Source organism: Canis lupus, chromosome 34 (genome assembly GCF_048164855.1).
Source record: "Canis lupus baileyi chromosome 34, mCanLup2.hap1, whole genome shotgun sequence".
Taxonomy (NCBI): Eukaryota; Metazoa; Chordata; class Mammalia; order Carnivora; family Canidae; genus Canis; species Canis lupus.
In genome coordinates this window covers 22,559,065-23,712,497 of record NC_132871.1, presented here as the reverse complement: position 1 = coordinate 23,712,497, position 1,153,433 = coordinate 22,559,065, and the positions used below count along the sequence as shown (strand labels likewise).

The 1,153,433-nt window shown below is 36.4% G+C and overlaps 7 protein-coding genes, 5 long non-coding RNA genes and 2 pseudogenes across 31 annotated transcripts in view; 8 read left to right on the top strand and 6 right to left on the bottom strand.

The window, feature by feature from the left end:
* The window catches only part of SLC4A10 (solute carrier family 4 member 10), a 285,441-nt gene extending 38,344 nt beyond the window's left edge, over positions 1-247,097 (top strand). Inside the window, exons 1-27 of one of the 7 annotated variants that reach the window (XM_072811532.1) lie at positions 39,713-40,019; positions 66,064-66,145; positions 92,348-92,494; positions 101,946-102,084; positions 110,836-110,996; positions 127,514-127,702; positions 137,542-137,633; positions 138,605-138,694; positions 143,497-143,654; positions 146,986-147,073; positions 154,666-154,812; positions 164,187-164,287; positions 167,061-167,235; positions 167,816-167,949; positions 168,345-168,590; positions 204,036-204,141; positions 209,635-209,796; positions 211,573-211,686; positions 212,656-212,817; positions 220,928-221,179; positions 222,436-222,504; positions 227,690-227,863; positions 228,683-228,805; positions 236,693-236,760; positions 239,230-239,346; positions 240,184-240,200; positions 244,961-247,097. In XM_072811532.1, coding sequence (XP_072667633.1) covers positions 39,939-40,019; positions 66,064-66,145; positions 92,348-92,494; positions 101,946-102,084; positions 110,836-110,996; positions 127,514-127,702; positions 137,542-137,633; positions 138,605-138,694; positions 143,497-143,654; positions 146,986-147,073; positions 154,666-154,812; positions 164,187-164,287; positions 167,061-167,235; positions 167,816-167,949; positions 168,345-168,590; positions 204,036-204,141; positions 209,635-209,796; positions 211,573-211,686; positions 212,656-212,817; positions 220,928-221,179; positions 222,436-222,504; positions 227,690-227,863; positions 228,683-228,805; positions 236,693-236,760; positions 239,230-239,346; positions 240,184-240,190 — 3,384 coding nt within the window. In that variant the 5' untranslated portion in view covers positions 39,713-39,938 and the 3' untranslated portion in view covers positions 240,191-240,200; positions 244,961-247,097. Of the gene's footprint in view, positions 1-39,711; positions 40,020-66,063; positions 66,146-92,347; positions 92,495-101,945; positions 102,085-110,835; positions 110,997-127,513; positions 127,703-137,541; positions 137,634-138,604; positions 138,695-143,496; positions 143,655-146,985; positions 147,074-154,665; positions 154,813-164,186; positions 164,288-167,060; positions 167,236-167,815; positions 167,950-168,344; positions 168,591-204,035; positions 204,142-209,634; positions 209,797-211,572; positions 211,687-212,655; positions 212,818-220,927; positions 221,180-222,435; positions 222,505-227,689; positions 227,864-228,682; positions 228,806-236,692; positions 236,761-239,229; positions 239,347-240,161; positions 240,201-244,960 lie in introns of those variants that run through there. The other 6 variants (XM_072811531.1, XM_072811529.1, XM_072811528.1 and 3 more) reach the window with 6 other exon arrangements.
* On the top strand, positions 155,222-157,358 carry LOC140624447 (UBX domain-containing protein 8-like; annotated as a pseudogene).
* LOC140624445 (ribulose-phosphate 3-epimerase-like) lies at positions 189,836-190,320 on the bottom strand (annotated as a pseudogene).
* A 6,446-nt stretch (positions 247,098-253,543) lies between the features above and the next one.
* DPP4 (dipeptidyl peptidase 4) lies at positions 253,544-332,342 on the bottom strand. Of its 2 annotated transcripts, none has more exons than XM_072811473.1 (26): positions 331,928-332,342; positions 330,936-331,023; positions 308,874-308,969; positions 308,371-308,462; positions 306,937-307,017; positions 300,629-300,681; positions 300,444-300,516; positions 299,235-299,355; positions 295,091-295,251; positions 293,475-293,587; positions 285,492-285,624; positions 283,386-283,430; positions 281,001-281,108; positions 280,666-280,733; positions 279,671-279,724; positions 279,169-279,290; positions 277,299-277,346; positions 276,959-277,057; positions 274,499-274,568; positions 271,899-272,093; positions 269,279-269,333; positions 268,590-268,689; positions 265,425-265,489; positions 256,551-256,623; positions 256,215-256,288; positions 253,544-254,683 (listed from the first exon to the last, which is right to left on the bottom strand). In XM_072811473.1, exons 1-26 carry the CDS (start codon positions 331,991-331,993, stop codon positions 254,582-254,584), a joined length of 2,355 nt encoding a protein of 784 aa, XP_072667574.1. In that variant the 5' UTR covers positions 331,994-332,342; the 3' UTR covers positions 253,544-254,581. The 2 variants fall into 2 exon arrangements, with proteins under 2 accessions (XP_072667574.1, XP_072667575.1); XM_072811474.1 differs by lacking the exon at positions 331,928-332,342 and adding an exon at positions 331,388-331,542.
* On the top strand, positions 331,119-347,339 carry LOC140624559 (uncharacterized). 4 transcript variants are annotated; one of them, XR_012024023.1, is made up of 5 exons: positions 331,129-331,322; positions 338,518-338,645; positions 340,189-340,360; positions 341,104-343,984; positions 345,180-347,339. It is a non-coding gene; the product is annotated as an uncharacterized lncRNA (long non-coding RNA). The 4 variants fall into 4 exon arrangements; XR_012024022.1 differs by lacking the exon at positions 338,518-338,645 and having other exon boundaries at positions 331,130-331,322; XR_012024020.1 differs by lacking the exons at positions 338,518-338,645; positions 340,189-340,360 and having other exon boundaries at positions 331,133-331,322; positions 345,180-347,338.
* A 54,302-nt stretch (positions 347,340-401,641) lies between these two features.
* Positions 401,642-411,149, bottom strand: GCG (glucagon). 2 transcript variants are annotated; one of them, XM_072811540.1, is made up of 6 exons: positions 410,948-411,140; positions 407,782-407,882; positions 406,080-406,241; positions 404,269-404,406; positions 402,778-402,921; positions 401,642-402,126 (listed from the first exon to the last, which is right to left on the bottom strand). In XM_072811540.1, the coding sequence occupies exons 2-6, from the start codon at positions 407,871-407,873 to the stop codon at positions 402,120-402,122; spliced, it is 543 nt and encodes a 180-aa protein (XP_072667641.1). In that variant the 5' UTR covers positions 407,874-407,882; positions 410,948-411,140; the 3' UTR covers positions 401,642-402,119. The 2 variants fall into 2 exon arrangements, with proteins under 2 accessions (XP_072667641.1, XP_072667642.1); XM_072811541.1 differs by lacking the exon at positions 401,642-402,126 and having other exon boundaries at positions 402,774-402,921; positions 410,948-411,149.
* Positions 411,150-432,166: 21,017 nt separating this feature from the next.
* FAP (fibroblast activation protein alpha) lies at positions 432,167-505,903 on the bottom strand. The gene is made up of 27 exons (XM_072811475.1): positions 505,628-505,903; positions 504,160-504,338; positions 503,746-503,830; positions 486,570-486,668; positions 485,532-485,626; positions 484,519-484,593; positions 482,997-483,049; positions 479,567-479,639; positions 478,760-478,880; positions 477,711-477,865; positions 475,586-475,689; positions 473,288-473,423; positions 470,124-470,168; positions 463,917-464,021; positions 463,748-463,818; positions 461,943-461,996; positions 459,776-459,900; positions 455,632-455,679; positions 450,240-450,338; positions 449,698-449,767; positions 448,760-448,954; positions 443,914-443,968; positions 436,005-436,104; positions 434,871-434,935; positions 434,299-434,371; positions 433,963-434,036; positions 432,167-432,552 (listed from the first exon to the last, which is right to left on the bottom strand). Exons 2-27 carry the CDS (start codon positions 504,163-504,165, stop codon positions 432,451-432,453), a joined length of 2,283 nt encoding a protein of 760 aa, XP_072667576.1. The 5' UTR covers positions 504,166-504,338; positions 505,628-505,903; the 3' UTR covers positions 432,167-432,450.
* A 12,645-nt stretch (positions 505,904-518,548) lies between these two features.
* On the top strand, positions 518,549-525,849 carry LOC140624321 (uncharacterized). Its single transcript, XR_012023809.1, has 3 exons — positions 518,549-518,723; positions 520,158-520,213; positions 525,694-525,849. It is a non-coding gene; the product is annotated as an uncharacterized lncRNA (long non-coding RNA).
* A 958-nt stretch (positions 525,850-526,807) lies between these two features.
* Positions 526,808-584,131, bottom strand: IFIH1 (interferon induced with helicase C domain 1). Its single transcript, XM_072811057.1, has 16 exons — positions 583,603-584,131; positions 574,021-574,189; positions 569,500-569,646; positions 555,996-556,100; positions 550,206-550,426; positions 543,943-544,153; positions 542,306-542,523; positions 541,023-541,139; positions 538,874-538,997; positions 538,075-538,359; positions 537,438-537,697; positions 534,681-534,830; positions 532,861-533,022; positions 529,508-529,698; positions 528,898-528,991; positions 526,808-528,800 (listed from the first exon to the last, which is right to left on the bottom strand). The coding sequence occupies exons 1-16, from the start codon at positions 584,056-584,058 to the stop codon at positions 528,621-528,623; spliced, it is 3,090 nt and encodes a 1,029-aa protein (XP_072667158.1). The 5' UTR covers positions 584,059-584,131; the 3' UTR covers positions 526,808-528,620.
* Positions 584,132-584,494: 363 nt separating this feature from the next.
* GCA (grancalcin) lies at positions 584,495-637,181 on the top strand. Of its 7 annotated transcripts, none has more exons than XM_072811060.1 (11): positions 584,495-584,624; positions 584,835-584,953; positions 593,993-594,414; positions 608,030-608,194; positions 609,713-609,775; positions 616,754-616,823; positions 622,990-623,033; positions 623,324-623,471; positions 628,155-628,268; positions 634,761-634,819; positions 635,687-637,181. In XM_072811060.1, the coding sequence occupies exons 4-11, from the start codon at positions 608,051-608,053 to the stop codon at positions 635,711-635,713; spliced, it is 669 nt and encodes a 222-aa protein (XP_072667161.1). In that variant the 5' UTR covers positions 584,495-584,624; positions 584,835-584,953; positions 593,993-594,414; positions 608,030-608,050; the 3' UTR covers positions 635,714-637,181. The 7 variants fall into 7 exon arrangements, with proteins under 7 accessions (XP_072667161.1, XP_072667163.1, XP_072667162.1 ...); XM_072811061.1 differs by lacking the exon at positions 584,495-584,624 and adding an exon at positions 585,064-585,216 and having other exon boundaries at positions 584,671-584,953; XM_072811062.1 differs by lacking the exon at positions 593,993-594,414.
* Positions 637,182-638,019: 838 nt separating this feature from the next.
* On the bottom strand, positions 638,020-1,112,133 carry KCNH7 (potassium voltage-gated channel subfamily H member 7). 2 transcript variants are annotated; one of them, XM_072811055.1, is made up of 16 exons: positions 1,111,889-1,112,133; positions 1,109,940-1,110,170; positions 794,316-794,471; positions 776,602-777,030; positions 772,054-772,074; positions 763,788-764,002; positions 715,325-715,750; positions 700,445-700,844; positions 691,610-691,809; positions 673,233-673,485; positions 670,098-670,303; positions 668,310-668,409; positions 659,182-659,445; positions 653,410-653,578; positions 648,610-648,802; positions 638,020-647,276 (listed from the first exon to the last, which is right to left on the bottom strand). In XM_072811055.1, exons 1-16 carry the CDS (start codon positions 1,111,962-1,111,964, stop codon positions 647,010-647,012), a joined length of 3,606 nt encoding a protein of 1,201 aa, XP_072667156.1. In that variant the 5' UTR covers positions 1,111,965-1,112,133; the 3' UTR covers positions 638,020-647,009. The 2 variants fall into 2 exon arrangements, with proteins under 2 accessions (XP_072667156.1, XP_072667157.1); XM_072811056.1 differs by having other exon boundaries at positions 673,233-673,476.
* Positions 656,842-659,498, top strand: LOC140624320 (uncharacterized). Its single transcript, XR_012023808.1, has 3 exons — positions 656,842-656,873; positions 656,956-657,008; positions 659,226-659,498. It is a non-coding gene; the product is annotated as an uncharacterized lncRNA (long non-coding RNA).
* LOC140624467 (uncharacterized) lies at positions 828,083-902,700 on the top strand. Of its 2 annotated transcripts, none has more exons than XR_012023940.1 (4): positions 828,083-828,226; positions 892,471-892,562; positions 896,955-897,096; positions 902,519-902,700. It is a non-coding gene; the product is annotated as an uncharacterized lncRNA (long non-coding RNA). The 2 variants fall into 2 exon arrangements; XR_012023939.1 differs by lacking the exon at positions 902,519-902,700 and adding an exon at positions 898,165-898,661.
* Positions 931,327-942,167, top strand: LOC140624562 (uncharacterized). Its single transcript, XR_012024024.1, has 3 exons — positions 931,327-931,526; positions 941,143-941,206; positions 942,023-942,167. It is a non-coding gene; the product is annotated as an uncharacterized lncRNA (long non-coding RNA).
* Positions 1,112,134-1,153,433: the final 41,300 nt, after the last annotated feature.

The following is a 1,153,433-nucleotide window of genomic DNA, read 5'->3' as shown; positions in this document are numbered from 1 at the left end:
CTTGGACTTTAGCATTTAAGAGGAGGGCAGCTGGGGTTGAAAAGGAAGGTAAAAACTTGAATCTGCCACCAAAGAATGGGTGAAGAGATCAATAAAATTTAATCTTGAGAAGAGAGAATTTAGAAAGGATGGGATAGCTGTTTGAAATTATCTGAAGGGCTTTCACATAGAGAATTAGGTTTATTTTGTGTGTCACATGAGAACAATGCTACAGCTTTGAGTGGTGATACAGGAAGCAGCTTATTCCTAAGTGGAACAGGCAGCTTCAGAAACAGTCAGTTCCTCATATTGGAAGTGTTCAAGTAGAGAACATGGGATCACTTGATTATACTGAGAAGGGAATTGAAATATTAGATGATGCAGTTTTATCAACCCTGTGATTCTATCTTTGACAGCTGAAGATTTTCCTTTCCAAAATAGATTTTTACTGGTGTAAGGAATTCATGACCTTCTTTATATACATTTCAATTCTCATATCTTGTTATAATACAGTCTTTTGGAACACATTACTTGATTTGTTTTTATCCACAGTGAATATGGATATGTCTATTTTTTCCCTTTGTAGAGGAGTTTTTATGAAAGATTTCCAAATGGATTAATTTATCCTTATTCCTGGTTCTTTACATCTAGTTTGTGCACAGAGAGAGAGACTGCAGTTTCACCTTTCAATTTATTTCACTTCAAATGTTCTACAAGATGCCATCTTCCATTATTAAATGAAGGCATTGTGTTATGCTACTAAGTTCTAGCTTTTCATACTTTCTGCTAAGAATTTTGTGTAGAAGGGCTTTTCTCCCTTTTGCATGAATTAGTTTTTATCCGCTTCATGTTGAAGCTTGCCTTCTGTCAGTATTTGTGATAAATTAGCTTCTGAATATCACTGGAAATCCCTGATACAAGCTATATGACTATAAAACATTTTTCATTTTATCAGAGGCAGCAATTTGGTTTGAGCCCACTAGATTGACTGTCTTTTTTTTTTTTTTTTTGTAATACAGGTAAATTCAATGTCTTTACTACCAAGTTGCGATTATGGGACTGAGTAGGATTTTTGGCCTTTGTAGACAAACATTTCCTATTTAGGAATGCCAGAAGATGTATTCAAGTGAAAGGCATTTGGTCTCTTTCACTTATTTGAGGTTATATATATATCTAAAAAAAAAAATTCGTGTTTTTTTGGACTGCCCCATTTCAAGTCTAAGCAGATTAATTTGGTAATTAAATGCGCCATGGTTACTTATGGTGCAATTAATTTGATAGTACGTAGATACTATTACATACAATGCAAATGTGAGTAACACATTGAATTTAGAGATAATTTTATAATGATAGCTACCTTTTATAGTATTAAATTAGTAATAATATCAGAATATCATGTGATATGTAAATATAGGGTGCTGTTGATATTTTAAAATATGATTAACCCTCACTATTCATCTAAAGGAGGCAGAGGAAAGTATGTTACTCTTATTTTTATTTTAAAGATGAGGCAACAGATGCTCATTGTTGCTGTGACTGTAAAATCGTAGTGTGGTGAGTCATAATTTAGATTACCAATCTAAGCCTCCAACCAGGTGGGTGGCTCAGTAAAACTGACTGGACTCATTCTGAAGCCATGGTCTGATGTATTCTTCACAGACTGATGAAAACTGTGACCTCCTTTTTACCATTATAAGTGCAGGGTCTGGAGTCAGATGGTCTGAGTTAAAATCCTGGTTTTACTGCTTACTGGCTGTGCATGTTTTGCTGGCTCTCTGATCCTCATTTTTTAATGTATAAATTTGTTGTAATAATTCTTAGGTTGTGGTGAGGCTTAAATGAATTAATACATATAAAGTGTAACAGTACCTGGCACACAGTAATAGATAATATTATTTACTATTTCAGACTCTAGGGTCTTTCACAGTATTTAGTTGTCTGAAAAACAGCTTTCTAAATTGCTACTATTGAGACCTCCCTGCCAATTCCCTCCCTCTCTCCCTTCTTCCCTTCCTTCCATTCTTCCTTCCTTCCTTAGTTTTTCTCTGTTTTTCTTTTTTTTCTTCCTTCCACAAGAATTTATTGAGCATTTACTATGTATGCTGTAGTCATTAATACAAGGGGAAGAAATTTTTACTTACCCTGGTTGTTAGATTGAACAGTTTGCTGGTCTAGACAGTGACTTGTTTTAAGTTGTTCAGTATTTCCAAAATGAATGAGGCAAGGGTATTGGAATATTTGATCCCTCAACTCTCTTATCTTTCAAGTTTTGAGTCCTTTCTACTCTTGGCCAGATTTTGTCTTATATCCACATAATTTATGTTGGTCCAACTCAATTTCTCTTCGACTAGTTTTCTGAAAATTGTTTATTTCTCTTGAGTATGTTTGTCTCCATGCCTTTGTTCATGTAGTTCCTTCTACTTGAGTATAGCATTTCCTGTAGTCAGGAAATTAAATTCTCCAGAGTCCAGATTAAACCTCACTCTTCTGTAAAGCTTTTTCAGACCAGGCTAAGTGTAAGATATCTTTTCTTCCTCTGGGAGCTTGTTGTATTTGTTTGAATCTCCTTATGGTCCCTAAGTATCCTTCGAATGCAGGAACCATTTTAATAATTTTTTGTATCCTTCCTCCTAGCATTTGATACTGAACAGGTACAATGACAATAAATCTTCAGTAAATATCAGTTGATTGGATTTGTTGACACAAGGAGCAGTTTCTTTATATTACATATCTCAGCATAAAATATAATGTAAATTTAAAAATCATCGGACTATGAAAGTTTTTCATAGCATTTCAGAGATTAGGGCAATTTTAGCTTTTAAAATATAAAAATAATGCTAGGTACTGGGTGGCAGGACATGTAGATAGATAAAAATGGTCTCTGATCTCAAGGTACTTGAAATTCAGAAGGGGAAAAAAAGCATGAATCAAGGCAGAAGGTAATAGGTTCTTAAAAAGTGGTAATGTTTTGGGGTGCTTGGGTGCCTCAGTCAGTTAAGCATCTGCCTTCTGTTTGGTCCCTGATTCCAGAGTCCAGGGGTCCAGTTCTGTGTCAGACTCCCTGCTCCACCGGGAGCTCGCTTCTCCCTCCGTCCCCCTTGAATAAATAAATAAGATCTTAAAAAAAAAGAAGTGCTGATTTGTTTTGGTGGTGTTGGACTATTTAATTTTGGTTGTGTGAATTAGAGAATGGTTTTTCAGTTAAGTTGAACCAAGCTTTGACTCCAGAAATGAAGTTGTAGAAAGAGAATGGGAGTGTGGACAAACTGTCACAAGCAGAAGATAGAGTAGTTGGTGGGTTGTACCAAGAAGGGAGACAGCTGATGTTTAGAATCAGTTCATTAAAGACCTGATGGCTTTTGAGAAGTGAAAATAATATGGGCCAAACTGTTTAAGCAAGATAGCCCTGGTGGCTTCCTTAGAGATAAATGAGATTTGAATTATTTGAAAAGGAAACTGTTTTTGTAATGTTTTTCTGCTGTATGTGTTTTTAGAAACTTGAGAAAAATCTGAAGAGTACCTTTCAAAGTTCAATGTTTTTAAAAACCTGGAATTTCTAATATGAAGTAACAAATGTCCACTCCCCTCACTTGTTTTCAGATTAGAGACAGCAGTCTTTCTGATTCACTAAGTTCTTTTTTTTACCTTATTGATTTTCTGCATCATCTTTTACTTTGAAGTGTGTTAGAAATATGGAAACATTTTATGATCTCTTAGTTTTTGCATATAGATTTGTGTCATTTCAAGATTGTACATAAACAAGCAATTCACAATCCAACAAAATGAAATGTGGCACTAACAATTGAAGTTAATAGGCATTAACCTCATGATCCAAATTATTGATCTATTTTCAATCAGAATTAAATTCTAATGCTGAATTATACCATAGTGAAAATGTAATTTTATACTTCTTTAAATATAAAGATTGCTGTGAAGGGATTTTTCACTTAATTGTAGTTATTTTGGTTATTTTAAAAATATGTGCTCAGAGGTACAAGGTAAAAGGAAAAGAAAACACTTGGGATGGTGCAGTTCAGGAAATGAGGGCAGTTATTTTAGGTCATTAAAAAAAAAAGGCAAAATACTGTGGAGTTTTCTGTCTGAGGCCAATGCTTCTATCATCTGGGTGTGTTAGGGTAGTGTTATTGCACTGGGCAACTGAGTTGGGCAGGGAGCTGAAGAAAGAACTGTATACTAATTATACACTAAACTGCCCAGGTAACATGGAAGAAGCCATGGGATAACTAAGAATGGAATTAGCAACGTGGAATTAGTAGCTACAGCATTCTTGGATGGATGTTGAAAGAGTTTGAGGTTGTATCTGGACTTTCCTTAACTCACTCTATGACCCTGACATTTTAGTTTTTCTGTCTTTAAAGTAAAGCATACAATCCATTGCCTTCATTTCAGCTGGTAATGGATTTGTTGTGAGGGCCAGTTTCATCAGGTCAAGGTATACTTAGAATTATTGGATAGATATACTTTAGTGAAATTTTTTTTTAAACTTTTTAAAAAATTTTTTAAATTTATTTATGATAGTCACAGAGAGAGAGAGAGAGAGAGGCAGAGACACAGGCAGAGGGAGAAGCAGGCTCCATGCACCGGGAGCCTGACGTGGGATTTGATCCTGGGTATCCAGGATCGCGCTCTGGGCCAAAGGCAGGCGCCAAACCGCTGCACCACCCAGGGATCCCTACTTTAGTGAAATTACAGTCACTCTTGAATGCTGGTAGTAGTACTTTACAAAAAGAGAAAATAACATTAATTTTGAATAAATGGCTAGAGTTGGAGGACGGACAAGAAGAAGAAACATTTTTTCAAAATTATATAAAAAGTACAACTTGGTAAGATTTTCCTAGCAGCAATGAATACGATCTACTTTGACAAACATATTAAACAAATACAGCAACTTTGCTTCTATATTTTATTAAAATACCATGCAAAAAATTTTAAAAATTGCCTTGAAACATGAGAATCTTGGATATAAAGCATTTGGGTAGTGATGTATTTTTGAAAAAAAATATGAAGATTAGAAGTTCATTGTTTACCAAGTATATTTGGAAAAACAGAATCTATATTTTAAAATAGATAAATTTCAACAAAATGCTCAGGTATTATCAGCTGAAATGGTTAAAAAAACATTAACTGGATAAATATTTATTCAGTGTTTCCTAAGAAGGTAGTGTGGTGTACTGAATAAATATGGAATGTGGCAGGTCTGAATTAAGTGGGTATGAATTTGAAAACCAGATCTAATATTCCTTGATGTGAGACTTTAGGAAAATATCTTAACATCTCTGAACCGGGATCCCTGGGTGGCGCAGCGGTTTGGCGCCTGCCTTTGGCCCAGGGCGCGATCCTGGAGACCCGGGATCGAATCCCACGTCGGGCTCCCGGTGCATGGAGCTGCTTCTCCCTCTGCCTGTGTCTCTGCCTCTCTCTCTCTGATGTGACTATCATAAATAAATAAAAATTAAAAAAAAAATCTCTGAACCTTAGTGTCCTTATCTGTACAATGGGATAGAAATTCCTTCCTACTTCACAGAATTGTGGATTATGGATAGCTCATTTAAAGTGCCTGGTAAGTACTAAATTAGCAATGTATTATAGCAAATATTTGGTAGATGGTAACTATTATAAATATTTTTGCTGCTGCTGCTAAGCACTGTACTAGTAGTTGAAAATAAACTTCTTTATGTACCAAAGGGAAAGGATTTCCTTTCCTTTTTGAATGTACTGTTCTAATGAAAAGAGAGCTATCTGGTTGATTGACTAAAATTATATCACAAAATGTTTTAATTTTCGTAATATGATTGGACATAGCATGTGGTCAAGAGAAGAAATATACACATAGCCTATTGACATATACCTTATTTGGAAAGAAAATTGTCTTTCTCCCTCTTTCTGCCCTTGCTCTTTTCTACAAATATGTTAATAGTTTTGTTGAGCATCTGCTGGACACAAGCTGGACACAGGTGTTCTGTCCTGGGGGTATAGCAGTGGCCATGACAGAAATGACTCCTGCTGTTAAAAAGCCTATTCTAACGAGACAGACAGATGTAAAGAAATAGGGAATTAATTTTGTTAATTCAAACATTAAAAAAAGAAAAAGAAACCAAACACCTTTCAGCATGACATTTCTCAAAATGGGCAAACATCTAGTACTTGCTTCTCCTTCCAAGTTATAGCAGCTTAATGGGACTTTTAATAAAAAGTTCTTAACACAGCAGACCTATCCCATTTCAATGATCTTAAGAAAATAAAATCCATTTCAAGATTGGAATTGTGAAGTTGCAATCGGACCAGCTTACTGTAGCTGTAATTAACTTTGTGTGACAGTGGCCTGTAAGGCCAGAGCCTGTATTATTGTGATGAGGGAGTAACTCCCACTTGCCCACTCACTTAATTGTGCCTTTGAGCCCTTCATGAAACCTCATGAGTTTCCTCTCATTCTATTTTTAGATTTGATTTTCTTTACCATATGCCAAAGATGACCTTCATCACGGTGAATATCTTTCTGACAGAAGGAAGTACACATAAGGCCTGGCCACACAGTCTCTGCCCAGTTTAGAGGGTTCTTACTAGCAGGTAGCACAGATATGGCACCGTAAGGGTTCCCAAGACCCTCGTTTTGCTCTGGTAGCTTTTTTCAAATAATTTTTTCCAAAAATAAAAAAATCAGCTTCATTGCAGTTTGTTTTTATCTTTTATTTTGGAGGACAGTTATAGGATTTAAAAAACTAAGATATAGGGGGTTCCTGGCTGGCTCAGTTGGTAGAGCATACAGTTCTTAATCTCAGGGTCTTGAGGTCAAGCCTCACTTTGGGCGTAGAGCTTACTTAAACATCAACAACAGCAACAACCCCCCCCCCCAAAAAAAAAAACAAAAAACAAAAACTAAGATGTAAAAGTAAAGAAAACATAATATATGCTACACTGGTTAGCTATGTGACTTTAGGCAAGTCTCTTAACCTCTTAGGCTTTTCGTTTTCCTCATCTATAAATAAGGACTCACCTAGATATTTTCTAAGCACTTTCTTAATTTCCAAAGAATTTTATATTTCTATAATTCCATGAACTCTTTTTTCTTTTTTTATAAATTTATTTTTTATTAGTGTTCAAAACTCTTTTTTTCTTTACATTTTCTTTTATGTTTCTACATTTTATTTAAATATAAAATGATTATTTTTCTGCTCCAATTCACTTTTACCAAAAAAACCCATGAAAAATGTGTAAAGCATATGCTGTTTATTTAAAATATTTATTTTGAAATAAACACCATGTATCTTGGTTCTGCTCTTCTATACTCATTTTTTTATCCTCCTGTCACAAATATTTGAATCCCTCAATGAAATAATGTATTTTTAAAAATTTTTATCCAAAATTAGAATTCCATTTTTGAATTATACAGTCTGGGAAAATACCCTTTGTGTTAAACCTCAGACTAGAACCTGAGGGCCAGAGATCATGGATAGGTTTCAAAGGTTCCACGAATCACTTGAAATTGTAGGTATAACACTCAGTGGATGTGCCTTGTATACTTATATGGGCAGAGAGCTATCATCAGATTATCAAAAGAGCCTATAATCCCCCCAGATTTAAGAACTACTTACTGCTTCAGGTAGATCAGCCAACAGCGTTACTTTGAGAAATTCTTGGTAGCATTTATAACACAACCATGGGATCAGGGTGTATGAGAATGATCAGCATATGTCCCCTTTAGGAACAGAATATAGGTTCTGTCATGGACCACAAATGCACATGCTGAAGTGTCATTTAAAATAAAATAAAGGTAATTCATTGCCTTTTTTGTTGTTCTTTTGTTGGTGTTGGTTTGTCGAACTTCTCATTTTTTCCCTTACTTTCAACTTCTTGTATGTAGTAATGTTTGATTATCTTCGCTAACTAAGAAACTCACTTGGTAGCCAATTTTTTTTTAGAGGCAGGGGAGGGGTAGAGGGGTAGTGGGGGAGGAAAAGAGAATCCCAAGCAGGCTCCAAAGCCAGAGCGGAGCCTGATAATGGGGCTCGATTTCACAACACTGAGATCATGACCTGAGCCTAAACCAAGAGTTGAATGCTCAACTGAGTGAGCCAGCCAGGTGTTCTTTGTAGCCAGTTTTTAATTTTAGCCCTTTTACTACTCTTTTTTAAAAAAGATTATTTATTTGAGAAAGAGAGAGAGTTATTTGAGAAAGAGAGAGAGAGAGAGAGAGAGCGAGCATGGGAGGGGGGTGCAGAGAGAGAAGCAGTCTCCTCATAAGCAGGGAGCTGGATGTGGGCTCAATCTAAGGACCCTGGGATCATGACCTGAGCTGAAGGCAGATGCTTAACTGACTGAGCACCAGGTGTCCCTACTTTTAACATTGTTATAGAAATTGGATATTCTAGAAGCTAAGGCATTGAAGTTTTGAGAATCATACTGAAATAATTTGAGTGTGACTAAGTATTACAAAATGGAATGATCTGTCCCTGTACTTTGGAGAGTTTAATTATATATAAGTACTGGGCTAGGGCTGGACTTTGGGACCTAAAAAACCTCCAAAAAGCACATAAGCAAAAAAATGATCTTGAAATATATGTCAAATATGTTGAAAAATACTGATATCAGAAATTGACCTTAATTCAAAATTTCTGGGGGTTACTTTTACCTTGAGTTGCTGCAGAAAAATCCTCAGGCATGTTTGGAAAATGCTGGGCTGCTATGTTTTTGCACTGATGTTTGTAGTTCTATGTAAATGGGGCCTCTGCAGTTGTGCTGTGTGGTAACCATCGGTAAATGCTAGATACATCTCTTTTAGCCTATTAAAGGCCCTGAGAAACCGTGTAGTAACAGTTTTAATTTTGTTTATTGGATATTCAACTTAAAAAGTTTGTATTTGGTAAGATTGGTGTTCTGCAGAACACCAGACAATTATTACAAGTGGATTTAAACAGATAATTTACTTTTGAGGTATAGAAGGCTATATACCTTGAAGGGTTCAGTTCAGTTTAATGAATTGGGCAAATTTTCCCTAGATGATTTTTCCAGAACAGCTATAAATTTTTGGTCAAATAGTGGTGGATAACATTGATCAAACACTTATTATGTATAAGTCAAAAGCCTAGTTATGCAAAAGGCGCTTTTGCTATTTTTATCTTATGTAGAGAAACCTGATACATAGAGAAATCAGGTGACTTGATTTGGGACAGTTAACCGACTGTTATTACACATGAAACATAGTCCATTTGTTTCCCTCCCACCCCAAATCTCTAATTCTTACCGTGGCAATAGATTGCTACTTTTAGAAGAGGTCAGGGATGCAAGGTAGGCAAAGAATATATCCTGAAATAACAGAGTCTTCCCTTTGTCCATTTGCCTTACTCAGGGGGTCTCTCAATTTCCAAGGCTTAGATAGGGGGACCTTTTACTCATTATCTTCAGCCATCTCATTTTCTTGTTTTTCTCTTTTTTACTGTACACTTTAAAATGTTAACTTTGGACAGATTCTTCAGTCCTTATAACCTGACTTCGTTTAGGCTTAGCTGAATTCCTTTGAGGATCCAGTCAGTTGATTGGTTTAGATAATGAATGGGAGGTGCTGGGTTTGGAAGTGATTGTATACAAAATGGGAATGGAGCACTCCAGCTCTACATACCACCAAAGAGATGGAGAAAGTGCTTTACCTGCTTAAAATCTTGCTCATTTTTGCCATTTACAGAGAGGAATTACTGGAGTAATCTGATGCTCATCAGTTCCCCTCAGATGTTGACAAATTGTTTTTATTAATGCCAAAGTGAGGGATTACACAGATATTTCAAAAATTTTATTGAATTTCAATATACACACAATAAAGTACATGGATCTTAAGTGTGCAATAAATGAATGTTCACACATACACATACCTGTGTAACCACCTGTGTAGAATATCTACAACTTTTCCAACACCTCAGAAGGATTCTTTATGCCCCTTCCTGGTCAATGTCCTCCCTTACACTGAGGTAACCGTTATTTCTAATGTCCAACACCATGGATTAGTTATGTTCCTGAGCTTCAAATACATTGAAATTACTCAGTATGAACTTTTTAGTGTCTGACTCCTTTTGATTATATTTGTGAGATTCATACATGGTCTTGCATGTGGCAGTATTTCATTCTTTTTCTATGTAGTATTACATTATGTGAATATATACCACAATTTACTTATTTATCCATTTTACTATTGATGGTTTTGTATTATTTCAATTTTTGGCTATTATGAAAAAAATGATATGGACATTCTTGTATTTTTTATAGATATAAGAATTCCTCTTTTTGAGTTTATAACTAAGAGTGAAATTGTTGGGTTGTAAGATATGCATACATTTTGCTTTAGTGTCTTTTGGTCAAGAGTTTTCCAAAGTGATTTTTATTCCCACCAGTAATATCTGAGAGTTCTAATTGCTCCATATAATAACTCTTGGTATTGTCAGTCTTAAAGTTTAGTCATTCTAGTGATTGTTTAGTGATATAAATTCTTTATGCACAGTGAGGAATTCAAGACTTGTGTATCTTCAGTTTGTTTTTCAGTTCAACAAATATTTATTTTGTGCTTATGTTCAAGGTGTTCAAATGTACTCAGAACAAGCTTATAGTCTAAAGTAAGTCATGTTTTGCTTGATGGAGCATAAAATCACTTATTCTGTAAAGATTTATGGATACTTGCTAAGCACATAGTGTGCTTAGTGCTGGAAAGGATATAAAAAGTAAAAGTAGAGGCCCAGTCCTTGCCCTCAATGATTGTGTAGTTGTAGGGAAATAAAAACAATGCACCTAAAATGAAAGATCCAAAATGACATGATAGCATCTAAATGTTAAACTGTATGTGACAGGCTATAAATAGCATGGAAAGAAGGAATTGACATTGGTGTTCCTTAGGTTATCATTAGAATCTTTCTTCTTCAGCTTCACATGCTGAATTAGGCACTAAGTGCTATCAGTTTTACTTTTTAAATATCCGGAATCTCTTTGGTTCTTCTGCAACTGCAAGTCAACATTTTTTATTTGTTTATTTGTATGTAGTATATTAAAATTGCTACATAAGTGGTCTCTCTGCTTTCATTTTTAGTCCTCTTTTATCCATTCTCTTATCAGAATGTTCTTCCTAAAAGGTAGGTCTTATCACTTAAAGTTGGTTTCCTACTTAAAACTCTTTGTTTCCCATTGTTTTTGGGAAAAATCAAAATTCTATGGCATGTCACCTAACACTTTATCATCCTCTAGCCCTGGCCAATATTTCTAGCTTCACATTTTGCCACCTTTCATGGTATAAATACCATTTTCCATACACCCTGGACTACTTATATTTTTCTGAAACCACTGTGACATTTCATACTTTTGCATTTAGTATTGCCCTTTGTGTTTCTCTTCATTAAAGACTTGGATGAAGATTTACTTCTTTTATGAAGCCATTTCTGATCCACCATTATTCAGAGTTCCATGCATTCTACTCACAGAGTATTGCAATTGTTGGTTCATTTATTCATTTTCTCTGTTAGACTGTGACCTTCTTGAAGACAGAGCCCCTGTCATTCATAAATAGATGCTCAATAAAAGGACTTTTATAGATGAACAGGAAGGGATAATGTATTTCTAAAAGTGGAACATATAGCAAAAGCATGGAAGTGGGAATTAATTTGTGTTACAGGGAATAGGAGAAATTAGTGGAAGGGTGTTTAGATGGGTAACATCTAAGTCAACCAAGTGTTGCCAACACTTGATTAGAGTGGATAGTTTATGTTGAAGAATACAGGAATAGAGACTAACAAAATAGGATGAAGTCAGGATATGGAGGGACTTGAGAATCTGATAGAGATGGTTAGGCTTGATATGGATAGCAAAAGGTTGTCATTTTAGGTTTTCGAATAGGATAATAATGTGATGAAAGCAAGTTTAAAGGCATATTATTTAATAGCAATCTTCAGAGTGGATTTTACAGGAAGGATTAGAGTCAGTGAGATGAAATAGAAGACTTTCAAGATAGGATATGTGAGATGAGAATTTAGACAATGGTAACAGCTGCATAGATACAGATGAAGAGATAGATACACGTAATATTTTAAAGGATGCATTGATATGGCTTAGCAATAGGGTACGCAACTTTATTTTTTAAAAAACCCTCCTTGGTTCAGTAAGAAGTCAGGGGTATTGGCTTCCCCAGTTTTAATTAAAGAATATCAAATTGCAGCCTTTTCTCTCCTTGATCTTGTGTGAAGGTGATGGCACTTATTTCAAATCCTTATTATCATTTACTATCCACCCAAATCCATTTATAACTATCGTAGAGAACATAACAGACTCACAGTCTTCCTTTCCCTGCTGTTGGCTGCTAACATTTGTGCTCATGACTCATATAATTCCTCACTGTCAGCACTTCACATCAGCCATGCACTGTTAAAGACTTAATCATCGTGTGGCATAAATCCACCTAGAATTAGAGGCTCACAGAATTCTGAAACCAGAAAGGACTACATATATAGTTCATATTCATTTTGAGATGAAAGTCTGAAGCCAGAAATATTAAGTGACTTGTCTAGTATAACATAGCTAGTTAAAGTCTTCTGAATTTTAGTCCAGTATGCCTTCCACTAATTATATCATGATATATTTTGCAATCCCAAATTTTTATAAAATATAACTTTATCTTCGATCAAAAATCAAGCCACTGCTCTTTGTGGCTTCGTGTAGTCACTGAACAAGGTCCTTGTTTACCAGGATTCCTATCTTCAGGAGCTACTTTACTCCATTAAACACCTTCTTACTGCATATGGCCGCTTGTTTGGTCTGTAGGACATTTATAGCTATTTTAATGCTCTTCTTACTAATACTATAAGCTTTCTCATCTTTTTAATTTTTTGGTGTGATTACTGTGGCTCCTTTTTCCTCCTCTCAATTTCTATGCTTCTGTTCCTAGAATGCAGACCTAATGAGAAAAAACAATCATTCAGTTCTGGTGACGTAAACTACTACAATTTTATGCCCTTAGTTCTTAGTATTGTCATATTTTCTTATCTCTACATTAAGCTAATATTTCTGTTTTCGCTACTTTTTATTAAATAATGCTATACATATTGAAAAATGTACTTTTGTGTTCGACTTTTGAGAAAATGAAGACCTTCAAGAACAATTAGATGTATCTTCCTTTTTTTTTTAACTTTGTCCTTACTTTGTCCATTTTCCCAAAATGTATTTTGTAAAAAAAAAAATCGTCTCACTTTGTGGAAAACAGTATTCCTTGTTGAATATATTTTAGAAATATTCATTTTGTATTCCTTTCTTGAATTTAACAAGTTCAATTGGAAAGTCTCTAAGTAATTTTACACTTTTACTTAATCCAATGTTTTTCAAACTTCAATTTTTTATTCTAGCATTCATAGCATTCATTCAATTCACAACATAATTTATGCTATATTTCATTGCTTCAAAGCAAGTGACAGGCCTAGCTGAGATTCATGATGAGGTGACTACAGAAGGTTGTGAACACAGGATAGCATGGTTGATTTGGGGCCACCATGCAGCAGACTACCACAGATGCCATATAGCAAATGGGATAGAGAGTATATCAGCTTGAAAAAGAGGTTTTAAAATTTTCTATTTAGTTATCTGTTTCTCATACTAGAATATTGAGGCAAGGACTGTATTTGGTGCACTATTATATCCCCAATGCTTTGCACAGGGAGTGATAAACTCTTATTTAGTATATATATATATAATTATTTTGCCTTCCTTTGTTGGTTGGTTGAAATGTTTTTAGAGATCGAGTTTTTAAATCTCTAGTCAAATTTTATGCTTTTAGGCATTTTAAAGTGTAATGGCCCCACAAAATTGGTATTATGACAGTTAGACTGAAGGAAGAATAATGCTTGACAAGTAACAAACTTTTTTGTAAAATGTTATCATTTTGTAAGATCTTTAATATGTAAGGAAAATAAAAATAAGATTAGAAAAGACAATAGACTCAAGTTACTATCAGAAGTAGAAATTATTATTATTATTATTTAAAGATTTATTTCTTTATTCATGAGAGAGAGAGAGAGAGAGAGAGAGAGGGGCAGAGACACAGGCAGAGGGAGAAGCAGGCTCCCTGCAAGGAGCCCAATGTGGGACTCGATTCCCGATTCCACGATCGCGCTCTGAGCCGAAGGCAGATGCTCACCCGCTGAACCACCCAGGTGTCTCCAGAAGGAGAAATTATATCCATTTTAAAAAATTGAAGTATAATTGATATACAACATTATATTAGTTTTAGGTGTACAACATAATGATTTGACTTTCGTATACTTGCAAAATGATCACTACATTAAGTCTGTTTACTATCTGTCACCATACAAAGTTGCAACATTATTCTCTTGTGATAAGAACTTCTAAAATTTACTTGCTTGGCAACTTTTAAACTTGCCACACAGTATTATTAACTACATTCCTCATGCTGTACTTTACATTCCCATGACATTTATGTTACAGCTGGAAGTTTGTGCCTCTTGATCCCCTTCAACCATTTTGCTCAATTTCCCTCTACTCTGGCAACCAATCTGTTGTTCTCGGTCATTGGTCTGGGGTTTTTTTGTTTGTTTTATTTTTTAGATTTTGTGTACAGATGAAATCACATGGTATTTGTCTTTCTCTGTCTGACTTATTTCACTTAGCATTGATACCCTTTAGACCTCTCCATGTTATTGCAAATGGCAAGATTTATTCTGTTTTTATAGCTGAGTAGTATGTATTATATATTTATATATATATATAAGTAAATATATATAGTCACCATATCTTCTTTATCTATTTACCCATTGATGGATTTGCTAGCTTATTTCCATATCTTGACTTTTATAAATATGCTGCAGTGAATATAAAGGTGCATGTATTTTTTTGAATTAATGTTTTCATTTTTTTGGAATAAATACCCAGAAGTAGAATTGCTGGATCATATGATAATTCTATTTTTATTTTTTTTTGAGGGTTCTCTGTAGTTTTTTTATATTAGCCCCATCTATTTACTTTCCTACCAACATGCGTAAGGGCTCTCTTTTCTCTACTTCCTTACAACACCTGCTATTTTCTGTCTTTTTTGATCCTAGCTATTTTGACAGGTGTGAGGTGATATTCATTGTGGGTTTTGACTTGCATTTCCCTGATTAGTGATGTTAAACATGTTTTCATGTGCCTATTGGCTATCTGTATGTCTTCCTTGGGAAAATGTCTATTCAGATCATCTGCCCCCTTTTTAAATTGGATTGTTTTCCTTTTTGTTATTGAGCTATAGGAGTTCTTCATCTATTGGGATATTAACTCTTTATTGGATATATGATTTGCAAATATCTTCTTCCCCTCAGTAGATTGCCTTTTTATTTTGTTGATGGTTTCCTTTGCTGTACAGAAGCTTTTTTTTTAAATTTTTATTTATTTATGATAGTCACAGAGAGAGAAAGAGAGGCAGAGACACAGGCAGAGAGAGAAGCAGGCTCCATGCACCGGGAGCCCGACGTGGGAATCGATCCTGGGTCTCCAGGATCGTGCCCTGGGCCAAAGGCAGGCGCCAAACCGCTGCACCACCCAGGGATCCCTGTACAGAAGCTTTTTAGTTTGATGCAGTCTTATTTGTTTATTTTTGCTTTTGTTGCCATTGCTTCTAGAGTTAAATCCAAAAAATATCACTAAGACCAATATCAGGGAGCTTATTATCTATATTTTCTAAGTTTTTAATGGTCTTATATTATAGTCTTTAATTCATTTTGCATTAATTTTTGTGTATTGTGTAGGATAGTGGTCTAGTTTCATTCTTTTGCATATGGCTGTCCAGTTTTCCCATCGCTATATATTGAAGAAATGGTTCTTTCCTCATTTATATTCTAACCTCCTTTATTGCAAATTGCTTGACCATATATGTTATATGTGCCTCTCTATTCTGTTTCATTGGTCTTGTGTCTTTTTATGCTAGTATTATACTGTTTTGATTACTATAGCTTAGAACTGTAGTGTGAAATTAGGTAGTGTGATGCCTTCAGCTTGGTTCTTCTTTTTCGTGATTGCTTTGGCTAGTTAGGATTGTTTGTTTAGTTCTGTGAAAATGCTTTTGTAATTTTGATAAGGATTGTATTGAATCTGTAGATTGCTTTGGGTAAAATGACACTTTAGCAGTATTAATTCTTCCAATCCATGAATATGGAAAAATCTTTCTATTTATTTCTGTCTTCTTTAATTTCTTTCATTTATGTCTTATAGTTTTCAGTATACAAGTCTTTCACCTTCTTGGTTAAATTTATTCTCAGGTATTTTATTCTTTTTGATATAATTATAGAGGGGATTATTTTCTTATTTTCCCTTTCTGATAGCTTGTTGTTAATATTCAAAAACATGCCAAATTTCTTTATATTGGTTTTGTATCCTGCAACTCTATTGAATATATTTATTAATTCTAACAGTTTTTCAGTAGATCTATATCTAAAATCATGGCATCTGCAAATAGTGACAGTTTTACTTTTTTTTTTTTTCCAATTTGGATGCCTTTTAGTTTTTTTTTACCTGCTTAATTGCCCTGGCTAGGACTTCTAGTACTGTGTTGAATAAAAGTGGTGAGAGTGGGTATCCTTGTCTCATACCTGCTTTTAATGAGAAACTTTCAGCTTTTTGCCATTTAGTATAACATTAGCTGTGGGCCTGTCATACATGGCTTTTATTATGTTTAAGCATGTACCCTTTATGCCAAATTTTGTCAAATGTTCTTTCTGCATCCGTTGATATGATCATATGATTTTTTTCTTCATTTGTTAATGTGTATCACCCTGATTTGCAGTTGTTGGATCATCCTGGCATCCCCAATTGAATCCCACTCAATCATGCTGAATAATAATGTATTTTCTACTTTAGCTTGCTAATATTTTATTGAGGATTTTTGCATTTATGTTCATCAGGGATACTGGTCTATAATTTTTACATGTGGTATCCTTTTTTTGTTATTATGGTGATGTTGACCCCATTTGAGAAGAATTCCAAATTTTTGGAAGCATTCCCTCCTCTTCAATTTTTTTGGAAGAGTTCGAGGATAGGTCTTCTTTGAATGTTTGATAGAATTCACCAGTGAGGCCGCTCATCTCACACTTTTGTTTTTTGAGAGTTTTATGATTATCGATCAAATCTCTATACCAGTAATTGGTCTAATCATATTTTTAATTAATTCATTATAATTCTGAATGGTTATTTGAGAGAGAGAGAGAGAGAGAGCATGTGACTGGAGGGAGGGGCAGAGGGAAAGGAAGAGAAATCCTTGAGCAGACTCCCCACTGAGCATGAACACCCCCCCAGCCCCTTCCCCGTCCACCCCATTCCTCCCAAACCCCGCAGTGCAGGGCTCCATCCTAGGACCCTGAGATCATGACCTGAGCTGACATCAAAAGTCAGATGCTTAAATAACTGAGCCACCCAAATGCCCCCAGATTTTTTATTTATTTATGATTTGGTCTTGGAGTATTGAATGTTTCTAGGAATTTATCCATTTCTTCTAGATTTGAAATTGTTGGTGTATAATTATTTCTAGTAGTCTCTTATGATTCTTTGTATTTCCTTGATACCATTTGTAATTTCTCTTTTATTTCTGTTTTTGAGCCTTCTCTCTCTCTCTCTCTTTTTTTTTTTAAGATTTTATTTATTTATTCATGAGAGACACAGAGAGAGCAAGGCAGAGACACAGGCAGAGGGAGAAGCAGGTTCCTTTCAGGGAGCCAAAGGCAGACACTCAACTGCTGAGCCACCCAGGCATCCCTCTCTCTTTCTAAGTGAGTCTTGCTAAAGATTTGTTAATTTTTAAAAATTTTTCAAAGAACCGGCTCGCAGTTTCATTGAGGTTTTCTATCAGTATGTAGTGCATATCTTTGTCTTTTATTACAATCTTTGTATTAAAGTCTATTTTATCTGATATCAGTATAGGTACCCCCACTTTCTTTTGCTTTCCATATGCATGGAACAACATTTTCCATTCCTTCACTTTCAGTTGTGTAAGCAGAATGTAAGTGTGTCCTGTTTTTTAAATACATTAAGCCATTCTATGTCTTTTGATTAGAAAATTAGGTCCATTTACATTTGAAGTAATTATCGAAAGGTATATAGTTATTGCCATTTTCTGTTTTTTGTCCGTTTGGTAGTTCCTCTTGATTTCTTCATCGTGATTTAATGACTTTCTATAGTGTTGTGCTTAGATTTTTTTCTCATTATCTTTGGACATCTATTGTGGGTTTTTGTTTGTGGTTACCATGGGGCTCATATATAACAGCCTATATATATATAACAATTTAAAAAAATTTTTTTTAAATTTATTTATTTATGATAGAGAGAGAGAGAGAGAGGCAGAGACACAGGCAGAGGGAGAAGCAGGCTCCATGCAGGGAGCCCAATGCAGGACTTGATCCCGGGACCCCATGATCACTCCCTGGGCTGAAGGCAGGCGCCAAACCGCTGCGCCACCCAGGGATCCCCTACATATAACAATTTAAGTTGATAGCATGTTAAATTAGAACACATTGTAAACTACATTTTTATCCATAGTCTCTTGATGTTTTATGTGTTTGGTGTCACATTTTACATATTTTTATTTTGTGTATTCTTTGATCATTCTGCTAAACCTTCATTCTGATAGGGATGAAGTCTTTATTTTTATTGGTAAGATTTTTTACCTTTATCAGGAAGATCTTTAAAATATTTTTTCTTGTTATTAATTAGTGTCCTTTCTTTTCAGTTTAAAGAAGTTTCTTTAATATTTCTTAAAAGACTGTTGATGAACTATTTTAGCTTTGTTTTTGTTTTTTTAAAGATTTATTTATTTATGATAGACACAGATAAGAGAGAGAGAGGCAGAGACACAGGCAGAGGGAGAAGCAGGCTCCATGCCGGGAGCCTGATGCGGGACTCGATCCCGGGACTCCAGGATCGCATCCTGGGCCAAAGGCAGGCGCCGAACCGCTGAGCCACCCAGGGATCCCCTATTTTAGCTTTTGTCGTCTGGAAAGCTCTTTATTTCTCCTTCAATTCTTTTTTTTTAAATAAACTTTTATTTATTTATGATAGAGAGAGAGAGAGAGAGGGGCCGAGACACAGGCAGAGGGAGAAGCAGGCTCCATGCACCGGGAGCCCGATGAGGGACTCGATCCCGGGTCTCCAGGATCGCGCCCTGGGCCAAAGGCAGGCGCCAAACCGCTGCACCACCCAGGGATCCTTCTCCTTCAGTTCTGAATGATAACTCTGCCTGGTATTCTTAATTGGAAGTTTTTGCCATTCAACACTTTGAATATTTCAAGCCATTCCTTTCTGACCTGAAAAATATCTGCTGAGAAATCTGCTGAGAATCTTTTTTTAAAGATTTATTTATTTATTTATTTATTTATTTATTTATTTATTTATGATACAGAGAGAGGCAAATAAATTTATTTATTTATTTATTCAAGAGAGATACAGAGAGAGAGATGCCTCTCTCTCTCTCTCTCTGACTATCATAAATAAATACACAGGCAGAGGGAAAAGTAGGTTTCTTTCAGGGAGCCTGTTGTGGGACTCTATTCTGGATCCCAGGATCATATTCTGAGCCAAAGGCAGATACTCAACTGCTGAGCCTCCCAGGTGTCCCCTGTGGATAATCTTATACATAAAAATTTTTTCTGCTGTTTTTTTAAGATTCTCTTTTTATCCTTAAGTTTTGATATTTTACTTATAATGCATCTTGATGTAGGTCTCTTTGGGTTCATCTTATTTGTAACTCTCTGAGCTTCCTGGATCTGCGTGCCTGTTTTCTTAACCTGGTTAGGGAAGTTTTCAGCCATTTTTCTTCAAATAAGTTTTCTGTCCTATCCCCCTTTCTTCCTCTTTTTGGCATTCTTGTAATGCAACGGTTATTTGTTTGAAGTTGTCCAAAAGTGCCTGAAAAGCTGTGTTCATTTGCTGAAGAGTTCTTTTTACTTTTTGTAGTTCTGTTTGGGTGAGTTCCACTTTTCTGCCTTTCAGCTCATCAACTCTATCTTCTGCTTCATCTAGTTTGCTATTGAATCCCTCTAGTGTATTTTTAAGTTCAGTTATTTTATTTTCAGCTCTGGAGCTTCTCTTTGGTACTTTCTTATATTTTCTATTTTTGTTGAAGTCCTTGCTGTATTCATTCATTCTTCATCCAAGTTTAGTGACCATCTTTATGACTATGATGTTGAACTCTTTATTAGATGCATTATCTTTTTTTTTGTTTGTTTTTTTGTTTCAGAGGTTCTAATTTGTTCTTTCGTTTGCAATCTGTTCATCTGTCTCTTCATTTTGTCTAACTTTCTGTGTTCGATTCTGTGAATTAGGCAAAAAGACTGTTCTACATGTCTGGCAGCCGTGGCTTTGTGTAGGAGATGAACCTATCATTCAACCTTGTCTTAGTTCTTGGTCATCTCTCAAACCCTTGTGATTGTCTAAGCAGCCTGATTTTTTTCTTGGTACGTCCCAGGTGTTGAGGGTATGACAAGACCTGTGAATTTTCCAGAGTGTGGGATCTCAGTCAGCACCTCTCAGGCAGCAGCTTTTAAGGTATGCAAATATATATATAGTTCTATGAGATCTCAGTCATAGACCCTACTGGCCTCTAGACCAAGTAATCCGGAGGTATCCCCTTAGCAACAGTTAAAATCTGGGCTTTTGATGAATTTACGACTCCTTTCTAGGAAGTACCAGTGAACAATAGTGAGGCCATGTGAGAGCTCAAAGATAGTATCTCCTAGCCTATATTCCCTGTGAGCATCTTTGTAATCTCTTGACATGTGGTATACCTGAGGACTGCCTCTCGGGCTGAAGCTCCAAGTCAAGTAGATATGCTGTTTGCACAGGAAGACGGGGAGTGTGTTTTGATCTGCTTGCTATCTGTGCATTGCCCTGGGGATGGTAGCCTGCCAAGAACTGTTTCTGCAACTGTTTCAGGTATACAGGGCCCAGAAACACAATCCCCTTGGCTACCATAGCCGAGCACTCAAGGGACACACTCCCCTGTGTATGTTGCATACCTTGATGGGCAGGAGTGAGGTGCTCACCCAGGGGCTTATGCAGGACTGAAGGGAATGCTATGTGGGTGTGAGTTGTGAACACTAGCGTCAATAGGTCAGAAAGAGAGCAAAAATAGTCTCTGCTAGTGCCAGATAAAGGTAAAGAGAGAAAATAAAAAATGACACCCACCAGCCTCAGAACTCCCCTTTGTCCCCAGGGAGTTCCAACAGGCTCCAGATGCTTTAATATTAGCAAATGAATCTCTTTCGCTTATAATCTAGGCAGTATTCAAACTGATTCCTTTTCATGGGGTCTCAGGGTGAGTGAGTTTGCATGTTGAGCCCCCTAAGAGCAGTCTCCATTCCCTACAGCCCCAGTGGTTTTCAAAACCAGATATTTTGGAGGCTATCTTCTCAGCGTAGGTCTCAAAAGTTGGGGTGCCTGATATGGGGCACAAACTTATTCCTCCTTAGGGAGAAGTTCCATAGTTATAAGATCCCTCCCACTATCGGTTGCAGTGCTGTGGGTGGAGTTTTTGGTGAGACAATATGTCTGCCTCTCCTATCTGCTTCAATGTGGCCCTTTTAATCTTTGTTATGGAGGAGCTTGTTTAGGGAGTTTTCAGGTCTTTTTAGAGGGAATTTGCTAAATGTAGCTGCAGATTTTTTTGTGTCTGTGGGAGGAAGTAAGTTCAGGATCTTATTACATAGCCATCTTAGACTGCCAGACTTCCCTAATTTTTCTTTATTGTGGTAAAGTCTGCATAAGATAAGATTTATCTTATCTTTATCTTATCATTGGGATGGCTATTATCAAAAAGAGAAGAAATGTAACAAGTGTTAGTGAGTGTACGGAGAAAAGGAAACCCTTGTACACTTGTTGATAGGAATGTAAATGGTGCAGCCATTATGGAAAATAATATGGAGGTTCCTCAAAAAATTTAAAAATAGAACTACCATATAATCTAGCAATTCTGGGTATTTATCTGAGGAAAATGAAAACAAAAGTTTGGAAAGATAGTATGTACCCATATGTTCACTGCAGCATTCTTCAATAGGCAATAAATGGAAGCAACCTAATTGTCCATCAGTAGTTGAAAGGATAAAGAAAACATGATCTACCCCCACCCCCCGCCCCAGCAACACACAATACTCAACCATAAAGAAAGGTGAATTCTTGCCATTTGTGACAACATGGATAGACCTAGAAGGTGTTATGCTAAGTGAAATAAGTCAGACAGAGAAAGACAAAGATTGTATAATTTTACTTATATATGGAATTTAAAAACAAAACAGATGGACAAACAAAACAGAAGCAGACTCATAAATACAGAGAATAAACTGGTAGCTTCTATAAGGAAGGAGAGTTAGAAGATAAGTGACTAGGTGAAGGGGATTAATAGGTACAAAGTTCCAGGTATGAAACAAATAAGTCATGAGGTTGTAAAGTACAGCATGGGGAATAAGGTCAATAATATTGTAATAACTTTGTAAGGTGACAGATGGTCACTAGACATTGTGGTAATCATTTTGTAATATATATAAATGCCAAACCATTATGTTGTACACCTGAAACTAATATAATATTTTATGTCAACTATACTTCAAAAAAAGGGTAAACTTTACTGTTTTAACACTTCTGAATGTACAACTCAGTGGTGTTAAGTACATTCACATTGTTGTGTAACCATTGCCACTGTTCATCTTTAGAACTTTTGCATAATCTCATTCTGAAATTCTGTAGCCATTAAACATTGAGTAGCCATTTTTCTTTCCTCCACAATCTTTGGTAATCACTCTTCTACTTTCTCTATAAATTTTGCTCCCCTAGGTTCCTTATATGAGGGGAATCATCCTGTGTTTTTTCTTTTGTGTTTGGCTTATTTTACTTAGCATGTTTCCAAGGTTCACCCACATTAAAACATGCATCAGAATTTGATTCCTTTATGAGGTGGAATAATATTCTATTGTATGAATATATTGCAATTTGTTTATCCACTCAAGTATGGATAGGTTTGGTTTATTTCTACCTTTTGGCTATTGTGGCCATTTTTTTTTTCCTGTTTAGGAATAGTAATTTTTCAGTTTTTCCCCTCTTTGCAGTCTATTTGAGTTCTCCATATTCTTTTTTTAGTTCTGCTCGTTCAGAAAATTTTCTGGAAAAATGCCCTGGAAAGAATAATAAAAGATATATTCCCAGCTATAGCTAGAAAGTAGGGCCATGCTTGAAGGACTTGAACAAAGACTTGAGAGAAGATGATATTTGTCTGGAGATAGGGTTTAATAAAAGAAAAGAGAAAGAATTTTGCCACTTAGAAAGCTGTGTGATCTTGGATAATATACTTGATCTATCTGAGGCTTGATTTTTTTCCTCAACTGTAAAATATAGAAATAGCATCCATCTCATAGTTTATTGCAGGAATTAAATGCTCAGATAAATAAAATGAAATTTTTTCATGTGTGACTTTGTTCTTACATCGCATATGGTGGATTTTTACAAATACAGGTCAAAGGCTTGGGATGATATAACTTAAAATACAGGTTTGTTACATAATCATTAAGGGTGCTGGGAAGAAGATAGTGGAAATAGGTAGTCATCTTCCAGAATTGCTGATTATGAGTTCCAAAAGGGGGCCAGTGAAGGAGTCAAATGCTATGCCTGTTAAGATGCTATAGGGAGAGAGGATAAGCAACAGGTTCACACATGGATTTCATAGAGAAACAATTTCAGGCATTGACCTGCAATTGAGCTCCTTATCACCCAGGAAGCTCAATTTTTCTATATCCATGGTAATTACCAGTGGGATTTATTTATTCATTTATGGTTATTGATTATTTAAAGCAACACAGATCAGTTAAAAACTAATAATAACTATGATTTATTGAGAGTTTACCATGTTCTAGACCTTGTGTTAAGTGTATTACCTATGTCATCTCATGTAATCCTCTCAATCATTCTGTGAGGTATGTACCATTACCAATCCCATTGTATAGATGAAGAAATTTAAGTTTATTTTATTTATTTATTTATTTATTTTTTGAAATTTAAGTTTAGAGGGATTAAGTAATTTGTCCAATATTACACAGTAATAAGTAGTGAGGTGATATTTGAGCTTGAGCACTTTGACTTAACTGTGCCTTTTTTTTTTAAAGATTTTATTTATTTATTCATGAAAGATACACAGAGAGAGACAGAGACATAGGCAGAGGGAGAAGCAGGCTCTCTCTGGGGAGCCTGATGCAGAACTCAAAACCAGGTCCCCAGAATCATGACCTGAGCCAAAGACAGATGCTCAACCACTGAGCCACCCTGGTTAACTGTACTTTTAACTACTGTACAAAAATGAATTTTCTCCTTTCTTTTATATCCTGATAATTATGGTCCAAGATGTGCTATCAAGGGTTATTTTTAGTACATAAACCACTTTTACAAACAATCTTAAAATCAAATCCCTAAGATGAGACTCCAGAGAGGAAGTTTACAAAGTACATTGTCAATGTCCTTTTAGAAAAATAAAGAGAACAAATAATTCTCAAAAAAATTACAAATAGCTTCAATAGTCATAGAAATAGTAAATTATTGAGAAATTGAGATATACTTTTTCAAATATAAATTTATTAAAGATTAAAAGATTGATAATAACCGGTATTGAGGCAAGGATAAGGGAAAGGGACACAACTACTTATTTACTTAGGTACTAATTAAATAGTTTAATTCTTTTTAAAAGGTGCTTTGGCAACATGTACTGGAAGCATTAATTTCTTCTGTCTGAAAAATTTTACTTCTAGTAAAGGAAAAAAATAATCAGAAATCTGAGCAAAATTTCATAGTACTGTTTACACCAGGAAAATACGGGAAATCATGTTGGTTAATTAATTAGGGATGCCTTGCAATACATTGATGTCCTGCCATTAGTATTAAGTTGGAGAAGACTTTTAAAGAAAATATCGGAAAGCATGCATGATGAATTCTAACGTGAAAAAGAAGGTTACAGGGGCGCCTGGGTGGCTCAGTCTGTTAATTGTGTGCCTTCTGCTGAGGTCATGATCCCAGGGTCCTGGGATTGGGTCCTGTGTTGGGGGAAGAAGGGCGGGGGGGTGGGGGGGGGTGGGGGGTGGGGGTCCTTGCTCAGCAGGGAGTCAGCTTGTCTCTCCATCTGCCCTTCCCCTTGCTTGTGCTCTCTCTCTTAATGTGTTTCTCTCTCTCTCTTCAAGTAATAAATAAAATCTTAAAAAAGGTTATAAAGTTCATATATATTATGATTTTGTGTATTTAAACATGAAAATGTAGTGGCTCCCTGAATGTGTTAAAACTGCAGATAAGTTTTTATTCTTTGCGCTCTTCATTTTTGCATGTTTTCTGTAATAAACAAGTTTATTTTAGTAGTTAGGAAAAAAGAGATAGATATGATTTTAAAACAATACCTTGGATTTATAAATTGAAATGAACATATAAGCCAATTTAACAAGTGCCAGTTTATTTATGTAATTAAGTGAATTATAATAATTTAAAACTTTAATAAAGCCTTTCCTAACTTCACTGGTTTCTCTCTAATCTATACTTTTTCCAAAGAAAATGTCTTGTAGTTGTTTGTTAAGCAATGCTTTCATGTTAAGAAACATGGTAAGCAGTATTCATCTTTCTCCCAATGTAATTATTTTTTTATTGTTCATAAAAAACAGTATAATTATATTTTATTTAGTGATCAGAATAAAAGGAAATGTACTTAATTATAAAAAGGAAATTACTTACAAAGTTTAAAAACATTTTTGTTCTTGAAGTAAACATTAAACAGTACCAAGGAAAAACATTTTTGTTTTTCTATCCTGTCTAAAAATAGAATAGAAAAATTATCTGCTTTAGAAGGCTTAGGTGTTAATCCCCACTGAGGTAGAATCATTTGACTTAGTGACCTCTTGCTATTGCTTATAATTTGTCATTTTTAAAGCCTTGAATAAAGAATATTTTCTTCGTTTTTTGTATAGAATAATGAAAAGTATATCCTAGAATAAGGATTATAAAGTTATTGACCCAAATAGAGTCTCTAAATATATCTCTTCTGTGAAGTCTGAAATGCATTGATACTCACTGAGGTTTAATCGCTAAGATCATAACTGATATATTATTTCACTTATTTTCCTAAATTTATTAGGTAAACTGCTTTATAATCAAAACCACATTTCAAAAATTGTGTTTTGGAACTATTTCCTTAATGTTAAGGAAATCCTTTTTATTGAATAGAAAATGACTACATCCTTTCTTTAGTCTTTCACTCACAACTGAATAATTTACATTCACCATGTTGTGAGTAGAATTTAGTGGTTGGCTTTGTTAATTAGGGAAGATTACAAAAACAGGTAAAGTACTGCCCTACTGGAGATTATTGATTTTTTGGTAATTAAGATTTAGGTATCACGGACTTTTAAAAGCAAGATCTTTCCAGGTGTTACAACATATTTTTTTATTAATGTTTTGGGGTACCAAATTTTTCTGCTGCTAAATTAATGTTGTAGTGTGCATGTCAACTATGCAGTAAGTATGGTAGGCTCTTGACAAAATCGTGAAGTAAAACAAATACATTTTTGCACCTTTCTTTCACCTTTTTCTTTTCTTTTTTTTGGTGCATTCCCATTTGGATTTTTTTTAAAGATCTTATTTATTTACTCATGAGAGACACAAAGATAGAGACATAGGCAGAGGGAGAAGCAGGCTCCCTGTGGGAGTCTGATGCAGGACTCCATTCCAGGACCCAGGGATCACGCCCTGGGCAAAGGCAGGAGCTCAACCGCTGAGCCCCCCCACGCATCCCCACATTCAGATTCTTATCCAAGTTCTTTTTGGCATATTCGGCCTTGAGCACCCCAGGCTACTTAAAACTTTCTTGTTCTCCAAAGAAAGCAGTGGATTGATGGCGTAAACTGATTTTCAAAATAAATTTAAAAGTTCAATCTAAGCAACATCACTTCTTAATCCAGTAAAATATGGAAAGACAGCTGATACTGAGAATTTCAAGCAATTTGACATTTTTCCTGTGTCTTAAATCACAGTGTGTGAGCCTGCCTAATCCGTCTGCATTGCCCCCTCATGACTAATACAGAACCTTGCTTATTTGGTATTTTTAATACTTACGGCAGGTGCCATTTGTATCCAACAAGGTCTGGGGTCGGCATCATAGAATGAATTCTCTTACACTGGAATTTGAAAGAGGTAATAATCATATCAGTATACATATTTTTATATGAATATAGACCTATTATATATGTATGTATGTGTATATATAGACTACATGTATCTTAAATTGTGCTTCATTTTCTGCAATTAGATATGATGCAGTGAGATGTAAGTATAAACTGTCATTGTACATAGAGAAAATAAAAAGTACATTTATACAAATTTAGCCCAACAGTTTATTAAAATTAAACTGCGTTCCCGTGGATGTGTAATAATATTGTCCTCATTAAGAAAAAGCAAATATTATTGAAATTTTATGCACTCAAGTCTATGATTTTAAAGAATCCTAAAGTATATTTCCTGCTCTCAGGAGGTTTGTAATCTCATTGAAGAGATAGCTTTTCATTCTTTCTCAGGAAACATTAATTGAATGTTTGTATAAATTAAAAATTCTTTCTCTGGAGGAGTTTATAGGCTAAGAAATAACACATGTACATGAATGTTATGAAACAAGTTCATCAATGATAAACTGGCATAATAGAAATTCAAATAAAATGTTATGTGTTTGGAGGCCACATGCATAGGCTAAATGCCAAGTAAGTGAAGTTAATGACACAGAACTTCAGAGAGACTAGTAATGACCTAAGTACAGGGCCATTGAGGAAAACTTCACTTATAAGTTAAGACTTAAATTCTCCTTAAAAAGAAGAAAAAGCTTAGTGGAACCTACATTAACTCCAGAAGAAGGACTGTAAACATGTGGTTTCACACTTGGAATCAACCTTTTGCCTATTTAATAAATCAGCATTTTTCAGAGACTCTAACAAATTTTATGTAGGTATGGAAAAATATAAAATTACATAATTACTCAAAGAAAAATATGTACAAATAATTAAATATTGTGGTTCATTTTCCTATAGGCTGACATTTTGAATGTTGAACACATTTGACTCATTTCATTTTAAGAAAAATATTTCTTGTGTGCATTATCATAGAATTCTATTGCAGTGAGTTGCACCCCAAGTATTGAGTATAGCTGCCTTGTGAGAATTAAACCTTAAAGCCAACACTTAATACATAAAGATATGAAACATTGCTTCAAAGGAACCAAATGACTTCCACCTAAAATAGTTTATTAAAATGAATTTGAGTATTAACATTGCTAAAGAAGAGGGAATAGTCAGAAGCCAGGAGAGCATGGTCAAAGGAAGACCACTGAGGCAAATTGATAGTTTCCATCAAGTCCAGAATAGGCAGTTGAGTGCATCACCTATCCAACTCCTCTTAGGAGTGACCTTCCTAGATATATATGGGGTATCTTTACACAGTCAAGTGTTTGAGTCATAACTAACTCATCTAGGTTTCATGCCATATTGGTAAACAAACTTCTCATTACAATTTGGCTCTTCACGGTGATGTACTAGAGAGACAGTACCTCAGTAGTCATATATACTAATAGATCTTAGTAAGCAAACAAAACTATTTCTATGGGTACAAGTTTAAGAGAAATACTCAAAACTTGACACATTTACTAAGGTAATGCCAGTAATTGAGGACTTTCAAGAGGCAGCTGGCTTTTCCAAGTGACACCTGTTTCCTTTTATTACTCACTTTTCCTACTTCTCCAATAATCTTGTTTAGAACACATGTGACTTTGAGACATCACTTATTACATATGACCTGATATTGTAGCTGCTTAGGGTAAATAAACAAGTCAAATCTGTGCGGTCAAGGAAACCAATAATTTGATTTTAGAAATTAAGCATGAAAATCTTCACAAGAGTTCAGACCCCTCAACTCTCATTAAATTTGTATGTACAACTCATACATTTGCACTATTCTTATCTGTATGGTATTTTTCCTCGAGATATACTTCAAGATGCCTAAGGCCTGATCTATACTTTAGTTGTTGTTGTTCTTCTTCTTCTTCCCTTTTTTAAAGATCTTATTTATTTATTCATGAGGGACACAGAGAGAAAGAGGCAGAGACATAGGCAGAGAGAGAAGCAGGCTCCATGCAGGGAGCCTGATGTGGGACTCGATCCTGGGACTCCAGAATCATACCCTGGGGCTGAAGGTAGACGCTCAACCACTGAGCCATCAGGCGTCCCCATACTTTACTTCTTTTAGATCTCATGGTGTTAAAGCAGCCCATCATAAAATAAATGAATGAAATTCAGAAACTACAGCAGATTGTTAAAAAAAAAATTAAAAGGCTAGACAAAGTAGAGCCTTTCTGTTTCTGTGTATACTTTTTTATAGGAAGGAATTTATGTTAGAAGGGAAAGGAAACCCAAACATGGTAAGGACAAAGGCTTTAACAGAGAAACATGGAAATACAACTGTTTTGTTTGTGACTATGACCAGGATTATTTAGATTCTTGTTTGATTTGAGTTTGCTACTTCACTTAATTAATTTGAAACAGGATTTAAAACCTTCTTAACCCAATTTGAAACTTAAAAGTAACCATCAGTTAACAGGAAATAAATTTGCAGAATTTCTCTTTATACAGGTAATTGTCTCAGTTTAAAAGTATTGCTGAATGTAAATAAAATTGAGATAGTTTATTTCAAAAATCTTAGTATGTCAACACTAAATACTTTTTTGTATTTCTGTGCCTTGTTTTCAAAGTCATTATGGCTTTTATGCTAGATTCAATAACCTGTTTAAATCCATGTATCTATACACAAAAGGGATTGAATGTGAGATTGTAACTAAGCAAAATATTTGTGTATGTGAATATGATGCAGTGATTACTTTTTGTCCTCAAAGTGATAACAGTAAGATATCTGGAGTTCAATAAAATGGAGACTGAATAAATAATATAACTTTCAAATACAGAGAAATTAAGAATCCTAAGGTCAATTGAGTGGAAAAGAGATTGTTTTTCTTCCTCCCTTATTTCATGTTTCAGAAAACTTCTGTGCCACAAACTGAAATTGACTTTTAGCATGCCTATAATCAGCATTTATTTTGACTGCTATTTACAAAGTGACTCTTGTTGCTGATTTTTTTTTTATACTGCTTTATTTGCTCGTGTATACCCAATAGTGATTGCTTTTGGAGGAAAAGAGAGAAGAGAATATTGGTGATTTTTAAATTCATTTTCTTGATGTTTTGTATTTAGTTTCATCACTTAGGAGGTATAATGTTGGAGACAGTCCTCCTTGGCTATCCTCTCAATTTAAAATTCCAGTGATAATAACTTAACAATTTAATGTTGTTCCTTAAGGACTTTTAGGTATATATTTAAAATGATTTATGTCTAAATTTTATCTTTTTAAAGATAATTTATTTGAGAGAGAGAGAGAATGCAAGCAGAGGGAGGGGCAGAGGGAGAGGGAAAGAATCTCACGCAGTCTCCCCACAAAGCACGGAGCCCGATGTGGGGCTTGGTCTCATAACCTGAGCCAAAATCAAGAGTCGGACACCTAACTGACTGAACTACCCAGGTGCCCCTTAAACTGCATTTATTTAACAAACATTTATTAACATTTAGAGTTTTCCTAGTATTTTGCTATTATAAATACTGTTGCCATAAATGTCATTGCACTTCTATCTTTGTGTTCTCATTCATTAGAATATTTTTTAGTAATTAAAATTTAAAAAAATTATTATGGCTCTATTTATAGTCAGGCTTATGGAACACTCTGATTAAATTAAAAAAGAGCTTCTTAAAAGGCTAATTCTTGCCTTCCACAACCCATAAACAGAAGAGAACTAGAATTTAACAAAACATTATCCAGTGACAGCAAATATCATGGCTGACATTTATTGTACTTCCCTTGTTTGAGTCATCTTTGAAACTGCTCTTCTATTTGCCATTAAGAGTACCAGTTTTGCAACAACCATCCCCACACAGGTATATTTTAGTGTCTGAAAAATGACAATTAAACTTCATTCTTTCACTGATTCTATAAATATTTTACAGAGGACTATGTTAAGTGTGATATAAAAATGAATCATACACAAATTTTTGTATTAAGAAGCTTAATAATTGAGAATGAGGAATAAAATAAGGCCATGCATACTCTAATAGAGAAAGTGCTTCAGAAAAGTCAGGAAGGAAAGTTGGGAATTCAAGAGCTGAGACAGAGGGAAAATCAAAAACATCTGATTAGGGAAGGCTTCCCTCCTGGATGATGTGTTTTTTTTAAACTTTGGTTCATAGATAAGATCTAGATCTGTGGAATAAAGGAAAAAGCATTCATTCTGACAACAACAGTTTTTAAGGACTTACTATGTTGTAGGTGAGCACTGAGTGAATCAAGCACTATATATTTTTAATTCCTCTAATCTTCAAAGAACACTACATAGCTGGTACTCTTGTTATTTCCATGTTAAATATTATAACTTGTAAAATATGCTACAGTTAAAAAATGCAGTACCACGATCTGAACCAAGATCTGCACTTAGTAGCATGAGCAAAGCTAAATGCTTTCAAGCACAGAATGATTATTGGGAATGGTAAGCCCTTGGATGTAGGTGGAGTATCAGACAGCTAACAGAGAACACTGCTAAGATCGGAAAGTTCTGTCAGAGTGAGACTGTAGAGGTCATTAAATGATAGAGTAGGACATTTGTAAAAAGTTTTTGACTAGGCAGTAACAGTAGTTTTAGATAGGTTGAAAATAATAAAGACTAAAAAAAGTTGTTGGATTTGGTAACTAGCTGGTCATTAGCATATTAATTACATTTATTTAGTAATTATCCTGTGCCAGGATTGTGAGACAAATGCTGCCAAAATTGAGAATAATGAGGGTAGAGAAATGGCCGCTGGATAGAGTAGAGGGAAAGGAACTGGCCGTATTCTATTATGTACTTTCCTTCCTAACTTTAGCTTACCAACTTTTTCAGTGATTCACTGATTCTTCTTTCCCCTTTCTTGATCTTTTATGTTGGTACACAATGCTAATTGCCTTATATATATTTTCTTATTTAACCTTACAAAAAATTCTACGGGAGAGATAACATTATTAATTGTATTTTGCAGATGAGAAAACTGAGGCTAGGAGCTTAAGGAACTTGCTCATGGTCACTAATTGGTGAATTAATCAAAGTTTGTCTGACTTCCAAGCCACTATAGTGTAAAAGTTGTGTTATATCCTTGAATTAAAAAAACATACTTCTGTGTCTATATAGTTATCTGGAGTGTCTGTATTGGCATCTTCATGTCTTGAAAACTCTACTCAGTTATATTGAGTAGACAATACTTCTGATTGTTTCATAATCTTATACTATTTTTTTTTTACTTCCTTGTCTTTTTTTGGGGGGAGGAAGAGAATTTAAAGCCAGCTTTCTTAGAATAAGAGCAAAGATTTATTCAGCAATTACTTTATGCTAGGCACTGTTTTAACTGCCTCATATGTATTTATCACACTTAATTCTTGCAACAGCTCTAGTAGGATTATCATTATTTAACATTAAAAAAATGAGACAGAGAGTACACACAGAACCCAAAGTTATAGAACCAGGATTTGAACTTCACAGTCTGTCTCTATAGCCTGTGCTTTGAACCACAAACCTATGTGTGTCCTTTTGAAAAATAAAGGGTGGGCTATGAGGTGTTTTAATTTTTTTTCAGTGTTTTTTTTTTTTTTTTTTCTGTTAAAAATGATATGTAGGGGCACTGGGGTGGCTCAGTCAGTTAATCGTCCAACTCCTGGTCTCCACTCAGGTAATGATGTCAGGTGATGGGACAGAGTTCCCTACTGGGCTTTGAGCTCAGCTCAGCAGGAGTCTGTGTAAAGGTTCTCTCCCTCTGCCCCTCCCCCAGTCACACTTGCATGCGAGCACTCTCTCTCTCTCAAAACTAACCTAAATATATCTTTTAAAAAATCATATTTATTAATGGCCTGTGACCCAGTTTACATTGAGATGGAAACTGTCTTCAATTTCCATGTACTTTAAGTACATTTTTAGTATTACCAAAATTACACTTTAATAATGGGTCTCTCTTTTTTTGAAAAAGATTTTATTTATTTATTCTAGAGAGACACAGAGAGAGGCAAAGACATAGGCAGAGGGAGAAGCAGGCTCCATGCAGGGAGCCTGATGTGGGACTTGATCCCGGGATTCCAGGATCACGCCCTGAGCCAAAGGTAGACACTCAACTGCTGAGCCACCCAGGCATCCAATAATGGGTAAATCTATGAGAAAGCTTCACTCAAAAGATCGTTATTTTATTGATTTTTTAAAACAGTGATATCTTTTAAAGATCAAGTACATTGTGAATTTTTCTTTATGTTTCCCCTCATTCACTTAGCCCTGGCATAAGTGGTGCTTGGGGAAAATAAATTAACACACACACACAATTTGTCTTACACATGGTATTTTTGAGACTCAATGGTTCTCCTGAGTGGTTTCTTGGTTAAAGATAATATTTAATAACCATTTGAAAGATTTCAGGAGGCCACAAAATCCATCTTTCTGTTTGTATGTTTCATAGTTTGGAAGAGTGAATTAGCATTGTACTGGGTGAATTATTCTTCATCTTTAGATTCATTCATTCCATAGATGTCACAGAGAAAAAAATAAAGACTAATTTTGTATTTGTAATTGCATTTTTAAAATGAAGTATAGTCAATATACAATGTTATATTATTTTCAGGTGTATAACATAGTGATTTGACAATTCTGTGCATTACACAGTGCTCACCATCTGTCACCATACAAAGTTATTATGGTACTGCTGTCTATATTCCCTATGCTGCATTGATTTTTATATATTTTTTAATTTTTTCCTGTGCTGCACTTGGTTTTAATTCGTTAACTTTACTATTTTTAGTACCATTTATTCCAAGGTTGCTGTTTGCTTTATAATCTTAGGGTATATTCCTTAGAGACTAGTGTTATATCTTTGTGTATATGTATAGAAACAGAGAAGCTTATTTTTTCTAAGTTTTTGTTATTGTTGTTAGAAAATGTATAAACAAAACTGTATTTGGTTTAATTATCCTAATTTAAGTCTTTGTCTTAATGTATGCCCAGTTTTCCTTTATTTTGATATTAACATATTGAGACTGTTATTCTACATAAAGATTATGTGATAATACCCAGTTCTGGCAAGGCAATGAAGAAATAAGATGTTTTTGTTGGAGAATGTAAATGGACATAACCCTTCTGGAGGGTAATTTGGCAGTTTTTATCCAAAACTTCAAAAATATTTATGCTTGGTCCAGTAAGTTTACTTACTCCAATTTATTCTAAGGAAGTAGAAAATATATATAAGGCTGTTTCCAGAAAGTTGTTTATTGTGCTATTATTTATTATATTGAAAAATGGAAAAAAAAACCTAATATGTCTAAGAATAGGGATTTGGTTAAATGTAGTTTGGTACCTCTATTTGATAGAATTACATTTAGTCATTAAACATTGTTATAGAAAACTTCTTTCACATAACATCGAAGCTAGTGTGAGAACTGATTTGCCAGAAACAGTCTGTACCAGCATTAACTCAATAGAAATAGTGTGAAATTAAACAGTCACACACATGTATAATAATAAATGATATGCAAGGCACATCAGTAATTTTTTATTTTTTAGAGACAGGGAGGGTGAGCTAGCAGGGGAGGGGCAGAGGGAGAGGGAGAGAATCTTAAGCAGACTCCACACATAGGGCAGAGCCCACCGCCATGGGACTTGTTCTCACGACCTTGAGATCATGATCTGAGCCAAAATCAAGAGTTGGATGCTTAACTGACGGAGCCACCCAGGGGCCCTTAAGAATGATTTTTAAAGTATAGATAACCTGGGATCCCTGGGTGGCTCAGTGGTTTGGCACCTGCCTTTGGCCCAGGGCGCGATCCTGGAGACCCGAGATCGAGTCCCACGTCAGGCTCCCTGCATGGGGCCTGCTTCTCCCTCTGCCTGTGTCTCTGCCTCTCTCTCTCTCTGTGTGACTATCATGAATAAATAAATAAAATCTTAAAAAAAATAAAGTATAGATAATCTAATAGAAGTAGATTTGAATATTTTCATTAAATTAGAGTAGAAATATGAGTCAAACATTAGGGAGACTGAAATTTGAGGAATAATTTTTAGTGGAAAGAGAAAGCATATGAGAAGAGTAGTTCAACTTTAAAATACTTCTCAGAAACTTTTTTCTATTTTTATTAGAGAAATCATGAATTCTGGGATATATATTCATAAAATAAGTCATGTTGGGGGCTGTCTTTTAAAATTCACTATTTCATCTCTTTTTTTAGTGTATATTTTACATAGTCATGATTGTACCACATAAGTATATTTGGGATCTTGTTTTTCACTTATTCTATGATCCACATTTTCCTTTGTCATTAGCATCTTTCATTCATAATACTCAGTGGTTGCATGGCATTTCATTTTTGTTATAATTTAATTAAACTTTTTCTTATATTCCTGTTTTTTCTCTTATAGTGTGGCACTAAACATCTTTGTACATTAACCTTTATCTGCACTATTTATTTGGACAGATTCTTTAAACTGGATGTACTGGAAAGATTAAAATATTTTTAAGTAACTTTTCCAAATTACTTTGAAAAGTTGAACTATTTTATGATTTTTAAAGCAGTAATATATAAAACAAAGTTTTTCAGAGGTATTCTTTGAAATAAATTATCTTTAAATAAAAATAAAAATAGATGCTTTATGATAAAAATATACTTTAATAAAAACCTTTTGATTCTTATGGATATGTTTCTGAGGTATTTACTATGTTTCACAATCTACCAAAAATGTATGAAACTATTAAAATGGAAGTTACTTTAATTAATGAAGAGAAACTACATTATTACAAAGATATAATCAAAAGACTGTGATTTTATTGTTGAAAATGTGAAACTAGGAGACAGAAATTCTGAATTCTGCCATTGGTCCTGCTATTAGCTGACCTTGGACAGGTCACTTCTCTAAATTTCAGCTACCTTATCTGGAAAGACGGCTTTGGATCACATACTTCCTGAAAAGTGAAAAATAGAAGCTAAGTATGTATTGATTATTGTAAAGCTCTTGCTGTTTTTAAGATGCTGATCATTTATTATTTGGTATAGTCTGACAGTCAACAAATCATTAACTACATAAAGTTAGTTTTGATTTATGCTTTTTACTCTTTTGGTTCTTTCTTCATTCAGACTAAGGGGTTCCTTTGTTATGGCTTTGGCTTTGTTAGATTTGTTAGGGAAATTGTAGAAGCATTGTGCCTTACTATTACAAGAATACCTTAACACTGTATGAGTAGCGATTTGTATGAATAATTTTTTTTCACAGAGCAATGGTCATCTAAAAAAATGGATATCTATTTTTTTTTATTGGTTAGTCCATGCTAAATTATTATTAAGTGGGTCAAATAATGAAGTATAAATACATAACTTTTCCATTTAAATTATTTTGTCAACTAGATGGTAGAGAAATTAAAAGCTTTGTATTCCCAATTTCATATTTTTATTGCAGAGATTAAGTGTGTTGGCAAGAAAACTCTGAAGAAAATTAGATTATATATACTAATTAATAATGTCCATGAAAACAAAGTTTATATCCGTGTTATGACAAAGTATGTGAAAGAAAATCTCAATTTTTTGTTTATTTCTCGTTTATTTAGTTATTTATAGTAACTGTTATGCACAATATGAGAAGACAGAGATGAAAGATAAAATAAGACTTCTCACAATTTTCTGGCTATTTTATAAAAACTAGTTATATACACATGAAAAGGATAAATAACAATACAACAGAGCATGTGATGAAAGTATATTGATTGTCAAATTGAAATCTGTAATAAAGGAGAAGGTTAGGGAACCAATCTTACATTTCTCTCTCCCTCATTTTTCACAATCCCCATATCCTCTCTTTTAACTAAAAATTGGATAGATCACTAAAAAGTGATAGATCTAGAATCTATCAGTTTCTTTCCACTTCTATTGCTACCATTTTTGTTTAGACCATATATCCCCTGACCAAAATTACATACCTTGTCTCTCTTTCTTCAGTTTTGTTTTATATACCTGTTTCTATGCCATAGCCAGGGTAATTTAAAACTACAAAAGTGGTTATGTTTGATGGCTTCTCATTCCCCTAAGGATAAAGCTCAATGACTTCTAAGCTTTAAATGGTTTCTAAAGCTTCCTGTGCTTGGACTTTGGCTCATTCTTCTAGTCTTATCTCTCCCTTCTCTCCCACTTACCCTACATGGCCCAACCACCTGTATTTACCACTCTTGAATTGACCAGAATCTCACTTAAGGAGATACATTCTGATCCCTAGACTAAGGTCAGATGCCCTGTTACTGCTGTTATATTGCCTCCTAATTCTTCTATTAAAACAAATCGTGTTTAAAACTTAATTATCTGCTTTTGTGATGGCATATTTTGTGTTGTCAGGAAGTCTCTAGCACTTATATGGTGTCTGAACATAGAAGGTGTTTGATATTTTATACATTAAAGAATTAAAATAGAAAGGGAGATCATGTAGTTTAGGAGGATCTTATTGAGAAGGTAGGTCTTTGAGAACGAGTTCCTAGTTTGATTACAAGAGAGAAAATACTGCATAGATAAATGATGTTTCCCTACATCTAATTTTCATCCAGGTGTGTAATTGTATACATACAGCCAAAATACAAAATTCTTTGTCTGGACTTGTGCAATTAGAGTAGCAGCTTCTCTACAGAGATAGCGTGGCTCAGGCTATTAAATCAAATTTCTTAATTTTTTACAAAACAATTGTATAGATTTTATGTGTGATAACTGTTTTTTCCAGATATATTGAGATATAATTGACATAGAACATTGTGTAAGTTTGAGGTGTAAACATGTTGATTTGATACACTTATATATAGTAAAATAATTATCACCAGAGTGTAACTTTCAAGTACGTAATACTATATTATTAACAATAATGACTATGCTGTACATTAGCTCTCCAGAATTTATCTTCTAACTGGAATTTTGTACTCTTTTATCTCCCCTTTTGTCCCAATTCCTCCACCTTTTCCCCCACCGCCAGCTTCTTAAAGAAGCACAATCTTTTAAGATTCATTTTGACTAGTCTCCATGATGATGCATTTTATTATGCATCAAATGTCTTGAGTCGGAGAAGGGAGATTATACTGAGGTATTAGTCTACATTTATCGAAAACATTTTCTCTAAGCACTTTAGCTATCATTAAATTTTATTTAGTTTATTTCACAAGTTTATAAACAAAATTTTCATAGGTATATAAGTAAAGTCTTCATTAACTCAGGCTATGCATAATGTGAAGGCTGTTTTAGGATAATAATACATTGTGCTTGGTGTCCTGATTTTGAATTCAGTTAAATTGGTTATAATTTTAGTCTATTTTATATTTCTAAAATACAATCTTTCATCACATGGTAAAGAAAATATTTCCAATATTACACTGAATGTTAACTAACTGGAATTTAGTATTTAGAGTACCCCCCCCCAAGAGAAAATATTTCCATTTATAATTTTAGAGGATATTGTTTTTCTTTCTTTCCTGATTCTGCTATGTTGTGGTGAAAGAAAGCGTAAGACCCTTGCTGAACACAAATAAGATGTAGTGAAAAATCACAATAAAAATGCCTATAGGGGGAATCCCTGGGTGGCGCAGCCTTTGGCCCAGGCGCGATCCTGGAGACCCGGGATCGAATCCCACGTCGGGCTCCCGGTTCATGGAGCCTGCTTCTCTCTCTGCCTGTGTCTCTGCTTCTCTCTCTCTCTCTCTCTGATGACTATCATAAGTAAATAAAATTTAAAAAAAAATGCCTATAGGTTACATAGGTTTTGCTCCTAGGGTTAACCATGAGGTCTTGGAATTTGGCAATAGCACATTGTGTATATAAAACTCTTTGTGTATATAGAACTCTTTAGAAGAAGATGTTAAAATATAAAAGGTATTTTGATTTGAAGCATGTTGGTCTAAAGAATATGAAATAAAAATGAAGTTCTTGAGAGGCCCCTAGGTGGCCCAGTTAAGTGTCCAACTCTTAGTTTTGGCTCAGATCGTGATCTCAGGGCTGTGAGATGGACCCCTGCATTGGGCTTAAAAGACCCCTTCTTTTTCTCTCCTTCTGCCCCTTTCCCTTTCCTCCAAATAAATAAATAAATAAATAAATAAATAAATAAGTCTTTAAAAAATGAAGTTATAGAGAATTAAAGGTAAATATGCACTTATCTATTTATCAACTGTTAAACGCAGTTTTCAAGATGCTAGAATAAAAATTTTTCATATTTAGGACTTCTAATTTTGATGGGTTGGATGAATAATGATACATATGGTTTGGAGGAAAGATTCCTTTAAAAGAGAGTACAATTTGCTTATTAAATCATTATACTAAAGCTTAATCATGTAGAAAAATCCTGACTAATAATTAAGAATTGATATTTTAACATGGCATTTTCAGCAGACACATTGGATACTTAATTAAGCAGAACATTGCTTATTTTTTAAAGGATTGACAACATTAAACTCTTTTTGGCAAGTGACATTTTTATAGTAGCAGAAGTGGGAAACCTAAAGGATGTGGCTCATTCTCTGTTTGGATGATACAGAATTGCTCCAAGCAGTAAGCTTACTGTTTTCAGACAGCATTAGCAGCCTCAGCAAATACAACTGTGTCATCCTGCCTTAATACTGGGTGTTTGTAACTGCAGAGGAGACGATAAACAATATATGAGATTTTGTATCTTCTTGATGGCTTAAACAGATACTGATGGGACAGATCTGCTGTTTGATGTTTTCTTCACTAGCCCTGAAGATGCTGAGACATAGAGATGGCTGTGATTATCTTTTATAAGACAGGAAATGCAATCTTTAGGGGTTTCTGGAAATAGAAAGGTCATGCAGTCTGGAACCTGTGAGCCTTTTCAATCTCTAAGTCATCAGGTATGACCTCATGAATTATGATGATACTATTAGATTGTAGGGTTACTGCTTTTTCTAGCTCTTAGTCATGTAGAATATATTAATCAATGTAATTGTTTATTATTATCAGATTTTTCTTAGGATATTTGAATATCTGATATTTATAGAAATAGACAACAGCTGAACAATATGAATTTTAGAAATGTGTGTGTGTGAGTTCGTGTTTACTTTAGCTTTCTTTTTTGGGGATGTGGGGAGTAAGGAAAGAGATTCTTTTTTGTGATTAAAAGCAAGGTTTGGGGCTCTACAGATTTTTCCAGATTAAGCCTGATCCTGTACAAATTGCATTTCTTATTTCGAATGATAAAAATTGCATAATTCAAACTGAGAAAGATATAGCTAGCTAGCAGCTTATAGATAGTGACATAATAAAAAGATTTTTTGTCTGGAATTTCTTAAGAACAGAAATATTGCCACCATTGTAGTGTGTAACCACACAGTAATTCAAGTTTGATGAGTAGAATCATGTTTACCAGAATCTGAGCTATAAGCTGATTTCCTGAAATTTGTATTTCAGTATCTGAACTGTTTTAAAAGGCAAACATTTAAAGTATTTCTCAGATCTATTGAAATAATGATGCTCTTGGTCCTCTTAATGTAGATATCTGCTTAAGGCATTGTTTATAGCTGAAAGCAGATGATAAATCTGTTTTTTGTTTTTCCCTTTGTTTTTTTACAAAGAATGCTTGTGACATTTAAGCTTAAGATTTTTCTGATCCGGAGATACTCCGCATTAGCTTACTTTCATTTTCAAAATGAAAAGGCTTGACTACATTATGCATGTTAATTACAAAGAGTAGAGAATCGTCAGAGCAAAGAATTTGGATTTATATGTCCACTTTATCCTGAAGCTCTGGTATTTATTTTAAACTATTTTTATCGAGTTATAATGCATTTAACTTTGTTTTGTATAGCATTTCCTCAGAATTACATACTTGGGCAAGAAAACGTGCCTGTGTTCGACATTCCAGTTTTGAAAAGATATTTCATTTTTTAAGATTACGCATAATTAATTCTTCCTTAATTTTAGAGGATTTGTCAGATACTTGACTAGGTATTGCATATTCAATGAGTAAAAGAAGAATGTTGCAGCATTTCTCAACAGAAAGATAAGTTTTGTCTTCATGATTCTGTAGTATGGTTAGGACGTAATACCTCATCAGGGTGATGCTATAGTAATAAAAATGAATATGTTTATCAGAATACAGAATTGGGACTCTAAATCAGTGATTTAATTTGGTTAAGGGGTTAGTTTCTTCTTTTTAATTAAAAACACATTAAAAATTATACCTACTGATATTGGCTATAATTTATATGTTATTCAGGCTACTTAGCCAGCTTATATTCTTATTAGTAGGGAAGATTGCCATATTCTTAAGCTTGATTAGTTTTGGAATGATTTGAATATACCTTTTAGTTGCTACAAAACCTGTTTAATCTGTTAGAATTTATTTCCAGTATTTGCATGTATTAGTCGCTATGAGTACATTCTGTTTCTTGGCATTGTTTTGGGATTCCTCTAGGTATTGGTTTTACAGCATTCTGCTATTTTTCACCGTATTTATGACCTTTCAGAGGAACTAAACCGTAAAGATTTTTGGTTACTTTCCTTGAGTAGCACTTTACAGATTTCCAGTAATTTTGTAAGGTGAAAAAATTACTGCCTTAGAATTGTCATTTCTGTCACAAATCACAAACAAATTTCTCTCTGTTGCTATGTCAAAATGTATTACCTTAAAAAGTAAAGATTGGTTATAATGTCACAGACAGTTAAATTTAATGTCAACCTTTTTCCGCATGCAGCAAGATGATCTTGACCTTTTGGATGGAATTGATTGTAAATCTGTCCAGTAATGATTGGTCATCTGCTTTTTACAATAGCTGCCTCTGTCTTTACTATTTGTAAGCTGTCTATAAGTAACTATTTGAGTAATTGTTCAGTTTGGTCAGCATTATATAGAAGCTGATCATTTGCACAATGCTGTATTTGGTGTTGTGAGAAATACAGAGAAGAAAAAGTTGTTTTTTGCTTTCAAGGAGATTATAAGAAAATGTACACAATAAGCCATGCTTATGTTTTGAATTGGCTTTTCAAAGATGGTATGCTACAATCAGTTTTAACTTCATATAAACCGATGAATCCTTGGATAAGTTACATATAACACTTTTTCTTTTCATGTACATTTCTTGGTATTAGAGAAATAAAAGATTGGATCAAACTGTATAATTATTTCATAATTTTGATAACTGTATCAAATTATTTTATAATGCATATTTTGCTATAACAAGGCATTATAAACTGTGAATCAATAAAATAATTTTGTATGTTTTGTTAGCTGTAGTTGGCAATTGATGTTGAGAATAAGATGGATCTAGCTCATTGGCAGGAAACAGAAGCAAGGACCTCAAGAATCAGCTTAAAACAGCGATGAGACCAGGTCCAATCTAATTACGTATTATGGAAGGGAGCTTTGACTTCATAGGGATTAAACTTTGGAAATAAAGAGTAGAAAGTTTAGGAGTGTTTGAGCTAACTAGGTCACTAGAGAGTTTTTTTCAATAAAATGGGGGGATAGGATTCACTTCACGTTTTGAGAAAGGGACTTGTATGGATGTAGGTCTTAGCCAGCTAGCTATTGGACCTCCAGGCACCACTTCTTTTCTCCTTCATACCAGTATGCTGGCTGACAGTAGCAGGGAGGTGGGGGAGCAAATGGAAAAGCCTTGTTTCCCACAGAATCCTAAACTGGGGCATGTTGCCCAATAGTGTCTCAAAAATGCTTGTTTCCTTGTATTAGAGCAACAGAAAATTGATAATGCAAATTCTTCTGGTTTATAATAGCTAGCTGGCTGCAGTAAGAGGTGGTAAGTATGGTGGTTAAGAATCTGGGCTTCATGTTTACTGGGTTCAGATCTTAGCTATACTACCCTTACCAGCTATATGATCTTGGGCAAGTTACTTAACATTTCTGGGTATCAGTTTCCTTATTTGTAATATAGAGATAGTAATGGTACCTGCCTCAAAAAGTTATTGTTAAGACCAAGTGAGATAATGTATATAAATTATTTATAAGACTACCTGGTATATAACAAGAACATTATTACCAAAACTTTTTGTTGACAAAACATTAGTGTATACTCTATAAGCTAAGATGGGTTATTGGCACGTGCTGGTAATGGTAGTCATGCAGTTTAGTTTCATTACCTCTTCTTTATTCTCCTTATCAAATAAGGGATTCAGTAAAAAACATATGGTACACTGAAATGAAGTTGGCTATAAAAATGCAAACAAAGAAGGACATCCTATATCTGATTAAATTCTAATATTTACTGATTATAGGAATAATCAGTAAAAGCGTTATGTTTAAAGTTTTTTTTGCATCTAGTTATTAGGCTGACTTAAACTTTTATTAGTAGTCTGTGTATAGATTCTTTGCTTTCTTGTATTATACCAACCACTTCATTAATGGCAAAAAAGATTACTGGACATTGGCAGATCTTCATTAGTTGTAGTTGAAGATTAAAATTTAGGAGAAAAAAATCCAAGTTTAAAAAAATAATAGAGAAGTTATATAGCTTAGATGTAATGATCTGAGTTATTTTTTAATCATTAAAAATGTCCAGGACAAAAACCTTCACTGAAAGTTAAACACAACTTGTTTTATTTGTCTTAGTTTTATTTTAAATTTTATTTGTTAATAAATATTTTTATTCTAGATGAAAGACTAAAATGACATGTGCTATAAATACAATACTGTATATGAATAGAACAATTTATGTTCCTATTTGATAGAGTATGCTATTTTGAATTGCTAGTGTTTATTAATGTAAAAACATCTATAGTTGACCCCTGGGCAATGGGGTGGGGGGTATAGTTAGGGTTGCTGATACCTTGCACAGTTGAAAATCTGTACATAACTTTGACTTCCCTAAAACTTAACTACACAGAGCCTACTGTTGGCTGAAGTCTTACCGATAACATAAAGTCAATTTTATCTGTTAACGCCTATTTTATCTGTTATATATATTACATACTGTATTCTTACCACAAAGTAAGCTAGAGAAAAGAAAATGTTAAGAAAATCATGAAGAAGAGAAAATATATCTGTAGTACTGTACTGTATTTATTTCAAAAGTATCCACATATAAATGGACCCATCCCCTTCAAACCCATGTTGTTCTCTTAAGCTCCAGAGTCCAAGTGAGTAATTTGATATTTGGATGAAGTATAAATGCCTAAATGTTACATTTTATGATATCTTTGCATTTTAGTTCTAGTCTCTTGAGCAATTTCCTCAACATGCAACTATTTCCCCCACATTGGCACTGGGTCACTCGAATCTCAGTACAATGCCATTTCTTCAAACAAACAAAAAATCCCACAAAATCCTGTGATGTTCTAGTGAGCATAGTATTGGGCAAAGATATAAAGACTAATAGGTCTTTGCTTCAGGAAGTCACAAGTAGTGAGTCGTAAACACTAAATACAAGTAACTGCAACAGAATGTAAAAAGTAGTGAGATTCTTAACGATTCAAAAGAGAGAAGAAAGAGCTCAAATTGTTCTGCTGTGAATTCAGTAAGCAGAGTATTTCAACCTGGGTAGGTAGAAGAGAGGGGAGGCTACATGAGGAATTAGGGAAGTTTGGAAAAATTAGCATTTGAGATAGACCTTGAAGACTGGCCAAGAAGGGGAAAGGTCATTTTGGGCAGAAGAAACAACATTAACAGCAACGGGGGAACAGAAAGCAAATAATACGTTTGAAAAGTATGGAGTAGTTCATTTTGGCTGTAGTCTGGTGGGGGTAATTCAGGCTAACACAGGAAGGTTTGTTGGGACTAGATAGTACAGGGTCTTGAATGGTAGATTATGATTTATAAACTGAGAACATTTCTGTGCTGATCTACTTCTTCTTGGAAGAAAAAAAAAAAACCAAAAGAGCAGCACCTATATTTTGCAGTCATTCTTAGAGCTCTAACCCTCTTGAGACTTTGAAAATGAAAATTAAATTCCTGAGTAGATTTAGTAGTTAGTGGACAAGGTAGGGGGTAGAAGCAAAATGAAGGATTTTAATAAAATTCTCTATCAAAATTGCACGTGAGAGCATTTCTGTCTATCCACAACCACTCAAAAGTCCTAGATTTCAGATCCTAAGAGACCTCCTGCTTGTCCTTGATGTAAACTCTATTTTATTGGTAGGTAATCTGATTTAGCTTTGGCTTTATTTTTGACATTTCCTAGACCAAGGATAATCTAGAGGGATCATTTTAATGCAATGAATATACATGTCACTATGGTGAATATTTGGATAATAAGGACTTTGCTTTAGGGAAAATTGGAAATAGAAATGCTATTGATAATCATGGAAGTCATAGGGTTGTTTTAGCTTTACTCTTTGTTCATTTGGAAATGATACAGTAAACCATCATTGCTAAATACTTTTAATATTGCCTTTAAATCTCCTCCATGCACCAGAGCATTTCAATATTTCCTATGGTTAGTAAAAAATCTGGGTAACATCCAAGAGCAGATTTCCTTTAGATGTGACAGCTGGGGTGTGACTTTGTTATCAGACCCAGGAAGAGGATATTTGTGCATGGGAATTGTGAAAAAATTGTAATTGAATACTCTTACTTAGCACATTATCCATATAAAGTATGTCAGACGTGAAACCCATGGAATACCACAAGAGAGTAAAAATGAAATTGGGCACAATAACTCTTCTGGCTTTATTTTTAGCAGACCCATATAATTGACAATATTCCGTTTCTTTCTGTAGAAGTCTGAATTACTTGAAAACCCCATTTGCTAGTTCTTGTGAGGTTGTTCTTATTAACCTTTATGCTTCCCATTGCCTGGGAAAGAGTCATTTTGTAGTAGGGACCCAACAAAATTTTAGTTCTTGTTTTAGAATGAGATCCATTTCTGGGAAAAAACTTAGAGATCATTGGACTTTGCATTGCTTTAAAACATTTAAAACTTTAAACATTTTTTTATCAAGAAGAAAAGTAAGTAAAAGACATTTAGTGATGTCCTCACCCCCCTCTTTAAAAATGGTAATATTGAAAATATTTCTTTATTAAACCCTTGTTTCTAAAAGGCAAAAGAGCCTAGTTTCAATGAAGTACATTGCCAGATGTGCTGCATATAACTGTGTACATATACTTCTATCCATTTTTTAAAAATATTTATTTATTTATTTTAGAGAGAGAGAGAAAGAGTACAAGTGGGAGGGGCAGAGGCAGAGGGAGAGAGCGTGGAGCCCGACATGGGGCTCCATCTCACAAGGTTGAGATCATGACCAAGAGTTGGTTGCTCAACTCACTGTGCCACCCATTTCTTTTTTAAGAAGATTTTTCATTCAATCTCAAAAGAATTTGAGTCATTGCATAGTATAGAGGGAGGCAGCATAACATAGTAGTTAACAGCTAGAGTTTTTGTGCTGGATCCCTTGTTTGGATCCCTTATTTTACACTTCACGGGCAGTATTATTTCAGGAACATTACCTGATCTCCATTTTCCTCAGTATTGTCATCTGTAAAATGGTGATGCTAAATTATTAATCCCTAGAGTTCTAATGAGAATTGATTGAATTAATCAATACAAGTAAGGCACTGAAACAATGTATAGCTTAACAAATATTAATTATTACTTCCCACTTACATTAGGAACTTATGTATATACAAACACATGTTTAGCACACATATGCGTACATACACCTATATTTAGTGTATATGTGTGTGTATACACATATATATACTTTAATTGTATGTAGTATACTAAGACACTAAGTAGCTTGCCTAAGATTAAAATTGCTAGCAAATGATAGGATGATATGGGACTCAAGCCAGAAAATCTAGCTCTAAAGCTCTTGCTCTTAATCACTGTGTTATATTGCTTAGGGTCATGTACACTTGAATTAGATAGTCACGTGTAAGTTAGTATCTCCTAAATGCCAAATTGAGATAAGAGATGTCAAGGCAAACTGAAACTGCTGTGGAAGACTTCACAGAAGAGGTGTTAGCTTACTTTCATCATACACTTTTTTGATTTCTCTTCCACTACATAAAAAATACATGTAAAGTCATTAGCATAAATCCTGCCATAGTGCACAATAAATTCTAGTTTATTACCATCATAATATTTCTCATAATTTCGTCTCAATCTTCTCTAATTGGTGCAATGTACTATTTGAAAATCATGTACTAATTTATAATTTTTTTCAAGATAATGTTCAGAGTTCAGATAAATGAGAATATATAGTATTTGTCTTCCTCTGACTGCTTTATGTCACTTAGCGTAATGCCCTCAGTCCATCCATGTTGGCACAAATGGAAGATTTCTTTCTTTCTCATGGCTGAATAATATTCCATTATATTTATTTTATCCATTTATCTACCATTGGGCACTTAGGTTATTTCCCTATCTTGCATATTGTGAATAATTTGACAATGAACAGAGGAGTGCAGATAGTTCTTTGAGATAGTGATTTTATTTCTTTTGGATATATACTCAGAAGTGGAATTGTTGCATCATATGGTAGTTTTATTTGTAATTTTTTTGTGGAATGAGGAAGTGATTTTGAAACTTAGCCATCTTGAGTTAAACTTAGTCTAAATTCTATTAGATAGAGACAGACTCTCTCAAACCTTTTAAAATACTGTCCTTTTTGCATATAATGCCTTTGGCTCCTCATTTCTCTTTGTTTTTGTCTGACTCACTCTTTATTATGCCTCAAGATTATTTAGATTAAGCATTGCCTCCTATTGAAACATTCCCTTATTCCTTCAGAATGAATTAGGTGTTTTTCCCTAATGTTTCTCTTGATTCCAGTATTTACCTTAAGTGAAGCCCAATACATTCTGTATTATAGTCATTGATTTTTCCTGTCTTCACTATGAACTGCTTAAGGGCAAAAGCAGTGTCTTATTTCTTTAAAGCTAACACAAATAATTTTTAATACACAAATTAACAAAAATAAATTTTTGTTGAATAACAAAATGGGGAATTAATATGAAAAGTTCATGTAAAAATATAGCCTAGGTCACTTTGGACACCATTAGGAATTTACATCACCTGAGGTATATAAGTAGGGTGGAACCAGACTGAAGCATTCTAAAATTAAATTAAGGAATTATAGATTTATGGTTAACTACTATAATGTCTTTGCAGTGTCTCATACTGGTTAAGAGTACTGACCTGCTTTCAAACTATTCTCTACCCCTTAATAGCTGAGGGTTCTGGGAAGGTTTCTGAGCCTCTTTAAATCTCAGAATACTTAGCTGTTATTGAAGATTTCTATTGAGTTCTAGCACTATGCCTGGCACATTGCAAACCTTACAATGAGTGTTAGTTCTCTTTCTTCTTCTGTTTTTTTTTTTTTTTCTTTTTTTTTGGTTAGTTCTTATTATTATTGCAATTATATGCAAGGATGAGAAAAATCAGACAGTTAAGAGACTGTTTCAGAATGTAGAGTTAAAATTACCCAGTGATTGATCATTCAGATTGCCATCAGAAAACCAAAGTTTTTAGTTCTAGTTCTAGCTCTACTACTGCCTTACTGTAAAGCTTGGATGTATCTTATTTCCTCATACCAAATTACAATAAAAGTAATAGTATTAATGCCTTCTTCACCAGGATGTTATAATCATTTGGGATGTCTAAAGAAAAAAAAATACCTGTCACATTAAAAAAGAGTGGGGATTTATATCTTTTGAAATCATTGATATCACATGCTTTTGTACAAGTTGTGCCATTTGTCTGGAATACTCTTCTTTTTATTCACCTTGATAATCCTATTTGTCCTTTAGGATTCAGTTTAAGTATCAGTTAGTGGTATTGCATTCTTTCCAATAGGTATATAGATCCAGAATGGGAAAGAAATAAAACAAATGGAGTTGAAATCATAGGGAGGCAGATTTTGGTCTCATTCATTCACTCACTCACTAAATTATATATATATATATATATATATATATATATATATATAATGATATATTAATATAATATTAATTAACAATTATAAAAATTGAAATTGTTTGTAAAACACCTCTGTGACAAAGAGGAACCAAGCACAATAAAATTAAGCTGGGATAAACACTAATCACTAAATATGTGGCTAAAAGACATTGTTTCACATATAAATAATGGCCTTTTGCCTTAAAGATGTGTCTCCTTCAAAGAATAACGCCAATCAATACTTTTCAGTTACTTGATGTTAGCGTATTGATAGCTAACTATATCAGGCCCTTTGCCAATCATTTGATTGACTAAGTCACGAAGATGTAATGTTTCTATAGAATTTGAAGTCTTATGTCTTTCTTTTGTTCTTTCTATTTCTCTTCCCTCCTTGAAAATTCTCTAGAAACTTAGAAATAAATGAAGTATACATATACAATGCATTTTTAAGTATTCTTTTCCAAGTGACTATTATTTTTCCAAGTTACTATTATTTAAGAAAATAAATTTTTATATAAATTTTCATGTATATAAGTTCATATTTTATCTATTAAAAGTACTTTTATTCATCAGAGATGACCAGCTCATAATTAGCTGGATTTTCTTTTAAATGTTTTCACTTTTTAAAAATTATTTTTTAAAGATTATATTTATTTATTTGAGAGAGAGAGAGAGAGAGAGAGAAAACACAAGCTGGGGGAGGGGCAAAGGGAGAGGGAGAAGCAGACTCCCTGCCAATCCCAGGACCCTGAGATCATGACCTCAGCCTAAATCAGAGGCTTAACAGCCTGAGCCAGGTGCCCCTAAATGTTTTCACATTTTAAATGACAAATATAGCTACTACACAGTCAATGTTAATAGATTTTGCATCTCAAAAGCAGGCAATTTAGCAATTTGGCAATTGTGAATCCTTCTCTGATCCTTTTCATTGTCATCATGGACTTAGGAAAACTGATTATCTGCCTAAAATGAGAAAAGCTTATCTTCAATGTCATATTTATTCATTTCTTGGTTTGGTTTGTGTTCTCCAAGCTTGGACTGATTTCTGTCACAATCTCAAGAAGATGGGGGAATCTGAAGTAGAGAGGAAATGGATGCTGTGCTGTGTGAATACCTGAGATTTTTGTCTTGACTTTTTGGGGGACCTGAATTTTCTCATCTTTATTTATTTTTTAAGATTTTATTTATTTATTCATGAGAGACACAGAGAAAGAGAGAGAGGCAGAGACAGAGGCAGAGGGAGAAGCAGGCTCCATGCAGGAAGCCCGATGTGGGACTCGATCCTGGTACTCCAGGATCATGCCCTGGGCCGAAGACAGGAACTCAAGGCTGAGCCACCCAGCGTCGGTTCTCATCTTTAAAATAGGGATCCTGCTGGGTGGCGCAGCGGTTTAGCGCCTGCCTTTGGCCCAGGGCGCGATCCTGCAGACCCGGGATCGAATCCCACGTCGGGCTCCCGGTGCGTAGAGCCTGCTTCTCCCTCTGCCTATGTCTCTGCCCCCCCCACCCCTCTGTGTGTGACTATCATAAATAAATAAATAAATAAATAAATAAATAAATAAATTTAAAAAAAAGTAAAAAAATAAATAAATAAAATAAGGATCCTGTGTCTGTCTTCAGCTCAGGTCATGATCTCAGGGTCCTGGAATTGAGCCCCATATTGGATCCCCTGCTTAGCGGGGAGTCTGCTTCTCCTTCTCCCTCTGTGGCTTCTCCTTCTAGTGTTCTCTCTGTCAAGTAAATAAATAAAATCCTTTTTTTTTTTTTTAATTAAAGGATCATTGATTGGATGATTTTACAGTCCTCCCAGAAGCCATACTCCAGGTCTATTATTCTGATATTTCCAATTTTTAAATCTTAAACCAAAATTAACCTTTCTTTGTTCACATAGTTATAATTATGTGTTGGGGCATCTACATTTTTTTTTCATCCTTTCTTTTCCCATAACGTTGACCTCTTCTTTTAGGTATTTTTCATTGGTTTTTCTCACAATTCCATTATTTTCATCCCTTTTCCTTTTAAAATCTCTGCTCTTACTTAGCTATTTCTGCACCAAAGAGTCTATTCTTTACTCTCTATTTTCTTGAGTTCTTCTTTTAAGACCTATCTTCATTTCATTAAATAAAGTATGTTCTACCATTCTATTCCATTTTAAAGGAGTACTTTTAAACAACTACCCAATTGTGCTCATTGTTTTGATGCAAAGACAGTAATTTATTTACCTATATACTTCTGTTGAATTTTCCAACATTTAATCTCTACAAATATGAATATTAAGAAATTATCTATATTAGTGAGAAATTGAATAAAAATCTAAGTGGCTAATACCACAGGAAAGATTAATTAAACTACATAGCATCAACCTTTTAAAATATATAACCACTAGATAGTATAATTTGGAGAAGTATGAATATAAAAATGTTTGTTTTCTTGTTAGGATGGGCTAAAATATGCTACAATATCAACTCCAAAATCTCAGTGGCTTCATACAATAAATATAATAAAGTGGGTCAAGGCTGAGATTGGAAACTTCTCTTCCACACGGTCACTCAGGAATTTAGATTAACAAAAGCTTTTATAGCTGGACCACCTGATCTCCCTGGTCTCTGATAACTGGAGAAGAGGAGCATAAGGAAGTCACACTCATTTTCTGTACTTTCTCCCAGGCGTGACACACCAGCACTTTTGCTTATCACTAGTTACTACAAGGGCCTGAGAAATGTTAATATATTTCTTGTATCCAAGAGGTGAAAAAGGACAACATGCTATTATGAGTTCTCTTAATAACTACACTTTAATATTAAAAAATCAAAATACATAACTTTATGTGAATATATGTTCTTATATAGGTTTGAGGAAAAAATAGAAAATTGTAAGATTTGAAAAAGAGGGCTTGAATTCCATTTAATTTTTTCTATCTAAAATATCTGTTGTTACTATTAATGTTATATATGTGGTATGTTAAAATTGGGAGAAAAATGGTTAAGCTTTGAGAAAATGAAGCAATATGTCACAGAGAACATGAATTTTAAAGTCATATAAAATTTTATTCAGATCCTAATTCTGCCTCATATTAGTTGAGCAAGCTATACTCTTGGGCAAGTCATTGAACCTGTCTTTACTGAACTTCAGATTCCTTATCTTTGAATATTTATAGAAATATTTATAGCTATAATGCTAGCTATAAATAAGTTTTGGCCATTTCTCTTATCTAATAAATAGAGGAACAGATTATTCACATACATTTCTAATAATTGGAGTTTGATTCTTCTAAGTAGTAGAGGAAATTCTAACATCTCAATCGAACATCATTTGAGCAAATTGAACAAATAATAGTCTTTGGCCTTGTGAAGGGAATAGTTAGTTGAGGAAATTTAAGAAGTTATCCATCTTCTTAAGAGAGTTGAAAAAAAAAAAAAAAAAAGAGAGAGTTGAACAATGCATGGGTTGGGGTACTAACTCCCATGCATATTTGAAAATCCATGTATAACTTTTGACTTCCCCCAAATTTAGCTACTGATAGCTTACTGTTGACCAGCATCCTTACTGATAACATAATCAGTCAATTATCTTACAATAAAGTAAAGTAGAGAAAAGAAAATGTTATTAAGAAAATCATAGGGCAGAGAATATACATTTGCAGTATTTACTGAAAAAAAATTCTCATATAAGTAGACTCACACAGTTCAAACCTGTGTCATTAAAGGGTCAACTACACATTTTTACTCATCTTTTGGCATTTTTTCATTTCCTGTTTCTTTTTTTCCCCCCAATTTTCCCCATGTTTAGGGCATTGTAATTTCCTTTCTAAATATCCCTTGAATTTTGAGATAATTAGAAAATTTAAGAGCTCGAGTGTTTTTGGTTGGTTGTTTTTGTTCTTTTTTTAGATCTAAAGGGGAAAGTAAATAAAGTGGTCATCTCCAGTCCCTTTACCACATTTTTGGTATTTGTATAGGAAAATCACTTTGCTTAAAGTAATTAAATATAATAGATGTTAGCTTTTTAAAAAAATTGCATCACTAAGCATATTTCTACCATTTTATTAATGACATTATGAAGCTTATCACTAATAAACAATCTCTGAGGTTAAAGAAAAAAATCACAAAACCAGTTAGACTTGCTTACTTTGCTTTTTAAGTACTTAAACACTACACTTTTCATAACTCATGGGTATACTTGAAGTATTTCCTTTCACTGCTTATTTTCTTATCATCTTCTAATGTTTTATATTTCTTACTCCTCATTATCATTTTCGTTATCTAAAAATATCTTGAATTTTTTCTATTTATTTAATCCATCATGCCATATATATTATTTTATTATCCCCATCATCTGGCTCATTTTGGTTTTGTTTATATTAGGAAACTTCTTTCCATCTAATTATTGAATATCCAAGCCCACCTCCCCTATAAGTCATTAAAATACAGACACTATGAGCTTATTTCTGTTTAAATAATTAATATAATTGACTATTGTGTATGTAGGCCAACTCAGATCTGTCCTAATTTATGATGAGAAAGCCAAATAGTTATGTAGTGCTCTAATTTAGTAGATTCTCACAAATCTATAATGAACAAGTGCTTACTATAGAAAGGATAAAAATTACTAATTAGGGGCTCCTGGGTGGCTTAGTCAGTTGAACATCTGACTTCGGCTAGGGTCATGGGTTCAAGTCATGGTCTTGGGAGTCCTAGGATTGTCCCTGCATTGGGCTCTGCACTCAGCAGAGAGTCTGCTTGTCTCTCTCCCTATCGCAGTGCCCTTCCCCCTCCCGTGCTTGTGCTCTCTCTCTCTCAAATAAAGAAATACCATCTTAAAAAAAAATAAAAACCAAAATGAGATACCACCTCACACCAGTCAGAATGGCTAAAATTAACAACTCAAGAAACAACAGATATTGGTGAGGATGTGGAGAAAGGGGAACCCTCTTACTCTGTTGATGGGAATACAAATTGGTGCAGCAACTCTAGAAAACAGTATGGAAGTTCCTCAAAAAATTAAAAATAGAACTACCCTGTGATCCAGCAATTGCACTATTAGATATTTATTCAAAAGATACAAATGTAGTGATTCAAAGGGGCACATGCACCCCAATGTTTATAGCAGCAGTGTCCACAATAACCAAACTATAGAAAGAGTCTAGCTGTCCATCAACAGATGAAACAATAAAGATGTGGAATATTATTCAGCCATTAAAAAGAATGAACTCTTACCATTTGCAATGATGTGGATAGAACTAGAGAGTTTTATGCTAAGCGAAATAAGTCAGTCAGAGAAAAGCAAATATAACATGATTTCATTCTATGTGGAATTTAAGAAATGAAACGGATAAACATAGGGAAGGAAAAATAAAATAAAATGAAAACAGAGGGTTATACAAACCATAGAAGACTCTTAATTCTAGGAAACAAACTGAGTGTTGCTGGAGAGGAGGTGGGAGGATGCAGTAACTGGATGATGGGCATTAAGAAGGGCACTTGATGTAATGAGCACTGAGTGTTATATGCAACTAATGAATCACTAAATTCTACCCCTGAAACTAATAATACACTACATGTTAATTAAATCATATTTAAATAAAATTTTTTTAAAAAGGATAAAAGCGCTAATTATATTTTAAAATGTATACATATACCTTTATCTTCTTATAGTTGATACTAATTGATATTATAAGTCTAGAGTATGTCAGTAAAGCTATCAGGATTTGGGGTGACAGGAGTGGAGAAAGTATTGATATATGGAAGAGTTATGAATGTTATTATCTTAGGCTAATGCACAGAGAGCTACATGAATACAGATCAAAAATAACCCTTATTTACACTGAAGTAGAAAGCAATATAAAAAATCAACTACTGTACAACTAGAAGGGTTCTTAGAAATCATGAAGTTAATTTTTAAACACATTTTTATTTTCTTTATATTTGTTCATGTCCTTCAGTTTCTAGGCTTAGGATTCCTTTGTGCATCTCAGACATCTTTCTGGGATCATTTTTATTCTGAAGTATATACTTTGAAATCCTTTTACAAAGGATGCCTTGGGAATAAATTCTTTATTTCTATTTGTCTGAAGTGGGTTTCTTGAATGATAACTTTGCTGGGTATCCACTTCTGGATTTACAATAGTTTTGTTTTGTTTTTGTTTTTGTTTTTGTTTTTGTTTTTTTACAATACTCTTTCCTCAGCATTCTGAAGGTATTATGTTACTGTCTTCCGGCCTCTATCATTGTTTGTTTGACATTCCTTTGGAGGTAATCTTTTCTTTTTCCTTTGCTGCTTTAAAAATGTGTTGTTCTGTGACTCCACATGATATGTAGAGGTGTGAATTTTTCTTTAATTATCCTGTTTGTGATTCATTGTGATTCCTGAATCTGTGGATTCATGTGTTTTATCAATTCTGGAAATTTTTCACCTATTATTTTCACCTTCCTCGTTTTTTCTGTCCTATCCTCCAAAAATCCATTTTGGTATATGTTAGACTACATCATATTACCCTCATTTAAAAAAATTACCTATATCAGGGATACCTGGGCAGCTCAGTCAGTTAGTTGTGTTTGCCTTCAGCTCAGGTCATGATCCTGGGGTCCTGGAATGGAGCCCTGTTTTGGGCTCCCTGCTCAAGCAGAGAGTCTGCTTTTTCCTCTCCCTCTGCCTCTACCCCTTACTTGTGCCTTCTCTCTCTCCTTCTCTCCCTTCCTCTCAAAATAAATAAATAAATAAAATCTTTAAAAAAATCTATTTCTTATTTTTCACATCCTTGTCATTTAATGCTATGTTCTGTGTATTTTTTTCAGATCGTTTTGCCAGTCCCTAATTTGTCCAGTCTACTGGTTTACATATCTTCAATGTTAAGGATTATATATATATTTTTTTTTTTTTCTGTAATTTCTAGAAGTCCAACCTTTTCACATCAAGATTTTCAGTCCTGTCTCAGATATTAGAAGTTTTCTTTCCAAGCATTTGGATTGTTAGGAGAATAAAATCAGTAGCTTGGTAATTTAGTACTCAGTCTTGCTCTGGGTCCAGCTAATATCTTGCACCAAATAGGCTCCTGCCTTAATACTTGCAACTAAACTACTACTTTGCCCACTTATCTGCCTGACAAAAATGCCTTTATCTTTTAAAAATCAGCTAAAGTGTCTCTTTAGTAATAATAAACATTTACTAAGAACTTGATTAGCAAATTCAAGAACTTTACATGTATTAATAAGTCATTTGACAAAGAGATTACATAAGATGCCTAAAATCACACAAGTAGGAATTAACTGAAACAAGACTTAAATTCAGGGATAGCCTTGCATACAAATTCTCAGTGTTTATCCAACACTGCCTTTCTCTTGACCTGAATGGGAGCATCAGCAGCAGAGGGATGGCCATACCAGCAAGAACTTGGACCTGAGCACCGAACAAGCCCCTAGGGATGTGTCAGATGCTTAGAGAAAGACACAGCAGGACAAATGAAGGAAGGCCTACAAGACAGATGGAGCCTCATAGGGCATGAGCAAGCAACATGCAGAGAGAAAAGACAGCATGAGGCAACAATTAGGAAATCTAGCAGCCATTAATATCATTTTCTGGGTACCAATTGGGTTCCTATGCAGAAGTGAAGGTCTAGAAGGACTCTTAAGAATAAGACAGGAATCAAAAAATATAAAAAAAAGAATAAGACATGAATCAAGTCTATAATTCAAAACAAATTGAGGGCGATCAGGAGGGCAAACAAAGCAGGAACTCAATTACACAGGTATTGGTGCCTTTTAAAATACTATTGGCTAATTAAAACTGGTCTTAACTTCTCAAACACTTTTTATCCTTAAACAATCAGATGTTAGGACCATTAGGAGAGATAGTATTCTCTAGGTTACAGTGGCAGTAATAAGTACACTACTGTATGTGCTCATGAAATTAATCCCAAGCCAGAAATAGGTAGATTTTAATTTTAGTGACCTAACTGTGTAGTTCCCCAACTAGTCTTTAAGGTTTACATGGGTGGAGTGTTCCAAGTAAGTGAGATGAGAAAAATCTTGAAATTGTTACATGATAGTTTATTTCATGCCTTCTTAGCCCTATTCCTGTGATAGCGTTTTATTCTCCAATCCTTATCCTCAGTTCCATTTTTTCCCTATATGCTTGAAGATGAAATAACCCATTTACTCTATATAAGTGAATGAAACCTAACTACTACCTCCCCAACTCAGTATTTTGGAAAGGAACTCAAGTGACTCTGTTAAAAATATGTAGGGATGGAGAAAGAGTGAATTATTGGGCTACTTTATTCTTTAAGAAAAGATTTATTTATTTGAGAGAGAGAGAGAGAAAGAATGAACAGAAGGGGCAGAGGGAGAAGAAGAATCTCAAGCAGACTCTGTGTTGAGCATGGAGCCAGACATAGGGTTTGAAACCAGGATCCTGAGTCATAAGCTGAACTGAAACCAGGAGTCTAATTGATGCTCAGACTGAGAATCAACCGACTGAGCCACCCAGGCCCTCTAGGCTACTTTATAATAAACATTTCCTGTGACTTCATTAACACAATATATAAGATAGATTTAACTTGTATTACATGAGATGGTATAGTCTACAATTTAGAGTAGATACCAGATTCTAATACCTAGTTTCCAAGCAATATCCTGGTACAAATAGATGTGTTTATATGTTTTATGGAAATATAATATGCTAAATGAAATTCAAAGTTAGGGTTGGCTTATGCTTAGATTCCAGTTTGACTCGTATTTATTGAACTCTTATGATATGTTAATTTCTGACCTGATGCTTCACAGCTCTTGTCCTATTTAATATAGCATAGTGAAATTAGAGATTAAATTGTTGACTTCTTTATATGTATAATACTTTAACTTACATGGTTAATGCAAAAATAGCCTCTAGAGTAAATACAGATCATATGTTGAATATTAATATTGAATCCAAGTGTTAGTGTTTGGTTTTCTTAATTTCATAATTTAAAGTAAAAGGTAATAAAAATAATAAACACTTTAAAAACTAGCTCTCACATCATATTTATAAAATATGTGTCTATGTATCTATCCTCATTAAATTAGTAGTGGAAAATGTTTCATTTATATTAACCAGGATATTAATCTGTAAATTGAGAGAGACCCTATAGACTGAATTAAAAGTAATTTTTTCTCCATTATACTTAAATGGAAGAGAGGAAAAGTTATGTTTGCACTAAAATGTTTTGTTTTGTTCCAAATAGAAAAATAAACAAGCACAATATTCCATACTTGTAATCAATTTCTTCTTACTGTACCATCTGCTCTATTCATTTCTCCAATTTTATGCCTACCTTGATGTGTGAGTGGGGGGTGGAGTTAGAAGGATAATCTTATCAAAGGCACATTGGTGAATGTGTATTTGCTAGCTCACTTGTTCATGAAAATATTTTATAATATTAAAGAAAATATTTTGAAATGGCAAAAAAAAAGCACCTCATGGGTAGAAATGTGTACATACATTTCTTGAGTTTTGGGGAACATTCTTTGCAAGTGTAAAATGCTCATACTTGATTATTCTTTTTTCACTCCCTTTCACACATCTAGAATTTTATTCTATTTCCTCTTTTTCATTTCTTTCAGAAATTAAATATTCTTGAATTAATCATGCCTACTGAAAGATCTTTGATGACTCAGAGTCTGTTTCCAACCATTTTATCCTCTACACTTCATTCAACAGTATTTTTTGATAGATATTTCCTACTCAAAGTTTTATACATAGGTTGCCATTTTGCTTATATCTTCATCTTCACAAAATTTAATGTCTTGGATTTTAGTCATTAAACGTGACATATATGTATAGCTTAGGATCACAGCAGGAAAGAGACAGTCACTTGAAAAGCATGATAAAAGAGTTTAATGAAAGGACTGTTTTTTAAAGGCATAGACAGGATAAAGGGATATCAACAGGGTTGATGAAATCCTGGAACTTGGAGCAACAGAAAACTGTCACTATTTCTGGACTTGAAGGAGCAAGATGTGGGAGCAGTTAATGCAAACTGGCAATATCTAGAGCGGAAAGGGAGTCAGATGACAAGATTTTGTCTGTGATAGAGGAATGCAGCAATTGCCAAATTATGGCCCAACAGGGCCCATATCTCTCTGCTCCCACTATCCAGTCTTATCCTCTCTCATTGGCTAACCTCAATAAGAAGCTGGATTATAAGGGAATCTGATGATGCAGTCGATAAAGACATAGAGCATGGCGAAGAAGAGTGGAAAGGGGATTTGTAAGGGCTAATGGAGTGTACACAGCATACCATACTTTCCTAATACCTAATAAAAAGTCAGAAAATGTGGTTGTTTTAAAAAATATTTATTTATTTATTTTAGAGAGTGGGAGCATGGGGTGGGGAGAGGGAGAGAATCTTAAACAGACTCTGCACTGAATCTGACATGGGGCTCAATCTCATGACACTGAGATCATGACCTGAGCCGAAACCAAGAGTTGGATGTTCAACCAACTGCCACCCAGGCGCTCCTGTGGTTGCTTTTTTTTTTGTTGTTGGAGTGTAGTTGACACACAATATTACATTAGTTTCAGTGATTCGACAAGTTTATACATTATGCTATGTTTGCCACAAGTGTAGCTACCATCTGTCACCATAGGTCCCTATTACAATATCATTTACTATATTCCTTATGCTGTGCCTTTTATTTCTGTGATTTATTATTCCATAACTGGAAGTCTATATCTTCTACTCCCCTTCATCCATTTTTAAAAGATTTTATTTATTTATTCATGAGAGGCAGAGAGAGAGAGAGAGTGAGAGAGGCAGAGACACAGGCAGAAGGAGAAGCAGGCTTCATGCAGGGAACCTGATGTGGGACTTGATCCCGGGGCTCCAGGATCACGCCCTGGGCCAAAGGAAGGCACTAAACTGCTGAGCCACCCAAGGATCCCTTACCCTTCATCCATTTTGCTCAACTCCCACCCACCTCCCCTTTGGCAACCATCAGTTTGTTCTCTGTATTTATACGTCTGATCCTGCTTTTTGTTTATTCATTTTTTTAAAGATTCCACTACAAGTGAAATCATATGGTATTTATCTTTCTTAGTCTAACATTTCATTTAGCCCAAATACCCCCTGGGTTCATCTATATTGTCTCAAATAGCAAGATCTCATCTTTTTTTATGGCTGTGTAATATTCTAGAGTGTGTGTGTGTATATCATATCTTCCTTATTCATTTATCTATTGGTGGACACTTAGATTGCTTTTATATCTTGGCTATTATAAATAATGTTTCAGTAAACATAAGGGTGAATATATCTTTTCAAGTTAGTGTTTTTTTTCTTTGTGTAAATACCTAGTAGTGAAATTATTGGATCATATGGTAATTCTATTTTTAAATTTTGAGGAACCTCCATACTGTTTTCCACAATAGCTGTACGAATTTACATTCACATCAAAAGTATATGAGGCTTCTTTTTTCTCCACGTCCTCTTTAATACTTGTTATTTCTTGCCTTTTTGGTTTTACCCATTCTAACAGGGATACGATGATTTCTCATTGTGGTTTTGGTCTGCATTTCCCAAATAATTAGTGATATTGATCATCTTTTCATGTGTCTACAGGCAATCTGTATGTCTTCTTTGGAAAAAAATGTCTATTTAGGCCCTCTGCCCAATTTTTTTAAAGGATATTTACTTGAGAGAGAGAGATAAAGAGAGAGAGAGAGAGAGAGAGAGAGAATACATGCATGTAAGTGGGGTGGGGAGGGGCAGAGGGAGAGGGAGAGAATTTCAAGCAGATTCTCTGCTGAACATGGCCCAACAAAGGGCTCGATTTCATAACCCCGAATCATGAGCTGAGCCAAAATCAGGAGTTGGACATTCAACTGACTGAGCCATACAGGTGTCCCTTTCTGCCTTATTTAATCAGATTTTTTTTTTTTTTGGTGTTGCGTTGTATAAGTTCTTTATATAATTTGGACTTTAACCCCTTATTTGATACATTTTTTTGTAAATACCTTCTTCCATTCAGTAGATTGCCTTTATGTTTTGTTGATGGTTTCCTCTGATGTGCAAAAGCTTTTTATTTTGATTCAGTCCTAGTTTTTGCTTTTATTTACCTTGCCTTAGAAGGCATATCTAGAAAAATGTTGATATGGCTGATGTCAGAGAAATTACAATCTGCATTCTCTTCTAGGATTTTAATGGTTTCATGTATCACATTTAGGTCTTTAATCCATTTTGAGTTTATTTTTGTGTATGGTGTTAAAGGTGGTCCAGTTTTATTCTTTTGCATATAGCTCTCCAGTTTTCCCAGTATCATTTATTGAAGAAATGGTTGCTTTTTAGAAATTGAAATGATAAATGGTTCTAGGGAAGAAAGAATACTGAAATGAAAATGAACTGCTCTCTCTTCTCAATTTTCAATTCTCTTCCCACTCTCAAATGAGATGAGAATTATCAAGAGGACATGAAAATTTCAATTGTTTTGCATGGGATTACTGTTAGATTTTGTTTTACAAAGTTAGGAAAGTTTATTTCTGTCAAGACTGTGCTCAAGAGTTATGGTAAATCAGAAAAAATGTATTTTTTATACATTTGTAGATAGCTTAATGGTATTTTCAAACAATCCTAGAAGAAATTGTTGGTATCTTATTATGAATATTTTAACACTAAAATATGCTAGCTCATATTAGTCGGTCTACTATGAGAGAGTGTACTGGTTCAAGGTCACTTCAAATGTGAGAGTTGAGATAGAAAGCTCTTTTTTTCTGCTATTGCTTGCTCGTAATTGTTCTGGAAAAATAATGAAGTCTAAAGACTTTCTTGGAGGTTGAAATATTCACAATTTACATGTATATACATTTGTATTAAAAACACAAGTGTCTTAATGTTTAGAAGCAATCAAATTGTAGAAAATTATAAAATACATTTGGGTTATGACAATTATATGGCGTTTGCCTTTAAAATAGCTGAATAAAATTGGAGAAAGACAATTATCATATGGTTTCACTCATGTGGACCATAAGAAATATAGTGAAAGGGACCATAAAGGAAAGGAAGGAAACTGAGTGGGGAAAAATTAGTGAGGAAGATAACTCATGAGAGACTCGTAACTCTGGGAAACAAACAAAAGGTTGTAGAAGGGGTGGTGGGTGAGGGGATAGGGTAACTGGGTGATGGGCATTAAGGGAAGGGCACATGATAAGTGCTGGATATTATACTATATGTTGGCAGATTGAATTTAAATAAAATATAAAAAATAAAATAGCTGAGTACAAATTCAGTTTAGTCATAAGCAGGATTTAACTGGAGAGGATGATAGATAATACTATTTGTTCCTTCTTTCTTGGGAAGACATAGAGAAAAGTACTTAAATGGAACTAGGAAGAAAAAAACCATTACTTTCCTGGTGAACTTCAAAAATTGAAAAATATTGATTTGAAAGTTTAGTACTATTGTTTATTATTTGGGTAGAGGCCTATGTACGTGGATTTAAGATGTGATTTCTGTTCCTGTTCATAGTTCCTGTTACTCTGTTTCAGGGCCATAGTCTGTACCAATGTTTTTCAAATTGCAGGTCACAACCCATTTTGAAGTACCAAAATAAGTTTAAAGGATAGTGACTAGTATTTTTAAATGAAATAGAATATCCTGGGATAGAAAATATCATACTGTATTGTTTATAGTTATGGTAAATGATGGTTTGTGAAACTTTGTTTTGATTACATTTATATAAATATGTGACTGTGTTGAATATGTATTTCTTACTATGGGTTGTGCTCCCCCCAATTTTAGAACATTGTCTTATACTTATTTACTGGAATAAATCATCTTATAAATGTTTACCCAGTAGTGTAATAAAGGTAAATTGTAATGAGAGGTAATGTAAGAGATTTATGTGTTCTCTCTTTACACAGTGCTAAAATTTGTTCTGAGTAAGTAAATACATATGAAAATTAGGGTACATTAATGTATTTTATGATCAACTAATCTGAAAAGGGTAATAGTGCAAAATGAATAAAAAATATCTTACCGGTCTATTTGGGATTATTGCACAGACTGGCACCCACTGGCATTTGTCCCTGCATTCTCTTCATCACACCCACATTTACTTGCTCTTGGTAAAAAAGGAAGAAGGGAAGCACTCTATTAAAAAGTCTTCAATAATATTGAAATAATCTTTTGAACTATAACCAAAGTAGAGGAATTTCAGTATATGTATTATTAGTATTAAGTAGTATCTTGGGAATTTTCAGCCCAAAAGAATATACATTTAATATATCTATGGGCTATTTGGAGAGTATTTAAATTTATATGAAACTGCAAAATGAGTCACTTACATTGAGTTACATTCATATTCTAGCTTCAAGTTCTTTTTTTTTTTTTGCCAGTGAAACATTAAAATTAGGACACTTCTACTTGTAATTCATCTGGTAATTAAATAATCAACTATTTCCTATTTAGATTCTACTCCTACTTCTGCTGCAAAATTTCATTTTGTCTCAATATCCTAACATTAGCTATTCAGTATAATTATCTTTTGTGTGTGGGCAGTTTTTATGCTACATAAAAATAAGGAGAAAAGCCATTTTGTATAAGTTGAAAATTGATTCAGGCCCTTGAAGTAAGGATTAAGTATTTTATCATATAGATGGAAATATCTTCTTATATCCTATAAAAAACTTCTTATTTTGCAATTGTTTTAAGGGGATGCTATTGTGATTTAGTGGAATGATGCTTCTTCTGACCTCTGAACATGGATGCATGACTTTGCCTTTGGCAAGAGGGCAGAGATGCATTCCAATGTGCATATTTGATATGTCCTCCACAGAGGATAAATGTGATTTGTAAATGTATCAATAACAGTTTCTAAAGAGACTTAAACTTGCATTTGTCTGGTTCAGGAAATTATATAAATATATAACTCTTTAGTTTTTTCTATTGCTATTTTGCTCAGACCAACATATTTTTAAAACTTCGCCAAACACAAGAGCAGTAGACTCTTAATCATATATTAATTTTCATTTTTTCCTTCATTTGTAGTATAGATTTCTTTTGCTCTAATTTCAAACTCTTTGCCCTTACCTGTCTCAGCACATGTTGTCTGCAAGACACAGTACTACAGACTGTAAAACATGTTATTCTACTGTATATTTTGCTGCATATGAAGCACACAAGAGCTGATATTTCTAGATTGAAATATGTCTGTGGTCTATAATCCTTACAGTTGACAATACTTATTTGTAAAACATGGAAGCCAAATCTTTATCAAGATTATGTCTGGGAATATAAAGCTTTCAAAGAAAAAACAGAGATTTGGAATTTTTCTAATACAAATGCTAGAACAGGCTTAGAAATAGAAGTTGGAACTGGGGGGTATTATGCTGAGTGAAGTAAGTCAATCTGAGAAGGACAAACATTATATGGTCTCATTAATTTGGGGAATATAAAAAATAGTGAAAGGGAATAAAGGGGAAAAAGAGAAAATGAGCGGGAAATATCAGTGAGGGTGACAAAACATGAGAGACACCCAACTCTGGGAAATGAACAAGGGGTGGTGGAAAGGGAGGTGGCTAGGGAGTTGGGATTGACTGGGTGACGGACACTGACGGGGGCACTTGATGAACACTGGGTCTTATGCTATATGTTGGCAAATTGACTCCAATACAAAAAATTAAAAAAAAGAAGTTGGAAGATTCATTCATCTTTAGTCTACATTTTTATTTCTTTTTTGTTTTCAATAGTCCCTTTTACGACAATTTTTACATAGGTGCTCATAATCAAAAAAACTTGTAAATAATCTGTATTTCACTTCGTTCAGTATTTGGTATTTTGTTCATTTCTGCATGTTTACGTGGATTGTATTTCTCCCTCCCCTATTATGTTATTGAATACCAAATGAGTGAGTGTATTGTTTTGAGCATATGTACAATATTCAGAAGAGAGTCTCCACCATTCTAAATAAGTAAATATATATTTAATAAATATAATAAATATATATTTATATATACATATATATAAACTGGATGAAGGTTGAATGTATATGATTATAATTAAAAGTTTAGTTTGAATAAAATGCATTACACTGAAGCAAAGTAATTAGAGTTGTAGTTTACCTAATAATTGCTACTAATTGCTTTCAAGAGATTAGATGCCTCTCAACCCCATTTTAAATGGCAGTGGAATTATTTCACCTTGCCATAGCATTAGTGGTGTTAATACTAATGATTTCCATATTTTCCTTCTATAGTTCAAAATGTCATCTTGTTAACAAGAATTCTTTATCAGAGATAAAAATGCATGTTACTAAATTGTCAGGGTAACTGTTATTTGTTTTTCATCTCAGTAACCAATGATGGCAACTGGAATGTATGACTGCTTTTGATTTCATGGAAAATCAAATGACATTTCTTCTCTGAGTATGTGGTCAATTTAATTTTAATCTCCTTTTTAAATTAACACTTGATAATCAAATAGGATAGTTGTGTAGAAGTAGGTTTAAGTGGTTGAATTAAACCCCTAAAATATTAGATTATATTATAATTTATTCTCTGAAATTAAGAGAATATATGTATAGTAGTCCACTCTTATCTGTGCTTTTGCCTTCCATGGTTTCAGTGGCCTGAGGTCACCCATGGTCAGGAAGCAGATCATCTTCCTTCTGACATACCATCAGAAGGTCAATAGTAGCCTAATGCTATGTCATAGTGCCTACATTATTCACCTCACTTCATCTCATCACATAGGCATTTTATCATTTTATATCATCACAAAAAGGGTGAGTATAGTACAATAAGATATTTTGAGAGACCAAATTCATATACTTTTATTAGAGCATATGGTTATAATTTTTCTATTTCATTATTATTATTAAACTCTTCCTGTGCCTAATTTAAAGATTATATTTTATCGTAGGTGTGTATGTATAGCAAAAATAGTTTATATAGGGTTTGGTACTATTCAGGTACCAATTCAATTCAGGTGCAATTTCAGGTATCCACAGGAGGTCTTGGAAAGTATCCCTGTGGATAAAGAGGAACTACTGTAATATCATTTAATCTTTTTCTCATTCTACAGAGAAATGATGAAGAGGCAGTTGTGGATAGAGGTGGAACTCGTTCTATTCTCAAAACACACTTTGAGAAAGAAGATTTAGAAGGTAAGACCTTTCCCCCCCTTGGAATAGTTTTTGTTATGCATTCCTAAAGTACTTCAAAGAGAAATATGAAGTATGTCACAATCTGGAGAATTGCAAAATTTGGTATTAGAGTAATGGTGGTGGTGGTTATGGATATGATTGTTCAATGCAGCCTGAAATGCCAACGGGAAGACCTACAAGAGAAGTATCCATTCATCGAACAGATATTGAATCTCTACTATATTTAAGGCACAGTGTTGTGTGCCAGTCTTTCTGTAATTATTGCTTCAGGAATTACCATCATTTGAGGAATGAAGAGAAAAATAAGTTATGGCAGACCAGCATATTAGGTGCTACATGAGAGTGGACAATAGGACAGGAAGGGCATCCAACCCAGCCTATGTTGTCAGAGTAGGCTGACACTGGAAGAGAGTTAAGGACAGAGTAGGCTGACACTGGAAGAGAGTTAAGGAAGAGAGTTAAGGCATTTGAATATACTCAGATATATGAGATAGAGTTGGAGGCACCATTTGTGTGTATTCTTTTCAATAGGAGTAAGGTCGAATAAGTCAACAGAGAGGTAGTATGGTCTAGTATACGGGATCTGAAACCAAACTGCAAATACCGGTTCTGCCCCTTATGTGCTGTGGAAGCTTCAGCCAGTTAATTTTTCTGCACCGCAGTTTTCTCAATTGTTAAGTTAAGGATAGCAATGGTGAAGATATAGAACAACCTAACTGTCCATCGATACATGAATGGATAAGGAAGATATCATACAAACACACACACACACACACACACACACACACAGACACATGAATATCACACAGCCATAAAAAAGAATTGGATCATTCCATTTATGACCATATGGATGGATCTAGAGGGTATTATGCTAAGTGAAATAAGTCAGACTAAGAAAGATATGTTTTCACTCATACATGAAATCTAAAAAAAAAAACAAACGGATAAACAAGCAGACAAAAGGCAGAATCAGAACTGTAAGTACAGAGAACAAACTGTGGAGGGGGCAAAATGGGTGAAAGGGAGTGGGAGATACAGACTTCTAATTATGGAATGAGTAAGTCACAGGAATGAAAGGCATAGCATAGGGAATATACTCAATGATATCATAATAGCATTGTATGGTGACAGATGGTAGCTACACTTGAGAGCATAGCATAATGTATAAATTTGTCCAATCATTATGTTATAATTACTGAAACTAATGTAACAACTATACTCAAATAAAAATATTTTTTAAAGATTTTATTTATTTATTCATGAGAGACAAAGAGAGAGAGAGAGAGAGAGAGAGAGACAGGGAGGCAGAGAAACAGGCAGAGGGAGAAGCAGGTTCCACACAGGGAGCCCAATGTGGGACTAGATCCCAGGACTCCAGGATCACGCCCTGAACCAAAGGCAGATGCTTAACAACTGAGCCACCCAGGGGTCCCAAAAATTAACTTTAAAAAATAAAATAAAGGTAACAATGGAATATATTGCATAACGTTTTTATGAGAATTAAGGGGAAAATATTTAGAATAGTACCTGGCATAAGAATTACAGAAGTCTTGACAGTTATTACTGCACCACAATTTGATGTATATACATTATTACTTCATTTTAAGAAATTATTGTTAGTGAGATAACAAGGTATATAAATTTTCTAATCTTTTGGTTAGAAAGTGAAACCCAGGTAATCTCAAGTAAAAATAAGCAGAGATAGTTCTTAATAATCCACCATAGCTGAGAAGGGGTATTCCCCCTAAGAATTATTGGTAACTAATTAAAATACAGTGAAATTCATAGCCTTACACCTTTTCTTTCACCACAACAATTTAACAGGAGAATTGATATAAAATTTAGAGTAAACTTGCAACAACTATACCTGCTCAGTACCTGACGTTTTGCTTGGTGCACAGAAAATATGCAGGTCCAAGAAGGTTATACTTATTGGGTGGTGTAGTGATTTGCTATGCTATCCATATTCATTACTCAAATTGAAGGGAACAGAAACTTGCAAAATCTAAACTGATAATGGAGACTAACTAAAGATAATTTCTCCTTGGTTTTGAAATGCCATATTACATTTTTTCCCCAGCAGCATATTTACCTTCTTATGTCGTGACTTAAGCTATGCTTATATTCAGTAAGCATGTGTAAGAAAACCCAATAAAGCAAGAAGGTAGCCTAAAAAGCAGAATTGCAGGAAAAAGCCATCTTGGTTTTAAAGGTTGTGATGGATAATCTGCACAAAGATAATTGAAAGTTAACAGTTGATAATTTATAAATAATTGCAGTAAAATACTGAATGTTTCCTGTGGATGGTAAATACATAGTACAAAAATAGGATTTAATAAGTTTATTTTAATTATTATGTCAACATGTATTATGTACATTTTCTCTTACTGGGCATTCAGGTGAGGGTGTAGGAGATTAAAAGAGATTTCTGATTGGCAAACAAAGTGGATAAGTCAGATTTTGTTCTGTTTATTGATGTCTATAGTGGGCATTTTAATCCCAGAAGTGAATAATTGTGGCTAAGTCACAGGTGATTAAAATTAACATCATCAAATGCAAATGTAACATTACATTTTAGAATTTTGAACTAAAATAGGAAAACCTATTTATTTTGACTTTCTCAGTATTTATCCTGTTCCCAGACCATACTGAGCAAATAAGCATCCTAGCATCTGAGGATGCTAAACGGGATTCTGCTGTGATACACACAAAGAATTAATAGATTTCTTAGTGGTTCCTGGATTGATTACTCTGAATCAGAACAGAACTGCAGGGACAATGTGTTGGGTATCATGGTTCAGGAAAAATCAACTGGGAGCATAGTATAAAATGGGCAAAGGGGAGAGTGTCAGTTAGAAAGACAGCATTGCTGAGGGTAATGTGGGCAGTAGTTTCTCCTTTTGTGTAATTAAGGAAAAAGATCAGGCTTCCACATTTTAAGAACTCTTGAGTAATAGAGGTAAAACATACAAATAGATATTTAGAGCTGAGAATTGTTATTGAAGAAAAACATACATTTTAAAACTCTTCCTTCAATTAAGATTTTAAATTTGAAAATTAGTGTTTACAGGACTTAAGTCTATAGAAGAATTATTAATAGCTAATAGAATTACCAGTATAATTTAACATCCTGTGCACAGCTTGTAGAAATGCAAGGTGGTTAAAAATATCTATAAAGTCTCAGGTGAAATATGTTTAATGGAAAATGATCACTTGACCAATATTGACAGCTTGGTGTGGTATATTAGTTAACATATTCACGTATATTATACATTAGGATGAAGTATGTCAAATGTATAATTTCTCCCTTCAAATCTACTTATATTTCTGTTTTACATATATCTTGTACCATTTTCCTCTCTTTTTTTCTATTACCTCAAATCAAGAACCTACAATTTTGTTAAATTCTGTTCACCTCCTGTATTTCCGTATCATATAGTTAGTAAATTCTTTGAATCTATTTCAGGGGTGTCTCTTCTCATTTCTTCCTTTCATTCCCACTGCCACTGCTCTAGTTCTTTCCCTGTCTGTGTACTGTGTGCTCTCTTTCTCACAATCCACCCTCCTTAAAACTGCAAGTGTTCTTTCTAAGCCTATTTCTGCTTTCTATGGTAAAATGTAGCAAGCAGCATTGACTCCCTATAATTAGACCAAATCAGGATTGTGAGTGGAGCAAAAGTTGTTGAGGTTAACCAATTTTTATTTTTGGTCTCTCATGTCCATATGGGATTAGTACTATACAAAGTATAAGATTACAAAAGGAGAAATGCATTAATACGCTTGGAATTTTCTTTGTATTTTCCCTTTAATACATGTGTAGTGGACAGAGTGGCCAGGTAACACAGACAATGCTCAGTTGTATTTGAATTTTATGTAAATAATGAGTATTTTTTAAGTATAGGTATGCCATGTAATATTTTTATTTATTGCTTTTTACTTGCCAACTCTGGCCACCTTAGTAGTGGATGTTACCAAGAACCACCAAAATCCCCTTTTAAGGATTGCGGTCCTTATTTCCTTAGTTGCCATGGGTGTTGCCTGCTGTTGCCTCACAACTGAGCTTTTGCCCAGAAATTACCTTCGGCTTAAAGGAGCTGTCTCTTGTTACGGGAACTGCCTCCCTTGTGGCACGTTGAATTCAGTGAATGATCAGTGAAGGAGCATTAGGGCTTAGTCCCTTTGCTTCAATTTCATACAACTCTGAAGGGCGGTCACAGCTTCAAAGCCCCCTGTGGAATCAATGGATTCACATGTGGAATTATTGCAACTGTACCATAATTAAACTGCTTCCTCTACCGAATGCTACCACTCATATTCCTGCACAGGTGCTATTGCCGACAGCTCTCTTCAATAAACTCTCTGAACACAAATCTCTACTACAGAGTCTGTTTGCTGAAGAACTTGACTCACTCATTCATCACTTCCTGTTCCCTGAACCGTATGGATAGACATACATACTTGGTAATTGGCAGGACCTTCACGTTGGTGTCAGCCTGTGGGGCTAAGAACTATCGTAGTGGGTGAGAAGGCTCCCAAACTAGTTGGCTTGGCCATGACAATATATGAAAGTCAGTATTGCATGTGACAGGAAGTGGCAGAGATTAGTGCCATCTTTAAAGACCTAAAGTATATACCAGTCTGGCCATTGCAAAAATCTTCAAGGATGGTAGTGGATGACTGCAAACTCAGCCAAGTGGGAGCATCAGTTGCAACTGCTCTGTCAGGAACTGCTCTTCTCAGAGCAGGTTAACGTGGCCTCAGGTATGTGGTATGCAGCTCTTGATCTGACAAATGCATTTTTTTTTCTCTTACTATCAAGAAGGACTATCAGAAGTATAATGTATATATTTATGGCCTTGCTCCAGGGCTGTATTAAGTCTCCTACCCTTTTGTCATCATAGAGGTTAAAAAGACTTGAACTGAGTGGATATTCTGTAGAATGCTACATTGTTTCATTATATCTACCAAATCAACAAGAAGTGGCAAGTACATTGAAGGCCTTGATAAGACAGATGGGTTCCAGAGTCTTTTTCCCAGCCAATCTGTTGAAAGGACACAATGAGAGTGTCAACACTGTACTGAGTCTGAAATTCCACGATGAATGGATGGATAGGTGGGATCAGTTTCCACAGGCACAATAAAAACCAAGTGTCTCTTCAAGGTACTTTTACTCACTTTGAGTGTCTCTTCATGGTCCACCTTGGATCCACTTTTTTTCACAATTGATGCCTGCACTTTTTGAAGATTTAATAGTTTTTTTTCAGATAGGACCATTGTTGTATCTTCTGCAGGTGTAAGAATAAATTAAAGGCAAACCTCTAAAAGTACATGTCCTATTAATAACCAGATGATAATAAAGAGAAGAAAACTTAGTAGCTAAAGATGAATGCTATTAGTTTAGTAATTTTGACTGAACTGATCAATTTCCATTTGAGGCAATACTATCAAATGACTGGATTGGTTCTTTTGCTAAAATATTTTTAAATATTTTTTTTGGTGCTAAAAGAAAGCATAACATAGAATTTACCATTTAAACCATTTCTAAGTATACAGTTCAGTAGTGTTAAGTATATTCACATTGTTATGTAACCAATCTTCAGAACTTTTTCATCTTGGGAAACAAAACTTTATACACATTAAATAACTCTCTCATTTGCTCCCTACCCTATTCTGTAGCAAGCACCATTCTATCTTCTGTTTTTATCTAAATGACTACTCTAGATACCTCATGTAAGTGAAGTCATGCAGTATTTGTCTTTTTGTGACTGGTTTACTTCATAGTATAATGTCTTCAAGATTCATCCATGTTGTAGCATGTGTTAGTCTTTCCTTCCTTTTTAAGGTTAAATAATACTCCATTGTATATAGGTACTACATTTTGTTTGTCCATTCATCTGCTGATGGACATGGTTGCTTTCATCTCTTGATAGTGCTGTTATGAACATGGGTATCCAAATATTTCTTTGAAATCTTGCTTTCAATTCTTTTTGAACATAAAGTCATAAGTGGGATTGCTGGATATAAAGTCATTCCATTCTTAATTTTTAAAAGAACTACTATACTATTTTCCATAGCAGTTCACAATTTTACATTCCCATCAAGAGTGCACAAAGGTTCTAATTTCTCCACATTCTTGCTAACACTTGTAATTTTCTGTTTCCTTATTTGTTTTTGGTAGGAGTGATTCTAATGGGTATAAGGTGATATCTCATTGTGGTTTTGACTTGTATTTTCCTAATAATTAGTGATATTGAGCATTTTTTCATATGTTTATTGGCCATTTGTTCATTATTTTTTGGAGAAATGTCTGTTCAAGTCCTTTGCCCATTGCTTAATTGGGTGTTTTGTTGTTGTTGAGTTGTATGTCTGCTTTACATATTCTAGATATTAACCCATATAAGATATATTATTTGAAAATATTTTCTCCCATTACATTGATTGCCTTTTCATTATGCTGATTTTGTCCTTTGATACACAGAAAATTTTAATTTTTATGTAGTCCAGTTTGTCTAGTTTTACTTTTGTTGTCTGTGCTTTTGGTATCATATCCAAGAAATTCTCATCAGCTCCAATGTTATAAAGCATTTCTGTTTCCTTCTAATTTATAGTTTTGGGTCTTAGGTTTAGGTATCTGATCCACTTTGAGATAATTTTGTATATGGTATAGGATGCTTGCACTTTTACCTTTTATATTTCTTTGTTGCCTAACATTATACCTATTGTAGTTCACATCGCTCCTCATGGGTTAAATATTTCCCTAAATCACTGATACATAAAGAACCTATTTAGTGAGAGACTATTGTTTTCCATATATTTACCAAGTATTTCTATTTTTCTATAGTTTGAGAACATAGAAGACACAGTAAAATCTCAAGGATATTATTCTAGACTTCTGTTTAAGGCCTTTTAAATTACCCCAAATTGGAGCCTTCCCATCTCTACCATTTACTAGTGATTTCTCTCCATACAGAAATAGAATGCCCGCTCTTCCCATCCATTAGTGTCACATTATCCCTCCTAGCAGAATAATTATATTCTTCCCTCACATCTCTATTTCTGAGTTTACATCTTTTTTATATTATTATTATCTATATATTTCTTTTTTTTGAGAGAGAGAGAGCATGAGAGCAGTGGTGGGGAGGGGCAGAGGGGGACAGAGACAGAGACTCTCAAGCAGGCTCTATGCTCAATGCAAGCCCATGACCTGAGCCAAAATAAAGAGTCAGCTACTTAATGATATCATGACCTGAGCCAAAATCGAGTCAGCCGCTTAACCAAATGAGCCATTCAGGCGCCCCTATTTATATATATCTTATCCTTTTTTTTTAAATTATAAACTTGCTGAGGGACAAGGCATTATCTTACACATATTTGCATTCTCCCATGTTATCTAGCACTTTTTCTTGAATTAGGAACTAAAAATGTGTTGCACTGAATCTCATTTATATGTCATTCAATAATATATCACTAATCATGTAAGACGTTAAATTTATGTAATTAGATGTATAATTAATGCTCATCAAATATTCAATTACCTTTGAATTACATATAAATACAGAAGTTTCTAATTATGTTGCAATGCACCTAGATAATCAATCTAGTTTACTTCAGCGATTTTCAGGAATTCATAAATTTAAAATTTTAATGGAAAAGTTAAACTCATCTTTAAATCTCGGCCTACAAATTAAATCAAAGAGACATTTTCTTTATCCTGTACTGCTTTTAGCAGACAGTAAAATATTTTTAAGTCAAGGATTTAATAAAGAAAATTATGCCCCTATCTTGGTATTCTTTTGCTCATTCCATTTGAGGGAAAAAAATGTTTACTGGTTTATTTCCTTTGGAGACCACTTAATAGATAGTGGACTCAAAGTGCAAAGATAATATAAGTAAAGTACCTAGCACAAAGCGATCATACAAATAGTTCTATCAATGGTAGTGCCCTTCCACTTTCTTCCTTTCACCCCCTTCCTGAGCTCTTAGGATAACTGAAATGGTTTTCTGATTATAATCATAATGTCTAAAGTGGTTTCTACTAAAAAACTAAAGATAATGAGTACAGATCCTATATTTATGTCACAGTGTTTTGCAGCCAAAGTAAAATATAATTGAAAAAAAAATGAAGACAAGAAAAAGCCAAAAATTAGGCCTATACTTTTCTTTTTAAACTTTTACTTCCAAAAATTGACAAGAGAAGGAAAACATGGATTCTACTGAAAGAAACCAAAGTTAGCTTCACAGAGACAGAAGTGAGCTTTGAAGGAAGAATGGGGGTTTTGAAGGCAAGAAGGAAGGATCTGTTATATTCTGGAATAGTTAATATGATCTGGCTAGTATACTGGGATTATGTGCATAGGGACAAAGAGTGGTTACAGATGAAATTTAAATATTTGTATGAGGTAGTGTAGAATGAATTAATGCTTGATATTACCAAATGAGGTAAGTATTATTATAATCTCCATTTTACAGTTAAAGAAACTAAAGCACAGAAGACTAACCTGCCCAGGCCTAAGGACTAGCAAGTGGTAGAGCAGGGATTCAAAACCATGAAAGTCTGGGCTTTTAACAACTATATTGTAGAATTAAAGATGATGCTTAGTTTTATGTTTTAGGAGATGGAATGGGGCAAGGTGATTATTAATTGAAAGATTTGGGCATGTTTCCTCACTTGATCATGACTATATACAAAAAGTTCAGATTTTTATGTCCTATTATGCAACAATAAAGAATTTAATAATGAGAACCCATATCACAATGGTTTTCCAAATTATTTTGCAAAAATTTGAAAAGCTTTGTAGTTAGTAAATTCCCTTTAGAGAGATTCATATCCACAAATAGGAGAGCCTCTCTCCCACTGGAAACCTCTTTTGTTTTGTTTTGTTTTTAAGTTTTTATTTATTTACAAGAGACACACAGAGAGAGGCAGAGACACAGGCAGAGGGAGAAGCAGGCTCCATGCAGGGAGCCCGATGTGGGACTTGATCCAAGGACTGGGATCACATCCTGAGCCAAAGGCAAACACTCAACCACTGAGCCACTCAGGCTCCTTGGAAACCTGTTTTATTATAACCCCATGTTCTCCTATTTTAAATTCTCATCTCTCTGCTCCACAAAATGAATAATCTTATTGTTTGCTTATTCCAAATGTCTTTTCTTTGAAAAAAAAATTCATTTTTTCCTGCCATTACTGGTTGATTAGCTTTTATACAATTTAGTATTGTTGATATAGGCTCAATGTCAATTGATGGGGCAATTCTAGGTGTTATTTGATCCATTGGTAATGAGTAGTAAAATTAGTTAATTACACAGGATTAATATGAACTTATACATTTTGCCTGTCAAATACGTTGGATATTTGAGGATGAGATGTAGGCACATAGACTAATTCTGAAGATTTCAGAAAAACAATAGTGAGTATTACATTTCATTTTCTTATTGAGCAATCTTTGCCACCTGAGCACATTTCATAATGAACTGGTTCCCCTGGGTATCCCAAGAATAAGAAATAAATAAGAGAATATTGTTTTAAATACTGTTGTTTCTAAAATTAACTCTTAGGTAAGCTATACATCATGTTCCATATTTCTTCATTTTAGGCATTTCACATAACTTGTGTATTGTGACCCACATCAATATATTTTGGTATATAATTTATACATGATATTTTGTCTATTTGAAGTGAGTGGTAACTTGATAGTTCTTTATAATCTGTTTTTATAGTGTATTGTAATCCCAAGTAAATTTGAAAGATCTTAAAGTGTTTTTTAAAATCTGGTTGTGGTTTATTAGACCACTTGTAAGCAGTTATAGACATGTATTTGCATTAGGAGAGTAACATATACTCTAATGTGTATATGTGACTAAGAAATCCTGCAAATTTATGATTTCATAATTTAGGGGTCCTACTTATACATCTTGCATCCCTAGCTTAGGATGTCAATTTTTAGGTAGCCAGTTTTAGAATAAAAATCCCTAGATTAGGATGTCAATTTTTAGGTAGCCGATTTTAGAATAAAATCCCTTCATTATTCCTTGTAAGTCAAACTCTGTTTAACACAGTTTTCTACCTATCAAAGATATGGTACAGCATTTAGAATATTTGCTTTCTTGTTTGGGGGGAAGGGTATTTGCTTTCTAATGTGACTTAACTATATCATCTGTGAATGAGTAGAACTGTGTGTTTGTGTGTGTATGTAACATTTCAATCAATTACTATTTCAGAGATATAATAGATGAAAAGAAATTCCTTTTCATTACATTGAATATATAATCCTATAAATATTAAAAGAAGGAATTTTACAGCAAAGAAAGTATTTCCTTAATCCTTAAATATTTGAATCCTTAAATATTGAAAATTTGAAAACAGACCACAAATGACCAAAGCTTCTTAATATATACTACGTAGGTTTATATTAATATTATACTTTAGTTTTGCATTTTCCAGACATCTGAGACTTAAGGGTGTTCATTATTTAGTTATACAGTTTAATAGTGTGTGGGAGTAGTATTATGAAGGTGACATTGTGAAGTAGATCAACTTAGTCTACTTCTTGATTAAATTCTTAAATCTCTATTTCAGCTGTTACTCATTCCCTCTAGAAGGATCCAACTTTATTTTTTAAAGATTTATTTATTTATTTTAGAGAAAGAGAAAGAGCATGGGGGGTGCAGAGGGAGAGGGAGAGGAAGAGAAATCCTTAAGCAGATTCCCTGCTGAGTCCCACACCCGCCCAGCTCAATCCCAGGACACTGGGATCATGACCTGAACCAAAAATCAAGAGCTGGCTGCTTAACTGACTGAGCCACCCAGGTGCCCCCATCAAGTGATTTTACTTTAAAGCTCTTCAACTACATTTGATCGCAGCCTCCTTGGGTTGTTGCCTTTCTACAGAATTGGATCACAGTAGTACACACAGGGATAGGCTACCAGTCAGGCTCTTCTAGGGAAGTTGTCATCATTCACCAATATTTAAGTGTTGTTTATGGCATAAAAACACTGAGGCATTTTCTGTTTTATGCCCTTCATTCTCTAAGGAGTTTTAGATACTGGTGTAACCAATAGGACACTTCAGTCCTCCAACCCTTTGGAAAAAAATGTCAGTGGCCACTTTGCACATAAATGCTTACATTAAAATTGAAATTTATATACATAGGAATAATAATCAGTATCAAATAATAATTGAAAGAGGTGATGTTCTTAATTGTTTGGGTAATGCACACCTACACTTTAGAAGTACTGGTATCACTAGTACCTTAATAGAATTAATCCCATTTTAGGTACCAGTATTCTGGGTATTTTTCTGAGTGCTCTCTTATATTTTCTCCCAGTAACCTTGTTTGCTTCCCTATTCTATCTTCCCGCTTTGCTGGCTGCCTAGTTGTTCCTAACCGCCTTTAGTGTATCAGACTTGCTGAAAGCACAATGAAAAAAATGGAATTTTCTTTTCTTCCTTTTTCCATCATTTCTATTCTTTAATGAGCTACAGGTAGGACAGTGATAAAGGAAACAAAATAATACAAATTGTGATTAGAAGAAAGTAAAATTTTAATTTTCTGCTTGTAAATTAAGCTTTTGTGTCTGAGGCAGGAAGATTATGAATATTCCTGATTACTTTTCTAAACTGCTTCAAAATTGCCTTAGGAGCATTTGTAATAAAAAGTATTACAGTCTTATTAGCAAAAGGATTTCTAATTTCTAGAAATTTATTTAGAATTATGCCTATTTTTTCCTTTGCATAACTCAGTTTTTTTTTTCTTGTGAACACAGTTGCCATGATTTAATTAGATGACAATATAGCACGAAAGCATTTTATGACATCACAGTGATTAATACAAAATTATAGTGTCAGCAACACCAGAGCAGTTAATAATAACAGTGATCATGAAAACAGAAGTCTTGTTCGGTAAATTGAGATACCAATTGTTTATGTGAATGGCTTATTTCTCTCATGCTAAGATTTATTAATATATATCCTATGTAACTATTAAAAAGTACTCTTAATTGCCAACTACAGTGGCTCTCTGTCCTCATTCTTTTTGAATTCTCTTTGCTTTTAGAACTCTGACTATGCCTTAATTCTTAGATCTCTCTTCTCTCATCTCTCTTCCCTTGACTGATGATTTTCACAGAGCGTGTCTTCCTTGGTTTTTTTTTCTGTTTTACTCACTGGCCCCTCTTACTCTGCCTGACTTTACTATACTTTTTTTTTTTCAAAATTACATTAGTTTTATTGTTTTAAAAATTATGAAATAGGGGCACCACGGTGGTTCAATCAGTTAAGTGTCCAACTCTTGATTTTTGGGTCAGGTTATGATCTCAGGATCCTATGATCAAGTCCTGTGTCAGGCTCCATACTGGGCATGGAACCTGCTTAAGATTCTCTCTCTCCCTGCTCCTCTCCCCCAAAATAAATAAATTAAAAAATAAAATTATTTAAATAATATGTGTTCCATTAGAAAAATCCAAGAAATATAAACAGTATAAAGAAGACGAACAAAACAATAGCCCTGAAAACCCACCACCTAAAAGTAATACTATTAATATTCTAAGCAGAATAATGATGGAACTAATATTATGAACAGAATATTAATTAATTAATTAATTTAAAAGATATTTATTTATTTATTTATTTATTTATTTATTTATTTATGAGAGACAGCACGAGAGAGAGGCAGAGACATAGGCTACTACAAATATTAGTTGAAGAAAATGCTAAGGGATTACTTACAAGGAACAAGACTGCTAAATTAAAGTATTTGAAAGATTATTATAAAGAGGATGAAAGGGATCCCTGGGTGGTGCAGCAGTTTGGCGCCTGCCTTTGGCCCAGGGCGCTATCCTAGAGACCCGGGATCGAGTCCCACATCGGGCTCCCGGTGCATGGAGCCTGCTTCTCCCTCTGCCTGTGTCTCTGCCTCCCTCTCTCTCTCTCTCTCTGTGACTATCATAAATTAAAAAAAAAAAGAAGATGAAATATATTATCATTTTATTATACAGAAATAGCGGAGTTTAATATAAAGAAAAAAATGTATTAAGTTGTTAAAATTGCCCTATGGATATGCTTACTTAACAATACTTAGTTTTAGAAATATTGAGTTAACTTCTTCAACTCCTATTTATTTTAGATGTTAAAATGAGAAATTTTAATCAGATCTCTGAAAAATTTTTCAGCTCTAACTTCTGTGATCTTTAAAGTGAACATCTAGAATATGCTTTAAAATATAAATTCCTTCTTAACTTTGCTTAATATTTAAATACTTTGAAGTTTTTAAGTTTCCTGACTGACCAAAAAAGTTCATTAATTTTATTTATTTTTTTCAGTTCATTAATTTTAAATTTGAAAAGGAATCCTCATTCTGTATAAATAAAAGGGTTCAAAATGTCCTAAAAATTATTTAAGACCACAGAAACTTATTTTATACCTTTCTTGAGGAAGAAAGCAATTTGAAATAATGTGACATTATATACCTGATTATACAATTAGCTTAACTGAAATTTTGAAAAGTTTTATAATGAAGTATAAGGTGCTAAGAGAGTATACACTGGCAGTTATGTGTGATAAAATTAGACAGATTTGAAGATATGATTACATGGTAGCAAAGAGTTCTCGGAAGCAACAGCAGGAAAAACTGATGTACCACGACTCTCTAAGCCTTTGTGTCACATTTGCTGATGTCCCAGAGGTCTAAACAAGTCGCACAGCCAAGCCGAGATTCAAGGGTTGGAGGAATAGATTTCCTTTCAGATGAGAGAAACTGCTAAAATATTTCTAGCCATAAAAAACTACCATATTATCACATTTGTAAATATCTATTCAGAAATGCCAGATTTTTTCATCTTTGCTTTCAGATGTTTCTTTTTATCCCTTCAGTTCTACAGTTGAATCCCACCAACTTTCTTCATGGAAATCTCTTTTTCTTCTCAACAACTCTTTGTTTTCCCAAGCAAGCCTCTTTGTCCTTAATTATCATAATTCCCAGAATGAGCCACTTTCTACATGTGCACATGTCTTTTGGATTAACACAATACAAAACTAAATCTGGAATATTTTACAGTTTTAATTTTTGCTCATTTCCTAAGCTGTTTCCCTAAAGCAAAGTGGCAAGGCTGTTCAGAAATCATAAATTAATTAAAATGGGCTAGGGAGGTGGGGAGTTACCACCTTCTCTTTGCATTCATTTTTTAAAGAATCCCAGAACATATGTTGATCTATTTTCTCTCTCTTCCTTGCAAAATGAAACAACAAACATAAATATTTTAAAATAATCATGAAATTGATGGGGCACGTGGGTGGCTCAATCAGCTGCATGAACAATTCTTGATTTCAGCTCAAATCATAATCTCAGGTTATGAGATTGAGCCCCAAGTCAGGCTCTGTGCTGAGCACTGAGCCCTGAGCCCTGAGCATGGATGGAGCCTGCTTAAGATCCTCTCTTTCCCTCTCCCTTTGCTGCATTTCTCCCCCCTTAAGATCCTCTCTTTCCCTCTCCCTTTGCTGCATTTCTCCCCCCTTCCACGTGCTCTCTCCTGAAAAAAGAAAATAGTGAAATTGTAAGCTTTTGTGATTGCAAAAGTACATATTCTAAGATAGATAAGGTAAGATACCGTATTTCCCCCCCTACTCTAGCATGTACCTTACATTATCCTCCCAAATTGCTCCTCTGCTTTTGCATATATTATTCCACCCCTTTGCTAAGGTCAAACCTACTTATTGTTTTGAGACTCAAGTCAATTTCTACCTTCTCCATGAAACTTCCTGTTATGTTAACCTCAAGTTATACTTGATTTCACTCTAATATGAATTCCTACAGCATTTAATGGCTGGTACACATAAGAACATTAGCTTTAATGCAGATTGGTATTGTTCCTGCTTTGTATTTGTATTTTAATTTGTATATTTGCTGCTGTTTTCTTTGTTGGGCTTGAGTCCTCAATAATTGAATGGTTATCTTTTAAGTGCAGGGATCATGTCCTATAAGCATTCCTTATTATCCCATTGCTTGATTGATTTCAATTCTAACCAATCTTTGAGCCCTGTAAACATCCAACATCAAACTGTTTTTGCAACCTATCAGGAATGGGAATTCTCCTGTTTTTTTTTTTTTTTTTGTTTTGTTTTGTTTTTGTTTTTTTTTTTTTTGCTTAGAAAATACATATTATTAGGATTCATTCATTTATTCGACAAATCCTGAAGCTTACATGTTAAGGCTTTTCATGTTCCAAGAAGAAAAATAACACTGCTATCTCAAGATACAAAGTAACTTAGTGCTGTGTTCTGCTCAAGACAGTGTTATAACAAAAAAGTTTAAATAACTTATAAAAAGTTGTTTTTTTTTAAAAAAATATATTACAGTAGTAAACTAGTAAATCTCAGACTATGGCTTTTTTGAGGATAACATTAGCACTTAGAAGATTTCTATTTTTTTTTTTTTGATAAAATATTCATAGTCATGTGATCCTTTGTTTTGTAATGATTACAAATATAGCCCTGAGGTCCATGACTGTGACCAGCCCTGGTTTGACACTTTTTTTCTTTCAGTGAAGCAGTCCAAGAAACAGCAGTGCTATAGCCTATACACACACACTCACTCACACCCTCTTGGTCTCTTTCTTTCTGTTGCTTTCCCTCAGCAGAGAATTTCTGTTGGATTTAGAATTCTTTGATATATTATGATAAATGATGGCTTGTTGTGTTTTCTGACTCTGTTAGAGTCTCCATGGAATTAAAGATCACATGCTTATTCAGCTTAATGTACTTGACCTTTTCCCATGATTGACACATCTAAATGGCTGTAGCAACTCAGTAATTATGCACCAGCTGTGTTATATTCATTTCACGGAAAAAAAAACCCACAGAGTTTTCTTCAAGAGTAGGTAGCTTGGCCACTTTCCTCCTAGCTAAATAAAGGAAAATAGTTTATTAGTACTATTATTAATTATAGTAGGAGTCCTTTCTATTCCCAAATACACCTCTAATCTCACTGCATTTGGTAAACACTTGGAATGCTATGACCACAGCCACATTGAGTTGTTTCAGTACTGGGACTTCTAACATAACCAAAATATCTACAATAATTCTGTATCTGCTTAGCAAAATTGTATCTACACAATTTAAGTGTCAAAAATCCAAGATCTGTTAGCAAAATTTTACTCAGAAAACAATGTTATCTTTAATGGACCCTTGTTTTTCTAATGGGGAAACTATATTTTCTCTGAAGTGATGTATAGGTAAATTCTGAATAAATTCTAGTGTTCTGTGCTTATCTCAAAAAAATCTTATAATAGCACTATCCCATTATTACTAATATTTTAAAAATATATTTTTATCTAAATAATTCTGAATTTTTATTAATTTTTGGGTTTTGACATGATATGAAATCATTAATTGACTATTTTGATTAACTTAAGAACTGCTCAGGGGATCCCTGGGTGGCTCAGCGGTTTCGTGCCTGCCTTCGGCCCAGGGCGTGATCCTGGAGTCCCGGGATCAAGTTCTGTGTCCGGCTCCTTGCATGGAGCCTGCTTCTCCCTCTGCCTGTGTCTCTGCCTCTCTCTCTCTCTATCATAAATAAACAAAAATAAATCGTTAAAAAAAATTAACTTAAGAACTGTTCATTTGAGAAGATTCCCTCTTTTAAGACTAAAATTTTGGACTTTATATATCATAAAATGAAATTGTTCCCTATATAATCTTAAAAATAGTTTGGATTAGGATTAATATTATTCAAGTAACTTCTGCACAATAACATTTATCATTAAGTTACTCAAATTCTTTGTCTTCTTAAGTGATGTCTACCAGGATGGAAAATTCCATTTTGGATAAAATGTTTTTGGAAAAATTTGTGGAAATGTTAACCTGAAAATTTTATATTATACTGTTTTCCACAGGATCTAATGTGATTCTCTAGTTGCTTAAAACAGGGTTATTATAGTTGGGATTAGAAAAGTTGGCAGTATAGAGGAAACAGGAAGACAATGAGATAGGACAGGAAAATTTTATTTTGTCTTCTTATTCTTTTGAGCCACTGAGAGGTGAGTAGTATGAAGGACAAAGGAGACTAATAAGTATGAGTGGTCTGCTCTGTAATAGGCCTCATGTTTAATACTTTATATATATTATATTCTCATATAATCTTTTGTAGGAAGTATTTTAAATCCATTAACAGTTGTTAATTTTGTTCTAAAAGCAAACATGAGGTGGTTTCTGGATCAGAGACAGACTCTTACTACTTATAGCAATAACCACATTCATTCTCCATGTCTTCTTCCCCTTTAAGGTAATGTGATGAGAACCAGGTGGTTATATGCACAGGAGGGAGGCCCTAATATTATGAATCTGTGAGTTTATATAAGAATTTCTCAATAGCTGCCTTTTTCCCTCCTGAGAGAGAGAGAGAGAGAGAGGAGAGAAGGCTTATCTATTTATGTAATCAAATCTCAAGAAGAGGAAGACCCTTAGTTTAAACCCTTTGGACTATAAACCAGTAGCTATGGGGACTTATTATCTTTTGCAGTGTAAAGACATGAATCTGGAAGATAAATGTCTACATCTCTATGAAGGTCTCTATTTTTTAGTCAACGTTTAACCTCCAAAGCTTGTCCTTTAATCCAGATTCCATTTTTCTTTACTTTAGGTCTCTAATCATGTAGAAACAGGAAATATTTTCTCTATGGTTTCATAGCCATAAATTGTGGCTTTTTCATCACTGTTACTTTGAAATTTTTTCCATTCTTAAGTTTTGAAATGTGCTTAGTATCTAAAGCATTATTATGTCTGTTATCTATATATTTTACTTAAAAATCATTTCTATTTATACAAAAGATTTATGTACTCAATAAAAATTTATTGAGCATCCAGAACTATCAAGCACTGTTCTAAGTATTTTGGGGATATATCAGCAAACAAAAAATCCCTGCCCTTCTTATGTTAAAAGACTTTGGGGAGAAACTAGAAAGTAAACACTAAATATAACAAGTTAACTACATGGTTATGTAAGTGCTATAGAAAAAAATAAAAATAGAGGATTCTGAGAAGCATAAAGGGTCAGAAATGGTAGGGTATAATATTAAATAGGTGTTTAGTGTAGGCTTCACTTTGAGAAGGTGAAATATGAGCAAAGACTTGAAAGAAGGGAGGAATTATCCAAGTAGGAAGAATGTTCCAGGCAGTGAAATGAGACAGAGGCAAGTTCCCAGGGTGACACTCAGAACAGCAAGGAGGCTATTGTGGCTGAAGTGAAATTGGGTGAGGAAGAGATCAGTAGGGAAGAGATCAGAGACCTAATAAGAGTGGGGCATGCAGATCACAGAAATCTTTGGAGAGCCCTCAAGAAATCTTGACCTTTTCTCTGAGTAAAATAAGATAACAACATTAGAAGAAAGAATGAATGACATGATCTAACTTTCATTTTTAAGAAGACTACACTGGCTGTTGTGTTTGGTGCAGACCATAGGGATAATGTTAGACTCATGATAGAACAGTCAGGAGACTATTGAAGTCATACAGGTTGGGTATGTTGTACAAGGCTCTGACCAGAATGGTGAAGTAAAATAATTCAAATTCTGGATATATTTTGCAGGTTGCTCGAATAGGTTTCCCATTGGATTGGTTGTGGGCTTAAGAAAAAGAGAGGAGCCTACAATGACTCCAAGATATTTGTCCTGAGCAACTAGAAAATTGTTATGTCATCAAATGAGATGGACAAGATTGTGGAGGAGGATTTTATAGGAGGGGCTAGGGATGGAAAAGAGTAGGAGTTTAATCCTGTACATGGTGTTAAAAAAATCCTTTTTAAAAAAAGATTTTATTTATTTACTCATGGGAGACACAGAGAGAGAGAGAGAGAGTGAGGCAGAGACATAGGTAGAGGGAGAAGCAGGTTCCCTGCGAGGAGCCTGGTGCAGAACTCAATCCCAAGACCCTGGGATCATGACCGGAGCCAAAGGCAGATGCTCAACCACTGAGGCACCCAGGTGTCCCACATGTTGATTTTAAATTGTATTTTAGACATGCAGTAGAGGTGTCAGATGAGCACTTGGATATACCAGTTTGGAGTCTGGGAAAGGGGTTGGAGATGGAGACACAAAATTGGGGGCTACCCACATAGAGGTGGCTGTAGGGCAGATTTAAGTTTTGTGGGGCCTGAAGCTTATGCATTTTTGAGGGTTCTCTAAGGGAAAAAATTAACATTTGAATATAAATTAGGTCAGAGGTGGATATTTATTTAGAATGAGAAAAAAATCAACAAATGATTATTTGGAAAGTGATAAATGGCACAAAATCCTAACATTTGGAGAAATAGCATGCTTTTAAAAATGAACTGACATAACCCTGTCATACTTTTTCCCCCTAAATTTTTGACCTCTAATATCAAGGATTTTTAAACAGAATTTTCTATTAAGGGTATGGAAAATTAACTCTATTATTATTAATTAAAATTTATTTTTTTATTAATGTAGCCTACAAAGGGTTCTTTCATCTTTACAACTGAATTAGTAATTACACAAAAATGTTTGGGGTTGTCTTAAAATTTAAGAAAACTTCTATCAGGTTTCTTGTATATATAACCCATGATATATAGAGGAATTTTCTGGAGACTAACTCTGGCTCTATGCAATTGAAACTTTGCTTCTTCTCTACTACTCACATACATTTATTTATTTATTTATTTATTTATTTATTTATTTATTTATTTATTCATGAGAGACACACACACAGAGAGAGAGAGAGAGAGGGAGGCAGAGACACAGGCAGAGGGAGAAGCAGGCTCCATGCAGGGAGCCCGATGTGGAACTCGATCCCGGGTCTCCAGGATCACGCCCTGGGCCAAAGGCCCGCTGAGCCACCCAGGGATCCCCCCCACATACTTCTAATGTGGCAGATTGTGATGCTTTGCATGTTATGATAACACTTCAGCCCTGGACCTTGTTGTCACAGTGTCAGATGAGTTTGGTACAATGGGTACAAGGAGTATTCCTCAAAACGATTCTAATTCCAGGATAGCTAACAATAACCTACTCATATATGGAAGTGCCTGCAAATCACATAAATACATTCCATTAAATCCAACCTAAATGTATCTACACCTCTATTTTCTCTTAGTTTCTCACGATGTCCACAGACACTTAAGTGCCTCCCATCATGAAAGTATTTTACATTAATAAATTTTCATAAAATATATGACCATTAGAATACAGTGTTAGTCCTCTCCCTTCTTACGTCTAATCTACTATGAGCTATGAATCTTGACTTTCTTTTTTTTTAATTAAAAGACTTTATTTTATTGAACAGTTGTAGGTTTGGTGAGGTAGTGCAGAAAGTACAGAAAGTTCCCATATACTCCATCCCTGCACACAGTTTCCCCTATTACTAACATTTTTCATTAACATAATACATTTGCAACTGATGAACCAGTATTAGAAGATAATTTTTAACTACATTTCCTAGTTTACATGAGGGTTCACTCTTTCTTTTTGTATATTTCTATGGGTTTTGACAAATGTGTAATATTACATATCCACCATTACAGTATCATAGTGTCACTTCTCTAAAAATGCCCTGTGCTTTACTGAAACATCCCTACCACCTATCCCTGAACCTCTGGAAATGTTTGGTAGTTTTACTGTCTCTATAGTTTCACTCTTTCCAGAATTTCATATAGTTGGAATCCTACAGCACATAGCTTTTTCACGGACTTCTTCAATTAGCAATATGAATTTAAGGTTTCTCCATGTCTTTTCATGGTAGATGGTTTTCTTCTTATTGTTTAATAATACTCCATTGTATGGCCATACCACAATTTGTTTATTCATTTATTTTTTATTATTTTTTAATAATAAATTTATTTTTTATTGGTGTTCAATTTGCCATCATACAGAATAACACCCAGTGCTCATCCCATCAAGTGCCCCCCTCAGTGCCCGTCACCCATTCACCCCCACCCCCCACCCTCCTCCCCTTCCACACCCCTAGTTCGTTTCCCAGAGTGTTTATTCATTTAAAGGATATCTTAGTTGTTTCCCATTTTTTGACAATTATGATGAATAAAGCTGCTATAAACATTTGTGTGCAGGGTTTTTTTTTTTAAAAGAATTTTATTTATTTATTCATGAGAGACACAGAGAGAGAGAGAGAGGCAGAGACACAGACAGAAGGAGAAGCAGGCTCCATGCAGGGAGCCTGATATGGGACTCGATCCCGGGACTCCGGGATCACAGCAGCCAAAGGCAGATGCTCAACCGCTGAGCCACCCAGGCATCCCATGTGTGCAGGTTTTTATGTTGATGTTCGCTTTCAACTCATTGGATAAATACCTAATGGGTGAATTCAGTATTTAGATTAGAATCTAGACATAGATATTACATCTTTCACAAAAATTAACTCAAAATGGATGATAGGCTTAAATGTAAAACAGAAACTTGTGCAACTCACAGAAGGTAACATAGAAGAAAATCTAGGTGACTTTGAGTTTAATGATGACTTTTAGATATAACACCAAAAACATAATTCATGACAGAAAAGTTGATAAATTGAACATCTTTAAAATTAAAACATATGCTCTATGAAAGATACCATTACAAGTGAAAAGACAAGCTAAAGAGAAAATTCTTGAAAAGGCATTTCTAATAAAGGACTTATATCCAAAATATACAAAGAACTCTTAAATCTCAACAATAAGAAAACAAAAATCTAATTACAAAATAGGAAAAAATCTGAACGGACACCTCACCAAAGAAGAAATACAGATAGTAAATACGTGTGTGAAAAGATGCCCAATATTGTAGGTCATTAGGGAATTGCAAGTTAAAAGAATGAGGTATCACTACATACCCATTAGAACAGCTAAAATCCAAAATACTGACAACATCAAATGTTGGCAAGAATGTGGAGCTACAGGAACTTTTATTCACTGATGGTTGGAATGCAAATGGTACAGCCACTTTGGAAGACGGTCTGGCAGTTTCTCCTATAGGTAAACATAGGCTTACCATGTGATCCAGAATTCAGTCATAGTTATTTACCCCAGTGAGTTTTGATATTTTAACCAGCCTTGCAAGATTCTGCCTCAGGAAACTCCTTCAGCTTGGTCTTCTTTGCATTTAATGTCCTTAAGACATCAGTTCAGCTGTGTGTCTTGGCATCCTCTTATCTGATTATGCTTGGATGTGGTTTCAGATGGTTTATTTTAGCCTTGACTTGGCAACTTTTTAGGATGTTACTTTTGGCACATGCCCATCAAATCTGCATTTCACAAACAAAGAAAATATTCACTATACCCAGCCAGGCCCTCTGGACTTGCATCTTAAGTCCTGGTGCCCCGTCTCTTTGTCCATCTGGGGAATGGTTATCTTAATCAGTAATTATTAGAAACATTTTGCAATCTTAAGATTTTGTTTAAGTACCACCCTCTGTAAAGCCTTTATTTGCAAGTCTAGGAAATATTCATTGCCTAAACTTCCTCAATTTCAGTCATTTCTTCATTTACTGAAATTGCTCTTATGAAGATAACAGATAAACATTCATTTCCAACTGCAATGGCTGGTTTTGAGTCTTAATCTTGTTTTGGCTCCTTTATAGCATATAAACTAGTAAATGTCCCCTTCTTCAAACTCTCTCTGTTTTTTTTAATTTTTTAAATTTTGAAATGAAACAAAAAAGCTTAGGTACAGAAAAGAAAAGTATAGAAAGCTTATGTTTAAATTTTAGATATTATTGAAAGAAAAACTTTTATCAAGGACAGAACATTTCTGCTACCCCAGAAGCTCCTCATGTGCCTCATGTGCCTCTTCCCAATCACAGCTCTTATTAACTTTTGTGCCAGAGGTAATAAGTATTCTGACTTTTGGTTTGATCTTTTCCTATGTATGCATCTCTGAGCAATATATTTTAGTTTTTCTATTTTTAAAGTCTTAAAAATAAATTCTATTATATATATATTTTAATCAATAATATGTGAGATTTATCTATGTTGTTATGCATATTTCTGGTTTGTTCATTATTGTCATATATGTCCCATTATGTGAATACCCCCTACTTTATACATTGTTTTAATGGATTTTTGGGTTGTTTCCAGCACTTTTTTTTAAAAAAAGATTTTATTTATTTATTCATGAGAGACACACAGAGAGAGGCAGAGACACAGGCAGAGGGAGAAGTAGGCTCCATGCAGGGAGCCCGACCTGGGACTCACTCAATCCCGGGTCTCCAGGATCACACCCCAGGCTGAAGGCGGCGCTAAACCGCTGAGCCACCAGGGCTGCCCCAGCACTTTTTTTACAAGCAGTGCAGCTGTAGAGATTCTTATACATGTCTCTTATACTTCTATACATCTTCATGCAATTTTCTAAGATCCAGGGAAATTGCTGCATTATAAAGTATGTATATCTTCAATTTCAATAAAAAATGCTATACTGAAAAAAAAATGCTATATTGTTTCAAAGTAGTTTTGTAAAATACTACTGGTACTCTATGAGAAATTGGTCTGCACCACACCAAGACATAGAATTGTCAACCAATCAACTTTTGCCAAGATGGTGGGAGTATAGAGAGATCTCCTTATGGTTTGAATTTCTATTTCCCTGAGAACTAGTGCAGTTGAGGACCTTTTCTTACATTTAGTAGCAGTTTGTATTTTCTTTTTTATTAAGTGCCTGTTAAGTTTTTTGTCTATGTTCCCACTGGGTTTTCATTTTTTCTTAGGATTTATAGGATTTCTTTTTATATCTAGCTTATTAGTTCTTTATCAGTTATATGTGTTAGAAATGTATTTTTTAGAAATGTATTTTTATGCCTTGTAGCCCTCCCAGCTTATAATGAAGAGAAGTTCCTGACTTAAATATAATAAAACTTATTAATCATTTCTTTTATGAATACTACTCTTTAAGAATTGTTTCCCAACCTGGCATTAGGAAGACATTTTCCAGAGACAATAGAGATAAAAAGCAGGTGTCTAATCTCCCATATTTAATTGAAGCTCTGTGACTTAATTTTTTTAAGCACCTAATTTCTTTTTTCTGACTCTTAGATGCTAGTTTTATGCAAGGCTCCATCTGAATTCTCTTCATCGCTCTGCACATTCCCCCCAGTTAATAACCTTCAACATATTAGAGAATAATAATGTTGTGATGTTCCAAGTAATTTGCAATTACTAACATTTAAGATGCCAAATTTGTGAATTATTTTAAGTATACAACTTTGTGGTATATCTTGATATTTCATAAGGTAAATTCTCCCTCCTTGAGCTTCATCAAGATGTTAGTGTTTATTTTTCTTTTAAGTTTTCTTACTATATTTTAGATGATTTGTTCTAGTTACGTTGAAATAGTAACATCAGAAATTTGTGATTGTATTGAATTTATAGATTAATTAATGTATGTCTGTTTTGCGGTTCACATCTTCTCTTCACTTATTCTGATATGTTTGTTCAGGGAGAGGATACCCAGAGCAATACATTACACTTGTGAGCTCCCCTTTTTACATAAGTTGGGAGGGCCAAAACCTGCTGACTTATAAAAATAAAATAATGTATTGTTTATATTTGTATTATTGATATGTAGCACAATACTGCAGAATAAAATGTTTGTTATTTCAGTAAATGTTTGTTAGGCATCTGTTGTATGCCAAGCCTGTGTCAGGTGCCAGTGATACAAACTGACTAACATAATAGCCTTCTTAGTGAAGATTTATAAGAAGAAAACTTCTTATAGGTAAATAATTACAATCAAGAGTTATTAAGTATTAGAGAGCCCTTGAGGAAGAAACTGGTCAACTATATTTAGAATGAGAAGGCATGAAAAATTTTATACTTGGCCATAATCCTTGAACTGAGACTTCATGAGATAGTCAGGAGGGACAAAGACATTTCCTATAGTTAGGGAATAGGAACAGTGTTAAATAAAAACAGAGACTTGAGAACATCTGGCTAAAGGATTAAAGGGGCTCACGCTGGCTCATAGTGTGTGAGGCAGAGTGTATTTAGAAGCCTGGCCAGAGAAATAGGCAGAGGTCAGATATTATTTGACCTTAAAGAGTACTTAAAAGCTTTATCTTATAGGCAGCAGAGAACAACCAATGAGTTTAAAGCAGGGGAGTAATGTAGTCAGATTTGCATTTTTGGAAAAAAAAAAAGCCATCAGCACTCAGGATGGATAAAAGGTAATACAAGAGTGCAGCTAGGAAAGAAAAAAAAAAAAAAAAAGCAGGAAGGAGAATGTTCTAATAGTCCTGATGGGAAATGATCAGAGTCCAACTAAGACAGTAGCACTAGGGATACTGAAGAAAGAATGGATTTTAGAGATGTAAAGAAGGACCTGATCATAAATTAGATGGTCTTTGAGATGACTGGATAGATGGTGCATTTACTAAGATAGAGGATAGATGGTTAATACTTGGGAGACAGAAAAGAGTGAGTTCAAACATGGACATGTTGAGTTTGACATACCTGTGGGAAGGATATACAAATAATATGTGTAATAAGTGGTGGATACATAGGCTTGCAGTCCAAGAGAGCAATCTGGCATCAAATTTTAGGTCTCAGAGCCTATAATAAATATGTATCAGCTGAAATCATAAGGTCAAATATAGAGCCTGGGGATCTCCAACCTTGAATGGGTAAATAGAAGAACCACAAAGGAAACTGATATGAACAAAACAAAGGAGGAGGAGGAGTACCAGGAGAAAGTGGTCATAGAAAGGAGAGTGATCAATAGCATCAAGTGTCACAGATAGATATAATAGAACTGAAAAAATTCCATGGGAGTTTGGCATTACTGTGGACCTTGGTGAAATCTGTTTCATGAGATAGTGATTGTTTCACATACCGAACTGTGAAGGGCAGGGAACTGGTGAGATAACAGTTAGTTGAGTGTAGGGAGAAAATAAAATAAATTTTCTTTATGAGAAGAGTATAATTATAAACTATGAGGGATAGATATAAAGAGATTAATACAATTAATAAATTAATGGTGATTATAAGATATATAACCAAATAATTAGCATTATAAATGTTTGTGGTAGATCTGTGACATATTTAAATAGGTATAAGGGCCAAAATACCCTGCAAGTCACAAGCTTTTACATACTATACACACTCAAAAATGGTTTGCTGGATTGAACTGAATTGAGTTCTATTAATATGTAAATCATCATCTTCTGTGCTCTGGAATAATTCAGAGTTTAATTTGTGCATTTGCTTCTGATGAAGGTCATCGGACACTATTTATTGGAGTACATGTGCCCCTGGGAGGAAGGAAAAGTCATCGACGTCACAGGCATCGTGGTCATAAACACAGAAAGAGAGACAGAGAGAGAGATTCAGGATTAGAGGATGGAAGGGAGTCACCTTCCTTTGGTAAGAAACTTTCTTCTTGTTATGTTTTTATTAAATTACCATGGTAATAATATTATACTTGCTCAATCCATAATTAGAGGTTATACCTCATACTCATAAAATTGCTTATACTTTTACAAAAGATGTTGGCTGGTCAGATGGGGGAGAAGTGACAGGGAAAAGACTTGATCTTTATTTTTCTCGAATTGTGTTTTGTGAAATTGAGAATTGGCTTAGATTTGTGACTGAAGAAACACACAGAATTTGTCAACCTTAGTTGTATAAACCCTTGATAATGTGTACAAATAATAGTCATTGCTGTAAGCAGTTAAAAATCCCAGGGGGAAATGCCTTTATTAAGTCCTTACATACTTTTTTTTTTTTTTAAAGATTTTACTTATTTATTCATGAGAGAATATGGTAGTTGGTAACAATATCTGAGTGCTATGAAAGCCTGTGGACATAACATAACCAAGAGCCTGGCTTTCAGTTTCTTGACATTTCTGTCTCCTATGACCCTCTCCTCCACTGTACCTAGGTCACCTAACTCATCCATAGTCACTCTACCTCTGAGGTTATCAGTGCATTTGCTTTGGTTTCTGACCCTGCGTCTCTCCTGCTTGCCTGCCTATGCAAATGATTGACCTCTATTTTTTTTTTATCCATGCTATCATCTTTCTTTCATTATTTTCTTATCCTACTCTGATTTCATAGCCTATAATTTTAATAATACTTTTGTTAATCTTCTAAATATCATAGTTCCCTGTTTTAATTTTATTCATACTTTCACTCCCACTTACCCATACTTCTGTTGGGGTCACTCTGTGTTCCTGCTCTCTCTCTGCCACCCCGATGGGCACGCTGTGCTGGATGTACCCATTCGCCATGGCAGATTGTAACTATTTAAATTCATGATGCAATCAACCTTCACAGTGCCTTCCAGTTCTATTGTGTTTCTTTGATTCTTAAATTAACTGTTTTTCAAACTTTTTCATCACTCTCCACCATCCCTTTTTTCACTATGACTTAGCAGATACTTTCTACTTTGGAGGCAAATTATGTCATGAGAATAAACTCATTCACTTTCCTATTAGACATTAGATATTAAAATGATGATATATATCATTACACATTTGTCCAAACCCACAGAATTTGCAACACCAGGAGTGATCCCTAAAGTAAAATATTGGACTTTGGGTGATTATGATGTCTTTATGTAGGCCCATCCTTGGTAAAAAGAAATATACCATTCTGGTGGGCGATGCTGATTCTGGGGGAGGCCCTGCATATGTGGGGGAAAAGGGTATATGAGAAATCTCTATACCTTCCTCTCAATTGTGTTCTAAGCCTAAAACTGCTCTAAAAGATAAAGCCTTAAAAAATAGGGTGCCTCAGTTTTTAATGTTTTTAAATGTTATTGTTCACACTAATATGCAATGTACATCTTCTACATGATTATGTATATTCAAGAAGTAGAAAAAGAAATTACATTTATATAGCATATTTGCTTCAGGCATTGTTTCTTTTTTAGAATGTTAATAATATAAGGCTTGGTTTTATTACCAAATATTTTAGGAAGTTTGTCAAATGAGATTTTACAGCAAAATGAACAAGAATTGAGTCAATAGCCAAGTCTTGTGTTTCACTACCTCTTCAAAGGAAGATGCCAATTTCCTGAATGGAATATGAATATTTATTTGAAATGAGACTGATGAATTCCTATAAATATCAGATGTACTTAAGAAAATCAACAGTGCAACATATACATTTCCGATCCAGTATCTTAAATAAGAACCTGGTACTATCTTTTTCCTAAAAGTATACAATCCGGTGATAGTTATCTAATACCTATGAAACCAAATCTTATCAGAATCAAATTAAATACTTCTAATTAGCCTGTTATTTTTGTGGCCGGTTGTTTTGGACCAAAAAAAAAAAAAAAAAAAGAAAAAATCAGTACTTTATGTTTTTTTTTTTTTTTGAAGGGGGCGATGTTTTTAAAGATTTTATCTATTCTGTTTACTTGACAGAGAGAGAGAGAGCACAAGCAGGGGGAGCAGCAGGCAGAGGGAGAGGGAGAAGCAGATTCCCTGCTGAGCAGGGAGTTGGCTCAGGCTCAGGGCTGGATCCCAGGGTCATGACCTGAGTCGAGGAAGGCTGATGCTTAACCTACTGAGCCACCCAGGTGCCCCAAGATAAGGAAGAACTTTAAGAAAACTAAAAATGCAAAATCAAAACCAACAATAGAAATACTAAAATGCAGAACTGTTATTGTAGAGAATCAAGTGGATAATCTGAGAAACTAACTCAAACTACAAAGGAAAAAGACAAAGAACAGGTATTACTAATTTAACATGTAGATAATATTCACAAAGAAAATATCAAGGTAAGTGGAACAGAATCAAATAAAATAGGAATATGTGCTGTAAATGGAAAAATATCAGTGTATGCACATTGGAAAGACTTTCTAACACACCCACCAGTAGGCCTGTCTTAGGAATTTTCTTAATTAAAAGGACCTAGAAAAATGTACTGCTTTTTAGCCTCCTTCATTATTTGGACTGTCTTTTAAGATTAATACCAATGCCCTTTCAATTAAGTTATTGTAAGACAAAGCAGAGATAGACATAGAGATAGTATATGAAAATTACTGACTCATAGAAAATACTAACAAATTAAAACTCTGTTTTGTCTTTTTTCTCACTTTTCATAATCTCATCAAAGTCAACCACTATTTCAATAAAACAGTTTAAAGATTACTGACCCATTTATGAATATAAAAGAATTATGATCATTTGTAAGATTCTTGTAACTGCTACAATGAATACTCTTAGTGGGATTTAATCAAAAGTAACTATTTCTGTCTTACACCATCTCTTTGTATTTATTCAGTGGATCTAATTGTTAGTCTTCTCCCAAATGAAAACACTGGTGGGCTCCCCAACTTTTCTAGTCACTTTTAGGTAACTCAAAGTCCTCTATCAGTAATTAAAATAAATAGTCTCATGTAATAGTGAAAAATTGAACTTAGATTTAACCCTCAGGCTTTTCCCCTTCCCTGGCCCAGGCCTGCTGCAATTGAGGAAAGAGGATGTAGTTGCCTTTTTTTTCCCTCCTACCTTGACCTTCTCCTCCCAGATGCTCCATCATTGTCCTAACTGGTTTCTGATCCCTTCAGGTTTGGAGCATAGGAAATGAAAACCAACTAAAGGGGATGGAGCAAGAAAGTTCTTATTTAATTAGTACTATTGCAAGCTGATGTCACATTCTCTAGGGTTAACAAGAATTTGAATCTACTCATTCTCCCCTGCAGGATCTCTCACCTGCTTTATTGTTTATTCCTCCTCAACACCTAGGCATTCAGCTATAGTAATAGATTCTCTCTGGGGAGGTCTTGTCTCTGTTGCATAGCAGCCTCTTGGACAGAAGCCCATGTTCTACATTCTCTCTCTTCCTCTGTTTTTCTCTCTCTTGTGTGGCCCATATATGATTCACAGAAAATACACATACCCTTACTGCCTTGATAAATACTAGAAAGGTATGTTATCTACAGCAGCAGTCTCAGCCATCAGCAGCTAGGCAAACTTTGTGTTTTTCAGGCAGAAATCATACCCTAGTCCACTGCAGGAGGCATACCAAGCCCTTTTAATGCCCATGGAGCAATACTTGCTTGACCTGAGGGAGGGGCAGACATCCCTCTATCCTGCCTTTTAAGGGAACAAGGAGACTTGGGACTCACATTATAGTTTACTCTGAAAAAGTCCTCTCCAAAATGTGTCTACTGTTTTCAACTTATGACTCTTTATTAGCCCTAGTGTGGGTGAGGAGTTAGATGACTAGGTTTTCAGGAACACGGTTGGTGAATTCTGCAAGTAGTCTTACATCCTCTTTGGAGACAAATACACTTGTTCTTGATGCTTCAGCTGAAATATTTATTTTATTAATCTTTTACCTTATAACCAAATGAGCTAATTAGCATTAATAGCAATAAATATATTATTTCAATTACGTAAATGAATTAAATGTAAGACTCCAAATGAATAGACTGTATATAACATTAAAAATATGAGCAAAATCTTAAAGTTCAAAGGCAGATGGAGGATATTGATCTGTAGACACCAAAGACATGAACTTGAATAGAACCATCAAAATAATCATTTTTGAACAATTTCATAAGATAGATTATCTGAATATTGATTTACCTAAAGTACAACAAGGATAAAGAGGAAGAAACAAGGATGAGGTATTTCAGAAATGCATAATGTTAAACATTTCATATTGCAAATCTGCTCCCTTGAGCTAAATGTCATAGTGCAAGAGGCTTCCTATCTTCATGACCGTAAGATCACATTTGTGAAATGCAAATTTCCCAATTCACTTCTGTGATTATACTTGTTATGCTGCTATGGAAAATATATTTTTCAACATATTTGTTGACTATTCTCCAGAAAGTGCCTAAAAAATAAAGAACTTTGGAACTGGGCCAATAGAAAGGAGAATATTTTCTTTTCTTTTTTTTTTTTTTTTTAAGATTTATTTATTTATGATAGAGAGAGAGAGGCAGAGACACAGGAGGAGGGAGAAGCAGGCTCCACACTGGGAGCCTGATGCGGGACTCGATCCTGGGACTCCAGGATCGCGTCCTGGGCCAAAGGCAGGCGCTAAACTGCTGAGCCACCCAGGAATCCCCGAATATTTTCATTCATTATTAGGAAACATGTACTTAAGAGCATGGTATTAATATGTAAATAAAACAATATGAATAATATAGCTAATAATGAAAAGGTAAAAGTTTTCTAGGAAACTTGCTTAGTTACAATTCTATTAGGGATTTTTTTTTCAGTAGTGTAACTATGTAAGTTTGATTTTCTTAACTAACCACTTATTGAAAATGTAGTCTATATTCCAAGTGGAGACAGCATATTTATTAATTTCTGATTGTAAAATAATACATGGTCTCTGGAATTCCAGTGCTATTGAACATGACTAGCCAAATCCTGTAGCTCTTATTCAATTATCATCATCGGTTCTATAATATCTGACATTATTGACTCCCAGTTCTTTGAAACCCTATTCAAACATGTCTCCTGTTATATTACTCTCTCCATCAGCTCTATGGTCAATAAGGGCAGAGACTTTTTTGTTTATATCAATCTAATTCACTGCTTAGAATAGCACCTGACCTAGGGAAGGTACTCATTTAATGCAACAATCCTTTTACATACTTGTGTATTCCTTTTCTGATTCTTTTGTTAACTCCTCTTCTCCCAAATTTTGAAGTTGACTATTCTCCCTATGTTGAGTCTTTTTCTCTCCCTACTTTTTGAGTCCTTATTCATTATAATCATATGACTTCTCTAAATGCCACCCACATGTCTCTACCACTGACCCTGTTTTCTTTTTCCACAATCAAATATCCAGCCGCCCTATGACCATCTTTATATGCTTGTCCCGTAGTCACCTCAAATTCAGCATATCTAAAAATTGTTTTCTGAGCTCTCAGTCTGTAATAGTGGTTGTCAGGATGACAACCCCAGGTTTTTTTTTTTTTTTGAGAAATAATTGACATACATCACTGTGTAAGTTTAAGGTGTACAGCATGATGGCCTGATTTACATATATTGTGAAATGATTACCACAGTAGGTTAATCACCGTCCAATCTCCATTATCTCATATAGATACAATAAAAACAGAAAAAAATTATTTGGATAAGAACTTTTAGGATCTATTCTCTTAACAACTTTCCTAAATATCATACAACAATGTTAGCTATAGTCATCATGTTTACATTACATGCCTGGTACTTATTCATCTTGTAACTGGAAGTTTATATCTTTCAACCAACTTTTTCCAATTCTCCTAGCCCCACCCCCTGCCTCTGGTAACCACAAATCTCTTTTTCAATGAGTTCGGTGGGGACTTTTGTGTGTGTATGTATTTGTTTTTTTTTTTTATCTTTTTTTTTTTAATTTATTTTTTATTGGTGTTCAATTTACTAACATACAGAATAACCCCCAGTGCCCATCACCCATTCACTCCCACCCCCCGCCCTCCTCCCCTTCCACCACCCCTAGTTCGTTTCCCAGAGTTAGCAGTCTTTACGTTCTGTCTCCCTTTCTGATATTTCCCACACATTTCTTCCCCCTTCCCTTATATTCCCTTTCACTATTATTTATATTCCCCAAATGAATGAGAACATATAATGTTTGTCCTTCTCCGACTGGCTTACTTCACTCAGCATAATACCCTCCAGTTCCAGCCACGTTGAAGCAAATGGTGGGTATTTGTCATTTCTAATAGCTGAGTAATATTCCATTGTATACATAAACCACATCTTCTTTATCCATTCATCTTTCGATGGACACCGAGGCTCCTTCCACAGTTTGGCTATCGTGGCCATTGCTGCTATAAACATCGGGGTGCAGGTGTCCCGGCGTTTCATTGCATTTGTATCTTTGGGGTAAATCCCCAACAGTGCAATTGCTGGGTCGTAGTGCAGGTCTATTTTTAACTGTTTGAGGAACCTCCACACAGTTTTCCAGAGTGGCTGCACCAGTTCACATTCCCACCAACAGTGTATGAGGGTTCCCTTTTCTCCGCATCCTCTCCAACATTTGTTGTTTCCTGCCTTGTTAATTTTCCCCATTCTCACTGTTGTGAGGTGGTATCTCATTGTGGTTTTGATTTGTATTTCCCTGATGGCAAGGGATGCAGAGCATTGGTATTTGTTTCTTTGTTTTTTTGGTTTTGATTCCACAGATAAGTGAGATCATATAGTATTTATCTTTCTCTGTCTGACTTATTTCACTTAACATAAGGCTGTCAAGGTTGATCCATGTTACAACTGTCTTTTAATCAATGGCACTATTATTTTCTCACTCTCCCTACTTAAAATTCTAAATCTATATGATCATTATAACCATCACCACTACCACTAGCATTAGCATCAATCATCATAAGTAAAATTTATATAATGTTTTATAATCTGCAAGGTATTGTAATAATTTTCTCTCATAGCACTTGTTTCTACCTTTTGCCAAGAGACTGATTTTGACTATGTAAAATATGTAATATACTATTGTACAATAAATTTAAAGTTACAATCGAGATAAGTGTAACAAAGAGAATCAAAGTGCTATGAATTAGTATAACAGATGTCTAATTTAATTGTTTGCATAGGAATGTGCCTATATGTGTGTTTGTGTGTGTATTTTGCAAGCCTGATTGGGCACATTGAAGTAGATGCTGAAAGATATACAGGGGAGCTAGAGAAAACAGTGTGTGCAGTGACCCTGATATGAAAAGGAACATGGTATTTTTAAGAATCCAAAAGAAAGCTAATGTACCCAGAATGGAATAACAAGAGAAAGAGTGGCAAAAGACAAGGCAAGTGAGATGGGTAGGGTCTAGGGCCTCATTACAAACATTCATTTATACAGAAAGTAGGATGCTGTATTATATTTATATGATTTGTATGTTTTTCACATTCAACTTCTGAAGTCCTCTCAGTTGTGACTATGATAACCTAATATTATAAATAACTGATGAATTGATTTTCACAACAAATTAAAGTTATAGAATTCAGTAATCATTCGGTTTGTTACTGATTTACTTATTCTTTTAGGTTTTATTTATTTTTTTAAAAAGATTTTATTTATTTATTTATTTATTTATTTATTATTTATTTATTTATGAGGGAGAGTGAGAGATAAATAGCACATGAGCAGAGAGAGGGCAGGACAAGCAGACTCCCTGCTGAGCATGGGGTTTGGTCCCTGGGATCATGACCTGTGCTGAAGGCAGACCCTTAACCAACTGAGCTACCCAGGCAGACTTTTTTTGTGTTTAAAAAAAAATATTTGAGAATACCAAATGTTTTGCTGAAATAACATTGAATTTGTAAGATAGTTTTCCACTATTGAGCCTTTCCATTAGTGTATATTCATTCATTTACTTAGGCCTACTTTTATATCGTTTAATGAGGTTTTATCATTTTCATCACAAATGTATTACATAATTTAAAAAAATTCTTTTTTTTAAAGAATTTATTTTTTTTTTAATTTTTATTTATTTATTTATGATAGTCGCAGAGAGAGAGAGAGGCAGAGACATAGGCAGAGGGAGAAGCAGGCTCCATGCACCGGGAGCCCGACGTGGGACTCGATCCCGGGTCTCCAGCATCGCACCCTGGGCCAAAGGCAGGCGCTAAACCGCTGCGCCACCCAGGGATCCCCAATTTAAAAAATTTCTTAGATAACTTTATTTTTTCCTTCTAAAATTAATGGTTTTTTTTCCTAATAGATTTTTTAATTATTTTTACGACAGTATAGGAATAGAGTGGATTTTGTATTTTGTCCAGTGACCTAGTATTTGTATCACCAATGATTTTAACCTTAACAAGTCTATCAGAAATGCAGGCATGTCCTTAGTGCCTTCATCTCCCCCACAACAAAAACCTATTAACACCTTTGGATGTTTTCCCTACCCTCTTTTCTGTAGCCATCACACAGTGGAATGAGTGAATGCCACCTCATGGGTAGCATGGGCAAATAGGTCAGATTGGACTAACTGTCCTCAAGCAGTTACTCTAAAAACAGAGTCTAGACCTAGTTATCAACTGAACTGGAAACTCTAAGGCCAACTAGCTGGACAGGAAGCCTTGTAGGAAACACTGTCAATCTATGTCCCCAGATAATATAGGTCTCTGTTTCAGAGTCCCCCAAATTGTGAACAACATGTTCTTTTCAGGAACATCATGTGCACCTTTGAGATTGTGTGTCTTGTGTCCAAACCACACATTATTTTGCTCCTTTATCAAAAACATAGTGACTTGTGCCATCGTCATGGTCATAAGAGATCTTCTAATGTTTAAGCAAACACCACCAGTAGATGATGTAGCATGCAGATAATTTTGGATTTGGTTTCCATTTATATAACATTCTGAAAAGGCAAAACTATAGCAGTGGAGACCAGATTAGTGGTTGTCAGGGGTTGGGGAAAGGGCAAAGGTATGACTATAAAAAAACATCACAGGGAGTTTGTGGTGAATTACATTCAGTATGATTTTAGTATAAGTGAATTTTATCAGAGTCTGTTCTGAATATTACCATGAAGTATAGCATATATGGTGAGAGAAAATGTGCGTGCGTGAGGAAGATACAGAGTTTCTATGATGAGTGCTATAAATAATCCAAAAATAATCATAATATTAAATATTTTTGATAATGTATATATCCTATATTTACATTTTACATAATTATGCTCCCAAATTATACTAGACTTCATGTAATGCTAAATTTAGGTTCTTTTTTTCTTTCTAAATTTAGTTTTATTTCCCAAGTATATTCTGGATGAGGTGTTGCAATAAAGGGGCAGGGAGGTGTGAGTTTGGATTGGTGTTGAAGGTGATGACCAGGAAATTTTAAGCTTGAAGTCATGGTAATGCGTGTTCATGTCTCTCACTTTCTATAGACACCCCATCACAGCGAGTACAATTTATTCTTGGAACTGAGGATGATGATGAGGAACACATTCCTCATGACCTTTTCACAGAACTGGATGAGATTTGCTGGCGTGAAAGTGAGGATGCTGAATGGCGAGAAACAGCCAGGTGAGGATTTTTGTTGAAAGAAGAAAGTATATTAAAGGATGTTCATGCTATCTATTGGAAAAGAGATTTGTAAAGCCACGATTTTGCAAACATTCATGAGTGCTGTTGATTTCTGAAATTGCTCATCTGGCCTGGGCATATCCTGTAATGGGATATGGGTCAGAATGAAATCTGAAGGCAGCAATTATAGTAAACAGTGACGCAGAGCCAGCAACAGCTGCAGCCTGAAAGATCAACAGTGGCATAATTTGTGTGTCATCAGGAAAACAATAGGAATTTAAAAGTAATTTATTTCTATCTTTTCAACTGCTGGCCTGTGCCAAAACTAGTGATATTATATGATAATTTGAATGTGGGACTTTTTTAAAGAAAAGGAAAACATTTTAAGAGGCTTTAAGTAGAGTCCTGGATATATTTATGTACTATCTGGTGAGGATAAAAATATTTTGTAATGTTTCTAGGATATGCATACACTTAAACATAGTGTTTTTTCAAAATAACTTTTAAAAAACTACGTTTTAAAAAACTACTATAACTAATATTTCTATATTTCTATATTGCCATGCAATTGATGAATTGCTATAAATATATATTTTTAAGATGTTACTTATTTATTCATGAGAGACACAGAGAGAAAGAGAGGCAGAGACTCAGGCAGAGGGAGAAGCAGGCTCCTCCCAGGGAGCCTGACGTGGGACTCGATTCCGGGTCTCCAAGGTCACACCCTGGCTGAAGGTGGTGCTAAACTGCTGAGCCACCCAGGCTGCCCAATGAATTGCTATAAAAGAATAATAAGCTAAATTTTGCATTTACTTTTCATTTACTCATTTTTGCTTTTTTGCTCATTTATTTAACAGACATTTATGAAATATCTATTATGTGCCAGGTATAATGGCTAAAAAACAACAAGAATCTTAGATCTTGCCTTTAACAATCTCACAGTTTAATGAGGGATTTAGACAAGTAAACAAAGTTATAAATATTGTATAATGAATGCTTTGATACAGGTGTGCACAAAGAACTATGGGCACACCTCGGGTTTTCCATTAGCCACTGCCTCCCAAATTTTATTGTGAATACAAATCACCTTGGGTCTTGCTGTAATATAGATAGATTCAGTAGGCCTCAGGCATGGAGTCTCAGTTTCTGCATTTCTAGTAAGCTTCCAGCTGATGTCACACTAATGTTTTTGGTTTGAGGATCACATTTTGAGTAGCAAGGATCTAAACCACAAGGGTGGAGAAGGGATTAGGATAGCTTTCCTGGAGGAGATGATTCCTGAGATGACTCTTGAAGGGTGAATTGGACTTAGCTGGGAAGAAAAGCAGAAGGGATGGTATTCTAGGAAGAGGAGGCAGGGTATACTTGAACACGTCCATTGACACAGGTTTGATTATTTTATTAGGTTATCCCTTCCATGGTCACACAGCTTTCATTGTCAGAAATTCTTCTTGTTGGCCATATTTGTTAGTGGCCCAGGGATTGAACAGTCTTCTGAGAGCCACAGTACATCATTAGATCATATTAAACTTTTGATTGCATTTAATCATTGCCTTAACTCTACCCAGAGTTAGTGTGAAATTAAATGTTCAGTCATATTATAAATAATATTGGCTTAATTAATTCTTGTTTGATACATTTCAAATAGTCTTTACAGATCTCTTTTATTTAAAAAATACTAAAAGTAAATAGAAGAAAATTAAAATGGCTGTTACCTAGTTCCTCTCTGTTAACATTAAAAAATAAAATAAAATGAACTGCTAGTATTTATAATTCCAAAAGTATGGAAAGATAAAAAAGCAAAAGTATCCTCTAGTCTTGTTCACATTACCTGTCTTCAAAGGTAATCACTGTTCTTGTGTATCTTCTCATAAAAATTTTAATACGTAGATCTGCATGAATATATATGCTTTTAAAATTTATGCAATAGGAATGATATATAATGTTCATACCTCACTTTTTCATTTAATAATATATTTGGACCATTTTCCATATTTTCAGTACAGATTACTCAATCTTTTTAACGATCGCATTAAATTTAACAATATGGATAAACTTTATTTAGCTACTCTTGATAGGGATTTAGGTTATTTTATATTTTTGCTACAAACATTGCTGCAGTGATCTTTTACATATCTGTTTTGGTGTTATTTTGTACATAGTTAGGTAAGGTGAATTTCTAACAGTGGAACTTATGTACCAAGGAGAGCAGGCTTTTAAATTTTGATAGATACTGCGAAATCCCCTTTATAAAATGTTTTGGTAATTCATACATCTATAAACAGTGTACGAGAGTGCTTATTTTCCTCAAACCCTTGTGAGACTAAATCATCAAACTTACATTTCTTTGCTAATTTTATAGATGAAAAGTAAATCTTCTTGTTGTAATTTACATTCTTAAAAATATTAGTAAGATTGAACATCTTTTTATATGCTTTATTTTTTTTTCCTGTGAACTAACTGTTCATTCCCTTTACCTATTTTATGCCAAATCATTTTCTTTACGTTCCTTTTTTAATACTTTAAATTAGGGGTATGTTATTTTGTCTAAATTCCCCTTTTTAGTGAAAAAATCTTGTAGGTTAATCATTTTCTTTCTGAAGCTATTATAATATTTTGAATATAGAACCAAATTTGAAGTAGTTTTATATGACTTGGTAGATTTTAAGCTTAAGAACCATTTACCCTATTTTTTTCCAACTGCATCAAAGACTAAGTGCTTTGCACTTTTTCAAGTATGAATAGTCATCTTTTTTCTTTGATGGCAGAAAACCAATGTATGATAATTTTCTCCACCAATTAGCATTGTAACTTTGCTCTCTCATGATTAAAGAGTTGTCGACAAGGAATTTAAAGTGCATACCTACTTTTTTTTTATAAATTTATTTTTTATTGGTGTTCAATTTGCCAACATATAGAATAACACCCAGTGCTCATCCTATCAAGTGCCCCCCTCAGTGCCCGTCACCCAGTCACCCCCACCCCCCGTCCACCTCCCCTTCTACCACCCCTAGTTAGGAGTCTCTCATGTTCTGTCTCCCTTTCTGACATTTCCCACTCATTTTTCTCCTTTCCCCTTTATTCCCTTCCACTATTTTTTATATTCCCCAAATGAATGAGACCATATAATGTTTGCCCTTCTCCGATTGACTTATTTCACTCAGCATAATACCCTCCGGTTCCATCCACGTCAAAGCAAATGGTGGGTATTTGTCATTTCTAATGGCTGAGTAATATTCCATTGTATACATAGACCACAGCTTCTTTATCCATTCATCTTTTGATGGACACAGTTTGGCTATTGTGGACATTGCTGCTATAAACATCGGGGTGCAAGTGTCCTGGCGTTTCACTGCATCTGTATCTTTGGGGTAAATCCCAGCAGTAAAAGTGCATACCTCCTTGTTTAAGGCTGGAAGCATCTATCTTCAACTAGGTGGAAGAAATACTAGATATTCCTGGGTGGCAGGAAGAAGAGGGATCTTTGAGGTATGATGACTATGAAGGTCTGATTAGTTTGAGTCTCTTTATTGCTGCAAAGTACTTTTTTGTAAGCATTTCTTATGTATTCCTTTCTTTGCTGTCACCCTACATGATAGAGCTGAGAAGTAAGATTGGGATGTGTGTTCTGTCAGGAGTAATTCACCTATTCGTAAAATGGTTGGTGATCTGTTCCTTTTAAGCAGTAACTTTCTTGTGACTTGCTCACTCTCATGAAGCTCTATGATGGCAGGACAAGACTAGAATCTAGCCGCTTCACTTTATCATAGATGAGCAGGTAGAATTTTTCATGCTCTCCTGGATTAACCTAAACAACATGTTTATCTTAAACCATCAAAATGTATTGTTATTCATTTATAAAGAAGAGTTGATCCAGTTAATTATTAGTGTTCTCTGTTATTAAATAGGACCTGTGTTCTTAGCCATGCTTCTGGAACCTTATGCATGGTACAGCTATTTGAGGTTCAAGGAGACATCTGATGAGCAATCAAAATAGTAACAGACATTGAAGAGGAGGATAGATGAATTTTGGCTCAGACACAATACATCAGGGAAGAACAGAGTGTATTTATTGAGGATTTAGAAATGTAGTGAGTTTTAAAGTGGCAGAAGTAATTTTGTTCTGGTTGCCCTAGTTCATCTGAAAAGATTAATTTTAGTTAATTTAGGACTCCATCTGATTTTCCAAATGAAATTTAATTCTAATAAATCATTAGCATAGCTATTTGAAGCACTTATTTATTTTGATTAATATTCTAGGGGGATTAATAATTTTCTACCCTAATAGTAGCAATAAAAAGAATATTTTATCAGCACATTGCACCTGTCACATATCACATCTTGAATAATTCATGTCCACTGTTGTTGCCAAGTAAAACTTGAGCAAAGTTTTAGATTTTGAAGCTAAATTTTTGAATCATAATTATTTAATAAATGTTTGTGAAAACCAGCTGTTCACTTTTAAAAACCCCAAAAGAAGCCATATGACAAGGGCTAATGAAATCAACACAATTACAATGTCCTGCTTATAAATAACATATAATGTTATTAATAGAAAATCATGCAAAGATACCACAGCTGTGCAATTATGAAGACAACATGTTTGACTCACTGTAGTTGCCCTTTAAAAGTGCTTCCCACAAATGAGCTCAAAAGAGGCAAAACAGGGAGTAGCAGTTAGCCTCTAATACATACATGGTAGTATCAAAAAGGATTATTGCATCAAAACAGTTTTATTGATGCTGTGAAGGCATTTGATATTCAAAATTAGTAAAGGTTTAAGTCATCAAGATTTTTCCATGAGATGTGAGATGTGAAGATAATATGGATTAAGGACAGCTAGGGGCACCTGAGTGGCTCAGTGGGTTGAGCCTCTGACTTTGGCTCAGGTCATGATCTCAGGGATGGAGCCCCGAGTCAGGCTCCCCTCTCAGTGAGGAGTCTGCTTGTCCCTCTGCCTCTCCCACTGTTTGTGCTCTCTCTCTCTCTAATAAATAAATAAAATCTTTAAAAAATCTCTTTAAAAATAGTTAATAGTTTTAGGTTTGGATATATTTCACTTCCCCTTTCCCTTTAAAATAGGCACTTTATGATTTCATATGTTATTGTCTCCACCCTAATCATGTCCCTCCTCCACCATCTGTAGCCTCAACTCTACCCAAATGAGGATGTTTTCTCTTAAGAATCCATAACTTCTCCCAAGGGTATAATTTTGGATGGTATTTTACTTTCTATTTGGGTAGAATCAGAATAAAAATTCCTAGAAAAACTTAAAGGGATTGGTGGGAATCGAAAAAACAGGAGTTAATTTCTAAGGAGAACATCTATTTCTAATTTATAGAAGAATTTTATTTTGTAGATTTTTAATATGAGTAATGCAGAAGAGATTATCATCTCTTAATCCTCAAAGAATTCATGAAACACCTATTTTATGTTGTTGCTGTTCAGTAGAAGGAGATTCTAATGTGTTAATCATGGATGAAAACAGATCCAGATACACGTTAGCAAAATCAGACAATCTCAGAGTTTAACTCTGCTCCTCCCCCAGAGAAAAATGTCATACAATTGGCCTACAGTTTTGATTCTTCTCATTGGTCATTACTTCTCATTCATACCTGTGAGACTGTTGTTTGCTGTAGTTTGCCGTTCAAATAAATGTCAACTGAGTTTATTTGAAAGCTGGAATAAATTGCAGCAGTTTAGGTCATTAACCGCAACCAGGCATTTTGCAACTGTCTATCCAGTGACTACAAATCTTTTTTTTTTTTTTTTTTAATTTTTTTTTTTGACTACAAATCTTTAAACAGGATTTGGTGTGTTCCCAGACCTCTTAATTTCTATCTTTGAAATATGAAATGTAATAAAGAAGCAGAAAAGAGAGATACACTTTTGTATTTGTGTATGTGTGTAGAGAGAGAATACATGTATAGGATATATATGATTTTTTATATAGTCTTTTAAAAATAATTAAACAGCTCTTAAAGCTTTTGGCATCATTCTGAAGTTGGCCTGAAGCACCGAATCTTGAAATGTTTAGAAACTTGATATTTGTAACTTGTGAGTTTCTTTTTATGGAAAGTATCTTATGCTTTTTCCTATAATATTCATAAAATCTATGGCTAAATCAAACTAGCATCCATATATTTGATTATCTTAACTACCAAACTGGAATTCCCAGAGACTCCATTCTTCTTTTCTAAAGGACCAAGCCTCCAACATGGAGGAAATTATGCTAAAGGAAGGAAGATACCTTTTAGATTTGTCTTTAAAATTTCTTTTCAGAGAGACACATAGATCAATGGAGCAGAATAGAGAACTGAGAAAGACCAACCCATGTATGGCTACCTGATTTTTGACAAAGGGAAAGCTGTTTCATGAAAAAGAATTGTCTTTTCATCAGTAGTTCTGGAACAACTATAGATCTATAGGCAAAAAAAAATTCAATACCTCATAGTGTATATAAAATTAATTCAGAATAAATCATAAATCTAAATGTAAAACATAAAGCTATACAAATTTGAGAGAAAAATATAGGAGAAAGTCCTAGGACTTAGGACCTAGATGATGAATTTTTATTTTTTAAAAGACTTTATTTATTTATTCATGATAGACAGAGAGGGAGGGCAGAGATACAGGCAGAGAGAGAAGCAGGATCCATGTCAGGAGCCTGATGCAGGACTCGATCCCGGGACTCCAGGATCATGCCATGGGCCAAAGGCAGGTGCTAAACCACTGAGCCACCCAGGGATCCCCGATGATGAATTTTTAGATATGATATCAAAGCACAATCCATAAGAGAAAATATCCATAAATTGGACTTCACCAAAATTAAAACCTTTGTGCTGTGAAAGATCATGTTAGGAGGATAAGGACAAGCTATAGACAATGAGAAAATATTTGTAAACCATGTATTTGACAAAAATACTATATCTAAAATATGTAGTGAACTCCCAAATTTCAACAGTATGAAAACAAATCAAATAGGAAAAGGGGTAAAAACACAGTCTGGAAGTGACACTCATAATTTCTGCTCACAATTCATTGTCTAGAACTAGTCAATAGTCACATGGTCTCACTCAGTCAAAAAAAGGCAGGTAGTGATATCCTATTCTCTACCAGGTAGAAAGGGACAACTAGTTAATGAACAGTACTAATGATCACCACATGATTTATAAAGTATTATGGCCCTATCAAGGCCTGAAAATCATTAAGAAGCATTAATATAAAAAATTCCCAAATGTATTCACAAAAATATTCTATAAAATTGCCAGCATTGAAGAAATACGGTCAGTGATTTGGAGCTTAAATATAAATTTTTTCAGTCTTCAAGCATCTTATAAACTTATGATAGGTATAGGTATTCGCTGTCTGTCAACTCTTGGCAGGCACAGCTATTCTTCCCTATTGGTTTCCTTTTCATTTCCTGACAACTTCTGCTTACTTAACATGAGGATGTATACATAGCTTTCTTTATCTTTCTTGGAACTTTGTACATTAATCATTCTGACTAGCCCTTTTGGTTAGTTACTTTTGGCTGACCCACTGATTCCATAACAAGTTACTGTAACATATTTCTCCTTTGTTGGAGGTAGATCATTTGACTACATAAAACAATAATACAATATTTCATGGAGAATCTGAGTGATTTTGCATGAAGAGAGGAAGTTAGGGTAAAAATGACTAAGGAGAGAAGAAATGAGGAAAATGTTGGAGGGAAGAGGTGGAAAGGCAATTTAGGCTTTATATAGGGTACATTAAAAATGGTGGAATTAGGGGCTCCTGGGTGGCTCAGTCGGTTGGGTGTCCACCTTCAGCTCAGGTCATGATCTCAGAGTCTTGGGATTGTGCCCTGTGTCATCAGTCTCCCTTCTCAGCAGGAACCCTGCTTCTCCCTCTCCTCCCAGCTTGTGCTATCTCTGTCTCTATCTCTGTCTCTCTCTCAAATAAATAAATGAAATCTTTTTTAAAAATGGTAGAATTAAATTGGTCATCTATTAGATTAGATGCCTAAAAGAATAAGAGATTTAGTGCTTATGCCAGAGCAGTGGAATCATTGGTTTTTCTTTATTCCTTCCATTTATCTTACTTAAACAAATTCAGATATTATTACTCATTTCACTCCAAGAAGGCAGTCTTGACATCAAGCTTCTGTTCTCCATCTGGACAGGAAGGCTCCAGGATTGGAGGCTAGCCTCCTTCTCATAGGTTTCTGTAGTCCCTAGGAAATGACTGCAATAACTACATTTCATCCAAGTAGGCCTAATACATATTTTTCTACAGAATAGGCCCCAAAGTATCCTAGCTTTCCTAAAAATTGAATGGAAAAACTACCAAGAGACTCAAATATTCCATTTTAAGACTTCCCATTGAAGAAAAATGAGTATTCTTTCATTTTCTTTTGCATCTTTTTCCTTCTATGAAGTATAGTCTGTTAATTCTATAGCAAATTCATTGTGACCACTGAATAAACATTATATTAAAATTTTTTTCAGAGCTCAACAAACTAATAAAAATAACATTTGAGGATTTTTGTTTTGTTTTGTTTTCTATACAACCTTCCATGACAAAAAGAATGCTTGTTAAATGGAATTAAAATGAAATAAACCAAATGACTTCAACTAGTTTTTACTTCCAAACCCACAAAACCAAGAAGCATTGTGAATATCTTTGTTTCTACTTTTTATTTTTGGGACAAAGGATCTTTCATCTATAATATAATATTCAATGTGCTGATAATATTTATTTGTGTAGGTGGTTGAAGTTTGAAGAAGATGTGGAAGATGGAGGAGAAAGGTGGAGCAAGCCCTATGTGGCTACTCTTTCATTGCACAGCTTGTTTGAGCTGAGAAGTTGTATTCTGAATGGAACTGTGTTGCTGGACATGCATGCCAACACTTTAGAAGAAATTGCAGGTATATCTTTTTTTCCCTTAGTCTATTTCACTCTTATGGGTATAGCTGATTTTTGTTACTCCCCTTTCCTTATAATTCTATATTATGTGTACCTTTGGAAAGTTAATTCTTATGATCAGCATATAAGACCTTAAAAATAACTATTTTCTACCTACTTATTTAAGATAAAAGAAGTTGAATCTCAGAGAAATGTGGTCTAATTTGTCAGTGGCAGGTATAGAACAAGAACCTAGATAGCCTGATTCCCATTTAGGATATATTGTTTTTCACTATTGTGCGTAAGCTGTCACCATCAGAAAATAGAAGGAAAAAACCCATAAAGCTAGAAATGGATTTTTTCAATATTCAAATGATGAAATGATAAAAAAAAATCAGTAGATAGGGAAAATGTTAATTTAGAATAGAACAGAAAGGTATGGCCATTTATTTTAAACTGAACTAGAACTCATGAATTCCAGAGGATGCCAACTGATGCAGTTGGTATTACTTTATATTGAATATTATGACTAGGCCCTGGGATGAAAGATTTATATTAGAAGTCTATAATGTTTAAGTAACACAAGTAGTTATGTTTATGAAGTATCTCACTGTTACTCTAGAAACAGAGGAAAGAACTCCTGTATCTTTTTTTTTTTTTAAAGATTTTATTTATTTATTCATGAGAGATACAGAGAGAGGCAGAGACACAGGCAGAGGGAGAAGCAGGCTCCGTGCAGGGAGCCCGATGTGGGACTTGATCCTGGTTCCCCAGTCACGCCCTGAGCCGAAGGCAGATGCTTAACCGCTGAGCCACCCAGGCATCCCACTCCTGTATCTTTTGATCTGAAAGAAAAACATTTAGTATAAACAAAATAATACAAAAAGAGTTTTAAGAGAGTATAAATGAAATGGTTAATGGAGATTTTAAAAATAAAGCAGAGACTCAGGCAGTTTTAAAAAATTTCTAGTTTGGAAAAGATTAATGAAAGCAATTCCATGTAGAATTTATTTTTATTTATTTTATTTTATTTTTTTGAATTTATTTTTAAAGTACAAAAACTTAAGGGAGACTTTAATGTCTTTTTTTTAATGTCTAAATTATATTATAGAAATGGAAAAAACCCAAAGCTCTGTGAATGTTTTTCTATTCCATAAGTAAGATAATATTATATTTAAAATTGTTTGCATAATTTAATCTTCTGAATAGCCTCATAAAGTAAGTGTCATTCTCATTTTTTCAATAAAAATATAGAAATCCTGAGACTTTTAGGGCCCTTGTTCCGTCTAAGGTCTCTGACTATAAGCTGTGTGTTCCTTATGTTACATTACAACCACTGTCTGAAGAAAGAGAATGGCTTGAAGTGTATGTTGCCCAAATTTTAATGATAATTTATTTACTTAAAAATTATTTATTTCATCATTGGAGCTGATAGGCATGCATACATTGCAATATGTGTGAAAAGAGAAGTAAGTGTGCAAAGATATCTTGGCCTAAAATATTAAGTAAAAACAAAATCAAAACAAAAAATAGGTGAGATAGGCCTTCTTTCCCTGAGCTTCATACTACATCTGTAAAGAGCTTTCCTTTCAAAATACATTAACTAGAAAAAAATAAAATAGAATATATAACTAGAGCCAAAAAGACTATATGAAGTTAAATACATATACTTTTCAGAAAAACACAGGATACAGTAATGGATCGCATTAAATCAAGACTTAAAGAAAATGGTTAACATGAGTTAGCAAACTTTTTGTGAATGCCGGAATGGTAGTTCCCCAACCTAATTTATTAGCTTTACATTATAGGGTCTGGATGATAGCCCGTAAACATTTTTATGTTTTAATTACGTACCAAATGGCTGGGCTTTTCATGGTACTTTGCAGTTTGGGAAGTTCTTTTTTTTTAATTCTACGCTATCTTTTGGATACTCAAAACAAAATTGGGCTTAGTATTATGACCGTTTATCCTTACTTCATAAATGAAGAAAGTAAGATTCAGAAATTTTAAGGTCTTGCCCTCAATAGAGTTCATTTCTGCTGTTTATGTCAGTGAAGGCATTACCTTTAAAAATGGGTTAATCCAAATAACTTCTGGATTGGCTATATCTAATGAGACTGTCAAGTTCCTCCACCTGGCAAAATTAACCTCAGAAAGTACCCTTCATAGTTTTACCAGGTTTTAAATTTCTTAAAGCATGTAGTTTCTAATGCTTTCTTCAGAAATTTATTTCTACCAGGAAATCCCCCATGAATTTGACAGAAACTGTTCATCTCATCACTTTAGTTCGGTTTTATTGTCTAAGTTTATGTTTCCTTTCCCTCCTGCTGCCCCCTTTCCCGAGCTCTGTAGGATATGGGAGGGTTGTTAGTTGTGTTAATTCTTGCTCCTGAAGGCGAATTACATTTTCTGAGTATATCCTTACAAAGGAAAGTAGTTCAATGGAAGTCTTGATACCCCAAATAGCTTTTATTCTTTCTGCTCGTCTAATTAGTCTGTATCTTTATGTCTCCAAAGTAGCTCAACTTGACTGTCCCATTTTCAGTGTAGAGCAGTCTGTAAAATGCCATTCAGATGTCAGTAGTTTAGAGTTAATACCACATTAAAAATATGATTAAAATACTTGTTGATCCTTGTTACCTTAAATTTCTTTTCACTCATTAATGAGAAGAGAGTCTCTCTTTGAGTAATTGTAATTTGCCTTATGTAATTCATAGATATTTATTTCTGCCCTCAATAAAATCTTAAGATATTTTTCTTCCTATAGTTTATAATTATTTTCTTACTGTTTACTCATTGCTATCTTTACTTTGTGACAATTGAGCTGTATTATTAAGTGTGTAGTAAGTATACTTTACATTTTTAAGACTTCTAATTTTGTAAGGTATTTTCACATTCATTATATTTTATTATCACAGTAACCTTATGAGATAGGAGGATACACTCCACCTGTTTTATAAACAGATAAAAAGAAGTGATGTAGCATAGGTGATACAGCAATAGGAATAATTTCTCTTATTAACCTTTAATCATAAGTTTTGTTTTATTCTATTTCATGATAATTTGTGACAATAGTGATTAACAATAAGACCTGGAACTCTTTACCTCTTATTTATCATGTTTTTCTATATGTTAGGCAGTTACTAACATATTAGTCACTAGTTTCAATTTTCCAAAAGCTAGATATAATATCTATCTTTAAGGGCTCTAAACTCTTAAACTTTGTGAATGCACAGGCTCTGTAGCATTAATATTTTCTAGACATTTTCTAATAGAGAAATATGATCCAGATATTGTTTTAGAATAATCAAGGATTTTTATATCAATCTTCTGATATGTTTTTAATAGTCTTAGATAATTCTTTAAAGAGATTTTTGTAGACTTAGCAGGAGAAAATCCCATTTGTATCTGGCAGGTCTGTCAAGAATGTCTGGTATAATTAAAGTAGGATTTTCTTTTGACAAAGTTAATTTAAAACTGTCTATTTTCCAGTGTTTCAGGGAACTTAGAATAAATTTAAACTTCCTCCTTCAAAATATTATTTAACCTTTTCAAATCCGAAATTCTCCAGATATATTTTCTTACTGTGATTTATTCTGATGGAGATTAATTGCATTTAAAATGCTTCTTAATTATGTTTATATAAATTACAGGCAATTTTATGGTCTTTGTCAATGTCTTTGAAATTCAGCACTGTAAAGATTAGTAATGGAATATTCTCTCTGCGCTGGTATACTTTAACCTAATTCTGTCAATGGGAGTAAGAAATGAAAACCAAACCAAAGTTAGGACTGTGGACAGATTTTCAATCATAGCTCTCAACTCATTACAACAACTCTTGTTGTTTAAAATATTCTATTGAAGGAAAAAGTAGAAGTTTGCTCCACTGAATATAATCTGCAGATTTGGGAGTACGGGAATAGTCACATATTTGTTAACTTCTCCATACTATTACCATCCTTGTTCTGGAAAGTAAGTATTCTTAGGGTAGTTTACAATTTTAGTATATACACTCCTGTGAGTGCTGTCAACCAAACTGTTGAATTTAGACCCTTCCTATTTCTCACTCCTCTCCCAACATCTTGTAGAGTTAAGGAAATGGGTTTTTTAAGACAAAGAATTCATATAATTATCTTTTAAGATAAGGCAGATATTTACATAGAATCTGTAAAATCTCATGATCTCTAGAGGTTTTCATTCAGTGGCCAAGATGGATTCATCATAAAAAAATAACTGATTAGAATGAAAAATAATTTTTTTTTCATTTTCTGAGGACTTTTTACACAAATGCTACTAGTGTTCTTAGAGCCTGCTTAGTGCTAGAAGAGTGTGACCTATTTATCCTTTTCCTTCTTGCTTCTCCTGATATCACCCAGATCCTGGCATTGTGCTTTGGCAGCTAGACTGTATTATTTAGACATCATAGCCGTCTGAGATTGTAGGCCTTGATTTTGGGCCCAAAGCCATTATGGTTCATTATCCTTTCCTACTTTTCAAGGTTAATACTAATATATATTATAGTAGTGAAGAGAACAATGAAAGTGATTAGTGAATCAGACTCCCATTGGTACTTAAATCTCACCTCAGTTGATAAGTTACATTCTTAAGCAAGATGATTAATTTTTCTAGTTCATTAAGATATATTTGATGCAGTTATACCTCAGAGGAGTTTACTGTATATTTCTGTGTGGCTAACAAGCAGATGATCATTCTTTTTCTATTTACTTTCTCTTATGTAACTGTTTCAAATAAAGACCTTATTTCTGAATGACTGAAGCAGTGACTTATGGGTTTTTGTAGTGCGTAAGAAAGACTGTACTTTGGTAAGAACCAAAAATCATAACCATATACATGGGGTTTTATATGATTCATTTGATTTTGATTAAAATATTGAACTGTGGATACACATTATGGCTTACAGATGAAGCTGTGATCCCACTGTGCAGTGGCATCCTTCTGGTATTTAACTTTACAACTCCCATTATGAAGTATATGTGGCATATTTTATATACATTTTTCCCTCTTAATGTAAAGTCACATATGTTGGCAATTTATAATTTCATTTGTTTCAAATTAATTCAAAGATATTATAACTACTTATCTCCAAAGGAGTAAGATATAAATATTTTATACTATCAGCTATTTTCAGAGTTGAAAAGGACTTTAGAGATGATTATAATGAATAGTATGGCTGATTTCCAAAATTACATTCTACCTCTTTCCATTGTACACAGTAAAGTAATAGAGTAATAGGTCAGCAAATTATATCCCATATGCCAGTATGAACCACTGTCTGTTTTTGTCAGGCCTATGGGCTCAGAATGGTTATTACATTTTACAAAATTGAAAAATGATAAAAAGAATATTAATATTTTGCCACATGAAAATCATATGAAACTCAAACTTCAGAGTCTGTAAGAAAATTTTATTGAAACACAACCATACTCATTTATGCATATGTTCTTTATGTCTACTTTCGTGCTATAATGGCAGAGTTGAGTAGTGATTACAGAGACTGCATGGTTTACAAAGAAAAAGTTTGTCTACCTATGGCTTAGAGAACTGATTCCAGAGTGAAGGGCAGCTCTTGATCAGCCTAAGCCAGTCATGGGGTGTTATTTCCTTAACCAGGGATTGTCTCAGCATCAGAAGGGCTATGTCAGTTGGATTTAAAAGATTTTTTCCTGGGTAGAAGAAAAAGAACCTTCTTTTATGAGAAAGTCACAAAAAGTCAAAGAATATATGGATATCAACAAAAATATGTATTTCTTTGTTGCTATTGGCACTTGCCTTATGGCCATAAGGAAAATAAGCCTTAGGTTAAACTCACACTGAGAGGAGGGGGAGTCAGAGGAATAAAATTAAATCCAACCTAACTGGTTTTCTGTTATGTGAGCCAATGAAATTCATTGTTTTATAATTTGATTGGAGTTTCTGGTATTTTAAATTGAAGTATAATTGGAACACATATTAGTTTCAGGTGTACAACATAGTAATTTGACATTTAATACATTTTGATATCATCACCATATAAGTTTACTTGCCATCTGTCTCTATGTAAATGTAAAGTTATTACAATATTACCTATGTTCCTTGTGTTGTATATTACATTTCATGACTTACTTACTTTATAACTGGGGTTTTATATCTCTTGATGTCCTTCACCAATTCTGCCCTCCCCCAGTTTGCCTCTCTAGAAAACTGTCAGTCTGTTCTCTTTATCTGTGAACATAGATATAGAGTTTTGTCTTGTTTTTTTGTGTTTGTTTTGTTTTTTAGATTACACGTATAAATGAAATCTTATAGTATTTGTCTTTCACTATCTGATTTATTTTATCAACAAATATCCTCCAGATCCATCCATATTGTCACAAATAGCAAGACTTTACTCTTTTTTATAGCTGAACAATATTACATTATGATAAATAGATGGATAGATATATAACATTTCTTCTTTATCCATTCATCTGTCAATGGACACTTAGATTGCTTCTGTATTTTGGTTATTATAAATTATACTGCGATAAACATAAGACTGCATAAATCTTTCTGAGTTAGTGTTTTCATTTATTTATTTATTTTTAAAGATTTTATTTATTTATTCATGAGACACAGAGAGAGAGAGAGAGAAAGAGAGAGAGAGAGAGAGAGAGAGAGAGGCAAAGACACAGGCAGAGGGAGAAGCAGGCTCCATGCAGGGAGCCTGATGTGGGACTTGATCCTGGGTCTCCAGGATCATGGCCTCGGCCAAAGGCGGCGCTAAACTGCTCAGCCACCCTGGCTGCCCAGGGCCATTGTTTTTTTTTATAGGGATCACATGGAATCTGTATATTGCTTTGGGTAAAATGGAAATTTTAACAACATTAGTTCTTTCAATCCATGAGCATGGTATATATTCCCATTTATATGTGTCTTACATTTTTTTCATCAATGTTGTATTTGTCTTGTACCTTCTTGGTTAAATTTATTCCTAGGTATTATACTCTTTTGAATGCAATTGTGAATGGGATTTTTTTCTTAATTTCTTTTTCTGATAGTTCATTATATGTTTATAGAAATGCAATGGATTTCTGTGTATTAATTTTGTATCTGCAACTTCATTGAATTCATTTATTAGTTATAGTTTTTGTTGGCTTTATTTATTTATTTATTTATTTATTGAATGTTTTTGTTGGTTTCTTTAGGATTTTCTACATATAGTATCATGTCATTCACAAATAACGAGTTTTCCTTTTTACTTCTTTTTCTTGCTTAATTGCAAGAACTTTCAATAGTATGTTAACTAAGAGTGGTGAGAATGAACATCTTTTCCTGTTCCTGATCTTGGAGTATAATGTTAGCTGTGGGTCTGTCATATACAGTCTTTATTATGTTGAGGTACATTTTCCTGTACCTACTTTGTTGAGAGTTTTTATCATAAATGGGTGTTGTATTTTGTCAAATACTTTTTCTGCATCTATTGAGGTGATCAAATGATTTTTATCTTTCCTTTTGTTAGTGTATATCACATTGATTGATTTGCAAATGTTCAACCATTCTTACATTCCTGGAATAAATAGCACTTGATCTTGCTGTATGATTCTTTTAACATATTGTTGAAGTTTGCTAATATCTTGTTGAGGATTTTTGCATCTATGCTCATCATGGATATTGGCTTGTATTTTCTTTCTTTTTTTCTTGTATCTTGTCTGGCTTGATATCAGCTTAATGTCAGCCTTATAAAATTAGTTTGGAAGTATTCCCTTCTTTCAATTGTTTGAACAGTTTAGAAAGTATAGGTATCAAATCTTTGAATGTTTGGTAAAATTCATCAGTGAAGTCATTTGGTCCTGGACTTTTATTCATTGGAAGCTTTCTTTTTAATACTGATCCAATCTCCTTACTAGTAATCAATATATTCAGATTATCTATTTCTTCACAATTCAGTCTTGAAAGATTGTGGGTTTCTAATAATTTATCCAGTTGTTCTAGATTGTTCAATTTTTTGACATATATTCATAGTAGTATCTTATGATCTTTTGTATTTCTGTGGTATCAGTTATAATTTCTCTTTTACTTCTGATTTTATTTATTTGGGTCCTCTTTTTTTGGACATGTTTGGCTAAATGTTTGGTATTTTTGTTTATCTTTTTAAAGAATCAGTTTTTAGTTTCATTGATCTTCTTAATTGTTTTTTTTGTCTCTATTTCATTTATTTCTGCTCTGATTTTAATAATTTCCTTCCTCCTACTAACTTGAGCTTCATTTGTTCTTTTAAGGTGTAGAGTTAGATTGTTTATTTGATATTTTTCTTGTCTCTTGAGGTAGACCTGTATCACTATGAACCCCTCTCAGAAATGCCTTTGCTACATTCTATAGATTTTGAAATGTGTTTTCATTTTCATTTATCTCAAGGTATTTTTAATTTCCTCTTTGATTTCTTTGTGGTTATTTAGTAGCATGTTGTTTAGTCTCCATGTATTTGTATTTTTTCAAATATTCTACTTATAAATGATTTCTAATTTCATACTATTATGATCTGAAAAGATACTGGATAAAATTCAGTCTTCTTAAATTTATTGAGACTCGTTTGGTGGCCTAACACGATTTATCTTGGAGAATGTTTCATGTGTACTTGAAAAGAATGTGTATTATGTTGGTTTTGGATGGAATAATCTGTATTTATTAAATCCAGTTGGTCTAATATGTTGTTTAAGGCCAATGCTTCCTTACTTGGTTTTTTTTTTCTGAATGATCTATTCATTGATGCAAATGGGAAATTAAAGTCTCCTCCTATTATCTTGTTGCTATCAATTTCTTCCTTTATGTCTGTAAATATTTATTTTATATGTTTAAGTACTCCTATATCGGGTGCATAAATATTTATTAATGTTATATCCTCTTGTTGGATTCACCCTTTATCATTATATAATGCCTTTTGTCTTTTGTTATGGTCTTTGTCTTAAAGTCTATTTTGTCTGATTTAAGTGTTGCTAAATCATTAGCTATTTGATTTATGCTATTTTCATTAGCTATAGAATAAGTTTTTTCCATCTCTCCAGTTTTAGTCTGTGTGAGTCTCTAGATCTGAATTGAGCCTCCTCTTGGTAGCTTCTAGATGGATCTTGTTTTTTATCCATTCAGCCAACCTATGTTTTTTAATTGGGGAATTTAGTTCATTTACATTTATTTATTTTTAAGATTTTATTTATTCATTCATGAGACACACACACACACACACACACACAGAGAGAGAGAGAAAGAGAGAGGCAGAGACACAGGCAGAGGGAGAAGCAGGCTTCATTCAGGGAGCCTGACGAGGGACTTGATCCTGGGTTTCCAGGATCACACCCTGGGCTGAAGGCGGCGCTAAACCGCTGAGCCACCCGGGCTGCCCAGTTCATTTATATTTAAAGTAATTATTAATATATATGTACTTATTGCCATTACATTAATTGTTTTCTGTTTGTTTTTGTAATTATTCTGTTTCTTTTTTCTTCTCTTGCTCTTTTCCTTTGTGATTTGATAGCTTTCTTTAGTTTTATGTTTAGATTCCTTTCTCATTATTTTTTGTGTATCTAGTATAGGTTTTTGGTTTGTGGTCAGTGTGAGATTCATATATGATATCATATATTGTTATTATCAGATATCAGTCTATTTTAAGTTGATAGTCACTTGAGTTTGGCTGTACCCTATTTATGCTCCCCAACCTGTTTTATCTTTTTTGAGATCATATTTTGCATCTTTTTTTTGTGTATTCCTAATCTAACTATTGTAGATATAGTTGATTTTAACACTTTTGTTTTTTAACTTTCATACTAGCTTTATAAGTAGTTTTATATATTATTTTATTTTATATATTATTTCTGGTTATGGCCTTTACTCTTTAGCTTAAAGAAGTCCCTTTAACAGTGATTTTAATGTCAGTTTAGTGGTGATAAATTCCCTTAGCTTTTGCTTGTCTGAGAAACTTTGTTTTTTTCAATTCTGAATTATAGCCTTGACAGATAGAACATTCTTGGTTGGAAGTTTTCTTTTTGCATTTTGAATGTATCATGACACTATCTTCTGGCCTGTAAAGTTTCTGCTGAAAAATCAATAGATAGTCTTATGGAATTTCCCTTGAATATAACTTTTTCTCTTACTGTTTTAGGACTCTCTCTTTATTTTTAGCTTTTGACATTTTAATTATAATGCATCTTGGTGTGGATCATTTGAGGTTACTCTTATTTGGGACTCCTGAACTTAGGTGTTTATTACCTCTCCTAGGTTAGGGAAATTTTTAGTTATCGTCTGTTCAAATAAGTTTTTTGTCCCTTTTTTCTCTCTTCTCTCCTGGGATTCCTATAATTTGAATGTTAGTATGTTTGATGTCGTCTCACAGGTCCCTTAAGCTACAATCATCTTTTAAAATTTCCTTTTTTTTTTTTTTTTCTGTTTTGTTTCAGTGGTTTCCACTATCCTGTCTTCTAGGTCACGGATCTATTTTTTTTTTATTCTCTCTACTGTATTTTTTGGTTCATATATTATATTGTTTAGCTCTGTGAGCTCAATTTGGTACTTTCTTGTATTTTCTATCTCTTTGTTGAAGTTCCAGGTATGTTCACTTATTCTTCTTCTGATTTTGGTGACTATCTTTATGGCCATTAATTCAAACTCTTTATTCAGTAAATTACTTATCTCTGTTTCATTAAGATTTTTTTTCTGAGGTTTTATCTTGTTGCTTTATGGAACATGTTCCTCTGTTTCCTCATTTTGCTTGGTTTTCTGTGTTTGTTTCTGGTATTATGTGAAGCAGTTATCTCTAGTGGTCTTGAAGAAGTGGCTCTGTATAGGAGTTGAACCTTATCATTTAACCTTACCCTAGTTCTTGGTTGACTCTCGAGCTGTCCGTTGGATTGTTTTAGAACTTTGTGGTTCAGAAATTCAATCCCCCTGGCCACCTGAGCCTGCCACTCAAGGGATATCCCTCATGTAGGCTGGGTGTGCACCTTGGCTCTGGTGGTGCTTCATGAGCAGCTGGGGGAGATGGGGGAGGTAGAGCCATTTACCTCTGCTGTTAGGTGGTTAGAGTGAGGGTACAAAAAAGGCACCTACCAGTGTTGGCGCCAGGAATGTAGAGGGAGCCAATAACAGCAGCATCTGCCAGCATATCCCTGGAGAGAGTCCCAACAGACTTCTGCCTCTCTGGTAGCTTTAAGTTTAGCAAGTAAATCTCCTTCACCTGTAATTTAGGTTCTTTTCAAAGTGTTGTTTTTTGTGCTGTGTCCCAAGGAGTGTTGTTCTGCACGTAAGCCATTTAAGAACAGAATCTTCATTCTCTACCACCCTGTGTTTCCCCTGAACAAAATCTACCATTGGTTTTCAAAGCTGGACATTTTGGAGCTTGTGTCTCTCATGCAGGACCTGAAGGGTGGGGTATCTTGTATAGAGTACAAACTTCTTTCCCTTAGGGAGAAATGATCTATATATCTAATATTTAAATATCAATGATGTTTTATATACATACATATATATATATGTGTGTGTGTGTGTGTGTGTGTGTGTGTGTGTGTACTTTTTTTTGCGCTCCCTCCTGATTGTTGGTTGCCCCTCTGGGGGTGGAGTTTTTGGTGAGAACATGTCTCTGCCTCTTTTACCAGTTTTTTTTTTTTTACGTTAAAGATTATTTATTCATTTATTCATGAGAGACATGAGAGAGAGGCAAAGGCATAGGCAGAGGGAGAAGCAGGCTCCATGCAGGAAGCCAAATGTGGAACTTGATCCTGGGATTCCAGAATCATGCCCTGAGCCAAAGGCAGATGCTCAACCGCTGAGCCACCCAGGCATCCCTCCTACCAGTCTTGATGTGGTCTTTTTATCCTTTGTTGTGGAGCAGGTATTCAGCTACTACTCAGGTTCTTTTAGGGGCTATTTTTCCATATGTAGCTGTGTATTTGTTTTGTTCATGAGAGGAGATGAATTTGTGTCTTCCTATACTATCATCTTGAATCACCTCCTTTGAGTATTCTGCTATTGATAAATCCTACTTTGCCTCCACGTACAGTATTATAAAATAAATATTAATACACTAAAACCACCACAAAATCCAAACCAGGGACCCAAACCTACTTGATGGAAATTGCTATACTGTTATACTTGATGGGAATTGCTAAATTGCTATACTAAAGGAATTCCTATACTGGGAAATATTTACTGAGGATCTCAATATTCTAATCAGTCCATTAGGTGCTTTATATCATTAGACCTACAGCATAGGACATAGATATCATCTCTATTTTATAAATAAGAACTCTAAAGTTATCCAATTTTATAAGATCACACAGCTAGAATGTGATACAGTGACCCAAGTCTGTTTCCCTAGTCCTTCCCCTATACACTGAAGTAAACATTGTTTGTAAGGTACTCAATGTTTTTTTGTACTCAGTAGGACCGTGGAAGGTAATTCACTGTGATATGGTTGCTTTATATAAGGAGTTAATGCCTTAAAAAATTAAATAGAGTTAATATTTGATCATCTGAGAGCAGAATAATTATATTGAAGTTGTTTTTAAAATACGAATTTAGTTTTTAGAGCATCTTCAGGTTCACTGAACAATTGAGGGGAAGATACAGAGATTTCCTATAAACCTCTGACCCCACAAATGCATAGCTTCCCTCATTATCAACATCCCCCACCAGAATGTTATGTTTGTTACAACTGATGAACTTACCTTGACACAGTATTATCACATAAAGTCTGTGATTAACATTAGGATTCACTGTGAGTGTTATATATTCTATATGGGTTTGGACAAAAATATAATGACATGTATCCAATATTATGCTATCATGCAGAGTATTTTCACTGCCCTAAAAATCCTCTGTTTAATGTATTTCTCCCTTCCAAATCCCCTAGGTTTGTAAAAGGAGATACTTTTTTTAAAAAAGATTTTATTTATTTATTCATGAGAGACACAGATAGAGAGAGAGAGGCAGAGACACAGACAGAGGAGAAGCAGGCTCCATGCAGGGAGCCCGATGTGGGACTCGATCCTGGGACTCGATCCTGGGACTCCAGGATCACGCCCTGGATCGAAGACAGGCGCCAAACCGCTGAGCCACCCAGGGATCCCCAGGAGATACTTTTTTGATTTGTTAGTGTTCTTTAATGTTTTTTATTACATAAAACTCTTGCAAAAAATTAAAATGTATGAAATTACTGATACGTTTTTTACTTACAAAAATGGGAATTTTATATAGTTCAATCTAATGCTAAGGCAAAACTTTAAAGTTTCTCTTTACCCCTAATCCATTCTTACATAATTTCGTGTATATCATTACAGTGTCCTTTCTCTGTATGTGTGTATGTGCCATAAAAAGAATCATACAATATAAATTCTTTGGCAACTTTGAGTGTTTCTTTAAAAACAGAATTTACTATTTTTTAAAATAAAAAAGTCAAAAATTATTATTGAAGTATAAAAAGGTTGTCATTGAAGTATAATTGCCATACAGTGTTATGTTGCTTTCAGGTGTACAGTTTATTGATTCAGCAATTCTATACATTACTCATTGCCCACCTACTAAGTGTAGTCACCATCTGTTCCCATACAAAATTATTATAATATTACTGGCTATATTCCCTACATTGTGCTTTTTATCTCCATGACTTGTTTACTTTATAAGTAGAAGTTTGTACCTCTTAATTTCCTTTATCTGTTTCATTCATCCCTCTACCTACCTCCCCTCTGGCAACCACCAGTTTGTTGTTTATGTTTAAGAGTCCGTTTGTTCATTTCTTTTGTTCTTTAGATTTCACATGTAAGTAAAATCATATGGTATTTGTCTTCGTCAACTTATTTCACTTAGCATAATATCTTCTAGGTCCATCCATCTTATCACAAATGCCAAGGTCTCCTTCTTTTTTATTACTAATATTCCATTGTGTGTGTGTGTGTCTATGTGGGTGTGTATACACCACATCTTTATCCATTCATCTATCAACAGGGATTGGGTTGATTCCATATCTTGCCTATTGTAAATTATTCTGTAATAAGCATGAGGGAGCATTTACCTTTTTTTAAATCCATGTTTACATTCTGTTTGGGTAAATGCCCAGTAGTGGACTTCCTGGATCATATAATAATTCTATTTTTAATTTTTTGAGGAACCTCCAAACTGTTTTCCACAGTGGTTGCACCAACTGACATTCCTACCAAGAGTGCACAGGGCTTCTCTTTTCTTTACATTCTCTCCAACACTCGTTATTTCTTGTCTTTTTTTGTACTAACCATTCTGACAGGTGTAAGGTAATATCTCATTGTGGTTTTGATTTGCATCCCTTGATGATGAGCGGTGTTGAACATCTTTTCCTGTGTCTGTTGGCCACCTGTAGTCTTCTTTTAAAAATATATCTATTCAGGTCTTCTGCCCATTTTTTTAAAAGGTTTTATTTATTCATGAGAGACAGAGAGAGATAGAGAGAGAGAGAGGCAGAGAGAGAGAGAGAGAGAGAGAGGCAGAGACAGAAGCAGGCTCCATGCAGGGAGCCTGATGTGGGACTCCATCCCCGGTCTCCAGGATTAGGTCCTGAGCTGAATGCGGCGCTAAACCACTGAGCCACCCAGGCTGCCCCCATTTTTAAATCAGGTTGTTTGTTTTTTTTTGGTGTGGAGTTATATGAGTTCTTTATGTATTTTAGATATTGGCCCCTTATCAGATATATGATTTGCAAATACCTTCTACCATTTGGGAGGTTGTCTTTTTATTTTGTTGATGATCTCCTTTGCTGTGCAGAAGATTTTTAGGTTGACATAGTTCCATTTGTTTATTTTTGCTTTTGTTGTCATTGTTTCTGGAGTCAGATCCAGTGAGGTGGTGCTTTGGAGGGATATGTGCAGAACCAGAGGGGTTGGGTGGGGTGGACCCACATGAGAATGCTCAGGTGGGGCACACAGTGCTAGTAAGGTAGATGGAGAGTGTAGAGTTGGCTTCCACAAATGTTCTGCTGTCTAGGCTGCAAGAGGGGAAGAGAAATGGCACCTGCCAGCACTTCTGCTCCCAGAGAAATCTCCTATAGATCCCTGCCCCTCTGATAGGTTTTCTAGGATTAGTCAATAAATTTCCTTCACCTATACCCCAGGCACTTTTCAAACTGCTGTTTCTGTGCTGTGTCTTAAGCTGAATTATTTAGTATGCTGTCTCTTTAGGAGGGAGGACTCAAGTTTCCTATTGCCCTCATGTTCCCCAGAGTTAAGCCTGCTAATTTAAAAGCTCCTGGAGTTAAGCCCTGCTGGTTTTCAAAGTAAGATGTTAAGGGGATTTGTCTTCCCAGTGTGGGTCCTCAGTGCCAGGAGTGCCTGGTGTGGGGTCTGATCCTCTTGCCTTTCCATGTTTGTGATGTCCCTCCTGTTTGTGATTAATACTGCCAGGGGTTTGGTTCCCAACCACATCTCTGCCTTTTCTTACCCTTTTGTATGCAGCCTTCTCTCTATGACTAGCTGTGGAAGGTCTGTCCTGCCAGTCTTCAGGTCATTTTCAGAGTTAGGTACATAAAGGTAGCCATTGCCCCCATGTATCTGTGGAACGAGATAAGCTTGGGATCCTCCTACTTCACCATCTACCCTCCTTCCTACCATGATGTTTATTGAAGTGGTTTTTGCATTACCAAGAAACTTAAAATTCCTTTACTCATCTACTTATAAGCATTTCTGACACTACATATTGGTAAATATCAATCTGCTTAATCACAGCCATCTGAAATCTCACCTTTATTCTTTGTTTTATGGTTATAAGAGATCTTTTTAATATAAATATGTTTGCAAGGAAGTTTTGAGGGACTGACTTTATATCAATGTAAGACTTGTTTACTCTCCAAACGCAGCCAACTAGATAGCTGCCTAAGCCTCCCTGCATCAGATTTTTACAGATGGACTTTTGTTTACTTAAAGAGGAAACATGGAAATCATTTTCTGCTAGAAAAAGGGAGGGAAAACCATATTAAAATATAAGTATAAACCACTTTACAATTTTAAACATACTAATTATATTTATATTAGCCCTGCTACTGTTTCCTCCCATCAATGTGAATAAATAAGAATATAAAGCACTTGTTCTCAAGGCACCTATGTCCATTTAAAAAATAAGTCTTGGGATCCCTGGGTGGCGCAGCGGTTTAGCGCCTGCCTTTGGCCCAGGGCGCGATCCTGGAGACCCGGGATCGAATCCCACGTCGGGCTCCTGGTGCATGGAGCCTGCTTCTCCCTCTGCCTGTGTCTCTGCCTCTCTCTCTCTCTCTCTCTGACTATCATAAATAAATAAAAAATTAAAAAAAAATAAAAAATAAGTCTTCATGAAATTATTACACATTAAAAATTGAATAGTTTATAATAAAAATTTCCCAGGTTTTTTTGTGCAACATTTTAACAAAAAGTGACAACTTTTTGAGATTTTTAAAGGAATTCATCCTACTTTAAAATGACTCATATTATCTGGGGTATGCATATTTGGACTCAGTAGTTTGCTGCTTGCATACTATACTAATCTGCTGTGCTAATCTTTTCTTGGCTTCCCTCTTCAGATATGGTCCTTGACCAACAAGTGAGCTCAGGTCAACTCAATGAGGATGTACGCCACAGGGTCCATGAGGCACTGATGAAACAGCATCACCATCAGAATCAGAAAAAACTCACCAATAGAATTCCCATTGTTCGTTCCTTTGCTGATATTGGCAAGAAACAATCAGAACCAAATTCCATGGATAAAAATGGTAAATATTTCTTTATTGTACTTTCAATGTTAACATAGGTATCTGAAATTTCAAAGTGCTTCTTAATTCTTTAAAATATATTTTATTTAAAAATGATCTATTGAAATACAGATTGTTGTAGTAGAATTCTTTTTTATACATATGTAGTCTGATTATCAAGCATCAAATTGTAGAAATTTTAATAAAGAATTTGAATTTCCTGAAATACTCATGAAAGAATGCAAAGGAAACTTTTAACTAATAAGTTATATATTCAAATGCAGCAAATATCAACTGAGCATCAGTTGTATCCCAATCAAGGTCCTAGTCTTTGTCCCACAACCTGAGAATGTAATGTAATGCTTTGAGTTACAGTTTTTTTAAGTTAAAATTAATAATGATCACCAATCATTGTTTGCAGAAAAAAAAGATACTGATTTCATGTTGTTCATACTCAACAAATCCATGAGAGATTAACTAGTGTATTGCTTGTGGCTTTACATACAAGCCTGATTTCCAGTTCATAGGCTCATTGCTGTTTGCAGTGCTACATCTTCAATGTCCATGGAGCCACGGTATACTTACTATATTTGCACACCAACATAGATGACACCAATCACTGTTTTTTTTTTTTTTTTTTTTTTTTAGCAATTATGACTTCTTCTTAATGACTTGCGCTTCAGACTATTTTGTCCTTCTTTTGTATTTTGTCCTCTCCTTTCATGATTTTAACCTTCATCATTTACACTAAAGAAGCTGCTTAGGACTCTCTTGTTACATCCATCTTTTCCATTAGTCTTGTGAAGGAAAATAAAGTTATGATGAGGATAATATGAATTTGTTAAGCTTTTGTCAGCCATAAAAGTTCCCAGTTTTAAAAGATAAAAGTTAGTGAAAGTAATTTCAAATGCTGTTCTAGAAACACTCCAACTTGCACAAATGCACTAAAGCATATATTTTTCTGCATGGACTATTTTATGTCATCTTACTCCTACTTTCAAAAGCTTTAGTGATGCCTTAAATACAAATGCATGAAAATGATTTTTCTCCACATTTTGCTTTAAATGGGATTTTTAAACCAATTTTCCTACTGTTGAATCAAATATATACATATAGGAGAAATGCTTTAATTAAATCAATGAAGATGATTAGATGTACTATTGTTTCAGAGCACAGAACCAGTTCTTAATGGCAAAATGATTTTTGAAGTACTTATTTGAATCTTTAAGTCATTATAGTTATATGGCGTCTGTAGTTGTGCATACACACGTATCCCCTACTTTCTGAAACTTCGTGTTATGCCACTTTACTTTGTTTTTTTGTTCTTTTTTAAGGATTTTTTTTTTATTTGAGAGAGAGAGCACGTGATGCACATGCATGCATGCATGGGGGAGGGGCAGAGGTAGAGAGAGAGAATTTCTAGCAGACTGCTTTCTGAGCATGGAGCCCAATGCTGGGCTCGATTGCACGCCCTTGAGATCATGACCTGAACCAAAATCAAGTTGGTCACTTAACCTATTGAACCACCCAGGCACTCCATGCCACTTCACTTTTACAAAAGTCCTACATTAGTGCCTATTTTCATTAACCAAAAGAAATCTGAAGAGGATTTTGCTTTTATAAAAAAAAAAAAAAAAAAACCCTGTTATTGTACTAATGTAGGTCTTAAAAGTGAAGTGGCATTAAGACAAACTTTCAGAAAGTGGGGCACACTCTTCACTTCATGCCGTTTTGGCTTATGAAGGGTTTCGTAGAAACACTCTACTTTTGCATAGTACTTTATTGTAGTAAGTTCAATAAAGTACTTTATAACATGTACCAATTTGTATTTGTAGATTCCACTGAGGATTTTGAGAATTTGTAATTTGCTTTAAATCACATCATATATTAAAAATATATTCATATTCTAAATAACAATATACTTTAAAATATGTTATAAGTAAAAATGGCAAAATGAAGCTTTTATGTTCTGAGACTTAATCTAAATGTAGTACATTTATTAGGCTTGTAATACTAGAACTTATTTGGGTATTATGATATTAAGAAACAGATTCAGATATTTAGTAATTCTGACATTAGGCCTATGTCTACATGATTCTGAAGACCTTATTGAAATATCTTATGAACTAACTCTCTATGAATGAGGCACATTTAAAAAATTCTGCCTTGATTTGATTATTTTTAATAGAAATCATACAATAAAATCTATGTCTATATGTAGGATATGTGTTTATTTAAAAATGCAAGGATCTTGGATTGTGAACTAGCCATAATTTATATTTCAAATTTCCCTGGGAATAATGTTTACTATAAAATAATTTTATTGCATTTTGTTCTTGGAAGGAAGAAGGTAGTAAACCTACTGGATGACTAATTTATTGTAATACTATATAGACCTAAACATACTATTTGATATTGCTTTAAACTTCTGATAAACATAAGAAGCAATGATAGAATTATAGCCTTGAATCACAAGTCTACATATAGATACCTAGAGATATAGCTTTCTAAAAGCCTAATTTTGCCTTACTGAGGCAAATGCTCAGTTTTTCTGAAAACTAGAATGTGAGGAGTACTGAAGTGATTGTGTCACCATCTGTATAATCAGCCTTTATCTAAACACATAGAGATCTTTTTGAGGCACACATTAGGGTAATAAAAACTTGGAAACATTTCTAATAAGATTCATATACCCAATTAAGTATTGTTGTAGAGTATGCTGTCAGAAATGGCTTTCTAAGCCTAGGCTTATAACACCTCCTTGTGACTCTGTTTTGCTTCTTCATACACTGCATAATTACGTGTTGAGAATTCTGAAAATATGTATAGACTTCACCAATTTAGAAATAAATCTCCTATCCAGAAGTGAAAAAAAGTGTGAAAGACCTTTATTACTAAGGTTCTCAATCTACTTAGGAACTCTAAAAACTGACAAATTCTAGATAAACAAACAAATCGAAATTCATAGTCATAAATATAGATTTGACATTGTTTCAAAATATGCAATAGAGATGTATTTTTTTGTGTGCAGTAGTACAGAGAGATGCAAAAAGATTTTAAGAAATCCAAAAGGGTGAAAATAATATTATTATTTAAAAAAATCTCTTCAGCAGACTATTTATGCAAAAAAGACTGACTTTTTTCTTTTAAGATTATAGAATAGGAATTATATGGAATGAAGATTTTCTAGAAACCTGAAAACAGAAAATGTTTGCTTTCACCAGCAAAGGGGTAGAAATAAGCCCCCTCTTGTTTTTAATACACTTTCACTTTAGAGGCAAAACAATCGAAATTTCCTCAAGAGTGAACTGATATTTATATAAAGAAGTCTAAAAGAGTTGAATAGGATAAGATTTCTGATTCTTTAACTGACTTTTCCTTGAGCATATTATCTTGGTAGTAATCCCAAGGGCTAATTAAATTCAGATGTTTCAAACGGAGAGTCTCAAATGTGGATCTTCCCCATTTTATAGATTTGATTTGCAAGATAGTGATTTCCTTGTTCTTCCTCTCAAGTCTGCACTATTTTGTTCATAACTTTTTTAGTGATTTGTGATAATTTGTTAGTCTCACCTCTAAATATGTTAGCTTTACTTTTTTTGTACAATTTTTTTCTTGGTGTTTTGCACATTCTCTTAAGGGCTAAGTTGCAGGATGCTATATGGATTCACCGTGCATTTTAATGCCACCATGCTGTGTTTAACTTTCACTTTTCATTAAGCATCAAAACTGTGAGAATTAAATGTCTGATTCTGATGTTTCAATAAAAAGTGACAGTTACATTTGGCAAAACAACAGCAAAAAATAATAGAAAAATAATATCTCCTTTAACATTAAAACCCTGAAAATGATATGGGTAGAAAGTACTCAGAATAAATATATCAAGAATAATCAGTAATTCCTTGAAACTAGGACTTTCTAAACATAAAACTAAGACTTTTGAGTTAAATTATCTCAAAAGTAAATATATCAGTATTTGTATTTATCATTTTGGTCATGTATTTGATTATGTATTGAGACATTTGGATTACAAATCTATTAAGTATTCTCACCCTTCTGATAACATTTATATGTTTTAAAAATAATTTAAGACTTAGGTGTTTGATCAGGTGTAGTTTATTTTCATTCCACTGTGTTCCACTAATAATTCTAACTATTTCTTTTCCTTCACCAATCTTTTCTCCCTCCTATTATAAGTTGCATCTTTTATTTAGGATCGCAGAAGGAGTTACAGAGCAGAAGGTTTCTAACTTAGCTTCAAAATCGTAGGTTACTGGAGAACACTTAGTTTTGAAAGGATGAGGTATGAGTTAATTCCGTAGGCCTGTGTAGATTCCAGCCCTTAAAATAATGTACACATGTTTACTGTGAATAATTTTTATTTGTGGCTTTTGGAAATCAGTTTTATTGCTTTACAATCACTTCTTTTACAAACGCTGTACTTTTTATTTTCAGATGTATAATGTTTGCATATGTTGAGATATTTATATGCTTTCATGTTTTTCAAATACTGTGGTCTCATAAGTAAGATAACAAAGAGTTTAAAAATTATTCCTCATATTGTTCTGCCTTTGAAGAGAAAAAAAACCTAGACTTATAATTCTTAGAATTACTTGAGAGAAAACATGTTAAAAGATTCATGTAGATGACAGAAGTAAACATTGTTATTCAATAAAGGTATTTTTCCATTGTTCAAAAAAAAAATCAAGGTGGCTTGTTAACAAAACTGACAGTTCTATTCAGAGGCTGTATTGTGGCTACTGAGTTTTACAATATCAAGACGATATTAACAGCAAAAATAGACCTAATATGATGTGTTTAAATTTATTATTTCTTATATTACATTAATTATTTTCAGGCATACTAATTTTTCTCCAGGTTTAATTATGTGCATACTTTTTATGTTTTTGAAATATAGCTCACCTAATCAACATTTTCTAAATATTTAGCCTTTCTTTCTTCATGTTTTCTATTCCCATGAATAAATGTATTGTTACACATGTATGTAACTTTGTCATTCATCTTTATATTTCTTTATTTTGCTCTGTCTTGTGTCTGTCTCTAACAGGCTCATCTCATCTCTGTACCTCCCTCATCTCCTACCCTTTGGGTACTCTAAATGCGTTGAAGGTTTCTGAGGTAGTGTAAATCAGCTTGGTCTCAAGGTTAATAGTAATGTACCTTTATGTCTTCATCCCAGTTTCCTTCAATACACATGAGTTTCAGCGGATTAAGCAGTAGCAAATAATGCTATACTTACGTGATATATTATTCTCCTACTGATTTGAATTTGGCCAAATAGAAGTTAAAAAGCTGCTGTTTCACAATACTTATGTACATAATTTATTTAAAGAAGAAGAAAACTATAGGTAAGGGCTTAAATGAGTTAATCTGATACTTTACAGATACTTTGAGAACATATTTTACAGTTGTTTTTCCATAATTAGGTGTTTTAATAATACTGACATTACTTAAAATAAAAAAATAGTACTTTTGACATAATCTTACATTCCTTCCCCACATCTTTATGAAGAGGGAAATGACTATGCCAGTCTCACAATGGACTTAATGAAAAATTTATGAAGTAACAGGTAGAAAGGCAGAGCTTTCACTTTCTAATTAGCAGTTACTTAAATTATTCTTAATTTTCTCCTATGCTTGCCCCACATCTTTTATAATTTGCCTCAGAAAAATACATGGTCTATAATAACTTTTTATCTGATGGATACATGCTCCCTCATGGAGGTCCAGAGGAAAAATGAATTCATGACTCAAAGGAAAATGAATTCAAGCAGTTGCTAAATATGAATACTGCATAATATGCACTTTAATTAATAAGATGTATGACAAATATTAGAATTTTGGATTTAAGATGGTGAACTAGTTGAGTTTAAAAGCCTGGAAAAATAGGGGCACCTGGCTGGATCAGTTGGTAAAGCAAGTGACTTTTAGCCCTAATGATCCAGCTTGATAGAGAATTTATCAAAGCTCAGCTAATCTCCAGGTTATTTTAGCTATGTAAATATTTAAGCTTTAATATGTAGATTCCAAACCCCAGTAGAATTTTGAGATGTTAAAGGGAAAAAGAAAGTCTTGTCTTTGGAGTCATGAGCCCCAGGTTGGGTATAAAGCCCACTCTAAAAAAAAAAAAAATTATATAAGCCTGGAAACATAAACACATGTAGGATGATGTTAGATTTCTTAAGTGTTTAAATTTAAATAATCAGGACCATTTCCCAGTTAATATCAATAGTGTCCACTTTTCAATTGTTTTACTCTAAATAAAATTAGACTACAGAGTTAATAACTCTCTCTCTCTTTGGATAGTCATCTTCATCCCTTAAAATTACTTAGATATTGTAATAACAGATGTGACTAAACATTGCAATGACATTTATTTATAGGATATATTAATATGGATATTGATCAGTGGGTAGAATGAAGGTAATATAAAGAAATAGGCAAAAATATGCATGTTCAAAAGCATTGTGGCATCATGATTAGAAAGAGTATCATAAAAGTTAGCATTTATAAAACTTCCACACATATATGTGAGTGCCAAGTCTTAACCTTATACCATTTTGTCCTGGAGAGAAAAATATCCTAACAAATTCTTTGTTATTCTCTTAGAAAACATACTCTCACTTTTGTTTGAAGGTAAAATCCTGTACCTTAAAATTGTCAATCTGTGAATTACTTTTGTCTTAAACAGAGAGAAAATAAGGGATACCATTTCAAAATCTATATTTACTGCTTCTTTTTATGTAATAATATTTAAGTTAATAAAAGTCGCTTTGAAATCCAAGCCCATTCCCTTCTTCTGAAAGGCAGTAACTTTTGGAATAAAGTATGAAAAGATCAGTGTCTACAAAGACAAAGACTATAGTCATAAATTTTTTTGATTTATGGAACTTTTGGTCATCCAACAGACTATACTTTGTGATTTTAGTGTTTTAGATAGATAAATAGATGATAGATAGATAGATAGATAGATAGATAGATAGATATAGATCTAGGTGTATGACAAATACACTTTTAAGCCCGTTAAAGACTTCTGTTTTTTAAAAATAACCCAAACCAAAATTGTAGTTTAATTTTTAAATAATAATATCTATGTATTTTTCTCCATCCTGCCAAGTTTTCAGATACTGCCTAGAAGATAGTCACATTTAATGTCTATTGTTTCATTTTAACAAATTAATGTGCATACTAAGAAATAAAATTTGGAGTTCTCTAAACTTTGCAGGACAGTTAATGTGATTAAATATATTTATTACTAATATTTACTACTACTATTTAACCATTACCTCTGAAATGTAAAACATATCAAATTTGTGGTTTATATTTCTATAGCATAGGTTGGTAATTTATAGGCCTTTTTCCTGTATTAGCAGACATCCCATGCATATCTCTAGAATTTAGAACTTGCAAAAAATTTCCTTTCATATCCTATGTCTTCTGCTAGTTAAGTATTCTCTGCTAGATCCTTATTCATGTTGCTTAAAATATTCATAGAGATATATTTCAAGTCTTTTTCTGATTATCACCTCTATGAGGTAATATTTTGTAAAATTTTTATCGTCTTAGAACAAGAACAGAATAGAACAATACATCTCAACGTGCTAATATTTGTAAGAAGAAATACAAGTGCCATGTTTTAAAGATATCACATGAGTTGAAAGTAATTTATAAAATATTCTGCTTTTAAAGTATATATATGAAAACACAGGCTATCCAATTTTTTCAGATTTTAAGTTACGGCATATTTTCTATCCAATTTAATCTCTTCAAAGTGGGTAATTTTACATTGGTTGACTCTCTGTATGTATTTACTGATCGAATTAAATAATTGTCCCTTCATGTAGTTTTATCATATGAAATAAATTATTGTAAGAAAGCCAATATATATTTATTTAATTTTTCCATGCCTTGAATTTCACCATCCAGTTTTATGGAACATTCAGTAAATATATTTATTTAATTTTTCCATGCCTTGAATTTCACCATCCAATTTTATGGAACATTCAGTAAATTTAGGTTTAAATATATCTAATGTTCTAATTCATGAAAATATGGAGAAATGATGTGAAACTGGTGATTGAAGACATCTGTTAGTAGCACAAATGCATTATGTAAAAGGTTTTTTAAAATTACAGTTATTATTTTGAGAATGATAAATGAAATGGCTGCTAATGAACAGTTCACAGTCATAGCCGCACATGGCGGTTAGAAATGGGAGAATGAAAATAATTGATGCAGCTTACGTCTGTCATTTCTCTGAAGTTCGTGTATCTCTTGGAATATGATATAATCAGAATTTGTGCACATAGTTGGAAGTAAATTTGCTTTAAAAACTCATTTTAAAAATCTTCACCCAATGTATTATTTTACTTTGTGTAATGAAAACAGAGAAATATTTAAGTTTTGGAAGAATCTTTAGTCCATTACTCTCAATATAATAATTTTAAAACATAACAAAATTGTACTTATTAATAAATGACCCCTGCGTGAGAGCCTTAATCATTCCAAAAGCAAAGTTATAGTAATATTTGGAAGTAAATTATTAGTATTTTAAGTCATACTTGGTAATTTCTAGGTAACAAAGAATAAGTGTGACTTCAGGAGAAAATTTAAAGAAAAGGTTCTATTTGTATATTCATTAATAGTTTAGAGAAGTTTGAATAAGTACAGTAAGTGGAGAAAATAAGACTAACGGTGAACTTTGAATAAAATTGAGATTCAGATAGGTACAGAGAAAAGGGAGGCAGAGAGAGGAGAGAATGTTCCTGTCTAAGGCTGAGGAGAATAAGAGCAGTAATTTGGAGTCACTGAGTTATGGTCATAAATATGGCCAAGGGTTCAAAGCTAGGTTGTCATTACTCATTTTGCAGTAAAAGTAACAAGTGAGGATGGGGAGAGGTTAGAGAAGAGAGATGCAAGTGAAAGTAAGCAGAGCTTGTTAAATTTTTTTTCATTTAATTGCTGAATATGGACAGATTTCAGATAAGCTGTGATTGAAAAGATGTTTCATATTTTGTGAAGAATGGAATTTATTTACTCATTGTCACATCCCTACCTTTGCTGTCCATTTAACTAATATATTTTTCCCTGTAAGAGGAGAAAGACTACAAAGTAATTAACTTGCTGGTGAGTGTTAATGGAAAACAATACTATTCAAGTTTATTGGTCTTTTCTCATGCAGGGCAATATCAGTATTCTTACATAATGGAATAGTGACAAGGATAAAATTATATTCACAGGGTCTGTACTGTGTAAGGGAAGGTATTTCTAACTGCACCTCTCATAGTAACTCTCTTTAAAAGTTACTGTCAAAGCATTTTTTCTCATGGTCTGTTTCCTTCAGACACAATAGGAAGTTATAAGTATGCTGTGTATTCAGAATATATCTGAATAAATATTCATAAATATTTGCCTTTTAAAAAAATTTACATTTTAAATTCTTCTGGTTGAGCCTAAATCATAGATGTCTATCTTGTCATACACATGTATGTCATATATGTGTCAGTGGTTTTGGATGAAATTTAGAAATCAATGATGTTTCAAAACCATGATTAGATTCAAATATTTTGTAGATGATCTTCTTCATAGAGAATATCTAGTTAGCAGAGTTTTAATCTGAGAATTGGCTTCTTTTTCTTGACTGAATTCTCCCATTTCTACCTGTAACTGACAAATAAGAGAATTTGTATTGATATAGATCTATTTATATTGACCCTTCATGCTTACCTCATAAACTCATTAAGAAACCTATGTTAGCCTAGATTAATTCATTATTTCACTCAATCTGTCTAGAATTATATAAGTAATTGTTTGTATTCTGTAATAACAATTTCTTTTAGCAGGTCAGGTTGTTTCTCCTCAGTCTGCTCCAGCCTGTGTTGAAAATAAAAATGATGTGAGCAGAGAAAACAGCACTGTTGACTTTAGCAAGGTAAGCTTTTCTCTCTCTCATTTAAGTAAGCCGCTGAATTATTACTAGAAATTATTAGCCATTTTAAGAGGTGTTGACACAACTTTTTGCATGCACTTTTTTTTGTTGTTTCTTAGCCAAAGCTTGATACTGTTATAGATGACGTTAGCATTTAAGTTCACATGTAGCATTTGCTTATTCACAAAACCAAATGTGTAAGTTTTATGTATAGTCTTGAGGTTTCAGCCACTTGAGATAATGAATCTCTTAGAGAAAAAAAGAAAAATTCTCACAGAGAACTTAACAGAAGTTTATTGCTTAAAACTATTGCTGGTTATTTTTTTCAAAGTCATTTTTCTTCTATTTGTGGAAAAACAAACCATATAATAGAAAACTTCATTGTCATGATTGAGAAAGGCATTGTCGTATTAGTAGGGAAACACTGGAACATAAGACTGAACAGAGTTTTGAATAAAAACATAATAGCAACGGACTCTATTGAGGGATACATCTAAATAGAACAATTCAAATGGAATCCTTTACTTGAACTTATTCTAAGAAAATAGAATACATGTGATTTTGGTTAGCAAATTCCTTGTGTTGTATATGTGCTATCTATCGTAGGCTATGGCACTACTAACACAGGAAAGAGGAGGTTTCATGTTGACAAAAAATAAAGAGTGTCAACAATTCTCTTGAATCTGAGTGGCTGAAACAGTAGGAGCCCAGAGTGGTTTTTTTTCCCCCTTAAAGCACTTAGCACTGGTGATGACTGTAACAGTGGGAGGAGGTGGGATGGGAAGCAGAGTAGAGTTGCCTGCCTCGAGCTTCTGAAGGTTAATGGCCATCAGCAACCTGTCGCTGTTTCAGAATGCCCCTTCCAGTGCCTAAGTGGTCTAGGTCTAGTCATGTGCATGTTCTTCCTCTGGTGCCTGGTGGAGTCTCCGTGGGAGCACGGTGTACCAGCTTAAGTCTGTTAATTATGCGTGCAGGGACTGGGAGGCCAACAAAAGGGGCATACTAGTCCCTGTGGGATGAAACAAAGGCATGAAAAAGGACCTCCACACCAGCAAGACAGAGAGGTGAGGGCACACTTGGGCTATGTTTCTACAGTGGTTCAAAGCTCATTTCACCATATGGTGGCATGTGATTCAAATATTAAGCCAGTTCAAATGTATGATTCCATTTGCCGCTCCAAAAAACATATCCTTTTAAAGCATTACATTTTCATTCATCTGCAAGTTGGAATAAAATTGTCACAAACTACCATACATTTAATTTCTGAAATTCTTCATTTGAGATGATATCTTAAAAGCAATGACATAAAAAGTTGCTTACTTACTTATGCATACACCAACAGTATAACAAGGGCATATTTAATGTTCTCAAAAACAATGATAATAAATCACATTCTTTGAAATAAACTACCTTTTAATTTTTTAAAGGACATAACCCCTTGACACTGAATTTTATATCTCCATATGATTTTGCTTTTAGTTCTCTGACCTATCTTTGCAGCCTTCACAAACGCTTTATCGCATCTGAAAGAAGATGAATAGTGTCAATTGGAGAGAGTAGTCTTATCTTCAGGTCCCCCAAAACAATTAGAACGACAGAAGAGAGAAAAACATATATTCTTTCTTTTAATCTTTGTCTTCTCTGTTACATTTCCAATCACTGGTCCATTTCATCTTTTAACAGGCAAGTGAAATTTCTACAGCCCTCTACTCAGTGCCAACCATCTATATTTCCCCGTTTCTTGTCTATATCACAGCACATTGGAAAGAACATAGCTTTTGAGAAAGAACATTGGATCTTGAATCCTAACTCTAGCATTTCTAAGCTACTTGATCTTGGAAAAGTTCTCTAAACTTCAGCTTTCTCATTTATAAAATAAGAACAATAATACCTATTTATAATTTTGTTGTATGTAAAGATTACATGAGGTAATGGAGAGAGAGAGCCGGACAGAGTGCTGAGCAATATAGGAGACATTCGATAAAAGATGGCTGTTATTATTGTCATTGTTTTTAATATTAGTGGAAATAATAGTATCAAAAATAAATACTAGACCAGAATTTAATAGTTTTGTTCTCCTCTGGATGTCTAGTGCTTTGAATGGCACTTGGGATGTATTTGTTGAATGAACCCTATGAGATTTAATATAATTTAAGTCTTTAGTTCTGGAATTTTTTTTCCAAGTAATACTTATTACCTTATAACCTGGAAGGGCAGAGTAATAGGGTTTGGAAAGAACAAATGTGATCCATTATTACAGAAAAAAATTTTAGTGCCAGATTTGACAGGTACATAAGTTAAGGTTTTTTTAGCCCTAATGAATTCAGCTTGGTAGTGAATTTATCAAAGCTAAGCTAATCTCCAGGTTACTTTAGCTATGTAAATATTTAAGCTTTAATATGTAGATTCCAAACCCCAGTAGAATTTTGAAATGTTAAAGGGGAAAAGAAAGTCTATTCATTTCGTGTGACTTAATACTGTACCCTAGGTACATTCAGTCTATGTATTTTTAACCCTTCCAACGGATGTTTATCAAATGTATTAATTTTTAAAATACATGTTTTAAAATGTTTTAAAATATAATCTGAGTTGTCAGGTTTTTGCTTCCTACAATGCTTTTAAAAAGCAGATATGTCAAAAACACTCTATATCCTTTTGTTTTTTAAACTGACTGTAGAAGATGGCTATTTTAATATTTCCCAGATGTTAGTGGTATTTCTTTTATTTCAAATGACCCAAAGAACACTTCTCATTATTTTCTATGTAGAAGGAACTTTCTTCTGCATCTATCTTTAGTATGTGAAACATACTACAATGAGTGGATTTTTAAAACCTTGAACTATAGGAAACCTTAGCAATCTTCTCATTTGGGAAGTGAGAAAGCTGAATCCCAGAGAGAGTAAGAGAGCTGCTCAAGATCACTGGCTGGTTAGTGTCACAACCCATTTTTCCCCAGAGAATCCCTATTAATTTTCTTGTACTTTCTATAATGGGCTTAAGACTTAAACTTTCTCCTTGAAGTCCCATCACTGTTTCCTTCACATCCCAGCATGTGACTTGTGCAGACACTTCTTGTTCCACCATGATCTTCTATCTAACCTTGTTCCCTAGAGAAATATTTGTTTCTCATCGACAGCTTAAGTACCAAATGCCCAGAATAAAGCTTCTTTCCCTTCTTAGCATAAAGGTCTTAAAGAGCCCCGAAGCATGAGTGTGAATTCATATTCATAAGAATATACCTTGATTTCTTCAAGGTCCTATTGAAAGAATCAGAAAATCTGGTTTCTTTATGTTCACTCCAACTGTTTGAATCCATTTGAGGTTTGTCTTAGAGATATAATTCAGCCTAGTTTTTCAGAGCAGTTTTAGGTATTTGTAATTTTATAAAAGGTTAAATTGTGATTTTTAAATATGATCTTTTGTTATATTAAAAAGTAGTTAGATTGTCAAGGTTCTTTTGAATAATTTAATAGCACAAATACAAAAACAGGGCTAGTGCAAGAATAATATAGTATGTAATTGTATAATATAATAATATAATTAATGTATTATATAATCCATTACCCCCAAATAAATGACTACCCCAATAAAATAATGTAATGAGTATAATGGCTACTCCAGATATATATCGTTAACTATAAATTATTACATTTTAATCAAAAGACAAATTTGCTAGACCTGAAATTACAGTTTTTCTAAGTAACAATAATCAATGATATATTAGGTATTAGGTAATGCAAAAAATTCAAATGCTAGGATCATATATTTCCTTTTGTAAAATTAGGCTATTTCAGCACACTGTGTATTCCCTAATTTAATTAAATTGCATCCTAAGGCATTTATTTGTATGATTGCCATCAGCCTGAGGCACAGACTTCAATAGTTATGGCTGTGGCATTTGTCAAGCAATAAATTAGTTTATAGAAAGTTTTTGGGTGGAATTTAAATTTCTCAGTAAAGTTATGACAGGTATTGCCAATGTAATTCATATTTATCAATTAAAGATTTTCTTAAAAAGTGTTTTCTCATTTTAAAATTAGTTCCAGTTTATTAACATTGTATTATTGTCATTTCCATTGGGAGAAAAAACAGTTGTTTACTCTCTTAGGCTCTAAAAGACTTAAGAAGATATATTATACTTTTCTCACAGGTCTAGTAGTATATAGGTAATCTTTTATCCCCTTATTGAAAATTTATGCATTATTGTAAAATTTGTAAAGCATTACTAATTTAAAGCATTTTCAATGTGTGCATTTCTTCTAGCTACAAAAATAAAAATGAAAGTATGATAATAATTCCCATGAAATTTAACCTTCTATTATTAAGGTAAATAAATATTTTGTATCTATAAATTAAAAAGTTAGATTCCATAAAAGGAAAATAATTATCATGTAATATCCCAATGTATGTGTTTTATGAGTTTACAAATTTATATTTGGAAGAAAATTTGTGAATAAAAACTTCAGAATTTATATTTGTTGTAATTTCTTATAGGCAATTTTGCTTTGTTAAATCATTATTTTCCTTAAAACAGAACATTGGTTCTATTTCATGTTTTTAGTGGAGTACTGCAGTTTATTTTTATGTTTAATCCTTATGATAAAATGTGTACTTTCTATAATAGGATTTATGTTTTATGGCACCCTTATCTTACAGAAAAATTAAGTAGTTTTAAACCCTCTAAATAGCTATGGTGAGGTCTCGATTTCAGAAAGCAACATATTTAATGTAGTCACTATAGTATGACTATGTACTTCGTAAAGTACTCATCCTAAAAGTTTTAATTTTTTTCATTCTAAACTTCTTGGAAAAAACCTTTTCAAATCATTAAGTTTGCAAAAGAAAAAAACCTTAGCCTCACCTATGTTTACCAGCACTCTTTTCTCTCTCTTTGCCATTCCAACTTTGATCTCCAGCCCCTATTTCATTAACATGAGAGCATAAAACCAATTACTATAGCAGGTAAACTCTTATTCTCCCTACAAACAGATAACCATAAAAGCAACTCAGAGGAATTAGAAACAAGAAATAGGTCTTGAGAAATTGACTTTAAAATCACTGCTTGGTTTTCACTGAGGCCCTGTGCATAAAAATTGGTATTTACTCTTAAGAATGTTTTACAGTCACTTTCCAGAATTTGCCTTTTAAGCATTTCTTCTTGTTAATCATCGCTTTTGTTTTATGTGCATTCATTTCAGTCACAGACATCTCATATCAGAAATTCAACTATGGCTCTTCTGCAACTTCAAATGTTAAAGTTAATACCTTTATTGTTTTCTTTGCTATATCTAAATTCTAATTTCTGATGAGAAATTAAATTGAAGATTGATCAGGCCAAGTATAAAATCTGAAGGATATAGAAAAACTGGAAGAAAGATGGAGATTAAAGTCATAATTTATACTGTAAAGAGAAACATGGTTATATTTCTTTTGAAATAGGCATATTTTGAGTATTAATTAATTAAAATATATTGTGCACAAAATTAAGATAATGTAGTATAGAATATCTAAATCTATTGGCAAGTACTAATTAAATTTTGACTAAGGTATATTCTTTAACTTGAGCACATGTTTTTCTCCCTGAAAATTTCGATTGCTGACGCTGAAGAAGCTTCTTTTAAAAACATTAGCGAAACTAGAGTATTCAACTTATAACATAGAAAAATACACAAGTAAAGAAAAAAGTTATTATTTTTAAAGGGCAACTGAGATGTTTAACTATTTTAAAATATTATTTATATTATATTTACATAAGTTGTATATATTTGACCTATATTTATTGATGGATTACCATGTGTGAAGCATTGTGCTAGGATATGAGTTAGCAAATTTTGATTTATCTTATTTTACCTTGTGATACTCTCAGGTTGATCTGCATTTTATGAAAAAGATTCCTCCAGGTGCTGAGGCTTCAAATATCTTAGTTGGGGAGTTGGAGTTCTTGGATCGAACTGTAGTTGCGTTTGTCAGGTTGTCTCCAGCTGTCTTGCTTCAAGGACTGGCTGAAGTTCCGATTCCAACCAGGTAAAAAATATCAGTGCATCTTTTGAATTTTTTTTAAACCAAAACAAACAAACACAAAAACAAAAAACAAAACAAAAAACCCTAAGAGCTAAAACCAAAATGAACAAGAAATAAATATAATTTCCTCTGAAAGTTTTTTTCTAGAAACTAATGTGTAATACACAAAATTGTTTCTTCTTGTTTGTGGAAGAGGAGAAAAAGTACTTTAAAAATTATTCTGTCCAAAAAAAAAAAAAATTATTCTGTCCTTTCCTCCCTTCTCTCAAACTCCAGTGTTTTCTTTTAGGCATGCTCCTCATCTCTGAAAATCTTGTTCTATATCACCATGTACATCCTTTCTTATAATGTTGGCAAAAGGGATAAAGTGTTAGGCTTTCCTCAAAGACTACATTAGATGTGGGCTAAAGAGAGGATCATATGAGGGAGGTCAGACTCAAAAAGGCGAAAGCTTAGCTTATGCTTGAATGGGTAGGCCCTCCAGGTACATGTGAGTGCCATCATTAGGAGATGTCTATCTAATGTACTGTGTATTTCCATGTCAGGCATGGTACGCTTCCCATACAGAGTCTAAAAAATCATTGGTAGGAGCATCGGAGCATCATGGTACTGTGGTTGAATTCAAATCAAAAGTACAAATTTACTTTGATGACCTAAACTTATTTTTCATTTAACTATACATAAAAACTAACAACTTAGGGATAATACAAACTGAATTATATTATTTGTCATTTATTTCTATTTTATAGATAAAATATATGTCCATGAGCAAAATTGTGAAGAAAAAGAAGAATATCGACTTCAGCATATTAGGTTCCTAGCAATTCATCCAGAGGACCTTGCTTTCTTCCCTTTTCCCTCCATCAGATGGAATTTCTATATACAGACAGCCTTTACTCCGTGAATATTCCTGTAGCAAAAGATATTTAGGGAGGGCTCCATTTCCCCCATGATTGATGCTCTTTGAGACACTATAACTGTTTCAGATGCTATTGGTATCCCTCCTCTTCCAAACACTGAATACCTCAGGCAATTTAAAATGATGAAAAGTTCAGGTGCTATTGTACTGGGTTTGTAAAATATGTTCCCTCTGTGGGCCTTTGCCCTTAACTAAAAACACAGCAGCTTATATCATTCTATGCTTTGATTATGGATAAGATATTCCAAAAATATGGAACAGTTTAGCCAGGAGAGGCCTCATTTCTTAAGAGCTCAGCTGACTAAAATAAGATTTGGTGTGTTCAAGTACCTATCTCTGGGGGTGCATGGGTGGCTCATTCACTTAAGCGACCAACTTTTGATTTCTGCTCAGGTCATGATTTCAGGATTATGAGACTGAGCTCTGCATTGTCAGGTTGGGGGTGTGGAGACTGCTTAAGATTTTCTCCCTCCCTCTGCCAGCGTCCCCCTCTTCCCACCACCATCAAAAAAAGTTCCTATCACTGAATCTGTGACAGGAACAGATTTGAGGCAGGAACCTGGTTACCATTCAGATTATAAAAAGAAATGTCTGTTCTGTTCATCCTGTTGGAGGGTTACTGAGACTTCTGATACCTGCCAACTTTTATTAAAAAGAAGGATGATGACATAAGCACACTGAAGTGACATCTGAAAAAAAAGTGACATCTGACTGATTAGACTGCATTTTTCTGTGTACAACTTGTAACCCACTCGAGTTTTGGGGATTTTGGACTTTGGATTTAAGATGCCAAACTTACTAATTGTAGAGGTATTATTTTAGTAGCTTAAATTTCATTTTCAGTCTTCCAACCAGTGCATTCCCTTTCCACCATTTAGGAAGGTGTCTGATGAAATTGTGCGTCGATGATGGCTCTTTATGACAAAGATAGTTCCTGTATTTCAGAGAAAAGAAAAGAAAGATTCCCAGGAGTAGAGAAAAACCTTAATGGGGTTATATACCCTCACTTTGAAAACTGTCAAGGTTTAGGTGACCTCATTTCATACTGACATAGCAAAATATGTGTAGAGAACAATGGAGGAGAAATTAGGGGCACAGGAGAGCCGCTGTCTAAGGAGAGATTAAAAAGACTAGACTATTTAGTTTGGAAAGGTGAAAAATGGAAGAAGATTAGTTAGACAAATAGAATAAAGAAAGCTGTTTGAGGTTCCTAATTATTCTCTCTTAGAAGGACAAAGGGCACACCATGAATATAATAGCAACACATAGTAAAAATGTCAGAAAATAATTTTTAAGACTTTATAAATAGCCCATGGAGTAGAAACCTGAAAAATGGCAAGATGTACATAGGTTACAAAATTTCTTGAAAGTATTATAGTTGATAAAGCACCTGCCACCACATTAAGCTATTGCTGCCTTAAAATTATAGTGGACATTTCTGTATAGTAGAAACTGACTTGGATTCAGGGACAGCTGATGCAAAAAAATAATGTCAGACTCTCTAAAACTGTGTAATATATGCTTTATGTAAAAACATGCACAATCTCTAAAGTTTGTAACTAAATGAGGGGTAGGATTATAGTATCTGTTCCTTTACTTTTTATAAAGCTATTAGTCTTCACATTTAAGAGCATAAACCCATTTAACAAATTAATACCATGGAATTATATTGCAGAATATATGGCATTTTAGAATTTTCACAATTTCACCGAAGCATTGACCTTTTCAGAAACAGGAAAATTACTGGTCCTTCAAAGCTAGAGCATGTACTGATTTCTCAAAGTCTCCAGTTGTGATGATGACTTTGTTAGACTTTCAGTCTAATTTAGATGGAATACCACAATGCAGCCAGTATTTTTATTCCTCCATCATCAGTATTAAGAGATCATTAACTCCCTATTTTTTCTTCCTAAATGATCTTTGATTCCTGACAATAATTTTTTATTTAATATAAATTTTACATATACCTACTGGTCTTTGACCATATGTTCTTTCTTTGTTTATAGTATTATGTTACCTTTTTCCTCTTTACCTCATTTTATGATTCGCATATTAGTGAGTGCTCTTCTTTATAATTCAGAAAGACTTAATCATATTTTATTTGTCTCACTTTCCTCCTCTAAAGGTTATAGAATCCTTAAAAATTCTAAATTCCATGGAGTTTCTCCAGGTAATTAAATGGGAAAACATTGAGATCAAAATAACCATGGATTCCCATTGCTCAAGGATCTTAAGCATGAGTCAATCATTATAAAATGTTTCAAAATAATAACAAACTGTGAAAAAATATGTATTTTACATTTAAGTCCTTATCTTAAATAATTCCTTTGAGCTAAATGATTCTGTAACTACTGAAGTAATTTTTTTATATTTCTATCTTGAAACTTTTCGTTTTTTTTTTCTTTTTAATTACAGATTTTTGTTCATTCTTCTGGGACCCCTGGGAAAGGGTCAACAGTACCATGAGATTGGCAGATCAATTGCAACCCTAATGACAGATGAGGTATTTATTCAAGTTCATTGGGAACATTTTCCTCCACTAGGTACACTTAACTTTTGGAGTTCCTGTATTCATGACTATTTGTTGTGAATCAAATTTCTCTGTTTCAAATCCCCTTCTATGTTTCCACTATAAAATTTCCTTTGAAAAAATTTGTTTGAAAAGGGTAATATATTCACATACATGAATATAATGCTTTAAAATCTCATATTCTGATGAAAATGATTTAGTGACACTTAGAATATATTCATTAATATTCCCCTATAGTCTATGTGCTGCTAAAGTGAGCGCCATTGTTAATATCATTACAAATCTTGTTTGGGGCAAAGTAATTTTAGGATCTCAAGAAGAAACAGCGGCAGTTTATCTGAATAGTGTATATGACACCAAAAGCTATGCAACATCTATCAACTCTCTTTACAATTGCCTGAATGTTCTTAACCTGAGAGTCTTTGAACCATTAGAGGAGTTATAGATGAACTATAAGGGGTGTGTGATTTCTTTGATACAGCACACAAATTTTTCTATGTAAAAAGTTTGTGTGTTATCTTTTTGGATTGGAAAAAGCTTTTATCAGCTTCTTGAAAAGATGTGTGTCTCAAAAATTATGATCATAAAAATAAGAACATAAGTACTAATATATAACTGGTTTCTTGTATTCCCCAATACCTTATGGAAATCTATTGTGTATTGTTTTTATTGTTAAGGAAGAGCAAATACGAAAGGTCACAGAAGGGTCATACATTCAAAATTCAGTAGTAAATAACAAACAGGTTATGCATTTTTTAGAATCTTATCTAAATAATTTAATGTATTTATTGAATTACATGGCTTTGGATACTTGAAAATCTGTAAAAAGATCAAATTAGTATTGCCTATAACTTTTCCTAGATTTATGAAATCTGAAAATTTGAACTTGGTTTTCAGTTTGATATAAATTGTATTTTATCTGTCCAAATTATGTTTTATGGTTTTGTATGGATCTGTTATTGATATTTACACATAGGAAACCAAAAGCTAGAAGAAAAACACATTTTTCATCAATCTGAGAAAGAATCAACTTGATGAGTGTATTAGTTTCCTACGGCTACCACAAACACCACAAACTGGGGGATTAAAACAAAAATAAATTATTTTTTCACATTTTGGGGGGCCAGAGTGGGATATCAGTGTGTCAGCAAGGCCACATTCTCTCTGAAGGGTATAGGGGAGAATGTTTCCTTGTCTCCAGCTTCTGGTGGCTCCTGGTGTTTCTTAGTTTCGAGTGACAAAATTCTAATTTCTGCCTTCTTCCCCTGTGCCTCTGTCTTCTCCTTTTCTGTCTCTTAGAAGGATACTTGTGATTAGATTTAGGGCCCACCCTAATCTAGGATAATTTATCTTGAGATCTTTACCTTTATTACATCTGCAAAGACTCTTATTCCAAATAAGGTCACATTCTGAGGTTCAGGTGGACATGTTTTGAGAGGACACTACTCAGTTCATACAGTGAGTATCGCTTTATTGAAGAAATCTGGAAGAAGACAGGCGACTTGGAAAAGGGATTTATGAGAACCACAAACCTGAACTCTCTTGAGAAGACGTTCACAGTATCTTTGCTTTTAGTGTTTCTATATTGATGAATATATGACACTGTGATTTGTAGTCCACAATTTAAGTACTGTGACTTTTATGCACAGACATTTCATATTATGTTCCAAATATGCTACATTAGGACATAAGATATTTCTGGGGCATGGGCTGTATTATATGGTGAGAGGAGCATGTTATATCATGGGAGGGACGTATATATACTTAAGATTTCTCTTTTCCTGATTCTTCTTTTCCTCAATTAGGAGTCAAGATTTTCTCAAAAGAAAGATATCAATTCCACAGGTTTGGTTTTTTTTACTAATCGAGTGGCCATGGAACAACAGGGAAGCATCCATGTTTTTTAAATTATAGATTTAGAGTGAGAGCAAGAAAGGATTTCCATCTATTTCCCTGATTAATAAAAACTACCCAATTTGAGAGCAAGCATTAGTTATCTAAATGTGGGCTCAAACATAATTCCCTTTGACTTGAAAGTTTAGAGCGTAGTTTTAGGGCAATTTGTAACTCTCTGTGAGCAGTGGGGTAGAGAAGCAGAAACAGCCAGAAAGTTACTACAGAAAATGAGAGCAATTGATTATAATCTACTATTATATGTAGATTTTCAATACTTTTAAAAGAGAAAGAACTTTTTTATTGTTCAAAACCCAGGTAGAGAAATTGTTCTGCTTATCTCATTGCTTTGAAGCAATGAATACTTATACTTATTAAGAACAAAATTAAAAAAAAAAAAGAACAAAATTTAATATGTCGATTCATAGAATTGAGTTAAGAAAGAGTATCAGATTACAGTATCAAAATGTAAATTCCATGGCAGCAGTTACCATTTATTATTCAATTTTGTGCCCTGATTTTGTCAGTTGCTCAAATAAATATTCGTTGACTGAGCTCTGTGGTTTTTCTCCTCTCCATACTGGAAACTTCTTGTAGGTAGTCAGTCTGTCTTTTCTTTTATCTTTAGACTTAGCATACTGTTTGGTCTTCAGTCAAGGTTTGATCTTTTTATTTTAATGAGTTAATGACTGAAAGTGCTAGTCATTTTAGCAATACCTGACATTGAATCAATTCAGTAAACTATTTTCTTCCTTTCTGTTTAGCATTAGTAGAGATAAATCATGATTTTGCTTATTGGCACTATTACCCATGTATTAATCCCTTAACATGCTTAAATCTTATTAAGCACGCCAAAGGGCTATTGTTTATATAATAGTATGCTGATGTTTATCATAATAGAATTTAAAACTGAGAATTTCTTAAAAATCTGTATTTATGAAATTCATTTAAAAATAACAAAAACAGTATCTATTAACATAAATGACAGTTTTATGAAAACAAAAGGAAAAACAAAAACAAAAAAATTACTAGGAATGGCATTGTTTTCCTTTTTCTTGTTCTGGATTTTTGAGCTAAGAATTTTCTCTATTACCCAGATTTTAAGTCAACGCTGACTCTTTCTGTTAATCAGCAAACATGCCCGATTATAGCAGCCACTTAGGAAATACCATCAAATAAATGTTCAGGTTTTCTCCATCATTAAAATGAAATCCCTTTCTGTTTCACATGGCATCTACCATTGAAGAACTGTTGATTGACTCTAAATTTCAAAAGTGTCTTTATTATAATGAGTTTTGGTCTCTATTTAGACAAATTCCTCCTTCATTTTGTTCTTTTTAAATTCAGTGATGTCAAAGAGGCAATGGGCCAGTCTATATAAGGTATTTGTAGGTCATATAAGGGCTTTGAGTTGGGAAGCAAATGGAAAGTTTTGAGTAATGACATGATTTATCCCGCATCTTAAAAGCATCACTTGGCTTGTGGAGAAGCAAGGAACAAAGCAGAGAGACCACTTAAGAAGCATTGCAACAATTTAGGCAGGCAATGGTAATGAGAGAGAAATCAGGGCAATTCCACTTAAAATCCTGTTGGGATTTATCAAGGGGCTTGATAAGCTTATTCTAAGAAATATATAGAATAACAAAGATCCAAAAATAGTAAAAGTAGGCTTGAAGGAAACAACACATTTACTGAAGTTTCCTCCTAATTCACTGCTCTTTTTTTTTCAGCCTCCTCTTTTGGATCAGTCCTTCTTCCCACCCACTGCATTGATAGGAACTTTGCTTCTTCATTATCCACTCTGGTTCCTACATGATCAGTTTCTTCCTCCCTGCTGTATCATATCTATCACCTTACAAAGATGATCTAGAATCTCCTGTCTTTTAAAAAGAAGAGAAAGGAAGGGAGGAAGAGAGGGAGGGAGGCAAAGAAGGAAGGAAGGGAGGTAGGAGGGAAGGGAGGAAAAAAGGAAGGGAGGAAGGAAAGAAGGAAGCAAGGAAGGGAGGACACTTCCTAGTGGTGTGATAGATATTAAATCCATGTGGCCTGCCTAGGTGATTCAGTCAGTTAAGCGGCTGCCTTTAGCTCAGGTCATGATGCCAGGGTCCTGAGATCGAGCCCTGCATAGAGCCCCACATAGGGTTCCCTGCTCCCTGTTCAGCAGGGAGCTGCTTCTCCTGCTCCATCTCCTCCTCCCCCTGGCTTGTGCTCTCTCTCTTTCTCTTGCTCTCTCACTCTCTCTCTCAAATGAATAAATAAAATCTTAAAAAAAATTTTTTTTAAAGAAATTAATGTCATGGTCACTGGCCTTATGAAGTTATCCTTGAGTCCTCTGTATCTTTCACACTCAAGTCCATTCTATCAATAAATCTTGCTCAACTCTCACAATATATCTAGAATCCTACTACTTTTGACTTTCTGAACTGTTTTCACCTGATTCTTACCCTTATCACCTGCCTGTGCCAATGCCCTCTAATGGCCTCTTACCTCATTCAGAGTAAAAGTCAAAATTCTTGTGACCTATAAAATCCTGCAGGATGACATTCTGCCCCTCTGACCTTTCCTCTCAGACTTCATCTCCTTGCTCTCTCTCTAGCTCACTCCTTCCCAGGACATGGCCTCCTAGCTACTTCTCGAATATGAATTACATACATGCTGTCACCTGAGAGTCTTTGCACTGGCTCTACCCTCTGTCTGGAGAGCTCTTGCTTCCAATATCTTGTTTTTTGTTTTTTGTTTTTTTTCCTGAAGTGTCTCATTGAGGCCTTCCTTAATCACCCTATTTAAGATTAGGCACCCTCCAATCATACCCTTATTCCTCTTTCCTGCTTCATTTTTCTGCAAGGACCTTAACACCCTCCAACAAAATGTATACTCACAATATTGCTTATTTTCCATCTCTCCCCTCCCACTACAACATAAGCTCCATGAGGGGATGAATTTTTGTTGGTTTTATTCACTGCTGTATCCTTAGCATAGAAATAGTTTGATAAATGTTAAATGAATGTTCAGAGCTCATGTTTTAGCAGGAAAAATAAGCACTAAGCAACTAATTATTTAATTAACAATTAATTATAATTATAAATACAGTGAAAACTATCAAGAAAAAGAATGTACTAGGAGAGTATTAACAAGATGTGTAATCTTGTTTGAGAGGGGATCAGGGAAGGCTTCTCTTAAAAGTTAAATGTATGTTGAAGTCAGAATGTTAGGTTCACTACATAAGGAGAAGGGAGAGGAGCCATTTAAAGTAATTAAACTACTGGGAAAATTGGTGATAGGAAATCAATAGTAAAGAATGTTTTCAATTTAAAATCAAACAAATTATGATATCTGTATCTTTGAGGAGTTTGAAGATAATAGGAAATCAGCTGTCCTGGATGAATTTAATTTATTTATCTAAAGCAGGTATAGGAATAGGAGCATGTGATCACTTGAAGCAATTTTTAAAAAAGATTTTATTTATTTATTCATTCATGAGAGACACAGAAAGAGAGAGAGGCAGAGACACAGGCAGAGGGAGAAGCAGGCTCCATGGAGGGAGCCAGACGTGGGACTGGATCCCGGGTCTCCAGGATCACACCCTGGGCTGAAGGCAGCGCTAAACCACTGAGCCACCCAGGCTGCCGGAAGCAATTTTTTAAATTAAGAGATCAACTCAAAGATTTCCAAACAGTTGCTATTAGCAGGCAAGAGTAAAGTAGTTAAACTCTTGTTGGGATTAAAAACATTTGCAATTCTTAAATGTTCAGATTGGGTCTCATGGCCACATAAAACTCTTTAGAGGTAGATAGATAGCTGAGCTATAAACTCAGTGGCCTGTCAAAGGGAAATCAGTGTTGTCAATATTTTTAAAAAATTTATCTTTCCCAAGATACAACTAAACCATTAATATTTCTTTCGTGTTTTCACTTGATCCTGAACAAAGACTATATATTTATCACACCAATGATCTTTTGTGAAAAGTTCTTGCCTGGGAAGTAAAGAAAAAACCTTTGAAAATAATCGTTATCTCTTCTTCGGCAGTCTAGATTCAGTATCAAGCCAGAAACTAAAACAAATGGCCTAAAAGTAGAATAGAATATTTGAAAGCACAATTTCCCTGGGAATTCTGGAATATGTGGTCACTGTAATATGTAGCTCAGCATAAATAATAATTTAATAGCCCCAAGCATGATATATTTGTTCCATTTCATATTATATGGAATACAAAAAGCATCAGAAATATTTATAGTATAGATTTATTTTCCATTTATCTTTATTTTTACTTTCCTCATTTGCTGTGTTAAGTATATGGTTCTTCTGTGTGTTAGTCAGAAGAGATTAAGTTATGCTGTAGGAGTAACCACCTAAAATTTCAGTGGTTTAAAACAATAAGGATTTCTTTCTGTCATGAGTTGGCAGAGGGGTTCAGCTCATTATAGTCACTCAGGCACCCGAGCCCATAGCAACTCCATCTCAACTTGCATTTTCTCAGTTATTATAGCAGACAAAAGGCAATGTATTAACTTACACACAGATTATCATTAATTTCCATTTGACGGTGACATAGGTACACCTGAGTGGGACATACCTAACCCCAATATCAAGGAAGGCAAAGAAAGAAATCTTACCCTATGTCTAGAAGAGACAGAAGTTCTGTCAATAGCTTAAGTGACTACCACAGGGTGCTGTGTGTATGTGTGTAAATGTAACTCACCTTGAATGGAAATATGCTTGCTACACTGTATAGATATGACATATATCAAGAGAATACTAATTTATAACTTCATTATTATTTAAAAATTAAAAAAGTAAGCCTTTTTAATTGCTTTATATGTTCCAGGGTATAAATATTGCTAAAATTTTTAATATATTCTATAAATCTTATTTCTATTTTTAAGCAAGGACTTCTTGGAAAGTTTGACTTACCCACACATAATATATAACCTTTACCAAACCTGAATGCTTTTTTTTAAAAAAAAAAGATTTTATTTATTTATTCATGAGAGACACAGAATGAGAGAGAGAAAGAGAGGCAGAGACACAGGCAGAGGGAGAAGCAGGCTCCATGCAGGGAGCCTGACGTGGGACTTGATCCCGGGTCTCCAGGACCAGGCCCTGGGCTGAAGGCGGTGCTAAACCGCTGAGCCACCCGGGCTGCCCCAAACCTGAATGCTTTAAAAAAAAAATTTTTTTTTTAAAGATTTTATTTATTTATTCATAAGAGACAGAGAGAGAGAAAGGCAGAGACACAGGCAGAGGGAGAAGCAAGCTCCATGCAGGGAGCCTGATGCGGAACGGATTCTGGGACTCCAGGATCACACCCTGGGCCAAGGACAGGTACTAAACCAATGAGCCACCCAGGAATCCCCCAAACTTGAATGCTTAATTCTAGTTTAATGAGCTTCTCTTCTTATTCCTTTCCCTTTCTCTTACCCTTACCTCCAGAAATTTCAATATTCATTCTAGCATTCTAAGAAAAAAATATATCTGTATGTATTCATAGAATAAAGTAAATTATAATAGTTTTAAGTTAAAAACTTCTTCATTTAGAGCTACCTATTTCTTTAAATTGTTATAATCACATTTAAGATAACTGGGAAGTGAAAACACTGAACACATTAAAATTTTATAATTACTTTTTTATCTTTTATTTATTGTTTTTCTCTTTTTCTCTTGTCCTCCTATAGGTATTTCATGATGTTGCTTACAAAGCTAAAGATCGCAATGACTTGGTATCAGGAATTGATGAATTTTTGGATCAGGTTACTGTTCTCCCTCCTGGAGAATGGGATCCAAGCATTCGAATAGAGCCTCCTAAAAATGTTCCTTCCCAGGTATGTTTATTTGAAAATACTCTTAAAAATCCCACCTTTTGTTGTCTTTTACATACATGCACTGAAATAGTATAACTCATTCAAAAGGTTCAAAATGATTTAAATTATAACCTCTGTGATATTGTAATTTATAATTATAAATATATATTTGGTATTCATTCCCTTTTTGGCACGGAGCTCCTTTTTGTTGCTCCCCTTGAAATTTCCTACAAGAGGAGAGCAACAAAGATGTCTTTGTTATGTTAATTTGGCGACTTTTGGGACTCCCCACAGGATGGGGGCTGGTGGCCAGTGGAGGCAACTGTGTGATTAGAAGGTTGGAACTTTTAGGGAGTGAAAGGGCTGGAGATTGAGTTCAATCACCAGTGGCCAATGGTTTAATCAATCATGCCTATGTAATGAAGCCTCCATGGAATCCCAGAAGGACAGGGAAAAGAGAGCTTCCAGGTTGGTGAATATGTGGAGACTGGAGAGAGTAGCACATATGGAAAGGGTGTGGAGGCTCCTGCCCTTTCCCCATACCTTGCCCTGTGCATCTTTCTACTGGCTGTGTTTTTCTGAGTTACATGCTTTTATAATAAACCAAAACTCTGGAAGTAAAATGTTTCCCTGAGTTCTCTGAGCAGCTCTAGCAAATTAATCAAACCTGAGGAGGGGGTCATGGGAACCTCTGAACCACTCACTCAGAAGCTCACATAGCAACCTGGGGAGTGAGGTGGGAGCAGTCTTGAAGGAGTGAACCCTCAACCCTGGAATCTGATGCTGCCTCCCATCAAATAGTGTCAGAATTAAGCTGGATGGTAGCATTGCTTGTTGGTATGAGGAACCCCTTGTTCTCCCCACATTGGAATTTGTACCAGGACCTATATAACATCTCAGAAGCCAGGGGCATGAAGTTACAGTCTTTCTTGATGATATCCAACACACCTCACTGAGAAATTTGGTATATTGATGATATGCCACTAAATCAAATGGTTCCACATGCCTGGAAAAATTTTAAACCCACTTTAAAACATATTATACTGGAGGAAAATTAAAATCGTAATGAAAGTGTAAAATATGGCTTGAGAATTATCCCACTCCTATCCTTCCATATTTTGATATAGCTCTTTGAAATTGGCAATTATTAAGAAAATTCAACCTACTGCCCAGATATGGGGCTCCCTCCACCATGCTTCTTGTGGGGTTACGGGCACCTTCTTCCTCTCTGCTCCTCCTCTCTTGTCTCTGGAGCATGGAGTAGGATCCCTGATCTAGGAATTAAAGATCTAATTTTGCCGTGTGTCCAGATTTTCTTACTGCTTACTCTTCTTACTTTAATTATTTCTGTGAATACCTCATGGCTTAATTCATTTAAATCTTTCTGAGTGTATCTAAAAGAAAAAGAGAAGAATGAGAAAAAGAAAAACTTGTCACAAAAAAATAAATAAATAAAACAAGGAGCACAGGGTGAAAAGGCCAGTAGATACATAGTGTTCTAAAACCTCACCAGGAGATGAAATTGAGAAAACTGGAAAGAGTGCTTTTATCAGATGATGGGTGAAACCTGGAAGTTAAACAATGCTCATTAACTAGGGGGTGATGAAGATTTAGTCAGATATCTTTTGAAACATCAGAGAAGCTGCAGAGACTCAATGTGCCTAAGCCCTTTTTTTTTTTTCTTTTTTGAGAGTGAGAGAGCGCATATATGCCTGCATGTGAGTGGGGGGAGGGACTAAGGGGAGGGAGAGGCTCCCCACTCAGCCCAGAGCCACAGCGGAGCTGCATCTCAGAACCCTGAGATCATGATCTGAGCAGAAATCAAGAGTCAGTCGCTTAACCGAACTGAGCCACTCACATGCTCCAACCTGAGTTCTTAACCAGAGGTTCACCATCTGCTGAACAGTCCACACAGAAGGAGCTTCTTGATCTACCTGAAGAATCTTCCTGAAACAGCTGAAGAAGTAGTTATTACTTTCTAATGTCCAAGTGGGTCCTGAGAAGAAAGTTTGTTTAGTCTTGGAGTTCACAGGTCTTATTTGACTGGATGATGAAAATCAGGTACCACACATCTCTATACAGCCTTTCTACTTCCTTCGCAGAAGGTCCCCGGAAGTGGAAGAAGGCTGGTCCCTGAGAGATAATAGGAATAACTGCGGATACTATACTCAATGTGAAAGAGAATGAGCAGAGCAACTAATTAAGAAATGAGAACTACCTGTTCTACATAAAACCCTTTATGCCATGACCTTACAGAACACTAAAGAATTCACATTAAATCATGCAGTACTTTGATTGAGCTCAAGGCAATAAGCGGTCTAATGTTGATATCCATGGGAACATGTGGATATATAAAGGATTGGAAAAGGATTGTTCTCTCCATATAATAGTTGTTGGAATGTGCCATCTTATAATGTACCAAATGAAAACTAGTTAAAAATATATACAGTAAGGCACTCAATAATTTATATTTTTCCTAGCTGACATCATTTATCACTGTTGAAGGACAAAGTCATATGACCTTGTTTTCTGCCTCTTTAGTCCACCTTGCCACACTAAACATTTCACTATTCAGTCAAACTCTTTAATGTTTAGTAAGTAGAAATATTTGTTTTTATATAGAAATGTCTATATATGTGGAAATTAAACTTTTAAGACGTTTCAAACTTTTAAGATGTTTGTTTTTATATAGAAATGTCTATATATGTAGAAATTAAACTTTTAAGATGTTTCAAAGCTCTTTAATGCTTTAAAGTTCTTTTTGATATCCCATAAAGAGTTAGTATCCAAAATATATAAAGAACTTATAAAACTCAATACCCAAAAACCAAATAATCCAATTAAAAATGGACAGAGGACATGAACAGACATTTCGCCAAAGACATCCAGATGGCAAACAGACACATGAAAAGATGCTCACCATTACTCATCATCAGGGAAATGCAAATGAAAACCACAGTGAGGTTCACCTCATACCTGTCAGAATGGATAAAATAAAAAACAAGAAACAGCAGGTGTTGGCAAGGATGTGGAGAAAAATGATCCTCTTGCACTGTTGGTAGGGATGCAAACTGGTGCAGCCACTGGGGAAAACAGTATGGAAGTTTCTCAAAAAGTTAAACGTGGAACCATCCTTTGGTCCAGGAGTCACACTACTGTGTATTTATCCAAAGAATACAAGAACACTAATTCAAAGGGATACATGCACCACTATGTTTATAGCAGCATTATTTAAAATAGTCAAGATATGGAAGCAGCCTAAATGTCCATTGATTGATGAATGGATAAAGAAGAGGTGGTATACATACAATGGAATGTTAGCCATAAAAAGACTGGAATCTTGCCATTTGCCACATGGGTGGAGCTAGAGAGTAGAATGCTAAGCAAAATAAGTCAGCCAGAGAAAGACAAATACCATTCAATTTCACTCATATGTGGAATTTAAGAAACAAAACAAATGAGTAAAGGAAAAAAGAGAGAGACAAACAAACGGACTTTTAACTATTGAGAACAAACTGATGGTTACCTGAGGGGAGGTGGGTGGGGGGATGGTGAAATAGATGCTGAGGATTAAGGAATGTACTTGTCATGATAAGCACCAGTTGATTAAAATAAAAACTTTTTAAAAAATCTAAATAAATAAAGTTCTTTTTGATAAGTGTATGTTGTTTATGTAACTAATGTCAAAATTTATTTAATTCTGTCTTGCATTAAATTGGAATATTTACAGGTTCCAGGTGGATCAATATTTTTAAAGATAAAACAGTGAAAAAATTTAAAAAAGGAAAATTCAAAGACATGGCTTGATCATATTATATAGAAAATTCCCATTACTGCTAATCATATTTATGATTGAGAATAATTTTTTAATTATGATTCTTAAGTATTACCTTGGTGTAGACATATGGTATAAAACTTTTAACAATTTTGCCTATAATTTCAATCATTATATAATTGAGAAAGGTAAAAATAAAGATTGCCGCTATTTTGAGGGGTCATTTATTTTTTATTATTTTTTATTTTTTTGAGGGGTCATTCTTTAACTGTAGGCCTGACTGTGTTGAGATTGGTGGCCAAATGTTTGTTAAACCCACTCATTCATATTGCCACCTCTGTTCCTACTGAATATGCCTCCTGAAATCCTCCCAGTTGTCATCTACTCAGCCTTGTCTTGGGCTCTTGTCTCGGTGGAGCACAACCCGTCAGACTCTTCTGCTGTAGTTGACTCAGCCCTGGATGTAGTAGTTTTCCTGGTTAGCCAGAGGTGGGCAAATGAACATGTGTACCATTCAGTTGTGAGTATTTAAAAAGGCAGCTCAATCTCACTATCCATTTAAGAAATATGTACTGATGTTGTTTGTATTTCTGTATTTTCATTCTGAAGTCATTTCATAATTATTGGAGATAATATGATTTCCTTTTCTCGACAATTACAATTTTCTGATTCTATAGCTACAGCCACATAATTTCAGTTGATCTACTACCAAAATAAAAGAAGTTGCTTAAAGAGTAATTTTTAGGGTAACCGGTGGACTTATTCTTGTACTTGTAAACATCTTTGCACTTACAATATTAGAAAAGGCACTATAATGCCTTCTGAAGTAATAAGAAACTGATATTTGGGAAAATTCTATGAAAATATTAATAAATTGAGAGTGAGACTTTCAAAGTCACTTGTTAACACCATTTAGTTTTTTATTTTTTTTTATTTTTTTTTTTTTTCCATTTAGTTTTTTAAACACTAAAGCTTAAGTCAAACATTTTTTAAAACATCTTGCCTTTGAGGAATGATATTTTTGAAGCAAGTTGAGGCCTGGGAGCTCTCTATTTTTAAAATTATTTTTATGAGACTCTTTAAAATCAGGATTAATTATTGGATTCTGAGTATTAAGAGGCAGTAGTAGAAAGAACATTGAATTAGGAATCAAGGCACTTGGGTTCTGCTATGCTTCTTTACAACATTAGTATTTTTTAAATGTATGTTGTAATTGAATAACAGATACTATGAACTATGTTTTATTTCATTAAATGAAGCAAGATAAATTAAAAGATATTAATCACTCTGACTTCATACTCATTCAAATACTATTTTCCCCCATGGGATAATTTCTGTGGTTTTTATATTCTTTTGAAATCTTTTGAAACAGATTTTTTTTTTTTTTTTTTTGAGAGAGAGAGAACACATATGCGTGGAGGTGGGGGCAGAGGGAGAAGGAGATGCTAGGCTCCATCTCACAACCCTGAGATCATGACCTGAGCCAAAAATCAAGAGTCAGATTCTTAACTGACTGAGCCACCCAGGGACCCCATAAATCACAGATCTTTAAACACTTTTTCCTCTCAGTTAAGAGAGGAATAGCTAGTCCCCTCAAATGATAACCTTAAAAATATTCTTTGGAACTTTATACTCGTCATTATGATCACTCCCTTTTGTAGACCCTAAACTTCACTTTTGTCTCATGCCATTTACTCGCTTGTTGAAACCACAACCCTGTGTGAATCCAATTCTTGGTTCTGCATTGATGCAGCTCAGTATAGCTGAAGGAAAAGATAACTACACTGACTGATTTTATTAATTCATGGCCACATACCTCAAGTGGGCCCTTGATGTTGCAAGTTCATCATGCTGTACTCCCCTAGTCCATGAATTCTCTCTAGATGACTATTTCACACGTTTTCTCTCCTCAGATCTTTAGCACATCCTTCCTGACTCTCACGTTCTGATTTTAACTTGCTTCCCACTTTCCTGAGAAATTTGAAATGATCAAAAGAGAACTGCCATAGATTCCTACTACCACGCATATCTGCCTACCAGCATCTGCACCCACACAGTCTGCCTTCCCATGTATTACTGATGATGAATTAGCCAAAGTTAGCATCCTACCTTTGCACCAGATCCCATCTCTTCAAACCTACTCAAAGACATTATGCCACCAGTTTTCCTCTTTCTCTCCTATGTCATCATTTCTTCTGTTCTGAGTTTTTAAATTTTTATTAGCACGCAACATTTTTATTAGCATGCAAACTTCTTAATTTGGAAATCTTAAAAAAAAAAGAACTCTCAACACTACAACTACTATCAGCCACTCACCCATTCCTTTTTTGCCTTCTGCAACCAAATGGCACAGGAATGGCCCTCTGTACCACCTGCTTCCAATTCCTTTTCTCTAAATCTCTCTTAAACTTTTTCCAATAAGGCTTTTGCCCCCATCACTTTACTAATATTACTTACATTCAGGTCACCAAAGATCTCCACAATGCCCAAACCCAATCCAATAGTCAATTCCCAGTCTGCATTTTATTTAGCCAATCAGGGAACAGCCTTGGACAGAGTTATGACTCCTGTTTCCCTGATATATTTTTTGCTCTTTGCTTAGCTCTCAAAACACTACATTCTTTATTTTTCTCCTAGCTCACTTTTCACTCCTCAGTCCCCTATGCTGGTTTCATCTTTTTTTCTCTGATTTCTTTAATTTGAAATGATGCAGGCTCAATCTTCAGCCATCTTCTCTTTTCTACCCACACTCATTCTCTTGGTAATGTCATCCAATCTTAGAGCTTTAAATCCTCTCCCAAATTTATTGTTCACTTTGAACTTTGAGAAGTATTTTTCCAAATTCCTATCCCATGTCTTCACTTGGATGTCTTAAAGATATCTAAAATTTGACATGTCCAAAGTTTGAACTGAATTGCAGATTGTCTCATTTCTGTTCCTATATACATCTTTGCATTTATGTGGGGAAAGGCAATATAGTGCTTCCTGAAGAATACAAAGAAACTCCAATCTTTTTGCAAAGTCTGTTCCATCTGTACCTTCCTATATTGGTAGGTCCTTAATTCCAATCTTACAGGTGATCAGGCCAAAACCACTAATTTTTTATTTATTGTTGGATTTCCATTCTGCCAGGAAATACTCTTGGCGTTGCCTTCAGTATTTATCTAGAATTACACCATTTCTCATTGATGCCACTGCCACCATTCTAGTTCAAGCGACTATCATTTTCCTCCTGGATTATTTAAATAGTTTTTAAACTGATCTCCTTTCTTCTGTCCTTAGCCCCTGTGTTCTCAACATAGCAGCCCGAGTGACTCCAAGTGAGATAATGCTGCCCCTTTCCTCGAAACCCTTTAACACTTTCTCGTTTCACTGAGAATAAAAGCCAAATACTTACAGTGATTTACTAAGCCTATACATTCTGGCTGTTTTTTACCTCTTCAAATGAACTACCATTTTCTTTCTTGCTCACTCCTCTCCAACCATGTTGGCTTCTTTGCTTCCTATTCTTCAGACCCTACAGCCATACTCCTGCCTTGACACTGTCCTATTGACTTTTTCTGCCTGGATAGCCCTCAGTTATTTTTACGACTTATTCCCTCAACTCCCTCACATTTTTCTCAAATGATGCTTTCTCACTGATCCTACCTAACCATTCTGTTTATAATTGTCACTCCTTCCTGCCTCACTACTCAACCCACACCTCAGACCCTCTTTATTCTAAATTTTTTATTTTTACATAGTTTTAATCTTTCTAACACACGATAGAATTAATTTATGTGTTTAATTTGTTTATTTTTTGCATTCCCCATTAGAATGTGAGCTCCATAGTCCTGATTTTTCACTGGTATGTTAGTGGTGAGAACAAGAACCTGACACAAATTGGCTCTCAATAAGTATTTGTTTTTTTTTGTTTGTTTTATTTTAAAAGATTTTATTTATTTATTCATGAGAAACACAGAGAGGAGGGAGAGAGAGAGGCAGAGACACAGGTAGAGGGAGAAGCAGGCTCCATGCAGGGAGCCCGACCTAGGACTCGATCCTGGGTCTCCAGGATCATGCCCTGGGCTGAAGGTGGTGCTAAATCACTGAGCCACCCGGGCTGCCCAATAAGTATTTGTTGATTGAATAAATAGGTTGTATAATTTGAGTAGTCAAATATATACTCAGTCATTGATTTGTTTTAAAATACCAAAATACCTGTGTTTCTGAACAAAAGATATTTCCTGTATTTTCCTCAGAATATTCATCAGTACTGTTCATACATCTTTTTCACATACTTTCCCCCCTTACTATAAGATAACACACCTAGATGAAACAGGTACTTTAGAATGGCAAATATCTTTCATGATTTATTATTTGGCTGGTTGATATATAGCTTTTTCCATTGTAAGGCAATGAGTCAACATAGCCAATAAGGGATAATTACCCAGAAGACCAAATAATATCATTTGCTTTCTGAGATTTGTGGAAGCTAAGAAGTATTTCCTGGATGACTGTTGAGTATTAAAGGTACTAGGCCATTCTTAAAGCCCTTTATGGACATATGATAATTACTTATATGTAAAGGCAGTTCCTCTAGCAGTTGACAGACATCCTCTCTATTATCTTTGAACTTTAGTTTAATGTACCTATTGATGTACTTGGGAAATTGTAAAAAAATCAAGCAATGAACTTTTCTATATTTTGTGCATTTCAAAATCTATTTTTCTCATGTTTTAAACCTGTGCCATTTTACCTAAATGTCCCATTGTATATGAGATCATTTGATAATGATTACACTATTTTGGAATGGCAGTCAAGTGAAAATTTTAATTGCACCACTTTAAAATGTTTTATGATCTTTTTAAGCCCTTTTGAACACATTGGCATGCTCTAAGATAACTGATTTTTAAAAATCTCCATCACCGACAAAAGTGGGTGGGTAAGACAGCACTTACATAAGCCTCAGTTAATTTTTCAATGGTTCACGTAGAAGTTGCCTTTTGTAAAAATCTTTTGAATCTCTTTGTGTCAGAAAAAAACCTATTGTAAATTATTTCATGGGTAGGAAGATATCAGCCAGAATAAAAGAGGGAACACCCTTAAAAATAGCTAACAGTAATAGTTTAAGTTTATTGAAGAGTTGAACCATGCCAGGCATATGGCACCGCCATACCTAGTGCCTCCTCACTCCAACCTACTCAGCCTTCATCTCTCTCTGTCCCCTTCCTTTCCTTCATTTGTCTTCATACTTCTATCTCAATTTGACATTAGAGATTTGTTGTTTGGCTCCACTAAGAATGCTTTTTCTTGCTCACCTTTGCCTCTCTAGCATCCATAACAGTGTCTGGCACACAAGGCACTCAATGAAGATTAGTTGAACGAATGAGCACATGTTCATCACTTTATTTAATTTTCTCAATCACACTGGTGTAGATGTCGTTATTATAAATAGTAAATGGAGGAGGGAATTGAACCTTTAGGAGGCTAGATAACTTGCTAGAGGTCATGCAGCAAATGAGTAACAGAGCCTGGGTTCTTAGCCACTCTGCATTTTGCCTCAAGGGAAAAAAATTTGTTTTTGTTATTTACAACTAGCACCTGAAATTAAAAAACAAAAACAAAAAACTTCCTGCAGGAGAAGAGGAAGATTCCTGCTGTACCAAATGGAACAGCAGCTCATGGGGAAGCAGAACCCCACGGAGGACATAGTGGACCTGAACTCCAGCGAACTGGAAGGTTAGTGAAACGCACTTGTATGGGACTTAAAGGCCAAGTGAGAGACCATTCTTTGTGTCAAGAATTGCTGTTTTGAGATGTATTTTTTATACTTTGAATACCTGTTAATGAATACCTATTCATTTGAGTACCTATTTATTTGAATACCTAGTACTTGAACACCTATTTAATTCTAGTTAATTTGATTTCCTAGTATTTACTAATGATTTTTGTTACTATTAAACCAGAACAGTGGATACACCATTCCATTTTATCTTACCTAGTCTTTCATTTTGCTGTGCATAAAATGAATTCACAGATTCTTAGAATGAATAAGAAAACTGTCAGTTGCCCCTTCTAAAAGAGCCTGTTGAAAGCTTCAAGTTCAAGATGGAAATAAAAATAAATACCATGAACTCAGTCTTATAGACCCTATCTCATTACATGCAAGTAGGATGTATATAATAGTATTTTTTATTTTCATGGTTGTAATTTGAAAGAGCTATATGATTTATTTTTCTAATCACACATCTTTGAAGAGATGAAAGCTTCAATTTATTTCTTAAAATGGTTCTTTATCGTTTTTTGACAGCTTGTCTCTCTCCAAGCAATGTGTGAGCAGAAAATCAGAAAACCTTGGGAGGGTCTGTCTTCAGGGAATATGTGCACACAGCCTCCATTAAAATTGAAGGCAATGGCAAAGGCTTTGCAGGATTGGTACCCCTCCTCTCAAGGCCATTTCCTGGACTGCTTTCACTGTGTCCTCTAAACCGACTTTCTAGTTTCTGATAACTCTGTGCATTGTAATTCTCCTCTGTTCTTTCCCTTTATCTATGTTTTGTCTCTGAGGAAATGTCCTTGAATGTCTTCCTCGGGCTCCATACATAATTTGAGATGATTCAAATAGTTTTTTCCTTTTCCCTTTACTGGAAGCGTGGTTACTCCTTCTGTTTGCTTTCATATGCTGTCTTTTTATTTTTGGTGGCTCTTTTTTTTTTCTCTCTTTCTCTCCCTCTCAGGTGTAACATGCCACATAGCTTAGATTTTTTTCGAAGTTCACTTTTCCTTACTGCTTCCTAAATCCTCCCAGGTCACCAATATCCGGTATCTTCGCTTCTCCAGAGTTCTTCCACAGATTCTGTTGCTGACATGACTTGAAGTATCCATTACTCATCTGCTCTCCTGGAGTTGCTGGTGTACATCTGGGCTGCTCTTGCACTGTTCTCTGCAATGACCTCCCACTTCCGGATTTAGATTTTTGCTGCTAAAAGCACGTTTATTACACAGTAATATAATAGCTACTTAGACTAATGTATGCCCTAATAAGTAATTAATTAAAAAACAATGGTCTAATAGAAAGGACTATCAAACCTATAAATATTAACTACTATGTAATAGTTCATAACCACCTCAAAATATTTGGGGGATTAGATGGGATATAAATTACAAATGAATGAATAATTAGTAGATTACATTTATTTTGAATTGTGACTTTGATAAGTTAACAAATCATTCAGAAAAATGATCCTCCCCAAATAAAAACTATGTAAATATTTATCAGACACAAGTAGGGGAACCTAAGATGATCTTTGTTTGTGTGAGTTTCACAGGTTCACTATAAGCTCCTTTGAGTTTAAATGTCGTCTTTTCAATTGGAATTTCATCCTATTCAGTTTCTCCTACTCCATATCTTTCTGATGGAAGCAATCACTAGTAAAACATAGTGATTGTATCTCTTACATACTAGTTAAGATACTTACTAACATGTTACTATTGGGTCTATTTCAGATCAGGGGAATTAAAAATGATAGTCAAAATGAAGAGATACATTTTCAAGGCATACCAGAATGTTTCTCAATAGAACAATAATTTGCAAGACAATTCTTAGCTTGCCAGTGAATATTTCTATCTAGAAAATAAATAAAAGTTAATATTTTTGCATAATTCAAATATATTCAGCATACTGGCAGTGTATTGGAAATAATAGGATTTTTAAATTCCCTGCAGGAACTTAATCATAGTCTTAATTCATTTTAATATGACATCTTTATTCCATGGAGCACAAAGAGCTCTTAGTAGCCAAGTGTTAAATCCACATATTATTATCAAATGTTCAAAAACGAATACCTGTTCATTACTCTCCTTCCACTTATGGAGGCACTCTGTCTTTACTAGGTGTTACCGTCATCCTTAAGGCCATTTAGAAGCATGTTTGAAACAATACCTGGTGAGGAATATCTTGGCAGAGAAAGTAGGTAACTGGAGCCATGGTTAAACACTACTTCTTCTCTCCAGGGTAATATTCACTCACTATTGGAGAATACAAAAGCCAATTTACCCTCCCAACCTTCACTTTCTGCTACACTAAATGAAGTGTAAACAATTAGAAAATATTGCCAGTGATTGAGGGTAGCAGGCCTGAGTTTAGGAAGAATAGATGGGTATAGAAATGGCACAGAGATTAGAGTAATCCTTAAATCTCATTTTTTGAATTTTGATTGAGGAAGCACTCTGAACCTTGTTTGAGAGAATCTGGTTTTTGTTTTGTTTTGTTTTTGTTTTTGTTTTTGTTTTGGTTGCTGGCACAATATTTGGTTAGGGATTGAAGTAACATAGTGGTACAAAGCCATCTCTGTAGATCATGATAATAAAATGTAGCAGGTTAAAATGGGTCTCATCTCTGCTGATGGAAAACGTATACTGTGACCTGGCAACAAAGTAAATGAGGATTTTGATTTGTGTGGGTTTTTTTTATATTTGGATTTCACTTTTGTGTTTCTCCCCCCTGTCTTAGGATTTTTGGGGGACTTATTTTAGATATCAAAAGAAAAGCTCCATACTTCTGGAGTGACTTCAGAGATGCTTTCAGCCTGCAGTGCTTAGCATCTTTTCTGTTTCTCTACTGCGCGTGTATGTCTCCTGTCATCACATTTGGAGGACTGCTGGGAGAAGCAACTGAAGGTCGTATAGTATGTATTGTGTTTTTCTTAGAATTCTAAACCTCAATCAGTTTTTAATATTCATGGTTAGACAAGTATCCATTTACATATTTATTCTGTTATTAGGAGAGATTTGATGTGTGGTCTTACCGGTACACTTCATATGAGTTTCCTGGATGGCTAGTAGAACTAGTAGTCTGGGAGTGGAATATCTCAGAAGTTAATTCTTGGTCTTACACAAGGTTCTAGTCTCATCCCTGATCCTCAAGGCTTGGCTAGCTTTTTGCTCTGGTTCTCACCTCACAAGGAGTCCCTTTCCTATTTATACAGGCCATGCTTCTGTCTTGACACTTACCATAAATACATGTAAACTCTTAGTAGACAAGAGAAAAGCAAGATAAGGAATATGGAGAGGACATATCCGCACTGAGTATCAATCCTATCCTGCTGACTGCTTGTCCCCGCCTCTTACCCTACATCCTGCCCAAGGTCACTAGGCTTTTCATGGCAAAGGAGAAAGAATATACTCATGTATTTTAAACATTTTCTCCCTAGTTATAATGGTTGCCTGTGCAGCTTAGATAATGGACTTATTTATATCTCTACACAGAGTGCAATCGAATCCCTCTTTGGAGCATCTATGACTGGGATAGCCTATTCTCTCTTTGGTGGACAGCCTCTTACCATATTAGGCAGTACAGGACCAGTTTTGGTGTTTGAAAAGATTTTGTTTAAATTTTGCAAGTAAGTGTTAAATACTTTTGGCCCTTAGCCCCTTCCTATTTCTCCACTGTATTTATACTTCTCCCAACATCACATTTGGGGGTCTGCTGGGAGAGGTAGAAGTGGCTGATTCAATTCAGTTTGCCATTTTTGTCTCTCCATGGAAATAAAGAAAAAGTGAAAGATTTGTGTGATTTGTTATGTAAAATTTATAAAAAATGATATTCTGTTCTACACAGAGAAACTCCTTTTAGTTTTGTCCCCTTAGACGTTCCCTTTAGACAGTCTTGAATTTAGATACTCATGGAATGTGAAGCTTATTTACTTTCACTTCCTGAATTAGACTTCTTTCCATCTATTTGAAATGGTGGCAAGCTGCTAAATGACCTTATTTCTACTTCTTTTCCTCCTTCTAGAGAATATGGGCTATCATACCTCTCTCTAAGAGCTAGCATTGGACTTTGGACTGCTACTCTGTGTATCATACTAGTGGCCACTGATGCAAGCTCCCTTGTCTGCTACATCACCCGGTTTACTGAAGAAGCTTTTGCTTCTCTTATTTGCATCATTTTCATTTATGAGGCCCTGGAGAAGTTGTTTGAACTCAGTGAAGCATATCCAATCAACATGCATAATGATTTGGAACTGCTGACACAATACTCGTAAGTAACATTTTCCCTGTTGGCCATGAGGCTTTATCTCTTTACAAAATTACTATTGTTTTTAGAAATATGAGAAAGTTACCCTGCAGATAATGTGACTTAAACTGATTCATGATCCAAATCCTTGACCAGATTCTCAGAGTTGAACAGGATTTTAAAAGTCATCTCAGCAGCTACTCATCTGATACTCAGGTTCTCATTATAAAAACAAAAACAAAACTCACTGAAGTTAAATGTAATTTTGCTTTCAGATCTTACAGCATTTCTGATGGAGGTACTCAGGCTTTTCCTGTTGAAGGTGATATTACAGTTTAGGGTTAAAGATGGGACTGTACCTACTGCCCTTTCTAGTTTTAGTTTGGAATTTCTCTAAGGCTATGTTTGTGGAGTAGGTGTGGACAGTATATTGCTCCTTCCTTTGATTTGATTCTAGGATTTTTTGGTCGCATTTATATATACATTTTTGTGCAGCAAATATTTGAAGCAATATGTTCTTTACAAGGCAGTTAAGCCATCAACATTCTTATAAACTGCTTAGATATGGCCTACAATCCCTTGAAGATTTATTACCTTTATTTACTAGTAGAAGATAGAATTGTTGAAATTAGGCCAAAATAGTATAATGTTAGAATTTTGTTAAGAATGATGTAGTGATAGTGTTGAAAATAGCATGATATTTAGTACTTCTGCTTTTTTGTGGTCATCAGAGACATCAGTATACATCAGTATTCTTCCGTTTCAGGCAAGAAAAATTGGAATGAAAATATAAAATAACTTCCCCAAAAAGCAAATAGTGAGGGTGTTGTGAACAGGACTCAGAAGTGGATGAAGGCGCTGTCAGGGACGCTCAGGAAGCAGACAAATAAGAAAAGCAGTTTGATCAGTTTGAGGGATAACCCTTTCAATTCTCTTTAGAGAGCAGTGTCACCTAATTTGGATATCCTTGCTGGGATATATGTTTATCTGCTTGGATTTTTCAAACTTATTACATGCCGGATACTATACTAGAGGCACGAATAATACTTTGTCCTCAGTGAGCTTCCAGTTTAGTAGGAAATGTAGACAAATAGACAACACAATGAAGTAAGTGCTGTGTGAAGAGATTGGTACAGAATGCAATGGTACCACATCAGACAAACACCCAACCTGGATTTTGGGTTCATAGAGGCCTTCCTGGAGGAAGTGACATAGAAGACCAAACAAAATATTAGTAGGAGTTAGGAAGGTGCTGAGGAACGCGGTAGGTGAGGAGTCCAGATGGAAGGAATGGTCTGGATGCAAGAAATGCATGAATGCTTTGAAATATTTGTTGAAAGTCATATAGGTAGTGATAAAACAAGAAACTAGATTCAGGTTTTATGATTTTGATGCAATTGTTCAGTACACCGATGAATACAAACAAGCTCTCCAAAAGAAACAATATAGAACAGGTACAACAGGTAAAAGCAGAACTATTCCGTTTGAAGTGGTGGGGACACACCATCTGTCCACCCTTCCTATTGTTCTGAACCCTCAGTGGTCACTTCTAAGGTACTTCAGACTGAGGAAAACCATTTTAATATCTCCCAGTTTAAAAAGGGAAAAGATCAGAGAAGCAAAGACTCTGCCCTGGATAATGGTCATAACTTGAAGGTAGAAGAAAAAAATAAGACAGAAGAAGCAGAAAAAGAAAAAAACCTGGATAATGTCAGGTTGTAAAAGGCAAGGGACAAGGCTATGCCAAGAGACAGTTAGAAGACAGTGGTGCAGAGATCCAACAGACTGAGGGAGAGAGATAATCATTAGCTTAAGAAACAGTGTTGGGTAGGGAGGGGAGACAGAGCTAAAAGCTAGTTTGCAAAAGATGGAGAAGGGGGTAGGCAGGGGTCATGAAATGGAGAAAGTATGCATTGGCCATTTTGGTGTCAAAGAAACTGCCAAACAGGGCCTGCTGGAGAGGGCAGTGAGGTCCCGAGAATGGTCATTTGTGACGGAGCAGAGCTATGTGTGATCGGAAACGAGGACACCGAGGCAGATGAAAGAAAGAGATTAGAGATGATGGTGAGAGAGTAGATAAATGTGGGATTGCAACCTTCCCAAAAGTGATGAGATCAAGACAAATTGTGGGGTTCAGTAAGACAAATGCTCAGAGGATAATTGGTGAGCAAAAATAGCCTTGTTTGTCCATGATTCCTGCTTTTCAGAGCAATCAAGAGGAGGAGAGTTGCATGGGTCCTGACTTCCTCAGTGTTTCCATCTCTTTTTTTTCTCTAAAAACAGATTCCTTCAAGCTTAAGTTCAAGTTCTGCTTTATCACAGTGTAGGCATCCAAAACCTAATCATCTGAAGGCAGAGCGGGAATGTGTGCTGATCACTGTGTTCCATTGCCCAAGTGCTCTTCTCAGCCACAATTAGGAAAGATGGTTCATCCTGCTGAGTGCTCAGGTTTTAGTATCGTTTGGTGCTGAAATGGGTATAAGAGAAACAGGGAGGTTGACAGTCTCCCTGAGAAATGTGCTGACCAGGTATCTTTACTGTACCATCTTCACTTTGCTTTTCACACCGTGATTCCCTGGCCCTCAGTACCACTCACATTGTGTGCATGAATCTGATCAGTAGTGACATTTGCTGGTCTTTGGAGAAGCAAAACCAATATTTTGGTATGCACATAATGCATATATTTATCAATGTACTTTTAGTCACGTGAATTTAAAAAAGTAAGTAAAATTATTGCTAACAATAATGGCTAATGCATTGTATAATCTCATACTTGTGCCGAAAGCATTTTCTGTTTCATGGATTCCGTACAGCACGTTTGGTCATTTTCTTGTTCTTGCCACTGTGACCTTTTCACACTAATCAGTTTGTAGTGTCATACTCATGCTCACCTAAATTTTCTACTGATGTTGCTGGCCTCATGCTTTCACAGTTTTTAAGAGAAAAATTCTTAGAAAATGTCATAGCTAGGATGCAGTATATCTGAGATTGCAATCTTTGCAAAATTAATACACCCATGCTCTCACATAGTTTGTTTAGGTGTAAGATATTGAAGAAGGCATCACATTTAGGATCTGCATTTCAGATATTCTTTATGCTTGAGCGTCCTATATTCAAATTTTCTTAAATTCATAGTTTTATCAACCATTAACACAATGTCTTTGATTTTTTAAAAAACTTTCCTAGTTTTCCTGGCATCTTAACCTTGTAATGTGGTAATATGTAGACCTTATATTTGAAGCTATAAGCTTTCTTTTCATTGTGCCAAGAGCAAGTGTCAAGATAATCAATTTAGTTTCAAGAATATATACATTACACCAGATGATCAAGTGGAATATGTCAAGTTAGCAATAAGTAATGAGTTTGTGGAAATAACTGTTTCTAGGTTGCTTTGATTTTAAGAAATGGCAAAAATAGAATAAAACATTCAGCTTATGTAAGATGGATTGTTCCTTCAATATATAATAATAATCTAAGCTCTCAAAGATGGTTAGCAAAAGAAAGAGTGGGATGGTATTCTTTGTAGTTGGTTGGGTCAAAGCAAAGAGCAAGGTCTATTACTCTAATTTCTAATATACTAGCACACTAGGGTTAAATAATATCCAGCAATTACCAAGCCATTAGGATGAGTGATTTACTACTAGGGTATAGGAGGATTTTTGTTTGGTTGGTTTTGGTTTTTTCCCTATCTCTTTGTTGTTTTTTCCAACTCCCAGCTCTCCAGATAAACCAAGACTGTTCTGGATAAATGTTATTTATTGACTGACGTTATACTCATAGAAGAATATTATTTTTCTTATCTCTTCAACTAGATTTGAGTCTCCTTCAAAGTAGAAAACATGTAATAATTTTATCCCTCTAGTCCCAGCATAATACCATAACTGTAGTAAGTGATACATATTGATTAACTGAACATGCTGTAAAAGAATTGACATTACTTGGACAATCTTGTTTGACACGTAAAGACAACTGTGCTCTTTTACAGTGTCTATAACATGACTCTTAAAGGTTTCATCCAAAAATTTTTAATTGACTTGAGGTGTTATGAAAATCTTAATGTGGGACAAGATGTACAAATCTGGATCCATAAAATTAGTTTTGATGGAAGATTTAGATAGGGTGCCTAATATGGTGGATAAGTCATGTGGAAGAATGAGAAACAGGATTGCAACCTATAGCAGAGATTGAAAAGTTTCTCAGAGATGTAGAGAGAAAGAAGATGGAAGGGAAATTCTAACAGCTTATTAATTTAGTATTCACTAGTCAAAAAATAAAGATTAAAACTCAGATTTAGAGAAACCTCTGCACTACAACTTTTTTAAATCAGATTTTTACTACCTATACACTCAACGAACTTAATCAGATTTCTTGCAACATGAGTTTATAATTATATCTTTATGTATTTATTTGTGTAAGGTATGTGTAACCCCACTAGGTTAGTCTCTGTAATGCTAGGTCCATGACTACTAGGCACACTTTTGAACCCACTGTCCTAGCAGAGTGCTTGGCATGTGTCACAAAATAGGCATGTTCATATTTTTACATTTCTGGAAATAGCCCTTACGATTGATACACACATTTAATAGAGTTTTTTCTCCTTTAAAAAGCTGATAGGTTATCTGACATCTTAAAGTCAAATAAATATAATTGTAAGCACTCAATAAACAACTATTCAATACAGAAACTTTTGGCAATCCATCTCATTCTTGATTTTTAATCCAAACACTTGCTATCTTTGTTTTCCCTTCTTGCTTTGAACCAAATTCTTATTTTAATGATAAAGTCTTAACTTCACTAGCAATAGTATCCAATGTAAATTTATCATTTGCCTGTTTTATCCTGATTGTTTCTAATGGATTATGAGCCTTTTGTGTACAAGATTAATGTCTCTTCATCTTTCTGTCTCCAGAGGCCAAGGGGATTGGTAGATACCAGTAGGCCTTTCTTAACTGTCTTATAACAATGTTACTTCTCACATGTACCTTCAGCTACTATTTTCCTTCTCTATATCTATAGATTTGTAGACTTTAAATAGAATTATCTTTCATGCTTTCCTGTCAAATAGCTGTGAAAGGACGGAAACTTTTATGAGCATCCAACATTAAAGGGAGCGTGATAAGCAAAAAATGTTGGTTTCTTCTCTTAAGATGCATTGAATGGCCTCAAGTCAATGTGGCTGTGTATCAAATACACAAGTTCTTTGTTGAGATGTGATGAACAATCTGAGAGATTTTACAATCTTTGAAGTACTGACCTCATTTCACTTCCTGAATTGACCTAGATTTAAGGATACATTCTGAAATATTTTAAATGGAATATAATGATGTTTCAATTTATATTAAAACATCTCAGCACAGTTACTGCAGTTAAGATATGTATGTAGGTTAACTCACAGCCATAGGTAGCTGCTATTTTAAGCAGGAGTCTGAACTCCAGGAGTGCTCAGCTAACATTAAAGCAGAGAGCCTAAACTCCAGAAAAGACCACAAACCTATCTAGTAACCACATGTCAATCAGCACTAAGGCTTTGCTGAATCTCAGAAATGGATTTTCATTGGTGAAAGTACTGGCTTGTTAATCAGTGTAATGAACCACATTAGTATAATTAAAGGTAATCAATTTGAACTAAATGAAAATAAAAACATAGCTTATAAAAGCTTGTGAGATGCAATAAAGGCAGTGTTTAGATGGAGATTTATGGCACTGAATGCATGGATTAGAAAAGAAGAAATATCTAAAATCAGTTATCTAAGTTTCAACCTTAGGAAACTAGAAAAAGAAAAGCAAATTAATTTAAAAATTAGCAAAAGAAAAGAGATAATAAAGATTAAAGCAGAAATTCATGAAGTTAAAAATGGGAAATCAATAGAAAAAATTAAAGGACCAAAGTCTGGTTCTTTGAAAAGATAAAATTGATAATCCTCCAACCAGGCTAACAAAGACAAAAAGAGAGAGTACACAAATTGCTAATATTGGAAATTAGAGAGGGGACATCACTAAAGATCCCACGGGCACTAAAAAGAAAATAAAGTAATACTATGACGACACAAATTTGATGATCTAGATGAAATGGACTAATTCCTTGAAAGAGACAGTCTGCCGAAACTCATACAGGAAATAGATGATCTGAATAGGCCTATATCTATTAAAGAAGTTAAATCAATAATTAATAACCTTCCAAAAAGGAAAACGCCAAACCCAAATGAATTCACTGTTGAATTCTGCCAAACATTGAAGGAAAAAATTATACCAGTTCTCTACAATCTCTTTCAGAGGATGGAAACAGAGAGGCTACTCCCTAACTCATAAAGCTAGCATTAGCCTAATACCAAAACCAGACAAAGATGTAAGAAAAGGAAACTACAGGCCAATATCTGTCAAATATGCAAAAATCCTCAAAAAACATTGGCAACTCAATTTCAACAGTGTGTAAAAAAATTATATGCCACAATTAAATGGGATTTATTTCAAATATGCAAACCTGGTTCAACATTCAAAAATCAGTTAATACAAGACATTCCATCAACAGACTACAGTTGATAAATTCCATGGTCATATCAAAAGCAGTAAAAGCATTTGACAAAATCCAACACCCATTTATGATAAAACTTTGGGTAAACTAGGAATAGAGGGGAACTTCCTCATCATGATAAAGAATACAGAAAAACACAGCTAATACCATACTTCATGGTGAGAAACTAGAAATTTTCTCACTGAGATCAGGAACAAGTCAAGGATGTCTTCTCTCACCACTCCTTTTTAACATCAGAATGGAACTTCTAGCAAATATTGTAAGACAAAAGCAAATAAAAAATATACAGATTTGGCAGCCCGGGTGGCTCAGCGGTTTAGCACCACCTTCAGCCCAGGGTGTGAACCTGGAGACCCGGGATCGAGTCCCACGTCGGGCTCTCTGCATGGAGCTTGCTTCTCCCTCTGCCTGTGTCTCTGCCTCTCTCTCTCTCTCTCTCTCTCAATCTGTGTGTCTCTCATGAATAAATAAATAAAATCTTTAAAAAAAGTATACAGGGGATCCCTGGGTGGCGTAGCGGTTTAGTGCCTGCCTTTGGCCCAGGGCGGATCCTGGAGACCCGGGATCGAATCCCACGTCGGGCTTCCGGTGCATGGAGCCTGCTTCTCCCTCTGCCTGTGTCTCTGCCTCTCTCTCTCTCTCTCTCTCTCTCTGTGTGACTATCATAAATAAATTAAAAAAAAAAGTATACAGATTGAAAAGGAAAAATAAAACTGTCTTTGTTTATAAATGACATGATTGTTTCTGTAGGAAATCTGGAAGAATCAACAAAACATTCTTGGATAAATAAGTAAATATACCAAGGCTGTAGGATACAAGGTTGATATATAAAAGTCAATCACTTTCCTATATACCGGCAATGAACAAGTGGAATTTGAAATTAAAAACAAAATACCATTTACATTAGCACTCCAAAAAAATACTTAAGTATAAGTCTAACACAATATGTATAAAATCTATATGAGGAAAGTGAAAAAACTCAAATGAAACAAATTTTAAAAACCCCAAATAAATAGATAGTACATGATCATTGTTAGGAAGACTCAGTATCGCCAAGGTGTCAATCCTTCCTAATTTGATCTACAAATGCAACGCAATCCTAAGTAAAATCCTAGAAAGTTATTTTGTGGATATCAACTGATTCTAGAGTTTGCTTCTGGAGAGGCAGAGGTCCAGAATAGCCAACACAGTAATGGAGGAGAAAAAAGTTGGAGGACTGGAACTACCCGATTTCAACACTTACTATGAAGCAGTAGTAACCCAGACAGTGAGGTATTGGCAAAAGAATGGATAAATAGATCAATGGAACAGAATAGAGAGTCCAGAAATACACACCCATAGATATAGTAAACTAATCTTTGACAAAGAAGCAAAGACAATACAAGGGAGCAAAGACAGTCTTTTCAACAAGTGGTACTGGAACAACTGGATATCCACATGCCAAAAACTGAATCTAGACACAGACTTAAAGCCCTTCATAAAAATGGACTGAAAATGGATCATATTCCTAAATGTAAAATGCAAAACTATAAAAATCCTAGAAGATAACACAGGAGAAACTCTAGATGACCTTGGGTTTAGTTAGGACTTTTTAGATACAACATCAAAAGTATGATTCATGAAAGAAAGAATTAAAGCCGGACCTCATTACAATTAAAATATTCTGCTCTGTGAAAGATAATGTTAAGAGAAGGAAAAGACAAGCCACAGACTGGGGGAGTGCATTTACAAAAGACATATCTAATAAAGAACTGTTACCAAAGAACTACTAAAACTTGACATTAATAAAATAGGATTTTTAGGGCAGTAAAACTACTCTGTATGATACTATAATGGTGCATACATGTCATTATAAATGTGTCCAATCCCATAGAGTGTCCAACAGCCAGAGCGAATCCTAATGTGAACTATGGACTTTGAATGATAATAATGTGTTAAATGTGGTTAGTTGGTTACTGCAAATGTTCCACTCTGGTGGTGAATGTTGATAATGGGAGAAGTGATATATATGTCCAGGCAGGGGGGTATAAGGGAAATCTCTGTATCTTGTGCTCAGTATCCCTGTGAACCTGAAACTACTCCAAAAAATGAAGTCTATTTAAAAAATTAAAGGTAATTTATATATATGATATTGGAATCTAGCAAGTGAATCGTGAGCTTCAGCTCCTAGTGATGGCACTTGAGGCTTAATTTATAACTGATTCAATATCCAGCCATTTTTCGTACCTGATGAGAGGCTAAAACAGTACCAGAATTCTGCTTATGGAATGTTTTACCTGCGAGGCATGTTGCCATGAAGCCTTTATGAGCTGAGTGTAATGCCAGTGTTGGCACTTTGTATATGATTTGATAATGTTACTTGGGGCATCTGCCATTCCTATTGGGAAGTTTTGAACCAGTTATTCTTGTTCATGTAAAATGTTGCTACATTATTTATTCATTTATCTCCACTTTGCTGGATATTTTAAGTGTCACCGCTACATACTTAATAATATTAGTCATGCTGAGTAGAGGCTTAGAGACATTGCTAATAACTTGTTTTGGAGGAAGAAACACTTCCCTTTAACTATTGAATTAATATGTTAATTTCCCTGAACACTATTTCTGCTAGATATTTTACAAAACTAACCAAATTCAGTTAACTTAGCATATTTTTTATACAAAAAATTCTTTTTAAAAAAGATTTATTTATTTATTTGTAAGAGACACAGAGAGAGAGGCAGACACAGACAGGGGGAGAAGTAGGCTCCCTGGGGGGGGGGGGCGCCTGATGCGGGACTCCATCCCAGGGTCCCAGGATCACACCCTGAGTTGGAGGCAGACGCTCAATCACTGAGCCACACAGGTGTCCCTATACATGAAATTCTTGATAAAACAAGGTGTTCATTTATTTTTTTAACAAAGAGGAAAACATCAGATAAAGAAGGATTTATATACAACTCTGGAAAAGAAGATGCTTACTTTGTAGAAACATTCTGTGGTTATTGTTCTCAGTAGCAGGCAAAAGAGTTGTTATAAACCACCCCAAAAAATTATCTCTATAAACAATCTCTCCGCAAGACTGTACAAATATTATGTGAAGGGTAACAAAATATGCTGTATAGATGAACTCTTATTGCTAGCCTCTGTGAAGTTGTGTCCAAGCCAGTTATGCTACTTCCACTCACTCCACTGTGTTGCTCATCTCTTCATTACATACATACCTGGTGTCTTCTTGTCTTCCTGTTCTATTAGAACTTGCTCTAAAGATAATTAGTAGGAGTCTAATTTTCTTTCTTCCATTTAAAAAAATTTTTGATATCAAAAAGAATGAAGCACCCACAGTAAAAAAAAAATTAATTATAAAATCAAATTTTTAGAAGATAAGAGATGGTCCTACTCACTCTGAAATCATATCACTGAGTATTATGGGCTGAATTGTTGTTCCTCAAAATTTGTATGTGGAAGCCCTAAACCCCAGGAGCTCCAAACTGTGACTATATTTGAAGACGGTGCTTTTAAAGAGGTTATTTGGGTTAAGTGAGGTCATATGGGTGGATCCTAATGAAATCTCACTGGTGTGCTTATAAGAAGAGAAAATTTAGGCACACAGACATGCTAATTGCACACACGTGATGAAAACACCATGTGAAGACACAGCAAGAAGGCAGCCATCTGCAAGTCAAAGAGAGAGGCCTCAGAGGAAACCAACCCTGTTAGCACTTTGATTGGGGAGTTTCAGCCTCCAGAACTGGGAGAGAATAACTTTCTGATGTTTAAGCCAACCAGTCTGTGGTATTTTGGTATGGCAGCCCTAGTAAACTAATATACTGGGTAGATGCTTATAACTTCGTCCAATTTGTGTTTGGAGTTGTAGACCAGATTCTCTCAAGTCTCTCTTCCTATTAATGGAGGTTCCATCCTTTCAGCTGTTTAGAATAAATAAAACCATGAATTTATTCTTGACTTTCTCACACATCTAGATTTCTCAGCAAATCAAATGGCTTTATATAGAAGATGAACACTTTTTTTTTTAAACCACCCTCTCTACCTCCATACTCTCTTTTCTAAATTATTTCAGTTCGATTTCCAACTAGTGTTCCTGATTTTATACTTGTTCTTTCATAGACTCTTCTCTATGAAGCAGCTGGACTTGTTCTCTTAAAACTCAAGTCACATCATGTTACTCTGCTATTCAAAGCCTACTGATAGCATCCCATTCTTTTCAAAGTATTGTGTGATCTGTTCTCTCTTATCTCCTACTTCTTCACTCTTCTGCCCCAGGCACACTGACCTGCTTGCCCTTCTGTAAACATACTTGGCATGTTTCTGCCTCTCAATCTTCATGTTTGCAATTCTTTTTGCCTGAATGCCCTTCCCCAGATATCTATGTGGCTTATTCCTTTCAAAATTAGCTACTTGAGGACTTTCTATCTGAAATTTCAACTCTGTTCTCTCCTTCTCCTGTGTAAAATATTGTATAATTTACTTAGATATTTAAAAGTAAGATTTATTAAGGCATCATTTTTGCGCACAATAAAATATACTCTTTTAAGTATATACTTAAATGAGTCTTAACAAGTGAATAACAGCGTATTGAAATATAGAACATTTCCCAAAATGTTTCCTTATGCTCCTTTGCAATCAATATCTCACACGAATCCACAACCCCTGACAATTACTAATATGATTTCTGTCTGAAGTTTTGCCTTTTCTAGAATTTCACAGAAGTAGAATTATAGAGTATGGGAACTTTTGTGTCTGCTTTTTTTTTTCATTTATTATAATACTGTTAAGATATACTCATTTTGTTATATGCCTCAGTTTATTCCTTTTTATTAGTGGGCAGTATTCCACTGTATAAATGTACCACAAATTATCTATCCAATCATAAATTGATGGCCATTTGGGTTGTTTCTGCTTTGAGGCTATATTACTTTACCTGAAGGTCTTTATTTGGGCTATGTCTTCATGTTCTCTTGGGTAAATATGAGGAAATAGGATTGTTGGGTTGAAAAGAGTATATTTTAGCTTTTTTAAAATTTTTATTTATTTATGATAGTCACACAGAGAGAGAGAGAGAAAGGCGGAGACACAGGCAGAGGGAGAAGCAGGCTCCATGCACCGGGAGCCCAACGTGGGATTCGATCCCGGGTCTCCAGGATCCACCCTGGGCCAAAGGCAGGCACCAAACCGCTGCACCACCCAGGGATCCCATATTTTAGCTTTATAAGAAACTGCCAATGTGGTTGTACCATTTTCATACTTACCAGCAATGTATGAGAGTTCCCATTGATCTGCATCCCCACCAGCATATAGTTTTGTGCTTATGTATGGTGGGTCCTTTATTAATTAATCTAATTTATTTATTGTCTGTGCCCCTTCTAGAGTGAACAATTCATGAATGGAGGGAATTTAGTCAGTTTCGATCACTGCTTTTCCAGTGTCTGAATCAGTTCCTGGCACAAAATAGATATTCAATGAATTTTTGTTGCATAAATGAATATTACCTCTGTTTAGGGCTAAAAACTTAAGACAAACAAAACACAAAAAACCAGAGGGTCAGAGGGTTTATGACTTACCCAAGTGGAAGAACTGGGGCTAAAACTCAAGACATCTGGGGCACCTGGGTAGCCCAGTCAGTTAAGCATCTGCCTTTGACTCGGGTCATGATCCCAGGGTCCTGGGATGGAGCCTCATGTAGGGCTCCCTGCTCAGTGGGGAGTCTGTTTCTACCTCTCTTTCTGCCCCTTGGCTCCCCCCTCCCCACTGCCTGTGCTCTCTCTTGTACTCTCTCTCTCAATCAAATAAATAATAAATAAATAAATAAATAAATAAATAAATAAATAAATAAATAAATAAAATAGTTAAAAAATAAAAATAAAACCTGAGACATCCAACATCTATTGAATAATTTTGACATTCTACTACATTATAAACCAAAGTAATTTTTATGATAAATATTTAGGATATAGAAGAGTTTGGATAAATTTTTATCGTATTTAGGTCTTTTATTTTATCTTCAAGTAGTTTTTACTTTCTAATAGGAAATACAAAATATAAAAATAGAGATAAAAACATAAATATTTGAATAATAGTAAAAGTAAAATGAATTCTTATCTTAGGGCTTATTAGAACACAACAGTACTTATTTAGATTACCCATAAATAGGCATTTGACAAGGAGGGAGAAAAATCTTGGCTAGAGAAATGAATTGTGCTGCATCACATTGAAGCCCTACATCAACTTGTTATTTTTAAGAAGCCTGGTAATAGCTTGGCTTAAAGATTGGGGTAGGAATCTGCACCAACAACCTATTCTGTGGCCCCTGAGAGCAACCCTCTAGAGATGATGTCTTAACTCTCAAAAAGGCGTAGGAAGTATATTTGAAACACATAGGAAATAAAAGATCTGGAAGCATAACTACCAAACCTATGATATTTGAGGGGGAAGAAGATAGGATTGTGAGAAAAAAAGCTTGTTTTCTCTGTATATTTCAAAGCATCCAACTGACATTGTGTGCATGTATTATTTCATAATTTCTTTCTAAGAATAAGTCTTTTTAAAATTTTATTTATTTATTCATGAGAGACAGAGAGAGGCTGAGTCACAGACAGAGGGAGAAGCAGGCTCCATGCAGGGAGCCCTATGTGGGACTCGATCCTGGGTCTCCAGGGTCACACCCTGGGCTGAAGGTAGGTGCTAAACCGCTGAGCCACTGAGGCTGCCCATAGAATATGTCTTCAGATGGGAAATTCATCTTATGGCAGGTCATAAGATGAGCTAATTAGGGCCAGGTGGTGCTCATCAAATCAGTTCCCTATAACCAAATTTACTTCTCATCTTAGGAAAATAGCTACCTAAAAACTTCAAAGGTAGAGCAAAATGTTTAAGATATAATAAATAGATTTGCTATTTTATTCATGTATTTTCTTACTCACTCACTCACTGGCTCATTCCTTCAATATCCATTTGTCCTCTCTGTTTTGTGTTAGCATTGATAGTACAAAAATGAGTATGATATGGTCTCTACTCTAAAGGAGCTCAGTGATTATCAAGAGCCTACAGATGCACTTTATACATTGTGCTGCAAATTGAATATTTGTTGAGTCAATAAATGAAGAGGGAGCTAGAGACAATGTATACTCAAATAATTGCAGCATACTGTAGCAAGTATTTATACTAGATATATGCATAATGGCCTGAAGGAAGAAGTGAGAAACTACCCTGGGGAGTTGGGAAATATTCAGAGAAGAAATAAACTCTAAGTAATCATGCTATCTCTGTTGTACCTGTCACTTGAGTTTATTATATTTGGCATATTTATGTTCTTTTCTCTTAATTATATCTGTATGTTCTGCATGAGCAGGTCATAATAGAGCCAAGGGCACTGAGGTACATAGAATGGACTCCTGGGGCAAATGGGCAAGGATCCTTAAAAATTATAATATGTTTTATCTGGCAAAAAATTAGGGATAATTACAAAGCTCTGAGAAGAATTATGTGATAATAGACTAAAAGATGATCATAGGAAGTGGAACAAGGATCAATAGCCTAGTGTGAAATGTTTAAGTCCTTACTATTGACTCAGACAATGGTAATGAGTGGGGGTGGGGAGGGAGAAAACCCAAAATTGACAAGGCTTTATTCATTCATTCAATAAAAAATTATGGAAAACTTTCTAATTTATATGAACTATAACAACATTTTGCATACATGACTTTACGAATTATTTTAATTTCACAATAACCTGTGGAGCGAGTATTACCCTGCTTTACAGATGATCAGTATGAGGCTCCAACAAGCTAATTTGCCCAATATCATATAGCCAATGAATAATAAATGAGAGTCAAACTCAAATCCATCTGGTGTTAAAGCCCATGAACTTTCTCCTACAACGTATTAAAATAAAAATAATAATAAAGGATTATTATTATTATTATTAATTATTATTACAATTCCTTAAAAGCAAGAACTGTCATATATTTCTGTGTATTTCCCATAGCAGTTAGTAAAGTAATCTGCACAAAATAATTTAAAACCATTATATATCAATGAATGAATAAACAACATTGCCTGCTGTGTGCTAGACTTTTGGATATAAAAGTGACAAATAGATGGGGTTTCTGCTCTTATATAGCATATTATCTATTAAAAAGTTAGACATTAAACATTACACAAAGAAGTGCTTAATTATAGTTGACATAAGTGCTAACACATAAAGGTGCGGACCATCGGGATCCCTGGGTGGCGCAGCGGTTTAGCGCCTGCCTTTGGCTCAGGGCACGATCCTGGAGACTGGGGATCGAATCCCACATCGGGCTCCCGGTGCGTGGAGCCTGCTTCTCCCTCTGCCTGTGTCTCTGCCTCTCTCTCTCTCTCTGTGACTATCATAAATAAATAAAAAAAATAACTATATGTTTAAAAAAAAAAAAAGGTGCAGACCATCATGAGAGTGAGAAATACTTCCAAAGTTATATATTTAGAGGCCAAGGAGAGGATACAGCTGTTTGAATGGAAATGAAATTCAAATGAGAAAAAGTTTAAGAATTTAATGGAGAGAGTATTTATGTTTTTAGTATTAGCTAGCAGTCATGGTGTTTTACAGAGTTATTTTGCATATTTTTGAAAAGCTCTTTTCTTCATGATATAGCTATAAGTTTAGATAATTTCCTAGAGAGATAAATATAAGTATTTAGACAATCTCTTCTAAGAACAAATTCCAAAATATGGAAATAGATATATTCATCAAAGATTTATCACTGTGTTATTTAAATAATCCTCTAAATAGAAACAAATTAAATGTTTAGTAATAAAAAATAAGTAAACCGGGATCCCTGGGTGGCGCAGCGGTTTGGCGCCTGCCTTTGGCCCAGGGCGCGATCCTGGAGACCCGGGATCGAATCCCACATCAGGCTCCCGGTGCATGGAGCCTGCTTCTCCCTCTGCCTATGTCTCTGCCTCTCTCTCTGTGTGACTATCATAAATAAATAAAAAAAATTAAAAAAAATATATTTAAAAAATAAGTAAACCATGTCACATCTATTAATAATTATAGTTATGAAGAATAACGGAGCCACACGGAGAATGCTTTCATTACGGTGCTACATAGAAAAGATTAAAGGGGTACCTGTGTGGTTCAGCCAGTTAAGCATCCAACTCTTGATTTTGGCTCAAGTCATGATCTCTGGGCCATGAGATCCAGCTCCATATCGGGCTCTGTGCTGGGAATGGAATCTGCTTGGAATTCTCTCTCTCCTTCTCTCTCTTCCCCTCCCCACCCATCTTAAAAAAAAAAAAAAAAGAAAAGTAAAGATTAAAGACATTGTATGCTTATACACATGTTGAAAATATATATAAGAACTACTGTTAGAAATATGTCAAAAACATTATAGTAATAGATGGAAATACTATGAGAGATTTCTTGTTATTTTTTATTCTGTAAATATTCTGTAATGTGATTTTATTATTTTGTTAACTCAAAATACTGAAAAGGAGAAAAGACTAGGTATAAAATGTGTTTGGCTTCTACATAGAAATCATAGTTCTCTGATTTTATGCTTTATATCAATACCTAACTTGCTATACAGCACTCTGGGGGCTAATTTAGTCAATAAAGAGACTTCAAAAAGAGAAATAAATCACGAACCATTATTGTTCAGTACACACAGGAAGGTACTAATAATAACTACAAAGACAAAAAGGAGGGCATCTGCAACCCAGAAACTAAAATTAGTAATAATGTTGAAGGGAGTTCTACCAAATTATGTTTTCCAGAAGACAGCCACAGGCTCTTCTCATGTAAGGAAGACTGATCACCTCCATTAGCCTTGAAACAAAAGCAAAGACTTCTGGATGAGGGCATTTAATTATAATGTTTATCTAATCACTCTGTAGCCATTTATATAAATAAGATGGCATAGAGCACATGCTTTTCTTTGGGCAAAGTAAGTAGAGGATGTGTTTGGTGAAGTGTATTTTAAGCCAAACAATCCAACAACACAAGTCAAGATTATTGGCATTTTATACTGGTGTTTTAAAAACTGTAAAAAAGTGCAGATACTGCCCATTGTTTTGCCTTTGGATTGTTCAACTTCCCAGTCTATGAGCTGATTTTAGCGACAGTTGTATACCAATAACAACGGTGATGATACCTAATACCTAATTAGTATTTACTTATCTATATTGACTCATTTTATTCTCATAATACCCCCATGTGGTTGGTTGCTCTCATTAGCCCCACTTCAAGAAAACTGAAATATAGGGAGGTTAAGTAACTTGCCCAATGTTGTTCAATAAAGTGCTTGGATTTGAATGATATAGGAATTCTGGCTAGAGAGTCTGAAGCCCAGTGTCCTAGGCACCAGGCTATCTTATGCACCTAAAGGAATTTTTTGTCTGTTTGTTTTTGTTTTACAATTTTATTTATTTGACGGGGGGAGAGAGAGAGAGAGAGAGAGAGAGAGAGCACAAGCAGGTGGAGTAGCAGGCAGAGGAAGAGGGAGAAGCAGGCTCCCCGCTGAGCAGGAAGCCCAGTGTGGGGCTTGATCCCAAGACCCTGAGATGATGACCTGAGCCAAAGGCAGACACTTAACCAACTGAACCACCCAGGCATCTTAGACATTTTTTTCATTGATATTTCCATCTTATGGCCAGAGTCACTAAAAATTATTCTAGATGAAACTAACAACAGAGCTTATTCCAGACTCCGATTCCATCTCTTCACATTGCTGTCTCGTTTTCTTTTCTTTCTTCTTTTCCTTTGGTAGTTTTGTATTAGAGTTATTTGGACTAAGTTCATCGATATAGATGAAGAGCAGAAAAGTGAGTTTGTTTCCTCATTTTATCATGATTTATTTATTTAGAATATTTATATATTTAGAATATCTGCTTTTGACATTCAATAACCCTAAATATCCAGAGCCTTTTTTGAGCTACCAAGAGTTGGTACAGATACTTTTTTTTAAAGGTTTTATTTATTGATTCATGAGAGACACACAGAGAGAGGCAGAGACACAGGCAGAGGGAGAAGCAGGCTCCATGCAGGGAGTCCGGCGGGGGACTCGATCCCGGGACTCTGGGATCACTCCCTGAGCCCAAGGCAGACACCCAACTGCTGAGCCACCCGGGTGTCCCTAGGTACTTTTTTTTAAACTTCCTGTACAAGCATGCAGCCTCTAAGAACTAAGTGTTGAGATTTCAAACATCAGAGGGGCAGACTGAGGAAAGAACAATGATTTGATGGCTATACGTGATATCTGTGATGTAGGTTAATAAATGTATTTTTCCTTTTTGGAATTGATTTATGAATGAGCAATATTATTAACTAGAGATAGGCCTGACAAGGAGGCATAGGTGACTAACATCCACTTAGAGACCTGACTCTCCAAAAAATAAGTTTCTTATGAGCTATTTTTATACCAAATTGTACTTTCAGAACAAATTTAGTACTAAGTATGTAGTCATTTCATTGTTGAAATGTAACTATCCTCCCAGAAGTGGAGTAACACATTATGCCATTGTCCTCACTAACACAATACAATCATTTAGAAAACAGAGACCAGGGATCCCTGGGTGGCTCAGTGGTTTAGCACCTGCCTTTGGCCCAGGGCGCGATCCTGGAGTCCCGAGATCGAGTCCCGTGTTGGGCTCCCAGCATGGAGCCTGCTTCTCCCTCCTCCTGTGTCTCTGCCTCTCTCTCTCTCTCTCTCTCTCTCTCTCTCTCTATGTCTATCATAAATAAATAAATAAAATCTTAAAAAAAATAGAAAACAAAGACCATAACCCTGAGGGAATGATGCATACAGCAAGCATAGTGAGTGGAGACATGATACCAGCCCAGTGGCCAGGTTTAGATGATGCCAAGAGAAATAGGAATCTGGGTAGTTGGGCCAAAGGAGGTGGTGGTAGTATAGCTGTCAGGATATGAGGGCAGGGCTGCAGGGTGTTTTTTTGGGGAGGTCGGATTATCTCAAAGGAGAAGTATGTACAAGGGGGAAACTGAGACGATCATACAGTGTAATGTAGTTTATTTAATTCATTCTAGAGTCATCTCACTCTTCTGGCTGTGCTGATGAAGATTACAGGAAGTTACAGCCGGAGGAAGCATATTGTAGCTAAAAGAGCAGAGGTTTCAGGGTCAAGCAGACCTGGATTCAAATTTGATCAGTATGGCCTTGAATAGGTTACCACTCAGTTTCCTCCATCTATAAAATGTAGAAAAAAATCAAACGATTAAACTACGAAACAAAGTGCCTCCTGCCATGCACTGGTAGCCGTCTGCATGTCATATCTATATGCATAATACACAGTACTAGAGAAAGCACATTTATACATAGATATATACATTCATCTGTTTTAGTGCTACATTTCTCCTTTGTTACATATACTCTTTATTTTATATTTTAGTTTCCTTTCATCATATGCAAATTTACTTTCACCAAATTTTCGGAATATTCAGATCATTTCCTATTAAATAATTTTCTCTTGTTCTCCTGAGGTAACTTAGCAAAATGACCAAATTAGAGAATTCTAATTGTTAGCTACCTAAAAAGAATCTTTGCCACTTGATATAACAGATTCAGACAATATATTACTAATTTACTCTGACAATAAAAAGATTATTGCTTCTAATGAATATTAACTGTTTTCTTTTTGGCAACACTACTATGCAGTAATCATCTATGTTATTATTTGAATTTGTCACAAGGCTCAGGAATGATTTCTGGCAGTTCTGCATGTTTAGATGAAACTTGAATGATAGCATATACATTCCCTGGGCACATATAATTAATCTGTGTAGCAGTTTAAATACATGTTTTATGATTCTAAAAAGAAGACTTTAGGGAACATATGCGAGTCTAAAGCTAGGCACATGTTCCCATGACCCTAAGTTACGGATCCTTGAATGATCCCTATCATCTAATAGGACCTTGAAGTCTTACCTGGCAGGTCTCTGAGCAGCTCTCCAAGCCATTTGCTTCCTCACTCCCACCTGCTTAGTTAGCTGGGGATCCCATTGGGGTGAGGAGGGTGGGGGAAGGGCAGGTAGCATTTTTGTTCTTCCTCACACTGCCTTCAGTTTACTTTCTTCTCAGAACCATCCCTAGGGAGCTAAAAGATCTCAGAAATATGAAAAATGTTTCTGCCTTACAAGTTTGGAGGCCCTGGACCTGACCATTTAAAATATTTATTTTTACATTTTTTTCAAGTTCTAACCATTTATGCAGAGAAAAAAAACTACAGATACCTGTCCTTTTAACAAAATTTCTTACCATACTTACATAACAAGAGTTTTTAGAAGAATAAAGTCGTTGGTACATATTTGTTTTCTAAGTATAGCTTTGGGCATAGTTATAAATATTTTAGTTTGTGGGTTAATGCTGTACCTTGTCATATCCTAACCTACCTGGTCTTTCTTGGAGTAATAAAATAGATATCCTTGAGGCCAATATCCAAAGTTTCAGAATATGCTCAGTCATCTGACTCTTCTACAGAATAAAATTAGACTGGAAATAAGACAATGGTAAGCCAAAGAAGCCTCCTTTGCCCACCCCTCACCTCAAGGGCTCCATTTGTAAAAGAAATTTTGACCAGAAATTCTGTGCCCTAATAGATCCCTTTCTTGATACCAGCCTGCTGCTGAGCTTTAGCTTCTCATTTTTAAATGAGGACAAAGATACCTACCCTACTAGTCATAGGCATGATCTGTTGGTTTACTATTATCTCAAAGTACTTTGTAACCCACATAGCAAGCTTATGTAATGATAGCTACTTTATACTGAGTACTAAGTTCTAGGAATAGTACCGGAAGCTTTATATATATTATGATACCTCTTCTAAGCCTCAACACAACCCCGCACAATTGTTATAATTACATTTGATGTACAATGAGTTAACAGAAACTCATAGAGGTTGTGCAGTTTTCTGAAGTCAAATAGGTTGAAAGGGATGAGTCAAGATTCACGTCAGTATTTCCAAATGGAAGCTTTAATTTTCTTTCTACTCAGAACTAAGGCAGCAGTATTGTTTAATGTCCTTAAGAATGGTAGGTGGCATTAAGAAAAGGGGAAGAAAAAATACTGAATAATCTGTCCCTTCCAGGAAAGCTGACAAATAACCTTGATAAAATCAAGGTTGATAAAATCAAGACAAATCAAAATTTTAGAGAAGACCACCTGAAAACCCCTGGGCTTCATACATTTTTATGTAGTAAGTGTTGAGTAAAAAGGGAAAATAGACGTTTTAGATGCAAGAAGAGTTTGGTAGATCCAAGCTTAGATTTTTTTCATAAGTTCCACTCTAGTTATATTGTCAATCATATACACAAATCACAAGTGACATGAAATAAGAAAAATTTAAGGACTTCCTTTGCTTTTGGAAAACCGATGGTAAACAACAGAAAGTTCTTTTCAGAAATGCAGCAAATTATTTTTTTGTAATAGCTAATATAGCTTCTTTAGGCGTTAAGAGAGATTTATTGCATTTCTATTTATAATCTTAATACAGCTATATTTTCATTCTTTATAAAAATCAAGTCTCTCAGCAGAAAGTGTATTTTACCACAGTAATCTTTAAAGTCCATCACTAAAGATGTAAGTATACACACTAATTTCTAACCCCCTAGGGCATTTTGCACAATGGATTTTAGACATTGGAATAAATAGTTGCTCAGGAAAGCGGTACTGCCTCATGCAATATGATTTAGTGGTCAACATTCTTGTTTTCCAAAAAAAGGGAAATTTCATGAGCAGAAACATTAGGCTCCTTGAGATTTCACTGATGAAGAGAATGTTTCTGAACAAATATATCCTAACAGGTTGATCACAGATCTGGGGGATTCACTCCTCATAATAGCACTGCCGGACAGAGTCATGTTAGCACCTATATTTGCAGTTACGGATCGTGTCATACCTGCCCTAACATTGACCTCTGTGTCTAAAGATGGCACTGGATCCTACACTGTTGGACTTTTGACACTGTATCTTCCATATGTTGCTGCCCTCCAAATTCAGGTTCCACTGGCATAACAGAGCTTGTATCTATCTGATTAGCCCACGTTGCTGAATATTCCACTGTAGCTCCTAGTTTGATGGCAAGTCTAACCTTCATCTCATTTTCCCAAGTATCTTTAATCAAAGCCCCAGGGGTCTTAGTATCCTCAAGATGAAATGTATATTGATTGGCTACTACTGCAGCCACTGGCCTCACCCAGTGTTCCAGTCTGGACACCGTCCTCTGCATGCCAAAGAATCCTGGCCTCGCTGCTTTTAGAAACTCTCTATCACAGGGTGACCAAAGGTGATGTGAACAGAATGCCCATCTATCTGTTACATCTGGGTGTAGATAATTGGCCTGGAGGCCAATGTCTGGACGCACTCAGTACCCAAATTTGGCCAGGTTGCTGTTGAGGATGGATGGGCCAGTCTTACAGCCAGACATTATGGTACTGGTTCCCAAGAACCAAGTTATTCCATGAATCCCCTGGTGAGATGAAGGTGTCATCTCAATCAGTCCTGTTTTAAAATGTGTTGGTACTTTAATTGTTAAGCAGTGACTAATTTTTCTTTTGAAATGATGATCAATTTTCCCAGTGTAAATCAAAGTAAAGCCATGAGTTATAGCTTTGAAGAATTTATTTTAGAATCAGTTATGTCTGAAGTTTACTTGCCTATTATTCAAATGAGTCAGAACTAGCAATTTGCTTTGTTTTTGTTACTTAAGTGCAGTTAGATAACAGAAGAGCTGGCTTGTTTAGTGATTTCACTAAAATATGCAAATGAATAACCTCAAATCTCCACTGATGTGCCCTTTGTTAGTAATATAAATGGGATCAAAGGGCTAGTAAATGTTTTTGTTCCCAACTTCCTTTTAAATGAAATTCTTCCTTTCAAATAAAATTCTATGTGTGTATGTGCATGTATATAAATATACGTATATATACACACATATATATATTTTCCCATTTAATGTATACATCTCCTATAATGCTAATTCTTTCTTATTATGTTACTCCTACAAGAAATTTGGCATATTTTTCCTATTTTGCATTATAGTTTCCTTTTATCATCAATAAATTTACTTTTAACAAATGTTCAGAGTATGAAAATGTTTTCCCATCAAACTCCTATGGTGTTGAGCTTTTTTTTCTGATGCAGAGTAACAGAATGTTCAATTTGGGGGATTTCCCATCATGGGAACATGCTCTCCCTTACTACTGAACTGATTTACAGACAGAGTTTGGCAGGTTCATATATGTATAAGCAGAATAGTAGCAAGACATATGAAGACCTATAAGCCTTGCTTTTTCACTGTTGCTTTTTCATCTAATCCTGGCACAACTGTGAAAGAACCAGAGTTTCTAAACAAGACATTGTAGGCACAATTGGGTATATTGAAGGCTATCATAGGTGTAATCCTTAAACCTTCATTTGGAGGATCCAAGATCAATGTGAGTGCTTACGTTCTACTTTTTTTCACTCCAAGTTTTTATTTAAATTCCAGTTAGTTAACATACAGTGTCACATTAGTTTCAGGAGTAGAATCTACTGATATATCACTTACATGCAACACCCAGCATTCATCACAAGTGCCCTCCTTAATACCCAGCACCTATTTAATCCATCCTCTCACTCACCACCTCTTCAGTACTCTAGGTTCTACTTTTGAGAAATAAGTAATGATCTGATTTCAGACTATAGACATGCTGCTGGCAGCTCTACTGTTAATTTTTACTTCCTAGACCAGTGTCTAAGCATCTTCATTAACTATGGAAAGGTCATTCATGTTAAAATTTGTCCCTGGACATATTGGAATTTATTCCTGGGATTAAGAAAGGATGCCTTGTAGTAATAGGCAGCTCTTTTATGCATGATAACATTGATATCTGTGGTGGTCCAGAACTTCAGGAATTACTTGATCTGCCTCCCACACTTCCCTTTGGTGGGTGCCAAATGCAGTTGTCTACTGTGTCCACTGATTCTTCTTGCAAGACCTGTCAGTGACCTAAGCACTTTCCTTTAATGCCATTTTTTGAAAGCCTGAGCTGCAGTTGTTCTAGATAATGCCTAGATCTGATCTTTTCAATGAATGATGTGGGCTTTGTATGAGGACGGCAAAACCAACATTAATCACAAAAACCAAAGAGATAATGGAATAAGATTAAGAAATCTTTCCAAAAAAAAAATCCTTCAAAAGGTTCCTAGTGTTCTCATTTTAACACTCAAAATAATTTTGAGGGCCCTCCATGCTCAGTCTATGCAGTCTGGGCCTTGTCTATCTGCTTCTGCCACACTAAACTTTCTACGTATGTCTATCTGCTCCTTGACTCAGGCCTTCCCACCTGCTATTTGCTCTTTCTAGTCCACCCCCTCCACCACCCTGCCCATACCATTTCTTACTTAATTTTGTTCACTTTTTAGTAGATCTCAGCTCAAACACCACTTTCTTAAAGTTTTCCTTAAGCACCCAGATTCAAGGTGTGGCTCTCCTTTTATTTACCTTCTTAGCAGCCTAGAATTATTTATAGTGCATTTCACAAATGTATTTATATTTTAATTTTTAAAATTGATGTATAGTTGACACAATGTTGTATTGGATTCAGGTGTGCAACATAGCAATTCAACATCTGTATATGTTATGCTGTGCTCACCACAGGGTAGCTGCCATCTGTTTCCATACAAGGCTATTATAATACCATTGACTCTATTCCCTATACTGTGCCTTTTATTGCCAGGACGTACTCATTCCATAATTGGAAGCCTGTAAGTCCCACTCCTCTTCACCTATTTTGGTCATCCCCCAACCTGTTCTCCTTTGGCAGTCATCAGTTTGTCCTCTGTATTATGGATCTATTTCTGCTTTTTATTTGTTTTTGTTTTTGTTTTGTTTTGTTTTGCTTATTCATATGCTTGTTTTTTAGATTCCATATATAAGTGAAGTGAAATTACATAGTATTTGTTTTTCTCTGGCTTATTTCACCTAACCTACTACCCTCTATGTGCATCCATGTTGTCACAAATGGCAAGATCTCATTCTTTTTATGGCTGAGTAATATTCCATTGTGTGTGTTTCTTTATCCATTCATCTGTCGATGGACACTTGAGTTGCTTCCATGTCTTGGCTATTGTAAATAATCCTGCAACAGACACTGAGGTTCATGTATCTTTTCAATTTAGTATTTTCCTTTCTTTGGGTAAATACATGCTAGTGGAATTACTGGATTGAATGTATTTCTATTTTTATTTTTTTAATTGAAGTATGATTAACATACAGTATTATATTAGTTTCAGGTGTACAATATAATTATTCAACAATTCAATACATTTCTCAATGCTCATCATAAGTTTATTCTTAATCCTCATCACCTAGTTTACCCATCCGCTACACACCTCCCCTCTGGCAACCACCAGTTTGTTCTCTATTCGAGAGTCAGGTTTTGTTGTTGTTGTTGTTGTTGTTTAAGATTTTATTTATTTATTCATGAGAGACACAGAGAAAGAGAGAGAAAGGCAGAGACACAAGGCAGAGGGAGAAGCAAGCTCCGTGCAGGGAGCTTGACATGGGACTCTATCCCAGGTATCCAGGATCAGGCCCTGGGCTGAAGGTGGCGCTAAACTGCTGAGCCACCCAGGCTGCCCAAGAATCAGGTTTTTTGTTTGTCTCTGTTTTCTTTATTTGTTTTGTTTTTTAAATTCTAACATATGAGTGAAATGATGTGCTATTTGTGTCTATCTAACTTAGTATTTGTTATCAGCATGCTATGAAGGCACACACACGAGTTGTGTCTTTCTACAAGGTCAGCTTTATTGAATCATAAAAGCAAAGTTAAATCATAACTATAAAACAGGTTCAGGATACCAAACTCAATGACATTTCACCGTGTCATTAAACTTGGCTTCTTACATAGCATACAGAGCAGGACAGAAGACAAACCACACAACAAACAAGATAACAGAAAGGTGTTGGATGTTAATGAACCAAAGGACCAAACGTAAAGTTGGTCTGTGGGTCTGCATTTGACATAAGGCCTCAGTCTGGTCTGGGTCAGTTCTGGGCACTTAGACTGCTTCTTATGCTCAAGCAGTGAAAGATCTCGGTCCTATTCAGAAATTAATCAGGCAGGGGCTTTGGTGGCCGTTGCCTATTTTAAGTAGCCAAACATAGAAGGGTCAGGTCTGAAGAGTCTGACATTTTGCTGCCAAAATCCTTCCCTTTTTAAAGGGATTTAATTGGTTTCAAATTCCTGTGGACCTCCTCTGGTTCTGCTTGTTATCAGTTCTGGGGGGTCAGCTGATATTAGTTGCAGGATAGCTTCTCCCTGTAGCACTTTTCAGTGCTTGTGTCATTGCTTCACGCAGGCCCCTGCTTGACGCAGGCTTCTATTTGACGTGAGAGACTCCATTTTTCTCTCTACAGCATTATATCCTTTAGATCCATCTATGTTGTTGCAAATGGCAAGATTTCATTCTTTTTTACGACTAAATAATATTCCATTGTATGTATGTACTACAATTTATTTATCCATTCACCTATTGATGGAAATTTAGGTTGTTTCTCTACATTGTTCACTCTAGAGCTAAGTAGTGTGCAGTGATTACATATCCTTCTCTATGGCTCTAGTATCATGACTCCTATGCCATTACAAAATGTTCTGAATAGATAATTACAGAATGGTAACATAAGAAGCTCAAACAATTCCCTCTCTGCTATGAAATAACCACACTGGTAAAAACCATTTTAAAAAGCAATAATGAAGAGGCACCTGGGTGGCTCAGTGGTTGAGTATCTGCCTTTGGCTTATGTCATGATCTCAGGGTCCTGCGATCGAGTCCTGCATCGGGTTCCCTACAGGGAGCCTGCTTCTCCCTCTGCCTCTGCCTCTCTCTTTCTCTCTGTGTCTCATGAATAAATAAATAAAATCTTTAAAAAAAAAAGCAGTGGAGGGGCACCCAGCTCAGTATGATAGAAGCTTCATCCTAGGCAAGTATAGCTAAGAACACGGGCCCCTTCTCCTTCTAACTTCCAGGGGAGAACAGTGGTATCTTCTCAAGAAGAGTAGGTTGCAAGCATTTATCATTCCACTCCCATCCCCTGCATGAGTTATGAAAACTAAATGTTGAGTCAGTGCATCCAACAGTTTGGGGCTACCTTCATTCATCCAGACCCACCCAAAGTGTAGGCCTTGATTTCTACCCTTGCCCAGTTCCTTACTCCTAAAGCAAGGGAATCACTCAGAAAAAAACATACCATTGTCCAGGCTCCTAACTCCGGAGCCAAACCTCAGAGATTTTGCCCAGGGAGGGCCCCAAAATTCTCTACAAAAGTACTGGTTTTCTTTAAAGCACAGCCTAAAACAGACTCTCATAAATAATAGAAGCTTTGGTGGAAGGCAATTAAGAGGTGGTAGGTAGCTGTATGAGAGACACAGGCTAACAATAGGCCACCTAGTGTTCCAGAGAGAACCAGGGAAAGACAGCTAAGAGCCCTTCCAGGGTCAGAAAAACTTCAAACAATGACCTCTAGCAGAGAAGCTAGAATTTAATCAGATCAGATCACCAGAGCAGTTTATGCTTCTAGGTTATTGTAAAAAACAATAGAGCAATCAGCCAGCAATTAGTGTACTCCAATAGCTGGATGTATATGGTAAGCTCTAAGAAAACCACAAATAAAATAACTCAAATATAATATAATACTGAAGAATAAAAACCAGCAGTGTTCTTAACATTGTGGTCAAATGAATTCTCCTTTTTAACATTTCATGAGCTGCTCAAAATCATTTCATATTTTAGTTTCTTCCTCTTTGGAATATGCTTTTCTTGTAAAACCTTTTATCTTTCCTAGAATTGCTGACCGCTTTCTTTTTTTCTTGCCTTCTGTGCTTGAATATCTTCAAGCTTTTCTAAGAATTCAGTAAGTCTATCCTGTTGACTCCTTACTAAAATTTTAAGTATGTAGTACAGCAGATGTTGCACAGTAGATCTCTTGAAATTTTTCATACTGCATGACTAAAACTCTGTATCTGACGAACAACTCCCATTTCTCCTCCCCTGGCCCTAGAACCCACCATTCTACTTTCTGTTTCTGTAAGTCTCACTACTTTAGATATCTCATAAGTGGAATCCTGAGGTGTTTGTTCCACTCTGACCGGCTTATTTCACTTAGTATAATTTCCTCAATGTTTAATTATCCTTGTGGTAGCATATGACAGGATTTCCTTCTTTTATCAATGGATGAATAATATTTCATTGCATATATATATCATATTTTCTTAATCTATTCATCTGTAGATGGACGTTTAGATTATTTCCACCTCTTGGCTGTTGTGAACAATGTTGCAATGAACATGGGAATGCAAATATTTCTGCATGATCCTGGCTTCAATTCTTTTGGATAAATAGTCAGAAGTGGGGTTGCTGGGTTATATAGTAGTCGTATTTTTTTTTGTTTTTTGTTTTTTTAGTAGTTGTATTTTTAATCTTTTGAGGGACCTGCATAGTATTTTCTGTAGTGGCTGCACCATTTTATATCCTAACAGCAATATTGGCACAAGGGTACCAATTTCTCCACATCCTCACCAACACTTGTTCTTTTCTCATGTTTTGTTTGTTTTGTTTATTGCGGTCATCCTAACAGGTGTGAGGTGATACCTCCTTATAGTTTTGACTTGCATTTTCTTGATGATTAATGATGTTGAGTATTTTTTAAATATAGCTATTGATCATTTGTAGGTCTTTTTTTTTTTTTTTTTTTGGAGAAATCTCTATTTAAGTCCTTTTCCTTCCTCACCCCATTTTTTAAAGTAGGCTCCACATGGGGCTTGACCTCATGACACTGAGATCAAGAATCAGACATTTAGCCAACTGAGTCACCCAGGCACTCCTACCCATTTTTAATCAAGTTGTTTTATTGCTATTGAATTGTAGGAAATCCTTATATATTTTGGATATTAACACCTGTTCATTCTCTTGACTGTTTTCTTTGATATGTAGGAGTTTTATAATTTGATAAAGTCCCACTACCTATTTTTGATTTTGTTGCCTGTGATTTTGGTGTTATATTCAAGAAATCATTGCTAACACCAACGTCATAAAGCTGTTTCCCTGTTTTCTTGAAGGAATTTTATAGTTTCCGGTCTTATTTTTAAGTCTTTGTCCATTTAGAATTGGTTTTTATATATAGTGTAAGAAAAAATTTCATTCTTCTATATGTGGATATCCAATTTTCCCAGCAACATTTTTAAAAAGACTATCCTTTCCCCATTTGTGTCTTGCCGTTGTCCTGTTGAAGACCTTTTGACTGCATACATGAAGGTTTGTTTCTGGGCTCTCTATTTAGTTCTATCGATCTATATATCTGTCTTCATTTCAGTACCATACTCTGTGATTATTCTAGCTTCGTAATAAGTTTTAAAATCAGGTAGTGTAAGTCTTCCAACTTTATTCTATTTTTCTCAAGATTGTTCTGACTATTCAGAATCCTTTGTGGATTCATGTGAAAATTAGAATTATATTTTTCTATTTCTGTGAAAAATGCCACTGGGATTTTGTAGGGATTACAGGAAATATGTAGACCACTTTGGGTAATATGGGCATTTGAACAACATTAAATCTTCAATCCATGAACACATGTATAGCTTGTCATTCATGTCTTTACCTTCTTTCAGCAATGTTTTGTAATTTAAATGTTCATCTTTCATATCTTTAGTTACATTTATTCCTAAGTATTTTATTCTTTTTAATGCTATTATAAATACAGTTATTTTCTTAATTTTCTTTTTGGATTGCTTACTAGTTTATGGAAGTTCAACTGAGTTTTATATGTTGATTTTTTATCCTACAATATTAATTAATTTAGTACTTCTAACAGATTTTTATGTGTAGTATCTTTATAGTTTTCTACATATAAGATTATGTCATCTGCAAAAGATAATTTTACTTCTTTTCCAGTTTGTATGCCTTTTATTTCTTTTTCTTATCTAATTACTCTACCTAGGACTTCCAGTACTATGTTTAATTAAAATGGCAGGAGTGGTCATCCTTGTCTTGTTCTTGATCTTGGAGGAGAAGCTTTTGGTTTTTCCCTATTGATTAAGATGTTAGCTGTGGGCTTGCCATATATATTTTTATTATATTGAGATAATTTCCTTCTATTCCTTGTTTCATGAGTGTTTTTTTTTTAAATCATGAAAGGGTGTTGAGTTTGTCAAATGTGTTTTATGCATCTAATAAGACGATCCTGTGATTTTTATCTTTTATTAATGTGGTATTCTATTAATGTGGTTTATTACACTGCTTGATATTTTGTATGTTGTATCACCCTTGCATTTCAGGGATAAATTTCATGATGTGGGAGCCTTTTAATGTGCTGTTATATTTGATTTGCTATTATTTTAGTGGGGGTTTTTGAATAAATATACATCAGAGACTATGGGCTTGCAATTTTTCTTCTTTATAGTATATTTTTCTGGCATCAGTATCAGGGTAATGCTGTCCCCATAAAATGAATTTGGAAGTGCTTCTTCCTCATCAGCTTTGTGAAAGGGTTTGAAAAGGATTGACATCAATTCTTCTCTAAATGTTTGATAGAAATGACCAGTGAAGCCATATGATCATGGGCTTTTCTTTTCTGGGACTTTTAAAAATACTGATTCAATCTCCTTACTTGTTATAGGTCTATTCAGAATTTCTATTTCTTCATATTTCAATTTTGCTAAATTTCCTGTTTCTAGGAATTTGTCCATTTCTTCTAGGTTATCCAATTTGTTGGCATATAATTGCTCATAGTAATCTCTTAATAACTCTTTTAATTTTGGTAGCATCAGTTGTAATACCACCTCCTTCATTTTCAATTTTGAGTCTTCTCTATTTTTTTCTTAGTCTAGCTACAAGTTTGTCAATTTTATTGATCTTTTCAAAACACAAACTCCATTTCATTGATCTTTCCTATTGTTTTTCTAGTCTGTTTCATTTATTTTTGCTCTGATTTTAATTATTTCCTTTCTTCTGCTAATTTTGGGCTTAGTTTGCTCTTTTTCTAGTTCCTTGTGGTTTAACATTAGGTTGTTTATCCTAGATTTTTCCTCATTTTTGATGTAGGAATTGATTGCTATAAACTTCCCTCTTAATACTGCTTTTGCTGGATCCTAAGTCTTATTATGTTGTGTTTTCATTTTCATTTGTCTCAAGATATTTTCTAATTTTTTTTTTTTGATATCTTCTTTGACTCACTGGTTCTTCAAGAGTGTGTTGTTTCATTTCCATGTATTTGTGAACTTTCCAGTTTTCATTCTCTTACTGTTTTCTGGTTTCATTGCATTGTGGTTAGAAAATATATTTAGTATGATTTCAGTCTTTTTAAATTTGTTAGAACTAGTTTTGTGACCTGACATGCAATCTCTTCTGGAGAATGTCCTGTATGTGCTTGAGAAAACTATATTCTGTTGCTGTTGGCTGAAATGTTCTGTATATGCTGTTAGCTTCATTTGATCTATAGTGTTGCTCAAGTCTTCTGTTTCCTTATTTCTCTTCTGTCTGGATACTATCCATTATTTACAGTGAGGTATTGAGAATTTAAGAAATAAAACAAATGAGCAAATGGGAAAAAAGAGTGAGAGAGAGATAGAGAGGGAGAGAAATCAAGAAAGTCTTTTAACTATAGAGAATATACTGAGGGTTATCAGAGGGGAGGTGGGTTTAGGGGCTAGGTGAAATAAGTAATGAGGATTAAAGAGTATACGCCTCATGATGAGTACTAAGTAATGGATAGAATTGTTGAATCAGTACATTGTACACCCGAAACTAATATAACACCGTATGTTAATTACACTGAAATTAAAATAAAATGTTTAATTAAAAATTTTAAACATAATTATAAATTAATTAATTAAGGTACTGTAAATCTAATGTTGTTTGTTACTATTTGTCTTTTCCTTTCATTCTGTCTGTGTTTCTATGTTTCAGTGCTCTGCTGATAGGTGCATATTCATTTTTAATTGTTATATCTTTTCGGTGAATTGACCCTTTCATCATTATACAATGTCCCTCTTTGTCTCTTTATAATATTTGACTTGAAGTATATTTTATCAGGTGCCTGGGTGGCTCAGTTCTTAACATCTGCCTTTAGCTCACGTCGTGATCCCAGAGTTCTGGGATCAAGCCTCATGTCTGGCTCCTTGCTCTTAGCAGGAAGTCTGCTTATTTCTCTCCCTTTGCTCCCTCCACCCTCCATTCATGCTCTTTCTGTCTCTCTCTCAAATAAATAAATAAAATCTTTAAGAAAGTGCATTTTATAGTTTATAAATGCCCCTTTCCCTGCTCTTTGGGTTACTGTTTGCATTGAATATCTTTTTTCTATTGTTTAACTTTCAACCTATGTGTATCCTTAAACAAAAAATTTATTCTAGGCATATTAGTGGATTTTTTTCTAATCCATTCATCTATACCATGCCTTTTGACTGGGGAGTTGAATCCATTTGCATTTAAGCAGTTCTTGGTAGGGAAGGATTTACTATTCCATTTTGTTATTTGCTTTCTGTCCTATAGGTTTTTATCCCTCTTTTAATCTTTTTCTTTCTTTCTTTTCTGGGTGGGGGGTGGTTTGTAGTGACTTTGATTCCTTCGCAGTTTTGTGTTTGTTTTACAGCTATTTTCTTCGTGGTACCATGGAGACTTAAATAAAGCATCTTATATTTATAACAATCTATTAATAAACTGATAAATTTAATTGCACATAAATACTTTTCACTTTTACTTTCTCCCCTTTACACACTTTATATTACTGATGTCACAACTACATTTTTTCTATCATGTATCCATTAACATATTTTATAATGATAATAATTAAACATTTTTTTATTCCAGAATTTTATACCAGGATTAAAAGTGATTTTTTACACACCTTCATTACAGTATTATTTTTGTCTGTATATTTATCTTTACTAGCAAGCATATTTTCATATGCTTTTGTGTTGCTATTCAGGGTTTGTGTGTTACAGCTTGAAGAATTTCCTTTAGCATTTCTTGCAAAGCAGGTCTAGTGGTGATGAACTTTCTCAGCTTTTTTTTTCTTCCAGGTCTAGAAAGGTTTTATTTCTTCTTTATTTTTGAACAACAGTTTTTACAGACATAGCATTCTTTGTTAGTAGTTTTCCCCTTCAGCATTTTGAATGTGTCATCCTACTCCCTTTTGGCCTACAAAGTTCTTGCTGAAAAATCCACCGAAAGTATTATGGGGGTTCTCTTACACATGGTGAATTGCTTTTCTCTTCCTGCTTTCTGAATTCTCGTCTTTGACTTTTGACAGTTTACTTATAATGTGCTTAGTGTGTATTTCTTTGAATTCACTGTGGTTGGAGTTCTGTGGGCTTCTTAAATCTGGATGTCAGTTTCCTTCCTCTTTCATTAAGTGAGCTTTTCATTCCTTATTCTCTTTCTTTTTCTCCTGGGACTTCTGTAGTGTATATATTGGCCTATTTAATGGCATTTAATACATTTCTTAGGCTTTCTTCATTCCTTTTCATTTTTTTCTTTCTGTTTTTCTGACGGGAAAATTTCAAATGATTTGTCTTTGTATTCACAGATTCTTGTGTGAGCCTAATGTTGAACTGCTCTAGAGAATTTTTCAGTCTAGTTATTATATTTTTCAACACCAAAATTTCTGTTTGGTTCTTCTTAGTATTTTCTATCTCTTTGTTGATATTCCCATTTCATTTGTGCATTGTTTTCTTGAGCTCTTTAAGTATCTTTATGATGGTTATTTTAATTTTATGTCAAGTAATTCATATACCTCCATTTCTTTAAGAGAAGTTTCTGGAGATTGATTTTGCTCTTTTATTTAGGCCATGTTTCCCTGTTTCTTCGTGTGTCTTACTACTTTGTGGTGGAGTTGGCACATTTGAAATAACATCTACATCTTCTAGTCTTTATGGACTGACTTTGTATAGTAGCAGACCTTACTAATCAGCCTGACTAGAGATTCCAGGGGACTCCAACCTTTTTGATGGAGGGAATTTAACTTCACTGGAAAAGGGATGTATTAGTGTGCAGTAGTAGAGAGAAGATTTCTGAAATCAAGTGTGTGTGTGTGTGTGTGTATACATATATATATAATCAGACTCTCAATTAGTTTCCACATTTTCAGTGTTATCTCTTCTTATACTTCTTTGTTTAGTATGAGCCCTTGCCTTAGTTCAGACCCTCTTTGGGATTCTACTGAACAGTCCTTTACTGCAGTTGGAAATCAAGATTTAGAGTGCTTGAATGATCCTCCCATGACCATGCAGACAGTAAAAAATAGAGCTTTATGTACAGCCAATCTGAGACTTAGGAACCTATAGTTTTAAATAAATTGCATTAATGTATATCCATTACTGCATCTAAGGTTCCTTTGTTTCCCTTTTGCTGTAGCATTTCCTTTTGCTACCATGGAGGTCACTTCACTGTAGCTACCCATAGTAGCTAGCTAATGCTTCCATATCCCAATCTCTTAAAACCCTTGTCACCAGCTTTCTCACTGGAACCGTTTACCCTCTTAGAGGCTCAGCCCCAAATAAGCCCAGCTAAGGAATCTTCTGACCTTCCTTAGTGAGAGAAGGAAGCATGCTTATTTGTATTGCCCAAGTAGAGTTCTTGCAATAATAGACACACTTGAAGCATGAATGAATGGTGTAAAGAACAGCAGACCAAATTCCTGATGTAGAAGACACAAGAGAGACTGTTGCTTAGGCAGAGGGATTTGCCACGTAGAAACAGTATGATATGTTTTATAGAAAGGATGTTAGTAATGATAATTAGATTCTACAGTTTATTTTTTAAAAGATTTTATTTATTTATTCATGAGAGAAACAGAGAGAGAGAGAGAGAGAGAGAGGCAGAGACATAGGCAGAGAGAAAAGCAGGTTCCATGCAGGAAGCCTGATGTGGGACTCGATCTCCAGACCAGGGATCACGCCCTGAGCCAAAGGCAGACACTCACCACTGATCCTACCCAGGCATTCCAGATTCTACAGTTTAATGCCACTAAAACAGCAGTTCAAATAACTTTTAAGTTATACAGTATAATGGGTTAATCTGGGAGCCCAACCACCATTTTTATAAACTACTTCTATAAGAAAATACTTTCTGAAAGACAAATAGTCTGTGAATGAATTTTTGGAAACAAAGAATTTGTAAATTGAAGTTAACATCTAAGACCATTAATCTGTTGATAATCTCTTTGCTTGTGTATTCTTCTGATTTATTTTTAAAGTTAAAGAACCATGAACTCAACAACTGCTTTCTATTACATAATAATACCACTATGGCCAATGCTTGCATTTTCTTTTTGCTTTTATGCCCATCCAGCATTCATTATGTTACCTTCCATGTAGGAGGTACTCAAAAAGCTTTTGTTTATTTATTTATTTATTTATTTATTTATTTATTTATTTATTTATTTATTTTAATAACACTCTCACTCATCACAAAGAATAGTATATTCTAAGATACCAAGGGTTCTTTCTTCAACCTAATTAGCAATATAATAAATGACCTTCAGAGTATAAATGAACAACTTCTGTTGATATGGTTCTATAATATTAATAAAATAAGTAAATTATAATAATAGATTTGGATGTTTATAATATTTTCCATAACTAGGAGAAAATTGTCATGCTAAAGGATAGAAGCATCCTAATTTCAAAGGCCCCAGAAGCCTTGTGATCTAACCCACACTTTTAAGAATTTCCTCTCACTGGGAGACAGGTCTTATTAGAGAAAATACTATAAAGTAGTCTAATGTCTTGACAATATATCTATCCTGCTTTCTGGGAAAACTGTGTCTTGGAGTTTAGGATGATGTAACTACTTTTCTCTCAGACAATGGAAAGTTATAACTGGGGAAGAGAACTCATCACACATTTATTTTGAGTACAGTGACAAAAAGATACTTACTTAACAAAAGACACTATTTTGCCTTTTCAGGTGTAACTGTGTAGAACCACATAATCCTAGCAATGATACATTAAAGGAATGGAAGGAGTCCAATATTTCTGCCTCTGACATAATTTGGGAGAACCTAACTGTATCGGTAAGTGAAATATTAAAAAGTAAGTCCTATCTTGATCTTCCTACTGTAGGGGCTCTTGTTGACATTTTGAATGAATTATTGCCACTAAGGCAATAATATTTTGAATGGTTAATTATTATAAAAGTAATAGTTTTGTCCTAATTATACTTTCATTTTCAGGTTTTCATTAGCAAACTGGGGTTTTCTTTCATTATTAAGTTTTACTAATAGTTAGTAGACCTGAATTACTCTAACAGCAGTCATAATATGACTAAATTCACTGAAGGCACATTGAGTAAGAGTGGTGTTGACCTAAAAGAAACCATATGGCAGAACTAAGTGGGTCTTCTGTGTAAGGAACCCAGAATGTGGGACGCCTGGGTGACCCAGTGGTTGAGTGTCTGCCTTTGGGTCTAGGAGTGATCCTGGAGTCCAGGGATCGAGTCCCACATCAGGTTCCCTGCACGGAGCCTGCTTCTCCCTCTGCCTATGTCTCTGCCTCTCTCTCTCTCTCTCTCTCTCTCTCTCTCTCTCTGTGTCTCTCATGAATGAATAAATAAAATCTTAAAAAAAAAAAAAAAAGGAATCCAGAATGCTTTTACTTCACTCTGTAATACTGCTCCAGCTGTTTGGAATATGCTGAGGTGGAGATGTTTGTTAATATTTTAGTGTAAATCTTGAAGTCTTTAGGAAGAACAAAAGTCACTAAGCAAAATTGTGGCACCTTCCTCAGGAAGAGCTTTCTTACATTTTCTTCTTATCTCCCACTCCAGAAAAGGAATGGCAAAGATTTTTTCACCTATCAAGGTTAAATCCTATACCTTTTAAAAACTTTTGGCTTCCTCTGTTTTGTGATTTCTTTTTTCACCCTCTTCATAGCTGCATTTCTCCATTCTTCCTAGTCTCATAATGTTTGTGCACCTCTTTTTCCATCCATATTGTCATCCTTCCTGTCAATCTAATCTCATAATTGGAGCAATTGAATGTCTACTTTTAGTAAGTATTAGAATCTTAATTATTCTTATTACAAACATTACAATCCAATGCTCCTGCCACGTTACTTACCTGTATAAGCTCAAGTCCCATTATAACCATCAACATACCACTATATAAATTCTAGTTCAAGTTCATTTTATGAAACACATTTTTTTTTTAGCAAGTGAGCCAGTTAGTGGAACATACAGATCTTTTTCTACAAATATCACAAAGAGCATTTTATCTATTGCTTATTTTCTCATTTTTCCCCATTAACTGTTTTCTTTCAGAATCAAAATAAAATTATTTACCTTCAGTTTAAAATTCTATCTTGACCTATATTTTATGATCTTTTTCCTTATCCTCATCATTTTCTCTAGAATAGACTTTCACTTGTTCTTGTTTTCTTCTGTTATAATTTTTATTCTATTCTATTTGTTCCTAGAAAAATAACATTACCAGACTGTTTCCCTTCAGAGAGCCATTGAAATGGACCAATAAAAGAAATGTTGAGCAAGAAAGAATGCTACAGTTATTGAGAATTTAGGCATGGGATCATGGTTGATCTATTCTGTAGTGTATCTTCCATTTATATTTCCTTTGTGTAAACTATAAAGATAATGTGTCTAACGAGTCCCTTGCTTGTGTACCTCATCTTGGTGTCCCCTTCAATGCAGAAACCCAATAATCCCATCTTTAGATTATTTAATATGATAATTTAGTCTATGTGTCATGTACTGCCTTACTAATTTACTGTTAAATAATAATATTTATTTTATGTAATGGCAAATCCTGAATAATAAACTTCTAAGAGACTCATAGCACAATTGATCTAGCTAGTCATGAAGTAATTTTAGATGTTAAAAGTTTTAAGGTCAAGTAGAGTACAGTAAAAAATATATTTTGCAATCAAAGCAAATCTTGCACTGTGTTTTGTTGTTTTTTTCTTTACGTTCTGTAGTAGGTGTTAACATTCTGGCAGAAATTTTCATATTATTTTTCATTAGTTAAAAGCAGTTTTTGCAATGGATAATTGCTAGTCTTGACCAGAAATAGCCTTTATCACCAAAGGGAATGCTACATAATGAAAAGATCTTTTAATTTTTAAGTCAATGAAGACCATTACGTTTTTTTGTTTTAATAATTATGCTGAAGTTTCTTCAGCATAATCATCAGTATCACCAAAGGCATTTTATTAATAAAACATTGTGCTAATGGCTATTATAACTGGTTTTATAAAAATGGTGATATAACACTTATTTACATATTATTCATTTGAAAAGTTCTTTTGAATTGTTACATATTTCATGAATTGTAATTTACACCTTGCTAACTCAGCAAGGGTAAAGAAATTTAGCTTTCTTTGATTCTCCCACACTGCTATGTGCGTAGTAAGTATTCAATAAAAATTTAATGATTGTTTTGAAAAATAAATTCATGTCACAAATTTACTATTTAATGCAGGTGTTTTGTTTTTGTTCATTTTATTTTCCAGCTTTATTGAGGTATGTTTGACAAATAAAAATTGTATCTATTTGAGATTGAACAACATGATGTTGATTACCACAAGTAAGCTAGGTAACATACCCATCACCCTTTTCCTTTTTTTCCTTCTCCTTCTTCTTCTTCTTCTTCTTCTTCTTTCTTCTTTTCTTCTTCTTCTTCTTCCTTCTTCCTTTTTCCTTCTTCCTTCTTCTTCATGAGAACCATTAAGATCTATTGTCCTAGCAAACTTTCAACTATATAACACAATATTATTAATCATAGTCATCATGTTACATATTAGATCTTCAAAGGTTATTCATCTCACATAACTGAAGCTTTGGACCCTTTGACCAATATTTCCCCATTTTTCCTTCTTCATCCCCACCAACCCTCGGTAAAACTACTCTACTCTTTGCTTCTATGAGGTTGACTTCTTAGATTCCACATATAAGTAAAATCATGAAGTATTTGTCTTACCATGTCTTTCTCATTTCACTTAGCATAATGTCCTTCAAGTTCACTCATGTTTTTTTGCAAATGACAGGATTTCCTTCTTTTTTTAAGGGTAAATGATATTCCATTGTATATTTATACCACATTTTCTTAATCTTTTCATCCATCAACAGACATATAGGTTATTTTCACATTTTGGCTATTGTGAGTAATGCTCAACTCAGTTCTTTTATGGCAAGCTAGAATATATGTTTCTTTTATATAAGTATATATTTATATAAATAAATAAATATATTTATCAGTATCTCAAAATCAGTCATTACAAGGAATTCCTAGGCAAGGTTTAAAATATTCACATGCAATTTACTAGCAATTATCTCCGTGCTAGAATTACATATTTAGCTTGTACATATATGAGGGGGAAATACTAATGCCAACTTTAATTTCTTATTCTCATTAACAAGATAAATATATTTTCTTATCAAACTAAATTTGTACAAACTTATAAAATTGTTGAAACTTAGAATGTGTTTGAAGAATAATTGGTAGAAATGAGTTTGTCAACAATCATTAAATTTTTGTAAGTGAAACCATATGTTAGATTCAAAAAAGAGAACAGGATTTATATTTGGTTTTCACTCCTAAATCTCAGGACTGGCTCATGTGTATGTGTGTGTGTCTGTGTGTGTGTTAGGGGTATAAACCAGAAAATAAATGTAGAGTTTTGTAGGTCACAGTTTTTCTTTTTAAATAACATATTACCCACCCCTCCCCCCAGGAAGGAAAAAAAATCTTTTCAAAATTGCTTTGAATTAAAGTAACAAGGCAAGTTATTGGCAATTTATTATAGGTTATACAACTGTTCAATGATTCTTTAAGTGGCATCTATATTCTTAAGAATTGAGAACAAGGCCCAGCCAAGTCCATGGAATATTTAGAAGACTTTCATATCCGTACAAAAGACTGAAGATGGCTACAGATCTATGGATACTGTGTTTGCAATGGAGCTTCTGGTCCTCTTTGTGTTTAGCGTTTCTGCTTTTACCATTATTTTGCTTAATAATTGCTGTAGAAGCATGTCTGGACAGGGGCAAGAGAAAAGACTAAAAACATAGGGATTCACTTTTGATACTTTATGTTTTTAAGAGTTTTGTGATAAGGAAAATTAAAGCCATAATTATAGTTGGGAGACTGCAGTCTGTTTGGCCTTTTAATTAACCAAGCTACTGTATTCTGTGTTAGCTTAATATGGATAACTGGAATTCAACTTTAGCCAGCAAGGAAGATATTTGGGGCTAGATTAGAAAAGGGGACAATTCTTTTATATAATTTTAAGGTAAGCTAACAGCATTTTTCAATAATCCTAGCCTTAGGGGTAGCTGCCCCAAATAGATTTCACTAGTTGTTGGTTTGTTTTTGAATAAAAATATGGCTATGATCTATTCTAAAATCTTTCAAGGGTATTTACTTTCTGCTATACAAGGAGTCCAGGGTCTGAGGCTTTGTTCATCATGCTGATCAATCCATCAGTTCATATTTTCCTCTAAGATCTCTCTGTACCCATGGCACAATTCAATTTCTGGTTTGGTCCAGAATATGTCAAGTGCTACTCACTGGACCACTTAAATCATTATTTTCTCTGTTTTGAAAAAAAAGTAATACTTTGGTAATCTAATCTCTAGTATAAAATAAGAGAAACTAAAATGAGTTTAGAAGAATTTTTTATTTCATTTCAAAATATTTATATTTAAAGTGCTCAGTTTTTCTTGGAGAAAAGAAATTTTTTTGACTTTGCTGCCACCTCATGGCTAAGGTAGTAATTAGACTGATCCTTCAGGGGCTTATAAAAATATATACCAGGAAAAAACAAAAATGAGAAGTCCTAGTAAATATGAGCTTTGCCTTGCTCATGTAGTAACTTTCTCTTTTGTTTTGTAATATAAATTTGAGCTCCATCTTGGACTCCCAATTTTATTCTCGTGGGAATATACCATGGTTTCCTTGTTGCCTTTCTCATTCTCTTGGTAGCTTTTGGGTTAGATAATTCTACAAAATCACTGTTCTTTAATGCGCAATAATATTTCCACCATAATATTGCCTATGGTGAGGCTGCAGCAAATTACTTAACTTCCCTATGTTTCTGTTCCCTCAGACATGAAATAGAAATAACGACATCTCCCTATTTCATAGGGCTAATGTGGAAATTAGTTAAGATGGTATATTTAACTAGGGGTGTAGTGTTGACCCTAGTAACCATTCACTATCAAGTATGTCATATTTTTAATAAATCTAGTGGATATTAGGTTAGATATACATTGATTGGTAGATCAATTAGTTTTATAGATTTAGACTTAATTTGGAAAAAGCAAAGATTTTAAAAGTGGTTCATGTTCAATTTTATAGTAATATAAATCTCTGATATTGCTCACTACCAATCCAAATAGAACTCATAAAGCTCACTCTGATGTCTATTAAATCATTGAGAACCATAGATGAAGGACTTCAGCATCTCAACTATATTGTCCTTCAGATGTTAGTTTTCTGAAAGAAATGTGTCCTTTTCTTTCTTACTAGCTCCGTTTGTTTTACTTCCTCTGGCAGGAATGCAAATCACTGCATGGAGAATATGTTGGACGAGCTTGTGGCCACGATCACCCATATGTACCAGATGTTCTATTTTGGTCCGTGATCCTGTTCTTTTCCACAGTTACTCTGTCAGCTACCCTGAAGCAGTTCAAGACTAGCCGCTATTTTCCAACCAAGGTACTTAGACTAGAATTTTCCTGATCAAAACATAAACCAACATAAAATGTGTTATAGAGTCATATGTGTTTTAAGACCATTCAAAGGCTTTTTTGTGTGCGAAGGAGCTACCATATTAAGGGTGAGGGATGATGAGGGAGATGAAGAGAAAGCATTTTATGATTCAGGTGCTAGGACTGCACATGCTTTTATGCTAACTTCAGATCCCAAAGATAAACTCCCACTTCCCCACTTATGCTTTTGGAAATCAGAAGCACACACTGCATTCCTGATTGTCACTTTCTTGCCCAGTGAACGGTGGGAACGATTCCAGCCTGACAGATACCTCATAGGAGCTACTGTTACATCCTCTAATTGGGAAAGCCCCTGCAAGACTCATTGGAACACTGTTCTCTTTTTCGTTTTTAAAGTGTCAGTCCCTCCCCCTAGCCCACCACGTTTGCATCTGCATATTTGGAGAGGAAAGTAAACAGAGAAACAGCTTAGTTCAATATTTAACACTGCAAAGTAACACCTATAATGTCTGACTCAGCCAAAAAGAAAAAAAGAAAAAGAAAAAAAAAGAAAAGAAACAAGAAAACATGCTTTTTTAGGGATGAACTAAAGATTTTGATCAAAATTCTACTCTAAGACAATGTTTTAAGATCTGTTTCTTCCAGAGGAAACTTCTGATTTGTCACCTCTTCCTTCCGTAAGGTGGAAAATTAATTCCTTTCCCCTCAAAGCTCAATTTGATTAATAAAATCTTTTTTTTTGGTAAGTTGAAACACTAATCTCCCGCCTTTTGTGTGGGTGTATGTGTCATAAAGTTATCCTAATAGAAGCTATATCTTGTTGATGACTGTAATAAGGATTTTTTTTTCTTGAAGATGGCTTTATAAATGAAAAACGGCTTTAAAGGGACACCTGGGTGGCTCAGTTGGTTAAATGTCTGCCTTCAGTTCAGGTGCTGGGATCGAGCCCCACATTGGGCTCCCTGGTCTGATGGGAGCCTGCTTCTCCCTCTCCCTCTGCCTGCCACTCCCTCTGCTTGTGCTTTCTCTCTTTCTCTCTCTCTGTGTCAAATAAATAAATAAAATCTTAAAAAAAAAAAGAAAGAAAGAAGGCTTTAAAAACTGGCATACGCTTATCTTGATAAACACCAAAGAATATTGGGAATTGTTGAATGACTATATTGAACACCTAAAGCTAATATAACACTCTGTTTATTATGCTGGAATTAAAATTCTTTAAAAAGGAAAAATATCTGGCTTATACAGACTAACTTTTAAAATTCCCCACTCTGTTGTATACATTCCCTGCTGCCATACTTAACATCCCAGATAGACTAACCAAAATATTATACTTCTCCAATATAAATAGATTCTTTTATTGTGCTTTAGGTTTATCATATTAAAATGTTACCTGTGGGAGAAGGAATCCTAAAATTCAGCCAGATTCTGGCCATGTAACCTTATTCTGTGTTTTAAATATTCACACACTTGAGCTCATAATAAAGTCATGTTTTAAATACTTAAAAAGAGCACAATCATCATTGTAGTTCTTACATAATATCTCATTCTAAAAAGATAAGGTGCATATCCATCTTAACAGAATACATAAATATATACTCAGTTTCTGACAGAGATAATGGAAATATTATAGTATGTTTAAAATATATTATGATCATAAACTGATTATATCATAAAGTGATTATAAATTGTGATTCTGGATTGTTATTGAGTGTTCCTTACTATTTAAAGTTCTTTAAGTGACAAGCATTTTCATTATTTTTAGGTTCGATCCATAGTGAGTGACTTTGCTGTTTTTCTTACAATTCTGTGTATGGTTTTAATTGACTATGCCATTGGGATCCCATCTCCAAAACTACAAGTACCAAGTGTTTTCAAGGTGAAGTTATCATAGCATTTACAATCTATTTCTCTATAGGTCTAATCTTCATTTAGATGATGGCTATGATCCTAGTACTTGAGGTTTTCATGAAAATATAAGAAGATAGATTAATAGAGAAAAAAAACAGAAATGGAATCTAGAGGCCGCTTGAAAAAATTTCTGTCAATTCTTCCAGTAGGAATATCCATATACAACACTTCTGAAAGATAAGAAAGCATTTGGAAACTAAAGGAAAATGCATTATCTTGATGCAAAACTGGACCGTGAACTGGGCTTAGAAAACACAAAATTAGGTCTGGAATAGAATTCTGACCATGTTGCTAAGTCAGTATGTAACGTTGGGCTAGTTACTTAACCTCTTTGAGGTTCAGTTTTCTGACCCATCAAACATGGCTGGGAGATCCTCAAAGAAACAAAATTAATTTCTCTGGGCCTCATCTCAGGCACCAGCAATGTTTAGAACCATTTCCGGAGCTCCTGATACAACCGAGTGTCTTTTTGTCATTTTCACATAATGGCTTGTGCACACATCTAAAATAAAAGTTAATGTGCTATTTATAAATGTAAATAAATTTGCCAATTTTAAGTAGTTAATATTATTTATTTACTATAGGTACTGATTAAGAACATAGATTTTTGAGTCAGTCTGCCAGAGTTTAAATTCTGTCTCCACCACTACCTTTGAGGCCTTGGGCAATTTACTGGACCCCTCTATGCCTCAGTTTTATTATCTGTACTTTCTTTAGAGTGCTGTGAAGAAAAAAATGAGCTAAAACACTTAAAGTACTTAGACTGGTCCCTTACATCTTACAAATGCTTTGCAAATACGACTATTATTATTGGGTATATCTCACTTAGCATATCAACTTATAATTAGGGCTTTCCTGGCAACATCTGTAAGACTTAATTTGATTAGGTATTCATTAATCCAGTTACTAACTATATGCATCGTTTTATTTCTCACAGCCTACCAGAGATGATCGTGGCTGGTTTGTTACACCTTTAGGTCCAAATCCATGGTGGACAGTAATAGCTGCTATTATTCCAGCTCTGCTTTGTACTATTCTTATTTTTATGGACCAGCAGATTACAGCTGTCATCATCAACAGAAAAGAACATAAGCTAAAGGTATATTTTAACATCCATTTTAATGTAAATCATTGTGCCTTAATGACATCGATGGATGTTATTATTCTTTGCCTGTACTCTGTAGTCGTTTGTACAGTGAAATATTAAGAGCGTTTTTAAGGTTGCAATTTTTATTGTCTATATTCATGATGCCTTGTCTTACAATGAGTTTAAAATTAATTAATTTTTAATTTTTTGATTAATGTATTTAAAGCACTTGGCTGAGCCTAAACTCTAAAACCTTACTTCCAGGACTTAAAATAATACACTCTGCTGAGGTTGTTACTTTCTTTACCATGTTTAACATATTTTCATAAAATAATAGTCCATACTGGTGAAGGGCAGCCTTACCAAGTTGTCTTGTAAATGTGATTCCTCTGCTTCTCTCTTTTTTTTTTTTAATTTTTAAAATTTATTTTATTTTTTTTTTTACTTCTCTTTTTGATCCTAAGTATGCCTATTAGATTGCATTCATTATTGAAATAAATTACATCTTCAGGTATTTCTCATTTGGTTTAGTTATTCCTCTGTCCACAATGCCTATGACAACAAAACCCAGCCATAAATGTTATAGTTTGTAAGTGATATCCTTGTTGAGTTTTATTGCAGATTTCAGTGACTTTTTTATAAGCTAAGAGAATGAATATGGATATATCTTATTTATTATATTCTGACCCTGCCTTTTTGCAGCTGTGAATAATGAAAGTTGTTCATGGGTGTGCAATATTTCTGAGATATTCAATGTGGTCACTATCTCTTACAGGAATATGTTAAATGAAATCCACAATATCAATAAATGGTCAAAAATAATCCAAATCAATCCTTATAAAAGCAGAACATGCCCAAGTAATCAAATTGCTTTGTTCTGGTATCATGGGATAATGCCCAGCTATCTTCATATACTCTTTAAACTCTATGAAGAGGCTCGTGGTCAGAGCAACAGAAATCATGCTTTATAGGACTTATAAGTATGTTTGTTAGAAGGATTAAACAATCTCTGAAAAAAAATAAAAAAATAAAGAATCTCTGATTGAACCATTATTTGTAAGAAATCTTACACGATTGTTTGTAATAAATCTTACTAAAAAGGAATTTTGTGTATATATTGGAGAGAATGTGTATCTATTTGAAAACAAAGAGCATTCTCCATTTTCTTTGTAGAAAGTAACTCAAGTGCTCAAAACTTTTTCTTTTTTTTTTTTTTTTTTGAATTTTTTTTATTGGAGTTCAATTTGCCAACATATAGCATAACACCCAGTGCTTCATCCCGCTACATGCCCCCCTCATTGCCCATGACCCAGTCACCCCAACCCCCCGCCCACTTCCCCTTCCACTACCCCTTGTTCATTTCCCAGAGTTAGGTGTCTCTCATGTCAAAACTTTTTCTGAAAGGAGTTTGTTCAATTCACTTTTCGGTTTTGTCAAGTAAAATTCCCAATTATGTGGAATTTAAAAAACAAAGCAAATGAGCAAAGGGGAAGAGAGAAAGAGAGAGAAAGAGAGGAGAGAGAGAGAGAGAGAGAGAGAGAGAGAGAGAAATCAAGAAACATACTCTTAATTGTAGAGAACAATTGATGGTTACCAGAGGGGAGGTAGATGGGGGTGAGGGGATGGGGGAAATAGGTCATGAGCACTGAGTGTTGTGGAAGTGTGGAATTACTATATCATACACCTGAAAGTAATGTGACACTGTATGTTAACCAGAAATTTAAATAGAAATTTTTTAAAGTAGGTAATTTTACAAAAATATCTCAAAAAGTCTTAGGAACTAGACAAGTTGGTGTGCTAGTACATGGCCAACAACCAGTTCTCTGCATTTAAAAGAGAGAGACACTGATTTATAATGTTTGCAGATTTCTATGGTATGAATACTCCCACCATGGCCCATTTCAAGTTACCAATATGACATCAGTTGGCAGGAAAATTTTTTGAAAATTAAAATTGGTTCTCATAAGCCTCTATGAGCTGGATCCAAAATACTGCTGAACTACTCCATTTAATGTTGGAAACTTTGAGTGATACACAGCCCTTAAAACAACCAATTCAGATTTCCAAGCTTAATAGTCTACTTATTTAATAACAATTATTTAAAAATATTATTTGCTTGTAAGATATTAGTCATCTGTAAAAGCAAATACTACCACAACTTAATTATGAAAGTTCTATAGTTCATTAAATAGATCTGTAAAACATGTGTATGTATTTTAGGTTGAGTATTGTTAGTCTGCTCCTTCTCTAACAAGTAGGAAAATATTTTCCCAGACAGCAATTTATTTTTTAAAACTGAAAACACCTCTTTATTTCTCATAAAGCAATATATGATTTTGGTTTAAAAACTAGGCAATATAAAAAGTTAAAAGACAAAAGCAAAAAACACTATCATTCTATTTCCTAGAGATTACATTGTTAACATTTTGATATATAACCAAATATGTTTTCATACTATGTATGTTACTATATTATTTTTCAAGTAAGAGCATTATGATGGTAGTCATTCATTGCCAACCATATAAATCTGCATTATCATTTTTAATGGCATTATCATTTTTATTATATAATGATATGTAATATATCATTATATGACATGTTTCAGAATGAGCTAAAAGGCTCCTATTTTAGGAAGGAAGGAAGCCATATAATTATTGTTTACCTTTCAAAGGAAGTTAGATTTTTTTGTTTTTGTTTTTAGCCTTTATAATTAGGCAGAAACCCCATTGATTTCACTGAAAAATTATTCTTTGTAAAGACTATCAGCTAAACTGATACAGACATTATATTTTTTCCTACATATTAATGGAGTGAAACTGAAACAAAATGCAAAAGTCAGTGAAGATTTGCTGAGAGTGATATAACCTTGTTAGCCATTTTGTATCCTTGTTCTTTCCAGGTCTCTCAACCTTATAACTCACATAGCACCTGCTCCTTGGTCTTCATGAGCCTCTGGTAGGCCCTTGACATCCACAGCCTTTCCAAAGCTCTAAATCAACAAATAAACTATATTTCTTCCTTTACATACCATGCAGAATAGCTAAAAAACCATAAAACATTCTTTAAGAAGTCTTTTCAAGTACTTGCATTTGTAGAATTAAATGTAGCATTAAAGCCTTTTATATTTTTGTCACTGAAATAAACTTGAGGCTGTATTACTAAAATATATTACATGATTTGCAATTAATTTTTTATTGTACAAGTAAATGACTATGCAACCAAAAGATTTATATTTTATCCCTTAATGATTAGCTGGATCTAGTAAACAATAGAGCAAGCGATTTAATCATAAGTTCTGCTATATTGCCATGAGTAGAAATAAAATTTTTTAAAGATTTATTTATTTGAGAGAGTGAGCACATAGGGGAGGGCAGAGGGAGAGGAAGAGAGAGTCCTAAACAGAGTCCCCACTGAGCCCAACTAGGGCTTGCAAAGCAGGGCCTTGGCCCTGAGATCACGTCCTGAGCCAAAATCAAGAGTCAGACACTTAACCAATTGCACCACCCAGGCACCCCAAGAATTAATCTCTTCTTGGTCACTGTAAGTCTGAACGTGCCATCCTTCTCCTTAGATGTGGATGTTTGCAAAACAAAATTCTTCCAGTGAAGACATATTTTATCTATACTGAGCACTTTTTTTTTTTTTTTTTTTTTTTTTTGCCTATAACCATTGTCCTCTGTAAGCTTCAGTATAGTGTGGTCTGCTGCTGCTGGTTTTCCTGCTAACAACAACAAAAGCTCACCTTCTCAGAACATTCTTGACTCAGAGTTAACGGTTTGTTCCTTAGCCGCTCTCCCCACCTGTTGCCTCACAAATATCTGCACAGTCTCCTGGCTTTGACTTGAATCACATTGTCAGGAAAAGATAACACGTTTCTTGAGTATATCCCCAGATCACAAGTTAACCACATTTTCAGCTTTTACTTACTTTTCTTTATCACTTGAAAACCCATTTTGCCTTGGTTGGATCATGCCCTGAAATAGTGTAATGAATCATGTTTTCTAGTTTCTGTATCAAGCACCTGGTTGACCCCATCTATCTCATATATCTAAGTCAGCTTGGAATTCATCATTTTGATGTCTCCCAAACTTATATTTGCACCTTTTCTTCATTTCCATTACCAAAGCGGTAGTTGTTTCTTATAGAGCATTTTTTAATGCCATTAAAAATGTTTTTATCATTTTGAGAGTATTACTACATACACAGTAAAGCTGTGTTGAACTAAAGAAGTTGGCCCAACTCATTAAGTGACTTGCTCCTCCCTCAGAATGAAAAAGCCCAAATTAGCAAAATTCCAATTCACTGCACCTCATGATCTTTTGGGCCATTCAAGAGTGATAGAAGCTGCAAATGTAAACATTTGAGAAAGCAAATTATCAACTATATTATACATGGGTATAGATCCATACTCTCTCTAGCACTTTTTGTTTTATACCTAGAAAAGTGGGATAGGCATAGGTTAGCTGAGTCCCTTTGAAAAGCATTAGAAATAACTGCTTTTAAAAAAAAGCACATTCTATAAAAGTAGAAAGAGATACTATCTTACAGAAAAGAAAGTTTCTGTTAAGATACAACTGTGGGCTTTTCTACATGTTTCTGTAGACAGTTCAGGCTTCTTTTGACATCATTTTTAATAAACAGCAATACAATCTCAGATCACTTGAGTAAATGAATGCATTTGCAACATTCATTTGGCACCATATTCTCTTGATGATTATGGCATTTGATATGTTCTTTTTTGCCCTCTTTGTCAGCCTGGTTCTTCATGTCAATCTATAGTCTTTTATGTGGTTAACTTGACAGATGCAGGAAATTGCTGCCAAGCTTTGAAATGAATTTTTTCAGCAGTGGCATCTGGGTATCAGATGGTCCTCTTGGCTGGCCTCTTGTCTTGCTGCATGTTGGTTTTAGTGGGGTCTGGTGTAGCATCACCTGTTGCTATGCTCCCTTTTCCTCCCATATGTCCATTTCCTGTGATTCATGGATGAAAGTGAGAATAAAAGCTCTGATTCTGTCTTTATTTCAGAAAAAAATCTACAGAAATATGTTAGAAGGTACAGAGTTCTCTCTCTGACAAAGGGATACTTCCCTTTGGCTGTCATGCCTATCAGCTAATAATTTGGGTACAAAGACCAAGTTTTAAGATATTTAATGAAAGGCAAGAAGGATGATGATGATTAATTAGTGGAAGTGCCAGAACTGCTTTATTTCCTTTGATTCACATTAAATTAAGAAGCTCCCATTGCTGCATAACATAATCAGGGGGAAATTGTAATTTTGTTTTTATTAGATCCTTATATTTTACAAAGCTAGCTTTATAAATTTAAAAATGAAATTATTCACTTGGAAGCCATTATGTTGTCTGCTTCCTGCAATCCAGAATCCCACTGTTCGTATTTGTATTGTATTTTTAAAAGACTAGGTAAGAGCTATAGGAAATCACTACCATGAAGAAGGCCTTCCTTAAATTATTAAGCAAAGGTGAACATGGACACTGGGCAAGTCTGGAGTGTGCTAAAAGCACAAGCCAGACTCTCACAGCTCCTGTCCTCTGCCCTTCTCTGATGTTTATCTCATGGCTGCTAACACCTCTTCCATTCTTTCTTAGCATAATTTTGCAGAACAGGCCAGAGGGGCACCATTCACATCGTACTCCCTCAGAGGCAGAGGCTTGAGTAGTTAGGTCCCTTGCCATTCTCTACCTTTCTCACTCCAGGGTCCCTAAGACAAAACACTGCTCTAACTGGTTAAGACATGCTCCTTTAAAGGGACAAAATTTGAGTTCTTTTGGATGCAGCTTCATCTTCCAAACTGTTCATTCAAAAGGACTAGAAGACTATAGTGTGGCCCTGGTGAAGCTTCTTCCTATGCTGTTTTGGTTAAGTTGGCACCAGAGTGTTTCTCTTCTTGGTCTTTGTACCCAGATTATTAGCTGATAGGCATGACAGCCAAAGAGAAGTATCACTTTGTCAGCTCTCAGTAATAAAAATCTTTGCTGAGTTACTTGGAAAAAAATTTCTAGAGTCATATTCGTGAGGGAACTTGAATTTAGGTGTTCTGGTGAACTAGAACATTGCTCTGATGAAAGCCAACCCAAGGAAGGACACTACTGAATTGGTGACAACAGGAGTTAAATGTACTTTTGTGGATATCTGTCATGTTCTCCTCACTGTTGTCTTCTGGACTTTTATAATTTGGCAGGGGTAAGCAGAAATGAAAGGAAGTACAACTGACTTTAAGAGTATTTTTCTTTCTTTTTTTTTAAAGACTTTTTCTTAATAAAATAATTAACAACACAAAATAGCAGAAAAGAAACACTGTCAAATATGTTACAAACACTCAGTATGTTTCACACTCTAGGCTCTATGAGCTTTTATATTAACTGGAAACTGCTTGCAGTTGGGTAAAACTGCCTGTAAAAAAAAAAAAAATCAAAAGTAATCCTCTAGAAGAATTGGTAATTTCTGCTTATATTCATAATAACAAATTTAACGGCTAAATTTATTTTAAATTTTACTTTTTAAACCAGATTCTGAAAGATGTTTTAATGATGCATATTTACCTCTAAGAAAGCCAATCTGTACCTTATTGACTGCTTATTGTGTGCCAATGATTGTATTAAAAACTATAAAATACTGAGAAATTATATGACATGTGGACCTGTCCTTAAGAAACATAAGACTTTTATTGAAGAGCCTTGAAACAAATGAGTATCAATAAGGATTTACTGTTCAATTGCCAGAGTCTAATGGTCTGTAACATTTACTGAGTGCTTCATATATCAGACATTGTTCTGAATAATTTTCAAGATTAAATAATTTAATTCTCACAACAGCCCAATGAGGTTCCCCCTGTTATCACCGTCATCTTTTTTAGATGGGAAACAGAGGCACAAAAGGTTAAATGATTTGTCCAAGGTCATTGGTTGAGGCAGCATTTGATCCCAGGCCACCTATCTCCAGAACCTAAACCCTTAACCACTGTGTTACACTACCTTTCATAAAATTAGTCCTTAAGAGTTGGGACGTAAAATAGGCCAGGCCGATTGCTACCTCTGAGGCTTTACACTGCCGATCTCCTATGGGGGGGTAAAGGGAGAGGGAATCACTGGTGCCCCTCAGTGTCTTTCTTTGGCAGCCCTCAGCTACTCATCTGCTCGCAGAGAGCAATCTCACTTTCCTACATCTCCACCCCACACACACCCTCCCCACCCTGGTCTCCCCCGTGCTGCCCCCCCCACCCCCTGTTTTTTCTCAATTATGTTTCCTGCCTGGTCCTAGAAAGCACTGAAGTTTGCAATACCTGGAGGTCAGTGATAGAGGAGTAGGATCGCAGAGAGGGAGAAAACACAAATCTAATTTTAGGGAGAGGCCAAATTTTTCTAATGTTAAACTGAAACAAATGAGAACAAGATAGACAGCAAGAGCTGGATTAAGATAAAAATAGGTGTGTATAAAGAAGCTTAGATTCCATGATACTATTTTTCCCAGTAAGACATTGAAACACCCACCCATTGAGACAAAAGAGGACAATTGGAAATGCAGTGTTCAAGAAGACTTTCTCTTTAGGAGATCTGATATGAAAGGCTTCTTAAATATTGTCAGGAAGTGGTTTCTATTCACATTCAGGCCATCTGATGCTGTTGCGGAGACAGTCCTTACTCTGTTTTCTCTTTGTTTTCTACGTGATGCCTGGTATATGGTGTTGGGTGATTTTTTGTATGAATTAATAATGAATGAGTAGATATATGAATTGTGAGTTACCTTGCCTATTTAAGGAAACTAAGAGAAGTGACTGTATTTAATAATGACTTTAATTATCCAACAGAAATAGAATGGAAACTAATGTAATATTAGCCCAGACATACATTAAATCTATTAAAGTAGGTTGAAGTCACTGTAATCATAATTGTAATAGGAACATCTGCAACTTTTCTTTAAGTGGACTATATATTTTCAGACTGTTACTTTTTTATCTTTAATTTATTTTGCATTTTAGAATCAGTTGTCTAAGACTCAAGATAGTATCTCTTTTCTATTCTTACTGTTCCATGGTGGTGGTGTCATTTGTCTCTATACTAAATTCAGTTCCTATGAGAATCCTCTTTTCTTTCTTTTAACAGAAAGGTTGTGGGTACCATCTGGATCTATTGATGGTGGCTGTCATGCTTGGGGTGTGCTCCATCATGGGCCTGCCGTGGTTTGTGGCTGCTACTGTCCTGTCCATCACTCATGTCAACAGCTTAAAACTGGAATCAGAATGTTCAGCTCCAGGAGAACAGCCCAAGTTTCTTGGCATTCGGGAGCAAAGGGTTACTGGGCTTATGATTTTTATTCTTATGGGTTCGTCAGTCTTTATGACCAGTATTCTGAAGGTAATGAAAGCTGCCTTTATGAAGTTGAGAGAGGAAACAATATATTTATTATTGTTTAAGAAATTCCATTTGAATCTAAGCCATCAATTTGCAAATATTTTACGGCATGTGACAAAAGCGATGAATTTCTTTACCATGTTTATAAAACTTAACGGGGGAAGTTATGGGCTCTATTTTGGAATCCTTAAAGACAGAAAAAATTTAGCCAGGGAAAGTAAAATTTGATGTATTAATTATTACCATAATTTTGAAATAGTTACCAAGTTATAGGGAAAAGTGATTCATTACTTCTAACTGATTTGTGACCTGAATTCACTGCAGGCCTACGTGAAATAAAGTCTCTATTTTCTTGTCCGATGAATTTGCAGTTAACATTGCTCAGGATAAGATAGAGGTGCAGAGATGAGCCACATAATGGTCATGGGGCCACATATGCAGTTTTGTATAGTACATGTTCCATGAAATGTTCCATGTACTGCATGGACATCATCACCATTGTATATATTTATTTTCTTTGCATTTAAAATAATTGAATCCATGTTGAAGAGCATTAAAGAGTAATTATTTTGTCATAGAATTTTGGCATATGTTACCAAGGTATGTCATTTGTATTTTAAATTATAACTCATTTTAGTTGACTATAATTTGGAAGTTCTAATGGAATGATTTAATCATTTATACAAGTTTACTTATATTTAATCATTTATGCAAGGACATTTGCAATAATTAATTTCTATGTTATATAAGTAATTATAGAACTACAATTATGCTGAATTCTTCCAATAAAATGAGGAAAACTGAGCAGTCCACATGTTTGCAAATATCTGGAATACTGTCAGAACATCTAGCTGTTAGTTCCATTCTTCACCTTTAATCTAAATATCTTACCATTGTGAAACAAAATTCAAATTTCCTTAAAGTACATAATAATAGCTGATATTTATTGTTTATTATGTATTTTATATTTTATATGTACTTTATAGGTTTTGACTTATTAAATATTTGTAACAACCTTATTATTACCATCCCTTTTTAGGTACACATGGGGAAACTAAGACACAGAGAGCTTAAGTAACTAGCTTACGGTTATGCAGCTAAAAAGTGCTAGACCTGGGATTTGAACCCAGGACTTCTGGCTCTGCCCTATATTGCTTCTAAAATATTTATTTTTCTGGGTTTCTCTTTGGTAAGTGAAAAATCGCATGACGAGTTATTTAAAAATAACTTGTATCTTTTCTCCAATTGTCCTTTTACAGTTCATTCCCATGCCAGTGCTATATGGAGTGTTTCTTTATATGGGTGCTTCATCCCTAAAGGGAATTCAGGTAAATTGCTTACAGTAAACCACGCACATCTGTAATGACTTATCTTAAGTCTATTGGTGCTAAATCATGTGATAGCTAAGGAAAAGACATCATCTGAGGAGCAGCTTTCAGACCACAGTTAAATTTCTTCCAACTGGTTCATAATTTTAAGGTACTTTTGTTTACCATAAGTTATATTAAAACTGTATAAGGTTTAGACTTTAGAACCCTCTTAAAAAACAGTTAATAGCAGTATATTTCAAAATATATCCAAATGCTTTTAATCTTTGATACTGTAGTCATGTATACGGAGCAAAAAGAAGAACTGTACAAAGATGTTCATTGTAACACATACTATCAAAATATTGGAAATAACCCAATTATCCATCAGCAGTAAAATAATTAAGTGGTCCATGTTACAGTCACTTAAGATTGGTAATTATGACGGCCATAAAACATGGTAAAAATGCTTATGGCTTAATGCAGAGCAAAAAAGTCAGAACCTACCATAAAGGTTTTTAAAGCTGTGAATGTGAATGGACCAAGAAGGAAAGTAGAGAAATAAAAACAATGTATTAGGGTAGTGAGATCCTGGGTAATTTTTTTCCTTTTATGTTTGTTTTTCTATTATTATACAATTAACTTTATAGAAGTCTTTAAAAATTAAACTAAAAATAAGGTATAGGGTGAGGCAATTTCAAAATATAAAGGAAAACTTATTATCTGTTTAAGAAAGTATTGGTTAAATAAATATAGTTGTATTCATTTTCTATTAAGAAATTACATACCATTTCATAACAAATTACAATTAACTTAATGGCTTTAAACAACAAATGTTCATTATGTCACAGTCTGTGTGGACCATGAATTTGAGAGCAGATTAGCTAGATGATTCTGGCTCAAGATGGCTCATGTGGTTGCTGTCAGGATGTGGACAAGGGCTGAAGGCTTGAAGAGGACTGGAGGACCTTTGTCCAAAAAGACTTATCACACAGTTGTAGAAAAAAGCATCGGTTCCTCTGTGGCTATTGGAAGGATGCCTCAGTTTTTTGCCACACTTTAGTGCCCTCATGACCTGGAAGCTAACTTCCATCGGAGTGAGCAATGTGAGAGAGAGTAAGGGTGAAGTCACTGTGCCTTTTGACTTAGTCTCAAAAGTTACACATGATCACTTCCATTTATTTCTATTTGTTAGAGGTGAATCATTATGCCCAGCTTGCACATATGGAGGGAAATTAGACTTCATTTCTTGTAAAGAACAGTATTGAGGAATTTGTGGACATATTTTAAGATGACCACGATTGTATTCTAAATCTTTGCAGAGGCTGTTGGTGAATTGTTCATGCTCATGATACTATAGTGATTTGAATAGTATTTCCCCCAAACTCCTGTCCACCTGAAATCTCAGGATGTGACACTATTTGGAAATATAGACTCTTGAAGATGGACTAGTTATGGATCTCTCAAGATGAGCTCAGAGACATGGAGAAGAAAGCCACATAAAGACCAAGGCAGATTTCTACTTAAATTTGCCTTTGAAATATCTTGTCTTATAACTGAACATTATTGATCTACAATATTTACACTTTCTTGAAAGGAGACTAATTTTGAGGGTTATTTATTGTAAAGTAGAGTTTACTTTTTGTTGACCAAAAGGAAAACATAAATTACTGCTTTTTCTATGGCACAGCTAGTCTCATTGCCATTCAGAGACATGAAAGAAAAGTCACCTGGCTATTAGGAATTTGTCAAATTAATACACATTAAGTGGGGGCACAGGGTGCTGGATGGCAAGCTGTAGTTCAAGGATAGACGACAAGAGAAATTGAAATGGATAATTTTTTACTCACAAGTCCTGGAGGAAGTACCTGGCACACCTTAAGGAGCCGTATGCAGAAGTCAAGGCAGAGCACAGACAGAAAGAATCAAGACCTGGGCCATGTGCCTTTATTACGATCTGTGCGTGGAGTACTTTGGGGTTCCTGGTGTATGGCTGATTGATCAACTCAAATAAAAAGAGCAGGGATTTGGTAAGCCCCATGCGGGTCTTATCTAAGGAGCACAGAATGGGAAGGCCCTGGGAGTTAGGGGAGACTGTTGATCGCAAGGACATTTGGGGGAGTTGTCTTAGGGACTTGTATTTACTTGTGACCCTGCTGGCTATTATCTAGGACAAGTGCCTACATGAGGAGCTAGTGTTGATCCAGGTGACCACAGGCTGCTTAGCCAAACAAAATGAATGCCGAGGCAGCAAAATCATGGGGTAGTTTAGGTAAACTCTTGACACTAGAGGACATGCAGCACAGGAACTCTCTTCCGGAATGAACAAGCAAGCAGTTTCTCACTTTGGGAGAAGACAAAGCACCTCAGCTTTAGGAAAGTACTAGATGTCAGAACTGAAGCAAAATTTCAATATGAAGTCATTGAAAGCTCATTGGACACCCAAAATAGATACTATGACTGCTCTTCTGATGCAGAGTAAAATTTACTTGGGAGAGGGAAATGGTTGAGAAGTGTGTTATGCATTTAAATTTTACTCTAATTAGATGTAATTTGTTCATTTATAATTTCATGAAAAGTATGAAAATGTATGAAAACTGTATTTTGAAAGAATTGGTTTGGTAAGGCAGATAGAGAAGAGTACTGAAGAGGTTTTGTTTATTTGTTTTACTGTTTTTTTTGCCTTTGGCAAAAGTTCCACGAGTACTAATTTCATCTGTAAGTGAAAAGTATTTATTATCAGGCCCCAGGCTCACATAAATACAGCAGCAGAAGTTTAAGAAACAAAGTAAAATCATTTTGATAGGTTGCAACAGATTTTTCCCCCTAATTCCACTCACATGATTTTATACCCATGAGGTTTAGAACTAAACAAGAATGTCAAGTTTTGGAATTATTTGGGGTGTGAATCTCTCAAATGAAAATTGAGGAAAACATTATTAACGTCCCATGAGAAAAGTATAATGAGCATTAAATAGCACAAATGAAACGGTAAGCTGGGTCTCACACTGAGATACCAGGTTAGTGAAAATTGAAGTGAACCTCGAACTCGGGAAGTTGAAATTCCTATTTGGGATTTTGTGGCCAACTGGGTGGGGGAACGGAATATTGATATTAGGAAAAGGTGAAAGTTAAGTGTAAAACTCAGGATATATATATCCTGATTATCATTACTTGAGTAGTAATATGCATGTGCTGAGTGCCAACAATCGAAGGGGCATGTTAATTAGTTGCCCTATATGTTGAAGGAGCCTATATGCTACCTGACTGTTTGGCAATATTATGAAACATATTATCTAGGCTTCTCACTGTGCAACATGGCAGAAAAAACAGATCACAGTGTTCTTATGAATGCTGTTTCTGTACTCAGATATATAACCACATCTATATTCATTCCAACACTTCAGGAATCCAAAGTAAAGCAAATGTGCCATTTAGACAATAACAATTGAAGCACCCACACACTGAAGTACACTTATGCAATAACAGCTTCACAAATGGAGAAATGGTGGCTGGGAAAAACGAGTTCTATAGAAACTGAAACATTCAGTTATAAGCCAGAGGATTTTACTTTATTTCTCCCCTATTCCCACCTCCACCAATCACCAAATTTTGTTTGTTTAATGACATGTAATTTACAGAGATATTTAGGAGATAAGAATAAGAAGACCTAATGAAATATTTGGAGACAATATGGAGAAGGATGAACCAAGAAAAAGAAAGTCAGCACTTGGTACTTGCCTAGAAGGTTTTTGATAAATGATTTTGGAAGGCATTAATGAATATAAATAAATACATGAACAGTAGATGAACTAAGCTACGTATGATTCTGGTTTAGATGACTGAGGGAAGAAAGGAGGTCAGGCAGGCTGTGTCATAAGTCAAGGAACACAGAAGGAAAGATGGATATGCTGAGTTTGAGATTCCTATTACACACACATAACACACACACAGACAAGTTTTGGTTTAAAAAAAGGATGTTCAACTCTAACATTTAACACTATGGATATTTGCCCCTCAGCATATTAGAGTAATTTTGAAATATTTGATGAGAATTGCCTACAATTTTTTTCATAAGTTAGCCAAGAAATAAAATCAAATATCATTCTTTTGAAGATGCATAATAGATATAGGACTAGGTATGGAATAGAACTGACAGTGATTGAAACCATCATTTTCTAAATAATCACTTCTTATTGGAAGCATTGGAAACTATAAAAAAATCGGCCTGAGAAAAATTCAACAAAATGGTCTACATAAAAGTAACATACAGCCTAATTTGTTAGTGAGTGAAATGTGATCGAAACTTTAAGCTTCTTGTGAGAATTTAATCTATAAAATTTGAATTGAGAAAATCTGCTCTGGTAGATAAAAATCAAAATCAAAAGCGGAACATTATATAGTCCAAAAATAATTGTACTGTCTTCGTGGTAAAATTTAAACAGAAATAACTGTTCCAGATGAAAATAATTTTAATAAAACGCAATTTTATAAATTGTAACTAGTTCGACAGTGCACTAGAAGAAATTGAACAAGAAATCAAATTAACAAAATTAGCTCTGGAAAATACTGCCGATAAACAGTAATTCATCTAGGTTAAATCTTTGTGGCCAAGCTGTTTGTGTTTGTAAAGAGAGACTCAAAGCCTTGTTGGGGGTCACTGTGGCGAGGCCAAAACAGCAGAGTCAACACATCCCACTCAGCAGCAGGATGTGGGTGGAGAGCTCTGGAGAGAGAGAGAGGGGGGAAGTAGAGACCTAGGTCTGGGAGTCTCTAACAAGCATGTGAAAGCTGAAGCCATTGTAGGGATGAGGTCTTTCAGGAAAGAAGAGGACGGAGAATGGACCATGGTGCTCAGTGTGCAAATAAGAGGAAGAGCTTCATAAATGTGATAATAAGAAAGAGGATGAGGATTATGTTTTGTCCCTCAAAGGCTACATTCTCCCAGGTAGCAATGTTTAACATTGGCTTTAATATTTTTAAACTTTTCTAAGTTATAGCCTGTCTCCATATTTAATAAATGTGGGATATTATGACACTGAAACTGCTTTTGAGAGTGTACACAGAGCATAACAATCTCCTTGTCCTGATGGTCAACTGTCAACTTAAGTGTGATCCAGATGTATGATACTTTGGACCATATTAAACATCTACTTGTCCTACTTTTATTGTCTGTAAAAAGCAACTTAGTCTGTTTATCTTTTAGTTCTTTGATAGGATAAAGCTCTTCTGGATGCCTGCAAAACATCAGCCAGATTTTATATACCTAAGGCATGTACCACTTCGAAAAGTCCATCTCTTCACAGTTATTCAGATGAGTTGCCTTGGCCTTTTGTGGATAATAAAAGTTTCAAGAGCTGCTATTGTCTTTCCCATGATGGTATGAAACTTCTAAGTCAACTTTTTTTTCTCCTCCTCTGATTTTTCTGCTCTCTTTGGAAACACATAAACCTGAAATTGGAACAGTAGAGTCATTTTGAACGATTATGGAAAACCATGATGTAAACTTTAGCTACTAAAGCTAACATAGGATTTGAGATTGTATGTGAATTTCAGTGGTTCATATTAGTTTTGACTCTGTCATTCTGAAAATTCATAGTGGCTTGAACGAATTGAAGTTGGGTGGAAAAATGTAAACTTTCAAAATGTAAACTTTCAAAATGTAACATTAAAGATATACTAGCAAATCTGAAAAACTAGGGGATTTTTAAAAATTAAATTTCATTAAATATTTCAGATAAATTTCAAATACAAAAATATAACAAATTTGAATGACTATAAATAATTTAAAGTACTATCAGCACAGATACGAATGATTTAATGTTCATTTAAAATGATGCAAACTGTTAACTACATCTATTTGAGAAACAGTCAAATATATGTTGTAGGTTTTTCTTTTTCTTTCTTTTTTTTTTTTTTTTTTTTTTTTTTTTTTTTGAGATGGCTTCTTTAAGTGACTCCTTTACTGGGTAAAATCAAAGCTATTATTCTGGGGACGTGGTAAGAAAAGGAAATGAAGGATGCAAAATTACAAGATCTATTATACACACATGTCTTCAAATGTCACTTTAATCTCAGTCTTAACTGAAAATGACTAATTTCCACCAAACCAAAACCAAAACAAAACAAGCCACACAACAAAGCTACCTTTCCCATTTTTATTTTTCCCTGTTTTAAAATATTTTATTATTTGCTTCAGGTGTTAGCCTTGGTATTTGTAAGAAAATTGATGGACTTTTTGTTTACAAAACGGGAACTCAGCTGGTTGGATGATTTAATGCCTGAGAGTAAGAAAAAGAAACTAGAAGATGCTGAAAAAGAAGTAAGTCAGAGCGAAATCAATGTCTTACAAAGAGAGGCAAATGGAACACTTGCACAGTAACAGCTCTTTGCAAAACCAAATCATTGTGTTTATCTTTAGTTAGTGGCTACTAACAACCACAGGTGGCCTCTTAATGTTTGGAAGATAAATGCTTAAAATCAGAGTTGAAACATGAACACACAGAGAGTACAGATCTTGTATGAGAAAACCAAGCCCTTGTGAAATATGCAAACACTTTGTTCTTCATTATCCAAATCATGAGCTTTGCTTTTTTATTCTCTCCCTTGTCAATGGCAGAACCTTACTGGTGCTTAAGTATTTCCAAAGTATGTCCCCACCGTGGTTGCTTTTTGACTGAATATGTGAGAAGGAATGAGAGACAGTATTCCTGTTGGTATTTTCCTAGGGAAACAAAGTTTTGATGGCAAGATTCTAATTCTAATCAAAAGATAAAAGTAGTTATTTTTGAAATAGAAGAAATGCTTATGTTGACCTGATCTACTTTCAAAGTGATTTAAGATTGAGTAAATGGGGTTTGAGAAAATATGGGGATTTAATTACTTCCGTGAGCTACTGAATTATCCTATTCTGTTTCATGCATTAAAATGATTGAAGTTTTATGGAATATTTAAAACTCATGTTTAAGTCTGGGTCTCTTTTGAAGGCTAGTAACCATAATATTTTTAAAAAGTGCTTCCTATAAAACTACTCAGAGTATAAATGAAAAAAAAAAAAAAAAAGACCAACATACCCTTTACCAGAATGATTGAGTCCATTGATTGTAGAACAGAAGAACAATATTTCCATGTAAGTGAAGATGAAAGAAAATATTTAGTGAGAATTCTTCCTACTTTTCCTTCTGCTATACGGTGGTCTGTACATGTGCTCAGTTTCCCGTTTACAGCATAGTTTCTCAAACCATGCATATAGTCCTCTCTCCTCTGGGGAATTTGTTTACAAACATTTCATTGGTCCTAGGTTTTACTCAGTCATTAGGGGAAGCCAGATTAGGCCACAGAGTCTAATGAAATTTCTCCTCAGATGTTTTTACAAATATGGCTATCTAATATGTGACTGGCTGGCATTCCTTTACTTTTCCGTAGCATCCCATCACTGACAATGGATTCTCACCTTAGAGATTGAACATGATGACATGATGATATATCTTAATTTTGCGCAATCATTTCAATTTTCCCAAACAATGTAGAAGGATTGCTTAGAAACATAGTTCTAGTAATATCAATACAATGTTAAAAATACCATATTATAAAATTACCATTATTTCTTTGTTTTTCTATTTGACATATTCTTATTGAAGTATGAGAGATTTTTTAAAATAATGCCTTAACTAGGATATTTCTTTTTAGGGCTTTAGTCAAGGTTTGCTATCATCCTCAGATACTGTTCAAGAACAATATGATGGAATTTGGTATAAATTGAATGGAAATAAGATGGACACTGGAATATAAAAATTCTGCAGGCTTAAATTATCCATACCTGACGTAATTAAAATTATGCAGGTTGAAGACAATTCCCAAGAAAGTCTAAGTTCCAGAGAAGATTATCTTGAATATAAAACTCATTGACCATGAGCTTCCCTTCAGTCTTTCTGAGAATGAGAATACTATTAAGTATACTAAGGCAGTATCTTATAAATGTAATTTTGCTTTATTTTCCTGCTTTGATTTCCTGTCTGAGATAGATTTATGTGATGATCTGTTCATGAGAATCTCAGTGCATGGAAAGAAACAAGGGAATCAATAACACAGCAAAGACACAATTCGTTATTGAATATTTAAATATAGTCCTGACCAGTGTAAAGAGAGATAATTCTCCATCTGATAACTGGCGAAACAAAAGGAAGTGTAAAGATGTTCACTTTCTAACTTGGAATTAGTTACTAAAAGTGTATGATCAGTATAGTGAACAGGAAGATTTAAGAAGGATTGCACTAGAACTTAAATTCTGCTTAGTTTTCTATTTGGTCACTCAGATCTCAGTATTTTATTTTCTTGAGGCTATGGACTCCTGATGGATGTGATCTTCTTACTGTGGCATCTTATACCAAGGCTTAGTCTTCTGAGAAATTGTGCATTCAGGTGGTAAATGGATAAGTTCTCCAGAAATGCCGCATTTCTGCAATTGCTCAAATTAATTGAGTAACTTTGATTGTGATCTGGAAAGATGGTAAATAGCAGAAAATGTTCAGCTCCCTGAGACTCGAATTTAAAGTAGGCTCACCTCTTGTCCTTTTGATGATAGTTACAAGCTTGTACCTTTATCCTCCAGGGTTTTCTTATCAGTAGCCCATTTCTGGTCTTATGGCATTGAGAAAACATTAGTTTGACCTTAAAATTCAATAATGAGTTAAGCAGAATAAATAGCTACACAGGCCAGTCCAAGGTCGCAGAGCTTCTGTTCCAAATTTTCATGTACTTCATGCATATGCATATGCATATGCTTCAGTTTTTAGAAAGAAAGGATTATAATCAGGATAGAAATGAATATTGGAACCCTGACATTTTGCACATTGCTCTGTGTAAAGGGAAGACTGCAGAATCAAATTCTGGATGTCCAAATGTGCTCAGAGTACCAACATGCTTTCCTTCCTACTTAAATATTCTCCAGGACATTGTACACATTTGACAAAAGGGCTGCTGTTAAAAGCAGAAAGCCCCAGCAGAATGTTTGTTCCTGGGTGAGGGTAGAAGGCAGTTAATGTTAGATAAATCCTGGAAAATCAGCTCTGGGCAGTGATCATATTGACACTTCTTGGTTTACGGGAGGTTCACTCTAACATATATGCTATGGGAAAAAACAAAAAGAGGCAAGTAAGATTTGTGATCTGTAGGAAGAAGGATCATGAGCAAGGCCAAGAAGATGCAAAAGCAAACTAAGAACAAGTGCAATTAAACAAATTACAGAGTAGGCCTTACTGCTAAGAAAGATGAGAAATGACTGTGGGTTGGGGAAGCATGGCCTAATTATTACATGGGCAAATTTTATTTCTAATTGAATCTTAGAGTGAGGCAAGCATATTCTTCATCAAGCAGTGATTTTGAAAGTATAGTTCTAGGACTTCTGCTGTTTCAGCCAACACCTGGCAACTTGTTAGAAATGCAAATTCTTAGACTGCATTCCAGACCTATTGAATCAAAACTCTATGGATAGGCCCAGGAATCTGTGTTAACGAGGCCTCCAATCCCTTCTGATACATGCTAAAATTTGAAAGAAGGCCTTTTCTAAAACCACAGTATCTATGTCTCCAGGATATAATCTTCAAAATCCAAAGTTACTCTATCGAAAGTTCTGTATTTTATAATTTAGATAAGTCACTTAGAGATATTGAATCAAATATTCTGGAAAAAACATATGTCACATCCAATTATTTATATGAGTTCTATATAAACAACTCCTCCTTCCTATTTTCCCTTTTTCATTGTTAAAGTGAGTAGTTGTATGTACTGGTTCTTCTATCTATTGGAAATTTTAATACGTACCTCTTAGACACATAACATTTTATGGCTTTCAGAATATTGTGTGTGTGTTTGTATATTTAATGTTTGCAGCATTATCTATTCTATTAGTAATCAAAGAAGAAAGTGGTCTGATACTTCTTATGTTCCATAGACTTAGTTTTCCTCTTGGATAAAATCAAGGGGTCAGACTTGATTGCTAAAGTCCCTTCCATTTTTAAGATCTATGAATTCTAAAATTGCTGAATATTTTCTCTAATATTCTAACCATCTCTGTGAACATTGGCTGTCTGCTGTTTTTTGTACTAAGAGCTATTTGAGGGTTCCTACAATGATACAGATTTTACCTGAGAAATGGATATAGTAGCAAATGCTACCTGTTTCACTAAAGGTAGAGCATTTGTCATGATATATGAATAATTTTTTATGCTATTACAAAATATAATTCAGATCCGTACACCCTACTAATCAAAACACGCCGCAGGCCCAATCCCAGGATCCTGGGATCATGACCTGAGCAGAAAGGCAGACGCTTGACTGACTGAGCCACCCAGGCACCCCAAAACACACTACAATTTAACTTCAATTTTATTTTTCACTTTAGCACGAGCCTTTGGCTCTAGCCCGGCTAGGTGTTAATTATCTTATTTATTTCTTTTTATTCTTGGCCTACATTGTTTCTAGAGTTTTTTCCTTTCGTCTACTAAACTGATCAAATAAGACTGGCTCAGATACTGCTTCTTCTCTTCCTGTATTTTGTACAGTGATCCTTCTCCTCCTCTGAGAGTACAGTGTATGTCTTTTCATTGCTAAGTCACCAGGACCTAGCAGGCTACTGTCATGTATATTATGCTTAATACCTATTTGATAAATGGACTCATGAGTAGCTCCTGGGTTATTATTCACTGTGTGCCTAGCACATAATGCATGCTCAGTGAGTGTTTGTGTGCTATTGATTGGATACATTTTTTTAAGCCTCAATGTTCCTACCTTTCACTGGGTATAACATTAACCATCCTTCACTTATGTAGTATCTGAAAAATGCTTTCATTAAAAGATGGCATTCGAATCACAGCATGAATAGTTCTCTAGTCAAATTGGTGAAATCCTTCAAATGTTCTTGGGGAAACTTTGATCATCATCCTTTAACGTCTTCACCATGTTGTAGAACTCGGCATATTTTTGATGGACCCCTGTGTAAATGAAGTGCTAAATGGAACTCATTTTAAGGTACTTCTGACTTATAAACTGATGGCTACCCAGTTAGCTTTGTGCTCTCACTCTCTTTTCCTGTATGATTGAGATAAACTAGGTTGTCATTGTCGTGACGGCCAATGCCTGATTTGACTGTTCCTCCCCAGAAAGTCTCAGATTTTTGGCTTCCTCACAGTGCTGCCTGGGATGCAGCCGGCCCTCCATCCCTGAGCTCTGGGGCCCACCCAGCTTCCTTCTGGCACTGAAGGCAGCGGCTGCTATGCCACCCTTCTCTTCAGATAAGCATGGCTTGGAAATGCTATCTTTAGAGGTGATGAGTTTTTGTTTGGATAGAATTATGACTAGTATAAAGCCCACACATGCTAACAAGCCACAGAGTGCAAAATAATTATTGAAAGCAATTTGAGAGAAAAGTGGAAAATCATCTGAGGAAAAAACAAAATTGTTCCCAAAGCTTTGGTCCAATTTTTTGCTGTTACATAGAATCTTCAGCCTTAGGTTTCTGCAGCCAGGTAACCTAAGTACTCATGGCACTGTTGTCTCTCTCTCTCTCTCTGTCTCTCTGTCTCTCTCTCTTTTAACTTTACTCTTTATTAAACCTTTCTAATGCCTTCTTGACATCTTATTCCAAGTTGGTCAGAAAACATACTAGATACCAAGCTTACCTTCCAGTGGACAACCGAGAAAAGAATTGCATTTTGTATGTATATTGGTTTTACTTAAACAGCATTTGGGAATCACTAAATATTTTCTCCTTGTGTCCCTCCGTGTATTAAGGTAATGTTTTCTGTAGAAAAAGTAAACTTTTTACCTGAAAGAATACATATGCTCAATCCATGGCCTCAATGTTGTGCATATGAGTTAATATGACATATGTATTATGCTCCATATATAGTGACTAACCCATTTGCAAGGCATGCCTTATTTCCAGGCTGCACATTAGCTCTGCTCAAATGCTAACGTGTAATTTCAAACCAATGACACTGTCTACTCGTTTTGAATTAGTTTTAATAAATAGTACTGCCAATGACAAGAGAAATAGGAATCATACACAAACAATAAAGTATATCAGATGATATAAAAATATTCTTGAAGAACAATAGAAAAAGAGAATGGGATTTATTTCTGTAATGTAAAGCAGGAACAGACATGTGCCATTAGTACCACAGAGTATAAATGTAACAAAGGGTTTATGGTTGGGGAGGGCAGGAACTTAAAAGCAGAGAAGTAGTGGAATCATGTGGTTCCATTATTACACAGCAGAGACTGGCCTTTCCATTATTACACAGCAGAGACTGGGCATAGATATCTGGATGCAGCATGGTTAAGGTCCCAGCAGAGGGGATCCTGCCTTGGTCACTAGGTTGGATGAGCACAGAGAGCACTCCAAGAATGAAAATGAGACCTGCCCCCACATTACATTTTATATTCATAGGTTAGCTGAATAGGCTCAAGAAACCACTGTCTCTTTAACAAGAAATATGGCAAGGACTCTTCAGAGGCAGGATGCAATTTGAGGCAAAGGGCTGCATACTGAGGATGATAGTAGGAATGGCCTTGCCTGCCAGAAATGACATCACATCAGCCAAAGGTCATGTATTTCTAGAAGCTGATTCAGATCAGCCAAGCTACTGATAAGCTACTGAAGAGGGATGACCCCTCTAGGGTCATTCTTTTTTCTCTAACTCTTCATCTCTAACTTAAAATTCCATTTGTGCTGTCATGCAGCCATAAAAAAGGAATAAGATCTTGCCATTAGCGACAACATGGATGCGCCTAGAGGGTAGTATGCTAAGTGAAATGTTGGCCTAAGAAAGACAGATGCCATATAATTTCACTCATACATGGAATCTAAAAAAACCAAACAAATGAATAAACAAAGAAAAAGCAGAACCAGAGCAATAAATGTAGAGAACAAACATGGTTGCCAGAGGGAAGAGGTGTGGGGGGATGGGCAAAATCAGTGAAAGGAAGTGGGAGATACAGGCTCCTGGTTATGAAATGAGTAAGTCATGGAATAAAAGGCAGAGCATAGGGAATATAGTCAGTGGTAGTGTAACAGTGTCCTATGGTGACAGATGGTAGCTACACTTGTGGGCATAGCATAACATATAGAGATGTTGAATGTGTACACCTGAAACTACTGTAGCGTGGGGTGTCAACTGTACTCAAACAAAAAAAGTAAATAAAATTCCATTTCTGGAGTTAGAACTAATGATTCTAACATTCGTAAATGGTCTTAAATAGTTTCCTGAACTTGGGAATTGCTAATTGACCCATTTGAAAATAAATGCATTCCATAGGAGCTATATAACCTATAGATAACTAAAATTTTTTTGGTGCCTGGAAAAAGGTTGATAACATTACTGAAAATTAAACCAGGACATTTCAGTGTGGTAGGATAAGATTATCTTTCTCCTAAAGATACGAATTTAAAGTGTTACATATCAAGAAATGAATATATTAAGTATATCTACCCTTTAGGGAAGGGTAGGATATTGTTATTATAAGAAGAAATCTGAGGCATAAAACAAAAAGCCTAAAATGTGTCTAGTGGAAAGCACACCTGTGTTTTGATCCATATTGGAAGGTATCTTTTCCTGTCTCAGAAAAAGTCTCTAGAGTAGTTCTCCAAATGCAGTCCTTAGACCAGGATCACCTGGAAACTTACTAGAAATGTAAATTCCTGGACCCTATGCCAGACGTAGGAAACAGACTCTGGAAGTGGGGCCTAGCAATCTGTATTTTTTTAAAGCCCTCTAGGTGATTCTGATGTAAATTTTGAGAACCACTGCTCTAAATATATCCCTCAGTCCCTTCTAACAGAGCATTCTGGGATTGTAATTTAAACTTTATAGCAATGAAAACAATTACATTGCCCATACATTTTTCCTTTTAAAATTTAGATTTAAAAAAAAAAAATCTGCTTGGAAATTAACCATGTTTTACATTGAGTGACATGAAGGAGATTGTTGTTAGCATTTAAATTACTTTGTGGTATGAGACTCTCATTAATTACTTATGTTCTTAGTAGCTGGTGCTTTATTGAAAGGACCTGTGCTAGCATTAATAAATGCAAACAAAGTGGAAGGTCCTGAGGTTAATGAGATAGTGAAACATTAATCTGTGTTTCTTCTTTAATGTAAAATGGAGACTCATCAGGTTCACTTTATATATTTTACATTTGTCTTTCTAGGAAGAACAAAGTATGCTAGCTATGGAAGATGAGGGCACGGTACAGCTCCCATTGGAAGGGCACTATAGGTAAGATATACATGTCAAAGCACTCGCTTTGAGTCATGGAATGTGTTGTTATATACTTAAGAATTGCATACTATGTGGATTCCTACAAAGGTTCGTTGAAGCTGCATTAGAATAGAAAAAGTTGAAGTTGGGGAGTAGATTATCCTGTCCTAGTATGAAGTTTTGATGATAACTGTGTGAGTATGGCTAAATAGCTTACCATGAAGGCGGGGTCGGGGGCCAAAAACATGCTTGTAGTCTTTTCTTCTCATATTTTATAATGTTAGCTCTCTTTCATATCCTCTAAAAGTAGCAATTAAAAGACAGGTCAAGATTCAATACCAGGATAAATTAGCCAGGTAGTCACTAAATATTTGAATTCCGAGAGGTTACTCTTAAAATATGGCACTTCCAGAGAGATGATCTATTTCCTGAGTTGAAGGACTTAGTTGTACCAGTCATTTTAGGAAATATTTGTGTAACTCTCCAAAATATGCTAATCTTCTTTATGCACAAAGACATAGCAAAAGAATGCAAACTCTAGCATTATAATAAAGACTTTATTTGGCCTATTTGTCTTTATAATAAAGACAGTGTTTAGCCAAAAATTGTATGTATGCATATGAGACATATATATTATCTCAAAGTGCTTAATGGTAGTTTAAGGCCATGCCAGGAAAAAGGAGAGAATACTTTTATCATAGTGTTGACAAAAAAATTGAAATCTTCTAGATCTTCAGGGTCTGCTGTAAAATCACATTCCCTAGGGTTTAAAAATATAATTATCTACCATGTAAGCATGGGAAGTCATTTTATCTTTTTTTAAGCAATATTTGAAGTTTTAAAATCCTGTTGATTCTTTCGTTGAATCAGTCAGTATATTCCCAAGTGTATTTTGTAGCAGCTTAGTCTCATATGATACCAGTCTGGAAAAGATTTTTTGGTTCGGTGCATTTCCATACAGCATTCCAGTTTGGAGATTCAGAATGCACACTGGCATACTAAAGAACCTAAGTGGCACTGTATTTTTTTTTTTTTTTTACTTAATTTTATTTAATCCAGCATTTTCTACTCTTTTGCTCACAAGACTCTTTGTCATATAATATCATGAAAAACATGTATTCACATGACATTGTTTTGGAAGCTGGTTGGTCTCATGCTTTTAGTCAGTAAGAACTGCCGGATTTGAGGAACACATGTCTAGACTGGAAGGGAGGAAGCCTACGAGACCCAAGGTTTTGCTCCGGATCTTTGGTGTTCCTCTTAAAAGTCTAATTTGTTGCCCTCTCTGAACAAAACCACTCATGAGGGTCATGTGAGGTCGGCTTAGGATTTTGCTAGAACATGTTTTTTGTTTTTGTTTTTGTTTTTTTTTTTTGTTTTTTTGTTTTTTTACAGCAGGCTATCTTTTCCACGTGTAGTAAGAAGAGTGCTGTTTTCTCACTAGAAACTTTCTTTGACTTGGCCTATGATTTATCTCTGCTGCTATTTGGTTGTGTTTCTAGCCCTGGGAATATTTTAGAGAGTTCTGAATGTCACCTATAATTGGTGCCATTTTAAAATGCAAGAAAAGCACCCAGCATTGTACATATCCTGATATTGCAGACTCCCCTAGTCATTTGGAAAGACTTCTGCCAAACACAGACTGCCTTCATTTATCCAACAAATATTTGTCGAGTGGGTACCAAGCATCAGGCTCTGTTTGAGTCTTGGGGGAGCAGTCTCAAATGGTCAAGAATCCTCGTCCTCATAAAGCTTATATTCGAGTAGGCAGAAAATAAACAAATGAACAAGTAATATAGCACAGTACTTTAGATGGTGAAAAGTGCAATGAAAACAAAAAGCAAAAAAGGATAAGGGTGTTCTGAGGGGATGGAAATAGAAACTTTAAATAGAGTAGTCAGCAAAGGGCTCTCTGAGTAAGTGACATTTAAACAAAGGAGGGAAAGAGTGGTACCATGTAAAGGAGCATTCTGGGCAGAAGAAAGAGCAAGTAAAAGGCCCTGAGGCAGTAGCAAGCCTGGAGTGTTCCAGAACAGTCAGGCGCCCGTTGCATTGTGGCTGGAGAGGATGGAGCAGGGGTGTAATGGCAGGAGATATAGTTGGAGGGTGAGGGCGAGGACAGAGCCTGTGCTCCATCCACCAGGTTTTTTTCTGAGCTAGTGAGAGCCCTTGTAGAGTGTGAGCAGAAGCCTGAAGTTGATCTGCTGTGCTACGAATGTTAGGACAGGAGGCTAAGCAGTGAACACGCAGAACCTTATCTCTGTAATTTGAAATAAATTAGGAAACTGTAGCCAAAATCAGTTTCTATAGAACTAGAATCTTTGATTTTTTATAGATTTTTAAAAGTAACTGTGAGAATGCTCCTAATTTTTAAACTATCAAAAATACTATACAAAGGCACAAGACTGTCCTATATTTAGTATCTATCTCTAGACAACTGCAGTTACTTATTTAATCTTTTAATTTCATTTTGGGTAAACTATCTAGAGATGATCCATCTGTGATCAATATTTCTGATGAAATGTCAAAGACTGCCTTGTGGAGGAACCTTCTGATGACTGCCGATAACTCAAAAGATAAGGAGTCAAGCTTTCCTTCTAAAAGGTTTGAATTCCAAAATAATGTGAATTTGTACTGACCCCCGTCATTAGTGAGAGAATAGTATTGATAACCATTGAATTTAGGTCTATATAGCTCAGAAAGTTCTTTTTAAAAGTAGGTGGAAATTGTGATCAACACATTTGTTGGTTTTTCAACATCTCCCTTTCAAAATAAAAGCTCACTCCAGAACTCTGACAGTGGGGAGAAATAGTGCTATAAATGAGTCCCAATGCATGGCATTTTTGGATATTCATTTGGTCCACTCTTTTGCAGTAAGAGGTCATTATATTTCCTCATCGCCCACTTCCCAGGACCCTCTTAGGTGTCTGACCACATTTTGCACTCCCCCATTATCCTTTCTGAAACGTCATATGCACATGCAGTGGTGACTTTGTATTTAGTATATTTCCAGGCCCCTATTCCAACCCCCTGAAAATCTTCCCTAACTTCCTTATTCTGAAACTTTCAACTCCAGAAAGTTCTATGCATTCTTATTTCTCTGCATGCAAACATTACAAACAACTCCTACAGTTGTAGATGCTAAGTTTTAAATGCATGCTGGGGGAAGAGTGTGTCCTTAAATATAAAGTCATCACAGGATTTCCATTGAATTTTCCAGAATTTATAAATAAGAGTTCAAACTATCCAGTCTTCTTAGATGCTGACTTGAAGAAGAATCTCTATGTTATGCTTATAGCTCTTCTTATTAAAGAGTGATTGAGGGATTTGGGACAGTGTTTAATTATTAAGTTCCTTTATTTTCATGACTTTAAATTAACTTTTTCTACTTAATTTTTATATTACATTTTTGTCATAAGCTCCCCTTCCTAATCACTCTAGAAGCTGATTCCCCAAAGGTAAGACCCTCTCCCTCAAACCTATTCCTTGGTTGTATTCCCTTATGTTAAATGGTGTCTTCTAGAAACCTGGTCAGCTATGTTCTCTGTGTGAGTTTTGGGGAGGCAAAAGTCATGGAGAGTCTTGGGCTTAGATCCAGCATCAGACTGTTTATGGTGTTCCTATAACTACTCAGCTCTTTAAGAAGGTTGAAGCTTGAGTGAACGTTTTTTTCCCCCACATGACTTATATAAATACATCATATGTAAATCAACAAATCTCATAGAACTATGTTAGTAATGACATCAAATGTTTATATTGGGAAAAAGAAAATTTTTCCTTTCAATTAAGAAATTGCAAAGCTGGGAGCTTCCATTTATGCACTACATGCTTCCAAACCTGTAAGCTTTATCTGGCTTCATGAGAAATATTTGGAAACATGGGCTCAGAAAAGATGCTACATGAGGCTTACAGAATATCTCTTGTTGCTGGTTTTTGTCACCCCAAAATGGCATGCTGCTTCGGTGTCATCTCTAACCCCAAAAGACCAACAGTGATGTGCAGTCTTCATCCCAGAAAGCTGGAGATTAGTCATCTCTCTCTCTGTCTTTGTATCTCTCTCCCTCCCTCCCTCCCTCCCTCCCTCTCTCTCTTTCTCTCTCTCTGACAACTACCTCTCACATACTAGAGGTTAATATAAGTTACTCAGTAGGCTCCCTCAAAGACTTTTAATTGATGTTTTCTGTCTGTAACAGGGCTTTAAAATCCTCATGTATTTCTTTGCTTGGCTCAAGCAGAAGTAATATTTTATTCTGAAACATGCTTTATCTTCATTTCCCAAAGATCCCTGCTATAGTCTGATAGAGTCATCCTCACATTAATTCTGTTTGGGTAGGAGCCTTGGAAGAAAATAAGTTATGAGAAGGGTAATTTCTCAAACCCATTGAAGTATGTGCTTGTGGACTCACGTTAAAAATTTGGCATTTCTCTGATTTTTTAAATGGGAACTCCAAGTTTATGAGCTCACAATCAAATGCCAGCCATGGGAATATGTGGAAAATTTGAGACAACTGAACTTACAGATTACTTTTCTTCCTGCACTAAATGGATCCAGAGTATGAACACTTTCTCTCTTTTCCTTTGGTTCAAGCAAAAAATTTTATGTCATGGTATTTTAGGTACTCCTTAAAGTAAATAGTAAAGTCAAGTGATGCTTTTCATCAGGAAAACCTCACTGTTTTAAAACAATGTAAAATGCTTTAAGCAGGTCCAATTTTAATTAGGACCATCCTTTATATTTTGATATAACCGCTTGCTTCTTAACTCTTTGAACATGTTACCACTAACAAAAGATTCCAGCTATTGTGAATGGACGTTTACCCTTAGATGTGATAAAAATCAGTAGATTTCCATGTGAAAATATTTCTTGGTTCATGGTTAATGTCATCTCCATAACAGTGGAAAGTGGCAGAAACAGTGTGGCTTCCAGAAATCCCCAAACCCCCAACCCTAATGACAATGCCCTCCCAAAGCCATTGCCTTCTCACGATGTGTCTGTTGAAGGCATTGAATGGTGATGACCAGGAACTCTAAAAATGTTATGTCTGCTAGAGTATCAGTTGACAAACAAAACAAAAACCTAAAGACCAGGTTACCAGGGTCTGTTATCTCTTGAGACCTAAGCTGGCTTCCTTGCAGTTTGTGACACCACCCCCTACCCCCCCCCCTCCGCCAACTTGTTCTCCATCCTATCCCTTGCAGTTGGTCCTGCATGCCTATCAGAGTATCAGAGAAGCCCAGATATTTTTCCTTAGTGGAGTTTAGAATAGCAGTTGTATTTTCTCCATCATTTCTCTCACTTTTTCATTGTTAATAGTATTTTATCCAGGCTGACTGAAAGAAGGATCTAAGAACTAATTGCAAATTTGACCACATCTGTAAGATGTCTAATCTGATCCTTGTTCAACAGTGCAGTCATGTGACAGTCTCCTCTGTGGCTTATTGAATTGGCTTGGCAGAAATAGGTCTCATTAAAAACCATACTGCATCAGAATAGGTGAGCAACTGCTATGTCTTATATAAAACTGACACCCAAGATTGACATTTCTTGGGAAGGTAGCTGGCAACACTGGAAAAAACAAACAAACAAACAAACAAACAAACAAACCCCAAAAAACAGCACTTGGTTTTGCGCTGGTGGCAGAGGCAAGGCTCTGAGATCACCTTCTCTGCTCTCCTCTGGCCACCGACTCCCACCACCTTCTTATATCCTGGGTTCTCCTTTGCTCTGATTTCCTAGGCCTGTGCCCTCTCATGACCGCTTGGTAAATGTTGTTCATAACAACTATTTTGGTGTGATTGAAATATAACAGTTTTCATAGATCGCTTGGCAGCATGAAGGTAGGAAATCACATTCTGCTCTCTTCTGAAATACTATTTCCTTATATTTTATACTGTAACTCTTCAAAGGCAGGGCAATGTCTCATCTGTCTCGTGTCCCCTGGGCTTTGTAGAGGACCTGCTATATGATAGATGTGTAACGTATGCCTATTGCAATAGCATATCATAGATATGATACATATTTAATAAATGTAAGTAATATATTGATTACAATGCAAGTTTCGAATTGATTGGAGTCTTGAAAAATGACCGAAACACGGAATAAAGAGAGTAATAGTAAGAAGATAGGTTCAGTCGATAATATTTTTCATAGAAATCTTGAGCTGGTGATAAAATGCTTCATAGTGGGTTGAAATCTCATCTGATACCCCAACCACCGGTTTTTAAAGAAGGGGGAGACGCCTCCGGTCACTTGCTTGGTTATGGTTTTGTAACCAAACAATCAGTATGACCAAAGCAGGGCACCGGGAAGAACCAGTCCTGTGAATTGGGCCAACCTTCTGAATGTGGCTTTTCCACCGCCCGGTCGCTACCGGTGCCCTTGCCGCGTGCTGGTCGGTAACCAGGTTTCGGGGCGGAGCGCGGCGCCCCGGGAACTGCGCCTGTGCGCACAGGGGCCCGTGAGCCTCGCCCCTGCTGTCGGCGACCCGGCGGGGACCGGCCACTGCGTCTTGCTGGTGACGGAGATCAGCGGCCCCCGAATGCCGCGTTCGAGCCCCGAGAGAATGTAGGGACCCAAGAGTCCCAAAGTAACTGCCAGATGAGGACGCCGAGTCCCCGAGGGGTTCGGTAACTGGGCCCAGGTCCCGCGGGGCGCGGTGACCTCCGCACGGGGGAGGCCCGGGAAGCCCAGGAGCCGTCACCTGGGAAAGTAGGGCAGTGGGCACTTGTCACGTGAAAGGCACTTACAGTAGGAGACAGTGCGTCTTGCCGAGGGAGGGGTTAAGAGCAGAGTCCAGGCCCCGCACGGTCCTGGGCGCGCTGTCCCGGCGCTGGCGGGTGGGGGGGGGGGGGGCGCTGCTCACCTGCGGCCCCAGGGGGGGCTCCGGAGGGGGGGACAGCCCAGAAGGCCTGCTGCTCACCTGAAGGGGGCGGGGAGAGGGTAAGAGCCTGGAAGGCCTGTTGCTCACCTGAAGGGGGGCGTGGGTGCCCAGAAGGCCTGTTGCTCACCTGAAGGGGGGGGTAGCAGCCCAGAAGGCCTGTTGCTTGCCTGACGGGGGGGGGGGGGGGTAGCAGCCCAAGAAGGCCTGTTGCTCACCTGAAGGGGGGGGCGGGGGGGACCATTCCAAAAGCACACTCGGAGAATGTGGCACGTCGCTGACCACGAAGAAAAGGAGGCCGCAGGGGGAAGGAGGTGTGAACCGTCGCTCGACGCCTTTGGGCAGAGTCCCCGCACCACGGCTTCCCCGCAGCAAGGGTTTGGCGCGGTGGGGGGGGGGGGGCGGCACCCAGTCCCGGCGCCGGGGCGCAGCCTGCCCAGCTCGGGGCCCCGCGGGTGACAGGGAGGGACCGGGGGGGGGGGGGGGGCGGAGCTGCCCGCCCCCGAGCTCGGCACTGGAATGTTCCAGGAAACCTGGAGCAGAAAAGCAGGGAAGGTGCTCCCGGGAGAAGGAAGAGAGGTGTAGACCGGCGGCGTCTTGTCGCCTCTCGCCCAGGGCTCAAGCCAGCGGGGCGGGGCTCGGGGCACCGGGAGGACTGCCCGGGGGGGTGGGGGGAGCACCGTCCTGACGAACACCCCGCCGCGCCCCCCAAGACCAGACCCGGCCTCTGAAGGCGGCCCCCAAACACCTGCTGTGGCTCCGCCGGTGTAGACGCGGGGGCGGTGCCCGAGGGTGGGGCAGCCAGTGTAGACGCGGGGCTGTGCCCGAGGGTGGGGCAGCCAGTGTAGACGCAGGGCCGTGCCTGAGGGTGGGGCAGCCGGTGTAGACGCGGGGGCCGTGCCCGAGGGTAGGGCAGCCAGTGTAGACGCGGGGGCCGTGCCCGAGGGTGGGGCAGCCAGTGTAGACGCGGGGCCGTGCCTGAGGGTGGGGCAGCCGGTGTAGACGCGGGGCCGTGCCGGTCGCCCTGGGGTGGGGGGGACGCTGACCGCGCGAGCTTGCCTCCAGCCTGCATGCCTTGGAACGGTCTTACGATGTCTTGTCTGGGTTCGCGCTCCCACTTTTTGGCATCTCCCCCCTTCCTGCGGTTCCTGGCCTCTACCTCTCGGAAGAGGGCAGGGGGTCTGAATTGCCGCCTGTCTACGCTTCGCAGCGTGAAAGAGCAGCGATGCTAAGGGCCGGGGTGCGTCGGGTTGACGGGTTTTGAGTCAGGGCAAGCAGATCTCACAGGAGCCGTGCGGGATGGCAATAATCCATTTCTCCTTTTGTTTCCCCCCCTGTAGCATCGAAAGCCGAAAAGAGAAGAAAGCTGACTCAGGGAAAGGTGTTGACAGGGAGACTTGTCTATGACTTGATCTTCAATTTATTTTTTACATATATATGAGAAGAGTGCCACAATTATTAATAAAACTGCTTTGATCATGTATTGTAAATTCTGTCTCTCATCCCAAATCCACCTTCATACTGTAAGTAGTGCGATCCTTGTTTCATTTCTGTGTTTAAACTTCTGAACAGTGAGACGCCCTTGTGAGCATATACAGTAGCTGATGCAAAAATCTCTGTGCTCCTTGCTGTACGTTAGACATTTGTAAACACTGGATTCTCATCGTTAGTTCGATGAGAGCAATAGCTTTCTTAAAGAGATGTCCTATTTACCTAGTTTGTATTTTCCTACTTTAGTGACCTGAAGCTACCTGGTCATTTCATTCGGAAGAATTTTGAAAGGTAGTCTTAACTGCTTTTTATTTTTTATAGCTTAGCATTAGTGACTTATTTCAAAAAAAAAAAAAAAAAACCAACAAAAAACCCAAATCAAAAAGGTTAGTTTGGAAGCATTTTTTAATAATTGTATTTGTGCATTTCCTTGATTTATTATGATACATTTAATACTTAAGAGTTTATATGTGACTAAAACTTAAAGTCATTTGAAAACATATGTAGAAACCTTTTACATAAGGTTTAAACAATTTGTTTAAAAGAATCAGAAACTAACCAGAGTCAAGTAGTGTTTGCTTAACAATTCAAGTTGTGATTACACCACCAAATACTAGGCTTGTTATGAAATGCTTCAGGAAAACTTTGTAAGTTTTGTGAGATTTTGAATATAAACCTTTATCAGAAATATGCCGTTAAATTTCTCTCCCATTAAAAACAAATGTTTTCCAAATAAACCTATCATATACATATTCACGGAAGGCCACGTGGTGAGTCCTTGTACATGGAATTTCACTCCTGTATAGTTATTCTGCTGCTAAAGGTCACGTACTGCTTAATGCTGCTTCTGAATCATGTTCTAATGTTAGGCTGACAGGTCTCCAACTATATTTTTTTCTTCTGCAAAGCTCTTTTCCACTTTTTAATTGAATGCATGTTGCAGAAAAATAATCTTTTAAATGAATATTTCAGATTCTGTTTGAGAAGGTTCTGTAGATATTTCAGTCCATATGAAAGAATGCATTTTTACTAAGCTTTCACAAGAGGAAGGAAAGTTAAGAGTTTTTGAACATTACTAAAAATACGGTATTTCATTCCATTTTAGATAATGTGAAGTTAATAAAGATGAAATCTTGTAATACTCTTATTTCCTAAGAAGGACCAGTGATCATCAATCTTATAATCTGCAGTGTCCAATTTTACAATAATTCAGAGCTCTGCGGCTTTTCCAAGCTATTAATTACATATTCTGTACATAAGTGTACATGAAAAGTAAAAAAAAAAAAAAATCCTCTTGTGATCAAGCTTATGAGGGAAATAGAAAACCCCAACAAAGCCTCCATCAGATTAAACATTTTGATATTTCTGAAAATTCCCCTCAGTCTTTTAAGGAGCCACTTCTTTTATGGAATGTAAACCTAAAAAAATATAAGAATAATTCGCAGCTAATACAGCCTGTGTTTATAAATGCCAAGGAAAATTACAAAAACTTTCCATTCCAAGTGTGTTACCTTTGTGTGTTTTATAATACAGATACTACATTGTAAACATTCCCATTGTTTTATGATTTAGACTAGCTGTACATGCCAGTTAGTCCCCAAAGCAGCCTCCTAGTGTTTTAATATATTAAAAACTGTTCTGTTACAAATGATCATGGTGAATTAAAACCTTCACATGATCACTTATTTGAATAAGCAATCATACCCAATGAAATTCTGTATTTCTGAGTATTTTTATAGTCATTTTGTTCTTGTGTGAATTTTAATGCTATCTCTATGTTAATCCTAATATTTTGAAATCATATAAAATATAAGAAAAAAATGTAGTGTTATATATTTCCTCCTAATTTCAGATTCCTGGTCAAAATTACTGAATATCTTGAATGTAATTTATTGCAAAGTTCAAGTAATGTGTAAATGTGACTAGGATATTGTGTTTTTCACAACTAAGAAATGTTATGTGGAAATAAATATTTATCCTAATTAATTTCCTTGCACATTTTAAATTGTGATGCAAAGTGTCTTGTCTTTTTTCTCCTTAGTGTTGCTCAGTAGATCAATGTAGAACATTTTGACTGAACATAGTATTCAAATTTAACCCCCCCCCGCCGTTAAGAAAATTTGGTGACAGAAACACTTTAAGAGTATTCTGACAATTTGGACTTTATGAAAAGAATATTATGAGAGCTATCGTAGGATATGTCTCTTCATTTTTCCAAAAAGCAGTGACTTGAGTGCAAATGGCATTGCTCCCAAGACTAGTCAAATCTTCCAAGTTCGTTAGTAGGATTTCCCATAAGTAGAACCCTTTACCTTAGACTTCTGTTTCCAGCACCACCACCCCCACCACCACACACACACACACCATGGGAAAAGCATTTCCTAAAATCTCTCTCCTCCCTGCTCGTTACAGTGGGTCAGATGGGACCATCATTCTTGTGTAGCCATCTGGCAGTGTGTTTGGAGGTAATTACATTCAGAACTCTAATGTAAGGGTTAGTATTTTTCTTTTGACTTGTGAGTTTACTTTATAATTGCTACCATTTAACAGCCTTTGATATTGGGAAGTTTTTTCCTGAATATAACCTGAATATCTCCTTGGTGTAGTTTAAATCCATAGCTTAATAGAAACTCTTCACCAATAATTCACAAGCAACCCATATTTCAACACTCTACCTAAATCTTTTAGGATTTGTCTTGAATCTTAAAAGTATGCTCATTATTATGATTTTTTTTTTCTGTCTGCACTGATCCACTCTGTTCCTGTTTAACTGTTCACTCCTGGTCACTTGACTATTTTACCATGGTTTCAAAATTGCTACCCAAACGTTATAATAAGTATCTTGTATATTCATTCATTCAAATGAAATGAGATGGGATGCCTGGGTGGCTCAGCGGCTGAGCATCTGCCTTCACCTCAGGGTGTGATCCTGGGGTCCCGGGATTGAGTCCCACATCAGGCTCCCTCCCTCCCCCGCAGGGAGCCTGCTTCTCTCTCTACCTGTGCCTCTCATGCATAAATCAATTTAGAAAAAAAAATGAAATGAGAGTCATTTGGATATGGTGGTTCTCTAAATATATATTTGAAAAGGCTGTTCGCAATCAGTACCTTTGAAGAAGCCCAATATTAAAGGGTTACTAGTAACACTTTATTTTCCAGATCTCTTTGGGTTTTTCCTCAGAAACCTGCAGTTCACTGATAAAACTGTCACTCCGTGTCAGTTTCTTTCTTTCTTTTTTTTAAGATTTTTATTTATTCGTTCATGAGAGACACAGGCAGAGGGAGAAGCAGGCCCCATGCAGGGAGCCCTATGTGGGACTCGATCTCAGGACTCCAGGATCAGGCCCTGGGCTGAAGGTGACGCTAAACCGCTGAGCCACCCAGGGCTGCCCATCTGTGTCAGTTTCTATTGGTGTATTGGCCACCACTTTTCGAGCTGGAACTTTGAAAATAGAACTGTGGTCCTTGCTTTTAAGGGCTCAGTAGACACATAGCTATAAGACAATATGATATGTACTGAGTTGGCTGTATAAGGAAAGCAGTGAATAACTCAAAGATGGATCTTTGACTAGGATAGAGTTTGAGGAAAATGTTATATAAGAGGTAGCATATGAATTAGGATGGAAATGGGGAAGGAAACCTACTCCAAGAGCTGCAGAGATTCTCAAACACATGCCAGTATTGAAATAAAAATGAAATAAAAAAGTAAAGATGTATGGTGTAACTGAATCCTGACATATTTGATGTATGGCATATTTGGAACCAAGCAAACAGTCCAGGGTGGTGGAGTGTTAGGAGGGTAGTGAAGACCTGTAAGAAAAGGTAGAACTACAAGTAGACCACATTATAAATGATGTTAAATTCTATAGTAGGATATTCGAACTTTATCCATTAAAAGTTTTGAGCAATGGAAAGGCATGAATTTTTGGCAAGATTAGTCTAGCAGCACAGTGGAGAATATAGTGGGGAAAAAAACGTGGGATTATTTCCTTAGGGATCCTGCACCCAGGACGACTCTGAGGCTCAAACCAAACTCTCTGTGAGTGATCTATAAACTTTTATTATGATTGAAACCAAATAGGCTTAAACCTTAGGTACTTAAGTAACTCCAGACACAACAGCTTTATTATAAATTATTTCATATAGAATAAGATCTATATCTGGAGATAAATATCATATATATATAGGTATATACGTATATATATGATGTTTTGGGTTGTATTTGAAAAAAAAAAAGTTCCAAAAGCATGGTTATCAACAGTAATCTTGAGACTATTAAAGAAATCTAAGTGTAGTACAAAATTCAGCCAATGGCAGCTCATGGATCCAGAAACCACCTTCCTTCATCCACCTTTTCACTCCACTCGTCCTATCGTTCTTATCATAGACTTAGCTTTATGTCTAGGTACTCTCGCCTTTTGATGTGTGTAGTTAAAGATTTCTGCCATGTGACTTACTTCTTTCATTTGTTTATAAGCTTCTTAAAGCTAAGAATAGAGTTTTATCCCTTCTTTATAACTCTCTAGAGTCTAGGTCTGGGACTGGCTCTTTATCCAGCTGGGAAAGGCTGTGGACAGAACCCTAAGTAAAATATACAAGATGCTGCTTCTCAGGTTATTAAGAAGGATTAAAGATAAACGCAGTATGGAAACAAAAGCAAATGCTTATTGAGCACCTTCATGGGCTCAGCCCCTGTAGGTAGACACGGGCACCTAAGGTGGGGACCTGTGTAAGCTATAGAGTCATCAGTGGAGTCATCAAACCAGGATAAAAAGCTAAATAGCTGTGAATGGGGGAGGTGGAGGGAGGGAGGAAGGTGCAGGGCATGGATATAATGCCGGCAGACTAGATACACAAATCTTCATAGCGATGACACAATTCGGTGAAGTAGGTGTTTTTGTACTTTTTTCAAATTAAGAAACTGGGGCTCAAAGAGGCTCAGCAATGTTCTTTAAAATGTTTCTCACCATGAGTGGCGATGCTGAGTTTCTTTTTTATTTATTTATTTATTTATTTATTTATTTTTAATTTATTTTTTATTGGTGTTCAATTTACTAACATACAGAATAACACCCAGTGCCCGTCACCCATTCACTCCCACCCCCCGCCCTCCTCCCCTTCTACCACCCCTAGTTCGTTTCCCAGAGTTAGCAGTCTTTACGTTCTGTCTCCCTTTCGGATATTTCCCACACATTTCTTCTCCCTTCCCTTATATTCCCTTTCACTATTATTTATATTCCCCAAATGAATGAGAACATATAATGTTTGTCCTTCTCCGACTGACTTCTAACCCACGTGCACCTTATCTAGGCTGCAGCGCACTGAGTCTCCAACAGGAGGCGAGGTGTGACCTGCTTCCCCCCTGGCAGGGTACTCATTCTGGGTCACGCAACCAGAATCAGGTTAAGATGAGTAATATTTCTTCCGAGCATGTTACTTTGTGACTCATGTTTCTGTGATCAACATTGGACATCAGACATAGCCAGTGAAATATTTTGCTTACGAGTCACAAGTATCATGACCTTGGATGGAAGAAGCTTCATGAAATCATCAGGGTTTTGGTTATTTGGTGGGTCACTCTTCTCATCAAATATGTGTTGTAAATAATCTGACAAACTTGGGGCGAATTGTTCAGATGAAAGATTGTGAAGAATAAAAACATTAATTGAGTTGGTGGAAATTTAAAGTCTGTAACACCAGAAAAGATATCCCTCTCGCTTTAGCAGTAAGGAAATGACCTTTTTATTAATTCAAATTCTCAAGTTTGTTAATATTGTCACAGAGGGCAACATGCAGAAAGAGAAGTTTCTACTGAGCATGACATTGGTCTTATTAATAATACCATGCTCTGGGCTTTTCTGATGGGCAGTGATGTTATGCTTTGTTATTCACATTCATCTTTCATTCTCAATCACCTAGATCCCTTAGACATCCTGGAGACACACTCCAGATCATTCAGGATGTATGTAAAAAGGTTCTTGGACACTGCTGAAAGAACTGTCACAAAGTTGGCAGACCAAAATTCTCTTACATTATGAAAAAAGCCATCCTTGTGTTTTGGTATGTTTTTCAGTTAGAACTTACTGAATCTTAAATATTGTACAAATCTAGTAGTTTTATAAATTGGAATTCTCACGTCAGCTTAGAACAAAAGCAGCAAATGCTACAAATAGTACAACCGGTAGCTTCAGTGACCACCTGTGAATAAGAAAGAAAATACCCAGCACCTGGGTGGCTCAGTTGGTTAAGCCTCTGCCTTCAGCTCAGGTCATGATCTCAGGGTCCTAGGATCAAGTCCTACGTTTGCCTCCCTGCTCGGGGTGGGGTTGGGGGGGCTGCTTCTCCCTCTCCCTGCCATTCCCCTTGCTTGTGCTGTCAAACAGATGAATGTAATCTTAAAGGAAAAAAAAAAAAAGCAAAATACCCAGAATGACACATAGCCTAGTGTGATAATTAATCTTTATGTTGGTGGCTTTGAGTCATTAAGGATGCACTGAATTATGTTCTGTGCCTTCTAGTTAAGAAAACATGGAGGTATATAATCATTTTTAGCAAGACTCCCAATAAAAAAAGGTCTAAAAATAAATTTTCAAGTGATTTTCTAAAAATCTTGAGCAAAACTTCAACTTTGTATCCATAGAAGAAATGTGAACCCTGCTCCTTCCCTTGGTGTGTGTGCCCCCCGGGTGCTGGCGCGCTCCATCAGGTGGTGTCTGCTGAGAGTCCGTGTGCCTGCTGAGGCTGCAACTCTCAATGGCAGGCCAGTCTGCACCTCTTAGTGCTATGATTAGTTCCTGCGTGTTTCCAGCTTAGACTCAGATTAAGTTTATCTCTAAGTTGTCAACTTCTTTACCTTTTCCAATCAGCCAATTTAAAAACCTTACTGGAGAGAAAAACTTGTCCTGTGAGGGTTGAATGAAATCTAACTTCAATCACATTATTACCATTTGTAACCCTCATTATGTGAAAAATATGTGCTAGGACTTTTTTTCTACCTCTGGTTTCCAGAGAAAATAACATGTTCAGAAACTAAAGGAACAATGAATGGTATAGTTTTATCAAAACTATTGTACAATAGTTATACAATATCAGATATTATATACGATGGTCTTAATATCTGTGCAGTATCTGATATTGTACAATATCTCCTATCGTAGAGTGGGCTTATTGATATCTGTAAAATATCTGGTATTGTGTAGTATCTGATATTGCCAAATGGTCTTAATATCTGTATGGCATCTTATATTGTACAATGTCTAGTTTCTTTTTTTTTAGATTTTATTTATTCAAGACACAGAGAGAGAGAGACAGAGAGACAGAGAGAGAGGCAGAGACACAGGCAGAGGGAGAAGCAGGCTCCTTGCAGGGACCCTGACATGGGACTTGATCCCGGATCCCCAGGATCACACCCTGGGCTGAAGGTGGAGCCAAACCGCTGGGCCATCGGGGCTGCCTCAATGTCTGGTTTCAATTACAATAAAAGAAGAATTTCTATTAAATTTGCTCTTACGACTATTAATTCAGTCCAGAACGTGTCCACATGATCTATGACTACTGTTTCTGGATATAGAACTCTGCAAAGATTGGTCCAGTTACTCAAGATGATTGAACTCTATTAAGAAATAGAATTATGACAAGAGCCCTCCAGGTTTGAAGGTCGATGTATGGCTCTAATGGATGAGTCGGATTTGGGCCGTCGGGTGAAGCTACTCAATGGCACGTTCCCAAAGTACAACTGAAGCTGAATTTCACAACCCTCTGTCCATTCCCATGTGTGACTCACTAGTCTTATGTTGAATTGATAGATTTTTTTCCATTTCTTCTATTTTTAGATTTTTGTGCTGGAGCTTATCACTCTTAGATAACTTTTTCCAGCAAATGGTCTGAAGCTAAGTTTGAGTTCATAAAACCAATTAAAAAAAATGAGGCCATTTTGCAAACTGAACAAAAAAAAAATCATGTTTCCTCAGTTATCTGCTAGACTAAATTCAGCATCTGAAATCTATGCTTTCATTAATATAGATATGTCAGCCAAAAATAGTCAAACACTTAAGTAACTTTTTTTTTCTTAACTGAGATGATATTATTGATGTTATTTGTTCTTATAACATGAGCCCCATCATAGCTTCCTGGAATAAAATAATAAATTTTATATTACATAAAAAAATAAAAGTTACCTGGGTTTTTCAAAAGCTATATATGTGTGTGGTAGCAAATTGTATATGTATTACATAAAAGCCCTAGGAACTGCTTAATTTAACACATTTATATGTATCTTTTTTTTTTTTTTTTTTTTTTTACAAAAACTGAACTCTCTCCATGTTTACAAGGCAGACTGGGATAACAAGCAAAATAAACAAGAGCCTTTCTGGATAAGCGTGTCCATATGCCAATGTGGTTTAGGTCTCATTCAAGACAAAAAACGCATTACCTCTGAAAAAATGAAGGAACATTTATTAAATGACCAGGAGAAATTCCACAGTATGTAGTATGGGAATAATAATATGTAACTTTGTAGTTTATTTTCGATTTTTAAAAGCAAGCCCAAGGAAGTTAAAATATTCTTTTAATTAAGATGCTCAAAGAAATGAACTAAGAAAAATTGATGCAAGGACTCCTTCAAGTTAGAATTTGTGATACAAATATTTTCATCTCTTAACAGGGCAAGCTGATGTGTTCACATCTCAGTTCCAAGCTGCCTCTTTCACTAGGAAACATCAGTATTTTTTAAGGCACATTTACAATGCTTCCCCCTCCCCCTTGCTGTGTTTTTGTAGCACCTATAGCCATAACTGGCACCTGGGGGACTTGTATTGTTGGCAGATTCCCTCTCATTTCTTTGGAGTCTATTCAACTGCTGTGGTTTTACTCAGAAGTCAGTGCTTTGCATATATGATTTCCTGAGACTGTTTGAATAGTCTTTCTCAGAAAACCGTGCCAGTCTGGCTGTGAACAGCTCTTCTCCAAGAGTTGCTGACAGTAGCCTGGTCGGGTCATCGTGCTCGGACTTGGGTTCCCAGCCATGCCTACTACTTCTTTCCTCCACCTTTCTCTCCTTACCCCTGCCCCAGTGACCTCACTGCCCACACCTTGCCATCCCTTTAAAGAAGAGGATGAGATCTTGGACTAGTCCAGTTAGACAAAAATAAAATGCTTCTCAGGGAACCTATGCAAAGCTTCCATAAAGACAATTCATATTTGTTGTTTCAGCAACTGATGTGGAAATGATTTTAAATAATAAACAAACCCAGACGGAATAATTCAGACTTCAGGAAGGTAATAATCTGTTGCGAACACAGAAGTCCCTACTCAGGGTTACAGATGTAAATCCAGGAACAAACGTAACCTTGAATTTCTTGATTTGAGTGTACTTTTTTTTTTTTTTTAGATCATCATCTTAACAGTTCAGTTTTGAGATAGTGAGAACAAAAAATGGCTTTTAATAAGGTCTGACATGCTGTTTTGAGGTGCTAAGGTAAAGAGAAGCATTGTTTTATGAAGTGGCTCATGTGGGTATATATATGTTGGTGTGCTGTGCTGCTGGCAATCCCATGGTCTTCGTCTGTATACCACTGCAGAGAAAGAGAAAGGTCAGAATTAGGATGTCAGTTATCCTACTCTTTAAAAAAAAAAAAATCAAATAGGCTCTCACGAACCATACATAGAGTCAAAAAAATTGTTTTAAGGGTATGTATATTCTAATTAAACTATCCAAATCCATTTTCAGACTTGAATCAGAGGACACTTAGAACTACATTATGCACAGGAGAGAATGTTTATGCCATTAAAGCACGCTAGTTTTAATTAAGTGTTATCAAGTGCCAGATTTCTCCTACACTGCAATAAGAGAAACTACATTAAATGAGTTTTTTAAAAGCACTTTTTCCTAATATATGTTACCAAAGTACTAGAAAAATCTATTTCAACATTTCACATATATGTTTAACATGAGGTCAAAAGTCAAATGCGCTATTTTGCAAACACGTTGGTTTTTCACTAGAATTTTCTATCTGTACGTCTGACATTTATGAAAGTGTTGATGACCTGAGGCAAAAATGTGTCAACGCATCCCATATTAAACAAGTGAGAAGTCACTACTTGGCAAACATAAATTGCAGAGACTTAAATAAACTCTTAGAAATTGCCTAAAGTATCATGTCATTTCTTTGAGTGGTAGAAAAAGAAACCTCAACCTCTCATAAGGATCCGACCCCAAAAGGCATATGCCAGGTTTCTTTGGTATCAACTAACTGTCTCATTCTGATATAATGGGCACCATGTGAACTGATCACAGAGCAAGGTTGTGTGTGTGTGTGTGTGTGTGTGTGTGTGTGTATGGAGAGAATGAAGAAAAGTAGGTTTTCTAGCTAATACAGGCAAGAAAGTATTTTTGCACAAAAATATTTAGTGCAACGCACATGCATACACATGTAAGTATACAAACATACGCGTGTATATATGTCATACCTACACATAAAGCCTCTTATTTTCTTCTTGATCTGAAAAGGTCTTGTGTAGAAGATGAATTTGATTTAATGCCTACAAACAGCCCACTATACAGGCAATACCAGCTCTGAGCCATTTCCAACTCTCATATAAAACAAACCTAATTGTTCATTGCCTGTGGTCGTTCAACAAAAGATAATGTTGCACTTGCAAAAACCGAAGCAGGCCGCTTATTAACGTCCCACTGTTGTTAGACTGGCTAGTAATACATACTAGACAGAAACGGATTTATTTTCATATTGGAGCTGAGCTCCTATCATGCTGGTTTCACGTTAGAATTACTCTGCGGCACGTTTACTGAGTAAGTGATTACTTCCGAATCCAAACAGGGAGAGCCTGAGCAGCCACATGGATAGGAGAGCACTGTTTTGACACTCCCAGGATACGTTGTGCTTCTCAACCCCCGAGTCTCCAAGAGTTTTGAACATGACTCTGTCTGTGGCTTAAGGGTACCACTTCTGACTCCTCGTTGCAAAAACAAAACCCCTTGGAATCCTGTCCCTATCTCCTGGGCCTGCTGGAGGAGAAGGAGCCCCGCCAGGGGAAACCAAGGCCCCACCGGCAAGCTCCCTCCTTTTGCACCACGGTTTGCTGTACCATTGCTTGGAAATCCACTCCAGCATCCACCAGGGCTTTGGAGATCTGGGCCGACTGCTGAAAGTGAACGTTGTCTGCAAGGAGAGAAAGGAAACGTAAAGTAACTAATAGCCGCTCCTTTCCTGATAGGAAGGGTGGGAAAGGCACGGGAAGAAAGGGACTATTTGAAGTTCTAGGACTTAGCATCCCATTTAGCCCAAGACAAGTGAGTTGTGGAAAGCAACACTGTTTTATTGAAGTAAATGTAACAGTCTTGCCCCTCATGCTTTTGTTTTGTCAGTAGTGAAATTGCAAACCTGTCTGTGATACTAAAAAGTCTAATTAACTGAAACTCACCATCTGCTGTTCCATGAATAAGGAGGTACTCAACTTGTTTAAAATTTTCAGCTCTGCTCATGACTGTTGAATTCTGGAATTGGGAAAAAGAATGTCATTATTCAAAAAAAGATCTGCCATAAACTGATTTTTCACTTCAGTTTACAAAATAAAATGTTTTCAGCTGGGGCCCCCTTTGATACAAAATATAGCAAACCGATATTTAAGCAAATGCTGTCTCCATGCACAGCAGAATGCACAGCATGCCCCGAGCCTGGGAGACGGGACTGGAAAGGGGGGACGCCACATCTTCCTCGCACACGCAGGCAGGGGGCACCTGCCACCGGGGCTGCGCGCCGGCCCCGAGGCCCAGATCCCGGGCTGGCTGTGGCCTGTGCATTAGCGCGGGGCAGAGTCTCCTATTAGCAATGTATGTTCATGGGCTTGTGCTGTAGTTCAGCCAAAAAGTGTATTGCCATGGCAACCGTGTGTCACATGGTGCCATACATGCTACATTTCAAAGAGCCTGTACATAGCATTTGCAACTAAACACACTCTGCAATATGTCATATGAACTTTGGTCCACATTGCTAGGCAATGAGTGAGAAGGAAGTACTACCTCTTTGGGAACAGATGTTCCAAACCTAGGCAAATGTGACATATGGGAGGGGAAAGGGGTGAAAAAGATCAAGCGTGGCCTTAGGAAATCGGTGGGTTGTTGTCGTCTGCCTCCTTCTGTATTAGGGAAAATCCTGCCACTGGATCAAGCCATTGCCTAGTGGGCCAGAGAAATAGGGCCAGAAATGGGGAGGTAAGCTCTCTGAAGACCCGCCTCCTTGAGGCCGCACACCTGGCATGGGGAGGTGGGGGGGGGCTCAGGATGAGAAAGCCTTCGAGGGCACGGAGCTGGTCATCGGGTCTGGATTCGGGGATGTGTGCAAAGTTCGGAGGAGGCTCGGGGTGCCGGGGTCCACGTCTGTGGTCTCCCTGCGTGTTGGGCCGAGGAAGGGCCAGCGGTTCTCCGGTGCCTTTGCAAGTCCTCCAGCATCTTGGTGAATCAAAGTCAACTTTCTGAGAGCCACGGCTTGCATTTGCAGGCGCCCTTGTGGGGAACGCCGGCTCCCTGTGCCCCGACGGGGCCCCCCTGGCCGGCGGGGGTCACGGGGTCTGGGAGCCACCCCCCGGGGCAGGCTGCTCCCCAGGCTCGGCTTCTGCGCAGTGCGGGCGTCGGGAGGGGCGCTGCCCGGTGCGACCCTGCCCAGTCCTGCTCCCCCTGCTCCCCCGCGGGGCCCCCGCCACCAGGAGGAGGGGCTCGCGCGGGGCGGCATCCGCACGCGGGACGCCGTCTGCACCGAGGCCGCTGCAATTCCAAGCGGCGCGGGGGGCGGGCCTGGGGGCGGCCGAGGCGCCGGGGGGGCGGGGGGCGGGCAGCGGAGCCCCAGCGGCGGCGTCCGGGGCGGCCGTGCTCCCCGCGGAGGCGGCGGCGGGAGCCAACCCCGCCGGGGCCCGGGGCTGCAGAGCCGCTTCCCAGCCGCGCCGCCAGAGGCCGGGGCTCGCCGCCGCCCGCCCGCCCCCAGGCCCCAGTGCTCCCCGGCGCTCCCGGGCGCTCCCCCCGCCCCCCCCCCCCCCAGCCGTCGTGCAGGCCCGGCCGGCGCACACCTGCCCCGGTGCTTGCTAGGGCCGCGCCCAGCCTCGCGCTCTGCAAGCCCGCAGCTCCCCGCAGCTCCCCGCAGCCTGCCCGCGGGGACCCGGCCACACGGCGCGGGCCCTCGCCTCACCTCCGAGAGCCCCACCGGCCCTCCTGGCTTGGCAGCCTGCACCGCCAAAGCTGCTCCTACAACCTCCACGAGCCATAAAACTGAGAAATGTCATTGAAACATAGAGTAATAGTTAGGAGACATATAAATACGCAGGACAGTTAGCAAGGAATGTGATAACTACTGGAGTTTGGACCAAAACAGTTTCTGGCTGCCTTTTTTTTTTCTTAAATGGAGTGAATACAGGCTGAAAGAAGACAATTTTTATAAACAAGTAAAACCCTGAGCCTAAGATAAATGTTGTGATGTACACACTGTAGCTGTGATGAACTAGACATGGTGAGAAATGCAACATACTGAGAAAAAGACGAAAACTGTGATAAAAGTGTCATGATGCAAATTGTTTTACATTAACAATATTACACTACAAAGAAAGAAAGACAAATACTTTAATGCAGCAAGAGAAAAAATAAAACAAAAGCTTCCCCTGCGACGGTGAGCTAGGTGTGCCGGTTCCATGCACACATCGCCCTGCTCCCCGGAGAAGCATCCAGAGGGGCCTCCCCGCGAGGTGGGCAGGTGCACGGGCAGCCGGGAGCACCCAGCCCCTCTCAGGCTCTCTGGCAGCAGAGAGCAGGGCTCCCCGCCCGCCCCCCCCCAGACGCGGCGGTGGCACCTTGCCCCTGGCACCGCGATCGTGCCCTACCGGACCCCAGAATGCGGGCTTCTCAGGGAAGAGGGACCCTCCGCGGCCCACCGCGCGGCCCGCTCCACCCCGCGGACGGCCTCGGCCCACGCCGGAGCAACAGAGCCCGCCCTCACTGCAGGTGCGGTTAATAATCGGCAATAACGCCATCGTGCTATTTTAACCCACTAAAATAGGATAATCCCCATTTGCCTATCGATGGAAACAGAAATAGAAAAGGAAATGGATGACTAAGTTAGAAGCCGAATAGTCTATCACCAGCTACTAAAAAGGAAGCTCAGAGTGATAAATGGGCAAGGATGCAATGGTGGTGCAGTTGGCACTCTCCCGAGGCTAGAAACTTCCGGAGAGCCCCGCTGTCAGCAACAGTCTGGCAAAACGAAGTGGGAAGGATTGGTCCAGTGGCAGTGCCGATTCCACAGCATCTCTGTGAGGAGCTTTTCCCTCAAGCCCTGGAAGAACCATCTGTAGCTGCTTGTTGGATCACGCTGGTTCCTCAGTTACCTTCCAGCAAATAAATCTTTGTATTTTTGAAATAAAGAGAGAGCTGATGAGAGCGGTGGGGCACTGTGAGGAACAGAAGTTCTGACCGCTTTTAGGCCACCCTTGGGCCATCGAGGAACCCCAAGGACAAGTGGCGTCCTGAGGATGATCGGTTGCCGCGTTGCCGAGGCCTACCTCAAGGCAGGCGCAGGTGTCCCATTTAATCCCTTCACTAACCCTGTGGGGGGAGGCTTGATTCTTCCCATTATCCAGATGAGGAGACTGAGGTCCCGAGAGCTTACTTAACCTCTCCAAGCGCACACTGCTGGCACGTGGTGGAAGCCAAATTTGAGCCGAGGTCTAACTCCGAAGCCCGCGCCCCTTAACGTTACGGCCTAGTGTCCCTTCGCGTCCCAGCCAACAACCCATCACCATTTCCAGACTCTCGTAGGGAGAGCAAACGGCCCCTGGTCTGATGGACCACCCCGCACGTCAGTGCGATGGGACGGCCGCACCGGCTTCCTCTGTGCATCCTCCCGCTTGCAACCAAATCCTGCTAACTAGCTGGCATTAAGTAATGCTATTCTGGGAAGCACCGCTAATGCCACAGAAAACAGAGGCCACAGAAAATCTCTGAGAAAAAAATACTTTCCACCCACTATATCGGATGTTTTACTTGTTTACATTCTATCAAACAACTGTATCGGTGAGATGCCAAGGAAAGAGAACCCATCAACCCGACAGGGGGCTCTACCTCAGTCCTCACCAAGCAACACTGGCTTCTTTAAAGATCACACAGCAGTCAACATTTTATCAGCACTCAACAAACAAGTTAAGGTTTGGCTTAAATCTGAAGGTCTCTCTCCCTTTGGCATATTCTGGGATAATAGAACAAATGTCAAATCAGTACAAGATGGCATATTTACAAAATTGCACCCTGTTTTGCATAACCTAACGATGCAGCAGTTCTTAAGGATTGAACATTTCAAATCTGCTAGCAGAAGACTGCCAAATCTATGACTGTTTCGTACACTTGCCAAAAGCCTATCAAATTTTGAGCAAAATGCAAAATAAATCTCCTCTACAAGTTAAATCAGTCCCTTCTGTGTGTTCCAGGCTGCCCTCTTCTCTTGGCAACCAGGCTCAGGACTTGGGCCCCATCTCTCCTGCCCTTGATCTTCTGCTGCTCTGCGTATTCATGGATCCCTTCCCGCCCGCCGCAGGCTGTGGCCTGCCGTAGAGGCCACCATTTGGCCTGCTCTTCCCACGCCCTGCTTCCATGATATCCGTCGGTTCATCCAACCTGCTTCACAAATCCCCGGAAAACCAGCTGTACCTGCTACTCCGTGGGGCTGTGCTGCTGCCCCCTGTCCCTCCGCAACCCACAGAGAGCGTCTCCGCTCTCCCTCTTCGGCTCCTAAATCCCTCTTTGTTGGCCTGCAGAAGGGCCCTCCCTTCCCTACCCTCCGCATCTACATGTTATGTAACATGGTTGTGCCTCAGTTTCAGCGTCAATAAAATGAAGATAACTAGAGCACTCATCTCAGGGAACTGAGGGAGACAGGAACCCCAGAATAGTGTCTGCCCATAGAAGCAAGCGCTTCATGAATAAGTGAAGAAAAAAAAAATGAATGGAATAAAGAAAGCTGGATTCCCCCCCCCCCCCCCCCCCGCCCCCCTATCAGTTGAGAGGAGTTGAGGGGGAATGTGAAACCCTAACTTCCTGGCCACTTCCCTTCCCGGCCCCACATGCTCCGGAGGACAAACCTCTGGGGGCTTGTCACAGCTTGGGCACCACTGTCCTTTCTGCACTCGGGGGCACCTGTCATACCCGGGTTCACTCTTCCTACCTGCTCTCTTTCATTTCTCTTTGATCATTTTGTGGGTCTGCTTTTGCTCACCAACAAGGTAAGAAACTTCTGGGCAATTAGAACCCCAGGCACCGTTTCTGAGTGAGTGAAAGTTGGCCAGATGTTGAGTTTTTAAATAGGTTTGACTGCGAGGCCTCTGATGGAGCATGTGAAGGGCCACTTGTCATGCTGGTGAGCGACACGCTCCTCGGGCCCTGGCGGTGCTTGCTCTTTGCTCTTTGCCAGTGGGGGTGAGGGTTTTCTTACTGCCCAGCCGGTGCTTTTTGCTCAAATCTGTCACCATTGTGGTCTGCTGGGGACCAAGACTCACCGCAGAGATGTTTCCTCAGGGCTACAGGGCCTTGCCCCTTGGCACTAGGTGGGGGATTAGCTCCAGGGCTTGGGGGGGGGGGCACTGCTCATGCCACTGCAGTGGGTCTGAGCCTTAGTCCAGGGCCTGCTAATCTACACAGCAGCTCTGTACGAGTAGGAAAAGGCAGTCCTGGCTGGATGCAGCCCCAGAGGTTCGTGTCTCAGTGAATGAAGCAGAGACTGGCCCTCGGCACTGCGGGAGCTGAACAACTACACGTGGCATCCCTACCTGTTCCATTTGTGCATACGAACGGGTTCTCGGATTTCCTTTCCTAAATCGCAAGTAGGACCTTTATTTCACAAAATGTGCTTCTCTTGGTGATGTGGGTTTCTCCAAATTCTTCCAAATCTGGGTCATCGGTGACCTAATAATGAATCCTCTGTCTCTCTCTCTCTCTCTCTCTCTCTTTTTTTTTTTTAATTAAAAATTGTCTCTTCTCTTAGAAAGGCTACAATCCTGGCCACTCTATTGATGATATCTGCTGATATCTGCACTGCAAGTGTAAACAAAGATCAGGGCCTTCCTTCTGCGGAGCTTTGGGCTTTGGTCCTTCCCACCCTGGGTGCACTGCAGGGAGGCAGCGGCCCCGACGAAATGGGAATCATTTTCAAACTCTTCCCTTCTGACCCACAGACAGGCACAGGGTACTGAGAGCCTCTAAGGAATTGTCTTCTTTGTCTTTTCCAAAAGTGTGGGAGGAGGGAGGGAGGGAGGGAGGGAAAGAAAGAGAAGGAGAGAGAGAGAGAGAGAAATAAAAACAACCTGGGAAAGAAAAGTAAAAGATGGGGTCCAGAGGGGCAGCTGGGGCCTCGCAGGAAAAATAGAATCTTTGAATGTATTCTTGCCAGAGACAAAAGCACAGGCTTATTTAAAAAACAAAGGAGGGCAGCTTTATTCTAAAGCCTGCTGTGCACCAAATATAGGCACTTAGATTCAGCTCTCCACACTCTGAGGAAGCACTTACCAGGGTGGAAACAATTCAGCAGCGTTGCCTCCCCTTCCCCACACACCTTAACTCTCGCCCGCCCAAATCATTCCTCCGAGTAACACATTGGGAACCTTTAGCTCCCTGGTACTGGCAGTTTTAATGTGTCCATTGCCAGCACTGAATTTTGTGCCAAGAAAACTCGACTCCTGGCGTGGAAGGATTAAACAGTCCTCGGGTGCCATCTGTGCAGTGAAGTGAAAGAGTGACTTTATGCACCCAGTGTGCGTGTGTTGCCATTGGCAGTGGGAAGTGACTTCTATTTACATGACTACCTCATGCAGTGAACACCTAAGGGGAGAGAGGAACATGGCCACCTCAGGGCGAGTGGAGATGGGGAGGAGGGGATCCATGTGGGACCGAGGAGCCCATAGGGAAGTCTGGGAAAAGATGTGGGATGAAAGGGTAGGTTGAAACTAACCGTCCTAAAGGGGGAAGGCTGGTTGAAGAGGAAAGACCCTGTTGGCTGTTGGCTGATGTTCATGGAGGGGAGTAGGGTAGGTGCCATGGACTTCCCCAGGTGTCAGGGTTTGGGCTTGACCCTGTGCCTCTAGATTCAAAAAGACTTTTCAGAATGGGATTTTAAGAATGAACTTTTGACTTAACATCCACCAGGTTCTAGAGTCAGGGTGAGGGTTCTGGACAGTACATCTCGGTTTCGGGAGTTTTAGTACTTGGGATATTTGAAAAAGTGCCTTGGCAGCTCAGCATATATGGCATACTGCAGGAGGGATGGTTTTCAAGTGTGAGCATCCTGGTCAGGTTACAGACAAGAAAATTCCAGATGTAAAGAGGTGATGGAGATAAGCAATTTTTATAACAATGTTTGCCTTCAAAAAGTTCTTAAATCAGGAAAGGTCTTAAGGTTTACACTTCATATGGGGTCATCTGAAGAATACAGTATTGAGTAAATACTTCAACAGTTAATAATACTGCAGTATTAGGAAGTACAAAATAACCATGAGTCCAAGATAGGTAAACCGAAGATTAAGAGATCTACAAGACAATGTCATGAAAGTCAAATGGGGCAGCTAGTCCACTGGAAGAGCAGACTTCCTACTAAATGGAGATATAGGAGAAATGACATTCCAGGCAGAAGGAACAGAAGGGCATAAAAGGGAAAGGCCCAGAAATTTTCAGACAACAGTGACGTGTAATCAAGTGAACTGGACCATTGTAAGAAGGATGTTGAACACCTGATTAGAGTCAGGGTAGGACTCAGTTGAGTCACATGAAAGACCTGTGACAGTGTTGTATGTGGGGATGCGGGGACTAATCTCATGCCTCTTTGTGGTAAAGATGGGAGCATAGAAAGACAAGCTAAGGGGACACCAACTGGGTTATTGTTAGAAAAGTAGATAGTCATGTGACAGCGGCAATGTGGTGACAAAGAAAGGAAAGGATGTTTAAAGGAGTTTATTGGATGTGGAGAAGGAATGGGAAGAATTGAATCCAAAGTATTGTGGGGGACAACTGGCAGAAATGGGGACAACCGACAATGGGACTGCTGTGTAGTGGAAGATGATTGGTGCATCTCACTTTACAGGTTGTCACTTTTCTATCTTGACTGGAAAACACACACATAGGCACAGGCAGCCACATACTCCTCCCTGCACCCCCCTCCCCCAAACCTTCCTAAATGAAGCTGAAAGAGATAAAACTAAACTGTGTATACTTATGTTGCAAAACTGGAAATTTTATTTGGGTTTTATTGCGTTTTGGTCACGTGGCTTCAGAACCTATAGGAAGGGTAACATCTCATAAAAGTGTACAAACACTGCTCAGAGCAGCGCATTAATGTGAAGCCCAGGTATTGAGAGTTGCGGCCCAGATGAGAAATTGTATTAACTTACTCTCGTTTTTGTTTTCCTCTTTTTTTAATTCATTGTCATGAAAAGAATTTTGCATTTTCTTTGGAGAATGTAAACATGAGATGATTTACCTTGTCATCTGCAAGTTTTGGGCTTTTCAACGAACACGACACATAGACTCAGGAAAGTTTTGGAAGGGCCAAAGTGCAACGAAGGTCCCTAGCGGTTAGGCTAGCACTTCTGGTTACATCAGCAGCACCTCTGGTTACATCAGCGTAGCACCCGAGAGAGTGCCCTGGCTCGGCCATGCCATCCAGCCAGCACATGTGGCTGCCAATGATAGTGGCTTCCAGGCCAAATTTCAGATGCTATGGCCTGTCTGCAGAGCAACCTGCCACTTGTTTTCCCATCAGCCAACCACCTGAATGCTATTCAGTAAATGGAGGCTCAAGGGCTTTTTGGGGCCCCGTCCAATTGTACTCTTCACCCATATCTTGTTTGAACAAACTGCACATAGCTGGCTATGAATAAGAAAATTATAGGTCTGTACATACATCTTAATTTTAATACCACAGAAATTTTAATATATAGCTAAAGGTTTAGAGAGTCTTCTGGGCTTTAAAGGAATATGTCGAATATGACATGTTTTCTAAATGAAATTTTTATAATTAAAGTAATTATCTGGTGTTGCTTTGTATTTCCAAATGAATGCATATTGTGACCTATATAGCATACGATAAAGACTGTAATTAATGCAGAATATAGTAGGGGAAGCTAGTGGAGTATCTCTAAACCACCTGTGTTATTTCTTTTTAACAAGAATTTTGTTGGAAATAAAAAATATATATTTTTTAGAATAGATACACTTAAAGATGTTCTTAAACAACTTATAAATAGGTTATAAAATGGATCTGGTTTCTCATCTCTTACCCTGTAATAGTCAAGGTTGTCTTCTGGAGTTGGCAAACCCATGTAACGTTCTGTATACACGGAGTCTGTGATGAAAAAAATTGAAAAAAACACTTAATTCATACAATACAACTTCTCTTCCTTTTATTGGGTTAGTTTAAGTGCTTTCATATGTCGTAGCTTGTGCGTAGGTCTACAGAGTATCCCCCTCAGGAGTGTCTCCTCCAGATCATTTTTATTTGGCTTGTTAATGCAGCCAGACGCCTGCTCAGACTCATGCCTTTCCATACTCAGCTGGAACCAATGAGGATAGAGGGAGATGAGACTAGATGATCTAAACACAGTTAATACTCCATCTACAGAGGGCGCCTGGGTGGCTCAGTTGGTTTACCATCTGCCTTTGGCTCAGGTCATGATCCTGGGGTCCTGGGTTTGAGCCACACATCAGGCTCCCTGCTCAGCGAGGAGTTGGCTCCCCCTCAGCCCCTCCTCCTCTGCCCTTCCCCCTTACTCATACTCCCTATCTCTCTCTTTCTCTCAAATAAATAAATAAATCTTTAAAAAAAAAATAACCCATCTGCAGAAAAATCAAATGCAAAGTGCTGAAAGGTAAGGGCTCTTTACATTATCATCTGACCTTTTCAAAGAACCTTAATTTGGAAGTCACTGAAAGGGTCAATTATCTTAAATTTTTGGTCCTGACACAAGCATATGTCTTAATTTCCTGTTGGAAACCCCTTATAATGCTCAATTACTAGCTGCTCACTTAAATCATAGATTGTTTTGGCAGGTTAAAATTTGCTATAATGAAAACAAGGAAATCAGTTATCATTTATTTGCTGTATATCCCTGTACTAGCTCAGTTACTCCGTCACAGTGTACCATTTGTTTTTCCTCATTTTGTAGCGAGCCCTCACTTTTGGCATTCTAACAGTTGTGAATTGTGAAATAGATTACATTAATATCTGCTGAAATGATGCAAGCTCTTTTATCTACAGATATGGCTGAAAACAGGATGCATAATTGGTTTGGTTATTTTGGGTAATTAAACATATTTTTGCCCTATTTTTAAAAATTTTATAGATATATCCCAAAATATATGTGAGAAAATTTACAATTTACTGTGTGGCTAAGTTCCAAGGTAACTTTAAAAATCTGAAGTAATTGCTTTGAAAGATGCCCCCTCCAATGACCAGATTACAATAAATAGGTAAGGATAGAGTATAATATGCTGTCATTGTGCTGTTTAGATTAATGGCTCGAATTTCACTGTAATTTTACAGGTAGTTCAGTATTTTTTTTTTTTGGTAGTTCAGTATTGATCTTACTAATTGTTTAAATAAATAGATCACCTAAATAATAGCCTTAAGTAACATTTTAACCCTTTTCGAATGACTGGCATTTAAAGGCTACACTGATGATGAGTGTTAGCTATTCCACATGTATTCTTTATGCTTGCTCTATGGAAATCAAAATACTATCTTTCAAAATGAATAATGGCAATATTTTATTATTTTGATTAAAAGGAAGACAGACACAGATGATATGTAATTTTATATATCTAGAGGACACTAATATACAAAATATAATACCTTAAAGGACATTTTATAATATAAGATCTTCATAAAATGTTCATATCTTTTAACATTTAAACATAAATAATTTAAGTTGTACATGTGATAGGAGGGAAAATCGCCTTTAAGGGCAAAATAAATTTTTCCTGAAATAGTAGCAGACTTTTCTATTCTTCTTGTCCTAGAACCTAATACTCCTTTCTTATTATGTTAACCAGGTTTACATGTGTGAGAAGATCTGAATTTTGTTTTTCTCCTTTTTAAACACAGAGAGAGTGTGCCTATGTGCAGGAGCAGGGGGAGGGAAGGAAGGGCAGGAGAGAGGGAAAGAGAGAATCTCATGCCCAGCGCAGGGCACTAGCTCATGACCCTGAGCTGAAATCAAGAGTCAGACACTTAACTGGCTGAACCACCCAGGCACCCCTGAAGTTTTAATAACGGTATTTAATAAATGTATAATACAGGTGTTGTAAAATGTAAAAAATGCGCCTTTGAAATACCACTTGTGTACCTCTTCTATCTGATCTTTGAGTAAAATTGTTCAAATTAACACATATATAAGAACTCTGGAAAATACCTATGTCCAGAAAGTTGGGTTTGTCCAAATACATTTAATGAAGTCCTCTTATTATTCTAAACTCACAAAGATTGCTTCTATTATTTTATTGACCACCAGAGGTCTCCAAAAACAAGCTCTCCAATGGAACAATTAATATCAAGCAGGAAAGTATTATATGAAAACAAATCCATTGTGTGTGGACTAAGTCGGAAGTGTGATTTCCAATGTTTTTTTAACAGAAAGATCACAATATTTTATTTATTTGTTTATTTATTTATTTTACTTTTTTTTGTTGGCCTCTTCTAACTTAGCCTTTAAATAAGAGTTTCCTACAAGGTTGGTACTACCATGTATTAGGGCAAAAAATATGTAACAAGTGTATTTATTATCAATAAGTCTATCACATAAAGGACTTGAGATGGAGTCTGAAGAGGTGCAGGAAAGTAATTCATCTTTTCACCATCTCTGACTCTTTTCTCCTACCTAGCGTACTAATGTTCATTCTCTCCCTCTAGGGAATTATAGTCTTACATATATATGATGCCATATAGAATTATCTCTCAATGATGAAGAAGAGATTCTAGAGCGGCTTTCACTAATTTAGAGACAGTGTGTGTGTGTGGGTGACAGTGACAGTGTGTGACAATCATGAGTTCCCCTGTCCCTACCCTCCTCTTTCCACCCAAAGCCCTATTTGTCTTTGACCTTTACTGGAAGAAAAAGAAATACATGCTTCTATTCTGCTAATATGTGAAACCCAAAAACTCAAAATAAAATAAATTAAGGGAGGGTTTATCTGCAGAAATGTAGCGTTAGGGATGTTTTGAAATTTAGAAAACAGAATTTGTCGATAACTAAATGTATAGATGCCAATACCACCGAGCCTTTCTCAATAGCAGAGTAAGTGAGATCATTCGATTCTAGGTATCCATAAAGTGCATCTACAATGAATCAGCTTATTTCCTGTAGAAACACTGAAACTCAGACAGGAATGGTTTTGTCATTGAAATTTTAAGGTCAACACTCCGTATCTTTTTGATAGTAATTACATACCATAGTACTCCCACCGTGAGACAGGTGCCACGGCTATTCCACACTTGAACACGCCACTGCCTGCTCCCAGGACCATTGAGGTTACGTACCCTCCATATGACTAAGGAATGGAAATGGTTATTTTTATGGAGGTAAAGGAATTCAGGACATATGGTAAGCGAGTCGCAGTTTCCATATTTCTCACATCTTTATATACTGTGCCTCTTTAGAGATAGAAAGCATGGTAGAGAAGGGCTTAAATTGGCCTTAATTGGACAATATCTAAAGACTACACTTGCAGAGCCCTGGTGGCTTTGCTTGACAGGTCTAAGTCGGAAAATCATCAAAAATTTACTGGATAGTAATTAAAGGAAAAAAGAGCGATAGATACTAGATCTTTACTGACTTTGACTCATAAGAAAAATCACCCTACTTCCTTCTCTCCTGCTCTCCTTCCCCACCTCCCTCCCTCTCGCCCTTTCTCGCCTCCCTCCCTTCTCCCCCTTAATCATAATAAGCAAAGATGTATACCTTACTGGCAGGGACTGGCAGGGACTCACTGCCTAGAGGACATTTTATTGGGGTCTTCTTAGATTAAAAATACAGGATTTTCATCTCTAAATATTTACACGCCAAGGATAAATCATTGTGCTCCGAATTCTATTTACTAACTATATGCACATAGATTCATTAGCCAAACAACTACTCACCCAGCCCCAAATTGCAATCCGTTTGTCGTCCACAAATCCCATTTTTGAAAATTGTCTAAAACATATGGAAGAAGTCCGTGAATTAGTATTGCATTGTGTATAGAAAACTAGGATAAGTGCACAAATGTGAAACCCTGCCATTTGTTCTCTATTCCCTCCTGTTGGAATCTAAGATTAATTATGGCCAGCAATCAAATAAACACCTGAGACAGATGTCTATCGTTTTTTTTTTAACCTAAGAGCTGGACGAACAAGGTTTACTTTTGTTGGAGTCCCTAAAAATTTTGTCTGTGTGTTTGTGTGTGTGTGTGTGTGTGTGTGTGTGTGTATGATTCACAGAAAACAAATCCTGGCAGTTTTTTTCACAGCTTCATATAAAAATTTGCAGCCCAGATGCACTTTTCTTTACATAATTGAATTTAAATCTCTCCAGATGTTTTTCAGTTTAAGAGAGGCTGCCCTCGCAATGGAGAAATAGAGGGTCATGGAGAACATCTGGGTAGGGCTGAGAAAGGTCTCTAGGCCCCCTACCTGAGAACTTAAACACCATTCTCTAAATAAATCCCTTCTTCTGCTGGGTGTTGATTAGTTAGCTCAGCACCATTAAATAGGAAGCAATTTTTCCTTGACGGATTAAGAAGTCTTTTTGCCACTAAATTGTGTTCAGGATACCTATATCCAGTTAGAGAAATGAGAAAAGTGTTTCATGCAGTCACTTTTTAATCTTAGCCTTACATCAAAAGGTAATCTGTTTGCTTTAGGAAGAAATTTAGTAAATGGGGCTCTTTAACTTTGTAGTATGGGGGGTGGCAACCCTTACAGTGACCTATATGTGATTTTGAAAATTTTGTGTTTTTCAATAATAGATATATGCCTTAGGTGGCCCTGAGTTAAGCAATATTAGAAAAAATTAAAAGTAAGTAGTTTTCAACTCATTATCTCCTCCCCATAAACTTTTATTTTTTCCCCCGTAAACTTTTAAAACTTGGCATTCACATATGTATAGAAATGTGCACCAAACCATGAGTGTACAAGTTGATAAACTTTACAGAATGAGTATATCCTTGAACTAAGATACAGTGCATTGCTTCCCCCCCCCCCGCCGCCCCCAGAAGCCTCTGGGTCATTTCCCCTTTGCAAAAGGAAAAAAGATAAGATTCCAATTTGTGCCTGGTTTTGAACTTTCTATGAAGTGGGTCATGCAGGATACACACTTTTGTGCCTGCTTCTTTCATTCAACAGCCTGTGAGATTCATCTATGCTGCTGTATATAGTTCTTTTTAGTTGCTGAATCAGTATGCTGTTGTATAAATACACTACATCTCATTAACTTTTTAAACTGGAGATGTATATTGTGGATACCCAATTCTGTAGTTTTGGATTTGAGAAGCCCTGGACACTATGCCCTCTCACAGAGGACCAATCTGGAAAAATTAAAATTTAGTTTTAAAATATCACAGCCTTCCTCCTGAGCCAGTTTTTCCCCCTCTCTCTAGTCTAAACCTCTCCTTCTTTCTATTTTACTTTAAAGGAAAATAGCTAATCATTAACTCTGGTGTATGAGACTTAGAGATACTTAATAAATTGTCTCTCTTCTCGTTGGTTGTTCCTTGTTTTTAAAAGCATTTTCCTCCGCCCACTTAATCATTCACAATTTTTCTGCATTTCCTAGTTTATGACTTCATAACATTCTTTTAAATCAACCACTTGTTATGCTTCCTTAGACATCCAGGCAGTTGGTTACAGAAACTCAAAGACTACATTTCCCATTCACCAGTTGAATGCGGCTGGACTGGAGAGTGCAGTTGAGACTCTAATCGAGTTGCAGACCTGGATTCAAATTCTGACTTCCCCTGGCAAATTACCTAAGAGCCTGCATTTTTTTTTTCTAGCTGAAATATGGGGTACAGACACCCACCTCACAGAGATGCTGTGCAGTTCCTGTGACAATGCAGGTAAAGCATTGCCCATTTACACGTGTATTACGTGGTAACCACTATTCATCAATAAAATCTCTCGAGCCAGATCACATCGATCTGTGGGCCCATGATTGGAAAGCACAAGAATGAGATGTGATTCATACTTAATACAGCCCTTGTAACTGTGAGCAAAAAAGGCTCTGCTCCACAATTTTCCCCCAATGGCAGAGTAACCCTCATCCAGACTGTAGGAGCCACTCGTAGGATTTCGTAGCCATCACATGCAATGCAGCCTCCATACCCTATGAAGGAACACTGAGCTCCCTCACGTACCCTTGACCAAACGGATGATGGTTTCCTTGTTTAGTTAGATGTTTACTCAGGGGTGCATTTATCTCTCTCAGTTTGTCCATGTGTTTGATGAATTTCTAGTCTCTGTTCCCGAAAAGGGGGAGCACATATACCAACTCCCTTTCTCGAGTCACAGAGAAGAGTTTCAGAAATATGTCTTTTTTAACCTTTATATAAGTCTATAATGACATACATTTTTATCTAAGTGTGATATCGTCACTAAAAATGTACCCTGAGGATAAAGGATTCATCCCAGGACACTTTATATCCTTTACATTTTACAAATTAAAAATATAAAGCGGGGGGTGGGGGAGTCAGATGACCTTCGGATTCATCTCCTAGTCACTCACCTGGCTGCGTCAATTTGATCTTGAACTTCAAATGTTCCCAGTCTTCTGTTGACGGCGTGCATGATCTTATCTCCTTGGTAACCACTTCCTCTGCCATCAAAGCTAGCTACGATAATGTTTTCTGTGCTTGCAAGGTAAGTAGCCCAGTTGAGTCTGAAGACAGCGTCTGCTTTTTGACTACATGGGCCTGCATATCTGTGAAAAATCCCAAATTGTTAGCCTTTGTGGTTTTTCTGCATCAAATGAGGAGTGCTTGTATTTCTTCTACTCCCTGTGGACAAGAAGCATGCATCTTTCCCGACGATGAGCCTGAAATTGTGCCAGCCACCAGGGTGTCCACGATGGTTCCTCTAAAACTTGGCGGCGCGACTATAATGGCTGTGTGTTTCCTTCAAAGATACCCATCAGTTTTACCTTTGAAGATTGGTATCAAACACAGACTTCATAGGCTAACATTTTCTAAGCCGTATATTTCTTGGAAATCAAAGAAATAAATACTTAATAGTTGGGATGGAGAAGTTGTGTGATGAAAAATTAATGAGGATGCCAATAAATGCAGCTTTGAATATATCCTTCCAGCCTGGCTTACAAGCACTCCTACATTCCATGTGTATTTCCGAGGCTGGAACTTCTAGAAGGACTGCTTGACTGCTGTATGATATGCCCTGCATTCCCCCATCGAGTCCCAGCACAGAGCTGCACACGAAAGCTACCATGAGCCCCTGTGGAATGGGCCAAGGAATGAATGGACACTATTCCTTAAAACTTCAAAGGAGAAAGAGGTAGACTGTATTGAAAGACATATGTTGTTATTCTGCATTCTATTTATGAACGAGTTTAACTCCCTGCTCTCTGCAATCTTTGCAGGCTGGACCCCACTCCCACACAGCTGGATGTACAATCTCCATCAAGCCCCCTCATTTCCATTTGTTAATCAAGACCAGCTCCCTATAGCTCCTTGCATCTCACTTAAATATGTCATCTTTGCACGATCTGCAGGACTCCTGGACCCAGACTTGCCCACTATCTCTCCCTCCCAGACCATTTCTCCTACTGGTCTGCTTGCTGTACCCCTCTACCTGCAGGCCTTTGCTCCTCCTAGGGATGGAAGTCAAAAGAACTTCGGTTTAAAGCAAACACTGCATTCCTTTCATTTTAAACTAAATATTGTATCATTCTAACTTTAAAAAAGGAGAATGCATTCGTGCATTTCTTGGGTGAGTAAACATTTTTTAACAACACGTGAAATGCCTTGGTCATTTTAATGATTTTAGATTCGGTAGAGTAATAGCTTCTCTTAATATTAGTTATGTAACAAGTTACTCTACTCCCTAAGATTAAACAACATTATTTAAAAAAATAGAAAGCAAAGATTTGAACATCAAAGGATGGGAGGAGGAAAACAACTAAAAAGAAACAGGTAGTAAATTTACCATGTTTTTAAAAATGTTCCTAATGAAGGGGGTGTCTAACCATTCCTCGCTGGGGAGCTGAAGAGGACAAAAGTCTCACTCTTTTCAAAAATATCTGTTTCCAGTATTGGGGCTAAAGCCAAAAGCAAATTAACGTCACTGTAGTCAAAGTTAGGCTTACCGAAAATCAAACAGCACACATGGAAGTTTAAAATACCTTTTTCTCTTTCTTTGAGCTTTTATGTTTTGTTATATGGAACTATAAATACGGGGCAAAAGGCTGTGTTGGATGCTAACACCCCTCTTTTGTTGTGGGTGGTACTGGTGGTTACAACAGAAAAGTGATGTTCTCATGAGTCTCAGTTTCCTTTCCTATGTAATGGGCCCAACAGAACTCTTCACACCGGTTTACAAATTACTTGGCATGAAGCAGGCACCCAGCACGTTCGTTGGTTTGTTTTTGTCTTGTTTTTAATAGAGGAAATGAGACAAGCCAGGACAGGAAGAGTGGCGTTGTGGCATTAGGTGCGAGGTCGGGGCACTTTTAGAAGCATCAAAGTAAAATGTATTCCCAATCATTATCAAAAATATTTTACGAAGATGCCACATTTAGAATTTGCAGGAGTTCACATTTACTGTTCAAAGATTTGCGATGTCAGAACTTTCTCTGAGACTTAAAGAAGTCTAGAATAATAATGAATAATTTCCTTTATCACATCTTCTCTTCACCACAGAGAAGAATGAGAAATACCAGGTGGTGGGTGGTATTCCAGGAAGAGAAACCTGATGTCCTGATGTGCCCAAGTCACTAATGAAGGTAATGAAGGTAAAGAAATTGTGAAGACTACTGATGTCCATCTCCTGCATGTTAAAATATGCATGAGGTGAGGATAAAACTGGTGACCTGATAATTCTTTTGGAATTCCCTTGTATTCAGAGACACAAATCAAAACAAAATGACCATATACCATTATGACAGAGGGTGTCTACATTCTCCACTAGAAAGATGGTAGAAAACAAGGGTTTGGGTTTGTGATTACATCATGGAAGAAGCAAATGGTGAAACTGCTTCACAGTGATTCAGGAAGAGACAAAGCATACAGTCGGCTCTAATTTTCCATATGCTGCACTAGGTAACACGTGTATGATGGTTAACCTCTAATTTGTTCCCTCCTCTTGAATACTTACACATCTATTAGTAGAGGATATTTCTTGGATGAATCAAAATGAGGAGGCAAGATCATCTGATACCAAAATTCTAAACAAACAGAAAGATTAATTAGTAAATTAAGAATAATTATTAGTACACGATCTAGGTTTCTTTGTCCATAATAAATCATAGTTGGGATTCAACGATTTGTTAACTTACAATAGAAAAAGAAGATGAACTGCTGGATTCAGTATGTTTTTAAGATACAAAAACATTCTCTTTCAGGTTAGAATACTAGTAAAGATTAAACCAATAAAGTTGTTTCTAATACATCTATTAAATACATTGGTGCCTTGTAAAATAAAAGTGCATCTTAGAATTGCTAATGTTTTGTTTTTATGATTCTGTTCTTTGGCATCTGATCTACTTATCTAGTTTGTTTATGGCTTATGTTCTAAGTTTTCCTCCAAAATGTTTTCCCCTTCTTGAATTTCCTTGAAGATGTTTAGGATTTTTAGTTGGCCCTAACTCTATTTTAAAATTCTGATTTAATAACATTTTTGTAATTCTTATTGCCATCCCAGACCGCAAAGCTGAGTTCCCATTTTCAGCTCTGTGTTTCACAGAATGAAATCAGGTTTATATGGAGCAGACTGTTGTGTACGTTCTGTATGAACTGCAGATCTGTTTAATTCTCTGTGCTTGATTTAGCATCAGTTTAATAAAATTTGTCCCCAAATAATGAATCGGTTTCTTTTGCTCCCAAATTCAAGATCATGAGTTGGATTAATAAATCTTAAAAAGAGAGAGAGAGAGAAAGAGAGATATTTTATATTTTAATTAGATTACCTCCAGCTTCAGTAGATTTAATCTGTAAGGGAAAAAAAAATCCCTATCTCCAGGGCTGCTGCTTTTTTTTCTGTTTATCTCTCTTTTCTCTCTTTCTTTCTTTTTTTTGGTTGTTAAAATGATTTTAGTTGAGGAAAAAAAGAAAGATTTAGAAGTAAAGCCTTTATATAGATAGATTTCTCTTCAGTTCGTATCTTGCTGATTATTTTATGTCTTCTGCCTACATGTGATTATAAGGACAAAAATTTAAGTCTTCATTATTTTTCAATGAATGTCAAACTATGTGTTGATCATGATGTTTTAATAAATATGCCAAACCCACCATTTGATCTCTCCTTTGTTTGAATCTGTTCTAGTTGATTAGAAGTGTTCTGGTTACATCTTTCCAAAGACGCGGTTTTTTTTCTTTGGAGGGGGGAGGTTCATTGTAATCCCCAGTCCCCCCTCCTTCTGCCCCTCCTCCATGGTCTCCCCTATCCCCCACCCCTGGCCCTCCTTTTCTGGGGTTCGAATGTAGAACCACCTCCCAGATGGACTCTCCAGCTCCAGCAGATCCTGTCTCACTCCCCTCCCTACTAGGTTGTCCATCCGATCCCGTGGCTTCCCTGAGCCAAAAACATTCGGGGGTCCCCCACTGCTTGTCAAATCTCAGTATGCAATGCTTTCTGCCCCAGCAGCCCAGGTAGCTCTCCAGAACTCTAAATCCTTGCCCAGCACGCCTGATTCAAGGGCCAGCAGCACCCGGCATCACCTTGGAGCGAATATCAAAACCCTGGGGCTCACCCTGCCTTGCTGGGTCACAAAAGGATCATGAACTAGGTGCCAGGTGATTCATAGGCACATGCAGTTTGAACAGCCCTGCTCTGAGCTGTTCTTCAGAAGCACCCTCTACTTTCCAGCACTTTTCCTGCCATTTAAAATTGGATGGATCTTTTCCACTGAATCTTTTTAGATCTTTTCTATTATTATCTTATATTAAAAAAAAAAACTTAAATCAATCCTGATGATTCCACCATCCTCCATGAGTAACTAGCTCTTAATGGGGGGGGGGGGACCCAAAAGACAAATAAAAATTAACAAACTACAAAATTTCAATTTTGTTCCAAATAACCCTCCCTGTCCTCCATGGTTCCTACACGTCCTCCATGCTCAGGCTCCCAGCACAGGCATGAGCCTAACTGTGGCAAGATGATGATTAGGGAAAATTCAAGATTTCTCTCCTGAGATTGAAGTTTTAACATTTTGCAGCCAGATCTTATTTTTTATACAGTCATCTCAGATATTTTTTTGATCTCTTTGGGTTAAAGGTAAAAGATATTAAGATATCATTAAGTTAAACATGCAATTAATACTTTACAGTAGCACAGAGCTACTAACAGAAGGAAAAGGAAGTGGCAATAGTGTGCTTTTTCCAAATGCTTTCCTCTTAACAGAATAAATCTTACATAGAGTGGTACTGTATTTTAAAACAAAACAAAACAAAAAAGTAAAACCTGCAGTTCTCATGACACTATTTCATAGAAAAAATAACCTTAAATCAGATGTACATATAACATAGAATGTGTATTTTCAGATCAAGTTATCACATTTAGTTATATTTTTATTGGTGTTTCCAGGAGCAGTTCTGTACCTAAAGAAATTTAACTTACTTGTTTCATGCAAAATAATGGAGTCCAGTTTTTTTGAGGGCATCTGGACATCTTGCAGCATTTTATCCAAAGCTGAATTGTCTTCCAGGACTCTCAGTTCTAAATAAATATTCCAGACGGCAGTAATTCGTTACAATGTGAAGAATTCAGATTGTGCAAAGTGCTAAGGAACAAGTGGCAATTCACTGATGGGACTATACATTGGATTATACACCGGAGTTCCAGTCATTGTTTAAACACTCTAAAGGCAAAAAACCCCCCACTATGCTAAGAACACGTTGATCCTGTTCACTGACACTTTTCTAAAGAGCAAAGGGAAGGTGAAATGTTAAGGAAATACCTTTATCGTCGCTGCTCCTATGCAGGGTATAGAGGGGCAGACCAGGGCCTGTGAACACAAACAGGGAAAAATGTTTTAGGTGAGGCTTTGTAAGAAAAGAAGATAGCATATTTTTCAAAAATGGCTATTTGCTACCCTTTAACTTCGATAACCATTTCAAAACCAGTTAGCTCGGATAGAACAAATAGCACAGTAGATAAGGGGCTTACTAAGTGTTAGCTGGTTTTCCTTTTTCGTGAAATAAGTGCAATTGGAGATTCAGAAATATTACCGGGAAGGCACAGGGCTCGGTGGAATGAAGCAAGAATGAAGCTCTGGCCCTGCTGGGTGCTTGGGGCACATGTTGCCTCCAATTTCCTCGTCTGTGCAGTAAGCCAGGGCCCGTGACCCTGGGGTCTTTCCTCCCCTGCCCCAGATCCACACCCGGGCCATGGCCACGCCCCTCAGGCCCCGCCCCCCGGGGCGGAGCTCTGGGGCCAGCTCCAGCGGGGGAGGGGCGGGCTCCCCACTGCTGCCCCTACCCCACCGCGTCCCGAGCCAGGGGGCACATCTGCACAGTGCCTGACTTGGATAAGCCATTCCTTTCTGGCATGCAAAAGTGTTTTTCTCGCATGAACATATCTTCACTATTTAGCCCAACTGTGGTAGTTGCAGACTAGAAGGTAATGTACAGAAAAGCTACTTGGTGAGCTGTTTAATTCTGATGCATTTAGATAGTACGAACGTTTCATTCTTGGTCAGAGCCCCAGTGAAGGCGTTATAGAGACCTGGCTTTGAATTCTGGTTCACCTGCTGTGTAACTCAGGGCACCGTATGGACGCTTCGATCTCTTTACACATAAAAGGAGGATAATATCTACTTTATAGAGTTTTCTTAAGAATCAAACATGACTACAAATATAAACTTTTAGCACAGTTCTTAGTATGAAACGCTTGCCCAAGAAATGGGGACCAAAAACAGTCACAGAAAATAAAGGAAGGAAGGAAGGAAGGAAGGAAGGAAGGAAGGAAGGAAGGAAGGAAGGAAGGAAGGAAGGAAGGGAGATGTAATGATAAAGAAAATGTGCTAGTAAAGAAAGATTCCGATAGCTGGTTTGGAGATCTCTTCCCTGTGAAGGACAGTTTTTTCCTGAGTATCTAGGTTCTTGCATTTTGAGAAGTAATCTAGCCTAGTGCTTCCTGGAGGGCTCAGGAGGTGGAGACCTGTGCTTGGATCCCGTCGTGCCTCTTAGTAGCTGTGTGACCTGTGAAGTCACGTCGCCTGTCCTTGCCAAGTTTCATTTATAATAAAGAAAACAGTAATAAAATAGTAACAGAAGATGGAACAGTGAGCAGGTTGGGTGACAGGCACTATCCACAGACGCTTTCCCATTTAAAGGGGCAAGCACATAAAATACTAATCAATAAACCTACAATTAAAAAACCACAATCAAAACTCTACCCTGTGTATCTATATAAACGATGAAGTGCCTCGGTGATACGTAGCCTCCAGTGTGTGTGTGTGCGTCTGTGTGTGTTCAGTCATAAGCAAGCCATGCGAGTCTCTTAGAAGGGGAGGAAAGGTGGTTAACTCACCACTTAGATGTGTCTGGAGAGAAGGGGACTTGGGTGACTTCGAGAGGTCCTCAGAGTCAAGAGGAGAAAACTGAGCAGGGCACAAAGAGTATTTCCCGGACTGGACACAGAAAGGGACAGATGGGCAGAATGAGCCAGGAGGGTTGGTAAGAATGTTGTCTGAAGAGAGGAGGGAATGTCAGCTGGTGAGCGGAAGGCAGGGAAAGTGTGCAGGCTGAGGGAAAGGACAGGGCCACCCGGATAGACCTGGTCGCTGTGTCTGCACTGCTCCCCCTCCCCCGTCACTTCACACCTACCTGAACATCTCAGTTGATAGTACTTTGCGTCTTTACTGAACAAAACAGAATAGTACTGACACCTTTCTGGATTCAGCTCACAACTCAGGCATGTCACCTTTGTGTAGTCATTCAGCTGGATTCTGTAAACCAATGGTGGAGATTAAGTGCTTGATGAAAGACTACATGAAAAGATGGAATTGAATAATGCCATATTCTGGTTTCAAATGTATCAGAGTGCCAAAGCAGTGCTCAAGACTTTCTCTTAATGTGTGAGAAATACATGAATTAATTCATGATAACCTCAAACCTCCCATTGTTTGGAAATAACACAGAACGTCTAATAAAGTCATTCTGTGTTGCTGACACCTGGGGTTTGATTTGTAAAGGAATGAAAGCGCTCAATTACAATTCCAGTTAGTTAAGACACGGGGAAAAAAAAAGAAAAAAAAAAAAAAAAAGAACCCCAGAAGTTGTTCTTCAGCTACAAAGACTCAAGTCAACAATTTGATTTAGCTCTTACTTATAAAGATTTCTTCCTCCTGGCATTCCTTTATATTCATTACTAATGTAGTATCTGGGAAGAAAACAAATGAAATAGATATTAATTATGTTTTTAAAGAAAGTTGAGTACCCTCTAATTAACTCAACACCAAACATTAATGCTGGCCCTTCTTGGATCATTTTTCCCTGCTCCCTCACCCCCAGAAGCCATATTTCTTGTTATCTCTAAATAGGAGATTCTATTTTTTAAGACACACTAAAATATCTGAGTGCAGTCCCTGAAATCAGATATTTTAGACTGCTCCCTTCATTAAAGTGGCAAGCAAAAACTCAAAAAAAAAAAGGCTTTTGCAAGAAAAGTGTGACTGGACAACTAGCCTGACGTCGAGAGCCCATGTACGTATATTATTTTCCACATTTTCTTTTTTATAACACAAACTACTAGATGACAGGAGCCCCATCTTTCTGAGAGCAGCAGAATCACTTCTAAGGAGGACCTTCAAAAACTGCTTTGGGCAGCGGCAAACATCCTCCGCGGTGAGACCCAATAATGAATTATCCAAGTGCCTTAGGTTCCAATGAAAAACAAACACTCCCTTTCCACCAAGTAGTGCCTGGTAGTTGACAGCCTCTGTAAAGCTTTCCATATTCCAGAGTAAGGCCAAGATAAAATAGCCTCTCCAAGCCTTCCAAAAATTCGGTGCCAGTTCGAATTTAACACGATGCCCCTGATGCCGGTTCAGTGTTCCAAGATGTTTTAAGAAAAAGAGGCTACAGCTCTTCTAATGTAAAGCAGGTAAGAGCAAGAGGTAGAGCTGCTTGGTGGCATGGTATCAAATCTGCTAAGCATATGTGAAAATCATTAAGGCTTCCGTATGTTAAAAAGAAAAAAGTACTGAACACATTCCAAATAGACTATTCTTTATTTGTAGGAGATTTTCCCCTATTTCTGGGCAAAGAGGGTGTGATTACCACAAGCATGTTTTACATCCTATCAGTTATTAGAATACTCACAGGTAATCACTGGTAAGAGCTTCTATCCCGATGACTTCCCAAGCTCCTTTTGTAATAAATGTGCAATCCTAATGGGATTTTTTAAAAAGACATTTATTAAACTCTCTAATCAAAGTTAACTGAAGGATTGGCTCATTTATAGCAGCAATTTAGATAATCTTAGGCCTTCTTCTTGGGTTTCCTCTCTGTATCCCGTCATCTTCCAAATACCACTTTGGAATTTGAATTAGTCGGGTATCAGTGCACATTGATTGACTTTACCAAACGATTTCCACTTCAAGTTAGTTTCATTAAAAAAGAGATCAACCTGAAATAAATCATGTGGGAATATTTACTTGCTTATCTATTTGGAATTGGCAAATGTGTTTGTAGCCATCTCCATTGCTGATGATCTTGTAGAAGCTCTTCCCGTCGGAGGTGAAATGAGGTTCTGAGGGCCTAAACTACAAAATAATAGAAAACATAAAACAAGATTAGAGCACATTAGTCTCATCTCAGTACCACCTTTAATTTTTGAAAGTCCTCTCGACACCTCTGCCCAAAGCCCATGCTTCATTTACTAGTCAAGTGAAACCAGAGCACCTCAAGAGAAAATTCTCCTCCTCGGAGAGACAAACAAAGAGATCTCCCTTGGGGAATTGTTTTATCCGGAGCAAATGAGAGAGAGCATATAAAGAGGTTTACGCAGGACTCTTGACACATAGCCATGGTATTGTCATCTCTAGACGTCTCTCTATGGAGGTTAACTGTGTGACTTGTGGCTATCAATGTGCAAAAATTAGCATTAGCCTTTCAGTTTTAAGAAGTAAATTTCCTCAATGCCACAGATTTGCTTTCTCGAAACAGATTATTATTCTTATTACTATTACAACTGGGAGTTTGTACCTCGTAATCCCCGTCACCTGTTTTGCCCATCCCCCTTACCTCTGCCTTCTGGCATCCATGAGTGGTTGCTGTTTTGTTGGCTTGTTTGTTTGTTTGAAACAGACTATTATTTGTACGGTTTCAGATAAGAGGTGGTTTTTAATTTGAGGGATCCGTTCCCTCCTTTTTAAATCCATATTTCTTTTTGAGAGCCAGAAAGTCTTTAACCATTTCTGGACCGGATAGTATAAGGGATGTCTGTCGTGTATTTCACATGGAAACATTCTTAGAGTTACCATTTTTATTGTAAGTCGTTTCATTTTGCTAAATAGGATCAACAATTTACAAAAAAAGTAGTTGTATGGAAATATAGTATAAAATTTCCATTTTTCACAGTTCAATAAAAGAGAGTTCTCAGAACATAATGTAGTTTAAGCAGAAGAGTATCTATCCCAGCCCGAAAGGAATATGTTGCTTTACGACTTCGGTTTCCTTACTACATTTGAGAGCAGGTAGGAGATGGTCTTTTAAAATTGTTGGTTCACTTTACCCTCGATGTTTCCTCTCTCATCAGCTCCCATTTTGGGAAGGAAGAAAAATGCTTCCCTCTTCTATTTAGTGATTCAAAGTGGATTCATTTATGGAGCAAGCTGAGGCGTGCAGTACACTTGGTGTTCTCATTACAGAGCTCTGAAACACATTCCCCTCTCTAGACCTGTGTTCACAGCCTTATCTTTTTAATACATTTCCCTGTTTCCCCTGGATGGAGTTGTGCCTAGTAGAAATGTGTGAAAAGTGGCATCTGTCTGGTTAAATACAGAGAGGAAAAAACATATTTTTTTCAAAGAGTCGTGAGGAAGTGTAGCGTGTCTCTTGCCATGGAGGAAACCACTTTTCATGTTGGCAAACCTCTCCCCTCTGCCCAATCAATGCCTGAAGAAAAGGGACGTGTGAATGCTATCGGAGCTCTGAGCCCAGCTGGAAGGGGTCCCATTTCTGGACCAGGGGCCTTCCCTCTCTGCCCCAAGAGATGTGAAGGAAATCTTTATATATATATATATATATGTGTGTGTGTGTGTGTGTGTGTGTGTGTGTGTATTTTTTTTGTCCCTTTGTTTTTCTCTTAAAGGAGGCTTCGTAGAAGTGGTCACAAAAATTAGATGACATTTGTTCATCATCTTTCTAGAAGGCGTCACAGTGGCTGGAGATCCTTCATTAACTTGTTTCAGCCCAGGGTCTGGTAGTGACACGGTTGGTGATTCTGCCCAAGGCGTAGTGTGGCAGGATCGAGAAGCGTGACAAGTCTCTGCGGGTCACCATGCCTTCCCGGATAAAACTCTGCATCTGGGGCCTAGCAAAGCGTGAAGCCACACAAGCGTGATTTCCTCCACAGGGAGATGCGCAGCAAGTGTGGCGTGCTTGCGGCTGACTTGCTGCTGGATATGGTCGCATCTCCTCACACATTCGTGTGGGCGGTGGACGGAAGCCACGTCTTCTGCCTCCAAAGCCCAGGACTTCAAAGGTGAGGTCAACCAGCAGGTTCGGCATCTTAGCTGCTTTCCAGCAATCGTTGCTTTATTGACTTTTCAGGAACTACACTTTGCCTAGAGTATGTCTTTTGTTTTGTGTGCTCTCAAGTTTTCACTTGTCCTGTTACTTTTTCCAACTGAGCATGTTTTATATTCCCCATTGAAAGGTGGCTCTGCAGGGAGCATTTAAATATTTGGAAAAATAGGTCAAGTAATATCTCTGTTAATAGCAAATAACACGGGGCCCTCCCCTGGGAAAGGTACGTGTTCAATGGCTCTGAGTGTCTGACTCATACTACAAAGAACCCATAACTCTTAAGCACTTACACGTCCAACCCAGCCGGTGGTACTCATTTCAATGTGTTTTTGTGCCTAGGGAGGGAAAAACACAAGGGCAGTGTTTCAGAGAGAAGCAAGATCTCAATTCTGTGCTTTATCTACGATTCGTGGTACCACAAGCATCATCTTATTTAAAATAATTGAAAGTTATCTCCACTTACATAGTTGCAGTCATGCTACGATTGTTTATATAATTGCATTAGAACATTTACCTCTCTTGCCTAGAGCTCCATCTTCCATATGTGGCCCTGGAAGCTCCCCCCGCTTTTTCCAATTCAACACGTACGGAACAGAAGATGATGTCGCTTATCTGGCCTCCCTCCCCGCTGGCTTGTTCTGACGCCTTCATTCTTCTGTTTAGTGCTACCGCTCACCCAAGCCAGAGACTTGGGAGTCACTCTAGACGCCTCCCCCCTCACGGCCACCCCCGCAGCCCCTGCCCCCTGGTTCTCAGACTCCTCTCGTCCTTCTCCACCCTTACTGCCTTAGCTTCTGTTCTCACCAGGTTTCCCTTGGGCCTTTGCTGTGACCTCCTGGTTGGAGACCCTGCTGCTCTTTTCTTCTTCCAGCCTGCCCTCCACCCTGCCTAACCCCCACTGACCTCATCTGGCAACATGTAGTTCTGTCTCCTTGTGATCCTCTCCTCTTGACCACGAGAAACAGCTCCCCGTGGCTGACAAGTGGTCCAAGCTCCTCAGAACGGCACCCGAGTCTCAGCCCACCTCCACCCCCACTTCTCACCATGGTGCCTCTCCCCAGGCCCTCATCCTCTGGAGCCCCAGACCCCGGTGCTCCAAGCCAGACCCCGGTGCTCCAAGCCATTTGCTGGATGCCTAGCATAGCCTCTGCTCACAGCCTCCTTGTACCCTTATCTGCCCAGGGTGCTCTGGGCCTCCCTTGTCATCTCCCATCACCTGTCCCAGTTGAGTGGGTCATCTTCTTTGGTCCTACATTCCCTCCATACTTTGCTTCTACCCTTTTAGGGCACGATACCCTGATAGTAGGATGATATAATTTGCAGGAAGCAAAGAGCTTGCATTTTCTAGTTTGCATTTTGGCTGTCCTGTGATGTAAGCAAGCTCCTTCACCTCCAGAATCTCTGTCTCCACAGCGTTTGGCTACTGTGTGTGGTCAAGAAACGGCAACTGTTATCATTGATTATCCTAATGGCATGCCCTATTAAAACATACACCTTTTGGGGACCAGCATGTTGTCTAATTTGTTTGTTTGTTTTTAAATCCAAAGTTATGCACAGAACCTGGGACATAGTAGGTATGCAGTGTATAAATAAACAAATGGGCAAATCAAGATTCAGGGTGCCCAGGCTTTCTGAGGCAAGAATCTGCATTGTGCCCAACCAGCATGGAGAGTGTGTAGAGGGGAAGGTATGTTGGCACAGAGCGTTCTATTACCAGAAAAGGGCCTGGAGAAGAGCTCTTGACATATGCTGGAAAAACCTTCCCTGGACTTCACCTCTCGTGAGGCTGCTGGTTCCCAAAGGGGCTTTCATTATGATTTGCCAGCTTAGCTGAACCTTGTGGTTTCTTGTGGGGAATGCCCTGTCCCCAGCACCTCAAGACAGAATTAACACTTGCCTTTGTCTTCATGTTGCCACCCTCTCAGCCTACTAGTTATCTTTTTATGCTCTAAAACTGATACTGCTGAAAGATAGTCACAGGGTGGCAAGAGATCTGTGGCCTTTTGCTACTTGACTTGTTTCACGTATTCCCCGCTCCCCATATTTTCTCTATTGAAACAAACTTCATTGACTTTGCAGCCTTCTTGGGCCTTTTGAATTTTGACACCAAATTCTGTCTTCTGGGCTTCCAATCATCATCCCTGCCCCAAGTGATAATAACCATAGCTAACACTGTATGACTAGTGAGTATAGATGAAATGGAAGTACCACCAGATACCAGATTCTCTAAAAGTTAGTCAAGACTTACCCACTGCCACAGGATCTGACATGGAGTCAGAAAGAAAAGAAACTCAAACTTTATTTTCCTGATTCCCAATCATTCATTCTCCCTGTTTTCATACAGTCCTTGGGTCACATGTAGCTGTAGAAGCAGAACATCCCCCATTAAACCTTACCGATGAGGAAATCCATCCACTGGTGGAATTATAGTCATAAATATCCATGACTGAATAGTTCTGAATCCTTCGGAGCCACTGCATAGAAATCCTTTCTTCGTTTACCCATGTCACATCACACAAGTAGTAATCCCTGGAAGGAAGAAGGAAGGAAGGAAGGAATGAAGAAAGGAAAGAAGGAAGGAAGGAGAGAGCATAACTATTTTCAGACCTTGGTACAGATAGACATTCTACTCAAGGAAATCCATCTTAATAAGCATATGATTTTAAATGGTTGTCAAAACCATTTAATATCACAATTTTTTACCTTTTCTGAAAGCTTAAAGTGTAATTTAGTTTTGAATGGAAATTAAAATACATCTGACAGGAAAAACAACAGCTAACATCATACAGTGGCTTCACAAACGTGACTCACACTAGAGCTCAGGATTTTTCAAGTCCTCAACTTGGCCTTTGGTGGTGCTAGGAAGGCAAGGGTGACATTTCCCATCTCTTTTCTGCTGTCTTGAAAGAACGTTACAGTGAGGCCAGAGACACTGGCTGAGATTCAAATATTTTCTGGTAATTTGACGTGCTTCTTTAGAAAATTTTTGCTTTTGGGGTGAAATTATAACTGACCCTTTTCTCAACTTCGTTTTCAAAGGGGAAAAATTGATTCACATCTCTACAAACTTTGAAAATCAAATAATTATGCTGTAAAAGTCTTTTCTCAAGAGTCAAAACATGAACCATGTGAAAAAAATCAAGGAACCTTAATATAAGATTTATGCAAATGGAGCTATCTCTCTCTAGCAGGGCATCTTCCTCCAACGCACACCTTTAAACATTTTTGGGACTCTTTTTTTTTCAGTGAGATGCAGGGAATTCACAATTTACTTTTCAGCCGGCCTCCCTAAATATTTGCTCTGGATTGTTTATTTTATTTGTTCCTCGTAGCCCTCAGTGTGATTTTGAAGGACCATTCTTAAATCATGCGTTTCTACTGCATGATTTTGGTTGATTGAAGCCTTATTCCCTTTTGTCAGAGAAACTCCAAGGGAATCTTTTCTTCCCCTTTCTTCCTGACTGGCCCCATGGCCATATCTTCCTCATCACCCCGAATGCACTAAAAGATGCCCTAAAATGCTCCTTTGCTCTTCACGGGCTGTGGCCACCCCCACTCCTTGTGTCTCTTTGCTCTCCTTGCTCACAAGCTCTCGGAGGCAGGGCCACAGGCTTCTTGTTCACAGGGTGTCTCCAGGCCCTAACAGAATACCTGGCACAAAACAGGCGCTCAGCACAGAAGAAGGGGAAAATCCTATGGAGTTCTTTGTGGCTGAAATAACTGGCTGTCCTCAGAACTCGCAGATCATGTCCCCCCTGCACTCCCTTCACAGACGCGAAAGCAGACAACCAATATTTATGGAGCACTTAGGCTGGATCAGCACATCGTATCCCCCTCTTGTAGCTAGGGATACCTCTTGGGTTAGTGCCCCCAGGGGTGCCTCCTGGCTGTCCCCACTGCAGGTGGCAAGCCCTGAAGACAGATCAACCGCTTCACCCAGCAGCAAAACCCCTCTTCCCACAAATAGGGACTCCTCTCCATTTCAGCCCTTTCCCTTGCTCAGTAAGAACCTACCCACCATCCAGTCTGCATGGCTGGTATTCCATGAACACCCCCTGAGATTTCCCAGCTGCGTCCCCTCTTTGTTCAACCTGCCCTTCAGTCTGAAACCACTGCCATGCTCTGACTTCCACAGGTCTCCCTCAAATATCCCCTGAGCTCTCTGCAAATGCCCCTCCTTCCGGCCTGATGCCAGCAGTCATACCGGCTGCCAGGCTGCAGGGTATGAGAGTGTGAGCGCCTCTTTGCAGGAACAGGAGCAAGGGGCCCTCACTGAGTCCAAGTCTTCTGCCCTTTGCCCAATCCACAGGCATTAGATGAGAAAATGGAAAGGCAAATAAATCTTGCTGGGGCCAGGGAGTAAATGATTGCAAAGGGGATGGAATCATGAAATGCAAGGGAGAAAATCAAATTTTTTGAGATGAACTCTCTAGACGAGAGGTCTGAGGACTTTCTCAGCAAAAAGCCAGATAGTAAATATTTTAAGCTTTGTGGGCCACACGTGCTGTCACAACTACTTCTCTCTGCCTTTGCAGCACAAGAGCAGCCAGAGACGATACCTAAACAAACCAGTGTGGGCGCGTTCCAGTGAAACCCTGAGATTTGAGGTCCGTCTGATCTTCGCACGTCATGAAATATTACTCTTTTTGTGATTTGCCTTCCCAACGAATCAAAATTCTAAAAACCTTTCTTACTTGCAGATCAAACACGGATGGCATGGGGCTGGATTTGCCAGTGGGTCCTGGCGTGCTGATCCCTGCTCTATGCCAATGGTTCCTATTCACAGATCAAATCCCTTTGTAAATCGGATGAAAACCATGTCCCTCTCTCCAGGGAGGAAAAAAATGTCTCTTCACATACATGCACACATTGTTCCAGGGATCCCTGGGCATCGATTAGGATCATGGGCACCAGAACCAGGCTTCCCTTTTCTCAAGTGGCCTGGTCGGGAGAAAGGGCAGGCGGTGGCGGGTCAGGGAGGGAAGAAAACTCTTTAACAAGACAAGTGCTTTATCTGCTAAAAACCATAGATTATACTTCGGATTCAGAAATCAGCAGTAACTTTCCCCCACTTGAAAACACGGAGTACTGGAATTTGGGAGGCCTGCCAGGAAGCTCACATGCACCTGGCACCTTCCCTGCCCGTTTCTAGATCAAAAGTCCACGAACCTGTATCTTCCACTCTCTTTGTCACTCTCTGCAGCCCAAGGTGTACTCTGCACCCTCTGGCGCCTCCGTAAGGGCCCTTTGCCAGCAAGCGCAGCAAGCGGACGGGACGTTTTGAATTCTCATGTAAACATACTTCTGTTTAATCACAGCTTCTCTTTAGGATTTGGAATTAAGGGGAGACAGAACGACGCTGCATAACATAGTCCTGAGCCAAGATCATGCCAGTCTGAAATGTCAGTGAGCCATAAAAAATATATAAAGGAACCAATGGGCAGAGTGTACTTTTTATTGAAAGGTTTAAGTCCCACTTAAGACCAGAGAAATCCAACAAGCAGGATTATCAACTATATTTTGTTCTGCAGGTTGATTTTTTTTTTGAAAAAAATTATTTGAAGGGAGAGAGAGAGAGAGAGAGAAAGAGAGAGAGAGCCTGCTCGAGCAGTGGAAGGGGCAGAGGGAATGGGAATCTCAAGCAGACTCCCTGCTGGGCCTCGAGCTCCACTGGGGCTGGATCTCGTGACCTGAGATCAGGGCCTGAGCCGAAACCAAGAGTCAAGTGCTCAACCAACTGAGCCACCCAGGCGCCCCTGTGCGCTGATGTCAATCTGTAAAAACAGAGAGGCGTCTACTGAGTAGACTGGTTTGAATGGTGGGAAGGGGCAGAAAGGGGCCATCAGGCAGCCTGGCCTTCCCTTGAGCCGGAGACTGCCCATCCCAGGTTGGGCATAGTGATCCAATAAACTCTCTAACTTCTGGGACGGGTTACTGCAGGGAGAGTATGGTTAGACTTTAATACTAAAGCAATGGAGTGATTTCTGGACAGAATAACAGGAGTTCACACCCATGGGGAGTTTACTACGTGCCAGGAACCTTTCCAAGTGCTCAACATAAAGTTTGTAGCAGCCTATGGGGTAGGAAGGCTAGAATTCATGTTTTGCAGACAAAGAAAGACAAGTGTAGAGAAGCTAAGTAGCTTGTCTAAGGTCACACACTGGGAACTGTTGGAGCCACGATTCAGACCAAGCAGCTGGCGTCAGATTTTGCTGTTCCCAGTTGCTACCTCTATAGAACCTCCACCCATCTCTCTGGTAAATATTGTTGGCTAGCTTCACCCTCTTGCTTTTCTTCCGGATAAAATTCCTCACTCCATGAGGTCTATTTATTCGTACAGAGAGTGTGTAAACTAAATAGCTGAATTTTATAAAGCAGATTATATTCGAATGTACTGGGAGAGACCTGCTTTTGAAGGTCATATTCCAGAGGATCCCTTTGTAGGGCGATCGTTGCCTTGCAAATAGTGGGCACTTAATAAATGTCTGGTGGGTCGCACTAACTCCCCCAACTTGTGTCAGAGTTTCTTTTGGTGTATGAAGGATACTCAACATCAGGTAGGCATTACTAACTGGAAAAAACATTGGAGGGAAATTGCTCCTGAGAGCAAATGCAGACGGTGGAGTGATTAATTCGGTGAATCACCCAGGGAAGCAGGCGTTCTTCCAGCGTTGGCCCCGGGCTCCATGCCACTCTGCTCTGATGGGGATGCCAGCCCTCCCGGGGCTGCTGACAGATCGCTGAGGAGAAGGGTAGGTGGGGTGAGGCGGGGGGGGGGGAGCCCAATCACAGGGGGCCTGTGAGCACAGCATGTGAGCTCCTGTCTTGAAGTGTCACAAGCTTCCGGGCCATTTCAGTCCAGTACAGTATCTCCTGTGTGACAACCTCGGACCTGATATCTCTATAGATCAAGGATCATCAGCTATTCAGAGGACACATTTATCTATTGCATCATTCGGGAGCAGATAACACAGGGTGGGGCAGGTCATGAGCTGGGTGTGATGCCCCCCCCCCCCCCGGAACCATTCAGCAGCTCTGGGGGGGGGGGGTTTGGTGACCTGAGTAGAACACGCCCTTCCCAATCCTCTAGCTCAGGCCACAGAATTTGCAGACGGCTGGGAGGAAGCAGAAAAGAGGGATTGCTATGCAGGGTCACTTCGAGGGTCATCTTGGGTGCTGGCTGTCTACACGATTCCCCACACATAAACTCACATACATAACATACGTCACTTATCTACGCATGAGCTTATTCATTTATTCTACAAATATTCATTGGGCATTTGCTGTGTCCCAGGCCCCCTGAGAGGCACTGGAGATAACTCCTATAAGATGGGCTCCTACCTGTAGAACTTTCTTACTTTAATCCAGCAATGGGAAACTGAGCTCTAAATAAAGCAGTAGGAGGTATATGTTGTTTTCTCTCAAAGATTTTGAGCTTGCAAATTCCCATTAGGAGTCATGAATACCACCAAACAGCCTAAGGAATCTAATCCACTTAACCTCTAAATCAATGAACGCAGCAAGGAGGCTCCCTGTCTCTGGTAGGATTTCACCTGCTAGAAGTTCTGTGACGCAAGGATATGGCCTCAAGGGAAAATGAGTGATGAGAGCAGGGGCAGAGAAGAGAAGAGACATGCGCGCTCCCCTAGGGCTACACTCCAGGTGCTCCTACTCTCCAGGAACTAGCGGTTTGCTGGGAAACACGGCAGTGGGTGCTGGGCAGTTTGCTAAGAGGCGCAACTTGCTGGGATTAACCTGGTCCTGCTGGATGTTAGCATGAGGCCAGAAAATGGGGCATCACCGCTTGCTAGAACATTTTCCCCAGAAAGGACCTCGAGCCTGGTTTTAGATAAGCTGTGGCCTTGCTGGTGTTAATGGAGACCAGAACTGGATTTATGATTCCCTCTATAACACATTCCTGAGGCATTTCCAGAAATGATTCCTCAGTAAAATATGTCTCACACAAAATATCCCTAGTGAGTGAAGCCGTCCTCACCAGGAATGCAGCATAAAGAACTACAAACAATGACTTAATGATTCATTCCTAGGGGGCAACAACTAATTCCTTAGACTTGCACACATTTCCTGAGGTCAGCTCCTGGAATGAGGTTTCGAAGTTGGGGCGGGGGGGAAGACCCCACAGATGAAGCCTTGGGAAATGGCCATGACAATGACACGGTAGGCAGTGTGTCAAACGAGATGTGAGCGGAGCATCAAGCATGGTCCCTGCCCACAGGAAACACTCAACACATGAAACTCCATTTTTGAGGGAGTCTGGCCCGTCAGGGCCAGGCATCTGTCCCTGCTCCCAGCTTCCATGCTAACTTGCTGTGCGACCTTGAGCAAACGAGTCTCCCTCTCTGAGCCTCAGTTAGCTCTTCTGTGTCCCAGTGTGTTCTCAGCGTGTTCTGGAACCCCTGCAGGTTCTGTCTAATATCCTGACTCCTGGGGGAAGCAGGGGAGACAAGGCCTATGCCTGCCATCTGAGCAGTAATCTTTTGCTTGGCTTCTGGTACTGCACTCCTGTGCCATACCTAACTGGAAACCAAGGCTTCTGGGTCCTTGAAAAAGTTTGTAAACCACGAGTAATGTCTAAAGCCCCTTCCAGATCTAATGTTTTTCAGAGCAAGGGCTTATGGCTCATCCTCCCTGCGGACAGATGTCGGTTGTAGACTAAGAGGTCACACCAGGCCCTCCTGCTTTTTCCCTGGACAGCCTTGTACTTTCCCACCTGTGGGTGACCTTCCCCTTCACCCTCTGCCACTCCCCCACCCCAGTGGTGCCCTGTGGAATCCTTCCTGTTCAATCCACACATTCCCTAGGATGCTTTCTTTGATCCCTGGGGTCATGGGAAACCTATTTCCTCTCCTTGGAATATCTCTGGCCTTCTGTCTACCCCTCTGGAGTATTTGCTTTTGGAGTCATTTATTGGAATATGTTATATCCTCTGCTTGGTCATAAGTGCTAGAAAGACAGAAGCTCAGGGCATTTACATTTGTTATGTAAATAGTGGGTGCTCAATCAATGTTCATAGAAGAGATGACTGGACGGGGCCAAACAGCAGATTCTAGAATCTCCAGGTAAATTTTCATACCATTGGGCAAACTCAGGAAAAAAAAAAATCTAAATTTACTGATAATTGATTTTTTCCTCCAAATGAATGGGTGAATATAGTTATTTCTAATCAGATCAATGAATTAATAATGACAGAGCAGAGCCTACAGCCTGCCTGATGTGGTAAATCAATCCTGAGAAGGATGCTTCCATGTGGCTCTGATAATAACTTCAGGAACCTGAGGGCAGGGGCTGAATTCAGACAGAGGGAGACACCCAGCAGAGCATTTATAAGCTCTTTCTTCTAAGTCAGAAAGACAGGTTTGAATACAGACTCCGACTTGGTCATTTTTGTAACCTCCAGGCCTCATTTCCTGGTATGTAAAAGAGGCATATAATTATAGTTGTTGGAGTTACTTTAAAGATTAATACAATAAAGCTTGCGGGAATGCCCTGTGTCTGGCACATAGCGAGCGCTCAGTATATACTAGCCGTCATTTAAAAGCAACAAGAAAACCAACATAATTAGCAGAAATGAACAGAAAGCAACTAAAGGCCATAAATTGCATGCGGTACCATGGTTATCTTTACAGGAAAACACGGGGGGCTGAGGGTGCACGGCGGTTGAATTTCAAACCACCAGTGATTACTTAGGCAAGTGACATCCTGAGGCATGTCGGTGTCATGAGGATCCCTAAATGTAACAGTTTCCCTGAATTTCTCCCGTTCTCACGAGGACCTGCACAGCCCCCATGATCTGACCTCACTGCCATCACTCACCTCTCCACCTGCACCGCGCTGGTCACCTGGCCCCTCGCAGGTCCTCTCATGCACCAGGGCATTCTCTCTGCGGGGCCTTTGCACCTGCTCTTCTTCTGCCTGGACGCCGAACGTCCAGCTACTCAGGTGGCTAGCTGCCCCTCTGCCTCATGTCACTGCTCACAGGTCACCTCTTTAGAGAGAGCCTCCCTGACCTCCCCCCACCATCACCTTCACCTTGCCCTGTTTTGATTGTCTTCACAACTTTTGTCATCAGCTGATGCTCTGTCTACCTGGTTGTTGTCTCCCTCCTGCACCTCGAGTGTAGGTTTCATGATACCTGGGACTGTGGTGACTCTATTCACTGTGAGACCCCATCACTAGAACCCTGCCCAGCATGAGGACATCGAAGCTCAACAAAGAATGGCTGATGAAGGAAGGAATGGCTTTCGACCCTGGGGGACACCCTGGGATGCTACGCCTGATTCTTCCATTCATTTCTAAAATGTTCTCCATGAGATCCATGAAACTGTGTACAGCCCACACATTCTGATCAAGACTCTTACCCTGTTAAAATATCAGGAGGAGGGGAGATCTCTACTGAAGTTGCATTGGTGCCTGAGATGAGATTGTCGGTTTTTACAACGAAGAGCTTTACGGTTGGATTTATAGCTCCTGCCTAGGGAAACAAAACAAAACAAAACAAAACAAAACAAAACAAACAATTATATAATTGATATGGACAAAAAATAAAGATATCACATCACTGCACGGGTTTAAAACTGTACAAAAATGTCTCCATTACACCATACAATTATAATAATGAGACATGTTAAAAATTTAATATAGTTAAATTTGATGAAAGAATGAACATAAGAGAGAGTCAAGAGATGCAACTTTTCATGTTCAGGCAGACACATATGTATTGACAGCCCAAAGCACTCCTGTTTAAATCACTAATGGTCGTAACTTAATGTATTTTGTGCGAACAAGGATAAACTTTTTAAAAATCAATTTCATTATTTTGCAGATATGCTCTGACTCCAGAAGACAAGATGTGTAATGGCTGACAACTAGAAGAATGCCTCGGGTTCAGCCAAAGACACAATCCACCAGGAAGATGAGCTCACCTGAGCCAAGAGCCAAAAACGTTAATTAAGAAGCCGTCGTTTGCGCTCCAAGTTCACGTTTACCACGTTCGAGCTTTATAATCAATATATGATGACAGAAAGCTACAGAACTTTTTTATAATACCTATAGATCTTCAATTGACAAATTAGTTCGAAATAATATATTTTTAGTGAGAGCATTTTGTGGTTTTTTTTTTTTTTTTGCCAGTTTCACTCAAAAAATAACATTCCACTGAAAATACATCTCTATATTTAGTCCCTGATCTTTTTTTTTCTTTTAACTTCCTCTGTCTTCCTAAAATGGCAGCTCTTCGTGTAGCAAATTGAGTGAGTTGGTAAAAATAAAAATCCCTCTTCCCAAGTTACTTACAGCGAAAACATTTACTATTCGATTTTCCTATAGATGATACTGTGGCCATTAATATCATGATACTAGTGAAGAGTCCTGGTTGCCTTCTAAATCCCCCTCTTCCTCGGCTTACACTGCTTAACAAAGCTGTTCGATTTTCATAAATATGCCTCCCGGAGGGGGAGAGCAGCCTTGCAAACCAGGATGTGAGACCATTATTCCAAATGCAGGACGTGTGAAACTCAAACTCACATTAGTGCCAAATCTATACCAGAACCGCTGAAACCAGTCACGTATCGGTTAATTAGCAATCCAACCTGATACATAACTGAGCTTTTCAACTTCATCCAGGGCACACTCCAACTTCTACAAATAAGATGAGCTTGTGATTCAATGACAGTCTCTCCTTTCCTCCACTGAAACATTTTCATCCTCCCCTACCTCTTTCAAAAGCATTTTCTCCATCTTTTTCGGCTTGTCATTCCTCAAAGTTTTTGGAGAAATTACAAAACCTTAAATCACACTCTTTCCTGGGATAATAAAAATACTTTAAAATTGCCAGATGCTGTTGACTTCAGCAAGAGTAATCACAGCAAGCTGTTGAAGAGAGACTGACAATATTTTCATTAGCAGGAAAGGATTAAAATGAAACCATTCTCTTCCCATCAAATCGCGGAACCACTATGCGAATAGGAGCACAGACCTTTGGATATGGAATGCGCACAGTCTTTGGGTACTGCAGTGACTCGTCAGAGTAGAAGGAGTATTCAATAAGTGGGACTTCTGTGTCGTTAAATTGGGCATATGCTAAAAAAGTGCCTTTTGGAGACCACCACAGAGCAGAGTAGGCACTGAAGACTTCCTCTGAAAAAAAGACATAAATTGTTCTGTTACACGAAGTAGCTGATAAATTGGCTTTGGCATTCAAAATATTGTTCTCATTAGCTTTAGTAATTACAGTAGAGTTCAACTAATGAACCATTTTGCATTTGCTGGGCTTCCAAATTCAGAGTAATACAAATGAATAAAAATAAAATCTTCAAGGATAGATCTGGATTGTAAAAATAAGTAACCCGTTGGACCATTTTAGAATATTTTAGCACACAATATTTAATATAAGCTCTACATTTTTTTTCTTTATCTTATAATCCTCTAAATTTATGCCGCAAAACATACTAAAAGTAAATTTCACACAAGGGGCTGATTCTCCTTTCTAATTTTCAAACAGTCAACATGCCAGCATACTCTCCCCAACTGGGCTCAGTTTGTACTGTGCCCACAGGGTACTGGTGGGTGGTGTGTGGCTCCAGACTATCAAACTAATATGGTGCCCACAGTTTACTACGCTTGGCACAAACAGGGTGTGGGAAGGATGAATTTAGAATGACAAGGAGCTCCATGAGACCCCTATTGAGAAACGCCTCCTCGGCTTAGCCTAGAAACTAAGGACTCAGGCAGATTAACACGCTCCTCTGGTGCAGATGGTGATGGTAGGGGAAGAGGGTCAGAGAGTGACGCAAATGAAAGGAAAGGTCTTGCTCTCCAGAACGCTGTTGGACTCATTCTCATTCTCTGGCAAATGTAGTTCTTTCCTATGTTTATTATGGAGTCTATTCACGGGACTTCCAATCTCTGGCTCCTAAAATGCCAAAACCTCTTTCACGGAGAGTTCAGGTAGACTGGATGGAGACTCCTAGTCCTTTATGCGGATTTAATCCACAAATCTCATATTCTGTTGCGCGTGTAAAGGTAAAAGCAAAGCACAGAAATTTGAGTCTTAGAGTTAGGAAATCATCTGTCCCCATCGCTTTTCTGATTCCTGGGGCTTCTTCCAAGTGCCTGTTTTCAATAATAAAAATAATGGTAACAGTACTGGCAGTAATGGTAACAACAGTAACAATAATAACAAAATGTAATAATTATCATGACGAGCAACTATCATTTAATGAGTGTTAAACCATACACAACTGACATGTATTATCTCTGGTAATCCTCACAGTGGCTCACTGTGCAGGTGAGCAAGGAGGCAGGCAGGCGTAAAGAGAGTAAGTCATTGCCCAGGGTCACATGGCCAATAACCGATAGAATCAAGAATGAATCCAGACTTGTCTGGTTTGAATCCATGCTTCTCACCTCCATACTCTATGTCCTTCCATGCCTATTTCAGGTCTTCTAGTAACAGAAAACCTACTAGGTCAGGCAGGCTGGTCCAGCTTTATCTGTTTTCTGCCTGTGTCATTAGGTTACATTCATGTAGCAATTTAGAATTTATAAAACACCATCTAATTTAGTCCTCACAAAGATCCCTAGATGAGTCTATTCTATTCACATCCCATTTTACAGAGAAGGCAACTGAGGGGCTTAGGGAGAGTGAATGAATTGCCAAAGACAAGGCAAGGACACAGGCCTTGTGACTCGGCGTCAAGGGGTTTCTACTGGGAACTCCTTTAGATACTGAGTTGATGTCTCCTTCCTATGGCTCCTACTAATTGGTTCTGGTCTAAGATCAAGATGCAACTACATAAAATGAATACAATTACAGCAAGGTCATGGTTTTAAATATTGCTTTTAAGTGCAGGCAGTAGGTAGTATCTATGTTTTGAATTGGTAGGTATTTGCACTGAACACATTGTTCGACATCATGATGTATTAAAACCACTATCATAAAACTACTTCAGGTCAAACGCAAAAGTCCTGAGAACGAATAGTAGGGAGAAGGGAGCGTAACAAAGGAGGAGCAGGTTTCCTGTCCTTCCTGATACAAAGCTGGCTGTGAGCACAAGTGTCAATGGCACCCCCTCCCCCCACTCTCTGAACCTCCCTCTTCTCCTGATACCTCCCGTCCAACCACTCTGACCTTCCTTATGTACTCTCTGGTCTTAATGCCCTCCACTGAATAGATCTGGATTCACTCTATAACAATTATCCATTGGTACCTTTGTCTCTCTCTCTCTCCAGCCTGAGTTCCCTGAGGGCAGCGGCTGGATAGTATTTGTCTCTGTGTCTCTAAAACCTGACACGGCACCTCATAGGTAGTTGGCACTCAGTGTGAATTGTGCTGAATGACCCACACCCTCAGGGTCAGCAGTGCTCCATCTTTCAAACTTCTTTCTTTCTCTATCCCTCTTCATCCTCGCTCTCGAAATACTCATTCTCACCTCTGGGCTAGGTAAACTATACTCATACTTAAGAGTGAATGTCATGTGATTAACTTCATACTAGGAGATAAAATATTATTATTTTTACACGAGAAGACACTTACTAACTAAAGTAAAAATCAATTAGAAAATCATGAAATAAGACAAAGGGAAAACATAGAGACATTGAGAGAGAAAGTCATTTGCGACATGGAGTGAGGCAAGGGGCACAAGTTCCAGAGGGCAGGCTATTCTGGGAGTGTCCCTCCATGATACGACACATGGCCCCGTGTGGACCTTGCAGCTTTGTTTGTTCTTTTACTTATGAACCTACAGATTCTCAAAATGTACTCTTTTAGTCTTATCCTGAACAAGTCTTCATGGCTGCAGTGGAGACGCTCCAGTGGGAGGCTCGATCTCCAATACAGAGAAACAAGTGTGCCCTTTCCAAGTATGGATCATTCATAAATATATAAAACCAATTCTAGGAACTTCTCCATAGGAACCAAAGTCCTGTTTTTTAGAGACAGGCCCACATTGGAACTGGGAAGCCATTCTTCCTTTTGTCATCAACATGCAAACTGAGATCTTTCCAGCTATTATCTACCTTAGAAAGGGCTCATAGTATTAGGTGTGTCCTTATCTTAGAGACATTCAGATGTTTCAAGGAAGGAGGGATTTGCAGCTTTGGGAAGAGGCTTCAAATAAATCCAGTTCACTTTGGGGACCCTGCAGGTTGTGCTGTGCTGTCCAATAAATGTTAAAGAAGGCTTTCAATTGCTAAGTGACTAGTGCTAGTAAATTTCATTAGAAGTTATTTCTGGGCCCCGGGGATTTATCCTTCTTTTAAAGTGATTTTTGTTGTTGTTGTTGCTGCTGTTATAATGTTAGCCATTTAATTGAACTTGACTTGAATTGGGTAAGAACCAAAATTCAGTCATGAAGAAAAACTATTTTTTTTTCTTTTTTAACTACAAGGAAGAAATAAGAGGATGAAATAAGGATGAGTACTTAATAAGCTTTAGGCAACCTTGCAAACAGTCTGGAAAAGCCTCAAAAGGCCTTTTACCTTGGCAACGATAGGCATGAAAAATGTTTTTCTAATATTTTCTAAAACTCTATCCTAAAATAGAGACTAATCGTCTTTAATATTTTTAGTTCTTTTTTCTTTTTGACCAATTTTTCCCCTTATAGCCTTTCTAATTATTTATTCCTTCTTTAAAAACAGGAAATTATGATTTGTCCAAGTTAAAATGAACACAAATCCTCTGTAAAACAGATGCTTTCTTCCTCCTCTATTCCCCAACCTCCAGACAACATTTTGTCAGCTCTTAGAATGCTGTGGGAGTATTTAGCTTTCCTTAGTAACTCTGGGTTAGGTAGGCCCAGCTAAAGGAACATCTGATGTTAATCTCTAAGCTTTTATGCCCAGTAAAGCAGAAAAGCTACCTACACAGAAAGGCCCTTTGTAGGAGGAGCCGGAAGACAATAGGGGCATTGAGAGACAATGAGGACACAGGCGAAACAGGCTACTGCTGGCAAATCCTTGTTGGTGAGACACCTGGTATGATGAGTGCTAAAGAAATTTGATGATATTTTTAAAAATGCAACTTATTTTGAATGCCATTGAATTTCTCCATTTTAAAAGAAACGTTTTGTTTTGTTTTAACTTACAGATTTTCTAATTTGAAAAAGCTTTAAAGTCTCTACCTTCATAAACCCAGTCAGTAATTCCATTGTATATTACATTTTCCTTCCCGTTCCATGTGATTCTCTGACTTGATATATTTGGTTCATTTTTAACATAAACATCATTGTTCCAAACGTATGCCTAGAAATATTAAAAAACAGAGTGATAAGTAATAACCTGGTATAAAATATCTTATCCTGGAGTTAAAAAATATCTATCTGCAATAGATAGATATTTTTATCCTCAAATAATGCAATAAAGCAAATAATGCAAATAATACAAATACGCAAATGTAATGATTGCCATGAGTTACTCAATTTGTGCACAATAAAGAATCATTTACTACCCCCACATTTAATTAATTAATTAATTAATTAACTTAGTTATTTATCTTAAAGATTTTATTTATTTGAAAGAGAAAGAGAGCACAAGGATGGGGAGCAGTGGAGGGATGTGGGGGAAGCAGAGTCCCCAATGAGCAGGGAGTCTGATGCAGGAATCTGATGCAGGGCTTTATCCCAGGACCCTGAGATCATGACCTGAGCTGAAGGCAGACACTTAACAGACTGAACCAGGTGCCCCCACCTTCACATTTTTAAAATTATAAGTGTACATTCTATAACCCCCAAATAATTCCAAAGACACTCAATATATTAAAAAGAAGCAGCTCACAAACATCACTATTTGGATGCTAGAGTGTATAAGAAGACCCAAGAGCCTGACCACTTCTACAGGATAATGTGTGCTTCACATTGTGTTCTGGGGGTGGTGAGTTGAGGGAGTGCAGTTGATGTTGGAAGGGAGAATTGCTTCTGCAAATGGTCAGTCTATCTTCCTGTTTAGATTCTTTGGTACTTCTGACATTCTCCTAGCACTATAGGACATGAAGGTATACCTACAGTGACACAGAGAAGGTCACAGAACTAGCAGGACGCAGGTAAGCCTCAAAAACAAACAAGCAAGCAAACAACAACAACAAACTGAATACAACAGAAATTAGAATTTAGGAGTTGAATGGGCATTTTTTCCAGTAAGTAAACAATTCAGAAACTTTCAGGAATTGTATTTTACTGTGTTAGACCAGTAAAATGCTATTTTAGGCAATAATACTATCTTTGATAGTCAAGCATTTGCTTCCTAAGTGTCTGCTCTGTATCAGGTTATGTAGCTTCTGCATGTGAGAGCTTTGGGCCATTATTTTTTTCCAACAATGGAAGAGACTTACTAACCAATTTATGACCCTCTGGTGACCATGTGATCCACTGTGTGTTGTTTGGAATTTTTTCTGCTGTTATCAGCTGCCTGAAAAAAAGATAAAAAGAAACATTACCAAATGAATACATCACAGTGGGATTTTTAAAAAAATATCATTACACTAAAAAATCTTAATAGATTTTATAAGGAAGTTACTGACCTTTTCTTTAAGTCATAAATGTCGTATGAAGCTGTGTAAGAATGCCTCCATTGCTATAAAAGAAAACAGATATTTCAGGCTTCTGTGAGTGATAGTTCAGCCACTTGCTATAGGAGCACAAGATGAGATGTAAGAGAACACTGTATAATTTTCGAATTTTATCATATCTTGTAATTCCTATCTTAATCCTCAGAATTTTGGAATTAGGAAGAGAGTCTTAGAGACCATCTAGCATAAAATTCTCTGGACTTCATCTGTAACCTAGGTCTGACATTACTCCTGCCAAGGAAACTTCTCAGGATCACAGTGGGCTGATGTGCTGCTTCATGGCAGACATTACTCCTAGCACTTACCATAGTATGTTAAATCCACCTATCTACGAAAACACAAATTTTTACTTTTCAACCATCTCCCTGACAAAATATTTAAAAGGTAATGTGGAGAAATACTTACTTTCCTACTTTGATTATAAAAGTATAAAGTGTTACAGATTTTTTGAAAGCCACCTGGCAATATATATTAACATTAAAATATATATTATCTATATTTTAAACAGCCATCTCAAGAATCTAAAAAATGAAAAGCAAACCAAATCCAAATAAATGAGAAGAAAAGAAATAATAGAAGTAAAAGAGCAGTAATCAAACAGAAAATGCACAATAGAGAAAAATTAACAAAGCCCAAAATGGATCCCTTGAAAAGATGAATAAAATTGCTAATACATTAAGAGTGGGTGTGGGGGGGAAGTATGAATACCACTATCAGAAAAGAAAAATGAGATTAAAATAGGATTAAAAGGTTTTAAGACTCTATTATAAATGTTGTTTTGCCGATAAATTTGAAAGTTAAAAATTGGATAAATTTCTTGGAAAAGAAGTTATCAAAACTGAGACAAGAAAAAATGGAAAATCTGTATAGTTTTATATCTAAAAGCCACATTGAATCAATAAATAAAAACATTTGTACAAAGGAAGCTCCAAATCCAAATAACTTTACCAGCAAACTCCTTGTTATTTAACTAAATGAACTAGAAACTTACACATATACCAACACCCTCCACACAAATTTTTAGTTTTATTAATGATTGCCAAAACTTAGAAGAACCAAGATGTCCTTTCACAGGTGATAGGTACACAAACTGTGGTCCATTCAGACATTGGAATATTATTTAGCAATGAAAAGAAATGAGCTATTACATTACAAAAAGACATGGAGGCACCTCACATGCATATTGCTACGTGAGAGAAGCAGATCTGAAAAGGCTACATATTGTATAATTCCAACCATTCTGGAAAAGGCAAAATTACGGAGGTGGTCAAAAGATCTGTTGTTGCTAGAGGCTTGGAGGAAGGGAGGAGGATGAAGAGTGGGAGCACAGAGAATTCTTAGGACAGTGAAAATATTCTGTATGATACTGGAATGGTAGATACACATCATCACGGATTTGCCAAAACCCATAGAATGTACAACATAAAGCATGAACCCTAATGTAAACTATGGACTTAATTAGTATTAATGTATCAATAATGGCTCATCAGTTGTAACAAACATTCCATACTAATGCAAAATATTAATGATTGGGGAAACTGGGAGGTGGGGGGTGATGAAGGAGTGCATGGGAACTCTGAATTTTCTACTCATATTCCATAAATCTAAAGCTGTTCTAAAAAAATTTAGTGTATTAGTTCAGAAATAAATGAATTAGAGCTATGCCAGATAACTTGGAAAAAGTTCCACTTGGTATCATTGAGTGAGAAATGCAATTTGCAGAAAAGTATGGAAAACAGGATTTTATTTTTTATGGAATAAGCAATGACTAAAAGAATATCTATCATCATACAATTATTTGAATAAGGGCAAAAATATAAAATATGGAATATATATCCTAGGTTCTAAACATGTGATACCTGGGGAAAGGTTAAAAAAAAAAAGGAAAAAAGAAAGGACTTGAAGATTATATATAAGTATAATATATATAAATTCAATACATAAATACATAATATATACGTATATATACAGATTTTATTTATAAAAAAATATGTTTACATGTGGATGCATTCATACATTAAATATACTTTAAAAGAAATTATGTTTTTATGTCTGCATTCCCCACTATATTCCTAGATGTAAGAAATTGTTTCTTATTCATCTTTAAAACTCTGGGGACTTGTCTAGTGCAAGCCACATAGTCTATGTTCAAGAAATAAACCAAACTAACATAAAAATAAAATTTTACTTATGAAAGTGAAGCAGATGAAATGGGTAGCCCAAGGGTAACCAATTTGTGTAACGACAGAACTGAGACACAAGCCAGAGGTTCTAATCTTGAAGAGTATTTCTCATTTGTCATTTATCACCCTCCTATCCTCTCATGTCAACAATTATGTATTAAGCCTCTACTTTTTGCAAGTCATACATTTTTTTAAAAATCCTGGATTATTTTGATGCAATCCATTCTCGTTTCTGGGAAACCTCTGAATGCTCTACTTGTAAGAGCCAAAAGGTATGTTACAGGCTAAAAATATTAAGAGGTTTAAGAAGGTTTGAGATCACTTGGGATGACAGATCCATCATGATTTGAGAAAGGAAACCCAAAATGTTTGGTATGTTCACTTCATCTTTTGAAACAGACTCATCCATCTATTTAGGTTATAAACTTCGGGAACTATCCTCTGTCAGGCATTACTGGATGAGATAGGCTCACTCTCCTTGAGGAGTTCATAGTTGAATGGAGATTTGGACAAATAAATACAAGAAAAGAATCACAAGACATATATAACAGAGGTAAGTGGGGAGAGGTAGGGATCATAAGTTAGGCCTTAGGGAGGTTAGCAAGCTTGATGGAAAAGTTGATTGTTAGACTGAGTCTAAATAGCAAAGAACTGTCACCAGAGATGGAGTTAAAAAGGCATCACAGCAGAGAGATGTTGAAGCACAAAGTTAGGAAAGATTACGTTTAAGAGCACAAGCTTTGGAGTCTTCTAACCTGGATTCAAGACTGGCTATTCACTGAATGTTTGTTGCTGGCCCTCTACCATTCATATGTTGAAATCCTAATCCCCAATGTGATGATATTGGATGTGGGGTCTTTGGGAGGTAACTAGCTCATGAAGGTGGGGTCCTCATGAGTGAGATTAATTCCTTTATAAAAGAGACATCAAAAATATTCCATGTTCCTTCCTCCAGTTGAGGACATGAGGAAGATGTTTAACTATGTTCCATGAAGCGGGATGTCACCAGATTCTGACTTTGCTAGCACCTTGACCTTGGGCTTCTTTCTCAGCTTCCAGAACTATGAGAAATAAATTTGTTATTAACCCACCCAGTCTATGGTACTCTGTTGTAGCAGCTCAAATGGAGCAAGACAAGTCTCTACCATGTAATAGCAGGCAAGTTTCTTTCTAAGCTTCAATTTTTCTCTTTAGGAAAATGGGGCTAATATCAGCAATGATCTCATGAAAAGTTCATGAGGATGCAAGTGAAGTGCTGAGCAGAGCCCTAGAATACTGTGAACATGTCATAGTTGATGCAACTACTATCTCTGGGGCATTCAGCAGTGAATGGAGATGCTGGGGGAACATCCATACCAGGCTGCATAGTACTTATTTATTTATGTTTTCACTCACTTGCTCCCTTACTTGTTTGTAGCCACAATCTAGAAGTAATATTGTTCTTTCTGAAAGCAGTAACTCTGTCATGAAGAAGCCATAGAGTAGAATCTAAAGAATATTTCACAGTAGACTTCCAAAGAAATAGAATAGAACTAGACTTTTCTTTTGAAAAGATTTTGGATAGGTTTATTGAGACTTGATTAGTCAACTGGAATATTATCAGCATGTGATAAATGATGCAACTATGATTAATTCTGGAGCATTAAGCAACAAGTAGAAATTATGAGTTGCACATTTATGCTGTACAGAAAATTCTACTGGATAGTCTAAGAAGTAAAATAGAAGACAGAGTGTTCTACTTTCACTCATCTTATAATTTGGTGTTCTGAAATCAAAGGTACGAAGAGAAGAAAATAAGCTAATGTGATAGAGAGTGAATGGTGGACTATGGGAGAGCAGAGTGGCAGGCGGCAAAGTTAGGTAATGCGATCCAAGAAAGCCTGGACCTGAATTACTAAAAAGGGAACACTGTATGATAATCAAGAGAGGAAGGTTCCAGGAGGAAGTGATAGCAAGTACTTAGCCCTTAGATGGGAATGAATGAGGCTTGAGAAAACTGAAGAGAGGTGCCCTTAAAGCTTCTTTGGATCACTGAATCACCGGAAGCCCTTAAAACTACCCAGGCCTGGGCCCTGCCCGTCACGGTGCTAAAATAGTTGATGTGGGGTAGGCTGCAGACATCTCTATTTTTAAAAACCTCCATAGGTGATTGATTGCAGGGTTCAGGCAGGGCTGAGAAGCACAGGCCAAGCATGTTGAGTCCAGAGAGACTAAGAGATGATAGATTAGCAAGGGTGGAACTGAGGTCCAATCACACAGGCTTCTGAAGATGCTGCGGTTAGAGTTTGTGTTTTATTCTGAAAGTGACGGGAAACAACTGATCATGAGAGCTTAAGCATAGGCATGACATAATCTAACTTAGGTTTTAAAAGGAGCACTGTAGGTACTGCCTGAAAAGCATGATGGCCCTGGGATGAAGGGAATAGCAGGTAAACAGCAAAAGCAGCTAACTGCTCATGTAAACTCCGGTGACCCAACAAATACGAATTACCAGTGATGGTTGTCCAACTAAGGTCCGCAGTGAAATACAACCATTAGTATACACCACATGGCACTTATTGACCTTGGCCAAATAGTAAATTGAGCTTCTATGTCTACCTTAACCTCATAGTCTTTATATATTTGTTCTTAACATGGGCAATTGTTATTCAATGGTTCTCGACCCCGGTTGCTCATTCAAATAAACTGCCCATTTAAAAAAATGATGTCATAAAAAAAAAAAAAAATGATGTCAGCTTCACTCCAGAGGCTGTAACTTACTACTCTGGGGATTGGACCTGGCCACTGGGAATTTTTAAAGGCTACTCAAGTGATTTTTTAATCTATGGACAGCAATAAAAACCACTGAATTAAACAATCCATTAATTGGGAACAGATGTGTTAAAGTTGGCCTCAGATTCTGATTGGCTGCTAGCTGATAGGTTTAGTAGAACAGAGTCAGAGAATCTTCCATGTCCAGGAAATGGAGCTGGACACAGTGAGTCCAGGGTAAATATTATGATTGAAAATCACCATATCACAATGGGAAATGAAGTAGGAGATGGTTTTCTTGGCCTGAGTATAGAAGTGCTGGGGTGTGAGATAAGGCTCCTCAGTATTTATTATTTATTCTAGAATAAAAAGGCAGAGGTGGGGATCCCCAGCTTTATATTTTGTTTTCAATGCAGAATATCCCTACAGGTCTTTAATCTTTCCTACAAGTTTCAAAACTTCCTATACTTGACAACTGTTGTCAAATCCAGGAATAACTAAAAAGCTACAGTTAGCTCCCGGCAGTTTGCAGCCAGCCTAAACATGAAGAGGATATGTGGTTAAGCTTTCCTGAGGGGGGGGAATCTGATGTTGGGCTGAGGTTCCCCCTTTAGAATGGTTTGTATATGGTGGGACCCAAAGACGGCAAGGTGGTCTGAGTCCATTTGCAAAGTCTCTTCTGGAGGATAGGAAGGATAACTCTTTTTAAAGTAAATACTCATTGAGAGTTTTACTTTATGTAAAGCTGAGACAAAGGAAATCAGGTATTGTGTTGCTGGCTGTGCAAGTTGTACATGTAAGTTTGCTTTTGTTTTTTATTTTTTTGTAAGCTTGCCTTTAAATTATAAGTTCTCTTGTATTACCTTATGCTTTCAGTATCTATAGGGTATTACTCATACTTCTTAGTATTTGAAAACATTAAAAATGAACTTCAGGGGTTGGACTTATCTTTTATGAATGAGAATAAGCTATTTTTCCTTAAGGAGCTTTTAGTGCCTATGCTATTATTTAGGTGTCAATCTTTTTTTTTTAATTTACATTTTGTTAGTTAGCATAGAGTGTAATATTGGTTCCCAGAGTAGAAAACCGTGATTCATCACCTACATATAACACCCACTGCCCATCACAAGTGCCCTCCTCAATACCCATCAGCCACCTAGCCCATCCCCCACCCATGCCCCTCCTTCAACCCTCTGTTGTTCCCTGTTGTTAAGAGTCACTTGTACTTGAGTGTCAATCTTAGATATTTGTGGACTTGAAATCAGTTATAAAATAACCTACTCATAAGATTCCTTAAATGTCATAGTAAGATAGCATTTCTTTTACCTTCACATAGTTGTACTCTAAGAGAATAAACTGTCCATCGGGAGACACTGAATAATCATTTATAGAGTGTTCAAATTCCTCCTGTCAAGCAAGTGGAAAAAAAGAACAATTGAACAATTTCATTTAGCGATCATTATTGAGCACTTACTATGTACAGGGTAGGGTTCGACATGTGGCTTATGCCACGGGAGCTCCCAGAAATGGCACATTCCCCCACACAAATGACCACAAAGGAGGATATATGGTGATCAGAATTTGAGAACCAGGGAGGGAAGAATTCTTTCTAACCCAGGAAAGACCACTGTGAGGGTAGAGATCAGGAAGAGAGAGAGAAGTTTCCTGGTAGGGGGAAGAGCAACAAAGCAGGTGTCAGAAAGGGCATGCGTATTAAGATGATCCAGAGGTTAGGCGTAACCTGAGTACAGTATAGGGTATGCCAGGCAACGTATAAGGTGAGAGGGCATAAAATTAGAAAAACAGCTGGGACTTAAATATAAGAAGTGGAACCATAAACCACTTTTTGCACATGGATGTGATACAATCTTGTCTGTCTTTACAAAGATGCCCTGGTGACATGGTGGCTGACATGAGATGAGAGGGGTTGCATCAACCCTGGACTTGGGCAACGCAGCAGTCTCACCTCCAGAATGGAGATAGGGACACAAGTACTAGAGCGCTAACAGATTAAAAAGGCATTGAACCAGGACTCTACAGTGGAAACAGAAATCCGAGGGACACTTGACACTGCAGAGAGAGAAACGATAGGGTTTGTTGAGTATCTCTAAATACAGGGGATGGTAGAGACTCAAGGAAGATTCTGAGGATTTGAGGAGTAGAATTTCACTTTTTAGTCTAAGCGACTTGGAGGGGAGCATTGTTTACCCAGATCGGGAACTCAGGAAGAGAATAGGGTGCTTTCAGTTTTCAAGGAGAGTGAAGGGGAAATAACTAATTGAGCTTGGGATACTGAGTTGAAAATACCTGCAGGACATGGGTGGGCAGGAGCAAGGAAGCTATTATTAGAAATAGAGATTTCGATCTCAGCAAGAGGTTAGTGTTGAAAGTGTGCATCTGAGAATCAAGGCCCCCCACCCCCCCACCCCCCAAAAGGAGAGCCTTGATGCTGTGGAAGTGCATGAAATTTGCTGAAGGAGAGCGGGCAAACTGCGGAGAAGGGCCGGCAAGTGAAGACAGAGCCCTGACAAGGGCACTTACGCTTAGGAGTAGGGGCAGAGGAAGAGGAATCGTCAAGGGAGACTAGAAGGTAGCCAAGGCAGGGAGCATTCCAAGAAGGAGAGAAAGATCCACTGTGCCATATGCTGCAGAGAGAGTTCAACAGGATGAGAAATGATAGTACTCATGATTTGAAAGGTTATGAAAAAAAAATCCTCAGAATTTCCTTAAAGTATGAATGAATTATGCGATCAAACATACAAAGGTACTGTTCTCCAAGAAAATGGAGCTGTTTCCGTATTCAGCATTGAATAGCAAGATATTATTTTCTTGTTTGTAGAGGTATTCGTGATCTAAAAAAAGAAAATGGCCAGATCAGTATTTCAAGTTGTGATTCAAAATCCTCAGAAGCTAAAGATTATACAGAAAAAAACTTAAGGTTTAAGCTCACACCAGCACTAAATAAGCATTTCTAAGTTGGAAAAACATTACGTGATGAATATTACACTAGTGTGCATCCATTTTCCCATCATTATTGTCAACGTTTCAATTCACTTTTAACTTTTCATAGTCCATAACAAAGAAATACTGAGGTTTATTTTCCTTTGTACCTGTAAGTAGGAAAAAATACTCTCCCATATGGTTTAACAAAACAAGGATATCTTTCTTCTCAGGATATCTTTCTTCTTCACAAAAGCACCCCAGGACCTAACTAGAAGGAGCACAAGCATAAAAATCTGTCCCCTCCCCCAAAAAGTCCTTACCTGAAATCCAACGCAAAGAGTAGAATTTCACCCTAAAAGTATTTTTTAAATAATCAGTTAGAGTGTAAGTTCTGCGACTGTCAGCTGCAGCATCATCTGTTGATTAAAAAAAAGAGCCAAATGTTCAGTAAGATGGAATAACCTAAGTTTGGGATAAAACAAACAAATGGATCACTACAGTATACACTGGTCAAAAATGCAGGAATTACGCTCATAAAATGCAAAACACATTCTGAAAGATCTCAGGCTGGGTGGATGGGGTAGAAATGCACTGAAGTGTTAAAGCATATGTGAGTGCTGTGTCTCTCTGAGCTATATTCGTGCCTGGCTTAGTGAGCCTCCCTATGAAGGTCTAGATTCACAAGATCCAATGGAAATATAAGGGAGTACATTTTCTAGTAGCCATATTTAAAGATTTGTAAGGTGAAAATAATTTTAGTAGCATATTTTATTTAGCCCAACAGACTCAAAATATTATCATTTCAACATGTAATCAATATTTAAATTTTATTAATGAGCCTTTTCACATTCTTTGTTTTTATACTACTTCTTTGAAATCCAGTATGTCATCTATGATTACAGCATGTCCCAATCCGACTAGGCACATTCCCGGTCAGTAGCTATGGGTGGTCATGGAGTGGATGGCACAAGGCTAGACTGTCCTTTTAGGCCTGAAGGTTCACTTCCAAGTGCTCTTGCTTTGCCCGGACCTTTCAGACTGCTGATCACATAACTCACTGATCTTTGTTTCTATCATGACCTTTCCTTGAACTTGGAGGGTGGTGATTTATGAAACTCTCCTTTGGATTCTAGGGCACCTCACTTCTCCTGACCTCTGACCCTTAATTTTCCATCCTCCTTTGACTTTATTTTTCTCTATTAACCTCTAAGGTAGAAATGCCCAGAGCATCAGCTTCTTTGCCCTTCTCTGCCTCCATTTCTCCTTCTAGAGGACTCTAGAGAATATGACTTCCTGGGCTTCAGGCATATTTTCCATTTGAATACATGACAAAACCTATACTCATTACCTCAGCCTTCCACACCCCACACTCACATTTCTGGTGCTGTGTTGGGCCTTTTTAGTTGATTTGTCCCATGCTAACCCTAGGCTTACCTTGTCTAAAATAATTCCTTCCAAAATAATGTTCCCTATGGAATTTGTGTGGTTTTAGATTCTGTTACTGGAGATCCAAATTCAAAGTCTGAAAATCATTTTTGATGTCTCCCTCTCTTTTACTACCACCTGCATCCAATTTTGTCTTTTCTGTCTTTGCCTCTCTTCCTCAGCCTCTTCCCTGCAGCATCTCCAACTGCTTCCCGGGCTGTCACAGTCCTCCACCTGCCAATTCCCTCCTCTCTCATGGAGACTTCAATACTGCCTCCTTTGACTTCTGCCCTCACACTACTCATTTGGCTTTTGTAATTAATAACTTGTGTTAATGACTATCTTTCCATGCCTACCAGTGTGGTGTACTCAGCTAGGCCACGTATTCATTGAAGAAAGGGCCTTGGGTTGCTGTTTGTTTGTCTATTTGTTTTTCTTCAACTTAGTACCTAGCACGGTTCTATGCCATAGTAGGTACACACAGTTTTTGTTGATGACATAGGATATCATCCTACAAGCCTAACGAAGCCAATGTGATTCACCAATCACAGAGCCTCCACTGATGACAAACAGTCTAAGGAGGTTTTCCATATACTCTACTCTTTCCACATACTCACAAACATATGCTCACAAAATCAGCCACCATTATAACTTTTCTATAACTGTTCTTACTCTTTTGGGGATTGAAAAGCCAGTAGCAGCTTCTCTTGTTAATTTTTTACAGAGTGTGGAAAGGTAATTCTCTCACAGGAAATGCTCTTTCAAAAGATGTTCTTAAGATCTTATTTCTTTGGATCTTATCTGATAACGTAGCCTTGTTATCAAGGCTTGTACAAAACTATCGTAGCCTTGTACAAAACTTTCCTTTTCAAGGACAAAATTGTTACCCTTTATTACTTTGACTTTGTTTAAGCCTAGTTTGCTAAATAAGTAAAAGATTAAAAATAAAAAAAAAAACCTTTGTATTTTTTTCTTCCACTTCAAGCCTGCATTTCACCCTGGAAAATTAGCAAGATGTTTGTATTTGTTCACAGAGATACAGCAAATGGGTAGAACCAGCCCTTGGACTTGCCAACTTTAAACAAGAAGTAAAGCCCTGTGCTACAGAAAATATTTGAAACTCATATTGGACTACAAAACCACAGATCTGTAGGTTTATCCACAAAATACCCTCAATTGTTTGTATTCGTCCAAACATCTTTGATACTTCAAATGGCTATAAAGTGAGTACTGTTTGAAAAATACTATGGGGGACATATACCCTGCAATCAAGAGCTATTAGTCTAAAATTGACGCAAAAGACATTCTAAAATTAATACAACTCAAGATATAAATGGTTCACAGTCCTATATTACCTTCTGATATAGGTATCTAGATAGACCTATCTATATAGAACAAATTACACACACACACACACGTACGCACACACACACACACACTTATATTGCAATGAACTGAATATGTCCTCCAAAATGGCTATGTTGAAATCCTAACCCCCAATGTGATGGTATTGGGAGATGGGGCTTTTGGGGGTGATTAGGTCATGGGGGTAGAGCTCTCATGAATGAAATCAGTACCCTTAAAAAAAAAAAAAAAGAAACAAACCCAGAGCTCTCTTGTCCCTTCCATGTGAGGACACAGGAAACAGGCTCTCACCAGACACCAGACACTTAATCTGCCAGCACCTGAGACTTCCCAGCCTCCAAAACTGTGAGAAATAAACATCTATTGTTTAAGCCACCCAGCCTATGGTATTTTTGTTAATGCAGCCTGAACAACCTAAACCTTATATATAAAGTAAAACAGACATATCAACTTAGAACATCTTTCACTGACTCTTGATTGTGTAAGGAGAGAATTAACTGAGTACTTACAGCAGACTTTGTACAGTGTTATCTCAATTAAATGCTATCTCATGGAAGGGCAAATGCCTTGGTTTCTTAGGATAACACACCTAAACCTAGGATATTAAAATAATTGAGGCAAAATTCCCTGTGGCATCATCTGCTGCCCAGGGTGCTACCCCTCATGTTCATGATGCATGACTCACTGAGCACTTACCTCTCCCCTGTCCCAGACAACGCTGAGCTCATTCTCTCATCAGGCCACAGCTTTCCTAAGCCCATCATGTCTACCATGTTTGGGCTCCCTTCTGCTCATAATGGGCCCAGGATGATTTTAATCCATCTACTGATGTCCCAGATATCAACACTGATGCCACACTCTTGCTACGACCCAGGACATCTGTGAAGGCCCAGGCCGCCTTTGGTTTGTGTCAGGCTCACTCAGCCACTTTACGATGACCCTGCGAGCTGCTTTCCAGATCCTGGCTACCCGATCCCAGAACAGTGCTGTTGAATTGGAGCAAATCAAGCAACAAATGTTCCTTGTTTTTTTTTTTTTTTTTGCCTTGCCATTTGATAAGCAGTGCACATTGGAAGATACTCTTGAAACATCTAGATAAGCGAGTTCTGTGAAACGTGAGTGCCAAGTCCAGGTTTTGACCTTTAGCAAGTTCATAGTTTGTTGCCAAGTTACAACCTATTCTGTAAAACACTTACAGGACATACTCATGTGTCTTCTCCTTTGCCTACTAGCTCACTGACAGGGCACTGCTGTGGCAACAGATGAAAGTCTTTGGCTGCTTGTGTTTTCCTGGTGGGCCTGGGACATGTCGTTCACTTGACTTATCAGTTCAAAGCATTGTGCTAGCCAAGTAAAGCAGTTAATCATATGTTACCCATCAACTTACACAGAAACTCTTAGATCCGTGTCTTCTTTAATTTCAAAATCAAAAAAAGGTTAACAACTTTAGGTTTTACTTTTTTGGTGAGAACAGCTATTGGGTTGAACCACCTGAAAATGTCATTTCTATCAGACAAAAATGATAGAATAGCAGTATTTGTTTTTTTTTTTTTTTTTTTTTTTTTTTATTTATGATAGTCACAGAGAGAGAGAGAGGCAGAGACACAGGCAGAGGGAGAAGCAGGCTCCATGCACCGGGAGCCTGACGTGGGATTCGATCCCGGGTCTCCAGGATCGTGCCCTGGGCCAAAGGCAGGCGCCAAACCACTGCGCCACCCAGGGATCCCGAATAGCAGTATTTGAAATGATTTAACCTAATAACAAATTCTTATCAAAGTGTATGGTATCCTAACTCGTTCTTGTTGTAGGATCAAAATCACTTCTGAATAAAAGTATTTCCAAATGCTAAGATCCAAGTAAGGAAGTAATATAGTTTCATGGAATAGTCTTGCCTTGACCAGTTGTTACTTTATGACGACAGGATCTTTTGAGTATTTTATATTCATTAACAATAAACTTTTTTTGTCTGTATTTGACTATGATATGTAATATTTCTACTTCACAAAGATAAACTGTTTTGGTAAATAAGTGGCTAATGAAATGCAACTAAAAAAGAAATGTGCTCTTTACGGCTCGTAAACTCATTAAGTTGTTAAACACAGGAAAAAGATTTCTGGTTATAGAGTTCTTGTGTTCCACATGGTAATCAGTTAACATTTTGTATTGATGCTAAAGAAACGAAACGAGTGTTGTTTTAGAATTTGCCACAGCAAAATAGCAGCCTTGACATAGGGACAGAGGGAGCAAAATCAAGAAGGCAGATCATACCCTGGATTATCCAGGAGCATATGCAGGCTACCACCCATCTGAATTGATCCAACAAATACCAATAAAGTGTTGGGTCCCTGGTGGCTTTGAAATCACAGAGCCTGGATTTCAGCCTAGGTCTAATTCTTGTGCTGAGGCCTCAGGAAAATTACTGAATCTTTCAAAAACTCAACTTTTTAATCTATAAAACAAGAACATGGCATTACGTAGCCCATGGGGACTTGCCATGGTTAAGTGGGACAATGTATATAAAATGCTTAGCTTAGGACGTAGAATTTAGGAAGCTCTCTAGTTATGTTACACTATTTATTGTTTTGTTCCAAGCATGTACCAGGCAATCAGGATACAGACACGATAGAGTCTCTCCTCTCAAGTCCTGAGCAGTGGGACTGAGTTTAGGACCTTACCTGCAATAAAGTAATCGTTCAAATAATAAGTTTCATTATGTTCATATCCTAAATGATCCTAATAAGACAGCAGAAGAGCAACACACTGAGAAAACATCTAGGATAAGCACGATCTAATCATTTGCTAAGTGCTAATGAACAACACTTCCTGCCTTGGACGTGTTTCATGCCAATCCTGCTTCCATAGTGGGAGTCAGCGGTTTACAGCATGGAAGTAAAACACCGACCCGGGTGGACTGAGAGGATTTGTCAACAGTGATGTTTTTTGGATTACTAACACAGGACACATTAGACTATAATCACAATTGCCAGATTCATCTCGATGAAATAAGCACCCCAGGTACATCAAGTGACCGCTGATAAATGTGCGACCAAGGAGCTGGAGCCTCTAGAACCTGAGACTGTGTCCTCCAGGCATTTATTTGGAAGATCAGGGTGTCAGATGACCAAACTTTCATTAAAAATACGATCACTGTATTTTCCAAAGTCTACTCTGAAAGGCCAAACGAATGGTACAATGCATATCCCCCAGAATAGCAACAGTTTGGGATAAAGGGAACACCGCAGTAGGAGGCTGTCTGTCATGACTCCAGCCTCAGCTCCTCCTCCCCTCATATCGCTCCTCTCTATCCACAGTGGCCTCCTGGCTGTTCACTAGGCACACTCCGCCCACTGCCACCTTGGGGACTTTGAATTTGCTGTACTCTCCTCCTGGAATGTTCCTGACCTCAAATATGCCCAAACCTTGCTTCCTTACCTACTCCAGGTCTTTATTTAAGACCTGATCCCCCCATGGCATTCTCTATTGCCCTTTTTGCTTTACTTATTTTTTCCTTCACAGTGATACCATCTATCATACTTTACTTATTTATCATATCATATCGTATACTTTACTATTTATCTTGCTTACTGTTTGCCTCCCTTGATTGAATGCAAACTCCACAGGAGCGCTGATTTTGTTGTGTTTGGTTGTGTTTACTATCATATGACCACAGCCTAGAACAGTGCCTGGCAAACAAAGAGAGTCCCCAAGTATTTGCTGAATGAAAAACTAAAAGCCAGACAACACAAACACAAGAACACAAATAGGAACACGGTTCCAAATGCCAGCATTGTGAACTCCAAATGACAACGGAAGTAGGAAATGCAGTGCACTTGGCCAGATGGCTCTAGTCAGAGGACTGGCCAGTAGGAGAGGAAGAACTTTGTTTTTCTTGCAGATCCCGTCAGCATGTGCCCAGAAGTAGCACCTGGCCCAGCCTCTGCCTCCTTCCGAAAGCCCAACCCGCCCTCATCGTGGCTCCTGCTGGTGGCAGAGCATTTGGGTGCCTCACACCCTTTTTGAAGAGTTTTGAACCTGGATCTTCTATGTCCTTCTCCCTCCTTGATCTCAACCCCTGAAGGTAGCACATTCCTGCAGCTTCTGTCTCTGGGTTACCTCAGAATTTTTCTTTTACTCTTTAATTTGTGCAACCACTTTTTATATTAAATCCCTCTGCTGAAACACCGAGTGAGATTTCTATATTTGTCACGCACTATACTTTAACAATATAAGGATGTACACATTTTACCTATGATATAAGGTCCTTTTAGGCTCTAAGCATCCAATATCTAGACCTGGCATTGGCAGCCTCTTCTTAAGGGGACAGCCCGTAAATATTTCAGGTTTTGTGGGTCTTGCATCTGAGTTGCAACTATTCAAGTCTGCCTGTAGCTTGAAAGCAGCCACAGACATGTAAATGGATGGGTGTGGCTGTATTCCAATAAAACTTTATTTATAAAAACAAGTGGCCAGGGCAGCCGGGGTGGCTCAGCACTGCCTTCAGCCCAGGGCCTGATCCTGGGGACCCGGGATCGAGTCCCATGTTGGGCTCCCTGCATAGAGCCTGCTCCTCCCTCTGCCTGTGTCTTTGCCTCTCTCTCTCTCTCTTTCTCTCTCTGCATCTCTCATGAATAAATAAATAAAATCTTAAAAAAAAAAAAAAAAAAAAAACAGTGGCCAGACTTAGCTTTTCTTTGACGACCCTGGGCAGACATTCCTCAGAACTGTAAGCAACAAAACCCAAAAACATAACTGCTCCCAAGATTGGTTTTGAAAGATGGGTATCGGGGTTGAAATTCTAATTGCCTTAAAACAATAAGAATATTAGCATAAGACTCCAATATATATGCAGAAAAGTGAAAGTGGACGGAATACTCACATCTCAAAATTCAGGTCAAGTTGAAGATATCGATGGCCACTGCCAAAAAAAAAAAGGTGCAAGGCCAGAAGGACTTCCTGATCTAAACCCAGTTTACACTGCCCTATTCACTCTGCCTTGACCCCAGGAATGAGTCAGGAAGTGTAGCCCACCCAGGAAGCCTGCACTGAACAGGGTATCAGTGCTGCTCTATTCCTTTTTGAAATGGAAAGTGTTTGCTTACTTTTTTCTTCCTTCCTTCCTTCCTTCCTTCCTTCCTTCCTTCCTTCCTTCCTTCCTTCCTTCCTCTCTCCCTCTCTCCCTCTCCCTCTTTCTTTCTTCTCATTATAGTCACTTCCCCACCCCTTGATAGGACTGCTGGGAATAAGTCAGACCTGTACAATAATGGCCAATGTTCATATTTATAAGGCTTTTATGCCCCACAACACTGACTGACATTAAACAAATGTAATCCAAGGTGATGAGCAAAAGTTGAAAGAACTGTGTGGATGAATGACCCACATGCCCAGGAAACATTCAGCTATTTTAACAAAGGGCTGTTTTCCCTCGAAAAATACTCAAAAGTAGTTATAGTGAGGCATGAAGGGAAGGTGTTACCATGCAAGCTAAGAATGATTAGTTTGTGATAGAAAGAAAACTGATTAGAGGATGTCAGCATTTGGTGACGCTGAAAGCTCTAATACTGAATCACTGAAGAATTTTCCGGAAAGATTTATAGGCATAATCTACAAAGCTATTATGTGATAAGTGTGTTGTCCTCCAGGATACAAGGAAAGATAATCACTGGAAAACCCTGTCATGAAAATTGTCCTTCTCAGAATTCTCCAGGCAAAACTTTAAAGAGTGTGAGACAAGTGTTATTGTGGTACCTACCACAAAAAAAAAAAAAAACTTAAAAATACATAAAGAATTACAAATACAGAGTTATTCCAGTGTGCTGGGCCATGCTAGGCATTGTGGCCCTTAACGAGTTATTCTCACCTCAATTTTATAGGTAAGGAAACAAAGGTGCAGACAGAGAGAGTAAGTGGATCAAGTCCCATGACTACTCAGCTACAGCTGAACCAGACAGCTTGGCTCTGAAGCCTGTGGTTATAAACACTCTTCTAGACAATCTGAGTATTTGGGAGAGTGGTTGTACATGGTCGATGCTATGCTGGCAGTTTTTGTGAATTGCTATAGATGCATGAGACTTTATGGAACTGTCCAAATTCAATGTTTGCAATGAATCCAGACAGATAGGTTGGTAATATCATTTGGACTTGCAGAGTTGGTAGGTTGCATTAGAACATAATTTGTTCTAGTGCTGCAAAGTCAAAGGGATACCAATTTTTTTCAGAAAACCTCAGAATTTTCTTTTTGGCCTATTATAAAAATGGCAACTTTGTGGGGCACGTGGGTGGCTCAGTTGGATAAGCGTCTGATTCTTGATTTAGGCTCAGGTCATGACCTCAGGGTCCTGGGATCAAGCCCTGCATCAGGCTCCACGCTCAGTGGGGAGTCTGCTTGAGGATTCTCTGTCCCTCTCCCTCTATCTAAACCCACCTCTCTAAAATAAAAAAAGGATTCCAAAAAAAAAAAAAAAAAAAAAAAAAGGTGACTTCCTGGAAAGGAGGTTGTACCACCGTCATTCTTTCTTCCATGGTGCATCCAGAAACTCATCATCTTTTCCCTGAACTCATAAAAAGGAGTCATAAAAGTAGGAACTTGTAACAAGTTCCTTTTCTTCCTTTCTTTTCTTGCTTCCTGGATTTAAACATAACACAACCCTGAATAACTCATGCCCTGCAGGACTCATTGTCACAAGAGTCTGAAGTTATCCAACAAAAAGATAAAGTGATTCTTCCTTTATAGCTAAAGTCACATGAAGAGCCTTCTCCCCCCTATGCTTCCCACTTTTGCCTCCAATCCCTATCTTCTTTATCCTAAGGGATGCGTTTTCATCTCTTCTCCCTCAGCATGCAGTGTCTTCTCGCTCCTCACTCTGCCCTGCCCTTAAGCACGCACAGGGTGTAGCTATCAGAAGAAATATTTACCTGACCATGTTGCCATCTCATTTCTCTGCCTGTGTTTATCTGCCAACATCTCAAATCACCAGTCCACATGGGTGGTCTTCTTCTTTTCACTGCCCCTCCTCATGTCCCTGGGTCTATCCCTCACAACTTACACCACACCCGTTTCTCTCTCCTGGTCTTCAGTGCTTATTTTCTGTACCACATGTTTTGTTGATTAATCAAGCAATTTTATATAATTATTTGGATATTTAATCTAAACAGTCTTGTTCAGACTAGACAAGTTATAAGTAAGCTGGAAGGATGACTTCTTTCATCTTCATCAGACAGCTGCTAGCCCTGTACTCTACAAATAGGAGTTGCTCTACAAATGGATGTACTCTGCCAATGGATAACTTGACTCCATAGTTACACATATAAGTATTTTAGTCAGAATTAGAGCAACATTAAAATGTTAATCAAATTTTTTCACATCAGCTCCAAGATAATTCCTTTAATTCACCAAATATTCGTCAGGTGATACTGGGTCGAAAAGTATCCTTCCCCCTCTCTCCCCCACCCCAAATTATATCCACCTGGAACCTCAGAATGTGACTATTTGGAAACAGTCTTTACACATGTAGTTAGTTGAAATAAGGTCATACCAGAGTACGGTACGCCCTAAATCCAACCACTGGCATCCCTAGAGGAAGGCCATTGCAGACCTAGAATACAGAGAGGACCATGCGGAAATGGAGGGAAGAAGGCCATGTGGAAATGCAAGCAGAAAGAAGAGTAATTCAGCTACAAGCCAGGGAATACCAATGACTGCCAATAACCGTCAGAAGCCAGGAGAGAGGCAAGGAAGGATTCTTCCCATGAACCTTCAGAGGGAGCATGGCCCTGCTGACACCTTGCTTTCAGACTTCTAGCCTTCAAAATCATGAGACGATATTTCTGTTGTTGTAAGCCACCCATTAGTGGTTGTTATGGCAGCTCTAGGAAACCAACACAAGCACCCACCGTGTTCCTTGATTTTTATGGGCCCTAGAGATATAAAACATGAAAAACATGAACAAAACATGCAAAACTTTTACTCCCAGGAAGCTTACATTCAAATAGGGGAAAACATAGAAACAAAGAGTAAGTACATAATGCCATATGTCAGGTAGCAAAGGTGCCAGGGAGAAAATAAAGCCGGGAAGGGGAAAAGGAGTGTCAGGTTTGGGGAGAGTGCTGTGTTCAGTAATTTGGTGATGGGAGGCCCCAAGGATAAGGTGGTATTTTAGCAGAGACCTGAAGGAGGCAAAGGGATAAGCAACAGACAGTTCCAGGAAAGAGGAATCCTGGCAAAAAGATCTGCAAGTATAGGGTCTCTGAGACAGGATGGGTGAACGATGAGGAAGCAGCAGGGGAGGAAGGCAGAGAGGGGCAGTGAGGCTCAGGTCATATGGGCCTTGTGGGCCATTGTAAGGATTCTAGTCTTTACTCTGAAAGATGGAAAGTCATGGAATGGTTCTGAACATAGAAGAATGTGATCAGATCCATTTCAAAATGGTCACTGTATCTGTTGCTGCATAACAAATGACACAAACATAGTAGTTTAATACAACACCCACATATTAGCTCAGGGTTCTGTGGGTGGGAATTCCAGCCCAGGATGGCTGGATTCCCTGCCGAGGGTCTCACAAGGCAGAAACCCAGGCATCGGCCAGACTGAGCCCTCACCTTCATTTGGAAGCTCTGGGGGTGGGGGTGGGGGTGGGGATGGGAGGGCGGGGTGGGGAGGGCATGGCTGGGGGAGAGCTGCTTCCAAGCTCATGCAGGTTGTTGCCAGAATTTAGTTTGGTGCAGTTGTAGGAGTGATATCGGTGTTTCCTTGCTGCTACCAGCCAAGGACCGTTCTCACTTCCTAGCGGCCTCTCACACCCCTTATCACGTGGCCCCTCCAAATCAGCAATGGTGTGAAAAATCTTTTTTGTGCCTCAAATCTCTGACTACCCCTTCTATGAGCAGCCAGAGAAACTGTTTTTTGTTTTTTGTTGCTTTTAAAGGACTCATGTGATCAGCTCAGGCCCACCTAGGTAATCTCCCTTTCTCGAAGTGGACTGTGCCACAGAACACAACCTAATCACCAGAATTAAATCCATCATGTTCACGATCTCAGAGATTGTATTTGGAGGAGAGGAGGAAATTTGGGGAGTCATTTTATTTTATTTTAAAGATTGTTTATTTGATAGAGAGTGAGAGAGTGAGTGTGCAAGAGGGGGGAAGGGCAGAAGCAGAGGGAGAGGGACAAGCCAGTGGGGAGACCAATGTGGGGCTTGATTACAGGACCCTGAGATCATGACCTGAGCTGAAGTCAGATACTTAACTGACTGAACCAGGCAGTCCTGGGGAGTCATTTTAGAATTCCGCCTCCCATAGTCACCTTGCCTGTTGTGATGAGAGTGCACTCCGGAAAAGTTAAAAAAACTGGGAGATTTTTTGCAAGAATTCAGGTGAAAGGTGATGGCCTCTTGGACCGAGGATAGCAGTGGAGGTGATAAGATATGGTCAGATTTTGAAAGAACATGAAGGTAGAAGTGATAGGATTTGCCAACCAACTGGATATTGAGTATAAATGAGTCTGTGGAGTTGAGAAGAACTGCATAGATAGATCTTGGCCTCAGAAACTAGAGAAATGGTATTACTATGTGATGAGACAAGGTGCACTATGGGAGGAACAGGTTTGGCAGGACTTTGGGGGAGATGTTGCTTTGCAAGGCCAGTAACATCCAAATGGATGTGACTGTTGAATTATGCAGATAGAGTTTCAGAAAAAGGTCTGGTCTGGCCACTGGAGGTGTTGTCAAGTTATAGAGCATGTTTAAGGCCACGGGAGTGCATAAGATCACCCAGTGGAAGGAAGGAAGGAAGAAGTTCCAGGATGGAGCCCTGGTCCATTCAAGGTTAGAAGCCAGACATGAAGAGAAACTTCTAAGGAGAATGAAATGAAGCAGGTAGAAGGAACACCAGGAGAAGAGTGGAAACCCGGAGGAAGGGGAAAAGAAGAAAGATCAACTGACAGAACAGTGAGACACAGATGGAGAACTGGGCTTCGGATTTAGGAACACACAAGTTAGGGACCTTGAGGAGAACTGAGGTGTTTCAGTGGCAGGGTGGAGGTAGGCCTTGTTCTGGGGGAGTTAAGAGAGAATGGGGAGAAGAGCTGTAGAGAGATACTATATAGCTCTTTGAGGAGTTCTATGGTAAAGAAAGCAGGGAAAGGGACGGGGAGATTGGCAAGGATGTGGAAGCCAGAGAGGATTCTCCTCCCCTCAACTCCTCCTCTCTCCCCTCTCCTCTCCTTTCTGAGCACAATTAGATAGAGAGGAGAAAATGATGATGCAGAGGGCATGGAGTCCTATTTCTATGCAAAGCAGAAGGCGTGGAATCAGCTCCCAAGGGAGGATCTGGCCTCCAACAGGTGCCAGCAAAGTTCACCTAGTGCCCTGGGAGAGGCTTCTGGGAATAGAGGACAATCTCTTTTTTTTTTTTTTTTAATTTTTATTTATTTATGATAGTCACACAGAGAGAGAGAGAGAGGCAGAGACACAGGCAGAGGGAGAAGCAGGCTCCATGCACCGGCAGCCCGACATGGGATTCGATCCCGGGTCTCCAGGATCGCGCCCTGGGCCAAAGGCAGGCGCCAAACCGCTGCGCCACCCAGGGATCCCTAGAGGACAATCTCTTTTTTGAGGGCCTCTGTTTTCTCATTAAAATAGGAAGCCAGGGACACCTGGGTGGCTCAGTGGTTAAGCATCTGCCTTTGGCTCAGCTCGTGACCCTGGGGTCCTAGGATCAAGTCCCAACTCGGCTCCCCACAGGGTGCCTGCTTCTCCCTCTTCCTGTGTCTCTCATGCATGCATGCATGCATGCATAAATAAATAAATAAAGTCTTTTTAAAAAATAAAATAGAAATCCAGGTTGTCAGCTGAGAATGAGCCTGGAGAGGAGATGCTCGGGGTTTGGGGAAGGGAGAGACACAAGGTAGAGTCCACCAGGACCAGAGCAGGTGGGGAGCATCAGATTGCCAGGCCTTAAAAGAAGCCACTGATGTGGGACTCTAGATTTTCTTTTCAGTACAGTCAAACCACTTGCATCTCCATAAAATAATTACCATGTCGACTACTTTTTCCTCCTGGAGATTTAACAACAAAAGATTGGAGTCATCAAATCCAGACACTGTGAAGTTACTTTGTTTTTATTTACTGACTGTATTTTGTTTTTAGGGCCATTAATTATTTCAAATCCTACTTTTCCGGGTCAACTTTTGCAGGTCTAATGTTTACCATGTATCTTAAAATGCTGCTCTTTTTATTTTCTCTTGACTATTTCTGCTACGTTTGTGCATTATTCATTGGATAGAATATGATAATTTATATGGGCTTTCAATGAAAAAATTGAGAGTAATTTCCCTCAGATGTTTCTGACCTGCTCTACTGTCTCAGTTTTGTATCTGAAATATTTCAAATTCAACTCCTTCCCATTCTTAATCACGTTAGATGCCAAGCCAAAGCAGGTCCTAGGCTCAAAATGCCTTTAGGATTAAAAAACACAGCATTGAAACACTATGCGATAAACTCAGGTGGTTAGGAAAGCAAGTGAGAAGAGAGGAAAGGGAGCTATACGACCAGATTCTTTAGAGCTCAGAGCTGGCTTGACATCTATTTTCTTTTGTTAGCAAATTAAATCTTTCAATACAATGAAAAGAAAGCCATGATAAAATATATGATACGCAGACATAAACACCCCCCCCCCCCAATTTCTTTCTTTTGGAATTCCCAACTCAACTTAGGTAATTAATTACCCTCCCCTTAACCCTTCCATGTGTTAAGGAAAGAGTTTCCTCCTTATCCCAGAAAGATGAGTCTTGGTTAATCTAGTTCAAAAGAAAATCCAGAATCCAACATACCATTCCCCTTGTCGGTGATTAGACTAGAATGGGCGAGTGACACAAATCTGGCCATTGAGATGTGAGGGAGAGTCTGCCTTGGGCCGAGGGACTTCTGGAAAAGCTTTCCCTTCCTGATATGGATGAGGAATAGCACTGTCTTCTACTTTGCCAAGTAGCTGTGCGAGCAAATGATGTGCTTCGATGGCACCCATGCTCGACCCTGAGAGGACAAGCTTGAGAACAGGGGCCAACAGGAGGGGTGCACTGAAAAGAAGGAAAGGTGCCAGGCCCTTGAGGATGCTGTTGGACCACTGCATTAACACACTCTGCAACTGCCTTACTTCTACGCTTCCAGTTACGTAAGATGCTAATAATAGTACAATAGTAACACTCTCTAGTTTACATTTTTTTAAAAAAGATTTTATTTATTTGAGAAAGAGTCAGAACAAGTGTGGGGGGGGGAGGGAAAGGAAGGAGGGGGGCAGAGGGAGAGGAAGAAGCGACTTCTCACTGAGCAGGAAGCCAGCCAGAGATGCAGCTTGATTCCAGGAGCCTGAGATCATAACCTGAGCCAAAGGCAGAGGCTTAACTGACTGAGCCACCCAGGCGCCCTATAACACTTTATAGTTTAAACAACTTCTGGTCGGCTACTCTGTTACTTGCAGCCAGAAACATTCTGTTTGACACAGACCTCGTACAGAATCAGGCGCCGTAATTGTTGAGGACTAATCAATCATATAGGTGAACTGTATGCCTGGGAGGCTGTCTGGTGGCTCCAGTATTGGAAGGATTGTATTCAGACCCATTAATTATTAATCCTTTATGCCTGATTGGTTTCTGTACAAGGCTTCACTGGACAGTATTTATCATTGGCCTTTAGTGCTTTCATAGCACTTTGATCATTTACTATAAGGACACTTAACCCTTTTCACTCTAGTTAAGGTGCATGTTTCCTTTAATATTGGGAATTGCTTGAGGACAAGAGCCGTATCTATCACCTTTATATCTCTAGTGGATGATGAAGTGCCTGGCATGTAGAAAATGTTCCATAAATATTTGCTGAATTGGACAATTACCATCTGTTGACAAGCGTGGGCTAGGTGCACAGCGGAGAATGCCTCCCTGAGTCCTGTCTCCCGATCCCTGAAGCAGACACAGCAGGACAAAGGAAATAGTTCAGAGGAACCACTGTAGATTAGCTCTCATGGGAAAGACAGAGCCCCCGGAGAGCACGAGAAAGTTCTCCACTTGGACTATGCAGACAGCTGTTCAAGGAGTCATCCTTATCTCCACTCCTTTCCTCACCTTCACTTCTTTGCTCCTTACCACACAGTTTACCTCCAAATTACATCCTGTTTTCTCTCTCTCACTCTCTTTTTTTTTTTTTTTTTTACATCTCCAATACTACACCCTGTCCAATCTGCCATTCTCTCTCACCAATGCCCCCCACCTGCCTCTATTATGTACGAAGGAGTCAGAGACATATTTTAAAAGTGGAATTTAGATCATCCACATTCATGCTTGGGATAAAAAGAAACTCCTTTCTGTGTCCCTCTGTCTTCTCTAGCATACTTAATTTTTGTCCTATAACTATTACTGTCTGAACTTACTCATGTGCTTGCCTATTCCCTGCCTGCCCCATGGATGGTCAAGGTCCATGGGAGTAGGTGCCTCCCCTCCACTGTTTAGGGCCAGCTCCCCTAGCCCCACAATAACTCCTGACATGCAGTGGGTATTCGACACATGTTGGTGAGTTAACAAATCCTGAATCTGGTCACCATAGGACCTCAGCTCTGAAGAGGTTTTAAGTCTTACAGTACAAGTTTCCTGCCCAAAATAAAAGAAAAAAGGAAATTCACAGGGGGAATAGAGCCATCAATGAAACTCATGGACCTGAGCTCGTGCAGGTGAGGCTTAAAAAAAAAATACTGAGGAAAATAAGAAGAGGAGGTCTCAGCCCCACAGAGATGAAGTTAAGGCCGCAGAGGCAGCCCAGTTTTGGAAGAGTGAAGTCAGGGAAGTCCCCACTTGGAAGAGTGAAGCCAGGGAAGTCCCCACTTGATTCCCTTCCTGCTCCCTCCTCCTTCATTATGCATCCTGAACCACCTTTGTCCTCAGGGTGCCAGGAACAAAGTCCCTGCTGGCATTGGCTCTGCATGGAATTACCTGTGCTTCTTGGGCCTTCAATGCTAAAATATGTGGCCCAAGCTCGGAGTGTACTTGCTTCCTCAGTGAGCCAAATAATGAAGAAATGTGCACATTAATGTATACAGGTAACCAAAGCAAATGCTTTGTTATTAAGTTTAAAAAAACATCCTAGGAAGTTATAATTCTGAAGTAAAGTATAAAGCAGCAAATGCAGTACTTGGCAAAAATAAAACAGTCAACTCAGAAGTTCTGAGCTTGCAGTTTTAGTTCACTCTCAGATGGAGAGACACACCCTCTTTTGGAGGCCATAATGAAGTTGTGAAGACTAAAGGTAAAAATATTTACAAGATAATTGATTTACAGTGGAAGGGTCAGCATCAAACCATAAAGCCATTATTAATCATTCACTTACAAAAATTCCCACCTAAGCATTTCTTTAAAACAGCTATGGATGGAAATCAGCAGACTCAGGAAAGTCTAAAAGTCAAAAGACTTGGACTTCCAAGTTCTAGTGCTTACTCACAAAGCCCTAAATTTCTATTCCTCAGTTTCTTCAGTGTAACAAGTCAAGATATTAATAATACCTTAATGGATTTGTTCTGTGAAGATCAAATAAAATAATGTAACATGCATTAGAAACAAAGTAAGTGTAATTGAGCGTGAGGAGCAAACCTGGACCTACTATTAGCAAAAATACTGAATAAGACCAGTCCAAAGGGTAGGATGTCAACCCTGAGAAGTCACTGCCTGTCTACAGATTTACATAGGAATGGAGGCAAGAGCAGCACGTATGTTTCCCAAGAACACTTGGCATCCAGGGATTAGCAGCCATGAAATTATAATATAGGCAGACACATGGGAAATTGTAACTTTATGCTAATATGGCCACATGAATTTACACCTGATCAAAACCAGCAGAATGATTTGGAGTTTGAGAGCATCAGCTTTAGAGCCACCTTGCCTGAGTGTGTATCTCAACTCTGTGGAGCTTTGAACAAAGGTAGACAACTTCTACAGTGATGCACGATGATGTCTGCTGCTAGCATTTCTGTCCTTGTTTGTAATGCCCTCTCACGTTGTAGCAGGTCTGGTTCATTCTATACAGTAGAATATAGCAGAAGTGGTGGCACACCACTTCTGAGGCTGGGTCACAAGAGGCTCTGTGGCCTCCTATTTGGCTGCTCTCTGGGATCCTTCATTCTACCACGTGGAAAGGCCCACATGGTAGGGAACTGAGATGTCTAGCTAATGGTCACATGACGGAGCTTGAGAGTGGATCCACCAGCCACAGGCAAGCTTTCAGATGAGATCTTGATTAGAACCTCATGAGAGACCCTGAGCTAGAACCTCCCAGCTAAGCCACTGCCAAATTCTTGACTCTCAGAAATTGTGAGATAACAGATGTTGTTTTAAGTGTTGGGGTAATTCATTACGCATCACTGAATAACTAAAGCAGTATCTTAAAGTGAAATTTGCATTTCTGTAAAAATGAAGATGAAAACAGTACTTCTCTAAAGGGTTGTCCCTTATAAGGATCAACCGAGAAGGACACTGAAAGCCCTCAGCCCAATACCCGGCACAGAGTGAACACGTGTTAACTGTTATTACATGTTTTCACACCTTCTCTTCCTCGAGCGAGGGGGTCCTGCATGTATTCACATTCCCCATGGGCATCAGCACTTTGTTAAGTACACTGATCCAGCTCTATTCGGTCATCTTACGTTGTTGTCTCTCTCTACCCATCAACTGGGCACACAGTCCTCCCTTTTTCTGTCTGATCCCTTCTGGGATGAGAGGCAAGATGTCTAAGAGAGAAATTTAAGTCACATACTGTGGCCAGGGAACCACAATAGCTGGCCCGAAAAAGACCAACCCGCTGACCTCATGAGCACTTGACAAAGGTTGACAAGAGTCAACTGAGCTAGCTGGAGTCAACTGGAGCTTTTACAGAGCTCACTGTTTAGAAATTGTCCTCTGAAATATACAAAGCTTTCATTCAGGCACATTTATGGGCTTTTAAACCTGGAATAGATCCTGGACTTCCTCGGGCAAACTTCATAGATGTTATCTTTTCTTTCTCTGATTATTCCTGTCTCCTTCACATTTGGGTTTCCTTCTATGACTGATGATGGATGGCTGAGCAGTCAAATTTCCTATGCACTGAAAGAAGATATTGAGGAAATTTACTGCTCAAATAGTGGAAAGGACCAAAGAAGAACAGATACATTTCTATCCCATAATAAAACTCAAAAATAAAACTATCTGACAAATAACAACTCAATAATGAAACTATTTGACAAAGATTTCAAAAGCACAGCCTATGACATAAAGTGAGGGGGGAAATAAAGGAATTGCTAAGCCACGAGGATTTCTATGCTTTCATTAAGAGTAAAGTATATTTACCTAGTTTACTGCTGATTCTCTGGGAAATGGAATGCTTACATGTAATATCCTTCTATAATTGGATATCTGAAGGGTTTAAAATAAAAATACAATCCTTTATTATACATACATACATACATACAGGAAGAGGTGAACTTTTATTTTTGCTCGACAAAATGAATAATTCCTGACCTCAGGGAGTTTTTATTCTAAAAATCCTACAGGGCAGCCCCGGTGGTTTAGCTGTTTAGTGCCGCCTTTAGCCCAGGGCGTGATCCTGGAGTCCCTGGATCAAGTCTCGCATCGGGTTCCCTGCATGGAGCCTGCTTCTCCCTCCGCCTCTCTCTCTCTCTCTCTCTCTCTCTGTGTGTGTGTCTCTCATGAATAAATAAATAAAATATTAAAAAAAATCCTACAGTAGTATTAAGCTCATGCCTCTCTGTCTCTGTCTCTGTCTGTCTCTCTCTCTTCTGGGTGTGTTTAGTTCTGCTGAAGTCACTGTTTAATACGGAAATACTTAACCTTCTCTTAAACCAACTTTTCAGGGGATGAACTTCAGTTTGCTCATTCCTTCCTCCTTCTTTTTGGCTGTTTATGTCTTAGCTTTCCACATGATGTAGGGCTTTGTTTTTTCTAAATCTTCCTCCTTCCCCTTTCCTTCTTTTCTTTTCCTTCCTTTCCTGTCCATTTATTCTCTCCTACCTCCTATCCTCTTTACCTGCCCAGTACTTTTTTTTTTTTTTAATTTACTTTAAAACTAGATTGGCAATATGGCGAACAACTTCTGGGGTGGTAACTCTGGATTCTTTGTAAGAAAGCTGTCCTTCACGTGGCACAGCCTGGGAACGAGATTGTTGATTTAGTGAAAATGCCACATTCCTGAGCTTTCAACTCTGTCCCCTATGATAAAGCAGCAGTTGAAACCGGAGGATTTCTCCTTTCTCCTCAAATATATTTACATGCCAATTAAGAAATATGAGAAAAGAAATAACTTGGGTGTTATTTCTTAAGTGTAAATAAAGTCCACAATGAAACCATATATTCACCTAGTTGCCCAACAAGGCAGCCTTAGCCACCCTCTCCTTCCTTTTACATTGAATCAATTACCAAAGTCTAATTGTTCACATTTCTGAGTAGCTTGAGGGCCTGAGCCTCCAAATTCTGCTGTGCATCATCAGTCTTCTGGGACACTTCCCTGCTTCCCCGCCAGCCTTGCCCCACTCAACCCACATTCCCACTGTCATGCCCACCAGTCCAGGCATGTGCAAAGTTCTCCAGTGGTTCTCATCACCCACAGGTTAAAATCAACTCCTTTTGCTGCTGCTCACCTTCCTCTTTGCTAGGAGTCCTTTTCTGATCCAATTACAGGACGTGATCTTGTGTCTCTAAGACTCGCAAGGTGTTTACACTTTCTGTAAAACCTTATCTCCAGACACTGATATCAACTATTCAAGCATCCCCTTAGAAGAAACTTCTCGTGAAAAGACTTCCCTGACTTTCCCAGAAGTAATCTTTCTAATCTACTGGGATGTTTGATAAATCAAATCATAATGTTTAGATGAAGACATGTGAATCTCTGGAGAAATCCCCATTTAAAAAAAAAAATGTTCCTGAAATACTTGTACAAATTTCATTTGGGGAAGAGACTAAGGAAATGGCAAGACAGCCCCTTCCCAGTCTGCCTGCCTTACCCCACAAAGCAAATTACCTCTAGAAGGCTGTTGCATGACTCAGGCCCCCAGGCCATTGCACTGCCTATTTCAAGTGGTTTATCAAACTCAAGTATTCCTTCCAACTTGCCTTAAGGGATGCTCTGATAATTATAGTTTTATGCCCATCCTTCCAGTGATGCCCTGGTGCCTCAGCGACATTCTGGAGACAAATGGGCTATCCAGGTTACTTTGATTTTTTGTGTATTCGTTTCCCAGTAGTTATAAGCTTCTTGAGGTCAGAGACCTTTATAAATTAATTTATTAATTTTATTAATCTTTATATTTGCAGCAAGTAGCATGATATTTATTGATTGTATGGACGGCCCATTCTTTTCTTACAACAAGGCTTTGTGTGTGTGGTCGTTTAAATGTATAAAGTATGATTTTAGGAAAACAGTTCTATTTTAACACAACTAAGTCAAATGTAAGGGAACTGATGTCTGCCATTGAATTGTCTAAAATGGTGGCAACCATTTGCTTGCTTAACTAAAAATCATCAATAGGTCAACCCACTCAGGTATTTAACCTTTGGCACCTTTGCCCTGACCCTGAAATCCTCAGGCAAACATAGTTCTTGACAGCTTCGCAAACTAATTCCGAGCTGTCACCTTGAAATCTGGAGAAGACCCCTCAGTGTGCGAGCACTGTCTGCACATTTCCTGGTTGACTAGACCATCCAGAGAGAATGCTTCAGTTGGCCGACTAGAATGTGTAATACTGAAACGAAAGTAAATATTTACTTAAGAGGAAAGTAAGGCCAGAGGAAACCCAAACTAGATATTCTCAGTTGTTTGCATCCAATAATGTGTATCCCATTACAGGGACGTTTTATATTAAGAGCTAGAGCTGAACTGGGTCAGGAAACCTAAAAAAAACGAAGCTGGCTTTAAATCAAAGAATCCACCAAACATTACTGATTCTTTCCACCCCCACCCACCCCCCCAGAGTATTACCCTGTATATACACCAGCTTTATGATTTATTATGATATATTTCTACAAATGGTCAAGTAGTTATTTCTCTGCATCTTAACTCTCTGATTAATGCATTTTTCATCATCCCAGAAGGAAAAGAACCTGGGTTCCCCGTGTAGACTTTTCTCAAAACTGTATTCTGGGGCTTTTCCCTCCCTTACTTCTTCCCTCCTTTTCTGACATCTACTGTTGGAGACCTTTGGACACCACATCTGTTCCTTTGAACATCACAACTACAGAGGTTTGGGTTTTTGTTTTTGTTTTTTTTTTAATGTAAATCATATTAAAGTGAAACCTTTAAACTTAAGTTTCATAAGAAAAGAAATCCGAAGACTTGTCCCGATGTCAGGAAGTATGCATTTATGATAGGAGGCTCTGGCAGCCTGAGCGGGAGCCGGCCGGGCACGCAGCCGCGCTCTCCAGGAGCAGCAAGGGCGCGGGGAAGCCTCGGCGGCCGCCGGGCTCGCGGGTCCAAGCCCCCGGCGGGATCCCTGGTCGCCTCAGCGCGGTGACAGAGAACCTGACCCTGGTCTCCAACCGTCTAAATCTTTTGCAAATGTTTCAAACTTACTGCCTTTGCTGAGCAGAACCGCGGGCACGGTGATGACGGTGACGAGCGCAGCAAGCCCCAGCAGTCCCAGGAGCACCTTCCACTGCGTCTGCAAGGCGGGCAGAGGGCGTCGGGTCAGGGCGAGCCCCTGGCTCGGCCCGGCGGGGTCCCGGGGGGGGGGGGGTGCAGGGGGCCGAGGGGGCCGCAGCGCGGAGGCTGCCGAGCGGCCGCCCTTGACCTCGGGCACGCGCGCCCGTTGGCGCCCGCGGAGCCCGGGAGCGAGGAGCGAGGAGCCGGCGACCGCGCGGCCGTGCGCCTCCCGGGGCCCCGGGCCGGACGTCCCGCCACCTGCCGGAGGGCGGCCCCGCGCTTCCCCGGGAGCCCCCGGCCCCGCTGCCGGACTTCGGGGTGAGTGCGGGGGCGCGTGGCGGGAGGCACCTGGACGGCGCGGGGCGGGAGGCGCCCGCACTCACCTTCATCCTCGGCGCGGGCCCGGAACTGAGCGCGGGGCGCAGGCGGCGGCCTCAAGTCAGGCGGCCCCGGAGACGCGCGTCCGGCCCCGCCGCCCGGGCCGCCCAGTCCCGCCGCGCCCGCCGCTTGGGCCCGAGTTAAACATTAGTGAGCGCCCGGCCCGCTCCGTATAAAGGCCCGGGCCGGCGGCGGGCGAGGGCGCGAGGGCGCGAGGGCGAGGGCGCGGGGCGCTGGCATCCCGGCCGCGGGCGCCCCAGAGGCGCCTCCCCCGGTGCCCGGCGCGCGGGGCGGCCCCCGGGGCGCAGGTGCGGGGGCGCAGGTGCGGGCGGGGCGGCCCCCGGGGCGCAGGTGCGGGGGCGCAGGTGCGGGGCGCAGGTGCGGGCGGGGCGGCCCCGGGGCGCAGGTGCGGGGGCGCAGGTGCGGGGCGCAGGAGCGGGCGGAGCGGCCCCGGGGCGCAGGTGCGGGGCGCAGATGCGGGGCGCAGGTGCGGGGCGCAGGTGCGGAGCGCAGGTGCGGGCGGGGCGCGGGTGCGGGGCGCTCACCGTGGCTCGGGCTCTGTGGGGGGCCCCAGCTCCCGGAAGGCCAGGTGACACAAGGCGGTGGTTCATTCGCGAAGACTCCTGAAGGCCCCCTCCGCCAGCGGGGAATTCCCAGCCTGTCCCGCAGGTTTACCTCCTCATGAGATGCCAAAACTAACAGTCACACTTCCGTGGAGCTTACTCTTCCCAGCAGCTCTGCCCTAAGCATTTATCGCGTTTATCTTACAGGGAGACAAGCTGGGCACAGAAAGGTTAAGGCACTTGTCCAAGGGTCTCAGCTCGGACTCCTTGGGGCCTGCCCTCAGCCCCAGTTCTTGACCTTCACTTCACATGGTTGATTCACTCCCATCTTTCAGTCTTGCAAAGAGTTTAGGGAAGAGAAGAAGGTTCCATGAGTCTTCGCCCTTCCCCAGCTCCCCACTGGCCCTGTAGGTGCCTCCTCCCTCCCTCCCTCTCTCCCTCCCTCCCTTCCTTCCTTCCTCCTTCCCTCCTTCCCTCCCCTCCTTCCTTCCTCCCATCCTTCCTTCCTATCCTCCTCCCTTCCTTCCTCCCCTCTTTCCTTCTTTCCTTCCTCCCTTCCTTCCTTTCTCCCTCCCTCCCTTCCTTCCTTCATTCCTCCCTCCCTTCCTTCCTTCATTCCTCCCTCCCTTCATTCCTTCTTACCTTCCCTCCTTCCTTCCTTCCTCCCCTCTTTCCTTCCTTCCTTCCTTCTTCCTTCCCTCCTTCCTTCCTTCCTTCCTTCCTCCCTTCCTCCCTTCCTCCCTTCCTTCCCTGTCCTCTGTGGCATTTATTCCCATTTATTCCGTCCACTCCCCAAATATTTGAGTGGCTACAAGGTCCCCGACCCTCTTTCCTTCTTTCAGTCGCTGTAGAGAGAGAAATGGGACCAGACAGACGAGGTCCCTGCATTTGGCACTTTCAGTTTAAAATACCTGGTCAACATTTGCCTTTAGGGTCTCCCTTTCCTTCCTTCCTTCCTTCCTTCCTTCCTTCCTTCCTTCCTTCCTTCCTTTCCTGAGGATAAGTACTCCCACCCCTTATAGGCCTCTTCGGCTTGTTCACTGCAGCTGAAAAGCAAATGCTCTGTGTCCATAGTTAGAGGTAAAAGATTAAGCATGTGAAGTCCTGTGGGACAGTAGCGCAGGGTTAGGAAGAGATTCCAGTGTTCACCCTTCATCTCAAGTACTGACTTGGCTTCTAAACGCAGGGATTTTTTTCCCTCTTGCCCCCTGGTTGCTCATGATACCTACACGTGCTCCCCACACCCACCCCCAGAGGCTCACACTGCACTCTTCACCCCCTTCCTCCGTCTCTCCTTACTCTTCTCTGATCATCTCTGTTTTTTTTTCTGTTTTCATTAAAAGTGTTCCCATTCACCATTCACAAAACCTGAAAACTTCAGTCATCTCAGGTTTTCTTCTCCATTCTCCTATTATATTCACGTGGCCACCAATTCCTCTCCAGTCTGCTTTTCCAAGTATATCTCAGATCGCTCCTCCCCTTTCCACCTGTTCACAAGGTGAGTCGATAGTGCTACTGGAGCCTGGGAGCAGGAACTGTGAAAAGAGCCATCCAACAAGGACTACAGAGAATGGCACCATACTGGGGGCTCAGGGTTCACCTCCGTTCTACACAAAGCAATGGAAGTGGGAAGCCACAGTCACATCAGCCTTGGGGAGTGAAGGCAATACAGCTGAGCCCATGCTAGACTTTCATGCCTGTACATCCAGCAAGGGGATGCTGGGGGAAGTTTGGCTGACATCCGTGGGCCAGATAATCTTCTTCCCTGGAGGGACATTCCATGAGACACTCTTCCCACTCCCAGATAATCTTTCCCAAATCTCCCTTACTGCAACTGATTTATCACCAGTCTTTCAGTCTTGTTTTTTCCAAGTCCCTAAGGAACCAGCTGGCCAACACATTAGCTACCACCTTTGAGTCAGTGTTGATCTTGTATCAGGCCATCTCTCTTTCCATACAAAATGGAAAAACAGCTGTAATAAAAGTTCTGTCCTTTAGGAAGATTTCTCTTCCTATGGTGTTTCAGGGCAGCCCTGAGCGGGGCTGTGGCTTGGCAGCCATCCACTTAGGATTGGGGCCAGCTCACTATGCAGAAGGCTGGCACTTCCTCCGTCTGTGGCCTGGCTATCCAGACCTCCCCAGAAACGACAGGTGTGTGCTGAGGGAGAGACATGGAAGCAGTGGGAAAAGCCATCATGGAGGCCAAGTTCTCTGCTCTTGTGATTTTCTTGTGCCTGCCGGGCCATTTAGGCTCTCCTGGCATATCTTATAAATACTGTTTTCACTTAATAATGAGATGCTGCTCCCCCAGAAAAGACATACTGGAGTCCTAATCCCCAGTAGTTCAGAAAGTGACCTTATTTGGAAATAAGGTCTTTACAGAAGTAATCGGGTGAAAAAGAAATAATTAGGGTGGGCTCTAATCTAACATGACTGGTTATACAAAGGGGAAATTTGGACACAGATGACACGTATAGAAAGAAGATGATGTAACAAGATGCAAGGAGATGATTATCTATAAGCCAAGGAGAGAAATTAGGGACAGGTTCTTCTTTCACAAGCTCAGAGGGGGCCAACCCTGCTCTTCTCTTGATCCAGGCCTTCTAGCCTCCAGGACTGTGAGACAGACCATCCATTTCTGATTTGTAAGAAATCAGTTTGTGGTATTTTGGTAGCACGCTAATATGCTTGGTGTGTCATGATCATGCATTCTTTCTCTACCAGGGCCCTATAGGAAGAGAGGGGTCGATTTTCATATAGTGAATCATTGTTCACTGCTGTAACCAAAATCTAAGATGGGCCCCTAAGTTTTGTGGGTATTTTATTACACATGAATAGATAACTAATAAATCGACAAAGAGGGCATGACTTTTCTCTAAGAAGCCCAGGCATATATTCTGTGATTCTCATATTGGAGTTTTCCAGAAGCTCTGTACAGTATCTCTGTCTGCCACAGGTGTGTCTAATAGTTATTGTGTCTGCTAGGTCATTAAGATCCAAACATCAGGGCAGCCTTGACTTAGAAGCCCTCTCTTGTTCCAGGCTTCATTCAAAACAGACAATTCTAGAGGGTACTGAGCAAATGGGTTGGAGAAGCACATCCAATTGTGGTATATTGTTTCTCCAAAATCTGAAGAGTTCTGGCAAACATTGTTCCTTTCGTGGTGGGCATGCAAGGAATAGTGACTTACTATTGTTTCAAAGAAGATAGCCTGACATGCTCTGGACTACTGAATTCCTTGAAACTTTGAACAATTTTTATGGGATTTAATCTCAGTCTTACTACAGCACATAAAGAAATTGTTACTTACTGTACTTGAGATCCAGTTAGCATCATGTTACTCATGTGATGGACCAGTGTGAATGTTCTATGGGATATCAAGATGATCAAGGTCCCAGGAGACCATATTATTGACAGGGAGGAAGAGAGTTGATGTAGCTGTGAGGTAAGATGGTAAAACTACACTGCTGACCCTCCTAAGTTAAGGCAAACTCTTTTGGATGGTCTTATTAATTAGATCAAGAAAAAAGTATTCAGGTAAATAGCCCCCAGATACTGGGACTGTAATGTTTGACCCAGTAAGATCACCACCCTAGAAGTGGCAGCTTAGATTGACTTGTAATCATTTTCCAGAATTCATTTTACTTTTGCACTGGCTGAACAGGGAAATTAATTGAGTATAGGATAGAGAACCAGCATTCTTGCATTTTTTTGGTTTCTTAGGTAGTGACCCTAATCTCTGTTCTTGCGCAGGGATGTGGTATTACTTTTGATTTTACCATATAGATATGAAGGAGGGACAGTTCCAGAGGCTTCCTCTTGGTCTTTATTACTATAATGTCTCTCCACAAGCCAAGGAGTGAAGACTCTAGAAGCTGAAAAAAGCAAGGAAAAGATTTTTCCCCTTAGCCTCTAGAAGGAATGCACTCCTGATGACACCTCGACTTGAGCCCAGTAGGACCTCTTTCAGACTTCTCACCTCCAGAACCATAAGATGACACATTTGTGTTGCTTTAAGCCACCAGCTTTGTGGTAATTTGTTATAGCAGCAATAGGAAACGAATACACCACTGGGCCGTAGTGTGTTTTAACTCTGTAGAAATGAGTAGAAACCTAGGACCAGTGTTTAATAACCCCTCAGATGTCTGAGCGTGTCCCTTTTCATGGGTCATTTTCAAAGTCAACTGTACCATCCCAAGGAAGACTTGCAAGAAGACTTGAGGTATGCAGTGCAGCAGCACTGCAGGCTCCTTCCTCAAAAAGATCTGGCCTTCATTTTAAACATGGCATTCTGGCTTGAGAATGCATGATTTGAGTCTGAAAACTTGATGAGAGGCTGTGAATTTCTATGATGGCAACTTAAGGGAGATTTCTGTCCCAGTCCTAGAATTTTTCTGATCGCTTAAATCCAGCCCTGGTTAGAATACTGCCCATCTCCTTCGTTCTTGCTGATGAGTGAACCACATCACTGCAGGTGAAATGCTCTGGTTATCATGTTATCCCTGTAGCTATTTATGAGAATAACCCCTTTTAAGAACCTTGAATGTTGGGGGCAGGGTCACCTAGAGTCAGCTATTGCTCTGCAAAGATGCAGCCAGTGTCAGATTGCAGTGCAGAGTAGATAAAAAGCAAAAGGAATAAGTACGTTGGTCCCTTTCTTCTACTTCTCTTTAATATCTTGCTGGTACCTGCCATTGGCTGAACCCAACTAAGGGCAGAGGGCAAAGGAGCCTGGGTAATAGGACATGTTGCCTATAGGGGTCAGCCGCATTGGGTACTGGGCAGGGAAGGGAAGGTTGAGGAATGAATGGGAGAGTCCACATGAAAAATAACCAAATAAACCCCCAACACCATTATAGTATGTGTTATTTGATAAATCATCTCCTCATCAAGATTGGAAATGTTCCATTTATTCTTTTATCATTTCTTTCCATCCTTTATTCTCCAGGGCCGAGGGAAATGCTCAGAACACAACAGTAGTCAGTAAGTGTTGAAAAAACAACAACATGAAATGATAAGTGAAGAAAAAATATCCTAAATCTTTCTCTGTGCTCTTGGGGGTTGGAACCAGATGCATGGAAGAAATGGGATCTCACCTGTAGGAGGAAGGGAGAGAGGGAGGCTGGTGAGGGCAGAGGGGGTAGTGAGGGAACAGAACAGATTTTCCTCCTTGGCCTTGGCCCTGGAGGATAAGTAAAGTAAGTACAAAGGTTTTTATTTGCTCTTTTGCTCAGTGGACACCTAGTCTCCATGTAACCTGCCCCACTTATCTGGAATGAACTCCTGCTGCCCAAGCCAATCTCACATCTCGCTTTCTTTAAAATCCAGATTGAAACTCACTTTACAGGTTACCTTCAACATTGACTCCATCTGTTTCCGTTCAGTTTTCTGCTTTTCCTACCAACTATAGTTTGGAAGATTATTCTGCTTGTATTCTTAATGGAATCCATTTGCAACAAAATTCAGTTCTACCAAGAGATATATTTAAGACAGCTAGCTAGCTGGATACTCCTATGGATTTAAGTATATAGAAAGGAGAACTTTGGGGCCAAAGAAATAACTGCACTCAAAGGCTGAATGAAAAAGTTGGAAGAGCTTCAGGGAATACCTATTAGGCCTAGTTTCACCAGGATGCAGGGTATTTGAGAATGTTGGGAAATAATGGTCCATTGTGGAATATTCTTCAGACTTAAATTCAATATTTAGCAGGTGCTAGGGAGCCACTGAAGTTTTTGCCAGAGAAAGGTCATACTTGAACTTCAGCTGCGAGAATCAGATGGAAGTCTATGCTGGATGGGTAAGAGACAACTAGAGAGGGGTTGGAGGTCAACCTCCACGGGAAGTTGGATCTTCTTAATGATACCACATGGAAGTCTTTGCTACGGGTGTACGCAGAGACCTCTATTCTGGTAATATTCCCCATGCTTTGAGAGAAGAAATAGTTGTAGTGTTTCAAACAGAAACTAAACCAATTAGGAACAAGTTTGAAGAGCCAGAAACTGCACAGCAAATACAGTCTAAAAAGGGGTGGTCAGATGCTATTTAGTTCCGTGGCTGGAAAGAATAGTTATAGGTAGAAGTACTTAGGAAGGCTCTATAGTCTCTCTCTCTCTCTCTCTTTTTATTATATTCTCTACCCTTCCCCACTCCAGACCTGTTTTACTATTTTAGATATTTTTTTTCTAATCAACTCCCTATGAAACTTAAAGACCACAGATATACCGTATGTCTCTTTATGTACAATATATTCTCTATATATCTGTGCTTTAAATATAAGAAGAGTAACATTTTTTGCCGCCCCCCCTGCCCCCAAAGTCCCTTGGGGTTATATTGCCCTCATTGAGAATGCTTGCTATATAGTTAAGACACAGTTCCAACAAAAATGTGGCAATTACTCAGGATCAGCAGCCTATCATTACTCCTTTAGAGTGCTGGTTCCAGCATATGGTAGATATACTGAGTTCATTCTGGGAAAGCTAACCTCTGAAATCTTTTTTTTCTTTCTTTCTTTCTTTCTTTCTTTCTTTCTTTCTTTCTTTCTTTCTTTCTTTCCTTTTTTTTTTTTTTTAAGATTTTACTTATTCATGAGAGGCACAGAGAGTGAGGCAGAGGCATAGGCAGAGGGAGAAGCAGGCTCCCTGAAAGAAGCCTGATGTAGGACTCAATCCGAGGACCCCGGGATGATGATCTGAGCCAAAGGTAGACACACCCAGCCACTGAGCCACCCAAGTGCCTCACTAAGCTCTGACATTTTAATGCTCAGAAACTGCATATGCATGCAGATAATGGCCAGACCATATATGACAATTGGATTCTGTCTCACAACCTCTATAGCAACCTGCCCAGAGTGGTCAGGACCTGGTCAATGACTACCAACTTCCCTTGCCTCTACCTTGGAACTAATCAAAAAAAGATGGATATGCTCCCCAATCCAATCTTGCAAAATATTCCACTTCTAGTTAGCTTGCCTCCTGTTTTCCCATGCCAATAATGTCCCATCAGAGCATACTTGAAGTCCCCCTGTTTTGTTTTGTTTTTTTTTCCTATAAAGCACTCCCACTCCCCTCCCTGCCTTTGAGTCCAAATGCCAAGTGATGATGGCTGACTTCTTTACTATATTAAGTTCTGAAAAAAATAGCCTTTGATAGTTCTAATTTGGGTGGTCTTTGTTTATTTCCATAACATGGAATGAAAGTGTAACCATAGAAGACCTTACACATTTAAAAAGACGCCATAAATAATAATTCTCTCATTTCTATGTTCCAGTGTTTCAGTAGCAAGCATCCCTTATTCATGGGTCTTTGTTTTCTTTGAGCACCCCAAAAGCTGTTAAACCATCATTTGTCTAGTCCTTTATCAGCCACAGCATCTTAATAATTCAAATAATGTGTCCACATTTTGTGGCCATTTGACTATAGCAGTTGTAATATTCAAAGATGCTTGGAAATAGAGGCCGTTGCTAAAAAACTCTGGTCTGTCACTCAAGGGGAGTCTTACACAGAAAAATACACGACGACTGAGTTTGTTGAATACTTACATGTTGACTCTGACTTTGATGGTGCCCAGGAAAAGATTCAGTGCTCAAGTGACTACTTCTTGAGGATTTCATTACAAATGTTTATCTCTTAAAAACAAAAACAAAAGCAAAACAAATGTTTATCTTTTCTGGTTAAGACTTTCTGTCACATCCACTGGTGTGTTAGCATTAATATGTTGGCAGACAAACTATAAAATATTTCACAAGAAACAATGGATTATGAATTTGATTAGAAGCGTTAAAAAATAAAATTCAACTAAGTGGAAGATCTACTTGACTTTATTAAACAATTCATCAATCGGGCAGCATCCCATCTAGCAGGAAGAAGGAAGTTCTGAGGAGTTGTATATAACAGAAGGTATTTATAGGAAAGTAAGGTGGGAGAAGGAAATTATTAACAAAAGAAAAAGAGAGGATTATTCTAGGTAAGGTAACCTTCGTTTAGGGGGAAGGGCAGAGGATCTTTTAAAGTGGATCACCCCATTTTATTTTCAGGGATGGTGAGCCCATGTGACAAATGACCTGATTGGTGCTGATCAGAAAATTCCTGAGTGTCCCATGAAGGCTGCATTTATGGAGGAGGTTGGGACTGCAATTAGATTAGATATTAAGCCTTGGTTTGGTGACTTGGTTTATGTGGTTCCATTTTGGGTCTGTGGCATTCTTTTTTAACAGAAGATTGATTCCTTTTTTTTTTTCTTTCAGTCAGAAGATTGATTCTAAATCAGGTCATGTGGTTATGAGTAACATTGCAAAGACCATTCAACATCTTTCAGATAGAAACTAGATGATGGCCACAAATATGACCATCAGAGTTCCTCAATGGGCAACTCAGGGCTCTGGCTTCTTACTCAGAAGACCAAACAATATCAACATGGTAAATCTATTACGTAGCTGTACAATGTATTTTAGAAAAACTTTTTAATATTCTGAATATAACTAACTGTTTATTTACATTTAGCTTTAACTCCATCAAGGTTCGTACTTATTGAAATGCTACTTTGCCAGGCAGTGTCCTGGGAATGGCCCAGTGAACAAGTCAGGCCCATCAGGGAGATCACAGTGTTTACAAATGTGTTTACAATTGCTAATCCTCCAAACTTGCTAGCGAAATCCAAGACCAAATTCCAGAGATGACTGGGCTTTCCTGGCCCCCCAAAAGCTTTTTTTTTTTTTTTTTTTGCAAGGAGGCTGGGACCACATGAATGCACTGAGCTATGGATCTGATGTTTAGAGTGTGACAGTCCCCTAGGCACCCTTCCTTCTCTTTCCCTCCCAGGCCTTACTGTCTTCTCTGTTCATTGTCCCTTCTATGCCAAGTAGCCCTTTGTGTGATATCTCCTCCAAATGAATTCCCTCAGGCAAAGGCCCCACCTTTTCACCCCTTTCTCCGCTCTTAACCTCCATCTATTCTGATGAACAAACATGATTGGACATGCACTTTTATCAAGACTTTTGAGGCCAGAGCCCTTCCTGATTCTCAAAGGTGGTGGCAAATATACCCTGTGCATACCTCTGTCACTACCTTTACTATATTATATCAAATGACCTGTGTCTTTCTGTCTCTTTTACCCTGCTTTGACTGTGGCAGACATGTTTTATTAATATTTGTATTTCCAGAAACTACAGCAGGGTGGATCTGGAGTGAACTCAGCAATGTACCGAAACCAAGAACACAGAAACAACTGCTTCTTCCAGCCACTTGACGTACCACCCAGAAGGCAATGTGGAGAGGAGGAAAGAGTGAAGATTTTAAAGTCAGACAAGCCTGGGTCTGTCATCCAATTATTATATGCCCGTGGGTCTTTTTTTAAAACTTACTTCACAGAGTGGTGGAGATTTAATGACATAATAAATGAGTAATTTCAGCTACTCCCAGAAGCTTTCCATGTTGGACTTCTCCACATATATCTTTAGTTGGGATCTCTCTGCTGGATCCTGAGCTCCTTGTTGTCCCAGCCTGGATCACTCAAAAGCCTATTAGAGGGAATGTAGCTAGCTAACAGTAAGTTAATCATTCATTATTACTGGCACTGCCCATACTCACTCCCCAATGGCCCCCCATACACCAAGTTTGATCCTTCTCATTGAGCCTCTCACCTCAGGGAGAGGTATCACCCACCACATTGCCCAAGCCAGAAACCCAGGAGTCCTCCTTGATGTCTACTCATTCCTGACCCTACACATCAGCTTCTTTAGAATCTCTATTTGTCCACACTCCCCTAAGCTCAAGTCCTGCACATTAGTTTAGGCCTTCCTCTCCGCTCCCCGCCTCCCCCGCCCTCCCCAGGTCACTGCAGTAGCCTCCTCTGACTGGCTTCTCCTCTTTTACTTTCACTCCAGTGCAGCCTCTGTGACTTTCCTGTTTACAGTTAATGACTTCTGCTGAAGGAGAAAGCCGGAGTTCCTTTACATGATCTGATCTCTGCTTCCTTCTTACCCTTCTCCCAACCTCCCACACCTACACTAAGTTAAGCGCACTTCTAAGCATCACTGCTCTCTCCTTGGCTTCCAAATCTTCAAACACAATCCTTCCTCTACGTGGTACTCCAATCTCTGTTTTTCATGGGGCAAAATACTATTCAACCTTCTGGACTAGGGTGGCAAGTTCCTCTGAGAAACTTTGTCCAATCCCCAACCCCCTGAGTAAGGTGCTTTGCCTCTGTACTCCCAGAGAGCCTCATACCTCACTTCTTTTAACGAAATGCTCTTACTCTGTAATGTAATTGTTTTTAAGATTTTATTTAATTATTTGACAGAGAGAGGGAGCATAAGCAGAGCAGCAGGCAGAGGGAGAGGGAGAACAGGCTCCCCACTGAGCAAGGAGCCTGATGTAGGGCTCCATCCCAGGACCCCGGATTATGACCTGAGTTGAAGGCAGATGCTTAAATGACTGAGCCACTCAGGTGCCCCATAATTATTGTTAATCTTAAAGAAAATCCTGTCAGTAACTTTACCAGCAAAAATGGGTTTATTTAGGAATAGCAGAGAATTGTAATTGGAGCCATGCTGGCTATGGCAAAACCATAGGCAAGTCTTCAGAACCAAGGAAAAAACCTATTTTTTCTAGAGGAAAGGAGGGGAGGTGTCATGAGGCACTTTATAAACCAAAGTCTATTAGAGCAAACTGAGAGTTTGAAGTATAATGGCTCTTCACTGGCTGAGTTGTGACAATCCCTTGTTGGTTGGGGTGTTGGGGGTTGGAGAAGCCTTTTTCCTCCTGCTGGGTTAGTAAAGTAGTATCCAGGGAAGTGCAAGGTACAGCTCCTCCTCTTGGGTCTGCCATTGATGAGGGCATGAAAGCTCCCTCTGCCAGCCTTCTGACTCCATTCTAAACAAGACTTCCTTTTATTAATTTTCAGAGTATCTAATGTAATAATAGCTAAGAGTATAGACCTCATGTTATGTACCAGACATTCTTCTAAGTTCTTTTCTTGTATTAGCTTATATAATCTTCCTAACAACCCTATGCGATAGATACTGTTACCATCCTGATTTTACAGATGACACACAGAAAGGCAAACCTTCCTCCCAGGATTGCACAGCCGGAATTTGAACTCAAGAGGCCCCACTCCAATCCATATAATTATCCACTATGCATTTTTGTATTCAGTAATCTCCAAGGATTTTTGTCTATGTTGTTCACTGATGTACTCTCAGGGCCTAGAATAAATTCTGGCATGTAATAGCTGCTCATAATGTGTTTACAGACTCACTGAATGAATAAATGCTAATTCATTTGTGTCCTTCTCTTCTGAAGGGCCAAGGACTAGGTTTTATTCTGTTTATTTCCAGCAGCTGGCCAGGTACCTGGCACATAATAAAATTGCCAAGCTCGTCTTTCTGCATAGGTTCATTGCCACTCTGAGTTCTAAGATTCTATTTTGCTTCTGTGCTTTTTTGAGACTCTGCATCCACCCTTCCACTCCATAACACACTTTGCTGCATGTCAGTTTTCAGTGTGTATAAAAAAAAATCTGGTCAGCTGCTGCTTGACAGCTGGAAAAACAGAACTACACTGGAGCCAAACAATTTTATGCCTCAGATAAGCAGGGAGGAGAGCCTCCTGCCTCATGCGGGTATGTGGGCAGAGGGCTGAATCATCAAGTTCTTTGAGTTCCTTGGAAATGGATAACTTAAAGGAATATTACACAACATGGAGAAATGAGGAGAAAAAATAGAGACATGAAAATGACTAAAATGTTGAAAAAATACAATTTACGAGGCTAAAAATAGTTGTGAGAGGAAAAGGCTATGGATCAGTATTCCAGTGCCCCGAAGGTCTGTGCATGAACGGGTTCCAGTTTGAAGGATGTTGAACAGATGTTCACAGGAAGAAAGGAATGTACATGCAATAATCCTAAACTGCCTTTTGAGGAGCTGAGATGGAGGGGAAAGGACAACTTTTCTGGGGAAAAGACAGCCTGGGCTTCAGCTACCCGCTATAAAAGAACATCCTCATGTGGCACGTGACCCAGGAAGAGGGGATGTGGGTACACAGGTAATGATGGTGTTCTCTGGGTAGTGGGTATATTTGGCAATTTTCTTTTTTTGTAGATTTAAAGTCCCAATAGGTTTTTAAAATGCATTGCAGGATTTCTCTAGAAACTTTGAGCAGGGTGGGGCAGGCAGGTCAGAATTTTGTAGTCATGCAGACAAACATTCTTTGTTCCCATCTCTGGGTTATTTGGTGGCTAACACTGGACCGACACCCACGTTGGTACAGTAGAGAGAGCGTGGGCGGCCTGCCTACTCAGGCTCTGCCTCATTGTCTTTTTGGAGCAGCACTTTACGAGCAGTAGTTAAGGATTAAAGAGGTGTGGGAAATAGGTAAAACATTTTAAAAGAGCACATGGCAGTCTCCACAAATGGCAGTGGAGCTGTCATTAGAATTATTTTTTACTAGTATTATTTTAATTTTCCTGCCAGGATTTCTGAGATATTGCCCCACCATAACAAAAGTTAAGGTAGATCCCAAAGACAGAGGAGCTTGCTTCGACGTGGATGGACCTGGAGAGTATTATGCTGAGTGAAATAAGTCAATCGGAGAAGGACAAACATTATATGGTCTCATTCATTTGGGGAATATAAAAAATAGTGAAAGGGAATAAAGGGGAAAGGAGAAAAAATAAGTGGGAAATATCAGAAAGGGAGACAGAACATGAAAGACTGCTAATTCTGGGAAATGAACTAGGGGTGGTAGAAGGGGAGGTGGGCGGGGGGGGTGGGGGTGACTGGGTGACGGGCACTGAGGTGGGCACTTGACGGGATGAGCACTGGGTGTTATTCTATATGTTGACAAATTGGACACCAATAAAAAATAAATTTATTTAAAAAAAGAAAGAAAGAAAGAAAGAAAAAGAAAGAAAGAAAGAAAGAAAGAAAGAAAGAAAGAAAGAAAGAAAGAAAGGACTGAATTGGTTTCCCAGATGAAGTCCCTTGGCTAGGAGGGATTGTGAAGAGTATCCCATTCAGCAGTTTGTGTCAGAGGCAGTGCTTGGGCTCTGGGAAGGGAGGTGCTACACTAAGTGTGTAGTAGAGACTGATGCCCTGAGGCAGGAGGACGATTGTGTACAGAGATGTATTCTATAACTCTTTCTGATAGGTTCGTCTTTTCTACTGGAGAATGCACACACGTTGTGGGCGGGGACCAGATCTTCTCATTCCTGTTTATAACCTTTCTTTTTCTTTCTCAGGGTTTTCCGAAACTAAGAATGCATATACGGATAAAAGAAATGCAAAAATTCAAGATACTTAGACTGCTAAACAGGTGTAGAATTTCATATAAATCTAAATATTTTATTTTATATCAATACATAAATATAAATATAATTCAGAAAAAGGTATAAATGGCAAGAGCTTCTCTCTACCCAAAGATTTTGTGCAACTCCTGATATGCTACCTCTAGTGGCAAAATATGACAACCCTTGGCCCTACAGAGACCTTCACCTGACAGCTTTAAGCTTCTGGCTGGATCTCAGAGGCTCAAGAATGCACCATGCCTGCATCTCTCCCCCTAACATCCCTCTGTCCTTTCGAGGCCAGACAGCTGCTTTGAAAGAGGAGTGACCACGGCATTCTCACTTTTGAGGGGAGTAAACTAAAACCGCCCAGACAAACCAGGTTTTCCAATTAAAGTCCATGGATCTTCTTGTTTTTCCAAGAAAAACCACTGGTTTTTTTCTTTCTTTTTTTTCCCCCTAGACTCTATTGAAAGAATTGCTGGTAGATAATTTTCAGTAACTATCCTCCCTATTGTTTTGAAAGGCAATGCTTAGTAAGTAGGTCATTTATGTTTAGCAATTTCCCTTTGAAGTCTTATTCAAGCACAGAATTTACCAAAAAACAAACAACTCTTTTATTATCTTAGTGAAAATCATAAACTTAACTCAAATGTACATAGGATCAGTTTTCTGGACCTCTTTTGTATCCAGTCGTCCCCGTAGGAAGTTAATGCTTATTTATGGGTGAAGTACTTTTAACTAGTGGCTAATGGAATATATGCTGCACAGATGCATAGATGTTATTTTTCTTAGACATTCACTTAATGATTGGGTGACCATTGCTAATCCCTCCTGATAACGCAAAGGGATAAGAAAACAGGTATGTGAAGATTACATTTGAACCATGTGGTATTGCTGATCCTTGACTATTTGTGATTCACAGTATAACAGTTTAATACAGTACAACCTAATATGTCTAAAGTCTATTCATAAAACCATACATCCTATGCTGGGTTAAACATAAAATTGAAGTTAGAATAGTAGCATAATGCTATTAACTTAAGGAGGTAAGTTCAAATATTGTTTTAAATACAGCTGCAAAATAGAAACCGAATACCATGTTCCATGTTATAATAGACCAGTACTTGATGGGAGAAGACATAATTATTTTATTTTGTACCCTGTAATTAAATATCAGTCTTATAATTTATAGAAAAATATATTAATTTACTATCAACCCTACTGTCGGTAACATTTTGTGAAATGACACTTTGTTGTGTTCTTTGAGTCAGAGATGAGTTGTATTGAAGAGATGTGGGAAATCTTCCTTTATCTTGCTGAAGACTATGTATTTCACTAGAAGAGCTTTACATTTTTTAACTACTCTGTAGGAATAAATAGTGCTAACACAAACTAATAAAAAATGATCAGTAAAGATTTAAATTCACTGTTATAATGAGAATTCCAAGGAATATATGAAACATTTTGGGGTTGAAAAAGTTCTGATGTATGTCCATATGTAACCCTCTTCCTTTATAATTTTGTCCCAGTATACCGAGTTCAGAAATAAATCACAATTCTAAATTATGCAAAAGAGTTAATGCTCTTTTTAAGTTTGTATGCATCTAATAGTCTTAATAAAGAAGCTAATGAGTATCTGATAGCTTGGTGCAGCGGAAATGTGAGGAGGAAACTAACAGGCTTGCTAATCATGGAGCAAATCCTTTTCTGTGGAAAGCAAAATCCTAGAATGACTGCACTTGACTAGAGGTAAAGAATCCTTCTCTCCTATCAATTCCAGGAAGTTAGGTTAAGATCTCTAATCCCATTAGAGAGAAATACCTTTAAATACTTGAGTACTTTATTACCAGAGATTTTTTCCCTCTGGATGCTGCAGTTTAAGATTCTTAAAGGAATAGTTATACTGGAGAGCTCATGAGAGATCTCTACTTTTTAAATTTTTTTATTCAGGTATAATTAACATACAGTGTAATAGGGATGCCTGGATGGCTCAGCGGTTGAGCATCTGCCTTTGGCTCAGAGTGTGATCCTGGGATCCGGGATCGAGTCCCACATCGGGCTTCCTGCATGGAGTCTGCCTCTCTCTCTCTCTGTCTCTCATGAATAAATTTTTAAAAATCTTAAAAAAAAGCATACAGTGTAATATCGGTTTCGGGTATACAATATAATGATTCAACAATTCTGCACATTTCTCAGTGCTCATCAAGACAAGTGTACTCCTAATCCCCTTAATCTATTTTCCCCAACCCATCTCCCCTCTGGCGACCACCAGTTTGTTCTCTATATTTAAGAGTCTGGGTTTTTGTTTTTGTTTTTTTGTTTTTGTTTTTTTTTTTTGCCTCTTTTTCTCCCTTTGTTCATTTGTTTTGTTTCTTAGATTTCTTTATGGGTGAAATCACATGGTATTTGTTATTCTTTGACTGACTTATTTCACTGAGTGTTATATCCTCTAAGTCTATCCGTGTTGTTGCAAATGGCAAGATCTCATTATTTTGTATAACTACATAATATTTTGTAGAGGTCTCCATTTTCATTATTGGCGAGTATTCAATTTTAGTTGTTTCCCATGGAGTTCTGTGTGATGGGATTTGACCTGCATTCGTTGCTTTACCACTTTCTCTCAATATGCTTGAGGAACTTAACAAACCTTTGGGGACAGCCCACAGTGTGCTCTTCCTCCCTCACATCAGTCTCCAGACTGGGCCTTCCCACTTCCCAGGCCCCAAAACCGCTTCCAAGTGTAGGCCACTACCACTTCTAGCAGCCTTCTGACTCCCAGTGTCCTCTTTCCCCTTTGCCCTCCTCAGCTCTGTCCCTCGATTGCGTCTCTATACTTTGCTCAGAGAGATTGTCCTCAAAGTCGAGTGTGGTCCTATTGTTTCCAATCCTTTGAACTTTGTCTATAAATTCCTCTGTAACACCTCCTTTCCCCTGGCCATTCCTGCCCCTTTTCCCTGTTCTTTGTTCCAGGCCTTTAGCTCACTCAGTACCCTCTTCAGGACCTCTCTCTCTAGCAACAATGCTGGTTTCCTTTACCCAAACAAACTGCTTGCTTGTGATGTCTCTACTTGAAGGCTTCTTCCTCCAGGTCACCTTCCCAGATCCCAAAAATCTGAATTCATTGAGCACCTCCACCTTCCTCTCCCTGTAGGTCTGATCACACTATATTACCATAGTTTCTTTGCTTTTCCAAAACGCTCTATAGTTTGTAAGCCCCTTGAGGACAGGGTCTTTTGTTTGTCTCATTCACCACTGTATTCTCAGGGCCTAACACTGAGCCTGGCTCAGAGTAAACCTTTAAATATATGCTTGTTGAATGAATGGATACAGACAGACAAGCAGACAGACAGGAGTACACATATACGATGGTTCTTTGAGCAGAGCCCCCATCTTTGAAGGGCTTATAGTCTGCTTTACTTTCTGTACATTGGAAGATTATATGGGATAATAAAAAGAACACAGTTTTTAATTAGATCTGGATTTATATCCCAGCTTTCAATTTCTCAACCGTGTGAATTAGGGTGATTTATCCAAACCTCCTGAGATTTAACACATGAATCAGTATAGGGATAAAAGATGTCTACCTCATGGGGTTCTTGTAAGTTCTAAAATAAGACCCATTAAATGTGCTATACCAGGCATGTGGTAACATTGGCTTTCTTCCTCTATCGACACGCAACTCTGCTTCCATTTAACACAAATCTCTGCTCACCTTTCCAGTGGACTCGAGATGCTCTTCTCTCACATATGTGATCACAAGCTCACACAATTTTAAGAAATCATATTGGAAAGACATTAAGAGAGTTTATTCATTTGTTAAAAACAATATTCACAAATATAATACATTAAAAACAAATGCATTTATCAAGAATTCATAAATGTTTAAAGCATTGTATACCAAATATCCTGTATTGTACTATTGTATGGGATAAGCAAATTCAAAATTATATTTCAAAGGGCAGAGCTCAGTTTATGGTGCGAGGTTCAAATTTTAGGCCACTATGAAGTTTCATGGCACATTACTGTAAGTATTAATTATAACTGAGTAAACCTAAAATTTTAAATTTTGAATGTAAATTTTAAAACATTTGAATTACATGTTTATACCTAGTAATAATAATATAAATTTGAGATCAAAATTTTTCTCTAAATAATAATTATTCATTTTACTTGACTCTGTAATGAGTTAAAAGATACACAGAAAATCGATCCAAGGACTCCTTCATTACCATTATTTTTTCAGTGAAAGCATATATCCTAAAGTAGGACACAACAAAGTGAGCCAAGATAGCCCTATTTCCACAAAATTTGCAACCCAAGGGCTAGTGTTACATGTGTTCTTCACCGACTGGATTGAGGCTGATCATGGCCAAGTGTTTTGATGCTGTGGGTTTGGCTCTTAAATGAAACTGGATCCTGACAACAAAGTTCAAGAATTATTGTCGGCTTCTCTGCATAACTTAGAAGCATCTCCAAAGGCATATGTACTATTGCCCTGGCAGACATATATACACGACTACGGTGTAACACCTCCATCCTCCATGCTTGGCAAGTTTATGTGAATGTTCATTTTTATAGCCGCTAACTTATTAGCTGTGGATTACGTTGTCACTTTGTGTGTTACATTTCCAAGCATAAGAAGTGTGAGTGAGTTCTAAGACATGTGAAATGAAGGATCAGCTCGCAAAAGCTGGTCTTGAAGGCATCAGAGAGTAGGGATAAAGACTTCATCATGCGGTTCATAGAGCCTGCCAATTCTTTGATTGACAGCTCTCTGTATGGCAAGTCTTGAGGGATTGGGTATTTAAATCTTAATTACAAAAAAGTGTTACAGAATACTAAAATCATTCAAGGAAACTGGAAGGCTTATAATGTAGCATTCCTCTATTAATCTCTCATACGGAATAAAATTTGATTGACAAGATCCATACAAATAGTGTAAAGAAATTTAGGAAATCAGTACAAAACTGAAGGGAAAATTTTAAACCATGTGCCATAAATGTGTCCTATTTTATAAATTAAATTGCTCTACCATCGTATACACACAAATAAAACAGATTAAAATGAGCTTTATTATAAGATATAATCCTAACTGGCTTGAAGAGCTAAAATCTCAGTGACAAGATTCAAATAAACGAAAATACAATACAAATACTGCTTTGCTTAGGAAAAAAACAACAACAACACAGGAACTTATTACAGAAAAAAAGGGAGAGGGTGTATTCCAAAAGACAGAAATAAAACAACTGTGGAGATAAAATTTAAAAATAAAAATTGAAAAACTTTCAAGAGCACCAGTTATTCTCTTGCTGTTCTCATCTGTGCCATTCCCTTATTAATTCGTTAATTCAGTACACACTTTCTAAGAGACTACTCTGTCCATACCCTTTTCCAAGTGCAGAGAATATGGAGATAATGATGGCAGGGTCAGCATCCAGTGGGAAGGCACTCATGACAACAGGTTATTGCCATAGAATGTCTATCTTTCACATTTAAATAAAGAGCTTGGATATCTTTTGTTCCCTTCTCACCCCATAGCCGCTGTCCATCCTTTTCCACCTGGCTTTTCCCTGGGGAGGCTGCTCTGTACAGATGACTGTATCAGTGGGTTTCTTTGCCCTTTGGCTTCTGGTTGGGTTCAGCCAACAGGACCCTGGCAGCAGATCATAGGAAGGGGTAAACATGAGGTGAGGTATTAAATCTCCTGCTCCTTCCACAGTGGGCTGCCTGCATCTGTTGACCAAAAGTCATAGCCTCTTTCAGGTAATGTTTTCAAATTACCCATTTGAATGTGTCACCTGTTTTCTTTCAGGCCTGGACATAGTGGATGGAATCCTATGAATCCATGAAGGTTGCACAGAGGAAGTGACAGTTGACCTGAGTCTTTAAAGGAAGAGTAGAAGTTTCCAAGGAGATTGGGGAGAAGTACAGGGTGGCTGGAATGTAGGGCAAATGGATGAAGGGAGGGAAGATTTGAGGTGGATTGTGAAGGGCCTTGTGTGTTTTTTTTTTTTTTTTAAGATTTATTTATTTATTTCTGATAGATATAGTGAGAGAGAGAGAGAGAAGCAGAGACACAGGAGGAGGGAGAAGCAGGCTCCACACAGGGAGCCCGACTCGGGACTCGATCCCGGGACTCCAGGATCGTGCCCCGGGCCAAAGGCAGGCGCCAAACCGCTGAGCCACCCAGGGATCCCGGGCCTTGTGTTTTTTACAGAGAGATTTGGACCTAATCCAAGAGCAATAGACAATAGGGTATTTTGGTGAGTTTTGAAGTAGAAAGTGGTTGACAACACTATTAGGCAATGTTTCTCAATCTCTGATTATTACATGCATCCTTCTAATGGAAATTATTTTTGAGGACTTTTTCAGGGTTGACCTAAACTATTTATTTATTTATTTATTTATTTATTTATTTATTTATTTATTTTAGAGATTTTATTTTTTTATTTGAGAGAGAGAGAGAACACGAGCAGAGGCAGAGGCAGAGAGAGAAGCAGGCTCCGCACTGAGCAGGGAGCCCAGTGCAGGGCTCGATCCCAGAACACCAGAGATCACGACCTGAGCATAAGGCAGGCACTTAACCGGCTGAGCCACCCAGACGCCCCTAAATTACTCTTATTATAATATGTATTCTATATATAGCAGCTTTAACTAGTTACATATAAATTTCTTTTGCTTACAGTTTTTTAAACAAAAAAGAACCAAAGAACCAAAATTAATTTACATAATAAATAAAAACAAAACCATATGAATTCTAAAATTCAAATTAACATTAATTTAATGCGAAGGGTTATGTTTGGCTGAAAGAAATTCACAAAATGAATTTCATTAATCAATTCATTAAGCAAGGGCCTATGATACCTTGTGTTTTAAGATGATTCAATTCTTCTACTTCTCGCTGCTAAAACTGTTGTGCATCTTTCATCTATAAAACAGGCTGTAAAGTTATTTGACCTTCATTTAATATGTGAAGTCTCCCTCAAAATTTAGCTGCTCTAACAACCATTTTGTCATGCCTTCTGGATTTTGTGAGTCAGGAATTCAGACTGAGCACAGTGGGAATGGCTTGTCTCATCCGCATGATTTCTGGGGCTCTGCTGAGAAGACTCAGGGGCTGGAGGTAACTCAGCATCTTTACTCTGGTAGTCAATGCTGTGTGGTCAACTGGAGCTTCAACATATGCCTTTGCAGGCAGTGTCAGCTTTCTCACAGCTTGGGACCCTCAGGGTAGTCCAGCTTCTTACATGGCAGCCCAGGGCTCCTGGGTGTCCCAGCTCACAAAGTACAACTTGCTTCACATTTTCTGCCCTAGCTTCAGAAGTCACACAAGGTCATTTCCATCGTATTCTATCCATTACAGTGAGCCACAAGCCCACTCAGATCCAGAGGGAGGGGCATGGCCCCCATGTCTAGATGCCTTGATGAGAAGAGTGTCAGAATTTTTTTTTGGCTACTTTTTAAAACTGCCATAAGCTATGATAACTGATCTTATGAAACACAAATGCAGACAATGAACACTAAAAAAGTAGCACAAAAAAAGTGTCTTTTTTTTTGTTTATATGGTGGTCATCTGGATGATCTAGAATATGCTTGTAAAAAGAAAAATTGGGGCACCTGGGTGGCTCAGTGGTTGAGCATCTGTCTTTGGCTCAGGTCATGGTCCCGGGATCCCCACAGGGAGCCTGCTTCTCCCTATGCCTATGTCTCTGCCTCTCTCTGTGTGTCTCTCGTGAATAAATAAAATCTTAAAAAAGAAAGAATAATAATTGAAATTTTTTCCCCTTAGGCTCTAGAATTGGCAATTAGGTTCCAAATCTGAGAACAAATGGGATGGTAAGGATCCCCACTTTGGAGGGTTTCCTGTTAGGCATTAGGTATACGATTTGGGACTTAGGAAATGGCAAAAAGACTTTGTTTTCTCCTTTCCCATGGAAGACAGACTGCCATAAGGTCTCCAGGAAGAAACATATAATTTGTGTTACTCTGCCACCATACTGCATGTTAAGAATGGCTCCTTGCCATCTGGGCATGTACTTATCTATTTCCCCAGCTAGTTGCAGACCTTCTATCCTAGAAAAAGGTGAATATGGAACACTACTAGTGGAACACTCCAAATCCTCTCCATCTACTTCTACACTGTCTGTTGCGGTGACCAAATTCCTCACAGACTTACTACTTCCCATAGGTGTAACTGACAACACCTTCCTTGTGACTCTTCAGTGTGCCTGTGGCTTACTGTCCCAGGGCTTTTCAGCTGCTGTGGCTTTGGGTTCCTGTAAGAATAGGCTTGGCATCTCCATACTGACAACCTGGAAGTGTGGGAAATGAATGCCCGTGGAGAAGTTTTTGACCAAGGGAGTAGGAACTGATGGATCAATGCTTCCCATGTTCATCACCTGGCATAATTCTGAATGGATTTGATTAGGGTCCCAGAAGATCCTATGGGATTGAACTTCAGTCACTCATAATAGTAGCTAATTTGTAAGTATGTATTTTTATTGATTTTCGCTCATTTTTTTGCTCCACTCTTCGAGGTCTTAACATGAACTCATTCCCCAAATGAACTACCAGCATGCAATCTTTGTTTCAGGCTCTACTTTCAGAAACCCACACAATGACAAGGTCCATGGAGCTGCTGGATGAATTCATATTTCAGGTGGCCAAGGAACATTGCACCAACCCAAAGCCAAGTATTGAGGGGAAAGGGAGGAGTTAGAGATGCCAGGCTATGTCTCCTGTGAGCTAAAGGCCCCAATCTCTGTCTTTACCTATATAGGTCATCCTGCCATTGATGGCTGATACACGATTTAGTGGCATAGAAACCAAAGATGACTGCTCTTTTAATGCATATATGTATTCTCTAAATTAGAGTTTCATTACTATCTAAAATACTTATGTGTGCTAGCCAGCTTCCAAGGTGGACCCTAAGGACTCTTGCCTTTTCAGAGTCAGGCCCCAAATAGTCCCCTCTCATCTTGAATAGGGCCCACCAGTGTAATCAGTAGGATACTGTAGAAATGATGGAGTGTGATATTTGAGGCTAGATAGTGAAAGACACTATGGCTTCCACTTTGTTCATTCTTGGATCATTTGTTCTGGGGAAAATCAGTTACCACGTCATGAGGTCATTTAAGAAGTTCTACAGAAATGTCCCTGTGGCAAGAAAATGAGGCCTCCTGCCAATAGCCAGCACCAACTTTCCAACTGTGTTGGTTTCCTATTGCTACTATAACAAATTGCTACAAATGTAGCAGCTCGAAACAATACAGATTTATTATCTTAAGTTATAGAGGTTATAAATCCAAAACCAGTCTCTCTAGACTAAGTGTTGATAGGGATGACTCCTTCCAGAGGTTCAAAGGGGGAAAATCTGTTTCCTTTGGCTTCTCAAGACCACTCACATTCCTTGGCTCATGAGTCCTTTCTTGCATCACTCCGACATCTTGCTTCTGTCTTCACAACTACTATTTATTTATTTTTTTTAACATACTCTCTATGCTCAATGGGACACTCAAATTTGCAAATTTACAACCCTGAGATCAAGAGCTGCATGCTCTACTACTCATCCCAATATTTTTATCTCCACCTTATATGGACTCTGTGATTATATTGGAGCAATGTGGGTAATCCTGTGTAATCTCCCCATTTTAAGATTCTTAACTAAAGCACATTTGCAAGGTACTTTTTTGCCATGTAAGGTAATATATTCACAAATCCTGAGTATTAAGGATGAAAAAGTTTAATAGTACTTATAATCCATTCACATTTTCATAGGAAATATTAATACATTTGTTAAAGGAAAAAAAAATGCCCTTTAGATTTTTTATAGTTTCAGCTGTTGGAACTATTTTATTAGTTTCTAGTAAATGACTTCAAATTTCTTATCATCTCTTTAAGTGAGGAAAGTTTTTGTTGATATCAAATTCCAAAAATGTGAAGAGATAATCATTTTATTTTTATTTTTATTTATTTTTTTAATAATAAATTTATTGTTTATTGGTGTTCAATTTGCCAACATACAGAATAACACCCAGTGCTCATCCTGTCAAGTGCCCCCCTCAGCGCCCATCACCCATTCACCCCCACCCCCCGCCCTCCTCCCCTTCCACCACCCCTAGTCCGTTTCCCAGAGTTAGGAGTCTTCATGTTCTGTCTCCCTTTCTGATATTTCTTTTTAAAAATCTTATTTGGGGCTGAGGAGGAATGAGGACGAATAGAGGGTAATGCTAATTCTTCATGAGGTGATGAACATGTTCTAAAATTAGACTGTGGTTATGGTTGCACAATTCATAAATATAAAGTCTAGAGCAATATATAGTCTGGAAAGAGACATCATCCTTGTTATAATTGATTGTAACAAACCCACCCTTTTCTCTGAGCAAACACTGGGAGGGAGACAATGTCTTTAGTTTTTCCAAGGTTGTTCACAACACAAACATGTTTGAAAAGATAGTGATCAAATGTAGTTGGTGCCTATGCTAGCAAGGCATGCAGAACACAAGAGGCTCATGGAAAATAGTTGAAGGGCACCTCTAAATGTTCCTGAGATCTTTACATGGTCATGGGGGGCAGGTGGTCAATAAAGCCAACACATTTATAGTTATAGGAAGACATTATTTGCCTTTTCCATTCTTATTCTTTCATGAATAACAGTGGAGATTTCTAGAGGCTACATGAAATGAGATGATGTCATCACTCTAGTGGCTAATAGAATGTATGCTTCTGTATTTATGTGTTTAAAAAATTCCTCCACTTTAATTTCTAATACAGACATTTCAATAGACACAACCCGCAAAAAAGCTCTTTGGGGTCCTCAGTATTTTTAAAGAGGGTAATAGAGTCCTAATATAGAAAGTTTGAAGACTGTTGTCCTGGGAGAATCATCAGGAAGACAGGACCTTGGGAGTGCTCTTTATATGAGTGTTAGTCCTTCCTCTGTCCATTGGAAAGGAAACTCCAGGAAGCTTGACTTCCAGACATTGTGAATGGTTTAAGGAGGGAAGATCCGTATGTCTTTCCTGAGCTGTATGTCTGCTTAGGTAGTTGATTACTCAGACTGTTATTATCCTAGTTTGGGCAGAAAAAGCAGAGATTTGGAGAAATGATGGGGAAAAACGAATATCCAGCATTGCAAATGTTAGCATTCAAATCTTTTGGTGTGGCAAGGGTGCATGATTTTCCCCTGAGTCACTTGAACACTGTGCAAAATCAGGCTCCAACCATTTTGTCAGTCATCTGCCCGAAAGGACGGGGATAAAGAGATTCCAGCAGCAAGAGGCAGTGGAGTAGGTTACTAGGGAGAGAAGAAAGCTGCGGACATTCTAGCAAATACTAGTAAATGTTCAACAACTGGCTTTTCGTAAGAAAAAACTAGAACTGATTTGTAGTTTTTGCCAACTTGCGTAGAGTGAATTCTCCCACCAGGGCTAATTTCAAACTACCAATGGATGAAGAGGCAGCTCACAAAACTTCCGAAAATTTAACAATTGGCCAGTATGAGCTGGCTCGAGAGTATAACTGAATAAAGAGATTGGAATGCATTGAGCTGGATCAGATTTCCTATACCCAGAGCTAAATGGTGAGAAGAGCCCTCCCACAAGAACACAGTGTGCCCTGAAGTGAACATACACTCTGCCCCCAAAAGAGGCAGTGACTGGACTGCTGCCACGTTGAGGGAGTGGGTAATTAGTATAGCCAAGTAAAAACCATGAGAACACCATTTAAGTAGGGCCCATTCATTTCTTTTCATCACCCAATTCCCCTACCCACCCACTCTCTCTCAAGTAGTGGAGATACACAAAGAAAGGTGAGGACTCTACATCTGCTGTCCTATAGGTTCCAGGCCATGGGTCAAGTGGCATGAGCAAGGGGAGTGGGGAACTCTATGAGAATGAAATTTTAACTGGATAAAAATGGATTGGACTGAAAGTAATTTGAAAGTAACTGAAAAGGAGGGTTTATCTAGGCACAAATGTGGCAATCGGAGATCAAAATAAAAATGTCAAGTTTGAACTCCCATCAATTTCAGACTGTTTGATAAATCAGTTATGCTCATATTAAATTAAGTTGAAATTTATTGAAATAAAAATCCTCCAAAATTACTCTTCTGAACAATTCACAGAAAAACTATGAATAGACTGAAATGAGGAAGTGAGTTAGAAAACTGTAACGTATCTAGAATTTGAAGTTGAAGAGCTGATCTAAGGAGGTGGGAGATGAGAAACTGAGAGGGGATTGGGGCCAGATGTAAGAGGCCAAGTTACCTGACTGAGTGATCATTTTTCTATGGTGGGAAAGAAACAAAAGGTGTCGAGATTGACTCCTATTTTCCAACTTGGAAGGTTAAATATAATTTTGCGTTTGGGAAACTAAGTGTTTAAAACTCACATGAATTTAGAAGACTTTTTTTACATATATGTTGAAATTGGAAGAGTCTTATCTGAGGAATAAACTAAGATAAAGATGAGTATGTCTCAGAGTGGTAACATTTATTAAGATTCTTGCTAATAACATTATTTTGCTTGACATACATGTATATTTACACACAGATATATATATATAATGGTGTATATATAAATGGTATTATTCTATTTGGTCTTCTAGGACTTAATTATTCTACTCATTATATTTCTAAGATTGATCCATGCTCAGATATGTATAACTGTAGTTCATTCATTTCCACCGGTAAGTGTTCTATTGAGTGAATATATCAGAATTCATGTATTCATTCTTTGTTTGATGGGTATTTGTATTGTTTTCAGTTTTGTGTTAAAATTATGTGTACAGGGACGCCTGGATGGCTCAGTGGTTGAGCATGTGCCTTTGGCCCAGGGCGTGATCCCGGAGTCCCAGGATCCATTCCTGTGTCAGATTCCCCGCAGGGAGCCTGCTTCTTCCTCTGCCTGTGTCCCTGCCTCTCTGTATCTCTCATGCATAAATAAAATTTTTAAAAATAATAAAATAAAATGATGCGTACAACTCTGAACATTCTCCTAGTGCACATATCGGAAATATGACAAGGAAGACAACAGGGTATTTGAAATGTTTTAAAATCTTATGTTGTGATAAACTCCACAGGCATTTATTCATTAGTGTGATATATAATTTACAAATATATATATATATTATTTCGTGTTCATGATAAATTATACTTCAAAAGAATAAAGCAGTGCTGCCAAGAAAATAAGTGGAAAGGGAGAATAGGGAGTGTTGGCTTAGAGAGGAAACGTACTCTTAAATAGGGGGCAGAGAAGTCTCAACGAGAAGGTGACTTTTGGGCAAGGCCTGTGGGAGGATAGGGAGTGGCCTTGAGGAGGTCTGGGGAAGAGTATTAAAAATATAGATGTTGGGATCCCTGGGTGGCTCAGCGGGAGAGTGTCTGCCCTCGACCCAGAGCATGATCCTGGAGTCTCAGGATCGAGTCCCACGTTGGGCTCCCTGCATGGGGCCTGCTTCTCCCTCTGCCTGTGTCTCTGCCTCTCTCTCTCTGCGTCTCTCATTAATAAATAAATAAAATCTTAAAAAAAATATAGATGTCACAAAAACAAGTGAAAAAGAAGGCTTGAACAGCTAGTAAAAGGAATCTGCGTGGAGAGGTGAGGGGCATAGTTATAACAGCTGTTTCCATTCTTCCCTTCCAGCTCCCCACTCTGTCCGGTTGGAACAGCTGTTATCAGTGGGATTTATGGCCCCTAAAAACAGATCTCTTCTGCTAGCTTCACCAGAGTGAGGAAAACCCCCTTTCCTCTTAGCTTTTGAGGAACACACACAAACACATACATAGGACTTTACCAGAGTATTTAAACATAGAAAAGGATCCATTCATAAGACACATTTAATTTGTTCTAAGGACAGTAAAATACAGCCCTAATTGACCTTGGCATCACTTCTGCACTGCGAGTCAAACCTATCCTGCAAACTGTGTATGAAAGCTTCTCCTTTGAGTCTGTGGGTAATCCCCTGTTCTGATTTCTGTTCCTCTTCATTTTGGCTCAGGCTTCGCCCTCCTTCTGACCTAGAACCGGAGCAAAGAACATGATGGGCCTTCTGTCTCGGTTTACAGGTACTCAGTGAGTTTACAGGTACCCTTCTGGAGAAGGTATTCCTGTCCACCAAATACATCAGAAATATATCTCCACATTTTTCCACACTTCCTCTTATCATCTGCCCTGTGGTAAAGAGAGTTTTTTCCACTCAGTTCCTAATAAGCCCTAGAGGAAATGAGATTTTATTTTACTTTTTAAAAAAATTTTTTTATTGGAGTTCAATTTGCCAACATTTAGCATAACACCCAGTGCTCATCCCAAGTGCCCGCCTCAGTGCCCATCACCCAGTCACCCCAACCCTCGCCCACCTCCCTTTCCACCACCCCTGGTTCATTTCCAGGAGTTAGGTGTCTCTCTTGTGGAAATGAGATCTTAAATGAACTTTAAAGATGGTTACTAAAACTATAACGGAGCAAAAAAAAATCCAAAGGATAAGTAATTTTGCTTATAAAAGCCTATAACCGGTGATGCCTTTGGCTTAGGTGGTGATTCCGAGGTCCTGGGATCGAGTCCCACATGGGGCTCACCTGCAGGGAGCCTGCTTCTCCCTCTGCCTGTGTCTCTGCCTCTCCCTGTGTGTCTCTCATAAATAAATAAATAAATAAATAAATAAATAAATAAATAAATAAATAAAATCTTTTAAAAAAATGACTGTAACTGGTATAGTTTTGTTTCCTTGAAGATGTTTAAAATTCCCTATTATTCTCTCATAGCAACGAACAATGCTACTGTTGATCTGAAGATATGGGAAAACTCATACAACTTAAGACATTGCAAGACATTGTATCTGTGTATTTGCTGGTGGTGGAAAAATACTTTTGGCAAAAAAAGCACCTGCGATGACAAATACATTCAGAGTATTATGCAAATTTCTCAGGCCACCCCAGCCCTGGAGAGGCTGACCAAATTTCGTTCCACCCACTGGATTTCTGGGACACCCAAGGTCCTGTCATGTAGTTCCCGAGCTGACTCTTAACCTTGCGGTGAAATCTGGGAAACTTGGGGTTTCCTTGGCAGCCACTACTGCGTCCTGGTGCAGCTCTGGCCTACAAATTAGCTTTCTCTGTGATGGTTGCTGTCCTGCCTGGACTTTGACAAGATAACTGCGGGTCTCCTTTTTCTTTTTTTCTTTTTTCTTTTTTTTTTTTAAGATTTTATTTATTTATTCATGAGAGACACACAGAGAGAGAGGCAGAGACACAGGCAGAGGGAGAAGCAGGCTCCATGCAGGGAGCCCGACGTGGGACTCAATTCCGGGACTCAATTCCAGGTCCCCAGGATCACACCCTGGGGTGAAGGCGGCGCTAAACCGCTGAGCCACCTGGGCTGCCCCTCCTTTTTTAAGGAGACTACAAGTAGCCTGTTTCTGGTGGCTTGTCAAAAGCCTTTTGTCCTAGAACTACAGACACCCCTAATTTCAAAGCTTTTTTTTTCCCCTCTTACTGAGCTGAGGGGTTCCAACAGGGAAGTGGGGAAAGGGGGAAGTGTCCAGGGAAACTCTTGTAGCACATTAGGCTGTGTGTGGAGTCAGAGTGAGAGTCCGGCGGGGGAAGAAGCCACTGCCCAGCTGAGACCTGTAGCAGCGGGGTCCCCGGACGCTGGGTGCCTGTCATGAACAGTGCTGTGTGTTGAATTGCATTAGAATGGCCCTGACAGCAGGCCCTTTGGGCAACTATCCCAGTTCGGGTCTGGGATAATAGGTTGCTGGGGCCAAGGATATTGAAGAAATTCCCACCATGGGTGGAAGAGGGAGGATGCAGCTGGGAGTGGGGGTTGCCTGACACTCCAGTGCTGAAATGCCAGAGGGTACTAAGCACTCAGGCCCAGGCTTTCCATTCACCGGTTTGGAGCATCATCACCTCAGTCTAAATTAGATGATGGGAATAAATAAACACAGTCGTATTTCTTGGTCAGATGAAGTGTCCACCAGCAGTGGCTCAACTCTACACATTTTTTTTCAATGTTCGAGCTTCTACCCAAGTAGGCAGGTCTCCTGGGAAGGGGAAGAAGGTAGAAGAATTACTCTTTAAGCCTATGTTTGGAAGCGACATCGGACCTCTACTCTCATTTCCTTGGTCCAAGCAAGTCACATTGGGACTGGGATCCTGGAGACTGCAAGCAGGGAGCAGTTTTTCTATGGGGTTTTAGAAAATGAGACTTTACAGATGTGGAATCTAAGGGATTTGACTTTGAATCAGTTAAGATTACATTTAGCTGCAAGCAACAGAAAGTCCTCAGAAGAATAGCAGCTTACCTAGGACAGAAGATTGTTCCTCTTCCTCAATCATTTTAAAAAGTTCAAATGTAGGTAATTCATCACCATCATGGAAGTTCCATGAGCATCAAGGACTCAGGATCTTTTTCTCTTCTTATTCCATTGTCTTTAGCATGCTCTCCCCTGGTGCAAAATAGGAGTTTCAGTTCTAGTCAAATCATCTGTATGATTGCCAGCATAAAGGAGGAAGGAAGAGAGAAGGCCTGCTGACACCCTTTACGGAGATTTCTCAGGAGTTGCATTCAACGCTTGCACTTAAACTCACTGCCCAGAATGTAGTCACATGGTGGTACCTGGGAGATGTTTTTATTTTATTCTAGATGCCCAGCCAAATCACAGGTTCTACCTTTAAGGAAGAAAAGGAAAATGGATATTGGGGCAGGCGACTACCAGACAAACCACAGAGGGGAAAGAAAATTTTGGGGTGGCATTGGAAACATTGCCAATATTATTGGCAAAAAGTACATTGGAAAATGTACTTCAATATTTTTTAACAATCTTTGAAAAATGAAGAAGTTATTTTTTTTAAATAAAACCTTGGTTTCTTCCCTATATTTCATTGCCTGTGACATAAATTTGAGGCCGAGCCACATGAGCGATGGCTTAGTGTTCAACTAGCCACCAATGTCACCACTAAGTTCTCATTTCTGCTTATCACTCATGGAGTCCTGCCACTGAAATGTCTTCCTGTTCCCCTCCATATAACCATATAGCCTCCTTGGGAGATAGGAATGGACTTTCTTCCCACCATCATTCCGATTTATTGAATTCCCCAATGGATGGCCTTGATGGATGGCCTCATACACTGTGGAGACACACATATATATTTAATTATATTTACTCTTTTACCTTCTTTTAATTCTTATTCTCTGTTTTGGAAATGTGGAAACTAGGTCAAATGATATCACAAAGTATCATGATCAGAAGCACTTCTCTCTTAAGAGCCTCAGTGTTCGAGGACAGAACCCAGGATCTCAGACTCTTCCCTATGTCAAGAAGTGGTTTCTGCTCTCAGGAGATTTAGGAAATATGCTGTTGCCTGACTTCTCTTCTATAAAGTTGTTAATGTTGGAGTCCTGTGAACCTCACCCCAACCACCCTGAAGTCTTTGCTTCACTTTTACCAAGTATCATATTAAAATTCAGTGCTAATTTGCCATCTTCCTACGGTTATCTTAGGAAGCCCAAGTTCTAGAAATAAGCACAAAAACCAATTGTTCACTTTCCTTTCCCTTCAGGATGTTAGTTATAAATATGCTATATTATAATATGGTTTTTGCTTTAGAATGAATAGATGGTCATTGTAGAAATTTAGAAAAGTATAAAGAAAGAAAAAACAAACACATATCCTAGCCTTAAACATGTTCATGAGAGGGGCCTCTGGGTGGCTCAGTCAGTTAAAGCATCATGATCCTTTGGTCCTGAGATTGAGCCCCACCCAGAGAGGTTCCTTCCCCAGTGGGGAGTCTGCTTCTTCCTCTCCCTCCAACCCTCCCCTGGTGCTCTCTCTCTCTCTCTCTCTCTTTTTCAAATGAATAAATAAAAACATCTTAAAAAAAAAAAACATGTTCATGGGATTTTTTGTAGTCTTGTCTCTGAGAGTTTATATGTGTATGTGTATGTATATGTGTGTGTGTGTTTTAGGCAAAATTAGGAATAGTCTACAAATGTACACTGTTTACATGTTCTGCTTTCCATGTGAACAATATCCACAAATATTCTTTGAAAGCATGATTTATTAGTTGCTGCACAGTACTTAGTTGTATACACCATTAAAAATCCATTTCAGTAGGGATCATTTTTTGTTGTTTCATTTTTAAAGATTAAATGACTTTGACAACCACACTCCGGCCTTAAAACTCTCAGTTTTGTGTTTAGTTACTGTTAGCTCCTTGTTGTTAGGGATCTTGCTCATTTATCTTGTCTAGTTGTTAAAGACGGCCTCCCACCAAACCACACCTCCCTGCATTCATGCCTTGGGTAACCCCCCTCACCCCCATCCTCACAGTGAATCTAGGCTTGTCCTGTGTGGCCAATAGAACTCAGTGGAAGTGAAGCTGATGACTTCTGAAGCCTGGTCATAAGGAGCCTTGCAATGTCTGCCTTGGTCTCTTTGCACTCTGGAGGAATTCCTAAGTGTGACTGCTGTGGCCTGCCTGGCTCTAAGGAAGCATAATTTGGCTTTATGCATAGACTACATGGTGAGAAAGACAGAGGGAGAATGAGACTGAGAGAGAGAGAAGGCGGGAGGGCAGGAGGGCCAGCCCCAGTTGTTCCAGCCATCCCAGTTGTGAAACAAGCCAACTTGGATGTCCTGACCAGTCAAGCTTCAATTGACTCCAGCCCCAACACTCTTTCTGATTGCAACTGCATGAGCGACCCTGCATGAGAACAGCTCAGCTGAGCCCTGTCAACCCACTGAACTATGAGAGAACATGATGAATTATAGTGTTAAGGCATAAAACTTTGGGGATGTTTGTTATATAGTAATAGATAATTGAAGCACTGTTACATTAACTCCCATATCTTCAGCACCTAGCAAGAGCTGTCATACTTATTAGTATTGTAGATGATCAGAAAATCTTTGTTAAATGAGTATATAAACGTCTAAGATTACTCTCACATACACACGTTTGTGTGAAATTGTGAAATTTCCTTCTAATTAGAATGCTATAAAAAAGAGTCACTTCTAATTTTGTTATTTTTTGCTTTTTTCAGTCTCATTTCTCCATGGACTAGATCAGTGAAGACTGATTTGGTATTTGTAAAACAGAGTAAAGCCAAATATCATAAATGGCTAATTAGAAAATTTCCTTTCAGGATCATTTGTAATGTGGTTTGGGAACCCTGCCTTTTAATAAGCACAATTTGGTTTTGCTCTGGAAAAAAAAAAAAAAAACAGAAGAATTAAGCATGCACAAAGTCACAAAGTTGTGGAAGTGCATCTTTGCTCATGTTCCCATCACGATCCAGGTAGGACAGGTGAAAGGTGATGGTGGAGCCAGTGCCACTATGGCAGGTGCTTAGGTGGCTATGTTGCATATGGTTTCTGGGATTCAAAATAAGGATACAATTGTTTTGAAACTTTCTTTGCTTCACCCTATTCTTTGCTCTCTTATGGCAAAAAAATGGGTCTTAGAAAAGCCACGAAAATAAGGGTGGAGGGGGATAGAAGTAGAAAGAGGGGGAACAGGTCACTCTCATGCAGTTTGTACTTTCTCCCAGAAAGAGAGAATTACAGCTATAACATGAGGAGCAGAGCACTGTTTTCCCTGTTCCTCTTTTCTGCCACTCCCTCGCTCCTTGCCTCCCTCCCTCTGTAGCCAAAGTACAAAATATACTTCATGTGAAGTTTGGCACAATAAGAAAGGACATTAGCCTTCCCACGAGTTGTAGAAAGAACTGGCTGGGGGATAGACATGTGGTCCTGCTGCGTCATGAGCCAGGTGCTGTGGGGACAACTTTATAGGGGAGGCAATCAAGGTTTGGAGATTTCAGATTCGGAGAGTCCCAGTTCCCTTGCTAAGATAGGAAATAATTAATACAAAGAGTCCAGGACAGAGCAAATGCTCAACAAATTTCTATTACCCAGTTGCTGTGATTGCAGCACGCGGGGACCTTGATGCTAACGTCACCAAGCTGCACAACGTCCAAGGGGTTATTTGCAAGTGTGAGGTATCAGCTGCAGTAAGGAGCATTCTGTGCGGCTGAAAAGCAAAACCCCTTTAGATGCTAAAACAGAGATCCCTGAGATGGGCCCTGTCCTGTTCTAGGGGGCATCCCTCCCACCCTGTACTTGCGCTGTCTTGCTCCAAACATGTAAAATCGTGATGAGCATAAACAAATCTTAGATCTCCTGCAAAGTATTCCATGACTGCAAGTTTTATCCTGAGGGGAAATTTCAGTAGAAATTACCAGCACACGTTTGAAACTCCCATAAAAATGACATGAAACACATTTTTAAAAGGTGGGACTGCTTAGGTTGCTGCCAAGTTTCTAATTCACAAAGGGGGTGTGCTTTTCTCAAGGATGTTACTGAGGCCTGGCTACTTGCTGCGTACAACTGAAGAGACATGGAGAGGCTCCTTCCCACTTTGCATTTTTTTCTAGCTAGCCTAATTCTGATTTCGGCTTTCAACGTTGTGCTGCTCAGATTATCCACTTTAAACAGTCAACCTACTGGCTCTCTTCTCTGTTCTCCCGGGGAAATGTGGGTGCTGGGTGACTCTCCGTGGTACGCGCTACTTGGCCTCACCCTGGAGCAGAGATGTTTTGCCTCGTGCAACTTCAAAAAGCTCCTTTGATTACTTGATTTTGGTTTCTTGCTTAAATATTGAACAATCCAGCTTATTATCACTTCTCGTTTGTTTTTTAAATGAATTCGTGTGTGTATGTGTGTGTGTGTTTTAAATCACACCCACCAAATTCATCCAAAGAATGCCCAAATTCTTCTTAAGCGAGAAAGAAAAGAGCATGAGCTCCAGGAGGGCTGAGAAGTGTGGTATGTTGTAATGTTGGACAGTTGTCTTCTCTGTTCTGGGGTCTTGTGCCTTAACCCTATCAGGTCAGAAGAGTCAGCGGTGAGACCTGCTCCTGGGGTCTTACTGCATAAATGAGCCAGTTTATATGTCAGGCTAATTCTGAACATTCAAACTCAGCAGGCTCATTGGTGAAGCAGTGGGCCAACTGAAATGATTTACAGTGAATGAAATGCTAGGTCAAAGCCCAGAGCAGCTCCTGCCAATTGGGATATTTTGTTATCCACAGAATATCTTTTGATGTTACACCAAATACTAGGGTCCTTCAAGCACAGTGTTAGAAGTGCGGAGTTAGACGATGTACATTAAGATAGTTTCACTGGATTATCTCTATTTTAGTTCTCTACTGAGTAGTACCTCCCCTAAGGAGTCCTGCATGACCCCAAAACAGTTTACCTCTGTGGCCCCATTTACTCCATAAGGCAGTGTCTGAGTTAGGGGTCTCTGCTCCCCACTGGACTGGGTTCTCCTCAAAGGTATCAATCACAAGTTTGGTTTTGAACAGTAAATGCACCAACAAATGAGAAGATGAATGACTGAGAGCAGAGTCAGATGTGTAATACTGGAAGAACATTGCATCCAATGAGGAGCTGCATGATCAATCCCAAGATGTGCTCTGAGTAATGGTGATAGTACTACCCACCTTGCGTGGCTGTTGACGAGAGAAAAATGAGATAAATTGTATTGTCTTATTTAACAGACTTATAATTGAGTGTCTACTTGGAGTGAAATACTGTGAAAACATTCCAAAGTGCTTAAAGATGATATCGTTTCCATTTATTTCAGAATAGAATTCGATTGGCCAATTTCTCCAACTGTACATACACCACTAGGCAGGGCAGCTTTCCATTGTTCTCTACATCCTGTTTTTGGATTTTCAGCTAGGAATTCACATTTCCTCACAGTTTACTGCTATTACAACTTTGTAGTACTTATAATGATATGAATGGTCCCGTAGAGAAGCCGAACTGCATATTTTGATAACCTTGCTTTATGATCTGGCTTGGTTTAATTTGGATAGGGTTCAGGAAAAAGAAAAGAGAACAGAAAAAAAAAAAAACTTCGCAGATTTGCTTCTTAATAAGATTTGTTTCTTAATAATTAAATGTGATCCCTTAAGGATACAGTGCCATTTTATTTTACTTTTTTCTTTAATTTTTATTATGCTTGGTGAGTTCCAAGTAATCAGAATGCAGTTTGGGTATGGAAAAGAAGTTTGATGAGTATCTGAATTTAAGTTTGTTTGGCAACTGGTAATTTTATACCAAAAATAAATGTAAGAAGTATTTTCAATATTTGAGAATATTTCAATTTTTTAAAATAAAAAAAAATTCTTAGAGAGAGAGAACACATACATGAGTGCATGGGCAGGGGGAGAAGGAGAGGAAGAGGAGGGAGAATCTGAAGCAGACTCCATGCTGAGCGTGGAGCCTGATGTGGGGTCACAACTTCAAGATCATGACCTGAGCCGAAACCAAGAGTCAGATGCTCAACTGACGTAGCCACCCAGGCACCCCAAGAGAATATTTAGATTTTTAAAAAGTGTATATTATATAAGTTAATTGTTTACATGGTTTTGAAATGGCACATGCTTTCATATATGACTGAAAGGAAGAGTCAGGAAAAAAAAGCATCTTTGCTTAGGAACAGCTAAATTTGGGAACTAACAAGAGTAGAGCAGATAGATAATTTAGTAAGTTGTTGCATGGAATAAATTTACTATAGTAAAAACCCCATTTACTTTGAGAACATTCTTATATTTTTCAAAATAACTCGTAACATTATTTTGTATAATGGATGAGTTTCTTTCAGTGGTCATGGTTTCATAATTTGTAAAACCTAAAAAATGTCTAACCTTCTAGTTAGAGTTTTTGTTTTTGTATTTCTTTTCTAGAATGCTATGGCATATTAAATTGCTTTGGGTTGAGTGTTTTAAATTCCAAGAGATATGGCTCCCAAAGGCACTCAAATCAGCAGACGGGAAGACAGAGCCATCAGCCTCTAGCAGCTATTTCGGTCAAATGGATTGTACATGATTACAGACTCGATTGTGGTTTTTAACTGAAAAGGTTGGGTTTCAAAACTCTGAGGTTGGGTCTCAGACCCTCATTTTCATAGAAATCTTGATGTAGATGACGCGTAAGTTCTGAGGCCACTCCATCAGATAAATTTAACGTACAAAGTTGCTGGAAGAGTAATCCTAAATCTGAAGTTGGTTGGGGGAGGCAGGCAGGTGTCTGTCTCATTGCTGAGTGTACCTAGAGGGCTGCCTGTGGTATATCAGAGCTGTATGACCTCAAAGGTCTGAGGCTGAAGCCCGGGAGGGAGCTGCAGAGCCTTCTGTAGAGAGTGGCTAAGGTTTGATGCTGGTCAGGGTGCCAAAGGCAGGGGCTGCTTCAGGCAGCACCGGGGCACAGAGGGAGAGGTTTGGGCCTCTGTTACTACAGTGTTGCATAGGTTGCAACCCAGAACATTGGAACTTGTTCAGCAACACTGGGGAGGACTCTGGTGTCTGAGGGTACAGTGGTGGGCAGGTATGACTGGGCTGCATGCATGTCTTTCATAAGCTGTGTCTGCAACCCATACTGTTGTGGTTAAGATGGCTGTAACAAATAACTCCAAAACATAATGGCATAAAGGAACCTTTTATTATGTATGTGGCCTGTTTGAGTGGGGCACAATGATGGCACCTTATTTCTACAAGGTCAGGGCCTCCTCCAGAAGATTGTAAAGCTGAGTGCTAGAATGATCTGAAAGCTTGCTCACTCACATTGTGCTGTGATTGATTTGGCTGTTGGCTGGGGGTCTTCCTAGGGCTGTCTACTGGAGGAGCTACATGTGGCTTCTCCATGTAGCCTGGGATTACTTCAATATGGTGGCTGGCTTGCAAGGGTAAGCATCTTCTGCAGGGCTGGCTTCCTGGGTTTGTGGTCTCTGCTGTCACATACTCAAATGGACCCCAGGCTTGGTTTATTGCTGTCACCTTTGTCTTGAAATTTTTAATTTTGGGATAAGCGATTGCTCATTTTCATTTTGCACTGGGTCCCACAAATTATGGAGCTAGGCCTGCCTGAGAGAGAGAATGGAGTGGGGAAGGGAGGGGGAAAGAGAAAACTAGCTAGAAGCTATATTACCCTTTTGGATCTAATCTAGGAATTCAGACTTCCACTACATTGTATTTGTTAGAAGCAGGTCACTGGAATGTCCCATATTTGGACAGGAAAGAATAAGTTCCACTGCTTGATGGAAGGATGTCAAAGTTCTGGGAGAGTATGTGGGAACATAAACATCGCTATGGGAATTTTTGGAAAATACAATCTGCTACAAATGCTTTGCATATATTTCTGCAGGTGCCACCTACTGGGTAGAGGTAGTTGTGTGTGTGTGTGTGTGTGTGTGTTTATAGTCTTCTGTAATAGAGTGTTAAAATTAGAGACTGAGACACCAAGATAGACTTGATCTGATACTTTGTAGCTGGTTCACAATATGCAACATTTGCACCCCATGACTTGAATCCCCTCAACCATTTTCAAATTCCAGAGTTAATATGGAGAAAATTTTGTAGTGATATCTTTGAAAAAAGAAGTCGCTGTATCCTAAGGAATGGTGTGGGTACAATCTCCTTTGTTCCAACTTTAGTAAGAGGAGACCTCCATGGATTCACCTGAAGTGTTTTGAACTATGTTTCTTGCAGTTGGGATTCTCAGATTTTTAGAGCCCAACTGACACCTTAGAAAGCCAAATAGGGGAATAGATTTCTAGTTATGAGATGACTAAGTCTTAGGAAAAAAAGGCACAGCCTAGGGAATGTAGTCAATGGTATTGTATGGAAACAGATGGCAGCTATACTTGTGGTGAGCAGAGCATAGTGTATAGACTTGTTGAATCACTATGTCATCCACCTGAAACTAATGTAACATTGTGTGTCAACTACACTTCATTAAAAAAGAAAGAAAGCCAAACAGGCCAATGGCAACATAAGTGCTATCTTGACTTTTTTCATCTAATTTTTAAAAACATTATTATTTATTACTGTTATTTTATTTCAAGTAACAGTTTTATTTTACTTATTATTTTATTAAAATTATTCTTTTTTTAAAGGTGACTTAATTAATAATGTCTTTATTATCCCACCTCAGAGTAGACAAGGTAGGTGGCTCCAGGTTGGGGTTATTTATGGCCTCATCATGCATATCACAGGGGTTACAGGCAGACTTGACCACACCCATGAGGAACACATATCTTCCCAAGGAGAAGCCCAAACTGGACACCTCTTGAGACCTGTTGGGTGTCATCAAACCCACTCAGGTGATGGAAAGAAATATATCCTAATGGGACCAGGGTACACTTGACTTTCTTCAAGAAAGGGGAAGGGACATGCAGGGAGCTTCTTCCCTGTGCTTTGGAGATGCTTGCTGCAAATACTTGGATTCAGTCAGGATGAAAGGCTTATAGCTCCAGTTTCCAAGGGAGTAAAGGAATATTCTCTATGGACTAAGTATGAGGGTCGCTTGGGGGAGTCAATGTGAATTTATCATTGGCTTTGTCTAATAGGGCCCTAGAAGACCAGAAGCCGGAAATTGGAGTCGACAACAGATTAAATAAGGGCGCCAGAAGCATGACTAGTATGATCCAGTCCTCTGGTTTACCCAGGATGGAGGGGTTTCCCAGGACATGGGACTTTTCAATGCTAAAGCAGGGATACAGCCAGACAAACTGGGCTGTTTGGTCACCCTTGACAACCCATGATAGGATGCATCTGTCCAGGACTAGGGAACACCAGGGGAGGGGTCCAGGAGAGACCCTACAGGATACTTATGACAGTGTTCATAAAAGAAAGACTCATCTGTAAACATCTAAAACATTTAAACAGAGCCAGCTCAAGAAGGACATCACCTCTCCCTTACCATTTCTCTTTCTCATCCTGGCTCTAGCTCCAACCCAGAAACTGGCCAGTAAGCTGCAAGAAGAACATTGATAGGGAAGAGGAAAAGCGCAAGGTGAAGAAATCGTGAATAACCATCCACAGAGAAGCAGCCCAAGCAGGGGGGCAGGAGGCTTAGTGCTAAATCAGTTCCGGTCTCAGATTATGTAAGATATTCTAATTAGCAGATTTAACTCTCTTTGTTACTAAAGTGAGTATAGGATGCCCTTGTCCTGACACAGACATCGGACAATGTCTGTGAAAGTCGTAGGATATGCCTAAGTGTTCATCCAAGGGCAAGGGTTAACTCCACCCAGCCCTTGTGCAGGGGCAGTGGATCATAAAAACAGGTGCTGTGATTTCATCATGGTCATACTCGTTCAACATACTGTGACACTTGAAATTTCAAAACTCCTGCTCTAAGAAGAAGTAACAAATTACATGTTAGAAAAATAATCTGTCAATTGTTTTATTCTACTGTCTAAGGATTATGCATTTTCCATGAGCTGTTTAAAATCTTTTCGAATGATGATCTAGTTAAATATAGGGAAAAATTCCACCCTTCCCACGCAGTGATCAGCCCTCAGTAGCACCCAATGGCCATCCCACTAGATGTCAAATATTTGCTTCTTTTTAGGCCAGATGCCAAAGGATTCCAAGAAATAGACATCAGGCCTTCCACAGAGAACTGTGGGTTTATTTACTCTCTGGGATGACTGTCAGAAATGACTCAGCTTTGTACACCTCCACCCCACTCCCTCAGTCAGGTGAACACACCTGTCCCTCTTACCTGTGCTCAGCTCAGTTTGTCTGCTTGTACTTGAATACTGGTGTACAGGAAGTACTCTTACTGTTGGCTTGTCAGTATTGCTACTTATTCCCACCCCATCCCTACACCCACCCATATCTGGCACCAAGTCTTGAGATCTGATGTTGATTCCCTGGTCTTCCTGGACCACGTCATCTGATGCTTCTGACTCTCTTGCCCAGAATTTCCATGTTTAGGGCATTGGTTGCTGGTGCCTTGGCGCTATTTCTTGGTTTTCTTGGATTTGAGCTCTAGTCTCAACTCTGTTAATAACTCTCAGTGTATTTTTACACAATTGTTTTAACCTGGATGAAACCTCAATTTAAATTTGGTTTCTTCATTCATACAAATTAGGATAAAAATAGCTGTATTGTTCAGAGATAACAATAGCCATGAAAGAAACAACGTGCAGAAACAATAGCCATGAAAGCACTTTGTGTGTGTTAGGTAGTAAATGTATGAATGGTACTATTATCAGTACAGTCTGATTACGACGCTGGAGTTGGGGTTTGTAAATATTATTACCTTATGTTTACTCTTACCTCTCATTACTGCATTCCTTGGCCATTTGCTTGGGTCTCTGATCCTCAGGACCTGATGTTCTGAACGTCAATATCTACCTGCCCACCTGTACTGTCTTTCTAGGGTCAGTGTCCTCCTATTGCATCATGCAAGGGTCAGTTACTCTTCCTCCTTCAAGCCCAGGTGAGGATCCTAAGCTTTCTCTATTGGACTATTCTCTCTAACCCCATCTCCTAATGACTCAGAGGTTTGTGCAATTCAGTTCAAATGACACTCTTCTCCCTTCTGCCCTCATAGCAGTCCCACAGAGGAAAATCAGGAGAGCAAAGTGTTCTAGAAGCCAGGTGAAAAAGTGTGGTAAAAAGGAAAGACTGTTCAAGTCCATCAAATGCTAATAATCAAGGAAGATGAGGCCTGAGAATTGATCATTGAGTTTACCAATGTGTAAGTTACCGATGAGCTTGATAAGCCAATTTAGAGAAGTAATAGTAATAAAAGTTTGATCAGAGTAGGTTCAACAGAGAAGAGAAGCAGCACGTATAGGCAGCTCTTTCAAGGAGTTTGTTGTTATTAAGGGAAGAAGGGGTAATAGTTGAAGAGAGATCTAGGATGAAGAGGTTATATCAATGAGTAATACATAAAGGAGGGCATGTTGGTAGGCTGATAGGCTAGACCCACTGGTGAGGAATAAATTGGACAGGAGAGAGAAGGAACATTTCTGGAGCAATGGCTTGAGTAGGTTTGAGGCGATGAGATCTAGTGCACCATTGGAGGAGTTGGTCTTTAGGAATATGGATGACTCAACCTTAGTGCAAGAAGGGAAGCAGAGCATGAGCACACGTGCAGGTGGGTGGGTAGATGTGGAGGGGCTCTTCTGATTGAATTCATTTTCTTAGTTGCATAGGAGGCCAAGTTATCATCTGACAATGAGGATGGAGGAGGCGTTGGAGTTTGAAGAGAAGGAAAGTAAGACACAGTCACTTAGAAGAGTAAGTGATCTAGGGAAATACAATGTAACTGCTGGACAGGGTTAATCACCCACATAATGTTGGCGATCATGAATCTACATTGATGTCATCAGTGGATTTTTCTCTAGATATGTTCATCTGTGTGGGTGTAGGCACAGAGTAGGAAGAATGTTGAATTTAACCAGGATTGGGTTTTATCCAAGGGAGTTTGATGAAGCGAGAGCAAAGCAAAGAAGTTGGGGACAAATTTAAGGGAGTGATTATAATAAGTGACCATGAAATTTAAGCTGGATAATGGGGAAAGTGCGTGAGGATGTAAGGAGAATCTTTGAAAATGTAGTATCAATGGATTGGAGGTGTTTATGGGATTGGTGGAGGGTGGTTGGACTTGGGCTTTAGAAAGTGAGCTGGCAAGAAAGGTAGTTATCAGTCAGAAAGTAGACTATATATCGAGTAAACAAATGGCAGGACAGTGGTGAGGTGGAGGGGCTAGATGACTTCAACAAACCCAGTAACCTCCAGAATGGCATGCTGGTGTGGCTTAGAGTCTTCTTCCAGTTGTGTCATGGAAGCAAGTGGATAACAAGGGACCATCGTTTTATGCTAGCGTTCTTATTCTCTTTATCATTAATTTTCAGTTTCAGTTGAGTGCATGAGTATTAAAATGGAAAGAATGAAGAAAGAGTGTGGACTAATGATAATCAGTTAGTTTATGATAATTAGTTAATTATGATCATAGTTCAATCCAGCTATGCAATTAACCTCAAAGTGTGGTTTGGGGGCCCCTGGAGTTCCCCAAGACCTTTTTCAGGTCACAACTATTTGCATAATAAAAATAAGATGCCATTTTCCATTTTTGTTTTTTGTCCTGTGAATGTACAGTGGTTTTTTCCAGAGGCTACGAGATGTATGATAGCACAACAGATTGAGTGCAGAAGCAGACATGAAAATCCAGCTGTCTTCTATTAGGCTAGAAATTAAGGAGATTTCAAAAAAAAAATGTAAGACAACACCAAGTTTTTGCTGTTTCTTTTTTCTGTTTTGGAAATAGCGTTTTTTTCCGCATAAAGATTGTTATTTATGTTAACTTGTAATGGGTTTGTTTGTTTGTTTTAAAACCACCAAATTTAATAAATTTAAATTTACTGAGTGTCTACTATGTAATAGGTGTTGAAGATTCTAAGATAATTTATACAGCCCACTGGATGATGGTGAAAACAGACACACAAATAAATGAAACACAACTTTAAAATGGTGTGATAATACTTTCTGTCTGTGGGTAGAGCTACATTTCCCACTTTCTGTTCCTTTTCCCCAGAATGCTCCTCACCTCCATTCTCCATCATCTCACAGCTGATTCCTTCTCATTTGAGGTCTCAGCTAAGATATCTCCTCCTCAGGAAGGCTTTTCCTCACTGTATCAGACAAATTATCTGAAGTTTTCTATAGCACACCCTCCATATACACATCTGAGGTACGGACCAGTCGAATATGGCAAATGTGAGGGGATATATATGATTCGTAATTCTCTTGCAAAAGGATGATGTGCTCATTTTGCTGGAGTTGCTTGCTGTCTTTTCCTGGTTCCAAGGGGGTAAGCAGCCATGTTGGGGAAGCCTACCTGGCAAGGAGCTACAGGTGGCCTCAAGGAACTGAGGATGGCCTCCAACTCACAGCCAGCAAGAAACCAAATCCCTTAGTCCTACCTCTGCAAGGAACTGAGTTTTGCCAACAGCCTGAGTGAGATGAGAAGCATACCCTTCCCCAGTAGAACCTCAAATGAGGTTGAAGTCTTAGACAAAACCTTTCTTTCTCAGCTTTATTGAGGCATAATTGACAAAACTCTAAGTCTGCAACTTGATGACTTGATATCTGTGTATCAAGTTCATGCATCGTGAAAGGATTTCCCATGAATTAATTTACATACACACAACCGTACATATTATTTTTGCATGCGTGTGAGAATCTTTATCTTCCCCCAGCAAATTTCAATTATACAATCCAGTGTTACCAGCTATAGTCACCAAATTATATAAACATTTGATCCTCAGACTTTATTCATCTTATAGCTGAAACTGTAACTGTTTACCAATCTCTCCTTATTTTGCCCACTCCTCAGCTCCCGGCAACCACTTCTCTACTCTGTTTCTAAGAATTGACCTTTTTTTTTTTTTTTTTTTTAAATTCCACGTAAAAGTGATAATGTGCAGTATTTGTCTCTCTGTGTCTGGTTTATTTCACTTAGCATCATGTCCTCCAGGTTCAACATGTCGCAAATGACAGAAACTTTTTTTAAAGGCTGAATAATACTCCAGTGTGTGTGTGTGTGTGTGTGTGTGTGTGTGTGTGTGTGTGTGCATTTTCTTGATCCATTCATCCCTTGATGGACACTTAGGTTCTGCCCATAACTTGGCTATTGTGACCAAAGCTTGCATGAGCATGGGAATACAGATATCTCTTTGAAGTATGGTTTGGTTTACTTGGATATATAACCAGAAGTGGAGTTTGTGGATCACATGGAAATTCTACTTTTAATTTTTAGGGGAACCTCCATAGTGCTTTCCATGGCAGTTTATATTCCCACCAACAGTGTAAAGGGGGTTCCCCTTCCACCACATCTTTGCCAACATTTGTGATCTCTTGTCTAATAATAATAATGGCCATCCTAACAGGTGTGAGGTGATATCTCATGGTGATTTTAATTTGCATTTCCCTGATGATTAATGATATCGAGCATCTCTTCATGTACCGGTTGGCTATTTGTATGTCTTCTTTGGAAAAATGTCTATTCAGGTCCTTTGCCCAATTTTTAACTGGGTTATTTGTTTTTTGCTATTAAGTTGTATGAATTTCTAGTATATTTCAGATATTAACCCCTTATTGTATATGCAGCTTGCAAATGTTTTTTTTTCCCATTTCATAGACTGTGTTTTCATTTTGTTGTTGGTTTCTCCTACTGAGCATAAGCCTTTTAGTTTGATGTAGTCCGATTTTATTTTTGCTTAAATTGCCTTTGCTTGTGGTATCAAATCCAAAAAAAATCATTGCCAAGACCGATGTCAAGAAGCATTTTGAGTTTTCTTCTAGGATTTTTAGTGTTTCAGGTCTTACATTCAAGTTTTTAATTCATTTTGAGTTTATTTTGTGTATAGTCCAAGATAAAGGTCTAGTTTCGCTATTGGCATGTGACAATCCAGTTTTCCCAACACTGTTATTGAAGAGACTATTCTTTCTCCATTTTATATTCTTGACTCCTTTTTCAAAAGTTAATTGGCCTTATATGCATGGGTTTATTTCTGGGTTCTCTATTCTGTTCCATTGACCTATGTACTTGTTGTTATGTCAATATCGTACTGTTTTGATTACAATAGCTTTATAATACAGTTTGAGATCAGGAGGCGTGGTGCCTCCAGTTTTGTTCTTTCTCAAGATAACTTTAGCTATTCAAGGCCTTTTGTGGTTCTTTACGAATTGTAGGATTGGTTTTTAAAAATATCTGTGAAAAGTACCATTGCCATTTTTTAGCTATTGCATTAAATCTGTAGATTGCTTTGGATAGTATCAATATTTTAACAATAGCAATTCTTCCAATCTACAAACACAAAATATCTTTCCATTTGTCTGTGTTTTCTTCAGTTTTTTTTCATAAGTATCTTATAGCTTCAGTGTGTAGATTTTTTATTTCCTTGGTTAGATTTATTCCTAAGGATCCTATTCCCTTCGGTGCTATTATAATGGGATTGTTATCTTAATTTCTCTTTCTGATAGTTTGTTGTTAGTGCATAGAAATGTGACCAATTTTCATATATTGATTTCTGTATCTTGAAATTTTACTGAATTTCTTTACGAGTTCTAACAGGTTTTTTTTTTTTTTTGGTGGAGTCTTTAGGATTTTCTATATATAATATCATGTCATCTGCAAATAGAGACAATTTTACTTCTTCCTATCCAATTTGGATGACTTTTATTTCTTTTTCTTGCATAATTGCTCTGGCTAGGACTTCCAGTACTATGTTGAATAAAAGTGGGGAAAGTGGGCATCCTCTGGAGAAGAACACAGTCAGCCCTTAGATGTATGTTAAATTAGAAGACTGATCCACAACTTTCAAAGTTTACAGATGGACCCATTTAGGGAAAGACTGGGAGATGGGCAGTTTTCCTTGCTTCCTCTGTGCTGAGCCCTATGGAGATACCTGCAGTGAACGCTTATACTCCTCTTAAGAACTGTTACTTTGTTTGCTGTAGTCTTGAGAGTCTCATGGATGCAAACTACACTGGCTTTCAAAGCTGGGTGTTTAGAGGTCCATCTCTCAAGTGGGGGTCTTGAAAATTGGAGCACTCAATGTGTGTCAAACACTTCACTCCTCAGGGAGAAGCTGAGTTGGAAATACCCTCCTGATTCTATGCACTGTACGAAAGGGTGGGCTAAGAGCGAGGGTATATCTTAGACATTTCTATGTGTTTTAGTGTAGGAATTGTCTTGTTCACCTGATGTGTAAGATTGCTCAGCTAGTTTCTGGATTTCCTTCAGAGATAATTTCTCTGGAGGTAACTGTACATTCTCTGTGTCCATGGGAGGCAGGGAGTTCAGAAATCCATTTTGGTCAGCCCCTCCTTATTCTCTGATTTTAAATGAATTAAATAGAAATTTAGAAATTTCAGTTTTAATTTTGAATACCAATATCAATCTTTTAAATATTAATAAATATTAACTATTAATAATTATTAATGAGTAATATTAATTGGTATAACCTAAATAAACGATGGTCTTTGGGGTAGTCAATAATTTTTAAGAGGATGAAAGGCCTCTGAGACCAAAAAGTTTGAGACTCACCAATTTTTATTACTTACTAAAAGATGAAGACTTGGTCTCAGGAAAAATTTGAGAGGTTAGACATGTGTGAAAGAAGTCAAGATGGAGAGTCTTATAATAATAAGATTTCTGGCAACTGTGACTTACGACTTGGGGATAGGTCACAGTATCTTTTGGAGGGAATAGCAGGGTAATATGTAGAAAAATATCAGAAAGGTATTTTTTGAGCTATAGGAGACTTTGATTTTGAATATTTCAAAATTATTTATTTAGTAAGTACTTTTTATAAAAAGTTAAGCAATAACTATATGCATAGATATACCTGTATATAAGAAAATGGTTTATCTTTGTGATCTCCATGAAGTTCATTTGTTTTAAAGGTTTAGAAGTTTGTTGTGTTTTTCTGATTATGAAAGAAATGCATGTTCACTGTAGAAAATATAGAAAATTCTAAAAATTGTTAAGAAAATACGAATTAGTTGTAATGCTATTCCCAGTGAGAATGAGTTAGCATATTTCCTATTTCCTTCTGTCTCTTTTTTTTAAACAAAATTGTTATATTGTGTATATATATATATATTTACTTGGCCTTTTATTATGAGCATTTTCTCTTTGGCGATCATTTGAAATCATTATATGTCACAGAGCAGTATTCTGTTGAGATTATATGTTTTATTTAACTAATCAGCTACCATTGGATATGAGAAGTTCTCCCCTATTTTTCCTCTTTATGAGTAATATGTGACTTGTCCTTCTCTATGTACTTATTTATTCTGTACATGTACACACACACATACTTATGCACATGCCAAGAATCTGCATATGTTCTCATCCATATCATTGGTTCAAATGCATTCATTCTACTAAAGGAAACGAATATTGCAAAGATAAAACTTTCCCCTTAATTAACTGGTAAATTTAGTCTTAAATGTAATGACAATTTCAATAAAAGTGCCAGTGGATATTTTTAAGATGATAAAATGAACCTAAATTTCACGTGAATAAACTAAATGGCTAAGAAAGATTTTGAGATTGAAGACATGATTGAGGACAAAAGATGGTGATAGAAGGTATTAAAATGTATTGTAAAACTAAAATAGTTAAAACAGCATGGTTTTGTCATAAGGATTGACAGATAATTTGATAAAAATTGCCTGGAAACACAGTGTAGCATAGATAGAAATTTAGAATATGATTAAAGATAGTGCCACAAATAAGTAGTGACACTGATGACTATACAATAAGTGGAACAAAACTACCATTAATTCTTTGGAAAACAATAAAAACAAAAAAGCAAATCCCATTTCTGAAAAGTGTGAGATAAAATTAGAAGGAAAGATGCATGGTGCCATCTAGTGGTTAAATGAGTAACTGCACACATATTGTTAAATGTAGCATCTGCTGGCCAAAATTTAAAACGAATGAAGACTCGAGGGAGGTAAATTATTCATTAATATAAAGGCTTATATCTCACACTTCACAAATTTAAAGAGGGTTTTATTGATATTGATAAGATGATTTTATTTTTTCAGAGAATATTATAAATGGTAGCCTATATAATGATCCCAAATTAACATGTAAAGAACTAGGTTGCAGACACTCACATAAACAAGCATGCCAACCTGTCATACTTTTTTTAGTAACGCGATGAAACAAAAGAACAATTTGAGTAAAAGCATGCTGATTGGAAATTCATATATGAGAGTAGAACTTGCCAGTAGTTACAGTTTTAAATAACACATTCCCAGAAACCTGGTCTCTGGATTGTGGAGCCTAATGGAGGTCCAGGGTTTGCCCTGGGCTTGTGGCTAGCGTGGCTGCGTAAGTTTTGGGGCTCATTTGAGGTTTCAACTCTTCTCGTTGAGCCCAGGTATAAGCTCCACACATGGAACCACCTCCAGAGGCAGTGGCTCTGCCTCCAGGCTTTCCATTAATTCAAGTTGCAACCTGGACACACAGGCAAACCTGCAAAGCAGCCCCTCCATTTCTGGGAAGGGGCCCCCCTTCCCCCTCCGAGCTGCTCCCCAAGCTACCCTGTTACATACCTCTGCCCCCTGGCACAGCTCTTCAGTAAAGAAATGAACTCCTAGACTGAAGCAGGGCCGAGAAGTCCCTTCCCCTGGCATTTTGGATTTAGGAATGAGAGAACTGGACCAGTCTGTTTCTGAGTTGTCAAGACTGAGCCTAAAATTCAGAAACTTTTGGTGACCACTAATAGAACTGGAGAAACAGAAAGAGCCAGTGGAAGGGCTGAAGCACAAAGGAGAAGCAATGGAAGATGAATGAGGCTGCATGATGCTCCCATGCCAGGCTCTGTAGCCTCCAACAAATATCGCCCCCATTTGTTCAGTTTGTCCATTCAGGTCTTACTCCGATTCCTTATATTTTTAATAAACTTCTGATAAACTCTTCTTTTTGCTGAAGCAAACACAAATGTTTTTCTTTCCCTTGAATTCAGAGTTTTACTACTGTCTCTTTTTTAAAAAAAGATTTTATTTATTTATTCATGAGAGACAAAGAAAGAGAGTCAGAGACACAGGCAGAGGGAGAAGCAGGCTCCTCGAGGGGATGTGGGACTCGATCCTGCGACTCCGGGATCATGCCCTGAGCCGAAGGCAGGTGCTCAACTGCTGAGCCACCCAGGGATCCTCTACTATATCTTTTTTTTCAAAGGACAAACCTGATGTCTATCTCTCAATGGCTGCTCCTTGTGCCCAGACAAGTCCAAATCCTTTAGCAAGCCTATGAGGCCTCTGGTGATCTGTCCTCATTGCTAACTTTCCATTGGTCTCTTCCCTTTCCCACTCACCTTTCATCCTTCTCTGCCTGCCACGCACACTCCATCCATACTCCCAGGCTGTCACCTCCCATACCATACATTCCACCAGCCTCTACACCTGGCTGGTCCCTCTCCATGAAATACTCTTTCTACCACCCTCCCTCCCCCGCAGAGTCCATTCACCCTGGAGACCCCAGCTTAGGCATCACTTCCTCTGGAAATCCGCTTGGGTCCCCTACAACTGGGTTGGTTGCTCCCCGACATTAGCCCCATGTCCCTAACTCCACTGCAGCCTTCACCGGTCTGCATCAGAATGCCCTGTTTGTTTGTTTGTTTGTTTCTCCCAGTTGACTCTAAGCTCCATGAGAGAAGGGCAGAGTCTGACTCACTGTTGCGTCCCAATGCTTTGTACACAATCTAGAATGCAGTCAGCACTCAAATATTTGTTCAGCGAACAAATGAATGTACACGGAGAACTGTTTCTGTCGTCTAAGCGAGAAGCTCTAAGGCCCAAGTGAGCTGTGAATCTTCTCAAAGCAAAGTGCCCAATTGGCCTCATTTCTGCTTAGACTCGGGTCTGGAAATTTCTAATAACATTTTTGAGAGGTACTGCCTCAGATTTCAAAACCAGACAAATATTTCTAACGCATGCAACTTTCTCTTATGCTAAATCAAAGCTAAATGCACATGAATCAGTACAAGGATTATCTGTATTTTGTGGACATGGGTGGTCCAGACACCCACGAGGAGATAAATAAATGTTTGAGGTGGGTCCTTCAATGATTTTTACAACCGATGCCAATTTGGCAAGCTTGACCGGGCCCTACCAGTGTGAGGAACCATGATTTTGGTATGATGTTGGGGAATTTGTGGCTTCCATCTGCTGGTTATCTCACAAAATGTGGAGCTGAGAAAAATCACATACTGATTAAATCATAGAATCCCACACTTGGAAGGGACTTCATGAGATGATCTGGGCCCGCCTCCTGAAGGTCAATGCATAAATCATCTTGTGCAGATGGCTGTTTATACTATTTTTAAAGCTCTTTAAGGATGGAGATTACACAGCTTCCCTTGGTAGTCTGATCTTCATGGTCAAGAACTTCCTTTTTTAAAAACCCAGCTTCTCACTGCAGTTTGGCCCATTTCCTCTTTTTACAGCTCTCTGTGACTACGGAAAGGACAAGATCAACCTTTCCCGCTAATTATCTCTGGCCCACACTCCACACTCCTGCAATTATTTATTAAGACTTATGCTATTCCCCTCCCCCGCCCCAACTTACACAGTTGCAATTCCTTTATTTTTCGGAAGACTTCCCCCCCCCCCACTATAATTTTTGTAATTTAAAATGTTTCTCTTTGGAGTCTATTCCACAGCTCACTATACGACACCGGTGATGGCATTTCTGCTCAAGTCCTAATCAGCTATCAATAAACAGCAACATTTTCTCATCTTACCCCAGTAGCATATTTATTTCTTAAATTAAAACATTTCGTTTTTGTTACTGGCGGAGATGATGTCACACATATATCTCAAGCCTTTTGCTGTAAAACTCAGACTTTCTACCTGTCATATCTTTGTCATATGTTTTGGGTTTCATGGCAGACTAAGTAATGGCCCCTCAGAAATGTCCACATCTGCATCCCCAGAACGTGTGAAGATGTTACTTTACAAGGAAAAAGGGACTTTGTGGATTTTGTGGCTAAATTAAAGATTCTGAGATGGGGAGGTTCTCCTGGGCTAGCTAGGTGGGCCCAGAGTTATCGCCAGTGTCTTTGGAGGGATACGGGAGGATTAGGGTGAGAGAGCAAAAGGGTTTGAGGCTGGGAGCTGGGATTGGAGAGGCCCACTGGGAAGGCAGAGGAAGAGGCCACAAGCCGAGGAATGCAGGCAGCTGCTAAGCAGTTGGAAAACGCAAGAGGACAGATTCTTTCTTAGTGCCCTGGAGAGAGGGTGGCCCTGCCAGCACATTTCATTTCAGCCCGTTGAAACTTATTTTGGGTTTCTGACCTGCACAATGGCAAAGTCATAAATTTGTGATGTTTTAAGCAACTAAGTTTGTGGTGATTTGTCACAGCAGCAATAAGGAATCTAAGATAGCCTTATTTGTGAAAATATCTGTGCTCATCTTGAACTTCGTGGCTTTATTTAACAGACTGATTTTGGATTTATAACGATTATTGAGTATTATGTTCCCATCATCAAAGCCACAGTAAGGCTAGTGTGTATTCACTACACTAGTGATAACATCAAATCCTTATTCATTGTTTTAGAATAATTTATGTAATAGAGGATTCTTTTTTTTTTTAAGATTTATTTATTTATTTATTAGAGAGAGAGAGAGAGAGAGGCAGAGACACAGGCAGAGGGAGAAGCAGGCTCCATGCAGGGACCCTGACATGGGACTCCATCCTAGGTCGCCAGGATCACGCCCTGGGCTGAAGGTGGTGCTAAACCGCTGGGCCACCTGGGCTGCCCTGTAATAGAGGATTCTGTTCATTGAAAGGATTCTATGTGCCAGAGATTGGGCCATGAGCCTGGAAGGTGCTAGCTCACTTACATACCACGACAAAACGTGAGATAGGGATCATTATCCCTATTTTACTAGGGTTTGGAGAGGTAAAACAGTATGGCTAGTCACTGATAGAGCTGATGTGTAAGCCCCACTCTGCCTGATTTTAAAGCCCGTCTTCTTTCTCCTTCACCCTATTGACCTGCCACTGCTTATGCTCAATTTTTTTCTAGCTGGAGTATACAGTTGTTGAGAATCTGAAGCACCATGAATTTTCAAGGAAGATGTGTTACTATAAATGTGAATTTCTTGGGGAAAAAAGAAGCTAGTTTCCTAGAAATGCCGTGTATTTGTTCCAGATGTCAGATGGAAATTATTTTGAACATCAAAAATGAAATTATAATTGTTGGAGAAGTGAGAGGGATCACTCAAAAATGTTGTGGAAAAGAGTAAGAACTCTCTCTGTCTTGGCAGGAACCTGTAATTTCCCCGGGGGGAAATATCATTTCTACAGAACAAAACTTCAGAACACTTCCCAGCAAACTTATGGTTTAAACTCATAATCTGCCTTCTGAAGTTTCTGAAACCATGTTGTTCCTCAGCCGGTTTTTGTTACCTGTGTAATGTGACACACCAGGTAAGGACTCAGGCCACCCATCTCGTGGTCTCTTCCTCCTCTAGTTCCCTCCCATGGAAAGAGAAGAAAGTGCAAGTCATCTCGATGACAGCCTCTCCCAACTCTGCTTTCCAGGTGGTCTGTAGAAGGTGGGGGGAGATACCAATTTGTTCTTAAGTCATCTCAACCAAGAGACCAACAAATATCCAACTGACAACCACCCCTTGCTCCTACAAATCAGCTCTCTCTCTCCCCACTTTTTTCCCTCGCCTGAACAATTAGTAAATTTTCTCAATTTTATATAAAAGGTTAAGCAAATATGGCATCAATCCCACTCCTCTCCCAACCACACTGCTCCTATCTCCTTCTTAGACATAAACCTCACAGCTGCTTCTACTCCTTTTAATTTGGGCAGAACTTGAGAGATCACAGTGTCTACACTTGTTATCCGTATCCCTCATTTTCTTGTCTCTTCTTAATGCACTATAATTTGATCTGCTCCATTTTTCCTTTTTGGGACAAGTTTTAGTGGGTTCTTCCGGGGTAGGAATGGGTGTAGAAGCCAACTGGATAACTCTTTATGTCCTAAACTAAACCTACTCTTCTCCTTCTGGTCCTTAAAACCTGCTCCTCATCCAGTATTTACTTTTCAGTGAAAGATACCATCTAGATGCCAAACCAGAACTCTAGGATGCAAGCTCCATGCCACCTTCTAGCCATGCCACTTCCATCGTATCTGGCTTAACTCTTCCTTTATGTTCACTCTCAGTTTTTCAATTCAAATATTCAGCATTTTTCAACCCAAATGTTCTTCTGAACTGCAATTTCCCTCCAATCTTTAAAGTTGTTTTATGAGATTAGCAGTTCATCCCAGGTAAAAGGAGAAAAGAGAGGAGAATGCTCACAGGAAGGAGACATAGATATCCGTGTCCAACACAGAAGACATCTGGAGCCATAAGATGGCCAACAGGAGTGTTAAAGAGAATGATAAGAGAAACTGGCACTAAAAAGAAGACAGGGGCTAAAATGTGAGGGTCACAGTGACTGCTCTAAAAGATGTGTGGACCAGCGTCCTCCTAAACACTTTCCATCTGTCAGAACATTCTGGTATAATTGAGCAGGAGTAAATGAACACAATGAGAGCCGTGGAGGTGACAAGAGGAGATGAGTTGGTAGAAATGTAACCAGAATCACCAGCCATGGCTACGAAATAATGAATGATGATAAATATTATTCATTATTATCACCATTTTGTCTCCATAGATATTTTATTGGGAATTTGGAACACATCAGATTTTCCTTCTCATTCTCTCTTATCTTCATTTCATTTATAATTTATTATGAATAAATTCAAGACATTTAAGAAATTCAAAAAGATATGAAGAGCAATTAAGTGAACACCCATTAACTCACCATCAATCTCAAAACATAAAATTCCAAACATCATAGAAGTTGAAGCACTCATCCAGTCTGTCCTCCTCTTGACTCCCAGCCGGAGGTAACCCATTATTCTGAAGTCAGGGTTCTTTCATTCCCATGTGTATTTAATTTTAATGACCAAATTGCAATAGCTCTCACTCACCTAACATCGTGTCTCAGCTGCACTCCCCAGTTGCTGAAGACAAACTCAGCAGTAATGCTTGATTCATCACATTTCCTCATCTATAGAACACTGGTGTGCTGAGTGTTTGCATGCTGGGGAAAGGCTATCATGTACATTTCTTCCCAAATCCATGTTTAGTGTGAGCTAGGTCGTGGCGGGAGTGCTCACGCCATGAACATTGGCAATAACTACCCTTAATTTGTAGTTATTGCCACTCCCCCAAGCCAGTTCCCTAGAGAATGGGTCCTCAAACATTTACCAAGATGCTATTGCTCATCTCCCACATTCAATTACTTCTATTAGTTCTGCCTCCAGACTGCATTTCAGACCTGCCAGTGGGTCTCAGATCCAGGGCTACCTCCCTAACCAAATCTCTTTTGTATTTTTTTCTTCTTTTAATTATAGGACTTTCCAAACACAAGAAAAGTAGAACTAGCATACGAAACTCCTATACAACTGTCACACAACTTCAAGAATTATCAATATTTTTCCAGTGTTGTTGTATCTATACCTGTCCTTGTTTTTTGGTCATTTGTTTGTTTTCAGTACAGAAAAGCTAATTTGAGCAAATCCAAATCCATATCATTCACCCATAAATTCTCAATATGCATTTCTGAATTATATACATATCTTGCCATTATCACTTCCTCTTGTATTAACAACTATTCCTTAATGTTATTTAACACTCAAATTTTCCCAATTTTATCAAAATGTATGTCTGTTATTTGAATCAGGATCCAAATGAGGATCATCCAAATGACTGCTATGTCTTGGGGGACATATGTCTTTATTAGGTCTTTTTAAAATTCTCTAACAGATCTCTTCCCCCCTTTAAAAAAGCAGTGATCTGATAGAGATACCAAACAATTTGTCCTATAGAATGTTTCATATTTTTCATTTAATGCACAGCTTCCCCCATATTTCTTAGTGATTGGTATTTATATTCAGAGGTTTCATAGATTTAGGATCAGTTTTCAGTTAAGACGAATTCAGGATGATTCTTTCTACTACATCACATCATGATTAGTGGACTGAGATGTTGTCAGCCTGACCCATGCATTACACGGTTCCTCATCATATTATCAGTCAATGGTTTTGGTATCTTTTAATGATGATGGTTGTCTGCATCTGTTATTTTATTCAAGACTGTAAAATGGTGATTTTTCTAATTCTACAATTTCTTTTTAATTTTTTCACTAGAATTCTATAAAAAACATCTTTCACCAACTATTTAGTCTTTTCTGAAGAATGACCCGTGCAGAAAAAAGTATAACAAATGCCTGCTTCTCCTTATATTTATCATTTTTTTGAGTAATGGTTTTAGTAAGTCCCATGGGGGTCTTATTTTGGTGGTGCACGGAGGAAGGCCCTAGGCAGTGGGGAGAATGTTCATCAAGAGAACTTTTGGAGTACACATAGCAGGGATTTACATTTACTTGTAACACTGCAACTGCTATCTGGGCGCATGCCCCAGGGAGGACCTAGTGTATAATGTAGTTTAGCCAAACTCTCAACAAATATATACATACACGTACACTCGAATCTGATTCATGTATGTGTAAATGCACAAATACACATATACCCATGCACACATACACATACTAATATCTCCAAGTCCACCTAGTACTTCTTCCCCTTTCTCATTCCATATTTGTTTCTCCTTTCTCATGCATTGAGAACCTGATTCCTAACAGCTTCAGAATTATTACATTAATAATAACACTAAAAATAAGCTTCTCTTAATGAACTAAAATTCTTTCTCTTTTAAAATGGCTGTATAGTTAATTCCTTATTTCATGGCTGCTTCTTGATTCATTCACTCAATACCCTATGGATGGATATTTAGTTTCTTTTCTGATTTTTTTTTACAGTGAACAATCAATATCCACAAGGAATAACCTTATTCATATGTAGTTTTAAAATTTGTGATTGTGTATCTGTAGGGTAAATTTCTAGAACCTGGGCTGTTGAGCCAAAGGACAAATGAGTAAGTAGTTTTGGTATACTGTCAAATATTCCTTGATAAGCGATGATAACATTTTGAAATCTCATCTGCAGGGTTTTAAAGACTCTGTACCCTGATCCTTGTCAACAGAATGCATTGACAACCTTTTGCAAAAGCCAGGAGGCTAATTTTCATACATTTTCATACATTTATTATGGTAGTATAACATGGGACAGCCACTTAGGAAAACTAGTAATTTGTTATAAGTCAAACATGCACCTACTTTATATATATTAACTAAAAGGAACAGATTATTATAAACAACCCAAACATCCATATATCTATCTATAGGACACTGGTTCAGTGAATCAAATTACATTCATGAAATGGAGAATTACACAGCCATTTTAAGAAAAGTGTGTATATGAGCAAACATGATTTGAAAAAGGATGTTCTTAGTGACTTTTATAATTAAAAAATTAGAAAAAAAACAAATATTGATCAACAAAAGAATGGACAGAAAAACTGCTGTATTCATACAACGGTATATGATGTAGCACTAAAAAGGACAGGTTATTAATACATGCAGCCACACAGGTAAATCTCACAAATAACATGTTGCACAAAAGAAGTCAGATACAAAATAGAACGTACTACATGATTCTATTTATATGACCTTTAAGGACAATACAAACTGGGACGCCTGGGTGGCTCAGAGGTTGAGCTTCTGCCTTTGGCTCAGGACATGATCCCCATCCTGGGATTGAGTCCCACATCAGGCTCCCCGCAGGTAGCCCACTTCTCCCTCTGTCTATGTCTCTGCCTCTCTCTTTGTGCCTCTCATGAATAAATAAATAAAATCTTAAAAAAAAAAGAACAATACAAACTAAGCAATGGTGGTAGATTAGCTTAGCGGTTATCTCTGGAAAAGAAGGTTTGGAATTTGAATAGAAATGGGCACAAGACAGCTTTCTGGAATGATGGAAATGTCCTAATTCTTGAATGAGATGAACGTTACATGGGTATATACATTTATAGATCTGTGCATTTCACTGTATATGATTATGTCTTAATAAAGAAATTTAAGTATGCAAAATCCATATGAATAAGACAAAATCAAACTACACTGAGATATTATTTCTAATTCAAAAGGTTGGGACTCAATCCCAGGATTGACTTCTTTTGTGCAACATGTTATTTGTGAGATTTACCTGTGTGGCTGCATGTATTAATAACCTGTCCTTTTTAGTGCTACATAATATACCGTTGTATGAATACAGCAGTTTTTCTGTCCATTCTTTTGTTGATCAATATTTGTTTTTTTTCTAATTTTTTAATTATAAAAGTCACTAAGAACATCCTTTTTCAAATCATGTTTGCTCATATACACACTTTTCTTAAAATGGCTGTGTAATTCTCCATTTCATGAATGTAATTTGATTCACTGAACCAGTGTCCTATAGATAGATATATGGATGTTTGGGTTGTTTATAATAATCTGTTCCTTTTAGTTAATATATATAAAGTAGGTGCATGTTTGACTTATAACAAATTACTAGTTTTCCTAAGTGGTTGTCCCATGTTATACTACCATAATAAATGTATGAAAATGTATGAAAATTAGCCTCCTGGCTTTTGCAAATTTGATATAAACATATAATGAATTAATTCCACTTTATTGAATTTTTATATGAGGCATGAGTGTTGATTTTTGTCCAAAGCCTATGCAGGTTGTGTGGAAATATTTTTTTTCTTTTTAGATCTCTTAATATGCTGTATTATGTTAATCAATTTCCTAATATTGAACCATCCTTTGCAATTTTGGGATAAATTACTTTTGGTCACAGTGTATTAGTATTTTTAATATACTGTGGAATTCTATTTGCTGATATATTTTAGGATTTTAAAATCAATATTCATAAGTGAAATTAGTCCATAGCTTTTTTTAAAATCTTTATTAGCAAGTTTAGGTATCAATGTTATGCTCACTGTATAAATAAAATTAGGACATTCTTCTCCTTTTACCCCCGACATCATAATCCCCCATAATTTATGAAGCATCATGATTACCCACTCTTTGAAAGTTTAATATAACCTCCATATGAAACCAGCTTGACTTGATGCCTTTTTATGAGGTAGTTTTTAGATATTTCATTTATTTTATGGAAATTGATTTATTTCAGGTTTTTAAAAAAATCTCTACTAGTGTCAATTTTTAGAATTATATTTTCTTTAAAATTTTATTTATGTCTTCTAGATTTTCAAATATATTTGTTCAGCATTTTTTAAAAAAGATTTTATTTATTTATTCTTGAGAGACACAGAGAGAGAGAGGCAGAGACACAGGCAAAGGAAGAAGCAGGCTACATGCCGGGAGCCCGATGGGGGACTCCATCCCGGGTCTCCAGGATCACGCCCTGGGCCGAAGGCAGACGCCAAACAGCTGAGCCACCTGGGCTGCCCTTGTTCAGCATTTTTAATGGTCTCATATTTGTTTCAATTTTATCTGTCTCAATGGTTGTTTCCCAATTCATTTTATTCTACATACTGTTGTTTCCTTTTGTTTCTTGTTTAGGGTGGCTAGTAGTTTCCTATTTTGCTATTTCTTTTCATGAAATCATAATTTGATTTAATATTCCTACTGTTTTTTTATTTTGCTTTCTACATAATTTCTTACTGTTTTAAACTTTATTATTTCTTTCTGAGAGTTTAAAAAATTGTTAATGTGTTTTTAATTTCGTCAAATGTGTTTGCTACATTTACTGAGACCAATATGTAAATTTTTTCTATTTATTTCTGTTAATGTTGTGAATTACAATGATTTTATTTTTGTAAATAACAAACCGCATTGGAATTCCTAGAATACACCTTGTTTCTCTGTACTATAATATTCCTTTTATATATTGCTATAATTTTTTTAATACTGCTATATTTGACCATTGATGTTTTATACAATATATATATATATATTTTTTTACCTATCTTCATGAATTAAATTAGTCTGTTTTTTTCCTTTAATGCAAAATCTTTGTTAGATCTTTGTATCAAAGTTATCCTTGTTAAAACAAAACAAAACAAAACAAAACAAAAACCAAAACCAAAACAAACAAACAAACAAAAGACCAAAGTTATCCTTGTCTCATAAAATGATCCGGGAAATATTAATTACTTTTTCCTAATTTTAACAAGCTTATTTAATATTGATGTATTAAATATTAAATATTTAATATTGATTTAATATTTTTTTTCCTTAAATGTTTAGAAGAATTCACTTGTTAAGCCATTTAGGCCTGGGCTTCTTTTCTGGAAAAAATTTTAAATAATAGGCCCAATATCCAAAATAGAGAACTATTAAGATTTTCCAATTGTTTGTGTCTATTTTAGTTACATTTTTAGAAGAGATAGATGCATTTCATCTAATTGTCAGATATATCAGGCATTTAATATAACATAATATACTATTCCCCTTTTACTGTCCATAACATCTTTAGCTATGTTCCCTTTTTTATAAGTAATTTCTCCTCCTTTTTTTCCTGCTTAGTTGTGTTAGTGATGTGTTAATTTTAGTAATCTAGTCAAAGAACTGCTTTTTGGTTTTTGTTAATTTTTATTGCCAATTTTTGTTATATTTAATTATTTTCTCCTATCTTTTAAATTGTACTTTCTTTTATATTTTGAGATTTGATGTCCTTTTTGAGGTAAAAACTTAGACTACTGATTTTTAAATTTTGTTCTTTCCTAACAAATCCGTTTAAGGCTATATATTAACCATAAACACTGCTTTAGTTGTCTCTTCAAATTTATTTATTACATATCCATTATAATAGAGTTCAAAAGTCTTTTTAAATTTCCTTTATGATTTCTTCTTTGACCCATCCGATATTTAGAAGTGATTGCCTAGTTTAAAGCAAGTATGAATTTTTAAGGTATCTCTTGTTGTTGATTTCTATCTTAATTCTATTGTGGTTAGAATTTTTGAAATCTATTGAAGACTTTGGTCAGCATAAAGTTAATTTAGTAAATATTCTATGTGTACTTAGAATATTCATTCTATTGTTATGAGGTATGATGTTCTATAAATGTTAAAATTATTTTATTGATTGAGTTTATCAGATTTTATTGATTTTTCAACTATTGTTCTGTCAACTGTTGGCCAAGTTTATGTCTTTCATTATGATTGAAACAAGCTCTACTTTTAATTTTGTCATTTTAGACCTTATCTATTTTTGAATAGATGCTTTCTGTTGTATAAAAATTTAATACTGATATATAAATCCCCAATAGATTGATTACTTTATCATATTTAAATGCTCCTCTTTATCTCTAGTAATGCTGGTTTCTTTAGAGTCTACTTCCTGTTACTAATATATCCACGTAAGCTTTCTTGTGTAAGCATTAGCATGTTGTAAACTTTTATAGTCTTTTTATTTAACTTCTCATGTCTTTAAGTGTAGAATATGTCTCTTATAATAGTTGGCTGGGTTTTCTTTTTATCCAATTAAATAACACTAGTCTTCAATATGATTATTTAGTTCATTTACATTTAGTGTAAAACTGGTATAATTGGGGTTATATCTGCCATCTTATTGTGGCTCTTTTACAGTTGATCCTTATTATATTTTGATTCCATATTTGCAAATTCACTTACTGACTAAAATTTATTTGTTACTCCAAAATCAATACAGCAAATTCATGGACATACACAGAGTGGTGAAAAATTTGAGTAGCTCTATGCACACATTTCTGAGGTCAAAAAGAGTGATGTTTTGTCTCTTGTTTCAGCTCATACTGGAAATATATGTCTTTTTTGTGGTCTATTTAGTGTCATGTTTTTCTTTTTTTTGTTTTCTTTTTGGTATTTTTTTTGGTTATTTCTGTTTAAAATGGTCCCCAAGTGCAGTCCTAAAGTATGTCTAGTGTTCCTAAGTGCAAAAGGTAGCTAAGTTTCTGGATTCATGAGATAATGAGTAATTAAAAAAAAAAAAAGCATTGGGGATAGCATCGTTGTGAGACTGAAAGCTGATGAGCTGGATCATCAAGTTATTTAGGCCAAGAAGATGGCAAATCCTTCTCAGTTAGTGGCGGCTGCTCACATGTTTCAGAAGGTGATATGGTATGGAAATTAGGAAGCTTGCAAGTAAACAAGGCAGGTTGTATAGATCAGAAGACTGTAGAAGAATTTTTAAAATACCTGCTAAGTGTTATAAGGAAAAGAACTATATGGAAGAGGAGCTTTTTAATGCTTATGACAGTGATTTGTTTTACAAGAATATTGGCAAATAAGCCTATATAAGGCAAATGGTGTTTTGGTTGACAAAAGTGGAGGCTTGTGGAAACTTAACTCTGTATTTTCCCTAGAAGTTCAGTATTCATTAATTCAGTGTTCATGGTGATTTTATGTGACAACACTACTATGAATTAACAAAAATTGATGTATTTATCTTGTTTTCTTTCTGAAGGTTATTTTGTATGTTTATTTTATACCTTACAATATACTTAATTTTTTTATATACTTTATTTTTTATTTTATACTTTATATACTTTATTTTTTTGAGATTTTATTTATTTATTCATGAGAGACACAGAGAGAGAGAGAGAGAGAGGCAGAGACACAGGCAGAGGGTGAAGCAGACTCCATGCAGAGAGCCTGATGTGGGACTCAATCCCAGGACTCCAGGATCATGTCCTGGGCCGAAGGCAAGCGCTAAACTGCTGAGCCACCCAGGGATCCCCCCATTATTATATACTTTAATGTATACATTCTCTTATTCAATTACCTTAATTGTTTTTTAAAGATTTTACTTATTCATTCATGAGAGACACAGAGAGAGAGAGAGAGGCAGAGACACAGGCAGAGGGAGAAGCAGGCTCCATGCAGAGACCCTGACGTGGGACTTGATCCCAGGTCTTCAGGATCACGCCTTGGGCTGAAAGCGGCACTAAACCGCTCAGTCACCCGGGCTGCCTAATTACCTTAATTTTTAAAATTTCTTAGTGCCTCCAAGACAATGTTAAATAGTAACCAAAATAATTGGTATCTTTTCCTTGTTTCTGAATCTAATATTCAGCATTAAACAAACTGCAAACTTTTGGGCTAGTATATGTTTTATCTTATTTAGAAAATATCCATCAATTTGTATCTTATCATGGAAGAGGATTCAATATTGTCAGTGTGCATTTTTGGTATCTATAGAGATGATATGATGGTTTTCTCATGCTTATTAATATGATGAATTATGTTGAGGGGCTTTCTAATATTGAATTGCTTTACATTTAAAACATGATCTCCATTGATGATTACACACATACACACAAGCACACACACATTTATTGTGGTAAATACACATAACATTAAATTTACCATCTTAACCATTTCTAAGTGTACATACAACTCAATGGTAATAAATACATCATGTTGTTTCACAACTATCACAATCATTCATCCCCATAACTCTTTTGAAAAACTGAGATGCTATACTTATTAAACAATAACTTCCCATTCTCCCCTTTCCCCAGTTCTTGGCAACCACCATTACAATTTTTGTCTTTTTCATTTTTAACTACTAGTACATCGAGTAGAATCATATAGTATTTATCTTTTTGTGATCAACTTATTTCATTCAGCATAATGTCAAGTTTCATCCATGTTGTAGTAAATTGCAGAATTTCCTTCATTTTTAAAGCTGGATCATTTTCTTTCTTTCTTTTTTTTTTTTTTAAGGATTATTTATTTATTTATTTGAGAGAGAAAAGAGAGAGAGCACACCAGCAGGGGGGAGGATCAGATTTCACGCTGAGCAGGGAGCCTGACCCTGGCTCCATCCCAGGATTTGAGACTGTGAACTGAGCTGAAGGCGGACACTTAACTGATTGAGCTATCCAGGCACCCCAGGTCTGAATCACTTTGTATGTATATGATACATTTTGCTTATCCATTCATCAGTCAATAGCCCTTGTGTTGTTTCCATGTTGTAGCTATTGTGTATAATACTGCTATGAATATGGATGCACAAATATCTCTTTGAGACCATGCTTTCAATGATTTGGGGTATGTACCCAGAGGTGGAATTGTTGGGTTTTATGATAACTCTATTTTTAACTTTTTAAAGGAACTTTTTAAAGGAACTCTCATGCTATTTTCCACAGGAGCTATACCATTTTACATTCCTAATGATGGTGCACAAGTGCTCTGATTTCTCTGCATTATATTATTCTTAATGGACAGTTGGATTCTTTTTGTTAGATATTTGAATCTAGGTTTATAAGCGAAATTCATCTGTAGAATTTTGTGCAATTTGTTTTCATATTTGATTTTTTAAAATTAAACAAAATTGTTTTAGAAAGAGAGGAGGAGGGGCAAAGGAGAGAGTCTTAAGCAGACTCTATACTGAGTGCAGAGCCTACACTGTGCTTGATCTCATGACCCTAAGATCATGACCTGAGCAGAAATCAAGAGTCCTATGCTTTACCAACTGTGACACCCAGGCGCCCCTTGTTTTCATATTTTAGTATCATGTTATGCTCATTCATTTCGGAAAAAGAATTTACATGCCATTTGTGTTTTCAGTATTCTGGAATAGCTTAAATATTATTGATTTTCTGATGCTTTGAGGTTAAGTAGGAATCCATTGTGAAATCATCAGGTTTTTTGTAGAGACATCATGTTTTTTGTAGGGACATCTTTAAAAGTTTTATCTATTTCTTCAGTGGAAAGTGATCTCTCTTGAGTGTCCATCTATATTGGGGAACAATTTTGGTAAATTGTATTTTCCTATGAAGTTATTTTCTAAACCTATTGTTAAGTGTATTGACATAAAGTTGTTTAAATTAGTCTCAATTAAAAAACATTTTTACTTTGATAATTATTTACCTTTATCATTTCTTATTGTGGTATTTATATTTTATATAAATATATATATATACAGGGAGAGAGAGAGAGAGAGAGAGGAAGAGACACAGGCAGAGGGAGAAGCAGGCTCCATGCAGGGGCCTGAGGCGTGACTCGATCCTGGGTCTCCAGGATCACGCCCTGGGCCGAAGGCGGCACTAAACCGCTGAGCCACCTGGGCCGCTCTATTTTCTCTTTTTTAAAAAACAAGTTTTTTCAGTCGTTTGTCAATTTTCCTAATTTTTCCTTCAAAGAACCAGTATTTTTATTTTATCATTAGCTCTATTATTTGTTTTCTATCTCATTATTTTTGCTTTTTTCTTTATTAATTTCTTTCCTTTACCTTTTTTCCTCTCTGAGTCTTTTTCTAGCTTTTTAATGACATATTTAATCTATCTTCAATGCATTTTTTTTACAATTATAAATGCTTAATAGTAAGAATTTCCCTTGCAGCTGTGTTTAGCAATGTTCTTTTGATTCTGATGTGTAACATTATCGTTGTTCTTAGTTTCTATAAACTGACAGTTTTGTACTGCGATTTCCCTTTGACCTAAGAATTGCTTAACATTATGTATTTTAACATCCAGTCTTAAAAAAAGCTTTTAAAAACAATTTTAAAATTTGTTTCTAGTTTTGTTGCATTGTGGTCAGAGAACAATATTTGTACAAATACTGATGTACAGACCACTTGTACAAATTGCCTACTATGTGATCAATTTTTGTGAAATTTCTATCCCATTTTGGAAAACGTATCCTTTTTCATAGAATTCATAATTCAGTTTAGATATATAATATCTATCTTATTGATTATGTTGTTTAGGTCTTATGTAGCCTAAATTTTACCTCACTGGCTTTATCTTGGGTTAAGAGAGGTGGGTTAAGATTTCCCATTATTAGTGTATTTATGACTATTGCTTCTTTAATCTCATGTAGTTTCTGCTCTGTGGAAGTGGTTGATGTGCCATTGGGTGCATAAATATTAATAGCTGTTATGGATCTTCATTACAATTCATAACACTTAGAATTCTAAAGTGTCCTTCTTTTCTCTACTATTTTTATGCTTGAGTTTTATCTTCTGATCGTAAGAGCACAACTCTACTGTCTTTTATATCTGCTTGATTCATTCAACCTGAATGAATCACTCTTTGCTTCCCATTATTTATCTTAGTTTTATAATTAAAGATATAAAATGTTTATATGAATTTTATCTGAATATTCTCCAATAATTTCTTTGTTGGGTGTTTTCTTTTTATCACATTGAATTCAGTGGGAGTTTAGATTTCTGTAGACCTGCTTGGACTTAAATTAGGCCAACAAAACCCCAAACTACAAAGGTAACACTAAAATAAGGCGTGGACATCAAAACACCACTTTGGTAATGTATCTTTTGATTTTAATTCCTTGTATAACATTTACTTTTTTCCTTTTCCTAGTCAATTTAATTCTGATTTTGTATAATCCTGAAAGACAATGTTTCCCAGCCTCCCTTCTAGCCAGGATGTGGTCATGGGACACATATCTGGCTAGCAAGCCAAGATTGAAAAGCTGGGAATTTCTGAGGATGTTTTACTTTTTCAAAAGTAGTGCATTCTATTTCTGATTGTTAATTCTCATTTCCTATATGTCTTATTCTTGTTTTCTTCCTCCTCTTCCTCTTCTCCTCCTACCCATCCCTCTCTTTTTTTCTTCTTCATCTTCCCTGGAAAATGAACAGGAAACTGGAAGATGGACCAGTCATCTTTCAATCTTGTGACCAATCTTAAGGTGGCCAAAGCAGGAGGATAAAGATCATGTGCTGTTACTGACATGTTTACCTTTGGACTCCCTGCCTCTGGACTTCTTGTTTTGTACAAAATATAAACACCTATGTAGCTACCTCTCTGTGATTGAGTTTGGATTGCATACAGTTAAACATATACATAACTAATAAACATTTCTACACATACATGACTCTTTCCTTAGCTTTATTTTCCATTGGTATCCCTTAGTTTGCCTCTTGAACTTAAGGAAAGATTAATTTTCTCTGCTTTTGACTTTTGGCGTTCCTTTGAGCTTGACTTACATTCTCTGTCTTATCCTCCCCTTTTCCATTCATCTCAGCCTCAACCACATGCCAATTTTCTTGTGGTTTTTTTTTTGTATATTTTTTTATTGGAGTTCGATTTGCCAACATATAGTGTAACACCCAGTGCTCATCCTGTTGACTGCCCCCCTCAGTGCCCATCACCCAGTCACCCTGTCCCCCCGCCCACCTCCCCTTCCATTACCCCTTGTTCGTTTCCCAGAGTTAGGAGTCTCTCATGTCCTGTCATCCTCTCTGATATTTCCCACTCATTTTCTCTCCTTTCCCCTTTAATCCCTTTCACTATTTTTTATATTCCCCATGTGAGTGAAACCATATAATGATTGTCCTTCTCCGACCGATTTACTTTACTCAGCATAATACTCTCCACTTTGTGTCTGAAAGTTTGAAGAAATCACTTGAAAGCAAAATAAAGATTTTTTATATAAAAAATAGTTTTACATTATAAAAAAAACATATGGAAGCAAATGGTGGATATTTGTCGTTTCTGATGGCTGAGTAATATTCCATTGCATACATAGACCACATCTTCTTCATCCATTCATCTTTCGATGGACATCAAGGCTCCTTCCACAGTTTGGCCACCATGGACATTGCTGCTATAAACATTGGGGTGCAGGTGTCCCGGCGTTTCACTGCATCTGTATCTTTGGGGTAAATCCCCAGCAGTGCAATTGCTGGCTCGTAGGGTAGCTCTATTTTTAACTCTTTGAGGAACCTTCACACAGTTTTCCAGAGTGCATGCCAATTTTCTTAGCTATCTCTCCTGCTTTGTATGAGAACATCCCATGGCTCTGAAGGCTGCCACTTAACTGGAACATACAGAGATGTGCTCAAGCTTTTGACTGATATAATGAGAATACAGTTTCTAAGCCAAATTTCAGTTATAAATGGAGCCTTTTAAGTCATCCCTGGGTACATTGGTTCTGGAGTGGTAAAGGCAACAATTTGCAGACAAGAAAACATGGTACACATCCCATCAGGCCTGCAGGCACTCTCAGTGCCCCAAGTGCTAAGCCCACACCTCCTTCAACTCTATGCCTGGTCTCTGGTATGTGCACCCTAGTGCAGTGTGTCAGAGAGCCAGCTCTGGTAAGCTCTCTGTGTGTCAGAGAGCCAGCTCACAAACTTGAGCCGTAGCACTATGTTTGGAAAACAAAAACTAGGTTTCCAGTAGCCAGCCTGGTGAATCATAAGAATCAGAGAAGATACAAAAGCTTAAGAATTCTTCCACAAGAAGTGAGAGCTGTGGAGTGGGTGTACCCACAGAAGGTCAGAGAAGCCCCTCATATAATAGGACTAATATCCCACCTGAAGACAGCTAGTAAAAATTTGAGTGTGTCTACTACCTCGAATATGAAAGTAGTAATGCAAGACTCTAAATGCATGAAGAATCAAGTACACATATCATCACCAAAAGATAATAAACCTCAAATTGCTGACCTCAGAGACACTGAATTTTGCAATCTAGCTGACAAATAATTCTAAGCTGCCGTTTTGAGGTAACTCAATGAGTTACAAGAAAACATGAAAAGACAATTCAACAAAATCAGGAAAACAATATATGAACAAAATGAGTTTAACAAAGAGATAGTAATTATAAAAAGGACAAAACAGAAATTCTAGAGCTGAAGAATTCAGTGAATAAAATGAAAAGTGTAATAGAAAGCATCTACAGAAAAGTAGCTACTACAATTTGTTAACAAATACAAAACATAAAAAGAGGTAAAAGAGATATCTTTGTGATATCAAAGATACAAAAAAGGAGGAGTAAAAGGGTAGAGCTTTTGTATGCAATTGTAGTTAGATCACTATCAAGTTAAAATGGACTGTTTTTATCTATGAGATGTTTTTATGTAAGCCTTATGGCAACCATAAAGCAAAAACTTAAATTCACAAAAGATAAAGAAAGGGGAATCAGAGTAGAAAAAGAGACAGAACCTTACCTAATCCAGAATGGTGACTGATTTTTTTGTTGTTGTTGTTAAGGAAAATGGTGATCCAGGTCCCTTGCAGCTACCAAGAATGGGCTGGAGTCTGGGCTTCAGCCAAAGCTTTAGAGGGGAGATTCAGGTTTCAATGCCAAATGTTAGCAAAACGTTTGGTGCTCCACAAGTCTTATCTAAGCTGCCAGAAAGGCTTCAAGAACTATTAACATAACAGAAAAATCAGTAGAGATTAACGGACCTCTCCAACAGAAAAGACAGCCTTCTTGATGAAACAGATAACAAAGCAAAAAGCTCTGTTCTTGCCTTGGATGACACCAATCCAGAAATTGAAAATTTCATTCCCTCAAATACTCTAGATTTTTTGAGTCTTGACCTGCCTGAAGAACATGATATTGCACACTTCCCTGTGAATAGAGTGCTTCCCATGAGTTTTGATGAGAAGAAGAACTTGAAAAACTGTTATATCTGGCCCCTCTTCCCCTTCAAAATTGCTCTCTTCACTGTGGAAGTGCAATCTGTTGCAGCCTCCTTTAAGCCTTCGGTAGCCCCCAGATGTTGAATTGCCACCTCCTTGCTATGACTTAAATATTTAAGTTTCTTAGCACTTTATAGTTTGTGTATGTATGTTTTTATACTAAGAAAGCCATTCTTTGTTTAACAGAAAAAAAAAACATGGAAAATCACCAATTAACAAAGAGAAGCAGAAACAGAGGGAAAAAAATAATTGAACTACAAAATAGCCAGAAAACAATGAATACTATGGCATTAGTAATTTTCTACATATTGATAATTACTCTAAATGTAAGTGGATTGAATTCACCAATCAAAAGACATGGAGTAGTTAAATGGATAAAAACCTCCAAGACCTAACTACATACTGCCTATAAGAGACTCAGTTCAGCTTTAAGGACACACAGAGGCTCAAACTGAAAGGATGGAAAAAATTATTCCATGCAAGTGGCATCCAAAAGAAAGTAGGGTAGTTATATTTGCATCAGAAAAAAATAGACCTTAAGCCAAGGGGGTAACAAGAGAGAAAAAAGGTCATTATATAATGGGAAGGGGTCAATTCATTAAAAAGATATAGCAGTCATAAACCTACCCACACCATATTTAGCAGCACCTAAATATATTAAGCAAATACTAACATATCTAAAGGCAGAAATAGACAACAATATAATCATAGTAGAGGACATAATATTCAAGTTTCGTCAATGGAGAGATTATCCAAACAGATAATCAACTAGCAAATGTTGAACTTGAACCATACATCAGACTAAATTGACCTAAGACACTTCTAGATCATCCCATCCAACAGCAGCGGAATACACATTCTTCTCAAGTACATGTGGAACATTTTCCAGAATGGGTCACATGATAGGCCACAAAGCAAATCTTGATATGATTTCAAATCAACTATCACCTATCCTTTCTGGCATGAAACTAGAAATCGATAAAAAGAGGAGAGCTGAAAAAATTTACAAGCAGGTGGAAACTAAGCCACACATTCCTGAACAACAATATGTCAAAAAAAAAAAATCAAAAAGGAAATAAAAAAATCATGAAACAAATGAAAATGGAAACAGTACACCAAAATGCATGGGATGCTGCAAAAGCAGTGCTTAGAGGGAAGGATAAAGTGATAAATGTATATAATGAAAAAAATCAAAAGATCTCAAATAAATGACCTAACTTTATATCTCAAGATTTAAGAAAACAAGTACAAATTAAGCCCAAAGTTGGCAGAAGGACGGAAATAACAAAGATCAGAGTGGAAATAAATTAAATAGAGGCCAGAAAAACAACAGAAAAGATCAGCAAAACTAAGAGCTGTTTTTTTTTTTTTTTTAAATTAACTAAGAGCATGTGACTCTTCACAAGGAGGCAGCTGGTACTTAGCTCTAGAAGAGATTTGTCTTGTAGATCTAATATTGCCTGATACTATATTTTTAAGAAGATAAGCCATAAATCAATATGTTTATATAAAATACATTGATTTTTCAATGTTGGCTCAAAATGTTAAAGTGCTGCGCAGCCATTCAAATCATTGAAGCCATGTCTGGGCACCAGATTTGCCTCATGGGCTGAAGAAGGGGTATTTGGAAGGAGTGGGGTCGCGAAGAAGAGAAAAAACAGACAATGGTAGAGAAGCTTGAAAATTTTATTTAGCTACCTTTAATATATTGAAAGCGGAGCACTTTTACGACAAACGTTTCAAGAAGGAATGTCTCTTTCCAATTTTACCGCTGTGGCTACTTGTCCTCCCTTATCCTACCATTACAATGCAAATATGTTGTGATTGAAATAATTTCTATGTACAAATTATATCACAGAAAAATAATTTCATTGCTAAATGTAAGCAGGTTAGGGTACTTCATCCAAAATAAGAAAATGAGAGAATTCTGTAATTTCATGTTTTAAAGCTGGTATTTTAGCAATATTTTGACAGTAGTTTATTCCATTTACAATCTTTGGCTACACAACATCAAAAGAAAATTTATTTATTAGCATGCAAAGCAATACAGTTTCGGAATACACCTCTTAAATTTACAGAACTTAAAATTTCAAATATCCCCCATGGCTCGCAGTTGATGTGAAGGTGATCTTGAAGAGTGACATACTTACTTCCTAGAGATTAAAAAAAAAAGGACAGTGATTTAATATAGCTATAATACCGAGATGATGTAACTAATTTATCTGGGAAATATTTCAGGGATTTACTTTGAAAAAAGCTGTTCATCAATATTTTTATCTTATAAACCCCTTAGTCTTTTGAAGTCTTCAAACATTTGCATTCAGAGAGGACTTATCCTAAAGCTCCTCTATCAAGAAATATATTTATGGGTAATTATAAAAAGCAGTTATAACCTATCAAGATAAGTGGTTAGGTTTTGGTGTTTTTACTTTATGCTTATTACATTCAATATCTAATACCATGTATACTGGCATTTTACTTTGTGCTAAAATGTCAATATATCTTGCAATTTTTAACATGATATTAATATGCGGATGACTTAACATGTCCTTGTTTCATTTATATCTGTGTTCCTAATGCCCTATTCCTTGTTGACACTCAGGAAGTGTATTTGGAATAAGTGGGTGAATGGAGAAAACTCTAATGATCAAAAATGAATACAAGAATGTTTTCTTAAATGGTTCAATTAGGTACCAAGAGACTCAATAAAGACCCTCTCCCCCACAGAGGGAACAACTGGTAGCCTGTATGATTATATCTATGGAGGTTTTGCTGATTTTCAGAATGAACTAAAATACAGTCACCTGTCAGTAATTTTGGTCTGAAGCAGCCAGTTTATAAAGTCCCGGGTGGCAAGAGTATCAAGAACTGTGTTCATCTCATCAGAGAAAGAACCGTCGGCGTGTCTGCGACGCAATTCTTCAACAATGGCAACTTCTTCTGGGAAACTGATTAAAAAGGGTCAAATGAATACTTGGTTAAATGTTTTAAGTAAGTCCTTACTGATTGCCTATCCCTGTGTGAGGCTCACTGAGAGAAGAGTTGCTATGTCCTGAGGTCTAGTAGGAAAAGCCCAGAGAAACCTGCATGTGGGCCAAGGAATGAGGCAGGTAGGAAAGAGCAGAGCTGGGATCTGAAACCAAACCATTGTAGCTCTGTGCCCTTTTCAATATTCCAGGCTACTTCGAAGATTCTAGTGTATTGGCAGCACAGATGTTATTACTGAGACTTAATTTGTCTATAACTTAGAAAAGTGTATTATGTCTCGTAGAACTCGTGATCATTTAGAACAGCCTTGCAAAGTGCAACATGAAGGGATTAAAACTCGGTCTATGTAACATTTTCTTTTTGAATGGTTTAGCATAGCAGAATGTTTGGCATTACGTTAAAACACTATAAAATATCCTCAAGTGGAAGTGACTTTTTTTTTTTACCATTAGTTTCATCAGTTTGATCGTTCACGTTTTAAAAGTCAGCGACAACCCTCGTTTCCTTTTGTCTTAAGATCTCTTGAAGTTCTCAGTGAGCTTGTTTTACATCTCACTAAAAAAAGCCCCAGAGTTGAACATGAATTTCCTGCCTTTCATATTTCAAATGTCAATCAAAATGATCAGGAGAAAATGAGATGGTTCAGGAATCTGTTTGGTTGTGGTAAGTTCCAAGAAAGTCCCAAAAGGCTTTAGCTTCATTTTCAACTTTGGCAATTTAGTGGTTGTCTCTGTGACAGCCCTATTAAGAAATGGGCATATCGTTAAATCTCTGGGTGTTTCCACCTATCTCTACTTTGAGTGGCATTTCATTACACATATTGAGTTTTGTTCCTTTCTGTCTTCATCACTTTTTAACCTGAGGCCTGACACACACATGTATGTGATCCCACATGTAAATATTTATCATCCGTCTTTCCCTATGTCTTTTCTCCTTATCTCTATGTCTTCTTAATCCTTATCCCTAGTTTTCCAGAGACAGTTCTCACTTAAACTTGTTGTCCTGGTACAGTTATCGAAAGCATTCTTTTTGTTATTCAGAGTGTCCTGGATTGACAAATGAATACCCTAATTATAACACAACTATAATAGGGGATGATTATTAATGATAAATGTTATTAATACATTCTATCAGAAATAAAACAGACTAGACTTTTTGTAGACGGTCTCCCACCAACTCGAGTTATTTCCTCACTATGTGAGACTATACTAATTGCTTCTGTAATCCAGATCCATATATAGATAACTGTAGTCTAAGTTTTCAGCATCATGCAAAAAAAAATGTTAAATAAGAATGTACAGACTTACTCTCGCCTTCCCCGGCCTTTCACCAGCCAAGCAATGAATTCCTTGGCAGCTTGGCCTTCCAAATAAGAACTTACATCACTGGTAAAGGTCCCTTCAGCATGTCTCTCAAATTCATCATGACGTTTGGCAATGTTATTCCTGAAAGAAATGTGAAAGTTAAGTTGAAGATCTGTCTCTTTAGCAATATGGTTCTCACCTTTAAGCAGTGCAGCTTTGGGTTCGGGATCCTATGTAGAAGGGGCTTAGGGAGATTTGGGAGATGAGGGTGCTCAGGGGATCATTCTGACTCTACATTAATTACCTGGAGTGAAGGTTGATGGGCTCAGGCTAACAACAGGTGCAGCGGCCTACACCCCCCCTTGACCCAGCACATCCGTTTTCGCCTGCCCTGCTTGTCTGTGCCATCGATTATCAAAGCTGCATTTACTCCAGTCCCAGTATATGTGGGCTCTGCACTGTGCTCTGCTACTTGCAAACAAGGTAGCTGTGTGTGATTAGTCGGCACGGGGTCGGAGTCGATTAATGATCCCAGGGAAAGCCAAGGACCATCTCAAAATAGCTTCAGAAGGACCACGTGGTAATGGATCAAAGGGAATGTGCGATGGGAAGGCAAGGAGGAAAGCTAGGAAGAGCTCTTCATTTCACCCTCAAGTGTATGCAGAGTGCTCTGTGGAGGGGGGGTGACTAGCCGCCCTCAGTTTCCCCAGGAGGTTGATCACATATTACCCCACAAGGTTGATCTTAAACACACAACAGAAACCACCAGAGAAGAAAAATCGTTAGTTTATCACGTTGCGGCATCCCCTTTCTAGAAAGGAGGACAGTTGTTTTCCTTTTTTTTTTTTTTCCCAAATTTGTGATGGCCTCATCTGTAGTCCCTGGCAGGGACTTCTCCCACTGTCTTCTCTGGCCGTGCCCACTAGCTTTCCTGCAGCTCTAAACTTCCACTTTAGGAACTTCAGGTCAAGTGCTCTGGGGCTCCTGTTTCTCCTGCTGGCTCCTGTTCACTCTCTTGCTCTCCCTTCCTCTCTCCCTTCTCTCTTCTATCCAGACAAATCTATGCCCTTTTCCTGATTTTTAGATTCCTTCAGCTACTTTGTATGCATAACTCCCTTCCCCTTGTGGGCCACCCTCCAAAGAAATTGTGAAATTCCACCATCCCTGTGAAACCCTTGCGGATGATTTCCTCCAGTAGCCTAGATGTAGCAAAAAACCCAACACTGTCAAAGAAAATCCAACATTAAAATGTATGCCTTACGATAGGCTTGTGTTCTTATTTGCCTTCTTCTCTCTTTATGCTGTGCAGCTAGGCTGTAATTTTAAATGTGTATCTTGGATTGTATTCTACAAGAAAAAGACTGCATCTGTTTCCATTCCTTACCATGAGTAACTTGGCTAGAGGAGACTTTGAACGTGATCACAGTCATGACTTTGAACCCTACAAGGGAATGTTGAATTTGCTCTCTCTTTTGGTCAGAAATTCGATTCTTCACCTTGCAGGTTCACCAAAGTCAACTTCCGATTTTAAAGGGAAATGGGCCAAGGCAGTAAATATTGCTAAAACTGCAGTTGGGAATATAATTTAAAGTCCATGTCCCATTGGAGGATAGGTAAGGGGATTAGAGTGAGGGGGTGGGACATTCAGAGGAATAATACAAAGGATTGCATCACCAACCTTGAAAATCCTCAAAATTTGAAGAGTTTATGGGCACTATTTGATGAGCATGATAAAAACAAAAAGTCAGGAGGAATTTTAGACTTATTTAGGTAATACATCTGTGTGCAACTTTTGGACCAGGTCGGACCCTTACTTGTTCCTCTTGGTGTTCATCAACCACTGCACGAAATCCTGGGCACGCCTGGAGTCCAGATACTTGCTGTAGTCACTGGTGAATGTACCCTGAGAATGACGCTTGTCTTCATTCATCTGATCCAGATCATTGAGCGGCTCTGTCTGAGGAGCTGAGAATGATCTGTGAAGAGCGGTAATTGGTACAAGTAAATCTCTCCTCAAGAGCAGAACCACTTTGAACGACATCTTCTCTACAAAATACTGCTCTATATGAAGCTGGAAGGCAGGTGCTTGGTGTATTTCAGTGGGTGGTTCAGAGACACCTTAGCTGGCCACGGGACTTCCATAGTTCTACTGGAACAGAATACACTCTGATTCTGGATTCTAGTAGTAGATTTTTCAACTGACTTCTTTTTTGCGGAAATGAGATTAAATAAATCTTTTTTTTCATTTAACGCATCTACTCATGATTATGCTAATAGAGACAGAAGAGATCAATGACGTCAACATTTTAAAAGAGTACAAAATTCCATCTCATTTGTTAGGCAGCAGATTTATGTTCCTACTGTATTTTTGCATATATTAATGTAAAACAGCCTCTCAGTTACATGGTTAAATGGTAGCTAATGGTGGAAGAAAGACAATTAAACACTCAAAAAAAAAAGACAAGAAAAAGTGCACTTGGTAATTTGTAACTATAGTAGATGATGAGCATGCCAGGAATCAACAGTTGGTTGGCATGGCAAATATGGGGAAATAGTCCATGTAATTAATACTCAGAAATAGAAATGAGATACTATTTTTACCTGTCAAATTCACAAAGATTAAATACTGGGGAGGATAGTGTGGGAGAAGTATTTCTATACTGCTGATGGGACTGTGTATGTGTGTGACTTCTCTGGAAAGCAAGTTGGCAAGATAATATAAAAATTTAGACTCATTCAAACCCTTTGACATAGTTATTCTACTACTAGAAATCTATCCTCAGAAAATAATGAAGAAACATAGGGGAAAAAATGTTATCTGCAGCATTCTTTTGGGAAAATCTGAAGAATACCTAAGTGTTCAATAAAGGAAGAATAGCTAAAAAAATATTGTACATTTATGAGATGAAATAGTGTGTAGCTATTAAAGGTCAAAGACGTTTAATAGATATTTTTAACGATATAAGAAAAAAACCAAAAACATAATGAAAGAGATAAAACATAGTATCTGGGATATACTTATATCCCAGCGCATATTAAATACAGGAAGGTAATACACCAAATTTTAGAATTATGAATGGTTTTCTCTGAATAGGGAAGCTTAAGTACTTGAAAAAATTTTTGCATGTTTTAAAAATATTTTCTATCACGAACACATGACTTTCACAAAAAGCAACTAACCACTATTTTTTCAAAGGAGTAAAAGAGAGACAAAGTTGGTATGAATAATTAAAATAATCTACACTACAGTGTGTAATGAATGGATAGATAAGATCAGCTGAAGATATCAAAGAGCTATAATTTCCTGTGTAATGAATTTGCAACATTGCTCACCCCTTCACTTATGAAATAGCACATACTCTGATCTCGCCTGCAGAAATGTCTTTATCACAATAATACCTTGAACATTTGGAACACTCACAGAGTATTTTACCGAGACCTCTTCACCAGTCATAGTTTTTACAGGCTATATGCTAACCATAATGTTTTGTTAGTTCACGTCTAGGGATTTAATACCTGGATTTCTCCTCTGTGTCTTGAAGAGAACGTTGCCAGCTGCCTTGTACCAGCATTACAAACAATCCAGCCACAAAGTAAATGCTTTTCATTTTTGCTGCCTGTGGGAACACAGAGTCAGGGGCCAGCATTGCGGGGTGGGGGTGGGGGGAAGACCAGCAACCATATTTAAACCTGTCAGATTAAATTAGTTTGATTTTGACGAGGTAAATATATTACAAATAGAATAAGCTAGTTATCAATTTTACTCTGATAATATTTCCAGAGTAATTTCAAATAGTAAATTATATTTTTCCCCAGATTTTGCTTGGTGACAAAAAAGGATACAAAAGATATGTTCCACCCAATTAAAAAAAAACCACAAAACAGATATGTACCACCAACTAAGCTTTTTCATTAGTGTAGGGACACTTGGGTTAATGATGAGAAGGCTCATTTCCAGACTTGAAATTAAAAATGTCCATGATAAACATTTAAAATATCTCCTGTAGATGATATGCTACATATGGTTAGCCTGAATGGCACCTTATCCATAATGCCACCCCCTTCACTATGAGTCTGGCTTTCAATTAATAGTCCTCCACTTCCAAGCATTTACATTATACTGCATTTCAACCATCTTAAAGCAGCCTCAGGCTACAACTTGGCATACCAGCTGTCGGTTCAGATGTATTATTCATTTATATTTTAAATAGTGTAACTTGGTCTAGACTTTGTAATTATAAAGCGGCCAACAGATTTGAGGTATTTTAGGGTGCTTTGACCTGTTCTAAATTAAAGGGAAAAAATCATTTTAAAGACAAGCAATTTGCAACAAGAACTAATGCTTCTGGCAACTTGAACAATCACAACCAAGAAACTAAGAGATCACTGTCATAAAGAAAATTAATGCTTGCTTCTGAAGTCTTGGAAGTCCCCAGGTTGTTTTATAATTGGACTTAGTCCAGGACATGTCATTCATTGCTACTGACACCGTAGGCCTGGTTGTAGGATACACCTGGTTGCTTGTCTTCGTATCTCAAGCAGATGCCCTGGGAAGCCATTGGATGCCAAGGACATGATGATGCAGTGTGGATGGGGTGGGGATCGATATGAATGTGGGGCTGCATGTCCCCACAGGGCAAGCCCCACTATTCACTGAATGGAAGCTTCGAGTCCAGTATTTGTCATGGACTTCTCTCTGCTACTTTCAGGACTGACCATGTTCACTTTGAGAAGTGGGGATTTCAATCCAAGCTTGATTATGCTTATCCATAAATAATTGGAATGAGTATTTTTAGCAAATGGCATTTGGTTTGAAATAAGGATTTTATAAATATTATTTTAAACTATCAATCTTTTCTTTAATATCCTTGCCATATTTACTATCTGTCTTTGGCACTAAAACCTGGAGACCTTAGTACCTGCAGGGGTATTTTTCCTTTGAAATATTGTCTTTGTAGATTAAGTGGCCAGTTAGACAAAGCAACACAGTAGAAATTACATATTCACCCTGTTCGTTCATCAGTATTAAGTTACTAACTTGGCATTTTACTCTGCTTCAGCTTATCTCTCAGCAAACTTTGGAAACTTTGTTACGTACACAGGTAGGGTCTTCTGATCATAATTCTCAGTTGTAAATTCATGTTTTGCGGAATTTTAAAAAATAAAAGCAAGCATTTCTTTTTAGGGTTATCTTGCTGTTATCAAGTCACATGAGTCCTAAATAATTCATTCTATGCAAAGTTGCCAAAGATTTTACAATATTTTCTAGTGTTCTACAGGGGCAGATTTAGAACAGGTGGGATTCTGTGCTGTGGGGACTCACTGAAAGAGAAGCAACTATATAGAAGGGAACATTTGAAGTCCTTTACAGGCAATAAGATGACTTCTACTGAAAAAGGAACTAATATTTAAAATTTCATTTATTCACTGAGTGGAAGCCTACAGAATTGTGAACATTTTAAGAATAAGATTAATTGTTTGAATACTACTCCTGAGAAAGCAAATATTTATGTTATTTTAGATCAAGCTCCTACTTAATAAGAGAAGAATTTTAATCACAGCCTCCCCCCCCAACCCGACCCCCTCACCGCCCCCTTTGGGGAGTCTAGGGAGAGAATCAGAAGTTTTTAAAGAACCACACATCTCTACTCAAATTTAAAGGAAAGTGTGGTAACAATACTATTCTCTGTGTGGAAAGTCTTTTAGGAAGATAAACCTTAGACCTTGGCAAGGTGACATTATATTACATCCCCAAATATATTGGTGTTGTAGGCCAGATAAAGACTTTTCAAACCGGTTGGCTCATTTCCTCTTATGGGTCCCTCGTATGTGGGGCAAAAACACACCACTTAATCATTTTCTCCATTGTAGGTCTTTGTAAAATTGTTCTTTGCCCTTAAGAACTTAAACAGGTACTTTAGAACATCTGTTTTTTTTTCTAAAGAGATTTACTAAAATTTCATTCAGAATGTGGATGTTTTAGATATATTATTTATTATTATTGGTCTTTAATACATAGTAACGAATTATTAATCTGTTTTTACTCAGTTCCATCCAAAGGCTCCCCAATAAATGACCAGACTTTTTTTTCTGCACCGGATATGCTATGTCTCATTTACAGAGAGTTGATTTCATGGACTTTGATTTCTTTTTTTGATAGGCTCATACAAATTTGAATATTTGAAAGATGATGTTGATTCTGCTCTTTTAGAAAACCATAAGTTTTCATTGATGAGGAGCAATTGCTGTTATAGCTTCCCTAATGGACACATTTCTGCTGAATTTAAAAGGCGCCTTCTGTTCAACGTAGTATACACATTTATCAAACCCAAGGAAAATATTTATTTTTCAAAATGTTATCACTTATCTTAAAAATGCAGTTCTCCTAACAGTTAAATCTTATAACAAGGGCATTGATTTGAATCTTGGTTTTTCTTTCTATTTTGTATCTTTGCATTGAATTATTTATCCAATTCACTTTTCAGCTTCACTATGTTGAAGTAAATATAGTACATGCATTTTTATGTCACTTTTTTACCTCCATTCTGCCCCGTGTATTATTAGCAAAAAGGTATCAGATGATAGAACAACACCTAACTCATAATGCTCTGCCCCCTTAAGAGTAGTCAACTGTACCCCCAACAGGACTTACAGTCTTACAATCACTCATTATTCATCTTACCTTCTGACACCGCGATTGGAACAGAGCAGGTGGGGAGAGAGCGAGCCCTCTTTTCGGAACTTTGGCTGTGCTGTGTCCTGAGCTCTGTACTTCTGCAGCAGAGCCTACTGCATTTATATACTCTCAGCGTTGTTCAGACTCACAGATATTACGCTGACAATATAAATTTCTCATCTGTAAATAATGAGTTTTTGTTACAAACGATTTCACTCGCCCACTCACTTTGCTCATCTGCATTCTGTGCTTATATTGGGTGGGACCTCTGAGACCAGGAAACTTCTTATTTACTTTCCTGCTTTTTTTGTTGTTGTTGTTGGGAATGGAAAGGGCAGTTTGGCAATTCACCCTCCACTCTCAGTCAGGCATAAAAATCACTTAAGTCATCTAAAGTGGATTCTGATGCCGAAGATTAAAAAAAAAAAACAACCTTGAAATTACATAGTTTATGGCTAACCCCATGTTGAGCAGGGCTTCATTTGAGGGTCTTACAAGTCCTGCCTTTTGCTGTTTAGTTTTGATAAATTTATCTGAATGCAATAATCAGTTCATTCTATCACCTACCCAAATAATAAATCATTCACTCAACACATACTTAATAAGAATCTTCTCAACCCCACTCTACGGAATTAATTTGTATTATTTTGGAGGGGAATTTTTAAAAATATCAATTAAAACCTAATGTATCCTGTTGTAGTAAATTGGATTCAGGCACAAAGGATAAAGCAAAATGAGGATTAAACAACCAAGATAGGTAATGATAATAAGAAGCTAGTATTTCTTTTTTCTTCGAATGGATTTATAAAGACTGTTGATAAGAGACCTGAACACCAATTCACAAAAGAATGAATGTGAAGAGAACTCTTGACATGAGATGCATACTGTCACACTTCCTGAATTCTGTGATCCACCATTCAGGACTTAAATGACCTAGAGGACTTAGCATGTGTGAGATGGTTACTTTAGAGAAAGAGAAAAATGCGAAATGACCTGGACGGGCAGCATGAGAGTGTGTCCGTGTAATTAGATTTTAGTCTGGCTCCTATTAACAAACTGTATGACCATGATCAAGTCACACACTCTCCTTGTGCCTCAGCTTCACCATCTGTAAAATGAGAGTGTTGGTTAAATGATTCTTCTAAGATAAAACTGTGATTCCATATGACAAAATCATTGCAACATTTCCTAGCTAGATTCTAGTATTCAAAAACCATCAACTGCATGACAAAGCTAATGACTTGTTCAGAAGTAAATCATGGAAGCAACTGAAGAAACATTCCCAGGGAACAGTTTTTAAACTGTTCAATTGTGGATTAGACCCAGTGTTGGATGTAGAGCCAGTTAAAGGCCAAAGAGAAACTGGGGGACCTCAGGAAGACAGTTTGTGCTGCTGGTTACTGTTGGTGTAAAGCAATGCTCTTCAAAGTGTGGTTTAAAAAACCAGCATCATCTGGGAGCTTGCTAGAAAGGAAGACTCTCAGGCCCAAGCCCAGACTTATCCAATAGGAATCTGCATTTTACTAAGATTTCCAGGCAATTCACCTGCATATTAAAGTCTGAGAGGTCTGCATTTTCTTCACCTTCTCTCCCGTGTTTGCTGGTATTTCCACCTGAGGACCCCTTCTTAGCACTACCAGCAGAGGGGGCGAAAGAGCAGAGAAAGGTGGCGTTCCCCAGGACAGTATGGATTAACATTTATAAATACAGTAATGGCTTGAAAGTGTGGATTAGTTTACTATCAAATTGTTCTTTTCTCTTACCTCAATATTCACGAGTATACTGGCTATATCTGTATTAACTTTGACATTCAGTTCTGTTTTCCCTCTTGTATTTGAAGAGATGTCTTCACTCTTCTGTGCCTGTCTTCTTTTCAGATGTTATCTGTTTGTGGAGCAGTGCTAAGAAAGGGGCTCTGTGGCTGATGTAAATAAAGCCCTTAACATAGCGCCTGGCTTTGCTCTCCCCCAAAAATCCTATTACAAAACTTGTTTCCCTCCAGCGCACTGGCTTTCTATTATTTCAGAAGTGACTATCCCAAGTTCTTGCTGGAAATTTCCTCTAGCTTCATCTCCAGCCCACCAACACTGATTCTTGGCAGTCCCCAGCACCATAGCTATAAGCATTTGGAAAATGCAGAAGCATCATGAGCCTCGTTGTACAGAGCACCACGCTCCTGCTTAGCAGGGGCAGAGCAGGCTCCTTAAAAGACATTGTATTATCAGAAATTAAAGCAAACATCAGGGCAATGTGGACTTGTGGATCTTTTTTCAATGACTGTTCTAGCACTATTCTCTACTTGCCTTCAATTTCCATCATTGTAGTTATGTGGTTATTCAGTTGTGAGGCAGGGAAAGTGGTGTCCTTGTATTTATATGACTAATGTCAAATAGTTTCTCCGGAAGTAGGGAAATTCTGGGTTATCCCATCTAGAGTTCTCCCATAAGACTCTAGGGGTGGCTGCCAGGGGACTTTGGCACACAATAACTATGACATACCTTCCTGAAAAATCAGTCTGACTTTATATAAGTAATATAAAATATAATTATTATATGGAGTACAGTACAAAAATATGAATTAAGTTTTAAGGTAAAATAAGGTATTTATTCAAAGATTTCTTATTTTCTTTAGATGCTTAGGACCAGGGATAACTTTCAGGGGCTTGAGAACCTACACTGTTGCATGAGACCACGTGATTAGAAGGACCCTGTACTTGGCTTAATACTTTACTCTGATAATCTTGAAAGTCTTAATAACTTAATAACTTTTGTTTTGTACTTGGCCCCACACATTATTTTATGGGTTCTTCTTAGGACCTCACCTGACAAAATCTTGGTATATGGGACTTTTGCATGTTTATTTTCCTCATCTGTTCAGAATAGTTGGATTGAAATGTTTGAGAATGGCAAAGATATAGGTTCACAGTAAACTCTGGTAGCAAGACTATGGACAAGACGAAACCTCTTGCATTGCTGATGGGAGCACAACATGTTACATGACAATATTGTAAAATGACAATTAACCCTTGGCCTAGTAAAGCTAAAGCACCATTTGGAAAATTTGTCCCAATTTTATCCCTACATATTTATGTCATGATGTAGGTACAAGGCTCTCTTCATTGCAGCATTGTGTATAATAGTAACAAGTTGGAGCCAATCCAAGGAGCCGTCAGTAGAGCAGAGTTTAGAAAAAAGCAATGAGGAAGCTCTTTATTCATCAATAGAGAAAGACTCTAAGATATGTTGTTAGGTGAAAATAGAGAGGTGCATTATGGATGTGTGGCCTACTAAGGCCACCTTTGTGTTAGGAGAGGGCATGGGACAAATATATGTTTACTTACTCATCACTGTTTTTAAAATAATTGGAAGAACGCACAAGAAACTACTGGAAGCACCTATCTGCAGGAGGCAGTATGGAATAGTGAGGTAGACAGAAACAAGGTGCCCGGAATACTTCTCAATATATGTTTGTTTTTGCGGGGCTTTTTTTGTCCACTTGATTTAATTATCTAACCAAAATGACAATAAAATGTAATGGAAAAAAAAAGTGACAGCACAGCCACTTTGGGAAAAGGTTAAACTGTAAAGCTAAGTGAACAACTACCCTTTGACCTAGTAATTTCAGGTGACCAAGAGAAATGAAAACATTTATCTACAAAAAGACTCATTCAACAATATTCACAGAAGTTTTGTGGCTATAGCTAAAACTGGAAACAACTAAACTGTCAGAAAGTAAAATAATAGACACATTGTGATATGGAGTTTATATAATGAAATGCTACTAGACAACAATATCAAAAAAAGAATGAAAAACTGATATTGGCAGCAATATGGATGAAGTTCACAGATTTTATGCTGAGTGAAAGAAGCTGGACACACAAAAACACTGCATACTGTCTGAATCCATTTTTAGAAGTTTAAGAATGGCAAAACTAAGGTTAAAAATCAGACTTATATAAATTTTACCTAAAAGAAAAAATTGATGTAATTTAAAAAGAGGGCCTGCCTGTGTGGTGAAGTTGGCTCAGCATCCGACTGATTTCAGCTCAGGTCATGATCTCAGGGTCCTGGGATCAAGCCGTGCATCAGGCTCTGCACTCAGTGTGGAGTCTGTTTGACCTTCTCTTTCTCCCTCTGCCCTTCCTGTTTGTGCTGTCTCTCTAAAATAAATAAATAAAATCATTAAAAAAAATAAAAATAAAAAAGCTATTGATGGACATATAAATCATATAAGCATGGCTGAGTATTGGTTGATAATTTTTGGGTTGGCTGATGAGTAAACAGGGTTTATTATGTGATTCTGTCTATACTACATAAGTTTGAAATTTTCCAGAAAATAAGTTAAATGAAACTATAATAAAACAAGTGTAGAGTGTGGCATTAATGCCAATTAATCAGTTACTTTGAAAGCTAGAGTTTGACCCTTTACCTTGTTGTATATCACATAAAATAATACCCACATTATAGTGGTGCAAGAAGAAGAGAGAAAGGGATAGAAAACTTATTTGAAGAAACAATGTCTGGAAAGTTCCCTAAACTGGGGAAGGAAATAGACATCCAGCTCCAGAAAGCATCGAGAGTTCTAAACAAGATGAACCTGAAGAGTCCACACCAAGACACATTATAATCAAACTGTCAAAAGTTAAAGAGAAAAAGAGAATACTCAAAGCAGTAAGAAAGAAAAAACTTACTATATACAAGGGAATCTCCATAAGATGATGAGCTGATTTTTTTAGCAAAAACTTTATAGGCAAGAGGGAGTGGCATGATGTATTCAAAGTGCTCAAAAGCAATTGTTCCATGTGCACCAGAGAAGAATGTACATTCTGCTGCTTTTTTAAAAAGTCCATCTGGTCTAATAAGTCTTTTAAGGCCAATCTTTCCTTACTGCTTTTCTATCTGGATGATCTATCTGTTGATGTAAATGGGTATTAAAGTCCTCAACTATTATTGCATTGCTGTCCATTTCTCCTTTTAGGTCTGTTAATATTTGCTTTATAGGTTTAGGTGTTCCTATGCGAGGTACATACATATTTATAAATGTTGTATCCTCTTTGTTGGATTGACTCTTTTATCATTATGCAATGCTCTTGTCTTTTATTATAGTTGTTATTTTAAAATCTATTTTTTCAAATATAAATATAGCTACACCAGCTTTCATTTTGCTTCCTTTTTCATGGAACATCTTTTTTTTTTCATCCCTTCACTTTCAGTCTGCAAGTATTGTTAGCTATGAGGAGAGTCTTTTGTAGGTAACACATAGATGAATCTTATTTGTTTGTTGTCTACTCAGCCCCTCTATACCTTTTAATTGGAAAATTTAGTCCATTTACATTTAAAGTCTTTATTGACAAGAGTGTACTTATCATTTTGTTGATTGTTCTCTGGGTGTTTTTCTGTTCCTTTCTTCTTTTTTGTTTTCTTTCCTTGTGGTTTGGTAATTTTCTTTAGTGTTATACTTGGGTTCCTTTCTCCTTGTCATTTGTGTATCTGCTATAGATTTTTGCTTTGTATGTATGTATAGATTTTATTTTGTTTCTTAACTAATTATAATACTTATAATATTATTATTTTCTTCTTTTAATCTTCATATTAGCTTTATAATTAGTTAATCCACTAACTTTATTAGATATTTGCATTTGTCAGTGATCTTTACCTTTATATATCATTATTAGTTTTTACTTTTTCTTTTCAGCTTAAAGAAATCCCTTTGGCATTCCTTGTAAGGTCATGTTAGTGATGATAAACTTATTTTTTTTGCAGGATAGATGATATGTAAGGTCAGAAAACAAGTCTCAATAAACTCAATAATATTGAAATTATATTAAACATCTTTTCAGAGCACAATGGTAAAAAACTAAAAATCAATTACGGGAAGAAAACTGGAAAAATCACAAATACGTGCAGATAAAACAACATGGTGCTGAAAACCAAAGGTTCAACAAAGAAATCAAAGGAGAAATTTAAAAAATGCCTGGAGACAAATAAAAATGGAAATACAACACTCCAAAATGTGTGGAATACAGCAGAAACAGTTTTAAGAGGGAAGCTTAAATATAATTCTACTTCAACAAACAAGAAAAATATCAATCTAGCTCTACACCTCAAGGAACTAGAAAAAAAGAATAAACAAAACATAAAGTTAGTAGAAAGAAGGGAATAATAAAGATCAGAGAATAAATGAAATAGAGACTAAAAAGACAATAGAAAAGATCAATAAAACTAAGAGCTGGTCTTTGAAAAGATAAACAGAATTGACAAACCTTTAACTAGATTCACCAAAAAAAAAAAAAAAGAGGGCTCAAAAAATAAAATCTATCCAAAGCAACCTACAGATTCAATGAAATTCCTATCAAAATTCTAATGGCATTTTTTGCCAACCTAGAACAAATAATTTTAAAAGTTGTATGGAACCATAAATTATTCTGAATAGCCAAAAAAATCTTGAGAAAGAACAAAGCTGGTGATATCATGCTCCCTAATTTCATACTATATTATAAGATAATAGTAATCAAAGGATATGGTACTGGCATAAAAACAGGCACATAGATCAATAAAACAGAATAGAGTCCAGAAATAAAACCATGCATATATGGTCAATTAATCTATGAGAAAGGAGGTGAGAATATACAAGAATATACAAATAGTGTCTCTTTAAGAAATGGCGTTGGAAAGCTGAACAGCCATGTGCAAAGAATAAATCTGGATCACTATCTTACACCATACACAAAAATTAATTCAGAATGAATTAAAAACTTGAATGTAAGACCTGAAACCATGAAAATCCTAGAAGAAAATACAAGTCATATTGATCTTGGTGATGTGTTTTTGGATCTGACTCCAAAGTCAAGGGCAACAAAAGCAATAATAAATAGGACTGCAACAAACTAAAAAGCTTCTGCACGCTGAAGGAAACCAGCAACCAAACAAAAAGCCAACTACTAAATGAGAGAAGATTTTTGCAAATCATATATGTGATAGGGGGTTAATATTTAAAACATACAAACAACTCACACAACTTAACAACAAAAGATCAACTCGATTTAAAAAATAGGCAGATGATTTGAATAGACATTTTTCCAAAGAAGACATACTGATTGCCAATAGGTACATGAAAACATGTTCAACATCACTAATTATCAGGGAAATGCAAATCAAAAGTACAATGAGATATCACCTCTCACCTATCAGGCTGGCTATTATCAAAAAGTCAAGGAACAACAAGAGATGGAGAGGATGTGGAGAAAAGGAAACCCTTGCACACTATTGGTGGGAATGTAAATTAGTGCAACCACTATGGAAAAGAGTATGGGGATTCTTCAAGAAATTAAAAATAGAACCACCATATGATACAGCTATTCCACTTCTGAATATTTATCCAAAGAGTATGAAAACACTAATTGAAAACATGTATGTACCCCTATGCTGATTATTATTTACAATCGCCAAGATACGGAAACAACATAAGTGTCCATTGATAAATGAATAGATTCCACACATGCAGTGGAATACACACACACACACACACACACACACACACACACAATGGAATACTACTCAGCTATGAAAAAAGAAGAAAATCTTGCCATTTGTGACAACATGGATGAGCTTTCAGGGTATGCTAATGAAACAAGTCAAGTGGAGAAAGCAAATACCATATGATTTCATTTGTATGTGAAATCTGAAAAATAAAACAAATGAATAAAGAAAATAAACACAAACTCACAGATATCAAGACGATATTGGTGATTTTCAGAGAGAGAGGGGGTTAGGGGCAGGTGGGGAAGTGAAGGGGCTCAGTTGTATGGTAATGGATGGTAACTAGACCTGTGATCACTGTGTAGTGTACACAAATATTGAATTACACAGTTGCATGCTTGAAACTTATATAATGTTATATACCAATTTTACCCTAAGGAAAAAAAAGAGTTTGGCATTTTACTTCCTAAATATAAGCTAGGTAAAATAAATGTGGTTTGGAGACACATGGTAGCAACAAAACCTGGAGGCGATATGGTATCATAGGACAGGACCTGGATAATAGAGAAACATCAGGGAAGGCAGGGCAAGGGAGCCACCTTTCAGAGGTAAGGGAATGATGATTATACCCCCTTCTCTGTCTTCTCCTAGGCCTGTCCTGAGGATATGCCTCTGCTCTGTTATATGAGACCCAGGAGTGATGGGTAAAACTGCCTTGTGAGTTTGAGGTTCATTTTTGTTTCTCAGAGGTAATCCCCTCAATGCACCATGTTCTTTCTGGGTTAGAACACTCTTTTCCACAACAGTCTTTTGAAAAAAGGTGTGAGGCCTCAAAAATAACAAATAAGTAAATAAACAAATAAATAAATGTACATGAGTGAAAAGTTTACATTATTTGAGGTTTTCTTTCAGCTTTGAAAACAATAGTTATTTGACAATAGCCCTTGAAAATTTAAAAATGGAGTACATGGCATGTCATAGTCAGATGCCTTTACCTGTTTATGAGTGACTTGATGGGCTCAGGCATCCAGGGGCCAGAAAGGAAGACCTTCCAGGGGATATTCCGAGTTTGCCAGAGGATGTGAGAAGTATCCTCACTGAGGAACATTTAAGAAATAATTCGTGACCCACCATCTGGAATGATTTAGAGGAAGCCTGCTGGGTCAGGGAATATTCAGTAATAAGATCATCGGACAGTCTTCCTGCCCTGAGGCTCTGAGACCCTGTAGACAGCCCCACTCACAAGTCTGAGCAGGGGACTGTGTGGCATCATGGCTTTGCATACATTGATTTTATCTTTTGCTAGATCCCTGGTATAATGAGATGTTTAAAATTGTTCTAAGTTTCAGTTGTTATTTTTATTCATAAAGGGAACAAGAAAGAGAAAGAAAACAAAATCACATTTGTACAAAATAATCTTATCTCATAATTTATAAGCAGAATATATATTTATATGTATAAATACATATATATCATTGAATACATGTGTTATGCTTCTATTTTTCGCATATTGTAGCTATAAAAAACAAACCATATGTCATTACATTTATCCAACCTCTTGCTCATCTGGAAAGACTTTTTTCTTTAAGCTTCTAAGAGTCTTTAATGTGAACCAATTAAAACATTGCAATTTTTCAAAGGCTTCTGTAAAAGGAAGTAACTTCAGCCATTAGAAAATTAAAATTTGAAATCTGTATACTAAAAAAATGCAGAGAATGCAAAATGGAGTTATATGCACTTTTTTTCTATTCATTATGCCTTATAAGCAGACTTGCCCCCTGCCTGAAACTTGCTCAGTGCTGCCAATTCACATTTCATCTGATGTATTGTAAAGATATACCCTGTTTTTTGGCGATATTAAAATAATAAAAACACAGAGTGGAGGATAATTTATAAAGCCCTGGAGGCTACTATCCTATTTTAAAATGAAGTTTTTTATTTACTTTACTACAATTCATTGTTTAGCTATTTTGTTCTTCAAACACAGAGAATTAATATCTACAACTTGGTTTTGTGAGAAATTACCAAAAATAATTTGTTTCTGCACCCCGAAACAGTTCTCTGACCCAGAAGTTCTCAGTACTGTGTTCTAATCCTGACTCTTTTCTGCTGAAAAGTAAATCATTTCTTTGTTGGCACATTATCAGAGGAAATAAAGCCTGATTTTTTACTTTTGCCTTAATAAACATCTTTTTTTTCTTAATAGAGCCCACCAGAATATTCATAGCGGGCCCTTTCCATTGCTGCAGAAAGATGGTCCACGCTGCCTGACTACAGCAAGAGTGAAAAGAAGTGGGAGTCTGGGCAAAATCTTCTACCTAGAATTCTTCTACCACAGAATCTACCTTGCCTGCTGTCTGAAACCATCCATGGCTACCAGATGGCTAAGAGACCAAGACATCTAAAGATTAAATAATTGGCAATTCCAGGTATTTTATAGTTTAACTTTCAAAGTGTATGATTCAGTGGTTTGCAGTGAATTCACAGTGTTGCATAACTACCACAGTCTACTTTCAGAGCTTTTTCATCACTCCCAAAAGAGACCCTGTGCCCATTAGCAATTGCTCCCTATTATCCCTTTCCCAAATCTTACTGCTCACTAATCTATTTTCCATTTAGATATTTGCATATTCCATACATTTCCTATAAATGGAATCACTCACTATGTGGCCATTTGCTCCTGACTTCTTTCACTTAGAACAGTATTTTCAAGGTTCATCAATGTTGTAGCATGTGTCAGTATTTCACTCCTTTATATGACTGAATAATATTCCACTATATATCTATTCTACATTTTGTTTAACTATTTGTCAACTGATGGACAATTGTGTTGTTTCTGCTTTGGGCTATTATGAATAATGCTGCTATAAACATTCAAGTACACATTTTTGTCTGAGCTATGTTCTTACTTCTTACTTAGGTGAAGTAGAATTCTAGAAGAATGCTAAAGAAGAATTCTGGAAGTAAAATTCCTGGATTATATGATAACTCTAGGTCTCATATTTTGAGGGTCTACCAAACTTCTTTCCAAAAAAAGTATGGACATTCCATTTTTTAAAGAATCTGATTCATAGTGTAGGATATGTCACACAATAGAATTTCACCCTTTCAAAGTGCTATAGATTTCACTTTCTGATGTAGAAGCTGGGGGTGTGAAAAGAGCATAGGATTCAGAGCAGGGCATAGGAGTGGGGCAGGTCTTGGGAAGGAGAAGAGCTCATTCTTACTGTTTTCCTGAAAAATGATGAGGAGGCAGGAAGGGAGGGAGGGACCAAGAAGGTGGCAACCTGAGGTTAGGGACTTGAAGATGTTGCTTTGGAAGAGCTGCCTAGAGCAGTTGAGCAAGAAGTTGGAAGAACAGAATTTAAAAGTCAGAAGAGAGAATTTCTGGTATTTGAGAGGTTGAAATGTTTTGGTTGCTCATGAGGTGTAAGGTATGGATCTGTAATGACTGAGGGGAGTGATGAATCCTCTGGGTTTTCTCTTTTCTGCGTCCAGAGGTATGCTGGTGTGAATGGCAACTGGTTAAAATAGATTTAACAAATTTTAATTTTTCTTTAACTGAGAATGAGAATATTTCTTTCATTAGCAATGAGGATGAATCAAAGTGGATATTTATAAAATACCCTAGAGTCTAATTTCCTGGAATATACTCTTCTATTGAAAGCTTGAGTCTACTGACTCTAGAAATGATACCATAACTATTATAGACTACTTATAATGAAACTCATTACAAATGCAATTTTTCCAAACAGATTTTAAAAAATATTGGGAAGAAATTCACATAATAAAGTCAGATCTTTTATAGTGAATAATTTAGTGGCATTTAGTACATTCACAATGTTGTGCAACCAACCACCTCCATCGAGTACCAAAACTCCTCCATCACTCCAAAATAAAACTATTCTTAAACAGTTTGTCCTCATTTCCCCCTTCCTCCATCCTCTGGCAACCACCAATCTGCATTCTATCTCTGTGGAGTTACCTATTCTCAATATTTCAGATAAATAGAATCATACAATAGCCATGGTGTCTGGCTTCTGTCACTTAGCATGTTTTTTGGAGTCAATTCATATTGTAGCATGTATCAATACCCCACTTCTTTTGATACAATAGTATCCCATTGTATGTATCTACCACAGTTTGTTCATGGATTCACCCATTGATGGATATTTGAGCTGTTTCCCTCTTTGACTGTTGAGAATAGTGCTGCTGGGAATGTGCTTGTACATATATTTGTTTGAGAATTTGTTTTTAGTTCTTCTGGGTATATACCTAAGAGTGGAGTTGCTGAGCTGATTGGTAGTTCTTTGTTTAACACTTTGAAGACCTGCTAAGCTGTTTTCCATGGCAACTGAACCACCAACAAGATGCATCCTTGCTAATGCTTCTTTTCTTTTCTTAATACTCATCTTTGTTGGTGTGACATGGCACTTCATTGTGGTTTTGACTTGCACTTCTCTAATGACTAAGGATATTGAACATCTTTTCACATGCTTGTTGGCCATTTGGATGTATTTTTTGGAGAAATGTCTATTCACGTCCTTTGCCCATTTTTAAATTGTTATTGAATTTTAAGGGTTCTTTATATATTCTAGATACAGGAGCCTACAAATTGTTATATATGTATATATTACATTTATATATGTATATATAATATATGCATATATATGCATATGTACATATGTATAGTATACATATAAAACAAATAATATGTATATAATATATATAAAATTCTTTTTCAAAAAAGAATAACATTTTAATGAAAATATTAAACATTTTAATAAATTACACAGCTCAACAATTGTATCCATGGTTTCCATAACTTACTTTCTGAGAAATATAGCATGTGAATAATGTGAATATCGAGTAGCTATTTGTAAGTTTTTCCACAAATTTTTAACAGTTTGATAATGATGAATTCCTAATACTCATTAAGAAGAAATAGCATGCAAAAGAGTCTAAGCCTACATCAAAGAACTGATAGTAGGGTTTCCTGTAGCGGGTTTCACTGGGCATGGCTTTTTCTCCAAAGATTATGTAAACAATATTTTATGGCTCCCGATACTGTATCTTGAAAAAGTAAATAATAAAAGTACTCCAGATATGCTGACAGTGCGTTGGCAACCCGGAGGCACACATGATTTTTTTTAAAAGCATATATTGATAGCTATTAACTAAAAGCAGGGGAGAGATAGAAAATACTTATTTGACATGGACTCTTTTAAACTTTACTTTTTGCTTTTCTAAAAACCTAATCTGGAGGAATAAAGCCTTAGGTTTACACTTTCATTGTTCTTTATTTCTGGAGCCTCTGCTTTGGCAGCCTCAGTACTGTTGGCAAGACACGACTGATGCCAACTTGGAGACCATTCTTGTGTGATATTTTAGAAGCTTCCCCACCATCCTGCCCCCTTCTGTAGCTCCATGGCCATGGTGTGGGAGTTGGTAGGAGAACAGGTGTGGGAAGACACAGAGCAGGGGTAACATCAGAGAAAAGTCATCTAGAAGAAATACTGATGAGTGGAGACGAGGTGATGGGAAGATTGGAAAGCTAACATCATTCTGAGTCCAGACACGAATTAGATTTACATATTGGATGGCTTGCCGGTACATACACAAAATTTTACTAGGGCCAGAAACAAGATGCAAACCCTGTAGAAGTTACTCAGTTATAGAGGGAGGCACAAAGCTCCATTTTCAAAGCCACCCTGCAAATATTTACTTAAGCAGTCCCTTAATGACTTCTTCATTAACTGCACTTAAATTCTATTAATGACCGATAAAAGCCTGCCACCAGGGTTGTGTTTATTCATAGCCTGTATTGAACATTTGATTAATGATGGTAATATAACAAAAGAAAAGGCATTCCACACACTTCTTCTGGAATGGCACCGCCTATATTACAAGGAGGTGTGGTAGTGGTAGGAAGACTATGGTTGAAGCCACAGAACCTTAGGTAAGTTCCGTAATTTTACCTCATTTTTTGAACCAGAAATGCACATAATTTCTAATTTACACAGAGTTTGGAGATTTAAACGGAATAATGTGTATGGAGTACTTGGTATATAATTGAAATCCCAAAAAAAAGGCAATTAAATTATTACTTAAAATAGAAATTGATATCCATAGGCCAAATCTGGCACACAGATAAGTTTCCATACTCATAAATTAGTTGTTAAGGGTTCAAAATTGAGAGGGAGTTTCCATTTAAGTATCCTTTTTTTCTAGTTTCTCTGGACAAGAATCAAGCAGGGAAATAATAGGCCTCTATTTCCACATGGCAACAGTATGAGCCAGTGGTTGTTATGCCTTCAAATGTAGTCACCAGCCCCAGAGTCCCACCCTTACATTCCCGGAGACCTTGCTAACCACCTCCTTGGCTTGCTTCATTCATTCTGATGGCCTGGCTGGCCTCAGCAGTTGCTGGCGACTGGGGGCTCTACTGCAAGGCATCCATTATCTCTGTCAAGTACAAGATTCTCAACTATCAATTTAGTTCATGTAAAATCAATCTCATCAAAAAAGATGATGGATAGTGATGGTGATGACAATTCCTTTGAGAATGCTCTCATCCCAGCATCAAGCATGGTACCATGGTGGATCCCTGGCCTCACTTTTACCATCTGGGTCTGGGAGACTGCTTCAGCCACAGAGTTTCCAGAGGATCGAAGATCGTTATTCCACCCCAATCCCTTACCTAGTGCCCAAGAGACCCATGAAGGAGAGCTCTATATTAAGAGGAAACAAATCCTCAGTGTGACAACTATAATCCCTGAAGATGATAAGACCCAGAGGAGAAAAGAGAATTAAAACACGGGATTAACTCCTATTCTCTGACCTACAGATCTCAGTTTTTGGAAGATGATTTAGGGCTTTGGAATTACCTTGCTTTATCAGCTACCGGGACACAGAGGAATTCTTAGGGCTTGCAAAGCCGTGATTCTAGCCCAATAAGTGCAGCATATGGAAGGAGTGATGGCATCTCAGGAAGATAAAGAGCTTGCTAAAATCACAAGAATTAGAATTCGATTTTCTTGATTCTGTTTGGCAATCTTGCAGATACATTAGGCTACACTCAGCCATATCAGTGTGACCCTAAAAAGTTCAGTTCATCCATGTTGAGTGGTCAGCTAGAAAAATACGATCTAAAGTGTTCAGCTTTGGGAAGATGTATTTCACTGGATTATTTTTTGATGACTCCAAGTTTATATTCTGAATTTAAAAGAATCAATGAATCAAACTTTCAGGGTTTGAACTTATGACCTCTCTGATTAGGAGATAGAAATAGTATAAAGCATGTGTATCCTTGTTTTATGTCAAAGAAATTATTAGTACTTGAAACATATTGAAGGTAAGATATATTTTAAAAACTACTGCTTAAAGCAAACAAAGCAAAAAAAAAAAAAAAAAAAGTAAAGAAAGAAAAAAAAAAGGCAAAAAAAAAGCTGCTAGAGTAATCAATAGCAATCCAAGGAGTCCTTTGGGTTTCTTCAGTCTAATATTTTGTGTACTTTTTTTTTTTTTTTGGTCTGCAGTGTCGTGGTGATTGATCTCGAAGCAGTGATATCAGGGATAGGGCAGTGCAGTGGGCTGTGTTCCATTTCCTGATGCAAATTATTTTTGTTTCACAGACCAGCCTCTTTTAGGTCTCTGGCTAAGGCTCATGTCTTTCTTAAACCCATTCTCCTGACTTTGGGCCACTTGCTGCTCAGGGATTTTTCTTTCTCTTTACTTTGAGGGGGAAACAGCAGTTCCTATCACATGTTAAATCCCAGAAAGGACGTGATCTGTTTCCACTGTGAGATCACACTTAAGGATGCTAGTTTCATGGGCCCTTCTATCCAGAGAACATGGGAACATGTTCAGCAAATATTTACCACACTCCTAGCTTATTCCAGGGCTGTCTAGACCCTGGGTACAGAGAGGTAAAAAGACAGTCACTGCTCAAAGGGAAGTTATAGTTCAAATGAAAGAAGTACATACCAGATGAGCACATCTGTCGATGAAACAATTTGTAATGCTTATAAGTGCTATCAAGAAAGCGAATTTAGATATTGTAGTTGGAAGTCTCTGGTTATGGTAGAAGCAACATTAGATCCAGCGATGGGAAAAGTTGTCTCTAAGGTGGTGACACTTGAGCTGAGACCAGGATGACAAGGGCACAGTCAAGTGAAAATATGGGAAAACCACATTTTGGGCCCTAAAACCGAAATGAGATTGACCTTTACAACAAAAGAAAACAAAAGGGGACTCGTGGGGCTGGAGTTTGGAGGACAATGAGAACGTGGTGGAGAGAGGATCTGGGGGAAGGCGTCTGAGCTGCTTTGGAGGCAGTGCATGAGGCTGGGTGAGCAAATCGTTCATGTCCTTATTCATGGAAGCTGCACGCTTCTCAGGGGGTATGTCTTCTCCAACAGTGCTTCCATTGTTGGCAAATATTAGGCTCCTCGGGTATTGAGAGATGGGGTTGAATGACTCATTCACGAGAAAGTACCAGGGTCGATGAGCTTTCTTGGACGTTCAAGATTTCTACATTAGTTATTCCTAAGAGGCCACGTTGCTTCAGAAACTTAGGATTCCTTTATAAGTGACTAATGATTCTCACACTTATTCTTCACACTTATAAATTCACTGATATGGAAAAGAAACTATTGGTTGCTGATTTTCAAGATTATTAATTTCTTTTTTTAAAATTTTAGTTCCAGCATAGTTACCACACAGTGTCATATTAGTTTCAGGTGTACAAGATACTGATTTAACAATTCTGTACATTACTCATCAAGATAAGGGGACTCTTACCCCCCTTCACCTATTTCACCCATTTCTCTACCAACTCCCCTCTGGTAAACATCAGTTCGTTCTCTACAATTAAGAGTCAGGTTTTTGTTTGTTTGTTTGTTTGTCTCTTTTTTTTCTGTTCCTTTGTTTTGTTTCTTAAATTCCACATATGAGTAAAATCATTTGGTATTTGTCTTTCTCCTACTGACTTACTTCACTTAGGATTATACTCTCTAGATTCATCTATGTTGTTGCAAATGACCAGATTTCATTCTTTTTTATGGCTGAGTAATATTCTGTTACAAATACTACATCTTTATGCATTGATCTATCAATGAACACGTGGGCCAGTTCTATAATTTGGCTGCTGTAAACAATGCTGCAATGAACATCAGACTATTAATTCCTTGAAAATTAATTTATTGAAAATGCCAACTAAAAAGTGGTTTACCTTATGTATCTAGTAAACTCTTATGAAATGCTCACTCTATGGCAGACACTGTTAGGTCTACAAATAACAACTAATTTAAACCTCCAAAGAACTCTATGGGGTAGGTACTATTATTATCCTCAACTGCATATATAAGGAAACTGAAACAGGTTGAATTTACTACAATAACTGATCAATGTTACACAGCTAATATGTACTGAGTTGGGATCAAACCCGGTTAGTCTACTTTTGTATCTGTGCCCTTACTTATCAAAGCCCACTATCTCTAAAATGAATTATAATGAACACATTTTATTTAAAAGAATTGACATGCACTCTCTTCTATTTTATTTGACAGGAAGAAATTTGTAATATTGCAAAGTATTATTTTAACCTTCAGACAGTAGCATTATTTCTTTTGTTATATAAAGTGCTTGTATGTATTAAAGCATCATTATTTTTTTATCATTTCTCAAAGCTGGAAATTTAGCTTAGCGCTGGTGTGATGTAAACAAATTTTATGCCATGTTTAAAATTTCTATTATGTCCATGAATGTTGGAAAGGATGCCTCAATAACAAATTGAATATGTGTGAATGGATAGTGGTTTTTATCATACTAATTTTTCCATCATCCTAAATGTTACATTAAGACATGTATTTCAAAAATACAAAATTCTTGCCCCCAATAATTAATAGCTAGCAAAGATACTCCTGTCTTTGCTTGTCAATGGATAATACTTGTGAGAGAAGGAAGATGGGTTGTCAAACCATGGTGTTGTGCCCTTTGCTTCAGTTTTGCTCTTATTCACAGGATATAGATTCTATATAACCACAATGTGAGGGATGTGATGCTGTGCCAACTAATATTTGTCAAAATACATACTGTCAAAGCAATTTTTTTAAATAAGTAGAATAAGTAATAGAGTATTAATTAGAGACCAATAGAGTGAGATTGTATTGCTCTAGCCTGCCAAAGATACTACCTGTGTGTCAAAAAGAAGAGTTTTGTAACCGGCATGTTAGTATTACATGCCAATAATCTGAGCAGGTGGTCATTAGAGATTTTGCTAGGAGCCAGATCGTTTTCCCCATGAATAGCTTGGTAAGGTCCAAGCACTTATTTCTCCTTGAATTAGAAATCATTCCACTTCAAACTGCCAAGGTACCTGTCCATAATGCCAAGGGAGTGTTTTAGCAGTTCTTTCAGAAGCTGAGAATGATTCACCATGTTCAGAATTTTTAAATCTGTTTTATTGGATAAACTCAAAATATCTGCTTTATTGGATAAATTTAAAATATCTGTTAGGTGTCTTCTTTCTTCTTTACAAACAGCATAATTGAAAGCATTGTTTTGGTAAAATCTTCTCAGAAGACCACATAATCACTATTTAAATTAGTCGTAATTCATTTTACATTTGCTTATTTTACTGTTAACTTTCCCAGAACTGTAATTTTTTTTTTTTACAATTAGAACATCTGAATTTTAATTACATTACCATCAAGAAGCTCATTAAAGTCACTTAATTGGCAACATTTCCAAAAAAACCTTAGCTGGGTTTAATATATTTTAAAGAGTTACTGTCAAAGTATAATTTCACCATTACAAACAGCTTGGCAACAACATTTGCATAAAGATCTGTCAGTTTCTGAAAAGTGCTCAAATGTTGGGAAAATCAGATTCGTTAAGTCGCCTTTACTGAAACAGTCTAGAAATGGAGAAATTGTACATATATTCATCTCTGTAACCCCTGCAGTACCCAGAGTACTGCCATGCACAGCATAGGTATTCAAAATATATTTCTCGAAGGAAGTAACTCATATATTTTCTGCTTTGGGACAGACTCAATTTTTTTTTTAAACCTCAATACAAGTTCCTTCATTTATGTTAAATTTAACAAAATACCCATTTTCTTACCACTTCCTTCTCATTCACTCTAGGATATATGAGATTGTCATTTAGGATTTTGAAACCATTTGAAACAGCTCTATGGTTAGCACTGCAGGACTAACACTTGAGATTATTCTGAGATGATACAATTTTTTATGGTTTCCCTCTTACACGTATTAGAGTCCCACCCCTAGGGCTCTGGTGTCATTTGAACTTGCATTGTAGTTACATTCATTTTTCGCCTATACAAAACTCTAAGTTTTGTCTATAGACATGCATCTTGTTAAATATACATGCATTTTGGGGAGGTGGAGGTACCTAAAACAGTGGCTTGCAATTACATTTGTCAAATGGATGAATGAAAAATCCAAGTCTGTGATACATGAAGCACGATTATACTTTCAGCATTAATTTGGGTGTCAGGACACCCTCCTCCTCAAATCTCACATGCAAGAATAAAATGTAGTTAAGGGATAGTTATTATTGCAATTTGCTTCCTACAAATAGAAAAAGTCAGATGTTTTTAATCATCCCTTTTGGGCTGGTATTTTTCTATTAAGTCTTTGCCCTTTGTAATTTGTGTATCTTTTATCCTCCACGCCAAAAGAAGAATCTAGTAAAGCTGTACAAAATGCGAACATTAAAAAGAACCAAAAAAACAAAAAACCTGCCTCTCAAGTTGCTGCCTTGCTCTTCACTGGATCCTTAAAGTCTTGGACCGTGTCGGGTATACAGACAGACTCCATGAATTCTCGTTGAATGAATGAATCAATACATAAACACATGCTGAATGTCTGAGGAGCACCTGCATGACTCTACCTGAGGAGGTCAGGGAAGGCTCTAGCAAATGTAATGTAGAAAAAATGAATCTTCTACAAACACAGATGCATCCACTCATCTATCAATCGCTGAGTTTCTACCATATGCTACGTTCTAAGATATGGTCTGTGAAGATTCCTAGGATAGCACCATCCAATAGCACTGTCTGTGATGATGGCAATGTTCTCCATCTGATGTCCACAACAGTACGTGTAGACTGTGGAGAAGACTGGAGGCTTCCCCTTGGAATAATGGCACATTTCAATTCGTGTTTTAGAAGTTGCCCCTGCGGCCGTGGGAACGAAGGCGTGAGGCTGGAGACCCCTTATTGCATGTTGATAGGATACAACAGCTGGGCAGAAATCCGCAAAGGCAGAAGAAAAGACGTTGAAGGGACAAGATTTTCTTATTTTTTGCACTTGCCCTGTTGTCCCCCTTGGTAGAGTATTAGGAAAGAGCTGTTGCTGGAGAGAGTGGATGAGGAGAATATTAGGAGGACATCTTCTGGGCTTGCTTGGGAGGCTGCACCAGGCAGAACAAAACAGGAAGGTAAAAGCTTGTCTCTGTGTCCCTCAGGGCATCAGTAGTTGCAAAGCTATGGGGAGGAAGGACTATGGCCAGCCCTGAATCGGTGTGGGTGCTACCCAAGCTCCTGGACAGGGCACCCCTTCCTGATGGGTGAGGTGGGATTACGTGGCCTGAGTGGGAGGCCTGATTTCAGAAAGCAGGAGTAGAGACAGAGTTGGACAGAGAAATGTCTGACAATTCCAGAGGTGTGTGTGGTCTGTGACCTTCGAGGACCCTTCCTGCAGTAATGCTGCAAGCCAGGGTTGGTTCTTTGGCTAGAGAGCCTGAGAGAAGGCACGAGGGTCTTCTGCCTCCAGCTAGAATCAAGCTAGGGACGGGAGAAATCATCCAGAGCAATCTAGTGCCAGGAAACACATCAATGAAAAGTCCCCTCGGGAGTGGCTCCATTGACACTTCCAACATTCATTTAAGAAATCTCTTCTGGTGACCTGGATCTTTTAATTCTGTGGCCGTCACAGAGATGGAAGCTGCCTGTAAGTTTCTAATTGATGGGGACCCGTACTGGCAAAGCTTCACCTTCGGGATCGCAGGCATTATGGCTTTTTTTTTTTTTTTCTTTTTCAGAATGAGCTCGATAATGTCAAACTCAAACCCCTGAAGAATCTCATAGATACAACATTTTTTCTTCCTAGCTGCAGATGTCCTTTTTATTGAATTGTTTTGCTTGCTTGGTTTGGTGATGGGTTAGCAATCCGAAGGCAGTTACCAGTACTAATTCTTGAAAGAGATACAAAACAGGAATGCTTCCAAATTCGAAGCGTTAATGAAAAGGAGCCTGAATTAAAAAATTCTCACTTTGTCCTTATCAATTGCTTTTGGTTAGTTTGAAGAAACCTGGGAGAAATGTAATAAACATTTCTTGGAGGGACGGCATAGAGTGCAAACATCAGGATGCCTCTACAAAATGCATCTCAAACTTGATTTCTGAACAATGTTTTGCGTACTCTGAGTTATTCATTCCAGCCCTTGGAATTCTAATGATAAAAATCCAAACTCTTTTAGATTCTTCTCCAAAACCACCTAATATCACTCAGGTGCTTGCTTAGCACAAGCGTTTTCTTTCTTTCTTTCTTTCTTTCTTTCTTTCTTTCTTTCTTTCTTTCTTTTTTCTTTCTTTCTTTCTTTCATTCATTCTTTCATTCTTTCTTTCTTTTCTGTCTTTCTCTCTTTATTTCTTTTCTCTTTTTTCTTTCTTTCTGATAAAACCATAAGCTGAAATGAATGCACAGAGACAAAATAATAGCACTTTAATTTCTCACTTTATTATTTTCCTCAAACGAACAGGTGATACAACACTGTCTGTGTCCAAAGCAAAAGGCATGGTTCCCTTTTCTTTTAGAGAGTGCCAGAAAATGTAAACAATATTTGGGTTGAACTTCTGAGTCTTACTGCCAGCCTTTAGAACATCATTCATTTGTTTGTTTGTACCAAGATTGAACAGCATAAAGAGTAAAACAAGCAAATGGTCTGAGGCATTTATACGAAGTGTTCAGACTGTGATACAGGCTTGCATCTGCGTCATCTTCAGTCGGACAAAGAAAAACACTGCTTTAGGAAGTGGGTCATGCGGGTATATAAGTGCTTCGAGGACAGGCCGGGTATGCCATGGTTCTGGTCAGAGTACCACTGAAACACAAAGAGAGAAGCCTGTGTCACCCCTGAGGCCACGCGATGCATCCAGCTTTGACTTTTTAATGCTTGCAGGTCCTGATAATTTTTCTGATATTGTAATTGAAATGCTACTTAGGAACACTTAATAAGAGAGTTTACACATGACCATTTAGAACAGGAAGACAAGAGAGGCCTTTTATTAACCTTGGCTATTCTTTTGCAATCTTTAAGCTTCTATCTTAGATCTTGGTGGCTGGGCTCTTACAATGGCCAGCCTTCTGGGGGATCGGGACACAAGCAAGTGTTCCAGAGCTGGTGTGTTGGGTCTATTACTTTGCTTCTCTGGAGCTCGGTTTCCTCATTTGAAAAATGAGGAGGTTGGATTTGGTTTTCTCTGAGGCTTCCTCTAGCTCAAAAATTCTGCGAGGCTTTTAGCCTCTGAATCCAATTCCTCTCTGCTGCCGAAAATCCACAACACATAGAACGTAAACACCTTTCATAGGAGTTAAACATAGTATCATTAAAAACACCCAGGGAGATGACATTATAAATTTAAACTTCATTGTTGGAGAGATGCTGGTGAGATTATTGTTTTCACTGAATAAAGAGGGACAGTGGTCCTGATGGAATGCTCTATACTTACAAGGTGAATTTACACGGGTGGGGGGGGGGAGGATCACAATTAAAAAAATCAGAAGAATCTCACATCCCCTTTTGTAAATTGTTTTCAAATGCCCAATTTCTAAAAAAGAGGGTTTCCTTTCTGAGGTTCTTGTTCAGGAAAAGCAAGTGAGGGAGAACTCATGCTCCCGAGGAGGGGTTGTCTCTCCTGCCATGGTTCTCCCCTTACTGTCCTCTCTGGTGTCCCTTCCTAGTCCTTGTGCGGCCTGGGTCCTCCAGCTACCCCATTCATTCATTCGCTCGGGGACAAGTCGAGCCTCCGTGCGGGACCAGGCTCATGTCGGGCCCTGGGGACACACGGATGACAGGGTTCTCTAACTCTGAGCAGAGCCCCCCGACTTCAGGAGCCTCTGAGGCCGCTGACAACATCCCCCAACTGCTTCTTACTGAACAAACAGACCTTTTGGCTGCTTCGGGACTCCCAGCTTTTTTTGTGGGGACGCCGAGCATGCAGCCACACTTATGCAAGCAGGATCACAGAACTATTGGATGTTCGAGCTAGAAGATCAGCGAATCTCACAGATGTCTCCATTTCATATACGGCTTGCCTAGTGTCCTTCAGGGAGTTCGCGGAAGATCCAAGACCCACTCGCTAATCCTTCGCCTATGCTACCTCACAGCCCGTTTGCCAGGCTTCAGTAAAAATAACAATGATATTGATAATGATAATGAAAAAATCAGATTCTTCCTCCTTTGAGCTTACGGGTCTAAGGCCGTGAACAGGAGTAAAACGAAATTATGTACCATTGCCTGGAAATCCACTTGTGCATTAACCAGAGCTTTAGCAATCTGTGCTGAGTTTTGAAAGTGCACATTATCTGCAACAAAGAGAGAGAGTTAAAGTGCTGCTAAATACCAGAAAGCATCGAGTGACAATGTACTGCCTGCAAATGAACACCGACAATTATCTAGTCGTGCGGTTGACATTGTCAGCAGTGAGTAATCGCACTCATTTGTGGAAATGTCTCTGACTCTTAGGTACTGACCCCGAGCACAGGCATAGGAGGATGCTTAATGTTTCTTAAACAAAGTGATGTTGGCTCAGTATTTTTATGTGTAAGAGTCTTGCTTAAACCTCACCATCTGCTGTTCCGTGGATGAGAAGATAGTCTACATTTCTGAAATATTCTGCTCTTGCCATCACAGTTGAATTCTGGAAAAGAGGAAAAATTAACATTTTAGTTGCTGCAAGTTCTAATAGAAAACTAGCTAAATCATTGTGCGATGGACTTAGCACCAATACTGAAATTATGTATTGCTTTGGTTGATAAATATTTAAGAGTCAGAGCAACACATTTTCATCATCATTTGCATTACTTCCATCTGATTCTTAGTTTGAAAAACGGGAAGTTTATGTGTCATATGTTACATATGAGTGAGACCTTAGGCATAAATGATGCCCGCTCAAGCTGTGTAGGGGTTGGGGGTGGGCAGGAGGATGGGGAAAAGGAGGTGAGGGAAGGGAGGATGGGGAAAGAAAGAAGAGAATCCAAGGAGAGTAAATTCCTTCCGAGTGAGGTGTTTTGCAGCTAACAAAAGATCAGCGTATTTGCTTGGGGACCCGGCAAAAGTGTAAACTCTGAAGACTGCCTCAAAAGTATTTAGCACATTTGCAAGAACTCAATGACCTAGATTAAAGAGAAAGCGCTTACTTTGTAGTGCTCGAGATTATCGTTCTTTGTTGGGAGGCCCATGAATCGTTCTGTGTAGATAGATGCTATAAAATATATAAGAATATGTTGTTTACACGTGATACAGGTCATGTCACTAACCAATAAGACCTCAAGGTTAGAGAACTGCTCCTCACTTTCCCCCACGTTGCTGCTGAGGAAGGTTCTTGCTTTCCTTTACTGTAATGCTCCACCCACGTCATTTGCTCTGTGATTTGCCTCAACCGGGCTTGAGAAGCCAAGGAGGAAACAGGAGCAGCTGCCATTAGGAAGGACTGATCTGAAGCTTTTTCTCTTCCACCCTTCAGTGCAGGGAATGTTGAGCTAGAGAGGACCTAATGGAATGGCCTCCTTGGATTTTAAAAGAAATCACAAACGTAGCCACCTCTAGGACTTTTACTGGTGTCCTCATTAATCTAGGATGGGTCTAGGTGCCTCGAATCCTCCTCTCCCAACAAACACACACACACACACACACACACACACACACACACACACACACTTTCTTTTTCTGAATAAAGATTCCCTGCAAGTTATAGTTGTCTCATTTTTACTCCAACACAGGGACAAGGGTTTGATGAAAGCTAATTTTTGTCCCATTACTAGAGTCAATTCCAAATAATCATCCTGCATTGATGTTAATCATAAAAACAGGCACACATGGGGGTGGACTTCTTAACCAATTTTTTTTTTTTATCACTCTGATTTCTGGAGCAATGAAATGACAGGCTGTGGCATGGAGGTGAACAGCTTGGCTCCACCCAACTTCGCATAAGATGTCCTTAAGGACCAGTCATGCTGCACCCGTGTGCCGGCAAAAACACAGAGTTGGCTCTGGTTTTCAAGGTTTGGTTTAGCAGGAGACACAAGGTTTCGGGGAGAGGATAACATACACTGGGTTTTGGAAGAGTCCTTTCTTCCTCGTTCTTGAGATTTCCTTGATTGTTGCAACATGATCACAATGAATCATATAAACAACCTCATTTATAGATTATATTTTCCCCCAGTGAAGCTGGGGTGAATTTTACTGCATAATTTGTTTTCCTAGCAACCTCAAATATAGAGTAATTACGTGTTAAATGTTTTCACAGCAACATTTATGAAATGTTTCCATACCGTAATATTCCCAGCTGGAGACAGGAGCCACTGCTATCCCACATTTGAAAAGACCAGTTCCTGAAGCAAGGGCCAGTGATGAAACATAGCCTCCATAGGACTGTGGAGACATCATTACAAGTGAGTCCCAGATTTGCTTTCACAAACTCTCCAACATCGTTTTACAGCAACTCTGCTCACAATAAGTACTGATGGCAGCCGGGGATATGCATGGGGTAGATTAAATGTCTACCGTGCACCCGTGGCAGCAGCTCCATCTGACACAGCATAATTTCATCCCTAGTAAACTAAAAATACTTGGTGTGCTAATCAGAGCATGGTAGGGGCAGTTTAAGAGATATTTATCTTTGCAATTTTTCTGCCCCCAGTTTTTTTCCTCTATATTTTTCCAATGAGGACCTTGCCAGAGCAAAAATCAGGGTTTTAGTTGAAAGAAATGCACAGAGAAAGGAGATTATTCCCCAAATGTAAAAGCCAGATACTTCCCACAGCCTGCAGATGACCCGTGAGGCGATACTCACATCTGTGTATTTACTTATTTGTTTTCATAATAGAACAACAAGGGAAGGACATAAGAACCTTTTGGATAGTTGAAGACATGGCCAGAGTTTGTGTATAATGTAGTGTTGCCTATTCTGTTCTGAGGATTTCTGGCATAGCAGCTCAAAGGAGGAAAAGCCATTGGTGTCTTTAAAAGTCTTACATAGTCCTCGAGAAATTAAATGGAAAAACAAAGAAATGCAAAATGAGTCGGGAGTAGGGTCAGCTCTCATCAACTTTCTTCCCCAAGGAATGAGGTAGATGATTCAGAAATGTGACCCGGATAACAGGAGATGTCTGCCCATGTCACTTGGAAATTTGAACCTTTTCCTGAAAGTGAAGAAATGAGCACATAAGGTGGCATCTCCCCCTGGAAGTCTGATTTGGGCTGTAGAAACATGCTTGAGAGAGATGCTTCTTCTGGGGATGTGGATTAAACAGTGCTCTGGGTTCCGAACCCCAAAATGTGTGTGTTAGATCAGGAAGTGATTCTCAGTGCATATTCTTGCCCCGACACGGGAACATCCCCACAAGTCATAAGAGGACAGTGGGACTTTCCAACTAAGAATGTGCCTTATATTTAGGATCTTTTTACCACAAGCCTCTGGGAGCCATTTTCCCTTAGGTCAGCAGAGATCTCATCACCCTTTGCTGTGGGAAAGTCAGTCTTTAGAGAGAGTGAAAGGGTGAGAGGGAAAGTTTTACAGAGTGAGGGACAGACAGGCAGACAGACGGACAGACATGGTACTGAGGGCAGATCAGTGGCAGCAGTCATTCTTAACCCATGAAATACATGGAATGGGGCAATAAGCTAAACAGTCTTGCTGAATTTATGAGTTAAGGGAATAATTCTTTAGCTAGTTAACACTTGTATGTTTTCAGTTCTGGGGACTTTTATTGAGGACCCTTGGCTACAAAATGCAGCATAGAGGATAAATAAATGCTCCAATTATTTCATGGCCTCCTTTTATTACACTTAGAGGTGAACTAAAGCATGTTCTCATAGGGGGAAATAAATTTTAAAAACAGAAGGAACAGTGGGTTTAAAAATCATTTTGGTACGTGACAATTTTCGCTTATAAAAATGATTGATTTTGATTCGTAGGGTAGCAACGACTATGACTGAAATGGAAGTTCTCTCTTTCTTAATTTTAGGTTCAAATGCGAGTAAAATAAGCCTGAGTTAGAAATATTATTGTTTGTGGTTTTATTGGAAAAGTGTGTTCACTACAAGTAACAATGGTGGGTCCCGCTGAAATAGCATGAAGTGAGATTTGAAATAAAGATCATTTACATCTAATAAAAAGGGTTTTGAACATCCCTGCTTGAAATCTCACAGATTATTAGCCCATATCTGCTCAGTGATTAGATAGTAGTGCTGTATCTAAATAAAATCTCCATGTTTCCAGGATGAATACAAATTGTCTCTAGGAATTTGTAAGAGCAAAACTAGTGTAGCAGCAGCACAACAAAAGTAGGTGTTCTTTAAATTCTCAGGCAGCTTAGAAAAGCTATTCCTATTGTAGAAATGAAGAGGAAATAAAATAAACCCGAGTTGACTTTTTTCTGCTCTCCCATGGGTGGGGCTCCAAGGCAGAGTGGGTGGCTGTCGCAAGAAAGGAACCCACGGAGCAGATTGGCCATGAGAATTCTAGAATTTTGTCCTTTGCACTTAGATGCCTTGCCATTTTGTTTAAACGAAGGATATCTTTAAAAACATTCTTAGAAGGGCACAGAATTTTGAGGGGTTTATAGAACACTCTTATGTGAGCCGTAATGCGCATTGGAACATTTTACCTACAGGCAATAGTAATAAATAGCTAACGTTTGTGTGGCCAAGGCGCTTGCAGCCCTCTTTGAGAACCCACACACTCTGCTTCCCTTCTCCCACCTCAGATGTTCCCCTGCTTGTCGGCTCTCCCCGTGTTCTCTGGACTCTCCAGGCCTGATCCGGCCCCGGGAATTTCACAGATGCTGCTGTCCTCTGCCTAGAACACTCTTCCCCCGGATATGGGCATGGCTCACTTCCTCCCCATTTCAAGTCTTTTTTTTTTTTTTTTCCCATTTCAAGTCTTAACTCAAAAAGAGTCGAACTGCACCTGTCCTTCTCATCTTCAATATACCAACCCTGCATCATGCTCCTTTCCTGCTTTTGTTTTTCGCTAGAGAACTTGTCATCATTTAACGTCCTGTTCATTATCCTCATTTATCACACTTATTGTCTTTCTTCCCAACTGTTCCCGACTCCATAAAGGTAGACATTTTCATCTGTCTTGTTAATGAATGTATCCCCAGCACTGACAATATGGCCTGGAACACAGAGGGGGGAATAAAAGGGATGCTTGTCGGATATATAACTTCCCTAGGGACTTGGCTAAGCCTCACAAGTGACCTGGTGAGGAAATCACTGCTGCCTTTCCTGATGAGGAAGCCGTGGCTCGGAGGGAACGTAGAGGGCTCTGGGAGGCAGGGAGCAGCAGAGCTGAGACTCAAGGCCAGGACACCTGCCTCTACAACCCAGGACTTTCCTCTCTGTCCTTGCACTGGGGCAAACCTCGTCGGGGAACTTGAAGTTTTGGAGTCTAATGTAGTCTCATTAGAGGTGCATTTGTCCTACTTTTACATCGTTGATCACACATAGCAATTCAAATTGCTTATAATTAGTCACTGGAAGAGAAAGGAACTAAGATTAAATCATGAACTAATGCTTATTCAACACCACCTGGCTAGGCCTATATTAACAAAGCAAGGCCCATAAATGAGGTTGTTATTCTAATAATTTAGGCAAAACCCCTGCTGCTCTTCAATTGTCAGAATAATTACTACCATTTTTTCTTCACATCAACCAGGGTTTTGCAACCTCAGCACTGTTGACATCTTGGGCTGGATAATTCTTTCTTCTGGGGACCTGTCCTGTGCATTGTGGGGTATTTAACAGCATCTCTGGCCTCTACTCACTAGCTGCCACGTAGCACTCCCCCAGTTGTGACAACCAAAAAAATGACTCCAGACATGGCCAAATGTCCCCTGAGGGGCAAAACTGCCTGGTTATGAACCGGTTATGGCAGACACTTCCCTGGCATAGTGCTGGGTGCCTGGGGGATAGCTAATAAACAGCTAAAAACAGAGCTATTGGATTTTGGTTTGTATGAGCCAGAACAATAAAAAGGGTAAGATAAAAATGCCTCCTCTCCCCTTCTTAATTAGGATAATGGAGGGAAATGTAGGATTTGCAGCTTATTCACCAATTGACTACCAAAATTTTATGTGGTGAGCTACAGTATAGTTCTCAGACCGCTCAAGTGCCTAACACTTCATGGAGACAGATATGACATATCCTTCTTGACATGAAACACAATAATTGCTAACTAAGACTCATGGTCATTCTCAACATCTTCTTTCGCATCTCCAGTTTCCCACAGGTCCCTGTTTATTATACTAGGAAACAGTGCTTAGAGCTGTGACCTCTTTCCACCTCCTACTTCACTGTCTAAATTCAGGACCTTGGTATTTGTTGCCAATCTTACCTCTCACCCAGCTCCTTGGCCCACTCCCTCCCCTACCTCAGACCATCCTTCACTCTTCAGCCAAGGGTATCTTTCTAAGACACCAATTCTATTCTCTATTGATTTCAAGAAAACATTTCAAAGAAGTATCTAAGGAATCAAATACCTTTTAGTAATGCTATAGTAATCAAAATATAACAGGATTCTTTACTGTTCCTTCACAGAGTTGATACACACTATTATGTAGAGTTCACGATTTATCCAATAATTAGACCAGAGGATCTTTTCATGAGAAAGTCCTTGGTACTAATAAGATACATTTGGGAGAACATTGACTTACAGGATTAAATTCAGTTTAAATGACATCATTGGTATGTGGGATGGCCAAGTAGTATGCTAAACATTTGAGAAAACAACTTTTAAAAAAAGACAAGTCCATTCCCTCGATGAGCCTACATTCTCACGGGAGAAACCAATAGACCGACAAGATAAAACATCATAATTCCTAAAACAGCAGTATAAAGAACTGTTGGAGCACAAAGAAAGTCATATCTGAGTCAGGTTTTAAAGAATAAATAGAAGTTTTCCATTTTGGAGGAAGAGGAGCAGAATAGAAGAAGATGGGCGCATTGCAGGTGTAGGGAAGAGGATTCACAAAAGCATGGAAGTAAGGAAGTGCAGACATAGTCAAATTATTCATAAAGGCGTGAGGAAAAGTGGAAAGAGATGAACATGGAAGAGCAGGTTACAGCCAGATTGTCAAGAGATTTCCATGCATGGAAATAAGTTTGGGCACCAGGTCAAGGTCAGTGTGTGGCCTTAGAAAGTATAGAAGCATATAAGTTATGTTTTGGAAAAAGAACTTCAGTAGCAACATTGCAGTTTGTGAGATCAAAGCAGGAAGGCTAGTTAAGATGCAATTGGGATAGTTAAACTGGTACCGCACAATGGTCCATGGACCAAAAGAATCAGCATTACCTGGGATCTTATTAGAAATGCAAATCCTCAGGCCTCACCCTCAATACTGAATCAGAATCTCTGCTGGTAGGGCCCTGGGAACTGTTTCAAGGAGTTCTCCAGGTGATGCATATGAAAGCCACAGTATGAGAAGGTCTGATCTAAGTCACATATGAAGAGAACTGAACTAAAGTGCTGGCTCTGGGGACGAGGAGAACAGATTTAGATGTTTGAAGATAGCATTGACAGAACTTACTTACCAATGGGATGTGGGAGTTGGGGATCAAGAGAAATTGAAAGCGCTCTGAATTTACTAATTGGGGTGACTAGGTGTGTGATGAGGTCCTTAAATAAAGACAAGGACTTGTTTTAAGTAGACTATAGCAAGTTTAGCTTGTGTGGGTTAGGCTTGAGGCTCCAGTAAGACATTTGGGACAGATGGTCAGTGAGCATTTGAAACATGGAGCTCAGAAGAGAGGTGGGGCTAGCGGCAGTCATCGCCATCTTTGAAATGACATGGGTTTCCCCAGGGAAGTGAAAAACAATGAGGGCCATAGCCAGACCCCGGAAAACACGGGCATCTGAAGAATGAATGGAGTGTAATGATCATGGAGACGTAGGAAAATAAGAGGAGTGTGTCGCAGAGCCATAGATAGGGCCCATCCTCCTTTATGCAGTCTAAAAGGCTCCTGGTATTGGCTATCTACCTACCTATCCAAACTCATTTCCTTCACCTTCCTCACTACATGCTTTACACTTCTGAAGTTTCTGGCATCCAGACCAACCATGTCCTACTCATTTTTACCTCAAGACTGGGCAAGTTTGTCTTCATTTTCTGGAATGCACCGTTACTGACCTATCTTCTTCACTGCCTCATTTCTGAATCTTCCCTTTGCTCTCACAGCCAGAATGAACCACTCCTGTCCCTGGTGTTCTCGCCTCAAGTTGTATCTGTCTTAACACTTGGAACATTGCTGAGCAGTTCCTTTTTTGCTCTGTTTTATCTAATAGAGGGCCAGGGCTATAACTTACTCATCTTTTCATCTTCTAAAGAACCTAAAATAAGACCTAGTTGAGGGATGCCTGGGTGGCTCACGGTTGGGCACCTGTCTTCAGCCCAGGGTGTGATCCTGGAGTCCTGAGATCGAGTCCCACATCAGGCTCCCTGCATGGAGCCTGCTTCTCTCTCTGCCTGTGCCTTCTCTCTCTCTGTCTCTCATGAATAAATAAATAAAATCTTAAAAAAAAAAGATCCAGTTGAGATCCAATAAAAATTTACTACATCGAGGAAAAAATGCATTAGTTAGTGATCAGATGGGTGGATTATATAAATCGTAAAGATTTTATGGGAAAAAAACAGTGTAGTATTAAGGTCTTTTTCCTTCAGGATCTTCTGGGTCCTGCTGATTAAGGGGCTGCTCAAATGTTGTATCCACTGGCAGTTCACATTTTCCTTCTTTTGCACATGCTCTCGGGGTTTACCTCACAATTATTGCCATGTTGGAAAGTAAGCAATAAAGGGGCTTATTAGACCACCTCTTCTAGTAGCATTTGCACAGACCTCTTGACAATCTCTTATTGAAGAATCTCAGGCTGATATGCATGTATTTTGGGGGTGCGGAGTGGGTTCTTTAAATCATCCCACATAGGTGGTTCTCTACCAAACTAATACCAGGATGTTCTAGAAATGAAATCAAAAGTTCCACTTCCTGGTTATTTCAAAGGCTGCAGTAAAAGAAAATTAAAACTATAAGAGAAATGTTAACGATGATATGTAAGTGTTCGGCATGAAATTTGAATCTTTCAAAAATTTACTTTAGGAAATTTCATAAAAATGGATGGTGGGAGAGATCTTATCTGAAATATTTCACTACAAAAATATTTCATTGATTTCCACCCATTTGAATTCTGTTCTGTTTAGATATTTAACATTTGATAGTTTTAAGAAGGACCAAATGGCTTGAAGTAACAACTTTCCACAAATTCATAACAGCTCTTCATCTGGTCACTGAGCTGAGAGCTGAGCCGGAGCCTGCAGATTCCCTTCAATATTGGGTTTCATTCCCTCCATCTGAAAGCAGGCCGCTCTCAGAGAAAACAGCCAAGAAAAACAACCCAAGCCCAAACGGCTGCAAATTGACTTGCAAATGTACAAATTCAGACCAAAAAGTGAAACAGGAAATCTTCTTTGAAGGGTAATTATCATAATTTATAATGGGCAAATCTAAACTCTTTCCAATATTTCTCTAAACTTTCCAGTGACTTCATTGCCCAGGATTTGGGAAGTTTTGCCACTTCCTTTTCATGTGTACGTTGAGAACCTTCACAGCTCCTCAAACATGGGCAATTATCTTCATGACCTATGACTTGAAAACTAAATTATACTTCTCTCCCACTGACACAAATTAATATTAGATCTGGTAAGAGAACTTGATTATCTCCCCCCCCCAAAAAAAAGAATCAAAACAGCCAAGAGATGATTGGGATAGGCTAGGTACTAGGGAATTTATATATTAAAAGTTCCTGTGATTTCAAAGATTCGCTTAGCTTTTCATAAAAATGAAATGACGAAATATAAAAAGATATATATGAAATCTAAAATAACAAAGGAAATTGAACCTCTGAAATATAGTTCAGTTCAGTATTCTATAGTCTAATACAAAAAATTAAGTAAAAATATGTCAATTATGAGTTAATTTGCTATATGGAAGAAACTAAATGATTGAGAAAAAGGAACACTTAAAGCCACCACTTTGAAGCCTAGATCATCCAAATTGACTGTTTCCATTGACAGATTAAATGATGTTGCAACATTAACATTTCATGAGAAACCTTATAAGCGCACACTTTAGAAAATTATGATTGCTGAGCTGAATAACAGGCATAAAACATATAAAACAACTCACCCAGCCCCATATGGCTATTCTTTTTTCATCAATGAAACCCATTTCTATGAATTTTCTAAAGTAAAAGAAACAAATTTTTAGAATTTTAAGTGTGTACACATGACATTTACTTCATTACACAAGCATATTTAATCCAAAGATTTAATAGAAACGCTCCATTTTCTTTGTTTAAACACATGCATAATAACACTGCACTTACAAATAACTAAAAGAATATTATCATGCTTTCTGCAAAGGATAAAACGGATCCTTCAGACTCTACTGTACATCTATTGGGTAGTATTTGCAGGGCTACAGGTCTCGTATCCTAATTGTGTGAGTGAGTTACTTGAGACTCAGAGTTCAAGACCCAGGCTGACAGCAACACAAGAAGTAATAGCACCACGACTAGGACCAAATTCCTAAATCCCCAGATTTTGGAAAAAAGATTTTTGTTGCTGCTGCTTTAAATTGTATCTATCTTAAATGCTTAGATGTTAGTGATAATCACCATGTCACTTTTGGTCACTTTCATCCGTGGAAAAATAACCATCCCTCTCCCATTTCATACTCAGGTACCTTCAATTTATCACAATACAGATAATTATACGTATCTTTTAGGATATGGACATGATTCACTTGAGTTCCATCACAGAAGAGCCTTCATTTGAAAACTATATTGAAAATAAATATCCTTTTAGGAGCAAGTGACCATGCCAAAGGGCAACCTTCACAAAAGTCATGGGAAACCCCCAGAAATGTAACTTTGCAATGTGGGTACAAAATAGGAATGTTTTAGGCTAATTTATCCCAGGCCTCCTTGAGGTTTAGCGTTCTAACGGAGCAGTTGTGACTTATTTGGGGGATGGTTTGATAAAAACTCAGAAAACTCTTAGAAAAAGAGAAGCAGTGGAAGAAAAAAGCACACAGGGTGAGACATTGCAGAGACCTGGATGCAACAGTGACAGGAAGGAGGGGAGGAGAACAAAGTGACACACAGGGAGCCAGAAAAATACTATTTTTTTTGTTCCATTTGGTTATGTTAACACCCTTTCTCATTCTTCTCCAGAAGTAAGATGGAATGGTTTCATTAGTTGAATAATGGAGTTTCTTATAGGGATTTCACAGCAACCATTTTGCTCGTTGCATTGATTCAACATGCACGTTTCCAATGCACAGAGGAGTTGGGCAAATGCCCGGGACAAACAGATGGGAAGAAGCCCCGTCAGTCACAGCTTACCCCACACCAACTCTGAGGGACACTGAGGAGTCTACGGGGAAGAAATGCAGCAGCAGCAAACGGAAAGTTGCTACCTGTGTGCATGGTGTTCATGGTAAAACAGAGAAAATGTGCAGCAAACTGTGGAATTTCAGCAATTCTTCCATAAACTTCAAAAGCCAAATGAAAGAGGAGAAGGTTCACTTTCTTTGTTAAAAAAAATCTTTCCTCTAGTGCTCGAAGATAGTTCTGAGCCATAAAATCAATTTCGATTTTATGATCTCCCAGAAGCTAGCAATCATATTGCCTTGCATCTGGGGTAAAAGCAAATAGCAGGTGATACATTGGGAGCAGGAAATTCTTAACAGCTCCCTTCCTTGGTTTATTCTGAAAGGATGACATTTACAGGAAATGATAGTGCAATCGTTAACATGGAAATGAAACATTAACACTTAATGTGGAGGGACTAGGTTAAAGGTTAGCTAGATAATCTGAGCACTTCGAAGCCAACAAGGCTCTATAAAATTTATTTCCAAATTCTGAAGCGCTCGCAGAAGAGTTATCAGAAACACTGTTGATAATGTGGTGAAATAAAGAAAATGTTAGTAACAAATGAGAAAGCATTTTGGAGGCTGGACTGAACTTTACAACTTTTCTCGCACAAAAATGGCCCTAGGCCAAAGGTCAATTTGGAATCCTAGGGATCAGTTATTATTCTATTTTGGAATTGTTCTTATCGATACCATGTATAACAGCATGATATATTTTCTCACCACCAGCCTTCAAGCTGTATAAAAATTTCAAATTGTGGGAATATAAAAAATGTGAAATATACCCCAAATGAATAGAACTGACCCTCTAACTAACGACGTTTTATGGGTCCTACATATGTACCATTTGCAGAGAAGCCTGATGAAAGCACTTCCTGGTTTCACTTATGCTTTGACCTCACAAGCATTCTCTTTTGTGTAGTCAAAGTTGTGAGGTTGTATGGCTTCTTCTTCTTCATTTTTTAAAAATCCTGTTTTGCTTTGTTTAAATCTATTTATTAACCCTGACTAGTATTTACTGTCCCTTCCAAATATGTACACATGATTTTCTTTTGGTATCTGAAAAATTTAGCCAGATTGCCTTTTATATGAGACTGAAGGGGACAAATTTCATTCTTTTGTGGGAAGGTAACTTGAGGGCTACTGTAAAGGGATTGCAATCCCAATTCCCATGTCAAACATTCAGTGTCTGATTCCTAAAATGCTTCTTGGCAGACATGTGGTTGAATTATTCCCAGGATTATCATTATAAATCTATCCTTTTCAGCTTTTGTTTTCTCAAAGCATCGGGTTCCAAGGCTTCCCTTTCACTTTTGCAGAATGATGCCTTCAAGCAAAGCCAGGCCTGCTCCAAGTGCATCTCCACTGTTGTGTATATGCTTTGCCTGGGTCACAGAACCTCCTCTTGTTCCCTAGGCTGTTTACTAAACGTTCCGTCTAGCAGCAATGCTATCCCTTCAGAGTGCTGAGAGTTTATCCATTCTACAGATTATAAGAGCACTGAAAGTAGAGATCATAAATTGCAAAATTTTATACAGAGTGGATGGCAATGGCGTATATTAATATTTGATCTGTTGTTGAATGGCTGAGCAAATGAGGGAACATATGCCTGCTCCAAAGCAGGAAGACTTTCTTCAGATTCCATCCTAAAAATGGCTCAGAGAAGGTACAGGTAGCCAATTACTGCCTCTGGTCTATCTTCAATTCTAAATGCCAAAGACATTTATATTATTGTGAAAATTGGTACAATTTGTGGCTTCATGTCCCACATATTGAACATCAGAAATAACAATTTTCCTTAAGGCCTCTACAGGGGTTTCAGGTTTAAATTTTCATTCCATCCAAGAAACGCGATCAGGTCTATTTCTTGAGGTATTCTTGAATTCAAATGCTGCAATTTTGGTGGTAAATAAGTGATGATGTATTGTGTTGTTATCAGTAGATTGTGATGATGATGATGAAGATAAGTTTGTTTTTTAATCAGTGCCAAAACAAACCACTTTTTAGCTCTACCAATTTTGGAGAAGATCCAGTTGAATTACAAATGAGGTATAATCTACATCCGGCTTTTGATGTGGTCCTAGGGTCACATGCCCTTGGTGTTTATTACATGCTTTAAATACAAAGAGATGTGAATCACAGTGCCAAAAAAAAAAAAAAAAAATCTTAAAGAATTAGGTCTGTAACACTGACAATGGTGTTCATATTCCCATCAAGGCACACACAGTCTTTATGTGAGAAATTGGTAGATCTCTTGGTAGATCTTTCTTTGAGCTATCTCTTCTATGCCTCTCCATTAGGCAGAAGATTCTCCTAAACAGGTTAGTGGCAGACAGGCCGAAAATCTGGATTAGCGAGAAAGATGGAGCCTCCTAGAAATTAGCCGTGAATAATGCTTACAGATTGTATAGTGTTATTTAATAATCTACTTATTCATTTGTCAGATTTTACCCAAATAGACTGTTTTTAATTGAACATTGTATATAACTGTGTGTATATTACTGTTCACAGAATGGAAGGAAAATTTGAAAACATATGGGTTATGATTACTTTTCTATTTTTAAAAATAATTACTTGTGAGTCTAAACTCTTCTGCTGTGATTAGAGACAAAAATACAGAAAAGTATTGTCTGGGCCTGGCTCCTAGCTGTTAAATACAATCTTCATTGTGTATGCTATAATGAAATCAGTAACTATTAATGACATCGAGATGATAAAAGGAATTTACTAATGAATTTTCTAAATTGCTCTTTGCTGTGAAACAGTATTTGACCTTAGGCCATCACGCACACATATACATCCACGACTGAGAGTGCAAGTGGCCTGTGTTGGCTTTAACATTTATAAACTGTTGTTCTCTAACTTCACATAGCCACAACATAATAACAGAAACCCAACAACTATAGAGAAATATCCAGAAGAATCCTGCACAGGTTTTCCAAATAAACAATTTCAGTGACTCGATTCTTTCTGTTTCAGAAAACATGATGGAGATGGAGACATAAATTGTGGTTGAGAATGTAGTTGGGAAGAATTCAGATTATGAGTCTGTCTTCCCTATGAATGTTTTCATAATAAAATTTGTATTACATAAAATGAATTTCTTTTTGTCAAATGAAAACAGGGAAATATTCTCATCCTAGCACAGCTGAAATTCACAGCTAGCTTAATTACAAAAGAATGCCTAGTATCTATAAGGATACAGTGTTGATGAAATCTTGAGGCATTCCTAAATTCATGAGGTAGGATCCACAATGCTTGAGTAAATTCAGATGTTTTGTTTCCTATGGACCATCCCTAGAGTTATGCATATTTTTTTGTGAACCATGTGAATAAATGAAAGGATATCAGAATGATGAAACAACAAAAGAGAGTATTTGTCATTTATCACCATAAATCATGTTTTGTACATTTATTAGCTCTTTTCCATCAACAATTTTTTTCTCACATTGGGCAAAAATATCTCTTTAATGATAACTTTAGATGAAGTTAGGAAAATAGACAAAAAAGAATTAAATCATTAAAGATGGAGAAACTCAACAGTGATTGCATGACTTTTGTTGCACATCAATTTCTGTTTGAATGAGAAGGTGCTCACCTGACAGCTGTGATCTGGTCCTCAACTTCATAAACACCCAGCTTTCGATATACTGCATACAGGAGTTTGTCACCTTGGTAAGCTGTTCCTCGGCCATCCACCAAGGCAATGACTATCCCTTCCTTACTTGCAAGATAAGAAATCCAATTAATACTGAATACAGACTTTACGCTCTGACTGCAGGGACCACCATACCTAAAGGAAAAAAAAAAAAAAAAGAATCTTGGATTCCTTTGTAAAACTCAACTTGTCATGATGGCTAAGAATTGCCTTTAGTATTTCCCAGTACATTTGTATGATAAAATTTCAATAACAGTGGCATTAGAACTGGCTCAAAATCAAGAGAGGACCAGGCTTTTCCCAGAGGTTTGCTACAAGGAAGTTGTTTTGGGACACAGCCTCTCCTATTCCCCAAAACGGATACATCTAGGGTTGGCATTTCAAGGAATATGTGTGGGTTTTTCGTCATTTCTGCCACCTGCCACTTGCTAAAAGCAGGCATAAGATATACTAAAAAAAATGCATGGTGTTTTAAGCAAATTGTGTGTAGGTCAGCACTGATTTTGGGTGTGATTCCACTAAATGTATTCCATTCCCTTATTTCATTTCTAACTCACTTACATAAGACATTAAGATGATTTACAATATTTTTTGGCTGCAATTTCTCTATCTCAAAGGTATTCTGACACATTCGGCAATTTGCCATACAAAGGAAATTCAAGACAGCGAATGCAAGCCAGTCCATCTAAAATCCCCAAACTTCCTCAATCTATTTTAAATAGCCATATTTTATTTACTCTGATTAGTTGAGGAATATATAAAAACAGCATCAATAGGAACTGTTACCAAGGAGAATGGTTCATTCTATCTCATAAATGTGTATTTAATTCAACATATTTTCAGTAAATAGTTTTTACACCAAAGAAAATATTACATACACTTGAATTAGCAAGGGATACTTCTTTGATCTGTCAAACCGGGGAGGAAGCATCATCTTGTACCATAAAGCTTGGGGGGGAAAAAAAGAAAAATCTTCATTCCACCATGTTCATAACATTATTTATTTTCTTTAATAACAATATGACATAAAATCAATTAATAACTGGCAAACTGTAAAAAATCAAGAATGTAGTTTAAGTTGATTTTTATTAGATATTTTTTGTCAAATTTATAAATTACTAGAAATCTTGAGTTGTATTTTCCAGAAGCACACATTCTAAAATTAAAATTAAACTGTAAAACATATCAATGTTGAAATGGAACTATAGGAAAGTATAAGATCAACTCTATTTACAAACATGTTAAAGATCTTTCGTGAAGCTTTATTGTTACAGTAAGATTGGTTTACTTAAGACCTTTGATATTATAGGGTTTGGACTACAATATTTATCTTATATTTTGTTTAATATAAGTAAGATAAGATAAAGTAAGATAAGCGTTCAGCTTCATATTTGTAAATGAGAAGTTTTTAAAGTCTTACTAATATCATCCACTTCAAGTTTCTTAATTTCCTCTTTAGGCAGCTGGATATTTTTCAAAGCATTTTCCAATTCTTTGTTTTCTTCCAGGATTTTAATTTCTTAAAAAAAATAAAATGTTCATTTTTGATTAATAGTATTCCATAAAAAAGTCCTTTCTTAAAATTCTTTTGGTTTTAATATGGATGAAACTGAAACAATATAAGGAACTGTATAAAAAATTTATCTTGACAAGCACATTTTTAGCCCAGCCTTTAAAATAGGTATGAGTTTATGATGACATTAATCATTGCCTCCTGAAACTGATCTTTATGGCATCAAAACACATTTTGAGCAGAATCACAGAGGCAACAATGGTTAGTCACCATATTTTCCCATCTCCAACTTTTCTAACATGAAGCTATGATCTGAGTAGGTGACTTTTTTTTTATCATCTACTAAGAAAAAATAAAAGTAGTAGAAGTAAAATCTTTATTGCTGAAACTTCAAATTAAAAATAGAGGTGCCTGAGTGGCTCAGTCCGTTTAGCATCCAACTCTTGATTTTGGCTCAGGTCATGACCTCAGGCGTACTCAGCAGAGAGTCTGCTTATATACTCTCTCCCTCTGCCCCTCCCCCCATCACATACACACCCTCTCTCTCAAATAAGTAAATAAATCTTTCAATAATTAATTATGTAGTCACAAAGTTTGTTTTTAAGTTTCCAATGTGTAAAGTGAAATATTATTCCTGTGATTTATATATATATTTTTTTTTTTTTGAGAGAGAGAGAGAGAGAGAGAGAGAGAAATGGGGGAGGGGCAAAGGAAGAGGGAGAAAGAAAATCTTAAGCAGGCTCCATGGCCAGTGTGGAGCTGGGCACGGGGCTCCATCTCACAACCCTGAGATCATGGCCTGAGCCCTGAGCCGAAATCAAGTCAGACACTTTGCCAACTGAGCCACCAGGCACCCCAACATATACATTTCTTTTCCTGCTGTACTTAATTAATATAAGATATTCCTCCCTTTTTTTGTAATTGAATTATTGCACATCATATACCTTCATATCATTTCTCTCAAGGTGGTTATACATCTTAGTAAAATAACAATATACACACTATGATCTCTTTCTCTTTTTCACCTTAAAGGATCTTCTAAAAAACTGCTGCTTATATTTAAGCTTAATTATGATTCACACTTTAATCTTTGAAACTGAACAATCCATTGATCTCCTGATGCCATAGTTTAGTGGTATATGCAAATGGGTTTCTAGCAATAGAGGGCTTTTTGCAAGTTTTATTTTGAACTAGAATTGATACTGGTTATCTTCTAGAGAAAAGTTAGGCTTTCATATAGCACGCGGAGTTTGACGATTTATTTTTCTTAAAAGAAGGTCTGGATGACTTCTGAGATATGGCAGTTTTTACAAAAGACATCCTGTGAACTTCTTGTTTTTGTGCCTTTTTAAAAAGTGGTCCTTGAAGATGGGGAACTGGAGGAGTACTTGTAACTACAGTAAGTTTGCCAAACCACTTCCCTTGTAACTCTCAGTTTTCATATACTCATGGCATTTTGTTCCAACATGTTATATTTAATCTTAGAACAAGTATAGATGTTTTGGTATGAGTTGTATAAGATACATAATAAATTTCATTTTAACTTTGGATAATCCATCAGGAAAGAAATACTTGTGGCATCTTAAAAGTTAAAACCAAAAAAAAAAAAAAAAAAAGCCCTCAAAAAACAACAACAAAAAAAGCCCCACCAAATATACAGTTCTAAGTACAATGGAGCCAGCTCTTCATTCTCCTTGTGTGGGTTCTATGTGTGGAGCTATTATGAATAAAGGGAATCCTATAACGTAGTCACACAGAGTGACTACATTGTAATTGCTTCTTTATTTATTTTTATATTTTGCTTTTTATTCTATTTGTTATTTGCTTATTTATTTTTTATCTTTTTACCAAAATACCGGAAGTCAGAAACTGTATTACAAGGGTTGACAGATTGGCTAGACTGATTTCTCCATTTTCCTTCCAGCTATTGAACTTTCCTGATTCATGGCTTACTGAAATGTCAGATTTAATTCATAGGCTTTTTAATGCTTTATAGTCCAGAGAAGCATTTGTTCATACGGTAACTTGGCAATTTTCCCACCCCTTGGAGCAAAATGGGATCTCAAAGGACTGTTGATGGTGGGGGTGCTGATTGGGCTTCTCTGTGTGGCTTTGCATTAAAAGCCTATAACCTGGAAGTTGTGCTACAGTCCAGAGTACCTTTACCTTATTTCGCTCATCATTATACACTCAGTACCTACCATATTTAGTACCGAGTACAGCGATATATATGTGGTATATATGTGGTATGTGCTCTCCATTTATTTGTGGGTTCTTCATTATGATGAAATAAAAAGAATGATGGATCATGTAAGAATTTTTGTTTTAATTATATTAACTACTATATGTTGCTTATTAATTAATTTATGTGAAGAATCTGTGGAAAAGTTGATAAATGAGGTCATTAGATCAGTTGGGTAATTGTAATGAGCACCTGCTGTGCCTGAAGCAACTAAGCCTCTTTTGGGATGTCTATGTCATAAAGTGGCAACCCTTCTGGGTTTCTAAAGCACTTGGTTCAGGTCCTGTGTTATTTCCAAATGACCTTATCCCACTTTGCCGATAAAACGAGGCCATTACACTGTTTTCTACAATGTCTACAAACTTTCATACAATGACATTAGTAATTTCTTCATTTTCACTCAGCACAAGGCCAGAAATGAATCTCTACATGTTTCTGGAGTCCATTTTTTCCCAACTTCTCAGAGACCTCCCTCCTTTATGTCTTCCACCACTTCTGGTCTCCTAATTTCTTCTATCAGTGTTTAACCATGCTCAAATGTTCATTCTGTTTCAAAACCAAAATTAAACCGCTATCAACTGCTTCTAGCCATCATCTCACCTCTTTCCTCCTCTCCTCAGGCAGGCCTATTGAAAATATTGCTCTTTACTTACCTCCTGTGCAGGCCTAAACTTGCTGCAGTCTGGCTTCCACCTTCACTGTTCCTTTGAAACTGCTCTGACCAACCCAATGGTAATCTCTCTCTTGCTAAGTTCATTGATTTAGAGCAGGTCTCATTTCACTCTCTGTAGCACTTGACACAGATGAGCCCTCCTCTTTCCTGAGATCCACTCTTCTCTGGGTTCTATGATACCATACTCTCAAGGTTATCCTCCTTCTGTTCCCTTCTCTGTCTCCTTTATAGGTTCATTTTCCTCTTCTCATTTCTCGTGTTGGTGTTCTGCATGGTTTTATTCCTACTCTGTGGTCTTATCCTCTTCCATGGTCTCAGTTACCATGTAATTCACCAACAAATGACTTCTTGTTTCTCATCTTCAGTCGAATGTCCAGATCCAAAATTTAGTCACTCTGGGACAGCTCCACTTGGATATCCCATCGGCACCCCAAGCTCAGCATTAAAAACAAAATTCATCATCTCCCCAAAAACGTTCTCTCGGCTGCGAATTCCGCTTCTGGTAAAGAGCATCAATATCAATCCACTTGACCAAGCCAGATGTCCAAGCAGCATTAATCTCCTTTATATTTGTGAGTTTCCAGTTTGATGTATCTATCATTAGGAGACATTTCCTAACCACCAAGCCCCATATACAGTACCATGCTTGTGTGCAGTCCTGCTCTACTCCCCCCATCCTAATCCTTTATCCTGCTCTATTCTCCACTCACGTTTGCATTCCCAATTGATCTATAATCTCCTCATGGACCTGGACCATATCTAACCCAGTGTCTGTTCATTTTAAGGATCTAGTATCCAGCACAATGTCTGGTTTAATGTGATAGGTGCTTAACAAATATCTATTGGATAAAGATTTCTGGTACCAAATGCACTGGAAAACAGGTGAAAAAAAAAACTACAAATAAATAGAAGACCTAGCATCAGCTCTAAAACTCAGCTTATCTGGGTATTTATTAAATATTCAGATTCTCTAGCCCAATTTAAGATCCGCCTGAACTGGGGAGGGCCTGGGAATCTGTATTTACAATAAATACCTCTGGAGAATCTCATCACTAGGCGAATTTGCAGAACTGTGTTCTAGAAAAATCGCATTCTGTTTGAGAGTTAGAAAACATATAAATACATATGAGAAATGAGAGTGACATGAGCTCTGCACCTATTTTGTAAGTATTGGGTGAAATAATAACACTTTTGTATGTAGTACCGAAATTGGTATCTGGCAGGAATAGAAGGATAATTAAAAAGTGGAAATTCATGCTCTGAAAAAAGGGAAGCTGACCTTTAGCAGTCATGATAAAATGGGAATCATGCATTTATGGGAATTTCCATTAAAACAAAATCTTACAGATTTGAATGTAGTATTGCTTTAAAATCTCTCTTACTCAGGGTTGAGATGAGCCATACTGAGAAAGACAATGTTTTATTCTTACAAGTATTTCATTATTAGACACGAGGTCAAAAAATCCCACAACTCTAAAATGACACTGGGTTCACAGCCCCTGTTTTACAATACCTGTCCTGTCTAGAGCTTTGGCACTGACTCTGGTTTTCCTCATTATCTTATATTCACCTGTTTTACTTGAGCCATTGAGCTGGCAGCCAAACTAATCTCAAAGCAGTCTCCTGACTTGTCACCAAAGCTGTCCAGGGAGGATCATAGGCACAAGTCCTGAAGTCCCTCATTGTCCCTCATCTCCATCAACTTCAACCCTATAATGTTGTTTAATGGAAAATCAAAAGACAACGAGGAAACTGCAGGGAGAGCATCTGGGCAATCGCACACTTGGACCACTCTGCCCAGAGCAAAGACAGTCATCTTTGATCTGTGAGCTATTTTGAACAATATCATAAATACGGGATGGAGGAGGACTGTCTTGATAATAGTTGAAAATGGGAAAAGCCTCTAAAATTTCAGGGATTTCATTCGTAGCAACAGTGTGATGTAGCTGTTAAAACAAAAAAAGCCCGCGTGATAGTCATCCTCTGCTTTGAACTGGACTTAGATCTGGAATTTGTCTCTGGTTTGGGATGTTGCAAAAAAGCAGGAATTCTTATTTGGGAGGGAGGTTGTACTAAATATCCTGAGTTTCCTTCCAATGCTAAGCTTCTGTGTTTTTTATAAGGCTGACTGGGGAAGACAGCATGAATCCCTGTGATATAACTCATCTGTGTTATGCCAGGTTCTTACTGCAAGTAACTATTAAATTTCTTAGGATCAGGTTTGACTCCAACAATATCCAAGTCTATGTGAAAATAAGCTCTATGACCAAAAGATTCCATCACAGTTCTCCTTGCCCGTGTGGGGAGACTGTCTTGCTTCCTCTCGTGTAATGTCACCCAGAGTTCAAGATTTCTTTAGACAGCAGCATGCAAGAGAGCGGTACCTTGATCAGTGTGGCCGTCATGAAGGGTGGAAATGGGGAGGCCTGGGCCTGTGCACAGGATGCAAACAAAAACATAGTTTAATGTTAAACGAACACTGAGTTTCCAAGAAGAACCGCTGGTCATATTTGTGATTCGCGTCCAGCTCAAGTGTATCTTAATTCTACAGCTATTTTTTCCCCCATGGAGAAGTCAACAACACCTTCTAAGTTACATTGAAACAACACATGAGATCAGAGCCCAAAGAAGATATGTGAGAGAAGACTTGCCTAGGCACCTTTCAAGGAGGGATCCTGAATAGTCCAGATCTAATTACACAAGCGGCCCCCAGGATCTGCTATGATAGCCTTCTGAGAAGTCATGTCATAGGGCTAGGTTAGCTGTGTCTTTATTATCTGATAACCTTCACCAGCACCCAGATAATACTTTCAGTCTGGATTCTTGGTTCAATGTTCAGTTTATTTTGGTGGGTGGAACTCAGCATCTTCCCCCCCGCCCCCAAGTGAGTAATAAATGTAGAAATAAATTTATATAGAACCCATTACCTGTTCAGATATGCTGTGGTGGTCACATTCTCTGGAAACAGACCCAGAGGTTTTGTGGGCCAGAGGTTTTTCTGGGGGTGGTATTAGGATGTTGACTTCTGGGAGAGGAAGGATTGGCTGGTGAGGGAAGGTGGGCTTCAGTGCAGTAAAAATGCAAACCTCAGCTGACCCCGCAGGGAGCTCTAGAGCTGGATGGTCTGCAGAATGGCCTCCATGTCCCAACAGGGCTGGCTTTTGTACTCCAGAATGGAGCCGTCATGGGGTGGGCACGAGATGAGAGCAGGGAGGGGGCTCGGCTGTGAGCTCTCGGCCACCAGCACTCTCAGCAGATGGTGAAGTGAGGGATTCTGTTCTGAATGGGGGGTTCTGGGTGCAACTCCAGTGTCCACTACATATTGCAGCATGGAGCTCAGGTTCTCTGTGCAGAAACAGGCCATTTTTAACAAGATCTAAAAATAATTAAACACTAATTATCTCTAACTTACTGAAACTACAGCATAAAATAATACCTGGAAATATACCTTTTAAATATACAGCATAAAATAATGCCTGGAAATATACCTGGAAAAAATGTTTAACTTTTTTTGAAGTTGGCTCCACGCCCAGCAGGGAGCTCAGTGTGGGGCTTGAACTCATGACCTAAGCTGAGCATGATCAAGACCTGAACTGAGATCAAGAGTAGGATGCTTAATGGATGGAGTCACCCAGGTGCCCTTGGAAATATACTTTTAAAAGATAAATTTGCTCCACCAGTCAATGGGTTAAAAGATACACCATGGAAGTTGGGGGCAGGGGTTCATTTGCACTCTTGATGCTTCTTCCTTCTTTGTGGAACATTATCGGAGTAGCACCCTGGTCCCAAGCAAGCAGAAGAGGAGGTAGCCTTTTTGACGAGTTCTCAGAAGATCTGGATAGAAGTAACTCCTTCGGCTTTGTTCCTGGCATCTCCCTGCCTGCTCTTGAGTGGATCCTCAATGCCCTCAGTGGGACAGTACTGGGGTCTCTAGGAGCCCCAGTGGCTGTCTAGTCGTACCCACATTTGTGAAACTGTAATATAACTTTCACAGGTAATAAAGCTAATATTTTAACTTCCTTCCTGATCCCTGAGTCTAACTTGAGAGTCAGGAGGAGAGCTATTATTTATTAGGTTCTCTCAAAAAAATAGTTCTTTATTGTGTGGAGTTTCAAAATTTTATAGAATTTAATTTCAGAGATTTTCATTTTGACCAGCTTTTCTTTAAAGTTATTAGAAGGGATGAACACATATATTTTTGGGCAGAATGTAAAGAAATGGAACATGATTCTGAATTTCTTGACTTTAGTCAACCAGTATCCATCCTATGGAATTTTTATGGGTATGAAGTTCCAGTAGTGACAACTAGCATATCTTTTTTGGCCAAACTCTGAGACAGGCTAATGACTGACTGCCCTGGATACAAATGGCCTGTGCATGTGGTTGCAGTGGCACAAAAGGATCAATTGTCCGGAATCCATCCCTTGCATTACTTTTGTTCCATCAGCAGCATGAAGAGGATTTTTACCTATTTAATCCTATTATCTGGGATTTACTCACCATCTCTTGGAGAGTTTGAAGTTACATAATGAGGCTTTACTCTTAGTCCTAAAGGGAAAGATTTCAAGGTTTTTCTTATGATGGCTCAGTGACTCATTTTACTGGAGCTTCAAAAACACCAGACGATGTGATGCTTCCCACACAGTATATTTTTTGCTAAATGGGAAATTACCATACTGCCGAGCAAGAGTGAGTGTGGAAAAGTCAGGCGATTCAAGTTCTAGAAAGGACTCTTCCACCAACTTTTGAGGAGAGCTTAGTCTTCGCTTCCTTGTCTTTTCAGTGGGCACTCAGACTCAAGGAAATATTAGGAAGACAAAGTGATATAAAAGTGGTATAGTGCTTTCAAAAAGGGTTGAAGCATTGTACAAATGCAGAATGCGTATAAATAGAAATGAATGCATGCAAGTATAGTGTCACTGATGTCTCAGTATATCAGCACAAGAACAAGTATTCTGTCAGGCTCTGCAAAAGGCAATAGTGCTTTGATCTTTAGCACTGATGTTCATTCAACAATTATGCATGATGCATAATTATTGTGCATTACCCATTTTTCTTGGCCTTATGAATGTAAAGATGAAAAGAAAGCAGCCTCTGCCTTCAGGAGAGAAACACAGATGACTCAGTATAGTTAGTTCAATGATACTATATGCCTGGCATGTAAGCTTTCAATATATGTTGCATAAATACATAGCCTGGGTTGAAAAATGTTCATATAATCTGAGAAGGACATTTAATATATATCTTTTAAGTGCCATCACCACAACTAGCACATATAGTTATGAACAACAATCTCTTGGCTTTTTGAAGATGTCATTGACTCAACATTTTGTGAAAGTAATTGTACCAAACCGACATCTTGTGCCATCTTAAAGGGAGCATTTGGCTTAAAATGTGTATTCATTCCCTCAGTCAGTTGAGCTAGAGCTCCGGTTCTAGGGTCAGATTATTGGGATGAGGAAAGTGGCATGACAGGGCAGGCTTCCTTCTGGGAAGTAAAGACCCTGGGCTCTTCTGCAACTGGTCAGGGACCTCCATCAGTCAAAGGTTCCATTTGTTCTCTGAGCTGCCTTCCACTGGGAGTTGATACCAGAAACAGCAGAGTGGCATGTATTTTGTAATACCATTCTCTGTTTGCTGTTTGTCCACCAGGGAAAATCAGGGATTAATTATGGGAATGCGATAGAGAATGGAAAAGTAGATATTTCTCAAGTCCACTTTCCAAATCTCCATGATGATGACCACCAAGACCCCAACCTAACTTGTCTCATTGCTTATCATATGTTCAAGATACAGATGTTATTCATAAAATAAAATTATTTGGATAGAAACTATTAACTAAATGTGCACACAGCCTTAAAAACCAGGAAGTATTTAGAATATTTTATTCCCTATGACTTTTTGATATTTGAATGAATTACTTATTATGTTTCCCAAATTTAGAAAGGACATACTGGGTGGAAAAAAGTTTATTTTCCATCCTCACTGAAACTATACTGCAAAGAAATATTGGCCTCCAAGGGAAGGAGCTCAGGTATCTAGGACATTCTTTCTTCCCCTGGCTGTAAAGTTTAACATTTCTCCAGGCAAATGGGGCCAAAGTCCAGCAATCATTTTAACAGAGAATGCTTCATTCTATACTATTGCTGGGGTCTCGCTGTGATAGCTGGTAGATGGTGTTTGCATATAACGTTAACGTCATGGTGCCATGGCAGGTAGCTGGTAAGAGCTTGGAATTTACAGTCAACAGATCCTCGCTCCCATCCTGGCTCTGCTGCTTACCAGCAGTGTAGGTCTTCTGAAAGTTATCCTGTTTCCTCAACTGCAAAATATTGGTATAAAAATGCTCTCCTATCTTTCTTTCATTTTTTCCCTCCCGCAAACATTAGATAAGATAACATAGGTGAGATCCCCATATAAGACAAGTGCTCAATAACTTGTAGTTTGGGATTGATCCTAGGATGGTGGTGATGAGGCTGACAACATTGGCAGTGGGATGGTGGAGCTCATGTTAGGCCCATTACCTACCATAGCAGATAAGTGCATAGTACTTGGCGTAGTCACTGAAACTTGCTGTGTAATATTGGCACCTTTCTTTCCTTAGATGGCAAGTAATGCACTTTTTGCTTGGAGGAGAGCTTCCAATGCTAATTCTAGAGGAAAATGAAAATAAAACTAAGCTGAAATTTTGAGATTGTATTTATCAAAATGTACTACTCCATGTAAAATGACTAATTTACATATTGACATCAAACCCACTCTATTTTTCTCTTGCCAATATCATTTAAAGTGAAGGGGAATTACAGTATTTTGATGTAGCCTGATTTTCAATCGTCTTTGCCTGAATAGGCATAAGCCTGGAGAGAGGAGCCCTTTGGCTTCTCTGCGGTGGGAGAAATATCTAACACCTTGAATGGGAGTGAGGTAACCACTTCCCATAGCCATTCATCTCTTACATCTTACAGAGTGCTTGCCAATGCATAGTTCTTCATCTTCCCATCTCCCTTTTTGTACTCCCATGCAAACATGCAAGGAAAGTCTGGCAGTCTCACCAAGAAAGGGGTCGCTGTTCTAATCATATATCTGGAAGGGGAAATCAGTAATAAGCAAAGTGGAAATTGAAAAAACATAGTTTTTAAGTGCCTCCTGTGGCTTTCATTCTTTTCTGAAGGACATTTGGGATCAGACAAGCTCTTCCTGGGAATGCTTCCCTCCACCACATTCCTACACAAGCCAACGTTGGGCCCAGCAGAGCCTTCCGCATGGCTCCTGAGTAGGGTGATTGACTTTAATATACAGACTCCCAGACCTTACCCCAAACCCTCAGAATCAGATTCTCATTCAGAGCAGATTAGATGGTATGATGCCAGAATGGGGTCATGGTCAGAGTCTGTTGTTGCTGGTAAAATACTCTGGCTGCTGCAGTGTATTCCTTCTGCTGCTGCCCCTGACCTTGCCTGGGGCATGGTAGAGGGGAGCCGGAGACATTGCTAGGGCCATAGAGGGATTCTCCCCCAATAGGTAAGAAGTCATGATTTTGGAGGGAGTAAAGGAATGTAGAAGAGGGACAATTTATTATTTCCTTGGTTACAGTTCACATTCTCGTTCGCATTTTGGTGTTACCTCGGAAATGTTAGGCAGTTAGCAGTAAGGGAGCTAAGTCAGCATACCCAGGTACAAATTCTGGCTGTAACAGTGTCACCTGCCTCTGAAATTGTGGGATGAAATGAAATTACATATGTAAAGTAGATAAAAAGTTTCCTGGATATAGCAGACCACCAGCCCACGGTAACTATGACCTTTACTTCCATATCCAGAGAGGGCTGTAGAGGGCACCATTCCAATAACCAAGGGGACAACTGAACCAAATTAAACACGATTTAGGAACAGAGATGAATTCCCTCCAATTGTAACAGGTTTATGCCAAAGTAAACCATATTAAAAGAAATCACATAATATGGGACTAAACACAATGCCTGGTATAAGGATCTGCTAAGTGAATGGATGTCCTCAATTACCTCTGAATTTAGTTGAAATATTTAGTATCATGTTCATATCAGCATTAGAATTTCTTGATTTTTTTTTCTGAAGACATTTTGAGTTAGCTAATATTTATTTATTTTAGAGAGAGAGCATGCATGTAAGCATGCTTGAGTAGAGGGAGGGACAGAGAGAGAGAGCGAGAGAGAGAATCTCAAGCAATCTCCCTCCTGAGCTCTGAGCCTGACACAGTGCTTGATCTCACCACCCTGAGATCATGACCTGAGCTGAAACCAAGAGCCAGATGCTTAACCAACTGAGCCACCCAGGCACTCCAGGGGTGTGTGTGTGTGTGTGTGTGTGTGTGTGTGTTTATACTGATATAGTGTAAAATATTCTCTGAATGTTTTATCTTAATTCATGTTACTTTTATTATATTTCAGGCTTTAAAAAATATTCTAGGGCAGCCCAGGTGGCTCAGCGGTTTAGCGCCACCTTCGGCCCAGGGCGTGATCCTGGAGACCCAAGATCGAGTCCCACGTCAGGCTCTCTTCATGGAGCCTGCTTCTCCCTCTGCCTCTCTCTCTCTCTCTCTCTGTCTCTCATGAATAAGTAAATAAAATCTTTAAAAAGTATTCTATAGATCTAAAGGACTCTGACAGATATTCATTCAAATATTAATGTGTAAAAATTAGAATGAATTGACATAAATTACCTATAGATATTTCTTCTTCCTGGGTAGTCTTCAAATTCATTGCTAGAATAAAACCTGAAAATATATTCAGAAGTTATCAAATAAGTATTGATAACTAAATGGTGATAGAATTTTTAGTATTAACACTAATAAACAATATAGTCCAATGTTCATCTAATGAAACTATATTAATTGGCACTTATGTAGATAAATCATTGCTGTTTATAACAAAATTTAATGTACTTCCTCTGAATTTCAAATCATAGGAGAAAGATTAAATTATGCTGAATATTCTTTTTTTATAGGTATACTATATTCTGATTTATTCGTTATGAGTTACACAAAATAAGGTAGGATATTGATTGATATCACCCCCTTCCTTATCAATGACAAACAGTTTACTGGCTTCTCTATGCTATATTAATTTTTCTGAAGACATTTTGGATTTGTTTTGCAGAAGCTCTGACAAAGGATGAATTTGTTATAAATCCGGAAACTCATCTACGCTATGACACCGCACAAAGGGGCACGTTACTTCACCCAGATGCAAAAGAAGTCACAAGAGAATATACTTGTTACTTAAGTATCTGGGTCCCAGTTCTAACCTGTCTTAATATAGCCATGAAGTGGGAAATCCAATTTAGTGGCATGATTTTCACTCCTCTGTGAGTTCATCTGAATATCACGAAGTTAACTGTCTTTTTTTTTTTTTGGAAGAGCGTAATAGGATGTAAAAAGTCAGGTTCGGTTACTAATTTTTAATTCTTAGGACTATTCAGCGGCCTATAGGTACTTCTGTATCTTCACTGTCAAAAACACCTCATTATCCCCAAGTAGAAAAAAAAAAAAGGTCAGAGAATGCAAACAACTCCTAGGATTAAAAGTGTCTTCTTTACTCACTTCACGTGACTCCGATTGAGGGACAGTCACTTGCACTTGCCTTCCCCACAGCATCTCAGACTATCAGTGAGTACACTACTCACTATCTCTTCCAAACAGCCCCCTCCCCCCATAGCTTTCCTGTTCTGTCAGAGGCTTCGAGATTGCCTTCATCTCAGCCTTGCAATGAGTCCACTTTGCCTTTCTTTTCCCCTTTCCTTCACAACCATGAAGTCAGCAGTCTTGCTCGTCCTCCATCTGTCCTTGTGGTCATGTCCCCTTCCTCTCATTCATTTAGCAAATCTTTACTGAATTCCAGCTCTGTGTCAGGAACTGTGCCAAGTGCTAAGGCAAGAAAAAGGAGGCATAGCTTTTCCCTCCAGAGTCCGTATCTCATTGCCACTGTTCCAGTTCAGGCCTCCATCATCGCAGGCCTAGATTATGACCATAGCTGGGTCTTCCTGCCTTGGGTTTTCCCCTACCTCTGTTTCTACTTGACAGTATGTGGTAGGAAGTAATTGCTCAAAAAATGATGGCTGTTGCAGCTAATGATCTTAAATTTATATAACAGTGAATCACTACCAAAATATTTCTGTATCTATGGGCTGCCCTTCATGGACTTTTGAAGCTTGCTCATTTCTTCAAGTGCTGAAGAGTAAAATTTCCATTTAGAAGTAGTTATTTTTAAAAATTTATACTTTTAATTAATTATCTACCAAGTATCAGAAGAGAAATGTCCACTTACCAAATATTCTTTCCTGAAAGCTATAATGTTAACTGGCTATTAAAGAATGTGCAATCTTAATGAAACCACAGCTATCTGAGCTAACCTACAGAGTAAAGAAAAAAAAAATGCTCTTAACGAAGAAGTGGGTACAGTATCACTTGTGTGTCCATCAGTGCCAATTAAAACCTGAATGGTGCATCATGCTTCATGCAATACTTACAGTGAATCCTGTGTTACTCTGAATATATTTATGGCCTCCCACTTGCCACTTGTAATTTGAATAGCATTTTCCTATAAAAAGACAAACATTATGTTGTGTGAAGCTGAGCGTTATTTGAGCAACCTCAAGTGAATGATCTTTGAGGAGATAAATCTTGGAAGGAACATACCACAGTGTCTTTGATATAGTGAATATGTTTGTAGCCATCCTTGTCGCTAAATATTTTGTAGTATGAAATGGCATCATAGCTGAAAACTGGTGTTGAAACAAAGAACTGAAAGAAATGAACAGAGGTTATGTTCAAAAGACAAACCAAACTAAAACTATAGATTTTTTCAAAAGCAGTGGATAGTTCTGATTATAGGAACTAGAATGCCTTGCCTCCCCTGCCTTCCATCACTCACATCTGAAATTCCATTCTTACAGATAGACAGCTTTTTTAGTGATTCTAACAGGCATTTTCACATTCCAACTGCTGCTTAATTGCTACTACATACCCCTGTGTTTATAATGTTTAATTTGATTGAATGTCTACGCTTAGAGAGTATGTGGTTTGAAATACAGTTAAAAGGATCACAAGTAAGTGTTGATATTTAGCCAAGTCAAACTTCAAAATGTGCTATTTGACCAAAGTGTGACTCATGAGGGCTGATAATTCTTTTGATTTTTGGTTTGTCTGATGCCAAGCACCTAATGCCAATGATTCAATGAAGACATTTTAAAGATGAAAATATCATGGCTTGCTAGCCACAGTTTTTAATGGTGGTAGGAAGAAACTTCTAGACTTGAGAAATAAAATGTTACCAGGACAAGAAAGTAGGAGGTTTACTCCCTGAGCTCATGGAGGGAAGCAGGCCTTGTTGCCTGTCTCTGACCTCTCCTCAGGGCCCCACTGGCCACTTGCTGGGAACTGCTAAATGACCGAAGGAGTCCCCGATATTCAGCTTTCTTATGCCTGGAACAGAGGAAGCCATACCTCTATATCCTGAATGGCTTAGATAACTAAAACTAAAACCTACAAATGTCCTCACACAGAATTTTAGCTAGTAGCTTCTCACATTAAAAAAAAATATATATATATATATATGTATATATATATATATGATAAGGCTTATATATATATATATATATATATATATATAAGCCTTATCTTACATCTGTTGGGTTCTTTTTCTCCTGGTCATTGGGTTGTAAAAGAAAGGTCAGGTGGTAAAATGACAACATGAGGAAAGAGCTACTCTGCATTGTACCCAGTAGATATTCTCACAAATAATCCCGAACCAACTCTCTCTAGCCAGAAGTGCTTCCACATGACAGTGAAACAAGATGTTCGACTCCTTCAGAACTAAGTGACAACAACAAAACCACCAGTATCTTTTAGTTGTTATAGACCTTTTGAGTGATGGTTCCCTGTGTGACCTGATCATTGATGCTCTTTGATAAAACTGATGGTTATGATTGCATGATGCTAAAATGTAACTTATTTGATGTGGTGTCTATAGTGGTCTGAATAGTGTTGTCCAAAATTCATTTGAACCCAGAACCTCTGAAGATGACTACCATGGACTGAATGTTTGTGTCTCCCCAAAATTCATATTTTGAAACCCTAACCCCCATTAGGAATGGCATTAGGAGGTGGGACCTTTGACAGGTGATTAGGATTAGATGAGGTCACAGGGGTAGAGCCCCCATGAACGAGATTAATGCCCTTATAAGAATCACTAGTGAGCTTGCTTCCCTTGTTCTATTCTCTCCCATGTAAGGATACAAGATGTGCAACCTAGAAGAGAGCTCTCACCAGAACCCAATCATGCTGGCACCCTAATCTAAGACTTCCAGCCTCCAGAAGTGTGAGAAATCAACTTCCATTGTCTATAAACCACTCAGTCTATGGTGCTTTGTTTCAGCAGCCCAAATGGAGGAAGATAATGACCCTACCCTATTTGCAGATATAATCAAGCTAAGAATGGAGATGTGATCATATTGGATTAGGATGGGCCCTAAATCCAATCCAGCTGGTGTCCTCATAAGAAGAGATGATACCACTAGACACAGAGGGACACAATGAACAGCCAGCCAAGGAAGTTCAAGTACTGTCAAGAGTCACCAGTCGCTGGAACGAGAAAGAATTCTTCCCTAGAAGCTTCAGAGGGAGCAGCACCCTGCTGGCATCTTGACTTTGGACGTACAGCCTCCAGGCTGGTGACAGAGGAAATTTCTGTTGTTTTAAGCCATCAAGTTTGTGGTACTTTGTTGCAGTGGTCCCAGGAAACCTCATGTACTAAGTCTTATCACTTGGCATAGAATGGATGTCTTTCACAAATGAAAAATGGGTTTTGAGACTCATGCCTCTAAATGAAATCGAGGGTGAACTGAGTGAAAAAAAAGGCCCAGGAAAAAGAAACTCTGGCTCACAATTTTGTGGATGGAATTTCATTAGTATAGATCATCATGACAAGCTATTCTTCATTCTTCCATTTTAGAATGCAGCTTTGCCTTCTTAGGCAAATGATGATATACTTACTAGTAACCACTTCACAATGCCTCCCTCTCACTCCTCAGGGTGAAAGACAAAACCCAGCTCTACACTGTCTTTAACACTAAAATGGAACCAGGGTCACAAAATATTTTGAGATGCCAGAGTAAAAACATATTCTCCTCACACCTCTGGTTAGTAAGGAACTGTAAAGAAAAAGGTTTTGTTCTAGATTCAAACTTAAAATTTCATTTTCATTGAAAAAAAATAAGAGGGCAGAGGGTTATATTTTAAGATATTAGAATCAGGCAAACAGGAAGACTATCTCTGCTAAACAAAGACTGTTATCTTCTCCCTTTTTATTGCATTCATTGAAGAGACCTGCTTTAGATGGACGGGTAACTTGGGTGAGCTAAAGAGAGTGTGAAATATTTCCGCCTTCACTTTAGCAGAGCTAGAGCCATCATGCATCCTGAGTTAAGTGCTTCTCGCGGCCACTCACACCTGGACCCTAGATAAGCACTCATAACGAGGTGGTCCTCAGTTTTAACAAGGCTTTTTCACAGCCCCTTTATCATGCTTAGGTTTTCTGATAAATTACTCACCTCTATGTGCAAAGCCATTTCAAACATTTTACTTGGAAGGTAAGATTATTTACCACCAGATAATTTCTTCCCATGGCTGGTGAACAACCTGAGGTCCTACTTATCAAAGGCTGATGCCTAAACGGAGTTCACATTCGGTGAAAAGCCCAGACTCAGCATCGGGTAGAAAGCTCATTTTTCTGGCAACTGAATTGAGCCAGCTTTATTTAAGGTTTATTTCCTTGTTTCTTACTTAAAAGTAAAACACAAACAAAACCCCAAAACAACTCTCGTTTTTGTGAACAAAGGGATTTTGCCAACAGCTAAGGGAAGTGTATGGCTTAATGACTTTAAAGTAATTTAAGTGTGGTTTTGCACTCACTCTAAGCTTTATGCTTTTAGTGCTTGCTCTCCAAATTTTACCAATTCCATACTAGATTCTTTGATTAAAGGTTTCTTTTTGTCTGTTCTCTACAGGGCAAGGAATAGTTTGTTTAAAGTGAACTTGTGGTTGTTATTTTTCAGATCAAATACCAAAGGAGAATTTAGGCTCTTTCCCCCAAACTTAAGACACTGAACATCTGATGCTGGAGGACAGAAAGTGATAGGTAAAGCTCTATTCGCCAGGTCCATGCCTGCAGCTAACAGGTGCATTGCTTTTTGCAAGTCACTCACTCTCACGCCTCTGATTCACAGGTGTTTTCCAAAGGTGTTTTTCAGTTTAAATCCCCTTAATAAATTCTAAAGGAACAACTTCTCTAAAGTCACTCTTTGGTTTTAGACTAATATGATTAACCAGTACACTTTCTCTAAAAACTTCATAAATATTACTTGAACAAATGTCTGAAAGACATACGTATTTCTAGGTTATTTCTGGGTAGTTTTATTAAGCCATTGGTTTGATTATAGGTCAAAGGAAGCTATCCAGCATTTATGACATACGAGTTATGAGCATATGAAGTTATGCCCTGACTTTTAAAAGACATGTCAAAACTTGTAAAATCTAATGACTGACCTCTTCAAAGCAGCTGCCTTGGGAGAATGTGAACTTTCTCTTGAAAGCTATCACTGCAAAGGTTTTTCAACAATACCTCTTCTGGTATTTAGAAAATTTACTGACCATTGGGTAAATTTTAGGAATTTGAGATGAATACATGAAAAAAATAATTTTTTCCCAGTAGAATTCCAAAGCTACAGATATTAAAATGATCTAGCACAAAACATATATTGCAGATAAATAATGCATTATTCACTAGATTTATTTTGGCATGATTTTTTAAAACTGATTTTTTATTTAATGTAGGGATCTCATCTTCCCTCAAAAGATATGCATGTGCCTCCACTGAGGATATTTAAAACAATGTTCTTCAGCTTTAGAAGGCAATTAACTAATTAATTAATTGATCCATTCATCCAGCTCATATTTGCTGAGGTTGCAAGGCTGGTGCTATACAGATTGTAAAAGTTGATAAGATATAAATATTGATGATTCTAAGATGCTTCTAAATAAGAGATTTCAAAAGATGCATTCTAAAATACTTCAGAGTGTTTTGAATGCTGGTAGCATTTTCAGAATAAATGTGTATGAATTTCTAAAATCATGTCTTTAAGAAGACTATTGATATCATCTATTTGTAAAATATCTAGTATCTATTTGTAGATAAATACAAATAGATAATCTATTATCTATTTATCTATTTGTAAAATCGTATCATTCATGTTATTCTGTAATAACTTCAGCTACGTTATCATCAAGGAGAATACAACCAAAGGAAGTCTTCAGGTAATCTTCTTTGCCTCATTCTTTACTGGAAGTTAAAGGTTAACATTCCCTTTCCTCAAGTTTTCAAACAATGACCTAGGAATTACGTTTTTGGAGGAGCAGCTTTGAACTGACCAACGTTCCAAAAATTTAGAAAGTTCTGTCCTTTCACTAAATATTTCTGATTTTTCTTGTGTTGCTTAGTACAGTGGCAAAGGGTGAACTCAAATAGGACTTCCCCATTTTCTTTTCTGGATTACACATTTATCCTTGTTATCTCGCTATTTTAGAATATAACTTACATTTACTGTATATATTTAATAAAGTAATAACTATCCTCTAGTTAATGACTAAAACAGAACTGTCTTTAACTAAAGACAAAGCAAACATGTGTAAGCTAAAAATCGCTAAATCCAGAAAAGTGCAAAACAGTTTTTAATATCTGAAGATATTTTACTTTGCAATTTACCTTCTTTATACTCACCTTAACTTTGAATTTTTATGAGTTACCATCTTACAATTGACTCTGAATTTTTTATTGTTCTTGTACCATGGGTTAATGTATTAAACCAGGTCCTAAGAGTTTCCTTTTTCTTTACATGTGCTACTCAGAGAAACTTGTGTATGTGTTTTTTAATCCAAATGCTAGTTGAATTCAATCATATGTTTGTAATAAGTGGAAGCATCCACACACCATCCACTTATTCTCTGTCCAATTGTGTATTCTTCATATGGTATATTAGAGTATGTTAGACACAATTGAGAATTTTGTAAAACGTGATTTTTTTACACTAAAAATTTACGCAAATCACTGAATAAACCTATCTCCCCAAACCTAAATATAAGTGATCACAAACCATCACAAAGCACCCATTTTCCTATTTGATACCACTTAAAAACTGGAAAAAATATATAATTCATTTATTCATTTCAGCTTATATAAAATCTAATGAGGTAGATTGTCTTTAAATTCCTAAGAATACCAGTGTATTTGATTCCTCTGGTTAGTAATTATTATTTTAAGCTGATCAGGAATGTAATCTTTTGAAAAATAATCTTTATTTTATTCATTTAATAAAATATTAATTATGATACCGGAGATTCAACTGAAAAAGTCAAGTATGGGACATGAGGAATATGATTTGTTCTCAACAGAATTTTAAACATCTAGACATTAAATTTATCTGGCACACAATTGCTGAAAGGATCACTACCTTTGTTTTTTTTTTTACCTTGTTATTTTTTCTATGAAACAAGTAGTGTCAGTTTGAATACATTTAAAATAGTCCTTTGGGGATCCCTGGGTGGCTCAGCAGTTTGGTGCCTGCCTTTGGCCCAGGGCATGATCCTGGGATCGAGTCCCACATCGGGCTCCCTGCGTGGAGCCTGCTGCTCCCTCTGCCTGTGTCTCTGCCTCTCTCTCTGTGTCTCTCATGAATAAACAAATAAAATTTTTAAAAAATAAATAAAATAAAATAAAATGAAATAGTCCTTTGATAGCTGAGAATCTGGCAAGTGACAGTAAAATATAAGGAAAAGATAGCAAAATCATACTCCACCAGCCCATCCAGTTCTGCTTTCTTCTATATGTTCCTGGGCCTAAAAGAAAGATCACAACAAACATACTATTAGGAGAACAGTTTTTCCTAAATATAATCTGGGCATTTGAACCAGTTAAGCTGCCTACTCAGAGTGTACTATTGTTAATTGAGTAACTTCACACTTGAGTTTAAGATGGCCATATTAAAAATCTTATACATCAGTCCTATTGCATACACATGAGTGATCTAAGGGCTGTATCTTACTCCAAACCTTTTATAATTCTGGTTTAATTTTCCATGAGGCAGTGCCTGGAATTATTACATCTATGGAAACCTAGCACAACCCAAGCACTTGGTGTCATGCAGTTACAAAAGGCATTTCACAGTGGAGTTTAGATTGATTTTTCTTTTCTTAGTCTTATTAAATAGGTAGGAATCTTAAAATGTGTGCTGGATCTTATTTTGGTATATATTTTGGCATAATACAGTCAATCATTTATTGAACAGAATTTAGTAAGCTTAAAAGGATGAATAGGTTTTCCTAGTCAAGTAATTAGAAAGAACATTCTCGGTGAAATGAACAACACAGAGGCCAAGCCAGCTTAGTAGACCACAAGGGTGGTTCAGTATGGCTGAGTGGAGGGTGACTATCAAAAAGAGTTAAAGATGAGGGAAGATGAAGGGGTATCAAAACAATCTTGGAGAAATTTTTATGCCACCCTAGGAATTTTGGACTTTCACTCTGGGCACATCCTTGGAAGGATTTCAAAATCACAATTTGGAAAATATAATTGAGAAAGTGATACAGAGAATGGATTAGAAATGAGTAATTCTAGCTAGAAGGAGGCAGAGAGACCAATTGGAAGGCTATTTTAATGTTTGGAAAAAGGATGATAAAGGCCTAAAACCCTGGATCAATAGTGAGCATCCTCAGAGAAGATGTAGCCATTTGAGGGACAAATGGTAACAAAACCTCTGGTATGGATAAAAACCACCTGAATTGTAGGTTGAGAATTGTGGTAAAGGCTGTAAGATTATCAGCAATCATTTTCTCTTTTTTGCTAGGAATATAGGTGGGCTACATTTCGCAGGCCTCCTTCCTGTAGGACGTGGTCATTTGAGAAGCTCTAACCAATGGTGTGTGAGCCACTTCTAAGCCTAACCTATAGAAGCCTCTTGTACATGATCCTCCACTCCCTTTTCCATTCTCCAGCTGATCATTAGTGGTCATATTCAAATGAGGTTTGAATAACTTTGAACTAGCCCTGAAACTCACTAGATAAGGCAGCAGAATGCCATCAGCCTGAGCACCCCATCCCCCACCCCTCATCATCCCCCACTTACCTGGACTTACTAGTAGGTAGTAACGTGAATGTGCAAAATATTTCTATTGTATCAGCCCACTGAGTGACTGGAAGGGTTCTATGGCTGGTATAGCAGTTAGCCTACCTTGCAAATACATTAATTTGGAGAATAATACGATTTTTAGAGAATAGAAAAAGAAGAGCTGGAAACAAAAAGAACAGTCAGTGAAGAAGAAAGAGAATCGCGAGAGAGTACTGTTACAAGAAGCAAGGAAATAATAAATCTGAAGGCACAGCTTTGTTGTCTAACTCAACACTTGGTTGTTCTAAAATCTGAAAATGTGTTCCATGTATTTATCAAATTATTTTGAAGCAGAGGTTGTTTTGAAATCCTAAGGTTAATTAAACCTGGAATTCTAAATTTAATCACTGTTTTGGGCTATAAAGCTAAAGTTTATATTCCAAGGAATTCCACAGCTCCTTGAATAAGTATCCTATATATACTGTCAGTTTGGATTAAAGTTGTCCCTGATTTTGATAAATTAGAATTTCAGATTCCAAAGCAATTGCCGTTTTTAAATGCCTAGTTTTGAGAACTAAAAATTGTATCTAAATGACTGATCTTGTAGTTTTAAACTAATGAAAGTAAAGCAATCATTCCTCATACCTAGATTCAATGAAAACATTGAAGATATATTCCTCCAAACCTGATTTATCAGATAAATGGTTTCTAATTAACTACCACAATCAAGTTTATTCTTTCCCCCCCATGCTACTGCATTAAAGCCAACATCTTTCTGTTTTGTATTTCAAAATATAAATAAGATAAAAATAAGCTTCTAGCAGATTCCATCAAAATTAGTCAAGCTTCTTACAGAGTAGTGATTTAAAAAAATATTTTTAGCCCGAGTAATGTTGACTATTATAGTCCTGATATATTTCCAAATAGATTCATATGACTCTTTTCTTGCAAAACATAGTGTCCTAATTTTGAGATGGAATTTAGTGATTTACTTTGATTGCTCTGTGCTTTTTTCCTAACTTTATAAAATAGGTTTATTCCATATTCGGTTTAATGAAATGTCTCCATAATTAGAAGTCTTATGAAATGTATCCATCAAATTTCCTACTTGAAGATAACATTTTGTATTTCTTAGTCTCTAATATGAGTCCTTATGAGCAGGCTCATTTTAAAGCTTTTAGATAGCTGAAGTACTTGTCTAGCTCATTAATTTAACAGATTATGTTTGGATTTGAACAATAGAAACAATTAAAACTCAACAATAAATCTGTGCCTAATTTGCGAGTTTTTTCTTCCTAAAATTAGCATAGTAGAGTATTCTCAAGATAACAGAGAGCAGGATAATTTGATCTGCTATTTCATGTCATACTCTCAATTATCTACTGTTAATTTTAAAATGGGAATATTTGGCTTTTTTTTATAATATCCATTTCCTCTGAAATTTTTATTTTTCAATTTTGACACTGAATAGAACATAGCACCATTAGAATTTTTTTGTTTTTTTGTTTTTAATAGAACATATCTATTTTCCTAATAGAGCCATCTTATCTTTTCATCCTCATTATTTTGGGGGTTTTGACTGCCAGTGGTATCATCTCAAAAGGATGGATTTCCATCCTAACTCAGAACCAGACACCTTATTTCTCCAATTGTTTCATTTAGCCTTTTTCTCTATGCAGTATCAGTGCTAAAGTCATTTTTAATAAAAATAATGGGCTGAATAAGGAGGGATTTGTCTGCAAAGCAATCAAGAATTGAATGTGTTAATTCTGGCCTTATAATACAAAATATTAGCCCCCTCATGGGCTTTCATCTTCAGAAATATACCTCTGGGGTTCTAATATAACCTACCTTTGGACAATCCCATGTCTGCCAGCCTTCCCTGAAATCACATATGGACAGAACTGAAACGTTCTGGATTCTTTTTAGCCACTGCAAACATACTCGTTCATCAGTAACCCATGTGAGCCAACTGAAATAATAATCACTGCAAATAAAGCAAAACAGATAGTCACAGCCATAAAGTAGCATCACATCAAATAATTTCTTAAGGTTTGTTTTCTAAAGGATGTATTTTAGAATTATGAAATATTTATCCCATAGGTAAGGAAAGTAAAACATTCCCTTTTCCACAGAGGAAGCTTAAATATACTTGCTGATTTTTATTTTATTTATTTTATTAAAAAATTTTTTTTAAAGAGAGTGCACATGAGCCCAGGACCGGGGCAGGGCGGGGGGGGGGGGGGGTTGGCGCAGAGAGAGAGGGAGAGAGAATCTCAAGCAGGTTCCCTGCCCAGTGCAGAGCTCAATGTGGGGCTCCACGTCACAACCCTGAGATCATGACCTGAGCCAAAATCAGGAGTCGGATGTTTAACTGACTGAACCACCCAGGCTCCCCATACTTGCTGACTTTTAAGAATATCTCTAAGAGACCTCATTCACCTAGTGGACTTATTTTATGCTTGAATTTTCTCCTCACTTTGGATTTTTACATCTTAGGAAAAATCTTAAGACATGAGACAAAGTTATTGGTCCATCTACAGGGGAAAAAGCATGAAACTGGTGATTTTGCACAGGTAAACTCATTTTTTTCACTTTTTAACTAGCAGAGAGCCAAGCGTGATAAATGCCCGTCTTTCTCTCCAGGCATGTTTGTGTTGGAGCCGAGTTTTAACTGTGACCATGGTCAGGGGTTGAAATTCAGATTTACTGCAATAATCATGGATGATGTATATTAAGTAACTCAAATAATGCTTGGCACACAGTTGGTGTCAATGAATGGCAGCAATCATTACTCCACTCTGAGGACGAAGCTGTAGATAGAGAACATCAGTGTAAATAAACCACAGAATTTTGGACATTGATGTAAAAGAAATCACAGAACTGGAAGGGTCTCTGGCTCAGATTCTGGTTTTACCTCCTACTAGTTATACTATTTAAGGCTACTTACTTAACATGTCTGTGCCTCTGTTTCTATATAAAATGGGAATAATAATATTACCAAATTTAAAGCTTGCTACAAAATTTGTTGAGAGTGCTTGAAGTTCTTGAGATTTCTGCCTGCTTCATGGTGAGGGATACGAAAATGTTAACTATTACTGTTACATTGTCAGGATTTTATAGATGCTCCAACAAGCCTCTTGACTCCTTCTACAGCACCCTTCTATCATTTCATTTGGCTCCTAAGGAGAATGATACTTAAAAAGAAAAAAAAAAAAAGACGTATTTAGTCGAGCTTTTGTCAACTAGATTGGGGCTGAGGGAGTAATGGATCATCCAAAAAATAACAATAATAATAAAGCTATTTTAAATTACCCATGAGTGGATTCACCCTGGAAGGGCCCAGCAGAGGCCTCTGCTGAGGTTCTTTACCTTGTTAGTGATCAATCATTCGGCCTTGGCTGACTCTCCTGCATGGGCCAGCAGGAGGAAAAGCCAAGCCCTGGCCTGCAAGGGTTTGGGAAGTGGTAAAGAGGCCCACCAGGCAGGGCATAGGGCACCTCTTACCTTTATCAGCTTCACCCAGAATGACCACAGAGGACTGATGGAGATGCTGCAGGGTTGCTATAATCAGGGTTAATCAGACAATATCTACCTAGGGTGCCATGCTGGGGAAGTGAGACTGCTTCATGTCCCTGTCTAACTGTAGTTAACCCCAAACAGATAATTGTGCCAACAGATAATTGTGGATAGACTGCATTCTAGTAAAAAATAAAATGCTAATATTTGGAGAGGGTTGGCTTTTTTCCTCTTGTTTGTCATGCATATGTGAGCAAGCATGATCTCTAAATCCTGGGTTGGAAAGTAGACCAGAGTTGAGAGAAGCCATGCTGAGAACTTGTATGAATTATACTATCTGCCTACTGATCCCAAGTTTACATTCACACATCTGAGGGAAGTATCCCTTATATTATCATTAAGATCACCTTTATATGTATGAAAGAGGCTAGTATTTTAAAATCAATTTAAGAAACGTATTTGTGATTTTTAATTTGATTATGTATTCGGGTTTGCATGCCAACTTTATTTATTTATTTTTGCTTGGAATATAAACACCATAAACTCACTAGAAAAGAAGTGTAAATCCCGATAAAGAAATTTCAGTGTTAAAATTCAGTTTAAGGTGGGAAGCATCTGAGCTTACTATACCTTGATGCTATCATTGCTGGAACTGGCACTTCTCTGGGACCTGTCTGCTGAGGATAAGTGGTATCGATAATAAAGATCCGAACAACAGGGTTCTTAGCTCCAGCCTGCCAAAACATTGGAGATATATAAGCTCATAAAATTCTAATTATTGCCAACATATTAAAGACACTTTAGGAATTTAGGCATATTTTTATAAGCTAATAATATTAAGTATATTACTGTGAAAACATTCTAATTATAACATGACCAGGAATCTCATTTCAATTTTACTTGCAGGGCAACTACAAATATTGTGTCAACCAGAGTGAAAACACACATTTTAAGTGATTAATGAGGGGGCTTTGATTCATAGGGAAAAAATATTTTGGATATGAAAATGCAGTTCCATAATTGATATTCTCTTTTCTGACTTTCAAGACAGATATTTCCTATAATTATTATTATGATACGTATAACAATCATTTCTCCATGTGCTAAAGGGAGTGTGGGGTGGGGAGAGCGTAAAGAATGAATAATGAAAGATACCTTTTGCCTTGTACCCTATGGTTTGGTCTAGGACAGTCATCACTCACTCTCCTTGCTGGTTATATTACTACTTCTTTCATCCCCCCCAAATTAGGGAAATGTCACCTCCAAATAAAGTGCCCGTGGAATTTGCACTTTCCTTGTTTTGTACTTTCTGTGCTATTATACACCCTAAATTTACATGACAGTGTAGTTCACACCCAGACAGCTTCTTAGAGTTCCTGTTATTTTAACACAGAAAAAGAGAGTCTTATAATTGTTAAACAACTTAAGTCCAGGAAGTTTAGGTTCACAGCCTTAAATGACTCTGGGCTGTTTGGATTCATCTAAAGAACTGTCCAGGCTCTCCTCTGACCCGTTTCACTCTGAGGTTCAGCTGGGACTTCTGGTTTTTTGCAAGCTGTCTCACTTCTCAGTCTGATTTCAGATGTTTCAACAACTTCAGTCTTCAAGGAAGCATGAAAGTTTGGGTCTCAACTTCTCTGCCAGTGTCAGTCTTCAATTCTGGGTTCCTCCATCTCTTCCTGCTCCCTTCCACCCTCCTAAAGATCCAAGCTCTTTTACATCCCAGGCCCCAAGTACCATACCTCTTGCTTCCAAATATCTCCAGCTTTCAGACTTTGTACACAGCCATTGAGAGATCTCCTACCTAAACGTACACCTCCTGTCCACTGCCTTTTCTCAAATGACCTTTAACATAAATTTTAGACTATCTGCTATTTCTACTTCTCTGACCACAGCCACTTTGGCTCGCATCGAAAAGCACTTGTGTGTATGCACATCCGTCCCATCCGTGTCATGTATGGGGACCCACTGGGTCCATCCATAACAGTGCTCTCTTTGGCAAGTAAACACAATAGGAGCTAAAGAACAAAGAACTATTTTCTAAAATCACTTCCATGCCTTTTGAAAGAGGAGGATTTGATCCCCTTTCAGGTTTTTTGTCTATATCAAATTAGGATATGACGCTTCTCCACCATATGGCCTTCCAAGTGACCTTGCTGTTCTCCCACTACAGACACAGGACCCCTCTCTTCGGACAGGGGACTGAATGAAAAGTATGTACACTAAGAATTCTACAATGGTTATACAAGAAACTCTGGGCTCACTCCATGTCTAATTTCCTCAAGGAAGAAACTAGGCTTATAAACTTAACCTACCTTGTGTGTCCAGAAAAGATCACAACTCATACCTGCTTCTACCTGACAGGAACATCAAGTTCAACATTTGTATTTTCCATTCTAGTCGGCATTTACATGAGAATTCAAGAGGGAATTGCAAAACAGAACTTTACCCTGAATTTGGAGCATGAAATATGAAAAATTAAAATTAAGTTAAGCTTGTTTTTCCTCCATAATCTAGACCATATGTTTTTCAAAGATTCTGCGATGGATTTTGCAAAGACTACTTCATCCAGCACAACCAGATGTCCAAAGCAACAGATGTCCACATAAATAATAGAGCACAGTACAATGTTTGCCTTACAATGCACAAGGATAAGAAGCTCTCCAAACTTGTTGATCCCACCTCTATTCATGGTATTGGTTGCTCATTTTGACACCGGAGGAATAGAAGCATCTGCTAAAAGTACTCAACATACCTTTGGGTATGGAATATTTATTGTTCTAGGATATTGTTCATCACCATAATAGGAATAGGCAATAACTGGTATCTCTGTATCATTAAATTCTGCATATGCCAAAAATTTTCCATTAGGAGACCACCAGAGAGCATGTTTTGTAGCAAGCATTTCCTCTGAAAGATAAATACAAGCATATTAATTACAATTATAACTTACTCTTAAGATCAATGTAAATGCCTCAAAATACATTGTATTAGGCATTTATTGACTGAAATAATTTATTTAATGTGGATGTGACATGTGCCAAAATTTGGTTATGAAAAAGGATAATCTGAATTTAAAGAAATACTTTAACCTTATACCCCATATCAAACATCAACCAGTCTTCTTAAGAATTGATATGAATCAGAAGTGTAATTATTTGAGTAAATTAATTAAACATTTCAACAATAAACGATTTTTTCCTTTGGGGCAGCTTCTGGTTTCTATGGTCACCTAAAGTACCCAAACAAGAACTATAATTAAATACTACAGAGTGACATAAATGTTGGAAGTTAACTTTTTCTTCTGGGAATATTTTTAAAAACAACAATAACACTTCAGTTATTTATTTTTTAGTATTGGCAAAGACTATAAGACCTTTTAACGTCAAGTCCTGGACCCTACATGGCATAGAAAGAGGACACAAGTCACGAAAACATCAAAAACTAGGGATATTTCCCTGCAAAATTATGTAGACTGCTGTTTCGTTTTGGAAGAAAGACTTATTTCTCAAGAAAAGAGAAACCTGAGGTAATGTACTAACAGCATCTAAGGACCACATACTTCTCGAAATATAAATTATTATTACCACTTTATAATGCTTATGAAAATAAACTCTCTCAGGCCAATTATTAGATTTTGCTCTTTCAGAACAGGCACATTCTGTTCCGAACCTGATAAAAGCTTTCAGAAATGCCACCCTTCATCTCAGTAACGTACCACTCATCTCTATCTTACTAAATATATGCAATTATTTTCAATTAAAGCCCTAAAACAGTAACAGCAGAAAAACAGTACAGTTTTACCTTCATATACCCAGTCTGGGATTCCATTGAATATTTTATTTTCTCTTCCATTATATGTTATTTGAAAAGGTGGGTCTTCTGGTCTTTGTTTCAAATAGATATTGTTTTGATAGACATATGCCTAGAAGTAATGGTAAGTGAGTTAATAAGGAGAATTCCATAAGAAACACAATGAAGTCTGGACATTTGTATTAACTATTTATCTAACACTTGCAAAATGAGTGGTAATCCATTTTGAAATGTGAAAAAGATTCGCAACTGAAGTATCATTTTAATAGGTCAAAAAACCAACCAATTCACATTAATTAACATCAATTATGATTTTTAAAGTCTATACCAAATAAAGCATAAAGTCTACTATTGTATATGTTGTTTTATTACCCAAATAAATAATTGTGTATATTAACAGAAAGTCAAATAAATCTTTGAATATTAATAGCTAGCCAGATCTAATCTTTATTTAGAGTCCTTAAATAAGAGCTTGGACAAAATTTCATGTTGTCTGAAGCTAGTCTGGGAAACTTGTGAAAACCATATTTTTCCTCAGCTTTCTGGCACAACGCATTCTGGCTGAGTATGAGGATAAAGTTTTTGACTGCGATATTTAAAGAAGTCTATCCATGAGCTTGAGATTTTGCGGAATTCTCAGATGAGTTTCAATTTATCAAAACTCTTCCCGTTTTTAACCACTAAAATAGTCATGAATTTTTTTTTTTCCTTTCAGGCAGGGAAATTTAACAAAGGCCAAAATCAAATGGCTCCTCTTTTATTTAAATGATTAAACACTTCTATAATTTAAACACTTACTAATTTACTCCCAACAGGCGACCAGCATAAATACTGAATTGGACGAGGAAGCTCATTTCTTCTTATAAACTCTCTAGAAGGAAAAAAAGAAAGAAAAAAATAATAATAAACCTTGCTGTTCAATGGGAAAAACACGTCTTTATAAACAGAAAAAAGTAAACAAGAACAATGAAGGATCATCCTCTGCTTCTTTAAACCTAACAGAAAGAATGTGGCAGCAATGGCACTAGAGACACTGGGGCTCTTTACTAGTTACTTAAAAGTCATTGGACTTCTCTGGGTCTCAGTTTTCTGACCTCTCTAGTGAAGTGAATTAGAGATTTCAAAAAAGATTTATAGGCTGCAAAAGTGGGACTATCTCTAGAAATTATCTAAAAGAACCCCCTCCTTTTATAAAAAATAAACATGAGGTTCGAGGGATACGACTTTCTAAAATTACATAGCTGGTTCTTGGCAGACCCCGAAGTAAACTCAAGCCTCTTACCCCTCAGGACTGTAAAATTTGTACACATCAGGCTGAGATGGTCGATGAAGTGCCTTCCAGCTCTCCAATGCTATAATTGTGCTGAAGTTTAATATGTACTCTTCCACATTCTCATTTACAACCCCCATCTCTGTGAATGCATATGCATTTCAAATTTTTGAAAATAAGATGCCATTTGACAATCTCCCCAGGGATCTGACTTGAAATCAGAAAAGGAAAGGAACATCTGATCTCAAGCTAAACTGAAAAACAGATCATACACTGGGCAGTATGCCTTAAGCTTGCAAAGTTCTCCACCCATGGGGAAATTTCAAATATCTTATTGGCCAAAAATCTCACTTTGATGCCTAAAGTCGCCCTGCAAATACTCAATTGACTAACTTGCACTGTGGAGCTTTTGTCGTTCTTCAGCAAGAATGTGTTCAGATTTTTACAAGTGCTAAAGAGTCATAGGATGCTATGCCCAAGTTTTGACTATTATCTTCTTGAAGATCCTATTAATGGTTTTATTAGGAATGCTTTTGTGGAGACACAAAACAAGACTTGCCTCCAATGTATAAATTGAGGATCCTGAAGAAAGACTCTTTGGCCTCCTCTCCAAAAACTAACTTTAGCCTGGCTTGAACATCTGCCTGGCATTTCTACTTTTCTCATTCTTTTAAAGTAGAGACACCTGCAAAGGCTTGTAACCCACACTACTTTGATGTAACTTCTTAGGTCGTGCAGCCTGAGGCCCAGCATAGCAGGGGCAGGTCAGTTTTGCTTGGGAAAAGAGTGATGCCCCCGGAAAAGAGAGAAACCATTGGTGCTGCAGTGAGAATCCTGCCTGCCAGAGGACAGTTTATGAGCAGCAGGCACCAGGAAGGGCCAGAATATATTGAAAGACATGAGGAATGATCCGAAAAAGAAGACATTCTTCACCTGGCTACAGTTCTGTGTCAAGCCAGGGTTCATGCTACCTTTGACATTGTAACACTGTCTCAGGTTTCCATATGCCGTGGAATCATCTAGGCACGCATTCAGACAGCGCCAAGCTGAAAATCTCAGCACACAGGCTCTTCATGACTGGCAAGTCACCACAGCTGCCATTTTCTGTTTTCTAAATAACTAACACTATGAGAGAAAGTGGAGGAGGCTGCTTACAAAGGCTGTCATCTCCTCAGTACTCCTTCCCATGCTTGAAACCAGAAGTATCTTCATTTGCTCTGTAGTAGATTTTTATAGACTCTTCAGAGGCACATAGAAAACTTGGAATTAGTGATATTTGGTCTTGCCTTGAATCTCAACAAATTTGTCATCCCTCACTTCCTAAATTATGCTATATTTGCCTGACAAAAAAGAATCAGTCTGGCAAATTAGTTGTACAGGAAAGAAAGGAAGAAAGAAAGGAAGAAAGCAAGAAAGCAAGCAAGTTTGACTAAATTCACTGCACAAAAGCTAAATACTTAAAATGATTCTAGGCCATAAAGCTTATACAAGCCATAATTAAAATATTAGTATTGTCATCTTCTTTTGGAATGCTATTTAATTTGTTGAACCTCGACATGGGTAGGACATGGAGAATTGCAAAGTGATTATAAGAAAAATAAGAAAATGTTTAAAGCTTCAAGAAGTTGTGCTGAAAGAGTAAAGGTTTTTATTTCACTAGTTTCAAGTTTTCTTGAGAGCGGGGCTAGTGCCTCAAATTCATCTGTATCTTTCCCACACATGCTTTTCACATAGTAGGTGTTCAATAAATACTTTTTGAATTTGATGATGATGTGGATATAGAGAAGAGAAAGACCCAGAGTACATTATCTAATGTTCTACTTTATGTAGGTTCTACTTTATGTAGCTGTTCCTAGTTCTTAATTTGACAGTTTAAGATCAGAGTTATTCTTTCCTGAACTTTTAAAATAAGTAGATTTTTTTTGAATATTTGTGCTCTTGCTGGACAAAAGAGGAAATAGACCATAAAATTTTTCAATACCTCTTAAAGCCATATAATTATTTTTTCCCTTTTATATAACAGCAAATAGGATATCACATTAAGATGAGTAACTAAACCAATTCATTGTCCATACTTAGTCAGAGTGATTTTTCTAAAGTGCAAATCTGATCATGTCATTTCCCATTTAAAACTCTTCAGTGATTCCCTATTGTCATCACAACGACATCTAAAACTCTTCTTGTTTCCTCATTATTATTTGGCCCCTGCTTCCTGGCCCCAACTCCTTCCCAACCTTACATTACCTCTCACTAGTCGGCATGCCCTTCTCCAGTTTCAACTCAACTGACCTACTTTGAGTTTCTGGAACATTCCATGCTCTCCCTTCCCTTTGGGCCTTTACATGTTATTGCTTCTGCCAGGAATTCTTTCACTAGGTCTTTGCCTACCTACTCACTCCTTTTTTTCTTTTAAATTGTAAATATTTCAAGTAGTTAGGCATCACAAATAAAGAAAATGATATAATAGGTAACAATTTATCCACAACTTAAATTTAAGGGATATTTATATTTTGCAATGTTAAATAAAACTGATTTAAAAAACAATTAATGGAGTATGTGTTCAAGTACAACTAATATTGCATCTCCTTCCCCTTCTGCTTCCTTCCAATGAAGTAGCAATTCTCCTGAAAGTATTGTATCATTCCCATGCATGTGTTTGTACTTTCAGTACGTATGTTTACTTCCATAAATGGTTTATTTATACTGTGGTGTCCCGAAGTAGGGAAAATAAAACTGCATTATGTGTAAAAATGCAAGGTATTAGTCAAATAAAAAAGGTGAATATTCCATAAAAGTATTTCTTTAAATTTCTTAAGTGTAATGGGTACACATCCACTGTAAAGGAGTAAGAAACTAAAATCAGTAACAAGAGAATGTAGTCTTAACCTCAAAACAGAATTTGGAATGAAAAACTATAATAGATGTAAGTATTATGAATAAATAGACATGAAATTTTACCCATTATTGAGGTTATAGATGTGATATGTTGCTGTGTAAGAGTATCTCCAAAGCTGTCAGAAAGAGGAGAGACAAAGACACATTATGATTCTTAAAAAGCTTATATTAATAATGTATCATCACAAATCATTCAACTCAAAATCCAAAATTATAAAAGGATAATTTTCACAAGGCACTAGGAAAGATATGTTTCAATTCCAAAAGAGTCTTCATTTAAAGAGTTTTACTGTGGACTTTTGTGCTGTTTGTCTAAGTTCCAGAACTAATCTCAGCAGTGATTCAACCCTCACTCCATAAAAAGCATATCCGAAGACATTTCTTAATATAAAAAGCTTTCTTTGACACACTCTCTCCTAAGAATTTTCCCTTTATGCTTTACCTTGATTGAAGTGAAACCACTATGATCTCCATGGCCATAAGGATTACCCTACACCTGTGTTGATTTCAATGATACCCTCTAAAATTAGGTAAAGAATTTCATTCAACACAGGTTTTGTTACAAAATGTTTATCTTTCTTTAAATTTAACACTTTTAAAAATAATAGAAATTGAAAAATAAATAGAAGATATGTAGTTTATAATTCCTCTTTAAAAAACTGCTCTTTTTCTCATTAAGTATATTTGTTCTGTGGTTAGTGAATAATATAAGTATTACTTTGGATTTTGTTTCTTAAAAGAGCTTTCAAACTCTTGGCAAAGAAACTCTAACTGGTTGAAATGCGTCTTCCTAAAGATTGCCAGTGACCAGGACCTGGTCCACTGGAAAATAATCAGCAGACAAGAACAGCTGCGGAGAGGAAAGAGTAACTATTCATTCTGTGTATTAAGAGTTTTACGTCTCACATGGGATATGAGAAATGGCAATTAAAAGATTGTCTGTCTAAAAGTAATTACTAGAAGTTTAATTTGATAATAAATATTTGTGTCTTATTACAAAAAATAATTATCTTGGAGTTGTATAAGTAGATAAAACAAGATAATTAAATTCCCCCTGCAACTTCATTCGGGAAGGGGAAATTAAGTAAGGGTAAATGATTATGGTTTGGTAGGATTCTCCTTTTCCAGGCTTTTGAACACACAGATTTAAACCCTGGTCTACCACTGGCTATGTATTATTTTACCTGAGCAAGTGAATTAAATAGGTTACACGTTGATATTCCCATTTTCAATAATAATAAACTTTCAAGAGGTTAAAATATGTGCGAAATAATGATTTGTGAAGTCAAATAGCTTTAGAAATACAAGTATAACTCTCCCATTTCTGATAAACATCAGTGCCCCGAAATGTATCCCCCCCAGAGGAAAGTAGTTTCTACTACCTGGATGATAACCAGACAAGTACACCAAATTCTGAATTATTTGTGTATGTTTCAGTTATACTTTGGGGGCTCATTGAGAACCCACATTAACTTCTTGAATATTTAGATATAAAAATATACTCTTGCTTCCTCTTACTTTTACAAGTCAAACTGTGGATTAGTAAGAGATATAAACAGATATACCCAAATTAAATAGTCCATACCTTTGAATAATCACTTTCTAGATATGCAAATTGACGATCAGGTGATAAGCCATAATTTGAAGCATTCACACTTTTCTGAAATTATAAAGAAGTTGATTAGAATACAGAAAAAAAACCACCCAGAGCCATGTAAATGTGTAGTTCTAAAAGGATATCATATAACTGATATACTCCTACATACATATGCCTTCGATGCAATTTTTAAAAATGTTTACATAGCACTTACTGTATACAAAGAAATTTATTAAACATTATGGGAAGAAGATTTGATAAATAGGATATACCTTGTGATTTCTAGAAGCTTAAAATGTTAAGCTTGAAAATCAGTAATGCATTGCAAATTAGAAAGTTCTATTAAAGATATATAAATATAACATTGTCAAAGCATTAAAAAAAGAAGAGATCAAATCCAAATGAGAAGATCATTGATTGCGCAGAGGAGGAGAGTATCATCTGAGCTTGACTTTAAAATATTAGTAGGGTTTTGAGGGTGGAGAAAGCAAGGGGACTGAGAGCCTGGGAGTTAGAGCAGCACGCACCTACATCTCCTAGCTCTTGTTTATTGAGCGTGTATTCCGTGTTAGGCACCGTTCTACTACATTCCAATGTTACATCACTTACCTCTTGTAGTAACCCAGAGAGATATTATTCTTCCTACCCTTTAGAGAGAGAAAATGAGGTACATCGTGGCTAGTGTAGTGAAGAACCCTATATAACTTTCCGTAACTAGGGAATTGACAGACTTGTATTGGAGCCTCGGTTTCCCTGTGATAAAGACTGAGTTCTTGACTCTTGTTTCTTGCTACACTTTTTCCACAGAGAAAGAAAGATGCTAGGTGATTGAGAGAAGACCAGGGCAGTAGTCTAGTGTGACCAGAAGAGAGAATTTGACAATTTCGTGAGAGATGGAGCCAAGAAGGCATGTTGAGTCCAGATCAAGTGCTGAGAGTTTGGTCCTTGATTAGTGAAGAAATGGCAAAGTTTTGAGGAGGAAGATGATGCTGGATACATACCATGGTGGCATTACTCAAAATGGTATATGATTCTCCTGTTTCAATATTGTAATATACTATATCATTATCTGTAGACTGATGAAGATATTCTTGTCCTTTAAACAAGAAGGAAAATAAACTTGAAATGATCTCCCTTAATAGGAAATACATTTACAAGAAAGAGAAACCTCTCTTATTTCACAGATTTACTTTGTTTTTCTTCCCTGTCCAGGACATTGCTTTGTCAGATTTAAAATAATAAGTTGACAGTGGAAGTGATGAAAGGATGCTCTACTCTACTCTCCACAAAAAAATGCTATGTTTACTAGTAGCTGTCCTATAACGACCAGTTCAGGGTGCTTGGGAATAAATTTTTCTCTATGTTACAAGGATGATAAACTAGTTTAAAATGGTATGTTTGTTTTGCAATGAAAAAATACATTACTTTTGGGTTGTGTTTGATTTAATTTAAAACCCATTTGATGTGCATTTTATTTCCTAAAGAGAAGAATCAAAATATTCAAATTTGTTCAGTTGTACTTTAGATATAAACTATAATGTCATAAACAATGTAGTTGACCTTACTACTTGTTTGGTTAGACTTATCTGACAACATCCTATTTTGGAAACTTATATAAAAATATCAATTTTTTGGCCCATGAAAGACTTTTTGTCAGAGTAAGATTTGTCCATTTCTCAGGTTATCCAGGTTGACAATGGAATTTCTCTTTTGGTAAAATTCTTATGACATCTCCTAAATAGGTGCATATCTCCCATTCTGAAGAACCATACAATATGCTCAAATTATTCTAGCAATGCACTCTCAATTTTTACTTTCTTGCTGAAACTCTAAGTGACATCATTACTATTGGGTAAACGCAGACCAATGATTCTGCCAAAGGTGTTTTGGTGGCCACTTGACTTATCTAAATAATTGCTCTTTCTTTCCATTTCAGATGATATTGCTTTGGTTACCATAGAGATGCATTGGTACTAAAAATAAAAACAAAAAACACATATTTTTTAAGAACTCAAAAGATAAACAAATAATTCATTTACCTGAAATCCAGTTTGGAAAAAATGTTTTATAGGTAAATGTCCCATTTAAAATATCCTCCAGTGTGAGTGCTCTTGTTGTACCTCCTTCGGAGTCATGAACTTTGGGAGAAATGGAAACATTATTACTAAAAAGATGATTAAATTTAAATAAATCCTCTCATCTGTTCTATCTAATGTAATGAAAAGACCTGCTGGGCACCTGGGTGGTTCAGTGGGTTGAGCTACCGACTCTTGGTTTCTGCTCAGGTCATGATCTCAGATTGAACCCCAAGTGGGTTCCACGCTGAGTAAGCATGAAGCCTGCATAAGATTTTCTCTGTCCCTCTCTCTCTGCCCCTCCCCATCCCATTTGCATGCACACACATTTTCTCTCTTTCTCAAAAAAGAGAAGAGAAGAGAAGAGAAGAGAAGAGAAGAGAAGAGAAGAGAAGAGAAGAAGAGAAGAGAAGAGAAGATCTGCCATTGCTAAACATTTGTTTAACTCCTGTCTCAAGATCTGTGAGCATTGTTATCTCCCTGACGGACAGGCTAATGAAGGCCTAGAGGCCATTTGCTTGCCTAGAAGGACCAGAGGGTGTCCAGGAGGGCCATGCTGAGCAGCAGGGACGCTATTCAGGCTGTGCAGAGTTGTCAGAGTATTTTAAAAAAAGATGAGATGATGTTCCAACAACTCTAAACCGTGCAAAGCTGGGATTGCAGACTAGCCTAAAAACCTAGTCATTTAAGCTGTTCGTTGTATTTTGTCATAGATGCTTGGCTTGGATTACTACTGGTTTATCAACAACATAGTTTAGCATCCTCTTTGGTCAGAAGAGGTCAGCCCAAATCTTTACCTTCAGACACCTCAAGAGAGGAGGCATTAATGAACCTAGATAATTTCTCTTCCTGACTGGGATTTTTATAGAGAAAATGAGCCACAACAACCCACAAAAGCCACATCATCTTAACAATTCCAGAAGTAGGGTTTTGCCATGTAAAACCTCTCCGAAGGTAGCTCACAAACCACAAGCAAATTTCACCTATATTTGAATCTTCCAAAACAATTGTGTTTTTCAAACATGACTCTATTCTCAGAACACATTCATTATAGAGCTCCCAAACAGTCAGATACGCCAGATGGATAGTATGGCAACCAACTTCCAAACCTCCTTCATATCCATATTGCCATTCTCTATCCCTCCCACCCTACCCCTTCTCCAGGCCATCACTTACAGAACCAAAACTTAGAAAAATGTCCTATACCTTGAATAGCAGTTGTGAATCTGGTATTTGCCCATGTAAAAATAAAACTGTCGAAGATGAGAGCTATAACTTTATCCTCCTGCTAAACTCTCTCACAGCTTTCCATAACTCTTAGGATAAAGACCAAATGTTTGTCTGAACTATTGGCCCTAACTGGTCTGGGATGGCCTTCCTGTTCCTTCTTGCCTCTCTCTCATTACTTCTTAGACTCCAAACATGCTGGGCTTTCTGTTCTTCAGATACTCATTTCTTTCTCCAGGGCTTCTGTGCCTCTTTGCACCTTCTCCTCTCTTGTTGCTTCTATTCAGGCTATAAATGCTTAATGTAAAGGTCACTTCTCTGGGAAAGCCCTTCTGATTTAGATCTGGTCCCCTTGTTATATATTTCCATAGACCATGTTCATTTTCTAAAAAAGTATTTGTCTTGATTTGTAATCTTACATGTATTTGAGTGATTATTTTATTACTATTTCTCCACTTTCCACTGTATTCTCAAAATAGTCACCATAAGACCAGGGACCATATCTAGTTTTGCTCACCATCACATCCCTAGTATCTAGAACATAATAGGCATTTAACAAATGTCTGTTTAATGAATGAACACATGAAATGAAGAATGGCTGGATGGATGAATGGATGGATTGATGAGATTTATGCCCTCTTTTTTTAAAGAATCATTCTACTACTAATTTTCTATATGGCTTTGGTAAGTCAACCTCTGGCATCACAGCTTGCTCACCTGTAATATTATAAAAGATTGAACTAGAAAATGATGATAATACTTCCAGTCCTACCAGACTAGCTTTTGAAATTTGAGACTCAGGGGATCCCTGAGTGGCGCAGCGGTTTGGCGCCTGCCTTTGGCCCAGGGCGCGATCCTGGAGACCCGGGATCGAATCCCACGTCGGGCTCCCGGTGCATGGAGCCTGCTTCTCCCTCTGCCTGTGTCTCTGCCTCTCTCTCTCTCTCTGTGTGTGTGACTATCATAAATAAATAAAGAAAAAAATATTAAAAAAAAAAGAAATTTGACTCAGCATGCTCTATAACCTTGTAATTACATAAATGTATAGCCATGTGATAAGAGTTAGTTGACCAACTGGATAACAGCATCTTCTGCTATTTTAACTGATACACACTGATGTATGTATGCTCCATATGCTTAATTAGGACCCTGAATCATTTTCTTAATTTACTAAAAATTATTCTGATGGCTATAAGAACACAAGAGGCTGATGAACCCCTTTGCAATCAGACACTAATAACACTAAGTTATTCTGTTTTTGAGATATTTATCTTCTTACATTCTCTTTGAATTCTAAGTAAGGTTGTACATGCCATACAGCTATTCATAATAAAAATTCTTCTATTTACTTAAATGGTCTTGTATAATATTTATACCACTGATTTTAGAATTCCTATTCAATGAATTAAAGACCATTTAACTACAATAACATTAGAATACTTGTGAAGGATTTAATTAAATTTTACTTAACTCTCCTAAAAGGAAATTGCAATCTGTTTCTAATAGAGTTAAGGGGAAATTCTAACACTATTTGCAGTGGAAATTACTTTCCTTTTTGAGATACGTTTAATTTGTGTCTACACAATCCTGAACATATAGATGAAAAAAAATTCAATTCAGTGAATCCTTTATTGTGAATACTAAAAATAAACCCCTAGATAATTGGTTTTAAAAAGACTTTTTGTGATATTAATTCAATAAGTAAATATAACCTTGGTGGTTTATTTATTTACTGTTGTTTATTTACTTTTTCATCTAGCAGAAGTTATGCTTTGATTATGGCTAATGACTTACATAATAGATTTTCCTATTTAAATATCCTTGCATATAATTTTCCTTGCTTGCAATTATGCTTAATTGAGAAATTCACAGCAGTTAATCTTCATTTCTATAGAAGGCTAAATTAAGTGAAGTAATTGAAATGAAACATTTAGCTCTATGCTTGGCACATGGTAATCAGTGAATAAATGTTAGCTTTTGCTATTATTGTAACTTATCAGTATTCTTTCCATATTTTTTCCTTTTTTAAAATTTGAGTATAGTTGACATACAATGCTACACTAGTTTCAGGTGTACAACATAGTGATTCAACAAGTTTATACATTCATTATGTTATGTTCACCACAAGCGCAGCTACCATCTGTCCCCATACATCGCTATTACAATATCACTATGTTCCTTATGCTGTGCCTTTTATTCCTGTGACTTATTCATTCTATAACTGGAAGCCTGTATCTCCCACTCCCTTTCATCCATTTTGCCCAACCTCCTACCAAATAAATATTCTTTTTTTTTAAAAAAAAGATTGTATTTATTTATTCATGAGAGACACAGAGACAGGCAGAGACACAGGCAGAGAGAGAAGCAGGCTCCCTGCGGGGAGCCTGGTGTGGGACTCAATTCCAGACCCCGGATCACGACCTGAGGCAAAGGCAGACGCTCAACCAGTGAGCAACCCAGGCATCCCATCCCAAAATAAATATTCTTGAACAGTGTTTCCCAAACTAATTCGACCATGGGAACTGTTTCGTTTTTAAATATCTACTAAAATCACAGTAAAGGAAATGCAGTTTCAGATTAGACTATTAGTATATATAATTAATGTTCAGTTTCATTTTACTATGATGAAATTCATCAGTTGTGCTTGGAACATTTTGGTCATCTTATACCTCCATAACGGAAATATCACAATTCTGATCAAAATAGAGTTAGTACTATTATCGCATATATGGATAAATAAAATTAACAAAAAACAAGAGTTTCAAATTATTTTTAGAATACTTACTCTTTTTCCTTTTCATATCGTTAACAATCATTCTGATCCATGTCAGATTTCTCAGAAAGCTTTTAGGGATTTGTTATTTACTCTATTAGAATGTCTAATTCAGAGTATCCAAGAAAGTGTATTGCATATCATTTCCTAGTTAGTCATTTATTTTAAATGGGTGCATAGGAGCTATAAATGCCAATAACATATATATAGAACTTAGCATATGTCATATTATGACTCAAAATATCTGAAAAGCAATTTTAAACATGTATTAACTATACTACTAATTACTATAATGATAATAAGCCCCACCAACACCCAAGAAGTGATGAGTAGATGTACAAAACACATATCCAGAGGAGCCAGGCCATACTGATGTGGAAACGAGGAAGGTTCATGGCACAGATTTAGGGTAGGCAATTGCTCTTAACCTCACATATGGTGTAGCCAGGGCTCAGAAGTTGTGATTATGCCAGAGCCAGGATGGGATTAGAGTAATACCAAATCATGGGAATAAGTTAAATTAGGAATTCTTTCTCCTGAAAATGGCTACATGTTCATAAATGCAATGGAGTAATGTATCTGTTCTGAGAAGTTGCATTAGGTCACTTTTATGAGTTATGAGACATGAAGTTTACTCAGAATTTCCTAACCAAGCTTTGGTTCTTTGTACATCTAGAAAGACCATAAACATAATTATGTTTCACTATACCATCAGTGTTGACCTCTACGTCAGCTACCAGGAGAAATGAACTTCCATTGGGTTCTATGAAAATGTTATTGGCTTACTGCTATCTCAATGCTTACCTAAATTTATTGTACATGAACCATTTTCATCTCTGTATTTATGCGAGTTGTATAAGGTGTAGGTGCTTCCCCTTGACAGTAGTCTGTATTTGATTTTTTTTAACTATTATATGCCCAGTAGCCAGGACAGTACTTAGCATAGAGTGAGAACATGATAAATAGTTGTTGAATGAAGAAATAAATCAACTGAACAGATTTTATATTAACTTACTTTCATTAATTCTCCCACAAAGATATGCCTGCCCTTACTCTTTACCTTCCTGTGGATGTTGTGAATTTCACATGTACACTCTTCTACCTGGACATGTCTTCATTTGCAGACTGTGTCAAAATTTATTCTTGGAGTCACTGGGACTGTTTTTTGAAAAACAGATTCCTAGTCTTTATCTTAAACCTACTGATTCAGAATCTCTAGGCCCTGAGGCCCTGGTAGCTTTTATTTTTACCAAGCCCTTCAGTTGATGATTCTGCAATTTAGTAATTTCATTGAACCTGCTTGATTCATTGAAATCCTGTGGCTATCAGTGGACTTGCTCCTTGCCTATAAACTCCTGGTACATGGGTGGGGCTAGCCTGCATAGCAATCCATACCTCATAGACATAGACACCCTACAACTAAGTGTTGATCATGGCTTTTAAGGAATGTTAATGGTATCCTTTAACATTTATACTCCCATTCAGTCCTCTTGCTTATTGCTTTGAGGCTATGTCCAAATGGACTCTTCTTTGGGTATATTCCCTCTGCTGATCCTTGAAGAATGAAGTAAGTGGACTGATTCTGCCCCAGATTAGATTAAAGGGAGATTGCAGGGAAAGCATGGAGGTCATTGTTTTCTAGTGGTTTGAGTGCATGATAGTGTGTAAATCAGTATAAAGTGCCACTCCATGGCATCAATCACATTCAACAAGTTCCAATCACTTGGAAAAGATTCTACAAATAGTTACTGAATGAATAAGTAGATTTTCATTCCCTTTTCTAAATAATGTTTTAATTTGGAAATAGAATCTTCTGATTATTTTGGAAGTTCAGTTTTGACATCTATAATTTTTAAATTAAATAATTGAACAGAAGCACAGACCAATTCTGAAAGCATATTTCTCTTCTATATGTAGCTGACACTCACTTGGTTAACACTTAACTCCTGATAGTGCCCTTAAATTCAATTTGGTCCATTGTTAGCACAAGTTACTCATACACTGCTTAAATACCCTAATTAACTGTACTTTAGTTATTTGCATTTTCAACTTATTAAAGCCAAGCTGAAAATTGTTTCAATTACAAATCCAAGAAATTACAATTCACAGAAATGATTCACAGTAGTGATTCACTGTTTTCCTACTTCTCTCTTAAAGCTTTGTGTATCCATTATTAGGACTTTGTTTCTATTTCTGCCATTTAATTTTCCAGGCCTGAAAAATCGAGAGCGTCAGAGCAGAGATATCTGATGTTAGCTCTGATATTCATTGTCAACTAAATGAGAAAAAATGGTTCAAATGGGCACTCAAATTGCTGGAAGGTCATTTTGTTCTCACTTTTGACCTTGATTTGGAAGCGATGCTTATGAGCCACCTCAAGGAAAGTGACGGGAGCTCCCAGGCACACCACACCTGTGTGTCTGTGGGGTCTATAGAGATGCTCTCTGGGAAGAGGCCTCACCTCCAGCCATCATATCACATGGAAGGAGCGCCACAAGGACAAGTGTAGGAAATACTAGGATGTGAAATATACTACTTACAAACTCATCTGATATTTCGGCAAAGGCTGACAACCCTGAACAAAAGATAGATCTGAGGCAACTTTAGATCAGTAATAATTTACTAAGTTCTTATAAGTACCAAGCATACTACATGCATTGGTCCCATTAAATACTCACAGCAATTCTCAGACATAAGTACTATTATTAGCACCATTTTACAGATTAGGAAATGGATATTAGAGAAGTAAAGTAACTTGCCTAATACATAACAGAGATGGAGTTTAAATCTACTCCATCTGATCTTAGAGGCTGGCATTTTATTACTACGCTGTGATTAAAAGTGAAAGCACATGTCAAAACAACAACAGCAGAACAAAATAAACACAAAAATAAGGTCAAGAACCAAGCAACACACAAAAGGGTAGAATAATTACACCTCAAAATGTAGGTTAAGAGAAAATGAGGCAATTTGAGCTTTGTCAGAGAGAAGAGGTCACTGAAGAATCTAGTAGTTCCTAGTTTCTGAAAGCAATTTTCTGTGGTTCTTTCTATAAATAACACTGAACAACGTAAGTCAGAGGAATTGTCAGGTTTTTAAAAGTCCATTTGTGTATTGTGTGATTGTTGTGCTATGTTATTTTAATGAGGGAATTTTTTTCATGATCTCTAAAGCTTTGAAGATCAGAAGATATGGTCAACACAATGCATAAGAACAGGAACAATACCCTAAAGGAAAGGAGGGAAACTGAGTGGGGAACAATTAGAGAGGAAGACAAGCCATGAGAGACTCCTAACTCTTGGAACAAAGGGTTGCAGAAGAGGAGGTGGGTGGCGGGATGGGATAACTGGGTGACAGGAATTAAGGAGGGCACATGATGAGACGAACACTGAGTGTTCTATGTTGGCAAGTTGAATTAAAAAAAAGAAAAAGAACAGGAACAGTCAATGCCATTTGGGTGATCCTCAAAGTGAAAGCCAACCTTGTGTATTTTTTTTTAAGATTGTATTTATTTATTCACGAGAAACACACACAAACACACACACAGAGAGAGAGAGAGAGAGAGAGAGAGAGAGAGAGAGAGAGAGAGAGGCAGAGGGAGAAGCAGGCTCCATGCAGGGAGCCCAACGTGAGACTCAATCCAGGGTCTCCAGGATCAGGCCCCAGACTGAAGGCGGCACTAAACCGCTGAGCCACAGGGGCTGCCCCTCCTTTGTCTCTCTCTCTCTCTCTCTCTCTTTTTTTTTTTTTTACTTTTATTTATTTATGATAGTCACAGAGAGAGAGAGAGAGAGAGGCAGAGACACAGGCAGAGGGAGAAGCAGGCTCCATGCACCGGGAGCCCGACGTGGGATTCGATCCCGGGTCTCCAGGATCGCGCCCTGGGCCAAAGGCAGGCGCCAAACCGCTGCGCCACCCAGGGATCCTTTGTCTCTTTTTGAAGCTCACTCAGTCTCCTTTGTCAGCTCATCCTCTAACCTCTACTTTAGATTTTGGTGTGGCTCATATTGCTGTTCCTTGGGGTCTAAGGAAGAACGACTTTCCTCAGCCATTTCATTCTCTCCCACGGTATCTATTACATATCCGTGGGCCGACTCACCTCCACCATTGCTGTCACACCTGAAATCCCCAGTTGGATTTCTTCTCTGGATTGCAGACCTGTCTATTAAAACTTCCTCCTTAACATCTCTGCACATCTCTCAGGCATTTCAAACTCACTATGTTGAAAGCTAAAAATAAAAAAGAGTCCCATGCTGTCCCTCCAGACTTCTCTAAGTCTCTAAGTCAATGGCACTGTCACCCACGTAGTTCCTCGATTCAAATACCTGGAGTCATCCTTGACCTCCTCCTTCCTTACTGCCTTTGTCCAACATCCAAGCCTGACAACTCAGTCTCTAAGATCTCTCTATTGTCTGTTTTGTTTTTTTTTTCCATTTCTACTGCACCCCCAAGGCCAAGCCATTTCTCACTAGGTAGACTATCATAGATGCCTAATTGCTCCACCTGCAACTTCATGCCTGGTATTTCATTCAAGTTTTAATCTACATTTTCCTAATGACTAATGATGTTAAGCATCTTTTCATGTGCTTATTGGTCATTTGTATACCTTTTTTGGGGGAAGGGGGAGCTGTCTATCCTTTGTTTTTAAATTGGATTATTTGCCTTTTTATTATTGACTTTTAAGAGTTCTTTATATATTCTGAATGCAAGTCCGTTATCAGATATATGATTTGCAAACATTTTTTCCCATTTTGTGGGTAGTCTTTTCACTTCCTTGGTATCTTTTGTAATCCCAAAGCATTAAATTTCAGTGAAGTTCAATGTATGTACTTTTTATTTTGTTGCTTGTGCTTTTATCTGAGAAAGCATTGACTAATTCAAGAACATGAAGATTTATTTCTATGTTTTAAGACTTTTATAGACTTAACTCCTACATCTAAGTCTCAGATCTATTTAGACCTAATTCTTTTGTATTGTGTGAGGAAGGAAGTCCAGCATGCTTTTGTTGTTGTTGTTGCTATTGTTTTTGCATGTGGATATTCAGTTATCCCAATACCTTTTATTGAAAAAACTTTTCCCATTAAATTGTTATGGCACCCTTACAAAAAAAAAAAAACAATGAAATATATATATATATATATATATATATATATATATATATATATAGGCTTTAGTTTTAGACTCTAAATTGTATTCCATTGATCTATATGTATATCCTTATGCAAGCACCACACTGTTTTGATTATGTAAGTTTTGTAGTAAGTTTTGAAATAAGAAAGTGTGATTCCTCCAACTTTGTTCTTTTTCAAGATAGCTATTCTGGGCCCTTTTCATTTCCATATGAATTTTAGGTTCAGCTTGTCGATTTCTGTGAGTTATCTTGGATTTGGATAAGAATTATATTTAAGTTGTAGATAAATTTAGGGAGTATTGCCATCTTAAAAATATTTAGTTTTATGATCTATATAAATATTAAGTTTATGTAGGATGTCTTTCCATTTATTTAGATCATTTTGACTGTTAATTGTTAAGGTATAGAAATGCAATTGATTTTTATATATTGATTTTGTATCTTACAACTTACCTAAAGTTTTTATAGTTTGAATAGTTTTTTGGTGAATTCCTTGAGATTTTCTATAAACCAGATTATACCATCTGCAAATAGAGACAGTTTTACTTCTTCCTTTCCAGTCTGGATACTTTTTTTTTTAATTTTCTTAAAATTTTTATTTATTTATGATAGTCACACACAGAGAGAGAGAGAGGCAGAGACACAGGCAGAGGGTGAAGCAGGCTCCATGCACCGGGAGCCCGACGTGGGATTCGATCCCGAGTCTCCAGGATCGCGCCCTGGGCCAAAGGCAGGCGCCGAACCGCTGCGCCACCCAGGGATCCCACACTCTGGATACTTTTTATTTATTTCTTCTCCTTACCTAATTGCCCTTGTACAACCACCAAAAAATACTGAACAGAAGTGGTGTGTTCTCGATATTAGGGGGAAACGACTGAATCTTTTACCACTGTGATGTTAGCTGTGAATTTTTTGTAGATGTTCTTTATCAGATAGAGGGATTTTGGGCAGCCCGGATGGCTCAGTAGTTTAGGCCCCTTTAGCACATGGCCTGATCCTAGAGACCCGGGATTGAGTCCCACATCAGGCTCCCTGCAGGGAGCCTGCTTCTCCCTCTGCCTGTGTCTCTGCCTCTCTCTCTCTCATTAATAAATAAATAAATAAATAAATAAATAAATAAATAAATTCTTAAAAAAAAAAGATAGAGGAACTTCTTCCTAATTTTAGTCTGCTGGGTGTTTTTATAATGAAAGGGTGTTCAATCTTTTTACTGTGCCTATTGAGATAATCATATGATTTTTGCCCTTTCTTCTATTAATACAGTTTATTATAGTAATTGATTTTTGAATGTTAAACCAATCTTGTATTCTTAGGATAAATTCCACATTGGTAATGGCATATTATTCTTTGAAGATCGCTGAATTTGTTTTGCTTGAATTTAGTACTTTGTTGAGGATTTTTTCATCTGTATTCATAAGATATATTTCTCCGTCATTTTTTTTCTTGTCACATCTTTGTATGATTTTGGTTTCATGGTAACGCTGGCCTCAAGGAATGAGTTGGGAGGTGTTCTTTTATATTTTTGGAAGAGTTTGTGAAGGATTAGTAATAATTCTTTTTTAAATGTTTGATAGAGTTTACCAGTGAAGCCATCTGGGCCTGGGGTTTTCTTTGTGGGAAGTTTCTAAATCACTGAATCAATCTCTAGTTCTTACAGTTCTATTCTTATTTTCTATTTATTCTTGAATAAATTTGGTAGTTTGTATCTTTCTAGAAATGTTTCCATTTCACCTATGTTATCTGATTTTTTGACATAAAGTCTTTCTATCCTGTTTCTTTATTATTTTAAAAAAATTTATTTAAATTAAGTTTAGTTAACATGTAGATTATTATTAGTTTCAGGGGTAGAATTTAGTGATTTAGCACTTGCATATAACCCCAGTGCTCATTACTTCAAGTGCCCTCTTTAATGTTCATCACCCTGTTACCCCACCCTCCCACCCACCTCCCCTCCAGCAACCCTCAGTTTGTTTCCTAGAGTTAAGAATCTCTTGTGATTTGTCTCCTTCTTGTTTTTATCTTATTTTATTTTTCCTTTCCTTATGCTCATCTGTTTTGTTTGTTAAATTCCACACGAGTGAAATCATATGGTATTTGTTCTTGACTGAGGTATTTTGCTTAGCATAATACCCTCTAGTTCCATTCATGTTGTTACAAATGGAAAGATTTTGTTCTTTTTGATGGCTGGCTAATATTTCATTGTATACCTATCTGGTCCCTTTAAAGAGCTCCATCACCTCAGTTTTTTCACCAGGTATAAAATCATAATCTGTATAAAAAATTTAATTTAGATTAATATAAGTAAAGGTTAATAACAGCTATAAGTTATTCTGTTTTTACTATTTTTTTATTTCACAAAGATACTGAAATGAAAAATTCTTTACATATAAATACGGAATAAATTTTAAACAAAAGACTGATTAGTATTTGGTTATCTTACGGAAAGATCATTTCAATTTGTACCTACTGTATTAACTGTTATTACAATATATTTTAAAACTCAGTTTGACAGTCTCTGGTTTTTAAAAATGTTTATCCTGGATTACACATCCCCAATTGAACTTTAGAACTTTTTTTTTCAAGGTATGTCTATGACTACATGTTCTTGTGTAAGTTGTAACACAATTCTCTTGGAAATCAGAGACAGGTAAACCTCTTCTGCATTATGGGATTCATCCAAAGCCTGGCATTATTTTCTATATTATTTAGAATTTGGCAAAACTTGGAGAAAGTTTGGCAAGATTCATCTTCTGTGATTTTAAAATCCAAGTGCAAATTACGGAAATATAATCTGCAAAGTTGATTTATTTACACTTAACTCAAAAGCTCTTTTATGTTCATGAACTTTCTGAACCTTTTCTTCAGACTTCCTCAGACTTCCTCCAAAAGAACAGTGAAAATACAAGCTTAAAACTCTTAAGATGTTTTTGAGGGAGTCTGTTTCACAGTTCTGAATGTTGATACTGGGAAAATTTCAAGCCTTAAAAACATATTCACATCTCCTTTGAAGATGATTTTGTCTCACATGTATCTTATTTTACAAAAAGTGATGACTGAAGTTATAGTAGTAGTAATAATAATAACAGCAAGAACAACAGTGGGTTTCTTCCTAACATGCAAACATTGAAATTATATTTCTCCTTGCAAAATATTGATTTTTGTTCTATCTAAATTGTCCATGGATTCAGATATCTCCTGAAATGAATTATATAGGGCATTACTTAGCTAAGTAAGTAATCACTATGCATTTTTATATGTGTGTATATAATCATATATATATGTAGATACATATTTTACTGTGTTAACTTGTTTACATGATTTTATCTCACAGCTATCATTCTCTTTTTGGCTCCTTGAACTCACTTTCCTGTTGCATTTGGGACTTTGTGCCTGCATTTCCCTCTGCATTGAGGATGGCATCCTCCCTGTCCTTAAGATCTTAGCTCAAATATCATCTCAGAGAAGCTAACTTATGATCTTCATTACAGACTGAATTGTGTCTCCCAAATTCAGACTGAAGGTCTAAGTCGCAATGTGACTATATTTGGAGACAGTGCCCTGAAGGAGGCACATGATTAAGATTACATAAAATCATAATGGTGGAGCCCTAATCTAATAAAACTAGTGTCCGTATAAGAGGAAGAGGCACCAGAAGAATGTGTGCATAGAGAAAAGGCCATGTGAGGACACAGCAAGAAGGCGGCCATCTACAAGCAAAGGAGGGAAACCTCCAAAGAAACCAAACCTGCCTGCATCCTGATCCTGGACTTCCAGCCTCCAGAACTGTGAGAAAATAAATTTCAGCTGTTTAAGCCACGTCTGTGGCAGCCCTAGATGTCTAACACAACCCTCACTCTAGTTGTTCTTTGTATTCATTTACTGGCTTATTATCAGACTGCTTTTTCCCAAGGATGGAGAAGTTGGCTTTCATGCCCCAGACTGGTGGCAGTTATTTGGAAGGGTGCTTAACAAATCATTGTTGGTCAAATAATCGACACGTCTAGGACCCACAGTGGACTGGACAGTATGATACTGGAAAACTGTAGGCTGCTATTCTCAGGTTTTTCATATTCAGTAGATTGTTATTTTTAATCCCTGGAGGAATCATACACCTCTTCCAGTCCAAGGGTTAAAAAACCAACTGTTTCTAGAAATCTGGCAGATACTGTAAATGAATGTGGTGTCTTGTGCACCATAAAATAAGAAGTTGTAAGGTCTGTGGCAGACTGGAGAATGCATTGCCCGTCTAAAGATAGCACCTACTTCTCGACTATTACCATGGGCCCAATGTTGTGAGATCTAATACTTAAAGAGGAGTCAAAAATCTAAGATTCCTAGTTGAAACCTGATTTTTAAAAATTTGCAACTATACAAATTTGTATAAAACACAGCAGACCCAAAACAACAGCAAAGGACAAACTGTTTAAAGGTAGACAAAGGATTACAGGGAGATCAGAGGCTGGACTTAGAATGATTCTCCTTTCACCAGAGGACTTAGAGGCCCCGCTCAGAGGAACTGAGATTTTCTCCCCACTGCATTCCCCCTGTTCTTTCTTTCCTTCCACTTTATCCTCTATCCCCGCCTCCAACTTCCTTTACTTTCTCCCTTTTTCCTTTCTTGCTTTTGTGCCAGAGCTGCTATTGTCCTGTATGAGTGCCCTGCACACAAAAGTTTCTGAAAAAGATTTATTTTTGATCCAAAGAGGTGGGGGATAGGAATGGGGATGATACCCAGGGGTAAAGACTCCCTACTCTCAGCATTGAGAACATCTTTGAAATTGAAATACATCATGCAGTAGGGCCTACTTGCCATCCTTGTGTTATTTATCTATTAGAATGAAGGTAATGAAATTCTAGCTATCACTATTTCAGTAGCTACTCTATGTTAAAATAGAAAAATAAGAGCTAATATTTATGGAGCATTTGCTTGTCATCATGTGGGGAGCTCTATACTCAGTAGAAATCAAGAGGAGGGCAGGTCACACTAACCTTTCCCTTCACACATGAATTTCACAAATTCAGGTCTAGCAATTCAGAGACTGTAAATCATAAGGCAAAGCCATATAGACTTTACTTTTGAAATTCCAGAACCTCTATCACTGTCCAATTCCAGTTTTTTGTGTGTTTGTGTTTATCTCATGAAATCTCTTGAAATGAGATCTCTGCATTTGTCTTTGGGGTTGGCAAAAAGAGGGGGAAGGTGTGGAGGTGAGTTTCCATTCTTGGCCTGGTTGCATCTTCACAGGGGAAGTGGAGCAGTGCTTTGGAAGAAGAGACAAAGTGAACCTCTGTTCAGGCAGAATGCAGGAGACTAAGAAAGGGCTAGAAATGAATGGGGTTGGGGGTAGGCTGAGGCCAATGGGGGGTGGCCTGGGACTAAGGGATAGAAACTCATATGTGCTTCCCATTCGGTGAAAATTAAAATAAGAAATTTTGAAAGTTTTCCAAAAAAGTTATCCCTTATTTTTATTATTAGGTGGATGATCTAAATGGATCGTTTCCATTTCACCACTACATTTTCCTATTTGTTCCTAAAATCCTGCCTAATTCCTCCACAGCTCTCTTAGAACTGTGGCTGGTGTTCCCAAGACCTTCTCCCTGTGTGGAAAAGTCCATTTCTCTCCTTCTTCCACTGGGACCTGGCAGGGAATGGCGGAAATCCCATCCGGTAGTGATGACCATCCCTCCATAGTGGGTTTTTATACCTTGCCTTTCACAAGGAACTCTAGACCGCTTGCAGCACCTCTGTTTCCCAAGCAACTGGCACAATGTTGGGCAGATCATTGGTGGGATTTTCTTCAATAATAAATAAATAAGTGAACCAAGGTTTCTTAAGCAGCTCTTTAAGTTTCTCAAAGGAAGACTGTTCTTACACTGGAGCCAAAATCCTGAGCTAAGAATATGAGGCCACGTAAGGCCAATGTGAGGTAATGGGAATTCTGAGGAAGTGTGAGAAGGCTAACTGGAGACTCATTTGGCCTTGAATTCTCTGTTCCTCCTCCCCTTCTCCTCCCTTAGTACCTCAGATGCTATTCTCACATTGGGAAGAGGTGAGAGCAAAGCTCCTGACCTGGAAAGACTAAGGATTGGGGTGAGAAGACAGGAGGGAGATTAGAAGGATGCGTTTAGCATCTGGGCTGCCTGTACACTGGTTTGTGGGCTTCAACCTCCATAGTGCTCAGGAAAGGAAGGCAATGAATTGTCCCATGTGCAAGTGGCATTCTGAGAAGTTCTTCAACCAACTTAAAGAATGACATTATAGATAGAAAAGATACAGTTCTCAGCTTTTTTTTTTTTTTTTTTGGTGATTTTTCTGTTGCTGAATCAGTAATAAAGTTTCATCTAAAGTTTAATTTGATTACTCTTTGAGAAATTACTTTGCTCTGATAATAATCCTGCTGGTTGAAAAAGAAGACTATGCTATGAATGACAGGACTTTTATACTATACATAGTTTATAATATATATTGATGTGTATAATATATACAAGTCTAAAATTGGGAAGAAGGTAAGGATTGAGATTGTATATAATTATACAAATACCTATATATTATATACTTATATAGTTTTTATAAATGTATAACTATAGTATACCTATCATTCAAAATTATGGCTTAAATTCCCAAGTGCCCATGCAACCCAATCTTGCCTGTCAACATGGGGCAAGCTCACGATAATTTCCACACACTTTTGTTCTCAGAACATTAATTTTTGAGGGAGCAAAGTGTTAATTCCAAGTACTAGTGAGTCTTTCCAAACAAGGAGTTAATTTTGAATGGATTAGCATTCAGTAGGTCAATTGGACTTAATCCCTCATCTGACAGTTACTCCTCTGGGGGAAATATGGCCCAAACCCATGGAGTTAAGACACTGGTCTAAAAACAATTTTAACTTAAAAAAATATGAAAAATACGGATGCATACATACATCTCAGCAGCCTAAGAGTACTCGAGTGCCAGCAGATAGCAGAAATAAGGACTAAAGAACACTGCTTTCATCATATCGATTAACATCTCCATTTTGTAATCCTGTGAAAACCCCATTAGTATTTTGAATTTTTCAAAATATTTTTCTATATTTCATTTTTTTAAAGCAAAGAATCCTTTTTTAGCTAAAGGCTTACCATTGGTCTTACTTTACTGTCAGATAACCTGTAACTAAAAACATTTTCCCCCTCAGCTATCATAAAACTTTAACACTTATTAGTACAAACCTTTCCCCTTTTCCAAGACCCCAAGGCACAATATCTGTTATTGTTGTCATTTTTTTCCTGCTTTTGAATTTGAGCTTCTCTTCATCAATTGTTTCATAAAAACTTATTCCCCTAATATCACTGGGTTATTTGCAGACAGCCTTAATTGAAATTTCAACTAGCCCAAATATTAGTTCATAGTATCTTGCAACTTACAGCAAATTGAGATCAATGGTAATCTTTTAAAGGGATCGATATATCACCAAACATAATGCTTGCTTGATAATAGTCTTCTAATCTGATTTTTCATTGCTACTGTATCTAGAGTAACAATTTCACCTTTTCTGTACAGCTATTCCTGGAATCTCTATTTTCTACCGCCTCCCTAAATTTTTGGAAAGTCTCATAATACAAAACTCCATAGGTTCTGTTTGGGCTTTTCCATTCTTACTTATCTTTATTTTCCATAAGGCAATCCAATAATGAAAAGCAACGTTAGTTAAAAATATTTTCTCTAAAGGCCTGTCCAAACTTGTAATTTAGCAGATAATGTGGAGGGTGTGGGGGTGATACGGAATAGTGCTTAGGTTTTTCTATTGCTGAAGTAATACTGGGAATCTCTTCCTACTCGTGCCTTAAATTCCTCAGTATTTCTGGTTGCTCAACAACATATCTGTGAGCTTATATGTCTTCTTAGAAATAACAGACTTACTTTGGGAAATAAGCACTCAGGAAATGTTCAATCACTTGTGACCATGCATTAGTGCATTTTCTGAGCTATCCTAGGCAGATAAGAGCAAATTAGAGAAAATTCTTACCTCTTGAAGGACGTAAGACAATGCACATCACCAATAAAGCAAGCACAGCAGAGGTGGCAACTCCAAATACAATTTTTAACCACGTCTACATAAAATAAAGAAAATTGACATATACACAGTTTCTGCTAAGTAGTAGAAATGGCAAGACTTTGTTTACACCTAAATCCTATTTCTTCCTCCCCACAAAGTCTTTGATTGTTTTCCACTGATCTGGCTATAATTGCTGGAATCCTCCCAGCTCTGCAAGGACAAATGTTTCTACAGTATATTTAGAACAATCTCCCAATCCCAACCCACTCCAGGAAGTACATACTTAGGTACAAAACCTCACCTTCTAAACAATAGAAAACTCTGATCGAACTCAACTCAGCCAGTCCTCATTCTTTAGCAATACCTGAGGCTGCATATACTAACCTTCATTTTTCCAGATGTTTTTGAAAGTTAGCTAATTCTGACTTCAGAGCGTGGGTCACCGGATCTGTGAAAACCGTTGAAAAGAAGCAAGTCTGTCTTCAGAGTTGGAAGCTGAAGCTAGGACAAGGTTTTTTTCTTTCCACGGACTTTTGAATACCGTGCCAAATTTCAAAAGATTTCTGTAAAATTAGAAACAGATTTTGGGGGCGTTCTTGGCCTTGAAATGAACTGTGAGTGGCTCAAGGGAGGTTTTATAGCCTTCTCATCCTTGTAAATTCTACACCAACATCTGCTTACGTTGACATACAGAGGTTTCAGGATTTTTTTTTCTTTCTTTCTGTCTTTTTTTTTCTTTTTTCTTTTTTTTTAACAAGTTCTGGTTTGTGTTTCATTTTCTTCTAGAAATCACTCACAGATCACTTTGGCAAGCGATTGCATTTTGTTGTAACCTTTTTATTTGCAACCAAAAGAAGAATTTAAAATAGTATGACTTCAAGGTATGCACAACATACACATAGCTATTTTTTAGCAGAGAAGGAAAATTAAAGCTATAGAAGATTTCATGAGACATACACCACATAACTGCACATTTTTCTTCCTCTGGGAGATTATGAGGTACTTGCGGACAGAAATGTTTTTCTTTCAGCACAATTTCTTTGTCCATATAGCACCATATGCACTTTCAGTAAATACAGAAGTTTAAAAATTCAACTGTCTAAACCCACGACTGCTTTACTTTAAAGAAATAAAATGCCATCTGGTGAAATTTAGTATGGGTTAGGTGTGTATGCACAGGCCAGAAAGATGGAAAGATCAGTGAGAATAATTTACCAGCAGACCTTTGGAAGAATGGAAATGGCTTTGCAAAAGTGATATTTTTGCTTCCATCTCAGAATATATTCTGAGGGAGAAGACCTTTTAGTAATCATAAAGCCTCTAAAACAAATAAGAAAGATTTGAAAACAGAAGTGAGTCTTAAGAACAATTTAGTTTGGGCTAAATCCATATAATTTCAAAGCAATCGGTCAACTTGACAGATCAGGAAAATGGTTGACTGGATTTTTAAAAAATACATACAAGCAACAGTGTCTTGGAGTACTCTGGCTGGCTCAGTGCAAGTCACTCAGGTAGATTCTGTGGTTCCACATAAACACAGTTGTTAACCTCCTGTATCTTTAGTTTTTCCACTAATGATTTTTTTTCTGGAAGTTTATGATGCTCTCCACCTGACTAAAACAAACTTCATGATGACATTTCATGGGTTGTTCATGAAAGGTAATGAGGAAACAATACTGAAATCTGTTACTATTTGCTTTAATCAATTGGTTTGGCTTCCATGGGAGGCTTTCTCCAGCAAACAGCAGGACAGTGGCTTGCGAACTTCCTTTCAGACATTCTCCAGACATCCCTCCCTGAATTCCAGTCTTATGAAAATTCTGTTGAGGAAAATGAGTCATTAAGTACTTACTGGCAGAGAGATGTAGCCACCCGGATTCTGGATGAGCCTCCCTCTTTGGCAGCTGATGGGACCAGCTCTTTACAAACTGAAGCAATGATTAAGAGTAATATCCAGGTTATGCTCTATACTTGCAGGTGTGTCCACTGATTGTGAGATGCTCAAATCCAAGATAAAAGCCACCAGCCAGGTTCCAAATGAACAGCTCTCATGTGGGTCCTCTCAGATTGATTGCCTCCTTTGGAAAATTCACACAGCATGTTCTCAGAAGTTCTATCCCAGCCTGCCAAAGCCCCAGAGTCCACAAGTACTTTTTAGTGTGTTATTTCCAAGATTTAACTTTCTGAAGAGTGACTGTAATAAATGATTAGGGTGTAATTAAAATGGCTACTATTCGCTTTAGCAATTAAAAGTGTACTGACGTGGTCTGGTCTGAGTATCATTTAGGATTGCAGCCAAGTGTAGGCGTCTACAGGAGACTCATTTGACAGGTTCTATAGAGAAATTGGGGTGCTTTAAGTGGAACAAATTTAAGTTGAAACTGTTAGTGAGTGGGGGAAATTTTGAAGCTGAAATGTGTTTATTTAGTTTTGTTTATTTTTTCCTTGGAAGGTTGGTGATTCAAATTCAACTTCTGGAAAATTCTTACTGGTTTAAACTGTTTTTAGAAAAATGAGACCAACTACAGAAGTAAAGATGTCCAGAGTTTTTCCATGTGATTCCATGGGCTAGGGACATGTTGCTTTAATAGAGTGTCACATGTCTGGCCTTCTGAGATACTGTGGAAGTGTTCTAGCTTTCACCCAAACAGAAACTCCCACAAAAATTTGGATCCTTTTAATACTATAACATCTTTACTGACTTTTTCTTCTTTCAGAGTGAATATGAAAATGCTTATGCTAACATTTTTTTAAAACATTAAGGAAACTGACTATCATTCTTATTTTATATACTGAGTCAGCATCTAATCAGCATATTTCTCAGGAAAACAGTCTGTGTCCTCAAGGAGCTTACTTACTCTCTAGTATAAGCGGGGCAGGCAAGCTCTTACATACTGGTTTCTTTTCCCCTTCTGGAGCTCTGGTTGCGAAGGAGTCTAAGGCTGGTTCATGCTTAGAATGAAAGAGACCTCTGATTGTCTGTTGACTACAGCATAGACTCAGGAGGGGAGTCAGAAAGTCCACCTACCATGTTTAGAAGCCATAAAGTAGGTTGAGTGTCAGGACTGAAGCTTTTTTACAGAAAGTGACTCTGGATCTATTAAAATGCTACAGAAATGGAAACTATGACTTTGACCTGTAAAAAATGAAGAGCAAGAATTAGGATAATAGAAGTTCAACTGAGCTTTTCCCCAAGATGAGTCTTCTAAGGCTTAATTTGGAATAGGACTACATTCTAGTAAGTCCACTGGGAAAGTTAACTGTAACATAAGTCTTTAGCATACTAAGACAGATTTCTAGAACTATTTAGCAGTAGCCATTGTGTGTCGGCCAAAAGTGAGTTTGAGTTAGATGTTTTCCTGGAAAACACATCCAGCGATATACTCGTAGAGTGAATGGCGGTAAGACCATGCTGAAGGCAAAAATAGGAGTGCTGTCTTTTTATTTGAGGGTAGGGAGATAAAGAAAGAGACATACACTTATGAACCAAAATCTACGACTAAGATCATTTAAGGACAAATGATAAGTAAGGGGTAGGAGAACAGGAGTGGAGCCAACATAAGCCTTGATTTTAATAAAATAAGAATTTGCTCTTCAGAAGGCCATGCCTGCCCACCTGATTACTTACATTCAATAAATACTTGCAGTTCAGTAGTATATGCAAAGAGCTTTAATATATTATTTCATTTAACTCATAACCAAAACTCATTTTACTGATTAGGAAATGGAGCCCAGAAAAAGTAGATAACTCGCCCAAGATTCCAACAGTACCCAATGTTGGCATATTACATTGTTTCTTTATAATACCTCCTGAAGCTGATTCAATAGTAATAAATATTTTTTAATTTGACATCTCACAGAATTTTTATTCAGAGATATTTTAAGGGTATGATGGTAGAATCATTATCATTAAAATATGCACAATGTTCACATCTTCAGGGGATGCTGTTACACATGTCTTAAAAGAGCACAGTCTCACTCTACAGGGATAATGTCCAAAATCTTAATTTCGTTAAAGTTCTGTTACAATCGGGGTCTGGTAGTCAGAGCAATCATTATATATCGGCTGGGACGAAAAGGTCTTCCTCCAGGGACTTGTTTAAATTAAGGGATTCATCAGAATTCCATCATCAAAGAGATTTTGAGATCCAAGTTAGGAGACACCTGAGATCTTCAAAGTTCCTAGTAACTATCACATAACTATAGATCTGAAAGAAGCGGCATAAGAGCATCAATGAGAATTGACAGAATTTAAATCACTCTTTGAATCTGGTCTATTTTCTAATTTCTAATTGTTATGTAAGGGAGAAAATAAGGCAACATGCCTCTGAGTTTGTAATTGGTACCTACTACCTTAATAGATGTTATAATTAGATGTCGGTGATTCTAAATATAATAATTAGGGCATCCAAGTTCCCCTTGGATGCTCAGAGTTAACTATCAAAGTTGGATTAGAAAAAAAAACATTAGAGAAATAACCCATTTCTTTGGATGCCTTGGTGTAATTTAAAAATGCAAATATTACATCTTCTTAGAAGTGCTTAATCAACAAAGACTGATTAAATGATATAAACTGAATGTGTAAGAATTTTCTGTATGTTAATATAACTTATTAAAGCACACTGGTATTTCATTAACATTTTTAGATGAGAGAATATTATTACCACTGATGAATGTTTATTGAACACTGTTATTGAGCCTCTCTTCTAAGCACTTTATACATAATTGTCTCATCTCATCCTCAGAACAGTAATACTGTCATTATCCTCATTTTAAAGATGAAGACATGGATGCACAGAAAAATTTAAGTAACTTCTCCAAAGTCACACAGCTTATGACTGTGCTCCTAAGCTATGGGGATGGTACAGATGGGACATGAACCCCGACAATCTTATTCTATAACACAGCTTGATTGCTTCATGCTTCAGATTCTGAAAGAAAAGTGTATACAGCTACAGGGATGAGAGGTGTAACTGGATCCAGGAGGAGGTGAAAGAGAGGGAAGAAATGAAAGGGGCTAACAAGGTGCATATCTTGACAAGGCCAAAAGCTTGTTGTGGTAGTAACTGAGTGATGGAGCGGCAAGTGAAAAAAAAGTTACCAGAAAGCAGCACATTTCCGTTGAAGATTTCAGTTCAAGGAGCTGACAAGGCCCTGTATCCTTCCGCAGGTACGGTGGGAGAAGGCTGAAAGCAGTGAATAACTAGAGGTGCAGCTGGCAAAAGAGTGCGAGGTGCTTGCTGGTGTCACTTGGCAGGTCTACCTGGGCACGTAATTCACCTCAAATTATGGTAATCCTTGGCAAGTGGGGAGAAATACCCCGAGTCACATTCTAAACACTTTATGAGAGTTGAAGAGCTTCCTGTTCAAGACGGTAGACTAAACATACTATATCAATTTCTTTGCCTTCTGAGACTCCATTAGACTGATTATAAAGGCAGAAAAGGATAAGACAGGCCACGGAGGGAATGGAGAGTGCCATCTGCAGATGAAGCAGAAAAGAAATAGCAACTGCCAAGGACACACCTAGAAAGAACTTCCATAAAACAGTCCCAGAACTGAGAGCAGGAGAGAGAAATGGGGCTGCAATGAAAGTTACTAGTTGAACATCCAAATGTAGACTCTTCGCCTCTAGATGCAGAACATTTATTCCAGGCCAAAAAAAAAAAAAAAAGGCTATTTCATTTTGACATATTAAACTATTACTGGAGGGTACTAGAGGAGCTAGCTGGGAGTCCGTGCAACAGAGTAAATCCAGTCCTCCAGTTTACTGGCTTCCCAACCTCTTCCTTAAAACCCATCAGCTAACAAGCTGCACCACATAGTAGGGTCTCTCCGATCTTCCTCATTCTTACATTGGCATTCTTACAAAACCCAAGAAGCAGTAGACAAGAATAATATCTTCTTTTTTTAAAAGATTTTATTTATTTATTCAGGAGAGACACAGAGAGAGAGAGGCAGAGACACAGGCAGAGGAAGAAGCAGGTTCCATGCAGGGAGCCCGACGTGGGACTCGATCCCGGGTCTCCAGGATCAGGCCCTGGGATGAAGGAGGCGCTAAACCGCTGAGCCACCAGAGCTGCCCAGTATCTTCTTTTTTCAAAAGAAGAATCAAAACCCTAAAATGTGAAGAAAAAGAAAAGACACAGAGAAGAATAAATAGGGGGGGAAAAGTCAAGGGAAATAGAAAAAATGACCACGGAGATGATTCCGAGAACAGAAAACAACACTTTAAAATGTGTGAATTTGGGATGCCTGGGTGGCTCAGCAGTTTAGCTCCTGCCTTCAGCCCAAGGCGTGATCCTGGAGTCCCGAGATCCAGTCCCACATCGGGCTTTCTGCATGGAGCCTGCTTCTCCCTCTGCCTGTGTCTCTGCCTCTCTCTGTGTCTCTCATGAATAAGTTTTTAAAAAATCTTTTAAAAATATGAATTCTGCAATTGGACTTCTGGCTACATATCCAGAGGAAATGAACCCAGGGTCTCCTGGAGGTCTGTGCACCTGCATCTTTATTGAAGCACTATTCACAGTAGCCAAGGAATGGAAACAAGCTAAGTGTCCATCAGTGAACTAATGATTAAGGAATCATGGTATATACATACAACATACAGTGTGCAGTGGGATATTATTCAACAATAAGAAAGAAGGAATTCTTTCATTTGCAAAAACATGGGGGGATGTGGAGGGCATTATGCTAAGTGAGATAAGCTAGACAGAGGAAAACAAATACTGCATGGTACCACTTATATGTAGAAGCTAAAAGAAAAAAAAAGAGGATAAAAAAAGTCAAATGCCTAGAAACAGTAGAAAAGTGGTTGCTGGGGGAAATAGGAGAGGTTGGTAAAGAGTAGGAACTTTCAACTATAAGCTAAATAAAGTCTGAGGATCAATGTAAATCGCAGTGACTATAGGTGATCACACTGCGTTGTATAATTAAAGTCTGCTAAGAGTAGAACTTAAATGTTCTCACACACACACAAAGATAAATGTGTGAAGTGATGGATTTATTAACTGGATAGGAGGAATCCTTCTACAATGAATACGCATATCAAATTACCACGATCTACACTTGAAATATCTCACAATTTTACTTGGCAATTATACCTCAATAAAGCTGAAATGAAAACCAAAAAAATTTAAAAGCTTGAGTTAACATCCTCAGAAAGATTCAACTGGATATTTAGATACAATTTTATAAAAAAAGTACCGTTCAAACAAGCTCTTACATGATGGAAAATGCAATTGCCAAGTTAAAAAAAAATCATTATAGGTTTTGGGGAATAAAGTTGAGGAAATCTCCCAGAACAGAAATACAAGAATATACATATTCATCTTGGAGCCAATGAATGATGATGATGGAGCCGATAAGAGACATAGACTATGAACTCAGACAGTTCAATATCAAATTAGCAAGAGTTTGATGAAGAAAGCTTAAAGAGAGTTGAGGAATAGGGGTTACACAGAATGAAAACAAGAGAATTTCCCAATGCTGAAGAAGAAAACAGTCTTAAGTGCCCATAAAATATCCTGCACAGAACATGAGAAAAGGCTCACACCCAGACACATAATTGTGAAATTCCAGAATATTAATTTCAAAGAGAAAATTCTGAATTCTTCCAGAGAGAAAAGCAAGTCTTCTACAACGAAGCAAGAATTAGGCTGACAACAAACTTAACATCTGCCAAGTAGATGCTGCAAAACGACAGAGCATTGTTTTCAGAGTTCTGAGAGAAAATGTTTGTCAAGCGAGAATCTACTTCGGCAGGAAACCGTCAAACATGAGGATAAAATAAATATATTTTCAGACGAGTGGGAACTTAGGAAGTTTACATACCAAATATCTTTTTATTTATTTATTTTTATTTATTTATTTATTTATTTTTAATTTATTTTTTATTGGTGTTCAATTTACTAACATACAGAATAACCCCCAGTGCCCTCACCCATTCACTCCCACCCCCCGCCCTCCTCCCCTTCTACCACCCCTAGTTCGTTTCCCAGAGTTAGCTTTTTTTTTAAAGATTTTATTTATTTACTCATGAGAGACACATAGAGAGAGAGGCAGAGACATAGACAAAGGGAGAAGCAGGCTCCATGCAGGGGGCCCGACGTGGGACTCATCTCTGGACCTTAGGATCACACCCCGAGCAAAAGGCAGATGCTCAGCCGCTCAGCCACCCAGGTGTCTCCCAAGTGTCCTTTTTCAGGAAGAGATTTGAGGGTGTATTTCAGCAAAATGAAGGAGGGAGGTACTGCAGTCACCATTCGGAGAACAAAACTGAACCAAGAAATGGAGAATCTGGTCTTTGGAAAACAGACGCTAACAGTGTGTGAGCGCCTGTCTCTTGCCATTTCTTAAGTCAGATCTATTCTTTTGAGTAACTAGTTTTTTTCTAAGTTGGAGTTGTTTTTCATGCCACTTATAAACAAGAGTCCCAATAGTCACATAACAGATGGAGGTGGTTGATGGAATGTAAAAGTAGAATCTTAAGAACATTCTCTACCGATCGACATAAAAAGTACTATTGGGCCCACAGAGGATGAAATGTAATCCTACCAAACTATTTAGCTCAGAAGCAATGCCTACATATTCATAATTTGAGTGTTTACTGCTTTTAAATTTTTATACTTCACTATGGACAGATCACAGAAGCCTTTTTGTAGTCAGAAATTATCAATCAAAATTATTAATTATTTGCATATGAATAAAATTGAATTTAGATAGAAAGTGGAAAGTAGAGGGGGTGAGGAAACAGAGACAGAAGGGAAACTTCTGCCCTCATCTCACAAAGCAAGCAGGTGAGAGATCTCATCTGGGATGACCAGAGTAAGAATCAGAGTACACATAACAGGCTTTGCTATGTCACCTCCAAATAGTATTGAGGACATATTGTAGGAGAGGAATTTTACAATAGTAGAAAAATAGAGCCATGTGATTTTTCATCTAATTTCAGAAGTTTAAAAAACCTGTTTGCAAATTCATAGGATGGATATTAGCAGGTCTTCGCCACTAAGTAATTTGATATAATAGGTGACATCTGTGCTTAATATCTTTCCCCCTCTTTTAGGACATTTGTTCCATGGCACGATAGAAAAATTGAGTAGGTGCAAAAATAGAGTTTATCCAGGCATATCTACAAATTATAAAAATTAAAAATATATTATTAGAAATTAATAAAGTCAGGGCAGCTGAGTGGCTCAGTCAGTTAAGACTGACTCTTGATTTTGGTTCAGGTCATGATGTCGAAGTCCTGGGATCAAGCCCCCAACAGGCTCCATGCTCAGTGTGGAAGTCCTGCTCATCCCACTCCTTCTGCTCCTCCCTACTCTCTCTCTCTCTTTCTCAAATAAATTAATTAATTAAATATTTTTTTAAAAGAAATTTATGAAGTGATGTTAAATGTTGCTAGACATCAAAGAAATGCAAAATAAAATACAAAAATGGGATATTTTTCATTTATTGGATCAGCAGAGACTTAAAAAATGGCAGCAGGCCCTCTTCCTATCAGCTTATGGTAAGGAAGAGTATTATAAACTTTCTGGAATGCAGCTGAGGAGTAAATATCAAAAATATGCATCCCGTGGCGGATAGTGATTCTACCTCTGATAATATACTTTAAGGAGGACGTTAGATAAGTGTACAGAGTTGCAAATACAAGATTATTATTGAAACTCACTTTACAATGTCAAGGAACTGAAAACTATCTAAAAGCCTGTCCAGAGGAAATTAGACAAAGCCGTATGGAACATATCCAAATGAATGACGTAGATGTAAAAGCTACTAAAATCAGTCTGCTTTTTTATTACCACTGCGTCCAGTAATTCTAAACAATTTTAGTGATAAAATACTCCCTCCTCCTGAAGCGCACCACTGCACTCCCAGTATACCCTACCTTTCAAATACCATTCCATCAGAAGTCAAAAAATGTTATCCTAGTGAGAAAATAAAATTAGATCAAAGGACCAATAAAATTGTATGAGATTATATTTGTTTTGGGGAGTAAAAAATATTACTGTTTATTATGTGAAGTATAGGAGATCAAATGTAAGACCTGAACAATCCTTGTCTGGTCTCCATCTATACCCTCTCTACTCCTGTGTCCCCATTTCGGTGCCCGATCTACCAGTGTAATCCCGGGACTCTGTCTATAGCCTTGCCAGCCCACGCCACACATGCAGCTTTTCCCTTCGTGTATGTGCGTATGTCTTCTTGAGTCTTACTCTCATGGCACGTTTGAATTTTAAAAGAAAATCGCTAATAATGCTGTACTTTAAACAATGAATACCTTAATGGTGGTGAATTCAGGTAGCTTGGCTGACTGATGGGAAAGTTATGCAACTTCTTTAAGAAGCAGATTAGATTTTATTTTTTGAAGATTTATTTATTTATTTGAGGTGGGGAGGGGCACAGTGAGAAGGAGAGGATCTCAGGCAGACTCCCCATTGAGTGTGGAGCCTGACCTGGGGCTCAGTCTCACCATCCTGAGACCGTGATCTGAGCTGAGTTGAAGAGTCAGAGGCTTTACCCACTGAGCATCCAGGCCGCCCAAGAAACAGATCTTAAAACAGTAAAGGAACTGGGAGAGGAAAGACAGACTTTCGGTAGCACATCTCATGTCACATCATTTAGGAACTACCTACCGTTAACATGAGTAAGACCAGGTCTCTTAGGTCTACAAGAGAGAAATCCTAGGTCATCACACACACACACAAAAAAATCACTGGACTTGACCTGAGGTCTATATAGTCTTAAACTTACACATAAATTTTTTTATGTGTCTGGAAGATGGTATCATGATAGCAATGATTTATGGGTGAGAAAATAGAAGAGACATTATCAACATGGATTGAAATTCTCATTCAACTGTTATCTTCTTAAACAGGCTGATTCACTCATTTAAAATTGACCCCCTCCAATTTCCAGGGTTTTGTTTTTCTTTTTCAGTTTACCTGTCTTTTTTCCCCCATAGATTTTACTACTTTCCAACATCCTATAATCTGAATGTATGCATGTATTATTTCTACTGTTGATTCCTCTTTCGCTCACATATAAGCTCCATTTGGGTTTGTTTACTAATTTATCTCAAGGGTTATAGGAGCAATGCTTTGGATAAAGTAGGTACTTAATAAATATCGCTGTCTGAATGAGCGAATGAATGAATGATACAGATGATACGGAGCTCACGTGCTGCTCACAGTGGGTCCAAGCTAGATAATGCTCAAGGAGAACACCTCCAGGTGTGACCAGTAAAGGGTCAAGCTCATTATTGTTAAACAATCAGATATTAACCATTGTTATCTAACAATGGACATTTAATCCTGTGCTACTGCTTAAGTGTGCCTTTCAGTTTTGTTCATTATTACATGGAGGATTAGTAATAGGAGACTTTCCAGCAGCTATTCAGTCATTTTTTTCCTGAGAACTGAGGAAAGATTACTGGCTCTTTATGAGAAGTATCTGTTTTATGGATTAGTAAAGTGGAGATTAGTACAATTCCATGTCTACTTCTTTTTGACATTCTAATTAGTAAAATCCCAAAGAACTTGTAATCTAACCAATGTTCTGTTCAACTCTGATAATTTTTCCAGTAACTTGTAGTTTAAAACACACATACATGCCAGAATTGTGGACCTATTTTTTTGACAAGTGATTTGCCATGCTCACGGTGGCTGGCTTGGCATAGCAAAATTTGAATGGCAAAGCCAAGCTGATGTAGTCAAGGAGTTGCATGGGTGCCTGGGGGCTCTGAAAAGCCTGGACCATTAGATGTCGCCTCATCCACGTTCACACTGACGAACCATCGTGGAGGAGCGAGTTGTAAAGAAGGATGAAGCAAGCAGTTGGCAAGAGAAAGGAGCAGAAGAGGGTGATTCTGTGGAGCCACAGAAGCTCCTGAGGCATTAATTTATTGTCCTACAACATGATGCCACAAAAACTGGTCACAGTGAGACATGAGCACAAACCCACAATTTCTCTCTTGATGAATACTGAAGGCTGAACTTTTCCTGTGATACTGAGGTATGCTCTTTTATTCTTTAGTAGCCTCGTTCCTACTATCAAGGGAAAAAGGAACATTTCCTTCACCTATATAAACCTCCATCTTCTGATGGAAGGCAAGAGAAAAGCCCTTTAGTTGAATGCAAGAGGAGTCATGCTTGACTGAAACAGGGCTTGCTCTAGTTTTTGTTTTTGCTCAACTAATAGAAATAGCTGATGTGTATTATTACATATTCTCAAATATATTTTTAGGGCCTGAAATATACTTGTACCAGAATCTCCTTATCACTGTGATGCCCACAATTTGTCCTTCACTAAATGGGGGGTCCCTCCTTTGATAAGCACCTAGTCATTGTCCTCTCAGTGCTGTGTATTGAGTATCACCATGGTGTCAAAACTAATATTTCATAGACGCACAGAAACTTCCATGGCTTCAGTATTTCTAACACACTTACATCTTAGTTATAGGCATAATAAAAATACTCAGGAAAAAACATATTTTCTAGGATACTTTAGGAAAATACCCATCTGCTCTATAATTCTTTTGTACCACCCCTCTGAATTTCACCAAAACCAAAGAGGCAGCAAGCTTTTTGAAGAAAATAAACACTGCCTACCTTGTGTAAGATTTTGTCCAATCTTCTAACTTGAGTGTACAGGCTAGAAAAGTTATTCTGGAACACGAAGCATTTTTAATCACTATATTGCTACAGTCTATATCATAATTAAATAGGAGAATATTTCAGATATTAAACCAGTCACAAAAACTTCAGTAAGAGACCAAATTAGATGGAGAATCATTGCTTCCTAATCTGCAATTTTCATATAAGAACTGACTACCTCATCTTCATTATGGGACTTAAGATGTAGGGGAAATCATGGGAATGGTGGCTTCCTTCTTCCACTTTTCTGGGTTATAATGGTCTTACCTATAACAATAATTAATTCATTATGACTTTGTAAGGTCTGGAACAGAACCATCCGCCATGCTGTGTAGAACGAATTGTCATTAATCTGAATGAATTTGCGAGTGTGTGTGTGTGTGTGAAAGACAGGTATGAAGTCATCGAAGAAGGCTAAAGCAGAAATGGTAAAAGCCAACATCCCCCAGGAAAATAATCTTAGATATTTGAGAGTCAAAGACCTTAATATGGCAGACAAGCCTAAATTTTAAAATGAGGGGGAAGCTGGAGTTCTCTCTTCAACAGGATTGATTTTCCCCTCCTTATGCTTCAACCCAGTGAGGATTAATCCCATTTTTGACCATACCTTTTACTCAGTCGTCAATTTGGCCTCTGGATGATATGTGATATAGGAAAAGAAAGATAATGAGAGTGAACAGACATAAAAAAAGAGGGAGGGTCAGAGAGAGCTCTGGCCTTGTTCACTTGTAGGGAAGTAGACATATAATATACAGAAATGAACCAAAGACTGACTCTTACTTTTCCCCCTTATCATTTCAAACACTGTCTATAATTTTGCTTTTGTAGAAGAGAGGCTACTTTATATATTCTCTTAATGGAAACAGGTTTTGAGGCACAGTGGTGCAAGGAGGGTTTAGTTTTTAGATGGGGGTGGGATAGAGAGGGATTGCTCTCAGGAGAAAAACACCTGTAGGGAGGGGAAGAAGGCAGGTTGGGGCAGAAGGAGACACTGTCCTGTGGAACTATAGCAAAGGAAGCCCCAGCCTACCCTACAGGGACCTCAGGAACTGGGGTGGCCCTTCAGAGTTGTCCCAAATGGAGTAAAGGGGGATAGGCTTGTGTGTCCTTATCAGTCTGCGATTTGGCTTCAGGCCACTGCCAAGAGAATATAATCCTAGGGAAGGCAGTTCCTTATAGTTTAGGATAATACCCAGGGAGAGGAGGCAACTATACTCCCAGCAGCCATGTTCTTAGGCCCAGGGGGATGAATGCCCTGGCCCTAAAGAGGGGATCTAATCAGAAAACCATGGCGTTTATTATGTGTTTCATAATCAGATATAAAGATACACATGACTTCAGAGATAAGAAGAGGTCAGAGAATTTAGAGAAAATAAGAGAATTCAAAGTTAAGTAATAACTTGCAAGATAAAATTGAAATTTCATGTTTAAACTGCACTTTCACTCTGTCTTAAAAAATAATTTAGTCTAGAATTGTTCTCCTCACTACAGTGGCTACTCACCACATGTGTCTATTGAGCACTTGAAAATGTGACAAGTCCAAATTGAGTTGTACTTATAGTATAAAATATACACCAAATTTTGGAGGCTGGATAGAAAAAAAGATACGAATTATCTTATTAATAATTTTTATATTGGTAACATGTCAATGTAATATTTTAGCTATATTGAGTTAAGATGTTATTAAAATTAATCTGACCTATTTTTAAAATTTTTAAAATGTAACTATTAGCAAAGTTTAAATTAGTTATGCGTTTTGCCTATACTTTCATTGCACAGAACTGGTCTAGACTAATCTCAAAGTCTGAGAAAGGGGGTCATTGTCTCAGGCCACAGTCTAAGACAGAGCACTATTGGAAAGGGCCACAGAATGAGTGTAGAAACCTCCACATTCTCAGGAATTCACTTCCCTGGCCTTTCTAGAATGGCAACCCCAAAGCACATTATTCAGCTCTTGAGACGCCAAGATAGCATCTGGGTCATATAACCCCAGACAGAATGAGGATGGATATAGGAGCAACCATCCTTCTTGAGAACCAGAGCTTCTGGGAAATAGAAATACTTGCTTTATTCACAAATCAAGAGATTCTGACCTTTTCCTCAGGACAAGGGAATTGTATACACCACAGCTCAGTGATCAGTGTGGGTGGATTAGAAAACAGCTGGAGCCCCATGAGCAAGTTCTTGGGTGCATTAAAACAGTTCCTCTGTATGCCGGGAATATGATCCTCATGTAGCACTAGATGACAACCAAGCAGAAGCATGAGTCATAATGAGAGCAAAAAGAAGGTAAGGTAAAGAAATTACTTGTAACTTGTTTCTTTCACCAACTGTGCTGTACTTTTGTATTTATCATTTACTGCCATCAATTCCATACCAGCCATGATTTCCCCAGCTTGTGATTTTATTTCAACATCATCCAGAACCACTCATTGCTTCCATTCTTACTGCCAGTGACCAAGTCCAGATGTTCATCACCTTGGACTCAATGGCTCCAACTTCCTTGATCTTTTTTTCTCCCAGTTTTTCTCTCTTCAATATGGTTTAGCTTGCTAACCCTTTGTGGATTGTCTTTTCTATAACATGTCACTCTACTGCTCAAAAAGCTAGAATGACTTCATATTGGTTACCGAGTCAAGCCCAGATTCAGTTTGGTATTTAGTTTCTTCTTCCTTATTCCTTTTAACCCTCGCTTAAAACACACTTCCTACTCTTTTTCCCTTTGAAATTATTATGAAATATGAGCGTCTAACATACACAAAGCATTATGCCAATTCCTTGCTCACTGTGATTCAGAAGCTTTTCTCCGTTGAGCCCTGACTTTCCTGAATTCCGTAAAACCTATAATTTGTATACCCTATGATTATTGTATGCTCATATTTTTTGATTATTTTGTGGCAATAATTATTGAACTCTCAACCAATTGGTTGAGATTACATCTTACACTTCAAATCGGAAAAAGAAATTAATATTTATTGAATGATTTCTTTGTATCAGTCACTTTGTGTGTGTAGTTTCCCTTCATTGTTTCCATATTGTCCTGCCAGACTGCCTTGGTGCCAAAGATTCCAACTGAAGTATGGAAGTAGCAGATTTACTGGTGCTTTGGGACTATGATGGTGGAGTTTCCACTAGTAATTTCTGTTTGGACTGTAGCCTCCTGCCTTGTTCCTGGGATTCCCTATCTCTTTAACATTTTCTCTCTTCCTCTCTAGCTCCTTCTAGCTGATCCTGTTTTATGAAAAAAAACAAAAAACAAAACAAACAAGCAAACAAAAAAACCACACAAACCAAAGCAAAACAAAAACACCCTAGCTATTTCTTGGATTTATTTACCATTGGAGCTATAAGAAGGCCTCGTTTTCAAAAATAAGCACACACATTATGGGGCTTCTAAAACATAGATAGTTCTCTTTCTCTGAGATGTGTTCTGAGATTAAGTCATTTAAAAAATCTATTATACATATATTTTCTCATTAAATCCTCTCAGCAATCCATTACACGGTCTTTTATGTAGGATAGGAATCTTTGGTTCAGCTACTGGCATTATAAAGCTGACTGTATCTACTTGTAAAATATATTCTGTTTTGTTTCTAAGTTATTTGGTTAGAGAATCAGTCAGATGCATTTGAGTCATTTCCTGTGTGAAATACAGTGTTTATACATGCGAGTAGCTTGATATTTGAAAATTATAACTTCTTGCGAACTCTCATATTTCTTTAGATATAATTGTATGAGTGAGTCCAGTCTGGTGGGAGAAACCACAGTCATCTGAACAGGTAAAATTTAGTATAAATAATTATTAACTATAATGCGATTGGAGCAACAGAAGATTAACTAATAAGAAGAAAAAAGAACTCTAAAAAATACAGAAATAGCAGAGATATGAAGCAGCCACTACCACTGTGCCTGAGATAGGCAACCCAAAGCTGAGATTCAGACATTATTGGAGAGAGCGGCTATAGGTTATGGAAACCAAAAAATTTGTCAAGGAGCCACTGGAACTTGCTGGAAATCTGTCTTCTGCAGCTTGCTGGAAATGTGTCCTCTGGGTTTCAGGGAAAGCTGTTCATGGGGAGGGGTTCGTGGGGAGTGTCGTGGAGATACTGCACACATAATTGTCTGAGAAGATGCAGCTGCTGGCCACTGAGTACTGCTGGCTGCCATGCAAGACCCTGGTGCTAGAGAAAGCCATGTGTGCTACAGGAACTGGATGCCGGAGAAGCCATGCACACTTGCAGAAGCCTGCCAAGCAAGTGCACCAGAACCAGGGAGCAAAACCTTTTCTTTCTGCATTGTTTCTCCAGCACCCTCTATGGGCAAAGTTTAATGTCAAAGCCAGCTGGCAAAACAAAAATACCTGAAGGGCCCAGATGCATGTTTAGGGACCAGATGAAAAAAGCTGAATTTGGAGATGAGAGATAATAAATTGATAACTGGCACTGCTATTTTCTAATATTCCAGAGACTAAAAATGTGTTAATATGAATATTCCCAAAAAAATCCTCCCCACTTTCCAATGTATACATCTAAAGTGGAAAACACCATTTGTGGTTCAAGCATCCGTAGGATGAATGAACAGAAAGAGGAAAAGAAATGAACAAGTAAAATCATGTTGATTTGCATTATAAAAGAAAAAGTCTGAGGGGAAGAGTAGGGGAGATTAAAAAAAATGAATACAGCATGATTTTAGGAAGATAAGTTTGAGGAGTTTTGAAGAGATGTTGATATATTTGGTTTCTTATAAATACAACCCTGTGCCGAGAGAAGTCACAAACAGTACCAGCTTTATTTGGGTGACCATAACATTTTAAAGCTTTTTAAGTCCACCAAATTTTTAAACATTCTGATTTTTCTTTAAATATTGAAGAATAAATACAACAAAACTTACTCTAATACCCTGCATACAGCATTTAATGTTTCTAAATCAGCCAGTCCTGATATTACAGGATAGTCCTCTTGCTTAGTTTCTATTAGTCATTCTGCATTCATTAAAGCATGTTAAAAATCCTCACTGCTTTCCTTACGTCCTCATGTCCTCAAATCCAAACCCAACTCCGCAGGTAGTCTAGTGGTTGATGCCAATAGAAAAACCTCATCAGCCTCCTACAAAATATTGTGTGTTTCTACTAAACCATATCTTTTATTCATATTTACTTTTTTTCCTTGCTGCTTCAGCAGCAGCAGAAGCATCTATCCTTCTATTCAATCTTCACCTTTTCCTTTGCTCTTGATTTCATCCCCTTCTTTCTTCCTAAACATTTTGTGGCAACAGTTATGCCTTCCTCTCTCCCTTTGAGTCTTGAATCTCTCTCTGTTTCTTGGCTCTTGTTCCTCAGCCTGAAAACAGGCCTAAAACTTTGGACTCCCTTTCAAAATTTCCTCCTCGTCTTTTTTTCTTTTTCACAATATCCACATAAAGATCATCTATGCTTATTACATCACTTCCCCACACTCACTCTTTGTTGAAAACTATCTGCCAGACCTGCTTGGTAAATGCTTTCCTTAGCATAATAACACAGTACAGTCAAATTGAGCACTCATTTTAAAGCATATTTTAAAACTTCTTTTAAATTATCCTAATTATTGGATATTATGAACAAAATGGACATGGTACCAACTCCAAATTTACCTGTCCCAGACCAAACAATGATTGTCTGGGCATTCTTTTCCTCAGATGGTTAGGAGGTAGTGACCTTACTTGGGCCAAAGGATGATTGTTGAGCCAGTTACTGAGGCCTTTGTCTAGGAGAGTGTTGGAAAAATAAGATTGAGTCTTAAGGCACCTTTTGAATAGGATGGACGTGACCAGAGCACAGGTATCTCACATTCTTTCTTCCACCTCTGGCTCAATCTAGAAAAGTCTTGACCTCTCCTCATGACTGTTACATCCTTTTGCATTAGTTTATTTCCATCTCAAACCCCAGTGGAGCTGACCCTTATTACGACTAGTTGTAACTATTTTATAATTACTTGGGTAAGTAAAGTTTAGTAATATTTTAAATCAAGTGTCATGTTTATCTGCAAGGTATTTCAAAATTATTATAGATTTTAAATCTGAAGTATTTTATTCTGAGCATAGTTAAAATGACTATTCTAACCATATTTGAAAGTAAAATTTTCTTTTGTGGATTTTCAGGTGTTTCCCTTTTTCTTATCTCTATGTACTATCCATCCTCAACTTCCTCAACAGGGAAAGCTCTAAAAAAGACTTTGAAAAATCTCCTGGACACTCCACAATCCAATGCAATCTTTCATCCTCCATCCCTGTTGGAAGTAATCTCTCCTTCCCTTCTCTTATGACATTGGTCATTGTCTCCCATACTGATATTTATGAACTTGGCTAATCTCTGTGAGTGAATCCTAAAAGCAAGATCCTTATTTTGCTCATTATTGAGTAAAAGATCCTCACTATTGGGTAAAAAGTCTTGTGGGCAAGATCCTTTTTATTTATTAGTTCCTAAAATATAATACTTTATAAACAATAGGACTTTAAAATATCTATTTTTAATGTTTTAATATTTCTAAATATTTAGGAAAGAAAAGAAATAATTGGCCATTTATTAGATGTATGACTATCCCTTAGTTAAATTTATGTTTCCTTCTTCTGTTTTTGTCTATGTGTTATACTGTGGTTATCTTTTTAATCTCTTTGCTTCTATGTCATTTGGCTTCTATTTATTCTCTTTTTGCCTTCATTTTTTCTTCTTTTTCCTCTCCTGCATGGAACACATGGAATGACACATTTGATTTGTTTCTTGAGGTTATTTGAGTTTTGCATTTTATCCCCAAAGAAATGAATGATAAAAATAAAACACTGAACTTAATTGTTCATTAGAAAAATTAGGCCCTTACCTGATCTTTCTCCATAAGGTTAGTATATTTCAATAGAAAAAAATCATTTAACCTAATTAAACACAAGAAACATTGTTCTTAGAGAAAGGTTTGGGATCTGCTTGTCAAATGAGATAAATTCCTTGAAAGTTGCAATTTTGAATTCAACAGGTTATCACCATTATTAGCATAAATTGTACAAAGTATAGTCATGAAATTATAAACCTGGGTAAAATGGTAAGAAAAAAGTAGATTTAGCAATGAAGATATTGGTGTGGTACTGAATTGATATTAATCTCAGATGGGCAACCCCACCCAAGATAACAGAACACTAAATCAGTTGTTTTGGGCATTTTAGTAGTATACAAATCCTTACAGCTTGATAAACTATGATCATTTTTATGGCTTATTAAGGGATTCAAAATGAAAGAACTAACCATCCAACATTCCACCCATCCTATGTGTTTACAATAAAATACAAGCATAGTCATTAGAGACAGCAAAAGACAGAATTTGAAGGAAATATTTAAGTTGGAAGAAAAAGCTCATCTTTGGTTCAGTATTATTTTATATACACAACTGAATTAAACACTCTAATTTCTTTTATAAGTGTCAATATCATGTCCATTTATAAAATTATTATGTAAAAAATAATATACTTCATCAAATATATTCAACTTAAATAGTGGCCCAAACATATTCTAACAACTGCATGGTTAAATATTGCTTCCTATAAAGTCTGTTTCTCTTCCCATGGCCCCACCTAAGATCTCACCTTTAATTTGGATTTAAAAATTATGAACTAAGAAGGCTCACAACCAGTTTCATCCTCAAATGAGATGCTCATAGGATGATTAATTTCATGTAAAGAGGAACTTGGTAATACTCTGTGTGGAAAAAATCTAAAAATTACCCAAAAAAAAATCTGCTATGCTTTCCATCTGTATTTCCTATTTTATAATCTATGACCTGAGAAGCAAGTTTCAGGATTTAGAAAAAAATAAAAAAACATTATCATTTGTGTTGGACAAAAATTACTGTTGACATGCTACAACTCAACCTCTCTCTCTCTATCTCTCTCTCACTCATTTTCAAGCAATTGCTGATCAGGTCAGTACAACACCATTCCCCATTATTCTTGAAGGTAAAGACAAAATGTAATTAAAATTATATCTAAACAGCAGATCTAGTTAAGTCCTATAACACTTAACAAATAAGTGTTGATCTTTTTATTTACATTGATACCTATTTTTCTGCTGTGCTTATAGAGCTGGATATTAAATCTTCCTTCTAGTGACACCGAATAGCATACTCATAACAATCATGATCATTACAGCTACCACTTACTTCTTGGGATAAGCCCTCTAGGCTGTATGTTGGATGTGGGGATTACAATCCTGTATGTATCCTACTTATTATAAAGATAGGTCTAAAATTTACTATTTTTATACTATACTTAAACTGTTCTATTTCAACTGCTGCTGTTTTTCTGGCCACTCTCACTACTATGGTTTATATATTAATTCCTACTAAGTACCAAATACTAGATATGTTCCATGCAATATACAAATTCTCATGGCAGTCCCTCAAGGCTAGTATTAATTCCCCATGGTCTCAGAGGGATTAAGTGACTTGCCCAAGTCACAATGCTACTAAGGATACAAACCCAATTAATGGCTCAGTCCATGCTCCCCACCATAAAAACAAAGATGTGAAATTTTATATCTAGTATGACTAATGAAGGAGAAACTCACAAACTGAGGGTGACTGAAGGAGTTTATAGTTATTTTTTTTTAAGATTTTTTATTCATGAGAGACACAGAGAGAGGCAGAGACATAGGCAGAGGGAGAAGCAGGCTCCCTTGCAAGGAGCTCAATACAGGACTCGATCCCAGGACCCCAGGATCACACCCTGAGCCAAAGGCAGAAGCTCGCCCACTGAGACACCTAGGTGCCCCAGGTTATAGTTATTTCAAGTTAACTTTCTAACTCTTAGAAGGAAGTAAACTAATTTTCTTGCTTTTTTCTTTATTGCAATACCTAATGCAATTGTTATCAGGTTTTGGAAACAAGCACTTCATTATGCTCAGGGTGAGTGAATGTTACTTACCCTGCATGTGCTCTCTATTCTGGTTCTGAAAATGTGAACCGTGCTAGATGCTGGGAAATGCCACATGGGTTTCATCTTTGAGGACTATAATGGATGTCCGCTGGAGAGATCGCAAAGAAGGCTTCCAACCATGTGCAAAGACACACTGTTGAGAAAGGATCAGGGTCCCAGAAAAGACTGTGGCAACATTATTTGGCAGGAAATGTCAATAATATATAAATGCCATATAACATACAGAATAAATAACTACCAGCACTTTACTCTGGGGTTGAACATTGCTACTATTTTCTCACTCTTTGTTGTTCTTTCCCATCAGCACATAAGTATGTTTGAGTTTCTCACATCTGAAAAGCAACAGTGAGGGAGGCCTGCGTGGCTCAGCGGTTGAGTGTTTGCCTTCAGCTCACGATATGGTCCTGGAATCTCCTGATCGAGTCCCACATCGGGCTGCTTCAAGGAGCCTGCTTCCCCCTCTGCCTCTCTCTGTGTCTCTCATGAACAAATAAATAAAATATTTTAAAAAAAGAATGAATGAAAAGCAACAATGATGGGAAACGTCACATCCTCTTTGGCTTTATTGAATTGAAAACACCACCAGAGGCCTTTTTCCTAAGGCCTAACACTCTGATAGATTAAATTGCAGACAGAAAAATATTCATCTCTCTTACAGTATTTTATGCTTCCAATGACTGCTTGTGACATGCACTCATGGTCCTTTGGAAAATCATTTCTTACTCATTTATGTGCTGCCTCAATGCTTTACATACATAACTGTAAATTCTTGTATTTTAATTTCACGTGGCCTGAAAGGATCTCAAACTTTTGGTATAAAACTATCCACAAGGTTGGCCAATGATCTTGGAAATGCTTGCTGTGCTAAAATTTCCTGACACTTCCAGGCCTTTCAAAACCACCATGAGACACATGAGTCCAGCCGATGTACTTGTCCTGTGACACCCCTGCAGTGCCCCTTAGCAGATTGGAGCCACCTTCGAATATGTAATGTGCTCGCCAGGTATTTAGCCCACAGCTGATATTACCACAAGTCATTAGACAAGGTCTTCAAATGAAAGCAGCCATGGAGCCAGAAGCACAGACTAGGGCAATGCCGGAATCGTAAGGGACCTTTGACACCACTTAATTCAGTTGTTCATTTTCCAGGAGAGGAAACAGGACCTGCATGAGATGAGGTGGCCCAAAGTGGCCCAACCAACTGAAGGTTTTGTGGGGACTAAAATTGGACCTTCCAACTCCAGATTGATGCCTAGATGTCATGAGCATATTCTGTAAATCATCCCCAAATATTAGAAATATTAGACTGTTCAGTAACGATCAATCAAAATGCTGCAATTATTACATGCACCAAGTTTGAGTTTTCAGGTATGATAACAGAGTAAGTTTTATACAATTTGAAACATGTATTTGAAAACTTTGAGGTAGAAATAACACTTCTTTATTGAAAAAAATTCTGGAAAACACAGATGAAAAAACCTGATATTTGTTGACACCTCAAAAACAGTCTACATATGTTACAGTAGTACATTTAGCTATTTTATGCATTTGGTTTTCTGCATACTTTCCAAAGTGTTCTAGAAGACAGCAATACTTTAAATGGAATCAGCTGGAGTTTTTAAAAGTATTTTAAGAAAATCGCAGTCTTCTTTTGTCCTCTTGCATTCCAAGAGCTCTGATTGGTTAATATTCACCTTTGCTTGGTTCTTATCAACAAAAGCTAATGTTAGACTGAATTTAATGAACCCATCAAAACCACGAAAGAATTTTAACTCCCTCCAACATACTGTTTCTCCTTGTGTAAGAGGTAATACCTTCCGTGTAGCAGATCATCTGAATAAGTGTGGGTTAAAATGGTCAATTGTGGCTCTGTGTCAATCATGTGGCTCTTCAAGCTAAAAAGAGGCTACCTGTCTCCTAGGAGAATGTTCCCAGGTTGAGCCCTGTGTCCATCTCCAAATGGTCATACTGGGTTCAGAAACACTGAAAATGTCTTAGTCACAGAGAGGTTTCCCTTCTACCTGGGATTAGGGACAGGTGGAGATGGATATATTTTGTTGTTGTTGTTCTCTAATAACATCCAGCATGTGTTACCTGCTAAATCCTGTGTGAGCCCTAGACATCTCCATCGCCCCAGGTAATCTTCCTTGAGCATAGTGTTATGTTCATGGAGGGAAAGCTAAAAAATAAGCCTTAACCTACCTGTTGCTGCTTCTTCATAATACCTTCCCTTTTAGGGTGCTTCATATTTTTCAAAGAGCTTTTCTATGTATGTACACATATATCACTTACAAAAGCTGGAGAAGCGATGTGAGAAGTAGAATTCTAAGATGACCTCCACAATTTCTGCCTGCTGGTGTCTATGCCCTCAAAGTCCCCTCACTTTGACTGTGGGCAGGACCTATAAATATAATGAGATGATCACTCCTGTGGTTGCAGTTAAGATTTTATCTTAGCGCACAAGAGAGAGATCATCCTGCTGGCTTTGAAGAAGCAAATAGCTTTGCTATAAAAGGCCCTGTGAGCAGCCCGGGTGGCTCAGCAGTGTAGCACCGCCTTCAGCCCAGGGTGTGATCCTGGAGACCTGGGATCGAGTCCCTGCATGGAGCCTGCCTCTCCCTCTGTCTGCGCCTCGGCCTCTCTGTGTCTGTGTCTCTCATGAATAAATAAATAAAATCTTAAAAAAAAAAAAGCCCTGTGAGCAGGCCACGTGGTGAGCGCAGGCCTAGTGCTCAGAGTGATCCCCAGTGGACAACTAGTGGACCTCCAGAACATGTGCAATAATAAAGGGCTGTTGTTTTAAGCCACTAAGTTTGTGGTAATTTGTTACGTATCAATAGGAAACTAATAAAAGCAAGCAAAGGTAAATAACACCATAGCCATTTCACCAAGAAGGACACTGGTTCAGAAAGATGAACTGATTTGGTTAATTTTATTTTGCAGATTGGTGACAGGACTGATAGTGATACCCCTGGGTGCTCATTCACAGCCCAGCATTCCCTGTGCACCATAACGCTCCACACTAATGAGTATTACCAGTGGGTGTCCTTTACCCCTGTCCACCTACAAGATAGATACTTGAAAGCGTATTATATGATCTTCCTCTATGCTGCTCAACACAGAGTAAAGCAATGATTTTATTACATCAGTCCTGGAGTATAGTAAAAACATTAATCAGGATCATAGCAAATGTTAAGTTGATGATATCTTTAAAGGTTCTCAAATCAAATGTCAATCCTCATCACTAAACAAACAGTATTCTGAGTAGTCAAGATCGGGAAAAGCGATAGGTAATTCTACCCACTTTTTGTATTGTTTCTTTGATGTATTATTTTTGAAAATCACTACAAAATTCTTTATTTTGAGACAAGGCAAATCTAAGCCCTTGTGCACCATCATCGTTCCCCAGGCCTGTAAAACAAGAGAGTGAGAGGAAAAGTTAAATGCACATTCAATTAAGAATTCCTTTTGGCCAAAGTAAAAATAAAGCCCACAGCAATGTACTCACTTGGCCACACATTTTGCAGATGATCTCGCCATTTGTTTGATAGTCTATAAACTTCTTTCGTAGTGCTTTGTTTTCTCTCACAATGTAGAGTTCCCTAAAATTATCAAGAAATAACAAAATATCTCTGAGAATTTGCAGTGGACAAATATGCAGCCTGTGGGTACATGCTGTTGGACCTGAAGCTAATCCGCAGGCGTGCCTAGCCCACACCTTATTACTTCTCTCCTTTTCCTCCTGCAGATCATCAGAAGATACCCCCTTTCCACACATATATCTCAGGGGTCATGTTGCCTTTGGTGGTTTCTTCCAAGTCTATTGATTATTTTAACTAGACTTAAGTTGTCCAAAATTTTGAGAACAAGTATCAGCATACACCAAACTGATGTACCTTGGACAAAATGGCTTTGGGTCTTACACTTCTCCTCCCTGCCTCAGTGCAATATAGTTGAAAAAAAAATGATGTTTGAAATGGGGTTATAATCTGGGGGCTAAAGGAGGGGAAATTCCAAAAAATAATGAGTCTCATTTGTGTTATTTTGGAAGAACATTCACAATACAATCTGCCTCACCTCGTATAAGGGAACTTAAAATCGAGTTTTCCGGGACTTACTTGAATACCGGTGTCATGTTGACATGGTGCATCTTCTCAATAACGTGGATATCTTCCCCAGAGCAGGCTAGCACACTGCAGTTTTTGCAAAGGAAATTTATTAATGACGGGTTTTCCTTGTAACACTTTGCAGCACTTCTCTTGATTTTCATTTTCTTTTCCATGATACTTTGCATCTGTAGTTCCAAAATCTGCATTGAGAAAAAGAAAACGTTTATTATTTTTTTTCTTCACAGTTTGACTGAAGTAAGTCTCCTGGAATTCAGAGTTCTTAGATAGTTATGGAGATGTACACCTGGCCATAGCCTAGAAATGAAAATAATGAGGTGATTGGCCCCAAAGAATTTAGCATATAATGCCTCCCTCTGGGCATGGAAATGTAGAACCTTCAGATGTTCCGAAAATAACCCATTCCATTTTAGACAAGTTCTGTAGTGAGAAAGTCCTTGGCAATATCCCAGAGAAAAAACCTCACCCCCTAACCTCTCTCACCATTAGTTTTAATTCTGTCTCATAAAATATGTCTAAATCTGCTTTTACATGGAATCTCTTTGAAGAACAAACATTGTTATTATATTACCAATAATCTTCTCTTACCTGTGATAAGCCCCCCAGTTTCTTTAAGCTTTTCTCACACATTATAATTTCTAGACCCCCTTGCTATCTTAGTCAATCACCTTTTTACACATTTGTGGCAGAAACTACTGGTTTCCCACTCAGTGTCCATTCTTCCTGGAAACAGAACTATAATTTCAACTAAATGACTACATTTCCAAGCCAATGGCCAATAAGACATAAGATGTTACATAGAATTTCCAGAAAGTCTCCTTAAGTATCAGCTGCCATTTCCACTTTTTGCCTTTTCCATCTTCTTCCTTCTTCCTGCCTCAAATGAGCAAGTGCTAGTTTAAATTCAAAAAACTCTTTGACTTGGATAATGGAAACCTAATACTAAAAGGGCAAGAGAAGAGTCTTGGCTTCCTCACAACATCATGGAGCTATCATATGGGTCCAGATTGTCCACATTTTTTAAGTGAGAATAAGTCCTTAAGCCCCTGTATTGCAGGCTCTGCAGTTAGTGGCAAAATTTATTTAATAATAGAAACAATGGAAAGACACAAACCTTGAGGTAGGCACTGGCCAGTTCTCACACCTATACAACTTCATATTTACTTCCAAACTGAACCTCTCACAGATGGAAAATTTATACTAACTTGTGGAGGAAGCCATTGTTTTCCTGAAGACTGAGGGGAAGTTTTAGTAAATGTAAACTCTCAGTGCTGATGAACAAAGTTGAATGGCCCACCTTTCGCGCTCACCTCTGTTTTGGGCTTTGATTCAAGACAGCCATATTTAGTACAGAAAAGAAAACCAAACCTTGTGAGCAATCTATGGGCCATAGAATGCCTTAATCAGACAAGTACAAAAATCAATGTCCTCTGTAAATGGTAACAATATAAAAAATTGAAGTATTATGTTTCCTAAACTTTAATTAGGTTGCACTTGCAAGATATTTATAATTCAGTGAGCTGATAAAAGATGATTTGGCATAGGACCATATACATGGTGGGCAATCAAGAAACACCTATATGTGTGACAGAAAAGATAAAAATACATCTAAGGTTAGTGTACAGATATGTAAACAGGACACCAGGAACTAAAGGATTGGTTCTGGAATAATAAAGAATATGAATCAAAAAGAAAGGAAAAAAATAAAACAAAGCATAGTAAATATATAGGAGGCACAGTACAGGCAGTCAAAGTCTAAATAAAATGTAATGATGTGGCAAAAGTTGTTGAGTCATTGTTAGGGAAAATGTTTAAAATCTCCACATTGTTTCTAGAAGTTTGATTTAGAGGTTTTCAGTTAGGTACAAATTCTGTATATGACATGGAAAACACACTTCACCTTCTGCGTCAATGCTCACCATTTATTAGTGGCTGCCTGCAAACTGTGTTGAGAAGGATTCTTAACTCAGGAAAAGGGAGAGCTGGGACCTAGTAGCGATGTCTACTGTAGTGATGTCTCCTGAGGGAGCCGAACTGAATAGTAGTGGAATCTGCCCCCACATCATTGCCATCCCTGCTCTGAGTTTGTCAGCCTGGAGTTAGCTTTAGAAGGGCAGGTCTCTTAGCCAAAGGAAACCTAAAAAGATTGTCGATTCTGGGGCCCCAAAAGAGACTGTATCTTATTATAGATATAAGCTGGAAATTTTTGACTCATAAACTCCAGAGACGGCCTAGAGCTTACCCAAAACACTTGGTCTCGAAACATCGGTCTTTGAAAATATCCACTTGAATAACTTTCCAGTGACATTATTTGGCCACAGATGTTTGATTTGACATTACCAAATGTTTGGTTTGCCTTATATTTAACGGGGTTTTAAAATACAAGTTTGTGTAGAAACCTGGCCAGGAAACCTTGGAGTTGGTTATAGCAATGCACACCAATTTAAAAGCATCCCTTTCGTGAAACTCTATTTAGGGTAGAGCCAATTCCAATGTTAAGAAACTAACATTCACACCCATATGCAAGGGTGTGAATTTTCTTCTAAATGGATTGTTTGCTATTATAGTAGTTACAGTCTTTAATTCAGTGGTATGGGGGATTTCCTGAAATATTGTAGAAGTGCATTCTTCCCTCACTGCATTCCTCTTGCAGCTCAAATGAGCATTAGTAAATTGAGATGCAGCTAGATGACATATTATGTATTTTCTTATCATTCAGATCTAGCCTCAATGTTACTCCTCCTACAAGACTTTCCCCAAACACCCAATCTATAGAGTACTCATCTAATGACTTGTTTCATATTGTCTTATTCTAATTCTGTAGCATTTATCCTTATGTGATACATTTCTTGCTTCAGTTTTGCTTATTGTTTCTCCTCCTCAAATCTCATTATGTATACTCTAGAATATAAGCTTCATAGAGGAGGGTTCTATCTGTGTTATTTGCTGCCATGTTCTCTCTTTCTAGAATGTTACCTGGCACACAGTAGGCACTTCATAAATATTTCTGGAATGAAAAACTTGTGCCCATACAAACAGATTGCACCAAACCAAAATTACCAGGTTGGCTTGAATGGGTGAGCTATACTAGTCTTTCTGATCAAGGACAGACTAAATTTATATCTTCAAAGTTTATGGTTGGTTTCACCGGAACAGTGGCCTGACAATTTCTGCCCTCATCGGTCCTAATTCTTTGTATGTGAATCTGGATTAGGCATGGCTCATCCAACTGGAACTTAAAATTTAGCACAATTTCTGTCTTGAGACTTAGCCACAAAGCTATCAGCGGCAACCACATGCAGACTTTTTAAAGTGAAAAATTCAGAGAGGTCCAAAAACCATACCTTATGAGCATACTCCTCTGGATTCATATTTTGAACATGGTCTATAGCTTTATACATCATTTTCTCTCGGAAATCATTAACTATCTCACGTTCAATAACCCCTGAGTTACTGTGGGCAACCAGGACGTAGGTGCTCTCATCAGCTCTGGCTCGACCACGGGCCTGAGAAAAATAAAGAAATCAAGTTAATGAAGGGTCATGTCTTTCTGTGAATGCTCTCATTTTTGGCCTGGAATGGTATTCAATGCTCAGTGTCCCAGTCTTTAAGTAATTTCTCTATTGTCAGTAATGTTAGTTATTATCCATTTTTTATAAGTCAGTTATTTGAAATTCAAACTGCACTATAATGAACAATGAGCAATGACGGTTAGGTTACCACACCATCCTTCAAGACCCCCAGTTACACAAGACCATCCTGTCCCTGGAAACTTCTCTCAATCCTAAAAGCCAGCATCATCATTGATTTGGACTAGGGAGGCACTCCTCCAGCCTAGTAGGAGGGATGGATAGAAAGAAGGGGCATCTCTGACCTTGACACTAGAGTTGTTGAGAATGCAGGTCTGCTCCTGGTATCTATATTGGATTTTGAGCACATTTCCCATGAAAACATGCTTAACATGGTGATAAATTTCTATAGTCCCCTTTAAAAATTGATATTTAGGTACATTTTGAGTAACAGAAAATATGGTCTTAGCCAGGAACCTAACGACCAACTATAACACCATCTGTATAAAAATGTATTTGGTGTAATAAACTGCTAACAAAGTAACTCTTGAAATACAATTACTTCCTAATTTGGTGGCTATCTGGTTATCTTAATATTCCATGACTTGTTTTCCAGTCAAGAAAGCAATTTTATATATTTTATTTTATTTATTTATTTATTTTTAATTTTTTTTTATTTATTTATGATAGAGAGAGAAAGAGAGAGAGGCAGAGACATAGGCAGAGGAAGAAGCAGGCTCCATGCACCGGGAGCCCGATGTGGGATTCGATCCCGGGTCTCCAGGACCGCGCCCTGGGCCAAAGGCAGGCGCCAAACCGCTGCGCCACCCAGGGTTCCCCAATTTTATATATTTTAAAAAGAGATTTTAGTTAATGATATAGGAGGAATATTATTGGCATTAACCGGCACAACTCCCATACATGCTCAATGAAAGGTAACAATTATATTGTTAAGACAGTGTAGGTAAGAGGTAAAGCGAAATTAAATAGAAATTAGTATACTTCACTTTTGTTTTATATGTATAACTATGCCTCCCCCAACTTCTTTTGATGAAAATTTTCAAACACAGAGTAAAATTGCAAGAATAGGGAGGAAAATGCAGAAATAGCAGGGTTCCCAAACTTTTGAGCATATTACTTTGTCAGACATTTTAGGGACACTGCTCTTCAGATTTCTGGTCCAGCTGGGAGTTCATAGACATTCTAGGAATTAGGAGGCCTCTTCAACTCTTATAGATGGGCCAGTGTCATGTTTCTGAAGAGTCTTGGGATACAGAAATAACAATCCAAGAAGAGTTGTTTGGAAATACGACAGTTATCTGTCATCATCATCTGAATTAAACAACACCATAAAATGCAGTAGTGTGCAGCTCTTCAAGATTTCTTCTTCTTTTAATTGAAGTATAATTGACATGTAACACTCTTAGTTTCAGGTGTGCAATGTAATGATTTGATTTTTGTATACAGTGCAAAACGATTTCTCCTTTAGAAGGAGAATAGATACATTTTAAAAATGGTCTGTGCTGCTTTGCTAAAAGAGAACAAACTAATAACACAAAATCAAAAAATCAAGTTATTAGAGGTATTAAACATACCTGGACCATGGCTATTTCATTAGTGACGAGACCATAACGGATGACGATATTACATTCTTTAATATCCAGACCTTCTTCTGCCACTGTGGTAGCGATAAGCAGATTTATTTTTCCTGTGCGGAATTTACTAATGACTTCTTTTTGTTCATTCTGTAGAAACAGTTTAACAAATTAAATTTTGTGATGCTAAACACATTAAAATCTTCTAATTAGCAGAAGAAATAATAAATTGCAACTGGTCAGTGCAAATCAAAGGATTAGATCATACACGGATTCACTGCCATCTGTTTTTGGCATTGAACAAAGACATGATGGTGAGACAACATTTGATTTCCAATCTGGGATTACCACACAATAACAAAAATATTTCCATCATCCAGTCTGGAAGTGGGAAGACCATCATTTATGCCAAGGAAATAAACTGATGGATGACTTGGGAGGGAGGAAAAAGAGATGCTTTCAGTGGAGAAGAGGGTCAAGGCGATGAGAAACTAGAATGGGCTGTGATTTTCACTATGTTAACTTCAGAATTGTTAATCTCCAGAAAATGAGATTCGGGGACACTTTTTGAGATCATTGAATTTTGAGTCACAGAAAAAATAACACACTCTATGCCACATTTGGTCACTATAAGAGTCACTCAAGCGCGAAACCTATGGAATATGTCTGGAAGGACATGTGAGAAACCAAAAACATTGGCTTTCTCCCGGGAGGGAGCAAGAAGGCTGGAGAGCGCTGGTGTGTCCTAAAGCTCATTAATTCTGAAGGAGGTAAATATATTATGTGTTCAGAGAGAAGAGTAAATAAAAATGAAATAACAAGTTATTCAAAACAGACTTTTAAAAACTATAATTCAATAAAAAAACTCTGAATTTTCAAACTTAATATAAGTAAAGAAATAAAACAAGCACTCTGGTCCTTACATAGGATGAATGGGTGAGCATAAACCTAGCCTGATATGGCCAGTGTGGTTTTGTTCTTAGAACCACTCTCATCAAAACTGTTGTTCCAGTCGGCCTGTACAGATTTCTGTTATGTTTTATCCCCAAACATTAAACAAAAACATTAAACATTAGACAAAAATAAAAATAAACATGTCAGACCAACAGTGTGTCCTCCCACCCTCTTCCCTTTCTTCTTAGAGGTGGTGTGTCTTTTTTTTTTTTTTTTTTTTTTTTTGAGTCCTAAAGGCTGGAGAATTGTGCAGAAAAGCCTCTCTCCAGTCTTCTCTGATAATTTCTCCCTCTCCCACTCATGTCCACTGATAAAATCTTCCATGCCTTTGGATTTCAGCAGAAGTGTCTGCTATTCAAAAGTAACTTTAGGAATGCCTGGGTGGCTCGGTGGATTAAGCTGGGCCTGTGCTGGGCTTCCTGCTCAGCCAGGAGTCTGCTTCTTCCTCTCCCTCTGCTCCTCCCCCAGGTCATGCGCTCTCTCTCTCTCTCAAATAAATAAATAAAATCTTTAAAAAAGAGTAAATTTAAAAATGAGAATTTCAGACACAGAGTTAGACCCTCAAATCACATCAAGTAAATGCTGACTCCCTCTTCCAATGAGTAAGACCAACTGTGTTCACAAGAAGAGGATGTGGGGCATAAGAAAAAGGTGTGTTCTATATTTTGGCATGTAGCCCCCAAATCTGAAAGAGCTAAGGAGCAAAAAGTAGTTTGACAACATACTTTCCTTTTGTACCTCACCTCTTTTCAAAGCGGATCTGAGGCCACATATAACCAAAGTTATAACACTAAAGCTAATATAATAGAAACTCAAAAACCTGAGTAGAAGAATATAGATGTACTACTTGTAAGAATTAGCATAGAGGCAGAGAGACTGAACTTCAGTTTTGTCTGTGAGCTTCCTGAAAGGTATGGCAAAAAATTAAATAACTGATTAAATAGCCAGATTAAATAAACTGGCTCTCATCACAAAAGAGAAAGTAAGCTCCTTACCCAAGGAAAACAATGCTTTCTTTCTCTGGTATAAATTTTAGAGACTTTAACTGAGTATGTGCAGTAAGTATATTGCATAAAATTTCAAGAATGACTTTTTTCTTCAGTAAATCCTAAAACAGATTTAATTTCGTCCATTGGACTGAATTTTGATGAGTATGATAGAATTGGAGTGTCCTCTTGTCTAGCAAGACTCAAGGTCAATATGACTTCAGAAGAACATTTTATTCTAACAAGCCACGCTTATAATGTCTACAAGTGTCTTTTTTTCTCTCCCATGGGTTTTATTGTGCACATGATAAGTAGTATAATGAAACGAAAACAACACAAAACAAATCTTAAAAAGGGAAAGAAAATCGCGTATAGTCCCAAATCTCTAACACATGAAATGTCTTCATTTTTCCAAGTTGCCTTACAGATCTCATCCTATGCAAACATATTCTACATTTTTCTAATTATAATGCACATATTTTTGTTGGGATTTGATTTTTCCACTTGATATTATATCGTAACCATTTTTCCATTTTGTTACTAAGTTTAAATGTCAATCATTTTTGCAAAGGAAACTCAATTTTGAAGGTTCCTCCAAGTATATGAAAGAAGTGACTCCTAACACAATTCTTAGCTTATCAGACATCACAGATTAGATTGCTAATAAACTCATATTTTAAGAACAAGTGTTCCATTCCATAGAATTATTCGTGGATAAGAGAATTGCAGGGCAAGACAATTGATGGAAAAAAGACTACAGCTAAGTTGGGAAGAGTAATAACAGAATAAGGGAAGAAGTAAAGAAGGGTGTTTTCACCTGTGTCATGGGCTTGAACTCGCTGCTGTGTCCAGCTCCAATTAGATGATGGGCTTTGACTCCTACCTCTGCAAATTTTTTATTTTCAGTAATCCACTGGGAAAGGGCAAATGCACTCTGTCGTGTTTTTGTGAAAATTATTCCTCGGGCCGGTTCCTCAGTCCTTGTAAATTGTTCCATTATGGTGTTTCTTAATTTGATCAGCTTTTCATTTTCATGTTTTGGGTTTTGAGCCAGCTTTTTCAACATTCTCTTGTTTTCTTTAAAAAAGAATTAGTTTGAATTATAAAATATGTGAATAAATTACACTGGGAGACTTTATGTAATGAGATACGAATATGTAGTTGAACTATAGTTAATCTTATGCTGTATCTAATGATCAGGCTAGCTTAATAAATAAAGGTATTGCAGTCTTGTTGACAATAAAACCAGATGACCAACTGACTGATTCTGAGTATATAATTCATGGCTTATCTGAGCTCATCAATTAGAAAGAACCCCAAAATGATTGGGATTTCTTCTTTCAAAATAAAAGATGATTTTAAGAGGGCCTTTTGGAGAGCTCTTGAGAAGCAACAGGCTCACACCCTGAGGCAAATGCACGAGAGTATAAAATCAACATAACATTGATTCTTACCCCAAAATAACTCCATGAGAAATCTATCTGTCCTATCCAGTCTCAAAGGTCTCTTTTCATCATCCTCAGCTTCATCACCATCACCGTCACCGTCACCATCCTCACCACTCTCATCACTATCACCTTCTTGGACTGCAAGCTTCTTCTCTGTCTCATCATTATAGAAAGCTTCAAGGTGATTATATGCATCAATCGTTCGAATTGTATCATTAATTTGTAGGGCCTCATTGTACTTCCTCAAATGCTCTGCACAAACACGGTCTTTTCGATTTCCTTCTCGTGCAGCTATGAAAGAATACATTACATAGAGTGAAATAATGGTAGAACACATCCCTGAAAATTGTGCTGTGGACGTCTATGACGACTCTAAAAATAAGCTTCATGTTGTTTTTGAGATGGGCCTCCCAACGTGCCTCCAGCTCTAAAAGTTTTCCAACCCCTAAACTGGCGATCTGAGCTCTGTATCAGCGAGAATAGAGTCCTGATCCATACTGACTCAAAGAATGGCATGAAAAACATTGCGGTTGAGTTTGCATTTGGAGGCAGAGACTAATATCTATCTTAATATGTTAAACATACAATAAGTGAAAGACTCTGGAAATAAAGAGAAAATTAATGGATTGCTGCTTCTTTCCTTAGATAAGGGATTACAACATGTTCATCCTTGTACTACTTCGAACATAGAAATTCCATTTGATATTCCATTTGCTTTCAGTTTGGTTGAGAATATATGACACATCCATCTGAAATCTTGGCATGAACTTGGAATAAACAAGTGTTAGGTCAAAACCCAAATTACCTTTTTTTTCCATTTGAATGGTCCATTGTTCATAGGGTTGAGTTCCAAAATCTGACATTGGACTCATTTGGCAAAAACTTTGAATCTTGTTCATTATTTCTAAAAGTTTATCTTTAAATGGATCCTAAAAATAAATTATACACTTATTCTTACATGCTCATATTATTAAAGAAATAGCATTATCTTTGTTAAAATAACTCCCATGTTATAATAAATTTAATTCAGAATCTTTGGTCTAGACAAAGTAACAAGTTAATCCCTGACCATCTCTTTGTACATTTATTTTTCAGTAATCCATCCTTAAGCCATACATATACCAACATCATGTACTGCTGCTAGAATTTCCCTTTTAAAAGTTTTAAAAAAATAAAATTAAAGAATAATATGCACGTTGAGTGCTAACAATAATTTTAAATGTATTTATTTTATATATTAGTAAATATTAATTATTTAAATTATATTATTAATTATATAAGTATTAAATAAATAAATAAATATTTTTAAAGATTTTATTTATTTATTAATGAGAAACAGGGAGAGAGAGGCAGAGACACAGACAGAGGGAGAAACAGGCTCCATGCAGGGATCCCAAGGTGGGACTCGATCCCGGGTCTCAGGATCAGGCCCTGGGCTGATGGCGGCGTTAAACCGCTGAGCCACCCAGGCTGCCCCAATAAATATTTATATATTAAAGCAATGCCCTAGTTATTTTGAAAGCCTACAATGTAATTTCATAAAAATTACCTTTTGAAGAACTGGTTTCAGTATTATTTTTACTAAAGTAAAAAGTTAAAAGGTAGGCTTGTATTGAGCACCAGGTAATGTGTGTAAACGTTGAATCACTATATTGTACACCTGAAACTAATATAATGCTGTATGTTAACTGGAATTTTTTTTTTAAAGTTAAGAGATAGAGTTTTAAATGCACTCTTCTTTAGTGCATACTATATGATTTCACTTTTAAGTTCAAAATCAGTTAAAATCCATCTTTGGTGTTAGAAGACAAAATAGTAGTTATCTTTGGGGGCTAAGTGACTAGAAGGAGGAATGAGGGGTTTTGGGGTGCTGAAAATGTTTTATCTCTTGATTTGGATTTTTATTAAACAGGTGTATTCATTTTATAACAATTCAGCAATCTGTACATTTATGAAGTTGTACCTTTCTGTATGTCTATTATACTTCAATAAAAAGTATATCAAAATTAAGTTAAAAGGTAAGATGGCAACTTCTTTTAAAAATATATCCCGAGGATTCTGTGGAAGTTTTAAAAATGATTATGAGTAGAAACATACCTTTAAATTTATTAAGTAAAACTAAATAACAAAAAATGAAGGATAATAAAGTATATTCAAATGTTCTAGTTCAGCTGGAATAGATAGGAGTCATCTTCAGAACTTCAAAAAAATTAATCTATGGAGTTGGTCACTAACACTGGTTTAATGCCTACTACATTTCAAATACAATATTGTCTATTATACATATTTCATGTCACTTAATCCTAACATCCTTTGAGATAGATTTTTAATGATTACCTTTGTTATCAAGTACATAGAACTAAAATTTATCATGCTTTTTTATATTTTACAAAAGAAAGTACTGCCATAACACACTGGTCATAATGTCCAAACTAACTCAGTTGGTTTTTATAATCAGTGAAAATACTCCTTGCAAAAGCACCATTAAAGTAAATATTTTATTTCTTTACTGTGTCAGTGTTCTTTTAAGAAAGTAAATATGCAAATTATTAGGATTTCCATTATCATTACCAACTGTAATCTGGTAGCAACAAAATGGTTCTGTGAAATGTCAAAAAAAAAAAAAAATGCCTGAAATTCACCAAGAAAGTAAAAAGAATAAAATAAACTACAGTAATCCCTTTAGTTTAGCAATATAACTCTCTCCACCCTTACCCCCATGGCCCACATGTAGTCAAGCCACTTTTCATATAAACCGGAAAACTAAAAGAAGCTTGAAAGGGAGAATTCACAGCAGTGTTTTGTTGCTTAATAGTAATAATAAAGAATAAAACTGTAACTTATTTTGCTAAAAATTTAAGATAATATTCTTCAGATGGTATAAAGTAATCTTTGCATTTTTCAGTTGAGTATGGTATTCTCAATCTAATAAACATAAAATTTTAAGCACATACTTCTCTGGTGTCATCTGCGATTGCAAACTTTTTACATGGCTCTTTCATTTGGCCTTTGAGTTGATTGATATTTTCTTTCACAGTTATAATGGTACATGCATCGAGATTGGCACATATCTGAAAAAGAGATTTTTTTTAATATTCAAATATTTACTTTTCCTTTTCAATTGATTCAATGGAGAAACATTTTCATGTAATAAATAGGGACCTTGACTAACTAAATACAGCATTTTAATATCGCTTTACTGTGGATCTGCTAAACCAACACATCTATCTCGATGGACTCAAAAGAAGCTTCTAAGTTTTGTCGGTGTATAATTCCAGAAAAAGAAGTGTATTTATTTTCATTTCTTAAATTCCATTTGCCAGGTGGAAAAACTGACATGGAAACAGTGTAGCAAATTACAGAGACCAGTAGAGAATGGTTATGAGATAACCATATTACATAAGACATTTTAAAGGTCAGCTTGACATCCTTGGATCAGATTACCACCCTCTTCTACACATAACGAGGACAATGTAAAGCTAGGAGCAGCCAAAGCCAGGATGTGCCTGGATCTAAACTGATGTTAGTCCTTAATCCCATAATAAGTTCCCAAATATCTTGGAACAAATAATTGTGCCTATGTCTGTTCTACATGAATTTCACTGAATTCAACTTAAAGTAAGGGACTCATAATATAAACGCAATTGCCTTTGTGCTAACACACTTCTTGGGTTACTCTGAATTGACATAACACTCGAAATCAACAATAGTACTTCATGTGGTGTTATCATTTGGGGTCAGCTGACAACCTCGACTAAAGATTCTCATATCTCCGTTTTGTCATTTAATTTGAATTACCCAGAATCTGAGAATCACACAGAACAAAAAAGGCACAGAAGAAAATATGCAATTTTGAAACTAATGCAGTATTTTGAAAATTAGAAATTTTCATAGTTTGTGCACTTTTCTGTATCAGATGGATCATCAAGTTTAACAACATGAGTAGATATTTAAAATAAGGTATTTCATTTGTCCCAATTTTTCATTGATTATATCTATACTCCAATAATTTTTGTGATATTTTTCTGTGCCATATTACTGTTTTGTAGAAGATTGAATATATTTACTTTAACTAAAACATATTGATTTCCCCTAACTAATGATCACAGAATACCTTCTTTCTCAATGGCACTTGGACTTAATCCTACTCAAAAAGCCCAAAAAGCCGTGGTATTTGCTTTAGGGTTCGTTATTGTTGTTGTTGCTATCATCGCTACATATAAAGTCAATGGCTTACTTTTAAAATGTGTTGCTGGGCTTCAGCTTGCCTTTTGGCTCCTCGAACACCTGGTGAAGCTGTTAGTCCTAGTATCTGAGGTAGAGGAATCACTGGCTTGTATTCTTTCTTGAGTTTATTATTTTTCAACTTCTGTTTCAAGTAACGTCTCATGATGTTATTATAGACTGCTTCTTTGTTGGTGTGATGACATTCGTCAATGATGATGAGGGTAAAGTCTTAAAAGAAAATCCAAGTAGTTCATTTATCCATATCAGCAAGGTAGAGTGAAAAGAAGTACCTTAAAGCTAGTAAACTGGGCTGCTATGGGACATCCTTTAGTAGCTAGTAAACTGAGCTGCTCATCCTTTCTTGAGCAGAATATGGCACAGACCTCTTACTTCTTAAGTGGACAATGTCTATGCTAGTCATCTGTAAATCCAGAGGCCCATGCATATTAATTATGGAACTATTCTTGTTAGATATTATCACTCTTGAAGAGATTAGTTTTGGAAAATTTAAAAAGGTAATAAGTTTTATGAGATAGAATTCAATCCCTGCTTTGTTCCCCCCAAATTAATCAGGATTACACTTTTGTTCTTTAATAAAACATTCAATTTTAAGTTGATGAGGGTTTTTTTTTATGTCAGATAAAAACCATTCCATTTAAACAGAGATCACTTTGCTTTGTTTTAACATTGCATTTAATTATTAGAAGTATTATAATGACTATATTCCTTTCCCTTTCTCTCACTTTTTCTTCCCTCCCCCCACAAAATAGAAAAGATTATATTTCATTCTAAGGAAATGATGGCATATCTAACAGTATCCGTTAGCATATGAAAATAACTTGGGATCCCCGGGTGGCGCAGCGGTTTGGTGCCTGCCTTTGGCCCAGGGCGCGATCCTGGAGGCCCGGGATCGAATCCCACGTCAGGCTCCCGGTGCATGAAGCCTGCTTCTCCCTCTGCCTATGTCTCTGCCTCTCTCTCTCTCTCTGTATGACTATCATAAATAAATTAAAAAAAAATGTTTTAAAAAAAAGAAAATAACTTGTTGGTATCTAGAAATAAAGAGTAATAAAAAGTCCAGTGGGTGCTTGATTTAATAATGTATTCTTATGTAAATAAAGTGATCTAATTAAAAATGTATCTCATTTTTGTGTATCTCCAGGAAAGTAAACAGTTTTAAGGAAAACTTAAACAATGAAAGATGATCTATGGGTGGCTCAGCAGTTGGGCACCTGCTTTCGGCTCAGGGCATGATCCCGGCGTCCAGGATTGAGTCCCACATCAGGCTTCCTCCCGCATGGAGCCTGCTTCTCCCTCTGCCTGTGTCTCTGTCTCTCATGAATAAATAAATACAATCTTAAAAAAAAAAAAGATGATCCTATGAGAAATCATCTTTTTATTTTTGTTTATTTATTTTTTAAATTAGGCTCCACACTGCATAAAGCCCAACATGGGCTTGAACTCATGACCTTGAGACAAAGGGCTGAGCCTAGATCAAGAGTCGGACACTTAACCAACTAAACCACCCAGGCACCTGTAAATCAGAGATAATATTTTTAAATCAACATTTTGAAAATTATTTATCTACTACAGCCTCTGTTACTATCATCAATATTACTAATTCTTCTTTTTCCAACTTCAACCAACCTGAAAATTGGACACCATCATCTTCTCCTTTTTCTGAGTTTAAAAGGGAGTTTTCAAGGATTTGAGCTGTACTGATGATAACATCATAGGTTTTGACAATTTCTGGAAATGATATTTTCAATTGGGTATCACCACTTAATCCAATAGTATGATACCATTTCTTCAAAAATGGTTCAAACTCTTCACGGAAAAGCTGTTCAACTAGTGGTACCTTTAAAAATGCCAAAATTAAAGGGAGAGAGGGCATGGTCAGAGAAAAAAAGAGTACCAATTAAAGGCCTAGTATGTGCCAGGCATTATCAGAAGTGTTTACATTATCAGTTAACTAAGCATAACAAACTATCAATCATTACATTCATTAATTTATCAATAAGCATTTATTGAATGCCTGTTAGGTGTAAACATCATATCTGAAACATAAAGATGTTTTAAGACATAGCTGACAACTTTGAGGAACTAGGTCTAGGTGAGCACATAGGGTAAGAGTAACCAACAAAAACCCACAAATTATTAAAACGCATGTGATAATTCTCCCACAGAAATACAAAGTGACCGCAAGGAGGCAGAAGTAACTGAGTACTCCAAAGATGAGTTTAGATAGAATTTTAATCTAGTAAGCCATGGGTCAGTGACAAGATAAATTAAAACCAAACCTGGGTAAGAGATAAATTCTGAATTAATAGGTCAGGGCCAGGCTATAAAGGGCGGTGAATACCATGCAGAATATTTTAAATTTAGTATTATAGTTCATAGGACCCTTGTGAGTTGTGTTTAGTGTTGATTTTTTCCTGTAGTTTGTTTTGAAAAGGGGCCAGAGGCAACATGCCTAAAAAACTGAAGGTAACAGAGAACTAAAAGTGAGGAGGTAAGATACTGCTGAAGAGAGCAGATGTGAGATGAAGGGATAGACCATTAAAATAGCTTTGATAGCTAACAAAGAACAAAAGGGCAGGTTGGCAAAATAAGTGGAAATCTTTCAGGGATGACTGGCATTATGTTGTCGGAGTATGTTGGCATTGAAGTTACTCAACGTGACGGCGATTCACAATATCTTTGCATTCACTGGCCAGTCAAAATATAGGTCTTCATAAAGATCCTGACCTGCAAGACCATCACCCTGAAGATGGAACCCAGCGAGAATGTGAAGGCCAAGACCCAAGATAAAGAAGGCATGCCCCCTGGCCAGCAGAGGTGCATCTTTGCAGGCAAGCAGTTGGAAGATGGCCACATTCTTTCTGGTTACAACATCCAGAAAGTGCCAGCCCTGTACTTGGTCCTCTGTCTGAGGGATGGCTATTAATTCTTCAGTCTTGCATTCACACTCCCCAGTGATGGCATTACTCTGCATAATGGGCATTTACCCCAACTTAAGTTTAAAAATTACCAGTTTCAGTAAAAGCTCAACCTGTTGAAATTTTAACAAAGATCTTGTTGCATGGAAGTAAAATAAAATCCTTTTAGCTGGATCTCTGTATGTCATAGTATCTGCAGAAGGTGGTTGAGTTGACACCTCAATGCTACACATTACTAGTCATATAGAATACCACCCAGATCAGGGAAAGGAATAACCAGGATATCTTGAAGGTTATATCCTAGGAGAGTTTTTACCATGGAAGCCTAGGGATATACAGTGTGGCAAGAAGAGAGTTGGCAGAAAGAGTTTCAAGGAAAAAGCATCAAAGAGTAAGCATTATACTCATAATATAATTACCAGATAATATGATCAGTGGTTATCTTTCCACTGGTCTGCAGAACATGTCTTATTCGTCTTTTTCCTTGAGGCGAGCTCCATTATGTGTAAAATGAGGGCTGGCTGATACCTCTGGCTGAGAACAGTGTACAGTGAACTTTGTATCACTGTTTAATATAAATAATGAAGTTATCGAAGGGTGAGTGTGGAAAGAGAAGGAGTAAAATAGAATCTAGTCATTTCAAGAAAATAGTGAGGACCTAAAACTAATAACCAACTTTGGTAAGTGGGAGAAAATAACACAAGGTGAGAAAAATAAGAAGGGAGACTTTCTGTTAGTGTTTTGGGGTTTTTGTTTTTTGTTTTTGTTTGTTTTTTGTCAAAGTCAAGTCTTTGGTCCATCTGCACAAAATCATTTGAGATATTTGGAAAATACAAACTCCTGGGCCTCATCAAAAGGCCACTGAATCTAGTGATCATCTCTAGGGACACAACTTTGTAGTTGTGTAGGGACACAACTTGCACTTATATGAAAGCTCTCACGTGACAATAAATCTTTAAAATGTGAGAACCGCAGCTCTTCTTTCTCTTACACAAAGTCATTGCTGACACATCTTTCTAGAACTATTCTTTTTCTTCTACTTACATGAGACAGAGGAAAAAATCTGAGAAGGGAGTAAGAAAGACTCTGAAGAAGAGAATGAAAATTAAGCTTAGTGGAAAGAGCAAGATCCAGAGGAGAGAAAGTTAGCCCTAAAAACTACTCCAGCCACTTGGTTATTATGTGTCCTTGGACAAGTTACTGAATCATCTCAATCATTTCAATTTCCACATCAAAAAATGAGAATGTTAACAATCAATGTTAAACTACTGATAACACTGTTGTGAAAATTAAATAAATATAAGCTGTCATTTTTCTGGTCCTCAGAAACTTTCCTGATATTTTTCTGATTCTTTTATTCCAGTACAGGGGGGAAAAAAAGGCCAGTTGGCTTCAGAAGATAAGAGTTCAAGTTTCAGCTCAGCTGCTTATTGGAAGGATGAGCCCTGACAGATCAAATAAAGCCTCAGAGCCCCAATTTTCTGATGAGTAAAATGACAATAATTATGGTTACCTCATCGAGTAGCTGTGTAGATTTAGTGAGATACAATAAAAATAATTAATACTGTATCATGAACTATAATGCAATATTAATAATTATATGATTAATATACATCTCTCATTTCTTAGATTGTAGATTCCTGAGAATAGGATCTGTCTTTGATTTGTCTTTAAATACCCTCATGCTGTTGAATGATTTAAGAATCTCTATACCATGGGGTGACATAGCAACCTGGGGTTCAGCCCATAAAGGATAAGTCAAGACCTTCCAAAGAAGCAGCATCTTATGGCCTACAGAACAAAAATAAGTTTTCACAGGAGGTAGCAGGTGTTGGAAATCCTGATACTCACTCTGGGTGGCGTTGACTTCCTACTGAAGGACACAGAGAAAGCCAGATGCAAGTCTGACATGGCTAATTGGGAGGTGTGTGGTCCTCTTGGAGCCTTTTCCTGAGATGTGACAGAGTGCCTGCCAAGACTAATCAAACCCAACTGCTACCCACTTCTGCTGAATCATATGGGGCTGCATTATAGCATCTGAAGGAACCTGGGATTTATCTCTCGTGATGTTGAAGCCCTAGATAGGAAATAGAAAGTCTGGGAACACAGGTGGTGTTTTCATTTCTCCCTGCATTTGAAGGCGATAACTTTGGAAAGCATGGAGGCAGGGAGATGAAAGTAAATGATGTTAGAGGGGACAGGATTTCTCTTTTTGAGATCAAGGGTTACGATGCCATCTATTAGGCCAAATATAAACCTAAGGTTATGTGACATAGAGGACCAGAGATTTCCTGACTCAGTCGAAGAGAACTGAAGCTCAAGTTACTTTAAAATGGAAAGAAATGGGATGATAAAGTAAACAATTGTGACATATATGGAAGAACTAGTGGAGGGATTTCTAGTGATTCTTAGGGAAAAATACCAGAGAAGCAGATGATGAATTAGACTTACGTCTTTAACTGTCTCCATAACAGTGCAGTGAAAATGAATAATTAATGAGGATAATTTAACATTTAAACATGGCTGCAAATGTGGATTTGCAAGAATCACCTCAATCCAATGAGATGAAAAATTCATGATGAGCATACAACATCGAGAGGAGGAATCATTATAAGAACAAGGTGCGTTAGATGCATACAAAAACCTGAGGCCTGCGAGGATCAATCAACATGCATAAGATGAAGAAATGAATATAAGTATTCGCATTTAGGCTCAAAAATTAACTGCACAAAAATAAGTTAAAAGAATTCTAGTATAACAGATTTTCAGACAAAAAAGAAACTGAGGCTTTTAGTTTACAGCAAACTCCAGATGAATCTCTGGGTGCCAGCACCAGTGATAAATGCAAACCAGGTTGTGGGCTTAGAGTCACATCTCATCTCTCTTACAGTCTGCACTAATAACACCATATCTATAGTATTTTGCCCAACTCTGGACGCTGTACTTGAAGAAGGTCCTAAATAAATGAATCAAAAATTATGGGCACTCAGGATGATAAAAAATCTGGAAACCATGCTATATGAAAATTAGTTAAAGGAACTGGAATACTTATCCCAGGGAACAAAAGAGAAAAATGACTTAGTAGCCATATTGCTGTCTTCTCAATGTGAAGGGCAGTCACGAGGCAGGAGAATTCATACTTACTTTTTATAATCACACTGGAAAGAACTCTAACCAATGAGTGTGGATCCCAGAGAAACAGATTTTGTTAGGGCTTTTCCATCAGTGCCAGCTATTCAAAGAATGGATCAAGCTATCTTATTAAAAGCGGGACTTCCTGGGTATTCCAGCTTACTCAGCAGGGGTGAGAGAACCACACTGCGATGGATGAGAGCTGGATCCTGAAGTCCTCTTTCAGCTCTAAGAGTTTATGACCCTGGGGTCTGATAAGAGAAGGCAAGGAAGCAGATGAATCAAAAATATCTCCTAGGTGTTGAGGCTTCATGCTTTGGAGGAGGTGGTATAAGTAACAAAGAGATAGTTGAGGAGGGAAGGAGACCCTCAGGGAGGCAAATACAGTTTGAAGAAACTGCAGAATATTCAAATGGTTTCAGGAACTCCAGTTGAAGTACCTTCAAATCCAGTTAACTTTGTTCTTTTCTCTAAACCTGGCACTTAAGACCCTGTTTACTGGTTAAGGAGTTCCATTTAATCAGTCATGGAGGTGAGGAAGGAGGAGTGGGGGAAAGAACTAAAACTTACTGAGTCATTCGCAGGCTTAAGATAGACTAAATTTCAGAGCAACTATACTGGGTAGTATTATCTTGTTCATTTTACAGATGAGGAAACTAAAGTAAGGAGAAGTTAGGAATTTGTCCAAGGTCAAACTACTGGTGGGTAGAATTTGTATTCAGAGCTAGATTCCTTTTATTCCAAAAGATAATATCCTTAAGAAAGAGAATATGTGAAAGGATATTTCCAAATAAATTCTAATGTATCACTATTGTCACAAGAGAAATAAAACGGTTCTAATAGTAGGCATTCAAGTATAAAGAAGAGGTCTTTCGACTTAGCAGATACATTCAAAATGCATTTGGAACTACATGATAGAAATTATTCAGATCATATATTCTGAGCATGTTTCTTTGGTACTGAACGGCAGGTTGCAACTAAACCCTTTGGCATAATAGAAATCCAAGAATACAGAAAAGCTGTATAGCCCATTACTATATTTTTGGTAAAGGAAATGAGGAAAGTCTAGTTACTCTAAGTAATAGAAAAAAGACTATGTCTGACCATGCCAATGTATACTCAATTTTACTCCACAAAAGTAAAGATTAACCTGCCCAACATACAGATTTACAAGTTAATAAACTCATTTATCTGAATAAAGCTCAAATAACTAGATTTTATTTTACTGTGGAGATGACTTATACCTATTTATGAGGATCGGTCTTTAGATGTCCCAAAATATAAATTATTAGAGGAAAACTTCAGTTGCATTTCGGGTAACATCTATATAATAACTCTTAAAAGTTATCTATTTTCCTTTTTAACTTGATTTAGACCAGCCAAATATTCACTTAATTTTCTCTTTGTCTTCAAGCAAATGATATATATTCTGGTAAGAAGGACTTATGACCTTTGACTAAGGGTCAACAGCTAAAGAGATTCCAAAAGACAGTATCTGATCCTAGATTGCAGTACTATTTTGAAGTTATTCATGTCCATGTACATGATAATTTAAATTAGTGCCAGTTAACCTTAAAGAATATCTGGGTAAATGTATTTACACATAAATAACAGCTATTTGATTTATGCTCTGGTATTATGAAAAAATATTTTAAAAGCTAATAACTTAGATATTACATAAACCTGCAAAAACAGCAAAGATTTAAAATAAAATAAGTTACTTATTTTGATATTACTCTTAATTACATTAAATCTGTATTGTTATGTATGTAATTTTACAAATGCTTCAGAAAAATAAAGTAAAAATAAACACTGTTGTATTATGTGCTATTTGAATACCTTATTGACAAGGACTATGACTTTTCCAGGTTCAGATGCTTTTTTCTTCTTGTCCAAGTGATCCTTGGCAATGTAAACAGCCACTCTGGTTTTCCCACTCCCTGTAGGGAGGCATATAATGATATTTTTCCCCTCCAAGGCTGGTTGGGCGACTTCCATTTGGTAAGGCCTGAGATGCAGTTCTGGCTCAGGGGATGCTCTTTCTGCCACATTCTCTTCATCTGAAGGAAATTAAAAGGTAGAAAAATAAGGGAATGGGCAATAAAATAACTAAGGCTAGGAAATCCAAAACTGAATATAGGCTTCTCACAGTTTAAATTCCTTTTCATGTGTGGTTCAAACCAATCCATTTTTCTAGTTTCTGTACCAAATGGGCATCAGCTCTAGGCTGGCATTTGCAGGATACGACCCAGGCACTCCATCATGAAGGTGGCCTGGGGATGGAGGTGCAGAGGGAGTGAATTAACAGGATGGAGGACAGGAAGGGGAGGCAACATGGGAGAGTCCTTTCACAGTGTGGGCAAAGCCAGGGGAAATTGCAAAAAGGGCTGTGGTACAGAATTGACAGTAATGATTCTTAATGCATCAGACTTTCTAGTTCTTTGTTGAGCCCTTATGCCCTACTTGTGTCTTATCACCTACAATTCAAGGGGAACTGGGAAAGCAGGAGCCATAGTTCCGTACCACCTCCTCCCTTCTTTTTATTGCAGAGAAGATATTATAGCTGATGGAGCTTTCCCTTATTAGAAAAACTTTGACAATAAAGTATCCAAAAGCCAGCCTGTCTGTCTATCTATCTATCTATCTATCTATCTATCTATCTATCTATCTATCTATCATCTATCTATCTCAAATATCTAAAATGGCAAAAACAATCCTATTTTTGCCATGTGAGGTAGCTGCTTTAAACAGAAGCCATATTTAGGGAGAAGGAGAAAATCTCCCATGCAAACTTTTAACTGATAGGTTTTCATTAAAAGATGAAAAGCAATTTTGTTGGTTTAAATTGAATTGTGACTAATTCTGGCATTTAGTTTTGAATTGTGATCTTTATCACTTTCTTATATGTATTCTCCACGCATCCATATTTTCCTGAAACTCAAAATGTGATATATTAAAAATCTTTCCAATTAACATAGATTCTTAAAGTTAAAATTCTCATAAAGTACTAACATACCCTAATTTTTTAAACTATAGAATAAAATTGTTAAAACATATCTCGGTTTAAATGTATTTTGTTTAAAAGTGATCATATTTATGTATAGGGAAAGAGATCATATTTTCCAGGGGAAAAAAGGTCTAAAAATGTATACTCTATCATGTGGAATGCAGTAAAATAAATATTATATCAATTTAAAACCCATCTTTTGCTTTATGCAATCGTAAGAAAAAATGAAATGACAGCACTTAGTACTTCATTACACATGAAGTATTCCTTCTCTTATCAATGATTGCAATAAAACTAAACTAATATAATCCCATTAACTTCACAAAAGTTGCTGATGATTCCATTTCAGCAACTGGGTGATTCTATTTAAATGGGTTTTAGCTTATTGCGATAGTACTATCTGCACAGGTAGGAAAATTCACACCAAATATCACTTAGTAAGAGTCAGTCATCTACTAACCTGGCAGGAAATTTGCCTTCTGTATGGATGAGTAAACAAAGCAATACATTTAAGTTATCATTGGATCATCTGCTGATTCATTTAATATGATTTTCAGGAAAAACCCATTTAAGATCACCAACATTTAAAGATACACATTTATAAGTTTGCTTTCCATGCTTGCTTTGAACTCTACAGCAATTGTAATAATTCATCTTTTATTATATTTATGCAAGGTTCAAATTTATTTAAGAATATCTTTACTTCTCTGCTATGTGGCTCTTATAATTTAAAAAATCCTAATATTCTACCTATATTATGAGAATTGATTACCCAACTTTTCCAAAAGAGCAAGAATATTTGCAATAAAGATATACTTTAAGTTGTGTTTAGCATCAAGATTCAGAAATTTACTTTTGCTAAGTTGATATTTAATTTAGGAAAGTCCTTAAAAGAGATTAGCAAATTATTCCCTTTAATTTCACTCTAGGTATATTTTTGCACGGATTTTAAAAAATAACAAAATTTGGCTTCCCTTGAAATAGTTACAAGTACCCCTTTAAATAATCAGTTTCCCTTTTGTTTTTCATGTTTACTACTGTATCCTTGGGTAACACAAATTAAAAAGAGAAACTTAGAGCAATTTTCTGTCTCTTTCCCAAGTAATCTAAAACTAAGTCAAATGAGTAAAACACTCATGCATTCTACATATTGCACTAATAGATATGAGTTAAGATGTTAAAAGGGCTATCATGTTCAAAATTTGATTCTAGAACCAAACTTATTTGTTTCACTGCCACCTAACTCATCATGTACTTCTAGTTCATTCTGCCCCAAATATTTATGGGGTACTTCTTTTTTTGTGTGTGTATTTTTTTATTAGAGTTCAATTTGTCGGCATATAGTATAACACCCAATGCTCATCCCCTTAGTGCCCATCACCCAGACACCCTGTCCCCCCGCCCACCTTCCCTTCCACCACCCCTTTTTCGTTTCCCAGAGTTAGGAGTCTCTCATGGTTTGACTCCTCTCTGATATTTCCCACTCATTTTCTCTCCTTTCTACGGAGTACTTCTTATATGCCATGTAGTCCCAGGCATATAGCCCTTGTCTTCAGGGACTTCAGAGCCTAAAATACTATACTGCTGCCACTAAAAAATATCTGGCTATTAGACAGGTAGCTCAATTAGCATCCATACTTTTGAGTCAAGTCCGGGAAACTTGATAGGTAGCCCCAAGTTTGAAAGACAAGCACAGAGTGAAAATGGGAAAAAAAATTAGAGTTGGATTCATTGTGAGAACAGCATCCAAAGAAGAGCTGGGTGAGTGCTAAATATTCAGCCTGATTCTTGCCTTATCACATCCTCTGACACAGGGATGGAAGAATTTATCCACATAAGCAATGAAAAGAGAATTTTCTCTTCTCTGTCACCAGAAGGAGAGAACTGGGCTGGTGTCAATGAGCTAGGAGCCAATTTCCTTTATAAAAGAAATGTTTGGGTTTTTGTTTGTTTGTTTTTTGTTTCTCTTTGGCTTGCTTTGAAAAGCAAAATCAATTACATGCAATAATGAATGTGGTATTTAAAATATGCACAAGCTTCGAATAACGTTGTGCCCTTCCCCTATAACAAATATTGGTTGAAGACCTTGAAATTATACGATACCATATAAATGGTCAAAAAATAAAATCAAATAGGACTTAAATAATAACATTTTATTGGAACTACACCATGTGGCACATTTCATTCTCACATTGATTTTGACAGCTGAGTTATTCTTGGAGAGAAAAGGTCTGTCACTGCATGTGTTTGAAATCGACAAAGTATTCCTTTACCTATAGTATGTAACTACAGAAAAACACGCCATTCCAGCTGGACAAATATTAATAGGTATTACCTCAAAATAGTAAGGAAACACTTTCTACATATCAGGCCAATGTGTATTGCCAAAAATATTGCAACGTTGTGAGATGCGGTATATCTCTATAAAAATGAGAGACAGAAAAACAAAAAAGCCTTCCACAGCATAATTAGAATATTTAAACTTTAAAAGCATCATTAATCATGTTTTACTATGATGTAATACTTCCACGAAGGGACATAATGTTATAGTATTGGGTCACATTCATGATCTTTATGTCCCATTATATAATTGGTGAAGGTGGAAAGGACATATGGGATAGAATCCCTTTTTGTCAACCTCAAAGTTTAAGATATTATCCCAAACACTGTAATGTTTTTCAGAAATTCAATATATGTTCACCAATTTGCAATTTATCTAATCCTTTTTTTTTTGCATTGATTTCTACTTCGGTCTATATCATGTACCTGAGGGAAAGGAATTTCATAATTTTATAAATTCAGAATTTTACTACACACTGTGCAAAGTAATTCTCTGTTTCTAAGCACTGACCTCATCTAGACCATCAATGGGTGCCCTCTGAAAATGTGTTTGCCTTCAAATATATTTGCCTTTGAAAATGTATTTGCTTTTTAAAAGTAGGTTGCGTTCAGATTTATCACGTCTTTCATGCCACATTGAGGACTGAAAATCAGCAAATAGTTACATTTGCTAGCAGCTCTAAATAGACAAAATGCCCAGTACATAGAGCATGCCCATTAAATATTTATTGAAGGAATGAATATTGTTGAAAAGCCCTTACTAGACAAACAAAAATTAGGATGAGGTCCAGAAGCTTAAAACAACCATAAAGATGTTAAATATTAGCTAGAGCATAGTCTGAGTTCTAACATCAATAACATTTAATAGAAATGTTAATTATTAAATCTAACAACTGTATAACAAGTTTGGAAAAATCAAATATAAGCCACAGAAAAAAGCACAGGGCAATAAGTTAATAAACACTGAGTGCAGTGAACAGAAAATGAATTAACCTTTTAAAATCTTGGAAAGCTTTTAGGGCAGATGACCATTTTTATGTAAACGATGTTGTCCCTTTAGGATTCTCCTGACTAAATTTCTAGAAGTCTCCTGACAATGCGGGGGAATCTGAAGTTCACAATATTTTCCAAGTGTTTTCTACAACTCAATCACAGAACAAATGAGTAACAAGGTATTTTGTGTTTCCTAATTTGCCGGTTTCCTACTGATTCTTAGCTGGCCACGTTGCACAGCATTTTTTGTTCGTTTATAATCATTAATTTTAATCGTGAAATATTTCAAACACACAGAACAAATATAAGAAGGTGTATAACCGATATGCGAGGATCTATCAGCTCTTAGAAAATGTTAACATTCTAGTTCAGTAGCAATCACTGGAATTACACACTCAAACAACAGAAAGAGGCCATATGAAATCGACCATACTGACAGAATTTAGGCAATCCGGTAACAGGAAATATTGCTGAAGTGTGGGGTTGGGAGGAGGCCCTCTCATTTACTGCTGGTGTGCTATCCAACTAATAGAGCATTAGGGAAACACCTAATAAAGTTCTCATTTAGTGACAGAAATAATTTTGGAAGCTCTACTTTTATGCCAGAGATATTTAGACAATTGAATCTCTTTTAACTACATGTGTAATTTTTAGTTTTTCATTTTAAAAGGACTCTTGTTAACCGGGTGACGGGCAGTAAGGAGGGCATGTGATGGAATGAGCACCGGGTGTTATAGGCAACTCAATGAATCACTGAACTGTACCTATGCTATATGTCAATTAATTGAATTTAAATAAAAGGATATTTTAAAAAATAAATAAATAATAAAAGGACTCTTGTTACCTGCGGTTAATCTAGAGTCACAATTATCTTATTGATAGTATTAACTTTTTATTTAAAATGTATTTTAGTTTAAAAAAAATTAAAAAGTAGGGTTTGGGAACACATGTTCCAAACTGAATACATAATTTAAATGCAGTCAAATTAAGAAACAGATAGCATAAATAAAATAGATGACCTGATTCTATGGAATGTGGAATATGCATATTCTTATCTACACCAAAAAGATAAGTACTAGATCAAAAATTAGAGAGCTTGATTCTAAGACTTTTATAAGTTGTACTTTTAAAGAAAGTGAATGGCAAAGTTCCAAAACCACTTCAACTGTAGAAAAGAATTGCTTTAATTGCATAAATACATTAGGGAGGGTATGAACAGCCCCCATGCTTTCCACTATATGGCGTCTTATTTCACACTTTTTAAGGTTTACACAACAGTTAGGCAGTACCTGAATCACTTCCCATGGTGCCTGAATCACTGCCCATGTTGCTGTTATGTCCAAGACTTTCATCTAAGCAGCTGACACTTCCTTCTGCCAAACTTGTGTCTGATTCTGCAAAGGAAAACATTTTAAAATATTTTTAAAATATTTCTGAGAATAAACGTATTTTAACTGCACACCTCTACAGCACACAGTACATACAGTTCAATGCAAGTGGAAAAGGCACACCCAGACAATTGTGAATAAAAGGTAAGAGTTTCTGGCAAGCCACAATTAAAAACTCTACTATGGAAGAGCAGCTGGCGGGTAGTGAATCAAACATATACACCTACTTGAAGTATCGTACATCTGATATGAGAGCAAACACAAACTTGTAAACATTGATGACTTTGGTTGTCCCCCCATGTGGAGATTTTGTCCAAGAAAAGAAAATCTAGGCTTGATAATGGCACTGAAACAGAAAGTATTATATAGTAACCACTGAGTTATTTTAACACAATATGGTAGGGAATTAATAAGGTTTAAAAAATTATTAAAGTACACAGTTCTATTGATTGGTTATGAAAATAACAGTTCAGTGATAAACATAACTTTAAAATCTCAAAGAATGTGCTCAAAAAGAATCTCATTAAAGCCTGGCATTGCAGTTGTACTGGAAGCTTATATGAGGTTGGAAATAAACGTCTTCCTTTACTACAATTAAATTAAGCTTCCATCAAAAAGTTACGGTTAAGATGAATGGCAAGAGCGTTCCCTTAACTTGTGAATCCCGACGTTTGGTTTTCAGTACTCAGTATCAATGCCTTTTGAAAGTCTTTTTTTCCCTCTAGGGAAGACTTCCCTCTTTACAGTTTATTGCCAAGGACTTATGCAATCTTATCCACAAGGATCAGAACTATCGTGAAACTGGTAAACGTAAATGAAAGATGGCAACAAATGTCGGCTCTGGAATCAGGACTTGTGAAATTTGCTGTTGAGGTTGCTCTGAGCCTGGCTGGCCCTTATTTAAAATGGGGATAGTACAATTCACCTCCTAGAATTTGATAGCCATTAAATGATATTAGGTACAATAAGCTCTTAGCACTGTTGCTTAACTGCTGATGACTGGAAAATGAAATAAAAATTAGGTCGTTGGCATATTATGAGGGTAGGAGTTCCATTAAATAATGTTCTTCCTACAATTAATGACATTTCATAATATTTATACTTGTTTCAGAATTCTCATTTCATGCTCAAGCTCCCAAACTCACTGAATAAATTACATGAAGGTAGCCTTGAGCTACTTAAAACTAATCTGAGTGTCACACATTTAGGGCTAGAAATAGAAATGGTTGAAAAATGCACATAGTATATTATCAATAAAACTTCTCTGGAAAAAGACAGTGTACAGCTCCTCAAAACTACAAGTATCTTCTTTTTCCTTAACCACTTGTTTTTTTTAAGTGGGTTCCTTGAGGTGTAATTTACATACTGCAAAAATCACTCTTTTTAGGTTGTTCTCTTAGGTAGGTTTGGTTTGGTGAGTCTGACAAATATATGCAGTTTTGCAACCACCATCACAAACAAGATTTTCTTGTCACCTCGGAAGTCTGCTCAAGCTCCTTTGGTGTCATTTCTCTTCTGCTGTCCCCCAGGGGTCCCTGATTTGGTTTCTGTCCCTATGGTTTGGCCTTCTCCAGAATGTCTCATAAATGGATCCACACAGTTGTAGCCTCTGTTAGACTTCTTTAACATAGCATAAGATGTTCGAGATGCATCCACGTTGTTTATATCAGGAACATTCCTTTTTATTGCTGACTAGTACTCCGGGAGCATCTGCAACATCTGTGACATCTCCCTTCCAACTTGGATAAGCCTAGTCAGCGGGAAATATAACGTAATCATAGCCAATGCTGATCAAACATGTATGGATGGCATCTTTCTTAAAAGTTAAGAGAAAGCTGATAAGAAATTTGTAGAAAAATTCTCAATGGACATACATACTGTTTAAGTATATTAGCACAACATAAATATACTAATGTGAAAATACTGTGCCTACCAGTTGTCATAGATTAGCTTTCAAACTCAGATTTGAGGAATCCCTTATGATCACACGGGAAAACCTGTATATCTCACTGAGAGATTTTAAATATGGCACTTTGCAATTCCCAGAGGTATGCCTTGTTAGAAGCTTAGAGGCGAGTGTGGGATAGAACTGTCAAGTAGAAGAGCGTTTTGGGCAGATGTACTGATGAAAAGAGAATATGATTTATAAGGAAAAGGCAAGGTGTAAAATGAGATGGAGAAAATGTCATTGCAAGGATAATTCTAGATCTAGAAATATAGACTAAGACTCCTGAAGCAAAAAAAAAGTAAATTTTGACATGCGTTTCATTTGTTGTTTTACATATGGTATTAGAACTGAAGATAATACTAAAAATACTAAAAAATACTGATAAGTATTATCTAAAATCCAACCCTGTATCTTTAAGTTTCCTACTATCCATAACACAAGTGGAAATTATACTTGATTTTCGTTGCATTTTCTAACCACTAGCAGTTAACCAACAATCTTAAAACTACTTTGTATATATGTAAAATCGAGGTTTTCTCCATGCTTTGTTTTAACATAGATAAGTTTAGGGGAGCTAATTTAGTGCAATGTGCATGATTAATTTATAAATAATAAAGAAAGTTGCTACCAAAAATAGGGTATTATTAATTAAGTTTATTATATGGATTATTTTGATCTTACAAACAAATCTGCAATGTGTCAGGAAGACACTGGGCTCAGTGCCTTCACAGATGTATATTACACTTTAAACCTCAACATCCTATGTGGTAGATACTCATTATCACCTCAGTTTTACAGTTGAAAAAACAAGGCCCAGAGAAGTTAAATGATTTATCCTGATCACACAGCTAGAATGGGGCCCAGCTAGGAGTCCTCATCTTCTGAATCCAAGCCTGGTATTCTGGTGCTTTTTATTTGATACAAATCACGGCTGATGATTTGTGTGAAGCTTTATAAACAAGCAAACAATCCTATATCCAAGTGTTAAGTGAAATGAAAGTTGATTATTGTTGTCGTTGTTTAAAAGCATATAGTCATTTTCATGGTAATGTCAAATTCTCTATCAATCTTGAAACAGTTTATCTCCCAAGGGGGAAAAAAAAAAGTAGAGAGATTTTATTATTTTGCTAACATTTCTGATTTCGTCGATAGACTTTTGTTTACTTTACATTTAAACATCCACATTTATTTTGAAATTTACTTTTTTGCATGCAAATAAAAGAGGAGCTCTTCCATCCTTGTTAAACAAAATTAATTGGAATAATTCTGCTAGAGATAATTATGAAAATGAAAGTGAATATATAGAGGTCTATTTCTTTGTCATTTTGAGGATATATAAAATCTCCACTTTCTCAACACAAAAATAATTTTGTTTCCTAGGCAGCGAATTCTTATGCATTTCATATAATTTCTTTTATTTCATAGAAAGAGAAGTACTAAAGGAAATAACTTTAATAATAAAAGAAAATATATTGAATCTCCCATAACATTAAGAATGTCTTTCCCAGAGATTTTCTTCCTACATTCACTTAAAGAAACTATGTTTAAAAAAATCACACAAACACACATACACATGAAGTCAGATCAAGTGGTTCTATGATGCCAAAATTAATCCAAGCTATAAGTTTATAAGCCAAGAATTCCTGCAACTGATTTATATAGTATTATTTTGTTTCATTCCTTGTACTTTTTCACAGTATGTCAATCTGGACTTACATCCTGATGAACAAAGTCATGTCTATGATTTTAAAATAGATCAGATAAAATAGTCAATTGAAGGCAGCGTGTTGCCATGAAAAGAACATTGTGCCATGGAGTCAAACAGATCGGTCTCCAGACCTGAGCTCAGCCACTGCTAACAAATGACTTAGCCTTTGTTTTCCTAAAATTTTTAAAATATAGACAGTAGTTTCTACTTTCTCATTTATTTTGAGAATGATTCCGTTAGATAGAGGAAATGAATCTTGAAGAGAAACAAATCTTAAATTCTCATGAAGTTGCTACTTAAATGGGCTTTGAATATTGGAGTTATATTATATAATAAGTTTAGTTAACTTTTATATAGGTGTCATTTCCTCTTGGGAAAATACCAAAGCTGGCTACAAAATAGATTAGAAAATGCTGGTAATTTCTGTTTAAAAAAAAAAAAAAAAAAGCAGTTATTTATATCAAACTCTTTTGGAATGAAGGAAAACGATACTCATCCAATTAAAAGATAGGATTTTCTGTAATAATTTTGTAAACAGCACAAAAAAAGAACAGTTCTGCGTACAATGATAGTGTCTAAGACCAGTCCATTAGCCATGGGAAAAATGCCTCATTTTTCAATCACAACTTGAATCTTTCACTAATAAGACAGAAATATTAACAGAATCTGAGAAATTTCACATTTAACATCTTCTAGACTTTAAATACTTTAAAATATTTTTAAACCATTTAGAAACCAAAAATATTGAAGTTAAAAAAATTCAAATGAAAAAAAAAAAACCAACCTCTTGGTGGAAGGCCTTTTTAGATCTATTTCAATGTAAAGTATGCCCTCTGCTGGAAAATGCTATTATAACAATTAGTTGGTAAATACATTGTTTATTCAACCTAAGGGTTAAGTCTCATTAGGTCAGATTACAAATTGGTTCTTCCTTCTATTCCTGCCAGGTAATGTCCCTCCTATTTTCAGCCTAGATATATTTCTCACTCCACAGAATATTTCTTCTTTTTCACCCTTTGCCTCAGGCTGTCATACATTCTCTTTGCGGAAAAGTGGTTTTGCATTAGAGCAGGAAGCAGCGCAAGTGGCCAGGGCCCCTGAGGACGTTGAGAAAGAAGGACACCAGCAGATCCCATTCACCAGAGACGTAGTGCTTCCAAGGTCTGCCAATGGTCTAATTTCACTTGTCACGGTACTTGCATGTTTTTTTCTAGTTCTGACCTTGTAATGCATTTTAGCTTCGCATATTTAGCAATTCCCTTTGCCTGGTTTCATAATCCCCACAGTCTGGAATGTAGACAACTATCCCTGAAGAGTCAAACATGTGTGCACGTATGGGCACACCCACAAAGACTTCAGAGGCTTCCTAAGTGTGCTTACTTCCCTACTACTAATACTGTTTCTTCCTGTCTTTCTTTCTTTAGGTCCTATCTTTTTCAACAGCTCTTATTGATACTTGAAAATGAACAACACTTGAGTATTGTCCGTATGGAAAAAGCAGGCTTCTTGTGAGGAGTACATTTGGGACTAAGATGCATCTTGATCACCCTCTTTCTTTTCCCTTCCTCCTCTCCTGTCTCATTGAGATATACTAGCCAAGCTCTTCAAGACCACCAATAAAGTTATTCTGGAATCTTCTCCTACTGTGGGTTCCTTTGAATCTTTCTGTGCTTTTCTGTGGGCTCCTATAATTGGATCAGACACATTGCTAAGACCTCTTGTCTTTTTTTTTTTTCTGAAATGCAAAGTATCCTAACACTCAAACACTCCTTTTCTTTTGAAATAACTTATCCTTAATCTTTTTTGAGAGGAAATAGATGACTTTTATTTTCAGCTCTATGTATATGGATTTGTGCGTGTGCGCGCGCGCACACACACACACACGCTCACATTTTGGTCTGTCAGATTCTGCTCTCTGTGCCAGGGAACATGTGTTCCCGCAGAATGGAGAGAAGCCACCTCCACCCACCTTGCATATTCTCTCCTGGATCCAAGCTTCTAGGAAATGAGTTCCCCAAAGAGAAAAAACTCTCCTAGAGCCACAGGCCCACATGGCTATCCATGGAGCTCCTTGCTCCTGTTTATAGAATTTATACTGCTGAAATGTTTCAGTCAGAATTAAATTTGAATTGTGTGTAAGTAATAGTGTTGGCTTACATTGTATCATGTATACCCTTTAGCCTTTGGACTTGGGTCTCCATATTTAAAAATAGTTATTAAAATACAGGGTTGTGGGGATAACCATGCCTACTAGAGTGTCCCATTCATTCACTGCCAGTCAGTAACAGAGGCAAAAAAGGCCCAGAGTAAATCAGTTATGAGTGAAAAGCCAGATGACCACATGGGAAGTAAGTCTTGGCAGTAACAAGGGTTAGTGACGGCAAGATAGAAGATGAATTGGAAACTTCTTTGCCTGGTAAGCACCCCGCAGGAAGAGCTATTCAAGTTAAGCAGGCTTAAAGCAAATGTGAGAAAAGTATGGGGAGAGATGCATCTAAGAGTGTCCTGGTAAATGCTCAATGGTGGGCTCTTTGAGGAAAAAAAATAATAAAACAAGACATGATTTAAAAGTGTCTGCTAATTTCCATGGTGTAAATATTCCCGCCAGGGTGGATTTCAAGCTACCAGCGTGATGTCACAGAGTGGAGCTGAGAAGAGATGTGTGCATTTGGCTCTGGCAAGCCAGTGGAAGCCAGTTCCAGCTCCCCACAGTATGCATTCCTCCTATGAAGGACTCTCCTACAGTCATTATCTGACATGATCGGATACGCATTGTGCTCGTATTTCATAATTGTCCAAACAATGAATGATAAACTTGGAAGAGTATTTTTTCCATAGGGAAATCATTTATAAAAACCACAGAAAAACCAATTAACTCTCATCGATCTGAGAAGTCTTATCTCCTACCACCTCCCTCCCCCAAATCAAACTATTCATCTACACACATTTTTTTTTGTATCATTTTGCTGTGTTTGCTACAGCTGGATTTTGATGTATTTATTATAGTTGGATTCATTTTGTAGAGACTTTATTTTTCAGAGCAGTTTCAAGTTCATAGCAAAACTGAGTATAAGTACGGAGACTTTCCATAAAAGGCCTGCTCCCACATATGCAGAGCCCCCCCTCATTAACACTCCCGCCCTAAACATATTTTGAATTTTCCTACACCTACTCACTTGCCTATACTGCCCATGTGGTCGAAAATGCTGCCTTGACACCACCGTGCACAGATCCAACACAGAACCGGATGAACGGATGTCTCGGATTCCTCCTGAGGGGAGGCTGTCTCTATGTCTTCCTTCCTTACCAAGTCTTCCCTCCTTATCTGTTAACACTTTCTCTTTCATTCTGGGTAGATGATTGGGTTATAAACTCCTTGAGGGTAAGGGCAATACCCTGGTACTTGGTTCTCTCTATAATAAGACCTGCCCAACTCACTCTCTGGCTTCTAGTGCTCATTCACATGCCAAAATAGAGAAGGTAAGGCCTAGGCATCAAATCAAAATTAAAATTGTTGCCTTTGTTAAAAAAGGTGCTTAAAAAAAAAAAAAAAAAAGGCTTTAGGCTTGTAGCCATAAAAGGATGTCATGAAAATAAAGGCAGCATGTGTTAGCTGTATACCCAGGAGATTCTTTCTGTCAAAATACCTATGCCCTTAATCCTGAGAGATGAACAATAACCCTCACAGAACTATTAAGCAAGTGGAAGTCATATAACTAACCTAGATGGTAGGTTTCTTCGAATAAAATACAAACCTACATAAAACATCAGCCGACGCTGACTTCAGCATATCTTTCTTTCTCTTGTCATCTTTCTCTCTCTCTTTTTCTTTCTCAGATTAAATTAATATTTGCCTTTTGGATTGCCTCAGTAGCATTTCTAGTTCCCAATAATTAATGTAACTAAAATTAGCAAAATATAGAAGTAAAGGGAGTAAAGGACCTGAAAATCTAACTAATCCTGTAATAGTCTGGGTAATTCTGACATAACCTTATCGTATGCTGCTATATCAATTATCTTTCCCACGAAGGTCTCAAGTGCTATATGGTATTTTTTTTTCTAGAGATTCTAAAAATCTCTAAATTTCTAGAGGCTGGTGCCATAAAACATTATTCTGGTCCTCAAGTGCAAGGATAAATTTTGTGGCATTTTTACAGAAATTAGTATAGACCAAATCTAAGATTGGACTTTGGTCTATAAAAAGGCAAAACAAAACAACAACAAAAAAAGTGCTATAACAGATTGGGCCAGGGAGAAGGAGGCTGTTTTATAAAGGTCAATTTTTAAACCCCTCCTACAGAACATGATCTATGCAAAATATATCCACAATATATTCCAAAGCATAATGTCACCGGATAAACCTAAGGAGTGGAACATATGGGGGAATATGAAAAAGAAGGTATTAAAGTCTGAAAACAAGCAGGTTGGTAAGCTCATTAGCTGGGGTGGAATTTTAAAATCTTCACGTGAACGAATATATAAATCAAAATATACACATGCATTCACAGTCATGCGCACTGTATATTCACACATGGCACACTCTACAGTTACATTAGAACCTTCCACCCTGAACAGTGAATTCCATTCTCTTTATAATGTAAAAGCGCCCTCTGCTGGCCAACCTGAGGTACTTGCATTTTCTAGTTTCATAACAGGAAGATACAGCAGAGAACGATAAAAGAAGTCTGGGAGATTTTATGCGAAACTCTGCATAAAAGTAAGTTCATTATAAATACAAATTTTACTTTGTTTGGATCTCATCTGATTTACTTTTATTACAAGACATTAATTCCTAAAATAGCCTACTGTCAAAGAACTACTTGTTCTGAGAAAGCAGTAATAGCAGATTACTAAATTAAAAATGATTGTACAATCAATTTTACTGTAAGCCTATAGAATTAAAATAATCCAGATAACTTTGTGATTAAAAGGTTTTCAACATAAGAAAATGAATGTGTCCCCCTGATGTCTTCTGGGGTGGTGTGGTATGGAGAAACAGCACAGACCAATGTTTTCTTGTTAAAGAGATGGCCAGTGACTTTAGAAAGCAGAATTACAACATGTAGCATTAAAATTCTACTAATAGTCTGAGAATTATTCAAATAGCCTATAGAAATTATTGTGTTAATTTGGAACAAGGCAAATTTTAAAAACTGGTGAATCTTCATTATTAACCACCTTTTAATGGGAAGTAGTTGAAGGAGGAAGGAAGAAAAATGCCAGTCCCCAATGGGAGGCATGACAAAATGACTCTCCAGAGCCACCTACTAGGGAATCCTGATCTATCACCCCGAGGGGGAAGGAGAAATGTGATTAAAATTGGTTTCAGAGTGGGCTACTGTTATTGTGGCAGTGTATCTTGCCCATCAGGTGTGTTGAGGAGTAAAAAGGGCTAAAAAAACAACATATAAGGAATCTTTCCATTGAAACTATAAATAATTACCATTTGTATGCACCACGACTATTATGCACTGAAAAAAATATTTTAGAAACTGGTTCAGAAATAAAAATTAGAGGAGTCAATTTAAAATTAGAAATAATTCGAGTCACATTTTTTTCTTTCTGCATATGAAAATTCATATTTATAGAACGTGTGCAGCTTAAGCAAGAAGTTTCTTTCAATGCTACTTTGGTAGCATTGACTATATTTGAGCTGTATATGAAATCTTCACTCTATATATTAGAATTCAAAATAAAGATTATACATTGTCAATACTGGCAAGACACACAAAACAAAATTATGCAAATGCATATTGCAGACTATGGGATGTTTTCCTCTTTATTTTGATTGTTAATTCTATGAAAGGATGCCAGCAGAGGCAAAATCCTTCTACTGTAAATTTTTGCAACAAGAACTTCAATCAAAAGAACACCAGTAACTTTCTTGGGCTAATGGTACTTTACAAGTTATTTATATCCGTGATTCTTAGTTCTGGAGAACAATAAGAAAAGACAAACACTTGGAGTGAACCATAGGATATCTCGGCAGTGGTGTCTAAGACCTAAAGCAAAGGAACTACATTTTAATAAATAAGTTACCCTGTGTTACTGTTCTGAAAAAGAGCCAGAAGGGATTGGCTTCTGACTGGATCCCAAGTCTACAGGGAAGTCCAGACATGGAGAGGTCATTAAAGTCTGTGAATTGAGTGGGGTCCTCATATCACTGTACAGTGTACATACTTTCGCATGTTCTCAGACTAGTACGTATTTTAATAGGCTGTACTTGCATTTACTGTATGACGGTTACTAGCACTTACTGTGCAGCTATACACAGACTGCTGTTTGACTGACATACCCATCAGTTGAAAACTCCATCGGAGGGGCACTGGGTGGCTCAATGGTTGATCATCTGCCTTTGGCTCAGGTCATGATCCTGGGGTCCTGGGATCCTGGGATCCTGGGATCAAGTCCCACAGCAAGCTCCCTGCAAGGAGCCTGCTTCTCCCTCTGCCTGTGTCTCTGCCTCTCTCTGTGTGTCTCTCATGAATAAATAAAATAAAATCTTTTTAAAAAAAGAAGAAGAAAAAAAAACTCTGTGGGAGCAAGAAGCCATCTCTGTTACGTTTGTTCACTGTACCTGCGGTACTGAACAGTGCATGTCTGGCATGTAGTATTTAAAGAAATATTTGCTCAATGAAAGAATTGCAAGGGACAGAGGGCAAATGAGAGGGAGGAAGGGAGGGAACACAAGAGAAAAAAAGAAACTTTTCTACTCTTCAAGTTCATTATTAAGATCCAGATTTTTTTTTCACAACAGGAAACTTTGTTTTACACTAACCAGTAAGAAAATAGAAAATTTTAAAAGTTTTGCCTTTAATTTTGTTCACTTTGAGACTCAAAATCCTCCGGAGATACATAAACTACAGGCTGACAAGATGCGTTGCTGGCAACCCTTGATAAAAAAAACAAACAAACAAACAAACAAACAAACAAAAAAACTCTCATTTGAGATACAGGATCATCTGCCAATCTCAGTCCTGTTTTCGATTCTTTCTAGGGTGGATTTAGAAAATAGTCAGTATCCCACAGAGACGTCAGGTACCCTACTAAGGAAGTTTATTAAAATGTGAGATATCCACATTCAGAAAATAGATTTTGACATTCTTGTAAGATTATGGTTTCTGAAAGAAAGCACAGCTGCTCAAACGAAAAAAAAAAAAGAAAAAAGTCCTCTGGAATTCAGGTTTTTGCTATTCTATATATTAAACCTCATTAGTTAAAGTGTGGTCCAGGACCAGCAGTACAGCATCATCTGGGAGCATGTGAGAAAGGCATAGATTTCAGCCCCCACACAGGACCTACTGAATCAGAACGCATTTCAGTAAGACCCACTCCTCCCAATGATTCATAAACACAGCAAAGCAGCAGAAGCATTGCATTAAAAAAATAAATAAATGAAGCTCAAGCCTGAATAGCAGGCAAACTATAAACCATATTGGTGCTATTTATGACAAAGGATTGCTATCCTATATATTTAGATAGTTCACATAAAACAGCAAGAATAATATAAATACCCTAATAGAAAAACAGATAGACAATTAGAAACAACAAAAAGAATAAGCTTATTAAAAGGTTTTCCATTAGGAATAAAAAAACTCAAATTTAAGTAGCAAAATACCAAATTGGCAAAGTTTTGAAAAAAAAAAGATATTTTGTAGAAATACCTGTTCTCTCTTATACTGTTAATTCGACATTAAGTATGAAATGTCTTAAGATTGTAAACATCATTTGATCCAGAAGTTCCAATTATGTAATGTGTTTTTTTTTAAAGATTTTATTTATTTATTCATGAGAGACACAGAAAGAGAGTCAGAGACACAGGCAGAGGGAGAAGCCGGCTCCATGCAAGGAGCCCAATGTGGGACTCGATCCTGGGACTCTGGGATCACGCCCTGAGCCGAAGGCAGATGCTTCACTGCTGGGCCACCCAGGCATCCCATAATATGATTTTAAGAATTAAATTGAAACATAGATATGAAAGGAGTTATCATGATGTAGAAATTTTTAAACATCCTAAATATTTAACAACTGATTTATTAATTATAAAGCATCCACTGAATGGAACTATTATTAAGTCATTAAAACCGTACTATAGAGGCGCCTGGGTGGCTCTGTCAGTTGTGATCCTGAAGTCCTGGGATCAAGCCCCATGTCAGGATCCCTGCTCTGAGGGGAGTCTGCTTCTCCCTCTGTCTGTCACCCCACTCATATTCTCTCTCCCTCTCTCTTTCTCTCAAATAAATAAATAAATAATAAGATCTTAAGAAAAAATAAATAAAAACCATACTATAGAAGAATATCTAACTAACACAGGAGAAATGCCACTTTGTATAAACATCCACTTAGGCAAAAAGATCACAAGGACAGATACACAACTGCTAAGAGTAATATATATACATTGTGGGAGGATGGGTGACTTTTTCTTTATAGGTTTTCACATTTTCCAAATTTCCTGCAATGCAGCTACATTACTTTTCTGAGTAGAAAACAGTAGACTTTGGGAGTGCCTGACTGACTCAGTCAGTGGACCATGTGACTCTTGATCTTAGGGTTGTGAGTTCAAGCCCCACCTTGGAGGTAGAGATTACTTAAAAAAAGAAAAAAAGGAGAAAATAAAAGAATAAATTTTGCAGTGGTATGATAGAGTCAGCTTATCTAGGTTCCCAAAAGCCAACTGTTAAAATTTCAGGAATTTGTGAGCAGGTTGTTAAGCACAGACATTTAAAAAATAAAGTTATATAAATTTACAATTAAAGTATATGAAAGCAAAGGTAATGAATACTTAAACTCATCCCTTCCTAATCGTGTTTCTGGATTTCACTATTATCTATGACGTTGAGGCTATTTATGCCCATGTATCTGTATGGTGGAAATGCTAACACAATGGTGAGCTAGTGCCTGTCTCCTCCCACCCCAGGGACATTAGGTTGGAGGCTTGTCATTGGCTTTAGGGGGGATATTTGCATGGTGAAGGCCGGCAAATGCTACAAATCAGGACTTCCCTTCTTCTCCCCAGAGAGTTACTTCTTAAACATTTACTAGCACACCACACATGTTTAAAAATTATTTCTTTTAAATGACAATTTCTGGTGAAAATAGAATTTGGCCCTTTGGTGGGGAGAAGGGATGAGAGGAGTTCCCTATCAAGAGCAGATTAGGGAGGAGAATGTAATTAAATTAGCTTGATCCTTCCAGGAACATTTCGTATCAAAAAAGGTGGCCCTCGTGGTAAATAGTTCTCTCACCAATTAGTTACTGCAAATCAAGCCAACCCCAGTTTAACACTTGTCATCGTCCTTCCTACAGCTTTGCGTTTGGTCTCTACAACCCAGCTGAACCTCTCTGAGACATCCCAGTCTATAAAATAAAGGAAAAGATAATGAATGGCCTTTTTAATTCTCAGAGCTTTGGATGAATCAAACTCATAGATTTGAAAGTACCTTGAAAACTATGAAATATATATGCTATAATACTTACCACATCACAAAGACCATGAATATCTTATCAAGTAAAATTAGAACCAAAGGTGTTCATGCTCATATTCATAACATATTAATATTGCATTAGTTTTGAAAACATTTTAGCCACAAAGAATTATGGCTATATGATTTTAATAAAAAGCACACAAAACCCCAAGGCCCAAATTTCCTCCCCGTGTTTAACAGATCCTGATGTCATCAATGCACCAATTGATTTTCCTGGAAGTAGTAATTAGGAAAATATGTAAAATATGTGCAGGTTCCAAATACCTGAAACTACAGAAGAATCCAGCAAAGATGATTCCAGTGAATTATTTTCCATGTCCCAGCCCTCTTTCTCTGGACTTGGCTGACTCATAGCTAAAAGAGCTGCCGCTTTAACTTCAGGGCCATCTTCTTGTGATAAATTCTCAGTCTCTGTGAATAATGCATTAGAATGTAAATAACAGTGCAATATAAGTCTTATAGAGTCTGCATACCTGCAATTGCTATTTTGAAAATGAAACAGGGGGTCCTAATAGACATTTACTGAATATATTGAATATATTACAAATGCTTCAGAATCCTAAACAGAATGTAAATTGTATGGTTAATGCAAGTTTTTATACAATATAAATAGCTGTTGTTATTTTGAAAACCAAGTGGAGGTTCCTAGTAGAAATTTGCCTGAATAGGATTTATACTTTAACATTTTGAGATGCTAGGAACATATTTTTTGTTATGATATGGTACTTCTATTTTTAATATGGACACTGAGCAATTCTTTTGTAATGATTAAATTTAATCTAAAAAGACATTCTAAGAAGTATCATGGTAATCTCAAAAAATGTCTGATGATTTCCTATCTGACCATTACTGGTAGGAAGTAAGACACTTATTTAATGGCACAAAGTTCTATTTAAGGCTGAATTATGAAAATGCAAATTTGGTGTTGGTTTTTCTTTAGCTTGCGCTCTTGCCATTTTGTTCCCTCGCTGTGCGTTCTACATGAGATGTACATATGCTTTAATGTCAGCCTAAATTCATGTATTTTGAATATCTGGAGATTTTTTAGGAATTCAATAAAATATTCTGTATCCTTCCTACTCCTTCCCTCCATGTCTCCTATCAGCATTTCCTCCTTCAGCCAATATGTATCGACTGTTTTCTTAAGGGACTATGTAGGTTACAAAGAAAAACAAGAGTTCTGTCCTCCTGAAACTACAATCTATCAGAGAAGACTGAGTCTATAAAGAAAATTTCTGAAAGTATCATTTGAGATTGACCCATCTTAAAGAATAAAGGGCAAGTATGTCCTGTGTATGGAGAATGCCCCAAAGACAATTGTTGGGAGTTTAGACTCTGTTGTTGGTTAAGATGATTTGACCGTGTTTGCAGGTACACATTCAATGTGTTTGGGGTTTGTAATCATGATAATTCATTTATTTTGTAGCTTATCATATAAGGGCTATGCAAATGTTGAATTATATAATCCTCAAAAACAGCCTTAGGTAATAGGTGACAGTATTTTCCCTACTTCATGGAGGAGTAAACTGAGGCACAGAGAGTGCAAGTACCTGCTCAAAGTTATGCCTCTGGGGAAGTAAGAGAGCCAGCATTCAGTAAGTATCAGGATCCGGAGCCTTGGCTCCTGTATCAGCTAGTTCAGGCCGCAGTAGCAAAAGACTAAAGATGGAATGAGTTCACAAGAGAATTTTATTTTCTCCTGGTGCTGGAGATTGGAAGTCCAAGATCAGTGTGCCTGCAAGGCTGGTGTCTGGTAAGAGCTCTGTCCTAGGTGGCAGAAGGCCATCTTCTCACTGTGTCCTCACACAATGAAGAGAGAGACAGAGATCTCTTCCTCTTCTTCTAAAGCCATAGTCCTATCAGATTAGGCCTCACCCTTCCAACCTCATTTCTCCTAAATGACCTCCTTGGACCCCTATTCCCATAAGCAGTCACATTTGAGATTAGGGCTTCAACATATGAATTTTGGGGAAACACAAGTTAGTCCATACTATGTATGGACTTGTTCCGAACCACAAGAATAATCACAGCTAACTTTATTCTGGTCATTAAGACCTACCAGAAAAATGCTTCAATTCCCATGAAAAGATGTACAGTTCAGCAGACAAAATTTAAATCCTAACTCCTCTGATTGGGTTTCCCGAGGAAATGAAAAAGTAAGCCCTATTTTTTGGAATGAGTTGGTCAGGAGCAACCTGCCTGTTGCAGGTAGGGGTGATAGGAGAGTACACGGATGCTGCCCCAGCCAAGGATTGCAGTTTTCCCTCCAATCCTCAAAGGAAGCTCAGAGACGCCTTTCCACTCTGCTCCCTGCCCTCATAGAAGCCCTCATATCTGGGTCAACACCCATCATCACTCACTTTGGAAGAAGGAAGGAGAAGCCTCAACCATGAGAGGACCAGAGAGGAGGATGGATACTTGGTGCCACTTTTTTTCTTTTCACAAGGCCTTCTCCGCTTTTATAAAGTGTTTGGCCTTGGCAAGGCAGGATGTGTGCGTGGGGTGGGACAATATGGATAAACTAGTCCCTAGCCATTCGGAAACGGACACATGAAGACCTAATAATAACACATATTTATGGCATACAGTAAAGAAAGTGAAGAGGAAAGCATGAGAGTATCAGATGTACGTGATGAGGTGTGTTACAGTGTAGGTATTACCTGGGATTTACTATATTTACTTGACCTTCATTGCTCTTGTTCAAAGAATTATAATTTTTAAAATTACATTAAACTTCTAGGGATGCCTGGGTGGCTCAGTGGTTGAGAGTTTGCCTTCGGCTCAGGGCGTGATCCCAGAGTCCCAGGCTCGAGTCCCCCATCAGGCTCCCTGCATAGAGCCTGCTTCTCCCTCTCCCTGTGTCTCTGTCTCTGTCTCTCTCTCTCTCATGAATAAATAAATAAATAAAATCTTAAAAAAAAAAAAAACTTCTAGGGGTGCCTGCATGGCTCAGTTGGCTGAGGGTCAGACTATTGATCTTGGCTCAGGTCTTAATCTCACTGATGGTGAGCTGGAGCTCTGCATTGGGCATCATGCCCAGCATGGAGCCTACTAAAACAAATAAAACTTCTAACAAAGCACCTTGTGAAGAGGAACTTAAAAATATTTCAGAAAGAGGGGTGCCTGTGTGGCTCAGTGGGTTGAGTGACTCTTGGTTTTTGCTCAGGTCATGATCAGTCCTGGGATTCAGTTGTGAAGAGCTCTGTGCACAACATGGAGTTGGCTTGTCCCTCTACCTTCCTCAGGCCCCTGCCCTACACCCCCCACCCTCCCCCACTCACGCACACACACTGTCTCTCTCAAATAAATAAAAATCTTTTAAAAAGTATATGTTGTAGAAGAAAATATGACCAAACATGTTGTCTATATCAAGAGAATCTTGAACACACTTTGGAGCAGATCTTCTAGACTCCATCCTAAACAAGTAGTGCCACCATACACAACTGTAAAATGGGTAGGTACTCTTGAATTTGAGGGACAGAAATGACAAAGTCTTGTGACCTGAAAGACTACCTTTCTAATGTCCCTTGATACACTGAGGCCAAAATTTCCCAGGGAACAACAACAATAAAAAAATCTAGACTGCAGCCATTTTTCTCTCTGAAATTTAAGTCCTTGAATATTTGTCATGGATGGAAATGGTCTCATGAGGTCCTGAAAGGGAACTCACCATAGTTGGCTGTGTGTGTGTGTGTGTGTGTGTGTGTCTGTCTGTGTGTGTGTGTATATATATATATATATATATATATATATATATATATGCAGATATATGTGTGTGTGTATTTCTAACTACTGGGCAAAATTAAGCATTTCATAAATAATTTAGAATAAAAACATAATGTGCTATTTAATAATTTAGTAACTGTTTTTATTTTGCACAAGCATCTTAGAAAAGTGTTTACTGTGTATCTTATTCCATTAGAAAGTGGTATGTCACAATGTGGACTTTGTATGTCTCATTCAAGTCTGCAGCGCTTGCAACAATGTGTGTGGTACTCGATACATGTTCCTTGAACAAATGACTGGGTGAATAGAAAAAGTGGAGTAAATTTGAAGTGATTGTAATTTCTTTAAATTATTCATCACCAATTAACTTTTAATTTGTCTTACATATGATATTTTTGAAACCATAGATACAGACCCTGAAAAGAAAATTAGAGGGCAGTTTATATTAGATTTACAAGTAATATATGTACAAGGGCTCTAAAATTTTGCTTTTATTATTATAATTGAAGGATCAAAAAAAAAAACTTCACAGGAAGTAATATTGAGATATGTTGATAATTACAGATCCTCTTTCAAACATTTAAAAAATTCCTTAAAAATTGATATAGATGACTAGCAGCACAGCTGTAATAACCACTAAAATATTTTCTTCTAACTTATTGGCTATATAGCCAATGTATAAATTATTTTGATAAAAATTTTAGGTAATCATCTTGTTTTCAATATAAGATGGGCAGCGGAAAGAATGTTAAACTAAAGGGGTCAGCCGCCAATATTCTAGCCCAGTTTTCTGGGTTTTGTGATTTTTTGGTAAGTTCATCTTTTTTTTTTTTTTTTTTTTTTTTTTTTTTTTTTTTTTTTTTAAGTTCATCTTTTCCTAAGCGATAGTTTCCTCATTTGGGAAGGGGTAAAAAACACACATGATATCCCTAATCGCTTCCAATTTTGAAATTTTGGTTCTAAATATCTTAGTGTTTGGCATTGTGTCTACACACAATTCACTTCATTTCAATCACTAGGCAAAATGAACAAACTCTTTTTTAGTAGAATTAGATATACCTTCTTTGCTTTCAAAGCAAGTTGTGCCTGTTAGCTCTTGGACAAGGGCATAGTTCTCCGTTTGATTCAGAACAGTCAGAAATAAAGAAAACCAGTTTTCTTTCTGCACGATCCTTTTCAGAAGCTCTCTTACACCTGATTGATTTCCATTGTTTTCAGCAGCAGAGATCTGTTTTAAGAGAAAGGCAGAATTAAAAAAGATCACACATCTTCTGAACAGTTTTAAGCAGGAACTAGCCTTTAAAAAAAATCAGCAATCAAGGGTAAGATTAGTCAAGGCTTATATTCAACCACTAAAGAAAAGAACAATGTCACTTGTAGCAATTCTGGATTGTAGGGGAAAGCAACCCTGTGGGCCAAGCCCCCTTTTAAAAATGCACAGTTTTTTAAAGCCACCAAGATATTAAAAAGTGACACTTAGGAAATAAATGCTCTACTTTGGTCATTCTGAATAAGGGTGCAAGAGAAAGTGTCTTTAATTTCTAGTTCTGTTATGTCTATTTGCATCAATCTCTTTGTGTATCTAGCACTTGCTATTTCTTTTTAACCAATGGAATCTATAAATAGGAAGCCAAATATTTCTTACCTGACTTCTCTTTCTTGACTATCACTATGAAGTAATTACTATTATAAGATTTATAAGATTATATTCTTGCCCACCTCTCATATGTTGGCAAATCGAACTCCAATAAAAAAAATACAAAAAAAAAAAAAAAAAAAAGAAGGAAGATTTATATTCTTGCTTACTTGGTATTTGTAATAGGTATTAATGACTATAATATTTTCTTAAATTTCTGTTTATTTAATATTATAAGACAAATTTATTTCTACATATATTTCTTAAAGTATGGGGCAAAATTATTTCTATGTGCATTCATTACAACTTTTAGTCTTCCTTTTAGTTATCTTTTAGCTTAAACTAGCAAATCTTTTTAAGTGTGGATCATTTGTGTGATCATTATCACGGTGCACTGCCCAGTTCTTAATACAGCACCAAACAGTTGGAGAAAAGATTAATACAAGCCACATTTAGACCAGAAAGAAATTAGACAGGGCATCATCAGCCTGCTGTGCCTTTGGGAAAGCACTGTATCTCTCTGGGCCTCAGCTTCTGCATGTGCAAAATGAGGCAACTGAAAAGAAAAATTGGGGCTTTTCAATCTTACTTGCATATTAGACACATCAGGGAGCTTTATTTTTTTAAAGATTTTATTTATTTATTCATGAGAGACCCAGAGAGAGAGGCAGAGACATACACAGAGGGAGAAGCAGGCTCCTTGTAGGAGCCTGATATAGGACTCGATCCCAGGCCCCCGGGACCATGACCTGAGCCGAAGGCAGATGCTCAACCTCTGAGCCACCCAGGTGTCCCCCTACCCTTTTTTTTTTAAACCTGGGGAGCTTTAAAAACACTCATGTCTGGGATCTACTCCCAAAGATTCTGACTTATTTTGTCTGTGTTGGGAAGCCAGAATATTGTTTAAGGATTTCATGATTCTAATCAGCAGCTAAGATGAAAAATAATGACTTACCTACTCTCGAAGGTCCTTCTGAACATCTGTCCACCTTCTACATCTATAATCTGGGTTGACTAGCTAGATTAATTGTTTCTTATTAAATTTGTGTATTTTTTAGTCCTATAATATCCTATAACTTTTTAGTGTCAGGTACGTGTTTGCCTTTTTGGAACAGCGTCCAACACAAATTTAGTGTTAGTTATTATTATGGATAACCAAAGATAGGATCTACCTGTGTAAACACTTCACCAGTGAGCATCACTTAGTATAGAAGTACGCAGCATGATTTCTACCCAGTAGGTATGTTTGTCTTAGATAATACTTAATAATGTTATTAGAAAGGCTTTTCATATATTAACCCAGAAACCCTGAAGAAGGAACCAGTATCAACCCACTTTGCAGATCAGAAATCCAAGGCCCAGAGCATTCCAGTTACTTCCCTGATGCCACAAAGCTAGTAAATGGCAGACGCAAAATTTCATCCCAGTCAATTGACTTCAGAGGCCAAACACTGCCTTCTTGAGCTATAATTAGAACTACTAATTGTCTCCAATTTTAAGCACATTTTCTAGCAAGAAGTAGGTAGGATGACAATCAGACTTAATAAAATTTAGGTGACTTCAGTCCATCTCCCTGAAAGCATTTTCTAGCAGATTCTTGCTCATTCCTACCTTTTGTCCAACTTTACTAATCTCCTAATGGAAACTTTTTGTCCTCTCTGGTGTTTGTAACTTTATTATTATCTGCTAACTTAAATCATAGTTGCTACAGATGTTAAGTAAGACTGGTTTGAGTACCTTTTTCAAATTCAACCATTTCTAGTTTTAATCACCTCACTCTTTAATCACCTTTAAATCCACCTGACAGAAGTAATCAAAAAGCATTTCTCTGGGATCCCTGGGTGGCGCAGTGGTTTGGCGCCTGCCTTTGGCCCAGGGTGCGATCCTGGAGACCCAGGATCGAATCCCACATCAGGCTCCCGGTGCATGGAGCCTGCTTCTCCCTCTGCCTATGTCTCTGCCTCTCTCTCTCTCTGTGACTATCATAAATAAATAAAAATTAAAAAAAAAAAACAAAAAAAAACAAAAAGCATTTCTCTAAAAAGAGTAAGCACTGTAATGAATATTCTCACTAAAAACCTAATTATATTATGGGCACAACATTTTCTTCTACTATCAGTCAGTTAGGTTGATTTTCACTGCAGAATTACATTAGCCAAGTTTGCTATGTCCTTATTGAGTTCAGGCATTTGAGGATCATTGTATGATTATTTCCTATGAGTATTTTTATTATTTGAACAGTGGAACTATATATAACACTTGTGCAATTTTAGCAGCTTCATCAAGATTCTGACTTTTAAATAAGTCTTCTGAGCTTGTTTGTTTGTTTTTGTTTTTTACTTAATCTGTTGTCCTAAAACCTACTGAAGACATTAGATTCCAATGTCAAACTTGATTATGGAAATTCTTGAGACTATTCAGGCTTGAGACTTCCAACAGAACACCTAATGATATTCTCATTCATGTTCCTCTCCTACTGAACTATTTCTCTGAATGTGCAGTTTAAAGTATCTAAGATACACTGTTAATTTATGTAATACAAAATAAATATGAATTTGTGGGTAATATAATTAGATGCTTTCACATTCTAAATACTTTGATTTATAAGTTTTCTTTCCAATAGAAATCAGTACGGAAAACACTGAACTTTCCATTAAATTTTGGTTGCCACCAAAATTGTTTGATAAAAATGTTTTCTCTCCTTCATAAAAGCCTTATATAATTATTTAAATATAATGGTGATTTTTTTTTTAACACAGCAGAGCTCAGCTTTCATACCAGTAAACCAGGAAGCAAAACTCATGTTAAAAACAAAGAATTTCTAAAACCTAGTTCCCCATGAAAAGTTAATGTGTTTCTAAATGAATATGTATCATCTTTTGATGGACACCGAGGCCCCTTCCACAGTTTGGCTATTGTGGACATTGCTGCTAGAAACATCGGGATGCAGGTGTCCTGGCGTTTCACTGCATCTGTATCTTTGGGAAAAATCCCCAGCAGTGCAATTGCTGGGTCATAGGGCAGATCTATTTTTAACTCCACACAGTTTTCCAGAGTGGCTGCACCAGTTCACATTCCCACCAACAGTGCAGGAGGGTTCCCCTTTCTCCGCATCCTCTCCAACATTTGTGGTTTCCTGCCTTGTTAATTTTCCCCATTCTCACTGGTGTGAGGTGGTATCTCATTGTGGTTTTGATTTGTATTTCCCTGATGGCAAGTGATGCGGAGCATTTCTTCATGTGCTTGTTGGCCATGTCTATGTCTTCCTCTGTGAGATTTCTGTTCATGTCTTTTGCCCATTTCATGATTGGATTGTTTGTTTCTTTGGTGTTGAGTTTAATAAATTCTTTATACATCTTGGAAACTAGCCCTTTATCTGATACGTCACTTGCAAATATCTTCTCCCATTCTGTAGGTTGTCTTTGAGTTTTGTTGATGGTATCTTTTGCTGTACAAAAGCTTCTTATCTTGATGAAGTACCAATAGTTCATTTTTGCTTTTGTTTCTTTTGCCTTCATGGATGAATCTTGCAAGAAGCAACTGTGGCCAAGTTCAAAAAGGGTGTTGCCTGTGTTCTCCTCTAGGATTTTGATGGAATCTTGTCTCACATTAAGATCTTTCATCCATTTTGAGTTCATCTTTGTGTATGGTGAAAGAGAGTGGTCTAGTTTCATTCTTCTGCGGATGTCCAATTTTCCCAGCACCATTTATTGAAAAGACTGTCTTTTTTTCCAGTGGATAGTCTTTCCTCCTTTGTCGAATATTAGTTGACCATAAAGTTGAGGGTCCACTTCTGGGTTCTCTATTCTGTTCCCTTGATCTATGTGTCTGTTTTTGTGCCGGTACCACACGGTCTTGATGACCACAGCTTTGTAGTACAACCTGAAATCTGGCATTGTGATGTCCTCAGCTATGGTTTTCTTTTTTAAAATTCCCCTGGCTATTCGGGGTCTTTTCTGATTCCACACAAATCTTAAAATAATTTGTTCCAACTCTCTGAAGAAAGTCCATGGTATTTTGATAGGGACTGCATTAAACGTGTAAATTGTCCTGGGTAACACTGACATTTTCACAATATTAATTCTGCCAATCCATGAGCATGGAATATTTTTCCATCTCTTTGTGTCTTCCTCAATTTCTTTCAGAAGTGTTCTATAGTTTTTAGGGTATAGATCTTTTACCTCTTTGGTTAGGTTTATTCCTAGGTATCTTATGCTTTTGGGTGCAATTGTAAATGGGACTGACTCCTTAATTTCTCTTTCTTCAGTCTCCTTGTTAGTGTATAGAAATGCTACTGACCTCCGGGCTTTGATTGTGTATCCTGCCCCACTGCCAAATTGCTGTATGAGTTCTAGCAATCTTGGGGTGGAGTCTTTTGGGTTTTCTATGTAGAGTATCATGTCATTGGCGAAGAGGGAGAGTTTGACTTCTTCTTTGCCAATTTGAATGCCTTTTATTTCTTTTTGTTGTCTGATTGCTGAGGCTAGGACTTCTAGTACTATGATGAATGGATAAAGAAGATGTGGTCTATGTATACAATGGAATATTACTCAGCTATTAGAAACGACAAATACCCACCATTTGCTTCGGCATGGATGGAACTGGAGGGTACTATGCTGAGTGAAATAAGTCAATCAGAGAAGGACAAACATTATATGGTCTCATTCATTTGGGGAATATAAAAAATAGTGAAAGGGAATAAAGGGGAAAGGAGAAAAAATGAGTGGGAAATATCAGAAAGGGAGACAGAACATGAAAGACTCCTAATTCTGGGAAACGAACCAGGGGTGGTGGAAGCGGAGGTGGGCGGGAGGTAGGGGTGACTGGGTGACGGGCACTGAGGTGGGCACTTGATGGGATGAGCACTGGGTGTTATTCTATATGTTGGCAAATTGAACACCAATAAAAATAAATTTATAAAAAAAAAATAAATGAATATGTATCATCATTACATTGACATAGCTAATTTCTTGCTAGTATTTTTTCTTGCTAATAAAATTCTCACATATACCAATTTACCTGGCAATACAATGAGCTGGGGGAGACTGACTCAGGTTCTCAACTTCATGTAAGGACAAATGGACTTGGTTTCTAGCTGGACTGAGCATAGTACTTCTGGTTCTCCTACATAAATGAAAGGTATATGGAGTCTTCCTGGACTCTGCATGTTTAATGCTTTGAACTGGCCAGGACAGAAATACGCACCTTTCTTCAGCTGTTCACACTGATAATAAGACACTATGGAAATGTTTATATGGTCTCCTCTTTTCCAGAGTTCATGGCTATCTAAGTCAATGGAGGTGCCGAGAGGTCACTAAGCATCCTAAAATTAAAGCAGGTCAGTACAGGAGCAGCCCCTTTCTATTAGGGAACATTACATTATAGTGATCTATAAAGTGATTCTTTTTTTTTTTTAATTTTATTTACTTATTCATGAGACACACACACACACACAAAGAGAGAGAGAGAGAGAGAGAGAGAGAGGCAGAGACACAGGCAGAGGGAGAAACAGGCTCCATGCAGAAGCCCAACGTGGGACTCGATCCCGGGACTCCACAATCACACCCTGGGCCAAACGCAGACGCCAAACCACTGAGCCACCCAGGAATCCCCTATAAATCGATTCTTATATTTATTGTTGACTCTCCAGTATTTACAACAGTACCTTGCATACGCTAGACTTTATTTATTGGAATAAAGAATACTGATCAATGCTACAACTAAGCTCCATGAAACCACAGACAGTATTGGCATTTATTATCCAGTCTTTTCACCACTGGCATGGCGTCTGCCACAAGATGTCACTCCATAAATTTAAACCAAATGAATAAATAACCAATCCCTTAAATAAATTTTGGGTACTTACTGGACACAAAACTAAATCTAGGGTCATTTCTGGAGTCTCTGATGTATGAGGGTTCCAGAGATGGACATGAGACCCATAAACTAAAATGACAGAACAAGTAGAAAATGTCTACCAGAAAACAGGAAAATAATTAAAATATTTTTTAGAAGTCTTGACTTCTTAGTCAAATATTACTTTAGGCTGTCAGAAAAGCAAGTCTGAAGATCTTATGTCCATCATCCATTCATTTTCAAATGCCTGGGAAGGTAATTCATGACATGATTTGTTCTCATCCCTTATCCCAGACAACTTTTTGTAAATAAATTCAATCGATCAGTTATTACTCATTAATAACCAGTTCTATACCTAGTCCTGGCTGGGTTTCTAAAGATGGGAGACATAGTTTTTCCTTGAAATCACAGTTTAATCCAGGGGCATTAAGCATACTCAATGTGGTTGATTTACCTAAATCTCTGAAACTTTAAATTCACAAGAAAATGTAACCAAATGAATAATGATAAAATTCATCATCGTCATCACATCAAAACAACTATTATTATTATTTATTGTGAAGCTTTTTCATAGACATGATTTCTCATTTGTATTCATTAACGTACCATGAATGAGAGGAGACATTATGTCCATTTTCATGGGTAAATTTAGGATCAAGGAATTTACATAAATTGACCCAAAGTAACACATAGAGTAAGAAACATGGTTCTCAAACCCAGGTTTTCCCATTCCAAATTCTCATGTTTTTCCCCAGAGTACTCTTTGCTATTTTGAGATAAATATTTATCAATGACTCTTGTATCAATATAGATTCTTCTAAACCTAGTACTTCCTTCCCACTGTCTCCAATAGCTTATTTTGCCATTGTCTTTGAGAGCTTTGTTGACACATGCAAAACGATGTGTAGACAGGATTCTAGAGTCTCACGGAGACACTATTCCTCCTCAGAAAGCTTCAAATGCATAGCTCCTCCATCTTTCAGAGCCTCTTTTGAAATATAAATCTGAGGGAGAGTTTGGGTTGCTTTGGCTTTAACTGATACCCAGTACATAAATGTCCCTTTACTCTACATCTTCTTTGTGTCAAATCCCTTGCATTACTGCTAGCTGCCTCCAAGCTTGCCAGAATCAAGAACTTGGATAAAATCTAGCTGGCAGAGATTCAATCCAGGCAAGACAAAAGTGATGCTGATAGGCAGAAGTATTTAGAGTAAATAAGGAGAAGTGCTGTTTCGCTGGCAATCGGGACATCATACCCACCAAACATAAACAGCTTTGTGGTGTTACTGGACTCTGTTGCTTCTGGACTTCCTAACAGCTACTGTGGCTGGAAATGCCATCTTCCATCTCCAGCTGGCTTGAAGGCTGCATACTGTCTTCCAAATTAAGTTTCTGCCACAGTGATGTACACATTTGTCATATCCAGCTGGACTACTATAATGCGTTCTAGCTGGTTCTCAATACACAAAACTACATAAACGTTACAGACAACAGTGCAAAGTAATTTACTTGTTGGGAAAACCAGCCATCAAAATTAGATGCATGCTTGGGTCTTTGGACAGGCCCATGGCTGTCAAGTCTACAAAGGAGTATTAACTTTAGTCATTAAAGACCAAGTTACATCACAGGCTAATGTGAGGCCAACCAATGTCCAGAACTTTGTTATGAAGAAACAAACAACGGATGGAAAGAAAGAAAAAGAAAGAAAGAAAGAAAGAAAGAAAGAAAGAAAGAAAGAAAGAAAGAAGAAAGAAAATGTCAGAATCATAGCATGTTAGACAAAGCCTTTGACTTAGTCATGGGTTTATATGCCTACATGCCTTTCAAAATAAGATTTTTATTTACTTACAATTTGGAGCAAGTCATGTTCAAATAGGTCAGCATTTCTATACTTCATAGTACATCCTTGTTCATTAAGAAACAATGAACAATGAAACTTTACATTAGGGATGCCTGGGTGGCTCAGTGGTTGAGCGTCTGCCTTTGGCTCAGGTCATGATCCTGGGATCCAGGATCGAGTCTCACATCGGGCTCCCTGTGAGGAGCCTGCTTCTCCCTCTGCTTATGTCTCTGCCTCTCTCTCTCTCATCTATGTCTCTCATGAATAAATAAATAAATCTTTTTTTTAAAAAAAGAAACATTACATTAAGTGTAAAGTGCCCTGTAAAATCTACCCTGTCAAAATACCATCTAAAAAATCCACTACTCCTTTGCTAATATGGAAAACTGCAATTGGGAGCATGTTTTTTCAATGAATTATCTGCAAGTTTTAATTCTCAGAGAATCTTGTAAGTTTGGTTAAAGAAAAAGAAAGTGTGCGTGTGTGTGTGTGTGTGTGTGCATGTGTTATGTAATTTCTCCACTTGGACCAAGATCAAATGGCATAATGTATAATGTAGGCCAGAGATTGGCAGGTTGTTTTCTGTGAAGTCCAGATAATAAATACTGTAAGCTTTGTGGCTGTCTGGTGTCTCCTTAACTGCTCCGAAAGCGCTGAAGCAGTTAGAGTATGTAAATGAATGAGCGCGGCTCTGTTCCCATAAAACTTTCTTTATGAGCACTGACAATTGAAAAATCGAAACCCACTCTTAGCTTATGGGCCTGTAAAACCCAGTAACACTCTGGACCTACTCAGCCCGCGGGTCAGGGTTTGCGGACACCAGTTGTATGGAACTATACAAAGTAAGACGTCAAATGTCACCCCACCAGGATCCGAATCCCTAGGTCCGCCACTGCTTTCCTGGGACACCTGGGCAAGTTATGTGACCCACCTCAGTTTCCTCATCTGTAAAACAAAGTTAACGACCTTAAAAATCTTAATGGATCGTTGGGAGCATGAACCCCGGGAGCAGGTTTTGCCAACGATACGAAGCGTCTATAGTAGGTGCTCAACAAATGCTACCTGTCAGCAGGCCGCACTATGTCGCAGCGGACGCCTCTTCGGCTTATCTTAGTGGAAGGATCAGAGAAAGAGCTTTTCTTTCGTACTTGCACCCTCAAAAGTATATTTTTAAGTGCCTAACCGCTGTCCCCTCCAGAAGGGAGGGAACCTGACTCACCCAGGGATGTCAGGGGCCGCTCGGGGTGGGGCGAGCCAGGGAAGGGGCCCCCCAGGTGCAACCCCTGCCTCCGCCCGAACTGCCACCTACCCGGTCTCTGTCCTCATCGGTCAGCAGCTTCTTCTCCACGCACTTGTCCAAGACGTCTTTGACCAGAAGCCTGTCCACCAGCGTGGGCTGCAGGAGGTTCAGCAGCTGCAGGCACTGGTCGTGGGCGTTCTCGGCGGACGGCGAGGGCAGGTCGGCGAGCTCGGGGTTCAGGTAGCGCGAGGCCAGGACGCTGCCCGCGCTCTGAAGGGCCACCAGGACCTGGCGGGTCCAGCCGGGGGGCCAGGCTCCCTTCTCCAGGGTGCTCAGCAGCAGCTCGGCCGCCTGCAGGTTCCCGGCGTTGGCCGCCTTCCTCTGAATCTGCTCCTTCACCTCCTCGGGCAGGAAGTTCAGGTAGTCCAGGACCGGCTCCACCTGGATGTACGTTTTCACCCGCGCCCTGAAGCACGACAGGAGATGGCGGAAGCTCTGGTCCGCGGAGGGGCGGCCGCTCCACATCCTCGCTCGGCCCCGCGGGGACGGTTCTCGCGGGCTGCCCGACGGCGGGCTCCCGGCTGCTCCCCGGGGCCGGGGGCGGGGGGGGGGGAGGGGGGCCCGGCTGGGCCGCACCTGCGCGGGGTGGGGGGGGGGGGCGGGGGGCCCGGCTCGGCCGCACCTGCGCGGGGGGCGCTGCGGGGGGCGCTGCGGGCGGGGGGCTCCGTGCTCCGTGCTCCGTGCTCCGGGCTCGGGCTCCGGGCTCCGACTGCGCGGCTGCTGGCGGCGGCGGCGGGCGGCGGGGGGCGGGGAGGCCGCGCCCCGCAGGGCAGCCCCGGGACTTGGCGGACTCCGGTTTCTGTTTCGATTCTCCGCGGCGCCCTCGGCCTTCCCCAGACGGGCCCGCGGGCGGGAGCGTCCGCAGGTCTCGCGGCAGGGCAGTCCGGGGGGCGGGGACCTGGCCCTCCCCGCAGGCCCGCCCGAGCCCCAACCCCTGCCCCGCTGTCCCCGCGCCCCGCTGCCGGCTCCGGGGGGCTCGGGGCGGGCTTGACCGCGCGGGGTACGGGGCTTCCCTTAGCGGGGGCAGACAGGTGAGTCCCCCCTCCCCCCCCTTCCCCCCCCCCCCCCCCCGCCCAGGTAAGTCGGGTGCAGGGGGAGCGAATAAGGCTAAGGCGTCGGTCCAGACGTGCGTGAACCCAGAGCCCCTTTGCGCTACAAGGAACCTGCTCTTCCCCGTGGGAATCTGGGCCTGAGAACACGAGTGGAACAATGACCTGTCGCGGTTTGTTTGATTGCCTGAGGCCCAAAGCGCAGTGTTCGTGTGGCTTCGCCCAGGGCCTGGTGACAGACGCAGAGGGACTTGAACCACCGACTCAGCTTAACGGGAAGCCAAGAAGGAAGGTTTTCCATCTCCCAGCCTGTAAGTTCCCCATATTCTTTAATATGCAACTTTCCTTTAATAAAACAAAACAAAATCCCCAACGACTTATTTTTGATATAGCTGCCATTCTTTTCTTGGATTCAATACAGAAAGTTTTGGCTGAAGCAGTGAGGAACTTAATTAGCAACTAATGTACCAACTTGTAGTAAACATCAACATTTGTCTATGTCATGAGGGAAAAGAAAAAAAGACACCCACACTGAAAAATGGCAGTTTTGGTTCAGAACAGAAGCCACATAAAAGTGAGTTCTTCAGGTTGCTACTCATATTTTGCAGCCCTGGGGGACCGTGGGTGGTAGTGTGTATGCTTCACGATGGGAACCTCATGGTCTAGAACTCTGTGGAGGATGGAGGGGTCACTTAAGCCGTTAAAAAGACACGTAGGAAAAGTAATCTGTTGGCAAAGTACGTTCAATGAAGTTTAGATAGGACAGGGAAGCCTGGTGGTGCTTTGGATAAGAGAAATACAGCGCCCTTGTTTCTATCATACACAAGAAGTATTCAGCTGAGCTCTTGAGAGCATGTTGTCTTATTTTATGCTCTAATTACACTCCGTAGCTAAGCCTTTTAAACTTCCCTATAGGATGGTAAGCTCCTTGAAGAAAGGGCATATGTACACAGTGACCGGTACAATACAAACAGTAGGTCCTCCCAGTAGGTCCTTGTGGATCACCACCAATGGGAGTTTTGTATGCCTTGACCTTACCGGCTGATCTAATGCAAGCATATAATGAAAGTTACTCAAGTGAAATAAAACTTTGGCCTTGCAGATGGACATGCTTTAGGTCATTCTTTTCTGTTCCTTCATAAAACACTACTGTGTATTTACTTAATTTGGGGAGATAACCTTGTACCTAAAAAAAGAGATCAGGGGTCCCCGGGGTGCTCAGTCGGTTAAGTGTCTTCCTCTTGACTTCAGTTCGGGTCATGATCTCATGGGTTGTGAGATCCAGGGTCAAAAGTAGAAGCTCACATGTTTAGTGTTCAGATTTATTCATGCAATAATTTAAAACTATTTATTGAGTACCTGTAATATGATCAGTGCTACTCTTGTGTAGTTAATAAAACTGAACAAAGCTTTATGAGCTTACAGTCTAATGGGAGTGGGAAGACAGATACCAAATACTAGGCAATGTGCCAGTTGAGAACAAATGCTATGAGGACTATGATAAGATCCATTCCTAAGTATTTTGTTGCTTTTGGTGCTGTCGTAAATAGGATAGTTTTATTTCTTTTTCTGATAATTTGTTGTTAGTGTATACAAATGCTACTGATTTTTGCATATTCATTTCATATCCTACAACTTCACTGAATTAGTTGACTAGATCTGACAGGTTTTTGGTGGAGTCCTTAGGATTTTCTCTGTATAAAATCATGTCATCTGCAAATAGAGACAATTTTACCTCTTTTTGCCCAATTCTGATACCTTTTTTTTTTTCTTGCCTGATTGTTCTGGCCAGTACCTCCAGTATATGTTGAGTACGAGTGGTGAAAGTGGGCACCCTTCGCTTGTTCCTGATCTCTGTAAGATCTAGATAATAATACACATTATAGTTTCACCAGTTGATTTTCCATATAGAAACCCTCCTCTAATTCTCACCATTAACATTCCACAATATCTATCAATAACAGTTCATATTTACTCTCAAGGAAGAGTCACTTCACTAGATGAGGATTGAATGATGAAGACTGAAAATGAGTGAGAACACCAGAGGGAAAGTAGAAAGGAACCTCTTTTTTTAGGAATCTTCCATCATCTTGATAGGGCCCCTTCTGGAGAAAGGCATTTGAGGGGTGGAAATAGCCAAGCCACAGTCTCTCAAAATGTGTCTATTTTCTTTATCTATAATTATGACTTAGTTTATTTTCTGCTTTTTGTTTGAATAGATGTTTTCCTCTGTCAAGTTTCCTCTGATAACTTTCATTTTCATTCTCCTCTTGGTTTTCTAAATGTAAGTTTCTGTTTCCTTTCTCCTTTGGGATAGGAAACCTTGTCAATATGTCTTTTCCTTTTCTCTAGACCTGCCTTTTCTTTTTAAACCCAAAAGAAACATTTCAGTCCCTATCAATTTTAAAAGTTACCTGTGGCATTTTGTTCCCTAAACAGTAATTCAAGAAGATAGGACATAACAAATTCCTGCTGTTACCCAACTTTTCATCTGCATTTTCTGTAGTTGAGAAATAGTGAAAAATCATAGCTGCCACTTCTTTGACAAACTAGAACTACAGTGTAACAGCAGTATGCTTTTTTCTCAATTAAATTACAATAATTCTAGTTCAATGAGGAAATCCTTCTAAAATTATGTTTCTGTCCTTTCATTTATTACCAACTTGTATCAATAAAGACCCTACTCTATTTCATTGAAAGCTAGATGCCCTTAGCCTAGCAGTATAGTGCTCTGATTATGCATGGTGACTCTGAGCCAGGGTGTCAGACTCACATCTCAGCACTGCCTCTTTCTGTGTGGTCTTAGGAAAATCACCTAAAATTTCTCATTTGTGAAACGAGAATGATACCAGTTCCAGGCCATAAGTTTGTTCAAAGGATTGAATGTAGAGCATTTTGCACCAGCCCTGGCATTTTATGTGTCCAAGAAGTGACTGCCAGCATTCTTATACAAGCTATGAGTGTGAGATGGTGCTACCTCTCAAAGAATGCACAATTTATAGTGGAGATAAATTAGTTATGTATATAAACCTACATAAGAACTAGCCATGTAGCTGAGTTTTTAAACAGGTTCATTTTTTTCAGGAAACAGAAGGGGATAGACTGATTTAGAAGAAAAGTTTATTGAAAGGGTATTATCATAGCTCTATATTTCAAAACCCTAAGTCCAAAACAGAACAAGAAATTCTAGCTAAAAGTTTATTAGATCCTAATACTCATTTCTTAATTATTTCCACCAATTCAGTTATAAAATTCTGGTTTTAAGCATGCATGTGCAAAAGTGTTTCTACATAACAAACAATGTTGGGGGGAAAACGTCAGGAATAAGTGAAAAATTTCCAAAACATCTATTTTCCAAATGCTTCCTCTATAGCTTAAGTCCTTTCAAGAACAGTCACTAGGACTTTTTGTTGTTCGTTAAAACAACACCTATACTTCAAAGGCATAGATTAGCCATGCTTCTGTTACTTTATTTTAAAATTAATGTTTAAGGGCAGCCCGGGTGGAAAAAATATAAAATAAAATAAAATTAATGTTTAAGAGCAAACTACAGTCAAATGTATTAGAGTGCCATTGTTGTTTTTTTTTCCTTGAAATTATGGTTGATAGCTGGTGAACACTTGGGATTAGATATCTCAGCCTGTGTTCATTCTGATTGCGTGGTTGCTGTTCTTATTACTTAATACTCATCCTTTAACAATTAGTTAAATATTTTTATTTCACCTGCTCATATTATAACTGACAAAGTTTTGAAGTAGAATGAGTTACTGAAATCAAATATTAAGATGAATCAACCTTTTTGATTTGCTAAATCACATAGGGTTAAACTCAGATTTTAAAAAACAATAAAGCATTATCAATTACAAAATACCTTTTATTATCAATGCAATGGATTATGTCATTACATTGAACAATCTTATTTCATCTTTATCTGATGCCTTCCTATTTAATTTTTGTGTTTTATGATGTATTATTAGAGTTGTACATGTAAAGATTTTCTAAGTACATATACTTTCATTAGGGTCCATGTTCAAATATTTTTACTGATAAAAAATCAGGAACAAAGTACTTGGAGACCACAGCTCTAGAGAACCACCCAAGGGCTAGAGCTTGTGATGAATTTGAAGAGCAGGATTAATAAGAATAGAAGAGGAAGATGTATAAATGAAGAGAGAGTTAACTCTGGGGGAAAAAGGGCAATTAAGCATTTAGATCTTGGAAGCAGAATTTTTTTTTTTACTAGTATTGCTTTGTAACAAATGTCAGTATATTACGTTAACACATGGAAACTGAATATATTTCATATCTTATTGCCAGACATGTAATAAGATATAAAATAAATTATTGAATTGAATGTTTTACTAAAAGTAATGTTCTATTTAAGAAACAGTTTATGTTCATTATAGATATTGGGGGGAGGGAGGCAATCACACAACACCAAAGAAGATTATATAGAATTACTTGCAATCCTATCACCCAGAGATTGACATTTTTAATATTTTACATGTATTTCCTACCAGTATTTTATTGCACACATGCATATACACATTCCACATCCCTTCAACAGAGAGTGAACTGAGATGGTCTCAACCCCGAGGAAGAGATTTCCAAGGAAGAGATCTCCTCTGTAGGGAGAACATGTTGACATGCCAAGGGGACGAAGAGCCTATAGGGAGATTCCCTACAGCAGGGAAGGCTAGGATATTTGGGCAGCAATGCCTAATATTGAATAATCAGTTTGTTCCTGTGTTACACTTGCTTACTGACCCTTCTTGGTCCCACATCTTTCATAAAAGTCCACCACATGTAACAGCTTTGTGTTGTGGTGCTTTGGTTAATAAAGGAGAGCTGATGGCTCCATGTAGGGGAGCAGAGCTGCGTAGAAAGAAAGCTTATCTGTTGAAAGTGAGACAGGAAACATGGATTGAGAATTCTATCCAAGGGTGACAGTGAGAGCATGAACCCTCTAGGAATCCTTAGGAATAGTGCCGGACTTACAATGCTCTGCAGGATGGAAAGGCTATCAGTAGGCTTGCTTTCAGCTGCAAGATAAAGAATGCCTGAGTAAATGTGGCCCAGCCAGAGGGATTGATTTTTCCCACATAACAAGAACAGTTGGTGCATTCATTGATGTCAGAACTCTAGGATGTGTCCTGTAAGTTTCTTGGTCTTTCTCTCATGGTTGCAAAATAGCTACAATAGCTACAAACATTATTTTTTCCTATAACTTCAGTTAAAGAGCATAGCGTTTCTCCCATTTGCTTCCACCCAACAGTGAAGGAAGAAAAAATTCCCAGCAAACTTTCTCATATATCTCATTGTCTGGGACCGGGCTGTGCCCTCTTCTCCTAAAATAAAGTGATATCTGCTCAAAACTTAAACAATTGTGATATGTAATAGTAAGGCATTGTTTGTCATAGGAGCTTAAATCATTTTATTTGAATATGAACATACAAAGATGACCCAAGGAGGGCTAGAAAAGCCTCTCTTCAGGCTGCTTTCCCTAAGAGAACAGACATATTGCCCTTGGAGAGTGCCCCCAGTGGGAAGTTCCTGAGCTGCCATTCAGTTCTTGTGGCCACAGAGTGAGCCAGCAAAGTTGTTCTCAAGCCCAGCTAGCTGCCTATTAGACTCATGGAAAGATGAATACAGTTATCCATTGCAGCCAAATCTCCACAATTGGAACTTTAGTGTCAGTTATTTTCCCTTTCAATTCCACATGTGGTTCCAGTCTGGTCAAAGGTGAGAACTAGGGGTTAGGGCCTCTTCTTGCCTAGGGCCAGCTGAGAATACAGGCGAGTCTCATTATTCATGGTAGTTATGTACTATAAAGCTGTACTGAATTAGTGCATACTGACCTACTGCTCTTGGGGACATACAAAATAAGGTCACACTCTGGTCACAACATTTCTAAAACCAATCAATATATAACTTGTTTTGTGTTTCTGTTTAAAGACGCCTAAATTAATATGTATTGTTGAAGCATTAACAATGAACTCACAGCACTATAACTCATACCTGAGTGAAGCTTATCTAACCCATATTTTCTCTGTGAGACACATCACAGTTTTCCTGTGCTTAGAAATACAAGATAACACTTCAGGACTATTTTAAACGGTGAAATCACCGACAAAAAGCATAAAAATGCAAAAAAAAAAAAAAAATTGGCACTAAATATACCACAAAAAGGACACTTGTTTACAGTATGAGAGCTGAGACAAGAAGGCAGAGCTCTGTCTTGTTCAACCTCAGCAGGAAACATGCTCATTGGGCAACTCAAATTTTTCACTCCTCTGCACCGATCCACCAGTGACCATGAAAACATCAAAAGTAATTATTTGGGGGTTACAAATAAATTTTAGTGGTAGGTAGATTCCTGGTCTAACCAGGAAAATATGAAAAATTCAATTGTGTTTTGTATACATATTCCTAAATCATTCATAATCAATTTAGCTAAAGCCATGATATAAATGAACACATATTTTCAGTAATTTATTATGAGAGATATTGTTTTTTGTAACATTAATCTACCAAATCCATTAACCTGGACATTGTCAGGTATTTGCTTAGAACAAACGAAACCGATTATGCATCACAGAAAATACATACCTTCATGGCAGTAGCACTGTGAACACACCAGAATGTCAATCTCTGAGAGATATTTGGAAAAAAAATAGATCATATATATAAATTCAACCAAAAAGGTCATCTAATGTCTGTAAACTTGAAAGAAAGTAACAAGGGCAGAAAATCTGAGTCTGAGTGACCTTTGAAGAATTTTTGCTTATTTTATATTTGTCGCCAAGGCTTTTGGTAGTTTTCCAGCCTATCGGTTCAGCAAAGAGAGTGAGGGACAGAGGTAGGAACCCCTGTAGCATTCCAAAAAAATAACCTGTCTTCCTTATGTTAAGCAACTGGAATTTCTTATTCTTTTGTTGGGCAGTTAGTTAGACATGAGCAAGGAGGGATAAAGCAGGTGTTGGTCACCTCTGGCCTCCACCTCCAAGGCTTAGTGACACCTTCAGAGTCACCTGTAAGGATTAACAGAACAGAAAGGCCTAGCCACAGAGCTGGCTCAAAAGCCACATGGGGACGTCTAAGAGCTGAGCATGCACCCAAGGGGCGCAACTTGCCCTTACATACCTTCAAAGTCACAACAAAACTCATTACAAGTCATAAATATAGGGGCACCTGGGTGGCTCAGTTGTTGAGCATCTGCCTTCGGCTCAGGTTGTGATCCAGGGGTCCAGGGATCTAGTCATACATCAGGCTCCTGCAGGGAGCCTGCTTCTCCCTCTGCCTATGTCTCTGCTTCTCTCTCTGTGTGTTTCTCATGAACAAATAAATAAAATCTTATAAAAAAGTCCATAAATATGCAATACAAAAAATAAATACAATTATAACCAAATGCATCATGGGTAGGCACATGCACAGAGGCCAAAATGTTATATAACCACCAGCTGTCAATCGAAAATGTCAATCAAAGCCAAATTTACATGTAGGCAAAGCAGGCTTAAAAGGATGCAGCTAGAGCTTCTGGGGCCAGAGCTTCCACTCTACTCTGGCAGTGGCACACTTTCACTCTTGAAAGTGTACTATACTTATCTACTCAATAAACTCTATCTCCCCATTCTGGTCTTGGGTCTCCAAGTCTTTGGTGCATCTGCTATAAGAAGAGAGCAATCGGGTATCACTTTTCCAACCATCAAGAAAGAAATTAGGAAGATTATCAGGAGATCCAGGTTTCACACACAATGAAGTGAGTGAGGCTTTGGGCCCCGCCCTTACCTCAAAAAGAGCTGATCGACTTTTCTGAGTTTCATACCTTGGAACTGAAATGGGAGGTGTTTTGGAGGAGAAAAGCATACTGGTGGTGACAGAGAGTCTGGTGGTGATGCCTGGAAACAGTAAATGAAGCTTTACTTGTACCATCAGCTTTAGTAAGGACTTTCCTCTGGCCCAAGGAATTGAGTTTCAGTAAAAGTGTTTTCAGATTTTATTTTATTTTATTTTATTTTATTTATTTATTTATTTATTTATTTATTTATTTATTTATTTATTTATTTATGGAGGAAGGAGCAGAGGGAGAGGGACAAGCAGGCTCCATACTGAGCCCAGAGCCCCATGCACAGCTTGATCTCGAGACCCTGAGATTATGACCTGAGCCAAAAACCAAGAGTTGGATATTTAACTGACTAAGCCACCCAGGCTCCCTAGTAAAAGTATTTTAAATTGACATTACCTCAAATCTCTCTGGCATCCCTGAGGCAATTTCTTCTGAGGAAGACCAGGAAAATTAACTTTTACCCTGAATAAATGCATGATTTTGGATATGACAGTGGCTAATCCCTTAAGATCCCAGGGCCCTGACTGAATCAAGAGACTTACTTTTTAAAAAGTAAACGTGTCATGACAAAAAAAGTCCATATTTTTCCATATATTTGGAAAAGCATTTGAAAATCTCTGTTCTGAAATATCAGGACATGATATGTAAAGAATTCTTTAAACAGCAGAAATATTGTACCAGAGCTGTCTTAAACTGTTTCCCAACAAGTAAAAAATACAAGTAAAAAATTCCCAATTCAGGGTGGGCAGCTGCCTTTACTCCATCAGTTTTTCATAAAACCAAATATTAGAAAAGTCGGGCAGGTTCTGGAAACAATATACCTTTTTGTTGAGGGCAGGAAAGGGACTTCTGTGCTGGTTATAAATGAAAGAGTGCATGTGTAAAATCAGCAAATGAATGAAAGAATGACACACTGATTTACTCAGGCTGCAAATTAGACCACATTTTATAAAGTAAAATGATACTAAAACTTATATTTATATAATTTATAATTAAATTGATTTTTAAATATCATAAAAATATTTCTGTAAAATATTTCCTGATTACTGCTAAAATAATTTAATCTCTTCTCCTCTAAATTTCTAATTAGAATGTGCATTTTCCTATGACGCCTACTTGTGTTGAGGGTATATAGACAGGGGACCTTACATAGCCCTTCCCGACCATCAAAACTGGCACAAAATTTTAGAACTTATTTAGTGCAGATGCTTTCAATTCGTTGATTCTTTCTCCCTCAAATGCAGTAAAAGCTCAAAAGGGACATATTATACTATGTGAGTTTTTTTTTTCAAATATAGAGTGGTCTAAATTTTTACTACTAATGATCTACCTAATATAATAATATTAATAATATATTAATATAATATAATACCAATGATCTACTTAAAAATATTTCAAGATGAAATACTTATTATTTTAGTATATGGATAAAGGTAAATCCATGCAAGCATGGATTTTGAGTGATCTTTGATTTAATACTTTTTAGAAATGTTTTGTCTTTCAGGAATAGACTGGTAATTGCACATAAATGTGCTGTCTGTGGATCAGGAAGTAAGAATGATATTAAGATTTCATATCTGTGGAACACAGCAATGAATTGTAGAGAAAACCTGAGCTTCTTCACAAAATGAATTCCAAAAGCTGACCCAGGTTCTCAGGTGGAGCCAAGAACTGCCTGCGGGTCATTATGTTTCCTGGGACGTTGATGACAAGGTGGCAGCTCTGAGGAGCCAGCACACACGAAGCCGCCCAGGCTGAGCCCTGGACGTTCACCTGTATCTAGCCATCCTCAGGACCGGACCATCCCTCCCTTCCTCCTCAGGCTCTCGGTGCCACCTGCCTACAATTGTGTTGCCTCTGCCGCCCTCTTGTGGGGGTTTTACTATCAACTAGTAACTGTGTCAGATCTGATTTGGCCGATGTCAAGTAAGTAAAATCATAACTATGAAAAATACAGACTTCTTGACAGATAGCAGAAAAGGCAGGTAATCTGTATTTCCCAGTGGGAAGATAAAACCGTGGCTAGAATTCAGTAAAAACTGAAAGTATCTTTTTTTTTTTTTTTTTTTTAAGCAGAGAACAACCTAAAGAAGACTAACTGACCTTCTGGTAGGGAATATCCCCATTTAACAAAGGAGAAACCAAGATTCATTGTTATTACATTGCCCAATGTCACACAGCCAGCAGATGAACTTGGAGTCAGTTATCAATCTCTAAAATATTTATTGCACGGTTTCCCCAAGAGTTAGCATAGACAGTAATGACTAGAACCAACTGTTCTAACATGTACATTTTCTTATTTTTCCAACAAATGAGAAATGATTGCCATTGAAAAAATAGTTTGTTACAATTTCTAAGAGGAGGGGACACACTGTCCCAGGAGGGACCCCACAGGAAATGCCAGAAGGCAGCAGGAACAAGGGGATCAGATAGGTGAAATCTTTATTATGGTTTCCATGAGAAAGGCAAGGCAAGGTATAGTAAGCAGAGCTAGAAGTGACTAGTTTGAATAATTTTAGAGGGCTCAGGGGCATGGAGGTTATCCCTAACTGCCCAGTATCTGGGTCTGGGAGGCTAGTGGGAGGAATACTGTCTTCTGGGCTGGTCGCTCAGCCAAAGAGAGGAGGTGATTCAGGTAAGGCAGGGGCTGTGGATTGCCTGGTTTACACATGAAAGGTGAGTCATTTGTTATCTCTAAGAATTGGCAAGTCCTGGGAGGGCCAGTCTCTCCCCACTCAGAGAGGCCCCAGAGGCCAGAGCATCAAAAATAGAGTAGGGCAGCCCGGGTGGCCCAGCGGTTTAACGCCTCCTTCAGCCCAGGATGTGATCCTGGAGACCCAGGATGGAGTCACATGTTGGGATCCCCACATGGAGCCTGCTTCTCCCTCTGCCTGTGTCTCTGCCTCTCTCTCTCTCATGAATAAATAAATAAAATCTTTTAAAAAATTAGAGTAAATACACCAATTAACATATTCTCTTGAACTTAGAATGTGTGTGTGAATAAATGAAATCAGTAGTAATAAAGAGAAATCATCCTAACTCTGATATTGGTATTAGTTTATTATCTGTGTGATGTGATTAGCTGATAGTTTTATACATAAATGTTACCAAATATCAATCAGGAGGAAATATTAAAATTGATCTAAATATGAGTTGTTTTTTTTTCATTATTGAAAACTGTAACAGGATCAAAAGCTTGAAGATAAATGTTTTCCAGAAAGGTCGAGATCATAATTTTTAACTTTTTCAAATTTATACTGAAAAAGATCTATTTTAGGCACATGCTTTTCCAGCAGAAATTAGTTTTGTTTCCTTCTAAATAGTTTTTATTTTGTGTGCATATTTGTTTAATATAATGTGCAGAAAGATATTTTATAGCAGAATTTGAAGAACCATTTGATCTTATCTATATACCTAGGTATTTGCTCTCTGTGTCCCCCCCCCCCAAGTCATTCTGGTAACTTCTCCTTATTTAATTATGCTTTCTGATATCACTAACTACCATTTTCAACAATTTATGAGCAAACCATCATGTAAAGATTCTGTCGCTAGGTTACATTCTCCTTAACTGGACTCATGGTGTCTGAATAAAAACCTAAGTTTCTTTTCTCTCTCTGCTCCTCTCTCTCCCTCCCCCCGCCCCATTTCTATATAGCCTATTTGTTCATTCAACCCTTTGGATTTAATTCACCATTCAATATAATTATTCTATAAGTATTTACTGTATGCAATTTACCTGCATTTTTGCCTTACCTTACAGAAAAATTAAACAAGTTGAGGCTTTTCCTGAAAAGTTGTTAAATTTTGGCAGGACTGTTAAGTGTGAATTGTGGAATTTCTTTTTCTTCAATGTACATGTTATTTTCCACTTGCTCCTGAAGATCCATGCTCTACCCTCTACTTTGCACTGTGGCTGGGAAGCTGACCTTTATGGACTGCAATCCATGAACTTTCTGTCCCTATGGCTTCTGATAGAGATCAGCCAGTGGAAGCTCTGACAGGAGATCAGAGGTGGAGGAAAGAGGGAGGTTGTAGTATTTGTTCCCCTCACCTCTCTTCTGTGCAGTTCATCACGTATCTCTCTTCTAGAGGTTATGTGTCAGATGGCCTTCCCCATACAGTTACGCTCTTTGGCTTTCAACACTGCTTCTTTGCCTTGCCCTCTAATCCTAAGGGGAGTAATGGATCCTCGTTGCAGCTTGTACTGAGATGCTCTATCATCCTTTGTAGGTGACACCTTTGTAAACGGTGACTTTATTACAGCTCCTCAATTACTTTGTTTGAGTGTGCCATCTGCTGTTATCTGATGGATACGGCAGCAGTCAAGTTTTTTGGATAAAGGCTGGAGAGCAAAGCAAGTGTCCTAAGTAGGTTAAATAGAGCAGATCTTGCATGGGGCATTAACTGGGCTCCTTATGCCCACCCAGTTTGTGCCTGGCATCACCACGGATCATGGGTCCTCATTTATATTAGTATGTATTATGGTTCCAGTCCTCACGGACTGTACGGGGAGAGTACTGAACTTGTTTCTTTTAATTCAGTTCCATTTTTAATTTAGGATAGCTTAAGCCATAATGTTCTATACAGCTTAATTCTTGGTTTAAGCAACTTCAAAAGCGCTAAGCATGGAACTTCATTCATATATTCACTCACTCATCCAAACTACAGGAGCACTGTGGGCTGTCATTTTCCAAACGTGATGAATTAATCAGGTCATGTTTTGTTTTAAAAATATTTTGCAACTGTTTTGATGTGTGTCTACTTCCAAATTACAACCTATTACTATCTTAGTTTCCTCTTAAAATATAATTGGCGCTACTAATGTCACAAGATTTGGGGGAAACTCAAATATGATAATGTGCTAAATAGCTATGAAAAGTATCACATGCTATGCAAATAAATAGATTTTAATTTTTAAAATTTCTATTACTAGGTCTTATTCCTTCTAATAGTTTTACATTGATGAGGGATAAGAGCAATCTTATCTTCACACATAAGCAAAATACCTAAGGATTAGTGTAGAAATGGGATGATTTCTTCTTTTAGCCAGTCCATAATCTGTTTAAGTGCTGGGCTACTTTTATTTTTTATAAGGTAGGTTTTTAAGCACAGTCCATGTGTTATATTCTGCAATTTATTTATCTATTATGTTTTAGAGAGGGAGGTGGGGAGAGAGAGAGAGAGAGAGAGAGAGAGAGAATCTTAAACAGGCTGCATGCCCAGCGTGGAGCCCAACCCGGGGATCAATTTTACAACTCTGAAATCATGACCTAAGCTGAAATCAAGTTGGTGGCTTAACCGACTGAGCCACCCAGGCTCTTTTATTTTTTTGATTAATGTACTTTCGTTTGGACGCCTGGGTGGCTCAGTGATGGAGCATCTGCCTTTGGCTCAGGTCGTGATCCCAGGGTCCTGGGATCGAGTCCCCCATCAGGCTCCCACATCAGCCTGCTTCTCCCTCTGCCAATGTCTTTGCCTCTCTTTCTGTGTCTATTATGAGTAAATAAATAAAATCTTTCAGAAAAATAAGGTACTTTTGGTTATAACAGGACTACTCTAACTTAATTCACATTATATGTGAGCAAGTTACTAAGTAAAGGGATAAGCACCAGCTAAAATAAGTATTCAATCAACATTACTTCATTTTTATCTTTCTAGAAAGTCAGTTTTGTGAGTGTATGATTAAACATTGCCTAAGTAACAGATTATTTTATGGAGGATATTAATCAGTGTTGCAGCTTTTATTGATCATTTGTTGTGGACACATATTGTGGTCAAGATTTTATATATATTATATATTTTATATATATAAATATATTTACCATTATATATATATATTTTTTACGATTTCTGAAGAAGTTTGCATGGAATCCAAATTGCTTAATAGGGCAATGATCCAAGTGAGGAGCATATATTTAGAAATTACCATTCTTCACCTCTCTGAAGAGCCCTGTTGACACTTTTCACATATGCATTATTGTTTTTTAAATTGCTTTTGAATTTGTGTTTCTGCCAAAAGAGTACTTAATATTACCAGAATTAGAAACAAAAAACTGTGTTGTTGAAAGCTTAGCTGAATAAGGTCAGTTTGTCAAGTGGCTGGTCTCAGTAATAAATGGCAAATAATATTTACTTCTGTCTTATTTGTGAAGCTTATTATTTTACTCTGTCCTCAATAGTGGGCATTAACCCTTAGGCAGTTGGAACAGTTTTAGGCTTATAATAAAAGTGTTGGTGAATAGCTTCATTTTATACTGTCATGTTTTATGCCTTATACGAATAATACCTATAGAGCCTTCATTATTCCATAAAACACATTATAAAGACACAATAATTTCTGGAAAAAGTATGATAATTATTGCAAGTATATCAATTAAAACCGTGGCATGAAATCCGTATGAACACATTTTAGCATAAAATAGAATAAACAAATTCTAAAGCAGCTCCAAGGTGACAACACAACGGTGGATGTGATGACGATGTGTCTCTTCTTCCTCACCTTTCAGATTTTGTGTTCTATAGATTGAACTCTGTCCCCCTAAAATTTATTGGTAGAAACCCTAACACCCAGTGTGATGGTATTTGTAGATGGGAGTCATTGGATGGTAACTAGGTTTGGGTGAGGTTAGGAAGGTCTGACCTTCAAGATGGGATTAATGTCCTTATAAGAAGAGACAACAGAGAACTTGCTTCCCTGTCTCTCTGCATCCACATACTCAGAGGACACAGCAAGCATGAGGAGAACTCATGTGTGGACACAGCAAGAAGGCAGCCATCTGCAACCCAAGGAGAGAGTTCTCACCAGATACTGCCCCTGCTGCCACCTTGATTTGGACTGTCAGTCTCCAGAACTGTGAGAAATAAATTCCTATTGTTTAAGCCAGCCATTCTATGGTGCTTTGTTATGGCAGCATGAGCTAAGATGTTATACGTATGTAGTTTCTCAAGCCCCATGGATTTAATGTTTACCAGAATCATTTTGCATATATAATAAGCTATGCCTTTTATCTACTAGGTACAAAATTATTTCTATTATTAATTTTTATAGAAAATGATATGAGGCATTTCTTGGGCTGCTTTTATTTCATTACCAGCATTCAGCAATTAATTGCCACGTTAGGGCCTTTTTGGAGGAATACTTCCCACCTCCCAGTAAGTTTTTCCTACACTCCAAACAGTTGCAGCATATGTAACAAGTGGAAAATAGCAAGGTTCATTGAGATGAAGATGCTGGGTGGTTGGTAGGCACCATCACTGGCTAAGCTGTTCACTCCATCCCGCCTTTCAGATCAACAACCTACCTGACACTACCACTTAGTTTCATAGACATCTCAAGTCTAACACGTGCAATATATTTTTTTTTTATTTATGATAGTCACAGAGAGAGAGAGAGAGAGGCAGAGACACAGGCAGAGGGAGAAGCAGAGGGAGAAGCAGGCTCCATGCACCGGGAGCCCGACGTGGGACTCGATCCCGGGTCTCCAGGATCGCGCCCTGGGCCAAAGGCAGGCGCCAAACCGCTGCGCCACCCAGGGATCCCGCAATATTTATTTTTGATTTGGCCACCCCAAACAACTCTTCCTCCAGTCCCCACCACTGGCAAAGATAAACAAAGCAGGACTCTAGTTAAAGTGGTAAGGATGATTTCAAACCATAATATATTACTTATACTATTAATAATAGGGAAATAATAATAATAATAATAATAATAATAATAATAATAGGGAAAGGGTCCAGTGTGAAATGAATTCAACTTTGATTCAGACAGAAAGGACTGGGCATTTGAAAGGGAGAATCAGAGAATAGGGAAGGAGTTAGTGGGGAGGAGGGGAACTCTGTAGTGTCAGGGAAATGAAAAATTATAAAAAGCAGGAAGAAAGGTTTAGACTGTGAAATCCATCTGTGTTTGCTTCCTGGCACTTAATCCAAGTTAGGCTTCTACCCTCTCACAGAGACTAGGAGAATAGGCCCTATCTTCAGATATTGGTAGGAACAAACCCTACATTCTTTTGTCAGCCTTGAGTTCTCTCAGGTAAGTGCTTTAAAAGGGGCTAGAGTCATCATAGGGCTGCAGCCTTGAGCTGTCAAAATACATTGGTGTTTGTTCCATTCTTTATAGGACAGGATTAAGGCCTACTCAAGAAGAGAGCTCAGAAGAATGTGGCTAGAGTTTGGTCAAGGAGAGAATATTTGTTACCATGTCATTAAAGGGCAAATCTAAAACATCAGTAAATCCTGAGGCCTATCCCTTAAAAACAAAATAATTTCGCCACTTCTCACCATCTCAACTGTTAAATCCAGGTGAACACCACCATCTCTAAATTACCAGCAGATTTGCTTTCAGATCATCCTCCTTCTATGCTAACCCCCTTCAGTCTATAGTCAACACAGACAAAAGAGTGATCTTTTACAAATAAAGACCTATTTTGTACGACTAAAGCTCCAAACCATCAGTGGTTTCTTACCTCACTCAGAGTATAAAGTCTTAACAATGGCCAATAAAGGCCCATGGTGATCTGCCCCAATGCCCCTGCTCTGTAACCATTCTTAGACTTCCCTCTGGCTCAATGCACACCAGACTTCCTGGCATCCTTGCTGTTTTTTAAACAGGTCAGGAGGCTTCTGCCTTAGGTCTCTAGCTCTAGTTCCACCTGGAACATTATTTCTACAGGTAACTACATGTCTAACTTACTAATGTCCAGTCTTTGCTCAACCTCACCCTTTTTTCTTGAACAGCATAACCCTCACCTTCTTAATGAGGCTACCTGGAGTATCTCATTTAGTACCACAACTTGCTCTGTCACTGTTGCAGGGTTCTTAACAGAAAGAAAGCTTGTGAAAATTACACAACATCTTTTGTTCTGTCTACAAAATCCTCTTTTTTAAAAAAAAATATTTTATTTATTTATTCATGAGAGAGAAAGAGGGAGAGGCAGAGACACAGGCAGAGGGAGAAGCAGGTAGGAAGTAGATGCCAGAACAACTTTCTGGAGAGTGGAAACCCACATCCTCTGACTTCTGTGCAGCATCCTCCCTGGCACAGGGGGCCCAGTGTCACCTGGGGAGATGAGGGGAGACAGGAGCTGGGCTATGAAAGGAGCAGGAGTCCAAGTGATGCAGTTTTGGAATGTTGGTGAGGTCCAAAGCCGACGGCCAAGAAAGAATTCTAGAGATGTCTTTGGTGCAAAAAGGTGATTTTACTAAAGCATGGGGACAAGACCTGTGGGCAGAAAGAGCTGCACTGGGGTCATGAGGAGGCACCCATTATATACTTTCAAGTTGAGGTTGGGGGTATTGTAAGTCTCTAAGGAATTTTGGAAGCAAGATTTCCAGGACTTTGAGGGGGCTCACTATTGTTAGGAAAAGGTCATTCATTACTATCTAATAAAACCTGAGTCATGAGACCCTTCCAATGTATATAGGTAGGTCATATGCTTGGGGATGATTGCCAACATGTATCATGGGGGGTAGAGATACAGGAAATTTCCAAAAGAATTTTTTATATGTCAAAGTAGACTTATGTGATCCTGGGGTTGGGCTACAATTGCCTTTTGCCTTTAGCAAAGTGTCAACATCCAGGCAGTTGAGTCCTAGAGGAATGTCACTCCACCTGTTATAAGGAGTTATCAATGGGCTGTAAGTAGTAAGAAAACGTAATAATTTTTCTTCTGCCTCTGTTTCCCACATCATCACCTTACTCTCCCACCCCTGCTTTTGTTTTCCTTTGGTTCTGTAGCATTTTTCATCTCCTAACATACCATATGCTTTACTTATTGTCTTTACTTATTGTTGTTTGTTCTCCCTGTTAGAATGTGAGGTCCAGAAGAGCCAAGACATTCCCCCAAACTTGATGTATTTTTTTCCCCATCTAAACTAGCGCTACATTATAAATGTTCAATAAATTTGTTTAAATAAATGAATCAATCTAAGTGAGATTTCTTAATGATATAAAATAAGCTTCATTAATGTTGTTTTTCATTAACTGGTAGTCTCGTTACAGTATTTAGCATATAAATAATTTCTGTGAGAGTAGTACCCTCTGGCTCTGGAACTGAAGTTTGCTGAGGAGCAGTAAAATTTTACTGTCCTGTGTCTCCCACCTCCCTTCCCCCTCCCCCATTCTGTATAGAGGGAAAGCAAATGAGGTAGCAACAGATAGGGAAGGAAAACATAAATAAATCAGTGTTTATACTGTACTACAAAATGCACAGGTTAAATGAATATCTAAATTTACGGTAAGACCAAAGGTCACCAAGATTTGGAAGAAATATCATAAGTAGACATAATCATAAAAGCTTAACATGGAGAGAAAACATGCATCTTGTGTAAGAGAAGTGATGTGATTGGCTAGTCCTACTCAAAACAGTGCATTTTCTATTTGTCTAGTTCTTTTCTGCCCTTTAAGCCATTTCCTTCTATAGTGTAAATCATTTTTACTATGTTTTAAAATGCTATGGTTGGGAGTGGGCAGGGAAGGGGAAACACATTGTTAAAGAGACCACAGCCAAGCCTGGGTTCTAATCTCAGCTTTGCGACTAACTGGGCATCTGTGGGTATGTGATACACAATTCTCCACCTTACTTTTTACATGTGTGAAATGGTGATACTAAGAGTATATACCTGATGAAGTTGTTTTGAGGAAAGGCCCCTTGCAGCACACAGTGCCTGTGACACAGTGATCACTCCATAAGTAGCATGTTTTATATAATAATGGAGTGTTTTCTGAAAAGACAATGCATAAAGTACAAAGCAAATTCTACGTTTACCTTTCTAACTTCTTGGCTGAGACCCTTGTAATAAAAAGTAGATGAACAAAAGAATAAACCCAGACATTTATTTACATGTATCCCCATAAATACATGGGAGATACCCATGGAAAAATGAATAACTTTCGGAGGTGACTCAAGCTTAGATACCATCTTCGGCTAAAAAGAAGAGGAAGAAAGGTGAGGAGAGACTAGCTGTGGAGACATACTAGGAAAAGCAGTGTAAACAAGTGCAAGATTTCAAGGCACAGAGACGGGCTTCAGCAGTGCCAGGTGGGACGGGGTCTGCGCCTGTGGGGAGGGCAGGGCCAGGCCATGGGGTCCTGGGGGGTCTGCAGGATTATTTTGTGTTGAGTCCATTTTTAATGTTCTGATCATCTGACAGGGCACCCAAGACCCCAACTCCCAATAAAAGTTGTGTTATTCTTATAAAACAAAACAAAACAAACAAAAAATCAAGTGCAAGATTTGTTACGTGGTTTTAAATCTGCATCTTCTCCATTGATTAGGGGCCAACGTTGTCTCAGAGGAATAATCTTTGTTCTTCCTGGTATAGAAGGAGGAGAAGGACTTTTGTAAATTTATGCTGTGCTTTTAGGCAAATACAGGGAGAACAGAAAGCTTTTCTTTGATCTGCTTCTTCTCAATTGCCCTTAATTAAAAATAATCCTTATGTCAAAGTGGCATATTATGGAATGGCATCTTCTACTGCCCTTCAGTGGGAATTTCCCTAGGCAGCTCTTTCTCTAAGAAAGAGACACACTGCCAAGAAATGTGAAGGATTTGATATTTTATTCCACTTGTAGGCTAACAAGTAGCTTGCCACAGTCTCATAGAAGTTGACAGATGCATGAGATTCCTCTGTCAGAGACAAAGGACCTTATTACTCATCGCGCCACAGGCAGCATGAGCTTCCAGCTCTCAGATTTTTGCTCCCAAGTCCCCCAGTGTGACCTGGAGCTACACAAGCAGCCATGGTTTGTTCGTATCAGAATGGAGGAAGTCCAAGTTTAGGAATGTCATGCTAGCAAACCAACCCAAACTTTGCCCTGGAGGGACAGATTATGTTTCTTATCCTGCAACAACTTTCTCTGTCCTTGAGAAAAATACGATCCCTATCTTTGAAACTATATGTGTAGAAATGCAAGAGCCCCATGAAGACTTGACCCCCAACACACACAAATGCAATACAAGCATAAGTCTATTATGATGAAAAAAAATGTGCAAAAGTTCTGACCAGAGATTTAAACTCACATTGTAAATGTAAAACACTCAATCCTTTCTGAGCATTTCTCTGAATATGTAGTTAATCAATGAGAATAAAACCTTGGAACAATTTGTTTTGCTTTGTGGTGTGTTATCACTTGATGCTCTAACAGTCATGTTTTTCCTCTTATCAAGTAGGTTTTATCCTCTCCCTCTATTTATTCCAATAACCTAACCTCATTGCTTAAATTATTTCTTATCATGTTAGAGGAACTAACACAGACTTTCTCAAGAGTGGCTTGTGCATTAGCAATCTTCCTTTCTCTCTGCCTCTTCCTGATAAAATCAAGTTTCACAAGGTTCTTTCTCTGTAGTGTAACTGTGCCATTAGTACTCAGCTTTGCAGGGTTGAGTTTCTCTGCTGATAGACAGCTAATGCTTTTCTCCCCCACATCTTTATCCTTAAGAAACATTTTAGCAGTCGTCATACTCCTGGGAGATACCACCTGGCGTTGTTCCGAAGCTGATGCTGCAGCTGCCCTGTTGTTTCATGTGTCTGTGTGTGCGTTTCTCTCCTTTTAAGGCCAGAGCCACAAAATTCAGAGAACAGCGGAACTGTCAATTACTATTACTTAATAAATTAAAGTGACTGTTAAAACTTTCCACCAAGTGATAAAAACCGAGCTGTGCCCCCTCGGTGGATGGAATCAGGAGGTCCATCCAGAGGGTCATTGGTCCAGGTGTCAGAAAACATACAGGCCACCCTGTATTTTCACATATCAACAATGAGGTTTTTTTTTTTTCTATTAAGTGTATGTCTCGTGTGATATTCGGGACATTAAAAAAAAGTCATTGTTTATTTGAAAATGAAATTTAACTGGACATCCTGTACTTTTATTTGCTAAATCTGGCAACTCTCTTCGCCATTTATCTACCAAACAAACTACAAATAGCTTTTTGTATTTTGGTAAAATTCCGCCTCCGGTGGGGTTTAGGTCAGAAGGGCTCCCCTTGGGGCCGATAAAGGTCTCAAAGTTTTGATGATGTGACACCGACGCTACGCAAAAAAAATAATTGTGAGTAACGGAAAGTTTTGTAATTCACAGAGGCTGATTTGCAAGCCTAGCTCCAAAGAGCGCAGGAGGAGATGAAAAGACGTCCCGGCCTGGCGGGCCTCGGGTTTCGGGGACCCCCGGCGACCCCGGGCATCCGCGGAGAAAGGAGCAGCTCGGCCGGGGCGGCCTTCCCGGGGAGCGCCTGAGCTCCGGGAGCCCAGGCTTCGCCCCACCCACCGAGCCGGCCAATAGGAGCCGAGCAGAAGGGGGCTGGGCGCGCGCAGCCAATCAGAGATGAGATGGGTGGGACTAGACGGCGGGAAGGAGCGCGATTTGGCCGCTTGGGCTCCGAGGGGCGGGGCCCAGCCAATCGGGACCGAGCGGGGCGGGGCTGGAGTCCGGGAAGGGGCGGTCGCCGGGGGGTCCCGCGCGGGGCCGGCGCGTGTTGAGCCTCACCTGCGCCTGCACCTGCGCCTGCACCTGCGCCTGCACCTGCCCTGCACCTGCGCCTGCACCTGCCCTGCACCTGCAGCTCCGCCCTTCTCGCGAGAGGGCGGCGGGGGTCGCCGGCTCGGCTCGTCATGGCCTACCCGGGGTACGGAGGCGCGGTGAGTGCCGGCTGCCGGCTGCGCGGCCCGCCGTGTGCGCCGCCTCGCGGGGCGGGCGCGGGGCCTCCTCGGACGGCGCTCCGCGCGGGGTCGGGGCCCGGGGCCGCTGGGCCGCTGGGCGAGGCCTTGCGGAGCCCGCGGTGGCCGCGACTTCGGGAGTTTCCTTCCTGGACTGGAGGAACAAAGGTGCCCTCTGCTAGTTCCAGTGATACTTTGTGGTCGACCCTCACTTCCTCAGCTTCTCTGGACGTCCTCTTTCTGAATTTTTGGCCGCTTCTCGTTTTCTGTCCTCTAATTTGCTGCAGAATAAATTAGGATGCGCATGTAGACATTTAGTCTCCTAATTTTTGCTCTCGTGCGCACCAAGGGCAACCTGTCATAGACCTTATCGTAGGTCGGCGGGGTTAGGGCCACTCTTTCTTACAGAACTGTTGATCCTGAATCACCTTGGAGAGTTGGAACTTGTGTCGTTTTATGCTCTTTTTATTTTTATTTTTTTATTTTTTATTTATTTTTTATTTTTTTAATTTATTTATTTTTTTGGTTTTATGCTCTTTTTAAAAATTCCTGCAGTTGGCCTTTTCGGGTCCCTTGGGGTGGTCTTTTTTTCCTTCTTTTTAAAGAAGAAACTTTTAAGGAATCTCACCTATTTCTGTTTGCTTTTATAGTCCATTATATTGTTTTAACGTTTACTGTCTACTTTCCGGTACTTCGTTGCTTCATAATCTAGTTGTGCGTTTCCTGGAGTTTGAAGTCCATTTTCTGGAGCTGCAGCACCTCCTGCCTAACCTCGCCCTTGCACATCCAGCCACGCAGCTCTTCAAACTCCTGGTAGTATCCGACCTTTTGACTCTCTCTCCCCATCGACCCCCAGTTTAGAATTCTTTTTTTTTTCTTTTTGCCTTCTGGCAATCTCTGTTCATCCTTCAAGGATGCAGAGCAAGAATTTTGTTCAATACGGAATAACAAACACTCTTGATACTTTTTTCTCCTCCAGACTCATAAAAATGCTCAGTAAAATGCCTTTCTAAGGTATTAAAAACGTATACCCAGTCCCAAAGTGAAAAACGTAGAGAGAAGCATAAACCACAGCAGGAAACAAACATCAGACTATCTACAGTTGAACCGTGGTCTCCTTTTTAGTAGGTGTTTGACCTTAACCGATTTAGGAAACCTCTTGAAGTTTCAGGTCCTCAGTGACAAAAAGGACATAGTAGTTTCATACCTCATACAGTTTTGGGGAAATCTAAGCACATAATGGGAAGTACTTGTACCTGGGCCATAAAACGCGCGCAGTAAGTATTAGCTGTGTATTATTTTTGTTGGTATTCTTACTAATTTTGAAGACTGTTGTTAGAATTAATCACTTTATTGATCTGTTTATTGGTGTCTTGCTTTTTTAAAATTAATTTTTTTTTCTGGTGGAGAAGATGTTTGCACTCTCTGGGGTTTCCCATGACTAGTTCACAATTTCGTTGTGTTTACCATGTATTATTCTAAGTATGTGCCTGGAGTAGTATACTACTTCTTAGTTTGACTGCAGGTGAAATTTTTTTTTGCATTTTTTTGGTTTTTGTTTATTTCAGTGATGATGATGGTAAACAGTTAAAAAGCGTGCTTCGTGTTCCTCTGTTAGATTAAGTTGTTGGAGCCTAGAGAGTTCTTTTTTTCTGTTTTACTTCTTTTGATGTTGAATGACACATTAATGAACTGAATTATGTCCTAATGCAGGACATGTAGGATTTTGTAGCTAATAGCATTTGGGATAGTGAATTTGGTTTCTTTTAATAATTCTTTCTATTCTTGCTTTTCAGTAGACTCCTCCTAAATATTTTCTTTTAAACCAACTTTAGTAGTTAACAAGTAATATGTGTACTAATAACTTTATCCTTTTTCACTCTTATAGTTTGGAAATTTTAGTGGTCAGATGCCAGGAATGCAGATGCAAATGGGACAGCCGTTGCCAGGAACAGGGCCAAACCTTCTCCCTGGTGGATACCCAGTGTATTCTGACAGTTATTCCTCAGCAGGAGACCCCATGTGGACATACTTCACTGCTGTTGCTGGACAGGTGAGATATTAAATATATTGCACAAATATCAGTTTCTGAAAGTGACTGCTATTTTTTTTAAAGATTTTATTTATTTATTCATTAAAGACACAGAAAGGCAAGACACAGACAGAGGGAGAGGTCGGCTCCCCATGGGGAGCCTGATGTGGGGCTTGATCCCAGGACCTTGGAACCATGCCCTGAGCTAAAGGCAGACGCTCAATCGCTGAACTACCCAGGCGTCCCAGTGATTGCTATTTAAAAGAAATGTCAACTCTATTACTTAGTGTGTTATTTTATATGTATAAGAAATTTGTATTTTAAACTTATCTAGACTATTTTTTCAATTGAGATCAGAGACGAAGGTAGTCATAATTATTTCATTTTTAGAAGTCTGTTCCTATGATACCTGATGCATTGTTCATTTCACTTAGAGGGCAAACAGTGTAGTGCATGGCCACTGAGCCAAGAGGATTGAGGAAAAGAGATCTACATGTAACTCTCCTTGAGGAAGCTGAGACAGAGTAGCAAAAAGCAGACTTTTAAAATTGTGAATGGTTTTGGGAGAGACTTAAGTGGTAAAACCAATCAGGAAAAGGTAAAGAAAACAGAGCAGAATGGAGGTTCAAACATCAGATTAGTGAGAAGAGACAGATTCACATGTGAGCCTTAGTCACAGTCTGTATCTCTTTTTTTAGACTCACAAAGGAAAACCAATGGAGTGGTTAGAATTTCACAGAACTCTAATAACACTTGAGTGTTTACTAGGTCTCATATGCCTGGCTAGAAATTGAGAATATACACGGAATTATTGTATATGGTGGACACTGTGTTGAGGTGACCTCAATTCCATTCATAACCTCTTTTCCCCTTCTGTGGTGGAAGTTGGAAAGGCCCTAATGCCATCCTGGATGCCTCTGAATCTAGTAAAGGTAGCCATGTGCCATAGGACTATTTACTAATAGGCCATTGAGATGTAGGCACAATCTCTTTAGGATACTTTCCTTTTCTAAATGAGAAAAGCTTTCCTGGGAGCCAGTATTGGCCCTTTTTGCTCCTTAATTCTTCCTGCCTAGGAAGGGAACTTGAGGTAGGGAAGTGCAGCGGCAACAGGATATATGGAAAAATGTAAAGAGATTGATGGCATTATAAGGTTGCCATACAGTCCTGTTCTGTCTACCTTCAGACTTCTTGTACCCTACACCTTTATGGTTTAAACCTCTTTCATAATATTTTCTGTTGTTTGCAGCTAAATGCAATGCTGACTATTACATGATACCATTCTTATCGTCAAAGAACTCTTAAGTAGTGTAATGCTGGGAATAAGTCTGTTATCTATAAATGACTATATTATAAATCTATTTTATAAAATTACAACTTAAAATATAGAAACTGGGCATATATATTTAGGAACCTTTATTTGACTTCTGAACTCTTTCAGTGTTATAGTTATGAATAATTATTTGCTATGTTTGTACTGCTTGATACTTGTCTTAAATTTTTCATAGTTTTGTGCTTTTGAACATTTATTTATTTTAGGGGGAAGGGGCAGAGGGAGAGCGAGAATCTCAAGCAGAGTCCACACTAAACACAGAGCTCAAGGTAGGGCTTGATCTCATGACCCGGGGATCATGACCTGAGCAGAAACCAGGAGTGTTATGCTTAACTGACTGCCCCACCCAGGTGCCTCTAGTTTTGTGTTTTTTAATAGTAAAACTCCATGAGGATATGGCCCTTGTCGTTTTCTCCTATACCAAGTAAGCCCTAGGAATATATTAATCATTCAATAAATATATTGGATGGATGCATGAACTGTCTCATCTTCAATGTTTAGTCTAAATATTAAGCAGTTCTTTTATATGTTGAATTTTGCCTCAGTTTAAAGAATCAGATGAGTTTACTGAACTCACTTCTGGATCTGTATTTTTTTTGACAGGTCTCATAATTAATGATGTTCTATGAGAAATGTCCAATTAAAGGTTCTACATCCTTTTTATTGGATGACAGTTTTTGAACAGTAATGATTCGGTTATCAGTTGAGTAGGGGAAATTCTGGTTTGTCCCTTCACAAATACACATACACACACGCACACACACGTACACATGTCAATAACACCAACAGCTTTAACTTTGGTGTGCATGCTGCTTCTACTTTTTACATAGTAGCTCTGTGAGGTCGGCAGGATGCAGGTACCCTTTTATTATAAATGAATAAATGGAAATTAATATTTAGTAACTGAACAAATAGGACTTGAACTTGGGTATCATTTCAAAATCTTGCTATTAACCTGTCCAATGGCAACTAATTTTTTATTAATTATCTAACTAAAGCTCTTATTCAATTAGAAAATGCAGTTTTCACCACTAATGTGATTGTTAGGGTTTATAGAGTTGGTCATTATCATTAGCTTAAGTTGCAGTAAGATGATACAAAAAGATCCCTTGGATTTTCTCCATATAATTTAGGAAGACTTTACTTGTTAGTCAATTAAGGTAAGATGTTTTCATAAAATGTATGGAATATGAGTATGAAGTAGTATACTAGGTGAATGCTTTCTGATGGTAATAACTTGTAGAAAAGCTGTTCAAGTTGTTTATGGACGCCCAAAATTCTGGAAAAGCACATGTAATATAGAATTTCATTTATTAATTAGATTTTATACTTTTAAATTTAATTGACACTTGAATGGGAAGTTGTAATATTTTCAACCTTTTGAAATAATAAATGGACATGGCCACAACAGTAGTCAGAAATGACTATAGTTGAATCAAGAACCAATGGTAATTGTCTTCATTCCACCAGACAACCAGCCTGCTTTGTACTACATACTGTGCTGGACTTGGGGATGCAAAGATGAGTGATACTCAGATCCTGCCTCAGAAGCTCTCCACCTAGTCAGGGAGGTAGACATTCAGGGAATGATGATGGTACAGGGAAAGAAATGCTAAAGGTAAACAGGCAAAAATTATTGCACTCAACATTCTCTGATCCTTTTTTAAAAATTTACTTATTTATATGACAGAGAGAGAGAACGAGCATGCAAGAGCACACACACACAAACACAGCAGGGGGAGCAGCAAGCAGAGGGAAAGGAAAAAGGAGAAGCAGACTCACCTAGGAGCACAGAGCCCAACACAGGGCCTCTGATGGGCCCCCAGGCTCAACCCAGGACCCTGGGATCATGACCTAAGCCTAAGGCAGACACTTAATCTACTGAGCCACCCAGGTGCCCCAGCATTCTCTGATTTTTATGCTTGTTCGCTCTGTCTAGAACAGCACTGTCTAAAATGAACATCATAAGAATTACAAACATAAGCCACATATGAACATTTAAAAAAGTTAAAAAAAGGTGAAATTAATTTTCATAGTATATTTTTGACCTAGTGTATATCAGAAATACTAAAATACCAATATGTAATCAATATAAAAGTTATTAATAAGGTATTTCATTTTTTTGTTGTTACTGAGTCTTTGAAATCCAGCTTGTATTACACTTACAGAACATCTCAGATCAGACTAGCCATGTGAAAGTGTGCAGTGGAATATATGACTGATGTCCACTGTATTGGACAACCCAGGCCAAGAACACTCCTCCTCCCTCAGATATCTGCATAGCTTGCTCCTTTACTTTCTTTAGATCTTCCTTGAAACTCACTGTATTAATGAATAAGTCAATTCACCCTATAAGTAAATTCATTTCTCAGTGATTCAGTTATAGGAGAATTTACTTTTTCAGCCTCAGTGAGGCTTTCTCTAACTGTAAAGTAGCATTGGTCTACTCCATTGCTCCCGTGCACACACTCTGTATCACTTTCACTCTGTTATCTTTTTTCCCCTTAGTACTTATTACCGCCAAATGTAATTTTTGATTTATTGTCTCTCTTCCACCACTAAACGGTAAGCTCTGTGAAAGCAAGGAATTAGCAGTGCTTGAATATAGTGGGGTACTCAATAAATATTTGTTAAGTGAATGATTCTTTTTAAATGGAAGATATTTGTTCATTTATATCTCTGCATTTTCTTAACATACTTGTTTCTATGATTATTTTGTAAAATTAATTTCATCTTGTATGAATTTTTTCTGCAATTGTTGCTTTTTGTTGTCTTTCTGAATATTAGATTTGTTCAGATATTTTGGGATTTTGGTTTCTAAATCTATCTCACATGGAGTTTTTGTTTATTTCTTCCCTCCCTCTTTTTGTCCTTTTTTATGTGATCCCTCTATCCTCATGCCAGTCTTCATTATCTAGTGGTTTTGTGATTGTCTCCACCTAGATTGTATCCAGAATCAGATTTTATGACAGTTCAAGGCTCCTTCCTGGCAGTGGCATTGCGGATCTCATCAACAAACTGGGGATAGCTTAGCTGAGCATTTTAGTCCTACTTACCTAAGCCTTCAGCTTCTCAGAAGTGGTGTCAACAGGCAATAGTCTGTAGTATATTTTGATTTGTTTTGCCTCTTAACATGAGTAGAGCATCCTAGGATCCCATCTCACTCCTTGCATTCAAACAATGAGGCACTCACATTCCCCAGGCCTTGTGAAGTCCTCAGAAGCAAACCTCCTGCCCCTGCTGCATATCTGTTCTCTACTTCCTAGTTTTTGCTTCTGTGTGATGTACCCAAACCCAATTTAGGTTTGGAATTTCATATATATAAATTAGCTTCATACAGTTTTAAAAATAGAAACTATTCAAATAAAGCAATGAGCCTCACATTTAGAGAAATAAATCTTTTTTCCCCTCCCAGTTATTTTCTTTCTGAGTTTCCATAGAAGATCCCCTAACTTGCTGTCGTATTGCTAAGCAGATGAATGTCCAGCTAGGGTAAGGCAGGTGAGAGACTTACCTTTAAATTGAATGGGTTTTAAAAAATTTAGTAATCATGATATATAATGGTTTAATCCAATACTAAAAAAAACCCCAAAAACAAAATTAACACAAAAATCTATGATGAATAAATATCTAATTCTTTTTGAGATTTTATGTATTTATTCATGAGAGACACAGAGAGAGAGGCAGAGACATAGAGGGAGAAGCAGACTCCCGTGGGGAGCCCTATTTGTGACTTGATCCCAGGACCCTGGGATCATGTCCTGAGCTGAAGGCAGACACTCAACCACTGAGCCAATATCCAATTTTTTAAAAAAAAATATTTATTTTTGAGAGAGAGAGTTGGGGTCGGGAGGGGCAGAAGGAGAGAGAGAGACACACAAGTAGACTCTTTGCTGAGTGTGGACCCCCACTTAGGGCTCAATCCCTAGGATCATGACCAGAGCTGATATCAAGAGTCAGATGCTTAACCCACTGAGCCACCCAGGCACCCCAATAAACATCCAGTTTTTGAATCCAGGATCTGACCCTGTGGTTGCACCATTCACCCCATTTACTTCCTCTTGATATTGACCCTGTTTAAGTCTGTAAAGCCCGTTTGACTTAGGTGACAATTTTACATTTGTAAGATATTAAAGTGTGGGCAGCCCGGGTGGCTCAGCGGTTTAGCGCCGCCTTCGGCCCAGGGCGTGATCCTGGAGTCCCCGGATTGAGTCCCATGTCAGGCTCCCTGCATGGAGCCTGCTTCTCCCTTTGCCTGTGTCTCTGCCTCTCTCTCTCTCTCTCTCTCTCTCTCTCATGAATAAATAAATAAAATCTTAAAAAAAAAGATATTAAAGTGTATACCAGTTTACTAATCATGTTTTAGTCTCTTGTTTCTGGAAGGTTAACCCAAGTATTTAGTGGGACAACTAAAGTCAAATGATTTTATATTTTAGTGACTTTACTTACATCTGCCATAAAAGTTTTGTGATACCAAGAGTTTACAAAAGATCAGAACTTATATTACACTGGGACCTTTTTTTTTTTTTTTTTTTTGAGGATTTTATTCATTTATTTGAGAGAGAGAGTGAACACAGGCATGGGGAGAAGAGTAGGGGGGAGGGAAAGGAACAAGCAGATTCTGAGTTGAGTGCAGAGCCCTACATGAGGCTGGATTGCAGGATCCCAAGATCATGGGCTGGATGCTAGGATCCTGTGATCATGACCAGAGCTGAAAACAAGAGTCCTACGCTCAACTGACTGAGTCACACAGGTGCCCTTGCACTAGGACCTTTTGATGAATTTAATGCAAATTGTTTTGAATTTTACTGCATTTAATTCTGAACTCCGATAAAATAATAAACTTGGTTTTTCATAGGAAGATTACACATTCAGTCTGAAGTACAAGACATATGGACAGACTGCACTCCATCTTGTAGCAGTGCAAAACAGCGTGGGGAAGGAAGCATAGGCCTTGCAGATAAATAAGCATGTAGAAATTTGATGCATGGAATTTAAAGCTCTTTTTTTATTTTGTGGGAGAGAAAATAGATGTGTTTCTTAGTTTCACTCTATTCAAAAAAGTTTAATGAAGACTAAAATATTCTTTATATTCCTTAACTCAAATTTATAATGGCTTTTTGTGTGTGTCTTTTGAACCTGCTAGTTTTCAACTTTGCTTCCTCTATAATCTTTGTTCTTTCTGTACAAAAAAAATTTCCATACTCTTCAGGGTCTCTTTTGTGTCTTTGGATTTGCAGAATCCAGAGAAAGGTCCTCTGTACACCTAGTGGACTTCTGTGAAATCCTATAGAAGAAGCTCATATTTGAACAGAAATTATCATCAGACTACAAAGGATTGATTTCCTTACTTTTAATTGGATTGATCAAAGTTTTTGGTAAATTCCAATTGCCTTTTTCTAGAAAGTTTTAAGTTTGAGCCTGTTGTTTGCACAATGCATTATTTTTAAAAATGAAAAATTTGATGAAGCTTAGAATTCTCACTAATTTTATTTTCAGGTATAGTATCATTTTCCCACTTAAGAAAAGTTAAAGAAAGGAGTAATTTATAACCATGTTATCTTTAGTGTACTAGAAGATAGAAGACATTTTTAAATTAAAAATGAGGGCAGCCCCGGTGGTGCAGCAGTTTAGTGCCGCCTGCAGCCCAGGGCGTGATCCTGGAGACCCTGGATCGAGTCCCGCATCAGGCTCTCTCCGTGGAGCCTGCTTCTCCCTCTGCCTGTCTCTGCCTCTCTCTCTCTCGGTGTCTCTATGAATAAATAAATAAAATCTTTTTAAAAATTAATTAATTAAAAATGAGAGAAAAGTCATTTCCTTCTTTTGCTTCTGTTTTAATAATTTGTAAAAAAAATGTCTTTCAAAATTTACCCTTCAATAATTGACGATGACCTGGCATCTGTCAGGTCAAAATTTACCCTTCAATAATTGACGATGACCTGCCATCATTTCATTGAGATACTGTTGACAGTGGCAGCTGTAGACTTCATTGATTGTTTTGTTTTGTTTACTGATGATATCTTCTCAAATCATGTTAGAAGTGTGTGCATGGTTTTTCAAAGTCTTAAAATATAATAGTGATTTTATATAACAGAAAGGTAGGTAATTGTTGTTTAAGTAAAAATTCCTTTGAAAATCTTTATCATTGAAGGAAAAATTGCTAACCTAGTTTTGATTCTAAATATATGGCTAATTTTTTTTATAGAATAATTTTCTTAGTTTAGAATTGACTAAAGTTTTGTAAGCAAAATCCCAGAACTATGCAGGGCAGAGAAAGGGACACTTATTCTGTGTAGGCACATAGATGATCCATTGGAAAGAATGCTTATATTTTTAAATTCCTGTTAAAATCACTGGCATTGTTGTTATAAGGGATTCCTTGCTAAAGATCCATTAGAATGAGTGTTTTAACACTTCTTAGGAGTAGGTTGTAATTTTTTTTTTTATTTCTTGGGTCTCTTACAAAAATGAACTCTTAAGGAAGTTCATGTTTTAACTTTGCTTCCCTGATCCTTTCTCAGAGCTATTTGTTTTGCATTTGTGACAATGTTTATGAGGCTTCCAAGTAAATTACTTTGTATATTTCTGTAGAAAATAGGATGAGGTACTGAAACACAATGGGAGTACTCAGCCTATTTCACTTCCCTTGTGATTTCTTGTTTGTGTAAAAGAAATGTGTTATTTCCCATAGTAAGTTCAAACACAAATGTTTGGGAAATAATCAGAAGAATTGCAACAAGATGCAGGACGACTCTAAAATTTTGCTGAGGGTAGTGGTGGTGGGAGGAAGTTATTCTCTCTTTCCAGTTACAACTTAATGTCTCTTAGAAACAATACCCCCACGAGACGGGCATTAGGGGAACATTTTTGAGATTTTTCTGAACATATTTTGGTCATTTTTCCATTTTAAGTAGAGGTACAATGATTCTCACAAGATATTATTTTGACCTATGATAGGTCAAAATGTTTATTCTGTTTCTCAGAAGTAGAAAAAATAAATTCTATTTGAAGTGCTTAAATATTAATAGAATATAAGTTGGTTGTGAAAAAAATATATTTTGTATGCTGTTCTGTATTTACCTTTGCTATCAGTAATTACCTCTATAATTTTATGGTTGATAATAGAGTAAGTTTTAAAGAATGCATATTTATTGATTGGCCTAAAACAGCCAATTAACATATTAATATAATTTGATATAGTTTGATATAGCTGTGCACTAAATCAGATTGTAATTGTCTTTTCACAGGATGGTGAAGTGGATGCTGAGGAACTTCAGAGATGTTTGACACAGTCTGGAATTAATGGAATTTATTCTCGTGAGATCTTCTTCCCCCATATTTAAAATATTTAAAAAATATTTTATCACAGTTATACATGCACATAATTTAAAGAGTCAAATAGTTCTGCAAAGCTTATTGTGAAAATAGCTGTTCCTTGTGCATAATTATCTCCCAGATGTTGACCACTTAAAGAGGAAATCTCATTCATCTTTTACATCTGATGCCTTTGAAATTTGCCTCCAGATCTCAAAATAGCATGCTTTCATCATTATAGATTTTCAGTTTCAGTGATTAACAATTGATATCCTGCTATGGAAGATGAGAATTAACTCTCTTAGAACTTTAAACTCACTCTTGTCCCCGTATGCCACATGGGAATGCTCCCCAGTTCTCCTCCATCCAATATAGCTGTATAGTAATTTTCAGTAGGTCAGTAATCACTATTTGCCTTATTGTCATTATGTGAATGTTCTTCCTCTGTCTTGTGATAATGTATGATTAATTTTCCTTTTTATATACTGTTTTACTTTTTCTGAAATTAATCATCATTCTAGAGCTTTTTATTGTGGTCTACTTTCTGTGCATAGCTGCAAAGCTATCATTCCTTCACCATCATTCCAGAACTGACTTTCCATGCTCTTTTGAGTTGGATCTCCCTTTTATTTCATCTCTAGTCATTTAAAAAAATTCAATAAAATATAACATTAACCAGCTTCTCAGGAAGAGGGGATCCCTGGGTGGCTCAGCGGATTAGCGCCTGCCTTTGGCCTAGGGTGTAATTCTGGAGTCCTGGGATCGAGTCCCACATTGGACTCCCTGCATGGAGCCTGCTTCTCCATCTGCCTGTCTCTCTCTCTCTCTCTCTCTGTATCTCTCATGAATAAATAAATAAAATCTTTAAAACAAACAAACAAACAAACAAACAAACATTCTTAGAGAGTGCACAGGAGGAAAATCTTTTTAGACTTAATCTGAAAGTGCTTTCATTTTGTCCACAGAATTAAGTGACCAGATATGGAACTCTGCATTACAGATCATTTTCATCTAGAATTTTATCAATATTGCTCCATTGTTTCTAGAATCCACTGTTACTTTATCTTTCTGTCCTGCCAGTATGTCAATTTTTTCACTGTGGAGGCCTGTAAGATCTTCTTTTTGTCCCTGGTTTGGAATTTCACAATGATGTGCCTGGTCGTGTTGTGTGGGAACTCAGTGGGCCTTCTCAGACTGGGAATTCATTTGCTTTAGTTCTGAGACATTTTGTTTAATGATGTTTTCTCAATTTTCTCCTTTTGGAATGCTTGTCATTTAGATCAGGTCACTTTTCTTATTTTTTTTCCCTCCTATCTCTGGCTGTCCTCTCTGGGGAGATTTTCTCAATCTTATTTTCTAAACCTTCTATTGAGTTTTTTTTTTTTTTTTTTTTATCTGCTATGATGTTCTTAAAATACAGGAGCTTCTCTTCATGTATATAGTCTTCTCTTGTGTCTATGAAGCTGTGTTTTATATTTGTTGTTAATGTATTTTTGTTGCTATTAATATATTTTTCAAAGTTTTTTTTTTTCTTTTATCAACTATGTTTCCTTCAAAATTTCTTCCCCAGTTTATTTGTTTGGTTGTCTTTTGTGATTGATGCTTTTCTCAGGCATTTGAGATCCTTGGTTGCACGTGTTTAGCTAAAATGCAGGTGAGAAGCTTTGAGGTCATGGTTTAGTATTGATTGTAGACTTCCATGTCTGATGGCTTAGCAGGGCAGTTTGTTAGGAAACAACAGTATGTTTAGGGATTTCCTTTTGGGCTAGTTGGGCTAGTTGTCCAGTAGGAAGAGGGCAGACTCAGGGTTCTCAGTCGTTGATAACTGTCGATAAACTGTCCCTTATATGCCTTATTTTTACTATATAGGCTAGGGTTAGGGCTAGGTTATGTGCCTGATATCCTGCAGTTCAGAGACCTCTCCAGAGAATAAAACTCCAGACTTCTGCTGGGGTGAGACTAGACATGGCAGCCAAATACTGACTCAAGGCAAAGAGTGAATGTGAATCTCTAAATACTCTTTAAATAGATATTCCTTTGGTCCTTCTGTTTTTATCTTTACATTCACACCAATTTTCAGAAATACGACCAATTCTTAAATGTTTGGGGCCTTCTCTAGGATCGGTAAGCTGCTTCTTAGCTATTCTTATCCTGTGTTCAGCAAACCACAGATTTGTGCTGTGTTCAGCACTTTTACAGATCGAGGGTTAGGGTTAGACATTAGAGATTAGGAGTTAAGATATGTGCCTGGTATCCTGCAGTTCCCACACCTCTCCAGAGAATAAAGCCTCAGACTTCTGGTGTGGTGAGAATTGGCATAGCAACCATATACCAATCTGAAACACAGAGGATTTGGGGGCTCTAAATTCTCTTTAAATAGATATTCAATTGGTCTTTCTGTTTTTATCTCTATCTTCACACTCGTTTTCAGAAAATACTGCCAATTTTGAAATGCTTGGGGTCTTCTCTAGGATAAGTGGGCTGGTTCTCAGCTTTTCTTATCATGTATTTAGGAAGCCACTTTCTCAGATCTAGGGTTAAAATTAAGGTGAGGCCTAGAGTCACGGTTAGGGTTAGGGTATGTGCCTGGTATCCTACAGTTCAGAGACTTCTTCATCTGGTGAGGGTTAGGGTTCGAGGTTACATGTTAGGAGATTGGGTTTAGGGGTTTGGGTATGTACCTAATATCCTGCAGTTGAGACCTTCCCCACAGTATAAATCCCCAGTTTTGCTGAGGTTAGAATAGACATTGCAGATATCTATGGATCTGAGGCAAGGAGGGGATTTGCTACTCTAAATACTCTCTAAATAGATATTCAGTTGGTCTTTCTGTTTTTATCTCTACTTTCACACCCATTTTCAGAAATACTAGCAATTCTTAAATGTTTGGGGTCTTCTCAAGGATAAGTAGGCTCCTTCTTAGCTTTTCTTATTGTGTGTTCAGAAGCCACTTTTTCAGATCTAGGGTTAGGGGTAGTGTTAGGGTTAGGGTCAGGATCAGTGTTAGGGTACGTTCCAAATATTTTGCAGTTCAAAGACCTCTCCTGTAGGTTAGAGTTAGGTTAGGGTTAAGGTTAGTTAGGGTGAGTAGTAGAGTTACCATTTGAGGTTAGGTTAGTGGTTTGGAGCAAAAGGTTTGGGTATGTGCCTGGTAGCTTGTAGTTCAGAGACCTGTAGACAGTAAATCCTCAGACTTCTGCTGGGTTGTGAATTGACATGATAGCCATACTGCTGAGGCAGAGAGGGCATTTGGTGCTTTAAATACTCTTTAATTATACAGTCAGTTCCTTCTGTTTTTCTCTCTACCTTCACACCCACCGTCAGAAATACTACCAATTCTTAAATGTTTGGAGACTTCTCCAGGACAAATAGGCTGCTTCTCAGCTCTTCTTATAGAACGTGTTCAGAAGCCACTTTCTCTGATCTAAGGTTATTGGTCAGGTTAAGGTTAGGATCAGAGTCAGGGTCAGTGTTAAGGTATGTGTTTGGCATCCTTTAGTTGAGACCTCTCCAGAGGTTTGGTGTTTGGATTAGCAGTAGAGTGAGGGATAGCATTATGGTAGAGGTTAGAAGTTAGGGGTTAGAGCTGAAGGGTCTGGGCATGTGTCTGGTATCCCACCGTTCAGAGACATCTCCAGAAAATAAATCCCCAGACTTATCCTATTATGAGAATAGACAGGGAGAGCCATCTACCAAATTTAGGCAAGGAGGGGGTATCAGACTGTAAATGTTAACTCTTTAAATAGATATTCAATTGGTCCTTCTGTTTTTATCTCTACCTTCACACATTTTCAGAAATACTACCAACTCTTAAATGTTTGGGGTCTTCTCATGGATAAGTAGGCTGCTTCTGGGCTTTCTTACTGCATATTCAAAAGCCACTTTCTCAGATCTAGGGTTAGGGTTAGGGTAGGAGTAAGGACTGGTGTTAGTGTTAGTGTTAGGGGTTGTAGATTACTGGTTAGTAGTTAAGATTAAGGATAGGGTTAGTGTAGGTGTCTGGCGTCCTGCAGTTCAGAGACCTGTCCAGAGGGCTAGTGTTGGGATTAAGGTTAGGGTGAATGTTAATATCAGGGTTAGAGATTAGGGGTACTGGTTATTTTTAGTGGTGAGGGCTTTGGATATGTGTCTAGTATCCTGAAATTTAAGGAATTCTCCAGACAGTAAATCCCTAGATTTCTGTTAGAATAGACATGGCATCCATCTATGGAGCTGAGGCAAGGAGGGAATTTGAGGCTCTACATCCTCTTTAAATAGATGTTCAACTGGCCCTTCTGTTTTTATCTCTACCTTTACACCCATTTTCATATATAATACCAATTCTTAGATGTTTGGTGTCTTCTGGATAAGTAGGCTCCTTTTCAACTCTTCTTATTGGGTTTTCATCAAGCCACTTTCTCAGGTCTATGTTAGTTAACTTCCATCCATCCTACTACTTTTCCTTTACTTTTTATGTAATTCTTTTCCTTTATCTCTCATTCTCTTTTTTTCTAATGGTTTGACTTTAGAAGATTTAATTTTTTGTCCATTGTAATGGGGTATTGGGGGAAATGAAAATCTATTAACTTTCCTAAAAATTCTTCTCTATTCTTTGTCAAAAATATTTAATCTGATATACACATATATTCAATCCTATTTTGTGATGGAAGATGTGCTTATTTGAAGACTCAGCACTTGCCATTTGTTATCATATGTTCAGATTCTCCCATGTAATGGATGTGTGCCATGTTAACTTGAAAGCAAAACATATCATTTGCTTTACAAAATGATTGAATGTCAGCCAGAGATTTCTTATGGAAACTTTGCCACCCTCTTCCCACTTGAGTAGTATCCTTATGAAGGAGCTCTGGGCTCCAGTCCTGACTTTTCCACTTATTAGCTCTGGGAACTTGAAAACTTTATTCTGGGCCTCTGTTTCTTCATTTGTAAAACTGGGACTTATAATACTTGCAATTCTTGCAATAGCATGTGAATTCACAAAATCATACTACCTGGCTCTTAGTGAATGCTCATCGAATGTCTGTTGAATTGTCCATCTGAAAATACTGTAACCACCTATTCTAATATTGACGCTGTATTAATTTAAAGTTGGCTATTCTCACTTATAAAATGTTTTATGATTTTTTCTTAATAGCCCTAAAATTTAGCTGAAATGTTTTTCATTTATAAAAATTTCAAAATATTTTATCAAAAAATAAGATAACTTAATTTTAAGCATTTTTATTTATTTATGCATTCATTTTTAAGGAGCTACTAGTAAGAACTTTGTAAGCTTAACTAAACTGTACTGACATAATATCTCTTATCAGGACTGACCTATAATTGGTCTTGAGACAAATCAGCTTACCAGTTCAATGCAATTATGATAAGGGTTAGAAAAATTAAATTCTACTGAGTCTTCAGTTACAGTTCTTTAGATATGAGGTGTTAATGTTCCTAATAACCCATGATTTTAAGATGTTTATATTTACTTTTCTCTTCCTGCCTTTTCCCTCTCCTAAGGGAAAATAGCTGCTTCAGATCAGAAGCTCATATTTTTCTTATTTGATTGATTGCAGTAAACTAGCAAATGATTTACCTATATCTTACCTTACTCTGTAGTCTGGTCAATGTGAAAGGATGTTTCTGGAATGAAAATTTAAGAATTGCCCCACTGCTTTAAGTCTGTTCCTTAAATTCTTCAGTGACTTCCATTAGTCTAAATCTTTAGGGTGGCATTCAAGATTTTCATGATCTGGCCCTTATCTGCCTTTCAGATGTTATCATAAGCCAGTCCTTCACCTAAGCTTTAATTAAATCTCTAACTCCTTCAGTTCTTGTGATTTTTGTGTATAGGTTAGACTTCTACTTAAAACCTACTTACCATTTATGTTCGGAACACTGAAGCCCTCCTTTCACCTATAAAAGTAATTTTCAGTTATTTTATCATTGTATATCTAACTACCCAAATCCCCTGACTAGTGTTAGTAGTTTGAAGTAGTTGTGATCTTTATTTTCATCCTTTTCTCTTCCCCCTCAAGGATCCCTAACATTTAAAGTCTGTTGATAAAGGGTGATTGTGTATTTTTGGCAATTTTTAAACATTTTCTTGTATAAAATAGAAATTGTTATAATTTTACATAGATAAAATTGGGCAGACTCCAATTGAAATAATAAATATGTTTTATAGCCTTCAGTTTGGAAACCTGCAGAATTATGATCGCCATGTTGGATGTATCCTTGAATAAAAATAGAATATACTAGAATATGAAATAATTGCTTTCTGAATATAACCAAGCAATTGTTGGCTATAAATGACCATAGTAAATTGGAGATTTTAAAAATACTTTGTAAGATCCTGTTTGAATTCTGTACTTTTCCATTTTTACACAGAAGTCTATTCATATGCTAAACTTGGCTAACTTGCAGAAGCATACTAACAATTTTTTAGTCATGATTTACAGTTTTGGGTCAAGTAAATTCTCTTTGGTATCAAAACTTATTTTTATTAATAAAACTATCAGAGAGATTACACAGGAAAAATGGGATTTAATGAATTCAAAGAACTTTGGGCAGCTCTTAATGCTTGGAAGCAACACTTCATAGCTATTGATCAAGACCAAAGTGGCACAGTAGAACATCATGAATTGAATCAAGCCATTGCTGCAATGGGTAAGTATATTAAAATTCTTTAGAATCTATCCAGATCATCTTTGTTCTTTGATGAGATGAATCGTAATTATTAGAGTTTAAGGAATATATTATATCAATTGTTAGCCAATTTGATTTCAAGATTGTAGATATATTCTGACTGATGACATTTAACAAAACCATTTTATCTATGATTTTTCCAAAAGATGATATTTTATACATGTGGTTGATAAAATAATTTCTAAATTTCATCTGTTCACTTTATTAAAATGTAGTCCCCTAATCATTGGTACTCACCATTTATATTGTATTTTCTGTAACTTAGTAAGATCTCTAGTGTTTATTTATTTAGATATTTTTACCATTTTTTTGAAATATAATTAATATGCAGTATTATATTAGTTTTAGGTGTACAACACTTCTATACAAATCCATATCAGGTGTTCAACCATTCTAGACATTACTCGGTGCTCACCACAAGTATATATACCATCTGTCATACAGTGTATATTATGATCTTGTTGACTGTATTCCCTATGCTGTATTTTTCATCTCTGTGACTTTATTTATTTTTTTATTTTTTAAAAGATTTTATTTATTTATTCATGAGAGACAGAGAGAGAGAGAGAGAGAGAGAGAGAGAGGCAGAGACACAGGCAGAGAGAGAAGCAGGCTCCATGCAGGGAGCCCAATGTGGGACTCGATCCAGAGACTCCAGGATCATGGCCTGGGCCAAAGGCAGGCACTAAACCGCTGAGCCATCCAGGGATCCCTCGACTTCATTTTTTTAATTGGAAGTTTGTACCTCTTAATTTCTCCTCTGGCAACCATCAGTTTGCTCTGTGAATTTAAGAGTCCCTTTTTGTTTGTCCCTTTTTTCTTTGTTTTGTTTCTTAAATAGCATATTTAAGTGAAATCATGTCTTTCTCTGACTTATTTCACTTAGTATAATACTCTATATAGGTGCATCCATGTTGTTGTAAATAGCAAGATCTCATTCTTTTTTATGGCTGAGTGATATTTCATTGTGTATATACCACATCTTTTTTTTTATCCACTTATTTGTGGACGGACACTCTGGTTGCTTCCATAATTTGGTTATTGTAAATAGTGCCTCAATAAACATAGGACTGCATATATCTTTTTAAATTACTGTCTTGCTTTTCTTTGGGTAAGTATGCAGCAATGGAATTACTGGATCATAGGATAGTTCTGTTTTTAATTTTTTGAAGAATCTCCATACTGTTTCTACAGTGGTTGCACCAGTTTACATTCCTGCCAATACTGCAGGAAGGTTTCTTTTTCTCCACATCCTCACCAATACTTTTTAGTCCTTGTCTTTTTGATTTTAGCCATTATGACAGTTGCAAGTGGGGTTGTCTCTCATTGTGGATTTGAATTTCCCTGATGATGAGTGATGTTGAGTATCTTTTTGTGTGTCTGTTGGTCATCTGTCATCTTTTTTTTTTTTTTTTTTTTTAAGATTTTATTTATTGAGAGAGAAAGAGAAAGCATGAGCAGGGGCAGAGGGAGAAGTAGACTCCCCACTGAGCAGGAGGCCTGATGTGGGGCTCTATCCCAGGACCTTGGGATAATGACCTGAGCTGAAGGCAGACACTTAATCATCTGAGCCACCCAGGTGCCCCTATCTGTTTGTCTTCTTTGGAAATATGTCTCTTTGGGTCCTCTGCCCATATTTAATTGGATTATTTGGAGTTTTTGGTATTGAGTTGTATAAGCTCATTATATTTAGATATTAATCCCTTGTGGGATATGTGATTTGCAAATATCTTCTCCCATTCATTCAGTAGGTTGCCTTTTCATTTTGTTAATGGTTTTCTTCACTGTGTAAAAGCTTTTTATTTTGGTGTAGTCCCAGTGATTTGTTTTTGCTTTTGTTTCCCTTGCCTCAGGAGACCTATCTAGAAAAAGGTTGCTTCAGCTAATGTTAAATTACTGCCTGTTTTCTCCTAGGAGTTTTATGGTTTCAGGTCTCACTTTAGTTTTTTAATCTATTTTTTTTAAAGATTTTATTTATTTATTTTAGAGAGAGGGAGGGGCCTAAGGAGAGGAAGTGGTAGATAAGCCCTCTGAGGGCTTTCCTCCCTGAACTCAGAGCCTGATGGTGCTCGATGCCAAACCCTGAGATCATAACCTGAGCCAAAATCAAGAGTTGGACGCTCAATCGACTGAGCCACCCAGATGCCCCACTTCTTTAAATCCATTTTGAGTTCATTTCTGTGTATAGTATAAGAAACTAGTCGAATTTCATTCTTTTGCATGCAGCTGTTCAGTTTTCCCAACATCATTTGTTGAAGAGACTCTTCCCCATTATATATTCTTGCCTCCTTTGTCATAAATTAATTGACCACATAAGTCTCAGTTTATTTCTGGGCTCTCTGTTCTGTTCTATTGATATTTGTGTTTGTTTTTGTGCCAGTACCACATTGTTTTGATTACTGCAGCTCTAGTATGTCTTGAAATCTGAAATTGTGATACCTCCTGTTTTGTCCTTCTTTCTCAGAATTACTTTGGCAATTTGGGGTCTTCTGTAGTCCCATACAAATTTTAGTATCACTTGTCCTAGTTCTGTGATAAATGCCATTGATCTTTTACAGGGATTGTATTGAATGTCTAGATTGTTAAGGGTAATATGGACATTTTAACAATACTGGTTCTTCCAAGCCAGGAGCATGGAATATCTTTCATTTGTGATAAGAGCTCTAATTTGATAGCAAAGGCTTATTTCAGTATGTTATGCTCCATATTATAGTCTAGCTTTTCAACAGTAAAAAACATGTTTTCTAAATTTTCTTTCTTATGTAATTAGTATACACAGTATATAACAAATACCTCAAAATGGGAAGTCTGCATTTTAGAGTATTTTAAAAGAATGTAACTTTAATTTTATTCTACCTTTGGTAAACTAAGATTCACTGTCTATTTTCTTTCAAACATTTTAACATAAAATGATGTTTAACCTGCTTTTACAGTTCATGCAATTTTAAGTAGTTTTCTTAATTTTGTTTACCTCTATTATTTTACTTATACTCATTTCTAAACAAAATACATTTAAAGAAAATTAACCTTTTGAGAGTTAAAATCTGAACACAGTGTACATTATCTTCAATTCCAATTTAAAAAGTTAAAACTAGTGACTTGTTTTGTAAATAGACATTTTAATTTAATAGGTGGTAGTTTTGGGGACAATCCTAGCCACATCATATGTAGTTCAGTCAGAGTATTAATACCTAATGGATTAAACTTGACCCTTAACTCAACATAGTGTTGAAAATTAATATGACCTTTTACAAAAAAGAAAACCACTAGAGTTCACATAGAGAGTTGCGTGCCACAAGGAAGAATTGCAGATTATTCAAATTTAAGAGCTTCAGATATATTTTAAAATATTCAAATTATTTTGCTAAGGATGCTATAGGAAATCTTAAGATTTTTATTACCACATCAGGATCATAACTTCCTACGAGGAAGCTTAAAAAACATTTGCATATAATTACATTCATTTGCATATTTTACTTCTATTAAATTATACCTTTCCTTTTCTTTATTTTTAACAAGTTTCTGGGTTATATTTTATTGTAGCCACATAAGGAATTTCTCTACATTTATTATTGTTTTCCCCTTTGAATAGATTTTTGTCTTTTGGGGGCGCCTGAGTAGCTCAGTCAGTTAAGCATCCGACTTGACTTTGGCTTAGGTCATGATTTCAAGGTCATGAGATTGAGCCCCGTGTTGCATCAGGGCTCCAAGCTGGGTGTGGAGCCTGCTTAAGAATCTCTCTTTTCCTCTCTCTATGCCCCTCTCTCTCAGTTTATGTGCTATTGCTCTGTGTCTCTCCAAAAAAAAAAAAAAAAGATTAGTGTCTTCTGTCCAAATCTAATCCAGTAATATATAAAGATAATAATTCTAGGCCAGCACCCTTCACAGTAAACTATACATATATTTGAAAGCTGCTAAAAGTAGATCTTAAAAGTTTTCATAATAAGAGGAGAAAATTCTGTAACTATATAGGGTAAAGATGTAACTACACTTATTATAATAATCATTTTGCAATACATACAACTATGGAATCATTATGTTGTACATCTGAAACTAATATAATTTTATATGCCAATTATACCTCAATGAAAAATTAAAAAGAAAAAAGGAAATACAAAATTTAAATGATAGAAAAGATCTGTAATAATATTTTCTCTAATATTCTTTAAAGAAGTCTCAAATTACAGAATTGAAATATTGAAGCATTAAAGCCTATAAGATACTTGACATTATATAAAAATCAAAATATATTTTAAAAATGTAATTGCTTTCTTAGTTTTGACTTCATTACAAAGTTAGACTGGTGATACTAGCAAGACAAAGGAGGCAAGAATGTATAATGGGGAAGAGTCTCTTCAACAAATGATGTTGGGAAAACTGAACAGCTGCATGCAAAGGAATGAAATTCGACTAGTTTCTTATACTATACACAGAAATGAACTCAAAATGGATTTGCCCATTTTATTACTTTATTAGTAATAAGTCTTTGATAGATTTTAATGTGAATGTATTTGGTTTCTAGTATATATTTTTATGGAATGAATTTTGGAAATTTATTTTACAATTGTTTTTAAAGAAAATGCAATGTTGTGTTCTTATGGTGTTTGGTTTTAGAAATTTTAATGTATAAATTCCTTTTTCTAGGTTACAGATTGAGTCCTCAAACATTAACTGCTATTGTTAAACGGTACAGCAAAAATGGCCGAATCTTCTTTGATGATTATGTTGCTTGCTGTGTGAAGCTTCGAGCATTGACAGGTATTGACATTTTAAAAATAGATGCAGTGTTATATAGCTGTTTTTCTGAATATCTTTCATTTTATTCAACTTTTTTTATAATAATGTATTTTTTACTTTTATTCACTATTAAATCTAATCACTTTTAAGGCTTTAAAAATTAAGTAATATGAATAGTGAAAATTTGTTATAGCTCAATTTTGGAAAGTTTCTTCATGTGTCAGTCCCCAGGATATGAAATCACTTGGTTTAATTGAGAATGAAGAGAGAGAGGGAAGATGGCAGGGGAGTAGGAGAACCATAGGTTTGTCTCTTCCCACAAACACACCTAGATAACTAACAGATCATCCTATATAGTCCAGAAATTAGCAGAAGATTGATAAAGGAGGAGACACAACTAAAGGGGGAGAAGAGGCCCCATCAAAGAAGGTAGAAAGGGCAGAGATGTATTTTAGGGGAGAAACGGATCATGGGTGCTACAGAGAGGTGGAAGCTGTGCTCAGGGAAAAGGGTAAGAGAGGAACACCCAGGAATGCACAAGGATATTTCCCCAAAGCCATTGGCTTGGAAAATGAGAGGGGCTCAGTTTTGTGAGTTCTTGCAATCAGTGGGGCTTAAAGCTCAGACTTTAAAGGTCCTTGTGCTAGGTTAGAATAGAGCCCAGAGGGCAGACAGCTTGGAAACAATGATCTGAAGAATGCTTGTAGCACACAAGGGAGAGTATTCACTCTTCTAAGAGCGTGTCCCTGAGAGGCAGTTTCATGGAGATACCTCTCCTGAACAGAGGAACTGGCTGGTGTCATTTCCCTCTCCCACCCCCTTAGCATAAATACAGAGCCACCTGCAAGAAGCAGTTCAGCACTGATACTGGCTGCCTAACTTGTTTATAGCAAACCTCTGCACTCTGGCAGGACTGCTTTCTCAGTCAAACTTAACTCAGTCCCAGCATGGTGGGCTTTTCCCCCAGAAGACCAGCACAATCCCCTGCCCACACCATGTCTCAACAAGAGTTCTGTAGAGCCTCAGTTCTGGTGCAGCTGGTGTTAGGTCTTATTTAATAAGGAGACCAGTGGACACCTAGGTAAAACTTGCCACATTCTGGCCAAGGACGGAACACTGCCCACAGCAGATGAGTAGAGCCTCTGTGTGACTGGCCTAAAGGACATACCAGCCAAAACATAAGAGCAGAGCATACACTGCACATACCAGAGACATTCCCTAAAGTGCCAGGCTCTGGACACTACATGACCTATTCTTCATAAAGTTACTACTGCCAGGAGCAGGTGCCATAACTGTCTTTTCTAACACATAGAAAAAGGTAAGAGACTTAGACAAAATGCCAGGATGGAGGAATTTATCCTAAATGAAAGAACAAGATAAGGCTATGGCCAGAGATCCAAGCAAAACAGATGTAAATAATATTCCTAATGGTGAATTTAAAGAAACTTAAGGATACTCACTGGGCTTGAGAAAAGAATAGAAAAAAGAAAAAAAAATCAGTGAGACCTTTACCACGGAGATAAAAGAGTTAAAAAAGAATCAACTAGAGATAAAGAATGCAATAAATGAGATTGGAAACAGGCTTAATGTAATGAAAAGCAGGCTGGAAGAAGCAGAGGAATAAATTAGGGACCTAGAAGACAAAATAATGGAAAATAATGAAACTGAACAAGAGAGAGAAAAATCATGGAATATGAAAATAGACTTAGGGAATTCAGTGACTCCATCAAATATAATAACATTCATATTACTGGAGTTCCAGAAGAAGAAAGGAAAGAAAAGGGGGCAGAAAATTTATTTGAAAAAAAAAAAAAAGCAGAAAACTTCTTTAATCTGGGGAAGGAAACAAACATCCAGATGCAAGAGGCACAGAAGATGCCTTCAAAATCAAGAAAAGCAGACCACACCAAACCTATTGTAATTAAATTTGCAAAACATAAGTGATAAAGAAAAAATCTTAAAAGCAGCAAAACAAAAGAAGTCCTTAACTTGATAAGGGAAGACCCAAAGGTTAACTGGAGATTTCTCAGATGAACCTTGGCAGGCCAGAAGAGAATGGCATGATTTATTCAAGATGATGAATGGGAAAAATCCATAGCTAAGAATAGTGTATCCAGCAAGGCTATCATTCAGAATAGAAGGAGAGTTTCTCAAACAAAAACTAAAGGAGTTTGTGACCACTAAACCATCCCTACAATATTATTAAAGAGGACTCTGAGTGCAGCAGAGAGACCAAAAGTGACAAAGACAAGAAAGGATCAGAGAAAATCTGCAGAAACAATGACAAAGTAAGTAATAAAATGGCACTAACTACTATCTATCAATAAATATTTTGAATGTAAATGGACTAAGTACTCCTATCAAAAGACATAGGGATCAGAATGGTAAAAAAAATAATAACCATTTACATGCTGCCTATAGGAGACTCATTTTAGATCTAAAGACACTTGAAGATTGAAAGTGACGAGATGGAGAAATATTTATCACATAAATGGGTGTCAAAAGAAAGACAGAGTAGCAATACTTCTATCAGACAAACCAGACTTTAAAGAAAAGACTAACAAGAGATAGAGAGCACTATATCATAATTAAAGGGGACAATCCAGTAAGGAGATCTACCAACTGTAAATATTTATGCGCCCAACATGAGAGTACCCAAATATATCAAACAATAACAAACATAAAGGAACTAATTGATAATAATACAATAATAGCAGGGGACATCAACAGCCGACTTGATCAATGGACAGATTATCTAAACAGAAAGGAAACAATGTCTGAATGACACCTTGAACCAGATGAGTTAACAGATATATTCAGAACATTTCATCCTAAAACAGCATAATATACATTCTTTTCAAGTACATGTGGAACATTCTCTAGAATGGATCACCTGTTAGGTCACAAATCAGGCCTCAACAAATATAAAAAGATTGAAATCTTACCATGCATCTTTTCTGATCACAATACTAAGAAACTAGAAGTCAACCATAAGACAAAATTTGGAAAGACCATAAATACATGGAAGTTAACATGGTACTAAACAATGAATGCATCAGCCAGGATATCAAAGAAGAAATAAAATACAGGGACACAAATGAAAATGCAAATACAATGGCTCAAAACTTTTGGGATGCAGCAAAAGTGGTCCTAAAAGGGAAGTATATGGAATACAAGCCTACCTCAAGCAGCAAGAGAAATCTTAAACAACCTAATCTTAGACCTAAAGGAGCTAGAAAAAGAACAACAAAAGAAATCCAAAGCCAGCAGATGGAAGGAAATAATAAAGATTAGAGTGGAAATAAATGATATAGAATCTAAAAAATCAGTAGAACAGATCAATGAAATCAGGAACTCGTTCTTCAAAAAAATTAATAAAATTGATAAACCTCTAGCCAAATTTATCAAAAAGAAAAGAGAAAGGACCTAAATAAATAAAACTACAAAAAAGGAAAAATAACAACCAACAACACAAAAACACAAACTCATTATAAGGGAATATTATGAAAACCTATATGTCAACAAATTGGACAACCTGGAAGAAATGGACAAATTCCTAGACATATATAAACTACCAAAACTGAACCAGAAAGAAATAGAAAACTTGAATAGACTGATAACCAGCAAAGATATTGAATCTGTAATAAAAAACAAACAAAAGTCTAGGATCAGATGGCTTCTTCATAGGTAAATGCCACCAAACATTTAAAGAAGAGTTAATACCTATTTTACTCAAACTATTTCAAAAAATAGAAAAGGAAAGAAAACTTCCAGTACTTCAGCAGTACCCTACCACCAAAACAGATAAAGACTCGCCTAAAACCCTAAAAAAAAAAAAAAAAAGAGAGAACTGCAGGTTATGTCTCTGAAGAACATAGACAGAAGAATTCTCAATAAAATATTAGCAAACTAAATCTAATAGTACATTAAAAGAATAATTCACTATGATCAAGTGGGATTTATTCCTGGTTTGCAAGGGTGGTTCATTATTTACAAATCAATCATCATGATATACCATGATACACATTAATAAAAGAAAGGATAAGAACCATATGATCATTTCAGTAGATGCAGAAAAAGCATTTAACAAAGTACAACATCAATTAATGATAAAAAAAACTCTCAACAAAGTAGGCTTAGAGGAAACATACCTCAGTATAATAAAGGCCATATATGAAAACCCACAGCTAATACCATCCTCAACTGAGGAAGTTTTCAGTTCTCAGATCAGGAACAAGACAGGGATGTCCACCCTTACCATTGTTATTAAATATAGTACTGGAAGTTCTAGCAAGCAGTCAGACAACAAAAAGAAGTAAAAGGCAACCAGATCAGCAAGGAGGAAGGCACACTTTCACTATTTGCAGATGACATGGTACTCTATATGGAAAACCTATAAGATTCCACCAAAAAATTGCTAGAACTGATACACAAATTTGATGATACAAAATCAATGTACAGAAATCTGTTGCATTCCAATGTACCAATAATGAAGCAGCAGAAAGAGAAATAAGGAATCAGTTCCATTTACAGTTGCACCAAAAACAATAAGATACCTAGGAATAAACTATCCAAGGAGGTGAAACACCTGTACTCTGGAAACTATAAAACACTATGAAAGAAATTGGTAAGAAATGGAAGGACATTCCATGCTTATGTATTGGAAGAACAGATGTTGTTAAATTGTCTAGACTACCAAAGCAGTCTACACTTTTAATGCAATCAGTATCAAAATACCAACAGCATTTTTCACAGAGCTAGAACAAACAATCCTAAAAATTTTATGGAACACAAAAGACTCGAGTAGCCAAAGCAACCTTAAAAAAGAAAACAAAGCTGGAGGCATCACAGTTCTGGACTCATGTTATATTACAAAGCTGTAGTAATCAAAACAGTATGGTGCTGGGATGCCTGGGTGGCTTAGCAGTTGAGCATCTGCCTTTGGCTTGGCATGATCCCAGAGTTTCAGGATCGAGTCCCGCATCTGGCTCCTGCAGGGAGCCTTCTTCTCCCTCTGCCTATGTCTCTGCCTCTTTTTCTGTGTCTCTCATGAATAAACAAATAAATCTTTAAAACAAAAAAAACAGAATGGTGCTGGCACAAAAATAGACACCCCGATCAATGGAATAGAATAGAAAACCCAAAAATGAACCCACAACTTGTGGTAAGTTAATCTTTGACAAAGCAAGAAGGAATATCCAATGGGAAAAAGTCTCTTCAACAGATGTTGTTGGGAAAACTGGACAGCAACAAGCAAAATAAAGAAACTGGACCACTTTCTTACACCATACACAAAAATAAATTTAAGATGAATTAAAGACCTAAATGTGAGACTTGAAACTATAACAGTCCTAGAGGAGAACATAGGCAGTAACCTCTTTGACATCAGCTGTAGCAATTTCTTTCCAGATAGGTCTCCTGAGGCAAGGAAAACAAAAGCAAAAATAAACTATTGGGATTTCATCAAAATAGAATGCTTCTACACAGTGAAGTAAACAATCAACAAAACTAAAATGCAGTCTACAGGATGGGAGAAGATATTTGCAAATGACATATTTGATAAAGGGTTAGTATCCAAAATATATAAAGAACTTATAAAACTCAACACCCAAAAAAACAAATAAATAATCCAATTAAAAAGTGGGCAAGAGACATGAATAGAAATTTCTGCAGAGACATCCAGATGGCTAACAGACACATGAGAAAATGCTCAACATCACTGGGAAAGACAAATCAAAACTATAATGCATTAATCACCTCACACCTATCAGAATGGCTAAAATCAGCAACACAAGAAACAACAGATATTGGTGAAGATGTGGAGAAGAGGGAACCTTCTTGCCCTGTTGGTGGGAATGCAAACTGGTACAGCCAGTATGGAACACAGTATGAAGTTCCTCAAAAGGTTAAAAATAGAACTGCTGTGCCATCCAGCGATTGCACTACCAGGTAGTTAGCCACTGAATGCAAAAATACTAATTCGAAGGGATACATTCACCCTGATGTTTGTAAAAGCATTATCTACAATAGCCAAATCATGGAAACAGCCCAAGTATCCATCAATTGATGAATGGATAAAGAAGATGTGGTGTATATAAACAGTGGAATATTACTCAGCCATAAAAAGGAATGAACTCTTGCCATTTGCAATGACATGGATGGAGCTAGAATATTAAGCTAAGTGAAATAAGTCAAGAAAAGGATAAATGCCATATGATTTCATGCTTGGGAAATTTAAGAAACAGACTTTTAACTATAGAGAATAAACTGATAGTTACCAGAGGGGAGATGGGTGAGGGGGATGGGGATTAAGGAATGCACTTGTCGTGATGTGCGCACTTGGTGACGTATGGAATTGCTGACTCATGATATTGTATACCCAGAACTAATATTACGCTATGTGGAATTTAAATAACCTTTTGAGTATGATATTAGTCATTTTTTTAGTGCTTAGGGATACCAAGTATTTGAAACTATATACTTAAGATTTTAATATTTTTTGTTTGTTTGAAGATTTCTTTAGAAGAAGAGACCACTTGCAACAAGGTGTTGTGAATTTTGTATATGACGATGTAAGTATTCTGATATTTACACTGTGTCAAAAAATTTAAGTGATCCCTAGTATCAGTACTGGGAATAATATATTTTATAGACCATATTCTTTTTCTGTATTTTTCAGCTAACTGCATATATGATCCAGTATTTATACAAATACCAACTTGACAATTTTATTTATTTATTTGTTTGTTTGTTTGTTTGTTTATTTATTCATTCATTCATTTATTTTCCAACTTGACAATTTTAAATTTTATGATGTGGGATCCCTGGGTGGCGCAGCGGTTTGGCGCCTGCCTTTGGCCCAGGGCGCGATCCTGGAGACCCGGGATCGAATCCCACGTCGGGCTCCCGGTGCATGGAGCCTGCTTCTCCCTCTGCCTGTGTCTCTGCCTCTCTCTCTCTCTCTGAATAAATAAATAAATAATCTTAAAAAAATAAATAAATAAATTTTATGATGTGTTTTTGGCAGTTTATCTTTCAAATTATTTTTGAGGGCAAACCGACCATTATTTTTATAAAGCGTTGTTTACTTTTGGTGATCTTTAAGAGAGAGGAAATTTTCATCTATGGTTATGATGCTGTTCATTTCTCCCGTCATTTCTCATTTCATATGGTTGTAATTAGCCTGAGTTTAATTAAAACTATAGGAAAATTATATTTCACATGTACATCAATATTTCGGGGGTTTTGTTTTGTTTTTGTTATAGGGGAGTTAGAGGGTCAGCATTTCCCTCATTTCCCTGCTGGTATATCCTGGTTTAAACTGCAAGCCTTGGAAACACTTAAAACTTCCCCTCTTGTTAAAATGCTTTTATGGAATGTAATTAATCAAAAACAAAAACCATTTTATTGCCACCAGCTGATGATTTTTCCTATATTAGTTTTTGCAGGGTACTATGGCAATTTGAACGTCTAGAATTTGAAAGCTGAAGAAACACTGTGAACTTTTTTTACTTGGAAGAAACTAACTGGACTACTTTGAATTTGAAGCTCTTGGGGCTTTTCTGTGTTTCTCCCTTTTACATCTGTTCCCTTTCTACGTATTTATCCTTTGGTGCATAATTCAGAGCAATAAAAGAAGCATTTTTGTATTTGGAACAATAATTGCTTTTAGGAAATTTATCGCTTAACAGCTATCTGTATAGTATCATAAAATATTGGTATATGATGAATTGATGTAAATAACTTTTAACCTTAATTTTTAACATTGTTAGCCCAGAAGACTGTACTTACAAGATAGAGTACATAAGAAGTCAAATAACGAAAGCTGGATAAAGCTAGTGTATACTTACCTGAAGGTTACAAATTATACTTTTTTGTTTGTAGTCCTTGGTGTTCAAGGTGAACTAGAAGAAGACTAGATTTTGTGCCATATTTGTGGAAGAATTTATTCCTTGATCACATTTTCAAGAACAGAAACTCGCTAGTCTTTGTCTATGAAGAGAGAAAGTTGCTGAAATTTTATGCTATAGCACCTTAGGTGCACCATAAGGCTACAGGAGGCATTTTTTCCCCTTGGCTTTTGTCAGTGCATATTTTTCTTCAATATATTTTTTTTGTCTTCTGTGGAAAAGAAGTTCTTGATACACATACCTTTTATGGCTGCCCTTTTTCCATCAGTGACAACGTAGATGGCCTAAAATGGCATCTTCCTTTTAAAGCTAGACTTTCTGGAAGTGATACATATTTCTAATGAAGTGTCAACATTTCAATGTATTCTCTTAAGCTAAATTATTTTATACATAATGCCAACTGTTAACAAAGTTAAAAAAAAGTCAAGTAATCTACCACTTTGTTTAAATTTTCAGAAATTGGAAGTTTTACTTTTTCAACATTAGTTGCGAGCTCACCATTAGCGTTGGTAAACTGGTAAGTCGTTGAGTGCAGGTGTGTAATGTGGGGGTACTGACCACCGCAGCCGCAGCCTATTTCTGTGGCATTACTGTGGAAGTTGCAAAGTGGTCATCAGATCCATAGCATTTAAGATCCCCTTGTGAGCTGTTGTAATTAATGAGCTGCTTTCCTGGCAAACATTCTTAGTCTTAGTTAAGATTTAAGAAACCGTGTATTTTTCTTCCACTTTAACTGAATTTCTTCTGGCTTCAAACATGAGTACAAATTGACATGATTTTAGTATGACCGGTGACCAAAATAATTATGCTTTTTATAAAATTCTGTTTCTTAAAGGGTGGAGGATGAATGGCAGTATCTTAAAAGAAAACTTTATAAACTTACAGAATTTTACATCAACTTTTAACGGTCCTGGAAAGGAAGAATTGGATAGTCATTTTGACGTTATAATTTTAAATAATTAGCTGCTATATTCATTTGGTCAGCAGTATAAAAATGTGTGGCTAAATAAACCATCTACTTTTATCCCCTGGCTGTTAGTTTTTTTCCACGAACATATATTTGATAATTGGAGAGGATGTTAACTGAGCCATAAACAAAATAACAGGATTCGAATTAGAAGTCTTGTTGGAAAAAACTAATATAAATGTGCTCATATCATTCATGTTGAATAAGGGTGATAATATGACTCAACAGCCTGGGATCTTAACATCCAACTTATAGGTAATCTACTCACTGTACTGCTCTGAGGTCTGCTATACTTTCTCTTATTTGGAGGCTAACAGTTGAGACGAAACTTTAAAAATGACATATGGTATTATTCATATAAGTTTTTGCCAAACACTTTGTATTAGAACTTTCTATATGATTCTCTAACATCCTTTTCTAAAGGTGTTCCTACGAATTTTGGTCACAGGAAGTCTGTGAAGTAGTTTTGATCAGACATATTTGGGAAATTTTCATCCTTTTCAGGGAGCTTGATAAAGCCTGAGGTACATAAAATCCTGTCTACTTCTACTTGACCCAGTTTTTCCAAACTTTTTTTGACCACAGAACTCCTTTCTCTAGCAAAACTGATTCTCTATGCCAGTCCAACTTAATTGCCAGTTCTTTTGTGCTTTCCATTAAATAGATAATCTTACCAAACATTAGGCATTATTTTACTTGGATTTTTATACAAATGAAATGCAGTTCACTTTTTAATGCTCTAAATTGATGTAAACAGACATCCATCACTAAAGTAAAAATTACATAGTCTGATGATGAACAATGACTGGAATATGAATATAGTGTGGTGGTTTGTACTGTTTAACTCACACCCACTTTTCTTGTAATGATGTAAATTATTGAATAATGTCCACTCTTAACATCTAAGTGCTTTTATTTATACAGTAAACATGTTTCCATGTCATTTTGAGAATTTTTTAATAAACATTCAAATAGCTTGCTGTAAAGTTTTGTATCATACAAAATCTGTTACATATATGAGATGCTTCAGTTCAAATAACAGTGCAGTAATTCGCCTATGCCTAAAACACTGCCAAATGATTAAATGTCAGGTATTGCACTTCTATTTTGAGTGGCAGTTTACACATGTTAAATTACATCAAGGGGAAATCAATACTATTGGAATCTTAATTTGGTCCACTTTAAGTGTAATTTCAAGGACGGTGCTCATTTGATCTATTTAGGCATGCATTCAGAAACAAAAAGTAATTTAAAAATGTCAAACGATATGTTTATTTCCAGAAAAGGTATTCACCCTGGAAGAAAGTAGAATTTATTAATGTAGTTGAAAGTCTGTGCAATTTAAAAAGTGACAAAAAAATCAATTTAAGTAAAATATACAAATCAAGTTCACTGTACTCTTCTGGCATTACTAAACTGGACAAACTAAATACATACTGTTTGTCAGAAATGTGCTTTTCTTTTGTCGTTTTATGATCGACAGATTCATAGATGATATGTTTTCTCCTATTTGTAACACTTTTCTGGGAACTTAGTAGGAATACATTTGTGAAAGTCTGATAATTATATTTAGTGAGTAAAAATCCAAGACTGCTTTCAGGTTAGGATTTTTTTTCTCTTAAATTTTAAAATACAACCACAGGTATTTTAGTACTTTGAAACTTGTATTTAAAAATCACATTTTTTTTGGTCTTGTAAGTACTTTGAAATAAATGTACTATGCTAAGCTATCACCTAAGAATATGTCTAGACTTTATAATAAAATTAGATGATACAAAGAAAAAAACAAATATTTAGAGCTTCTGGTATAGTGATGAATGCAGAGAGGATTTTAAACGAATACTGTTTAGGCAATTTGTAGACTAGAATAAGGTTATAACATCACATATGTCCATATATTAAGTTAATTTTTTCCTGTAATTTAGAAAACTGAGCACAAAACTACTTTCCAGCAAAACACTAGGATACTTAATGAAAAATTTCTGACTCACTATCAACTCATTATTTGGATGCTGGGAAATCTGTGCTTTTAAGTGTTTCTTGCCATGTCTTTTTCTACTTGTTTTAAAAAACATATTTTACTGGCATATGAAGAAAAGAACCTTATATTACTTAATATTCCTTTTACCCAGGTAGCTTGGTAATTTGCAGCTTTGTGTATTATTTTGCGAGCATTCAAAACTCAAATGTGCTTTTGTGTATCTGAATATACAGCAAGTAGACATTGGCAGCACTCCTACATTACTATGATGTGCCATACAGTTAGGGGATGAAGAGGGTCATTGCCGATGTGCTACTTTTATTTCCAGGTGTGCCCCTTCCACAGTGTCAGAGATGCTGGCCATTTGGAAAGCTTACAGAAAATGAGAATTGGGCTATGTCATTTAATAGCTATATTCAGACACAAGTATGCCAGGAATTAGTATCTTCAGATACATTGTATGCATGTGTGTGTGTGGGGGGGTGTCCCAACCTTTTCCCTTAAGCATGAAAATATAAATATGTACTTTATAGATACATGCAGTCATTGGCATTTTAGCTGGCTGTATTTAATCACTTATCTTGCTGTGATCACTGGAATTTCAGAGGGTAACCTGAACAGGTATGAATGTTCCAGAAACATACTAAATAAAGATCCATATTCTTTTGAAAATGATAGGCCATTTAAAAAAAATTAGGATTAGCTGAACTTTTAGATGGATATTTAATTTCCCAAAGCTATCTAAATGCGTCACCCCCAAATTTATCTTACGGCAAGAGATTTTAAGTTGTTAAATTATTAGCTTATTCATACTTTGATCTTTGATTCTCATTTTCTAATCAACCTCACTTAAAGATACCAGTATATTGCTTTCTGCTAATCTATATTTGATTTGGTTTTTCATTTATTAAATAGGGAAATGTTCTCTTGGGTTTTTAAACCTGAAAAAAATGAATGGTGGGGAATCTTAGCCATTAAAAGGACCAAATAGCCTTTAGTTTAGAAAATGCCACATTATGACCAACACATTTTATTGAAAAGATTTCTCTGAAGATAGTTGGATTTTCAAAAAAAAATAAAATAACAGATAAACGATTCTGAGGGGGTTAGAAATTAAGTGTATATGAAACTTAGGCAAATGAAAATAATATTATCTGGATTTTCCATTCTCGGTGAAAAAAATGAATCATGTACACATTATACAAAATTTATGTCCCATGTAATTTGAAGCTTGCTTAGTTATCGGAAATCTTAAGTCGTGAAACATAAATGTTTCAGTAAATTACCATTATGTTCTTGATAGCCAATAAGAAGTGTTTTTATGTTTCTTTAATTTTAGATTTACTGCTTTTACCATTCAATCCAGTTTACTGATGCCCCAGTGGAACTCAGTAAAACTGTAGTAGCACTGTTACAATTATGAGATTTCATGAAATACATCAGCACCACCATGCCTATATCTAGCACTATGCCTAGTAAAATGTTGGAAATAGTTGGCTTCTCTAATAAAAGTATTCTAACTAGCTAATGAGATTTACTTTCTTTTCCCCAAAATAATTTCTTTTACAAATTCTTGAATTTTCATATAAATAGATCAGAAATTATATGCTTCATTCTTAAATTATGTATATATACTATATTTTCAATACAACTTGTACACTTTTAGCTACCAAAAATTTGCAACCATTTTTACATGAAATTTACATTTTTCTTATTTACAGTTACTTGTAGGTTATTGCAAAACTAGTTGTGCAAGTAGATTACACTGTCAATACCACATACCAATCTTTGAAGAAAATATTTGCTAAAAAATAAATATTTCTGCACAGATTATTTCAAAAGCATCATGATTTCATGCTACATTATGTGCATAAAGACAAGGAAAAAGGATGTTTTGGTAGAATGTTTCATTACGTTTAAAGCATTCCAAGGTACTTACTACTTAACCAATGTGAGTGAACTTCTTTGTATCAGATGACGGAAATTTTCATGTGATAACACACATTTTTTGAAATGTACTCAACTGGCAAACATTCTGATGTACATTTTCCTATCTAAAATCATAGAATGCAAATTTCAGCTAAAAGCAGGTAAATGTGTCTTTCATTAAAATCGGGTGCCTAGGAGATGAAAACTAGGGATTCCTCAGTATGTTTATTTTTTTAATATTTGGGGAAAAGGGTGTCATATAATTTCAGTGTTGTAATTGTAGAGGCATTTTGAAGAAACTACAGAGGAGGTAATTATAAGATAGTACTGATCCTTGAATTTTACTCCTAAATAAATAAGGATGATGAAATGGTGTGGAATTTTCTAACATGTAATCAAAATACTTAATATAACATGAGTACAAAAAAAAAGATATGGTTTAAATGCTAACAGGTATGATTATGTTCAATCTAAAAGCAGTATGCACAAGGGAAGTATAAAAAATACAGGTTAAACATACAGTGCTATAAAACCGTATGTGTACCAAATTATTTTGTATCTCTTAAATTAACTAATGGAAGTAACAAACGTCATGACTACAATTTAGGAATTCAGCTGTTTTGACATTAGCTCTTCAAGAATAACCATGCTAATTTTGCCACTTCTCATAATAAAAATATTTTATTGGGAGCATTTCTATAATACTTGCTACTCTCATTTAAAAGTTTGATTATGATTGCTAGAAGAATGAAATTGGTCAATTGACTGTATAGTTCTGTGTTCTTAACATTGCATTCCTATAAATATGTTATCTGTCTATTCATAGTAATAATGTATTAGTTTTAAATAACTTATTAGTCATCTTTCTCCACCTCTGCTTAATAGTTTATATAAATAAGCCTTGCAATGCTTTCTTTTCATGCCGTCAATCATTAATAATTCATGTCTTCCTGTGAATTTTCTCTTCTGTATTGCATATTCTTAGAGTAAGGTGTATTTGTACCACAACCTGTAATGAATCTAAGCTCAGGCACTGATCAGTCACAACAACTAATACTTTATAGAGCATTTTAAAACATCCTTTTAGTTTTTAAAATGTTAACATCACTTCATTGTAAGTTAAATGGAAGCCAGAGAAAGTAGCGTTGAATGAGAACCCTTAAGAAGTTAGGAGGGAGGGAGGGGGAAGCTATTGCATACCTAGAAGACAATTGCAACGCAAACATATAATGCTATCGGTATTGGACAAGGGCAAGATTTGACAAATCCTGGGATGCTGTGGTAGCATCCCTAGCACTGGTGTTCTCCTTCTCTGACTAACTGGGTCTTTGAGAGTGCTGTGAGAATCACTAGAGATTTTTGTCACAAATGCTGTCTGTTGGGTAGAGGAAAGCGCCATGGGAGGATTTCAGAAGACCTAGGTCATGCTATGGCATTTCCACCATAATAGCACCGTATTGTAATGATACACGTGTTACATAATGACCTTACCCTTACATGGTGCTTAATGGTGTACAGGGCACTTCCACATATATGCTTCAGAGGCTCCTCAACACCTCTCAAGATATTTAAGACTGTCCCTCTATAGTTTTGGCTCCTGGCTCACTGAGAGTTTGTCTTGAAAGTAAGTGGAGAAGGTAGGATTTTAATTCAGGTGTACCACATTGAGTCTTGCCATTTCTACCACTGCACACTGGACTTAGGCTGGCTGCCTGACGTATCTGTGCATGGCAGTGTGGGCCTAGATGCCTGCAAAGAACCACTACAACTATCAATTCTGTTTTTCTGAAGAAAAAAAAAGTGTACTTTCCTTTAAGAGTGTGTTTTGAAAATGCATTTTCCAATATCCATGTGGGAACTATATCGTGGATCTAAAGAGAGGCTTTCCCGGTGAGCTAGTCTTTACAGACCACATTCTACTAGTACTGAATTCACAGATCACCTTGCATACCTGGCATTTCACACTGATTCAGGGTAGATAGGTTTGTAACAATGACATTCATACTCTCGCTGTTATTATAAATAGTAAGTATTACTTTAAAGCTATAAACCTAATAGTGCAAAATACAATTGGAGAAAATAACTACACTTGTGTGTTCTGAATCAAAAACCTCAGTCTTGGTAATGGCTATTTAGCTGGAGACATATAGCACATTACATAAAAGCTAATTTGTTTTCCTGATTGTTTTTAATATCATGTTCCTAGATGAGAATCAAAGAGTCTAGAGTTTTGGGGGCACCTACTTTGTGCCAGGCACTTTACTACATGTTCTCTCATTTCTTCCTTAAGTTTCTTGAGACAGGTATCTCATTTTTACAAATTCAGGAAAAGGACTCAGGGACCTTATTAAATTGGTCAGGGTCACACAGCTATTAATGAAAGAACTCATCCTGAGACCCATGTTGGTCTGACTGCAGAGCCCATGCTCTACATTGATGATTCTCAAAGTTCTTATGTTTACTAGGATGATATAGGGGAGAACTTGTTAAAAGATTATTGCCAGGTCCCACCCCTGGAGTTTCTGACTCAGTAGGTCTGGGTAGGGCCCAACAATATCCATTTGTAGCGTGTTCCCCGAAGGTGTTAGTACTGTTATTCTAGGACTACATGTGAAGACCAGCTTGTCTTCCAAGTGCCTCTAACTCACATGACAGACACATTTGTTGTACTGCAAAAATATGATTAGAAATCAAATAACATTTGAAGTTTTTTGTAATTTATAAAAATTTTGATTTGCAATAAGAAATCTACTCAAATATATTGATCTACTTTTCGTTTTAACCACAAATAAGCAGTTTAAAGACTACTGTATTATAAATTAGTCGGTGCTGTGATTCATTTTTAATAACTAGATCTACTACATTTTCTCTCTTTTTTTAACCATGAAAAGCCTTCAAAGGAAAGATGCTGTAAGAATGATTATTTTAGATATGCTGATGAGGTGCTAAATTTTAACCTTTGATAATATATGATGGGAATTTTAAAACGTTTAGTTAAGGACATTGTTCTTTTAGGCATTTTGGAACCATTGCTAAAGATAAAACTTCAAAAAAGATCTGTAAGCAACTCTCATACATACGTACTCAACCTCACACCAAGTAGTTTCCATATCTTCTGACTGGGACAGTGGGAAGATTCATCTCTGATGACCAATCCGTTATCATGGACCTAAAAAACTAGGCTATCCCAAATTTGCCTCTGCCTTCTCATGTTGGTTGAATGAGTGATTATTAATTTAAAAATCCTGCAAGGACATTGCTTCAGCATTTTTCATCTGTAGTTTCCTTATCAACTAATTAGAACATGGGACTCCCCTATGGGGTTAAATGATACTTCCAGCTCTCTGCCCAGCAATTAATAACAGTGGGAAAATTTGTCACTCAGGTAACTTCAGATTTTAGATGGCATTTTATTTAGGCTTGGGAACCAGGTAAAGATTTTAGTTGGAGACAAAAGGAGTTTTGTTAGTGTTTCTAATTACCTAGAAGGAGAGCACTGCTATACTGCTATAATGGGCTGTAGCCTTAATCCTGCCTTTCGGGAGGATTCCCACATGAAGGGATCAGATTATTTGCTACAGCCCAAGGGAAAAGTGACAATGACTTTAGGCATTAGACCTCTGGCTTGGACAAGGAGATGGATTTTGTAACTACAGAGAATTGCTTTGGTCATCCATAAGTCATTTTAACCATTGAGCCTCTGACATTTCTGCCTCACTAACTACATCTTTAAATTGTTTAGGTTCTTTGTATGCTAGGATCCTATAAGAGGGGACCTTCTTAATCCTAATTCTCTGAGACTTAGAGTGTAATATCAAGCAATTCTTTTATGTCAAGGAATTTAGAGGAAAAAAGTTTGTGTTATGCTAGAATTTAAACAAGCTGAATACTTGTACACTATTCCTCATCTTCCCATGCCTTCATGCTCAGTTTTTATAGAGAAGTATGAAGGCTTTACATGGAATGCTGAATTTTACACATGTCATACTAATGTTGCCGCTGAAGCATTCACTAATCCAACAATCAGGATTAAATTCCTCAGCTCCAAATCCTCGCTCCCTACAGATGAACAGTCTCTGATAAATTCATTCTGAATTTCCCTGGAGCTTAGGCTGGCAATCCTTATGGAATTTGTTGCAGCTGCAAAAATGTGCCTAAAAATGGATATAAAATCCCTAAATAGTCCTCTGAATCCAAGTTAGCCATTTCTTTCCCCCTGCTAGGCACACACAAGTGTTTGTTGAATCAAAGAAGGAAAGCATCAGTTAGTCCCTACATGTGTAACTACATCAACACCACATGGTTTGGGAAGCTAGCTTAAGTTGTTCTGTTTTTTATCGAATGGACTGATCATTTTGCCATACATACTTGTTTTGCTTTTTCAAATGTTTAGCAGGGATACGAATTTGCTCATGCCTACAGACTGCCTCCCACACATGTGACCATTTAAAATTGTATAGGGAGCAACTTAAGGTCACTTTAATCATATTTTAAATAGTGCAACCGCTTTGTAAATGTAAATGAGTTGCTTATATTTGAAACTATTAGTGTCAGAGGTGAAAGTAAGTCAACAGATTAGATTTCTATCCCTTGGGATAGAAATTAATCCATTTAATAATGCGCACAGATATAATATCTTTAAAAATATATGCGAGTATAAGAATTATTAAAGAATGAAGAAACTTGCAAGAATTTCAAAATTTTGTTAGGGCAGGATATAATGAGCAAGCCCATAAGAAGTTTAAAATTGTACTCAGATGAATTGAGAAATAAAACTTGACTAAAAATTGACAAATCGGATTCTTGCAATTTTTTTCCATATCTCAATTTTCTGAGAGGCATATCCTCCCTCCAAAAAAATCGAACAGTTAAAGACACTGACATACATTCCATCATATGTTCTGATATTCTGGGGCTCAAATATATTGATCCCAATGATAAATAATACATTTTCATACGTGTTTGAATAACTGAACAAAACTGAAATTTTACTGCTGGTGTGTTTTTTTCTTTACCGGCAGGTAAAAGCACATGGGTTTTCCACAGCTGGGATAAGAAAACCATGGAACAACATGGAAGCTAGTTTTACCATGCACATCCACTAGGTTGCACATTTTTTAAAAAGATCTATGTGCGTCCACTCTTTTGATCCAGTTCAGGATTGCACTAAAATATGAATCAGAGCAAAGCTGTGTACGTCACTCATGCTTTAGCAGTTGTTGAGAAGACTCCCTCCCCACCTCACAAAAAAAAAAAAAAAGAAAAATGACGAAAAACTTGTTTCTAAATGTTCAAGGAAATGTGCCAGTGCGAAATATTTTAGGTAGTTTGTAAATTAAGTTAGAGACAGAATTTTAAATAGAAAGGCCTTTTTGTCCTCATTAAAGCTGGCCTATATTCGTGTATTAGGAGATGACTCCCTACGTGATCAGAGATTTAGAACTCTAAAACTTTTTTTTTTTTCAGTGTGGTGACATGAATGTAACTAGAAACATGTTGATACAGAAGGGTATCTATCTGTTCTCAAAGTGACTAAGCTCCTTTTCTCCCCCTGGAACTTCCATGAGTTGAGGATCATCTGATTTGCATCCATGAGCAATGTTATTCCTTGGTTTCTTACTTGCTTGGAAGGCATTTTCATAACAAAATACTGGGGTAGTAAAAGTAGTAAGTAGGAGTCTCCATGCAAGAGAAATTGGAGTTTCCTAACATGCACATGATTTAAAAAAAATAATAATAAGATGCCTTGAGATGCTGGCAGTTTTAACATTTGGAACAAAAGAGTTCATATGTATATTTACATCCTAATTGCTCAATTTTCCCTTACAAGCTTCAATTTAGGAAAATATACAGTACTTTTGCATATAATGGTAACTTGTGAGCCCCTGAGTCAAGTAGAGAGGATTTAAATACAAAAAAAGGAAAACAGCCATTAAAAGCACTTACATTGTATGTGAGTAAATAGTACAAAATGATTATTTCCCTGGAAGACCAGGATCAGAAACATGCCTATGAAGACCCAAGATTCCTACAGTGCTTAGGGATGAATCTGTCAAAGAAGGATGCCTAATTGGATGAAGGTAAGTTTTTCTTTGCCGAGGGTGAAGCTCTAAAGAGAGATCATTGTCTTGTTTTAAAAGTGAAGTCAAGTTGTCTTCTGAAGCTGTGTTCAGATGCACCCCACTTGAGAGGGATTCTTTGGATTTAAGTTTAGATTTTTCAAGGTCTAGAAATTCAGGACACTGAGAGAAAGATAAGAAAACACTTTTTTAAATAATTCATTTGGACAGACTCCTAAAATTTTACTCATGAAATCTAAATACATTTTATTTCCCCACAAATCTATATTTGATTAGTGGTATTAACTAAACTTTCCTTCCCAAAGATGAGTCTAGGCATTAGAGGTTGGGCATCAGTTTATCCTAAACAACGATTCCAAATACTTTAATTTTACTCTGCGGCCAGATCAAATTCTTAAAAAAAAATAATAAATTTAATATTGAATTTTCCAGATGAGTCTTAATTGAAAATTCAAGACAAAACTGGGATCAGAAACAGGAGTCATATGGTGAGTAGACAGTGTAAGGAGGAGAGAGAGAGAAAAAACAAAAACAAAAACAAAGAAATATCACTCATCCTTGGCCAGAAACAATTACCTAAATCCACTGAAAACAAAGAACGAAGTACATGGTTTTGCCATATCGGAGACATTCAGAACTAGTTAGGAATAAATACATTTCTACTATCATATATCAGAAAGATTTCAGTATTTTCCTTCTGTACATTTCCCCATTATTGATGTGGTCTCATTTCCTAGAACATTTTGCACTAAATTCCCAAACTCCTAAAAAAGTTTACAAGACTGTTCAGTAAGTCCTTGCCCTTGGGTCCACCTTTCTTAGGTCCAATTTGGCTATTGGGTTTGAGCAATTAAGAATAATTTCCTAACTGGAATTCCAAGGGAGTTAGACTTTTCATATTAACATAATTCAAAAGCACTTAGGGGTCTTCAGAGGCAAGATAAAGGACACTTTAATCATCCTCCTCTTACCATGATGGAGATGAGAAAAGTTTCCAGATCTCTGGTGAGGGGTGGGGCACAAATGAGATTACTAGTCTGCTGGCCCTGGAGCCTCAGATCTTTGAACAGCTGCTATTTCTCCTCCCCTTTCTTCCGGAGAGCCTGCCCATGAGTGCCCCTTGTCACCACAGCCAATTACAGACCTTTCTTTGAAGCACTTTTTGGATCCAGGGCTATCAGCTCTACCATACGTAAAATTAAGCAGATTGATTCTTGAAAAGAATTTTTTTTTTTTAGAAAAAAAAATCGCTAGTGTTTTAAAATCATTCTTCTAGATTTACTGTTCTCAAACTTGAAATGAGCATAAGAATTAGTGGGGAGCTGGTTTAAATGCAGATTATAGGGGGTTATTCCCAGAAATGTAAACCGAGCAGAAACAGATGGGGATGAGAAACTTCATTTCCTATAGCACCCCAGATGATTCTGATTCAGGTGGTCCCCAGAAACACATCTGGAGAGATATTTACTCTCGGCTCTACACTACGGACACTCACTTGTGAGGAAGGACTGAAACTTCGGTCCGTCTTGATGGATGCTGCGGGGGGGCTGGTTCTCATCAGGCGGATGACCGGTCTCTGATACTCGGCTCCAGCAGTTACCATGCTGTAGGCTGGGGGGACCACGGTGGTTTGTTTCTGTAGCAACTGTAAGATGGTCTGGATGTCAGCAGTCATTTGGGATTCAAGTCTGCAGGACAGACACAAATGGGGGAAGACAATCCTAAAACAGTCCAAGATTGCAAAGCATTTGAGAAAATTTCAAGCACCACTAACAGATGTATGGCCCTGCTTTAAACAAGAAGGACAGGAGAGGGAGCACGGAGATTCTCTCCCGGCTGCTGCTTAGTTCCTAAGTCCCACTAGTGGTTCTGATAAAGCTCATTGGTTTTGGGCTCCTTTAATAAGATCTTAACAGAAATGCAGCTGCATCAAAGGAGACTACATTTTTTTACTAATCTTTATTGATTTCAAATGTAAAACACGTCGAGACTCTATTTTTAATCAGTAATTTGCTTCTTAATCAGGCTTTGCTCACTTTCTTGTGAGCATTTTATTTATTCTTTAAAATGGATTCAGTGGCACATTTCTTTCAGGGCTGCAATAGTCCAGTCATTTCTTAAGTGTTTCAAATTTACATTACCTTTATTTTACCTGATTCTCTCCAAGTCACAGTATTGCATGTTATTCACTATTCTTTATCATGAGGTGCTGTTAGTTGCTAAATTCCTTTTCCATTTCTTTCATATGTGTAAGTCCAGGCCTTTGGTATTTAAGAAACAGATCAAATGTACAAGTTCACTTGCTTCTCTGACCCATCTGACTTGCAAAATGCGTCTGATGATTTTTTTCTCCCCCCTAAAGCTCACAAGGAGCCAACTGGTTTGTTAATTTCATTCTCGTTTTAAATTAAAATTCAAAGGAAAATAGCAAAATACAATAGGACTAATTCTCCTTTTTTGCATATGTTAACAGCATTTTTAAAAAGGGAATTTTGTGGGAATAAGAACAGAAAATTTGGGCCATTTGCTTCCTTAGAAAACTTTAGCTCTTCACTTATTTGTGTTATTTTGTTTCTGAATGAAAGATATAAAGAGAAGGGAAATCTTACCAAAAATGTTAAAATCATAGAACTTAGAATCTGAATTTTAACAAGATCCCTGGATGATTCCGATGCACAGTAAGGTTTGTGAAGCTCTGTTTTAGGATCAACTGTTAATGATGTCCCTAAATATGTTTATCTGTAGGCATAATATATAAATATATAAGAACCCTTCTTATGTAACGCTTTAGCCCTACATATAGTTTAATTGATCATGAAAGCAGAAAAGGAGCAGCAGTGAAACTGACTCAGGATAGATTATTTAATATCTGTTTTTATTGCACCGTGTACTTAATATGAATATTTGAATGAGACAAATGGGGCTGTGATTCACAGTTCTACATTTGAACAAAATGCTGAAACTAAATAGGGCAAGCCTGACTCTGGAAAATGTCCCGCGATTCTCATTCTGCAAAGTCCAAGTCCGAATTGAGTTGTTCTTTTCAAACCTGTTCTCTATACTTTTGCCGTTTAGAGTAAAGTGGAGGAAAGATGTTGTTGGAGATGTTAGTCCAGTAGACACATAATATTTTGGATTTTAAATCCAAAAGAGGCTAAGCTGAGTTAGGAAATATAATGTTAGTGATAACATTATAATGTTAGTGTAATTGGAGATTAACAGAAGTAAATCAAAGTGAGAAGTATGTCAAGGGACATACAGATCTGGGATTATGTCAAAAGAGATGTCAAGAAGAGATTTAATTGTACTTGAGATGTAAAGTTTCATATGATAATAACTAATCAAATAACAATAATAATTATTATTAGTGGGCAATTCCAAATCATCCAGTCCTACATGCGTGTCCCCTTAAGGGTTTACACTTATAATCCGAGGACATATTGAAAACATATGTTTTCAGTAATCTGACTTATTCTAGCAACAATGATTGGTATCCCTGACAAGGCAACAAAGGGATCCTAAAATTTTAATTTTAGTCCTAAGGAAAGGACTAAAGGTAGTGTACGTACAGTAGGGAGAACACCAATAATAGAAGTAAAGTTCATTGTTCATCAGATTTCACGTAGCTGCTAGTACAACACTTTCCATTTTGAGCATATATAGTTTCCATATATCATATCTTAGTCCTTAAACACCACTGCAGGTGTGTAAGCATCCAAGATAGAAACTGAGGCTAGAGAAGCTTGAGTGACTTGACCCAGTCATCCTGTACATAGTTAAGTAGCAGAGTTATGACTTTAGTCTAGGCTAACTGCAAGTTTTTGCTGAAGAAATCACTGCTGTCCCTGTCGTTCACCCATTCACTCACTCACGTTTTTATCTCCTCAACAAACTGAACACATATTCTATGTCCTAATAGTAAAGAAATGGGCAATTATTTTTTCTAAATGAGAGGAATCAAAGAATTCAAGTTCACTCAGCCATTAGAAACAACAAATACCCACCATTTGCTTCGACATGGATGGAACTGGAGGGTATTATGCTGAGTGAAATAAATCAATCGGAAAAGGACAAACATTATATGGTCTCATTCATTTGGGGAATATAAAAAATAGTGAAAGGGAATAAAGGGGAAAGGAGAAAAAATGAGTGGGAAATATCAGAAAGGGAAACAGAACATGAAAGACTCCTAACTCTGGGAAACGAACTAGGGGTGGTGGAAGGGGAGGTGGGCAGGGGGTAGGGGTGACTGGGTGATGGGCACTGAGGTGGGCACTTGACGGGATGAGCACTGGGTGTTATTCTATATGTTGGCAAATTGAACACCAATAAAAATAAATTTATAAAAAAAAAGAATTCAAGTTCAGAGATCATACATATCAATTCTTATGTGTGTACAGTATATAGTTTTATACATGTTGTGGCTAAAGGATCAATGCCACTTGGCAGAAATAGCAGGGAGAGTAAAAAAGCAAATGCATTAATTAAACAACTAAATAGGTTTCAGACCAATAATAAGTATTACAATGGCAAGTTCTTATACTTGAAGTTTTAATGTTCTCAGATATGTTTCAATTTGACAAGACTTGCATTGAGCACTTGGGAATGGAATATGGATCTTAGCACCAGAAGATTTTAAATTCTATTAAAATCCATGAAAAGATAAAATACAAAATAAATCTTTAGTTTGTGCGATATTTCCATGCTTTGAAATTAACAAATTGATTTTAGTTCACAAATTTGTAGATCTTCGAATTCCATTGATCTGTTTTAATCCCTCATTCTTTTTTCGTGGCAATATATATGTGTGTGCACACACACTCTGATGTGCTTACTATATCGTGTGACATTGTTCGTTTCTGGCAGAAATGTTTAAAAAAACACTAAAAACAATAAACAGCGTGGATGAAACACATAAGAAACAAGAAGCAAATGGTAAATCACTTATGTGGTATAGGCAAAACTCCTGGGATGTGTTACGTATAGATAATGAGCGAGCAAGTAACTTGCTAGACAAGGACAGAATTCATAAGATGTATTAAATACAGACAACATCCTAGTAACCTGTAAGACATGCCAAGGACAGAACAGAGATGTGACCTAACAAGCCACAGTGTGGCTTATACAGATAGAGATGGAAAAAACAAGTTATTCTTATGACAACTCTGGACAGAAAACTGTCACCCCCAAATGTGGCCATCCAGTGCTGACACACAGCAGAGGCTCATTCTGACCCCACATGTACTCTACCTACAAAAACCTACAAATAAAACATATTGCTGTTCAGCAGAGACAATGACAGCCACAACCGTGGCCAGGGGTACCCCACCTTATGTGTCTGTGAAAGAGCAAGTGTGTGCCACCGGGATAGACAGATTTTTTTTTTTTTCCTATGGACCTTCCGTGCAAACCTTAACTCTGGTCCTAGTAACCACACATCACGGCAGGATGATGCAGCATATGTGAACATTGTGTAAATCAGCATTCATGTTTTACATTGATTTAGCAAATTGTGTGATTTGAGCATTTTAGGTGAATCTGTGAAGTTTTCTGTCTGTGACCACTGCCTTGCCTGGTGGTGTACTCGGAGGCTTCCTTTGAATCAAGGTCAATTCCCATATGAAGCACAACTAACACAGCTGTGTCACACTCATTCGTGTATTTTTCCCCCTGAGTCTTATCGACCAGTTTAGGAAATTTTAAGAAATCTACACAGATTTGGGTTAAGGAATTCCATCCTTCCCAAAACAAAAATTTATTCCTCATCTCCAAAGGGTATAGATCAAACACAGAAGGAAAATGGAGAAGATCTGGGCTTCAACTCTGTGGTATTTTTAATGCAATCACATTTATGAGAAGTTGACCGAATAACTAAATGTTTAAATAATTTTGTCTATACTTAAAAAAAAAATGCCATGACACATAACTAAGTTACCAGAAACAACCAAAACGTGTAAAAGCAAGATTAAAAGAGAGTGTTAGTAAACAAGTTAAATATGAATTATTTTGAGGAAAAAGGAGTTTTCTTCAGCAGCTGCTGTGGGTGATATACTAATTTTATGACAAGTAAAGAAAAAAGAGGATTTATGTTGCCAGAAGCATGAAGTGTTCTAAATAGATGCTCCTTGCAACACAGATTAATAATTCTGTCAACTTCCAGTCTTATTTTAAATAAGTAAGCATATATGAAAAATATGAGATTATGGTAGTAGCAAGCTGCTAGTTGCAAGGAGAAACCCTAGACCCAACTACTGCCTTGGCTGACGCTCTCCCTTGGCCTTGCCATTGCTTATACCTGTTAAGTTGTTCTTGAAGCAAATCTAATCTTTGCTCCACTTCCCCATAAGTGAGGTCACTTTCGGTTTCAGAGATCCCCCAGGCAGCTCGCTGAAGTCCTGAGGGACTAGACTCCTCAGCCCCAGTCTGTGCATTTTCTCGTTCCCAGCTTCCTGTGTCAGCAATATCTGTGGGAAATAGCAAGATGGGCGTCAACTTCTTTGGGTGCCCCTTTGCATCAATAAACAGAGACATCTGCAAGATAAGCAGGGAAGGATCTCAGAGTAAAACCCCAGAGACAGAGAACCCGAGTGATTCAAGGACCTGTCCTGGGACCACACCTAATTGGTAGCTGACCCCTACTCTTCCTCACCCTGCCTGCCACCTCCTCGGTCCATTTCTGCATGAATAAAAACATAGAGATGGTCATAGTTTTTTTTTTAAATTTTTTAAAGATTTTATTTATTCATGGGAGACAGAGAGACACAGAGAGAGGCAGAGACACAGGCAGAGGGAGAAGCAGACTCCATGCAGGGGGCCCCATGTGGGACTTGATCCTGAGACTCCAGGATCACACCCTGGCTGAAGGCAGGCGCTCAACTGCTAGGATACCCAGGGATCATGAGTTTTGAATACGATTTTGTCTCTCATTAGAGAGCAATGGTTTTGTGTTTTTGTATTCGGGAAGAAACAGCATAGTTTGCTCCTATAGGCATACCTCCTTTTATTGCTCTTTGCTTTGTTGCACCCCAAGGATACCAGTTTTTACTCGACCAGTGCTCTACCCTCTGAGCTATGGAGGCTTTTCCTGATAACAGTTTTTACAAATCAAAGGTTTGTGGCAATCCTGTGATGAGCAAGGATCTATGGGGCATCATTTTTTTCCATCAGCATTTGCTCACTTCATGTCTCTGTGTTACATTTTGGTAATTCTTGCAATATTTCAAACTTCTTCATTATTATTATATTTGTTATGGTGATCTATCATTAGTGATTACAACTCCCTGAGAGCTCAGATAATGGTCAGTATTTTTTAGCAATACAGTACTTTTAAATTAAGGTATTGTACATTGTTTTGAAAGACATAATGCTATTGCACATTAAATAGACTACCTACCATAAGATGTGAACAAAGAAACAAAATATTTATATGACTCATTTTATTGTGATATTAACTTTTTTGCTGTTGTCTAGAACTGAACCTGCAATATCTCTGAGGCATGGCTGTACTGCTTTGCCTTGGATTTAAGATTTTTGGGCTATTCTCCCAGGATAATTAGCATACTTAGTGATTCAGAGTGGGCTGAAGGAGAGAGCCATGGAAAAGTTCTAATCTTCAAGAGATTCCCTTAGGCCAACCCAACCCAATTCAGAGCAGAGCCATCAAAGATGGCAAGGGTGTTAAAGGTCCTGAAGTCCCATGACATATTTTATGTTTTTATATTTCCTTGTAGTTCCTTCTGCAACGTCCTTTAATATATTCATATTAATTTCCAATATGTTTTCTTGTGGCTCTTTTATTTAGAATATTTTTATTTTTTTAAAGATTTTATTTATTTATTCGTGGGAGACACAGAGAGCGAGGCAGAGACACAGGCAGAGGGAGAAGCAGGCTCCATGCAGGGAGCCCAATGTGGGACTCGATCCCAGGTCTCCAGGATCACGCCCTGGGCTGAAGGCAGATGCTCAACCGCTGCGCCACCCAGGCATCTCCTGATCATTTTTCATACAGAGATTTACCTGCTGATGAATCTTCTTTTAATTTACGGCTTCTCTTACAATCTGTATTTGCAAGTTACAAATATTTGAGGGAAAATATAATATCTTACTTTTCCTCTCATTTTTTATCATGTACTTTGACGGCTTTTGCTCTTCTTTCTTAACCTCTATATTCTACATATCCACATAAGAGCTTACAATGATTAAAGGTTTGGAAAATAGAACCCTAGAAAAAATACTAGTAGAGTTGAGAGTTTATTTCAGAGATAAAGAAGTGACATCTTCTCACTGGGAGGGCTGGTAGGAGGAAAAGAGTATCTAAAACTGGTCTTCATTTTCACATGGAAGTAGATTTGAATTACAGAAAGTGATTTTGGTTTGATAGAAAACCTTTTTTTTCTTTTCTTTTTTTTTTTTTGTACACTAGCTATGATTAAACACTGACAAAAGTTATGTAAAGTTAAGGAATTTATATCCTCAGCTATTTAAAAAATTGGGTAGCAAGTAACTGATTTGGGAAGATTAGGTATGATTCTAGAAATAGGGAACAAGATTTGCAGGGCTTCTTGCAGTCCCTTCCTTTCCTGCAGCTTGTTCAAAAGTACAGTCAGCTCAAAAACATCCTCTTTCTTCAAGGAGCAGAGAAAGTCTCTGTATTTTTTCTTCTACCATTATCTCTTTATCATTGAATACACAGAAATTTCTCTAATGAGGTGCCTACAATTGCTGCGTCAATTTAGTGAAGCTGTACCAAAGGAATTAGCATCTCCAAAGAGCATTAGAAAAATAGGAGGTCGGGTCCTGGTTCTGTTGAAAGGGCTAACAGATCTCAGAGGACTTGTTATGAACTCCGGAATGGTTCTTTGTGATTAAGGCTTCCTTAGCCTACGAGATCCTGGTGTTTTGTTTGGTCTTTTAAGGAACCAAGTATAATTTCTTTTGATATCTTACCAAACCAAACAAAAATGAATAGAAAAGTACTATCGTTGAAGGTTTCACCAGATTTTCACTGAAACGTATGATTTACTATTCACAGACTTGTAACTCTATTTAAAACTGAAAAACATTAATATAATGTCTTGGTACTCTAGGTTTTCAATTTTGGAGCAGCAATGGCAAACATTTAGAACACACATATATCGGTTTGGTGATGCCCATGCTTGCCCCTGAATAGCCACCTATAGAGAAGATACCTAATTGTCTTCTCTAAAAATTCCTATAGCCGGTTACCGTAGGAATTTTTAGAGAAGACAATTCTTAAGAATTGGTAAGATAGAAGTTACATATTATGCTCAGAAGTTTTGTGCCAAGAAAGCTTACAGAATTTCTGCCCATGCTTAACAGCTCTCTCATTTGAAAATCATATATAAAAAATTGATTTTAAAATAACAATGCTGAACCACATGCAATAAATTATGTAGTATTATATCTTTTCTTCACTGCCTAAGAAAAAAAACTGATTATCTTCTCAACAGAAATGAATAAAATGTAAACTATTAGACAGAGGCTTCCTTGATTATAATTTACTTTTTTATTAAAATCTGGAGATGCATAACTGGCTTGCGTAAATAGCAATATAGAAAAAAAAAGTTCAAAGGGGAAATCCTGGTTAGTGGTCTTAATCAAAATGAACATCCTTGTAGATACTTTCTAAATATAGCTCAGAAAGAATCCGCACTTGGTTGCCTTGGAAAAGGTTGCTATAGTTGCAAGACACATTTCTAGAAATGGATGAACAGAAAGTAAACTTTCACTTTGCTCTGGGTACACAATTTTTCTAGAGTTAACTTTTGACCTCAATCTAAGTAGGCTCAGAATCCACTTAATTTGCTTTTTTTCTCTTTAGCTTTGACAAAAAAAGTGCTCTTCTGTTGGATTCAACATGACAAGTGCAGGAACGTGAGTAAATGAAATTTCTTACTGATAAAACTAAAATTTGTGGGGAATTAGTAGTTTACACTGTAGCATTTAGAGCTATACCCTTCACAGCATTCAAATTCTTGAACATTCCATAATACTTCACCTTAAAAAATCATTAAGGCATAAATTTTGCAGTGAAAAAAGTTTTAGAATTGTCCATTAGTTGGTCAGATTAATTAACCATGTATCATACTGGTCAATGCTCTATGACATCAATTATTTTATTCAATTGACATGAGTGTTCAGCTCTGTATTTTCATTTAAGGCGTAGATTTATTATTTGAATAGGGACCGAATTGCACTTTTTTGAAAATTAAAAACCTGTAGATATTAAAATTATTTGTTAGAATACTTTTTAAAATCATGTACATAGAATAGCTAATTAAATGTAATTGGAAGAAACGGCCAACAAAAATACAAGATGAAGGGCATGAGAACTCACTATCAGCAAGAGTCATTATAAAGTCAAATGAAGTCCCAAAAATATGTCTTTAATGACTTGTTACTTAAGACTCTAAAACTCAAGAAGACAACAAAAAGTACTTTTTAAAAAATCAGGTCTATGTTAGGCTGAATTTGGAGAAGTAGAGATGGTCCAGGGAGCTCTTCAGAACTTCTGACTTCCATGATACAACATTTTCCTATTTTTAGTACTTCCCAGAATCTGATTTCATAAATAACTAAAATGGGACATTTGGTAATCACATCTAATATTCCATTCTTCCATTGTGATAAATGAGGTACTATTTTCATTCACTTCATCAAGATTTTAAATTGTCCGGAGAACATTTGCATATATTCTTAGCTTACTTCAACATGGGGTCATAGCAAAAGCTGATTTGATATGATAGGAAAAGTAACTGGAAAAATGTAAAGGCTAACCATCCTAGAGTCAATAAAACTACTGTTGTCAGATACAGTCGCTTCTAATAATGGTGATGATGACAGGTAATATTTATTTACTCTGTGCCATAATTTTGCTATCTTGCCAGGCCAAGACCATTTTTCCTTTATTTCTGTTATATTCTTTTGATTTTTTTTTTTGGCTATGCACTCTTTATCTCTACATTTTTATATATCCATTTTATACATATAGTCAATGATTAAAAGTTTAGAAAATAAAATCCTAGAAAAATATGAAACAGAGTTAGGGATTTTATTTCAGAGAAAGTAATTTATGCATGTTATCTCGTTCAATAATTGCAATCAACTAGGTAGTTAGAAAATATTACTTTATTTGAAAGATGAGCAAACAGAATCTTAGTGGGGTCTGTCAAGTGTCTTATTCAAAGACATAAAGGGAATAAATGAGCAAAGCAAATAAATAAAGAGAGCTGAGTTTGGAACCCAAGCAGTCTGACCCACACCTGTTCTTACACCCCACTTACCAGGTAGATTCAGCTAGATCTGTAGCTCTAGTATTTGTGCTGCCAAAGTGAGCACTAGATCTAAAGCTCTAATTCCCATTATGCTAAGTTAATCGTTCTTCCATGTGATAGTTCTTAACTTTTCTTAAGTTTCCCATTCTTTAGCACCAAATTTGCATACATTAATCAAACATTATTATCCATCTCATGCCTCTTTTCTACAATAAAACCCATATGTTTGGGTATTCCTTCATAGAGATGTTAAACAACTGTGTTTAAATAAGTTGGATAAAGACCATAATTTATTTAGGGACCTTTCTCCCCATTTGTTCATATTTTTTAGTAAAGTGACATTCTCCTTGGTGTTTATTGTAGTGTTACCTCATTGGCTTTTCATGCTATAAAATGACTGGGTTGGGGGTTAGGAATGGGTACAGAGGGTACAAAGAAGAATCAACTGGTTAGTTCTTATAAAATACTCATTAATTCCTGCTCCCTGTTGGAATCACTACAAGAGATCTTCCCACAGTGTTCTATGTGGCATTATGTTAAATCTCACTGCCACAAAAACGTCTCATGCTATCAATGTTTAGGAATAATTAACACTGTTCCAGATTTGCACAAATGCTTTGTAGATGATTTGAGACGGGAGCTCTGCAAATATTTCATGAAGTTGTAAAAAGATTAAATTAACATGTGTCAGTACAGTTCTTCATTTGTGAAAAATCACCATTTTACAATTAGCACCAAAGGGAGACAATCTGATTCCTGAGAAACTTGATTACCTTTGCAAGACTGACTTCTTTTATCTATGTGAATTCTTCCTGAGGTGGGCCCTCCTTCCACAAAATTGAGTCCAGCTGCTTTCCCCATTCCTGGAGGAGAATCTACTATTCCTGAGAAGAGAGGCTTTTGTTCATCATCAATGGAGGAGATGAAAGATGAAGATCTGCTTTTTTTCTCTTCAAAGTGTTTCTTGGAACTCTGATAATGTCTTATGGTATCTATAGAGTCTTCAGGACCATTCGTACTGTTCCCTTTGCCAAAATCTGTCAAAAAATTATTTTATAGAAGATAAGAAAATGTGAGACTCTATGCATATTACACTACCTAACTATATATAAATTACATTTTTAATAGTTATGTTCTTTAAATAACTGTAACATAGAGTTTTCTTTAGCGGAACCTGGGTGGCTCAGCTGGTTGAGAGCCCAACTCTGTTTGGCTCAGGTCATGATCTCAGAGTCATGGAATCGAGCCTCATGTCAGGGTTTCTCCCCCTCTCTCTCTGGCCCTCTCCCGGCTCACTCACTCAGTCTCTCTCTCTCTGTCTCAAACAAATAAATAAAATCTTAAAAAAAAAATCTCTTTAAAACCACCAAGAAAGTTGTTCATTCTTTTTCCCATTGAGAATGTAGCTTCTTAATGAGAATTTTTTTTCTTAATTCAAAGGACATTAGATTGTCTTAATGAAATACATTATTTGTTTCAGAACTAAAAGACTATCTGCAATAGTAATAATGTTTACATCTCAGAAAAACCCCTGTAACTTATAACTGTATTTATACATGCTCAACAGTCATTTGTATTCTTAAAATCTGGTCCACTATCTCTTTAAGGAAATGAAAAAGAGAGGGAAAATGTGTCCCAATTCTAAAATATCACGACTATGCAGCTTGTTTGTTTTTAGCCTTCATGTTCTCTCGTGTGGCAGGCGTTCATGCATGGCGAAGGTCAAAACGAGAAACCTCCTTGTAGTAAAGGCTGACGGGATGAATTTCAACCTTAGTTCAATATATGTAATGGCCCTGACATTCCAGGCAGTTTGGTAGAGTAGCATATTGCAAAGAATATAAAGCTTAAATACAGTAATTAAGGTGGGTTTATCTAATTACATTAAAGCCAGTAGTGCATACTGGCTTTTTTATACTGAAATGTCAGGATAATTTTAGCCCTGAAGGTTGTGTTAGAACATATTTCAGCAGGAAGAACTCAAAAAGACAAATCCCAGAACTTATTTTCATTAGTATCCTGGGGAGACAGTATAATTCTCCATCTGGTTACTGCTAATAACTAACCAACACAACTCCAGAAGGTGTAGTAGTTTCTAGAGAAATGGTTAAGATTGTGTCCCCATCTACTCTATTCCCGGTTGTACCTAGTCTGTTATTTATAGAAGGCCAAATGAACTGATTTAAGTCCACTCTAGAGAAACTTCCAACTATTTCTCAAAATACTTATGTAAAAAATATATATATCAGAGTTTACGATATGAGAAGCCAGAAAGCAGCCCAAAGTAAAAATGAATAGACTTTAAAAATCATCTTTATGGGGGCACCTAGGGGGCTCAGTGAGTTAGATGTACGACTCTTGATTTGGGTTTAAGTCATGGTCCCAGGGCTGGGTTAAGCCTGCATGGGGCTCTGAGCTCAGTGAAGAGTCTGCTTCAGATTCTCTCCCTCTCCCTCTGCCCCTCCTCCTGCTTGTGCCTGTGTACCTCTGCATGCGCGCTACCCCAAATAAATCTTTTTTTAAAAAATCAAGTTTATGTGAAATTGTTATTAAGGAGTTAGCTTATGTCCTGTCAATTAAAATTAAATGTAGCAAAAACCCATTCTTTAATTTATTTTCTTTAGGATTTCACACTTACTCAGTGATAGTGGTTCTATCATTGCTGAGATTACAGACCTTTCCTGTTTCTTTTTTTCTTTTTTTCTTTTTCTTTCTTTCTTTCTTTCTTTCTTTCTTTCTTTCTTTCTTTCTTTCTTTCTTTCTTTCTTTCCTTCCTTCCTTCCTTCCTTCCTTCCTTCCTTCCTCCCTCCCTCCTCATCCTCTTTTCCTTTCCTTTCCTTTCCTTTCCTTTCCTTTCCTTTCCTTTCCTTTCCTTTCCTTTCCTTTCCTTTCTTTCCTTCCTTTCCCTCCTTTCCTTTCCTTTTTCCTTTCCTTTCCTTTCCTTTCCTTTCCTTTCCTTTCCTTTCCTTTCCTTTCCTTTCCTTTCCTTTCCTTTCCCTTTTTCCTTTCCTTTCCTTTCCTTTCCTTTCCTTTCCTTTCCTTTCCTTTCCTTTCCTTTCCTTTCCTTTCCTTTCCTTTCCTTAACAGAGAGAGTTCCTTTCAACAGAGAGAGTGTCTGATGTAGGGCTGGATCTCACAACCCTGTGGGATCATGACCTGAGCGGAAACCAAGAGTCAGCTGGATGCTTAACTGACTGAGCCACCCAGGCACCATTTCCAGTTTCAAGCACTGTGGACCCCATTGGTTGCTCAGCGTCACTTCCGTTTCCCCACTCAATCGCTAATCTAATTGGCTGTAAACAGATCAGCATTTCTTTTTCTCTCCTGTGTTCCTGACACAGCCCTCCTTAAACTTCTGGAGCTCTTTATTATCATCTCATGCTCTGTCTGTTTTCTTTGGTTTTAACTCCTCTCCAAATTTGATCCACATTCCCCATTTTATGATCACACTTCATTCCTCAAAAAATAATCGTTTCCAACTTTATGCTAGTAAATGTTAAAAAAAAAAAAAGCTTCCCTTTTCTAAATTATCCTCACACCTGCTAACTGAATTGCAGGTTTGCTGCTCCTGAGTACACCTGTGTGCAGTTTGGGCACCAGTGGGATTTGAGTCACCCCAGGCATCGACTTTTCCTGAGAATACCTTTCTTTTTAATCACTTGCATGGAGTCTTTTCCATAATTCAGTTTCAGATGTAAACTGAATTAACCGTTACTTCTTATGCCTCCAATCTAAGTATGAAGAATGCTAACATGGATCTTTGTAAGGAAAGGATCCATCACAAATTATGCAACCATTTTGTCTTTTTGGCTTGAAAGGTTTTAGGAGTTCTCTGTAGATTTTTCAATCCTCACATATAGTAAAATGTTCTGTCCTACGAACTACCTGGGCCTTGGTCTTTATTTACTAAACATGACTTGATTTTGGATGCAGAGGGACAAATTCATCAGTTAAGAGATATTTTTAGGTTGAATTATAACTTGCTGATTTCAACTCAGAACAAGTGTTCATGAAATGTGGTGAATGAGGGATTATTATTTTGTTCTATTGTAACAAATTACTTTATATACATGGTCTCTTAAATCCTATAATAAAAATTCCAGGTAAAAGCAGAATCACAAGAGAAAAAGAAAGAGTGTAACATCCTTGGACTTTCCTAGTATGTAAGGAGAATTACTCCACATTTATTTCTGTGTTCATTGCCACTGGATGATGAGCCAGCTGCTTCCTGGAACACAGGCCACATGGACAGTTTCTTTAATACAGCTTCACTGCAGCCACATTTTTCTATTCCTTATTAGATAAATCAAAAGTTCATATTCTATCACAGAAAATGAAAGTTGAAATGACAATCTCTTTGTGGATTAGAAATGGAAATGCTCAGGGTTAGGCTGGAAGGTGGCTGAGGGAATACACGAAATTAGGATAAAATGCATTATAATTAGCCTCCAGGTACCCCTAGATTTTGATGGCCTGTTTCATTTCTGCCTTCTTCTAATTAAACTGAATTATTTGATAGATATTAAATAGTATTAGGTACAGTTTTTTCTTGATACTATTTTTTTCTTAACACTAATCTTATTCCATGTAGAAATAGTGTTCTGAGGGCAGTAAGGCTAGGGAGTTTTACATTTTCCCCTTTGCTGGAAGTGAGATTGTATAATCACTCCTGCTGCCATCATTTCACACAGAAAAAATTTCACCTATTTAATTAAACCTCAAATTTTCTTTCTGATTTAGATGATTAAAAACCTTTTTTTTTAAATCCCTTATTTCTGGAGGCTGACAGTTCACCTCCTCCCCTTTTCTCACAAGACACAATACTAAAACATACCTTGTGGGTGCTTTTCTGGGTTCAGAATGAATTCAAGAGCACAGAGCAAGAGTATCCTGATGGAGTAGTTGACCCATCCACCTTAGGAGCCTTTATCTCATATTGATTACCATTTCTATTCAGCAGACCCAAGAGATAGACCCAACTTTTGGTCAAAGAGAGGCACTTAACATGCCCTGCCCTTTCAGCAGTTGGATTTTGGATTTTCCACTGGTAACAGTTTAAATAAGCTGAGCATTTTCTGGCCAGATGCATTTTTAAAAAGTTATTTCAGTAAAAATTGAGGTCTAAAATAAATTTCTTCAATTGATTTCAAATACCTTAGTCCCTTTCTGGCTTCAATGAATGTTAAAAGATGATTAGTGTCATTTTTCTACACAGATGCAAGATCAAAACATTTAAACTATCTTAAAAATTAAAATAAAGAAATAACATTTATATATCACTAAAGTGGATATCAACTGCTAAGTATCATCTGTTTCTGGAGAAGATATTCCTCGGAGATGCCAAAGTATAACACCAACACATTTAAGGCTTAATATAATAGAATTAAACCACCTTTACTCTATAAAAATAAGTTTCACAATGTGAATATTTACTCCTTACTTCAATGACTTCCATACTACTTACTACTTTGATATAGTATTTTCTGTCCATAGAAAGTGTTGTGCAGATCATTCCAAATATTTGGTCACAAAACCCCTATTGATTAAAAAATACATGTGTGTGCATGTGTGCATATCTCATGTGCTATTATATGTGCTATTATGCTGATATATTATGTATATTATAAATCAAACATAACATAAAATCTTAATTATTATTCCTATTACTCAATGATGGTATGATTACTGGCATACTTTGAAGTAAGCACAATCCAACTTTGAAGACTACTTAGAGACAATGTTTTTAGCATGTTCCAAATGAAAATACCTCATTTTCTTCTGTTCTGTCCAACCATTTTAACAAGTCCTTAACAAAGGCCACTAAATAGGTCACTGAGGCATCATTTTTGTTCTTCACTTTCTGTAACAATGACTTTACTTCCATCTCAGCAACTGTAGGTCCTCTTTCTACAATGACCTTAGTTAAGTCGGGGAGTTCTAGGGGCATCTCCAGTCCAAAATTTTAAGAAGGAAAGAGAACTATTTGAGGATTTAAAAAAAGGAAACAAACAACAAGATCTTCTCAAACTCAAACCTAAACTAACAATTTTCTCTTGTTGAGAAGTAGGTTTATTTCAGCAGAAGAAACAAGTTCATGAGGACAAGCCACATTCATCAACAAATTAATTTTAAGATAAGTGATCCAAAATGTTAAGCTTCTATTTTGTTCACATCAGCTTGTGAGAGAGTCCATATACATTTTCTTTTTAAATATATCTTTTTGAATTAAGCTCCTTAACAATGTGTAGCTCGCATGATTGGAAGGGGTGGAGGATGGTAAGGATCAAAGAGTTCTGATGCCTTGAGTAGATAGTGAGTGGCAGTGTAGGACTCAGCCTTTGTCTGTCTCCAATGCCCGGTCATGTGTTCTCTCTGGTTCTTAATGCTTCTGCTGAGTGATTCATAGTTATCAGCACTCCTAGATGTCTGCCTTCAAGGAAGTGTTTCACATGAGTCATTAACTAACTAAAATAATCAATGCATTGCATGGGCAGCTTTAAGGTCATGTACCCCCACAGCATTTAGCATCAATAGTTTTCTGAAGGTTCTCTGTTCTTTATACTTTTGTATGTGTTTTTCTCCTATACATTGATTCTACATCAAAATATGCATAGAATGAGTGGCCACCTTTGGAACATGAAACTGAGGGGATGGAAACTAGGTTACTTTCAGCAAATTTTATACTTGCTGTAGCACCATGGAGTCCTGAAGACTAGAATAGGTTCTCAAGCTCTGGATGACTGGAGTTAATTGTGTTTTCACATTGCCCAAATCATGCTTACTCACTGACACACCAGGAAACTTCAAAGAGCTGCAGGCAGGCAAATCCCCTATCTATACTTTATATAAAATAAGTCTCTTAGACTAAGTCTGTGATTAAAGGAGAAGTTTTCAGAATCAATAGAAATGTCTAGTTGCATGAGCACAATATGCATTGTGACATGCTCTTGGGGTCTTATCATGAGATAAAAACTTTAGATTATTTAGCTTGAGAATGAGAAAACTAAACAAGATTGAAAGATTTAATAAATCTTTAACTGTACGGGAAACATTATTGTATAGACAACACTTTCAAGTTGTTCTTCATATCCAGCAAGGTAAAACAAGAGATTAACTTCAGGATAAGGGATTTTGATTAAGCCTACAGAAGAACAGCTTGACATTAATGGTTCTGGTTTTAGAAAAAGTTACCAAGAGAATAATGAAAGACACTGCAGAAATAAATTATCACCTATTTGAGTGGTTTATTGTTCTGCAATCAGCCAGAGGACTCAACAATTAGCCCAATTCAACAAATATGTATCAACCATTCTTTGTTAAAGGAATCTGCAGTTTGATAGAGAAAAAGGACAATAAGCATTAACCACTGTGCAGGGCAGATTTTGACAATATCACCAAAGGAAAGTGACATGGGAATTCATAAAAGAAGGAGAATTTATATATTTGGGGAAATCAAGAAAAGAGTTCATATTGAGAACCATCTCTCTACTTGCTAGATAAGATGCTGTCCAATTCATGAATTGCTTATAAAGTCAATTATATCTCCCAGAAAAAAGTTTATACTGAATACATCATTGGAAATTAACCATAACAAGAAAAAGGTAATTTTAGTAGATGAAAAAGTGGTGTGGTATGATTGCATGTGCCTGTGTTAGAGAACAGGGAGGTAAATTCTGACTAAAGGAATGATATTAGCAAAAAGACAGAAATTATTTACATGGAAAAGAGGGCAGTTTAGTTTCCTTGAAGTATAAAGTAAGTTGAAGCTGGAAGATGAGCTGCCCCAGGGAGAAAATTCAGAGAGAAAGGGGCCAAGGAGAGAACTTGGATGAAGAAGGTAAAAAGAGGAAGAGAATCAAAAGGAAGATGTTCAAATTCTATTTCGTTAATTAATTCACCCTTTCAACAAATATTTGCTGAATACCTGCTATGAGACAAGCACTGAAGTTATAGGTGACTAAATAGCTCCCACCTCCATGGAGCTTAGGGTCTAGGAGGAAACAAGATTGATTAAATAGGGATGCCTGGGTGGTTCAGTTGGTTAAGCGTCTGCCTTTGGCTCAGGTCATGATTCCAGAACCCTGGCGTCAGGCTCCCTGCTCAGTGGGGAGCCTGCTTCTCCCTCTCCCTCTGCAGCTCCCCTTGCTTGTGCTTGCTCTCTCTTTCTCTCTCTGTCAAATAAATAAATAAATAAATAAATAAATAAATAAATAAATAAATATTTAAAAAAACATTGATTAAATAATGGTGCAAATAGACACAGAAGTACAACTGGAATTAATGCTGCAAAATAGAGGAGTTGCTGGGAGAAAGATAGCTTGGGGTTGTTGAGGGAAAGGAAAATCCTTAGAAGGGACGTTCTTTAAATATGTGCATGACATAAACATAATTGCATTTAGAAAAAAAAAAATCACCAGTGGCCCAGTGTAGGGAATAGATGAGAAAGGGCAATCTGGGTGTGGGGAGGTGAGTTGTGATGCTGTTTCAGTATTCTGGGTGACAGATTAGAGTAGCTTGGCCTAGAGTTGTAGCTAAGAAGGTATAGAAAAGTGAACCAAAAGGGACCCTGTGTGAAGACTAAATGAATGTACTGGAGCAGCAATAACAAGACTTGTTGCCAGAGTTGATGGAGAGGTTGAGAGAGGGTCACCTCCTGGATAGATACATGGTTTGTGCAATTGATTGGGTGGTGGTTCCATTTTTAGAGACATGGCAATTGATAGACAGGTTTTGGGAGGGACATCATGAGTTCAATTTAGGAAATGCTGGGTTTGAGCCACCCTTGAGATTTCAAGTTGATGGTTTAATAGGCAGTTGGATACATGAAGTTAAAGCTCACATGGTCTGGGATTAAGATATAAATATTCACATCTTTTATGTGAGAATATAATTAAACAATATAAATGAGATCACACAGGGAAAAGTTCTTATAGAATGAGAAGAAAAGAGGGCCTAGAGCCACACCTTGAGAAATTCTAGTAACTAATAACTGGTTTAGAAGATAACGATGCTGTAATTCTCTTCAGGGAATTACTGAGCGTTAGAAGGAAAATTGGAAGAAGGTATCATCACAGATGACCAGAGAACGCTGCTCAAGAAAAAGAGGGGGCTTGTTCTGCTGAGAACCAAATAAGGTTTAGACTAGAACGCTTGTCAGATCAGCATGGGGCAAGAGTGGAGACTTCTTCAGGAAAACCCTCTCTTACCAACCCAAGCACAATTAAATACACCTTCATCTGGGTTTCCACTGAGGTATGAGGTTCTTCCTTCACCTCTCTGCTATTTTTATTCAAAATTACAAAAGATGTGGCTTCTCCCTTCTTAGGGAAGGTAGGGGCTGTTTTACACAATTAGTTTCTCGGAAATTGAGTGGTTCTCTAGAAATGTGAAATGTGAAATATTGGTTGAATACATGAGTAAAACATAAAGAATAGTTAGAGGGGCAGAAAAAGTCAGAGAGGACAAGGAGTGGCAGGTCCCTCGGAGTGTAAGGATGACGAGGTCTAACCAATACCACCTTCAACCACGTCATACATGTAAGAGGATTGAGCACTCAGGCTGTAACAAGGGTCCTCCCTCCAGAACACTCTGGTCAGGTCTTTGAGTGCAGTTATTCAACTATTAATTGGCCTCCTTTTCTCTCTCTCTCTCTCTTTTTCTTTTTTTACCCAGCCTACTCTGTATCTCTTTCTGTGATGTCTCCATCAGATGGCTTTGCTGAATGACATCATTGAGAGCTAGCAATCAGTCACCCTACCATTAGCTACTGAAAAAAGCAAAGGATCTGCCTAAATCTGAATGAAACTCCCCCTGGAAAGCAGCAGTAACTGAGTATTTAGCTAGAAGAGCTAATAACCACATGCTGTACATTTATTTAAACTTTAGAAATAAAATGACTTACCTTTATCTCCTTCACTATCGAATGAGAATTTCCTTCTTCGTAGTTTACAGTTGTCTCCTTCAGAATCATTCACGGACTGTGATCGTAGTAAGAGATCAGCCTTTGTTAACGGACATGAAGATAAAATGGAAGATTACTCAATTTGAACATAATGTTATGTCAGTAAATTGCTTACTGTTTCATATCATTTCAAGCACTTTGAGGCTTATTTATTAGATCGCAGGCAAATGGCTACAATACTTTGCTTCCTGGTTGTCTCTAAATTATAAAATGGGCTGATAGACTAATTCTAGTAGTTTCACCATCTGATGAGGAAATCATAGTTACAGAAGCTATTTATCAGAAATGTTTGAGGATAATGTCAACATTTAGAGACAACATAATCTTTCATGTGGAATGTAACTTGGTAAGGTTAAAGTAAAAATAATAATTTAAAATATTGTTTTACTGTGGAGAAAAAAGTTAAAGTCAATTATAACTAGCTATGATGTTTAAATACATGGAAATGATTGCAAAGTTAAATTTTACAACAATAAATATAAGGTTAAATTCAATGAACACTGTGCTTTAAGCATTTTATTATTTTGAGCTATTATTATATTCCCAGTCCCTCCTTCCTCCTCCTCTGGATAATATTATCATTCTTGTAATAAAAATGGAAGCTCCCAAATAAATAAAACAAATGGAAGCTCCTATTTTTTGTATTTGGTTGCTGCCTAAACTTTTTCTGTAAAGTTCTTGTTTTTCAAGGCAAAATCAGAATGAGGTTGGTGACATTAAACTGAAATCTTAAGAAAGTACTGAATTCATAAAAAAAAATGCTCTTGATAACTTGACCCTCTTATCACCTAGATATTTCTCAACTTCTCAGTATTTTGAAAAGAAGCAATTATCTGAGCTGGTGCTTCGGGTATTAAACGGTACCCTGGTGATCTTACAAGTTTATCCTCTTTAAGTCTCTCATAGTAGCTGAGAATGATTGTAACTCTGGGAGAATTAAATCTACTACCTTTTACCTCACTATTGACTTGAGGATTTTTTTTCTAGAGAATATATTTGGACACTTGGAAGTGTCAAAAGCTCAACATTTGGTTTCTGACAAAAAGCTATTTAGAATCAGAGCTGGGGTAATGAGGTTTGGGGGGAAAGAAGGAGAAATAAACTAGTAATAAACAAATTGCAGGCTGCAATTCTATATTCTTAGAATAGTGACAAGCCATAAAAACACATTTTCATAGTAGAAGAGAGTGAGGGATACAAGGGCTACACTAATTTTGACTCAGGTTTAAGCCTGATTAATTTATATTCTGTGATTTGGAAATTGTGTGAAACATGGGCCTAAATTTGAATGAGTTTAATTTTTTCATTATTATTGAAAAGACCTTGCTAACAAGTGTGTGGTATAAATAATATCCGGGAAAATATTTTTAACCCTGGTGTAAGATAAGCTTTTCAAGTGGACTTTCAATAGCCTAGGATCACCCATTTCTTACAAAGAATTGATACACTCAGTATAAACCATGGCTATTTTAAATCCAGTGTGTCACCTAAGAGTTCCTGAAAGGTCAAATTTAGTTGACTTACTTAAAGTTATCCAGTTTATTTGAAAGTAATTAGACTGAATTCCTTCCATATAATTTAGAAATTCCAACATGAAGTTGGCTTTTCCTTCCAAGTGTTTAGAAATGGTAAAGTTTGGCTATATTTTGCTTGATCTTTCAGAAGTATTTTGGCAACCTAAGAATAAAGTGTCACAAGTACAAAAATAAGCAGACCATTAACATCTACCTTTGCACTCTCATGTCTTAGGTTAAAAGTCAACTCTAGATTTGTGAGAAAGTGATCGGAAAACTCAGGATACATATCCAGAACTTCTAGCAAGTCTTCTCTCTGGATCTTATGCAAGTCACAGTATGTAAGAGCTCTCACATCCGCATTAGACTTCCCCGGTTTAGCATAAAGATGAACCATTTCTCCAAAGATATCGTTTTTTCCTAAAAAAATAAAAAATTAAAAAATTAAAAAGGAGGTAAAAGGAAGTTCAGACTTCATGTTTTCTTCCTAAGAGTACAAGAAGACCACTGACCAAGCCCTGGACCAAAGACTTCAAATGGAAGATCCCATGGCCAACAGACACTCGGGCAGCAAAATGATACTACCTCCTCCTGACTGCCTCAGTCATGTTTGTTTGCTGAGTGGAGTTTTACCTCTTAACATACTGGTCCTAGTATAATTCCTATTCTTTCCTTGTTTTGATTCTTTGGTTAAATATCTAGGGATGCCGCAAATATGACTTTAGTCTGCTCAGCCCTATAAGGCTAGGAAAGGGTCTTGCCACATAGTCGGTGTGGTCTAATTTTGTCAATCCAGGAATATGAATCTGGCAGTGATCAGATTCACAAACTTTCTATCTCAGGATGGTCTTGTGGGGGGGGGGGGTGTGATGCCAAGCACTGGGGTCTAGTGGAACCCTTTCAATACTAAGAGGACTAGTGTTGTAATTTGAACACATCTTGTTTCCTTTGGTAACCACGTTTGGATTTGGCCTTGATGAATCTGTCCAATTGTTTAATAAGTCTAGTTTTATTTATAGTCTTGCCTTTTTACCAAATGGCCTTTATTCTAAAAGTGTGTCCTTCTTGCTTTCTTGCCAAACCTGGGATTATTTCAGTATCTGGCTTTCTGATGGGTCCTCCTCATCCCCTCTGCCTAGCCACATGCTGCCTGCTCTTTCAGGCTTTGTTCAATAATGAGGATGATGTCAGCAACAACAAATGCTTATTGAGAATTAAGTAGGTGCCAGGCACTGTGTCAAATGCTTAGGTGAATTATCTCATTTAATCCCCAAAATAATCTCATAAAGAAATTATGACTTATTACCTAAATATTATGACCAATGAAAGAAGATTAAAGAGGTAAACTGATTAGGTCAAGGTCACCTACTTTGTTGGGTGAAGGGTGGGAGAGAGTAGCCATGATTAAATCCCATGCATTCTGACTCCAGTCAAAATCATTTCACACTTGGTATGTTTGATCTTCTCCCAATATTTTACTAGAATGTCATGGCCACTTTGTTTTTTCTGTCTCTAAATGTTAAGACACTTAAAAATTATACCTGTGGAATACATGCTTAATAATTACTGCTAAGTTATTGATCATATAACTTTTAAAGGTTGTCAATGGCAGTGTAAAATGGTACTTTCTTACATGTATCATGAAGCTTCTTTTCAGATTTAGAAAAAAACTTTCTGGATCTGTTAAGTTAGTTTTTGATAGTTTATATATACTCGATTATGGAAATTATCAAAGACTTTTAAACTATAAAACTCTAATTGGTCAAAAATATCTTACTTTAAATGTGAATCAGAGAGAAATCAGAGAGCATATCTCCATGACAGAATTTGATATGGGCAAGACTATATTAACTTTGTTTTTAATAAATACTTTACTTCAAACCTGTAATGAACAATCATAATTTGTGAAGATTTTACATGGCAATGGGACAGAAAAAGAGAATCTCTTGAAATTATACTTTTAATACTTTGGTTATGGATGTTGTCAAAGAAAAGCTCTCAACTAAATTCAGCATGAGCTTTGCGTTTTAATTAGTTTACATGACTGTAAATGAGCAAAAACTATACCAGTCAGTGTGTACTGCTTAACTACTCTAAAATTACTGTTTTATAAAGCGAGAAGGCTTGTTACCTCCCTGTAGAAGCTGGGGCAGGCAGATTCTAAGATCAGGAATGCAATGAAGCATGCTTCTTTTCTGGCAGCCTACAGAGCAAACTGTCAAGGCCAAACAGGGTGAAAGTCCAACTTTATTATGTAGCTGCTACCTGATTTATGTTTTTATTCTTTGCCTGCTTATTGAATCGTAAACCAAATTGTGCATCTTGTCAATCTGGGATTTAAAGAAAACTGTCACTATAATAAAATTATCAAAAAATATAGGAATTACTCAAACTTCATCCTATGCTAGGCCATACTCTGGTTTTGCACAGCAGCAAAGAAAACAGACAACATCCTGGTCCTTTGGATGTTAAAATCAAGAATCTAGTGAAAGGAAATAATTGAATCACATGCTCATTATTTAAATGGACCTAGATTTAAGCCACGGGACAACAAGGGGGTGCATATGTTCACAAATACTGGGGGTAGGCGTTCCCATGGGGAACCTGGGGCTTAACCTTCCTGGCTAGGTGGTAGAGGAGGAAATCTGATATTCTTTCTCTCTGCTCCTTTCCTCTTTCTCACTGTTCTAATATTCAGAAGAAGTCCTATAAGTTCACACTGACTAAATTTGGTCTTGAAGAGACAGATTGGACAGATGGACTTTCTTTTGCACCCAAACCAGTTTAATTTACTAGTAATTTCAATCTCTTCACCACCTTTATCCCTGGGTGCTAAGTTCATAGCTCTCTATATTACTTAGGTAAGGTTTTATATAATTCCATCTGATGGGACATAGCAGGTAAAAGTGCACAGCAAATAGATGAAATTTATCAACACATAAATGCAGTTCATGACAGGGCATTCGTGCACGCTAGCGAGTATCTTACAATGTACACATTTTATTTAAGGTGTTAAGGGCGCTAGCATGAATCCAAGGTTCTCCAACATGAAAAGCAAAATGTTGACTATTTTCATATATTTGGCCTCAAATGCTTAAGTAGCTGCCAAGAATTAAAGAGAGTCATGGAAATGTTTACACATCAGAGAAAAAGTGAGACAGTCAAGAAAACATACTTTCTGCAAGGTCAATTTGATTTGGATTGAATTTTAAATAAAGCTTTAAGATTACCGATCAGTCTTAAATAGTACTCATAGATGAATAGATCAGTCCTGTTTTCTATCATTTTAAACTACACATCGCAGCAGCTACTAACTCAATTTGTCACCATCCAGTTCTGAAACACTCACCCAGAATAGCTACCACAATGTCATCTTTGAGGATTTCAATGGAGCCTCTGGATAGGAAATAAAGTGCAGTGAGGACATCCCCACAGTGAACCAGGGTGTCTCCTGGAGGTGCATGGGTTGTCTTGAACTTCATTGCCAAAGCTCTAAGGCAACCTTTACTCGCCCCCCGAAAGGCTTTGCAGTTTTGCAGCAAAGTCTGGTTGAGATGTAGACAAATGTCAGCTTGTAAACATTCTGGGAAGCCCTTTAGGACCTGAAGAAAAAAACATAAAGAGTTTCATACTACCAGTGCACAGGGTACATCCACCTGAGAAGTAAAGTCTATTTCTTGCTCACAGAGCTGCAGGTGTAGTCATTGTCACACGAGTTCTTACTACGCTTCTACCTCGCCTGCCTTACTGAATGCTTGGTGTGCTAAACATGTCAGAATTTTAACTCGAATACTTGTTCTCTGAATTAACTGCAGGCATTCAGACTCAACACAAGTGCCGTCTCATTAAAATGTAATGCCTATGTTTCACACTGCTTCTCATTCCCTGCATTATGTGAGGTAGTATCATACTGTGCACATAGATAATGTAATGTGACAATTAGTAAGACATAACTAATGAAAGGCGATGCAGCTCAAAAGACAACCTTTTAAAGGAATCTCAAGTCAGTTTGGATCGCTGTCTCTGGTACACTTCTTAATTGTAACTAGTAAAAATAGTGATCCTGAAAGAACTATGGTATTTTTAGTGTCATATACCAGAGAGTGCTCTTAGGTAGCAGTACGTGGAATATTTGTTTCATATGCCTACAATTAATACTAAATATTTTGGTAAGCACTGAAAATAGAGAAAGGGAAGGAGAATGGCAACCATACTTGAAGTATAGTTATGTTTTCAGAACAGGAAATTGTGCCAAAGTTTACAGTGCAGATGTAAAGCTTCTAACAACACTACTGTTTTGACAACCTATTCAGTGACTAAATTAAATCTTGTAGAAGAGATTAAATAATAGCTTGTGACAAGTGCCATTCAATTTAAACTGTATACAATTTTATACTATTTTATAAAATTCCCAGTATACAATGGACCAAAGACACTCAACTCTCGCTTCTCTGTGTCTTAGCTTATTTTGGGTGTCATAGATAGTTTTAATTCTCATGTTGACTTTCCTCTGTCAGTAAAAATAAATCCACTTAAATGTGCTTTGGAGTATGGGGGAGAGGCTTAATAATGTTATTTTAGGATTTCCTAACTTTGGGGTCAATCTTGCTATTGTTGTTCCATAGAGCTAAAAGTAATCAGGAATTATTCATACAGAAAATTGAAATGTATATGGTCCACAGAAGAACTACAAATTAGACCATATTTGAGTTAACTTAAATTTATTTTTACCTTAAATGTTAAAGCAGTCACAAGTGTACTGTTTCTGTAGGACCACTGTGTGATGTAGTTGGTCGGACTGGCCATGGTATCATACAAACAGATCAATGAGAGATCTAAAACATTACAGCCACTAACTCAAATCTTGTTTCCTTTGTATAGTCACTTACAGAAATGGGTCAAGGGTGTTTTAGAAGAAAACTCACAGAATATGAGTACTGGTCTTGAATTTGCCACAGGTTGACACTTGTGCAAGTCACTTCATCTATCTGTGTTTCTTTGCCAGAGAATAAGAGCTTTTTTGATTTTGAAATTTGTTATAAGTTACCAGTAAATAGTGGGCCAATTTCTAGACACTGCTTACCCAGCTCCACATGGCTGTAGGAACTCAGACATTTACCCTGAAGTTTCTATATTACCTGGCTCAGACCCCAAAGAAATGAGCCTTCCTCTTATCTGAATTCCTGGGCACTCTTCTGAAACCTCTGTCCTTAATTCCATCGTTCAGACGTTGTCTACATGACTGGACTCCTACCAGATTTCCTGCTTGGACTGAAACCCTCGCCAAATCGATAACTTGCCTAGTCTTTGCCCATTTCTGCTTTTTGGGGGCTAGAGGCTCTTTCTCCACTCTTTGTCATATCCTAACAACTCAGCTCCTCTCATAAAACCAGGCCTCTGGTAGATCACTGATTCCTTCTACTTGTCTAAATGATCACATGGAATTTTGGCAAGTGATGCTAGACTAGAGTTAAGCATAGTTTACACAGTGTTTTCTGAAATGGAGCTACTTTATTTAAGGATGCTATAGTAGGAAAATCCCAGTTCACTGTCTTCCTGCATATGATTTCCTTTTCCTCCTGAAGCCCACTGTTGTGGGCTTCTCAGATGTTCCCATACAGATAAAAACATAAAGAGTATCATGCCAAGTAACAAGGTAACATGTCTATTTTTCTCCTAAGATTTGGGTATAAAAATGTACAAAAAGACATTTATATTTCACATAAATGGGGAAGTAGCACTTTTCCTATAATAGTTTGGATGAGATTATTGAGCTTGTAACTGCTATTACTGGCATTTTCCTGTGTTATACTTCCTGAGTATAGCCTGCTTATAAAAGGAAAAATTGTGCATGTGTGTGCGTGTGCGTGCTTTGAATTAGAAGGTGCAGATGAGCTAGAGGTAGGGGTTACTCATTTCTCTGAGTATGTTAGATGAGCTATGGAATCAGGCATGAGTTGAAGTTCTAGTTCTGACACTAGTTGTGAATTGGTTAATTCAGTTAACTTTTCTTGAGATTCAGTTTTTTCAACTGTAAAAATAATTAATAATACCTACTTCATAGGATTGTGCCCACAATTAAATGTGATCATGTATGTAAATTATCCCATCCATTCTGCGGAACAGTTTACTCTTGACTCCTTTCTTTCTTTCTTTCTTTCTTTCTTTCTTTCTTTCTTTCTTTCTTTCCTTCTTTCTTTCTTTCTTTCTTTTTTTCTTCTTTCTTTTTTTTCTTTCTTGTCACACACATTGCTCCTAAAGAACTGGTAAATTCTCTTTAGCTAAAAATTGAGAAATATAACAACCAATGAATTCTTCCTGGTTTCTTTGGTGAATAAGAAATTCACCACTAAGTTTTGTGTTCCATTGCTTCAACAGTTTAAGGTTTTTTATTCTTCTCCTCTCTCTAACTTTTGTTTCCTGTTTCTGACTTGTGTTAAATGTTTTGGCTTCCTTGCACTTAGGTTTTCACTGTGACTTGTCTTAAATGCTTTTTGTAAGTAGGCAGTTACTAAATCAATACAAATGTGTTCTTGGAATGCCAATTTTCTTAGAATCACTCACGAAGTCATACAAAGTATTTGGGAAAGTTTTTCAACACTATTCTCAAATGTCCTTGTTGGTTTTTTGTTGTTGCTTTGTTTTGTTTTGTTTTAATAATAAATTTATTTTTTATTGGTGTTCAATTTGCCAACATACAGAATAACACCCTGTGCTCATCCCATCAAGTTCCCCCCTCAGTGCCCGTCCTTGTTAAGTGTCATTTCCTTGCATTTATACTGTCAGATGTGACTCCCATTGGAAAGAATGGCCTCAAGTTGGAGGTAGCACAGAGTTTCACAGAGAAGTTTTTGCTTGCTCAGGGAAAAGACATGCACATGTTGGCATGAAGGACTTATCTGGATTAAGGAATTCTCCGGTGGTGTTAGCGTTTCACTATCTTTCTTAATTTTCTTAAGTTAGTTACATAGATCACTTAAGTAAAAGTCAATAGAAGTTAACATTTAGTAATTGAATCTCTTACTAGCCCAGAGGTTTAAATGTCTCACATAAGTTAGCAGCTTTGGAATCTGGGGTATGCCTAAGAAATGGGACTTTAAAAGCAGAGTTAAAAGAGAGAGCTTATAGAGAAATAGAGTAGGAGAACATTGAAAAGACTGAGGATAATGGGGTAGATTTAAGTAGTATTCATCCTAAACTCCCATTACTATTGGTCTCAGCTGTGTTGCCTTCCTTACTTCCTATTCATTATACTTTTTTTTTTTATCAGGTTTGATTCCTCTGCTAAACCACTTAATATGAAACTTCCTCACTTAACACTCAAATATTAGCATTTTTATCAGGTCTAGCAGATCTGGTTGTACAGAGAAGGTATGCCAAGCACACAGGTATCACGATGCAAGCTGGTTTAGTGATTGTTATAATTACTTCCACTACACTATACATAACCTTCTTGTCTGTCAAGTTCTGAAGCTCTGAGGGTACACAGCACTTGACACTGTATCTCGAGTCATTATTTATTGAGTTGATTTGATTTCATAGACCAAGTAGCATGATCCAGAATCAGGCTCATGGTCTGCAGCTTGAAAAAATCGTTCTCTTCTTTTAGAAAATATGTAATAAGTATCTACTCTATACCGAGCACTTGACTAGGCATGGAAGCATTACGATGGGGAAAAAAACCAAAACATGTTCCGAACATATACCTGGCTCTTAAGCCTTTCTCTAAATGCCCAGATTTATATATGTAAATATATATATATATAGTCAGAATTTCCCACACTTCACTTTGCATGGACGTTTATAGTATACGTTTGGACATTTATAATACTAATGGTTGTTCAAACGAACCTTCAATATACAGTTAATTTAAGGTGAGTGAAAAGCTCCAATTTAACTTTTCTAATATTTGCAGTTATGGGGCATTTTAAAAACTTCCTGACGTTCCAGAAAATGTTTTCAAGGCTGATAAAAAATCCCATGTCTTTATTATGGTATAATGTTATTTGAATATTTTATAAATCTAAGGTTAACTTTCTTTCACTCAACTTTATGTGAATAAAACTCTCTGCAATCCTCAACTTACATAAGACAAATGAGACATTCATTATTGTAAGTGAGCTTGAAATGCCTTCTGTGACTACTAAAAGGAATCAACCCCATAGCATAGAACCAAAGGACATTGGCTTAAGGACATTCAAATAAGAATGGCCCAACAACTACACAAGAATATAGTATTATTAAATCAAACTAAAACTCTTTGAAGAAATCATAGAAAGAGAGAGAGAGAAAACTGAAATAATTATCCCATAGATAACACCTATCAGACATGATCAGATATTAATTCAGAAGTATTTAACTTTATACTAACCTTCCCTCAAATGTGTGTCTACTGGCTCACATGTAGTGGAATAAATACTACAATATTATTAATATTTGCAATTATGCATTGAGTGAATTCAAATTTTCTCCATACTGAGCAATGAATACAAAATTTAGAAAACAGTGGAGTTGAGGTTAATGTAGCCCTGCAATTTATGATTTGATATGAGTATGTTCATCAAAATGACATTAGTCTCATTTACTTTTTAATAAGTAGATCCTTAAATTAAACTTATATACTTATGCCAATAAAACAATTATGGTACCTATTTTATGTATTGAGGTTTCAATGAAAAATAATTTTGGTTCATGTCTATGACAGATTACAATTAGAGAAATGTGTCTTGAGATTCAGTCAGTGGAGTCTGAGAAGAAGAAAATTAATCAATATTAATTAAGATTATTATTATTTTTTAAGAAACCATTATATCACCCTTCATGGTGGGGCCTACTTTCTATTGGATTTTGCTCTGGAAATAGTTCTTTTATAATCAAATTTCAACACAATTTTGTCTTTTAACAGTAACTATGTGTCCTATGGGTCAGGCAGGTGATTTATGGTCTTAAAACCGTGATTCTCTTTCCCACTCAGTTTAAGGCTTCCTTTTATTCTAGGAGTCTTCATGCTCCTGGCCCCACCAGTTGCAGGAGAGAACTTTATTTCCTCATACCTGGATGCTGATAGATAAGGATTTTCAAATAAAGTTAAAAATTCATAATATATTGATAATAAACTCATTATTCCTTCCTCAAATTTAAGACACATGATTCAGTGCTTACTGTCTCTTACCTTGGATTGCAAAATGCTCTTGTATGGTGGGTACACTTTCTAGGTTCTGTTAGAAGAGTATCAACAATGGGATTTTTACCATGACTCTCTCCAGATACTATCTATAGTTTTGGAAACCCTCTATTTGCTTTAGAAAGGACCAAAATATATTTTCTTATAGATAACCTCCTATCCAGATAATATTGGAAAATTGATTTATGTTGTAATGGCTAGTTTCTGATTTGTTTCACCTAGTATAGCTGCAGAGGGGTACATTCCCAAAGGTAGGCTGAAAAGGACACCATGAGAAAGACAGTCTGAGTATGTTAAATGTTTACCCTAAACAGCAAATTAATCTTATAAACAAATTTGGTAACTATGATAACTGATATTAGGAAATTTTCTGAGGAAATTCTCTGGTTCATTAAATACACTTAGATCTTGACAAATTAGGATTATTCAAAACACAAATTAACACTCCCTATGAAACACTAAACCTCAAGTGTGATTATCAAATAGATGATGCAAATAATATGTTAAATCTTAAGTCTCTGCCCTAGAGTATAGCCTTAATATTTTATAGCATTTTCTGATTCTAATAGAATCATTGCCATGTAGGCATTCAGCATTTGGTAAATCTTTACCACTTATATTACCACTTATAAGATACCAAACCTCGATTTTTGTTGTTTCTGAAAGCTAATGTATTCCCTAATTTTGAGGTCATCCCAGGTCATATCATTGCTATGGTTATGATTTATCATTAAGAAATAGGAAGCACGCGTTTTTCATGTACCCTTGGTTTAATACTTCATGTTTAGCCACTGATCATGATAAGTAGGTTCTCTTAGCAGTTTTAAACATTTAAGTACACATTCCCTAGTCTGAAACTCAAACTGCTTTGCTATCTGCTTTCTCATTTTACCTTCATGTGGCTAATGGGAATAAGGGATTATTTCATTGTACAGGAAGGGCATCATACCTGGCCAGATCGTTGGCAAAGCAAAGTATTAAGTAATCCTTAGCATGGGCCATCATAACCCTTAAGAAAATTAATTTTCTACGTGTAACTTTTCAACATTTGTCACATGCAGATATAATTTAGAAGCAAAATAATGAACAGAACAAAAACTTGCCACACACAGACATGGGAAACAATGTCATAAATCCTGACCTGGTTTTGGTACAAGTAAAGGTTCCCTGAAAAATTAAAGTTTTCCCGCCTGCTTCTCCTTGCCTCTCTGGCAAATCTCACCACCAGTTAACAGCGTAATATGTGAGATGATTCTTTGCTTTCAGAAAGACACTCAAACTTTAAATTGACCCCAATTAAGTCAGGGCCAGGGATGAGTTGGAGTGTGGGTAATGATGAGTAAGGCGGGGAGGATTTATTGCTTTTACATACATGTCCTTGTTACCCAGACTCTGGAGTTCTGCTAATTCAGCAAGAGCCTGAGTTTAAAAAGTGCATTAGGATTTATGGTATGAGGTCCCAAAGATTAACCAACCGTAGAACCTACCAGGGTTTTTAAATGTAATAGGAGGAATCTGGATAAGGAGAAACAATTTTGGGACCTTCCCCTCAACCCAACTATTTGAGACAAAGAGTGAGAGAAAGTATTAACAAAATATAACTGTAGTGGGGTCTATTGGATGCTTTGCAAATACTTCTCAAATGGATTGATTGTAAATGACCTGAGCTTGCTTACAAAGAAAGAGAGAGGGGGTGCAATCTTCCAGGTAATGAAAAGAATGATTTAAGTACCACTTTGTACTTGATATGCCATCTTGAACTTAAATCTAGTTGTATGTTTCTGAAACATTTCTCATGTGATAATATTTTAGAACCATAATTTGATTGACTTATCAACTTTATATAAGGAATAGAGAGTGGTTAATTACCTATTTATTTATTTATTTATTTATTTATTACCCCATTTTTTAAATGTAAAGCTGATGCATAATTGCATTTGGGATTTTAATTGTGGAAGAACTAAGACTTCAAATTTTGTCTAGGATTCCATCACCTATTGTGACTTGCCACAGCTAGCTGTCCGTTAGATTGGATGTTTAAAGTTGTTCCCAATAGGTTCCCCATTCATTTAATTTATTGGTTTTATCAACAGCTAACACAGAATAGGAATGTAGCATAAATGTAATTTTCCAGTACCAGATAGGGTATTTGTACCAGTTAGGGTATTTGTACCAGTTAGGGTATTTGTACCAGTTAAGGTATTTGTTCCTCAGAAAGATTAGAGCCAGACAACAATTCCAATTGTTTTCTAGAGAAAGCAATGACTGTATCAGCAATTATATATTTTTTTCACAAAATAGGAGAAGCTCTCAAAATAGAATTTTTCTTCCTCCTATCAGATTCCTTTTCTGTAAAATGTATTGATTCTTGCTGCCCCAGCACTGTGAATGTTCCAGTATTGTCCCTGTACATTTTTATTTCCACTAACTGAATTCTAAACCCGCTGTGTTTGCTCTGAAACCTATTTATGCTGGCTGTAACTTGTCAGTGGAATTATATAATTTAATCATATTTTACATAAAAAAATAAAATATGTGTAAAAAAAAGGAAAGCAGGTTTCCCTCATCTCCATGACAATAAAGCTAAATGCTTTGGAAAATCTTTATAAAAGATGAGTTATTTTAAAAATTGCAACTACAGATTGCTTCTACTTTAAGTGTAGGTGCTTTAACACTTATAAAAGTAGAAATGTTACATAGTCCATTAACTCTGATTATAATCCAAAAAATTAAAAATATTTAAAAATGACCAGAAAATCAGAAATATATGGAAATTAAGAACCACACTCTATGATAACCTTTGAATCAAAGAAGAAATAATGTAAAAAAGCAATAAAAGGAGAACATGTCATATTAAAACCCATGAAACCACAGAAAAGATTGCATTGAGAGGAAAATTCTCAATGCCTTCATTATTATAGAAGAAAGATTCAAATAATAAATGACCTTAATACAATGTTAAAAATAATAGGACAATCCAAAGGAATAAAATAAAAGGGGGAATTAATGAAGGCAAACTCTGGAAATAAAAAAAGGGGGAATTAATGAAGGCAAACTCTGCTACTTCCTGGAACAGTAGCAAGTATAAATTCATGCAAAGGCTAGTTCCTTGAACAAAATCCAGTGGAATTTATAAATTTTTCAAAAGCCTGTTAAAGGGAAGGAGAACAAAAATATACAAGTTTAGGAATGAGAAAGCAGGTGTACCTTTTGATACAGAAAAGATTAAGTGAATTAGAAGAGAATTCTACATGCAATTTTACAACAACTTTGACAGCCTACATGAAATGGATGAATTCTTCACAAAACATACATTACCAAATTGACCAAGGAAGAAACAGAATAGATAATTACCATGGTAGAGTCGGAATGGTGACCTACTATGAAAACCTCCAGGACCACATGGTTTTACAGATGATTTCTTTAACAGTTAAAGAGCATATGAGTATGCACTGATATCATTATAAAATAGATGCAAAACTTGAAAAAATTTACTAATCAACAAAATCAACAAAGAACCAAAAACTGTATGACCAATTAGGATTGATTTCAGGAATGCAAAGATATTTTAAAAGTATGAGTCTTAATGGTGAAGTTATTTGTATTGAAATTAGCTGCTACTATTCAAAATTTTTTTGGAGGATCTAATGAACTAAAAATCATAATACACAGTATTTAAAAAGAGAATGAATCTATTTATTTTTGATGCTGATATGACTGTGTATCTAGAACATCCAAGAGGAAATCCTCAAGGAAATCCCTCCAATACCCCAAACTAAACAAAATTATATTAAACTAAGAAAAAGTCCTATCAAAACAAGGCATGGAATTTGTTAAGGTGGCTGTAACAAAGACAGTTTTACTCCCTATTACCTATAAGTAGGTAAAAATGGAAATATGCCATATATTTCATTTGTTTGACTATACTGTATAAAATTTAAAAGTAAATTTAACAACGAAGATAAGAATTTCTCAGAGGAAAATTATAACATTTCATCGAAGGAGATTTTATTTTTAAAGATCTAAACCAGAGTTCTCAATCCTGGCTACTTATTAGAACAAACATACAAAAATACTGATGCTTGGATTTCACTATAAGCAATTCTGATTTAATTGTTGTAAAGTGGATCTGAAAGCACTGAAGTTTGGTTAATGCATTTTTAGATGATTTTATTGTGCAGCAAGGATAAGAACTTAATATATGAATTCCAAAGTTATGCAAAAATTAACGTAAAATTCATAGGAAAGGGTTAGCAGCAGGCTTACAATCTATTCTCTATATTTCCTGAGGAACATCTGGAAAGAAAAGTGACCAGCTAATGACAAAACATTAGTGATTTGCTCCTGGCAAACACACTAAGAGATGGGGTACTTCCTATCTGTAGAGTATTTCTAGCAGGATGTATGTTATCTAAATTACTATGGTAAACAAATCTTTCATTAAAATATTTATAGGACATGGCTTCCTGGAAAATGTTATGTAGGCTCTGCAACTTTCAGACTATAAAATGTAGAAGTTTAGTGACCAAAAGAGTTTCATTGTGCTTAAGTGTTAAGCCATTACATACACTATTTAAGGACCCGCTATGTTACATCTGAGCCAGAACACATACTAATATGGCAAGGAAGAACCTCCACGTTTTGCTTATGCCTTATGATTACATACATTCTTGAAATTGTTGGTAAAGTTTGATATTGGTTATAATTTCTGACTCTTGTTAGCCAGAGTTGACAATCTGATCATCGGATTATCTCAAAAGCCAACATGGAGTTTGTTGTAATTGAATAAAAATAGTCATATATCTTATCTGGAAGAATAAGTACTCTCAAGTAGCTAGGGAAATCAGAAAAACAAGATTAGTTAGGGTTGACCTACTTTGTCAGATATTAAAGCATGATAGAAAGCCACTAAGTACAAATCATTATTATATTGTCGTAAGAATGAACTAATAGAGATACTTTGACAGCAAAGATAGGTACACCAACTGTATTTGACAATTTAATGTATAAACAAGGTGGTATTTTAAATCAATAGAAAAAGAATGACTTATTTATATTCTAGAAGTATTATTTTCTATTCACATAAAGAAAATAATTCACAAGACTACATTTCAAACAGAATACAGAATTTTCATTCTAATCATGTAACAGAATTTGTAAGAAAATCTGGGAAACTACTTGTATAATCCATAGGTTTAGTAGGACCTTTGAAAATCAGGACAAGACCTCTGAACTATATAAGAAAAGTTGACTAATTGGACTATATCTTAAAAAAAAAAAAAACACTTTTAAATCCAAAAGATTTTTTTTAAATCAAAACCAACACATTGAAAAGAGATTGGAAACAAACTGCAATATAGATGACGAAGCATTAGGATCTGTAATTCACAATTTTTTCTTATAAAATGATAAGAAAAAGATGAAAAACTATACAAAAATGCTATATAGAGATATATAGGTAATTCATAGGGGAAACAACCCGATTAACCATACCTGCTTTGTTATAATGCTCTGACCTCACTGCTTGGTGTCTGCTGTTCAACACTAAGCACCGATCATAGGTAAAGCAGAGAAAATTAGAGTTAGATTCTGGGCTAAAGCCCCTGTCTTAGAAAACACAACTAATGCTCCTCATATTTCCTCATATTCATACATAGTGATTCACAATTAGAACAGGTGAGGGATAGAAATGGAACAATATGATTCTGACAATAATTACACCTATGTGGAGTGAGTCTTTGATTTATCTTCCTACTCTGGTAGGTGTTTCTAGCTACTGATCTCTTTTAGTTAGCATTTTGATCTGAGAAGATTATCAGTGGAGTGGGAAAAGATGAATTAACATAGCTCCAGAGTATTAAAATGTACCATCTGAGGTGCCAGACTCCTGAATAAGAAAGATCCTTATCATTCCTAAGTTGAGTATAGAATTCTACTAGGGGGGTGACCCACTTGATTAATAGGAGCCCAAGACGCAAACAAAAAAGAGACTTCTTTTTTTTTTTTTTTTTTTTTTTTTAGGAATATCTGCTATGAAAGAGGCAATGATTATTTATTTTCCATTCATGCTCATCCTCATGGATAGCAATATGTCTAAACCAAGAAAAACAAAATATATGTAAATTCCCTGAATACTGTGGCCTTTAGGCTATTAAGAGCAATTGGACTAGATGAGCTTACTTTTGTTTATTTTCACCCTTAAAAAGTGATTTAAAAAACTCTGACATATTGGGTGGAATATTTACATATCCATTTCAATATGAATTCCCAGACCCCTGTAATGTCTCAAATAATTCTTCCACTAAGTAATACTGGATTTTTATTTTGAGAGAAATTGCAAATGGTTTGATTTCATTAAGTTTGATAATGCTGAGTTGCTCTAATAGTTGAATTAAAAGGACCTTAAAGTCATGTTTACAAAGAACAGTTTAAAACAGAATTTTGGTGTCTTGATGTTTTTCCATATTTTAATTATTGATTAAACCCGTGTTGAATATTAAGTGATCTTAAATTGAGTTTAAATTTCTCCTGTGTTTCTAAGACTCCAAAGAAAATATTTGAAAACATGTCACATTCTCCAGCATGAGAAATTGCCCTCTAGAGTCCTGTTTGAAAGTACCATTATTTTAAGGAGTTAAAAAAAATAATAATTTGAGGCATCATTTCTGCTATCCTCCTACTGGAAGAGGAACATTATTAATGAATGGAGAAACTGTAGTATGTTCATTGCTCAGTGTGGTGTTTCTGCAATGACTGTTTTTCATGTGTAAAGCCTGAGGCCATGCTGTCATTTCTCTCGGCTCAGAAACCACTAAAGACAAGATTTTACTGTTAAGAACTCCCTTTGCACAGAAGCGGCATGATGCCAGCTGTAAATAAGTCCTTCTTGATAATGGTTGGAGCCCAGGATGAAGTGACCATAATCATTTGTGAAACATGATTGAGCACATACCATTTGTGACCCGAAAATACCAGATGTCTGTCTTAAGCCTGATATTGTTCATGTCAGGGGGTTCCAGATGGTATTTATTGTTCTCTCTGGTATTTTTGAGACTTTAGAGTGGATAGCTTGGTGAAAATAGGAAGGACGTGGGCCTTGTTCTTTCGTAAGCACCTGTTGTTCAGGTACTGGCTATAGTAGGCAAGTATGTGTGCTAGTAGGAAATTTCTTGACAGTTCAAAATTTTACCACCTACATACATAATTTTTGTAGAGCCAGGCAGTTCCTGTTAACTAATCAGCATGCCTCTGAAAATATCTTTTAAAGTACATTGTAGACAAGTATTTTAATTCAACTCTTAAGATAACTAGGTATTTCTTTATAAAAAACTAAAAGATGTCACCAGTCCTAAGGATCACTATCATTTAAATTCAGGTTTTGCCCTATTTTTAAATGTGTGGTTTTATTTGCAAGGCTGTGTAGAGAAGCTGCATGTTTTTCAAAATTTGGCGATATTTTCAATGCTTTTTGCACACTGCTGATTTTAGACCTATGCTTTTTTGTTAAAATACTATTAGCCAAACAAAAAATATCTATGCAAATTACACAGGTTTGCCTATGTAAAAATTGTGTTGTGCTATTGATATCTTTCAATGTAAGTGATCTTATTTTCCGAAGAATTCTTAGAAATAGAATCCTTGCTTACTAGAGGAACAAATATGAGGGCACCATGTTTTTTAATCATTTTATTAAGCTTTATGACTAATGAATCAAAGGTTTTTCATTAACCATATTTATCAATTTGACTGTGTAAAGGATCATTAGGAACAGTTAAGGGGGAATAAAAACAATATGGTGAAGATAAGCTATACATTTTTAATGAAGTTTAATGTCACAAGGATTGTTTTTACATGAGTTGCTGACCGAAAGACCCATCGCTGCCTTTCACTATGGTGTATCAAAATGGTCCATGAGTGGAGGAGATTTGAATGTAAAGGTCTGGCATAGATGAAGTCATTTCAGTAAGTATACAGAACGGGTACAACAAAGTTTTTGTTGGCATAGAGTTAGACTGTGGATGCAGATACAATCAATGCTAGTTAAATAGATAGTAGTTAGTAGTAAGTAGTAGTAGGTGGGTAGTAGCTAGTAGCTAAGGTCAGTAGTTAGTTAGCAAAGGGTACTCTGATGGGTAGCAAAGGAGCTTTGGAAAAGAGCCTTGGAAGGAAAGGAAATCAGATTTTCACTAACATGGCTCTTAGACAACACATCAACTCCAGGGAGTAAGAATTTCTTTAGACAATATGCCATTATTTATTAGTTTTGTTTCCATTTTGATTGGCATTGTTTGTTGGGGCCATTATAAGTGAATTCTTTGTCAGAGAGTTCCACTGTGATTCTAAACATTTTTAGCCTATGATATTGACTCTTAATTGAAATCTTGAAAAATTCTCCCCCTCTTTAATCTTCTCCTATCTTATACCTCCTCCCTTCTGAGGACCTGATGTACTATCTGCTTAACCAAAGAGACTGGACCATATAGTGCTAGTGCCATTGAGTTTTCTTCTTTATTCCTCAAAGCCAGTGCCTCTACCCTTTCTTTTTGCATTCCTGCCTGTCTTTAGGGAAAATGTGTCTATCTACCCTGATGAAACATTATTCCTCTTCCTATGTTTTTAGTCCAACTCCTTTCTATGGCTGTTTCTCAAAATTTTCTCCATTAATACCCCTCTCCAAAAAGAGGTCAGTTGCTCCTTTCCTTCCTAAAATAAATTTTAAAAAGTTGTTTCTGCACCACTTGCCTAATTCTTCCTTGAGCTTCCCCCCCTCCATGAGTCTTTATTTCTGAACCAGTTTTTACCTGAAATGATCCCCTTCTGTTCTCTGCCATCAACAATTCATCATCAAAGAAAACTAGAAGCCCACTATAGAAAGCAAAAGAGTAGGCAGCAGATAGCTTAGAATCTCCATCCTTCAAGTGGAAAAACTTCCATAATTACTGTTCTATACATTTGGCATGTTTGAGTTCTGGTACTTTAAAACATTTGACAATGACAAGTGAATGACATTGCAGAGAGGTTAAGTGACTTGTCCAAGATTCGTGGCAAATTGTAGAGCTAATGTTTTGGTCTTCTGAATTCCTATTTCTGATTTGTTTTATATTATTAGGCATTACAAGGGGGGCATTTTTAGGCTAAGAAATAAAACTCTTCATTAAATGTTCATAAAGTTTTTTTCCCATGTCAATATGATTTTAGATTCTGAATCAGTTTTTGTATAAATGATTTATTTCTCTCAATCCAGAATGATGTATAGAGCATGGCTATTGGTGGTCTTCTTCATTCAAGCCAGGCTCTTATATGTAGTATGAAGAAACTCGCCTCTGCACTGACATGGAAGATGATTTTCAGTTCTTGCCAATGTTGTAGCTAAAATCAATGTTGAATAATGTCAGAGAGTTTCAGACTGGGTCAGAGGACAGCTTTGATTGGGGCAAATTTCTTGAGATACTTTCAGTCTTAATCTGAGAAAGTATCTTCTTTTCCTAACTAGTCAAATTTGGGGGAGAAGATGGGAACGGGTTTCCAGAATTTACCTGTAGATATTTTTGAGATAATTTTCACTATTCCTAAGCCTAACATCTGGTACAAAAGAACACTTTCTTTCCTCTAACTTAATTATCCTAACCCTTTTCCTTTTGTACTCTCTACCATTTTATTTGATTGAAAGGGAGCCCATAAATGTCTCCAAAATTCTTTTGGTTCTGGAACATTCTGGCAATAGCTATTTCACAGAAAGCAAAATATCCAGGAATAAGAAATATGGCTGTATATTTTAGGTCGATTATTTCCTATGTTTGGGGGATCTATCAAGCAATTAAAAGTTTTGGATTATGAAAAATAATTTTGAGTCAATTAATACAGTGTGATTGGAAAATCTGTACCCCATTTTGACATGGCTGAACAGTAAAAAAATTACCTGAAGTTTCATGAGAAATTATACTTAAGTTTATACTTAAATGAAATAATGTGAAATGCTGATGCAAAATACAACAGTTTAGTGTACTTTTATGTATCACAATACATAAATTTAAATTATTACTAATTACTATTTAGTTGATAATAAAGTAATAAGACACAGGGATCATAACAATGTGGTTTTGGAGGTAAAAAATCCACTTTGATTTCTTCTTTTTTAAAAAAAAATCTCTGAATAGTCTAAGAGTACAGTTGCTTTTCTCTAACTTTGTTTTGTACATCGTGCTTAATAAACAAGCATCTTCCATTTGCTGAGTTTTCAGTAATCTTGCACTTTGATTATTTACTCACTTTGTAGTCACAAGATGAGAAATGTAGACACTGTGTACAAACAAGAAGTTCGTGCAAAGTCAAGCTCTCAAAACCACATGCAAGACTCAGTGGCACATGGTTTAGAGCTCACACACTCCAGGATCATGTAATACAGGCATGCAGATGAGAGGAAAGAAAAGCACCTACATCATGAAAATAGAGGATGATGAAAGAGAATGACATTTTCTTTATGACAATTATCTAATGCAAACCGTATACCCATAACCTTTACCAGAGTGGAGGAAGGAGCAGATAAGTGCCTTTTTGTGGGGAGGGGGAAACTGTATATAAATATTACTAGAGGTCAAGTTGTTGTTAAAGTTAAGGACTTCTAATCTGAACTTGGCCTCTTCAGGTTATCTTCCCCAGTTCCTTGCTTTGTATTTCCTCTGCTATATCATGCAATAAAGATCAGAACTAACATTGGAAATCATTTAACAAGCTCTAAACCTGACAGATAACAAGGGTATTCTCCACAATTTACACGAGAATTAAATTGGATATAAATACCTCCTGTTCTTACCGGTGGGTGTTGTGATTCCATGTATTAAGGTGTGAAGCAGACAGGAAAGAGATAAATCTTTCATAAGTACATTGTAAATAGGCAAGTGGTATATAAACCATATTCATAGGTAATAGAGTCAAACAATGAAAGGTAAATAGTTGTCAAAAAATAGGCTTTATCACAAAAATGTCACAAAACTAGTTATATGGAGAGGGGATGTACAATAAATGTTTATTACTGTTATGGAAATAATCTGGCGGTATGGAACAACAAAATTGAGTGACACGTGTTTTGATTAAAAATTCTTGACACTGCTTCAGCCAACCCAGCATTAGAGAATCCCCGATAGTTTCTGAATGCTGATATCTTTGTTCAACAATAATACAGATGGAAATACATAAAGTGATCAATTTGTACGTGCTTTCTTATGAGATTAAGGTGTTGTCTTAGTGATATCAATTTATCAAATTAATTTTCTCAAGTAACTTTGGAATAATTAGAAATAACTCATGGAATTCAGTTAGGCTTTTATATAAAATGTGCTAATTGATTAGCTTTTCAAATTAAAATATTTATAATGGCATGTCCTTACTTCTCAGTCAATAGATCACATGCGGCTTTGATAAACTTATCCTATATGGCTTTCAAAGTGGCAATGTTTGTAATGTCTTCTGTCCTTTGACTTCTAATTTTGAACCTTTGCTTTTTTATTAGGATATTACTGTTCAAATAAAAAATGTCGATCTAAATTGGATAGGCTCACTTGTGCAAAAAGTATATTAGGCTGTTCCTGTCATTAAATGTGAGTAGTTTTATTTTCTGAAGAATAAACTTATAAACTGCGTCTTTGTCCAGTGGAGTAGTTGCTAGATGGGAAGTCATCATATTTTTAATCTTTCTTAATAGGTCTGTGATATGCCATAGAATTTGGATGTGTCACATAATTATCTTTAGGAATCAGTCTCTATAGCTAAACAGATCAAAATAATGTGTGTATTCACCTAACAATAAAAAGAGCTCTTTAGACCATGGGCATGTTATTAACTGTATTGATTTTTAAGCATTGATAGAGGTGGGAAGAATTATGAAAAGTTATCGTTGATGTTGAATTTGCTTAAAAGTTATGAAGAAATCCATATTTCCCCCTTGAAAGGAAAGATGCATTAAATCAGGTACAGTGAAAGGGGACATAGTTAATTATTGTAAATATAGAAAAATTTTTCCTTAGAAGACGCATGAAACTTCCTATCATTAAATGTTTATGGCATGCTTAAGTTCCCTAACCTCACCCACAAATCCTCAAAGTGTCCTGTTTTTGTTTTCTTGTTTTTAAAGGAATGTTAACTTTGGATTTCTGTTTGGGGGTATCATGGTTGTTGTTGCTGTTTACTTGTCAAATCTTAACACACATGGGTCCAACTGTCTTTTGGGGTGCTGGCAGCTAGGACATGTGGTGAAAGCCCAAATCCTATGTTAGCAATGTTCTCTCTAACTGGAAGTGGGAACTCTACCACACACAGTTATATCAGTTTGCATCATGTTATAATGCCTTTGCCACACAATATAACTAGATATAGCACCATGCAATGCCATGAATTGAGAATGAGAGACTATCTCCAGGGGAGAAAATAAACATCCGAGAGGAAAACAAAAGCAAGGGGTTCAAAGCTGGTGAGGCTAGCTTTCCCATTTGGACTGTAGCTATAATGCCTGAGGTACTTCCATTTTGGAAAACAGAAATACATACCATGTTCATGTCAATGCCATTGGTGTACGTCCATGCGTGCTGGAAATATTCTTCAAGCCGTTGCCTCAGGGGGTTGGGGATTTGGTGAAAGCGAATGAACTCTTTTACTCGAAGCATCTGCATGTGGTACCTGGCAGTTCCCGAGTATAGCCTTTGGATAATTGCAGATACATTCCCAAAAATGCTTGCATACATTAGTGCTGGATTGGATAAAAAACAAAGTTATGGGGGAAGACTGCACTTGGGCATTATTATATCTTGTCAGAATCTCAACTATGTAGACTTTTTATTATCTCAATCCAGTTGTAAGGCCCATGGAGAGAAAAATAAGTTAAGCCAATCCTGTTGTAAATTTTATAATTTTGATGACAAATCTGGAGGGGAAAAGTGTCCAAATTCACCATGGATTCTAAATTAAAATATAAACTCAGATTGTTTACAGTATCAGCCTATAATCTGGAGTATTGACCAGAGATAAAAATGCCTTTAGAATAAACCCTTTGCTTTGTAATGTAATAAGGATATATGTCACATGGTTATCACAGATATGTTTTCTGGAATGGGAGTTAAAAAGTTAATTTTTAAATTGGGACATCTATGCCTCTTGGTCTCAAACCTAACCTTTTAATATTAAAAATCTATTATAAATCTTAAGATTATTTTGAATACTTTGGTTTTGCTAAGGAATGATGAATTGTTTTAAGGAACTCATAATTTCCTTAGAGTATTTAGTTGTATACAATTTTTTTTAATCTATTAAAATTCATTTTTACAGTATTTCTACACAAGAAACAGATATCCCTGGCTTAGAATATAAAGATATAATTTTATTTTTGTAGAAAAAAACCAGAATACATCTTTTTCTTTCATCTGTGAGAAGAAAGAAACTGCCAAGACAATCCTAGCTATACATTTCAGTATTTAGGTTGAGTACCCTTGTAAGTGATTTCTGGGCTAAATCTGTATGATTTAACATAAGTTTTTTGAGTATCTTCTCTTTCCTTTTATGTTTGTATTTGGTTTCTAGTAATTCTAAAAAAAAGTGCTATATTCTGAACATAAAGTCAAATCATGATGCACGATCTGTATTTTGATCTTTGAGCGTGTGCCAGCATCTTAGAGAGAAGGTAGCGTATGTTTAAGACACTGGAACAGCACTATGCCACGCAGGTGGTAAAAAATGAACAGCTTACAGTGTTTGATTCAACTGTGTTCAACTAACACATTCCTCCCACCCCCACCCCAACACACTTTACAAACCATTACTTCTATAAACCACTTAATCATTTTTGAAGTAGATTTTAGCCAGATTCAGGCTAAGTATTTTAAAACAACTTATCTTCTTGGTCATTTGCTTTCTTTTCCACCTTATCTTTGTCTCTGGGCTAGCATGGTTCCTTGTTTACCATAGATATCCCAAGTAAGAGAATGTCACAAAGAAAGGAGTGGCCTTTTGTTTTTATGTATTTAAAGAGGTGGAAGTTGGAGAGATCTGTAGTGAGCCTGAATTGGGATGTGTGAAAGAAAAATTCTCAGTAAGGTAGACAAGCTATCTAGGTTGGTTCTTCCACAGGAAAAACACTTGAGCCTAATTTGAGTAAATGAGCAGATGATTAAGAAGACGGTTAGCAATAGTTGCCTAAAACCAATTCCTGTGACTCCAAGAGATTCATGTGAAAAATGTATTTTACTCTTCACTATTCTATAATGTTGGAAATATTTATACAGGTTGCTAGGTCTCCAAAGTATCTATCTTTTTTTTTTTTTCAGGAAATAGTTTAGTTAGTACAGAGTAAGTTCACTTGATTTAATCAGAGGGCATATAATCAATGCTAGTTATTTTACCTAAACCACATAATTACTTGGAGGAGAGTCAGGGAAAACCTTATTTTGTTTGTAATGAATACTATGGTTTCATTTTCATTTCATGGTGTGGTTTTATCTCCACACTGCCATAAAAATGAACCAAAACATTAGTTTGGGTCATAAAAATATATTTCCACTTGTTGAGAAGATGGCAAAATCTAGATTATAAGCATATTGTTGAAGACATGAATAATATGTATTTCTCTTAGTAAATTCTATGTGATGGTTTTATAAACTATAATGAAAGCATGAATTATTTTTTTTCTAATTTTTTAGGAGCAACAGGAGCTAAAGACTGTACGCAAGAGAGAAGCAGAACATAATCATATTCTTTATACATCATTTACCAAATGCCTATCAAATGGCATAAAATATGAGTCAAAAGCAAGATGGCAGACTGTACATAAGGACATTTCTCTCCTTAACTCAATATTTTACTTAGCTTTCCTCAAACAGGGAGTTCTAATTTCATCAATGGTTTGTTTTAGATTTAGATATTATAGAAATAAAGCAGGTATATCTTAAAACTTCCTTCAGCACACCCCACCCCAAATCTGATATGCTAACCAAACTAATGACTTTAGTTGGTCATTAGACATTAGCTGGAATGTGCTGATAGAACAAATACACTTGTTTTCTAGTTATTACACAGAGTTTTACAAAGTTTTAACTTAAGAAGTTAGATGTTATAAGGGTATAATTTACATATAATAAAATAAATCCATTTTAATTGTATGCATCAATTAATTCTGACAAATGTATATGCTTGCTATAAGCACAAAGTACAGAACATTTCCATCACCCTAAAAGATTCCCTTGTGTTCATTGGCTGCCTACACTTACTTCAGAACCTAGACAACAACCAAGCTCCAATGCATGTCATTACAGTAGTTTGCATTTCCTAGGTTTTCATATACATGGAATCATAATGTATACATTCATTTGCGTCTGATTTATTTTGTTGTACATGTCTTTGAAATTAATTCTGTTGTATGTATTAGTAATTTGTTCTTTTTTTATCACTCTACTTCGTATCACATGGCTCTACTAGTTTATCTCTTCTGTTGACAGAAATCTCACTGTTTCTAGTTTTTGGCTATTATGAATAAAACCGCCATGAGCATTTGTGACGAGTCTTCATGTGGGCACATATTTCCATTTCCCTTTAAACACTTAGGAGTGGAAGTGTGTGGTACATATAACTTTATAAGAAGCTGCTAGACTGTTCCTCAAACTTGTGTCAATTTATACTCCCTTCAGCAATAAATGACAATATCAATTGTTCCCAACTGCTATTGCCAGTCTTTAATTTTACATGCCACTTGTAGCGGGCATGTAATATCTCATTAGAGTTTTAACTTACATCTCCTGATGACTAATGACATCTTTTCCTGCACTTATTGGCCACTCATATAGCTCCTTTTTGAAATGTCTGTTTAAATCTTTTGGTCATTTTTAAATTGAGTTGTCTTTTATTGTAGAATTGCAAGAAATTCTTGATAAATTCTGGATACAATTTTTTTTAAGGTCTAAGTATTGAGAATATTTTCTTCTAGTCTATCATTTGCCTATTTCTTTTCTTAACAGTGTCTTTTGTAAAACTAAAGTTACTAATTTTGATGAAATCCAACTTATTAATTTTTATTTTATGGCTCCGGATTTTTTTGTTTCAGTTTTGGTAATTTATATCATTCAAAGAACTTTCATATCACATTTAAATTGCCATACTTATTATGATAAAGTAATTCATAATGTTATTTTATTATTAATATCTTTGTAACGGGTAGTAATAGCTCTCCTTTCAATCAGATATTGGTAACATGTCTTCTGTCTCATCAGTCTAATTGGAAGTTTATCAATTTTATTGGTCTTTTTTTTATTGGTCTTTTAAAAAGCCAGAATATACTCCCATTAATTTTCTCTAATGTTTTTTGATTTCTATTTTATTAACTTTTGCTCTTATCTCTGCTATTTCTTCTACTTATATGTTTAGCTTAGTTGTCTTAAAATAGAAATTTAAATCTTTGATTTTAGACTTTTCTTTTTTAAATAAAAATACTGGGCAGCCCTAGTGGCTCAGCGGTTTAGCGCCACCTTTGGCCCAGGGCGTGATCCTGGAGACCCCTGATCCAGTCCCACATCAGGCTCCCTGCATGGAGCCTGCTTCTCCCTCTGTCTGTGTCTCTGCCTCTCTCTCTCTCTCTGTCTCTGTCTCTGTCTCTGTCTTTCTCGTTCTCTGTCTCTCATTAATAAATAAATAAAATCTTTGAAAAAATGCTAAATAAAAATACTTATCCCTAAAATGGGACGCCTGGGTGGCTCATTGGTTGAGCATCTGCCTTCGGCTCAGGGCATGATCCCGGGGTCCTGGGATAGAGTCCCACATCGGGCTCCCTGCAGGGAGCCTGCTTCTGTCTCTGCCTCTCTCGTGTCTCTCATGAATAAATAAATAAAATCTTTAAAAAAAAATACTTAAAACTACATTTCTCTCTTTAGCTGTCTCTTGCACATTTTGGCACATTTTTCTTTCATTTTCGTTCAGTTAAACTATTTTCTAATTTTCCATGTGATTTTCTTCTTTGAACCATAGGTTATTTGGAAGTGTGCCACCTACTTTCGTTCCAAATACATATCACTCTTTTGTTTCATTTTCTCTTCTTCTCTTCTTTATTTTCTTTCCTTTCTTTTCCTTTTTTCCTTTCCTTTCCTTTTCTTTTTTTCTCTCTCTTTATCCTTTTCGCTCCCTCTCAGGATAATTTCCAGTTTCTCTTGTGGTTAGAGACATACTCTGTATGATTCAGTACTTTTAAATTTGCTAAAATTTCTTTTTGGTTCAGCATATGACCTGTCTTGAGGATTTGATTTGTAGTCCAGCAGATGGTCTATCGTGCTGAATGTCCCACATACACTAGAAAAGAATGTGTATTCTGCTGGTATTCTATAATTGCCAATGTCATGTTAATTGATAGTATTGTTCAAATCTTTTATATCTTTTCTGATTTTCTGTCTACTTATTCTACAAAACACAGAGGGAAGAGTGTTAATTGCTAATTGTAACTGTAGATTTGTCTTGTGAATTTTTCTATTTCTCCATTTGGTTCTATCAGTTTTTGTTTAATGTAATTGCTTTGTAATTGGGTATCTACACGCTTAGGACTGTGGTGTCTACTTTGTCTCTGGTAATAGTCTTTGTTTTTAAGTCTTCTTTGAAATCAATACTGCTCCTCACATTTTCTCATAATTAGTGATTGTATATACATCTTTTTCCATCTTTTTCTTTTACCTATGTCTTTATATTTTAAGTGTGTTTCTTTAGATAGCATATGATTGAGCCTTTTAAAAAAAATAGTCTGACAATTCTGGAAGTTTAATGAGAGTTTAGCTCACTTACATTTAATGGAATTGTTAATGTGGCTTGTGTTAAATCTACCATCTTGCTGTTTGTTTTCTATGTGTTCCATTTCTCTTATTTTCTATTTATTGGTTTTATCATTTTTATTATTCTATTTCATCTTCTCTATTGGCTTGTTAACTGTGCTGTAGTAGTTACAGTATGCATTTTTAATTTATCACTCTGTACCTTAAATAATATAATACCTCTTCATGTATAATGTAGGAATCTTATATAAGATTTTATAATTCTTACTTAAATATACTTTCATTCTCCCTTCCTGTTTTGTACTATTATTGTCACATTTTAAATTCTACATATGTTATAAAATTTAAGATATATTCTCCTAATTTTTGCTTTAAAAATTATTTTTGAAGACATTTAAAAATGAGAAAATATCTTTTAAATTTACCTACATATTAACATTTTCTAGTGTTCTTCATTTGTTTTTCTGGATCCAAATTTTCATCTTAATAATATTTTCTATTTACCTGGAGAGCTTTCTAATTTCTTGTACTTTGCTCATGATGAATTATGTCAGGTTTTGTTTGTCACTTTTGAAGGATAGATTAATTGAACCAATAATTCTGTGTTGGCAGATTTTGTTTTTTCTTTAGCACTTTAAAGATTTTATTACATTGTCTTCATGGTTTGCATTGATTCTAATAAGAAATATGTTCTCAATCTGATGCTTTCCCTCTGTACATGATGTATCCTATTTTTTTCCCTTCCAGTTACTTTTAAGACTTTTTCTCCTTATCACTAGTTTTCAGTAATTTAAGTATGGTGTGCTTGTGTGTGTGTGTGTTTGTGTGTGTGTTTTTAACATGTTTGGGATTCACTAAGCTTCTTGGATCTGTGGTTTACAGCTTTTTATCAATTTTGGATAGATTTCGGCCATTAAGATTTCTTTTTCTAGTTCCCTTCCCCATTTTCTGGGAGTCCATATACACATTTGTTAAAGTGCTAGATATTATCTGTCAGTTTCATCATTTCTGTCAATTCTGGTTCTGGGCTTTTATTTGTTTTATTAAGATATAATTGACATACAAAATTATATTAACTTTGGAAGTACAACATGGTGATTTGATATTTGTATACAGTCAGAAATGTAGTAATCATAAGTATAGTTAATTTCCATTACCACAGAGGCACAGGATATTTTTTTCTTGTGATGAGAACTTTTAAGATTTACTCTTTTAGCAACTTTCAAATATATAATACAGTATTATTAACTGTAGTTACCATACATTATATTACATCACTATTTATTAATTAAATAATAATTTATTTAAAAAAAATAAAACGCATCTACAGACATTTGAGTTGTTTCCATTTAGTTAGATGGTATCTTTTAATGTTTGATTTTTAGTTTTCTTGAGTTATATTGTAAGAGAGATGATAGATTGATCTTTTTTTCTATTTGGCTTCAAAGTTTTCTTTTAGAATGAAGATTGGTTTTAAAGAAGTTTAGGGATGATGAGAAAGTTCAACATGATAACTAGATGATATAAACTATACCTAGTATTAGTATATAGACACTATTTTACATTATATTTTTAGATATTGTATTTTATTTTTGGCTTAAAACAGATCACTGAGATCTAAGGAGTATGTACTTAGTGTAGAAATATAACTAAACAAAAATAACCAAATCATTTTCTAACACAGTTGGATCTCAATGGAAATACCACGTTAGATGCATCCATATACATCAAATGGCTTTGTGCATTTTGGGGCATTTTTATTATTAAGTTTTGAGTTGTAATTTGACTTTTCTTCTTAATTTTAGCATAATAGATCATGATAGAACTCTCTAGGAATACCTTTAATTTTTTTCTTATGTGACATGGAGCTCTACATAATTCCCTTTTGAAAGTTATAGAACCAAGTCTATTATTCAAATAAAGTATATTATGTGGGATGTGGTTGTATCTTACTCTACTCAATTAACTAGAGTGTCTTCTCTTTTTCTAAAAGATGAAAAATATCTGTAGAAAACAAGTATTTTCCTTAAAGAATCAAAAGAAATAGCCTAGTGCTATATTTAAGAAAGAAGGGAAGGAGGAGAAATGGAAGGAAGAAAGAAGGAAGGAGAAAACACTGCCAATTATCATGACTTAGGGATTAGAGACTGGATATAGACCAAATAAAGAACTGAGTTTTCTTTGATTTAAAATAATTCACATGATGAACAGTACTGTTTTTAAAGTAATCCTCACAAGTGATGAGGATTTCTAAGTGGTGAGCAGGTTAGAAAACTCTTGAAAATTCTGTTTCAATATGCAGGTTCTGTTTTATTCATTAATAGCATATATATATATTTTTTCTATACATATGTTTAAATAATTAGGAACAAACTTTTAAAAATTTATTTTTTTGTTACTTCACTAAAATTGATAATCACTGTAAGGTATTTACTAGCAGCTATAGTCATAGAGTGGTTGGCACTGTTTGAGATAGTCGGTCTTCCTAGAATGAGTTTTTCTGTTTCCCAGTAGGTCCCTCTTCCATTTCCTTCTGGGTGCAAGGCTACTTCTGTGTTTATAGCTCAGACTTAGCCTGAATCTGTAGAATATCTTAAGGGTTATTTGAATATAATGCTATTTACCTATATAAATCTTACCTAAATAAAAATACTAAGATATATATAAGAAAAGTAAATTTTAAATACAATGAACAATAAACAGGGTGATTTGATTTAAATTTCACAAATAAAACTTATCTAAGTACACTTCATTAATCAATATGTTAACATTTAAAATCAACTCTGGATCTATTTTCAGATTTGTACACCATCTAAGGATAATGCCCTTTTCTAAGCTTTAAAATTTCATTATGCTTTTGTCAATTGCTGCTCGGTATCACAGAAGTTATCTTTAGTGACTCTATAGTATGATTTTTAAAAACATTAAAACATCTTTAGGTTAATGCAGAATTTTTTGTTTCTTATTCCAAAAAATATACCTCTTAATGATGCTCATGTCATCACCACATTACAAGGTAAAGAGCAATCACTTAAGCTTTGGCATAATGTCATAGGGAAAGGAATTTTTAAGCAATAAGTAAGTGGTGAAAAATACATATATATATTTATCTGTGTATATATCTGTCTGTAAATACAGATATATATAAGAAATATATGTATTTATTACTTCTATATTTTTATATAGAAGTATATTTTTCTATTAAGAAATATATATATTTCTATTTATCTAGTAATGTAAACTAATCTTTCCCATTCTAATTCGGTCTCAACTTAAAACAGAAAATAACCATTGGTAACAAATTGCAGACACTTTTACAGCAGCAATAGTGAACTGCAAGTCTCAATTCTGGAATTCTAAAATCCATGTAACTCCAGTTTTATATTTGTAGTTTTTCTGAGGTGCTAAAAATCCTTTTGGTATCTCCCCTCACAGAGAGAATTAGGTTTGATAGAATATAATACCCATATATGTAATTCCATGATCTCTCCAGTTTTCTATATTTTTTTCTTTGTCTGATTCTGAATGTTCTACAGATACCAATTTTAAGATATTTTACCCTAATAGAAAACAAAAGAGAAATCTACTTACAGCCGATCAACATGACACAGATTGAAAAGATTTTCTCCGAATTGGTGTTAGGAGACACGTTCCCAAATCCTACACTGGTTAAACTGCTGAAGGTAAAGTAAAGTGCAGTGACGTATTTGTCTTTAATGGATGGTCCAGAACTTGAGTCACTGTCATTGTAACGTTTCCCAATTTGTTGTCCCAACGAATCCAACCATCCAATTTTGTCAGTCAGGTAGGGCCTTTCTACATTTCCAATTGCATACCAAATGCAAGCCAGCCAGTGAGCTATCAGGGCAAATATGCACATTAAGAGCATTAGAACAGCAGCTCCATATTCTGAATATCGATCAAGTTTCCGGGCCACTCGCACAAGACGAAGGAGTCGAGCTGTTTTCAGAAGACCGATTAATGTTGTTGTCTGTGGAAATAAATGTGTATGGTCAGAAACAGTTGGCAAACAATTCAGTGTGTGTTCCTCCTGCAAAGTAGGAGGAAACAGGTTAAAACAATATGGTAGCATTAAGGATAAATGCAGATTTGGATTAAGTATTAAGGTTAGTTTTTTTTTTTTTTTTTTTTTTTTTTTTTTTTTTTTTTTTTACATCTGCCTTGGAAAATACTTTGAAAGTGTGTGGTACATTAATTCACTATCTTGACATTGAAGACCCATGGGACAGACTCCATCTGTCTAGCTTTATGTTCTAACCAAGTGCCTTGAAGATAATGAATACTGAGTAAATCATTCATTCACCAATAAACATCCTTGTGTGTTACTGGTGTGCCTACCAAATGCCACCACTGGGATTATAGTGTTGAGCAAGCAGACATGATCACTTTTATAACAGAAAGAAACATTTTCTTACTAGACAAAATGCCTTCTTTAATGAAGAGAAACAAGATCCACTGTCTTTAAGGGATTGATAGATTTGGTTTTTTAAAGAAACAGACAATAAACTCATTTCAGAGATTGAAAAATGTGGTAATGATAATAAAACAGAGTGGTGTGATAGAGGATGTTTAGGGCATAGTCAGGATGGCAGTGACTCTAGATAAAAAGGCCAAAGATGATCTTGCTGAGGAGCTGACATTAGAGTTGAGACGTACCCACATAATGAGAAGAGCCGGGCAAGCAGATAATTGGGAGATGTACTGGATGATTGTATGCATGCTTTACACGCTATATTTAAATTCATTTTTCCTTTCTCAATGTGCTAAACTGATGAATTGTTTCTTGATGTCCCAATGATATTATGTACTTTTCATTGGGGTGTGATGTGTAACTAATTGTATGATTATTACTGACCAGGTATCTAATGATAGGACACTTCTATATAATAACAGGATATTTAACTGGTTGTTTGAATTTGAAATCTGGTAAGTACAAATTACAAGTTCATTTCTTAGGTTTCCTAAATAATGTCAGCTATAAGTACTATATAATTCACAGGGCATATAATTATTCCATAGTTACATGGTGTTTACCAATCAATTATTGAGTCATTTTATGTGTTCATTGTTGGTGTTTATTTTGCAGAGTATATCCAACTGTATTGAGAACACTTATATTTTAATTAAAGAAATAGCACATGTCAGAGCTATCTCCCTCTATCTGTTCATATTGATTTGGTGGTAAAAAAAAACACTAAATATTAAGAAATATAGTTTCATTAGTATTCTATAATAAGTCTTGCATTTCCTTTTTTGTGTGTGTGCTAGAGTGGTCACTAAGAGAAGGGGAGATCCTTCGGTCTCTGAATTCTTTTCAGTTTGTATTGGAATCTTCTAGAGGTTAGAGGAGATTATGTAGTTGGGATGTGCTTATCACATTTGAGATCTGGTCTTTACTCATTATAAAATGTGAGGAGGGGAGAGTCTTCCTTGTTTCCAATGTTGTTATTAATTTTGAAGGTGGAATAAGGAAAGCAGTATTTTTTTTCTTCACAAATATAAAGAGTGTATCTTTTCACAATGAATAAATGGAGAGTTTATGTTAGGTAGTTCTCTGGAAGAAGGTCAACCTTCCACTATTTGAATTATCAACATTTTAACTAATTAGCTTTTTTTTTCAAAGTTAGTTTTTTTTGTTTGTTTGTTTCAAAAGGTTTTATTTACATTTTAGTTAGTTAACATAGAGTGTAGGTTTCAGGAGCAGAATTTAGTGATTCATTACTTACATATAACACCCAGTGCTCATCACAAGTACCCTCCTTAATCCTCACAAACCATTTAGTGCATCCCCTCATCCACCACCCCTCCAGCACCCCTCAGTTTGTTTTTCATAGTTAATAGTCTCCTATGGTTTCCTCTCTATTTTTTTTTACTTCCTCTCTCTATGTTCACCTGTTTTGCTTCTTAAATTGCACATATGATTGAAATCATATGGTATTTATCTTTCTTTGACTGACTTCTTCTTAGCATAATACACTCTAGGCTCACCCACACTGTTGCAAAGGGCAAGATTTCACTCTTAATGATGGCTGAGTAATAGATATATTATACATATGTAACACTTCATCTTTATCCATTCATCAGTTGATAGGCATTTGGGCTCTTTCCATAAGTTGGCTATTGTTGATAATGTTATAGCCATCAGAGTGCATGTGCCCTTTCAAATCAATATTTTTGTATCCTTTGGGTTGGTACCTAGTAATGCAATTGTTGGGGTGTAGGGTAGCTCTATTTTTAACTTTTTGAAGAATCTCCATATTGTCTTCCAGAGTGGCTATACCAGTTTGCATTCCCACCAACCATGTAAGGGATTCCCCTTTCTGTGAATCCTTGACAACATCTGTTGTTTCCTGTGTTGTTAATTTTAGCCATTCTGACAGGTGTGAGATGGTATCTCATCGTAATTTTGATTTGTATTTCCCTGATGATGAGTGGTGATGCGGAGCATCTTTTCATACGTCTGTTTTAGCTAATCAGTCTATGTTAGGGCTTTGGACAAACAAATGAATGTATGGATTCTGTATCCATATTAGTCTGTCATCTTGGACAAATTGCTTATTTAATCTCTAAACTTCAAAAATTTCATCTGGAAATGGGCATAATAATGCCTCCTCACAGGGTTGTAGATAATGCCCCATAAATAGTAGCTTTTTGCATTAAATATCCCATATGCTTTAGTTTCCGTCAGTAAGCAGAAACATTATATGGTGAAATAGATCCATAGAACTTACACGTTTTCCAAATGCATTACTCTGATATCTAGAATTCTAATTGGAGGCATTCCAACACCGGCCTTTTGGCCTCCTCAGGGAATGGCAGGAATTTTAAAGACAAGAGCATCGTCTAGAGGCATTGACTGCTTGGAGTTCAGTACAGGAATCACCTGGGTTCAATGTGTCTCTACACTTCACAGCTTCAGTCTGTGTGTTTATTTCCCCCCCAGCTCTGTTACCTATTTACTTGTACTGAAAAATCAGAACTATTTGAAGAGTATTGCTCAAAACTTATCTTTGAAAGAAAATTTCTCTCTGAACCTCAAAATAAATGAAATATAATGAAAATTCCCTAGGATATCTGGTTAATGAAGTGAAGTGCTTCAAAACAAATGAGATGTTTTAATAACATATTGTGATAATAAGCACTAACGACTCTTCTGGCTGCCAAGACAGTAAAGCAAAAATGATGTTATAAAAAAAAAAGGAATCAATCTGCTGTGTAGGCCACCTCCCTTCTTCTTCCCTCCTTTCAAAAAAAACATCTGATGTTTCTTCTAGGATTATATCAAAATGAGGTAAAACCTAGGTGACAGTTCTCTAAGCAGATAAATGAATATAATTTATTTAGTGACACATAAATAACATCTTTCCTGGACAAAAAAAGCTTAAGAAATATGGCACATGATGAAGTCTCAACCCAATTGACATTACTCATATAAAATAATTTCAGATGTAGAGAGAGAGGGAGAGAGGAAGAGGAGAGGGAGAGAACGACAGAGGGAGGGAAGGAGAGAAAGAGAAAAGGGACAAGAATTATTAAACAGTTGTTTTACCTTTCAGTAGCTTCATAAGATGTGTGAAAATTGGCTTCAACAGTCAAAGCCATTCTCTTGTGATTCCTAAACATGTACCCAAGCATAATTACATATCTTGTTTGACAATGTAACAAATGACTGGATCTTATTTTTGTTGTTATCAAGATGCTGCGAACACACCTGGGCATTCTTCCTTAGCTACTGTTGCATACAGCATATCTTGTAGATGACACTTAAGATCGCAGTAACTCTTTTCTTCTTCCTTAAATATCTCTTTAAAGATTTAAAGTGTTTTGCCCATATTACACAAGGAAAAATACGATTGCACTAAAATCTCAGAGAGAGTAGCCTAAGGAATGATCAATCTCCTCTTGATTTGGTGGAGATGGTTAGTCCTCATTGTTTAGTTCAATGTACCCTTTTTGTATTGTGTGTGAATGAAAAATGGGACCAACAACTACCTTAGAGTTGTGTTAACATCAGAACTTGGCTAAGTAGAATATTTTCAGCATGTATGTTTCTCTCACCATTTATCTAATTTCATGTAGTACTCACATATAGTATGTAAATCTATTTTTGTGGGGGTTTTTCCCCCAATTTTTGAAAATAGAAATAAAACTATCTTTAAGCTTATTGCAACAATTTAAAAAATAGTAGAGGTATAAAACTTTCCCTTAGATGTTATTTAACTTTTTATTCGCATTAGAAAAATATTGTAATGTCTATTGTTACTTTTGGTAGACTGAGAAAACATAAGAGCTCACAAGAAATATGTGTGATTATGAACTACAAACACACCATGATAATAAATAAGATGGAGAAAGAGGTGAGCTACTTTACAGTAGATTGAAACAAGGTACTTTGTTTTTTGTTTTTGCTCATTAACTGTAGCAAAAAAGACAAAATGAATAAGCCATGGTTTCACCTCATCAGTACTTATGCCATTTCAGACCTGAGCTCCTTTACCTGTGATTGAATGATAGTGTAAACTCTTTTTGTCTGAATGCCACAGTAAAGAAAATATATTTATTTAGGACTTTTATTTTTAATGTATTTTGTCAGAACTTTTTAAGTGTAAAATGACTCTTCCCTGGCAATTCAAATTATTGAAATTTCTGGGGGGCTGAACCATATAATCCAATTTCAATTTTTTAAAAAATATACACATATCTATAGTTTGTTAAAGTCCTAGATACTTTTGGGATGCCTGGATGTCTCAGTTGGTTAGGTGTCTGCCTTCGGCTCAGGTAGTGATCTTGGAGTCCTAGGATTGAGCCCCATGTCAGGCTCCCTGTTCATCTGAGAGTCTGCTTCTCCCCCTCCCACCTCCTCTCCCCTGGCTTCTCACTCTCTCATAAATAAATAAATAAATAGATAAATAAATAAATAAATAAAATCTTAAAAAAAAATAAAGCCCTGGATAGTTTCTTATACTGAAGTAGAAGTTAGTTTCCTTTATTATGACTTTCTCAACTGAACTTTATTTTAAAAATATATACTCTAAACAACTGCAATTTTATAACATGTTAGAAACCAGACCTAAAAAAAAAAAAAAAAAAGAAACCAGACCTGGACTCAAGAAGACTATGTGATTTTTTTTTTTTTAGATATTTTACAATAGATGAGATAATATTCTCTCTCAGTGTAAGTGGATTTCTTTCAGAAGGCCTGAAATTAGAATAGGGGATTTCTTACTTGTATCAAACAATTCTCTTCTCAAGAGTAAATTTGGCTACAGTTAAACTGAGAAAGCTTCATCAATAAGAAAAATCTGGGGATCCCTGGGTGGCTCAGCGGTTCAGCACCTGCCTTTGGCCCAGGGTGTGATTCTGGAGTCCCGGGATCGAGTCCCGTGTTGGGCTCCCTGCATGGAGCCTGCTTCTCCCTCTGCCTGTGTCTCTGCCTCTCTCTCTCTCTGTCTATGTCTATGTCTATCATGAATGAGTAAACAAAATCTTAAAAAAAAATCTTGCTCTCAATAATTTTTCAAAATAATTTTTAAGTAAGCATTTTCAAGAATCATACATTTAAAATACTTGATTTCAGAGGTTTACTCTCCAACACTTTTGCCTATAGTAAGTGGGTAGAATTATTCTTTTATAAATGGGGAGATACAAGTATGTGATCTTCGGTTTTGTTTACAGGGTTGAAAGAATGAATCATTACTGGAAATTTCTGCCTAATCCATCATTCTGTTCTGTTTGTCAAGAAATATTTGGGTACAAGTGGAGAAATGGGAACACTTAGTGAGTAATACATTTCATAGTTCTACATCCATGGTTTGCTTTAGATTTTATTTCAATTCCCTCTAAGCTCTAGTGCTTGTATAACTTGTCCAGTACAACTTAATAATATTGAAACTAGTTTTGAGTTTTTTGTTCAGCTTGAGTCACACTTTTTTCAATATTTCTAAGGACACATTCACTGATACAATAAAAAAAATATGTTGAGTATGCAAGAAACTTTAAAGAAATCACATAACTTATCCTTTCTTTATTCAAACCAAACCTCACAAATTCCTCCACAAACTGAGGCTTTTAAACACAAGATTTTACAACCTCCTTGTGAAACTAAATCCAATATTTAACAACCTTTACTGTCAAGATGCTTCTATTTTTATTTTGTTTATAATTAACATTCTATTTTGGTGCAATTTCAACTCACTTCCCCTTTCTTTAGTTACAATAATATGGAAAACTGGTCATCAAATGATTTTACATAGTAGCAAGCAAATGTTACAATGAATAAAAAATTATGGATATTGTATTTTTAAAATAGGAATTTGACTTTTGAGAAATATTTAACAAAAAAAAATTGAACCTTATGTCATCTCCAGTGAATTGTAGACGATAGATCATATATACATGATGAATAAATGATTAACTTAATGCAAAACATATTCTTTTTTTAACATATTCTTTTGATGGAATGTTCTTATATTTTCTTGGTTCAAAAATGATTTCATCAGAGATCCTGTGTCTCTAACTTGTCATACCACAGATTTTTGGAGGCATGAACAACAGCCTCAAATACAAGCCAATAGAGACATCTGCCTTAACTCCCAAGAACTATCTAAAGAGAGACACAGTGACTTTATGGATAGAAATATATTATGCATGCAGTTCTTCAAAATGTATTTTGTTATTTAAATTTGAACATGACTATGTCTAATGTTTTAGCAATTCACTTCTAACAAACTAATAGCAACTGCTGTAGAGATCAGGTTCAGAAAGAATTCTGACAAGGTGATTGGAATTTCTATACAGATACTTGCTAAGTTTTCCCTTGTATCCATTCTCTGATGCATCTAACAGATAAATGAAACAAACAGATCAATGTGAACAGAAACTCTTCTATTAAAACTTTCCCTCAAAGAGACTTTATATACTTAGGTTTCAAAGACTTTGCCTGTATTCAGGATTCTTGGAAAATAACAGTAAAGTGGGAATGGAGAGAGGTTCATAAAGGAAGTAATGAATCCAAAAAACCCACTAATTTTCAGGAGAGGAAGAGGTTAATGAAGTGTATAGCTAAAAAGAATGCTCTAGATTCTAACAGTTGATATATTTAAAAGTAAGATTTTCCACAGATAAGCAAAATAGAGAAAAACTTGAGGCAGATAATGAAAAGTTGACTTTTTGGAGACTGGGTCAATAATGTTGTTCTCTTGCACCAATGATATTGAGATAATTCTCTATGGATGGCATGATATTTGAAGATGCACAAATTAATAAGTAAAGAATCTTTCCCTTCCTTGGTCTGTCTGGATGGCATTAATATCAGGAAGATACTAATGATACTAATAGACAAGCCCAATTATTATCAGTATTTCTTTATTTTTTTAAAAAATATTTTATTTATTTATTTGAGAGAGAGATTGAGAGTGAGAGGGCATGGGTGGGGGGGGTGGGGTGGGCAGGGGCAGAGGGAGAGGGAGAAGCAGACTTCCCACTGAGCTGAGAGCCCAATGTTGCAGGACTCCAATCACAGACTCCGGGATCATGACCTGAGCCAAAGACAGATGCTTAACTGACTGAGCCACCCAGGCACCCCTATCATTATTCCTTTCTTCAACATATTTTTTTTTAACATTTTTTAGAAGATCCTCTAGTTATTACTAGGAGATTTGTATTCATTAAGCTAAAAGTGTAAATGATTGTTTTGAAAAAAGTGAGCAATTCTGCTCATATATATACTTTAGTAAAAATGTATATGCCAAACTATTCTCAGCATTGCTAGGATATATGTTTTATAGCTAAAATAATATAGATCCAAAATTCGAATAGGTTTCCTTCCTTAGCTTTGAATGTAAATAAAACTGAAATATTACAGTAGCTTACCATTTAGAGAAATTGGCAAGAAAGTTAGTTAATTGACATTGACAAAATTGTTTTCTCTAAGGTCACCCAAGATGCTATGATGCATAGAAAATTTTTTTAATACTTTAGTTAGAATTAAGCAATGATGAAATCATGACTGTCCTTATATTTAGTAAAATCGCTGCTTCACTTGACTATTTATGTCTTTATTTTGTAGAAATGTTCATCTATGAACATATGAAAGCCCTCTCCTGGATATCCTCTTTGTCCCAGATAAGGCCACCGGTTCTTAAATGTCTAAACAGCAAAAATTCCTGCCACTTTTAAAAATGCAGTTTCGAAGGCTTTGCTTTAGACCTACCAAATATGAATCTCCAAATTCTTTCATAAGATCCACACTGAAATCGGTGCATGGTCCTCATGTAGAAGCACTGATCTAAACCAATCCTTGCCATGATTATAACAAATTTATAATTTAATGGATCTCATTTTTTAAAAAAGATTTTATTAATTTTTTTGACAGAAAGAGAGAGTGAGAGAGAGTGAGCACAAGCAGGGGAGGAGCAGAAGGAGAGGGAGAAGCAGGCTCTTTGCTGAGCAGAGAGCCCAATGTGGGGTTCTATCCCAGGACCCTGGGATCATGACCTGAGCCAAAGGCAGACACTTAACTGATTGAGCCACCAGGTGCCCTTCTCTTCTTCTTATCCTCACATATGTATCTTTCTAGCTGCTCACTTAGTCCCTGACTTGCCTACATGCCATTTGTACTAGGATGACAGGCATCTCAAACTTCATTTGACCCAAACAGGGAATTCTCCTTCCTAACGCACCTTCTTCTCCCCAGGAGAAGGATTTTCCTCTCTGGATAAGTGAGTGGCCACCTATAAAAGTCACTTCACTACCTCCATCCTCTAAAATACTTCAAACATGAAGAAAGAAACAACAAAATCTTTGAACCATCATTAATTCTGCTTTGTTTTTTACTCTTCCAACAATATTTAATCCATCAACAAGCCCTCTATTATATTTGAAATGTATCTTTCTCTCCTCACCTCTATTGCCACCATGTGGTCCAAGCCATTGCTGTTTTTCCCTGCTACATTACAGCCAAAGTTCTAAGTCTTTCCCCTGCTTCTACCCCCACTAAACCATCTGCAGACATCATCCATGAGGTGTTTTGTTTTGTTTTGTTTTATTTTGTTTTTTTCCATGAGGTCTTTAAAACCATCCATTAGCTCATGTTGTTCTCACTCCGAAGGCTCTGGTGCAGCCAGAATGAATCCCCAAATGTCACTGTTGCATGTGATTTGGTTCCTGTTTCTGAATCCTCATATCTTAGCACTCAACTCTCAACTCACTGTGGTTCAGCTTAGCTGCCACTGGCCTTTCTTTTGTTCTAACACACCAAGCTTCTTCCCCAGTTGGGCCATTTTCACTAGTGTTTTCTTTTGCTTGAAATGCTGTGCATGTGTTTTCATGGGGCTAGTTTCTTTGGGTCAAGTCTCAACTCAAATGGGACCTCCCCAAAGATCTTTCCTAATCTCCTCATCCAAATCAGCCAACCGAAGAAGTCATTCAGCACCACGCGCCTTTTTCTTGACAGCTCACAAGCTTCTTAAGGGAAAAATCGAAACCAAAAACAATAACCCTTTACTTCACCATGTGCAGCCTTCCAGTGCTGCTGTTACCCCCTCCTTTTATTACCAAGATTCTAGCAAGAAGGGGCTTTATTTGCTTCCTGTTAATTTCTGCAGCCACTTCAGTTTGGCTGTGGCCAATATCTGATCTAACTGACACCAACACATACTGAACTGACCCACCCAGTGACTTATTTCCAGTCTTCATGCTACTTTATGTCTTTACAGTATTTGACACCATTTTCTTGAATTTTCCCTTATTTCCCAGTGGAATGAGGTAAGTAGAAGTCCTATAATACCTAGCACAGTCTCCAATAACAAAAAAATTATTGGTGTCCTATATAATCTTTCAATGTTCCACAGTCATTTGTATAGGCAAAACCCAAATCTGTTTACTGAGCCTCAATGCTGGATTTTACATATAAACAGATGCTCACTTCTGTACATTTTAATATTCATTAAAATATGCAGAAATTTAGCTACCTTGTAAACTGAGAGATAATTAACTTGTTTAGTTTGGACCTTCACTAAGAATTGTTTACTGTTTAGGAAAATTATATCTTCAACGACATACTGTGTGTATATAGCATGGCTATGTCAGTCAACATTTGTTATATTATCACAATCATGAGATTTCTAGGTAATGAATGTTAATACATGTATATATATATACATATCTATCTGCATATATGTATGCATAAACATATATACCTATATAAGAACATATATAAAGTCAATGCTTGTATTAAAATGAAAATATAAAATAAACTAATATTCAGTTTAATATTGAATTTTTGTTCAAATATGGACTTCCTCATTGCAAGTAGTTACAATCATCTGATAATTTCATTATGTCATTTAAAATAAATAAATTAAAATAAAATAAAACATGCCTGAAGTATTTATATATTCAGCTGGGTATTTTGTTATGAACACATTTATTTCTTCTTTATATTAAGAGTGGGTATTATATATTGTATTTATTAAATTATGTGTATAAAATACTATACTATTTATGACTTGTATTTAACAATAATAAAAAGGGGCTTTATAAAATATTTGCTATATTGGGTCTGATAGGACTGGGACCCAACACTTTATAGCTCAGGAACCCTCCCATGCTCCATGTCCCCCTGTGAATGGCACTATGAAAGCATTTACTGGACAGTACTCTATCTGCTCATCTGATGCTGTTCATTGTAGACTGTAAGATCCAGACAGTGGGGTCCTTGTCCTACTCTTTTTTTGTAAGTGCAGGGTCTAGCATGTTGGCAATAGATGGTTCTCAATAAATGTTTATAGAATGAATGAACCTACTCAAGTAGAGGTTACCATAGCACTTTCTGAAAATGTAAAAATGAATTAAGTCAATTCTCATTAAAATTTGTAAAACAATTACATGAAACCCCAACTAGTAAGGTGATACAATTGAGCTAATGCTTCTTTATAGTAGAGTAGATGGATCTGAGTCCTATCAATCTGTCTTGATGCCCACTTTTGAGGGTCTCTGAACTTAGGCTAACTCTCCCAGTCACCTCTAGGGTACCCTAGTTTGAAAAGCATTGCACTGGATAATCTTTCATTAAAGTGACCTCTAGCTTAATGATTTTAGGATTTTGCCATTTAATTTTGGGTCAAAAATCCCAAAAAGTTTTCTCTTTTTCATATTCATGTGATGAAACTTCCAAAATTAGTTTCTTTGAATATAAGATCTCTTTTCTCTGGAAGCATTTTTCTTCTTTTTTTTGCCAGAAACAAAAATGGATGCTGAATATTTTTAATACTCATACTACATTACACAATACACTTTTGGAAAAGTATTCTGAAATACCACTAGGTATTGAAAAGCCTAATTAAAAGTCTCATTATAAGGGTGTCTGGATGGCTCAGTCAGTTAAGCATCTGGCTCTTGGTTTCAGCTCAAGTTGTGATCTCAGGGTTCTGGGATTGAGGCCCTGGTTGGGCTCTGTGTTCATCAGGGAGTCTGCTTGAGGGTTCTCTCCCTCTGCCTGACCCCCCGGCTCTCTTTCTTTCTCTTTCTCAAATAAATAAATCTTTTTATTTATTTAAATCTATTTATTTATTTAAAACCTGATTTTAGTTATTTAATATAGTTTGTAAATAAAAGAAGTGTCTTCATTATTACTCTTGAAAAATGTATAAAGTAGGCCAATTCATCATTAGTTTTGTTGTTACCTTTTATAGCCAACTCAGCCCAACAGCTGACACCCTTATCCCCTCTACTTGCTATCCATGATACATACTTCTCCCTACAGTATGCCCCATGCTCTTATCCTTTGTAATACAATAACTGGCCTCAAAATATTTCCTTTTTGTCTCCCATTTCTTCAAGATTCCTAGAAAAGTAGCTAATCTACTGTCATAGGATCATAGACATGCAATAAGTATTTGTTGAGCAGATGATTAAGTTATCTACGGATTACTGTGGTAACATGTAAGTTTAAGGGAAGACTTTATTAAGAAGCAGAGAGACTGGGCAGCCTGGCTGGCTCAACAGTTTAGTGCTGCCTTCAGCCCAGGGCATGATCCTGGAGACCTGGGATCGAGTCCCATGTCAGGCTCCTTGCATGGAGCCTGCTTCTCCCTCTGCCTGTGTCTCTGTCTCTCTCTCTGTGCCTCTCATGAATAAAGAAATTAAATCTTAAAAAAAAAAAAGAAAGAAAAAGAAACAGAGACTTTAATCCAAAGGAATGGGAAGAAGAAGAGTAACCTTTGACAAACACTTACTATGTACCTGGTACTGAGTTAGTCTCTTTACATATACTGCTTTATTTTTAAAAAATCACAAGAAGATACCTTTCACCATTTTACAGAAAAGCAAATGAAATCTTAATGAGTTAAGTATCTTGCCAAAATATAGCACATAAGTAGCAAAGGGGAGAGTCAGACCCAGGTCTGTCTAAGTCCAAAGCCAGAACTCTTCCCATTATCATGTCACATCCAAAAAGAATGAGGAGAAGTTTGGGAACGTGGGGGAGTCCATGAAAGCACATAGGACTGGAGAACTGGCATTGTTTTCTTTGAGGCAAACTTCATTTTTTCTTTGATGCTACATGGAAAAGATAGTCCAGACACCATTTTCCCCAGAGACTATTTCATCCTATACTAATGTGAATGAATCACAATTAACTTTTGTTTCAGCTCTCTTGAAGTCCTGCCTGAAACATTGATTATCTAAATTATATATTTTAATTTTATTATTTTCAAGTGATATCGTAACTGGAATTAAACTACTCAAATGTTGCATCCTAGAAACTCTACCCTAATGGTTTTAATCAGTATTTCCAAATACTGGTTTGATTGTTATTGATTAAATCTCAGCAGTAAATCAACATTCTCTAACAATATAATTTACCTATTTATTTGTCCACCCATTTTTTTTTATTTCACTAAGTTGAAATTTAATTTTCTATTGGTGTACATTTTTTAAATTTAAAAGAGTGAGATGGATCACCCATTGTCAGAAACTCATAAAGGTAAATATCAAGAAATATTCTGCTTTCCTGCCTCTTAAGTAACAACCAAGGTTATGAGCATTTAACATGAAACATTTAAGTAGTTTAACAGTAGCTAACTTTTTAAAAAATTATTTTTGCAAGAGCTTCACACATTTTATCTCATTAGAGCCTCAAATTAAAAATAAATAAAACAATGTAAGAGGGAGGTCATAGTATTATCCTTACAGATAAGGAGAGTTAGGTTTGAGGCTTTGTGTAAGGTTTGTAGAATCTAGGAAGAATATATTACTCAATTGCCTTGCTCTTTTTAAAAAATATTTTATTTGTTTATTTGAGAGATAGAGAAAGAAAAAGCATGAGCTGAGGGAGGAGCAGGGGGAGAAGGAGAGGGAGGGAATCTTTCAAGCAGACTCCTCAGAGCCTGATGCAGGATTCAATCCCAGGACCCTGAGATACAACCAAAGCTGAAACCAAGAATCTGATGCTTAACTGACTGAGCCACCTAGATGCCCCTCCATTGCCTTATTCCTAACTGCCCAGAGTTCAACAGACATTATCTATAGGAAAGAATTAATTCTAAACCAGTTGTTCTTCTTGGTAGAGGAGGATTCTCTTATCCTGAATCCTTAATTGGTCAGGGAGCAAACATCTGCAGGAGGCATTTGGATCTTTGATCTCCTCTTAAAAAAATGGGGTTCTCAGAAAAGTACCCTTAATTTTTAAAATTCAACACATTGAGGTTATCTTTCTCAAGCTATGCCCTTACAACTACTTTCACATCTTCTGTAAATCTTTCCATTATAGAATCCAGAAAGATTATTTACAATAAAAAATAGTGGTAATTAAATGGAGGGACTTTAGGAGAATTTAACTTCTTTTGGATCAAAGAACCCTTTAAGAATCTGATTAAAGTATGGATTCTATTCAGAAAATGCATTGTATGCGTACTTGTCAACTTCCTTGAAGTTTCCAACTTTATAAGAAAATGGGAACACAAGAAGTACTTTCCAAGCTGGATATTATTTAAGAGAAAGAGTTTTGAACAAGACATTTTAGAAGATGCATGTTCCACATAATTTGAACATAAAATAAGCTCCTGCTGTCTCAAACCACAATTATGAGTCAAGAAAGAAAGAGACATCTTCATCTTTGACAGCTTTATAACCATGAAATTAACATGTAGAGATTTTACAGCCTGAAAATGTTAGTTATGTGCTATGAAACACTTTCCCAAAAGTTTGCTTTCTTGGTTAAAAGATAATCTTTAGTGCTTCTTAACAAAAATAGAGAGAATTGTGAAGTATTTGCAGTGCCAAAATTGTCCCATTTCATTTTATAGCATTTCCAATGAAATGAATTTCATCTCTGAGATACGAGAAGTTTATAAAGCAACCACTTGTGGTTTTTTTTTTTTTTGCAGTTAAAATAGATTCACTTTTATAATCACAATCTTTCAGAAAATAAGAATTTTAAGCAGCTCTTACCTCATCAGAACCAGATCCAAAAATCAGCAAGTCAAAAGGAATTGCTGCAACCATATCGATCAGGAACCAGCCTTTGAAGTAGTGTATTGCTATTTTGGCTGGATCACTTACCACTTCTTCATTCTGATTTACATATGTTGTTCTGAAGTTTATTAGAATATCTATGATGAACATAATATCCACAATCAAGTCCACCACATTCAAAGGGCTACAAGAATAGCCACATTCTCGTCTTTTCTGTTCTTCTCTGTCATTGAGGAGAAAGGCTGCGGAGTAGGGCGTGAATATAGCAGTGTATATGACCAATAGCAGAATAAGCCAATCCCAGACAGCCTTGAAGGGGCTGTAGTGCAATATTGTAAACTTGTTGATGCGTGGGGTCTGCAGTTTATACTCTGGCAGGACATCTGCTCCTAAAGAGAGAACCTGAACAAAAAAAGAAAATAGGCACACTACGTAAAAATGTCATTATTTAATCTCCTAACCTATAAATATATTAAGGTAATTATACATCAAAATCTATTAGGCAAGATGCATGTAATTGTGAAGTATGTGTGAAAAACATACATTTAAGGCCCCAATATAAACCCCCACTTTGCAGTATATTTGACTCCAGAAAACTCCATTGGTATTTCTTTTTTTTTTCCCATTGGTATTTCTTGATAAATACGATTTTCAGTGAAAAGTAATGAATACTGTCACTGATATAGCAAGGAGTGGTTACTTATTTTTTTTGAACATACTACTACTCAGAAATAAAAATACATAGCTGTTTTTAGAAAATCATAAAATCAGTCTGATACACGAGTAATTCAGTTTTAAAACCTTAGAAAAGATTGTATGTAATGAATAGAAGCAGCCTACTTGGATCCATGTTCATATTTAATTTACATATATTTAATTCATAATTAAACCTTGATAACTTAAATCCAACTCATTCAAATCTTTAATTTGAATTTTCCCACCTGCAATCTGTTTTTAACGTAGAAAAAAAGGCACATGAGATTAAAATAAACACAAAGGACTCTTTTTGAGGTTGAGAGAATATTTTATATTCTGGGACAAATGTACTTTGTCCTCCATCACATTTACAGAATCATAAAGATAGAATGGTGCAAGGAGATGTTCAGAATATTGATCTGGAAATGTTGCAAGATTATTAGCACCAATGGGCACTTAAGCCCTGAGATTTATTCTACATGATGAGACATTGGGTAGACCAAGGTAGTTCATCTTTTGATAGATCATCAAAATAGTTTATCTGAAAAAATGAGAACTAAACTTGAATTATGAGGTGCCTGGATCCGGGAGTCCTGGGATCCAGTCCCACATTCGGCTCCCCATGGGGAGTGTGCTTCTTCCTCTACCTGTGTCTCTGCCTCTCTCTGTGTGTCTGTCATGAATAAATAAAATAAAAAAAAAATAAACTTGAATCACAATGCAGTAAAAAAGCTCATGAGTTGGTAACTCTAGACTAAGTTTCAAGAACAAAGGTCAAAGCAAAAAGGTTATCTTGCTACCCAAAAAATGTAATTAGTCTTAATATAGGGGTTTACAAAAACTGAAATTTTTAGATGGCTCCACAAATGGCACATAGAGACATGTTTTAAGGGAGCGGTGGGTTCTACTCTTGCATTATGAATATCCCACATATATGCAATGGCTCTATGTCAGAGTTAATTTCACTAAATAAATTTTCTTAGGCTAGATTCTCCTAAATACAGCTAATGTATTATCAGTTCTGCAGGAAGAACTTCAGACAATTCCCTACTGATTAGTCAAAGAGTGTTATTTCTGTGTTCTTGGTAATTCTATCCCTGTAGGTTTTAACTTGATTATAATGATATATAGGCAAATTTCAATTTTAGATCTTATTTTCATTGTCATATCTCATACTTTTTTTCGTATATAATGAGTTACCATTCTTATCTTAAAAAGAACTTGAGAAGTTTAATAACCACAAATGAGGTACATGATTTTTAAATGTAATAGAAGAGTTCAGTTAAAATAGACGAAAGTGTTTTAAAATAACAGCTAACCTGATTTAACTTGCTTTGAAAAAAAATAATAATATAGAAACTAACCTTTTTTTTTTTTTTTTCAGTCCAGAGCAAATTTCAACAGGTCTTTATTTTAAGCTATTATAAGCTATTATAAGAAAAGACTGAATTATCAGTAAAAAAGAAATCTGGAAAATAAAGTCGTTCATTGTTTCTGAAATACTGAATATATTCAGAATCTAAGATCTCAATCTCTAACTCTAAAGAGGAAGAATGTTTGGAAGGTCTGTAAGTTGATTAGTGCAGACTGTTAGAACTCCAATCATGTTATGCTCAGTACCGAAAATCAGCCCATAATATTTTGGTCTGGAAAGAATGGATCATCTCTTAAGGTGACATTATGTAGTATCCTTTCCTTAAAACAAACAAACAAACAAACAACAAACAAACAAGGATGATTCAGAGTATAGAAAGTAAAATCCAAATCCTCATTTTGCTTCTCAAAAATCATCTAAAATATTGGACCCATTCTACCTTTATAGTTCCTTCTCACAGTAGATTCTTTTATGCACTCTGACAAAACTTGGCTAAAATTTTTGAACTGTTGAGAAATTTCCAAACCCTAAATTCACAAATTTCTTTCATTAAAAAAAGAGTATGTAATTATTCAAAGAGAACCAAAAAAAAAGTTATTCTTAAAAAGAGGGATATTTGTCTGAGTTTGATTCCAGCTTAAGTGACAGTGACATGCCCCTAATAACAATCTCACACATAGGGCACTTTGAATACTTGTTTTAGCAGAAGTAGAAGTTAGAATGCATTCAGCCCCATGGAACATCCTCCGAGAAGTGAAAACTGGATGGAGCCCTTTCCACTCCACATATGCGAGCATTCCTTTAACAGGTGACCACTTTGCTTAGGGCTGGAGACTGAAAAATTAGGAAGATACTGTCATTGATATTGCAGTTTATGGTCTACTGGGAGAAAAAGACATGCAGGCCAAGGATTCGAAGCCCTGCTGGGTGAGGTCCATCCATTCCTGGGTTGGTGGTGGTGCTGATGAAGGGGGTGGTCTCCACAGAGGCTTTTCAGGGAAAGATGTCACTTGAATTGATATTTTGAGTAGGGGAAAGAAAAGAATGCAGTTGCTGGGATGAGGAAATTGGAAAGGGAAGAATATTATAGGCAGAGGGAACAGAATGAACAAAGGTAGGGAGGCATGAAATGATGTGTGTTGAGGAATTATAAGCTGCCTTATGCTGTAGATAGACAAAATGCAGGGGAAGTTGTGGTGGAGACGGCAGTGGAGAGAAACAGTGATAGGCTGTGGAAAATCGAATATGGTAGAAATCTCTGGCTTTCTCCTTTAGATCGGGGTTTCTCACACTTGAATAAAATACAGACTCCTTTTAAGGGACAGATACTTATTGCAGAATCACAATGATAACTGATATTAGTTTATTTATAATGTTAAGTAAATACATATGAAAATCACACTGTTAGAACTTCTTATGCTTTCAGCACTTAATATGACTATTGTGAGTTGAATTGTGGACCCCAGAGAGGTATGTTGAAGTCCTAATCTCCAGCACCTATGAATGTGACCTTAACTGAAAATAGGGTCTTCACTGATGTAATCAAGGGAAGATGAAGTCCTAGTGGATTGGAGTGGGCCTTGATGCAATAACTGCTGTCCTTAACATTATATGTTCTCATTCATTTGGGGCATATAAATAATAGTGAAAGGGATTAGAAGGGAAGGGAGAAGAAATGGGTAGGAAATATCAGAAAGGGAGACAGAACATAAAGACTCCTAACTCTGGGAAATGAACTAGGGGTGGTGGAAAGGGAAGAGGGTGGGGGGTGGGGGTGAATGGGTGACGGGCACTGAGGGGGGCACTTGACGGGATGAGCACTGGGTGTGATTCTGTATGTTGGCAAATTGAACACCAATAAAAATAAATTTATTATTAAAAAAATAACTGTTGTCCTTATAAAAAGAAGGAAATTTGAGTACAGAGACACAAAGACATAAAGGGAGAATGCCATTGGACAATGGGGGAAGACACAGCTGTGAGCCAAGGAACACCAAGGAATGGTGGCAGCCACAAGGACCTAGAAGAGAAGCATGGAACATACGCTCTCTCAGATCCTCCAGGAGGAACCAACCTTGTCAATATCTTGAACTCCCAACCCCCAGGATCATGAGAGAATAACTTCCATTGTTTTAAGATACCCATTTTATGTATTTTGTTATAACAAGCCTAGAATATTAATACAATGACAAAAATAAAAATAAATGAATCACAAAATATTTGCTAACCAGTGAATTCAAACTATCATCATTAGTTCAGTATTTGGCATATCTGTAAATCAAAAATTATTGACATTTGGCTAATGTGCATGGTCTAATCCAATAGGTAAAATATTTTTCTATCTTTAACTTCAATACCTTTATGTAAAAGAATGTTGTCAAAATAGTTTTAAAAATTGAAAGATTTTACTATTTTAGGGTAATCTGATCTAATTCTTTTTTTTTAAGATTTATTTATTCATGAGAGACAGAGAGAGCGAGAGAGACAGAAAGACAGAGAGAGAGAGAGAGAGAGAGAGAGAGAGAGGCAGAGACACAGGCAGAGGGAGAAGCAGGCTCCATGCACCGGGAGCCTGACGTGGGATTCGATCCCGGGTCTCCAGGATTGCTCCCTGGGCCAAAGGCAGGCGCTAAACCGCTGAGCCACCCAGGCATCCTCTGATCTAATTCTTAGTTTAAATTTTGCTCCTACTGGGCTTCAAAACACATTTAAATGGTGTTACTTGATACCATATAAAAGTTTTTGTTCACTTGAAGTTCAGTTTTGCTTTGGGGCATTACTGGATTTTAAATGAAGTGAGTATCTAATCAAATGATTTCTGGAACTGGGTTCAGAAAGTTAGTCCATTTGTTATATTTCAACATACCCGTTGATAGCAAATCACTGAAATTTATTATATAGCAATGGAGTATCCTTTGACAATGCATTTACAGTCATTGGTATAGTATCAAATTATATGGTCAAGTTCTTTTGACTTCTACATAGGTGTGCCTGTGTTATACCATTCAATTCTCTCATGAATTTTACCAGTCAATGATTTCAAAACTTGTATTCATACAGCATACTTAGCCCTGTGAGGTCTCATTATAAATCCAAATGAGGTCACAGGCACTGAAGTCAGTTAGCACTCTGTTATTAAGTGATAATCTTACAGAGTCAGAATATTATTTTGTTTTGAGTTTTCAGCATCATACACAAATTTTTAAGATTGTCCATGAGAACTTATGGCCCTTTGAGAATATTCTTTTCCGTGAATATTGGTTTAAGAATTGCTAAGTTTACCAGGCAGAGAAGGCAAGGTGACCAAGTTAGTTCTAGATAAATGCATCTGGTAATGGAAAGCAAGGATAAATGAGAGGGGGGCAGGATCAGAGGCTTAGAGATAAATTAGGACTTTGGTACTAAGAAAGATAGATACATGAAGAGAGATCAAGAAAGCCTATATGAAAGGAAGGTGGCAGAGACTGAAAAGAGAGACACATTTGGGAAATAAATTCATCTTAAAATGAGAATGAGGAATAAGGAAACATTTGTTTCTTTGTGGTTTCAGTAATGAGTTTTATTAGAGCCAAGCATGGTAATAGAAATCTATGAAAGCTCCCCCATTTATAGAATAAGGGAAAGTCTATTAAAATAGACTTTCCCTTATTAACTTTAAATCTGAAGACCTGGGTTTAAATTTCAGGTACTATTTTTCTGGTAACTAATTTAATCTCTCTGGATTGGTGTGTTGTTTTTCGTTTGTTTTGTTTCGTTTTTTCATCTGTGTGATGTACATAGAGTCTTTGCTCAAAGCACCTATCCATACAAAGCTACCAAATCACTTTAGGCAATTTCTATAATAGTATCTGATAAAACAGGAAATATTTAGATAAAGTAATTTCATTACTGTTTAGAATTCTAGGGTTACTTATTTAAATCCTGATTCAAATAAGTCAACTCTAACCAACACATTTGGAGAAAGTTGAACACTGACTGGACTTTGATAATATTAAGGAAATGTTCAGTTATCTATTTGCTGGAACAAACTAAACCAAAACATAGTGGTTTAAAATAGTAGTCATTTTATTATTCATGATTCTATGGATGAGAAATTTAGCCTGGGCTCAGTTAGGCCATTCCTCTACTCCACACAATGTCTACTGCAGTCAGTGAGTGATATTTGGTTGGTGGCTGAGCTTGAGTTGAGAATCCAGAAAGTCTTTACTGATATGTCTGGTATCTTGGTAGGGATAATTATAAGGCTGACCTCTTGCAATACAGTGAAATAGCTGGGTCTATCCCCTTCTCTGACTCTAGGTAAATATAGATAAATATAACCTAAAGACACATATATATCTATTTATCTATGTATAGAGAGACTATTTATATGTAGTTTTTATAGAAACTGTGTTTATATATATATAGACATATAAAGACTGTATAAATATGTGTATATATATGTATATACAGAGAGAGAAATGTTTGTATATGTAGAGACAGTTAAACAGTTTCTATAAAAACTATATATAGTTTCTCCATATAGTCCCTTTTCATGGCACTTTTCCATATGGTCTCTTCAGCAGGGAGTAAAATGTCCATGTGGAGGCTCAGTACTCCCAAGGGAGAAGTAGAAGTGTCCAGTCCTCTTAAAGTTAAGGCCTAGGAATAGTATGGGATCATTTTTTTCCATATGTTATTGGCCAAAGCAGTCACAAGCCAGCCTAGATTCAAGACAATGGAGGTGTAGTCTTTACTTTTTGATAGAAGACTAGCATATATAAATACCCACCATTTGCTTCAATGTGGATGGAACTGGAGGGTATTATGCTGAGTGAAATAAGTCAATCGGAGAAGGACAAACATTATATGGTCTCATTCATTTGGGGAATATAAATAATAGTGAAAGGGAATAGAAGAAAGGGAGAAGAAATGGGTAGGAAATATCAGAAAGGGAGACAGAACATAAAGACTCCTAACTCTGGGAAACGAACTAGGGGTGGTGGAAGGGGAGGAGGGCAGGGGGTGGAAGTGAATGGGTGACGGGCACTGAGGGGGGCACTTGATGGGATGAGCACTGGGTGTTATTCTGTATGTTGGCAAATTGAACACCAATAAAAAATAAATTTATTATTAAAAAAAAGAAGAAGAATAGCATATATGTGGAAGAACAAGAATAAATCATAGCCATCTTAGAAACAAGCTGTCACAGGAATTATTGACAATTGTTTTTAGGTGTAATGTTATAGTGTTTTTTTTTTTAAATAGTATTTACTTTTTAGGGATATATAGTGAAATATTTATATAAAATGCTATAGCTTTGGGGGGTTTGCTTAAATATATGGTATAACCATGGAGCATGCATTCCAAGGCCCCTAGTGGTTGCCTGAAACTATAGACAGCACTGAATCCAATATATATTACATTTTTTCCTATACATACACACCTATGATAAAATTTAAATTATAAATTAGGCACAGTAAGAGATTAACAACAGTAACAATAAAATAGAACCTTTATAACCATATGCTGTAATAAAAGTTATGTGAATGTGGTGTCTCTCTCTCTCTTTCTCTCAAAATATCTTATTATAAGGTACTGACCCTTCTTTTTATAATATATGAGATAATAGAATGTCTACATGTTGAGATGAAGCGAGGTGAATGACATAGGTATTGTGACATAACTTTAGGCTACCTTTAGGCTATCTTTTGATGACAGACAGATTATCCAGTTCCATGGTTGACCACGAGTAACTAAACCACAGAAATCAAAATTGCACCTAAGTGGGGAGAGGGGAGTTACTGTAATCCAGAGTGACAGAATGGAAGGCAGAGACACAGTCTGCTTATGTGTGCAACATCAGCTGCATGTTGACTTTTATTAAAACAGGGAGATGGGCATATAGTATTCTTTCTATTTTTATAACATGTTTACATTTTTTACAGTAAAAAAACAGTAATTTTAGAATTTCAGCCAGAAAGGACTAAGTAAGATCAATTGAGGGTGTAATTTCCTGATGGAAAAAAAGAACTAGGTCTACACACATCACAAGGGCTCACTCCTATCAGAGTTCCTGGCTGGATAAGCTTGGATTACTGTTTCTACAACAGACTGTTTGATTTGCTCTCTACACATCTCATTCATATTCTGTTGACCTTCATTCAGCCACACAGACTAAACACAATGCCAACTTTGCTGGCCTTGACGTGTTTGCCTTTAAAGTCCCATCATACTGGTGACTCAGACAAATCATGTTACAAGAAGCTCAGTCTGCAAATGCTCATTCCTCTGAGTATACTTGGCTGCATTACTCATTAAGTTGGATTAAAATACAGCCAACTTCTCCGAGCCTCATTAGGTTAGACCTCTTATTGAAATGCTTTTGCTTTATTAACATTTCACATTCAACTCCAAGTTTTCATTCTAGATTGACATTATGTATGTATTTTCATTTTTCCTCCATACAACTACCACTAAATGCAATGTTTATGTTGGTTAATGTCATTTTGGTAAATATTTGCATTATGTGCTCATTTTATAATCCATTTCTAGGAAATAATTGATCTCTCTTGAGGAATCAAAAGGTTTCATTTCTTTTTTAAAAAATGACAATAAGAATTATTTCATTAATTGTATTCTTCTTTTGCCTTCTTGCAGAAAACTGTGAGTTTAAAATTTCAATACAACTATTTCTACTTCCCTTCACATTGTTTTAATTGTTCTATTTCCATTTCAGTGGTCTAATAGCATGTATCTTTTACAATGTCACTATATACTTCTTTGGAAATAGGACAAATGTATAAATTAAAAGTCATAAGTAAGTTAATATTAATCATGAAAGTGCTTTAGAGCAATTATGTTGGAAATGAAATATTAGACAGGCAAATATTTGTTTTAAAAACATGAAGAGTATTCTAATGTGCCAATGATTAAAAAGAGAAAGGCTGCTATACAATCTATTACGTTTCCTTAGGAGAGCCAACTTCTCCCACACATTTGAGAAATAACATACTTTAGAAAGATAAAACATGATTAATTGAACGATTATAAGGATTTTCTTTTAAAAGTAAAAGAAAAAAGAAGGAAAAAAAACCCCTCTCTATATAAAAAAAAGGGAACTCCATAGTCTCTGGAAAGACACTTCTATTTTTCTTTTTCTTCAAACCACCAATTAAATATACAGTTTAGCACAGACTAAAATATGGTTTTCTTTACCAAATTCAGTTTTTCCTCTTGCTAGCACATTGCTATTTGTTTAATCTATAACAGCTAAGTGTTATATAAAACCAAAATCTTTATACGAAACAGCACTATTTATTCAATGAAGATCTACTGCGAAAATTTTGTGTGAACACCAGGATTAATAACTACTCTTCTCTTTTGAAAAGTGCAATAGGGAACGATTAAGCTTTCCAAAAGATTATACAGTACTTTTGGCAGCTGTTAAACGCCATGCTGAGGTGTTGGTAGAGACTGCTCATCTGTTATTTATTCTTTACTCGGGACTTGCAGTTAACTAATAGGCTAGCTGTATTTTTATCTATCAGGAAAAGGAGTCAGTAACAAAAGGAATCAGATAGATTGTAGAGCATCAGAAAAGATTTAAATTTCCCTGGCTTTTAAGCAGATGATTTAAGAAGTCCACCAAAATCTAAGTAATTTTCATGAAAACAGACAGCCTCACTGATAATTACCTGAATAGTCAAACTACAAGATGAAAAAGACCCGCACAATAAATAAAGTCTGTCACATAGGAAGTTTTTTTTAAATAAATAAAATATTTAAAATTAGGTAGGAGAATCATTGCAGCTACCCATATTAAAATACTTTTCTAAGGCTTAAGGTAAACATTGTATCATTTGTGCATGTGTGCACACGTCTGTTTGTGCATGTGTTGGACTGAGTCAGACTATATTAAAACTCAGAGTCGGGTAGGGTCAGCTAAATGTTAGGTTCAGTGTTTTGTTTTGTATGTCGTAAATATGATAATAATAATACAAAAAAGTCTGCTTCTCAAAATATGTGTGACTCAGAATGTGAGAGAAATAGGTTAGATAATATCTTAAACATTTATAATATTCATAAACTACTACAAACATATGTATATTAAAACTTACAGTTTCTTCCAAAGCCATAAACTTTGAACTTTCACACCAATGGCCAGCTGGGCATGGCCCTCAGTTTTGGCTCCTACCCCTGTGCCAGGCTGATCCAGGGAGCTTGTGATAGCACCTCCTTCCCAATACTAGCTGCCCTTCAGTCTAGGTTTACGTCCTTGCCTCCTCTTTCCTCTCTCCTTTTCTCATGAGACTGCGCACAGGCACTCTCCTATCATACTTATCTTTATTTTTAAATGGCTCTAATTTAAGGAGAAAGAGCATGTAGCACACTAGTTTGTAAGTAAGCCTTTCACAAGTGTTCTTCCAAAGTGCAGATAACTAAGAAACAGGCTTAGAGATGGGAGAGGGAAATAAAGGGTGTAGGCAGCATACTTGGAGGTAGACTTACCAGGCGCCATTAGGAGATGTCTGGCAGATAGGAAGTCTGGAACAGAGCTCCAGAAGGGTGTGGAGCTCAGAATTTCAACCTGTACAGGTAGTGGTTGAAATTCTGGAAAGTGGATTCATTTGCCAAGAGAGACACAAAGAAACCAAATATACTGGAAATAACTAAAGTGTGGGATAGACAAAAAAGGCATAGCCAGTATTCCTGGAGCTTAACATGGTACCTGGAATATATACATCGTAAGTAGTCCAAAGAGTAGTTGAGGGGTTGTGTCTGCAACTTAAAACAGAAGGAAAAAGAGACAATGGAGATGGCAATATTGAAAATGCATGAGAGAAAGAATTATCATAGAGACAGCTGCTGTGCACCACAATTTTTTTTCCTCCCTTCCATGGAGTAGAATTGTTGCTGCTAGAATGTGTCTGCTTAGCCCAAAACTACATTACCCAGGCCTATTTGAATCTAGGTATGGCCACATGCCTGATGAGTAGTACTTCTTGGCTGAAGCTTTCAAGAAGCAAGTGTGTCTTTTCCTGCTCTCTTTCTCCTTCTACTTGGTAAGCACAGATGTTTCCAAGCCTCCAGTCCTTAAATCCAGTGGGATGGTAGAGCCTTCAGATAAAGGAAACTTGGGATGCCTGGATGGCTCAGCGATTGAGCATCTGCCTTTGGCTCAGGGCGTGATCCTGGGATGCGAGATCAAGTCCCACATCGGGCTCTTTGCAGGAAGCCTGCTTCTCCCTCTGCCTGTGTCTCTGTGTCTCTCATGAATAAATAAATAAAATATTTTTTAAAAAAACAAATATAAGAAACTTTGTCACCAAATTACCAAGAGAAGGAACATCCCTCATTGCACAGGAATACCAGCTTTTGCTATTGCTTAAGCATGAAATAAAATATTGGATTAGCCACAGTAATATGGGGGTTTATTAGTTCCAGCAGTTAGCATTACCCTAATATATGAATCTTTTCCTTGGAATATGCTGCATAAGATAACCCTGACTCCTGAGAGAGAATATTCATTTTATCAATGCTTTGTCTTTGAGAAAGAGGACATTTAATACTGAATATCTGTTACGTTAGTTACCAGGCTCAGTACTGAATTACACCATTCAATTCTCTCAATAGCTCTTTTAGATAAGCATAATTATCTCCATTTTTGTAGGCTAGCCAACTGAAGTATTATCAACCATAATATTCCCTAACTTTACTGAATGCCTATTATTTACTGATAATTATATCGGCTTTTTCCCATTTAAATGTCACAATTACAAGTACTGATTATGGGCTGAATTGTACTCTCCCCCCAATACTCAAAAAAAAGACATGCTCAAGTCTTAACCCCTAGTATATGAATGTGACCATATTTGGAAATAGGATCTTCATAGATATAATCAAGTTAAGGTGAGGTTACACAGGACTAAGGCAGCCCTAATCCAATGTGACTTGTATCTTTATAAGTGGAGGGAATAGACACAGAAACAGATCTGCAGGAAGAACATCACGGGACGATGGAGGCAGAGATTAGAGTGATGGATCTATAAACCAAGGAACACCAAGACTGCCAACCACACAGAAGCTAAGAGAAAGGCATGGAACAGATTTTTCCCTAGAGTCTTCTCAAAGAGAGGACATTCCCCTGCTGACACTTTGATTTCACTTTGAGCCTTCATAACAGTAGGTGAATAAATATCTGTTGTTTTAAGCTCTCTAGTTAGTGGCAATTTGTATGACAGGCCAGAAAATGAAGATAGTGCTACTGTTTATTTCACTCTATAGATGTAAATTCTGAGGTTAGCTAACTTCCCAAGGCTTTCTGGTTGCATAGCACTTGTCTTCTTATCTAAGCAGCACACCAGTATTCAATTTATTTTTTCATGGGAATAAAGTCTGTGTTTTCTTGCTATTCATACTATTTCCAGAAGACATTATTTTATATGGGTCTGTGTGAATGTCTTCATTGTTTTCAAATGCTTTTAATACAATCCTAATCTCCTATGGCAAAATAGTAAATAAAGAGACTCATGTAGAACCACTTCCTGACAAGAGCCTAAATGCACTTGTTTGGATGGACACTCACGTGTAGAACACAGAAAAAACAAACAGAAATGAGAAATGGCTATGATGGGCACCAAAAATAAAAACAAAGACAATTCCCATTAATTAGAAGTCCATGATCTGTCAAATATTGCTGAACAGACCAGACTCCAGACTGAAATATCCCAGCTCTGCCATGGCCATTTAAAAAAATCTCCCTGAGTATCAGATTACTTAGCAGCAAAATAGGGCAGCAATACCTTCCTCAACTGTACAATAAGTAAGATCACAAATGTATAAAGCTCCACAAATAATCGCTGTCTCACCATAAACACTAAATAGGTATTTTCATTATAATTGTCAGCTTATTTATCTTTAATAACTCAAAATTTAATTATAGATAATATTCGATGCCTATTATAGTCATTGACTGAACCAGTTCTCTGATGTGACCCCCAGAGAAGTCAATTACCCAGAGGTAGAGACAGCAGAAGACAGATGGATGGGCTCTTGATTATGTGTGTTTGCCAGTAAGATAACAGTTTTTCTTTATTTATGAACATCTCGGTCAAGCTATATTGACCTGTGGGCCATGGTGATAAAGTGGTGATTTAAGGAGTCAACTATGTTTTAAAAGCCCTCAAACACTTTGAAAGGACCCAGTTAAGCAAATGATAAGATATTTTCTCAGAAAAGCACATGTCCTAGACATAGGGAACATTTAGTTGGTTTGGTTGGAATGCTTATCATAAAGAATTGAGCATCCAATAGGTGATTGGAAAAAATTACTTGGAGCATCTTTGAAGAATGCTTGGATTTCTCTATTTTACTGCAATTAATGGAGTGTTATTTCATCAATATGAATTCAGCAAGTATTTATGGAATCCCTGTCAGTTTTTAGATTTGAGTACACTTCCCAAGGATCCTGAAGAAATGATATACACAACAAATCAGTAAGATTACCTCTGAAATTCTGCAATTCTGTTATTTATTTTTACTGAACAGGTTGTTTAGCCCTTTACAGTAAATTAGCGTGATTTTACTCCATTACAGTAAATTAGTGTGATTTATCTGCAGGTCAATGATTAATGTATTTTAAGGAGGGAAACTGGAAACACTCTCCACAAAAAGTTCAGGATGATGGGGAAACATAAATGTGTGTGTATGTGTGTGAGTAAGCATATAAGTATCTAGCACTGTGTATTATCCTAAGATGTATGGGTGGGCTTTTGTGAACTTCTTGAAATGATTTAAGAAACAAAGATGTGTGGTGCTATTTATTTCTCATGAAATATGTGTTCATGTCTTTTGTCAGATTTTCAGGCACCTATGACCTGTAAGTAGTAAAAATCCTAATTTAAGGCATGAACTTATATGGGTGTCTGAGTCTCTTAGGACCACAAACCATATTTATAATCATCAAGTGAAAGAAGGAGACAGAGAGGCAAAAGAGTAAGAACAGGAAATGTTTAGAGAGAAAATGAAGCATAAAGTAATGGTGGTGGCACTAATAGGAAATGTGCTCAAAGTTACAGTGAAGACAAGGATGGCATCCTAACTGAAGCACGGGTGAGCTCTTTCTCCATGATTGATAGAGATTTTCTGAATGTTTACAGGGTGAATGGTCTGTTAAGTCTCAGGCCTGTGCTTTGCTTTTAAATAACTTGGCTTCAAGGACAGTTTCTCATTCCTGCTAAATTTTCAAATGAGTAATGTCTTCCTGTCGAGGACTGAGTACGTTCAGTTACTCAGCAGCCTTAGCAAGTGTGACATTCCTACCAAATCTGTAGTTGAGAGTCTTACTTTGATGGGCTATATCTGAAGATGAAGTGACAGGCAGGGGCCAGGGATGGAGCACTGTCCTGCTGCCTTGCTGAAGCCTAAAGTGAAGGCAGCCACAGTCCTTCCTTTCTCTCTGGCTGGAGCGTTCTCCCATTCGCAGCCTAAAGCTGGCAGGCACACTCAGACATAGCATTCACCTGCTGCCTTCCTGAAGCCTATGGGCCTATGTAGTCAGGTTCTCCACTGCCTTTCTGAAGCCTGTAAGCATGCCTTGCCCCTCCACTCTACAGCTGTTAAAGCCAGCAGGTTTGTGCAATTCACACAGGCGATGCATCTTGATCTCACCTGGCCTTGGTGGCCATAGGGGATAGTGTTCTTGAGCTCTGCAGGAATGTAACAATTGGAAAAATAGTTCTTAGCAGGACACCATCCCCAGGTCACTGCATAGACAGCAGACTGAAAAACAACCCCAGTCTTCCTATGAAAAAGGCCTATTTACTTAGCCTGGAGCTTCAGCCTATGGGACAGGCTTAAGGTTTCCTACACATCTAAAAGCTAAGGAGGTGCTCCTAAGGAACACAAACATGGAGACACTATTCTTATATATCCCTTGGCCTCACTACCACTTAACATGACCTCCCAGAAAGGAGTTAATATACTTGTCTGGAGCCCCACTTTTTGCAATTATCACTGAAGAGACACCTCCAGATGTCTTGGTCTGGAGACCAGCAGGGATTATACAGGGCTCCATGTATTCACATACTTCAAAAGCTGCTCTCTGAGGGTCAAGCTTCTAATCAGCCTGAAACTAGGTGCTAAATAAGATTCTTCCCCTTGCTGTTGGAATATCCTCAACAATGGGGACATATCAAGAAAAAATTGAGCCAGTTTAGGTGATCACAAAGGTTTGAGACACAAAGATAGGGAAATTTTGAATGAGAAGTTTCATTACCTATGCAAGGCCACTCCTTCAATACTGAGAGAGGTAGCTGTCTTGCTAAATACATAGAAACAAACACAGAGAGTGCAGCAAAATGAGGAAATGGATAAATAGGTTCCAAACAATAGAATCAGATGAAACCTCAGGAAGAGACCTTAATGATATGAAGATAAGTAATCTACCTGATAAAGAATTTAAAGCAGTGGTTATAAAGATGCTCAACAAACTCAGGAAAAGAATGGATGAAAACAGTGAGAACTTCAACAAAGAGGTAAAAGATATAAGAAAGTACCAAACAGAAGTCACTAGATAAAGAATGCAATTGAACTAAAAAATTGCAGTAAAGGTGGTACTGAACTAAAAAATACAGTAAAGGTGGTCAATAGTATAATAGATGAAACAGATACACAGGATAAGTGAGCTGGAAAAAGAAGAAATGAAACTTATCCAGACTAAGCAGGAAAAAGGAAAAATAAATTAAAAATGAAGATAATAAGGGACCCTTAGGACAACGTCAAGCAAAATAACGTTAATTATAAGTAGGAGAGAGAGATAAGACATAAAACTTATTTGAAGAAATAATGGCTGAGAAGTCCCCTGACCTATGGAAGGAAACAGACATCCAGGTCTAGGAAACACAGAGTTCTAAATAAGATTAATTCAAAGATACCCACACTGAGACACATTACAATTAAAATGTCACAAGTTATAGAATCTTAAAAGCAGCAAGAGAAAAAAATTATTACATACAAAGGAAACCCTATAAGGTTATCAGCAGATTTCTTAGAAGAAACTTTGTAGGCTAAAAGGGAATGAAATGACATATTCAAAATACTGAAAAGAAAAGGGGGAAAATAACCTTTAGGTCAAGAATACTCTTCTTGGCAACGTTATCATTCATAATTGAAGAAGAGATAGGTTTTCAGACCGATAAAAGCTAAGGAAGTTCATCACTACTAAAAAAAGCTGGAGGTTCCATGCTCCTTGATTTCAAGTCTACTACAAAATTATGTGATCAAAACCATGTGGTATTGGCATAAAAATAGGTGCATAAGCCAGTGGAACAGAATAGAAACAAACCCATAGGTATATGGTCAATTAATCTATGACAAAAGAGGCAAGAATATACAATGGAGGAAAAGACAGCCTCCTCAATAAATGGTGCTGGGAAAACTAGTTTGCTACACATAAAAGAATGAAACTGGACCACTATCTTACACCACATACAAAAATTAACTCAAAATGGATTAAGACATGAATGTAAGACCTGAAACTGTAGAACTCTTTGAAGAAAACATGGGTTGGGGGTGCCTGGGTGGTTGAACATCTGCCTTTGGCTTGGATCATGATCCCATGTCCTTGGATCAAGTCCTGCATCAGGATCCCTGAAGGGAGTCTGCTTCTACCTCTGTATATATCTCTGCCTCTTTGTGTGTGTCTCTCATGAATAAATGGATAAAATCTTAAAAAAAAAAAGATAACATAGGTGATAAGCTCCTTGATATTGGTATTTGTGATGGTTTTTTTGGATCTGATTCCAAAGATAGGAAAACAAAAGTAAAAATAAAAAAAATGGGATTATATCAAACTAAAAAGCTTTTGCACAGCAAAAGACCATAGATACAGAGAACAGATTGGTGGTTGCCTGAGGCAAAGGGGGTGAGGTGGCGAGATTGGGAAAGGTCAAGAAGTACGAACTTGTAGTTATAAAGTAAGTCATGGGGATGCTGTATACAACATGGAGAATATATTCAATAATATTGCATTAACTTTGTGAAGTGATTGAAGGTGACTAGACTTACTGTGGTGATCATTTCACAATGTATACAAATGTCCAATCACTATGTTGTACATCAAAAATTAATAGGGTTTATATATCAAGTATAATTCAATTGAAAAAAGAAAAACACCTTGTCCTCATGGAGCTTCCCTCCCAAGGAAGTTTCAAACATACTAAAATATTAGCCTGGAATATGGACATAGTAAAAATGGGTACTTGTAGTTTTCACAGAAACATTTTAGAAATAAGGCCCCCGTGGCTCAGTAGGTTAAGCATCCGACTCTTGGTTTTGGCTCAGGTTATGATCCCAGGGTCATGGATCCAGCCTCATGTGGAGCTCTGTGCTCAGCACAGAGTCTGCTTCAGATTCTCTCCTTCTCTGTCTTCCCTCCTTCCCCATGCCCCTTTCCCTGCCCATGCACTCTCTTTCTCAAATAAATAAACAAAATATTTAAAAAACAAGACCCCTAAGCAGGTCATGTAAGTCTCTGTGTACAGATATTAAATAATATTGAAGGAATATCTTTTATTGTTAAGAGTATTGCTTGGTATACTAACCAGGTATATTTCACAATAATTACAACTAGTAAATGCACAAATTTACTATGAGTTTACAAAGCTTTGGATCTAAAATTACAGAACAACACACTTTGTTTTAATATCTTCAAGAATAAAAAATTTTAGACAAATTGAACTTTACTTTTTATAACAAGAATAAAATCAATTTTTAGAAATATAACTGCTATTAATGTTAAGTTGTAAGGTTATAAACTGTTGTTTTAAAGGTATTTTTTCTGGTAAAGGTATGACAAAAAAGGACTCACATATGGTAGTCCATCTAAATTTAGAATGATTTGGTGTTAAAAGAGAAAATTTATCTAAGTTGGATTGTTGTTTAATAGAGCATTCTTAAATTCTGATTAATGTTTTAAAGATAGAAATAAGGCATTTTTGCATATTTAAAAGACAACATAGAAGTGTAATTTTGTATCAGGGATTCATTATCTTCCTATTTTTTGTGCATCTCTTGTAGAGATAACTTCTTAGGAAATAATTTATCTTGATTCTAAGTGGTCCTGAATTCCATTTTACCTGGTATTATACTTTATATCTCATTAGAAATTCTTTTACATTAAAAAAAAAGCTTCTAAGATTTTTGACTTCTGCTCATGTCCCCTGGGAGAGGCATAAATCTGATAATGCTTGTCTGAAACAAAAAGTATTATGCATGTGACACAGAACAAATGAAAATCAAGCCAGTTTATGCCTCCTGATGATAAGCATCGGTTTCTTTATCACCTCTATGCTAACAAATGTGTAATAATATGATTATGTCCATGCTTCAATCTCCTTGATTTCTTTATTCTTGCAGTTTTTACAAATCTCATTGATAGATAGAAATAAAAGCCATTTTTTTCCAAATACAGCTAAAAACCATCACATTCATTCTCTTGTCTGAGTCATGCATGAATAGCAAAAGATGCATATTACATCCTATGAGACATTTTGTCAAATTTTACATGATAAACAGAATCAATGTTCTTTATCATAACACATTTCATAAATAACCCTTCTTAGTAATTTTGCCTTATTGATAAATTTAAACCTCTACTATGTAGAATAAGCAATGGACTCCATTCTATACTATCTAAATCAGTGGCTTCCCAACTCTTGGATTTTATAATCTGATAAAATTAAAAGAATTGGAGCACATAACAAGGTTGCCAACTTTTTATTTAATCAATTACAAATGTTAGGAAAGTCAACTTTATCATCAACATTTCATAAAAGTAGGTTAATATAAGGGCAAACTCTTAAATAAAGGGTAATTATTTTAAGTGAGTGAATTTAGCTTCATGAAAACTTTGTAGTACTGTTTCATCTTTCTCATTTTGTTGTGGACAGTACCAACTTTGAATCAGCAAGCACTGCTCTGCAGACCAGAGTTTAGAAAAATTATGATGCAAATTATCTCAATTAGAAAATATGTTGGTTGAATTAAATGATTTCTAAAATCCTTTCCAGCCCTAACATATTCTAAGTTTCTGATTTTTTGTACTGTAAATTACTCTGCTAGTCAAGAGTGGTTACTGTGTTGGTGATGTTAAATTCAAATTCTATCATGAAAAGGAAGGTTTTCAATATATGGATGCAATTTTTAAGCATAAGACGTATCCTATACACTTATTAGTTAGGCAATTGCTATGTAGGGCAGGACTTCATAGAGACAGACTGCTGAGTGCTAAGATTTTTGTCCAAGTGTATTTTGTGTTAATTCAAATGTCCTAAAATGAAAGCTGCCTCAATTACTCATTTTGGTCACAAGCATATTATTCTATGCAGGGACAATTCAGTTAGTCCTGCTAAGGAATGGTGTACACTGTATTCTCAATGAATATATAGGCAGGAGCTGACTATCTATGTATATTAATATTATACATTGACCCCAAAACCGCTAAGTACCAGGCAAATGCGCATCCTGCTATTCAGTCGTGCATCTCTTTCTTTTACACCTTTTTTCCTATGCATTTTTAAGTAGCTATAGATCCAGAAGAGTCATCTATTTTCCTAGATGAAAGATTGGACACCATTCAATTATTTTTCAAATCTATCTTCAATATTTGTTTTTATAGAATGTTCCTTTGAACTAAAGTCAACCTCTAAAGGTAATCAGACTTTACCCAGCACTGCAAGAAATCAAACTTAACATCTCATTAGTGTGCTATCTTCTCTCTCTTTGTTTAATTGAATGCATCTATTTTCTTGGCACTGTAAGTTCAGTGGTTAGGGGTTAAGCTTATAACTGTGCTGCAAATGAGTATATAAATATAGCGTGTGTGTGTGTGCATGCGCGCATACGTGTGTGTTGGCACGTTGGCTAGAAAATAGCAAGAGAGGGACACCATAGGCAGGGACACCTGTGGCAGGAAGCTTTTGCCTGGCAATATTGCATCATGACAGAAAACTTAGAAGACATCAAAATCACATTTCTGTGATTTACTACACATGCTGTATACAGCCACTTGGAATAGTATTATTTCATGGTGTCTAGTTTGGGTTCTTCATTCAATTTGAGGACTGGTAATGGGCATTAAGTAATTGTTGCTCAGCTAAAATACTCAAAATTATCTAATTGTCAGAAAATTTGGGACAATTAAACTGGGCATTAACAATATAAAGAAGTTGTGGAATGAGGAGAGGTGATTCTAATATATTAAATATTTAATAGAGTAATAGCAAATGGTTTTAAAGGGAGAATCACTTATAAATGAAGAAATGTGTTCTATCGATTTTTGTTCATATCTGTTCTTGAGGAAAAGAAGTAGATTGCCATAACTAGTGTATCATTTCCAAATAATTCTGTATGATTCCAGGATGGATTTTAATTCCTTCTTATGACAATGGAGGCTTTGTTCTGGAAATTCACAAACTATTAAAAGAAAAACTATATAGACTAAAGGATTTTGTGCTGACTGAGGACTGGAAAGCTATATAAATTCCCTGTCTTTAGGGATGACTAGTCAGCAGAGGAAGTCATCATGTCACAGAAAAGCTGGAAGTGATTCTTTCACCAAATGTTGTGAAATCAATATGCCAATTGAACTCTAAATGTAATCTACCATGTTTGATCAACTGGTGAACTTGTACATTTGTGTGCCAGGAACCAACTCTGCCAGCTGCCCACGTATATTGATGTCCACACCTTTTGTTCCTCCCCATCTTGGAACAGCCACCCTGTTAGTGGTAGGCTCAGAAGTGGCTATATTTAAATGTGCTTGGTTATGAGTCTTGGCAATTGTTTATCTTAAGTTGGAGAAGTCTGTTTCCTGGCTACCTGATAGAGTCCAAGTTTCAATTAGAGAAGAAAAATTCAGCAGCAATCTCAAAGCATTAAAATAATTGGGACATCAAAATATAAGTAAAAATGCCAATATGATCTGACCTTATGCCTTTGTGCTAAGGAATACAAACCTATTATGGCAATACAACTAGAAGCTGTACATTATCTAGTCTGTAGTTAGCTATTCCAAATTATGCAAGATTATCAACAAAATGTCTTTGCAGATGAATTTAATGTCCTATTTATATATTTTGGGGAAGCTATATATTCTTTATTACAATGTCTTTTAAAAGTTAAGGTGACACGTTATGGCTAAATACTGCTTATGATATTTTATTTCATGTTAAAAAAGTAAACTCTTACAGATTCATACAAGAAAATGCAGTTGAGAGCAAAATAGTATTTTAATGTCATAGCTAAAATTTCAGGAAACATTGAGCAATGACTATTTTTGATCTTGTACTGAAAGTTCTGCCAGAGGTAATCCTTGCACTCAATTTCATGATCTGACCTGGAGAATGAACATGCAAATTAATAATATTCATAATATCTGCTAAGAGCCAGGTAAGCAGAATCCGTCAACTGGTGTGGAGACATCTAGGAAAGCTTGACAAGGGTGCAGTTTGAGTAAATCTTAAAGGGTAACAGGGATTTTTTTTTTTTTTCAGTCGGAAATGAGATGCTTTTCAGGAAGAGGCCATCACACTAGTAAACCTTGGAGACATGCTCATCAAGACCACTCAGCGGGGGAATCCCTGGGTGGCACAGCGGTTTGGCGCCTGCCTTTGGCCCAGGGCGCGATCCTGGAGACCCGGGATCGAATCCTACGTCGGGCTCCCGGTGCATGGAGCCTGCTTCTACCTCTGCCTGTGTCTCTGCCTCTCTCTCTCTCTGTGTGTGACTATCATAAATAAATAAAAATTTATTTAAAAAAAAAAAAAGACCACTCAGCGGGACAATGGGCTGTGGTCTTCAAGCCTTTCTGTGTATAAATACTACCTGTGAAGCTTGTCAAAAGGCTGATTTTCTCACCTTTGCTCTCTGAGTCTAGGTGAGACTCAGGAGTCCGAATTTTAACAATCTAGAGGGAATCCAAAGCAGTTCCTGTGTATATATTTCTATGTTTGCAGATTTGTGTATTTGTGTGTGGGTGTATGTTTGTGTGTATTTAGTATGTGTCAGCATGCTTGTGTGTACATATGTTTGAGAGTAGGCAAAGGAAGAAGGTGACATAGAAATGGCATGGTTGGAGAGGGCTATGGCAAGCAGTTTGTGTGGATCCTCAAATGCCTAGCTGAAGAGTTTGGCTTGTGAAGCAATGCAGTTATTACAAAGTAGTAGACTTCAAAATCTCAGATAACAGGAAGGCAATGAAAGAGATATTGGCTTTCATCCGATTGTGTGTTAAGAGCTGCAAGTGAAGAGAAATATGTTCTTTGATCTAAACAAAGAATAGTAGTTCATGCAGGAGTCTCTTCAAAGTCATAGTTGAAATATTCTTATGGAACCAAGACCTAGGGCAAAGGGATGAATAAGCGAGGGTGAGAAGTAGTATTAAGAAACAGAGAAGAAGGAGAGAAAGTGCATCAAAAATCTCTCAAATCACTTGTTTATTAAATCACTCCACCACAGGTATTGGGGACCTATTTTGTGCCAGTCACTGAGCAAGGCTCTGTGGATGTAGAAACATAAGAGTCATTCTTTCTCTTGAGGAGTTCGCATTTTCATAGGGCCATAGAGAAATACACAATGACAATACAGTGTGATAAGTACCACAATGAGTTAGGCATGTGACCTGGGGGAACAGAAGATGCCACCGAGTCCAGAAGGGGTGTGTGTGTGAGAGAGAGAGAGAGAGAGAGAGAGAGAGAGAGAGGGTGTTTCCTGGAGAAAAACAGAACTCCTAAATTGAGTATTTAAGCATAAATGATAGTTCCTCAAGTAAAGGAGAATAGGGAAAGGCCTTCTAAAGCAAAGACAAGAGGTCAAAGGGGTCAAAGGTCATAAGGGGTCAAAATGGCCTCCTCACTGTAGGTTGGCTTGGTTCCTTGTGTGATATGTTCTGAAATGGCCTCAGATAAAATGGGGAAGTTATAATAACAACTTATCTTTATTGAGGTCTTATTATGTGCTAGACACTGCCAACAGCTGCATAAGAATTTTCTTATTTAATCCTCACAATAATCCTATAAAGTAGGTATCATTATTGTCTCAGGTTTTTATGAGGAAATTGAAGCCCAATGAGGCCAATAAACTTGCCTAAAGGCATAAGGTTGATAAATTGTGGAGGCTGGATTTACAGCCCATGACCTTAGAGACTATCTGATATTGCCTTCATGCACCAAATATGAAGAATATTGCATGTCACATTAGAAGGTCTGATATTCTCCTGAGGACAATTAGGAGTTGTTAGGTGACATATTCAGATTTGTAGTTTTTAAAGACCACTCCCAAAACAAGGATAGTTTGATTGGAGGGGATCAAGATTAGGCTGTGAGTCTAATTAGAGGTGGTTGCTCTAATTCCAGAGAGAAATGCTGAGGTCTTGGAGTAAGACAGTCCGTAGTGTGGTAGATAGCCTCTCTGATGGTCCTTGATGATTTCTGCCTTCTGGTATTCAATGTCCGTGGGTAATCCTTTCATGGGGAATGTAGACCGGATTTACTGACTTGCTTGTAATGCAGAGAAAATGGTGGATGTTGTGGGATGTCACTCTCAATATTAGGTTGTAAAAAAACTGCTGCTCCAGTCCCACATGTGCTCTCTCAGTCTCTTGGACCACTGCTCTGGAAGACGCCTACAGCCATAGGTGTGAGGCCCACTGGGAGGCCCCCATGAGTTACTTCAGGAGAGGATCTTCTGAGGTCAGTCATTAACCTCAGTAGTGAGCTTGGAAGCAGAGCCCTCTTTCTAGCCTTGAGATGACGGCATGCGTGCTGTCACCTTCTTGCAGCCTTGTGAAGACCCTGAGCAAAATCACCTACCCAAGCCTCTCCTTGATGCGTGACCCACAGAACCTGAGACAATAAATGCTGCTTGTTTTCAGTCATGAAGATTTTGTAATTTGTTTCTCAGTAGCACAGAACTAAAACATCAGGAGTCATCATATAGACTGCAAGCCCCTGGAGACACTTGCTATAACTGTGGCAAGTTGACACTGTTTAATGATGCCATTTGTGTACAGCATACTAGGTAGGAGGGTTTTTCTGGGAGAATATTACTACCTCTAATTGACAGTAAAGCCCTGAGGAATTAAAGTTGCTTGTAATAATCCGTTTTTGTCTACTTTTCTAACAAAATATATTTTTGGTATTTCTAGCATAATTTTGGAAGATCTGAGAGTGAGCTCTCAAGCTAGTGAACATGGCATGAGGCCAAATAATGGGGTTCCAATTTCCAGCCTCCACCCAGATTGCCCCTCACTTAGATAGCCTCTCACTTAAGCCAGTTCTTTATTCTATATCTGGGTGTATGGAAGAAACCACAGTGTTACAATATGGTTGTTGTTGTAACACATAGACCACAGCCAAGTAAGTGACGGTTGAGATATACAGCAAATTCATTTTGATAAAGATGAGATTATTATGTGCTCTTATAGCTGAATTTCACGACTGTATAGGATATTTATAACCCTTAAATAACTGCCTTTCATTATGTATTCTCTCTCAAATAGTTGACAAAAAAGAGGGCAACTTTAAAATGGAGTCCTTAAAGGCCCCCCCCCACCCACCCATGATGTGTACTTTCTCAGCCTTCTGAGTCATGAGCTGTGTGCATACAGTTGGCTCAGATGAGCTGGCACCCTTGAAACTGCAGCAGCTGCACGAAACAATTACCAGACTCTGACTCAGAAAATTTCCCATGGGGGACAAAGAGCCAGCTGGGCATTGCTGGTGCTTGTCTGGTGGACGTTTGTTAGTTTGTATGAACACTGAAATTCCCAGGGCAGCAATCAATGGGTGAGATAATTCAGCTGAGAATACATTAACCTAGAAAAATGCAACTGGAGAGGACCCTTTTGAGGGGAACCTCTGTTCTTTCAGCAGAGCAAACTGGCAAGCCTTGTCCTGACCATTTAGAACCTGGATGAAGCCCCTGAAGCTTGGCATTTCATTAAAGGCGCCTGGTACCCATTAATGAAATTCAATCTATCAATCCTCAGTTTTCTCAGTGTAACTTGCTGAAATAATGTCCTTAAACTTTCTGATAAAAATTACAGTGGAATTTTATACACGGAGCAAACTTCTAATGCTAATCCTCTAAGACATATTCATTATACCAAAGGCTGTACCAAAATATTAATATTTGCCTGGGTTACTGTCAGATAAGAATACCTCAGAGCACCTTAATACATTCAGTGATTCAGAAAAACTCATTATCTTGAAACTATCATTTACCTTGTTATGAAGACAGAAGGTGAAATGAGGTGATTTTTATAGTAGAGTTTATATATTTAATGTAATATATATTTAAAATAAAGGTTGTAAATCTTAAACTAATGAAGGGTGTTCTTACCGGTTCATTTCAATTACTTCCATTTTGCTAGCTTATATATAATTTATATCTTTAAGATTATAGATTCATCAGTACATTTATTAATATATTTTAAAACATATTTAAATGCAACTAAATCTTGAGGTCATTGATCAAACAGAGGTTAACCCCTATACTATCTGTAGTGCATGATAATGGCAGAAAACAATTGTATGTCATTTAGAAGAAAGAATACCTTTCCAGAGTATTTGCAAATGTGAAGCTTCAAAAAATAAGATCCTATTGTTACCTCCAGCAGAAACATAAGAAGTTAGATGTTAAAGGTGGTTATGCATATAATTAAGTTCTGCATTTATAATACAAGTTTTGGTCAGGAACAGAAGATGCATCCCTCAACATCTTTCATGTTTCAATTACCTCAGGAGTTAGGAAATAGGACATCTAAGGCTTAGGCTGCCACAGAAACCTTGTTATTCACAAGCAACAACAAGAAGAAGAAAAAGAATGAAAGAGAAGCATGGAATTTTTGCCTGGGACATGGTAACAATTAAAGGCAGTACTTTGAAAGTTTTGGAGCTTATGATCAGTCGTGACATTCTATAGAATTCCCTGCCATGATATTTCTTCCTGGGTGGAAGCCCTCGCCTCCTAGCTTGGATTTACCCAGCTGGAGACTAAGGTCCTGCAGGTATCATGAGTGTTCAGAGTTTAACAAGCCCTTGGAGAGTAAAGGAGCAAGGCATGTACGAGGCAAAGCCAAGACTCAGGGTTTATGGAGTACAAAGGAGTCTGGCACAGTCCTACTCCTTTTGCTCTTTTTCCAACTTTGGTTCTATCTTCTCTGACAAGCAGACTTGAGAAAAAAATCAACAGTCTTCCCTGTAAGTTTCAGAGATAGGATAGAGAAAGGAAGATTTTAAATGAAGGAAGTTTTCCCTTGTTTTTTGTTGTTGTGGTGGTGGTGGTTGGTGCGTGTGCGTGCGTGTGTGTGTGTGTGTGTGTGTGCTGGACAGGCCCTAGAAAAAGCAGCTTGTCATTTCTGTCTTTGCAGAAAATAATACTGATGCACACTTGAGCAAAATACTATGAATTCTACAAGAAAATATTTTGCTCTAAAGCTTCCTTATTTTGTCTAAAGACTTTCAATATAAAGATATTACTGAATGAAATATTGTTCAGCTCTTAAAAACCAAATACTATTATAGATTTAGGAGGTAACTTGGTAGAAATATGGCTGCACTTTGCCTCTTAAATCATATGCCTATTCTTCATATATAGCTATCCATCCATCCATCCATCCATCCATCCATCCATTCCACCTGACATTTATTGAGCATCTACAATGTATGAAATATGGGGAAAATCATTAAAAAGAAAGAAGACATAACCCCCTGTCTTCATTGTGCTTATGTACTAGCGGGAGAAGGCAGGCATGACACAGAAAACTATACAAATAAAGATCTGGTTATAATTGTGATATGTGTCATAAATGATAAAAGGAAGGCTCTGTGAGAATATAAAACTGAGTGTCTTTAACTTAGTCTGATGAGGGTGGGGAAAGTGTTCTTGAGGAAATGGTATTTGAGCTGAAGTGGGCTTGGTATGGTGGTGGTACACAGAGGTGAGACTAGAGAGAGGTAGGTCTTACATGCCTGGAATAACAGCCTTGAGGCTTCCAGTCACTCCCTGGATCTAGAAATCTAGGCCTTTGCTCTAAGAAACATTCACCATCCAGCCATCCTCCATCTCTTTCCACATAGTAGTTCTTTACAGCTTTGGGAGCTTTGGTAGTCTTTCTGTGTGGACCACAGTTTTATAGACAATTAAAAATGGAAGTGAAAAAAATAAATAAATAAAAAATAAAAATAAAAATAAAAAAATGGAAGTGAGCCAACAGATTGTCCAGCAAGCAGCTGTGACCTGCTTAAGGTCACAGAGTATCATGTGTTACCTCAGTGGTGAACATCTTGTAGACTTAATCTACTTGTTTGCTGTAAAAATCTTAAGTTTAATAAGAATTATTTGTAATGAGCACATCCATTCTGTGACTCTTCTAAAGTTATCCTTGATCATTTTGTTGGTCTCTAGTCATACAGACTAAATATTTCCTTAATTCATTTCACAGATTCTCCCTTCCACCCTGCCTCAACTTCAGAGAATGTTTAAACTATTTTGAATCAGACCATCATCTGAATTAATTAAAATTCAAAATTGTATAAGTCTGAATGAATTAGGTTTTTAAGGCTTTATTACACATTGTAGCTCCCATCTTCCTCATCCGATGAGAAGCCATGGAATCATGAGTCATTGCAATTCTGGTGTTAATTTAATTTCAAACTTGCTTGCCTTTAGTCTAAGGTAGGCCCTTGGGCAGTTTAAGCTCCTGACCTACTTCAGAGTTTCTTTTATGCTCTGGAATGCAGCACATTTTATAGAGCAGGTTAGACTCTAGAACAGGTCATTAATCATTGTAGCTCCCTGGGCTTTCCTAGTGCTTTTGAGAAGGAAGCAGAACTGATACAAATAAAACATGTGGGAAATTTTTATTTTGAAAGCTTCAGATCTGTTCACAAAAACCACGAGGGAGGGGAGAGGTACTGCACTCTAAATTTAGGTAAGGGATGACTCAATTACTGGAAAATGTTAACTTCCTCTAACGGGAAAGGGGGATATGAGGATCTAAAAGTCTTCTTTTAAATTAGATAAAAGGCCATTCAATATCTTGAAGTTATATCTAATATTTATTGATAAATTGAATATAAATTATTTATCTTTTAAACTAATGGTAATTTTTTGAAAAGAATTATTTACATATTTGAGAGAGAGAGCTCACACACATGAGTGGGGGGAAGGACAGAGGGCTAGAATCTTCAAGCAGACTCCTTGCTGAGCACAGAGCCCAATGCGGGACTCAATCCCAGGACCCATGAGATCATGACCCATGCTGAAATCAAGTGCCCACTATTGCTGATTTTCTTATTAGCTAAAGGTACCTTTACACATTGATCAAAGGTTTTATTTTATGTTTAGGACGACCAGGGCTTGGATTTTTGGTGAAATAGAAGGCTCATGAACTTTATATATTCTTGTGGATTCTAAGCAAGCACACTTATTTATGAGAACAAATGACTGGTACCGAAAGCACAACTCCAAATTCAACTGAATGAGAAATTAGCTTTCACAATTTAAGCATAAATCCAGTAACAATACAGGTTTACTTTACTCCTGGTTTCAATTTTTATAAATTAGAATTTGATAAATAGACACTCAAGGAACATTCATCTAAGGAAACTTAAAAAGACCTAAAATAATTAGACACGGAGAATAAAAAGTGTGAGGCCACTATAACTCGAGACCAGGAGTGTGTTCTTGTGCACTTCTCATTTCATAATGGGTCTCGCCTCAGCTCATGCTCATGTCTATATTCCCTCTCCACTCTTCCAAATGCTGCTCATTGTTCAAGGCCCATTCCAGTTTTCCATAAAATTTCTTCTGACCATGCAGATATAATCTTCACCTGAATGCTAACAGCAAATATAGTCTGGCTGATACATGTTACCCTTGAATTATATACAGGTCTGTAGTATATTCTCCTATTATGTCACATATTATAAATAGACTTCCGACCCAGACTGATCAGAGGAAGTCTGCAGAGCAGGTAGTGTATGTCTTATATACCACAGGTACACAATAAATGATGCCTCCAAAGGATAGAGGTAGTGGAATTAAATCTAAGATACAACATTAAAGAATTGTGTATAGTGTGTGTGTGTGTGTGTGTGTGTGTGTGTAAGATTGTTCTTACTTGCATGATAACTGAAGTATATCTAGAATCAGATTTGAAGAGCTGAAGAAAAGTATTTTTACCTACCTGGGAATGTCTTTGGAGGGGCCTAAATAGGATTCCTACTAGTACCCCTTTTTAAGTTCTATCAATTTCTGACTTTTCATCTTTCTTAGAATGGAAATAAGTACAGGCTGATCCTCAAGATAGAGGGATAGAATTTATTTTAATTTCTACTTCATGACAATGTCATCTTAGATTTTATTTGAAGGTATTGCAAATGTAACCTGATATTTTGTGAAGAATGATTTTGCCAAGGAGACCATAATTTCTCAAGGGTTTAATGAAGCTATTTCAAGATCTTATGAAAGGCAAGAAAATCTCTAGTTGAAGGCAGGCATTAGATTAAGATATAAAAAATGGATTTCCGGTTAGTTCATATAAGAATTCTGTTTTTTTTTTCACCTAGATTTATTGAAATGTTACTGTTTTAAATAGACACCTGTGGTATAAGTAAACACTTTTTCTTAGTGTTCCTGACCAATTACTACATTGTAAATGGGTCAGTCTACACTAAACACAGGAAGCTCACCATATTCATAAATTTATTTTGAATAACAATTAATGCTCCTTGTTTAGGAGAACACTGTTTTACTGAGCCCCCAACTCCCTCTGATAGGGAAATGGCAATGAGGCCAGTGAGGTTGAGGGGTGCCTGATGAAAGTGGCTTGGCAGGGATTTGGGGAAGATACAGACAGAAACAGAGGATTGCTTCTTAAAAAATACCTTTTCTTTTGCCTGTCATCCCTTCATCTCCCTCCTTAACATTTCCATCAATAAAAGATTCATTTGAGTTAATGAGCTTTTCCTTCAAGATGCAAATACATCCCAGTGAGAACAAAACTCTGATATTTAAGTATGTTGCTTTTTATATGAAATACTCCAATTGAATTAGCAAAATTAGCAAAAATTCAGAAAACGTGGATTTTTATTACAAAGAGAAAAACTGGGGGAATTTACTTTTAAACAAACTCTATTTATAATTTTGTATATTACTGTAAACACTTGGATAGTCTATCGGATAGCCATTCCTGATACGCAGGGAGCATTTTGGAGTGGAATACAGACCAGGAAAAATGGTCTACCTTACAGAACAAGAAGTTACTAGGTGCAAGGGGGTCAAGGAAGAGGAAGCAGGAAATAAGGCAGTTAAGAAAGGGAAGCTGTCTCACCGTACCCTTCCTTCAGTGGCCTCTAGGACTTTGCTCCCTTATTCACTTGGCTTGGAAGCCTCTGTGTGAATGTTTGTGGGTACTGTGCATCCTTACTACTCATGTCTCTGGCTACCTCCCATCCTCCACGTTCCCCCTTCATATTTCAGTGCAGCACTGCCTCCTCTGCCTCCTCCAGATTGAGTTATATGCCCCTTCTCTGCTCACAGGGCTCTCCTTACTCCACAGTATAAGTTTTATGACATTTTTTAATGGGTTCTGTTAATCTATCTTTGTCCACATGACTAGATGGTGGAGCTGTGTTACCACTGTAACCCGATTGCAACACCGTGTCCTGTTCAGAGTAGGAACTCGGTACATATCTGAAGAACTAGAGAACCCTTTGCTCTTTTGCCGTGGACCTGATGTGTACCTACAACAAGGAAGAGATTATCCCTACTTAGTTAGATCCTAATTACAGATTCAAGACAGAAGAATCAAATAATGTCGCCAAGAACATTGGCAGTATTAAGTGATGAGGGCTGGAATTTCAATACAGGTGACATTTTTATCCTCTGTTTGGAAGCTGTGGTATCAGAGTCACCATCTCTTACAGATCAGCCCAAGCTAGTCCTTTCCAAATTGCTCTATTCAGCACAATGTTTCCTCATTATTTCCTGCCTCTTTTCTCATTTTTGAAAAGGATAGAATATATATATTTTTTCTCTCCTATATTATATATAAAATATTATGCTAATATATGTTAATTATATATGTTAAGATTATATATATATTATAGATTAAAAATGGAAAATTTTATCACATTAAAAATGTGATAAAAATTATACTGTGAGTAAGGAGTGATCTATGAGCAGAGAAGGGGCATCTAACCCAATGTGGAGGAGTCAGAGGGGGCAGACCTTAAAAAGGTTAAATGAATGGATACATGAGGTCCTCATTACTTACTGTCGAAGTACTATCAGAAGTTAGAATCATCTCTTGTATGTGCTAAGAATATTCTATATAAGACGGCATTTTATTGAGTCTATCAATTGGTGAGTGAGCCCTGTGGCTAGGTCTTTGGGGGCATATTTTAAAGATGTTATAATCTTTTTCCTTGAGGCATAGTTAGGAAGATGAAAAAAGTCATTATGAAGGCACATATACACACAAATAACTATCATCTATCTATCGATCTATTATCTATCATCTATCTACCAAGATATACAAAAGAGCATGAAAATAAATGGTTTAGTATCCTGAAAATAGACAAAGTACCTTAGAGTTTAAGGACAGGAGAGGTCAACACAAGCTGTGAAGGCTGATAAATTTATCTGGTGATGCTATGGATTTCAGAAATGGGTAGGACTTGACGCATAGAGAAGAGGATGACAATCGCAAGTCTAGGGATCACTGCCAGCAAACATCCAGGTCTTGTCATAAGTGGGAAAAGTGGAGACGTAAGAAGACCGTTTGCCCAGAACAGACAGTATGTGATGGTGAGGAATAAGAATACAAGCGGTAAGGAAGGAGGAAGCATGAACAGTGTGAGTGCTTTGGGGAGAAGAAATATTCAAACGTTTTCTGCAGTGTGTGTGTGTGTGTGTGTGTGTGCACGCATGCACTTTCCAGACAGATGAGAGGAGTCAATTTCAAAGAATATACTGAAGTGAGTTCATGTGGGTGATCGTGCAAAAAAGACATTAACTCATTAAAATTCCAAAGTTTTTGCTCTAAGACAGTGTTGGGAACAACTGTTTAAAGCAATGCCAGTACTTTTAAATAGCAACATTGAACTCATTGGTTGAACCAGAACCAAGGTGTGCGGTAGGTCACTCAGGTGAAGCATTAAGCCGAAGCAGGAGAAGAGAATGATGTTATTGATGTCTGCTGCTTTCTGCAGCTACAGAAGCTTAGGGAATTGAAAATGTTCCAGAAGCAAGTTCTCTTAACCTTTATAGATTAATCAGGAATATCTCCTTCCTTTACTGGATAACCACACCAAAATGAATGTTTCCCTGCAGCCTTCAAAATCTATTCTTAATGTTTTCTGGAACACGAAGTGAATGTCAAGTGCCAACTAAATATAATTATATCCCAACTATTAGCAGGTTAATTTTCAAATGTTGTAACTGAAAATTCTCGGAACTGTTACACATCAGTAGTTGTGTTCTGGGTTTCTCTTCCAGGATTGAGGATGGGGAAGTACTTCTATCCTATTAATAAGGAATTAACTCTTCATAAGCTATGGAAATGAAAATAGGATGCCAAACAAATAACATACAGTGAAAGAGGGGTTCTGCAATGTGGAATTACTGTTCTTGACCACATGTGGGAATCTTATTTTTCAATGCTAAAAATATTTTCTTAAGGAACAGAAGTTCACTGTTTTCTCTGTTGCTTTTTTTATGTTCTTGTATATTATCTATTCCTAACAGTATCAATTCTACATTTGAACCTGTTGGCACAAAAGTAGCATTAGATTTTTTTCAGAGAATATTCTCAGAACAAATGAGTAATAACAGTCTAAATTTTAGTGACTATGTTTTTTAAAAAAGTTGTTTGTTTTTCCACAAAGTTAATTTTTTGTCTTATTCTTGAGGCAGGTAGTAGAATATTCATCTCCAAAAAAGTAGCCTGTTTGCTTACTCAGTTTTAACCAGTTATGAAGACTCACATCTGGTAGTGACTATTTGTACTTCTTAAACCATTTATTTTGCAAAGAAGAGGATCTGAGTTAGAAGGAGTTGGACAGCTTAGAAGGAGTTGGATCAGTTGACGGGATTCTAGGACTCTACAAGGTTTAGACGGAAAGGAGAAAATACAGGGATTAAAATGGTCCTGCTCTCCATTAGGCATGCCAAGTGGAAAAATCCTGGACTCCCAAGTCCAGAAACAAAGCTACTAGTCTTGGGTATGCAGTTAACAATTTGTGGGACTCTGGATAATTCACTTAACCCAAAATTCTCTATAAAAATAGTCTTGACTCGAATCAATGAAAACATCGAAGTGATTTTGATAAAGGAAAGCACAAAATAAATAGTAGAACTAGAGCAAAGTTTAATGTCTGACCCTTTCAAGTTCCTCAAAACATACACACACATATGAAACCTTAAGAGAAAGTCAATATATAAAGCCGTTTAGATGAAGTTGATCTGACCAACCTGGCCATACTGTGGAGGTCCCGGACCTCTACCCCCTTGGGTCCATCCTGCTTATTGGCACCTAATGCTCTAAGGAGCACAAGCTTTGAAACTACTAGAACAATTGTTTTTTTTACAATTTTTGTAAAGGAGTTTTCCTCCAAAACAGCACTAGAGTATTTCTCTGTATTGCATTCTTTTTTTTCTTTATTGTTATAGCAACAACATGGTGAAGAAATCTGAAAAGACCACCACTGTCAGGATGTACCACAATCTAGCTATTCAAAATGTGATAATGCACTATTGGCAGTTTGATATGCCAGAGAAGATCACTGCACAGAAATAGGAACTAAAGCACCTATGTCTCTGATGTTTTCTCCAAACTTAAAAAAAAAGGGGGAGAACTGAAGATTCCAGATGGAACAAAACAGTCTTGTTGAAAGCAAGATTCCCCCAAGTTCCCTGTCCAACAGTTGTTTTCCCCTCTGATTCTAAAGGACTAATTTGGTTTCAAAATGCAGACAAATTTGAGAGAATCTGTGTAAGAAATATATTCAATATCTTAAAATGACTAAACAGAAGTCTAAGCCAATGGGTTATTTTATCATATGAATTATATAAAATAATTCTAAAATGTAAAAATATGGTAAATTATTTATCTTTTTAATATCTAGAAAGTTAGTGCCTTAGTTTTTACTTACTTTCAAGTAATAGGTTGTATAGACTCGACAGTAATACTTTTTCTGTGGAAAATACCTTTTTTTTTTTTTTTTTTTTTTTTTTTTAGTTAACTTTATACTGAAATCTCATGACTGCAGTTGTACATTTACTGGAATTAAAGTACTTTGTCCATCAGGATTTATGCCTTCAGGGGGTACCTGGGTGGCTTAGTGGTTGAGTGTCTGCCTTTGGCTCAGAGCATTATCCCGGGGTCCTGGGATGGAGTCCTTCATCAGGCTCTCCTCCGGGATCCTGATTCTCCCTCTGCCTATGTCTCTGCCTCTCTCTCTCTCTGTGTCTCTCATGAATAAATAAATAGAATCTTCTTAAAAAAGGATTTATGCATTCATTTCTATGGAAGGAAATATAGGAAAGGGAGGGAGGGAATCTTCACCTGAGACACAAAGTGGGCTGGTAGGATCTGATAATGGCAGAAAAAAGAGGTGAGGGCATGAGAGGTAATATAACAGTTGTTTTGGAAGTAATTCAGGTGCCTGCAGGTAGGAAAATTTAGGGGCCTGAAATCACTGTTTTCCAATACCAACCCATGAATAATGGATATAGCTATGGGCACAATTTACAAATGACAGCTTATCACCCGAAATAGGATTGTATAGCTCAACGGACAGCTGCCAGTCAACCAATAAATAGTATTTAATATTTTTCTCCATTACATTCTTTTTTTTTTTTTTTACTTCTTCACTCAATTTCACCTAGCACAGTTGCCATGACCTGAAAATGAAGACTGTGTTCCCAGGAATAGTATGGAGATTTGTCAACTTCATTCTTCAGTTCAAATGTAAGAAGGATCAATAGGCACCAGGAACTAGCTGCAGACCATTTTAAAATATTTTTTGTTACATCTGGAAAGGAGAACTGAGAGACCAAAATGACTTACAGGAGCCAAGGAAGTATGGAAAACAGCATGTGTATGTGATCTGGTTCACATCCTATCGGAGGCTGCCTCATCTCTGTCCTCACATTAAAGTGATATCCTTAGGACCACTAGCCTCTGGATACTGGGCTGACCCCTGGGACAATGGGCTGAAAAGGCAGGTTCTCCATTCTTAGCAATATGTTCACTAAAATACAGTAGGTCAGCCTTAACTATGGTAGTCTCAGAAGAAAAGCTGATACACTTTTTAAGTCTCTCCTTCATGATCTTGCATTTCACATTTTTCCATTTCTACCCAAGTGATTCTAAAGAAGTAGGCTTCAAAGTATAGGTGTATTTGCAACAGATGTATTTAAAATAGAAAAAAGAATATAGATGCTATTTCCACCAGCTCCCCCAAGCTAAGTTCTATATTTGGGACATGGTTAGAAAAGAAACCTAAATGGACTTCATTAAAACAAGGGAGAAAAATGTACTTACTATGTATCATCACCTTCCCACTACTATTGTCTCATGCCTCTCCCAACCTTGTTTCTTTTAAGATTTCTAACACATCCATGTTTGAGTTGAACTACAGTGCTCATAATTATCCACGAAAAAGCTTTCTGCCTAGGCTGGTATTTCCTACAGGATCTCCCCTCAAATATGAATTCCTCAGAATATCAATAGGTATTCTATATAAACAGATAATTAAAAATAGGTTCTGACAGGGTGCCTGGTATTTGAATAAGACAACTTTTCTTCTAGGAAATACTTGTGAGACCAGTGTTCTGAAGACACTTTGGGAGGACTCCAGCCTAGGCACACACATTTACATGGAGATTGTGTCTTAGAGGGTTTGTCCAGAAAGTGAAAATAGCAGTAGATTCTCCTGGAATCAGGATGTTCCCCTATGAAAGGATGCCTGTTTCTCCAACATGAACCAACATGTTTTTTTTTTTTTATCTCATTCAGAAATCTACAGAAAGAGATAGATGTACAATAGCAATGAAGAAATATAAAGCCTAACTCCGTACTTGGGTTCCTTTCTTAGTTTCTTTAGCAACATAATGAAAGGATCAGGCTACGTCCATATTTTCCAAATTTGCTTGATCTTAAAAATGTTAGAATCGAGGTTGCAAATCGAATGGAGATTGTTAAAAATTCAGAATCCTCAGATTTCACTGCAATTTACTAAATTTCCAGAGTGTGTGTGTGTTGGGGGATGGGAGACAGAGGGGGGAGGGTGTCTCAGATGACTCCATTGATCAGTAGGTTTTGAAAAAAAACCTAGGGAAGAAGTTCCTTTGAATATTAAAATTCTATGAAGATTAACTGCTTTTTAATGAACTCTTTTAAAGCAATCGAGTTTTAGAGGGTTTATTATCTATCTACATAGTTTTCATTATAAATGTGATTTCCACAATACAGAGAAATAGAGCTAGAGGGGAAAATATATTACCCACAATTTCACCACTCAGAAAACCAATGAGACGTTTTTATTTATTTTATTTTATTTTATTTTATTTTATTTTATTTTATTTTATTTTATTATTTTATTATTTTATTTATTTTATTTTATTTTATTATTTTATTTTATTTTATTACTATTTTATTTTATTTTATTTTATTTTATTTTTATTTTATTATTTATTTTATTGTCTTATTGTCTTACTTGGGATTTCTTTTTAAATAAAATTCCATGGTTTAATTCATTTCATGAATCTAGGAACAGCTCACAGCTACTTAACATTATAAGACCTTGGGTTGCCTGGGTATGTGAAAATGCCATGTCTGCTCTGGAATTTCCATAGCTGATAAAAATCCTTTGCCTGATTCTCATCCCGTGAAACATGAAAAATATACTCCTTCTGCCTACTGCCTCTAGGCAACGCAATTTGAACTGTGTTTGTCCCAACCTGTAAGCCATGAGGGCAAATGAGCAAAGAAACTCTCCCTCTAAAACTTCTTTTCTATCCCTGGGTCTGAGTTTAACCCAAGGCTCATACTAACTGGGGGGATAAAAAATGAAACATCCTGGCAACAGATATCCACAATCTTCCTGTGTCTCTGTTGCCATAGCAACCGGGCTATCACTATGTATGCTGAGCCAAATTATTTTAACCTGTCTCTTCTGACCACTGGTATTTTACTTCTTTTCTTCAAGCATCTATTTTCAACCTGGTTTCTTTGGATGACAAAACTTTTTAAGGAGGCAATATTTTCTCCTTCCTTCATTTAAAAATATGCAATGACTGTACAAAACCGAACAGGTTTTTTTTTTTTTTTTTTTAAGTGATTACACATAAATGCTTGCCCTACAAGGTATGGCTCTTAGTTGCTACTAGGGTTTCATAAGGATGCCATTCTTTCATCATCTACACTACAGAGAAGTATAACTTTTGAGCTAATTATGGTGTTTTAAACTGAAATAAAACTATTTTAATTTAGAATATATCAGCAAATATTGAGCAGTTTTAATATGCATATAGTATTTAGTGAAAATAGATAAAAATTAATTTGTTGCTTTAAAAATCACACATTTCCCTTTTCAAAATAATGAATATCTTTCTTTTAGACTTAATAGCCAACAACATGTTTATAGTAGTCAATTGCTACTTAAATGTATATGTTAATTTTTATCTTTTCCTCACCATAACTTACAATCTTAGATAGAATATATTCTTTTGCCCAGAGAAAACTAGATAACATAACCCAGGATCTCAAATATAGAAGCTTTTTCTTTTTAAAAAGATTTTATTTATTTATTCATGAGAGACACAGAGAGAGAGAGAGGCAGAGACATAGGCAGAGGGAGAGGCAGGCTCACCGCGGAGAGCCCGATGCAGGACTCAATCCTGGGACTCCAGGATCACGCCCTGAGCCAAAGGCAGAGGCTCAACTGCTGAGCCACCCAGGCATCTGGAGAAGCCTTGTATTTAGTAAAAGGCCCTTGAAGACAAGGACTTTGACTTACACATTTTTGCATCACTAGTATACATAAAGCTTTGGCTTACAGTTGGTAAGCACTCACAAATGTTGAATCCATAATTATCCCGATGAATGTGCTTTATTTCTACTTGTAGCATCCACATATATTTTTCATTTCGATTTGCATGTACAGACATAGATTAAATCCAGAATATGGGGAAAGCACTAGATGGGGATTTCTGTTTTGCTGTGCCAAGTTTGATAGTATTCTATAAAGAATAATAAGACAATGAATGCAAAACTAATGTCATATTAAATTGGAAGTGTTCAGAGGCAATTTCGGACTCCTGCATTACATTTCAAATTTAATTTGGAATTTGTGATTATTACTATTTCTGGCAGTTCAAGAGGATCTGTACAGTTTTATTGAGGTTTGCATGATTTAATAGTTTAAGCAAGAAATGAAGTTTAGGAAAACATTTAAAACATTCTGTAGAAGTATTGTGAATTTTGTTTTTTGTAATTTCATGAGCAAAGCGTCAATGAGGCTTTATAAAAATAACTGTTAAATATAGACTTTTAAATTAAATGTAATTTTTAATTCATGACTGTGATATTATGGTTTAAATAAGAAACATGTATTTGGTCTTTCTCCATGTTCCTGGGCTCTTAAGCCCTTTATTGTCCAGAGTGAATAGGGTGACAAACATCTTTGTTATGTTGATGAGATAACTTTGGAAAGCCCCTAAATCACTTCAAGTCACCTGTGGATGGGGGCTGGTCACTAGAGGAACCAACCTAGTAATTGTCAAAACCTTCATTCCCAGCCCTTATCTCTGGTGGGAAGAGTGGTTGGAGTTTGAATCTACAGCCAATAGCCAATGAGTTAATCAATAATACCTATGTAATGAAGCCTCCAAAAATACTCAAAAGGATGGGGTTTGGAGAGCTTCCAGGTTGATAAACACATGGAGGTGCAAGGAGAGTAGTGGACCAGGGGAAGGCCTGGAAGCTCTCCAACCCTATCTCCATACCTTGCCCTATACATCTTTTCCATCTGGCTGTTCCTGAGCTTTATCTTCCTAAAATAAACTGGTAAACATAAGTAAATATTTCTCTAAGTTCTATAACTGCTCTAACAAATTAGTCAAGTCAAGGAATGGATCATGGGAACCTCCAATCTGCAGCCAGCCAGTCAGTCAGAGGTACAGGTGGTAACCTAGACTTGTGGTTGGTGTCGGAAGTGAGGGGGGAGTTTTGTGGGACAGAACCCTTAACCTGTGGAATCTGGTGCTATCTCCCCAGGTGGATAGTGTCATAATTGAGTTGAGTTGTAGGATATCCTGCTAGTGTTTGAATCTGAGCTGGAGTTAGAATTACAACAGCATTATTAATGAAACCATTGCTATACATATAACCACTTTTAATTTGTAGTTGCATCAGAAAGATATTTTTAAATATTGGCATTGAAGAAAATTTAGGATTAAATTTATCCAATATGAGGGAAACCACAGAAAGTGTTAAGAAATTTTATATTATTAAGCCTGAGATGATAAATTATTTTTTGGCTTTATTGAGGCTAATTGATATACAAAAATTGTACACATTTATAATTTTAAACATTAGCTAATAAAATCAATACTATCTCTCCATTATAAGTTAATCTCCATTTCTAAACAAGTCCTGAATTATAAGTATTGCTTTGGGATTCTGTCAGAAGTAAATATAAGTTTAGAGCCATTGAAAAACATGAAGACCTAGGAATAAACCTCACCAAAGATGTAAAGGATCTATACCCTCAAAACTATAGAACACTTCTGAAAGAAATTGAGGAAGACACAAAGAGATGGAAAAATATTCCATGCTCATGGATTGGCAGAATTAATATTGTGAAAATGTCAATGTTACCCAGGGCAATATACACGTTTAATGCAATCCCTTTCAAAATACCATGGACTTTCTTCAGAGAGTTAGAACAAATTATTTTAAGATTTGTGTGGAATCAGAAAAGACCCCGAATAGCCAGGGGAATTTTAAAAAAGAAAACCATATCTGGGGGCATCACAATGCCAGATTTCAGGTTGTACTACAAAGCTGTGGTCATCAAGACAGTGTGGTACTGGCACAAAAACAGACACATAGATCAGTGGAACAGAATAGAGAATCCAGAAGTGGACCCTGAACTTTATGGGCAACTAATATTCGATAAAGGAGGAAAGACTATCCATTGGAAGAAAGACAGTCTCTTCAATAAATGGTGCTGGGAAAATTGGACATCCACATGCAGAAGAATGAAACTAGACCACTCTCTTTCACCATACACAAAGATAAACTCAAAATGGATGAAAGATCTAAATGTGAGACAAGATTCCATCAAAATCCTAGAGAAGAACACAGGCAACACCCTTTTTGAACTCGGCCATAGTAACTTCTTGCAAGATACATCCACGAAGGCAAAAGAAACAAAAGCAAAAATGAACTATTGGGACTTCATCAAGATAAGAAGCTTTTGCACAGCAAAGGATACAGTCAACAAAACTCAAAGACAACCTACAGAATGGGAGAATATATTTGCAAATGACATATCAGATAAAGGGCTAGTTTCCAAGATCTATAAAGAACTTCTTAAACTCAACACCAAAGAAACAAACAATCCAATCATGAAATGGGCAAAAGACATGAACAGAAATCTCACAGAGGAAGACATAGACATGGCCAACATGCATATGAGAAAATGCTCTGCATCACTTGCCATCAGGGAAATACAAATGAAAACTACAATGAGATACCACCTCACACCAGTGAGAATGGGGAAAATTAACAAGGCAGGAAACAACAAATGTTGGAGAGGATGCGGAGAAAAGGGAACCCTCTTACACTGTTGGTGGGAATGTGAACTGGTGCAGCCACTCTGGAAAACTGTGTGGAGGTTCCTCAAACAGTTAAAAATATACCTGCCTTACGACCCAGCAATTGCACTGTTGGGGATTTACCCCAAAGATACAAATGCAATGAAACGCCGGGACACCTGCACCCCGATGTTTCTAGCAGCAATGGCCACGATAGCCAAACTGTGGAAGGAGCCTCGGTGTCCAACGAAAGATGAATGGATAAAGATGTGGTTTATGTATACAATGGAATATTACTCAGCTATTAGAAATGACAAATACCCACCATTTGCTTCAACGTGGATGGAACTGGAGGGTATTATGCTGAGTGAAGTAAGTCAGTCAGAGAAGGACAAACATTATATGTTCTCATTCATTTGGGGAATATAAATAATAGTGAAAGGGAAAATAAGGGAAGGGAGAAGAAATGTGTGGGAAATATCAGAAAGGGAGACAGAACATAAAGACTGCTAACTCTGGGAAACGAACTAGGTGTGGTAGAAGGGGAGGAGGGCGGGGGGTGGGAGTGAATGGGTGACGGGCACTGGGTGTTATTCTGTATGTTAGTAAATTGAACACCAATAAAAAAATAAATTAAAAAAAATAAAATAAAATAAAGACAAAAAAAAAAAAGAAAAACATGAAGAGATAATGAGCATATTCACAATGGACAAAATTCAGTGGAAAATAAAAAGCCTTAGTCTTTGAGTTCTTCTATATGTCAATATTATCGTGTAATTTTGCTTTTCCTGCAACTGGGGTATGCCACTAACAAAATCCAAAATCCTTTATCTGAATCTAAAATTAGCAGAAGAAAAATAGCATATAAACCCACACAAAAGATAATGCTGAAATGAAGCTCCCCTGTTGAGGAATTTGAGGAATTCTGGAGAAAATCTACCATATTCTCTCCTATTTCTGTGGACTCACTTTTCTGGTAAATTGCTACTAAACTTTCATATTAAGATTTGACTAAACAGCCCAATGTTGCAGGTCTGTCCAAATGCCATCCTAACTGCTGAGTAGATCTAGTGGGCAAATAGGGAGCTAGTTCAGACTTACAGAGAGGGTGTACTTTAGAGATAAATAACTTAAGTTTGGGGTCATATGATCTCAGTTTGAAGGCTACTTCCACCATTTCCTTATGTGACCTGGGCCAGTTGTTTCCTCTCTCTAAGCATGATTCCACTTCTGAGATGGAGATGTTAATAATAGTACCAACTCAAAGGAAGGACTGTTATGTGGATTCAAATTGATAATGAATTAAACCACTTAGCATAGAGCCTGGCACATAGTGAATGCTCAATCAATGTCAGCTATTATTAAATCTATCAGAAGTCTATTTTCATGCCAATAATACACTTAAATGAATCCTAAATAATGGGAATCTATTCTGGCTCTAGAGTTCTATGTGGATTTCAGGATTATATGGCCTTTTAAACACTCAGAGTTTACTTTCTTGTGACCCAAGGCTCCAATTACTCCTAAAACTAATTTTCTTTAGTACTTTCCATAATGACACTATGGAAAAATTATACTCGTGGACTAGTAGTAATTATTTTCCCCAAATTAAGGTCTCCAGGTTCATTTAGGGCCTTTCATTTGTCTTATTTTCTGATGATCACAGTATAGATTTCTATTAAATTATTTCTATTAAACCTAGAATTATTTGGTCATAATTTGACCGGTAATGAGTCTAAAAGAAATGTAAGTTGCTTTTGGTTTCACAATATAATCTTGTAGCATTTACTATATTAGTACTTATAAGTGCTATTATTATTTATTGTTATATAGTGTTTCTCCAAGTAGTTTATAACCTCTTGAGTATTGGTACTGGTTTTTATACTTTGGCGTTTCCAGTGCCAATCTAGCACATAGCGCATAATGCGTATTTAGTAAGGATGTGTGTATGTGTGTGCATGTGAAAGAGAGAGAGAAAAAGAGGAAGAGAGAGAGAGAAAGAGAGAAAGAGAGAGAGAGAAACTGATGTTTAGCCTGAATTACTATCTTCATCTTTGCATTGGGCCACTTATTTGGTTTTCCTTCTTTAGAGTCTCCCCTCCCCCACCGCATTTTTCTGATGTGGTCATTGGTCAAGGGGCTATGCTTCTTAGTGCACAAGGATGAGCACAAAACCCAAGTTGGCCAACAGGATTCTACTTTCTCAGGAAGGTAATGGACACCAGAGGAGAGAAGGCCCTCCTCATCAGAGTATCAACTATGAGCATTATGTGAGTTGAGACAGTCTGAAGTCCTTGCATTTTTAAGATGTGGAATAAAGTTTTTTTTTCTTTTCTTTTTTTTTTTTTTTTTGACTAAAATTAATATGGAAGAAAGTGCTGCTGAGATGGCAAGAATGTCATCACCTGTTCGAACATGAATGCAGTAGCCATGGCCTAAAGCAGATCTGTCCTTGCAGTTTTTTGGTTAGGCAACCCAATAAGTTCCCCCTCCCCCTTTCATATTTGCTTAGGGTAGTTCCAATTGGGCTTCTGTGATATTCTGTTATGGCATTGATTGGCGGATACAGTATCATGTGACTGGCCAATAAAGATTTGGAACCCACAGTGCCTTCTTAAATCTTCCTGATACTCTTATGCATCTGCAGGGAGAGTGATCTAATACACAATTTGTAAAAGCTGAACATTGCAACAAATAATACATCTTACACTAAAGATTAAGGTAGTAGAATTAGCCTCAGGAAAAATGAAACCATAGAAGAGTACAAAAGTTCAGTTTACTATTACTATTATTTAAAAGAAGGCATAGATAGCCAAGAGTTTGGTCCTCAACTGAAAACCACAACTGCATGGCAAAAGCAGATCTTTATTCTCCACTCATCCAACTTTTCTTCCAATTCATTGTTCTTTCTTCACAAAATTCCTGGAATTTGGTAGGAATTAGGCAATTAAGGTCCTGTCTTCAAAGTAAGACATCAGCCTGTACCAGCTAGATTGTATTTTTAAAACATCCACACCTTGAGAGAGTTATTTTCTATTTTCTCTAATTAATAGAGAAGGACAGATGGAATATGACATAAAGAGCTGATGCCTTCTAGAAGCCTGGCCTATAAGACCAGCCAATGAAGAATCTCTGGACCTGAAACAATAGCCAGAATCAGAATCTTGCCTATGGAGAGAATTTGGAAGGCAAGCATTTGCTTTGGGTATTTTTGACCAACAGACTTACTCTTGCTTAATTCTCGTCAATGTCTTCATTGGTGCATTTCCAAACCTTTTAAGATTCTTCTTGTATGTTGCGTATTATGGCAGGCACTAGTGATACAAACATCTCATGTTTCATTCATTCTCTGGTACTCACAGTTCCTCTAAGTGTGTCCCATTCCAGATTCTAATACCTTTTTTTTTTTTTTTTTAAGATTTTACTTATTTATTTATGAGAGACACAGAGAGTGATAGGGGCAGAGACACAAGCAGAGGGAGAAGCAGGCTCCCTGCAGGGAGCCTGATGTAGGACTCGATCCCTGGTCTCCAGGATCACGCTCTGGGCTGAAGCCCATGCTAAACCGCTAAGCCACCCAGGCTGCCCTAGATTCTAATTCCTAACCTTGAAACTTCTCAAGCTTCAAAACTCTTCTTAGAGTTTGTATTCCCCAACCACTATACCAAACTCCCAATATAGGTAAGGTTTCCTCTTCCAGTACCCTCTGCATTCTGTTTACCTACAGTATAATCCTTCACACTGCATCCTAATTCCTATGTCCTGTACTTGTCTGTCTCTCTCACTGTCTCTCTCACTTCTTGAAGACACAGTATTTGCCTTTTCACATAAATTCCTAGAACTTACCACTGTATATTCTTGACTTAACAAATGCTTATTGAGTGAATAAACAAATACATGAATGCATGAAAGAGTGAATGAATAGCAATGTGGCCTCTACTCTGAAGAAACTCACTCTAGCTGGGGAAAAAATAACAATTTGGCTAATTGGCAATTAACCGATATATAATAGAGATGAGATCCAAATATTGATTGAGCATAACATGAACAGAAATTAATTGTTCCTTTCATTTTATGCCTTTTTTCTGGATGTCTGCTCTATTCTTTGTGCCTAGAGGAATGTTTAAAACTCACTATTGAATGATCTATGAACAAAACCCCGATTTCTTTTGAAGGAAGGGTTACATACAAATCTATTAAGGGAATAAAATAAGAACATTAAATAAAGAAAATACTGCTGGCTGCCTACAGAAATACAGTGAGAATATGCCAACAAGGAGAATTTCCATATAGGCCTGACAAAGGGAATAGTAAGATCTTTGGGTTATTACCAAGTTTTTTTAGTGATTAGAGGACAATTGATGTTATATACTGTGAATGAAAATTCCAGAGATAGCTATGAGGAAGAAATTTCACGAACATTAAGTGAGGCTAGTCCTGCTTTCAAGTGTTTAGACAAAATTTCCAGAGGCCATGTCGGTAGGAGGAATTTCTCAATATTCAATTTCTACCTTGTTTGGTTTTACATGTACACAGTTGGCAGGTTTGTTACTAATAACTATAGACGGCACTAAAAGCAGATGGAGCATTCCTACCACTTCTTCTTTCTAGTTTTTGGTCCCAGCCTTTTTTTCAGTCCCTCATCATTTTTGACCATAACCATAGCCACTTCTTAAGTGTTCTGTCTCCATAATCTCCTTCTTATCACTGTATTTTTCAAACTGTTAGAAAAGAAAAAAAGGAGTGATCTTTTATAAAACAGGATCCAATTGAAATATTCCAACATCTTTAAGATGCATTTTTTTCAGTTGAGGTTCTAGGGGGTCTCTGAGAGGGGCACTGTACTATTTGGGTGAAGTATGAAAAGCTGTAGGAAAGCAATGGGGTGGTTTTGAGGACTTAGGATTACCTTAGTGGTAAATAATTTAAAACAAACACTTTTTAAAAATGTTAAAACAAATACTGTCATATTATGAAGGTAAATATAGAAGAGGAATTTAAAAAGAAAGCATGAGAATTTAACAGAATGCCAAGTGTCTGAGGGCAGCTGTTGCATTTTACTTAGACTCCCAAGGCACTTTTGTGCAAAGATAATGAAGAACCACCTAGAAGGGAAAGTTGCACCTCTCATAAGCTTCTGTCCAGCTTAGTCTCTCCCTGAGCTAGGAAAATATCTGTTTTCAGAAGACATATGGACTTTTGGGCCTCCACAACTTTCTTCTCGCTGTTTTCTCTACCTGAGATTCTCACCCCTTCCCTTTCACCAACTTCCCCTTACTCCCTTCCACCCTCCCTTCTTTCTGTCCTTCCTCCCTTCTTTCAGTAAACATTTCATGAACTCCACTCTGCCAGGTGTTCTACTAGTTGGTCTGCAAATATGTAGGGATGTAGGCAAAGATGGTGAGGAGAGCAGAGAGAAGTCATACAAACACATTACTGAACAGAATAATGACTAACATTGCATGTTATATACCTACACTATGATGAACACTTTCCACACATCATTTTGCTTATTTTTTATAAACACTGAGAAATAAGTTTTGTCACTAAAGCTTGCCTTGATATCACACAATAAATGGCACCCATCTTCATGGTACACAATAAATGACTTAGCCAAATTTGAAATACAAGTGCATGCGACTCTAACTTATGCTCTTAAACATCACTTACTAGTCAATGTAACAAGTAACTGTCTAGATCCAGATGAAATGCCCCATCACATCTCTTTCTTCTCTGAAATTACTCTTTTTAAAGCATAATTAGTTTCCTCCTGTTCCTGTATTCATTATTAACATAATTTCTTTATGCTATTTGTAATGTTTCCTCTCTCACCAGGCTTAGAAAGTCACCAAGGCAGGTACCACCTCTGGTCCATATGTGTATCACCCTCTCCTGGCTCAGTAGACCTGCTAAACATAGCAGGATAGGGTGGACCCTGCAGTAAACCAAGTGCATGAAGCTTTGCAGAGATCACACTGGGCTGCCCATAGACTTTAAGGTGTATTTTGTTTGGCTTAAAAAAGCATTTTGAATTAGTTTACCAACTTTTGGAAAGTAAAAGCTTATCTTAAATCCTGGATTTCCAGCTTCTTTTTTAAATGGAAAGATTTGGAAACATCGTCAAAGATTCTTGTGACCACAATTGGCTAGAGCTGAATGGTAACCATCTGCTTTAGAGTAGCTCTGCACTCTACAATTCACTATATTCTCCATTACTGTTATGCTGTCCTGGCTACTGGCAAGGTCCTGACCTTAATATTTGCAATCAGCCTTCTGTGCAATTTCTGAAATCTCTTAATTTCTTTGTTATGGGACTATTATAAATAATCATTATAAATTATAATATTAATATAATGTAACTATTATAACTTATTCTTAATTTCCAGTTTACTATGCTAAAAAAAGTGAAATGTTAAGGGTAGAAAGCCTCATTACTACATAAATATTAAAATATGTACTAGAGATGTTCTCAGTATTGCATGGTAGGAAGCCTCATTACTACATATACATAAAAATATGTAGTAGAGTATGGCATGTATAATCTCTCATCTCAAACACAGACGGCTTGGGTTTATTTATAACCGACTCGCAGTCTTTACACAGTTATTTCAGTTCACACACACAATGGGTTATTTACAGACCAACTATAGTACTGCTGGTAGTGATTATAATTACAGAAAAAAAAAACTTTATCAATTCAAAATCTTCAAGGCTTGGGATAGAGATTGGGGCCAAGTTTACCTTTATATTGTGACAGTTTTTGAAAAGATTTGCTAAGCAAATATACCAAGTAAAGTGTTTGTAAAAGAACTGTTTACTTGACACAAATTTTAGAGTCATGAATTCCCAACAATGTAAGTGCATTGTAAGCAAAAGCTAGATATTGCTTAGGTTGGTATTTTGATATAATAGGTACAAATTATTTTTATCTATTCTTTAAAGTAGGGTTCCTGCTAGACAGTACATTTTTATCCTAGTTCAAAATGCAGTATTTATTCAAAAACAATATTGTTCCTGTGAAATGTATTATTTACTTTTAATCATTTCAGCTCTTTTCCTTAAGTCGACTGACTTATATCTGAGTCTACTTAGTAGAGTAAGTGCAAAAAAGGAGGCCACAGTTTAGAGTAAATCCCAATTAGTCACTTAAAGTTTCAATAGTCACATCCATTATATTAAGAAACCATGCTTTAATAATGCAGACGTTGGCAGCAAAACAATAAATGTCCAAACATGATGAATAGCAGGTTAACTACCTTTGCAACAAAGAACAACAATACCAAGTTAGCCCATTTCTGCTAAGTCTTGTTATAGATAAAATCATAGTCTATAGTTTTATTTATCTGTTGCATTAGAGAGTTACCCAACATCTCAAGATAAATTGGAGTACAAATAAATAGCTTACCTCTTTTGATAGTCATGTATAGGAAAAATGATATGGTGCAGAGAAGAACCTCAGAAATAGTCAAAATTGAGAGTAAAATCATATCTTACCTGGGTGACTTTCTCTGTCACATTGTGTGTTCGATCTTTAACCTTGGGTGCAATAATGGTTTTATCTGAAGAAGGAGGGGATGCATTCTTTTTTTCAGTTTTGACATCTGAGAAATTCAACGTAAGCTGTGGAATCTTGTTAATGGTGCTGTATTTGTTGAGATTTGAATCTGATGTGGATCCCAGGAGGCTTGACTTGATATGATTAAAAGGCCCTAAAAAGATTGGAAAGTATTTGTAAAAGCAGTATCAGGAGAAATAGCAGAAAGAGATGGTCCTGAATGACCAGCTAATGATCCACAGCCAGTGTGACCCTGCTTCGGGTTGGACTAAATGCAGCCAGCTGATACCTGAACACAAGGTTTAGGGTCACTGTCTGCCACGTGGAGCAACATGTGAGTATCCGAGGATAAGATGGGGTCCAAGGTGTGTACTCAGAGAGCAGATGGCATCTTTAGCTGTTACTTAACTTCTTTCATTAAAGGCTGGAATAAAAGAAAAAAAACTCTACTCCTTATTATTGGCCTATTATTGGCCAAATTGGTTTCTCAAGAATGTCTTTTTTTTTATAATCCAGGGATTATTTGGGGAAGGGTTAAAATCATGTTGGCCATGAAATTTCTGAACAGGCTGTCTACCTAGTTCCAATATGCATTACTGCCCTCTCTGGGCCATGACAACTGACAAGCAGCTGAGTTTTTTATCTGCTTCTATTACTAGTATGAGATGTTTTACAGAGCTTCTAGAAGAGGTAAGCCGGGATGGGGGAATTTCAGATAAGACTGAGAAAGGCCAATGTCTTTGTATGTATGTGTATTCTATCAAAAACTCTAGAGTCCTATGTGAAATTTTAAAAATCTTTCAATCTTTCCTTCGCCCCACTTTCATTTAAATTTAAGACTTTCTTTTGAAGGGGGTGGGGGAACCTCTATAAAAACCTACCAGAAGAATGCCTTGAGAAACATAACTTAAAATTGAAGTGACATAGCCAGGTAATGGGCTGGGGTTGGTAGTGCCTGGTTACTCTTTTTGTTTGTTTGTTTGTTTGTTTGTTTATTTTATTATCATGCTATACTTTGGATCCTCAGAACTTATTCATTTTATATCTGGAAGTTAGTAGTACTGTTTGTCCAAACTTAGTACTTCTCACATTTCATTTCCTTCCTATGAAGACAATTTATCAGGTTTCTAGGACTCCTGGCCCCCTTGTTGAGTATGAATACACCGACCAGCTACATCTTGAGTTGAACTTATTGTGTGTTGTTTATGGAAGTCAGGAAATGCTCCAAAGAGTTTCTTGTACAATGGGTATTGCAACTTTTATAGTTATATAGCTCTTAAAGCCTAGCATCAGGGATAATTTTATAGAAATCCTGGGTCCATGAGTGTTACCCAGCCATTATCTCGCTGCCTTGGAGAGTGCTTAAAACATACAAACTGTGTGACTAAACGTGCTAGTCAGCAAAGTTTGCCTTATGCTATTTTTTTTTTCTGTCCAGAATGAAAAGAATATATCTTAGGGATAAAAAACACTTTATGCACCAAACAGGGTCTAAACACCTGAAAATTAGATTTATAGGTTGTGTATTTTGAACCACAATAAAAAATCAACTTGGTTCAAATATAATGCTAACAAAAAATATCCATCACTTAGTCCATAGTTCATTTGGAAAAAATTCTCACTATATTCATTTATAAAAGTTTATGTTAGGTTATTATATAAGTTTCAGATGATTTTAAGAGAATTTTCACTTATGTGGTAGATATAGTGTTCCTTGAGGTGCATTTCTATTAATTCCCTGAGTTTTATCCATGATCATGATCAAGTCCATCTAAGTGACTAATGCCATTGAGCTCTTTGGGCATTTATTGTCCAGTATGCTCTCATTTGCATATAGATTCATACTCTCTTCTCTATTTATATGACAAGGAGAGAAATATGAGCCCAAAGTGGCACCATATTAATCTAGCGCCCAGACAAGTCTGACAGAAACCCCATTCTCTAGGTCTCTGTACAAGTCTCCACCACACACCATTGATTTATTATTCTAACATATCCTAGGTAGTGTTTCCTTTTTCGTATCATTCTATGGCTACATTCCAGGCCTATATCTCAAAATTTATAAAACATTCTAGGACTTTAGACTTCTTAGATAATGTCTTTTCTTTAATGTCATATTTTACTCATTAAGTGCTTTTACTGCACGCAGGGACACTGAGAGGAGATTAGAGAAAGTTGAGCTCAGATATGTAGTTGTGTTTAAAAGCCTTACACCTTTCCTTTAATTCTCTTTCTCTATCATCCTTCTATGTGGTGGATTTCTGTAGCTGATTGTCTACAGAGTTGTTTAAAAAAATCAAGCAAAAACATGGATGATCTATGATACTAAGGCAAACAGCGTTAAATACACTTTGCCCCTGTGGCCAGTTCTAATAAACTCCACTGAATTGTCCATACCAATAAGCAAGAGGTCTCAAGTATGACGGTACTTCATCTTATAGGCATTTGTGGGGACATTTTTATTTGTCATAATGATGGGAGGTGGCTATTCTTTCACCTTGAAAAACTGTCCCAGAAGTCCCAGTGGGCATTCCTGGAGGTGAAAGTCTGTTTATAATGATCTGAGTCTTGAACCCGTTTCACATATAAATAGCACAATCTACCTTTAACAGGATTTTAATATGCATTGAGCTTTCCAGAGTTACAACTACCATGTAGGGGAAAGAGCTTTAGATCGTTTTGTTCAGAACTTTACCATAGGTTGTTCACCATTTTGCAAAATTGTATCACTTGGAACTATGCTACTTGTGGCATTTGAATTATCAATATGAAATTTCAGACTTCAGGGATAAGGTTATAGTCTGTGTTTGCATGTTATGAGCAAATATGTAAGCAGAGAGATGTGTGTCCTTTTTTTTTTTTTGGTCAACTGCTGGAACCAAATATTAAATTTGCAGAGAATTATAAGAATCACAGTGAAAATCATTAATAACATATCTTTCAAAAAGATTTCATATTATTGTTCTCTATATATGTAAAATTATACATGATTCAATTAAAGGAAACTATGTAGTAAGAGCTAAACATTTGAAATTATTTTTCTTGCAATTGCTGGTTTCCAGTCTCACTTTGGTAACTCTCTAGAGATCTGCCACAACTTCACCTAAATGTCTCGATTGCCATTTCTTGTTCCAACCCGTTGTTTAGGAATGTGTATGGTCGGCAAGACCTTTCTTGAATATTGGAAGAAGACTATATGTTCTGACATTTGGTGGGATTTCTTTCTTCAGTGAGATTCATTAGTATCACATAGGGAATCATGTTAACATTGCACTGAGCTGGTAAGGGCCAGTTCATTTGTGAGAATATCATACTTCCTCATTTTCCCTCAGTTTATCTTGGTGTATTTTTCATAATTCAATTTGGTTATTTCCTGTTTTTAAAATTCATATATAAATAATTATGATCTGTTATTATTTATTCCAATAGTGGTTTTTATTTTGTTATCTACCAATACTCCTGCTCCATCATCTTATCCAGTACTTATCTGGACAACTTAATGCTCTTAAAAGCCATTTTTTAAATGTCTGATCATTGCATTATATCTTCTAGTGTACTTGTGTTTGAACATCAACACATTGAGAAAAATATCATTTTATTATCAACTGCTTTTCTTGTATTCCTCCTTTACATTATGGTTAAAGAACAGTGTTGATCTTTTAGGAATAGGTTAACTTATCTCTAAATATTGTTACAGGATAGTAAAATGAAAAAAATAAAATATTGTAGAAACAAAGGGACGTTGGATCTGATAGGGCTGAGAAACCACTGGTCAATACATGTCATACTCAGATTTGCCCTCAGAATATTATAACTTCATTGAGTCCATATTTTAGCTTCTCATATTTACTGGCAGATAACCTTTCTGAACTGTTACTTTATTCTGTTTCTCTTTTTTTAAGTTCTTAATGTTAAAGATTTAATCTAGGCTTTCTTTTAAATCTATCCATTTAAAGAATCCAGCAAAACCTAAAATGTTCCTTAAAATAATTCACACACGCTACTTAGATATTTACAATCTATTTCGTCCTGCATAACAAAGATCATTATGCTTTTTCCACTGATTTTAAAGCAAATGTTTATATGCAGAAGTCTGAGTCTGCAAGATGATCAGCATTAGCTTAGGTTCCTCTAAAACCTATCCAAATTCTAGTGAAATTTTTTCCAACACTTTAATTATTCACAATATTCTTATTTTAATAATTTTAAACCTAAGCAAACAGACTATGAGGCCAAAGGGGAATAAGCATCAAGGGCTAGAAATCAGAATACAGGGTTTCCTACCTCCTAGGTCTATATTCAGAGAGGCCTTGGTTGAGGATTTAAAGGTGAAAGGCAGCCTCCCTGAGAGTGATCATGAACAGATGGGATTTAGGATTCTAATGAAAGAAAGGAGAATAACCTGAAAAACAAAGTAAATGAATTTAAATAAAATAAATGGGCAGAAATAAAGGGAAATAATAGATTCAATAGAAAGGAAGGTAAAACTCAAAAGTGCAAAGGGGAACTTGATGTTCTTTAGAGAAACATTTGCGAAATGGATGACCAGGTTAAACGTTCCAGTATACTAGAAGGAGATGAAAAACAGGTGACCAAGTAGACTAAACCAACAGCTGGATAAAGCTCTAATATATTACAAATGTCCGATTAAATATTAAATAGGCCAGGTTCCAGCTCCAAAGAAATATCCTGAATTTAGGTATCAAGCCAGAGGCTAAAGCAACAACTGGGAAGAATTTTACATTAAAGATATTTAAAATTTTTATGATGAGGTTATTTGAATTTATCATAAGTTACAAGAAGCTGAAAGAGAATATATTTTCCTTTAGATGGTGCTGATATATAATTAAGGACATCTGATAATTAAAAAAATAATAATGCTATTTTCTTTTTTTAAGATTGTTGCTCTCGAGGATCAAATGGGACACAAAAGAAGGAAAGCAAAAAAAAATTAAGATTGTTATTAAATCATCAGGTCTGTATATAATATTTCTTAGGTTACTGAGTTTATTGGGCTAAAGTTTAATAAAACTTTATGTAAATAAAAATGTAAATTGCTGAAGTGACTTAACACTAAAAAATGCAAATGAAGTGTCCAGTAATTGGACTTTGCAAAAAAACACTGGCAACCAGTTTAACACTTAGAAAGATAGACAAGAAGTGATCATATTTTTGTGGTCAACATTCATATTGTCTCTTTCAGTGCATGACACACAATTTTCAGAAGATAACTATCACCATTGAAAATCAATTTGCAAATTCTTATAAGGTCACAAAAAGTTGGTAATGGCTAGTGTAGCTTAAGAGAAACAAGCTGTATCAGATGAGTTGATTTTCTTTGTTAAGTCTGATAGGTTTTGTGGCTTAAGGAGGTGAAAGTTGTAATAAATCTTCCAAATAGTTTTGTTTCTGATTCATATGTCAGATTCATAGACAAGATGGGAACTGAACATACCATTGTCAGTGGGATACGGAGTTACCTGAAATAATAAGGAAGTGGAAGCATAGAGGGGCAAACTTATATTAGTGACCTATTTACTAAGTAGGGTAAGTGGGGTTAATTTTTATGGATGATTTGAAAAGCAGAATAGCAGAGAAACCATTAAATTGGAGGTAAAAATCAGTTAATATGTGAGTGAGGCAGGATTAGGTTCACCTCTCATAATATCAAAGAAATTGTTTTAAAAAATTATGTACATACATATAAACAGCATACACAATATATTTGAATAACTTTTTCAATTCTTGATAATGGGTTACAGTTAGATCTCTGAAGTCTTATTTCAAAAAGTCAGAGTGCCAAGGAAATTTATTAAGTGGAAACAAAATTAATCCTAGGAAAGAAGGTTAAATGGAAATGATTCCATTTTAGAAGAAAAGACCGAGTACCAATTTGCAGTTTTTATACTGTGATATTCCATCAAGATTAAAAGTGACCAGCTGGTATCTCTGTCCACTCAGGATAGATAAAGGGGGAAGAAAATTGCATTTCAGCAAGAAGGATTTAGATTAGCTCTTCGTGTAACAGGCAGTAAAATAGATTTCCCAAGGAAGTAAGAGAATGGTATCTTCAGGAGGTAAAAATTTCTCTACCACTTGTGTCAGGGATTTAGCCAACACCCTCGTAAGCCTTGAAGTCCTGCTGGAATTATTTATTTTATTTTGGTAAAAAATTATTTGGGGTGATTTGGATATTGAAAACTATGATTTGTATACAATGAAGTATAGAAATTTGTCTTTTATTTTTTTAAAGTTTTTATTGAAATGTGATTTAGAAACAAAACAGGGAGCCTGGTGGGGGACTCGATTCCAGGACTCTGGGACCACGACGTGAGCCAAAGGCAGATGCTCAAATCCTGAGCCACCTAGGTGCCCCTGTTCTGCGAAAACCTTAAATAGCCAGACACTTAAGTATTTTTTGATAGTTTCAAAACCAGAGTCTGAACAAATAAGGGAAACTTTGGAGGATACATTTATGTTCATTTTAAAATTAAATTCGCACGTTTTAAAAAATCTAATTTGGGAATTTAACTTCATAAGTATTAACATGTGAAAACTTCTGACAATGGTTTAGAGTTTCCTAATCCCAAATTCTGATTTTGATAATTTATTTTTGTTCAAAGACTATAGCTGTTAAAAAATGGAAGGTTGAGGGAAAAGAGTTGGAGATTAAATGGATTCATTTATGAGGGAAAAATAAAATTAATGTAGTTTGAATGGCAATTGTGTGAACTACTAGCTTGGAAGATAAGCAAGCTCAGTTTTCTATATATTGAGAAAAATTAGATTCATTTCTCATTGCATTTAAACGATCACTGGAAAATCAATGTCTAATAATAATTAATTGCTAATTGTTAAATGCTAAAGCCAGTCATATTTCATACAGACGAGTTGGCAAGAGGTATCTGTATTCTGTTTCTTGACATTATATCCTGAATTATATCGATGCAAATCACCATCACAGCTGACGCTAATTTGCTCCCTTTTACAAATTACAGTAGACAGGCCAAGGATAGAATAATCATGTAGATGAAGTACCATCCTGCTATTGGAGGTCACCTGCACAGACCCTTTTTGAAGTGCTTGCAAAATAAAATTGGTATGGGGAGAAGCTGCCACAATTTCCTTTCTTTTCAAATCACCCTGGATGGCTGACCAGAAAACAGCTTTAGTGTCTACTGTTATTAATTCATAACTGTGAGCAGCTCTGACTTAATTAGGGAAGCAATTGAGAAATCAATATACAAAACTTCATAGTGATCAGAGTAGCAGTGACATACAGAAGAGGCCAAAACAGTGAATTTTAAGTAATGACGGTTACTGGTGGAGACGTGTCCATGCAACACACATGCACAAAATGAGTCATTGTCACTATATGCACACTCACGGCAGCATGCATGGCCTATGTTAAAAGACTAAGTCCAAAAGTTTTCAAGTAAATGAGAATAATATGATTACTATATTTTGTGAATTCCTGTATCTACTATGATATAGTAGAAAAAACAGAGGTGAATTTCAAATTTTAGTCAAATCCAGATTTATCCAGAGGTATTGCCCACTTAAACATTGCCCTACAGTAGCTATAGGTCATGCCAGTGATTTCAGACTAATATAGGACACAATTAAAAATGACTGAAATGTAATATAGAAAAATAGAAATGACTCTCATGCATGTACAGTTTACTACTACAGTAAGCTTAAAACCATACCCCCTGCCATCCAGGAACGTGAAACTAGTTTTAAGGAAACAAAAGAGGAACAAGTGAAGTGATACTGTCATGTAGCACTTTGATTACTTTATTTAATCTTGCACTCGATTTTTTTTTTTTTGTTTTGTTTTGTTTTTTGGGTTTTTTTTTTTTTTTTTTTTTTGGCTGAAATAGGCTTATGTGCCTCTTTCACAGTGGAATATATTTAGCTTGATATTTGTTTCTTTCCAAATGGTTTAAATATTCAGGAAGTGTTCATTGTCAACCTAGCTTTATACTTCTTGCAGGAAAAAAGGAGTTCATAAACTTTTTGGCGAACAGCTGAGAAAGTAACAATGTCTCCAACAAAATCAAGCCATGATGTCTCCACCAGGCACCTGGACTAGCTAAGGGCAGCATGATGTTGCATTGAACAGGGCATACAGCAGGCGAGTTAACATGCCAAGTAAAGGGGCACTTTGAGCATCAGATGATGAAATTTGAGTTCGTACATTACCTTTGACATTGCGACCATTGTCTGTTTTGAGCACATAAGGATAAAAAAAGAAAGAAATATAAAAAGAAGACTAAAATTATGTTATATACACTGAATTACTTCTGTAAAAACAATCAGGAGTAAACAGGATATAATGACTGAAAATGCATCTTTGAAATTAGCATTTTTCACTATTCAATCCAGTAAAATGCATAAACCAAAAATGATATCTGCCATCATAAGCATGCATGTTTAAATACGCGAAACATTTATCTCACTTAACTGGATTCCAAGATATAGATTTTAAAATTATGACGGTTTAGAGAAAGGCATTCCCAGCTGCCTACAGTTGTGATAAAAATTTTCAATCTTGTCAGAAGCCAATGTTAGTGTCACTTCAACCATCATTTACAAAGAAAGACTGTGCAACATTTGGTATTGTAAAGTAATTTTTTTCATATGATTTAACCTAGTAAAGTAATAAGGAAAAATATTTCTAAGACAACAGCTTACCTTAATAATCCAACTTGAGTTATTAATCAGAATTCTCTTAACTGCCCCTCCTACAAATGTTCTTCAATGTATATTTTGAAAATACCACATAGCACTCAAAGAGTCATTCGTAGGCAAAAATGATTGTAAGAAGTCACTGAAAGATTTGACTGTTAAAAGTAATGTGAGATTTTTAAGTTTATGTTATCACAAGGCACTCAGTACCTAAAATATTTAAGAAATTCATTTATATTAACATGAGCTGTTTTCAAGTCTCAAATTGGAGTGTTTTCAGATTATTTTGAGATTAGCAATCTGACTCTTTGATGCATATTTGCTACTAACAAAATATGCATTACTAGTTTTGAAACAAACAAGCTTAAAATAAATGGAGTCATGTCAAAACCATTCAAATATATCCAAGATTTGAAAAATCTGTTCAACATTTGTTGACATCTATGCTAATGCGGTGCTATTTAAAATCTTGGGATATATCTTCATTGTTTCAAAGCTTACGATCAAAGCAATTTCAATAGTTGGTATATTGAATTGCTAGTGTAGACATCGCCTTTGACAGAGATACACAAAGTTGTGACCTTACATGACAACTCTGCCCTCTTTGAGGGACCATAAAAAGGCAAATAGAAATAAATGGAGAGATCTTGATTACATAGAATTAATTATCTCCATCAGAAGCAGGGCCCCAAAGTCATTAGTAAAATAACGACTGCTTGCACGTAGTTAAAAATTATAACATTACTTATCAAACCTCAAATTTATATATAAAGATTTGCAAACTCCCCAAATCCCTGACTGGAAGTTGCATTACATAGTTACTGCTGCTTTGACATCCTAAGAGCATGCAGTCTGTATGGGGCCGGTTGAGACCTTGTTATCTGTCCATGACAATGTAAGTGCAGAAATCAGAGTGAAGAGCCTTGTAGCAATTTGACAAAGCAATTTTATGTCTGGTCAATCTAATAATAAAACAATAGGGGTTTATATCTTCTATGTCTATTGTTTTATTTCATTTTTCTAAGAGTGCATTTTTTTTAATACTTACAAATGTATTCATTTGGGACGGATTAGAAAAAATTCTGGTCCTTCACCATGAATGGTTTGAGAAGTAGAGTTCTAAGGTACTTGATAATACAGAATAGATGGATAATGTAAAATATTATGCACTATTGTATCTGTAAATTACTTAAAGTTCTATAAAGATAGCCTATGTAGAAGGAAATTCCTCTTCTTGAATGAGGAGGCAATAATCTGAATTCAAAATCTCCTGCATGTGGAATTTCAGGTGCTCACCAGGCACACGAATTCATGAAACTAGAATCAGTTTAAAAAATTTCTCATCCACATGTGGCATTGTGTGTCAACTACACTTGGTAAAAAAATAATAATGCATTTAAAAAAAAGCTTTCCATCTTTCTTTGTCAGCAGCTCAGTTTCTAAAATATATCAAATTATGCAGCCTTAGGAGGTATAGTTTCTTCTATGCCAATCAGTGATTTTGTAGCTAAAATTGCTCTAAAGCTGAACTACCAAATACTCTCTGAATTTACTAATCAATAGCCAGATGACTGGAGCATCTGCCAGGAAGTGATACCTTTTTGGAAAATAACATAGCTTGGGTACGGGAAGAAAATCAAGGATGACCTCACTACTGACGGTCCTGAATTGAGAAGTCCAGAAATGTTAAATTATCCTTTCTCATAATCGTTCCAGCAACTATGTACTAAACAGAGACAACAGAGAATTGAAAATACAGTGAAATCATGAGATCTGATCTAACCTACTCAGCACCACTGTCAAGCGACAGGCGAAGTCTGTACTATGCTCTGATCGTATATCATTTATTATATAAGAATGTTATTATACTGTAACTCGGGCAGTAAGGCCAATTTCAGAAGTCAGTATGATTCCTAAAGATGCTTACGCTAACTGGACTAACTAAAATGTATGTCAGTCCTTTGAATCACCCTGCTGGATTTATCTGAATCACCCGTTGGGATTCATTGCTCAAAGATCAAATTTCAGAGGTTCCATTCAGTCAGGAGATGTTGAGCATGCCATTGCTATATGGTATGGGGGCCTTAGATGATTATTCAGTCTGGGAATTGTCCTTGATTTTTCTTTCCTTTTTGCTCTTCTTTAGACTATAGATTAAAATGGATGTACTAATCGCTTTTGTACCATATACAGTTTCTCAAACTTATCTATGGAAAACTCTTCCATTTTTGTGATATTGATTTATCTCTTTTCGAATTCTTCCTGCCACTTCATTTTCCTTCATCATTTCTGCCTTCTCATCTTCACTGTGCCTTTTAAATAAAGCTCCCCCACATAATTCAAGTATTATGGAATATAACCATTTCCTGTTGTGTATGATTTTTGAAACATACTTCATGAGCATCATCCTTTCAATTTCACACCAACATTTATTGAGTTCCTGCCATGAAGAAGGCAATTGTGATACGGAGGCTGCAGAGCTAACTATGCCCAGATTCCTGCACTGGGAGAGCTCACAGAAGCATAATTATTGCTTTGCATATCCAACAGAAATGACAGGCTTATACTGTGGAATAAAGGTAGAATGCAATAAATGCTATAATATGTGCAAATACTGCTTTGTACACATCAGGTGTGAAATCGTTTAATTCTTTTGGTTTGGGAAGGGGAAATGGGTCCTTACACTTATGAGAGGCAGAATGAGGAGGGACAAAGTGGGGAAGAGTTATTTCTGTCAGAACAAACTAATGAAGCAAGAAAATGTGTGATTTGGGAAAAAGCAATTATCTCTGTGCAAGTTTAAAACAGAATCTATAGTAGGGGAAGGAATCTTGAAGGAGCTAGAAAACCTTGAAAATTAAGTGTGGCCAGCTGGCCTAGTAGCCTACACTATGAGCCCAGTGATCAGATTTCTGTTTTGAGAAGAAAACTCACAGCTGTAGCCATGATGATGGGCACACACAGAAAGGGATATCACAGGAAAGGACAGTGGGCCTCTCCAGAACCCAAACTCCTGGAATTCAGAAAAGTGGGATGGATACATCCATCCAATAGGTACTCTGCATCTTCAACCCTGGGGGAAAGTTCAGTGATCTACAGACTCCTTCTACGACAAGAAAGCACTTCATGGAGGATTGTGGACTCTGGAGATGGGTGGTCCTGGGTGTGAAAGCCGACTCTGGTCCTCTGTATTGGACCAATGATTTATTTTAGCAAATCTAAGCCTCACTTTCCTCATTTATCAAACGGGGCTTAATAATAATGCCTAACTCATAGAGTTGTTGGAAGAATTAAATGAGAGTTAATGTGTGTCAAGCTTTTACATTGCCTCACACACAGTAAATAATCAGTAAATGTTGACAATCATCACATTAATGGTGAATTTTTTTGGTCACTGTCTTTTGAGCATTGCTGTTTTCTCTACTGGCTAAAGCAAGAGGGTGAACACCAAGAGGCCAGGGAAAAATAAGTGAATTCTGACTTGCTCTAGCTTTAGTTTTCAAGTTTGGTTTTTCAATACTCTCAGGGTTTGGGTTTGTTTTTTTTCCCCCTACACATTTCCCCTTCCTCCTTCCTAATTCCGCCCCACCCAGTCATCATGTATACCTTTCTGATCACTCAGTACATCACATTTTATACACCTCTTCCTTTGGAAAGACTTGATTAATAAAAGAGGCCTGTGAAGGCACACCACTCATTCTGCCCAGAGCTTGCCTACTGGCTAAATGCAGCAAAATTAATTATGCTTGAGATGATAGGGTCATCACCCGAGCATATTTTATATAAAGCATTAATTAACACTCCATAAAGTAGGCAGATAATGGTTATCATACCATTTCAGAAACACAGAAAAGAAGCCAGAAGAAACCAAATTATTCACTATGGTTCAAAGAGGATACCAGTAACAACTCTGAATGTATGGCTCTCATTTTAAATTGCCATTGTTTACTCACATTTCTTCCCCCAAGGCATAGGGATTAATGTCAAAAATAAAAACAATATGGAAATTACCTTTCATTATCCATTAATATATATTTCCATTTCTTAAAAAAATAAACATACCTTCACTGGCATGTCGGTCTCTAAATATGTTCTTGGGGTGAACACTGAATCCTTCTATGTCATGAACTGAAGAAGCCCTCCGTATACTACAAATGCTTTCTTTTGATCTGGAGTGAGTCAGCTGGGTACTTGACTGCAGCATGTCGGGATAGAGTCGGTCCCATTGCCTTTTGGGAGAGGAATGGTCAAGAGGTCCAGATATATTCACCAAAGGGGAACATTTGCTGGGCTGTATCAAGGCTTTTGTATCATCTGCTTCTGAGGGGCTGCAGCTCTCTTTTGTAGGAGACTTGAAGTGCTTCATGGCTACTGAATCATCACTCTGTTTAGATGAGTCGATTACTACCACATCAGGGTCTTCTTGTGGCAAAGACTGCTTTCTGTAAGTGAGAACTCTCAGAGCAGGGAATTTGAACCCAAAAAGTTTCCCTATAGAGACAGAAAAAAACATTATTACAAGACAAATATATACAGACACTTACACATATTACACATTGTGTAAACATATCCCTTTATGACAAATGAACAAGTATCATTGACTTAAATTTAAACAACATGTAAAAAGAGTTAATAACAATACTTAATTAAGTCATTTATAGTTGGAATGAGGGATATTATAGAAGACTTCTGAGACTAATATGAATCGCCATACAAGCAGTAAGAAAATAGTAAAATAATAGTAAAATAATGTCTCTGATGGTTAAATATACTCCAGTGACATAAAAGCATTACTTGGATGACACAAGTCTCTTATTTTGATAAAGACATACTACACATTATTAGATATCCCATATTGTTAAAAACACCATACAACTATTTTTAAGGAAATTTGAAGCGTAGAATACAGTTTGGAAAAGAAAAGGGATGGGGCACCGTATGTAAAAGAGACAAACAGAGGAAAAGTTATAATGCATATGTACATACATGGGGGAGGAGGTTATAGTACTGGAAATAAGAAGGAAGAGAATGAGGTGGGGATAAGTTGGCCTGTCATATCTAGAAGGTTTCTATTAGATAACACTGTGAGTCAGATGTAGATTGGAAATGTGGGGTCGATTGTGTATGAAAACATTCCTCACTCCATTTGAAAGTTTTGAAAGGCTTTTGGCTACAGATAGAGGTGTAAATATAAGAATTTCTCTTTCCTGATATTTTTTTCTTCCAAAATCTGAGACTATGGCTTGAATGTTACACATATCTCAGTGGTTGATGCTTAGAAGGACAACTAAATCTAACATTAAAAGGCGGGTATTAACATTACAATACTAGTTAATAAATGCATGAACTCAGTGGCAATAAAAATGCAAATAAAAACAAGAGCCTATCATTTTCCACTCCTCACTTTAGCAGTAAATTAAAAAAAGAAAAAATCAAGCACATAACATGTAGTGATGGCAAAAATGCTGGTGAGCATTGTGGCGCTTTGCTAGTGGGAGTGCAAATAGCCACAAATTTTTTGGAAAGTCATTGTACAATATCTATTAAAATGAAAATACATACTTTTTTCCTTTTACTCAGCATTCTCTCATTTATAGGCTAGTACAAAGGCACAAAATCAAGACACAGTCTGAATATACATTAGAAGGGAGAATGGTTGAATAAGTTATGGCATTTTTATACTTTGGAATCTTTTTAAAAAGTATATATATATACTTATTATATATACTTTTTATATATACTTTATATATATACATATATACATACATAATGTTTTGATTAGAATTAGGGGTTTATTCAAATATAGTGTTAGGTGAAAAAGCAAGTTTCAGTTTAATATGTTTATGAGATTTCATTAAAAATAATAAAAGGCGGGATCCCTGGGTGGCTCAGCGGTTTGGGCGCCTGCCTTTGGCCCAGGGCGCGATCCTGGAGACCCGGGATCGAATCCCACGTCGGGCTCCCGGTGCATGGAGCCTGCTTCTCCCTCTGCCTGTGTCTCTGCCTCTCTTTCTCTCTCTCTCTCTCTCTATGTGACTATCAAAAAAAAAAAAAATAATAATAAAAGGCTAGGGATCCCTGGGTGGCTCAGTGGTTTGGCACCTGCCTTTGGCTCAGGGCGTGATCCTGGGGTCCCGGGGTCGGGTCCCGTGTTGGACTCCTGCATGGAGCCTGCTTCTCCCTCTGCCTGTGTCTCTGCCTCTCTCTCTCTCTCTCTTTCTCTCTGTCTCTCATGAGTAAATGAATAAAATCTTAAAAAATAATAATAATAAAAGGCTGCATTTGTCCACAGAAATTGTATAGCAGTAGAGAAAGATGTGGAAGGACACACACCAAACTAGTAATGTTGACTGGCTAAGTGGGTTTAGAAGTAGGGGAGGGTAATGTATTGCATTCTTCTTTATATATCTTTATTGTTTGTTACATCAAGCATTTAATTCCTTATAAAATTCTAAAAGATATAATGAGAAACTTCTAAAAGAAATGAAGAGATGAAACATCTAAACCATATTGTGTGATTCAAAGCTTTTCTAAGTATTGTCTCCAAGAAAATGCAGAGTCTGTAAATCCTATTGTCAGTGCGATAGTCTACGTCCACACTGCCCCATGGCTTGACAAGTACACATTGCCCTTCTGGTCAGTCAGTTGGAGTCTTTGGGCCACAATATTATCTACCTCCTTCTATTTAAGTGTCACGGGCACCATTACCTTTAATACATTTACTATGAACTTTTCCTCAATACCCTGAGGATGGTTTTAAAACATGGAAGAACATTCTCAAAACTCATGGACTTTTCTACATTTTATTTAAATACACTCTTCCAGTAAATGGTCTTACCTACACACATACTTTCAATTCCGTATTTAATCTAATGACTCATAAATCTACATCTCTAGCCCAGACCTCCTCTCTTAGTTCCAAACCTGCATATCTTTTGGCCTCGTTGACATCGTCACTTAAAAGTCAGAGACGCCTCAAAATCCCATAGCAAATCCAATCTCATGATCTATCTCTCCAATTCTAGCCCTTTTCCTGATGAACATTTCTGTCCCCCAGTGGACTACGGGCCTCATGAGGGAAGGGCCCTTGACTATTTTGCTTACCAAATCCCACCTCTGATAGAATGTCTGAGAATGACAAATGAATTTCTATAAGCAGAGGCTAATCTGATAAGGTGCTTCGATTCTGACTGTGGAAAACCAGGATATTTAATTGCTCTGACCAACTTAATTAGATAATAGCCTTCTGGAATTGTATTGACCCATTTTTACCAAAAATGGTTGCTTGGGTAGAAGTCAGTAGCTCACGGAAATGGTGAACTCTCTCCTTTGCCCTTTGTACCTGATGCAACTCTTACTGTTAAGTTTGCCTTTTTCAGAGGTTAGTAATTGGTACCATTCTGGTCTTAGAACAGAAGTGCTTCCAAACTCCTCGTTTTACACAAAACACCCATTACAGAAAATTTTAGAATTAAGCAGGCTAATTTATTATCGTAAGCTGTCATTTGTGGGCTACCAGTAGTTAACACTGTTAAATACAGTACCTCCTATTTAACGATACAGTATTGAATACTGTAGTTAACAGAATTTATCTTTCTGATAAAAGACATGACACAATCCACAAACTCCAAATATGTTCACCTTAAAGTTCTAGATTAATAAATTGTAAATGAGAGTAACCCATCTGCGCAAATAAGATTAAACAACAGTGTATCACAGTAACTGTTTTGCAAGCATTCTTACATAATTCTACCAACAACTCTTATATGCTCAAGTAAATTGCCAAGTTAAAAATCACTGAACTGCATCAAAGTCACTTGATTAGTTTTTAATGCACATGGAATTGACTTATAAAGCAGTTTGCAAATCAATTCTGCAAGCTTATTACAATGCACTGAAGGTCAATGCCTACTTTTATTCATTTTTCATCAGTTACATTACCCTCCTCCTTTAAAAACAATTCACTGCCTTTCTTAAATTAATGACCTCACAAGGCATTTAGTTTGCTCCTGTAGTTTGCTTGTAACCAAGGTGGTGCAGATGGTCTTTTCTGCATCACTAGCTTCATATGACCATGTTATATTGCATTACAGATTTAGTTGTCTAACTGCAGCTCATCCGGAAAGAATACACATTGAGAATTTTGCTCAATGCTACCACTTTCAGGCATGAAATATAAAACATAGATGAGTATAATCCTGTCATAGTTCTTAACACTGAAAAATGCCCCTATAAGTTGTCTCTAAATTGTACTATATTTGCTTTCTAATTTAAACTACTAAAACAGACACCATTTAGCCTTTTATCTACTAAAGTGTTTCATAAATCTGACATAAGAACAACAGAGTAAGAGTTTTTACTAGTTTTTTTACACTCTCCCAAATAATTTTAAGTACTGATAAACTGCTTACACGAACATGATTTTCATTTAAGACGTACCTAAGTTTCTAACACACATGAATGAACTACTGCTACAGTGTCTTTCTCAGAATATATCCCTTGTAGGGAGCTGCCTAATACAAGTTTGGAAGCTTCGTCTTCGTGTATCCTGCGTCATATCTAACTGAGAGCTTTTTACTTCTCACTCAAGTAAGCACATAGATAATCCATTATCATTGTCTTAAAAGCCTGGAATTATGACTCCAATCTATATACACAAACATGTTGAATACATGGCCCAAGGCCAAACAGGAAATCAGGATAAAGTCAGAATAAAACAGCAGTTCCTTTTATTTAATTTCAGTTTTACCCAAGACTTGGTGTTTTCTTGGGCCATAAACATTCAAATTGAGGATTTAATGAGACTCATTACTCACTTCTAATTAAATGTAGATAAATGCATATACACAATTTTATTTTTGATCTTAGAGGATGAATAACAAAGTCCCCCACCTCAACAAAAACCCTTCTACTACTAACCGTCTACTGCTAACCTCCCCTGGAGTTCCCCGAAGATTAGTTAACTCTTAACATTCCTTCTAGTTCTGAGTTTCTTTGCTTATATATTTATGCTAATCATAGTTTCCACAAAATTATAATGATCACAGCTACATTTCTACCGTAACTCCTGTGGTAATGGGACTTTTTACTAAACTTTTCCGAATAGAAAAGACCTCATCAATCTGAACTGCTATTTCTCTCTTTCTCTTTTATCCTTTCCTCTGGGAGCTGGTTCTTTCTATTTGAATTTGGAAGAAAACAATTTTTCTAATTTAAGAATCAATCTAGGAATATTATAAATAATATTTCTTGAAGAAAAACAAATATTTCCGAAAGGTCCTCCATATATTCCTAATCATTGAATTTCCTCATAATTACAAATTCCCAATTAGTCCTTTCATTCAACTTTTCTTCATTTCTGCAAATCCTTAGAACTTTGATTAATAATTTTACTATGAAACTCCGGTTAAATATAAATCAGAAACAATTTACTCTTGCCTGGTTTTGCTTAGTTGAATTATGGACTAAAGAGTAGAAAGAAACTTTAGTTCAAGAAGTCATGCAAACTAGACGATACCGCAGGGTAAGGGGGGAGACATGCACAAGGAGCGGGAAATGGGGGATGTTGTGTAACCATGAGCAGAGATATTTCCCCTCACAAAGGAGTAGAAGTGGTGAGAGGTTGGACCCAGTATTCTCAGGAGCTATGCCTGAAGAAAAGGAGGAAGACTGGATTGGGCTGAGGCAGTTAAACTCTTATGCAAATACAATGGGAGCTTCAGCCAGCCCTCCTGGGAGCCCCGGAGCTAGAACAGCCCTTTGGAGTGATAGCAAATTCAAGTCAAGATATCTGTAATTCTCATTTAAATTGTTAGGAGGCTTGGAGCTATTAGTTAATCTATCTTCCAATACACTGTTTAATATAGCACTGAATAAATGATGCAAAGTTGTCAATGGATGAGTGATCAACTAATAGCTCTGCTAGTAATTGATTTATTTTTCTTCAATAAAGTTGCATAAACCAAAAAAAAAAAAAAAAGAAAAGATATCTGGCTTTCTTCTCCCTGCAGCAGCCAGTCACCTGCTATAGCCACCCCACAAGAAGACCCATAATCTACATAAAGAAGTTCTCTGCTTTGACCTACAATTCTCAGTGAGAAGCAGAGCAGTGGACACTCAGCAGTCAATATTCCCAGCATCAGGGTTGTCCCAGTCCTGGGGAAGGTGTCTGGCTGAGCAGCACAGTATCCACAATGCAGAGTAGGAACGATACCCAGATTTTGGTCTGAAAAAAATCTATTGTCTGAATTAGGTCTACTATCAGCTATTATCATACAACATAAGGATTTGTGAATTACTGTCTATGTACCTTTCTAAAATCATGGTGTTAGCACATCTGACACTTAAATTGGAAGCCTTAACATCACTGTGAGGATTTTCTCCAGCCAAATAGCTCTGAATGTGCAGAGAAACATGACTTTAATCTCTGAGTCAGGGAAAGAGCAACCGAACAAATTTGATGGGAGAAACAGGGAAGGTAACTGACATATGTGCCTTGTCTTTTTAGGGAAAAATTTCCACAGAGGCACCCTGCAAGGAGATGAGCATTTCCTACTCCTAAGTGTAGTAATGAGTATATGATGCTGCCCACAGGCTGCTAGAACAACACATAATATTGTCAAAGAAGGCAGTGGTTGGTAGTTTTACTGGGAAAAAGATCACTGGGGAGTCCATCCATTTAGTAAACCTGAAGCTAAATTTGGGACACTTTAAAGGAGCAAATGTGGTCAGTATTCCTTGAAAGAAACACTCCTGGGAGATTCCTAGAGTGAGAGATACCAAAGAAAAAGCAGCAACTTACACTAAGGCAGTAACTGTAAGACCAAATTAGAGTCTTGAAAAAAAGTGAGTTCTAACCCAGTAGCCCATGGCACACATGCATGGAAGTGGAAGTTGGGGAAGTTAGTGCTATAGTAGTGGTGACAGCAATTACGGGAGCTGCAGCAGCAGCAGAGAACTTGGAACAGGTTCACAAATGCTGATGATGTCTGAGAGGCACTTGGCCAAGTCATCAGGAAAGCAAAGAATAAAAGACAGGTTTGGGATAAGGGAGATAAGGCAAAAAACAGGACAGGGCGGTGGGCTGCTTTTAGCCACTCAAGGTTAAACTCTCTCAGTGGAGAGGGACTGGAAATGAAAGCAAATACATCAGCAGTATTTGTACCTAAAAAAGTTCCTATGTGATAACCACTTAATATATCAATATTTCACTTATTGGTGCTGTTACTGTGTTTCTCTTCAATAGATTTCTTCCTTTTCCAAATGCCAACTTAAAGAAGCCATTCAAATTGGGAAACACCTTAAATTGTTAAACTGTAAAAACATCTTAACTTAAACTGGACCTGGCATGACTGTAGAGTCATCACATTGACGAGGACTCTTTTGATAGAGCATTCCAAACACAAATGTTAAAGACACCAGTTGCCCAAATGCAGTATAAACAGGCACTGTCCCTGATTTGGGTGTTGCTAGGTAACAAATGTTTCCAAATGATATGCACAGGAGGAGTCTCTGGCATGAATATGCTGATTTAGACGGTCATTAACATTCTTTGTTAATAAAGAGATAAAACAAAATTTTTTTCGACTACCAGCAATTTTCCTGATCTTAGAAATATGTATTTTGCCCAGATCCTAGGGAGGAAAAGTAAAATTGATTGCAACCTGTGACTGAACTTTTCCCAGATTCTTTTAGCAACCATGTCATAGTTCCTTTTCTAGATCAAATTTAACCTTTAAAAAAAGGAAACCTCCAAACCTATGATAATAGTAAATATTAGTTACGTTGTGAAACGTTTAATTAAATTCATCTGAATAATAGATTGTTTCTACAGTAATGCTCACTGAGGGAGAAACTCTATATTACTACTGCAGCTCTTCATCTTTGAATTAAAGAATAACTTTCAGCTCCAATGGAGAATAGTAAAAACACTGTGAATGCCCCTTTATAAACCAGCATATAGAAAATTTCTTTGTTCCCTAGCTTGAGGTCTTAAAACTGAGATGCAAATTTGAGGGAGTAATGTAGCTATTCAGGCAAATATATATTTTATGTGTCAATTATTCAGAATATTGGGTCCAAAGCAGATGAATACATTTTTACTGGTTTAAATTAGTTAGATAATTGCCTAAATTATCAGCTGCATTTTGTGTGCATAGACTTAGCTTCAGTTGAAGCTTTTAGAGTAATTCAAACTTTTATTTTAATAAGCATAAAAGTAGACATTCTCTTTTGATTTGGAGACTATAATTTCAATCATTTCAAAGATAATGGGATCTTCTTTGTCATACCTTAATAAGATTAAATTAGATTAAAAAATGCACTTTTGAAAAGAACTGTAAGAATAAGAGACTATAAAATTTAACTTTATTATATTTTTACTTTTAGTTTCATTTAAAATTTATCTTTGTAGTTTTATATAAACATTAATTAACTTAGACCAGTAGTTCTCCAACTTTAGTGGCTATCAGAGTGATGTGAAGTGTTTGTTAAAACACAGATTGCTGAATTTCTGTGTTCCTGACTCAGCATTTCTGGTGTAAGGCCCAAGAAGTTGTGTTTCAAACATCTTGCAAGGTAATGCTGATGGTCTCACACTTGGAGAATCATTGGCTAATGTTCACTCAGTAGGAAAATTTAAAAAGAAAACTACTCAATAAAAAATAACATTCATTTGTTTTCATATTCTACAAAAATGTATTGGATGCTTATTATTTGCAAAAGATTGGGACTGCATGGAAGAAAATACAACATCCCTGCTGTGATCTAGAACTGAAGGGTTCTTGGCCACTTTAAATAAGGTAGGTGTTTTCCAGTTCTCCACAGATCTCACCCTTCTCTCTATTTTTATTCATGGCCTTCTCCGATCATTTATGTTACTTGTCCACTAGGCAAACAGATATGTAAAGACAGGTGTGAGGTACCATGATGTCACAGAGGCAGGAAAAGGTAAATTTATCTGGCCAAATTAGGAATGCTTCACAGATGAAGAGTTCTTTAGAGAAAGTATCCTGGAGGGATGAAAGCATTCACAGAGGGGATACCATGTTATACAAACAAGGCGGTATAAAACATGGGATGTGATGGGGGGAAGTGATGGGATATAAAGCTAAAGAAGTAGCAGAGGTCTTGCCACAGGTATTTTGTATAATGTGCAGGGTTTTGGAATTGCCTCTTGTTAGTAACAAAGAATCATTTAAAGGAGATGCAAAGTTGGGTATTATAATTTGATGTACAGTAGTGTGACATTTGATCCTGAGCCAAAGAGGCTGAAAGCAGGGATATCAGTTATGAGACCAGTGCATCAGCCCATGAAAAATGTGTTGGGGCCCTAGTAGGCAATTACTGCGGGCTTTGTGAGAGACATTTCCACAGAGGGTGCTTGACAAAATTTGATCACTCTTTGGTTGGGAGATGAGAGGATTAGAGAGAAGGAGAGGTTTAGCATAGCATAATCCCCATGTTTCCAGCTGTGGTAGCTTGGATGACACCATTTGAGATGTATAAAGAAAGAGCAAGAGTTTTTGATGGAATGGGCAGATGGCATTTGGAAACGGAAAGACAAATCTCAGCCTGAAATGCTAAATTTTTTTAGGTATTTAAAAATCTTCCAAAAGAGATGCCCAGTGGGCAAGTGAATATATGAAGTTCTAAGTAATAAGGAAAGTCTAGAGGAAGGTATGGACTGGAGATGCTGATTTGCGGAGGCGTCTTTACCCTGTAGATCACAGATGAGTTTGCCCAACCAGGGTATATAGATAAAATGACTAAAGAGAAGGATAATAAGAGGGGCCTCTGGGGGATAAACAAACAGCGTTCATGAACAGAGTAAGGGGAATAGGAAAATGGTACTAAATTAGCTGTCACAGAGCTCAAAAGAAACAAAGGAGTACGGTGTCATGGAACACAAAAGAACAAAGAGGATCAGATTTAATAAGGTACATTCAATCTAGAAGGCAATGGAGAGAGCACAACAGAGAGTTCACGTATAGTAGTGAGCAGAGGAACGAAGGAAATAAGGAAAATGAGTGTGTAGATATGAAAAATCCAAATGCCGACAGGAAGAGACAAGTAACAAAAATGCTGGAAGCCAGATAGAAACAGACAAGAAGGTCAGGTGAGGATTGTGGCAAATTGGAGAGTGCACACCCCATCAAAGGTGTGGCCAGTATTCTGTTTCAGTTTATTGCAAACATGTAGTCAGATACTCATGTTTTTCCAAAATCAGCCAGAGTTTTCATTTTTACATGTAGTTTTCCAATTTTTAGATGTTGGCAACAAACTTAACTAATTAAAACTTTTAGGAAGTATTATGTAATCTAAACAATATATCTGTTGAACTACAGGCTATTCTTAGCCATATGAGTGTGAGCAAAAGGGAAAAAGCCAATAGGGTGAAGGGGCTGGGATTGGTGAGGGCAGTCTTTGAAGGGATGGAAGAGAAAGTGGGTTGCAAGTGGAATCTAAGCCTCGGTTTGATGTTGTTGGGAAACTTTTTGGTTGAGGGTCGGCTTGTTAAAGGAGTTCCCACTGGCACCTTCCCCCTTGCTCTGAGGCGTGGGAGCTGAGGTTATCTGTGGGGAAAAATGAGTTGATTGGAAGTTAAAAGTCATGAGAAGCCTGACAAAAGTTTAAAATACTTGCTAAGGGATAAAGTTGAAAGATCTGGAAAAAAAATTAAGATCTCACGTATAGTTTTGACTTTCAGTGTAATCATTTATAAATTAATAAAAGATAAAGTTCATAATTTTTCTATAAATAAAAGAAACGATTTAGGCCTGTTTTCTTGTTGGGAAATATGTAAGTTTAGTAAAGTGTGAATATTTCACAGATTTTTGACAATGATGGCAAGAATGAATTAAGTAGATTTACATTTAAACAAAAATTATCTTAAACTGATAAGAGAAGTGAAAATGTATTAGTTAAGGTTTACTTGGGGATATGAGCTTAAGATCAACTTTTATAGTGAGTCAAACTGACTCAGATTTTAAAATAAGATTAAAACATACAATGCCTTTGTTTGCTGTTTGGTTGTATATTGCTAAATCAATTTTTTTGTTTAATTGAGGTCCTCCTAAATCCCATGAAAACTTTTCATCAAGCAAAATGCGCATGTGTGTGTGTGTGTGTGTGTGTGTGTCAGACTGGTGATCCTAGACCCCTGCTATAAAATAGAAGACATATAAAACCCAAATATACTTGTAAATAATTTAAAATGAAAGTTAAATATATTTTACTTAAAATAATAAAGTGAAAGTCTCTTAAACTTGATTAGCAAGAACACATATTTAGTTATCTTCCACATTGTGCAAATATTTCATAGCAACAGATATTAGAGCAGAAAAAAAAGAGAATGCATTTTCCTCATTCCATTAATTTTTAGATGTGGCCCCCTTTAATGGGTAGGAAAAATACAATTTTGTCTTCTATTTGATATTATTTTGTCTTCTATTTGATATTCTCCAGATTTTAGGGTTTTTAAAGAAACCATCAATGAAAAAAGGGCTTAATTATATATTTTATTTGGCATTTATATTTTTGTGTAGCAATTAGTTGCCTCAATTACACAGTATTTATCAGTTTGATAGACTTATCAATATAATATTCTCTCCTGTACTTGCTTCATTTGAGGAGACATAAGTCATCTATTCGTGGCTGGTTCTATATTTTCAACAGAGAATAAGTTTGTGAAAAAATAGTTTTTCCTAGAGGAAACTGCTCACTTTAGTTGTGTAGGGCTCCTGACCCAGAAATTAGATATTTGTACTAAGAAATGATTCACCACTTCATTCGATACACAACAAGTGTCCAGAATTTTCTCAACCCAATTTGTCATAGTCCCTTTTTATGATATATCTTTTGTATTATACACTTAGCTTCTTTTCTATTACTTAATCGTCTCAATTTAATATTTCACTTTCTTCTCATCCGTATTTTTTGTGTTTTCACTTCATATTTTTCTATAAATAAACCTTTATTTTGTCTTCATTTCAGAAGAGGCAGTTACATTTACAGAAAACCACATCTTCTTAAACAAATGGTAGCCTTTTCTCCATTACTTTCACTTAAATCATAACACTCGAGGGCTTGTACACCCATCCCCCAACCCCCACACACTTACATATTACTTACTTAGATATGAAAATAGGCATTCTGAAGGTTAAGGTGTTCTGCAAAAAAGAGGTGTATCAGATTTGCTTTTCTTTCTTTTTTTTTGTTTGTTTTGGTGGTCACCACTGGAACAACATTCGAAATAGCTAATAGCACTATTTTACACAGGTGGTAAAACTGTACTTTAAGGAAAAAAATCAGCAGGATTTTTCCCAAAGTCAGAAATAATACTAAAAAAAAAAAAAAAAAAAAACAAAACTAAACTAAATAGCAATTGGATCAGAAGCTACCACGTGCAATTTATCTCTTTTTAACTTTTCCACTTAATTTAACAATCAACTCTTCAAAAATTGACATCAAGTCAAGGAAATTCCAGAGCATAAAATGACAGAAGGGTATAATCAAATCCAATATACTGGTTGTAAACAATGGACCTCTGTAATGCTCTGGAAACAATATTATTTGCATATTTATACTTTCTACAATACTCTCTATAGGAGTGACAGCTGCAGTGTAGGGAAACCACTTATATTCACAAAATAAAAAGCAATCCTACTGAAATTGCTATGGCTTACACATGAGATGCTATTTTAATCACAGTGTAAAATTGCATAGATTATGTGTTACATCCTGGGAAGCTACTGTATAGATTATCTTCATTCAAAGAATCAAAGTTTCAATTTTCCAATTGTATTTCAGTTTGAAATGAATATTTTTAAAACATCCCCCCCTGATTTGCTATGCTGCTGAAACACCCCTCTCTTTTTCACTTCCATCCAATTTGATGGACCAGGCAAGATAACAGTTCTATAGGAAAATGAAGAATTTGTGAAGACAATGGAGAAATAAAATCAAGCATCCCCCGAAACAAAAGATCTTATTGACGTTCATGACCAAACACAGGCTGACATTACCTAAAGTATACTCCCAGGAATCATTCAATAAAGACTGAATTGGTTAGTGGGAAATATAAAGAAATAAAAATAGTCATCAACTTAAAGGAACAAAACTTTGGTATTGCAATAATTTTTTTAAAGTACTTCATTTTTGTTTTTAAATATGTCACCTGGGAGGCCGACACATTGGTGATATTGATAAAGAGTTTTCCCCTGAGTGTGATATTATTCAGAGTAAGATATTCAGTATATTGGAATCATTACATTAATCTATTTCTTCCAATATTGCTTTAACAAAATATTGTACTGTCATTTGCACATACCTAAGGAAGTAACTGATACTATGAAAAATTCTCAGCTGGTACGCATCTGATTTAGTATTATACTTAGGTTTAATGATGTAGTTTGCTATCTAAATTTATATTTGGGTAACAATTTCTTTTTTCAAATATTAAAGTTTCATGACAAGGCTTCCAGCTCCCCACAGACAATAACAGATACTTAAATTCCAATTTCCTCATGGATCTTCCTAAAAACCATTAAGATCAATAAAAGAAACAAGTAAAAGTAGCCTTGAACCATGCCTAAAGAGTAATTAGAGACAGAGACATTACACACTTTAATTTACATATAGGCAGGGAAATAAATTCCTAAGAGCAGCGAATTGGTTCAGGAAAGCACACTGCAATGGAGTTAGGCAGAAACTTAATGAAGAAAAGGGTCTATAAAGGTCTTCTTGGAGTGATGGAACAAATATCAAATATGGCTTACCCACAGGTTTTTCACCCTGTGTTAGAAATTCTGAGAGTAGGTCTATAGCCTGAATGGTCAGAGCACTAGTTAGTAGAGACTAGAGAGACTACGAAAGTGCACAAGACCTCAGTTTGGAAAACCATCACTTCTTAGAGGTGGTGGTGGGGTGGAGACTAGGAGTGATGATTGATATTTCACTAGAAATTTAAGGACAAAACAAGCTAGAAATACTGCAACAAAACAAAATGAGAGGAGAAGGAGATCTAGAATAAGCTGAGTACCTTGTTGGTAAAAATTAGGAATCAAGTAATATCATTTAAATTGACAAACTGAGTGGTAGAAGACCATTCTTAGGAGTGCAAAGATAAGAATTAGAACAGATAATATCATTAACTAAAATTATATGGTGGAAAGGGGAGGAGAAGAGTTACAGGCTAATTTTATTCTCGCTCATAGTAAGAAATCAAAATACAGTGTCTGAGGAAAAGGAGGAGAGATTAAGGGCATTATATCAAATTTATTTTATAAAGATAACTACTAGAAAAAAATACAAATATTCTCAAGTACCAAAATAAAAGCAAAAACAGGATAAAATAAACTCAAACCACACAGTTTAAGTTTTTAGAAAAGCAAAGAACATAACATAAAGACATGCTTTAAGAGAGTATATTTAACATAGAATATGTTAGCACTAAGAAAAAGCATAGTAGTTCTATCAGTAAATACAAGTATCTATTATAATTACAAATAAAAAGTATTTTTTTCTTTTTTTAGAAGCATTATTTTTCTTCTTAAAAAAAAAAGAAAACCTGACTCCAGAATGTATATTTAAAAAGCACAACTAAAACAAAAACTAAAAAGTGCTTTAAATATATAACAGGAAAATAGAACTGAGAAAGATTTTTAAAAAATCATAAAAGACTACTTTGCATAATACTACTTAAATAAAATTTTAAAACCTACATAAAATTATTGAGAGATAACATTTAGCAAAACTGTACTAGTTGAGAGGGACAATGTGAGTAGTCCAACCTCTGGAGAAAAAAAGAAAGAAATTTGTCAAAAAGCTACTCTACAGGGATGCCTGGGTGGCTCAGTGGTTGAGCAGCTGCCTTTGGCTCAGGGGTGATCCCAGAGTCCTGGGATCGAGTCCCACATCGTGCTCCCTGCATGGATCCTGCTTCTCCCTCTGCCTGTGTCTCTGCCTCTCTCTCTCTGTGTCTCTCATGAATAAATAAATAAAATCTTAAAAAAAAAAAAAAAGCTACTTTACAAATAAGTATCAGACCTGGATGATTTCCTAGCGGAGTCATACTTAACTTTTAAAGTTTAGATAATCCCCAAACTATTTGATAGTTCTGTAGCATAGAAAATAGAAAAAAAAAATCTCCAAATTATTTTCTGAAGGAATTATAACATTGATACCAATACTGATGAAATTGCACATATACACACACATACAAACTACTGATCAGTCTTGGGATTCCCGGGTGGCTCAGTGCTTTAGCGCCTGCCTTTGGCCTAGGGCCTGATCCTGGAGTTCCAGGATCAAGTCCCACATCGGGCTCCCTGCATGGAGCCTGCTTCTCCCTCTGCCTGTGTCTCTGCCTCTCTCTCTCTCTCTCTGTCTCTGTCTCTCATGAATAAATAAATAAAATCTTAAAAAAAACCACTACTGATTGGTCTTCCTAATGAATACTGATGTAAAAATCCTAAATTAATTTTAGATAAAGAGAATTCAGCAGCATATTACAAAATCAAATACATCGTGATCATATATGAGAGGAGAAGGAGATGCAAGAATAGTTCCATGTTAGTAACCCCATTAATAAAATGAATCATAAAAATAAGGAAACAGAAAGCTACACTCATTTCCACAGATACTGAAGACAATTTATGAATTTCAACACCATTCTTTATAAATACAAAGTAATGGAAAGCCTTAAAAGTATAGAACACGTACAACTCAACCCAGATGCTATCATTTGAATTAATGAAAAACACTTGCCATTCACACAAACATCAGGAACAAGGCATGTTGTTTATCATCAATTTCTTTTTTAATAATATGTTGGCAGTAATAGCTAGCACAATAAAACAAGAGAAAACTATTAGATGTATGAGAATTGGAAAGGAACATGTAAAACAATCTCTATCAGATAGAACACTTGAAAAATTCATGAGAGTCAATGTATAAGCCACTGCAATTTAAGAAAACTCAGTAAGATAGTAGGATATAAAGTTAACATACTCAGAAAAAAAGTCACTAGCCTTAAAAATAATCAGAAGATATAAGGAAAGAGAAGGTCCTAATTAAAATTTCAGCAATAACGAAAAGCCAAATGCCAAGTTAGGAAACTAAAGAGTAGAAAAAAATTGTAAAGACTCCTGAAAGACACAAAAGCTAGACTTGAAAATGCATATAAAATTCTTGTATAAAATGACTCAACACCATAAAGATGTTAATATTTATAAAATTAATGTGAGTCCAGTAAAAAAAACAACAGAATCTTTTCCTTATCTGGACAGGTTGTTTCTAAAGTTCTTAAAGAATGTTTAACAAGAAATAACCTCAAGCTCCTGAAAATTAATGTCAAAAGGAGCATTCATATTAGAGGTTTGTTGTATATTTAAAACAATGTGATTCTGAATGATAAGTAACAAAACAGAATAGAAAGTCCAGAAATGTACTCAAGCACATAAAGCACTTTAGTATGTGATAAAAGTGGTATCTCAAATTATTGATGAAAAGATAGACTTTCTTTTTTTTTTTTTTTTTTTTTTTTTTTTTTTTTTTTAAATTTTTTAAATTTTTATTTATTTATGATAGTCACAGAGAGAGAGAGAGAGAGGCAGAGACACAGGCAGAGGGAGAAGCAGGCTCCATGCACTGGGAGCCCGACGTGGGATTTGATCCCGGGTCTCCAGGACCATGCCCTGGGCCAAAGGCAGGCACCAAACCGCTGCGCCACCCAGGGATCCCGAAAAGATAGACTTTCTAATAAATGATGTTAGAACAACTGGAAAGCCATTGATAAAATGATAAATTAAGTGTATATCTTGCACTGTAAACCAAGCTAAACTTAAAATGTGACAGAGATTCTAAAGCTATTCAAGTTCTAGAAAAAGAATTCTTTTATAACCTTAGAATGCTGAAAGATTTCCTAATAGTGATTCAAAAATTCAGAATCAATAAAGTAAAAGCTTGACAAATTTAGTGCTTTATAAACAAACAAACAAACAACAACAAAACCTGGCATGACAAAATCAGGAAAAAGCAAAAAAACAAAAAAACAAAAAACAAAAACAAAAACAAACAAACAAACAAACAAAACATTGCTGGGAAGAGATGTGCCACTTATCTTAAAATTTGAAAAAGAAAAGACAAAAAATTGTATATAAGAAATGGACAGTTGACAAAAAAAGAAATAACCTAATGCTTAAATACCTGAAACTCATTCATAATAAAAGAAATGCAAACTAAAACTAATTGAGGTACTACTTCTCGCCTATCATAATCATAAATATCAAGAAGACTGACTCATTCTGTTACCATGGCTTTGGAGAAAAGATCTAATACACTGCTGGTGGTGGCGTAAAATGGCTCAAACCATAAGGAGGGGAGCTTAGTAGTATCTAAAAAAGTTGCATATGCATTTACCCTTTGAGCCAGGAATCCCACTTATAGACCCTTACCTTGAAGATAATTTTCCAAAAATATACATACATGTACACAATTAATTCTGTCATTATTTGTAGTAGCCAAAATTTGGAAACAACCTAAATGTCCATCAGTAGGGGACTGGTTGAATTAACAATGGTATAATCAAGTCAAATGGTTTTAAAAGCAACTGATCAATTCAATGGTTAATAATTCTAAACCATAAGATTATTTTACTTTTAATGCAAACATATTTTGAAAACTGACTCAAATGAAGAATGTATTAAAATTACTAGTAACAGTAATATCAGTAGGAGAATATCAACAGCATTATGTACATGTTGCCTTTTACTTACGGTTTACAGTTTTGACTGGTAATATTGGGTTTACCCTCTCTGGGGAGGCAGCGTTTTCCTCATCTGTCACATATTCAAAATTAATGATGAACATCATAGCCACGCCCTCTTGGTTTTTCACTGGAATTATGTGAGTGTTACAAATGAAAGTGGACCCTAAGGAGATGAAAAATGAATGTTAGGTCAAAAATATGCCTTCATTTTGAAGTGTTAGTAATATTAAAATTCTAATAAACCCTTAGAATTTTCTATTCTAAATGATTATTGAATGATTCTAAATGATTATTGAAATTTGACAAAAATAATTTGACTTGCTTCATATTTCATTGCACATATATTTATAGAAAAATATACAGATTTTGTCATAAAGACCTTACAGGCAAATTCAGGTACTACATTATAGGAAAACAGAATATCAAATCTCATTTGTTTTCACACCCACCACTATAATAGTATACAGGGAAAAAAGCATATTCTTTAACTTTGTAGAAAAATGCTGCCTTTTCGTATATATTTTGATTAATTCAGAATCTATTCTATAAAGTATAGCTGTATAAACAGTGAAGATAATTCATCTGTGTCATCTTGATTTGAGTGTTAAGCAAATTATTTCCTTTTTCTCTTTTAATTTCCTGCATATAAAATAGTAAGTTATTGACTCTGTCTTATATATGTTCCAATAATTCTTTTCTTTTTTTCTGCGAAATTCACAATGTCCAAATAATAATGATTTTATTTGGTTTATAATCTGTTAGAAAACAAGAACAAAATTTTGTCTATATTATTGTGTTAATTTGATTCCTTCAACTAAAAATATTATATTCTTTTTAAAGCACAATTATCGGGCTAATAAGATACATTTTATTAGAATCTTCTGGAAATGAGATGAACACAGGGAAGACTCGGTTTACAATTAACTCCTGCCATCTATCCTCCAACAGAAAATCTAAGATCCAAGATTTAGAGAATACTGTCAAGATGTTGATTTCTTTTAAATCAATTGACTTCTGACCGACTTCTTGAACTCAGGTACTACAGAACTTGCTGAGAACTCTCAGGTACTTGCAGAACTAAGTATTTCCTGTAAGCAGCTTACTCACATCTTTACCTTCTGGAAATTTCTTTTTTTAGTCATGGTGATGGAAACCTCGGGTTAAGGATTTGTTTGGGTTGAAAAGTATTTTTAAAATGCAAAACTGCAGGAAGAGTTCTCAGTTATTCAGACTTTTGACTTTTTTTTTAAACAACTAGTTGGAACCATCTTGAATCTTGATGGTTCAGTGCAGAGGCAGGAGCAGGTTTGGAGCAAGTTGGACCTGGGTTCAGAGGGAGATTTCAGAAAGTGAGAGAACAAGAGTCTGAGGACAGAGGCATTGGCAAATAACAGGAGAAAGTAGTTGGAGGTCCAACATCCCTGAAGACCAGAGGATACTAGTATTTCAAAATGGTGTCCTATGTTTGTGTAACTATTAAAAACAAAATAAATATGAGAAAATCCTTTCCTTTTTTTCTCATCCCTGCAACACGGCTCCTACTGCCAAAGCTGGGGACAAAGGCTACTGCTAATATTGCTATAGATTGAGATCACAGGTGGTAGAGCTTTTGAGGGTGGGCATCAAGATCTACTTATTATTTATGATACTGTTTCTATGGGTGAACATGTTCTAATTTCCAAGGAACTGATTTACAAAAACACTTTTAGAACACAGACTTTACAAAGTTGGGGATGCCGATGTGTTTGTTATGATTCAGATTTTTAAATGTCAATAGTCTCCCGGGTTTGAAATGTAGAAGGCTTTATTTATAATTAATATCATATTTTCTATAGATATGGCCATGATTGTACAGATGTTGAAAAATATGTCTTAAGAATGACATGCCGCACCTTCATAGTCTTCAGCTATATCTTCAATTCATTTAATAAAACAGTTAGCTAGAGCACTTGTCATAGTTTCCATGGTAACAAACGGGATGACTTTAGTAAACAGAAAATAAGCAATTTAAGACTGTTCCATTAGAACTAAAAATAGAATTGCTTCAGGCCAGGCATCACAATACAAACTGGCTAAACAGAATGACTGAGAAGATGCTAGAAATAGCCATTGTGTATTCTGCTAATGAACCAAAATACATATTGATATTACCACTTGAAATGACATTTCCTAGATCATTAGAATATCATTGTGAATTCACAGATTTGTTACTTAGCAGTTTCAAACCTTCCAACAATTGAAATGTATGCTGATTGTACCACAAAACATAAAGTACAGATTTTTAAGAAATCAATAAATAAAAGACGTGGGAATAGAGATCTAATAGGCTTGTAATAGAGCATAGTAATTTCACTTCTGGTAACAGGGGCAAAATCACGTATTGCAATACTAATGCTTGTAAATTTACTGGCTAGCGCTAAAAATCATAAAATCATAGTGCTTTATAAAAAAGTTCAGTTATACGCATTGGCTCCATAGCATATTGAATATGTGTAATTAATCTGGGATTTACTGCCCACTAGCATTGTTTCCTGCATGTTTCTATTAAGCAATATATCTCTCCTAAAGTCAACTGAAAATTCACATTTACATATTTTTTTCTCTTTTAGTTTTTGGATTTAATGTCTCCATCAATCTTGCATAGCATCCTGGAAAGCAGATATTGAAAGGAGATACATGGAATTTAGAAGAGGAGAATCAAATACATTTTATAGAGCAAAAGCATTTTAGCTTGCATCATTCTACCAACTCCAAGTTCTGTCAAGGTATTACTTTAGGAAAGTAACATCATTTTAAGAAGACATTACTGTGTGCTCCTAAATACTTTTCTTGAATGCGACATTGGGAGAAAGAGAAATGGAAATGTGATCCAGGAAACACTAATCTAAGCAAAGAAGAAAAAACCAGAAGCACTCAATAATATGTAAATAAGGGAACTAAACCAGTCTAGAAATAAAAAATTCAGACCTTGTTAAAATGAATCAGTATTCAAATGGAATTAATAATGCTTGTTAAGAAGCTTATTTACAATAAGATTATCCAATAATTTTATAATTATACATGCAATTATACAAATATTAGTGAAACCCAGGTTCATTTCCATGTTTTGTCTCCTGAGTAAAAACATTCTCAAAACCAGGAAAAGCTGCTTAGGAAGAATAATGCTCATTATAATAAAATGTCTAAAATGTTCATTTTTAACTGTAGCCACAGAACAAGCAAACTATGGAAATCTGAATAATTTTATTGTATTAATAAATTGGTGGCATACTCCTAGCTTTTGCATTTTAAAATAAAAGACCAGGACTCCTCCCTTTGAGCTACTTTAAAGATATTTTATTCTACTGTTCATATTCACAAGCCATCCTTATGTCCCCTAAAATCAATAACTGTTTATTGAGCACCTAATATTGGGTCAAATAGTGTTCTGAGTTCTCAGATGGTGATGAGACAGACAGCAGTGAAAAGACAAATCAATGTTCTGCTCTTATGGAATTTATATAGACATAAATAAGTACATAGATATCTAATATCTCAAGTAAAACTAGGTACAATGGAGGAAGAGAGAGCAGAATAAGATGATAGAGTATTTTCTTGGAATGCATTTCCTTGGAAGTGACATGTAAGCAAAGACATAAAGAAGTAATGTAGTTAGCTATGTGACTCCATGAATAAAAAGTGCAGCTGGCAGAGAAAACTACAAGTACAAAAGTCTTCAGGTAAAAGCAGGGTTGTAAGCTCAAGAACAATGTGGAAGCCCATGTGGCTAGTGTAGTATGTTGGTTGTACGGGTAGTTGGTGTTGGGTGGAGTTGGAAAGTAGGTAAGGTTGAAGAAGCAGGGAACCACCATGTAGAAGGCCAACATATGGTTTTAGAACTTTCCTCTCAGGCAAGATAGTATTGGAAGGTTTTGTGTAGATACTCACATGACTTGACTTAAAACTACCCTCTGACTTATATTCGAAGAATAGCTTGGAAAGCCAGACAGAAGCAGGGAGGCCAGCAGGATAATATCACAACAGTACTGGTGAGCAGTTAGAGTGGTTTGAACTAGAGTGGTGTTGCTGAAGCTGGTCAGAAGGGGACCATTTGAGATATTTTAATGGTAGAGATTATAGGATTTGTTGGTATAGTAGATAGCATGTGAGAGAATGAAAAGGGTCATAGACAAGTCCAATTTTGGAGGTTGAGAAACTGGAAGAATGGACATGCTCATTTATTAAAAAGGGGAAGATGGTGGGAGGAGGTGTTCTGGAGGTTGGGTAAATCCATAGGCTTTTGATATGTTAACTCTGTGGTTGTTTATTAGGTATCTAAGTGCAGATGTCTAGAAGGCAGTTGGATATAGGACACCGTAGTTCAGTTCAGGGATTGATTCAAGCCAGATATGTGACCTTGAAAGTCATTAGGGAATAGATTATATTTAAAGACAATATGAGGTCATCTAGGGAACAAATAGAGAAATTGTGTTTTCTAGCCAAACATTAAGGGACTACAGCATCAAAGAAGGGAAGGTGAAAAACCAGAGAACACTGGAGTAGTAGATCGTGAAGTGGGAAGAAAATCCATAGTATAGTGCGGAAAGAACTATTGCAAGAGGAGGGCATGATCAACTACACAAAACTTGCTGATAGGCTCAATGAGGGTGAAGAAAACATCAAGGCATGGGTAACTTGTTTTAGAGACATTTTGGTAGATTAGTGGCTACAAAACTTTGGAATGCCCGTAAGAACAATTCAGAATAGAAACATACATGGAGTGCCTGGCTGGCTCGGTTGGTAGAGCAAGTCACTCTTGATCTCAGGGTTGTGAGTTCAAGCCCCACACTGGGTATAGAGATTACTTAAAAAATAAAATCTTAAAACAAAAGGAACAGAAGTGTACACAATTATAGGAAAGTCTTTTAAGGTGCCTTACTAAATAAAGAGGTGATCGGAAGCCTGGGCTGATAACTGGAGAAGATTTTGAAATGATCAGACCTTGGATTTTTTTAGGTTGAGAGGTACTACAGCATATTTATATAGAAATGGAATTAATTCATTTATTCATTTCAAATTTTTGTTACATAAAGTCCCACTATTGGTAAGGTCAGTAAAAGTCTAACATAGTAATTTACAAGACAGTAATGTTCTAATTTTTGTTTCCTTAGTTAGGGGCAACTCACTTCAGTGTTAATTAATTTCCATGTATATAGAATCTGTAGATAATAGTTTATAATCTATTCCTTGAGAGCATCACTTCTCTAATCAGACTGTCTGAATCTGAATCCTGGCTCCATCCTTTATCTGTTGAAAAAACCTTGGGTAATTTAGTGAATGTCACAGCAATTCAGTTTACTCTTCTATACATTAAGAATAATCCTTACTTCATAGAATTGTTCTGGGGACCAAATGAATTAATACCTGTGTACTATGATATTAGAATAGAATTCTCTCTTTTTCAATTTTCACTCATGGTATATGCTAATATAATAGCTATCAGGGAACTAAAGGGATAATGATCTCCTTCCACTTCACACATGCAGATTTATGAAGGAAATAGCTACAGAACCTTTATATCCAGGATTTAGAAGAGGCGACTGGGAGAGGAGAGGAGAGTGATGAGAGGACTGAGGAAGAGATCTCTTTGGAGAAGACTGGCCCATTGCTGTGAGCTTCCTTCCTTCCACACTCATGAGCTACCACCTTCCAAAGCCAGGACTAATGAAGTGATTTTAAGGGTCTACTCCAAGATCTCTGAAATGTGTTCTCTGCAACTGCAAGACAGGGAGAATGGGTATTTGAAAGCTATGTGGATGAATGGTAGGTCACAATGGGGCTTCAACCTTGGGGGTGTGGAGGGCCAAGAAGGAACAAGCTCTCAGTTTCTGTGGCAGAGACAGAGGGCATCATTACTGGGACAGGCAGGTGCACCCAAGTATCAGCAAAAGACTCGTGGTCAAGTCTTTTGGACCAGGAGTGGGTACAGGGTCCTCCAGAGATGGGAGTAAGGGGACTGCAGATGAAGAGACAGATAGAAAACTATCAGATACTGGAGGCTGAAGAGAAAATAGGCAAGAAACTCCAGGGGAGGGATAGCACCAGCAGGGGAAGGAATGTGAAGGGAGGTAGGGTACTGGCAAGAGGTCTGAAGAGCCTACTCAAGAAAGACAGCGTCAGCTCTTTCTTAAGTAGGCAGGTCCAGAGAAGGCAAAGACACCAGCGAAGTAGGAACCGTCCAGGTCTGTAATCTTTCTGCCTTTTCATCTTCTACTTGGAGGGAAGCAAAGAGCAACCAGAGTGTGGGAAGAGGGAAATGGTGAGAGGTTGAAGCTGGCTTTCTTTTGCATTCTGACCTCACAGCCCAAGCTTCATACTGATCAGTAGAACTCCCAAACATGTAAAGCTCTTAGAATAGTACTTGGCAGGACACTTGGGTGGCTCAGGGGTTGAGCACCTACCTTTGGCTCAGGTTGTGATCCTGGGGTCTTGGGATCGAGTCCTGCATTGGGCTCCCCACAGGGAGCCTGCTTTTCTCTCTGTCTATGTCTCTGTCTCTCTCTGTGTCTCTTATGCAAAAATAAATAAAATCTTTAAAAAAATCCCAATAAACAGAATTATACCTGGCATGGAGCAAAACTCAGTAAAGTGAACAATTATTTTTGCCTCTTGTTAGAGGGTCTCCAGAGGGGCCAGTTAACTTTCAAGGCTCTGTAATTTCCTCCAACCTATTGCCATTCTTGAAACAGAAAGCTATACTATTTGTACTTTGGAACATCAAGTAGAGATTATTCTTCTCTGAGCTGATTGGTTTAGGGAATACCTGAACGTTTGTAATTTCCTGCTTTCTCGTAGACTAGGGGACTGTTTGAACCTAAAAAAATGCCATTAGAGACCTGCCTTAGAAGAAAAAAAAAACAAAAAAACAGCAGCCTCAGGACACAAAGGCTTTATCAAAAAGGCAGCATTATTCATCTTGAGTTGGAAAGCCTTTTAGAACGCAAAGGGGACTGTTGCTCCTCCTAGGAGAGAGCTACCGAGTCACAAATGACTTAAGGTAGAATCTGGGAAGCAAAAAGAGGAAACAAGTGAAATTTGTATTTGTATTTTCTGAATCTAGTGTTTCCTCTTATTTCCTTCTTTCATTACTTCTTACATCTTCCTCTGCTCCCTGCAGGCCTCCAAGGTGAAATATTATGAACTTCCTCTTACCAAGGAGAAGCATCATGAAATATATTAATTTCTCATAGTACTGTTAATGACATAATGGATTACTATTCTCAGGAAATTTTTTTAATGGAGGTAGTGAAAAACAACTTAACTTAGGATGAACTCCAGTGTAGCCTCTATGTAAAAAATGTTTTGGTTGTAGAGAGAAGACCTTCCAGATATCCCTCAACTCATACTATCGAAGTAATTGCTTGCAGATATCAATATCACTGTTGAACAAGCTGTGATTTAAAGGACAGAAGACCATAATGGAGTCCTGCAACTGAACTAGAAGAAATTTCTATGATTGGAGAGTTTAGCTTATGTTCTATTGTTTAGTCATTTGGTTATTTTTTAACAGATGTTTTCCCACTCTTGGTAAGAAAAGAAAATGCACAGAGACTTCATTTATACTCATAATCCACTTCCAGAATTTATCCCAAGGTTTGCAGAATCACTGAGCAGTGAAAATATTCCATCTATAGCATATTTATAACCAGATTGTAAGCTCCCCAAAGACAGGATATTATCAATCTATGCACACAAGCCTCATCAACACATAATCGGAACTCAGTACATATTTGCTGGCTACTTTTATTTCTTCCTAACAGTAAGATATTCGTGAAAAGCTGCCTACAGGTGATGACCCTAGAGCCAGACCAGAGCACCAATGGTAACTGTGGTGCATAGAAGTCTATAGTCTTAAGAAGATGGATTTTAGTTGTAGAGAGAGACCTGGGTTCTAAGCTGGATGAGTAATTTAGTTTCTCACTGCCTTGGCTTTTTTCTCGGTAGCTTCAGAGCACTTGTACTTAGGATTTCAAGTTGGAGCACTAAATGAAAGGATACCTTTAGAGTACGGTGCCTAGCATACAATAGATACTCACAAATGGTAGCTTATGAGAATGTAATCTTTTAATATAATATGGTAGGTGTAGAAACCGAATATACCCAAAGTGCTACTCTTGTAAGAGGCCAGGGAATGTTGGGCCTGAGTTTTTTGGGCTCAGTAGGAGTAAACTTGGAGAAGAAGGAAGTTTCAGTGAGAAGAAACATATGCACAATCAAACCAATTTTACTTTTACAACAAATTTTTCAGAAACCACTGTGTGCCAGGCACTGTTCTAGGTGCCAAGGGGTCAGCAGGGAACAAAACTAAGTTTAGCCCTCCCAATATGTAGTTTATAACCAAGTGGAGTTGGGGGTGAGGCAGAAATAAATAAGTAAAATACATAATAGATTAAGTGGTAGAACACCACAGACAGAATAATGAAAGGAGATAGTGCTGGGAGTAGGGGAAAGTCTGTAACTTTTAGTAGAGTGGAAAAGGCCTCCCTGAGAAGGTCACGTCTGAATAAGGAACTGAAGAAACTGAGGAGTGAATCATGAGGATATCTAGAAAAAGTGGTAACAACACATGTGAAGGTCCTGCCTGGTACGGGGCTGCATTATATCCTCTGAAATTCATATACTGAAGCCCTAACCACAATGTGACCATATTTGGAGGTACGACCTACAAGGAGGTAATTAAGGTTAAGTGAGGTCATAACGCTGGGACCCTAATCCAACAGAACTTTAGACCCTAATCCAACAGAATCTTATAGTGTCCTTATAAGAAAAGGAAGACACACCAAGAGCATGTGTACAGAGAGGGAAAGCCATGTGAGGACCCAGTGAGAAGATAGGCACGTAGAGGGTTTTCACCCGGGACCTTGGCCTTGGCCTTTGAACCTCCAGAACTGTGAGAAAATATATTTCTGTAATTCAAGCCACCCAGTCTGTAGTACTTTGTTACGGCAGCCTGAGCTGCCTAGGATAGGCCCCGAGGCTAAAGAGCTAAGGTCAGTGTGGCTAAAACAAATGAAGCTGAGTAGAAAGTGGTAAGAGATCCAGGGCCGAGAGGTAACAGAACAAGGGAGCCAGCAGAGTGGAAGAAGAACAAGCCCCTGGTGGCCATCCTAATGCCTTCCACTGACAAGGGGACAGCACTGAATGGACTGACAAGGGAAGTGATCGTCTCTGACTGCTGTAAAGAACTGGACTCACTTCGTTAAGCAACTTGGTCTTTGCAGACGAGTAGTATACTAGGACATACCGTGTGAAATGGGAAGCAATGGAGGAGGCCTTGAGGGGTAGGAGGTCATGTGTGAAAATCTTCTATGTTCCCCGAATTCAGTCTTTTGACGTTGGGGAGGGGCTCTAGTGAATTGTTTTAACCATGAGAGTATCTTTGAAAGCAGTATTGTAGGACACAATGAGGACATGGGCTGTTTCAGGTATTAGTGATGCCTTTAGGAAGAGAGATAAAGAAGGAGGTGCTATTTATTTGAAGAGACAGCAGACACGGTTAGATAAACTACTTATTAACAAGAATAATGGAATAGCCCATGGTTTATTTGGCCTGTGGACTAGCTTACATTGGAGTGCTTATTGGGAGGCAAATACTCCAATACTTGCCCATTTCTCTTATTGTACCAGTCACATGGTCAAATCTAAGGGAAGCTAGTCAAAGCAAATTGGAAAAGGTCATGTGAGCTAAGAAAAACATTTTATACAGAAGCATCATTAACAAAACGACTGAGCTGGCAAAAATTAGGCAGTGCACCTAACAATACATTAGATCTAAAAAAAGAATTTTAACTCAATAATCACCAACATAGATAGATTTAGCATTACAATCACAGATGTGATTAAATCATAATAATTATGAACATATTTAGATAGTTGATACAGTTGATAGAGTGACAGGGGACGAGAAATATCTTTTCAGAATTTTCAGGAGAGATTATATAGACACCTTTCATCTGAAAATTGAAGAACTAACCTAATTTATGCAAAGCTGCTTGTCACATTCACGTTCTGGGTGGTAGTATTAGCACCGTCTGAGATGTCAACAGCAGGAATAATTTATTTTTAATTATTTTTCACTTAAAACAATTTTAAACTTTCAGAAAATGCTGAAGCAGTGCCATTGGTAGCACTGAGTAGCCTCTGGAATTGGACTGACCTAGCTCTGCTGTTTGTTATTCACTGAGTGGCCTTGGGCAAGTTACTTAATCTCCCCAAGACTCAGCTTCCTCATCCATAAAATGAGGAAAAGAAGGGAAAGTGCCTCACCTCACAGTGTTGTTGGGAAAGTGGAATTAGAGAGTATTTGTAAAATAGGTAGCATGGAACCTGGTGTATAAAAGTTGAGCAATAAATGAAAGTTATTATTATTAACTGGGGTAGGAAAAATAAATTTCTCAACTTGAAATAGTTAAACTTCCCTCAAAGTTTTCATGGTAAAATTAAGTCATTTGACTCTTTTTTTTAAGATTTTTAAAATTTATTTATGAGAGACACAGAGAGAGAGGCCCAGGCCTAGACAGAGGGAGACGGAGAAGCAGGCTTCTCAGCAGGGACCCTGATGCGGGACTCAATCCCAGGACCCCGGGATCACAACCCGAGCCAAAGGCAGATGCTCAACCACTGAGCCACCTAGATGCCCCAAGTCATTCAACTCGTTATGGAGCTTTTGTGATGAATTCATTAGCTTGATCCCCCTTGTCTTCAGATGAGAAAATGCATCAAATGGCCATTGGGATGAGGCAGGGGCTTAGTAGAGAAAGACTCTTTAATTCTCTAAGATCTTAAAATATGTCTTCCTAACTTTGGAGTGACTAGGCCCTTGGTTTATTTCCTATATTTCTCCTGTCCCTATACACTGTCTTATTGCCTGAAAAAGAAAACTATAGACCAGGTAACTTTAATTGACAAAAGCAGAGCTCAGCCTCTTTGGGCAGGTCTCACAGTCAGTGGAATTTGGTATATCGCAGAAACATGTGAAACAGTCTTTAATTCTGGGTTTGCTCTAGGGGTACCATAATTAGTATTTGAAAGCACATGTTAGGAAGAAGGGTAATAATAACAGCTAACATTTATTGGATGCCTGCCACTGTTCTAATGGCTTTATATGCATTAATATCACTTGCATTTTCACAAATGATGATGGCACCATTATCATCCCTATTATGTAGATGAAAAGTAAGCCATGCACTGTTCTCTTTTTCCTTGATCTTGAGGCACTCCTTCCCCCTCACCAAGGTGGGGGAGGAATACTTGGGTTCCAATTCCTTCATTAGACCCTGAATTCCATGATTTTTAAATCGGGTATGTTCTAAGAGATGTTTATTTTTTATAAGTAATGGCCCCAAGTCTTGCACATTTCTGCAGCCTTCCTTTCTCTTGCTACCTGACAGGCAGGAAGTGACCATGGACTTGCTGGGACTGCCTCAGCCCTACATTTCATTTACTCCATTCAGTCCTATACTGCCTTGTGCCCTTTCCACCCCCTCTCCTGTTTATCAACTCTGGGTTTTTTACGAATAAAGATGTTCAACTCTGCTCCCTCAGTCTCTCTATATTATCTTTTCTACTGCCGTTAACAACTACATAATTAAATCATGGCTACTATTTTCTGAATGTTTTCTATGTGTCACATGTTTCTAATGAGAAAGCTTTATCTTAGAGAAGTTTCTGAAGTAGGTAGTAGAATCAGGTTGGACCTCTGAACTTTCCAGCTTTTACTCTTTCTCCTATGTCAGTATTTCCCCAACAGTGAGATGTTAATAGGTGCTATTGGAAAGTTTTAGGGAAATTTGCAATAATATGTAGCTCCTTGCAAGGCCATTGAAAAATACTGAATTGGGGCGCCTGGGTAGCTCAGTCGGTTAAGCATCTGCCTTCAGCTCGGGTCATGATCCCAGGGTCCTGGGATGGATCCCCAGGTAGGACTCCCTACTCAGTGGAGATCTTGCTTCTCTCTCTTCCTCTGCCTGCTGCTCTGCTTACTTGTGCTCTCTTTCTCTGTCAAATAAATAAAATCTTAAAAATAAAAATCAACACTGAATTGTGTCACACTTCCTCTCTGTTTCAAAGACACCCTTCTGAGAAGGAAGAAAGTATACACCATAGGATAGGTTGCCTAGATATATATAGGAGAGGAAGAAAATACAGAAAACACAGGACTGAGGCAGGAAGGGAAAGAGAATTGCAAAGGCCAGTGTCACTTACTTAATATATTTTGCTTGGTATTGGTCCAAATCTGAGCTTTCAGAAGCCCAGGTAAAATAGCATTTTCATATTTGATCACATATCTTGCGGTGATGGTTTCTCCATAAGCCAATTATAAGTTGAGAGGTTATGACTAAACAAAATATGAGAGAGTGCTTCACATCCTAAGTCCTATTATTTTTTTTTTAAAGATGTTATTTAATCTTTAAATAACAGGTTTAGCACCGCCTGCAGCCCAGGGTGTGATCCTGGGGTCCCGGGATCGAGTCCCGCGTCAGGCTCCCTGCATGGAGCCTGCTTCTCCCTCTGCCTGTCTCTCTCTCTCTCTCTCTCTGTGTCTCTCATGAATAAATAAATAAAATCTTAAAAAAAAATAAAGATCTTATTCATTTATTTGAGAGAGAAAGAGACAGAGACAGAGAGAGACAGAGCGAGCACAGGTGCACAATTTGGAGGGAGGGGCGGAGGGAGAGGGAGAAGCAGACTCTCCACTGGGCAGGGAGCCTGATGCTGATCTCAAACCAGCTGAGCCACCCAGTCACCCCTCTAGGTCCTACTATTTAATAGAGATCAAGTTGTAGAACATAAAAGCCCTAGTTCAATATTTCACTAGTATTCTGCACCAGAAATTGCATGAGATAACTGGTATCTGCAAGGAAATATTTTCACTGTGTTTCCTAAGGAGTCATTCCTCTTGGGACACTTGGGTGGCTCAGCGGTTGAGGGTCTGCCTTCGGCACAGGTCGCGATCCCAGGATGTGGGATCAAGTCCCACATCGGGCTCCCTGAATGGAGCCTGCTTCGCCCTCTGCCTGTGTCTCTGTCTCTCTCTCTCTCTGTGTATCTCATGAATAAATAAAATCTTTTTAAAAAAAAATGAGTCATTCCTCTTCATTTTCAAAATATGGGGATATCTAACTTATAATTATTTGTTTACTGTCACTCCTTCCTATTGATACATTTTCTGTTAACATTTATGCTCAGGAGTTAGGCTCTTTTCATACTTATTAAACTTGATTATTGAAAAAGAACAGGTTCAGCCATTTTTCTACTTTCTTGATAAATCACTAATAAATTATTTTGAGGGTTGAACTTAGAAAGAAAAACTCCTGCACCTTGTCTGGCTAGCAAATCAGATTGTCTCTGAAGATATATTATTATGATGATCCACTTCCCAGTGTTGGTTCTTGTTTAATTTTGGAGCTGTTTAGATTGAATTAGTGAATTGGAACTAATAAGTGTTAGAACAAGCTGAAGCTGATTTACAGCGCTGTATTCAATGTCCAGGCAAGACAACCTTATATTTGTAATGAGGAATTCTGGGGCACATTTGTGGCAATTTTAATACTTTGTGGTTTTTACACTCAAGTAAATATTTGGTTATTTGGTTCAAATTTTTTCATAAGACATTTTTATGTTACGAAGCTGCAAATGTACCCATAGCAAGCCCATTCTACTAAACTGCTATTCTTTAAGTTAAGACTTAAGAGACTGGATGGACTCAGAATATGAGCAAATTTGCACATCACCAGAATATGTACACGCTAGTGTCAAGGTCAAACATAATTAGAATCCTGAGGCCAACACCACTGTGTGGATGCCATTGCTAACAAAGGCGGTACATATCACATATATGGTATGCTCTCTTCATAGTGTACTTGTGATTGTTAAAAAGAATTGTACATTTTTTGCTTACACTAAGTTTGCAAATTTGGAGAATGTACACAAGTTATAAATAATGTGAGTTCATTTCATATCTTAGAATGAATAAAAATATGCTTTGATTAATAAAATTTCAAAAGAATGTGTTAGGTACCCACCATGTGCAAGGTACTGCATCAGAAATTGTAGAAGTGACAAACACAAGTAAAAAAATATTTTTTCATCCAAAACATAATCCACTCATGAGCTATACCTGAGAAGAGGACAAGTCATAAAAAAAAAAAAAGAAAGAAAGAAAGAAAGAAAGAAAGAAAGAAAGAAAGAAAGGCATCAGTTCAACTGAGTCTTAAATGATTGTGATGGGTAGAAATCTGGATTGGAGGGAAAAGTGTGAGAAATGAAGAAACATGATGAATCCGGGGCAAAGTGAGTGGTGCATGGCCCCCTCTAGGGCAACCAATTCAATTACCTCATGCCTAGTAATTCTAACTTGAAGAACAGCAACAAGCAACAATTGCTATTGACCAATTATTATGTTGAGTCCTGTATATGCTGTGATTTATTTAATCCTCATGAGAACTCTGATGAAGTACTAGAGTAACTATCCCTGTTCCATAGAAGCCTTTGAGTCATGGAAAGAAGTAACTTCCTCCAAGTCACCCAGCCAGTGTGTTGGAGAGTCAGGATAACGATCTAGATGGTGCAAGCACATGGCACCATCTTCATACAACATGATGAGGCTTTTTTCCCTACTTATTTATAGGTGCTATGCAGAACTCAGTCAGGGAGCTTTATATTCTTTCAGGGTTTGACTTGAGCATGCAGCTTCAGGGTGCTCATAAATACCCTCTACTTCATTCCACAGAAAAAAAGAAACATTTTAAAACACCAAACAGAAAAAAAAATAAAAAATAAAATAAAATAAAATAAAACCCCAAACAGGGACACCTGGGTGGCTCAGTGGCTGAGCGTCTGCCTTTGGCTTAGGTTGTGACCTTGGGGCCCTGGAATTGAGTCCAGCACTGGACTTCCCATAGGGAGCCTGCTTCTCCCTCTGCCTATGTCTCTGCCTTTCTCTATGTCTCTCATGAATAAATAAATAAATAAATCATTAAAAAAAAAGAAACAAAACAAACAATAAACAAAACAAAAAAACACCAAACAAGTCATGCAAAGTGGTTCAGGCCTCTTCTGAGAATCCTTTACAGTGAGTACAGGCCTTAATGGGGTTAAAAGTAGGCTCCATAGGCCTGTCTGGGACCAAAGCGGTAGAAGCAGAAAAAGGTGAAATTTTAGTTATTTCTCCGAGTAACTTAGTCCTCTCCTCTTCTCATAAAATTTTCTATCTTGTTTGACCATTGTAACTTGGGATTTTCATTTTTATTTTTTTTTAAATGCCTAGACTATTTTTACAGAATAGCAGACGGAGTAGAAAGGATGTCCTGGAAACTAGTGACAACACGGGTTTTTGTTCCCATTGGCAGTGTTAGGAGGGAACACCCTCTCCCAGGCTTTGACACCAGCTTGGGGGCAAGTGACTACTACAGATGTTCCCTGCTCCCTACGGGTGCCAGAAGCGTGGGCCTGCAGCAGACGCCTGATGGCACGGATTGCTTTGCAATGGCTCATATTGCCCTGGATATATATTTCCAAATGCAGTTGCACAGCATGAGAGAGGTTTTACTTCAAATTCACAATGACTACTTTTAGTGTTGCTTTTATGTTTTACCCATATCAGGCTTCATGACCTAGTCTGTGTTTTCAAGGTAGCAAAGTAGCAATCACTATGGTCCATCTGTACACTGAGTCTAAGAGACAAATGTGGCTGGGGATGATCTGACTTGTGCACATAGCAACTTAGATTTATCTGAGGGGGAGGATGTACTTTCTGTGTCCATGAGAGGCTGTATCCTTGAGAGCAGATAAGCATAAAGCCTCTGCATCAGGTCTTCACAAGTTAATTCTTAGATGTGCCACTTCTCAGCTTTTGATCTTAGAATAAGTTACTCAACAGCTCTGAGAGTCGGTTTCCTCATCTGAAAAATGGGGATAATGTTACCCACTTCATGGAGTTATTGCGAGGATTAAGTGATCCAATATCTGCAAAAAGCTTAAGATATTGCCTTATACACTGAAAAAAAAATTGTTAACTATTATTACCACAAAAGAATTAACAAAGAGGGCAGCCCCAGTGGCTCAGTGGTTTAGCGCCACCTTCAGCTCAGGGCATGATCCTGGGGACCCCGGGATCGAGTCCCATGTTGGGCTCCCTGCATGGAGCCTGCTTCTCCCTCTGCCTGTGTCTCTGCCTCTCTCTCTCACTCTGTGTGTGTGTGTCTCTTATGAATAAATAAAATCTATAAAAAATATAAAAAAAAAGAATTAACATATTTTTTTAAAGATTTTATTTATTTATTCATGAGAGACACAGAGACACAGGCAGAAGGAGAAGCAGGCCACACGCAGGGAGCCCAATGTGGGACTCGATCCTGGGTCTCCAGGATCACACCCTGGCTGAAGGCGGCGATAAACCGCTGAGCCACCCGGGCTGCCCCCAAAGAATAATTTTGAATTCAATAACTAACAACTCATTAGCTGAAAGACAGAGCCAAAAATTTTCTTCAGGTTGAGAGGAAAGGACAAAATGTGCTTTTTCCTGTGAGCATCTGCCTGCAATACCCCATATTTCTGGTTCTCTTGGCTTCTAACTGTTCATTCCCCTCCTCAGACTTTGCCTCTGGTTCTAAACTTCTCCGAGGTTTATCTCTTAGGAGAATTTACCAGTCCATATATTTATCTAAGGGTCTTGCCTAAATATTTGTTTGATAGAAATACAGGGGGTTTAATTTTCACATAAGAGAATAAATCTCAGCTCTGGTGCCTGAAAACTTTTGGGAGATAAGGCCCATGCTCATTTGGTCTTATCCATGACTAGAAATATGTTGGACTTAAAAGCCGGGGTTAATTCCATCAGCTGAAGGTTAAGCCTTTAGCTTCTCTAAACAGAAAACTCCATCTAACTGCCAGTGACTTTTTGCCTGATGACTTTGAAGCTGATTAGTAACTCTCTATCAACACGTTACTTCTCTTAATGTATGTCCGTTTGATGGGTACTCTCTGGAGATAAAGTCCTATATTAGAGAAGATTCTCTAAAGAAGGAGATTTCAGTTACTATGGTGAACCAATGGGATAGACATTTTGATGACAGTGGAAACCTATCACCCTTAAATGATAAAGAACTGAAAAAAAATAAATTGAACACACTGGTGAGATTTCAATAGACATTATAAAACCACTGGCAAGGATGATTTATCATGTATTATATTTGAGAAGAAAAATGTTAAATTTTAAGATGAAAAGAATTTACTAGATTCTTTTCTTGTACTGTCATAGTAAATTGCTAGGAACGAGGAGAGCAGGCAATATTATATACCATTAATGCTAACAAAAAGAAGGGAGAAGCCAACATTTGGTCATCTACTAACATAACTAGAAAAAAACATAGTAGGAAGACTCTGTACCCAAATTTCGATTCACAAGAAGAAATTGATGATTTCATCGGTAGTTTTTAAAATCCTGCTCCTTCTAAGAACTGCACCTAAGAAGCAATCAGTATTTCAAAGTGTCTACTGTGGATTTTATGGAAAATCTCCCAGAGAGGCGATATCAAGTTGCATTTTAGTGGAGAATCCATAAATATTTCTAAATCCATCTCAGAAGCCAAGGTGTAGAATGCTAGTCAAAATATATAGACAAAAAAATAATGTATATATATATATATATAGACAGTGAATGGTAGTTCAGAGCCGAGCTAGAGGGAAAATAATTGAACGATGGCATATGCTACTCCTAAGCCATGTCCTCTTCAGGAAGGCATTGAGATGGGAGTGTCAGTGTTGATATTTCTGTTGAATTTATTCAGTTTGCTCTTCCAGGCTGATTCTCTATCCTTCTCCTGTTCAGAATGGTGAGAAGATGGCACCAGGATGGCCTCATCCTCTGGCTTCCAGGTGGGTTTTAGCCAGTGGGGATTTCCAGCAAGCGATTGGAGGGAAGGAAGAGAGAGATGGAATATTTTCCCCCAGACTCCAGCTCTACTAGGTTGCAGTTTGGGAGGCATCCCTCACTAAATTCATAGTCCCTGTCATCCCTCAGCATATAGATCTGTCTCAGGATCTGTCTATAATTATCATTCCCTCTGCTTGCCCCTTCTAATGACCCTCCATGGAAACTAAGCCTGGGACACTGCACTGTTTCTTCTTGCATCTCATAAGCCCTACCCTCATTTTTGTGGCTCTTTTATGAACTCTCCTCAAATTACCCGACTTGAGTGTTCCAAAAATATTTGGATACTGATTCATACAGGATAAAAATATTACTAGACAAGGGAAGTAAGTGAAAGCAGACATTCCATACTTAAGCAATAAAGATGTAGCAAAATATGGAGATAATGTGAAGCAGTTGGATGTGTTAGACAAAAAGACCCTAAAAAATTAGGCCAGATGATAATAATAATAATATGGCACTACATTTGTCCCTATATCGATTGGCAGAAATCTTAATCAGGATAAAACATGAGTGTCAGGTGTCTGGATAAGATAAATGACTTTCCAAGATTAAATTCTTTTAAAACTTCACCGGAGATGAAATATAATAGATTTAGTTCTGGGCAGTGGTCAGAGGATGGCAAAGTAGTAAGCAGCACCAGCGTAATCAAATTCAACATTTTAGTTAAAGTGAGAAACTAAAAATAACAATCAGAAGAGTGCTTAATGATGGAAAACAAGCAAACACAAAAACCTGATGGAAGATTTAAAATGTTTTTTTTTTTTTTTATAAAATCCTCATTAATATACCAGGGGAAACCTTTAGGTCACTTAAAAGCACCACTATGTATTTCCAAGAAAATAACCTGACTACAAGCCCAGCATGACTAAGTGGCGAAACTATACACTTGAATAAAGAAAACAAACAAAAAATTAAGACATTTTTTTCCAAAATGAAGAAATTGCGAAAGAAAATTATGAAACCTAGTAAAATTCAAGGGTGAAGTATAAAAAAAGTAAGCACAAATAATTTGAGAGGCACTTGCAAATAAATTTTAAGCAATTAATTAAATGGGTTATTATAAGGTTAAAAGAAAACAAAGGAGATAAACTGGGGAACAAATGTGATCACTGAAGGTACATTCAGTGTAGAAAAGAAAACTCAGTTAAAGATCATTCTACAAGACACAGAAGAGTTCTAGAACCACATGTAAGTTGAGTGCATTAAATGTACAAAAAAGAATATAAGTCACCTTCGAAGATCAGTATTTAATGTACTCAAGGTAGGGTGGCCAAGGTATGTAACTTATTACTTTACTGACCAATGTGCTAGTCAACGTGACCCCCACGCTAAGCATTTAAGAGGGATCAACAGATTAGAGCAGTGTTTCTATGCCAGGCAAGCAGTTGGCAATGGTTATAAATTGTAGGATACTAACGCCCTATTGAGAATAACACGTTGGTGGAAAGGTAACATTTTTCTGTAAGGCAAAATCTGGTCTGTTTCATCTGTTGGATATTTTTTAGCTTGAATAAATACCAAGCAGAATCAAGATGAAAAGAGAAGTAAAACAATGGAATAGAAATTGCTAGCTGGCCACTCAGGACCTAACATTGTGATAGGGGTTTTAACACATCCATTACATGCTAACAGTGTTCTGGGGGTGAGAGTCCTTGTCTCCTTTTTACAGAAGGAAGCAGGGCTCCAGGACCACATCACTAACTGGCTAAGTTTGAATCATCATGGAGAAGTAGACTCCAGACTCCTGCCTTGGTCTGTCTGATTCTAAGCATTGACTTTATTTCAGTAAATTCATTTAGACTGCTTAAAAATGTTTAACAGATATTTATCAGAGATTTTCAGCTTTAAAAAAGTGAATGGCAGTCTTATTTGGAAAGTGTTTGGCAAAGATAAGGAGCTGATTCAAAAATAAGAAAGAAAAAAGGATAGGAACAATCAGGCATCTCTAAGCCTAGGAATCTTCAACAGCGCTTGCTAGACCCAATTCGAAGATGATTCCTAGGATATCCTGCCTCTCATGCGCATGCCCTGAATAATTCTAGTGACAATGAATATGATTAGTCTGACCCTTACAAGTACTTTATGTCATATGGTACAGTTGACTTTAAGAAAGGAAAACCCTAACATAATCACTTAGAACCTTTAGAAGCAGAGCTTTCTGGCTCTGGTCACAAGAGGGAAAACCTTTGACTTCTGGCCTGGAAGAAAACAGAACATTCATGCTGAGAGGGGAAGCCCCAAGAAGCTGAATGACAGCTGGCAGGAAATTGGTTCTTTTTTTTTTTTTTAATTTTATTTATTTATTCATGAGAGACAGAGAGAGAGAGAGAGAGAGAGAGAGAGGCAGAGACGCAGGCAGAGGGAGAAGCAGGCTCCATGCAGGGAGCCCGACATAGGACTTGATCCGGGGTCTCCAGGATCACACCCTGGGCTAAAGGCCGACGCTAAACCACTGAGCCACCCGGGCTGCCCAGGAAATGGGTTCTGCCCTCAACCTTGCACTTGAGGAGAATCTCAACCCATAGGAGAACCACAGCTTGATTTCTGCCTTGTAAGATCCTGAGTAAAAACCCAGTAACACTGTGCCAGGACTTCTGACCCACAGGGCCAGGAGCTAATACATTGTCAAAGCTGCTGAACAACGTGGTACTTTATCATGCAGCTTTATTAAGCTAATGCACAACAAAAACTTATCTGACATTTTTAAAAACTTCAGGTGACTGAACAGTAAAATTACAGGAAGATTTTGCACATAGCAAAAGTTTGATCTGTGGGGAATACACTGAATGGAGATTGAGTTATGTGGACTATGTGAAATGGGAGAAATTTTAGTTGGGGCTTAGGCAAGGCATTTCAGCAACTATTAATCTAGATGATATTTGCAAGATAATGGATGGGTTTCAACCAGCAATTATGATTTATTAAAGAGCTACAGGGAACATTTTCATTGTTCCCTGTAGACATGGGCTCAACGGGTTTCTGTTGAAAAGACCAACAACATGTTTGAGTATCCTCAGGAAGGGCTTTGTAAACTCGAATCAAAAGGTCTGGAAAAACTATATGGCTAATCCTTTTCCCTGATAATGTGAAGAGTTATCCTTCTTACACATCAAGAAATGCTCAAGTGATAGACTGGGTCCCAGATGAGAAACTAAAATGAACAACAATCCAAACTTTTTTCAGAAGTACACTTTACAACTATGCCCTTGATCTGGAGAATTAAAGATTGAGGAAATATTCTCAATGTTAATCCAAAAAAAAAAAAAAAGGGACTTCAGAGAAGGTTTGTTTGTAACAATCTGAAGCCAGTTAGTAGGAGTGGTTGCTTCTTTCCCTTTGGTGTATTTCTTCCATGTCCCAGAAGTTAGATTACTGTAACACTCTTGACCACTCTCCTTCCCTTTGGTTACTTTTGGGAAAGTAGAGAAATTTATCCAGTTGGTAAATTGATATGATAAATTGGGCATGCTTGAATCAGCCACTCTTTTAATCTCTTAAGAATAAGCCTGACCAAAGAGAACACATTTTCTCCTCTGGATGTCTCTGAGTAGATAAAGCTGTTTTATTCTATGAGGAGGTCTAAACCTCCTAAAAATATAAGCCATAAACTCCACCCTAGCCTTTTTTGTAGTCATAAAGGTGAAGTTTGGCTCCAGAAATTGTATTGTTTGTCTTATTTTTCCACTAGTTTAGTTGACTATGTGGCAGGGAAAGAGTACCATTTATTAGGTGTCCTCAAAGAGCCTGACAATGGGCACAAGGTAGCTCCTCCAAATATTACAAAGAGGAATTTTAAAATTTGAAACCTAAAGCATAGTTTTTTTTTCATAATTGCTAATATATTTAAGAAGCGTACATGATGAAATTACAACGGACTTCAAGGAGTGTTTAATAAATCTAAGTATTATAAATTTAAAAAGAATTAAAGTTATGAATACATGCCCACATTTCTGAGGTCATAAAACAGGGTTATTATAACATTCTGCATGGTATCCCTGCTATATTTTAATTCATTTTCTCATTATTTATGCAATAGTCTAAACCTGTGTGGCATTTTTAACATCTGAAGAAATTTTCAGCATTGGAAATGTTTCTAATATCCATATATGAAGCATAAAAATCACCCATGAGCCTCAACAAGGAAGATTAGTAATCCTAATCCTCTTGTGTATTTTTCTTTATTCACTACTAGCTTTATTCTTTACTAACTTTACAACATCCAGTTTTTAATTACTAAATTCTTGATACAGTATGTGAATTTTACTTTTAATGATTCTTCTAGGAGTTGTTATGAGTACTCTAACCAGGGGAAATGCATGACAAACAGTAATTAAACTTTTAAGTGGAAATCTCTCTAACAAGACAGTGACAAAAGATCTAAAATGAAGACCTAGATTAATCTGGTGCATTAGACATCTCATTGTCATAGTTCCCTGAACCCAGGAATGAGAAGGAATCATGTTGCTTTCATCTAGAAAATACAACTGAAAAACTGTCACTTTTCTCTTTGCAGGAATTTAAGGAGAAAAGACAATGTATTGGACAATTCCAAAGGACTCTATTATCCTTTTATCTGGAAGTCTTCAGCATATTTGGAAGGATTCCGCAATTTATTACACCATTTATACTGATGGTCTATTTCGTGGGATTCTATAATATTATTTGTATATTAACTTCCCAATTTGAGTATAAGATGAAGATATACTATTTATTTTATTTGTTTATCTTTATTAAAACACAACTCCTTTGTGCACAAATGTTTTGTTCAAGTTTAATGAGTAAGTAAACTTCCCAGAGTAGGTCCCACCAGAAACGACATGGTTTTGATTCAAACTGGGTCAGACCTGAAGTATCTATGGGGTTGCATTTGCCTACACACCCCTGGGATACTTCTTTATAATGTTTAGGGACTACTGTGTTATCAGTGACTTAGGGATCTTAGCTTCAAGAAACAAGTCACTCTATCTCTGGCATAGCTATAGCGATAACGAAATCATTATTACATTATTACAAAAAGCAACAAAAGGAAGGTGTAGTTTACTCTGTACCCTTGGCATAGTTTTATTTTTTTAAGATTTTATTTATTTATTTATTCATGAGAGACAGAGAGAGAGAGAGAGAGAGAGAGAGAGGCAGAGACACGGCAGAGGGAGAAGCAGGCTCCATGCAGGGAGTCTGATGTGGGACTCAATCCCAGGACCCTGGGATCACGGCCTGACCTGAAGGCAGATGCTCAATCACTGAGACACCCAGGTGTCCCATTGGCATAGTTTTAAAAGGATATAACTAGAATAAATGTATATGCAAGGAAACGGAGGGAAACAAGTGAGGCTGAGGATTGCAAAGACGGGTAGAAAATACAGTCACATTCGTGCTAATCAGAACTTAACCCATTGTGAAAGCTACTTTACTACCAAGAAAGGAGCTATGGAATTCTTTATAAGAATGTACTTCATTGAATGTATATTAGTTTCCTGTTGCTACTAAAGAAAATCACCACATATTTAGTAGGTTAAGACAACATAAATTTATTATTTTACAGTTTTGGACGTCAGAAATCCAAAATGAACTGGCAAGGGATGACAACCTGGTTGGAAGGTAAAGTCTAGGAAACTTACTTTGGCATTGGCTTGTCATAGCAAGCTTGACATTTTTACATGGATGTTATGTTTATATGGTGGCAGACTGAAGACAGGACCTAACAACTCAGGAAACAACAGATGTTGGAGAGCATGCAGAGAAAGGGGAACCATCACACACTGTTGGTAGGAATGCAAACTGGTGCAGCCACTCTGGAAAACAGGATGGAGAGTCCTCAAAAAGTTAAGAATAGAACTACCCTCTGGCCCAGCAATTAAACTACTAGGTATTTATCCAAAGGATACAAATCTAGTGATTTGAAAGGGCACATGCACCTCAATGTATATAGCGGCAATATCCAAAATAACCAAAATATGGAAAGAGCCCAGATATCCACTGACATACAGATAAAGATATATATGTGGAATATTACTTGGTCATCAAAAAGAATGAAACCTTACCATTTCAATGACATGGATGGAACTAGAAGGTATTATGCTAAGTGAAATCAGTCAGAGAAAGACAAACACATTTCATTTCACTCATATGTAGAATTTGAGAAACAAAACTGATGAACATGGGGAAAGGGAAGGAAACATAAAATAAGATGAAAACCAAGAGGAAGACAAAGTGTAAGAGACTCTTAATTATAGGAAACAAACTGAAGGTCTTTGGAGGGGAGATGGATGGGGGATGGGGTAATTGTGTGATGGGCATTAAGGAGGGCATGTGATGTCATGAGCACTGGGTGTTATATGCAACTGATGAATCACTGAACTCTACCCATGAAACTAATAATATACTATATGTTTATGAAACTGAATTTAAATACAAAATTTAAGAAAAACTTTTAGAGTCAAATTCTTCTCCTCTTCTCCCCTCTCAAGTCAAAGCCCTTGGCTCTACCATTGTTAGTGTTAGTTCTGCTTAAAGGAATGGGAAAGACAAGAAAAGGGAAGCAGGTTGGTCCCACTGGATGGAATTTACTTGGCGTTGACGCTCACTGATTAAACAAGTCCTGCTTTCTTTGGCATTTTACTTCATCCATTAGGTAAATTCAATGTTAGTACGCCAAAGTACCTCAGTTTCACTCAATTTCTCAATATATGTTTGATACCCTTTACCCAAATTCTGTCTTCAGATATTCAAGTATATTCGGAACTTACTTAGTCTTTGATTAGAATTTTACATGGCACAATAAAGTAAGAGTTCTCTTTGTGACACACTAAACTTAATTTTAATGTAGGAACCCAGAACTTTGAACCAAATTTGGTTATTTAGGAGACTAATTCTGATATTCTTATGGGAATTTTAGGTTTCTTGCAGTTTGCATATATTGGTTTCATCAGTATTTATCTTCTACATGGAGATAAGCAACCTCATGGTGTCTATAAAAATTTAGAGTTATGGGATCCAGCGGTTTGGCGCCTGCCTTTGGCCCAGGGCGCGATCCTGGAGACCCGGGATCGAATCCCATGTCGGGCTCCCGGTGCATGGAGCCTGCTTCTCCTTCTGCCTATGTCTCTGCCTCTCTTTCTCTGTGTGTGTGACTATCATTAAAAAAAAAAAATAGAGTTATTAAAGCACTTGCCATGTGATTATAAAATAGCCTAATCTATTTGAGCAAAAATTCCCATACATTTTAGGGTAATTATTTTTCCAGTTTCTTTGTTTATAAGATCCTATGTGTTAGACAGATGTTAATAAAGATGTTCATTACAGTGTTTTATATGCTGGCTCAAATTGTTAAAAAACAAAACAAAACATTCAAATGGAACCCTGGGAAATTTTCACATATGTTGTCAAAAAATTAGAAAACAATGCGATTGTAAAAAGGAACTAGGCACATTGCTATGTATTGGTATAAAACTATGTTCACATGATATAATAAAGAATTTAAAAAATCAGCTTGAGGAGTGAATATTTATATTCCATAAATTTTGCTAAAATGTATCCATATAGTTATGCATGCTTAGAATAGAATCTGGAAGGAAATACATTTGTACATGGAACTGTTACTAATTAAAAATAACATTGAATACTTATTCTATGTCAGGCTCTGTTCTAAACGTTTTGTATGTATCATTTTATATAATTCCACAGGACACCTATGAAATCCTTTTATCTTGATTTTATAGATGAAACCAAATCACAGACAGATGAAAAAACTTGGCAAAGATACTTGGTTATCTAACACTATCTTTGGGATGTGAATTTTCAGAGGGCTCTTACCTCTACTTTGTTCATGGTCTATGCTGGAATTCTCATGAGTGTGTATGTATTACTTTCAGAATTATGAAAAAGAAGGTCTTTTTATATGGGAAAAAAAATCCCTGTAAAGGAGAAAATCAGTTGTGAACATCTGGCTGCAATTTATCTCACATGATAGTATTTGAAATGTAAGAAAACTGATACTTGAGGGACACCTGGGTGACTCAGTGGTTAAGCTTCTGCTTTCAGCTCAGGGTGTGATATCAGGTCTGGAGATCCAGTCCCACATCGGGCTCCCTGCATGAAGCCTGATTCTCCCTCTGTCTATATCTCTGCTTCTCTGTATGTCTTTCATGAATAAATAAAATCTTTTAAAAACAAACAAAAAATGCTGATACTTGAAAACCTGTTTTCAAAATCCATTACTTTGGAAAATAAATTCAACTTCAAAATTCCCACACAAATAATTGAATATTCAATGATTTTTTTTTTTTAGTGTTTGCAAGTGAATTCCAACTTCCCTAAAAATTAATTATCATACTAAGTTGCAAAACATGTAAAATATTATCTTCATTTTAGTCTTAATCTAAGGGTGCCTGTCTGACTCAATTAGTAGAGCATGTGACTTTTGATTTCAGGGTCATGAATTCAAGCCCCACATTGGGCATAGAGCTTACTTAAATAAATAAAGTAAAATAAAATTAGTCTATACAATTTTTAAAGTAACATAATATCAATATGGTGCAACCACTAAATAATTTTGTTTAAAAACCATTAGGTCTTAGTCAAATTGTGTTAATAGATTCACAGAAAGAAAGAAAACAAGTTGCACAGATCAGTTGGTGTTCTCTCTAGTTATTTATTGCAAACCACCCCAGTAATTGGTATTTTAAAATGACAACTTAGGTATTATATTGCATGGTTCTCTAGGTTAAGTTCTGAGCTGGGTGGTTCTAGCTCAGTTTCCTTCATGTTGTTACAGCTGGATTTGGGTTGTGGCTGCAGTCATCTGAAGGCTGGCCTGGACTGAACTGGACTGGATATTTAAGGTGGTGCACTTTACCTGGCTGGCAGTGGAAGGTGGCTGGTGGTTGGGAGTTTAAGTAGAGCTATACACTAGAATGCTTACATATGCCTTCTCCAAGTGGCTTGGGTTTCTCAGAAAAAGGTGCTTTAAGTTCCAGAGGAAACATCCCAAGAATGAGTGCTGTTGTGAGCTTTACAAGAAGCGGAAAGTGGAAGTTGCTAGGCCAACTAATTAATGGTCAAACCCAGAACCAGTACAACATCACATCTTTCATATTCTTCTGGTCAAAATGCCACAGGGACCACCTATCCTCAAGACAGTAGAGAAAGAGACTCTCCATTTTGATGGAAGAGTGGTAAAAAATGGGAGACAGGAAATATGGGTGCAGCTGTCTTTGGAAAGGCAATGGGCTGCAGTTGACTAAGAAGTAAACTTCACCTAGTCTTTGCAAAATACGTTTGATGTAAGAAAATTATGATGTCCTTGACAAGGACTGAATAATTTAAATTTCTGACTACATGAGCTTGGCTATCACAGGTGTTATCGTTCCCACTGATAGTAATTATTATAAATGGTGCTGTATATGCCTATTTTTCTGTATCAGTCGCTTTTTTTGTTTTGTTTTGTTTTTTTGGGGGGGTCATTGGTGATTGGTAAATGGAGATGTGTAGGATGGTAATAAAGACTGTCAGTGAAGACTAAATCCACAGACAGAAACCATAAAATCACAAAATAAGTTTGAGGATAAATACTGTTAATCTGCAGTTACTTTTTAAAAGAAGGAAGATCATTCTTTCTATATAATTGTAATAATATATATCTTTGTTCCCTGTAATTTACATAAACTTTTCATACATATTTCTTGCTTTGAGTCTGCATAAATTTTTTTAAGGACCAGGAATCTGAGGGATAAGTAAGTTAAATGATATCCTTCAAATCATGTAGCTAAAAATGGAGCTTGAAGCACAGTATCTTCTGTCTCTAGGATCCTATACTTTGAATCGTACGACCCTTATAGGCTTTTCTTTCTGAAAAGCACATGAGGAAACAAGAACGAGCAAGGTTAGCCATGTAATTTTGAAAAAGCTACGTGACCTTTTTATCTGGAAAACAAATAAAATGGGGACGATAGTAAGAGTGCCTACGTTGTATAACTGTTGGGAGAATTAAGTGGGGAAGTACAATAAAGTCAAAGAGAATGTTTTCTGGACGTTATCTCATACTTTTATTGTGGCAGTTATTATTAAGATTACATTGAAAAGATAATATGCTCCAGCAGAGTCACTATGGAGTCGGGTGAATCTAGTTTTTATCAGTAAAAATCACTACCATTTTTCAAGGCAAAAAACAAAAAGAAACCCCACTTGGTGAGAACACCTTTTAGACATTAAAATAGCCTGGGAAATTTTTGTTGAACTTGTCCATATACTAGTCACATGTGGAAAACTATGCTATGGAAAAAGCAACTTCCCAAATCTCAGTAATTTACTCCAAAAATGACTTATCTTCTGCTCCTATTAAACACAGACTTAGCTGTGGGTTGTCCATTGCTCTGCTGTTAGATCCTTCTTTATTCCAGGATCTAGGCTAACAGGCCTGTCACTATTTGGGGCACCTTGTTCTTATGGCAGAGGGAAAATGCAAGGACTGAGCCATATAACAGCTCTTTTTTTTTTTTTTAAATGTGATATATGAGTGATGTAAGTACACTCACATCTCATTAGCCCAAGACATATTGTATGGTTAAGTTCAACATCAATGTGGCAAGGATGTCAATTCTCTTACAGGGAGATGATTAAATAATTAGAAACAATAAAATCCTCTACTGCAGTCCAAGATGGGAAACATGATTGAAAGTTTCTGGAGGCAAAAAATATCTGAAATATCTTAAAATACTTGTTTCTCACTACTTAGCACACAAATTCATAGGTGTGCTATAGGTGCTCATTAAATATTAATTGGTGAATTCATGATATAGGCAAAGATTAACTTGCAGCAGACCTTTGCACTATCACCTTTTATCTCCCCTTGCTCCAAATTGAAGAAGCAATGACTAGTATTTAAATTTCAGTTGTTAACCTAGATGTGTATCCAAACATACTCAGAAAATGAATAAAGTGCTCTTTATATGATTGCAATCATAATGAAGGAGAACAAGCTATTACAGGCAATTAGACCAAGTTAAAGTAGTTAATTAGTTCATTCAACAAATAAGCTATTAGAGGTTTCTATGTGCCAGGCAATGAACAAAGTATTTAAAGATGAATAAGAATCAGGTATAGTCCTTGCTCTTAGTGAGATATAGGAACACTTAATCAGGTCCATAGTTAATTTTATAGTGAAAAGTTTTGTAAGGTAATCTACTATTTTAATTTTTTTAAAGATTTTATCTATTTATTTGAGAAAGCAAGAAAATGAGCTGGGGTGGGAGAATATAGGGGGAAGTGGCAGAGAGAAAGGGAGAAGCAGACTCCCCACTGAGCAGGGAGCCACAGGACAAGGGGCTCTATCCCAGGCCCCTGAGATCATGCATGACCTGAGGTGAAGGCAGACATTTAACCATCTAAGCCACCTGGGCCTCCCTATTGTTTTAATTTTAATGTTCCACACTAGAGTGGAGAAGTATGTCTCTGTGAGGGTATATAATTATTTTAGTAAAACTACTTTCTTTGAAAGTAAAGACAATAGTAATTTTTTTCTAATCTTAAAAATAGGAGAGAACATTACACACAGAGATATTTTGAAGAGGCCTCCTAAATCATGAGCAAAATTATCTTTATATATAACAGGAAGCAACTATTTAAAAGTGTATTTGTATACAAGAGTTAGAGTTCAACCTTTAAACTTCACATCATCTTGTGAAGAGAATTTTAAATGCTAAATTGCTTTGATAAGACATATGTATGTACAGAAAAAGTAACATGTAGTGCTTTAATTAGCACTTTCTTCTGCAAAGAGATCATATTCAAGAACTTTCCATTTCCTTTCTTTTTCTTAATATAACCAGAAATAAGTCAGCTATATACCCCAAAGATATCTAGAGACTAATGAGGATGTAGAGTGAGTTCTAGTGGAAACAACAGGAACATCTCCAAACTTAAGCATTAAGCAAATATTGAATATAAGTTAATAAATAAAATTAGAGTTTCCAAAATCTCTTCCTAATTAACAACCTGTTTCATAAAACTGGTGGGGTTTTTGATATTCACAAGTTTTAATGAGTTATTTAAAATCACAAAAGACAGTATGAGGTCGCTGGCAAAACATATAAAAGCATTCTTAAAAGTGGCTTGTTGCTTTAACCATAAGAACTGTTTCTGTGGTAAACTGACACATTTGATTTTTACCAACAGGAAATAAAACACACAATGTTTTTATAAAATTATAATTTGAGGTTATTTACTTAAATTGATGTAGATGTCATTTTGGGAAGTTTATCATAAGTGCCTTTTAAAAAACTATATTTATTTATTCATGAGAGGCACAGACCTAGGCAGAGGGAGAAGCAGGCTCCATGCAGGGAGCCCAATGTGGGACTCGATCCAGGTACTCTAGGATCACACCCTGAGCTGAAGGCAAATGTGCTTAACCGCTGAGCCACCCAGGAATCCCTCATAAGTGCCTTTAAAATAAATGCTTTCTCCCTTCAGATACTACAGAATGATTTTGGAAATAAATATAAAGAAGATTCAAAATTCAGTATTCATCCTGTTGCACGCCAAGACCAAGCGAGGCCTGCACCGGGGGCAGTAACCACAGGGACACACTTAATGTGCCTGCCACCCAGGGGCTGTCCTTTCCATAGCAGCTCAGTTGGGGACTGTTTTTAGTCTTGGGAGATCAAACAGGGTTTTACTCTTTCCAGTTGGTTCTTCTATCTTTCTATTAACAGGGCACTGTTCTGAATCTGAGTTACTTGACTCTTCAGTGGCATTTTTGGAAGGACTTTAACTGTTTCCTTCCTTCTATCTCTGTCCACCTCCTCCAGACCTGTAGTGAAGCCCAATTTAGGTGACAATCAAGAATCCTACTATCTCCCTCAAGTTGCAATGAATCATAAAGCACTGGGCATTACACATATTGTGGGCTATGCTATGAATGTATGTTTTGAGTCCAAAATCAAAATTCTTAAAAAGAATCATATCAGCTACATGAATTAGAGAGTAAACGGGTCACAAATTGCAATGCACAAGGTATGATTAAAAATAAAATATGTCCTTGGGGATCTCTGGGTGGCTTGGCGGTTTAGCGCCTGCCTTCCTCCCAGGGTGTGATTTTGAGACCCGGGATCGAGTCCCACGTTGGGCTCCCTGCATGGAGTCTGTTTCTCCCTCTGCCTGTGTCTCTGCCTCTCTCAGTGTCTCTCATGAATAAATACATAAAGTCTTAGATAAATAAGTAAATAAACAAATAAAATAGGTCCTTAAAAACATCCTACTCAAATTTGAATAAAATTTTATGTTCCCTACTCTTACTGTGTCCTACAGTAAGTAAGTAGTAAGTGGTATTTTTTTCAAAATAAAGTTTGCTTTAAAATTTTTGTAACTTTAAAGCTCTATTAAAGGAACCATTTCATAGATGATATGAGGTCTGGTGAATTAATTTAGACAATCTAAAATAAATAAGTAAAAGAAGCGAGTAGTGTTATGGCAGAAAATTTACATATGATGATAAAATAGTCATATAAACATGCATTTTTGGTGAATTCACACATAGTTCTGGACTTACTTTTTGCTTTAATCCACTAAAGGAATATGGAATGGCCAACAGACACATGAAAAAAATGCTCAACATCACTTGACATCAGGGAAATACAAATCATCAGGGAAATACACATCAAAACCACAATGAGATACCACCTTACCCCAGTCAGAATGACTAAAGTTAACAAGTCAGGAAATGACAGATGTTGGCGAGGATGCACAGAAAGGGGAACCCTCTTACACTGTTGGTGAGAATGCAAGCTGGTGCAGCCACTCAGGAAAACAGTATGGAGGTTCCTCAAAAAGTTGAAAATAGAGCTACCCTGTGACCCAGAAATTGCACTACTGAGTATTTACCCAAAGGATACCAAACAGTGATTTGAAGGGTCATGTGCACCTCAGTGTTTATAGCAGCAATGTCCACTGTAGCCAAAATATGGAAGGAGCCCAGATGTTCATCGATAGATGAATGGATAAAAGAAGATGTGGTACATATATACAAGGGGATATTATTTAGCCATCACTATTTGCAACAAATGGATGGAACTAAAGGGTATTATACTAAGCAAAATAAGTCAGTAAGTCAGGGAAAGACAACTATCATATGATTTCACTCATATGTGGAATTTAAGAAACAAAACAAAGGACCATATGAGAAGGGAAAGAGAAGTAAAACAAGACGAAATTAGAGAGGGAGACATACCATAAGAGATTCTTAACTACAGGAAACAAACTGGGAGTTGCCGGAGGGGAGGGGAATGAGGGCATAGGGTAACTGGGTGATGGGATTAAGGAGTAAATGTGATGTAATGAGCACTGGTATTATATGCAATAGACGAATCACTAAACTCTACTTCTGAAACTAAAAAAACAAAAATAAAAAACAAAAAACAAAAAAAAAACTCCCACAGAAACCAAAAATCAAAAACTAAACCTAAATAAATAAATAAAGGAAGGAAGGAAGGTGGAAGGGTATCTGAGTAAAGTGTATGAAGTTCTGATACAAAATAGAGTCTTATCTTAAAAACGCTGTACTCATCTAAAAAAAGAATAAATAGATGCTTTACAGGTGGCAAATGTGTGAAAGTTTTCTGATATCAAATGGTTTAGAAATCATAGAACTATAGAATTTAAGAACTCATCAATTTTAGGCTCCTCAATTAACAGATGAGGATACTAAGCCAGAGAATTTAAGGAACCAGACTCCAAAGTAACAGATAATTTCTAAAGAACTCAGTTACAAGGCCATGTTTAAAGAGCTATCTTTAACTATCCATCTGTGTCAAAGAATCCTAATAAATTATTTGGAGAAAAGTCAATGTGAGAGTCAGTTGTGATCTATACCAGGAGAATTAGTAATAAAGGTGCTGACTTATGTCAGAAACTGCATAAAATGCTTTCTATATTTGCCGTTAATCCTAGTACCAATGTTCCCATTTGCCTTATTTTAAAATGTTTAAAAGCAAGGATATAAAAACCAAAACCTAATGTCTCTCCTAGTTTACCATTTCTATGACTTCACACTATGCAGCCAGACACGCATAGCCATTTTATAATATTATTTCCAAGTTACCCAATTAGTTCTTTTTAGTCATGGTCACTATTAGTCTTTGTTGCAACCACTTTAAAATGAAAGCTTTAGGTATGAACATAGAATGCAACAAGAAAACATGTGAGACCAAAAAAAAAAAAATGATGGTGATATATATATACATATACTAATGAGGAAAGGTAGCTCCATAATTGTGTCTAAATGGACTCTGTAGCTGACCTACGGTTGTGTCTACGTAGATGTTGGGCAGTAGACTGTGTGCCTGAGGTATGTTTGTCACTAGCGACATTTAACGGATGGAGATTTGAATCATAGGAACATAATGTACAATGTACAGTTGTGCCGTAGAAATGTATTCATTAATAAAACAGGACAGGAGCTGTTCTCATCTTTAGAAACGGACACCCACTGTAGGTATCAGTTCTAGCTTTCTAAAATATTTGTTTTCTGACATATCAGCTTGACTTATATGTTTGTCTGTGATGAGACTGAGTCTCTTTGGGGGGTAAACTCCAAAAAATAGTGAGGATGCCAACTATAAGAGTAATTCTTGTGGGGCAACTAGCCAGGAACATAGTGTTCTCAAAATGCAAAAAAAGTAAATGGCAAATTGCATTGCTACAAAATTTATGAAGCAGGAACCAACTTTTTTCTCTGCGACTGGAAGTTTACATTTCTGAAGCATTTCTGGGCTATTTCAAAGTTTCCTGTGACTATAAGACTCTGGTCTTAGAGAGACCTGTGCTGACAAGCTCTTTTTACCTTTCAGGAAGTAGCTAACCTATAACCACCGCATCAGAACAGGAGCAAGAGTAGCACAGCATTCTGGCTTTGAGAAGATTCAGGGAGAGGAGAGACCAGAGGCTGAAAGGTAAGAGCCCACTTATCCTTGGTGGGGACAGCTGGGAGTCTGCATGTACCTGGGAGCCCGGCAACCAGAATTAAACAGAGGACAGAGGGACAGAAAAGAACATGTCACGTCCTAGCTCTGACTGTTTAACCTTTATGTATAAAAAGGAGACCTGCTGCACTCAAGGTTAAAAGTGTTATGCCTTTGAACTAGTGAAACTGGTTGAGCATGTAAAAGAATTGGATCGTTTTTGGAATATACGGTGTCCATGCCTAAGATCATACTTCCAACACCGAAACTGAAGAAAAACCAGATAAAACCAATATGCTCTCATGAGCTATCTGTTCAAAATTAAAAAAAATAATAATTTTATTTCTAAATACTTGGGATTTAAAAATATTGCAGAGTTACAGGAGATTAAAGGGGTAGTAACCAGACTCTTTAAAAGGTGACTCCAGACAATGGCTCATCCCATGATTCACCCTTCTTGAAATAACTAAGTATGAGGGCATTTTTTCCAGGATGTTAGTCTCTGCAAGGGTGTTAGCTGTTGAAATGGAATGATTCTCATACCAAACCAGGGTAGTCAGCTAGTTTCATACTTAAAATATAGAATTGAAATAGCTTTTTGTTGTTGTTTTATAATCTGGAAAAATCCTTCCCATTTGACTGTTTTATAATCTGGAAAAGTCCTTCCCAGTGACTGTTGGATTTTTTTATTTTTTTATTTTTTTTTAAATTTTTTGACTGTTGGATTTTAACATAATTTTTGCTCAGTAGTGGATTTTTCTCAGATCTGTAATTTTTATTTATAGTCTAGAAAGACCACAACTAGAAATCTAATTTATATTGAAAATTCATGACATAGAACATGTACATCTTTCCCTTTTCTTTTTCCTGTAGGCACTTTATTTTCATTTATTTATATTTTTGCTGTGGCTCTTGCTTTTACTATGAAGTAATGGTAATAGTTATTTTTGTTGAAAAGAATCAACATCTTGTTTTCTTTAAAGCAACTTTTTATTCGTCTGTAAAAATGAAAACTTTGCCTTTGTCATGAGATATAAAAATTTTAATCAAGACCTTAATTAAAATTTATTATTGGTTTACAATGTGGAACATTTTATTGAAATATTGCTTGTATATAATTAAAAAGCTGAGTAATTGAGACAGGCTTTAGTTGTAAGGTTATGGGTTTGGCAGCGTAACACATAGGTCCTTCTACGTATACTTTTCCTGCTTTATGAACACTGCATATCTCTTACATGGAGATTGGGTGTCCTGTGTAGTGTTCTGCATTGGCTGAGCAGAGGCTTTGGGATGAGTTCAGTTTTCTGCAGTTTAGGCAAAGGATGAGTGAGTGGAGGTTTAGCTACCCAAGGAAAAAGTTGGTCCTTAGCTCAGCTGTTGGAACTTGGGAAGCAACCCCTTCTCTCTCTGAGCCTTTCCCACTTAGCTTGGGCTTTAAGGAAGCTCAGAGTGTTGTCAGGTGGTCAGAGAAGGGTAGCCTTTGCCAAAGAGAAGCAGCTTGCTTAGGAATCTCAAATGTAATGGGATCTTGCAAACTGGCTTGTCAACGTTTATGTTCCTTTATTTGTCTTGCCCATGTTGCAAGTTCGTGTGTGGTCCCTTCACAAAGTCTGATTTAAATGTTCTAACATGAATTCAGCTTTTCTACAATCCATCTTCAAGTTGAGTATCCACACTCATACCATATAGCCTGGTATGACCACGGCAGTAGGGAATAATGCTTGTCCTTATGGAGATCCTACAGCTACTGCTAACATTTAAGGATAAGGGTAGCGTTTGGTCATTCTTCAAACTGTCACTTGTCTGATTCAGAAACACAAGGTCACTTTCCATAGGGTAACTATTTTCGACACTTGTAATTTAAGTGACCGCCACTAAATCAAAGATGGCATATTCAGTGAGTTTAAATGTGCAGTAATAAGCATTTCCCAGGCAGGGACAACTGCCAAGGGTTTGAGTTAGATCTCTGCAGCATAGTATCTGAGGAAACTTGCTTTCTTCATCTGAGAACTTGGCTAATACTAAGTCCCTTGTGGGTGGTGCTCAGCGTAGAATCATATAATGACTAACTTTCTGAAGGTGCTGAATATATAAACTGTACTATTTGATAAGCAGCAATTGATAAGAGTTCTAAGGTATGTGGGCTTTTACATGTGAATTACTCCATTTTGTACCCTATTTCCTGATTAACACTATATGGAAATTTGTGTGTGCATGTGCACACACACACACACACACACACCCCTACTTCAGTGCTGGTTTTATTTGCATGGCCTACAACACCATTATGCTTTTTCTAGCTAGTAGTATATCTAGGAAGAAATCTATCGAAGAACGGCCTTGCAACAATTCATGACTTTTTGTGTTATCCTTGAATTTCCAGATTTAACTGATTACTTACTATTCTTTAAAAAAAATGAAGTGAGTTATTGAGTTCAAAGTTTATATAGCCAGGCTGAAAAAATGAACCCAGCATGTTGACTGTTGGATGAAAGCATATAATTAGAGTTTTGCAAATAAGATCGTTTTCAATAGTACAAAGTGAGTTCATGGCATTGTCTCTTCATGGTTATAGACAGTTGTCTGAAACTGATATTCTGTCAATTTCCAAAAAACAAACAAACAAAACAAACAAAAACAAAACAAAACAAAAACAAAAAACCCATTCCTAGATCTCTTTTCCCTTTATCATTCTCTTATGTGTGGCATTTACAATGATTTATTATGGGATTATTTAAGACATATTTTTTCAATAAAACTCATAGCTAATTCTTTATCAGAGGCATAAAATTTATCTAAAATTTAAGTTTTCATTGGGCATTCATTCTCTAATAGTAATAAGCTAGTGAAATTCAAAATTATTCTTCCCAAACTTAAAACATATATATTTTTCTTTTCTGTATCCTCCCCACATATAATTCATTTTTAAACCTTTATTACCACATATATGCTGCTTCCTTGATCCTGTTTTAGCATCTACATTTCTACCTTTACTTCTTTTTTTTTAAATCTCTCATTCCATAATCTCCATGTGACGTGGTGTGACATTTTTTTCAACCTAATTTACAGCTATGAACCAGAGTTTAAATGACATGACCAAGGATGAGGAATATGGCAGAAATTTCACAGGTACTAAGTCCCAGTTAAAAGTATTAGCATGGACCTTGAAAGTGTTATATTTGCAGAATTCTTCTCAATGAATTTTCTTAGCTCTGCCAACATAAAGCAAGCCATGTACCCCCGAGGAAATTGAGGTCCAGAGAGGTGAAAGAGAATTCACTAAACCCTAAAATTGCTCTACATTTCATCTGTTCTGCTTTTCTTTCTTAGAAAATCTTGGGAAGAACTCTTGTGGTAAATTTAAAGAGACATTTATACAGCTTATTTCCCTTATTATTTTTATGAGTGACCTTGACCACTAATTCTTTATAACATTAAGGATGAGAAGGATTATTGGTTTAGGATTACGGAAGTACAACACAATATTTTTGCATCTGTAAAATTACAACATGATTGTACTTCTGAGGTAGATCACCATTCTGTTCATTTTTAGCTCCCTTAGATCAATATATCTTCTACTGCACCAAACTTTTTGTCCCATATTTCATAAACTTAGAAAACTCATCATAGCTTCCTATAGTTTCTTCAAACCCCACCTGGTTAAAATAAGTTTAGTATTAAGTTAAACATGTGATTTGGAGCCATTTTTTATTTCTGAAGGCTAATTCAGCTCAGCGATGGATTAGTGATGGCATATCCCCTTAACCTCCAAAGTAATTTGTTTTTATGTTCTCAGCCTGGAATCATGCCCTCACTATTAATATTTCATACCAATAAGTAAGGGCTTCAATATGCCCATCTGCCGGGCTGGCATAATGCCTGCTATCCATATCTAAATATTGCCCCTAGGAATGAGTAATGATTTTCAGCCTCCTTCAGTTGCCATGGTATTTTTTTCCCTACACAATGCTTAGACTAGAGTAACATATTTCTTTCTTGATCATCACTTGTTTAAGTAACATGTGCAAATAAATTACTTTGTTTGAAAAAGACCAAAAAACTCACAAGCTGTAGGAAATATTTCCATTGACATAAGTTAGACAACATACATAGGCTATTTAAATCGATTTTCATTATTTAGTATATCTCCCCACTAGGATAAAATATGTTTTACATATAAATGTTGGGAAAAATTAGTAGCATACAAAGCCATCTTGATAAGAAGTACTAAAGGATGACAATTTCTACTGAATGGCAAAAATAAGATGGAAAGGGAAAAGTCAGTGTTATGTTGCTGTATGAGATCTCAACATATCCCATTAAGTACCCTTGTGGAATGATCGTTTAGTTATCCTAATAGTATACAGTGGAGACTTCCATGACTTTAAAACACATACTAGGACATTGCAAAATTGGAAGACAGTGGTTGGTCTCCCAAGATCATTATAAGGGATGTGAAACTAGATTTGTAAAATTTCATCATCTGAAGAGTTTTTGTGTTATCTTTTAAGTTTGGGAACAGGAGAGTGGTTTGGAATGTACTGACATCAGATTCAAGTATTAGCTTCTTTATTCTGAGGTACGTGACCTTGGCCAAATTACTGAGCCTTTTGTAACTTTGTTTTCTCATTTATAAAGCATGGGGTAATAAAGGTTTTTGTGGGGATAAATAGAATAATGGTTATAAAAGTGTTAAGTATTAAACAATAAATATTAGCTTATCATTTATTTCTTTAAGACATTTACAAGTCATTTTCATTTTTCTGGGAACCATGCCCTGCCATGTTAATGCTCAGAGTGGAGACCTGAAAGTCTTTGAAAGAACTCAACCCAAGAGGTCACTGCCTTCTGGGGAGTCCACTAGCACCAACCCTTTCCTCTGAAACAAGCACCTTTTGTTTGTCATTCTGTGTTCTTCCTTTCCATCATATTTCATGGAGTTCACCAATCTCATAGTTAGGACACTTACCTGGGTTTAATGTCTTTTCTAAATCAATTTTTGTATAAAGCATGCTTACTTTGTTCTAGACCAATTTTATTTAGGCGGATTATAATATTTGGAGACTTGCAAGTGCTCAATAAAGGCTTCATCATCATTTGCAGTCCATTTATTTATAACAAGATTAGAATGAGGCTTCCTTGCAAACTCAGTTACATATGGCTACCCTATTGACACAAACTGCCTGCTTAAATTGAAGTGGTTGGCTTAAAAAGATGATCATTAAGCACAAGGAAGAAAAGATAATTTACCACCTTATGTAAACAACATTAATTCATTATTCATTTAAGCAGACACTTATTAAGTGTCAAATAAAGACCAGTTACTTGGCTTGAAACTGCAAAGACCAATAAGGCAGAGTAATTGCCTTTGTGAGGCTTTCATTCTGGTGAGCAAAGGTGAGGGTAGGGGAGAGATCAACTCTATACACACCAAAGTGCAGTATTTTTGTTTCAGCAGCTCTAAGAGAATTATGTACTGAACACAAGGATACCCAAAGGGAAAGTGAAACAATTCTACTGGGTAGGCAAGTATCAGAAGTTCCATTATTTTCCACGTAACCTTTGGGGAACCTAGTTCCAAAAGATGAGCAGGATTGAACAGTTGAATGAGGATGCAAGGATTCAGGCATTTGAAACATATAACTTATTGATGAAAGGTATAGCTTATCAATGGTATAATTTTTAACTGAACAAAGGCAGAATCATTATTATACCTGTATACGGCATGAACTCAATATATACAAGAAAATAAAGTAACTGGCCATCCCTTTGGAGGAAAATGATAATTATAAAATGTCACTTTAGCTAGATATGATAATTCCACAATAACTCTTTAATACTCTGCAGTCAAAATAATCTTTTTCTAATAAAATCAGAATTTACAAAGCTTTAGTGACAACTGAGAAATCAAATCTCCTTTCAGCCTTCCTTTCTTTTTTAAAAAAAATGTTTTATGTATTTATTTGAGAGAAAGAGACAGAGAGAGAGCTCAAGCAGGAGGGAGAGGCAGAGGGAGAAGCAGGCTCTCCCCTGAATAGAGAGCCCTATGTGGGGCTCAATCCCAGGGCCCTGGGGTCATGACCTGAGCTGAAGGCAGATGTTTAACTGCCTGAGCCACTCACGTGCCCCTCAGCTCTCCTTTCTTCTTTCCATCCTTTCTGAATAATTCAGTCCCTAAACCATTAGGTGGGGCTAAGCAAAGTAGGCATCCATGTGAAACTGGAGGTTGGAGCTGAATAAAAGTGAGAATGGTAGGTGTTACTGCTGTCACACATGCTATCTGTCTGAACCCTCCAAGAAGGCAAGTCTTTTCTTCAGGCTTTCTCCCCAACTTTCTACCCATAGCAAAAAAAGGCTTAAGTGGAGCATCCATACGATCATGATAGAAAATACATATATAAATATATACTGTAAGTTTTATCTATCTATCATCTATCTATCTATCTATCTATCTATCTATCATCTATCATCTATCTATCATCTATCATATATCTATCATCTGTCTATCTTCTATCATCTATCATCTATGTATCTATCATCTATCCATCATCCATCATCTATCTTCCTAAAAGGGTTCAAAGTATACTTATTTCTATTTTTTAAGATTTTATTTATTTATCTGAGAGAGAATACAGACATGAGTAGGGTGGGGAGGAGCAGAGGAAAAGGGAGATGCAGACTCCTTGCTGAGCAGGAAGCCAGACACAGGTTCCATCCCAGAACCCTGGAACCATGAGCTGAGCTGAAGGCAGGCATTTAACTGCCCCTACTTATACCTATTTCATTTAAAATTTTATCTATTCTTTTTTTTAATCATTATCTGTTATCTATTTGCTTATTTGTTCAATCCCAGTATACATGTATAGTGGTATAAAATTGTTAACCTGTACTTCCACGGGAAACAACTTTTTAAACTGTAGTACAGTGCGTATGTATCATTCCTTTACTCTACTCCTTATAGTTTCTACTACTTTCTTAAGTTATTTAGGTAATTTTTAGTCCCATTCCCTTCAATGAAGTTAGGTCAAGCATCTGTAATGCAAATTTTTTTCATATTTTTATTTTTAATATTTGTGAGCCTTTTTTTCCCTAGATTCCACATATAAGAGAGATCGGACAGCATTTGACTTTCTTTGCCTGACTTATTTTACTTAGCATAATGCCCATGTTGTCATAAATAGAAAGACTTCATTCTTTTTTATAGCTGAATAATATTCCATTACTTATATTCCACAATTTCTTTATTCATTCATCTATTAATGGACACTTAGCTTGTTTGCCTGTTCCATATTGTAAATAATGCTGCTGAACATGACATGCATATATCTTTTGATGTTAGTGACTTCATTTTCTTTGAGTAAATACACAGAAGTGGAATTACTAGATTATATGGTAACTCTATTTTTAATTTTTTGAGGCATTTCCCTGCCATTCTCCATAGTGGCTGCACCAATTAACATTCTAGCCAACAGTGCATGCATAAGAGTTCACTTTTCTCCACATCCCATCAACATTTGTGATTTCCTGTCTTTTTGATAATAGCCATTCTGGCATGTGTAGGTGATATCTCAATATGGTTCTGATTTGCATCTCTCTGATGATCAATGATGGGAAGCATCTTTTTATGTACTTGTTAGTCATATATAAAAAAATTTCTATTCTGACCTTCTGCTTATTTTAATTGGATTATTTGTTTCTTCATTGTTGAGTTGTAGGAGTTTTTTAATACTGTCAGATATATGATTTGCAAATATTTTCTCCCATTTTCAGAATGACTTTTCATTTTGTTGATGATTTCCTTTGCTGTTCAGAAGCTTTTTAGTATAATGTAATCCCACTTATGTATTTTTACTTTTGTTGCTTTTGCTTTTGATATCAGATTTAAAAATTATCACCAAGAACTATGCCAAGGAATCCACTGCCTGTTTTCTTCTAGAAGTTTTATGATTTCAGGTCTTACATTTAAGTTTTTAATGCATTTCAGTTAATTCATTTTGATTTAATTTTTGTATATGGTGTAAGATAGTGGTTGAATTTCATTCTTTGGCATGTGGCTCCCTAGTTTTCCCAGCACCATTTAGTGAAGAGACTGCCCTTTCCCCATTGTACGTTCTTGGCACCTTTGTTGTAAATTAATTGACCAGAGATGAGTGGGTTTATTCCTGAGCTTCTGCTCCATTGATCTATATGTCTGTTCTTACTCCATTATCGTTCTGTTTTAATTACTAGAGCTTTGTAATGTAGTTTGACATCAGAGACCAAGATGCCTCCAACTTCGTTCTTTCTCAAGATGGCTTTGGCTAGTCAGGGTATTTTGTGGTGCTATACAGATTTTAGGATTATTTGCTCTATATCTTTGAAAAATGTTGTGGAAATTCTGATAGGGGTTCCACTGAATTTGTAGATTGATTTGCAGATTAATGACATTTTAACAATACTGAATCTTTCAATCCATGAGCATGGAATATCTTTCCATTTGCTGTGTCTTCAGTTTCCTTCATTAATGTCTTCTAGTTTGCAATATATACCTCTTTCATCTCCTTAGTTAAATTTATTCCTGATATTTATTCTTTTGGTGCAATTATAAATGGAATTGTTTTCTTTATTTCTATTTCTGATGGTTTATTAGTGTATATGCAAAATATCTTTGTGTACTGATTTTGTATAGGCAACTTGATTGAATTTATTTGTGTCAGTAGTTTTTTGATAGAGTTTTTACGATTTTCTATATATATCATGTTATCTGCAAATAGTAACAGTTTTACTTCATTTCCAAGTAGGATGCCTTTATTTCTTTTTCTTGACTAATTGCTCTGGCTGGGACTTCCATTACTATGCTGAATAGGAGTCCTGAGAGTGAACATCCTTGTCTCTTTTTGGGTCTTAGAGTAAAGGCTTTTGGCTTTTCACCATTAAGTATGATGTTAGCTTTGGGCTTGTCATATATGACTTTTATTTTGTTAAGGTACGTACCATCTATAGCCACTTTGTTGAAAGCTTTTTATCATAGATGGGTGTTGGATTTTGTCAACTGCTTTTTCTGCATCTATTGAGATGATTTTTACTCTTCATTTCATTAATATGGTGTATCACATTGATTGATTTGTGGATGTTGAGCCATCCTCTCATTCCTAAAATCATGGTATATGATATTTTTAATATATTGTTGAATTCTGTTTGTTAATATTTTGCTAAGGATTTTTGTATACCTATGTTCATTAGAGATATTGGCCTACAATTCTCTTTTCCTGTGGTATCCTCATTGGTTTGGTGTGAAGAGAGTACTGGCCTCATAAAATGAGTTTGGAAGAGTTCCCACTTCAATTTTTTTTGGAAGAGTTTGAGGATTGGTATTAGATCTCCTTTGAATGTTTGGAAGAATTCACCAGTGAAAACACCTGATTCTAGATTTTTTTGTTGTTTTTGGGAGTTTTTTGATTACTGATTCAATTTCCTTAATAGTAATTATAATGTTCAGATTTTCTATTTCTTCTTGATTCAGTTGTGGAATATTATGTTTCTAGGAATTTGCCCATTTCTTTTAAGTTGCCCAATTTGTTGGTGTATAATTGTTTATAGTAGTCTCTTTGAATCTTTGTATTTCTGTGGTATCAGTTGTAACATCTGGTCTTTCATTTCTGATTTCATTTATTTGAACCTTCTCTTTTTTCTTCATGGCTCTAGCTGAAAGTTACTTTCGTTTATTTTTTCAACCAACCAGCTCTTATTTTCATTGACCTTCTCTATTGTCTTTTTAGTTTCTATTTCATTTACTTCTACTCTAATCTTTGTTATTTCCTTCCTTCTACTAACTTTGGGCTCTAATTGTTCTTTTTCTAATTCCTTAAGGTGTAAAGTTAGGTTGTTTCTTTGAAATTTTTCTTGTTTCTTGAGGTTGGTATCTATTGCTATGAACTTCCTTCTTAGAACTGCTTTTGCTGCATCCCACAAATTTTGCCAAGTCCTATTTCCATTTTTGTTTTTTCAAGGTAGTTTTTTGAATTTTTCTTTTGGTTTCTTCTTTGAACCACTGGTTTTTGTTGTTGTTGTTGTTTTTGTTTTCGTTTTGTTTTGTTTTTGTTTTTTAGTAGCATGTTGTTTATCCTCTGTATATTTGTGAATTTTCTAGTTTTCTTCAGGTAACTATTTTCTAGCTTTGTGGTGAGAAAAAATGCTTGATATTTCAATCCTCTTAAATTTATTAAGACTGATTTTATGACTTAACATATGATCTATCCTGGAAAACATTCGGGTGAACTTGAGAGAATGTGTATTCTGTTGGTTTTGGACGGAATGTTCTGTACCTATGTGTTAAATCCTCAGCTGGCCTAATTTGTCATTTAAGGCCAATGTTTCCTCATTGATTTTCTGTCTTGATGATCTATCCATTGATGTAATCCAGCTTTCTCTGGTTTCCATTTGCAAGGAATATCTATTTCCATCCTTCACTTTTGGGCTGTGTCTTTGCATCTAAAGTGTGTCTTTTGTAGGCAGCATATAGATAGGTCTTCTTGTTGTTGTTGTTGTTGTTTTTTAATCTATTCACAGCTACTTTGTCTTTTGATTGGAGAATTTAGCCATTTATTTTTTAAGTAAATATTGATAGATGTGTACTTATTGCTATTTTGTTAAATGCTTACTTGCTATTTTTGAAGTTCCTGTGAATCCATTTATTTTTCTATTGCTCTCTTGTCTATTCATTTATTGTTCTCTTGCTCTCTAGCATTGTGGTTTGATGATTTCCTTTAATGGTATAGTTTATTCTTTTCTCTTTATCTTTTGTGTATTTGCTATAGGTTTTTGTTCTGTGGTAACCATAAGGTTTACATGTAACAACTTATTTCTATAAGTCTATTTTAAGTTGATAACAATTTAAGTTTGGTCCCATCCTAAAGCTCAACATTTTCATTCTCACCTCATTTTATGTTTTTGATGTCATGTTTTATTTGATTTGGGTAAGAAATATACATATATGAAACAATGAGTCATTATTCTAAAACTTTTAAGTTGTTAAATTAAACATTTTATATAATTTCCATTTCTAGTTAGGTAAGTAACAGAAATAGTACAACAAAGCAAAGGTTATTGGGTTGCATGATGAGCAGATTCAATGTTTTAGGTATTCTGTGGATCAAAGAATGAAGTTAGAGCTTAGGTAGAGTAGAAATACAAAGAAAATCTAAAGCTATATGAGAAATATGTAAAAGAAAGGATTCTAGTGAGAAGGTAGTGAAAGAAATATAATTTTAAAGGGATTTAAAAAGATTATTGTAAAGAGAATCAAATGTAAATGGAGCTCAAATAGCATTAAAGATGCTTATCTTTTTAAAAATAAAATATCTTTTTTGGCTTCTTAATATATCTTTATAGTTTTCCTCAGATATGGTATATGGAATAAATACAGCTATAATTTAAAAATAAGTCATTACTTAACGTTCTCAAATAATTTCAAGAAAATACAAATACAGCCTAAAAATTTTCAAATTAGATCTCAGTATACACTGAAACTAATCCCTTCAAGAAATGCTGTGAAATGGTAAGGGGGAAATTACATAAATTAAGTATCTTAAGTGGTATCATACAGAAAGGTCAAAGGGTTATTTTAATGGAGGATAGAGGAATTCTGACATCCAGCCATGACCCGGTGAGAGATCCTCATGGGTAGGAATAATAGCTCCTTCCTCTTTATTGGATCAATATGTAGTCCCCCGGTGTTTGAAAAAGAAGAGCTAAATAAACATTCCCTGAAGAAATGCATACCAGAATGAATGAAAGTTTCCATTTCATGAAGGCCCTGCTAATAACGTAAATACAGGGACAACTCGGGTACAGAGATTTCGGCTGAAATACCTTAGAAAGTAGCAAAGCTACACAATTACGTTGCTTGGGAATTTACCAAAATTTCATTTATTGACTATGGCCCCAGAATTGTTGGAAAATGTTTATTATTTTAATATATCTGTAAATGAGATTGTTTCCTTCAGCCCACTAACTAGATAAAATATTTCTGTTACTTTTTATTTATTTATTTTTGTCTGCCTTGTATAAATCTACATGAAGATTAGCAAAATTATTCTGCGTTCAACTTTGGAAGAATTTTTCAACATGTGATCATGCTCAATAGGATTACTTGACTGTTTTGTAGAAATATTGCTATCTATTTAATTGGCAGGCTGCTTCTATGTTTCAACTTTTTAAGGAAAATGCAGAGAGATATTTGTATCCTAGTTTAATACATATGCAAGTACATCGCTCTATATATTCACTGGGAACAAATGCCTGTGAAGATGGGTTGTTATATAAATTATGAATATGTTATAAAAAGAGCAGAATAAGCATATTTGTGAATCATAATTTTCATTTATTCAAATTATCATCAAACTTCTCACTCTTAAGCAGCTAAATGCTTTTAAGAATTTGAAATTATTTTCAAATATTGGTATTTAATTATCTTCAATCACATAATTCACTGACTATCCATTGAACAAGTCTCAAGAGACAGGTGTATTTTTTTATCTCTGTGACATATTTATATTTTTATTGGATATTACAAACTACATATGCTAAAGATTAATAAAAGCGAATGTTTAACACAATACAAATGTGGCTTCTTGAGAAAGCATGAGCTGAAGCTCCGACTTTTCATTAGTCATTCTTCAAATTGACAGAAGAGCCTGTCTCCAGTCATTATTTCAGGACTTTCATGGTCTTTTTTTTTTTAACTTTAGCATAGTCTTTTTTCTTTAAGTCTTAATTTCTTCTCTTTGTAAAGCAGAAATAGAGGAACAAAAATTCAATCATATACATGTTAGAGAATTGGCTTAATAGAACTGTAATGTTCCTTTATTATGGTTTCTTAATACAGTGGTATGAATGTGCTTCAAATACAAGCTATTTACTTATTAGATTGTAATGACTTTCAGAAGCTACTGAAGGCAAAGTACTTTTTATTTTTTTTGTTTTTCATTTAAGCCTTTATGTTCAGTGTATGGACGCCATGTGAACTGTCTAGAAGAAAAACCCCTGGATACTTAAGTGGTACTTATCCCTTAGAGTTTGGGAAGAGACATGTAGAAAGATAGAGCCAGAATGAACCTGTAGACTCATCTTGCCAGTGTGCACGTGACGAAAACCAATCTGGGTGGTGGCTGAGATACTGCAACCAGGGCCGGAACGTCCATGACCTGAAGCCTGGCCTCTGGAGACTAACTTCCAAGTTCTTTCCTCTGGAGGGTATCCTTAGGTTTGGTTTATGTAAGTAAAACATCAACTCTTGTTTTTTCTCATGATCAAATACTTTTCCAGGTAGGATGCTAAATGCTCAGGTATCTGAGAATGGTAAATCATGTATGAGCCGTCCTTGGCACGCAATATCAAACCTCAGTGGAAGTGTTGGACATTTGAAGCTTTCACTTCCTGGATTTTTCAGTTACTGGCAAAATGTAGTGCTCATACCGTCACTGCCTCTGCACAGTCCCGCCCAGCCTCCTCCTCTCCAGCTAAGTCACTTGGCAGGCAGGCTTAGTCCAGGATCCAGAGCTGGGAATCTGACCGTGCGTGGGAGGCTTTTGAGCATGTAAAGCCTTCTATTTGGGGACAGAGGATCAAATCACACCTGCTGCTAGTTTGCTCCTGACCTTGAAGATCAGTAGGATGACTGGCTTTGTGCCTTATTCCTCAACTCTGGCTCCCTTCCATTACTCTACTCTTGCTTTCTTGTCTGAATCCCAGCCTTCGTAACTTGCTTTGGTCTCTTCTCTGCTAGATAGTCCCCCATGGGGAAATTCTACTTCCATCTGTTATCTGGATCTCTGCTGTCTGTAGACAGATTTTCCCGTGACTGACTGCCCACCTGCCTGCCTGGAATTCCTGACCCTCTTAACCTCTGTTGGATCTCTCTTGCTTGGTGACATTCCGTACAGCCAGCTCTTGCCTAGGGCCATGCTTCCTGCACATTATAGTCATTTTGGGCCAGACTTTCTCCTAGCACCAGCAGCTACAGCTGGCACCCAAGGGACTGACTTTCCCAGGGAATAGATAAAATTTCAGGTTCTGGACACTAGTATCTCCCTTTTTTTTTCTGCATGTAATGACACTGACTACATCCCAGTAGCTTTTCCAAATGCTTTCTTTTGTCTTTTTTAAACAATAGCATTTATTTGTGAAACAATAAGGAGCATAATATTTTACCTTGGAACTAAGGAGATTATGCTTGTGGGAGCTGAACCATGAGAAATGATTATACAAAAATAAACACACACACACACACACACACACACACACACATACACACAAACTTTAAACCAGCCAAATCAGTACTTTGGTTTAAAAAAATCCCAAATCTAGCGCACAGAGATATTTTACAATGGGCCTTCCCAGTTAGCCAAAGAACTGTAAAATTAATTTAAAGCAAACAACTATGTTTGCAGTGCTGGAAGCATTATGAACAATCGTGCAGAAGCTGACTCATTTGCAGGAAATGGGGTTTCGCCATGCATTAACAACTTTGAGAACCACATAATTTGGTTTGATTTTAAAACTGAACTCATCAGTTTTGAGGGAGGTCTGCATTTGGCAAAAGTGCATTTTTCTAATAGCAACGTCTTTTTTTTTTTCTGCCTAAAGAGATCAAATAACTGTTTTTTTGTTTTTTTTTTTCCTTTTCCCCTCTCATTTGATGTGAAGAATTTAAAGTCTCTCATGGAATTTTCCCTGTGACTTTATGAACAGTTAATCTGTTAAACTTTTTATTCTAACAATATTTGAGGCTAAGGATTAGGAAAGAGTTCTTGAGGGGAAAGGCAAGAAAAATTGGTGTTCTGTTAACTTCTTTGCAACTTGAGTTCTGGAAGTGTTCTGGCTTTCATTTTCTCATTCTGTGAAATTGTGGGCTTGGGGATAGGAGGGAGGAAGGAGATGAAATGTCTTCCAATTCTAACTTACCAAGATTTAGGGAGTCAGGGAAGTACTTGGAATGGAACCTATTCTTTAATGGAATCTGTTTCTTAGAGCAGCAAACAATCACTCTTCCATTTTATCTTTACCTAGTATTCCTGCAATTTCTGTTTTTATACTCCCTCACTTGAGACCACATGAAATTATATTAATATCTTTAATTCCATACATTGGGAAGAGAGTGGGGGCAGGGGGGACTTCACATTTTAAGGAAATTGAAGAAGTTGCAAAGTTCACTGCTCTGTCAACTCCTCTGGAAGCCTGTCTTGAATGGCAAAAAGAATAGTGGATCTTGGGTCAAAGGCCTTGAGCTTTGGGTTTGGACCTAGCTTCCCTATTCATACAAGTTTTCCTGAAATTTTAGCCAAGGCACTTAACCCAATTTCAGTTACTTCTGTAAAACTGAGAGAATATAATTTGTTCCTTTTCTCATTGAGTTATACTAACTCAGATGAGAAAGAGTTCTAGGAAGAGTATTTTATAAACTGCAAAAGCTTATATCAACATAAAATATTTCATTATTTTTCCCACAGAGTGGAATCGCCTAATCCTCATTAAGGTAGCGCAATGTTACCTAAAAGACTTTTTTTAAAAACAATTTTCTGCAAGTTCCCTATTAAATAAATGAAAAAAAAAAAACTACCTTCATGTATTTATATTACCAGTGTCAGGTTCTTTCCACATTGGCCTTGCTATTTCCATTTTGCAATTGAAGAGACAGAGCCTAACCACATTAAATCACCTGCCCAAGGTCATAGAGCTCCTAAGTGGCTGAGCTATGATTCCAAGTCTGCCTAATCTATGATTTTTCCACTAGGATGCCGTGCCCTTTGGTTCCAAGGAATATTGAGACAAGTATCTATGCTATAATACGTACCCACGGTAAATGTACCTGCAGTGATTTCGGCCATTTTCCACAAAGAGTGTTCTGATAGCATCTCTAAAGCATGACACTCATTGGATAGTCTCTTCTCCAGCTTTTCATTGATTTATTTGGTGCTGACTCAGATTATCCACCAGCACTAAGTGGAATCACGATTGAGAGAAGACCGGCACTAAAGGTAGAAGCATTTTTAGAAGGGTGGGCTAGATTTTCACAAAATTATCCAGAAGGGGAACATGGTTTTTACTCTCTTGCCTGGGGCCTAGTATGCACCCCTTCTCCCTTAAGGTCTTTCTTTCTTTTGAGAACTGATCCTCAAAAGGCATCTGTTTTTAATTTATTTATATCTTAGAAGGAAGAAATTCAGTTGTTAAGCAAACCTGCCCTGGGACTATTCATTACCTATAATTTGGACTGCAATAATTTGTCTCTGGATAGAAGAATTTCACAATCAAAGAAGTGGGAGAGACCTTTCAAGTGATATGTGTGTACTTGTGCGTGATTTTTGGAAAACAGTGGGCCCTTCAACAATAGCTGGGCGCTAGCAAAGGGAGAGAGATGAAAGTAACGTGCACTGAACAGTAACTTTTTTAGTAAAGGAGTATCTATTGAGCCAGCCACTTAACATAAGCTATTTCAAAGTATTTTAATATTTATATTTATTTTGTACTTTAAGCTTTCGAGTGTGTTTCCACATATATATCCACATATAGATTATAAGTCTTTGCCATGCCCCTGTAGTCTTATTATCCCAATTCACAAAGGTAAAGGACTTGTCTAATAGATGAAAAAATGGTCAGTGACACAACCAAGTCTTCTGACCCCAAGGTTTGGATTCCCATCAGTGTCTCAAAGTCAATTCAGTAACGCAAGTATGACAAACAACCTAGGGAACTGCACCAAGTACCTCAGGAAGCCAGGGCTGAAGCTGGGTTAATTGACAGTGAAAGAAGAAACAGAAGAACTTTGCCTACTTGAGGCATTTTTTGGTGGGCTGACTTCAAAGGCAGAAGCTGGAGGCATCATGCTGTTTCATTTATGGCATAGGAATCGGGGGTTGAAATATATTCATTTACAAATGAAAAAGAGGAATGATTTCACCGTGTGAAAGTGGCACCTACTCCCCTCGATAAGCAATCTTTGCTATCACTGGGGAAACAAACAGACTTTCTATGAGTATGGTCTTGCCTAATTACTATTTTCAGTTCTACTAAAATCAAAAATTAAGTTTTCATTCAGACTTATGAGAATTTTATGTGTGGCAAAGCAGTGAATTTTATGTTCCGTTTGTTCATCTATTGGAGCACCTACACTTGGACTGGCTGGATAATAGAATAATTCTATTTATTAGTGAAATCTAGCGATAGCATAAAGAAAAATATATGTCAGATTTTTCCTGGGGTCATTTATGAAGCTTATGAGGGCTATGTGAATCCTTAAGAATCATATAAATTATTCAAGCAGAGAGCCAAGGGATTTCTTATTTGTGCTGACTGAGAGGGAATAAGGCCAGAAGGGGCACTTCACTGCTTCCTAGGATGAAGCTCACCACTTCCATGAACGAGGCTCACACTCAAATGGTCACTTGGCTCCTTGGTGGGCTTGTGCCACTCTTTATCCTCCCTGGGAAATGGAGAACATTAGTGGAAGTGTGGATTCATTCAGCTTTATTTCCTGTAGGGGGAGATGCAGTATTTCTTGGGTGACGGAAATGTGTGGAAAGAACTAGTGCAGTCACATTTCCAAGGCAGTAACGTCCTTCCTGTTCCTCTGCTGCGTCAACATGGAAGTCCTGCTTTCCTCTGTTTTTGTGAGAAGCTTGGAGATGCTATAATCTCCCTAGCATCTGACAGTATGGGTTGCAGCACAGAAACCTGGAGGGCTTCTTGTCCTTGGTGCAGTGAAACAGTTGGGGAGCAAGTTCAGGGATATGGGCAGATAAATGGCCCCCCATGGTGGACACATATGAAACATACGTAAGCCTTCCTCAAAGTCCATATGTTTTATAATGGCAACAGAGGTTGTTGCTTCATGAGAAACCCTAGCCAAGAAAAATACAGAGTGGATAGAGGATTTAATCATAGATAGAAAACATCTTTTCTCCTGAAAGTCAGCAAACAGAACTGTGAAAAAGGAAAGATTTACATACAGACAGTTATTTCTTATTTATGACATATTCAGATACTAATTTTTAAACAATTCTTTATGAGAAAGTTAAAGATGCTTTCTGTAGATGAAAAAAAAAAAAAAGAGCCTCATGGAGAGCTGCTGTCATTTCATTTAGTAGTTCCTTACCTCCATTCAAAGCTGGCTTGGCTCTAGTTCAGGTCACATGTACTCCAGGCTATTCTCTTGAAAGTATTCAGATAATGCAACTCTGTGACCTTTCCAGGCTTGTGTTATAGACATTGTAGCTCATGGCCAGGAAGGTCTTTCTAAGTTATAACTGAACTCTTGTCCTCTGACAGTGCTAACTTGTTAACATTATTTATGGTTCACTGTCAGTGTCTATCACTTAGAAATGGTATAAGTTGGTTTTCAGACACACACACAAGCACGTGCATGCACACACACACACACACACACGCACACACATTTACCAAGCACCTACAAGGAATAATTAAGACTCAGTTCCCATTCTTCAGGAAGATATATTTCATAAGAGTAATTTTTTTTAATAAAAATGGGTATAAGTAAACCCAAAACAAAGAAGAAACTATCACCTCAAAAAGACAAACTTGGGTTCACTGTAAGAATCTAAGCAAGAAATGCTTCAAAGAGGAGAGGTCTAGTACCAAGGTATGTATCCTATTCCAGTCCTGCCGTCATAGCCCAATCCATTGCATTCAAGTCAGTTTAACTCATTCAAACTTTATTTCTGCAATTCATTTAAAAACTTTTTAATTACAAGAACTTTATATGTTGGACCTCAAGAAAGGAAGTCCTTTGTTAAATATCATGTATCCTGGAAGAGCAATGAATGACTTGGATGAGAGAAAGAGGTCCTTCTAGGAGAACAAACAACCAGGTCACCATCAGAGATTACACTGGAGAACCTCTTTAAAAGAATGGCACCAGAGAGTGAGAAGAATGATCGATTTGGGGTAGAAAATGGAGAGCACAGCCTAGAGCAGGGTGCCCCTGTGGGCATTGAGAAACAGATGGAGAAATCTCTAAGACCCCTATACAAAAGCGATCTCAGGATGTCAAGAGGCCTGAGTGATATTCTTATAGAGAAAGGAGAGGATGAGAATAACAGAGATTTTTGAAAAATGGTGGAATTATTTTTATTGTCTGTGCACAAAGAGGGTCATGGAATGTTTCTGATATTGCTTCACTACAATTAAAGCCAGGGGGAAAAAAAATAAAATCGTCAAGAATTTGGAGTAACCATGATGGGTAATGGTGGTGGGCATCACACAATTGAAATTCGGTAAGTTTCCGGATATATTCCTCATTTGCAAGCAGAAGAGCTTCTGATTTCAAATAACAGGGTTTTTATTCATGACAGATTCAAGTCAACAGACAAAATAAACCTAAATTTTAAAACCTATTTTGTTTTTGTGTTTTTAAAAAATTCCCATCCAAGCATAGAATACTGGACAACTTACTTTGCTAATTGCTTTTTTTGTACCCATAAGTATGGGAAAGACTTTAATAAATCAAACAACAATAGTTAGCTATTTTCAGAAAGGCCTGAAATATTTGAATGACTGAACAATACAACAATCACTATTATAACAGCTTAGCAAAAATAGAATCATTGTTTTATTATATCCATTACCAAAGTATTTGGGGCACATTCTTGCAGAGGTGAGTGCTTATTCTCTGCCTTATTATAAGAAGAGGCATTGCAGGTCATATCCCTTGCTTGTCCTTTCCTACCATGGAAAATTACCTTTTGTTTTATTGCAACTCTTTTAGGTTTTTTTTTTTTTTTTAAGTACATTCGAATATAGATTTTTTTTTCTCAAGAAGCAACTTAATTTTCCATATTGGTATCTTGTTAAATCACTAGACTGATTGAAAGTTAATACTTATTTTGAGTAATATTTACAATTACTGGGGAAAATATAATACCAAATTCCAAGAGTAATGTCATGTATCTTAACTGACTAGAATTTGGTTTGATTTAGAATTAAGAAAACTTCAGCAATCCAGAGAGATGCCTCAAACATCTGTACTACAAAGGGACCGATCTGACCTGAGAAATGAAAATCAGTGATGAGACACTCATTGTGAAAGAATAATCTGCTGCGTTGGAATCTCTTGCTCCCCTTCCTGCTTCTCATTTGAAGATGATAAGCGCAGCATCTGATGGGAGGCCCGGGGAGGTCTCCACATACGAGCCAGCTTGCAAAGCAAAATGGGCAAGATAACCTGATGGGCTGTTTAAACAGGGCTGGATAAGCATGGCTGCATCATGCCCTTTGCAGTTAGAGATTTATGAGAAAGGTGATTCTGAAAGGTCAAGATAATCTCTGCCTGGATAGGATGTAAGACTCCATTTGGCCTTGCAAGTAGTTAGCTGCCCACGTGGTTTGGTTCCGGAGGCTGTGAGGCTGACATTTGCTGCCCTAAACAACCTGTCATTCTTTTTTAAGATTGAGGAAGGTCTTCTGGAGCCCCCTATGAAAATAATGAACCCGAGAAGCATTACCTCAAACCCTTCTACATAGTATGACATTTTACCATTTAACTCTTTAGTAAGGATTAGCAGGGATAAGACACAAAATAATCACTTTAAGACTGGCAGGAAGCCTCCTTAGAGAAACTTCCCTATTTCAATTTGGTTGAGGCTTTCTGCCCCTTTCCTGGTGGGGCAAAGCCAGGGACACACAGCACCCTGCGATCTAATTTTCGGCGACTCAGCTTTGAAGCCTGATCTGCCAAAGGGAGCCTGGCTGAGACCTGTTCTTTGTCCCCAGGCCCCACAACTCCCTTGGCACTCCTGAGACCCTTGATGTGCATGCTCCAGGGGCACAGACTATCACTTCCTCCTTCGGTTTCGAGTACTGCATTCCAAATGATAATCAAACTTTTATCCTGGACTCAAAATGAGGGCACCTGGTTCAGACACTACTTGGCCAGGTGATCATGCACTACCTGTGGCCTCTTGAAACCTCATTTTCTTCCTCAGATCAAAGAGACTGATGGCATTGTTCTATGATCATTGCCTTAGATGATATTAGGTGACACCTGCACTGAGAAAGTAAAACCAACAACTCAATAAGAGTTTGCTATAATTACTTGCTCAAAAATCTTCCCACACTGAGGAGCATTTTAAATGTTACATTTTAGTTGCTTAAGAGTGAGATATTTATTATCTATTTTTGGCATGGACAATGGAGACAACTTCTGTGGTAAATGCTAAATCTCAAAATTGCATCCCTGATTGTAGTTTTGAAGTTTTAAAGCAACCTAACTATTTAAATAGTCTGATTGACGAATAGCTATAAATTGTTTATGATTAGTTGCTGTATATTTAGAGAGATTTTCATTTCCCAGAATCTATAAGATGCTTCAGGTAGGTAACTGGATGGTTAGTAGCAAAGATGGGCTGGATATCTACTTGATGCAAAAAGAATATGGATTTCTTATAGTAAAGAGGCTGAGATTTTCATCAGGCCTTCTGTGAGGAAAGAGATTTAGATATACTTTCATAGCATGTTACAAGAAGAAAAAACTGTTTTCCCTGAACATAACAAAATAACACTTTCATATTTTAGGACATAGCTACATTTTCCCCAAGTAATTTTGTTAGTATACAAAGCTTAAAAAGGTTAAAAGTCACTCTAAACTAACATTTGTTATACTTGTTCTAGTCACTAAGTATGATGTTAAACAAAGTTTCTCAACTATGATTGATATACTTGTTTTTAAATAAGCAAAGGGAAAAAATCTTGCGAACCTTCCAGCAGACCTAAAATAATTGTATTATCACAGTATGGAAAACATATAAAGACATAACATTCAAAATTAATTTCAAATGTCCACAGCTCCTAATACATTTACAACTAAAATGTATTTAGACATTAATACAAAACAACAGCAACATTAACAACCCAATTGAAACAAATACCAGTAATTTAATATGATGGTTGGTGTTGCTTTGCTGGAACAAACACCAATAAGAATAGGACACTAATGTCTCCATAAAGCTGCCAATAAAAATAAAGAATAGCACACTGGCCATCTGATACAGATTCCTTTGCAGCATGATACCTGTATAGGTCTGCAATCTGTCCTTTGACACAATCAGGGCAAGATCCATTTCACAATTCAAAATCTTTCAGATTTTAGAAAGGGGCAGTACCCAATAAAGAAGCATATTAATATCTTTTCATCATAATACATAAATGCATACATATTCACAGTAAAAGATAGAAAAATGTAAGCAGCCTCATGTCCATACAGGTCAAGTTTGCAACCAAATAAGCCAAAAACATTTGCATTACTTTTTTTTTTTTTAATTTCAGAATTTGCTGCATTTAGAATTGTGGATAAAAGTCAAATGGCCTCTACTACAATGCACTGTGCGATGATTTATTTTACATTGTGCAAAATCTTTCACACAGCACAGTGTGAAATATTTTAGTTTCATGAGAAATATTATATATTAAGTCCATCTCCGTTGTTGTTTTTTTTTTAAGATTTTATTTATTTATTCATAAGAGACAGAGAGAGAGAGGCAGAGATATAAGCAGAGGGAGAAGCAGGTTCCCAGCAGGGAGCCCGACGTGGGACTCAAAGCCAGGACCCCAGGATCATGACCTGAGCCAAAGGTAGATGCTTAACCACTGAGCCACCCAGATGTCCCTCCATTGTTTTATTATTATTATTATTATTATTATTATTAATCATCAATTTCAGTATGGTTAAAAGAGTTCTTGATCATTTGCTAATCCCCAAGAATATGCCCTTGAACTTCCAAAAGCCTCAGACCCTAGCTTGAGAAATGAACCAAGATCCAATACATTTGAAAGCCAGTTGCTACCTAAAGTGGTTTAGCCAAAAGAAGCTTGTTTCGAAGCAGTGAGAGGTGGTCTTCTAAATCCTAGAGCTATCGAAGGTGGGGGTGGAGGTATCTGAGAAGCTACTACGTGTTAGAACTTGTCCTTTGGCCTTTACATACACTGCCTCATAAGAAACCTATATAGATGACGAATCTAGATCTCAAGTTCACATCGTGTTATAACAGAGCCTCTGCATTTTGCAGTGTTTATTAATAGATGTTATTACAACATTAAGCTTTTGCTCACCAATTACATTTCCAATTTGCTCCACATAAAGAGAAAGAAAATTTGCTCCAAATGAGATGAACACAGGGTTGGGGTTTTGCCCTATTTCTGTCCCATTTTAACTTTTTGTTTTGCTTTGGGCAACTCACTCTCCCCAATTCATCACCTTTGCCTGATCTGTTAAGCAAGGGCTCTAAATGCCCCGCTGAGCACTGTGGGATTTACTGAGAACATGGATATCTGTGAAAGTGCTTTTCAGAAAGAGATGTGCTGTAAGCTTCATCATTATATATCACAGTCTCACTCCTGCCCCATGGTTAGCGAATTTCTTTGAATAAAGCATCAGTTGAGTAATTGTCTCGATTAATAAAATATAGCAAAATGAAACATATGCAGCCTTTAAAAATGTAATATATCCAAGGCCCACTTTTTGTGAAGTTGGATTCATCTAATCATGTATAGATTTTTATTCTAATAATTCTTAGATTTTTGAAGAAAATTAAAATTAAATTAATCTTTTGGTAATGATTAATAAAGCATTTCTAAAATATCCTCTAACACACAACTGAATAATAGCCTCTATCTAACATAAATGGACGTAACTGGATAAATGATTAAATAAAAAGACAAAACTGGATGAAAGATTAAATAACGAACAATTTTCTGTGCATGTGTCACTGACCCAAACTTAGAGCAAGGTTAGCATAAAGCAAGTGAGAATTATGTTTGTTTTGATTATGTCGACAATTCTTATCTATACTTCTTTAAAAGAAAGGAACTAAGTGTATTATGGTAAAATGCAACAAATGTGTGAATTCATAAAGCCCAAGAACACTACTCCAGAGTCTTGGAATAGTTAAAAAAAAGTTGATCAGAAACGAAAATAGATTTTCATACAATAAAAGCTTTGTTTTCAAATAAAATTTTAAGTTTTCAGGATTTTCTTCCTTTGTATTCACGATTGGATTGCTATCACTCTATCAAAGTATCATTCCTCTTCTAGTTTGATGGTTGTGGTAGATTGCCAAACACGGCCATAAATTCCTCCTGTTTTCTTATCTGTGTGTCCATTTACAAGGTACCTTTCCTGCTCTGCCCATCAAAGGGTAAAGTGACTTTCTTTCCTTACTCATCAAAGCTGGTCTGGTCTTGCAACTTGACTTCAAAAGGCCTTCTTGCTTCTGTTTTTTCCCTTTGGGAACTTTGAGAGCACCAGGCCATGAAGGAGTGTGGTGTGGGGGACCACAGGAAGAGAAAGGCCAAGCCCTCTCAGCTGAGGTCTCAGACTTGGAGCCATCCTAGATGTCCTGTCCTGTCAATTGATCTGATGACTGTAACTCTGTGTGGGATGCTGGGTGAGTCCGGCCAAAAAAAATTGTCCTACTGAGTTGAGCTCAAATTACAGAATTCTGAGTGAATAAATGGTGTTTCCTTTAAATCACTAAATTTGAGATAATTTGAAATGCCTAAATATCTGGTGAAGTAAATAACAGATGTAATGATAATGGCTTCTGTTTTCATTTTCCCCAAGAAATAGAAGTGGGCTTTGAAATCAATATGAAAGTTGAAAGTAAATTTGAAATTAAAAATAGAATAAGATATATATATTTCTTAGTACAAATAATTGTTACCATTAAAATTAAAACCCATTAAAATTTTAAAATAAAAATAAGAGGGATGCCTGGGTGCTCAGTGGTTGAGTATCTGCCATTGGCTCAAGTCATGATTCCAGGGTCCTGGGATGGAATCCTGCATCGGGCTCTCTGCGGGGAGCCTATTTCTCCTTCTACCTGTGTCTCTACCTCTCTCTGTGTGTGTCTCGTAAATAAATAAGTGAAATCTTTAAAATAAAATAAAAATAAGAAACATTTATATCAATTTCATTTCTTAGGTCATGTCTACTATACCTATTCCTGCATACCCATCATCATCACAACCACATTTAGTCAAGATTGCATGTCTAATTTAAACCTTGATTCATAAAGTATATACACATTTTCCCCCATAGAAGGAATAGCTTCATGCACTTCTCAAATTACTGCTTAAATGTTACTTGTGAGGAAAGCTTACAGTTGGCAAGAAGTGAATTCATATACATGAATACTATCGTGATGTAGCTGTAATTTTTTGTCTGTAATTCATGTATTTAATCTCCTCCTTGTTTATTATGCTATTTACTTCATTTATATGAGTAATCTGTCAGTATCATTAGGGAAATTTGTGTGGGTTTCATCAAATACTTGGACTACATCAGTTTTTAGTTAAGAGGTATTCAAGGTCAAGATACAATTTTTCTGGCAACTATCAGTGAGATGTGAAACCTGAACAAAACTTTTAGAATACTGAGTAATAAGCTTTCTTTTACTTGTATATATTTACCTCCTCCAATCTATATGACATGCACTCACAGCCTCCTGAAGTATCGAAAGTTTGACATGAAAGAAGTAATACAGAGTCCATGTAAAAAATTGCTGAGATTGTTTTGAATGCCAACTTTATTGTGAAACCTTTCTCCTTATGGTGTTTAGGATTCTTTTAAAGATAACAGAAGCAACAGCAAAAACACTTTTACTTTTAGTTATACACACGTATGCTATGTCATTAATAACCTCTCTGTGTTCTTGTGAGTCTAAAAATAGACTCATAGGTTTATATAGTTCCCTTTTCCCAGATTTGTCCAGAGGAAATAGCATGTATGATGATAAATAGCAAATAAAAAAGAATATCCCTTTTTGTGCTGTAGTGAATGGTTGTATCTATGGAGTATTCAAACACTTGCTTCTTACCACAATATATGTTACCTTTTATTTGCCTTGCCTTTGTAGCTCTAAGATGCAAATTCATTTAAATGTCTTTATGTTTTTTCACACTCTGAGATCAGAAGATGAGCCAGTATATATAACAATACAAGACAGCACAACCGAGGTACATAGAAGTTCTGCTGCAAATACTAAAAAGACCATTTCCCAGGAAGCAACACTACATCTGTAACTGCTGCCAAGATAAGAAAACCAGCCATACTACTGAATAGCAACAGTGGTGCCATTGGTAAACTGTCTCTTCTTCTTCCCACTGTTCCTGCACTGTACGAGCTATTAAAAGCCCACAAAGATAGACAGACTGCAGCATATGAAAAGAGGCATTCCTAACTTACACCTGAATGTTGCCCAAGTTATGATAAATGCCTTTTGAAAGAAACTTAAGGGAAAAAGGAAGAAAGCACAAATCTAAATTTAGTTACTTTTTTCTGAAAAAAAAATTTTTTATGGGTTATTCACCCAATAAGTGGCCTATTTAATATAGATCCTGGTAGCTCCATTATCATATTGAATCTGAAGCAAATCTAATGTTTATGAATTTGTTACTATTAACTTATTAATTAACTAATTACTATATTAGTATTACTATGGTCTTTTCCACATACCTTCCAAAATAGAAATTGAGTGATTATCAGATTGAGATATATATGATAAGTTTATGAACCTCTTGTCAAAGTTGGCTTACTCCACTATTTGTTATAGTCTAGTTTCATTTCTCTAATAATTATATTGCATTGTCAGTTAGCATCTTTATTTATTATTTCTCACTCCATGTGGTCAATGGCAAGTGTAAGCCTAAATCTGTATTACTATGGACAGGGTGTATGATTTTTTCTGACACCTTATACGACCCCGGTCACAATTTCATGAGTAGGTCATCTGGAAAGCTAATCTGGCTCACTAAATATGGTCTAAGTTCTTCATGTTTCAACTTATACTAAAGATTTCATCTCTGCTTAACCTCACAAGGCTGTTAAAGAAGTAAATAAAACAAGAATTCTGGGTAGATGGGTGCCTGGGTGACTTAGCTGGTTAAGCATCTGCCCTCAGCTCAGGTCATGATCCCAGCGTCCTGAGATAGAGCCCCCACCTCCAAACCTGTCAGGGAGCCTGCTTCTCCCTCTTCCTCTGCATGCTGCTCCCCCTACTTGTGTGTGTGCGTTCTCTCTGTCAAACAAATAAATAAAATGTTTTTAAAAAAAGAATTCTGGGTAGAGAATGATAATGTGGCCTTTCACCCAACAACTTTCTGGATCAAATGATTCACAGGAGAGGTTTTAAGCTGCATGAATCCAGAAAGTGGTGGAAAGGGCCCAGAAATCTGGCCTCTTTATTTATTAAATAAGACTCTACTTCTGAAGACGGTGATCTCTTCAATGTGTATCACAAAGCAGAGAACAGAATATTTTTCTTGGTAGCTTGGATATATTACCATGATCCTAGGATCAAGAGGGTGTGTGTGTGCGTGTGTGTGTGTGTGTGTGTGGCATTTATCATCAATACTCGTACTAGTGAATTACGGTCATAACAAGTAAAACAAGCAGGAAAGGTCCCAAATACAACATTTTAAAGAAACAGATCCAGAATAATATTTTTTAGCACTGAGGTTTCAGATTGCATTCTGTAGAGCACCAAATTTCATATGGATAAATGTCTCAAGCATAATCACAGGGTATATGGAAGAGGCAGGAAGGGTGGTTCATCTACCTCTTCTAGCAGAGCAGCTCTCCTCTTGTCTGTTTTACATATTGGGAGTTGGGGCTCCACATACGATTCTCCCTGAGGAACAATGCCACTGGTAAAATAAGTTTTCAAACCATGAATTTAAAGTAAGAAGAGACTAACTTTTCAGATTTCATATTAAGGGTGGCTTTTTGAAACCAAAGATAAGGAGTAAGGTTAATGTATAAAGTATCATCACTTGCTATTATCTCTAGTATTGAGCTGTGGCATGTCCATGGACATGCACAATAATCCCTTACACATGTGTTATGTTGTTGTTAAAGTATTTGTACAGTAAAGCAAGATCCAATACATCGAGGAATGAACATTGGGAAATGAAAAGCAAAATAGGAAAAACATGCATGCGATGTGGAAAGCTAGATTAGCTTGTTCAAAGCAGAAGGCATTAGTTAAGTGACAAAATCCTGGAAGGACACTAAAGAAGTAGCTCTGAATGGGAGCTGGGAGTAGAAGAGGAAAAGGAGATCTTCAACCATGGAACATAAAGGCAACTGGAGAAAAACTGACTTAAACTCTCTTTTCTTTTGTTTGTTTTCTTTACTTACTTAAACTCTTTCATGTAGAAATACACTTGAAGATAATTTTGTCCCACCTAAATCAGAGATTTCAAAAATCCCCAACCACAGCATGGCAGGAAAAAAGATATCTTGTACCAGGCATTTATTCTAATGCATTGGAGTAGCTGAGAGAGGCATCTCCTGAAGCTCTAGCAAGTGCAATAGCTGAACATGGTAAAGAGCTCGGGTAAATATTTTTAAAACTGCAATTGGATTGACAAACACAGAAAATGCCTTTGAGATTCATATTTGGGCTCTAACATAGGAAATAGACTAGGGTTACAGGGATCTTGATGGATCAATGCCTAACCTCACTCAGACAGGAAGGTGACAGAGAAGCAGATCACAGGACTCATATGCAGAAAAATAGCAAAGAAAGACAAAGGGAAAGCTGTACTCTCTAGTCTTCCTCGTGCTCAAGACAAACACTAAAAAGTCCATTTTTATTCTTTGCCTAGCACCCAAATTATCAGCACAAAGCTATCTGTCTAACCTATCAACAACCCATCTTCTAGGTTATATTTTAAAATAAATATATATTAAATCCATCCATTGATCCCCATTTCCATTACTATTAACTCTGTAGACTGGATGACCATAAGAGTCCAACTTCTACTCTTGCCTCCCTAAAACCTACTTTCCTTACACATTTACCAGAGTAATTTTTAAAATATATTCCACAGCACGCTGTTAAAGCTCTTCAAAGGCCTCCTAATAAACCAATAATCAAATTCAAACTCCTGATCCCAGCCTACAGGGCCACCATCTGGTCCTCACCTACCATCGACCTCGTCTCAGCCACTCCCATCCCCATCCCCATTCATTATTTCAGTCTCAATAAATTTTCTGTTGCTAGAACATGCCCAATCTCAACTCTCACCCATGGGCAAATGCTGGTTCCTCTCCTTTGTATACACTACCCCCAGTTCTTCAACCAATGGCTAGCTCCATTTCCACCTTCAGGGCTCAGACTATCTATCATCTTCTCAGGAAGATCTTCCTCGAACAACCAATCTACCACCCCAAAACGATTACTTTATACACCGCCCAATTTATTAGCTACACAGTATCTGAAGTTATACATATCTTCTATTTCTATTGTTATTTTTTTGGTTTGTCTTCTCACATCAAGATATGATTTCAACAGGGCAAGGATCTTCCATCACATTGTGTCTCTACAGACCTTATAACTTCATCCAGCATGTTACAATTATTTATTAAAACGAAGGAATCACCTCTACTTACTTCTTTTTTTTTAAATTTATTTATTCACGAGAGACACACAGAGGGAGAGAGAGAGACAGGGAGAGAGGCAGAGACACAGGCAGAGGGAGAAGCAGGCTCCATGCAGGGAGCCTGATGTGGGACTTGACCCCGGGTTTCCAGGATCAGGCCCTGGGCTGAAGGCGGTGCTAAAAGGCTGAGCCACCCGGGCTGCCCTCTACTTATTTCTAGCTTCTTATTTCAGAATTCCATTTTTACAAAAGTGATTTTTTTCTCCAGGAACTAAACATCTACAAAAATTTGGTGGAAAACATAAAAAGCAAAAGAAAAACCATGCATGGTATGAAAAAAATTAGCCAGTCTACATAGTGCTGCCACCAACTAATCCACATGCAGCTGCTGGTAAGTGGCTGAACAACTAACTTTCAGTGACTCATCAAGTGACTTAGGTCTCATAGTTTTGTCATGTCTCTATGTATTTGTCACAGAAAATCTATAAAAATGTTTTTACCCTGAATTGTGGCTTAACCATTTTTTCATATTCTAGAAGTAGCGAAGAATTTTAATTTTTGAAATTTAAACTCTCATTGTTAGTAGTTTCTTTTCCATTTAATTAAGAATCAGCACATCTGCCATTCCCATTAACATCCTTTCTCTTCCTCTCACAGATTATCCACATAGCTCCAGGTCCTAAGACAGCCAGCTACATATAACCAGTCAACTTTCTGAGAAACTTGTTTAAAAATCTGTACATGTTGGGATCCCTGGGTGGCGCAGTGGTTTAGTGCCTGCCTTTGGCCCAGGGCGCGATCCTGGAGACCCGGGATCGAATCCCACGTCGCGCTCCCGGTGCATGGAGCTGCTTCTCCCTCTGCCTGTGTCTCTGCCTCTCTCTCTCTCTCTCTCTCTGTGTGACTACCATAAATAAATAAAAATTAAAAAAAAATCTGTACATGTTAAGGCAATGGTGAAAGTCCTGTGCAAAATCAATGGATTTCAGTAAAATTTTGTTTTTTCTTTCTTCTACTAGATGAACAGGAAGAGGAATTGAGGGAGAGAGCCTGAGAGAGAGAAAGAGGGAGAGAGCGAGAGAGAGAGAGAGAGAGAGAGGAGAGAGAGAGAGAGCGAGAGAGAGCAGTCTTATCCTTTTCCATTTAACAAAAACACTGACAAAGAAACAGTTAAGAATAGTGTGCAAGGTTGGTAGGGTGATTCAAGTTTCCCGCAGCTGAAAGGTTACTTAATTCAGAGTTGTGCTGAGTTTCCTGATCTATTCCTAGTATTCTGATAGACAAAGGTTTCACCCACCATCTGCAATCAGCACTAGAGTTATATTAAGGCAAGGAGGCTGATGCATTTCTAAGTACATCAGCAAGGAAAGAGCTGGAAGCTGTCACAGGCAGGGAGGATATTGCTAAGTATTAGAGAGTCCAGCCTAGTAAATTACTGTCCCTAGGCATGGAGCAGGGCGGGGGGTGTGTGTGGCGGGGTGGCTGTGGAGGGAAGTGGAAAAACTGTGAGCATGCTAGTTTTATTAGGTCTTCTTCATGACCCTTCTTCCCACAAAACCTAGAGTGCTTTGGGAAAATGGGCTTTTAGTTGAGGCCTATGGGCAGGCTTAGATATATTTTTAATTTAATTTATTTATTTGAGAGAGAGAGAGAACAAGCAGGAGAGGAGCACAGGGAGAGGGAAAAGCAGGCTCCCTGCTCAGGATGATGTGGGGCTCGATCCCAGGACCCTGGGGTCATGACCTGAGCTGAAGGCAGATGGTTCACTGACTGGGCCACCCAGGTGCCCCGGCAGCTTAGAAATTTAGCAGCAGGAAAAGTGTCAAGACTTAGGTGATCCAGCTAAATGTGGCTAGATGAAAGCTGCAAAAATTGGCTGCAGCTAATGCCGACAATCTCTCCCTGCAGTGACCCTCAGAGCCTACTTACTGGAGAATTTAACAATACTCTATTTGTAGGTCTGTGTTGTTATAATGATGTTAATAAACTATATATATTACTTTTATTTTATGACTCCTATTTATTGACTGTACTGGCAAAGATTTGCCTTATCAATTTATTTATCTTCTGTAGAACTGGCCAAGTTTACAAATAGAAAAGCTTCTTTCCTCTTGATATCAAAATATTGATGTATTTTTGACATCTCATCAACTATTTCTACATCAGAAGCATATTATAGCATTTTGCCAATGAAATGAGTGTCTATGTCCTATTTCTATTTTCTAGGTTTAAAAAGAAACATTCGTTTTTATCCAAATCATTTAATTTACTAAAAATCAACTACTTAAGTTACATTTAAAGGAGCAACCGGCATTCTGCAGAGATATAGCAGGTTCAGTTCCAGACCACCGCAATATGGAGAATATCACAATAAAGGGAGTCAAGTGAGCTTTTTGGTTTTCTGGTGTATATAAAAGTTATATTTACATGATACTATAAAAAACAATGTGCATACCTTAATTTAAAAATACTATTGTGAGATGCCTGAGTGGCTCAGAGGTTGAACATCTGCCTTTGGCTTGGATTATGATCCTGGGGTTCTGGGATCAAGTCCCACATCAGAATTACCCTAGGGAGCCTGCTTCTCCCTCTTCCTACATCTCTGCCTCTGTCCGTGACTCTTATGAATAAATAAATAAGATCTTTTAAAAATTACTATATTGCTAAAATATACTATCCTCTGACTTTTGGTGAATCATAACCTTTTTGTAAGTGGACTCTCTTGCCTTGATGTTGATGCCTACAGACTGATCAGAGTAGTGGTTGCTGAGGGTGCAGATGGCTGTGGCAATTTCTTAAACTAAGACAACAAGGAGTTTGTTGCACTGATGGACTCTTCCTTTCACAAATGATCCTCTAGTAGTATTTGATGCTATTTGATAGCATTTTATCCATAGTAGAACTTCTCGCAAAATTAGAGTCAATCCTCTCAAACTCTGCTGCTGTTTTATCAATTAAGTTTATGTCATATTCTAAATCATTTGCAATCATTTCAACAATCTTCTCAGTATCTTCACCAGGAGTAGAAATCATTTTCTCTGCTCAGTGATAAGGAACAACTTCTCATCCATTAAAGTTTGATCATGACATTGTGGCAATTCAGTACCATCCTCAGGCTCTATTTCAAATTTCTAGTTCCTTGCTATTTCCATCACATGTGCGGTTAATTCCTCCACTGATGTCTTGAACTCCTCAAAGTCATCCATGAGGGTTGGAATCAACTTTTTCCAAGCTCCTGTTAATGTTGATATGTTGGCCTCTTCCTATGAATCATGAATGTTCTTAATAGGATCTAGAACGATGAATCCTTTCCAGAAGGTATTTAATTTACATTGCCCGGGTCCATCAGAGGAATCACTCTCTGTGGCAGTGATAGCCTTATGAAATGTATTTTTTAAATAATAATACTTGAAAGTTGAAATAACTCCTTGCTCATTGGGCTGCAGGATGAATGTTCTATTAGCAAGCATGAAAACAACATTAATCTCATTGTTGATCATCAGAGCTCTTGGGTGACCAAATGTATTGTCAATGACCAATGATGTTTTGAAAGGAATCTTTTTTCCTAAATAGTAGGTCTCAACAATGGGCTTAAAATAATCCATAAACCATGTTAAACAGATATGCTGTTATCAGGCTTTGTTTCTCCATTTATAAAGCCCAGGCAAAAGAGATTTAGCATAATTCTTAAAGGTACTAGGATTTGCAGAATGGTACATGAGTGTTGGCTTCAACATCAAGTTACCAGCTGCATTAGCCCCTAACTATGGAGTCAGTCTGTCTTTGAAGCTTTGAAGCCAGGCATTGACTTCTCCTCTCTAGCTATGAAAGTCCTAGATGGTGTCTTCTTTCCATAGAAGGCTGTTTTGTCTACTTTGCAAAATGTATTGTTTAGTGTAGCCACTTTCATTAATTATCTCAGCTAGATCTTCCAGAAAACTTGCTGCAGCTTCTCCATCAGCACTTGCTGCTTCACCTTGTACTTTTATATTACAGAGAAGGCTTCTTTACTTAAACACCTCAAGAACCAGCCACTGTTAGCATCAGACTTGTTTCTGCAGCTTCCCTTCCTCTCTCAGCCTTCAGAGGAGTGACTGGAGTTAGGGCCTTGCTCTGCATTAGGCTTTGGCCAAGGAGAATGTTGTAGTTGGTTTGCTCTTCTATCCACACTGCTAAAAGTTTCTCCATAGCAACAATAATACTCTTTCACTTTCTCATCATTTGTGCGTTCACTTCAAAAGTTTTTCCTTTGCATCTTGGCTCTTTGGTGCAAGAGGTCTAGCCATCAGCCTTTCATGGCTTTCAACATGCCTTCCTCACCAAACTTAAAATTTCTAGCTTTTGATTTAAAGTGAGAGACAAGTGACTCTTCCTTTCATTGGAACACTTAGAAATCAATGTAGGGTCATTAATTGGCTTTATTACAATATTATTGCATCTCAAGGAATAGAGAAGGTTGAGAAGAGGGAATTTCTGGTCAGAAGAGCAGTGAGAATGTACACATTTATTGATTAAATTTGGCATCTTATGTGGGCATGGCTCGTGATGCCATCAAAGAGTTACAATAGTAACATCGAAGATCACAGATCACACACAGATCACTGTAATAATAATAATAATAATAATTATAATAACTGTAATAATAATAATGAAAAAGTTTGAAATATTATCAAAATGTGACTCAGAGACAGAAAAGGGGAAACGCTATTGGAAAAAAATGGCACTGACCGACTTGCTCGATGCAGGGTTCGATGCGTAAAAAACCATGATATCCGCAAAGCACAACAAAATGAGGTGTGCCTGTATATTATTAATGGGCTTGTAAAGGGCCAAATAGAAAATATTTTAGGTTTTGTGGGTCACATAAATTCTCTGTCACTGCATTTTTTTTGTATATTTTTAAAAAATAATCCTTTAAAAATGTAAAAATCATTCTTAGTTCCAGGGCCATGTGAGAAGAAAAAAAAAAAAAAGCAGTGGACTGAATTTGGCCCATGGAACTTAATTTGCTGATTCTTGGCATAAGTAATGGAAACTATATTTAAGAATTTGCTTTGCTTCAACCAAATAGCTTCATTTTCCCTTTTTGGTATAATGGGGATAATAATGTAAGCAGACAGAAATGACAGGTATTCTCTATTGTGGGAGACATGGCTCACTTTGAGAGTAGCGATATTAAACATTTCTAAATGCCCACTGTAGTGTAGTCAATCTTAGTCTAGTCTGGTCCAATTTCAAAAAATTGACCCAATATAACATTGGTAGCAATTTTTTTTGTTGTTTCCAGAAAAGGCACCCTATGTAATTCTGAAATGCCATCCTCAATATTGTTCTTTGGTTATTTAAGTTGGAGGAGGTTGGGCAGGGATAAGAATTGCCACTTCTCATCTCTGAAAATATGATTTTCCATCTCTTTTTTTCCGCTTTCAGGCCAAATCTTCAGTCTTGATAACTAATAACAGCAATAGGGTTGTGTGTCTATTTGACATCTCTCAGTTTGCAGAGTTTTCATTTCTATATGGGAATGAAGATGATTTCTCTATAATTTTGTTTCGAATAATACTTGTCAAAGGTTCAATCTCATAGCCAAGGACAGATAGTTGAATCAAATTCCCTTCAAAACAGACCAATTTATGTATTTATGGAGTGAATATATCCATGAATGAACACTCAGATACTGCCCACTTTCATACAAAGGTTGCATATGATCACTCTGTAGTGCTATTTTTCCTGTCTTACACTTGCACTTGATTGGCAAATCTTAGGTATAAAGAATGAAGGGAGGACTACGGCCTTAGTAGCATCATTTCGAGCATGGAGTCTTGTCTTCCATGACCTTTGGGACCAGGTCTTCTTCATCTGATGACAGTTTTCTCTGGTTGCAGAGCATAGTTCATTTATGCTCTAGTTCATCATATTCCAAACTAGACTTGTAATTTAGCAAAGTGCTTGAGAATTTGGGATGGGAGGAAGCACATCCCTATCACTAACTTTAAGACATGTCTAGCTTATCTAATAGACATGCTAATTTATAACCAGTGAATATTCCTCTTGGAACCACAGGCTTCATGAAATTGCCTCAGCCACTTTCAGCCTTGTCAACCTTTCTCCATCTTTGTCTCTTTCTTACATGCCACTCCTCATCAATCTGTTTCTTACTGGGAGTGGGTATTGAGATGAGAGCAAGGGCAAGAGAAGGTAGCCATACCAAATAAACATTTTGGAAAATCCAACTTTTTCCTGCTATCAGAAGTGAGGACACATTTGGATATTCATTGACCCAGATATGTAAATTGTGAGATCTAAGTTAGAACTCTGCTTGTGCACTATTTCCCAGAGAGCATCCTACTGCTAAGTCTCAGTATTTCTAGCCAATCTTTAGCCTATTTGTTTACTCTGTACCAGTGCTCATTCGTTTACTCTTTCTCTTTTCTTCCCATGGCTTTTACACAACTGGCATTACAGATACCAGCATTTCTCTCATGGCAAAGAAGCAGCTGCTGGAACCAGCCCTGTGCACAGCAGTTAAACTGTGTAGAATCTAGCTGTGTGCTAAAGATACTTTGGAGAATTCCTTTAGAACACCTGTGAGGTTCAAGTGGAAGTTGCCCTAGAGTTTTCTTTGTTTATAAATTAAGGATATAACAACAGAGGTGGAATGTTGCAAAAAAAAAAAAAAAAAAGTGGTATTTTGCCACAAATTAAGAACACAGTGAGAAAAATCACTTCAATTATGCAAAGACTCATCTGAAAGGATGTTAAATGCCATTATAAGCTATAGATATCCAATTGCATAAATAGCCTTTTAAAACTGCAAAAATTCCTTTGGTGTTCATGTGATTACAAAAAAGAAAAACAAACAAAAACAAACAAAAAGTTCCCCTAGTCATTTAGAAGTACAATATTTTAAAGCCACATTAGCAGCTATAAATCACCATATAGACTACGTATTTTATGTGTATTTAAACCAATTTAAAAGTTCCTTTAGTGAGTTATTTGGTTAATTTTTTTAAAAATGTCGTTGCACACTGAAGTACAGTGTGGCTATAACTTCAAGTATTTATAGTTATTAAAGGTGTCATATTAAATTTGTGAAATGAAATGATTAATGGGATTAGGTCAAAAGTCCTTTCTAGTCTTAGAGTTTCATAGATGTCAGAAGATCTCACACCAGTTTTTCCCCTGCTTTACACAATAGAGATATTATATCAGCAATCCTAAGAAATGTCACATATTCTTTGTGATGTTCTATATGAAATAATATTTATAATTTTATAAAAAGGTTTTGGGGAAATTTTACAATTTTTCAATAGTGGAAACAATAACTTTGTAATCACTTATATTGAAAGGTTATATGACTCAAATAGTTATCATAAATTAGCATTTCTTCAAGGAAAGCAATCAATATTCCACTTAAAAATTCTACCCTTGCAAGATCACAGAATCCTAATTTTTTTGCATTGTTTGATCCAGGGCAAAGCTGTTAACAGCCTAGATCCACACTATCTCTATGAAATAATGTTCCCAAATAAAATCAGAGTTTATAACATTCAAGGTCTTTTGTCTATATTTATGGCCTAAATTCTTTATGATTGTTATTTAACATATTTTCTCTTCATTTCTCTTTAAACACTGATCAGCCTTGTACTGTTAACATTTCTAAATCCTTTCGTTAACATTTCCTAACTTTTTCTACTTCCCTTGTGATTATGTCCATCCTAAGCTTCTGATTCTCTTCCAGGGTTTCCAAGAGTTTCTTCATTTATATACCTCATAAACTAATTTTAAAGTGATACTTAATGATTAATCTACATTTTTCATTAGTTCATTAGCAAAATTATGTGCTAGATTTAATCAAATATTAGATTAAACATTATAGGGCAGCCCTGGTGGCTCAGCGGTTCAGCGCCTGCCTTTGGCCCAGGGTGCGATCCTGAAGACCCGGGATCGAGTCCCAGGTCGGGCTCCCTGCATGGAGCCTGCTTTTCCTTCTGCCTGTATCTCTGCCTCTCTCTGTGTGTCTCTCATGAATAAATAAATAAAATCTTTAAAAAATTAGGTTTAAAAAATATTATACATTATATGAGATACATATTACTCTGCTTTTTAAAGCAATCTGGAATTAAGCTACATTTCTAATCTTCAAAACAATGCTGATCAAAGTACAGCTTGCAGCTCCCTAAGCAGCAGCTACTATCTGCTCATCATCCATTTCAAACTTGAATTGGTGCAGTCTGTGGTCTCTTTGGTACATATGCTGCTACACAGTTGATTCTAGGGAACTCCATTTCATTTGCTTGTAATCATTTTTCTAACTGTCAAGGTCATTTTTAATTCTAGTCCTGTCTTCCAAGGTGCTCACCCATCCCGACGATATGATGTACTTGGCAAGTTTAATGACTACTCTCCAGCTTGTAATCAATCACACATAGAGATGTTAAATGCGCCCAGGACTGCTCTCTGCAGAGTATCACCTGCTATGGGCTTAGGGACAACGGTTCTACATTGTGTTATTTTTAAATTCTGGTGATTGCCTTATTCTCCACACTGAGCCCCAGAGAAAGACAAAAAAGAAGTCTCACCGAGTTAAATAAGACCAAGCAAATACAGGAAGGGGATCACCCTTAGGTGGCATCTTCCCCCCGGGGCACTTAACAAATTAAGGCACCCTGCTTTGACATTATTTCATGGACAAGCCAGATAACTTGAGGGTGGAAGATTTTGTCTCTGATAGATATACTAGTTTTGGTTTTTTTGTTTTGTTTTGTTTTTTATTGCAAGACAAGCAGCATGTTGCTCAGTATTTAGGAAAATTTTACTTGGCTCATATGAAAAGAACTGGTTTCAGTGACAACTCCCTAAAAATGCTCTAATACTTTTGTATAGAGTAGAAATGGTAAAGAAGTGAACCTTTCCCATTGTCAGCTCAGTAATGAGTAGTTTTATGTATATGTTTTGGTTTAGGAACTTAGAACATAGGGCAAAGGAGATTAGTCATACTTCATGTATCAATTTATTTTCAATAGGAAAAAGCTCCATGTCAATCAAGAACTGTAGGCTGAATCTCTAACTTAGCTGTGAATGAGTTGTGGGTCTGTTTCCTTACCTGTGAAACAGAAATCTAGACTAGATCAGATGTGGCAGGTGATTTTTACCAAAAGTACCAATTGACTGGAACTGGCTGTCTTAAGTGTTCTCCTAGGAACTGTGAGGTGGTTCTATGTTTCTAGGAAAGAACATTCCATGGAGTAATAATATCTCTCATGGGGAGAGAAAAAGAGAAGAGGAGTATCATGTATGCTGTTTATTATCCCTGAGCTAGATGATTTTAAGTCCCCTTTGGCTCTAAGATTCAATGAGAACTTAGCCAACCAGAAAGAAACTAAAGGGTAAATCATTGTTCACATCAATATTCCTGGGAGAATAATACCTAGTTGACTTCTACTCCCCTAGGTAGTCGTAGAAGAGTACTTACATTCAACATAATCCAGTAAAAGTATGTGACTTACTGGTAGCCAGTGGTTTGCAGGTGATAGGGTAAATTATATCATTTGACCAGGAGTCCCTTCTTTCAAGGTGAGTCTGTAATTCCACCAGTCCAGATTCTGGTCATTCTGCTCTAACATCTTTACCAATAATTATTTGAATATCTTGCATTTGTCCTGACTTATCAATTTAAAAACAACTTGTTTCGTGTGTGCATCTGTGTGTGTGCTTGTGTGTTTTAACACTTCTTAGGCTAAACTTCTAAATCAAAGTACAAGTGATTTTTAATGATCATGCCATTACTCAATTTGTACTGAAAAGTCACATTCTCTAACAAACTACACAATTAATGTCATCGACTTTCTTTTTGGACCATCAATGGTAAAGTTTATTCTAACTCGTCTTCTTGGAAGGTTAATAAGTCATACAGTTATCTGTGTAGTGAAGGATGTGCTTAGGAATAACTGATCACTTTAAGGATTTTGAAAGACTTTATCTTATCAAGCTATATTAAGTATTGTAAGTATGTGGGTATGTGGTTGTTTCCTTTCACGTATTCAACATGGACTACACCTTATTTTTCCTTTCCATGACATGCACCTCTTTTACAAGGAATGAAGTCAGCATTCTCTGAATTCATGTTCTCTGACAAATAGATTAATGTCGAATTTAAGCAGAAAAGTTAGAGTAGTTCGGTTGTGAGTTTAAAACGCAATATTGTATTCCAAAATATTATAACGTAGACAAGAAAAATTGAATCCAACTGGAAAAGGAACTAAAAGTGGCCACAAAGATGTGAGGGCTGTTGCAGAGAAGACTGGGGTGGCAGTTGGGGGGGAGACACATGTGGGAAAATCTATTACAATAGTTTGGAATAAAACGTAATTTCTTCATTTTATTTTGCTCTCTACCTCCAAATGGGTGAGGAACATGGTCTGGTAGTTTTAATGAGAGGTAATGAGTAGGAGGCCTAGAAAGATTTTTGCAGAGGAAGTCCCCTGCTTGAGAGCCAAACCCTGATGGTTCAGCAGTCAGAAAGGGTTGAGCTCCAGAACCCAGCTGAACTGGAAGCCTGTTTCACAGCTTTTCCAAGGAAACCCAAGACAAAGTAGTTAGTAGTGGCCAAACCCAAACAAGTGTGAAACTGCACCAAGCTAACACATTTGAAGAAGAGGCTAGATATCAGATTCTCTTCAAGGCCCACAAAACCCTACATGACCTGGCCTCTGGCTATCTTCTGAACCTTATTTTCTGCTTTCCTCCTCCTCATTCACTGAAATCCTGCCTTCTCTCTATGCCTCACATGCAAACACACTGCTGCCATCACAGAACTTTTGCACTTCTGTATTCCTCTACCTCGGTATTTACTTGTACCATCTTCTCACTTTATTCAGGCTTCTGCTCAAATTCCATTTTCAGAAGGATCTTCCCTGACCACTTTACCTAAAATATTCCAATTCTGATTATATCATCAAGAATTGTTTTTCTTTGGTCAGCCCGGGTAGCTTCAATGGTCTAGCACCGCCTTCAGCCCAGGGCTTGATCCTGGAGACCTGGGATCGAGTCCCACATCAGGCTCCCTGCACAGAGCCTGCTTCTCCCTCTGCCTGTGTCTCTGTCTCTCTCTCTCTCTCTCCGTGTCTCTCATTAGTAAATAAATATTTAAAAGAAAAAAAAGAATTGTCTTTCTTTATAAAAAGAATTATTTTTCTTTATAACTCTTACCACCACTTGGTGTTATAGTATGTTATTACTGTTTTGTATGACTGAATGAACAAAGAGGCCAGAAAAGAAGAAATAAGCAATGAGGGGAAAGCTGAGAGTGTCAAAAGCTCAAAAAGCCATAAAGTGAAGGGGTAAAGTGAGTCTTTCAAAAGAAAGGCAATGAAGTGGGAGGAGAAGCTGGAGTTCCCTTTCTGTTACATTCCTTTAGACCCGCATAGGCTTCAACTCACAGCCAGCAAGAACCCCTGGAGTTGGAAGGCTGCACCACACACCCAGGAGTTATTCTGCAAATCAGGTAGGCAGAGTTTAGGAGTTGGAGACTGAATTTTGCCATCAATTCTGTGATTTTTGAGGTATCAAAATCTTGTTATTTTTCATTTCCGCTGAGCTCTGGGTCTCAAGAAAACAAATAAAGTGGACTATTGACATTGTCAGTATGAAACATAAGCCAAATTATCATTTGACTTTACTGTGTTTTGGGGATGTATGGACTGAAAGAAGATAAATTGCGACCCAGTGAAGTAAAACATGGTAGTTCGCTCAGGTCATGTTCCTGGGGTTCTGGGATCAAGTCCCACATCAGGATTACTGCAGGGAACCTGCTTCTCCCTCTATCTATATCTCTGCCTCTCTCTCTGTGTCTCTCATGAATAAAATCTTATAAATAAACAAACAAACAAATAAATAAATAAATAAATAAATAAAATCTATATTCTGTGGAGGCATTGATGATGCTCCCAAATTCTCATTTGCTTTGAGATTTGTTCTCTATCTGGAAGACTAGGTTTTGTTTCTATATAAATGCTTTTATTATTCATATGGCCAAATATTTCTTTCTACTATACAGTTGTAAAGATTTAATGAAAGATGCAAAAGTAGTTTTGAAAACCTTTTTCTCACTATCTTTAAGAAAGATAATAAAATCACAGAGTTTTGACATTTGGAGATATTTTTCCACATACTTCCATTCAAGAAACGAGTAAACTACCACCCTTTGGAAAATATCCTATGTGTTCCAAATCACTTTTTCCCATATTCTCTATGTAGCATGTTTGAACCCTTCCCTCAGTGAATTGTTCTAGAATGGAAAGATGCATTTCCAAAATTCATAAACTAATTTATTATCCCTTAATAATCTATTCCAAACTGTGTCTAAATAATATAAAATAATTTTTCAGAATTGCTTACATTTATCATAGATAGTAATAAAATATTAAATGTTAAAATATATGGTTTAAAAATAAAATCTCAATTGTTAAAGTAGGGTAATTTAAATTATTAAGAAAACTTGGCCTGTTGACTCTTCTTTTCACTGACATGAAAAAATGTGAGTGGCAAACATATAAGGGCAAATTTATTTACTTAGTTAGAGAAAGTTTTATTTTATACTAGAGATTCTATTACAAATTTGATTACTTTAGGAAGAAAACACATTTTCCCTAATTATGGCTATCGGCCTCATTATCTTTTTTAAGAATTTAATAAATTTCTGTTGGTTATGCACGGTCATAACTTATGGACAAAAAAGAGAGTAAAAAACAAATGCAAGCATTCTAGAAAATCTATTCTTTGGTTCAATATTGGATTGTTCATTGGTCCTAAAATTAAAACTAATAATAAATTTCCAATGGAAGAATGGGGATTAATTTATAAACTATTGCCATTCTACTTAGGCCGATGCCATTCAACTCCACAGAGTTAATGATGCTTGAGGTGTTAAGGATTCCTAGATTTATTTTTTTTCTCAAGCTCCCACCTTCATACCAGACTGTTTATTCCACACATATTTCACAAAGAATATATCTAAAGCTGAACTGTTTGTTCTCACCTACAAATCTCTTCCTCTTTGTATAGCTCTTATCTTTGTGAAAGGTGCCACTAGCTAGCTACCCAGTGACTAAAGCCAGAAATAAGAGAGTTATTCTGGAAGTATCCCTCTTGCTCACCTTGGCCTCTTCTCAAATCTTTTTGACCTTTTGATTTTATTTTCTCTATATCTTTCATATCTATCCCCTATTCCCTGTTTTCCAAGCTAAGGTATTAGTTGAGATTTTCTTGCTTTTGAAAAAAGGAAAATAAGTCACCTTGACCTGAGAAGCAAGCAAAAACTATGTTCAAAAAAAGAAAGGAGTCTCTAGCCCTAATTTTTTGTATTAAAAACAGAGGGGTATGTAAGAATTGACTACCACTGAATAGCTAAGAATATTGTTTTTATGTATCTGTTTAGTACATAGGGGAAAATAACCTAAAATACGAATTATTTCATAAATTAGTCTGAAAAATCCCATCAACTTATTATTCATATTTTTACAAACTACCATAGAAGTTCTTGATCATTTCTCTTTTCCTCACTAGAAAATAGAAAAGATTCTAATATTACATGAGAATTGCTAAGAGGAAATGCGTACCAAAAGCTTCTTTTTTTGGGGAGAGATTGAGAGTGTGCAAACATGCCAATCTCCCTCATGTTTTGTGGCTGAAATGAATGAAGCTCAATATAGGTTTTCTACACACCTAAATTATTATTAGGGTTCTTGGGATGAGCAGAGGGAGAAAGTAAAGCAGCATTAGTCACCGTCACAGACTACATGATAGACTAGAATTCACCTTTATAGAGGTAGATTAAGTTTGCTTTTCAACTTAGCCTGCTCTGGAGCTATAACAATGTATATCATTTCAGAGAAGACTTGTGAAAGCCTATTAGGGTTCTTGTTTTAGCAACTCTCAAACTTATAACGGTCCAGTGGCAAGCAATAAACAGACATCTAAGGAGTTATAACTAGAAATTTCTGGAAAAGGAATGTAGAATGCATTTTTGTTTTTTTTTTTTCAAATCTCTAGGAAAAAATAAAACTTCCAATTTTTTGAAAGATTTCCCTTGTTCTGATTTCTAGATGCCTAGAAGGTGATAGATGCAAGGACTAAAATTCTGCTTTAATTTGAATTCTGCAAGTATGGTTTCTCTGACAGAAGATACTCTACAAGTAAGAAGACATAGTTGTTTAAAGTTTCAATTTTCAGCTTTAATCCTGTCCCCTTGAAAGTTTGTACCATCCCTTTACTTAGCTTGATCATTTGATTTTCTTGGTATTAAAATAGACCCTTGACAGGTGCAATGAGAAAAACTCCATGACTTATACAAATCAAAAAATCTGGGGTTCTATTTTAGCTTAGACACAATTAAGATTCAGGATAATTATTTTTTAAAAAAGATTTTATTTTTATTTAGTTGAGAGAGAGTGAGAGAGGGAGTATGAGCAGGGGGAGGGGCAGAGGGAGGAGAAGCAGACTCTCCACTAAGCAGGGAGCCAACAGGGGGTTCCATCACAGAACCCTGGGATCATGACCTGAGCTGAAGGCAGACACTTAACTGAGTGAGCCACCCAGGCGCCTGCAGGGTAATTATTTAAAGTTTACTCCAATTTACCAAGACCTTTTGTACTTCTCCATTAGCCCATACTGCAAGCCTTTTAGTGAATTCCACGCATACTATTTTTTTCCAGTTTATTTTAGTTGTATTAGAAACATTAATATTCTGTTCAGGACAGACTTCATAAGCAATGACTACATATTAGAAGTTCCCTTCGTATGTAAATAAATATAAATCTCCCTCACTACCTTTAAATTCTATTGTTAAAGATTTATTTCTCTGGACCATAATTTTTTTTCACATCCTTTTCAGCTGTTACTAGGTAATCAGATTGAACATGTAGCATGAGATATGTGGCCTGGGAGAAATGCAAGGGAACTGTGACAATGTATAAGCCTTCAGTGAGACACCTGATTTAGGAATTCAAAAGTTAATATTTTAAAGCCAAGCTTAAAAAAACTGAATGGAGTTAAAAATTATTGTGTTAATTAAAATTCTCATTGAACTAACCGACAGTAAATTAAAAGTTGATTAATTTTTAAGTATTCACTTAATTACAAGGTGACATTTTACTGTTATCATTTTTTAAATTATTTTTTTCTACTCAGTGCCTTAAATCCTAAATTCTATTCAGTTCATAGGAAAGAAATGGAAATGTAATAGAGGATATGAACAGTTAATAGAAACAGTATAAATGGCTTGTAAATGTGAAAAATGTTCCATCTCACTATTAATCATATCAATGTATATTTGAACAGATGACCATTTTCTGCCTATCATGATAACCAAGATAAATACACAGTGCTCTTGAGGGTTCAGGTTTACATACCTCAGTATAAATAAACTGAAAAAAAAAGTAAATTCCTAAGGAAAAATGTGGCAAGTTGATTTTTATAGTTCATACACTGTGATCCAGTAATTCTTTTAGAATTAGATAGAATTACTATCTTATTAAAGTAATCAGAATCATAAATAAAAGGTATAAACAAAGACATCCATTAAAATGATATTTTTAACAGGAAAAAGATGAAAACAGCCTAAAAAGATGGCAATCAGAGAAGACTAAATAATAGTACATTCATAGTTTGGAATATCATAATACTGCCAAGATTGATGGTTTCCCAGAGTACATATTGGCTTGGAATAATGTTCAAAAACACTGATACAAGAAAAGAGGATACGACATGTATATCTATGAACCCAATTTTAAAAACACATACACATTTTTAAAAAGACTAGAAATAAATGTCAAGCTATGAATCATGATTATAATAAGTGGTAAGATTACAAATTATGTTTTCTTCACATCTTTATTTGCCTATGAACATACATTCATTTTCCAATTAGGAAAATAAATGTTTTTGAAAATTAGTAGAAACATGGCTTGTATATTAACTTCAGAAAGCAAGCTGACTGCACAGTTGCTAAATTTTCAGAGAATAAAAACTCATTTGGAATACATAAAAATGTCTTGATTTATCACCTCATTTTTAATTTTTATCAAGTGGACATTAATGCATAATAATGTAAGCTGTGTGAAATTGTCTTTACTAAAAATATTTCAACATCTTTAATTAAATACTTATGTAAGTAGAATAAAAATTCTAAACACATTATAGTTTATACATTTTTTCTGAACATGTAATAATTAATATTTTACATTTCACATACCTTTAAATGAAAATATAAAACTTTTAAATACTAGATTTTATCCAAAAAAATCCACAAAACACCTTTGATCTCTTTCAAACCTAATAAATTCAGTCAGCTTGAAATATGAATATAATTACAATGTTCTGAAAATATGACTTTGTTGACTTACAAAGTTTTTTAATTTACAAAATCTGACCTACTCTTTTAGCTGTTTTTAAACCTAATAAACATTTCATTTCTGTATTTCTTAGGCAAGTTTGTTCTATTATGTTAGGTTCCAAATCTAGTTAGTATCTGGGGTTGTACTTGGGCTGAGGTATTTACAAAGGAACTGTATTTTGAAGATGGAATTTGACTTCCATGTGTTGACCACATCTACATAAGCAAACACAAGTAGCTCAGCCAGTGGGCCACTGCTTGGGCACAGGAGGATAAGGATTCTGTGTAAGTGGCTGATGGCATGATTAGCTAACAAAAAACATGCAGGTGGCATAATTGGTATTTTGAACTCCAAACAAAAAGATTTGTTTTCAATCATATTAAAATTCATGCTACAGGCACAAGATGATGCCACGCTCTGAGCTCAACCAGGCACCTCTAATATATAACATGGCCATGATTCTGTACCCAGAAGGCATTTCCCTATGACTTTCTATGTTAGTGTAATTTCCCACTCCTCCCAGTGCATAAGTGAGGGACTCTGTGGGGTGATCAAAATTGTTCTCTTTATTCAGCAAGAGGAAGAAAATATATTCAGTAGTGGCAAATTTTGCCCAGTGAATTCCTATGCATACCCTAACTTTGGTCAAATGGGCCCACCTGCAGACCACTGAAAATTTCATACATTCTTTTCACTCTGCCTTTGATCACACTGTTAATTCTACTAGGAATCACTCATCATCATACCCTCTGCACATGTGTTGGTGTAGCTAATTTTAGGTAATTTCTGTTAATCAACCTCTGAAGTTATAGCATTCTGTTCACCTCATAGAAAACTTGTGTTTTTCTATGGCATCTTCTGAACTGTGCATAACTGTATGATTCTAAATTGATATTTAAATATTCTATAGCCAGTAAATTACTTACACGGCTTCCTGAAAAGGAGGAGCCCTTATTCCAACTTATGAATCTTTTATAAGTATTATTGTCTTTGATTAGGTCATTTTCTCTCACGGATTCTTTTTAGTCATGGTTACAACACACGCACACACACACACACACACACACACACACGCGCGTGTGCCCACATGCACATTCTTCAAATCTCAGCCAAGATGTTATTGCTCCCAAGAAGATATTGCTATCTTCCCATCTAGGAGGTGGCTGGGTACTCTTTCTACATGAACCCAAAGAATCCTCTATTTTTCCTATTCTGGCCCCTTATGACTGTTTCCTCCATCATCTGTAAGTAAAGCTCTACAAGACTGTGAGTTTACCACTCATTCATTCACTCATGAATGAATGGATTCTTTGAATATTATTTAACTTTTCTTGCATGTAGGTCTTCTATATTTAATAATGAGGCTATAGGGTTGGTAAGGATAGAAATAAGTCTTTTTTTTTTTTAGTCTGCCACCACTTTACATTTCATAGTTAATGGATTTTCAATACTTATAGGATTTTTTTAAGGACTGGATTGGATTTTTTCCTTTGCATTATTGTCCTCATATGAAGTCATAGATGGGCCCTTAGAGATAACTTAGTCCAACTTTTTCATTGATATTTTCTTTGGATTTTACTGTGAAGGTATTTTAGGTATTTTGGCCCAGAGGCAAGATGAGTTAGTTAAGAGAGAAAGTGCTAAGTGTGCATAAATGAAGTTAGGGCAAACTTCTTGCTGCTTTTTCTCCTTTTGAAGGGATATTTGGCAGAAAGTAGAAGGGGGAGGGAGAATTGGGGAATGGAGTCGCAGCTCCCAAGAGAGATCCAGACACTAAATGTGACTCTGGAAGAGTCAAGGAATCAAATGAGTAAAGGGTCAGTGGGAGAGTGTCACATTGCTATAAGACCTGGGCACTGACCTGAGCTTCAGATAAAGCAACCAAGAGGTTATGGCCTGGAAGAATCTGTATCCAAACCTAATTTCATCTGATTCAGGCTCAAAGCAGGTCATCTCTAGGCGCTTTCTGATGCCAAGCTATCCTTAGGAGAATAGAGAGCTCAGGCATGATTACCCTCACTGTGTATCTCTTTCTCTCACCAGCACTTTTATATAACAAAGATATGCTAAACTGAACAACAGGATGAGCTTGGTTAAGGGAAACAGGAACATAGAACCCAAAATTTGGAAATAAGGTCAAGAGAGCGTGGCATATCCTTTCAATGTCATATGGGAGCATTGTTCTTAACTTTCTGGAAAGTACATTGCAGCAATATAACTTGGGAGGTTAGGGAGCCTAGGCAAGCAGGGAAAGCATTTATGTTTTTATTTTAGGTACCACAGTTCCTTTAGGGAATAGCTAATGAGTTCTTTTTCCCACCTAGGTCTGGCTACCCACATCATTTTCAAGAAACATCACTCTATAGAGTGCTATTCTCCCAAAGCCTAGGGCACAGGGAGATTCAACCAGAAAATAAAAGTACTTAGAGAACTGTTTTTATACGTGTGTTTCTGGAGACAACAAAGATTCCCTATTTTTATTGACTTATATGTGACCCACAATTTATTAAAATATCTTCCACTCTTCTAGTCTCGGTTTTCTGCCAATATTAAGCAAATAAAGTATAGGACTGGTGATTTAGCTATTTTCATTTTCATTCATCTATTCTATAAGAAGTTATTGAAATAATAACTGGGTTGATATCCTGAAAATTAGCAATGTGTTTTCTCTTTGGCCTTTCTGAGTACTAGACTTTCACTTTACCTCAAGGCAGAGAGTGAGCAATGTGATAAGAATTAGGATTTGTAAGGTATTGAATGACATATAAAAGAAAAAGGGTGGTTCTGTGAGACAATAGATTTAAAGGCTGAACTCAGTGAAAACACAGTATCTGTCAAAATGAAAGGTATATTAGATAAAAATGAGGGACACCTGGGTGGCTCAGTGGTTGAGTATCTGCCTTCGGCTCAGGTCGTGATCCTGGGGACTAGGATTGAGTCCCACATCGGGCTCCCTGTGAGGAGACTGCTTCTCCCTCTATGTCTCTGCCTCTCTCTGTGTGTGTCTCTCATGAACAAATAAATAAAATCTTTTAAAAAATGAGGGCAAAAGAGGATCCAGATCCTATTCCCTGGGAGGACGCCAAATCCTGTAGGGACCCTGAAAAGAAATCACACCTTCCTTCATCAGTTAAGGGTACAACATAAGAAAGTAAACTTGATGGTCCTGCGATTTAACTATCTCAAACATTTTTAGTCACACTTGGCAGGGGTACAATTTTGAGAGGCAGGAAATATGCCATGGGGCTTACTGTGGTGGCACAAACATGGATAGCCCGCAAAGGGACAAATGGAGGTTGTGGCAATGATGCAGAGGTCCTCAGCCAGAGGCCAAAGACATGAGATCTTGGGTTACACAGGTCTTGCTCATTATCTAAGAGTTCCAGCAGGGCAAGCTGTAATCAAGTGAACAAGAGATCTTGTCCAGTCACATGAGTAGCCAGATAGCATCACACTTCAAGACCTTGACTTTTGCTCTCGGATACAAGGTTGTATAAGATGCACTGCTCTCCGATACTCTGATGCTATTCTAGGGAGGAACTGAGAAAGGAATAATGAACTAAGAAATATGAGATATTAAGAGATGCTGTTTTCCTAGACAGTGAACATTATTTAAAGGCACTAATTAGAGCAGCAGATTCAAAAAAGAATTGAATGGATTAGCCATTAAGTTAATGTTCTAAGACTAAGATGTATTTGAGGTTAGGGTGAAAGACTGCATTAGTAATGGGAGAAAAAAGAGTTGTATTTTCTTTGTACATTTGAACATAGTATGAGTCAAGCCCATAATTTTACTTCACAATAACATACTGGATACATACCAAGAAAGAGTAGTACCCATTTCCTGTCTCGAAACACTTAAAATTGACTAGAATTCTAGATATCACTATTTCTTCACTTATGTCTGACTCTCAGCTCATGTTGGGAAATTCACTTGAGGGTGAGACTCTGAAGGAATGCTTCACAAAGGAGGTAGAAATTGAGTTGAAACTAAATTTATGCATAGAACTTAAGAAAATGGAGAAAATCATTGCAGGAAGAGTGGACGTCGGTAATAGAGCTGTAGAGTCAGGAGCTCATATAGTAGCTAATGGAAAACATAGAATTTCATTTCCATTTTCAGCATTATGGCATATTGGAAAACTTGAAAAATCCTGTGAATAAAAAATAAATGTTGGGATAAAATATAGCAAACATTCATTTGGGATAAAATGTTGGTATAGAATATAGCATTCGTTTCAGACTCAGAATTGAACTTTTAAGAGAGGAAGAGAAATAAGCAAGAATCAAAAGTGAAAAAAATAGTCTAAAATCCAAAGTAGAACCTGAGGTAGAATCACGGCTGCCTTGGAAGGGCTTCCCAATCCTGGTAACTAAGAGAACTGAGCCTGAGTGGTTCTGCAAGTACACAGCAGAAAGCGTCACACAAAGCCAGGATCCATCGTGAAAAATGGACTTGAGAAAAACAAGTAAACTCCTCTATTTCGACTTGAGCTTGAATGAGAAAAATAGTCTCCTCTTTGCATACATTCACATGGATTTTTTAAAAAAGATTTTATTTATTTATTCATGAGAGACACAGAGAGAGAGAGGCAGAGACACAGGCAGAGGGAGAAGCAGGCTCCATGCAGGGAGCCTGACGTGGGACTCGATCCCAGGACTCCAGGATCACACCCTGGGCTGAAGGCAGGCGCTAAACCACTGAGCCACCCAGGGATCCCCCATTCACATGGATTTAAAGGTCAAATCTGCACTTTGCAGGTACTCTCAGAGACCCCAAATAGAAAATTACCATTAAGTAATTGGTATGATGATATTATGCCAGGACATCTGTCGAAAGGAAATAAAACTTCTCAGCATTCCCAGAGATAAAGCCTTACCAAACACGAACTCAAAGTGCATAATTACAATTAAGAAACACATGGGGAAGGATCAGCAAAGTGCTCAATTAAAAGTAGATCCACAAGAACGCCAAATAGTTTACTTACTGAATATAAAATGTAAATGAATATGCTTTAAAATGCTTAGAGGAAAATAGTTGAAACGTGAAAGAACAATATATATTTGAAAGATAGTTCATGATTTTAAAAAGCACTTATAGAAATAAAAAAAGTAAAAATTAAAATCCAAGGGAAAGCTTAAATAATTGGCTACTCCAGTCACCAGCTAAAGGAATACCTAATAAATAAGTAACATGTATTAAAAGAATTATGAGAATTTAACACACAGATACAAGATGAAAATTATGACAAGGGCTTGGAGGATTGAATGAGTTTTATATATGTCCAATTGTGCTTCTGATAAAAGGATTCTATATAATGAGAAAGGTAGGAGAGGAAAAATCACAGAACTGAAAAGCATGGATCTTCAGATCAAAGGAGGCTAATAAATCTCAAGCAAATAATGATAATAAAAAAAGAATCCATTGCTAGACACCATGTCATAGTGAAACTGCAGAACGCTAAATACAATAAAAATATTTCAAAAGCAGCCTAAGATAAAAGCAGATTTTCTCCAAAGGGTTATAATTAAAGTGACTGTAAACATCTCAATGGCATCATGAGAAGCTGGAAGACAGCGGAACAATTCCCCTATGTACTGGGAGAAAATACTGTCACATAGAATTTTATTCAAGGGAAGAATATGTATTTTAATCAAAAAAGCACTAAAAAAAATTGTCATCAACAGACCTTCAGTGAATGAAAAAACTTCTAAAGCCCTAAAACGTCTTAGTTTCTAAGAGTAAAATTATTCCAGAAACAGACAACAAGCTCAAAGAGCACAAAAGTGAAAAATTGGTTAAAATTTAGATGACTTAATCACTGATGATATAAAACTATAATAACTACTAATTCGAATGGCAAAAAATAAAATGGAATAATATACTAGATATAACCAATACGGAAGAGAGGAGAGAATGACTGCAAGATGAGTATACATGGTTAGTTCTTGAAGGGTCATCACTACAAGAGTAGAGATAAAAGCATTACAAATTCTGTAGTGGAGTGGAAATGAAATAGAAATGGAGCAATCCCTCTACCAAAAGAAGTTCTGAAAAGTAAGCACAGGAAAAGAAGAGTAAATAGAACACAAAGGAACAGAGGCTTCCTCACTTATAGTGAGACTCTGCATTAACACAATCATTGGGAAGAATAATTGGCAATATATTAAAGATTAAGTCATGAATACCCAAGGACAAAACAATTCTATCCCAAGGTATATAGACTAGTGCAATTCTTCTTCTTCTTCTTTTTTTTTTAAAGATTTATTTATTTATTTCAGTGGGAAAAAGAGGGGGGAGGGGCAGAGGAAAAGGGAGAGGGAAAGAATCTCAGACAGACTCTGTATTGAGCCGCATGTGGGGCTTGATTTCTCCACCCTGTGATCAAATCTGAGCCGAAATCCAGAGTCGGATGCTTACCCAACTGCACCCCCCCGGCATCCCAGGCATTCCAAGCAATACTTCTTAATCTATGGTTAACATAACTTTTAAAATGTGTAATAATCCACTGCAGAACAATAATGTTGCAAAATACAAAATCTTGCAGGAGAATGTTGTAGCCATGTCAAACTGCTATAAAGGTTTTCAACTGCTTACTCTTGGCGGTTGCACTTAACTCAACATAGACAACAGTAATTCATTGACTGACACTGATCCACACCACACTTTGAGTACATTGCCATAGAGAACGTCTTAAACACATACGTAAGGAGAAATACATCAGAGTAATCCCAGTGGCACTGCTTGTAGTAAAGAGCAAAACCAAACCGAACAAAATCAAGGAGCTCAAAGTTCCCCCGAAGAACAGTAAATATATTGTGGGATATTCGTACATGTAACGATACTTAATGATGTGAATTAATGAGCTGGAAGTAAATGAAACAAAATGGATAAATATTTTAGAAAAACATAATACTGAGTGGAAAAGCAATTTGCAGAAGAACACATCACATGCGATAGTAACCTTATAATACAAAATGATCTGTTTTGTGAGGAATACACATATTTGTAGTGAATTATAAAAACATGCACAGGAGTGATAAGCACCAAATTCAGGATAGTTCCCAGGACTGGGTGGTGGAAAGGGAAGAAAATGTAAAGTTCTTAAACTTTGCTTATACTGCTATACTTCAGCTGTGTAGCAGTTTCAAGTGTGTTCATGATACTCATTTTACCTTTTTTCTCTATATCTTTTGTACATTTGCTAATTTAAAAAGAGAAAAAGATATAATGAACAGAATTTTCTTGAATTGAGAGTTCAAAATTACAGTGATCTGCTTTATTATCAGTAACCATTCAGTACTGCCGTTCTCTAACATACTTAAAGAATTTTGGTTTTCACAGTTTACAGAACTCCAAGTTATGTGCTGTTCATATTTCAAGCTAGCTTAAGGATATCTCCTATGGCTTCTCCTTGTCCTGAATCCTACTCCCACACAAAGCAAGTGTTTTCTAGGCATCGGTGTGCCTGGAGCCCATCAGAGATTTTACAGGAAGGTTATCTAATAAGCACAGGAAAACACTGTGCCTGCCACATTAGAATCCAAACTTAACTGCTATACACTTTTCATTTTCTTTTTTTTTTCACTTTTCATTTTTTTATTCAGCACTTCAAACACTGTCTACAAACATGTTAGTTGTAAATAGATAGACAATTGCCTTACTCAGCTGACTGTTTACATAAAAGAGAAAGCATTAAAAATATATCGCACAAGGGACTCAATTAACAACTTAAAAGTAGCGAAGATTTGCCTAGTGGTCAAGGTGGCTTGTGCATTCTTTCTTTGCTTCTCCTGAGGCTTAAAAAATTTATTAAGGTTCTCAAATGTTAGGTAGCAAGGCAAAGTCATATTCCTACGTTAAGAATCATATTACTCTCTGCACACACAGAAAGTATTATCTATCAATTGTTACTTTTAATTATAATTGCTTATCATTTATGCAGCACCCCCTCAATGCAGAGTAATTTAGAGCTGTTTTATTTATTGTTAAGGTAGTGAAACAATGAGGTTATGAAACTATCCCATTTGCTTTATTGTATTTTTTTTTTCTTTTTAAAAGATTGTGATCAGCAAAATGTTTTAGCTCTGGGACAATGTTTATGAATGCAATTACAGTTGTGAATGCACATGCAAAAATGTACAAATGACCCATACTAAATACACTGGCAAAAAATAAAAAAAGTACAACTTATTTCCTGGATTGCTTACAAGTTAGTTTTCAAGTAATTAACAAAATGATTTCCGATTCACACTAAGAAGCCACTAAATTTGAGATGGAAAGTTGCTGAGATAAGTTTCTAATACTATGGTTTCTAAACTTCAAAACGGAAGTGTTGCTGGAATGGAGTCGGGCACAGTTCTTCAAAAATGCCAAAGATCCTGATTGTGTACCGATTCTGATAGGCGTAGCATGTCACTCCAAATTTGTCCACATTAGTCCAATCCCTACTTCTGAAGTTCAGTCTATGACTAATGGGGTAAAAGAGTGAAATTCAATTCCCTTCAATTCAATTCTAACTCATATGTATTAAATAAACCTTATGTTCTTTATATGCTAACATATATGGAGGCTGAAAATGGGGCAGGTGACAGCCTTTCCTTATCAAGACTCTTGGAGACATTCAGTGGGGACAAGATTTGAGAATGTTGATTTTTTTTTTAAGATTTTATTTATTTATTCATGAGAGATGCAGAGAAGGAGAGAGAGAGGCAGAGACACAGGCAGAGGGAGAAGCAGGCTCCATGCAGGGACCCCGACGTGGGACTCGATCCCAGAATTCTGGGATCATCCCCTGAGCCAAAGGCAGGCTCTCTACACTGAGCTACCCAGGTGCCACAGGGGAATGCTGAATCTTTTAAGGGAAAAAATAATCACAAAATGATATGTCATATCTGGTGGGGAACAGAAGTAACCTGGACTTTAGAAAAGTTGCATTACTGGGGTGCCTCTGCGCTCAGTGGGGAGTCTGTTTGTTCTTCTCTCCCTCTGCCCTTTCCCCTTACTTTCTCTAACAAATCAATAAATCTTAAGAAAAAAAAAAAAGAAAGGAAAAAAGAAAAGAAAAGAAAAGAAAAAAAGAAAAGAAAAGAAAAAAAGAAGAAAAGAAAAGAAAAAAGAAAAGAAAAGAAAAGAAAGAAAAGAAAAGAGAAAAGAAAAGAAAAGAAAAAAAGAAAAGAAAAGAAAGAAAAGAAAAGAAAAGAAAAGAAAGAAAAGAAAAGAAAAGAAAAGAAAAGAAAAGAAAAGAAAAGAAAAGAAAAGAAAAGAAAAGGAATCCCAGGCAGAACAATGTGGAATCTGCTTGGGATTCTCTCCCTCCTTTTCCCTCCACCTCACCCCTGCTCATGTGCTATAAATAAATAAATAAATAAATAAATAAATAAATAAATAAATCTTTAAAAAACTCCTTGTACTATTGTCCTCATGTGTCACCTACAAGTTGTATGATTTTGGTCAAGTATAACTTTTAACCTCCCAGGTCTCAGTTTCCTCATCAGTAGAATGAGCAAATCAGATGGTATGATGTTTAAATTCCCTCCCAGCCTTCAATTATATCATCAATTTTCCTGGCCTTTTTGTCCTTATATAGGATTTGTCCATGACCTCAGCCTCACCTTCCCTCCACCAAAAAAAAAAAAAAAAGGGGGGGGGGCGGGTAGGTGGCAGGATGAAAAGGAAGCCATACAGAAATGCAAATTTGGGAAAGGTCTTTAGAGAGGACGCCTGTCCTGGGGTTTTTCTTTGACATGAGGAAAATGTATAGTGATAGAAAACAACATTTGTATCATTTATATTACTTGAAAAAAATATTTCAAATTTTAAAAATGGGCATTTTTTTTTCCTCCCAAAATACCACTTATTTTCCTGCCTCATAGTGTAGAGATTCATTCTAAAGAGGAAGATTCAGTAATCGTCTGTGCCTGCAGTGTGGCTTCAGTTTACATATACACGATTCTGGTCTTTTTATTTTTGTAAATGTGCTTCACAGGCTCTGCACAGAAGTCATGGTCCTGGAGGGTGAGGTTTAAGGTGGGGAGCAGTGGATATGTGAGCCAACAAGTCAGTGCAGAGTGTGAGTGGAGAAGCCAGGATGGGGAGGAAGCATGGTAGAGGCTGATGTCTTATCCTTAAGAATTTAGAAAAACCAAAGCATTCAGCCTCCAACAGCAGTTCAACTGGGTCTGATGATAGAGGAAGGAAATGCAAGACAGAGGAACATACAAAACCCAAATCAAACACATGAAGCTGAGCTGGAGTTAGGATTCTCAAGAGTATTAATGGTGGTTTCAAATCTGACGTACAGAAATTGTCTGGAGAACACTTGTGGCAAACAAAATTAGCCTAACATTTCTGATGGGTTAAAGGGGTTATTCATGGGGATGCTGAAGACAGGGGTGCTCAATCAGGAGGGGAGAGCATGTGACTCTTAATCTCAGACTTGTAAGGTGGAGTCCCATGTTGGGTGTAGTGACTATTTTAAAGTCTTAAATTTTTTTTTTTCTTTAAATGAGTTATTCATGCCCCAAAAAGTTAAAATTTTATGATATTTAATGTGAATTAGTTCTAAATAAAACCTATAAAATGACTATAAAATCCAATTTACATATAAGGAGAAAAATCTGCTTTTATTAAAATGATATCCATTTCGTATATTTTTCCTAATTTTTTTCTCTTAAAGTCCTTATATAAATCTTAATTCTGATATCACAAGCACAAAATCTAGGGAGGTTTTTTAACATTTATGTTTATTTTTGCAACTAATAAAAAAAGAAAGAAAAAACAATGATAATATTTCCAGTTAAACCAAGCTTTAGTAAAGAGAATGGACGTTATTAATTTATCCTATCAAGCAGGATAATGAAGAGAAAAAATTGATTATATTTTTATAAGTAAATGCTGCATAATAATAGTAAAGCGATTATAAAGCCACATATTCATAAATTATTGCAGCTACAAGAGATTTATCTACCTCTTTCCCCAATTATTTAGTCTCAGGCTGCTGCATTTTGTAAATGAGAGTTGTTCAGTTGCTTTGGAAACTATGACTAGCAAAGATAAAACCAAAGAATTTCCCCTAATCCCTGATGAGATTCAGGGCAACCTACCCCAAAACATGGGATCTTGGCATATTGAATATTTCAAGCCAAAATAATTTGAGAAATGTGTAGTAAGAACTTCCTGAACTTTCCCTGAAGCAAGTCATAAAACCGTCATATGAGAGGTGCCCTCTCTATACCTGGGAGAAAGGAGCATCCTTATCTTTGAAAACAAAAGGAACACAGAAAGGAATCTAAACAAACAGGACTTGTGAAGTCTCCCCCAGTTTACTAGATTAACTTACACCCTTTTCCTATCACATCTTTACCCTATTCATTAAACTTAGCATAAAAACACTCAGATTTAGCTATTTCTTCTGGTCTTCATTTCCTTATGAGGAATATCGGGTAAAACCTATACTGAATAAATTTGTATGCTGTTAATCTTTCTTTGTCAGTCTTTTATCAGAGCCCTAAAAGGGTCAAGGAAAACTTTATCCTCCCCTAAGTCCCTAATATTGAGTTTTATGACATAGATCCCACAACGTTATTAAATAAGTTAATTATGAAAGCTACATTTTACAGGTCATTTTAGAGGACAGGTGTGTGCACCAGCTCACACATATAGATACACACAGGTACAAGTTTACACAATATTTTAGTTTAAATGTGTACAAAGATATCATTAGTTTAAAAAAACTCTCAAGAATAGATTTGGAAATAAAACTACATATATCCAATTTTACTTTGAAAAGATGAAATAATCTAACGTTTCAAATTGTAGTCTTTTATAAACTGCCACATTTGGTTTAGAAATTCTTTTGTGATTTAATTTTCATGACTTGTGATCTGTAAGAATCTATGAGTTCATGGTGGCAGATGTTACTGGGTCGATGTATCAACTGAATATTCTCTTTAACTGAAGTAGCTTAATAAATGTCTCAGAATCTCCTCTATGGGCACCAGAAGAGGTGTGGAAAGCTGTCCAAGACAACAAGCCGATTTTGTCACATTATCATATACGGTGATTAAATGGAGATGCAGGGATCCCTGGGTAGCTCAGCGGTTAGCGCCTGCCCTCGGCCCAGGGCGTGACCCTGGAGACCCGGGATCCAGTCCCACATGGAGCTCCCTGCATGGAATCTGCTTCTCCCTCTGCCTGTGTCTCTGCCTCTCTCTCTGTGTGTCTCTCATGAATAAATAAATAAATAAATCTTTTAAATGAATCAATCTTATAAATAAATCAAATAGATAGATGATAGATGATAGATAGATAGATAGATAGATGATAGATAGATAAATAGATGATAGATAGATAGATAGATAGATAGATAGATAGATAGATAGATAATAAATAAATGGAGATGCAAAAGAGTAGAGTCGTCAGCTTAGGAGGCATTAGACCAGACAGTTAACTATCCTTCTTTGGCATGTTCACTCTCACAGGATTTGATTCATTCCTTCAGTAAACATTTATTAAAATTCTGGCATGGGTGAATCTCTCTTCTAGGCACCGTTGGGATACAGAGATGAAAAAGAAAAGTTTCTGTCCTTCAGGATATTATAGTCTTGGCCAGTTTTTGCAATTTATACCTCATCTGTCTACCTATTCATTTATTCATTCATTCAATTATTCTTCACCAATTATTTATTGTGTGTTCAGAGCTGTTGTGGTAGACTAGTTAGTCACTAGCCTTGGAAAGTACAAAGCTATTATTTAAGAAAAAAAGTATCTTCCTTAATAAATATGATATAGTCTGCTTTATTAAAGTATGTCCCCAAAAAATAAGAAGGCCTGAAATAATATTGCTGAGAGATAAAGAACAAAATGAAGAGAAAAAATCAGAACCTTGTTAACTAGGTATATCTTACGGGCAGTCAGAACAAAAGAACAAAAGTAATACTGAAAAAATATTTAAAGGAAATTAATTATAAATAATCATTAATTATTTTTTATAATTCTCTCTAAGATGGAACAACAACAGAATTAGACCTTTGCTCTAGGGCACTCGATTCCTACAAACAAGCAAACAATCTCCTAGTCTTCCTCTAAAAAACCCTCCAAAATCAATGCTGGATGACAGCTGATCTATTAATGTTTTGCCTGAGATGGCACAACCTGAAAACAAACTAGAAGACAATTATGTCCTTCCCCCAAAGGGATCCTTTTTTATAGATAAGCCAATATACATCCCTATCATTGATGAAATAATTCTCTTTTTCTCTTAAGTATTTGCTGACAACCAAAGACTGTTGACAATTGCAAATTAATCTCCAGATCTCAGAAGATGTTTCATTCTCAGTAATTATACTTACCTTGTCCCAGAAATCTGTTGCAGAACATATAACTTGGCAATCTAACTTGTCATTATCTACTATTCAACTTTAATTTATCTTTATATCCTATTTTTAAGAGAGCATAAAGAATTTACATAAAATATCTAAATCGAGTATGATACTGATTAACCTTTAAGCTTTGTAAGATTTTACCACAATTTGTTCAATGAAGAGCTGAGTACAAAGTACTGGGAGACCTAGAGTCATTCTCCAGATCTACTGCTTTACAGGTTGTTGATCTGTATATCTATCTCTATATCTATATCTATAGAGAGAGATCTGTGTGTGTATATATATACATATATATGCATATACATGAGATATATATCTGTGTATATGTGTGTATATATATCTATGTGTATATATGTATATATGTGTATATATATACATGAGAGAGGGATATATATATGGATAGGGATATATATCCATATATATATGGATAGGATATATGGATATATATATATGAGAGAGAGGTGTAGATATTGGACTCCATGCTAGAAACTTTCAATGAAGATGTGTATTCCAAGATCTCTAAGGTCCCTTCTGTAACTTAAAGATCAACTTGGTCCAGAAACATTAAGATCCATGCAAAATCACCTAAATGTTGATGCTTTCACATGTTCATTTCCTGTTTCTACAATTATTATGAGATGACACAACTTTCTTGCCTTGCCTTTTTGACCCTTGAGTATGATACTTTTAGACAGTGGGCTCCTATTTTAACTTTAAAATATTTTTCTTCCAATATTTCTTCCCTGTTATTGACAATGCCATTTCCCAAGTTCCCTAGATTTACACCTGATGTCTACTTTTGAGACCCTTTATCCATCATATCTTATTTTAAATCATTTAAAAATTCTATCAATTATCCCTCTTTGAGGTCTTATGGCTCCCCCTCGTTATTCATATCCTACTCATTAAATAATAGTCACTTCATGTTTATATAAATAGAAAAGCCTCTCACAGTTTTTCCTGCCTGCCTTCACTCCAGATGCCAGGAAATCATAAAATAATCTTCCTGTCATAGAGCCTCAGTCACGTAATTCCTTTGCTCGATCATATACAATAAATTGCTAATAGTACGTAATGTATTATTCAAACTGGATATCATGCTGGAACAAAATGCATAAACCGGGCATTCCGGTTTAAGGTTACAGAAATGACCCAAACATCCTTCCCTGATTTCCAAATGCCTCCACCGATTAACTTGTCCCATCCTATCTTCCATTTCACACATATTTCTACGTGTGTATTGTTCTGGTTAGGCAATTTTTAAACTTACTCCTATGAGAAATTATTAATTTTGAAACTTGTAGCTTCTGCAAAGGCAATTCTATAATTTTATTTTGTGATTTCTTGTTTTTCCTGTGCTTCAAATCCTGGGTAAAAATCGTCACTAAAGTCAGATAATATGCAAGGATGATCCATAGCATCCGGGAACCTAAATGCATGCCCCTGCTGGCAATAATCTTCCAGTTCAAAACAAATTTAAAAAATAATAATAATCTTCCAGTTCATGAAGACCCAGAGCCCACACACTCCTCTCAACTGAAGCTGCTCCTTTTGATCCAACACATTCAGAAACTTATGAATTTATCTCTATTTGTTTTCCAAAGTGGGGAAGAAGGCTGGAACCTTTTGTAGTTACTGTCCTCCTATATATGCTTTTCTCGGACTATGAAAATAACTTGTGCTAGATTTGTCTTGACAATTGATTACATGCTTTTAACTGTGTGGCTCTGTAAAACCACACAGAATTAACATCTACAAATTTAAATTTAAATTTTAAAATTTATTATCTGGTTAAATTTCTCCAGGGGTTAAAGTCTTATGTAAAACACCCTTTTATTTATTTATTTTTTGTTTTTTTAGAGATTCTGTTTATTTATTTGAGAAAGGGTGAGAGAAGTATGAGTAGGGGAGAGAAAAAGAGAAAGTATGAGCAAGGGAGGGAGAAGCAGACTCTGCTGAGCAGGGACTCGCCAGGGTGACTTGGTCCCAGGACCCCTGAATCATAACCTGAGCCAAAGACAGGTACTTAACTATCTGAGCCACTCAGGCGCCCCTAAAACCCCTTTTCACATAAGAGGTTGTTGAGTATACAAAGTAGCCATTAACTTTTGTTTTAGCAAAATAGAATTTGGTTATTTAGTTACATATGTTGAAGAATCAGTTTGCATTATCCTCTGAATCCTCATCAGTTACATGCATAGCACAAATATTTCTTTTATGAGAAAAGTCACCAAAATATCAAAAGATAAAGTTGCTATTAAAGGGTATTTTCCTCTTGCCACTTCTCATGTCTTTTTAAAGAATATTCAGTCTAATTTCTCTCTTGATATATAGTTTGCTATTCTATTTCTGCAAAATGAGAACATTCTGTTCTATTCATTCTCCCACTTACTTTTAGAAACTGCAGAAAGGCTTAAATTAAACTCCTAAAGAAATTAACTGCCATTCTCACGCACAGTTATCAAATATACAACACTCCTGTGTCGGCTGCTCACAGGAGTTGTGTCATGCTGATGAGAGCGATCAGCTCCGCATTCATGTAAAACAATCAAAAGTGGGTCAGTACCATCCCTTCACGTGGTGACACTCAGCTTCCTGATCACAATGGAGTGTACAGCACAGATTTTGGTTTGTTTGGCTCTAACATAGCTATATTGGTGATTCTTTTATTGCAAGTAAATAATAAGTCTCATCAAGCAGGTCCTTCAAAAGCTGGAGGATGTCAAATGATGTTAAATTACTTTACTCTTAACACAGAATATTCATTATTAAATACCTATGTATTTGGTGCCAAAAGAGACTTCGGTGCCTCCTTTGGTTTCAGTTTCATTCTTTATTGGGAATGGGGTGAAAGACAGGATTGACTCAGTTTTCTGGTAGGTCTGAAATTTGTCTTTTAATGTCTAGACTTCTGGAATGCGACAGTAAATTCTTCAGTTTATATTTATGTATGTGCCACTGAAAGCCCAGTTGTAATGGGTCACAAAACCTGGTCATAGATCTCTTTTTTTTTTTTTTTATCTGGAATCCTTTTGGGAGTCTAATTTTTTTTTAATTTATTTTTTTATTGGTGTTCAATTTACTAACATACAGAATAACACCCAGTGCCCGTCATAGATCTCTTAAGAATAAAATATTGATCACAGATGCCCAGAGAATCAAAAGTTATCAGGGATGTGATTAGGAAACAGAGAGCTGATACAGAATTTGTGCATTGAATCTAGGCTTTGCCTCTCATACATTGTATCTCTTGAATATTTTTTGTTCCATGGGTTTCTGTTCAGCAAAGGGAAACATTAGAAAAGCATTTCACGTTTTTATCCTGATTCTAATCATTGGTGAAAAATAATAGTCCAAAGACAGAAAAGAGCAAGCAAACTTCTTCTTCAGAGAAATTCCTCCATTATTTATGACTGATATAAGTAGAATACATAATAGGGTTAGAGTTTTTGTGCTTGGAAACTTCCTTCATGTTGTAAATCGGAAGGTTGTGAAAACTTCCTGGAATATCTTGCTTTGTATTCTGTTTTTGATAAGAAGTGATTGTACTAGGGCATGGTGATTTCTCCATAACAGTAAACTAATATACGTTGAAGAGGTCTTCTTATATCTAGATTTTTTAAGCAAATATTAGAATCTTTTAGATGAGCAAATATGAGCTCTTTTAGAGCTTACTACATTGAATTTTCTCAAATGTTTGTATTTCACTAAATCATTTCTTTTTTAAAAAATTACTTAATTATTTAATTATTTATCATCAGAGACACAGGCAGAAGGAGGAGCAGGCTCCATGCAGGGAGCCTGACGTGGGACTCGATCCAGGGTCTCCAGGATCAATCCCTGGGCTGAAGGCAGGCGCTAAACTGCTGAGCCACCCAGGTTGCCCACTAAATCATTTTCTTAGAGAGATTGCATATTACAACCTCTTTTGTTGCCATTTTCGTTAGTCTATTTTTTTAAATGTTAGCAATTTCATGTAGTTTAAAATAATGATAAAATTTATACCGGAGAAAGATTTACATTATACATTTTCTTGTTAAAGGATCTGCTATATTGGACAAAAATAAACTAATCTGACTCCAGAGCTGTTTTTTTATATGTGGCCTATTAATTAACTGTGGGCAAACACTGAAAAACGCTGATTAAAATTCTTCTTACCCTGGTTTAGTGTGGAGGTTAAGAACATGGACTCCAGAGCAAGACTACTTAGTTTCAAAACCTAGATTTATGAATCAGTCATAGGACCTTGAGCAAATTACACAATCTCTGTATCTCAGTTTCCTATAAAATAGAGATAATACTACCTGTGAGGTTGTAATAAATGTTAAATGATCTAACATTTATAAAATTACTTGAACAGTGAATGCACCTAGATTAAACTCTGTTCGTTAATATCATTTACTTTTGACCCAACAATTTGGAGAGTCTTTGAGAGGCAGGATAACACATAGATTAGAAGTGATGACTGTAGGATCACAGAAATCAGGATTTGAATCCTTAACCCATATTAAGTTTTCCCCTATTTGAAAAATGCCTATAAATGCATAGTATAAAACTTGGCTTATTATTTGCTACTGTGCAATTCCCTTTTACTTACACACTCTTACCTCTGAATTTCCAGGAGCGTGTTTGAATTCTGATATTCCAAAATTAATTAGAGAAGTCCTTATTTATTTTAGCCATATTATCTGTGATTTTATGGATTGTTATCACATACATCTTCCCAGAATGAGGAACTGTAATCATTTTCAATAAAACCTTATACGACAACCTTGCCAACTCCATTATCAGTTTCTAAAGCTTCTTTCCTAACCTCTGTAATCCCACTGTGAGTTGTATAATGATTCCTTCACTCCATTGTACCAAAGTGAGTTTCAGAGAGTTTTAAGCAGTATGGTGATTAAAAATGTAACTCTTCAATGTAACTCCCTGGGTTCAAACCCTGACTCTGTTACTTGCTAATCTATGACCTTGGGAAATTTACTTCACCCCTTGTGATATCTATTTTCTCCTCTATGACAGAAGTAAAGAAAGAGTTCCTGCCTCTTAGAGTTGTTGTGAAGATTAAATGGGTAAATGCAGGCAAAGCACTTTTGAACTTTACCTGGCGCCTGGTAAGTATTCAACAAAGGTTGCCCACTATTATTTTCTCACCTTCCGCAAGTAGGAGTCAACAAGGAGTGAGACAACTCATGGAAATTGAGCCTTAGATGTACAGCTGTTTTAGGCAGAAACAAAACACAGGCAGAAAGAGCCCCTTTTAAAGAAAAAGATGCTTTCTAGATATTACATGATTAAAAACAATAGAACTGGGTAACCAGAAAAAAGGTAATATGAGTATTCACCAACCACTGTCCCCCCACCCCCGCAACACACAGGGTTTTTTGTTTAGCTTTCTAGTATTCTGGTATGGATTAAGATAATAAGTGGAAAGCGCTGAAAGATCTGAGATTACATTGGGTAGTTTACATTGGAACGAGGAAAAGATCTAACAAAAGGCAAGAATTTATTAGGAAAGGTAGGAGTAGGAGCTGAAATAAAAAGGCATAAACTGATGGTGTGTGAAGTGAGAAGAGAGTCTTTGCTCACTTGGAGGAAAGAGGTTTCTGAAATTCTTGCTGTGGAATCTTAGCACATATCTGAAACTTGAAAAAACAAAGTTCTTTTTGATCAAGTGGAGTTCATTTGAATGTGATCCTGCCATAGAGCCGGACTATGGGGCAGTCTAGTTATATCCTAGTTAAATTTTGTGTGTAGCTGTGGAATGGAGTACAATGGATATGAGGGAATTTTATTTATATCAATACGTGGTTGTTTAACACAATTTCCGGTAAAAATATATTATCCATATAGCGTGCACTTCACTTACACTCTCATATGCAAAATGTCAATTGTGGGAATGACTAAACTAAAATGTCAGCAAACACAAGCCTTACCTTATTAATTAATGTAATAAATATTTAGAGACAAAGAGCACCTACAGAAAGCATTGACATATTTGAATGAAGGCCCTATATGAACACTTAGTTTTATAGCCTTTGTAATGCATGTCCAATGTCTCATAAAATAATTATTAATATTAATTATAAAACAGATGTTAAAGATGAAAGATTTTGTTATTTGGTAGAAAAGAAGAGTAGTTAACATAAAGAGAGAAAACTGGAATTCTGAACATCAAGAAGTAGACTAATACGTTTGTTGTGATTAAAGAGCCAAAATTTCTCTTACCTAAAGAAATAAATAATAGACATGTATGATATATGGTAATCTAAATACAGTTTGATGAGTAATGGATGCTGTGATGTAACAAATTCAGTCATAATATCTGAGCTGAAATTAATTTACTGATTTTTCTGAATTGTAGATTGGCAGCATCGTCATTAGGAATAGGTGCTATCTATCACTGCATGGACAAGTTCATTCCATACCCATTATGGGTCATTATTAAAGATTCATGTAATTACAGAATTTTTTAAAAATGAGAATTACTAATTTAGCCTTTAGCAATGCCTTATAGCAATGCCAGTTGTAGACATGAAGATAAGTTAATTGAAAAGTCAATTATCAATACAGAAAATACAGGAGAAATAGCGAGCAGAAATTCAGTTTTTATGCTACATTATTTTTTCAAAACCTGAGCAGTGACCTGCTTGTTTTACTCTATGTGGTACCGATGAAAGAAAATAATTTTTAAAATATATTGCCATTGAGTACCTACATTGTGGCAACTTGAAAGACCATGGTCATAGAATGCACTCAAATAAAAATATTTGTTGAGTTAGTGAGTGAATTCCCTCGTAGTCCTGAAAGAGGCTTCTCAGTCATATGTATTGTTTGACATCTATGGGGAAATTAAAGTCTATTCTCTCACATTTTGCCAGAGACAGTCAGCCTGGGGAACTTGATCTTTCTGGCATCTGAGAATATTGAGAGTGCACTGCAATCTAGATTTGCTCAGGGCTTTGGGTTCAGGTAACTGCAGTTATTGGAGGCAGTCCATGATTGGTGACTGATTTGTCCTTCTGTCTCTATATGGTAACTTGTGTCATAGGGTGAGATGGTGAATGAAATAGCATGTGTAACCCAGGTAAACATTACTTATCAATGTCATAGTTTAATAATGAAAAATATAAGATTCAAGCATAGTGAAACTAAATTAACATGTATACAGTATTTAAAAAAACTGCATTCCTAAATATTCATCCCAACAAAAAAATGAGATAACAAAAATGTTATTTTGTTTATGAATAATAAATACTTAGATAATACATAGTGTATATAAATTAATTTAAATTCATGGCTATATATTTTTTAATGAAGTCAAAACTGAAAGATATGAGACTACCAGGGATTTTTAGATTTCATTGTTTATTAAATTATAATGCCTTTGACTTGGAATTATAAAGGACTTCGTGGTGGCTCAGCGCTGGCCCAAACTTTGGGGAAATCTGGCCATGATATCACTGCATTGATTGCTAGGATACGTGTGATTAACTGAGTGATTGACATGAACAATACTTAAATTTTTCTAGTGAGAAAAATTATTGAGAGCAGGAACTATATACTTTTCTCTTTCTTTTGTCTTACTTTTGCATAATAGTGACTTGCACCTAATATTCAGAAATAGATATTCAGAGGCAAAAGAATAACTGATTTACTGACTATAAAATTTAGGACAGTCACATATTATATGTATGTCATCTTTGCAGTTTCTATTGAAAGCATCAAATTGCATAAAAACAAAGAATGATGAATTAGTTTTTATAAATTCAAGATGCAAATGTGTACACACACATTCCTCTATGCTTCCAACATTTAGATGATAGATGAGAAAGAGAGAAAAAGAGAATCTCTTCATGAGAACATTGGCATTAAGGAGAAAATACATTTATTTTCTTTTAATTGGTGCTTGCATTATAACATAAAGGTTTTCCAAGAAATGTGGTACTGGAGAAAGAAAAGGACATTTTCCTCCTTTTCTTTTTCTTTTTTTCCTTTTTAGAGAGAGAGAGAGGAGGGGGTAGGTTGCAGGGAGAGGGAGAGGGAGAGAATCTTAAGCAGGCTCCATACCCAGTGTATGAGCCGGACTTGGGGTTCGATCTCACAGGCCTGACTGAGATCACGACCTGAGCCAAAATTAGGAGGCTGACGCTTAACCAACTGAGCCACCCAGGTGTGCTGGTTCCTCTGTTTTTGAAACATTCCCAACAGGAATCACATGGAAAAGAAAAAATAGGTCACTGATGCTATGGAAAGTAGATCGTTCATCCTTCCCTATTCTAGGCAGAGATGTAATATTAGCCATCAGTAGAGAGAGGGTCTTCAAGCCAGAGTTTTTGTGATTCTCTAGTTTCTGGTGCCTTATTTCATCCTTTCCACATGCCTTCCTTCCACTGTGTGAGATGAGGAACACTCATTCCTCTTTCCTTACAAGAAATCTTTATTCTCAGAGAGACTTGCTCACAATAGTCTGTAGGTATTTCTGAACGCGGAACCAGTATGCATTTTGGACCTCAGGTTCAATGAACAGCAGAACACATAAGGTCATCGTCTCTCTTGGGGTGTGGGAGAAGGTCAGGAGCCAAATGGCATTACAACATGAGAAGCTGAAATAAAGTAAAAGCCAATAAATGCAAGCCCCTCCCTGCCCATACCCCCACCACGCATGAGTTTCCTATAAAGCCAGGGACTGAATGGTGTACGGTGAGGTGGTGGGAATATAAATATCCCCCATGCGCCTACAGAGGATAGTTGGGCCATGACTAACTTCCCCATCTCACCCATGGACCACTGAATATGGAAAATACTCTCATGCAAGAGTTCCGGTGACTGTTCCTAAGTGGTTATTCTTTCAAGAGATCACTGACACAAGAAAGTATGTTTGAGATGCTTCAGTAGAGCAAAGAGAGTTATGTAACAGAGCCAGCAGCAGAGACTGGACCGGGTAAGACACTAGCAGAGAAATAACCAACTTGCAATTTCTGTGGGCTCATTTGTCAGTGGATTACACTTCCGCCCCACTGTCTCTGCTGTGAGAAGATTAACATAGGGCCTGGTGGGGTTTAGAAAGTGGCATGAGCCAGGAGGAAGAGCAATGCAAGCTTAGAGCCAGTGCGTGGTGTGCTGGAGCTACCATGATTCTTTCAAGCTGTCAACCCCTGATTATGCACAGCTTTTCCCAACACAGCATTCAGTGACATTGTGTTGGTAGCTTGAAAGTGGCCATAATGGAAATATTTTCAGAAATCAGAAAGCTACAGAAACCAGAAAATGTTATATGTAAAAGGTTTTCTTTTTCACAGAGCTAGTTATTAAACATTTACCAGCACACTACAGTTTAGAGTGAATTCTTAAAAGACAGGGCATTGAATTGTAAATAATAATAGAGATAAGAATACTAGAATCTGAGTTTACCCAAGAAAGATTAAATTATAACCTGGAAGAATTTTGGATTGGACCATTTGTACTGACTGAGATAACATAAGGTGTTATTTTGGATTCCAAAGGCAGAAAGCACCCAGTTGATGACAACATCCAAGGTTGGTCATGGGGTGAATTACCAAAGTGGAATGGATCTGAAGGTCAACGTAATTGAGGCAATCAAGGAACTATAAGGTTCAGCACCTGGAAAAGTCATTCAAAACAATGGTAAGAATTCAGATATGTGTAAAACTGAGTTAAGTTTTCCAGACAGAAAATCTGAAGTCCCTATAGGGAACCATCTGTAAATGGACAAGTAGTAACCAGAGGATGTGTGGATCTAGAATTTGAGAGACATAAAGATTCAAGATAAAGTTTTCTGGGATGTAGGGATGCCTGGGTGGCTCTGTAGTTGAGTGCTCTGTGGTTGAGTGTCTGATCCCTCAGGTTGTGATCCCTGGAGTCCTGGGAATGAGGCTCCCCATAGGGGCCTGCTTCTCCCTCTGCCTTTGTCTCTGCCTCTCTCTGTGAGTCCCTCATGAATAAATGGATAAAATCTTAAAAAAAAAAAAAAAAAAGAAAGAAAATTCTGGGATTTACATTCATTGCTATGATGGGTGATGGCATAAACCTAGACAAGATTACTCAGGAAAAGATATGTAATTAAGAGAAGGAAAGAAGTGTGCTCAAGACAGCACCTGCAGGAACATCTATAACTAAGAGATGGAAAGAGTATGAGAAATCAAGATAGAACATTAAAAAGAGACATGAAAAAACAAAGATGCCACAAAATAATTTAAAAAATACAATGTCATAGCCAAAGGTGAAGACTTTGGCTTTAGCAATTAGACGTTGTTGTTGTTTTCCCCAGAATATACAGCTGTTTCCGGCAATGGAATGAGAAGATTAGATAATAAAAACACTGAATGCAGATACTTAAAAAAAAAAAAAAATATATATATATATATATATATAACGGGTATTGTCAAAATAAATGAAATGATTAAACACAGATTGGAAATATTGGTGTAGTAATAGATTCTAGGCAGGTTTAAAGGTTGGGTGAGCCAGGGATAACAGCCCCCATGGGAAAATGATCTTTAAAAACTGAAGACTGAAGTCTCCCATCAGGGGAGGAGCTGGGTGAGAGTCTCAAATTTCTTGAAGGGAGAAGGTACAGAGTTAGGTGAGAAACCTGCAAGCATTTCTGCCAACCTAATTTCGCAGATGGGATTCCTGCTAACTGGGATACTCCTGGCACGGCTTCTGTGATTCTGAAGACCCCTGTCTCCACAGGACCTAGAGTTATCCCCCTCCATATCACACCCAGAGTGAAAGACCGCTGCCAACTGATGCCAATGGCTGTTGGACCACGCCGACTGAGGTGTCATGGCTGGGCCTCAAGAGCACTGGATTGGCAGCTGAGTAGGCCTGTCCTGATATTTCACTTATCTCTGACAAGTGCATTTTAGCCAATTGAATTTTGTGGGCTGCCACTTAAATGTGTTCTGACGGGGTTTTATTCCATTTTCCTCTGGTGCAGATCAATAGTAGGTGGGAAGCTTGCCCACTTCCCCACCTCAGGTGATGCTACGTTACTAGCTCTGTGCGCTACATTTCTTTTTCTCTGCATGTTGAAGGAACTTGCATTTTTTTTCTGTGTCTCTGTGTATCTTTCCATCAAACCACATCTCCCTGTGATAATTGTATGTGATGGAAGTCAAAAAATGATGTACTCCTTTTAGAAGCTAGACTAACAAAAGTTGAATAAATAAATAAATAAATAAATAAATAAATAAATAAATAAATAAATGACTTCTCATAACAAATTGGGGAAAATTTGATTTGAACTGTTTCTTATCATTGGATAAATTTAATATCTAACTCCTAAGAGTGAAGCTGGAATAAATTTATAAAATATTATTTTTTAATTTTAACTTAACAAGATTTTTTTTTGGATGTTGAATTCTCTACAATAAAATGTGCAAAGGAAAAAAAAGAGCTTATATTTATCTATTTATTATATATTGATTTTGGACTGGGGTGACTGCATCAACCCTTTATTTTTATTTATTTGTTTATTTAAAGATTTTATTTATTATTTTTGAGTGTGGATATTGATTTGTGGATATTGATAAAGATTTTATTTATTATTTTGAGTGTGGATACTGGGAGATATCCACACATATCCCAGTGTGGATACTGGGAGAGGGTGAAAGGTCAGAGGGTAAGGGAGATTCCACGCTGAGCACAGAGCCTGACAAGGGGCTTGATCCCTACAACTCTGAAGTCATGACGTGAGCCAAAACCCAGGTTGGACACTCAACAGACTGAGCCACTCAGGCACCTCAAAAGTAGCTTATTTTTAAAATCACAGAATAATATGTGTTCATTCCAATGTCATACACATTTGTAAATATAGCTATAAAATCCATAAAGGTATCTGAAGCATTAGAAAAAAGGAAGGAAATAAATCACCAAAAAAAAACCCTAAATCACAATGAATCACAGAAAGAATAAAATTAATAGTCCACCAGCAGGAAAAAAAAATGACATCACAGAAAATAAGAAAACTAACAGGTTTTAAAAAGAATGTAAATGTATCATAATTCATTTTATGAAATGTAAAATGGAAGGAATTGTGTTTCAAAATGTTAATTAATTAAAATAAAACAACAGGATGCTCCTTTAAATGCTCTTTTTTTAATAAAAATATCAAGCATGATTTTCATCTCTATTTTCCACCACCTGCTCCACCCATTATTCAGGCATTTATTTTCCAGGCAAAAATTATAATGTCCCTTTCTCTGACTGAACGGCCCCAGCATGGGGAGTGGTTTTGAAAGGAGCTGGGGATATCCCTAACCCCGGTAAAGATCATCTATTAGAAACAAACAAACATTGGTGGTACAGTTGGATTAAGCCTCTAATTCTTGGTTTCAGCTCAGGTTGTGATCTCAGGGTCCTGAGATCAATGCCCCCTTTGGGCTCCACGCTCAGCTCAGCATGGACTCTGCTTAAAGATTCTTTCTTATTCTCCCTCTGCCCCTCTCCCCTCAAATAAATAAATAAATCTTTAAAAATGAAACATAACAAACAAAATAATACTTAATGGTTAAATATTATAAACCTTCCTTTTAATAAACACTTGGGACAAAACTATTAATATCATACCTGGAAGATTTCATTCATTCAAAGAAAAGGAAAGATAAGTAAATGAAGGTATAAATATTGGAGAGGAGAGGAAAAAGCTTTTAATATTTGCAGATGATAAGATTAACTGAGAGGAAAACACATATGACTTAGGTGAAATAAGTGGTAGTAACACAATTATTCAGCAAGATAGTAAGTTCACCAAACTCAATAGCTTTTATATAAAGCAGGAATATCCAATTAGAAAATTTAATGGGAAAGGAATATAATCTGTAATAGCAGCAACAACAAAATAAAATATTTGAGAATAAACTGAAAAAGGAATGTGTGATGAAAATATGAAGAAAACTACAAATTTATTGAGTATGTGGTGCTAAAAAAAAGTTTACGAATTAGAGAAATATATTCAATCCCAGGCTTTAAAGACTCAGTTTCTCAGGATGTCACTTTTCCTCAAATTACTCATAAATTTAAAACAACTCCAATAAAAATGTCAACATTACATTTAGAGAACTTGATTAGTTATTCTAAAATTCATAAAAAAGAACTCAGAATAGTAATTTTCAATAAGGAATATTATCCTAAAAGAGGTCAAAAATAGGGAAAAAAATCTATAGTAATTGAAACAGGGAGGTTGTCTGAGGAGTAAATAGGTCAGTGGAAGAGAACAGAGTTCAGAAAAAGACCTATGAATAAATATGAACATAGCTTTAATAAATGACATTTAAAACTTTTTAGAAAGGATTAATTATTTAATAAAGAGTGTTGAGATAATCATCTAATCATTTAAAATGAAATAAAATTACGGTACCTGGGTGGCTCAGGTCATGATCTCAGAGTCCTGGGATCTTTTTATTTTTCAAAGAATCCAAAAAAACTTGCACAAACCTTTGATTTTAAAAAGGATTATGCTTTTCTACAATGTTGATTCTTCTCATCCAGGAATAAGATATGCCTTTACATTAATTAATTCAATTTTTCTTTATACATGACAATTTGTATGAATTTGATACTTCTCTTCCCATAGATCCCTAGATTATTTGTTTACCTGTGTTTGTGTGATGGAGTTGTGTGTGAGATAAATATTACTATAGTTAATGGGATGTTTTCTTTTATCTTATCTTGCATTTGTTGCTCTTGCTGGTTGCTGTATAACTACCTTGTTTTCTGTTAGCAGTAGAAGTGAAGACTATTTTTATGTCCTTCAAATTCAGTAATCATTCTAAGCACTAAATATCAGGTTCTAAGAGCATGAAGACATAAGTAAGAAGGAGTCTCTTCCTCAGAAATGTGCAGAGCCTGGTAGAAGGGCCTGTAATCCTTCTATGAAGGGACTAGGATTTTTTTTTTTTTTATAAATTTTTATTTATTTATGATAGTCACACAGAGAGAGAGAGGCAGAGACACAGGCAGAGGGAGAAGCAGGCTCCATGCACCGGGAGCCCGACATGGGATTCGATCCTGGGTCTCCAGGATCGTGCCCTGGGCCAAAGGCAGGCGCCAAACCGCTGCGCCACCCAGGGATCCCGGGACTAGGATTAATGACATATTGATATGGGACAGAAAAATTATCTGTACTTATATGGAATAAATGGAAATTTTTTGGAAATCACTCTAAAAGGCTAGCAGCTACACTAATCCTTCAAAACCCTCACAATACTTAACACATTATTTTGTAACTACTATTTACTCTCTCTTATGTGTCAGTCATTGCAATAAAGACTAAGAATTTTGACATTAATCCTCTCAACAACCTACCAGATGGGTATAACAATTCCCGTCTCACTGATGAGGAAACAACAGGTCTACGTGCTTAGTGTTTGTTCTATTATGCTCTATTATAGACACAGAGTCAATAATTATGAGATGGATAAGTGATGTTTGGTCATTGTAAGTCAACAAGGAAGACTGGTCATTTTTAATTAATCTGAAATATGAGACATTGAGAGAGGAGACAGATGGTAGTCAAAGAGTATTAAAATAGCAAATTACAAAACCAACACCTTCTATTCTCTTTACTTTTTGCAAAATGTAGCACCACACTGCCCAACATGTGGCTAACTTAATTTTACATTTAAATGATTTAAAATTAAGTAAAATTAGTTATGCAGTTCCTCAGTTCCACTAGCGACATTTCAAGTGCTTAGTAACAGTTACCAAATTGGGCAGTGCCAAATATTTCCACCATAGAAATCTTTGTTGAACAGTGTTGACTAAGCACATCCAATTCAGAAATCGTATTCTGAAGTTGTTCTATAATTTCATTTCCTCAGTGAATATTTAACATGTAGTATGTACACGACATCAGCTAGGCACTGGTTTACAAAAACCAGTAAGACATGGTCTCTTTCCTTAAGTTTCTCAAAATTCAGTGGGAAACAAAAGTAATAAAATTGCCATTTTTGGGAATAATAGTGAAAAATAACAATAACAATAATAATAATAATAATAATAGGTCTGTAAGAGACTACTTTTTGTGATCTCTTTCCCTGCACAGATGTATAATTGTTCCCTATATCAGATTGATCTGAGATGCTCTGAATTATCCATTGCCCTAAGATTCCACAAGGTTAGTCCTGACTTTTGACCTTAAAGTTTTGTAAATCTTAGTGCTGATTTTACACCCACCTACACAGGTCCTGAAACGCTACCTGGGCAGCATACATCTGAATCATAATTTCTCCTAGTTCTTCTTAGACAATAACTTTGTAGAGACTGATCTATTTACATCTTCTTTGTCTTTGTTACCTAATTAAAAATAGAAAACCTCCACCCGGAATTCTCCCTTGTTCATTTTGTATGAAATAACCACTGATAAAATAATCAGCAAAGTAGTCTGATTCTTTACTATTAGGTATTTGAAGGGTTTTTTTTTTTTTAAGATTTTATTTATTTAGTCATGAGAGACACAGAGAAAAGAGGCAGAGACATAGGCAAAGGGAGAAGCAGGCTCCCTATGGGGAGCCTGATGTGGGACTTGATCCCAGTACCCTGGGATCACACCCTAAATTGAAGGAAAACATCCCAGGACCCCGAGATCATGCCCTGAACTGAAGGCAGATGCTTAACCACTGAACCACTCAGGCAGCCCAGGTATTTGAAGTTTTATCACTTATGAGAAACTGCTGGAGAACTCTGTTTTTTTTCACCATATAAGACAAAGTTTGACTTCTCTTTCAGTTTTCATTCACATGCCAGAGGATTTTGGGGGAACATCTTGCTGCCAGAAAAAAAACTATCAAATATGCACTTTATGTGGCTCTCTCTTTACCCACAAGTTAGTAAGAGTAATTTTCTTCTTCACTTTAAAAATATACAACAAAACTCACTTTACTTTTTCTGGAAGAGCCATGTCTATTTCATTAGAGCTTCCCTTTTGTATCTGCTTTGATTTCGGCTATTTTAGAATTCATGCTTAAAATGTGTCCTTTCCAAAGTGATGTTTAGTTGTATTTATTTAGCACATTTTCCTATTTGGCAGCAAGAACATTTTATCAGGTGGCATTATTTCATGGATATAGCCTAAAATTAACACTATCAAATGAGGGATAAATCAAAATCTTAGCCAAAGATGGAAACACAGAAGATTAAATGTCTCTAAAACATTGATCTTCCTTTGAGGAAAGATTTGTCACTGAATGTTGTCCAGCTTTTACCTGAATCATTATGTCTGTTTGTAGGACATTCATTGCAGATGCTGCCAAGTGCTGTCAACCAAAGAGCCAATGTCATGTTGATTGCTGTTTCCTGCTGGTGGTTGGACCCTCATTGTGTTTCCTAGTCCATGTAAAATCAGCCTTGGCTGGTTTTGCACATTCTCTTTTTCTCACTGTCTCAATAAATTTTTCTGTTTTGTTTCCAGGACTGGATGACATAGGGGTCCAGTACTTTAATGCCAAAGAAACAAATTAACATGAAAATTCTGTGACATGATATAGTCATCACATATTACATATGTCACATCACAGAGTGAATTTTTTAATACACTGACTATAGTCAGATGCTTTTTAGGTATTTTTTATGTAAATGAAAGCAATATATTCCATTGACATGAAGGGGATCAAATAATCCCATTAGATTAGTCTACAAATTCCTTGAGGACAAGAAACAAAGCTGCTCATTCTATTTTCCTCCAAAGGCTCTAGTCTTGTACTGTACCTAGCAAAGCCTACCAGATACATGCTGCTGAGTAACAGAGCATGTCTTTGTCATTTGCAATTTAACTCTCAGCCACTACCTTTCCCCAAGCTATTCCTCTACCTAATCTAGGGCCACCTAGCTGTCCTCCACCTCTTCTTCATCCATTCTTCTTAATTATAGAATCTTGTAGAAGGGGTCTTTCTTTAGGGGATTCATTAGGGCCTCAATCAGAAAGAGTCAGCATTGGAACATTTTTTATTTTTGACAATCCTCTATCACTTTGCCTATATCAAAATGCACATCCTCTGTGCCTTCTGGTTTGGTGTCTTGACACTTGACAGTGTCATTCTCCATGTGAATGGTCAGGTCATTCTTAAATTTTTATCTGGAGGCTTCCCACATTTATGGCCTTTCTCTTCACCACTTAATCCTTCCTTTATGTGATCTGGTCCTGTTGTCTCCTTGGGCAGGGCCTATGGAGCTTACAGCTTGCTAGGTAAGCATCAGCTTTGTGAACTATCCTTTAGGTTCCAGAAGAAACATATCAGATAGTTCTAAGTGACCAAACATTTAAACTTTATTCTTTAATCCATTTGAGTAGTTATAAAGCTGATGTATCTCCATCTGATTCTGGAGCAGAAGAATGGCTGTAGTTGATTGACCCCTGTAGACCCGAATATTAATATGGTTAGTTTGCATGTAAGTTAATGAAAAGTTCTAGTCTGTCATCTCTCTTAGTGCTCACATTTGCCTTATGTTTTGATAGTTCCAAGTGAGAAACAATGTTTTAATTCCAAATGGGTACGGTGATGGAGTACTCAATGGTGGGCCTGTGGGAGAGCATTTTGTAACAGGATGAATCTTCAAATTTTATCATTCAAAGGGAACCATACACCAGTTTTAGGTATGATACTTGAGGATAAGGTTCTTGGCTACTTTATTTTTGTTTTTGAGGTAGTAGTTCTATCTGGAGGCAGACTCTGAACATTTCTAGGTCCACCTTGAAAGACCAGGGGTTAGGCTTAGCAGTGCTGCTGGTCAATGGAAAAACCTCACAGGGGCCTAAACAGTGACTGGTGCATATAAATTTAGATTCTGGTACCCCTAGAAAGGATTTATGTTCAATCATCAGTTGAATTTTTTCAACTAATTTTTAGTCCGTTTTTCAAATGCTCATTTGAATGTCAAATGAGGTCATCTTATATACCTTGCTTTTTGGGGTACTTCAAACAATATAGTAGTGACTGGAGCATAGAGCAAAATCAGTTTTTCCATTTTGAATCAGAAGAACAATTTTTCTAGCACATTCACGGAACCTTATTGGTAGACAAGGTACCATATCATTAACTCTGAGGAGTTGCTGAAATAGTTATAAATAAAGGCATGATTTTAAAAGTAAGCAGAATTTAAGATGAAAGAATAAAGCCAAGGAAGAGTTATTAAACATATTTGGTGACTATCAGCAATGTGTTCTAGAAAAGTGGAGTTATTCCCAAAGAATGTGCAGTCTTTGCATGTAAACATTAACTCTCTGGCTGGTCACCCAATTGGTATTTAGACATATAAATTACTATATTATTGAAAGGGTGTCAGACCAAGTGCCGTTCTAAATTTAAAGCAGCCAATCAAAGAAAGGGTCCTGGAGAGAGTGAGTTTAGGCAAAGGTTAAAGAGGGGATAGGAATTTACTGGTAACCCATAAGCTATTTTTAGCATACTCATACATATACATCCAGTATCCATCTAAATCAGGTTTTCTCGATGTTGGCACAATAATATTTTGGGCCAGATAACTATCTGTTATGGGGGGCTGTCCTATGAATTGTAGAAATTCAGCAACATTCTTGGCCTCAACCTGCTAGATACCAATAGAACCTCCTATTCCAGTGAAGCAAAATGTCCCCAGACATTGTTAAATGTCCCTTGTGGTGGGGATAAGATCATTCCCCGCGACCCCATTGAGTACCATGGATCTAATGACATTTTATAGGAAAGTCTTTCATTTGATACTCATGGTCTTATAGTAACAGTGATAATAGCCAAAATTCAAATTCTTACCATGTGCTAAGTATTTCACCAGTATCCTTTCAGTCAGTTCTCACAAGTTTGTGAGATAGTAGGGTACATACAGTATCAAGTTTTTAAAATATTGAATTTAAATTTATGGAATGAATGAATGCATTGTGTACCATTTTGCAGATAAATAAACCGAGGCTTAGAAGAATTATGAAACTTGCCCAAGGTAACACTAGTAGGAAGGGATAGAGCATGGAAACACACCTAGTTTTGACTACCTCAAAGTCCATGCATGCAAGCACTATATTACAAGATTTTCCAATACAGCTTTTACTTTATCTGTAATAAAAACAAACAAACAAAAATAACTGACATGAAAGTTAACCATATGCTGAGATTAAAATATCAGAGAGTCTGAAAGGCTGAATATTTTCTCTCTAAGATCAGGCAAAAGGCAAAAATGTCCACTCACAGCGCTGTTATTTAATATACTGCTAAAATTCTAGCCAGTGCAATAAGGCAACATAAGTAAATAAAAAGCATCCAGATTGGAAAGAAAAATAAATAAATAAAACTGTCCTGATTAGTAGATCACATGATTGCCTACATAGAAAAGCCCAAAAAAATCTACCAACAAAAACCTCCTAAACTAATAAGTGTGTTCAATAAGGTCAACAGGATACAAGATAAACATACAAAACTCAATTCTATTTTTACAAATTAACAATGAGCCAAAATTAAAACAATGTCATTTCTAATCAACAAGTATGTTTTTTATTTAGTATTTCATTATAAATAAATAAACACTTAAAAGTAATTCTAACAACTATGTACAGAACGTGTATGGGAAAGCCACACAATGCTAATAAAATAAACAAAAGAAGATTTATAACTATAACTACAATATGTATTTTTATAAATATTTATACAAATGTATAAAAATTTATAAATAAATAAAGACCTATTTGTTCGTGAATTGAAAGAGTCAACAGTAAAGATTTCAATTCTCTCCAAATTGGTATGCAGGTTTAAAATACATCTTATCAAAATACCAGCAAGCTTTTTAAGAGAAGATATAGAGCAGATTATTAAAAACTTTATATGGACAAGCAAAGGAAATAGAACAATTTTGAAAAAAAATTAAGTGAGAAACATCAGTATAGACTGATGATTTCAATATAGTTCTGAAGACTGTGTGGTATTAGTAGAGCATAGATGTATAAATCAATGGAATAGAACATGGAACCCAGAAATAGACCCATACAAAAATACAAAGGTGCAGAAGCAATTCAGCTGAAGAAAAGATGACATTTTAAACAGTAGCAAGAACAACAAAAAGGAATCTCAACCTAAATCTCAAAACTTATATAAAAAATTAATTAAGATGTATCATAGGGTTAAATGTAAAGTGTAAATCAACAAAAATTTTAGAAAAAAACACAGAAGAAAAAAAAAAGAAAAAACACAGAAGAAAATCTTTAAGATCTAGACTGGGGGGGGGGGCACCTGAAACACTCCATGGTTGAATATCTGCTTATGGCTCAGGTCATGACTCCGGGGGTCCTGAGATTGAGTCCTGCATTGGGCTCCCCGCAGGAAGCCTGTTTCTCCCTCTGCCTATGTCTCTGCCTCTCCCTCTCTCTGTGTCTCTCATGAATAAATAAATAAAATCTTAAAAAAAAAAAAAAGATCTAGACTAAGGAAAGAATTCTTAGACCTAACACAAAAATCACAGTCCATAAAAGAAAAAAATGATAATTTGGGCTTCATCAGAATTAACAACTTTTATAAAATGACAAGTCACAGAATGGAGAGAATATCTGCAAATCACATATCCAAAAAAGGACTAGTACCTACTATCTATAAAGAACATTCAAAACTCAACAATAAAAGAAACAACTCAATTAGAAAATAGACAAAAGGCATGGAAATTTGTTTCACTAAAGATGATGTACAGATATCAAATAATCACCTGAAAAGATGTTCAGTTTTGTTGACCATTAAGAAAATGCAAGTTAAAACCACACTGAAATACTACTGTACATTTAACAATTAGGCAAAATAAAAAATATTGACAAAATCAAATGCTAGTGAGGATTTAGAGAAACTGGTTCACTCGTACATTGCTTGTTGAGAATGTAAATGGGAGAGCCACTCTGCAAAGCAATTTGACAGTTTCTTAAAAAAATAAACTTGTAATTACCATGTGATAAAGCAGTTGCATTCCTGGGAATTTATCCCAAAAAAAGTGAAGACTTCTCTTTATATAAAACTTGTGTTTATATAAAGCTTGTATATGAATGTTTACAGCAGCTTTATTCATAACAACCAAATCCCAGAAATAACACAGAACCTTTCAACAGATGAATGGTTAAACAAAACTGTGGTACATCTATACCATGGAATAATACTCAGCAATAAAATGAACTAATGATACATACAAAAACCTGCATGAATACCCAGGGAATTATGCTGATGAAAAAAAAAGCTTATACCAAAAGGTTATATACTGTATTATTCCATTTATATAATGTTGTGGAAATGACAAAATTGTAGAAATGGAGAGCAGATCAGTGGTTGCTAGGGATTAGGGAAGGTGTTGGTAGAAGGAGGAAGAGTAACAGTGATCACTAAGGGATTTTGGTTGTGATAGAAATGTTTTCTATCTTGACTATATCAACGACAATATCCTGGTTGCTATCTGTAGTATAGTTTTTCAAGATGTTACCACTGTAGAAAGGTATATAGACTTTCTCTATAATATTTCTCATAACTGTATTTCTTACAATTAGAGTAAAAAACCAAAAACAATAAAAGAAAACTATGATTAAAAAATACCACATAGAGAAAAATATCAAAAAGTCTGGGACATTTGGATAAGTTTAATAATTGACAAGTCTTAACCATATTTTTTAACCACTTCAGTTTCAATGAAGCCCATGCAGTCATTTTCTTTCATTTGCCATTAAGATAAAGGACAATAATGTGGCCATGAAGAGTCTATCTTTCAAATGGAACTAAAGACTCCTAAACTCAGTAAATTTTACTAGGTAGGTATAAATTATGGGAGATTTGGCCTTGATTAAATTCTGTCTTAAGCCCCTGCTCACTCTTACTACAACAAATCTGTTCAGTTTTTCTGAATGCTCCACAGTGATGGTGCCTGTATAGATTCTTAAAAACACTCATTTGTATGCAGAACTCAGTGCATATAGTAATCATAGCAGCAAATACATATCGACTAGCCTCTATATGTAAGGCAACGTGCTAGAACACAGTACCTTTTATATTACCATCTTGTCTTTTAATTTTTACACTGTTTAATTTTCATTTGCACATACTTTTTAAAAAATTAAACAAATGGATAGCAAGGCCCTTAAGGTGAGTTCTTGTCTCTGAATCTTGCATGTGTATCATTATGACTCTATTATAATGTCTTATGCGCAGGAGAAATACAGCATGTTTTTCAAAATATGTGATTAATTATGAGATTCTCAACTTAGCTATTTACAATGCTTTCTCAGGAAAGGTACAGAATATATTGTGGGTTCTTGAAGGTGTGTTGTCACTAATATTTGACTAATTCAGGAAAGATCATATCTGCTGCCAAAATGCTTCTTTCACTTGTATCACATTTTGCTGCCTCCTGGGAACAAGAGAGTACTGGACAGCAGAAATACCTGCATGCATCTGCTGGAAGCCACAGATTAGCCTTGGGGCTGCAGTAACACTTGCTTAACTTAAAATCCACATCAGCATGTGGCTGTTTTCTTGCTGTTCTAGAATGGAGGGTAGAGAAAGGGAGCTGATAACCAGAAGTTTACTTAGCAGTAGGTAGCCAGAAAAGCACTAAGTAATAATGTACCAGAGATTTCAGAATATGTTTATTGTTACGTTGAAACAATTAAAAGAGGAAAAGCTTAGCGGTCAAATTATGAGCATTTGGGGAAGTATAAGATGAAAGAATGCTTATGGTTTGAGAATTTTAAAAATACTTTATGGAGAGAAAATAGAAATATTTATGCAATTAAAACTTGAAACCATATACAGCTCAAGCTATTACTGAGAGGAACCCCTGAGTTAATGGGATTTCTTCCTTTGAAATATTTTAATGACTCTAAGAACTGCCTTCCCAGTGTTTTTATGGTGAATTTTGTCAAATAATGCTAAACCAGCTTAGTTTCTAACCTTATTTTATCAATCAGGGAAGCCAGCTGTCTCAGAGCATCCCTAATTGATGATTGTTCAAACTATTGATTTTGCTTTAGACACCACTCTCAGCAATTTATCAGAACCTATTTGCAAAAAGTCTCCCAGAGTATGCTGCTTCACTCTAATTACATAGTAAATAGAGGCATAAATTTCAGAGAAACTATATGTAAAATTTTATAGCTGAAATGAAATTGCATTTACATTACAGAAAACAAAGAATGCGTTTAATTATTTAAAGAAAATGCTTAACAAAGCAGATTGATATACTATTCAATGAGATTTGTCTGCACCTGTAAAAATAATGGTTCTGACTCAGAGGATTAGTGGGATTTTACAACAGAAAGTTCAAACTTGTTCTTCAGCAGACCCGTTGTGTGGTTCCTGTTTATGAGCTTGGAGTCACCAACATACTACTCTTTTTCTACTTGCTACCTCTTGCTCTGCATCTTCCCAACGCCCCCATCATCTGCCTACGGTTTAAGGAAGTCTTTCTGGGTAACTACAGGAAAAATAGGCTTGAGAAAAATGCATGACATCTGTGCTATTAACAATGGCTCCTTAAGCATCACCAGTCTTTAACTCTGGAAGGAAATCTTAGCAAGCAAAAAGTCATTTGTATGAGAGGAAATTGCTGATGGTGCATCCTTTTATTATGTCAAGGTATTTTTTTAAATAAAGTTGTTCACATAAATAAAACAGTAGCAACTAATGATTCCAAAACAATATCCCATAATTTTATATGTTGGATATAACTTTTTTTATATCAGCCAGAAACTTCCCTTGGCTTCTATGACACTATTATCTATGATTTTTTTTCTCAAGAAATGGTGAGTTAAGCCATCCTGTCCAGAGTATACCAGTGATTGAAATTTGACCAATATTAAAGTTTATCCAAAGAGCAAATGTAAGGTTTTAGTCATTAATATCTCTACAATTAAAAATAATACTTATTTTCATAATTAGTTACATTTAAGCAAAGTTATAAATCAAAATAAGTATTTTTTTTTTACTTTTATGTTGTATATCTAGGAGGAAGGAATCACTTTGCTTTTGTTTTTCTAAATAAACTGACAAAATTGCTTTCCTATTCTTTAATTATTTTAATTTTTCTTCTCTGAAAAACTTTGAACATCCTTACAACAAACTCAGACTACACTCAATAGATTGCTTTATTAAAGATCAAACACAGCTAAATGTAGAGACTATTTGATGGAGGTTTCTTGATCCTAGAAAATAACAATCTTATAAATATAACTTGGGTCTTTCCCTCTTTCTTTCTTTCTCTCTCTATATACACACATATATATTTAATTTTTAAAAATCATTACCAGTTTGATTCATATTTAATTTGTAGCACTTCACAATTAGTAAAACTATTCTACTCCGTTTTAGCAAAACTATATCCTATGTTTGAGAAGATTCATTTTTTTGTTTTCTGTTTTAAGAATCCTTATGGTATTCTTGTGCATTGTTTCTATTCGATTGAGGTATTTACTGAAGCATTTTTATAATCTGTAATTTTTTATTACTTTTTAAAATGCTACCATTCAACTGGGAAGCAACTCTGTGGCTAAGCTCATTTGTAATTTTAATGAGCATATACTGTATATTACCATCTCTATGACTATTAAAAAAGGACATTGCTCTTTTTAGGTATGTAGAATATTAGAAAAAAATGCATCTAGATTTTCTGAGGCGATAGCCATGCAAATTCCTCACCTACTATCCTGGAGTCTTGTTAAAGACGCTAAGTCAATTTGTAAGTTTTCATTATGCTTTGGGGATTGGAAGAATGTGCAACAGTATTCTGTTACTTCAAGCTCTCTGTTCTCGCTCCCACAGGAGATCACTCAGAGCTTCTGGTAACATCCAGAAAGTATACTTTCCTGGGAAATCTTCCATATTGATGCTACTTGAGACTATTTAAACTCTGTGTATGACACATCTCTCAACTTCCATAAATTATCTCTTTTTCTTAGGTTGATAAGCCAATGGCAGTTATTTGTCCATCTCATCCTAGAAAGACATAAATGAGTGGTTTCTAAACACCATGAATACTTCAGGTTTTTTTTTTTTTTTTTTTTTTTTTTTTTACTCCAGGGGTTTAAGAAAAAGATATACAGTTAGTGTGATCAAAATGGACAAAGACTAGTTTTGTCAAGGCAATGTGTAGAGCAAAACATGCATCAATAAATACAGAGGGCCTTCAAATGTGGCTTCCCAGAGTCAAGCAAGAGGTTGTTGGTCCCAAGTAAAAAAGGCAGAAAACCTCAGTTTTTGTGTCCACCTGAGGGCACATGGGGTCATGTGAAGTAGTTAAGTAGCTCCTGGCACAACCTGTTAAGAGAACTACCATTCTCTTTGTTCCAGTCTCCTGCACTCTGACCTGTGTGTGTGTCTATTTGAATGTGTCCTGGAGGGATAGTACATGTAACACATATAGTAAAGCATAGTGGCTCTTATAATATACAAGGCTTCCATAATATGTTTGATTATTTTCTTTTTAAACCTATGAGGGGTCATTACTAAATTTGTGTTGCCACAACTTATAAACTCTTCATATTAATATTCTTTCTCACAGTTTATAGTACATAAAACTATGAGCTCCTAATGGACAAGAACTAAGTTATATGTATTATCATATCCTTAGTTAGCCTGCCATGGGCATTAACCAAACAAGTAATGAATAAATAATGTTCATAAGGAACTGTAAATTACCGAGGTCACAATATAGGATCTGGAGTCAAACTCCAGACAGCGAACTATTGGCCCATATCGTGTTCAATAAATGCAACTAATAAGTTACTAACTATAGATACACAGTGTTTGCCACTAACTAAACTTTAACCCATTGTGCTAAGCACCCCCACAATCTAGTCTCCCATATATTTCCAGCTGTATCTCTCACTAGTTTCTTTTATGCCTGTTCACATTCAAAAAATATAGAATTCTAGTGCTTTTGCTTATGGTTTTCTCAGTCCAGAACATTCTTTCCCCATAATTCATGTCTTAAAATCTATCATACTGTATATCAGGTCAACAAACTGGCCTGTAGCCAAATCTGGCCCTTCACTCATTTTCTGTCCAGGCCACAACTTGGATATTACATTTTTAAATAGTTGCATTTTAAGTGGTCATATAAGTGCCCATATAGTATTTTCAATGTTGCCCGTTGGACTGCAAAACCTTAAATATCTACTTTCTGACCCATTATAAGAAAAATGTGCTCATCTATGCTTTAATTCCAGATTAAATGCTACCTTTCTCATGAAAACTATCTAAAGTCTTTCAGGTAGGGGAGAAAATGTCTTCTTTTAAGTATCTTCAATAGATTTTTAAGCAGCCAAAAAACATTGCTTTGCTTTTCTTTACACATAAAATGCTTGTAAGTGTTTCTGCAGGTTTTAGACAAATATGATTTTCGTATGTCATTCTTGTCAATGAAAATAAACCGAGAGGAACCATTTGAATATCATAACTATTAATTCATAGATGTTATTGGTAGGTGACAGGAGGAAGTGAGTGTTTATAAACTCTTGCATATCTGGCATTTATATAGTATTGTTAAAACTAGGCCTAGAATTCAGAACATTATTAATATGTTTTACATATTTTTAATGTAATAGTGCAACATTGTAAGAAATATTAGTATTTATGAGTGTTTTTTAATGACTTTGTGTGCTTTTAAGAATATATAAATCTTAAAAGCTCTAAAGGTGTAAAAACAGCTGAACCATTTAAAAGAACTTTGAGAAACCACATACAGAGTGTAACAATATTTAACAATAACAATATTAAAGGAATCCAAATAGAGAATGACCCTAAAATCCCATAAGAGGGTGGGAAAAATGAACAAGCAGACCACAAAATAAGTAAGCTAGTAGAATATGAGAAGAACAGGGAAATTCCTTAATATTGATCAAATAGAAGAACTGGAAGTCAATACAACAAGTTGCAATCATCACAGAAGGCCTTAATATGGAAAATAATGTTACAACTAAGAGATGTTGAACACATCAAATAAATATATGAAATCTTGTAGTTACAGAAAAGTTTTCTTTGGCCTCATGTCACACATCTACTCTCCCATATAAAGGTGCTCATAGAAGATACACTCAAGAGCAAAAGCCTAGAGAATCTAAATAAGAAAGCAACTGAGAAATGGCATTTGTATTTGTGGCATCAATATCCATTCACTGCTTGGAAATGGCCCATATGAGTTTCAAATACAAAACTAGAAAAAAGATAATGTGTTAATATTTTATTAATAACTATTAAGACTTACTGCAGCAACTTTTATTACTAGAGGATGAATAAGTACTAGAATTATTTGCTAGGCTTTTTCCCCCGCTATGATTTTGAGGTTTTTCATGGGCAGATAGTATGTATTATTTATTTCTACATCCTGTCTGCATCATTTTTGCATAAAGTAAATATTCAGTAAGTTTTTTTAATAAGTTTAAGTATAAAAAATGAATTGATGAATTTTTTTAAAGCTTTTCTTTATTTATTCATGAGAGACACAGAGAGAGAGAGAGAGAGAGAGGCAGAGACATAGGCAGAGGGAGAAGCAGGCTCCCTGCAAGGAGCCTGATGCAGGGACTCGATCCCGGACTCCAGGATCAGGCCCTGAGCCAAAAGCAGACGCTCAACTACTGAGCCACCCAGGTGTTCCGAATTGAATTTTGTACGAATGTCTTACCACCCTTTTACTAAAATTGATGTATGGAAATCCTACAGATACGTGAAGGTAGCAAGGCTTAAAAAGTTATATGGTGCTTCTTTCCAAAGCTTTAATTTAAAAAAAAAATTCTGGTTAAAAAAACACATAGAAATAAAACAATTATGTATTATGAAGTAAAGTATAAAAATTTCATTAACTTTTAAGTTGAGTAACAAAACTTCATATATATATATATATATATATATATATATATAGTATGAGGCCCTTTTTTTTGGTAATTAATTACTTACAGAGATACATTTCAACTATCCTCTGCCATTAGGGACATTGAAAATGGATGTTTTGTTATGAGGGAGAAGAAAAAGACATAGAGATCAAACTATATGTTGGTTTAATGAGTTTCAAAATATGAAGTCCAAATAGAGCTAAATGTGATACGTAGTTTAGGACTGTGGTATGTCAGCTTTGCCATAACAGTACCTAGAGAGACACAAGTTGGTCCTGAGGTCAGAAGGTCAGAGTCCTTGAATTGTTGATTAAGACTCAGCACTTTTTATTAACAGCTATCTTTGAGCCTTGGCAACATTTGGGTCAACTTCATTTTAATAATTAAGTAACCAAATAATGGATGGATAATGGCAAAGTAGTTAAGAGTTTGGGCGTCAGATATATCTAGTTCAAGTCCTGTCTTTGTCAGCTAACAAGAATTATGATTTTTGGCAAATTATTTTCAATAAACCTTATTTTTTCTTCATGGGTAAAATGGCTTAATAATCATACATATATATTAAAAGAATGTAAGAAATAGAAGAAAGAACAGGTGTAGAGGACTTAGCGCTGTACCTGGCTAAAGTAAGCATTCCATTAATTTTACTTATTAGCATTAAAAAAATCCCTGATGAGGAGAGAGTAGTCATTTCTAAATAATCTGCTAATAAATACTGGTCGCTTCTTTAGAAATGTATGGTTTCCTTACAGCAGCAGTGTTTTCACATAAAGTTAATGAATGCTTAACAGCCTTTGCGATGCCTCCAGCTAATGTCTGACCTACTTATTAGGAAGGAAGCGCCAATAATCTGGGCCCTTATAAAGGCTCTGTTTTTCCTGGACTGAGAAAATTGTATAATTGCTACTTTATATATTGCTATAGAATAATTTCAATTATATGAAAGTACTACAATCCTTAAAGTAGTTAATTGGTTACTTTTCCTAAATTTATCCTTTCTAGATCATTATCTCAAATGCCCAGGAAATAAATAATAAATGTGCTTATAATGTGGATATTATCATTAACAATCATACGTTAGAGTATCTAAGATCAGGTTTTTTAAAGTTACAAATAAGACAAGACTAAAATAAAGTAATATAATTTTATGTTAATTATATAATATAATATAATTCTTTTTTTTTTTATAATATAATTCTGATAATACAAATCTTTAGTGGCCTATAAATTCTAGAGTGTCAATGAGGTCGTAATCGGATTTTGTAGTCTTCTATTCTTGATATCACATTTTAGAAGGGAAATTGACAAAATAATATCCTCTGAGGAAGAGCAAACAGAAGATAGAAGTTTGAAGGAAAGTTCATATGAGGAATGAGTAAAGTATCAAGACTAGGTTAAAAGATTTCTCAAAAGCCAGGAGAGCTGCAATCAAGGTTGATAGTTATGGAAGAGCATAAAGAATTACTGTGATTCCAGAAGGCAGAACAGGGACCAATAAATAAGCATTACAAGTACCATTGTTCATAAATTAGATAAACAGTTTAGGAATAGTTTGGGGCTTCCTTCCTTGTAGAATTCCATTAGAAGCTAGATAATGATTTTTCTGTCATGTTCAGTTGCTACTTCATTGGAATGATGGGCTGCTAAGAACACTGCTCATTTTTTTAGCCTCTGATTTGATGGTTCCAGAGCATGAGGCAATTGAAGTTCATATATTCCTGCACTTGAGTGTCTTCAGATTTGTAAAATAAAAAGTGTTAGAGTGGGAGTGCCCTAATATCTGAGGATTCTTTCCAAATGTTATGATTCTAAGGATGATTATTTTCTGAATTTTATTAAATAAAAGGTAAATTTAACCACTTTCAAGGTGGTGGTCTTAAATTTCAATGAATATACAAAAAAAAATCTGTTTCAATGAAATAATATTACCATTATTGGTGTCCAGTCTTTGAAGCTGAAAAATAAATTTCATCTAAATTAAAATATTTGAGTAAGAACATATTTCTGTCATGACAATTTTCTCTTCAACACTGCCTATATGGTTTTATTTGAGATTAATGAAGAGAGATCAGTGCTTGAAAAATTTTCCAACACAGATACTTTATATTGTTAATAGGAGTTGTAGTTAGGCTGTCAGGTAACTGCACAACAGTATTAGGTAATAATAAAAAGTTATAAATGCAGAGTTCATGTTTCAGGAAGATGGAAATTTCATTAAGACTCTATTTCCATTATCAATTATTAAGTAAATTCACCAACTGTTTTCTTCTTCTAACCTATTCAAGACAAAACCTTCTCAGAGGAAGAACATCTTTGTTATGCATGAATGGATTTTGAAATAAAGCACCCGAAGCCCTTTTTTGTATGTTGAAGATTTCTTAGAGATTGTATCTGAATAATTATGCCACAAAGCTTTTTGTTTCCAGAAAAGTGCAAGTCTACACATATAGTAAATTTTCAGAGAACAAAAGTATGCCAGAAAAACATGAAAATGGTTTTTACTTTGAGGTTTGTAATAGCAATCATCTAGGACTATTTTGCATTCAATGGATTTTTAAAATATCTACTTATTATTTTGAAGTCATTTAAATATTAATTCTCTCCTGAAAAGTTACATTCCCTGTGCATAGTAGTACAGCATGCATTTTCTTGTTTTGGGCACTGGTAAACTAGGAAATTCCTTATGTGAACTCAATAAGACAATGGTAGAACCGGAGAACAAATCCTGGCCCTTAATTTTCCAGTTCTGCATTGAATTGAAAGTCTTCTTTGATGATGAGTTGTCATTGAATCTAGTACCAAAAAAAAAGTAAATAAATAAAATAAAAATAAAATAATAATAATTAAAAGGTAGAATTTTCAGATGTTTGAACTCAGAATATTCAAATTAAAATGGATTCTACTCTCCTTTTGTTGCGTCAGCAACAGAGCATAGTTAAACATAGCTGTATTTGCATTCACCAATAAAATTATACAGCAATAATAATATATTCTATGTAATGACAGGATTATTTGATTTCATGTTTACTCATATAAAGTAATTAATATATTCCTAATATATTGGGCTGTTAGGTAAAGTCAAATAGTGCAGTAGGGAGTAAAAGAAAAAAAAAAAAAGGTAACTGCTCCCTCCCAATTTTATGTTCTTTTTTTTTTTTAATTTTTTTTTTAATTTATTTATGATAGTCACAGAGAGAGAGAGAGAGATTGGCAGAGACACAGGCAGAGGGAGAAGCAGGCTCCATGCACCGGGAGCCCGATGTGGGATTCGATCCCGGGTCTCCAGGATCGCGCCCTGGGCCAAAGGCAGGCGCTAAACCGCTGCGCCACCCAGGGATCCCCCAATTTTATGTTCTTATAGCACTTTAATAAGCTAAAGAGTTTGACCTTCAGCATAACTAGATGTTATTTCGCTCATTGCTCTCATGGATCTTTGGTTTGATTTGGGGCCCCTAGAGCATGGGGGCATTATCTTATATTTCTTTGAGTCTCTAAAGTCCTAGCACAATTTCTGGCCCATTATGATAATTTGTGAGGTTTTTAATGAGTTTCACAAGGCTAAAGCTTCTGCACATTTCACCATATCCATAAAGCATATAGCATAGTTAGCTCACGTATCAATGGAAATACTTCATAAATGTTTCTATGATAGGCTGTTTTAAAAAATCCTTTTTTTGTGTATAAAGATATGTATGAAATGAGGACTTTTTATGACTTATGCACTTGATTTTTAATTCTTTAGTAGGTCCTTTTCACAATTCAGAACTCAGGTGTCCTGTTACGTTCTTGAGGGCTATGTTTCAAGATTTTGTTTTTTAAGTAAACTCTACACCCACTGCAGGGCTCAAACTCACAACCCTAAGATCAAGAGTCACATGCTCCACTGACTAAGCCAACCATGTGCCCTGAAGGCTGTTTCAATATATAATATCTATTCTGTATGAAAGAAGCTAACAAGAAGCCTGGGTATATGTTACTACCATGAAGGAAATGTTTCTTTCCTTTTCACTTGGTCAACTCCTATTCTTTCCTCATATCTAGTTGCAAATGTCCCTTCTTCAGCAAAGCCTTCTCCAAACTTCCTGACAGGGTTCAATTCTCAAATGTACTCTCACAGCACTATGGATCTCTGCTCTACTGAATGACAATTTTTATCTTTTAGTATGTTTACTTATGTGATGCCTGTATTTCCTACTAGGCTCTTGGGTGCACCAAAATAGGGGTCATGTATGCTTTTGTACTCACTCTAAGCATAAGACCTGGCATGGAGGAGGTCCTCCATCAATACTCAATGAATGAGTGAACAAACAGAGAAGCCTGTGAAGACCCAAATAAGACTCACTTATCAGATAGGTAAATATAACAAAGCCTATATCATCTTCCCTCCCCAACACACACATTCCAAAAAGAACTGCACCATGAATAGCATTCAAGAGACAGCATATTGGGACGCCTGTGTGACTCAGTGGTTAAGCACCTGCCTTTGGGTCAGGGCATGATCCCAGCATCCTGGGGTCAAGTCCCGCATCAGGCTCCTTGTATGGATCCTGCTTCTCCTTCCTCTGCCTATGTCTCTGCCTCTTTCTCACGGTGTCTCTCATGAATAAACAAAATCTTTAAAAAAAAAAAGCATATAAAAAAAATAAATGATTCCTTATTATCTTGAAAAAATGCATTGCTTTTATGCTGAAGGACTGCTAAGTTAGAAACCGTTGTTTGAAGGGATAACATTATTCAAATACATGTTGATGATTTTTTATTTATTAAAAAGTAAACTATGGTATTTTTTTTCTGTATGCTCAAGACCAATTTTGAAATATGAATACCTACAAAATGTGGGACAGAAATAGCTTAGTGTGTTATTTTTTATACAAAATCTTAAGCAAAAGAAAATGTTTTGTCTCCTAAGCACATCACAGTTGTCTTAGTTTTAATTAGGAAAACTCAAAAGCAGTGCACTTTAATCTTATGATGTGGCTGAAAGAGCTGAGACTTACAATCTATCACACTAGCTTGGAGAAAGCGCCTACATTTCTGAGACTTTAACTTATTCTCCAAATGAAGATAATAATAGTAATACCAGTTAGCAGGAGTGTATGATGCTTAAAAGAGATATTTCAAATAAAATGCTTTGTACTGCAGCTGCTTTATAAATACTAGTCCCAATTTCAGTACTTTCATAACAGGAAATATTTACTAAAAGTTGTTTTTCTCTCTATAGCAAACACATTGTTTTAAGTCTCAAAACATATGTAGACCTTTTGAAGAAAAATGTCAAGGGATTTGGATAGCACCTTTCACTACATCTTTGGGATTAACATAGCTGCAGATACCACTGAGTGATTCCTGTGTGCCAAGAGCTTTAATTCATTTAATCCTCATAAAAACCCAGAGTTATAATTGCATTTCACTTGAAAGAAACTGAGGCTTACAGGGCAAACCTGACTCCAACATCACAGATTTTAACCTTGTTTTAGTAGATTTCAGGCATCTGCAATGCTCAAAGCTCTGGGTTTAGAAGGTAAGGTGTTGGCCCTAGTAAAATTATGTGTGTGCTGCGTATATAGTTACGCAGATGATCTGTTGAAGTCAACAGAAGTTATTGGGGCAATTTTAATATTTTTAATGCACCAAGGTTTGAAGTCCTAAAGGCCCAATATGGTAGGTTATAAGCCCAACTCTGCTATTTGTTAGGAATCCTTGGATAATCAATCTAAAGCTGCATCTGTAAAATGAGGATAATAATGTGCAGTTCACTGGGTCATTGTGGTTATTATTGAGATATTATATGTAAATTCTTCACATGGTGACTAACTCATAGATAGTTTCTGATCAAGTATTTGACATAAATAACAATATAACACAAAGAAAAGAAACAACTGCACAAATCTATAACCACTTAAGATAACTTCATGGGGCGAGCCTTTCAAAAAAGATTCTATTCTAATATATATATTATATATACATTATATATATAATATGTATTTCTTAAAATAAGAGATTTTAATTGTATTTTAAATACTCTTTCTTGGATTTTAGTTTTGTAAACACTCTAGGAAATCTAAAATGATGTCTGTTTTGCTCTTGGCAAATTTCTCTGGGGAAACAGAAACAAACATTAAATTCATTGACTCAAGTTTCTATGCAACCTTAGTGTCAATCTTTTTATATAAGTTCTATACAAAGTCTATACTGACTAGACCACAAAATAGTCTACATAGAATATACAGACTATAACATAGTCTATATGTACATATTTGAAATATCCAGCTTACAAGGAATGAGCATTTAGAGGTGTCTTTTGCATTCAGTTCTTTTGCTGCACTTCCTGCTTGACTTCCCCTTGCCTTCTTTTTTTTTCCTTTTCCTTTTTTTTTTCTTGGTCGTCAAATTATCCTTTACTGAAATATTTTCCTTTGTAGTTAACTAGCTGGGCATTCCACTGCACCACCATTGATGTCATCTATGATGTCATGAGGGTGGTGGCCATCAACATTGTAATCCACAGACTGGGCAGTCCCCAAGATCTCTTTAATGATTCCGAAGAGTTCTCTGGCTAAAGATCGGGGCCACATCTGTTGGGCAATGTTGACAGTCTCATCAAAAGTGGTATTTCCACTGCACTTAATGTTTTCTGCTTCTTTCTGTCTCTTGGTGGGTCCTTGAGGGTTTCAATAATCAGGAAAGATGCAGAAGGTACCACTCAATCTGGGCCTGTCTGTTCTGAATGATCAGTTTCACTATGATCCTTAGACCCTTCCAACTACTGGTCACCTTTGGCAATGTCGTCACCAAACTTTTGTGGAGACAGACCCAGCAGTCCGACCTTTGGGGCCAGGACAGATGTGGCACTGGCTTCGCTACCAGTGCACCTCAGGTACATGACGTTGATCTCATTGGGGTTGAACTTAGGTGGCAATGTGGAGGCAGCTGGTGTCCGACGAACCCAGATTCCAGACAACCAAAGACAGTTGCACCTTTGCCTCCGCCGAACCAAAAGCCAAAAGCTTCCCCTTACCTTCATATCCATGATTTATATGAGAAAATAAATCACAAACTAAAAGCATACAGGGCATTGTAGAAGGGTGAAAAGGTATTACTCTACTTTAGTGATAATGATGAGGAAGGAAAGATGAGCATAAGGGCTACAAATCATCTCTTTTCCTTTTCATTGCTCTGAGACTATAGCCAGGCCTGTTAGTAGGACACAGCATCTTTGTTGCCATGTTTGGTGACATGGCAAAAAAACAATAAATGAACAGATTGCATCAATGGCAAAGCATGTGGATGTTCATTATGGAGCATCGAGAGAGGGTAGAAAAATACACAGGAAAAGCTCAGTGATTTATTCTGCTAGATCCAGCTTAAAAAGAAACACTAAATGTTAGAGATGATTAATCATCAAGCTCAAGGGTTACAAATTCAAGTGACTACAGGTAAGAAAAATGAGAAATAAGCTGGGAAGACTGGCAATTCGGAGGACATGTGTCCTCTCAAAAGATGTTGAGCAGCTGTAGCAGATTGCTAATACACAAAGGGATGCTTGTATACAACTTCCATTTCTTTAAAATATACACTTTTTGGAGCAGCTTTAGGTTCACAATGAAATTGAGTAAAAACTAGAGTTGACATATTTCCCTTACCCCCACATAGACACAGCCTCTCCCATTACTAACCCCTCATACCAGACCAGTACATTTGTTACAATCTATAAACTTACACTGATTGATTGATATCTTATTACCATCCAAAAGTCCATAGTTTCCATGTGGATTCATTCTTAGCTTTGTATTTTCTGGGTTGTGACAAATGTATAATGACATATACCTACTATCACAATATACAGAAAAGTTTTATTGCCCTAAAAGCCCTCTGTGCTGCCTTTTCATCCCTCCTTTCCCCTGAACCTCTTGCAACCATGATCTTTCTACTTTTTCTATAGGATTGTCTTTTCAAAAATGACACATAGCTGGAATCACGCAGTACATAAACTTTTTAGTCCAGTTTTTTTTCTCACTTAGTAATATGCTTTTAGGATTCTTCTATGCCTTTTCATGGTTTGATAGCTCATTTCTTTTTAGCGTTGAATAATATTCCACTGCATAGATGTACTCGAGTTTATTTATCCATTCACCTACTGAAGAACATCTTGGCTGCTTCCAAGTCTTGGTAAATATAAATAAAGTTGTTATAAACATCCATGTGCTGGTTTCTGTGTGGACATAAATTTGAACTCATGTAGATAAATACCAAGGAGTGTGATTGTTGCATCATATGGTAATAATATGTTTAGTTTTGTAAGAAAATTCCAAACTGTCTTCTAAAGTGAGTGTGCCATTTTGCATTCCCTCCAGCAATAAATAAAAGTTCTTATTGCTCCATATCCTCATCAGCATTTACTGTTATCACTATTTTGGATTTTCACCAACTTAATAGGTATATATCTACACTTCTTTGTTGTTTAAATTTGCAATTATTTAATGTCATATGATGTGGAGAGTCTTTCATTTGCCATCTCTATATTTTCTAGGTGAGGCGTCCTTTCAGATCTTTGCCCACTTTTTTATGGGATTATGTTTTATTGTTGAGTTTTACGAATTCCTACATATTTTGGATAATAGCCCTTTACTATATTTCTTCTGCAATTTTTTTAAAGATTTTATTTATTCATCCATGAGAGACACACACAGAGAGAGAGAGAGGCAGAAACACAGAGAGAGGGAGAAGCAGGCTCCATGCAGGGAGCCCGACGTAGGACTCGATCCCGGGTCTCCAGGATCACATCCTGGGCTGAAGGCGGCGCTAAACCGCTGAACCACCAGGGCTGGCCTCTTCTGCAATTTTTAAAAGATTTTATTTATTTATTCATGAGAGACACACAGAGACAGGCAGAGACTTAGGCAGAGGAAGAAGCAGACTCCCTGTGGAGATCCTGATGTGGGACTTGATCCCAGGACCCCGGGATCATGACCTGGACCAAAGATAGGCACTCAACCACTGAGCCATCCACGTGCTCCTGTTCTGCAAATGTTTTCTCTAATCTGTAGCTTCTCTAATCATTCTCTTAACAATATCTTTCACAGAGCAGATTTTAGTGAAGTCCAACTAAGCAATTATTTCCTTCATGCATCATGCTTTTGGTTTTGTATTTTAAAAGTCATGAACAAACCCAAGGTTATCTAGATGTTCTCTAATGATATCTTATAAGAATTCCCCAATTTTTTTTTTTTTTTTTTTTTTTTTTTTTTTTACATTTTGGTCTGTGATCTCTTTTGGTTAATTTTTACAAAGAAGGTAAGCTCTGTGACTAGATTTTGTGTGTGTCTGTGTGTAGATGTACAGCTGTTCTAGCTCCATTTGTTGAAAAGAGTATTTTCTCCATCGAATTGCCTCTACTCCTTTGCCAAAGATCACTTGATTCTATTTGTATAGGTCTAATTCTTGGCTCTCTTATTGATCCGTTTGTCCATTCTTTAATCAAGACTACCTTTTCTCATCTACTATAAGCAAGTCCTAAAATTGGGTAGTGTCAGTCCTCGGACTTTGTTCTTCGTCAATAATATGTTGGCTATTCTGGGTCTTTTGCCTCTCCTCATAAACTTTAGAGCCTTTTTAATAATATCTACAAAATAACTTTGTAGATTTTTTGAGATCATGCTGAATCTATAGATTGAATTGGAAAATCTATCTATAACATTGAAAGAACTCTCTGTTTAGTTTGTTTTGTGAGGGTTTTAAATTTATACCCAAATAGTTTGTTCCTGAGGGTGCCAACATAAATGGCATTGGAAGGTTCAAATCCCTGTCGTTTCTTGCTGGTACATAGAAAAATGACTGACTTTTTTTTTTTTAAAGATTTTATCTATTTATTCATGAGAGACAGAGAGATAGAGAGAGAGAGAGAGAGAGAGAGAGAGAGAGAGATTGGCAGAGACACAAGCAGGCTCCATTCTGGGAGCCTGACATGGGACTCGATCCCCGGTCTCCAAGATAACACCCTGGGCTGAAGGCCATGCTAAACCACTGAGCCACCTGGGCTGCCCCCAAAATGACTGACTAATGTATGTCAGTTTCATATCTTACTGTATATCATGCTGTAATATCTTATTAGTTATAAGAGGTTTTTTGTCAACTCTTGTACTTTCTACATAGACAATGTCATCTACAAACAAAAACAGTTTTATTTCTTCCTTCCCTACCTGTATACCTTTCTTTCCCTATCTTTCTTTTCTTGAAAGACTTATTTATTTCAGGGAAAGAGAGAAAGAGAGAACAGAGGAAGGGGGAGAAGCAGACTCCCTGCTAAGCAGGGAGCCTAAGGAGGAACTTGATCCTGTGATCCTGAGATCATGACCTGAGCTGAAGGCAGTTGCTTAACCCACTGAGCCACCCAGGTACCCCTTGCTTCCCATTTTTCTCTTACTTCATTAGTTAGGACTTCCCATACGATACTGAAAAGAAGTATTGAGAGGGGACATATTTGCCTGTTCTGATCCTAGTAAGATAGCTTTGAGTTTTTCACCACTGAGAATGATGTTATCTGTAGTTCTTTTTGTAAATATTTTATCAAATTGAGGAAGTTATCCTCTAATTCCTACTTAAATAAGAACATTCTATCATGAATACATATTGGATTTTGTCAAAGGCTTTCTCCATAACTATTGATATGGTCATGTGATTTTTCTTCTTTAACTTGTTAATGTGATGGATTCCATTAATCAGTTTTCAGTTTTTGAGCTAGCCTTGCATATTTGGAATAAATCCCAATTGATTGGTGTGTAATTCTTTTTATATATTGTCCAAAGCAGAATGCTAGTATTTTCTTGAACATATTTTATGCTCATGAAATATATTGGTCTCTGGTTTTCTTGTGATGTCTTTGGTTTAGTATTAGGGTAATGCTGCCCTCACAGATTGAGTTAGAGGTATTCCCTCTGCTTCTTTTGAGAGAGACTGTAAAGAATAGATACATTTTCTTCATTGAATTTCTTCACCTGCACATAGTGCTTTCTGTCTTAGAAGTTTATTAATTATTGGTCCAATTTTTTAAATAAATATAGACTTATTATCCATTTTTTCTTGTGTGAGTTTTGGTAGATTGTGTCTTCAAAGGAATAGGTCCATTTCATCTAGATTATCACATTTGTGGGTGTACTGTTGCTTATAACGTTCCTTTATTATCCTTTTCATGTCTATAGGACCTTTAGTGATATTATCTCTTCATTTCTGTTATTGGTAATTTGTGTCTTCTCTTTTTTTTTTTTTTTTCCCTTGGTTAACCTGACTAAAGGCTTATTAGTTTTATTGATCTTTTTGAAGAACCAGCTTTAGGTTTTTTTGATTTTCTCTACGGATTTCCTTTTTTTTTTTCAACTCCCCTGACGTCTGCTCTAATTTTTATTTTATTTTTTAAAAGATTTTATTTATTTATTCATGAGAGACACAGAGAGGGAGGCAGAAACGTAGGCAGAGGGAGAGGCAGGCTCCCTCCAGGGAGCCAGATGCAGGACTCAATCCCAGGACCTCAGGATCACGCCTAAGCTGAAGACAGATGCTCAATCACTCAGTCACCCATTCCTCTGCTCTAATTTTTATTCTTTTCTTCTGCTTACTTTGGATTTGGTTTCCCTTGTCTTTTCTTCTCTTCTTTCTCTAGTTTCCTAAGAAACTAAGATAGAAGTTTAGATTATTGATTATATCTTTCTTCTTTTTTAATGTATGCATTCAATAATAGAAATTTCCCTCTCAACACTTTCTGAATCCTACAAACTTTTAATTAAATTTTCATTTAATTCAAACTATTTTTTATTTCTCTAGAGAGTTCATCCTTGACCCATGGTATTTATTTAATCTCCAAGTATCGTGAGATTATTCAGCTACCTTTCTGCTATTGATTTCTAGCTTAATTCCATGGTGGTCTAAGAGAAGACAACTGTATAGTTCTTATTCTTGTAAAACATTTAAGATGTATTTTACGGTTGAGAATATGGTCTATCTTTGAGGATGTTTTATGCAAGCTTAAGAAGAATGTGTATTCCGCTACTGTTGGATATAACATTCTTTAGATGTCAATTATGTTCAATTGATTGATAGTGCTGTTGAGTTCAACATTCTCCCTAATTTTCTATCTGCTAAATCTACTTAAAATTCTTTCACTTTAAAAATTATTTCTTATACGATGGCAAGCCAAAAAATGCTGTGAGATATTGCAGTGTGGATTTAAATTTAACACAATCTTCCAGATTGTGTACGTAGAAATTAAGACTAAGAGAAGATAAAAACCTATATGTCCTATAGTTATTTAACAGTGAGACAAGGACTTAATTCTTTAAACACCAGTAGTCTTGTCACCTTTATGACTGGCTTCCTGAAGATTCTTAACAAAAAGTTCTGTATGATAATATAATACTTTTCTTTGGCAAAGGGATCTATCTTAGAAAATTTTTAAAAAATAATTTGGTTTATTAATACTTTGAAGAAACTATGTCAACCTAAAATTATTCTCAACATACTCCAAAAGAAAGACATTTCCCACAGGCAAGACTGAATGTGACAATACTATGATCCTGATACCCCAAATATACACTGTTACAGTCCAGTCTCTACTTCCTGCTGGCACCAGGTCACAGAAAGAAGTGCTTCATCAATGGGAACCCTATGGATCTTTACCTGTTAGTAAAAGCAAAATAAATTATAATACCTTACACTTGTAGAAGGTTACCAGAATGACTAAAAGTTGCTGTTTGAGACAAGAACTTGGAAATGTAGAGAACTCAAAGTTGAAGGAAAGATAATAAAGAAAAAAAAAGGTTGTAAAAGATGAACTAGATGTTAAACAGAAACTGGGGTATGGTATCTTTAACAAAATTCAATGAGGAAATTAAAATACACTTGGGAATCTTTAACTTTTTTCAGATATTATTATTTGCATTTAAGAACATAAAAGGTCATTGTATATAATGAAGATTGATTTATTTGAGAATCTTAACATCTCATCCAAATCATGGAATTCTGAGTAGGCCATGAATATTGATTATTGATATCATGATGGCTCAATCTGTAGATTGTAATAAAAAATGATCCTATAAGAAGCTATTTCAGGTAATGCAAATCTCATAAATTTATGGGATAAAGGTTGTGTATTACTAAGAAAGAGATACTCCAGATTTAGAAAGGAAATAAAAAGCAAGAGCGATCTAGTACTTACTAAAAGATGTTTCCAAAAAGCTAGTGTAGCATATCTCCTTTGTTCTCTGCAAATTCTGTTATAATAGGTCCTGATGCTAAGTGGTTTTGGTTTTAGGTAAGTAAAAAATTTTAAAAAATTATATTATAGCTGTATGTTTCTTAGAAAAAAAATTAGGGGAAAAAAGAGTAGGGAAAAATTAGAGAGGAAGATAAACCATGAAACATTCCTAACTATAGGAAACAAACAGTGTTGCAGAAAGGGAGATAGGTGGAACAAATAGGGTAACTGGGTGACATGCATAAGGAGGGCACATGATGAGACGAGCACTGGATGTTACACTATATGTTGGCAAATTGAATTTATTTATTTATTTTTTAAAAAGTCTTTATTTATTCATGTGAGACAGAGAGAGAGGCAGAGACATAGGCAGAGGGAGAAGCAGGCTCCATGCAGGGAACCTGATGCAGGACTCGATCCCAGGACTCCAGGATCACAACCTGAGCCAAAGACAGACGCTCAACCAATGAGCCACCCAAGTGCCTGGCAAATTGAATTTAAATAAATTTTTAAAAGAATTTTAAAGAAATTAGTTGTACTGAAATTCTGATTTTTCGTGTAAAACCTGATAACCGAGTTAAAATGTATTCACTCTACACTCTCACACTCATTCACTATGGAATATATATAATCCATATTTCTATATTCCTAATACATATATTGCATATTACTTTTTTCAAGTAAGCCTATTTGTTTTCAGGTAAATTAAATTGATGGTAGATACTTGATATACGAGTCAATTTATGCAATCCCTTTATTTAATAAGTACATTTCATCCTATGTGCAAAAAATAAAGAAGTCTTTGATCTTTGTGTTTATTTGGAGTTAATAAATCCAGTCTCTTTCCTATTTCAGAGCTTTTACACATGCTCTGCCATCTGGCTGGAATAGTCTTTCTCTGTTCTAGTTGACTCTTACAGAGATCTTCTCTGATCATCTCCTTAATTTACTCTCAATAAGCTGTTCTCTTTTCTTTATAGTCCTTGTTTGCTTGGTTGTTCAAAATCTGTTTTGCATAGTACTCTATAAATTCCATTAGATCAAGGACCACAACTATTTTGCCCACCATGATGGTAGGTATAGCATGTAACAAAATGCTTGGCAAATATTATGTACACAATTAATATTTGTTCTGAGAACAAATAAATGAATTAGTATAACATAGCAGAAAGAGTTTTGAATTGGAGGTCAAGAGAAACAAATTCTTGTATAACATCAATCTATGTAGGTTATTTAACTTCTTATTTAACTAAATAACTTGTAGGATATTTAGGCCTTAAATTTCTTTTCTCAATATAAATAATAACAATAAGGCTCTGTTACATTTATTTTTGAGAATTTAAGATAGCAAATGGAAGTACAGGCACATGTCAGGTACTTGGTAAATAGTGATTGTGATTGAATAGCCTTAGATATGTCATAACCTTAAACCTGTCATTTACTCATCTGTAAAATCAGTAAATGAGTTGTTGTGAAGTTAAAATATGATTCCTATAAGCTCTGTCCTTGGCAGAGTAGGACATGCAGTGGATATTTGTTGAACATATATTTTCAGAAAGTATATTGTCTAATACTGATGCCAGGACTCCTCATATAACTTCATTTTATATTTTTGGGAGAAAGTATTATGCTTACAGAAGTGCTGCTTGCTATTGTTTCATGGACATTTCTGTGTTGTGTTTTTTTCTTCCATATCTAGTCTTATCCTATTTTGATGACAATTTTTGATGATTTACTAGTGACAATAAATTCAAATAGAATTTTTCTAATTTACTTTCCTCTCAGTAACACATAATTTTGATTATCACTAAATTCTCCTTAATAGAGAACTGACTAGATTGCTCTTCCAGAAAACCATCATTTAACTTTTTTTGCCTACTCTGAAGATGTTCCAGAGAATCAAATAATCAACTGTCAGAGAGAACAGAAATTGAAATGCAAATTGAAACGTTTAACCTGCATAGGAAAGAGCTCTGAATGGGCTTCATCAAACCAGTTATTGAGCATATCAGTTATTGAAAATAAGTAACACCAGACAATACGACAATGTAACAGTGATGAGATGGCTTAAATGTCGCACAATTGTGTGGGAATATCAATGTAAAATATATAATACAGTAAACTGAACTATGTAAATGGATTTTAACATCAAGGGAAGATAAAACGGAAGCAATTTGGAAAATAATAGCTCCCAGGAATCTGCTAAGAATCGATGCCCTTACCGCAGATCCCATTAACAAAGCTTCCATGTTTCCTACCTGGCTTTATTAATTCTATCTGACCTTATCAACTCCCTTCTGACAACTCTACTTTCATTCCACAACCATATCAATGTTCCTTTCTCTGCAAATTCCTCATGTTAGTTTCCCTGTTTCAAGTTATGAGTCCCTGCTCAGCTGCTGTCCTTACTCCCCTGTTATTCATCTTTTTCTCTTTCCATGTTATTCCTTTTTTCTTTTTCTATCAGTTTTTCTTCAATCATTTTTTTCTTCTTAACTGTTTTAAATTTAAAACAGCTTTTAAGAAATTTACAAACACTATGGACTCTTTCCCCAGAGGAGTATATATCACATATCATCTGTTTTACTTGCAATTTTAGGGAATTCTTGAACATCATAAGGTCAGCTATGGATAAACTCCAGGTAAAGAACACCTGTGTTAGCCATCTCCTTCCAATTCTCAAAGCAGTAGCAATAGTTACCATTTATTGAGTAACTGCCAATACAGCAGATGCTGCCCTGGGTGTCTTCTGTTTTTTGTCTCTAAACTTCATGAACCCCATTTCACAGAAGATGCGGTTGAATGAGAAAGAGGTTAAATAATTTGACCAAAATTATACTTAGTTTGTAGTGGAATTGGGATGTGAATCCAAGTCTAATTCTAATTACATGCTTTTCCCCCTGCAACCCACTGCCTTGTGACATTTGGTGAGAAGAATGAGACACAGAGAAGAAAAACCATTGAAATTCTACAGACTAACAGGTAGTAAAGGGAATTTGTATAGGGGATTGTATATTCCATATCCATATAATATTTCATATAACTATAGAATATGGGTAGTTATTCCATACACAGAGCATAGCATTTTTTTATAAAAGATGTTCAGTGATAATAGGACAATATCGTTTTGTAGCTAGTATGCAGTAGAATATATGAACTCGTTGTTAAATATAGAAAAGAATACTTAACAGTCAGAAAAATATTCAGCTGTAAGTTCCCTAAATGTTCTATTTTTTATCACGTCTAATTACCTTTGGAAGTATATTCTGTTTCCAGAAATGCAATAAGAAAAAGGAGAAAAGGTCTGTGGATTTTGCTCACAATTTTGATATCTATTCTAAATTCCTAAATTCTTTCTTTCTTTCCTTAATTATGTAAGAACATAATTGAATTGAAATAGTCTTGGGAAAATATTTTCAAAGTTATCTCAAATTATGATTGTGTTCTTTCATCTTCTTATCACTATTGAATGTAAAAACCAACAAACAAAATCCCACTTTTTTGTATAAGTGAATTGGGTAAATCCAAAATTACAATAAAAATTTTGGCTTATATACAAATTAGAGTTCAACTACAACTGAGAATTTTTAAATTCATTTAAATTTTAAATAAGGACACGAAATTCTAAAACAAATTATAAATGTATTATCCATGTCTTTTGATAAAAAGTTATGTTTGGCTCTAAATAAAGAGAAATTTTGGGAGAAACAGAATTAGTTATTTTTATTTATTTATATGTTTATATATTTTTAAAGATTTTGTTTATTTATTCATGAGAGACACTCTTTTTTTTTTAAGATTTTTTTTTAATTGATGAGAGACATAGAGAGAGAGGCAGAGACAGAGGCAAAAGGAGAAGCAGGCTCCATCCAGGGAGCCTGATATGGGACTCGATCCTAGGACTCCAGGATTATACCCTGGGCCAAAGGTAGGCGCTAAACCACTGAGCCACCCAGGGATCCCTTCACTTCTTTACATACTTTTCTCTCTGATATTAACTGGCCTCTTTACTCTCCCTTGACCTCATGGAGTGTGCTTTCCCAAAACTTTATGAGTATGACAGGGTATATAGAAGTCAGTATTTCTCAAATATGGTATATATATAACACTAATGGTATATAAAAAGAAGTGAGGGAAAGAACTTTTTTTTTATTTTGCAATTTTATCTTTATTTCAGAGTCCATTTAACAAACCACATAAAATAAGAACTATCACATCAAACATTTTTTTCCACAGAAATTATTGTTTACAATAAGTTTAGGATGACCAGCCACCTCCAAGATCCTCCATTGCTCCAGGGCACTAGACTTGAGCCAAATAGGGAGGCAAGCCATGCATTGGTTTTCAATCACTGTTGTGTGCTGCAACTTCAGTGCTGATGTCATGCCTCCTACTTCTGTTCATCTCCAACAGCATCACAAGACCAACTTTCTTAGATTCTCTCCACATCTTACTGATAATCATCTTCCAAATCTTCTGAATGTTCTGTACAATCCCTAGTAATTCTTGTCCTTCACCTCTCCCCGCTACTAATTTATTTAACCACTCTACAACGCCTTTAAGAATTCTCGCTGCAACCAAAGGGTGCTTTCTTCCTTCTTCAAGCTCTTTAACATTTTCCTTTGCATCCTTCCCTTAGTAAAACCTCACTCTTCCCTGGGTTATTGTTTCCCTGTGATGTTCAAACAGACTATAGTTCTTCCTTCATCCCTTTCATACCACATTTCACATACCTTAGGACCTGGAGTTACAGTGAGCATCTTCTTTGCTCCTGTTAGAAGACCTCAACTTTTTTAAAGCACATATTTTAACCTTACCATCAATTATGTCTTCTCTTTACTATCATCTACCAACTTCCTAGTCATTTTATATCATTTTCTGTTGGTGTTAGCAACAAGTTCCTGATTTCTTCTCCAGCGTTCTTGGAGATTTCTAGTGTCATTAAGATCTACCCCAAACCAGGCCTGTTGGTTCCTCTAGTTCTTGAAAACAATGTTCTTTTCTCTACTTTGGTCTTTAGTCAGTGCCATGCCCTCTGCCTTTCAGGTTCATCACTTCTCATTTAGGTATTCACCTCCAGTAACTCAGATACTCTATTGTTTTATTAGAACCATACCTTAGATCTTGCTATCACTCCAATGTCTGCAACTCCTTCAATATATAGATTTTGACATCCCTCTAACCAAAATTCCTCTCCTCTCCTCTCCTTCCAGCCATTCTTCTCTAGCACATCCAATCCAACAATTCTCTGAGCATAGTAAATCTTCCATTCTGTAACCATATTACTTTAGGCAAATGCTTCCTTATCTAGACTAGTTTCCATAATCCGATACTATAATCACTCCTTTTTAAAATCATAACTAACCTCTTTCTTCCACTGTCAGAACTGTCTAATGAAATCTTAACTCTGCCTAACTCAGTCACCTGCTTGCAAAAGACCTATAGTTGTACCACTACAGTTGAAAGTTGCTAGAGATATTACATAACTGAATTGACAAGATTCACTTTAACTTTATGTACAATTAGCTGCAAAGTATACTTCTTAGCTGGTTTTATTCATTTCTTTTTACTTATATCTTCTTTACCAGACCAATAATTGCTTAATTACTCCTGCTCTTTTTCTTTAGTTTTCTTCCCTCCCTTGTACTCAATGTTTTCGTAAGAAATCTCATTCAATTCAATGGCTTAAAACACTACAAAACTTTGATGACTCTCAAATTTTATCTCCGTCTTAGTTCCAAAATATAAAATTGTCTTCTTAATATATCTAATTAGATATCTGATAGGCATTTCAAACTTAAAACGTTAACAAAATAACTACCGTGTTTCAAAGAAAATGCTTGCCTATAAACTTTTCCTATTTCAGTAAATACTATCCTTAGAATTAGCCTGCCTTTCTCTCTCTCTCTCTTTCTTTCTTCTTTCTTTCCTTTCTCTTTCTCTTTTTTCATTCTTTCTTTCTCATACATTCAATCTATTACATTTCCACATGTATCTCAAGCCAGTCCTAATTACCACTTCTTTTCCAACCCTAAACCTTTTCTATAACCTCATGTGGATGACAGAATCATTCTTACTAGTTTACTATTGTTCTTGCACTGTCCAGTCCATTCCTTATACAGTAGTCAGGAGGATCTTTCAGTAGTGTTAATCAGATCAATCATTCCCATGCAGGAAGCTTTCCAATGGTTCTGTATTCCACTTATTAAAATATTTTAATACCTCACCAGGGCCCACATATTATATCATTTGTCACATACCTTTATCTTTAAACTTACATCTCTCTATTCATCTCCTCACCTTTTGTACAGACCATATTCCTTTTTTTTTTAATTTTTATTTATTTATGATAGTCACAGAGAGAAAGAGAGAGAGGCAGAGACATAGGCAGAGGGAGAAGCAGGCTCCATGCACTGGAAGCCCGATGTGGGATTCGATCCCGGGTCTCCAGGATCGCGCCCTGGGCCAAAGGCAGGCGCCAAACCGCTGCGCCACCCAGGGATCCCAGATCATATTCCTTACATCAAGCTAATTTGCATCTCCAGACTTCGCAATTGTTATTCCTTCTGATTGGAATGCCATTCACCTTTGAGTATCTAGTTCTCATCATTCAGGCTTCAACTACATTTTACTTCCTCTAAGCAACTGGTCCAATTTCCAGATAAATCAGGCCCCGTATCCCATATAATTCTATTATATTTTCCTACTTAATTTTACCTACCACAGTCATTGGTGCCAAAGCTATTCTTTTTATGTGTTTTGTGCTTATTATATTTTTCCTCTTATTAGAAGACAATAATTTATTTGAAGGCATGGAATCTGTCCTATTAAAATTATACCTTTAATGCTTAAAACAATGATTAGAACACTGTAGATGTTCAATAAGTGTTTATGGGATGAATCAAGTAGGTGGCATCCTTAGACTTGAGTTTATTTATATAACTGCAGCTCATTTATAAACTAGTATTTTAAAATAAAATAAAAATTAAATTCCATTTACAGCATACATTAGAAAAACCCTTTGATTAATGTTTGCTCTTCAAAACGACTAAAAATCTTCACTAAGTTATTGAAAAGTATGTTTCATTTTTTGCTGAGCTGTCAAGAAAGTAAGAAAAATACGGAAAGGCTAACGTAAGGGAAAGAAGAATCTAGGAAGGTAACTATTATCAAAACTTGACAGCCACCTTGAGAGCATCTATCAATCCTTATTGATGGTGACATTAAGTTTAAACATTTTCTAAATGTGTGGGAAATGAGAGATAAAGGGCTTACCAAACTTTAAAGATCTGACAAGATGGAATGCAAAGACTCAAAGGATTGTACTCCCAATGAAACATACTCAACAGAAATAGAGGCAGTTCCATTCAACAGAAAAGACTTCTGCCTTAAACTTACTACACTTGGTGGGGGGAAGGTGGAGAATTTCATTGAGAATTCAAAACCTCAAGCCTGATATAGGTTTTGAGTCTAAATTAAGTGATGAATCATCTTCAAAACTCAAACTATAGCATTAAAGTGATCCAAGGTTTATAGTTTTCTCTAATGCTTGACATAAGAGGAGTTATTTCTCTTTGGAAAAGAATATAAATCTCCTGCCATAACCTCATAATATTCTCACAGATAAAGTTCTATTGACAATGAGCATGCAATGGAATCATAAGACACACAAAGAATAAGGTATCATGAATGAAGTAGTAGGGAAAATGAAAAGATTTACATTTTCACATATATTAAGTATTGGAATTATCAGACAAAACTATAAAATAACTAAGTTTCGATACATAAAAAGGAAAGAAAGCATCAAAAATACATATGAAGATCCAGAAACCTTAAAAATGGCTAATACATTTTTTAAAAATTTTAGGGGAATTAAAATTGTGACATTGAAATAGTAGGTTAGAATAGCTAAGTACAAATTTATTTTTTTAAAAAATTAGAATATAGGTATAAAAAGGGAACTAAAAAATAGCCCAGAGAATCAGAGATTTAAAGTCTGAAAAAAATATAAAGAATTACAGATGATAGAGTAAAAAGCTGTAATATATGTCCAGTTGGATATCCAGTAGAGAGAAAGAAATAAATAGAAAATAGTTAAAGAGATCATACTTAGGAATGTTCTAAAAACAGTAAAAGATGTGACTGTTTAGACTAAGAAATCTAAGTTAATCTAATGTAAGGTGGATAAAAAGAAATCTACACCTGGACTTAAAGACAAAGCACAAGACACAAAGCCAAAGCAGCCAAAACGTATTATCTTCAAAAGCATGACCTTAGTTTCAAAAGCAATGATACAAGCCAGAAGTCCATGGACTTATGTCTTCAAATTGTTGAAAAAAAAAATAATACCCAGTCCAGAATTGTATATATCCAACAAATATACAGTTTGCTCTTTCAAGAGTAAGGACAAAATGAAAAATCTTTCAGAAAAACAAAATCTTTTCTTTAATATCAAAGACACTTTCAACACACTGGTTCTCAAACTGGAGTAATTTTTGGCCCCCTTCTTGTACCTTCTCCTCCTCAGGGATATTTGGTATCATAGCTAAAGTGTGTTATTAGCAAGGATGCTGCTAAACACCTGCACTGTACAGGACAACCGACACACCAAAGAATTACTTGGTCCTAAAAGTCAATAGTATTGAGGTTGAGAAACCTTGCACTAAAGTAATATCTAAATATGTACCTAAGAAAGGAGGAAAAGACCCCAGAAAGAATGTCTACAATGCAAGAAAAAATTAAGAGGAAAGGTATTCAGTCATAAACATTAACTATATAAACACACAAAATTCACAGTGTAAACTAGTAAAACTAAATTACTAGAAAAGAATATCATATAAATTAGGGTTTAATTAGCTTTCCAATGTCCTAATAATTGTAATATTTCAAAAATTCTATCAGAGATAGAAATACTTGTTTTCTAGGCTACAATAATGTTGATACTAAAATGAGACAAGAACATAGCAGAAAGAAATATTACAGACCAATATCCTTTATGGATAGATATCCTTTATGATAGATATCTTTATGGATAGATATGAACAGGCTATGAAAAAGATGAGACAATGTTATCAATCAGGTTTATCCTAAAAATGCAAAGTTAGCTTAACATTAAAAAATCAATATAACCCACCACATTAACAGATTGTATTAGATCATGTTATCTATTCACAATTATTTATTCTTTCCCTACCCTGCCATACTTATTCATCCAATGGCCTAGGATTTGGCCATATGATCTATTGTGGATGATAGAATGTGAAAATATGTGACATACCACATCCAAGAAGAAGATTTAAATACACTTGCGTAATTTGGCTTTCTTCTCCCTTTCAGTTTTGCTGAATGCCATGAAAATAGTGTATCCCAGAGAGAAGTTGCTCTTTCAATATGGTCCTGGGAATGTGATGAAATTTGGAACTCATTTGATATACATTTGATGACAACAGTCATGTAACATAATAAAGAAATGAATATTTTTGTTGTATGTTACACATTGCTTCTTTTAACTAAAGAAGCAAAGCCCTGTATCAATTTCCAATAAAACAAAATAATTTAAGATAAGATCTTATACTTTTAAAAATTGAAGAAATTCCTTTATCTGCAAAAAATTATATATAATACTAATATATAAGTATGCATAATATAATACATAGTTTCTAATGGTGAAATATGGCATACTTTACTATTGAGCACAAGAAAATAATGCTATTACCATTTCTAGAAATATTAGGAAGGGTTATCTCAAAGTAAGGCAAGGGAAATGCATTGAACATAAAAGGATTGGGAAGGAAGAATTTTCAGATGATATACTTGTATATAAAAAAATATCCAAGAATGTACTGATAAATTTTTAGAATTAATAAGAGTTTAGCAGGTTTGTTGGATATAAATTAATAAACATCAAGAGAGGGATCCCTGGGTGGCGCAGCGGTTTGGCGCCTGCCTTTGGCCCAGGGCGTGATCCTGGAGACCCGGGATCGAATCCCACATCAGGCTCCCGGTGCATGGAGCCTGCTTCTCCCTCTGCCTATGTCTCTGCCTCTCTCTCTCTCTCTCTCTGTGACTATCATAAATAAATAAAAAAATAAAAATTAAAAAAAAAAATAAAAATAAACATCAAGAGAATTTATGTGTAATAAGAAAAAAAGAGTGTTGGGAAATATGACCAAACTAATATCAACAAAAATATCAAGTATTTAGGTATAAATCTAATGATATATTTGTGGGATATTTATGGAGAAAATGTTAAAACTTTAATGAAAGACATTTAAGAAGAACTGAATAAATGGAGTAGTATGCCATATTTTAGGGCAGAAAGAATCAATATCCTTGGGATACTTATTCTCCTTAAATTTAACCACAGAATCCATGTAAGTGCAATAAATATATTAACATATATTCTTTGTGGAATTTAAAATGCTGATTCTAATTTATAGATGTGCAAAGGTCTAAGAATGGCCTAGGCACTTGATAAAGAATAATAAATTTAGAGGATTTATCCATCAGATATCAATATTCATTACAGGGTTATACTGATAAAAAAAAGATGTGGTATCAGAAGAGGGGCAGACAAATAGGATAACATAGAAATTACAGAAACTTTTTTCATATATCAGGAAAATTCTTTTTTTTTAAGATTTTATTTATTTATTCATGAGAGACGCAGAGAGACACACAGAGAGAGGCAGAGACACAGGCAGAGGAAGAACCAGGCTCCATACAGGGAGCCTGATGTGGAACTTGATCTGAGACTCTAGGATCAAGCCCTGAGCCAAAGGCAGGCGCTCAACCACTGAGCCACCCAGGTGTCCCAAGGGAAATTCTTATTGAACAGAACAAGCATGGCAGACAGTGCATAAAAAGACAGATTATTTTATTAGGAAAAAATACAGATATCTACTCCAAAGTATACTCAAAAATCAATTCTAGAGGGACCCTGGTGGTTCAGCGGTTGAGCATTTGCCTTTGGTCCAGGGCATGATCCTGGAGTCCCAGGATCAAGTCCCACATCAGGCTTCCTGCATGGAGCCTGCTTCTCCCTCTGCCTGTGTCTCTGCCTCTCTCTCTCTCTCTCTCTGTGTCTCTCATGAACAAATAAATAAAATCTTTAAAAAAATAAAATATGCTTTAAAAAAAGCAAATTTGTGAAAAAACTATGAATTTGCAATAGGACAAGATTTATTTACCAAGATCCCAAGGCATTAATCATAAAGAAAATATTAATATGATTACATTATAGACCTTGTATTCACAAAAAGACAATACAAAGACATTCAAAAGGCAAACTATAAATTGAGAAAAGATATTACAACAAATAACTACCAAAAGGTTAGATGGCAGATTATGTACTGAACCCTACAAATCAGTAAGACTACAATAAGTAGCTTAATTTCAGAAAATAGGCAAATGGAGCAGATATTTTATAGAACAGTATACTGGATATATTAATAAATATTATGTATAGGATATATTAAGATATTAAGAGATGATTAATACAACTGATAAAAAATGAGATCAAACCAAATCCATAATTAGCATTTTATATTCACTAAATTGACAAAAATTAAGAAATCTAATAGTGCTAAATATTATCTATTTAGATAGAATGTGGACTTATAGAAAGTCCTTAGTCTTGAAGGGAGTATAAATTGATACAACTCAGAAAAATAATTTTGAGTTATGTAATACAATTAAAATATGTAAGATTATTTCCAACAGCAAAAAAAAAAAATTAGAAAAAATAAATGTATGTCAAATCAGTGTTGGATGCATAAATCATAGAATATTCATACGAAGTATACCCTTTAATAATGAAAATGAATAAACAATGATATATGCATCAAAGAAAGATAAATCTCAAAATCAAAATTTGAGTGAAAAACATGTAGGTAAAAAAGTAACATTCAGTATACTTCCACTAGTAAGAAATTAAAAAAATATTCAAAATATAACCATGTATGGTTTACTGGTTTCTTTTGAACTTTACAGGAAATAAAAAGAATAATAAACATAATAACATTATGTTAAGGAAGAGAGGAAATATTTAAGTGGATTTCAAATGTTCTGTTTCTTAAGCTCAATAGTGGATATTTGGTTGTTATTATTATTATTATTATTGATAATATATACTTTTAAATATTATTTTATACTTGTTAATCACTTAATTAAATAATAAAATAAACAGTTAAGCAAAATTTACATGATATACATTATGAATATAGTAGGCAAAGTTTTAGAATCAATGGAATTGATATCAATCAATTCTTTGAAATTATCATACTTAATCACTACCAGGATTCCACTAATATATTAAGTATATGTCCAATAGCTCTCACAAAGGGAAATACAAAGGACTGCATCAAGATGCATAGATAAGAAATCAGTATTAAAAAAAAAAAATCAGTATTTAGTCTTCTTGTATTTAATTCCAGTGTCCTTTTCTAAATACCAACCCCCCATTTTAAATTAACTTGAATGCTTAAAAGGAGACATCACATCAGCTTGAGTATCTTATAGGAATGATGCTGTTAAAATCTATCTTCCATTCAGGCAGGAAGATTTGTCACTGAGGTTCTTTTTTCTTTTCCACTTACAGAAAGGCATCTTAATATCTAGAAAAAGTTCTTAAGGATTTGGAGACAACAATGGAACCTATTAAGGTAATCCAGTAAGAGCTCACTGAAGGCACTTCCAAATCTCTGTTAGACTTAAATAGAAATCAATCTTAACAGTAAAAAATGGGTATATTTCATGTTCTTATCCATTTATGAAATAATTATCCATTTCTGAGCATTTTAGATAAGACTTAGGAAACTAACCAAATGCGAAACTCTTCAGTCCCTCTGCTTTCATTGACATAATTGCATAAGACAGTGTGTAACCAAAAAAGAGACAGAATTTTCACTGGCAAGCAAAGCACTTCCAATTTTTACTTCTATGTACAGGAAATATGTAACTGCCAAAGCTGACATCCCCTAGAGCTTCTGAAGTAATTTTTATAAGAAATCCAGAACTAAGTGGTGCAAACAGAAGTACCTTCAAAAGCTCCAGTAGTCACTATTTTAAGGCTTTTAAAATTGAAATAAAAATGAAGTCTCTCAAGGTAACTTCACAGAAAACTTTTCTTACCCTGTACTATTACGTGCGGCTTCATTTGTGACAGATTACTAATTTTCTTATTTTATGTATCTGATGTTTCCCTGAGAAAAATCACTTATGCTCAGAAAATTTGCAAAGATATCATTTATGAAAACAAAAACAAAAACAAAAAATCCTTTGGCACTACTGCTTAAAGATAAGAAAAAATTATATAAATGTAGAATCTTTTCTAAAATGTTACTTTAAAACACAAAATTATCATTTTAATGTCTTTAACTTGTTTAATTCTACCAAACAACTTGGTTAACTGAATGTAAAAAATATTAGTAAAAATGACTAAAACCATTGCAATCCACTGTTCTTTTAAATTTTGACAGATTATGGGACACCTGGGTGGCTCAGAGGTTGAGCACCTGCCTTCGGCCCAGGGCGTGACCCTGGAGCGCCGGGATCGAGTACCGCATGGGGCTCCCTGCATGGAGCCTGCTTCTCCCTCTGCCTGTGTCTCTGCCTCTCTTTCTGTGTCTCTCATGAATAAATAAATAAAATCTTAAAAATAAGTAAAAATAAATAAATTTTGACAGATTATATAGCAGAAAGGATAGACGCCTGGGAATATGCACTCTGAAAATGTCTAATTGGTCATTAATTAATTAATATTCATTTTGGTAATGTCATCATGCTGTTTTTAAACATTGGAGGCGTATAACATGGAAGAGTAAGATTTTAAGTACACCACCTACTGAATTTTCACAAACTGAACATACTCATTTAACCAACACCCAGATTAAGAAAGAATGTTACCAGTACTGCAGAAGCATACCCTTCAAGATACCTACCCCCAGACTCCCTTTTGCATGGCCTCCTTTCCTCCATATTACATTTGTGAGAGCCATCCAAATTGTTGCAGGGATTTATAATTTGTTCTTTTTTAATTGCCATGTAATATTCCAGTGTACCACAATATGTTTATCCATTCTGTTCTTGAGGAGCACATGTGCAGCTTTCAATTCAGAATCATTATGAATAATACTGGTGTGGACATTCTTGCACATTTCTTTTGCCAAACATATTCTGCGTTTCAGTGGAACTACTGAGTCATAGGGTACACATGTGGTTAGCTTAGTAGTCACTGTCAGTTTTTCCAAGCTGCTTTCACCAAGTAATAGTCACACTACTTGTTTGTGGGAGTTCTACTGGCTCCACATTCTCACCAATACTTGGTATTTTCGGTCTTAATTTTAGCCATTCTGGTGGGTGAGTAGTAGTATCACTTTTTGGTTCTAATTTTCTTGCTCTGGTGAGTAGGTCTTCATTTATTGACCATTCAGAGATCTTCTTTTTAAAGTGCCTGCTTAAGTTTTCTTGTTCATTGACTTATTGGGTTATCATCAAGTTATTTTGAGGGTAAAATAAGATACTACACATGAAAGATATTTATACATTTGCAAGTGCTGAACAAATGTAAAGCATTTTTATTATTAAATTTATTATTAATGCCTGGAGACTGGGGTTTTCTAGATCAAATGAAGGCTGTCAGTTTTCCTAATGTGTTGCTTTCCTAACAATATTCTTTTTATGAAGATAAGAGACTATAAATATATAAGTATATATATTATACTACATAAGGGACATACATAAGGGACATACAAGAGGGCATGACACTTTGTGCTCAATAAGTAATTGAGTTAAATAAGTAATAGCTTCTATTATAATTACATTATTTAACTTGAATGTGAACTGTTGGGAACATTGCTAAGGAATGATAATATCCCCGAATAAGATGGAACTCAATAGCCAACCAATGCTAGAAAAAACAAAACTGATTAAAGATTTTCATCAACAATGAAGAGCTGTTTCCAATAAAAATCGCTTCATGGTAACTCTGCATATAATGGTGGGGAGTGGCAGAGTCTAAAGTCTACAAAAACCTTTGAATACTTTAGGAAGACTGACAGCCTAAGGATCATGGCTTCGTTGACATCATTACACAGCATATCAAACTCAAATGAGTATATTTTGGGAACTCTGTGTGAATTTTACTTTAGAGCCTCAGAGAGTAAGAAACTTCTTTAACCTCAATATTAACAGGCTTTGGACACATATGCTCGGATTGAATGACTTAATTACCTATTGAGCACAGCCAAGAAACTCTTTCGAAGCTCTTGGAACTGGGCCTATTTTCCTAGCAGGTGGTGGGCATATTAAGGATGGGGGTAATATTAGGCGTGTGTAGAATATTTATCCAAATGTACAGTGAAAAACTTCTGGAGCTTTGACATTGAAAGAAGACGATGATTACACACTCACTTGACAGTTGGCTAGAGTTTGAAACGAATACAATAGCCACTGGATGCCTTTGCAGGATATTTGAGTCCAAGGGTTATATATTTCAACACAGACTTTAAGAACTATAAATATATGCCGAGTCAACATTTGAAAAAACAGATCACAGGTGTGAAATTGGAAACAACAGCAGTATATAGACTATACTACAGTGTAAGTTTTCAGGAACAGAGTGGTTCTTCTGAGTTGAAAAGAAACTGTTGAGATGTAAAAGGAAGGGAAGAGCCCCACACAATAGGATTGGCAACAAAGGTTTCCCACAAGGGTAATTTTGCTTGTATGATTCTCAGAGTGGAAAGAATTGTTATCATGTAGCTATATCTTTAGTCATCTCAGAGAAACGTTCAACAAGGAATATTGCAATATTTTCAAGTTTGCATATGTAAGCTAATGTGCTTGTGTGTGTTTGATATATTAGAATGCATAGCTATATATGATTGAGATATGCTGTTTTAATTTAAATTATTTGCACGTTATACTTTGCGGGAGGGGGATTACTAAAGCTTAAAAAACTCCCAGAGTTAAGACCATTACTCTATATTAATGCATCCCTGATGTGCTAATTACTGAAACATTCTGAGCAGTTGTTTAAAATATAGGAGCAATTTAGAGAGTTAAATACAGAACAACAACATCAAACTATGCATTTTCTTGCTTTTATGTTATGAGTTTCACTTCCAACTTTTTTTTAATATCATTATCTTTATTTCTAATCCATTCAGTAACCCAGGAGTCATATGAAAAATACTTCACAGTGTTTTTAATTATCTTTCCAGGGTGAAAACCAAGGCAGGATTTAGTTTTGTGTTAATTAATGTATGATGCCTTATTTATGTCTGCACCCCATATTTCTCAATTTTAATGACCTTCTGAAATATTTCTAAATTTGACTTAATTTGCTTTTGAAACTTATTTCAAAAACTTCCCTGAGAACATTTAAAGTATCTTTCAAATCTACATAATTTAAGATATAGAAATTAAAGTTTTATTTACAGAATTAGAAAACATGCCATATTTAAGCCTGCTATGGAAAGAAAATTAATAAAGAACATAGCATCCTTCTAGTTAAAGAATGGCAATATGTAGCTAATTGAGAACATGAATGCCTTATGGTATTTGACATTACAGTCTCAGTATTTTGTGCTGATTCACTTTTAAGGATCAAAACTGAAAAGGAAGAAATATTCCTTAGAATTTAGAACTATATTGCAATCATCTCCAGAGGAGAACAGATGACAAAGTGGGGGTCACACAGTAGGCCACCCTCTCTCTAGTGATATTTCATTCATGTAACAGAAGTCTGGAAGTGTTGAGGGGGAAGAGAAGGAAGCAAGGACATGGCAAAAAAAGAGCAACCTACAATCTGAGAAATAGGAGACAACAGAAATAGAAGACCCAGTTGCTCACTGGGTACTCATTGGTGGAATGAGTAGGGCTAGAGGAATAAAAGAAGTTGGATTTCCACAGCGTATATATGCCATATAAGAGACACTCAAGTCTTTTTCATTTTTCCAGAGCACCTGCTAGACAGCTATGAAATTTGTAACCATATACATAACCAGCCCCCAGTCCATCTATCTACCCATTCACTAGACACCTAGTGAGCTGCAGTAACAGGATGATGAAAAAGACACATCTGTATCCTACCCTCAGGAAGCTTACAAAATAGTGGGGGTTTATTTGTATACCATCATGCCAATAGGTATGCAAATAATTATGTAATTATAGTCATGATCCTTCCATGAAAGTAAATTTCTAAATGCCATGATAGTATTTATCAGGATCTCAAACACAGTATTAGAGTCCACAAAAAAATAGTTTTGAAGCTTTGTTCAGATAGAACATATTCCAGTAACATATTCCAGTAACATATTCCAGTAACAATCCATTTTCGTGTCCAGTAGGTACAGCACATCTAATATCATCCAACAACTATAAAATGCTATTGAATGATAACAGGCTGTACCTGTCTTTAGTTAATCATTTGTTTTATTGATATTGTGACTCATTTTGTAGTAGGCAAACTGTAGGGATGATTATTCTACGCTATTATGCTCCAGTCAATTGCCTTTATAAGGAAAAGGTAACTTAAATTTCGAATTTCTTATACTCTGTTTTCCTGAAACAGGTATCACAGACATATTTGTATATGGGGGAGAGAAAGCTTCCAAAATTCCTATTTGAAAATGTTATCTAAAATTAACTCTGGGGCAGCCCCGGTGGCACAGCGGTTTAGCACCGCCTGCAGCCCAGGGTGTGATCCCAGAGACCCGGGATCAAGTCCCACATCAGGCTCGCTGCATGGATCCTGTTTCTCCCTCTGCCTCTCTCTCTCTCTCTCTCTCTCTCTGTGTGTGTCTCTCATGAATAAATAAATAAAATCTTTAATAAATAAATAAATAACTCTGAATTGCAATGATAATCTAAAAAATTAGATCTATGCTTGATCATGTGAACTATCTCCTTCTATCTGGTACCTAGTGGATGTGCATGTTTCTGTTTATATTGGAGTTTTCAAGAAGATGGTACCACATGGTACTTTTGAAAATCTTTAAATTAAAAAAAAATTTAATGGCATAGCAGATTGGGTAATTAAAGGCAGGAACACCGGTGCCCAACCATTTGGGTTTGAATCCAAGAACCATAATTTACATGCCATATGAACTTAGGCAAATCATTTATTCTCTGTGTGCTTCAGTTTCCTCATTTATAAAAATGTAAAAGAATAATTAATAATAAGAAATAAAACTAAAAAATAATAATAAACCTGTTTCATAGTTTCATAGTCTGATTTGAAGATTAAATAAGTTCATTTCAAGTTAAACAATTAGAAGAGTGTCCAGCACATAGTAAGCACATAATAAATGTTAGCTATCATCAACAGGAAAAATGTGGACTTAACACATAAATAATAAATTTGTGTCAAAACAAAAAGCCAAATGGTGTCACAAAGTGCTATACAAACAAAGGCTTCACAATATAGATATCTCCTGCTATTTGAATATTTGTTTCAAAAGACCTACATTAGCAACCTCTTTTCCCCAACTAAAAGAAATCTGAAAAGAATTTTCATTTTTACGAAATAAAGGCAAAAGGCAATAATAGCATTCAGCATTTGTTTTGCAGTGAGCCATTACAAGAGGCAGCCTATGTCCAGAGCAGCAAGACTGGTCCTTCCAAGCTCCTTCCCTGAGAAATACCCTCAGCAGCATCTCAGCATCAAGCCACCATAGCTTTGAACTGTGTCTGTGAACATCTGTGCTTTAGTTCAATTTATATTCTGCATCCGTTGGCAAGATGTGTTCTAAGGTATCAGAAAAGCCTAAGAGAGGTTATTTTTGGGTCTGGGAACACTCAAAAATTTTCCATATAAATTAATGGTAATTGCTTCTTCACTTAAGGTCATTGCAGTTTATGAAAGGCTTCATAGGAATGCTCTACTTTCAGATACTGGGGGATATTTGTGCCTCAAAATGATAGAAAATGAGGAGTCACAGAGAATGCAGTAGTATAAACATGTCACACACAGAAACTGGTGCCAGGTGGTCTTTAAGAAAAATGATGAGCATAGAGACGGGGATGCGGCACAATGTAAGTATCTGAGTTGATGGTGATACTGTTTCTTGATCTGGGTGATGATTATGTGGATATGTTCATTTTGTGATAGTTCAGAAAGATGTACAATTCTGACTTGTGCACTTTTCTCTATGTGTATTTTAATAAAGAATTTAAGTGAAAATAAGGAAGATGCAGACTTCTTCCTCAGGTCTTTCCAAAAAGTTCATGACTGGGATCCCTGGGTGGCTCACCGGTTTGGCACCTGCCTTTGGCCCAGGGCGCGATCCCGGAGACCCGGGATCAAATCCCACATCGGGCTCCTGGTGCATGGAGCCTGCTTCTCCCTCTGCCTGTGTCTCTGCCTCTCTCTCTTTCTGTGACTATCATAAATAAATAAATATTAAAAAAAAAAAAGTTCATGACTTAGCAGTCAGCACCGTATTAATCTTTTTGTACTATGAAAGTGGTTAATTTGTGGACAAAAACAATCACCCCATTGGTGTTGCTGACTGAAATGTTACTAGTTTTATAGTTTTGTTTGGAGCCAATGTAAATTTAGAATTCATAATTACATGTGAGCCAAAAGCCAGAGTTTGCAGTTAGTTTTAAGTGTCTACATAAATAACACAAAGATAGTTCAACTCAGAACTGATTTTTTCCTTTAAAAGAGGCCTTAAAAATAAAACAAAAGAGGCCTTATTTACTTAATTCGCTTTGATGCATTTGTGATAAAATGGGTTTAAAACTAAACCTTTGATTCAGGTCATGATCTCAGGGTCCTGGGATCAAGCCTCCATCTGGCTCCCCATTGAGTGTGGAGTCTGCTTCTTCCTCTCCCTCTGCCCCTCCCCATCATTTGTGTTCTCTTTTGTGCATGCTTTCATAAATAAATAAATAAATAAATAAATAAATAAATAAATAAATAAAATTTTTAAAAGAAAATAAAAGGTACAAGAGATAAAGACAGTTCTGAAAAATCTTAACTTTTTAGCATTTGCCATTTCTTTCTATTACTGAAAATGCATTTTAAATCTGTATTCAAAATTAATTTTCTTCTTATAAGAAGGTTGAAATGAATTTATTGGCTGAAATGAATTTATTGTCATAATTTATTTAAAAAGGTAAAGTCATAAAACTGTATTTTTGGCCCTGTTAAGTGATGGGTCAGATCTTAAAATATAATGTGAACGACAATGTACCTGCAGCCAGAATGGAATAGCCAGACCTTCTTTTCTTGCAATATAGTACGCATCCATTTATTGAAGAAATATTTATATAAGTGCCAAGGTTCCAGGTGATAGTTTAAGCAATGGAGAGTTAGAAATGGTAATTCATACACGTGGTGTACGTGGCAATGGAAATCCATTTCTTAGAGGCCATTTTTATTTCTTTATTTATTTTTAAAGATTTTATTTATTCATGAGAGACACAGAGAGAGAGTGGCAGAGACAGAGGCAGAGGCTCCCTGCAGGGCTCGATCCCAGCATCTTGGGATCACGCCCTGACCCAAAGGCAGCCGCTCAACCACCTGAACCACCTAGGCACCCCTAGAGGCCATTTTTAGAAGCATACAGCCTTGCTGTTGCTACTACCCATTTCTTGCCAATTTTAAGAACTGGTTTATTAATACATCTTGTAGTCCTGAGAGGGAAAGAAGAGATATCAGAATTTGAGAAATTTTGTAACAAAATACTTAAGTCTAATCTACAACAGTCATGGTTTAGTCAGTTCATACTTCAGGGCTTGTGACAACAGCTATGGGTTGGATCAAGTGACATTTATTTGTTTTTCAAATGACATAGATAGTATAACAAAAATTACTGGAGGAATGTTCAACAAAATGTTATCCCTGGTTACTTTTGTGTGGTAGGGTTATATATGACTTCACTCTCTTCTTTGTGCTCTCTATAATTTACAATTTTAAATACAGAGCTACTAATTGCTTCTGCAATCAAAGAAATATTGAATTCTAACTTACAGACCTTGAAACTAAGTTTAAAAATATAACAGTAGACCTACTTATATCTGCAATGACCAATATGGCTATTACCACAAAGTTTAGATAGAACCACAGAGAACCATTACTTCCTGAATGTTCATTCAGGAAACCCCAGACACTAAATGATTTGTCAATCAATACATTTCAGCTTAAACAAGACTTTCTTACATAGTGTCTTGTACAGAATTTGGCTTGCTTAATATACGAAAGTATGGATTTTTTTTCTCGCCTTCCTCATCTCAAGGGCATGGATCAAAAAATAGGCATAGAAGAAAGATGATACTGAAATACAAAGAGTCAAAGCACATGGTTAAAACTTAAAGCACTGTGGTAAGAGAAAATGTAATACAGAAATGGCTTTCCTGCCGAGTGAACCAGAACTCTTTATTGCAGGGCATGACAAGGTGATGATGTCTATTTATTTACTGGAAGACACACTGAATTTAGCATGTAGAGATTTATATCATCTCTGTAAAGCAAACTGGAACATCGAGTTTCTTAAGTGTGTGCATATCATTTGATAGTCAAACAAAACATACAATATTCCATTCAGATAGTGTAGACATTTGAGAATTATTTTAATATTTTTCAATCCCCAAGTAAAAAAATTCCTCATTTAGGAAAATTTCTCACTTAGAAATTACAGTACTGCAGAGCTGAAAATAGTCTTTGGATTCATCAACTATAATTTCCTCATTTTTGAAACGAAGGCATTCAGGATAGAGAAATCAGGTGGCTCCTTCAAAGTCAACTAAATGGTAAAAAGCATTTCTAGCCTGGTATCTTTCTGCTAATCTTGTCGAAATGATTTTTAAACATTCAACTGACCTCTTCTAATATACCATTTTGACAACTTACTCTTTGCAAGTATTTTGTCCATTAGATTTTATTTTTTATTTAAACATCTAAATTAATCCTTAATCCCACCTCCTGCGGCTCATTGAAAGCACCTCAAGCTTTTAAGTACACACTGCTTCAGTATGTCAGAATTGATAAATGTGAGACAACAGTGAAGACATTTCTAATAAGAGACACCAAGTCAGATTAGGAAACAGAGATCTAATTCTCTAGTATAAAAGGACCTTTCCTACATGTCTAAATTCATTTAGACATAATATTTCTCTAATTCAAATCCTCATACTTTCTGGTATCAACAAGCTAGTTTTTAGCACTTGCTGAATTCCTAGAAAATTGTTAGGCACTATAGTCAACATAAAAAAAAAATATTTGGGGACTGTACCTTCAGGAACACTAGCACTTCATTTAGGAGATAAAGTGCACAATTTGAAAATTGGCATATGCTAACATATGACAGAAGGCCAATTGAATATATTCTGATGGGAGAATGTATAATAAGATGGCTGGGTATGAGTGGCCAGAAGGAAACGCTGGAATTATTGAGAATAGCTCTGTGATGCCTCTGGAACTGAGCTGGTACCGGGAGACTGGTAGAGTTTCAAGGCTGAAACATTATATTCGCAAGCAAATAGAAGCAAATGTTGCAGGGTGTGGTGGGAGGAGCTGTTTCAGTTGTATAAGGACAAGTAAGGTGAGGCCAGATGGAAAGTCAGAGGTGCCCATAAGAGGCTAATGAAGTTATTCAGGGGGGTTTGTGGCAGGGCCTGGCCCACAGAACAGAAAGAAAAGGACAAATGCAAAAACCAAGCAGGGGATATGAGATAGGACGTGAAAACAAATCGATTAACTCAAACTTTAATAACGACTCACTGTAACTCATCCAGTCAAGGAAGATAAAGCAAAGCAGAACAAAACAATAAAAACAGATATCCCATCCTAAAATGAGAAGCCAGCGTACTGAATTTTAGCCTTTTCTTTTCCTAATGAGGTGATTGATAATCTGACTTCAGTGGAACATGACGGTAGTTCTCTGACATTAGAAGCTAGTTTTCATGGAAGAAGCCAACCAAGTCAAGAAGACTGAGGCATAAAGTGGGAAAGTGCACTTATCAGGATATTGAAAAAAGTTTAATGTATGGTGGGGGCAAAGGCTTTACATTCTGATGGGCATAAAAATGATCTCATAGGATTTTGCTGTCACTATATATTCTTCTTCTATAGTAGAGGAGGTAAGCCCTGAAACATTAAAAGCAATCTCCCAATTTCAAAACCCAAATTTAAAAACATGTTTGCTTCTTTCTTCAGCCAAGGATTAAAAACAACAACAACAACAACAAATTATCCAAGGTGGTTAACTTCTCTGTCAACCAGTGGACTGAATATAGCAGTTAGTTTTTAATCCTGAGTTTTTGTTAGTGTCATCTCCCAAACAAAAAAATAGTAATTTGTATTAGTTCTGACCAGTGAGTGCAAACTATTTCATTGCTAGAAATAATTTTACCAATCTAGGCTAGTCATGCTGTAAATGTTTGTCATGGTTTCGTCTTAAAAGTTACCCAGGGAGACAATGGGGGTCACATTTTGCTAATCATACTCTACAAGAGATGGAAATCAGTTCAAGCCTTAGGAAAGGTCTATAAGAAGTTCATCTACAAATCAGAACAAAGTTGCATGCTATAATGTCTACTTTTCTCCTTTGAAATGTTTCCTGAAATCCCTTCTGTTAATCCCATATTTTCTTCCACATTCTTCCCTTTCTAAAAGGTGCCTATGCCATGTAGATCCAAAACAGTTTTACAGATCAAGCTGCCGAGGCCAGTACAAATTCTTGAAGGCCACTACCCTGCCTGGCATGCAGGCAGCCTCAGATGAAGTCTCAACAACTGCCTTATTAGAGATAAACAATTTTCCATTCATTGGAATCCTCTAGATCCCCTAGAACGCCCATGCTCAGATGGGAAAGGTGTTTTTGTTTGTATTTCAAGGAAGAAAGTGTTTCTATCTGAGTAACTGTGGCAATTAGCTGTCCCCAGCATTCCTTGTCTAGATTTATCAGGGTCACCACTAGCTGTCCCCAGCATTCCTTGTCTAGATTTATCAGGGTCACCACAAGCAGGGGCAAACCAGAAAAGTAGTGTCCAGCTACCTTTCCCCAACAATGAAAATGTCCATTAGGAAGAATATTGCTGGTGACAACCTCAGCCTTGAAATTGACCCTGATTAACTGTGGACTCTTTTCCAGACAGTATTATCTTCATTTTCCATTTCCTCATTTTCCAAACCTTGATGCTTTGTATTGCAACGTAGTTATGGAGGAAATCCTGTGTCCAGTATCCGTGGTCTGCTGGGGCTGGCCAATACTGCCTCACAGTTCATAATGACTCCCAAGGAGTAACTGCTACATTTTCAGAACTTTAGTGACACAGAAGTTAAATACAGCTACTATTAAAAATTAAATTACATAAATTAACAATTAAATTATATTAAAAACAAAGGTAACAAATATGTAAAACTCTTAGTTGTGATTTTTTATAACATTTTATTATTATGTGCTCTTGAAGTGATTTATGCTGTTGTATCTATCTGTATGGTAAAGTACAGATACTCTACTTCACGAGGTATAGTAATGCGCATTTCTTTTCAACTCTGCATTCAGTGATGTCACATCGGTCGCTTGAAATCATCCACACTAAAGTATTTACCACAAAAATTGATAAAGAGTACAAATCAGAGCTCCCTTCCTTTGCTAAAAATTTACTAGCACACCTTGGAAGAGCCCATCATTTTGAAGGCTGAAGTCATGGGGCAGAAGAAAGATGTGTTAATTTAAAATTCAAATTTTGGGGGGCTCCTGGGTGGCTCAGTTGGTTAAGCATCTGCCTTCAGCCAAGGTCATGATCCCAAGGTCCTGGGATCAAGCCCCACATCAGGCTCCCAGCTCAGCGGGAAGCCTGCTTCTCTTCCCTTCTCTCCCCACTGCCCACTGCTCGTGCTCTCTCTCTCTTGTTATCTCTCTCTCTCTGTCTCTCGAATAAATAAAACCTTTAAATAAATAAATAAAATTCAAGAATTTTTTGTGCATGACAATCACCAGACTGATTTTCTATTAGAAGAGTACATTCAAAAGATGGATTTCTAAGGAAAATGGCCCAAGAACCTTTCTAGCAAGTAAACCATTTTTGTGCACAATCCAAGTTACTTTTATCAAGCATTTCATCAAGAAATTTTTAATTAAAGCATATTTCACTGCTTACAGGGACATTTTAAAAAAATTACCAGTGATAATTTACAATATGTTGAAACAAAAACTCATAATGCAATTATGAGACTGATAGTTCCCACCGAGCTACTACATTTTAAAAGATAAGAATATAGGGCTAACTCTATTTAGGACACTCCACTTAAAGCGAATTCAGTTTTCCAATGATGGAATTATAGTGTGTCAAGCAATCCAATCCAGTGCAACTCATCCTTTTGCTATTATGAATTTAAAACACAGCAAAGTTATTTTTCCTGTTTTTCTTTTATTGTGTCTGCTATCTGCACTGCTATCTAATGGCACACTATGTTCATTGTCATTCACAGGTGTCTTATGTCCTAGAGTTTTATACGCTACTATAATGCAAAGAGCCCAGATGGAGTCAGAAAGGTCTGGAATGAATACTTTCTCTGCCCCTTATTAGCTGTATAGTTTTTTTTTTTTTTTTAGATTTTTATTTATTTATTCATGAGAGACACACACACAGAGAGGCAGAGACACAGGCAGAGGGAGAAAAAAGCAGGGTCCATGCAGGGAGCCCGATGTGGGACTCGATCCCAGGACTCTAAGATCCCAGGACTCCAGAATCCCAGGATCCCAGGATCATGCCCTGGGCCAAAGGCAGGCGCTAATCCGCTGAGACACCCAGGGATCCCCAAGTATAGGTTTTGAGTCTCCACTTTTTTATCTATAAAATGGGTATATCATCTACTATCTTTCTAAATTTGTTGTAAATCTGAGTATTGCAGTACCCAATAAACTCTCCAACTTCCTCAGTCAGAGTCTGGCACATAGTTCATCTTATATAAACAGTATCTATTATTATACTCTTGTGATACTAAATAAGATACTAATAATTATGGCATTAAATTATTTTGGTTATTAGGCCTCTCTCTTATTTAGTAACACAGAAATCTCCAATTTTTTTCCTAAAAAGACAAACATGTTTATAAGTAAATTCAAGAACCTATGATATGCAAAGTTCAGTTAATTCTGCTTGTAATGTTTCTTATTAAAATGTATTTAGCATTTTTTAGGGCCTTATTGACTCAAATAAAGGAAACACTGATGTTCACACATCAGGATTGTGGCATGCACTATTTAATCTAAAATTAAATGATTTCTGGAGTTCCTGTTTTATAGAGTAAATGTATAAATATTTCAACATACCTTTCAGATACAAATATCTGAGGAAGATAAGGAAAATAAGAAGTATGAGGAGGATAAGCATTACTACCTTATTTATACGGAGCTACTCTGTAAATAATCTGCCTTCCAGGACTTATTTTTACACAGTCCAACAAAAAGAAAGAAGAGGGAAACAATGTCTGGCTTTAAATAGTAGAATTCTGTCAATATTATCTTCTCAAATAATGGGCATTTAATCCACACTTTCCTTTAAGGAGAGGAAACGTGCAGGCAAGTTCACTTCCTAGTTCTACTGAGGAAGCCTATTGCCTATTCCATCTTCAACACTACCCATTTGCTGGAATTTCCTGGTTGGTTTTCTATACTCCTCAGGTAGATGTCAGGTCACTTTCAATTATTGTTGCTCTTGCTTCTGATTGTTAATGGAGATATAGAGAAATTTGCCTGCTTCCTGGCCACTAACTTCACTTAGTGGTATTATTTCCACCCATGAATGATAAAGATGGATTACTAAATCAAAGGACAACAAAACAAGAACAAATTTAAAATCTCTTTAAATATAAAATTTGAGATTAAATTAAGATATCTTTTAACCATCATAAAAAGTATGTTGTATGTTGATATGCCCGAAGCCATAGAGAAGATGAAGTAGAGGTTTCCTCTGGATTATTTTAAATTATTTTATTTTTCTAGGACCATTGTTAGCAATTTACTTCCTGGGCCATTACTCTTTATATTTAAGTTGTGTATGCTGTTTGTTGATGCTCTAGGCCAGTAATTTTTTTTTTCTACCCTGTGGAGACCTTACTTTGAGTGAATTTTTACCTCTAAGTTCAATCTGAAGCAGATCAAGAAGCGCTGGTAGCAGGTAGGCTAAAAGTCCTGGCCCTGTTTCTGCAAGGTCTGAATGCATGATTCTCACTAACTCATTTTCCTATAAATTTTTTTATAGTAGCAAACTCCTAAAAATGATGAATTATGCTGAAAATAATAAATATTTTATATGTAACTCTTTATAGGTAGAGTCAGTCCACTCTACCAAGTTCAGGAGTAATATGATTGGTAGGTCATAGCTACATGATGAAAGGACAGATTGTATTTTCCACATATGTGTGAGGTCCATTTTAAAATTCTTTTGCAAAAAGGCTAAAAACTGTTCCTTTCTCCTACATCTTCTTCACCCTTTCTTTAATTGAATAGCAAATGGAGACTACTTGTACAATTTGACAACTGCCTCAAAAAATATCTCTTAACAGATAATCTCATTTTTTTTCAAGTCAAATACTGATATTCTGTGATTTTTTATTAATTAAATAAAACACAATATCAGCAACTTGAAAGTATATGAAACAATTCTGGCCTTTGAGGAAGATGTCAAACACCAATGTCCCTGATGTTGTTAACATTGCATAATATTCTCTCATAGCTTCAAAGAAAAACTCACCATTTCACCCCTATGATTTCTATTACTGCTGATCTATTGGAATTATGACATGACTAATTGTATTTAGTTCTGCAAATATGATAGTTCACATCTACTTATCAGTAAAACCATGACATTGGCATTATCTAAGGGAAATTAATGCTGTGTGAATAACATTAGATTTCATAATCAAAGTTCTATCATAGCTCATTGAGTTGTGAGTTTTAGAATCTATGTCAAACTTCTTTAAACAAAATCCCCTAATGTACACATACTCATTCCCATTCTCCCACCACACACACATACACACAATTTTGCATCTGAAATATCGGTTAATGGGTTTAAGCACTTTAATAAAATACAGTATACCAAATTTTGAAAAGACTGTGTGACAGCAAGGAACAGATTGTTTGATGCTTCATTTTTCTATTGACAAATCCAATAGGTACAAGGGAATGTCTAGATAATTTGACTTTTCTCTGTGTTGATATTTTAGAGTATATGCCCTTTAACAACATCAAGGACAAAAGCAGTACTTGAAGTCAAGTGGTAAGGGTAGAAAAAAGTTTATATGTGTGCCTTATTTTTAACCATTGGGAAGGAAAACAGGTGTTGCTGTTCGAGAATTAGGGGCCATATGGAAGAATCTGGAAGCCACTACGAAAATAAATGTAATCCAATTTAAACCCACAGTCTGTATTGGTCCCTATGGTTTCCATAGAGGTCATTCTATTTCCATGTGCTAAATGAGACTTACATGGGGAAAAAAAAAAAAAAAGAGTGAGAGAGAGAAAGAAGAAAGAAAGGTAATCCAATAAATGTAAACAGTGTAAAGTAGCCACACACCGCAAATAATCTAGCAAAAGAAAGTATAAAAGAGAAAGATGGATATTTATTAAGAAAAGATGTGCTAGAATTCAAAGAAAACTTTTGGGTTTTTTTGAAGATTGATTTATTTGTTTTAGAGAGAGAGGGAGAAGTGAAGGGAGGGGCAGAGGGACCAGGAGAGAGAGAATCTCAAGCTGAGAAGCTCAAGAGAGAATCCCCGCTGAGTGAGGAACCCCCAACACAGGACTTGATCTCACAACCCTGAGATCAGACCTGAGCCAAAACCAAGATTTGGAAGCTCAACTGACTGAGCCACCCAGAGAGCTACCCTCAATGAAGACTTCTAAATAATCCAGAGGAAAAAAGATGAAATAAGTAAATGAAAGAGAATTTGCATGATCATTTCTTACACTTAATTTGTAAATGATCAGATTTAGATTATAGCTATATAAGTATAAATGCCAAATAGTCCACAGACACATATGTTGAACAAGTGAGAAAAGAAATGTTTTGGAGAAAGGGACTTTAAATAGTTTACATGGACCATTTGATCATTTACTTGTTATAACTACTCATTGAAAAGCACATTCCGGAACCCTTTAGCTTAACTCTGATTCTTCATTTTAAAGGAGCTCTTGAGTAAACTGACCACTAAAAATGACCACATTCAGCATATATGCATGTATAACACCTAAAGAGAACTTAGAAATTAAAAAAAAAATAGAAAAGAAAGGAAGCGGCTAAATTTTGAAGGGAGCTATGTGAGTAAGATGAAGTCAGTAACTTTCAACTATAGCATGGGATTTGTGTTCCTTTCAAAGCAGTTCTAATCACACATCAGAAGAATGTCATATCTTGAAGTAGTAAAATAGTAACATTGAAGAATTATTCTATGTTTAAATAGCATCAGGTCAGTGGAAGGTTATTTTCAGTGTATAACGTGCTATCCCATGAACACATACACCCAACTGCAAATCAGAAGAGTTAAGGACAAGAATCACTACCGAGGGCAGGAGGTAGAAGGCTGCATGGTGCTTGGGGGTACCGGCAGTGCATCTCTTAGGAGAAGAGTTGGCTGAGGGGCAGGAAACCTTTGAGCATGTGGGTGAGAAAATATACACAAATCTTGAAATCTGATCTTCCTTATAAAGGAAGATGACATTTCTGATGTAATGAGTCAAAAGAAAAAAAAGACCATTTCCAAATCTCTGAAATATATGTGGCAATATAAACTGAATACAAATATTAAACATTTTTCATGTTAATAAATATAGAAAAAGAAAGGCTGGATGTTATCTCAGAAGATATTACAGATAATAAGGAGTCAATTAAGATGTTATGGGTAGAAGAAACACTATTCCATTAGTGCTAATTTTGAATGGTGCAGCAATTTCATAATTTAATTAAAACAAAAAAGCCCATGAGAATTAATAAGCTAGTATTTTCAAGGTCCCTTAGAGAAAGGTGTTATACAAGTACAAAGTCTGGCCATTAACAACTATCTACATATTTTAATGATATATACTCTCACTCTGAAAATATTTGAGGAACTATAATTAATCACTTTCATTTTAATTCTCTTATCTTTCAGTAATTTATATAGTGCATTATAGAACTCATTAACACGTCAGAACTGGGGAAATAGTGAACTGGAGGCTGGGCTTTTTATTAAAATGATACAGAAAAGATATCTGATGTCACTGAGAAAGATATCTATAAGTCATTGATACATCAAATTTCTTTAACCTGACAGTTCAGTTTTCTATAGGATCATTTCACTCTGGCAGAGAGGCAGTGGACATTCACAGATCTTTGGAGTTGTGACCACTTGGAGAACTATATAGTGTGTGTGTGTGTGTGTGTGTGTGTGTGTACAGTTGATATATACATAAGGAGTCAGAGCTCTTATGATTCTTAAGCCCCTCACTTGGGAATCTGATGTTATAGTCTGGGAATGAGACGCTATGTCGTGAGTTCTTGCTATTTCCTTCCAGGAATGGAAGGCAGCTAATGACAGAGTAATTAAGAAGAGGGACAACATTTATAACAAAATTAGCTGATAAGATATTCCTAGGAACCACCAAGTACAAGCTTCTGCGATTAAACCACTGCCAGACACTGCCTGTGGGCCACTTGAATCTTTATGGAATAAGCAGAGAGAAGTAATGGGACATCAGTTGATCCTGAGGACCTAGAAATAGGAAGTTTTAACTGGAAAGCACAGTGCACCACCTTGAAACCAGTGGTTACAACTGAAAGTGGTTTCACGTTGCCCAACAGCCAGTAAGTGTGTAAGATGTAGGCTGGGTAGGTCTTCAGAGCACAAGGGCCACAGCAGTCTAGGATCTGTATCTCTTAAGACTGAATCCTAGAGCCCCCCTCTAGGAGGGGAAGTACTGGAGAACAATCAAAACTAGACTAGCCACTGACAAAAGGAAATGAAGAAAGAAGGTCTATATAAAAGCAGGCGAGGAGACCAGCTCCAGGAGATACTGGAAAACAAGCCACCACACTTTTTCGATCACTCACAAGAAAGCAACACAAAAGAGTTCTGTGAATTTAGAAAAGATACTTCAACCCCACATCTTCCTAAAAGTTCACAAAGACACACTTCATAGAAAGAAATATTGTTCACATAGCTCTTCTTGAGGAATCTACCAGAGAATGCTCTTCAAACAGTTGAATGACTAAAGGAGGCAAAGCAATGGGGACTAAGGAGATAATTAAGCATATGGCTACTTGTAGATGGAAAGCTAAATGAGAGTTAAAAAGGAGAGTAAGGGCTATGTATTTAGGTAGTATAAATATGATACATTGAAAAAAGGACATGAGAAACAATATGTTAAAAACATTTTATAAATGTTTATAATTTTTAAATTATAGTGATGTATGTATTTAGAAATTATATACATGTAATATTGTTATTCTGAGTCTATTACATGTATAAAATGGCATAAACTAAATAAATAAGTATAGGCTACTTTAATTCTATTATCCCCCTGAGTATCTATTACTAAAATTTTTGATGTGGAATATACAGAAGAGGTTAAATAATAAATAATAATAAATCTTAGAGTCTTGATATGAATGGGAAATGTCCATAGAGATTCATAAGGTATTTTATTTTTAAGACTATTTTTTTCTGGTTTTGTCTACTGAGAAGGTCTGGAAAACAGTTGACAATACATTAGCAACAAGCATCCTTTGACCAAGACGTGGCTTTAAAATACCCTTACCCACAAAAAAAAAACAGGACTTCTTCAAGAAAAAGCTGATCTATGTCTATGGCAGAAACAGTACAAGTGTGCCTAAGAAATTTTGTCACATCAGATATTGAAGAAGCAAGCGACAACTACTAGGTTCATGTCAGAAAGACTCAGGAACAGAAATACTTCATTTCTCCAAAATAGAAAGATTTGAGATTCAAAAAAAGTAAATATTGCAACTCTTCAAATATGTTCACATTCATAAGCTTATAACTATATCTTAAAAATCTAATCGGCTTTTGGAAGATGATAGGAAACCAATGTATTTTATGTTGAAAACTGGTAGTAAACAAATCAACAGAATCAAGTTTTAGCCTTGGTTCTTTCCATTCCACTTGTCTTTTCTACATGAACTCTACCACTCACTAACTAAACACTACTCACTACCACTCACTACTAAAAACATGGAGAAAGTGTCTCTTTATAAAACTATTTCAATTAATAAATGAAAAAGAAATGCCAGAAGAAGCTTGTAATTGCCGATGCATTAATGGATATGTACATTGAGGATCAATGGCAATTAACATCCCAAATAAAGAGGCAACCAGACTTTACATGTGTGTTCTATGGATACACACCTGGATGATAAATATAAAAAGGAATTCTAAGAATTAAGGTCAGAGTAATGGTTACTTAATGGAGAGGGAAGGGAGGGGGTTGGTATTGGTTCAGGATATGGAAAGGACTTCTGGGGTAGGAAATGCAGTTACATTTCTTGTCCTAGGTAGGAGAGAAAATATCTCTTATAATATCTCATAATGCTGTACATTTGTGAGGAAGATATTTTGTAATAAAATTAAAAAATAAAAATAACAACAACCAGTTGTCAGTCTATTGCCAGAAAGATTTAATGAGTGGACAACCAGCTTTGGTTTACCTCAGGTGCCTCATTTTGTATTCTTGTTGTTTCCACTTTTAATCTCTTATCTCTGACTTTCTATCTACGAAAAATAATTTCATATTACTTGTGTCTCAATCTCTGGACATGAAAAATTAGAATATTAATTTTCCCAAGGTAGACTGTGAACAGTTTAAGTGTAAGATTTTTAGGTTTCCTAAAATTAATGCCACCTCATTACTCACATAGTGTTCACAGCATTTACAAATGTGATACAAAGTTCACAAAGTTGGGACGAGCGAACTGAAAATCTCAGCCTTTCACTCAATTTTTCCCTAATTTCTTCTTCTCAATTCTTGAGCCTGTTTTCTGCTTTTACTTAAGACCCATAAAACATTTAACTCTGACAAGATGACATTTTACACATATGAATGGAATGCTACAGACATCAGAGAGGTTTATCCTGTTAAATTAATGCCTCTGTCTGAAAACGATATGTACTGTAGCGCTTAAGATTATGGATAGAAAGCCATAACAACTTGAAAGCACTGAATCTCTCTTCTAATTATTTGTTCTGCCTTTTCTCTGGGTAAGTAAGTATGTTTTCATAGGATAACTGTAATCTACCTCTTTTTTAACTATCATTGCACAATTTAAGCTTTCCAAGGCTTATTAATATACTGTATTTTCTCCAAAAAGCTTTGTGCTTCACTGGACTCCCATTTCTTTTTGTAATAGCTCCAAATTAGAGACCCTTAAGAATCAATTGCCTTTGAGCAAAACTCAAAGAACTGGATATTAGAAAGAGCACTAGCCTCAAGTCAGACAGACCTGTATGTCATTTCCAGATGCTGTATTTACTCAGAAGGAAATCACTTTATCTCCACGAGCTTCAATTTCTTCATCTATAAAACGGAGGCCATAAGACCAGTAGCAGAGGGTTGTTGTAAAGGTTAAAGGAAAAAAAATGCATCTAAAATATTTGATGGACTTCAGATACCCTTTTAATGATAGTTACTCTTCCTCAGCTGTTAAATATTATATTCTCAAGTTTATGTTTTATGCTATAGTGGATTTAATTCTGAAATAGTTACTGGGTAGGAAAATATTTTCTAGGCCAGGTATACTTGCAGTTTTTGGTGGTGTTTTTGTTTTTTGAGTGCAGTTGACATACACTGTTACATTAGCTCCAGGTGTACAATTTAGTAATCCAACATCTCTCTAAGTCATGCCATGCTCACCCCAAGTGTGGCTACAGTCCGTCACCATACAATGCTGTTACAGTATCATTGACTATATTCCACATGCTGTGTCTTCTATTCAGGTAACATTCATTCCAAACTGGAAGCCTGTATCCCCCATTCCCCTTCACCCATGTTGCCCATCCCCCCACCTCGCTGCCCTCTGGCTATAAATACATAGAACCACATATCTGGAGTTTTAAATGACTTTAAACTTCTTCTGATCTTTACTTCCTCCCAAATTTATTTTGATCAAAAAAACCATGGTGGGACTGTATCAAATATGCATTCAGTAATCTACACCCTACATTCCTAAGTGATGGATTCTTGTCCTTATTGCAGATTCATTTGCTTTTCAGACATTTACGTGTTTAAATCTGCTATATTTGTGATCTGCTTGAGATATGATAGCAGTTAACCTAGTAAGCGAAAAGAAATAAAATGACAAGTGGATAGCCAATAATCACCTCTAAAGATGGTCTTTCCTGTTCCTGATGATCACAAATTCTTCCTCTCATAGTGTTGAAAATAAAGTGAGAGTATTCACTCTGAACAGCACAGAAAGAGCCATTTTATTCTGTTTCTCTAAGTGTGGACCGCACCCTACCCACTGCCGACCACTGCCCTCCACTCCCTCCACTGCCTATTTTTCTGAAATACGTAAGTGGCAGGGGAAAGAAAAGAAGACAAATAACGTGGCTTAGGAAACTAAGGATAAATAGATTTTTTTTTTTTCCAGTAAAAGCAACTGTGATACCTTTTAGCTATGACCACGTTTTCAACTTGACATTGTCTCTGTAGAATGATTCCAGGGGTGGTAGAAAGAACCTTAAGTTCAAAGTTCACCACATATTTCCTTTTCTTTTCAAAAACAAATTTTTGAGAGTTTCCAATGAATATGCGACTATATCCAAAGCTGAAACTGACTCCCCCTGGCTGGAGTAAGTGTTGTGATATTGGAAGTGGGATGGGTGAGTTTGAGGGGCAGAGGCATGTAGGGTACACCATCTCCAAGTTCCCAGCCAAGAGGAAGAGGAAGACATTTCAAATATTACTGTAAGGTAAAGACCAAAAGCAAACACTTTTCATCCATTTACAATTTTGCTGTGGAGTTATGAGGTGCTATTCTGAATCCCTGTTCATTCCACAAGCCGATGACCTTGTGAAGATGACAGAAAGATCCCTGTTGGCCAGCTTCTCTGCTTTCCTTTCAGTGAGAAAGTTTTTACTCTATAACGATCATGATTTGAAATACTTATTTTTGGTGTACATGAGAAAGGAAAGAGGGCTGAATTAAATATGACAAAACTGCCATCCTTGCTGTAGTAGACAACTATTCCAGAATTCTACATGTAAAAATGTAAATGTTTGCAAGGAATCTCTTCTTTTAAAAAATCCATTACTTTATGACTGTCAGCATATTTGAAAAATAAAGATCCTTTCCAATTTCTTTGAAGTTAACAGAATCTGTTTCTTAGTGATTGTGTCAGAGGTTTAAAAGCTGTTGCTCTCAGTTTTTTCCTTAACATTTAAGAATCTGTTCCTTTTTTGAGTCTGTCAAAGGCTTTTAACAAATTGGAAGATTGTTGCTCATTCAGTTAGATTTTTTTTTTTTTCTGGATGAACACGATACAACAAATCTGTTTTGGTGTCTTTAAAATCCGAATTTTGGCTTATTAAAATAGTTAAATATTGGTTGCTCTCTTTAAGGCTTTGGGGTTGTTCTTTCAAAATAGAATTATTCTTGTGTTTACCCTATGTGCCAGAACATTGGTTTCATAACCAACTAGACCAATAGTTTCACATAATCAGATGCTCGGTTAATAAGGAATGACAAGCATATTGCACTCCTGGCACCTTCAGAAGCATTATAATACAGTCAGTGAATTGTTACTAAGGACACTGTCAAAACATAATTTTGGGAGGAACAAGAAAAGAAAGCTATTTTGAATATTGTCATATATAAATAAGTAGGACATTCTCATTCCTGTGATATGAATTTTATTTATAGTTTACCTAGTGTAAATATCTAATTTTTTTCTGTAGGATATGCATAATAAACATTTTGCTAGTTGTATATCATTGGTGAGTTACCTGAAACATTATTATATTTAGTAAATATATATAAACAGACACAGTAAGTTATTATATATATATTTAGTGCAATCAATTAAAATATATATTTTTTATATTTTATATATTTTAATATATTTTTATATATTTTATTTATATATATATTATATATATATATAAGAGTCTACTTGGAAATGGTCAAAATGTGCTTACAGACCATTTCAGAAATTACTCTGGTTGAAATCTATTTACATAACATTTTCATCTTTTAAAAATTATTTTACCTATTACTGTTTTCAGCACCAAATGCCTAAAAAAAAGCCATATTGACAAAAGGGTCCAGATAGGCTAGATTCTGCTAGAAACAGCTATTTTGCACATATAAAATGTGTCTTCAAGATATAATCCCATAAACCCCCCTGAAAAATGCTTCTAAAAGCCAGTAACTGCGCAATTTGAAATTAGGCATAAGGGTTAGAGTTTGCTCTCATAAACATTTAAGATCAAACTAAGGATTCTTTCCAGCTGCTCATCAGCATTTTATAGTTCAACCAATTTCAATTTCTAAAGGGCATTACAAAGTGATAAAACAGTTGTTTTTTCAAATGCTAAATCCTTTTAAAGAAAGAACAGAAAACTATCAGCCCACATGAATCATAAACAAATTCAATACACTATTAACATTGTCACTGTTATTACTGATTGTGATAAGCACAATATTCTCTTTGGATATCAGAAAAAGCTGGATCTCTATTCAGTATCCTCCTTCTTCCTGCCTGAGTATTAAAATTCTGAGGCTATTATACAATATTGTGCATAGATTAGCCATGGTAGTAAAATAAGTTGTATGATATCAATTTGTTTTGTCAAATAGATGACACACCATCAGGTACAGACATCTGGTTTCCACCTCGAATATAATGTGTTACCACTTTAGTGCAATCAATTGAAATACTGTGCCTTAAATGATACTACTCATCATTTGCTTAGATTGCTTAAAAATATTCTAAAAATAATTGCAACAATTATCCCATCATAATCTGTCAAATAGTTAGTGCACTGTAGATGTGATAAGAAAGAACTCAAGACATGTGTTCCAATATTTAAGGAAAAAAAGTCAAATTCCCAGTTAAATTATTATTCATGAATTTAAAGCATTGCGCTCTCTAATTCTTCTTTCTGTCTTAACACTGGCCCCCAAAACAAGCTGATCTCTGAGTCTAGAGTGCTCTCTCCTGTTACTTTTACAGGTTAGAGGGTTTTTTTTCTCTTTTTTTTTCTTTTGGTCTCCTTTAGTCCTATTAATTGTATATCTTTGCCTATTTTCTTTCTTCATCTTTAACCCAATGTTTCTTGAGTAATAGTGTTTAATTCATCTTTGGAAATCCAGGGTTCCCAAAATACACTAGAACTTTGTAGGAACCTAATAAATGCTGTGCAAAGAGTGTTATGTAGTGCGAACTCAGGAAACCAGCAAGCACCTGAGCCACCATGATGGGTGGGGGGTTGGGGAGGGGAGAAGGATGAAAAAAAAAATGCTGAATATGATAGATATTCAAAAGGAAGAGCAGTTTTTATAGCAAATTATGTACAGTAGTTGTAGGTAAATAATAACAACAGGTAATCATAGCTGGTAGTAGTTATTACTGTATACTAGGCAATATGTTATATCTATTTTGATCCCAAAAACCCACACAGTGCCTACCATTATTATCTCTACTCTATTTATGAAACACCCAAATCACAGAGCATAAGCAAACTTCAAGACTATCTTATCTATTTCATTATTTTACAGTAAGTTTTTGCATTCAAATAACCAATTTCAAAGGACAAATCTATCTATAAACACAGATGATGTTAAACCTTACATATAATGTGTACATGACAGGAATCTCTTTTTCAAGAGCAGGTATTTTAAAACAGATATAAGAAACAAAGAAGCATAAAATTTAAATTTAACTACTTCACAATTTGGCCTAGGACTAACACTGGCTTTTACTAGGCAGGTATTACCTATCATCATAGTCACCATGGTACTTGAAGGATAACAAGTCATTTGAAATGGTGAGTCAATTATCCTGTGCCTAGAATTTCTAGCACTTCTGAGGCACCATATAGAATCTTAAGAAAATGACGAAAACGGTTGAAGGTGGTTTAATCATGTAATCAACCTGCCAAATGTTCAAAATTATATGTGAGTTTCTTGGAACAGGGCAGAGAAAAGAATAAATAAAAAGTTTTTTATTAATATGGAAAAGTGCAAAGGTGTGAAAATAGCTATTTATGATTGCACTATGACTTCTGCTATTCAAGTATATTTTAAAGGGTTACAGTGAAAACTATAATATTAGCAAATAATGATATATATGAATTTTCTGAAAAAAATCAGGATAATATTTTCCAGAGTAAAAATATAGTTTTGGATATTCCGTTATACCTCCCTACCACTGAAATTATGTTTGACCTGGACTAAATCATATGTTATTTTCTGTCATTTAGTTCCCTTAGAGAAATGTACCTGTTCCTAGGATAAGTAGGTGTTTATAGATTTGAGAATTAAAAGGTAAAAAAATAATGGCAAAGCAATATTTTTACTTTAATATGTTTAACCAAAAAAAAAAAAGTCAATTAGAAAAATAATCAAGTTATTGAAATCTCAGGGAAAAGGATTATGAACATTATTTTTTCTTCCATGAGTTTAAACTGAATTTAAATGCAACATTTTGTTGTACAGAAATTAGAGACTGTTCTTTATGAGTTGTATGCCTTGATTCAAAGTGAAAGTCAAAATAGGGTCAACATTTCAGATGCTGTGTCTTTTGGAAGAATTATTACTTTTAAATACTTGGGGTTTTTGTTTTGTTTTGTTTTGTTTGTTTTTTGTTTTTAAAAGAAAATCCCCAACCTCATCCAGTTAGTGTATCTTTCTGGCTCCGTAAGACAGAAGAAGAACCTAGGCAATGGCATAGAGAGAGAGAGTTCCCCTTCCCAAGTTCCCTGCCATTCTGAGCCTGAGTATTAGCCAGCTGTTTCTAAAATCATGACCCCCATTTGTGTTCTGTAGGTGACTGAAGGCAAAATGGCTTTCTGGCCAGGAAGAGTATACAAAGATACCGAAAACAATCTATGCAATTTTTGTTGTTGTTGTTGTTGTTCTTTGCCCTCTTGCTCAAGGGTTGTAGTTAAGTTGATCTGAAGTAGGGTTGGAGAAAAGGAAAGAAATTCAGGGAGAAAAAAGCTTGTAACAAGAAAAGTTCTCATATTTTTCACAACCTGTGCTTTGACAACATTAAAATGGATAAAACCTAAAATAAATGAGTCAGATTTCTTAGCACCTTTAAATAGTTTTTCATGATGGATTTTTTTTGTAAATCATTTGTAAATATAATTCATTTCTATTATACATTGTACTTACAAATTGAAGCTATATGGAAATAAATAATACTAGAATCTAAAGAAAAAAACTGATGTAAACGTTTTATAACACTTAGGGAATTTATCCCAAAGCAATCTAGTAACTAAAAATTGCTGTACTATGGAATTTACATGTACATCACATGGCTTATTCAGTTAAGACTTGTGCTGGAACCATGGGCACAGTCTGTATGCTTGCTTCTTTATCTAGAAACTAAAGTCATTATCTGTTTAAGTGAAAGCAGGTATGAGATGGCACATTTTTAAAATATTTTAAAAACAGCAAATTTGAGTAACTAAAGTGTTTAATGGCAATTTTATTATCACTAGGGTCTGGCTTAAACAGATAAGATTTATAAATCTTGAGCTATCCTTCTCACTTGTAGGAAAACTATAAAATTACATAACATTTGCCTTTTCAGATCACTGAAACAATGAAGTGGATTCAAGTTGTTTGCTTCGTGCCTCAAGGGGAAATTATGTCTGGACATAACTCTTTTGTGTCTCATCTGGTGTAAATTTGTTATAGTACAAATTGTGAAAATGTACTAAAGTGGTGTTCAGGGATTTGTCCAATTAATGATACCCATTATTATCCTTGCGTTAATAAAACGGACTGTGTTGTATTATGAGTGACTAGCAAGTCCCACATCAGGTAATTTTAGATTTTAAATTAGCCTTCACGCATCTAAAACCTTTTTGCTAACGGCATCCAGCAAAAAGTTGGTATTAGTATTGAAGTCAGTGAATCTTTTTCTTATCAATGAATTTTGGGTACCGAATTAGAAAAGTCCTAAAAATGCATTAAAAATTAAGTTAACACACTCTAAACCAACTGTCAGTGAGTGCTTCCAGCTGGAGCATTCATGATGCAATAAAATTAGAACGTTGGAAAGAAAACACACTCTACACAAAGGCACAGGATTTGCAAGTCAGACTTTACATTTCAAAGTTTTTGATATTTCAGTTGAGCTTCTGCTGTGTATGCCCACAGAGGTACACTTTCGAGTCACAGAAGAGTGTTCTACTAAATGTAAAATCTTTTGTGTTCCTTTTCACAAAGACAGAAGAACTTAGGGAGCTTTGCTGGAAACCACGTGCTCTGATGCACTCAGGATGACTTAGTGAACATAGCAAACCTTGGAAATTATTTAAAGTTCACCTTTTAATCTACAGAAATGTCAAGAAACCAAAAGCTTTTTTCAAAAATGATGTACTGGGAGAAAATCCTGTAATCTAAAAACGGCTTTAGTAATTTTATAGACAATCATGATGCTGGCATGAATGATGAGGATTTATTGGTGGTGGTGATAGGGGCAGTTCTTATCTACTCAGTGAACATCTGCTGTGTACTTCACATGCATTACTCAATCCTCATAAAAACTCTACGGTAGACACCCTTGTTACCTTGGGTGCCTTATAGAAGAGAACACTGAAGTTCAGAGGTGTTAGATAAACTGCAAGGTCACAACAGGCATATGGCTGAGCCCAGTTAGGAGCTCAGGTATGCCTTACTAGAGTTTTTATCCTTAATCATCCTACCATTTTATAGAATTGAGGATGTTCAAACTCCTCCAAAAATATACTGTCTGGTATCTCTGTAAAATATGTTTATTTCTACAACCGTCAGAGTTCTTGATAAACTATTTGCCTCTAATTGCTTTCACCCACAGAGAAGTCATGTCAGCCACCATCGAGATGCAGCTGCCCGTAGGAGGGAAGAGGCTGGGACTAATGCTTGTCCACATAGGAAATAAAAACTGCTTAAAATCTCCTCTCATACTTACGAAGTTAATAACCACAGTTAGAGGTTGTTCTGGTCATTTAAACCAGCATTTTATTTTTTACAATGTGTGTTACTGAGACCTTTAATGAGCACAGTTGGAGCGGGGAAGCTTTCTATTTCTGAAAGCCAAGGAACATCTCCAGTTTCATGGCGTTCCCTCACAGTACATGAGAATGTGCATTCACTTAAGCCCAAGGACACAACTTATTAACACATCTCTTGACAGTCCATATTTTTCCCCTAAGAGGTTTTGCATTTACAGAATGTTTTCTCCCTGCATTTGGAAATCAAAGGAAGAGAATCCAAATCTATGTGACTATAAAACATCTAATTGATTTTATTTTTGTTCAAGAATTTTTAATCTTGGCTATGAATTTGAGGTTACATTTGGTACTCCTTTAGATTTAAAAGAGCAAGGCCAGAATGCATAAATTCAAAAACCAGAAAAAGAACTAAGATTATTAACCTTTAAGGGAGAAGGCTTTGACATCAGTTGGTAACAGCCAAACTTAGATATCATTCTGCTTAAAACAGAAGGACATGAATTAGTCTTTACCAATAAACTATGTAGCTTGCACTCAACCATCATCTAAAACAGAATGACTTAAAGAATTTAAAATATGTTTATAAAGAAATGCTTCATTTTTAACGTCATTGCTTATTTCATTTCATTCCATTAAAGAAGCATTGATCGAGCACATCTATTGTATCTAGAGAACAAAAGTTGGGTCAGTGAGGATGAACAAGTTTAAACTCTGTGTAAAGAAGGTGATGTTCAAATAAAGTAGATGTGCCTTGACATGAAAGAAACATGTAATGAGTATTCAAAAGAGGTAAAAGATAAGATAGGATACAGTAGATCAGATAAGTGACATTATCCGGGACATCTGACAGCATCTCTTGCCCTACTCTTACCCTCACTCGCTCCACTCTGGCCAGACTAACCTCCTTGTAGTTTCTTGAAACACCAGATACTCTCCAGTCTTGGAGTCTTTGCACTTGCTTTCTTCCCTGACCAGATCAATCCATAAGTCTTGCTGTCTCATTTTCATCGAAACTTTCCTCAAATGTTTCTCAGTGACATCTTCCCTCATTGCCCCATTTAAATCTCCCTATTTCTCATTATCCTTGTCTACCTTATTTTTCTTCTTAGCTCTTATTTTCAAACGTAGTATAATATTTTCTAATTTACATATTATCTGTCTCTTACCATCTATGAGCCACAGGAACTTTTAAATCTCTTCACAATTAATTTAATAGAGCATTTAGCATATAGTAGGCACTCAACAGTTATTTGTGAAATAAATAAATAAATAAATAAATAAATAAATAAATAAATAAATAATAAGCAAGCATTGATTAGTTTGGGGTGAAGGTCTTTATGACAAAATAATTTTAGAAATTTAGGATAGTAGCTAGAATATTATCAGGGTCCAGGGAAAGTCCTGCCTTACTAAAACTAAGGTAGGTTTTAAATATATTTGAAGGCCAAGAAATATGAAGCAGGGACCAGAGGGGGAAAAAGAAGAATTAAGAAAAAAAATTGAGGATCAAAGTCTTAAAAGAATTGCAGGACACAGGCTTAGAGGTGTAAGTAGAGCAATTAGGTTCCTCTAGGGGAACACCTCATCCTTTAAGACAAGATCAAAGGAAAGCAGAGAGCTAGGTGAGAATAAAAAAGGAACTTATAAATGTGAGAAGAATGAACCTGAGGAAACTTACTTTTTTCCAGGGCTGTTGGCTGAGAATGAAGCCTGCAGGGGCAGAAACTGTGGGCTTCTGGGACCATAAAAGGTTAGAATAGCTGTTCAATAGAGTGTAAAAGAGAATTACTGGAGATGAGTAGAATGTCTTTTATGAGTAGTGGAATTTAACTGCAAGTATATTATATGCAGTCAGCCACCTTATATGTACCTTATATGTACCCTCCCTAACATCTTTGAGAAAGCCCAGACAAAGAATACCTTGGGTGTCATCCAGGCCAAGGGACAGGAAGATCAGAGTGGCACAATACTAGGCGGGACAGTCATGAAGTAAAAAAAAAAGTGAGTATATGTTCAGAATTACCTAATATTTGACACATAGTGTGGAAATGCAGAGTAGGCACCCAATAAATGATTGTTCTTTTGTTGTTGCTATAATTTAACTAATCATGCAGATGAAAGAATCAACGCTAGAGATGCCTGGGTGGCTCAGTGGTTGAGCGTCTTCCTTCAGCTCCGGTCATGATCCCGGAGTTCCAGGACTGAGTCCCACACTGGGCTCCCTGCATGGTACCTGCTTCCCCTCCCTCTGCCTTCATCTCTGCCTCTTTCTCTGTGTATCTCTCATGAATAAATAAACAAAATCTTTAAAACAGAAGAAGAATCAAGGCTAGGTTCAGTGATAGAGAGTAGTGGGGTGGTAATATGCCAAAACTTGACATTAAGGTTGTGTGTAGCTCTAATAATCGGTAAGGTTCCAAATATGCCTTAATTTCATCATCTATAAAATAAAGATGATATTAGTACCTAACTCATATTTATCATGATGATAAAATAAAATTTATTTTGATCCTAGAGACAAAACAATTATTGGAAGAGGGATTAAAAATATATAACTTAAATAGGGTATCTAAAATAACATCTGGTTTAGAATAAGCGCAGTGTTTAAGTGTGATCTCCTGATCCAGTAGTTATTAGCATGTTCTCCATCTCCTAAAATAACTGATAGATAAGATAGTAACCATCTGTAACAGTGGTTCACTAAAGCAGAAGTTCTTAACTGGTTGTGTAGAAGGTGAAGTGGTGGTCAGAACATTAGTTTGACTAAAGACAAGAGTACGTGTGTCTGTGTGTGTGTGTGTGTGTGTGTGTGTGTGCTCGCGTTTATGAGTATCTGAAATGGAGATATTTTCCTCCATTCACAATGGAGTTATGTCCCAATAAACCCATCATAAGTTGAAAATGTTAAGCTGAAAATGCATCTAATACACCTAACGTACCAAACAGCATAGCTTAGCCTAGTGAAACTTAAAAGTGCTCAGAACACTTATATTAGCCTACAGCTGGGCAAAAATCATCTAATGCAAAGTCTATTTTATAGGAAAGTATTGAAGAGCTCTTGTAATTCATTGAATATTGTACTGAAAGTGAAAACCAGAAGAATTATATGGGTAGAGTGGTGTAAGTGTATCAGTTGTCTACCCTGTGATCACATGGCTGACTGGCATCCCCAGCATCACGAGAGTATGGCAAACATATCACTAGTCAGGGGAAAAAATCACAATTCAAAATTCAAAGTACAGTATCTCCGAATGTGTACTGCTTTTGCACTATCGTAAAGTCAAACCATTTGAAGTTGGGAACTGTCTGTATTTTAAGTAGCAGCTTTGCATATTATAATAATATCTTGAGTCTTCTTGTGTTTTTCTTGTTTCTTCTAAGATTGATTCTCTATTGTGATCTCTATTCATTCTTGTATTTTTAGCACCTAACCTACTATATTTTTATTACTGTGTGTATATACATGCGTGCATATTTAAGCATATAACATATACCTAATAAGTATTACATGAATAAACTGTTTCCCAATTAGCTGCCTAAAAGTTATAGCATCATCCCTTGGTCTGAGTCTTCTGTGGCTATTTCTTATCTTTACAGAATAAACTTTGAGCCCCTAACCTTAGAATTCAAAGCCCACCACATTCTGCCTCTAATTTCTCTTGCAGACTTTATTCCAGTCAACAGACCTATTTATACTTTTCCCAACATCTCAAGGCACACTGTGTCTCTGAGGCTTTGTTTTTCTCATTGCCTCTGTTTAGAACACATTTTGCCTAGTTTACTTACTTACTTATTGCTAATACTCTATTTAAGCCCTCCCTTCCTTCTCTATCTGCCCCAACCCTTGAGATAACTTCTCTCTGAATGTTTGTTGAATGTAGTCTGTATCCTTTCTGACTGCCCAATGCTTAACAGATGCCCAAAAGTGCAAATTGCTACTAAAACGATGAAGGTTTATAGTTTGATCATTCAGCAGTAGATACTGAAGGGATGAAACTAGGTCCTTTGAGAATGAATCTTAGAGAGAATTCACCCTTCTGCACATGCATGATCATCAAGCAAAAAAGATGAGATCAAAAGAATGATTAGGTATACACTTTTTTTCCAAAAGTGAAACTAAAGACTTGCCAAACAGGTGAGCAGAAATGGTTAAATGTTAAAATTATTTTCACTCCTTCGCCATATGACATCCAAAATTACCTCCAGTATTCAAAAGGAGTTTTGAAAGCCAGTTGCTCAGAATTAACTCAATAAATCCTTTAAAGACTCTACAGCACTAAAATGACTATGTGGACCACCATAGTAATTTGAAACAAAAACAATGTTAACCCATAAAGTACAACACACATACATATGATAAAATTAGACTAGTTTCTTTTTTTGTAGACACTTTTTTTGACCAAAATTCTGTTAAGTTCAGAACTTTCTATTTTTCTTCCTTCTTATTTGTTGATGACCCATGCCTACTGTCAATCCTTTGATACTGAGACTATGAAGAAGTTTGCAGTAGAATTGCACAAAGTGTTATCATAAACCTGTATTTCCATATAAATAACTCTGAAAGTGCCAGTATGTTAGCACTGTTATCCATTAATATTTGGGAAAAGACACACTTTGATTTGGATTTTTTTTTTTTTTTTAAGAACGAAGATCACATACTTAGAAGCCTTCAGGGCAGATAACACACATGAGTATAGAATGAGGAGTGTAGGTACAGAACACACACATTGTGTAAGAATGTGGATTGGTGTCAGGGATTCTGACAAACTGTGGCCAGAGCTATCCTTTTAGAGCTGCTATTACTTAGCTCCAGCCAATTTTGCCATTTGAGAATGTAGGCCTCTATAGCAATACCTTCCAAGTTACTGGGAGAAGTTGGGACCTTGACTTTTGAATCTGACATTTAAAGATTTTAAAAGTTGACACCAATTCATCTAAAATATTATGGATCAAACAAAACACATCTGTGGTCCTGGTATGGCCTGTACACCACCATTTTGCAATTTTTGCTTTTAATTCCCATGATGATATTTTTCAGTGTCACTTCAATTCAACAACTATATAAAAAACTTACCTATAAGATGTTAAAAACAACCATTAACTTTTATTTTTTTTTAAGATTTTATTTATTTATTCATGAGAGACACACAGAGAGAGGCAGGGGGAGCAAAAGGCTCCAATGGGAGACTCGATCAAGGACCCCGGGATCATGCCCTGAGCTGAAGGCAGAAGCTCAATCACTGAGCCACCCAGGCATCCCACCATTATACTTTTAATAATACATTTCCACATGGCTGAAAAAAAAAACCTTATCTAAAAATAACAGGAAAAGCTTGAAAACCAAGAGGTAAGGAGCAGGAGTTTTTAAGGGGGAATGTAGATTGTGTGATATTCTTGCCCCTATTTCATTCAGTGTATGCCCTCTGGGCTGAATATTTTCCTACAGCAATAATCCAGATGTCATCTCTGGGTCTTCTGTATCAGCAGAGATTTTGAAAGGTACTATATTTTTAGAACTCTTTCACTAGGGCTGCTATTGCTACCATTCATCTATTAGTCTCTGCCTTTGCTAGGAAGGTACTACGAAAATAGTCTCCAAAGGGCAATACCTTGATAGAGTATAAATGGGAGAATCAGGGAAGCAGGTTATACATGGCAAAGGCTTCTGCAACATGCACTGTTGAAAAAATGTCACAAAATATTGCCCAACTTCCTCCTACATCCTGCATTTTCAAACAGATTTCAAAGGGAATTCAGTTCACATTATTTTCATTAAAAGAATGACTTTGGAGCTATCGTGTGCCTGTGCAACCTCGAAGGAACTTTTCCTAATGACCAAAAGTCCTGTTTCTCTTCAGCAGCTCACATAACTCAAAATTGGGTAAAATATGCTCGCTCTTAGCTTAGAATTCCAATGGCCAGGGTGAGTTCTGAACACTTCACACAGTAAATGTTTTTTTTGTTGGTGTTGTTCCCATAAAGAAGGAGCACGCAGCAGAAGCCTCAGTTCCTGCAGCGACGCAGGTTTACAATAGCTATTACCTTCTAAAGGAGAGGGAAAAGAAAGGAAAGGGACCAAACAAATACACAACCCCCAGCTAAAGGCAATAAATATGAAAGGCTAAGGAGCCAAGAGATGACAAAAGGAGAGCAGTTCCCCCATCCACTTTTCCCATCGTTTTTGTCTATGTTCATTGTTGTGCATTTAGGACGTTGCATTTTCTCTTCTAAGTTTTACAACAGGACCCAATTACTTTGATCAAAGGGCATTTTGTCCTCATGTGCAAGACTTATCACTCAACATTTTAATTGGCTAAACTTTTTTACTCTATTAAGGATTTCCCCATCATTTGTTTTTTAGCCTTTTGATTATTTGGCATCTTCAGAATTAAAAAAAAAAAAAAAAAAGCAAAGTGAGCAATTTTAATGCTAGCTGAACAAAAGTAGCTTTGGAGAATCACAGAAAAATGCTCCTGTGCTGCACACTCTTTGCCCCTCAGCCCTAAATGTACAAGTGGGTGTTCTCCGGAGAATGCCTCCTATTTCTCTTCATTAGCAGTCTCCCAATGCCACCTCCGCCCCACTCTCTGGCACTGGCAAAGGGCTCTGTGAGCGTCCCTCTCTGCAGGGCCCTCTACGAACTCTTGTTTCTGATGAGTTGGGAAGTGTCTTCTTTTGCTGTGTAAGGGAACAGTGGTCATGACAAAATCATTCAACTGTACTCAGAATGGTTTAAAATCATAAAAACTTGAAATAGACAACTATCAGAATGATTCTAAAAGAGATTGATTAAATGAACAAATCAGTCTTGAAAGGTTTTTTTTGAAATAGATTAATTTATACTTCCTAGAACATCTGTATTTTATAGTGCACAAATGCCTTAATATTGTTCTTCTACTAATTTGCTTGCTATCAGTCTTCAACACATATGATTTAAAGGGCCATTTAAAAAGTATTAGAAGTTGACTTAGGTTTTTACATTTCAAGCTTCACTTATCAGAACAATTCACTGAACTGTACCAGGCAGAAGGAAGATATTTCCTACTTTATTTCAAGTAAAGGGGAAAATATACACTTAGATTTGATTTGAAGTGCCAGTTGAATGCTGTTGCAAGATGTAGCCACCTGGCTATAATCGCCCTCTTTTTTTCAAGCATTTGGAAGGAAAGATGTGTACAGAGTCCAAGTAATTGATTCAGGATGTTGGAATGACAATTTCTTATGACTGGAGAAAGTAGTCATGGATAAGGCATTCACTGTCAAGAGAAGAAATGAGATGGGAATTTCTTATTTTACCAGTTGAGAGAGAATGACTGGAAAGGCAAATTTGGAGACAAAAAAGCGCTAAGACAACTGCCACCTAAGCCAGCAAATCTCTGAAGGCAGAGGACGTGCCTTGTGGCTGGTAGCTCTGGGCAAAATTGATGGCATTTTGATCCCCAAATGCACTGAACACTTAGAACCTTATGTTAGCATTGAAAGTGAGCTAATTCCACAGTAGAAATGGAGGTGAGTTAGAAAGGAGCGCTATAATCCAGCATGAGGAAAGAGCAGACTTCTATAAAATTATTCATACTAGAAGAGCAGACTTCTATAAAATCATTCATACTAGATAAGAGCAGACTTCTATAAAATTATTCATACTAAAAGTTCATTCATATAGTCAAATGCACAGGTAAGTAAACAGAGCTAAGAATGAAAAGAGTATATACAAGCATAATGTCATACTTGAATGTGAAGTTTTGATTCTGAGGAGGAATTATTTAACATTATATATTTAATTTCTTGAATAAAGATGAAGTAGAAAATGTAAATGTGAGCTAAACATCTAATGAACCATGACTAGAGCATGATATAGCACTCTTCTAATGTTTAGAGTCAGAATATCTGAATTCTGTATCAGCCTATTCCTTTCACTAAGTATTCACTTATGTCTCAGGGGTTGTGCCTTGTGGGAGCCTAAAATGTGAGGGCAGAGTCAGCAGGCTCCAGCTGGGGAGGGAGGGGGGTTTTCTAGTTCTTGCTGCCTCTGACAGATGGGAGTATTGGCAGGGTGCTTCCAGAACTGGACTTCTCCTTGAGATGAACTTTTGCAGGGAACAACTGGTCACCGAGACTCACATCAGTTAAATGTCCAAACCTGAGCTTCAAGGACACTGCAGAGGGATAGTCAGCTAGTGTGAAGTTGAAAGACTAAATAAAGCAAAAGAGCAGTGAGGGAAGAAAAAAAAGGTAGGCGTTAAGCTGACAAAGAAAGTATATTAGGACTGCCTGTCAAAATCATGTAATATCACTCCTAACCCTTCCAAATTTTCACTGAAGGATCTTGGAGGAGTGACCCACATCACTATGCTAGACTTCTTTAGAAATGTCTGTTTAAAAACTTAAGATCCATAATTGTACAATGGGGGGGTCAGAAAACTTTTTTCCTATAAAGAGCCAGAGAGTTAATATTTTACGGGCTGGGGTCCACATGGTTTCTGTTTCAGCTGCTGAACTCTGCCATTGTAGTGCAAATACAGCAACAGACGTCATATAAAATAAATGAGCCTGGTTGTATTCCAATAAAACTTTCTTTAGACACACTTAAATTTGAATGTTATATAATTTTACATTATATAAAATATTATTCTTAAAACTTTATTTTTTCAACCATTTAAAAATATAAACTTATTCTTAGGCTGTGGGTTATATAAAGAAGCCATAGGACAATTGTGGCCCATGAGCCAAAGTTTGCTGACCCCTGTTTTAAAGTTATGTCAGTCAAGATAGCTTTATTATAAATGTCATGAAAATAAAGAGAATGTCTATAACAACAGGATGTACAAAATGTATTGTAATTTACTGAGAGCTTTCAAGTACATCATTTCATCTTTACAAAGGTCTTATGAAATAAGTGGGTGTGGTAGATAGATCACATATGGCCCCAGAAGGGTTACATGAGAGTTCTTCAGTTCTCCCTGTATCCATGCCCATTGCCATGACTTTGAAGCTCCTTACAGCAAGAATTTGAATTACATTACACTGACCTTTATTTTGAGTTCAGCCAAGTGATTTACTTCGGCCGATGGTATGTTAGCATCAGAATTATTAATTCAAACAAAATGTTAACTCAAAATTGATCACAGATCTAAACGTAAAATACAAAAGTATAACACTCCTAGAAGATAACACAGGAGAAATCTATCTGTGAAGTAGTTGATCAACTAGACTTTATTTAAACAAAAAATTCTGCTCTGGGGGATCCCTGGGTGGCTCAGCGGTTTGGTGCCTGCCTCAGCCCAGGGCGTGATCCTGGAGTCCCGGGATCGAGTCCCACATCGGGCTCCTTGCATGGAGCCTGCTTCTCCCTACGTCTGTGTCTCTGCCTCTCTCTCTCTCTCTCTGTCTCTCATGAATAAATAAATAAAATCTTTAAAAAAAAAATTCTGCTCTGTGAAAGGCAATGTTAAGAGAATGAAGAGAAGCCACAGACTGGGAGGAAATATTTGCAGAAGACACAGGATTGTTATCCAATACATACAAAAATATTTTAAAATTTATTTATGTATTTATTTATTTAGTAATCTCTAAACGCAGTGTAGGGCTTGAACTCATGACCCCAAGATCAAAAATTAGAACTCCTAAAAGTCAACAACAAGAAAACAAATTAGAAAAATGGGTCAGAGACCTTAACAGACACTTCACCAAAGAAGGTGTACAGATGGCAAATAAGTATATGAAAACATGCTCTACATCATATGTCATTAGGGAAATGAAGATTAAAACAACAATGAGATACCCACTATATACCTATTAGAATGGCCACAATCTGGGACTGATAACACCAAATGCTGGTGCGGATGGATTCATTGTTGGTGGGAATGCAAAATGGTACAGCTACATTGGACAAGAATTCAGTGGATTTATTAAGATTTATTTATTTATTTTAGAGAGAAAGAGAGAGTGAGCAGGGTAGGGGCAGAGGGAGAGAATCTTCTAGCAGACTTCCTGCTGAGCATGGAGCCTGATGCAAGGCTGGATCCCATGACCCTGAGGTCATGACCTGAGCCAAAACCAAGAGTCAGATGCTTAACCAACTGAGCCACCCAGGCGCCCCACTAAACATACTCTTACAAGTGATCTAGCAATTGGCTTCCTGGTACTTACCCAAAAGAGTTGAAAACTTATCTCCACAAAAAAAATAAAAAAATAAAAAAAATAATAAAAATAATCTCAACACAGATGTTTACAGCAGCTTTATTCTTAACTGCCAAAACTTGAAAGCAATCAAGTTGTCTCTCAGTAGGTGAATGAACAAATAAATGTTAGTACATCTAGACAAAGGAATATTACTCAGCACTAAAAAGAAATAGTCTCTCAAGCCATAAAAAGACACGGAGGAAACTTAAATGCATATCACTGAGTGAAAAAAGTCAATCCAAGAGGTTACATACTGTATGGTCCCAACTATATGATGTGCTAGAAAAGGTAAAGCTATGGAGACAACACAAAGATCAGTGATTGCCAGGGGTGAGGGTGGGGGTACAGATGAATAGGAAGAGCACAGAGGACTTTTAGGGCAGTGGCAACACTCTGCATGATATTATAACAATGGATATATGTCGTTATACATTTGCCCAAACTCATAGAATGTATGACACCAAGAGTGACTTCTTAGGTAAACTATGGTCTACAAAATGATTATGATGTGTCAGTGTAGGTCCATTGTTGGTAAAAAATGTACTATTCTGGTAAGTGGTGTTCATAATGGGGAGGCTGTAGATGTTGGGGGGGGGGAGAGGGATATATGGGAAATCTCTGTACTTTCCTTTTATTTTTTTTTAAAGATTTATTTATTTATTTATGATAGACCTAGTGAGAGAGAGAGAGAGAGAGACAGGAGGAGGGAGAAGCAGGCTCCATGCAGGGAGCCCGACGTGGGACTCGATCCCGGGACTCCAGGATCGTGCCCTGAGTCAAAGGCAGGCACTAAACCATTGAACCATCCAGGGATCCCCTAAATGTTTATAATTGTATGTAATTTATATTTTGGAGTTGTTTATCAAGTGACATTACTGTGGCAATACATAACTGATGTAATGGGATGGTACTTTTGTCTGTTTTACAAAGGATAAAATTTAGCCACGTTCTAAATAGGATTTGTGAAAAGTTCTAAAATTCTGAAATTAAGAATAATCTCTGAGAATTCTGTCAGAGACTAAAATTCTGATTTTCCGAGAGGCATGTATTTAGTAATTGGCACAGCTAGAATCAGAACTTAGATTCTTTTATTGAAATCTAAATTCAAAGAAATATAAAAACTACTATGATGCAAGAGATAAGCATGCCATTTAAAATGCAATGAGGCAACTTAGGAAATTTAAAATAATTTCATAAATAAAGACCTATGTTTATATTTAATGGATTTATGAACTTATTTTCAAAGAACCTGTGTAGTCTTATCTTCCTATACATACTCTAGTATAAAAGACAAAAATCTCATTCAATTATTCTCCTAAGAAATAAAAAGAAGGGGATCCCTGGGTGGCGCAGTGGTTTGGTGCCTGCCTTTGGCCCAGGGCGCGATCCTGGAAACCCAGGATCGAGTCCCACGTCAGGCTCCCGGTCCATGGAGCCTGCTTCTCCCTCTGCCTATGTCTCTGCCTCTTTCTCTCTCTCTCTTTCTGTGACTATCATAAATAAATTAAAAAAAAAAAAAGAAGTAAAAAGAAATGTGTTCAAGACACTCAGAAATTAGTCTTAATTTTAAATACTGTGAAATCAGATCTTATTCAAGCCTTTTGGCTTTTCAAATAAATTATGCACAGATTGCAGAAATTTCAATTTTGTAATCAGTTCTATTTTATCTCCTAAGTCCAAAAGTGATATATTATAAAAAGTTACCTCAATTTTTTTTAGGTAGATGCTTTTTGCAAACTGCATCATGTAAACAATCAAAGTCTACAAATATTAAACCAGGTCTGCACATCTACCTTTTTATACTGAACATTGTCTCTCACCAAAGGATTGATAATTGCTTTTACAGTGGTCTGGGGTATAAAAAGTTATCTGAAACAACTTGGATTACTTTTATATATACCCAGTGCTAATGTGGACTGATTTAGGTTTTTTTATTTGTTTTTAAAGATTTTATTGATTGATTGATTGATTGATTGCCAGCTGGTGGAGTGGGATAGAGAGAGAGGGAGAGAGAATCCTAAGTAGGCTCCACGCTCAGCACAGAGCAGAGCCTGGCATGAGGCTTGATCCCAGGACTCTGAGATCATGACCTGGGCCAAAGCCAAGAGTTGGACGCTTAACTGACTGAGCCACCCAGGTGCCCCTGTGGACTGATTTTTAATAAGAAATTCGAAACAGTGTTATTACTCCCTGTGAGATCACATAGGTATCAAGCAACAAGGGCATAGACGTTAATAGAGGATTATAAGGAAACTACATAAAACTTGTCTTTCTTTTAGGACAATAACTAATTTACAGTGAAGAAAACATGTTATCATTATCAACCAGAAACTTAAATTTCATGAAGGCCTGTCATTTGTGAGACAGATAAATATAACTGTAACCTTCAACTACTCTTTTTCAGAGGAGGAACCTGAGGCTTAAAACACTCTCAATAACTGTTGAAGAGTTATTCTACTAATAAATGGGGGAGCCATAGTTTCAATCATACTGATCTCTTCCCAAACTTGTGCCCCTTTTCTACATGAGGTTACAGCACAAAATGGCCTGGATATTAAAATGTCGAAGAGCTTTTGAAAAGGTTTTAATAGACAATGATTTTTTCACTTATTGAGAACCTCATAATAAAAGGTATTTTACCATAACACATAGTTATGGTACTACATTAGATGGTTAGAGTTGCATTATAAGACTATAAAAATGTAAAACATCCAACAATCTAAGAAACCCAAAGATGAAAGAACACATAGAAATTATCTTCCATTTTACAGACAAGAAAACTGAACTCAGAGAAGATGTCATCTTTTAAAAAGTCACAGAACACAAATTTTAAAAGTTGAAACCCAATCCAGTGCCCTCTTTTTGAGGAAAAATATACTGTTTAATAAAATAGATATTAATCACTTGATTGAACTTTACATCAGCAATTAATTTTTGGCTGAAATTTATTTTGTGTGCTGACCAGCAGTTGTGGATTACCAAAACTTGTTTCAATAAGGCTATGGCCAGTCAGAACTTTAAGGAGAAGATTCATTTTTGACACTAAATGAGATAACACTGTGGAAAAAAAAAAAAAAGACTGAGCATGTGAAATTTCAGCTTTTTTTTAGACTTATTTTATCTAGGTCAATATTCTACTTTGAAACTTTTAAGATATGAAAGATAGAAATAGAGAAAAAAGTTAGATTAATAAATTGCTTTCTATTTGTTTTAAATATGTTTAAGATTTATTAAAGGAATACATACACTGAGAGACAGAGACAAAGAGAGAGAAAGAGAGATCCGAGATCCCTCTGGGTTTTTTTTTTTTTTTTTTTGAGAGATGTCTCTGGATGAAAAGATTTATACTGCAAAAATGTTAGATAACTCCAACTTTATTTACAAATTTAACAGTTCTAATCAAAGTTAATTTTAATAATACTTTTTTAAAATTTCTACTCATGCATTTATTTTTACCTTTAATTAAATTTTTGAGATAATAGTTTCAAGTGTAGTTGTAAAAAAATATAGAGAGATCCTATGTAGCTTAGTTAACTAATTTCCTTCAAAGGTCACAACTTGCAAAGCTATAGTACACTATATCACAACCTGGATGATGAAAGTGATACAGTCCAAAAAAAAAAAAAAAGTGATACAGTCAAGGCATAGAACATTTTCATCACCATATCATGTTGTCCTTTTTATTCACATCTACTTGTTCTCACCCACACCTCATCCTTAATCTCTGGAAAACATTAATCTGGCCTCTATTTCTATATTTTGTCATTTCAAGAATGTTATATAAATGAAATTATGTGGTGTGTAACCTTTTGGGAGTGACTTTTTTCATTCAACGTAATTCCCTGAAGCTTTATTTCAAGGTGTTATATATATCAATAGATACTTCTTTCCTTTATATTGCTGAATAGTATTCCATGGTCTAGATGAAACCCAATGTATTTAACCATTCACCTGCTGACAAAAAACTGAGCTATTTCCAGATTTTAGCTATTATGAATAAAGCTACTATAAAATTCCTGTACAGGTTTTTGTGTGAACATGAGTTTTCATTCCTCTGGGATAAATGCCCAGGAATGCAGCTACTAGGTCATATGGTGGTTTCATGTTTAGTTTTTTAAAGAAACTAGTAAACTGTTTTCCAGAGTGGCTGTACCATTTTACATTCACACCAACAATATATGAGTGATCCAGTTTCCCTACATCCTTGCCAACATTACACAGTGTTACTTTTTTTTTTTTTTTTAATTAGCCTTTCTGGTATGGATAGAGTAACAACTCATCGTGGTTTTCATTTGCATTTCCCTAACAGCTATTGATGCTGGAGCAGAGGAAAAAAGGTGAAGAATAAAGAATTCCCTTTAAATCTGAGTTTTGGTAAAAGAACACACACACACAGACACACACACTAAAAGACAGAGTGACAACACATATTCTCAGATGAGAAGAATTATAAAAAATCAGATCTTCCAAATACATCTATAAATTTAAAACAATTGCAGTAAAAGAAAACAATATTTTTAGCTTGATAAAATAATGTAAGCTTTATCTGAAAGTGTAATAGGCTAAGACTAGATAATAAAATTGTTAAAAAGTAGTGACGCATCATAAATTTGCTACAAGATAGTTTATAATATTATCATATATCTGATGTAATACTTTAAATGTAAAATTATTAAAATAATGTTATAATGTATCAGAAAAAGATACTTCAAGTAATGAATCAAATTCCAGAATGAAAATCCAGAATTAGACCCAAGATATTTTTATGCATTAGTGTTTGAAAGAGACTATATTTCAAATTAGTAATGAGATAAGTTTTGCTTTTAGAAGAAATATTGAAGTTAGTTCTCCATTGGATCACACAGCAAAACAGCAACACACTAGAAAATCCAACGTAAAAATCAAGTTATAAAATATGATCAGGGCAGCCCGGGTGGCTCAGCGGTTAAGCGCCGCCTTTGGCTCAGGGCTTGATCTTGGAGACCTGGGATCAAGTCCCGAGTTGGGCTCCCTGCATTGGAATCTGCTTCTCCCTCTGCCTGTGTCTCTGCCTCTCTCTCTATGTCTCTCATGAATAGGTGGATAAAATCTTTTAAAAAATAAAATAAAATATGATCAAATCTTTGCTACAATTTGGAGTTACTGGAACCAGGTCAAAATACTAATATGTAATCGCATAAAAGGATAATCTCTGATTACAGCCATGATGTATATAATTTTCCTATATTTATATTTCTGTGCTTTATATTTTTCCCCTTAACAACTAGGTAATACTTTTGTGATTATGAAAAAAGGCATGAAACATTATTTCAGTTGTGCTCTTATGAAGATCTTGAGCAGAGTGGGTGCTGCTTTGAAGGAGCTAACCCTAAAAGTAAATAAATGGCAGCTGTTACAAGGAGGTGTTGAAAGAAAAGACTGCATGGAAACTCCAAATTTTTCACTGGATTAGAAAAAAATTTTAAAGTTTCTCCTTTTAATATGTGAACAGATATGTAACTTTTTCTTTCTTTCTTTCCTTTTTTTTTTTTTTTTTTTGAAAGACACAACTTCATGTCTCCACTCCCTCTTCCTTTGACTAATTCTTGACCACTGATAGCACTCTGTCAAGTGCGGCCCATGTGTCATCTTGTTTAATTGCCACATGTATGAGATGGTTGCCTCTGTTATTCCCATTTGGCTGTTGGAGATCCAAAGCAGGGAGAGGTTAAGAAAACAGATAATAATTGATGAATATCAGGCTCCGGACATTAATCACTTTCCTATATACTTTTGAGAGGAAGTGTCTACGTCTCTACCTCTCTTACCACCAGCCCCTGCCTACGCCTCTTCTGCCTCAGCGGCACCTCATTGCTCCTCAAAGCTCTCAGGATGTCTGCACTGTGTCTTCTAGTAGGAAAACAGTCCGACCAAATGCATTCAGATGTGATCATCTGTGAACCCCTCGAAGAGGCCTTTTTGATCATGTTGACTAAAAAAAAAGTGTCCTCCAACTCACTTCTTCACAGCTTAACCTTTTCTCGTAGTTCTTCTCACTACCTGATCTTATTTATCTTATTCATTCAGGTGTTTATTGTCAGTTTCCTCCACTAGAAGGTAAGTGCCTGTTTTGTTCACAACATCTATTCCCAACACTTGAATGAATAGATGGTTGACATACGAGCTGCTTCTGGAAAATAAATTCAGGAGCATAAAAATTTTCCCTAAAGAGTGAAATTCCTTAGATAACATCTACAGGAAAAATACAAAACAAAACAAAACCTCTAGAAACTCTGGACACCAATATTTGATTGTAAAACCCCAGGCCACATTTAAGGAAATCAACCATGTGTCTAAGAAGTAATGTGACTTGTTACATGAAACATACCAGAGTGTAAAATTCTAAGTAGAGCTCTCACCTCAAAATCAAGCCCTTGGAAGGCAGTGCACTGACTCCAGTGACTCTAACATTGTTCACATGTATTACTTCAAATGACTATTTGTCGGCCCCTTCAGTGCTTGTGAAAATTTATCTGTAATATATTCAATAATGGATATTTATATCTGTTAAGAGTGGACTTGGTCTTGGAAAAAGCCAGAAGTCATTTAAAGCCCACTGTGGGGAACATGGTATCAACAAAGCAGACTTCATGAATTTTTCATCAAAAAAGTGATGGGACTAGAACATAATGAAACTTTCCTTTTCACTGATTGCTCATAAAGTGGCTCTGGAAGAACTTTCAAAATTGGGTTGTGGAACTCATTCCTGTATAGCAGGAACCTTGGTATTGACACCCCCAAACCACTACTTTGGATGGAAGGACACTCATTTTGATGTTCAAATTATGATACATTTGATTTATGTTTAAAAATACCAATCCATTTTATAGTTAATATATACAGAGCTCAGAATACAACATATTCTGTCCAGTTTCCACGTGAACTTTAATTCAAATATCTCTGAACCTGCATATGGACACCTTTTTGGTTGCTCTCTATAAAATCGTATAAACTAGCTAGGTGGATAACTTCATTTTACCCAGTGCATATATTTCTGACTTGCTGTATAACAACCCAATTTTAAGAGTCAGAGAGGTATAAAATTTTAAATGCAGAAAAGAAATTCATTCTGGAAAAGGCAAATCTATGGAGATAGTAGACAGATCGGTACAGATGGTCCCTGATTTACAATGGTTCGACTTAAACTTTTTTGACTTTATGATAGTGTGAAAGCGATATGCATTCAGTAGAAACTATACTTCAAATTCTGAATTTGTGGGATGCCTGAGTGGCTCAGCGGTTGAGCGTCTGCCTTTGGCTCAAGATGTGATCCCGGGGTGATCCCGGGGTCCCTGGATCGAGTCCCACATGGGGCTCCCTGAATGAAACCTGCTTCTCCCTCTGCCTGTGTCTTTGCCTCTGTGTGTGTGTGTGTGTGTGTGTCTCATGAATAAATAAATAAAATCTTTAAAAATTTTTTTTTGAATTTGAATCTTTTCCACGGGTTGTGATATGTGGTATGATACTCTCTTATGATGCTGGGCAGAGGCAAGCACAGCTCCCAGTCAGCCATTCCATCCCAAGGGTAAACGACCAATATGCTTACAACCACTAGGTACCCATCCAATCATTCTGTTTTTCATTTTCAGTACAGCAGACAACAAATTACATGAAATATTCAACACTTTGTTATAAAAAATGCTTTGAGTTAGATGATTTTGCCCAACTGTAGGCTAATATACATGTTCTGGACATGTTTAGAGCTACGCTATGAAGTTCATTTGGCAGGTTAGATGTATTAAATGCATTTTTGACTTAAAATACTTTCAACATAATGATGGTCTTATCAGGATGTAACCTCATTGTGAGTCATGGGAGATTTGTATTTGCCAGGGTTGGGGGGTGGCAGTGGGATGAACAGGTGGAGCACAGATTTTTAGGGCAGTGAAACTGCTCTTTATCATACTGTAATGTTGGATACATGGCATTATGCATTTGTCCAAACAGAAAATCTCAAACTCAAGAGTGAGTCCTAATGTAAAATATGAACTTAGAGTATTGTGAAGTGTCAACATAGGTTCTATAATTGTAACAAATGTGTCATCTGGAAGGGTATGTTGATTATTTTTGTTTATTCTGTTCCTTACTGTTCAAATGGTGTGTTGATTTTTTTTTTCTTATACAAGGTTTCTAGGGCATGTCATACACTTGGCAAGGTTCAGTTTAATTTCCTGCAAGTATTGCGTACGACAAATTTAAAAAATTTTAAGTTATGTTTATAATGATGCTAGTTATTTAAGTGCTTTCTAAATTATTAAAGATTAAGTTAGTTCAATATTGTCTTTTATATATTTATAAAATATATAATATATATTTTATATACATTTATGTAAATATATTTTATATATATGTATAAAATAGTTGGTAACACTCAATTAACCTGAACACTATTTTCCCCACACATTTATAATAAATATTAATTCAAAAGTTTTTTAAAAAGAAAATAGGGGCATCCCAGGTGGCTCAGCGGTTTAGAGCCACCTTTAGCCCAGGGCCTGATCCTGGAGACCTGGGATTGAGTCCCACATCGGGCTCCCTGCATGAAGCCTGCTTCTCCCTCTGCCTGTGTCTCTGCCTCTGTCTCTTGTCTCTCATGAATAAATAAATTTTAAAAATCTTTAAAAAAAAGAAAAAGAAAATAGAATTTGGTCTATAATCTTCCACTTGTCTTCCAATTCAGTGATAATATCACTCTCTCTGAAAGAAGAGATGAGGAGACATGAGTTATTATCCTATATTGGGTAGTTTCTTAGCTGTAGATCTCAGACAAGATACCTAACTATTCTGGGCCTCAGTTTCTACTGTGTGGATGTAAATTTGGAACTAATCACTACAATCCTTTCCAGTCCTAGCTATTCTTTTATTCAGTGCATTAGTAGGAGCTTTCTATTTCAAAGGACCTTATTATAAAATATCTTGTAAAACTAATATTTATCCTTACTTAATCCTTTTTAGGAAATGTAAGAAGTGCATGAAACATGGTAAAGTAACAGTTTATTTTTAGTACTGACAGTTAAATACGTAAGCTTCAGAGTTTTTTTTTCTTTGTTTGCTCTTAATGAATTGAGATGTATTGTAAATCCAAACTTGTATTCTAAAAGGTTGAAATGTCAAACTGCTAAGTAACAAAGTGTACTCATGTGAGAGGATTTGTTCTAAGGGAACTGACTTACATTCTTTTCTAATATCCACAAAATATCTCTATTTTGTTAGGATAAAAGGTGTCCTCATGTTTTAGCAAGAAACATTTTATTATATTAAAAAAGAACACACTGACTATGCAAATAACAGATTTAAACAGATGGAGTGAAAACCCTAATTTTTGCAACCTCGTTTTTAAATAGGAATATGTGGGCTAGATACTAAATACAAAACCATGACTTCAACCCACTCACTCTTCCAAATTGCTTGCTATTTTCAATCAACATCCTCAGGTTCAAGAAAAAACAAACAAACAAAAAACTCCCAAGACAGATAAAGTTTACCTGAATTTGCCATTTGGACTTTACCACACTCCTCCCTTTGAGTTAACAATCTTTGTTTGAATGGTTCCCTGAAGGTTTATTTATAAGAGTTTCTGTATCCATGGATATGTTTAAAATACTAGGAGTTGTTAACCATGACCAAGAAAAATGAAATAAAACACAAATCTTGTCAGTCCAAATTTCCATTGACTTGCAAGTATAAAGATAATGGGTCACAAATGTATGGCTTTCACTGATACCTTGAGACTGTTTTATCAAGAAGTCCAGGAATCAAGTATTTTCCTTGCACACTTGTGGAGATAGGTTTGCACATCTACAAAAACTGTTTGCTGAAATGCTCGTCTTCATAAAGCCCCAGGAAAGATTTGTGGGGCAGAATTTTTTTTCAGACAAGTACAGAAAGATCAACTAAATCACAAATTCTCTACAGGCCTTTCTTTCTTCCCTCTCCTTAAAACAAACAAACAAACAAACAAAGAAAAAAAAAAAAAAAAAAAAACCCCATGATGGTTAGGGTCTGCCTTCAGCCCAGGGCATGATCTTGGAGTCCTGGGATTGAGTCCCACATGAGGCTTCCTGCAGGGAGCCTGCTTCTCCCTCTGCCTGTGTCTCTGCCTGTGTCTCTTGTCTCTCATGAATAAATAAATTTTAAAAATCTTAAATAAAAAAAGAAAAGAAAAAAAAAGAAAAACAAGAAGACTGAACCTTGGGGTGGAGAAATCAAGCCTTACAAAGTTATTTGAGACTAAATCTATGTAGGCAGTGGTGTGCCATAGGCAATTCACAAATAGCATTCCTCTCCCCTCCCACCAAAAAAAAAAAAAGTGTGCATCGCTATACATAAATGAATTGCCTATAGTTTTTACTAATATAAAGGTTATATAGCACACAATTTTAAGATAATAACAAAATAAACAACATTCTATTGTAAATTCCATATAGCCAATCGATTCTCACATAATACTTCAGTTGAATTTTGCTAAATCCTGGTATCCGTGGTCAAAATATGATTGCAGTTGATGAATGAGTATAGTTCCAACTTGAATGTTGGTGAACATTTTCATAGAAGTTAATGAGTAAGATGGAAGTGAAGCAACTATGACAAGTGTAGGAACTGTACTTGTTTGTCCTGCTGTAACACCATCTAATTGGCTAAAGGTCTGTGAATGCTGGAAGAACATTCCCTCGATTTTTTTTTTATGTGCTCATCACAATATAATGACTACAGGCACTACATAGTCTTCCCTATATCTGCATTATTAGCATTTTGTTTATCATGTTTTAAAATTTAAACCAATAAAACAATAAATCAAGTAGAGACTTGTGGTGTTTGCTGAATTCCAATATGTAAAGACCTGTTCCAAGCTACCAGCATGATGCCAGGAAACATGAAATGGGGAAGAGATGCACAGCAGCACAGCAGTGTATAGAGTACTTCCACCATTCAGACAACAGATGTAAACAATCTCAAGGGCATAGGTAATTGTAAGATGAAATAAAAAGAAAGGATGAGTTCTGAGGATTTATTACCTTTGGTTTTGATACATTTTTTAAATTGTAAGTTTACGTGAGTTAATTTTTAATAATGGCTGGAATTTTAAAATAGTTTACTTTTAATAAGTTTTTGAAATGATTTTTAACAATGGGCTCACAAAATTCCTAAAAATTTAAAAAATCACTTCTGGTGAGTTGATCAAGCTGGTACCAGCACACCACGACATGTGGGAAAAGACATCTGAAATCCAAACAACAAGGAGTTATCTTAATATCTACATAAACTCGAGACATGAAAAGATACAGACACTAAGATTTTTTCCCTAGTCACACCGCAGTATTTCCCCCCTCTCAGGTCACTCTCTTTCATTAGCTGATCTATACTACTTGATCTCACAACTCAGTAGGGAAGGTGAGAAAAACAGAATGAAATCATGCCCAGTTATGGTTGAATTAGCCTTTGGTTGCAGTAGAAGTTCTTTCTTACGGGCTAAATTTCATAATAGGTAATTAATATGCTTTAATTACTTTGTATTTCAAATGCTCTAAGAAGTAAAAATTTTCACACTGAATCTGAAGATACCAGAAGGTCTACAGTACCTCGTATGAAAAATTTTAAAATTAAAGTATTATAAAGAGGACTAATTAAGGGTTTTCAAGTATTTGATTATATTTACTTGAAAAACAAAATCATACTGATGTTTGATGTTTCAATGAAAGAAAATTGATGGCTGAATAATTTTATATCCTAGCAAGTAATACTACATAATTAAAATCTAAGAGAAAGTGACACTGATTGTATTAAAAGCTTTATAGAAAAAAATTAATGGCAATATTTAACACTTTCATTTATTTTTGCCATATATCTATTCCTAACCATGACATTTCTTCTTTATGATGACTCTGGAGCCCAGCATTCAACCTCTTACTGGTACATATTACTGTTATAATAACTGATGTCCAGGGGAACATTAGCACATAAGCCAAAATAATCACAAAAATTCTATTTACTAACTGAAGGAGAATTATTGAAAAGGAGAAACTAAGACTTTAAAATAATCATAGTAAATACACTCAAATAGTTTAAAGAAGATAAAACAATTAAACAAGGACAAAAAATCATTTAAGAAGTCAAGAATAATTTTAGGAATAAAAAAATACATAACAGTTGAAAAGCATGCTAAAGTGGACCAGGATCGAGTGAATGAATGAATGAATGAATGAATGAAGTGAACCAGAAAAGTATAGGAGATAAAGCCAAAGAATAAATTAGTGAGCTGAAACGTCGACTTGAGATGCCTTAACAGAAGACAGTAGATAATAAGAAAATAGATTTACAAGAAAAGCTGAAAGAAATGGAGGATAGGATGGGAAATGTATCAGATAATATAAATACCCAAGGAGATTAGAAAATAATAACATTAAATTTCCAAGAATTAAAAACAAATGAACTGTTTCTGATTGAAAACATTTATAGAATATCTTTCTAACTGAAGTAATCATACTTTCATACATGAGAATGGAAAAATAAAATGAAAAATTCTAAAAATATTTAGAAAAAGAAGAACAGATTAACTATAAAGCCAGGAATCAGACTAATCAGACTTTTATTTTTTTAACAGCAACATTATAATATACAAGAAAAAAATCAAGTAATAATTTTAGGGCTTCAACGTAGAAAATACAACACCTGGTTTTATATCCAGTCAAATTACCATTTAAATGAGAGGGCATAACAGATATTCTCATGTTAAAGAATTTCAGAAAGTTTATCCCATGAAGATTAATTCTAAAACTCTCTTGGATTAAGAATCTAATGAGAACAAAAATAAATAAAGAGGGCACTAAAAATAGAGATAGTAAATAGCTAAATTTACTATTTTCTAAAATAGCAAAGAGGTGATATATAAAAAATACATTAATAAAATTCCAAAACTTTAATTTTAGGCAATATAAACATTGCCTTATTGTCAGATGGGGAAAGGAAAATATGGATAGTGATGAATTAAAAAAAAAAATCTACAGGGCTAAATACCAGTATGGGTCATAAGGATATCCACTATATAAACAAAAACAGAACAATTTACTTTTATATGAGCTAAAGAAAACTTGACTAACGAGCTGAAAACAGAAAAGAGAGGTAACCAAAATGAAATAAAGTAAATGAAATATATGAAAAAGAAGTGGCAGAAATAAGCATAATTAAAATAAATGTAAATGGATTTAATGCACCAACTAAAAGACATTTTCAGACTGGTAAGAAATATTTAATAATATATCAAGTAAAAGAGACACACTTAAAATATTGGGATATAGAAAGGTTAAAATGATAGAAAAAGATAAACTAGGCAAAAATGAATCAAAATACAGTTGAAATAGTAATCTGAAAATCAGACAAATTTAAATCAAATTTAAAGCAGAATCTAAAGCAAAATGACATAATAAAGGACAAAAAGAAATGAACAAAGGGAACAATAAAGCAGAATAAATAGCTACTACAAATGTGTGTAAAATTAAAATCTAAAATGGAATGAAATGGAATCTAAAATGGAATCATTCCATTCATTGTGTATATGTTCTAGAACTAGAAGTGAACCTCCTGAGTTTGGTTTAAAAAAAAACTCAAAATCCTGTTTAATGTACAGGGAACATCAGACGATGTTATAAGAAAGAAAAAGAAAATGGAGGTACCAAGATTAAAAATTAGAATTTTTAGATAGTATGATCATGAGAAAGAACATTATTAACAATTCCAGTTTGTAAGAAATGTTAGCAGAGCTGCTAAATTACGTTAAACTGAACAAAAATAATACATTTTTACCAGAAGTATGAGTTTAAAAAGATGGCATTCAAAACCGGTTTTAAAAAAAAAATTTAGAACATATGTAAGAACTAGTTTAACAAAGAATACTCAAGACCTATTTAGAGAGAATATTAAAGCTCTATTAAAGGACATAAAATTAATTCTGAAAGATGTAGGTGGAGAAACATTCCATGCTTTTGATTGGGACATCTCTAATAAAAGAATGATATAAATCCTACCCAAATGAATCTATACATTCAATACAACCCCAAATCCCGATCTAAAATTCCAAGTGGATTTCTTAAAGGATGTGATAAACATAGTTTAAAATTTATAGAAAAGAAGTTGATGAACTCTGCAAAAGAATTCAAGAGGGGACTTGATTTACTAGATTGTAAAAAATACTCAAAAACACATAATAAACACAGTGTGACAATGACACGTAACTAAAGAAATAGACCAGTGAATATAACAGAGATTATAGAGACAGACCCATGTACAAAGGAGAACTTAATTTGTAGTGTCTCCACCAATCAATGAGGGAAAATCAGATGCTTGGTAAAAGGTCTTATTAAAACCAACCCACTGTATGGAGAAAACAAACAAAATTCCTGCTTACTACCTATGCAGAAGGAAACCTCATGTAGATTTAAAACCCCAAATGTAAAACTTAAAAGTATACTTATGGGAAGATAACACAGGAGAAAAACTTGTGATCCAAGGATGGAGAAGGACTCCTTTAAAAAAGAACAGAGTTCATACAAGCACTTTGATATCTCAGTTCTGGGGCTAGAATCATGAAGGTTACAATGATAACTAAGGACCAATTCACACAGTTTCAAATACAGATTCTTATCAAGTTTTACTGAAAAGATGTGTCTGATAAAGATTCAGTTGCAAAATAATGAAAAGTTTTCTAATAACTCCAGTTTAAGTTACGGACCTGGAAAATGAGATAAAGCAAATCAACAACTTTGGCGTAAAAGGTAACAGTGAAGCATAGTAAATTCTAATATCTTTCTAACAGAAAAATAGTTGTTTGCTAGACTTGTTAACATGCTTAAATCTACTCTGTGTGCATGTGTGCACATGTATGTGTGTGCTACGTAGCATTAAAAATGAATATAGTCAAATAGATATAATAGCAATTGATTGCATCAAAGGAAAGGGTTACTTCTCTTAAATTCCATACAACAGCCCTGGAAAATCCTTTTTTTTTTTTTTTTTTTTCCATGACTCACTGAGTGTGTTTTATTTTTGGAATGTCTTCTGCAAAGTTAAGGTCACATCAACCAACAGCTTGCTGATGAACATTTGTATAATATGAAAAAGAAAGCCCATAAACCTAATTTTATTGTGGTTTCTCAATTCAATTGTATTTAAATGAGATTCTTTCAAATGTTTTTAATAACATGATAAGATCTAGTTCAAAGTTAATAATGCAAATACAATTTTCTTATTGGTGATACTCACTTATATATGTTATGTTCACATTGATTATTGCTTCCTCCTGTAAGAGTTTAATATATAGTGAAGTCATATTGAAACAAAAGTCTTCCTTAACATTTTTTCCAAATTACGTTCTAAATTTAGAGAAGAAATGTTATCATTCTTGCATTTTTATAATGAATATTCGCTAGGGTAGGATTTCTTTTTAGAAAAATAATTGTAAATAAAAATGTTTAATCTTACGGTTACCACAAGAACTCTGGAAGACATATTCAGAATATATTTCATGCAACTTTCATGCAGTCTTTTTATAAAAGGCACCCAATGTTACATGAAGCTTAATTACCCTGTCCTCCTTTATCTCATGTTAGGATTCTAAAATAACAAGAGGGCTCAGAAGTTATATAGGAAGAAGACCACCAAAAGGAAGAAGACAAGCAAAAAAAAAAAAAAAAAAAAGGAAGAAGACAAGCTTTTCTCTCTTTTTTTTTTTTTAAAGATTTTATTTTTTTTTATTTTTATTTATTTATGATAGTCACACAGAGAGAGAGAGAGAGAGAGGCAGAGACACAGGCAGAGGGAGAAGCAGGCTCCATGCACCGGGAGCCCGACGTGGGATTCGATCCCGGGTCTCCAGGATCGCGCCCTGGGCCAAAAGCAGGCGCTAAACCACTGCGCCACCCAGGGATCCCTCTCTTTTTCTCTTTTAAATCACGGTTAGGCCTTGCCTGGTTTCTTTCACACTGAGTATATACCGCATGAGTGACTTCTGTTCAGGTGGACATTTCAAAACTTTTCTTATTATTATTATGGGAAATTTCTAATCCATTCACGATTAGAGATAATAGAGTGCAAATATTTGATATCCTCAATTCTCAGCATACGTAATTATCAGTTGGTTCACATATATTGACTATTTCATATCCCCCATGCATCAGACATCATATCATCTGCCTATGTTTCAACACTATTTCTAAAAAAATATTTTCTTTATAATAAAAAAACCCACAAATGCTATTACGTTTTTAAAAATTAGTAGTATTTCTTGTATATGATTACATATCCAATCAATACACAATTTTTCCTGATTTTTAAAAATGTGTTTGAATTAAAATACAATACAGACTATTCATTGCATTTAATAGATATGTATTTCATCTCTTTGGGTCTATAGGTTTCAACCTATAAATATTGTAATCTATATACACATAGCCTCACTGTACTTTTATCTTGTTTTATAATTAAAAAACAAAGTGGGCCATTTATTCTGTGGTTTTCCACAGTTTGGAGTTTGTTGATTGTATCCTCATGATGTTTTTTTTAATGCTCTTTTGTCACATGATGATCAGATTATGAGGTTCAAAGCTAGACCAGTTTCAGGTTCAGTTTTTTGTACTGCTACCTTATAGGTAGCATTTTGCATTTTTTTCAGGAGATACATAATATCTAGTCGTTTCTCTTTTTGTGATGATGTAATTAACAGTTGATAATTATTGACTGGATTCCTCGTTTCAATGGAAGTTGCAAAGGTGTGATTTTATTTCTATCATTCATTCTTTAAGTATTATTATCTGGAGTATTTTTTTAAAAATTCCCTCCTCAATTACTCGTTGCCAAAGGTATAATGGATATAGCCAAACAAGATAAGTACTTGAGTATTTCCTTTATTTTCCGGTCTTCAAAATAATAAGTTGATTATATTGAACGGTGTCCAATGAGTTTTTTTTAAGACATTATTATAAACTCATATTTAAACATGTTTCAACCTATGGAGGTTATTATTTTTCAAGTTCAAATTGCCCCAAGTTCAAATTGTCTTTAATTGACTAATGGTTTTAATAGTTTCCTTAGTTTCTGGTATGACATTCAGGGTTCATATACATATTTCCCATCCTACACCTAGTGAAATAAGCCATTTCCCCAAGAAATGCTTGTTCCTTTCACTTATGTGAGAAATGGTAGTTAGGAATTGTAAATGAAATACTCAGGAAGAAGTTAATCATTGCTATTGATTCAGTCTGTATTTTTAAGATTTGCTTTTTAGTGGCAGGGCTAGTTTTTGTTTTAAGATTAAAAACACTATGAATTAACGGTGATACCTTCAATTCAAATTTAGTTAAACTTCTATGTCTTGTTTGTTTCTCCCTTTATCAGCACAAGGATCCTGGTTCCCAAAGATAACAGCGTAATTACTTATATACTTTACAGGGCATCTTTAAAATTCTTTGAATAACAGCACTAACACTACCAACAAAAATATAATTACTTTAAAAAGTTTAAGATTTTTTTTTTTTTTTTGTCTTAGACCATAGTCTATTAGGGATGAAGAGCAAATTATCTGAGTTTTTTAAATCTTTTTTGGGACGCCTGGGTGGCTCAGTGGTTGAGCCTTCGGCCCAGGGTGTGATCCCAGGTGATGCCTCTCTCTCTCTCTCTCTGTGTCTCACATGAATAAATAAATAAAATCTTTTTAAAAAATCATTTTTATTGAAGTAGAATTGTCTTGCAATAATAGTGATCAGTTTAAGTGTATAGTTTTGGTATAGACTCTACTATCATTAAGATAAAGATGAGTTCCATCACCCTAAAATTTCTCTTATATCCCTTTATAGTCAATCTCCATCTTGCCTATTTATGACCCCAGAATCCATTAATATAGTTTCTGTTGCTCTAATTTTACTTTTTAAAGAATTTGATAGCCATAGAATAATATTTCATGTATTTTTTTTGTCTGGATTCTAGCTCTCAGTATCACATTTTTAAAATTCATCCACATTGTTAGTATCTTCTTTTAGTAGCTGGGTATTATTCAGTTGCATGGAAATCAGCCCCTTTTGTTTATCTACTCTCTTGGTGATGGACACCTGGGCATTTTCAAGTTTTTGGCTATTATTAATAAAGCTACTATTAACATTTATGTACAAATTTTTATGAGTACACATGATTCCCTTTCTCCTGGAAAAATAAACAAGAAAGTTGTTTCTGGATCATATGATTAAGTAATGCTTGATTTTATTTTTAAAATTGTTAAAGTTGTTTTATATTTACAAAGGCAATATTTGAGAGGTCTAGTTGATATACTTTCTAACACTTGGATTTAATAGGTTTTTTGTTTTTTAAAGATATTTTAGGGATGCCTGGGTGGCTTGGTGGTTGAGCGTCTGCCTTCAGCTCAGGTCGTGATCCTGATCCCAGGGTCTAGGACTGAATCCCACTTCTCTCCCTCTGCCTATGTCTCTGTCGCTGCCTCTCTCTTTGTGTCTCTCATGATTAAATAAATAAAAATCTTTAAAAATATATATTTTACCAGGTACATAGTATGTCATTGTGATTTTCAGTTGCATTTCTTTAATAACTAACGATCTTGATAAATTTTTTCACGTGCTGTTTTTTGATATGCATATCATTTTTGGTGAAATGCCTATACAAAGCTTTTGCCTATTTTCAAGTGAATTTGTTGAATTGCAAGTGTTCTTTATATGCTCGGGGTTAAAATATTTTTTCAGAAATATATTCCCTAAATATTTTATCTCAATGGGTGGCTTGCCTTTCAAATTTTTCTTTTTTTTAAAGATTTTATTATTTATTCATGAGATACACAGAGAGAGGTAGAGATACAAGCAGAGGGAGAAGTAAGCTCCCCATAGGGAGCCCAATTGCGGGACTCGACCCTGGTATCCTGGGATCAGGACCTGAGCCAAAGGCAGATGCTCTACCACTGAGCCACCTAGGTGCCTCGCCTTTTAAAATTTTCTTAACAGTGTCTTTCAAAGACTAAAAGTTTAGCATTTTGGCAAAACTCATTGATTACACTTTTATTTTATAGTTCATGGTTTTTATGCTTAGAAATCTTTGTTTAATCCAATGTTATGATGATTTTTCTCCTAAGATTTCTTCCAAAATTTTGTGATTTTTACCTTTTATATTTAGATCAATGATCTATTCCAAGTTTACTTTTACATGTTGTGGAGTAAGGTTCAAAGTTTACTTTGCTTTATTTTGCTTTCACGTGGAGATCTAATCATTATAGCACCATTTGTTTAAAAGACTATCCTCCTTTGAATTACCTATATATCTTGACCATATATACATAGATGGCATGTATATACCTTCTTGTCAACTTTATACTTTCTATTGATCTATATGACTATCATATATTCCCTACTTCAATATTTCCTATCACGATTAATGTAGTTTTTATAGTATGTTTTGAAGTCCTCTGACTTTTTTTTTTCCAAAGATTTTTGGCTATGCTAAGTGCTCTGCCTTTCCAAATTTATCTGACAATCAGTTTGTCAATTACTTTGAAATTACCAATTGGGATTTTTTTTTAAGATTTTATTTATTTATTTGAGAGAAAGAGAGACAGCACAAGTGGAAGGGAGGGGCAGATGGAGAGGGAGAAGCAGACTCCCTGCTGAACAGAGAGCCAGATGCAGCTAGATTCCAGGACCCTGGGATCATGACCTGAACTGAAGGCAGACACTCAACTGACTGAGACACTTAAGTGCCCCACCTACTGGGATTTCGATAGGATTGTATAGACTCCACACCTTAATTTGTAAATAAACATCCCAACAATATTGCATTTTTCAATCTCTTGTAGTTTTGAGTAACCAGTTCTTACAAATAGTTTGCTAAATTTATCCTAAAAAATTTCATGCTTTTGAAGCTATAATTTCAATTTTAAAAAAATTTTTATTCCCACTATTAAGAAGTACAGTTGAGGGCAGCCCGGGTGGCTCAGCAGTTTAGCGCCACCTTCAGCACAGGGTGTGATCCTGGAGACCCGGGATTGAGTCCCATGTCAGGCTCCCTGCTTTGAGCCTGCTTCTCCCTCTGCCTGTGTCTGCCCCCTCACCTCTCTCTGTGTCTCTCATGAATAAATAAATAAAATCTTGAAGAAGAAGAAGAAGAAGAAGAAGAAGAAGAAGAAGAAGAAGAAGAAGAAGAAGAAGAAGAAGAAGAATTATTATTGAGGGGCGCCTGGGTTGTTCAGTTGGTTAAGCGTCTACCTTCAGTTCAGGTCATGATCTCAGGGCCCTGGGATTGAGCCACACATCAGGCTCCCTGCTCAGCAGAGAGTCGTCTTCTCTCTTCCTTTCCAACCCCCCACCCTCCACACTCACACACACACACCTAGCTGGTAAATAAATAAATAAAATAAAATTTTAAAAAATAGAAATGATTTCTGGAAATGAATCTAGTAGTCAACAATTGGTAATCTTAATTAGTTGTAGTAACATCTTTTATCATCTGTATTTATAAATAGTTTGACTTCTTTTCCAATCTGCATACCTTTAATTTCCTTCTTATGCTTTTTAAACTAGATAACTCCTTCAGTACGATGATGAATATAAGTAATTAGAGTGGGCATCTTGCCTCTTAATTTCAGGGAAAGAATTCAGTCCTTTATCATTAAATATGATGTTATTCATAAGATGTTGTGGGTTTTTTTTAGATGCCCTGAAGTTTGAAAAGACACTATTCTATTGGTAGTTTTCTATTGGTTTTTATCATATGTAGATGCTGAATTATTTTGTTCAGTGTTTTCTGCATTTGTTGAGATGATCATATGGTTTTACTTTTAGCAATAAAATCAAGTCTATAAAATAAGTAGATTTAAATGTGTTAGGTATAGAATAAGGAATTGAAAATAGAAGAAAAGAACAAGACAGTTTGTACATGAAAAGGTTGATTTAAAGAATATATATGACCAAAAAATATATAAAGAATAACTTAAAATTGTATTACAGTTTCTAAAATAAAAAGCAAAGGTAAGGTTAAAACATATTACTAATGAACACAGCCGTAATTAGGAAATGGGAAGATTTTGAATAAAAAGAGATGAAAAATATGAAAGAGAAATTAAGAATCATGGATCCAAATGATTCGAATATTTCTAGAAAGAAAGAATGGAGAATGAGTCAATATTGAAAATGGCCATAATTGAGAGTTTTCCAGATTTTGTGAAAAACACAAGTCTCTAGTTTATAAGTATAGTAAGTTTGAAGCCATATTAATAAAAATACATACCTAGATACTTTGTTATGAGGTTTTATTTCTTCAGTGGGAATTAAGAAATGATCCATTCAAATAGAAAGTGGGAAATGGATAAAAAGAAACAAGAAAGAAAACTCAGAATAAGATAGTTGAAATCAATCCAAACATGTTGGAAATTTTAATAAATGTATATGAAAAACCTTACTTATTTAAAAAAACACCACAATGAAGCTTATTGTATATTCACACAACTATATAACTGATCTATATGTTATTTACAAAAGACACATAAAAACTTAAGAATATACAAAACGAAAAGAAAATAAATGATAAAGTATCAGACATATCCTAATAAAAAGTAACGTAGTTATAGGAATAATAACCTCAGACAAAATTTGTTTTAAGGCAACAAAAGAATAAGATAAAAAAAGGGTCAAAACATAATGCTAAGAAGAAAACTGCCAAAATTGTAAGCCAACTCTTCAATGCAACTCATATTAAAGCCTCAAAAATGTATAAAGCAAAAACTACAGGAAAAAAATAGAAATTGACTAATAGACCATCATAGTTTCTAAAAAGTTATTAATGTATCAAGAGATTATTATTTGCAAAAACTTTCCATTATTAACAACTTATTTCTGGAAAAAACTGACTACAAGTAAAACCTCATAGCTAGAGAGCTGATATTATACAAGTTGCATTCATTAACCACATATAATTAAATGGAAAATAATAATGAAAAAGTAATAGGAAAAAATACATTGGAAATTTTACAAATGAAACTGATTCTAAACAACTCATAAGTGAAACAGAAGTCATACCAAAAAATAAGAAAATTAGAAATAAATTCAAATATACTTAAATCTTTAAAAAATTAAATAATACAGGGGCACCTGGCTGGCTCAGTTGATAGAGCATGTAACTCTTGATCATGGGGTTGTAAATTTGAGCTCCACATTAGGTATAGAGTTTACTTAAAAAAATAAAATCTTTGAAGAAAAATTAAAAACTATATATTAAATTTGTGAAATTAAATTTGGAATTTAATGTTACTAAGAGAAAATAATTATAGCTATAAGTTCTTGCATTAGAAAATAATAAACTATAAATTAATTATGCTTATAACAAAATTTTAGGACAAGAATTAGAAGAAACCTAATGAAATTTCTAAAAATGAGTAAAGAAATTAAAGTGGAGAGAAGAGAATAATGAACTAGAATATAAAGGAAAAATAAAATCCATTGCTGGTGCTTTGAAAAAAGTAATAAAATAGAACTTTGGTTATCTGATCAAGGAAACTAGAAAAGGCAAAAATAAACAATATTAGAAATAAAAGGCTCAAAACTACAGACATCATGATTTATTATGTCATGAGAATATTTTTAATAAATTTCTACATTTACATTTAATGACTAAATAAGAATAAATTAAAAACCTAAATTAGTGGTGACTGTTAACTGAATTAATAGGTTAAAATCTGTCCATTTGTCCCCAAATATCTCTCCCTCCAAATATGCCAAAAATGTGATATGTTTTTATAGGTAATTTCTGCCATCTTACATAAAGTATGACAAAAGCTAGGGAAAAAGTGAGAAATTCAGTATTCACTTATTTAGTATAAAACTGATACTAAAACTTGACAAAGACAGAAAGGAAAATATATTCCAATGTCACTTATGAGAACAGATACAAAAATTCTAAACAAAATTAAAAGTGTTGGAACAATGGATTATCAAAGGAAGGTAGGAAGGAAAGAAAGAGGGAAGGGAGGATGGAAGGAAAGCAGGCAGGCAGGCAGACTAAACAAAAATTGGATCTTTCTCCTACACCTATAATTGAATTACAGTGAATTATTGACTTAATGAAAAATTTAAAATGTATAATAATAAATAAGAGACAAATATTTATTACCTCAGAGCAAAAAGGAATTCTAAAATACGATGCAAAATATAAAATAAATATTGGTAAAAAATTAGCAGGCTTATAATTAGAAACCTCTCCAAAGACAGCTGGGTGGCTCAGTGGACTGAGCAGCTGCCTTTGGCTCAGGTCACGGTCCCAGAATCCTGGGATTGAGTCCTGCATCAACCTCCCTGCTCAATGAGGAGTCTACTTTTCCCTTTCCCTCTACCTCTCCACTTATATTCTCCCTCTCTCTCCCTCACTATCTCTCTCAAATAAATAAATCAAATCTTAAAAAAAAAAAAAGAAATCTCTCTCAGTAAAAGAAAATAAAATCCACCATAAACAATGTGAGTAAAAAAAAATTTCTCTTCTATAGCCTGAGAAGACTATAGATATAATGCATATTAACTCTTAAAGACTTGATGTCCTACATATATATAAAGACATCTTAGAAATCAATAATATAGATAATCTCCCCCCCAAATTGGGCAAAGATATGAATAAACAATTCACAAAACAGAAAACCTAGATGACAAACATAAAAGATGTTCAAAATCACAAATGAGATACAATTGTGCATCATATTGAACAAAGTAAAGTCTGATAATATCATATATTGCTGAGGCTGTGAAGTAATGTGTTATTTCATACACTGTTGAAAGAAAGGTAAATCTGTTGCTCCCATTTGGAGAAGTGTTTAGCAATATTCAGTAAAGTTGAAACTGCGTATATTTTTAACACAATTCTATGGCTAATTCATACACATTTTAAAATTCGTGTACATTTGCATAAAAAACTGCTCCTATAACTTGTTTTGAAAAATTAATCTAAAAGAAAGAAAACAAAAAGGAAAAGAAAGGAAGAAAAAACAAAAACCTAAATGCTCATAAACAAAATATTGACCAAAAGATTCTTGTAAATTATTCTATTGAATCTTATACAGTGATTAAAATAAATGAACTTGTGCTACATGGGTCAATATGGATAAACATAATATTGAACAAAAAGTGCAGGGTGTAGAAGGTGGAAGAATTTTATAATATTTTATAAAACATTCAAAGCAATGCCTTATTATTTTTATGAATATATGTTATGAATAAAAATACATAAATATTTATGGAAATGATCTATACCAAACTCAGGATAGTAGATTACTCCTGGGAAAATTCTGGAGAGGAGGAATATAAAATTTGAGAGTTTTCTTATTTTTAACTGAAATAATTGTGGCAAAAGTTAAATTTGTAAAGCTGGGTGGTGGGTGTAAGGATGTCAGGTATATCATTTTTATTTTGTTTATATTCGAAATATTTCATAATTACAAAAATAGGAATATAAAAATAAGCCTGTTGGCTTAGAAATCTGAACTGCTGACAGCTGGCAGACAAAGTTGGCAGAAATAGGGTGGTTGAATTTCCTGTTAAATGACAGAGAAAGCTAGATACTGGTAGATGCTGATGTCGGGCGGGGGCAGCAGGGTGTCACAATACCCCTACTCTCCTGTGCAACTGTAGGAACATCACTACCGCCACGGTGATGTTGCAGACACAATGTCTTGGGACAGGGCAGATTCTATGGCCATTGAAAGGGACTGTGTGTGAGGAGGATGGAAATTTTATTTTCCTGTTTCTGTAGTAAGCTGTTCTCCTGAGTTGATATTGGAAGTTAAAATGACATTTGATTGGTTTTCTGACAGTCTCTGGTGCAAGCTGTAGCAGGGAATGCCATCAATGATCCAAAACATTGGAGCATTGGTTCTATATAGAAAAAAGAAAACCACAATTAAGTTAAGCAGATATCTGATTAGATAGATAGATGATAGATAGATAGATAGATGATAGATAGATAGATAGATGTTTTCTTCTCATATCTTTCTTCAATGACATATTACCTTAGAGTTTATATGTTCATGCAGATAAGTAGCGATTCACATTCATCCAGTCACTGATTAAAGAATTGATGTTTAAAATAATGCATTAGGAATTTTATAAGTAGTACTAAATTTAATGCAAAGTATAATGGAAAGAAACAGAATTGGAGATCCAATAATTTTATTTCCAATTATAAGGTATGCTCACCTCAGTAAATGATTTTGCTTCTTTGAATCTTAATACTTCATTTGTAAGAGTAAAATTATAATTGTTATATCAACCTCAAAAGATTACTGTGAGGCTTGAAAAAGATGATGATATAGGGGGAAAAATTGTATAGGTATTTGGTACTTTGTATGTGTATTACAAATATAGATACAGATAGGTAAACAGGGGAGAAGAAGAAAGAAGAAAAAAAAGAAATAAAGAAAGAAGAAAGAAAAGAAAGAAAGAAAGAAGAAAGAAAGAAGAAAAAAGAACTAGAAAGAAAGAAAGAAAGAAAGAAAGAAAGAAAGAAAGAAAGAAAGGAAGGAAGGTAGAAAGAAAGAAAGGAAGGTAGAAAAGGAAGGAAGGGCCGGGAGAGCGGGAGAGAAGGAAGGAAGGAAGGAAGGAAGGAAGGAAGGAAGGAAGGAAGGAAGGAAGGAAGGAAGGAAGGAAGGAAGGGAGGGAGGAAGGAAAGAAGAAAGGAAGAGAAGTAGGAAGGGTGGGGGCGAGAAAGGCATCTGGATCCAGAATTCTGGAATTCTGGAATTGTGATTAAAATCCTTTTCTCTGGGCCGCCTGGGTGGCTCAGGGGTTTAGTGCTGCCTTCAGCCCAGGGTGTGATCCTGGAGACCCAGGATCGAGTCCCATGTCGGACAACCTGTATGGAGCCTGCTTCTCCCTCTGCCTGTGTCTCTGCCTCTCTCTCTCTCTCTGTCTCTCTCTGTCTCTCTCTCTGTGTCTCTCATGAATAAATAAATAAAACCTTAAAAAAACTAAAGGTTTTTAAAAAATTTCCTTCTCTCTAGGTAATCCAGTAATTCATTCAGGCCAAGTGACTCAAATGTAATCATAATAAAGTAAAATAAACTTCTATTCTTGCTCTCAAGTACTTATGTTGTTTAAGTAGGATACTAAATAGGGGGTTCAATTATTTTGATAGAAACATCTATATTATCTTGAATAATAATTCATTTAACTGAATATCTATTTTGGTATCATACACTCTGCTCGGCGATGAAGATCCAGAGATAGATAAAATGTATCTTCCTTCATACACTTCAACTGTGGCCTTTGTGGTCCTAATTCTAGACCACAACAAGGGTGAGGATGTTAAACAAATAGGTGGAGGGTAAGGGTATGTCTTTACTTTCATGTTCTGAAAAGAGTGTAAGGTCTTATTAGATATAAAAAGACGAGTAAACTTCAATTATCTTAATTTACTGTGAGTGACTTCCTAATATAACTATGAGCCTGTTTAATTGTTCTATATAGCTTGAGTTTTTCATTCAGTTATTATACCTTTCTGCTAGGATGTTTATGGTGCATTAAATATAAAACTTCATTAATGAGGCCAGCCATCTTTTTAATTTCAAAATTTTAAAGATTTCCATTGCATTATAGCTTTGTGAACATTTACAAATGCAAATTTAGAAAGGACTTAAAATATCATTTGGTTGTTATTCACTTTTATTATAGACTAATTCTATCGTTGTAAATGTTTCGTGTGATAGAACAAATCCCTTACTTTCCACCTAAATGTTATAGACATATTCGTCACACAAAACTGAAGTCTCTTGGGACACCTGGGTAGCTCAGTGGTTGAGCGTCTGCCTTCGGCTCGGGGTATGATGCTGGGATCCAGGATTGAGTCCCACATTGGGGTCCTTGCAGGGGGCCTGCTTCTCCCTCTGCCTGTGTCTCTGCCTCTTTCTCTGTGTGTCTCTCATGAATAAATAAATAAAATCTTAAAAAAAAAAAAAAGTGAAGTCCCTAGAAGCTGGCCGTTTCCCAACAATGGAAAAAGAAAATGATTTATTTATTTACTATGTAGCAATCTGACAACTTGCTTGATCACTCCCTCTTAGAAACTGCCAATTCAGGAAAGTGAAGGGATGCCTAGCCACTTCACCCTCATTATTCACAAACTGGTCAGTGAGCCAGGTTTGCTCAGATCATGTTTCATTAGTCTGGCACTGTGTTATTAAAATACTTGAATTTATTGATGATATTAAGAAATATAAAGATCTTACATAAAATTCCAGATTCCCAGCTTTTCTTGAGAATCTAGCATGTATAGCAATAGTGGATGTCCATTCCTTTCAGCCATGGTATAATCTTATATTATACCAGGTAGTAGGGCTCTAGGGAGTCGGGATCTGTCCAGGAGCTGGACCTGGCTCAGAGCCAGCTACGAACTATGAATCGACAAAGTCACCAATCCTTATCTTCTTCTGAAAATATAGATCTGGCAACTCTGTGTCCACAATCCTGTATGAGAGCAAATAACCTGGAGCTGACTAGTTAGCTGCCAATAGTACCAGCTACCCTCTTTTGTTTATACCTTGCCTTATTTATATTTTTTCTGTTACTCACTTTGTTAGATTGTATTATTGTCCAAAATATTTGTTATTTTTCCATATTATACTGGTTCATTCTTTCCTTAACCCATTAACATCAGACTTGGCCATATAACTTACTTTGGCCTGTGAATTGGGACATATGCCAGTTCCTAGCAGAAGCTCTAAGAGACCTCATGTGGTTCTGCCTTCTGTACTATTCCTTCAGCCAAGAGATCAGGATTTCCCCAGATGAGGGCCGCTCCTCAGGGCTAATCCCAAAATGAAGATGATAAGGAACAGAGCTAAAGCAGGCTCAAAATGCACATATAACATGAGGAAAAATAAGTGATTGTTTTTGTGAGCCTCTGAGACTTTGGTGTCATTTTCTACTTCAGCAGATCTTAGCCTAAACTAGCCCAACACATCTTTCTAGCCCTGCCAGCCATTTTATTCTGTCAAACATCAGCAGCAATCTCTTGCCTGCCTAAAAAGATCATCTGATCCAGTGATATAAATCTAATTTTCTGAGAAAGGGGAATATATACAGCATGACAGAAGCATCTGGTTTTGTATAAAATGGCATCAAAGTTTCCTTCTTAGTTTCATAGTTTAGAATGTGATGAATATAAATTAGTATTAACAGAAGCCCCATTGTGGACTAGGTGTTTTTCACACTTTACCACATTTTAAATGATCAACATTACTTGAATATATTGTTACTGTTCTTCCCAACTCTTAAAAAAGTAAATTGCTCTTAAGTAAATTGCAGCCCAGAAATTTAGATTAAGCGTCTGCATCTAAATATGTATTTTTTTATTTTTTTAAAAAAGATTTTATTTTTTATTCATGATAGACATAGAGAGAGAAAGAGAGAGAGAGAGAGAGAGAGAGAGAGAAAGAGGCAAAGACACAGGCAGAGGGAGAAGCAGGCTCCATGCAGGGAGCCCGATGTGGGACTCAATCCCGGGACTCCAGGATCACGCTCTGAGTTGAAGGCAGATGCTCAACCACTGAGCCTCCCCGGGATCCCCTAAATATGTATATTTTTTAGTCTTAAACTTATGTCTCCTTTTCTAAGCCTATTCCACTCTTCAAAGTGTAGCTTCTAGGAAGTCTTATTCAGAAAGTTCTACTCAGAAATATGGCAGCATTCAAATTTTACCTCACTTTTGAGTAGAGACAACGATTCCTTCACAGATCTGTGACAACCCATGATAACATTTTTTCATCTCCCACACCCCCCTGCCAGAGTGTAAGTAGGAAAACACAGTGGGGTTTTTTTTCTTTCATAATTCTCCATATCATCCATAAAAAAGAACTATTCTTTATTTTTAGATTATGACCTTATAAAGGTCATTTTCATGACAAAACGTGTTTTCCTTTGAGAAATAATGACCATAGATGCTGATTTTTACAATGTCTTTATCTGAAAGCATTAAGACAGCATGGTATAAGTCTTCATTTTTTGTCCTATATATGTGTGTGGGATGTATTTTGAAACATGAAAAGAAAATGTGTTTTCTCCTCTGTGATCCTTTATCACATGGAAACCCTCCTCCCTGTGAAAACCAGACATCAGACATTTCTTGCCTCAGGACAAGTTGCTTAAACAGAAATGGAATGTTTTGAGTTTCTAACTGGACTTTTAAAAATCATGGTAGAGATAGTTTAAGAGCAATTTTCAAAACCACAGCTTAATTTTGAGCTCAGTAGAACTCAAGACAAAAAGCTTATATCATAAATCCTAAGCCATAGTCATAGAAAAATCTATGATTGATTGGAATCAATTATTCATACTAATCCTTCTTAAATCAAATAAAAATAGGGACAAGAGAAAGTAGTATTGAAGGAGAAGAGTCCCAATGGAAGCAACAGATTTAAATGCTGATGTAAGTCTCTGAAAAGGAGCTTTAAACCCTGTTCCTCATATTTACTGCCTTGTCTCTAAGCCTTATATTTGGGGATCTAAACACCAACAAATTATTTTGGGGATCTTAAAATTAACAGAACCTGCATTTCTCTTTCTGGGAGATGGCAAGCTTTACAGTCTATCTCATACGGTATGAAGCAGCAAGAAATGACTATGTCATGTCTAGCTAAGCCGACCTGATAGAGTGCCCCACCAATCATTTCATTCCTACAAAACTTTCTTTGTGAAGGGCATGGAATTAGTGAGAGAAAGACAGTAGATCTGAAGGGCCTATGGTCAACATAAGGAGGATGCTAAGTAACTTGTGTGGGCCAATGACTTGACCTCAGAAGGAATGGATATGTACACAGCTTACTCATCAGAGATGATGTGCTGTTCTCCAATAAACATAAACTGCTGTCATTTCTAAGGTAGCCAAAGACACATAGAAGAAGAAATGGGTGTGTTGGACAGTGGTCATTACTCAAAGAAAGGTAGGAAGCATCAAGAAGTACTCTCAGAATTTAAAGAATGACAGCAAGAGGCTTTGGACCTTCCTCAAGAAAGGGGAATAGAATAAGGGCCATTGCTACAAGACTCTGCAGGAGTTCTATTACTTCCCCATGTCTTAATTATCTTTATTGTATTTCCTCTTAGTGATTGGCAATTACACACTTTTTAAAAAAGATTCATGCTTCCATGATTTCAGCAACTAAAGCAGCTTTGCTAGGGAGGTATAGCTTTTTCACAATCCAATTACTTCCACAGATCCAGACATCTAAAAAACCCCAAAAAACCCAATACTATAGTTCTGGAAAGAAACTGTGGCAAACTCTGTAGCTTAGCAGAAAGTCTCACAGAAAACAAGCTTGGTCCTAGAATTTGATCTTCTACATAACAGTAACATGACAATGTACACAACTTCCCAGTGAAGGATGAAACACATTTCTACCTTCTTAGATTTGGGAGTGCCCATGGAGATGAAACTGAAGTCTTCTGGAAAAAAAAAAAAAAAAAAAAAAGAACTACCTTCACATTTCTAGCAAGCAAAATGTAGCCATTTGGAGAATAAGATTTTTACTCGGGACTACCAAATATCGAACAACTAATATTCCTGCATTATTTGTGAGCCTGTAGTGTTTGGTGAAGTGAGCCAAGGGCAAATACTTCAGACTGGACCCTATTTGTGAATTCATCAAAGGCATCTGGGAAAGAAAAAGCAATCCATCCTAAGTTTTGCTAGGTTGGAGACTGGCAGCTTAGTCTGTAGGAGTTTGGTCCTCTGTCTAAGTGATGTGAGGACCCAGAGCAGTAGGTGCTCCCAAGAGGAGCAGCTGCTAATAGATTTGGAAAGGACCCTGTTTACACTCATGGATCAGAACAGTGGGAGTGCAGCCTTGTGACTAGCACAAGGCAAGGTGAGATCACTGAGCAGGAAGGAGGAAATGAGACACAGCCCCAAGGACATCATGAAAATGTGAGTATTCCAAGGATTCTCAGAAAATATTTAAGGAAGGTGTCAAGGTTCTGCCATCATTCAGGTAAGAGATATAATAAAAACATTTGGGTTACATATATTAAATTATATAAGATCCCTCCTGGGAAAAACATGCATGAAGACTAAAAAAAGTTATATTTGAAAATAACCACATGCTGTATTGAAAGAAAGTAATATTAATGACTGACAGAAACTATAACACAAAAGACAAGACTAATACTCAAAATTAATCACAAACACACTCTGGAACTTTACTGACTGGATCTAAAATATTTTGCTCTCTTTACCATTCACTGCATTCTCCTGCTATAAGTTCAAGAGGGTCAAACACTGGATGATATTCCTTGGCTTTTGAAAATAGTTGCCAAACAAAAACAGCATTACTTTGTTCTTGCTACAATGAGATAGAATATTTCTATGATAAGTTCCTTTTATAAATTCTAATCCTAGGGGAGCCTGGGTGACTCAGTCAGTTAAGTGTCTGCCCCTGGCTCACGTCATGATCCCAGGGTCCGGGGATTGAGCCCTGCATCGTGCTCCTTGCTTAGAGGGGAGCCTGCCTCCCCCATGCTTGTGCTCTCTCTCTCTCTCTCTCTCTCTCTCTCTCTCTCTGTGTCAAATAAATAAATGAAATCTCTAAAAAAAAATAAATAAATAAAAATAACAGTTCTAACCTTAAATGCCAGAAGCCAAGCCATTGGTCAGTTCTGGTGGTAGGGCGTCTGTGCGTACGCGTGTCTATCTCTATACACACATACACATACGTTTGCTCTTTGCTATCAGTCCTTATTTGCAAAGACCTTTCTCCTTCTGGTATAACCACTAGTCAAGAGAGGCTAAGTGAGGACCTTACCCTGTTGGTGACCAAGTGATCTGCCCCCTAAGTATTCTCCAGCATGGAGAAGTACAGCCCTTATATATTAAAATGATCGGTGCCCTAATTTGACGTTTTTCAAAGGACGTGTTTGCCTTGCTGGTTTCATTTAATCAGGGTTCTGTGGAACTTGCTGACGAAGGCTTTCTGAGTCAGGAGGTCTCTGAACCCCGTAGCTTCCTGCTGAATTCTGCTTACCCTGACCCAGTTCTTCCCCCATGAACAAGAATCCTAAAGGAAACGCTGGAACCGAGTCAATGCCAACAGAGCACATTGCACAAATAATCAAAAACAAAGCTCAGAATCCTGTATGCCCTGTTTTGTGATATTTGCCTGCCTGTTAAGCAATTTTTTAACTTCACTGAGACTAATGCAAAAAAAAAAAAAAAAAAAAAAAAAAAAAGAGGGTTACAGCCTCATGCAGGCTCCTAGGAGGATAAAATAAATGTTAAATATAAAGTAGCATTTAATGTATCTTAATTGTCATTCCCCTCTTGTTGAGACCTAGACAACCAAGCTGTCTACCTGCCTTCATCCTGATGATGCTGAACTGCATCACAACATACATTTGGTAAAAGCAGAACACCACTTTCACTGGGCCTATGTTAGGCCCAGCCTAGTTCCTAGTCCATAATCCCTCCCCACTAGATGCCACTGTAGGAGATATAGCTCTGTGTCTGCTTCTGGGTACTAACCCACACCTGCACCCGACTTCAACTTTCCCCCAAGCTCCCCAGGCTTGCTGACATTCAGGCCCTTCTGAAATACAGATGCCTGGCTTCTTTGGGAGCCTCAGACACCCTCAGCCCCAGTGGCTCCAGCTCTTATAAACACACTTCTACTCCCATGCCTGTTTTTCAATTCCTCTTCCCATAACCCCCTGCACACCTGCCCTACTCTTGGCTCTTTTTCCTTTTCACCTACACTCACCCCAATTTCCTGTCTACAAAGTTATGAATCATGCTTTTAAGTCTGCTAAATGGCTAAGGTCCACTTCCCAGCTGATCATCCTCATGCCAACGGTCTACCACGACTTCTGAGTATTGTCACCATAGATCCTTAGATGCCTAACCACCATGTTCTGACACAATTTTACTTCATCCTGAACCTTCTGATTGCCAGCCACATGTACCCGGATTCTCTATGTTTGCCTTACTACCTGGGATACCATATTTTTTTCTAGTTGACAATTTAAATTACTCTTCACTGCTTATGCCACTATACCAGTAGAGACCATCCTGGACTATTTTAAGAGACTGAGACATTGTGTCCCAGCCCCTGTCATCAGGTGAACATCCCTCAAATTTTTCTAAGTTTCCCGGTGGAGGCTGGGAGTGCCAATGAGGCCACTTCAGACCTGGCATGGTCTTGTGTGAGGCCAGATCTTTGGGAATACTTCCCCAATATTTTTTCACGTAGCTTGCTTTGACTTCAAAGAGTGGTTAGAAAGCCAGATCCCAGCTTATTCCTTCCTGCCTCATTTTACTACCAGTTATCTACAGCCCATAGCCACATCTAAAGATATGATCACTCAGACATAATGAGAACAGACACAGGGATGCGTGGGTGGCTCAGTGGTTAAGCGTCTACCTTCAGCCCAGGGTGTGATCCTGGAGTCCCTGGATCGAGTCCCACATGGGGCTCCCTGCATGGAGCCTGGTTCTTTCTCTGCCTGTGTCTCTGCATCTCTCTCTCTGTGTTCCTCCCTTTTTTAAAAAAAAAAAAAAAAAAAAGAATAGACGCAGCTATGAAGTATGGCATGTTCATGGGTGAGGAAGGTTGGGATTGAGTTAAGTCCCAGAAGTACCTATTCATACCTCACCACACATGAGGAGGATTAACTTGACAGCAAAGACTAATTTAGACAAGGGGAGCCAAGCAGTCGATGGCCAGTATCCCAAGGGGCCACTAGGTCAGGAGTGGCTCAACAAGTTTTAGCATGTCAGTACCTGAGGTGAATGGTGGGTGATTCAGTTCAGTGGATGATACACAAAAGCAGCGATAATTCAATGACAAAGGGTAATGTCAAGTCACCATCGCTTAGAGAGATCTATCCCTTTGTGCCAGGACCCCAGCCAGGAGCTGGACAACAGGCGTATATAAGCTGAAGGAGAGAAAAAGGAGAAAATTGGAGCCAAATAGTCAGAAGAGGCAAAAGCTTACTAGAATATGGGTTTGGAGCAATATCCCAGTCTCTGGTAAACCTGAGACCTTAGACAGCTAACAAGGCAGACAAACAGGATTTTGGAAGCATTGTAAACGAAAGGCCAAAAGATCCCAGGGTTCCTCCCAAGCATATCAGGCACTTGACAAGGTTGGTAACATAGTTAGACTTCAACAAACACCAGATGGGAAAAATGGAGATGCTGACCTTCCTCCCAGAAGAGAGGAAAGTGAATCTGGGTCTGCAGGTGAAATTCAAGAGTACATCCAATTACAGAGAAAGGCACAGGATACAGGAAATATTATTACAGTCACATCCTTGCTCAATGACTTGCTCAATGAAGCCTAACTAGGGAGCATATTTGAATCTTTAAACTGGTATTGCCAGCCTGTCAAGCGCATGGCAGATCTCAGGGTTCCAGCCTTTTTAATTCCTGGCCAGATCTTCAGTAGTGACCTTCCAGTTCTGCGTCATGACATCTAGTACAACCCCTCAAAATTTCTGCTGTTTCTGCCTCCATCACTCTACTCTAGACTGTCATCTACAATTTCCTTTCCTCTTTCTGTTAGTGTGTATCTGGTCAGTGTGTATCTGTAAAGCACTTTTCTGGGCTTTTCGAAATTGTTAATTTGCTATATACAGTAGGTTGTAACAATCTCAAGGGTATGACTTTTCTGTTATTATTCTTTTGGAATTCTCTGTGAATCTTAGTTCAAAATTCTGCACATGATATAGACTTCAGAAATATTTGATGATTTGCTGATCAGTTGTGCATATTCAGACACAAGTTAACTTCATCTTCTCAAGGTAAAATTCAATCAGTGTTTTAGGGGAGGTAGTTGGCATCACACAACGGCATAGTGTTATGCTAGCTCTAGCTCTCTACACATTAGCATAAGTCATTTTTATGTTAATTTTTTTAAAAAATGTAGAAATAGATACACTTTTGTAATAAAGTTGTTATATATTTTATGTCGCTATATATTAATTAGGGTTGTTATATATATTTTATATTATTATATGTTGTAATTCTTATATGTTATATAACATATACTATGTTAGATATTAAATGTTATATATTATGTATTTTATGCATCTATCACCACTGTTTTGCCAATATATTTATAAATAGTTGTAATTCCACGTTACTCAATGGTCTTAATTGATTTCAGCTCTCAAATTTCAAGTTGTAAGCATGAAAATCTCAAATTTTATAATCTCTGTGGTGCTCCTTGTAAGTTGGATAACCAGCAGTTCATAATATAAAAACAATGTGGCTTACATTTCAGTTCATAAAACATGTTACATTTTGCATGGAATTTTCATACATTAGCTTCCTCCAAAATACGTACTGCCATTTTCATGAAGGAATGTGAAATATGTATAAGATAGTAAAACTCAGTTTAAAGGTGAAAAAGTCTTGTCTTCTTGAAGTTAAGATCATTTCCTTTGAAGCAATAGTATTGCTTTTGAATAAATTTGTGGATACAGAGAATGGTTGGACTTATCTTCATGTTTTGTTTTGAAAATACATTTATTTTATCACTTGTGATATGAAAACCAATTTTCAAAATGATTTAATGGAGAAGTCCAAATGTTGTCTTTAAGATCAGAAGGTGACTTCAAGTCCAAATTATGACAGGAGTTCTAAGCCTGATATGCCACATCTCCTGATATTTGTTTGACAGAGACATAGTTTCAAAGAATAAAAGAACACGAGCTACGGGTGGTATGAATAATCAAGATCAAGGTGGCTTGAAGTTGGTCCAGGGTGTCAGACGGAATTGGTTTAATCTATGTTTTAACTTTGATCCTGTATTTGTTAGTGGAATGGCCACAAAATGGGCATACTCTCCCTTCATTTCTATAATTTTCATAGATTACATGTTTTTCCTCTTGTTTCTTTATTGACTATGAAATACTAAAATATTTTTCTAATATGATCTATTGATTATGTCAATGTTTTTTGCATATTTAATCCATTTGTACTATCTAGCTACTATTTTGCACACTATATTTTTCATATTTCATTCCTTGGTAAGAATGGAATCTTTTATTTTTTTTCCTTTTTCCTCGTGAGAACTAAAGATTTTTAAAACAATTTTTTCAGAGAGAACAGAATAACATTGTAGACAAATTATCTCCAATTCCACTAAGTGAATGATTTAAACAATACAGATGTTTTCCTCTTAGGCTCCATTCCTTTCATCCCCCTGCACTCTGGTATTAACTTGCTATCATAGAGTAGAATAACAGAGATTGAGAGACCTCTTTATGGTTGGTGTTATACTTGAAATTTGGCAAAGACACTTTTTTGTCTGTGACATAAGTTAATGGCTCTTGCAATAAGAATAGGGAGATGCCCCAATTACTTCAGAGAGTGAAACTTTATTGTCAGATTACAATATACAGGAGTAAGGAATGTCTCAGAAGTAATGCATTCAGGTTTTGGTGAACTGCAATGTTATTCTTCACTTCCGGTAATCTGCCACAGTCTCTGATGGCCCTGCAGAAACTATTTTCCTGCCATCTTTGGAGTCCAAATTTTCCTTCTGTGATTCTCTCACCAGTTGCTACTTCTTCCTATTTCGTTGATTATTTTTGTCAACATGACTTATGTTTCTCTGTTAGTTACTACATCACTGTATAAAATAGAGTCTATCTTCTGCATCTCTCTTTGTAACTGTTTACAGGTGGTAACTTCTGGCAAGTGTAACTGGATTGTTAGGGGCCAGGGATGAGAGCCTTTTTGTAATCTGGTTTTTGCATTTTGAATTTTATGTCTTGTGTAATTATTTTAAAAATTAATGAAATTAATAAATCAATAATTTAAAAGAAGCTCTGCAGAGAGCAATTTCAAAGTCAAAGCATTATGAGAAGGAAAACGGAGGGAGGAAAGAAGAAAAAAGATGAGTATACCAAAGATTTAAGAAGGAAAACAAATGAGACTATTTTCAAAATCAGAATAACACCACATAACATAAAATGTTAGCAAAAGAAAAATGGAAAATGATAGAACCCTAACTTACTGATATAAGTGAAACTTGGTTCAGAACTGGAATCAGAAGTCAAGCTCCATGACTAGAATAACAGACTCACCATATGTCTGGTATTAAAGATTAAAAGTATGAAAAATATGTTAATGCACTAACACTTTATACCAACGGACATTGGTAGGGACCAAAATTTCAGTAGTTTGGAGCAAGTTGACAACAATGACAACAAAAATAAAAATAAGAGAGACTGAGGTTCTGAGAATTTACGTTAGGGCACTCTAGAATGCTAGTGCTTGGGTCATTCATACAAACCGTAATCACAGAACAAGAATTAAGATATATAATCACAAAGTAGATCTAAAGGGGAATAATATAGTTTATAACATTTCTTCAAATATTGTACTAGTGTGTGACAAGGATGATCCTCTGCCACAAGCTATATATAATAAACATCACATTCATCTAAGTTCTGGTGAAATTGATTTATTTCAAGATATTTTACGGACACAGGAAGTCTTTTTCCATTTCAAATTCCATATAATACTTGGGCTCACCATATCCTCCAAATGTTGATGATCTAGAAGTCATTAGGGAGGTAGGGCAATTAATAAAGAAATAGAAAAGAAATCATCCTTACAAATATATCCATTTGTCAGGTTATAAAACATCTTACAAATACATCCGACTACTCATATCCCAAATCACAGAGAATTTAAAATACCATAAAGATCTACCTTAGTAAATGCATTATATATAGCTCCAAAATTCTAATTGCCAAAGAAAATGTGACATTATTTTCACTGTATGAAACAAATGCTCATTTTTAATAGTTCCTCTAAGATATATAACTACTGTCAATACAACCTTTTAAAATTAAGCATGAGCCTTTTCCTCCCTCAAGTGATTCTGGTATTTTTCCTTGTATTCACTGTAATTAAGTTCTCCCCAGGCAAACAAGCTTCCCTACCAGGCAGGTATTCCCAAATCCTCCTGGCTCTAATCATAGCATTCTCACTAGTTTTGTCCTGAAAATTTCAATTCTACACATATAGTTTCATCCTAATTTGTAGAACTTTTAATTACCACAAAAACCTATGATTATTCTGGAAACAAGACTGGTGTGGCAAGCCTGTTGATATTCAGACCCCACTTAACCTTGACTGGTTCCACAAGTAACAAAACATTTTGCAAAAATAGTTGAAGCTACTGCTCATTGATTTTTACGTATTTACTTTTTGACATTCAAGTAGTTGAATCAGAGATGCTTTGTTCCTGGGAGACATTAAAACGTTGAAATTGAGAATATTCTTGTATGACTATTTGACTTTATGTGAACTTAACTGGTAGAGCTTCTAAGCTTTTATAGACAGAGATGATTCATAGGGGTCTTGTCAACAGTCAACAATCATAAAACAAGCAACTTGACACAGTCATTTGTCAGTTCAATCTCAATTCTGTTCTAAGCTTCATTTACCGTAAAGAGGCTCACTTACCTGTACTCAACCACTGAATTCGACCTACTTTTTACAACTGCAACTTGAAAAAATGTGTCAGTGCCTAAAAGCTTATTTTTTTAAACTAAAGAGCCCAATATTTTAGAATGAATTATTGACCAAGAATATTAGATGGGATATCTAGGAAATGAAGTGAGTTAAGCCCCCTAATTGAGATTTTCCTTTTGTTTGAAAATAAGAATATTACCAGGCAATTTCAATAAAAATTCTCTTTAAATAAAAAAATAGTATGATTTCTATTGCCTTAGCAGAATATTCCTTGAAAAAGTAATATTCCACACAGAAGGTATTTTCCAAAGGGAAGAACTAGGTACTAAACAGAAAATGACATATAATGGCATACTATATTTCTGAAGTGTTTAATCACAGTTCATGAAGACCAAATAAAAAATAAAAAATAAAGTAAGTAATGAGTTTGTTTTTTTATTCTAAGCATGCATTAAATAAAAACATTTTTATAATTATCTTTCTCTCGGTGTTTTTCTCTTTAAAGGAAAAAAGGCTTTCTGTTTTTATCTCAGATTTTTTTTTAACATATAAAAAAGGTTTTAAAGAGCACTTAAGTGTGTTGTAGCTTTTTCTTATAAGCCAAAGTCTGAGGCTTCTCAGCTCAGTTAACACTTTAATCCTTGGAGATGTAAGTAACTTTATAAAGATTGTTGGTTTTACACATGTAGAATTTGCAAAATGAAATTCATAAACTTGCTGTTTTCAAAGGTAAAGGGTTGCTGTTTTAATTACTGTACTTCTATATTTTTTAAAACAGGTACATAACAGTTATTTCTTTTCAACCTCCCTTCTCCAATATTTTGGTTTTCAGATTTTCAAGTTAAAATTATAGTATAAATATAGTAAGTAATATTGCTGGAAAATGATTTTAATAATTTCAAACTCATTGGCTTTGTATTTCAGCTGAATCATTCTTAATAATGCTACAATAAAATATATGGCCTTCAAATAGTAATTTGTCACCTTAGCCTGTAAAAAGATGACTGATTTGGACAGTATTGCTCTGGGTGTTAATATATAAAAAGGAATTTGAGTTAGAGGTCAGAAAGTATTTTTATCTTGAAAATATTTATAGTGAATTCGGTTTCAGTTCCTGAGTTCTTATCCCTTGAGGATTGCTTTGAGATCCAGGTTTAAATGAACCAGAAAACTTAAACTAAAAACTGATCTCACACTGCCAAACTTTACATGGTTTCTGCCTAAAATAATAAATCAAACTTGAAATTCAGCCCAGATTTGTTCAAAACTCCAATTTCATGAAATCATCAAGGCCCTGAAACTTTAATAAAACTTTCTATAAATCTAAAACAAGTATGTAAATCAGAAATCAGATAAAATGCCAATAAGTCCACACTCTAAAAAAACGGATCAATCTATTAGTAAATCATCTTTGCTCATCATGATCTCTACAGATGACATAGGAGAACAGCATAGATAATTAGCAGAAGAAATTTAAAAGACATCATTTTTAACATTAAGAACTTGAAGTTCATTTATAAAACTTACCAAAAATAGTCATGTCAGAATAAAAGAGCCAGAAAAAAAGTAAAGACTATCTTTATCTTTACTGAATTACCACAAACTTCCAAATGATTAGCCACTAATAATTAACAATTCAAAATTTTCTCCCCCATATGGAAATAATAATGGAACCAAAGTAGCAAAGAAGGAAAAAAAAGTATGAAAAATTGTACTCATTTGGTTGGATAAAGATCTAAAACACTGCCTATAAAAATATTTCCAAGCATATATTTTCAGTTTTAAACAACTTCCAAGTGTACCTGAGTATTCCATTAGGTGGAGGAAGAGCTGGACACAGTATAAGAAAAAAGTTTTTTAAAAAAGTAGGAAAAAGCCATCTGGTGTGAACAGCAGTTGAATTTATAAGAAAACTGTGAAGCTTAAAAAGAAGCTTTATCTAAACAGGAATTAGTTTCTGAGAATTTAACATCAATAAATTAAAAATAATAAAAGAAACCATCAAGAATTTTGATCTGTTAGCACTGAAAAAGGACAGAACCAATATTTTAGTTCTAGGGAATTGTTCCCAAGGGTATTCAAAAACAAGTATATTTTCTCTATTTTTTGTAGATGAGAATAAAATGCTTAGGTTTTTACTGCTTTTTGTTGATATATTTAGAAGTTTGTACATTCAATGTACATAGAATGTTTGTACATTCTAGTTGGGTGTGGGTTGACCAGCTAGAATTTTGTGGAAGGATAGTAAATGCATGGGCAGAACTGAACTCAATATCTCACCCAATAGGCTAGTTCAAGATGATGAAAGTTGCCTTACTAGTTGAACTGAATTTAAAGACTTATCAGAAAATGGAGCATGCTGGGATGATGAAAAGCCATCAGCGCTAGCCAGATAGTCTAATGTTTATAACTTCTACGGTAGAATTGGATTCTTGATATTCAAATGCCCTCACTATTCAAATAATTCAGTTTTTGAAAAAGTTGATGTTTAAATCAATGACCTACTGACTCTTAAGAACTACTTTTAGTGCTTTCTACAGTGGCCTCGAAAAAAGATGTACTAATTTATATCATGTATCTACCTTCCCTATGAACAAACACTCATTCTGACCTTTCATTCTTACTTTTCTTGAGAGCTGTTCTGTAGTTTAGAGATTTGTAGTTGGTTGAAGTGGTTGCCTGGGAGTCAAAGCAAATAATGAACCTTGAAATAATAATCTTTGAATATCAATTAAAAAAAATTTACTCTGAAAAGTCTTCAAAAGACACTAAACTGGTCTGTGTAGTCTTGCACAAAGGAAATGCAAATTACTTGTGGCCTCATTATTTCATAGCCCTTAGGGAAATCCTATGGGACATCATGGCTTAGAATACATTATAGAATTCTTTTTACCATAAAGCTTTGTTAAGCCTTCTATGAAATTTGTCTTAACTATCATCACTGTACTTTTAAAATTTCATGTTATCATTGATATCCAATTAGATTCTTAATGCTTCACATATTTTTTTCAGCTAGAACAATAGTACCTTTGCTGAGATGTGATACACTAGATTTTTATGTCTTTCCCAAGAGTCATTAAACTCCTTATTTTTCAGCCTAGTGAAGCTATTTAATGAACAATCATAGTGTAGGTATATGAAATATTGAATACCTAAACCAAGGCATTGATGATGAAAGAAAATAGAAGGCTCTTCATGCATGAGGGTTATATAAATGTAATAGTCTCAATGATTTTGCTGATCTGGCTAGGTAAGTAGGCATCCTCCCTCTTCCTCATAATTCTGTGTTTTTCTCTCCAGATTTGAACTTACCAGAGTAGAATCCCTATGATATGAGTATACAGGTAGTGGTACTCTTTTTCCAATAACTTTCAGAAGACTCCTAAAAATTATCCTCCCCTTTTTTTAATTGGAGATCTACCCAATGTGGATTTTCTGTGTGTGTGTGTGTATTTATGATTTTATTTATTTATTTATTCATGAGAGACACAGAGAGAGAGGCATTTCTGTGTGTGTGTGCGTGTTTATGATTTTATTTATTTATTCATGAGACACACAGAGAGAGGCAGAGACATAGAGGGAGAATCAGTCTCCTCACAGAGAGCCCGATGTGGGCTTCAATCCTCAGACCCAAGATCACACCCTGCGCCGAAGGCAGATGCTCAACGCTGAGCCACCCAGGCATCCCCCAATGTGGATTTTGATAACCCTTTTTGAAATATGCTGCACTGAGTACTAAGAAACATGGGAATACGACACAATGCAGGAGATTGATATTATCCATTCATTCAATAATTACTTCCAGAACACATATATCAGATACTCTTCTAGGTTCATAGGATATATTAATGAACACACACACACACACACAAAAAAAAAAAAAAAGAAGAAAAAGAAAGAAAGAAAGAAAGAAAAATCTCTGTCCTTGTGGAACTTACCTGCTAGTAACAAAGGCAGATTGTAAGCAACACAATAAAAATAGTATATAAGTAAATTTTATATGTGTGGTGAAATGTGACAAGTAATGTGCACAACATTTAGCAGACAAGGGGGTTCAGGACTGTGCATACAGATGACCATATGAGGAGAGGAGTGAGTAGTAAATAGCAATTTTACACAGTAAGTCTTTTTAAGAAACTGCCATTTGAACAAAGATTTGAAGGAACTAGATAGTCCTCAAGTTAGATGATCTCTAAAACCCTTGAACTATATAGTTGTGCAGAAAGTACACAGACTTGTTAAAAGCCAAGATCCAACCAATGAAACGTGAAGATCTAAATGGCTTTGTTAAGCTATTCATGAATCAAGAAGAATTCCATCTATCTCTCATCCCAAGTGGAGGAGAGCTCCCAGCAGCTGTATAAAATGGAAGGTTTTTATAGGAAGGAGGGTGGGTCAAGGAAGTGCTTAGTAAGACAATTGTTCCAGGCAAGGTCACCTTCCCTTAGGGGTAAGTGCAGGATGTCTTGTCTTGAAGATTATCTTGTCTGGGGAGGGGGGAAAAGGGAAGATGGAAAGGTCCAATGTGACAGATAACCTCACTGGTGCAGAAAATTTCAAATTAACTGGCTTAAAATTCCACTCCTGGAAAAGCTGATGCTGTAATTAAGTACTGGTTTATTATCCTGGGGGCAAGTGGCTCCAGCTTGACTTGTAGTTTTCTTTTTAACTGACTAAACATGACAGGAAATACCAAAAAGAACAAATTGGTAGAATATAGTGGGTCTCTATGAGTGCTGGAGGAATGCAAAGCACAGGAGTATTAGAATTTAACGATGATAATAAGGATCGAATGAAGGAAAAAATGAGGAAAAAGAAACATTCTTGCTGAGAGTTGGTAAAGTTTAAAGGTAGAACAAAATAAATGCTGTGATAAGAATAAGTACATCTTTTTAATGAGTAAACTTAATTTCTTCCTATTGACGACTTGGAAAGACCTTCAAAGTGGCGTTTCTCTGTTTTCAAACATGAAACTTACACTGGGGATTTATGTGAGCCTAGGAAGTTTAATCAGATTAATTAAAAGAAATGACAAATCTGAATTCAACCCATTAACACAGAGGAGATAAGGATGAAAACTTTAAAATCATTAATGACATCAAATCAGCCTTTGCAAATCCAGGAAGTCAACAGGACACACTGGGGCATTAACTTCATGGTAGTGTCACATAAAAAAGGTGGCAATAGGATGGGTTGCAGAGAAAGAACCACAAGCCTTGCTGAATTCTGGGTGAAAATACATAGGGAGTGCAGAAAATGTCTTAGAACTTTGTTTTTAATCTCACAAAGGAAAAGGAAAAAAAAATCATATGAGCAAACAAAAGTTGAAGCCAACAGCAGACCATGCCAGGACGGGCCACTTTGGCATTTAGTGGGTAGGGAAAGATAGGTAGGGGGCTTTGGGATCAGGCTCACAGAAATCCCAAAAATGCTGAGGTGTAAGGAAACCAGAGATAAGGGAACAAACCAGACCACCCTGCCCTAAGTGTGGGTGGGGAGGGTGTCTTTTTTATGACAGTCATCTGTGACTAGCAAAGAATAACCAGATCCTAAAAGGAAGGAAGGAAGCCATTAAAGATGTTATCACCAGTCCTTACTCAAACCAAGACATCACAAGAATAAGGAAACAGGCTCCCTGGTCAGTTCTAAACAAAAGACTGTCAATGAAGGCCCATGTTGGCAACCCTGTCCAGACCCTTCTCACTTCTGAGAGCCTTCTCTGTCTCCTCACTTAATAAAACTCTACTCTTTTACTCATTCTTCTTCATCAGTGAGATTAATTTTTTGACTCCATGAGACAAGAACCTAGTTCTTCTACTTCATCAAGAACATTATTTTGAGTTAAAAGCAATCAAAATCCGGTAGATTTAGGAGAAGCTCCCTACCTCCCCCTCAACTACCTGCTTATATCAAGAAGAGAGTTATTAACAGGGATTCCTCTTTAACTAAGAAACTTATTCATAATAGAGCAATCTTTGTTTTCCAAAAATCTTTCACCTTCCTGATAATGGTCTTTCTCCTCTTGGTATCCTCAGACTCTTACCCTTCTTCCTAGCTCAGATAAGTATCCTATTGCCCACAGTCTTTGAGATTTCCTTGTCTGTACAAATTCCTCTACTTATGTTATTAAATTTTATTTCCTCCTATTAATCTGTCTCATGTCAATTTGATTCTTAGTCCAGCTAGAAGGACTGAGAAAATTGAAGGGCAGAGAAAATTCTTCCCAACACAAAAAATACTAGATAAGCTTTAGCTTATGCAGTAAAATAAACATAAGACTTAGCAATTCCAGATAAGGTTAAAAAAGAATAAAATGTCATTTACATTGGATAAACTTCATGCTAAAATAAATAAAATGGTTATAGAATTCAGAAAATGAATACAATCCATAAAGCGTATACAAAGGAATTAATATAATTAATAAAATATTTTCCAAGTTAAGTTTCTATTAAATGAATGAACTTGTATACCATACACATATTAGAGATAATTTAGAGGTAAAACAAGTACATTAAGCCATTTATAAAAGTGAAAAGGTAGGTTGATAGATATGTTTAACATTGTCGGGCACTTGATTTATGTAATTTTCATCAGCATTTAAATTTTGCTTGAATTAGGTTTTGGGGTTGTATAAAAGAAGGTGTCACCTTGAAATTATTTTTGTTCACTTTCTTATGTATAGAAAGAAAAGGAAAAAAAGGAATGCTTCCCAATATGATAATAGAAAATGTGCCTAATCTGAAGAAGTCTCGTTGAAAATCTATACCTTTCTTTCAAATGATAATAAGTACATATTTTTAAATCTTAAAAAAAAATTAACTGGCTTTTTCTTTCTTTGTAATCTCCAAGACTTAGTTACTCTCTGTACAACTTCTAGGCCTAGTGAAAACAACCAAAAAAAACAAGATAACAACATCATCAACAATAATTTTCATGAACACATGTTTTATCTCCCAGGACTCTTTCACTCTATGTATAATATGGTCACGGAACAAGAGTCCACTGCCATGATACTCTGGTCCTCTTGATTTATGGATGTCTTGGATTTCTTAACCTATGTAATATTGTATTTAACGTTTGTCTTAAGAGGAAGGCATTCATACTTTCCAAAGAATGAATTTAAGTGGAAATAGAAATTCACAATACCCATAATACACACAATAAACAATATTTGTAATAGCCAAGCTGCTTTCCACCAAAGTATTGCACCATTATTTAATGTTCTACAAAAAGAATAATGTATAAAAGATAAGCAAAATAAATTAGAGCAGTTATATACTTTTTCTTGTTTATATTGCTTAAAAAGAAAGCCATAGACCCCAAATCGTGTCACTCAGGTCGAATCACCAAACCAGGGCTTAATACCTAATCTAGTTATAGTTTCAACCTCCCTCTAAAATGCAGTCTTATTAACTAGTCAGTCAGATATCTTCTGGTCAGCACCAATGAGGTAATCTGTCACACGGACACATGGGTCCTATCCATCTCCCAAAGGAAGGTGAGGTAATACACCAAATAAGACCATTGCTCTTCCCCCTAAGGGAAGGTGACTTGCCTGGAACACTCCTTTCTTTTCTTTTGCTAATAACTTCCTTGCCCAACCCTCCTTTCTATAAAAATCTTATATTTCGTACAATTCTTAGGAGCTCCCCTCTACTTACTAGTTGGGATGCTTCCTAATTCATGAATAACTTAATAAAGCTGTTTAGATCTGCAAATGTGTTCAGTTGATTTTTTTTCAGAGATTAAATCCCACATTAGCTTTTCTTGTGCTGTCTCTTTATTGCCATGATTTATATTTTCTACATGTCAGTAAGACTTATTGCTCTATTTAACTGATGGTTATATTTACCTCAGATGGAGGCTGATTGTACAAATAATCCATTATATAAAATATTTCCTCAAAATTATTAAAAGGAAAGTACTTCTATACCAAAATAATTTTGGCAGATAGAACATTTTTGTTTTATTTTGATGCTAAAGTTAAACCAAAAACCTCTAGAGACTAACTAACCTATGTTTAACTACCCAGGGTCATAAAAAACACAAAAGAAGTATTTTCAAGAAGAAAATACAACTTTGTTTTTTTTTTTTTTCAAGTATTTTCTTGCTTTCCAATATATACCTGGCATCTTCTAAAACACAAGACAGCTAATGTTCTATTTTGTCTAATGATTTTCTCTTACAGCCTCTTTCAAATAAGTCACTTTTCAGCTGAAAACATAGGGTTAAAATAACTAAGCAGAAGTCACATAAATAATTTATCTGTGCTCAGTCAGGATCGTACTTTGAAATTATCCTAGGCCAGAAATTTTTACCTGTGATTCAGGGTGTCCATTAAGTTGGAGGGGAAAAAATTCTACCACAATGGCATTAAAAATTTCTTTTTGACTTTGTTTCTGATATGAAGTAGGGATAGTTTCATATCAACTACATTGTTGGAAATATCTCAAACTATCATATTTATCCTTTCTTTTTATTTAATATGTTATTGAAGAAAGACATGTCATGAAATTCCAGATTTTAAAAATGATTTAAATTTCCATAGTTTCTGATAGATGATGGATAGATAGATGATAGATGATAGATAGATAGATAGATAGATAGATAGATAGATAGATGGAGATATATTTTAGATTTGGAACATTATTCTAAGTGGGGCTGCATGGACTTCGCAAGAATGTCAAAAGGGCACAAGGCACAATGGAAGATTAAGGAATCTTGATTAATTCTAATTTGATTTCTAAAGAATTTCTTTAAACTCAGTCAAGAATAAATTTAACCATTAAAGAATTACTCGGAATTTTACAAATGCTTATAATTTTGCCCTTTTTGTCTCCCTCTGCCTTCTTTGCTCATTATGAAGATAACATGTGGTGTGTGGGGGGGGGCGGAGGGGGGGAGGGAGGTGGAGTTCTAGCATTATTCTTTTTGTTATTTCAAATATTCCCAATGTTACTCATTATTTTTTGTCTGTTTGCTTAATTTGACCAGCTTAGATGTGGGAAATGTGCACATACAATTTCAATTTCCTTCAACACAGTCTTCTGCCATAGATATTTTCTATATTTGAGATGTACGTTATATTTCACTGATGCTTATGAAAAGATTAGAAATGATGACTCAAACCCTGCCATTAGATGCTCCTTCCCTAGACTCTGACTCATGGGCAGAGGGGCAATGAAACTGGAAACATGGATTGTTCCATGCTATCAAACAGTGATGGTAAATTTAGTGACTTCAACTCGTGGCTGAGTTGGCAAAACCCTAATATTCTTTCAGTAAATTTCTTATCACTTAATGTTAGTTGGAGTTGGTTCTGTTAAAACAAAAACTAATACTATAATCTCTCGTTGGCATCCTAGAAGAATTGCTGCAGATGGGACGATTTCATTTTATAATTTTTAAATTAGTTTGGAACAAGCTGCTTACCCTTTGTTGTTAATAAGATTTCCTAGATGAATGAATTTGGGTTTAAGAATTATTTCTCCTCCCTTTTCGTTTCTCTGTTTACTTTCTTTTCCCCTCTAAAAGCTTAACAAACTCATACACATTCATACATAGTGAAGTTATAAAAGTCCTATTTGCAGATTGAAGTGGGGGACAGAATTTACCACCCCAAAATTGCCTTTTGGCATAAGGATCATCTTGAGCTGGTTATTTTTAAGAAACTGCAAACACAGGAAAACCTTTGAAAATAAAAGATGTTGCCCTTTTGTAAAAGAAATGTATATTTATAAGGGAAACCTCCATTTATAAAGGCATCTCCAACTGTTTACCAGGAAGAGGAAGATGACTAAACACCAATGGAGAAGAGGGACTTAAATGTGCAAAACAACCAGGCCCTAGTTTTCTCTGTTTTGCCTGAGAACTCCCATAACTTGTTCTCTTAATCTCCAACCTCTGTATTTGTCTTTAGCTAGATAGAGTATTGAAGGTGATGGGTAGGACCATTTTGGGAGTTACTCAGCTTCCCTGGATATCTCTCCCACATAAACAATTTATCTGTGCTCAGTCAGGATCGTGCTTTGAAATTATCCTAGGCCAGAAATTTTTACCCGTGATTCAGGGTGTCCATTAAGTTGGAGGGGAAAAAAATTCTACTACAATGGCATTAAAAATTTCTTTTTGACTTTGTTACTGATATGAAATAGGGATAGTTTCGTATCAAGTACATTGTTGGAAATATCTCAATCATTTATATTTATCACTTTTGTTCTTTTTATTTAATATGTCATTGAAGAAAGACATGTCATGAAACTCTAGATTTTAAAAATGATTTAAATTTCTACCTAAGAGTAGGTAGACATGTAATTACATTTCTGTTTGTTTTTCTTTTGTTAATCTGTCTTTTATTACAGAAGGGTTTCACTCAAGAACATAGAAGGCTAGAGGGAGAAATATTTTCCTCCCCTACCAAATAATAGCTTATATGTTTTATGAGTTAACCATTTATATTTTCCCCATTAACCTTAACTAAAATTGAACATTATATTAAACATTACTTGTTTTAATCTTGAGTATAATATATATAGATGCATATGTAAATGCATTTTCAATGGGATAAGACACTAATACAAGGGAATTTTATTATTTATTAAATAATAATATTTATTATTTATACTATAATATCCTTAGAAATAGGATATTTCATTTCCCAGAGTGCATAGCCCAAACTAACACAGTAATATAGGATACATTTGAGAAGGTAGAGACTGAAAACCAGAAGAGGAGAAAGGATAGATAGACCAAGTGACAATTCTTAAGTTGTACGCAAGTAGTAGGAATGAGAAAAAACAAAGAGGAAAAAGACACTTGCAGAGTGAATCAACAAGTTTGGCAACTGACTGCAAAGAAGGGGATGGGAGGATATAGAAAGTGTAAAAAAAATATTTTGGGAAAATAAAATTAATGGATAGACCAGAAAAAAAGGTTTGGGAGAAAATAATTAAAATGATCAGTGCAGATTTCAACATGAAGAGAGACTGAACTATTGGTAACCTTTCCATATGGAGATATCCAAGCAATGGGTGAGAGATCAAGACTGGGTCTACAAATTTATAAATTATATAACAAATGTAATTGTTGAAATAATGATGCCAGAAGAGTGAGTCCAGGGACAAAATCTTGGGGAAATTATATTTACTTTTAAGACATTAAGAGATTTAAGAGATGGATAGAGGAAGGGCAGCTGGAGTAAAAAGACTGAGAAGAGATATTCAGAAAAGTCAAAACAAGAGAATGTAATTTTATCAATTCCAAAAGAATACAATGCAAGGAAAAAGAAAAATGAAGCTACGAAAAAGCCATTGGGCTCAGTACTTAGCAAACTTTGGGAAAGCGGCTTGGGTAGAGTATTAAGAATAGAAGTCACTTTATAAGAAATTTATTTTGGCCCCAAATAAACGTACGAAATGCCTGACTACTAAAGTCTACACTGGGATAAAAATCTACTCTACATCTGATGACTGTTACAATAGGTGTCCAAACAGAAACACGAAGTTTTTCTTACACTATAGTAGTCCTCCTGTTTAACATTCTCTCTCATTATTTTTTCTCTAGAAAAGCATCAACAAAAAATAAACTGTTTCCCAAAATATCTATTTTCTTTTGAACAGAAAAAATAGCCTATTCCATTTGTATAAATACATACCTATCATATAATTAAAAACCCAGAAATTTTATCAGTCTGCTTTAATCAATGTAATTTAGTGCAATTTTTCTCAAAAGTGTTTGATGGAATCCTCATGTGATACTGTATGAATGCAAATTTAAATATAAAGATGGTCAAGGTGAATAGTTCCTAGCAAATACATTTGGAAGAACTACAATGTATCTACCTTAAGATGTAATTACAGAACTTTCAACCACTTAGAGACACATCCAACAAACACTGTTGTTTCATTATTTGACTTATGAAAACCTTCACCATGTTGCTTCTATTATCACATGAAATACTAATCCTGAGCTGTAAATGACTTGGATTTTGGGAATGAAAATCATCAGCCTATTCTTAGTAAATCTCAAAGACAATCTTAAAGAAATTTAGAAGTGATGTGTACTATAACTAGAGTAGTTATATCTTATTTACATCTGCTTTATTGTTATTGGATTAGGTAAACTGAGATCTTACTATTAACAAAATACTAAGTTAAGAAAGGCAAGTGACATTTGTAAATTCAATGTTTCAGACTTTAAGAGCTATGTTCTCATTATGATGACTAAAATAAAAAAATTCTATTTTGAGTTTTCATAAGTTAATAATCATAAATGAGTTGCTATCAAATAAACATAAAAAGATATATTAGTGGGGTGGCTCGATTGGTTAAGTGTCTGGCGGACCCTTAATTTTGGCTCAGGTCATGATCTCAGGGTCATAAGAGCAAGCCCTGTCTCAGGATCCACATTGGGCATGGAGCCTGCTTAAGATTCTCTCTCTCTCTCTCTCTCTCTTTCTCTCTCTCTCTCCCCCCTGACCCTCCCCATTTCTCCCCCTTGTGCACACACTCTCTCTCTAAAAAAAAAAAAAATATATATATATATATACATACATATTAAACTATTTTATTCAAGAGATGATAAAATTTTATGTATCTTCCTCTCGAGATATATCAAAACTTCAACAGGATAAACTAAAGAGGAGGCTAATCTTATTTAGAAAAACGAACAAAAGAGGTAAAGTGACTTACCGAGATCTCAATTTTACTAAGTCATAGGTTGAATGTAAACTACGTGAGCGCAATGTCCTTGCCCATTTGTTTACTGCAGTACTCAGAGTCTAGGACAAATTCTGGAATATATTAGAATCTTAATAAATACCTATCTTTGGAAATGACACTTCTCTGGCATCAGTCTCCTTTTACAGCCAAGGAAAATCTCATCTCAGTTGCTTTCATTTGAAACTATCGATGAAACTAAATCAAAACACTTAGAGGACTTGTTTTAAAGAGCAATTTAATTTAATTTATATACTGAATGCATCTAAAGTGATATTTGTTCTTATATAATGAAAATTCAAAAACACCAACTAATTCTGTAGCTAAATAATCACAAAATTTAAAGTAATAGGGCCTGAATCTATCATTTTCTTTAAAAGTCCAAGGTAGTCCTCAAAACAGGCAGTGGTAAAATTAAGTCCATTTTACTGTGGCATTTTCTTCCCACCATTTGGGAGAGTATGAAGGAGATAAAAATCTATTCGTTTAAGAATATATTTCTATGTTTAATTTTAGTGGTGGCTTTTTATTTTTAGATTATTATTTTTTATTTGAATCTGTAAAGCTGTTAGAAAATATGGAATGAATTACTGAGGTAATCATCTGCTGTTTTACCATTTCCTTCTGGTGCCAGCTAAAATTAAAATGGGAATATCTGGGATGCCTGGGTGGCTCAGTGATTGAGCGTCTGCCTTTGGCTCAGGGCGTGATCCCAGTCCGGGATCAAATCCCACATCGGGCTCCTTGCGTGGAGCCTGCTTCTCCCTCTGCCTGTGTCTCTGCCTCTCTCTCTCTCTCTCTCTCTCTCTCTCTGTGTGTGTTTCATGAATAAATAAAGTCCTTAAAAAAGTAAATAAAATGGGAATATCTGTGTTTAGAGATTGAAAAGTTAGGGACGATTGAAAAGAAAGGCTTCCAAAAAAAAAAAAAAAAAAAAGGAAGGAAGAAAGGCTTCCAGACAAACCTCTCAACAAGTATTGAAGGAGCAGCTTATTTTAATGACTAGCCTTCAGGTTCCACAATTAGTCTATTTAATGCATTTTTCCCTCTAAAAGTGCAGTCTTGATTGGACTACTGATGAGATGATATAGTTTTATTGCTAGAATTTAAATGTCAAGAAATAAAAAAAAAAAATCTCCCTGAAATAACTCTAGACTTAGTTGGCCCATTCTCCTCAAAATGTAGATTCCAGGAAGCTTTTGATCACAAAAGTATCTAAGTTACCAAAATTTCTAAATAAAGGAAATGGAGTGCAGAGATGATTATTACTTTAGAGCTTGCAAACATGCTAAAGAATTGTATGAAAATATTCAACCCCCACCATGTTCCGGGAGCACATGATATGAGACCCTACATTTTTCACAAGGTTGTAACTCTAGCACACATTTCAGCTAAAAGTAGCCAAAGACCCTATTTGTTGGGACAATTGTCAAGTTACAGTTTCTCCAAAATTTAGCACCAATCAGACACACTGCCATTGAGTGCTACGTTTTCATGCATTCCTATTCAATCCACATGTGTTTGTACTATGCACTTCTGAAATGACTTTAATCTCCATGAGCTCACTGTATCTGGGCAGAACCAAAGCTAAAGTCAGTACAAAGGGTAGAACTAGAGATTATATATGCAAATCTGGTCTGTTAACACCAGGGGGAAAAGGGACAACAATCTATACTTTTTTGTTTTCATGACACCAAATTGTGCCTGGAATAGAGTAAGAGCTGAGTTGAATAAGCAAATGGATATATAATGAGTTATTTGTTGAATAAGCAAATGGATATTTAATGAGTTTGTTTTAGGAGATATGAGATAAGGAAAACTTGAGATCAGGGAAAGTCAGGAAAATCAGGTATATTATTGGCAAGTTTAAATCCTAGCAATAAAGCTCTATCATTTCATCAGTAATCTTCAAGACTGTACTTTTATCCCCGAGAGGACAATCTTCGGAGCTCCTGGGCACACATTAAAGATTGGTTAGAATCCGGTGTAAGCAGCAAGGTTATATTAGTATTAGAGAATATGTTATGTTTAATCAAACAGAAAAAGAATTTTTTTATGCAAACATCAGGTCAAAAATGTTAAAGAAACTGTATAGCTTTGGGTAGTAACTTGATTTCTGTAGTTGTGTTAATGCTATAGACATCAAAATATATGCAAGCAGCTCTGATAAAGCATTAAATTTAGAAGGAACTGTTCACTACAATAAAGGCTTTATTATTGAGTCCTCTTATAGATACATCCTCAATACTTAAAATGTGAGTCAATTTATCAAAGTTTCGGTAAAACTGAAAGCAAACAAGCAATAAAAACTCTATTGCTCTTTAACCAAACTTTGAACTCTCATGATATGCTATGCACAGCAGGAAATTTAAGGGTATCATTATGAACTCATTTTGAGACCAAAATATAAAGAGAAAATAGTGAATTATTTAAGGAAAAAAAAATATGACACAAAGAATATGTAAATCTACTGTACTAGAATGATCCAATAAAAATTCCTTGTTAAATGACTTGAGAAGTTTTTGCCTCTTCAAGAAAGGAGGAGACAGACTTTCCCACCCTTTCCCAGACAAGTATATAAGGATTGGGTCTCTGCTTCTTTTAACTCCAGGAGCAACAGTCCTTTGTTTTGGAAAATTTAGATCTCTGAAGGGATAATTAAATTGCATTTACCTACGTAACAAACCGCATACAGATCTTGGGAATCCAGGATAAAAAGGAAGTTGCCTAGCCAGATAAGGGAATTGGATTGCTTTCTCTGCCAATGGTGATGATCTACAACCTAGCCTCACACACAGTTCCCAGAAAGTGGTACAGCCTCTGAGGAGGAGGAGCTGTCCGAATGTTGTTGAATCTGGGGAGAATTGCCCAGCATAGCATTAAGGGACTGATGTCAACAGAAATGCCATCTTTTTTTTTTTTTTTTTAAAGATTTTTTTTATTCATGAGAGACAGACACACAGGTAGAGACATAGGCAGAGGGAGAGGCAGGCTCCCTGCAAGGAGCCCAATGCGGGACTGGATCCCAGGACCCCGGGATCATGACCTGAACTGAAGGCATCCACTCAACCACTGAACCACCCCAACGCCCCAGAAGTGCCATCTTTGAAGTAGCTCTCCAAGATAAGTCAAGGTACATCTACAGTAGTAGCTATAGTGAATTAATCAATCAAGTTTTCTCAACTCTAGACTCTTTCTAAATAAACTCTAGACTCTCCACAAACCAGAAAAATAAGGGTGCATTAAAATGATTGCTTTTAGACTTAGCAGGGACATGCGTTGGAAAGAAATTGCAACCAAGTTTGATTGGATTAAGGACCAAAAATAAGGAAGAGAAGGAGAGAGGGAGGGAGAGAAGAGAAAGGGAAAGGAGGAAGGAGAGAGAACAAGGGAAGAAAAAAAAGAAAGAAAAGAAAAAAAGAAAAGGAAAGGAAAGGAAAGGAAAGAAGGAAAGGAAAGGAAAGGAAAGGAAAGGAAAGGAAAGGAAAGGAAAGGAAAGGAAAGGAAAGAAAGAAAGAAAGAAAGAAAGAAAGAAAGAAAGAAAGAAAGAAAGAAAGAGAGAAAAGAAAAGAAAGAAAAGAAAAGAAAAGAAAAAAGAAAGAAAAGAAAAGAAAAAAAAAGAAAAGAAAGAAAAGAAAAGAAAGAAAAGAAAAAAAGAAAAGAAAAAAGAAGAGAAAAGAAAGAAAAGAAAAGAAAAAAGAAAAGAAAAGGAAAGGAAACAAGGACGCCTGGGTGGCTCAGCGGTTGAGCATCTGCCTTTGGCTCAGGGTGTAAACCCGGGGTCCTGGGATCGAGTCCCATGTCAGGCTCCCTGCATGGAGCCTGCTTCTCCCTCTGCCTGTGTCTCTGCCTCTCTCTGTCTCTCTTTCTTTCTCTCTCTCTCTCTCTGTGTCTCTCGTGAATAAATAAATAAAATCTTTAAAAAAAATAGGTAATAGAGAAAGGAAAACTTTAAGAATTCTTAAAACCAGAACTCAAAGAATTTGAACCTGTTACAAATATAACAGTAATCTTACTTTCTAGATGATAATGGTTATTTGTTTCCATTAATCATTTTCAACATTGCTACTACAATTGTCAAATTAGGCTTCAGCGACCCACCTATTAAAACATTCAAACAATGCAAAGCCCTGAAGAATCAAAATATGGTAACTGTGTGTGCAATGTGTTTACTAAAACTGGGTGATAATACAGTAGAGGCATATCTTGGAGATAATGTATGATTTGGTTCTAAATCATCTTAAGAGAGCAAATTCTGCAATAAAGCAAGTCACATAATTTTTTCTTGGTTTCCCAGTGCATATGAGAGCTATCTTTACACTGTCCTATAGTCTATTAAGTGTGCAATAATAACATTATGTTGTATGGTTTCATTCCTATATGGACTACAAGAAATTGTGAAAGGAATCATAGGGGAAGGGGGAAACTGAATAGTGAAAATTTAGAGAGGAAGACAAACTCTGAAAGACTCCAAACTCTGGGAAATAAACAGAGGGTTGCAGATGGGGAGGTGGAGGGAGGGGGGAGGATAACTGGGTAATGGGCATTAAGGAGGGCACATGAAGAGATGAGCACTGGGTATTCTACCATACATTGGAAAACTGAATTAAAAAAAAAAAAAAAAAGGGATCCCTGGGTGGCGCAGCGGTTTGGCGCCTGCCTTTGGCCCGGGGCGCAATCCTGGAGACCCGGGATTGAATCCCACATCGGGCTCCCGGTGCATGGAGCCTGCTTCTCCCTCTGCCTATGTCTCTGCCTGTCTCTCTCTCTCTCTGTGACTATCATAAATAAATAAAAAAATTAAAAAAAAAAAAAAAAAAAAAAAAAAACATGAGACGCCTGTGTGGCTCAGCACTTGAGTATGCCTTCGGCTCAGAGTGTAATCCCAGGATCCAGGAGCGAGTACCACGTCGGGCTCCTTGCATGGAGCCTGCTTCTCCCTCTGCCTGTGTCTCTGCCTCTCTCTGTATCTCTCATTAATAAATAAATAAGATCTTTAAAAAAAAGAAGAGTAAAAAAACCGAAACAACAAAAAAACAGACAAAAAATAATAGCATTATGTGTAAAAAAAAGTAAAGCACATACCTTAATTAAAAAAACACTTTATTGCTCAAAAATGTCAACAATCATCTTAGCTTTCAGCAAGTCCTAATCTTTTTGCTGGCGAAGGGTCAATGTTAAGGGCTGCTGACTGATCAGCGTGGTAGTTGCTGAAGGTTGGGTGATCATGGCAATTTCTTAAAATAAAATAGTGAAGTCTGCTACATTGATGCTTCCTCTCACGAATGATTTCTCTGGAAGCATGTGATGGTATTTGATAGCATTTTACCCACAGTAGAACTTTCAAATTGGAGTCAATTTTCTCAAACACTGTCACTGTTTTATCAACTAAGTTTTGTAATATTTTAAATTATTTGTTGCAGTTTCAAAAATCTTCACAGCATCTTTACCAGGAATAGATTCCATATCAAGAAACCATGTTCTCAGCTCCTCCATAAGGAACAACTCCTCGTCCCATCTTCAGGCTCTACTTTTTTTTTTTTTTTTTTTTAAGATTTTATTTATTCATTCATGAGAGACACAGAGAGGCAGAGGCAGCCAGAGGGAGAAACAGGCTCCACACAGGGAGTCTGACTCCAGGATCACGCCCTGTGCCAAAGGCAGATGCTCAACCACTGAGCCACCCAGACGTCCCCAGGCTCTATTTCTAATTCAATTTCTACTTCTACTTCTACTTCTATTTCCATCACACCTACAGTTACTCCCTCCTATAGCCTTGAATCCCTCAAAGTCATCCATGAGGTTTGGAATCAACTTCTTCCAAACTCCTCTTAATGTTGATATGTGGCATCTTGCAATGAATCATGAATATTCTTAATGGCATCTAGAATGGTGAATCCTTTTGAAGACATTTTCAATTTACTTTGCCCAGATCCATCAGAGGAATCACTATTGATGGCAGCAATAGCCTTATGAATTTTTTTTAAATATTGTATTTATTTATTCATGAGAGACACACACAGAGAGAGAAAGAGAGAGAGAGAGAGAGAGAGAGAGGCAGAGACACAGGCAGGGGGAGAAGCAGGCTCCATGCAGGGAGCCTGATGAAGGACTCGATCCCGGGACTCTGGGGTCACACCCTGAGCAGAAGGTGGACGCTCAACCTCTGAGCCATCCTTGCGTCCCAGCCTTATGAAATTATTTTTTAAATAATAAGACTTGAAAGCAAATATTACTCCTTCATCCTTGGGCTGTAGAATGAATATTGTGTAGTAGGCATGAAAACAACATTAATTTCATACATTTCCATCAGAGTTCTTGAGTGACCAGGTTCTCTATCAATGAGCAGTAATAATTTGAAAGGAATCTTTTTTTCTGAGCAGTAGTTTTCAACAGTGGGCTTAAAATAGTTAGTAAGCCACGTTGTAAACAGATGTGCTGTCATCCATGCTTTGTTGTTCCGTTTACAGAGCACACGCAGAATACATTTAGTACAACTCTCTTTTTTTAAGATTTTATTTATTTATTCATGAGAGACACAGAGAGAGGCAGAGACACAGGCAGAGGGAGAAGCAGGCTCTATGCAGGGAGCCCGATGTGGGACTCGATCCCAGGACCCCGGGTTTACACCCTGAGCCAAAGACAGATGCTCAACCGCTGAGCCACCCAGGCATTCCATTTAGTACAACTCTTAAGGGTCCTAGGATTTTCACAACGGTCAATGAGCATTGGCTTCAACTCTAAGTCACCAGCTGCATTATCCCCTAACAAGAGAACCAGCCTGTCCTTTTTCAACCTTGGAAGTCAGGCATTGACTTCTCCTGTCTAGCTATGAAAGTCCCAGATGGCATCTTTTTCCCATAGAAGGCTGATTTGTCTACACTGAAGATCTGTTGTTTGGTGTAGTCACCTTCTTTGATTACCTTAGCTAGATCTTCTGGAGAACTTGCTGCAGTTTCTGCATCAGCACTTGCTGCTTCATGTTGTACTTTTATGTTATGGAGACGACTTCCTTCCTTAAGCCTCATGAAATAGCCTCTGCTAGCATCAAACTTCTTTCTGCAGCTTCTCACCTACCCCAGACTTCAGAGAATCAAAGCAGGTTGGAGTCTTGCTCTGAATTAGGCTTTGGCCTGAGAGAATGTGATGGCTCGTTTGATCTCTCCAGACCACTAAAATTTTCTCCACATCAGCAATAAGAATATTTTCCTTTCTTATCACTTAAGCTTAATCATTGCCAGAATTTGATTTAAAATGAGAAATGAAAAAAATAAATAAATAAATAAAGTGAGAAATGTGTGATTGTCCTTTCCCTTGAACACTTACAGGCCATTGCAGGGTTATTAATTGTCCTAATTACGGTATTCTTTTGTCTGGGGGAATAGAGGGGCGGGAGGAAAGGGAGAGACAGGGGGAATGGTCCATCATTGGAATAGTCAGAACGTGCACGACATTTATCAATTAGGTTGTCATCTTATATGTTTCATGGTGCCTAAAAACAGTTGTAATAGTAACAACAATGATCACTGATCACAGATCACTATAACACATACAGTAATAATAAAAAGAAGTTTTGAAATATTGTGAGAATTAACCGAAATGTGACAGAGACACACAAAATGAGCAAATGCTATTGGAGAAATGGTACTGACAGACTTGTTCTATGTGGGGTTGCCACAAATCTTCAGTTTGTAAAAAAAACGCAACATCCGCAAAGTGCAATAAAGTAAAGTACAAGAAAATGAGCTATGCCTGTAGCTGATGTGGAAAGTGTCTTAACATTTTCACAACGTTAGTAATTGTTTGTTACTTGTTAAGGTAGTTTGTTAATGCCATAAATTAACATAGCTTATGATCATAGATAGAACCTTTATTTATTTTCAACAATTCATTGACATAATTTAGAGATATGATATATTTCAGTGAGAATCTAAAGCAGGGCCTTCAAATTTTTTTTTGTTTGAGAACTTTACATAATTTTAAACATGTCTCAACTTTGCACATAATACTTTGTTCTGACATATATCGATTATAGAGAAAATTAGTGCCCCGAACCCTTATTCAGTAATTAACTTACATTTGTATCAATCTCAACAACTTGTCCTTATATTAAAAAGAATTACGTATGAGCAAAACTTAGTTTTTAATGGAATCTTCAGATAATGCTTATTTCTTCTATGGATTTGTAATAATAATTCCTCACCTTCTTAAGGTTTGTGATCCATAGGTTGGAAAGGTATAATCACTTAGTTACCTTTAAAAGTGAAAAATATTATAAATTTTGATTTGGGGCTGTTATTAAGATCCCTTCATTAGTCTTCTAAATCCTATCCTCTGAGTCAAATACTAGTATCTTTAATGTGGTCAAAAGTAGTGAATCACTTGTCTTTAAAATCTAATTATACCAGAAGTGCTAAGTGTCTGGTATGCACACAAATAAGCTCAGATTCAATATTTTATTTCACTGCACTTATTTCATTGTAGCATCTGCTGAGCAAGGATTTCCCTTTTAGGTATATACTCTATTGAATGCATAAATAGTCTTTTTGAACAGCACACTTAAAATGTCTCTAGATGCACATGCTAATAAAATATCCTTAGGAAGATCCACAGAGTATTATTTTTCAATTACAAACAAAACATTATTTACATGTAGAATAGTGGCTAATTATACTTTAGGTATCATTCTAGTTGCTCGGCAGTGATTTCTAAGTTTATGAATGTTTTTTCAAAGTTTCATATGTAAGAATCAGATTGATAAACTACAGCAAAACTAAGCTACTTTTCTTATTCTATAAAACTGACAAAACAATTATCTTTTGGCCGCATAGTATTTATCTAAATTATGTCTACATTTTCTTACTTTTGTACCTATATTTACATTAATATCTGTATCAGGGATTCAGCAAGCTTAAAGGAGGATTTAGTGTAGGCATAAGATCGCAGACATCTATCAGTGGTAAGCATCTATTACTTTATCTGCTCAGTATCCCTTCCATCTCTTCCCCTGGAAATGTCCCTCCCCTACTGACTTCAAACTTGCAGTTCCAAAGGTCCTGTATTCTTATAGACTGTTTCTCTCAGGCAATGGTACCATGAGAAGTGAGTCCCCAAAGCCAAAATATTTGTTGCAACAACAACAGTTGGGATTTGTCGAGTTCTGACACTGTAAGTACCAAGTACTTTAATGTTTTACAACCCTATCTTTAGTCACCATATTACACAGGTGAGGAAACTCTAATTTAGACTTGTTACCCAAGTCTTAGAGCAAATGAGTGACGGTATGGCATTTGAAGTCAGGCAGTCTGATCTTAATCTGGTAAGTTTTAACAACACATTCCCCCTCCTGCCAGTGGGAGGGCAACTGTGTGAGGATGTGAGGTATATCACACAGGAATTAGACAAGAGTGTCTGGTGGTTTTGAATTTATGGCTCCAGTTGCTTCTGAGTTATGGCCATGTCAGTGGTCCAGCCTCTGCCCTTTCTACTGTTCAACTATTCCTTTAATTCTGACAGAAACTCTCATTCTTTCAGTAAGTTTCAGGTGTTTTTTGTTTTTGTTTTTTATTTTTTGTCTTTTGTGTTTTTTTTGTTTGTTTGTTTTTCATTTAACCTAGTGTGAATTAGTTGCTGATACTCCAAGGAAAGGAAATATAGTAAAGCTGAGTCCCTCAGAGATGAATAGAGGATTTGGGAAACCAAGACCCAGTGTTCTTTCTCTCCCCTAAGGGCAATAAGGTCTCCTTTCTTTCTGCAACCCTCTGAATTCTTTATTTTGTCTCTCATACTGGTTTCCCTCATTTATACATTTTATTTTCAATGTTCAAGACTTTTATTTTTTTCCCCAGTTTAATTTTCTTTTTTCCCTATACACTATATAATTCCTTTTAAATGGATCATGAAATAACATATACATGAATAAGTCCTTGTTATAACACCTGGGCAGCAAATAATTTAAGCTAATGAAGCTCTTGTTGAAGGGGAAGAAAGCCCAGGACAAGGGTAAGAGTAAGAGATGTGGGGGAAAAGTTTATGCCTTCTGGGGGAATGGGGAAAAAAAGGGTTGGTTTTTAGATTCACACTAGTCTACTCAGCAGAGGAGGAATCACAAAGGCATCCCATGCTAGAGATCGGGAGGCCCCCTCTCAATCTTAGCAGCATTGTGCACATCACTCATTTATAACTCATTCTAATGTGCCAAGCGTGTTTTGAAACCTTATTAAAGTTTGGGCTCCTTTAAGGGAGTCTGAAGAAAGTTTGCTGGAGCCATGAGAATTGGATTTTAGTTACACTAGGTCTGTGCCTCAAACTCATTGTTAATACAGTAAGCATATTAACTCCTGGCATGTCCACTTTATAAAATTTGTGGGACATAAAATTATATAATTAATATGAATATGTGTAGAAAACCATAAATATATGATTCTTAACCTGTGTTTTATTCAGACTAAGCAGTCAATATACTCTATATATTTAAGGAACTATTATTTCAGCAGTGATTTCAATGTGACTAAAAGAAGAACATTCAGTCACTAAAGTAACAGATTGATTATGACATCTTGAAAGCATTTTATTATATGATGGATAGAAGAGAGATATAAGATCCATCACTGCTACTATAATTCTTTCTTCCATCCAATTTTTTATCCACACTTCAAAAGTATAGTTCAGGAACGGTGTCACATGATGCCCTCCAACTGATGCGTTTCTTTTGACTTCTATAATTTTGTCTGAATTATACAAATTGAGTTTCATAAAAGAATGCACACTCTTTTAAAATGGCAACCATAGTTCACTGAACACTATTCTGAGTACTCAATAAACACTTAAAATATTATTTCTGAGTCATTTCCAATCACTGCACCAGTCAGCATCTTTAGGAAAAAGTCTTGCATCTACATTCCCTCTTACCTCAATTACCACTGTGCCATTTTGCGTCCCATTTATGATAAGCCAAGTAGATATAATTTGTTCAATGCAAATTGCATCTGCTCAGCATCCCTTCAACATTATTTATTTTTATTACCTAAAACCACAAATTATTCACTGCAAGTTACACAGTATATTTCTTTCGAGTTTCTATCACCATGCTGATACTTCAAAGGATCAGAATAAAACCCCAAATTGGTAAAGAATAGGTGGTCAGAGCTTGATGCCTCAGCAAATAGTAAATGTTTAACTGAATTGGACAGGTGGGAGAAAGGAGAGACGAGAAATTGATTAATAGAGATGAATGGTCGGGGGTCATCAGAGTTCTAGAAATTTTGCCTGTCTTGAGCTGACTATCTGGTGGAAAATTAACCTGAAGGAGTAAATTTGCAGCAGGAGAGTTTTACACTGCTTGTGTGTATTGGCTCCTTCATTCATTACACATTTATTCAGTACCTACTGTGTGACAACTACAGTGGCCTCTGTGGATAAAATTTAGTATCTTTGTCTTTCACTGGACAGATGTGTAAACAACGCAACAAGTATTATAATGGGTTAAGGGTTGCATAATAAAGGTGCTTTAGGGATTAAGCGCCTATGGAAGAAGAGGGGACAGCTCTCCCCCTGAAGGAAAGATTTTATACCAATAGTCAGTGTTTGTAAACTTCTTCCTTCTAGTATGTATCTTTCCAAATACTTGCCTTTTCCATTGCTTATATTTTCCATATCAGAAGTGGGTAAATATTTTTCAATAATATATTACTATGCTTATAAATTTCCCTAAGGTTTCACGTAAATCTCAAGTCAGAGAAGTGTAAGTCAGGAACTGGAAAATCTACAGTCAGTATGCTATCTTGGAAAGTTGCATATTATAAAAGAAACAAATCAACATCTACAATAACCAGTGATGCTTTGATTTTATGGCTGGTATGACTATAAAAATTCAAGGCACAAGACAGCAATATTTTATATAAGCATTAAGAAGGAAATCCTTTACAAGGGAATATTTTTCTCCATCTAATCTCCTTTATAACTAAACAATATATTGTATTTTCTTCCCTAATTATCTAAGTATTGATAAAGTTGATAAAAGCTAACATAATCCAGCAAGATAATTCTAAGGTATCATTAGAAACTGATACATAAATGCTTTAAAAATGGATAAAATGGACTGATTGATCCACTTCAATTATGCCCAGGCATAAATAATCACCCCTCTACAAATTACCACAAGAACAATGGCAAGAATAGAATTGACAGGAGACAAACAATGTGAGGTGAACTTGGATATTAGATACCTAAAAAATCTACTTATAAATTATTCTTCAAAAACTAAAGGCATGTACCCAATGCAAACATAAAAATCTCTAAGCAGATGCAGTTTCAATTTTAATTTTCTCAAATTCATGATATTTTAGTATGTTATGAAGCATCATGTATAAGTTTACTCCAGCCAAAATAAATTTATGTTAAATAGGCAAAGAGGACCTAGCCAATATATTTTGGTTAGCTAACATAGTTTTTTAAAGCTGTTATATTTTTAAATTGTTAGACATATATAACCATATAAACATCAAATAGAGCCATAAAAGGAAATTCAAAAAATATTAAAATGTCATGATGCTAACATGAATATTTACATGGACTTTATTTTGGATGATGTGACTAGGAAAAGGATATGAAAGGAGGAAAAATAATATAGGGGAGCAGAAAATAGAAGACCAGTCTGCTACTAATGCCAACATTCAACAATAAATTTACTCTTCGGAGGGCAAGATGGAAGAGAAAGAAACCTGAGTGGGACTAAATTCAAGGTAAAGGAAAAGCAATATTAATAGGAACTAATTTGGGAGAACAGACAATTAATTAGTAAATTGAGGGTAGACTACCAAATGAGATATAAAAGTAAATGGAGGATCTCTGAGTGGCTCAGTGGTTGAGCGTCTGTCTGACTTTGGCTCAGGGTGTGATCCCGGGATCCTGGGACTGAGTCCCACATGGGGCTCCCGGTATGGAACCTGCTTCTCCCTCTGCCTGTGTCTCTGCCTCTGTCTCTGTGTCTCTCATAAATAGATGAATAAATAAAATTCTTAAAAAAAAAAAAAGTAAATGGAAGATATTGTTGATAGATTAATCAAAACATAATTTTTCAGGACATTAAAATTGAGATAAAATGATTGTATTTAATAATTATTTGGGATAGGTTTTTCTGGAGCTGCATTTAATTTTTATAAACCATGCCTGTATTTTCTACCATATGGAGAAACACAACAATCTTGAGCAACTAGCGCCACCCATCTACTTCTGAAATCAAAACTCCTATCTTTCTTCTATATTAATAGCAACTGTGGAATCAGATTCCATTTAGATTCCATTCAGCAATGCCAGGTTTGGCTCATGGGTATGGATGTGTGTGATGGGGAGGAAAACTGAAGAGATGAAAGGGACAGTATTCCTTTATCAAGTAGAGAATGAGAGAGGCCAGTAGTATTTTTTAAAGGAGAATAAAAAGCTACCAAGTACTTCATAAATGTCCATTTCTGCAGTCCTTTCATAAGTTTCATTGGCCAGGGGGAGTTAGCCTTCAACTCTTGCAAACTGTAAATGCAAGCTGAAGCATTTCCTCTGCTGGGGCACTCACCCCCAGCCCACGTGTAGTCAAATCACCAATCACCATTTCTGCCCAAGGGCAGTTTGCACTGGTGCACAAAAGGAAAACAGGGAGGGGTGGAGAGGAGGGATTGGCTAATATTAAAGAGAGAGTTTTTCCACAGTTCTATGGTTGCTATAGTAACAGCTTCTTTTGTTTGTACATATTCAGAACAGCTGCTTCCTTTGGGTTTCTGGTGGCAGGGATTTTATAGAGGTAACTGAGAGGGGAAGAAGCACCACTCTGACCATGGAATAGTTTCCATAGTGAGATTATTCTTGTTTAACTGGATTTAACTTTATGCTAGGGTTAATGGAGGTTTTGAATGTCTGTAACCAGATCTTTTAAAAGATGAATTTTACCAAGGAAAGACCCAGATGTGCTAAAATCTGCAAAATGTCTTATGCTAATTTGAACAAGACATCTACCATCTATGCCCTTAAGATTCAAAGCCCTCCATTCTCATTTTACCTGATGTACATGCAAACTGTATTGCAAAATCTCCGGGAGGTATTTCTCCACATTCTCCACAGGAGAAAAATATCCCTTCCGAATACCCACAAATCTCTGTTCACCTTTCCAAGTCCTAATTAATTCCTCTAATTAGAGCCTTTTCTGGGTGCAACCATTTACAAAGGTGAAACGCTACTTAAAAACAAATTTAATGAATATTCATACACTAACAATATTCACTGAATTAACAGTCCTGTTGTCCATAAACTGCTATTACAATCAGTCTATTTTAAGGTCTTCTATAGATCTTAGGAAGTAATATAAATGATATGGACAAATATGGTTTTATTTTAAGGAACAGATCCCCTACCAAAATATGTATACATGTGTATGTACATGTGTATATATATATATATATATATATATATAATATGCACACCTATATGTACATATATTTGTGTATCCATCTATATCCCTATATATGTACCTGTAAGAACATGGCATAAAGTAGGAATTCAACGTGTTAAAAATATTGAAGCAAAACATTAAAAATGGCATCTGCTAGTTGAGTAGTCAAATTCTGTAAATACACAAATTTCACATGCAAATAAGCAAAACAGAAGGAACAGATGTCCTTATAAACAAATTAATATTGTACATAGGTGTACTATAGTGTTTCTAACCCTTTGGGATTTGGGAAAAGTGCAATATGAAAGCAAAGTGATGCTCCTGTTTTTTAATTAAAATTTATTCTTCATTTGCCTATCAAGGGATTTTTCAAACTTTGAGTTTTTAGTAAAATCCATGAAATATCTGGCTGGTTTCATCTGCCAATTGCAAGTATTCAGAGGTGCTACACCTTAAGCCTCAGTTCATGCAATATGATTACATATTTGTCTGAGAATTCTCATTACAACCCACTCATTTTATCTCTATACAGCATAAAATTGAAGAGAACAGACTTTGATTCGAAGTGAGAAGAAATCTAGAAAACCCTAAAGATCTTTAGATTATGTAATTAAATACAGAATACCTGAATAGTGCTACTGGATCTTATATTTATTTACTCAATTTAGTGTTCACTCTAGCAACTATTATAATAATGTTTAATATAGAAAGTATTTTAAATGATTACAATTTGTACAAATTTAAACAGTTTATTATACATGACTATGTATAATTTCTGGTCTATCAATAAAGTAAATCTAGAAGTGAAATTTAGATTTCTTTCTTACCTTCTATCTCATTTTATACCTTTGTATCTTCAGAATGTTTCTATTGAGTATTTCATGAATAGCTTTAAAATTATTTGTATAATGCTTTGTAGTTCACAAAAAAAAAAAAAAACTATTGCTAGAATATACTCCATGAGTAGTTTTGATTCTTTAAAACAAATATGCAAGAAAAAGCAGCCCTTTTTCTTCTTGAGGCCTGCTGATGCTTGAGGCTAAACTGAGTACCCTGTAATTGGCCAGTTGAGGGCAAGCCTGTAGGTGAAGAGAGTAACATAAAGAGAACAACTGAGGCCACAATGAAATAGTTGAATTGTTGAATTGTTGAACTCTGGGTCTGTTCTACCTTCAAACTTTGTATTTACACAAGATAATGAATCCCTTGTTGTATAAGCCCCTTGTAATTAAATTTTCTGTTACTCTTGGCCAAAGACATCATAAAGAATGGCACAGGAATTCAGGACAATGAGTTGGTAATAGACCATGAGATCCCAAGGAAAGAGAGGGGAGGATAAAGGGAAGAGAGTCACAATGACACAACTTCTTATGAGCTAGGCTATCCTTCGTTTGATTGGTCACTAATTTCCCTTTAATCTTTAAAATATATCCCTATTTTGATATTATCAAATAGATTTCATGTCCTTGAATCCAAACAATCCCTAAAAAAACTCCATATATTATTACATTCAATCATATGACAAATAACTCTGAAGGTAAAATATTAGTATTTCCTCCATTTTAGAGGTGAAGAAGCTGAGAATAGCAAAGTTCACAGCTAGTAATCAGAAAAGAGACTGAACTTGAACCCATGCTGTTCTTTTCTCCATACTATATTCTTCCCATTGCATTCATTTTATTACCCCTTTATCATCTTTTATTTACAACTTCTCCAGAGACATCAATATATCACCTCTTTGGCTTCAAAAGATGAAATCTTTTTTATTTATTTTTTTATTTTTTTAATTTTTATTTATTTATGATAGTCACACAGAGAGAGAGAGAGAGGCAGAGACACAGGCAGAGGGAGAAGTAGGCTCCATGCACCAGGAGCCCGATGTGGGATTCGATCCCGGGTCTCCAGGATCGCGCCCTGGGCCAAAGGAAGGTGCTAAACCGCTGCGCCACTCAGGGATCCCTGAAATCTTTTTTAAATCTTTATCCTTTTTTTGATCCAAATTCAGTCAATATAGTATAGTTTCTCCTCTCCAAGTATTTATTACATCTGTCTTCCTTTTTCTCCACTTTCCATTGGCCATGAATTCTGTTAAAGTCAAGTGAGTACCAGAGCAGCCAAGTCAGATACAACTGGAAGCACATCAGTCTATTTCAACCTTAAGATCCTCAAAGCTCTATTTTAATCACATAGAATCAATAGTGGAGGCCAATTAGGAGTATAATTAAACTAAATATGACCTTAACATTTACATCTCCAGCATTTTGCCTCCCATTTCTTTCTCCTAATTTGATAAATTCAATGCCTTAAATATTCATTGTGTGTGTGTCAACGTGAAAGATACTGTCCTTGTCTTTGAGCAGCTTATACAGTGAAAGAGAGAGAAGAAAAGCAGGGCATCAGTTTCCACTCTTTCCATAACACAGGACAAATGGATCACTACACATGGCTAGCTTAATCACCTCTCTGAAGCTTTGCATCTATCTTTTTCCTGGTAACCAACCGTCATCAAGTTTTACCTCAAATGGATCAGTTCACCTCAAATATTATTGTGACCTTTTACATATATTTATATACAACTCTACTTGGCCAATTTTTCCTACCATATTAGAATTCTTCTTAGAGCAAAGAAAAATGGCTATATTTTCTTAAATTAAATAATAACTTGTAGCAGTCAAAGGCTAGCAGCTGTCTATCCTCCAGTATCAAAGGGAGTATCAAAGAGTCCCTGGAAGGAGATAAATAATAGGTCTTGCTAACAATAAAATGAAAACTCATGTCAAATCAATATTTCCCATATCCTAAACTGGGAATTTCTGAATCTATAACACTTACAAAATTTGACAAAAATCCATTAATTTACTCAATACACATTTATTACATAGGTATTTGAGATATAAAAACAAATAAGAAATGAGTAGTAGGCTTCCAGAACAAATAATAACGAAGAATAAATAATTCCTCTCATACCAAGAGGAGATTTCTAAATAAATTCTTGGTGGACACAAGTTACTGTTTTTTCTGGGTCCCATTATCTAGCATCTGACAAGAGCAAGTTTAATCTGACAGCTTTCAGTGTTCAAGGAACTATTTATAACAAAGATTACAGATTATAGAGTTCAGTCAATATGAAACTAAAAGCCCTTTGAATATTGCGGTCACAAAAAAGTATCATTCTAAATCCAGTATGTCTTTATAAGGAGCAGCAACATTTTTAGGAGCTGTGTCCTACCAACATGAACTAAAGGCGTTGGCAAATAACAAGGGAAAAAGGGGGAGTGTGAATTATGTTAATTTACGACTCAGAAATAAAACGAAACAGAAAGCACACTGAGAAACAAACATAAATAAAAGCCTCCTAAAGCAAAACCAAAAACCCAAAGGGTAGAAATGAATCTTTTTATACCTACAAATTAATCCATCATTTTGTAGCTAAAATTAAACTTTATTAGGATTAGTGTCATCACAAAACAATTCTTAAGATATGTCAATTCTGATTATCAGTATTTTGTAAATGTTTAAAACTTATTATCCTTTCCGTTTTTAATAATGATAGAAGTATTTGATTAGCAGTGCAATGCCTTTCTTCAAACACATAGTAGGAAAAAGGTTGTTTTTTGTTTTTTGTTTTTTTTGTGTGTGTGTGTGTGTGTTTTGTTTTTGTTTTTTTCCTACTTAAGGAAAAGCCAAGGTTTACCCCAAACGGCTGGCTACTCAAAGAATTTCATCTTGGGAAAGGGCTTATCTGAATGGTGCTAATTGCCGCTGTTTTGCAACACTTACCCTACATGTAAGGTGGGCAGCCTCAGGTTTCTTTTAACTTAAAACAATACAATTTAGGTCCTCACATACCATGACCACGCCTATTTCCAAGGTGGATTGGCAAGTGGATGCTCCAGGCTTGTCTGTAGTAAGAAGTCAGGTAGTAAGGAAATCCTTTAAACACAAAACTAATAGGAGAATATTGCCTCCATGCCAACCTGCTTATTGGAGAAAACTCGGAGTACCAAATATGTATTTTTTAAAGATTTTATTTATTTGACAGAGAGAGAGAGAAAGAGAGAGAGAGCACACGTAAGTATGCAGAGTGGCAGGTAGAGGGAGAGGGATAAGCACACCCCCAACTGAGCAGAGAGCCCGAAGTGGGGCTCCACATCCCAGGATCCTGGACCATGACCTGAGCCGAAGGCAGAGGCTTAACCAATGGAACCACCCCAAGTGCCTCATATTTTTAAAAAAATATGTATAATTCTACCAGCCTGAGATGAATGCTACAAATATTTTGGTGTCTCTTCAAGTTTCTTTGTTTGTGTGTATATGTCTCCATTTAAATGTAGCTTTAGAATCATTTCTGTAAACATTACTTCAATGGGATTTAACAATGGTATTGATTTTTTTGTAAACATCATGTTAACAGTAGCATAATATTTTATATGTATAATCCCTAACAATGTTTTTTTTTTATTTTTGAACATTTACATTATCACCAGGCTTGATTTGTATGAATATAACAATGATGAACAGCATTGTACACAAATTTATGCCACCCTTGAAATAATTTTCTTAGCATATAATTTTTGAAGGAGAAATTGATGAATTTTTTTAAGTTGTTTTTTTGTTTGTTTGTTTGTTTTTAAGAGAGAGCATCCTGCGTGTACAAGCTGGGAGGGACAGGAAGAGGGAGAGCAGACTTCCCACTGAGTGGGAACCCTAAGATACAGGACTGGATTCCAGGAGGCTCAATCCCAGGACCCTGGGATCATGACCTAAGGCAAAAGCAGGTGTTTAACTGACTGAACCACCCAGGCTCTCTGAAAATTTTAAAGACTTTAAAGACATATCATATTCTTTCCTAGAAGCACACTGCTCTCCTACTTTATGTGCCCTCTACATCAGGGAGTATTACCATTTTTCAAAATGTACTAGTTTAGCTAAAAAAGAAAACTGTGTTAGTTTTTCTTTGATCAATGGTTAAGTCTAATGTCAATTTGAACTATCTTGTACTTTCCATTTCATTGTCTTTGTATTTTACATAATGTTTTGAGTTTTTGAAATTAAATTGTCATTAGGACTTGCTCTTTGTTGAACAAAAGGCTTTCCTCTTATTGTCTACTATGCTTTCCTTTCTATTCACATATTACCCTTTGAGAAGGCACTGAAAATTTGTGGTTCTAGGATACCGAACAGAAATTGAGTAAAAATGGTTTCAACAAGAGCAGGTGTCACACTGAATAGTAAAATGGATACAAATAAAATGGCTATTAAAAGGAAAAAGATTGATAAGGAAAACGAAAAAATAGAAGAGAATATAGAGTTGTAGAACCAGGGAGAGGTAAAGAAGGAAATAAAACATTTTTAGGAAAATTTTAAATGGTAAACTTTTTTAGCCATCCATTTGCATATATACTTTAGTCAACTCTGACCTTTTTGGTATTTATTAATTTAATGCTATACAACTCCATCTTCTTATTATTTATTTTTAACTATTACTAAAAAATGCTAAAATATCACTAGTGCTGTAAGTTAATATACATTTGCCTTATGTTGTAGGGAAGTGCAGAGTTGGAGCTGACTTAGGATAGAGTTCAAGAATATGGACGCTAGAGCCAAGGTGCCTAAGCATAGGCTTAACTTTGCCCTTTATCGGTTCTTTTTTCTTTTTTTTAAGATTTATTTATTTATTCATGAGAGACACAGACTTGAGAGAGAGGCAGAGACATAGGCAGAAGGAGAAGCAGACTCCTCGCGGGGAGCCCGATTTGCGGGACTCGATCCCTAGATCTCAGAATCACAACTTGAGCCGAAGGCAGGTGCCCAACCACTGAGTCACCCAGGCGTTCCTCTCTTTATCAGTTCTGTATCCTTAGACAAGTTATTTCACCTTTCCATGTCTGATTTTCCCATAGGATTATCATGAAGATTACAGATTGACCACATGGAATGTACACCAAATAGTGCTTGGCTAATGATAAATACTTGACACATACTAGCTGTCAATTATTAGTAAAGCTGAGAATCTTAGCAAAATAAGCAATGAACTCAGTGTTATGATTTATTTATTCAGCAGATATTTATTGAGCACACACTACAGATTCTGTGAGAAGTGCTAGGAAAATAAGTGATACTTTCCTAATGAACCTGCTCATACGGCTTCCGGAGGAGGGTCTTACTATAGGTATCACACAAGTGCAACCCAAATGCTCACCCTCATATCTAGGGAGGCCAATCCATTGATTAACACACATGATCTGAGCCAAATCAGCTCCTCTCTGGAAAGTGTAATTAAAATAGCAAAGACTGAGCCAATTATCTTTGAGTGATGAGTTGAAAGGACATACTGATTTAAAGACTCCATTTAGGACCAAGTACAAGTGAAAAATGCTGGTAGAAAGGGTGGGGGGAGAGAGAGAGAGGGAGAAAGAGAGACAAGAGGGAGAGACAAAGGGGAGAGAGGAAGTGAGGAAAGAAATAAGACAGTAGGGTTGCAGAGGGTGGATCGGGAGAAAGAAGAAAAAGATGAGAGGACAGGAGAACGTGCGGCCTTGGAAAGAGAGACAGTAACTGAGTCCTGAACTTAACAGTTCCTCACTTCTTTTCCATGGGATATGGTTGGACTTCACTTTGTGATCTTGGATAACAATGAGATAGCTCTCATATCCTTATCAAATCTGCTACTGTTCCATTCTCATTTCTACTTGAGATATCAAGGTAGGGTTCTGTTTTTCATTCCTCAAAGAGCTTTAACTAAAGCAATGCACAGTGGTGTCTGGGTGGCTTAGTCAGCTGAGCATCTGCCTTTGGCTCAGGTCATGATCTCAGGGTCCTGGGACTGAGACCCAAGTTGGGTTTTCTGCTCAGTGGGGAGTCTGCTTCTCCCTCTGCCCCTCCTCCTGTTCCTTCTCTCTCTTTCTCTCACCCCCCACTCCCTTACAAATAAAAGCTTTGAAAAGAAATCAATGCATAGTAGAGGAGCATGAAGTAACTTCCTGATTTGGGGAAAGTATGGACACAGGATCAGCTATTCTACACGAAGTTTTCTCTATGAAACCACCCCCTCCAACAACTTTTATTTTCTTTCTCTCTGTCTCATTTCTCAATGTTCTGTTGTGGGGAGTTGGAGTTGGTATTTGGAATCCAGTGTCTTCTCACTATCCCAGCTGGGCTCCATACATACAGGCAGAGCGAGTTATCATCTAAGAGGGTCTTGGAATCTTTAAACACTATTTTGCTGTTTACTAAACCAGTATCACCAAGAGAGTACTCTCTTCCAGGGGCATGAAAAGTGAGAGAGTAAAGTTGAAGTTGAGAGTAAACTACGTTGAGTATGTTTTACATAAGTTAAACATTATGCTAAGTACTTTATATATACTAAATACATTGTGTCATTTTATTCTCCAGTAATCTTGTGAGGTTTGTATCATCATTTTGTAAAGAAGCAAACTGACGGGGCAGCCCGGGTGGCTCAGTAGTTTAGCGCCACCTTCATCCCAGAGCATGATACTGGGGATCCGGGATCGAATCCCACGTCAGGCTCCTTGCATGGAGTCTGCTTCTCCCTCTGCCTGTGTCTCTGCCTCTCTCTCTCTCTCTCTCTCTGTATGTGTGTCTCTCATAAATAAATAAATAAATAAATAAATAAATAAATAAATACTTAAAAAAAAAAAAAAAAGAAACAAACTGACACTTAAGAAAGTGGAGCAATTTCCCAATGACCTTAAGGCTAGTAGCAGAGCCACTAAGACACACGGCTCTGAGAAAATTCACAATAGGATGTCATAGAGAAAATGGTACCAGGTCCTTTATTTTGGTCCCTCATGTGAAACTAGGTAGACTAGTGACATAAATTGAATTAACATTAATTGCATTATCCTGCTCCTGAATGTAATACTGAGTTGAAGCAGATTTTAAAACTTGATTTTTCTAAGACTGGTTATTGTTATTTGCTAAAATTTTTAAAAGGATTAACTTTGGCCTTTGTAATGATCCTTTTTGTACGTATTAGCCAAATGAATCATTAAATACAAACCCAATGTGTGCATTAAGGAAGATTGGAAACAAAGAGTTGGGCAGCAAGCTTAATCTACTGCAAATTGCTTAAAAGGATAACCCAAAAAGCGTGAAAGACAGCAATGTACATGTACAGCAAGAGTGAATGCTCAGTGAGCCACCAGAGTACCCATCCAGGTGATATCATGCTGAAATTTAAATCATGTTTGCGTGAGAGATAAAAGATTAGCAATCAAATAAATACCAGTGTCAGTAGTGTGGGAAAATATCAGAGCGCAGAACTGAAAAAACATGAAGCAGAAGAGGATACATGTCAAAAGAGACACGATAAAAGAAAATAACAAAAGAGATTTTGAGGGAAATTTGTTATCAAAATGGATGGTGATAAACACTGCATCGTTTTGCTTCAATATAATCTCAGGCATTCAGCATTCTACTCTTCTACTCACATACGTTTAATTGTAAGAAGTGTTTTAAGAACAAACTAATGCTATGAGTAAACATTTACTCCCTACTCTCAATGTTTCCATGCAGAGAACTTTTGCTAGCTCGACACTCTTGGCCTTTCTCCCTTTTCTTAAGAAGCAGTGCTTACGGTTCAATTTAACAAAAAGTATTATAAAGTTTATCTACTTGCCAGCCAAGCCAAACTTGCCAAACCTAGTTCTCACTAATAATAAAATTGACCTAGCTATTTTACCTGTGCAACTAAGTCTCAATTACTTTCTAGTCAGGTAGAAAGGAAAAAGTATTCTTTTTTACTTCCTAAAAGTTCAATAGCTAAGACAGATTACATGGGTGTGTATGTGTATGTTGTGGGTATAATATTTTACAAATCTTTAAACTGTACATCATGACCATGCATGTATGCGTAAGACCTATTCATTGACAATTACTATTAAAAAAGTTCTTTTGCTTTATTCAATTTTGATTTTGGAATTTGATTCATGGATAGTATAAAAAAAAGCATATGGAATGATCAATAAGGATTGGAAAGGAGGAAAGAGAGGGAAAAAATCATCTAGAGGAATTCTTGGATGACTCGGTCGGTGGCCATGCCAATCTCATTATGCCCTGGAATAGCTGTAGAAAGACAAATGGTGAGGTTGAAACATTTATTAAAAATAAAAATAAATGTGAAGGCAAAGTACTAAGTTTTCAAAAGAGAATAATCTCATCATATCCTAAAATTTCATTAAAATCATACCAATTTAAACAAATAATTCTGTAATGCTAATGAATCATTTAAATTTATTCTTCAATGCCAAGGAAATTGATGTTATGCTAGAAAGTTTCCTCCTTGGGCATGTACATGACGAATTGTCTGTCTATTAAGGAAGTATAAAAAAAGATGATTGGATAATAAAAAGAAATAGGCCAAAGTCAAGCGAAGGGTTCACTTTTGACACAAAGGAAAATGCAATCTACTTTAACATAATGCAATACTTGTTAGGATGGCCTAATTTCCATAGTATTTTGAGATATAATAGCTTTATAGACAATACTAACAATAGCTTAATATTGCTTCAATTAGCTAATATGTCCCAAGCACAATGCTAAGTGCAAGACATCTCATTTTGATCTCACCCAAAACCATCATTTTTCTTATTTTGCAGATAAAGAAACAAGCTGAGAAAGGTCATTTTCTCAATGTCACACATGGACAGCTGGGATAGTTGGGACTCAAACCCAGGTCCCTCAGACCTCAGGTCTATGTTCTTTGCACTATGCTACATTCAATGCATTGCACACTTTTTTTTTCTTTTAATATGTGTTTCTTTGAGAGAGAGAGAGTAGTGAGGAGGGGAAGAAAGGGAGAGAGTCTTACGCAAACTCTGCACTGAGCGTGGAGCCCATGAAGGGCTTGGGATGGGGTTCGATCTTACGATGCTGAGATCATGACCTGAGCTGAAACCAAGAGTTGGATGCTCAACTGACTGCACCACCCAGGCACCTTAATGCATTGCACACTTCTAAAATAAATTTCTCCATTTTCCTCTCTACTGTTTTCCGTTCAACTTCCTCATTTCTGCACTCATTCACCTGGCTCCTTTGGATCAGCCCTGACGTTGTCCTACAACTGCATTCCATCATCCCCAAGTCCACCTCTATCCTCTCCCACCTGTCCTACCTTGGAGGCTCCCATCACTTCTTTCAGGCAACAGTAGCAGAACTGCTTATAAATCCATTCTCCACAAACAGCCACATTAATTTCGTTTATACATATACCACTATTATGTTCCACAGAATCCATTTCATTTTACTAACAACTTTCAACCACTCTTTTTTTCCCTATAAGCAAATGCAAAATATACGGGATAGGCAGACTTTTCCTATAAAGGGCCAGCTAGGAAATATTTTAGGCTATATGAACACATAGTCTCTTGCCACCATTCGACTCAGTCAAATAGTGCAAACGCAATCAAAGACAATATGTAAATGTGAGCCACAGACTCACATTAGTGAGTGTGGTCCTATTCCAGTAAAATTTTACTTAGGAAAACAGGCAGTGGGTCAGATTTGACCCACAGACTATATAGTTTATAAACCCCTGGTATAGATAAAATTAAAAAAAAAAACTTTCATTTGTTCTTCAGGGCCTTTATAAATTACTAAACAACATAAAATAAATATTGTTAATGAAACATGTAATTCAGCAAGTCAAACAGTTCGTTGCCCCTACTCCACAGCTTTTCTTTCAGGGTCAAATGCCATGAAGGAATTATGTATATACAAAATATTCACTTTCTCCCTGTCCTATCCACCCCTCCACCCCCACCAAACAAAAAGCAAAAAAACAAAACAAAACAAAACAAAAAAAAAACAAATTCTGTAATCTTGCTTCTTTCACCCCCACTGATGTTGGCAACACTAAGAGTTCTGTAGTTAGAACTGAGTTCATATACCAGCTTATTAGCTGTTTGGTATGTATTTAACATCTTTAGGTCTTTTCATTTGTAAAATGACTGTAGTAATATTACTGCTCATGTGAAGACTGAAATAAACAGTCACATAAAATGTAAAATAACATAGCTACATTGCAGATGATAACTTTTCTTAACTCTCGCTAAAGTCACTATTAACAAATCTAATCAATAGCTTGTGGGCTTTTTTAAACTTGATTTTTCTGATTCAATAATGTTGATCACTCTTCCTTGGAAGGCTCTCCTCCCTCATCTTGGACAGCAATACCAAACTCCTTCACCTCCAAATGCCGGACTGCTCTTTCTCAGTCCTTCTAGCCAGCTCTCTTTTCTCTGCTTTAACTATCTATATATCCTTCTGCTCAAAGTAGGCTTTCTCTTGATTTTCGTTGGCCTGGTTCCCTCCTGCCATATGGACCTTAGCCATCTCCTTCCAGAGAGTCTTCTGTGATCACCTGATCCACATTAGCCCTACATTACTCTCTCTCACATCAACCTTTTTCTACTGTCTGCATAACCCTTGTCACTAACTAATACTGCCTTCTAGGTTTTATTTATTATCTCCCTCCACCAAAATGAAAACTTCAGGCACCCATTCATCATTATTTCTCAAGCACTCAGAACAGTACCTGGCACACAGCAGGTGCTCAATAAGCATTTATATAATTGAATTGTATTGACATCTGTATTCCCAAGGGGTCTGCCCTTAGCCCACATCTCTTACTACACAAGATCTCCCTGAGCGAAATGATCTACTACTTGAACTCTGAGTACAAAAACTATTCCAATAATGAACTACTTCTTCCCTCCCCCAGAAGCCTAACTTCCCTGGCTCCCTTATTTTCTCCCTTGACTTTAACTGCTTACATAGTTATTTTTCTACGTTATGAATCTGAACTCCGAAAAACTTGAATTAAAACCCTTCAGTGAAAAATAAATTAATAAATAAATTAATTAATTAATTAATAAAACCCTTCAGTGGTTCCTCACTGCTTGCAGAACAGAATTTATATTCCTAAATTTATCAGGTAAGAACTTTCTCTCGTCTACCTTTCCTGTCTTATTTCTTACCACTTCTCCAAATAAAAATATTAACTTTGGTAAACTTTGAGTTCCTATTGTGAATACAAAGATGGGGAAAAGACAGAGACCCTTCCTTCCCACAAAAAGGAGGCTTTGTAGAAAAATAAAATATATAATCCCAATAAATTAAAGAAGAAGGGAGTTTCCCTTTATTGGGAGCCTATTTGTTTCCTAGAATTGATCTCAATACTCCATATGTGTAATTTTTCATCCAATTTTTACTGAAAGGAGATTATTATGTTATTTATCTGATGAAGAAACTGATATGTAAGTTCTTTAAGGTCATGGATTTTTATCTGTTTTATTTACTTCTATTTGCCCACCACCTTAAACTATAGTAGGCACATGAAGTTTCCCCATAAGTATTTTTTTTAATAAATGGAGAATTAAAGAAACTAATTAATTTGTCAGTACTATGTGATCAATAAGCAAGATGTTTGGATAACAGTCAGGTTTACTTCAGTCCCTTTACTTTCTCATAATCGGGCACCATGAGTGTTGGGACTATACATTTTCGTCATCTTGCTGTCAGTGTATGCATAGAACTTGGCACAGGACAAGTAACCAGAAAATATTCTTGAATAAATAAACTCACAAGATTCTTCTCTAGATAGAATAGATATCAAAAATTATTTTATAAGATGATCTAAAATACTTCTTTCAAAATTGTTAAATTGTGTAAATGGATCAATAGAGAATAAATGGATACAATAAATGGATAGCTTTATTTATAGCATGTAAAACTGATATTTAGATATTCACATTTAAATTAATATATTATGCTATCAGACATCAGTGCCCAACATGATATTCTGAGGTAGGATATGACCCTTATGTCTGTTATAGAAGATCTATCCGGGGGTTATGTGCATTTACTGTTCTGCCAATTATTGACTCCATTATCCTGACACCTTATAAGAGAGATGCCCACTATTTTTTTGTTTCTGGAGGATTCAGCTTTCTCAGGAATTCAACTCAAATATTAGTGCAACTCAGAAATTGCTGCTGTCTTCATGACTTATGTCAAGTCTGTTTTAATTTACAACTCGCTGTGTTTTATTTTCCTAGCAAAATTTATGGGAAAATATTTTTTTTCAAAGCCATAATATGAATGTTAACATTAAAAAAAAAAATAGTTTTCAAGCAAGGCTTAAACAAGAGTTTTATACATATACACTTTTTTTTCTAAAAAGCACTATCAGTGTAAGAATTTAGTTGTTACATGTATGTTTCTTGCTATAATTACTCCTGAATAGTTGCTCATACTGCTTTTCACTTCTTAATTCAAGTTATTTGGTTTCTACCTTCCCTCCAGTAATCATTAACCCATCCCAACTCATACCAACCCATAGCATCCAAACTGTTTTGGGTTAATGATGCCACCTGGTGGCAGAAAACTGTCTGAACCAACCATGTTCTCCAAGGTCTCTTCATTCTCAGAGAAATTCTGCATAATCCAGTATCACTGTCACCCTCTTTTCTTCTTAATTGCACCACAAATCATTTCTTTCTCAATGTACTCATACATCCTTTTAAACCCTCTTCCTCTTCCCTTCTCAACTGCCTCCATATGCTCAAAGTATATGTCTGCTTTCTCCTTCCCTCTGTTGCAGTTGCACATTTAAACAAAATCCTTCTGACGAATGACTGATTGATATCAAGAGTGTTGGTGGTATAAATGTATCTAAGGAGATGGAAAATATGAGGGCAAACTATGTGCTTATAAATCCATTTTGATAATAAACAGCAAAAAAAAAAAAAAAAGAAAGTGCCTCTCTCTTCATTCCCTGTTCCCAGAAAAGTAATTCTCTTCCCTAGAGGGTTAACAGTTAGTAGAACTCCACAAACATATACATAGAAATATGATTTTCCTCCATAAAAATCATAGCTTATTATTCAGATCTTTTTATGCCTTGTTTCATTTCCACAATAAATATTTTAGTGATGTTTTCACAAACGTATACGACGGGTCACTTCTTTTTAAGTGCTGCATAGTATTCCACTTGTGGTTGTACTTCTTGTATGTGACAAGTTTTCCAACAAAGGATTTTTAGTTTTTCTTTTTCCCTAATCTTTTGCAACTACAAAAATTCATGCATTGTGCCAGTGCTAGGGTAGTTCAACGGACACTTAGAAACAGTCAATGAGTCCAAAGGGTAGGGGAAGAAAATATTAAAATTTTGAGATGAAATAAAGATAAAAACCTTGTACCCTTGCCAGTTTTGTGGCATACCCCATAAGTTTTGTGAGTGTCCAGACACAAATTTTAGACCCTGCAAAACTGTTCTTATCTATAGCCTTATCCAAATTGAACTGACTTTTCTCAAACATAAAGAAATGTGGCCTCCATTTCTAACCTTATATCTCTGTAAAAGGTTTTGGAGTTCCAAATAATTGACTTACAATTTTTGAGAGAGAATGTATTTGTAAGCATAAGATTTCCTGCAGAGGACATTATTTCCGCTAATTTATTAAACTAAAAATCTTATAAACTCACAATTTCAAAAGTGTACTGCTTCACGTTAATATGGTTTGTTTCCTTTTCAGAAAAAGTAGCTATTAGAATAGGTATTGGTCATGTATAAGGACTGTAATAAACTGGTATGATGATGCTATATAATCTGTTACCTTCATTGTTTAATCAATTTAAGAGATAATTCAATAGAGATTATATCATATGTTTAAACATCCAAACATATTTACACTCTTAATCTGTATGTTGTAGACCTAGAATTTTATAGCTAAAAAGGAGGTTAAAGATATTCTCATTTTATACCTGAGGAAATGGACAAGAGATAAATTATTATATACAAAGCATATATCCACCTTTATAAATAATAATATTAATAATTACATGAATCCACTGTGTGCTATGTCTTTGGCATTGTGCTAAATGTTTGATGTGTATTTACTCATCTAGTCTCCACAAAGATAGAATCCATTATTATCTATTATTACTTAAATAGGTGGAGGCTTAGGGAAATAAAAAAAAAATTCACAAAGTGAGGCTGCAGTAAGTGGTAAGGCAAGAGACAGAATTTGGGGTTGCTTATTAATCCTAATTTTCATATTTATGAAGTCCCTATGTTTATTAACTAAATCCACATGTTTATAAACACTCAACATTATTTATGCATACTCTCCTGACCTAGGAGAATGGAAACAAACATGGCAGGAGTGAATGAGGAATATAATAATCAGATTGAAAGTGGGGAAAATTAAAATAGTGGAAGGGAGGAGAACAGTGGAGTAATAGCTAAAGATTTTTTTTAGGATTTAGTCAAAAGTACTTTTTGAGCATGAGGTCTTTAAAGATTAGTGGCCACACAGACAAAGGCAAGAAATCAACAGGCAAATCTAGACAGCTGTATTTTAACTGTTCGTACCCTAAGTCTCAAAGCTCAAGTTTTTCAAATTTCAGGGGGATCAGCTGGAAAAGTGACTAACTCAGGCTTTGAGAGGAGAACAAATTTCTTACTATGACAGAGAAATTTTTCATTTATGAATGGCTGTTTCAAAGCCATGCAGAGTGGTAAATTTAGATAGGCTGGGAAATTCAACAAATATTCCTTTATAGTTGCAAGTCTTATCATCTCAGTGAGACAAAAGTCAGAATGAAAAACTAGCTGGAGTTTAGATTTCTCTAGCATTAGTAATTTTGAAATATGGCATCTAAATTTACTCTTACAAACAAAAACCCCTGCATAATCCTTGTGAATAGGCCAAACAATTTTATGACTCTACTTGTTTCATTAAACAGATTCAACAAATACTCATGGGGTTACTACTGGCTTACATGTTCATCATGTGCCAGGCACAGCAGTAAATGAAACAAACACTTTCTGCCCTCATGGAGCTTACATTCTAGTGTGGGAAAAAAGCACACAAAATTAATATGGAATAAACATACACACACATATTTACATACTATATATATATATATATATACGATATACATACTATACATATATATATTTAGATAAAAATAAATGGGAAATTTGAGGAAAAAATGAATCAGAAAAGGTAAATAGGGAGTTAGGGGTAGAGTTTTAAATAAAATAGTCATGAAAAACTTTTCTGAAAAGTTGACATTTGAAGAAAGAGCACAAAGAGTTGATGGGATGAGTCACGTGGGTATTTTGGAAAAAAGTATTTTGAGAACTGCAAATGCACAGACATTAAGGCAGGAGCATATCAAATATTTTCAAGGAAATCTGAGGGAGCCAGCCAGGGTAGCTGGAGTGAAGGAGGGGAAGAGAGAAGGCTGGAGGTAAGATCAGAGAGGACACCAGTAGTTCATCTTCAAAACCTTTTAGGTCATTGTAAGGATTTTAGCTTTCCCATTAAGGAAAAAACAAAGCCACTGGAGAGATTTCATGAAGAAAGCATCCAAGTAGTAAGAACAGCAATGATTCTGAGTGTTTCGGTTACAGTTTTCTGAGAGAAGAATAAAATCGAATAACTTCAGAAAGAGACTAAACAGCCCTCACCATGGCCAGCAAAGGAATGGGCATCCATAGCATGTACTATGGAGGATGTGATGGTTTAAACTGTGTATCTGGTTAAGCTTGAAACTATGTTTCCAGACTCCCCTTCCCTGTATGATTGCCTAATGTGGTTGACCAGAAGGGGAGCTTGTGAGACTTAAAAGTGGAAAGTAGAGTAGTCCAGTAGTCATTACTCTGTGAGGGTCACCATCATCAGATGCTGTAGAGGCACCCGGACGGTTACAGCCTGTCCTAACTCTCCTCCAGTCTACATCTAGCGTCTTCCTAGCTGTTGACCCTGTTATCCAACAATGGTGACGGCTGCAACCAGACACTTAACGGTGGATAAGGTGGCCACTTATCAGAGGTAACTTTTGCCCAAAGACATACATGCAAGCTTCTTGGCAGTCCAACCTGGCAGCAGGAGGTGTGAGGCTTCACGGATTGAGTGCTTTTCTGATGATAGAACTATTGTTTCTGATCTTCACTTCCATGGTTCCTCCTACAATTATATAAGGTCAAATTTCTTTCATGAATTCCTTATCCCTTAATATTCATTAGTGACCACTCATTAGTGGACTTTCCTGATCCAGCCCATTTACAGAAAACTGTTCATTTGCTTCAACATTTGACAAACTTAGCAATTATTGGCAAGTTTTGGAAAATTCTAAAATAAACCTAAGTCCTTTGCAGGATGCTTTGGCTTAGGCCAATGATGTTTTGAGATAGTTTCAGGAAGGTTTTATTGTAACAGACAATATTGATTTTATAGCCTGATCCAAGGTTTAAGAATAAAATCTAATCTCAACTTCTGCTTCTGAATACTGTCAATTTGGAAAATGAGAGCAGATGTTGACAGAGATGTATTTGCCAGTCTGATGCCTCAGCAAACTCTCTTAAGGAAAAACAACGTGAGACTAGATTGAATAAATATTCTCTTTTAAATTTATTTTAGCAATCCTTTTAGCCATATCCCCCAAAGATGACATCCCTAAGATGATGAATACAAGAAGGTGTTGCCATTAAAACTCAGCAAAAAGTCTATAAAACCACAGAATTGAACATAAGATACACACATTAAAGAGAATTTTTCTGCATGTTTCTGTTTGAAATGTAAATGAATGTCTGACTTTATTCATCAGTAATGCCAGACTTCAGATTTTCTCCTTTCTAAATGTATTGAGTGCATTCTAGTTGCAGCTCAAAGTGCTAATAACTACTATGTCTGAGTAAAACATATGTTAATATCCTTTGAAAGAAAAAACTGAGTTTGAGGAAATCCCTTGATTTTTATTCAAGCAAAACTCCCATTTAATCTGGATTTACAGTGTTTCTAACATTTGGATTTGGTGAAATGCAGACCACCTGTAGAAGAGCAGTGGAAGTCTTTAGCAAATTAAGGTAAAAAAAAGACTTAGATGTTACTCAATACTACTGATATGAAGTCAACAAGAATTGATTGAACTAACATTATTATAGATTCACTATTTCAAATTCCCTAATATATATTATACCTTCTCTATTCACTTTATTCATTACTGATGAATAAGTCAGACATTCATTTACATTTCAAACTGAAATACGCAGAAAAAATTATAGATTCTCTATTTCATTGTTTTATTTAATCCTCCTTACTATTCTGTGGTCTAGTTTTACAGACTATGGAGGTTCTGAGAGATAAAATAGTTTGCCCATATTCTTAGCACCAATGAGTGGCAAAGCTACTGTGCAGACCCTGGCATATTAACTACAGATTCATGCTCCTTCCTCCAATCTCTGTAATGTTAAGTTTGGAAATAATAATACTGACCCCAATATTTTATTTATTTCTCATTGTACCCTTACCAGGGATGTATTAATTCTCCTACTGTCAATTATATAGCTACTGACCTGAGCACTGAAGAATTAACTTTCAGTTGAGTGGTTTTGTTCTCAATTTTATTTATATATTTCCATCAAGTAGTGGAAAGAGCTTAAAGCCTGAGGATGCCAGAGCCACTCCTTTGCAAACTTGGCAATATCAGGCAAATGACTCTGAGCTTCACTGTTCTCATCCACAAAAATAGCAGGCGGATCACCTTACCCCCAAGATTGCAGTGACAAGTGAAATGCAGTCAGGGATTCAATAAACGTTAGATTCGCTTCCTTTCCTAAAGATTCCATAGGCAACACTACTCGGAATACATTGTTGTTCTGGGTAACTTCAGCATATACTTAAGGGAAAAAGAAATCTGTGACAAAATTGTCCTCTATTACTAACAGTGATATTTCAGAAGCTTCTAATTTAGAATAGAGTTAAGTCTGAACCAGTGGAATATAATGTTTTTTAACTGCTGGTTAATCTCCACAGTATTGCAGCCAGCCCACAAAAGAGGGAAAGGGGGATGAGCAGAGGTGATAAGGTTGTCTGGGAGAGAGTCATATTCTCCGAGACCTCTTCCAACTGGTGCTCTCAATCCATCAGTAACAGCTGACATGGGCCCAATAAGAACAGGCCCGCTAATCAAAGAGTCTGCACTATTTCCTAATTTTTTATTTTTTAAAATCCATTTAAAATATTTTAATCTATACAGATATTTCACTTTTGAAAGAAAATATTAGCTTGTCATGAAACAGCATAAACCAAGAAATATCAGTGTATTTAAGTGCTATGAATCACATTTAGCCTGATACAAATATACAACAGTTAGGAATATTTGTGGGTTTTTTTTTAAGACCTTTTTCATTTATTCATGAGAGACACACAGAGAGAGAGAGAGAGAGGCAGAGACACAGGCAGAGGGAGAAGCAGGCTCCATGCAGGGAGCCTGACATGGGACTTGATCCCAGGTCTCCAGGATCATGCCCCGAGCCAACGGCGGCGCTAAGCCACTGAGCCACCCAGGCTGCTTGCAATATTTGTTCTTAAGATCAATGGCCTTAAATATAACTGTTTAATAAAACCTGTACTTTTCTGTTAACTTCTTACCCTATCATTGTAGCTCATTTCATATGATAATTTTTAGTCTATCATCACTTCTTATTTTATGTCAAAAGTTTTTCAACATTTCAGTGTCTTACTGATTTATGATCATAATTTGCTGTTGGTTAGTTATCCTGACTTTCTTCACTGGAATTTTTTGGAGTCACTTAAAATCTGACTTTCTAGACACTCAAGTGAGCTACACAAAGGAAGCCCTTCTGCACTGGATTTTCTATTTCTCTGGTTTCCATTACTGTTTCCCATTTAGGGTACACGTGGAGTTTTTTATTGTTTTGCAAAGGGAGCATAAATGGGTGGGAGTTTTGTTTTAGTTGTTGCTTTTGTTTATTGGTTGTTGAGTTGTTTGGTTCTTTAGGACAACTTTATCAGAAAAGGGTCTGAGACCAGTGCTGCGTAGAATTTAGAACCCCTTGAATATGGACATTGATTTGTGACTGCACCACTTTAATTTGGGTTATTAATTTTCCAATAATTTAATGAGCTCCCCTTTTTAATGGTTCTGAAAACCTCTACTAAAACTATCAAGATTAGCCAATATTCATAGAGTACTTTCTGTGTGCTGGGCGCTATTCGATGTGCATGATAGCTATCGAATCCTCCTTACTACAACCTCAGCAGATAGGCACTGTTATACTCATTTAATTGACCCAAAAAAAAAAAAAAAAGGCTTAAAGCTAAAAAAGGAAGGAAGGAAAGGAGAAGAAGGATTTGATAATTTATGTGGCAGAGACTGACTCAGATGTATCATACATCTGATGTTTGATATAGGTGCTTACAAAAATCACCCCCTGTCCTTTGCCTATAAAGCAACAAGTACACTGCAGATAGTATGACTCTCCCCAAATACAATTCCATTCATTGCTAGTCTAGGAAAAGACTGTGAGAAAAACCAGAGACACATTACAGCTGTGGCTTCTATATATGCACCTTGGCACTCATACATTAATTGCCAGAGTAATCTCCACAAGTATGTAATAATCACTGTCCTTACAATAGTTTCTCTTTTTCTCTAACACAAATGCTCTTCCGTGCATTTATATTCTTAAGTCTATTTCTATTGCCCAAATGAGAAAAGAGTCTCAGAGAGCTTTTTACTTGACTAAATTGCCTAAAGTTGTTCTAGTACTTAGACCTACCAAACCAATTTTCATTGTATCATTTATGTGTTCCTATTAACACATGATAATGTCTTTCAAAAACCCTAACTTCCAACTATCATATGATTTAAGTCTTAGAGGAATTTGACATGGAAAAATGACCTTATTAATATGTATAGAAACACATTAATTTTATTTCTTGATATCCTGTGGTTTCAATAGTTTTAAAAGTTCTGATTCATGACCTTGAGTAAAATACATATCAGAGTTAGTGAAATTATACTATGTATTTTTTCTTTTTAAGTTATTCATTGCACTTTTAGCTATTTTGCCCAGTCAATAATTAAGAACATGCTTTAGTTTTAATATCATTAAAATGAATAAGTAATTACAAAATCTATATTCTTGGACAGTGAACTAATTTCATAGATAAAAAAGGACTATTAGCTAGCTTCAGATTAAGGTTTGCCTTGCATATTATCAATAATTTAATATTATATGATCAGTAATTAGATAATACAATTAGTTTCTATTAAAATATTTTTAATCGTTACAAAATTTAGTGGATAAATTGGAATGAAAATGTTTAAAACTTCACACTTTTAAGACAGTTTGCTGGTGAAGGAAGAGAGAGAACAGTAGAGAAAGAAGGAGCAGCAACAATTGCAAGAAATCTAGACCATCGGTGCATTTCATATTTCTTGTTTTGGTTTCAAAGACACTTTTTTTTTTTTCCACAAAGGATATCCCACTCAGATGGTTAAAGTAGGGTGAAGTCTGTCCTGAGGGCAATGTCCCACAACCGGCTACTAAGAGTTCTTGAGTTCTACCTTCAGGACTAATGCTTCGTATTCACTGAGTATGAACTCTGAAAATCTACGATTCTAAATCTAGCAAATGAGAAGAATGTCAGAGAAGCTGTACATACAGATTGTGACACTTGAGTTTCCTCTGGTCATACTGAGATATGTTATGAAATCTCTGTAGAACAGAGACCATTCCTTGTCCTATAATCTTGAGATGTGCCCAGAATAGGAGGTTACATCTATGGAATTCATAAACAGTTTAAGTTAATAATTGTGAACACCTTGCTCTGACAATCAGAGGAGAAAGCATCCTAGGTCCTACTTATGAACAAATCTAAGAGCACAGGATCATGCAACGTGCTCTATGCACAGAATCACAGACAGATGCTAGCTATTTTACTTCTGTGAAGCACAAGAGAGAGAAGTAAAAAAAGGAAACAAAGAAGCATAGAGTAAAAATGCTGCCTCAAAGAATAAAAAAAGAAATCCTAAAACAAGCATAATCAGATCCAAGGAACAAACAAACAGGATATTTGAAATTCTATAATGTTAGCTTTTTTTAAAAAAAAAAAAAAGTTGTTTATATATACCATGAATAATAATTAAAAAAGAGCACAGGTACTGGAATTAGAGAGGCCAGATGTGAATCTCATACCAGCACTGATCAGTGTCACAACATTGGGTAAGTGATTTCATTTTTCTAAATCTTAGTCTTCCAAACTGTAAAGTGGACATAACAACCTGAAAGTGTTCTTGAGAGGATTGGATGTGTTCATGTACACAAGGGGCCAAGTCAAAGCATAGCACATAACAGACAGCAAGCCAACACCGTTTGACAAGGAGACCTTCCTGTTGATAGTGAGTGAACCAGAGTCCTTTGGGATTGCAATATTTTGTCCAGTGAGATACTTAACTATCTGTCTCGGGTGAGCCTAAGTGGGCTCAGGCACCTCCTTAATGATAGTAAATTTAGAGGTTTTTTCCTCATGTAATCCAGGTAATATAACTGACCTCAGTTATACATTATCCAGCTTGTCTTAGATCATGTAAAATACATGATAGTAAAAATACATACATACATACAGACATAAAATACATGATAATATTTCTCATGTCTTCTTACTAGAAAAATATTTCTGAGGACAGGCACCACCTGTGGTTCCTCAGCAGGAGCAGCTAAGTATAATATACTCTATATTATGCGTAGCATGGCGCATATGTGAAGATTTAACAAACCATAGTTCCTGTGTACTAGCAGCTGCAGGGTATCTAGAAGAGACCTGTACCTTCAATAAAATAAGCTATGTTTATGTTCACTTGATAGTCATAACTCAGGATTTTTTTTAAAAAATCTTTTTATTTTATTACATTTATTTTTGAAATTTTCATCTTTTACATGTGAAATGAAGCCAGAGATAAGAGATCAGAAAGTATCTCTTCCTCTGACCTGGATTAATCTCATTTCAATTATATAGGTAGCTTTCCCTTTGTAAAGCTCTCAGACAGGCACCACAACAACACATAGATATTTAGGATGTTCACTTACCTAGTTGGGTTACAATCTAGTTGAAGGATGGCAGGGCAATATGGCAAGTATATAATTATAAGGTATAATATGGTAAATTCTCATCTATTAGAACCACAGAAGGTTGATAAATTCTAATCTTTCACAGCCTACGGCCGTCAATAACTATAGTCTTTTGCTATGAACTTGGATTTGTTCTCAAAAATTTCCAACAAAGCTTCCTCAGAATCAATGATCTATGCAGCATCCTTACAGTATGATGTTGGTGATTCTCTCTGGAAAACACATAAGCCACCTAAGAGAACTGATCCATTCATTAGTAGTTATTAGGATATCAACATATTTTATTTGAACTGAGAAATCTAACATTAATCAGCAGAAAACAAGAGCTGTCATAGGAATGAAGAACTAACATAGATCTTCAGGGGCCAAGTGATTATTATAAATGAGTGTAATGGGCCGGAAGTGAAAACAAGACTGGTTGGACTGGGGCTATAGCAGAACAGACACACAGGGGCATTCAAATGAAACACTGTCAAGAACCAAATGAAAGCACATTGAAGGAATCTTTGGACTGTTTCTAGCCTGTGGGCCCCTGTTGTAAACCCCTGATCTGTAACATAAATGTTAATGGTATGGGAATGAGGTTGTCAATGCAGATCTTTAAATGTGATAACACCGTTGACAGCACTGACCCCACAGGCAACCATGAGCAGCAGAAGCAAGATCACCATTGTGCTTAAGGCAGGGTCTGACTGCGCTAAGGCTGTCAACTAGACGTGCAGGCCAAGTTATATCTCTGGAAATTCAGCTAAGGTTAGAGAGATATTATGGACTTATGCAAATTAATCAAGTGTAGAACATTTTGGATCTGGAAATTTGAATTGTTGCATTTGCTATCTCTAGTGGCCCATTTCTGATTTAAAAGGCAGACTGAATCTGATCTTTTTTTCCTACTTGATAGATTAAAGAAAAGTGTGATAAATAATTTCATATCATAAATAATATGAAATCAAGCACTCTTTAAAGAAATACAAATTTATCTGCTTTCAGTAAATGAAAAAACAAAGGTTAAGAAGCTCTGTCCCCTTGTGCCCTATCTATACTATATATAGATATAGATATAGATATAGTTTATAGCACTTTCCTATTTTCTATAATAGAAACTTCCTTTCTAGAAACAAGGTAATTTAACAAGAAGATAAAAATCATCGGTCTTAAGGCTTCTAAAATTTTACATTATTTTTTTTCCTGTGAATTTACTCTCCCAGAGAATTTCTTTTCTTTTTTATTCTTTTATTTTTTTCTCCTCCCGGAGAATTTCTGAAGGAAGTGCTGTGGAGCTAATACTTTTGGAAAGAATTTCAAACAAGATAAATTTTGCCAAAGCTTTCATTTGCATTATAATTGATATAAATATAGTCAGATTCTTAAAGAGACACACATGAATTTTAGAAGATTATACACAGTTATTCTGAAGTCTTCATTGCACATTCCACATGTCATGTGATATAATCTTAAACAACCTCCTATGATTCATTTTCTATGAATGCTTTGCTTCCCTAGTATAGGAATATAATGACAGATCTAATCTCAATACACAATAGTCAAAATTTTGGCTCAAACCAAAATAATCAATATATAGTGAACCCTTTATGTCTCTCTTTAACTCTGTGACTTCCTAAAAAAGTAGACAGTCTGAATAGATCTTTTATTCAATTTTTTAATATTGTCTTAAAAAATCATTTTTAAGATTAAAAAGTAGAAAAGTGTCCTACAGAATACATTCATGGAAGAGCTAGAACAATCTTTATACGTTATTTTTCCTTACCGAGTGCATAATATGTACCAGGCACTACACTGTAAGTGAAAAGTGTAGGACCCTTAAGGGGACCTCACAATTCAATAATGGAGATAGAAATATAAACAATAAACAATAATTATAAAGTTCCTGTGGGAGACCAGACACCCTGTTCACTCTATCTATCTATCTATCTATCTATCTATCTATCTATCTATCTACCATCTATTTATCATCTACCTATCATGTATATATATATGTATATATATAAACATCTATAGCTCATTGTAAGAAACATTTAATATGAGATCTATCCTCAGAAAAATTAAGAATACAGTACAGTATATTACCTATAAGCAGGATGTGCAGCAGATCTCTAGAACTTATTCATCTTGTATATCTGAAACTTTGCACCTTTTGCACTCCTTATTTCCCTCTCTGCTTTTCACAAACCTAGCCCCTGGCAACTACAATTCTACTCTTTGTTCCTAGGAGTTGGACTAATGTAGGTATCTCACATAGTGGGATCATGTAGTATTTGTCCTTCTGTGACTGGCTTATTTCACTTAGCCAAATTTGCTCAAAGTTAGTTCATCTTGTAGGATTTCCTTCTTTCTAAAGGCTAAATAATATTCCACTGTATGTATATACCACATTTTCTTTACCCATTCACATGCTGATGAAGATTTAGATTTTTCCACATCTTGGCAACATGGGAATGCAAATATTTGAGATCTCAATTTTAATTATTTTGGATAAATATCTAGAAGTGGAATTGCTGAATCATATGTAGTTCTGTCTTTAGTTTTTTGAGGAACTTCCATACTGTTTTCAACAGGCCAATTTATATTCCTAACAACAGTGCACAATAATTCCAATTTCTTTGCATCCTTATCAGCAACTGTTATCTTTTGAGTTTTAGATAATGGCCAATATTCTTGGTTTGCTTTTCTTATTTAAAAAAAAAAATCTGGTTCCCAATTAATGATAGAGGATTCCTGTATCTCAAATTTTGCACAGATAAAAGAATTTTCAGCTATCTCTAATACAACTGAAAGAAATGGGAATAACAGACAATTTATGAAAGATATTCTTGCTAGAAATTCTCACTTTTGTCTTTGAAATAGAACAGTGAGTTGACTTTTAATGCTTATTGATGATTTCTACTGATGAACCCTAATAAAAAATGAGGTCTCTCACCACGTTTGCTGATGAGTTGTATTTGAACAGAGTTAGTTAAATATCTATCACCAAAGACCCTGTGGGTGAAGAATCATTGAAGAAATGTCTTTTTTCAGTACCGGGGAGAGCTTTGCTTCCCCAGAGAAACAGATGTTTTCTCCTTTTTAACTGGCCCTTTCTACATTTTCCTTAAGCTGTCAAGAAATTCAGTGCCAAATTCAATGCTCAAATTTAGCAATTGTGGGGTCTGAATGGTGTATATATTGTGGTTTTTTCTCCATAAATATTCCTTTTAACTTTTGGAAGAAAGTTAAATTCTGTTTTAATTTCAGAAAAAAATTATTATTGAGTTGCATATATCTTTGCTATAGCAGATATATATTTCCTGTGAAATGACATGAAGCATAAGAAATCATTTATGAATTAATATTTTTTGGAGATCAGGTAAACATTGATATCACCAGTCATTATAACTTAGATCTCAAATTTTTAGAAGATTATTTTGTGTGTCATCATAAATAGTCTTTCCTAGATTATCAGATAGCTCTATTCAAAACATTATCTGGTATTTATAAAACTAAAATTTCTCTAAAATCAGATATGAGTATACAGATGCTCAAGTCCTCCTTCTTTTTTCATCCCTAGAATACTTAAACATTTTGAGGCTAAAAGGATGCCAAATGCCAAATTTCAGCCAATTTGTGTTTCATAGCAAAACACAGGTGCAACTGAAACAAACTGCTGTCACACAAAAGAACATTTTCATTTTTGGTAAAACAATTTGCATGCCTGGTTTTCATTTCAAAGCTTTAGAAAATCCAGGGATCATCAATTATACATTTGTCTTTTCTGTATTTCTGTACCTACCAGTGCTTATCTAAGTGTAAGAGAGTGGTTTTGTATTATAAATATAAAATACTTCATTATATATATATATATATACACACACACAGACACACACACACACAAATATCTGCATAACTCGGTGTCTACATACACTGTGAATACTTAAGAATGGGGAGAATCAAAGCTCTCAAATGTAAAGAATATAAATATACATATTTATTTAATTTCAGAAAAATTAGGAGCCTGGGGCATACACAGAACCCTCTACAAAGAGGAAAAAAGGATGCCTGGTGAAAGGCTTAGAAAGGTGAGCTGTCCAGGTGCAGCACTGCAGAAATGGAAAGTAAATAGCTTGCCAAGTGCTTTTGCCAGATCATTTTAAGGCAAGTTATAGTCAACATTAGTATTTTCAATTTGTATTGTATACGCTATTACCTAAGTTAATTAGTTCGTATTTTCACCTACCTTGGCCAACTTAAAAACTTTGATTAAAGCAGTTTAATTCCAGGATGCCTCAAGCCCTAATTCCAAATATCCCACAAAGTAAGTGTCCTTTGAAGTATTTAGCCACCAGTCACAGTAAAGAATATTATTTATTATGCGCTCAAAATGGAATAGAGTATTATTGGGTCAAATTACTACGTTTTAAGAAAGCATTAGTCATGCACATGAACAAGAATAGCACTTGTTAATACTAACAACAACAACAAAAAGCTGCAATGGCTTTTATTACTCTTGTGCTTTAGATTATAAAATATAATAATCATCAATGTTGACATGAATGTTGCATATTGAAGTGCTAGGCCTTTGATACCTTCCTGATGTTTAAAACTCTTTGAAGAACTCCTAGCTTTAGACTAGTATGTGGTACCCTGTGTTCTTGGGTTTTTTTTTTTTTATTATTTTCTTCTTATTATTATTTTTATCCTGTGTTCTGGTATGCTTTCCTGTTTATTTAAAAATTGTTTCTTGTGTGTCGGGAGGCTTAGTGTTTGGAAAAGCATTTTTAAGGTGACAGTAGTTAACAGATTTTTCTTGCTGGCTTGTCTCTCCTGGTAAGAAAGGGAAAATGTACTCAAATAGTACATGCATATATTGACTTTTTATTTCACATTTTAATGTAAAATTCATGTTTTATTTAAGTCTATATTTAGGTTTATGCAGGGATACAGACAAGGGTTTTTCATCTTTAAAAGAAGGAAAAATTCATTTTGATATATTTGGAACTAACTTGAAAGGGGTAAATATGTTTACAAAACGAATAATATTTTGTAGACTTAAATAAAATCATCCCCAAAGTAAATAAATAATAAAGTAGAAATTTATTATTAGAAATTTAAAATACAAACAAAAGCTTTCCCTTCTTGACTCTAATATTTAAAGTTAACTTAAATATTGAGGGTGCTAAAATTAATAGCAGAGATAATAATCCTGAACAAAGTAATTTTCTTTTTCTTTTTCTTTCTCATTTACACAACCAAACTCTGGAATAAAAAAAAAATATATGATTCTGAAGTAATTTCTTAAAGCACCCATTTTTTCCTTACCAAGAATGTCATATTCAAAATAATTTAGCACCATAAAAGTTACATAATCATTCTGACATTCTTAAAAGGCAACACAATCATTTTTCATCAAAATGGATGAAGCATAGTGAGACGCCTTAAAACTCACATATTATCCCATTCAGCAATTCTGTGCATATTATGAAAAGTAAAACCACCATGGTAGATTAGATGTCCTTGCATCACAATAAACCAGAAGTTGTTTGAGAATGCTAAGCAGTGAACTCCATTAAGACAATTGATAATAAAAATCAAACAGTAAGCCGGGAAAACCCATATCTAGAGGTCTTTCTGAAACTTAATGTTTTAATAACAAGTAGTTGTTGGAAGAGGAAGCCATGATTGTGCTTTAAGGAGTTCCTGACACCCTTAGGACTTAATCACAGCCTTATAGTTAACTATCCATTAATACCTGTTGACTGTTGTCTCAACATATTAGTGGATTTTATTCATCAACACAATTCTATTCCAATACAAGAATATTGTATTTCAGAGGTTTGCAAACTTCAGTGTGCACCAGAATCATCCAGGGGACTTAAGTTAGAGATTTCTGGACCTCATCCCCAGACATTTTGATTCAGTGGATCTAGGGAGAGAGTGGAGAAGCTGCTTTTTTTTTTTTTTTTTTTTTTTTTTAAGATTTTATTTATTTACTTGAGGGAGAGTGAGATAGAGAGAGAGAGAAGAGAGAGAAAGCGCACACAAGCCAGCCACAAACCTGGGGAAGAGGCAGAGGAAGAGGGAAAAGCAGGCTCCCCGCTGAGTGGGGAGTCTGAGGTGGAGCTGATTCCAGGACCCAGAGATCAAGACCTGAGCCAAAGGTAGATGCTGAACCCACTGAGCACCCAGGCACCCTTAGAAGCTACATTTTACTTATTTATTTTTTAAGATTTTATTTATTTATTCATGAGAGACACAGAAAGTGAGAGAAAGGCAGAGACACAGGCAGAGGAAGAAGCAGGCTCCATGCAGGGAGCCCGACGTGGGACTTGATCCTGGGTCTCCAGGATCACGCCCTGGGCCGAAGGTGGTGCTAAACCACTGAGCCACCCAGGTTGCCCAAGAAGCTACATTTTAAATAAGATTGCTAGGTGATGCTGATGCTGATGCTTCTAGGACATTCTTCAGTTTAATGACTTTCTAGTTTCTTTTCCAAAGAACAAGAGATACAGTATGATTGAAAGTTTACAATACTCAAGTGCAGTGGGAAAATCTAGGCAATTACAGATTAGGTAAAGCTGTCAGTAGCACTCTAGCTAAAGGACAGATATATGTGCTAGTTGCTGAGACTAAACACTCCAGCAGATTCTCAGTGAGACTATTTAAGGGCAAATTTCGTTCTTTCTGCCATAAGATAGCATTCCTCTCCCGAGTCACCTGATTTGATTTATCTTAGGCCAACATTTAATTCTCAATGGGGATATTTTGACTTTAGCAATCTCTCTACATCAGCATTGTCCAAAAGAAATAGAATCAATGTCACAAGTGACATTTTAAATTTTCTATTAGCGAACAGAATATGAAAACTAAAAAGAAAAAGATGAATAAATTTTGACAATATATTTAACTTAACTTGATATATAACAAATAATAGCATTACAGCATGTAGCAATATACAAAACTTATTAATGGGATATTTTAAATTTTTATGTCAAATCTTTGAAACGGTGTCCACTTTAAACTTACTGGGCATCTCAACTCATGCTAAATTTTCAGTGGCTTAACTGAAAATGTACTTTAAAAAAAAACAATAGTTTTGTTAAACAGAAAAGTTATTTAGAAAGTTCCAGTTTTTGTATTTTAATTTAATTTAGTTTAAAAAACACAAAAGAAAAATTCAGCTTCTTAGTCTTAATAGTCTGATAGTCATTTCAAGTTCCTGATAGCTACATAGGAATAAGTGACTACCCTAAAAGACAGTACAATTCAATATATTTAACAACAGCATGGATCTATTTATTTTAGCAGGAGACCTGGGAAGGCCTAGCAACAGGTGATTAAATTAGGGAAATTCCTGAGCCCCCAAAGTAGCCCTTTCGTTTTACTGAATGTGGCAGAGGAAGAGCTGCAGAGCTTGAAGAGGAGCAAAACTCAAAGACGTGATGTCACCAAGCCAGAAGAAGAAGAACTCCATCATCTTTGAAATTGCCTTTTGGTCAAATAATGTAGCATAGCTGAAGGTGGAGCATTCAATGATCCATAACAATTACTATTCTATTTATTATTCTCAATTTCCCAAAGATTTCTATTTTGATTTATTTTATTTTTTTTTATTTATTTTTTTTATTTATTTATGATAGTCACAGAGAGAGAGAGAGAGGCAGAGACACAGGCAGAGGGAGAAGCAGGCTCCATGCACCGGGAGCCCGATGTGGGATTCGATCCCGGGTCTCCAGGATCGGCCCTGGGCCAAAGGCAGGCGCCAAACCGCTGCGCCACCCAGGGATCCCAGATTTCTATTTTGAGAAGTAAATGATATTCTAACCCTAACATGAATAATTTTGACACTTCAATCTCTTGTGAAATAGTCAATTTATTTACAAATAAAGTTATTCTAAACTTTTTTACAGATGCCTTCTGAAGGAAAGAACTGAATTACTTAAAATGTATTTCAATTTTAGATCATTTTCCATAAAATTTACTTCAATTAAACTAATTTTAGAAATGTAAAAAAGGGAAGAGCAGGAATTTAAAAATAATTCTAGAATAGCTTTCGTTGATAAACTAATATGTTTACCATAAATTTAAGGCATTTTTATTGACTTATCTCTTTGAGATACTTTCATTGTAACAGTGGATTTAACTCTTCACTCATAAATGGTTATCAGCCCTGTTTTACTGATGGGGAAAATAATACGGAGTGTGTATTTTTCTCAAGGTCACACAGCTAGTAAATGACCTTTTCTGACTGTGGAGAAGCCTATGTTCTTTCTACCATAAAATTCTGGTACCATGAAATAATACAGAATTTCACTTTGTTAAGACCATTCTTCAGAGGTCAATTATCTGAGAACCAACAATATTTATATATGTTTCATTCTAATCACATCCATCTCTGGAATCTCCATTATTGAAGAGAACAATTTTTACCTTGGTACATAATTCACAGAACAACACTTAGAACAATAAAAGAACAAAGAAATTTACTGGAACTTAGACTTAAACTGAAGCTGCATTTCAAATCAGTGGCGCTCTCTTTCCTACTGAGTTACAGAACCTGTGGGCAATGACACATTTGGTCACATGCCAAGATGTCTCCAATCAAAGCAATTTCATTTTATTTTCACTCTCTCACCCCCAGTTCTACTCCTTCTGTGAATATGAGAATGGGAATATCTTAATTCCCAGACATGAAATTTTCTAATCTCACTGCCTCAAAGAATTATACAGATTTATAAAATCATTCTAAACTAACTCTAAGTTTAGGTAACTCTGCTTTAGGAATCTTTTTTTCTTTTTTTTTTTTTTTTTTTTGGATAAACTCGGTTTTAGGACAGCAGCATGTCTGTCCATACACAGTCTTCAATGCAGGGGCTTCTTTTGGAGGAAGATAATAAAATGTTATTTATAACCCACAATTTTTTAGATTCTTACTATGTTCTCTGTTCAGTAATACCAGAAAATAGTAGATGCCTTTGAATTATAGCTGACACAAATTGTTACTGAAGATTATAGATTTCTTTATCTCAGTTATCCATGGATAGCAAGCAGGCAATTACCAATAATCATTATTTTTTTAAAAAGAAAGTTATCTGGCTATCTAGTCCTCAAATTCTAGTCAGTGTCACAATTTGCATTGTGCTTAAAGGCATTTTCTTCAAGTCATCAATGGAAGAAATATTAGTAGTCTGAGGCAATATAAGTTGTCCCAACAAAGCAATGCTGCTTTGTAATCCTTTAGGCCTTCACACCACTGGCAATACTAGATGTTTGAATGGAATGTGTGGTTTCGGTAAAACTACAGTTGTGGGAATAAAGAATATTATTTTTCAATGAGGCCATAAAATGATAATTAGTAACTAGATGAACCCTTAATACAAAATAAAAGTATTACCTAAACTAGCTGGTGTTGACCATAATATAGATCACTATATGATATTTTTAAACATCTAGATTATACAATGATCAATTTATAGGAAGTCAAGTTTCTGAAAACAAGGCTTATGGTTTACTTGCATTTGTAAAGCCCAAAGTTGACATTCCTTTGCAAGTTGAAAATAAAGAAGACATGAAGTAGAAAATTGATTTCTAAATAATTTATATAACATGGACCTTGAAACTATTTACCATTTATATTCTTTGCATTCATTTACCCATTATTCTTCCCTCCCTCTCTTTCTCTTATTTCCTTCTTTCCCTTTTTCCTTCCTTCCTTCTTTCTGTCTCTCTCTTTCTTTGTTTCTTCTCCTCTATAGATTTTATTTTTAAAGCAATTTAAGTTTGGGACACCTGGGTGGCTCAGTGGTTGTGCATCTGCCTTTGGCTCAGGTCGTGATCCTGGGGTCCTGAGATCGAGTCCCACATTGAGCTCCTGCAGGACCCTGCTTCTCCCTCTGCCTATGTCTCTGCCTCTCTCTCTCTCTCTCTCTCTCTCTCTGTCTCTCATGAATAAGTAAATAAAGTCTTTAAAAAAAAAAAGCAATTTTAGACTCACAGCAAGATTCAGTGGCAGATACAGCAATTTCCCTTCTATCCCCTGCCCTTATGCCATAGTTCCCCTCCAATTATCAACTTCTCCCACCAAAGTGGTACATTTGTAATAATGGATAAACCAACATTAATGCGTCATTATCGCCCAAAGTCCACAGTTTGTATTAAGTTTCACTTTAGTTTTGCATGCTTTCTAGGTTCAGGTGGATGTATAATAATGAATGCCCACTATTATAGTATCATATGGGGCATTTTCCTGCCCTAAAAGTCCTCTGTGCCCTGCTTATTCATCCTTCCTTCCCCCTTAACCACAAGCAACCACTAATATTTTTATTGTCTCCATGTATAGTTTTGCCTTTTCCAGAATGTCATATAATTGGAATCATATAGTATGTAACCTACTCAGATTAGTTTCTTTCAGTTAGTAATATACATTTATGGTCCCTTCATGTCTTTTCATGGCTTGATAGCTCATTTCTTTTTTTTTTTTAATTTTTATTTATTTATGATAGTCACACAGAGAGAGAGGATGAGAGAGAGAGAGAGAGAGAGAGAGAGGCAGAGACATAGGCAGAGGGAGAAGCAGGCTCCATGCACCGGGAGCCCGACGTGGGATTCGATCCCAGGTTTCCAGGATCGCGCCCTGGGCCAAAGGCAGGCGCTAAACCGCTGCGCCACCCAGGGATCCCTGATAGCTCATTTCTTTTTAACACTAATATTCCATTGTATGTATGAATACAATTTATTTATCCATTTACCCGTTGAAAGACATCTTGTTTGCTACCAATTATTGGTAACTATGAATAAAGCTGCTATAAATATCCACATGCGGTTTTTTTGTGATTATAAGTTTTTAGCCCCTTTGGGCAAATATCAAGGAATACCATTCCTGGATCATGTGTAAGAGTCCTTAATTTTGTAAGGACTGCCAAACTGTCTTCCAAAGTAGTTGTACCATTTGCTTTCCTATCAACAATGAATGAAAGTTCTTGTTGTTCCACATCCTCTCCAGCATTTAGTGTTGTCAGTCTTCCAGAATTTGGCCATTCTTATGGGCATACAGTGGTATCTCATTTTTATTTTATTTTATTATTTTATTTTTTAAAACATTTTATTTATTCATGAGAGACACACGGAGAGAGGCAGAGACATAAGCAGAGGGAGAAGCAGGCTTCTTGAGGAGAGCCCGATGTAGGACTTGATCCCAGGATCCTGGAATCATGCCCTGAGCCTGAGCATGAGCTGAAGGTAGATGCTCAATCACTGAGCCACTCAGGCATCCCTCTCATTGTTATTTTAATTTTTATTTCCCTTATTTGCCATCTGTATATCTTCTTTGGCAAAATGTCTTTGGCAAAAGTGCCTTGGGCCATTTTTTAATTGAGTTATTTAAGTCCTTATTGTTTTAAGAGCTCTTTGTATGTGTTGGAAAACCACCTATTATCAGATATGTTCTCCAAATATTTTCTGCTAGTCTGTGGCCTGCATTTTCATTCTCTTGATGGTTTATTTTGCAGATCAGAAATTTAATGAAGTCTAGCTTATCAATATATCTTTATTGGATTAGGATTTTGGTGTTACGTATGAAAAGTCAATGCCAATCCTAAAGTCATCTATATAAACTTTAGATCAGTTTGTTGATATACACAAAATAATTTTCTGGGACTCTGGGATTACATTAAGTATATAGATCAAGATTGGGAGAATTGATACTTTGACAATATTGATTAGATCTTTCTATCCATGAACATGGAATATCTGTTTATTTAGTTCTTTTTTGATATCCATTTTTTTTTCTAATAAATATTCAGTGAAGGCCAAACATTGTGTAAGGCTTTGGATCCATGGTAGTCTTTACCCCATAAAGCCTTTAGTATGGAAGGAATTCAGGAGGAGTTGATTAAATGAGTTAATCACTGAGAAGTAGGGCTGGGTTTTAACGGGACATTAGAAAAACTGTAATTTTTTATCGACATTATATAGTCAGTTTGAACCTTTCTTAAACTAAATTTTTATTATTTAAAAAATATTAATTTTTTTAACTTAGAAACTGCCAATACCCATATGAAGACCAGATCAAGAAGAATTATAACAATAGAGTACAAATTATAAAAGATTTTAAAAATGAGGCCCACTATCTTATAATCTCTTTCTTCAGTTTACTTAAATCTTGAAATATGCCATACATACATATGCTTACACACATATGTACAGTTATGCATGTGCATATTTGTGTGTATGTATATAGGCAAATAGATGTATACATGCATGCATACATATAAAATAAAGAATCCAAATTATATTTTTCATAAGGTAATTTTAGAATTATTTTCCCAACCCTAAGAACAAACATCTGTACAATAAAAAATAACAGGGAGAAATGTTCCAGGTGGTGAATTAAAAGTAACTGGTGGTTGAATTTCGCATGAAATAAGACATGCTAGTACTAGCTTGGGTAGTCCAGTGTTTGTTCTGCAAATCTCAGTACTTGGAGGGTGAGTTGTTTTGTACATATCAGTGATTAACCAGAATTTCCTGATAGATTTTTCTAACAGCTGAATTTTACAGATAAATCTGAGTCAGGATTTAGACAGAATCATTTCTGAGATCCATCAACTGAGAATTAGTTTCACTTAAAGATGATGATTATCAGTCACTATGTAACGATATGAAACCAAATCATTATTAAGCCCTATGTTATAAAAGAGAAAAAGTTCAAAGAAAAAACATTTGTCTGGCACCTGTCCCCACTTATCTTGAGGCAATCTGAATAAGAAGTTAAAAAATTTATATCAGCTTAAGTCATAGGTCATTTGACATTCTTTAGCTTCTTGTTTCTTGTGATATGAATTTATTAAGAACTAGATCTTTCAGAAGACACTATCCCTTTAACTTGCAACACTGAAAGATATTGGAATGACATTTTAGAAATATTTTGTTCTGCCTCTTCCCAGAATAAGGTCAAAGCTTTATTGAAATGCAACTTAACCTCACTAAAGGTAAAGCATTATTCAGTACTTATAACTATCAAGAAGATAGTTCAGGCTCATTTTCCTAAGAAATAAATATTGCACTTGTATATCAGAAGTGTATTTTTCTGGAAATATTTTGGGGGAACATAAGATTAGTGGACCTTATAGGAACTAAAGCTTTATGAAAGTATCTTTTCTTTTTTTTCTTTTTTTTTTTTTTTTTTTTAGGATACCCGAGATGATCCGGGTCTAAGTCTTTCATTTCATGTTAACAGTTTTAGATATTCTTAAGGTAGGAAATATATATAAGCAACAGATAATTTTCAAGTTTTCCAATTTAATTGAGAGAGCAGAGATAACAAATTAATTTATTTGATTCTATAAAAGTTTTCATAATCTTTTAACTGACATAGATTCACAGATTCCAAAATTATTTTGTAAATCATGCACTTTCACTGATTCTTAATACAATATACATTTGTAATTTTTAAACATCTATGACACATCTATTATAATATAATACATCTATATACTGTGATATTCATATTATAGTTGAATAAATTGAATGCAACAGAGGTTATACTTTTAACAGATTGATGGTACAGAATAAGTTTATTATGCTAGGAACACATCCCTGAAATGGGAGAAATGTGGGTAAGGAAATCAAGATATGAAGTGGGTGTTCACAGAAAGTCTGTCAGAAATTTGTCATCATATCAGAGGCTACATGTTTACCACATATAATAAAAACCAAATGAACTAGGAAAAAGAAATGTTTCATACTGAATTTAGTTTGAGGTGGAGGTAAATTAATATTGATGGGAAAGTCATCTCTTTGTTCATGTTTTCTTATTTCACCCATCTTTAGCCTTAATATCTGCTACTAGTCTTTGTTACCTAATGCCATCTAACTGGTGGCTAGGTAATTTATGCCAGTAAGTTCCACTGTTGAGAAATTGGTGAGTAAAGGAACTATTTTTTTTTTATTTAAAACACTTAACAGACATGATTTTATGTGTGTCACTTTTCTTTTAATCTGCATATATCATAGCACAGAAAGTTGAAAATGTATTTAAATTTAGTTCTAAAATCTGATGCAATATGTGCCTCTAAAACTTAGTGTCCTAGTTTATCTTAAAATACAAAACCTTCCTGTCACAAATTAAAAAAAAAAAAAAGCATCTCATAATTTGTCAAATAACTAGTTATGCTAAAGGCCAAACCAACACCCACCTTCCAAAATGAAGAATTAGCTCAAAATATTTCCTTTTTTCATTTCAGAAGCTTTTAAAATTGTTATATAAAACATTTAAAATCAATTTAATTTGGTATAATGAACCTTCAGAGTTAGTAGAAACAAATCTTATGATGAAAGACTCATACAAAGAAAATGTAATATAGAAGCTAGTTTTATCTCTTTGTTCTCTGGAACATTAGAGAGTCATGTACTTATTACTACAAGGGGTGACAAGATTTTGAAGATATGCATAATCTCCATTTATTGTTTGTTAGATTTTGTCTCAAGAAGTATAAAATTTAGAAAAATGTGTCTAATAGGTAATCGGTAGAGTGAGAAAAGTGCAGCAAGGAAGACTGGAGAAAAGATTGTATTTGAAAATATGATAAACAATAGAGAAATAAACAAGCAAGAAAAGTGATATAATGGTTATGAGCCAGGATAGCGTTTTTAACAACAAACATTCAGTGGAAGAATAGTATATGCCAGGAGTTTTTGCATGTTTTTTTCATTTCATCCTTTTGGCAATTTTCTCAGGCAGGTTTTGTTTTCCTGTCTTATAACTGACAAGATGATATTAAGGATTTTACCCAAGATCACATAGCTAGATCACATAGTAGAGTTAAGATCTGTATCTAGCCCTCAAAAACCAAGTACTTTTCATGTCATCATATAAGTCCAGCAGTCTGAAAAATAAATTAATCACAATCTTTTTGTTCTATAAATTTAAAAGGCCTTAGTAGCTTTGTTTTGGCCACTTAAGTGGCTATTGGGGATATAGTGTTATTCTTAATGAGTTTGCAAGCTAGATAGGAAAGATAAAGCTTATTATTATAAAACCATTTATAAAACCGGCAAAGAATTGTGGGTCATCTTGTTTGGGATAGTTTAGAAATATCATCCTTCAGAGGAACTGGGGATTTTCAGGAGCTCTAGCTGACAGAGATCTCTTGATAATTAGAAGATACTTGAACTGGAAATACATGAATGAAAACTCAGAAACCTGAGTTCTTGTGCTAGTAGGACAGGGATATACTCTTCTGGAGAGAGTGGAGAGGGTAGTGTGTGAAGAGGTGAAAGATCAGAGAAGCTAGACCATTTTAAACTGCGTGACCAGGACAGGAAGTCAAGTGAGGGACTCATAAACTTCATATTTTAAGATAAACACAACAGAAAATGAAAGTAAATGTATATAGTATGTGTAAATATCATTTCAGGAAACTTCTTTCAAATATGTGAGTCTGTAGGACAGTGTGTGTGTGTGTGTGTGTGTGTGTGTGTGTGTGTGTTTTCATGCCCACACCCCTCTGCACATGCCAGGTTACAATATAAAATATATTTTTTTTCTGATCATATTTTAAAAAGTTGAAAAAGCCTCAGCCTGCAGAATGGAGTGAGTTTATGAGAGACCATGAAAGTTAACATACCAACAGAGACATTATGGGAAGCAGAAAGCAATGGGAGGTCCTCCAACATTTTCTTAAAAAATAACACATGTTGAAACCAGATCGGCAGTCGAATACAGGATAACTGGAGTGAAGCTGAAATAAGCATTAGGCATTAGGAAGTGGTACTTGACTATGGTAAAATTACAGTCTCACAGGTAAGAATGGAGAAGTCAAAGTACAGATGAAAGGTCAACAATGATAATAAATAATTGAGATCCAAAGACAGTAGGAGGTGAGAATCAAACAATCAGAAGGGAAGAACATTGCAGTATCAAGAAAGATGACAGAGGAGACTGGCCTGGAGGATATTCTGAAGAGGAACAGGCTGACCTTGCAGTGAAAATATCCTTAATGACCTTTGAGACTGCAGTTTTGCTAGAACGGCTGGGATTCAAAGATTTCTGGAACTCAAAGATGGAGAGAGTGATGAGGAAATGAAGAGAGAGTAAGCAGGAAAAAAAAAAACAAAAAAAACCTAAGAATTCTTATGTGGAAAAAAGGGACAGAAAATGGAGAATAGTTAATGAGAAAATAATAGATATTTTCTTTACCTCCCTCTGAAACTTAGGCAATATCTTTGCATGTTCAAAGTCAGAGAGGACAAGGACTATGGAGATAGGGGATCGGAAATGTTGAAGGTGAAGTTGGAAAATATGGTGACCTGTGTAGTTAATGTTAGATTGCTTTTCTCCCAGAATCCAAGGAGGGACAGCGATAATTGACAGACATCAACCTTCAATTCAAAAAAAGGTAAGATAACCAGGAATAAAAATTAAAGGCAATTTGCACTCTTCTGCTTTGCCAGAAGTCTCCCTCATCAGGTGCATCCCTCTACTTCTGTATATAGGAGAGTATCTCTGAACAGTAGGGAAGAAAACTTTATTGGACCGGCTGTAAAATATCAGGTTACCAACCATCGGGGTAATTGGTGAGGCTCATTAAAACTTGGGGAAACTTCAAAGACCTTTAGATCAGCACTTTATGTCCATAATTCACTTGTCCATAATTTCCCACTTGTTGCTGAGAAAAGCCATAAAAAAACTAAGAGGCTTAATTATTTCCCATTTACCATGAACCCACTACTCACATAGGTTTACAAATTTAACAATTCATCCAAATTTCTCTTAAGTCTGTCATTAGAAAAATTTGATTTTCAAATCTGTATTCTCTTTTACATTTTATACAGCAAATATGACAGAAGTACTCAATAAATCATACTCTAGCATTATTTGGAGCGTTAAAAGAAATCAGAGTTGTAGTGAATTGTCTTATCGGTGATACTGTCTATCTCTTTTAAGATGGTTCTAATAACTTCTAAACTCCATTTACTAAGAAACCTCTAAACAGATATGCTAGTGTGGTTCACAAAAATTCCTAACCTTTTTTTTTTTTTAATCAAAGACCTGATATGGGGTCAAACTCTTATATGCTGCAATAACTCGGCTATAGCAAAAGAAACTATGAATCATCCCACCGATATATTCTTGATAAAAAAATTCAAAATGCAAAAAAGCTATTATTTCAGTTTGTGGATGGTATTTTTTGCATTTCCTCCCAATAGGTAACTCCCCCCACCGCCTAACTATTCTAATAAATTTTCCGTGGAAGTAGACAAAAAAATTACCACACCAAGCTTTGCTAATGGAGGCTTGCATCCAAGAATGACAATCACTAAACACTATGTAGCTACTAGTAGTCTCCATTTCAAGAAATTTTGAGGACACTGGTTATAACACTAGAATTGTTAACGATTATTAGGAAATCATGTTGAACCTAGCTAATAAGTAATAGTTTCCTCGCATTCTAGACTTAAACCAATTAGGCATCCTAGTTATATACTGCTTATACTGAGGAAAAAACCCATATGTGTAATAAATAGGATAAAATAATGAGGCATAATGTGATATTTATATATGATATACATTTATATAATAATTTGGTAATTACACCCAGTATAGCCATTCCTGTTAATAAAATTCCAAAATATTTCTGCATACTTTGGTAAACAACCACTAATCATGGCTCTTTTTATGCTGCCCACACTACCTTGGCTACACCGGACCCCACGGACTACAACATAATCCAACTACCACAGGATTATTCCTGGTACATGGGGGCTTCCAGGATTGTGCTCCCACATATGCTTGGCTGGTTCCCTACTTTTCTGGGAAGTAGTCTTTTCTGGTTGGTGGTCTGTTGGGTCTAAGTCCATGTCTTACATATCAATTAATATTTCACTTCTCATATAAGTAAACAAACAAACAAAAACAACAACTTAGCCAGATCATTGTAATGATTCCCCACCTTAGAACCCTTTATTTTCTTAAATATATATACTTCTTAAATGCATTTTAGTAGCAGTTATACAGAGTTTTAATTAGTTTCTAATCAAAACGATTAATAAGATCCATACTGGAAGCTACTTCAATAATGATCCCCTCCTATGTTTAGAGTTCTCAAACACCTTGTACTATAACATACTAGTTGATGAGAAAAACTAGATTATTGAAATATTATATTATAAAAATTTCCTCCCATAATTATCATTTGGGAATTAAAGGAAAAAAATGATTTGGAAAAGAGCAAGCTGCAGGCACCTAAATCTTTGAATAAAATAGATAAAATGACTCTCAGTTCTGTTATTTTTGGGAAGCTGAAATACCTCAACAGAATATACACAATTAAAAAGTTAAAGGAACAAAGACATTATCTACCAAATGAAGGTAGCAGCAAACAGAGTTGTATATTTTCAAAACTCTGACCAAACACTTATCCTCCCAAGAGATGGAGTTTTAAAAAAATGAATGTTTCATTATTTTCCACAATTGGGCAAATTAAGAGTGCAAACAGCAGGGTAGATCATGAAGGAAGAAAATATCATTAACTGGGGTTTCTTTAATTGCCCCACCACCAGTGTCCTCTTAAGCACAACTGGAAGCCAAAAGGGCACAGGATGATCAGTTTGCATCATAGTTGTGCTTCAGATAGAGAGTAGTCTCTAAGGATTGTATTCAATTTCTGAAACTGTACTCAGAAAATATACAAACTCAGAAGTCTAGCTGTAACTAGAATGTACTGTCCTCATTTAATTTTTTTTTTCTCCACAGTGAACATGAATTGTCTTCAAGGCATAGCTAAGCCTGAATGATGTTAACATTTCGTATAGACACAAATACAAACATTCTCCAAAACTATCTGCAACAGCTCATTACCCAAAACTACCTGCAAGGGCTCATAAAGCCAAATAAGTCAGACTCACCAACTTAAACAGATTTACATTCTGTTTCATTTCTAATGTCCCTGTAGATGCTCTGTGAGATGTGAGTTCCTTTCTTAGAATATTGCAGTATCATTTTATGGCAAATAGTGATGCCTTACTATTTTAATATAGAGTACAAGTAGCACCATCCCTTCTCAAGGGGCTTAAATCAATTTATAGATTTATACACTTCATGTATTATATTGGAAAAAGAAAGTGTCATGAAAGGTTGTTTAAAAAGCACCAAAAGAGCAAATGAAACGCTCAATAGGGAAACACAAAGCTATATGATTGTTTAAACTTAGTGAGAAATGCTGATATGAAATTCAGGCAAAATGTTCATCTTTAAGAAAAAATTAAATCTTTATTGATATTTATAAGAGTATTGCTTATTTGAAAGCATGAGCAAGAAGACCCTGCTTTCACTGTAAAATAGGAAATCAGCCCTATTTTAGAAATTGGAAGTTTTGACCTTTGATCTTGATGCCAAGAGAGCTTGGACAAGTTGCTTGGCCTTGGTTTCTACCTTTGTAAAATAAGGTCATTGAAAGAAAGAAAGACGAGGAGGGTGAGGAAAAAAGAGAAGAAGGAAAAGCAGCAGGCAGGAAGAAGCTAGTTAGTCAGTTAGCATTTGTGGGGGCTGCTACTCTGGGCCAGGAACCCTCACACACTTTCTATCAAGTATAATACAGGATCCCAGTTCCTTACCATCCTAAAATTTTGTGATTCTGCAGCATTTCATGTTTAGATAATATTGTTTTAAATTGACTTGAGGGTGGAAATGCCATGATCATCATGATCTTGTTTTCCACGAGGCTTAATGTGGTTACTTCACCAAAGGGATGAGGTGTGGAAGGCAAAATAGGCCCTAATTATTAGCTTCTACTTTTGAAAAAGTAAATCTGTTGTTTGGAACAAAGAACTGTTATCTATAGAGGGTAAGTTCTTTCATCTGTGTAACTGTCAATATATGGTCTCACACAATAAGGTATAATGAATTCCAGTGCTGCCGCCTTTGTTACAGAGACAATTAGGGTGTCCTGTTATCCATTATTTATCACTCTTGCCTTAGCTCCAAATAGAACAGCAAACAGATCTAAGGAATAAATATTCTTCACACTGAAGAATTCATCCTTCTAGGATCATGGTGTCTAGTCTCAGGTAACCCTCTTGAACTTGTGCTTGTTGAGATTTCATGGGCATGTTTTCTTTTGAGGGCAGGAAGCAGAAGTCTTTCTCTTTTTTAAAATATATTCCTCTTTCTATTATTCCCTCATCGCCTTGAAGTAGTTTTCCTACCCAACTCACTTTCCACTGAAGGTCCATGTACCTGTTTTCTTTGTACTTCACAGTTTTGTTTTCCTACATATTTTTCCCCACTCTCCAAGATAAATATGTGTTCAATAATCTTTAGTGGTTTATCACATGAGAAAATAATTAGGATGTAGTTTAATTCTCATTATGATTAATGTGAGCAAACATTAGAAAAATCCTATAAAGTAATCTCAAAGTAACGTTTTAGGTGTGGTTTTGAACTGATCTTAATCTATTAAACATAAAGAGGAATAAAAGAAAGTAAGGAACACAAAAATTGGGTCAGAATGCCCTGATGGACTATGCATACTTGAAAGTAAACGGGGCACCAAGGGATGGCCACTTAGGAAAACTGGTTGTCCTCTGTGTAAGTCTCGAATGAGTCAATAAAACGTTAAGTGTGCATTGCAAACATGTCTGTCTCAGCTCTAGCACCACAAATAAACTTGTCCTAAATATATTTATCAATTTAATCAACACCACCTCTTAGGGACTGGTATATTGATCTCAATATAACTATACATTTAAACATGCTCTCTTTCAATCTTCAAAGAAAGCTGGGTCATTCTAGATTTCAGTATTTTGGTGAAGAAGAGATATATGTGACCATATGAGCAACACGTATGGTTTTTCTGGATTACACAATTGATTTCCTCATAACTCTTATTCTCTAGATTTAAAAAGTCTAGTTAGAAATCTTCCCTACCAATGAAACCTTTTCTACCATTCCATTTTCCTCTTTCCTCTCACTTATTTTATTTTAGTAGAACTCTTTGGATCTACATCTAACAACAACAACAAAAAAAAATGGTGCTCATTAAAATTGTCTTTTCTGCCTTACCTATAATAGAATCTTGAAAATTACAAGCAGAAATCAATAGAGAGTACCCTACCCTGAAGGGCTCAAAGATTACTGAAGATCCATTTGCCACTTAACAATAAAAATAATGCCCTTAAACAGAAGTGAGGTACCATTTACTAATGCAGGAAAGAATTAAATGCAATTGGTTTAGATATAGTTTTAAGAGGATGAAATATTGTATTTAAGATTATGAGTTACCACTGTTACCAGGGGTGAAAGTCAATAGAAAATAGGCCAACATGTAATAAAACAATGGATTTAGTGCCTTTGAGGCATTGCTAAAATCTGAGAGGCCACTGGGGAAAATAAACAAAACTAGTTGCTAATCAAATGTGTAACTCTTATTTCCTACTCATGAAAATAAATCCTGGTTGGTATTTCAGGATATTACTAATGTCTTTCAACTTTGGGGAAAAAAAGACAGAAAAAATGTTATTAGTTTTGATTTTACTGCTACGATGAAAATCTGATAGTAGAATATTACATATAATGCTGATTCCCCTATACATGAAAGTAAATGCCCAGAATTTATTTTTTTAAATTTTATTTATTTATTCATCATAGTCACAGACTGAGAGAGAGAGAGAGAGAGGCAGAGACACAGGCAGAGGGAGAAGCAGGCTCCATGCAGGAGCCTGACGTGGGATTCGATCCCGGGTCTCCAGGATCACGCCTTGGGCCAAAGGCAGGCGCCAAACCGCTGCGCCCCCCAGGGATCCCAAATGCCCAGAATTTAATGGATGTTTTTACTTTGATGCATTTATTTAAGTCATACTAAAGTCTGTGTAATGATTGTATGGTTACAGAAAAAACTATCTGACTCTGAATGTAAATAGTGACTTTACATTCAAGGAAAATGTATACACAGTGAAATGCAAATCTAAGTATATAGTTTGTTAAGTATGGACCAATATAGAGACTCATGTAATCAACATACTAATCAAGATCTAGAATGTGCCCATCAATCCCAATCATTTCCATGTGCTCCCTTCCAAGCAATATCTACTCCCTGCACCTCATAGGCAACTACAGTTTTGATTTTTATCACAATAGATTAGCTTGGGGCAGCCCAGGTGGCTCAGCAGCCTGGGGTGAGATCCTGGAGACCCGGATCAAGTCCCATGTCAGGTTCCCTGCATGGAGCCTGCTTCTCCCCCTGCCTGTGTCTCTGCATCTCTCTCTCTCTCTCTCTCTCTGTCATGAATAAATAAATAAAATCTTAAAAAAAAAAAACAATAGATTAGCTTGTTGTTCCTAATCTTGAGGTTTATATAAATAAAATTATGCACTATTTTTTCTTTTATTTATGGCTCTTTATTGAGAATCTTTTATAATATTGCTCTTTCATATTAATAATTTGTTATTATTTATTGTTGGTTGGTATACTGATAGTTATACCACAATTTATATAACTGTTCACCTGTTAATGAACACTTGGGTTGTTTGCAGATTTGAGCTATTATAAAAGAAGCTACTGCAAACATTTTATACAAACCGTTTTTCAGACATATATTTTCATTTGTCTTGGATAAAAATCCAGAAAAGGAATTACTAGATCTTAAGGTAGGTGCATGTTTCATTTTACAATAAAACACTAAACAGTTTTCCAAAGTATTTATACCATTTTGTAATCTCACTGGCAGTGTATGAAAGTCTCAGGTGCTCCATATCCTCACCAACATTTGATATTGTCAGTCTTCTCATTTTATATATTTTGTTGGGTATTAATTTTTTTAAGATTTTATTTATTATTCATGAGAGGCAGAGACACTGGCAGAGAGAGAAGCAGGCTCCTTGCGGGAGCCAATGTGAGATTTGAGTCCGGGTACGAGTTCATGCCCTGAGCGGAAGGCAGATGCCCAACCACTGAGCCACCCAGGTGTCCCTCTGGTGGCTATTAAATAGCATCTTACTTTGGTTTTAAATTGTATTTCCTTTTTCTTGTGCTTATATGGCCATTGAGTATTTTCTTTTGTAAAGTATCTACATGAATCTTATGCCCATAATTTTCATTTGGGTTGTTTTTTACTGATTATATGGTATATAGTGTATATACACATGTATTTAAAATATAATTCCTTAGTCAAATAAATTTATTGGTGACATTTCCCTCTCAGTCTATGTTAATTTTCATGTGCTTAATGAAAGTTTTTGAAGTGCATAAGTTTTTAATTTTGATGATGTCAAGTTAATCATTTTTCATTCTTATGGATAATGTCTTTTGCATACTTTCTTAGAAATCTTTGTCCACCAAAGCTATAAACTTTTTCTTGTTGTTTATTTCTAGATAGTTTGTAAATTTAGCCTTTATGTTTAGGTCTACCAACCATATCAAATTAGTTTTTGTGCATAGGATAATGTAAGGCTCAAGATCTACTTTTCCCATACATTTATCCAGTTAATCTAGTTCATTTGTTGAAAAGATTGGTATTTTTCCCCATTGAATTACTTTGGTGTCTTTATAAAAAATTAATTAACAATATAAATGAGGATCTATTCATGGGCAATTCTGATACATTGATCGATTTATTTACACTATATGCCAAGACTTTACCACCACGATTACTATAGCCTTATAGTAATTCTTAAAATCAAGTGGTTAGAGTTCTCTAACTTTGTTCTTCTTTTCTGTAATTGTTTTGGCAATTACATACCCTTGGCATTTTCATATACATTTTTTAGTCAATATACATGAAAATGGATGTACATTTTTATATCAAAAAATCTGCCATAATTTTGGTTAAGATTGCAGATTGACTTGGGAAGAGTAGACATCTTTACAATATTGAAACCTCCAATTCATGAACATGTAGTATCTCTACATTTACTTATTTGCTACTTAACTTCTTTTAATAATATTTGTAATTATTTTAATGTAGATGTTTTCCATGTTTTTGTTGAGTTTATGATTTTTTTTTGAGTTTATGATATTGATGCTGATTTTGAGTATTTTAAATTTTTTTATTAAACTATGTAAAAAATGGCAAGATAAGTGATGAAAGTTCACATTAATAATGAAGCAAACTAACATTAGGTGCTTCTGGTAATGCTCTGAAAAGGATACAACTTCATATTTTATATATAACACAAATCCATAACTTGAATTAACTTATGATGATTTACCAAACAAATTCAAACTGAACATTCTACAAAATAATGAGCCAATATCCTTAAAGAGTGCCAATGTCAGGAAAGACAAGAAAGGCTGAGGAAGTCACACAGTCATCCATTTAAAGAAGACTAAAGAAACATGACAACAAACTGCAATGTATGATACTGGCTTAAACCCTGAATTGTTAAAAACTAATGAGCTAAAGAGCAATATAGGGACAATAGTCAAAATTTGAAGGGTATATTAGATAATATTTGAAGTATTTAAGGATGTATCTATGGATGTAGGGGCATGATCTGTGCAAATAATTTTCAAGGGTCTCAGCAAAATAAGTAGGCATAAAAAAGCAATGTGTATGTGTTACACAGAAAATGGAGAGAGAGATAAAGCCAATGTGACAACTTGTAAACAATAGCTGAATCTATATTATGGTAATTTTAGAGTTCACTGTAATATTTTTCCAACTTCTCCATAGGTCTGAGTATTTTCCAAAATAAGAATTTTAATTAAAGTGATCACCCATATGGATCTTTCCTGAAAGTTTAGAAGAGTAATAGCTTTAATCTGAGTGCCATTTGAAAGACATTTTGCTTTACAGCTACCAAAGCTTTCTGGCATGTCTAGCTCATTATGCTTTCTTTGGAGGGGACACTGTTTCCTTCAAATAAGGAGCTGAGCAAGAATGCAGGGTAAGAGATAAAAAGAAATGGCTCCTAATCCAAGAATATTTGCTGCTCTTCTCTGTGACTACAGAAAGGCTAAATTGAAAATAATGCTGATTTGAAAGCCTGTGTGTGCTTGTTCCATCCTAGTTCGTCAAGAAGGGGAGACATGTTATCCCAAAAATAAGATCACCCATAAAAATGTAACTTCTATTTCCACATATAAATTATTCAGTGTATTTATCCAGGTGTTTCTTTATTCCATGGACTTTTATTTAGCAAATATATAGTGACTGAGATTCCACAGGTGGACAGGAAAACAGAGCAGTTTGGAGGGGGTAATTCCCCATACCTCCATTTATTTTGCTCACATTCTTCTCATAATGTTTCGTCACGGGCAGTGACCTCAACAACCAACAGTATTTTTAGAAAGACAGCTAGTTGGATCTGCAAGGAAAGAAGGACTTTTAGAATTACTGTTATCCATAATTGTTTTTGTTGTTGTTATCATTGTTATTATTTTCCTTTATGGATTGTGGCACTGCAAAAGCTAAATTGTTTTCAAACTCAATTTTCCCATTCAAAAATGACTTCCTTTATGTTTGTATTGGATCTGGAAAAAATACACACAATTATGAGAATACCAGCTGTATTATTTTTGCTTACTTTCCTCTGAAAAACAAACCCTTACTCCTTAAGTTTGATTTTTTGATAATTACATCTCTCTCTTTAAATTTGGAAATACCAACTTCCATTTAAACCCATGAGAACTAATAAGTTTAGGGTGTACTGCAAATATGAATGAATTAATTATTTTTTAAATTGCTTTTATTAGAATGTTATTATTAACTTTTTGCTTTAATATTATCTGTCCCAACTTCTCTGGGGTTGTTCCTCCTACTTAACACATATCCTTTAGGCAACAAACTGTACACACAAAAGGCTAATTTTATCACAGGATTACAAACAGACTAACACACATGACTAAGGCCTTACAGAGAAGCTGGAAAAAAGATGGCTGGTCACACACCCTGTACACACCCATGCTTTAACAGATTCCAAGATAAAGATCCTTTATAGGACCTCTAAGAGTCCGAGGTACCTCATAAAGAACTGCTGGCATTCAACAATGAACTCCGTCGCTTTACTTTTAGTCCTTCTGCTCTCATGACTCACTGTGGTTCACAAAGTGGTTGATGTTAAGTCCTTTACTAAGAACCTTCAACATGGTATTTATAGAAAGATTCATTTGTAGTCTTTTTTCAAAGAGGTCAGCAGGTGCAATATATTCTTTGGAGGAATTCTGACTCATTTCTCCAGATTGCAAGATACTGTCTTTGTCTACACAGTAAAGCATTTCAGGCATCACAAGAATGAGTCGCTACATTTTAAAACTCACTACTTCCAGAAACCTACAAAGTGTTCATGAAAAGTCTGCACTATAGAATGGTATACATTTTGAAAACCTGATACACAGTGCCAGATATAGGTTGTATTTAGAGTGTTCATTCTTCCAGTTTGTCTGGACAGTTCTGGATTTTTCATGTTTTCCTGGTATAATTATTAATTACTTCCCTTTTTTATTTTAAAAAGAGTCCTAAAAAAAAAAAAAAGAGTCCTGCTTCGGATAATAAATTATATGATCACCTTAGCTATACTTGGGCATTTATATCCATATATTTTCTTCAAATCAATAGGTTTCAAATAATTCTACATCTTTACTCTAAATAAAATACTTCTTGCTTCCCACTAAGTCCTGGAGTGGTGGACTGAGCTTACATCTCATTGTGACTTGAACGTTCTCTTTTCAAAAACACACAGGTTTCTGGAATACCATTACTGGTTGCAATGTAGCTGAAAGACATCTGTGCACAGAGTCCAAGTTGCCCAGACTGCTGACATTTTTCAGGGCAACCATACCTAAAAAGGGTTTCAGCATTTCAAAATAGGTCTAAGAATAAATTATGCAGAATTTTAGGCCATAATCTCCAGGATAAAATCCCTGGGATTTCACATTTTAAATGTTTAAGGAATCCTGTTGATACCTTCTTTTACCTACTGACATCAAAATTTGGTTCACATTTTTTATTCAGTGACACATGGAGCTCAGTTTCTTTTTGAGCACAACACTCACTGAGCATACTAACTTAATATGTATTTTTAATCCAATTCCTTTTCACACATTTTTTCCTATTCATATTATTTTATTTGTTAACAATCGTATTACATTTACTAGGTTCCAGGGGAAATTGTAAGTGCTTTTACAAACACAGATACATTTAATCCTTGCAAAACCTGTAAGAGAGGTTCTATTACTATCAGAGTCTCCATTCACTGATGATGTCTGAAGACAAGGTAGTTAAGTAACCTGCAGAAGATCCCACAATGTGTATGTTCACTATTTAGACCCAGACAACCTGACTCCAGAGTCTATGATCTTATTAGCCACTATGCTATGTTCCCTCCTTATCATCCTTTAAAAAAAAAACAAGAGATGACTTCCATTTTATCGAAAAAATAATTGGCAGATCAAATGGTTGGGAGAGTTTGCCTCATGTTTTAATGAACTCATTTATTTAAAGAGATCATTTGTCGAGAAGCTACTTTTGCAAGGCACTGAATTAGGCAGAAGGGAAAGAAGGTGAATTTATTTCTAAAACACCAGAAGCAAGTGTTTGTCTAATTGCATTTAAGAAAAGATCAGAAACTTCCAAATTTAAAACAAAAATCAAGAAACAATTCATATTTTTCTGTCAAATGGGACTTGACTCTATAGATGTGTATACAGTGGGCATCAGGGCCCACACATGGACAGAAGGAATGCCCAGTGGTGTTCTGGAGTTCAGAGGACATAGGTCCTGAAAGAAGACAAAATGCACTTAAATTGCAGCTGTATTATATATTACCTGTGCAGCCTTGGGAAGTTTACTGACTTCATCTTTTCAATCTGTAAAATGGGAACAAACATCTACTTCATAAGAAGTTGTAAGGATTAAAGAAAAAAGATTTTAGAAGAGTACTGGCACATTGTAAATGCTCAATAAATGGTAGCTCATATTCTTTAAAATGCTCCAACCATACTGCATTATTTAATCCAGCTCAGTTATAGAATAAAACATAAGTTGCCACAGACAGATAATTTAACAAGCCCAGTCTTAACTCACTAGCAAGATACCAGTGTGTATGAATGTAAATAAACTAAGATCAACAAAAAGAACACCAATCCAGGTCTGATTTTTCACTTAAGTAATGCTTAAACTGGTTATGGAGATCGGCAAGGGGTGATTATTTCAATTCTGGAGCAATGGGATTAGTAGCAAGGATACCTGGTTAAAATATTATGTCATTACTTAAGACATTTTTTTTCTTCATTTCTTTAGTGTACGTTTCTTGGAATCTTTAACATAAGCTCGCACATATCACTTCTGCTGGAATGAAAATGAAATTCCCTGAAATTTCTTTTGTTTGTCTTCTCCAGGTAAATCAACATGTATCGAACATAGTTAAAAGGTAAGGCTTCATCTTCATTCTTTATATTTTAATTTTTAAATGCTATAACCTCAGATATTCTAACTAAAATCTCTAAGCCTTCTTTTCTGGATAAAATGTTTTTAAATGTCACTAGTAATTTTTAAGATGGCATATGAAACGTATTTACAAAAATACTCTTGCCTATTCTTTTACACTCAAGATTAATTTTCATTAGCTGAGCCGTAGCTCAACCAAATATTTATCTTTATTTTCATTTATTGAAGACAAATCAAGAATGATAATATAAAACTTACCTGGTAAAGATTTAGAGAACTTAATCATTATCCATTACACTTTAAAAAATTAGATTAGTAACAACAAGTACTAACAGAATTCTTTTACGTGAAGTATTCTCTGGAGGGAAATTGATCAGTGAAGTTATTGGCATCCTCAAAGGAGCAAATAATTAAAACAAAATGTTGTGCAATTCAAACTGTACTCACATTATTTAAAATAATGAATGTTGGTGGGTATGAAATTTCAGCAGGGCACCTTCTGCTCACTCTGGAAACATGAACTGCAAAGAAACAAGTCCTACAATTGTAGAGGGAGAACTGAGTAGAAGCCAGCTAACAGGACAGTCGAGGCTGTGCATCATTAGTGGCATTTTTGTGCAGTCCTTCATTCAGGGAGCAAATTCAGAGGAGAGCAATCTGGGAATCCATAAATCCTACTGAGCTTTGGTTAAGTGACATTCATTATAAAGAACACCTAGAGGGAAGACCCGAGAATTGAGTCACAGCTAGAAAGATCAGATTACCTGAGCTCTGCATGTCTTGGTTAAGTAAGGCAGCCTAGGAAGGGAATGATCTTTGTCTGCAGTCATTTTGGTCGTGTTAGATTGGATAAAGTTACAGGTTTATCGACTACTATGTTGAGTTTCTGTCGCTTGTATATTTCTCACGAATTATTGCATATTTTAAGCATTTAATGTCATTTATTCTTTATGAGTACATTTTGCTTCTGTTACATGGTATCTCAGCTGAATGTTTATTATTATGCATTCACTACCTTTCATGTTTATCACTCTGAGTCTAAACAAAACTATCAATATTTAAATATGCGTAGCTATATGTATATATATTCAGATGCAGACAAATAAAAACTCTTTTCACTAATCAAGATTTTCATTATTGTTTAGATAATACAAAATGTGAAATCCTGAAAGTAACTTCAAATAGAACTTACTCCAAATAGAAAGGAGAAACTGTTCACAGAATGCTGCTAAGTAGTCAGTAATTAGTACTAGTTTCTGAATCTGAGGCTGGGAAAACAGTCGGCAAATTACTGAAACGAAAATGTGAAAGTGAAGAGCCATTTTTGGAAGAGTGACCCTGGCGTGGGATGATGGGTCTAGTCTACACAATCAGCTACTCAAGAGATTTTCATTACTTTCTAGGTTTGGCAATACTGAGCACTATTTTCTTTAAAATAAGAATATAAAAAAAAAAAAAAAAGAATATAAATTGCCTCAAATATTTTCTACATGGTTTTTCAATAAAGAGTGCTGGTCAAATTCAGTGATGAAACAGTAAGATACACTTTTTATTGGGTCAACAAAAATTTTAAAGAATGCCCATCTTTACTATACACAGTAAATGTGCAATTAGGTTCATTATCTCTGAAGTGTAAATTGATAATAGGTACCAAAAGTTTTTAATGTACACATACTGTTTTACCCAGCACTTATATCTCTAGGAGTATACACTAAGGAAAACAATAGCACAAGTGTGCAAGAGAGATAGTCTCTTCGTATGTGTTTACAATTGTGAAAAGTTGATAATAATAAAGTATTTGGTTGGTAATACATCCTTTAAAGTAATGCTTTGTGAATATTCAAATAATTTGTGAATATTCAAATTGTGGCCTGTCCATGTGTTAAATATTATATAATGATTAACTTCTCAGTGAGGAAAATAGGCTACAGTTTGGTACAGATACTCCTATCCTGGTCTTGTCAAAGAAAATAACAAGTATGTGTGTGTGAATGCATGTGTGTGTATAGAAAATACGCTTATTTTTTAGGTTCAAGATCATGGGCCTTTTTTTTCTATTTGTTCTCTGTATTTTCTCATTTTTTGACAGTGGAGTTAAATCACTGTAAGAGAGAGCAGAGATCATAAAGTCCTTGTTGAGGGGTGCAATCCTGTTTCAGGGACGTGACTGATGAAGTGTCTGCTGATACCTAACAGGCCTCACCATCTCAACTTATGACTCTAGTTTGGGTAAAAGAATGAAATGTGTTGGGAAACCAACCTAAGTATGAGGCTGTTTTCAGTGTTTAGAGAAAGACTGCAGAAAAAGACATCAAAACAATGGTAAGTATTTGTAAGTTTATTACTCGGTATATTTGACTAAGGACATCTAGGGAAGGCTGGGATTGCTTCAAATGTGCATATATTATTATAAGAACGTGTAGACATATTCTTTCTTTTATTGACCTGAAGATTAACCATCAGAATTAGCTGACTAGGCATTAAAGATCCATCTGGACTGTCCTGACCCTTCATCTCTCTCCTTCTAGGCTAACTGAAGGATGAGTGGTTGTTATGTCTTTTTTCTATGAAGAGCTACAGGTTAAATTGCTTCACAATATATAACCACATGGCAGCAAGTTGTTAAGTTAATTAAACAATGTAGGTTGGTCAACTTTTACAACTCACATCCAGCAAAATGACTGGCACGGAATGTTGAATGAATGAGACTTCTCTAAAACAAGCCACCTGACCTTTTCATTGGTAAACAGGTGTACACCTGGGTTCTTTTAAATTTATTTTTTGCTCTCTCTCCATTTCTTCTCTTTTAAATAAGTGCCTTAACAAAGCCCTTCAAAGAGTTCAACATTGAGGGGAAGAGACAGACTAGAAACAAATTATTACAAGATTATTTCTTTAAGTGTTCTAACAGAGATAAGAAAAAAAAGCTAGAAAATATGGACACGGTTGCCTGAGGGATTCAGAGAAGACCACGCAGAGGAGACGATGGTAGCCTCTGGATGGATCTCAGAAGCACAAGATAGTAGGGTGTGTAGCAGAAACTGAGACTGACATTTGGATCAAGAAAATTAAAGATGTTTTAAATAAACCAGAGACTCACCACACCAGTAAATTTATGATTTCCCTTTCAAATACTAGTGGTGCATTTGGCCGAATCACATGATTTTGCCAGGAAATAAAACTTTGTTGGGGGAAGAAGAGAGTAAGAACACAACAGAACTTCTGCAATTGAATCACACTGCCATATGAATTTTCTTCCAAACTACTAGATAAAGAGTAGTTGAGCAGCCCTTAACTAAAAATGTCCCCCAAATCTAAATTGACCAGGTAATTTACAGTCCCAAACAGGGACACTTTTAAAAGGAAAAAACAGTGCCATTAATAATTATGCAGAGATTACAGGCATATACTAGCTATCCTTAATCTACTGATATTGAGCATCCTACCAGATAGAGATACATTTTGAATGATATAGTCCTGTTTAAAATACAAAATATCAAGGATAAAGGTTGCTTCATTCATCTTTTGATGATAATCAAATCAATCAGATTCACACCTCAGATAATCAATAAGAAATCATAATTAAGAACTACAATTAGGACATATAATATGGAATAGGTTTAGTTTTAAAAAGTGTACCATTTAGAGGCAATAAACTTTGTAAGCATAGACATTTATTTTTTTAAGAGAGAGAGAGAAATACTGAATATAGATGGTTCTAACTAGTAGTTTCTCATCTTTTTAAAAAAATATTTATTTATTTATTCACAAGAGACAGACAGAGAGAGAGAGAGAGAGAGAGAGGCAGAGACACATGCAGAGGGAGAAGCAGGCCCCATGCAGGCAGCCTGATGTGGGACTCAATCCCGGGTCTCTAGGATCACACCCCGGGATGAAGGTGGCACTAAACCGCTGAGCCACCAGGGCTGCCCAGCATAGACTAATTTAGATTTCAAACTCATCCCCACTCAGGTCTGTGATCATCAGTACTTCACTTCACTTCTCTGAATGTCAATTTAACCTGTAAAATGGGATAATACTTATTCCCAAAGCTGTCATGAAAATCAAATAATGTATATAAAGAGCCAGTCACAAGATTGGAACTCAATTAACATTAGCCCTTTGGGAAAAGAGTAATAGGGTGAAGGGCTATGGTCTATGAACTACAACCATGGAACTTAAAACTTAAAGAGCACATCTGTGAGTATAAAAGACTTAATTAAATGTATAGCTCAAGATTAGCTGATTAACACTATTAAAGAAAACAGATGATGGATATAATCAGAAAAAAATTTTAACTAATTTAGCTGAGGGAAGTGCATGGGAACCTGAGGAAAAATTATTCATACAACATACAATGTTGCATAGCTCTAACATTGATTTCATTGAATTGATGTAATCTTAGTAAATTAAAAAACCTGAGGATTATAATTTCAATATGTAATCTTTTCTAGCACAAATGGGTTTTCATTTTTTAGTATAAATACCTTATTCAGTTTGCCCTAGATTTTTTTTTAAGATGTTATTTATTTGAGAGAGAGAGAGAGCACATGAGCAGGGGAGATAGACAGAGGTAGATGGAGAAGCAGACTCCCCACTGAGCAAGGAGCCCAACAAGGGGTTCCATCCCAGGACCCTGGGATCATGACCTGAGCTAAAGGCAGACGCTCAATCCACTGAGCAACCCAGGTGCCCTGTCCTAGATTTTATTCTTTACTTGATCTTTGGGATATTGGTTATGAAACCACCACTAATTTTATACTTTAATTTTTATCATCATACCAATCATCTTGGGTCATTAGTACAGATTTCACTGATTAGAATTAAGAAAGGTCCTTTGCACACAAGATGTCAAAAATCTTTATGCAAAGCCACGGCAATTCTAAGTTGTCTTGAATCCATGCAGTTATTACATGTTTCTAAAAACCAATATTTCAAACAACATGAAAGAATCAATGTCCCATCAAAGCAAACAAACAAAAAACTTAACAAATAGAAACACTCCCAGTGATTCTCAGGAAAGAAGAAAAAAACAGAAAGCAAAAACCCAAATAAAATCAGCAATGGTGAGAGTCCCCCTCCTGTAACAATGTCATCTGACTGGCCACCCAGAGATAAAAGCAGGTAAACAAGAGCAGCGTGGCTGGAGCAGCCTCGCCAGACTTCGCCTGGCACAGTCTAGTTTAGGTGAGTTCACAAACAGAGCTGACTAAGGGCGCAATGCACACATAGTCTTCTCTCACTCCTCTCCAGTCCTCACCCACCAAGCTCCAGCCCAGGCTGGCTTATCCATTTTCAAAATAAAAAGTAGGCTGATATATTCTAGAAAACAATGGAAACCATGAAGAGTTTGTGTACGTGCAGGCCTACTTTAATGGAAGAAAGGGTACAGGGGGCCATTTGAACTGCCCACAGAAAGACTACTTCAGTTTTCTTAATTAGATGTTTTCTATAAATTAAAGGACTAAGAGAAAGATATGGAATGTTTGGTCACAGCAATAGGAGCCCAGTCCTTGGATTTCTCTTAACCCACCTGTGACAAATGGCCATTTTACTTTACCTATTCAGTAATACAACAAATTTCCTCACGATGGTGATTAATGTTTTACTGCTGCCTGACTCTATTGTTTTTCAGTAGTTTAGCACTTTTGCTAAACGCAGATAGTGCAGTAAAGAGAGAGAAGATATTCTTCTGACAATCATAATCAATAATAATAGCTTTTACTATTATTAATAAACTAGCTTTATTATTTTAGATTTAACACTCTCATTATTGAGTGGCTCTGAGAGCAAGCTTCACTGTCAATTAAGAATTTTCAAGAAAACACTGAGAAATAAAAAATACCAACACTGTGTAACTTATGTAGTTAGTAGAGTATGTCCAATGCAGCAATAAATGCAAGCCAGAAAAGAACAGGAGAGAACTTTGACTTTGGTTATTACAGAAAGATTGCTGGAGACATTAGTGAGAGCCATTTTGATGTGGAGGAGAGTGAGTGACATTTGGGTAACTGGTTAATAATTTTTTGTTAATAGCTTCTCTCTAATGCTTTATTAATTTTTTTCTAGCTATTTGCATAGTTTTAGTCTATGAAGATGATTTATATTTTAGCTTATAAGCAAAGAAATATAGTCACTGATAAAATTCAGGTGAAAATTGTTCTAAAGAACATTTTAGAAAGTAAGAAAAATCAAAACATCACATATTCCCTATAGCTCACTTTTGTCAAGCTCCTCTGATCTCAATCTGTTTGCTTCCCCAGAGCTATGCTACCATTTTTCATCTTCTCTTCATTCTTTGTGTGAATGCTACTTCATTCTTTGTGTGAATGCTACCACGTTTTTCATACCAGGTACTCTTCTATGTCTTCTTGACATAGAAATTCATAAGACTCAATATTTTCTTTGAATGAATTTTTAAAAACAGATAATATTAACTACAATAATATGTAATAGTATGTAGCACATTTCAGGTGCTACATTGGGGGTTAGAACCAAGTGTTGTGAAGACACAGAGAAATGTTAATATTCTGGAGCAAGCAGTGGGAGAGCATCAGGAAAGACTTCACAGAGAAGTCTTTTGATCTGTCTTTGGAAGGATGGTAATGGTTTCTTTAGCATGAGAAGCTGAGGGAAAGGCAATCCATTCAATGAGGCTTTCCACTGTTTATTACAGATGAAAGAAAACTTCTGAAGGGTGAGCAAAGCCTGGTGACATAAAAGAGAGGGCTGATTTGAGAAACTGTGAGCAGTCAAATATTATTGAAACATAAGATTTGTAAGAGAAATGGGGTTGGCAAGATATTCAACTAATTGATATTTTGTGAATATATATCATGGGCAAGAGACCAAGCTGGAAATAATGCTACATATTTTATTGTATACAACACATCCAATCAGCCTAACAAAGTGGGTGTTATCCTCCAAGGGTGTATCAGGAAAGTAACTGAGGCACAAGGAAGGTAAACTTAGTCAGACCTGTGAATTCAGTTGGTTCCTCTAAACACACCCTACTTAAAAAAGCAAGTGAGTTCAACCCTGAAGGGGATGAAGCATCCTATTAAGGAGGCTTGAACTTTATCCTGAGAGTCTTAATTAGTTAAGACAGGTTTTTTTAAGTCAAGGTATATCATAAGTGCATTGAGTAGCAAATATGGCAAAGTTGTTAAGGGCTCAGGCATCCCCACTTAGAAGCTGTGTGATTCAGTGACTTAATCTCTCAGGGTCTCAATGCTTTTTCTCATAAAATTGGGATAATGAGAGTATATGTTTTATGAGATTGTTGTACTCGTTATTTAATACATAAAATTCTTTACAATGATGCTTGGCTCCAATAAGTCATCACTGTATGTGATTCCTGTTTCAGAAATAGCTCTCTGATAGCATTGTGGAGAATGGATTGTAGAGTGAGGAAAACTTCAATCCTTAATATTCCCAGAGAAGAATGAAGAGGGCTTCAACTAGGGCTCCTGGCAGTGATGGAAAAGCAAAGACATGGGGAGATGTTTCAGATGTGAATATCGAAAGGAACTGGTGACCAGTTGGGTTTAGGGAGGAGAGGGAAGAAAATATAAAACAAAACGACCCCAAGGTTTCTAGTTTATATGGCCAGATGAATGTTGATGTCGTAACATTTCATGCTTCAACTGCCACTTTCCTGTGAATTAATTATCCTAGGACTCTCCTGGCTGCTGACTGCCAGTAATTGGTTTAGTGACTATTTATAGGGAAAAAATAAAAATAAAAACCATGTTGAAAGCCCTCAGAATCCAGAGAAGCCAGTTCCTCCCACTAAGGCTAGCCTATCCCTATCGCCCTAAACTGACCCTGTTCTCAAGTCCCTTGGGTGTGAAAATAACTGAGCCGTTATCTCTGAAGCCTGCAGACAACACGGCTTCTTTTTAGCACCAGAGCTGCACAGAGGTGCGGTGCTGATGGGTGGTAAAAAGGGGACTGATGAGCATAGCCCAACTGTAGTTTGGAGACATTTTGTTTTCACTTAGGACAATTAGTAAAATAAAGTTTTCAAGTTGTGAGGAAGAATATTTCTAGAGAATTCTTAGTTTCTCAATAAATACACTGATCAAATTTAAGCTCTATATAATATCCATAGTTCATGAAATGTTACAAAGTTTAGGTATGAAAGAAAATATATTTTAAGATTACTGTTATAATACTATGTTGGATGAAACATGAGACTATATAAACAAAAAGTTAAAATGAACACCCAAATAAATTCTGTGCGATATGCTCCCTGAAAATTTTTCCATTACTTGAGTTACACATACATAGAATATATTTCCATTCTTCTCCAAAAACTACCATCTGTATCTCTATTACACAATTCAAAAATTATGACGGTTGAATACTTCACGTGTCATATAACACATAGAACTATTCTAAGATTTATTTTTGAGCTATTAAAGTTTAAGTAGACTACCTTGCTTCTTTATTAAGTTAGGATTAGTTATAAATGACAAAAGGAGACAGGAAATACACAAAAACAAGTTGTTGTTTCGTTGGTTTTTTTTTTTTTTACAGTGGGAGGGATTGAAGAAGAGTGGTAATTAACCCTAAATTCTGTTCTCCATTTATATAAAAGCATCTTCATTTCATAGTCTGTTCTTTTTCCTTTAAAAACTATTTCATGAAAACAGCTTGGAGTTTAGACGATAGATGAACATTAGTCACTCCATAACACAAATATTCTGAAAGCAGAAATGAGTCTGTGTCCTCTTCTGCATCTCTTCCAATAGGATATTCCTCTAGTGACTAAAACATTACCTTAAAGAGAGGTGGTGGCACATGGTACACATCTTCACCTTTACTTCCAACAACACAATGCTTTCTAGAAGGTCTTTTCTAATAGCTCCTAGAGATGGTAGATTTGTTATCAAATCAAAACCTCTTTTGAGTTTAGCTGATCAAACATTGCCTCTGAAACTTTGTCCCAACATGACTGGTGCCCTGTATGGATCTGATCCCTCTCTGGATCAAGAGGACTTCCCTCAGCCTCTTCTCATCCTTTAGTTCTTTTTTTTTTTTTTTTTTTTTTTTTAATTTTTTTTTTTTAATTTTTATTTATTTATGATAGTCACACAGAGAGAAAGAGAGAGAGGCAGAGACACAGGCAGAGGGAGAAGCAGGCTCCATGCACCGGGAGCCCGATGTGGGATTCGATCCCGGGTCTCCAGGATCACGCCCTGGGCCAAAGGCAGGCGCCAAACCGCTGCGCCACCCAGGGAACCCAGCATCCTTTAGTTCTTTGAAGGCAAGGCAAAGATAGGGACATTTCTGATTTGTTAACAAAATTTCCATTGTACCATGTCTGAGAGCATAATGGCAAAAATATAGGAATGCTCGAACCTCTAAAAATAAAGCATTGTAAATGTCCTGTTTTCCTACCGAGTTAAGACCTTTCTTTCTTTTGGAGAAGCTTACTTTGATTTTCCAAATGTTTAGAGTTGCTTGATAATTTAAGGTAAAAATCACACATCTATGTATGCCTGAAGTGGATAAGCACTTCAACTGCTAGCTCTATTCCATGACATGTTCCAAACCTGACAAGCAATAATTTGAAAGATGACCAACTTTTCTGTTTCCTCACTATTAACATCACCTCCGAACTATGATCTAGTTAATAACCGAAGTGTTAGTTATTCCTCAATCTAATCTAATGATAAAAATGATTTTTATTTTCTAAGTAAGTTCTATACCCAACATGGGGCTTGAACTCACAACCCCGAGACCAAGAGGCACATGTTCTACTGATTGAGCCAATCAGGCACCCCTAAAAAGTTGTTCTTAAAATGAATGCATTATATTATTAAAATACATGCCCATCTTTGTATAAGCCTCAGTGTAATTATAGTTTTGTATAATTAGAGCTTTATGTCAAAAGATTTACAGCTTTATCACCTCAAGCAATATTTCACAGCTGCCAAGAATGATTTATGCAATAATGACTTAAACTGTAAAATAGAATCCTCAAAGGAAGGGCTGTCAAATATTCCTACTGCAAATAACTAGGTTTTAAAAAATTGATATTCTGGTAAATAGCAAGCTCAACTATACCTGGTAAAATCACATAAAGTAGCATGATAGGAAGTATTGCTTCATAAGAATGATCATGCAGCTCATCGTGCACTGCATCGATGTGAACTCATAATGTAGATCATGGGTTTAAAGTGCTTATGAAGCTTCTGGTGAATCTGAAAATCAAGTTTTCAGAAATAATACCATGCTCATATTTTTGCTACTCCAGTATGAGTGAATGGAAAAAGTGGAAACAATATCTCAACTTCTTGTTAATTTGCTCATTGTGCTTATTACATTCCTATCTGTATTCCCATAAAGGGCTAAATAGAGAATAAGTAAAGGAAGCATTTACTATACATAGTTAAGAAACCAAGAACCTCCCAAAAGTAAAAGACCTCAATAATAAAGAATTAAGGAAACTTTGAGGAACAAACCAATACAAATGTTGGTGATTTTATCCCTTCCTGCTTTTATAAATATAGAGTGGCTGGCAGGTCTCTATGAGGCAAGGCTTTCAAAGCATTTGAACTTCACAAGCTCTGACTGAATTTGCAGTTGCCATGTGAATAAAACCAATGCACTTCGAAGATTCTATTCAAGGTATCTGAACTAGTCTCAAAAACACAAGTTGATTACACTCAGAGCAAATAAGTCTGACTGTGTCTTCACAATCTAAAAAGGTCATAAAATTAAACTTTTTCTTTGGAGAAAGAAAAAAAAAGAAGCTTGGCCCATCATCTTATGTATTCCCATATTAATAAAAGTGAAATAGGCAGCATTTGTCATTAGCTCTAAAGATTACTAAGTCCTTGTAGACTGACTCAAATCTGAAAATAAAGCCAACACAAGCAACATCATCACCAAAGATTGATATTTATATACCTGAATAAGCTTTCAAATAAATTCCTGTCTAAAACAAGAAGGTTTTAATTCATACGATCGATTGCATCCTTCAGGTAGAAAGATTTGCATTAGTCAATGTACCAGCATCTTCACTGTACAAACCTTTACATTCATGTTTGTGATTCCACATTAACTTGCCTTTTCCTTAGGTGTTTTGAGATAACTTCACACTGACATTATACAAGCCACACAGGCTTTGAAATATCACCATTCCACTTGCAGTATAATAAATAATGACTTTCATTTCAAAATATTGTCTGAAAAATATGGTGAGTATCTAAGTGATCCTAACAGTCCAGATTCATTTTTATACTTAAATTCTAGAAGTTGAAAAAAACCTAACAGTCCAGATTCATTTTTTATACTTAAATTCTATAAGTTGAAAAAAACCTCTGAAATGTCCCAAAAAACATAACACCAAATGTGGACCAACATGCCCTGTATAACCACAATGCAAACTGTGTCAACATCATGATAAATATTCAGAAGGGGGAAAAAATGTCAGACATTCAAATTATTCCAAAAGTCCAAATTATTGGCATCAGAGACACACGCAAAAAGGATGAGTTGCATTTGGGTAGTGAGAGCCTTAGTCCAAGAAATGCTTTCAAGACAACAGAGCAATTAGGCTATTTCTAGCAAGCCAACACTACTGATTGAAAAGTGGTGGTGGTGGGGAGAAGGAGAACTTTAAAAACAATCTCTATGGTTGGCTGATAATCATATAATTGTTTTCACCCCAGACTAATCCAAAATTATACAAACCTGTTTATCTAATCATAATTTGTCACATATATTCACTCAAGTCAATGTTAAGGAAAATCCAGTAATTAAAAATTACATTTTCTATCATAAAATATTTAATTGTAAGAAAATAAGAGGAAATGTTAAACCTTCTCCATGCTAGAATTTCTGCTGTGATTTTATCGAATGATGAATCATTATATGATATAAGCTATAACAAATCACTCATTTTCTCATTTGCAAGACTTAAGAGTTTCCTAAAAAAACTGACTAGATATCCCTCTGCCCCATGGATTTCTGTCAATGGAAAAAAATGATAATGCAATATCAACAAAACTACCTACAATATGCATTTTTAACTGATTTATCTTTAAGCACTAAATTGTTAAATACCATTAAGTGTCCATATTTGAGAATATGTGTTCTTTTAAATGGGGGTATGTGAATATTCATACATGTGAGTTCATATACTATATATGGTATATTTAATGAATGCATGTCTAGTAAATGAGCATTTTTTTGAGAATTATTATAGGTGTAACATATTATGTTCCCATAGCAAACTTGAAAGAAGGAGGAGTGCCCTTGAAGTTGAGGTATGACCTTAAGTTTGAGATGTCAGTTTTGTTGCAGCTGAGAAACGAGTACAAATAACTCCACAGTATCATAGCTCCTTTAATCCATTTCTTATTTTAGGACTGATCTTGAATACATGAGCAGCTTTTATTATTTAATTTATACAGGTTTACTAGACCGATTTTTGAAGTTCTTGTATCTCACCCTTCATGTATAAAAAGGAGCAAAAGAAACAAGAGGTGTTGCCTATCAAATAAAGCTGAAGAACCAAGAAATATTTGTAACTGCAATAGTTTTAGTTGCAGATATACAGTTTTCAACAAACTATTGCTTTGTGAAATATTTATACAGTTCAAGCAACTAATCTCTGTATTTCTCTCCTACCAAATACATATCAACGCAATCAGTAAATTATTGGCCTTTATGTTATTCCCTAGAAAGGGGACAGTGTAAGAGTGATTTGTGGCACTTTGTCTTCAGTGATAGTAAGTTACTACACTATTGAAGAGTACAGAGTACCCTTATTCAAAGAAGAAATTGTTCCTACTAGTGCACTAATGACAATATCTATATTTCTTGAATCCTAAAATATATAAGATATATATAAATATATAAGCACAAAATATCTACACTGAATTTTTGGAGCTTCTCTGTGTATGGACTTTCAGTAATCAGTTGTCAAGATTTCATTTCAATGGAAACAAATAAAAATAATTCTAAATAGATGAACTTTACCATTTTTGTGATAGTAGGTGACCTCCACTTTCCTCTCCTCTGACCCCAGCAATGCTTGGGCAATTTGGGCAATATCATGCCTCTTGGTCTCAGGCCCATGGAGAAAGTCGCAGGTGCACGGCTTTTGCATGACATCTGGCCTGGAGAAACCAGTCATCTCGCAGAAACCATCGTTGCAGTAGATGATGGCACAGTTTTGCACTCTGGCATTTGCGATGATAAATTTTTTATCTGTAATAAGAAGATAGTAAGGCATCTTTTTAAAAGCTTCCACAAGATTTTCATAAACACTGGAGCAAATTGTTGCATAATAGGAGATCTGAAACGCAGGTGCTTCCCAAACTGCTAACTAACTGCCCAGGATTTAAAAAAAAAAAAAAAAAAAAAAAAAAACCTAAATGTGAAATTAACAGTCCTAGTATTTTTAACAAAAAGTATTTAGGAACTAGTCTTCAAATTTTGAAATGTAATTTGAAATGTAATTTCCCAAATTCATTCATTTCACTTCTCAAACCTTGTAACTCCCAGGGGTCCTAAGGCATACTCAAACAAGCAGCTGGCCCACTGATATTTCTAGAATGCCATTTAATTGTAAGATAAATATTTTCAGAGGCAAACAATGAAACATCCTGTAGCCGACAGATTTCTCACCTCAACCTTGTCCCTTAAAAGTACAACTTTCTCAAAGTAGCTATTATTTTTGGATTTGGTTTTTCTCTATCCCTCCAAGGCATAGTACACACTCATCATGTTAAATAACAAAACAAAACAAAACGTGAAACTATTAGCCATAAAACTATCTTACGTTAATTGGCAGTTCAATAATTCAAAGATTCACCTTTTGTAATATATATTTTCCACAAGATGGAAATGTTTACACATACACAGTAAATATCATGTTAACACCTCTTCACTTTTACTTTGGGAGAACCTCGAGTTCCTGTGTAGTATTAGGGATTTTAATGCAAAAGGCTCATTAAATTTTGATCATAAGTTATATTTACTATTTCCAGATAGACTGTGAACAGGATGCACTAGTTTATTTTGTACACAAGGTACTATATCCTCATGTCACTCAATGCAGTGCCAAAATAACTGCAAAATGCACAACATCACCAACCGTGTGTCAATGTGGTGTTCAGGAAATGTTGAACGTAAATTAACAAGGATTTAAAATGAATACATTGGATACAACAATCACTTATCTCTTATAGTTAGTCCATATGACACATGAGAATGTAAAATTTGTCTGCACTCAGTTTTGGGATTCACCCTACTGCCTTTCAATTTTCAAATGTCTTGATGGAAATTTAAGGAAATAATGAAGAGACGGAAACATTGTTTTGAATAATGAACCGTTTGCATTGGGAAGTAGTACGGATCGGGTACGGTTGTTTTTTGTTTTTTGTTTTTTGTTTTCCAAATTATCCTTCTTGGGATGTATTTGCATTGGTTCAAGGCAAAGTTTAGCTTCTAGAGACTGACAGCAAGCAAGCCTCCCTGGCATCGCGCAGCCTTGCAATTCCGCCCAGGTAGAGCAGAGTTTGCACGGCCGTTTACATCGCCGCGACCGGCCCCGCCGCCCCGCTCCGGGGGCTCGCTCTGCCCTGCTCCCGACTTTCCAAAAGTCTCCGATCAAACAGCCTCAAAAACGCAAACCCCCGTTCTCCCGGTACGTTCCCTTTAAGGTAGTGGGAGAGCAGGACCTGGAGTGGCAAGGCAGATGACGGAGCGGCGGGGAGCGGCACCCACCGCCTCCGACCGAGACCCCCCTCCGCGAGGCGACCGGAGTCGGCGGCCGGGGGGCAGGTGCGCGCGCGAGGCCCCGGCCCGGCTCGCAGCGCGTCCCCGGGGGGCCCGGACCTGCGGCTCCGCGGCCGGACGCGGCGACCGCCCAGCGCGCCGTCCGAGCGGAGAGCCGCGGAGGGGGAGACGGCGAACGAACTTACTTTGCCCTTCAAATTTCCGTATGATGGTCCCCAGAAATGTGTTTTGCGGTGCCACATGCCCCCTGCGCACAGGCATGTTGGCCCGGTCCTCCGAGGGGCGCGCCCGAGGCGGACTTCCCCGTCTCCTCGCCTAGAGCGCAGGCCGGCGCGCGAGCCGCTCTTTGTGGCTGAGCATCCTCCCTGGAAGCCCCGAGGCTCTGCCCATTAGCCCCACTCCTAGACGCCCGCCGTCCCCAGCCGAGCCCGATCCGTCCCCTCCGCCGCGCGGGGGGGGGGGGGGGGGCGCCGGACCGCCGCGGGGGCTGAGAGGGCCTGGGGGTGGGGAGAGGGGAGGAGGCGGGGGGAGGGGGCGGCGGGGGAGGGAGGAGGGAGGGAGGGAGGGAGGGAGGGAGCGGCGGGGGTGGGGTGGGGTGGGAGGGGGCGGGGAGTCACAAGGGCAATCGATCCGCTTCTCTGCTCCCAAACAGCGCCAATCTCCCAGTGCAAATGGGCTTAACCTGGCGGTTGCCCAGAGCTGGGAGGACGGCCTGGGGGGGCGGGGGGGATGGAAGACTCGTGCGGCTTTTGCAGGAAGGCGAGAAAGAAAAGGAGGCTGGGGGTTGGGGGGAGTTGACGTTTCTATCCCCGCCCTCTCCCCTACTCTCTCTCTCTCTCTCTCTCTCTCTCTCTCTCTCGCAACACGGGCGCGCGCGCGCACACACTCACTCACACTCACACACACACACACACACCCTTTATCCCGAGAGCTTGGGCGCCGCCACAGCTCGTATTACTCAAGCGTGCTTTAGCGGAAGCCAGCCAAGAAATCTCCAAAACTCAGTGACAAACAGCTACTCTGGGAAGGTGATCTCCGCGGCCCCCGGCCACAGGGTTCCATCCCTGAGCTCCTCACGCCGCAGTCGCTAAAACAGCCTTAGCTGCAAAGAAAAGACAGGTGGGAAAACAGTCCTCCAGGGAGGACTTGGAAGCGCCGGTGGCGTTCGGGACTTTGAAGACCGAGGATGAGCCACTTAAGGGTGCAAGGCTTAGCCCGAGGGTGCAGCTCGGATCCTCCGGGATCCTCCGGGATCCTCCGGGATCCCCCGGGAGCCGCGGGGGTGGGCGCCGCAGCCCCAGCTGATTGGCACTCCTGTCCCTGCCCGGAGCTGAGCGGAGTCTCCCCGAGCCTAAAGGCAGCTGGCGCCCCGCTGAGCATGCCCGGCTGCACTGCGTGAGCCCCTGAGGAGTTGCAACGTTGGGGGCTGATTGGGTCTCTAGGTGCTGGAAGCTGTGAGAAAGATGGGGAGGCCAAAGGCTGTGCGAGCAACTGGTACAAAACAAGGAAAGTGTTTGAAATGGGCGAGGCTGGGCGCCAGGGGGAAGGAACAAAAGGTGGGTGGGGCTAAGAGTTACCAGCCTCGGTGTGACCTCCAATGCCACTTGCCTCTTGAACACCTAGGCACACCACTCCACTTACTCCCTTCCACTATTTCTAAAGAAATTCTCTGCTTAGGCTAGGAAAGTGTTCAAGGAGCAGAATAGAGTCCTCTGGTTCTTGCTTCTCAGAGCCTGCCAAGGAATCTCATGGATATATACACACTTGTGTCCAAATAGTCCTCCCGGAGACTTAGGAAATCAAATGTGACAAGACATCCCAGGAGAGGATGTTATCTAAGTTGTTTTTCTAGATTTTCTTGCTTCTTTCCCCTCGTTTATGTTATTTCCTATAACCTAATAGTCTCTCTCCAAGCCCCTTTCTCTAAATGGAGTTTGCCGTGGCTACAACCTGCAGAACGACTAGAACACGGACAAACCTCTTGTCTCCAGCTGTTGATAAAAGTCCTACGTCCTCTATAAAAACCTGTAGCTGCATCATAGTGTCGGGGGTTCTTGCAACTCATTAGCCTGCTTTGCCTGTGCCTTGAATCACTCAGGTTCATATTTTCTCAGTTATAAACTCAAATCTAAAGTTAAAAAAAAAATGAGGATGGAACCAAAAAAGGGCTGAGAGACAGGTTTAGATTAAGGAAGGTGAATCATGTGGATTGCAATAAATACGAGGAAATGAACATAATGACTTTATAACTTTACGTTGCGGAAAACACAGCCAAGAAAAAGAATCCCCCACCACCACCAAACTTAAAAAAAAAGAAAAAAAAAAAAAACAAAAAACAAAACCGTAACAACCTAAGCAATTCTTACCCTTTCATGTCAGAGTAATGAAAATGAATTAGAAATGTGAGACATTGCCTGGGAATGTTGAATTTTCAGGTTAATTAGCTTTACTTAAAAAAAAAAAAAAAAAAAGAAGAAGAAGAAGAAGCAGCAGCAATCTATGGCAACCCCTAGGCTCTTATCGTAGCTTGAGCTTTCTTGAATCTGTACAGTTCCCTCTCACGGAACATAAAAAGGCAGGTTCCTCCAATGTACACTTTTATTTTCTTCCCTTTTGCAGCATAAGTAGATCACTCTATCATTCTGCTTCCTAGCTGCAGGGGGCTTGGGAAACGCTGGAGTTCCTCTCCCAGGTGTTAAATGTGGGGAGCTATCCGTGGTGCTGACTCCGACTGTCGTTACGAACCGCTTTCTGCCTACGTTCAGCCACAGACAATAGAATAGCATACCCAGGCAAGTGGCTCTGATATATCCACAGACACTACTGCCTTTCCTGGATACCCACAGAAATAGTGCTATCTGCACCCCATTTCTAAAACACTTTTTCCGACTTAGCTGGTTAGCAAAATCCAAGCTCAAATGCCTTCTTCCCAAAATACATCAAGAACTCCAGAGGAAACAGAGTGCCTGGGTGGCTCAGTGAGTTCAGTGTCTAACTCTTGATGTCTGCTCAGATGATCTCACGGTTGTCAGTTCAAGCTCCATGCTGGAGCTTATTAAAAAAAAAAAAAGAAGAAAGAAAGAAAGAAAAACCTCCAGAGAATACTGAACAAACTTCATATTGTGCAGATTGTAATTAAGGTCTCAGGTACACTATAAAAGCATAATCAAATACCAGTAGGTTATGGCAAGGTCATACGGCAAATTATTTCTTTTTTAAATCACAAGTAAGTTCAGTGAATGAATATTGCTTTAAAGGGAAATAAGCATTTCCAAATGCAGTTTGAAACAGATTTATCTGCCATATGACAAGACGTATTGACATACAAAAGGTAACAGTGCAAACTGTTTCTAGTAGGAGTTTGATACTTTCACAGTTTATTGAGTCTCAAAACCCTTGAATTCCTCCTTAAGGGTGGAAAAGTGGCTGCTTCAAGAGAAAAAAATGTTTTTTTGTTTTGTTTTTTGCTCCCTGATATACCATTTATTTCTCCACAACCTTCAGAGTGGTCTCTCTTTGTTTGTTCTGAGTAATTAAACACATGATAGTTGAAGTTCCATTGTCTGTGTTCATATTAGCAATCTCTGTGGACTTCACATTTTTCCCGACCTCATTTAGTTCTAAGATTAGTTCTATTAAGGATTCAGTGTAAGATCATAGGACATTCTATAACCTATGTATTGTAATTGATTGATCTGAGCAGAAGATTAAAGGCATCCTGTTTCTAAATTACCCCAGTAATCGTGTTCATGCATTATACATTGGTACAGTGGAGACAAGTACATCAATCTATATTCAGCCAATAATAGAATCAAACCAAAGGATGGTAATCATTGCTGCTTGCTGGCTGGAAAATTACCCCTCCCCTCATCCCACCATCTACAAAAGCACACTGTGTATATTGTGTTGAAGCCAGATTTGATAAGTTTTCAGTATTGGACTTTTTTTCGGAAGTCCAAATATTGAACAAAGCACATTAATTCAGCATCAAAATCCTATCATGTATACAGCTTAACACTCACCACAATCTACTTATGGGTGAGGACACAAACTAGATTTTGATATATTCTTAAAACTACTTAACTGGCCTTTTTACTGTAAAATTCAGTAGGTTAATATTTATGGTGTTGGAAACTTTTTAACAATGTTTACCACATAGTAACATAAAATTCTGTATACAGGTCTACAGAATTAATGGAGCCCTGCTTGAAAACCCTGCACTTGAAATTATTTGAGTATCATACATTAATGCTTGAAACTTTGAGGAAATAGTAGCAACCATTAGGGGTGATTTAAATTGATACTCTTATATTGAGAAAGAATAAACATGTTTAAGATCAAGTAAGCAATGTAATTTGTTTCATATTTTTGAATAATGTAGAATATAAATCGATGAAATTAAAGTCTTCTTAATTTGGCAAAATAAGTTTAAAAATCTCATGAGCATGATGAAGCATAAGAGGTTATTTCAATGTGGCCTTCTATGGGGGTCCTGGGTATTATCTAGTAACTGGGTCACATTTAACCTAAGAAACTTCTGACTCTACAGTTACAACTTAGGCAAATTTTGGCTTGTATTATTATACATAGCTCTAAAATATCATAAGAGGCAGAAATTTTGAGGTCATCCATTAAAACAATATTTCTGTGCAGCATGGGGTAGTCTAAAGGGCAGAAAAAAAAACTGGGTTGTAACTCAAAATTGCCATTATAGCAGAAACCAATAAAAATAGATAAGGTCTCTTATGCACAGCTCCTTTCTAAAATCAGTATAACAATCCTTAATTTTCATTTTTTGGGGTACAGAATAACTAGGAAAGTGGATATAAAGTGATTAGTGCAAACTCTAGCAGATAGTGAACTTTTAAATAACCACTGTCCTATAATCTAAGCAGTATGATTTTTTAATTGCTAAATTAATAATATTAATATTAACATATAGGATTTAACTACTGTAGATTAAAGTACTGCCAGTGGTATGTTGTTTGGGCTATGAAAATTAAGGGAATGTATGGAGTGGGTAAAGCATACTTGTATTCATAGTCTGAGTCATCTGGACTAATACCACTAACTCTTTCTAATATATTAACGTAAGCATACATAGTTAGAAAATTGAGCATTCCTTCAGAAAATTTAGATTCTTTCCTGATAACATTATTTACATGTTAGTTTTAATCCAAATGGTTATTACTTTACCTGGAATACTCTTGCAATAATATACTTCACATTATAGTTTTTGTATAAATTGTTAGTATTTGCCTCATCTCACTGAGTATATGTAAATCTTACTGTAAACTAAGGCTTTCTTTGTGAAGAATAAGGTATTTTTAAAATTTGTTTAGAGAGAAAGAGGAAGGGGAAAGGGCAGAGGGAGAGTCAGAGAGAGAATCCCAACCAAGCTCCACACCCAGTGCATAGCCCCACATGGGACTTAATCTTACTAACCAGAGATCATGACCTGAGATGAAATGAAGACTTAGATGCTTAACCAACTGAGCGATCCAGAAACCCCAGGAATAACGTGTCAATAGATACTTCCTTAAAACATGCTACCTATTCTTGCAGAAGTTAATCCACTCATATGTGGATTGTTAATACATTCATCAATAATTGAGATATGAATATAATGACCTAAAGCTCTTATAATTTATGAAATCTAAGTTTGTTAAAAAATTATAGAGACATTTTAGGTGACTAAGCACTTTAACTAAATGCTTTGTAAGGTTGTTTTAGAAGATGATTTCTTCACTCAATTTAGAAGTAATTTATCACTTGGGACCAAAAATGAGTCAGTTTTTCAAATTATAGCTTTTTTGAAGACTGAGGTAGTGTGTGAAATTTATTTTATATAGGTAGATCTTAAAATTGTTTCTTAGTAAACAAATACACTCTTTTCATTATTCAGATTATCTGTTATATTCATTAAATCTAACTTGACTGGTCTTTACACATTATAAAAATACATAGTTTTCCCTAGAAAAACACTAAACTGCATTGCTTCTTTTCTGGAAGAAATACTCAAGTTTTTTTTTTTAATGTCCTTATATCTTTGGACAGATTTATTGAACTATAAAATCTCTATAATTTTAAGCAAACATGTACACCAGGAATCAGCTTTACCCTAAACAAATACATTGAAAGCTATCATTTGAGCTGCCAGATCTGTTCATAATGAAGTAACGGGGTCAGAATTTAACTTCTTACTTGTAACAGCTATATAATTGGACAAAATCTAGAGAACAACAGTGTTCAGATATTGGACAATAAGAATAATAAAAGACTGCTTCCTGAAAGTAGAGCAAAAACAAGGTGAGCCCTATGGTTGCCTTAGCTTACCAGCTAAATAGAATTTTCAGACCAGAGTACTTAGAGTGGGAAACCAAACAGAGCTCAATGGACTGAATTGAGGAGACAAAGTCTGGAGTTAAGGGAAACGAAAGCAGCTTGAATTTACAGAGCAGAATTGTGGAGAGAAGGATGTTGCACAGAAAAAGAGGTACAGATATCTTCATAGATGTCAACTCAAGTCTTGTCTGATTTGCAAAAGTGTGTAAGAAAACTACCCAAAACTAGAGGGAAAAGCTAAGGAAAGCATTTGGCATAACAATTACCAAAGCTTATACAGGACTGTAAATAGATGCTTATGCCACCATCTAAAGTGAAAAACTTACTAATGCTTGGGAACACTGGTGAGACTTCAGAAAGTTACTGCAGTAAGAGGTGAAATGTAACCCTATAAGTAGAGACTGATCTACCAAACTCAGAAGAAAGTCTCAAAATGATTAGAGTGACATGGTAATGAAATCTCAGAACAAAGACCAGCTATATTTAAGGGAATATAACAAAATCCAGCACATAAGACACAAAATTAATAATGAGCAGCATTTAACCAAACACAATCTGGCATGCAAAAAAAGAAAGAAAGAAAAAGAAAGAAAAGAAAGAAAGAAAGAAAGAAAGAAAGAAAGAAAGAAAGAAGAAAGAAAGAAAGAAAGAAAGAAAGAAAGAAAGAAAGAAAGAAGAAAGAAAGAAAGAAAGAAGAAAGAAAGAAAGAAAGAAAGAAAGAAAAAAGAAAAGAAAAGAAAAGAAAAGAAAAGAAAAGAAAAAAAAAGAAAAGAAAAGAAAAAGGAAAAAGAAAAAGAAAAAGATAAAGGAGAAAAATCAATGGAAACAACCACAAAGGATATGGATGATTGCATAAGCAGATAAGGACATTACACAGTTATTATAAATATACTACCTATATCCAAAATCTAGAAGAAAACATTAATCTGATGAAAAAAATAAATGTAAAATATAAAAAAGATCCAAATCAAACTCTATACATGAATGTATAATACCTAATTTTTTTTTTTTAATGGACGACACTAAGAGCTCTACCAAAGTTTTATAAAAAAGAAATTGAGGGCACAGTAATACAAATTCTCCAAAATAAAACATGGTTGTCAGATGCAACTATGGCAGGATTGTGAGGGAAATTTATAGAATTAATTGCTCATTTTTTAAAATAAGAAATGTATCAAATCAATAACCTAAGCTCTCTACTTAGAAAATGAGACACAAACAAAAACACACCAAAGCAAAAACCTACAAATTGTGCATAAGGAGGAAAAGAATAAAGATAAGAGCAGAAGTAATAAGATAGAAAGCAAAAAAATGTAGATAAAATCAATAAAAAGTAAAAACTGGTTCATTTGAAAGGTTCAGTAAAACTGACAAACTTCCAACTAGATGAATCAGGGGAAAGAAAGAAAGGAAAGAAAGGAAAGAAAGAAAGAAAGAAAAGGAAGAAAGAGAAAATACAAACTACCAGTATCAGAAATAAAAAAGGAATGAATGCTTCAAATCCTACATACATATAAAAATTTTTTTAAATTATGAAAAATTTTACACCTATACATTTGTCAAATCACATGAGAAAAACACAAACTTGAAAGATATAAATTAAGAAAACCCACTCAAAAAGATACTGATAACCCAAATAGTTCAATAATTATTTTTTAAAAATTAAATTTGCAGTGAAAACTTTCCTAAAGAAGAAAATTCCAGTTTCAGTGCCTTCATTGGTGAGTTCTACAAAATATTTACGGGAAGAATAATACCATTCTAAAGAAATTTTTATAGAAAGCAAAAGAAGGAAATTTTTCAGATCATGAAAGAAATTGTATATTGGCAACCACAAGAGACCTTAGAGCACTCTCCATCATGAACATAGATGTGAATCTTCCTCACCTAAATCATAGAAAACTGAATGCAGTTTCTCTCAAGAATTTAAAGTTCGTTTGATATTTAAAAGTCAGTGTAATTCACCATATCGACATAAAAAGAAAAAAGTGATCTTGTTAACAGATGTAGAAAAAAGAACCCTAACAATAATAAATTTATCATTAGAAAAAATAAACACCTAGGTTAGGAATACCAGAGAATTTCCTCAACATGATAAAGGAATCTCTATAAGTTTCTCTCAAATATGATACTTAATGATGACCAACTATATTATTTCCCTCCTAAGAGGGGAAAAAGAAAAGATGTTCAGTCACAGCTTTTATTCAACATTCCACTGAAGATTGTGGCCACTGGGAAAAGGCAGAAAAAAAATAAATAAAAATTGCACAGACTGAAAGGAAGAAGTAAAATGATCTTTATTCACAGACTAAATAATGTTTTGGCAGAAAATCTTAATTAACTCACAATAAGCCTTAGAAACAATGATTCGATTTTATCAAGCTCATAATATACAAGCAGAAATGTAAAAATCAGTTGCATATTTTACATATTAGCAATAAATATTTAGAAATTCAAGTTAAAATATGAGACATCCTAAAATAGCCCAGAGATTATAGAATACATATAGGGATATATTTTAAAATTATAAATAAATCTGATACACCAAAGATTACTAAATATTATTGAGAAAATTAAAGGAAATAAATGGAAAGAGGCACAATGTTCATAGATCAAAATACTTAATGTTGTTTAAATGTCAATTCTCCTTAAATTGATCTATAGATTCAACAGTCATAATAAAAATTCCAACAGAGTTTTATAGACATTAACAAGTCAATTCTAAAACCTATATGATGCCCTTAATACTTAAAATAGCCAAAACAAATTTAAAAGTGAAGAACAAAGTGGAAGGACCTATATTATCTGTTTTCAATGCTCACTACAATGTTACATTAATAAAGGCAATGTGATGTTGTGTAAAACTGGATACATAGATACATAGATCAATGGAACCAAAGGAAGAGTTCAAAAATAGACCCAAGTGTATATGACAATTAGATTTTCAACAAATGAACCTAAATAATTCAATGAAGAAAAAGTAGTCTTTTAAATAATTGGTGCTAGAACAATTAAAAGCCATATGGAAAAAAATCAACTCTCATGTCACACTACATACACAAATTAATTCAAAATAGATCCTATATCTAAATCTGAAAGCTAAATCTATAAAATTTCCAGAAGAAAACAGTACAAAATCTTAATGATTTTGACTTAGGCAAAGATTTCTTAAATAGAATCCACAGAAAATAAACCACATTAAAAAGGAAAAAAAAATGTAACTTGGACTTCAACAAAATTAAAAACTTTGAGAAAATAAAAAGCGAGACAAAGATTGGGGGAAACTATAATGCATACATCCAATAAAATACTTAAATCTGGAATGTATAAAGTGTTCTCAAAGTCAATAATAAGAAGACAAAAATCAATAAAAATGTGTAGTATATATTTGAGCAAATACCATGCTAAAGAAGATATAATGATGTTAATAAGCACTTGAGAATATGCCCAACATTATTAATCATTAGCAAAACAAAGATCAAAACCAAAATTAGTTGGGATGCCTGGGTGGCTCAGTGGTTGAGGGTCTGCCTTGGCTCAAGGTGTGGTCCCAGGAGTCTGGGATGGAGTCCCACATCAGGATCCCCGCAGGGGCCTGCTTCTCCCTCTGCCTATGTCTCTACCTCTCTGTGTGTCTCATGAGCAAATAAATAATGAAAAAAAAAATAGCTTCCACTATGTTTTAGCCGTTCTATTTCCACCCAATAGAATGGCTAAAATTTTAAAAGAAATGTTTGAGAATGCCAAGTTTTGATGAAGGTGTGGAACAAGTGAAACTCTCATACATAGCAATAAGCACGGTACAGCCACCATTGAAGTAAGTTTCCCACAAAAGTTATGAAGTTTCTTATAAAGATTTTCATATAAAGTTAAGCATACATTTTACCGTTTGACCCAATGGAAATCCAAACAGTCTTTTTTTTTTTTTTCAAAGATTTTATTTATTTATTCATGAGAAACACAGAGAGGAGAGGAGAGAGAAAGAGGCAGAGACACACAGGCAGAGGGAGAAGCAGGCTCCATGCAGGGAGCCCGACGGGAGACTTCGATCGGGGTCTCCAGGATCAGGCCCTGGGCTGAAGGCGGCGCTAAACCGCTGAGCCCCCCGGGGCTGCCCAAAACAGAGTCTCATAGGTAAATGTTCATAGGGTTTTATTCATAGCAGCCCCAAAAGTTGAAAACTAGTGAGTAGATGTAAGAATTGTGGTTTATTCACACAACCGAATACTACTTAGAAATAAAATGGAACAATCTAAAAAAAGAAAAAAAAAAAAGAATCTACACTCAACAATACGCACGAAATTCTAAAGCATTAAATTAAATGCAAGACATCAGTTATAAAAGCATGCCAACTATGTGATTCCATTTAAATAAAATTTCTCTTTAAAAAGGTAAAACTATACTAATAGAAATAGATAACTCAGAGGGTAGAAAGTGAAGAAGAGGATTGAATATAGAGGGCCCAGAGGGAAATTCTGGAAATGATGGAAGTGTTTTATGTTAGGATTGAACTGTTTATATTTATCTAGTTGTAGAAATTAAAATGAAATAATACATGAAATAAAGTATCATACATTAATATGATATAGTATGTAGTATATAGACCTAATTATTTGCTGAATAAATTAAAGATCATTGTGTAACAAATTTAGCAAATAATTCACAATGTATATTTGATATATTGTTACTAATATCATGAATAATGAGTCATTCATTCATCTGCTGAGAGGAAAACTATAAATTCCCATTGAAGAGAAATAATGATGTGTATAATAGTTATAGACCATTAATAAACCATTAAATCAACATATATTCTCTTTGATAAAGAAAGAAAGCATGTAGATCTTATTATTACCATTAATAATTACCATTAATAATGTATTAGGTCAAAGAGACACATCAATCAATAGACCAGAATAGAAAGAACAAAAATAAACTCACACTTATGGTCAATTAATCTATGACAAAGAAGGCAAGGATATACAACAGAGAAAAGATAGTTTATTCAACAAATGGTGCTGGGAAAACTGGGCACCTACATACAAATGAATGAAAGTGTATCACTTTCTAACACCAAGCACAAAAATAAACTCAAAATGGATTAAAGACCTAAATGTGAGACCTGAAGTCATGAAAATCCTAAAAGAAAACATAGGCAATAATTTCTTTGACATTGGCCATAGGAAATATTTTTTCTAGATATGTCTCCTCAGGCAAGGGAAACAAAAACAAAAGTAAACTATTGGGACTACATCAAAATAAAGTGCTTTTGCAAAGTGAAGGAAATCATCAATAAAACAACAAGGCAACCTACTGAATGGGAGAAGCCACTTACAAATGATGTATCTGATAAAAGGTTCATATCTAAAATATATAAAGAACATAAGACTCAACACCTCCAAAACAAATAATCTAATTAAAAATGGTCAGAGGACACAAACAAACATTTTTCCAATGAAAATATACAGATGGCTGACACCAGAAAAGATGCTCAGCATCGTTAATCAACAGGGAAACACAAATCAAAACCACAATGAGATATCACCTCACACCCATCAGAATGGCTAAAACCAAAAAGAAATACCAAGTATTGGTGAGGATGAGGAGAACAAGGCACCCTTGTGCACTGTTGGTAGAAATGCAAATTGGTGCAGCAACTGTGGAAAACAGTATGGAAGGTCCTCAAAAAATTAAAAATAAAATTACCATATGATCGTAATTCCATTACTGGGTATTTACCTAAAGAAAACAAAAACACTAATTTAGAAAGCTATATGCATGCTTATGTTTATTATAGCCAAGATACGGAAACAACCCAAATGTTCATTGATAAATGAATGGATAAAGAAAATGTGGTAGATATATACAATAGGATATTACTCAGCCATAAAAAGAATGAGATCTTAACACTTGTAACAACATGAATGAACCTAGAGGGTATAATGCTAAGTGAAATAAGTTGAACAGAGACAAATACCATATTATTTTACTCACATGTGGAATTTAAGAAACAAGACAAATAAACAAAGAAAATGAGAGACAAACAAACAAAAAACCCAGACCCTTAAACTAGAGAACAAACTGGTGGTTGCCATAGGAGAAGTACATGTGGGATAAATGGGTGAATTAGATAAAAGGGATTAAGATGAACACTGAGTAATGTATGAAATTGTTGAATCATTACATTCTACACCTAAAACTAAACATAACACTGTATATTAATTATACTTCAATAAAAATAACGCATTAGGTTAAATTATTTTTGGGAGGGTGGAAGGAAGAAGAGGGAAGGACAGAAAGAAAGAGAGAGAGAGAGAGAACCTTAAGTAGGCTCCATGTCTAGTGCGGAGCCTGACACAGAGCTTGATGTCACAACCTTGTGATCATGACCCAAGCAGAAATTAAGAGTTGGATGCTTAATTAACTGAACTACCCATGCACCCATAGGTTGAATTATTAATTTATTATAATAATTTAGTTTAATTTTTTAATTCTATTTCTTGGGTCCAAACTTTAAGATTCCAGACTTTTATCACTTCATATCTTTTTTTACTTAAATTTCATTTATTTATTTACAGATTTTATTTATTTATTCATGAGAGACACAGAAAGAGAGGCAGAGACACAGGCAGAGACAGAAGTAGGCACCCCACATGGAGCCCAACGTGGGACTTGATCCCGGGACCCTGGGATCATGACGTGAGCTAAAGGCAGATGCTCAACCGCTGAGCCACCCAGGCGACTCTAATTTGAATTTTAGTTAATGAACATACAGTGCAATATCGGTTTCAGGAGTAGAATTCAGTGATTCATCACTTGCATACAACACCCAGTGCTCATCACAAGTGCCCTCTTTAATACCGGTCACTCATCTAGCCATCCCCTACCCATCTCCCTCCATCAACCCTGTTTGCTCTCTATAGGTTAGAGTCTCTTATGGTTTGTTTTCCTTGCCTCCAATGATGAATCACTTCATATCTGGATCATCAAAGTAGTCTCTCACATTTTTTCCCCTGTTTTTGGACTATGTAAATATCAACTATCTTACTGATTAATACCACATTTATGTTCTTTGAAACATCAACTTTTTATTGTTCCCATATTAGAAATTTTAGTAACTTCGTATTATTTTTTGGATAAAAAATCTAAACTTTATTTATTATGCAAAGCTCTCTATAATTGTACTCTCCATCTACATATCCTCACGTCCCACCATAACACAGTAAATTCACTCTCATTTCTAGCCCAGTGCCAAGTATCCTCCCCTGTTATTGGTGTTGTATATTCCTCTACCACCACCTAATTTCTCCACAGGTTACTCATGTCACACAGTCTTTAAAATTCTCTAATCATTGTTTTTCTTTGCTCTTCTGAAGCTCCTGGTGTTTGCATTCTTTTCCACCCACTACGCCACTTTCTTTGTATTGTTATATAATACTTTGAAATTTATTTAATTCTCATAACTTGTAAGGCAAATACTCATTTTCACTATTCTATATTGGAGAGAACTAAGGTATGAAGAAATTAAGAAACTTAACTGAGATCACACAGCTAGCAAGCAGCAAAGCTACAGTAATGTTTCTGAAGGTATGGATTATGTTTTATATGATTTAATAACTTTTGGAATTCCTGGTAAAACATTTTCATTAAATAAGCACTTTGTTAACATATTTTGAGTTGATTTAGTATTTTGAAGGTGGGATCCCAGTTTGCATCTAACTGGTTTTACAGTGTGTTTGAGTACTTCTGACAGAAAGATGAGGTTGCCCTACAAAAGCCTATTTGTGGGAGGGATTAAGGAACCTCTGGAGAAGACATTAAACCTAAGTAGAAAAGCATGAAAAGTTGGTTTACTAATGAAAACCAACATCAAGAGAATGCATAAATGTTTCTGGCTACTATAGGAAGAGCAAGGACCATGATCTTGTAATAAAGTAATTTAGAACTTTTTTCAATTTTTATTACTGATAGTGGTGACATATTCTCTAAATACTTAGAATATTTGTGTCAGAATCTAGAAATTTTAATATCAACTTTTGGGGGGAGATATAATTGACATAAAATAAAATATGCCAACTTTAAGGATACATCTCAGAGTTGTATAAAAAAGTTTATTTTGAGATCTTGCAATGTATTTTATTGTACATGTGGATCCACATGTGGTTATAACAAACAAAACATAGTATTTCCATACATTTTCACCTAATTTCTCTCAATGGTATCATACTACATAACTATACTATTATGTGTGGTCTGTAGAATGTGCAGTAAATAGAGTAGTTATCTCTTGGTGTCTTAAGGGTCCTCAAGACCACCCTCAGGCTTCATGATTTACTAGAAAGACTCACAAGACTCATGAAGTTATTATCATACTCATTGTTATAGCTTATTACAGTGAAAGGATATACATTAAAATCAGCAAAGGAAAAAGACACTTAGGTGAAGTCCAGGAGAACCACGTACAAGCTTCCACATGTCCCGTCCCAGTATAGTGACCTGGAGACAGGCTTAATTTTCCCCAAAACAACATGTGACCACATGTGAAGTGTTGCCAACCAGGCAAGTTCACCTGAGACTTGTGTCAAGGCTTTTACTGTAGATCAGTCACATAGGCATGTAATGCTCATATGACTGACCTCTGTTACTCAGGCTCCAGGTCCCTAAGATGTCAAATCGATACACAATGGCCCGAGACGTCAGGCAAACAAAAACATCCTTATCAAGCAGGATATCCCAAGAATTCAGGTCAGGATATTCCAAGGGCCAGACATGAAGATAGGTCTTTCTAAAGAATGTGCAGGGTTTGAGAAAACCAAGTAGATCTCTGGTGCTTGACTAATTCAAGGTCTCTTCTGAACAAACTTTTTTAGGACAGCATGATGGGCTATGGAAAGAAAGAATCGAGATCTGCAGAAAGAAATTCTTAACATTTATTATAAGATCTAACACAGTGTATCACAGTAGGGGGTTGCTTATTGGCTGCACTAGATATCTGTAAGTGGTCTCTGCAAGTAGAAAGGGAGGATAGAAATGGAACATTGTGCACAATCCTCATTTTACCAGCCCATACTGCTTTCCTCTATATGGTTTTACTAATAAATTTTACATTTTTCTTTCCTCCTTGTAGACATTTTGTTCCTTGGAGATCATGTATCATTTATTTCAGGATGCTTAATATTGGGCATGCCATCTGGAACATAGAAGTATCCACTAAATGTTTGTTATAGGAAAGAAGAAAGGAAAGCATGAGGCTAAATACATGAATATACGGATGGAAAGGAGGCAGGACCCATGAAAGGAAGACAGAGAAGCAAGCGAGATAGCTGGCTGGAATTGAATCAGGACAGTAAAAAAGAAAGAGAAGGGTTGGAAGGATTTGGGGATAGGAAGGAGAGAAGATGAAAAGGTGGCAGGAGAAAGGAAAGAGCTGGAAGGGATGGAAGGAGACAAGTGGGGACAGAAACAAGAAGCAAGAGAATGAGAAAGGAAAAGTGAAGGAATGGTGAAAGAAGGTGGGGTGGAAAAAAAGAAGGAATAGTGGAAAGAAGGAAAAAGGGTAAGAAAGAGGAAGGAAGGTAATCATGAGTTCAGCATTACCTTTCTGGAACATGCCCATCCTACTACTACAGAATCCAATAATCATTGAAAGTAGCACCAACAAAATTCACACCACCTCACATAGCTTAAAAGAAATATCTTATTTCCAAGTATCGATGAGTCTATTTCTTTAAATTTTTTTTTTTTTTTTTAATGATAGTCACAGAGAGAGAAAGAGAGAGAGGCAGAGACATAGGCAGAGGGAGAAGCAGGCTCCATGCACTGGAAGCCCGATGTGGGATTCAATCCCGGGTCTCCAGGATCGCGCCCTGGGCCAAAGGCTGGCGCCAAACCGCTGCGCCACCCAGGGATCCCCGATGAGTCTATTTCTAAATAAACATAGATATGTCTTATTCATATTGATATACAGTTCTATCATATGCTTGGTACTATAAAAGTATCTAGAAATAATTTACTACAAATTGCCATCTATTTTAATGACATTATAAAAATAAGCACGTGCATAAGTAAAATACTTATTGACAATACAAAATCAATTCTACCTTGAAACATCTAAATTAAAATACATATTTGCAATTAAATAGCCATGCTTGACTATAAATCAAAGATAATCATAGTTGGCAAATTGTCATTACTATCACGGTAAAATCTACGGCCTGGTAAAATCTACCACTGCATGTGCATTAATGTTTGTTTTTGGTGCCCTTTTCTCTTCAACTTCCTCTTTTCTGACTTTCAAGGGAACTTCCCACCCATGGAGTGAGGCAGGTTAAGGAAACAAGGACCACTGATCTCTATCAGCCCAGTTTTACAGCTAAGGAAATCAAGATGGAGAATAGATATGCTTTAGGTCACAAAATGAGTTCAGTTCAGTTTATTTCCCAGCTTTGTAACTAATACATGAATTCCATGCCCTTACTAACTGCTAAAACAGACACCCTCTTCCAAATCTGTTAAATTTCTAAATTTGATAACTAATTTGAATGTTTCTTTTTAACCAACACTGCATATGTAAGCCATACTGCATATTTAAGCACATTTCGGTAATGTTTTACAGCACTTTGGATTTTGAAATTCTTTGAGATGCTTTTACCCAATGTGGACATATTTAATCTTTTCAAAGACAAATTTCCATTTCTCTTGCTCTAATTTGTCTTGACTGAATATTCTGTCTCTTGTTGGACAAAATATAATTATGAAACTCTTCATGCTAATATTTTATTTCAAGTCTTCTGCATTAAATTCTTTTGCCGAATACTATTAATGCATTTTACATAGAAAGTTAATCTAAATAACAAAACTGTAGTTCCATTAAATTAGCCATTAACATTGTTAATCCGGGATAGAATTAAGTATTGGAAATAACTCTCACCTGTTAACTACATTTTTCCTACTATATTTTTAAAGATTTAATTTCTTACCTTTTAAAAATCTAAATTATGGTTTCATGGCATAATGCTACACTGCAGAAAATCCTGCATCATATTCCCTGACAGATCGTTTTTTACTGTCATCGCTCATTATGCTGTCAACCATAATCTAACAAATAAATTCGGGTCAAGAAATTCCTCTTTCAATTCTTTTTAGTTTTGTTTCATGATATTTTGTCATGCATCATTATGAGACAAAATAGGGTTTTTTCTACCTTATTCTGGCAGACACTACATTATGAAACCTGCTAAAAATAAACCTAGGAGAAAAAAGACATACAGATGGGAATTCTTTGCTCTAAATGATTGTTTAAATAGTCCATGAAAAAAACCACCTTGGGCGTTATGTTGTTCACGTGTGGCATTTTTTATGTTAAATATGTTTCCATAATAATCATTCAGGATAGTTTTAAAATCCTTCACCTTTACAAAAACTTTCTAACATTGGTGTCAGTATTAACCAACGTGACAGTGGCATTCTCCTAGATTATCCAATTGGCTTTGGCATTGCAACAAGATTAATAAGTGATGGAGGAGGCAGATACCTGCATGATGAGATTGACAGTGTGTCTGTCAGAATTTCACTTGGCTACACACAACAGAAGACTCTCTATTGGAAGTCTATTAGTCTCAAACCATAAAAAGTCCTTGTTAGGAAGTCCTGGGCAGGACAGCTCAAGCATATGCCATTAGAGGCACAGAAGTTGTCCCATCTTATGCTTTAATATTTTTCTCATGTTTGTTTCTTCATGACTGTAACATAGCCTCTAATCAGCATTCCAGGCAAGATGAGTTAGGGGAAGAAGAAGAAGAAGAAAATAGACCAAAAAAGAGCATGAAAGCATATACCAGCTGAATCTGCCGTCCTTTTTCTTTTTTTTAATGAAAAAGGCCTTCATAGTCTCAGAAATCCCACCTAGCAAACGATGGCCTATGACTCTTTGAGCTAAACCATGCACCATGGCGACCCTCAAGTGACTAGAAAGATTGTTTGACAAGTTGTGTTTGATATCTGAGATTTCTACCACAGAATTTTATCCCTCTCTGTCAAATGCACAGGCCTCAAGAAACTATATACATGCTCAAGTTATACAACTCTCTTATTCTATATCCTCACATAATTCCCCAAAGAAAACATTCTGACAGGGGCACCTGGGTGGCTCAGTGATTGAGCATCTGCCTTTAGCTCAGGTCATGATCTCAGGGTCCTGAGATCTAGTCCCCCATCAGGCTGCCCGCAGGGAGCCTGTTTCTCCTTCTGCCTATGTCTCTGCCTCTCTCTGTGTATCTCTCAAGAAAATAAAAATAAAATCTTAAAAAATAAAAGAAAACATTCTGACAAACACATTTTTAGAAGATGTTTAGTGACCCAATACATTTCAGAAACACTTAGATTTCCAATATGTAAATCAAAAACACAATTGCTAATAGCAAAATGTAAGGGATATAATAGGACATTATTTGGAGGAAATTCTTTCAAATGTCCACAAATCCTGTTATCTTAAGGCAACACAACAACAAATCACATTAACAGACCCACAAATACACACAGAGAACAACCTCTTACCTAGATAATGATTTCCTTACAGTTTCACTTTCTTTCTTTCTGTTATACCAGCGTAGTGATTTCCCACTATTTTCACCAAAATTTAAACAGCCAAGGGTACATCATTTGGTGTTCAATCAGCATTTTTGCTGCCTTGTCAATTGTGTCATGAACTGAACATGATTGTACATAGTCTATAATGTGCTAATCAGAAAACTATAACTTTGGAAATGGGGAATACAGTAGATCTGCAGGTACAAATATTTTCACCAACTGTAACTGTACATAACTCTTTGGTTGTTAGGCTGTGTAGCTTAACATTGTTTTTGCAGCATTGTTTTTAACAGTGAGTAAAAATTCAATTAAAGTTATGAAACATATTTGCCAATTCCTACAGTGGGTAGTTGGGCAAGATTAACTGGGCAGCATGTCACTGTCATTTTAGTTAAGTTAGAATTTTTAGAGAGCTATGTGTTTTTTTGTTTTCTGCTTTTTTTTAAAGATTTTATTTATTTATTCATGAGAGAGAGAGAGAGATTGAAAGAAAGAGGCAGAGAGAGACACAGGCAGAAGGAGAAGCAGGCTCCAGGCAGGGACTCGATCCCAGGTCTCCATGATCACACCCTGGGCTGAAGGCGGTGCTAAACCGCTGAGCCCCACCTGGGCTGCCCCAGAGAGCTATGTGTTTTAACAAATAGTTTTCTATTTCTATCCCTTTGTTTTGTATTTTATTTAGTAGAGTCATAACTCTCAAAAATCTCTTAACTGTATTGCTTGAAGAAGAGTAGTTAATAAATGTGCAGAATTTATTCATGGAGACACTCTTGTACAAGGGACGTTTGACATGAATCAGTACTTTTCAAAATAAGAAAACATTTAAGCAATGTATTATTTATGTTTTCACAAGTATTTGAGAAAGACTATGTTAAAAATAGAGTATTGGTTCTAAAATATACTCTACATGTGACTACATATCTTAACAGCTTTACAGTTTACAAATATGCACTTAAATGAAGGGAGAAACAAATACACTGATTATTTGGCTTAGTGTAAATCCTATGATTGAGCATCAAAGTCAGCTTTATGCTTTTGAGCACTTAAAGGGAAAAGATAAATGTGACCTGTCACATAATGTTTACTGATAGATAATTCAGTATTCAAAGGTAAACCAATATTAATTGGGTACGAATTCTAAAGAGCAATATATCATGTGGTTATTTGTCAGGAAAAACAAATAACTATAGAAACACAAAATAAGGAGAGGTAAATTCCTTAAGGAGAGGTCTGAAGATGAAGAAATAAATCCTTAAAGGATTAATAACATTTTTGATGACTAAAGAAGGGGAAAGGTAGCTAATATTTCATATTTCATAAGATCTTTTTTTAATCTATTACACTTAATTCTTTCAAACTATTGATCTTGTAAACAAAGATCTGCTTTTAGGAAGAAGAAAGAATATAATTACTCTGGCTGTGAATAATATAAATATTTTCAGATGCAATGGAAAGAAAGTAGTCTTGGAAATTTTCTTCATAATGTCTTCCTAATGGAGAAAACCAAACAGATTTATTTGTCCAAGCAACAAACTTGGGTGACAAAGAGCCCCATACTTTCTAATATCTCCTTTTCTGTGATGTCATTTTCTCTCCCTGAAATGTTGCCTTCTTTCATATTAGACAAAAATAAATAAAACCTCATTGTTTTATCTGCTCAAATATTTATTTTCCCTGAAGCATTTCTTGTTTATGTATAGTTAGTATCTTCTTAAATTTCAGAATTACATTTGGTCTTGAATTACAGTTAGCTTCTCCCCACCAATGTTTTACTTTAAAACTAGATTAGAAACTTAAGGACATTTTCTATAGCCTATATATATTTTTCTCTCCACAGTACCTAACATAGTACTGTGCTTACTATATAGTTGATGTATAATAATAAATATGCTGACTACCTGAAAATAATTGATTATGAATACCTATGACTAAGATCCTGCCCATGAAGATTCATTCTAGGTCCTTGAGTGTTTTTTTGTTTTAATTGTTGGATATTTTGATTAATAAATATCTAGTGACCTTGAATATCTTAATTAAAAGGGTTTTGGGAAACACAGGAAAATGGAGAGTTTACCAGGCTTAAAACAAAAGGAGCTAACGTATAAGAACACCAAAAATTAATGTTTTCTAATGGTAACTGAATTAATGCAATTCTCTTACTTAACATTTGAAAAACTTCATATGTCCTATTGGAGAACCATTGGCCTGTCATGGAACAACCTAAAGGGACTATGTGCAGCATTAAAATTAAGGAATTCCATGCCTAATTTTCATAGCAAAAAGATCTTCATCAAAGACGTAATGCATGGGGCCAAACATAGCTGAAGCTTGGCTGGAGTTTAACTGAAAGCTGGAGTACTGTGCATCTGTGGAATTTATTTGTATCAAAGTACATTCACTTGAGCTTTAGCGTTGAGGGCTCTAATCTATATATCAAATCTGTATATGTTCATCTAGCATTAAACAAACACAAAGGGGAATTTATACAATTAATGATGTTTTAAAACATAATTTACTGCAGTTTTTAGCATTATTTTTTTTAAATGTCCACATATAACTTTTAGAGACTCATGTATTTTGTCTCATAACTGACCTTTTATAAATCACTACACTATTTAGAGGCAGGTTTTGATTATGAGATTTGGAGTCTATTTGAGCACATCTCTGGCATATATCAAAGTATTTTATAGTTCTATCATATATTCTTGCTACCTGACTCATGTAATCTCCATGAAGCAAGGTTTTTTTTTTTCTTTTTTTTTTTCTTCCTGTTGTTTTTACCACTATATCCTCAGGACTTAAAGAAGAAGCATATTACATGGTAAGTAATTAACATTTATTTAACAAAATCACATAGCTACTTTTTTTGTATTACATTAGATATAATTAATGAGTATTTATACAGTGTATATTTATACAATATTCCCATAGTCCTGCCAAGACCTCTGAAAGCTCTGAATGATACTAAAGCCCTTATTCTGTTGCCTCTACTAATCCATTTTCCAATATTTTCCACCCTGTTCTTTTCCCCAGGAGGCAGAACCATATGAACTACGCTAACATGACTCCTTTGACTTAGGATTTTAATTGGGTTTGTCAATGAAAGCACCAGCCAGAGTAAAACCAAGGTATTTATTCCTTTCATAGGTCCCAAGCAAGACTCTGCTCTCTGGACCAATGGTAACTGGTCCTCTCAAGGCAGCTGATTATAATTTACTGTCTCCCCCTCTGGGTTCTGGTATCTAGTCCTTCCTTTGTATGCCTTCTTGCCTAGGGATAGTATTAACTTGCTGATACTATCCTGTGTTATCCCCAATCCCTTGCATCTTACTTCACCCACATCTTTATAAATAGTCCCTTTGTAAATAAACCCTCCTCAAACTATCCTACTTTGTGTGTGTCATTGCCGTCTGTTTCTGCTTGAGACTTTGACTGATACTGCTTGAGACTTATTTTGGAAGACAAGATTAGCATATGTTAAGAGAATATAAGACAAAAATATATGAATGCATTAGGTTATGTGATACTGATCATTAATATTATAAAAAATTTGAGAAGGGGACATTTGGTTAGGACTAAAATGACCAGAAAAAGCCTTTTTGGAGGAAAATAGACTTGAATTATGTTTGAAGAATGGATAAAATTTGGACAGGGGAAACTGTCCAAGCTCCAGGCAAAAGGACCAACAAGAGAAAGGCACAAGAAGGGATTAAATATACAATTATTTTTCATGGGACAAGAGGAAATTCATTGGGCTAAAAGCAAAGCATTGGCAGGACTGATTTCCTTCTTGAAACTTTAGAGAAGTGTCTATTTTCTTGCTTTTCCAGCTTCCAGAAGCTACCTGCTTTCCTTAGTGCATGGTCTCATTCCTCTATCTTCAAAACCATCACAGGCGGGCAGACTCCTTTTTATGCTGCCATCTCCCTATTTCTCTCTCTTATGCCACCTCTTTCACATTTAAGGATCTGGGTGATGACACTGGGCCCACCTGGATTATCCAGGATAATCTCTCCATTTCAAGGTTAGCTGAGTAGTAGCAACGTCATTTCTATTTATAAACTTAATTCCTGTTTGTTATGTGTATTAATTTTCTAGGACTGCTCTAACAAATTACCACAAACAGGGTGGTTTAAAACCACAGAAGTTTATTTTCTTACAGTTTAGGAATCCAAAAGTCCAAAATCAAGGGATCCATAGGGTTGAGTCCTTCTAGAACCTCTGAAGGGAAAATCATTGGTATTTGGTTTATAGATACATTACTATAACTTCTGCCTTTACCTTTACATCATTTTCTTCTCTGTATCTCTGTGTGTGCTTTTCTGTTTCTTATAAGGATACTTTAAATGGATTTAGAGTCCATCCTAAACCATTATTATTTCATCTTGATCCTTACCTTAATTATATATGCAAGGATTTTTTTCCATATAAGGTCATATTTTGAGGTTCCTGGTGGACATGAATTTTTTAGAGGACAATATGCAATCCACTATACCACATAACTCAGCATATTCACAGTTTCTGAAGATTGGGATGTGGATATTTTTAGAGGTTCATTATTCAGCCTTACATGCTCACCATCTCTCTCCTGTTAGTAACCATACAATGAACCAAAGGAGAGGTTTAGGGGCAACAGTGGAATATGGCACCAGGCCTAGTTTTCCTGGCCTTGTGGTTCAGATTCTTTGCCTTCCTTCTGATTCAAAATGAACGACTTTCATCTTGTGGTGGATTGGTGCAGGTTCCACCTGATGTTACCACTTGGTGGGTCTGTAGCTCAAGATGAGCTACATGGTTGCTTAACAGCCCCCAGCCAGGCTCCCAGTCCATCTTTATCAGGACAGGTGGGTGTTCTACAATTGGTATACAGTGCTGTGTCTTCCCCAGAACCCCAGGAATATGTGTTGGAATTCTATTGGACATTGCTATGAACTCTACACAGTATCTTTTCTCATCACGGGTGCCTCTTACATTAGACAGTCTGCTGGGTCATGAGTCCCAAGTAGCAATTTCATGTGTTGTATTATAGCCTCCAATGTATTTGTCTCTTTTTATTCATTTGATCTAATTAATTGAGGTCATTAATATGGTGAAATGTGGACTTCATGTGAAATGTGCAAGTGGTTCAGGTCCTTTTGGATTCCATTATGGTGGAGATTGAAGAAATTAACATACCCTTTGTGCAAGATAATAAATATTTACTTTATCCATCTCATGCGAATGTGAACTATTTCTGGTTCCCCATCCCACAGACATGAAAAAGAATGCATTTGTTAGATCATTGGCTGTATACTTGAGACTATGTTAATGTAGTCTAGCTAATCTATTATCTAGCTAAGATACTACATGAGGCACCATAGGCTATTAATTGCTCAAGTCTGAGGTAATCTACTAAATCATCCAGGATATGTCTGGGCCCTGTAGGAGTCAGACTGGAAAATTAAATGGGTGTATGATAAGGATATTACCTTGTATCCTTTAGGTTATTAAAGTGATAACAGGGGCACCTGGGTGAGCATCTGCCTTTGGCTCAGGTCGTGATCCCGGGGTCCTGGGATCAAATCCTGCATCAGGTTCTCCTCAGAGACCCTGCTTTTCCCTCTGCCTGTGTCTGTCTGTCTCTCTGTGTCTCTCATGAATAAATAAGTAAAACTTTTTTTTAAAAAAATGATAATGATCTCTGTCATTATCTATGGGAGAAGAATTGTTTTTATTTATTATTTTGGCAGAGGAAAATATTTGTAGTTTCATCAGCTGCCACTTTGAATTCTCCACTTACAATAGCTCTTACACTATAGGGTAAGGAACCAGTGTTATGGTTCTGCCAATGATTATTTGATGTGTCTTACAATTATATATTCAGGAATATAGAAATGATCACCAGTTCAGTCTGTGGACTCAGTTGACCCATGATGAGCAGGGACTAGGTCAGGACACTATTTATTACCTGCCCCCATATAAGTCTCTATCTTGATCAGTAGGCCATGATGACATTTCAGGACGCTTTGTATCAGTGTCAACTTCAAACCTGTGTCCAAAAGTACTCAAAGCATTTGGGCATGCTTCTTTTGCCAGTGATTGGTAACCTGAATAGATTTATATATGTTGCCCTGAGAAAGGACTCAGAGAAACATTAGTGCATACATTTGCCATCATGTTACTGTGTTCTGCCCCCTGAGGATCCAGCTTTTCCTCCAGTCAATGGATTTGGGGGTCTAAGAACTAGCTCAGGTGCAAAACTTGGTAAGAAATTGTGAGTGGTAAGAAATCGCCTCTCTTGTTGAGGTGATAGTGCTCTTCTCAGTCTCCTGGACCTTTATTCTTGCATGAATTAAGTAACATTCTTTCTTTTTAAAGATTTATTTATTTGAGAGAGAGTGAAAGTGTGCATGTATGCATGCTTGCACTTGAGGGAGAAGGAGAGAGAGAATCTCAAGCAAACTCCTCGCTGAATGCAGAGCCAGATGCAGGATTTGATCTCACAATCCTGAGATCATGACCTGAGCAAAAATCAAGAGTTGAACACTAAACTGCCTGAGCCATCCATGCTCCCCGAATTAAGTAATATTCTTATTTTCTGCCTATCAATTATCTCCATGGTCCCTGTGTCAGGCTCTTTATAGCACCAATCTTTGTTGGATGCTCTAAAAGACATGTACAAGGAGTCTTATTTATCATATCCTCAGACTGAATACAGTCAAATTTTTATGACGAGTAATGAATAAATCGTGGTATACTAACACAATGAAATAATGTGTAGCATTAATTTTGTGAACTACAACTATAGGAAATTATAGGAACGACTCTCACAAGCATAGCATAAATTGAAAAGAGAACAGACCCAAAAGAGTTTCATTTATATAAAATGTATACACATTTATATAAATTATAAACATGTATATAAATTTTATAAGTCAAACATAACTCTAGTGTTTATGGATACATGCATAACTGATAAATCCATAAATAGAAGTAAATAAATGTTTACCAAAAAATTCCGAGTGTTGATTACCTTTTGCAGGAGGGAAGAGTAGAGATTGAAAAATAATTGGTTGGTACTCTAGATGCTGACAATATTCTATTTTCTTGACCTGTGAAGGATGTTTCTTGTTATAACAACCTTATTAATGTATTTTGTGTGAGAGTTTCCCCCCCAAAAAAGTTAAAATTATATTTACAACCAAATTAAAGGAATACACTCTTGACCTTTTTTTTTTTTTTATTGGAGTCCAATTTGCCAACATATAGCATAACACCCAGTGCTCATCCCGCTCTTTACCTTTTCAAATAAAGTTTATGTTCAGTTTTCAAATTCCATTTTCTATCATTAAACCTGAACCACTTTAAAATCTGTTTGACATCAGCAATTGGGTATATATAATGTTTTCTTTTAAATCCTAGATCATAATCGCCACTTAGGACAAGGAATAATATGCTATTTTAAAACTAACCTCCAAGCGTAAAAATTGGATTGTTATAAGCTATAATTTTTTAGCAAGTTGAGTTTTGATGGAGGTGAAGTAATGGTTTGATAAAATTATTTTTCATAGAAAATGGATATTAAAAAATACCAAGCTGTTAAAAAACAAAATATCATCCCCTCATTTTGTATTGCTTTATTTCATCTTATAATTTGTTATCAGACAATTTCCAAGGTGTAGAAACAGTTTAGTTTGAAAAACAGTGATAGTAGTGACAAAGGTCAATGCTAGAAGTAAGAAAAGCAATGGGTTGGGAGTCAAAACAATTGTAGCTAAAAATGCCAGGGAATCCATTCTGATGCCAAGCCATTCTGATAATTCCTTTTCAGCTGCTACTCTAAGAGTTCATATGTAGTTTTTAAAAAATTAAATAGTAAGTCCCTTTCCCATTTTAGAATGGCTAATGTTTGACAGAGAGAGAAGAATATCAGAAGAAAGGAATATGATGAAAAAAATAAGCAAATCTTATGATTACTTTGATTAGCACTCTGGCAATCTGGAGAGTTAACATTTGCTCACTCTTTTCAGGTACCAAGCTCTTGATCTCTAACAACTTTAACAAACAGTAGGAAAACTAACTGTCCTAACTATTGTATAAAGCAGTGGTTTTCAAACTTTGCTATGGATTTTAACCAATTGGAGAGCTCTAAAAGCATTCCAATGTTTAAGCTAACCTAAGAATTAAATCAGATTCTCTAGAAGTGGTAGCCAGGCATCTATAAGTTTTAAAATATCATTGGTGATGCCAGATGTCAGATCTAGTGTTACAGGAAATAACTGTACTTGAATTTAAAAGACTAAATGTCATAACATTTTGCTGCCTCCCCAAAACCATTTTTAAAATATTGTGTATTTAATATTATACTTATACAAAACACAAAAGAAAACAGGTTATATATGTAGTTTCACTCGGCCTGGTATCCTAGCCACCCAAAAAAGAACTGTAAAGACCATCAGAATCATTTCCCTAGATCATAAAGATTCTAAATGAAGATATTCTCTGATCTAATAATAATTCAATGGTTATAATTGCCCTCATGATTGATTATAGCAATATATCTATCACACTGGCAATGTGTTAGGTGCTTTACATACATTATCTCTGGTCTGAAACATACTTTCATAAGATATATATTATTGCCATATTACAAAAAAAATTTGACTTTTTTTAACTTTAAAGAGAGCTATATATGAACCAATATTGAAATAGTACAGATTATCATCAAATAAACTTTGGGAGAATTTCTTAGAATTGGAATGGGCTATTTGTTAACTGCAAGTAGGCTGTATTCCATGTGGCAGGAAACCTGAAATAAGAGTGATGTCAACAAGATAAAATTTTATTTTTCTCTCCTGAATTGAAGTTCTAAGGGAGGCAGTCCTGAAATGATATGACAGCTGCTCTGTTTCAGGGACCCAGACTTCTGATTTGTTTTTCCTCTATTTTTAGTGAATTGCCTCAGGATGGCTGCCAGAGACCCAACCATTACATTAAAATTCCAGGCAGCAGAAAACCAACAAAGAAATAATAAGGGTAAGCCCTTTCTTTAACGGCACTTTCTGAAAGTTTCACATAGCACTCCCATTCAGATCCCTTGGCCACCATCTACATCTATTTACATATCTTGACTGGCCACACTCAGCTAGGGATGAAGTTTTCCATCTTTACGGCAGTGTGCCCACAGAAATATCCGTGTTGTTCTTATTAAGGTAGAATAGCCAAAGGGATACTGGGAAACAGCTAACACTTTTTGTCACAGCCTAAATAGAAGAAAATTTTTAGCGCTAGATGTATGGAAGGTGACAAGACAAAAGTGCGCCTCATTTTCTGAGAGGCATTTGTTATGTTGAAACATTTGTTATAGTATGCTACTGTGTTTATTTTTATGAGACTGGATGTGAAAAATAGCCTAGGACAGTGGTTCTCTGTGAGGGAGATTTTGTCATTCTTCTCCCACCTCTTCCCTCACCCTCTACCTCCCACTCTCTCCCCTTCCATGACATATAACAATATCTGGAGTCATTTTGGGTTGTCACAACTACTGGGGTGCTTCTGGTGTCTACTGAGTAGAAGCTTGGGATACCAATAAATATCCTACAAGGGACTACCCCAAAAACAAAGAATTGTCCAGCACAAAATATCCATATGGAAAGAGTTGGATATTTCTTTTTCTTTCCATTTTTTTCCTTTTTGTCAAGATAAAGCCAATATCCAAAAGGTAAGCAAATATATTAAGAACAGCAGCAGCAGTAACAAAATGATTTTGTTGATAGTTGTGTTAAAATACACAACTTGAAATAAAAACGAATGTATTAATATACAGATACTAAGATATCACAAATTTGAAGCCTCACAAGGACAAACATGTAATGCAAATAAGGGAAATTGAGTAGAAAAAGGCAGATAGCACTGACATTTAGCCTGATGACACAGAAACCATAGGAAATGATGGTCTATTTTTTTTAAAGATTTTATTTATTTATTCATGAGAGACACAGAGAGAGGCAGAGGCATAGACAGAGAGAGAAGCATATATTCCCTGAAGGGATCCCGATGCAGGACTTGATCCCAGGACCCTGGGATCATGCCTTGAGCCGAAGGCAGATGCTCAACCACTGAGCCACCCAGGGATCCTAATGAGGGTCTTTAACTCCTGGAACTAGAGATCATAAGCCTCATCTAAAGGGAATAGCCTTTGTTCACTTCTTGCCCACTGTTACTGTGATAGTATCCTAGGCTGCATAAAAAATACCACAGGCTGGGTAGCTTAACACAATAGAAAATTTTTATCTCACGGTTCTGGAGATTAGAAGTTCTAAATATAAGTGTTGGCAAAGTCATGTGTTTCTTGAAGGCTTATGGGAGGATCCTTCCTTGCCCCGTCTAGACAGCTATCCTAAGTGTTCCTTAGCTGTGGATGGCATCTCTATAATCTCTGCCACAGTTGGTATTCTCCCTATGAATGTGTATATTCATACAGCGTTCTCTTCTAGTATGTCTCTGTCCAGACTTCCCTCTTAAAAGGACACAATTCATTAAATTGAGGCCCACCTTGATCCAGTTTTACCTCATCTTACTTTGATTACATCTGCAAAATCTCTGCTTCCAAATAAGGTTGCATTCATAAATACCAGCAGATGGGACTTCAATGCATCTTTTGGGGGTGGGGGTTTACCATTCAATTCACAAAAGTTACTAGGCAAGAACTTGGGCTTTAGGTTTGCTGGAACTTACTTTTCAAGATAAGCTGGAACTTTAACTTTTATGTTGAATCCTCATATCATTATAATTTGGCTTTTAAAAATACTTCTGTAGGCTGGATAGAGTTTTCATCTTTGTCACCTTGTTACTTCTGTGCTGCTGGGGGAAGAGAGTGTGAAGAGGTGGAGCTTTCCTTTATTTTCTCCAGGAGCTGGTACCACAGAGAACTAAGGAAGGTGATGGCAGAGTAAGATTGGAGATGGAAAGGAAATATGGAATTGCTGGAACATCTCAGAAGACTGGTTAAAAAGAAAAAACATGGGTCAAGAATCAAAAATAACTGTTCTGCCATAACACCAAAAGAATATCAACATATACGGTATGTATAAGGATCTTCTAGAAAAAAAGTTCAATTAAGTTTTCACAAAAAGTATGTAAACTTGCATCCAAGGACTCATTTGCCAGACAAATTATTTTATTCATCTCTGAAAGTAATGAGGTCATTCATGGATTAGACCTTGGGGATATAATAGTTGCTGAATATATCGTAGACATCATAGCTTTGTTGATACTTATGATAAAGATGTATACAATTTCACTTCCAATACAATGTATTTTTAGAAGCCATACACCACAATTTTTCTATTTCTGAAATATTTGAGCTTTCAAAGCTTCCACATTCAGAATTGGCAGAAAAAAATTATACTTGTATTTTCAAAATCCATATGTCCATCCCTGAAGCCAAGTGTGGAATTAACTCCACCTGAATCACACAAACTAAGAGTAGAAGAGGGTGGTTCCTAAGGAATCTACTACAAGAAGGATGGATGAACAGATGGATGAATTGTGGGCTAGCACCATAACTTTCCTTCTTTCCTTCCTCTCTTCCTTTCTTACTTCCCTACATTCTTCTAAGCACTGAGTGACTAACATTAAGCTCTATTCTAAATAGTAGGAATATATCAATTAGAACAAAACAGCCCATAGGTAGAAAAAAGATGAGTCTAGTGGCAGGATACAGACCATTGCAAAAACAGTGTAAGTATCTGTAAAGCTAAGTTGCACCGAGTGCAACAAGAGCAATGAAGAGGGAGGACATCGGGCTGTTTGCATATGGTGTCTGGGATGATTTTTCAGGGAGATAATATTTGAAATATGTTGTGAAATACAGGTAGGAGTTATCCAGGTGAAAAGATGAAATAAAGGCTTTACTAGAAGAAGGGAAAATATATTTAAGTTATGAGGAAGAGAACACAGTACTCAGGTAATTTGCAAATAGTCTGGTATGGCTTCATGTCTCTGGGTGAGTGTTAGGTGAAGGTGAGAAGCAGTCACCAGGACACATGCAAGACATGATAAGAAGTTTGAGCTTTATCCTAATGACCACTGCAAAATTTCAATAAGTCAAGGGAGAAGAAATGAGAGTTGTTACAAAACTATAGCAGAGGCAACAAGGAGAAAGATGGATTGAAAGATGGATTAAGTTCAGTAAGTCAGTGGAAGGATACTCTCTCAGGAGAGTTTTGAAGTAATAGAGGTAAAAAAACAAGTAGCATCTTACACTAAGATCATAACACTGTGGAGAGGAAAAGGGATGGGCTTGATGCAGTGAGGAGACCAGAGGTTGAAGGAAAACAAGGAAAGGATATTAACGAGGCAGTGGATAAAACTAGAGTTTAAAAAAGAAAAAAAAAGTAGTAAAAATATTTCTGGGGCAGAAAGAGTGGGATGACTAAAATCTGTGCATTGAATTGGGGATGTCCCAGTTGAGTGGGATGCTGAGGATAACTGGGGAAAGTTGCTGTGAACTGAGGCACTGATGGGAAGTGAGCAAGTGAGATTTTCAAAAGCATAATAATGAAGGTAAAGAAAAAGATGATACAATAGCAGAGCAGGGGCTTGCGGTGACCTGATAACATTTTTTTTAAGATGAAAGGACTTATACCTTGTAAATATACCTAGGGAAAAGAGGCAATGTACTAGGAGACATTAAACAACAATAAGCCAAATAAATCCCAATAATCAAGAGGTTGGCCTTCATTTTACTATCTTCCCAATTTGCACACTTCCTCTTGTTCCTCTCCTTATTTTGCTGTAAACCGCAGCCTTAGAGTTAACAAAGAAATTTTCTGAGTCATTTCAGTGCTATTAAGAAAAGCTATTGCTTCTCATTCTTTATCCACAGCACCAACTTTCGGTGCAGAAAGGAGATATTTGTGATAAGACTTCCAACTTGTGTGTGTTTTCTTGTCTTTCCTTTTTAAAAAAACAAAAACCAAACCAAACCAAAACAAACAAATAAAAAACCCAGTCTTCTTCTGCACGCCAGAATGAGGAAAAAATGGTTCACTGAAACTGAACCTCCTGCCAGTCCCCTTTTCCTAAGGTAACTGATAAGATGTTAACATAATATGTGAAGGTGGCATTACTGACATAAAGCCATATTGTAGCAGTGGAATCATCCACCTATAATTTAGTAGTAGAACATGTCACAAGTATCCTTTCTTCTAATAGTCACTATGGCAAAGGCAAATGTAAATAACACCAGGGAGCTGGATCTACATATGGTGCAGGATTCGATTTTTCTTTAATTTCTTTATGGGAAATGTAATTTGATAGCAACTGGCGCTAGGAAGGTGCAGATGGGGAGTGACAGGCAGATCTTATTACCTGCAAAGACCAAGTCCAGCTTGCCTTCGACAGCTATAATTGGCCTCCTCTGCCTCTTTGGAGCTGGGCTAAAAACATTAACTCGGAGTCCTTGGTGTTTCTGCAAGAAGGATGGAATGGTTTATTTTTCACTTATTACTTGTGACAGGAAACTCTAAGAGGAAGAGCTGGCCTGAGTTCAAGAGAGACAGTAATTCTGGATGAAAGCCTCACCTCCTAGGAGAACAAATACCCATAAAGGTGTGCATAATTCAAAAATCATTTTGTAGTTATGTCAAATGTTTGGCAGGAGTCAACTGATAAAATTCTTTTAATTGGTCCGTTAAATGTCCACACCAGTTGCAATTATTTCAAATGGTTCCATAATATGGAGCAACTCTGTGAACACATGGCACTCCCAAAGCTTACTTTCCCCCAAAGCCTTCTTTCCTGGCATGGGAACTTCATTAAAATTGAATGTGCGGGCCGGTTCACTGCGCTAAGGCTTGTGGCAGTCCCTGCTATCAGATCTGAGAGCTCTGACAGCTTTTCACTGATGATGCTGGCTGCTCCAGTTAAGGTCTGCACAAGTTTCGGATTGTTTTTCTTCTCCACTCACCTTTCTATGGAAAGCCCTGGAACAATCATTTTTATGCAAATTTAAAATGTTGAGTTTCATTTTCAGGCTCCTTCCCCCACCCAGATTCTAGGCAAGAAGACATGAAAAACAGTGGTTCATGACAGGGAGATTATTCTCTTTACGTTTGCGTCTAGTTGGAGAGAATCCCTCTTCAAAGCTCTTGACAGGACACAAAATTTGGCATTGAAATCGCAAGAGTTAGTGCAATCTTTATGTGGGGAAACATTTGTGTTCTCACATCGGAAACTTTACTACAACCTTTTCTCTCCCAAAGTTAAAAGCTCTCTTTCCTGTAATTGATTATATAAACTTCAAAGTACAGAACCTCATCACCAAATGCTTATTTTAATTCTCTGGAATCAGTTTAATGTTTAATTCCATTAATATCTGTTTAATATTTAATGAAGGACTCAGTAGGGTACATGGCACTTTTATAAACCTCCCATCCCAGGGAATATACAAATTTGGATCAAATCAAAAGAATAAATAGATCCCAGCAGAAGACACAAAATAGATTTGTCATTTTTTTAATAATAAATTTATTTTTTATTGGTGTTCAATTTGCCAACATACAGAATAACACCCAGTGCTCATCCCGTCAAGTGCCCCCCCTCAGTGCCCGTCACCCATTCACCCCCACCCCCTGCCCTCCTCCCCTTCCACCACCCCTAGTTTGTTCCCCAGAGTTAGGAGTCTTTATGTTCTGTCTCCCTTTCTGATATTTCCCACACATTTCTTCTCCCTTCCCTTCTATTCTCTTTCGCTATTGTTTATATTCCCCCAAAAGAATGAGAACATATAATGTTTGTCCTTCTCCGATTGACTTACTTCACTCAGCATAATACCCTCCAGTTCCATCCACGTCTATATAAGGCCTTCTTCTATCAGAGTGCCCTCATCTAGTAATCCAGCACCAGTAACAAGTCTGGGAGTAAAAGGTTTAAGCTTGTGAAAGAAAAATAAGTCTAAAAAAAAAAAAAAAAAGAAAAAAAGAAAAATAAGTCTAAGACAATGAATCTTTCGGTAACTGAGATCGGCATTCTAGTTTGGTTCACATCAATTAAATAATGTTATTCAGTATCTATTATATGCTAGGTAGGATGTGTGCTAAGGACAGTGGATATAAATGTTAGTAGATATGTTCGACTGAGACAGGTGCCAAATGCACCTCTTTGAAGGGCTAATTTAACCTATCAAACCCCAGCTTTGTAATAAGTACTAACCAGTCAACAACCTACCAAAGCTTTAGAATTATGAGGTCCAAGCAAAGAATGCTATGCATGTACCAACTTAAAATTCCTTTGTACAGCTGCCATAAAATTCCTATCTGAAGAGCTGCTAAAGACAGATGGGAACATATACTGACAGTCATAGGGACATCAGTATTCACAGCTACATTCTAGCCATAAGAGTAAGAGTATTCTAGGAATGAACCTCCTAAGGGTATGGGTCATGGGAAAGGGCATGTCTATTTATCTGTAGTATTTCTAAATTCTAATACATAATAGGTACTCAATACATAATTGGCGAACAAATGAATGCTTAAAAATAACTGAATAAATTTGTAGATTTTATAATAGAAGTCAATTATAAGTTCCTGAAATCAGATAATCCTTTTCCCCCTCCTTTCTAATCCCTATGCTTTAGCAAGTTACTTAACATCTCTAAAACATCAATCTTCCCTTTCGTAACTAGGAATGAAACCATACTAACACCAAAGTGAGGACAACTGAGAGAATGTGAGTTAATCATATAACACAGTGCCTGGCAAGTATAGACCGAATTATATGTTAATTATTGTTGATGTTGGTCACTGTTTGTTAACCATGGCTGCACCATATTGTCATCTGGAGAATGTTTTTAAAATGCCTAGGTTCCACTTCCAGATTGGATTTAATTATTTTAGAGTGAAGCACAAGTATCTCTCTCTTTTAAAAGCTTCCCAGGTGATCCAGGAGATATATAATGTGGAACCAGGGTAGAAAATCACAGTTGTAGGAGAAATACATATCACACTTACATTCCCACCCCACATATTTTCTTCTTAAAAAAAAAATCAACCACTCATTAAAGCCAGACAACTGGTTTATGAGTTAATTTTTACTTGTATGTCCCATCATTCTCCATGCACTTCTGGATTGAGTACAATTAGATGTCCTTTTATCTCACAGATTTGTTCACTTCTTGTCCAAGTTTTTGTTCCCTATAACTAGACTACAGAAATCGCGACTCAATCTTCTGGTAGTTTATTTTCCTCTAAAAATCAAATTTGAGTAAGAACTGAGTACTCCTGTCTCTGTATTATGGAATCAGAGAAGAATCATAGTTCAACAATTTAACATTTGATGACTCATGTTCCTAAAGATTAGATCTTTTCTTTTTTTTTTTCATTTTTCTATCAGCCTAGAGATATATTCTCTTTTTAGTAAGGCAATTTCCTTATCTAACTTGTAGGCTGTCTATTATAATGCTTGAATTTCTGTGACACTTAAAACCTTGATCTGAGTGTGCAGTTTTATTTTACTTCTCATGCTTGAGAGTACGATAGACTTTTCATTGTAGGTCATAACCACAGCTATTTGTAAATTACTGTTTTTTGAAAATCAAACTTAAATGCACATATGGAACTTAACTTTGTAAAGAATAGGCTCAATGGCATATTTTATAAAGAAAATAGTTACCTCAAATTTATTTTTGTAATTTCTACATTATATATTTGCTTAAAGATAACTATATTTGTTTATAAGAGTTAAAGGTAAATACACTGAGGGTCTCTTAGCTGTCTGAGTTTGTGGAGCACACGACTATTGATCTTAGGATCATGAGTTTGAGCCCCACGTTGGGTGTAAAGGCTGCTTAAAAAGTAAAATCTTTAAAATATATATATATTGAGATGTGCATCACTTCAGTATTTGCATAGAAATATGAAATTCATTTTCATTATGTTAACCATTTCTTGGACTTTCAAAAATAGCTTTACTCATTTATGAGATTATATCTGTCTACATAAGTGCTTCTTTTTGGTTCTGAATTCCTTTTCCTAAAACACTAGCCCCTGCTTACAATGTCTTTTCCCCACAGGTCCCTTCTCCGTGTTTTTGCATAGGGCACTGCTATCTTGACTGTATTTGGCCTAAGCATGCTACTGTAAAGTGGTTACTAGGTGACATTTTCTGTTTTTCTTTCCAGACCATTTATTGCCCTCTCTAACATTCTTTTCTTAGATACTGAATTGGTTAGAATCTCTTGGCACCTGGCAGTGTCTTCTCAGTTCTGAGTCTTGGCCAAAACCCACTCACTCACTTTTCTTGCCTACAAGCAATGTGTTACAGAGATTGATTTTGCTTATGTGATCAGGGCATATATGCTGTTTAATTAAAACATACGCACATGCCTGTACATGTGCATAATCACACACAAACACACACATCATATCCAGGAATGATCATATAATTATAAGGCTGAATTTTTATTTATTCTATAATTTCTTATCTCCTATGTTAGCAACATATATTGAATTTGGTACAGTTCTGAGTTTTATTTGTTAGCTTGTTTATTAAACCTGTCTTGCACAGTCCTAGGAATAAGACAGGCTCTCATGTACTGGCTGGATGGAACCAAACTAACTAATTATATGTGGCTGTAAATAAGGGAACTAGATTTACCAACATTAGTAACACTTGTATTCTTCCCAGTGTTAATATGCCAGCGATAAAGTCATTGGTAGGCACTTGACAGGAGATGGTGTGGCCTTGGAATTCAGGAGTGAGATTTGGCAGTCCTTTTCAGGTAATCCACTGTCAGTTCAGTTTATCTTTGAGGGCCTGTCTTCAATGCAAGGCTGATGATCCACAAGGATCTTGTGAGCATCATATTTTCTTTTTAATAGTAGCTATTTGTAACACTTACTTATACTTATATGTCCAACATTGTGCCAGGAGCCTTGCATATATTACCTTTAATCCTCTTATTAAATTGCAACGGAATATGTTATCATTCTAGTTTTTCAACTGAGCCCAAGTCATGTATCTTGTAAAATCCAAAGTGATGTTCTTTCACACCTTCTTGGGGATGTCTTCAGAAAAATGCCAAATTCCCTTAGTGATGCTGGATTTCAGTGGACATTAAAAAGAATAAAGAATTGCCTCATCATTTATTCTGATGTATAGAAAGAAGTTCTGGCATTGATTAAAACCCGAATTCCTGGTTTCAACAATTCCTTGCTCTACCAATTTATGTTTCTGTTTTTTTTTATTTATGAAACAGGGATAATTAGTCCTATTTTCTTTCCTCTTTCTACCACAAGAGTCGTTTTTTTGAGAACCAGATACAGTAGAACATATAAAGACAATTGGTAAAAAAAAACAAAAATAAAAATAAGAAGTTGCTATGAGAGTAGAGCTTTAATGTTCTCACTTTAACACCACCAACAACAAACAAAATGATATTTGTGTGAAGAATGTGTTAATTGATCTTATTATGGTAAACACTTCACAATATATAGGTGTACCAAATCATTACGTTGCATGCCTTAAATTTATATAATGCTATATGTTAATTACATCTAAATGAAGCAGGGAAAAATGTAAAGAATTAATTTATTACTTAATGTATAAACCCATGTGGATGCAATTAATTCTGTTATCAAAATAGAGTATATATGAAAAACTCAAATAAGATATCTATGTTATATAGATATATACATACAATTGTGACAAATGTAGAAGATTGAACTGAGAAATTCCTCAAATAGGAAAAAAAGACCATAGAAGTCAACACTGATAGTCCATGAAATTCATTCATTTAAAGCATAATGAATTTGAAAAATGTGAACAGCAAAAGCCAAACTGATATTCAGTGGTATTTTCTTAAATACTTATTTTCCAGAGTATATAATGAAATTTCTAGACATTGAAAAATACCAATCAACATCTGTCTCTATCCTGGTGTGAAGAATAATATAGAACAGCTAGTAATGAAGACCAGATGCTTAAGCTGAAAGCAATGATTTTAGTCTTAGGTATTTTCGTTTAAAAATGACTTAAGTCACAATGAGAAATCATTAGCCATATCGACTTGATTTTTAAAAATCATATATTATGGTATATTTTCAAATATTGGGGGCTTGATTTCCTTTACAAAAAGTGAAGTCATAAAATTAAAAAAAGTTTTAAGAAAATTTACTTTTGAAATTTAAAAATCACTGAAAGAAAACATTCTAAAGTTATATTTAAAAAGTAGATCTTTGGGCAGCCCAGGTGGCTCAGTGGTTTAGTGCTGCCTTCAGCCCAGGGCGTGATCCTGGAGACCCAGGATCGAGTCCCACGTCGGGCTCCCTGCATGGAGCCTGCTTCTCCCTCTGCCTGTGTCTCTGTCTCTCATGAGTAAATAAATAAAATCTTTTATTTTTAAAGTAGATCTTTAATATCTTGTGATTTTCATATTTTCTTCAAAAGAGACATATTGATTAATCACTAAAAATTTCATTCCTTGTTTCTCAGGGCTTTCTGTACCATTTATTGTAAGAGCTATATCTAAAATAATGGAAAATGCTTCTGCGAGGGATCTTTGAAAAAAGTCTGAGAACATGCTATGGGAAATGACTCAACTGGTCCGTCATCCATCCAGTTTTGCTGCCTTTTCTATACTCTTGCCACCAGGTGGCAGTGAGACAACACATAAGGTTACCATGTAATTTCTCACATTTTAGTATGAAATGGATAAAAAAAAAAAAGTACCAAAGAGACCACTGAATTAATAATCAAGAAACAAGTTGTTAATGTAAGGATGCTCAGAAAATATAGAAAATATCAATAGGCTATGCACACAATGACACATATGGAAATGCATGAATGAACACATATAGAAAGAAGCATGACAAGACAGTTACTCCTCTTTAGACAGTAGAATCGCTGTCAGTAAACACAATGTGCAATTATTACATAGGCAGTGCACAAAAGAATAAACTACTTTTGAAATTAAGAGGAAATGGAAATATCCAGAAATGTATGGGTATCAAAATTATTGCAATAGTACTCATAGCTAAAAAAGAGCCTTGAAAATCAAAGATCCAGTCTTATAAAGGTTGCCAGATCTCAAAGGAGAGATGTAGACGTCCATGCTATTTATTGTCTAAACATGGATACTTCTAAGAAAGAAAGTGACACTAATAGCCTATCATGACTGTAACCAAGATTACTTTGAGCAAATTAGAACAACAATCAATCTACAGTCACAGGCACTATGATAAGGTTTATGAATTGCCAACTGATGCCTCCATATATACAGAAAAAAATAAGAATAATATGTGAAAGATTTCAATTGCATAATCCTTCCAGCCATGGAGCGTTCATATAAATAATTTGCTTCTGGTGCTTCTGGTAGAAGTTCTCTCTTTTACCTAAGTAATATCTCCCTCTTTTCATATCTCAGCTCAAATCACTATTCTATTTAAAAGGAAGACTTCTCTGCTTTCTTAGATTAAGTCATATCTCCCCATTATAAGCCATCCTCATAGCACTGCAGTCTTTCAATCTAATTGTTATTTTAGTGAACTTTTAATTAATATCTATACCTGTCACTTCACTTTAATCTTCATGTGGTAGAAAATATATCTAGTTTTGATCAGTGCTTATTCCCTAGCACATGCAATCTACCATCACTACACACACAAACACATATACAAGCATATATTCTTAATAAATGAGTGAACATTCCAATCACTGGAAAGTATAGCATTATGATTTTTGCAACAAATGAGTCTAACAAATGGTAACTTGACTTCCAAGTTCAAGGAGAAAAACTTTCATTTTCCCTCAATTTCTACGTGACAGAAAGAATTTTACAAAATTCCCTGGGTGGCTCAGCGGTTTAGCGCCGCCTTCAGCCCAGGGTGAGATCCTGGAGACCCAGGTTGGAGTCCCACTTGGGGCTCCCTGCTTGGAGCCTGCTTCTCCCTCTGCCTGCATCTCTGCCTCTGTGTGTGTGTGTCTCTCATGAATAAATAAATTAAAAAAAAAAAATTAAAAAAAAAATTTCCTTGTAAAGGTAAAAATATTGTTTTGAAAGAAAACCAAATCTGCCTTTATAAGTAAATTCTTCAGAAAACAAAAACCAAAACCAAAACCAAAAAACAAACAAACAAAAGTAAATTCTTCTCCATAATATCTACAGGAAAGCACTTCGGTTCATTGTATGAAGAGAAATTGTATGCAGAGAAATTCACACCATGAGCAGCAACTGTCTTATTGCCGTGTAGTTTTAAGATAGATTCCTAACCCAGAGTCCACGGATAGATTTTAGTATTTTGCTACTCACTCTGAAATTTTAAGATTATGTGTAGGTGTAGGTATACATGTGTATATGTGTGTATACATTTTTACTAAAAGAGTGTGTAGTGTTCCATAAATTATTAAATAACTGTGTTATAGAAGTATATGTTAGAAAAAAAAAAAAAGAAGTATATGTTAGAATTATAATTAGGAGAGAAAATGTTACCACAATCCCACATTTAATTCAACCATCTCAAAGCAACACTGCAGTTTCTGTGGACAGTATGTGCCTGTACAGCTCATTCTGTTGTGAGGTTATTCTTTAAAGTATCTATCTGATGAAAGATTGGAGACAACATAGGCAAAATAATACATTTCTTCAAATATCAAGGTAATTTGAGATATTTTAAGGCCATCTTAAAGCTTTTACACTTTGTCACAGTTCAACTGTGAAAGGAAAAAATTACCTTAGTTTTAGAACCAAATGCAAAAATACATTTATTCAGACTTTAATAATGTTGAAACTTTGATAATTTGATCAAAACATCAGATATCAGTAAACTTTTCCTTCAAATGTAGTTAAAGAGCATGATCTGTAATAATAAAGGATGTAAACAAATAAAGAGTCTATCAATAGAAGACTGGTTGCATGTACTGTGATATATTCAAAACAGTATTATGCAACTATAAAATGGAATGAGAAATAACTCTACATACTACTATGGAGTGATTTCTAAGATACTTCAAGTGACAGAAGCAAGGAAGAAAAAAAATATGTCTACTGTGCTACTATTTAAGAATGGGAGGTTACAAAAATATACATGCATGCATTTGCTTTTATTAAAAAACAGAAAAAAAAATGTTTTAAAATATTTACCAAAGGGAAAGGAAGAGAATGAGATTGAAGAAACATGGATAGAAGTTATATGTCTCTGTATATACTATATTTGACTATGAAAAATAACATTTTACACAATTATAAATCCAAATTAATTATGTTACAGCAAACTTTAAAAACTGAAGACAACAAATTAACCTGTGCTTGAGTTGGTAACATAACTGAAGAGGATTTATTCTAGAAAATATTAATATACAGTAATTTGAAGTCAATTTATATGACTTCTGTACAATGTATCCTGTGAACAAAAGCACTGCAAAGAAAAGTTCAAACTAATTTTATTTATCATATTTCATGGTAATATTGTTACCCTAAACTAGTATGTGCATATTGCAGAAAGTGAATTTTAGCATGACAGAAATGGGTAAAAATTTGAAACAAATGTTTTAACTTTTAATTGAAAGTATCAGTATGCACTTATACTATATACTATTTTAAAGAAAAAAGAAAGCAAATTATTTCCTATCTCTGTTTCCTGAAGGCCTAGAAAAGTGATAAACTCAATATCAATGAGCACATCTAATGTCCAGATTGTGGTCTCTAGATACCAGTTACCGCTATCCCTAATTCGACCTCCTTTTATAAGTGGATAAAAGTAGGTCTGAGACAGGATATGTTAAGATAAGCCTGGAATATCTCACCATAACAAAAAACAA

Excerpts from the sequence above, each read along its gene's own strand:
- DPP4 (XM_072811473.1), bottom strand. The coding sequence starts at position 331,993 with ATGAACCACCGCCTTGTGTCACCTGGCCTTCCGGGAGCTGGGGCCCCC. Across the intron at positions 277,347-279,168 it reads CTATCAACTGAGATGTTCAG|GCCCTGGTCTGCCCCTCTAT; the intron begins GTAGGTGTGAAG and ends TTGTGTTCACAG. Across the intron at positions 254,684-256,214 it reads GAGTGGATTTCCAAGCAATG|TGGTATACAGACGAAGACCA; the intron begins GTACAGCAAACC and ends CTTTCTCTGCAG.
- KCNH7 (XM_072811055.1), bottom strand. The coding sequence starts at position 1,111,964 with ATGCCTGTGCGCAGGGGGCATGTGGCACCGCAAAACACATTTCTGGGG. Across the intron at positions 1,110,171-1,111,888 it reads ACGGAAATTTGAAGGGCAAA|ATAAAAAATTTATCATCGCA; the intron begins GTAAGTTCGTTC and ends TTCTTATTACAG. Across the intron at positions 772,075-776,601 it reads AGACCGACATGCCAGTGAAG|ACAATGGTCGCAATGTCAAA; the intron begins GTATGTTTATTT and ends TGCTCAAAACAG.
- GCG (XM_072811540.1), bottom strand. The coding sequence starts at position 407,873 with ATGAAAAGCATTTACTTTGTGGCTGGATTGTTTGTAATGCTGGTACAA. Across the intron at positions 406,242-407,781 it reads GACACAGAGGAGAAATCCAG|ATCATTCTCAGCTCCTCAGA; the intron begins GTATTAAATCCC and ends CGCTCTTCACAG. Across the intron at positions 402,922-404,268 it reads AAAGGCCGGGGAAGGCGAGA|TTTCCCAGAAGAAGTTGCCA; the intron begins GTAAGTCTGTAC and ends CTTTTTAATCAG.
- IFIH1 (XM_072811057.1), bottom strand. The coding sequence starts at position 584,058 with ATGTGGAGCGGCCGCCCCTCCGCGGACCAGAGCTTCCGCCATCTCCTG. Across the intron at positions 556,101-569,499 it reads GGATTCTTCTGTAGTTTCAG|AATCAGACACAAGTTTGGCA; the intron begins GTATTTGGAACC and ends TTTCCTTTGCAG. Across the intron at positions 541,140-542,305 it reads CCCAGCAACACATTTTAAAA|ATATGTGCCAATCTCGATGC; the intron begins GTAAGCCATTGA and ends TCTCTTTTTCAG.
- FAP (XM_072811475.1), bottom strand. Across the intron at positions 478,881-479,566 it reads CGCCTGTTGGGAGTAAATTA|GCATATGTCTATCAAAACAA; the intron begins GTAAGTGTTTAA and ends CATTACTTCTAG. Across the intron at positions 450,339-455,631 it reads TGACGGCCACACTGATCAAG|AAATTAAAATCCTGGAAGAA; the intron begins GTACCGCTCTCT and ends ATTTTTTTTAAG.
- GCA (XM_072811058.1), top strand. The coding sequence starts at position 606,097 with ATGGCCTACCCGGGGTACGGAGGCGCG. Across the intron at positions 609,776-616,753 it reads CACTAAACACAGAGCTCAAG|GATGGTGAAGTGGATGCTGA; the intron begins GTAGGGCTTGAT and ends GTCTTTTCACAG. Across the intron at positions 628,269-634,760 it reads GAAGCTTCGAGCATTGACAG|ATTTCTTTAGAAGAAGAGAC; the intron begins GTATTGACATTT and ends GTTTGTTTGAAG.